The sequence below is a fragment of the Aotus nancymaae genome, unplaced genomic scaffold (genome assembly GCF_030222135.1).
Source record: "Aotus nancymaae isolate 86718 unplaced genomic scaffold, 86718_ANA_hifiasm-v0.15.2.pri h1tg000092l, whole genome shotgun sequence".
In the NCBI taxonomy this organism is placed as follows: domain Eukaryota; kingdom Metazoa; phylum Chordata; class Mammalia; order Primates; family Aotidae; genus Aotus; species Aotus nancymaae.
In genome coordinates, this window is record NW_026988507.1 from 8,004,751 (window position 1) to 9,041,145 (window position 1,036,395).

The 1,036,395-nt window shown below is 37.7% G+C and overlaps 2 protein-coding genes, 2 long non-coding RNA genes and 1 pseudogene across 9 annotated transcripts; 3 read left to right on the plus strand and 2 right to left on the minus strand.

The window, feature by feature from the left end:
* The first annotated feature begins 1,788 nt into the window (after nt 1–1,788).
* GXYLT1 (glucoside xylosyltransferase 1) lies at nt 1,789–57,865 on the plus strand. 4 transcript variants are annotated; one of them, XR_001109476.3, is made up of 9 exons: nt 1,789–2,012; nt 15,869–15,961; nt 26,963–27,134; nt 30,639–30,764; nt 34,409–34,660; nt 41,657–41,780; nt 42,082–42,254; nt 51,733–52,236; nt 53,193–57,865. XR_001109476.3 is itself a non-coding variant. In XM_012465632.3 (8 exons), exons 1-8 carry the CDS (start codon nt 1,801–1,803, stop codon nt 51,892–51,894), a joined length of 1,314 nt encoding a protein of 437 aa, XP_012321055.1. In that variant the 5' UTR covers nt 1,789–1,800; the 3' UTR covers nt 51,895–53,078. The 4 variants fall into 4 exon arrangements, 2 of the variants coding, with proteins under 2 accessions (XP_012321055.1, XP_012321056.1); XR_001109477.3 differs by lacking the exon at nt 53,193–57,865 and having other exon boundaries at nt 51,733–52,046; nt 52,132–53,078; XM_012465632.3 differs by lacking the exon at nt 53,193–57,865 and having other exon boundaries at nt 51,733–53,078.
* Nucleotides 57,866–96,735: 38,870 nt separating this feature from the next.
* LOC105726233 (eukaryotic initiation factor 4A-I-like) lies at nt 96,736–97,937 on the plus strand (annotated as a pseudogene).
* Nucleotides 97,938–328,333: 230,396 nt separating this feature from the next.
* Nucleotides 328,334–564,178, plus strand: LOC135271812 (uncharacterized). 2 transcript variants are annotated; one of them, XR_010339945.1, is made up of 4 exons: nt 328,334–328,378; nt 548,165–548,287; nt 562,723–562,899; nt 564,013–564,178. It is a non-coding gene; the product is annotated as an uncharacterized LOC135271812 (long non-coding RNA). The 2 variants fall into 2 exon arrangements; XR_010339946.1 differs by lacking the exon at nt 328,334–328,378 and adding an exon at nt 436,890–436,965.
* Nucleotides 364,073–365,442, minus strand: LOC135271813 (uncharacterized). Its single transcript, XR_010339947.1, has 3 exons — nt 365,366–365,442; nt 364,845–364,913; nt 364,073–364,347 (listed from the first exon to the last, which is right to left on the minus strand). It is a non-coding gene; the product is annotated as an uncharacterized LOC135271813 (long non-coding RNA).
* PDZRN4 (PDZ domain containing ring finger 4) lies at nt 546,553–946,811 on the minus strand. 2 transcript variants are annotated; one of them, XM_012465629.2, is made up of 10 exons: nt 946,019–946,811; nt 943,593–943,679; nt 941,012–941,119; nt 617,616–617,872; nt 614,450–614,552; nt 572,246–572,344; nt 569,559–569,621; nt 559,890–559,991; nt 555,574–555,690; nt 546,553–550,989 (listed from the first exon to the last, which is right to left on the minus strand). In XM_012465629.2, exons 1-10 carry the CDS (start codon nt 946,664–946,666, stop codon nt 549,463–549,465), a joined length of 3,111 nt encoding a protein of 1,036 aa, XP_012321052.2. In that variant the 5' UTR covers nt 946,667–946,811; the 3' UTR covers nt 546,553–549,462. The 2 variants fall into 2 exon arrangements, with proteins under 2 accessions (XP_012321052.2, XP_012321053.2); XM_012465630.2 differs by lacking the exons at nt 941,012–941,119; nt 943,593–943,679; nt 946,019–946,811 and adding an exon at nt 692,000–692,304.
* Between the last annotated feature and the right edge of the window lie 89,584 nt (nt 946,812–1,036,395).

Sequence of the window (1,036,395 nt, forward strand, 5' to 3'; positions counted from 1 at the left end):
CATTCTCTTAAAACATCTTGATAGCATGCTAGTTTTCCTTTTTTTATCAGGTAAAGCAAGCAAGAAAGGAAACTGAACCTTAAATTTGTTTAGTGATTTTTCTCATGCTCACAGAACCACTACTATTTTGGTGTAGGGATCCGAGGATCTAAATGGAGACTACTTCTATGTTGTGCAGCATTTCCCCATCTTGTATTTCACAGCCAAACTTTTCGATGCCCAAGATGCAATTTCTGAAGTTTAACTGCATTTTTCCCCATGAATGTGTGTTTGTGTGTGTGTGTATATTTTTAAGCGTCCCTTCCCTCACTTTTTGGCCTTGGAGCTGCTTTCTGCCTCCAATCTCTCCTCTCTGTTTCAGCCTCCACACTACAGCCAGAATCTGCGCTCTAAAATGCAAATATGATCATGTTACTTCCCTATTTAAAAACCCTTCAATGGTTCACTAGTGTCTGGCAGATCAAATTCAAATTCCTTGCTGTGCTAAACAAAGCACTTAAATATCTGGCCCCTTCCACTTCTACACTCTTATCACTCATCATATCCTCTCTTGCATTCACTTAGCTGGTGGTATCAAGCTTCTCACAGTTCCCTGCACAAGAGCCTGTTTATTGATCCTTCAGCCTGGAATTAGTTCCCTTACCTGACTCAAAATTCTAGCGCCACCTTTGCTATGAAGTCTCTCTTGACCACACTCGCAGGTAGCTGATTGTTTCCACATCCTTACAAGCCTGGGTCTTAACTCTGTATCATTGTGTTGCGCTTATTTACAAGTATCTGCAGTCCCACGTATGCTCTAGTTAGGTTTCTTTATACCCCTAGGCACTCACTGCTTGGCACAAGTGATGCTCTTTCAAATGGTCAATGAATGAACGTAGTGGAAACAGCTGAAGAAGAGGGAGAAGAACTGGGGACGAAAGGAGAAGCTATGTGGGGAGAATACTGTTTTGCACATGCAAATAATGAGTTGTGAGAGAGGTCAAAGGGAAGAGCCTTGTCTTACGGGAACTGGGAGGCAAGGTCCGCATACCAGACAAACGAAGCAATGAGATTATCTGGGTGAAAATAGCTGGTGCACACACCATCATAGAAACTTAGAGCCTGGGAGAGGATGAAGAGGAAAGAGGCCTAGTCAAGTGCCTTCTAAGTGTTAGGCGGTTTTCGTGCGTCAAACAGTTTAATCTTTACAACCACCCCATGATGAGGATACTAGCTCCATTTTAGGGATGAAGAAACATGCTCACGGAATTTAGGTTGCCCAGTGTCACAAACTACCATGTGGAAGAACCATAATTAGAATTTAGGTCAACTGCCTCAGAGCCCTGAGGTTTTCGCTGCACCTCTCTCGGCGGTCCAGAGCCACTGGGCATCGTGTTACCTGCAGGTCGGCCGGCGCTCCCTCTAGTCGCGACGCGCACCACGTTCCGCGCACCCACACCGCCCCCGGCGTGCCCGCCCTGCGTCTCTCCCACGGCCAGTGCGCCGGCGCGTCCGGCCCTCCCGCCCGCGGGAGGGGCGGGGCCGCGTCTCTGTCGCTGACCCAGGGGCGCAAGGCCCCGGAGGCGGCGTCCTGGCTTCCGGGCGAGTTGTCAGCGGGTCCTGCGCTGAGGCTACGCTCGCCTAGGTGGTGGGCGGGGAGGGAAGGAAGGGAGCTGGCGCGAGGCGGCGGCGGCGGCAGCGGCGGCGGGGGAGGAACTTGTTGCGCTCGCGGCTGCGCGGTGCCGCTCCCTCCGCTCCAGTTCGCCCTGGCGGGCGCGGTGACAACAACGACGACGGAGACGGCAGAACGCGGCCGGGGCGATGCGGCGCTACCTGCGCATCGTGGTGCTGTGTCTGGCCTGCGGCTTCTGCTCGCTCCTTTACGCTTTCAGCCAGCTCGCCGTGTCCCTTGAGGAAGGAGCGGATGGCGGTGGCGGGAAGCCGCAGGCCGCAGTGGCTTCCTGGCTAGCGGGCGGCGGACGCAGCACCCTCAGAGGCGCGGGCCCCGTGGCGCATCCCGGCGGGTCGGACAGGTACGGGCAGCTCCCGGTGTGGGGACGCGGAGAGCGCGGGGCGCAGGGCTCGGTCTGGCCCGGGCTGCTCGCTGGTGGGTGCCGCGCCTCCCGCGTCTTTCCCGCGGTCTTTGATCCCTCATTTCTCTCCTTCCCCTCCGGCCGGGGCTAAACCCGCGCTGCTCCGGCCTGAGAGCGTCCCACACTTTTTGTTTGTCTTTTGACTCAGTCATGCGATCTTTAAAGCAGTTAGAAATTAATTTTCAACTTTTTAAAAAAAGAGGGTTCTTTGAAAATAAGAGGTGTCCACAAAAGCCTTACTGCTTCCTGGGTAGTGAGAATTCTCTCTTGTTTCGCTGGAGTTCAAGTTGAGATATTTAAACATCAGGCTGGCGCCCTAGTTCAGTGTTTCGGGAGTGTGTGTGTTTCTCTCATGCTACTTTTTCTGTGTTAACGCTTACACTTTTTAGTATTAGCCACGTTTAGTTAAATTTGGAAATAGCATTTGTGCGGGTTGTGAAAAAAAATTTTTTTTTTGTAAACAATTTTTTCGGAAACTTAGAGCAAATTAAGAAAAATGAGCGATACTTGGCGTGCTCAAGTCTGCTGTGGAGTGAGATTAGATATCTTTCTTGACAAATCGGTATTTAAAAAGCGACATAATGACTTAGGTGGATTTGCACAAATCACTGCTAGAGTTGCAATTAACATGAGGTTTAAATAGAAAAAAAAGTTTCCGTCGCCGCATTTTTAATGCTTGAAATCTGAGCGTTTGCATGTCTTGCAACATGGACACTTCCACCTTGTTTATGGGCACCTCTCTGGTAATGACCTGAAGTGCTCGCTACCAAGCTTTGGCAAATGCTGGTTTGATATAGAAAAGTGTAGGGTTGGCCGGGCGCGGTGGCTCAAGCCTGTAATCCCAGCACTTTGGGAGGCCGAGGCGGGTGGATCACTAGGTCAAGAGATCGAGACCATCCTGGTCAACACGGTGAAACCCCGTCTCTACTAATACAAAAAATTAGCTGGGCACGGTGGCGCGTGCCTGTAATCCCAGCTACTCAGGAGGCTGAGGCAGGAGAATTGCCTGAACCCGGGAGGCGGAGGTTGCGGTGAGCCGAGATCGCGCCATTGCACTCCAGCCTGGGTAACGAGAGCGAAACTCCGTCTCAAAAAAAAAAAAAAAAAAAAAAAAAAAAAAAAAAAAAAAAAAGAAAAGTGTAGGGTTTGTAGGAAGAGGAAGCATAGGTCAGCTGTGGGCTGTTGTTTAACATCATTTTGAATTGATGGTCATTCCCAGAATGAAAAGGGAACGTTTGGGAAGAGGAGCAGCGTGGAAAGCGGACTTACCATGTTTTTACCCTGCCATTTGGTTACAGTCAGGGTAATTCCTACATCAGGACTCTCAGTTATCTGTCGTAGGAGAAAGCAATCACTGAAGACTTGAATGAGCTTCGTGAAAAATGACAGGTTGAAGCTAAACTGCTTATGGCCTAGTACGTTATTGTGAGGCATTTACAATTATGGAATAGGAATTATTTTTATATTAAGCGGAATTGTAAGGAAGCAACATTTTAATTAAATATTGAATGAAATTAGACTGATGTTAGCATTGCATTTTTAGTGCCTTGGTCTTAGTTTATTTTGTAACAAAATTTTACAAATTGTGTTTGCTTGGCCAGCTAATTTTAATAGAATTATTTGAAATTTTGAAAATAAGAGCCTCACTTTTAATAAACATCCAATAGAGTCATTGCTGAAAGGTTAAGTTTTGTGTGTCAGGATTGAGTCAACTGAAATGCTGTACTTTTTTAAGTCTTTGAGTGGCATTACTCTTTATTTTAAATGAGGTGTACATCTAAGTTAAAACTAAAGGTGTATCTGTCTTTGTAAAAATGTGATGAAGAACAACATGTCACCACATTTTCGCCATAAGAAACTATTTGGGCAGAGGAAAAACGTGGAAAAGTTGGATTGTCAAGTTTTAACCTATGGTTTGATTAAGGTCAGACAAGTTTCTAAGACCTCAGGACTCCATTTTACATATCATCATTTATAACATCTTTATCGAAATTTCATAGAGCTCAATCAACTTTTGGCAGGGCACGGCTGTAATCCCAGAATTTGGGGAGGCTGAGTGGGGATGATTGATTGCTTGAGGCCAGGAGTTTGACACCAGCCTGGTCAACAACCCATCTCTACAAAATATATATATATATTTTGTATATATATATTATATATATATATATATATAAAATTAGCTGAATGTGTTTCCCAGCACTTTGGGAGGCTGAGATGGGAGGATCACTTGAACCCAGGAGTTAAAGGCTACAGCGAGCTGTGATTGTGCTACTGTAATCCAGCCTGGGTGACAGAGCAAGATGTTGTCTCAAAAACAAAAACAAACAAAAAAAAACCAAAACTCTTTTGGCCACCATGAAATATGGTATAGAAATCCCTAACCTCTCCATGTATAAATCATTTTGTCAAGATTCCAAAGCTGATCATTATTGGAGGAGGATTAGAAACTATATCCTTTGATTGTTATATAAGAGCTCAAGAGGTAAAGAAAGATAAGGGTCTAGTTTAGATAGTGGACTCAGTGGGCAGTGGGGCTCTGGGGCAAGCCAGCAGCTTCCTCTTTTCAGTAGTACTTAGGTATACTGCATATCTTACCTGAAAGTTTATGACTACTATTTCTCTCTTTTATTTTAAATGTGGGATCTAGGTTTGTACCAAGTGCCATTGGTCAGATCTTATAAAAACTATTCATAGTATAGAATTTTATGGCAACAAAATACTTAGAAAAGTCTTTCCAAGTCCTTGAAGTAAGAACTTTAGAATGAAAGGGACAATTTTTCAGTGAAATGTGTTATCCATTTATGTATTCTGTTTGAAGCCATGATTTTAGTAATCAGAAAATACATAGGTTTTGGAGTCAGATAAACATGTGTTCTCAGTATTCTGGCTCTGGTTGCTGTGAAACCTTGGCTAAATTGTCTCACTTGCCTGTGTTTTAATTTCTCACCTGTAAAATGTAGGTAATACTTAACTTACATATTTTTTTCAGCTTTATTAGGGTATAATTGATAAATAGAAATTGTATTTAAGGCTTACAACTTGATAGTTTGACATACATATACATTGAGAAATGATCACCACAGTCAAGCTAGTTAACATCATTAATCACCTCACATAGGGTTTTTTCCTTCTTTTTGTGATGAGGACACTTAAGATTTACTGTCTTAGCACATTTTAGGTATACAATACAGGTTGTTAACTTCAGTCAGCAGGCTGTACATTAGATTACCTTACTTAATTTGTAATATTAGTTGTCTTGGATGAAGAATAAATTGTCTCAAGCAAAACATGTGTATAGGGTTATACAGTTGTTGGAAGGAACAGAATTGGAGGAAAAACTGCAGATATCAGGGCAGCTCAAAGAACCTTAAGGACTGGGAACTCTTTTCCACTAAAGACAAAACTTTGTTCCTGGTTTTTTTTCTGTTCCCGTGGGTTTAGTTCTGTAATCTCAAATACAAAATCCTAGGAAAAGGCTCTCGTTGGACTTGCTTGGATTGCATGCCCACTTGTGCACCAGTGTTACTTGGGATGGGGAGCTCTGATTGGTTGGCTCTGTGTCACTTGCACATCTCTGTGGTAGACAGAATAACATGGTTGGTGTTGGAGAGGAGGAGTGTCTCAAAGGAGGAGGAATGCTGGATAAGGAGTGGCTCTTCTACACAAGGAGAGACTCTTTTAAGCTCTTCAGTGTGGACAGACTATTAAGGTGTTTGACAGAAAGCAGTAGTTATTACTGGACATCAGTACTTCATACCACTGTGTTGCATTTTAGTTACTTTTTGCATTTTAGTTACTCAGGGTGATTAAATTATCATATTTCACTGATGAGTCCTGACATTGATTATCAAAATTTTACCTGTGGCTATACAGCGGTATTGGTAGTGGGGAGTCAAGAAATTACTAAACATTTCAGTGATACCATTTCTGGATCCATCATGCCCTTTGTGTGTCTCATTGTCACACAGGGAGGTAATTACCTCACTTTTCTATTTTAAATCTGGTTAGGCCATAGAGTTGTGATTTCCACTGGATCCTGGGAACACTAGTGTTATATACTGAGAACTTACAAGAATAGGAAGTAAGGATTTTGCGGTCACAGACTTCAGCTTTGTCACTTACTTTGTTGACCTTGAACTTGTTTTCATCATCAGAGAGAAGAGTATGGTATTTAATTGTTTATGAGAATTGAAATTAAATATTATTAAATAGCTGGTATAGAGTACCTAGTATGGTGCCTGACACAACAACATTTTAGCTAATATTTTGGTAATTTAAATTAAATTTTTTTCCCCCCTGAGTTTCTGACCTCTGGGAAAAATTCTAGTCCCTGGGCTCCAGTCAAGAACTGTTAAACCAAAATGCCTGCCATTGGGGTCCAGGAATTTATATTTTAGATATGTGCTCCAGCTTGTTATAAAACCAAAAATTGAGAGTAGTTTGGCCACTATTTTTGCACTACTGTTTTTAATGAAGTTTTCCCCCTTTTTTCTGCAGTTATGTTTGAAGAGAGTTGAGTCAGTGAACAGTAAAGAGAGTTGAATTGCTTACTAATCTCTGCTTTGTTATTGCAAAAAATCTTAAATAAAACCAATGCCCTGTACCTTGTATTTTAGGTCATTGAAGATCATAGTGGTATCTACGTTACATATTAGTGAAGTGTTATCTTTTTGTTTGAGCTGCTGTAACAAAATGCCATAGACTAGGGAGCTTAGAAATTACAGAAATTTATTTCTTACAGTTCTGGAGACTAGAAATCCAAGTCAAGGAACTAGTAGATTCGGTATCTGATGAGGACCTATTTCCTGGTTCATAGATGGTGCCTTCTCCCTGTGTTCTCACATGGTAGAAGAGGCAAGGCAGGCCCCTTTTATAAGGCCCTTCACTAATCCTTTTCATGTAGGCTCTGCTCTCATGACCTAATCACCTACCAAAAAGCCCTGCCTCCTAACATCATGTTGGTAATTAGATTTCAACATACAAATTTTGAGGGGACGCAAACATTCAGACCATAGCAAATGCTTAGTGCAAACCTGACACATAGTACTTAATACATACAAGTAATTAATTAAAATAATATTGCTCTGTGCTTTTGGGAAGGGAAACTTATTTGGCTGATGAAAAAATAGGTACTTTTGATTTAGAAATCTTATTTTTTATTTCTGAGGCAAGGTCTTACTCTGTCACCCAAGCTAGAGTACGGTGGCCTAGATCATGGCTCACAGCAGCCTGAACTTTTTAGGCTCAAGTGATCCTCCCACTTTAGCCTTCTGAGTAGCTGTGACTATAGGCATGTGAGCTATACCTAGCTAATTTTTTTTTTCTTTTTTTTTTAGAAAGAGTCTTGCTCTGTTGCCCGGGCTGGATTGTGGTGGCACGATTTTGGCTCAATGCAACCTCTGCCTCCTGGGTTTAAGGGATTCTCCCACCTCAGCCTCCTGAGTAGCTGGGATTACAGACGTGTGCTATCACGCCCAGCTATTTTTTTTTTTTTTTTTTAGCAGAGATGGGGTTTCACCATGTTGGCCACTGTGGTCTCGAACTCCTGGCCTCAAGTGATCCACCCACCTTGGCCTCCCAAAGTGCAGGTGTGACCCACCATACCCTGCCTAGAAATCTTATTTTAAAGTAGTAAGATAATTATCTATGTGCCATATCTATTGAAAGTACTCTGCCCTACGTATAAACTTAAATTCTGTTCATAATATGTGTGTACCATATGAGGTTTACAATTTTTGTTTTCAGATTGGCTACTTTTTACTTTATCGTTTTTACCTTTATCATGCATAGGAAAACTTTCTACCAGTTTATTTTTCCCTTCCTTTGTTACATTTAAATCAATCCAGCTTTGTCGGGGAACTGAGGGGTAGAGGAGGTAGATATATTGTGTGATGCTAACTTTTTCTTTGAAATGGTTGTTAGATAATTGTTTCAGTGTCATTTATATATATAAACAATCCTTTTCCTACTTACTGAGGGTTAATGAAATTAGAAATTTAAGAAAAAGAAGTGAAGGTCTTACTTAGGGCTAGAAATTAAGTCATCTGGAAATATATTTTTTTTTTTTTTGAGACGGGGTCTGTCTCTGTTGCCCAGGCTGGAGTGCAGTGGCATGATCTCAGCTCACTGCAGCCGCTGCCTCCTGGGTTCAAGCAATTCTCCTGCCTCAGCCTCCTGAGTAGCTGGGACTATAGGCATGTGCCACCACACTTGGCTAATTTTTTATTTTTACTAGAGACGGGGGTTTCATCATGTTGGTCAGGCTGGTCTTGAACTCTTGACCTCAGGTGATCCACCTGCCTTGGCCTCCCAAAGTGCTAGGATTACAGGTGTGAGCCACCACACCTGGGCTGGAAAGAAATTAGTTGAAAATTAAATAACAGTGATTTGGCAGTATCATGGGAATGGTCTCCTTTAATATGTCTGTAAGCATCTTTGCTTCTCTTGCACAGTCACAGGGTGGGTATACATGCTGTGAAGTTGCATTGTTGCCTTGCAGCAGCACTTCATTCATACTGTCACATTCTTATGCTGAATATACCTAAATTTGTCACTGACTCTTTAAGTTTTGCATGGTTTTCACTGAAGCCTCCTGACTATCATGGACATTTTGAAATGAAAATTACTTTTTCCAGTTTAATTTAAAAGTATAACCAGGCACAGTAATCCTAGCAAGGAGGCCAAGGTAGGCAGATTTCTCGAACCCAGAAGTTCTACACCCGCCTGGGCAATATGACAAAACACTCTCAACAACAAAAATACAAAAAATTAATTGGGCATGGTGTCGTGCACCTGTGATCCCAGCTACTCCAGAGATTGAAATGGGAGGATGGCTTGCGCCCAGGCGGTTGAGGCTGTAATGAACCATGTTTGCATCACTGCTTGCCAGCCTGGGTGACTTGTTTCTATGTATGTACATATAAAAAACCGTCTGTAATTTGGTTTAAATAAACTTCAGTTTCGACAACTGTTATTGTGGTGAGCATTGTTTTATCACATGTAAATACATGTAACCACCCCTACAATCAGGATACAGAATTGTTTCATCACCACAAAGATACCTTTTTCTACCCCTTGGTCAGTTGTAGACAAACTACTTAGAGCTAGATGCTTTATGTCTTAGGAAATTTGAGATGAGCCATAGTAACATTTTATTTCAGTTTGATCCACAGTGAAAAAGTTCCTTTTTCGGACTTCAGTGCTTTTGAATGTCAATATGGGTATAGTGAAGACATACCCACCTAGCTCATATTAACACTTTGCCCCATTAAAATTATTGAATAGAGTTACCTCTTTGAATGTTGAATGTTTAGTATTCTGCTTTCAACAGTTTTAAGCAACTAATAACCAGAACCTGGATAACTACCTTTACTTTTCCAATATTTTCAAACTTTACTTTTTCTTTTTGGCCCAAACGTACAAGTGCTGTCTTCAGATGAGTTGCTTTTGCTAATTTATCTTATTGCTTCTAATAAGTTACTGATACATCGTAAGTTCTCAGTGTGAGTTTCTACTCTTTATCTCCAAAACCAGGTTTTCAAAGTGGGAGAATGGATATTTAGGAGTTAAGAAACTATAAATAAATTACTTCACTCCTTATAGCAACACCTGTGTTTTATGATTTTTTTTTAATGGTATGCAGCATATGTATTCACTAGTGCATATGTTTTTATATTTCCTATAAAGAAAGAACATATTTCCTATACACTTTGTGTTTTTTGACATTGAATTATGATCTAGAAACTTAAAACTTGATTTTTCCCATCCAATTTTGACTTCCTTAAAGCTTTGTGAAGTTAATCATTCTCCGCCCCCCCCCACCAAAGAAACATTGTATCCATTAGCAGTAACTGCCCCACTTGCGCTCCTCAGTCCCCCAGTCCTAAGCAACTGTGAATCTACTTTCTGTCTCCAGAGGTTTGCCGGTTCAGGACGTTTTACATAAGGGAATCACACAGTATGTGTCCTTTTGAGGCTGACTTTTTTCTTGGCATGATGTTTCAAGGTTTATCCACTGTAGCATTGTATCACTGTATTTCATGCCTTTTATGGACAAATAATAGTCCATTGTATGGATATACCACATTTTGCTCGTTATTTGATGGACTTTGAGTTGTTTCATATTTTTTGGCTATTCTGAATAATGCTGCTATGAGCATTCATGCACAGTTTTTCTGTGAACATTTTTTCAGTCCTCCTGACTATATACTGAGGAATTTAATTGGTGAGTCATGGTTGCACATCTCTGAATATACTAAAAACCATACACTTTAAAAGGGAATTACGCTTGCATTATTCTGCTTTGCTTTGTAACAACCCCACACATCTCAGCAGTTTATAATAACAAGCATTTATTTCTTGCACACATTGCACGTTTGTGGCCATGACTTTGCTTGATACATCTTCTCATCCTGGGATCCAGGCTGAAGGAGCAGTCCATACATTGGATATCCCTAGTCTCATGGTAGTGGATGAGCAAGAAGGCAGATTGAACATCACAGTCCCATTTGAAGCTTCTGCTTCATTGCCACAGTGTCCCGTCTTTGCACATTACTTTGGCCACAGCAAGTCACCTGAATTAGATCAAAGTCAATAAATGATGCAGGGCTATATGCTTCCCCTGTCAGAGGCAGGCAAGGCACATGGTAATGAACAGGGTTGTGTAATCCTTTTACAGTTAAATGTGGGGAGTGAATAACTGGACAGTTACAGAATCTACTACACAAATAGAGATTGCCGGTTAAGGAGAAAGAAAGATTAATTGATGCAAGAAGGTCTTTAAGGACCCCTAAGAAAAAGATGGGCAACAAGGGGATGCATATGGAGTTGGTAGTAGGCATGAGACTAGCTAAGGGGAAGACTTAATTTATATTTCTACTAATCAGCATAGTCATATCATTAACTGTTCTTCAGTATTCATCTGAGAATGTGAATAAACAGCTCAGTTTCAACTGAAGATTGTACTGAAAAGGTACAGTGAAAGAAGGAGGTAGAAGCTGTAGGTATAGGAACATGAATGGATGAACCATATGATGTAGCCTGAGTCGGGGGGCGGAAATGAGTAGAGGAGGGAGCTTAGCAAGCATGTGATTGGAGGTCTGAGTGATTTCCACACATGTAATGGGATATAAAGAATTAATAAGCCTGGGCAACAAAGCAATACTTGGTCTCTACAAATTTTCAAAAATTAGCCAGATGTGGTGGCACATGCTTATAGTCCTAGATACTTGGGAACTGAGGCGGAAGGATGGCTTGAGCCCAGGAGATTGAGGCTGTAGTGAGCTGTGTTTGTGCCACTGAACTCCACCCTGGGTGACAGAACAAGACCCTGTCTCAGGAAAAAAGAACCATAATTATTAGAGACTAGTGTGAGATGAGGTATTGGAGATTAAGGATTGCAGTTTCAGGTGATGACAAGGTCCAGGATTTGCCATTTTTTTCTTTTTCTTTTCTTTCTCTCTCTGTTTTTTTTTTTCCTCAGACAGGGTCTCACTCTGTCGCTCAGACCTGATGTGCATTGGCGTGATCACAGTTCATTGCAGCCTGAAACTACTGGGCTCAAACTGTCCTCCCATCTCAGCCTCCCAAGTAGCTAGGACTACAGGTGCACACCACCATGCCTGGCTAATTTTTTTTGTATTCTGTATAGAAATGGGGTTTTGCCATGTTGCCCAGGTTGATCTTGAACTCCTCGGCCTCCTAAAGTGCTGGGATTACAGGTGTGAGCCACTGTGTCCAGCCAGGATTTGCCTTTTTTAACTGAAGGGAAGAGGAGGTTAAAGTTACTGGAACTGAAGAATTGTGTAACCTGGCTGTTAGGTAGGTCTTCCACATGGGAATATCTGAGATAACATTCTGTTATTCCCCAATAGACAGTGTGATCTATGTCCATTTTACTTACCATCACATTATTGTGTTGCCCATGTTTGACCTGTGTAGGTAGTTATTCAGTAGATACTTTATTGACTTACCAAATGAATGGTTAGAGGAAAGTAGGATTTGGTGATGAGACGAGGACTGTGAACGAGATGCTAATTTTCTGTGATTTGGGGAGGAACCAGCAGGTTGGTAGATCAGAATGGTGTGGCATTGTGGCCCTTTTACATGGCTAGCAGTTGATGCTGGCTTTTCACTAGGATCTCAGTGGAGGCTGTTGATCTGCATTCTCTCAAGTGACTTCTTCATGTACCTTGGGCTTCTTACAACCTGAAGATCAGGTGCAGAGAGAGTTCCAAGAAATAGGATGTAGAAGTCTTAAGGTAAGGGCCTGGAAATTGGCACAGTATTATATTCAGTATTCTATATGTCAAAGCAATCACAGAGCCCATTGTAGATTCTGGATAAGTGGAGTTAGATCCTACCTTTTATTTTTTTTTTGTGACAAAGTCTCACTCTGTCACCCAGGCTGGAGTGCAGTGGCACTGTCTTGGCTCACTGCACCCTCCGCCTCTTGGATTCAAGGGATTCTCCTGCCTCAGCCTCCTGAGTAGCTGGGACTACAGGCACATGCCACCACGCCCACCTAATTTTTTTGTATTTTTAGTAGAGACCAGGTTTCACTGTGTTAGCCAAGATGGTCTTGATCTCCTGACCTCATGATCCACCTGCCTTGGCCTCCCAAAGTGCTGAGGTTACAGGTGTGAGCCACCGCACCTGGCTGGCAGATACTACTTCTTAATACAAGTGTCAGAATGTGTGATCATCCTTAATCCACCATACTTGGCACCTAGTTTAATACTAGCGAAAGTGCAGGATTCTTGATGTGGCTCAAAGCTTCACAAAATTTAAACTCATTACTAAGTTCTAAATATTGGTCTTGTTGAATTTTAATTCTTGTGTCTGTGGCTTCTCCATCTTGCATCAACTTAAAAAAAAAAAAAACATTGCCCCAAATACAGTTTAAATGTAATACTGCAAGAGGGTCTCTTGAGTTAGAAGCTCCCTGATGCATATTTCCTGAGGACAGAGTTTGAGGTGTTTTCTCTAGCTCACATGGGCATTTACTTGAGACTAATGAAGATGAAGTAGTTTCAGCAACTTCTGCATGTTGGCAACATGCACGTTAACTTTTCTAGTCAAATATTTGTAGGAAGATATTTTTGAAATGTGGGTAGTAAAGATATGAAAATGTTAATAGTGGTGGGTGATTCGTTAGGCTTTAAAATTTTTCTAAATGGTACTTAATAGCATGTATTGATTGAAGTATTCATAGAAACACAAATTTTCAAAATTTAATCCTTTTTAAGTTGTAAATAGGATTATCATAAGAGAAGTTGTTATCATTACTTTGATAAAAAATTTTAAGTTAACTCTTGATATCCCTTGATATACAGTGTTTCTCATTCAGGTCTGATTTTAAGACTTATCTGGGGATATTGGTGAAAAGTTCAGCTTCTTAGGCCACTTCTCTGGGGAGTCTTGATTAACTGGGTATGGGATAAGATCCTATATCTGTATTTTTAACAAGTGACCTGAAGACCAGGCAAGTTTGGAAAACAGCACATAACTGATTTGTCTTATAATTTAAAGTGCAAGTTGAGTCTGCAAATGGTATTGTTAAATATATACAATTTTATTAATTTTATAGAAAAATTGAATTTGTCTTTGAGATATCTATTTCCATTTCTTCACTATTGTAGAGTTTGACAGGGAATATGTAATAACCTGATTAGTTATTTTTTTTCATAGTACAAAGGTACACATTAGGTGTTGATTGTAAATAAATTATAGATTTGTTGAAATAAAACTGTGATAATGTCTATCTGAAAGACAAAGATCGTATCTACTTTAAAACGTTTCTTGTGAGTCTAAATGGATGTGAAAGTACTTGAATCTGAAAAGAACTCTAAGTTGTTATTACCATCACTGAGTATGACTGTGTGATATGAAGTCAAAGACTTAAAAAAATTACATAGCCATGCCTGAAAGGGTATAAACACAGATTTTCTAATCAAGTCATAAGTTTTAGTGATATGTACACATTTTCTTCTCTTTCTGGTTTATGAGCCTTTTAAATGAAGGTATGTAGCCTTTTGTGCTATGCTAGAAAATGGTGTTTCTTTAGGGGAAAACAAAGTTACAGTGTAACATTTCTATTGATTAAAAAATTCCAACCTTCTTGTTCTTTATGCAGTAGTATACAGAATTACTTAGGCAGCATTTTAAAAACCACCAGTGCCAGACCCTCTTCCTAGAGATTCTGATGTAATAGGTCTTGTGTGGCGCCCTCTACCAGGGCTGAGAACCCCTGCCTTAGACTGTTGCCGTTTGTGAGAGATGTGATCAGATTTTTGCAGATCAGAAATTTCATAGCCCATTTGATACAAGCACAGTAACTCATAATTGAATTCATAGTGAGGGAACACAAAGCTGCATAGTAATGAGATAATGAAGTGGCCTGGTTTGGTGACTCACCCTGACTTCATACATACATTAGTACCCAGTGAGTTGTTAACTATTATTTTGAACAGAAATCATGATGAAAAACAATTTTTTTGTAATATAAGGTGTTTTCTTTTTTCCTTTTTGGCTCCAACATGCAATCTAAGAAGAAAGACCAGGCTTGATCCTCTCTTGTGGCTTGTATAGTATGGAATTGAGATAATGTAGATAATGATACTAGGCTGTGAATATCGGCATGATTTCCATTTTTTGGGGGGGAGAGTGGGGCTTACATTTGTTTCTTTTTGTTTTGTTTGAGACAGAGTCTCTCTTGCTCTGTCATCCTGGCTGGAGTGCAGTAGCATAATCACAGCTTATTGCAACATCAAACTCTTGGGCTCATGCGGTCCTCCCACCTCAGCCTTCTGAGTAGCTGGGACTTACAGGTACATGCCACCATGTCCAGCTAATTTTTTATGTTTAGAGACAGGGTCTTGTTATGTTGACCAGGCTAGTCTTGAACTCCTAGCCTCAAGCAATCCACCTACCTCAGCCTCCCCAAGTACTGAGGTTATAGATGTGATCCGCCGTGCCTGTCTACGAATATATGTAATATGTGCATATGTATGTATATATACACACACATAGCAGTAGGTTTGCTGGATCATATGGTAGTTCTATTTTTAGTTTTTTGAGGAATCTCTATGTTGTTTTTTATAGTGGCTATAGTAATTTATGTTCCTACCAGCAGTGTATTAGTGTTTCCTTTTCTCTTCATATCTTTGCCAGCATTTGTTGTTTTTTGTCTTTTTGACAATAACCATTTTGACTGGGTGAGATGGTATCTCATTGTGGTTTTAATGTACATTTCTCTGATGATTAGCGATGTTGACCATTTTCATATACCTCTTGGCCATTACGATTTCTTAATTTTTAGTTGAAAACACCATACAAGTAGTTTGGGTTGAGGATTAATTTAAAAGCATTCAAAATCTTCTTCTCCCTTTCCACCAGCATTTGTGGAATTTTTATTGTGTTTGAGGATAAGCAAATGTTTTGTTTGTCCCAAAGGGATTTTGTTCTAGGGGTATAGCCTATGAAGAAAATTTTAGAAGATGTATTTGCCTTGTTATCTGAGGAGAGGATTTTAATATATCAGGAGAATTCAGACTGGAAAACTGTTTCCCAATCTATAGTATAGTCTACCTCTGAGGTTTTAAAGTTCTATTTAAAATAATGGTGCCCTAAGTAAGGGAGAAATCAGTTTTCCAAAATCTTTATCGTAGCAATTTGGATTTGCAATTTTATTTGCTCTAAAATAGAACAGTTACCGTGTAACAGAGTAAATTCCTTGTTAGTTCCAAACCAAAATACTCACATTTCAAAATACTCTTATTTCTGTCTTACCCTGTTAGGTGTAAAGATTTCTCTCTGTGTTACTGGAATCCCTATTGGATGCTGCCCTCTGATGTTTGTGGAATGAACTGCTTTTGGGAAGCGGCTTTTAGGTAGGCCCTTAATATTTAATTGGTAGATCAGTGTAGGTAAGGCTAGATAGTTGATAATAAAACCTTTGATTGTGATAGGATGTAAAAATGTTTCTTATGATATTATACAAATAATTTATTTTCTGATTGGGTTTTTTATTTTTCCCATTTTGTAGTTGTTACCACTGTTTTTTAGTACATACTGTGTATAAATGCTTTAAATTTTCTTAGATGTTATTAAGATAAATCACAGTTCTTAAGATAATTTATGATCTAACTTTTGGTATCAGTTGATAAAGTGATAAACCTGGATAAAAATAGGCTTCTACTAATGTTTACAGATACGTGCACGTGCACACACACATTTATCTAAATTAAAGCTGATGTACTGTAGTGGATGAAGACAACTGGAGAAGGATTATATTAGTTATTAGTAGAGAGGTTGAATATTGGGGAATGGGAGGATAAAGATAAGTATTTGATGGAGGAACAAATGATAAGACATTGTTTATTGACCGTTTAAGTTACTGACTAGTTTGGCTTTATTTGCTTCTCTGGATAATGAAGGTATTGGGTTGCCTGACCTCTTAGGTGTCTTCCTGAACTAATCTTCAATGAAAGAAACAAGTATTGATAAGAACAGGATAAGGCAGTGGCTCTCAGACTATCTCCCTGAGATAGTGGCAGAGGAGAGTGGGGCAAAGGTTTGAAATGCTCTTCCCAAGAGTAAAATTTCTTTGAAGAGTATCTATTTTTACTGCATCTTTATGATTCATTTAAATATCCTAGACTGGGTATGGTGGCTCGCCCCTGTAATCTCAGCATTTTGGGAGGCTGAGGCAGGAGGATTGCTTGAGCCCAGGAGTTCAAGATCAGCCTAGGCAACAAAAGCAAGACCCTGTCTCTACAAAAAAAAAATTTTTTTTAATTAGCCAGACATGGTGGCATGCACTGGCTAAGGTGGGAGGGTTGCTTGAGCTTGGCAGGTCAAGGTTGCAGTGAGCTGTGATCGTGCTACTGCACTTCAGCCCAGAGCGAGACCCTGTCTCAAGAAAACAAATATTAATTCTACTCATTATATTTGCCACACACTGTGCTAGGTGCTAAGCACCAGACTCTTGGGTCAGGTTAATGTGGGTCAGGTTAATGTGCCTCCATCCTTCTGCATGGAAGCTTACATTCTAATAGGAGTTTCACACTAGTAAACCCAAAATTACAATAGAGTGTGATAAGTTGTTGCTATGATGAGTCATCTTAAGGCATCAGGGAAGACTTCTTGGAGGGAGTAACTAGATGATGAACTGGAAATTAGCTAGGTTCAAGGACAGGAGGTGAAGTGTTCTAGATAGGAAGAACTTCATTTTAAAAAATTCCTAATTAAATTTATTTTTAATTAACAATAATTGTATGTATGGGGCATAAAGTGATGTTTTGATGTCTGTATACATTGTGGAATGATTATATCAAGCACATTAACATATTTATCATCTTACATATTTATCTTTTTTTTGTAATGGGCATGTTTAAAATCTATTCTCTTAGTAATGTTGAAATAAACATAATTATCTGTAATCACCTTGCTGTACAGTAGATCTTGAGAACTTATTCCTCCTGTCTGACTGGAAGTTTGTATTCTTAGGTCAATATCTTTCCATCACATACTCACTCCCACCTCTTCACCTCCAGCACCTGCTAACTACCATTCTATTCTCTGTAAGAACTGCATTTTAAATATCTTTTAATTGTACATATTTGTAAATTCTTGCATTTTCAGTACAGTATGCATGCCATGAAGAACTGGCAGGGAATAGGTTCAAATCAGATAGTTTAGTTATATCCTGTTGCTGTGGAAGAGATTGGGTGATTGAAATTTTAATATGAGCCAAGTAATCATATTTCAACTTTTAAAAGTTAGCTTTTAAAGAGAATCTAACCTTTCAGTTTGGTTATAATTTTGGATAATTGGAGCTTTGTATATTTTCATTCTTATGAATATTTGCAAATGAATATAGTATTGACAGGAACCACTTTGCCTTGCCACATAATTCTACTAACTCGAAGCTGGGTGAACTTGAAAGCTTCAACATACTCTGATTTATACAACCCAGACCCTTTTGTAAATTACAGTGTGAGTGATGATAATCTTCCCTCCTTATTGACTGCAGGAGTATCCCAGGGAAGTTTACCTAGTTGGAATCCTGGACGCTCTGCTTACCTTTCCTTTTGTGTTGGCTCCTCCAACTCATTTTCCTAATCCTCCCAAGTATTCCCTGGAATAAATTATATGTGGATAGATACATGTTATAAGCCTTGTGTCCGCAACTCTCCTAAATTTGAGATTTCAGAAGTTATATGCTTTTCCTCTGTTATACTTTCTACCTGTAATATTGCATCCATTATATCATGCTATTACATTAGAAAAGCATACATTTTATATTGTATAATTATGTAAAAATCTCTCAACCTTACTTACTTAGAACTAAGGATCCCTTACATTTAATCACTCTATTTCAAATACACATACAAACCCAAATGCCATAAAACTGCCAAATCATTCTTGCCCTCCATTTCAGTATCTCAGTAATACTGGTAAAGCTGCTTTGGAATCCCCCTTTACTACCACTTTTGATGTCACGTTCTGCCTGGCACCAAGAGGCCCTTAGTTGGGTACCTTATTTTTCTTTCCAAACCTGTCCCAGCTTTCCCAACTTGAGTTACTTGTATAACTTTGATCAAATCTTATCTTGAGGGATCATTTCCTCCCGCATAATTTATTATACAGTGAACATAATATTAAAAAATGGCCTCAACTCCTATTACAAGTGTTTTCATCATTCATATACATCATATGCTTTTATGTAGTTGTGATTCTAGTGTAGACTAATCTTGAATTTTTTTTAATTAAAAATTTTTTTTATACAGGGTTTCTCTCTGTCTCCCAGGCTGGAGTGCAATGGCATGATCTTGGGCCACTGCAACCTCTGCCTCCTGGGCTCAAGCAATTCTCCTCCCTCAGTCTGCTGAGCTAGGATTACAGGCATCACCACTGCGCCTGGCTAAGTTTTTTTGTAGAGACGGGGTTTCATTGTGTTGCTGAGGCTGGTCTCAAACTCCTGAGCTCACGTGATCTGCATGCCTCGGCCTTCAAAAGTGCTGGGATTACAGATGTGAGCCATCCCTGACCAATTCATGAATTCTGAGTGTAAAATTTTAATACTTTTCAATGTAGTATGGTCTTCATATTTATCATGTCAATGATAACACACTATTCCCTTGATTTTTGGAAAGTACTTCATACTTAGAACTTTTTTCTCTTTTTGAGAACTTTAGAAGTAGTTTTTATCTGCAGTTACTGAATCTTGTGTTTGACTGATTGCTTCCCAGCTGTGTGTCAGAATACTCACATCTCGTCTCTTCTGTCTCCCCACCGTTTTTTTTTTAATTAGATGCAGAGTCTAGCTGTGTCACCAGATTGATTACAGTGGTCACCAGATTGATTACAGTGGTGCAATTATAGCTCACTGCAGCCTCAAACTCCTGGGCTCAAGGGATCCTCTTGCCTCAGCCTCCTGAATAGCTATGTATGCCACCACGCCCAGCTAATTAAGTTTTTTTGGGAAGACAAGGTCTCACTATGTTGACCAGGCTGGTCTTGAACTCCTGACCTCAAACAGCCCTCTTGCCTCAGCCTTTCAAAGTGCTGGGATTACAGACATGAGCCACTGTGCCTGGCTTTATGTCCTTAAAAAAAAAAGTCTAAAAAAATCCCTACAATTTGCTTTCACTCCTCTCTTTCCCTTCATCAGCAAGTTTTTTTTAAAGAGTACCTGCTTACCGGCCAGATGCAGTGGCTCACGCCTGAATCTCAGCACTTTGGAAGGCCAAGGCGTGCAGATCACCTGGGCTCAGGAGTTTGAGAACCGGCCTGGCCAACAGGACGAAACCCCATCTGTGCTAAAAACACAAAAATTAGCTGGACATGGTGGTGCCTACCTGTAGTCCCAGCTACTTGGGAGACTGATACAGGAAAATCGCTTGAACCCAGGAGGCAGAGGTTGCAGTGAGCCAGTATTTCACTATTTCACTGCTGCACTCCAGCCTGGGTGACAGAGTGAGACTCCATCTCAAAAAAAAAAAAAAAAAGGTACCTACTGGTTTTACTTCTGGGTTTTGTTTGGTTTGCTTGTTTTTCTGGGATGGTTTCACTTCATCGCCCAGGCTGGAGTGCAGTGGCACCTCCAGGGCTCACTGCTACCTGAACCTCCTGTGCTCAAGTGATCCTCCTGCCGGAGACCCCTAAGTAGCTGAGACTACCGGTGCAGGCCACCATACTCGACTACTTTTTTTTTTTTTAATATTAGTGGAGGGAGATGAGATCTCTCCATGTTGCCCAGGCTGGTCATGAACAACTGAGCTCAAGTGATCCTCCTGCCTTGCCCTTCCAAAGTGCTGGAATTACAGGCTTGAGCTACCATGCTCAGTCTTGGTTTTACTTCTTTAAATAAAAAGAACTTCACACTCAGCCATCTGCCACCTGACTGTTATTGTCATCACCCCACCTCTGAATTATTGTTCTGGGGCTTAGTCTTACTTTTCTTATCCATTTGGCACCGTTTACCACTTCCTTTTTCTTTCAACTGTGTCATCCTCTGGCTTTTGAGACCAGACCAGTTGCTCAGCTCTTTGATCTCTCTTCTCCTGGACTCCTCTAACACTGCTTTCTAAATATCTCTGTTTCTTAAGACTCTTTGATCATTTTTACCTTGCTGATTGAGATGTCTCAAAGACTCATGTTCAAACCTGAACTTATGGTCTAGCTCCTCAGACTCCTTCATCTGTGTTTTATATCATGTTTTACAACTGACTTTCTCCACATGTCAGTCCACATTGACTCTTGCTTTGTCTCTTCTCACACTGTTGCTCCTGGCTACTTCTTCCTTCCTTTTCCCTTAACTATTGTACTCATCACTTCCCAAATATTGTCTCCTTTGACTGCTCACTTCATCTCCCTTCTCTGTCTCCTCTTGGTTATTGTACTTACCACATCTGTTGTGATTGTGAATCTTCATCCACTTCTAGACTATTAACTTTTTCCAGGCTGATACCATGTGGTGTTATCATTTAAGTCTCATGCCTAGCAAGGTGTTTGGCAACCAGTAAGTAAAAAATGGTTAACAGAATCATTTCTTTGGGAAGCTTTCCCCAATACCTGGTTAGACTAGGTCACACTAGGTTAGATGTTTGTGTTGTGAGCCTCCTTAGCAATCTCAGTTTTTTTCTATTAAAACTATTACCATGCTTTCTTATTTTTTAAAAATCAGTCTTTTCACAACAGGCTGCAAACTGTGTGAGGGGAAGATTGTGGCTTTCTTGCCTACCCCAGTGCCTATATGAAAGTTGTTCAAATATTTGTTAAAAAAATGAATTATATCATTAAATTGTGTTCTAAAAATTATATAGATTTAAGCCTGCACCAGCATTGTGTGAGTGTACTTGGAGTCACCATAATCTTAGCATTATAATTTTACCACTTATTAAAATGATAGCTTTTTGTTGATTATTTGTTGAATGTATTTCCACATTTATTTAGCTTTTTTCTTTTGTTCTGTATATCATCTATATTGATATTTATCTATTGAGTTTTTAATGTTTATTTTATAAACTCTTAGAATAATATATTTGGTTTTGCCATTGATTGCAAATAATTTTCCAATTTGTTTATTTTACTTTTGTTATATAAACTAAATTTTAGAATTATCAAAATATCAAAAATATTTTGTTTTAATGTACTAATTTTTTTTATGACTTGAGCTTTTAAAAAAATCAGTTATTTAAAATATTTAATCTTCTGTATGGTGGAAGTTGATTTTAGATTTGTGAATTTTTAACTCAACTCTTTTTTCTTTCTTTCTTTTAGTCCATTATGTGTTGCTGTGAACAACTCTTTTTTAATAGGAAAAGAAGAAGGTGTTGTTTTTCTTTTTAAGCACAACAGGTTAAGCAAAAAAAGCTTTCTGTTTTGTTCAACTGCAAGTTTTTAAAGATAGCTTCATGGGAGTTATTTTTTTTTAGTTTGAGTAGTTATTTGAAATTTAATTCTGTTTAGTTTGACTTTATATACTGTAATGCTTATTCCTAGTCTAAATATTATTATGTATCTCTTTTTTTTTTTAACAGAGAATACTAATTTAATAATAGGCTATAAGAACACACTGGAGGTTATACTGTGAAATAAAACAAAATAGAAAAAAGCTATGTTCCTTCATAGCAGAAATTTACTTAAAATAAGAAATCGATTTCTAAGACTTAGAAATTTGTTGTTAACAATATTTGTACCTAAATTTGTTAGGTAACACATCCTTTAAGTACTTTTTTTTGTTATAAACCCCTGCTTCCCAATTTTTTACTTTGATAAATTTCAAATATACAAAGATTACAAGAATAGTACAGTGAACACATCATACATTTTTTTCACCTAGATATTTATCTATTATTAACATTTTGCCACTTTTCTTTTTCTGCCAAACTATTTGAGAGATAGCAGGCATCATGACACACTCCTAAAAACATAGATTCAGCATGTGTCACCTAAAAACAGGGACATTCTTTAATATAGCTATAATTTTCACTTTTAAGTTATTTAACACTGTTCATAGAATATATATTCCTATTCATATTTTCTTATTTTCCTGTTAATGTCCTTTTTATCTTTTCCTCCCCAATCAGGACCCACTCAAGGACCATACACTGCATTCAACTCAGGTTGAGTTAGTCTCCTTTATTCTAGAACTGTTCCCCAGCGTTTTTTTGGGGTGAGAAGGGGTGGTGTTGTTGGTATCTTTTGTGATATTTTTGTTTTTGTTTTGCAGAATGTACCTTAATTTTGATTTGCTGACTACTTATTATTAGATTTTGGCAGGATTGCTGCATGGAATATTGTGTTCTTCTTTGATAGGGCATACTATCAGGAGACATCTAATATCATAAGTTTAGTATTATTAAGTTTGATCACATGGTTAAGGTGATAGTCTCACATTTCTACACTGTAACAGTACCTTTATCCCCTTTATAATGTTTGGGGGAAATACTTTGTTAATACGTAGTTTTAGCATCCGTTGATTATTTTTGTCCAAATTATCTGTTACAGTGGTGATTGCAAAAATAGTGAGTTTTATAATTCTCTCATTTTTCTATGTTTATTAGTTGATATTCATCTTTAAAAAAAAGAAGAGTTCCCTCTCCTTACCCCTTTATTTAGTGTCATTTTTTTGACTGGTGGGTTCACTTTTTATTTATTTATTTACTTTGAAACAGAGCCTCGCTCTGTTGCCCAGACTGGAGTGCAGTGGCACAGTCCTAGCTCACTGCAACCTCCACTTCTTGGGTTCACGCAATTCTCCTGCCTCAGCCTCCCAAGTAGCTGGGATCACAGATGTATGCTACCACACCTGGTTAATTATTGTACTTTTAGTAGAGACGGGGTTTCACTGTGTTAACCAGCCTGATCTCAAACTCTTGACCTCCAATAACTCACCCTCGGCCTCCCAATGTGCTGGGATTATAGGTGTGAGCCACCATGCCTGGCCAGTGTTCACTTTGTAAATTTAATACGTCATCATTCATTACTGTCATATTTTTCATACTCAGGTTATGCCAAGTTTAACCATGGGAGCTTTCAGATATTATCTCTGAATCATCTGAAGAATTTCTTCTAATTGTATATCTGTAGAAAAATAGTTTTGACTTTAAAATCTCCTTTTCTATTACATTTCTTTAAATCCACACGGACTTTTCTCTTGTTCATACTGTGATCAAAAGAAAGATTTTTGTAGACTTGGCAAGATTCCGCCATTCAACTGAGGCCAACATTAGTTGAATGGCTGCTTTCCTATGACTACTTAGAAGGTTTTAGTTATCAGTGCCTATCATGTATTGGCTTACTTTAGATTTTTTCCACTTGCAATTGATTTTCCTGTCTTTCGGGTCTAGGGGTAGGGTGATGGTCAGAGGCATCTTTTAACTGTGTTTTTTTATGATCTGTTGAGGACTTGAGCCTGAACTGTATATAATTCTCTCACTAAAATGGATACCAAACAGAAAAACAAATGTGATGTGGTTGATAATACTTCTGTAGAAACTGTTGCAACAATCCTTGCTAAAATACCTCGGAGGAGTTCCTGGGACCGATTTTTAGAGGGATTTTTTTCCTTGAGAAACATTTAGGTATATTATCATTTAAGACATCGCCCAGCACCCAGGGTGGAGTGCAGTGTGACATGATCACAGCTCACTGCAACCTCAAACTCCTGGACTCAAGCAACCTTCCTGCCTTAGCCTTCTGAGTAGCTAGGAGTACAGGCGCATACACCACACCCAGCTAGTTTTTTTGTGTGTGTGATTACTGGGTCTCTATGTTACCCAGGCAGATCTCAAACTCCTGGCCTCAAGCTGTTCCTCTCACCTTGGCCTCCCAAAGTACTGGAATTACAGGTGGGAGCCACCACACCCAGCCCTGAGGCTAATTTTTCTTAAGGTTTAATATACTACTTGTCTGTATGTAGCTGATGTTGTACAGAACAGCATATGATTATTATGCCTTACTTTTAAAATCTTCTCTTGGCCTTTGACTTTGGGGCAAGATCTAGTTATGGGCCAATAAAGCAATCTGAGCCCATTATAGATTATTAAAACATGCTGCTATAAAGAAGGCCTTTATACCACATGAGAAGTAGGATCTGGAGGTAGTCACTGGAAAGATGAGGTAATTTAGAATTCTCTAAAAATTGTCGTGTCTTGATTGCCTAGTTTTTAACTTGTGTCATTGTGGCTTCCACTGTTTTTTTCGCCCATACTGGAGGACAGTGGCAAGATCTCTGCTCACTGCAATCTCCATCTCCCAGGCTCAAGCGATTCTCCGGCCTCAGCCTCTTGAGTAATTGGGCCGACAGGCTTGCACCACTACGCCTGGCTAATTTTTGCATTTGTAGTAGAGTCGGGGTTTCACCATATTGGTCAGACTAGTCTTGAACTCCTGACCTAGTGATCGGCCTGCCTCAGCCTCCCAAAGTGCTGGGATTACAGGCATGAGCCACCGTGCCCGGCTCAGCTTCCACTGTTTCTGAGATGAACTGGATTCATCTCCCCTTGTTATAAACATAGAAAACATAGATAGTCTCCCCTCCACTGAGACTTTAAGTCTCCCACTATCACTAGTTTCAGTGTTATGAACTGATGGGCTCAACACAAAAGAGAGCAAGGGATAGAGAGTGCAAACAAGGGAAGAGACATTGCTTCTTCCTAAATACTGTCAATGGAAAAGAATAGAGAGCTTTAAAAAGATCCAAGCTGGCCAGGTGCACTGGCTCCTGCTTGTAATCCCAGCACTTTGGGAAGCTGAGGTGGGAGGATCCCTTGAGGTCAGGAGTTGCCAGCCTAGGCAACATAGTGAGGCCCCATCTCTACCAAAAATAAAAAAAATTAGCTGGACATTGTGGTGCACATCTTTGGTCCCAGCTACTTGGGAGGCTGAGGTGGGAAGATGGCTTGAGCCTGGGAGGTTGAGGCTGCAATGAGCTGACTGAGCCACTGCGTTCCAGCGTGGGTGATAGAGTAAGACTCTGTCTCTAAAAAGAAAAAAAAAAGGTAAAAAGACCAAAGCTTATGCTAACACCAGATGTGTGAAAGAAGTGGCACAGCAGAAACAAGAGGTATTAAGGTGACTCAAGCCTATTGATAGACACTGTCGCGCTGTGTTAGAAGTAGATTCTAAAGACATACTAGTGTTCGATTAGCATGTTTTAGACCATCTTAGAAGTGTTTACATCTTGCTGAATATTTGGTAAATGGGACTGAATGTGTATTATTAATATGAAGGAAATTCGTTCTTGTAATCACCATGGTTTAAGATTGGGTATAATACTGAAATATTTATTAATAAAATTATGACTGGATTTGCTTCACAGTGAACTGTTGGTTGGTGAGAGGTGGTGTGGGGAGAGGTTTCAGATGAAGTAAGAATATGTTTAAGGGTTTTTTTTAAAAATAACAAAGTTTAAAAAAAAATCAAAAGACCTTCAAATAAGTCTTTCTCCATGGGTTCCTTGAGAGAATTAAGCCCTAATTTTCTAGGGCATCCAATGTGAGTAATGAATTAATTTATCTGCTGGCAGCTACAATGGTGCTAGTTATGTATTCCTGGGAGAATTGAGAAAGTAGTCATTTTTTGTGTGTTCTGTAGTTCTTAAGGAAGAAAATTGGTGAGAAGAGCTGGTTGTGAATGTAGAAATATATGATTGATTCAACATTCTAAAAATGTTTTGTAATTTGACGTTTGTTTGCCCTTATTTTTTAAATAAATAAATAATTTTTTTGAGACAAGGTCTTGCTCTGTCTAGAGTAAAGTGGCACAATTACAGTTCACTGCAGCTTCTATCTTCTGGGCTCAAAATATCCTCCCATGTCAGCCTCCTGAGTAGCTGGGACTGCAGGTCCATGCCACCCTCCTGGCTAATTTTTATATTTTTTGTAGGGATAGGATCTCAGTATATTGCCTAGCTAGCCTGGTCTTGAACTCCTGGGCTGAAGTGACCCTTATTCCTTGGCCTCCGAAAGTGCTGGGATTACAGACGTGAGCCACCACACTTGGCCTAGTTTGTTTTATAAATAAAAATTTTGAACTTCAGTTTTCCTCCCTCCCTCCCTCCTTCCCTTTCTTTCCCTTTCCTCTCCCTTCCCTTTTCCTTCCTTCTCCCTTCCTTCTCTTTCCGTTCTTTCTTTCCTCTCTGTCTTTCACAGGGTCTGACTCTGTTGCCCAGGCTGGAGTGTAATGATGCAGTCATAGCTCACTGCAGCCTTGAACTCTTGGTTTGAAGTGATCCTCCTGCCTTAGCTTCCTGAGTAGCTGGGACTGCAGGCATGAGTCACCACATCTGCCCTTGAACTTCACTTTTTGAACATGGTGAAAGTATCATGTTGTAAACATATACTAAAACTGTTGGAAAATGTGGTTTTCTTTCCTATTAGGTATAATCTGAAAATACAGCCTGTTGAGAAAATGCATCTAGCTGTAGTTGCCTGTGGTGAAAGACTGGAAGAAACTATGACCATGTTGAAGTCAGCTATCATTTTCAGCATCAAACCTCTTCAATTCCATATTTTTGCTGAAGATCAGCTACATCACAGCTTTAAAGGCAGAGTAAGTATTTGAGACGAAGTCAAGGTTGTAGAATTGAATATTTAATAATATACTCTAATAGAATGTTGTTGTATTAGTCTGTTATCACACTGCTACGAAGAACTACCTGAGACTTTGTAATTTATAAAGAAAAGAGGTTTAATTGACTCAGTTCAGCATCGCTGGAGACGCCTCAGGAAACTTACAATCATGGGGAAAGGCAAAGGGGGAAGTAAGGTGTGTCTTACATGGCAGCAGAAAAGAGAAAGAGAGAGAGAGAGAGAGAAAGAGAAAGGAAGTACCACACTTTTAAACCGTCATATCTTGTAGGAACTGATGGTTATCACGAGAACAGCATGGGGGAAACCGCCCTCATGATCAAGTCATCTCCCACCAGGTCCCTCCCTCCACATGTGGGAATTTCAGTTTGAGATGAGAATTGAGTGGCAATACAGAGCCCAATCGTATCAGTTGTTGTATTCCTTCATTGTACAAAAATATTCTGTAACATTGCCCTTCTAAAGTGGAGAGTGCTCCTTGAACCACTTCCATCTGAGTCCAGATCTAAGGTGAAAGAGGAAGGTTCATTTTTGAATAGCAGTGGGCTACTTAAAAGTAAGTTCTTTGTCAAGCATGGAGGTTTTGTTTTAGTGACTGTAGTTCCAGGATGTTTTGACTAAGAAGTCCTATGATTTATTTTTGTCCATATCCTTTCCTTTGGAGTGCCTTAATCAGAGCCTACATAAAGGTTTTAATCTGGTTTTGAGAGGAGGGAATTCTTGATTAATAAGATGGTGGGAAATAACTTCTGGATCTGATAAGAAAATTACTTGTTTTGGTTTTGTATTAGTTCAGATCAGTTTGGCAGCAGTGGCAGAAAACCCCAAGTAACAGTGGCTTAAACAAGATTGAAGTTTATTTCTCTCTCACATAAAAGTAGGTAGTTTGGATTATATGGCAATTCGTTATCTTCAGGTACTCAGGCTTCGTCTGACTGTGGCTGAGCCCTTTTCATGAGGCTTCTGCTTCATGGTCCACAGTAGCTACTCAGACTCCAGCCATGGCACCTATATTCTGTTCAACATGAGGAGAGGGAGTGAAGAAGGGCAATCTCCTCCTTCTCTTAAGGGTACTTTTTAGAAGTCATTGTGACATTTCTGCCAATATCCCATTGGTCTGAATTTAGTCATATAACCATACCTAGCTGTTAGTGAGAGTGGAATATACACTCTTTAATCAGGTTAGCCTTGTAACTTCCTCAACAACAAGAAAATTCATGTGAATTTTCTTTTTCTTATATGTTCTTCTGCCTGTATCTGTTCTCTTCTTATTGTATAATAATAATACTTATTATATAGTAATATATAGTAATAATACTTACTATATAGTAATAAGATGAGAACAGATACAGGCAGAAGAACATGTAAGAAAAAGAAAAGCCACCTGAAATCTCACTACCTTGCATTCTGAAATGGTGGTAAAGGTGATACTAATGATCATTCATTTATATTTTCTCTCTCCTCCCTCTCTATCATCTGTTTACATCTATCTCCATTAAATTAAGCTTTCAAACTCATTTGGATTTTTATGCTTGGTCTAACTATGTTAAAAATATATTTGATGTTTTTTCAGGTTAATTTAGTTCATTGTGCATATTGAGTGCAAAAATACTAATTAGGAGCTCAGATCTTTTAGTTTTCTGCCAAAAACAATTATACCTTTTAGTTTGGCGGAAAAGCTATAAAAGTTTTCTTACCTCTTAAGTGGTATATGGAAGTATACCTTTTTACTTACTGTTTAAAAATATTTCTAGTATCGGCTGGGCGCGGTGGCTCATGCCTGTAATCCCAGAACTTGGGAGAGTGAGGCAGGTGGATTACCTGAGTTCAGGAGTTTGAGACCAGCCTGGCCTGGCCAACATGGTGAAATCCCTTCTCAAAAAAAAAAAAAAAAAAAAAAAAAAAAAAAAAATATATATATATATATATATATATATATATTTCTAGTATCTATATTTTTGTCAGATAATTTTGTGATCTTGATCTCTTTATCTGGATTGTTTTCTAAAATATTGAGGAATTAATCTTGTCTTAGTGGTTAAGAGAGTAACAACCTTCTGCCAGTTATGGAAATCTTTGAAAATATAGTTAAAAAAGTAAAACATTTATTGCATTATCTTAGTTGCAGCCTCTGTGTTGTGTTTACACCTGACTGAATTATAGCTTGTGTAACATATGCTATATTTTTAAATTTAGTTTTTCTTTGCTATAATAATCACTGAGAATGTTGGGTTTTGCCTTTGATGAAAGAATATCAAATACTTTATGGAACATGCTTTTAGTACATAAAACAAGACTATTATATGTTAAATGAAAAATGACTAAAATTTTATTTTGAAGTTGGTATTGAAAGGCTCTATAAGTGGTTAATAAGTGGGGCAGGGAAATAACAGTGCTAGTATTTTAAAATAATTAGTCGATAGCTGGATGTGGTGGCATGCACCTATAGTCCCAGCTACTTGGGAGGCTGAGGTGGGAGGATCACCCGAGCCTGGGAGGTCAAGACTACAGTGAGCCATAATCATGTTACTGCACTTCAGCCTAGCCTGGGTAACAGAGTGAGATCCTGTCTCTAAATAAATAAATAAATAAAATAAAAAGTAAAATAAATAAAATAAAATAATTAACAGAGACACCAAAGCAGAGTGTTGGAAGTAAAGGTATTCCCTTAAACTATGTTGGAAGATGTTAATGTTTTAAAATTGACTTAAACACAATCATAATTCAAAAGCGATTGTATTCAGCCTGTATGAAAACTACTTTGTTTTCCCCCCATAGATTGTTTCTTAATGCTTTTTAGGAAATGTGAATCAGTAATTCTTTTGAAATAAGAATGAGAGATAATACTTAAACTGAATTTGAAATAGTTCAGTATCTTGAAATGCATTTAGGGTACTGAAGTGTAAACATGTTCATTGTAATTTTCAGATATAATTTGCTTTTTGCAGTATTTTTTTTAAAATTGGCATTGGCTATGTATCAGAATATTTTATTATCAGAAATATTCAGGCATACTAAAATTATGCATTGATGGACAAATATTTTTTAACCAGTTTCATATTTGGTCTCACTTTGAATGTAAGCATCTGTCATACCATATATATAGTGGTGATAAAATTAGTGCTTAATTTTTCTGATTTTAACTTGTTAATGGGTTAAGAGAATCTACACATTAGATAAAGTTGAGGAAGACACACTTGCAAGGGTCTTTCACTTTTCTGATGGGAGTCAGACCTTGATAACTTTCATTATGCCTCAGATCTTAATGGTGAAGTCTTTCTGGCATCTTACTTTGATTTTTAGAGTTTAAATGGAAACAAATACAGTGGTGGAAGAATCTTTGTCTTAACTTTACAGCATAAAATGTATACTATCTTAATTTTTAGCTCTTCTGTTTTATAGTCTGTTGTTTTATGATTTTAGAAAATTCAGAGTGAAGCTAATCTTTTTTTTTTAATTGTTTTAGCTTGACAGCTGGTCATTTCTACAAACATTTAATTATACATTATACCCTATAACCTTTCCAAGTGAGAATGCAGCAGAATGGAAAAAACTCTTTAAACCATGTGCTTCGCAGAGATTGTTCTTGCCGGTAAGCTTTTTCCCCCAGTGTCCTTTTTTTTTTTTTTAAATTGAAACTTACTGCCGATGAAGGTGGCCGAGAAAAACAAACAAAAAAAAGAAACTTACTTTTACACAGATGAGTCTCTGAAGGGTTACATGTAAATCCGATTTAAAAATTAATAAATAGAAATCAATATTTGTACTACTTTCCCTTTGAACATGAAAAAATATTCATATGGAACAAGTAAAATAAAAACGCTGTTAAGAATGAAAAATTTTTAGTAATTTCTGTTGAGATACCAGTTTAATGTATTCAGTTGCTGTGAACTCTTATCTGTAAAAAGGAATAGAGGTTGCCAGGTCTTAATGGAGCCAGGTCTGTTGCCAGCAGAAATGCAGTGGTGTTATCATGTTCAACTTGTAGACTGCATTTAGAGTTTGAGAAATGAGGGAGAGTGCATCATTAAATAGCAATTTGTGTCTTATACCAAGCCAATTTATCTTTTGTAACTGATACTTAAACAGAAACAAATTTAATACATGTGAACTCAAAGGGAAAATGGGAACTATTTATTCAGTGGGGTTGTTCTTTGGTAGTGTTCTGTGGTGACAAACCTTGATTTTTTTTTTCTTTTTTATATACAAATGTTCTGAAGCAAGGTTACCTCTTTCATTTTGATTTGATTTTACCCAGTTTTAAAATTCACAGTAGTTGTGTAGACCACTATGATATTTAGATACTTACGGTTTTGCAGCTTAAACACATAAAGAATATTTATGGTAGAAATACTGAATTTAAGAAGCACACAAGTTTCTGGAAAGTATATAAATTATAGGGAAGAGCCTTCAGTTACTTCTTATTGCTAAGTGGATTAAGGCAATTCCTAGTTTATTAAGAATATAGTTTATTGAATCCAGGATATCTATAAGATTAAGTTATAATTCTGATAAGCAAGTCTGCCTAACTAGTATCTTTGTGCTCTGCCTTAAAAAGTTGGACACTAGGATCTTTCTCTTCTCTTCCATTGTAAAAAGCACACAAATAAGGGATTAAGATTGGTTTAAAAAAAAATTAAGAAGTTTTAGATATTTCATGTAGGTTTTATAAGTTTTTGAAATAAGTTTTATATTGAATGATTGCAATGTCACAGTCAATTAATTACTATGTGAGTGCCTATTTTTTGTCAGTCAGCTATACTCAAGTGCTGGGTATATAGGAATCAATAGAACAAACATGTTTCCTGTTTTCATAGAGCTTCTTGTCTGATGGGGGAGACAGACATTAAATAATCACACCAATACATTGAAAAAACAGTAAGAGATGAAAGAAAGATGTGAGGTTATGGCCATTTCTCTGCCATTTTGTTATGGCACTTTATTAACACTTGACACCATAGCACTTTGTTAACACGTTATTAACAAGTTTAATTGTTGATGTTGTTATATGCCAGATCATTTAATGATGTAAAACTAGTTAAATACCTAAATGCAATTTTAAGTACAAGAAATACTTGAAACCTGTCAAATTGACCTCATACTTTGCTGTTACTTCTACATCTTTTTAACCAGATTTAAGTAAATTGGTGCTTTATTTTTTTGTGGTGATAAACTTTTTTGCTGAGTTTCTCTTACTTTGAAATAAATGCATGAAAAGAACTAATGTAAACTGTCCAGTGCCTTCTTCACCCAAAAGGAATCAGAACTATACATAGGTGATTATTATTTAACTATATGTCTGATTTCCAGTTGGCAGTGGCTCCCAGCATTGAACTTGGAGCTTTATGCAGCTTCTTCCTAGTCTGCTAAGAATATAGTAATCTATAAACAGATATGACACAGATGTAGAATGTTGCTATTAAAAACAATTCTCCACTACCCCTCAAAAAAGAGAGACAGACACACAGATTCTGCCTCCCCCTGCCCACACCTTTTTTTTTTTTTTTTTTTGAGATAGAATCTTGCTCTGTTGTCTAGCCTGGAGTGTACTGGCGCTATCTCAACTCACTGCAACTTCTGCCTCCTGAGCTAAAGAGATTCTTCTGTCTCAGTCTCCCAAATAGCTGGGATTACAGGAATGCGCCACCATGCCTAGCTAATTTTTGTGTTTTTAGTAGAGACGGGGTTTTGCCATATTGGCCAGGCTGGTCTTGAATTCCTGACCTCCGGTGATGCGCCCACCTCAGCCTACCAGTGCTGGGATTACAGGCATGAGCCACCTTGCCTGGTCACAGATTCCCTTTTAATTGAGGCCTTTGACCAAGTAAACCTTCTCTACTCAGGCCTTGCAGTCAGTCATTTTTTTCCCCAGCCTGATATTAAATCAGCTGATAGTGATCTAAGGGAAGAATGAGGTGATTTCAGCCTAGTAGCTGCCCATTAAGGTGATGGCTTTAGTTGCAGGAGGAAGTAAGAGCTTTGAAAAGTAGCAGAACTAGGATCAAGCTCCTATTACATTCTTAACTCAAAAGGTTTAGATTCACCTATTCATTGAATCTTACTAACAGACCAGGATAGGCAGTAAATTTAAATCTGTAGGAGTCAGAATCTAAAGTTAATGTGTAAGGCAGAAATAAAAAATTATCCTTGGTTGGGCACGGTGACTCGTGCCTGTAATCCTAGCACTTGGGGAGGCCAAGGCAGATGGATCACGTGATGTCAGATGTTCAAGACCAGCTTGGCCAACATGATGAAACCCTATCTCTATTAAAAATACAAAAAATCGGCCAGGTGTGGTGGTGCATGCCTGTAATCCCAGTTACTCAGGAGGCTGAGGCAGGAGACTAGCTTGAACCCAGGAAGTGGAGGTTGCTGTGAGCTGAGGTCGCGCCATTGCACTCCAGCCTGGGTAACAAGAGCGAAACTCCGTCTCAAAAAAAAAAAAAAGATCGCACTACTGCACTCCAGTGTGGGTGACAGAATGAGATTCTCTCTCTCTCTCTCTCTCTCTCTCTCTCTCTCTCTGTCTCTGTCTCATAGACACACACACACACACACACACACACACACACACACACACACACACAAAATTATCCTTAAAAATCCCAAGGGAAGGCGCATGTTCATTTAACATCTCTTAGAAAGTGCAACATAGCCAGTCTAAGTCAAGCCTTTACCCTTGGTAGGAGGTGCACATTCACTTTGATTCATTGGGAGACAGTAAGCATAGAAATAAAAGCATGGACTTTGAATTGAATCTGGATTGCCTGGGTTCCAGTTTGGCTCTACCTCTTACTAGTTGAAACTGAAATGATGTAAAGGTGTCAGTGTTATAAGGCAAGGGGAATAAGATCAGAAGATCTTTATTTGTATTGGTTTATTTCTGTATTTATCTCAGGAAATTGGGATTAAAGATATGTTTACCTAAGTTAATGTTATTGTCTGTTATGAAAACCGTTTCCTTCCTGATCTCTGAAGATATTGGTAGCATTCTCTCAATTTTTATAATTGAGTATTTTGTTTTGGTTTATTTTTATATCTTCTCTAAAAGTTAATATGAAGGTTAGCATAGTGTCTTTTATACACTATTGTTAAAAATGACAGATTTAGGAAAGATTACGTTAAAATAATATCAATTAGTTTATCTCTTAGGTGTATCGTATACCATTAGAGGTGATTTTATGTTTCTTTTTGAAATAGAATTATAGTTAATTATTCAAATATCTCTCCTTGTAGTTAATCCTGAAAGAAGTTGACTCACTGTTGTATGTCGACACTGATATCGTTTTTTTACGACCAGTTGATGATATTTGGTCTTTCCTAAAGAAATTTAATTCTACACAAATTGCTGCAATGGCACCAGAACATGAGGAACCTCGAATAGGATGGTATAATCGCTTTGCTAGGCATCCATACTATGGAAAAACTGGAGTAAATTCTGGAGTTATGTTGATGAACATGACTCGAATGAGAAGAAAATATTTCAAGGTAAGTCACTAATACAGGTAGTTGTTAGCATTTCTCTAAAAGCCTTCTAAATTGTTTGCTTTTCAATATAGTTTTACTAAAAACTAGATTGAACTATAAAGAATTTTTCTACTAATCTACAATAATCTAGAAGATTAGAAGAATCTAGATATCTAGATTTATCTGGAAGTGTGTTCATATTACTCTGTTTACAGAGCATTACAATAGGTCAAACCAGATGGTGTTACAATGAAGTAAAATAACAATGTACTAAGTAGTGAACATCATCTCTCTAGATTGCCGTTCCAGGAAGCAGATTGTTATTTCGTACTTATATAGCCATGGAATGCATCGAATCTAAATTATGATACACCTTAAGGACAACATGGAGTTGCAGTTAAAAGCATAGACTCTGCAGCCTGTTTGGTCTTACCTGTGAAATGGAAATGATAGCACTACCAATGTCATGGGACTTTTGCGAGGAGGAAATGAGTTAGAACAGTGGCTGACACATAGTAAATGTTGGCTATTATGGTGTTATTGGAAGTTAACTTAAAAAATTCCTGCATGTTTTCAGTCTTTCAGATTGTGAGGTCAGTAGAAAAGTCAGACTATTTAAATTCTGAGTGTGCATTTAGATTACATCAGTATGTACTACCGTTTACCAGTTTCATGTAGATTAATCGTATATCTAAATTGCAAGTCACTATAGTTTTCTGGCTCTGGAGTCAAACTGGCTTTCTTTGTAGCTTTGCCTCCTGTGCACTACTTTACTAGTCACTTAGTTAACTTTCAAGTTTAAGTTCTCTCAGCTGAATAAGAGAGATAATAAACAGACTTAACTAAGTTAATTTAAAAGAGATCTGTTGAAAATTCTTACTAGATCGTGGCATGTAGTAAGCAATAAAATGTTAGCTAAAAACAGTGACTTCTGAGCACTCACTCACTGTAGGCTTTCCCTCTAGGGGTATAGACTTACTGTTTATTCCTTTATGTCTCATTAGGTCTAAATTAAACATTAAGGGATATCATGTCTTTTATGATATGAGTATATGTGTACATTTGTAGATACATATTTTTGTCATGTATTTTTCATATGGTATCTAGTGGAATGGAATTTATTTCTTCTTTCTATATGTCTGATTTAAGTCTTTGCTTCATTTTGAGCTGTTTCCTCTAACCTTTGGTATAAGTAGCAATACTGCTGTAGCCATTACCATGTGCCAACACTTCAGTCTTAGAAGTCTGACAGCTATTACCTGTCACTCTTCTATTCTGTTGATCTGGTAAACCTAGTTTTCTTTTTAGCCTTCCCTATTCTGAACCTTTTTAAAATTCTGATTTAAATTTAGTTTGTCTTCCACAGCTGGTTGCATTAGTGAGCCCAGTGTTAGGAAATCTCTGCTCTTGTTTAACAGAGAACATCTCGCTTTGGTTGCTAAGTTTGTCATTATATCTTGAATTTTAAAATTTCATGTACTGTAAAGTTTTGCTATATGTGCTGTAAAGTTTTGCTATATAAAACTAGTATAGTAACATGATTGTTATTTTCTGATTGTTAGATGATGCACAGTGATATTATACCAGAAGATGGTGCTGTAAGATTATCTGCAAAGAAATAATGTAACTTCTCAATAACTGCATTTGAAATTAGTAGAAGTTTAATGTTGCAAAGAACTATACAGATAACACCAGTTGATTAAAACTTAAAAAAAAATACAGCTATATATTTCAAATCCATTATTTTAAAAATTATTTTATTCTTCTTTCACTTTTTTGTAGAGAATGATCTCTACAAAAAAAGAGTTGCCCAGGCTGGTCTTGAACTCCTGGCTTCAAGTGATCCTCCCACTTCAACCCCTCACAGTGTTGGGTTTATAGTTGTGAGTCACTGCACTTGGGCCAGATCTACTGTCTTTTACTTCCCTGTTATTTAACTGTCATTCATAAATACTTTCATAGTTTATCCCTTTCCCTTTTCCTTTTGTTTCTGTGACATGTTCCAAGTCATCTAGAGATGTAGTTATGGGGGTTGGAATAATTTCTAAACTTGCAAACTTTTTTTTTCTTCCACACATTAATGACTTTATGAAAAAAATATGAAACAATTGATTGTACATTAATTCAGCAGGTATAATTTACTTCATATCTACTATTTCTGTTTTACAAACAGGAACATACTCAGATTTGCTTTGCTTTCAAATATTGTTATTATACTTAGGATTGTCGAGATGGTCCCACAAAACTTATAGATTTTTAAATTCCTTTTCTCATATATTTTCATTTTTCTTGATTGTTCTCTTTATAGCAAACATAGTCTTGGTTTTTCCTACCAATTCTACAGTTAGCACAGGTCTTACATTTTAGAAATTTAGCAAGATGACTGAGTTACTTACAATTGCTTTCCAAACTGTTTTATACAGATGCACGACTGTTGCTTCATGGTTCTTAACCTATGCAACGCCACAATAAAAACTTAGGAAAAGATCATAGTTTAAGTTATTTATTTGCTTTGCTGTCACCTGGTTCTTACCACTCATGGCTGTTCAGCTCCAACCTGATGTATTATAGTTAGGTATATTAAAAAGTTAAAATAGGGCTGCGTGTGGTGGCTTGAGCCTGTAATTCTAGGACTTTGGGAGGCCGAGGCATGTGGATCATATGAGATCAGGAGTGCGAGACCAGCCTGGCCAACATGGTGAAACCCCATCTCTACTAAAAATAGAAAAAAGTAGCTGTGCATGGTGGTACACACCTGTATTCCCACCTACTTGGGAGGTTGAGGAAGAATTGCTTGAACCAGGGAGGTGGAGGTTGCAGTGAGCTGAGATCATGCCACTGCACTCCAGCTTGAGTGACAGAGTGACAGTGTGAGTGAGTCTTGTCTCAAGGAAAAAATAAATTAAGATATTGAACATTCTCTTAAAAAATCATATAATTTTTAATAATCTCATATTTGTTAAACAATGAGTAACATTGGTTAAGTCATTATTTTGTATTTTGCATTATCATATTTGCAGTGTTGAATCCCTATTAGGGTATTTATTTTCTTTCCTAAAAAAAGTATTACAGTATTTCTTAACTTTTTCCTATTTATTAGAGAAAAACCGAAGAGTATAAATTAGACATCGTGGGATCTTTTCCTTGTTTGTTTACTCTCTGCCCTTTTTGTCCTATATATTTGTAAAGTCTTTTTTTGTTTGCTTGCTGCACCTACTGAGGGCAGGATATGTCTTTGTAAAGCTTTATATTTATTTTAGCATGGTGCGTGACATAAAGTAGCAACTTGATAGATAATTATTAGCAAAGGACAGTCAGATGAAGGTTTTAAAAACTAGGCCATTAGTGAATTATTGAAAAATATTTTGTATGAAGTAGATACAGTGTTTTTACATATTTGTAAGATGTATGTGATAGAGGACTTTTCTTGTGTTAGTACATAACTTATGAGAACAGAATAATAATGAACATCTTGCCAAAGGGGTTGAACTTTTTAAAGTGAAGTAACTTTAGGAGTTGATGAGTTCCTAGTTTCTAGCATTGTTGGAGCATAATTTGAATAATCTTCAATTTTATATGTATGTATGGGACAGGCTGATAATGACAGTCCGTTCATTTTCAAAAGTATGCTTAATTTAAAAAATGAAACTAACTGATCTTAATTTTAACACACATGTATTTGGTCATAGATTTGCTAAAATTTGTAAAATTAGAACTATGGTTTTCTAAGTAAATGTTATGAAACTAAATTATGCTTATAAAGATTCAAAAAATTCATTGTATGTAGAGTAAAAAGGCAGGTCTCCCCTTGACATACATATCTCTGTACAGTTTCATGCGTCCACCCATAGTGACACTATAAACTTTGCTATGTATTCTTTGGACCTTTTAAAAGGTGTATTTTGAGGCTGGGTGCAGTGACTCGTGCCTGTAACGCCAGCACTTTTGGAGGCCAGCCTGGCTAATATGGTGAAACCCCATCTCTACTAAAAATACGAAAATTAGCTGGGTGTGGTGGCACATGCCTGTAATCCTAGCTATGCAGGAGCCTGAGGCATGAGAATCACTTGAACCCAGGAGGTGGAGGTTGCAGTGGGCCAAGATTGCGCCACTGAGCCTGGGCAGCAGAGCGAGACTCTGTCTCAAAAAAAAAAAGAAACAAAAGTATTTTGAAACAAACATACCTGTGCATTAGCACTTAGATATAGGATTCTTTCGTATATTTTCAGCTTTTTTCATTTAGTAAATATATAGTTGACTGACTTCTGTGTCATTACACATAATCACATTTTTTATGTGTGTATGATGTGGAGAATGTATGATTTTATTTTTTTTTGTGTGTAACTAGTATGGATATGTAGTTGTATAACTGAAAATGTATTTTAAAATTAGTATTTTCTTGCCTATAGTACCATCGTGGTTAAAAATCTTTTCTTATAATTTGTAGCCATTTCTGTTTCTCCTTTTGTGGATGGCTGCTTGCCCATATCCTTTGCTCACTTCTTGGTTTTCTCTTACTGACTTGAACTCCTTTTATATGTAATGCCTCTTTATTAAACTCATTTCTCATAGCTTTTCATTGATTGTCTTGGGTAGTCTAGGTTATATCATTAGCAAATAATACTAGTGTTATTGCTTCTTTTCCAAATAGTTTTCTAATAGGACTTTTTTCTTTAAGCTAAGGTTTTTTTCCCTTTTGATTTTTTTCCTAAGACTGCACTGGACTCTTAATTTTGACTTTTATTGATTTTCTTTGAATAGATATTTTTCTTGTGAGATAACATATTTAAATATATATATTTGATTTATATTGGTTTTTAAAATTTATATTTATATTTCTCTATATATTTGAATAGATAGACTCACATGAAGACTTTAACATGGTATTGTACAAGGGCTCCACCAGTTCTGTCTGTTGAATGTGTTGCTGGTTTTTGTCCTTGTGTAATTGATATTTTTCTTTTCAGAGCCTAATATTTCCTAAACATACTCAATGACTTACTTTAAAGAGTTATCTTTTCAAATTATTTCCTTAAGTAAAACTTGTTTTAGTCATTTTCCACATTAAAAAAAAATTCTGATTATAATTACTATGTATACTGTGATCCAAGAAATTTCACACAAGGTTAATGCAATTGTAGATCAATTTAAGTACATGGATTTTTTTTTTTTCATGAATTCTGACCTTCTTTTTATTTAAAGGACAGATTGTTTATATTGTCATTGAATTTACTATAAATTTGCTTATAACAGTGTTTCTCAAACTATGGCAAAGGATTAATTTTTTTAAAAAAATTCAGTATGTCGTGAGCCAATACTTCTGTAGAAGATAGATTACTGGAAAAATATATTAGGTAGACATAAAACTATCAACTTGCAGGCCGGGCGCGGTGGCTCAAGCCTGTAATCCCGGCACTTTGGGAGGCCGAGGCGGGTGGATCACGAGGTCAAGAGATCGAGACCATCCTGGTCAACATGGTGAAACCCCGTCTCTAGTAATACAAAAAATTAGCTGGGCATGGTGGCGCGTGCCTGTAATCCCAGCTACTCAGGAGGCTGAGGCAGAATTGCCTGAACCCAGGAGGCGGAGGTTGTGGTGAGCTGAGATCGCGCCATTGCACTCCAGCCTGGGTAACAAGAGCGAAACTCCGTCTTAAAAAAAAAAAAAAAAAAAAAAACTATCAACTTGCTGTAAAAGTTTCTAAATCTTACTCTTAATTTCTGTACTTAATTTCTTAATCTTATTGGGGACATATACAAAATGTACATATTAGCACACTATGTGAACTGCACTATTAAGAATGCTGGTTTATACTCTGGATAGTTTAAAAGAGTCACAGGAATCTAAAAGGTCTAGTATTCAATTCAGGATTTCACCATGTTGCCCAGGCTGGTCTCGAACTCCTGAACTCAGTTGATCTGCCTGCCTTGGCCTCCCAAAGTGTCAGGATTACAGATATGAGCCACTGCACCTGGAACCGTAACTATTAAGTAATATTTAAATAGTGGTTCTCAGCATGGAGGAATTACAAGCTCCTATATTAGATAAGTGAAAGAAATAGGTATAAAATTAGATAGGATGTAAAATTATCATTATTTGCATGACATATTTACATCCCTGGAAGACCTCAACCTATTAAAACTACTATAAACATTAAGGATATATGGTTAATTTGGCTGGGTTGAAAATTAAAATACAGTAATCACTACTTTTAAAAGGAAAGTCAAACCATTTACTGTGGCTAGCTCCAGGACTTCTTTCTCAAGTAGCCTAGTATTGTCTCCTCCTGAAAACAGTGTTGATATGTCAATCAGTTGATACCCAAGAATAGGAAAATACCTTTGCTAGGAGGGTTGTAATTCTGATATCACAGCTTACAGTCATTAAATGGGTTGGGTGAATCTGTCAGCTCTTCGATAGTATGAGAGGCATCAGGAGACTAGGATCTCTTTCGTGTAGTGCAGTCTTTAATACTGCCAAAGATGCCAGTCCTAACTTGCCTCCCTCTGGGCCGGCGAGAGTTTATGGGACTGCATACACCTGCTAGACTGGACCCAGTTATTTTCCCTAGGAAATCTTCTTTGACTTTGTATATCATTCATGGTGCCTTTTTACAGAATTCTTTGCTTGCGTTTTCTAATATACAAATAGCAACCTTTTAGAAGATAAAATGGAAAACCCTCCTCCCCTGTTAAAATAGTAACAAAAGAGATAGCATACATAGGAACAAACTTGAAAGAAATCGGCAACATACAAACACACACACACACATACACACACACACACACACACACACTCTCACTCACTCTCTCTCTCTCTCTCTCTCTTTTGTTATCTTCTCTTTTCCTGGACAACCCTTCTCACATTTAGGGTTAGAAATGTCACTTGATATGATGGGGAGTTTGCATTTCTCTTTGTGACTCTGTTATGGTTGTTGTGGGAAGAATGAAAACCGTCATCATGCTGCCATTTTAAGCCTGAAAGTCTGAAGATCTTTTGAATGTTTTAATCAACAGAATGATATGACAACTGTACGACTACAATGGGGAGATATACTTATGCCATTGCTTAAAAAATACAAACTAAACATCACATGGGGTGATCAAGATCTATTGAATATCATGTTTTCTCATAATCCAGGTAATTATTTAAATTCCTTTTGTTTGCATTAAAGAATTACAGATAATACTTAGTGAAAAAGGAGAATATACATTTATCTGTTTCTGTCTTATATTAATGATTATAGCTATTTATTTTTAAGACAGAGTAAACCTTTTCTTGAATATTGGTTTAATTGGAAGAGATCTGAATGCCAAACATGTTTTTTATTATTGTAATTCTTACCTATAAGAGCTGCATTTTTTAACTAAAAGTTTTGCAAAATGTTACGTCTGTCGAATTAGAGGTATTTGCTTCATTGTTTGGTCTTTTCTTTATGTAGAAAGCCTTTTTGTTTTTCCATGTCAATGGAATTACCGACCAGATCATTGTATATATGGAAGCAATTGCCAAGAAGCAGAAGAAGAAGGAATCTTTATTCTTCATGGGAACAGAGGTGTTTACCATGATGATAAGCAACCAGCATTTAGAGCTGTTTATGAAGCACTCAGAAATGTAAGATTTGCCTTTTTTTTTTTTTAACTGTTTGTTTGAAAATACTTTCAAGCTTATGGTTAGTTTACAAGAATACTTAGAATTTTCATACACCCTTCACTTAGCCTCATCCGTTATTAAAATTTTGCCTTATTTGTTTTGTCATTGGTTCTCTCTCTACATTGCTTTTTTTCTGAAAACAATGTAGTTGTTTTTTCAGAAAACTCAACTTACATTTGATTTTAAGTTGCATACATCGAGTTCTTTTACCCCTAAAAAAGTCATTTTTTTAAAAACTAAGAATAAAGACATTCTTTTACAAGATTTAGCATCTATCATTGGTTCTTGCTCAAAACAATCTTCACTATGTTATTTACAAATTGTTGATTGTTCAACACTAGCACTCCTTCCTTATACATCATTTGACATTTAGTGTGCTTCTATAAGGAAGAACCCTCCCTTTTGCACATATATTGATGTCTATATAATCACTATGAACCCTTTGATACTTATTTTCCCCTCAATGATTTATAATTCATTATTTCCTTCTAATGTCGATGCTAAAGTTGTTCCAGTTATGGCCATTGGGAGCCCCATTGGCTGCTACTTGTGCCCCTTTGACATGCCCTTATCATTTTTTTTAGTACCTCCTTTATTTTCTGTCCCAACAAAATATTCCAGGTTTGTCCTATACTGTCCCTGCCCTACGCTTGTCTGTCAAAGGAGCTCTGGTTCCCTTTAGTAGGCTCTGGGTGTTAGGCATGTTTATTGCTACCGGGGTCTCGTTGAGCCCTTTCAGTGGCAGAGCTAGGAAGTATAAGCATGCACACATGATGTTGTGTGTTCACACTTGTTACTCCAATTCCAGGCCATCCTTCCAAGGCTCTTCTTTGCTTTCTTCTCTATATTATATCTCCTTACTTCCACAGTTAGAATCCTGACTTCTGTCATCAATACATTTTCTCATTTGCTTAATCCTACAATCATTTAAAATAATTTCAGAAATGTTCCATTTTTACCATTGTCTCTACCCCCAAACCAACCTACTAAAAATGGCTTAGGATTTGTTTTCAGTCCTTCCTCCTCTCTCCTGCTCCCAGACAAGAGTGTGTACTCAATACTGTATCTAGAAGTTACTTGGATTAGTTCTCTTTTTCCTCTCTTTCATTGTGATTATTTTATTCATTTGAAATACATTTGGGTTCATTTTTTTTCCATATGCTTTCAGTTTTAGTTTTTTTCCCACTATCTTTGTTGATATAATTGCATTTTTTTGATACGTGGAATATTAATTAATATACTTCACAAAGTCACAGTTACATAAGGGTTTACTCAGCTGTAACCTGTTTTCTTAGTCCTTTCATCCTAACTGCCCCTTACCCCTATAAGGTACCAATTTCATTGTTTTCTGGTTTATCCTTCCTATGTTTGTATAAGATGAGCAGACCATGGATGTTTTGTGATTTCCATTTTCTTACACAAAAGGTAGCATAGTGTATATCTTCATTTATTCTTTGCTTTTTATACTTAAAACATTCTGGAGATATTTTCCTCTTAAAAAAACAACAACTATATGGTACCCTATTTTATGTATGTGTGTACCAGAGTTTATTCAGTCATTCTTGATGTTTAGACATTTTGTTGGTTTCCAATAGTTTGAATTATAAATACTGCAGCAATGTACACTAGCTGTGTCATTCATATATTTGTATTGTTGGAAGGTGAATCTTCAGAGTAAATTCCTAGAATTGGGATTATCGGATTGAAAGTATTACTGTGTTCCTCCATAGGGATTGTTTGTATTCCTGCCAGCGATTCATGAGACAGTCTGTTCCCTACATTCTCATCAACAGAGTATATTATCAAGCTTTTAAAATTTTGTCATTCTGATGGGTGAGAAGTGGAATCTTAGTGCAGTTTTTATTTGCATTTCTCTTATGAATGAAGTTTATTATTATGTATTTATGAACTATTTTTATATCTTTGGCGGGGGTGACTTGTCTTCTAAATCTTTCATCTATTCTTCTATAGGTTTTTAAAAAAATAACTAATGACTTTGGGAAGCCGAGGCTGGCAGATCATGAGGTCAAGAGATTGAGACCATCCTGGCCAACATGGTGAAACCCTGTCTCTACAAAAAGTACAAAAATCAGCTGGGTGTGGTGGCGCACACCTGTAGTCCCAACTACTCAGGAAGCTGAGGTGGTAGAATTGCTTGAACCCAGAAGGTGGAGGTTTCAGTGAGCCGAGATCGCTCCACTGCATTCTAGCCTGGCAACAGAGCGAGACTCCATCTCAAAAAAAACAAAACAACCCAAAAAGACTAATGAAACATAATTTATATACCATAAACTTCACCCATTTCAAATATATAATTCAGTGGCTTTTAGCATGTTTGCAGAATTGTACAACCATCATTACCATGAGGATGTTTGGTCTTTCTCACCCTCTCCTCCCTTTGTTAAAAGTTATTTGTACATTAGGAATCTTAGGACTTTTCCTTTGATACATATTGTGAATATTTTCTACCAATTTGACTTTATGGTATTTGATGCCATTCAGTTTGTATCATTTTTTCATGTAATAAGTTTATCAACCTTTATTTATTTTTTTGAGACAGCGTCTCACTCTTTTGCCAAGACTGGAGTGCAGTGGCATGATCTCAGCTCACTGCAACCTCTGCCTCCTGGGTTCAAACAGTTCTCCTGCCTCAGACTCCCAAGTAGCTGGGATTACAGGCATGTGCCACCATACCTGGCTAATTTTTTTTTGTATTTTTAGTAGAGTCAGGGTTTCACCATGTTGGTCAAGCTGGTGTGGAACTCCTGACCTCGTAATCTGCCCGCCTCAGACTCCCAAAGTGCTGGGATTACAGATGTGAGCCACTGTGCCTGGCTTTTTTTTTTTTTTTTTTAAATGACTGGATCTTGCTCTGTCACCCAGGTTGGAGTGCAATGGCACAATCATGGCTCATTGCAACCTCTACCCCCCTGGACTCAAGCAATCCTCCCACCTCAGCCTCCCAAGTAGCTGGTACTATAGGCATGCGCCACCGCACCCAGCTAACTTTTATATTTTTTATGGAGATGGAGAGTTTGCTCTGTTGCTCAGGCTGGTCTTGAATTTTGGGGCTCAAGCAATCTACCAGCATCAGCCTTCCCAAGTGCTGAGATTGTAGACATGAGCCATCAGGCCTGGCCTCACCATTTTTTTTTTTTTTTGAGGCAGAATCATACTCTGTCACCCAGGCTGGAGTGCAGTAGTGCTATCACAGCTCAGTGCAGCCTCGACCTTCTGGGTTCAATTGATCCTCCCACATAGCTGGGACTACAGGTGCATGCCACCATGCTTGGTTAATTTTGGTATTTCTTGTACAGATGAGGTTTTGCCATGTTGCTCAGTCTGGTCTTGAATTTCTGGGCTCAAGTGTCCTATCTTCGCCTTCCAAAGTGCTAGGACTACAGGGGTAACCCACCACACCTGGCTTAACACTCTTTTTTTTTTTTTTCTTTTTTTTAAGTCATAATCAGAAAGCCTTCTCTAATCTACACTTGGGTTACAGAACAGGTTATAAGAGAATTCACCCATATGCTGTTTCATTTATTACATTCAGGCCTTTGCTCTGTTTGGAATTTACTCTCTTGTATTGGGTGAGGAATAGATGTTATTTGACTCTTTTCCAAATGACTATACTTTTTTTGTGGTAAAACCACAAAATGGTAAACAGCATTTACTTAAAAATTTATATTTGGCTGGGTGCAGTGGCTCACATCTGTAATCCTAGCACTTTGGAAGGCCAAGGTGGGTAAGCCCAGGAATTCAAGACCAGCTCAGGCAACTCCTTGAGCCCAGCAGTTAGAGACCAGCCTAGGCAACATAGTGAGACCTTGTCTCTAAAAAATAAAAGAAAATAAAATACAAGGCTATCTTTAGCCAAAAGATTTTGTAATTTTGACTTTTCTGTTTAGTTCCATTGGTCTGTTCATTTGTACACTAATACCACACTATTTTAATTATAAAGGTTTTTTGCTATGTTTTAATATCTGATGGTTACTCCCTCTTTATATCCTGTTTTTTTCAGTGTTTTCATAGCTATTGTATATTTATTTTTCCATAAGTATCAACTTTTTTAACTCCATTAAAAAATTAAAAAACTTGTTGGTATTTTTAGGCCAGGCATGGTGGCTCATGCCTGTAATCCCAGCACCTTGGGAGTCTGAGGTGGGAGGATCACTTGAAGTCAGGAGTTCGAGACCAGCCTGGCCAATGTGGTGAAACCCTGTCTTTACTAAAAATGCAGAAATGAGCCGGGTGTCATGGCGTGTGCCTGTAATCCCAGCTCCTCAGGAGGCTGAGGCAGGAGACTCTCTTGAACCTGGCAGGTGGAGGTTGCAGTGAGCCAAGATTGTGCCATTGCAGTACAGCCTGGGCGACAAGAGCAAAACTCTGTCTCAAAAAAACAAAACAAAACAAAACAAAACTTGTTGGTATTTTTATTGGGAGTGTATTAGCTTCATATATTAACTTAGGGACTGCTAACGTTTTGATGGCGTTGAGACACACTAACCAAGATCAAGGGCTGTCTTTACATTTGTCTTTTAGGAATGTTTTATAGCAAGCCTGTCCAACTTGTGGCCAGTGGGCTGCATGTAGCCCAGGACAACTTTGAATGTGGCCCAACACAAGTTGGTAAAGTTTCTTAAAACATTATGACTTTTTTGTGATTTTTTTTTTCTTAGCTCATTATCTTTAGTGTATTTTTCTGTGGCCTAAGACAGTTCTTCCCATATGACCCAGGGAAGCCAAAAGATTGGATACCCTTGTTTTATATTTTTTTTCCCTATAGATTTTGAATATAACTTAAGTTTATGCTTAAGTATTGTCTTCTTGTTGCTTTTGTAAATGAAGTTTCATCTTTTAAGCATTCGCTTTATAATGTGTTTGGAAAAAATTTATACTGCTCCTCTCGCCCCCATCCCCCGATTGCCTGTTCTCCTCTCTTTTCTTCTTGTTCTTACTAGTCCCCTTTTATGTAATTAAGGTGGATTGATGGGGGAGATGATTAATACTTCATATACCTCTAGATGGATATATGAACCAGATCTCTGTGAATGTTAAGGACCAAGACTTGGGGCAAATCCTGGGGAGGTTTGGATTTATGCTGTTACTTAGCAAGCCGTATCACTATCCATGTTAGCGAATTCACTGCTACTAAGGAAGAAGTATTAATACATGTGACCACTTAACTCTCTTGTAGATACACTGTCCTGCTAGACTGTTTAATACGATATGGGTAGAAACAAAGCAAATAATAGGAGTGCTACTTTGGTTTAAATGTGGGAGTCAGGAGAAGAGCTGATGACCCCTCTTTATTAGGTTTTCATTATTTGATAGTGACTGAAATCCTCTGGTCTAGTATAGCCTCATTGATAGCAGTGAGAATAAAAACACTTCACTATAATCCATGGTGAAACAGTGTGTACTGGAACTGTGAAAGAGTGTCTCAGTTTTGCCTCGAAGGGCCAGGGAAGGCCTCCTTGAAGAGAAGGCTTTTGAAGTGGGCTTTGAAGAATGAATAAGAGTTTGCCAGGTGTATGGGGACAGTCTGGACTGAGAACTGCCTGAGAAAAAGGTTCAGAGGCTGTGAAAAGATTCATGGAGAGGTCAGGCATCCATCTTTTCAGTGTGACTGGAGTGACGGTTGAAAGTCAGCAGGGGCCAAGATGAAGTGGATGTGGAGATGGTGTACGGTGTTAAGGTGATGATCTGCCATGAAAAGGAATTGAAGTTTTTTCCCAGAAAACTGTTTCTTAAACTTGGTGGTAGATAAAATTCTAACAGCATTGTAGGCTACAGTTTCAGTGTATTATTAGCTAAGTTTCCTGTCCTATAAACTTGACAGATACAGCTTCTAAATAATCAGTTTATCATGGTATGACTATACTCACTGAAGAATTATAAAATTTAGTGTTGACGTTCATTTTAATGTAGCAGGCCTTGTATGCCTTCAGAAATTAATACTGTATTTTAATAATGCTTTATTATGGGCTGTCAGAAGGTGATAAAAATGAAGAAAAGTGCTTGTGGGGTTCTGAGACTTTGCAGGATAGAAAAGAAATGCATTCCTATAAAAATGCAATTCTTTTGTTTCCTTTGAGCCTTAAAAAAAAACTATTAGAGAATTAAATTTCCCTAGGTTTATTTGATCTTTTCTTTGGTTTATAAGTGTGTACCTTTAAAAATCTGAGTAAGAGTTTTAAGTTGATTAATTACACTTGATTTTTTAAAAAGAAATCTTATTTTTAAAAGGATTTCAGATGATTAATTATCTTTTGTGTTTGTTTTGGGTCTGTGTTAACTACAGCTTACATCTATTCATTTTTCAACTTAATGAAGTTAATCAGTCTTTTATGGTGCTCCTGCTTAGTGTTTTTATCTTTCCTTATCTATAATTCAGTGAGAAGTGTAATTTTTAAAAGAATTGTATTCAGACAAGGATATTTATGCAAGTTTCAGACAGAAGCTTAGTCATAGCAATGGAATGCAGTGAACAGTATGAATTATAAAGGATGTGAACCATCTTTAAAGTGTGAATTCATGGCTATGTCCTACCAGCAAATCTGTTTTTATAGTCCATGCATATTTATTAAATAATAGTTGTTGAGTGAATAAAAATATTCTTTAAAAATTGCAAATTCAAAATAGGAACAAAACATTTTATGACTCTATAAGGTATTTTTGGCATCATGCATTTTCTGAATTATTTCTTGATGTTTCTGTGTTAACTTTGATTTACTTTACACCTTGCTTATATTTGCATAAAGCAGTCTTCAATGTTTTCCTTCCATAGTACTGCCTTGCATATAGTTAACACTTAGGATTTGTTGAATTGAACTGTCATTCTGCTATATTTTCCAAGATACACTATTCTTTGAAATTGCCTCAAATTGCCTAATTATGGTCATCCCAGCCTCACTATTTCCTGTTGTTCAACTGACAGTATAAATCATGAGCTTCCTAAAAATTAGTATACTGGGTCCTGTGCTGGTGAAAAGAGTGAATAATTAACTGTATATTGAAAGTCTTCTCAGAGGAGCTGACATTTGAACTAAGCTTTAAGGATGATGAGAACCAGGCAGAGAAGAAAAGGTAAAGACAAGTCAGGCATAGTGCATAGTATATAGTATGAAAAGAGGTCTGGAGTCAGGTAAGGCACGTGTGGCCTCCGGGAAAGGGACACCTAGATGTAGGTTATATACTGCACAAATATGCAGGCACTGCAGACTATGTGAATGGCAGAATGCATTGTTTTTAGGCTATATTTAATATAGGTGGAAATTTTGGAAGTTTGTCTTCTCCCATAAATGTCAAATTGTGTTTGTCATATTATGGGCAGAAAGAGGTCTAGCTCATGAAACACTGTTTTTATTTCAGAAAATGGAAAAGAGCCTTTTTTTGTTTTTGTTTTTTCAGTGAAGAAGAAAAATTTTTTTAGCCACAAACACTGGGATTTAAATCACATGAAAATAAACTGAATCTCAAGCACTACACACTCCTGGAAATCAGTAGTCTTCCTCTATTCTTAAATGCCTTCATGTTTTTTTCTTACTGTCATATAGTAAAAATAATGATCACAGTAGTTTGGGCTTCCCATTATTTTCCACCTCTCAACCAGTGTTCAAGTGTTTTTTTGTACACATTGAAATGTTTCTTGACAGTATCACTTGGCCGGGCTCACGCCTGTAATCCAAGCACTTTGGAAGCCAAGGTGGGCGGATCGCCTGAGGTCAGGAGTTCAAGACAGTATCACTTGATGAAGTTTACCTTCTTCAACCTGGCTACACTTTTAACCGTGAACAGATTTGTCATTTAACCCCAAACAGATTTGTGTATCTATTTACAGTACAGCACTTTGCCCAGATTTCCACCATTCATTGAGTTTCATTCTTCAACAGGATTTTTGAACTGACTTGGCATGGTTTTGTTTGCTTAATGTTTGGATAAGTAGCTGTCTGGTGGTTAATTAAGTGCATGGACTTTTGGACCTAGGCTGCTGGGACAAAATCCTGGCTTAGCCACTTACTGGATTTATAACTGTGAGAAAATCCTCTCTCCCTGCCTTAGTTGTTTTATTGTCAGATGGGGATAATATTACCAATATTATAAACTTATTGTGAGGCTTAAATGTGTTAATATATATACAACTCTTAGAATGGTGCCTGGGTGTAGCAAGCACTCTGTGTGCTATTGTTACTTTCATTGCATTGTTCCTGGCTAAGTTTCCCCTCCTCTTTTTAAAAATTTTATCTTCCAAACAATTTTAGACATTTATCTTGCGTATGTGTGATCGATTTTTAAAAATAATTCCAAAGGTGATGGTTTTATGCAGTTAATGCTTACGTTTTTTCTTGCTCAAAAGATACCAAAGTTTAGGATCTCTTTGCATCTCTACAGTGACAAAACCCATGTTATAAACAAGCATCTAGGTTCATCCTCTTTTCCATAGATTAACTGCAGCTTCCTGCAGACTCACTAATTGTGCTGGGGGTGGTGCTTTCATTTCCTCTCCCTCAGTGTGCTTGTGAACCTCAGGGATAACCTCACAGGCTTCCAGTTCTGAATTTCTTTTGTGATTTTGCATTTTTCACTAACTTCAACTTCCATATAAATTGTTCTATTTTTAAGCCTCATCTGTCTTTCTAATTGAAAATACAACATCTAGTTGAAAATACTAAATCACAGAATACCTGGTTGAAAAAACAAAGATTACAGATTGTTTCCACTTTATTACCACAGCCCTTTCCAAAATATATTTCTTGATATTAATATATTTTATAGTAAAAGAAGGACTCTGGCCAAAAACATATTTTGGGGCGAACAGGTCAAACAACACTCAACAGATTTATTTTCTGTTTTACTTTTTAGACTTTTTTCCTGTGCCAGTCTGAATCCACATGAAAAGTCCCTAATATTTAACAGTTCTCAAATTTGTTTACCGTTGAGATCCTTCTCTGCAGTTAGGGTTCTGTGGGAAGTGCTGAACTACGTTATCATCTTTAATTCCTCCCACCGTATGCCTCTACCTCATTTCCTTCCAGTCCAGCCTCAGCACTGTTATTGCCAGAGTGGTTTTTGAAAGGTGGGATGCAGGTGTCATGTGTGGTAAAGCTCTTCTTTTAGCCATTTCAGCTTCTGTTAGTTTCACCCAGATACCTGTAGGGCTTTTGGTTGTCTTCTTAACCAGTATCTTGTAGTCTTCTCTGCCCTTGCATATAGTTCTCCAGGATTCCTCCAGAGTTACCACAACTGTCTTTCTTTAATGGGAGATAATAGTTATGTTTAATTTATTAAAAATATTTGTTAAACATCTAATTTCTGTGAGACATTAAATGGACATTGTTCATATTAAACTGAAGAAGTTTGGAAAATAATTGAATTTATATATGTACCTTTGCCTTTTAAATTTGTTTTTTATTTTTTTAAATTTTCTTTTCTCTAGTGTTCTTTTGAAGATGACAACATCCGTTCCTTGTTAAAACCTTTAGAACTGGAACTACAAAAAACAGTGCATACATACTGTGGAAAAATTTACAAAATATTTATCAAACAACTGGCAAAAAGCGTAAGAGATCGTTATGCCAGATCACCAAAGGAAAAGTGATTCTTAGTGACTGCTAAATCAAAGGGATGTAAACAAAAAAGAATCAGAGGATAAGTGTGAAGGAATCATCTTGGATGAAGTATTCAGGAAGGAATTATTCATCTCCAGAATAATTTTTTTTCCTAAAGAAGTTAAATAAGCAGTATTTTCAGGTAATGAAGAATAAGTTAATATCTTGGATTCCAACAAAGAAACATTTTTGATCTCTGATGTTTTGTAATGTTACTATCATTCCAGTATGGTTTTAACCTGCAGACTTCTGTTGACTCATACTCTCAAGTAAGAGTGGTAGGATTGTGTAGATGGAGAAAATGTACCTCAAACAGTGCAAACACTCAGACTGTGAGTAGAGCAATAATTTTATGTCAGCACTAACCTCACTTTAAATGTGTGAGAAAAAAGTTTGTTTACAGGAGCAGAAACAGTTCTGTTTCTAAAGAAATGTGATGTAACCGATGTAACCATTGACAATCTATGTGTGCCTTTATACATTTCATCTCTGTTTTAAAATATTTTTATGACAATCATGTTTAAAATTCTTTTTAGATTATAAGTAAGCTGCATGTTAAAAATTGAGCTGTGTTAGACAGAGGAAAAATAGTGAAAACTTTGGAGTTTTAATCTGTGTGTATGAGAAAGAGAGAGAGTGAGAGAGAGAGAGAAATGTAGTGTTTCGTTTTGTATGCATTAAACTGTCTTGCAAAACTCAAATTTAAGATTGTTAAGTAGATATTTGCAGAAATTTTTTTTTATCACTTTAAATGGAAAATGTCAGCTTTACTGGGCATTCTGGAAGCAAAATTATTATGCTCATCGTAAGATGAGAACCTTAAGAGTATACTCATGATGGTGGAAAATGTGATGGACCAAAATGCATAAGCTGTATATTTCCTGTGAGTAGTAATTTCAGTTACAATGAAGTTCAAAAATGTGGTCCATTTAGTTTTCTTCTACCTCATAATAGCTTTGCAAGATACTTTTGAAGAAGCAAATGTCTAGAGCCTTACTTTAAGTACGTTAAACAACTTTGGTGGATGATTTGGATTAAGATTTTTATATCCAGCTATAGAAAATGTGGTTTTAATTGAGTTCATATGCATATTTTCCTTTTTTGAATATCATTTAAGATAGTTAATTTTTTTAAATCCTGAAGATGAGAAAAATACTGCTTCTTTTGGCATTCTTGACCATGAGATTCTGAATACTTATCATATACTGTGCTGGGGTTTTATTTTTTATTTTACCAACTGCTTTATGGTTATCTCCTTTTTCTCTCTAATATTTTAATGCTCAAGTAGAAAATGGAAAATCATGAAGAAAAAATATCACCTGTGAAAATTGTGGCAGTTAGCTTTGTGAAGACACTGTGACCTCTGTGGAGACATGGAATATGCAAACAGATGGTTAGTACAGTTGTTCTATCTTCTGCAGTTCAGTCAGGGACAAATTGAGAGAGGAAAGTTTAAGCAAGATGCATTAAATGTTGATAACCTGCCTAGCATTCTTAGAACAGATGGATTTAGAGAACACAAGTTGTAGTTCCTTGGCAGAATCCCATGGTGGATATAAGAAACTGTGAACTGTGTTGAAATTGAGCTTACTGAATAGAAAATGAGAATACCAAAAACTTGAAGTTTGGAAGGGTATGTATTAGATCATTTCTAATGGTCCCCAAATAGGATCATTGCCTGTCTGACTATATAAGATTTGTGTTGGGAGCTTAAGAATAGATTCCTAAGCTTAGGCCTTTGGAGACTCTGGCATGCTGTGTCTAGGATGGAGTCTGCAAAAAAAATTTTTAGTGAAGAGATTTAAAAATTATACAAAACTAGTGCATTGGTATTCAACTTCCAGATCTGACACTTAACCCTAATAACCCCATGCTTGCTTCATCTGTCGCTTTTTTCTTTGCTTAAGTATCGTAAAGACAATCCCAGACATCGTGTTATTTCACTGCTATGAACACTTTGGGTAGGTACCATGATATCACACAGTCCTTTGGCTTCATCTCGTAGCCAGTCCTCAAGCAGATTTCCCTGATTATCTCAAATACGCCATCTTCTAGTTGGTTGGTTAGAATCAGGGCAGAGAATATAAGTCACATGATGATTTTGTTTTTAACAATTACCTCAGATGACTTAGATGTTAGCTACTTTGGGAACCACTGGAAAGTATTTTGCCAACTTGAAAGTTGAAGTTAGGATGCCACAATTCTTGGCACAGTTGGTGGATTATAAATGCAATTTTGAAATATAGTATTAGAGAAAGCATTTGGGGTTATTGACAAGATATGAATGTATATTAGTAAGTTCTTTAAGATTTAATTTCCTCAGTGAATGGGGAATCTCAGCCTCATGGGCTCTAATTGATTGGGACTGTGTAGAGCGTGGTCATAGTTTAATCCAACTGGACCATATGCTATGGTCTCACTTGTGTTGTGGCTTATTTACACTGAGACACACACTACATTGTGGATCAGTTGGAAGGTTCTTCAGCTGGTTTATTTAGACCTGACCTAATTGATCATTTTACCATAAATTGAACTATAGCAAAAGCTTTCTCTTAGGTACTGTTTCTACCTAAAATTAAAGATATCAAAAAATATCTATAATAATTTTTAAATGAATTTTCTGAATTTCTCTTTAGATAAGCTAACTCTTCTTTTGAATTCTAAAGAAATAAAGTTCTTGGAGTTGATGAGAGATTAAATTATAGATGGAAAACTTAGAGAATATATTCTATTTTCATACAAATGGTCTTTCATAAAACATAGTGTACCTATGCAGTTCATATAAATTACATGATTTATTATTTGAGTCTATGTATTAATTCTGACCTCAGAACTATCTCTGGGCTACAGTATTACCAAAGTGAGATGCCTTTAAAGTGCAGTCAAACTTCGTTTTTATGAAGTAGAAAAGAACTTGGGAAACCTTTAAGAATATATATTGTGATTTACACTTTGAGAAAATGTATACTTTTCTTATGAAGAGTAGTTCATAATAGATAAGGGTTATAAGGCCCTGAAATGATATTAGTGCTTCCTCATTGCTCTCTTATCTTGCCTCCAGTCAGACGTTATTGGTATAGTGAAAAGAAGACCAGATTGTGAACCAGATCTGGATTCTCTTCTTAGTTAGTAACTCGGGCATGTTATTTAAGCTTCTCTGTGCCTTAGGGTTTTTAAGTACAATCAGTGTATACCGTTCGAACCTCGAAAGGTAAGACTCAGAAGAGATAATGGATTTGGAAGCATTCTGCATGGCTTACATTATGCCACACCAATGTTACTGTTGAAGTTCTGTTTTGCTCTGTTGTTTTCTGTACAGAGCATTCAGTTTACTCAGGCTGAATATTTTCTGACATACATATCTCTAGTATGAATTTGTTTATTTTACATAAGGAAGAGTTTTTCGGGAAGAGAAAGTAGAGAAGAAAAGAATGATGTAACTAAATCAAAAAAGAAGGAAAAGAGAGGAAGTGAGAAAAGGGGAGAGGAAAGAGAGAAATAAGAATGGGAATGGCAAAGGGCAGAGTAAGAGAAAAGATGGAATGATTGTGTGGAAAATTGAGAAGTAGAGAAATGGTGCGGAAACATTTACTTTTTGAGTTGTAGCCCTCATGCTCCATCACTGTTGCTTGCCTAGGCCCTCTGGGGTCGGGAAAGGTGCTGACTTTCATGGAATGGGGCAGCAGGGCCTGCTGTATTTGGTTTGTTGGTACTAGAGTTGTTTCCCAGTCACCTATTCACTGATCATTTAGTGCCAATTCAACAGTTTTTTTTTTTTTTTTCTGGATCCCAGTTTGTGAGCTAGGTCCTGTGGAAACACAAGTGTCTTCCTTTTTAACTTTATCCTTTTAGCCATCCCAAGTGTTAGACTGCAAGACTAACCACATATTCCCTAGCCGAGGTTAGAAGTGGAGGGGACTGCTTCATTAGTGCTGAAGGGGGCCCAGGATGTATTGTAGCAGTTTTCCCAGATGATACTGATGAAACGCCAGGTTTGCGAATCATGGCCCAGCCTTGGATGGCAAATTAAACAACAAATGATACCTGTTTATTCCTCAGTCGGAATAATTTCAGTTGAACCATTCTGAGTAGATTTAAGAGAACAAAAGACAGCAGAAATACCTAAAAGATATTATTCATTGTCTTATTTTTTAGACGTTTGTATTTAAGTAATACCTTAGTAATAATCAGAACTTCTTTGAGATGTTTTTAGAAAGACCACTGATTTGTTTTTTAAAATAAATTTTCTGGTTCCTTAGAGTAGAGAAGAAAAGTAGGGGTGCAATATGTCAGGTGTGGGGCCAATTACCCATTTATTAAATGCAATTTCAGATGTCTTAAAATAATAATTGCCTTATTGCATTTTAATATTTAATAAAAGTAGATTAAATAATGATTTGTATTATAACAGTTATTCTTTTATACATTGCCAAAGCAACCCTGTTTTGCCTATTAAAGTCTGGCTAAACTGTTCTGATGTTGTTTCTTAATTCATTAAACATGAAACTGGGTTTTAAAAGATAAATTATATAAACTTAAGACAGAAGTCTAGAAATCATACAAGAAAATTCTTTTTTTAAAAAACTAAAATGATGTTATTCAAATATTTAGCAATTTAAGAATCATGAGAAAAACAATAGCATATTAGATGTAACAGTTTAAAATTGATTGCAAATCAATGTCAAACTTTTAAATAGAAAATATTTATTATTGCCTCATTTCTACCAATAATTTCAAATGTTTAATGGTACTATTTCATTAGACTTTACTGTAAACTCAGTTTTCCAACAAAAGCCTTTGAAAAGGTAAGAAAAAGTAGAAATGAAAATTTCTCTCACCATGAATACTGTGCATACCATTTGGAGGGTCCCTGGTCAAACCTTTAAATATCAAACTGAAGAACTGATGTGGAGCTTGATTATATTTAGTTGATATACAGGATCTAAATATTCATACGCATAGCACACTATAGCAACCTCTTGTAAAAAATTGTGAAGATAATGCAATAATGTATATACTATTAAAAAGTAAATTGTCTGGGTGTGGTGGCTCACGCATGTAATCCCAGCACTTTGGGAGGCCGAGGCAGGAGGATCGCTTTAGCCCAGAAGTTTGAGACCAGTCTAGGCGACAAAGTGACACCCTGTCTCTACAAAAAAATTAAAAAAATAGCCAGGTGTGGTGACGTGTGCCTGTGGTCCTAGCTACACAGGAAGTTGAGGCAGGAGGATTGCTTGAGCCCAAGAGTTTGAGGCTACAGTGAGCCAAGATTGCACCATTGCATTCCAGCCTGGGCGACAGAGTGAGACCCTGTCTCATAAAGGAATTTGACTTTGACTGTAAAAAATTGCCATCTTCAACCTTTGTATCAAATCTCTTTAGGGACTATTAGAATATTATTTTTGTCAGGCAAAAATAATCCAGGACTGAGCATTGCTGTACAATATGTTATCGGTTCAAAAATTAGCAGAGCGTGCATGCATCACATGCATGGTCATCAATATTTGAGAGCTGGACCAGTGGTTTTTGATGGATGCTATAACAGAAGATCTATGATGGATATGGTGGTTTGCACCTGTTCCTGAAGTCAGAAACTGGAAAAGTTTGCAGGTATTTCAATTTTCCCAATCCTTTTGCATAAATGTATTAATATTTTGAGTAATAATAGTTCTAAAACTGCAGGAAGGCATCATGGTATACTGTGATATATAGAGAATACTACTTATACACTGCTCTTTATCTTAAAAGGTTTTGGTGTAATGTGAATATTTTCCTTCAAGTATTTTGTGTATTTTGACAGTTACTACAGGAGAATATAAAATTATAGATTCTGATCTAAACTAAGAATAATGGAAAGTTGCTTTGTTCTGCCTTAGAGGAGTTTTCAGTTCATCCTCTTCCTGAGAAACTATGTGTTGCTGTTACTAAATAAACATCTACTCAATAAATTATTTCCTCAAATGATGTGTCTGGATTATTTTAGCAATCAACAACAGTTGTAGAATATTTGCGATTGAGGTGCTTGAGAACCAGGAGTCTAGGTGGAGGGCAGTTTCTGAATTGACTAATTCAGCAGCTGAAGTGTCATCAAGAACCTGGGTGCCCTCTGCATTTCCATTGTCATTCTTACCAAGTGAGTCTGATGTTCCCCCTTACACAGCTCCAAAATGACTGCAAAGGTTCTGGGTGGTGGATGACTTGGGGCTGAAATATATCTTTTTTTTTCTTTTTTATAACAGGAAGGGTTCACCTGGCTCTATTCACTTGCCCTCATGGCCATAGCAATGTGTATTATCTTTAAAGCAATCACTTTTCAAAGGGAATAAAGCTCCTACATTGGCTCAGACCATGAAGATTTGCCCTTGAAATTAAAAATGACCTCCCCTTGATGAATGGCTGCTCAGAAAAAGGAGAACAACTTCCAGGTTCTGAGTGAAGTTGGTGGGGCAGGTGTGTGTAGGGAGTTTGGAAGATAGCTGTTAGGTGGGCAACAGACCATATGTTGTTTTACTGACCCAAGTGTTTCCTATAATTTTCAGGCAGATCAAATTTCAGATCTAGAGAAGAGCACCCTTTTCTGTGGCAGGAACCTAGTTTTGCTTTTAAAAGTCTTGTGTAAGGCCAGGCAAGGTGGCTCAAACCTGTAATCCCAGGACTTTGAGAGGTTTGAGGTGGGAAGATCGTTTGAGCCTTGGAGATCGAAACCAGCCTGGGCATCATAGTGAGACCTCCCCTCTGTGCAAAAAATATAAAAATTAGCCTGGTGTGGTGGCACACGCCTGTGCTCCCAGCTCCTTGGGAGGCTGAGGGAGGAGAATCGCTTGAACCCAAGAGGTGGAGGTTGCAGAGAGCTGAGATCATGCCACTGCACTCCAACTTGGACTACAAAGCCAGACCCTGTCTCCAAAAAAAAAAGAAAAAAGCTAATTTAGATGAGAATCGCGGACTGAAGGAAATTTAAAAATAAGTTTCCGTAATGTTACAATAACAGTTTTCAGTTTTGTATGTTTTAATTTTTATACAATTTTTTTTTTTTTTTTTTTTTCTGAGATGGAGTTTCACTCTTGTTGCCCAGGCTGGAGTGCAATGACGTGATCTCGGCTCACTGTGACCTTCACCTCCTAGGTTCAAGCAATTCTCCAGCTTCAGCCTCCTGAGTAGCTGGGACTACAGGCGTACACCACTATGCCCAGCTAATTTTTGTATTTTTAGTAGAGATGGGGTTTTACTATGTTGACCAGGATGGTCTTGATCTCGACCTTGTGATCCACCTGCCTCAGCCTCCCAAAGTACTGGGATTATAGGTGTGAGCCACTGCGCCCAGCCTATACAATTTTTTGTCACAATTATAAAAAGGGTTTTAAAAGATTGTGGAGGTGTTGATGGCTTCTGGGGAGAGTTTAAAAGTTCCTTGAGATGAAAGATGTATTTATTGGCAATCTTTGTCATGTTTTTAATTAAATTTTTTTTGTAAATTAAAAATTGTCCTAATTGAAGCAAAAAATACGGAAGGGTTAAAAGTATATAATGTTTAATATGAAAGAGCTTCCTCTCCACCTACAACTAAAAACATTTGGTATCTTTCTTCCCAGTCTTGTGCTATGCATATGTGTACATACAGGAATGCACAGATGTGACTGTAAAATGGTTTCTGCTTTATGCACTGTTCTACAACTTGCCTTTTTTTTTTTTTTTTACATAATCTATGACATCTTAATACATTAGATCCACCTCATTCATCTTCATAGCTGTGATTATTATGTAGTAGTGTCCTTAAATAGAGATTAGTACACAGATTTCTGAAGTACAAAATTGTAAGTAAATGAGTTTTAACTTGATAGGGGAAGTAGAAATGAACTACTTTCTCGGTTTTTGCTTAAATGTGATTTAACTTAAGGAACGTTATTTTAGGAATAAAACTGTAGTGTAAGCATCAAAATAAATGTTTTTTTTTAAATTAAAATAAATTTTCTACAGTTTGATACATACTAATGTTAGGTTGGTGCAAAAGTTACTGTGTTTTTTTTTGCCATTTTAACATTTAATGGCAAAAACCGCAGTTACTTTTGCACCAACCTAGCAGGTAGCAATGCCTGATTTTGTGAAACTGGTGTGTCTGATAAATGTTATTTCAAGGTTCTTTTCCATATGTATAGTTTTAATATTTTGAACAATTAAGTTTAAAAATTATTCGTGGTCTGGATGTGGTGGCTCATGCCTATAATCCCAAGCACTTTAGGAGGGCGAGGCTGGAAGATTGCTTGAGGCTAGGAGTTTGAGACTAGCCTGGGCAGCAAGGGGAGACCCCCATCTCTATAAAAGATTGTTTTAAATGAGCTGGGTGTGGTGGTTTGCACCTGTAATCCCAGCTACTCCGGAGGCTGGGGTTGGAGGATTGCTTAAGCCAAGGAGTTTGAGGCTGCAACGAGCTGTGATCATGCCACTGCACTCCAGCCTGGGCAACAGAGTGAGATCCTGTGTCCTTATAGATAGATAGATAGATAGATAGATAGATAGATAGATAGAATTAACAAAAATTGACCACAAAATGTGCCTGTACTTTGCCCACTGTTCTTTAACATTTAAATTATATTAAGAGAACCACAACTGGTTAAAAGAAATTTTTAATATATATAAAAAAAGTGTATTCAAAATTAATTTCACTGACATGTTTTATTTAACCCAGTATATCCAAAATATTATCTGGACATGCTAATATAAAGTTAGGTATTTCATATTTTTCCCCATACCAGTCGCATATTTTTCACATACAGTACACTTCTCGATTTGAACTTGCCACAGTTCAAGTGTTCAGTGACCACTTGTAGCTCGTTGCTATCATACTGGACTGTGCCTCTCTAGAATGTAAACTCTGAAAGCAGACATCATTTCTGTTTTTAGTGTAGTGTCTATCGCCTAGTACCCTGATCACAGTACTGTACATAGTAGACACTAAAGTTTGAATTTTAATTGAGAAGTGTTAGGATTTTTTTGTGAGTTTGGAAGAATTTGAACTCTAGCCGTTTAAAAAAATAAAGGCATTAAGTAAAATGCTTCAAAAGATGCCCATCCTCATTGGTAGCAAAATAAACCAGAAGAGTTTAGTTTTTTAAAAATTGTAATGAATGGAGCTTTTACTTTTTAATGTGAGGAAATTAAATTTCCTCAATACTGAAAAGTTATGGCAAATCTATGCAGGAACTACAGATGGAAATGTAAGGCATTATGATTTACATACCCTCTTAGTTCACTTTTTGGAATCATTGATGATTCATGCACATACATTAATCTCAAATCTGTAATAAAAATGGGAACAACCTAAATGTCCAGAGGTAGGGAAATGGTCAGGTAAATGATAGTACATTATTCTAGGTCAGTGGTTCTCACTCGGAGGCAATTTTGGCCCCCAGAGGACATAAGACAATATGGAGACATGATTGTCACAAACACAACTATACAGGTAGGAGCAAGGAAGAGGATGAGTACTAATGGCATCTAGTTGGTAGAGGCCAGGAATGCTGCTAAACGTTTGGTAAGATGGACAGTCCCTTACAACTAAGAATTATCCAGAATGTCGGTGCCACTGTTGAGAAACTGGGATATGGGTAAATAATAATTACAAGTCGTGCTTTGATACAGATAAGCACAGGAGGCCATAGCCACACAGAGAAGTCAAGCTGCTCTTGAGGCATAATAAATGCTTCCCAGAGGAAATCATATCTGTACTGAAATCTAAAGTAAAAGCAAGGGACAGGCAAGAAAGGTGAGGAAAAATTCTATTTTTTAATATACTTTAAGTTCTGGGATACATGTACAGAACGTGCAGGTTTGTTACGTAGGTATACATGTGCCATGGTGGTTTGCTGCACGCATCAACTCGTCGTCTACATTAGGTATTTCTCCGAATGCTATCCCTTCCCTAGGCCCCCACCCCCTGACAGGCCCTGATGTGTGATGTTCCCCTCCCTGTGTCCATGTGTTCAACCGTTGTGGAAGGCAGTGTGGGGATTCCTCAAGGATCTTCAACCAGAGATACCATTTGACCCAGCATCCCATTACTGGATATATACCCAAAGGATTATAAATCATTCTACTGTAAAGACACATGCACATGTATGCTTACTGCAGCACTATTCACAATAGCAAAGACTTGGAACCAACCCAAAGGCCCATCATAGCAAAGACTTGGAACCAACCCAAAGGCCCATCAGTGATAGACTAGATAAAGAAAATGTGGCACATACACACCATGGAATACTATGCAGCCATAAAAAAGGATGAGTTCATGTCCTTTGCAGGGACATGGATGAATCTGGAAACCGTCATTCTCAGCAAACTGACACAAGAACAGAAAACCAAACACCCCATGTTCTCACTCATAGGTGGGTGTTGAACAATGAGAACACATGGGCACAGGGAGGGGAATATCACACACTGGGGTCTGCTGGGGGGTGGGGAGTAGGGGAGGGACAGCAGAGGGCAGGGAGGTTGGGGAGGGATAACATTGAGAGAAATGCCTGATGTAGGTGATGGGGGGATGGAGACAGCAAAACACCATGGCATGTGTGTACCTATGCAACAATCCTGTGAGATCTGCACATGTTCCCCAGAACTTAAAGTACAATTAAAAAAATGAGATATGTAGGGACAGGAAAAATAATATATTAATTTTCTTATATTAAAAAACCAGGTAGATATAAAATCTTTTAATGGTGTATTCTAAGAAATATACTTACTGCCTTTTTATGCACTTGGGTGCATGAAAACATGAATAAGTGATGGTCATATGGTCATGTTTATGGGTAGGAAAGATGTCAACAGCTCTTCACATTATAAGCAATATGGCTTTATGCCACAGATGAGGAAAAATGATTTTTTTTTTTGAGATGGTATCTCACTCTGTCACCCAGCCTGGAGTGCAGTGCAGTGGTGCGATCTTGACTCACTGCAACCCCTGCCTCCCTGGCTCAAGCGATCCTCCCACCTCAGCCTCCTAAGTAGCTGGGATCACATCTTTAAACTTATATAAATATGATAAATTTGATAATTTTCTTTTAAATGAGAAAAAAGCTTATTTTTTCACACAAATGTAGGTAGTCAAAGCGGGTTTGGAAGTTCTGTTATTATCAGGGACTCCTTCTAGCCTGCTCCTTCGTCATTCTTAACAAATGGCTTCCATCAGTGGTATAAGAATGCCATTCTAGTTCCATCTACCATCTCCTTTTTAGCTATGGAGGAAAAAATGGAAGGGAAAGGGCCTGCTCTTAGCTTTAATAAAACTTTTGGGGAGTGCCATCAATAATTTCATCAATTACTTCTACTTACATACTTTTGGTCCAGAGCTTAGTCACATGGACACAACTAGCTGCAATGGAGATTGGAAAATTTTTGCATATTCTGGATATTCATGGGTCCACATAGAATTTGTCATGTTTACTACAGAAAGCAAAGGAGAAGGAGAAGGAGAAGAAGAAGAGAAAGAAGGAGGAGGACAGAAAGAAGAAGGATACTGAAGGGCAACAATCAGTGTCACATCTTGCACATCTAAAAGATGTGTTTGTCCTAGAGTTCCCCTGTTGGATAATTTGGTTGGGTATAGATTTCAATTTGTACAGCAACAGTCCCTTTAAATTTGGAAGACATAGTTCTTTTCTCTTCTAAATGGTGATATTGTTATTGAGATGTCTGATGGAACTCCGATACTTGAACTCTTGTATATGGCCTGCCTTTCTGGAAACCATTAAGGTCTTTTCTTCCTGGAGGCCTTCATTCTGCTGGGTAATTCTCCCTGGAGTTCTAAAATTTCATGATAAACCTGGGTATGAGCCTTTTCTCTTTCATTGTGCTGGGTACTTAATAAACTCTTTTGATTTGGACATTTGACATTTGATCTTTTATTTCTGGGAAATTGTCTTGAATACTTTCCTTTCTTTTTACCTTTTTTTTTTTTTTTTTCTAGATGGAGTGACTCTCTTGTTGCCCAGGCTGGAGTGCAATGGTGTGATCTTGGCTCACTGCAACCTCTGCCTCCTGTGTTTAAACAGTTCTCCTGACAGCCTCCCAAGTAGCTGGGACTATAGGCATGTGCCACCATGCCCAGCTAATTTTTGTATTTTTAGTAGAGATGGAGTTTTGCCATGTTGGCCAAGGTGGTCTTGAACGCCTGACCTCAGGTGACCTGCCTGCCTTGGCCTCCCGAAGTGCTGAGATTACGGACATGAGTCACTGCACCTGGCCTCTGTTGAGTTTTTAATTCATTTTCATATTTTAAATTTCTAAGAATAGTTTTTTGTTGTTGTTGTTCTCTGAATGTCCTTTTTAATAGCATCTTGTTCTTGTTTCAAAAATGCACTTATCTTTCCACAGATACTAATGATTTTGTATTAGCTCAGTCACAGTTTCCTTTTATTCTTTGTTTCGACCTCTCATGTCGAAACCTCATGTTAGGTTGAATATTTCTGATGACTGATGATTATTGGCTATCTTCTCATATTTAATATTGAGCTACCTAAAAGCTGATGGGAAGTTTTATGCATAGGTGGGATTTATCACCAGATAGACTGTATAATATAGTAATCTATTTGTGCCGTTATATTGGGAGCCCCTGAATCTCTCAGTGTGTATAAATCTTTTTTGTGGGAACTGATCAGATTCCTAAGAAACTCTTGGTTATGTGGTTTGAAACTGACTGCCATATTGTGGAATCTAGGTAGGAGAAACCGACTATTGCCTTTCACTTAAACCACCCTGCACCTTTTTTTGGTAGAACACTCCTCATTCTCTGTGAAGCCCAGTGTACCAAAATTCAGAGTCTTTTTGGTTAGACTCTCTAAACAGTTAAACTCCAGGCTTCTGCCATAGTGGAGGAATGGTGTTGTATGGTGGCAAAGGGTGGAGGGCAGGTGTGGGAGTTGGGGGGTGAAGGGGGAGGAGGAGTTGAATGGTTGGCTGTGGTCTAGCAGCATCTTATATGAACTTTGAGCTAATTCTGATGCATTAAGCCTATCAGTTCCCTTTCCTTCAGTGGCACCTTGTGTTTCAATTCCTGATATTTCCCCGGGATTTAAAAAATTCAGATAGCTTATTTATGGGATTTCCCCATTGCTGCTTACATTTAGGCAGAGAATAGGATAATAACTTCTTCATTTGCTTTCCAGTTTTCAAATTTTTATTGCTGCTTTTATCTGTTTCCCAGTTTTCTTTGTTCATGTGGGTTTTTGCCTTTCCTCTTTTACTATCCATGTTTATCAGAGTTTTCCAAAGAAACAGAACCACTAGGTTTACATGAGGAAATTTATTATGGGAATTAGCTCACACAATAATGGAGGCTGAGAAGTGCCACCATCTGCCCTCTGCAAGCTGGAGAACCTGGAAAGCCAGTGTGCAATTCAGTCCAAGTCTGAAGACCTGAGAATTGGGAGCTCCACTGTTTAAAAGCAGGAGAAGATGGATATCCCAGCTCGAGAAAAGAAAGATAGGATTTGCCTTTCCTCTACATTTTTTTTTTAATTTGGGCCCTTAATGGATTGGATCATGGCCACCTACATTACTGAAGGAAATTTTCCTTACTCATTTTACTGATTCAAATGCTAACCTCTTTCAGAAACACCCTCACAGGCACACACATAAATAATGTTTTACCAGCTATCTAGGTATTCCTTAGTTCAGCCAAGTTGACGTGTAAAATTAGCCATCACATTTTCATTTAGTGGAGGTTAGTGAAGAAGCAAAGGTAAATATGTGAGTTCAACTTACTATGTTTAATTCAACAATTTGTTGCTGTTTTTAACATAAGGAGTTTTAATTCTATTTTCTCTCTGTGCTTTACTAATTTCTAGTGATGCTAATTAGCCCATTAGCTTAAAAATGTGCAAAAGACTCATTTAGCTAATCTCTGGCTGTTTTAAGCTCTATCTTCTTCCATAAAGTCCCTTACCCTACCCCACACATTATCAGGTTACTAAAGGAGCTAAGCTTTTTCTGATGGTTCATACTTACTGAGCATTAAATATGATGCTTTTTGCTTTATATTTATTAGCTCATCAAATATTTATGGTAGTACTAGGAGTTAGATAGTATTATCCTCACTTCATAGATGAGAAAACTGAGTGATAGAAACATTTTTTTTTTTTCATAAGACAAAGCGATAAGTGGCAAGACCAGACTTTAGTGGTCTAATTTTTTTTTTGAGACAGACTTCTCAGCTCACTGCAACCTCTGCCTCCCAGGTTCAAGCAATTCTCCCTGCCTCAGCCTCCCGAGTAGCTGGGACTATAGGTGCATGCAACCACACCTGGATAATTTTTGTATTTTTAGTAGAGACAGGGTTTTACCATGTTGGTCAGGCTGGTCTTGAACTCCTGACTTCAGATGATCTACCCATCTCGGCCTCCCAAAGTGTTGGGATTACAGGTGTGAGCCACTGTGCCCGACCTAGTGTTCTTATTCTTAACCTTAGAGTATCGAACATACATCCTTTTGTTTTTCTATTTTCCCCTGTTGCTATATTGTCTTTTTTGGGGGGAGATATAGTTAATTACTGAAAAAATTATTTAATTTTTATTTTTAAAGGGAATTTCTCTTGGCTTTTATATGTTAATATTTGCCCATTTGACATAGGTCTTTTTTTTTTTTTTTTTTTTTTTTGACAGGGTTTCACACTCTGTCACCCAGGCTGGAATACAGTGGCATGATCTCGGCTCAGCCTAGACCTAGCTCAAGTGATTCCCACCTCAGCCTCTTGAGTAGCTGGGACTACAGGTGTATGCCATCATGACCAGCTAATTAAATTTTTTTTTTTTTGTAGAGATGAGGTCACGCTATGTTGCCCAAGCTGGTGACGTGGGTAATTTATTAGAGTGCTGTAATGTGCTTCTCACTACCTTCATGCTTCAGGAGGCCAATTTAGAGCACACTTTTCCTTTTGATAGCTTACTTAGCACATTATCCACTGCTGTGTAATTATATGCTGCACACAACAGATTCATTTGCAAAAATGTTAATTTTTAAAGAATTGTCAAGTCTGCTGATCATTTGCCAACTTTTTTGTGCCAAAATAATATCTATGAAGTTAATTTATAAAATTATATTTATTAATTTTGAATACTTTATATCAATTATTGTAAACACTTGCCCACTTTACCTGCATATAAATCCGCGTGCCTTGTGAAAGCAAACAAAAAAAATTCTTGACAACCACTTCCTTGCCAAGACTGACCAAACACGTACAGAATTTGTATATATTCACAAATATCTTAATCTTTATTTGGAATGGTTTTAGAAAAACATTAAACGTAAAACATTTGTGTTACAAATTCTTTAGTTGACTCTTACCTGTCCTATGTGTCAGTCCCTGTCTTCGTAAAACTAAGATTTATATATCTGCCTTGCCAGGGTGGGAAAAGACTCAGTAAAGAAATGTGAAAGTGAATCAGAATCTGAAAAGTTACAATAATTCTGTCTCTTCCCTTTTCAACAAAAAATCCATAGTATTTCAGAGATTCCTCAGTCATCTCAGGGAATAAATTGAGTACTTCAGACTGCCTACATTGAAGAGAAGGTTCTCATATTAATGCCAGGCAGTCTGTGTCCCATTCATTCCTACCAGCGTTCTTGTTTAGCAATGGGTTGTTACTCAATTGTTGTCATGCAAGTAGATTTTTCTTTGTCTTTAATCATTTCATCTTATTTAACCCACAGTTATTCTTTTAAAAAATAGGAAATACAAACAAGTAAAAGGAAAAAAATTCACATAAACGCAGAGATAACCAGCATTTACATTTGGTAGGTATCTTTTCAGCCATTTTTCTACACACATACATATATTTTGAAGGGGACCAGAATATGCCACTTTGGCATGAGAATTATTTTGAACTGAAGGCAATTAAGAAATAGTTTAGCAGAAAGAAACTCCCTGCCCTCCTCCATCTAACTAAAAGCAGGACATAAATTTTCACTTATAAAGGTGTTTGCCTCTTTTGTACCAGGAAGAAGATAGCAACTCCTTTTTTTTTTTTTTTTTTTTTTTTTTTAAGAGATGGGGTCTTGCTCTGTCTTTTGAGTAGCTGGGACTGCAGGTGTGCACCACCACAACACCTAGCTAATGTTTTTTTGTAGTGACAGGGTCTTGCTATGTTGCCCAGGCAGGTCTTGAACTTTCCGTCTCAAATGATTCTTCTGCCTTGGCCTCCCAAAGTGCTGGTATTACAGGTAGGTGAGTCACAGCTTTCAGGAGAACAACTCTTAATCACCAGGACTCTTAATTACTTGAGAGGACTCTAGAACTCTTATCAGCCCAGAGATGCACCAAGACAAATCCGCAGGACAAATCTTACTAAACAACCTTTATTTCCCATTAATTTCCTCGTATATTTACCATCTCACAATTTACCACTCCTAGGAAGCTTCCTCCCTTCCTTTTCCTTTGACCTGTCATAGCTCCAGTATTTAACATTCTTTGTTGAAATGGTATATAAGTGCTCAGGCCTATTTGTTTCTTTAAATCTTCATTTCTTTTATACAAAGGCCTCCGTGTATATGTGAACATATTAATATCAATTAATATTTGTATGCCTTTTCTCCTATTAATCTGTCTTTTGTCAGTTTCATTGGCAGGGCCCTAGCTGTGGAACCTAGAATGGTAGAGGGAAATTGTTTTTTCTCTTCTACTATTGTATCAGTTGGTGTTCAGTCAGGGAAGCAGAGGCATCAAGAATGTCACATAATAAGGAAGTAATTATAGGAATTAGACCTTGCTCAGTTGTGATGGAAGCTGAGGAAGTGAAAGTCTGAAGGGAGAGTTGGAGTGTCAAGAAAGAGCCACTAACTAGTTCTTCCTAAGCACTGATGTGGGTGGAGAATTTGGAGCTTGCAGGGAAATATGAGCGAGAGCTTGCGGTGAGGTGTCTGGGTTGCTGGGTTTGGTGGTGTGAGCCTGTAGTCCCAGCTACTTGGGAGCTTAGGTGGGATAATAGCTTGAACCCAGGAGGTGGAGGATGCAGTGAGCCAAGATTGTGCCACTGCACTCCAGCCTGGGTTACCCTGTCTCAAAAATAAAATGCCAACTGAAAATCAGTCTAAAAAAAGAGAAATTTTAAAAAGAGAAAGAGCTACACTGGCCAATGTTATAAACGCTGAGGAGGAGATAATGTTTAGTAGGATTAGGATTAGGAATATGGAGGAGCCTGATGTTTAGGAAAAGGATGGAGATGAGTGTGGCAAAGCTAAAAGAGCTAGAGAGGGCAAGGTGATAGAGCAGGCAGCGTGACTTCCCAGAGGCTGAAAACTGATGGCAATGATGAGACAGCACTAAAAGGAACTTAAACAGGGTGTTCTTAAAAGGGTATGGTTTCCAGGAGCTGGGAGGATGGAAATGAGAGTTGTTTAATGGGTATAGAGTTTCAGTTTGGCAAAAGGAAAAGAGTTCTTGAGATTGATAGCATGACAGTGTAAATGTATTTAACACAATTGGACTGTGCACTTAAAAATGGTTAAGATGGCAAATTTTATGGTATGTGACCACAACTTTAAAAAATGGACATAGTGATGCGTAGAGTTTTAGCTTCTCATTTTGAAATCTAATTGGAGTAGAGGGTCCTTTCTGCATTACCACCCTATTAGATAATATGATGCTTTGTATTTTTATTTTTTGAATTTTATTTTCTTTACACTGTGTTGTCCAGGCTGGTCTCAAGCTCCTTGGCTCAAGTGATCCTTCTGCCTAGACTTCTCAAAGTGCTTGGATTACAGGACTGAGCCATCACTCCCAGGCCAATGATGCTTTTTAAATAAGATCCCATTAAATCAGCTTAGATGAACATTTCAGCAGAGGCGGGAAAAGACAAAGATTCCAAGGCCAAGCTTGTTCTCAAAAATTACTTTTAAAGGGAAAGTTTTATTTGTATTTTAACTTATATTAATTTACAATTGCATTTAAAAATTAAGTTGTTGCGTTCATTTGGTGAGCAAAAACATCTTTGAAGTATTCTCAATCTTCCTGAGCTATTACTGTGATGTAACCATATCATAATTTTGAAAGACAAACTTATTTTACAAAATGAAAAGAAAAACAAAATCTTTTATTCAGAACATTTTGATAGTCTTTTTACCTCCAAGTCTAAAACATCTGCAATTTATCCTCCTCTTTTCCCCTCCTACCTCCACCACCAATGCTTGCTGCCTGAATGCAGTTTTATACGTAGACACAATTGTAATTGCCTAGTTATGGAGCCATATGTATATTTTGGCAGATGGTCCTGTGTATGTTAGACCAGTAAAAAGCGGGACTAAATTAACAGCAGTATCAAGATAAAAAAAAAAAGTCTCAGCCAACATTCTGTTAAAAAAAAATATTGTGTGACACAAATAAAGACCTAAGACGGTTTGAATTTTGCATCTTTGGGTAGCATATATGGAAGCAATTATCTACTTATAAGTTATGTTATAGCACTGTATTATACTTCTTTTAAGTGCTTAATGAGTACTGAACAACAGAAAGCCCATCATGTAGTAAAAACTAAAAAAGCAGTGAGGATTTTAGAAAGTACTTCCTTCCATCATCACACAAACAGATGGAGCCAGGTAGCAGAAATAATGGGACTCTCTTAATGGTTGAGTCAGTATGATACCACAGAGACATATTTGTAACTTTGCATTGCTCCTTCTGTGTCCAGATTAAGAACCTAACAAGACACCAATTGCACATTCCAGGTTCAAGGGGGAAAACCCCAAAATGTAATAAAATGAGAGGTAAATCATATGTTTTGGAATTAGCAATAAAGGAGGCAGATGCTCTGACAATAGTGCTGGGATATCCAGGGAGGCATCAAGGATCTTGCACGATGATTCTTTCTTAGATTAGCACAACCTAATTAAGAGTAATTGAATTATAGGCACTGCTTGTGAGGCCTATAGCATTTGTCTTGGTGAAATTAACTCCAAAACACACCCACACTTGAATTAATTCACTGGTTGTTATTAAAAGAGGAATAAAATGGTTCAACAAGCTCATCAGAAGGGCTGGACAGCTGGGGCTGAAAACTGTAATGTCAATTCTGCACCATGGCCTCACTATATTGTGTAATATGTTATCCAGCAGGTGGGTTGACCCTTCTGCCTCAGTTTCTTAGTGGTGAAGCTGGAAAACACACACAGCTTAGATCTACATAGCCTTCTGGTCTCCCTGGTTCTGCTCATCCCAACAACCCAAACTAACTAAATACCAGTGACAAATGTATTGACCCCCAATTCTACTTTGATCATATAGAAGCAAAAAATGACACTTTTGCCCTGAAGCACTTTACATATGGCAGTCAGAGAAAACATGCAACTCTCAGACATAAATCAAAATTAACAAGGTCACCCTGGCTGGGTGTGGTCCCTACAATGGTAAAACTTTGAATATTTTCCATAAACCATTTTATATCTGATAATTGCCATGGTGGTGTCTGAAGATACATCATGACCTTTGTGAATATGAAAATCATGTAAGAAAGCTACTGTGGGAGGGATCCAAGATGGCCGAATAGGAACAGCTCTGGATCACAGTTCCCAGCCAAAATGAAGAGGGTGAGTAATCACCACATTTCCAAACAAATTTTTACTGCCCACAGACCAGGAGATTCCCGGGTGGAAAAGCACCACAAGTCTTCAGCATGGCTGTTAGCTGGCGCAGTGGGTGTCTGCACAAAAACTCACACAAATCCGGGCAGTGTTTCAACTGGCAACTGGAATGTCTGGGAGACAGAGTTGCCCATTCAACTGAAAAAAAGGGGGCTGAAACAGGGAGCCAGGTAATCTAGCTTGGCTGATCACACCCCCACAAATACCAGCAACCTGAAATGCTCTGGATTGAGAGTTTCACAGCAAGCACAGCTGGACCTGGGACAGTCCAGCTCTGTTGGGGGAAGGGCATCCGCCATTACTGAGGCAGTCTGCCATTACTGAGGCAGTCTGCCATTACAGAGACAGTCTGCCATTACAGAGACAGTCTGCCATTACCGAGGCAGTTCTAACTATACCCCTATAAACAAAACTGCAAGGAAGTTCACACAGCAGCGGGGCAGAGCCTGCGGCAGCTCAGCAATACCTCTGCTGGCAGACTGTGACTAGGCTACCTCCTTCCTGGGCATGGCATCTCTGAAAAAAGGCAGCAGAATGACAGGAACTTATAAATAAAGCCCTACTTTCCCAGAACAGAGGACCTGGGGAAAAAAGGCGGTTATGAGTTCTGCTGCAGCAGACTTAAACATACCTGCCCAGTAGCTCTGAACAGAATAACGGAGCTCATAGCTAAGCACTTGAGCTCCGATAAGGGACAGACTGTCTCCTCAAGCAGCTCCCAGAACCATGTATAACCAAAGAGACACCTCATAAAGGAGAGCTCAGGCTGACATCTGGCGAGTATACTTCTGGGACAAAGATAACAGAAGAAGAAACTGGCAGCAACCCTTACTGTTCTGCAGCCACTGCAGGTGATCCTCAGGCAAGCAGGGTCTGGAGTGGACCTCCAATAGTCCTACAGCAAGGGGGCCTGACTGTTAGAAGGAAAACTAAAAAACAGAAAGAAATAACTTCATCATAAAGAAAAAGGATGTTCACTCAGAGACCCCATCTGAAAGTCACCAACCAAAAGACCACAGGTAGATAAATCCACAAAGATGGGAAGAAACCAGTGCAAAAAGGATGAAAATACCCAAACCCAGAACGCCTCTCCTCCTCCAAGGGATCACAACTCCTCACCAGCAAGGGAACAAGGCTGGATGGAGAATGAGTCTGATGCACTGACAGAAACAGGCTTCAGAAGGTGGGTAATAAGAAACTTCCGAGAGCTAAAAGAACATGTTCTAACCCAATGCAAAGGAACTAAGAACCTTGAAAAAAGATTTGATGAAATGCTAACAAGAATGGACAACTTAGAGAGGAATATAAGTGAATTGATGGAGCTGAAAAACACAACATGAGAATTTCACGAAGCATGCACAAGTTTCAACAGCTGAATTGACCAAGCAGAAGAAAGGATATCAGAGGTCAAAGATCAACTCAGTGAAATAAAATGAGAAGGCAAGATTAACAAAAAAAGGGTAAAAAGAAATGAGCAAAGTCTCCAAGAAATATGGGACTATGTGAAAAGACCTAATCTACATATGATAGGTGTACCTGAATGTGATGGAGAGAATGAATCCCAGCTGGAAAATACTCTTCAGGATATTATACAGGAAAACTTCCCCAACCTAGCAAGGCAGGCCAATATTCAAGTCCAGGAAATACAGAGAACACTGCAAAGATATTCCTCAAGAAGAGCAACCCCAAGGCACATAATCATCAGATTCACCAGGATTGAAGTGAAGGAAAAAATGCTAAGGGCAGCCAGAGAGAAAGGTCGGGTTACCCACAAAGCGAAGCCCATCAGACTCACAGCATATCTCTCAGCAGAAACCCTAAAAGCCAGAATAGAGTGGGGGGCCAATATTCAACATCCTTAAAGAAAAGAAATTTCAACCTAGAATTTCATATCCAGCCAAAATAAGCTTCATAAGCAAAGAAGAAATAAAATCCTATAAGAACAAGCAATTGCTCAGGGATTTCATCACCACCAGGCCTGCTTTACAAGAGCTTCTGAAAGAAGCACTACACATAGAAAAGAACAACCAGTACCAGCCACTCCAAAGATATACCAAATGGTAAAGAGCATTAACACAATGAAGAAACTTCATCAACTAATGGGCAAAACAACCAGCTAGCATCAAAATGGCAGGATCAAATTCACACATAACTATATTAACCTTAAATGTAAATGGGCTAAATGCCTCAATCAAAAGACACAGACTGGCAAATTGGATAAAAACCAAAACCTATCGGTGTGCTGTATCCAGGAAACCCATCTCACATGCAAGGATACACATAGGCTCAAAGGGATGGATGAAGATTTACCAAGCGAATGGAGAGAAAACAACAACAACAACAACACAAAACAGAATAAAAACAGAAGCTGCAGTCCTAGTCCCTGATAAAATAGACTTTAAACCAAGAAAGCTCAAAAGAGACAAAGAAGGGCATTACATAATGGTAAAAGGATCAATGCAACAAGAAGAGCTAACGATCCTAAATATATATATGCACCCAATACAGGAGCACCCAGATACATAAAGCAAGTTCTTAATGACCTACAAAGAGACTTAGACTCCCAAACAATAATGGTGGGAGACTTTAACTCCCCACTTGTCAATATTAGACAGATTAACGAGACAGAAAATTAATAAGGATATCCAGGACATTAACTCAGCTCTGGACCAAGCAGACCTAATAGACATTTACAGAATTCTCCACCCCAAATCCACAGAATATACATTCTTCTCAGCACCACATCACACTTACTCTAAAATTGACCACACAGTTGGAAGTAAGTCACTCCTCAGCAAATGCAAAAGAACGGAAATCATAACAAACAGTCTCTCAGACCACAGTGCAATCAAATTAGAACTCAGAATTCAGAAACTAACTCAGAACTGCACAACTTCATGGAAACTGAACAACTGGCTCTTGAATGTTGGCTGGATAAACAATGAAATGAAGGCAGAAATAAAGATGTTCTTCAAAACCAACGAGAATGAAGGCACAACGTACCAGAATCTCTGGGACATATTCAAAGCAGTGTCTAGTGGGAAATTTATAGCAATAAATGCCCATGTGAGAAGCAAGGAAAAATCTAAAATCGACACCCTATCATCAAAATTGAAGGAGCTAGAGGAGCAAAATCAAAAAAACTCAGAAGTTAGCAGAAGACAAGAAATATCTAAGATCAGAGCAGAACTGAAGGAGATACAGACACAAAAAACCCTTCAAAAACATCAATAAATCCAAGAGCTTGTTTTTTGAAAAGATCAACAAAATAGACAGACCACTAGCCAGATTAATAAAAAAGAAAAGACAGAAGAATTAAATAGATGAAATAAAAATGATAAAGGGGATATCACCACAGATTCCACAGAAATACAAACCACCATCAGAGATTACTACAACAACTCTATGCACATAAACCAGTAAACCTGGAAGAAATGGATAAATTCCTGGACACTTGCACCCTCCCAAACCTAAACCAGGAAGAAGTTCAAACCCTGAATAGACCAATAAAAAGGGCTGAAGTTGAGGCAGCAATTAATAGACTTTCCAACCAAAAAAAGCCCAGGTCCAGATGGGTTTACAACTGAATTCTACCAGACATACAAAGTGGAGCTAGTACCACCCCTTCTGAAACTATTCCAAACAATCCAAAAAGAGGGAATCCTCCCCAAATCATTTTATGAGATCAACATCATCCTGCTACCAAAACCTGGCAGAGATTCAACAAGAAAAGAAAACTTCAGGCCAATATCCATGATGAACATAGATACAAAAATCTTCAATAAAATATTGGCAAACCGATTGCAACAGCACATCAAAAAACTTATCCATCACGATCAAGTAGGCTTCATCCCATGGATGCAAGGCTGGTTGAACATACACAAGTCTATAAACATAATTCACCACATAAACAGAACCAAAGACAAAAACCACATGAATATCAATAGATTCAGAGAAGGCCTTCCACAAAATTCAACAGCCTTTATGCTAAAAACTCTCAATAAACTAGGTATAGATGGAAAGTATCTCAAAATAATAAAAGCTATTTATGACAAACCCACAGCCAATATCATACTGAATGGGCAAAAACTGGAAGCATTCCTTTTGAAATCTGGCACTAGACAAGGATGCCCTCTCTCACCACTCCTATTCAATATAGTATTGGAAGTTTTAGCCAGAGCAATCAGGCAGAAAAAGAAATAAAGGGTATTCAAATAGGAAAGGAGAAAGTCAAATTATCTCTATTTGCAGATGACATGATTGTATATTTGTCTCATCCCAAAATCTCCTGAAACTGGTAAGCAACTTCAGCAAAGTCTCAGGATACAGAATCAATGTGCAAAAATCACAAGCATTGCTATACACCAATAACAGACTTAAAGAGAGCCAAATCAAGAACGAACTGCCATTCACAATTGCTACAAAGAGAATAAAATACCTAGGAATACAGCTAACAAAGAATGTAAAGGACCTCTTCAAGGAGAACTACAAGCCACTGCTCAACAAAATAAGAGAGGACACAAACAGATGGAGAAACATTCCATGCTCATGGTTAGGAAGAATCAATATTGTGATAATGGCCATACTGCCCAAAGTAATTTACAGATTCAATGCTATCCCCATCAAGCTACCAATGACCTTCATCACAGAACTGGAAAAAAACCACCTTAAACTTCATATGGAACCAAAAGAGAGCCTGCATAGCCAAGTCAATTCTAAGCAACAAGAACAAAGCTGGAGGCATCATGCTACCTGACTTCAAACTATACTACAAGGCTATGGTAATCAAAACAGCATGGTACTGGTACCAAAACAGTGATATAGACAAATGGAACATAACAGAGGCCTCGGAGGCAGCACCACACATCTACAACCATCTGATCTTTGACAAACTGGACAAAAACAAGCAATGGGGAAAGGATTCCCTGTTTAATATATGGTGTTGGGAAAACTGGATAGCCATGTGCAGAAAGCAGAAACTGGACCCCTTCCTGACACCTTACATGAAAATTAAGTCCAGATGGGTTAAAGACTTAAACCTAAGACCTAACACCATAAAATCCCTAGAAGAATACCTAGGCAAAACCATTCAGGACATAGGCATAGGCAAGGACTTCATGGCTAAAACACCAAAAGCAATGGCAACAAAAGCCAAAATAGATAAATGGGATTTATTTAAACTCCAGAGCTTCTGCACAGCAAAAGAAACAATCATTAGAGCGTTCTGGCAACCAACAGAATGGGAAAAAATTTTTGCAATCTACCCATCTGACAAAGGACTTATATCCAAAATCTACAAAAGAACTAAACCAAATTTACAAGAAAACCCATTCAAAAGTGGGCAAAGGATATGAACAAACACTTTGCAAAAGAAGATATATATGAGGCAAATGAACATGAAAAAATTCTCATCATTACTGGTCATTAGAGAAATGCAAATCAAAACTACATTGAAATACCATCTCATGCCAGTTAGAATTGTGATCATTAAAAAATCTGGAGACAGATGCTGGAGAGGATGTGGAGAAATAGGAACACTTTTACACTGTTGGTGGGAGTGTAAATTAGTTCAACCATTGTGGAAGACAGTGTGACGATTCCTTAAGGACCTAGAAATAGAAATCCCATTTGACTCAGTAATTCCATTAGTGGGTATATATCCAAAGGATTATACATCGTTCTATTATAAGGACACATGCACACAAATGTTCATTGCGGCACTGTTTACAATAGCAAATACTTGGAACCAACCCAAATGCCCATCAATGATAGACTGGACAGGGAAAATGTGGCACATATATACCTTGGAATACTGTGCAGCCATAAGAAATTATGAGTTTGTGTCCTTTGTAGTGACATGGATGAACCTAGAAACCATCATTCTCAGCAAACTGACACAAGAACACAAAATCAAACACCGCATGTTCTCACTCATAGGTGGGTGTTGAACAATGAGAACACATGGACACAGGGAGGGGAGCATCACACACTGGGGTCTGTTGGGAGGAATAGGGGAGGGACAATGGAAGGATAGGGAGTTGGAGAAGGATAACATGGGGAGAAATGCCAGATATAGGTGATGGGGATGGAGGCAGCAAACCACATTGCTATGTATGTACCTATGCAACAATCCTGCGTGTTCATCACATGTACCCCAGAACCTAAAATGCAATAAAATATATATATTAAAAAAAAAAAGAAAGCCATTGTTTTTCCTGCATGTGCAGATTAACGCTAACTTGGAAACCTGGATAATTTTGCAGCTTTTAAATGTAAATGTATTTGGCTAGCCAGTTCTGCTGCAGTGTCTCTCTCCTGGAAAATGAATGTTTTCTTTCCTTTTTTAAATGCTCCCTTCTCTGAGGGAGATGATGTCTTCCTTTGACATGATCTCAAAAGCCTTTGTACAAAACCCCTATTTTTTTTTTATTACTTATCCAACGAAATCATAATTCCTTTGGCTGACATGTCATAGCTTCTGAAATCTGACCTTTTCTTCCTTCAAACATATGTCCCTTTGTTCCTTCATGTGAATTTCACAGCAATCAGGTAGACCATGATGCCTGGATTTTCATTTCTATATCTTTTTTCCTGATACTCCTTCTACCTGCAAAATCCCCTGCACACCTCTTTATCAATGCAAATGATACCCATCTCTCTAGGTGCAGTGCAGGTCCTGTGTTGACTGTGAAACCTCACCAGTAGCTCACAGGGCTCTTTCTTCTCTCATCTCATAGCCTGGGGTGCCACACAATCAGCACTTAGTCATTTGTTGTTTTGTGAAGTAATTTGCATTAACATTTTATGCTCACATAGCCCATCTCTCTAGATAGATTATGAACTTCAGTCCATAAGTAAAGTTGGCTTTTCTAATTTTTGTAATGCTGGTCTGAAAAACATCTTAGGGCTTGAAAGCTGAGTACTGTATTGTTCTGCCTTTTACATATATGTAACTACATTAGTGATATGTGGAATAAATTGGGGTATAAACTGCTTTTAATAATTCTATGCTGTATTAGTACATTCTTGCATTGCTATAAAGAAATACCTTAGACTGGGTAATTGATAAGAAAAAAGGTGTAATTGGCTCACTATTCTGCAGGCTGTATAGGAAGCATAATGCTGGCATCTTCTTCTGGGGAGGCCTCAGGAAACTTACAGTCATGGTCAAAGGCAAAGAGGGAGCAGGTTCTGACATGGGAACAGGAGTGTGTGTGTGTGTGTGTGTGTGTGTGTGTGAGAAAGAGAGAGAGACAGAGAGAGAGAAAGAGAGAGAGAGTAGGGGGGAAGTGCCACACACTTTTAAATGACCAGATCTCACAAGAATTCACTCACTAACAGTAAGACAGCACCAAGCCATAAGGGATCTACTCTATAATGCAAACATCTCTCACCAGGCCCCACCTCCAGCACTGGCGATTACATTTCAACATGAGAGTTGGGTGGGGACAAATATTCAAATTAGATCACATGCTAACTCCTACTTTACAATCTCCTAACAATAACTTGGGCGGATTCCAAAATTTTCAGATCTCTTTTTGTTATTAAAACAATCTAGTCCAGGCCAGACACGGTGTCTCATGCCTGTAAATCCCAGCTACTCGGGAGCTGAGGTGGGAGGATCGCTTGAGCCCAGGAGGGATGAGGCTGCATGCAGTGAGCTATGATTGCATCACTTCCGTCCAGCCTGGTTGACAGAGACCAAAAAGTAGCTGAAAGCTACTTTTCTAAAAGGGACTCTTTGCAAACATTAATCCTGTTCAAATTGTAAAGTGAATAGCTGCTTCATTTCTAAATAAGGTAATTCTAATGAAAGTCTAAGATTTCAGGCATCCCATTGTGTTACATATTAAAAGCACAGAATTCTTTATTTCACTAAAGAAGAGACTATTCTAACAGTTTATTTTCAGTTCCTCAACCTTTCTAAAATTCATGATATATAAATTCTATTCTATAAAAGACCTTTTGGGATATTTGACTAAATTTCAGGCGTTTCTCAGACAATTCCATTATATTTTTATAGTTGATCATTGTTCCTATATTTTATTTCAGTTTAAATATAGTGGGGTAGAACACATTTTTTGTGTGTGTTCTACCCCATTGTCAATGTAATCTTTTCTGGATTTTCACTTTTAGTTACTGTGTGCTTCTTTTACAATTCTTATTATGTATTCCCTATCTGTATCCAATATTTCCAATAGCTGAAGTCTTTGAGGCCCCAGTTTCTCATTTTTGCTGATTTTTACTCATAGTGGCTTGTTTGCTGATGTGGTTTTAAATTTGGGGTTGTGAAATCATATTTGACATTTATCTGTTAATTTCTTGTTTCAGAGTTTTTAAAACCAGAGACAGCACTTTAATCTTAACTGCATGATGTTAAGCTTGTACTTATGAATATCAGGAGAGATTTTTATTTTTAAACACGTTAAATCTGGGTTGAGACAGACAAATCTTGTTTCTCCTTTCTGCTGCTGGGTAGAAAGCTTTTTTGCAGCCTTCTGTTAAACTGCATGCGAGCATATTATTTGTAATTTTTAATTTTAGAGACAGGGTCTCCCTCTGTCACCCAGGCTTGAGTGGCTCAATGCTGCCTCAACATATTGGTCTCAAGCAATCTTTTTGCCTCAGTCTCCTGAGTAGTTTGGACTACAGGCACATCTTTAATTTTTTTATAGAGTTGGGACCTGACTATGTTGCCCTGGCTGGTCTCAAATTCCTGGGTTCAAGCAGTCCTGCCTCAGCTTTCCAAAGTGCTGGTATTGCAGATGTGAGCCACTGCACTTAGATGTATGTGAACACTTTATGTGGGGCTTCAATTCCAAATCTCTACCTTATGCGAGTTCACTGCCTTGTTTCCTGTACCCACGCACCAATTAAAATCCAAGACTTTAGAGAATGGAAACTGACAATTGCTTTGAGGCCAACTACTCTTTCAGTGTCAGTTGATAACTACGGGTTACAGCTTGCTTGTTAGTCCGTGTCCTTGGGAGTTTCCTTTACTTTTTTTTTTTTTTTTTTAAATGAACTCAACTATGCATTAGAAAGGATTTATGTTATATTGTATTCAATTTATCTTGGTATCTTGTAGGAGAATTTTTGAAAATATCTAGTCTGCCATTCCTTTAAATTTCACATTCTACCTATTTTTATTCCAGAATTTTCGCCATGTCTTATTCTGAAGCAATAATACATAGTAAAACCTACTGTTTACTGAATGGCTTTTATGTGTCAAGTGCTTTAGCTCTGTGATCTCATTTTGTTGTCATCTTTCCTGTAACACTGATCACTCTGTGCAATTAAGACCCTATCTGTTACTCTCTTTTTCTACCCCTGTGTATTTCCTGTATAGCAGCCATCATGATAGATAATTATTTATTTTTCTGATTTCTTATCTTTGTGTTCCACTATAATGTAAGTCCCATGAGGATAGGGACCTAGTCTATCTCATTCTTGGTCCTTAATTGAATTTCTAATGTCTATGTGAGCAGCTTCTAGTGAGCTCTTGATAAGTATTTGCCATATAGATGAACATAATCTGTGATATAGGTAATATGCCTATTTTCACCTGAGAACCTGGGCCTAGAGAGGTGAAGTGACTTGTCCAATGTTACAGAAGTAGTCAGTGACAACTGAGAAAAGATCAGATACCAAAGTCCATCCCCCCTGCCACTTGAGAAGCTATTTCTTTCATTAGTTTCCAGAAAGACAAGGTGAATAGTTATATTATGAAAGTGGCTTGATTAAATGATAATGGAAATAAATTGCTCACATCATTAATTTCAAATTACATCTAATTCTAATACTGTTAGATGATTTATATTATATAGAACTAAGGAAATTTCATAGAGTCAGCACATCAGGGTAAACTGTCCAAGTCCTACTGATTATACTTTGTGCCAATTTTTGTCCTAGTTCTGAAAAGTAGATTTCTTATTTATTTTGGAAAGTATTTTTTTTAAGTGAACTTAGTTATGCATTAGAAAGTTCTCACCCCAGCCAAGAAAAATATTGAAAATTGTTTTTCTTTCTTTCTTCCCTCCTCAGTTCTGCTTATTCCCTAATATAAAAGAGAAGGTTGATAAAACTATTGTATTACTGAGCATATTATAAAAATTAGTTTATTATTTTATAAAGCACCACAAAAATTGGCAAGTTCAAAATGTCATAGCCTTAAAAGTCTGTAAAGATTAAAAATAGTAAAATTGGCTTGCTTTGACTAATCTTTTATAGTTTTCCATTTAAGATTGTATTTTTATTTAATTTAAAATTTTAAATTATTATTTTAAATTAATTAATTAATTTTTATAGAGACAAGGTAATGCTCTGTTGCCCAGGCTGGGATGCAGTGGCATGTAGCCTTGAACTACTGGACCAAGCAATCATTTTGCTCCAGCTTCCATAGTTAGGACTGCAGGAGTGAGCCACACTTCTTGGATAATTTCAAATTTTTTTTTGTAGGGACAGGATCTCACTGTGTTTCCCAGACTGTTCTTAAACTCCTGAACTCAAACAATCCTCCCTCCTTAGCCTCCCAAAGTGCTGGGATGACATGTGTGAGGCACCATGACTGGCTGAGACTATATTTTTAAACTGAAGAATATTTTCTGCAATAGAGGCTGAATGATCAAACTAGTGATCAAAGTTAGGTGAATATTGCAAAGAATATCCATAGCCTGGAGATAGTATGTATCAGAGATGACATTCTCACAGTAGAAGAGTAGATGTATGCTGAATAGAAAGGCTATTTTTGATCTTTTTGTAATAAATCAGTCTGTGAGAAATTGCAGGTCTCCACTGCTATAGTTCAGTCTTAGATAGACATTGAAATAAATGAATATATGTACTCTCTGAGTATAATGACTTTGACTTATAGTACCTTTCTCAGCTTGGTGCTATGAAGAAAAGTGACTCCCATTGTTTGAAAGAGTAGTTTTCTGTAAAGTCTGGAAAATATTCTTATACCTTTAATGGTAATTTAAAAAATGTTGTCTACAGGGTTTTATATTTTACAGTTGGAAGCAAAATCTGAGTCCATTTCACAGAAAGCATGGAGCCTTCCTCATTAGATTAGTTCCCATGGTGGTATGCACAATGAACAGCTTTTCAATCTTAAGAGTCAAAGTGTGGGTTTGAGTATGTTAGGTAAATCAATGCTATTTTAACTGCAAAAATGGAATACAAAATATTTTGAATTTTTTTTAATACATAAGGAGTTGTAAAGCTGAGGCCTATTATCTTCTTCTCTTGAGTGAATGTGTGCTTTCCTCTAACTTCCTCAGGCTAGGTCTGTTCTCTGAAGCCTCACAGAACAAATCTAATCCTTTTTTTTTCATGTCAGAAAGACCTTTAGAGTTGTAAAGCTAGTATTTAGGGGAAATAACATTTCAAAAATAGGATGATTTTGAGGGAAAGTAAAAATTTAGTATATCGTGTTAATTTCCAAGTACCTATGGATGTGGAGTATGATATCATAGATGGTGAGCTCCTAAAGACAGAGGATACCTCTCATCCATATTTTATCTTCCCACTGCCACTACACCTAGTCAATGCTAGATAAAGGTCTTTGGAGACACCCATTCAAATGATCACCGACAAGCCTGTTTGAATACGTTTCAACAGGTAACTCCCTACCACACCAGTCAGCTCATGCTGGCTTTGACAGCTGAGGCAGAATTTCTTTTTCTCTTGAGTGAATGTGTGTTTTCCTCTAACTTTCTCATGCTAGGTCTGTTCTCTGATACCTCACAGAACAAATTTGATCCATTTTTTTTTTTCACGTCAGAAAGATCTTTAGACATTTGAAGGCAAATACAATGACGCAAAATTTTAATGATGTTATGGTAGGCATCATGCTGTAAAGTCAGATTCTGACTTCTCTCTTTTAGGACACTTTGGGTCTTATAGCAACCCCACCCCTACTCTGAGATGGAGAGAGAGTATTCAGACAACACAGATTTTGTGTGAATTTTAGGAGATTTCTAGATTCCCTAAGACCTCTCCTCTGCTCCCAGGTTAGGACTTCTGCTCCAAAATCCATTTCACAACATGATACTCCTTCCAGGACTGGAGAAAGAATTTTCTCATGTGTGGACAAGGAATACTGTGAATTCTTGATCTTGATGTGAGTGGCTGGCTATCAACATTGGAAATAACATGAATGTTGACTATAGCAGACAGTGTAGTGAAACTGCCTTTGCAGAGATTATGACAGTGGGAGAAGTCTAGCATGACTGACTCCATCTTGCTTCTGCCCTCACAGGCTGGTTCTCCTTGCTCATTCCTGGGTCTAGGCCAAGCTAACCATGGGAGGAAATTAGTTTATAGTTTAACTTTGAAGCAGGGATTATAATATTCTTTCCCTAAAACAGACCCTCTCCTAGTATAGGGTCTGAAACTGTCTTTGTAAGACTAATGAAAGGCCACAAGATAACGGAAGGGGCCTGAATTCTGCTACAATGTAGGTGTAGTTTCTAAGAATCCCTTATTGCTCAGGGGTCATGCGGCCAGAGGTGACAAGATTTGTGGCTTCCTCCATTGCTTCTATAAATAACATCACTATCGTAGAACCCAAGATTGGTCTTTTGAGGTGTTTTTCAGACTTTTGCATTCTGGCAACTGACTGACTCCACTAGGACCCATGATGACTCATGACTCAGTTGTCCCAGTGCCCCCACCCAGAGGTTGACTCAGTGCATGAGGACTGTTTTCCACCTTCCTATGATTTCATTCCCAATCAATTGGCAGCACCTATCCCCAACACCCCTGCCTGCCAAATTATCCATAAAAACCCTAGCCTCTGAGTTCTCAGGAGGCTGATTTGAGTAATAACACCCATCCCTCTGCTTGATGGGCTCTGTGAATTTTAAACCCTTTCTTTGCTGCAAAACCCTGCTATTCTGAGTGCATTGGCTTTTCTGGGCAGCTGGCAAAATGACCCATTAGGAGATTACAGTAGTGTCTGTGGAATAGTGAAATATTCAAGGAGAGAAATTTTGTTAAGTGAGTAGACCCTGGAGGTTAGAGAGTGGTTGGAGCTGGAGGTTTGGGAATCATCAGCATAGACACAGAAATTGAATTTAATTAATACAATAAATATGTGTTGAGCACCTGCACGAGCTGGGTGTTCTGTTAGGCATAGGGATAAAATTATGAGCATTAGCCTGTGTTACTACCTTTAGAGTTTGTATCTACTTGTTGGATCCTCAGGGAGAACAGGTAGATAGAGTAAAGGAGATGCCTTGATAGTAATAATTAAAATGATATGTTTATTTATGTAAATATGACTTTCTCATTTTTTCTAGTGAAATTCTATCATTTTACTAAAATTCAAAAATAGTAAAATGTCACATCTAAATTTTAGGGGGCTGTTAAAAATGTCATTTAAATTTATACATGAACTGAAAAATGAAGCAAGTTCTGTCATAGCTTGACAGGTATAATCACTTATCCTGTAATGCAAACAGTAACCTAATAGCAAGATGCTAATATTGCTTTGGTGCAGGTGTTGCTAATTAGCCATTGGATTAGCCTGTATCATATTCTTATCTCTCACCTATGCATAATATTTGTGCAAAATGCAAATGTAAGCTGTAAGTTGAAATGTTTAGTGCCAACCTTAACCACGGTTTGACCTTGAAACAATGAGGATTTTGAATTGGGCAGTGATTATGACTTACTTATAGCTTCAGGCTCGGTTAGAGTTCTGGTTCTCCTCTCGATAGTCAAGGTTTACTGTCAAACAGGAAGTTAAACTCGTTTAGAGTCTGGCCAAGTGACTAGGTGAGAAGAAACCCACAAGTCATTTTTTATTTAATTTTAAAATTTTTATTTTTTTGTGGGTACACAGATGTGTATATTTATGAGGAACACGAGATATTTTGACCCAGGCATATAATGCATAATAATCACATCAGGATAAATGGGGTATCCATTACTTCAAGCATTTGTCCTTTGTGTTACAAACAATCCAAATATACTGTTTTAGTTAATTAAAAATGTACAATTGAATTGTTATTGACAATGGTCACCCTGTTGTGTTAGCAAATATTAAGTCTTATTCATTCTAACTATTTTTTGTACCCATCAGCCATCCCCAATTCCCCCTTTCCCTGCACTAGCCAACCTGTGGTAACCATCATTCTACTTTCTATCTCTATGATTTCAATTGCTTTGATTTTTCTCTCCCACAAACAAGTGAGAACATGTAAAGTTTGTATTTCTGTCCCTGGCTTATTTCAATTAACTTAATAACCTCCAGTTCCATTCATGTTGTTGCAAATGACAGGATCTCATTCTTATTTATGGCTGCAAAGTATATGCACCAAATTCTCCTTACTTATCCATCTGTTGGTAGACTCTTAGATTGCTTCCAAATCTTGGCTACTGTGAACAGTGCTGCAATATGCATGGGAGTGCAGATATCTTTTTGATATACTAATTCCTTTCCTTTGGTTAAATACCTTAAATACCTAGCAGTAAGATTGATGGATCATATGGTAGCTGTATTTTAGTGTTTTGAGAAATCTCCAAATTGTTTTTTATAGTAGTTGTACTAATTTACATTTCTATCAACAGTGTATGAGGGTTCCCTTTTCTCCACATCCTCACCTGCATTTGCTATTGCTTGTCTTTTGGATATAAGCCATTTTAATTGGAATGAGGTGATATCTTATTGTAGTTTTAATTTGCATTTCTCTGATGATCAATAATGTTGAACATATTTTCATATATTTGTTTGCCATTTGTATGTCTTCTTTTGAGAAATGGCTATACAGATCTTTTGCCCATTTTTATTTGGATTAATAGTTTTTTTTCCTATAGAGTTGTTTGAGCTTCTTATATATTCTGGTTATCACTCCCTTGTCAGATGGGAATATTTTCTCCCATTCTGTGGGGTGTCTGCTCACTTTGTTGATTGCATCCTTTGCTGAGAAGATTTTTTAACTTGATGTGGTCCCATTTGTCCATTTTTGCTTTGGTTGCCTATGCTTGTGGGGTATTATTCAAGAAATCTTTGCCCAGTGCAATGTCCTGGAGAGTATCCTCAATGTTTTCTTTTAGTACTTTTACAGTTTGAAGATTTAGATTTAAGTCTTTAATCCATTTTGATTTAATTTTTGTATATGGTGAGAGAGATAGGGGTCTAATTTTATTCTTCTGCATATGGATATCCAGTTTTCCCGGCACCATTTACTGAAGAGACTATCATTTCCCCAGTGTATGTTTTTGGCAACTTTGTTGAAAATGAATTCACCGTAGAAAAAATGATTTGTTTCTGGGTTCTCTTTTTCTGTTCTATTGGTTTCTATGTTTGTTTTTATGCCAGTACCATGCTGCTTTAGTTACTATGGCTCTGCAGTATAATTTGAAGTCAGGTAATGTGATTCCTCCAGTTTTGTTCTTTTTGCTCAGGATAGCTTTGGCTATTCTGGGTCCTTTGTGGTTCCATATAAATTTTAGGATTGTTTTTCAATTTCTATGAAGAATGTCATTGGTATTTTTATAGGGATTGCATTGAATCTGTAGATTACTTTGGATAGTATGAACATTTTAACAATATTGATTCTTCCAATCCATGAACATGGAATATCTTTCCATTTTTTGCGTGTCTTCTTCAGTTTCTTTCACCAGTGTTTTATAGTTTTTCTTATAGAGATCTTTCACTTTTTTGGTTAATTTCTAGATATTTAATTGGAAGTAATTTCTTATTTACTCTTCTTATTTCTAGTGATTTGATTGCTCTGGGAGAAAGAGCAGCAATTACTAGATAAGTAGGGATCATTTACTTTTTACTTGGCAAATATTTACTGACTACCTCCCATGTGACAGTACTTAGTATGTAGTAAGAATGATATAAATACTCTTTGAGTAAAAATTACCAGTGGAGTGTTAAAAAAAAGAATTCCACAAATAATTTGTAAAACTTTGACTTACCTATAGTGAGAAATTTTTTTCTGTTTGTGTGATTGAACTGTGGAAGAAGTAGTCATAATACTCATCAAAGAGCAAATACTAGTCTTGAATAATGAGATGAGTCTACTTCTGGACCAAGACAGCAGAAAGCCCAATGATCAGGGAAGGAAGCTACATCTCGATGATACAGTTGGAAGATGGTGGAACTGTGTCGAGCAGAGGTCCTTGCTGACTCCTGCAGGACATGTAGCATGAGTCAAAAAATTCTCTTGTATTAAGAGAATTTGAGAGCTTTTTTCCTATTTAATAGAAGGTTTTGGGTTGCTTTTTAGCATCACATTACCTCATCTATCCTAATGCAAGAACTATTTTACGTACTTTTGATTCTCAAAGATTTTTGTTGTTGCTGTTGCAGCATTGTTTATTGTAATCAGAATGTGGAGAATTAAATAATCATTGTCGTCAGGTGATTTAAATTATGGTATCCCTTATCATGGAATATCAGGAAGCTATTTGAAAGAATGTACGAATATAGAATTATCCCTAAGATATGTTGTTATAAGAAAAAAAAGGATACAGAACAGGGTTTACAGCTTTGATTACTATAAAAAAAGAAGAATTATCTATACATACACATATGCACACAGATACGCATGAATAAATATAGTATTTTTATTGTAAAATATACATAACATAAAACTTACCATTTTAACCATTAAATGTACATTTCAGTGGCATTAAGTACATTCACATTGTTGTGCAACCATTGGTACCATCCAAACCCAGAACTTTTTTCATCTTCTGAAGTGGAAACTCTGTACTCATTAAACAATAACTTCTTATTCCCACTTTTCCCAGTCCCTGGAAACCACCATTCTACTTTCTAGCTCTGTGAATTTGAGCACTCTAAGTAGCTCACTTAAGTGAAGTCATATAGTATTTGTTCTTTTGTGATGCCTTATTTCACTTAGCATAATGTCTTCAAGATTCATCTGTATTGTAGCATGTGTCAGAATGTTCTTCTTTTTTAAGGCTGAATAAAATTTCTATTATATGTATATATGACATTTTGTTTATAAATTAATTTGTTGATGGACATTGGGCTGTTTCCAACTTTTGTCTGCTATGAACACAGATGCACAAACATCTGTTAAAATCTCTGCTTTCAATTATTTTGGTTATATACCCAGAAGTGGAACTGCTAGATCATATGTTAATTGTATATTTAATTTTTTGAGGAATCTCCATAATGCTCTCCATAGCTGCTGCACAGTTTTATGTTACCACCAACAATGCACAAGTGTTCCAATTTTTCCACATCTTTACCAACACTTGTTACTTTCTGTTTTGTTAATTTTTTGTAAACATTTTTTTTAGAGGTCTGGTTTTGCTATGCTGCTCAGGCTGAACTGCGGCTTCTGAACTCAAGGAATCTTCCCACCTCAGCCCCCTGAATAGCTGGGACTATTAATAGCTGGGACTAGTACATCACCATAATAGGCACTTTCTGTTTTTTTGATGATGGCCATTCTAATGGATGTGAAGTGGTATCTCATCATGGTTTTGATGTGTATTGATTATAGTCTAGAGGATTAAAAATGTATCAATGATGATAGGAAGCCTTGCCTGAGTATTTTAGTCAGCTATGGGATGATATAGTAATTTTGTTTTTTTCTAAATTATTTTTTCAATAAAAATCCCAGAAAAGTATTTAGAATTCAAAATGTTGCTTTTCCTTCTTCACCTTCTGCAGATGCAGAATAATGGCCAATATTTCAATAATTTTCATTTGCAACTTTGTTCAGTGAAGTTTCTCAGGTTTTCCTTAACATTTGACTGCTATCATCATGCAGTAGTTAAGAGTGTAATTTCTAGAGCCAAGCTATTTGAGTTCACAGCCTGGCCCTGCCACTTACCAGCTGTTTGGCTTTGGACAAGTGACTTATTCTTTCTGTGCCTCAGTTTCCTCTTCTGTAAAATGGGGATAATACTGGTACCTACCTCAGAGGGGTGTTGTGATGATTACATAATTAATATATGTCAATCACTTGGAACAATTCCTGGGACATAGTAAACACTAAATGTACTAGTTGTTATTATAGTTAAATTAGAATACCATGAATCATTTGGTAACAGTACATCATTTATATGTACTTAGAAACTATGTTGTCTTACCTGGATCTCAAGCAAGGGAGTAAAATGGTTTTTCATTATGGCTCCTGGAGAAGAGCCTATGGCTTTGAATAGAAGGGTTTGTCTGGTCTATGTTAGTCAATAAAAAGTAGTTGAAAGTCACCTTCAGGACTTCTCTTAAAAGTAACTAATCTTTTGACACCCTGGGGCCTTGAATCAATGGTTGCAGATCAATATTTTCTATATTCAGTTATTGTTTCCTTTCACCTTATACACTATGGGCTGAAAATCAACACACTGTAGCCTGAGAAAAATCAATGGAGTACATTTGTGGTTTAGAGAACACTGGATAGGAGACATATGTCCTTTTGGAAAACCCATACAAAGGAAATTATGTAGACACTTTCTCAGAGGAATCCTAAAGTAATTACTGGATGAATTTGTGATCCGAGAGGTTTCTCCTCAATTACACCGAGAGCGCACATCAATCACTTACCTTGCAGTAAACAGGCTATCTCAAGCGTCCAAATAAAGACACCAAGGTTGTCCCTGTTAGAGTAATTGGCTCCAGTGGGCCAAAACTCAGAATTTACAAAGTGCTTCTTATTTCTGGCCCATTTGGCCTTGATTTTCAGGGATGGTTACTGCTTACTACTCTTAAAATAATCTTATTTCAGCCGTCTCAAGGAAACATGTCTGAATCATTTTGAGCTTTCTGTTTAGTGGAACCAGATGAATTATTATCAGAAGCGAATTCACATTGTGAGTTATGTTTCTTCACCAACATGCACTCCTTCTTGGGAATTAAGAAAGCACTGCCTTGGTTTTAAAGTCAAGACTTTAAGAGTGCTGGTTGGCCCTTATACTGGGGAGTTAGTTCTGCAATAGCCTTCAAGAAATAAACACACTTCTGTGGTTTGGATGGGGAGTGGAATTTAATACTGTGCTGTTTGAATTCCCAAGTGCTGGTTACCAGGTGAAGATTATATCAAGATAGATATGCTATAAGGTTTTCTCAAGTGAATGATCATTCCTTTGAAATAGGAGAAACCTGCAGAGGCAGAATTTGTATTTGCATTTTCTGAATGTACTAGAATATTGAAAAGGAGTTGCTTATATTGCCATTTACAAAGCAGATTCACACAGTTGTTAACTTAAACAATTAAGGTTCAGGTTAAGACTTATCCTTACTTCACTGTGTAGTTATCAGCTAGCATCTGAACTAGCTCAGGCCATGCCACATTCTAGCCATGACATTGGGCAACTCATTCATTCAGTCATTTATTCATTGTGGAGATATACTATATTTTGAGTAGCAACTAATGGCTGGAAAAAAGCAGTGAACAAAAAGAAAATCTTGTCCTTTATGTATCTTATAACCTCGTTGTAAAGAGTGGGATTGTCCAAATCTAATCCAAGGCAGTTGAACTGCCATAACAAAATACCACAGTCTGGGTGACTTAACAGAAATTTATTTTTTCACAGTTCTGGAGGCTTAGAAGTCCAAGATTAGGGTGCAGGCTGATTCCTTTCCTGGCGGTTTCTCTTCTTGGCTTGCAGGTGAATACCTTCTTAATGTGTGGGGATAGGGAGGGAAGTGGGGCGTGGAGAGAGTGAGGGAGAGAAAGTTCACTGATGCCTTTTCTTATAAGACTACTAATCTCTTCATGGGGGCTCTTCTTTCATGACCTCATCTGAACCTAATTATCTCCCAAAGGCCCCGTCTCCAAATACCATCACATGGGGGTTAAGATGTCCAGATACGAAGTTGGGGGCAGGTCTTAAGTCTGTCCATAGCAGGGATATAAAATACTAAATAAGCAAGTACACAGTGGGTCAGATGGTAATATATACTATGGAGAAAAATAAAGCAAGGCCTGGGGAGAGTTGATGGGGCTGCTGTGTTATGTAAGGTAGTCAGGAAATGCGTTTCTGATAATGTGACATTGTAAACTGTAACTTTACTCTGTGACTGACAGGGAGAATCATTGTAGACTTTTGAGCACAGGAGAGATGTGAGCTAGCTTATGTTTTAGGTGAATCCCTTTGCCTCTTGTATTGAAAATAGACTTGGAGGTGGGGTGGGTTAGAAGACCACTGCAGAAATGCAGGCAGGAGCTTGCACAGGGTTACAGAGGCAGAGGTAATGAGAAGTGGTCAGATTCTTAAATCTATTTTGAGCATAGAGTTGATAGGATTTGGCGATGGATTGGATGTGGGCTGAGATAAAGAGAAAAATCAAGGATGATTTTGTTGACATGAGAAACTGAAAAAGGAGAGTTGGTATCGCTTGAGATGAGGAAGACCAAGGGAGAAGTTTTTTTGGGGGGGATGGCAATTAGAGTTTGGTTTGGCTATTAGACATGACAGCAGAGAAGTCAAGAGGGCACTTGAATACAGGAGTCAAGAGTTTTGGGGCCAAATCTGAGCTGGGGATCTATGTGTGGAAGTCATCAGAACACAGACCTACTCAAAGTCATGAGACACAGTGAGGTCAGCAAGGAGGTCCCAGGACTGTCTCTGGGAGAAAAAGAGGAAGCATCAAAGCTGACTGAGAAAGAAAAACCAGGTAAAAGGTGATCTAAGAGAAAGTGCCATTTCAGAATCCAAGGGAAAAAAAAGTATTTTGAAAAGAAAGAAGTAGCCAACTTGTCAAATGCTAAAGGTTTTTGTTTGTTCATTTTTTAGATAGGGTTTCACTCTGTCACTCAGGCTGGAGTGCAGTGGCATGGTCACGGTTAGGCAGCCTTGACCACCTGGGCTCAAGTGATCCTCCTGCCTCAGCCTCCCAAGTAGCTGGGACCACAGTGTGCACCACCATGCCTGGCTCTTTTTTTTTGTAAAGATTGGTTTTCATCATATTGCCGAGGCTGGCCTTGAACTTCTGAGCTCAAGCAATCCTCCCTCCTTGGCCTCCCAAAGTGCTGGAATTACAGGCATGAGCCACTGCACCTGGCTTGCTAAAGGTTTTGGTGAAGAAATAATAGTGAAGTTCTGTGTACTAGACTGTCTATTGCCTGCCTGGCATCGTTTAAAGCTGGAACTACATTTCCCCAGAATCCCCTTCCCTGTACGGTTCTTAGTTGGGCAAGAGAGAAACTTGCATTGAGATTCGGTAGATGGCAGTGAAGCAGAGCCATTATTCACAGAAAGTCATGGCAGCCAGTTGCGGTGGCTTTGCGGGTTTCTCCAGAGCTCCCACATGGTAGCTGTGATGGTCAGGTACAACCTGGAAATTTCCTGGTTTCCCTGTGAGCTTTGGCTGCTTCTCCCACTTCACTGCTTTAGTTTAGGGCCTAGCAGGGGTGTCCGATCTTTTGGCTTTCCTGGGCCTCATTGGAAGAATTGTCTTGGGCCACACATTAGATAATAGTAACAGTAACAATAGCTGCTGAGCTAAAAAAAAGGCCCATGGATAAATTTCATTATTATTATTATTATTATTTTTTGAAATGGAGTTTCACTCTTGTTGCCCAGGCTGGGGTGCAATGGCGTCGTGATCTCGGCTCGCCGCAACCTCTGCCTTTTGGGTTCAAGCAATTCTCCTGCCTCAGCCTCTCAAGTAGCTAGGATTATAGGCATGTGCCACCACACCCAGCTAATTTTGTATTTTTAGTAGAGATGGGATTTCTCCATGTTGATCAGGCTGATCTCGAACTCCCGACCTCAGGTGATCCACCCACCTTTGCCTCCCAAAGTGCAGGGATTACAGGCATAAGCCACTGCACCCGGCCAAATTTCATAATGTTTTAAGAAAGTTAAGCATTGTTTTCCTTTTTTAGTTGCAGTCTTTAATTCCTGTGTTAAACACCTTATTTCTTAATACTTGTAGTAACTGTTTTCTGACCAATTCCAGACTGATAAATTCAGTTTGAATCTTTATGGGGTCACTTCAAAAATTCTAGACACTTCTAGGATTTAAAGTGCAGTAGAGCCCCTGAATACCTTTATAAATTCCTCTTTTATATTGCTCCAAGAAATGCTGAAATGAGTCAAGGACAAACATTAATTAAGTAAACCTGAAGGCTATATGACTCCTTTACCCCAGAAGATTTACTCATTTCTCCTGTCTCTAGCTCACTGGACAATCTGCCAGCAGCACAAAATATCCAAAATTTGATGGTGAGCTTTCCCTCCCTGTCAAGTAAAACTCTCTATTTTTCAGAGAAGTTTAAGTTTTTCCTCTCATTAATACTATCTTTTTCCCCACAAAAATTAAAGCACGCCTGGCTATCAAATTTTCCTTTTATTTTTTTTAACAGATAAAGTGCAAAAAGTAGATTGACATCATCATAAAATTAAAGTTCCACAATCTATCTCCTCCCATTTCATGTTATTTTATTCAGTCACAGTCTGAGCATCTTCCTCATAGACCAGGAAGAGGGTTGGCTGCTTCTTAGACATGATGGGTGCTCAGTCTTACCCTAGATCTCTATTCAGAATTTTAAAAAGGAATCTCCATGTGTTACAGCTTTCTAAAGCCTCATAGTCATGAACACATAAGAACTTTGCTTCAGTTCCCATCCACAGAATGTAAAAAACACAAAGAAATCTGCAGACCAAACAAGGTCAGGTAGCAGTTTGCAATGTGAACTCCTAATCTCTGGTTAGATTTTGAAATGATCTGAGAATCTAATCGTATTACATTTTAGACTCACATGAATCTTGTCAACCATACATAGGTCATGACAGAAACTTAGTCTTTTTTGGGGAAGAAGGTAAATAGAGGAAATGGTGGAAAGAAGACAAGAAAGGTTTTTTTTGGCTACAGTGTGGCCATGGAGCCAATTGAATCATGGCAGTTGGCCAGCATACACAGCCTGTGAACTTGAAATTCAACAGAAACGGAGATCAACACAAGTGGTAGCATCCTACATGTGTTATTCTACACTTTTTTTTTAAACTATAACAACTTGAAGATGATTCATATTGGTACATATAGAACTTCATCAGTCTTTTTGATGACTGTATAGTATTCTTTTTTTTTTTTTTTTTTTTTTTTTGAGACAGAGTTTCGCTCTTGTTACCCAGGCTGGAGTGCAATGGCGCGATCTCGGCTCACCGCAACTTCCGCCTCCTGGGTTCAGGCAATTCTCCTGCCTCAGCCTCCTGAGTAGCTGGGATTACAGACACGCACCACCGTGCCCAGCTAATTTTTTGTATTAGTAGAGACGGGGTTTCACCATGTTGACCAGGATGGTCTCGATCTCTTGACCTCGTGATCCACCCGCCTCGGCCTCCCAAAGTGCTGGGATTACAGGCTTGAGCCACCGCGCCCGGCCGACTGTATAGTATTCTATTGCTTGTTTGTGCTATAATTTTTTTAACCAGTTCCTTACTGAGTGACACATTGTTGTAAAATCATCTTTTTAAATTAAATAGAATAGTGCAATGAATGACCATCGTATCATTTGAGGTTGATTCTGAAAAATTCCTCATATGGAATTGCCCTGACAGTGGATAGGCAGGCTTGAAATTTTGAAAGATGTAACCCAAACTCCTCGCCCTAGATGAGTACTTGAGAGTACCTATTTTTCCATGCCCTTGCCAAATCAGCATCTTCACCCATTCAGTAGAACTAGCCTTTAAACCCTTATCAGTCATGCTCCAAAGTCTCTGCTCTCAGGAAACACCATGTTTCTCACCCCTGAAAAATACAAAAATCATTCTTAAAAATGTCTGAAATCTCCTTAACTAGAGACTCATGGTTTGTGACATTAAAATAAAGACACACTTGGAAACGTTAAGGCTCTCTTTTACTCATTCACACAGCCCCAAAAGTTAGCTCAACAGCCTGCTCTTTTAAAGGGAGGTGGCGGCCAGGTGCGGTGGCTCATGCCTGTAATCTCTTTCGGAGGCTGAGGCGATCAAATCACCAGGTCAAGAGATCAAGACCATCCTGGCCAACAAGGTGAACCCCCATCTCTACTGAAAATACAAAAATTAGTTGGGTGTAGTGGCACGTGCCTGTAGTTCCAGCTACTCTGGAGGCCGAGGCAGGAGAATCATTTGAAACCTGGAGGCGGAGGTTGCAGTGAGCTGAGATCACACCACTGTACTCCAGCCTGGGCAACAGAGTGAGACTCCATCTAAAATAAATACAAAAATAAATAAAGGGAAGTGGAGGTGGCAGGATTTCAAAGGTTGAGTACACACGGCCTAGGACTCGTTCTGCAGTGACCACAGGAGGGAGCAATTCTTCAGAACTGGGTGGAAGCCTGGATCCCACCTGATCAAAACCCTTCATTGTGTTGCTGGAGAAAGAAGCCTAGAGAGGCTAATGACCGACCCACAGAGCTGACCAGAAGAACAGGCAGGAGAAGACTGGACTTTCTGGAGTGTGAGGAAGCCCATCTGATTCTCAGGCAACTAACAAATCAGGAGCACTAGAGTAACTCTGGGGGACAAAAATAAAATATTTAACAAAAATATTTATTGTTCATTGTGGAAAAAATAAGGACTCTGTTGGATTTAGTTTATGGTATAATGTTGTTTGTACTTTTAATTTCATACTGGGGAGGGAGCACCATTCACTGTTTACAGCCTCTGTAGGGCCAAGTTCTGCCTGAAATCTAGGTGTCTTGAGCCAGTGCTTTGTTCATTCTTCCTCCACACGCTCTATTTGAGCACCACTAGACATTACAATACAGGAGAAGAAAGTGGTATTTCTGGTTATCCACTGTTTATTCTGATTTTAAGTAAAATAAATGGTGAAATACACACATTATGTATTATTTATTTATTTATTTATTTTTGAGGTGGAGTCATGCTCTGTTGCCCAGGCTGGAGTGCAGTGGCACAATCTCGGCTCACTGCAACTTCCACCTCCCAGGTTCAAGTGATTCTCCTGCCTCAGCCTCCCGAGTAGCTGGGATTACAGGCATGTGCCACCACGCTTGGCTAATTTTTGCATTTTAATTTTTTTTTTTTTAAATTTTAGTGGCGACAGGGTTTTGCCATGTTGGCCAGGCTGGTCTAGAACGCCTGACCTCAAGTGATCCACCTGCCTCAGCCCCTCAAAATTCTGGGATTACAGATGTGAGCCATTGTGCTGGGCCTTAATTTATTTTAAACACATTTTCAGAATTCCTAAAAAAATTCAGTGGGACTCAGAATTGCATACATTTTAAATATAAGAATTTGTAAACCGCTAGTTTCTAAGGATTATGTCCGCAAGTCAGGATTCCCGATCCGGAGACAACGGCCTTGATGAGATGGAGCCTGAAGGCGTCATCGAGAGTAACTGGAATAAGATTGTTGACAGCTTTGATGACATGAACTTCTCAGAGTCCCTTCTCTGGTTTTGAGAAGCCTTCTGCCATCCAGCAGCGAGCCATTCTACCTTGTATCAAGGGTTGTGATGTGATCGCTCAAGCCCAATCTGGGACTGGGAAAATGGCCACATTTGCCATATTGATTCTGCAGCAGATTGAATTAGATCTAGAGGCCACCCAGGCCTTGGTTCTAGCACCCACTCGAGAACTGGCTCAGCAGATACAGAAGGTGGTCGTGGCACTAGGAGACTACATGGGTGCCTCCTGTCACGCCTGTACTGGGGGCACCAACGTGTGTGCTGAGGTGCAGAAACTGCAGATGGAAGCTCCCCATATCACCATGGGAACCCCTGGCCATGTGTTTGATATGCTTAACTGGAGATACCTGTCTCCCAAATACATCAAGATGTTTGTACTGGACGAAGCTGACGAAATATTAAGCCATGGATTCAAGGACCAGATCTATGACGAATTCCAAAAGCTCAACAGCAACACTCAGGTAGTTTTGCTGTCAGCTACGATGCCTTCTCATGTGCTTGAGGTGACTAAGAAGTTCATGAGGGACCCCATTCGGATTCTTGTCAAGAAGGAAGAGTTGACCCTGTAGGGTATCCGCCAATTCAACATCAACATGGAATGAGAGGAGTGGAAGCTGGACACACTGTGTGACTTGTATGAAACCCTGACCATCACCCAGGCAGTCATCTTCATCAACACCCGAAGGAAGGTGGACTGGCTCACCGAGAAGATGCATGCTCGAGATTTCACTGTCTGCCATGCACGGAGATATGGACCAAAAGGAACGAGATGTGATCATGAGGGAGTTTCGTTCTGGCTCTAGCAGAGTTTTGATTACCACTGACCTGCTGGCCAGAGGCACTGATGTGCAGCAGGTTTCTGTAGTCATCAACTATGACCTTCCCACCAGTAGGGAAAACTATATCCACAGAATAGGTCGAGGTGGATGGTTTGGCCATAAGGGTGTGGCTATTAACATGGTGACAGAAGAAGACATGTGGACCCTTCAAGACATAGAGACTTTCTACAACACCTCCATTGAGGAAATGCCCCTCAATGTTGCTGACCTCATCTGAGGAGTTGTCCTTTCACCTAGCCCTACCCCCAGCCAGAGTTCAGTCTTGGGGGGGCTGAGGGACAGCAGGAGAGGGGAGGGAAGGGAGCCAAGGGATGGACATCTTGTCATTTTTTTTCTTTGAATGTCACTTTTTGAGGCAAAAGAAGGAACCGTGAACATTTTAGACACCCTTTTCTTTGGGGTGTAGGCTCTTGTCCCAGGCACTGGCTCTTCTCCAAAAAACGCTAATCCATTTACCTAACCTAGTTAACTCCAGATCCCAGAGGCTCTCCTCACCTCAGCCGAGATCCTTTGAAAGTGATTCAAGGGACTATGTCACTCAGCCTTATTTGCTGGACCAAATCTAGAGGGAGAAGCACGAAAACCCCTGAGTGAGGTTGCCCAGAGGATTGTCCCCAGGTGGAGGGAAGCAGGGGAGAGAAAATGGGAGCCATTTTTACATTGTTTTGCATAGTATTTATTGATTCAGGAAACAAACACAAAATTCTGAATGAAATGACTTGGAAACTGCCAAAAAAAAAAAAAAAAAAAAAAAGAATTTATAAACCTAGAAAGCCTCAAGTAATATAAAAATTTATGAAAATAAGTAAGCATACATTATAATAGTATAAGTTATTCATCAATAAAATCTATAAAATAATGTATTTTTAAATTTCTTCTTTTTCTTAGATATCGGGTCTTGCTATATTACACAGGATGGTCTCCAGCTCCTAGACTCAAGCAATCTCCTGCTTCAGCTTCCCAAGCAGCTGGGACTACAGGTACGTGTCACCACTCTTGGCTCAGACATTTTTCTTTTGACTCCATCTTCAAGTAGCCCATCTCTTTGAAGAGTACTTTTTGAAAATTGTTGTACTCTTTTGTTTTTAGAGTGGCACTCTTTTTTTTATTATGGTAAGCTGTTCTATTTTGTTTTGAAGAGAGTATTTCTAGTTTGTCTTTGTTTTTCTTAGTTTCATCATGCACAGACTGAGAGTCTCATGCTTTCAGTGGAAGCTTTCCAATTGCACATCTGGTTGCTCATTGCAACCTTTATGGGTGTAGTCCTGTCTAGATGCAAAAAGTTGAACACAGATTTGTTTTGTTGCATAAATTAAAAATTGAGTCATTGAGTTTTGAATACATAAAGGATTTAGATCTCACTTTTTTTGAAATATAAAAATATCAGCATCATTCAGAATGAAGTATGTATTTCAGTATCTAAGAATAGCATAGTTTACCAGAATACTGAAAATGGTATCATAAACACTAAGTACCATACTATCAGTTTTTGATTCTTTTTCCTCTTCTTTTTTGTCTTTCTGCTTCCTGATCTTTTAATTCAGATTTGTAAAATGTCATGGGTGTGGCTGAATTGTGAATTATGTAGACCCTCATGACTGCACCTGTGAATCTGACCACTTTTTAGGAGCACCTTTTATTTCTTTAAGGAAGTGCTTGCTTACATATAAGCAACTGACTTAAAAATTGGCTTTTTGCAATGCACCATGTCTACTAGTCAATGTTTGAAAATATTAATTTTATATATAGTTCTTACACTACAGTAAGAAAAGTTGGACGGGGACTTAACTGGTGAACAAGGATAAGAACCTAAGCCTTAACAACCAATCTGACAGCCCCTATTGAAAACTGATTTGAGCTGGTGAGTTCTGCCAAGTGATGGTGCTCTTTTATAAAACTCATGTCACAAACTAAAACTTTTGCCCAAATTAACCTCTCATAAATCGAGCCTCAGACGTGAAGAAACATCTATGTAGAGATTGCATTCATAAGGGATGTCATTCCCCACCATATCCATGTCAGTGAACCTATTCTTGCATTTTTTTAAGCATTAGGGTGAACTACATGAAATTGCTTTGTTTTTGGCAAAAAAGTAGTCAAGCAGCAGCAGTTTCTTATGGCATAACCTATAATTTGTTTCCTGAAGATGTTATTTCTAACATCTTTTTCTTACCAAGTATTTTTGGGAATATTTGTAATAAAAAATAAGCATAGTTTACCTGTTTCAGTCTGTCCTACTTGAAATTGTTTCAGTCTGTCCTACTTGAATTTATTAATTGGAGCTGAATTAATAAATATCCACTGGAATCAGGCGTTGGGAGGAAGTGGCCAAAGGAAGCAGCCTCTGGGTATCACTGTCCAGGTCCCCATCATAGTATCTTTCCAGAATCTTAGGGATGGCAGTACCATAAGTGAGGCGTCCGAGGTGTTTGTGGCTGTCCTTGACATACTGTTCACCATTTTTTGTCTGGTCATAACACACAAGCTCCAAACCATCTACATTAGAAAGCCAATATCTAGTCCTAAACAGCACGTTTTCATTCATAGTTGAAAGAATCTTGGTGGCCTGCTTTCGGCACTGAAAATAGACTGTATTAAAATAGAATTACATACCAAGTGCAATTAAGAACAAACCAGGCAACTTGGTGCAAAGTTTCAGCTTTTTCAGGAAAGCAAGACTTATTTTGAACTATTTTCTTTAAATTCTAATGTTACTATAAAAATATTTACTTTAGTAACTCAAAAGGTGCTGTTTCTTTTATAACATAGTTGAATACATTTTTCTTCTTCAATAGTTCTTTTTATATTTGTATAACTCTCCTCTTGTGTCTATGGCATTAATTTTATGATACTTAAAATGAATGTGAGGGAAAGCACTGTAATTAGGGTCAGATACTTTTATTATGAAATGCACGCTGTAGTTCTATAAAGTGCATACATTAAAACATTATAAACTAGGTTATACATTTCATTTTCGTCTGAAATCAGACATTTTATCTAGAATATCAGGCCAAAAGAAAATAAAAATAAATATAAAAACTTGCCCTATAACAAATAAATCGCATCATGTATTCCTTTATACTGGAGAGAATTGCTTTGCAAGGAGTCCGGGTCCCACTGGAAGGACCCCCTTCCATACACCGTTGCAATTCCATAGCAGCCTCGGCTCTCCCCTCGACGGACAGCAGATGGCGCTGCGCTTCCCTTTTTGCCGCCTCGGTGACGGGACAAGAATTCAACTTTGGCAGAGCTGCGTTGAAGATTGCAAGCGACCTATTTGGAACTGGGTGAGCAATGGAAACTACGCATTTAGAATCACAATTTACCTCGCTTCATACTGATTTGTGCTCTGGAGGACGTGTAGTTTCTGTTATCCGTGATCCAGAGGGCTGCGTGTGTTGGATTAACCGGGCTCATACCGCTTCCAAACAGCTTGTCAGGAGAAGGTTGCTCAGGGCAGGTTGAAAGACTGTTCTTAGCAGCACTCAACCAACATCAGCAAACAGACATTCCCTTCTTCCTCATTACCAATTTGTATTTATGAAAGATCCCTTGGTGCTCTTTAGTGGGCTGTGGTGACAAGATGTGATTTGTAACTTTGAGAAGTTTGTGGTCAACAAGGTGACCTGCAGATATTCAGTCAAAACTAAACAACCACAGCTATGCTTCTCTGTGTTTCTGCTTCATGCACTAATTGTGTTCAGGGCTCCCCAGCAATCCGTCCTCTCTTTAGTCTTTTGGTCTGTGTCTGCTTTCTTCTTCTAAATCTGTTCCTTTGGGTAAATTTGCCTGTGTTGACCTTGGCAAACGGATATATTTAACTTTGTTTTCTTAAATAACTTTATAGAAATGCTTTTTTAGTGGGAAAATAATGACATTGAGTGTAATAATCATGTAGTTTTCATCTAGTTGTGATCTTAGGGATTATTTAATGCAACCGATTAAATAATACTGTGAGAAAGTGACGCCTAACCATGTGCAATGCCATGCTCAGTTCACACACAGGCAGTGAGAACTCTGACCCAGGTTTCCTGAGCATCAGTCTAACGACCCATCTGACGTTATGCTTGATTGTATTTTTAAACAGGGTACAGATCATAAATGTCAAGGTTAATTTATCTCCCTGCCATGCAGCTCATGGATGGATTTTGGTCACACTCATTGCACAGCCATATGTACAAATCCCTCCCCACCATTCCCCCCAGTCAGTGGCTCGGTCCTCTTTGCTGCTGTTCCCTTTGTCACACCTATGCCAGGTACTAGCCCTGTTGTGCTGGAGCTTCCTCTCTAGACTATGAGGTTGTCGGGAACAGTTGTGCCGTCTCTCACTCATGTTTGTATTCTCTGTGTCCTGCGTAGTGTCTGACATCTTTATCTCAGAAATGTTGACTGAAGGAGTGAACTTTTGATGGAGACCACCTTGAACGTGGCAAACCAGGGTGCGGTGGGAAGCCCTCCTCAGGCTCTGAACATAGAGACACGCTGGAAATATAAGAGAAAGCCTTAAATGTAGAGCTAAGCTTGAAAGTGAGAAAAGACACTCTTATATGCTAAAAACAAAACAAAACGAAACCAAGCAACAGCCAAAATTCAGACTGCTACAGAGTAGAAGCAGAACAGGACTGGAATAGGTGGCAGGAATAGAGACATTTTCAGCAGGATGAATTGCAAATGAGTTTATATCCATAGACCCTTACATGACAGGCAGCCATTCTGTCTATGTACCTGAGCTTTGTTTCACATCTGGATGCAAGGCCCCAGCACTAGGGCACAAAAAGTTGCATAATGACTGCGTGCCCTGGAAACCCCTTCTTTTGTGGAGCTCAAAGGTACCACATAAGCTTCTTTGGGTTTGTATATTTTGAAGGGTAACTGATGCTAGAGACAATCCAGTAAGTCAGTGAAGGACAGGGGTCCCTGAAGTCACTTTAAACAACTGTGGTCTCTACAGGAAACAAAGGAAAAACCCTAAATTAGCCAACAGGCTGTTTAATAAACCAACCGTCTTATTCCAGACAGTGCTGCCCATTTACCTCGAACGTGTAGTTTATGGATGTTTTTCATCCTGTTCTTTCCTTATTTGTGTAATGGGAAAAATTTGCAATCACAAAATAAGTTCTGCAAGAGATTTCATATTTTGTTTAAAAACTTCAACAGAAACATGATTGTGATTGCCCTATATCCTAGACTTTGGAAGAAATTTATTTACAGTCATTATTGGGGCTCTTTCCAACTCCTTTGGGTTGTATAATATGGTTTGGATTTCTGTACCCACCCAAATCTCATGTTGAATTTGAGGAGGTTCCTGGTGGGAGGTGATTGGATCATGAGGCCTGATTACTCCCCTGCTGTTCTCATGGTAGTGAGTGAGTTCTCACAAGATCTGATGGAGTTTGAAAGTGTGTGGCATTTCTCCCCCTTTGCTCTCTCTCTCTCCTGCCACCATCTTTCACTTTCTGCTAGGATTGTAAGTTTCCTGAGGTCTCCCAGTGGTGTTTCCTGTTAAGCCTATGGAGCTGTAAGTCAATTAAACCTCTTTTCTTCATAAATTACCCAGTCTCAGGTTTCTTTTTTATTTTGAGACATGGTCTCACTCTGTCACCCAGGCTGGAGTGCAGTGGCATGATCTCGGCTCACTGCAACCTCTGCCTCCCAGGTTCAAGTTATTCTCGTGCCTTAGCCTCTGGAGTAGCTTAGGTTATGGGCATACACCACCACACCTGGCTAATTTTTGTATTTTTAGTAAAGAAGAGGTTTCACCATGTCCAGGCTGGTCTTGAATTCCTGACCTCAAGTAATCTGCCTGCCTCAGCCTCCCAAGGTGCTGGGATTACAGGTGTGAGCCACTGCACCTGGCCTCAGGTAGTTCTTTATAGCAGTGTAAAAACAGACTAATACATATAAGAAGCAAAGTGGCTTAGCAGCGCTTACTTTATGGGGAGGATCATCCAGCCTCAGTCCAGCATGGTCACAGCTGACACCTGCTTTTCCCAAGCCATGTGCCTTGGTGGCAGGCAGCTCTGTGACTTCTGGGCTAAGCTCAGGTACAAGAAACTTGCCCAGATCTGAGAGCCCCATGTTCAGAGGACTGACCTGAAGGAGCTTGACTACTTCCATTCCTTCCTTTCCTGTAGCACAAAATACAGAGAGGAAACACACAGTGTAATATTTCAAAAGATTATCCTGCCCCACCTATATGATGGGGACAATGAAATCTGTCCTACTCTACCTTTCTTAAGGATGTTGACAGAATTGGGTGAGCTGGGTCTGTGCAAGCCCTTTTTCAGTTACAAAATGCTGGTCGCTGGGGAAGCCGCAGCTTGTATGGGGGCAGAGCCCTGTGGAAGGTGCCATGTGGGGTCTGACAGTGCCCCACCCTAAGGATTTTTCTCTAGCATCTAATTCATGCTTGTTTCCTTGGGTTGAACACAAGATGACCTAGAGGCATTCATTTTTGTTTAAGGACTGTGTTGTCCAAAAATACATGCCTTTAAATCCTAGAATCACGTTCAGAGAGGTGAGAAGCTCTCATTATGAAAGCATCTGAGAACAGAGTCCAGTGGAGTGAATGATGTTGTCATGTTTCATATCAGTTGCTCATTCCATGTCATGTTTGCATTAAAAGGATGGGTCAGAGGCCAAGAGTGGTGGCTCTTGCCTGTGATGCCAGCACTTTGGGAGACCCAGACAACAGGATCAATTCAGCCCAGGAGTTTGAGATGACCCTGGACAACATAAGGAGACCCCATCTCTACAAAATAAATAAACAAATATAAATAAATAAATAAGCCGGGCATGGTGGCATGTGCCTGTAGTTCCAGCTACTTGGGAGGCTGAGGTGGGAGGATCACTTGAGCTTGGAAGGTTGAGGCTATATAATTGAACCGTTGCACTCTAGCCTGGTGATAGAGCAAGACCCTGTCTCAAAAAAAAGGCTGGGCATGGTAGCTCATGCCTGTAATCCCCGCACTTTAGGAAGCCCAGGCTGGTGGATCATGACGTTGGGAGATTGAGACCATCCTGGCCAACATGATGAAACCCTGTCTCTATTAAAAATACAAAAATTAGCCAGGTGTAGTGGTGGGCACCTGTAGTCCCAGCTACTCAGGAGGGTGAGGCAGGAGAATCACATGAACCCAGGAGGTGGAGCTTGCAGTGACCTGAGATCATGCCAACTGTACTCCAGCCTGGGTGACAGAGGTAGACTCTATCTCAAAAAAAAAAGAATGGGTCAGAGATGTTCCCTGTATTGTTTAAATGGTTCCTCACTCTCACTTTCCTTCTCTCTGTAATTTTCTCTCTTCTTTTTCTCTTTATTCCTGGAAAATATATAATTGAATTCAAGTTAATCTCAATATGATGTGACTCCCTATGTTAGAGGGAATCACCAGGTTCGAAATCAAAAGACTTGGCTTCAGGTTCCAGGCCTGCCACTCACATGCTGAGTGACCTTGAGCAATCTTCACCCTTTCTCAGTGGCCTGCTTCTCACCTGCAGACTTTGGGATGACAGTGCTGATCTCTCGGTGTTGATGAAAGGCAGCAGCGAGGTCATGTGTATGGAAGCACATGGTGAATGTAAACTGCTTGACAGGAGTTAGTTATTGTGGCTGATTGTGCTTTTTTGATGTTTTTGACCTGTATCTTTAATATCCTGTGACTGCTGGAAGATCAATAGCTGGTTAGACAGTCTTTTGTCCCTCACCCAAGAGTTTTGGGACTATAAAAAAAACAAATTAGCTCTTAAATCCATGGAAACTAAAAGTTTTTTTTTTTTTTTTTTTGAGACAAAGTCTTGCCCTGTCTTCCAGGCTGAAGTGCAGTGGTGTGATCTTGACTCACTGCAACCTCTGCCACCTGGGTTCAAGTGATTCTCCCAGCTCAGCAATCTGAGTAGCTGGGATTACAGGTGCATGCTTTCCTGCCTGGCTACTTTTGGATTTTTAGTAGAGATGGAGTTTCACCATGTTGGCCAGGCTTGTCTCAAACTCCTGGCATCATGTGATCCACCCACCTCGGCCTCCCAAATTGCTGGGATTACAGGCATGAGCCACTGCACCCAGTCAAAAGTTAATATTTTGAGTTTCTTGTCTGACTAGGGACACTGTGAGGATCATGGTTTAAGAGTCTGTTTAAAACTTTCCAGGGAGCACAAGTCTCCCCTAGGCTCCCTCCAACCTGAGGAAAAGGGCCTTTGATGAGGGGGCTGAGGGGGTTTCTAGGGACACACCTGGGCTGCGAGACTCAAGGAAAGGGATGTGGGAATGGTGGTGGGCTCCAGGTTACAGCCTCTGGGGCCTTTCTCTCCCTGATGGCTACTCGCCCCCGCAAGCCCGTGAGGCTGGTGTCATAGGAAGGCTTGAGCTCCTTCCGAGTTGGTCTAAGTTACTTGGAGGGACTCTTGCCCTCCGGTGTCTGGGGGCTGGATAACGACAGAATTTATTATCCAAACCTGGGCACGAGTAGGAAAGGGTCTGTTATGAATAATTACACAGGACTGCACCCCACCTACGAGTGTGGTTTAGGGAAGATCCTTCTCTTGGTGCTCTTTTCCTTGCCTTCCTTTTTCTTTTCTTCCTCTTTTTTTTTTTTTGAAATGGAGTCTCACTCTGTCACCCAGGCTGGAGTGCAGTGGCACAGTCGTGGCTCGCTGCAGCCTCGACTTCATGGGCTCAGGTGATTCTCCCCCCTCAGCCTCCTGAATAGCCAGGACTACAGGCATACATAACCACACCCAGCTAATTTTTTTTGTATTTTTGTAGATTTGGGGTTTTTGTCTTCTTGTTCAGGCTGGTCTCAAACTCCTGGGCTCAAGCAATCCTCCCACCTCAGCCTCCCAAAGTGCTGGGATTACACGTGTGAACCACTGTGCCTGGCCTTTCTTTTTATTCACATCTTTCCACAGAGTGGTGAATCCCCAAGAGCTAAGAGAATAGTGGACCCAGGGAAGAGGCCATGGAGTGGGAGGTCTCCCAGCCTGGGCTTTTGGTCCAGCAGGATTAGGCATTTCACCTAAGGCTTTCAGCAGATATTTAGAGTCAGCAGCAGTGAGTCCTTGACTGGCCTTGTCTTCCATCCTCCTCAGGTGTCCAGCTGGAGCCGAGGCTGGCTATGGTAGGATGGGTACCAGAGGTCCTCATTTCCATTTCATTTGTCACAAGTGGTACTAGGCGCCATGTCAAATAATAATTTATAAGAACTAACATTTATTAAACACTTACAATGAAATCTTGCTAAGAGGTTTATATGGATTATCTCACTTAATCCATGCAACTGTCTCTTTAGGGAAGTTATTACTGTGTCCATTTTGCAGATGAGAAAACTGAGATTGGGAGGATAAGTTGCCAAACCCTTACAGCCAGTAAGTGGCAGATCTGGATTTGAATTTGGGGTCTGCCTCTAGAACAAGCTTTTAACCATGATACAGCCATAGCCCCATCTGGAAGGAGCTTACTGCCCGGGAGAGACAGTGAAGGACGCTTTGCTGTAAAAATCTCTGTAATAATCCATGTCAGAATAGGGGCACTGAAGGGGAGCAACTCCTCTTGCTAGGAGGCTCTGAGCAAGCTGCAGGAGTGACATTTTTAGCTTCCTCATCTTGGCTATACTGTCTTGCTTCTACCTGGCTTCAGCTTGCTTTCTCTCAGTCTTTGCTGCTCACTCACCTCACAGTGTAATTAAGCTTCCCTGTGATTCCTTTCACCTCTTCCTAAAGGTGGATAGTTTTCTTCTGCTGCTGAACGTCTGGAAATGTGCCAAGGCAGAGGTAACTCAAAAAGCCAACTAAGGCTGGGTGCAGTGGCTCACGCCTGTAATCCTAGCACTTTTGGAAGACAAGGTGGGCAGATCTCTTGAGGCCAGGTTGGCCAACATGGTGAAACCCTGTCTCTACTAAAAATACAAAAGTTAGCTGGGCCTGGTGGCACACCTGTAGTCCCAGCTACTCAGGAGGCTGAGGCATGAGAATCTTTTGAACCCCAGGGGTGGAGGTTGCAGTGAGCCAAGATCTGCCACTGTATTCCAGCCTGGGTGACACAGTGAGACTCTGTCTCAAAAAAAAGCCAACTGAAGGGAGACATTTATGAAGACTTTCTGATATTCTGTGTGAAAATATTTTCACACATCCACTTGTGGTGCCTTCCCAACTAATTTCCAGTGGAACTCAGGGCTGGAAATATGCTTTAAATGCTTGACCATTCTAGACTTAAATAAGTAATGCATTGAAACAACAGCAAAAATAGGTAGTTGCAGTAGAAATTTTGGTGCAAAATTTGGCTTGTATCAAACATTTATATGGTTTTTGTTTGTTTGTTTGGAGTAAGAGATGAGTCAGATTGGTGGAAGACAACTGATACTCATCAAAGCGTGTCAGCTAGCCTATTTGTTAAAACTCAGATACCTGCCCTCGATCCAAGAATTCAATCCACTTATTCTCAAATAAGATTTTGGGGGTAGTGGAGTCCAGGAATTTGTATTTAAAAAGATTTCAGATAATTAAAAAAAAATGCCAACTAGGCTGGGCACGGTGGCTCATGCCTGTAATCCCAGCACTTTGAAAGGCTGAGGTGGACAGATCACCTGAGGGCAGGAGTTCGAGACTAGTGTGGCCAACATGGCAAAACCCTGTCTCTAAGGGCTGGTGTGCACCTGTAATCCAAATTACTTGGGAGGCTGAGACAGGAGAATCGCTTGAGCCCAAGAGGCAGAGGTTGCAGTGAGCTGAGATCACACCACTGCACTCTAACCTGGGTGACAGAGCAAGACTCCATCTCAAAAATAAATAAATAAATAATAAAAAAATAATATAAATAATAAAAAATATAAATAATAAAGGAAAAGATGCCAACCAAAGTTTGAGATCCATTGGTTTTAAATAATTAATTAATTAATCTTGCCATTCAATATTTAATAAACCCTGTGATCTGTCAGTTATTTTTTTTTTCTTTTCTGATTGCTCTTTGAATTCTATGCCAGTAATTTTATGGGTTATAATGACCTGGTGTCTTCATTTCAAGGACTCACATGTCAGCGAGAGACATATAGGGAGAGTCCACAGAGCAGGCAAGTTATATTACCCAACCACTCTAGGAATTCTGGAATCTCATGGCTGACCTTGGAAGTGTGAGACTCTGTAATTAGAATCTTTTAAATAAACTCCTTTGATGCCTGGGCAACATAGTGAGACCCCATCTCTACGAAAAATTAAAAAAATATTTTCTGGGCATGGGGGTGCATGCCTGTAATTGCAGCGACATGGGAGACTGAGGTGAGAAAGGATTGCTTGAGCCCTGGTATTCAAGGCTACAGTGAGCTGTGACCGTGCCACTGTACTCCAGCTTGGGTGACAGAGTGACACCTGTGTAGAAAAAAAAAAAAAAAAACCAAAAAACAGAAAAACCAGAGCTCCTTGGAAGAAATTTTGGAGAGGAGTTGTTCTGTCATTTTGTGAAACAGTGAGATGATACTCTCACAGCAGGGCCAAAAGTGAATCCTGAATGCTACAGGAAATGAGCAGGGTAGGCAGGGAGCAGCGTCAAGGAGTCTGGATTGTGCTACTAGGCCTCGTGTTAGTTGGGAGAGGTATCTGGTGCTGCCTGGCGAGTGTCTTCCAGCTTGGCTCCAGATGCCAGCAGAGCTTAAAAATACACAAAAGAGCCAAGCTTCCCTTTTGTGGGAATTCTAGCTGGATCAGAATCTTTTCCCACCATGGTAAGAGAGAAGCAGCTGCCTTAGCAGTGAGGGGAAGCCACGTAGGGCCTTTGATTTGCATGTGTCCACAGGCATCAGTTCAGTTCAATGAGCTGATCAAATTGATTTTCTCACTGCATTGACTGATTGTCAAACTGAATTGCTGTGGTGATTGGCTGGTTCAGCATCTTGCAGATATAGCCAGCAACTCCAATGACTTGATCACATTCTAAAAAATGAAGGCTGAGGCAGGAGAATTGCCTGAACCCAGGAGGTGGATGTTGCGGTGAGCCGAGATCGTGCCATTGCACTCCAGCCTGGGTAACAAGAGCGAAACTCCGTCTCAAAAAAAAAAAAAAAAAAAAACAACAACAAAAAATGAATTTCACAAAGGTGCTGTCTGTTTTTTTAACCAAGTTTTAACTCCTTTTGTGAAAGTTGGACATTTGCTTAAAAGGAGGTAAAAAACCTTCTTACTCAATGACATTGACAAACACTTGGAAACATTCAGGATTTTACATAAGAATTAATTTGGCTTAACTTTGGCTGTGCTTTGACTTTGAGACTAGTATGAGTAATAACCAAATAAGTTAAATATATTCTACTTTGCATTCAGCAGGTTTGCTGTGTTTTTTTTTTCTATCTATTATAACTATCTTCAAATTTGTGAGTCATCGTACTATCAATCAAAGGTTGGGACCAAATTGTGAAGGGCCTTTGGTGCTAATCAAGAGGATAGTTTTTCCACAAAACATCATTTTTTGCCTGAATTGCTAGACACTATTTGCAGTTTTAAAAATCTGTGTAGAAAACAAATATACTCTGCCTTCAAGTAGGATATGCATGATGAGAACCCTCAAATGATATTAGCAACACTCATATAGCATTAGTGAAATCCCTGTCATTAGGAAATGTTATTTTATATAAAAAAGTTGATAATAGGATACAAAGATGCTAATATGATTAGGTGATGAGCTGATAATAGGAATTTTTTTTCATATCAGTGATTTTCATTCATCAACAGCAAAGCTGATCTCCCTAATATGATATGATATTATAATAAAACCCAGGCAGAGAGTCAGCAGTGAAATTTATGGTGCAAAAGAAAAGTCAATAGCATTATAAATCTTATAAACTGATTATATTTCAGCTGTCAATGTTCTTGGCTGGGAAATCTCCTTTAATACCCGTGTCTTAGTCCTATTTACTTTAGTGATACTGAGCAAGGAAATGAAATAGATTTAAATCTTTATCTTAAGGATAACTTTAATGAGTGACAGTCAATTCCACATGGCCTGATGGCTACAGATCTGCCACCTTTGCTTGGCTAACCTCCCATCCAATTAAATGAATATTTAAATGTAAGTAGTAGACAGGGTGGACTCAGTGGAATTTAAATAGGAACCAACAGATATAAACCAAGTTTTCTGTGATACAATCACTTTAAGCAGTAAATGGCTATCTGAAGCTGTGGGAAAGCTATTTGAATATCATCAGAGGATTACTATCGCAGGCTTGTATCATGGATTAGAGAAGAGAAACCCTTTTTTTCAATGGAAATATAGTCTAGCCATTGAGGCTTTCTGGAAAAGCATCTCCCTCAGAGAGAGGGGGCAAAAAGCAGTGAGATTCAGTTGAGCCATTCAATCATCTAACTACAGTCTCTTGAGCTTAAGTAAAAATTCAGTATATAAGCAATACATGTCAGAGTGGTGACTAGAGGGCTTCCCTGACTATCAGTGCTTTGGAGAAATTCTCCAAGGGACCTGTAGTCCTAGCAAGCTGTTTCTTGTTTGGTGGTACTAACAGAATATAAAATGTACCACCAGGAATGTAAAATGATGGCTCTCTCTTCTAGCTTATAAATTAAAAAAGAGTTGGCATATGAAAGTTGCTCTTAAAAATATAACAAATACTGCAGTAAGATATGAAAGTCTTAGTGTGAGTCTAATTTCAGTGTCTAATGCCTTGTCTATAAATCTGTTGTTCAACATTATTAATATATAGCACCAAACATGAGAATGATAAATACAGGCAGCTCAGCAAATTTGTATGTATAGACAAAGGACTGAGAGAAATACCATTACTGAAAATGCTTTGTGCATTGGGGTCTTTATATACAACAAGACCTACTGCAGTGTGGAATGCAGAAGTAGGCAGATCCTTCCAGCAGCCTTTAAAAAAAGCTCAATGTTGGGGACACTAGGAAAGCTTTGTTAGAACCCTATTTTACCCATGACATGCCAGAGGTGTGTCCTCTAGAGGGAGGCCTGTTCATTTAACTTTTATAAATATTTTCACCCTTAAGGATTCCAGAACACTTTATAAAGTAGATTCCAGGCTGGACACGGCAGCTCACATCTGTAATCCCAGCACTTTGAGAGGCCAAGGTGGGTGGATCACCTGAGGTTAGGAGTTTGAGATGATGCTGAACCAACATGGAGAAACCCCATCTCTACTAAAAATACAAAAATTAGCCAGGCATGGTGGCATGTGCCTGTAGTCCCAGCTACTTGGGAGGCTCAGACAGGAGAATTGCTTAAACTGAGGAGGCAGAGGTTGCAGTGAGCTGGTATCGCGCCACTGTATTCCAGCCTGGGTGACAGAGCAAGAGTCCATTTCAAAAAAAAAAAAAAAAAAAAAAAAGATTCCATAGCTCCTCTCATGTGGAGAACTCTTGTTGGCTTCCAAATGTGGGGAGAAACCTCATGCATTTTGTATGGAGGGCCAGTTCATTCTTGATGATATAGTCATTTGAATAGCCCAGGGCCACAGAACTTCCTTCCTTCCTTCTGAGAAAATATTTGAATTTAGCAAAATTCTCACTTTAAAATCTTCATTGAGCTCTCAGGTTACCACTAACTTCACTGGGCTAAACTTGGACTAGGTTGGACTGAACTTGGATCAGAAGCTACACAGTACCATTTTCCTCTCCAGGTAAGAAAGAGTTGCTTGGAACGGACAGTAAGGGGAACAGCCCCAGGGAGCTGCAGAATTCTTTCTGTGACCTTCTGATGCTTCTGAGATTTGAACTCTGGCTTCCATCCAGTTGAATTTCCTACCTGTTCCCTCCACCCCATTTAATTAATCTGCTCTTGCTTATTACCGTAAGCACACAGGCTGATTCGTTTGGTTCCTGGTTATCTGCTCTGTGTTGCCCTGCTACCCTTGTCTTGAGACCTAATCTAACCACTGTGCACTCAGATACTACTTTTAACTTTTTATGCACTGCAGTCCTTGGATTCTGCTGCTTAGTCAGTTTTGTCCCAAGAAACGTGGCAAGTAGGCCAGAACTATGTCATCACCTGTGATTACTAAAGTATGTAGGGATTAGCTCCGGACTTCGTTGTCAGGCAATGGGATTTAAGAAAAGTTTTTTAAAAATACTTTATTATAATAGGGCTACGTTTTTAGTTTTTTCCTTTTCTTCTATCGACATTTTGCCCCTTAAATTATGTTTGTGATTATTAAATATTATGCATAAGCAAGTGCTAAAATAGATCTTTCCAGTGAGTTTCTAGCTATAGGCACTTTCCAGCCACAGCACATGCCGGGCATCGTAGCCATCCCATTCATTTATGTAAACATCAGATGAAGTGAGGGGAAGAATGGGGTCAGGAAGGCAGGTAGAGGAGGAAGGATGGTCGGCAGGAGCAGCCTCCTGGCATCACAGCAACTGTAAGAGCTAACTTACCTGGAGTGCGAAGCATCTGCCCTGCATTTTCTTATGCAATCTTTAGAACTGCCCTGTGAAGTCTGTTTCTACTGCTGATTTGGATGCGGAGAAACTGAGGCTTAGTGATGTTCTCCTGGTTACACAGCCGATAGGTATAGGGATTTAAATTCAGACCCATTTAACTGCAGAGCTTGGATGCTTAATCATCTTGTTAGATTGCTTTTATACTTTTTTTTTTTTTTTTTTTTTGAGACGGAGTTTCGCTCATTACCCAGGCTGGAGTGCAATGGCACAATCTCGGCTCACCGCAACCTCCGCCTCCTGGGTTCAGGCAATTCTCCTGCCTCAGCCTCCTGAAGAGCTGGGATCACAGGCACGCGCCACCATGCCCAGCTAATTTTTTGTGTTAGTAGAGATGGGGTTTCACCATGTTGACCAGGATGGTCTCGATCTCTTGACCTCGTGATCCACCCGCCTCGGCCTCCCAAAGTGCTGGGATTACAGGCTTGAGCCACCGCGCCCGGCCTGCTTTTATACTTTTATGAGTCGATTGAAAAAATATTTAATGATTGAAATTTACTAAAAATCCAATATGCCCTTCAATAAATTTGTATTTTATCAATTACACATTGAAAGACACATGGAACATAGCAGAACTCCCATTGAGATGTGAGATCTAATTGCCCTCCCCTTGAATCACAGGCTGGCCCTGTGAATGTTTTGAGCAATAGAATGACACTGTGTGGTTTCCAAGGCTAGGGCATAAAAAACCTTGCTGCCTCCATTTGGCTTTTAAAAATACTTCCTTTTTGGGTGCTATCTCTTAGCAACCTAGCCACTGTGAGAAGCCCCACGTACATAGAAATTCCACATATAGGTGTTGTGGTTGACAGCTTCAGCTGAGCTTCCCACTAAGAACCGACAATAGGCAGTTGTATGAGCATGCCATCTTGGATGTCCCAGCCCAGCCAAGTCCCCAATGACTGTTGCCATCCCAGCACTTCAGCCGGTACCATGTGGAGCAGTGGAAACATCAATCCACCCACAGAATTAGGAGAGAAGAATAGATTTTTTTTGATCAATTTTGGGGGGGTTTGCTACACAGTAATAGATACCTGAAACACACATCTGTGTGTGATAATATGCTGTATGTAGTCTGCACACAGCAAATGACTGTGCTCATACAGATTCAGGAATCTCTGGAAATAACTCTGCAGTCCCATGAGGTCTGAGGCCCACTGTTTGGGACCAGAGAAGAGGCTCATGGGAAGCTTCCCATAGTGATGCATGTTATGCAATTGGCAATATCCTAATTCATCCGAGTCCCAGACTGTATTCTCAATTGTCCCAGATGGTGTTCTCAGTTGTCTCAGAGGGGATGTAAACTTTCTGTGGAGTGCCATGGAAAGTTGAGTTAAAATGCACACGCACACGCACCCACAATTTAGATGATCTCAAATGAACAGTATGTATATGGGTGACATTTGAAAGAAGCAGCCATTTGGATGTCTCTCCTCCAAAGACAAAATACAGGCTAAATGATGCATCAGTAAGTGCTTTTACCAGGCATTCTTAATAGCCTTGGTTTATATGCCTATAATTCTAACGTGGAATTTCAGAATGCAATAAACAAAGAACAAAGTGCAACCATTTTACGATATTATTAAAATAGTGCATATAATTGTTGTCTAGTAATCAGAATATTTTAAAAGATACTTGATTATAATGGGTGCTACGTTTTAAATATTTCTCTTCTCTTAACATTGATTCATCTATATAGGAAGTTGTTTTTTTTTTTGTCACTGTTGTTTTGAGATGGAATTTTGCTCTTTTTGCCCAGGCTGTAGTGCAATGGCACTATCTCTGCTCACTGCAACCTCCGCCTCCCAGGTTCAGGTGATTATCTTGTCTCAGCCTCCCAAGTAGCTGGGATTACAGGTGCCTGCTACCGCCCAGCTAATTTTTGTATTTTTAGAAGAGACGGTGTTTTACCATGTTGGCCAGGCTGGTCTGAAACTCCTGACCTCAAGTGATCCACCCATCTTGGCCTCCCAAACTGCTGGGATTAAAGGCGTGAGCCACTGTGCCCAGCCTATATAAGAAGTTTAAAAATCATTCTTTTAAGAACATGGTCTCAGTTTTTAAGTTTTGATTATGTTCTTTTGGTTATGATAGTTTCTGTTTATTGTGCAGGAACTATCATGGTGAACCTTTCCATAGCCCTGCAAGGTAGTTGTGAGCATCCCCTTTATAGATAGAGAAACTGACACTGAGAGAGCTTAAATCTCTTGCTCAAGGTTACTTCGTTAATAACTGCAGAGCCAGGATTTGAACCACAGTCTAGCCGATTCCAGATTCATGGACTCATGCTGTCTTCTATGACTGCACCTCACATTGCCCTTCTAAAGAGCTTATGATTCAAAAGGCAATTTGTAATAAAGAGCCAGACTGGAATCGAGGTTTTAAAAGGACTGGCTGCCCTTTCAGGTATAAAACATTTTGTTAGAAGAAATAACAGCATAATTATAGCAAATGTCTCCACCTTCACCGTCAGCTACTGCACACAGGTCTAGGTTACAAGTTCAAAATTTCACTGATTATTGGCGCATAATTGGCTTCATGTAGATGATAGATGTATTACTGATTGATTATCATGACTTGGTCATATTTGAAATGTCAAAGTAGAAAATTGAATTGTCATATTATCGCATGTTCTCATTCAAGCACCAGATAAATATTACAAATGATGATTTTCCACTGAGTACTGTATAAAGAATTTATGGAATATTAATAATACTGTTATCCACAACCTTCATGCTTGGTGGATGACCCTAAACTGAAATCATGTTTGACTTTTGAGGAATAAACCTTGAGAATGAGCTGCTTCATACCACTTCTCTGCTGCCTACAGTTTTATAAAGTAAATATTCCTAAGGACAATACTTACCTCCCTTAGAGAGAATGGGACATTTATGACCTACCTAAAAACACTTTTTTTTTTTTGCCTCATCCTTTTACAATCCATGTTATGCCAGCCGTGGTGTCTTCTGAGGTGAAATCACATCTTCACAGAGAATCAAGTGGTTGCTTTTAGACAGTCTAGGCTCAGTCCCCTATCCTAAACTCGGTGAAGATACCGACAGCTTTCAAAAATGCTGCTGTAAACCATCTGCAGAAATCGAACGTTAGTTTTTCTTTTCCTGACTGGCCTAACCTCTCTGCTTTCGCCGGGGCACTGGGGACCTCTTTCCACAGACCTAGTTAACAAGAGTCTGGGAGGAAAACCCTGGAGATAAAAGGCTGGGACAAGAGATATCAGCTTGTGAGGTGCAGCCCTCTGCTCTGGGCCCTTGAAAGTATTAAAGTGTTCTTCAGATTCCTAAGTGCATCAAGCATTGCCTGTGGACTGGATAAACCACACTTATTAGAGACAGGGTGTCTCTCTCTGTCAACCTGACTGGAGTCTAATAGCTCAGTGTTGGCTCACTGCAGCCTCAAACTCCTGGGCTCAAGGAATCCTTTTGCCTCAGCCTCCCAAGTAGCTGGGGCTACCAGCATGTGACGCTGTGTCTAGCCTTAAAATTTTTTTTGGAGAGACAAGTTTCCCAGGCTGGTCTTGAACTCCAGGTCTCAAGGGATCCTCCCACCTCAGCCTCCCAACATGTTAGGATTACAAGTGTCAACCACTGCACCCAGCCTCACACAATCTAACTCCTTTTTAGATACTTGTAGAATGTAGATACTGCTATGTTAATTACTGCTTATTTTAAGATCACATTGAATTTATAATACCTATATATGTTTTAAATTGATAAGAATTTTAAAAGTGTAACAGGGAGTGCATGGAATATCTTTTCCTCAAATTATCTGGAGCCATAGACTGGGCCAGGAACTGTTTGTTCAAGTATGTTGCTCTGGAGAGAGCTAGAAGGACAGCCAGGAGAATATAGTTCCTGCCTGTCAGACCCTGCTGGTTGATGCGGCAGTTAAGGAAAACTTACGTTCTAGTGTTTTTATAATTCTTTTGGGCAGACTGACTGTAGAAGTTTCCTAAGCACTTCAGGGTCTGCTCTAGTACTCAGTGTAATCATTCTTTCATCCTTCCTGGGTATAGTTACCCTTAGGTCTCCATGGCTAGAACCTAAACATTTTTAAAATTTCCATTTCATTGTATGCCCTATGGACAGTAGGTGCTCAATAAATGCTGGTTAGTGCTGAAGAAGCTGCTTTGCCCTAAACACGCCTCTTAACCAAATCATCACTGTTAATCACGTTCATATTCAGGCTGGTATCTATGAAGTGAATGAAGCATCCCTGGGTTATAGAGAAAAGGAAATCAATGCTTTATAAATGCCATTGAAAATGTGTCTTTTCTGCTCCTCCTTGTTATTCAGAAAAGAAACAAAATGTGTTCTAATTTGAATTAGCCACCTGGCTTTTAGAAGTCGCTTCTTACAGAGCTTGATTTAAATGTCTGGTATCCATTTTTCTTTCTTATACTGCACATCATTATGTTTGGAGTGGAAATGTCATAAGGGCATGGATACTTTTTGACTCCTAAATGTGCAGTAAATGTGAACCCCAGGATAATTAAGTGTTTTACAAGCCACCGTGTTCTCTTTTTCTTTGTGTTCTGTACCTAGTATTTCTTTAGTTAGTCATACCAAAGCTCAGTTAGTTCCATAGTTAAGCCATATGATGAATAACCTAACTTTGGTTAGCTAACCTATGAGCCCGATGAGCATCTATAATCTTGCTTTTATGGAAAATGCCAAACAGCTGTTTTTGTGACTGGACCTACTTAGAGCTGGTACAATTCTTGCCAGACTCCAAATGCCCTCTGGGTCAATATGTAATTAGTATACAAATTTCATGCAATGTAATGTGGGTCAATTGCTCAAACATTAATGAACTTCAGCATCCCTTAGTGACCTTGTTAAAATGCAGACTTGAACCCCACTCTCCTACTGTGTACTCCACTAAATTAGGGGTGGGGCATGGGAATCTACATTTTTGCCAGCCACCCTAGGTGATTCTGATGCTTGTGTTCTGGTGTACAGGATTGCAGGCATGGCAAAGAAGATGAGAACTGGTGCTTTGAACATGATTTTGATTTAGACAGGGCGGGGGATGTCATTCAAATGTGCAGGTGGGGCTGGGCCCGATGGCTCACACCTGTAATTCTAGCACTTTGAGAGGCTGAAGTAGATAGATCACTTGAGGCCAGGAGTTCAAGACCAGCCTGGCTAACATGATGAAACCCCATCTCTAACAAAAATACAAAAAATTAGCTGGGCGTGGTGGCAAGTATCTGTGGTCCCAGCTACTTGGACAGAGTATTGAAGCACGAGAATTGCTTGAACCCAGAGGCAGAGGTTGTAGTGAGCTGAAATTGTGCCACTGGACTCTAGCCTGGGTGACAGAGTGAGACTCTGTCTCCAAAAAAAGAAAGAGTGGAGATGGAATAGCATGAGCGGAAGGAAGTACACAGGAGACTGAGTGTGAGGTAGTGAAGTGTGGAGTGAGGAGTGTACGCTCTGAGGTCTGACAGACCTGCTTCACTCATGAGTCTCCCTGCTTTGCCACTGGCAACATTTGAGACTTAGAGAGGTTATTTCACCTCGATCCTCAGTTTCCTCATCTCTAACATAGTCATAATAATGGCATCTATCTGTGAGGGTTGGTGTGAGAATTAAATGAAAATATGCACTTATTGTACTCAGTGTATGTCAAGGCCTTAGTAACATTAACTTTTATTGTGAATACATAAGAAAAATTGTATTTAATATTTCTTTTCCTCCCTGTAGTTGTAGAATTTATGTTTTGAAAGTTCGTTCACTTTTTCCTTCCTTCCTTCCTTCCTTCCTTCCTTCCTTCCTCCCTTCCTTCCTCCCTCCCTTCCTCCCTCCCTTCCTCCCTTCCTTCCTCCCTTCCTTCCTCCCTTCCTTCCTCCCTTCCTCCCTTCTCCCTTTCTCTTTCTTTTCTTTTCTTTTTTTCTTTTCTTTCTTTCTTTCCCAGTGATCACGGAGTCATATGGAGAAGTAGGAAGTACCCAGAGTTTGGTGAAAGGGAACAGAATTATTTGGGAAGGTTATAGAGTATGTATTTCCCCCCCAAAATAAGAAAATTTCTGAAAGTCCCAGTTTCACATCTTCTGAAAAGAGCCAGGGAAGAGCAGAGAAGGGCATGGGGCTACAGGCAGGATTCCAAGTTCTGGCTTAGCCACTTGCCTGCTATGCAATTTTGATTTACTTAGTCAAGTCCCCTCTCTGTGCCTCAGTTTCCTTCTTACTAAATCGAGAGGGTTCTAAGGGTTTGGCAGGACAGAGCATTGCATGTGCCTTTGAGGAGAATGTGGATGTGAGTGTGTGGGTGGAGTGGTAGCTCTGGAGCAGGATCGCCCGTGCTTGAATGTTACTAATTGTGCAATTGTGGCCAATTACTTCACCTTTTTCCACCTCAATTCTTCATCTATAAAGTGGGAATAATTCCGATCAGACCTACCTATGTCCTTTGACCATTTATCCATTGATGGACACTTAGGTTTATTCTGTATCTTAGTTATTGTGACTAGTGCTGCAGTGAGTACGTAACAGTTAATATACATGAAGTGTTTAAAACAGTGCCTCGGCACACAGAGTGCTCTGCAAATGTCAGCTTAATATTATTATATTGATGTATTGTCAATTTGGAAGTAAAATGTTCTTTTTAGGGAAAATCATTTTTTCCATGAGGATTTAGGGGTTAGTCTCAAATCTTCCACCAAGGACATCCCTTATCTTTCATTATTTTCCAGTCTTTCTTTGGTTTCTGAGTTTCTCCTCACTGTTGTCCCAGACTTCTAGTACATTTATGGAGTGCTTAATGCATGCCAGTGAATTGCTCCTGTAGCACTGTCATGGTGAAGCTTCACCACACCCCAAGTGTGCGCCTGACATTCCCGGTGAGGACAATTGCTGAGGGTCACATATCCGGAAAGTGGCAGTGACTGCTCCAAAGCAAATACTCTTCACCTGTATTTTATTCTTTATTTTCAGCTCACCCTTTTCTTTCTTTTTTTTTTTATTTCTGAGATTTTATGGAGTATGTGAGAAAAATTCTTACTTGCATATAATGCATAGTGATCAAATCAGAGTGTTCATCATGTTCCTCACCCTAATGCAATCTATTTTGTGAAGTATAGTCATCCCACTCTGCTGTCAAATACTGAATTGATTCCTGTTATCTTACTATATATTCATACCCTTTAACCCACTGCGCTTCCTCCTGCCCTCTCCTTTCCCCTGCCCCTCCACTGGCCCTCCCCAGTCTCTGCTGTCTGCATTGCCACTCTCTACCTACATGAGATCAACCTTTTGGCTTCCACATGTAAGTAAGAACATGTGAAATTTGTCTTTTGTGCCTGGCTTATTTCGCTTAAGATAATGACCTTCAGTTCCATCCATGTTGCTACAAATGACATATTTCATTCTTTTTTATGGCCAAATAGTATTCCATTGTGTACATATACCATATTTTCTTCCTCCATTCATCCATTGATGGACACTTGAGTTGATTCTCTATTATAGATATTGTGGATAGTGTTGTGATAAACATGTAAGTGCTCGTATCCCTTTGACATATTGATTTTTTTCCTTTGGGTAGATCCTCAGTAGTGGGATTGCAGGATCAAGTGCATACTATTGTTTATTCCACTTCCCCTCCCTACCTTGACACTTCCCTGCTTCAAACTCTATTGTTTCTTCGACTAATGCTAGTCCATCTTGGCTTTGACCCTTTTGGAGTAGCACTTACTTCCTCTCCTGCTCATTTTGGCCTTGGACCTCCTGTTATTCTCTAAATGTCTCATCCATGTGTACTAAGAGACTGTAAATGCCTTGCAGACAGGGCCATGACATCTCTCAATAGGATATGTCAGGGATAGAGCAGTATATTTTTGTTAAATTAAATGTATTATGCATGTGTATTGGTTTCTGGGGCTGCCATAACAAAATACCACAGACTGGGTGGCTTAAAAGACAGAAATTTATTTTCTCACAGTTCTGGTGGCCAGAAGTTCAAGACCAAGGTATTAGCAGGTCTGGTTTCTCCTGAGGCCTCTCTCCTTGGCTTGTAGATGGCCACCTTCTCACTGTGTCCTTACATGGTCTTGTGCACACACATTCCTGGTGTCTCTGTGTTTTCAAATTTCCTCTTCTCATAAGGTCACCAGTCAGATTGTATTAGGAACCATCCTAATGGCCTCACCTTAACTTAATCACAATGTGACTTAATCATTTTAACTGAATCAGAATGTGATTGTATTTAGAGATAGGGCCCTTAACTTAAAGACCTCTAAGGCCCCAAGACCTTTAAGTTAAGGGCCCTATCTCCAAATACAGTCACATTCTGAGGTACTGGGAGTTAGAGCTTCAACATCTGAATTAAGGAGACAAGGATGACACAGTTCAGCTCATACCAGAATGTCTTTAAAATAACTCATAGTTGTACTGAATATGAAGTGCTGATCCAAAATTTAGAATGTCCTATGAATATATGATCTCATATATGAAGGGATTTAATGAAAATTGATTTCAGAATTCACTAGGTTTGAGTACAACAATTTCCAGGTGTCCAACAGGTAAGGCGATGAGAGCTATGTGGTCTGCCTAATCACAAGTCATGGCCCATTTGAGATTTAAAAATAACATTTATTTTACCCAATTAGTTAGCACATATGTGGGAGAGGCCTAACCACCCACCTACTTCTAAGCCCGCCAGGTGTCACATCAGCAGGTGTGAGTCAAATTAGCAATTTGTGATGGAAGCTGAATGTAATCAGTTACACAATTTTCGGCTGTTCAAATTTAATCCATTAAATTACATCATGAAACAGACCCATCATGAAGCGTTGAAAATGAGCATGAATAAAGGCCTTTCCCTGGGAATTGCTATTGTAAGAGAGGTTTTGTGAGTCCTCCAGACCTGAGTGTGAGTCTTAGCTCTGTTACTTAGTAGTTTCTGACCTTGACCAAGGCTGAGTTTCCTCACCTGGGAAATGGGGATGCTAAGGATCACTACACACACACAGGTTTTGAGAATTAAATGAGATGATGAAAAGGAAAGAAAATCTTCTGGTATGTGAACAGCATGAGAGTAAGGACTTTCTTTTTTTCATTGCTTTATCTTCAGTTCAGAGCAATGACAGAAAATAGTAGGTGCTCACTAAATATTTACTGAATGAATTATTGAATAAAAAAAACAAAAGAACTCCCACAGAGCAATAGTGATAGCTGTCATGGACACAAGGCAGAGGTTCTCAAGTCTGGCTGTACCTTCAAAGTGGGGAGCTTTAAAAGAAAATACCAATGACATGGCCCCAAACTACAGATTCTCATTTATTGGTTTGCTTTCAGCTTTTGCACTGGGACTTTTTTTCCCCCCACAGCAGGTATCATCTTCTAATATACAATTTAATCAGTATATCTGTTATATAATCTTATTGTATATATGCTAATTGTAATTATGTGATAATAAATATCATAGTTTTTGTTTCTAGTTCATCTCTTCCCTCTAGTATGTAAGCTTCATGAGTACAGATTTTTAATGTTTTGTTTCCTGATGCATCCTAAGTGCCTAGAACATACTTAACACCTAGTAGATTCTCAATAAATATTTGATAAACAAATGAATGATCAAGGTATATGATCCAAATAATTTGGAAGTAGCTGAAGTTTACTTTCTTTAAGTGGCAAATTTTACTGATTAGAAAGAGAGAGAAGTTCAGTCGGTTGGTAGTAGGAGGTGAATTAGAGGGAGGGGCTATGACCACAGCTGATGGGTGCTGGAGAAGGAATCCCACGCCACCTGGGATAAGTTCTTGGCAGGGATTTGATAATAGAAAGTCCAGGTAAATCTAGGGGAAAGTTCCAAGGCAGGGGTGCTTGTGATTTTCTTCCTGGGTGAAGTCTGAGAGAACAGAAAGCCACTTAGATCCAGGGCCCCCTGCACCAATGGAGTTTCCAGTAGATTAAAAATGGTGGAGTGGTTTGCGTGAGCTGAGAATAGTTTACCTTCCATTATCGTTAAGCCCATGAAATAGTGTGGAAGAGGGAAGAAAGTTTCCCGTGCTCTTGGGAGGGGTTAAGAAGTGGCTGAGAGTGGCCAGAGACCCAGGAGACCTTGCCATCCAGACAAGAAGGCTCCAGGTGAGCAGCATGGTTCTGGCGCCCGGAGAGGAGGGCGGAGCCTGCACGGCTCAGCAGCAGCTAGTGTGGTTAGTGCCAGAACAGTGAGTATTTCCGGACATAGCCTGTGACTGGGGCAGATGGAGATGGAGAAAGGACGCTCTATTCCAACAGGGCAGCTGCTTGAGGCCCTGTGACTGAAATCATCTCTGGGGGCTGAAAACAAAAGTTAAACGCAGAAGGTGAGAACTTTGGATTAAGTTTTCCTGAAACTGACTAGACGTAAGTTTTCTGCTTCAGGAATGCACTTTGAGAGCTAAGGTGGCCAGGATTTTAGGGAAACAGTTTTTTTGAAGTTCCATTTTCGTACATCTGTGTTTGTGACTGCAAAATTTATACCTGTACAGTAGTGATCTTATTACTTTTTGTCATTATTATGCATTTGGCTCACATGTGTGTCCAGTCCAATGGCTGCTCATCAAGCATGGTCTCCATGGCCTCATTGTAGCCAGCAGGACACTCACGTGGCCTGCATGCATTGTTCCTGATCACGTGGCCCAGCTCTGAAGGCTCCTGCCAGGGTCAGCTCCAGGTGAGCTTCTTGGGTCTTGGGCAGATCTTACCCTTTTATTATTTATTTATTTATTTATTTTTGAGACAGAATTCCACTCTGTCACCCAGGGTGTATTGTAGTGGCACAATCTCAGCTCACTGCAGCCTCTGCCTCCCGGGTTCAAGTTATCCTCCCACCTCAGCCTCCTAAGTAGCAAGGACTACAGGCGTGCCCCACCATGCCAGGTAATTTTTTTGTACTTTTAGTAGAGACAGGGTTGTACCAGGTTGGCCAGGCTGGTCTCGAACTCCTAACTTCAAGTGATCTGCCTACCTCACCCTCCCAAAGCGCTGGGATTACAGGTGTAAACCACTGTGTCTGGCAGATGGCAGTGTGTGGAATGGTCTCTGTTGTATCAATCTCCCAGCCAATGTATTAAGTCTGTTTGATTTCTGTGGCCAACCATTCCTCAAACTCCAGGATGGCCTTGAAGGCCACAGACAGCTTCAGGGAACTGGACTGGAGCCCAAATATGATTTTAGAAGAATAGTGAGCTGGTCTCTCATGCAAACATACATCTTATGTGAAAATCTTTTAGTTATCTCAAGATTCAACTAGGTTGGTATTTAAGGCCTTATATACAGGAATCTCCAAACATTCCCTTGAAGACACACGAAACTCCTTTGTTTTCTGTGAGTAGCAGGCTCTTTTGGCTGTCTCGGCTGGCTTTTACATCTGTTTCTTTGATTGCCTGAACTCCCTCCTTCATCCTTTCCACTCCTGTTCATCCTTTGAGTCCTGAGTCAAATGCTGCCTCCTTTTTGAAACCTTTTCTATCTCCTCTCGGTTCAGTTCAGGGACTCTCACAGCATTTGATGCTGTCTCTAAAGCACTTTTCACATTGTTCTCTAATTGTTTATTTTTATACCTGTTCCTTCACTAGTCTGTCAGTTATTCAAGCCAATGAGTTGTGTGCTTAATTCATTTTGAGTTATTCCCAGTGTGCCCTGCATCTTTCTGCATGTGGTTTTTTTTTTTTTTTTTTTTTTTTTTTGTGTGTGTGTGTGTGTGTGTGTAGAGAATTCCCTGGAAATCACATAGCTCTGAGTCTTTCTATGGGATATAACATGATCAGTATCCTCTCAGGATAGTAATTTGATCACATCCTATTCCACAGAAAGGTCTTTGAGCACAACAGCATTCCCAGTGGAGTCCCATCAAAGGAGCCTTGGTTCCTAAGAACCTAGATGTGTTGTTCCTAAAGTGCGGTTCCCAGTCCCGCAGCCTCAGCATCACCTGGGAACGTGTTAGAAATGCAGATTCTCAGGCCCAGAGGGACCTACAGAATCGGAACTCTGGAGTGGGCCCCAGAAACTGTGCTTTCTCATGCCCTTCAGGGGATTTTGTGGGTGCCACTCCTGGCCTTGGACCCACTCCAGGCATCTCTGTGGTTACCGAGGCAGGGAATTGGGGGCTGGCAGGGAGTGGGGAAGGCTGAGGTGGGTGGAGGAGTGAAGCTCTCCCACAGCGCCTTTCACTCAGATTGGAGCTAGAGATTGGATGATTGTGTCTTTCCCCTGTGCCCGACTTGTTGCTGTCCTGACAGGTTTTTACATCTCAGCACTTCTCCTAAAATTTGAGCCCCCCTGAGGAGGAACGATAGAGCTATCCCATCTCTCCATGGGTAGGATTGTGCCGCTGCTTTGATGGATAAAGTTAGAGCGAGGTGCTGTGGGGAATGGCAGGCTTTGGGGTGTTCTGTGTTGCCAAGGCAGCACCTCGCTCAAGCCGAGGAAGGGCCTCTGAAGGGGAAAGCGAAGCAACTCCGCCACCCCAAGGATGCATGCCGCTGCGCTCTTGACAGGCAGAAGACAGGGAAGTGAATGTTTTAGTATTTTATAAATCATTTGGAGGAAATTATGTTTTATTTATGTTCATTTTTGAATGTATTTGAATTTTTATTACAGATATTTTTCAAAGATGCAAGCAATCCAGGCAATCCTGGGGGGACAGGCACCTCAAAAGGATGTGGCAGGGGCTGGCCTGATTGGCTGAGGGGCAGGCATTATTCATATTTTAAAGAGGAGTCTGAAGTTGGCTTTCAAAGGGACCTAATCTGAATGAAACTCAAAAGTTTTAAATTGTGACTGTGAAGTACTTGGATTTGAAAGGAAGATTTAGTATGAGGGAATCACAGTGCTGCTTGAGTGAAGTGGAGAGAAATCTGGACTGAGAAAGAAGGAGGAATTAGAGATAAATCTTAATGAAGTATGTTGACTCATTGTGTGGGCCAGATCCCTGACTACTTCTTCAAAATTCCCCTTCTCCGGTATAATTGAGCTTGCAATTATGTATCTGCAAAAACAATATTGTAAGATGGTCCCTGGAACTCAGCTCAGAGGCGCCAACTCTTTCACCTGCTTTCATTACCAGTGCACATCATGAGACCTAATTCCCCAGAGGGATTGGTTGTGTGGCTACAGGTACCAATCAATGAAATGGGCCGGGATGATTGTACTGTGTCTGTTACCAGGAGGTTCATTTCCAGGGGAGATAGGACTGGTGTCCCCCTCTTGCTTGAACAGCAAAGGACTTCGATGCTGTTGAAACCAAAGTGAAAATGGACACACAGACATTTTTCTTTTGATTTTGCTTCTACAAACAGGTATTTTCTCAGGTTTTGCAAGAATGTTGAATTTATGGACATACATGTTCATGGCAATATGAAATTAGTCATGGGGAAAAGTATGTTCTCAGTAAATAAGGAATGGCAAATGGAGATAAGGTGCATTTCTTCTCCAATGTACCGCTGAAACAGGACAGAGCAAAACATCTCAGGGTAGAAAGATGCGTGCCAGTGCTGGGTGCTGGTACATTTCATATATCAAATTTCACAGATCTCCTTATCATGTGATAATATGTGATAATGCTAAAACGGTTGGTCCAGAAAGTAAGTAATGCCTTTGGGATGGAAAGACAAGAGTCAAATAAAAACACTTTTGTTGGAGAAACTGTAAGTTAAAAGGTTTTAAAAGGCATTTTGAACAGCAATATTAGCTGCCATTTGTTGATGACTGAGGTGTAATATCATGCCCAGAACTTGGTGTTTACGCGCCGGTTAATTCAACCCATATTTATTGAGTTATTAAAGTGTGCCAGGCACTCGTGTGGGCCATGAAGGTTAACAAGCCAGATCTGTATATCCATTCACACAACTTGTCAAAGCGCGTGCCTGCTAGCTGTAGTTCACAGCTGAGGAATCGAAAGCTCACAGCCATCGAGTCAGAGGTTCTCAACTCTGCTCTAGTTGTAGAATCGTGGGGCGGGGGTGGGGGTGGGGTTCTGCTTTTGAAAAATGCTGATGTCCAGGCCGTACCTGAAACTGATTAAATCAGTATCGCTAAATATGGGGCTAGGAATCAGTACATTCTTTTGAAGTTCCCTCAGGGCTTCTGATGTGCAGCTGGGGTTTAGGAACACGCTGCAAGGTTGCACAGGTCTGCTTAGGGACGGAACCTAAGCCACAAAGTCAGGTGGATGCAGCACATTAAGAATGGTAAACTCAGCCTCTGTGCCGTATTGTGTCACATTTTTGAAAGCCAGTTGTTATCAGCAGGACTGTGCTCCCAGGGCCTCATCGTTTCTCAGCACAATCTCTGCTTTAGGCCCGTTTCTTGAAAAGTCTTGTCAAGGTTCCCAGTTTGAAGACAAATATGTGGTCCTCTGAAGGCTTTTCACTTAATAGACTACTACCCACCGTGTAGCATGTGTGCTTTGTAATTTCACTTAAGATGTTTGTTATATTTATTATAGTAACAGGAGTGGGAGAGATAGTGTGGAGATAGATAGAAGGTGCCGCTGAAGCCTCCTTTGGTCCTCTTGGAGGATAGCAGGTTATCGCTTTGTTTTCAAATAATGCAGTTGGTAATAAGTTTTTGGATGTATGTGAGCTGTAAATCGTTCTGAAAATTGAACTGAAGATACAATATCGTAAATCTTTTCCTTGGTGGTAGAATATTTATGGGGAGAGCAATATAATCAGTTATGTGGCTGTGCTATGTCTGACATCTGACTGAAGGGGACCCTGTACCAAGGATCTATCACCTGTTATAAAATTCCTGTGGGTGAGCATGTGTGTGTGTGTGTGTGTGTGTGTGTGTGTAGGTTGGAGGACTTTTTCTTTTAAATGGAGATATCAGATATTTCCTTATGAAAATTACTTGGGAATGCATCAGTGGAGCAGGTAGGGATGCTGGGGCAGCATGGTGCTGGCATGGTAAGGAGATGCAGGGCCCTTCAGCCTCCCAGGCAGCCTCCTTTTCTCCTGGATGCTGTGTAATTTGGTTCCCTAAATCAATGCTTGTTTGTTCTGGGAACTCACAATCCTAAGAAAATGCACATTTCATTAGACTTGTTTTGAAACTCATTATCATCACTGTAAATACCTCTGTGTGGAAAGCTGTGAAATAAAACCAAAAGAAGTGAAGTTATGGCAAGCTGTGAGAAGTGAAGACACAGGCAGTGGTAGACAACATTGTCATGATTTTTCTTTTGGATGATGACAATTATTTATAAGAAAAAAAATCTGTAATCACTACTTAATGGCTTTCAAACTTTTTTCCTTTGGTTTGTAGGGAAACACTTTTTTTTAGAAAAAACGAAACCTGACTTTCGGCCCCATTGTATAAAACAGATCAAAGGTTGAAGTTGGGAAAGTGACTCAAATCTTTGCCTACTTAGCTTCTCATATCATCTCTCTCCAACACCCTGGATGCACTCCTCTACCCTGGAGTGTGATGGTCATAGTTCTTTTTTTTTTTTTTTGAGATGGGAGTTTTTTTTCTTTCTCCCAGGCTGGAGTGCAGTGGTGCAATCTTGGCTCACTGCAATCTTGCAACCTCTGCCTCCTGGGTTCAAACGATTCTCCTGACTCAGCCTCCTGAGTAGCTGGGATTACAGGTACATGCCACCAAGTACAGCTAGTTTTTGTATTTTTAGTAGAGACAAGGTTTCACCATGTTGGACAGACTGGTCTCGAACTCCTGACCTCGTGATCCACCTACATTGGCCTCTCAAAGTGCTGGGATTACAGGCATGAACCACCACGCCCAGCCTGCTGGTCATAGTTCTATAATTGGTTGACCTAGTCCAGCTCTCCTCCTTCAGAGATGAGGAAACCACATCCAGAAAACATCAACTTTCAAAGAGAAGACAGGGACAAGGATTCTTAAATCCATTCTTGTGCTGCTCCTACTGACATAGAAGAATATGTGGTGCTTTTGGGTGAGATAAATGATTTGTTAATGTAGTGTGATTGGTTTTATTTATCTCACCTCCTTAAAGTCTTTTCTTAAACTTGACCTTTCTCCCTTCCCTTCCCTTCCTTTCTGAAAGGGTCTTCCTCTGTTTCTCAGGCTGGAGTGCAGTGGCACAATCATGACTCACCTCCACCCTCCAGGCTTCAGGTGATCCACCACAGCCTCTCAGTGCCTGGGACTACAGGTCTGTGTGCCACCACACTCGGCTAACTTTTTGTAGAGATGGGGATTTGTCCTGTTGTTCAGGGTAGTCTTGAACTCCTGGACTCAAGCAATCTACCCACCCAAAGTTCTGGGATTACAGGCCTGAGCCACTGTGCCTGGCCAAACTTCACTTTCTTATTAATAACAAACTTTACTCTGATTACCTCATTTAAAATTACAACCCTCCCCATGGTTCCATTTACTTCCCAAAATGTTCTATTTATTTTTTCAGAGCACTTATCCCCTCTTTACATATGATGCTATTTATATTATTTATTTCTGTTTGTTGTATGAACCTTCACCCTCCACCCCAACTACAATCTAAGCTTCATAAAAACAAAGAATTTTTTTAAAAATCTCTTTTGTCCACTGATGTATCCCTAGTATCTAGAACAGCGTCTGACACATAGATGTTCAATACATATTTGCTGAATACATAAATGTTATGAGCCGTGATTATAGACCAAGAGAGGGTCTTTATAAGTTATCCATGACCACCTCACTCATACTATGTATTAGGCTATACAGGGGAGCAGAAAAGGCTCTGCAAATCTAATTAACTCAACCATAGTCTCCCTTCAAGTGAAAAGTAATGGCCTTCTGAATCAACACTCCTCTAGGGAAGCCCTGTAAATTTTGCTTTCAGTAGCCTCTGCCTATTGGGAAGACGAAAACAGGCATAACAGGACTAGGCCGGGGTACTTAATTCAAGGAATGCATGAACTTGGAGGAGAAAAAAACCCCACATACTTATTTTCATTAACTTCTAGCTGAAATTTAGCATTTTTTTCAACTGTAAATATAGGCAACAAACCCCAAGAAACTTTGTCAGCCATAAAAACCATGGATTTTTTTTCCATATTACATTATTGGTTTTGCAGATACATAAAAATAATATTTTCACTTATTTCCACTTCAAAATTATGGTTGTTACTATACCTGTGTCTAGAGTTTATTATCTAATACAAAAATAAAGAATCACATATATTGCTTTTAATTGGGTTTGGCCAACAGAACAAGATCAGAGGACATGAGAGAGAGGTCAGGGTCTTGATTTCCCTGGCTCTCCTTTTGTGTGGCTGGAGGTCAGTAGAGACTGCTCTTGTTGCTGAAGACCATTGCTCCTGTCGTGGGCTCTCTCCACAGCTCTTTTGGGCCCCTGGGGGTCTGGGGCTGTGATATGATTTGGCTGTGTCCCCAGCCAAATCTCATCTTGAACTACAGTTCCCATAATTCCCACATGTCATGGGAGGGACCTGGTGGGAGGTAATTGAATCTGGGTGTTATTATCCCCATGCTGCTGTTCTCATGATAGTGAGTTCTCATGAGATCTGATGGTTTTATAAAGGACTTTTCCCTCTTTGCTAGCACTTCGCCTTCCTGCCATCATGTGAAGAACATGTTTGCTTCCCCTTCTACCATGATTGTAAGTTTCCTGAGGCTTCCCCAGCCATGCAGAACTGTGAGTCAATTAAATCCCTTTCCTTTATAAATTACTCAGTCTCTGGCATTCTTTATAGCAGCATAAGAATGGACTAAGACAGATGGTAATGATTCTCTGTTCTTGCTGACTCTGTGATGCTTCACTATTTTTGTTTCTCTTAACCTGCCTCCATAACTTTTAAAGTAGTTACTTCATGAAATACTCTTCAATCATCCCTTTTGAATGTGCTGTTTCCTGCCAAGACCCTGACTGATACACTCCCAAACTGATCCAATTCCTCTTTTCTTTAAATGCCCCCGCTTTCTTTTGGCACATCCTGTAGTCTTGCCTATCAGACAAAAGGCACCTCTTGAGCACTTACCTATCAATCAATCTCTATTCTGGATGCTAGGGGATATAGTGATGGACAAGACAGATGAAGTCTTTGTCACCTTGGGCTAGAATAATAAAATGAGCATTTAGTAAGTGCTTACCATGTGCAAGGTGCTTTAAGAAGTCTTTTACATGTAGGAAGTCATTTAATCCACACAAGAACCTGGCAGTGTATTTGTCAAATAAGGAAACAGAACCATGGAGAGAGTAAGTAATTTGCTGGAAGTCACACAGCCAAGAAGCAGCAGAGCTGTGATTCTAACCTAGGAGGCCTGACTTCAAATCTCATGCTCTTAACCACATCACTATGTTGTCTCTTACTACTTAGCATCCTTTTCAGTAGCTAGCACATTGCCAATGCTCAGCAAATACTTGTTCTGATTTGAGTAAACAGTCTCTTTAGGAAAGGAGGATAGCAATGGGATTATACTTTTGGAAGGTTCAGCAAAATTTTGATTTCAGCAACTTTCAAGAAGAGTTTGGTTTTCTTTTGTATTATTTTCAAGTGTTTATGTACAGTAGCAAGTGGTAAGAAAAAAATTCTCTTCCCCATTTAGCTGAGTAAATATCTAGTCGTGTGGCTGGATCTTCACCTCAACAGAATTGTGTGCTCTCACCCTGGGCAGGAGGCAGCCTCATGACACAGCAATGTCCAGTGGACAGTAGTTGTAGCAAATGTTTAGTTACAACAGAATAGCACTCAACTTATAATCATTAATAGGAACCCATGCAAGAGTTCACTGCAGCTGTGACTTCCTTTCCTGGTAAATTATTCTGTTTGAAATATAATGTACTCAAAAAGCAGCAAAAACTGTAGCTAGAAATCACTGTAATGGTGTTCATGAAAGCTATGGCTAATTTAGGGTCCAATTAAAACTAGAAATCCAATTATTGCTGAATAACATAATTGCAAGAGAGTAACTTGAATCGCACATATGTCAGTAATTAAGGAGGAAGCTTTAATAACAGAATCCATTTGAACTATTACAAGGAGGGGCCAAAGAGTCTGAGGATCAGCTCTAGGGTTGGTCAGTGCAAGGAATACCCCAGCAGCTGGGAGCTTACAGTTTGCTCTGAATTTTGTCAATATGGTTTGCTTTTACAGCCTAGCTCATGGGATCCTGGCAAGATAAATGCAGAATTTAAGAGCAGGATGAGATTGATCTCTGAATCCACATCCTATGAAGCATCAAATATACCATGAGCCCTGAAAAATTAAATATTAGAGGGTATTATTTGTTAAACACTTGAGATGCTATAGAAGGCCGTTGGCAAAAAAAGGTCAAATATTGTACCTTTACAGTTCAAACTCTAATTTTGACCTTGGGTTAACTTTAATGCATTGATTCTGTTACTTGCAGTGGAGTGGCCAGGCTGGTGAGAGTCTGGCTTTGGAGAGCCAGAGACGGGGCATATCCAGTGTGTCAGCTATTAAGAAACTTGCCTTGGATTTTGGCAAATGATGTAGTCCTCTTTATTTGCATGGCCTGCAGAGGGGGCTAGCAGCATCTCTTACAGAACCCCAGGCAGGTGATTCATTTACTGTAGAGGAGGCAATCAGGTAATGTGAAATCTTACTGAAATATAGTGGGACTGCATTTCTCAGAATGCATGCATCAGAGTCTCCTAGAGGGCTTGTTACATACAGATGCTGAGCCTGGCCACCTCGGAGTGTCTGAGTCAGTCTGGATTAGGATTTGGGTCTGAGATCTGCATTTCTAATAGGTTCGCAGGTGATACTGATGATGCTTGCTAGTTTTGGGACTACACTTTGAGAACCATTGTGGTGGAGTAGATGTCAGCTGGGTCCAGTGAGGAAAAGCTGGAGCTAGAAGTGTGAAAGTTTGTTGGAGAGTAAAACCTGTGTGAAGGGGAAGGTTGGAATCAGAAGCTGGGGCCAGCACAGTGGTTTATGGCTGTAATCCTAGCATTTTGAGAGTCTGAGGCAGGAGGCTCAGTTGAGCCTGGGAGTTCTAGACCAGCCTGGGCAACATGACAAAACTCTGTCTCTACTAAAAATGCAAAAATTAGCCAGGCTTGGTGGTGCACACCTGTAGTCCCAGCTACCTGGGAGGCTGAGGTGGGAGAATCACTTGAGCTCAGGAGGCAGAGATTGCAGCAAGCTGAGATTGCACTTCAGCCTGGGTGAATGAGTCAGACCCTGTCTCAAAAAAGAAAAAAATAAAAAAGCCAGATTGTGATTCAGACCTTACCAAGTTTCTGCCTGCCCACTGAAGCATTCTGAAGCCAAGATTGCCCAAGGGAGTCCCCTACTGGGTAGAAATGTCAGGCACTTGCAGCACGCAGTTATGCTAATGCATTGGCTGGGGCCACCCCAGAAGAGCCTAGTGTTGGTTGGAAAGCTGAGAAGAACCTGAAGGAGTGGGTAGCTGGAGGCTGCCAACTGACCACGTTCTTTGATTCTGGGCAGCAAGCCCTTTCTTGAAGACATATCTGGGCAGCTCACCTTTGTGTCTACCACAGTACAGGGAAGATAACAAAGGTATTTTTTGAGCAAAGAATGACGTTGGTCATGAGACTTGCATTACTGCTCATTCAGCAGCAGTGGCCAGTTGGGGAGGGAGGTGTTAGGAGCTGGCAGGACCAGGGTGAGAACTGAGCAAAGAGAAATGGCCTAGATCCCCTATCATGAGGGCGATAGGGGATTCAGGCTACACAGTAGAACCATGTGGGGATCTTTGAATCATATGGACACCCAGGCCCCTGAGATTCTGACCTAACTAAGGGGGCAGTGAGCTTGCATCACAGTAACATGCTTAGAGGTCAAAGCTACTGGGTTGGGTCCAGCTAGGTGATGAAGTCATGGAGGGCAGCTGATTTGGGAGGGGCCAAGTGGCTGGCAAAGGTTAGGAAAGGGGTCATAGGCTTTGCTAATCAGATTGGGGTTCAGAGCATGGAGTTCTGGTTTTATATCGTGCAAACCTGGGAAAGTCATGCATTGTCTCTGAGCCCCAGTATAGGAACATTCGTATGGCTGATAATAACCATTACTAATTAAGAGGCCCCTGATGCATGCCAGTTCTGCATATGACTATTTTCATAACAATTCTAATGAGAATATTATCTTTTCTTTCAGATGAGAAAGCACTGGCTCACAGAGGGTTATAGCTTGCCCCAGATCACACAGAGATGGGGAGAAAAGGGTGGATACAGGTATTCAACCCCCCGGCAATTAACTCCAATGTTGTGCTTTTTCTACTGTGCTGTACCCATGGGCTTATTTCTACCCCTTTGGCTGGAGGCAGGTAACAACCAGCCATTTGAACAGGTCCTTGGAAAGTCACCATTCACTGGGGCACGTGGGCAGGGGTTCCCAGGCATCTGTAAAATCACCCCAGAATATCTTCTTACTTTATAGCTTATCCATACATGTCTTTCTCCTCTAGCCAGTTCCTCAGCATCATTTCTGCTTCTCTCTCTCCCATCCCTCTGGTATGTTTGGTTTGAGTTCATAGGTGGGAGTGATAGGGTGGAGGGATAAGAAAGTAGAAACACAAGTTTCTTATCCCTGTGACTAGGGATAAGAAAGTAGAAACACAAGTTCCCGAATGGCTTTGGAGCTCACTGCTAGAGATTTTTATTCTTTGCAATGTTTCTTTTATTTATCACCCCCTTGAGCTTTCTGTCTCTATTCTGGTGTGGCTTGGCACCATCTTTAGCAAGGAGCTCCTTATCTGATTACTCCTCAGTCTCTCCAGCATCTCGTTTATCCTTCCCACAGCCACCAGAGTTGTCTTCCTACACACAAGTTCAACAGTGTCATTTGTTTGTTCAGAAAACTTTCATGGCTTTTACCATGAAAGTTCTGGAGTTAATTGCCTATGGAATAAAGGCAACATTGGAGTTAATTGCCTATGGAATAAAGAAAAAATTTAAAAAAAATTAGGATGTGAATAACATGTACTGTGGCTCATAGTAACTATGTTTACTAACTGACATAAACAGAATGCACAAAACACAGCATCCGTTTTGTTCTCTTCTGTTTGGCTCTGCAGTGTCTGAAGCTACGTATACCAGAGGCCCCCAGCCTGGGATGGAGGAGAGCTGTTCTAGTCCCAGCACAGCCAAGCCAAGGCTAACCACATGCATTTGTTTATGTTAGCGTCTCTAAGTCCCCCTGTGAGAGGCCAACCCTAGCTTGTGGAGTAATCTATGAAGCATTTTATTTTATTTTCATTTTTGGAAAGAAAAGTATTAATGAAATACTTGTTTGTGCATTATTGTTATTATTGTCATTATTATATCCACTCTTGACTAAAAGAGACTACAAGAAACTATTGCTCACCTGTGTCTTCCATGTGGGGGGAATGGGCCAGCCCTGCCTCTTTCCTATCTCTCTTTGACTTTGCTGTACACATTTACACTTAATTTTGGTTAAGACTGGGTTTGATCTAGAATTCACTTCTAACAAATGATGGAAGCCTTTTGGTAAAGACTCCATTCAGGAAATTTCAATAAGCTGATTGTTCCTCAAACATCCCAATAGATAAGGGGTATATTAACTAGAGATGTTCTTGCTCAAACCTTCTCTGGAGCAGGGATGCCCATGTGGATTTTAGTGGGTTTTCATGCTGGGTAAAAGGCCGACCAGTGAGCAGAGAGAAAACGGTTGTCACTAATTCCAAAGGTTAACTCTAGGCTGGTGTTGCCACAAAAATAAATCAACAATGCTAGCCATTTTTGTTTTGAGACAGGGTCTCACTCTGTTGCCTAGTGGGTAGTACAGTGGTGTGATCCTAGCTCACAGCGACCTTGAACTCCTGGGCTCAAGCAATCTTCCTGTCCCAGGTTCTTGAGTGGCTGGGATGACAGGCAACAGGTCACTTTGATTGTTTAATGTACAGAGAGAACCTGCCTGGAAAATCCCACTTTTCTGATGTGTTTCTTTTTAGTTCATAAGTGGGAGTGATGGGGTGGAGGGAGACCTGTGAGCAGGGATAAGAAAGTAGAAATACAAGTTCCTGAATAGCTTTGCCTTCAGAAACAATGTGGGCAAAAGGAACAGAATCTTCTGATATTTTATCATCTATTCCAGGTTTCCCCAGTCTTTTCGATACTAAGGACTTGTTTCTTAATTGACACTTCTGTCATGTACTCAGGCTTTAAAACATTTGGTCTACAAAATAACTTTATTAAGCGATAAATAATATTCATGTTATTAAATAAGGGCACGTGATTGTCAATCAGATGTCTGATGACGGTGATGGTACCGTTGCCGCCAAAAGCGGATAAACGTTTTGTTATTGTCGTTGGCTTGTGCAGATGCATCGTTTGATTTTTGTTGGACTTTCAGAACCATAAAAATACCTAAGGGCCTCCATTTCCACTTTCCAAAATTTCTCTTAGTCCAAGAAACTGGAATTTATTACTAGGCTATTTTATAATCTTTCTAGATGTGAAGTAACTAAAAGGGTTAAGTTTACAATCTTGGGTATTACAAAGTTATTTGATGGACTTCTGCTGAACGATGGCCAAAGACAACCCAAAGATAACTGAATTATGAGCACTTAACACTAATCTGTGCTGACCTGTCAGGAGAAATTTATAATTTCATTTCTAGAAATAGGATAAAGAAATGAAATAAAGTCTAATTCCAGTGCGTAAATTAGGGAAATCAACTTCTAGTTTGGTCCTGAATGAACTGCTTTCTGTTTGACATGCTCAAGAGCGAGGTCTTCCCTTTAATACACATTGTGAAGTAATTGCCCTGGTGGAAATCAGAAACATGCAATGTAATATATTAGTTTTACTCAATGATTTTTGAAAGGTGATACCTCAATTAACAAATCTTCGGGGAAAGAGGCAGTGTTGAAATAAATATGCTCCAATCTCCTTCATAAATCAAGCCAGGCAGAACTGCCTCTAGGCATTGGCAAGACAAAAAAAAAACTGAGCAGAGTGGCTCTTAGCCCTGCCCAGATGTAGGCAAACAGGGCTACCCCTTGGCAAATTTATAAAATGTTTCGAACTTCTGTTTCTCCACCTTTTACTTTCTGTTGCCCTTTGACAGGTTGCCCTCTTTATGACTTAAGGAACTCCATATCCCCTTTTTTTTTCCATCAGAAATTGGTTTTGTATCCATTGTATTTGTTGATTAATACAGAATGTTAATGTGAATGAATTTTAATTAATGTGATAAACCAAACCAGTCCTTTGAATTCAAGCCTTTTATAAATACAAGCTTTGTGAATCCTTGGGCTCTGAGCTGCTCACTGCAGTAGCCCAAGCATCTCGTTCTGTTCAAATCGCAGACTGCAGTTGAATGAATAATGAAAGACTTGGTTCCTTTGCACTTGAGGGAATCCAAGCTGAAGGAATGAGAGTGGGAAAGACTTGGGTGGGATGGGAAAGCAGGGGAGACTCAGTGAAGTGGGTGAATTGAAATCTTAGTAGGGCTACTCTGAGAATAACCTTGACTTAGTTCCTCCAGGGTATCTGATAGACATGTCAGAAATGGGTGGGTTTTTATTCCCTTCTTCCCACACCCAGGCTTTTTTGTGTCTCTGTAGAAAATAAGGAGGGACTGTGGCTCCTGGGGGCAGAGGTGCTTGTACCTCCTTTTATAGTTACTTTGCTCAGTTACCTAACTTGCTGGGTCCAGGGTGAAATGAAAAATGAAGGGGACCTTGTTCAAAAATTGTTAAGAATTTCATGCCCTCATACACTGCTGGTTGGAATGCAAAATGATGTGGCCACTTTGGAAAAGAATCTAGCAGTTCCTTAAAAAGTTAAATTGATACGATCCAGCAATTCTACTCCTATATATAGATCTGAGAGAATTGAAAACGTATGTTTACACAAAAACCTGTACATGGATGTTCATAACAGCATTATTTGTAACAGCCGAAAAGTACAAACAACCTCATGTCCATTAACTGAGGAATGAACAAACACAATGTGGTATATCTATTCAAGGGGATATTGTATACATTGTATCCATACAATGGAATATTATTCAGCAACAAAAAGTAATGAAGTGCAGATACATGCTACAAGGCATATGAAGCCTGAAAACATTATGCTAAGTGAGGGAAACCAGATACAAAAGGCCACATATTATGAGATTCCCCTTATATGAAATGCCCCAAATTGGCAATTTAGAGACCTAAAGTAGATTAGTGGTTTCCAGGGTCTGGGGGAATGAGGGAGTGGGGAGTGACTGCTAATGGGTGCAAGATTTCCATTTGGAGCAACGAAAAGATTCTGAAATAAGATAGTGGTGATAGTCGCCCAACTTTGTGAATGTACTAAAAAACGAAATGAATTGCACACTTTAAAGGGTGATTTTTATGGTTGTAAATTGTATCTCAATAAAAACATTACAAATTTCAAGACAGCAGTAGCAGAGCATTAAAGCGAGCCTTGAGCCCTTCTGAGTTCAGGTCTCTGTGCAATTGTTCCGGTGCACACTCACGCAGCCCACCCTGCCTTCAGTCTCTTAAGCCCTCTCACCCTTTGCCTCCTCCTTTCCTAACCCATGTTGCATATTTTCTTCCACATTTAATGCTGTATTAACTAACATATGGCATATAAAGCAGTTGAGGATACAGTGATTGAGTATCCCAGTCAGCCAGGGATTGAGGGATTGAGGGATTTTCTGGGAGGTGGGACTTTCAATGCTGAAACTAGGAAAAATCCCAGGCAAATTGGGAGGAGTTTGTCACCCTAGTGGTGCATAAACATTATTTTACGTAATTTCTCCAAATTGAAATCTTGAAACACATCTCCAGTCTCTGATTTCTACCAGCGATCATAAGAATATGACGTGCAGTGTTGGTCCCGGGCCCCATAGTCACTTTATTTGTTTGGTAGAAATGCAGAATCTCAGGCCCCTTCCAGGCCTATTGAATCAGAACCTGCATTGTAACTAGATCCCCAACTGACTCACGTGGACTTTGAAGCTCTGTGCCTTGAGGTAGAGGACACATGATGGCTGAGCAGAGTGATCTGGCCTCTGGTCCTGGATTTGCCACTAGTTGGCTGTGTAAACTCAGACAAGTTGCTTAACCTCTCTGGGCCTCAGTGTCTTCATTCATGGAACACAGAAACTGGATTCTTACAGCTAGTGATTAGTGAACACATAACTATTTGTTATATGCATCTGAATTGAACAACCCAGATCTACTCAACTCCCAAATTAGAAAACTCTCCTTTGATCATTTACTAGCTTTGTAACTTTGATCAGATGACTTTCAGTTTTCTCACAAGGAGTTATTGTGAAGAATAAGGAAGAAAAATAGCATTTACAAAGTGCCTGGCTCAGGGTAGACTCTCATTAAATGTTAGCTGTTATTTTTTATATTGCTAAAATCTAAGCTTCTGATAAGACTGTGCATTAGAATACATCCTCATGAAAATGCTTGGATCTGGATATCCTTTTTGTTACTGAAAGAATCCTTGTGTCTGGAGTTGAAGAGCATGTAGACTCCTAGTGTTAGGTGAAAGAATGTATTTAACTCCTGATTCCTTCTTATTTAGGTGACTTTACTTGGTGGTTTCCTGCAAGTCCAGTCTGCATCTACTTAGCATCTAAATCTTTTGTCTTAGGATAGAGCTATCAGTTACAAGGAAAAATATCAGGAAAAACATCTACAAACAGGATACATCAATATGGTTTTCATGGTTTAGCAAACTAAGCTTTGATCTTTGGAGAACAATGGTGACTGAAGTTCAGAGCTTGAGGTTTTCTGTGCAGGCTGGATTTGACCAGTTCACAGAGGTACGTGACAGTTCTGAATCTATAAGGTCTTTGTTGGGTGTTTTTTTGTTTTTCTTTGGTCTCTGCACTCCATCAGATTTGCATGTTGGAGATATAATTAACCATAGACTGATTGCAAAGAATCAGCCATAATTTAAAAATATGAATTAACATAAAATGGCAAGCATTAAAAGTTAATGCTAACTTGATGCTCATTTACTTTTGCATCCAAATGAGCCTTATTAAGTTACTTAGTCCATCTAAACATCAGGGTTCTTTTTCTCATATGCCAAGTCGTGATAACAATTTCTCATTCTAAATGCTGATAACAATTTTGAAAAGCGCAGGTCTGGTCTGCTGTTGATAATCAATTTTCAGCTTCTTCTGTGACCTGGTTTAAACTGACATCACTGTATCGTTTGGCATCTTAAGGTTCCAAGTGCCTTTTAAAGGGCTTTCTAATGGAAATTATATTTTGACTGTCAAGGCCCTGTGGTTTCCTTCACTGTCAGCATGATCAATAACTTTGGGCAGGTGGATGGAGTGCAGATGGGGATGGAATGTATGGAAATGTAGCAGGCCTGTGAGATGTGGGCTTAAATAAGCAAATCAAGCCAATTGGCTTAGAATTATGATGGTTGGCTTTCTAATGCATATTCAGGGAAGGCTGAAAAAATGTATGAAATTTAATTGTACCATAAAGCTGTCACCAGAAAATATATACTGAATATCTAGCAGGGTAACAAATCTTTTGGAGAGTTAATCTATGAAAGTTAAAAAAAATTTTAAAGAATGTTATAGTTGAATAAGTAATAGAAAGAAATAGGTGGTACTAGGGAATAGTTTTGCAACAAGAAACAAATTGCACAGACTCAAATTTAATGAATGAAGGACATTTGATAGCTTATTGTCATTAGCAATTTTCCTATTGAATATGTAGAAAAATTGGGGACAAAAAGTTTTAAAAATGAGACGATTTTTAACATTTTCTGTGCCAAAGATTTAAGACAATGTATCCACAATATTTAGATAATCATTAATACTGTAATACTAGATGTGTTAGTATCAATGAGTGGAGTTTTTCTACTTTATAGTGAAAACCCAGTGTTTCTGGAAGCCAGACTGAAAATTCCTGACACTTCATCTAGTAGAGAGATTGCTTCTGAAACTTCAGTGTGCATATGAATCACCTGGGGATCTTAAGGTATAGATTTTTTGGTATTTTTTTATAGTGGTAAAATTGATGTAACATAAAATGAATCATTAACTATTTTAAAGTGTACAACGCAGTGACATTTAATATATTTACAGTGTTGTGCAACCATCACCTTCATTAAGTTCCAAGACATTTTTATACTCAAGGAATCTCTATGCCTAGCAGGCAGTCACTTCTCATTCTCAGCTTCTGACCACTACCCATCTGCTTTCTGTCTCCATGGATTTGCCTAGTCTTGATGCTTCAGATAAATAAAGCCATATAGTAAGTGACTTTTCATGTTTTGGCTTCTTTCACTAAAATGCAGATTGTGATTCAGAAAGTTTGGGACCAGAGGTTGATTTTCTTGCATTTCCAGCTCCCTCCCAGGTGATGTTGATGCTGCTGGTGTATGGCTCTTGTGAGGTTGCATCTCTTAGGTGGAGGCACTGTAGCCCATTGAGGATCAGGGAAGACCGGAGCACTGATTCTCTGACTTCCTATTGAATCATTTGAACCATTGATAGGATCAAGAGGACTTGTTGGCTTACTGACGCTCAGAGATATTGAGGATCCCCAATAGATCCTTTCCATAGAATTGTGTAAAACTTCAGAACATGTACATTGTCATTTATTCTTGATTTCGTCAAATTATTTTGCCACCTGTATCAGAGTTGGCAAACTGTGGCCTGGGGATCAAATCTAGCACACTGCCTGTTTTTATCAAGCCTACCAGATAAGAATGGCTTTTATTTAAAAAAAAAAAATGGTTGAAGAATAATCAAAATAAGAATAATATTTTATGGCACATGAGCATTATATAAAATTTAAATTTCAGCATTCACAGATAAAGTTTTGTTGGAACACAGCCAAGCTCATTTGTTTACATATTGTCTATGACTGCTTTCATGATACAACAGCAGAGTTGACAGAGACCATACGGCCCACAAAGCCAAAAATATTTACTGTCTGTTCATTTTCAGGCAAAGTTTGCTAACCCCTTATGTATATGATGACTTCAGTCTGCAAGTACAGAATAAAGACAGTGAGATAATCTACAAAGTCGTTGTGAAGAGAAAAGGCATGCACTGTCAGGCATATAAACCAGAAGTTAAATATTACCAGAAAAAGAATCAGCTCAGAGATGAGTTTTACAAAGCAGAGCTTTTAAAGAAGTTCTAATATCCTAGTCAAAACAAAGAGCTAAAAATCAGACTTCTCCTCTTGACTAAGCATTAAAACCTTTCTTTCTTTCTTTCTTTTTTTTTTTTTTATGAGCCACTCTTGGCCATCTCTCGTGAGCCTCCTCACATTTCCATGGCTGTAAAGCTGTATGTGAAAATGTCAAGTGCTTTTTAAGAATGGATTTTACACTTGCCATTTTCAAGTGCAGTGGATTTACACTTCAAAAAGTCAGACACGACTTCATAATTGAATTGCACCTGATCTTTTAAAGTGTGAGGCCATGGAACTTGGCATCAAGGACAAGCTCAGAACTAGACTAAGTTTTTAGAGGTGGAGTCTATCCTGCATTCCAGTCTTTAAAATGAGTAACAGATGACTTATGCAGTTGAAATACTTTTGCATTGCAGCCTAAATTATTGATGGTGGTTCACACTGTTAATTTTCCTGGTTTATTTTTTGATATTAAAGAAATTATGGGCTAGGTGATCTGGGATTTATGATACACCCACATTTGACTGGGAGAGCCACTGGAGTAATTTCTAAGGAAATGATAGTTTAAGCTTTAGGGATTGTCTCAGGCTTTCATACCTAAAAGATGAATGGACTAGAGATACCATTATGAAAAGCCCAAGGTTGCTCCCAAGAAATGTTCAGTGGAAGTTACTGACTATCCTTAGGATGTCAAACATTCAGAAGACAGACATGCACACATATCCAAACTTTCACAAAGATGTAGTCTTTGTGTCTCTTGAAAAAAAAAAAAAGGAAATGTATCTAAATCTTGAGGTTCTAGAAAACATTATTTTTTAAAGAAACAAATGAGAAAATAAATGAAACATGTTTTTTCTGACTCATAAAAAAACAGTTGGCCCAATATTTTGGCAAATTTGCATTCTTTACATTAAGGAAATGTACTGACTTGAGTTTTAAGTCCTTATTTCCTTCTGATATCTTAGAGGAGAAGAAGATTGCATGTAAATTTTTCTAAGGCATAGTTACATGTCAAGTATGGAAATATTTGTAAATGTGCCCTAAAAATACACCTTTCTTTAGGACAGCTGTGCATATTTGTAAACTCTGCAAATTCTGTGTAATTATTCCTTCTGCAAAACCTGATGAATGATATTTGAAATCCAGAGGGAGCAGTAGAAGAAAGAATCCTACAGCATGAAGTCTCCTAGCAAATGGAGAGCAGAAGTTCCACCATGTTCTCTTCTCTCTGTGTCCTAATGCTCCCTACAGGGAGTTAGCTAAACTGGAAAATCTGAGTTCTCCATAGGACTACCCTCACATCTGATGCTAACTGCAAGTTTAGGAGGTTCCTTAAACCATCCTCTGGTTCCATAATTCACTAGAAAGCTCACAGCATTCACTGAAGCTGACAATACTCATGGTTATGGTTTATTACGGGAAAGGATACAGGTTAAAATCAGTTATAGGGCAGTGTTTGGGGGTTCCAATCATGAAGGTCTTGTCCTCAGCATGCATTGCCTTCCTAGTATCAATGTTTGACAATATACATGGAGTATTGTCCACCAGGAAGCTCACATGAGCTTTGGTGGCCACAGTTTTTATTGGGGCTTCAGTACGTAGCATGAGTGATTGATTGACTGCCCATGTGGTGGAAGTTGGTCACCAGGTGGACTGACACCATGTGACCTAAAGCTGCCCCCTTAAATCACATGGTTAGTCTTTTTGGCATGGCCAGCCTCCAACCTAAGACTGTTAGGTGTGGCCATTGGGTATGACACAAATGACCTCCCAGAAGCTGAGGGCATGGGCCAGACCTCTATTTGGGTAAAATGCCATTTTACACACTGCATACTTCCCTTTAAAAATAAAAACAAAAAAAATTTTTTTAGAGGGGGCAGTACCCTCAAAGTGTTGCCAACCTTTGGGAAAATTGTTTTCCTATACTTCCTTGAGCACTTTGTTTTACACTTGAAATTAGTAAGTGAACGGAGAAGAATGAGAATTCTTCGGCCCCTGAGACCCTCATCCATATACCAAAGAGAAGGAGTTTTGTTATTTATTTAGAGAAAAGTAAGACTATTCTAGACAGTTTCAAAGACAAACAAATTAAAATAAAAAATATAGAGATTATCCACTGTTTTGTATTCACCAGGATTACGTGTTCAGAAGTAAATACAAATTAAGCTTTTATCCTTTTCATTGCTGACAGCTTTTTCAGACTAATGTCATTGTTTCAAATGATAATATGTACTTGTTATGAAAACATCAAACAATAGAGGATACAGTAAAAAAGAATAAAGAAGTACTCATTAAATATTTTAGTATCTAGAGATAACCATGTTAATAATTCTTTTTCTTATCAATCTTAACAAACTTTATTCTTTTTATTTGCTTTCTTGTCTGTTTTCTTTACCATATCTTGAGCTTTCTGAGGACAGGGACCAAATCTCTTTTTTAACCCCTGAATCACTAACCAATTACAATATAGTGTCTGGCACAATCTCCAGAGATTTGCTTAATCAATGATCAGTGAACATCCATTTAGTCATATTTTTCATATATGTACACAGATACATAGATAGCTATAGAATGTAAGATCCACTGGGTCAGAGCTTTTTGCATGTTTTGTTTTACTTGTATAATTCATTTGTCCAGAACAGGAGTCAGAAAACTAAATGCCAGGAGCTGAATGCATCCAGCAGCCTAGCTTATGTAAGTAAAACTTTGTTGGAACATAGCTGCACCCATTTATTTACATATCACCTATGGCTGTTTTTATATGACAGTGGCATAGTTGAGCAGATGCATAGGCTGCCTGTGGCCTACAAAGCCTAAAATATTTACTATGTGGATGTCTATGAAAAACATATTTTTCTGGTTTTTTTTTTTTTTTTTTTTTTTTGAGGGAGGGTCTCACTCTGTTGCCCAGGCTGGTGGGCAGTGGCATGGCATGATCTTGGCTCACTGCAACCTCTACCTCCTGGGTTCAAGTGATTCTCCTGCCTTAGCCTCCCGAATAGTTGGAATTATAGGAGACTATCACAATACCCAGCTAATTTTCGTATTTTTAGTAGAGATGGGGTTTCACCATGTTGGCCAGACTGGTTTTGAATTCCTCACCTCAGGTGATACACCTGCCTCAGCCTTCCAAAGTGCTAGGATTACAGGCATGAGCCACCGCACCTGGCCAGAAAACATTTTCCGACCTCTGCTGTAGAATAATGTCTATCACTTAATATTTGATGAATCTTTGTTGAATGGATAAATTTTATATAAATTCTATAAAAAATGTTTCTTATTTAGCAATATTTTAAATATCCTAGTCACACAATTATTTTAAATAGTTGTTTTATTTTTTAATTTTTTTCTCCTCCTGTGTCTCCACCCATCACCCTAAATAGTTGTTTTAAATGTTATTTGCATACCATAATATATTCAGCTAGTTGACATTTATTAGATGTTTAAGATATTTTCTTTTCTTTTTTTTTATTCTTTGTAAACAGCAACACAGTGAACATGCATTTTTTCCTATGAGTACTACTATATTAGAGTAAATTTAAAGAAGTGCGATTTCTAGGTCAAAGCATATTCATATTTTTATGTTTTTGATGTATTTTGGCAGATTGTCTCCCAGAAAGGTAGCACTAATAATATTTCATTTCCTCATAACTGTACCCCAACATGTGACATTAAGAGCAGGATTTTTATTCAGCCAAGACATAAACAAGCAAAAAAGAAGTCAGATGGAAATCACATTACTTCAAAGCTTCTTTTAGTAATAGAACTGACTTGTCCTGCCACAATGATGAGAGATATAAATGGTTTTTATTTGCCAAATTAAAAGCATGGTGGTGCCCTTGATTACATTTACATTTACCATTAATTCCCTGAGCTCTCGAATACAGGAGGAAAAAATCATTATGATAATGAAGGCAGCTATTTTTAAACAAATGTATGCATGTACATTTTAGAAACAGAAACGTTATGTTCTTTAAAGTGTGAAAAATGCTTACATATAATTCATTGGTTCATGTGAATCAATATAATAAAATATAACTAAAAGTTTTTTAAAGGGCTTGTTTCACCTTTAGAAAGGAATAAGGTAGCAATCCAATTTCTGGGCTCCTTGATGGCAGGCTCGAAGTGTGTAATGACAGTGATGTATTTGGAAATTACTCTGATTCAAGAGTTCACAAAACTGAGCTGGGATGCCTGCTGCAGTCCTCCATTTCACCAGGAAGAGCTTGCTCGTTCATCTTGTTTGGAGGTGTGTAAAAGGCCTAGTCACAGCGGGGTGGGACGGGAGGAGGAGGGTGGGGGAACTGTTCTGGCCTCATCAGCTCTTTTGAAAAGCCAGCTGGAAACTGAAATTGAGCTCCATTAGCTTTGCACTGGGAGGGCACCAGGGTTAAGTTCCTAGACCTGAATGCTAAGCTTCTTATGTTTTAAATCTTCAGTCAAGAAGATTACTGACCTTCCCTTTGATGCAATGCAAAAGTTAGTGGATTGAGTAGTAAAATTTCAGAGCTCTTAGTCACAGATAAAACTAGGTATTCAGAAGGAAGAAAAGCCTGCCTGTGTGCTGAACTGTGGAAATGGATAACTTCATCGTGCAGCCAAGGTTGCTCTTTCCCTCCTGTTTAATGACTAAAGCGGCGGCTGCAAATAGCCAGATGGCATGTAATGGAATTTAGGTAGCTGTGAAGCAGGTAGGGTACCGAGAAGGAGTTAAAGGGAAGGGAAGCATAATGCCTCGCTGCATGGCCTCAGTGCGTGGTTCGAGGGCACCCAGCTATTCTGTCTGCCCTGCACCGATCGACACTGCATAAAATGAAACGGAGGATTGGAAATTAGCTGGTGAATAAGATGATGAAGAAACACAAACAGAGCTGAAATGCTTTGGGGGCTATTGCTGCAGCTCATAAGCCCCCTCAAGACGTCAGTGTCCAGCTTTTGTAAGGCAAAAGCTGGAGATGCCTTGTAAAAGTCAGCGTCTCCCTGGAAAAGTGCAACTAATACAGAGGAAAGTCTAGTTTCCTTTTCAGTGTTCTTTTCTTTTCTTTTTCTGAGAGGGAGTTTAGCTCTTATTGCCCAGGCTAGAGTGCAATGTCGCGATGTCGACTCACCACAACCTCCGCCTTTCAGGTTCGAATGATTCTCCTGCTTCAGCCTCCCAAGTAGCTGGGATTACAGGTGTGCGCCACCACGCTCAGCTAATTTTTTGTATTTTTAGTAGAGACGGGGTTTCACTATCTTGGTCAGGCTGGTCTTGAACTCCTGATCTTGTGATCCACCTGCCTTGATCTCCCAAAGTGCTGGGATTATAAACGTGAGCCACCGCGCCCGGCCTCAGCGTACCTTTCTTAACCTCTCTCTGTAGATACTTCAACCAACTCCTCTAGTGAGGACAGAGAAAAATAATGGTTTTAAAAAATAAAACTGACTATACCTCTGCTGATTCCCTTCTGAATCCAGGTGACAATTGTTACTACCACTGAAGAGTACGTTTTGCGGATCTGACAACATAGAATGTCTTTATTTCAGGTTTACTTATGGCTGTCTATACAGTAGAACCTAAAAAAGAATGTCAGCAATCACCTGGAAATTTTGTCAATGGAAGTAGTAAATATTCTGGAACACATCGGAACAGCATGCCACCATATACAAAACCCAAATTAACTGGATAATTACCATCTTTGTTTCTAACTTCCTTCCAGTTTCTTTTACAAATTACAATTGACAAGTACAACTTAACTGGAAAAGAAAATCCATATGACTGCTGATTAGATCACTCAGGAAGTGGGAATATTTATTTGTTAAATGACTTCCAGAGGTTATTTGCTGAGAGACAGTTGCTATACTGGAACTTCTAAGTCAAGGTTATTGACTGCAACTATTAGGCTCAGTCCATTAGAAACAAGTCAGCATTATAAACTAGTGGATGACTTAGTTATAGACTAGATGATGGATTCATGGAAGTCTCTCATTTTAATGAGATGCCAGTTGTGGGCAATTATTCAGTTACTTTTGTTAATTGCTCAAATAGTTTATCATAGCAGGTATACTTGAAACTGGCGGAGTTAAGTTAATTTTTCCATAGATGTTTTATTGTGATTGATTTTTGGGGGGTAACCACTGCCCTTTTTCAGTTTCTGGCTTTTCCAGGCTAAAAATTGTGATGACCCAATTTTTTGGTGTGGAATATTTTAACTTCAGTGTATGCATTTATGTAATAGAGAAGATTCAGTATTCATTTCAAAGGAAAATTTTGTTCCTGCCTCAAAATGCTCTTTTAGTGTACTGCCAAGTGGAGGTGAAATCACCTTTCCGTGCTTGTCAGGCTTTTCAATTTTCACTTAAGAATGTTAACTCGGGAGGCCAAGGTGGGTGGATCATGAGGTCAAGAAATCGAGACCATCCTGGCCAACATGGTGAAACCCTGTCTCTACTAAAAATACGAAAAATTAGCTGGGTGTGGTGGCACATGCCTGTAATCCCAGCTACTTGGGAGGCTGAGACAGGAGAATCGCTTGAACCCAGGAGGTGGAGGTTGCGGTGAGCCGAGAATGCGCCATTGCACTCCAGCCTGGGTAACGAAAGCAAAACTCCATCTAAAAAAAAAAAAAAAAAGAATGTTAACTCTATTCCTAGCTCAAGTGTCTGCCCAAGTATGAGGATTTTTAAAATTAAATTAACAGCATAAAATAACTGTAGTTTGGTTATTTATTTATTTATTTATTTTCGAGGCATGCAACATTAAACTCACTGCTGTATGCATTATCTCTCAAAAGCGAGGGAAGCTCTACAATATACATGGAGGGGGAATTTTGTGTGGAGGCCATGCAGTTTAAACACTCCTCTAGACAACCCAAAACAATGCCTGAATTAAGCCAGAGCAGCAGAAATCTGTGTACCTAGACTTATTCATATTGTCCCCTGCAGACTTGCTTTCTGCTGATTTGATGTTGGAGTTGTGCCATCACCAGGGTAACCAATTGTCCAAGACAGTTGCTCCAGATAGTCCTGGTTTTATAACCGAAAGTCCCACATTCCAGGAAAAATCCTCCTCCAGGACAAACCTGGAATGTTGATCACCCTACCAGTTAGGGATGTCCCAATAAAATTCACATGTGTACCTAATGTGAGGCCATGAAGATCTTTGTGTGAATTCTCTGGAGGTAATTCTCTCTGGTCTTAGTTTCTCTTGAGCAACTGTGTATTTAACCAAACAACTGAAAGTTACCGTGAATTATAGAATTGAAGAGTTTACTTTCTCCTTGCATTGAAAAACAAGAGCCAAATTTCAAGCCGAACTAATGGATTCATTTTTGTGTTAGCCACATATCTGGTTCAATTTTATGCCCTTTCCTTTTCTTATCTTTCTTTCTTATTTTTTGTTTCTTTTTCCCTTCTCTGCCACTTCAGCTGTGCTAACCAGTTATGTTTGACATAGCCGTTATAACTGCCTTTGGTGCTTCTTTTGTTAAGAAGGAGACATAAATAAAAATTTCTATGTTTCACCACAAAACTAATGTTGTAAGTCACGTTTTCCAAGAAGGAGACTGATAAGAAAACTTGCTCTCAGGATCCATTAGGTGGAGGGGAGGAGAGCAGAGGGAGGAAGCAGGACAGGTAGATGCGAAATTGGCTACATCACAGTCACAAGAAGGCTTCAGCCAGCCCTGTGGGAGCTGCAGCTGGAAGGTCCCCTCAGAGTTGTCCTGGGTTTGGGCAAAGAGGGTGGCCCTTGCACTCCCTCTCCACCCTGGAGGATGAGTTATGGATCATGGCCTGGCCTTGGGAAGGGGTGTGACCTTGGAATATGGGGTCTCTTCAAGCTGAAGAGCAAATCTCAGAGAGGTCAGGTGGCAGCAGCTATTCTGGCAGCTCCAAGAATAAGTCTTCCAGCATCACAGTGTCCTCCACAACCAGCATTTCTGTCTCTCCACAGTGATCCACCTGACTGAAGGGCTGTGTGCAGTGGTAGAAGGAGCAGGGAAGTATTCGTCATCCATCGGTAAAATAAGGATATTAATACCTTCACTGCAGAATTTTTGTGATGATCAGTTGGGTTCTATATATGAAGAACTTATCACAGAGTATGCCATGTCGTAGGTAAATAAATGGCAACTGCTATCATCTCTCTCTCTCTTTCCACATGGGCCTAGTGAATCAATTAATGCATGCTGAATGGATCATTTTACTGAATGATCTGACTTTGCATCAAGGTAGTGAAAAGTTTAAGAAAAACCAAAACAAAACCAATTTGAAGCATGCACATTTTAATACTAGTAGTTATAACAGACTTTCTTTAACATATTAATAGCAAAAATATATATGTAAGATATTCTAGGGAGATTATTTGAAGGTCCCTAATGTGAGATTTCTTGTGAGTCTCTTGAGTCTTTAGGATGAAGAATTAGGATAAGCCAGAAGAGCAAGTACAAAGGTGGCTGGACAGTTTGGATGCTTTGCTTTCTCAGTTGGGGTTTTTTCCATTTGGAGCATTTCTATAACCCACTTTTTTTTTTTTTTTTTTTTTTTTTGGTCAGGCACTGTGAAAGCAAGAGACCAAAAACAGAAGGCAGAAAATGAGAATAGTGATGGTTGAGGAAAAGGAAATAACTTAATTGAAGAAGGCAACACAGTCTTAAAGCTAAAAATATTAAAAATAAAATAAGGTAATGATCACTGTGATACTTTTTTTATTTTTATTTTTATTTTTTATTGCATTTTAGGTTTTGGGGTACATGTGAAGAACATGCAAGATTGTTGCATAGGTGCATATGTGGCAGTGTGACTTGCTGCCTTCCTCCCCTTCACCTATATCTGGAATTTCTCCCCATGCTATCTCTCCCCAACTCCCCACCCCCTGCTGTCCCTCCCCTATTTCCCCCCAACAGACCCCAGTGTGTAGTGCTCCCCTCCCTGTGTCCATGTGTTCTCATTGTTCAACACCCGCCTATGAGTGAGAACATGCGGTGTTTGATTTTCTGTTCTTGTGTCAGTTTGCTGAGAATGATGGTTTCCAGGTTCATCCATGTCCCTACAAAGGACACGAAATCATCGTTTTTGATGGCTGCATAATATTCCATGGTGTATATGTGCCACATTTTTCCTGTCCAGTCTATCATCGATGGGCATTTGGGTTGGTTCCAGGTCTTTGCTATTGTAAAGAGTGCTGCAATGAACATTCGTGTGCATGTGTCCTTATAGTAGAATGAATTATAATCCTTTGGATATATACCCAGTAATGGGATTGCTGGGTCAAATGGAATTTCTATTTCTAGGTCCTTGAGGAATCGCCACACTGTCTTCCACAATGGTTGAACTAATTTACACTCCCACCAACAGTGTAAGAGTGTTCCTATTTCTCCACATCCTCTCCAGCATCTGTCTCCAGATTTTTTAATGATCGCCATTCTAACTGGCGTGAGATGGTATTTCAATGTAGTTTTGATTTGCATTTCTCTAATGACCAGTGATGATGAGCATTTTTTCATATATTTGTTGGCCTCACGTATGTCTTCTTTTGTAAAGTATCTGTTTATATCCTTCGCCCACTTTTGAATGGGCTTGTTTGTTTTTTTCTTGTAAATTTGTTTTAGTTCTTTGTAAATTCTGGATATCAGCCCTTTGTAGATGGGTAAACTGCAAAAATTTTTTCCCATTCTGTTGGTTGCCGATTCACTCTAATGACTGTTTCTTTTTCTGTGCAGAAGCTGTGGAGTTTGATTAGGTCCCATTTGTCTATTTGGCTTTTGTTGCCAATGCTTTTGGTGTTTTGGTCATGAAGTCCTTGCCTATGCCTATGTCCTGAATGGTTTTGCCTAGCTTTTCTTCTAGGGTTTTTATGGTGTTAGGTCTTATGTTTAAGTCTTTAATCCATCTGGAGTCAATTTTAGTGTAAGGTGTCAGAAAGGGGTCCAGTTTCTGCTTTCTGCATATGGCTAGCCAGTTTTCCCAACATCATTTATTAAACAGGGAATCCTTTCCCCATTTCTTGTTTTTGTCAGGTTTGTCAAAGATCGGATGGTTGTAGATGTGTTGTGTTGCCTCCGAGGCCTCTGTTCTGTTCCATTGGTCTATATCTCTGTTTTGGTACCAGTACCATGCTGTTTTGATTACTGTAGACTTGTAGTATAGTTTGAAGTCTGGTAGTGTGATGCCTCCCGCTTTGTTCTTTTTGCTTAGAATTGACTTGACTATGCGGGCTCTCTTTTAGTTCCATATGAAGTTTAAGGTGGTTTTTTCCAGTTCTGTGAAGAAGGTCGTTGGTAGCTTGATGGGGATAGTGTTGAATCTGTAAATTACTTTGGGCAGTATGGCCATTTTCACAATATTGATTCTTCCTAACCATGAACATGGAATGTTTCTCCATCTGTTTGTGTCCTCTCTTATTTTGTTGAGCAGTGGTTTGTAGTTCTCCTTGAAGAGGTCCTTTACGTTCCTTGTTAGTTGTATTCCTAGGTATTTTATTCTCTTTGTAGCAATTGTGAATGACAGTTCGTTCTTGATTTGGCTCTCTTTAAGTCTGTTATTGGTGTATAGGAATGCTTGTGATTTTTGCACATTGATTTTGTATCCTGAGACTTTGCTGAAAGTTGCTTATCAGTTTCAGGAGATTTTGGGCTGAGACGATGGGGTCTTCTAGATACACAATCATGTCATCTGCAAATAGAGACAATTTGACTTCCTCCTTTCCTAATTGAATACTCTTTATTTCTTTTTCTTGCCTGATTGCTTTGGCTAGAACTTCCAGTACTATATTGAATAGGAGTGGTGAGAGAGGGCATCCTTGTCTAGTGCCAGATTTCAAAGGGAATGCTTCCCGTTTTTGCCCATTCAGTATGATATTGGCTGTTGGTTTGTCATAAATAGCTTTTATTATTTTGAAATACGTTCCATCAATACCTAGTTTATTGCGGATTTTTAGCATAAAGACTGTTGAATTTTGTCGAAGGCCTTTACTGCATCAATTGGGATAATGATGTGGTTCTTGTCTTTGGTTCTGTTTATGTGGTGAATTATGTTTATAGACTTGCGTATGTTGAACCAGCCTTGCATCCCCGGGATGAATCCTACTTGATCATGGTGGATAAGCTTTTTGATGTGCTGTTGCAATCGGCTTGCCAGTATTTTATTGAAGAATTTTGCATCTATGTTCATCATGGATATTGGCCTGTAGTTTTCTTTTCTTGTTGAGTCTCTGCCGGGTTTTGGTATTAGGATGATGTTGGTCTCATAAAATGATTTGGGAAAGATTCCCTCTTTTTGGATTATTTGGAATAGTTTCAGAAGGAATGGTACCAGCTCCTCTTTGTATGTCTGGTAGAATTCGGCTGTGAACCCATCTGGGCCTGGGCTTTTTTTGGGTGGTAGGCTCTTAATTGCTGCCTCGACTTCAGACCTTGTTATTGGTCTATTCAGGGTTTCGACTTCTTCCTGGTTTAGGCTTGGGAGGAGGCAAGTGTCCAGGAATTTATCCATTTCTTCCAGGTTTACTAGTTTACATGCATAGAGTTGTTTGTAATAATCTCTGATGATGGTTTGAATTTCTGTGGAATCTGTGGTGATATCCCCTTTATCGTTTTTTATTGCATCTATTTGGTTATTCTCTCTTTTCTTTTTTATTAATCTGGCTAGTGGTCTGTCTTTTTGTTGATCTTTTCAAAAAACGAGCTCCTGGATTTATTGATTTCTTGAAGGGTTTTTTGTGTCTTTACCTCCTTCAGTTCTGCTCTGATCTTAGTTATTTCTTGTCTTCTGCTAGGTTTTGAGTTTTTTTGATCTTGCTCCTCTAGCTCCTTCAATTTTGATGCTAGAGTGTCAGTTTTAGATCTCTCCTTGCTTCTCATGTGGGCACTTATTGTTATATATTTTCCTCTAGAGACTGCTTTAAATGTGTCCCAGAGATTCTGGTATGTTGTGCTTTGTTCTTGTTGGTTTCGAAGAACATCTTTATTTCTGCCTTCATTTCATTGTTTATCCAGTCAACATTCACGAGCCAGTTGTTCAGTTTCCATGAAGCTGTGCGGTTCTGGGTTGGTTTCTGAATTCTGAGTTCTAACTTGATTGCACTGTGGTCTGAGAGACTGTTTGTTATGGTTTCCATTCTTTTGCATTTGCTGAGGAGTGATTTACTTCCAATTATGTGGTCAATTTTAGAGTAGGTGTGATGTGGTGCTGAGAAGAATATATATTCTGTGGATTTGGGGTGGAGAGTTCTGTAAATGTCTGTTAGGTTTGCTTGTTCCAGGTCTGAGTTCAAGTCCTGGATATCCTTGTTAATTTTCTGTCTCGTTGATCTGTCTAATATTGACAATGGTGTGTTAAAGTCTCCCACTATTATTGTGTAGGAGTCTAATTCTCTTTGTAAGTCATTAAGAACTTGCCTTATGTATCTGGGTGCTCCTGTGTTGGGTGCATATATATTTAGGATCGTTAGCTCTTCTTGTTGCATTGATCCTTTTACCATTATGTAATGTCCTTCTTTGTCTCTTTTGATCTTTGTTGCTTTAAAGTCTATTTTATCAGAGATGAGAATTGCAACTCCTGCTTTTTTTTGCTCTCCATTTGCTTGGTAAATCTTCCTCCATCCCTTTATTTTGAGCCTTTGCGTATCCTTGCATGTGAGGTGGGTTTCCTGGATACAGCACACTGATGGGTTTTGGCTTTTTATCCAATTTGCCAGTCTGTGTCTTTTGATTGGGGCATTTAGTCCATTTACATTTAGGGTTAATATTGTTATGTGTGAATTTAATCCTGTCATTTTGATGCTAGCTGGCTGTTTTGCCCGTTGGTTGATGCAGATTCTTCATTGTGTTGACGCTCTTTACCATTTGGTATGTTTTTGGAGTGGCTGGTACTGGTTGTTCTTTTCTATGTGTAGTGCCTCTTTCAGGAGCTCTTGTAAAGCAGGCCTGGTGGTGATGAAATCTCTGAATGCTTGCTTGTTTGCGAAGAATTTTATTTTTCCTTCACTTATGAAGCTTAGTTTGGCTGGATATGAAATTCTGGGTTGAAAGTTCTTTTCTTTAAGGATGTTGAATATTGTCCCCTACTCTCTTCTGGCTTGTAGGGTTTCTGCTGAGAGATCTGCAGTGAGTCTGATGGGCTTCCCTTTGTGGGTAACCCGACCTTTCTCTCTGGCTGCCCTTAGCATTTTCTCCTTCATTTCCACCCTGGTGAATCTGACGATTATGTGCCTTGGGGTTGCTCTTCTTGAGGATTATGTTTGCGGTATTCTCTGTATTTCCTGGACTTGAATATTGGCCTGCCTTGCTAGGTTGGGGAAGTTTTCCTGGATAATATCCTGAAGAGTATTTTCCAGCTTGGATTCATTCTCTTCGTCACATTCAGGTACACCTATCAAATGTAGATTAGGTCTTTTCACATAGTCCCATATTTCTTGTTGACTTTGTTCATTCCTTTTTACCCTTTTTTCTCTAATCTTGCCTTCTCGTTTTATTTCATTGAGTTGATCTTCTACCTCTGATATTCTTTCTTCTACTTGGTCAATTCGGCTATTGAAACTTGTGCATGCTTCGCGAAGTTCTCGTGTTGTGTTTTTCAGGTCCATCAATTCACTTATATTCCTCTCTAAGTTGTCCATTCTCATTAGCATTTGGTCAAATCTTTTTTCAAGGTTCTTAATTTCTTTGCATTGGGTTAAAACATGTTCTTATACCTCACGGAAGTTTCTTATTACCCACCTTCTGAAGTCTGATTCTGTCATTTCATCACACTCATTCTCCATCCAGTCTTGTTCCCTTGCTGGTGAGGAGTTGTGATCCCTTGTAGGAGAAGTGTTCTGGTTTCGGGTGTTTTCATCCTTTTTGCACTGTTTTTTCCCCATCTTTGTGGATTTATCCACCTGTCGTCTTTTTAGTTGCTGACTTTATGATTGGGTCTCTGAGTGGACGTCCTGTTTGTTGATGATGAAGTTATTTCTGTTTCTTATTTTTCCTTCTAACAGTCTGGCCCCTCTGCTGTAGGATTGCTGAGGTCCACTCCAGGCCCTGCTTGTCTGGGGATCACCTGCAGCAGCTGCGGAACAGTAAGGGTTGCTACCAGTTTCTTCTTCTGCTTAGTCCCAGAAGGATACCCACCAAATGTCAGTCTGAGCTCTCCTTTATGAGGTGACTCTTTGGATATATGGGGGTTAGGGAGCTGCTTGAGGAGACAGTCTGTCCTTTATAGGAGCTCAAGTGCTGAGCTGTGAGCTCTGTTGTTCATTCAGAGCTGCTGGGCAGGTACGTTTAAGTCTGCTGCAGCAGAACTCATAAACCCCTTTTTTTTCCCAGATGTTCTGTCCCGGGGAGTTAGGGTTTTATTTATGAGTTTCCGCTGTGCTGCTGCCTTTTTTTTTTTTTTCAGGGCTGCCCTGCCCAGCAAGGAGGCAGCCTAGTCACTCTCAGCCTGCAGAGGCTTCGCTGAGCTGCTATGGGCTCCGCCCAGCTGCTATGTGAACTTCCCTGCAGTCCTGTTTATATGGGTGTAGTTAGAACTGCCTCGGCAATGGTGACCTGCCTCTGTAATGACGGACTCTCTCTGTAATGGCGGGTTGCCTCAGCAATGGCGGACTGCCTCCATAGTGGTGGAGTGCCTCGGTAATGTTGGACGCCCCTCCCCGACAGAGCTGGACCATCCCAGGTTCAGCTGTGCTTGCTGTGAAACTCTCAACCCAGAGTGTTTCCAGTTGCTGTTTTTTTTTTTTTTTTTTTGTGGGAGTGGGACCAGCCGAACCCGATCACCTGGCTCCCTGCCTCAGAGCCTTTTTTTTTTAAGTTGAACGGTTGACTCTCTCCCAGGTGTTCCAGTCGCCTGTTGAAAAGGTGCTGGGTTCTGTGTGATTTCCCGTGTGGCGACCCACTGTGCCGGCTGAAACAGCGGTGCTGAGATTCGTGGCGCTTTTTTGCCCGGGAATCTCCTGGCCTGGCTCCCTGTTTCAGTCCCCTTATTTTTTAAATCAGATGAATGGGTGACTGTGCCTTCCTGGAGCTCCTCTTGCCTGCTAAAACAGCATCCAGACCAGAGTATTTTGTATGGAGAACCGCTGCGCCAGGGTGCCGGCAAAACAGCCGCGCTGGTGACCCATGGGGCTCCTCCACCTGGGAACCTTCTGGTCTGTGGGCAATAAAAATCCGTCTGGGAATGCGGCATGCACTCACCCTCTGCACTTTCACTGGGAGCTGCAATCCTGAGCTGCTTCTAACCGGCCATCGACTATTTAACTCTGTGATACGTTTTTAAATAAAGTATTTTTAAAGAGCTGAGTGTAAAAAGATTAAAGGCAAATAAAGCCCATGAGGTTAAAAACCAATACAATAATGCTGAGTTACAAATAAATAAATACAATTTACAATGAGATAAACTAAAAATATAGCACAGAAGTATTTGAAATTCTTTTGAACAATTAAGATGAAACATTTTGTAAATGTATGACTAGAACAATTGTTTTATAAACCTGAGGTTAAAGACATATACTTGAAGACTCAACATAATCTATTTACATTTAAGACAAATAAGAAGACGTTTGAATATGTTCACTATATTAAGTAATTTCAAATTGGATGTCTGGTCCTTTAAAGAGCTATTTTGGTACCATTTACTTACAATGTGAATTTCCCAAGAAATGTGAATGAAGAATAGCTGAATATAGGTAGCGTAACATTATATTTGATTCCCTTAAAGGACATTTGAGAGCTGAGAAGGCAGTTAGAAAATATAACTCATCTCTACCACTGTTACCTATCTTTCTCTCTCTCCCTCACCGTCTTTCTCTTTCTCCCTCACTGTCTCTCTCCCTCGCTTTCTTTCTCTCTCTCTGTTACACACACACACACACACACACACACAGATTCCAAAAAGCAGAAGTTTGTAGTCCTAAAAAAGTGTTTAAATATCATTGTACAGATTATTTATTGATCCCTGGAATGCTTGTTAAAGGTACTTATTCTTGGAGTCTTCTCCAATCTACTGAATCAGAATTACTGGAGCTTAGGCCTGGGAATATGCATTCTAACAAATGTGACAGGTAATGCTGATGCCCACTAAAGTCTCAGAACCACTGTTTCAAGTGACAGGAATAATAACCTAGACTGGGGAAGTGAGAACTGGTGACATATAGAGCAGCTGAGAGGCAGCGAAAAGGTCTTTAACACATATATTTGAAAAATCAGCTGTCTCTAAGCTGAAATTGACATAGAAAAGAGAAAAACACATAAGAGATGCTTATCAAATTTGTAGACAACTCAATAGAAAGAAGAGTTAACATGATAGATGACAGCATTAAAGCTCAAAAGGGTCTTGACAGGCTGTGAAATAGGATTGAAATTAAGATGTTGAAATGTAACAGGGATAAATGTAAAATCCTATATTTGAGTTGACAAAGAGAAAAAAGAATTCACTGCACAAGGTCAAGATGGAAGCAAGCAACTTAGTAAGAATTCATAAATGAGGACCCAGGAGATGTTGTTGACGGTGTCCATGGTAGAAGCCACCAGAGTGAAAAGGCTGCCAACAAAGCTACATCTGTATGAGTCTGGATTGATAGCGAGAGGTGAAGTAGGGAGAAGTGAGCTTGAGTTTCTTCATGTCGGTCAGGGTTGTGATCCTTCCTGGATGAAACATTTCAAGGAGAATATTGAAGAACCAGGGCTCAGCCAGAGGAAGAGGCCGGGATGAGGATTGCAAAAATTATGCTAAATGAGGGACAACTGAGATTTAACATAGAAAAGGTAGGTTTTTCAGATATTTAAAGGTATCTGTCATTTACAGTAAGGAATAATCAAAGAACAGTTAACACTGTGAGATCTTGAGGAAGCTAAAGACTGGGAGGTGGAAGGATTGAGTAGAACCAAATGGAGAGTTTTGGAGAAAAAAGACTAAGAGAAAGTTTTGATTGAATTGATAAAATCAGTTCAACTGAATTGTGGCAGCAGAAAGTTAATTGATTGGAGATTAGAGAGGAGTGGGTGGTGAGTACCTGGAGACTATATTTGTAGATAACTCATTCTAGGATTTTGGCAGTGAAGATAGAGGAAATAATTGGGCGAATCTCTAGAAAAGACACCAAACTTAACTGTAATTTTGTTTTAAGATATGCAAGTCCTATGGGTACTTATAAGATATAAGATAGGGAAGTCCTATGGGTATTTATAAGATATAAGATATGGAAGTCCTATGGGTACTTATAAGATATAAGATAGGGAAGTTCTATGGGTATTTATAAGATATAAGATATGGAAGTCCTATGGGTACTTATAAGATATAAGATAGGGAAGTCCTATGGGTATTTATAAGATATAAGATATGGAAGTCCTATGGGTACTTATAAGATATAAGATAGGGAAGTTCTATGGGTATTTATAAGATATAAGATATGGAAGTCCTATGGGTACTTATAAGATATAAGATAGGGAAGTCCTATGGGTATTTATAAGATATAAGATAGGGAAGTCCTATGGGATGACTAGATCTAGGTTTGCAGATTTATGTCTTTGTCCCAGGGTGTTGTCAATACGGTGTCCCATTTCATGCTCAGAAGTATCCTGGTGTTGATAAATCTCATGGTCTCACAGTATTTGAAGGTTGAGGGAGGTGAGCTAGTGAAGAGAGCGTGTGTAATGAGGGAGCAAGTCCTGCCAGGTCGTGGTTGGGCAGCAACAGGCCTGGGTTGGCCAGGGAACCTGGCCAGGAATACGGTTGGATGGAAGAGGCTCTGGCAGGTGTTGTGAATCCAATGGCCGGGTGCCAAGTCTGGAACTCTGCAGGAACCAGCAGGGCTCAGCATTCTGTTTGGCAGTAATGAAGACTTTTGCATTTTAATAGAGAATTCCCAAGAAGAGAAGCCTTCAGGGATCCAATGGATATGGTCAAAGAGATACTCTGGCAGTGTCTGGCTGGGGCCTCTACCAGACCATTCAAAGGCCGGCTACAAAGTCCACTTATTTTCAAAGGCATACAGCCAGAAGCTCAATGAGTGTCTCTCTTCTGCAGGGTTTTATGTCTCCAGAGTGGAATGGGGACAATCTTGCTTCATTAGCAATAGGCAAAAAGTAGAAACTATTAAACCAGAGTGAGTTGTGTAAGTCTAAATCTCAGAACCATTATAAATATACCATCAGTGAGGGTGTTGGACCTGGATGCTTTTCTGTGAATGCATATTAATTGCAACCCATGGATTTGCATGTCCTGTGGAATTCCCAGTTATGAAAGGCAGATTTAATAACCTGGGTTTTTCAAATGCAGAGGAACCTGGGACTGTCAGCCATTCTTTTAACTGCTTATTCGCCACTTTGTGATTATATTTCTTTCTCTGACATGAAGAGGTGATAGGGACATTAAAGCCTCACCTGTGGTTAAGAGCACAGTTATTGCAGTTACAGAAATCTAGTTGGAAGCTCATTTCTATTTCTTACTATCTGTTGTTCGCCTTTGGGCAAATAACATATCTGAGCCTCAGTTCCCTCCTATGTGAAATGAGAATAATGATAGTATAGACTTCATAAATTTGTTGTAGGGATGAAGTGAAGTGATGGATGTAAAATGATTAGCATGTTTAACTTATTACATAGTTGGTGTGAACAAATAGTACCTGTTACTATTTGTATTGTTCTTATTATGCTGCCTTGTGGGTGAGATGTTTCAAGAAAGCTCCATGGAGAGTCAGGGAGTGCTTCAGCTTAGGTCTGTTTTTCAGACATTACTGAGCACTTCATAGGTTTGCGAAGGACTTTGCTCTTCAGGAAAGTTATTTCTCAATAAAGAGCTGTGTTCTGTGCTGGCCTAGTGGGTACTATCTGTGCACTTTGTGTGAACCATGCATCTCTTCATGATGTGACTGTGGTTTTATTGAATCATATTTGATAGCAACGACAACAACAACAACACACACCACCTTAAATTTGCATAGTGCGCAGCTTCAGGCCAGACCGCTGGTGACTTCCCTGAGTGTTAAAGCTCACATCAATAGTACTCTACAGTTAACCAGTGTCTTCAAACAATAGTGTGTGCGTGTGTGTGTGTGTGTGTGTGTGTGTGTGTGTGAAGGTCATTACCTCATTATAGTAGCCACATTGCTGGGGGCAGGGCAGATATTATTGCCCTCATTCTTTTGGTTGAATTCAACTAGGTTTGTTTGATTGCTTTTGAAAAAGAGTGTTGATTGAACAGCTTTTATGAGAATAGACAAGATTACACTATGCTTTGTAATCTTTGGTGATCTTTTTTTCCAGAGAGTTGTACATTCAAATTTGGTGGCAAATTGAATTCATACTGCATGCCAGGACTGCAGATCAGTTAAAAACGATTAAGCCCTACAATATTGGAATTAACGATATTTCACCATTTCTTCATACTCTTCTTAGGGTTAGAAGTGATGCACTGGCTATCAGTGAATACTGACAGCCTCTCTTCCTCCCTCCCTCCCTCCCTCCTTCCCTCTCTCTCTCCCTCCCTTCCTCCTCAAATGCTTATTTGGCTTCTATTGTGTGCAGCTAAAGGTTGCAATGTACAGATCGCTGTGCCTTTAAAATATACTTTAATTTAAAATATGTCTGCATATGGCCGTTTATCTTTCCACCTAGCCTGATTTTTTTTTTTCTCCATGGGCTTACTTTGTGGGTCTGAAGCTAATTTACGTAACTGATTAAAACAAGCCTAGTTTGCGACCCACTGTTAGAAGCTTTTCTCTCCCTCATCTACAACCACAGTCATTAAGACAGCTTACAGTAGCCTGGCTAATGATTTTCAGGTTTGAATCTCAGAGAACTGTAAGCATGAGGTTTTCAGAAATACTTAGAATCACTGAGGCTGAGTTCTCTCATCTGTGAAATGACCGTATTAATATTCTCCTGAAATCCAGGAATTGAAATGTGCCTTCTAATTCTTGGTTGATGGGTGTTTAAAGCCAAAACTTTAGCCTACATAATTTGCCTTAAAAGCAAAGTATCACTGATCTGATAATAAAGATTTTTAGGTCTGTCATCGACATTATTTAATACCAGCAGTGCTGGTGGTGACGTCAGTGGTGGTGGTGATGTCAGTACCAGTGATGGAAGAAGATAGGTGAAAAAAGATCCATCAGTGTAACAGCATAGTAATCGACATGTCACGAGCAGTCGTTTGGCATTATGGCTCGAGGTGATAATGAAATGTCATTTCAAATTATTCTATCATTTATTAAGAAGACATAAATGACATCCTGAAAATTCAGGTTAAGATCAACAAGTGTTCTTTGAGCCATTAGATACAGAGTCATTTTGACCTTAGTTTGGTCCAGAGGCTGTCTTTCCTGTTCCTATGCATTTTGCATGACAGTATGGCGCAGTAAACTGAGCATGGACTTTGGAATCAGTCACACTGGGGTTCAGATCTAAGGTGGTTTACTTACAAATTGTGTAATGTATTTATGAGTAGTCTGCTTTCTAAAATGTAAAAATAGAATAATGCCTCCTTTCTCAGTGTGGTTGTGAAGATTAAATGGGATAATGCTGAGAAGTTCTTTGCAGAAAAATTGGTTATATTTATGGAATGGTTGTTCCATGCTTTTTACACACACACACACACACACACACACACACTTTTTTTTTGAGACAGAGTCTTGCTTTCTTGCCCAGGCTGGAGTACAGTGGTGAGATCTTGGCTCACTGCAGCCTCAACTACCCAGGCTCAGGTGATCCTCCCACCTCAGTCTCCTGAGTAGCTGGGACTACAAAAAAAGATTATAGATATACAACTTCCAGGGAAAATAAAAGCTTACAACCTTCTATACTGACACTATGAAGCTGACCTAGGGATTCTGGATGTTATTAGTCACATGATCCTAATGACATTGCTCAGAATTGAAGGTTCTTGCTATATCCTTAAATATTCCCTTCTTTTTTAAAAAAGGTTTTTATTTTGATATAATTTGAGCTTATAGAGAATTTGCAAGAATAGTACAGGGAACTCCTATATACCCTTTATTCAGATTTGCCAAGTTTATACATACATATTTTTCTCCACTTGCTTTATAATTCTGTGTATATAATATATACATATATGTATGTAATTCACAGTGCAATGATTTAATCCACATCCAAAGGATGTGCTGTTGTGATACAGGCATGTAATGTATAATGACCAAATCAAGGTATATGGAGCATTTTACATAGATATAGGTGTGTATATAAAATATACACAGATTTTTTTTTCCTGAACCACTTCAGATTAAGTTAAAGACCTCAGATACATCATGTTCCTTTACCATTATATGTCTTTCTTCTGGAAACCTCTGACATAACCACAGTATAATGATCAAAATCGAGAGTTGTAATATTGACACAGTACAGTGATTTAATCCACAGTTCATATTCAAATATTGTCCATTTTCCAAGATCAGTCCAGGATGATGCGTTATTTTTAATTGTCATGTCTCTTTACTGTCATTCAATCTGGAATATTTCTACAGCCTTTGTTTTGTGTTTCTTGACTTTGAATTTTGCATAGTACAGGCCAGTTATTTTGTAGAATATTGCTCAATTGACTTGTGTAATATTTCCTTATGATTAGATTTGGGTTATACATGTTTGGCAAGAAAACCATAGAAGTGATATGTGAGCCAGGTGCAGTGTCTCAGGCCTGTAATCCCAGCACTTTAGGAGTCCAAGGAGGGTGGATCACCTGAGGTCAGGAGTTTGAGACCAGCCTGGCTAACATAGTGAAACCTAAAAATACAAAAAAATTAGCCAGGCATGTTGGTGTGTGCCTGTAATCCCAGCTACTCAGGAGGCTGAGGCAAGAGAATTGCTTGAACCTGGGTGGCAGAGGTTGCAGTGAGCCGAGAACACGACACTGCACTCCAGCCTAGGCAACAGTGAGGGACTCCGTCTCAAAAAAAAAAAAAAAGATACTTCGAGATTTTGTACATATCTTGCTCATCATCAAATTGTTTCACTTACCAATTTTAGCATTCATTAGTGATTTTCTAACACCCCTTCTTTGTTTTATATGCATTAGCATTCTACTGTCAGAATATATTTTCTCTTGTCTTCCAATTATCTATTTATTTTTATCAGTATGGACTCATGGATTCTTATTTTAGTCAATGAGTCATAATTCATTACTATCACTATTTATTTTGGTGATTAAAGTGTCTTGCATTTGGTCAGTAGAAATCTTAAGCTGCCTTTTGTGTCTTTTGGGCATGTCTCCATCTTTTTTTTGAATACTTCATACTTTCTCGCACAAGATGTTCCAGGCTCATCTTGTACTTCTGCCCTAACCCTGAAATCAGCGTTCTTCCCTAAAAAGAACTAAAGCTCTTTAGAAAAAAAGCCTTTAAAAAAAATATTTTTTAGTTGCATCTATTTGTATTTATGTATTTATGAGAGCCAGTATAAAAAAAACCTTTTTTTTCCAAAGAGTAGTTCTTTTTAGGGGAGAATGCTATATAAAAACCAAGCTCTGGCAGGCATTATACCAGAGTGCAATTTACTTCTGGTGTGAGTAGCTCTCAGTGTGCATAGCTAGGAAACACACACACACACACACACACACACACACACACACACACACACACACTCTCTTTTTATTTCTTCTCTACCTGTCATCTATTTATTAGAAATCCTAGGTTATTTCTCATACCTCCAATTCCAATTCAACACCACAGGCTTTTTTTGTAGCCTTCCCCTTTCCATATCTGTAACTTTCTTCTCCAACAGTGAAGAACCTGGCTGCCACTATCCAAAAGATTTACCAATTTATTCAGACTTAGAAGCTAGTTCTAGAATTCTTAATCCATACTATTGCCAAGCGAACCTATATACTAGAGTTCAATCTTTATTTTTAATTATTTTGAGGGTAAAAATTGTATATAGTCACAGGCATAAATCTGGAGTCCAATTTGCTGAGTTTTGATGAATGCATGCACCTGGACATCCTGCATTCCTATGAAGATATAGACATCTTAAAAATCATTCCAGAAAGTTCATTTGCACTCCTTTCTCGTCAATCCTTCCAGAATAAACTCGTTTACATATGTGTTTTACTATAGTTTGCTTTATAAGTGGAATCATAGAGTGTGTATTTATTTTTATATTTCATTTTCAATTCCTCTACAATTTAACTGTACTTTCAGGATTTTTATAGTGTAGCTCTGTATAATGATTTCTAAATATGAATGCTCATTTTCATATTTACATGAAACTCTGCTCTTATTTAGCAGGATTGCTAAAGCAATTGTAGTGAGAGAGATTGTCTCGCTATAAAAGAATGCTAGAAAAGAATGGAATCCGGCTGATCTGAAACTGAAAACTCTTGGAATTAGTTTTATGAGACCCAGTATAAAACTTGTTGCATAAATGAGCTTATCATGGTACCACTGAGCTATTTGTCATTCAGAGTCCTTAAAATCTACATCAATTCAACAGGCGTATGTTCAGTTATTCTGGCATTCATTCACTCATTTAGAAGTATTTATTCTAAATACTTCTGAGCACATCCCTCAGATACTGTTCCAATTGTTGGAGACCTAGCATTGAAAAACTAGGTAATGTTCCCATTCTACCAGGGCTCCATATATTCTATTTCCAGTGCTTTTCATTTGTTTTGTTTTTGATATAGATCGAGGTTTCAGTGTGATATTTTTATGGGCTGAATGTTTGTGTCCCACCAAATTCGTCTGTTGAAGCCTTAACCCCCAATGTGATACTATTTAGAGATGGGGTCTTTGGGAGGTAATTAGGTCATGAGGGTGGGGACCTGCTCTGATGAGATTGCCGACTTATAAGAGGAGACCCTAGAGAGTCTGCTTTCTTCTCTTCATTGTGTGAGGACACAGCAAGAAGGCAGTCATCTGCAAGCCAGGGAGATAGACCTCTCCAGATCCGTTTATGTGTTATGTGTGAAAAGGCATTATTAGGCAAATACATTTCAGAGATGTATTAAGAAAAGTTAAATATAATTTTTGCTAGAAAAAAATGTTTCAGTTGTTAATTTGATGAGCAGCACTGTGAGTAACCAAAATAGGATGTCGTTTGCAGCATTTCCAAAACTCATTTTACTGTGGCTACTACTCTATTGGAAGTAGTGTTCTTTGGAGCGCAGTTTGGCAAGTGGGGACAGTAGTTCTGGGTTCCCAGAGCGAGGAGACTCACTCCCATCAGCAGTTTTGAAAACTAGGCTTGTGGGTTGTCTAGTTGAATGAGAAGAAAGGGCTATTGCTCCCCAGTGACAGGCCGAAGACATTGTTACATGCATGGGTCTCTGGTTGACTGTATCCCGATCTATATTCCTATATGCCTTCCAGGTGATATCTTTCTTTCTTTTTTTTTTCCTCTTTAAGATTGCCCTTCAATCTACATCTTAGTCAATTTTTATCTTTATGGAAGACTAGATGATATGTGCCAATTAAATAATAAATATGAGTCTGCAATGTGCATGTCTCCTCTGGAAACTTTGGAGGGATATTCTCCAAGAAACACAAAAAAGGAGACTTGGCCTCTGTACTATAGATGCACAAACTCATTTATTACTAAATGAATAAAAGCAGTGATCAGGGTCTGGGTCCTTTCCTCTTTGGGGATCCCTATGCACAGCATGCTCTGCATATCTCATTATACCAGCCCTGGCTGGGAGCCATAGAAATAATATCGTAAGTGATCCTGTATTACCCACTAATGTAACCGTCAGCCTTACTCTATAAATCAGCTGGAAAATGAGCCTGCACTTAAGAAGCTTGTGCCTAGCATACAGGAGACCACTCAGAAGTATGTGAGCGGAGATGGGGAGGAGTAACTGGGGATTACACACCAGAGCTGCTCAGAAGTTTGCACAAGTTAATGGGTAGATTGCCAGTGAGTGTTTATTTTGTGCCCATTGCTTTCAGAGCATATTTAATATCTAATAGTGATATGGGTTCAAACCATGGTTCTTGATTCTGACTCCATCACATATGAGAATTTTAAAAAGAAAAAGTTATGCTACCTTTCTCAGATTTTGATTCAGTTGGTATGAATTGGGCACATGAATTTTCAACAAATACTTCCAGTATCTGATGCAGAGGTCAAGAACTAAGGCAACAGAGTAAATTTTGAACAAAAAGTGTTAAAAGTACACTTCAAAGTCAGCAGAGCTGAGCTGAGAAACAACAGATGTTAATGTAATCTGGGAAAACCTTGGCATTCTCTTTTTCCTCACAGATTCTCTCCTTCCTCTACAACATTTTTGGTGTCAAAAGAATCTGTCACTCTTCACTAGCATTGAGATCTTGTGCTAACATTCTAATTGTTTTTCTAAATATTTTCTAACTATTTTTCTAAATTTTTATTTCATGATCACTGTAACTTTTAAACACTGTTTTTATTGTATCTTTGAAGGAAAATAATTACACAGTATACAGTTCTGTAAGTATTCTGTGAAGCTCCATTTATAACTAAAAAGAATATATATGTGTGTGTGTGTGTGGTGTTGTGTATGCATGTCTGTGATTAAGAAGAATTATGCCTTTCATGGAATGTCTTCAACAATTACTCCGAAGTTTTATTCACCAGTGAGTTTTTACAATTTTGTTTTGTATCATGCCACATTCTCCAGTATAAAATCAATTTATAAAAAAATTATTTTACAATGAACACTCATATCCCCACTGCCTAGATTCTGCCTCTAACATTTTACTTTACTTGTCTTTAACACATATCTATTCAGTTTCTTGTCCTCATCTCATCCTTTAATCCATCTTAATTTTTGATGCATTCCAAAATAAACTGCAGACATCAGAACACTTCCTCCTAATCAGTATGCAGTATATGTTTTTGTTTTTGTTTGAATTTTATTTTTCTTTAAGTTCTAGGATACATGTGTAGAATGTGCAGGTTTCTTACATGGTAAACGTGTCATGATGGTTAGTCTGCAATATGTTTATTATAATTTATTTACAAAGAAATGCACAAATATTAAGTGTATATTTATTAAATTTTGACAAATTCAAACCTCTATGTGATGCAAATCCTTATGAATGTACAAAACATTGCCACCACTTCAGAATGTTCCTTCATGCCTTTTCCTGGGCAATCCTTACTTTTCGTTTATGCCAAGATTTTATTTAAATGGAATCATGTAGTGTGTACTATTCTCCTTTCACTCAGTAGAATGTTCTTTTTTGTATTTTTTACTGATATATCGTAGTTGTACATATTTTGGGAGTACATGTGATATTTGGATACATGTATATAATGCATAATGATCAAATCAGGTAACTGGGGCATCCATCACCTCAAACATTTATCTTTCCTTTGTGTTGGAATATTACAAATCTTCTAGCTATTTTGAAATATATGATAAATTATAGTTAACTACAATTTTCCTACTGTACCAATGAATACTAGAACTTATTCCACTTATTCCTTCCATCTAAATGTATTTTTGGAGCATAGTACTTTGAAACCCATCCATATTGTTGTTTGTATAAGTAATTGGTTTCTATTTATTGCTGAGTAGTGTTCCATTGTGCAATATATCATAATTTGTTTATCCATTTCCTATTGATGGATATCTGTGCTATTTCCAGTTTTGGGCTATTATAAAGCAAATTGCTTTGAGTATTCTTGTTCAGGTGTTTCTGTGAATGTATGCTTTGTTCCTCTTGGGTGGAAATCTCAGAGTAGAATTGCAAATTGACATTTGCAGGAAGAGGTAATCACTGAATTGGGGAATAGGGAAGATTGAATCTGGGAAATGCAGCTAAAATTCTAGAGGGTTTCCTATGTATCACTTGACATATGTTATCTGACTTTTACAGTTTTCAAAGTTGAATTTTTCCACTGAGTAGCTAAGGGTAGCTTTTGGAAGCCAGATGCGGTGGCTCATGCCTGTAATCCCAGTACTTTGGGAGGCTGAGGTGAGTGGATCAGTTGAGGTCAGGAGTTTGAGACCAGCCTGGTCAACATGGTGAACTCCTGTCTCTCTATTAAACATACAAAAATTAGCCAGGCTTGGTGGCACGTGCCTATTGTCCCAACTACTTGGGAGGCTGAGGCATGAGAATCCCTTGAGTTTGGGAGGTAGAGGTTATAGTGAGCCAAGATCATGCCACAACATTCCAGCTTGGGTGACAGAGCAAGACTCTGTCTCCAAAAACAAACAAACAAACAAAAATGAGTAAAAGAGTGGAGTTCAGACATTGGGGCCTTGTCTCATATGACTTTTTTGGTGGCATTTTATTCACTATTAAACATACTCAAATGCAGCTAATATGCAATCAATTTTTTGTTTTTTAATTTGTAGTTAAGTTGTCTGAATGCCTGACAGGATGGAATTCCCTGTAGGTATTAGAGGGGAAGCTTTGAGATCTTGTGTTTTATCTTAAAAATTCACATGGATCCTTACTTTTCATGTTATTTATTTGACAAAATGATAATAAAAATATTGCTTATGATCTGTGGAAAAATTTACTTGACAGAAAGTTGTACTATATTTTTATCATGAGATTTAAAAAATGAGTATAATTAAAAAATGTTATATACTCAAAATATGGAGAAAAACATGTACATAATATTTCAAGCTTTGTTTTGAATGGAATCATTCCTCCAGGTACTTAATATAAAAATCATGTTATAACTTTTAAAGCCATACATATGAGCTATAAATTGTAGACTTCAAAGTAGACTTGTGGATATTTTTACTCAGTATTATTTGGAAAACAATATATATCCAACTACATAAAACATTTCTTATGAATTTAATATAAGGGTAACTAAAACAGTACTTATGAGTTAAGTTATTTTCTCTTCTCCCGAAACTTGGGATAAAGTGGATACTCTAGGAAGAAGCACTGTGTTCATTTTATACTGTGGCCATGTTCCCTGGAGCTACATGTATACTTGTAGGAAAAGCACAGGATATAAAAAGGATTAATAATTGTGTTCATTCTACTGAATTTTTTATTCAATGAAATTTATCATACTTTTAGTAGCAAATTATTACACTAAGCACTAATGATGTAATCATGAATGTTTTAATATGTGTCTAGTTCATTCCCTATATGAAACCCGTTATGCATTGTCCCGTTTTATCCTTCTACAAAGCTTTTTATGCATTTTCTCACTTTTACTTGCCATTTTTCTTTTATTTTTTAAAAAATACTGTCAACTTTTATTTTAGATTCAAGGGGTACATGTACAGGTTTGTTTTATGGGTATATTGTGTGATGCTGAGGTTTGGGGTGCGAATGACCCTGTCATCTAGGTAGTGATCATAGCAGCCATGAGTTTTTCAGCCCTTCTTCCTTCCTGCCCCCTCTAGTAGTCACCAGTGTCTATTACTCCTGTGGTTAAGTCCATGAGAACCCAATGTTTCACTCCTACTTATAAGTGAGAACATGGAGTATTTGGTTTTCTGTTCCTGTGTAATTCACTTTGGATAATGTCCTTCAGCTGTATCCATGTTGCTACAAAGGATATGTTTACTCACATTTTATATATGAGGAAATTGCAGTTTAAGTAAGAAGAGTAACTTGTTTGTGTGGTCACACAATTTGCAAGCCAAGAAGGGATTTCAGCGCAGGCAGCCTGACTCTAAACCCACACTCTGAATTGTTAGTGGAGAGCCAGCCAGTTATCTCATGTCATTATACCAAACATTACGGTGATTTTGTTTAACTGGAAGGAGGGAAAGCAAGCAACATACATGTTGGATAGAGGAAACACTTGATTTTATAATTTCCATTGATCCTTTTATACAGCTTTTCCCCCACCTCCATTCCATTCCATAAGACCATTAGTAGGTCAGACTGGCCTGAGTCAGGCTGGTGGTCCTTTGGGTGGAAGGGTCACATGATCCCTTGATTAGCGAGTAATTGATTTTCACAGTGTCCTGTCTCACAGCTCACCACTGACAGGAGTGACCAAGAACAGCATGGGTTCTAGGACTCATGACTTGAGTAGGACAAGGAAGTCCTCCAAAAAAAATTGCTTTTTCTATTGCAAAGTCTTTCTTCCATTTAGATCTCACCAAAGATGCTCCTGTGAGAAACATTTTAAACTTAGTAGTCAGTATTTATTTGTTTAAATTATTTACAGCCATGTTTTAAAAGTCATTGCTAAGTAGAGATGGATATCTACTTTGGTTAACATCAAGATTTATTTTTCTAAGAAGCTTCAAATATATTGATTAGCATGAGGCTGTGATAGTTGATTCATCTTAATACTTTAAAAACTTCTGCTTAAAAACTGACATTTGTTCCCTATTGAATACTACATAAGATTGATGCATCTCCATTTGACTTTCTAGGAGTTTAGTGCTACTCTATCTATCCAGCCTTTGTTCCTCAATCACCCAAATAAACTTTGTATTTTGATTGGACCAATTTCCTCACTCTCCTACAAATATCCATTCTTTCCTGCCTCCTTGCTCATGTTGGTCCTGCCAACCCATTCTCTAAACTTATTCAGAATAAGCCATTCCAGCTGTCATTTCACTTCCTCTTTAAACCTTTCCTTGGTACTATAGTGGTTAAGAAAGTAAACCCTGGATTTAGATACACTTGTACTTGGCAACTTATTTTACCTTTCTTAGTCCATTTTTCGCCTGTGAAGTAAGGATCATAGTAGTTGACATGGTTTGGCTCTGTGTCTCCACCCAAAATCTCATCTCAAATTGTAATCCTCATGTCTTGAGGGAGGGACTTGATGTTGAAGGAAGGACCTGGTGGGAGGTCATTGGATCATGAGGGCAATATTTCCTCCATGCTGTTCTGGTGATAGTGAGTGAGTTCTCATGAGATCTGATGCTTTAAAAGTGTTTGGCAGTTCCCCCCGCCCTTCCTGCCACCATGTAATATGTCCCTTACTTCTCCTTCACCTTCCATCACCATTGTAAGTTTCCTGAGGTCTCCCAAGCCATGTGGAACTGTAAGTCAATTAAATCTGTTTTGTTTATACAATACCCAGTTTCAGGGAGTTCTTTATAGTGTGAAAATGGACTAATACATTAAGGTGGCTCCTAGATCCCTGTTCTGATGTGTCTTTCCCTCCCTTTGAACATGGACAGGACCTGCAACTTGCTCTTAAATAACAGAATATGGCAAGGGTAACAAAATATACATGATTAAATTTACATGATTGTGTTACTTATGATTGTAACTTCTGTTTTGATAGGAAACCCTCTTTCTTATGTTTTGAAGAAGCAAGCTGACAGGTTATAAGCTGCCTCATGGAGAGGGTCATGTGGCAGGAACTGAAAGTAGCCAAAAGTCAAAAAGAGACTGAGGCCCTCAGTCTGGCAGCCTGCAAGGAACTGAATGCTGCCAACAGTCATGTGCTTGGAAGCTGATTCTTCCCCAGGTGAGCCTCAGATGAGAGCCTGGTTCTGACCCACACCTTGATTGCAGCCTAGCAGAGGACCTAGTGCAGCCATCCACAGACTCCTGACCCAGAAAACCATGAAATAATAAAGTATGTTGTTTTAAGTTGCTGAATTTGTGGTAATATTATTATGGAGCAATGAATAACTAATATAGATACTATCTACCCTATATGATTGCTGTGAGAATTAATTGAAATAATGCATATAAAGGCTCAGTACTGTCCTTGGCACACAATAGATACTCAACAGTTAACAGCTTCATGCCCTGATTTCCACCCTCTGGCTTCCAGTTTTCACTGATCTAGCAATAGCTGAATCCCTGTAGCACTTAGCAGTGTTGAAAGAGACGTTTAAGTATATTTAGTCTCATCTTCCAGCTGGTATTTACAATTCTCTACAAATTTCCTTTCTGTCTAGTCTTTGCTTAAATAGCTCCAGTGACATGCAGCTAATTCTTAAGGCTTTCCTTTTACAAAAGTCATGGCTCCGGCATTCTTTGCTAATCAGGACATAGATTACCTGATGCCCAACAGATCAGCAGACTTGCATCCTGATCATTTGAAACTACAGCCCTTTCCAAACATATCTGCTGGAGCTTACAACAGACTATATTTAAATAACCAATGAGCATATAAAAAGGTGTTCATCAGCATTCCACCGACTTCCACCCACACTCTGAAGACCCAATGCCACATTAACCACTTGCCAAAGGAAAGGGGTCTTTTCCTCAAGAAAGACTGCTCTCTTCTTCAGATCTAGTGTCAATATCCTCTCCAATTTTCAGAGGATGCTAGATATGGGAAACTTCACTTCCCTGCAGCCACATAGAAATATTTCTCTTTGATATGGATAATTAAGGTTTTCTCAGTCTTATAAAAAATGTAAATAAAAACATCTTAAACATTAAAAAAGATGTTTAGTATCACTAGTCATTAGAAAGATGTAAATTAAAACCACAATACTTTACCAATATAACTACATTAATAAACCAAGAATACCAAATCTTGGCAAGTATGTGGGGAATGTGAAACTCTATCTCTGGCAGGTGAGTAGTTTGGCACAACTACTTGGAAAACTTGGCAGTATGTGCCAAAGCTAAACATTTACCTATTTAGCAATTCCACTCCTGGGTGTATGCCTAACAGAAATGTGTGCTCATGTCTGCCAAAATATATATACAAGAATGTTTATAGAAGCTTCATTTATAGTAGTTCAAACTGGAAAATAACCCCAAATGTCCATCAAAGGAGAATGGATAAATAAACCGTTGTGGATATCTGCACAATGGAATACTACACTGCAATAAAAAATACTAATTGCTACTATATGCAACATGGATGAATCACTCAGACATAATGTTGAGTGAAAGAAGCCAGACGTTAAAGAATAAAGTACTCAGTGACCTTATTTATATGAAGTTCAACAATAGGCACAACTAATCTGTTGTGGTAGATGTCAAAATGGTGGTTATTTTGGGGGCAGTATTGCTTGCAAGAACATTCAAGAGTGCTGGGAATTTCTAATTCTTGATCTATGTGGTTGGTTACATGGGTATACACTATATAAGTGAAAAAATGTGCTGAGCAATACTGATAAAATGTGTTCACTTTACATTGTGTTAGGCATACTTCAGTAAAAAGCATTTACAAAGCGTCTGTTGGTTGCTAAGCATCTGGATTTTTTCATTCACCAATTTAGGGAATAATAGGTTGTCATTAAAGGCAAGCTAGATAACTGCAAAATAAATGAATTTGTTTCAGTATTCAGATCTTGATAGCCTTGTTTTTTTTTTTTTTGAGACAGGATGTTGCTTTCTCCCCCAGGCAGGAGTGCAGTGGTGTGATCATGGCTTACTGCATCCTCGAAGTTCTGGGCTCAACTGATCCTCCCTCCTTACCCTTCTGAGTAGTTTGGACTACAGACATGCAGTAAGATGCCTGGGTATTTTATTTTTATTTATTTATTTATTTTTGTAGAGTCAAGGTCTCACTATGTTGCCCAGGCTGGCCTTGAGCTCCTGAGCTCAAGCAATCCTCCTGCCTTGGCTTCCCAAAGTGCTTTATAGCTTTTATATAATCTCTTGTAAGTCTGCAACTGGCTCATGCATATTGTATTTTCTACATTATTAACAAGCAAGGGATCACGTACAAAACATTTGTGTTGCCCAATGCAGTTAGCAAAGAGCAGGACACATATGTATTATCAACAAGGGTTTATTGAGAGAGATTCTAAGGAAAGGCAGACTGTGGCTTCACTTCTCAGTGTCTGTTGCTCAGCAGTCACCTCGTGGTAAAAAGCATCTTAAACATTAAAAAAGATTTTCGGTATCCCTAGTCATTAAAAAATGCAAATTAAAACCACAATACTTCACAGGTATAGCTACATTAAAAGACTAACAATACCAAATCTTGGCAAGTATGTGGGGATCCTTATCTCTCTCTGAAAGCATTTGTTGTCTTTTTTTGATATAATTTTTTTCCTCAAAGTTGATTTCATATGACGTGAATTTCTACTTACTTAATCCCTAAGCATCCCCTGCCTGCCCACCGTCCTGTTGATTTAAATGTAATCAGAGAAATTGCAGATAACAGGTAAACACTGATTCCTTGTCAGACAACTTGGAACATTTTATCTTGGAAAGCCTCTCAGGAACAAATGAAGGTAGAACAAAACCAAAGCAGAGCACAACCAGAAAAGGCTGCAGTTATTTCTCGGGTTAAGACCCACTATTAGTTTATTCCTACACTGTGAGCTCTTTGTTTGCTTGTTTTGGTTCTTGACACACAGTCTTTATGCTGGAGGCATAACTACCACCCACAGAACACCTGTGATGAGGTGGCAGTGACAGAAGCTTCTTGTCCCACTCTGCTCCCTTAGCAAACATACAAGCTGGTATTTGAAGGTCTGCTTTTACTGCAAATCTTTTCAAAACGGAAAAGGAAACAATACTATTTTTTTTTTTTAGTCATGCGCAAATTCATCAGGAACTCTTTTAGGATAACCTGAACCTCTGAGCATCTATTTCCTCTCGGTATTCAGGTGTCATAATAGCAGTATCTAATGGACAAAGAGACTTTCTTTTCAACTGAGCAGTAAGCAGGGACGAGTGCAGAAACCCTCTCGGGGTTCCTAAGGGATGGAATTCCTTTTCTTGCTGTTACTGTTGGCTGTCTAATTCCCTGATTTACTGCCAGTGTGGATACAAATGCCTCCGGTGCCTAGTGTCACTGTTCCATTAGCAGGTTTTGCACATTTTATTGCTAAGCAACAATTAGCAGTGTGAATCCTGCCTTCTGTGATTTCAATTTGGGCTTCACACATGGAATTTTGCTTTCATCTTTGCAACACAGCAACAGTGTTCACTGTTCAGTGAAAGCTGTCTTAGAAGAACCTGAGAGAAAAAATTGAGGAGTTAACAGTAGGTATTCAGCCATTCAGTGGTATGGTTTTGAAATGTTATTTATGAAAGAATCTTCTCTAATTAGATATCCAATAATTTGAAAGTAATGCTAAAGGTTGGAGATAAACTCAAAGCAATTCAATTTGGCCTTAAGGGGGAAATGATAACAGTAAAATAATTATAAAAATCCTGAAAGAGAACAAACTAAAGGTCCACAGGAAAAAGAAAAAATCCTTTAGCAAAAATAATGTCTCATGATAATAGTGAAAGGAAATGCTTTCTTTCCAACCTCATACCATGCAAAATTCTTTTCGCTGAGTTAATGGGATATTATGAAAATTTAATGGGAATAATAGATCTAGAAGAAGAAGTAAGTAAAAGAGTAGAGGAAACAGGAAAAAACTTCATTAAGTTAAATGTAACTTGGTTCTTTACCCATAAGGGAAGAAAAATGAGTATGCTTCAGTTTAAGTATTACTTTTATGGAAGAGCAGCTTATAATGAAACATTCTTGTTAGAGAAATAAAATTATTAACATTTAAGAATTCAGCAAACATAAAAGCATCCTTTTTTTTTTTTTTACATATATAAGCATATTGTTTTAAAAAAATTCTATTGTGTAACTATACTCACCCTCTTGCATTGAAGAAGAGAGGGAACTGTAGTTAAGCCATTGAAGGAAATAGGGTCTGGGAATTTTATTCTTTTCTTAATGAGAAGTCTGTTTCCTAGTATCTTCTTAGAAACTTGAAGAAAGACCCAGGGAGGATCATAGTAGAGAAAAGTCCTGACTGAAAAAGAAGAAAATGTCAGATGTTGGATTCTCTCTTGTACTCTCAGAAACACACAGTGTTTTAACTGGAACAAGGATTTACAGGGGATTAAATTTTGGAATTAAGAGGTATTGGTCATGGATAAGCCAAATTCTCTTAGAATGTAAGAAACTCTTTGACTAAAAACTTTTTCTTTAAAACTCTCGGGCCAGGCGCTGTGGCTCACACCTGTAATCCCAACAATCTGGGAGGCGGGCAGATCACAAGGTCGGGAGTTCGAGACCAGCCTGACCAACATGGTGAAACCCTGTCTCTACTAAAAATACAAAAATTATCCAGGTGTGGTGTCCCACGCCTGTAATCCCAGCACTTTGGGAGGCTGAAGCGGGCAGATCACGAGGTCAGGAGATTGAGACCATCCTGGTCAACATGGTGAAACCCTGTCTCTAGTAAAAATACAAAAATTAGCTGGATATGGTGCTACATGCCTGTAATTCCAGCTACTCGGGAGGCTAAGGCAGGAGAATCCCTTGAACCAGGGAGCTGGAAGTTGCAGTGAGCTGAGATGATGCCACTGCACTCCAGCCTGGCAATAGACTCCATCTCAAAAAAAAAGAAAAAGAAAAAAATGATTTAAAACTCTCTGACTTAAAAGATAGTTAATTCAAAGCATTTGGTTCTACTTTGAACAGCAATTTCTTTAATCTTTGAATTGGGGTTCACTGAAAAAGATCTGCCTCCCTTTAATTCCACTTCATTCAGTTTGACATTTATTGAATTTACTATGAAGTCTCTGTGCAGGTATTTAAAAGGCTTCTTGTCCTCAAAGAACATACAGTCGAATGGGCAAGACAGTTAAATAAATAGTGTCTCATGTTTAAGTACAAGGCTAGGGAATGATACTAGTGCTATGATGGTACAAGAGAAGTTACCTTAGCTAATTTTAAGGGTAGACGCTCAAGGAACGATTCCTACAGGTCATGGTGTGTGAACTGCTTGGTTTTTATAGGAAGCTGCAAGTAATAAATCTGCAGATGAATACACTTGGAAATGGTAACACGGATAACTCTGGAGGGGAGCTGGAGAGAGGAAAGAGGCTTGACAGTGACTACTATGGTTTATTCCATGTTTTTCTACATTTTGAGAGTATGTTACAGTGAGAATATATTTACACATGATCAAAGATTTTAAAAAGAAAGAGAATGTCTTTTCAAATATTTGAAGATGGATCTCTTGCTCCAGGCTAAACCCCAGCTCTGAGTGGAATGACATAATATATGAGAGATGTTCTGCACAGTGCTTGTCATAGGACTTAAATAAATATTTGCTTCAACCCTCATCTCTCTCTCTCTCCCTCTGTCCCCAGAAGAAGAGGTCCATCTTAGCTTTTCCCTTTGGGTTATGTTTTTGTTTTGTATAATCTCTTTTTAAAATGGAACCTATTTCTTTAGGGTATCAATGGAACAGTTTTAATCACTGAAAAAGTACCATTATATAATCAGCTAAATAGAGCTAAATGTAAGGCTTCTGGTGATGCACACTGTACTTATCTGGGTAAGCTAAAGTTGTAGAAACAAGAGAGAAACTGAAAATTAGTAAGTCAAAGAACATAGCAGCTTATTTCTCTTTCCTGTGGTAGTCAGAGGTGAACATTCTAAGCTGGTGGGGAGTGCTCCTCCACTTGGTCATTTAGGGATTCAGGTGCTTTCTGGTGTGCTTTTCTGCCATCCCCTAGCACTTTGGAATCATTTTAGTTGAAGCTGGTAGCAGCCATGGATGTATGTGTTCTAGCTAGAAAGGTAGGAAAAGACAGCAAGGAGAAGGCAGACCCACCATGGGCTCAGAAGTGGCACATGTCACTTTCAGTTTGGTTCCATTGGCAATAACTTAGTCACATGATTACACCTGCTACAGGGGAGACTGGGGAATGTGGTCTACTTAGGCAGCCATGTTACTTGCTGCAATTCAATTACAGTGGAGGAAGAAAAGAATATATTTTATTAGATGACTGGCAGTTTCTGCCACACACCTCTAAGTTGCATTAACTTTCCTTAAACAAACATTGTATTAGCTCACGTTGAGTTTATAAAAATTAAATAGTGGTAAAAAGATCTTAATTGGTCTTACATTTCTTTGGTATTATTTATTCTCTCAAAAGTTATTACGTACTTAGTTTTACATAAAAACATTATTATGGACATAAAATCAATTTATGTCATTTCAAATTAGCTTCTAATACTTATAAAAATATATATTTCTATATCGGAGTCATTCTTATGTATGTATTCTTCTTTCTCATTTAACATTATTTCATGTACATATATTCTTCTAATTTTACCACTCCATAGAGTTATTTTAGTATCATAAAATAGTATTCCATTGCCTTTATGGCTCCATATTTTCGGATGTTGATTTATTTCTTTTCGTATCTTCCCTTTTCATTCCTGAATTCAGGAAGGTAGCTTGCACTCCTTTGCTGCCCCAGAGAGCTGTATGTCAGGTGGAAAGCAGAAGCAATGTACAGTCTTCTGGATGTTGTTTCCAAAAGCCTAAGCTTACAGTGAAACTTGGAATGTTTACTGAAATTGTATAAGGATCCAGGGGATTTGCCAAAGAGAAAAAGAAAGTATTACTGCAAGTAGGATTTCCTAGGGCCAAAAAGGATGCCAGAAGATGGGAGAAAGGTGGAGAGAGAGGCCTATGGATTCCTGAGTAATGGGGATCCAGTCCTACTTGATGGCAACATAGGTGGGGAGGTGGAAAGCAGAGACGGCTCAGGCCTTGGCGAGGATCTGGATGGCCCAAGAGTGTCGTAGAGCAGCAGGAGCCCTGGGTCCTTACAGGCTGTGCAGACAAACATCGTGGGATAGAAGGATCCGTCCTATCCCCCGGTCCTTGCTACTGTATCAAACTCCTGAAACTTTCTAGGAAGGTGAAAAACTTTTGAGAATGATTGAGATTATACTTTTTGCCTTCTTGGCAGATTTAGATCTCAAAATCAGAAGTTAAACTGAGTTATAGAAAAAATAGACATTTCCCACACATCTAAATTTGGTAACTGACTTTTATATCTGCTGCTTAAGTGTGGATTGCTTAATCATCCTTTGGCTGTGTCCAGGCTTTTCTTATAAGCTAACAAGGAAATGGGGCTTCCATTCCAAATTTATATGATTGAGTTTTTGAATTTAAATCCAGCTGCTAAATTTAATTTTGTTGCTTTTGACTCATTATTTCCACCTATGGGAATGATTTTAAAAACTGATTTTGTCATCTGGAATAGTATCTATCTTTCTGTTTGTGTTATCTGAAGAAATGACCAAATGACAGTGCTTTCTGTTTTCATTGAAATGGTAACCAAAAATGTAGGAAAGGCCAGAAGGAGAGAGAGCATGTGGCTGCTACTGTGGGTTCCTTTTCAGTTTTAGTATTTATTAAGCATTCATTTCTGAGTTTTGTTACTCATTCTGTTTAAGTCTACATAACTGTATTCTTATTGAGCCTATAGTTTTTTATTCAGCACAGATATTGCATATGATGTTATTTACTGGTTTGGTGATAAACATCTGTTTATTCATCATCTGTTAATATTAAGCCACACATGAGCATCTGTGTGGTGGCAGCAGAGGTAAGGCAAGTGAAGAATGTACTAAGGTAGTGGCTATGTCCTGAGTGGAACATTTCTTATCCTCATGAGCTCCCTAAAGTTCATGGATTCGATCACATACTTCATGACACTGCCCAGTTGAAGCTTTGCTTTGTAAGAAACAGAAAACTGCTGAACATTGTTTTGCCTGGGCAGAGTGGTGGTAGGAGTGTGGGCAACTTTTATTTTTTATATTGCGTATTTCTGAATTTTATACTTGAATTAGATTTATCTATCCACTCACTTATTCATTTGAAAATATGCAGGTGTAATGGCTTGTGCCTGTAGTCCCAGCTACTCAGGAGGCTGAGGTGGGAGGATTACTTGAACCCTGGAGTTTGAGGCTGCAGTGAGCTATTATCATGCCATTGCACTCCAGCCTGGGTGATAGAGTGAGACCCCATCACTTTAAAAAAAAGAAACACAAAACCACCCAAAATATAATGAAACATTTTATATGCTAGGCACCTGAGATACAGTGGTGAGCAAAGTCAGATATGGTCCATTCCCCCGTGGAACTTAGCGTCTGGTGGCCAGACAATAGGGCCTGGAGGCTCATAAGTGTTCTGGGATCAGAATGTTTGGATTCAAATTCCAGTCTGCCATTCATTAGCTAGTAATCTTGGTCAAGTTCCTTAACTACTCTCTATTCCCCAGTTTCTTCGTTTATAAAATAAGCATAATAACTGCAACTCCTCATCTCCCTGCTTAAGTGGGTTGTTATGAGGATTAAGTGGAAAAATGTGTAAAATGTTTGATGTGGTAGTATGTGGAATACAGTTTTTATTGTGCATCAGTATTAGTGAGGGAGACAGACATTAATTACATATTCATACAAATACATGTAAAGCAGTAACTGTGACAGGTACTTCATGGAGTGGTTTACATACCAAAGAGGGGTCAAGAGACTACAGCTAGGATTCCATTCTGGTCAGGGAGGTGTTCCTGAAGAAGTGGTGAGTGAGCTATGAGTTAATTATCACAAAACCAATCAAGATGTAAATATCCTTTCTAGAAAAACCCTGGAAAAGATAGGTTGTGAGTAAGGCTGGATAATGGGTTGTTTGATTGATTGCCTCTTTGCTAGTATCTGCTGGTTGTCTGAGCTTTGTAGTCTTTGGTGGATAGTATGAGAGCTAGAAGAAGAAGAACAAAGCCCAGAGGAAAGGGTCAGAGGGGATAAAGTGAGAGGATCAGGACTCCAGTCTGTTGGTTGCGGTGAGGTGGAGTCCACTTCCATTTGGGCAGGTCAGACACTCCTCACGTGGTTTGATGTAGAAGCTGCAGCTTGATGCTCTCCAGGGACCTTGGTATCCTAATTCTAACATCAGGATATTAGACAAAAGCACAGGAGTTACAAATTATTTCTAGGCCAAATGTGTTACTGGGGAGGAAGCTACATTTGCAGTGTCCTCCAAGGGTAACAAAGTGTACTCTCAGATTACAAATTTATTGGATTGAACAGGATGTTTTCAAAAAAAGATTTTATAAAAGAAGTTTATTAAGTTTGGCCAAATTTAAGCAAGCATCTTTACTGTAGGCCTTTCAAAACCTTTACTATGCTAATGGGCATTAGGAATCTCCCAAAGGGAGTTTCTCATGGCTTAAGCCATCAGTCCCCTTGGTCATGGGCTGTCATGGAGTGTCTTGCGGGGCTAGTTATGAGAAATACATGCTGGAAAATATCCTCAGATGTTGTCAAGGCTGACTCTCAGTGGCCCATGGACAAAGAAGGCTATAGCAGGGAGAGCCTGGAAGGACCTCTGGAGCAGGGACCGACTAGACCGTCGTTAAGACTGGAAACGACCAGCAGAGGGCGGCTGCAGTGTGCAGTGAGGACAGGGAGGGATGCCATTTGGGAGGAAAAGTTGGCTCTAGGAAAAACAGAGAACGCAGGCCCTGACTCCCAGATGCTGTGAATTACAAGTAGACTGCGTTGGGCCCCAGGGAACGCAGTGCTGAGGCTACGAGGGCCTCTGCGTCTTGTTTCTAGTAGGTGTTGGTCATCACCACAAGCAACACAGAGCTCACATTTTGGGCAATGATGGGCAGAAAAAAGCTAAGCCTGCTCCTTTTCTATCACCTTTCCTAGCTTCGCAAAGCTATCAAATCAAGAGTTTTTCTGAGATATAGCACCCAAGGGTTTAAGATTCCTGTTAGTTTGAAAGCGATAGTGTTCTGGCCTCTGACTTACTGTTTATGAGTCCTTAGGTGTTACTGATACTGATTTCCTCATTGCTAGCTCCTGGGTCTGGACTCTTGGCCTCATTTCATACTGGTTTAAAGCTGCTTCACAACAGCTTCAAGTACTTTGAGCTCCGATTTTTGATTTTAATTTTCTACTTCTATTTTCTGATTATAAAAGTAACAAATGTTCATTGACTGAAAGTTCATAAAAATCTAACATCGAGGCAAAAAATGCCCATAATCTTACCAGTGAGAGACAAGCAGTGTTGGTAGATAGCCATCTGCTACTTCCTCTCTGATTTTATTTTTTCATAAATCAAGATTATTCGTGATTCAATTTTGTATCCTGCTTCCCCCCCACTTAATCTTATGCCATGCCATTTTTCCATGTTATTAAAAACTCTTTAGAAACATAATTTTTAGTGGCTGCCTCATATGTTAAAGATGGAAATATTGTAATTTACGTAGCTGTTCAATTTCCTCTTAACCATATTTGTTCTTTTCCTAATCTGAATGTCTTTCTTTTTGGTGAAGGCAGGGGCTGTTAAGGACTCTTTTTTTCTTATTCATATATTATTATTACACAGGTTTTCTCAAGAAATGAGCTCATTTCTTCCATTTTCACTGATTTATTGAGCATGGTTAACCTTCTTGTTGTCTTAGCATTTTCTCCAAAGCTTTAGCTCATGGTGCTATTTAACTTTCCTGTTGTAATCTTATCGATGCTACTCACTTGCTCTTCGTTCTGTCTTTGGTAAATGCCCTTTCAAAATATCAATCTGTTAGAAGTTTCTCTGTACAGAAGCTTTGGATCGTTTCAGTCGGTGCTGAGATACATAGTTCTTTTAATAGTCCTGCCTAACCAGCTGAAACTTTCAGCCATTTGCCATGTCACTACTCAGTGTTGGGAAGTTCAATTTTTGGTGAGGCCTCTCTTCCTGGCTTTTAAACAGCCCCTTCTCATTGTGTCTTCATGTGGCCTTTCCTCTATGCTTGAGCAGAGAGAGAGAGAGAGAGAGAGAGAGAGACAGAGGAGAGAGAGAGAGAGAGAGAGGAGGTGGAAGCCAGGAGAGGGGAGGAGACGGGAGGAGAGAAGGGAGAGGAGAGAGGAGAGATATGGTGTCTCTTCTTCTTATAGTCACCAGTCCTATTGGATTAGGGCCCCCACCATTATGACCTTTAAAGAGTTAATTATCTCATTTTTAAAATTTTAAAAATTATTTATTTATTTATTTTTGAGACTGAGTCTTGCCCTGTCACCCAGGCTGGAGTGCAGTGGCACAATCTTGGCTCACTGCAACCTCCTCCTCCCAGATTCAAGTGATTCTCTTGCCTCAGCCTCCTGAGTAGCAAGGATTATAGGCATGTATTGGCACACTCAGCTAATTTTTGGATTTTTAGTAGGGACCAGTTTCACCATGTTGGCTAGGTTGGTCTCGAGCTCCCGACCTCAAGTGATCTGCCCACTTTGGCCTCCCAAAGTGCTGGGATTATAGGCATGAGCCATTGTTCCAGGTCCAGTGACCTTTTTCATGACTCTATGAAAGAAAACAATAATCTCACTTCTTACTGCCCCCAAATGAAAGGATGTTGTTGTCATTGGAAGTCAGCACTTCCAATCCCCTCAAAAATAAAAGATCCAACCTTCACCATAACCCTGGCAAATCTAGAGAACTTGACCATGGACAGACCTCCTTTTCTTCACTCTATCTAACTGGGAATGAGGGTAGGGATTTTAGATGCTTGGACATATGAGATATTTAAAGGAAAAACTTCTCTAGCAGAGGGCTGAGAAACCAGTATGGGTTATTTTGAGTATTTAACCATCAGGCACTTATTGAGGGCCCTACTTGGTGACAGAGTGGCATGGTTCCAGGCACGCAGGATACAGAGGTGAGCAAACAAAATCTCTGGCCTCATTGGGCTAACACTCTAGTGAGAAAACAGGCAATAAAAAGATAAACAAATAAATACATAATATGTAAGTGGATAAGTGCTATAAAAATAAAGCAATATAAATAGAGATTGACTTTTTGATAAAATGTTTTTGATGTTTGACTTTTAGAAGTTTTTATCATTCACTCATTGACTATAAATAGAATCTATTATTAAATTTAGGATCTTCCTAGCTCTTTGGTCAAGAATTTACCCCAAACAAGGTCTGGCTTCAGTTTTCTGATAAGGACATGAGCTTTGTACTTTGTCTTCTAAAACGGCCTAGGGCCTAGGTATTTGCAAAGCATGAGCATCTTCAGGTACTTATACAAATTTCATTACTGTTGTTTCATTTTTTTGTTGAATTGGGCAACATTTCATTCCATAAAATAGAATAAGTGTTCCCTAAAAATTTAATTATTATTATTATTTTTCTCATATTAGGCAGCATTTCATTCTATAAAATAGTGTGTTTTTTAAAAAATTTAATGATGATGATGAAGATGATGATTTTCTACACAGAGTAAACCCTGAAGAAAGTTTGTGCCTTTTCTCCCTCACACACTGAACAAGTGTTTCACAAGGTTTGATGTGTGACACCCCTTTCTACTGAGATGTTCCCTTGCTAAAATGTGTCCTGTAATTAATAGACTGGGGACACACTGCATGCTTCTTTCTCCTCTTGGTCATCACAGTGCATATTAGCACAATAAAGCCCCTGAGAAGTCTTTTTGTGAAGTGTTTAATTTTCCTTAATGTTTTCTAAACTCATGATGATGGAGTCCTTTCCCCCATATTTAGAGTAGATACATACTCTCTTTCTCTCTTTTGTATAGATGGGTTCTTGTTGCCCAGGCTGGTCTCAAACTCATGGGCTCAAGCAATCCTCCTGCGTTAGCCTCAAGCAATCCTCCTGCGTTAGCCTCTTGAATAGCTGGGACTACAGGTGTTCACCACTGTGCCAGGCTTCCAGTAGATTCTTTAATTAAAGTTTAGAACTTCTGCACCAAAATGATACAAAACCTGATACCATTCAGATTAAATACAAGTGTAACATCACTTATAATGCTTTATTTCTAATGGTCAGCAGACAAGCGATGAACAGGTTTTTCTAAACCACTCTTCCAAGTTAACACACCAGTCCGCATTGTAAACACCACGTGTTTAACCTTACAAACCCACTTGTCTGTCAAAGTTAAATATAGTCAAGCCCTTACCTCATGGTTTTACTCACAGCCCAATCAGTGTTCTTTTCCACATAAGACTCCTCGTGTGGCTTCTTTATTGGACTTTATTTCATGCTTCCCTGGGCCCTAATGCTAGTATTTTTCACCTGTTCCTATCATTGGCTGGTGTCTCATCAGCTGGATCTAGGTGTCTTGTCTTGCTGAAACTGTGGTTGGAGTCACCCCAAAAGCAGAGGCAGGGAATTTCCACAAGGGATTGCCTCAAATTGTCCTCAGATACAGCTGGTTGGGATTCCAAAGAAGCACTAAACTTTAGGGAGATCAGTTTATCCAGGACACTTAGATAGAGGAGGTGCTTGCAAAGAAAGGACAGTGAGACAAGGGATGTTCTACGTCGGCGTGTTCACAATGAGGATCAGGCCATGAGTTTATACGAGGGTTTTAGGAATTTGGCTCAGAGTCCGGGCTAGTTTCCTTTATTGTTTTGGGCTACAACCTAAACACCTTTATCAGAGCCTGGGAATCCTCAAGGCTTCTGCCTGGGTTTGAGCCTGTAGGGGAAAACACAGCTGGCTGGGTTGCAGGATGGTGTAGGCCCACTGTATTTCTGGGTCAGAATGGAAAAAAAAGTGAGGGAAACTGAGGTAGTTTGCAGTACGATATTCCAACAGTATGATCCCTGCTTTTTTCCTCTTTGTTCCATTCCTGGGAAATATTAATATGGATAGGACCTAAGGAAACTTAGTAGCAAAACTGGGTCTATTTCATACCCGGGCCTGATTTCTAGCCATGTACTTCCCTTAAAGCACTGTGTGACTTCACATTGGAGTAATAAACACCTGTGGAACTTCAAAATTATTTGTCTGCCATTTTATAGAGTAAGGGAAAGGATTAAATGAGTCTCTTAGTCACCCCTTAGAAAGGTAGTTTTTAATTGGCATTTCCTCTCTAAGTCAGATTATAAGATATTTTATTGTTGAAGCTGAAAATCCTTTTAACTGTTGGAAACTTCTTTTAATTTAATTTTAATTTTTTTAATGCTAAAGAGAAAATCTTAGTGAAAACTTCTTTTTGAAGGGTGTTTTTTTTTTTTGAGACAGAGTCTCACTCCGCCACCAGGTGCCAGGCTGGAGTGCAGTGGCATGACCTCAGCTCACTGCAACCTCCGCCTCCCGGGTTCAAGCAAATTCTCCTGCCTCAGCCTCCCTAGTAGCTGGGACTACAGGCGCACGCCACCACACCCAGCTAATTTTTTTGTATTTTTAGTAGAGACAGGGTTTCACCATGTTGGCCAGGATGGTCTCGATCTCTTGACCTTGTGATCCGCCCGCCTTGGCCTCCCAAAGTGCTGGGATTACAGGCGTGAGCCACCACACCTGGCCGAAGAGTGTTTTAAAGAACTCTCTGAGACTGAATAATTTGTAAAAACAGAAAAACAAAAGGCTTCATTAACTCACAGCTCTACATGGCTGGGAAGACTTCAGGAAACTTACAATCACAGTAGAAGGTGAGTGGGAAGCAAGACCTGTCTCACAAGGTGACAGGAGAGAGAAAGAAAGAGAGAGAGCACGAGTGCAAGGGAAACTGCCACTTTTAAAACCATCAGATCTTGTGAGAACTCCCTCACTATCGTGATAACAGCATGGGGGAAACTGCTAGCAGGTCCCTCTCTTGACAGGTGGGTATTACAACTTGAGATGAGATTAGGGTGGGGACAGAGCCAAACCATATATAAGAGTTTCTTTACAAAGTATCCCTTTTCTTCCATTTTCAGTCATTGCTTTTTTCTTTTATTTTTTGAGACGAGTCTCACTCTGTCACCAGGCTGGAGTGCAGTGGCGCAATCTCGGCTCACTGCAGCCTCCACCTCCTGGGTTCAAGCGATTGTCCTGCCTCAGCCTCCCAAGTAGCTGAGAATACAGGTGCATGCATCACGCCTGGCTATTTTTTGTATTTTCAGTAAAGACAGGGTTTTACCATGTTGGCCAGGATGGTCTCAATCTCTTGACCTGATGATCCACCCACCTCGGCCTCCCAAAGTGCTTGGATTACAGGCATGAGCCACCGTGCCCGGTTATACCATGAGATTTTGAGTAAATAATTTGATATTATTTGTAAGAGAAGTTGTGATGGGATTTAGTGAAAAAGAGAGCCTTGGGCAAAACTGTAAAGGTGGTGAAGCGTTTGTCTCTTTCTTGTCTTCTCTTTCTTTTTTAAGCTTCTTGGGTCTTTTCCCCATGCACCCTGGCCTGCTGTGCCCCAGCCTCACCCCAGTGGCTAAGAAATCTCAATCAGTCCTGGTCTCTCCCTGTCTCGTCTTGCGCCCCACCAATCAGTGTTCTTTTTTCCCCAAACTCCACTGATTTGAAGTGTAAGGTTACTGGTTAATATAGGGCAAATAACTGGTGACTAATTACAGCTATGCACAGCCTCTTCCATTTTGTACCCAGTGCCTATACATTTATTTGATTTTAGGCTTACCTTCAAGTTTTATCCTTTTCTTTAAGCTTAGTCTTATTTTCAAATATCGCTCCTTTTCTATTTTCATTTTATTATTATCTAATTGCAACCATTGAAACTAAATATTAAATAATTCAGATTATAAGAAGACGATGCTTTTTGAGTTTTAACAAATGAATCTTTTTACATGGGTTAGAAACACATTTAGCTGTGGGAATAAAGATCTGGAAAATAACGGCTTAAATCAGGATGCATGTAATTTCTCTCCCATGTAAAAGAATTCTAGAAGTGGGTTGTTCAGGACTGGGGAAGCCATTCCACATTGTCAGACCTAGGCTCCTTCTCTCCTATTCAGCCATGTGTTACTTCCATTCTTTTAAAAGCGTGCTTGCTTCTAGAAGTATTAATTTCCACTTACACCTCAGCCAGAACCTAGTCACATGTCCTCAATAAATGAACAAGAGGCCATTTAACACTTCCGATAGTTGGCCGGTAATGTGCCTACCTAAAACACTGGGGTTCTTTTATCAAGGAAAAAGAGGTGACTGGATATTAAAAAGCAACAAGTTGTTTCTGCCATGTCTTCATTTCTGTAGTGATAAAAGTAATATACACTTGTCAGGTAAACATACAGAAAACATAGGAAAGCGAAAAAGAGGAAAGCAGCACGCCCAGAGACCAGCTCTCTCAACACGTTGGTCTAGTCTATCAGTTATTCCTTCTCTTTCTCTTCACTACACTTCTATAACTTAAATTTTTATAGACTTGTGAGAAAAGTTGGGTCAATATATAATTTTAGAAACCCACATAACCAAAGTGGACTAATACTATTATATGGCACTGCTTCTTTACAATTAAAAATTTTGTTATATTTGTTCTAATACATATTTTTCCATCTATTGATCTTTCTGCCCATCCACCAAACCACCTTATCTTTTGAAGCATTTTAAAGTTGCAGGCATTAGTAACTTAAGTCGTAAATACTTTAACATACATATTATAAACTAGAGTTCAACATCTATTCTTTTGTTCTTTCTTTGAGGTAAGATTAAATACAGTGAAATGCACATGTTCCAATGCAACGAGTTTACATAAAATTTTTAAACTCACTTTTTTCCAGTGAAGTTACTTTTATTGTGATTACTATGTGAAATTTTTTGCATGTTAATAATGTAGATCGAAAAATTATTTTTAATAATTTGCTTATAAATCTAACCAATTCCTTATTGTTGTAAGACATTTTAGTTGCCTCTAAATTATTATTATTATTATTTTTGAGACTGACTCTGTTGTTCAGGCTGGAGTGTAATGGCATGATCTTGGCTCACTGCAACCTCCACCTCCTGGGTTCAAGTGATTCTCCTGCCTCAGCCTCTTGAGTAGCTGGGATTATAGGCATGCGCTACCATGCCTGGTCAATATTTTTTGTATTTTCAGTAGAAACAAGGTTTCACCATGTTGGTCAGGCTGGTCTTGAACTCCTGACCTCGTGATCTGCCGCCTCAGTCTCCCAAAGTGCTGGGATTACAGGCATGAGCCACCACACCTGGCAATTTTTATTATTTTAAATAATACTGTGTTAAACATTATATGTACACACATATGCATGCGTGCATGCGCATGCACACACATGTAAAATTGTATTTGGCTGAATTCCTAAATGTAGAATTTCTAGTTCAAAAGTATATGAAGATGTTTAGGGCAATTGATCTACTTTGCCAAAGTGCATTTCTGAATCTTTGAACTATTTTGCTTCTCACTAGCAGGGTATGTTATTGACAACCTCTAATTCTTTTTACCTAAAGCTTTAAGAGTTTATCCAGAGTTTATCTTGTATTTTATACAAGAGACAATCTTATTATTTTTTACTGCCTTTCCTGTTAGTTTCTAAAAGTCTCACTTTACTTTATATGTTATTATTATTATTTTTAAAATGGATTCTTGTGCTGTTGACCGTGCTGGAGTGCTGTGGTGCGATCTCAGTTCACTGCAACCTCTGCCTCCCAGGTTCAAACGATTCTCCTGCCTCAGCTGCCCAAGTAGCTGGGACTACAGGCATGCACCACCAAGACTGGATAATTTCTGTAATTTTATTAGAGATGGGATTTCACTATGTTGGCCAGGCTGGTCTCGATCTCCTGACCTCAAGTGATCTGCCCACCTTAGCCTTCCAAAGTGCTGGGATTACTGCACAAGGTGTGAGCCACTGTATCTGGCCTGCTGGGTCATATGGAAATTCTATTTTTAATTTCGTTAAGGACATCCATACTGTTTTTCATAATGGCTGCATCGATCTACATTCTCACCAACAGTGTATAAGAGTTCACCCACTTTTTTTCATACCCTTTCTAATATTTGTTATCTCTTGACTTTTTGATAATACCCATCTGAAAAGGTGTGAGGTAGCTCATAGTGGTTTTCATTTACATTTCCTAGATGATTAATTATATAGAGCACTTTTCCATATACTTGTTGGCTACTTCATCGTCTTCTTTGGTGAAATATGTATTCAGGTCTGTTGCCCATTTTAAAACTTGTGCTATTTGTTTTCATGCTATTGGGTTGTATGCGTTCTTCATAAATTTTGGATATTAACTCCTTATCAGATGGTTTGCAAATATTTATCCCAATCTGTAGGTTGCCATTTCATCCCATTGATTGTATTCTTTGCTGTTCACCTAATTTGATGTAGTCTCATTTATTTATTTTTGCTTTTGTAACCTTTTTTGAACTTTTGGAGTGATATTAAAAAAACAATTATTGCTGAAGCCAGTGTCAAGGGGCTTTTCCCTTATGATCTCTTTTAGGAGCTTTATGGTTTCAGGTCTTTGCAAACAGGGGAGAGAGACTGAACTCAATTTTTCTGAAACAAAAGGTAGGAGAGTTTTTAAACATAGAGTGAGCTAGCAGAAAAGTATTGGTGGACATTGGGGCTGGGGGGAGTTGTCAACATGATTAGGCCATCTGTGTTTGCAGATTGATGCTTATCAAGTTAGGCTCCCACGCTCCCAGGAGACTGAGACATAGGAACTCTGTCCTTTGTTGCTGTTTACGTCTCAAAAGGATGACTCCCGGGTCCTTGAGAAAGGCATTCCTGGGTTGTGAAACTGGCCAGAGGCTGAAAGAAGATTTACATCTCTAAGGGGCAGAGAAAGAATTTATAATTACAAATTTTCTAAAGTAAATGCTCCAAAGAAAGAGAGGTCAGAGGCCTATAGTCAGGAGGAAATCTGTCTAAAGTTTAGTAGAGCTGAAGGGAATGTTAAAGACGTCTTGGTCAGTGCAAGTGTGTGTGTGTGTGTGTGTGTGTGTGTGTGTGTGTGTGTGTGTGTGTTTCTTTTCTACTGACAAGACTCAATAAAAACGAGGCCTTCCCTCTTCAGGGCTCATCTGTTGTATTTCTAGGATTCTGTTGGACGTTGGAGGGTGAGTGGATGGCCCCACAGAGCAGATGGGAGGCAGCAAGGTGAGGAGGCCAGAAGAAACATTCCTAGGTGGAAAGCCTCCAGGATTATGATGGGTCTCTATGTAAACTGCCCGTGCTTTGATTCTCTTTCTCCAAAAAAAAAAAAAAAAAATGCATTTTTTATTAGTTCTTAAACAGATAAATTACTAATTTGTAATTACAAAGAACAAAAACAAATAAACAGATAAAATAATTAAATAATAAATGAAAGAAGGGCAAAAAGCATCCCCTTCCTAAACCCCGGCATGTGAGTTTAAAAAATCAATTGCATACAGGTGTCACCTCCAATCTCTTCCTCCCTCATTATAAACAGCACTGGAAATGTCCAGGAGACCTGGCAAGATATCAAGTCTTGCCAGACAAGTAACAATAAACTGCTTCTGCCTGTGAGAACCTGCCATCCCAAAGCACAAAGGAACCAGGCAGGGACAGATGCATACAGATTCCGTGCAGTCGTGGGGGCGTTCAGGAGCATTTTCCTTCTCCGGATGCTTGAGGGACTGGGCCGGCTGGGCTCGGTGTGCGCAAAGGTGTGGTGCAGGGACGCCAGCTGGGCGTGCTGTCGGCAAGGAGCCCGTAATGGTTGTAGTTAAATTGGGGAAGTGAGGAAGGCTAATTAAAAAGCACTTAGGCTTGGAAAACAGGAAGCAGAACTCCGCAGCGGGGAGGCGACAGCGTGGCCGGCCCTGTGCCAGCAAGAGGCAGGCTGCTGGGTGGGTGGAAGCCTCGCGAGTCTGGGCACCGGGCCAGCGCCCCCAGCCAGCACCGCCGTGCGCAATCGCGACTGCAGGGCAGGGGCGGACACCCGGGGCTCTGCAGCCCGCCCAGCGCCGCGCTGCTGCTGGTTTCCTCTTCCTTGCAGATTCTGTTCAAACCTATTGCTGATCGTGTCAGTAAACAAAACTCCGCGCTTCTTTGCACAGAGGTTGGGCAGTCGTGTTTGAACGTTGAGCAGAGCCTTTCCATTCACCTTTAAAATAGAACCAAAGACTGGACGCCGTGGCTCACGCCTGTTATCTCAACACTTTGGGAGGCCAAGGTGGAGAATCGCTTGAGCCCAGGAGTTCGGCCTTGGCAACAAAGCCAGACTCGTTTTCTATTAAAAAAAAAAAATTTTTTTTTTTTTAAAATAGCCATGTGGTTTGGTGCACACCTGTGGTTCCAGCTGCTTGGGAGGCCGAGGTGGGAGGATAAGTTGAGCTCTGGAGTTGGAGGCTGCAGTGAGCCTAGATGACGCTACTGTTCTCCAGCCTGGGTGACAGAGCGAGACTCTGTGTTTAAGAAAATAAAATGTCAAAGGTTGTGATGAGGTAGGATTAGAGATGATGGTGGTGGTGTCAGCAGCTGTTGGATGATGGTGCTGGGAGCTATCACAAAAGTCTGACGCCTTTATTCTGAGAGTTTGGTTAGTATGCCAACTTTTATTTCTCAGGTTTGATTCGTAGCTGAGTGTGTAGGAAGTAATTTCCAGAGGCTGACATCCTCCTGTTTCATTAGCCATTTTTTTTTTTTTTTTTTTGAGACGGAATCTCGCTTTATCACCCGGGCTGCAGTGCAGTGGCATGATCTCGGCGCTCAGTGCAATCTCTGTCTCCCGGGTTCAAGTGATTCTCCTGCCTCAGCCTTCCAGTACCTGGGACTACAGCTGCGCACCACCATGCCGGGCTAGTTTTTGTGTTTTTAGTAGAGACAGGCTTTCGCCTTGTTGGCCAGGCTGGTCTCAAACTCCTGGTCTCAAGTGATCCGCCTGCCTCGACCTCCCAAAGTGTTTGGATTGCAGGTGTGAGCCACCGCACCCAGCCACCAGTAGCTGTTTTGAGGTTTAGGGTGCTGAATTATGAAGTACTAGACTAGCGGGATGCTTTTTCCTTGGGTACCTTAGAAAATGCTGTCATTGCTAGGTAGTTAGAGGATCTTCTTGACCAAGTTCTCTGTACAAGGCTCAGTCGAAATGATATTCTAGTTTTTATGAATGCACCAGTGAATTTTAATCTTGTCAAGCAAACAAAAAATGAATATGTATTTTTGGGATATCAACTACATTTCTTTACCAAAAGCTCCGAAGTTAAAGATAAGCAAGTGTTGATTTTCCACTGGGAAAACTGTTTGGATATTTACCATTTACATACACGTAGCAACTTGTTGGATAGGGAGATAGAAACTCTAATCTACTTTCAGAAATCCTATTATACGGTAAAAATTCTGTCAAGACCATGCAGAACATTAAACACACTAATCTAGAAAGTGAAAGTGTAACCGTAGATTATGAGGCAGACTTTTAATAAGCATATATTCAAGTAATCTACATGAGGGCAGGGCTTTTTGCCCATTGAGTTCCCTGCTTTCTCCCTAAGTGGTTCTGGAACAATGTCTGGTACACAGAAAAAACATTTTCTGAGTAAGTGAATGGAATCTGTGCTTATCTCTAAAGTAGTTACTTAAGATGCAAGAGTCTGTTTTCAATAATGCTGTTATTGTTCAAACTATTTTTCCGGAGGAAATTTTCTTTAGAAATTTCCTTTAATAGTGGTCCTATTCCTTTACAGCCATACTTTGATTTTTACATTAAATCAATACACTCCGAGTGAGTGAGTTTACGTATATTATTTATCAGGCGTAGAGCCAAATAACTTTCTCAGTTCATTCTCAGAGGTTGAATTTACCATCCTGAAAGTTATTAAAGAATGCCATAGGCACTAAAAGCAGATCTCCAAAGAGTCATGCCAAAATGTTTGCATTAATAAAAGCTTCATTGCAAAACAGGAAGTTAGACACTTCCTGAGATGAATACCTTGAAGGGAATAGAGCTCATCTGATTTTTTCTTGTATTTTGATAAGAAATCAATTCTATTACTCATATTTATATTATACTCCTGGAAAGAGCTTAAGTGCTTTTGATCGAGTAAAGAAAGAGGCTAAGGATTGTTTATTTTTTACCACCACTCTTCCAAAGATTTTAAGCTAGCTGAGAATAGAAGCTATTTCTTTCTATTGATTAGATTTCCATTCTCTTATCATTTTATCCATACCTATGCACTTCCAGAAATTTCAGAATCCTTATTTCCCCATGCTTTAGAAATATATTATGTATTTTAAATTTTTCGTTTATTTCACATTTAAAAATATTTTGTAGTCTATTTGGATTAAAGATAGCAGATTCAACATATAGCTGTAATCCAAATTCTGCTATAATAAACATGAATGGATTTTTTCCCAGACATTTCAGCTTTGAAATATGTATGACTTATGAAAATATGCTTAAAACATACATGTAAAAAGTTAATGAATTGTCATAAAATAAATGACATGTAACCATGATCTAAATCAAGAATATGAACATTATCAGTATCTTGGAAGTTCTCCTAGGTGCCCATTCCTAATGAAAACTCACTCCCTCTCCACTAAAGATAACCAATATCTTCTTATTTTTGGTGGTGATTACTTTGTTTTACTTTTCCATCTAAGTAGGCATCTATTAACACCATGGATTACTTTTGCTATTCTTGAACTTTATGGAATTATAAACAGGGTATATCAGAGATTCCTTTTGATCAACATCGTGCTTATATGATTTATCCATGTCATTTCTCTTCATTGCTTAGAATTTCATTGTATAAAAGTTGACTACAGTTGATCTGTTCTACTACTGATGAACATTTGGATTGTTTCCAGTTTTTGGTTATTGTGGTGTGTGGTGCTATGATAGAAACACTTTAGTACATTCCTCCTTGTGCACATGCGCCTGTATTCCTGTTAGCATGTAGCTAGGAGTGGAATTGCTGGCTCATAGGGTATGCAATTTAGGCTCCTGACAACACTAGAAGAGAATTTCTCTTACTCTATACCCTTGGCAACAGTGGGTATTTTCAACCTTTAAGATTTTTATATTCTTGCACGTCCTCCAAATTTGTTCTTCCTTTTCAAAGTTGTTTTGTCTCTTTAGGTCATTTTCGTTTCTATATGAAATTTAGGATATGCTTATCAATTTATACAAATATCCTGCTTTAATTTTGAATGGAATGCAATTAATATATAGGTCAATTTGGGGAGAATTAACATCTATTATTGCCATGTATTTTTCTTTTACATATGTTATAAACCCCGTTATACATAGTTATAACTTTTGTTTAATCAGTCGATTATTTAAAAATATTTTTTATTTGTATCAAGATATAATGTAAATACCATAGAATGCATCATTTTAAAGTGTATATATAAAGTGGTTTTTAGTATGTTCGTTAGGTTGTGCAATCATCACCACTGTCTAACTCTAGAACATTTTCATCACCCCAAAAAGGAAACCCATACCTATTAGGGTCGCTAATTATCTTTTAAAGATATATTAAAAAATTAAAAATGTTATATTTACTAATATAGGTATCTCTTTCAGTGCTGTTCTTTTGTGTAGATCCATATTTGCATGTGGTATTATTTACCTTCTGCCTGAAGCAGATCCGTGAACATTTCCTGTAATGTGTGTCTACTTGTGATAAAATCTACTCAGCTATTTTACTTTAATTTGTGAAAGCTGTTGTCACTCGATATAGAATTCCAGGTTAATAATTTTTTCTTTTAGTACTTTTAAAAATATTGATCCACTGTCTTCTTGCCTTGCTCACATTCTTTCCAAAGAGAAATCTGCCATCAGTGTTAGCTTTGTATGTAAAATATCTTTTAAAAAATCTGACCGCTTAAAAAATGTTCTCTTCATTACCGGTTTTAAGCAATTTGATTATAATATGCTTTGGCATAGTTTTCTTCATGTTAATTGCAATCATGTTTCTTTGGGTTCTTGGATTTGTGGGCTTATAATTTTCATCAAATTTAGAGAACATTCAACCATTATGTCTTCAAATATTTCTTCTCTACCATTCCTCTCTCATTTTTTTCTGGGGCTCCAATTACATGGTTTTTAGGTTGCCCTATAGCACATGAATCAATCCTCCCTCCCTCGCTCCCTCCCTCCCTCCCTTCCTTCCTTCCTTCCCTTTTTCTCTCTGAGTCTTTCATTTTGGAACATTTCTATTATGATGTTGTCAAGTTAACTTTTTTTTTTTACCTTATCTAATCTGCTATTGATTCCTTGCAGTATATTTTCTTCTGAGACATTGTAGTTTTTATCTCTAAAATTCAATTCATGTTTTAAAAATATGTTCAATGCCTGTATTTAAGTTTTTCAACATTTGGAAGAGTTATAATAACTGTTTTAATGTCCTAATTCTAATCTTTGTGTCACCTCTGAGTTGGTTTTGAAAGAACTTTCTCCTCATTTTGAGTTACATTTTCTTTTTTTTTTTTTTTTTTTTTCCATACTTGGTAATCTGATAGTCATGGTTATTGTAACTTTTACCTTGTTGGGTGCTGCATATTTTTATATTCTTATAAATATTATTGAGCTTTGTTCTGGGATGCAATTAAGTTACTGGAAACAGTTGATCCTTTCAAACTTTGAGCATTTTTCAGTCAGGGACAGATTGGCATTTAGCATAGCAAAAGTTATTTTCCATTATTGAGGGAAGAGCCCTGTGCTTTGTCTACTAAGAAGTTTTCAGTTTGGCTCATGGGCACAGGCACTATTCTGGCCTGTGTGTGAATACTGAATTCTGTTTCCTCTAAGCGTTTTGGATGGTTCTTTCCTTGGCCTTGGGTGGTGTCCTTTCATCTGTGTGCTGATCGCTACTTTGCTGAATACTATATAGAAAAGCCCCTCTGCAGGTCTCTGGGATTATCTCTGTTCAACTCTTTCTTTTCTGACCCTGCAAACCCCGTTTGTCCTGTTCTCCCTGGGCTCTAAGCTCCATTTCCACAACTAGAGCAGTCCTCTGGGCTCTGCCTGGCTTTTCCCTCCCTGTTCTGTGGTTTGCAGACTCTCTCAAGGCAGTAAGTTCAGGCAATGATAGGATGTACCATGTTTGATTTTTCTCTCTCAGGGACTACTCTCCTTTGTCTGATGTCAACTTTTTTGAAAACTCCTTTTTCATATACTTTGTCTTTTTATGGTTGTTATATTTACCCCCTTATTCTTTTAGATTTTCCATATAAATGTAGTCACATTGTTTGTAAAAAATAAAAGCTTATTTCTTTCTTTGCAGTAGATATGTCTTTTATCTCCTTTTCTGGCTCCACTGCAGTGGTTAGCACCTCCTGTATAATGTTTAATAAAAATATCTGTAATAGGTACGCTTGTCTCATTTGCATCTTAAAGGGATTGCTTTCAACATTTTACCATTTGATATGGTGCATATTGTTGTTGTTTTTGATAAGTAGGCTTAAGATTAGGAGAGTTCCCTTCTATTTTGAATTTGCTAAGATGTGTATGTGTTTGTGTGTGTGTGTTACATTGTAAATGGATGTTGACTATAATCAAATGCTTGTAATGCAGCTATTGAGATAATGAAATGATATTTCTCCTTTATTATGTTAATATGGTGAATTACATCGATTTTTTTTGGGGATAGTAAACCAACCTTATATTCCTGGGATAAATTCAACTGGGCTATGGAGTATATTTTTCTTTATAGAAAGTTGCTGATTTGCTGAGCTAATAGTTTGCTTAAGGTTTTAACATATGCGTTAAATTGGCCTGTCATTTTCTCTTCACATAATGTCCTTGTCAGTTTTTTTGTAGTAAGGAAAGGCTAGCCACATAAAATGTGTACATAATTTTTCTCTGTTTTTTTTTTCTTTTTAATTTTCTGAGGGAAAATTGGCATTTTTTTTTAAATTGTTTAAAATTGGCATTATTTATATCCTTAATATTTAGGAGGATTTGCAGTTTGGTAAGGCATTTTTGCTTTTTTGGGAGAGTAAGGGGAAGATTTAAAATATAGATTCCGTTTTTAATGTATAAGATTGCTTTGCTTTCTATCTCTTCTTGTTTCAGTTACAATAAATAAGTTGTTTTTCTAAGATTTGTGCATCTTATATAAATTTTCTAACTTATTGGCATAAAGTAGTGCATAATTTCCTTTTGTTATCTTGTTTATACACATGTAGCATTTGTAGTGATGACTCCCTTTCTATTCTGATATTGGTTATTTGTGCTTTTAAAAAAAATGATCAGTCTCCCTGGTTTTTGCTCAACCTTTTTTTTCTTCTTTAACATTATTCATATTTCTTTTTTTCTATTTTATTAAATTATACTTTAAGTTCTGGGATACATGTGCAGAACGTGCAGGTTTGTTACACAGTTATACACGTACCATGGTGGTTTGCTGCATCCATCACCCTGTCATCTACACTAGGTATTTCTCCTAATGCTATTTCTCCCCTATCCCCCCACCCCCTGCTATCCCTCCCCTAGTCCCCCACCCCTCAACAGACCCCAGTGTGTGATGCTCCCCTCCCTGTGTCCATGTGTTCTCATTTTGCAACACCCACTTATGAGTAAGAACATGCAGTGTTTGCTTTTCTGTTCTTGTGTCAGTTTGCTGAGAATGATGGTTTCCAGCTTTACATGAACTCACCCCTTTTTATGGCTGCATAGTATTCCATGGTGTATATGTGCCACATTTTCTTTATCCAGTCTATCATTGATGGGCATTTGGGTTGGTTCCAAGTGTTTGCTATTGTGAACAGTGCCACAGTAAACATGTGTGCATGTGTCTTTATAATAAATGATTTATAATCCTTTGAGTATATACCCAGTAATGGGATTGCTGGGTCAAATGGAATTTCTATTTCTAGATCCTTGAGGAATTGCCACACTGTCTTCCACAACGGTTGAACTAATTTACACTCCCACCAACAGTGTAAAAGCGTTCCTATTTCTTTACATCCTTTCCAGCATCTGTTGTCTCCTGATTTTTTAATAATTGCCATTCTAACTTGCATGAGATGGTATCTCAATGTGGTTTTGATTTGCTTTTCTCTAATGACCAGTGATGATGAGCTTTTTTTCCTATGTTTGTTGGCTACATAAATGTCTTCTTTTGAGAAATGTCTGTTTATATCCTTTGCCCACTTTTTGATGGGGTTGTTTTTTCTCGTAAATTTGTTTAAATTTTTGGTAGGTTCTGGATATTAGCCCTTTGTCAGATGGGTAGATTGCAAACCTAAGACCTAACGCCATAAAAACCCTAGAAGAAAACCTTGGCAACACCATTCAGGACATAGGCATGGGCCAGGACTTCATGACTAAAACACCAAAAGCAATGGGAACAAAAGCTAAATTAGACAAATGGGATCTAATTAAACTAAAGAGCTTCTACACAGCAAATGAAACTATTGTTAGAGTGAATCAGCTCAGTTTTATTAGTTCTGTTAGTACCAACATTTTGCTTTGTGGGTCTTCTCTATTTGATGTTTCTTTTCTATTTTGTTAATTTCTGCTCTTATATTTATTATTTCTTTTCTTCTATTATCTTGGCTTTATTTTGCTGCTTTTAGGCTTATCGAGATGGATGCTTACTTAATTTTTAATTTTTCTTCTTTTCTAAATATATGTTTAAGGTTATAAATTCCCCTCCAAACTCAGCTTCAGTTGCATCCCACAAATTTTGGCAAATGATGTTTTTTTTGTGTGTTTTTTTTGTTATTTAGCTAAAAATTTATTCTAATTTCATTGTGTTTTTTTCCTTTCACTTATGAGTTATTTAGAAGTTTATTACTTAATTTCCATATAATAGGAAATTTTCTGTATTTTTTTGGTTATTGATTTAAAGCTTAATTGCACTGTAATCAGAGAACAAACTCAGTCTGATATCAGTGCTTTGAAATTTTTTTAGACTTGCTTTACAGCTCAGCATATAGACAAGTTTTGTAGGTGATTTGTGTTTTTCAAAGGATTATGTGTTTCACAGTTTTGGGGTGCAGTTTTCAATAAATGTGCATTTGGCCAAATTACAGTCTTCAAATTTACTTAATCTTTCTTTATTTCATGTGGTATTTCAAAATCACTATTGTGAGTGTAGATTTGTATTTCTCCTTATAGTTTTGTCAAGTTTTGCTTTAAAAATTTTGAGGTAATGCTACATACATACAAATAGGGAACTGTTTTGTCTTTCTGATGGGTTGATTCTTTTAGAATAAAGTATACCTTTTTATTTCTGTAATTAGCTAACATCAGCTTTCTCTGGATTAGTTTTTGCATTGTATTTATTTCCCCTCCTTTACTTTCACTCTTTCTGTAGTCTTGTGGTTTAGATATATCTTATATATTGCTTGTCATTTGTTTTTTTAAAAAATTCAAATCTGAAAATATTCATCTTTAATTAGATAACTTATTCATGGATATTTATTATAATTATTTATGTACTTGGGTTAAAAAACACCTGAGTTTGAACATTTTAGTGTGTGCTTTCTATTTGGCCCACCTCCTTTTCGTTCCTTTTCCTCTTTTCTCTTCTTCCTTTAGGTCATATTGTCCCTCTAGTTTGGAAGCTACTTATTGTTTTACTAGTCTTTTAGTGCTTATCCTACGTATTACAGCATACAAGCTTAGATTATAACAGTCTAATGCTAATTGTTGCTCTTACTCTTCTCTGAGATAATACAAGTTTAGGTTACGTCGGCTATCAACTTACCTGCTATTGCTGTCATGAATTAATCCTGCATATATTTGAAACCGTGGAAGACATTATTATGTTTTACAATAGTTTTTATAGTCAGTGTTCTGACTGACTTAGATTTATAAATATGTTTACCATTTTTTTCCAGTTTGCTATTTGTCTTTTAACATTTTTAATAGCATTTTTAAATCTTAGAAATGTTTAATTTTGTTATTAGCTGAATCAGTCATTTTCTTTAGGCCCGTGAGTCTTGCTTGGGGGCTTCCCTCACTGAGATTACAGAAATACTGCCTGTATTTTTATTTTTAATATTTAGACTTTTAATTAATCCAGATTTGTTTTCCTATATGGTATGAAGGTAAGGATCTGACTTACCATTTTTCCAGGTAGTTAGCAAATTGGCTCACCCCCTAGTAATTGACTATCCTCTTTCTCTGACCTGGAATACAACTTTAGTATATAATTGTTTCCTCTTAAACATGGGCATTCTATTTTCTTGCCCCGATTGTTTTACTTACCATGACATGCAATAATTAATATGGAACTGCTGTGTGACGAAAACATTGTCTTGTGTTCTATAAGGATGGGTAACTGTAGTTTAATAAGAATCTGATGGTTCTGGTGTTTTAATCACCAAACATATATCCTGACAGAGATAAGCAGCAGAGCTCTCTGGACAAAACTGTGATGTAGGTGAAAGAGATTGTCCTTTCTCCTTTCTTCTGAACAGCTTTCTAGATCTCTGGGGTTCCAGGGTCTTCAAGTCATCCCAGGATATACAAGGCTTTTCCCCAGACCTGCTCTCTTAGGGCAATGTCTGTTTCTCTGAATCTATTTTTAAATCATTTCTATAAAATTCTACTCTTATAGGGTCTATGTTAGAAATCCTCTGACAAAATAATTTATACTAGGGCAGTGATGCCTGATTAAGGTTTAATGTAGTCATAGCAAATGTGTGGGATTATAACAATGGACCTCCTCCTGCACCTAAAGTAAGTGGTCAGGGTGTACTTTTCTGCTGATCTTGGACTTGACCTGAGAACTTGTTCTAAAATAACACTCCAGGAGTCCTTAAAACATCACCAGAATTGTCATGTGATTTGGAATTAGTGTTCCACCCCTAGAATAATGTTTAATTTTCCCTGGAGAATCAGGCATTGAAGAAATGGGCTGCAATGGCAGATCTGTTAGTTTCCCAAGGCTGACACAACAAAGTCCCGAAGTCTGCATGGTTTCAAACAACAGGAATATATTGACTCACAGTCTGGAAGCCAGAAGTCCAAGACCGAGGTGTCCTCAGGGCCATGCTGTCTTGGTGATAATCTTTCCTTGGCTATTCTAGCTTCTGGTATTTGCTGGCAATCCTTGGTTGACTGGTAGATGCATCACTGTAGTCATATGGCTATCTTCTCTGTGTGTGTCTTCAAACCCTCTTCCCTTTGTGTGTGTTTAAATTTCCCCTTTTTATAAGGAAATCAGTCAGCTAGGATTCAGGCCCACTTTAATGACCTCATTTTAATTTGATTACCTTTATAAAGACACTGTTTCCAAAATAGTCATATTTTGAGGGACTGGGAGTTAGTACTTCAACATGAATTTTTTTGGGGGGTGGCAGAGGGAGAGAGACACAGTTAAGCCCATCATAGTGACACTTGAAGTTGTAGTTGAAAACCTATTTATCTGTGTTTAAGAGCAGTACTGTCAGAGTCAATCAGTTCTGTACTAAAATACAATATCGCCTGATACTGGAAAAGCATTGAAGATAGTCATTATAATCTCTATGGTTAAAGAGATTCTGGGCTGAGAGTCACAACCCAGAATTAAACTCTTTGAAGCTTCCTGAAGACTTGACAGGATTGTTGATATTCGTTCTTATTTAGTTCTATTTTAAAGAGATATGGAGGCAATGTGTATGCCTCACTAAATTTTCCCCATGTCTTTTACTGCAGATATAGCAATGCAAAAGCTCTAGGTCTGAATGCGTTGTCATATTTCTAGAACATGTGTGGTTTTTTTTTTTTTTTTTTTTTGAGCAAGGTCTCACTCCATCACCAGGCACCAGGCTGGAGTGCAGTGGCGCGACCTCGGGTCACTGCAACCTCCGCCTCCCGGGTTCAAGCAATTCACCTGCCTCAGCCTCCCGAGTAGCTGGGACTACAGGTGCGCGCCACCACGCCCAGCTAATTTTTTTGTATTTTTAGTAGAGATGGGGTTTCACCATGTTGGCCAGGATGGTCTTGATCTCTTGACCTCGTGATCTTTGTTTGTTTTTAATGAACCTGGCAAGTATTTGAACTTATGAAGGAAGAATCTAGTTTTGTTGTATTGACTTTTTGGTATCACAAATTATAGGTCAACTGAAATTTATGAGTACGGGTTCAGCAAGCTTCAGGTGTGATTTGAGTTCATCTATGTGAAATGAATAAAGACAGGAAATAAATTATGAGGTAAGAAATAGTACTTACTAGGCATTGCAAGATTCTTTTGGTCAGCAGCTTAGTTGATTTGTGGTTAAAAAATAACATATTAGAGTGTGCTTTATGAAGGACTAGCTTCCTATTACTTAGATGAAGTAGGCATAATCTAATTTTATTATTAATGCAGAACAAATGTGCTAAGCCTTGAAAAGTATACTCACCCAGAAATGGATGAAAACTGTTCCTTGAGGTTGAGTTCATTTGATGTTATTTGGGAAAATGCTTTAAGTGATTAGTCAGACACCTGAGTGAGGCAACCCAGCTATTTACCATTTGTCTAGTAGTTAAAAATAAATTCAATATTGTTTCTTTGTTAAGGAAATCAGGACAGAAAGGCTGCCCTGTGTTAGCCACACTAATATAGTTATAAATGATAGTAACAGAACACACTTATTTAGCTCTCATTAGATGCTACGTGCTTTGTCAAGGGCTTTATATGGATTAGTTTGTTTAATTCTCAAAATTGACAACTGAGGTATATTGTTATTCCAGTTTACAGAGAAAATAAGAAATATCACAAAGGCCATCGTTGTTAAGTTGTGGACTCACGGACAGTCTCTAAACCACAACAGTAGAGCGATGTCTCTTATTCTGCAGGCGATTTGCTATGGGCAACTAACTAAAAATATAGTTTGGTTTGTAGCAGGCTTGGAGACTGTATGGCATGGGGAGTGTGTGCACCTTGGAGTTGCACACTTCTAAGTTTCAATTTCAGTGTCATCTCTAGAGCAAAATTCTCAATCCAGATGAACGTCAGAATTGTGAGGATTCAATCAGATAACTGTAAAGTGATTTTTAAAAGTTTGCAAAAAAATCTTTCCTATTCTTTCTCTCAAATTCTTCTCCTTTCTTTTGGCTGCATGAGTATGTGATCTGATTTCCATCGTTTTAAATTAAAACCCATTTCCAGTTGAAAGAAAAGTTGGCGAGCTAAATCTCTTTTCTGTCCCATCACTCTGTAGAAGACAGAACTGTCAAGATGGTTCAGCATTTTAAATAAAACCACCTTTTGTAGGAGAGAGATTAGCGTAAGACATGTTAAAAGAAAGATCATAAATATTCCAAAAGCAAATAGGTGCAGAGATTTTGTTCTGGGGAGCTACATTAGGTTTCTTAATTTTGTAGGGGAGGAGCCTTAATATTATTTCCTTCTCTTTTTTATCTTAATCTGCGCCTATTTCATAAGGGTCATTCACTGGTCTTTTTTAGCCAGTCCTGCGTTATTAGAGAGAAATCAAGTTTGGCTTTGTTTGCCAACCTCAGGACAGCCAGGAAGACAGGAAGAAGGAGCCCACAGGTTATTGCTTTAAGTTTACAAAACTTTGTAGTTCTGCTTAGACATTTAAATTAACAATAGGGAAGGTTTAAAAATAATTTTAGACTTTCTAGTCTTCAAAGTCTTCACTGAAGCCATGTATTCTGAAAAAAATATCACCTTGTAATTAAAAGTATCAAGCCTTGCTGCAACCTTTAAAAAACAAACTTTGCATGGATTAGTTTTTGTTTTAGTGACATAAAAATGAGTGGATTGCTTTATATATGGCTATCACGTAGTGTTCTGTAACGTTTTTCCCTTGTAGCGTTATTATGTATGCATGCTCACTAGTTCTGTTGTTTGACTCACAGATATCTATCTTTGGTTTCAAAATGTGAGTGTAAGCATTGCTAGGTGGTGCTAACCATCTATGATTATCTCTATTTCTTAATAAAGAAATAGTATTGAATGGTCAACAATTAACTGCTTAGCAACACAGGATTTTCAAGCAAGCTGCTGCTTTTTAGAATCAGGGAAAGGAAAACCTATCCATGCACTTGGTCTATCTTTGGGGCAGAATTTTGCTACCCGTAGCTCTTCTTAACAGCAATGGATGCCAGCAGGCTTATGACTTTATCTCTAGAGTTACTGCCCCAAGAAATAATATTTCAATTGCAGCTATCTCTGTGAGATATCTCTGTAATGACTCTCTTTTACTTTGTGCTTTGAAATGTATATTATTAATATACCAAACCTTCTTATGACCAATACTGTCAGTGACGTAGATAGCAGAGGTGTAGGTATATCAGTTAAGATTTTAAAAAGCTAAAATACTGAATGAAAACAGTGAAGTCTGCTGGAAACCATACCAATGTCTGGTGCTCAAGCGTTTTTCAATATCTATATATTGCCAGAAAATAAGAAATGGTTGAGATCATCTATAGCATCTTTTGGTTTGGTAGAGGAATTCTTCACCCAAAGACAGTAATATAAACGCCAAGCATTCTCTAAGTCTGTCTAAGAATCTATAAAGTCTCAACTTAGACATGTTGTACAGACAAGCACTATTGTCACCAACATACATTGCTTGAGAAGTGCTGTTTGAGAAAAAGTATGCTACAAACCGGCATATTAGAGTAAACGTGAAAATGATGCATGTAGCAGAGTTAAAGTTTTATTCTGCTCAACACTTGACATATAATTTTCAGTAATCTTTAGTGATTAACCTCTGATGTTTCTAAACAAGGTCTACTTATCTGAATCTGTTTTGGGGGTGCCTTGGAGTTGTAGGTTATTGTTTTAGACAGTTGGAATTATTGCTGTTCTTCTGAGTCCTGTCTGAAGAGGGGCTGGCTTTGTTAATTTTTAGTGCAGCAGCAGTAAGAACAATATTTAGCACTTATGAGGCTCCACTTCTCAGTTTCAAAGCACTTTACAAATATCAATTAATTGCTTTGAATGGGGAGCTCTGCAGCTGCTGAGAGAAAAAAGAGCACACGGTGATTGGCTCATTATCATTTACAGCTGTTGAAAAATGTTCTTCAAAGAAATAATTACAGATCTTCATATATATTTAAAGAAAAAAGGAGCAGGCAGGAGGCTACTGAGGGTCTTCTTTAACAAATGACTCTTGTCTTTCCATTCTGTTTCGAGAGCAGCAGCTTTATTGCAAATAATTATCCTCCCTTGGACAAAAATAATAAAAAGCACTGTAACAACCCCTTCTCCAAGAAAATGCAAGATAGTAAATCTTCTTTTGAAAACTCTCAATTTCACCAATTTTGATTTGTTTAGAATTTTTGTTGCTTAGTGGTTGGGCTGCTGCTGGACTTTGCCTAATGCGGCCTTATTTAACGTCTGATCCAATGTTGGCTTTGTCCAGCTTTAATTATGCATGAAAACAGAACAAGTAGACAATAATGGATAGTGCTTCTCGCTTTGTTTCCAATGGAGCTTTATCACCATAAGGGCACCAAAAGAAACTATCTGAACTGTCTCCCTGTCACCAGGAAGAGATACAGGCAGTCCTGGCCATAGAAACAGATTTCCTTTTCTTTTCTTTTCTTTTTCATTCTTTTTTCTTTTCTTTTTTTCTTCCCTTCTCTTCTTTTTCATAACGTGAATCTCCTGGTTGAGCAGATAAGCTGCTAATTCTATTAATTTTCTTATCAAAATCAGCAAGGGAAGCGAAGCTTCCAATTTAGTGATTTATTATCCTGAGCAAGCTGTGCGGAGTGTGCCTTTCATATTCTGTAATTGGCACTAGAGGGGAAGAGACTTTCAAGGGAGATGCACTCAGCTAACCGTTTCCATTTCAATTGACTATTGAGCAAACAAATGGAGTGTCCTTTCATTGGCTTAAATCATTTAAAATGATAAAGCTAGCAATTCTGCATTTGAATGTAAGCCAGTGGATATCTGTGTGTGAGACGCTGACCCCTAAGACATTAAAATATGAGCATAATAACATCTCTCTATAGGATTTGCCATCAATAGAACATCCAAGTGTAATACATTAATTGACATGCAAAAGGCCAAAATTGATCACACATGTAATCTGACCCGTATTATTATACCGCCCCCAAAGGCCTTTGAAATCAACATCTTTCCTTTGCATGCTGAGTACTGAATTTTTGGTATATGAAAGTTGGCTGCATAAGCAGTGGACTCTGGTGTTTTAACACTGAAGTAAAAACCAGTCTCAAAGGCAGGAACATTATCAATTTGAAAGGAAAGTGGTAAGGTGTTGGATGCCAGGAGTGAGTGGGACTGATTGAGATATAGAAGGGAGACTAGGTTTCAGGTGGGAAAAAAGTTAACTTCTTGTTTAGTGTCATTTGAAAAGCTAGGGAAGTCTCCTCTGCCCCAAATATTGTCCTCAGTAAAATAGGAACTTGAATTGTAGGTATCCATTTTTTTTTGTTTGTGACCACAATTTTTTTAAAAAGTAAATTTTCTGTAATAATTGCCACCAACTAGTTTAATGGTTGCAAATCATGCTACCTACGTTGCTCTGATTAAATCTAAGAGCAAGGCAGTAGTGCACCTGTTATACAGATAGTGCTTAGGGAAACTTGAGAGGTTGAGTATCATACATAATGCTTAGATGCTTGACAGGTTAAGTAACTTATCTGATTTTACTTGTTTAGAGTGTTCAAGCTGGGATTTGAATTCAGCACCATGAGATATGAAACTCTGCTGTTTTCTAATCACTGTATTATTCTTCCTCTAGACTTGTATTTCTAGGAGAAATAGTATCCTAAGCCCTTAAATCTTAAATCTAAATCATGCCTTGAATGGCACCATACCCAAACCCTTGAATTAGTTTTTGGTACTAAAAACTTCAAAGATAATTCATTTTAAAAATTGAATCATTTTTTTCTCATGATATATTTCATAAGAATGATGATATTTCGACAATTTGGAAATTCTCTCCTAATTCTTTGGGATTTTTTTCCCTTGCATTTCCCGGGAGGATCAAGGCAGGGGATGATTTTCCCTTGCAGAAGGCTGTCCACAGTGCTGATGGCTGGGAAGCGCACTACAGGAGTGTGCACAATGATTTAGACATTTGTTTGGGCTCTTAATCTTTTCTCATCTACACGTACCACCAAAATAAAAACCAGTGATGTATGTACCCTATAAATCTGCTTGTTCTCTCACTCCTCAGAAATATTTCAGAAAGAACTTGACACTTGTAATCAGAACTGGGCTTAGATGCTGCCTCCTGTTGAGTCAGCGATCCTGCCTCTCTTCCTTTCCTATTTTAAATAGCACAAAAATAGTACAGGCCAGAGGTTATGGGCTGGAGAAGCACTGTTGTTGGAAGAATGTAATATCTACTTATGTGCAATGAATTTCCGCTGACTTCAAGTGCATGGATTATTGAGTTAAGAGAAGAACAAGTGGAGAAGACAGTTAAAAGCGTTGTCCATTAGGCAGGTGGGGAGAAGCTGCTGGGCTTCACATGTGGCACAGCAAAAAGACAGATGTACTGTGGTGATGATGCAGTGCAAATGCTTTGGAGAATGTAGTTGCCAAAGACCTTTGGAGATTATTTGCAAACAGAAGAGGCTTGATAGTAATTAGTAAGATTTCAGTTAAAAAAAAAAGACTCTGTTGGAACTTATTAGGAGAAAAGAGGAAAAACAGATAATAATTATCATGGGATAATTCGCCGGGATTCTGAGAGATGTGCTGTATGTAACAATGCAGCCAATAGTTCAATGTGGGGAAAAGAAAGAAGGAAGAGTAAATCGAAGAAATGGGGAAAAAATAAAACTATGTGACAATTATTTTATTTATGAAACACTCTGTGTCATGCAACTGTGCTATGAGCTTTCCATATATTACCTCATAAGATTATTTCCATTTTTTTGCATAAAGAAATTGTCTAGCTCACATTCTATGCTCTATATTGTTTTAATAATAATTAAGGACATAATAAATGTGACAAATCCTAGAATTTTTGATTTTCTTTTTAGTGGAATATAAGCCATAAAAGCATCGATACTGTGAATTAACAAGAAAAGTATGTATGGGACAAAAATGTTCGAGAATACCTGATTCAGTGGTTTCAATAATGAACTAAGATGCTACAAACTCTGATTACTAATAATATAGTTTCAGTGAAGTCACAGAAATATTTACAATATTTCAAAAGTAAATTAAAACAGGCATTATAAAGATAAAGCCTAATTTTGAAGAAGGCATTTTCTGAGACAAGTTATTCGTATTTTAAAGTGACCATATATATGTTTTTTAAGGTTGTGTGATGCTTTATAAAGCTATCTAGGATAAAACTAGAACTTTGTTCTTCATCTGCTTCTAAGTTTTCACCTGTATCTTCTGTGTACAAAGGTGACTTTGACTTCAAAGGGCAATGGGAATTGAATCTGGTATGAAAATGGGATGAGAAAATATATAGTCTTTCAGGAAAAGGTCATTACATATTGTACAGAAGCTCAACTTTTATTTTGATTAAATACTTTTTTTCAGTGCGATTTACTAGCTAATTACTTTCTCAGCTTTGTGGCTTCGCAAGACTTACCTGATCTATAATGTCTACTGAAGGACTTAGCAGCCTCAAGGTTTGTGTGCTTTTATGTAAAATTATTAATATTAATAATAATTAACCATAAATGGTAACTAGGGTGGGCCAGATGGCCTTTTCTTCTTTCAAAAACATCTTTATGTTCTTAGTTATTCAGAAGGTAGAGGTGATAATGCAAAGACACAAGTGACATTTTAAATTATTGATTTTGGAACAAAGCTTAAATATAAGGGGACTGACTTTCACCTATATCAGACTGAAAGCACTAAATACCATCTGCTTATATCAAAGTAAAACTTTTTGTCTGTTTGTAGTCATGCTGAGTTTGGGGCTCCTGTTGGCCTCATTTTTAAGAACCTCACCCATTAATCATTAGTGTTAGTTCGTACCACTGGTAATTAGTCTTTTAAGTTGCAACCAGATGGAATGTATAAATTATTAGAAGTTTCCTGCCAGGCACAAGTGTAGATGATTCATGGGTCTATGGCATTTTTCCTGTGCTCTGTTCCTGATAGGAAAATATAACGAGTATGTAGTTGGAAAGGCTAACTACAATCACTTTGTCTTGATTTCAACAATTGCTGACTGTTACTTCTGGGTGTACCTGGAGATACAACAGGCTGAGTTCTTTTTAAAATTGTTTTAGACTTATTTTTACATTTTAAAATCATCCCCCACTTATTTTGGTTCCCTTTCTATTCTTCTTTCTTTAATATCAGTAGCATGTCACTCCAGAAGCAGTCTTGTTTGCAGGAAATATAGTATTGTCAGGAATCTCCTTGCTATGGCCAGTGGTAAGGGAGTTGGGGGTGGAGAGAGTGGGAGGGATGACCAGATTCGATTTTTCTCAATGGGAACTTAACCTCAAATATGTGTGTCCTTTAGTTGTAATCCTAACTGCAGGCATGTGTGATCTGGCATGGGAGGGGAAGCAAACACGTCTTTCTTCACATGGCAGCAACAAAGAGAAGTGCAGAGCTAAGGTGGGCGTGGTGGGAAACCCCTTACAAAACCATCAGACTTTGTGAGAACTCACTATCACAAGAACAGCATGGGGGTAACCACCCCCATGATTCAATTACTTCCCACTGGGTCCCTCCCATGACATGTGAGGATTATGGGAACTACAATTCAAGATGAGATTTGGGTGGGGACACACCTGAACCATATCATCCCTGGACCGATAACTCAAGTCTTTGTCCTGTGTCTAAGTGTAGCATCACAGTCGAGGCTAGATCCACTTAAATCTCATGGGATCAGTAGGCATAAAATAGAGTGGGGAAGGGGAACATTCATGTCAATATTGAAATTCAAAGGTGTTCTCAAAGCTGTATGGCATTCCTACTACAACCTTCTAATCCGAGTCACACTTCCACTCCTAATAACAAATATTTCAAACCGTCTTCACTGCTATCGCTCAACTCTTTCCACTGCACCCCAACTCTTTCTCTGACTCTCAAGATGAATAACTTTTCTTTCTGTCCTACAAAGAAAGTTGAAGTGAACTGATGGAAAGTCCCACCATCAATTTCCTGCTACCCAACAATTATGCAAATGCAAAGGCTTCTATTTGCATCTATCCTCTTCTATTACACAGAAACAGAGGCTTCTCTGTCTATTATGGCCAGTGCCATCGTCTGTGCCTTTTCCTGCCTTCTAACTCTAACCCTCTCTTTATTTATTTCATGTACATCCTACTGCATTCTCCTACCTGGAATTTACATTCTCTCCTACATTCTCATTCTCATTCTTCTTTATCTTTTAATAAAACTTTGAATTGGTCATATATTCCTTATCCAACTTCTATTTTAAAGCTTTCCATCTTTCAAAACCAAGCTTCTTATGAATGATGACAATCCTTGCTATCTTCATTTTCTCACTTCCCACTTACTTCTCAACCCACTCCAATCTAGCTTTGATCAAACAGCAAACCCTCTTATGTCCTTTCTGCTTTAAACTTTTCAATGTTAGTGCATTGCTCTTAGGATAAACATCCCAATTGTCAAAGTGACTCAGAAGGCTCTAGACGGTCTGGTTGTTCCTAGGGAGATTTCCAGCCACATCTTGCACTACAGTTTTCATTTCACACGACCATCTTCTTTTGGTTTCTCACATGTATTGCAGTCTGCCCTTTGTATCTGTGGGTTCCATACCACTGGATTCAACAATGGCAGACTGAAAATATTTGGGCAAAAAAAGCATCTGTACTGTAGACTTTTTTTGTAATTATTTCCTAAACAATGTGGTATTACAACTATTTACATTGTATTATGTATTACAAGTAATCTAAAGATGATTTAAAGTATATAGGAGGATGTGCATAGGTTATATGCAAATAATACACTATTTTACATTAGAGACTTGAGCATCATTTTTGATATCCTGAGGAGTCCTGGAGCCAATCCTTTACAATACTGAGGGATAATCATATGTCACATTCCTAGCATGAACTAGCTGGCATATTCAAGCTGTGTAACTGAGGAGAGTTTATGAGGGACCATTTACAAGGATATGGGAAGGGTTAAGGGAAGTCGATAGGGGATGATGAAGCATTTGAAAGCTTAGTTACCAAGAACATAGGTCCTTGTAGATACAAGAGGCAGGAATAATTACAGGTCTCTGAGATGCCACTAGCTGTAGCTACAGGATAAAGCTTTTTGAGTAACTTTACCCAACTGGAACTGTGCCTTAGAAAAAAGATCACAGCTATAGCCAACCCAAAGCCCATCAAGGGGAGAATCAGGAAAATAAATACCCTGAACAATTGACTAAAAGTAAGAAGAAGCCAGAAGGCCAAGTATATGGTTGATAGATAGAGGTTAACCTTTTGGGGTACAAGGCAAGGTAAAGAAGGGTAGAGAGTGGATTAGGAAAAGCAACAGATCATTTCCAGCTCCTTCTTACCACAGCAATTTTGTACATGCTGCTCCTTCATTTGGATGCTGTTTTTGAAGGCTGATCATCTTCAACTAGTTCATTCTTCTTCATCCTTCAGACCTCAGCTGCATGTGTCTTGTTTTGTACAGAAGCTATCTTTAATCAAATGATAGGCCAAGATCCTTCATTATGGAGGTGGGTTCTCTGTTTCTCAGCACTTACCTCAGTTTGTAATTATCCTGCTATTAGTGTGATAATTTAATCAATGTCTATGTCCTCCCTATGGCTCTATATTCCATGTGACTGGGGATTATGCCTGATTTAACTCATAGTGGAATCCCTAGGCCCTAGCACACAACACCTGGCATATAGTAGGAACTCACTAAATTCTTGTTGAATAAGTAAATATACTGAAAATGTATGCTATAGTCTGAATGTTTGTGTCCCCCACCAAATAATTCATCTGTTGAAGTCCTAACCCTTGAAGTGATAATATTAAGAGGTGGAGACGTGGGAAGTAGATAATGACAGTGGAATCCTCATAAATGGGATTAGCACCCTTATAACAGAGGCTCAAGGGAGCTTGTTTGCTTCTTCCACCAAGTGAAGGTGCAGTGTGAAGACACCGTCTATGAGGAAGGGGCTCTTACTAGTCACCAAATCTGGTGGTGTCTTGATCTTAGCCTTCCCAGTCTCCAAACCTGTGAGAAATAAATTCCTGTTGTTTATAAGCCACTCAGTCTAAGGTATTTTGTTATAGTAGCCTGAATGGACTAAGACACAATGCAGCACACTTAGTGGCTTGAGCTCTGGGATCACCTTCTGTCCAGAGGCTGACTGGGCAGCGCCCATCACCACAAGGGCCTAGATGGTCTGAGTGCAAGCTTCCTAGCTCTGTAGCTTTTTGTTCTTTATCTTTCCCTTGCTATCAAAGAGGCTGGCTGTTCTATGAAGGAATTCCAGGAGTTGCTCTTGTTGCCAGGGCTCTGGCCAGCCAGGGTCCAGTGCTGCAGCTCAAGAAAAGCCCCCAGGACCTTCTCATTACTCGTTTATGTTTCTGTAACATCACTCTGTTTCGATGAAGGTCAGGATTGCTGGAAGCTTCCTGTCAACCTTCTCTGCTTGGACCTAGGCAGAAGGCTGGCTGGGAGATCTTAGGGCTCTGTTATTGAAGTGAAGAGAAAAGTATGCATTCCCCAGAATATGCCAGGAGCAGCCATTGTGCACATTCATCTTCACAGCCAATTCAGCCTATTGGTCACTGTCCATGACATGATAAGAATATTCGTCTCCAGTGTTACTCCACAGCTGGTGAAGCACTATCAATAGGTTTTGTAGGGAGACTTTATTCCTGCAGCTGCAATATCCCCTTTACTCTAGTACCTCTTACCCAACTGGTGTCAGACTTCCACCAGCTCAGGCTCCAGCTTCACAGCCTTTGATAGAAATTCCTCAGCCTTAGAGACACAGTCAGGAGTTATGTTGAGTGTCTTCCCAGTTAGCATCCCCACTTCACCTTGCCCTGGATTAAACCACGACTTCCTCCATCTGCCACAGGGTCTTCAACATCTCCTGCAGGGTCTTCTGCATCTCCTCCTGTACATCCTGTTGCTTCCCCCCAGCATTCTCAAGACTACATGTCTTGAAATTGCAGTCTTGAAATGAATACAGCCGATCCACCAGTTCCTGTAGTTTCTGCAAGATCTGCCTGACTTCTTCCTTTTCATTAGCCATTGTTTCCCAGCTATTATGATTAATTAATTAATATGCAATCTGCTAAGTGCAGTGATTAGAAATGGATTTTTCTGTGAAGTTAATGAAGCTTAAGCTTCAGAACTCTCACTCCCTGGGCCTGTTCCAAGGCCCTGGCAAAGTGTTCACATGGTCATATGTTTTTGTAAAATATGCAAATGTTAGCTGTTTTAATCACACTCAGGTAAGAGCGCACTCTCTCTCTATTCTGACTTCCCATGAATCTCACTTCTGCTTGTGTTAAATAACATAAGACTAGCAGTGGGCATTTTGGGGATTTCAATAAGGGGAATCGAGCTGAGAATGTATTATGTTTATGTGTTTTTCAGTTGCTTTCATGTATATCGAAGCAATTGTTAATCATCTTGGTGTAGAAATGTCTTCTAGGAATTCTTGCATTGCTCATTGTGCCAACTCACCTAACATTGGGACATGACAGGGCCAATTTTAACCTGATGTGAATATATTCCACACTCCTGGCACAAAAAGAAAGTGCGTGGAGAGAAAACAAGATTGGAAATGTATGGAGCCAGAAGCTAGTCCTTGGAAAATTCTTCCCATCGTTCAATCTGTAAGCGAAGGCTTTGATTCTCATTTATCTTCAGTTTAAATGGAAGATGTTTAATATAAAATGACACCCATATGTTATTTTTTTGAGAAGAATCATGTGAAATAGAATGTATCAGAAATTCTGTGTTTGTTACAATACATAGATTTTGTCTGTGTATAATGTAGTATGTTTTATAAAGCCCAACTATCAGTAATAAAAAAAATTCTGATCAATTGTCGATGGGAAAGACCAAATTCTATTCCTCCTCTCTCTATGAAAAGTAATATTACAAAATTATTGTTAAAGAGACAATAAAGAGTATGCAACCAACAAATAGGAAAACAGGTAGGAAAGGTATTCTAGAGAAATCAGGCCATTAATTAATGAAATATGTGTTTTTTTTCTATATTTTGGATAGGTAGTATATTTTTCAGATTTAAAAAATCTGTATTAGAGTAATTTTTCCCTTTATAAATAATATTATCTTGGCATTCTAATTTTATATTTGTAATTTTGTATTCTTTTGCTTAAAAAGGGTCTTGAAAACTACTAGCTTGAGGCCCCACAAACCCGAGGCTGCACCCTGTGGTAGCAGAAGTAGGCACTAGTTCTTGAGGGAGTGTGTAGTTTTGGATGAGGATGTAAAGGATCAGTTGTGTTCTTACAGAGGGAGCACTTAAGCTGAGGTCTAGAGGCCAAATAGTTTTCTAGAGAAACTCTCCAAATTGCAGACAGGCTTGCCCAAATAATGGAATTTCTTTTTAGTTTTATACTCATAGTAAGCACGTTTGGTTTACAGCTTCCTCCAGGATGTTTGTTGCCATTGTTATGTGTGGATGTCATCACTTTATAACAGGTTAGGGAGAGAGGATGTTTGGTATGGGGTCTACAGGACCCTGTGGATTGATTCTGAGCTGCCTACAAAGAGAGTTAGCCAGGAACTGGTGAAACCCCAAGGGTGTTTGAGACTCTAGGCACAAACAGAACTGTTTCAGAGCTTAGGTGACCATTGTTCTGCATCTGCATGGATCCAGCTTTATTCTGTCATGTCCTTTGGCATGGACAATGGTGTAACCTTGATGGTGAGGGGGCAGCTAGGATGTTTCTCTGAGTGGCTGAGCAGGCTGCAGAGGTGGAAAAGTGGGAAACAGTGGCATGTGGTAGTCTGTTTTTGCATTGCTATAAAGAAATACCTGAGGCTGGGTAATTTATAAAGAAAAGAAGTTTAATTGACTAATGGTTCTGGAGGCTGTACAGGAAACATGGCGCCATCATCTGCTCAGCTTCTCATGAAGCCTCAGGGAGCTTTCACTCATGGTGGAAAGTGAAGCAGGAGCAGGCATCTCACATGGTGAGACAGGGAGCAAGATGTGGTTGGGGGGCAGTACCATACTCTTTAATGACCAGTGTGAACTCAGAGCAAGAAATCACTCATTACTGCAATTTCCAGGATTTTTAGGGTGGATGGCGAGGCCACCAACCGAGATAGAACTGAGATTCCCTCCCATGACCCAAATACCTCCTACCAGGCCCCACCTCCAACACTGGGGATGACAATTCAACGTGAGATTTGAAGGGGACCAAATCCAAACCATATCACAGAGCCAAAGTGAAAGGACAAAGCACATCTAGCCTTGTAGTGAAGTCAGCTGGCAGATTGGTTGCTGGTTCATTTATTTACTCAACAAATATTTACTGAGTACCTATTATGTGCCAGATCTTATTCTAGACTCTGGGACTACCATAGAATATAAAGTATATGAAATGCCTGGCTTCTGTGGAATACGTGGGAGACATCCCTTGGGAATGACAAGAAATAACAAACAGAACTTACTGGGGGAAGGAGGGGTGAAGAGGGGTTGAGGTTATGCCATCATAGGTATGGGCCACTAAGGCATTGGATTTTTAGTTTCCAAATGTTATAATTAAACTTAGTGCAAATTATGCATTGTATTCTATTATACAATGGTGTTTATTTTTATATAAAAATGAAGTTTGCCCATCCAAGTCTGAGAAAAACTGATGTTGTGTGTAACCAGGAAGATATGTTGTATATAACCATAAACCCCTGCTATGAGCTTTACAGTTAATTGAAGAGGAATTATTTGAAGATTTTCAAACAAAGAAATGATTGAATCAGATCTGTGTTTATGTAGCTCACTCTTACTTCTTTACTGGGCTTGAAGGAAGAAGCTAGGGAGACTAGTTAGGGACTAATGCAACATTCCAGACTAGAGAGGTTGAGGATTGGAGGCAGAACTGGGGAGACTGGAAGGGAGGAGAAAGGACAGAGTCAAATAAGACTTAGGAAGTAAAACCAGCAGAACTTGGAAACTGATTGCATGGGAGTGGAGGTAGGAGTTAGAGAAATTGAGGACTATTCCCAGGATTTTTAGGGTGAATGCTGAGGCCACCAACTGAGATAGAACATAAAGGTGGAGGAGCACGTTAGTGATCAAATAATGAATTCACCAGCCTGGGCCACACAGTGAGACCCTGTCTTTAAAACATAAAGAAAAACTAGCCAGGTGTGTTGGCGCATGCCTGTAATCCCAGCTACTGGGGAGGCTGAAGCAGGAGGATCACTTGAGCCCAGGAATTCAAGGCTGAAATGAGCTGTGATTGCACCACTGCACTCAAGCCTGGGTGACAGAATGAGACCCTGACTACAAAAAAAAAAAAAAAAAAAAGAATCCAGTGTTGGATATGCTAAGTTTGAGATGCCTGTGGATATCTGATGGGAATGACCATCAGAAAGTTTGATTTTCAAGTCTGCTGGGGGAAGTGCTGTGGGCTAGAAATAAATATTGGCAATTATTGGAATACAGGTGATGCTTTGAGCAGAGATAAGGGATGAGATTGCTGAAGAGGAGTAGGGAGATTGAGATTAGTCCCCCAAGGATGAGACACAAGGGTTACTATATATATAACCCGTATAGTGTGGTCAGAGGAATGGGGCCCTTCAAAGGTACTTAGGAGGGGCCCAGAGAAGTACAAGAAGCGTCTCTGTCATCCTCTTCTGGTGTGAGCATATGTGGAGTTGCTGAGCCTCCCTAATTCATTCAAGAAATATTTATTAAATATCCCTGGATATGTTGTAACATTTCCCACTAATTACTTGGTGACTGGTGTCAGATGTCCAGATGGTTGTATTGTTGAAAATACGTATGATTAACTCCTTGGTGGGAAGAAATGGCTCTAAATAAGGTCCCATGGCCCACAGAAGGAAGGCCCAAGACATTGAGCACGAAGTCAGCAGAGCCATTGTGGTGAGCGACCAGATGGGGACGCGGGATGAGGGGTGTGGGGCAAGCAGGCCGGCCTGAGGGAATGCCACATGTTGGACACTGGAGACATGCTGTGTTGCTTCTGTCACAGAGCCACCAGCAGTGTGCCTGGTGCTTCGCTGGCAATCACGCCTCCTGCATGAGAGCCTGAATCCCTGCTTAAGCCATGAGGCTGAGACTTGCTGGTTTCCTTTCCCAAAGCAGGCTTCACAATCTGTTCAAGGCTGTCTCGGTGCTTGGAAGGAGGCGGAGGAACTGGGATTCACCATCTGTGAGGGTATTGCAGGGAAAGAAGGAAGAATGTTCTGTTTTTGGAGAATGATAAGAAAGAGAAAATCTCATCATTTTACAAGTGGAGTTTAATTCATGTACTAGATAAGAGGACACCTCACCTCTGGCAAGCATCATTAATTTACTCCGTCAAATATGTTCATAGAAATCCTAAGGTTGATAAAATTCTCAAACAGAAAATGTTAAAAGATCTAAGAAAAATTATAGTGGCCTTAGCTATAGGGCCTAAATAATTAAGAATAGTCTCAAAGGCATATGGAACGTCAGAGAAAAGTTATGGATATTTTTGTCTGTTAAAGGAGAAAATCTCAAGACGAAGATGGCTTTTTAGATAGAAATGGCAAGTGAGCGCTTGTCGACTCAATTGTAAGCACCTGTCCAGTTTTGTTTCCTGCTGCTTTTAAAAACATTGTAGGGCAAGTGGCCAAGAATCTGCCGCTTTAAAATGCATTCACCTGATCCTCAAGCACTTGTGGTATCGGCATTGTTATCTGTATTCTCAGATGAGAAAACAGAAGCTCAGAGTAGTGTACTGTGCCCTTTTGTCGAAGCTGCTCGGCAGCAGAACTGAGACCCTCAAGCCGGATCACAGGGCTCATGCTCATCTCCACGCTCTTCTACAGCAGCTTCACTTCTTGATGCACCCCACTCGCCATGGTAGAATCCACTATATATATATATTTTTTGGATTTCGAGGCCATGCCTCCTGATCGGTTTTATACCTGAATCAAGAACTGGGTTATGGGTAGGCCGTGAGATGGGATGGTCAGAATGCCCTGGCGGTCTCACACGCTGCCTCTACGAGGGTAAAAGTGGGAGGGGGAGAGGTAACAGTTTATGGTTCATCTTACTTCTTTTTTTTTTTTTTGAGACGGAGTTTCGCTCTTGTTACCCAGGCTGGAGTGCAATGGCGCGATCTCGGCTCACCGCAACCTCCGCCTCCTGGGTTCAGGCAATTCTCCTGCCTCAGCCTCCTGAGTAGCTGGGATTACAGGCACGCGCCACCGTGCCCAGCTAATTTTTTGTAGTTTTAGTAGAGACGGGGTTTCACCATGTTAACCAGGATGGTCTCGATCTCTTGACCTCGTGATCCACCCGCCTCGGCCTCCCAAAGTGCTGGGATTACAGGCGTGAGCCACTGCCCCCGGCCTCATCTTACTTCTTGTATATCTCCACCTTAAAGGTCCAACATCAGAGGTGATGAGTAGGAGGTGAGGTGGAGGGGAGCAGGGTCCCCCTCTCAGCGGACCCAGACACTGACACCCCACCATTGGGTGACACAGGAGCAGGACCAGGAAGACAGACCCCGGAGCACGTTGTACTGTGCTCCTTATGAGAAAATAGGCCGAGGCCTCCATTCAGTCTTCGAGTTGAATCAGAGAAGGCAAAATTAGAATATGTAAGAAAGTATGTAACTTCATTTCAGCATTCAACATAAGTGGAGCTCATTCCCATTGGAAAATAAGGTTTTACTGACAGCTTATATTGTGTTGCTAATTAAATTACATCACCTGCTTTCCCAGTTAGTGACAGCATTAGGTGTCGGGATGATGGCATTGGGAGATTTCTCTGGGTAGACTGATCTTTCTTTGATTTTATGTTGTCTTATCTCTCTGCAGCACCCCCCCGCCACCTTTTTAAAAAAAATTTTCAATATTGTTAAAGAAAGACAAATTGTGAATGGAGTTTAGGCCTGCCCTCGGTTCCTCACACATGAACTAAGTATAAAGTCGGCTGACTGTGAAATATTCAGTTTGGAAAGTTATTATCCCATGAGCAACATCGTCAAGATATGTAGGCCTTGTTTTCAATGTTAGGCTTGTGGCACAGGCTTCCTATTGCTGCACAAAAGTTCCCTTACTAAAGATTGCTTGACCTGGTTGAGTCATGATGCACTTTGGGTGAATAATTTTCTTCATTTTACTCTTTTTACTGCCCTTGTTACCCTTTAGGGTCTTGAAAAAATACGGTCTGGTAGATTTTTTTCTTTTGTTTCTACTGTAACACTGAATATGTAATGTGGTTTTGCAAATCCTGTGGCAAGAGATTGGCTGGCTTCCATACTCATTTAAAAATCACTATTGGTGCCTATGCTGGAGGGGTTTTCAGTTCACCATCTCTAATCTGCCCTTCTGAAAGATTTAGTGACCAGATGTCCAGGATCAGTGAGAAAGATCTTGTCTGCCAGAGTCAATATTTTTTTCCTATCATCCTGCTGGCCTAGGGACTTGAAAATTCCCATCAAGCATAGCTAGCTGCAGATGTCTCTGGTAGAAGTATTGTTAACCAAATTTGAGGTTACTCGACTAGCCCAGCTCTAATATTGATAAAAGTCCTTTTATGTTTTCATCTTTATTTAATTTTTTTAAAAAAATCAGCTCTCTTTTTTTTTTACTACCATTTCTATTCTGCATTTCAAGTCTGGTCATGTATCCTCTTATCTTTGACTTTATTTCTTTCCATCTGCAGAGATATTTCTACTGTGATATCACTTTGCTATCACTTTCTCTACTGGCTTGATGTAACCTTGACAAGCAACTGGTCTTGTTACTTAGAGTGTGGTCCTCGGGCACCAGCATGAGCATCACCTGCAAGCCTGTTGGGAATGCATGATCTCAGCCCTCACTATGGACCTACTGATTGAGAATCTAAGTTTTCACAAGATCCCCAGGTAATATGGATAAATGTTAAAGTTTGCAAAGCTTTGCTCCAATGTATGGCCTTGCAAACTCAGTCTTTTCTAGAAACCTATGACATGGAAGGCATAGTTACAAAACATTTTTCACTCTCTCTATGTCCTGGGGTAACTATTGACACTTGCAACTGGGGAGTGGAATGCCAGAGGAGAGAGTGCTCAGCTGCATTGGAACCATGCTCCCAAGGCAGGTGGTCCTGCCATGGGTCCTGCCATGGAAATTCACCGGACAGGTGAATTTCCGGCTTTTCCTTATATGCCAATCTGATGCCCTCCTCTCTCATACTTGCACAGCAAGGAAATGAAGCCACTGCAGTATGAAGACGTATTTCAAATGACAAAAAGTGTCACTTTAGAGCAAGAGTCCACAGAATGGTGGGGAGACAGATGTCTCAATTTCAGCTGCATGTACTAAGTGACACATTTCATGAGGCAACCAGATGTCTCCATTTCATCCGTGTAACAGTTGTTCCCCATGAGATGGGTAAGTGGGTGAGTAGGCACCACAGCTCTGGGACTGGCGAGTGTCTCAATGTGACAGCCTCATCATGGAGGCACAAGATTCATCATTGTTTTTTTCAAGTTAACATGTTTCAACAATTATATAGCCACACTTTTTTTTTTTTTTAAAGCTACAGAAGTTCAACAGAAATTTATCATGGCAATGCACCTGTCACTTAATATGAAGTATATAGGCACATGAATCTTCTGGGGATCTTGGTGAAAATGTAGATTCTGATTCCATAGATCTAGGATGGGGCCGAAGGATCTGCATTTCTTTCTTTCTTTTTTTTTGGGGGGGGGATGAAATCTCACTCTGCCACCAGGCTGGAGTGCAGTGGTGCAATCTCGGCTCACTGCAACCTCCACCTCCAGAGTTTAAGCGGGTTCTTCTGCCTCAGCCTGCAGAGTAGCTGGGGTTACAAGCTTGTGCCACCATGCCCAGCTAATTTTTGTATTTTTAGTAGAGACGGGGTTTCGCCATGTTTTCCAGGCTAGTCTCCATCTCTTGACCTCGTGATCTGCTGGCCTCTGCCTCCCAAGGTGCTGGGATTACAGACCCTCGGGTCTGCATTTCTAACAGGTTCTCAGGCGACTCTGATGCTGAAACTTTGGTAAGCTCTTGCCTCTTCTCCAAACAGGAATTTCAAACTGAGGAACAATTAGCTTTTCAAACGCTATGGCACTTGGGCTACTTTTCCATTTGAGAATGAGATCAGGAAGTTTTTTTTTTTTTTTTCCAATATTTTATTTTTTATTAACAAATAATTTTACATATTCATGGGGTACATATTTTGATAGATTTAGGAGCGTCATTGCAGTGGTGCACTTTCTTTTTCAAAATCAAACTACATATCTCTTGCTAACCTATATTCATTCAGCACAGGAAAGACAAAAATACATCAGCCTTCAGTCTCTTTTGCCTCCAATCCATCCAGCAGACTGTCACCAACATAATCTTCCTGAAACACTGCTGTCACCATGTCACTTCCCTGCTCAGGAATTTACAGTCATTTCCTATTTCCGATTGGACCAAGTCTAAATTCATCTGCCAGGCTTTCAAGGACTCTCATAACTTGGCTCACTCTATTTATTCAATCTTATTTTCTTCCCCTCCTCGGCCAGTACTCCCTGTCACTCAGACCCGCCTCTGTGCTGCTTTCCTTCCACTGCCAGGCTGTGCTGTACTGCAGCTCACCTGAATCTGCTGTATCCATAGCAGGATTCAAGGTCTAACGTTCCCATGACATTGTCTCTAATTTTTTAGATTGCAATGATCACATCTTTCTTTGAATTTCTATGGCCAAACAATTCAGCACTTAATTTAGATTTATTTATTTATTTGAGATGGAATCTTGCTCTGTTGCCCAGGCTGCCAGGCTGGAATGCGGTGGTGTGATCTCAGCTCACTGCCACTTCCGCCTCCCGGGTTCAAGTGATTCTCTTGCTTCAGCCTCCCGAGTAGCTGGGATTACAGGTGTGTACTACCACACCCAGCTAATTTTTGTATTTTTAATGGGGACAGAGTTTCACCATGCTGGCCAGGCTGGTCTCGAATTCCTGACCTCAGGTGATCTGCCCGCTTCGGCCTCCCAAAGTGCTGGAATTACAGGTGTGAGCCATTGTGCCTGGTCCCACTTAATTTAGATTTAAAAGTGCTTTGTGTAGGAGGTTGAGTAGCATCCCCCTCAAGATTTATGTCTACCCAGAACTTTAGAATGTGATTTTATTTGTAAATAGAGTCTTGGCAGATGTAACTAATTAAGATGAGGTCACTTGGCATTAGGGTGAGCCCTAAATCCAATGACTGGTGTCCTGATAACAAGAGAAAATAAGAGGAGACATACAGGGAAGAAGGCTATGTGAAGACAGAGGTGGGAATTGGAGTGATGCTGCTACAAGCCCAGGAATGCCAGGAACCACCCTGGAGGAGGCAAGGAAGGATCTTCTCCTAGAGCCTTTGAGAGGAGTGCGAACCTGTTAAGACCTTTATTTTGAACTTCTAGCCTACAGAACTATGGAAGAAGAAATCTCTGTTATTTTAAGCTACCAAGTTTGTGGTAATTTATTAAGGCAGTCCTAAAACACACTTTGTATTAATTTTTATCTAATGTATGCATGGTAGCCTTAGCTCTTTAACTACGTGTGAAGTCTCTACAGAATAGGGCCCCCTGTGCTCTTCTAATATTCCCTGGAATGGTTTACATAGGACTAAAACAGTAATGTAAAAATATCTATTTTTTTTGTATTTTACTTTTGTTACTGAGATATGTCATGCATCCTATAAAGTGCAAAAATCATAAGTGTCTAGCTTATGACTTAAAAAAAACCCACCATAATGGAATCACTACCTAGATCAATGTAGAAGACATCCACAGCACCCCAGAATCCTCCCTTGTACCTTTTCCCAGTTAGAACCACTAGTTGAACTTCAATTGCCACATATTAGTTTTGCTTGTTTGTGAACTTTATATGAATAAATTCATACAGAGGCTTCTATCAACCCTGTGCTGTGAGGTTCATTCAGCTTTTTACATCTAACAGTTTATACTTCATTAAAAAAATTTTTTAACGGTGTTGTAAAATGGCAATTTATAATTGTGTGTATTTATGGAATACAGAGTGCTTATGACATATGAATACAAAGTGGAATAACCACATCAAGGTAATTTTAAGATTTATCACCTCAAATGCTTATTTTCTTTTGTGATGAGAACATTTGAAATTTGCCCTCAGTGATTTTGCAATGCACAATACTTTATTTTTAACTAGATTCACCATGCTGTGCCATAAGTCTTAAAAAAAAACCCAACCCCTAGTTTTCCTGTCTGAGACTTTGTACCCTTTGACCATCATTTCCCTATTCTCCCCACCCCCAGCCTCTGTAAGTGAGAACACGTGGTATTTGTCTTTCTGTACTTGGCTTATTTTACCTAGAATAATGTTCTTTAATTACATCCCTGTTGTTCGAAATGCCAGAATTTCCTCCTCCTCCTTCTTTTCTTCCTTTCTCTTCCTCCTCCTTCTTCTCCTCTTCCTCTTCTTCTTCTTCCTCTTCTTCCTCCTCCTCCCTCTCTTCCTCTTCTCCTTCTTCTCTTCCTCCTTCTCTTCTTTGTTCTTCTTTATTATTGAGAGACCAGTGCTCGCTCTGTCACCCAGGCTAGTCTAACTCCTGGCCTCAAGTAATCCTCCAGCTTCAGCCTCCCTAGTAGCTGGGATTATAGGCACAAGCCACCATGCCTGGTTCAGAATTTCCTTCTTTTTAATGTCTGAATAGTGTTGTATCTACACCACATTTTTCCTTATCACTTTATCTGCTGTTGGACACTTTGGCTGATTCCATAACTTGACTATTGTGCGTATTGCTGCAATGAACATGAGAGTGCACATCTCTTTGATAAGCTGATTTCCTTTCTTTTGGGTAAATATCCAGAAGTGGGATTGCTGGATCATATGATAGTTCTATTTTTATGTTTTTGAGGAACCTCCATCCTGTTTTCCATAATGGTTATACTAATTTACATTCCTACCAACAGTGTACAGGGGTTCCCTTTTTTCCACATCCTTGCCAACTTTTTACCTTTCATCTTTTTTATAGTAGCCATTCTGACAGGTGTGAGGTGATATCGCATTGTGGTTTTGATTTGCATTTTCGAATTAGTGGTGTTGAGCATTCTTAATTATACCTGCTAGATACTTGTATGTCTTCTTTGGAGAAATGTCTATTCAGATCTCTTATTCAGTTTTTAAAATGGATTAGTTGTGTTTTTGCTATTGAGTCTTCCTTATATATTTTGGATATTAACCCCTTAACAGATGGCTTGCAAATATCTCTCCCAATCTGTAGGTTGTCTTGTTAGAGTTAATTGTTTTCTTTGCATGGCAGAAGGTTTTTAGTTCAATGTAATCTTACTTGTCTATTTTTAGTTTTGTTGCCTGTGCTATTGCAGTCAAATCCCAAACAATGTCAAAGTGTAGTTTTCCCCTATGTTTTCTTCTAATAGTTTTAGTTTGAGGTCTTATGTTTAAATTTTTAATCCGCTTTGAGTTTATTTTTGTATATGGTGTGAGATAAAGGTCCAGTTTTATTCTTCTGCATATGGGTATATTCAGTTTTTCCAATACCATTTGTTGAAGAGACTATCCCTTTCCCATTGTGCATGACATTTTTGTTGAAATTCAATTGACCATATGTGCATGAGTTCATTTCTGGGCTCTCTATTCTCATCTATTGGTTGATGTACCTATTTTTATGCCAGTATCATGCTGTTTTAATTACTAGAGCTTTAAGGTATAATTTGAAATCAGGAGTATGATACCTCCAGCTATCTTCTTTTTGCCCATAATTGCCTTGGCTATTTGTAGTATTTTGTATTTAAAAGTGAATTTTAGGATTGTTTTAAATATTTTTATGAAAAATGCATTGCAATTTTGATAAAGGTTGTATTGAATCTGTAGATAATTTTAGGTAGGATGGGCATTGTAACAATATTAATTCTTTCAATTCATGAACACAGATATCTTTCCATTGATTTGTGTCTTCAATTATTTCATAAATGTTTTATAGTTTTCAGTGTACAGGTCATTTACCTCCTTGATTAAATTTATTCCTAAGTATTTTATTTTTTTGGTAGCTCTTGTAATGGGATTGTTTTCTAGATTTCTTTTTATACATTTTCATTAAGTGAATATACCTATGTTTATTCATTCTGTTGTTGAAGCTCATTTGGGTTTTTTCTAGGTTTTGGCTATTATGATAATGTTGCCATGATTGCCATGAACATTCCTATACTGTATTTTGGTGCATATTTAAACACCAAGGTATATATTGTTGGTCTATACCTAGAAGGGGATTGCTGAGTCATGGTTCAACACAGTTCATCCATGATGTTGTGTGGTTCAGTAGTTTGTTTTTTTTAAAAAAATTATTTCTTAATTTTTGTGGATACATAATAGGTGTATATGTTTATGGATTACATAAGATACTTTGGTACACAGGCATGTAATGCATAATAATCACATCAGGGTAAATAGGGTGTCTGTCACCTCAAGCATGTATCCTTTGTGTTACAAACAACCCAATTATATTCTTTTAGTTATTTAAAAACGTACAATTAAATTATTTTTAACTATAGTCACCCTGTTGTGCTAGCAAATACTGGGTCTTATTATTTCTTTCTAATTATTATTTTTTGTACCCATGAACCATCCCCCCGTTCCCCACCACCCTTCCTAGTCTCTGGTAACCATCCTTCTACTGTCTACCTTCATGAGTGCAATTATTTTAATTTTTAGCTTCCACAAATAAGTGAGAACATGCAAAGCTTGTCTTTCTGTGTCTGGCTTATTTCACTTAACATAACGTCCTCCAGTTCCATCCATGTTGTTGCAAATGACACAGTCTCATTCTTTTTAATGGCTGAATAGAACTCCATTGTGTACATGTAGATTTCTTTATCCGCTCATTTTCTGTATCCACTCATCTGTTGATGGACACTTAGGTTGCTTGACTACTGTGAATAGTGTTGTAATAAACATGGGAGTGCAGATATCTCTCTGATACACAGATTTCCTTTCTTTGGGGTATATACCTAAAAGTGGGATTGCTGGATCATATGTTAGCTCTATTTTTAGTTTTTTGAGGAAAGTCCAAACTGTTCTCCACAGTGTTGTACTAATTTATGTTCCCACCAGCAGTGTACAAGGATTTCCTTTTCTCCACATCCTCAGCAACATTTATTATTGCCTGATCTTTGGATAAAAGCTATTTAAACTGGGATAAGATGATATTTCATTATAGTTTTGATTTGTATTTCTCTGATGATCAATGATGTTGAGCACCTTTTCATATCCCTATTTGTCATTTGTATGTCTTCTTTTGAGAAACATCTATTCAGGTCTTTTGTTCATTTATTTATTAGATTATTAGATTTTTTTCCTATGAGTTATTTGAGCTCATTATATATTTGGTTATTAATCCCGTCAGATGAGTAGTTTGCAGATATTTTCTCCCATTCTGCGGGTTATCTCTTCACTTTGTTAATTGTTTAAACAAAGTGTAGAAATTTGCTGTGTAAAAGCTTTTTAACTTAATGTAATCCCATTTGTCCATTTTGGCTTTGGTTGCCTGTGCATATGAGGTATTACTCAAGAAATCTTTGCCCAATCCAATGTCCTGAAGAGTTTCCCCAGTGTTTTCTTGTAGTAGTTTCATAGGTTGAGATCTTAGATTTAGTTGTTTAATCCATTTTAACTTGATTTTTATATATGGTGAGAGGTAATAGTCTAGTTTGATTCTTTTGCATATGGATATTCAGTTTTCCCAGCACAATTTATTGAAGAAACTGTCTTTTCTCCAGTGTATGTTCTTGACACCTTGGTCAAAAATGAGTTTACTGTAAATGTATGAGTTTATCTCTAGGCTCTCTATTTTGTTTCATGGATTAATGTGTCTATTTTCATGCCATTACTATGCCATTTTGATTATTATAGCTCTATAGTAAGTTTTTTTTTATTGCTGGATATTATTCCATTGTTATGAATCTACTACAGTTTCTTTGTTCATCTGTTGATGGATATTTGGATCATTTCCAGTTTGGGATTATTGCAAATAGAGCTTTATGAAAATTCATCTTTTCATGAACATGTGCTTTCATTTCTTTTGGATATGGACAATATAAGAATGGAATTTCTGAATCATACAGTAAGCATAAATTTAACTTTATAAGAAACTATTGAAGTTTTCCAATGGTTGTACAGACTATGAGGACTTTAGTAGCTGTACATCCTTTCCAACACTTACTGTTGTCAGTTTTTATAGTTTTAAGCATTTGAGTAAGTGTGAAATGATATTTCACTGTAGTTTTATTTGCATTTCTCTAAATGACTATGTTGAGTACCTTTTCATTTGCTTATATATGTTCTTTTGTGAAATATCTGTTCACCTCCTTTGCCCATATTTTTTTTGGGTTGTTTGTCCTTTTATTGTTGATTTATAGGAGTTCTTTTACATATTCAAGATTCACTCTTGGTCATATATTTGCATTGCAAGCCTGTGGCTTGCTTTTTAGTTTTTTAGTAGTGTCTTTCAAAAAGCAAAAGTTTTAAATTTTGATAAAGTCAGATTTACCATTTTTAAATGACTTCTGTTTTTTTGCTTTCTGTCTTAGAAATCTTTATTTACCCCAAGGTTGTAAAGATTTTCTCTTATATTTTCTTCTAGAAGATTTATAGTATTATGTTTATATTTATGATCAATTTTGATTTTATCTATGTGTATGGCAGAAGGTAAGAATTGATGTTCATTTTTGTATCTATCTATCTATCTGTCTATTTATCCATCCATCCATCCAGTTGTTTCAGCAACATTGGTTGAAAAGACTATTCTTTTTAAAATAAGTTACCTTGGCAACTTCGTTAAAAATCGGCTAAGTACAGATATGTGTACAGATTTCTGGAGTCTCTCTTTTGTTCCACTGATCTATTTGTCTATCAAAGTACCATGTTCTCTTTATTACTCGAGTTTTATAGTAAGTCTTGAAATCAGGTAGTGTCAGTTCTTCTTTTCAAGATCATTTTGGGTATCCTAGCTCGTGCAATTCCATATAAATTTTAGAATAAGATTATTAATTTCTATAAAAATACCTGCTTGAATTTTGATTGGGATTGCACTGAAGGTATAGATTAATTTGCATAGAAATGACATCTTTACAGTGTGTCTTTCATCCCCTGGAATATGATATATCTCTATACTTGCTTAGATTTAAAAAAATCTTCAGTATTTTGTAGTTTTCAATAAACAATTATTGTACCTTTCTAAAATTAAACTTATTTCTTAAGTGTTTTTGTTTTTTGATGCTACTACAAACAGTATTTCCTAAATTTTATTTTTTAATTATTTGTTGCTCTTAAAGAAAAAATACAACTGATTTTTTCTATATTGATACTGTGTCTTGCAACCTTGTTAAATTCACCTGTTAGAGATACATAGATTCCTTAGGATTTTCTATACATGCAGTCAAGTTGTCTGACAATACACACAGCTTTCTTTCTTTCTTTGCAATCTTAATGCTTTTTATTTAATTTTCTTGTTTTATTTTTATTTATCTATTTTTTAAAATTTTCTTATTTTATTTCACAATCTAGGATCTCTTAATCTAGGATAGAAGTGATGAGAGCAGACATCTTTGATATGTTTTCTATTTTAAAGGGAAAACATTAATTGCTCACCATTAAATATGAATGGACATTGATTTTTGTCAATTTTTTTATATCTAGTGAAATGATCATTAAATTTTTAAATTATAGTAATATAGTAAATTGAATTCATTAATGAATTTAACCTTGCATTATTAGAATTAACTTCATTGGTCCTGCTGTATTCTATTTTAAATATAATGCTGGATTTGGCTTGCGACTATATTGTTGAGAAATTTTGAGGTGTATAAGTTTTCTTGTAATGCCTTCGTTACTTTTGACAGCGGAATTGTGCTGAACTAAAGTGGGAATGTTTATTCCTTTTTGATTTTCTCAAAGAGTTGGTTTAAGTTCAGTATTATGAAATGTTTAGCAGAGTTCACCAATGAGCCATATGGGCCTTGAGTTTTCTTTGTGAGAAGATTTTTAATGACAACTTCAACTTATTTAGTAAATATTAGGCTATTAATATTTTGTGTTTCTTCTTGTTTGATTTTAGGAAGTTTTATTTTTAAAGACTTTGTACATTTCACTTAATTTGTTCAATTTACTAACATACTATTACTTATAACATCCTTTTAGTGTCTAGCTGCTTTTATAATTGGTAATTTGCAGTTTTTTTTCTTTTTTATAAGTCTTGCTAGAGGTTTAGCATTTTCATTAAATCTACAATAGATAAAGTGGTAGGAAGTTTTAGGGTGATCTGAAAACTCTAAAAAAGAACCAAATTAAAATCCTAGGACTAACAAATATAATCACTGAAAAAAATCACTGCATGGGATTAATAGCAGGTTGAACACAACAGAAGATAGTAAGAATCTGAAGACAGGTCAATAGAAATCATTCCAACTAAAGCATACAGAGAAAAAACTTGAAAAAATAAAAAACCCAGAACTTTATTTTTAAAATATGGGCCACCCAATTTTCAAAAAAAAAAACTCAGCCGACCTTTCAAGAAAGTTCAACAAACCCAAAACAGGATTAAAAAAAAAAAAATCCTCACCTAGACACGTAATAGTCAAACTGCAGAAAAATAAAAAACAGAAAAATATCTGAAAAGCAGACAGAGAAAGACTTTTATGTACCAGAGAACATTGATGTGGACAAACTCTGCCTTTATGGAGCTTTAATTCTAACAGAGGACACAAACAATAAGCAGAAAACATAATATGTAAGTAAATTATCAAGTGCATTGAAAGGTGAAAAGTGCTATGGGAAAAGAGGGAAGAGGAGCAGGGTATGATGAATCGGAAATGCCAGAGGCCAGTGAGGTGCAATGTTGTATAGTGTGGTCAAGGTCGGCCTCATCAGCAAGCCAATTGAGCAGTCTCGACGCCTACGTGAGGAAGTTGGGGAAAAGTATTGTGTAGGGGAAATAGGTGATGCCCTGAGACAGGGCATCTGGAGTGAGGCAGAGTGCTATGGTCTGAATGTATGCATCCCTCGAAATTTGTATGTTGAAATTCAATCTCCAACGGACTAATATTGGTGGGGCATTTGGGAGGTGATTAGGGCAGGGAGGCTCTGCCCTCATGAGTGGGATTAGGGCCTTTATAAAAGAGGCCAGAGGGAGCTTGCAGCCCTTTTCGCCCTTCTATTGTGTCCTTCTACATAGAAGGCATCATCTATGAGGAATAGGCCCTCATCAGACACGAAATCTGCTGGCGCCTTGATCTTGGACTTCCCAGCCATTAGAACTGTGAGGCATACATTTCTACTGATAAATTACCAGGTCTAAGGTATTTTGTTATAGCAGCCTGAACAGACATAGAAAGAGAGAATAGTAAGAAATTATGTCATTGTTACTCCACATCTCTCTACTGTGTCTCCAGGCACTGTGCCTATGCTGTTCTCTGAAGTATTTTCTCAGTCCATAGAATGAATATTTCTCTCCTCTAATACATTGGAAATTGTGGGACAAGGACTGTATATTTTACTTCTTTTGCACCAATGGTGCTTAAATAAATATACACTAAATAAATGAATGAATAAATAAACAAATTTACAAATGTCTTGCTTTAATTCTCCCATTCACATTTATCATGTTGACAAAACAGTAGCAACTTGTTCTCTCTGCCAATTACTTGGTTGATCTAGACTGTAAGCTGTGACCTCAGAGACTAACACAGTCTTGTTCACTGACACTTTCTCAGAGTCAGTCATGGTGGCTAGCCAATGGAAGTGCCTATAAATGTATGTGGAATTAATGATTAAAGCCACAATTTCACAGCCAAAGAATCATGTATACATGTATCTATATAATATGTGTATATATAATTTTAAGAAGTCAAATTCAAAAGTTAACTTGACCTCATCTTGTATTAACTGAGATTACAACATTAGCAGGAATATGTCCCCATTCTGTTTAGGCCTCCAGACACTTTATGATTTCCAGGACTATACCATCCCCACCTTAACAACCCCCATCCCCCTGTGACAACATGTGATTGTCATCTATGAAGACCTATCTCCACCTTGTATGGCTAGCAACCAGGGCATTAAAACATAAATGGTGTAAATAATGTAGTCACGATTTCATCACAATACAACATTCCTTATAAGGACAGAGGTGTGTTTATTGCCACATGAGATAGACCTTTGCCCTGAGAAATAGTATTAATGCCCAGAGTCAATTGATTTTCTTACTTTCTACATTGCTTGTTGTAATTTCCAAGATGGCATATTTACGAACACTGAGTGTTACATTAGGAATTGTATTTTTTCACCTGCAGTACGTTGCTTGGGAACATTGCCATAAATTTCAAATTTGTGCATCTAAAACATATTACAAATAAGATGTATGCTATTCACATTCAACCTTAATATATATTGTACTGTCAGTGAATTAGCCAATAGCACACTGGAAAGTTTTTTGGGGATAATTCACTCATAAGATCAAGAGTAGAAAAGGAGGCAAATCCTAGTCCAATTTAGCAGCATAGCAATGATTTTGACAGAAACCTTGACAAGGCTCTGAGACTAAATAATTACCATTTCCATCACTGCTGAAGATAACCTGTTTGTTACAAAATATGTGGGTACTTAGACATCATGAATTACTTATTGTTGGAGAACTTCTTAGGGGGAGAGGATAATTTCTTATGCCAAAAGGTGGAGAAGGCAGAAAGAAGTGTTCAATTTTGAAGATGTTGCTAATAATATAGATGGTCCCCTACTCATGATGGTTGGACTCATGATTTTTTAACTTCTCAGAATGGGTGAAAGCAATATGCATTCAGTAGAAACTGTACTTCAAATTTTGAATTTTGATCTTTTCCTGGGCTAGAGATACACAGTCCAATACCCTTTTTTGATGCTGGGCTGCAGCAGCTCTGGTCAGCCACTGATCAGGAGGTAAACAACTGATACTATGCGGTGTCCTGCTGCGAGATCATTTTGCCCAACTGTAGGCTAATGTGTTCTCGGCACATTTAAGGTAGGTGAGACTAAACTATGATATTCAGCAGGTTAGGTATAATAAATGCATTTTTACTTTCGATATTTTCAATTTATGATGGGTTTGTTGGGACATAACTCACCATCAGAAGCCAAAGAGCATCTGTACACAGAAAACAAAGGGTTTCCGCTATAGACTGAGGGGAAGTAATGACCACAAAATAATTACATTTCTGTAACAAAGAAGAGTTAATGAAATGAAACCTTGTAAAACCAGTTAGAACATTGTCAGATAAGTGAGTCTTGAAAGCCAAAACAAAGGATAATGAGATAATGAAAATATAACTGTCTGTACCAAATGTATAGAAGTCTTGTGAGTCTTAAAAACTCATTAGAGGCTGAATTCATCTGGAAGACAAGGAAAAAGCTCAGAAGATCTTGCTATTTCTACACTGGCAGGCACAAATGCTCCCTTCGCTTCAGATTTTCAGGAGCCATGAAATTCCTGTATTCTCCCACTTCTATTTTAGTGATTTTTGACAGCATTGAAAAAGTTTCTAGTTGATATAATTTATATCATTTCAGCAGTTACTGTTGCTTGACATACATTTCCGTACTTCTAAAAGACATTCTTGTTTTCTTTCCTTCCTACCAGTCTCTTTCACTAGTTTTTCCTTTATAACTGCATACTTACAATGTGTGGGTGCTCCCCGAGGTTTGTCTTCTTCACTTTTTCTCTTGATCATACTCTTACCTTGGGCTGCCTCTTTTAGTTCCATGGCTTTGAATGGCAGTGTATCCTGGTGATTTTTAAAATCACAGTTATAGTTCTGATTTCTTTCGCTAATAAAACCGTATTTCCAGCTGCCTGCTAGATAGGGCACACAGGCGTCTGCCTACTTCTTATAACTTTGGTTTGTTGTATTCCTCCTGAAGCTGATTCTTCCTTTTGCATTTTCTATTTTGCTTTTGAGCATCACCATTCTTCTAAGCCTTTTACCTATCTTAAAATAATTTCCTAGATTTCTACTCTCTCATACCCCATTTGGTTGATCCTATTAACCACATCTGTTTGGTTAGGCCACATCATCCCTCTAATTCCTGCTGCTGCTTTTCTAATTCATATCTCATCATAGCCCAGTGAAACATTTAACAGGCATTCTTGCTGCCCTCTGTTCATTCACTGATTCATTAATTCAGTAAATCTTTATTGAATGTCAATGATGTACCAGGTATTATTCTAAGCACTTGATATGATATATTGCTGTGAGCAGAACAGACAAAAAAAATCATTAAAAAGAGCTTATGCTATAGTGGATGTGGGAAACAACAAAAAAGACAAGTAAATTCATAATATGTTAGAAAATGATGAGGAATGTGGAGAAAATAAAGCAAGGCAGGATGGAGAAGGAGTGTCTGGGGACAAAGGTTGTCATGCTGCTTATGCTCAGTGAAAACTATTGAATAGGTAGGTTTCGATCAGAGACTGGAAAGGAAGTGAGAGAATAAACTGTGCATGTATTTGGGGCAATAGCAGAGTTAGGGGCAGGCTTAGTGCACTCATGATTCAGCTCTAATTTCCAAAGCAAGCTGGCCAAGATGACTGGAGTGAAGCAAAGGAGGCCTAAGAGGAGAGGGCTTACCTGTTTATTCTGATTAAGATAGGACAGTATTCTACTTATCAAATAATCACATAATTCCACACCTTGCTATATGTATTATATAAACTCATTCAAACCTCATAACAAACTTAGGAGATAATTACTTGTTATCTCCATTCTACAGATGAGAAAACTGAAGCATCTGTAAAGGAGCGAGGGAGCTGAGATTTGAGCCAAAGCTGTCAGATCTGTGCTCTTAGCAACTACACTATGCTATTGCAGGGAGTTAAGCATAGATATAGGGTAATTCAACTTAACAAATCACTGGATTCTCTATGGAGGATATATTGCAAGGCAAAGGTAGGGGAAGTTAGAATACTATTCTAATAATTAAGGTGAATAATGATGGTGACTTGAACTAGGGTGATAGCAGTAGACATTGGGGAAAGGTTAATCTGGGATATACTTTTAAAAATACAGTTGATTGGGTTTCTTGACAGATTCTACGTATAGAGTATAAGAGAAAGAGTAAAATCCAAAATCCAAAATGATTCCAAGGTTTGTGGTTTGAGCAACTGAAAATGTAGAATTGACATTTACTGAGATGGGAAGGTGGGGGTGCAGAAGAGAAGCATATTTGGGCCAGGGTGTGGGCCATCAGTTGTAAATTTGGCTTTAGACTTGTTAAATTTGAGATGTCTAGAGAAGTTCAAATGCACATATTGACTAGGCAGTTGGATATATAATTCTGGGATTTGGGGAGAAGCCACGGTTGGAGATATAAATCTGGGAGTGTCAGTCATGGCCCTGGACGATACCACCCAGGGAGTGATTACAGATGAAGAAGTAGAAGGGGTTTAAGGATCAAGCCCTGAGGAAACTCCCAAATTTAAAGATCAGAGAGCTGAAGAAGAAGAGATAAAGGAGGAGTGGGAAAGAACTCAGAGAGTGTGGTATTCTGGGAGCAAAGCAAGTCAGTGTCTTAAAGAGGGAAGAATCAGTTATGTCAACTCCGCTAATAGACTGAATAAGATGAGAATGTTAGGGTTAGGAATGTGGAGGTCATTTGTGACCAAAAGCTATTTTGGTGGAGTGGTAGGCATGAAAATTGTATTGGAGTAGGTTCAAGAGAGAGCGAAAGTAGAGGAATCTGAGACAGCAAGTGTAGAGGACTATTTTGAGGAGTTTTGCTGTAGCAGAGAAATAGTGTAGTAGCTAGAAGGAATGTTAGGTAGAATTTCTCAGAATCACAGCTTGAGATAGATATTTGGGTGAATGAGATTTATAGAGGAATGCTGTGGGATGAGAGTAGAGGAAGCAGGAGAGGGGAAGGGATGTTGCTAATGAGGGATGTGTTCTCAGCTGGGGTCTGCTTTAGCTCCATCCCACAGGAGTTTGAATTGTACCATGAAGTTATTCCTACCTTGAAGCCAAGGGCTGGATCTCTGCACTCCCATGCCAGCCAGTTACGAGTTGTGAGCTGTCCCCAGTTGGGAATGTGTAAATGATTGACCCAGGCTGCTTCCATTTGGCCAAGGGCAATTCTCTGAAGACAGGAACATCTTGATGCTCACCAACCTGCTACAAAAAAGGTATAGGAGTGAAGCCAACAGTATTCACTATGGCAGTGAATGGAGTTTATTTTAAGTTGGGCAATATTACGGTGTATTTCTCTTGGATGGGAAAGGCCTAGTTGAGAAGGAACAATTAATACTTCATAAGAAAGAAAATAACCAATTTCACCGTTACAATTTATCCTTTAACTAGTAACCATAAATCCATATCAAGCAATACAAGATACTCTGAAACATCATAATTGTAATAAAACCTAAAATGTCAAAAATGCCAGACAGATTAAAAAAAACTTTAAAAATACATAGCTAAACATGGACATTTCAGAGGCCATACAGGCATGCCATTTACTAATTCTCTTTCCTTGAACAACTTAATTTACTTTTCTGTGCCTCAGGTTTTTCATCTAATATGGAATATTAGGAATGGTACTTATATGATAGGATGTTGGCAATATTTCTATGAAATAATATATGAAAAATACCCAAAAGCACTTGGCTGCTTTCCTCCTTCTCCTTTCCCTCCTTTTCCTTGTCTTAGTAGCTTAACTTCCATCCTGTGCCTCTTGCACTCTTTTCTTCATCATTATTGAAAGACTTGTCATCCTCTGTCCATACCGCACTATTTAAAGCTTCCCTGTTTTTTTGGATGTGCTTCCTTTGCTGAAATATACATGCCCCACCTTGCTCAGTTTTTCCTGTATCCTTTTGCTCCTCATTCAAAATACTACTCAGATATCACTTTTTAATCCTTCCTTATTTACTTTCAGAGTTACTTACTTTTTGCCTTGTACGTTCCTTCATTTCTTGTATTTAATATACTTTCTGTAATGCGTTCTACTCATTTAATAGTATTGAGTGTTCCAGGTTCTAACCTAGTTGCTGTATTCCATATGGATATATTGTAATGAATTGTAATTACTTGCTTAGATGTCCTGTCACATCATCTGTAATGTCAACTCCCAGACTTGCAGAGGCAATGCCTGTCACTGTGACCTCAGTGCCTACTCAGTGTATGAGTCTGTATGTGACCTATTTGGAACTGTTTGGCACCAGACACTTCGATGGGCACCTTTATCTGTGCTTCTAAGCCATAGCTAAGCCGATGCTTACTACATATCTTAAGGTGGTACTATTCTCATTGCAGGTTTTTCTTTGGAATAGAGTATTAGGAATAACTAATCTAAATTTGTATTAATTTCCAATTCAGAAAAGAATATATTTAGTGGTAGAGTGAGGGGACTTGATTAAGCATGACTGGGAAGTTTAAATTGGATAAAAATACAATACAATGAATAGCTACAGAGACTTATGTCAATATTTCTTATTACCAGTAATAATAAATAAAATCAGGTTGTTTTAAAATGCAATTTTTTTTTCCTCCTTTTCAATGATTTTGGCATGATTATTGAAGATGGCAGCTAAGAAAATTTGTTGATAGAGGGCCACTGGACTCATAAATACCTGGGTCCTACCTCTGTTTGCTTCTTGTCTCTGAATTGTTGTACAAAGATATAATGAAAGAAGAATAAAATAAGGTAGAACATTTTTCAACCTCTGGTGGCTTTGGCTCTAAACCTCAGGTAAAACTTGTGGTACAGCAGCTTGATAAGGCAAGGCTGGATCCCATGAGGAATGCCTTCTTCCTTCACGGAGTTGGCCTCAGAGGCCTGAAACCAACATGAGTTGAGACTGCATAGGAGAAGAAGATGTTTTCACTAAAATCTACAGCAGAGCTGAGATGGTTACCTGTCCCCAAGTCTTTCTGGGAATGAGGAGAGAGATGGCAGAAAAACAGAAAAAGCCCAGAGCCATTTTACCATGAGGAGTGAGAAAAGGAAGGGAGAGAGAGAAAAAGGGGAGAGGAGAGAGAAAAAGGGGAGAGGAGAGAGAGGTTTAGTGAGAGCAAGAGGAGTAGCAGCCAGCATTTGTTAAGAGCTTACCATGAGTTAAGCCTTGTTCTCGGTGCTTTATGTATTAATTATTTTAATACTTAAGTTTTTTCTTTTAAATTTTCTTTTATTAAGCTCTTACTTCTGTGAGGTAAGTACTATTATTTACCTTCTTCTGCATATGAGGAAACTGAGGTACAGATTAATTAAGTGACTTGTTCAAGATCACTCAACGAATCAATGTCAAAGAACTTAACCGATCATAAAAGAGCTTCCTCTTCTTGGGGTGGGGGATGGGAAAGGGTTGGACAGGAACCTTGACACTTGCTCTGAAATTGCTATCTGCTAGAGATGAATCAGAAAGGAGAATGATCTATACAATTGATGAAGCATCTTTATAGAATATAACTGGTAAGAAAATGAAGAGAAGAATACAGTTTGATTTAACACATATATTTCAAGCATTTCCTGTGTGCAAGGGACTGTAGTAGGTGCTGGAAGTATAAAGAAGAATAAAACATTGTCTCTGTCACAGGAAAGCTGGCAGGAGAGACCCATGTATGAAGAGCTCATTTCTGTCTAGTAGAAGTAGATGGCCTAATTGGAGCACAGGGTGGAGAAGCCTACCTGGGGATTCAGAAAAGGTTTCCAGCAAGTAATTTTGATGGAGCTGAGTTTTAAAGGAAGAGGAAAGTCACTCAGATAAAGAAAAAGGGCAGGACATTCCAGGAAGAGGAAAGAAAAGGAACAAAGCTGTGTTCCGGAATTGTGTCTGTTTGGAATGATCTACACTTGGTTTTACTAAAATCTCAAAGGCAAGGAAGCAGATGACGTAGGAGGAGGCTGGAGAAAGAAATGAGGCTCATATTTTAGAGATTCTGATAGGCCGTGCTAAAGAGTTAGAGGTTAGGCATATCCTATAGACATTAAAATGTATGCTAGAGGCATGATCAAAATAATATGGTAGACTGCAGTGGAAATCAATGCAATAGAGACCAGGAGAGATCCATGCATCATCTGTAGAAATTTAGGTTATAATAAAGGTGATATTTCAAATTCATGGAGGAAAGTATAACCTATGCAATTAATAGTGTTAGGAAAATTAGTTATGGATAGATTAAAAAAGGGAAAGTAAACTATTACTTTATATCAGCCATAAAAATAAACTTCAGGTGAGTTAAGCAGCTGACCATAAAAGAAATTTAAAAGTATTTGGAGATTATATTGGAACACATTTTTTATAGGTTTGGAAGTGAAAAAGGACTTCTTAAACAAGACATAAGTACCAGAAGCCATAAAAGAAATGATCAACAAAAAAACCTCATAAAAATTAAAATTCATCTCTGCACAATGAAAAGCATGATAAAATTAAAAGATGAGAAAACTGTAGCATATTTAATGGATGACTGATTATTGTGTAGGATGTATACAGAACTTGTATAAATCACTACAAAACAGAAATATGGATAGAGGTTATAGTAGGCAATTTACAGGAGAAATACCAGAGGCCAATAAAATGATGCTCACAAAAAGATGCTCTTCAACACTAAATTAGGTAAATATGAATAAAATATAAATGATAGAAAAATTTGGTGGGAATATTGAGAAACAGCCACTTTCACACATGGTTGGTGGTAGCGTAAATTAATGTGGTGTTTTTGGAAGGCAATTTGGTGTTAGTCTATCCAAATCAATAATAAACTCTTGTGGATAACTAACTACATCAACTGTCTGTGATTACTGTTTGGGAATCAAAGCACTTCTAGGTAAGTTGGCTTACCTACAGCCTCACATGAGTGGCATATGACTAAGCATGTCAGGATATTCCATCTCTCTGGCCCCAGTGGTTGATGGTGCAGGAGTGGACATAAGACCTAAGTTAATCAAATCAGAGAGAATCTCAGGACTTTTCCTTAGAATTCAGGGTCAAAGTACTCCTTTCTTCTTGGTGGATGTAGATGGGGAAACATGTTTCCTTGAAAGACGTTGGCAGCTAACTGGGATCAATGAAGTGAACTATCCTTGGGAGGAAGTGAATATTAGGGAAAGCAGAAGAAAAAGATGGGGAAGAAATGGAAGTCCATTGGGCCAGTCCTTTTCTAAAGCAATTCCTCCCCAGAGTTTGGTTCAAATGAGTCTAATATTTTCCCCTTTGCTTATACTGATCTGCCTTGAGTATTCTATCACTTGCAGCCCAGTTGACACATGCGTATGTGCTTTAACTGAATAATGTAATTTCTATGAATTTATTGTAAGGAAATACTTGGACATGTGCACGAGGATGTTTATTGCAGCATTATTTATAATATGAAAAATTGGAAACAACTTAAATATTAACTGGAGTCATTAAATTATCATAGATGCATATATGAAACATATAGCCATTAAACAGAATGAAGTAGACCTTCATTTACTTTTAATATACACATAAGTGTATACAGATACGTGTATATGCATATATAATAAACAAACAGGAGACTGAATGGCTGCTCACCAAATAGTGATATTGACTATCTCGAGGGAGAGGAATGAGAACTGGGGAGATGTGGAGGGGAGACTTTCATTGCTTACTCTGTTTATGTGATATTATATTTATAATTACTCAGTAATATTATATTATTAAAAAAGGGAACACTATGCTGCATTTAAAAGATGTTATGTCTTTATTCTGTTGCTAGTGATTCTAAAACTTTAGTCAGCATAACGAATGTCTGTGGCATTTTTAAGAATGAAGTTTTCTGGGCCCTCCCCTCTGAATCTGAAGTGGTAGAGCGTAACCTGAGTATTATGGCTTGACGTTTTGAAAGCCCACCTTAGAGGTTATGCTGCATAGAGTATGGATTTAAGCGGGACAGAACCAAGTTGAGAGATAAATTAGGAGGCTATTGTAATAGTTTAGGCGAAATATGGCAGCTTAGACAAAGCTTGTATTAATGGGATAGTGAGATAATCCAGCTAAAGAACTTAAACATTATCTGGCACATAGTAGGCAGCCTCCATCATCAGCAGCACCTCTACTACTTCTATTGCTACCACTATGAAGGATTCTAAAAACATTTGAAAATCAAAATCAGCAAGTAAGAACATAAGAGACTTCAATAAGATATTAAGTGGGCCTAATTAATATATACATATAATATCAACATCAACTTTCTTGTGTTTTATATCTGTATGTACATTTGCAGAAAATTCTATAACATGAAAATAGAGAACAAATTTTCTTTTCTTTTCTTTCTTTCTTTTTTTTGAGACAGTATCTCACTCTGCCACCCAGGCTTGGAGTGCAGTGCTGTGATCACTGATCACCATAACCTCAACCTCCCGGGGCTCAGGTGACTGCTACTTCAACCTCCCAAGTAACTGGGACTATGTGTGTGCACCACCCAGTCTGGCTAATTTTTATATTTTTTGTAGAGACAAGGTTTTGCTATGGTGCAAGTTTGAAACAGGGTGGTCTCGAACTCCTGGGCTCAAGTGATCTGCCCATTTTGGCTTCCCAAAGTGCTGGGATTACAGGCATAAACCACCATACCCAGCCCTATATTTTATTTTTAAATTTTTAATCATGATAAACGAACGAAGTAAAGATTATATAACAACATTCTTTAATCACAATATAGGAAAACTAACAATAATAAAAAACCCAAAACAACAAAAGTCTTTACCTTTAGAAATTAAGATATTCTTTTCTTAACAACTTGGTTCAACTAAAAAATATAAATAAAAAATGTAGAACATTGAAAAATAATTGTAACAAAAACTTTGTGTAATAGAAACTATAAGAAATAGCTAAGCAGTACTTAAAGGACATACAGCCTTAAATATACAACAGAACGAAACAAAACCAAATTAAACATTCAACTCAAGAAGTTTGAAAAAGACAAAATAAATGAAAAGAAAGCATACAAAAATTCATAAAGATGTCTGACTAAATTAGTGAGTTAGAAAACAGAAACAGCAACTGATAAAAATCAAAAGTTTGTCCTTTGATATAAATAATAATTGAGATAAACTGAAAGCTAATGGAACCAAGAAAAAAGTAAGAAAGTACACATATAAAAATTAGAAACAAGGGGCAAATCAGCACAAAAACAGTAAATGAAAAGGCAAGAGAATACTTTGCTTAAGTCTCTGCAAACAAATTGAAAAATTTAAGGAAGAAAGACAAATTTCTAGGAAGATATAATTTACTTATTATAACCCCAGAAAACGTTGAAACTATTAAATGACCAGTTTTTATGGAAAACAGAAAGTTATCAAAAAGCTCTCCCTTGGAAAAACATCCAGGGAAATCTACGTTGCCCTTAAAACGCAGGTAATTCCACTGCTATTTAAACTGTTCCAGCTCATAGAAAAGCAACTATCACAAGCATCACAAATTCTGGCAAATAACGCACAAAAACAAAACTTTGGATCGACCTCACTTACAGATGTTGAGGGAAAATCCTAAGTTAAATATCAGCCAGAAGAGTTCCACAGCACATTAAAATAATGAGATAACATGATCAAAGGGAGTTTATTCCAGGCAGGCAAAGAGTGGTTCGATAGGAGGAGAAAAGGCATATGACCATCTCCACCTAAGCTGAAAAGGCATTTGGAAAAAATCAACATTCATTCTTGGTAAAGACATCCAAAATGGAAAATAAAATAGAAAGTCCAGAAATAGATCTAAGTATACAGATGTCCATGGTGTATGCTAAAGGTGACATCTCCAGTCAGAGATGAAAAATAAATGGTGTTGAGGCCATCACTGGAGCAGTGGCACCTGAGTTTTTATTTATAACTATTATTTACATTTTATGTATATGTTTTATACATATGTATGACCCATTCAAAATAAAATAATATACAATGGTGACAATTCTACTTTAACAGGCTGAAGGGCTTTTTGGCCATTACAAAGCTTCCTTTATTTATGAGTAAATAGGCTTGTTATCCAATACACAAGCAACTCCTACAATCAGTAAGAAAAATACAGGAAATCCAATAGGAAAATAAGCAAGACACACAAAAAGGCAATTCATAGAAGGCTATTAAGTCTATAAAAAAACTTTGTCCTCACCATTAATCAGATAAATTAGAACCACACAGGAATACTGGCTTATCTGCCTGGCAAAAACTAGGAAGGTGAAAAACAGCAAGTGCTGATGAAGGATGTGAAGAAATGAGTTTCAAGAGGGCAGGGACATTGTCAGCATGTTAGTCCTTGAATCCCCAGGATAACTGAGTTTTGCACTTGTGGATGCCAGTGTGTCCACACCTCCCTGGGTCTGTCTTCTCGGGTGGTCGCCCTCTGAACTGATTCTGGGCTTGGGCATGACTTGTTTGGCTGCTGGGAAAACAACAAATATGATTCAATTAGAGATTTTTAATGTTTGTGCTTTAAGGCTTGTCCTCTCGTGCTGCTCTTTGGACCCTGAGACTGACACGTGAAGAAGCCCAGGCGAGCAGAGATGAGCTGTTTCAGCTGAGGCCCCAGTGATGTGAGGGAGCCAGCTCCCCACTGACCTGGAGGCTGATGCGTGGGAGAGAGCGCCCAGCTGACTAAGAAAAAAAGTGCTTAATCGTATTTTGCGGAATGAACAAATCTGTGATTTAAAGCTAATGGAACAGAAAAATTGCCCAGCTACAGCAATCTCAACTATTGAGGACAAAGGTTTGCAACCACTAAAAAAATTCAAAGACCATCCTATGGCTTTGGAAGAGCCACTGGCTTCCACAAATGCACATTTGTTCATTCAGCACACACAGTTGTCACTGGGGCAGTGGTACATGTACCACAACTCTGCGTGTTGAATGAACATTGTATCAACCTGTGACCATTGGGAGGGAGATTTAATAATCATTCAGATGCATAAATTCTGGTGTTTAAAGAAATGCAAATCTGTCTGGTTACTTAAGATTAGTAGGAAAATCCATAAACTGGGTTTGAAGTGTTATTAGTTCTGTGACCTTAGGTCGCTAGCCTCTGAGTGTCTCACTCAGAATGGAGATAATAATACCTGCCTTGGCCAGGCGTGGTGGCTCATGCCTGTAATACCAGCACTTTGGGAGACTGAGGCGGGTGGATCACCTGAGGTCAGGAGTTTGAGACCAGCCTGGCCAACATGGTGAAACTCTGTTTCTACTAAAAATACAAAGAATTAGCTGGGCGTGGTGGTGCGTGCCTGTAATCCCAGCTACTCAGGAGGCTGAGTCAAGAGAATTACTTGAACCTGGAGGCAGAGGTTGCAATGAGCCGAGATCGCGCCACTACACTTCAGCCTGGGCAATAAGAGTGAAACTACATCTTAAAAACAAAAAACAAAAAACGAAACAAAACCTGCCTTGACAACTCATAGCTTTGTTCTGAGAATTTTATAAGACAGTAGAGTGAGTGCGATTTGTAAAGTGAGAAGCTACACCCGATAATGGAGAGGCTGATGCACTGAAAGTTTTGCTTGATCCATTTTATGTACCTTTTACCCACTGGCACTTCATGCCTCATTCTACAACCCAGGGAATGTATGTTGGCTTTACCCTTTATTTAATTTTCCCTGAGGCCATGCCGAGCTCCTTGGGACCTAGTAGGCCTTTGAAAAAGCTTCTGTTTTTATTCATTGTAACTGTCAGAGGCAGCCATGTAGAAACTAACCCTGTTACAGAATGTCTTCTAATTTGGTAAGGAGCTTAAATGATGTGAAGGGGGGAGTAATGAATAGAGCAACTGGTGAGTAAAATTAAATTTCTTGCTCAGGCCCCTGGCTGGCTCTGGTGAACATTCACATAACTGAAGTGTTCGTGCTAAGAAGGTCTCTAGTGATTAAAGAAATATTGAAGAATATTTATTTCATAGAAGAGATGACATTCTAATAAATGGTCCCAGGCCTGCACTCCCTTTGGATAGAAATGCTCCGTTAGGCAGAGCCCTTGGAGAGATTCACTGTTTGGTGGTGATATATCAAAAGCTGGCTCTTTATTCATAACTGAAAACTCCATACTGAGGTTGTTCTATGTGCAAAATTAGTTGGTTTAACTGTTCAGTGTTTTTATCTGTGCTAGTGTTTTTATCACCAAAGCATAGGTCATGCTGTCTACCGTCTCACCCAGAGAAGGAGACCCTTTGGCAACATGACTGCTGGGTTTCATCTAGCCTCAGTTTAATAATCCCAGTAACGGGAGGCAGAGGCTGTGCTTCCAAAGGCACTCCTTTGGTAATTGTTTACACAAAGCACCCATGTTTGTTCTTGTTTTTTCTAATTCTATCCTCTGCGGCATAACAGAATATGTCTCCTTTCTCTTTGTGGCTCAAATGTAGGGTTTACGGAAGAGCAGATATCCTTCGTGTTTCTATTCCTCTCTCTGACCACTGCTTTTCTCTCTCTTTTCTGCTCCCCTGATGACAGTTGCAAATCCTAATGATCCAACCATAGTTTCACTTCCTCAAGTTTCGCACCCTTGCCAACTCTCTCCTCAGACTTCTCCCATGATTATTAACTAAGTTGGAAAAAGGTGGTGTCTTTAGCGCCACAGTTTAAATAATATTTCCACTTACCATTTCTACAAGTTTCTCCAGGGTCTTCAAACTTTGGCCAGTGTATTTAAGATGTATATTGAATAGATTCTGGTATTTTTCAAGAAGTGATAAATGATAATTATTTACATTGTTTAATTATTAAAACTGACAATACATTAGTAGGATTCTAAGTAGACCAGCTGAAGGAGATCATATTAGCCTTTAAAGTATCTTAGCCTTGGTGGGCAGAGTCTTTGCCTCCTCCATGCTTCCTTCACCACAGTGCCTGACACATAGTAGGTGCTCAATTAATGTTGAATGAATATGTGAAAAAATCAGGCAAAAATTTCTACGTATGTACTTGTATTTATGAGGACAAGAACAATTCTGTAAACATCTTGAATGCAGTAGGCATTTATTGGGATGATAAGAAGGCAGCAGGACCTGGTTAGCATCTGCAGGAAGGAACTCTTGATGAGATGAGTTTAGTTCCATCACATGTAGCCACTTAGGTACATTAGAGGTAGAGCCAAGAGGATTGTGATATGGTTTGAACCTGTGTCCACACCCAAATCTCATTTTGAATTATAATTCCCACACGTTGAGGGTGGAAGGTGATTGGATTATGGGGGCGGTTCCCTCCATGCTGCTCTCGTGATAGCGAAGGAGTTCTCACGAGGGCTGATGGTTTTAAAAGTGTTTGGCAGTTTCTCCTTCACTCACTTTCTTCTGCTGCCGTGTGAGGAAGGTGCCTGCTTCCCCTTCTGCCGTGATTGCTAAGTTTCCCAAGGCTTTCCCAGAGGCTTTCCCAGCGATGCAGAACTGTGAGTCAAACTGCTTTTTTTAAATAAATTACCTGTCTTAGGTCGTACTCTTTATAGCAGTGTGAAAACAGACTAATACAGAACCTGAACTGGATGCTTTTTCCTTGGGTGTGTCTGCCAATGAAGAGAAATTTTAAAAACTTGTTAGAAATGAAAATGTGTGTGTGTTTTTTAGAATCCCAACTATACAATATGCCACTGGGCAGAGACTGTGCTCTGCAATGGTTTCTCTGAAGAAGAGCTAGAGTCCATTTCTGTTCCTTATAACCCCCTTCTCCACTCCTTTTGAGATCTCTGATTCTCTGTGGCCAATGCCTCTGTCATCTTTGCCTTATTCTACTAACACGGCTGTGTTGAATAAAACTTTCCCTCCTTGAGTGCTAATCATTGGAGAAATCAGTGGGAGTGTGAATAATGGAAGGAAATAGAGCAGCCAGAGTGGTGGAGCGCTCCCTAAATCAACGGCTCCACATCTTCTGGATTTCTTGAACTAATAACAAATGCAAACGTATTTTGTACTTTGCCAAGTAATGATACTAAAACTTTTTTCAAATTACCATCTTCATTCATCATTAATTCATAAAGAATTGGAACATTTCTGGAGTTAAAAGTTAGTGCAAGACATAATTATTTTAACAAAGGCCAATTCTTTAAACAGAATAAAGTCAGCTTTATATCACTTTTTAAAAAAATTTCACCACAGCAACATTTTGGCATAAAACAGAAATGATAGGGTAATCACTTCCACACTGAGCTGGATGGCTGGGAGGCATAGTAGTGGCAGGAGGGCTGCCCAAGCCCTGGGTCCTGGGGCTCACAGGACATCACTTGACTGGATCTGGCTAGTCAGGTGGTGACCAGGCTAATAGGAATTTGTACATATTTGCAGATTTGATGAAATTTACAACATTTCTCTTGGATAATGACTTTCCAATCAGAGTTGTCATCACAATGACCCTACTAAGGGCAGGTAAAAATCAGATAAAAATTTTTCAGCCTGGAGAAATATTTATGACTTCATAGTTCAATTGGTGGGAGAATTCCGTGGTCATCTCTGTAAGGCTGTAGTTTTGTACCAAATTTAAATCGCCCCTTTCAAAATATTCCATTATTGGTATTTTATTTTTCTGCTTGTGAGGAAGATCATGTTTTAAGTATAAGATTTGTGGTTTTAAACAATAGAAACCAACTTGTGTTAACTTAGGTAGACAAGGACATTTAAATAACACTTTTTTTTTGAGACAAGGTCTCACTCTCTCAGGCTGGGGTGCAGTGGTATGATCTTGGCTCACTATAGCCTCAACCTCCCAGGCTTAACTGATATTCTTGCCTCAGGCTCTGGAGTAGCTGGAACTACAGGCTTGCTCCATGATGTCTGGCTAATTTTTGTATTTTGTAGAGATAGGGTTTCACCATGTTCCCAGGCTGGCATTCCCTGGGCTCAAGTGATCTGCCCAACTTGGGCTCCCAAAGTACTGGGATTACAAGCATGAGCCACTGTGCCCAGCCAAAATAATTATTTTTAACTGACAAGAATTGTGTTATGATGCACAACATGATGTATTGACATATGTATACATTGTGGAATGTCTAAATCATGCTATGTAACATATACATTTCCTCACATACCATTTTTTTGTGTGTGCAGTGAGAACAGTTAAAATCTACTCTCTTAGAAGTTTCAAATATATAGTACATTGCTATTAACCATAGTGACCAAGTTGTACAATAATCTCTTGAACTTATTTCTCTCACTTAACTGAAATTTTGTATCCTTTGACCAACATCTCTAGTACCCCACTCCTCAGGAGCTTCATAATCACCATTCTACTCTCTCCTTCTAGGAGTTTGACTATTTTCAGAGTCCACATACAAGTGAGAGCCTTGTCTTTCTGTGCACGGCTTATTCCACTTAGCATAATATCCTCCTGGTTCATCCATGTTGTTCCTTCTTTTTAAGGGCTGCATAGTATTCCACTGTGTATATATACCACATTTTCTTTATCCTTTCATCCATCAATGGACAGTTTGAGTCCATGTTCTGGCTATTGTGAATAATGCTGCGATGAATGTGGGGGCACAGATGTTTCTTCAACATATTGGTTTCATTTCTTGTGACTATATACTTAGTAGTAGGATTGCTGGATAATATGGTAGATTTTCACCTTCTTGTAGCAATGCCACACTGTTTTCCTCAAGCGGCTATACTTAGTGACTGTATTAATTTACACTCTTACCAACAGTGTGTAAGGGTTCTCTTTTCTCCACATCCTTGCCAACACTTATCTTTCATCTTTTTGATAACAGCCATTCTACCAGGTGTGAGGTGATATCTCACAGTGGTTTTAATTTACATAATTAGAGATGATCATTTTTTTCATAAACTTCTTGGCCATCTGTATATCTTCTTTTGAGAAATAGCTATTCACGTTTTTTGCCTATTGTTTTATTCATTTCTTTAAGCAACACATATTTGTTGAGAGCAGACCAAGTGCAGCTATCTTTCCACGTGCTAGAGATTTAGGACTGAATGAGACAAATTTCCTCCTCTCATGGTACCTGCCTTTGAGTGTGTGCAGAAAGATACTAACCTAAATATACATAAAGTGTGTAATATAGTAAATGGTGACAAGTGCTATGGAGAAAAAGAGAGCAGAGGGGAGGGCTGCGGTGGGCATGGACATAGGGCCTCCTGATGTGGACACATGTGTGGACAGGGTGAGAAGCCTGCCCTCTTGGCCTCTTGGCCTCTCAGGCTGGTGCACCAGATGCTATGCGTGTTACAGCCCATCCACTTGCTTGGCAGGAGTGGAATCCAGGGTGATTCTCCTGTGAATGGTGTTTCTTTACCCATTTTTAAAATTATGCTTTAAGTTTTGGGATACATGTGTAGAACATGCAGGTTTGTTACATAGGTATACATGTGCCAAGGTGGTTTGCTGCACCCATCAACTCGTCATCTACATTAGTTATTTCTCCTAATGCTATCCCTCTCCTTTGCCCTCACCCCGCAAACAGGCACCAGTGTGTGATGTTTCTTTCCCTGTGCCCAGGGGTTCTCATTGTTCAACTCTCACTTATGAGTGAGAACATGCAGTGCTTGTTTTCTGTTCCTGTGTTAGTTTGCTGAAAATGATGGTTTCCAGCTTCATTCGTGTCCCTGCAAAGGACATGAACTCATTCTTTTTTATGGCAGTATAGTATTCCATGGTGGGTATGTGCCACATTTTCTTTATCCAGTATATCATTGATGGGCATTTGACTTGGTTCCAAGTATTTGCTATTGTGAATAGTTCTGCAATAAACATACATGTGCATATGTCTTTATTGTAGAATGATTTATAATCCTTTGGGTATATACCCAATAATAGGATTGCTGGGTCAAATGGTATTTGTGGTTCTAAATCCTTGAGGAATCACCACACTGTCTTGCACTATAGTTGAACTAATTTAAACTCCCACCAACAATGTAAAAACATTCCTATTTCTCCACATCTTCTCCAGCATCTTTCATTCATCAATTTCTTTCAACAATTCATTGTTGTTTCCTGACTTTTTAATGATTGCCATTCTAACTGGCATGAGATGGTATCTCATTGTGGTTTTGATTTGCATTCTCTAATGACCAGTGATGATGAGCTTTTTTTCATGTTTTTTGGCTGCATAAATGTCTTCTTTTGAGAACTGTCTGTTCATATCCTTTGCCACTTTTTGATGGGGTTGTTTTTTCTTGTAAATTTGCTTAAGTTCCTTGTAGATTCTGGATATTAGCCCTTTGTCAGATAGATAGATTGCAAAAATTTTCTCCCATTCTGTAGCTTGCCTGTTCACTCTGATGATAGATTCTTTTGCTGTGCAGCTCTTTAGTTTAATTAGATCCCATTTGTCAAATTTGGCTTTTGTTGCCATTGCTTTTTGTGTTTTAGTCATGAAGTCTCTGCCCATGGCTGTGTCCTGAATGGTATTGCCTAGTTTTTCTTCCAGGTTTTTTATGGTTTTAGGCCTTATGTTTAAATCTTTAATCCATCTTGAGTTAATTTTTGTGTAACATGTAAGGAAAGGGTCCAGTTTTAGTTTTCTGCATATGGCTAACCAGTTTTCCCAACACCAATTATTAAATAGGGAATCCTTTTCTCCTTGCTTGTTTTTGTCAGGTTTGTCAAACATTAGATGGTTGTAGATGTATTACTTCTGAAGATTTTGTTCTGTTCCATTGATCTATATATCTGTTTTGGTACCAGTATCATACTGTTTTGGTTACTGTAGTCTTGTAGTATAGTTTGAAGTCAGGGATCGTGATGCCTCCAGCTTTGTTCTTTTTGTTTATGATTGGCTTGACTATAAGGGCTCATTTTGGTTCCATATGAAATTTAGTTTTTTTCTAATTCTGTGAAGAAAGCCAGTAGTAGCTTGATGGGAATAACATTGATTCTATAAATTACTTTGGGCTGTATGGCCACTTTCATGATATTGATTCTTCCTAACCATGAGCATGGAATGTTTTTCCATTTATTTGTATCCTCTCTTGTATCCTTGAGCAGTGGTTTGTAGTTCTCCTTGAAGAGGTCCTTTACATCCCTTGTAAGTTGTGTACCTAGGTATTTCATTCTCCTTGTAGCAATTGTGAATGGGAGTTCACTCATGATTTGGCTCTCCATTTGCCTATTACTGGTGTATAGGAATACTTGTGACTTTTGCACACTGATTTTGTATCCTGAGAATTTGCTGAAGTTGCTTATCAGCTTAAGGAGTTTTGGGGCTGAGAGGATGAGGTTTTCTAAATATACAATCATGCCATCTGCGAGCAGAGACAATTTTACTTCCTTTCTTCCTATTTAAATGCCCTTTATTTCTTTCTCTTGCCTGATTGCCCTGGCCAGAACTTCCAATACTGTGCTGAATAGGAGTGGTGAGAGAACATTCTTGTCTTGTGCCAGTTTTCAAAGGGAATACTTCCAGCTTTTGCCCATTCAGTATGATATTGGCTGTGGGTTTGTCATAAGTATCTCTTATTTTGAGATATGTTTCATCAATGCCTAGTTTATTGAGTGTTTTTACTATGAAGGGGTGTTGAATTTCATCAAAGGCCTTTTCTACATATATTGAGATAATCATGTGGGTTTTGTCATTGGTTATGTTTATGGAATGGATTATGTTTACTGATTTGTGTATGTTGCAGCCTTGCATTCCAGGGATGAAGCCATCAGCCCTGGCTTATCATGGTGGATAAGCTTTTTGATGTGCTGCTGGATTTGGTTTGCCAGTATTTTATTGAGTATTTTCACAGGGATATTGGCCTGAAATTTTCTTTTTTTCTTGTGTCTTTGCCAGGTTTTGGTAACAGGATGATGCTGGCCTCATAAAATGAGTTATGGAGGAGTCCCTATTCTTCTATTGCTTGGAATAATTCAGAAGGTACAGCTCCTCTTTGTACCTCTTGTAGAATTTGGTTGTGAATCTGTCTGGACATGGGCTTTTTTTTTGGTTTGTAGGCTATTAAATACTGCCTCTATTTCATAACTTGTTATTGGCCTATTCAGGGATACTTCTTCTTACTTTAGTCTTGGAAGGGTGTATGTGTCTAGGAATTTATCCATTTCTTCTAGATTGTCTAGTTTATGTACATAGAGTTGTCTACAGTATTCTCTGATAGTAGTTTGTATTTCTGTGGGCTCAGTGGTTATATTCCTTTTATCATTTTCTATCGTGTCTATTTGATTCTTCTCTCTTTTGTTCTTTATTATTCTGACTAGCAATCTGTCTTTTCTGTTGATCTTTTTAAAAAACCAGCTCCTGGATTCATTGATTTTTTTTTTTTTTTTTGAGGGGTTTTTCGTGTCTCTATCTCCTTCAGTTTTGCTCTAATCTTAGTTATTTCTTGTCTTCTGCTAGCTTTTGAATTTGTTTGCTCTTGCTTCTCTTTTAATTGTGATGCTAGGGTGTCAATTTTAGCACTTTTCCGCCTTTTCCTGTGGTCATTTAGTGCTATAAATTTTGCTCTAAACACTGTTTTAGCTGAATCTCAGAGATTCTGGTATATTGTGTCTTTGTTCTCATTGGTTTCAAAGAACTTATTTATATCTGTCTTAATTTCATTATTTACCCAGTAGACATTCAGGAGCAGGTTGTTCAATTTCCATGTAGTTTTGCTGTTTTGAGCGAGTTTCTTAATTCTGAGTTCTCATTTGATTGCACTGTGGTCTGAGAGACTGTTCGTTATGATTTCTGCTCTTTTGCATTTGCAGAGGAGTTTTTTACTTCCAATTATGTGATTGATTTTAGAATAAGTGTTAAACGGTGCTGAGAAGAATGTATATTCTATTGATTTGGGGTGGAGACTTCTGTAGATGTATATAAGATCTGCTTGTTCTAATGCTGAGTTCATGTCCTGAATATCCTTGTTAATATTCTATCTTATTGATCTGTCTAATATTGACAGTGGAGTGTTAAAGTCTCCCACTATTATTGTGTGTGAGTCTAAGTCTCTTTGTAGATCTCTAAGAACTTGCTTTATGAATCTGGGTTCTCCTGTATTGGGTGCATATATATTTAGGATAGTTAGCTCTTCTTGTTGCATTGATCCCTTTACCATTATGTAATACCCTTCTTTGTCTTTTTGATCTTTGTTGGTTTAAAGTCTGTTTTATCAGAGACTAGTATTGCAAGCCCTGCTTCCTTTTTGCTTTCCATTTGCTTGGTAAATATTCTTCTTTCCTTTTGTTTGGAGCCTATGTGTATCTTTGCACATGAGATGGGTCTCCTGGATACAGCACACTGATAGGTCCTGACTCTATCCAGTTTGCCAGACTGTGTCTTTTAATTGGGGCATTTAGCCCATTTACATTTAAGGTGAATGTTATGTATGAATTTGATCCTGTCATTATGATGTTAGCTGGTTACTTTGCCTATCAGTTGATGCAGTTTCTTCATAGTGTCGATGGTCTTTACAATTTGGTATGTTTTGCAGTGGCTGGTAATGGTTGTTCCTTTCCATATGTAATGTTTCCTTCAGGAGCTCTTATAAGGCAGGCCTGGTAGTGACAAAGTCCCTCAGCATTTGCTTGTCTTTAAAGGATTTTATTTCTCTGTCACTTATGAAGCTTTGTTGGCTCAATATCAAATTCTGGGTTGATACTTCTCAAAGAAAATTCTTTTCTTTAAGAATGTTGAATAATGTCCCCCACTCTCTTCTGGTTTGTAGGGTTTCTGCCGAGAGATCTGCTCTTAGGCTGATGGGTTTCCCGTTGTGGGTAACCCGACCTTTCTCTCTGGTTGCCCTTAGCATTTTTCTTCATTTCAACCTTGGTGAATCTGACGATTATGTGTCTTGGGGTTGCTCTTATTGAGGAGTATCTTTCTGGTGTTCTCTGTATTTCCTGAATTTGAAGCCTGGCCTGTCTTGCTAGGTTGGAGAAGGTCTCCTGGACAATATACTGAAGTTTGTTTTCCAAGTTGGTTCCATTCTCCCTGTCACTTTCAGGTACACCGATCAAATGTAGGTTTGGTCTTTTCACATAGTTCCATACTTCTTAGAGGCTTTGTTTATTCCTTTTCATTCTTTATTCTCTCATCTTGCCCTCACACTTTATTTCATTAAGTTTATCTTCAATCTCTGATATCCTTTTTTCTGCTTGGCGCTATTGATACTTGTGTATACTTCTCAAAGTTCTCATGCTGTGTTTTTCAGCTCCGTCAGGTCATTTATGTTCTTCTCTAAAAGTTTATTCTAGTTAGCAGTTCCTCTAAACTGTTTTTCAGTGTTCTTAGCTTCCTTGTGTTGGGTTAGAACATGCTTCTTTAGCTTGGAAGAGTTTGTTACTATCCACCTTCCGAAGCCTACTTCCATCAATTTGTCAAACTCATTCTCCATCTAAGTTATGTTCCCTTGCTGGCGAGGAGTTGTGATCCTTTGGAGGAGAAGAGGCATTCTGGTTTTTGGAATTTTAAGCTTCTTTGCATTGGATTTTCCTCATTTTCTTAGATTTATCTACCTTGGTCTTTGATGTTGGTCATCTTCAGATCGGTTTTTGCCTAGGGGTCCTTTTTGTTGATGTTGATGCTATTCCTTTCTATTCGTTAGTTTTCCTTCTAATAGGCCCCTCTGCTGCAGGTCTGTTAGACTTTGCTGGAGATTCACTCCAGACCGTTTGCCTGTGTATCACCAGTGGAGGCTGCAGAGCAGCAAGTATTGCTCCCTGTTCCTTCCTCTGGAAGCTTCGTCCCAGAGGGTCACCTCCAGATACCAGCCAGAACTCTTCTGTATGAGATGTCTGTTGACTCCTGCTGGGAGGTATCTCCCAGTCAGGAGGCATGGGGGTCACAGACCCACTTGAGGAGGCAGTCTGTCCCTTAGCAGAGCTCAAGCACTGTGCTGGGAGATTTACTGCTGTCTTGAAGCTTGCAGGCAGAAACATTTAAGTTTGCTAAAGCTGCCCACAGCTGCCCCTTCCCCCAGATGCTGTGGCCCAGGGAGATGGGAGTTTTATCTAAAAGCTCTGACTGGGGCTGCTGCCTTTCTTTTATAGATGCCCTGCACAGAGAGGAGGAATCTAGAGAGTCAGTCTGGTTATATTGGCTTTGCTGAGCTGAGGTAGGCTCCGCCCAACAGAACTTCCCTGTGGCTTTGTTTACACTGTGAGGGGAAAACCACCTACTCAAGCCTCAGTAATGGCAGACGCCCCTCCTCCCACTAAGCTTGAGGGTCCCAGGTCAACTTCAGACTGTTGTGCTGGCAGCAAGAATTTCAAGACAGTGGATCTTAGCTTGCTGGGCTCCATGGTGGTGGGATCCGCTGAGCAAGACCACTTGGCTCCCTGGATTCAGCTCCCTTTCCAGGGGAGTGAACGTTTCTGCTTTACTGATGTCTCAGGCACCACTAGGGTATGAAAATAAATAAATAAATAAACTCCTGCAGCTAGCTCCTTTCTGTCCAAATGGCTGCCCAGTTTTGTGCTTGAAACCCAGGCCCCTGGTGATGTAGACACCCGAGGGAATCTCCTGGTCTGTGGGTTGCAGAGACCCTGGGTAAAGTGTAGTGTTGGGGCTGGATAGCATCATTCCTCATGGTGTGGTCCCTCGTGACTTCTCTTGGCTAGGGTAGGGAGTTCCACACCCCCTTGCACTTCCCTGGTGAGGCAACACCCCACCCGGCTTTGGCTTGCCCTGTGTGGGCTGCACTCACTGTCTAGCCCATCTCAGTGAGATGAACTGGGTACCTCAGTTGGAAATGCAGAAATCACCCACCTTCTGTGTTGGTCTCTCTGGGAGCTACAGACTGGAGCTCTTCCTATTCAGCCATCTTGCCAGCCTCCTCCTTTTGCCCATTTTATTTTATTTTTATTTTTAATTAACTTTTTTTTGAGACAGGATCTCACTCTGTCTACCCAGGCTGGAGTGCAGTGGTATGATCATGGCTCACTGTGGCCATGACCACCTGGTTACAGATGATCCTCCTGAGTAGCTGAGACTACCGCAAGCTCCACCATGCCTAGAATATTTTGTGTTTTTTTTTTTTTAACATCAAGTATTATATATATATTTTTTATTGCACTTTAGGTTCTGGGGTACATGTGCAAAACATGCAGGATTGTTGCATAGGTACCTACATGGCCATGTGGTTTGCTGCCTCCATTCCCCCCCTGCCCCGTCACCTATATCTGGCATTTCTCCCCATGTTATCCCTCCCTAACCTTCCTACCCACCGCTGTCCCTCCCCTATTCTCCCACAACAGACCCCAGTGTGTGATGCTCCCCTCCCTGTGTCCATATGTTCTCATTCTTCAACACCCACCTATGAGTGAGAACATGCGGTGTTTGATTTTCTGTTCTTGTGTCAGTTTGCTGAGAATGATGGTTTCCAGATTCATCCATTTCCCTACAAAGGACACGAACTCATCGTTTTTTATGGCTGCATAGTATTCCATGGTGTATATGTGCCATATTTTCCTTGTTCAGTCTATCATCGATGGGCATTTGGGTTGGTTCCAGGTCTTTGCTATTGTAAACAGTGCCGTAGTGAACATACATATGCATGTGTCTTTATAATAGAACGATTTATAGTCCTTTGGATATATATCCAGTAATGGGATTGCTGGGTCAAATGGAATTTCTATTTCTAGGTCCTTGAGGAATTGCCACACTATCTTCCACAATGGTTGAACTAATTTATACTCCCACCAACAGTGTAAAAGTGTTCTTATTTCTCCACATCTTCTCCAGCATCTGTTGTCTCCTGATTTTTTAATGATCGCCATTCTAACTGGCGTGAGATGGTATCTCAATGTAGTTTTGATTTGCATTTCTTTAATGACCAGTGATGATGAGCATTTTTTTCATGTTTGTTGGCCTCATATATGTCTTCTTTTGAAAAGTGTTTGTTCATATCCTTTATCCACTTTTGAATGGGTTTTCTTCTTGTAAATCTGTTTTAGTTCTTTGTAGATTCTGGATATTAGCCCTTTGTCAGATGGGTAGATGGCAAAAATTTTCTCCCATTCTTTTGGTTGCTGATTCACTCTAATGACTGCTTCTTTTGCTGTGCAGAAGCTCTGGAGTTTAATTAGATCCCATTTGTCTATTTTGGCTTTTGTTGCCAATGCTTTTGGTGTTTTAGTCATGAAGTCCTTGCCTATGCCTATGTCCTGAATGGTTTTGTGTAGGTTTTCTTCTCAGGTTTTTATGGTGTTAGGTCTTATGTTTAAATCTTTAATCCATCTGGAGTCAATTTTAGTGTAAGGTGTCAGGAAGGGGTCCAGTTTTGCTTTCTGCACATGGCTAGCCAGTTTTCCCAACACCATTTATTAAACAGGGAATCCTGTCCCCATTGCTTGTTTTTGTCAGGTTTGTCAAAGATCAGATGGTTGTAGATGTGTGGCATTGCCTCCGAGGCCTCTGTTCTGTTCCATTGGTCTGTATCTCTGTTTTGGTACCAGTGCCATGCTGTTTTGATTACTGTAGCCTTGTAGTATAGTTTGAAGTCAGGTAGTGTGATGCCTCCGGCTTTGTTCTTTTTGCTTAGAATTGACTTGGCTATGCGGGCTGTCTTTTGATTCCATATGAAGTTTAAGGTGATTTTTTCCAGTTCTGTGAAGAGGGTCATCAGTAGCTTGATGGGGATAGCATTGAATCTATAAATTACTTTGGGCAGTATGGCCATTTTCACAATATTGATTCTTCCTAACCATGAGAATGGAATGTTTTTCCATCTGTTTGTGTCCTCTCTTATTTCCTTGAGCAGTGGTTTGTAGTTGTCCCATTTTTTATATTTTTTGTAGAGATGGGGTTTCACCATATTGCCTAGGCTGGTCTTGAATTCCTGGCTCAAGTGACCTGCCCACCTTGTCCTTCCAAAGGGCTGGGATTATAGATGTTAGCCACTGCACCCAGCCTCTTTGTCCATTTTTAAATTGGTTGTTTTTGTGCTCTTGAGGTTTTTCGAGTTCCATATATGTTTTGTATATTAGCTCCTTGTTAGATATAGAATTTGCAGATATTTTCTGTGGTTGATAAGGTTTTGTTGAAGGACGTTGGCTAGGGCTCAAAAAGGACAGGAAGTCCAAAGAGCCAGGCTGGGGAAAAGGCAGGAATGCAGGGGGCCTGGGCATGCAGGACCATAGCCAAAATCACACCCTAGAACCAGTTGCTGAGGATTCTGTTGCCAACAGCACCACAGCCAGGCTCCCAGCATACTGTATTTGGCAGCTGCCTCTCCCAGAATGAATCTTTCCTGTCTTGCTTCTTTGTTTTTATCAGATTAAGAGTTAAAGATAAGGGCAGTTAAACTGGCTAAAGTCACACACAGTTTGGTGTTAGAGTTCAGGGGTAGAGAACTCACTAAATTTTAAAAATAGAGAAGGCAAGTATTTGGGCTTGAGGCTCATAGAAATTTCTTGAATGCCAGAAATGGGAACAGGCAGCCCAAAAGGTAAATATCTACACATGACCACAGAATAAGACTATGTTTGCACAGTATGCCCAGATACTTAGGGTGCAAGTCCTCATGCTGCTTATTTGCAAGAAATCAAGCCATTTGCTGTGATCTTTAATCCACTGCTCCCTGGAAATCCCCAGGGCACCTGTCCCCACTTCTTTTTTTTTTTTTTTTTAATTGCATTTTAGGTTTTGGGGTACATGTGAAAAACATGCAAAGTTGTTGCATAGGTGCATTCATGGCAGTGTGATTTGCTGCCTCCCTCCCCCTCACCCATATCTGGCATTTCTCCCCATGCTATCCCTCCCCAACTCCCCCCCCCCGCTGTCCCCCCCACTCCCCCGCAACAGACCCCCGTGTATAGTGCTCCCCTCCCTGTGTCCATGTGTTCTCCTTGTTCATCACCCTCCTATGAGTGAGAACATGTGGTGTTTGGTTTTGTGTTCTTGTGTCAGTTTGCTGAGAATCCCACTTCTTAGATCTTTCTTCTTGTTACTTACCCCTCTGCCTACGGTCTGGCTCTGGGATCTTCCTTCCTTCTTCCAAAGGGACTTTTCCTTCTGGGGCTTTTCCTTCTTAGCTCTCACAAGGAGGTTGCAAAATTGAAAAGATTTTGCTGATATTTGATACTAATCAAAGTGATTATAATTGAGAAAATCTAAATGCATCTCAAACATGGTAGCTGTTTGAATGAAGCCTCATCCATAGGCTATTACCTATGACTCTGTCCTTAAGCCTGAACTGCTGATCATTGCCACTGTGTCTTTTTTTTTTTTTTTTGTGATGGAGTTTCACTCTTGTTACCCAGGCTGGAGTACAATGGCGCGATCTCGGCTCACCGCAACCTCCACCTCCTGGGTTCAGGCAATTCTCCTGCCTCAGCCTCCTGAGTAGCTGGGATTACAGGCACGCGCCACCATGCCCAGCTAATTTTTTTTGTACTTTTAGTAGAGACGGGGTTTCACCATGTTGCCCAGGATGGTCTTGATCTCTTGACCTCGTGATCCACCTGCCTCGGCCTCCCAAAGCGCTGGGATTACAGGCGTGAGCCACCGCGCCCGGCCCGCCACTGTGTCTTCACCTACTTTGCTTTGAGCTTGTTTCTCCTTCTTTCCTAAAAGGAAATAATCTGTGAGATGAAACTTGGCCAACAGAGAATAACAATCTAGTGCATATATAGAAATTGATGATTTGTAGATTCTCTTCTGTGTTTCTTACAACACAACTTATATAGTGCTTAGGTAGTCCTATAAATAAGACTGTTCTCCAGTTTTAAGGATGAGAAAACCGATGCACAAAGGGATTAGTAGATTGTAACAAAATCACACAGCTGGTAAATGGAAGAATCCAGGATTTGAACTTGGGCAGTATATCCCCACCATCTGAAGGTATAACCACTAAACTATGCTCGTTCTTCTAAAGATACTCATCACAACAGCCAGCAGCTCTGTAACAATCTCTGTTCTAGAATAAGATCCCTGCTTTATCCAAGATTTTTCACATAACCAAAAGTTTTTTGATTATGTGAAATGATTTTTTTTTTTTTCCAAATCATAGGAGCAGTTTGTCTCCAAAGTATAATTTAAGTCTTCTTCACCAAAGAAGCAGAAAACCACTTGCAGACTTAAAAATAACAGCTTCCTTGGCCGGGCACAGTGGCTCACACCTGTAATCCCAGCACTTTGGGAGGCTGAGATGGGCAGATTGCCTGAGGCCAGGAGTTTGAGACCAGCCTGGCCAACATGGTAAAACCGCATCTCTACTAAAAATACAAAAATTAGCTGGGCTTGGTGGCAGATGCATGTAATCCCAGCTACTTGGGAGGCTGAGGCAGGACAATCACTTGAATCCAGGAGGCAGAGGTTGCAGTGAACTGAGACCTAACTACTGCACTCCAGCCTGGGTGACAGAGGGAGACTTATCTTAAGATAAGGTAAGATATAGCTTCCCCTACCTTCAAACCAACAATGCTTCACCCTAACCCCGCCAATCAGAGTCAAATCACCCGTAAATATAAAGTGGACTTTTCTTAAAATGTTAAGTGCAAAAACCTAGAAGATGAACAGCAGTTCTCAGGAAGTAATAAGTCAAGAAATAAATAAGACATGGCTTATTTCATAAATTTTTGAAATTTTTTTGAAGGACAAAAGTTTATGTCCCTGATATTTTTGTTTTGCAGGTAGTACTGATTGCTGGAAGTTTTACACTAAAGCCCATTCATGAGCTTGCATGAAAATAGTGCCTGCTTTACTGATTCAATGCACTCACATACAAATACATGCATGCCATTTATCAATCTGAAATAACTGTGCTGCCTTTTGAGTGTGGCATGTAGCTCCATCATCAAAGTACTGCTAGCAAAACAGTCTTTGAGCTGTATGAAAAAATTAGGGAACCTGGATGGGAAAATTTCTCTTTTAATCCTTTTATCTTTATTCTTTGGTTAACAAACACTGAGTTTCACATGAGGCTGTTTAAGATTCACCATTCTGTTTAAATTTTGAGAACAGGCACTTAACGTTCGTTTTTAAAAGCTCTTCTTTCTTAGATGGGCTCCTTGGATTGACTCTTGCTTTTAGTGGTCCTGGCCTCTTTGAAATCATTTGATCATTTTAGTGTTCAAGTGGGCCTGCAAATGAAAGGATTTCAGAGGGGACGGTGGCTTCTCATTAATCCCACACAGCATCCATCCCATCTCAACCGTCAGAGACAATCACAGAGGGAGCCTGGCGTTAAGAAGGGAAATGAACACACCACTCACACTTGATAAAAATCTGTATGAACTGTATAAAAAAAACGTGCTAGGCACCATGGTGACAACACTGACAGTATAGTGGCAAAAAAACAGACGATGAGAAGTGAAGGAGACTGTCACCCTTTAGTAATTGGGAGCAGAGCCCTTAACCTTTGTGGTCATGTACATATTTGTCCCAAGATATTAAAGTTGAAAGTTACTATTATGACATTTTCATAGCTCTTGGGATTGGCTTTATGAAGAGGCACTGAGTCTAATTCTGTGTTTGAAGTTGGGCTCAGTATACCATTAGTGTTCAACAAATGTTCGCAATTACTGTAGTATTTGGAGGACTGTGAAGCTGGTGGAGGCTGGCAGGATACCCAGCTAGTCCTCTGGTGCTGTGTTGCTAGGTTCTGTCTGGACAGAACAGGAATAGAACTGGCAGCTTTGAAATAGCTCTGTTCGTGAGCCCTGAGGATCTGTTCAGTACTGGTCCAATAGATTGTCAGGGCTCCTGGATATCCTGCTTATCGTATCACTTTGTTAGAGCCAAGTCCTCTCCTTCCTTCTCAGCACCTCTTAGATCTTTTTTTTGTTGTTGTTATTTATTCATCCTGTTTGTATTCATTTCAACAAATATTTAGTGGGTGTATTTTCTAAACCAGGCTACCCTTCCTGGGAGTTGACCATTCAGTGATAAAGAAACAGACATACTTCCTATATTCATGGAGCTCACGTTTTCTCCTGTAGATGAGTCAGAACCAGAGAGGACTATTCAGCTACCCATGCCTTGGAATCAAGTCATGTTGAATAGTATTCGAGCCTGGATAACTGTCTCATATTTGGATATGTTAATAGAGGTCATTTAGAACATAACAGGATTACCTATAGATCTTTAAATTCTTAGATAGCTAGTAGACAATGTAAATGGAGAACCCAAGATGTCAGATTTAAGGAGGTAAAAAAGCTCCCTTTTGGCTTGTCTTCACCTCACTTTCAAGTTTATCAAAGATGAGGCAGAGGATAATTATAAGATTATTTCCCAGGCTGATACATCTATATACCAATAATGCTGTCTCTAGCAGCTTTCAAGCCTTTGAGATGGGGTGGGGGGTGTAGCAGAAACTCCAGAAAATTTAAAAGTTAAGACTTCCTTACTCACCAGAATCTTGCCAGTTTGAGAAAAATAGTATAAAGAATTATTGACAACCCCCAGGCACAATACTACATATATTTCATTTTCTTTAACTTTTATTTTAAGGTTAGGGGTACATGTGTAGGAGGTGTGTTACATAGGTAAAGGTGTGTCATGGTGGTTTGCTGCACAGATCATCCCATCACCTAGGTATTAAGCCCAGCATCCATTAGCTATTCTTTCTGATGCTCTCCTGTCCCACCCCCAACAGGCCTCAGCGTGTGTTGCTCGCCTTGCATTGTGTCCATGTGTTCTCATGATTCAGCTCCCACTTACAAGTAAGAACATGCGATGTTTGGTTTTCTGTTCCTGTGTTAGTTTGCTGGGATAATAGTTTGAACTCTGTCCATGTCCCTGCAAAGGACATAATCTTGTTATTTTTTATGACTATATAGTATTCCATGAAGTATATGTACCACTTTTTAAAATCTAGGCTATTATTGATGGGCATTTGGGTTGAGTCCATGTCTTTGCTATTGTGAATCAGCTGCAATGAACATACACCTGCATGTTTCTTTACAAGAGGATGATTTATATTCCTTTGTGTGTGTGTGTATACCTGGTGATGGGATTTCTGGGTCAAATGGTATTTCTGGCTCTAGGTCTTTGAGGAATTGCTACACTATCTTCCACAACAGTTGAACTAATTCACACTCTCATCAACAGTGTAAAAGCATTCCTTTTTCTCTGCAACCTTGTCAGCATCTGTTGTTCTTTGAGTTTTTCATAATTGCCATTCTTACTGGTGTGAGATAGTATTCATTGTGGTCTTGATTTGCATTTCTCAATGATCAGTGATGTTGAGCATTTTTTCATCTGTTTCCTGGACAGATGTATGTCTTCTTTTGAGAAGTGTCTGTTCATGTCCTTTGTCGACTTTTTAATGGAGTTGTTTGTTTTTTCTTATAAATTTAAGTTCCTTACAGATGCTGGATGTTAGACCTTTGTCGGATGGATAGATTGCAAAAATTTCTCACATTCTGTAGGTTGTCTGTTCATCCTGATAATAATTTCTCTTGCTGTGCAGAAGCTCTTTAGTTTAATTAGATCTCATAGGTCAATTTTTGCTTTTGTTGCCATTGCTTTTGGTGTTTTTATCATGAAATCTTTGCCTGTGCCCACGTCCTGGATAGTATTGCCAAAATTTTCTTCTAGGGCTTTTATAGTTTTGGGTTTTACATTTAAGTCTTTAATTCATCTTGAGTTAATTTTTGTGTATGGTGTAAGGAAGGGGTCCAGTTTCAATTTTCTGCATATGGCTAGCCAGCTCTCCCAGCACCATTTATTTAATAGAGAGTCCTTTCTTCATTGTTTGTTTCTGTCAGGTTTGTTGAAGATCAGGTGGTTTTAAGTATGTGGTCTTATTTCTGAGTTCTCTGTTCTGTTCCATTCATCTATATCTCTGTTTTGGTACCAGTACCATGTTGTTTTGGCTACTGTATCCTTATAGTATAGTTTGAAGTCAGATAGCATAGTGCCTCCAGCTTTGTTCTTTTTGCTTAGGATTGTCTTAGCTATTCAGGCTCTGTTTTGGGTTCCATATGAATTTTAAAATAGTTTTTTCTAATTCTATGAAGAATGTCAATGGTAGTTTAATGGGAATAGCATTGAATCTATAAATTACTTTGGGCAGTCTGGCCATTTTCATGATTGATTCTTCCTATCTGTGAGCATGGAATGTTTCTCTATTTGTTTGTGTCCCCTCCGATTTCTTTGAGCAGTGGTTTGTAGTTCTCCTTGAAGAGGTCCTTCATTTCCCATGGTAGCTGTATTCCTAAGTATTTTATTCTTTTTGTAGCAATGGCACAACACTATGTTAAGAAACAATACCTGCTGTGGCCTATCTGATGGACAAAGCCCAAGTGGGCTGAAAGAACCACTTTGCCGGTTCCCAATGAAATGTCAGCATTTTACCGTTCCAATGTGTGAAAGAACCACCCCAAATATCTTCTAGCAGATAGAGGAGCAGAGAGGAACATTAGGGGAAAGTTTTCCGCAGGCCTTGGGAAGTATTCCATTACCTGTCTCAGACATTCCCAGGGGGAAGCTCTTCTCTTAGATAACCCTCTGTTCAATCTCTTCATCCACTAGAGTAAGTCCTAACGTCATGTCTTGGAATGAGATCAATCCAGAGATGGGTTCTCCTTCTTTGGGGAGGAGGTGGGTAAGAATAAGAAGGCAAGAGCCTCGAGCTTTCCCTAGAGGCCAAATGAATGAAGTCATCTAAACTAACAAGGTGTAAGGATAATTACTGAATTTTAATACCATTTCTGTAAAGTCCTCACATAGTTTAGTCCAGTGATTTCAAAACCGTAGAATGCAACCTATTTGTGGGGTCATAAAATCAATTTAGTGGGTCACTGCCTGCAATAAAAAATAAAGTGGAAAATATAAAATACTGGGTCAAGATAAAAAAAAAAAATCTTTCCTCACTGGTTGTGAAAAATATTTGAAAAGCACAGCTGTGATCTATGTGGGTAACTGATAAGAGTGATAGACATCATGCAAGAGAGTGGGTGAAATAAGGCTGGTTGGTGCTTCCTTCTTTTGTCTGTCTTCTAAGTATAAATGGTATTTGGCCATCTGTAGAGCTATTTAATTTGTTATTGATGAAGGGGAAATGGAACCTTTCTCATGCTGTTTGACTGGAACCAATATTTCCAGCTTGGCCATTATCTAGAATCATTTCCACTTGACTTGCTTCCATTATGTTGATAACCTTGAAGAAAACTTCCACCAGCTATAGTCAAAAACTTCCACCAACTATTGAATCTCCCAAAAAACTACTGTCATGACACATTGACAGCAGCATGGATTTTGTCATGGATGAAAAACAAAACCCAAAATGAACCCCACGCCTTGCACTATCTTGGTACTAGCTGATTTAGGTTTTAGGTTCATAAAAACTGCATCATAAAATACGTGGTCCCTGCCTTTGACACTTACTCTTTAAAAGTGTCAAATTAGAGTTTAGAAACATTGAAAGAATTATATGAATCACAGTTTATTAAAACTGTTATTATTATTAAAAGTTTTGCCTAAAACTGCCTCCTTAGATATTTTAAGTTCACTCTAAAGGTTTCTTTGTACATTATGAACTATAACAAGTGGGAGTATAAACAGACAATAGCCTACACTTGTGCCAGTCACTAAGTTTTGGCCAATCAGATGTAGCCCACTGTTTGGAGTGTATTCAAATAAGGCAAACGACAGCTGTAACCAATCCAGCTGTTTCTGTACCTCACTTGTGTTTTCTGTGCATCGCTTTCCTTTTTCTATACATAAATTTTTTTTTTTTTGAGATGGAGTTTTGCTCTGTCCCAGGCTAGAGTGCAGTGACATGCTCTTGGCTCACCGCAACCTCTTCCTCCCAGGTTCAAGTGATTTTCCTGCCTCAGCCTTCTGAATAGCTGGGATTATAGGTGTGTACAACCACACCGGGCTAATTTTTGTATTTTTAGTAAAGATGCGGTTTCTCCATATTGGCCAGGCTGGTCTCAAACTTCTGACCTCGTGATCTGCTGGCCTTCCTCCCAAAGTGCTGGGATTATAGGCGTGAGCCACCACATCCAGCCTCTGTTCATAAATCTTCTTCCACTACGTGGCTGCGCTGGAGTCTCCAGGCCTATCTGGCTCAGAAGGCTGCCCAATTGGCCAATTGCTCATTGCTCGATTAAACCCCTTTAAATTTAATTTGGCTGAAGTTTTTCTTTTATTAAAACAATTGCTGGCATAATTTATTTCTAGTTCTGCTTTTATCATTCTTACTGTCTTGTGCAGATAAGGAAACTGGGATCCCAGTGGAATGAGTGAAGCAGGGGAGGGAGATGCAGTGATTAGCCTCGGCCCCTGAGGAAGGACTGGGGCCCTGTTGGAGCACTGTCTTTGGCTGATGAAAGTGAGGAAGGTGACAGAAAGCCTCACTCTGTGGCTAGAGACAGAGGCAGTGGGGCTAGTGCAATGGGCTGCCTGGCAGAAAACTCAGAAGGACCACAGGGACTGAAAATAGATACTACCAGTGTTCTTACGTTTCTGACATTTCATTGTTTGCTAGTAAAAATACTTTCCTAAATAGGTAGAATACTTCCTCAAAGCACTTTTACATTGTTCCTCTGCAGTGGTTGATATCAGTTTTAGTTGCCGATCAGACTTACAAGACACAATAAGCTTTAATCTAATACTACATTTTTTTGTAGTATAGAGGGGTGGAAGGAAGGAGATACAGCTGCAGAGCATCTTCAGTTCTTTGGGAGGCCCAGCAGCTATCAGGCACGCACCGTCTCTTTAGTCCCTTTGCCTGCATGGCATGTGAGTATGTTGCAGATAACTCCCCACCTTTATTTTATACACTGTGTACACATAAGCCCAAGGCCTGCGTGCCAGCTCACAGATCCATTCCCCTGGATCAGGGCTCGCATAGCAAACACAACAATCATAGGATAAATTCTATACTGATCCTAACTCTGCAGCTTCCAAAAAAACAATACTCTGAGAAGAGAGACTGGAGGTCATTTTCCCAGGCAGTCTTGGCCAGCCCCCTGATGTTACCTCTCTTTCCTCACTTGCTGGAAACCAGGGGCTGCAATGTAAAAGAGCTGGGTCATTTTGTGAAAAATATCATTGGTTGCCTGGAAATCCCTGCTTTTCTGGATTGTCAGGTTAGTTGACCTAGGGCCTCATAACTTATTTTTAGAATCTGCAGAATGTCAGGAGATATTTGATGTTTGTTCCAGTCCACAACTTGCTGTAGCTTGGCATTCAGGATTGCCTGCAGGGCAAGAGTAATACCTGTGAGGAATGAGTAAAGGCTGGAGTCGGGGAGTGCCTGGGCCAAGGCAGGCATCTTCCCAGTCCCCTCATCAGCAGTGAAATGGACCATCCCTGCAGACATGGGACCTGTTAAGGGCATAGCAGCCCTGGACTGGCTATGACAGAATCAGAGATTGAGCAGCACCAAATGGTATTCTACTGTGTTTGGTAGAGTATCTTTCACAGGGGCTTTGTAGTGACTCCCCCACTGGAGGAAAGCAGTGTAGATAACGGTGATGATGAGTTTATTCTTGGAGCTGCCAAAAAAAAAAATCTGGACTATGTAGAAGAAAGCAAATGACCAGGGAAAAAGGAATTCTTGGAATAAGGAGGAAGGAAGAATCAGGTAGAACTAATTAGGTGGCTGCAAAGACATGGGATAAAGTGGGAAGAAATTGATAGGGACTCCTATGAAAGACTTACTGACAAGTTACCAGAGATTGGGAGAAATCTAATCTAGCACCAGCAGTGGCCACCACTAAGAAAATCTGTTAGATCTGTTGCTTTATCTAAGTCTATGTAAGCTCAGTGGGCCAGGCTGGTGGCTCAGGCCTGTAATCCCAGCACTTTGGGAGGCTAAGGTGGGTGGATAACAGGGTCAGGAGGTAGAGACACCATCCTGGCTAACATGGTGTAACCCTGTCTCTACTAAAAACACAGTAAATTAACTGGGCATGGTGGCATGTGCCTGTAATCCCAGCTACTTGGGAGGATGAGGCCAGTGAATACGTTGAACCCGGGAGGAAGAGGTTGCAGTGAGCTGAGATAGCGCCACTGCACTCCAGCCTGGGTGCCTGGGTGACAAAGCAAGGCTCCATCTCAAAAAAAAAAAAAAAGGAAGAAAGAAATGTAAGCTCATTGATGCCAAAAGGGAATGAGGATGTAAAGTACCGGCCCAGGTATTAAATGTACTCCTCCATTAAAGCAGTTAAACCCAAAGCAGGTTGACTTGAAGGCCAAGATCTCCCTACCTAACCTCCAGCAGGGGATCTGAAGCCATATGCTCTGGGTAGAATTGAATAGCCAGGGACTGGAGAATGAAGCTTTTTAAGTTTCCTGGAGTTTGACGCACTGCTTTGTAATGCATGCTGGAGAGAGGTGATATTAAGGGACCAAGAGTAAAGCTTGAGGGGCATTCCAATGTCATCGTAGAAGGTGCCAAAGTCACAGTAAGAGTTCATAAAAGAAAAGAAAAATGGGCAAAACTTGCTGTAGTGGTGTCGACTTTACCTGGGTGTAAGTGGAATGGTTGTGCTGGGTGAGTGAAGTCATGTAGCAAAATACAGGGCACAGCATGCACCAACTCTCTGTGTCGTAAGTAAACAGTGTCTATTATGTGATATCGAGATAGCAGGCATGTTCCTTTGTCTTTCCCAAATATCTCTCCCATTATTCTACTGAGTCCAGAAATTTCATTTCCAGATACTCATTCCTTTGGTGTCTAGAACAGAGTCTCACTCTTAAAAAGGGTTCAGTAAATACTTCTGTAAAAGAATGGAATATTAAAAGCTTACCAAATAATGCTGGAAGCTACTATCAATCATTTACAGTTTAAGGTAAATGTCTGTATTAGAGATAATTTATGCCTATAAGCAGTAAAATACCCAGCTAGTAATATAAGTAATATTAATAACTAATATTTATTGATCACTTAACTACAGTTTAAGAAATATATTGTGTTTACATGTATTAACTTGTTTGTCACAACAACCTTGTAAGTATTATTATTAACATTTTTAAATATGAAGAAATGGGTACCAAGAGGTTGAATAATTTGCTTAAGCTCACACAGCAGATAAATGGCAGAGCCAGGATTCAAGTAGCTTATATAGTAGAGACTGTTATTTCACATGAGAAATATAGAAAGTGGTGAATCTATGGTTGGCTCATTCAGGAGCTTTACCTTGCCAGGCACTGGGTTGGTGTCTCTAATATTCTCTTGATTCTTTTCTGGCTCACCAAATAGGTGCTGTTAATTCCAAGCATCACATCCCTACACAATTATGTCCCAAGGAGGTGTTGGCGGGGGTGGGGGGTTGTTGGGAAGAAGGTATCAGTAAAGAAAGAAAAGATTTGGGTGGGTAGATAGTTCATGTAAGAAATGCTCCCAGCTTTATGCCTGCTAAAAGTAGGGCTGGCTATGACTATAGTTAGCAGCCTAACTGTGCATGGATATTAAACCTCAATATGCAATACAAAGGTAGAAGAGAGTTCAGGCAGGAATGCAGAGGCTCTTGACATATCACTTTACAGAGTACTCTCACAGCAGCTATTTCCTATAGTTATTTATGTGTCTGGTTTCTCTTGCCAGGCTGTGCACTTCTTATGGATGGAGACTGAGACTGTCACCTTTTATAGCCCCGACACATGGTGGGCTCTGTTCTGTTCCTTTGAAAGGGTTCATTTCGAGGCAATGGTTTTTGTCTGCTCAATCACCAAGTTCTAGATTTTGCCTTATTCTGATATCCGTACTGAATGCATTGGTGACTCCTTTCTATTGTGGATAATAAAAGCCACAGTCCAACTGCTTTGTCTTTAAAAGAAAAGGAATTAATTCTCTTTAGCGTTAGGTTGAATGGGTAACATATTAATCTTAGCACATTCTGAATAGTCTCAACACAGTGTTGCATTAAAAAAGTATTAGGCTAATATCCAAAAAAATCCCTAGAAAAGCCATTTAGCTTTCACTGATGTGTTTCAACAAGGCTTCTAATGGAAATGCCTTTATATATAGAAAAATTGTCTAAAATCCGTTTTCTCCTTTCTCTTCCAGCACCTTGCATGTCACAGTGTGGCAGCTACCCCTAATATCTTCCCTTCTCTCTCTCAAAATTCTTTAAAGACTCAACTCATGCTAGCTTCTATCCGTCTCTTTCCCTCAGGCTCTATTCTACTCCTACTCCCAGACCTGTTCTTTCATTCTTTGCCTCTTTTCATATGAATATAATCTCTGGGGCTTTTTCAGTTTTCCTGATGAGCACAGTCCAGGAAGCAAGTGACTCTTGTTCTGTTGAATCTGGGGAAAAATTACTCGTGCATCAATATTTTTGATCTCTATCACAATGGAAAGTGAAATAAGACTACAGAAACATGACTTGACAAGCAAGGAAAGGGCCCAAATCAACTGCTTTGCTGTGCAGGCTTTTCAACAATTTCTTTTCTTGGTCAAATTCCATAACATCTTTTAGTTTCAATGTTCTCATCTGTTAAATGAGTTCATAATTGGAGGTTATTGTGAGGGTTAAAGAATTGTTATATGTAAAGAACAGCCCCAGGTAAACACTTAAAATTTATCACAAAAGTAGCCAGAAAAGGAACTAGAGATGAGCTCTTGGTTAGAAAACATTTGTAGCTTAGGCCTCTGACTGGGCAACTTCAAGGAGGGTTCTGCATGAATTCAAGGTTTTTAGTTCCTGCTGTGTTTACTTGCAGCTTCCAGATAGGGTGCTTTCTATACTCAGTGATATGCTGGAATGGGCTTGCACTGACTTGCGAGCCCAACCATGCACATCTCTCCCCAACTCCGCAGTCAGTGACCTCATACCTGTGGCTTGAAATTGGCCATGGTGGAAGTGTTTACACTAAGGAAATGGGCATGCTACAAAACAGTACTCCACTCAGCCCCCCAGTTTAATATTTCTAGCACACCACTGTCTATACCTCCTATTTAGGTTGGACTGGACTAGGTGTTGTCATACTTTTTCTGGAAAGGGCTAGATAATAAATATTTTAGGCTTTAGGGACCATACTGTCTGTTGCAATACTCTACTCTGATGTTGCAGTATGAAACTAATCATAGACAATAGGTAAATGGGCATGGCTTTATTCTAATACATTTAATGTATAAAAAGTAAATGGAATGATTTGGCCGATGGGACACAGTTTGCCAATCTGTGATCTGGGTAGTTGCTGCAATTCCTTCTTCAATTGGTAATAGAGAGTAAACAAGAGCATCAGCTATGCAATACAGGAGGCAGAGGTAACAAAACCAGAAGTATGAGAAGTAGAAATTTTCTTTCTTTCTTTTTTTTTTATTTAAAAAAAAATTCTGCTTTAAGGCATTTATTAAAAGCCCATAGCTAACATTATACTTGATGGTGAGACTAGATGCTTTCTCCCTTAGATTAGACACAACACATTGCCCTATCACAGATCTCTCTTTAATTCAGAGTGAAATATCCAAATAACAGCCAGAAATAGTGACGAAGAGTAAAGAGCAAAATATAGAAATAACCCACATGAGAATATACTCCATGATTAACTTTATATGCTGCTAAATTGACACCAACTATTTATTAGCAAAGAAAATGTACTTTTTTTATACCAAGAAAGAGAAGTTTTTCCTCAAAGAATAAAAGATGGAATATATAAAATTGGTGAAGATATCTAGAACCCACCACATAATATGTGATGGTGAAGTGGCATCATTGCATGTTGTAAATACCTGAAGTCCCATGCCAAGAAAATTAAGGACACGGACACACACACCAGGACTGAGATTAGGAGCAGTTTAATCAGCAAAAGAAAAAGAAATGAAAATAGCTCTCTCTCTTGTGAGAGAGGGAGGTGCCTGAAAGGGAAATCTGGCCTGCAGCATAGTGCACTGGATTTTATAGACAGATTTGAAGAACTGGAGTCTGATTTATGTAGGGACCACAGATTGGTTGGACCGGGTATGATGTTTACATAGCATGCAGGGAAGGCTGGCCACCCAACCCTGATCTCATTATGCAAACATGCTTTCCTCTTGGCTGGCACCATGTTGTCTGCTCCTTACTGTACACATGGCTGGCAAAGAGTTGGAAACATAGAGCCACCATTTTGAACATGTCTAGTCCCAGGTAGCCTTTTCTTATTGGCACAATGGCTGGCATTCACCTCTGCAAGCTTCTAGCTTGCTTGTCTATGTCTGCAGCTTGATTTTACAGGCCACTCTTTGTTAGAAAAGGAAATGATTTGAAGTCTGCTTTTCATTTAAAGGAAAACCTTACCGGGGACTCCTGTACCCTCACTATCTGCCTAAACAATTTCTTCTTAACTCCTATATCAATGGTTAATATTGACTGTCAACTAGATTGGATTGAAGGATGCCAAGTATTGTTCCTGGTGTGTCTATGAAGGTGTTGCCAAAGGAGATTAACGTTTGAGTCAGTGGATTGGGAAAAGCAGACCCATCCTCAATCTTGGTGGGTACGATCTAATCAGCTGCCAGTGTGGTCAGAATAAAAGCAGGCAGAACTTTGACAGACTAGACTGGCTGAGTCTTCTGGCCGCTGTTTTTCTCCTGTGCTAGATGCTTTCTGCCCTCAAACATCAGACTCCAAGTTCTTCAGCTTTGGGAATTTTGGACCTTCTACCACAGACTGAAAGCTACACTGTTGACTTCCCTGCTTTTGAGGTTTTGGGACTCCAACTGACTTCCTTGTTCCTCAGCTTGCAGACAATACTCCTTAATAAACTCCCCTTTATATATACATCTATCCTATTCTGTCCCTCTTGAGAGCCCTAATAGATAAGATGAGTAAAAAAATCTCCCAACAGTAAACAAAGACTCAATTATCAGTGACCTATTAATCACAGAAAAATTAAATAACTACATAAAGATTTACCTATATATTAGAAATACATTTAAATTTTATCCAAAAGATCAAAATATTTAATTTTTTTATTTTTAAATTTTTTTATATTTTCAATTCTGGGATACATGTGCAGAATATGCAGATTTGTTACATAGGTATTCTTGTGCAATGGTGGTTTGCTGCACCCATCAACCTGTCATCTCTCCTAATGCTATCCCTCTCCTTGCCCCCACCCTCGGACAGGCCCCAGTGTGTGATGTTCCCCTCCCTGTGCCCATATATTCTCATTGTTCAACTCTGACTTATGAGTGAGAGCATTCCTGTGTTAGTTTGCTGAGAGTAATGGTTTCCAGCTTCATCCATGTCCCTGCAAAGGACATAAACTCATTCTTTTTTATGGCTGCATAGTATTCCATGGTGTATATGTGCCACATTTTCTTTATCCAGTCTAACATTGATAGGCATTTGGGTTGGTTCAAGTCTTTGCTACTGTGAATAGTGCTGCAGTAAACATACATGTGCATGTATCTTTATGGTAGAATGATTTACAATCCTTAGGGTATATACCCAGTAATGGAATGGCTGGGTCAAATGGTATTTGTCATTCTAGATCCTTGAGGGATTGCCACACTGTCTTCCACAAGAGTTGAACTAATTTATGCTCCCACCAACAGTGTAAAAGTGTTCCTATTTCTCCACATGCTCTCCAGCATGTGTTTGTTTCCTGACTTTTTAATGATCGCCATTCTAACTGGCGTGAGATGGTATCTCAATGTGGTTTTGATTTGCATTTCTCTAATGACCAGTGATGATGAGCTTTTTTCATATGTTTGTTGTCCACATAAATGTCTTCTTTTGAGAAGTGTCTGTTTATATCCTTTGCCCACTTTTTGATGGGGTTATTTTTTTCTTGTAAATTTATTTAAGTTCCTTGTAGATTCTGGATATTAGCCCCTTGTCAGATGGAGAGATTGCAAAAATTTTCTCCCATTCTGTAGGTTGCCTGTTCACTCTGATGATAGTTTCTTTTGCTATACAGAATCTCTTTAATTAGATTTTATTTGTCAGATTTGGCTTTTGTTGCCATTGCTTTTTGTGTTTTAGTCATGAAGTCTTTGCCCATGCCTATGTCCTGAATGGTATGGCCTAGGTTTTCTTCTAGGGTTTTTATGGTGTTAGGTATTATATTTAAACCTTTAATCCATCTTAAGTTAATTTTTATATAAGGTGTAAGGAAGGGGTCCAGTTTCAGCTTTCTGTACATGGTTAACCAGTTTTCCCAACGCTATTTATTAAATAGAAAATCCTTTCCCCATTGCTTGTTCAAAATAAAATGGATAGGAAAAATTTTATCTTGTTTTAAAAAACCAAAAAACAAACAAACAAACAAACAAAACACACACAAAAAAAAACCCCAAAAAACCCCACCCAAACCATTATCTTTTAAACTCAGGGACTATTGCTTAAAAATACCTACAGAATTCTACTACTTAACCATAAAAAGGAACAAAATAATGACATTTCCAGCAACTTGGATGGAGTTGGAGACCATTATACTAAGTAAAGTAACACAGGAATAGAAAACTAATTATTGTATGTTCCCACTTATAGAGGAGCTAAGCTATGAGGATACAACGGCATAAGAATAATACAAGGGACTTTGGGGACCGTGGGGGGAAGGTTGGGAGGAGGAATAAAAGACTACATATTGGGTACAGTGTACATTGCTTGGGTGACAGGTGCACCAAAATCTCAGAAATCACTACTAAAAAACTTATCCATGTAAACAAAACCACCTGTTCCCCCAAGACTATTGAAATAAAATTAAAATTAAAATGAAATTTCATAGAATTCTTCAAAGGCTCTTTATTATGGTACACAGTATGGGAGCTTCTCAAAAAATTAAAAATAGAACAGAGAGGTTGGTTAACAGGTACAAAATTACACTGGCTAGAAATGAGCTTGGGTGTTCTTCAGCACTGAAGGGTGAATATGGTTAACTATAATTTATTGTATATTTTCAAAAGGCTAAAAAAGAGGATTTTGAATCTTCCTAGCACAAATAAATTATAAATATATGAGGTGATGGGTATGCTAATTACCCTGATTTGATCATTATACATTGTATACACATATCAAAATATTACTTTGTAGCCCATAAATATGTAGAATCATTATGTGCTAACTAAAAATAGAAGGGGAAACAATTAAAAACAACCCCTACAGAATCCTCATCTAGGAATTTTCTTAACTAATGCCACTTATTCCGCTTACCTGTCTCATTTCTTTACCAATGCATGCCCCGCATGCTGCATAGGGGGAGCCAGTAGCCTTCACTCTCACAGATGGTTTCTTACAAGAGTCAATTTTGTTTAACTTGTTCATGTCCATTGTGCTTATTATTAGAAATATGCTATTTAAATATTACAAAAATGTCACGATATCAAAATGTCATAAAAATATTATGAAAGTAAAGCAAACAGTGTTTTTATTATTAAATAACTTAATGCAGATGAAAACTTAAAGATGAGTCATTACAAAAATTATCTATTGGATAAGATGTAGGCAAAACCCTATGAAAGGTTGCATTGTATTCAGGGCCTTTGCAAGTGTCTTGATATTTTTGCTACATTTTCAGTGAAGCTGAACTATCAGTGTTCAACATACATTCTGGGTGTGGTTTTTTAGGAGTGGTGCAGAGCTATAATTAGAATTACCATGTAATGTCAGTGTCATTTTATCAGATAAGATAGCTTCTATCGTATTCAACTGAGCACAGGCTGCTTAAGGGACGAGGTAATATAAAAAGTACCTCTTTTCTTATCTCACACAATGAGTCTTCCTTCTCTTTCTGGTGGAAAGAATCAAAGTAGTTTTTTAGGGGGGCCACTGGATGGCCATTTCATAGTATAGTGAACAATGAATTTATGCCATACAGCAGAGAGACGTTAACTTTCTTCAACCACCATGAATTCCAACTAAATGTTAGTTGAATGAATTAAGGCTGTACAAGTAGGGAAATTTGTTCACAGTAAGGCCCAAGGGAGGAGAGTTGCAGAACGGGATGGAGGGCAATACAGGTTGTGGTATGATTTATTTTTTTACCATAAAAGTGGCAGAAAAACACTTCCTAGTCAAGTGGACACTATACAGTGTTACCATTGGTAACGATCATCGCTAAATCCTGGGCCATTCTATGTGTTGACTGATTATAGAATTGCAGAATTGGCCTATTTGACACCATATAGTTGCCAAATAAAATATTCTCATTGGAGAACATTCAGAAAAATATAGAGATAATATAAAAATGACTTCTGACCTCACTACCTGGAATGACAACTATTAAAATGTTATTAGTCTTCACAGTCGTTTTTACTTTTTCTTTTTCTTTTCTTTTCTTTTTTTTTTAAGCCATATTCAACTCATTTACTGGTCATTCTATAATGATTTCCGAACTGATGGGAGTAAAGTTTTATTCATTGTAGCTATTCCTAATACAAGGAAATACCCTTATACCTACCTTCTGTTTGCCATCCCTGAAACCCAGTCACTTTCTCTTCATGGTCCCTACACTCCTGCACACAGCCCAGTTGTCTGTTCCTTGCCTTACTTTCCTAGTCTACATTTCCAGATGTCTTTTTTTTTTCTTTCAGCTTATTTTGCATCACTAGATTGATTTACTCTCCTGTCATACAAGTTATATTCCATCCATCCTATAATCCTTGTTAGGATCTGTAGAGCTGATATCATGACCACTGTTTCCTCATATTCTTCTCTGTCCAAAACAGCTGACTGCAGATGGTTAGGGTTCTCATTGCACTCGTTAGCCAGGAAGCTAGGAAATCGGGGAAGGTAGATGCTAACATTGAGGGAGGGGCCATTCTGTGGTCACCATTAGAAAGAGTATGATGTTGAAGACATTGCAGGACAGGCACAACTCGAACTTCATCTCATACCGTTTTGAGTGTTGAATGAAGTTCATTTTTCTACCTTATGGCATTCATGTTTTATGTTGTCCTCCATAAGGGGATATTTAAGGGGAATGCTAATAGGAATGGGAGATCATGGTTGTATTAATTATTTGGTTGCAAGTTACAGAAAATGATGCTGATTACTTTAAGCAAAAATGAAATTCCTTAGAAAGAGATATCACAAGATTGACAGGACAAATGAGAAACCAGGCCTGGGAGTTGCAAGGTAAAAGGAGCTGTATTAGGTCTCCTTAGTAGAAGCTGTTTGGCAATTTCCTCACCTGGAGTCTGGGATAATTGAATTCCAGTGGTTCCTTTGGTGTTTGAGGGCCTTTCATAATTCAGAGTCCTGGGAGAGAGAGGTTGACTGAGTTGAGCTTTGCTCATGGCCACCCCCTGACTATCCTGGGAGGAAAGACTGAGATGCAAGAGCATCAAGGGACTCTGTGTTTCAGTAAGGAGAAGCCAACCTGCTGTCAGAAGGAAGACATGAAGCCTGGGCATCCAAAGCATGCAACAGTAAATTTTTAATTGAACAATGGATAAGATAAAGAACATTAGCTTGAATTTGGCTCCATTCCTGAGGCAGCCTCTTGGGGTGGAAACAGCTGCCAACATAATATCATAAAAGCAGCTAAAAGCAAAGGTGCTGGAATTAGAAAAATCTGGTGAAAACCTGGCTCGATGACCTGTAAGTTGTGTGGCCGGAAGCAAGTTATTTAACCCTTCTGAGCCTCAGCTTCTTAGTTTTCAAGAATGGAGATTAATGCCTATTTCATAGATTTGTGGTCAAGATTCAATGAAATAATTATAACATGTATAAAGTACTTAGCCATGAGTCTGATGCATCCTTCGTGGGTGCCAGCCATTATTATTAAAACATTTTTAGAGTGTCAGCTCTGAAATCTGTCATCTCTTATTGTTTGTTTCCTCACCTATAAAATGAACAAATGAACAGCAAGCTTTCTGAGCTGTTGCCCAGTTGACACTGTACACATGGACACACTTCTAGAAAAGCTTCATTAACAACCCCTTTATGAATAACTGCACAATTTATATAATACATAGCTTCCATGTCATATTAGGAAACACTTATTAGCACACAGCAGTCCCTGAATGAATGCCTTAAGACCTTTCCTAGAAGCTTGCAGTCTGTTGCTACAGAATAGTTTTTGAAGGTTGGGAAACTAAATGACACATATCCCATGGTGGAAATGAAGATAGGGCTTAGGGGCACACCACGTAATTGTAATCAGCTTCCTGCCTAAAGATGTTAGGACCATTATGGCTTAGTTTAGTATTATGCATGTTAAGACATACCAATGTTTAAATCATCTCTCTCAATATACAGCAATAACACATAATGAAACCTTGTTAGAACATTGCAATGCCTTTCCTAACTGGATTCCCTGCTTCTGAACTCCATTTTAGGCAATTTTAGGCACAGACAGCGGATTTTCTTCATAGATCTTTTTCACATTCAATGGCTCTCAATTTTTATGGAATAAGTTATATAAAATTACAGAAATAAAATAGTACAGATACAGTGAACTATAAGTAATTTAGAATTTATTTCTTTTGCAATTATATAAATATGTTTTTTATTTTTTTATTATACTCTAAGTTCTGGGGTACATGTGCAGAACATGCAGGTTTGTTACATAGTTATACACATGCCATGGTGGTTTGCTGCATCCATCACCCCATCATCTACATTAGGTATTTCTCCTAATGCTATCCCTCCCCAATCCCCCCCACCCCCTGCTGTTCCTCCCCAGCCCTCTCTCCACAACAGGCCCCAATGTGTGATGTTCCCATCCCTGCGTCCATGTGTTCTCATTGTTCAACACCCACTTATGAGTGAGAACATATGTATAAATAAGTTTTTAATAGAACAAATTCATTCCTTCAATCAGCACTTGCTAAGCTCCTACCCTGTTTCAGGACACTAGGTTCTTGGGATATAAGGATATCTAGAGTACAGTCCCTTTTTTCAACAGTGTATAGGTTAGTGGAAGAATATATCTGAAAAAAACAATATGGCATTGTGTAAGCATTTTAATTTATGCACCATTTCTTATGGGAGCAGAGAAGATAAAACATTTATTTTTGTTTGAAGAGGACAGAAGAGGCTTCCAGTCTAGGCAAAGAAGAAGGACGTGGGGAAAGATGGGGAGAAGGGGATATATAAAGGAAAATGCAAGGAAGGGGAGGATGAGTATTGGGGGGAAGGATGAGGATGAGGAAGAAGATGATTTTCTGGAAAATAGAAAGCATAGTCATAGAACTCAAAGGCATAGAAATGAGCTAAAGCAACCAGGCGCAGTGGTTTACACCCATAATCTCACCACTTTGGGAGCCCGAGGTGGGCAGATTACTTGAGGTCAGGAGTTTGACCAGCCTGGACAACATGAGAAACCCTGTCTCTACTAAAAATATTTTAAACAATTGCCAGTTGTGCTGTCATGTGCCTATAATCCCAGCTATGCTGGTGGGTGCCTGTAATCCCAGCTACTCAGAAGGCTGAGGTGGTAGAAGGGCTTGAACCCAGGAGGCAGAGGTAGCAGTGAGCTGAGATCACATCACTGCACTCCAGCCTGGGCAACAGAGTAAGACTGTCTAAAGGAAAAAAAAAAAAGAAGAAGAAGAAGAACAAAAGCATGCAGCATGGTGTCTTCAGGGATCTGTGGAGTATGCAGTGGCTGACCTGTTGGAGTGTGGGAGGGAGAGTGGAAGAGGGGCAGGAAATGAGATTGGGCGTAGATCAGATCCTGAGGGGGTTTTATATGCCAAGCTAAGGCTTGGGTTTTAGAGATGATAAGGTGTTTAAGGAGTAGTTGGACATGATTTCTTTACAGAAAAACCATTCTGGGGGCACTGGGAAGAATAGCTTGGAAGTACACGTGTCCATACATAATAAAAACATAGAAATAACAATATGAAAGATACATATAATAGTCCTGATGATGGTTACTTTTAAGAGTGAGGGTGTGTCCTGGGGTCAGTTAGTATAGTTCACTGTATCTGTACTATTTTATTTCTTTAAAAAATACCCAATGATTTGAAACAACTACGGTAAAATAAAATATATTAAAATTAAACATTGGGTACATAGTTGCCATTGTGTTTATACTTTTTATGTTTGTAGCTTTTCACTCCCTAAAAAGAAGTTAAACTTTACAAATGTTCTGTGAAGTAGATTCCCCGTAGTTGTCCCCATTTTATAGATGGGGCAAGAGTAGTTAACTATGTTTGTCTCAGTCCCACAGCTAGGAAGTGGCAGAGTTGAGATTTGAACCTGTTGAGATTTGGCTCTGGAGCCTACAGTGTTAGCCAATGCTGTAAATATATCTTTTCTTATGATTAAAAGCAATACAAGCTGCATTGTGAAAGAAATGAATTAGAAACTTACAGAAGCGTATAAAATGATAAACCAAATTCTCCTTACTCATTCTCCCGCATCCATGACATTACTCATAATGTTGACTTCTCATAAGGGAGACTTCTTGCAACCATTTTTGATTTTAGTTTATTTTGTAATTACTAAATTTTGAAAATGATCAAACGTCACTAAAAGAAAGATGATGTGAAAATTATCACATCCCGACTTTCTTATCTTTCCTTCCCTTTACAGCTCTTCATAATCTATGACCTTATCTTTCTCTCTCTCTCTCTTTTTTTTTTTTTTTTTTTTTGAGATGGAGCCTTGCTCTGTCACCCAGGCTGGAGTGCAGTGGTACAGTTTCAACTCACTGAAACCTCCACCTCCTAGGTTCAAGCAATTCTCCTGCCTCAGCCTCCCGAGTAGTTAGGACCACAGGTGTGTGCCACCATGCTTGGCTGATTTTTGTATTCTTATTAGAGATGGGGTTTCACCATGTTGGCCAGGCTGGTCTTGAACTCCTGACCTCAGGTAATCCACCTGCCTCGGTCTCCCAAAGTGCTGGGATTATAGGCATGAGCCACTGCACCCAGCTGACCTTCTTTCAAATATATTGATACATTAATTATTTTATATTATCAAGGGTTGTAACACATTGTTTTGTAATTATATATTTTTAATGCTTTAACAAGTTACTCTTAAGCTAGGAAATGAATTAAGAACATTACATTTGTATGATACGTACATATTATTCAGCATAGAACAAAAAATAATTTGATTCATGGAGCAGGAAACATATGCTATTTTACTAAACCTGTGTAGCTAGCTAGCAGAAAAATCTTGAAACAATTAAGGGCAATAAATTCTCTTATATTCCATCAACAGCTCTGGCAACATTTTATTAAACTGGATCCTTGGAGGGTGAGGCTCTTGTTTACAATTGTTAGTACTCAGCTTAGGTTATCTGCTGCTCAGAATGAGAGGAAAAATTTCTCTCTTCAGGCATATATGATAGGATTTTAATAAAATCATCAGCAAGCACAAGTCACCAATATGGTTAAGGTGATGTTTAGTGATTTATTTCTTTTATTTCTCCCCTGCCAAGTGAGGGAGAGCCTAGAAAAAAATCGGGATCATTGTCTTAATTATAAAACTATATAGTCAATGTAATCAATGATCACATCCGACCATATCACAACAGAAATTATTTTGAATGCTAAATCATGAATTTTTATTAAGCTATGCCCATTAAGTTTATATGCTTACACAGCACCATAAATTCATCTCATTATAGTGGTGCACATGAAATCTATCCTCTCTTTGTCTCTTATCAATGAAGCCAATTATATTTATGAGTTTGCCTTGTAGTTTTACATGCAATCTTATCCTTTCTTGAATTCTTACCTTCAGATATTATTTCCCACTTTTACCCTTGTTCCTGCAGTACAATGTGTTAAACTCTTCCTTTCATGTGAGTCCTGCTCGAATTCCTCTCTCCCCAGAAGGCTTTGTCAAAATATGTTCAGCCTTTTGTGCCTGTGTCCTTCGCTGACCTCATAATCCAAGGTTTTTATCCAACTGACCTTCTGTGTTTGTCATTGAGAACCAGGCCTATAACACATCCCACCATTCTAGTGAATACATCTGTCCCTTGTGAGTTTAGAGAGCCTTAATTCATTCATTATATCGTGGGTTCATCCAAGGAATCATTTATTAAGAAAATGCTCTGTGCTACATTAGGGTCTGGGGATAAAAAAAAAAAGTCTAAGACATAGTTTCTACCTATAGTGGACTGATTGAATACCCAAAAGACAGGTTTCCCTGCAACCTTGGAATGTGGCTTTATTTGGAATAAAGATCTTTCCAGATTTAATTAAGGCAAGACTCTCAAGAGGAGATAATCCTGGATTAAGGAAGGCTCTAAATCCAATGACAAGTGTCCTTATAAGAGACAGAAAAGGAGAAGACAAGGGGTCACAAAAGAGGACACCATGTGAAGACAAAAGCAGAGACTGGAGGGATGCTGCCACAAGCCAAGGAATGCCAGGAGCAGCAAAGCTGAAAGAGGCCAGGAGGGACCATTTTCCACTAGAGCCTTTAGAGGGAACGTGGACTGATGATGCTTTGATTTCATACTTCTGGCCTCCAGAACTGTGAGAGAATAAATTTCTATGGATTTAAGCTGTCAAGTTAGTGGTCATTTGTTATGGCAAACCTGGTAACTTAATACCACACCTATGCCTTATGTAGTCTGTGAGAGAATACAGATTTACCCATAACTAACAAATATAGTAAAGAAGTAAGAGCTATATTCATTCATTCAACAAGTGTTCATTGACCAACTACTATGTGCCAAGCACTGGGGACACCTCAGTGAACAATACACACTATTATCTCTACTCTCAGGGAGCTTACATTCTAGTGTGGAGGAGACAGATACAAAACCAAACCAACCGACCAAACAAGCAAACTGTATGGCAAATTCTATGAGGAAAGTTCTATTAAGAAAAATAAAGCAGAAAGAGAGAGAAAAAGAGAAGTTTTGGGAGAGGAGGGTTGTCATTTTAAAAGAGGTGGCCAGAAAACTTTTCACTCGAAATGTAACATTTGCACAAAGACCTAAAGGGCAGATAGGAGAAAGCCATTTGAATATATTTTGGGGAGGAGGGAGAATAGTGAGAACAGGAAGTACAGTGGCCCTGAGGCAGCAGCTGCAATGGGACATATATGGTTAGCACGGAGTAAGCAAGGGACAACGTAGCAGGTGGAAGGATCAGACATGGGTGATGATGATCATGGAAGGCCTTAAAGCCGCAGCGGGACTTTGGATTTTACTCTTGAATTTGATGAGAAGTCATGACAAAGTTTTGAACTGAGAAGTTACATGATATGACTTAAATATTTATTTTATAAATTTTTCCTTGAATACCACATACACGATATATACGTCATAGAAAAATATACACATATAAATATATCAATATAAGTATAGCATATGTATATATTATATGTTCATAAGTATATAGCATACTCTTTTCAGCCTCCCTCCCTCCCTCTTTTTCTCTCTCCCTGTGTTATTAATTAAAATAACAATTTCACAGTTAATCATAGTCTGTTTCATAACTCCTGCCCTGTTGTTTTATATCACATGAGTTTAATTTACATTATTCAATAGAAAATATGTAGCACCTACTATTTGCCAGAAAATATTTTGGAGGTTTACAAGCGATTAAGATACAGTGCTCAAGGTTATTTAACTTTTACTTGTTTTGATTTCCTATCCTTTAAAAAAGGTTCAAGGGCAGTGTGCAGATTAAATATCCCTCATCTGAAAGCTTGGGACCAGAAGTGTTTTAGATTTCAGATTTCTCCAGATTTTGGAATATTTGCACATACATAATGAGATATCTTGGGGATGGGACCCAGGTCTAAACATTTATGTTTTATATCGAGACCTTATGCTCATAGCTCGATGATAATTTTTATATTTTAAATAATTTGTGTATGAAACAAAGTTTTGATGGTGTTTTGACTGTGACCTGTGATACGAGGTCAGGTGTAGAATTTTCCACTTGTGGCATCTTACAAGAGTTGAAAAAGTTCTGGGTTTTGGAGAATTTCTCGTTAGAATACTCAACCTGTACCTTATTCCACTGTCTCCCTCAGCACAATGCCTTTCCCATACGAGGTATTCAGTAAATGCTTTTTGACCGATGACCCATGTAACTGTGAGATGAGTTGTTTACATTTTTATCCTGAGTGCCAGTGTTATTTATAAGCTTCTCAAATAAATAGGTCACTAGAGATTAAAAATGTTTAATTTTGAGGATATTTGTATGTTTATGTTAATGGGATAATAAAACATTCAAGGCCTGTCATATTTGTTTCCTTTTACTGCTGTGACAAATTACCATAATGTTTTTTTGTAATAAATTTTATTAATTGTGAAAGTGGCAATTTTCTTACTCATTTGAATACATTTTCTTTTTACTTTTATTTTATGTATTTCTTTATTTTTAATTTAATTTGTAAGTTCTGGGATACATGTTTAGGACATGCAAGTTTGTTATATAGGTAAACATGTGCCATGGTGGTTTGCTGTACCTATAAACCCATCACCTAGATATTAAGCCCAGCATTCATTAGCTGTGCTTCCTGATGCTGTCCCTCCCTCTGTACTCCCTGACAGGCCCCAGTACACGTTGTTCCCCTTTCTGTGTCCATGTGTTATCATTACTCAGCTCCCACTTATAAATGAGAACATGTAGCGTTTGGTTTTCTGTTCCTGTGTTAGATTGCTAAGGATAATGGCTTCCAGCTCCATCTATGTCCCTGCAAAAGACACGATCTGGTTCCTTTTTATGGCTGCATAGTACTCCATGGTATATATGTATCACATTTTCTTTATCCGGTCCGTCATCGATGAGCATTCGGGTTGATTCTGTGTCTTTGCTATTGTGAATCATGCTGCAGTGAACATATACATTCATGTATCTTTATAATAGAATGATTCATATTCCTTTAGACATATATCCAGTAATGGGATTCCTGGGTCAGATGATATTTCTGTTTCTGGTTCTAGGTCTTTGAGGAGTCGCCACATTGTCTTCCACAATAAATTATCGCACATTTAGTGGTTTAAAACAATACACATTTATTTCTTAATAGTTCTGGAGGTCGGAGGTTTCAAGTCAGTTTCACTGGGCTAAAGCCAAGGTTTTGGCAGGGCTGGTTCCTTCTGGAAGGTCTGAGGGGAGAATCCATTCCCTTGCCCTTTTCAGTTTCTGGTGGCCCCCTATATTCTTCGTCTCATGGCCCCTTCCTCCATCTTCAAACTGCAGCCCTCTGCTGCTGTCATCACGTCACCGTCTCCACCTTGGCATCTCTCTCTGCCTTCTGCCTATAAAGATCCTGTGATTACATCATTAGGCCCACCTGGATGATAGAGGACAATTGTTCCCTGTCAAGATTCTTAAACACACCTGCAAAATCGTTTTGCCGTATGAGAGAACGTTAGGATGTGAACATCTTGTTGGGAGGGGTGGGATTTTTCAGCCTACCATGTTTGGCTAATGTAAATTCAAACAAAAAGGCAAAATTGAAGGAAAAGTAACCTGACATAAGGTTCACTCTTCCATGCAGTACTCTGAAGGACAAATGAATCTGCAGATAAGCAAATGTGGGAAAACCATGAGGGTTGCAGAGGGCTCATCTGCTAAGTAGTCAGTGGCGTTTGGTGATTTATGATGATTAATTACAATCAGCAAAGGCTGTCCCAGATGTAAAGCCCTCATAAAGCCAGAGATGGCATCAGTGGTTTATTAGTTTTCATGATGGAGGTACCTTAAACGGATGTGGCCTAATTGTCCATTTTTCATCTATTTCTGTTTAACAACTGGGGGCTTGCATGCGTGTTTGTCAAACCTCTCTATATACACGAGAGTTCTTTTCTTGAAAAGTTTTATGTACTAATTTTTCAAAAATTAAATTCTTATTTGAATGAACCCTCTTAACTCTTAAGAATTGTAAAGCAAATCTTTCTAATAAGTGAATTATGAAGATTACTTAAGGAGGGCTCATATGTACGTTCTGAATAAAAGGTATTTTAGGAAAAATCTGTTTCTTTTTGATTAAAAATTCAGATTAAGAGCTAGCATTTTCTAAACAGTGCATTCTACAGCAGGTTTGTGGATACAGTGTCATATGTGGTAGAACTTGTCCGATATTAGGCAGACACCATGCAGGAGAATCCATTACTATGTCATTTGTGGTAATGAAACACAATCTTCTCCCATTCAGAGTACACATACTTCAGAGGTAACACATTCAGGCATTATTGTATTAAAGAGAAGGTGGCTTCCTTCTTGACCAGAGGTGCTGGGCATTGAGAAATTCTTGAGATCAAAGGAGGAAAAAATGCCACAGAAGATGGGTGTGAGTTGATGAGGATGCAGGAGGACCGAGCACTGACTTCGTCTGCTGTCCAGGGCTGGTGCAGATAGCAGCTGACACCCTAGCTGGGGAAGGAAGAAGGAATCAAGGAACTTGACTAAATCCCCTAATATCTTGCTGGTATGCATAGCCTTAAATTTAGGATGTCAGTGGAATAATCCCTCAGAGTCACTCACTTATTTATTCCCAGCTGGCAAATATGACTGAAAAAAAATCTCTCTCCACACAGCTCAAGCTCATTTCTTGCTGAGCCTCCTAAGGATGAATAATTTCTTTGAATGAATAGTTCTTTCTTCCTTTCTTCCCTTCGTTGCTCTGTCAGAAAGCTTATTAACGTATGTATATTCCTGGCTTTTCCACTATATGAATGATTCAGAAACAAATTAAAATGTCAAGTTCTCCATGGCTTCCTGGTAATATTAAAATCTATCAGTTTCTATTAAATTTCCATCACATAGTATTATTCAGAGACAAAAGATCAATTAATCCGTTCTTCTGCTCCCGAGAAACACTGATCACAGGAGACCCAGTGATATGATCTTTTATTTAATCAGCAGAGTCAATGGAGCCCTGGAACATGGGGGCGGGGGAAATGAGACGCAGACATAAAGACTTGAGCCATGCCCTCTTTATCAACTCCACATATTATATGAGAAAGGGCAGTTCAGAAGGTTTGACAGATACTCACTCAAGTATGCCATTTCATAAGGAAGAAGAAGTTACTTCCAGATTTGAGTGAACAGCTTTGGAAGAAATATATGACTTTATTTTATGCGACATAGGCTACCTTTGTAGAAGGAGTAACCACCCCTTTTATAGCAGGAATAATATAAAAGAAAAAGACTTTTTCATCATTACTTTCAACTACTCCCTTGGCACTTTTACAAGGAGAGCTGGGCAGTTACTGTTTCCGTCTCAAGATAAACGTAAGGAGAAGTATCAATAAAAAAGTAATTATCATAATAATCATTATAGTAACCCAAACCAAAATAATAACAATGAAAGTAATAATCATAAAAAACATTATTACATCTTTCTTCTTTAGGTCTTTCACCCACTGAATCTTTTTAATGGGTAGGAGCTGTGGGTTTTCATCCATTCTGCCTTAAGCAGTAATTGCATTTGATTCGGCCTGCACAATTTTACCCATAATATTAGAAACAGATGAGAGTCGGGCAGTGTGCTTATTATTGGTTATTATTAAAGATGGGGATCAGTGCCTTATCATGGGGAGCCATCAGACTGTCACAAACAACTTCCTTTCACTCACTCTCAGACTGCTGTGATATTCAATTCAACTCTGATTTAAACCTAAAGTCTGGCTATTTTTAACTGAGAAAAACACTTATTGGTCTCTCCTTTTTAGGCTCTGATTTTGGCTTCTTTTGTGGCTTATTCTGTTAGCTTCACCCCCTGCATTCAGTAAGTACCCTAATCAGAATAGAACCTATGCCACATCCAGAAGGAAATGTATCTTTGTAATAGATATATCAACAATTTCCCCTTCTCTGGATGGGCCCTGGTTTGCAAGGGTGCCTGTCCCTGGAACCTAGGCCCTGTGGCCCTTGCTGATCGGTTTTGGGTGTAGGCATCTGAAAGAAGTGCTGCCAATCCTGTACTTCTGTGGATTTTCATATGGTCGCCAAGGGGAGCCCCTCTCTGGCAGTGAGAGCCACAGGAGCTCAGGTGGCCATGCTCTCTTCAACGGGGAGGAAGCTAGTCTCCAGGAGAGATGGAAGCAGATCTGCAAAACACAGACAGCAAGAGCCCAGGCAGCTTTCAAGTTGTCTCTGAGGCTCAGCTTTACTCCACCCTTCCTGAGTCCTACAAGATTTTCTCTTATACCTTGGACAAATTCCCTTTTTTTCCAAGTTGGTTCGATTTGGACATTTTTTCTTTGTAAGTTGATGAGTCTTAATGATTTGAGTCTTGTTCAGGTATGGGTTCACACGATCATAGGATCAAAAGGTCTGGTGGTGTGGTGGGTAGGAACTAGCACTTGTGAATGTTTTACTGCTTTGGTAGGTCAGAGGAAAGTCAAAGTTATATGTATAATTAAACATGATTTGTACTTGCACACATTCTAATATGCTTTCTTGAGGATGAGAGAGGGAGTGGAGTTACGGTGAGTGCCTGGGAGTTGTGTGGATTCTGTGAAAATGCGTCATGCATCTGGAAGATGTGGTCTTGTTGATGTCCGTTGCCATAGTTTGCTGAGTGCTGGAGCCTATTCTGGGCTTCAGAATTTTCATCCGATTTGTCCATTGGATCCTCTTGGTTAGGACGTCCATCTTTAGAGATATAGAAAATGTTCTTTAAGCTCTCAGTTTTATAAAGCTAATAGTATATAATGAAATGTTTTGGGAGGAGTTCCTCTTTGAGCACGAGTCTTTATTCTTGGGAATCAGGCTTATCTTGGTTTGTGTAATGGGCTGGAGTGGTATGCTTGCCAGGAGTGTTTGCAGTGGAAACTGAGATCATTGTAAGGAAAGGAACAGTCAGGATGAGCCCAATAACAAGGTGTCAGTGGTCTGAGGGAGGGGCTAAGGGCCACACAGTGTGGTAGTCTGGTCCCCACGGCCTCTTGTACTACAGAGTGGTTCTATACATACAAAGGAAGAAACTGTCATAAAACCAAAAGTTCCCCAACTAACCTAGGATTTTAGAGCCTCCTTTCCCGCACAAGAAATTCTGTAAGGCATTGTTTTTCAGGTCAGGTTTCCTTTGGTTCCCTTTTTTTAAATTTATTTTTTTAATATATATATTTTATTGCACTTCAGGTTCTGGGGTACATGTGCAGATCATGCAGGCTTGTTGCCTAGGTACTTACATGGCAATGTGGTTTGCTGCTTCCATCCCCCTGTCACCTATATCTGGCATTTCTCCTCATATTATCCCTCCCCAACCTCCCTGCCCTCTGCTATCCCTCCCCTATTCCCCCTCAATAGACCTCAATGTGTGATGCTCTCCTCCCTGTGTCCATGTGTTCTCATTGTTCCCTTTTAAAATTCAGAAGAGGAAGAGAGGCATTCTCCTTTCTTTTGTATGGAAGACAACCTGACTATGGTATTTTGAGGACTCTGGAAGACAGGGATGCTCCTGTGTTTCTTAGTCCTGTGTTTCAGGGGATGATGAGGTTCAGCACATTGCAGCAAATCCCGCATATCTTCTGGGAACTACAGAAAATAGCTGAGAAAAACCTTGAGGAGGGTTGGAGGTTTTGTACGGTGGGTGGCTCAACATCAGATGGGGGAAAATAGCTACTGCTTTATTGAGTGCTTGTCATTCACCCAAGTGACCTATGTGTTTCATAACTTCCCATCTACCACAATGCAAATTAAAATGCTAGGGGTTGATATTTCTCTCCTGTCTTCTGGCTAGCCCGTGTTCTCAAATAAGGGTAGGCTAAAGTTCTTTTCCTCTTCAGGGAAAGAGGGAAAGTGGAGGAGAGGCTAATGCTAGGTTAGAAAATGGAAGACAACCTTGGCTCAGGAAGTAGGAAGGCAGAGACCCAAGTACTCTTCCAGCCTAATTTTTCCACAAATGACAAAATGGGTACCAGTTAACTCTTTGTCTTGGAAATCTTTGTTATACATAGAACTCAGAATTATCTCTGCTTACAAACCAGAGAAGACATTTGCCATCAAGTGCTATGTAGCCAGGATAGAGGTGAATTTGAGTTTCATGGCTAGACTCCTAGTACTAGCAGCTAGCTAGTTGCACAGGCTAGCCCTATCATTTGAGTACCCTTTCAACATGACATATCTACATGCCCAGTTGAACTTTGGGGACCCTATTTATTGCATTATGGTGGAGTTTTAATCTTCTCTACAGTTCTGTGAACTAGTTACTACTTTTATTCCCATTTTACCAGCATGAAATTCTAAGATTAAGTGATTTGCTCAAAATCTCACAGCTAGCAAGTATACACTTAGGCAATCTAAGACCATAATGTGTCCTTTTAAAGCAATTCTTTATTAATGAGTAATACACATATAGAAAAATATACATGTCCTGAGTGTACAAGTTGATAAACTTTCATAAACAGAATACCATGTGTAGTCAGCTCCCAGATGAAGAAACAAATCACTACCAGCATTCTGGAAGCCCTCTCATGTCCCTTTCTAGTCACCATCCCTGACAATGGCAACTGTTCTCTTGACTTGTAATTGCATTAAGTAGTTTGACAGTTTTTGTTCTTCATATAAATGGAATTTTGCAATATTCTCTTCTATGTCTGGCTTCTTTTACTTAACACTGAAAATCACTCATGCTCTTGCATGTTACAATGATATCCATGCTGTTTTAGTTGGTGCATGCCTGTTGCTGTAGTGTTTAGTTGTGTGAATATACTCTGTTCATTATGCCATTGGTGGGCATTTGGGTAGTTTCAGGTTTGGACATTGATGAGAGTACTGCTATGAATATCCTAACGTATACCTTTTGATAGATACATTTATACATTTCTGTGGGCATTTACCTAGCAGTGGAGTTGCTGTGTTATACATAGCCCGTGTATGTTTCTGTTCATCTTCAGTAGGTACTGGCAACCAGTTTTCCAAAGTGGTTGAACCAATTTACTCTCCTACCAGCAATGTGTGAAAACAATGGTTGCTTCATATTCTAGTCAGCACTTGGTATTTTCTGCCTCTGTCATTATAGACATTTCATTTGGTGGATGTGGAACAGTAGACATCATGTTGTAGTTGATTTTAATTTTCTTTTCCCTGTGCATTTTCATATGTTTGTTGGTAATTCTATATTCTCTTTTATGAAGATTCTGATCTAGTCTTCTGTTCTTTTTCCTATTGTGTTATCTCTTCTTGTTACCACTGTGCAAGCGTTATCTATAAATTGGACATGTGAATTCTTTGTTGGATATGTATTGTGAATATGTTCTCCCCTTCTTTGGATTGTCTTTCACTTTCTTATGGGGACCTATGAAGACGCTATGAAGAATGGACATGTCCTGAACTTTAACACAGATTAGTTTATTTATTTATTTTTTAATGGCTAGCACTTTTTGCTATCGCTTTCAGAAGTCTTTGCCTACCCCATGGTCATGAAGGTGTTTTCTTCTGTTTACTGTTTACTTTTTACATTTTGATTTGTAATATATCCGGACTTGATTTGGATGCATGGTGTGAAATTGAGAATAAAGGTACATTTTTTTCCATACAAATATTCAATTGGTCCAGCACCATTTTTTGAAAGGTCCGTATTTTCCCCATAGCACTGTAGTGTCACTTTTCTCATAAATCAGATAACCTTACAAGTGTGTTTGTTTAGGACTCTGTTCTGTTTTGTTGGTCAGATAGCCTGCTTGTCCACAGACTGTCCTGTTCACCACTGTGCTGTTACATGAACCAACTTATACTTGCCAGGTTTGTGTGACCTGGAGAAACATGGATTACAAGCAATATTTTAAATATTGTCTTATAAATTCATTTGCCTATAATAAAGTAAAAACAATATATAAGGTGATATATTATTATTAAATTCATTTTCATCTTTTCCCACTAAATAAATCATATTTTATTTCATTTGTTTAAGAGAAGTATCTGCATTCTAATTCTTCCTGAGTTTTCTCTTATTTTCAAGGGGTTTCCAATCATCTGCCAGATAACTTCTTTCTTTTCATTTTGCTCCAAATTTAACTCACTTCTGGGTTGCAATGGACACAAAATTCTCAGAAACTCCATATTTGTTTGTTGAAATGTACATTTTAACTATAGAAAGTTTATTAACTTTATTTCTGAATTTCCCAATTTGCTATTGCACAGATCTCTGCAACACTGAAATGCTGAACACTGCATTAGTGAGCTTCTTGAAAAATGCCTGATGCAGGTTACTCGGGCCTGAAAAGAATTTCTCACCTTGTTTTCTGTGATTTATCAGTAGGAGGGGTTATAAAGATAATTTTTGCTTTTGATGGGAAGTAGAAAACTTCTAGTTTGATGATTAACTGAAAACATCACCCATTTTGCAAAGTCATTGACTCATTATTGCATTGTTAAAACTTCTCTTTTCTCCCACTCCCATCTATAGCAGCCTGCAATCTTCCTGATAACTATTTACTGTTACTCTTAGAAGTACATACCATATAATATGAAAAAGAATACAAGCAGCTGCCCATTTTACATGTATAGTTTAAGGATAAGTAAAATTAAGAGATGGCAAGATGTGAACAAACCTTAAATGAGCTTCTTCACTCCTACCTTCTTTCTGAAGACATTCTTTGCAAAAGAACATAATGAAACTTTATACTGTCTCCTTTCAGATTACAAATGTCAATGAGATAAAGGTGACTAACACTAGAATTTAACTTGGATCAAAATTTTTTAAAAAATTAATGCTTCCGTAAGGCTTCGTTATAACTTAAAGTGGCCATCAGGTACTATTCTGCTTTCAGCAAGACATTGTGACGGGTTCTGTTTTTGAGGGGGCCTTGAATATTGATATAATAATTTGTATAATTATGTAAAATATGATTTCTTTTATGGGCAGCTAAGTCTGTGAAAGTTTTGGCCAATGACATATAAGTGGAAGTATAATGTGAAATTTCTCCGATATCTCTTTTCAAAGGGAAGGCCTTTATCCTGTGGCTAGGATCTTGGATGTGATGCCAGCTGTCTTGTTACTATGAAGATTAAGGATGGGTTTTGGGGAGTTGGAATGGAGAGTTAGAAAAAGCCTGGAGCCTAACCATGTCATTTCAGGACTGCTACTTCTAGAAACCCATCTCTATTTTGTTCAGGCCACTTCTTTGGGTTTTCAGTTATATGCAGCTGATCCTTACCTTAATAGAAATACTATTTTAATATAGATTTAGATTGGACTATTTCTGACAATATTTTTTTCTTTAGGAGGTATGGGTCCCTTGTATGTGTGTGTGTTCTTGCACATGCTTTGTTCAGTGCTTACCTACCACAAGGCTTTAAGAAGAATGATGATAAATATAAACATCTCTGGCAGAGAGATCTTGAATGGTGCTAGACTTGGGGTAACAAAACCTACTTGGACTATTCAGCTGAAGCCTTTCATGATGTTATTCTCAATTAATCAACTTAGGCTTAGGAAAAGGTAGGGTTGAAGGCTATTTTTGCTTTAGAATCCCCCCTGGGAAGAGAGCACACATACTAAAACATGGCTATCTCCCTTGAGTAGAAGATTGAATTTTCTAAGTGCAGCAATGGATGGAGATGTGCACTGGAAAAAAATGAAGAGTGGATATGTTTCAGAGAGGAGGAGAGGATGTTGGTTCTTGAGATAGGGTTGTGAGTGTGTCTACTATGGCAGCTGAGGAAAGTTCTGGCTTTATGCCTTTTTAAATTTGCACTTTCTTAGGATTGCAGCAGAAAACCTCATGTTGTTGTGGCTAAAGGGAATTAAGAGATTAGTCCATAAGGGAAAGGATGAGCTTTCCCATATCAGCCCTCAAGTGAGGCCAGCACTATCAAGGATAAGGGTAGTTTAAAGATTCGACGTCTGACCATCATGACGCTAGCAGATGCCCAAGGAGGGGCTGAAGGGGATGGGAAGAAACGCCGCTTAGCCAGTGACTTGGGTGGATAGGAGAAAAGTCTCATTTGCTCCCAGATTCCTTTTTCTCAATTTATAAAAGAAAGTCAAACCTCTTAAATATTCAGATGTTACCATCATGTATTGCTTGGTGCATTGCCCTTGGATTTATAAACTTTTAGGTCAGAGAAAGGAATAATTTGAAATCCTGGTGTAGGTGTTGGGAGAGTGGATATTCCAATGGCTGATAACAGAGTATTTTATAAGTTGGCAACTAATTCTTTGCTTCAAAAGCATTGAATGAAAGCTTATTTGAAATGTCCACCAATAATTGTTGAAGCGAGTTTGGATGATATATTACTGTGTTATTTTGGCCAATATCTAGCAAAAAGTTTAAAATATTGAGTGAAATTGTTATAAGAGAACTCCTTTCATTCTCTTCTACTTATTTTTATGAATATCTTAGCCTGAGTTCTCAAAAATACAAAGCCAAAACCAAACTCGGCTTCTAATATTTTATTTGTGTGGGTGAATGGGTGAATTTCAGGTCATTGAGAGTGAGGAACAAAGTAAAGTGAGGTGGTGAAGGATGGAAGCACATACAAGATGATGCATTATTACACTGGCCACAGTCTAAACCTGGCTGGTTATTCTGTTTCATGGGATATTTCTAGAGAGATTGTTTGGGATCACTGTGTCTCATAACAGTTTGTTTGGAAGAGGAAGGGTGAGGAATTTATGAGCTCCTGACCATATCCTGCCTCTCTAGTGAAAGTGAACAGTAATTGTTCACTGCTAATTGACATGGTAAGTGTGCTGGCTGTGACACTCCACTGAGAGTTTATTAGGCTCCATATTGCCTGTTATCTTTCCAATGAAAGTGAAAGGCAGGGTATGGTTAGGAGTCCGTATTCTAAGAGCATTAACTGCTTACACTTGTGAATTACGTACACAGACCCTTTGGGCAGTTGTTAGAAAAGTCAGAGCCTTCGTGGATTACAGTGACGGGGAGGTACTGGAACTGGACTGCAGCTGCTGGAATGGGAATGGCTTGGTAAGGTAAGGCTTGGCTTATGCATGGGAGAGACTGAGGCACCAGGGATATTAACTGATACAGTAAGTGTGCTGGCTGGGACTCGCCGTTAAGTTTATTAGGCTCCATACTGTCTCTTGTAAAAGGTAATGGGAAGGTTCTATGGGTAATTACTGTGAGTGAAATTTCTCAGCAATTCTGTTTATTATCTCTCTGTCTGTCCATCCATCCATCATCTATCCATCCATCCATCTATTGAAAAAATAGAATATTCATCCAGAGGTTTCATAAACTCATTGGAAAAAGAAAGAATATAGGCTAATCCATCCCATTTAGAGAACCTTTCCATTAAAACTTTACTTTTTTGGTTTAATATTTATAGAATTTATGAGGCATTTATGTTGTTTTGATTAACTGTATACTACTGTTGAATGACAACTCAATCTAGAAAAATTTTAACATCTAGATCCTTATGAGCTAAAATTTACATTTTAATTTATATTGTACAGTTATGAGATAATCAAGAAAAGATTATAAACAATAAATGTTTTTATGTTAGGTTAAAATTCTTGTCGGAGTAGTGGAATGTATATAACTGTTAAAGAAGAGTTTAAAAAAAACAGTGTAGAGGTTCCTCAAAAACTTAAACATACATAACACCCAGCAATTTCACTTCAGGACATGCAGCCAAAAGAATTGAAAACAAGGACTTGAACAGGTTTTTTATTATTTTTTTCCTTTTAAGACAGAGTCTCACTCTGTCACCCAGGCTGCAGTGCAGTGATGCGATCTCAGCTCACTGCAACCTCCACTTCCCAGGTTCAAGTGATTCTCCTGCCTCAGCTTCCCATGTAGCTGAGATTACAGGCACCTGCCACCACATCTGACTAATTTTGTATTTTTAGTAGAGACTGGGTTTCACCATGTTGGCTAGGCTGGTCTCAAACTCCTGACCTCAGGTGAGCCACCTGCCTTGGCCTCCCAAAGTGCTGGGACTACAGGTATGACCCACTGTGCCCAACCTTGAACAGGTATTTGCACACCAGTGTTTGTAGCATTATTCATAGTAGCCAAAAGGTGAAAACCACCTAATTGTCTATTCATAAATGAATGAATAAATAAAATGTGGTATATATACACAATGTCATTGTATGAATTTTAAGGCCAAATACATACAATGTGATTCAGCCTTAAAAAGGAAGGAAAATCTGACACATGCTACAACATAGATGAACCTAGAAGACATTATCCTAAGTGAAGTAAACAAACCACAGAAAAACAAATATTGTATGATTCCACTTATATAAGATGTCTAGAACTGTCAAATTCATAAAAACAGAAAGTGGAATGGTGATTACCAAGGACTGGAAGGAGGTGGAATGGGGAGTCATTGTTTAATGGGCACAAAGTTTCAGATTGAGATGAGGAAAAAATTTTGGAGATGGATGATAATGATGATTGCACAACAATGTGAATGTACTTGAGGCAATTTAACTTTAAATTTAAAAATGGTAAAAATAACAAATTTCATGTTATGTATTTTACCACCATAAAAATAATTCATTCATGTAATAAAAATTGGATATCAGTGGGTATTAAATAATTGTAATTCCTATTTTACTAAATCTAAGGTGCTACTATTACTTTTGTTTCACCAAGAAAATTCTGTAACTGATACTGACATGACTTTTTAAAAATTACTGACTTCCTGTAATCCCAGCTACTCAGGAGGCTGAGGCAGGAGAATTGCCTGAACCCAGGAGGCGGAGGTTGCGGTGAGCCGAGATCGCACCATTGCACTCCAGCCTGGGTAACAAGAGCGAAACTCCGTTTCAAAAAAAAAAATTACTGACTTAGAAATTTTATTCTATACATATTGAAAAAAATCTTTTAGATTTATTTGGACCTTTGCCATCAATTATGCTTGTGCGTATGTGAAAATATGAACAAACCAAATTGGTTAAGATATTACAAAATCTTGTTAACATACAATGTCTCAGTCTTTGAATGTACTTTTTTTTTTTTTTTTAATTGCATTTTAGGGTTTTGGTATCAGGATGATGTTGGTCTCATAAAATGATTTGGGAAGGATTCCCTCTTTTTGGATTATTTGGAATAGTTTCAGTAGGAATGGTATCAGTTCCTCTTTGTATGTCTGGTAGAATTCTGCTGTGAACCCATCTGGACCTGGGCTTTTTTTGGGTGGTAGGCTCTTAATTGCTGCCTCGACTTCAGACCTTGTTATTGGTCTATTCAGGGTTTCGACTTCTTCCTGGTTTAGGCTTGGGAGGAGGCAGCTGTCCAGGAATTTATCCATTTCCTCCAGGTTTTCTAATTTATGTGCATAGAGTTGTTTGTAATAATCTCTGATGATGGTTTGAATTTCTGTGGCATCTGTGGTGATATCCCCTTTGTCATTTTTTATTGCATCTATTTGATTATTCTCTCTTTTCTTTTTTATTAGTCTGGCTAGTGGTCTATTTTGTTGATCTTTTCAAAAAACCAGCTCCTGGATTTATTGATTTTTTGAAGGGTTTTTCGTGTCTCTATCTCCTTCAATTCTGCTTTGATTTTAGTTATTTCTTGTCTTCTGCTAGGTTTTGAGTTTTTTTGATCTTGCTCCTCTAGCTCTTTCAATTTTGACGATAGGGTGTCAATTTTAGATCTCTCCTTTCTTCTCATGTGGGCACTTATTGCTATATATTTTCCTCTAGAGACTGCTTTAAATGTGTCCCAGAGATTCTGGTATGTGGTGTCTTCATTCTCGTTGGTTTCGAAGAACGTCTTTATTTCTGCCTTCATTTCATTGTTTATCCAGTCAACATTCAGGAGAAAGTTGTTCATTTTCCATGAGGCTGTGCGGTTCTGGGTTGGTTTCTGAATTCTGAGTTCTAACTTGATTGCACTGTGGTCTGAGAGACTGTTTGTTATGGTTTCCGTTCTTTTGCATTTGCTGAGGAGTGATTTACTTCCAATTATGTGGTCAATTTTAGAGTAGGTGTGATGTGCTGCTGAGAAGAATGTATATTCTGTGGATTTGGGGTGGAGAGTTCTGTAAATGTCTATTAGGTTTGATTGTTCCAGGTCTGAGTTCAAGTCCTGGATATCCTTGTTAATTTTCTGTCTCGTTGATCTGTCTAATATTGACAATGGTGTGTTAAAGTCTCCCACTATTATTGTGTGGGAGTCTAAGTCTCTTTGTAAGTCTTTAAGAACTTGCCTTATGTATCTGGGTGCTCCTGTATTAGGTGCATATATATTTAGGATCGTTAGCTCTTCTTGTTGCATTGATCCTTTTACCATTATGTAATGTCCTTCTTTGTCTCTTTTGATCTTTGTTGCTTTAAAGTCTATTTTATCAGAGATGAGAATTGCAACTCCTGCTTTTTTTTGCTCTCCATTTGCTTGGTAAATCTTCCTCCATCCCTTTATTTTGAGCCTTTGTGTATCCTTGCATGCGAGATGGGTTTCCTGGATACAGCACACTGATGGGTTTTGGCTTTTTATCCAATTTGCCAGTCTGTGTCTTTTGATTGGGGCATTTAGTCCGTTTACATTTAGGGTTAATATTGTTATGTTAATTCGATCCTGTCATTTTGGTGCTAGGTGGCTGTTTTGCCCTTTGGTTGATGCAGATTCTTCATTGTGTTGATGCTCTTTACCTTTTCGTGTGTTTTTGGAGTGGCTGGTACTGGTTGTTCTTTTCTATGTGTAGTGCCTCCTTCAGGAGCTCTTGTAGAGCTGGTCTGGTGGTGATGAACTCTCTGAGTTCTTGCTTGTTCACAAAGGATTTTATTTTTCCTTCACTTATGAAGTTTAGTTTGGCTGGATACGAAATTCTGGGTTGAAAGTTCTTTTCCTTAAGGATGTTGAATATCGGCCCCCACTCTCTTCTGGCCTGTAGGGTTTCTGCTGAGAGATCTGCAGTGAGTCTGATGGGCTTCCCTTTGTGGGTAACCCGACCTTTCTCTCTGGCTGCCCTTAGTATTTTCTCCTTCATTTCAACCCTGGGGAATCTGATGATTATGTGTCTTGGGGTTGCTCTTCTAGAGGAGTATCTTTGTGGTGTTCTCTGTATTTCCTGGACTTGAATCTTGGCCTGCCTTGTTAGGTTGGGGAAGTTTTCCTGGATAATATCCTGAAGAGTATTTTCCAGCTTGGATGCATTCTCTTCGTCACATTCAGGTACACCTATCAAACGTAGATTAGGTCTTTTCACATAGTCCCATATTTCTTGTTGACTTTGTTCATTCCTTTTTACCCTGTTTTCTCTAATCTTGCCTTCTCGTTTTATTTCATTGTGTTGATCTTCAACCTCTGATATCCTTTCTTCTGCTTGGTCAATTCGGCTGTTGAAACTTGTGCATGCTTCACGAAGTTCTCGTGTTGTGTTTTTCAGCTCCATCAATTCGCTCATATTCCTCTCTAAGTTGTCCATTCTTGTTAGCATTTCGTCAAGTCTTTTTTCAAGGTTCTTAGTTTCTTTGCATTGGGTTAGAACATGTTCTTTTAGCTCACGGAAGTTTCTTATTATCCACTTTCTGAAAGCTGATTCTGTCATTTCATCACACTCATTCTCCATCCAGTCTTGTTCCCTTGCTGGTGAGGAGTTGTGATCCCTTGTAGGAGGAGAGGTGTTCTGGTTTTGGGTGTTTTCATCCTTTTTGCGCTGGTTTCTTCCCATCTTTGTGGATTTATCCACCTGTTGACTTTGTAGTTGTTGTCTTTCTGATTTTGGTAATTTTAAGTCTGCTGTGGCAGAACTCATAAACCCCCTGCTCTTCCCCCCAGGTGTTCTGTCCCAGGGAGTTACGGTTTTATGATGTTCCCCTGTGCGGTTGCTGTTTTCCCTGCCCACAAGGTGGCAGCCTAGTCACACTCAGGTTGCAGAGGCTTCGCTAAGCTGCTGTGGGCTCCACCCAGCTTCCGTGTGAACTTCTGGGTGTAGTTAGAACTGCTTCCGCTATGTTGGCCCGCCCCTGTAGTGACGGAGTCTCTGTAGTAGCGGGTTGCCTTGGTAGATTGCCCTGGGAACAGCAGGGTGCCTATGGAGAACGCCCCTCCTCCACAGAGCTGGACCGTCCCGGTTTCAGTTGTGTTTCAGGTCTTCTTGCTGGGTAAGAGGGGACACCGTCTCATCTGATCTGCCTCCGGAGCCGCTGCGTTGGCTAAAGCCGCGTCTCTGAGATTCGTGGCGCTGGCCTGGCTCCCCGTTTCAGCTCCCCTTGCTGGCTTATAGGGGACTCAGACTCTCTCACTCTGTACAGTGAGCCGTTGCCTCAGGGTGCCAGCCCAGCGGCTGCGCCGTTCAAGCCAGCGGCACCAGTGGTGCTGGCGACCCATGTGGCTTCTCTGCGTGTGAATCTCCTGGTCTGTGGGCAGTAAAAATCAGTCTGGAAATACGGCGTCCACTCACCCTCTGTGCTTTCTCTCGGAGCTGCATTCCCGAGTTCCTCCTAAGCGGCCATCTTGGATCAATCCTGAATGTACTTTTTGGCTCAGTTGTTGGTGTTTGGGCTCTTCCCACATTATTTTCCTCTGAGCCATCAAAGTTTGGTGGTACAACCCTCTTTACTCCCTCCCCTCCCTTCCTTTTTTCCTTCCTTCCTGTATTTTCCTCCAAGCCATTGAGAGTTTGGTGCTACAGTCTCCCCTCCCCTCCCTATATTTTCCTCTGAGTCATCAAGAGTTTGGTGCTTCAGTCTTCCTTCCTCCTCCCCTCCTCTCCCATCCCCTCCCTTCCTCCCCTCCTCCTTTCCTCAAGAGTTTGGTGCTACAGTCTCCTCTCCCCTCCCCTCCCCTCCCCTCCTCTCCCCTCCCTGTATTTTCCTCTGAGTCATCAAGAGTTTGGTGCTTCAGTCTTCCTTCCTCCTCCCCTCCCCTCCCTTCCTCCCCTCCTCCCCCGTCCCCTCCCTTCCTCCCCTCCTCCTTTCCTCAAGAGTTTGGTGCTACAGTCTCCTCTTCCCTCCCCTCCCCTCCCCTCCTCTCCCCTCCCCTCCCCTCCCTGTATTTTCCTCTGAGTCATCAAGAGTTTGGTGCTACAGCCTTCCTTCCTCCTCCCTTCCTCTCCCGTCCCCTCCCTTCCTCCCCTCCTCCTTTCCTCAAGAGTTTGGTGCTACAGTCTCCTCTCCCCTCCCCTCCCCTCCCTTCCCCTCCCTGTATTTTCCTCTGAGTCATCAAGAGTTTGGTGCTACAGCCTTCCTTCCTCCTCCCTTCCTCTCCCGTCCCCTCCCTTCCTCCCCTCCTCCTTTCCTCAAGAGTTTGGTGCTACAGTCTCCTCTCCCCTCCCCTCCCCTCCCTTCCCCTCCCTGTATTTTCCTCTGAGTCATCAAGAGTTTGGTGCTACAGTCTTCCTTCCTCCTCCCCTCCTCTCCCGTCCCCTCCCTTCCTCCCCTCCTCCTTTCCTCAAGAGTTTGGTGCTACAGTCTCCTCTCCCCTCCCCTCCCATCCCTTCCCCTCCCTGTATTTTCCTCTGAGTCATCAAGAGTTTGGTGCTACAGCCTTCCTTCCTCCTCCCTTCCTCTCCCGTCCCCTCCCTTCCTCCCCTCCTCCTTTCCTCAAGAGTTTGGTGCTACAGTCTCCTCTCCCCTCCCCTCCCATCCCTTCCCCTCCCTGTATTTTCCTCTGAGTCATCAAGAGTTTGGTGCTACAGCCTTCCTTCCTCCTCCCTTCCTCTCCCGTCCCCTCCCTTCCTCCCCTCCTCCTTTCCTCAAGAGTTTGGTGCTACAGTCTCCTCTCCCCTCCCCTCCCCTCCCCTCCCCTCCTCTCCCCTCCCTGTATTTTCCTCTGAGTCATCAAGAGTTTGGTGCTTCAGTCTTCCTTCCTCCTCCCCTCCCCTCCCTTCCTCCCCTCCTCCCCCGTCCCCTCCCTTCCTCCCCTCCTCCTTTCCTCAAGAGTTTGGTGCTACAGTCTCCTCTTCCCTCCCCTCCCCTCCCCTCCTCTCCCCTCCCCTCCCCTCCCTGTATTTTCCTCTGAGTCATCAAGAGTTTGGTGCTACAGCCTTCCTTCCTCCTCCCTTCCTCTCCCGTCCCCTCCCTTCCTCCCCTCCTCCTTTCCTCAAGAGTTTGGTGCTACAGTCTCCTCTCCCCTCCCCTCCCCTCCCTTCCCCTCCCTGTATTTTCCTCTGAGTCATCAAGAGTTTGGTGCTACAGTCTTCCTTCCTCCTCCCCTCCTCTCCCGTCCCCTCCCTTCCTCCCCTCCTCCTTTCCTCAAGAGTTTGGTGCCACAGTCTCCCCTCCCCTCTCTCCCTCTCTCCCTCCCTTCCTTCCTTCCTTCCTTCTTGCTTTGTTGACCAGGTTTGAGTGCAGGGGCACAATCATCATTCATTGCAACCTCAAACTCCTGTCTCAGGGTATCCTCCTGCCTCAGCCTCCCAAATATTTGGGACTACAGATGTGTGACACTGCACCCTGGCTAATTTAAAAACATTTTTTTTTTTTTTTTGTAGAGATGGGAGTCTCACTTTGTTACCCAGGCTGGTCTCAAACTCCTAGGCTCAAGTGAGTCTCTCACCTTGACTTCTCAAAGTGCTGGGATTACAGGTGTAAATGCCTACAGCATTTCTTAAAATTTTCTCTAGAATATTCTTCTACATCACTGATACCCACAAGCATGCCTGACACTTGGCTAGAGCAATAATGATAGTCATCCCAATTTCAGAGATCTTAAAATTTGAAATAAGAAAGCACAATACTTGGAATCCATTGAATATATTTAAATGAATGAGGTAATAGTTTTATTTCATTGTAATTCCTATTTTATTAAATCTAAGCTATCACTATTACTTTTGTTTCACTAAGAGAAAATTCTGTAACTGAAACTGACATGACTTTTTTGGTATGTATTTCTAATATTTCGAACATGCTAAAAATTAGATCCTTTGCAACCATGAAAGTTACAATGAAAATGTTAATTTCTACCAAATACATTGGTGAAGGAGTACATCATTTTTTTCAGAATTCCTTTAAGAGATAAGAATACTCTCATGAAGAAGATGAACCATGAAGTGATGAAAGACTGAAAATTGAGTTACATAGTATTTTATTTAAATACTTTTTAAATATTTTGATTATTTTTTGGCTAGAGATTATAGCTTATAAATTATCAGTTTGTAGGGTACATGAAATTAATCTAGACAAATTCAGATAAAGGAAATGTGTATGTTCAGCCAAATATTTCCCTTCCTTTCTGTGTTCTCTCAAACATAGTATTTTCTATGGGCTTTTTTCAACTTTCATTTGTGTTTCCATAGCTGTTCAGATACCAGCTTTTACCTTGCCAATTTACATGGATCACTCCGTCACCTAGTCTGGAGTGCAGTGGCTCAATCTCTGGTCACTGCAGACCTGACCTTCCTAGCTCAAGCAGTCCTCCTGCCTCAGCCTCCCAAGTACCTGGGATTACAGGTGTGTGCTACCATGCCCTGCTTAATTTTGTAATTTTTTTGTAGAGACGGAGTTTCGCCAAGTGTCCCAGGCTGGTCTTGAACTCCTGGACTCAAGTGATTCTCCTGTCTTGGGCCTCCCAAAGTGCTGGGATCACAGGCATGAGTCACCATACCCAGCCCCTTGCCAATTTTGAATATATTCAACAATTCTTCTATGCTGATGGTTCTAATTTTTCTTAAGATTCAATCACCCAATTCAAGAAAGCAATTGGGCAACTACTTTAAAACTCATTTGCAAAGTTACAAATGCAGCATCCTAGCTATAAATAATGAATACTTCACACTACCAACTCAGATTGGAAAGATTGCCAAGTGTACATTTGAAGATATTTTCTAGTAATTTTAATAGACTGAGATTTTAATATCCTTGAGTTATAATCACCAGGGACTAATACAGATGAGAAGATGTACAGAGATCTTCATTAAAGGGAATTTAAGTAAGTTAAACATTCTAGTTTAATATCGGGTGACTTTTAAGTGAAACTAAATGTCTGAAAGCTTTGATTTTTAATATAATAGAGTCTTTTAACTTCTAAGCAATCTTGTATTGAACTATGGCTTTGACTCTTCAAAATTTGTGCCACTCAGAAAACAGGGTTTCATTATTCTTGCTTTTTAATAGATGGTAATGTTACAATTGATTTTTAAAGATAATGTACTCAGGTATCCAGGTAATAAAATTATTTTTATTGCTGAATTCAAATGGAGAAACAATTTTAATTTAAAGATCTATTCAATTTCTCTCCTTAGAAGTAAAAGAAACAGAAAAGAATTTCTTTTCTTTTAATAATGAAATCCTGTTTAGAAATCAGATTCTGAATACTTGAACATCTTCATAAAGAGAAGGAAAATGTGTTCTAATTTTTATGTGTGAGCACAATGGTACATAAGATGTTTGTGTAAGTCACATGGGCTGTTGTAATTTGAGAGGATAGAAACTTCTCCACCATTGGAATTGGAACTGATGAAACGTGGAAGTTTACAGTGGCAAGTGACAAGCGATTTTGTCCCTCTTTCTCTTTCCACCCAATCTGGCCATCTAGACTTCCTGGAACTTGATGCTTCAGAGAGGAAACTTCCACTGAGTTTAAGGGGCTCACTCTTCTAGGACCTGGGTGGTCTTGGCTTTTCCTTCTTGCGCACAAGCTTTTTGTGTTCCTGACTGTCCATGTAAAGTTGGTGACAGAATGTCCTTTTGGTCTTTGCCTTGGATCAAAACATTTGATAAGTTTCTTTGGGAAATTTATAAACCTCTGATATTTACTACCAGTAACCACACTCCTAAATATTACTCAGGTAGTACTAAGAGGTGCCCCAAAGAATCCCAAGTTCTATCCTAAGCAAAATATATAGCAGCAACCCAGTTTCCCTTCACTGATCAAGATTAATTACCCCAGCCAGTACAGTAGCACCCCTTTTTGCCTGTTGGTTTAGTGGTATGAAGAAGCCAGAATGGCTAAGTGGTAATACTGACACCCAGTTCTACAGAACCATTGTTACATTCCTTGCTGGAAGCATTCCTTTTGCCAGGATGAAGCCTTCTAAACCCACACTTTAAAGTTGTGGGGATGGGAATAAAACATTTTGCTCATGAATCTGCAATTTGGGGAGGCCTCGATGGAGAAAGCTCATCTCTCAGTCGGCATCAACAGATGTCTGGCAGTTGAGGCTGGCAGATGACTAGGGAGACTAGAACAGCTGAGGCTGTAGTGGGACATGGCTTTTTCATGTGGCTGCTTGGCTTCCTCACATCGTGGCGGCTGGGTTCCCAGGGGCAGCATCGCACTAGGGGAGAGCACCAGGTGGAAGTTGTATTCTTTCTATGATTTAGCTTGGAACGTACACTGCATGCATCTTCCATACCTTCTTGGTCTGAGTAGTCTCAAGCTCCTACCCAGATTCAAGAGGAGGGAACACAGACTCTCACAGGGAACAGGGTCAGTTGCATTGTATCACCTATGAAGAGATTTGAGATTCTCAGATCTCAAAATGTATTGATATATTCCCAAATTGCCAAATTGCTTTTAGAGCAAAGGCGAAGTGGGATGGTTTCTTTCCCTTCAGCAGGGCACAACAGTTCCTCACTCCTGGTATTATAGGCTTTTATATTTTTATAATTTGATAGTGAAATAATATTTGTTTTAATTTATGTCTTTGTTTAATAAATGGGGTAAATATTGCTGCACACGTCTGTTGTTTTCTAAATTGTCTGTTGTTCACTTATCTAAAGGAGTCAGTATAATTGCTTTCTGTGAGTTCCTAAAAATTAAGGCTATTAGTCTTTTTTTCAAAATTTTTTGGCGAATATTTTTCCTGTTTTTTAAAAAATTCAACTGGTGAAATTTGGTGATGTATAAAAGTTTCCTGTTTTTATGCAGTCTTATCTGTTAGTCTTATGTTTATCCTTTTATCTAAGAAACTTGTCAAATGTATCTACTAATTGATTTGTTCATTTTCTCTAGTGTTGAATTTACTTTTCACTTTTGTTATATTGTGACTTTAAGTTGGTAGTCTTTATCTTGGATTGCTGTCTTCTGCTTCACAAATGTCGCAGAGCCAGCATCTTCTTGACTGTTGTAGACAACATTAATCATATATTTAATAAAATATTCTTACACCTGTAAACTATTTCTGAGCAAAGAAGAGTTTGTGATTTTCTTCGGTAGTTCTCTCCACAACTCATGTTTTTTTTTTTTCCTTTCCAAGATCTTTTCACATATCCCATGACTTTCTTCATTCAGCTCATCCTTTTAGAGGGGGCCTATGTTTACCAAATGTTGCTTTATAATTTGTAAAATTATCTAAATGTCAAGCTGTGAGGTTAATCAAATATCTCAGAGAAGTTCCTCCACAACATCCCTCTAGATTCAGAGTGAAGTACAAATCAGAGTAAGTTATGATAACCAGAATGGTAAAAGATACCAGCAAAAGCCGTGCTGCAGCTCCTGTAGCCTGGGGCAATGAGAGGGAGCCAGGGCCAACCAAGGTGTTCACCACTGGGCTTCCATTGTGGATTAAATACTAAGTAACCTTTTATTCTGCCCCTCCCCTAAATTGGGTTGTTTCCATGTTGGATGTGGTCTTTTATACCTAGAGGAAGCTGTAGAGGTTCAACAAATCACTACATTACTGAAGTCACTCAGTATTTGTGGCATGCCAAAAAAAAAAAAAAAAAAAATTAGCTAATTGACCCAGATGACATTGGACAAATGATGAGTCCAAGTGGGCTTGAACTTTAAAAGATGAAGTGAATGGTAATGCTGGGCTCTAAATGATAGAAGGCATTTGCAAACCACTACACAGTCTTTAGGGGTATTGCATAAAAAGAGAATAGCAAAACTTTCTACATTTTGGTGGTACCAGGAGAACTATCCTCAAATGTTAAAGACATTATAGGCAAATTTATAGGAATAGATGGAGAGAGATAAATATTTATGTTTTAAAAAATGAGCCAGTAATAATCTTGGCTAATCCTGTTCACACTTATCATTCAAAGGTTAACATAAAAGTGTGAAAATTTTTATAAAGCTTAAAAATTGTAATGTATAGTTTATTTGACCAATAATCCCCTCAGAATTGGTTATTACCATTATTAATGACTTGCTAGTTAGGGTGTTAATGGCCCATAGCAAAAAACTGCTGGTAATGACTGATTTCAAAGGGGTTATTGCTTACTTAATGGTATTGCACCTATCCTTAGTCATTTTGGTAAGTATAATTTTTACTGCCTATTTCAAGACCCTGAAGTTCAGTTTATTACAGTTGAAAGAATGTCACCAAGGCAGATAAAATAGATAATAATCTTTTGAGTGTGGTTAGCTTTGCAGTGTGCGGGGATTTCACGAAATTATGTCAGTATTTCTTTGTCCCTTATTAATAAGATGTCAGCTGTGACTTATGGGTAGGTTACAAAAATATGACTTAACAATTGATGTATTTATTTTTGGATGAGGAAAAGTCTAAAATATTTTTGAATCAATGGACAAATTTTTGCATATCTCCAATTTGGATTGGGTCATAAATGGAAAATACAAATAAGATGAGGTATTTTCTCTTGGAAATATTCTTAGTCAATGCAGAGAACGCTAAGTAAGATGCCATGTGAGCTGGATTTTGGTTTTAACACAGCCTCAGAGTGGTTATTCAGTTTGCTGATTTTCACTTGTACCACTTGTAAAATGAGGTAATTGGACTATGTCAAATCCTAGTTCTTCACAGCTATTAAATTCTACAATCATAAATTACAGTTTAAAAACAGTGAACAGGTAGGAACATTTGCATTAGAGCTACAGAAAATTCTTTTTCAATATAAACATTATAGAATAACCAATTATTTTTATACTAAACATGGACTTTTTGAGTATTGTTTGAAGTAAATGGGCCACTATCTAGAATTTGAAAAATAAAAATATTTTTGTTGTGATAGTATTAAGTTTTGTGGACTTTGACACAGCTCAGTCTCTAACAAGCTTAGTGATTTGGGGCAACCCTGACACCTAGGGTGGGCCAACTTCATGAACTGTCTTAGATCAGACAAAGGGATAGAACTTTACATTAATAAAAATACCTGACAATAACAGGAAAAATTCATTGAAATTCATATTCCCACAAAATGGTTTCAGTTTCTAAAATTATTAAGTTCTAAACTATATGTCTGATTTTGCTTAATTTGGAAACACACCTTATAAGACTGGACTTTGAAAGACTTTTAACTCATCCTTAAAGTCAGTGGTTCTCAAGGTATGCTCTGGGAATCCTGGGTTCTTTCAGGATGTTCACGAAGCCAAACTTATTTATTATAATAATACAAAGAAGTTATTTGACTTTTCCACCCTTACTCTTTCATGAGAGTACAGTAGAGTTTTCCAAAGGTTTCATGGCGCATGATAATATTGTGTAATGAAATGTGTCAGTATTTGAAAGATCTGCACAATTCAACAAACCAGTATTTTTGAAATAATCAATGCATGATGTTACAAAATTATGCATAGATAAATGATTCTTTCAAAGTGCAATGTAAACTAGTGGATTTTAATGTAACAGAGTATAAAAAGTTTATTGATATAGTTTCAGAATTCACTTTGCACCTAACTACTAAGGAAGCACCACTTGTTGAGTTTTGGCATAATATCAAAGCAGGTTATCACAATTACCTGAAAAGACTATGGAAACAATCCACTCTTCAACTATATATCTGTGAGAATTTGGATTTTCTTTATATACTTCAATTAAAATAATAGTATAGCAGATTGAAGGCAGAAGCACATATAAAAATCTATGCTCTGCTATGCAGGATATTAATATAATTTACAAATATAATGCTACTCATCTAAAACTTTTTTTGTTTGGGAAAACTGATTTTTTAAAAATAAAATATTTTTCTGTTAACATATAATAGATTTACATTGCTATTTCAAAATGGATTAAAAATATTTTAAAAATTTCTATTTTAATTTTTAATATGGCAAATATTGATAATATAATTCACATGAACAAAAACTATTTGGGATCCTCCCTAATTTTTACCTATGTAACACGATCCTAAGACCCAAAATTTTGAGAATAGCTGCTCTAACTCAATAATATTTCTGAAGAACTATTTTCTATTATTGTGAACTTTAAAAAAATGTACTATAGATTCTGAAGGCAATTTCCAAGGGCAATTTCTGATAATGTTCTGAGATACCGCACATCAGTGAAATGAATGCTTTGTTTCCCAAGGTAAGTATTTACATGAGTCAACCTTATTTGGATACAGAATTCTGATAGGTTTATTAAAAATTCCGATAGCCTTTTAGCGTTTAGACTCACATCTTGTGCATTGTCACTGGAAAATATGTAGCAGAAAAGCAAACTGTCTTATCTGAAAATGAATGAAACAGCTAATCAATGTGGTGTGACCTTGTTACTTTCAGAAGCCTCCATGGTAAGTCCTGAGACCTGGTCTTGTGCTTCCAGAGCCTTGGGTCATTTTGAGTCCTTAGCCTTGAATCTGTATTGTTTAGGGCAGAAGAGATTCCCCTCTTTCCATGTAGAAGGGAAGCGATTTTGAAAATGTCTATGGCTTCCATATATGCCCATGGCAACCTTTTCAGTATATTTGAGACTTCTCTTTCAGGGCAGAGCAGATACAGGAAGACACAAGCAGGGACAAGCCATTGGCACTCACTTATTTCCTCTTCCCTTTAAAATGCTGAATTATCAGTAAACTTGAGTATCTGAGACTGCTCCAAATTGAGTTCTTACAGATATGTGGCAAACTCTGCAAAGAGCCTTACTACCTTGGTGTTAAAATCAGTTTCTGAAAAGAGAAGAAAGGATGGAGCTGTAAGTTCCATATTTGTTTTCAACAGTGTGTAATGGCAAATAATTAAAGAGTCCATCATTGCACAAAACATCTGTAATGGGGATCCTATAGAGAGGTTTATCCTCTTCTTACTCTGTGTTTTGGCATTTACACAGGGTGAGAAGGTGATTAAACAATGCTAGAAGTGTATGCTAAATATTAATTACATAATGTGTGTTAGCTTCCCATAGAGTGTTTATATTTTCACTGGAGTAATCAATCTGGAAAATATTAAAAAAATTTTTTTATTATACTCTACGTTCTGGGGTACATGTGCAGATCGTGCAGGATTGTTACATGGGTATACACATGCCATGGTGGTTTGCTGCACCCATCCCCCCATAACCTACGTTAGATATTTCTCCTAATGTTATCCCTCCCCAATCTCTCCACCTCCTGCTATCCCTCCCCTAGTCCCCCGACCCCCAACAGACCCCAATGTGTGATGTTCCCCTCCCTGTGTCCATGTGTTCTCATTGTTCAACACCCACTTATGAGTGAGAACATGTGGTGTTTGGTTTTCTGTTCTTGTGTTAGTTTGCTGAGAATAATGGTTTCCAGATTCATCCATGTCCCTACAAAGGACATGACTTCATTCTTTTTTATGGCTGCATAGTATTCCATGGTGTATATGTGCCACATTTCCTTTATCCAGTCTATCATTGATGGGCATTTGGGTTGGTTCCAAGTGTTTGCTATTGTAAAACAGTGCCACAGTGAACATATGTGTGCGTGTGTCTTTATAATAGAACCATTTATAATCCTTTGGGTATATACTCAGTAATGGGATTGCTGAGTCAAGTGGTATTTCTATTTCTAGATTCTTGAGGAATCACCACACTATCTTCCACAGTGGTTGCACTAATTTACACTCCCACCAACAGTGTAAAAGCATCCACAACCTCTCCAACATCTGTTGTATCCAGATTTTTTAATGATTGTCATTCTAACTGGCGTGAGATGATACCTCAATGTGGTTTTGATTTGCATTTCTCTTATGAACAGTGATGATCATTTTTTCATGTTTTTTGGCCCACTTAAATGTCTTCTTTTGAAAAATGTCTGTTCATATCCTTTGCCTACTTTTTGATTGTGTTTTTTTTTCTTGTAAATTTGTTTTAGTTCTTTGTAGATTCTGGATATTAGCCCTTTGTCAGATGGGTAGATGGCAAAAATGTTTTCCCATTCTGTTGGTTGCTGGTTCACTCTAATGATTGTTTCTTTTGCTGTGCAGAAGCTCTTAAGTTTAATTAGATCCCATTTGTCAATTTTGGCTTTTGTTGCCATTGCTTTTGGTGTTTTAGTCATGAAGTCCTTGCCTTTACCTATGTCCTGAATGGTTTTGCCTAGGTTTTCTGCTAGGGTTTTTATGGTGTTAGGTCTTATGTTTAAATCTTTAATCCATCTGGAATTAATTTTTGTATAAGGTGTAAGGAAGGGGTCCAGTTTTAGCTTTATGCACATGGCTAGCCAGTTTTCCCAACACCATTTATTAAATAGGGAATCCTTTCCCCATTGCTTGTTTTTGTCAGGTTTGTCAAAGATCAGATGGTTGTAGATGTGTGCCATTACTTCTGAGGCCTCTGTTCTGTTTCATTGGTCTATATCTCTGTTTTGGTACCAGTATCATACTGTTTTGATCACTGTAGCCTTGTAGTATAGTTTGAAGTCAGGTAGCGTGATGCCTCCAGCTTTGTTTTTTTGCTTAGGATTGTCTTGGCGATGTGGGCTCTTTTTTGGTTCTGTATGAAGTTTAAGACTTTTTTTTTTTCAGTTCTGTGAAGAAGGTCAATGGTAGCTTGATGGGGATAGCATTGAATCTATAAATTACTTTGGGCAGTATGGCCATTTTCACAATATTGATTCTTCCTAACCATGAGCATGGAATATTTTTCCATCTCTTTGTGCCCTCTCTTATTTCCTTGAGCACTAGTTTGTAGTGCTCCTTGAAGAGGTCCTTCACGTCCTTTGTTGGTTGTATTCTTAGGTATTTTATTCTCTTTGTAGCAATTGTAAATGGGAGTTTGCTCATGATTTGGCTCTCTGTTTGTCTGTTGTTGGTGTATAAGAATGCTTGTGATTTTTGCACATTGATTTTGTATCCTGAGACTTTGCTAAAGTTGCTTATCATCTTAAGGAGATTTTGGGGTGACATGATAGGGTCTTCTAAATATACTGTCACGTCATCTGCAAATAGAGACAATTGGACTTCCTCTTTTCCTAATTGAATACCCTTTATTTCTTATTCTTGCCTGATTGCTCTGCCTAGAACTTCCAACACTATGTTGAGATAGGAATGGTGAGAGAGGGCACCCTTGTCTAGTGCCAGTTTTCAAAGGGAACGCTTCCAGTTTTTGCCCATTCAGTATGATATTGGCTGTGGGTTTGTCATAAATAACTTTTATTATTTTGAGATATTCCATCAATACCTAGTTTATTGAGAGTTTTTAGCATAAAGGGCTGTTGAATTTTGTCAAAGGCCTTCCCTGCATCTATTGAGGTAATCGTGAGTTTTGTCTTTGGTTCTGTTTATGTGATGGATTACATTTATAGATTTGTGTATGTTGAACCAGGCTTACATCCCCAGGATCAAGCCTACTTGATTGTGATGGATAAGCTTTTGATGTGCTGTTGCATTCAGTTTGCCAGTATTTTAGTGAAGATTTTTGCATCAATGTTCATCATGGATATTGGCCTGAAATTTTTTTTTTAGTTGTGTCTCTGCCAGGTTTTGGTATCAGGATGATGTTGGTCTCATAATATGAGTTAGGGAGGGTTTCCTCTTTTTTATTGTTTGGAATCATTTCAGAAGGAATGGTACGAGCTCCTCTTTGTACGTCTGGTAGAATTCAGCTGTGAACCCATCTGGACCTGGGCTTTTTTTGGTTGGTAGGCTATTAATTGCTGCCTCAACTTCAGACCTTGTTATTGGTTTATTCAGGGATTTAACTCTTCCTGGTTAGACTTGGAAGGGTGTAAGTGTCCAGGAATTTATCCATTTCTTCTAGATTTACTGATTTATATGTATAGAGTTGTTTGTAGTAATCTCTGATGGTAGTTTTTATTTCTGTGGAATCTGTGGTGATATCCTCTTTATCATTTTTTATTGCATCTATTTGATTCTTTTCTCTTTTTTATTAGTCTGGCTAGTGGTCTATTTTGTTCATCTTTTCAAAAATCAGCTCCTGGATTTATTAATATTTTTAAGGTTTGTATGTGTCTCTATTCCTTCAGTTCTGCTCTTATCTTAGTTATTTATTGTCTTCTGCTAGGTTTTGAGTTTGTTTGATCTTGTTCTTCTAGTTCTTTTAATTGTGATGATAGGGTGTCGATTTTAGATCTTTCCTCACTTCTCATGCAGGCATTTAGTGCTATAAATTTCCCTCTATATACTGCTTTATATGTGTCCCAGAGATTCCGGTACATTGTGTCTTTGTTCTCATTGATTTCAAAGAACACTTTATTTCATTATTTATCCAGCAGTCATTCAGGAGTAGGTTGTTCAGTTTCCATGTAGTTGTGCAGTTTTGAGTAAGATTCTTAATCTTCAATTCTAATTAGATTGCACTGTGGTCTGAGACACTAGTTGTTATGATTTCCATTCTTTGGCATTTGCAACTTAGAGAAGAACATAAATGACTTGATGGAGCTGAAAAACACAGCATGAGAACTTCACGAAGCATACACAAATTTCAGTAGCCAAATCAATCAAGCAGAAGAAAGGATATCAGAGATAGAAGATCAACTCAATGAAGTGAAACAAGAAGGCAAGATGAGAGAAAAAATAAAGAAAAGAACAAAGACTCCAAGAAGTATGGGATTATGTGAAAAGACGTAATTTACGTTTGATCGGTGTACCTGAATGTGATGGGGAGAATGAATTCAAGCTGGAAAACACTCTTCAGGATATAATCCAGGGAAACTTCCCCAATATAGCAACACAGGCCAACAGTCAAATCTAGGAAATACAGAGAACACCGCTAAGATATTCCTCAAGAAGAGCAACTCCAGGGCACACAATCATCAGATTCACCAGGGTTGAGATGAAGGAAAAAATGCTAAGGGCAGCCAGAGAGAAAGGTCAGATTACCCACAAAGGGAAGCCCGTCACACTCACAGTGGTTCTCTCGGCAGAAACTCTACAAGCCAGAAGAGCATGGGGGCCAATATTCAACATCCTTAAAGAAAACAACTTTCAACCCAGAATTTCATATCCAGCCAAACTAAGCTTCATAAGTGAAGAAGAAATAAAATCATTTACAGACAAACAATTGCTGAGAGATTTCATCACCACCAGGCCTGCCTTACAAGAGCTCCTGAAGGGAGCACTAAACATGGAAAGGAACAACCAGTACCAGCCACTGCAAAAATGTACCAAATGGTAAAGAGCATCAACAAAATGAAAAAACTGCATCAACTAACAGGAAAAACCACCAAATAGTATCAAACTGGCGGGATCAAATTCACATATAAAAATATTAACCTTAAATGTAAGTGGGCTAAATGCCCCAATCAAAAGACACAGTGTGGCAAATTGGATAAAAAGTCAAGGCCCATTGGTGTGCTGTATTCAAGAGACCCATCTCACATGCAAAGAAACACGTAGACTCAAAATAAAGGGATGGAGAAGATTTACCGAGCAAATGGAGAGCAAAAAAAAAAAAAAAAAAAAGCAGGAGTTGTAATCCTAGTGTCTGATAAATGGATTTTAGATCAACAAAGATCGAAAGAGACAAAGAGGGGCATTACATAATGGTAAAGGGATCAGTGCAACCAGAAGAGCTAACTGTCCTAAATATATGTGCACCCAATACAGGAACACTCAGATACATAAAGGAAGTTCTTAACGATCTACAGAGATTTAGACTCCCACACAATAACAGTGGGAGACTTTAACACTCCACTGTCAATATTAGACAGATCAATGAGACAGAAAATTAACAAGGATATCCAGTATTTGAACTCAGATCTGGACCAAGTGGACCTAATAGACATCTACAGAACTCTCCACCCCAAATCCACAGAATATACGTTCTTCTCAGCACCACATTGCCCCTACTTTAAAATTGACCACATAATTGGAAGTAAATTACTCCTCAGCAAATGGAAAAGATATTTGAATAAAGGAATGGATAATTGTGAAGTTATCTAGGCAAAGATTTGGTACTCCCTTTCCAAGGCTACTCACATCACATGACATATGGGAAAGCCTAGTAATAAACCACTATCAAAAATGAATAAATACTAACGAAATCTGCCCATAAAATCAGCAGCCCTCCCTCATAGCTAATTCAAAGTTATCCTCTGACTTTGTAGGTATTTTCATTGATGCCCTAGTCTAGTGCTCAATTCTGGCTATTCACGAGAACTACTAGGGGAACATTTAAATTTTTTATGAGAAAATAATATATATTTATGGTAAAAAATGTTCAAATGGTTCAAATAGCATGACATAAAATATAAAATTCTGTCATTATTTTTATATTCCTCGAAGTTATGTACCTTATGCCTGCCTTTTTCCCTTCCCTCCCCTCCCCTCCCCTCCTCTTCCCTCCCCCTTCCCTACTCCTTCTCTCGGGCTCCCCTCTTCCTTTCCTCCCCCTCCCCTCTTCCTCCCCTTCCCCCTCCCCCTCCCCTCCCTTCCCTTCTCCTCCCCTTCCTTCTCTCCCTCTGAGATCTATTAAGTACCTACTATATATTACATGCTGTTCAAATTGGGGTATACAGTGAACAAGACAGATGAGATTCTTGTCTAACAGGGCTTACTATAACTTTTGAAATAAGCAAATAAAAGGATAATAGATAGAAAGTATGAAGAGGTAGAGAATACAAAGAAAGTAATGGACTGGAGGTGACTGTGGAATGGAGGGAGATAATTAAGCCAGAAACCAGAAAAGTTTCCCTTGTAGTTTTTCTTAATGGTTGCTGCCATGATTATGAGTAATAAGCCTGTAAGTCTGTTTCTTGATTTATCAGCTTTAGTTACTATTGACTCCTCATCATGAAAATTAAGGTATTTAGCTTTTATATAATGGTTCCTCCTCTATCCCACCTTTCCTCAATTTTGTTAGTTACAATTTAGTCCTTTAATTGTTTACCATTGCATCTTGAATCTTTATTCTTATTTGGTAAATTTGGACAGTATCGTCTGACTCTGGGGAGAATTATGTAAATTCATATTCCTGGACTATAGATGTACAAGCTTCTCTGGGGGTGGAACTTGGCATCTGTATTTGAAAACAAAAGGTTTCAGAAGATTCTAGTGGTCACCTGATTGACTGCCATTGCTCTAGCCTGTATCTACTCTTCCTCCAGAAATCGAGTGATCCATCCACGCTCTAACCCACCATTTCTTCAGATTTCTGCACATCACACAGTTCATAGGTATGCAACTGACATCAATATTAAAAATACATTTTTGCTTTAAGTGAAGATATATACTGTCATGGTAAAGCAACTCGGAGCCAAGTGACTCATGTGGTCTTCTGCAGGATGAGGCACTTTTGTGGCAAGGAGAATACATAAAACAATATTTTAGACAGTTGGGTCAGCAAAGAGCTCACTTAAGGAGCAATGTCAGGATTTTTTGTTCAAGTGCAGAAGGACTAATTGTGAGTAGAAAATAAATTTGTTAGATAGATGTGGGGCAGCTTGTCCAATCACTGGAAAGCTGGACAATGAGGTCTGAGGCTGGACAGGGATCAGTAATATTGTCTGGAATCATGCAGCAGACAGGCCCTGTCAGGACAGAGCCCAGAGATGATTGCAGCTTGTCCCGTGGACCCAGCTGACAGCTAGCACTTCCCAGTGCTGCCATTTTCTAACCCGGAAACCCTCTCTTACTGCCTGCAATGTTGCTACTTCCAGAGAGTCCTTCCAGTTCTGTCTTGTTTGTATCTCACTATAGAGTTAGTCCAGGCAGGTGTGTCTAGTTAGCAGAACTTAGGTTTCTTCTTGTTTCCAGCTGGAAGGAAGGCAGGGAAGGCAGGAAGCTATCACTATCAACTTCTCTAGTGGTGTCTATAAGATGGAAAATCCTCCAAAAATAAGTTTCAACTGCAGGGTGGTCAGGTGTTTACTATGATAAACATTTTGAGAAAACATACCCAGCATGCTTTGAGAACATGCCCAGTGTGGTTGAGAACCATCCTTTAGCCTGTGTATATAGCCTAATCTTCTCTTTAATTTCAGAATCTAACTAGAAGCACCTGAAAATAGGGACCATGCCTGCTCTTTCTTGACCCGCTGCATTATTCACATGGCATTTGTCAAAACAACTACCTTGTAGCTGGGTATTTAGAATGTGTGTGCTTGTGTTGTGTGTGTATGTGGTGGGGATGAAGAAAGGTTAGGGCTACACACGTATTTTCTCTAAGAAATAAAGCGAAGATCTGGTAGGAAAAGTTCATGTCTTATTTAGAAGATGTATTAGTCTGCTGGGCCTCCCATAGCACAGTGACTATAGACTGGGCGCCTTAAACAACAGATATGTATTTTCTCCCAGGTCTAGAGGATAGAGGTCCAACACTATGGTACTGGCAGATTTTGGATTGAGGATGGCTACTGTCTTAGTCCATTCTCAAATTGCTATAGAAAAATGCTGGAGACTGGGTGATGTATGAAGAAAAGAGGTTTCATTGGCTTACAGTTATGGAGGCTGTACAGGAAGCATAGCAGCTCTGCTCCTGGGGAGGCCTCAGGAAATTTCCAATCATGGTGGAAGGAAGCTGAAGGGTGAGCGGGCTCACCTTACAGGGCAGGAGCAGGAACAAGAGGGTGGGGGAAGTGCTACACACTTTTAAATGACCAAGATCTCTTGAGAACCCACTCACTATCATGAGAGCAGCACAAAGGGGAAACGTGCCTCACCAGGTCTCACCTCCAACATTGGGGATTACAATTTGACCTGAGATTTGGGCAGGGACACAGATCCAAAACATATCAGCTGTCTTCTCACTGTGTTCTCATGCAGTCTTTGCTCTGTGCACACACATCCCTGGTGTCTCTCAAAGTGTCCTAATGTTCTTTGCTTATAAGGATGCCAGTCAGATTGGATTAAGGCTCAGCCACGTGACCTCATTCAATGTCAGTTACTCTTTAAAGGCCCTATCTCCCAATACTGTCACATTCTGAGATACTGGGGGTTAGGGCTTCAATATGAATTTTGGGGAGACACAATTCAGCCCATCACAGAAGAGCAGTACTGGAAAGAATCATCAAGATGATCTTGCCTGAAAGTTTCATTTTGGCAAGCCAGCATTTCTTCAGTCTTCTATCTACAACAGCAGCCTGGTTTCTCTCTGCACAACTAACTCTGCCCCATCCTCTTCAGGGCAGCTGTTGTCCCCCTGGGCTTTACATGTGTGCATCACATTCTCCTAGCTACGGGTAGTGAGTAGCACATCATGCAGTCAGAGCAATGAGATGCAGACATATTTGGATATTAGGAAAGAGGCAGGTGCTCTTTCTACTGGGATGGCAAGTGGTGAGGACTGTGTGAGCCAGACCAAGGATAACCATGTGGTATGTGAGAATGGAGCTAAAAGTGCAAGGTAAAGCCAAGAAGTGAAGAATCCTGGTGTCATGGTTAAAGTTCTTGGATAAAACTGAACCCAATGTCATAATGATGCCTGGGCTTCTCAATGAGCCTCCTTTTCCTATCTTAGTCTGTTTAAATTAGTTTTTTTAAAAATATGTATATACGCAAGACTTCTAAAGCATGCGAATCCTATTAATACACAAACACTTTCATTTTTTAGAGAAGAATAAAGAGAGCTGTGAAGAGATTTGAATATCCAAGGACTCACAGTGGAGAAACATAGACTTGAAATCATTTGCTCATTCCACACGTTCGAATACCCCATAGCACAGTTTCTTGCTCATTAATACTCAATTGACATTTCTTCAATGGATGAAAGGATGCATTTGAATCTTAATTAAATATTTTATTTTAGCTCTTTTTTAAAAAAGCAGATACTGTTGCACAATTGATATTTTTATACAGCAGGTCCTCAAATAACAATTTCATTCAATGTTAATTTGTTATAACATAAATGAGAAGATAACATAAAAGAGAATTGATTCTCAGCAGGCGCCACTGTCTGTGTGGAGTCTGCATGCCCTCCTAAATCCATGTGGGTTTTTTCTGACTACTCCAGTTTCCTCCCACAACCCAAAGGTATGCACATTAGGTTCACCGATGTGGCTACATTTTCTCAACCTGAATGTGTGTGTGCGTGTGTGTGTGTGTGTGTGTGTACATATGTGTACCGTGCATTGGAATGGTGTCCTGTCCAGGGCTAGTTCCTGCCTTAGGCCCTGTCTGCTCCCCTTGGCCATAAACTGGAATGATTGGGTAAATAATGATCTTAATTGTTTTTATTTTTCTTTCTTAAATGTATGTATAGCTCATATTTACTTCAGTGTTTAATATTAAAAGTGTTTTGGTCTTTAATTAAAAATTTGGTGATTTTTTTTGACCAGAAATATGTTATAGAAACTTAACTCATTTATTTCAATTAACCTAGAGTAAAATTTGTTTTATTATACATTGTTTTGCTGAAAGTTGCAGTTTCCAAGAATCTACTGATGACGTTAAGTGAGGACTTAACCATATTTCCAACACTGCAAAAATGATCTCAACATACCTCTTCTGAAGGTTAGGCTAAGTTAATTTTAATGCCTTCAAGTAGGCACATCCTGTTACCCTGTGTACTCAATGCAAATTAATGATGCTCAGCCTGTGCTTTCTTTTAGTATTTCCAGGCTTCTGAAGCATATGCATCCTATCTCCCAGCTCACCTTGCACTTACACAAATGATTAACTACATAGAGAGGACTCATTTCTCCTAAGTGGGGCTGCAGTATTATTTTTTAGAAGGAAAATATGTGAGTGAACCAACACTTTATCTAACTATATCTAAATTTCAAATATCTGCTATACATATATTCATTAATGAAAAAAAATGGAGAAGATGCTGGCTTCAAAAAACATTTTAAAAAAACCCCTCAACCATTATGAAAGAGAGAGAATTGGGATGTGGTGTTATATTTATGTAAAACTTTTTTCCCCCAAAAAGGAAGACAGAGAGAGATTAAAGGATATTCACAAATCACCAATGTGTCTGCTGTTTTAATTTAGCCTTCTGAATAAGTTTAAAAATTTACCATCTTGCACAGGGTTTTATCAGTCCACCTTCCCTCCAAGGAGATAAAATAAATGAAATCAGCATTTCTTCCAACTCCCTTGGCATAAATTATTACTTACTCTAAGCAAGATGACTGATGATTTTTAAAGCTCTTTAATTATATGCTAAATGGATTAGAGGCTGAAGGGAAGTCCTTTTAGAGCAGTGAACCAGGATTATTTCACAAATACCTGTATGTTAAGGTGGGTGCTGTACCTCCAAAACTTTTAATGTGTGAAAGGTTTATGCCCTGTATCAGTAGGGGCCACCAATACATTAATAAATAATTGAAACTTGGCAAGAATTTTGTCATAGTAATTTTTTCTTCACTATTTATCTGAGGTGACTTTAGAAGTAAAGAAAGGACCAAAAGAGAATATTCAATATTAAGTACTTTGAGCACAGAATTTCTTCTTGCCTCCTATATAGAAAATAAACTAATAGACTTAGAATGTGGAATTTTAAAAACAGCAAGCATTTTCTCCAAGCAGAAACACTTACAAGGGCTTTTATTAGAACATAAAGAATTGAGGGAGTTATTTAGGCTATTAAGACCTCTAACTTTCAAAAAAAATTTCCAAGTGGCTGGGGCACACTAAAATCCTCTGATCCCCCGTCTTGGAAAACAAAGAGTTGGCGGTCTTAGACCCCGGGGAGGAGACTTATGAACACCTCTATGCATACAAACTAGAAAATCCAGAGGAAATGGATAAATTTCTGGAAACAGACCACCTCTCAAGACTGAAACAGGAAGAAATCAAAACCTTGAATAGACCAATATTGAGTTCAAAAATTGAATCAGTAATAAAAAACCTACCAACCAAAAAAAGCCCCAGACCACTTGAATTCATAGCCAAATTCTACCAGATGTTTAAAGAAGAGGTGGTACCAATTTTACTGAAAGTATTCCAAAAAATAGAGGAGGAGGGACTCCTCTTTAACTCATTCTCTGAAGCCAGCATCACCATGATACCAAACCCTGGCAAAGACACAATGAAAAAAGAAAATATAGGACAATATCCCTGATGGACATAGACACAGAAGTCCTCAACAAAATACCAGTCAGCTAAATCTCTAGTAGTATGTCAAAAAGTTAATTTACTATGATCAAGTAGGCTTTATTCTTGTGATGCAAGGTTGGTTCAACATAAGCAAATCAACAAATGTGATTCACCACATAAACAATTAAAAATAAAAACCATATGATCGTCTGAATAGACGTGGAAAAAGCATTTAATAAAATCCAACATCTCTTTACGATAAAACTCTCAACAAAGTAGACATTAAAGGAACATACCTCAAAATAATAAGAGCTATTTATGACAAACTGATAGCCAACATCATACTGAATGTACAAAACCTGGAAGCATTGCCCTTGAAAGTTGGGTTAAGACAAGGATGCCCATTATCACCATTCCTATTCAACATAGTACTGAAAATCCTAGCCAGAGCAATCAGTCAAGAGAAAGAAAGAGCATCCAAATAGGAAAAGGAGAAGTCAGACTATTTCTCTTCACTGATGATATGATTCTATACCTAGAAAACCTAGAAGTCTCCTCCGAAAGGCTCCTGGAGCTGATAAATGTCTGCAGTCAAGTTTCAGGATACAAAATCAATGTACAAAAAGCAGTAGCATTTTATTTGCATTTTTATTTTACTTTAAGTTCTGGGATACAGGTGCAGAATGTACAGGTTTGCTACACAGGTATACGTGTGCCATGGTGGTTTGCTGTACCTATCAACCTGTCATCTAGGTTTTAAGTCCCACATGCATTAGGTATTTGTCCTAGTGCTTTCCCTCTGCTTGCCCCTCAACTCCAAGGCCCCAGTATGTGATGTTACCTTCCATGTGTCCATGTGTTCTCATTGTTAACTCCCACTTATGAGTGAGAACATGTAGTGTTTGGTTTTCTGTTCCCTTGTTAGTTTGCTAAGAATGATGGTTTCCAACTTCATCCACATCCCTGCAAATGACATAAACTCATTCTTTCTTTTTTATGGCTGCATAGTATTCCATGGTCTATATATGCCACATTTTCTTTATCGAGTCTATCATTGATGGGCCTTTGGGTTGGTTCCAAGTCTTTGCTATCGTGAAGAGTGCTGCAATAAACATACACGTGCATGTGTCTTTATATTAGAATGACCTATATTCCTTTGGGTATATACCCAATAATGGGATTGCTTGGTCAAATGGTATTTCTGGTTCTAGATCCTTGAGGAATAGCCACACTGTCTTCCACAATGGTTGAATGGTAAATCTCTTAATTTACACTCCACCAACAGTGTAAAAGCATTTCTATTGCTCCACATTTTTGGCAGCATCTTTTACTTCTTCACTTTTTAATGATCACCATTATAACTGGTGTGAGATGGCATCTCATTGTGCTTTTGATTGGCATTTCTCTAATGACCAGTGATGATGAGCTTTTTAAAATATGTTCGTTGGCTGCATAAATGTCCTCTTTTGAGAAACGTCTGTTCATGTATTTTGCCTACTTTTTGATGGGGTTGTTTGATTTTTCTCTCGTAATTTTGTTTAAGTTCCTTGTAGATTCTGGATATTAGACCTTTCTTCAGATGGATAGATTGCAAAGATTTTCTCCCATTCCGTAGGTTGCCTGTTTACTCTGATAGTTTCTTTTGCTGTGCAGAAGCTCATTAGTTTAGATCCCATTTGTCAATTTTGGCTTTTGTTGCAATTGCTTTTGGTATTTTAGTTATGAAGTCTTTGCCAATACTTATGTCTTAAATGGCATTGGCAAGGTTTTCTTCTAGGGTTTCTGTGGTTTTAGGTTTTACGTTTAAGTATTTAATTCATCTTGAGTTAATTTTTGTGTAAGGTGTAAGGAAGGCTAGCCAGTTTTCCTAGCACCATTTATTAAATAGACCATTATATCAAAAAAAGCTACATGCACTTAGATGTTTGTTGCCTCTCTATTCATAATAGCAAAGACATGATTTTAACCTAACTGCCTATCAGTCATGGATTGATAAAGAAAGTGTGGTACAAACACAACATGGAATACCATGGGGCCATAAAGAAGAATGAAATCACATCGTTTGCAATAACATGGTGGAGCTGGAGGACGTTATCCTAAGTGAATTAACACAAGAACAAAACACTAAATACTGTCTGTTCTTACTGATAAGTAGGAGCTAAATATCGGGTACACATGAACATAAAGATGTCAGTGATAGACATGGGGACTACTAGAGGAGGTAGGAGGGCACGGTTTGAAAGACTGTTGAGTACTGTGCTCACTACCTGGGTGATGGGATCAGTCGTATCCTAAATCATCTCAATATCAGACAATATACCCATGAAACAAACCTATACATATACCCCTTAAATTTAAAATACAAGTTCAAATCATTAAAAATAAAGACCTCCCAAAAGAAATATCCTGAAAATTAATTAGAAGCTGGTTTTTAAAGTTGTATTTTTTCTAAATTACCTGCATGAAAAAATTACTTGATAATAACTGTTTTGGAGCACATCCCATTTTCTCAAAACTCACGCTCTATATTTATAGAAGGGACTTTAATCCTCATGAGGCCAGGACAGTGAGACTGTGTAGAAGGGAGAAGTGGAAACCACACGGTGGCACTGAGTACATTTAATTTGTTTTTATTAATAAAACAAAATATTTCCTATAAGCAAATAAATGCTGTAATAGAATTCTAAGGTAGTATCCCCAAGATCCCTATCCCCAGTTATCCAGTCAAACACTAACCTATGTACTGCAGGAAAGGGACTCTGCAGATGGAATTAGGGTGACTTATCAGCTGACCTTAAAATAGGGAGATTACCTGGAGTATCCAGTGGGTCCAGTGTTTATCACACGAGCGTTGAGAAGTAGGAGAGGGAGAAAAGTAGAAGCGTCAAGTCAGAGAGATGTGGTGGAAGAGGAAGTAGCAGAGGAGTGATGTGGAAAAGGAAAAGGGGGTATCAGGTAGATTAGAAGTATGAGAAGGACTCAACCTTTGAAGATAGAGAACCAGTGCCATGAGTCAAGAAATGTGGGCAATCTCTAGTAGCTGAGAAAGAATTGTCCCCATCTCCACCATCAACCAGTAAGTAAAATGGGAACTTAGTCCTATAGCAGCATGGGACTGAGTTTTACCAACATTCTGAATGATCCTGGAAACTGATCCATTTCCAGAGCCTCCAGAAGGAAATTAGTACCTGCTGATTTTGATTTAGACCGTGTGATACTTTGAGCAGAAACCAACTTAGCCAACCTGGACTTCTGACCTACAGATACTTGAGATAATACAGTTGTATTGTCTTGTCTTAAGTCATTAAGTTTCTAGTAATTTGTTATAGCAGCAATAGAAATGAACACAAATGCAAAGGAATTTACTACAACAAAATTAACCTTCAACTTCTAGCATATTGGAGATGCACAAAGGAAGTCCTTTAAATACTGAGACAACAAATGGAGCACATGTAACAAGCTCAGTGCTGAAACTGCACTTTCTTACTTCACGTCGTCAGGAAGGAAAAGTTTTATCTGTTTAGCCAGAAAAACATGCATATAAGAAAAGATTCTTTTCCAAACGTCCTCCTTCTTAAATGAACATTGTGATTGTTATGCCATTAGAAAAAAAAGGGGAAAACTTGTCTCCTTTTTCCATTTCTTTCTAGTCTACACTCCACTCCACTCAGATTTGTTTATCAGAAATAACTACCTACCATGATTTTCCTTCTTGACAAACATCAATAAAATAAAACGCCAGGAGAGACTATTGATCGAGAGGTTTTTTGTTGTTGTTGTCTGTTTTGTTTTTTGAGTCTTAGCTTTAAATTCTGATTCAGCTGTGTATTGGTTAAATGAGTTTGGAAAATTTAACTTTTCTGTATCTTGACTCTTCTCATGATGAAGATAAGATGAAGATAAAGATTCTTACCTATATTGTGTTGTTGAAATAACTAAATGAAATAATGTTTGTTTTCAAACACTGCCTAGCATACTGTAGGCATTCATGAAATAATAGTTATTCTTTTTACCATAAGCAGGTTTATTTTTTCTTGACTACCAAATCTTACTCTAATTATGGTACAGTTTAAGTAGCACAATTCTATTTTTTGACTGCTTGTAATTGAGGAGTTTCTTTTAATATTTATAAATATTGTAAATGTTATAGGAATTTATAAATCACTTTGTTTTCCTAACATTATTCTAAATTGTTTTTGAGCAGGAACCATAAAGCACACAGTAGGCTCTTAGGAAGCAAATGTAGGTAGTTTAAACATCTTAGTAATGTAGTGTTTACTTTGCTTGATTATGTATGTCAGTGCGCACACATGCTTTATTTTTCCCGCACCAGGAATGCCAAAAATTGTGAAGAAAAAATCCATCCTCACTGGACATACAGCCAAGTACCCAAGCTACAGTGCCAGCCATCTTACAAGAGAGACTAATCTTGAAAGAACGCCTGCATAATTTTGCAGGCCCCTGAGATTTGGCTTGTTCAGATAAGTTTCAGATAAGCATCTGCACTTTTGGTGGCCATTCCAAATCCAATCCACACAGCCAGCCTAGAGAGCACCATCCATCACCATGGCTGGAACCAGTGAGAATCCATCCTGATGGGGATTTATTGCAGGAAGTAACCCTTCTTTTCTCTAAAATGATTTGTTTCAAATCTGGGCATCTTAACTCCTACTGAAAACTCCAGTGGCGAGCTGCACAGCTTTCTGACTTTTCCCAGTGCATTTTAATTAGCTACCTCTCAATCACTGACTCACACATTTTGGTGCATTGTGGAGAAGATAAAAAGGAAAATCTGATTCACCCTTAGGGAGGATTTTATAAGGAAACTGGAAATTTCTTTAGAATTATTGATCAGTACCTATCCTGAGCATAATTATACTCACTTTTTTCTTCCTATGTCTTCCATTCATTGAGCATTTCTTTCTTCATTTATTTTCCTATCCTTTGTTAACATTTTATTATTTGAAACTTTTTAGAGGTATGCTGTCTTTCCTGACTCATAAAGAGACTTTGAAAGTATATTCTATGTCATCTCGGTATTTATATATTCAGTTCACCTTGATCATTTTTCACTGTGGATGGGCTTCCTGTACGAGTTCTTTTCTCAGGGTAAATTGTTCATTCCTTTAGGTCTTGTAGTGGGTGCATAGGGAACTTGTGAGATCTACGGCTCAAGACTCCGGAGAGAACCTCTTTGCTGAGGGATACTTGGAATCTGGGAATTGTTTTTGAAGCTGCTGGGTACTTGCTTTTTGTTGTTGTTTAAATGTGGGTTTATTACTTTCCTATTACTGCTGTAAGAAATTACCACAAATTTGGTGGCCTAAAACACCACACATGTATTCTCTTACAGTTCTAGAGGCTAGAAGACAAAAATCAGTTTCACTGAACTGAAATCAAGGTGTCAGCAAGGCCACGCTACCTCCAGAGGCTCTAGGGGAGAATCTATTTCTTGCTTCTTCCAGCCTCTGGTGGCTAGCATTCCTTCACCTGCGGTCACATCACTATGATCTCTGCCTCCTGGTCACATGCTCTTCCCATCTTCTGTCTGTAGTCTAATCTCATTCTACTTCCCTCTTGTAAGAATACATGTGATTGCATTTAGGGCCTACTTGGCTAATCCAGGATAACCTCATCTCTGGATCCTTAATTTAGTCATATCCATTATATCCATAAAGGTCTTTTTCATCTCAGGTAACATTCACAGCTCCCAGGGATTAGAACCTAGTTGCCTTTGAGAGGTGGGAGACCATTATTTAGCCTGACACATAGGGATGGAAATTTGTAACATGTCACTTTTCAGTTATCTAAGGGCAAGACAATAGCGCTCATCTTTTGTATCCATTCATATTCTAACATTACTAACTCATACATTGAAAAAGGTTCAATAGAAAAGCTCATCAATTAAATGAACACACACATAGAAAAAACTAATACAGGTTTTTCTGTACTTACCATGCATGTGTCAGCCCTATGACAAATGCTTTTCTCTGAACATTGCTTGTAGGCTCTGTTTCTCTCATGCTTCCATCATTCTTCCCTTTCATCTACCTCTGTTCAATCAGACTTCATCAATTTTCTCCTCCCTCCCTCCCTCCCTTCTATATTTCCACCTAGCAGGTGAAATAAATGAATTAAAGTAAAGTATACCTGGTTGGTACTGGTCATTTTTACAGCAAATTAAAATTATTAGTAGGAAAATGTAAATGTTGAGGTTAAACAACCAAATTAAATATGAAAAATGTGGTCAGCTATTCAGAAATGCCCACCCTTTGGAAGGCTTCACTGGGTATAGAAACCCCCTGAAGATGATTGCTGAAAATTTTTGGTTTCATCAGAGTGTTGAGCTTTTCGTTTGCCCTTGTGAATTCTCCATTGATGGTGATGAATAGAACCATTTCTGGAACTCAAATTAAAAGTAAACAGAGTAGGGCCTCTCATGTGCAACCAATAAGTTGTGGCCAATTATGATATTAAGGACATTAGTGTCCTTCAAAGTTACCAGGAGCAGTCAGATGGTGAGAGGTCAGGAGGCAGCAATACAATCAGGCTATTAGTGTTAAATATTAGTGATTTAAATGCTAGCTCTCAATTATCCATGCTAATGGGGGAGACAGGATGCATGGAAGAATGAAAACTGGAATGATAATAGTAATAATAAAAAATGCTTCCCAGCTATTGCTTTGAATATCATCTACTGTTTGATCAGGGCAAACAGAGAAGAATAGATGGAATTGTCTACTCTTTCCTTTGTGAATTCTGGGCATGATTTTAGCAAGCACAGTACTGGGTTCTACAGGGATATGTGGGAAATGGGGGAAGTTGTTCTGTGACCTTCTCTGTCTGATCCAGTTTCACATTTGACTCTCAGGGCTGCTTTTACTTATTTTTTAAATTTAATTAAATTAATTTAATTTTTGAGATGGAGTCTTGTTCTGTTACCCAGGCTGGAGTGCAGTGGGATAATCTCAGCTCACTGCAACCTCTGTCTCCCAGGTGCAAGTAATTTTCCTGCTTAGCCTTCTGAATAACTGGGATTACAGGCAACTGCCACCATGCCTGGCTAATTTTTGTATTTTTTCTTAGTAGAGACAGGGGTTCACTATGTTGGCCAGGCTGGTCTTGAACTCCTGACCTCAAGTGATCCGCCCACCTCGGCCTCCCAAAATGCTGAGATTACAGGCGTGAGCCACCGCGCCTGGCTGCTTTTACTTATTAACGGTAGTGACATGTTAGTTATGATACCATCTTAAAATATAAGGCAGTCACTTCTTTAAGCTTAAACTCCCTGTTCCTTACAGTCCAGGTTCTCCTGGTTATGCTGGTACCACTGACTTCTGAGTGTGCTTTCCCATCCTGAGCCACTGTCAACACGAGCAGCTCCGGTGTATACTCCAAACAAGAGTCCACTAGGTGAGAGGAGGCAGATTCTTTGATCTCCAGAGGACATCTGAAAGGTCAGTCAATACCACCCTAAACATAAATCCTCTAATATGCCATCTGTTTTCATTGTAAAGCTTGGAATCTATGACTAGATGCCACAATTTTGCTTCTGAACTGTGAGTTTGCTTTTAATGTTTTTAAGCAGCTTATGGGGGCCCATGGTCAAGTTGGAGTTTCCCAGATCTCATTTAGTTTTTATGTTTCTGTGAACATTCTGAAGGAATTTACTATCCAAATTCTACTCTCTTATCAAGATTCAACTCAAATATTTCTTGAAGCCTTATCTAGTCTCTTAAAATGGAAATGAGCTTGCTTTGGTCTATAATTAATAAACTTTTTTGGAACATCTTATTTTGTAATAAGCTATTGTTTTATTGTTATTTTAAGCATTTTTTTTTTTTTAATTTGGAGGCAGAGCTTTGCTCTGTCACCCAGACTGGAGTGCAGTGGCACAATCTCGACTCACTGCAACCCCCACCTTCTGGGTTCAAGTGATTCTTGTGCCTCAGCCTCCCAAGTAGCTGGAGTTACAGAAATGTACCACCACGCCCAGTGAATTTTTGCATTTTTAGTAGAGATGGGGTTTCACCATGTTGGCCAGGCTGATCTTTAACTCTTGGCCTCAAGTGATCCACCTGCCTTGACCTGCCAAAGCGCTGGGATTACAGGCGTGAGCCACTGCACCTGGCCTATTTTCAGCATTTTATATTTGTACAGCAGGCTGCATCAGGAAAAGTTCAATGTCCTGAACAAACACTCAAATCATCTGCATGTCTTAGGCACTCCTGGTCAAATCGTTCCTGGAGTATTGGGTTTAGTTTGGGTCCTCTTTCTGAGGGACATTGACAAACCAGAGTAGGGAAATGATAATGACCAGAAGGGCAAAGAGTCTGGAAACCATGCTATCCAAAGAACGATGGGAAAATCTGAGGCTGTTCAGCCCACAGCAGCAGTGCCCAAAGTGTGTTCCCATAAAACTGCACTTCCCCAACAATTTCTATGTTAACTTTTTATGTTATTGCTCATTTAATTATTCATTTTCCATACTAGACTTTCTGCTCTGGGAAGTCAGCAATCATTTTTATCTACTGTAGTGATCCCAGCACATATCACAAAGCCTGGTGCAATGGAGGTGCCTAATGAGTAGTTGTTGAATGAATGAATGCAGTGATAAATTTTCTATTGCACTGTAATTCTGTGTGATGTGAAGGTGAAATTGAGAGAAATAAGATTTTTGTGGTCAAATGGGTTTGGAAAGTGCTTGCTGCAGTGCAGACAGATGGGTTTTCTTGTTGCTAGAATGCTCACAGTTTCAAGAGAACAAGAAGTGTATTTTTAAGACAGGATTAGAATATACTCTATTTTTCTAAGTGTGTTTCACCATGGAATACTTTTTTTTTTTTTCATCACAAAGCATCCTATGGCAATGCTGTCCATAAAAAAGGACAGAAGATATGATAGGGGACTTTAAATACTTGAAGGGTTATTGTCTGTAAAGAAAGACGGAAAAAGGACCAGTGAGTAGAAATTGTAATGGTGCATTTTTTTTTAAATTTTGCACAAAGATCTGGCTAAAAATAAAAGTAATATAAAAATGGAATAGACAGGCTCCTATGGCTATGAATTCTGTCTCCCTGTTGAAGCAGCTTTAAACAGAAGCTGAACATTCCTGAGGAGAGTTGCAGGGGCTGAATTATCCACAGACTGTGAGATTGTATTAGGTGACCTCCAAAGTCCCTTCCAAAGCCAAAGGTGTAGTATTCTATATTTTCTCTTTCTCTTGTTTGCAAGTTTCTTGCCAAGAAGACATTGTTATGTCCTCAATGTCCATATCCCCTCCTCCAGTGCTTTGTTTCATAGTAGACGTTTAATAAGCATTTGCATATTACTTGATTGGTCTTTACGTTATTACTGAAGTTAAAAGAATTGTAATGGAGACATATTGGCTATAACAAAGAAAACTTCTGTATAAAAGTAGTTTTCTTATAATTAGAAAAGAGACAACCTTAATAGGAAGCCTGTCTTCTGGAAATTTGTAGAAACATAGGATTTAAGGGTACAGTATAATTGCTGATGCTATCTTTCTATATTTCTTTCTTCACAACCTCCAATCCAGAATCCTCACTCCCATTTTACTGGTGAACCTTGACTTACAACAAATGAGTTGTAATCATGTGGATGGCTTTGTTGTGAAATTTGAAAGCATATTGAATGATTCAGACATTATAAGCTAATTATCTGCAACTATTAGACTGAATATAGAGGGATAGTCTTTTATAGGGATTCTGCTGTTTATGTGTTTCTGTTGTTTGGCTTGCCATCTGGCCAAACAGTAACATGTTGGGAAGTTAGAAAGTATGCAGAGGTTGAGTCCTTTGGTACCAAACCCAGGCTAGTGCTGTGTGCTTCAGGCTTTCTTCAAGGATTGTTCGTAATTCAGGTTTCAGCTCTGCTTGCTGTTGTTGTCTATGTATTTTGCAATTTGTTTTTATTAAGCTATCCAGAGTTGGCTTTTCTTACATGCTACCAAATGAAAAGTAACAAATACAATGTGTTTAGATGGAAAACGTGGAAATTGAGGGTATGAGAAATAAGAGCCTAGAGCTGTGCTTTCCAATAGAAATACAATGCAAACCGCAGAGGTAACTTTAAAATTTCTAGTAGCCACTTTCAAAAAGTTAAGAGAAAGGTGAAATTAACTTCAGTAATACCTTTAATTCCACATGCTATATTCAAAACGGTATCATTTCAACATAAAATTATTATAAAAAATTGAGGTGTTTATTTACTTTCTTTTTTATTCGTGGCATATCTTGATTTGTATGCTTTTCATCAGAGATAATTGCTATCTATATGGATTTCATACAACTTACAGTTAAAAATGTAGATTCACTTACTTAAGTTGTTCCAAACACACTAAAACGTTTTTCAATAACCAAAATAATTATTGGCAAATAATTTACATTCAGTCTCTTGCTCACACCAGCTACGTTTCAAAGGCTGCCCGATTGGACACTGCAGGTCTAATCCTCACTTCTAATTGATCATCAAATGGAAGACTCAGACCTTTCTACAGACCCAGGTTTCCTTTACTTCCCCGCCACCCCCATCCCCTCCTCTAAACCTTCACCCTCCACTGTGCTTTACTGAATAGATCGGGATCCAGGCTGGAAAGTGTGGTTATCCACATAATTTATGTGGCATGAGGAATTGCAAACAGTCAGGATTTAATATAGAGAATACATTACACAGCTGTTAGTGGGCTGAAAGAGCAAAAAGGAAAAACTAAGATAATAAAAAATAGATACCACCCTTGGAACTGAAGAAAACTAAAGGAATCACCCCAACCTAGGAGCTGGGAATGCAAGCCCCATCCAGTTGGTGTTCAGGTTTCTGACGAGCCACCAGACTCAAGCTGCCGAGGCTGGTCTGAGAGTGGCTCAGAAGCTGGCTGTAGTCACATGCTGGTGCTAGACCCACAACCCCTGCTTGAGTGACACTGAGAGGAACGTGTTGGAATAATAGGAAAGAAGTCCTTTTTACCTCCTCCCGCCTTCTGGTTTCATTTTTGCTCCTTATATCATCCAGGCTTACTAGGAAGCCAGTATGCAGAGCTCCGGCCTGGGCTTCATAGAGCAAAGGATAGAAGTGTGGACTTAGAGCTGAGAAAAAACAGGTGAATAGCTGGCACCGACATTCCTGGAAACACTCACCCCTTCACTGCAGGAGCAGCCCTTAACTTGCACGGCTTCCTCAGTTACAGCAGAGGGCCCTGGCTGTGGTCTTCCCACTGCTTTGATGGTACCCAGTTAGAGCCCTTTGGGAAGAAGGCCTCCCTGGGTGTATAGGAGTTTTGAGAGTAGATCTTATTGTCTAAGTCAAGACTAACATAAGTCTAGAGTTCAGCTCAAACAAATTGTTTCAGACTGGACCGGTACTGATAAGTGTTTGGGGCTCAGTAATGGAATATTTTTGTTATGCTGATTGACCTATGACTAATTCTATTTTAGGGGCAGTTTTATTTTTGCAAATGGTTAGTACCTGGAGCCTAACTGTGCTTCATAGCCTATCTGGATTTTGCTGTACCATTCTACAAATGGGCACAAAGGGGATTTTCAATCTTTATCACATTCCTTCTATGGGAGGAGGGAATCACTTTTCTTTCTCTTCAGAAATGGCTTTTAAAACACTCTTGTCTTTACCACTGAAGCTTATGACGGCACAGAGCATTCCAAAGAGATTTGCAGTGTATCTCTCACTCTTGAAGGTAAGACTCTAGAGTAGCTGTGCTTCTTTTCTGAGAGGGATATAGATGGAAAGGGAGATGCTCTGATGAGGCTACAGCAACTAGGCTCAGTCCTAGGGCTGAGTAAATTACGATGAAGCGCTAGTTCCAGGCCTCGACTCCAATACTCCATTTCCCCATTCACATGCAAAGGCAAGTGGGATTATTTTTGTAAGAAAGATGTATTTGTAGACTTAATGCTGCATATGTTTGAACTCTTTCCAAAATGATATATTCATCAATGCTTAAAACATTTTGAAAGCTCTGTGTAACGGGAGGCCACATTAGCCATTTCCTGGCAATGCAATGTGTTTGTGTTTGGGTTACAGTTCAGTTCTTGGCTTCCTCATCACACAGCAGTTGGAACGAGTCTTTGAATTAGTATGAAATGACATGGTTTATTTTGTTTAGTCGATTTGGTCTTTACAAAGCTGGTGCTCATTGCTCCTGAGCCTGTTGTGAGCATTTGACTCTGATAGGCTGGAGGGGAAGAAAGGAGAAATCCTGACGATAGTTTTGACTCTGGGTTTCTCATTAAAAAGGAAAACAGCCCATTCCCCTGCCACCCTCTGTTCTTGCCACAAAACAAAAATCAAGCCATGGCAAGAATCTACACAGAAGAATAAAACTCATTAAAGAGAATCCTTTGTGTTTGATTACAGTATGCCCTCTCTCCTGCCCCAGCCCATAAAGGTAGATAAACAAAATTAAGTTCTACATTTTCTGGCTTTGCCTACAATTTTACCAAAAAAAAAAAAAGAAACAACAAAAAAAAGCCACCATAGGTAAATTAAAATTTCCCTCTTTGGGATGTGGAAATAATCAAGACATAAATTACAGAGAAGTTAACGAGCGCAGATCCTGTAGTATTTGACACCCAAGATTTTGCTCTTTTATTTGGAATCCTTCTAACACTTAGAATTCCTTCCTTCAAGCAAGTTCCTGGCAGATGTTTTATTGTTTCTGTTGTTTTTCTTCTGAGACTGTACATTAGGTTAAAATACCACAAATAGCTGCTATTATAGTGAGAGTCACAGAAACTATAATTCTTCGTGACAGGCAGAGGAAATGTGACATGTTTAGGAAACCCTGTCACTGATGTTAACACTCAGATCTTCAGGCAAATGTTTAATGACAGACTCAGCATGCTGCACAAAGTTTGTTATCTACCCAAGCAAAAGGTTACTTGCAGAGAACTATAAATACTATTTGGAAAACGTCTCTAGACTGATGGGTTCTTTTTCCCTCTCTTTACCTCTTAATCTGTAATTGTAGGATAAATATCACATCTGAGACAAATCAGACAGATTTTCTTTCTTGGTGTTCCTGTTTGTATATCCAATTATCTTACTTTCAGGCAGCATCCAGGGCATTGGGCTAAGCAATCTTTCTGGGTTTTAATCTGTTGTTAGTATAGACATTTGAGTCCTTCAAAATCTTGTAGGGTGTGGTCATTGGGAGTAATATGTAAATGTTGGCAGGATGACTCAGTTATCTGCTAGTGATCTCACAGCAAAGTCACTAATATTATATATCCAACAAATAAAACATTTCCCTAAAACAAATATTTCATGAAATAATTACATACAACTTTAGTGTTGTCTAACTTGGAATTTCTGAAACTCAGCACTGTAGACACTTTGGGCTGGATAATACCTTGCAGGGAGTTGACGTGTGCAAGGTAGGAGGCTTAGCAGCATCACTGGATCCACCCTGGAGATACTTGTGTACACCATCTCCTACAGTAGTGACAATCAAATATGTCTTCAGATACTGCCAGATGTCCCCGGAAAGGCAAAATCATTCCTTGTTGAAAACATGATGAAACTCTATGTCCCTTTCTACTTCTCTTTCCAGTCTCTAAACTAATGATTTCAAATGGATACATAGAATTTATCATGCCATCTTGTCGGCCAAGTATACAGTTCTCAATACTGTCTAAAAAGGTCTTGTATACATATGTACGTTTTTCTGCTAGAGACATTCACAGGGTATTATGTGTGGTGATAAAAGAAAAACTTCAGCCAAATTAAATTTAAAGAGTTTAATTGAGCAATGAATGATTGGTGGATCGGACAGCCCCCAGAATCACAGCAGATTCACAGAGATACCCGTGCAGCCATGTGTTGGAAGAAGATTTACGGACAAAAAAAGGGAAATGATGTACAGAGATCGGAAGTGAGGCACAGAATAGCTAGATTGGTTACAGGTTGGCGTTTCCTTTATTTGAACACAGTTTGAACACTTAGCAGTGGATGAATGGTTGAAGCATGGCTGCTGGGATTGGCCAAGACTCAGCTATTGTTATAGGTGAATACTCTTAAGTTAGGTTTCTCAATCTTGCTTACCTGTTAAGCTAGGTTGCAGTTTGTCCACAAGGACTCAAATATAGAAATAAATGTGGCATTCTCGGGCCATATTTAGTTCTCTTTAACAGTGGTACTTACTACATTCCACCAATTACTATAGGTACAAGTGTATGTTCATAGTAACCCTTCTTATGTACACAGCTGGTATTCAATATGATAAAATAGAAAAAGAATAGATATTTCTAGATCACTCCTCACTTAGAATTCTCATTATTTTGTCTGCTTTTTTTCTTCATTTTTTTTAAATAATGAAAGAAAAAAAATCACTAGGAAAGTATAAAGATAGAAAATTAAGATGACCCAAATTTCATCCCCCAGAAATAACAATTCTTAACCACGTGGTTCATTTTTTCCCAGTATTTTTCTGTGCATTTTTATTTAGTGTTAAAAAAATTTAATATCATGTTCTAAGCATTTTCTCTATGAAAGATTTTTAGAAGCATCATCGTAATGGCTCCTCTTGCAGAAAATAAGACCTTAAGAATGTAAGATGCTGTATAGAGGAAATACATTGCAGGAGGAAGAGAGTAAAGAGGAAGATTGCCTTGTGCCAAGCAGGGGAGTTGGGATCTGGTGAGAAGGATCTTTTACACTCACATGAGGGAGGAGAAAGGAAGGTGAATCTCATACTCATAAATTAGTTAACTTCAAAAAGCCTAAATATAAAGGGTGCTGGTCACACACACTTGAAAGGTGTCCCAGAGATTTGTCTGTAAAAGATTAAAGACCTGGCTTTTGTTTTCTTTCTGAAAATACAAGTAGCCCTCATTTATTATGGAGGAGCTGATTTCTTCCTCATTCTATATTATTCTATTTTGTAAGTAACTAATTTTATTATTTCTAATTTTAAGTAGTACATTCCTTAATTCAACTGATATTATGAAGTCCCTGCCAAAAGCAAGGCTCTGTGCTAGGTACTGAGGGCTGAACAGCGACCACAGAGAACAAGGTCTCTGGTCTCAAGGAGCTTATGGGTCACTGGGGGACTCAGACAATCACCAAGTAAACAATGAGTAAATGACATTTGCTCACCTGGGGAAAGGTGTCTACTGGGTGGATTTTATTGTCGATATGATAGTGTTTTTGTAACATCTCAGTCTAGTTCTTCCTTGTCTAGATCCATTTTTGAATGGTTTTTCTAGTTTTCATAGTTGCAGTGTTTTTAGGTGGAAATAAAAAGCAGATGTTAATGTTACTTTTTTTTTGGTCCATTTAGAAAATTTACTGCAGAGGAGGTCAGTTTCTGAATTCTCTTCTTTTGCACTTATCTTTTGCATTGTAAATTTTTTTCACAGGCCTCATGACTCTTCTCCTAACTAGAAAGTCCTCTTAGATTGTCCTCTAATTGACTTTTAAAAATCATCTTTTATTCTAGTCTGTTTTATTTGGTTCATATATGTAATTTATATATTTTATTCATTTATCCTTTTTATTTATATGCAACTAAACTTCTGAATTTTAAAGATGTGGCTTCATAAGCTTTTACAAACATAAGCAATGGTGTTAATCACCACCACACTTGTGATATAGAACATCCTCATCATTCCGTGAAGTTCTCTTCATCCTTCTGCAGTAAGTTCCCTCTCTCTCTCCTGACAACTTATGATCTGCTTTCTGTTACTATGGTTTTGCTTTTCCTAGAAATTCATATGAATAGAATAATAGTTTATAGCTGTTTGCATCTATTTTCTTTCACGCAGCATAATTCATTTGAGATTTATTCATGCGGTTGTATGAATAGTTTATTACTTTTCATTGCTAAGTAGTATTCCATTGTATGAGTATACCACAATTTGTTTATTCATTCACCCGTTGGTAGACATTTAGATTGCTTCCAGTTATTGAGTACTATGAGTAAAGCTGCTATGAGCATTTGAATATGAGTATTTGTGTGGACATTTAATTTCATTTCTCTTCGGTTGTGGCAGCAGAATGTTGGATCTCCCAAAGATGCCCATTTCCTAATCTGGGAAACCGTGAATATGTTACATAGCATGGCAAAATGGAATTAAGACTGGAGATGTAATCAAGGTTGCTAATGAGCTGACCCTAAAGTGAGGAGTCTGTCCTATATTTTAGCTGGGTCAACCTAATCACATAATTTGTTAAAAGTGGAGGGCTATTATCCTTAGCAAAGTAACACAGAAACAGAAAACTAAATACTGCATGTTTTCACTTATAAGTGGGAGCTAAATGATGAGAACTCCACATGGACACAAAGAAGGGAACAACACACACTGGGGCCTATCAGAGGGTGGTGGGTGGAAGGAGGGAGAGGATCAGGAAAAATAATGAGTGGACACTAGGCTTAATATCTGGGTGATGAAATAATCAGTACAACAAACCCCTATGATGCATGTTTACCTATGTTACATACCTGCACATTCTGTACATGTATCCCTGAACTTAAAAGTTTAATTTTTTTTTTAAAGTAGAGGGCTTTCCCTGGCTACTGTAGAGAGACAGAGAGACAGAGAGACAGCTCCTTGAGAAGGACTTGACCTACCATTGCCAGTTTTGAAATGAAGATAGAAGGGAAAAGGGATACAGGCATGCTCTGGAAGCCAAAAAAGTTAAGAAAATGAGTTTTCTCCTAGAAACCCCAGAAAGAATGCGGCCCACTAACACCTTGATTTTAGCCCAGTAAGGGCTGTGCTTGAACTTGTGATTTACAGAACTGTATGATAATACATTTGGGTTGTTTTAAGCTACTGAATTTATGGGAGTTTTTGACAGTGATCATGGAGACAAATACATGGATCAATACCTGGGAGTGGGATTGCTGGGTCACGTGAAAAGTATGTCCTGCCAAACCATTTTCCAAAGTGGCTGTACTTTTACTGACTTTTTTAGAAAGTAGGATTAGGCTGGGTTCTAAACATAGGTGTGTTTCTCTGCCATTTTTTTTTTTTTTTAAATTAAAAGCCTTCCAGATCCAGAATCCAGAGAAAGGAGAAAAAGCAGGAGATGCCCATCCCCCAGGTCTAGCAGTTTGGGGGTTTTGGGAGACTGCAGAATAAGAGTCGTAGCTGGGAGGCTTTCACAAGGCCATTCACACAGGTAGTATTTCCAGAGAAATATTCGCTCATGCCTATTTCTCTGATTGGTGGACTTACATTGCCATAGAGGCCAGAGAAAGCCAAAGGGCTAGGCTTCTCCATTACCCTCTTCTTTCCCTTTGAGCTCACCCTCGCTCCAACACTTGCTGTGACAAGTATTGGCATTGGCAATATACGACAGTGCCTACTTCTACTAATGGAGGTCACTTTCTTTTGCCAATTTATACCACAGGAACTGCATCTAACTGAAATTCATCCATATTTCTGGTTTATATGTGAGGCTACTCCTGATTTGCAACAAGGGTGAAAATTTTTCTCTCTAAGCATTTTCTGGCCATTTCAGCATGAATTTTGAAGAGTCCTAGTATTAAAGAAAAAAATATTTATGCCTTTTGTTAAAGGGAGTAGGGAAGACTTTATTCAAAGGAGACTACTATAATGGGGGTTTTGCAGTAGGGAAGACAGGTAAGGCCCACTCCAAATGCAACAAGGACGAGTGAGAAATTATAGTCAAGGAACAGGGTGGGAGTCAGTGGATGGAAAATTACTAAGAGGAAACTTCAGGGGTGAGGGAAGGTTCTAGCTAACCTGACTTGACAGGATTCTTGATGAAGGCAGGCCAGAGTGGTCAGCTATCAAGGATGCGGCATGAGAAATTTTATCACATATCAAGAGTGGAGAATTTTTGCTAAACTGACCTGGCCTGATTGTTGCTAAAACTGGAGTAAGGGAGCCAAGTATAGAGCCGAGGTTGGAGCCTGGTTGAAAAGAAGGCTTAGAGCTGGACACTTGTGGCTCATGCCTATAATTTCAGCACTTTGAGAGGCCAAGGCAGGTCTGGATCACTTGAGGTTAGGAGTTTGAGACCAATCCCTGGCCAACATGGTAAAACCACATTTCTACTAAAAATAATAAAAAAAAAATTAGCCAGGTGTGGTGATACCTGTAATCCCAGGTACTTGGGAGGTTGAGGCATGAGAATTGCTTGAACCTGGCAGGCAGAGGTTGAAGTGAGCTGAGATTGAGCCACTGCACTTCAGCCTGGGTAACAGAGTGAGACTCTGTCTGAAAAAAAAAATAGACTTTGTCACTACTGGGTGACTGTGCCCAAGCTGCTACCTTGGTCTTTGATATACAGAGTTACACATATTTAAGAGATTTTTGGAAAAGACAATTTTCCTTGCTATTTTTAAAACCCTGAAAGATATGAATTTTATGTAGTCAATATAAGGGGAAGTATGATCAGAAAAATATATATTAGCCAAGCTAATATAAAAAGAGTACCTATTGTTTGTAATCCAAGCAATCCTCATGAATTGTATAAGAAAATCATGACAAGTAGAAAAGCAACTTTGCTACAGAATTGCTGTTAATTAGTTTGAATTTGAAAGATGAAGCCATTGATTTAAGAATTTTACTCTTCTGATTCTTCAGTTTTTCAGAAAAGCAGTTTTCAATTTTTATGAAAAGCTCCATTTCCAGACCATGGGCCAATGGTGGAGTGGATGTGAAAAGGGGCTGGGAAGATCCTGTGCATGTTGTGTTGTGTCACCAAGAAGGTGTCTGGGTCGGGGAGTGCTCAAAGTGAGGCTAGTATTGTCCCTGTGGGCATCCCACCTGCTCTGCGATCTTGCTTGTTGTGTGTGCTTGATACAGACAGCTTCTGAAGTGCTTTGTTGGCCATTATCATGGTTGTGTTTATTTTCTGAATCATACATGGCAATGACACCCAGATGGACTCTGTTCCTCGGTTCCATTTCTGGAGCACAATGTATTTGCTAACATCTATTGTGGGCATGTTATCTTCCACAAGCAGCACGTGTTACGTTGCCTAACAGGATGGCATCCTTGGCTTCTCGGCCCTCCACGAAGCATGGCGGAATTCCAATGACACATCTGCAGGCAGACATAAATGCTTTAAAGTACCTATTTTCACACTCAATAAATCATCTCAAGATGGAGTCACATCACATAAACCTTTCAGTGGTACCGATGCTTTAGGACAACCAAAATCTTCAGCACAGCCGTCAAAGCTCTCTGATAGGATAGAGTGGTGACACTAATGCCATTTTTCTTCAAAAGAAGGTTTTATATACACTTTATCCTTGTGCACACAAACCCCAACACTCTCTCCATTGGCTCTTGCCACCCAAACAGTGATTTCTACACCAGGGTTAACACGGAGGTTGTGATGGCCTTCAGGATGGCTCTCCAACAAGCTGCAGGGAAGTCATGGTGGCTTATGTTAGTGGAAAATTTTTTGAGGTAGTCAGACCTGTTTTCCAAATCTTTACCTCTTCAAAGTTTAAAAAAAAGCATCAGCTGTGAATCCCCCACATTTTCCCAGCCCTTGCTGGAGACTTGTAGGTATCAATGCTACATTTCAGCTATACCATACAGAAATGAAAATGCAGGCTGGGACTCTGCCCTCCCTAACCTGGTGCTTTGTAAATACTGAAGTTCAATCACATTCCTTTCTGCAGAACATAGTCAATTAGGCTCCTGCTAGTGATTGCATATTCTGACTGTACACAACAGACTATCCTTTTTCTCTAAGGTTTCAGAGAAAAATTAAATGGTTTCCAAAGTTTCTAAAATTTAAACTCAACTAATGCGCTTACAAGCCATAATTGAGTTGGTGGGTCCTAAGCCAGATAAGGACCACTAATTGTTCAGTGCTTTTATGTTAATTAAATTATTTTCCCATTAGGAAAACTTGCTATTTACAAAGCACTATTAATGTACCGTGGCCTTTGTCCCCATCCCTGCTTTTAGATCTCTATAACTTGAACCTTTTAATAAACCAGCTCTAAGCCCTGAAATATACTATTGTTTGTTATTGTTATTTTAAAATACTAAGGTTTCCTGAAATAAACTGGCAAGTAATTCTATTTGATTGTATCTTTTATTTTTGAGTTGAACATGTTACTTGGAAATAAAAAACAAAGCAGATTAAAAAGAAAACAGTTGGAAATCTATCTCTTTATCACTAGTTTCTTGGGGAGATTTATCTAACATTATTTTTCCTTTTTAGTATGCTTGTTGTAATCCATTTATTTTCTTTTCACTGCTTGTCAAGACTTCATTCTGAAACAACACTCTTTCCATGATTATATTGCTGAATCCTCTGAGATCTCTGACTAAATTGTGTGGAACATGTGCTGTTTTAAGATTTCATTGAAATGTATAAAGAATAAGGGATTTTGTTTTCCTAAATTCCCTTTGGTATATAAAATATTTGGCGAGTTGCTGATATCTTTATTTAAACTTTTTAAAAATAGACTATTACATAATTTTTATTTTTATGCTTGACATCTAGAGCTACAATTTCTAATTGGGGTTTTATATACAGGAGAACGTACCATAACGTTGTGACTTTCTGTTCTGTTTGGTTATTTACAATATTCCTTGGTGAGTATTCAATTTTAGATCCAGCAGGCAATAACTGGTGATTGTCCTAAATACCTGCTTTGACGATTTGGAATAACATTAGAATCATGACTAGTATATTCTATCATCCTACCTTGCCCCCAGCACACATACATTTGCCCTAGAATAGAAGAGCAAACCAGCTGGGAAAGGAGAGCTAGGGCAGAAATCTGAGTAACTAGAGCCAAATGTTCTTAACCTGCACATGGCTATGGTAGGAGAAAAAGCTGCCTACTTAATCCATTCTGGGCTCACAACCCCTCTAATTCTTAGAAGAATGGGACTTGCCTTGATAATACGCTTGAAAGTGATGTTATCAGAAAACCGTTTATTTTGGAAAAAAGATGATGGTGTGAGATGAACATTAATGCTATTATGTTTGCCTTAGTACTAGCCTGAGAAACCTGTACAATGTGGCGTATAAACCATCTCTCTTGACTGTGAGGAAGACCTTGTGAGGACAAGCCAGGCAAAGAGGCACCAGCTAGGGACTGGAGTAGCTGTTCGAGGGGGAATCAGGAAATGCACCGCAACGGCCAATGGCTGTGAAAATATAAAACAGGTTTTATTGAGGAAAATTTATAAACAGAGAAGTAGCAGGGAACCTCAGTATGCCATGGCTGGTGCTGCTGGCCAGGGGTGGACTGCATGTATCATGGCTGATGTATCATGGAGAGGAACCCTGGACCTGTGATATTACACATAATTGGTACTGCAGGAGCAGGTTACATCTATGCCATTATGTAATCCCAGCTGCTCCCTGATCAGAGAAATGGCTTTGTTTCAAAGAGGAACCTTCTGGAATCCAGTGGCTTCTATCAGCTGTTCTCTGTTAAGCCAGCTCTCTCCTAAACTACCAAACCAAAGGAGTAAATGAACCTCTAGGGTTATCAGATTCTCTCTCCTCTGAGTGATGTGCAATGAAATATCAGGTCATTATTTCTTAGGACAAGAAAGTGGAGACAGAATCAGTATAAAAACAGAATACTACAGACACAATGAACCTAGGTACATTGATGAAACCACAAAGAATCAACAATGACTTCCAAAACCAGAGTGAGAGTACATGTGTTGGTGTCATATGATTGTGTATATGTGTGTGTGCACCCAGCACTATACCCCTAGACACATTACATGGAACCTCTAAACAATTAATTTTGGTGTAAAATTAATTGCAAGCGAAAACCGCAATTAATTTTGTACCAACTTAATATATGACATTTCTTTTATAACCAACTTTCAAAAATTAGGTTCATAGCTCAAAAAATTGTGTTAAAAATAAGAAAATAAACAGGCTGGGGAGAGGAGTGCTATTTTGAATAAAATTATAAATGGAAATAATGGAAGGTATGACCACATCCAGTTACCTCTTGCCTCCAGAGAAATTCAGAATCCTACTAGAAAGTTTACAGTGCTCAATTTAGATTCTACCCTAGGCACAAATGTAGAGTAAAACCAGTTCAGAGAAGCGTGCTTTGATTACTCTACAAGACAGGAAGACTCGTCTATTGACTTCCTTATTTCTCAAAAAAGTGGAGTTTTGCACGATACTCTGCAGAATGTGAGAGGAGACAAATGCCTGGTTTCATTTCTGACATGCCAGAAATGCTCTAAGAGCAACAGAGTTAGTGCTGCCACTGAGTGAAGGAGTGGATGTAGCCCCTGTCCTGAGAGAAATGTTGGAAATGGAGCAGATGCTGCCGTTTCTCAGCTGCAGATTTCTGCAGGGCAGTTGGAGGCTGTGGTGGAAACTCCAACCGCTCCTTAGCCTCCCCGTCACAGTCATAACTCTTACTGGTCACATTTAAAAAAAAAATTCCAATAACATACTTCCTAGAAGAAGAGATAAAATGTCCAAAGGTAAAAAGAAAGTAAAATAAAATATCAAAAAGTGAGGGGGGATTGAGGAAAAGAATTAAAAGAGGCAAGAGGGAGGGCCAAATCCTTTAGGTCTACCCAGGACGTCTTTCCTGGTTTGTGATTCTTTCTCTGTTGAACCACGAAGAGAAGAATGTATTAGGACTCTGAATTCTGGGCTATATTGTCTGTCAAAGGATTTGCCAGTTAAAGAACCAATTAATTTTTAGCTCCCACAGCTCATGAGGATATAAAAATAGGATCTTATATAGCTTTTGAAATGTTGGGACACATACTTCGTTCTTAAAAGAGGAGAATTGGAACCTGCTTTTCTCTTTTCAGAAAGAAAAAAAAAGCAACATTTTGTGGCTTCGTGTTTTTTTTTCAGACTCTGTTCCGAGATGTGTGGCTTTAGTGTGTATGCATAGGTGCACACACACTCACACCACATGCATATTTGCACACATCAATGCAGAAGTGGTTTGCTATAGAGTTAATGTAGATATTTTCTCCTTCCAAGCAAGTAGTTATGTCCTTTCTTCCATGGTCAGATGGATGATTTGAACAGCTTGGAAGGGCAAGGGCAAGAAAAGCTTTGATTTATCTGCTGCTGAACTGATTTAGACAAATGCAGGAAGATGATACATCACCGAATTAGGGCAAGCAGGACAATAATGAGAACCTAAAGTGAGTGACAAGTGCACACTAAAATCTGTATTACCAGTAAATAAGCAGGCATGCATGTATACACTGTACCTTATTTTATGTTATAGAGTGGTACTCATCATGTTTCAAAATAGTTTAATGAATGCTTTGGATCTGTAATTAGTAGGGCTCTTGTGTTCTCACGAGATACTGGCATTGTGGTGAACTATCTAATAAATATGTTATGGAAATTCAGATCCCATACCGGGAACTATTGTCAAAGGAAAGAGTCAGAGAAACGGAGCAAGTATTCAACCCAGCAGTAGCAAATTTCAAAACTATGCTATCCTTGCAGTACAGAGAAAAAATGTCCCATATGCCTTCAACATGAAATCAAAGGACATAGAAGCAACAGGGTAACAAAAGTTGCTCTCTCCTTAAATTTTGTCATATTGATTGTGTCTGCCAATCAGGTATTCTATTCTATTTGTTTTCCAAGAATTACTGCAGGTGATCTTGGTTGGAGGTGAGTTCCCAGAGTAAGTTAAACTGAAGAAAGGAAGCAGTGTTCCAAAGAACCCTAGAGGCAACTGTGAAGTGGTGGAAGGTTATTACAGGTTCACATGAGGCCTGAGGAGTTGGCTGGAGGCTGAGAGGTTTAGGGTCTCATTATTGTCAGCCCTGGCCAATCCTACCTGGGCTGTTACTTTCTTGATGGCTCAGGGAATGTTTCCTTTTTGTTTACATTTGACAGCAAGATGCTTTTAGATTTCTTCCCTTGCCCATTAAGTCAAGGTGTAGTTTTTGCTTTAGAAACCTCAGAATCGAGTTTTTCCAACACTTACTTTTTCTGATGCATTGGATTAAACGTCAATAATAAAAATAAAAAAGATTCTGTCATTCAAGTGACCCCATGTTATTTGTATTCACAGCCGTGTTTTGTGTTTTGTCACCTGTTTCTTTTTTTTTTTTTTGAGACGGAGTTTCGCTCTTGTTACCCAGGCTGGAGTGCAATGGCGCGATCTCAGCTCACCGCAACCTCCACCTCCTGGGTTCAGGCAATTCTCCTGCCTCAGCCTCCTGAGTAGCTGGGATTACAGGTCCGTGCCACCATGCCCAGCTAATTTTTTGTATTTTTAGTAGAGACGGGGTTTCACCATGTTGACCAGGATGGTCTCGATCTCTTGACCTCGTGATCCACCCGCCTCGGCCTCCCAAAGTGCTGGGATTACAGGCGTGAGCCACCGCGCTCGGCCCTGTCACCTGTTTCTTGTTGTGCTGAGTGTTACCTTCAGATTGACCTAGCTGTTTGTGTACATCCAGGTATTGCTAGCTACGTAGCTGAAATGAATTTTAAAAGAAGAAAAAGGCATTGGAAGGTACAAACTAAAAAGAACTCTATGCAAATGACCTTATACAATTATACCTAAAGTCAACATACTAGAAGGTTAGTAAATGTTGTTATTCCTCAAGACATTTTGAGCAATTACCTAATACTGGGTGAACAGTATTTCAGTGCCTCATGTGGTGTACTTGATAGTCTTTATTCTTACAAAAGATTCATTGTTCAATGTGTTTTTGTGTCAGCTTTGATATTTATCAAACATACTGGCCTCTGGTCACTCTGGATCCTGCTGTGCCTAGCTAGACTGATTACTTTTGCCCTAGTTCCTGAGGATGGTTGGATAAATCTTCGTAGTAGAGGACTGGGTAGTACAGTCAATGACATCTTTAGTGGAGTGATCTGAACCTTGACGTTCAAACCTTGGGTAAGATGTTAGCTTCTTTGACTCCGGGTCTCAAAAGTAAAAATAAAATAAAATAAAATAAAAATGTTAGCTTCATCAACACTCAGGGCTCACTTAAAGCACTGTTGTGAAATAGGTAATTCTTGCATTCCTTTTTTCCTCTTTTGATGCCAGATGACTCTATGGCACCCTTTGGGTCCTTTCTAGGGTATTCTCTCTGGACTGGCTTCCCCCTTTTACTGTTTTACTTGTCTCCAAATGAAAACTCAAATTCCTTTTGTCCTTGTGACTCATTAGCTGATCTGATTGATCAGTATATGAGAGGTTCCTTTTTATTTTTTTTTCTTTTTTGAGATGCAGTTTTGGTCTTGTTGCCCAGGCTGGAGTGCAATGGTGTGATCTTGGCTCACTGCAACCTCTGTCTCTCAGGTTCAAGGGATTCTCTTGCCTCAGCCTCCCGAGTAGCTGGGTTTACAGGTGCCTGCCACCACACCCAGCTAAGTTTTGTATTTTTAGTAGAGATAGGGTTTCACTGTATTGGCCAGGCTAGTCTTGAACGCCTGACCTTAGGTGATCCACCCGACTCGGCCTCCCAAAGTGCTGGGATTACAAGCGTGAGCCACTGTGCTCTGCCTGTGTGTGAAGTTTTTAACCCTTTGACAAAGGATTACATATCAGTTTTAACCTGCTCTTCCAGATCATTGCATAGTTTAGCCAATGTCTTTCATCCTTAAATCCAAAGCAGCAAATAACAGCAGAGCTACTAAATAACCACGTGTAGCAGACCCAGAGCTACTTGGACCCCTGCTGGAAAGATTCCAAAACTTTATCCTGAAAATTCAGAATTTATAAAAAACAAAAATTTAAAAATACAATGATATCTCTTTCACTTTTCAGTTTAAATGGTCAAAATATATGCTCTGGTGACGAGAACATGCTTTTCATGTATAATGTTTCCTTATCTACAATTTTTTTTGTAATAAATACTAGCAGTAATGAATCTAAATGGTAAACAATTTTAACAGTACAGGAGAGTCTCAAATAAAAAAGGAATCTCCTTGTCTCTCCACTCCCTGTCCCTAGACTTACTTCCCAGAGGCAGCTGTGTTGGGCAGTATTTGTTTTTAGTGCTTCTGGACGTTCCCCTGTAAGTTGAAATAATAATATTTTTATACCTCCACTTCTTGATTTATCAATGATCAACATTATATTTTGACTTTCCTATGAAAATGGGGAATTTAGTGCTCTTACATTACCTTTCATCTACTGTTTTCCATCTATTTCCTGATTTTTATTATTGTACATTATTTATAACATTTACATTCTGCTCTGCAGTTCTGTACTTATAAATAAATCTTTTATATTCTGTCTAATTCTATGGTTCTCAAACAAAGAAAATAATTAACATGATTACTGTCATAATTACATAACTGTTATTTACTACAGAACTAAGTAGAACAATTTGATGCAGGTGGATGGTAAAATAATGCAGCAAATTAAAGTTTTGCTGTTGGAGGTGAAATTTTCAAAGTTTGACAATCAAATAAATTTGTTTTGCTTTCCGTTTCACTTTCTTCACTATTTCTATGTCAGGATGGCTCTGGTTCCTCATATTCTATGTCATTTATTTGTGAGATGCTGTTTATTTTTTAAACTTTTGCTAGCATACATTTCTATTTTTTTTCAAATATGGAACATGAATGTTTGGGATATTCTGCATCAAAGCTTTGGGATATTCTGCATCAAAAAACATTTTAAAACAATCCTCACACTTTGTTCATAATTTGGCTGTTATATGAAAGATTCAAGAGGACTTTCATCTCTGGACTTTGCTCCTTATTTTGTAGTTCTGACTCTGACTTCTTCCTTTGCAGTTAGCCTGTTTTCTTTTTCTTTTTGGAAGTTTCTTAGATCTATAGTTTATTCTGCCTTGAAATTTTAATAGGAGATGGCCAGTTGCGTGAACCTTAAGACCTTGGCATTTTTAACTGAGGCACATTCCTTTTATTATTTCTTTTATGTGTTCATAGTTTTCCCAATACCATTATCTGTTTTGTGTTTATAGAGCTTATCAAATGAATAGTAAGCATTTAAAATGTATCACCCTTGAATTTTTTCTCTTACATTTTCAACTATTTTGTCTTTTTGTTCTCCATTCTAGAGGATTTCTTCAACTCTGTTTCATTTATCTCCAACCCTATTTGTGACTATCTTCATATTATCATTTAGCACATTCGTTATTTTAAGTTGACCATCACATCTTTAATTTTTAAAATTCTCGAATTACTCCTTTTTTTGTGACAGCTTATCCTCATGTTAAGGATGAAATTTCTTCTTGAATATTTTTTGGGATACCAATTAAATCTTGTAAAAGTCTGTTTTCTCCATAGGAGAAATGACTCTACTAGGAGTCGTTGTCTTGTTTCTGTTGTACATCCGGGTCTTTGTCCTCTCTTTTTTTTTGATTTCCCTTGGTGTTAGACGCTCTTTTGTTTGTTTATTTTCACAAGTGGAGAACTGTATGATTAGTACAGGTAGATGTGGGCGGCTGCTCACCCAGAAGGCCTTGCTGTTGAAGAGGCCTAGCTGTGGAGTCTGTGTGGTTGGGGGCACACGTCAGTACAGTAGACTTGGTTGTGGGGCCTCTGAAGATGGCACCTTGACTCTGGGAATGGAGTGCTTTAGTTGGCTTCACTCCCAAGCTGCCTTTCCTTTCCCATTTTGTTTCATTAGGTTTTATTATGATCTCTCCTGGAGCTCCAGAGTTACCTCAGACTTAGCATCTTTCTCAGGACCCAGCTCCCTTGCCAAGCACCCTGACTTCCTCTTCAGGCAGATGACATACTTTTTTTGTTAGAGTTCAATTCTTGGGCTTCACGAGTTCATTTCTGAGGGCAAAATCCCTCATTTTGTCATTAATCAGTTAATTCTTTTATACATTTTTTTCCTTTGCCATTTCAAGGGGACATGGAGGAAGAGAGTCAAAAGATGAGTGAACAAGTCCACCATTTCCTGACCTGAGGCCTCTCCTCTCCTTACTGTGATACTGGTTTCAATTAAACCAAGACTAACCAAAAAAAAAAAAAAAAAGGGCAATTATTTCATCTGAAATGCATTGCCTGCTAAAATTAACACAATGCAAGCTATTAATTAGCTTTTACGCTTTATGAAAACTCATTTTAGCTCAAGAGAACATAGACATCTGAATGTCAGACTCAAGCTGTTTGGTGGCCGGGTCCATATTTAGGACACAGAACTGTTCCAAAGTCTTCATATTTAGGGACAGAGAAAGGAGGCTATCAGGGAAAATCGGTCACAGCCTCTCACCTTTCACTGAAGCACGCGTGTCTCTCTTATTTACCCTTTAATGTGACCTTCCAGCTCTTCTTTCATCGAGTCTTAAATTTCACCCCCTAATGTCACAGAATGTCGAGGTGTAGACAGGACAACTGTAAGTCAGTGTTCTTACATTTTTACGCTGTTGCTATGAGACCAACCACTGACCTGTAGAGTTCAGAGAAATACGTTTCATATTGTTGAAGAAGCTTTGAATGTACCTTCGAATCTAAAATAAAAGTTAAAAAAAAATACTCTAAGAGATTTTTCACTGAGAGATCATGTACTTTTCAAGGATATAGATCACGGGTGTCCAACCCTTTGGCTTCTCTGGGTCCACTGAAAGAAGAATTGTCTTGGGCCACACATAAAATACACTAATGATGGTTGATGAGCTTAAAAAATAGGTCCATCATAATTTTTGTGTATTCCATCACCACAGATTAGCAAAAAGTCCCTCTCATTCAAAGGGTTGGACATCACTGAAGACGAAAAGTCAGAAAATATGTACCTGAAAGGCACATGGAAGAGACCTATTACCTGTACAGTATTTTATGTATTGTGATGTGGAGACCCCAGGTGTCCATTTATATCCCTTATTCACTCATTCAGCAAGCATTTTGAGTGCCTGTTCTGTGCCAGGCGCTGTGTCAGGGTACAGTGTGAGGATACAGTGATGGTGAGGAAGACAACGTGTTTGCTTTTATAGAACTTACATCATAGTAGAGAAGCAGATATAAGCAAACTCGTAATATAAGATGGTTCTAAGTGGTCAGTTGGTATAAAGCAGAGTGAACTAGTAGAGAAAATGGTGTACTGGTGGTAGGGAGGGTGGCTAGGAGTAGTAGTCTTTCTGAGGAAGGATATTTGAGCAAATACCTTAAATCTACAGTTTCCAAACTGTCTTCCGAAGAACTCACAGGGTTGCTACCAGATACTTCAAAGTTTTGAGAGAAATGCAGTACTAGTCAACATCTGTTAGATACTGCACAAACTAATAGCTTTGGGTGATTCTCACAGTTTCACATGAGATTATGCTACTTTCCTTTCAATGATGATTTATCTTTGCAAAGCTGAATTTTTGTTGTTGCTGTGGTAATGAATGAGTACACAGTGAAGGCCAAGAGGAAGAGAAGAAGGTGGCAGTGTCCAACATGATTCCAAAGTTTGAGGAGTTGTGCACTGCCCTACAGGTGCATACATCCCACTAGTACATGTAGAGACAGAAAAAATGTGGAGACTAGAATGTGTAGAGACAAATATATTTACTTCCTAATTTCCAGAACCCGTGAATGTTACTTCATACAGTGAAGAAGTGACTATTACCTTATATGTAAAAAAAAATGTAATTAAGTTAAGGCTCCTGAGAGAATGCATTTATCCTGGCTTATCTGAATGGATCCTAAATGGAATCACATGTATCCTTATAAAAGAGAGACAGAGAGAGATTAGACCCAGACACACTCAGCAGACAAAGTGGTATGAAGGCAGAGATTGGAGTAATCTGGCTGCAAGCTAAGGAATGACAATAATTGTTGCAACCATCAGAAGCTACAAGACGTATGAAATAGGTTTACTCTCTAGAGCATCTGTAGTGAGTGGGCCCCTGATGACACCTCGATTTCAGACTTCTGGTCTCTAGGACTATGAGAGAATACATTTCTGTTTTTTAAAGCCGCAAAGTTTATGGCAATTTGTTACCATAGGAATATGCTAGGAAGTAGTCCTGGGAAACTAATGCAGTGATTATGTTATTTATAAAGGAAATTAAAATATTTATTTATTTTTGAGACAGAGTCTTGCTCTGTCCCCCAGGGTGGAGTGCATGGTCATGATCTCGGCTCACTAAGACTTCTGCCTCCTGGGTTCAAGCGATTCTCCTGCCTCAGCCTCCTGAGTAGCTGGGTTTAATGGCACACGCCACCATGCCTGGCTAATTTTTTGTATATCTGTAGAGACAGGGTCTCGCCATGTTGGCCAGGCTGTTCTTGAACTCCTGACTTCAGGTGATCTGCCTGCCTCGGTCTCCCAAAGTGCTGGGATCACAGGTGTGAGCCACCATGCCCTGCCTAGAATATTATTTTAAATTTCAATTTATGCATATCATTTTTTAAAATGGCCATAAATGCTCATTATGTTGTATGAACTGAGCTCCTTAATACATGGAACTGTTCAGTGTTTCTTTTGCCCAATAAGAGGCATGAAAATACTTCTGAATGTTCACTGAATGAACAAAAGAAGTTTTGGAAATTCTTCCTTACTGTGAGAGAGTGAGCAGTGAGTTGTTTTGAGGGCAGTGTGTTCCAGGAAGAGGCAAAATCAAGGGTAGAGGCCCCGAGGCAGGAAGAAACATGGGGAATCCCAGAGCAGCAAAAGGCCAGTGTGGCGAGGTATACTGAGTAGAAGCTAAAGTCAGGGAGAGAAGCAGATTCATATACTGTAGGCCAGAGTAAGGAACTTAATTGTGTTGTCAGTTTGATGAGAAGCCTTGGACGGTGTTGAGGTGAGGAGTAACGTGACAGGATTCGCACTTTCAAATGATCATCTGGCTGTAGAGTGGAGAACCGTCTATGGGAAGCTGATTTACAAATAGTAGAATATTTTGGCACCAGGCTTGCTCAGAGGCCTGGGTAAATCTTCATCCCATCTTTGCCACCCTCTTCTCTCTGTTTCTCTGTTTACCATCAGTACATAAGACTCTGTCGCTGTAGTAGAAATGATGAAATGTGCACACAGGGCAGAGAAATTTAGTATGTTTGCCACTTGTATCTTTTTCTGGAGGTGAAGCCCTCTTTCAGAAGCATATTAGTTGACTATAGAGAAGAAAGAGCAGAAGCATTTTTATCACATTGCATAGGAATGGAAGGGGCAAGGCAGTAGAAGGTGCTCTGTGGGGCAGAGCAGGCTATCAGGATGACTTCAACGGCATAAGTCAGCCTTCCTCATGACCGGAGCAGGACCCCCTTGGCCAAGGTGTTCAGTGTGGTGAGGTTTGGAGCCCAGCCATCGTTTATTTCCTGTGCTTGGCAGTTGCAGGGAACTCCTTTGAGCAAAAAATCTTACAGGCATAAGGTAATAGGATAAGTAAAAGCAACAGAGACGTTACTAGGGCCACAGCTAGGGCAGAGGCACACCCTCACGGAGATGAAAACTGCAGATGGGGCTCTTCCAACGGCATCCTTGGTGCAGAAGTGCTGGTGTGCGACCTTGGGGAACCAAGGATGGATCCCATTTCTTCTTTTCCAACAGCCTTTTTTTAAAACGCAGTTGCATGATTCAAACCCATAATAAGGGTAATAAAAAAGGAATTTCCTTTGTAGAGGTTGACTCATCCCCAGTTCTAGTCCCACTGAACTCTTTGCTGGTCAGACCTACATGTTTAGTTCTGGACATCACATGAAACCTTGATGAAATTTTAAAAAATGGTAAACCAAAGTTATCTTGATTTTTGATACTCCCAGGTTCCTTCTTGAACCATAGCTTTTCTGCTCTGAATCACCGACGATCATTCCTTCAGCTGAAGGGAAAATAACAGCCTACAACAGTGAGAAAAATATTTTTCAATTTTGAGACTCAAATTTGGTTTTTTGAAATTATAAAGAGATAATCATCTTGAAAACCAAGCTGTGTTGAGACACAAAGGGATTTCCCATTTTCTAAAGTTTCCCCTTACATATCAAGGGTCAGGCATGGCAGCCTGCACACTGAGCTATAGGAAAAGCCAGACCTTTGGTGGAGGATGAGACAGAGCAACAGTCCCTGCCATGCTCTCATTGATACAGTGCAGAGCAGAGGAGCAGCATTGCTGGGGACGTAGCTAGATTGATGAGTCTAAAATAGTGCCCTTCATTGCTTCCTTCATGCCACAGGCTGAACCATGTAAACGGAGAGCCCTGCCTCTTTCCCTGGGGGAGTGGAGAAGGGCTGGGAAGCCCATGCATTAGTCAGGGTTGGAGGTCAGGTGGAGGAGAGAATACTGCCAGGACTTTGCCACTGGATTCTGTAGGAAAAAAACATGTTTTTTTCCCCTTCAGTAGCAGGTGATTATGCAATCTCTAGAGATGCCAGGGAAGATGGGGCACCCCAGTACCAGCCCAGAGGACCTATGACCAGATGGACAGGAACATCTCAAGAGAGGACAGGGATGACCCAGGGTACTGAATGAGATCAGAGGCCCTTTTGCATCCCTGCTGCCATTAGAATATATAAGCTGTCTCTGAATTCACAAACCATTTTGGGAAGTGTAGGGGAAGAGGGTTGAAAGGGGAGAAACGCCCTTATGAAGAGTTTAAATTTTGAACTGATTGAATAGTGACCTGAAGGAAACTATAGGCCTTTCTGTTTTAACTCCATGCAAAAAACTTTGCAATCTGTAAAACTGCTCAGGAAGAGCAGCAAGCTTTGTAGCAAAGTAAGTTTAGGGGCAAACTACTCAAAAATCGGTATGACTGGGTAACAAGGGCACTAACCCAGTAATCCTGTGGATCTCAGGGCTAAGAAAGACTGCCCGGGCAGGCAGGCAGATCAGTGGCTTCAGGCTGCTTCAGAGCATAACACGTCTGAGAAACAGGAGCGCAAACACGTGGGGTTGCTGTGCTGAGACAAAGCAGGTGGAAGGGGAGTTCTGAGCTTGGGGAAGATGTTGATTTGTTTATTTATTTAGAGACAGAGTCTCTCTCTGTTGCACAGGTTGGAGTGCAGTGGTGCAATCTTGGCTCACTGCAGCCTCTGCCTCTAGGTTCAAACGATTCTCGTGCCTCGGCCTCCTGAGTAGCTGGGCTACAGGTGCATACCACCGTGCCTGGCTAATGTTTTATATTTTTAGGAGAGATGGGATTTCATCATGTTGACCAAGCTGGTCTTGACTTCCTGACCTCAACTGATCTCCTCTCTTCAGCCTCCCAAAGTGCTGGGATTATAGGCGTGAGCCACCACGCCCTGTCAGGAAGATGCTTATTTTAAAAACCCCACAATTCTTTAATAGGTACCTGTTTTTGATTTTCTTAAAATGCAGATTAAAAGGCTCCTGCCTGTACAAGTGTCAAACTGAGGCATTCGCCTTTCCTGCTGATGGTTATAATGCTGTTCCTGCTAATTCCTCTTCCTTCGTCTAGTGGAAAGCGACATATAAACCAAAGCAGCTTCTGCACTACACTGACATCATCTTTCTATCCATCACTTGTGTATGAGTGATTGGTGATACAGAAACAGGTGTTGCAGCAGAACAGTCTGTATTTTAAATCAGAAGTTTAATTTATCTGGAAAGCTTAATTTTGCTCACATGATCATGATAATAATGATTTTTAAAAAAGCATATCTGGGTCAGAGTCTGTGAATTTTGATCCAGCCACACACATATTCAAAAGGACAGGGGCTAAGCAGAGGGCAGTGTGAGAAAGCAGCTGGCAGGAAGAAGGGCCTGGAGTGCCTTAGCTGAGGAACAGGTGTCTGATGTGTTTGGCTTCAGGAGAAATGAATAAGCAGAGATGTGGCAGGTGTCTCCAAATATTTTAAGGGTTACTGTTTTGAAGGATGAGTTTTCTTATATGATACTGCCATAGAGCAGTGACTTTGTTTTAAGTTGAGAAAGCCTTTTCTTCCTCAAAGCACGATCACTGATGGAACCACATAGAGCCCCTCCCCCAAGTCTCCACTTTGTCTCTGAGGTGCCTCTGATTGAATCCCAGGAATCCATAAAACATAGTTCAATAAGTCACTGCTGTAGAGTGACAAGTGAGTCACTTGCTATAGAGGACAGAGCAAGGACCAGGAGATAAAAATTTACTCAAGATGGATTGTAACACTGTCGAGAGAATACACTTATAAGTAAGTCTCTCTACTCCTGTCCTGTCCTGTCCTGTCCTGTCCTGTCCTATTCTATTCCATTCCATTCCATTCCATTCTATTCCTTCTTTCCTGGCATTTAAATCTACCTTTCTAAAAGGAAAAGCTTGATTGCCTACCCAGTATGAGACGCTGTGAGATATATTTTTCTCAACTCTGTGTTTCACTAACTCTTGCTCCAGCTTCTTGAAAATTCTTTCTCTGTTTTATCTTGGGCGTTCCCATGGAGTGTCTCACATATTGCCAGGTGGCTTGGGGGTTTTATTCATCGTCCTCTTTTCTGTCACTGTCTTCCTCCCTCAGGTTTGCCATGCCTGCTAAGTCTTGTGCCTGACACTTTTTTTTTTTGGATGCTACTTCTGGGTCCAACTGGCACCTCTTTCTGTCCAGTGGGCACTCTTACCTCTTCTGCAAGAACCACGGTGAAATACTGCTGCTTCTGCAGAGAATCATTTCTCTTCACAGGTGAGCACTTTTAGAACTTCTAGAATCAGCATCCTTTTGTTGGGCACCACCATCTCCTGCCAGATTCTTCCAGGTGCCAAAGCCGTTCTGTCGTGAATAAATGAAGACTGTTTGTTTTGTGTTACACCTGAGCCCCGATGTTATAAAGAATGTTTAGTCATACAGACACGTTAGCTTTTACAGTAGCCACTCTTTCTTCAGAGAATGGAGATATGAAACCAGAGTTGCAGACATACCCAAGAGACCCACTTCAGAATGCGATCAGGACCATCCCTCCTTTCTGATGACCAAGGCTTGTGTACTAGATCAAAGCTGTCATTCTTGGCTCTAAGAAGCCTTCTAATTTTTTTTTGTATGTGCAAATACACATCAGAAAGACTGACTCCATTGTTTGTCAGATATGCCCAGGTATTTGAATAGCTCATGTGAAGGTTCTAACAATAACTATAAAAGGCATATAGTTGCATTGTAGAAAATTTGGAAAATTCAAAAATGCACTCATCATCCCATTACATGATAATATAGTGTATGGAGAGAGGGAAACTAAATTTGAGATCATGCGAGAGGAATAGATTTTTTTTTGCACACATGTAATTTTGCATTTTACTTTGATGATTCTCTTTATAACATTGACAGGATAGTTGTGTAGTTCTGCGTGTGTTCTGGATTTGAGGTGATAGAATGATGGCTACACATTTTGACACTATGACAGTGCTCAGATATTGGTGCCAGAGTGTAGTTTGTGTGGGGATATGCAGAGAGCGTAAACGTGGCAATCAGTGGGACATAAAGTTCCATTTAAAAATTGTAACTACACATGGATTACGTTGTTTACATAAGTTGAAGAATCTTATAACTTCAAAACCTGCATCTGATATGAATTTAAAATTATCCAATGTACTTAGGCTGTATTTTATTTACAAAAATATTTTTACTAAATAATGATTAGATGAGTTCACACTCTTCCTGGCACTGAAAATACAGATCAGGTCATTAAGAGCGTCTCCTCCCTCCTCCAACCTCACTGTGGCCCTAGCAAGCAGGGGCAGCTCTTTCACTCACACTTCTGACACCTACTCACATTATTCACTGTATTCATCCCATGACAAGAAAAGATTCTGCTGCGTATAATCTGGTGCTCACTAAGGACAGTGGGCCCTGGTAACTGCATGGGCAAATTCGATGGGAGTGATGAGATCGGTTCAAAAGAATTGAGAGGACAAAATTGCTGTTCTTTAAGAAGGTGGAGAGACTGAGAGGAAAAGAACCCAGAAAAGACAGGGGAGAGAAAGATCTAGAAGGAAATTGGAGTGCAGAGCCAAATTTGCAAGAAACCAAATTTGACTCTGAGGAGCCAAATTTGACTGGGGAACAGTTGTTATTGGGGCTTTTGGATTGAGGCTGAGAAGCTGATGCTCTCCACTCTCCATTCTTTTCCACAAGTCAGAGGAGCAATGTGTGCCCAACACTGATCACTGAATGGAACAAGAGAGAAGACAGGAGAGGAAAAGGTGCTGTGGCTTACAAGAGCCACTAGGCTCTCGTTCGGCTGTCCTCCCGCTTCCACTTTCTCACCTGCCTTCCTCTCCTCATCATATGTTCTGCAATCTGAGCTCCATCCCAATGGGAGGACTAAACCTGCCACTTTGTCTCAAACGTGTTTTTCTTTACCCATGCTGTTCTTTCTGCCTGGAGCATCTCTTCCCTTCATGTGTTGTGTGTGCAGATGCCACTGCTTCTGGAATTGTTTCTGAGCCTCCCTCGACCCTGACTGAGGTCAGTGCTCCTCTCCCACCATGACACTCTCTGGCTACTGCTGGTTGGATGGCCTGCTTCCTCCCCTAGGCCCTAAGGAAATTATTTACTGGCTGGGACAAACCATACCTGTTCACCTTTATGTCTCAAAGCCTAGTAGAGTGCCCAATAAGAATTCGAGAAATATATGATGGGTGGAAGAATGAATGGATGAATAAATGGAGTGACAATGCATAAATAGTGGTGTTAATCACTATTTGAAGGTGTTTCCCTCCAAACCTGCTCTTCTCTGTATCAAACAAGGTCTAGTTAGGGGAAAGAACCCACCATATGCAAAAAACCTGACAAACTAGGTATTTAAGCAAAGGGGACTCAATAGAGGTAATTAATTGCACACCATTGGATGAAATTCTGAGATGACTGATATGAATAACTGCAGGAATCAGTTACTAACCTAGGACTAGGAAAGAGGAAGGAAGAGGTGGGTTATCAGGACCTGGGGACCCCTCAGTGTTGGTGATCAGAATCCCAAGAAGGGGCAAGGTCAGGTGAGTGCTGGATCTCCAGAGGAGTGTGGCCCAATGGGTGCTTATGCCTCTGAGGAGAGGGCATGATCTGGTGAATGCAGACCATGGAGGGGCCTGGCTCAGTGGGTAAGGAAGGATGGCATGGCTAGCACTGAACTACCAAGAGTGCATGCAGGTGCCTCTGAAGGGGCATGGAAAAGCTGGCACTGGGAGTATTGAAGAAGCCAGAGGCTGAGCCAGGCATCTGTGGCTGTTGGAGCATTGCCAGAAGGGACTAAAAACAGAAGGAACTTCCCTTCTCTCCTCTTCCCACCTTTTAATCCCTCTGGTGCCTCTCATTAGCAGAACCTAATAGAGGGCCAGCTGGCAAGCTAGTCTAGGCCCAACATTGCAGAGTATAGCAGGACTTGGAGCTCAGGGAAAATAGGCACATAACTAGTCTTGTCTATCCTCTTGGTTAGTCAGCATCAATCCCCATCCTACTAACCAATTATAAGAGCTTTGTGCTCTGCCTAATAAGATGCAATTATACTTCGTACAAATGAAGATTGTAATACCTTTTACCCCAAAAAGATTTCGTGTAATAATCACATGCATATCTGCATATCTATCTAAATATTCTGTAAACTAAAGATGAAGTTATAAACTTAACTACTAGCAGTCGTACTTAAATATAATAGAGGAAAGAAAGGGGGAAGAAACATGAATTGACAGATAGATATATATATATATATCTCAATAGATACAAACACAGATTAAGCAAAGGTAGACATTCATTACAGTCATATTTCTGTTATTCATGAGGTCATCACTGATATCAAATCCTCTTCCACTGTCTATTTGATATTACATTCATTGTAAGCTAGCAATTCAGCTGGTAGAGTCTCTCTCTCTCTTTCTCTCTCTCTTATTTTTTTTAAGATACAGGCTTCTTGCTCTGTTATCCAGGTGTACACACCAAGTTCAGCTGATAGAGTTTTTAAAAAATTTTATTTTTTAGAGATAGAGTCTCCCTGTGTTGCCCAGGCTGATCTCAAACTCCAGGGCTCAAGCTCTCCTCCTACCTCGGCTTTCTAAAGTGTTGGGATTACAGGTGTGAGCCACTGCACCCAACCAAGACTTCTTACTTGAAGCCTTCATTCTTGAAAGGATCTGAATTCCCAGAGGTCTTGCATTTATCTAGTTGACAGGGTTTTCCAAAATTTTGCACATAGGAATACTAAGAGACACCCATAGAAGACCACAGGCTCTGTAACTAGTCTTCTCTGTCTTCTTCAGTAGCAGAACCCAATTTTCCCAGCCAGTATATAAAATTCCCTTTTAGCCTTTTGGTTTAGTAGCATTAGAAGCTTCAAATGGTCATCTAAGCCTAAGTGGAATACTTTCTCTTTGTGAACTAAGATTCCTAAATTAACAGAACCCAAAGGTGTAGAGACAGGTAACAAACTATCTCAGTGGATTGCTAGGTGTAGCTGTAGGAGAATCCATCCCCAAGTTCTACCCCTTGATTCTGGCTGTGGGATAAATTGCACCATGCATTGATCACTGGTTCAAAGCACGTATTTCACTCTATTGGATAGAACCCCAACCTTTCAGGGTTTTATCTCCCAACTGGCCCTTAATTGGCCATTCTATTATTTCATCAGAGCGACTTCTTCTGGGAGATGTGGTACGTGGTAAGACCACGTACATGGGCCCATTGCTATGCTTCTTTTGCCATAGAATAAATTCCTTGTTTAGAAGCAAATATTGTCTGGGATGCCTTGATGATGAACAAGATGTAACGTAAGTCCAAGGTTAATGAGATGGGCAGAAACATAATAGGAAAGAGAAATCTGTACTCTAATATATATACTTTCTAATGAGCACACATGGCTGCCCCTTATGATGAAGAGTTTCAATATGAGTAATCAGCTACCAGGTGGTTCTCTGGTTTCTTGGAAAAATGATAGTATATTAATAGCTCCCTTTTGATCTCTGCTCTTGGGAGGTTAGACACTCAGGAGTAGCAATTGCCAGTTCAGTCATGGAAAGTATGATTCCCTGTAGCTAAGTTCCTCTACACTCTCTGTGTCTGGCATTCTGGACCACGAGATGACTGGGGAAGGTAACTTCCTCTCACAGAATATGTCACCTGGGATATCTGAATATTGAGAGTCTCTTCTGTAGTGGATATCCCCTGATGACCCCATGACACCCTCATTTCATGAAATCATAAAGCAGAGATTGGAGCACCAGCATATGATAAAAACTCAGCGGTGGCTGCCTCTCTAGGCTGGGGTGATAGTGGGAAATGTTGCTGTTGTGATGAGGATGAAGGAATCCTGCCGTGGCAGAGCACAAGCACTAGCATTTAATTGCCAGAAATAAAGTATCATCAAAGTAGAAGTAGTTAATAGCAACAGGGATATATACATTGATAGGATACTTAGATCTACAAGGTCTTTGGTGGTGGCTAATCAATCACCTGCCCATAGAAATGAAAGAAATGGGCAGACTACCAAAGTATTACTTGATCTTTATAACTGGAAAAATTCCTAGTCTAGTGGATAGAAATCTGACTTGAGTTTTCACAATAGGGAGTCATAGCCTCTCACCTGGTTCTGTGCTCTAAGCCCATCCAAAGATACTGAACTTTTTTTCCATCTGTTCTTTGTTGTACCCTCAGTCAATAGTAGGGCCTCATAAGTGTGTTTTGAATGAATGGATACATGAATGAATGAATGACTATAAAAGGACAGATGTAAGAAAAAAATGAGAATGAAAAAGAGGATTTTTTTGATTCCATTCGAAGAATGGATTGAATCCTCAACCTGAAGCTTTGTGTGCTGAGGAAGATGGTGACAGCATTAACAGAAATAGGAAATTCAGCAAAAGGAACTTATTGGAGATGACAGAGAGTAAAAATATGAGAAATTCAGCTTTTAAAGGTGAATCTGAGAATCAGTGTAGTCTTTAGTAAAGACTTCCAGAGGTCAGACACAGTGTCAGCTTTTAACTTATCATCTGGTCAAAGCCACCCATTTGGGTGGGGCTCATGGCCCCATCATGACATGTGCTAGAGACTCTTCATATGATAGGCTCACCCCACCCCAGATTTCTACCCCACTCCACACTCATTACCTTCTGAACCTGCGCAGGTGGCTGAGTGGAGCAGTCAGACAGAAATGTTCACACAGAGAACTCTTTATTACCTCTGACAGATGCATTTTAGCCCCATCGCTTCCAAACGCAGCTCCTGGAAGGCTGCCCAGCATTGTTGCCAGCTATCATTGCCATGGAAACCACAGACCAGCCCATGAGAGTTAGAGGCACGAAAGCAAAAGCAGCGTAAGAACAGATTTTTTGAGGCTCTGGTCCCTCTGATTTCATACCTGGCGGGACCGTATGTGGCTTCCCCTGGGGGGCACAGGAGTAAAGCAAATCGGGAGAATTGGGGTTATTACTGGTTTTCAGGAACAGACTAAACAAGGAAAATACCTTTCAGAGAAGCATAGCCACAAGTTACTCTTCAAAGCATAAGAATGTTTTTCTTATTTTCCTCTAAATATAGAGCTATCACAGCTGATACTTCTTTTGAAAAAGAATGAAGCAATACATATCCCTTGGGTTTTTGACCTTGTAAAGATAACTTTACTAGAATTGGCTTTTCTATTCCAGCCATTAACTCAACCACACCAAAATTACCTTGGCTCCCTTAGACTGAGGGTGGATGGTGGCACTGATAATGGGTATTATCTAGCACAAGGATTTTTTGTTTCTGAGCTTGAAGCCAAAGGAGGTATTAGTATTGCTCTGTCCTCTTGAGCTGGGCAGCATAACCATATGTTAGCATTCATGGAGCTGTACACTGAGGATGTGCATATGACTGTATGTAAATTGTAGCTTGATGAAATATTGTCAGCATAAAAAATGGAAAACAAAGTATTGTTAATCATTCAGAGCAAAAATTTTACTTGCTGATTTTTTAAAAGATGAGTTTATATGGCTTCCTAGAACCATGTAACTTTAATTTTGAAATGTCAGTTGCAGTATTAGAAAGATTTTCTCAAAATTACTAAGGATTTTCATTGTGCTAAGGGCTGCCCAAATATTTATTAAGCAGTTACTCTGGGCTGGGGTTTAAATGTCTATGCTTTAGATCTATCCATTCCTCCTGCCTTTTGTGTGCCCAGTCAGGTATGCCTCTCCCACCCCAGCCAAGTGTGTCTGGATGTGGACTATATACACAGCTGCTCATCGAGCCCCTGTTCCTCCCCTGACAAATAGAGGGAAACTCTCATGATTCAACAGTAAATTTCCAGATGAAATTCTGAGGCTGGTTAGTCTCGTCAGTCAATCTCTTGCTCATTCATCAGTTTCCCTCCTTCCCTGGCATCTATCCCTGTGATTAGCATGACAACTTAAGGTGGAAACTCCTGTTGATTTCTTCCCTTTCCCTGGTCCCATTCTAGATCTCATTTTGCTCCTATCTGCACCTCTGCTATCTGATCAAGAGATAGCACCCAGTATGCAGTAAGGAGTCATTAATTTTTGTGTATTATCTTCACTTGCTTCAGTTGTTCTTCCTCTTCCCTCTCCTCCTCCACACATATTCTACATCCTTGTCTTAACCGCAAGTTTGCTGTATATGTTTCTCAAAATCATAAAATTGAAGATTAGTTTCATTCTTTCAAAAAATGTTGAGAAACTGTAATATGTTAGCTACTATGCTAAAGATACAACTCTAATAGCTCCTGTTCCCAGGAAACTTATGTTCTAATGAGTGAAATCCAGATAAAAAAGCAAATGCAATAACTTACAGTCATAATAAAAGTATGTAAGGAAACAAACAAGAGCTAAGACAAATAAATTTTAGGGTGACCGAAGAAGTCCTTTTAGATATAAAATTTCAGCTGAGACATAAGGCACGAGAAAGAGTTTGTCCATTTAAAGCGGGAGGAAAAAGCATTCTAAAAAGAATTAACATACATAAGAGTCCTGAGATGAGAAGTAGTATGAATCTCTTCTAGAAATGGCATGACCACTGTTGTGACTGGAGCTTGGCAAATGTGGAGAAAGTGGTTTTGAGATGTAAGTCAGAAGAGGAAAGACAGAATTGTGCATTTGGAGTAGGAATCCATAGAAGATTTCGAGGGAGAGACTTGTATGATCCAATTTCTATTATAGTAAGTTTATCCTGGCAGGCACGTGGAGAATGAGACAGGTAAGACAGGAAGCAAAGGACACAAGTGAGGAAAATGCTGTTATCGCCTCGGACGGAGGTGACAGACTGCAGGAAGGGATTTACAGTAGAGCTGAGCGGACAGCACAGACTTTAGATACATTCACATTATAAATTGAGGAGACGGGATAGTAGGAGTGAAGCAAATGAAAAACACAACGTTCTCTATGTCTCTGAATTGAATTGAGTGGGAAATAGTACCAGTTACTGAGGAGAGGAAGACACAGGAAAGGGAAGGGCAGTTTGGAGGACTGTTTTAGAAGTCCATGAGACATCCGAGGCATGTCTCACGGACTTCTAAAGGTATCAGCTAAGCAGTAAAAAGGAAATTCCAGAACTTGAAGAAATGATCTAAGCTGGAGATATGAATGTGGAACTCATCAGCACACAGATGGTTTATACGTTGATGGGAAATGATCAAGTCATGTCACATTTCAGCCTAGAGAGATGTTTCCATTGGTTTCACAACATGAAGATCTTTGATGACATTGACAAAGGGGGTTTCACTGAGACTGGCATAGAGGTTGGTACGTGATGGTTTAGAGAGTACGTGGGAGATGAAGTAGAAGAGCCACAGTAGACAGTCCCCACCCCCCCAAATTTGGCTATGAAGTGGAGAAAATGGGCCACTGGATGGCAATGGATATGGGAGTGTGTGTGTGTGTGTGTGTGTGTGTGTGTGTGTGTGTATGTGTTATATGTCCTTTTAAAAAATGAGTGATATATACACCAATACATATTGGGGAAAGTTAATGACTGGGGATAATGGAAGGAGCCAAGTTTCTGAGAAGAAAAAAAGGGATGTATGCAATTGCCCTTTAACAGAAGGGGAGATACTTCCCCCGTTGTAATAGGAGAAAGAGGATGAGTACATGTGTTGTTAAGTTGGTAGTTTGGGGATTGGCAGATGTCAGTGTTCAGCTGTGATGTCTTCTTTTTCCTTAGAGTATAAGCAAGGTCATGAGTTGTAAATGACTGTCAAGTTGGGCTATGATAAATTTGAAGAGAGTGAGTGAGATATAAAATATTTGTGTGGTGGAGGGCAATGTGAGTCTACTGAAGAAATGTGATCGGTTTTTGTTTGCTTGGTTTTTTGTTTGTTTTTGGCAGTATTGACCAGTTAACTACCTGTATGGTTTTCTCCATCAACATTTGGTTTCTTGGGTATAGGCCCAGAAAGGTGGAATGCAGGATTTATTCAGAAGTAGGATGTGGCAGGTGACTGCAAAGTCATCAGAGGACATGATGAGATGTTTGGAAGAATCCGAGAGGTAGAGGCTCCTGGAGTCTTGGTTTCAAGCCTGAAGTTGGCAGCAGAGTCCCAGTATTGGCACCAGAGATTCTCTATGGTCAGGAGAAAGGACTTGCATTTTCCTGGCTTCTATTATGTTTTCAGACCTGTTTTTTTTTTTTTTTTTTTTTGCAGCTTTCATGGCAGTTCTGAAACTGTTTAAATTAGAATTCCTTTACTCATACAAAACTTCATCTGTATGCTTCTTAAGCCTTCCCGTCCATTCTCTGAGGACTGCAGCGCTTTTCCTGCAGTCTGCCGCTTCTCTCCAGCCCATGTCATTACCCTGGTTGACTTCAGTGTCCTTTTTGATGACCTGTTTAACAACCGAATCTCTCAGTTCCTAAAAATTATTCCATCTAAGAAGTTCTTTCTTTTTTTACATTAATGGATTAATTTCATCACAAGTAGCTATACCCGTAGCCTTGTCACATATAAGATGACTCAATATTTGAAATCCTTTTTCTACTTTCTTTTTCTTTTTGCAACCCATTCTTTAGCCTCATTGGACATCTGTTCTTGTGAGCCCTTGCTATTCCTTTAGATTCTTCCTTTCTTCCCATCTGGATTTGTGAAAAGTCACCCACCCGACACGCTCACCAATGTTCTCAGTTCCAGTAACCTGGTGATTTCCAGTGGCTTCTGCTTTTCTCATCCTGCACTTAGGAAAAACCTCCCATCTGTTAGCTGGTGTGTTACCCTTTCTTGTTCAGGGCTACAGAATATGTTAGAGAAAAATCATGTAACAGTGGTAATTGTTTGAATCCCAGCTGTGGTTTCCACACTCTGCTGATTCCGTCATGCTGCCCTCCTCTCCCTTCTCCTTGTCCCTCCCTTATTCCTACCATCACAATAGTCTCTTCACTATTCTCCTTTAGAGGCTCTACTTCTGATGTTATGTTATTTTCTTTTTCTAGGGATTCTTTTCCAAAATGCAGATTAGATCACTCATTTCCCTGCTTAAAAATCGCTGAGAGCAGACCAAAATTTAGAACATTAGGTAGAAGCCCTTTAGGGTTTCATTCAGGAATTGGGGGCCTTCATGATTTGCATCTCACCTATATGTCTAGTCTGATCTCTCCACATTTCCAACCCCCCTTCTTCATTCCCCACTCCCACACACTACATCAGACCATTCTGGTTTCCTCTACCACACTGTGTATTCACCCTCACACTGTTCCTCCTGCCTGGAGTGAAAGCTTCTTTCTTCTCCTCATCTGTGGAGCTCTTGTTTTCAGCTCTCAATCAAATGCTGTCTCATCTGGGGAGTCATCTGCACTTCCCAGTGTGAGACAAAGTAGCATAGGTAAGAAGGCATATTTGCCCATTTCTGCCTGCAGGCGTGATTTCACAAAGGCTGTGACTCTGTGACCACATGCAGTTCTCTGGAGAGATGCTTCACAGACCAAACAGGATACAGCACGTGGTGCCCCGTGTCTCTTGCCTGAGTTACTATATTTTTTATAAGATAAATGACCCTACTTCTTGCCTTTTCCTACACATAAGATAATGTTTGACAAGGTTAGTGATTATGCCTCTATAATCTATAACCAGATACACTCTTACACCCAAATCTTGATGTGATCCCTCTTTACTATAACTTCTGAACAAGTTTGATGTGATTTTACACATACTAAACCTTCATTATCTGTAGAGCCCACTGCTAAAATACTGGGCTGGCTCAGTCTGATAGAACCTCCGACAGAACCTCTCTAAAGGGCTGCTTCGGGGCTATAGGCCTCAGTCTATAGTCCTTAGTAAGACTTTTAAATAAAACTAACTTTAAATCTTTGAAAGCTTGATATTTTTAGACATGCATGGTGGCCCATATCTGTAATTGCAGCACTTTGGGAGAATCCGGCAGTTTGAGACCAGCCTGGACAACATTGTGAGACCCCATCTCTACACACACACACACACACAAAGGAAAAATACGTTGATGTTTTTCCCTTTAGTTGACACCAAGTAAAAGAGTCACTCCTTCCTTTGTGTGCCCACACATTTCACTTGCCACTAGGATTGTGCTTATTGCATTTGTTAGGTTTGTTTATGTATGTACCTGTTTTGTCTGCTTTGCTGCTCAACTCTGAGCTTAAAAACTTCTTATTTGTCATCTCTCTATTCCTCAGAGTCTATCAGTGTGGTTGGTATATGGTAGCTACTTGATACACACTTTTTAACTAAGTGATGAATGTATGTATAATACTTTGGGGGCTAATACAGAAGGTAGCAGACCTTAAGGACATAGTTCCTCATTTCAAAACACTAACATAGCAGAGAGTCTAGACTTAACCCTAAAACACATAAGACTGTAAGACAGACCAGGATGCAGTCAAAGTAATGGTGAAGACAGTGGGTCCAGGACGAACTCAGAGGGAGGGAAATTGTCTTTGTCTGCTTGGGCTGCCGTAACAAAACACCATAGATTGAGGCAGCTTAAACAACAGACATCTATTTCTCATAGTTCTGTAGTCTGGAAGTCTGGGATCAGGGTGCCAGCATGGTTAATTTCTGATGAGGGCTCTCTTCCTGGCTTAAAGACTGCTGCCTTCTCTCTGTGTCCTTAATGGCAGAGAGGGGGCAAGCTCTCTGGTTTCTCTTCTTAGAAGGGCAATAATTCCATCAGGAGGGTGCCACCCTCGTGACTTCATCTAAACCCAATTATCTCTCGAAAGCCTCATCTCCATATTCCATGGCATTGGTGGTTAGAGCTTTAACAAATAAACTTGGGCGGTAGGAACAGGAGACACAATTCAGACCATAAAAGAAGGTGAGTTTTGGGCACCACTGATTTAGATTTGGAAACAAAGACTTGCTCATTTTATGCCCTTCATTCCTGGGCTGATCCCTTGAGAGAGATCTTCTCCCATGCTATCTCGTTTCCTGGGATTATGTGAAAGAAGATGATAGCTTCTGTGGACATTCCCAGAGGAATAATTTCATAAAGTAGAGCTAGTATCTCACTTTGCAAAAAATGCTCATTCTCTTCTTACTTTTAGGTTGGGATGTAAGCTGTGGAACCCAAATATGTAGAAGAAATAAACATAAAACTGTATCTTAGTGCATCCTGGATTTTGGATTTTCTTCTTTTTGTAGTTTAGCAGTTTTCCCCTCTCTGCGTGGGGAGAGAGAAAGTAGGGTTGCTGCCGGCAGCTGAGCAAAATGTAGAGAAATGTCACCATACACACAGCTGTCTCTATTGCTTACTCTGAAATACAGAACTGGGGCTGGTCTTACAGGAAAAAAAGAGTTTGGATTCTGTGGCTCAAAGGCTACTGAGTAAACTCCTCCTTTTTCTTGTCCATCTATATCTACTGTTCACTTAAGTTTTTTCAAACACTCACTTGTGCTATTCTCATGTTAAATTTTTCCTTTGTGATAATAATGCTTATCCTTTTACTTTTTTTCTGCTTATAAAAGTAACAAAGATACTTTATAGAAAATTTGGAAAATATAGAAAAGCATAAAGAGGCTGGGTGCGGTGGCTCATGCCTATAATCCCAGCACTTTGGGAGGTCAAGGTGGGTGGATCCCAAGGTCAGGAGATCGAGACCATCCAGGCCAACATGGTAAAACTCTGTCTCTACTAAAAATACAAACATTAGCTGAGCATTGTGGCAGAGGCCTATAGTTCCAGCAACTCGGGAGGCTGAGGCAGGAGAATTGCTTGAACCTGGGAGGCAGAGGTTGCAGTGAGCTGAGATTGGCCACTGCACTCCAGCCTGGTGACAGAGCGAGACTTCGTCTCAAAAAAAAAAGCGTAAAGGAAAATAAAAATCACTTATCGTTTCATCATCCAGAAATAACGTGTATTCCTTGTGGTCTTAATATCTGCGTGTACATATGTGCGATTTTCTTCTGAAAATAAAAGGGTGTGGGCTCAAACTATATACACTTCTGTGTATTCTGCTTTTAGGCTCTTTCAATGGTTTCCCAAATGCCTTTAGAGAAAGGACTACTCTGACCCAGCACTCAAAACCCTCATAACCATCTCCAACCTGCTTTATTGGCCTTATCCAAACTCTTTCACAGATGGATGGGTTGACTTATTTGAACCTCCCTGCCTCTGCTCTATTACTGCTCATCTAGAATTTCCTTCTTATTTTCTCCATATCCCAGAGTCCTGCCATACTTCTAAGCCTAGACAAACCCCACCTTCTGTGTGAAGTTTCCGTGGAAACAAAGCTGTAAGTGATCTTTTTTCCAAATTCTTCCAAACTGCTCCCTCTGCCTGGTGCTTTCCCCCAGATGGCTGTCTTCACATTTTTCAGGTGTTTGATTTTCCAAAAGAACTTCCTGAGACTTTGCAACTGTATTTTTATCCAAATATCACTATCCCTCTGTCCTGCTTATTTTTCTTCAAAGCAGTTATCTTTATCTGATGGTTAATGTGTTTTTATTTTTTATTTTTTGATTGATTGATGATCTTTTTCTTGCCACAAAACTGTAAGCTCCTTGAAATCAGAGTTTTTTCCTGTTTGCTGCTATATTCCTAGACATTAGAACAGTATCTGCCACATAGCAGGTGCTCCATAAGTGTTTAAGAGCAAGAAGAGTGGGGTGAGATGGTATCTCATTGTGGTTTTGATTTGCATTTCTCTAATAACCAGTGATGTTGGGCTTTCTCTGATATGTTTGTTCGCTGCATGTCTGTTTTCTTTTGAGACATGTCTGTTCATGTCCTTTGCGTACTTTTTAATAGGATTGTTTCTTTTTTTCTTGTAAATTTAAGTTCTTTGGTAGATGCTGGACGACCTACGTCAGATGGATATATTTCAAATTTTTCTTCCATTCTGTAGGTTTTCTGTTCACTCTGATGATACTTTCTTTTGCTATGCAGAAGTTCTTTAGTTTAATTAGATCCCATTTGTCAATTTTTGTTTTTATTGCCATTGTTTTTGGCATCCTCATCATGAAATCTTTGCCCATGCCTATGTCCTGAATGGTATTGCCTAGATTTTCTTCTGTGGTTTTTATAGTTTTTCGTTTTACATTTAAGTCTTTATTCCATCTGGAGTTGATTTTTGTACATAGTGTAAGGAAGGGATCCACTTTCAGTTTTCTGCATATGGCTAGCCAGTTCTCCCAGTACCATTTATTAAATAGGAAATTATTTCCTCATTGATTGTTTCTGTCAGATTTGCCCAAGATCAGATAATTGTAGGTGTGTGGTCTTGTTTCTGAGTTCTTTATTCTGTTCCATTGGTTTATATGTCTGTTCTTGTACCAGTACCATGCTGTTTTGGTTACTGTATCCCTGTAGTATAGCTTGAAGTCAGGTAGCGTGATGCCTCCAGCTTTGTTCTTTTTGCTTCATATTGTCTTGGCTATTTGGGCTCTTTTTTGGTTCCACATGAATTTTAAAATAGCTTTTTCCAATTTTGTGAAGAATGTCAATGGCAGTTTAATGAGAGTAGCATTGAATATATAAATTGCTTTGAGGAGTATGGCCATTTTCATGATGCTGATTCTTCCTATCCGTGAGCATACTGGCGAGGTTGTAGAGGAAAACAAACTCTTTTACACTGTTGGTGGGAGTCTAAATTAGCTCAACTGTTGTGGCAGACAGTGTGGTCCTTGAAGACCTAGAGGCAGAAATAGCATTTGACCCAGAAATCCTATTACTGGGTATATACCAAAAGGAAAAGAAATCATTCTATTTTAGGGGTACACACACACACACACACACACACACACACACACACACACGCGTATATATATATAATGTAATACCATATATATGTATGTATATATATATATATATATATATACATCATGGAATACCATGCAGCCATAAAATGTAATGAGATCATATCCTTTGCAGGGACATGGATGGAGCTGGAAGCCATTATCCTCAGCAAACTAATGCAAGAACAGAAAACCACATACTGCATGTTCTGACTTATAAGTGGGAGCTGTATGATGAGAACACATGTGCAGTTGAAGGGAACAACACACACTGGGGCCTATCAGAGGGTTGGGGGTTGGAAAAGGAAGAGCATCAAGAATGATAGCCCATGAGTGCTGGGCTTAATAGGTAGGTGATGGGATGATCTGTGCAGCAAACCACCATGGCACATGTTAAACTATGTAACAAACCTGCACATCCTGCACACGTCCCCCTGAACTTAAAATATAAGTTGGAAAAAAAAGAGAAAGAAGAAAGAAATTAGTACTTGTCATTTAGAACTTAGTATAAATCACATTGTATTTTTCATGACTGTGCACGTTACCTCCCATCAGGAACATGTATACATATTATCTGTTATCAAGAATATAAACCGCTAAGATATGGCCAATTTCTATGTATCTGTTTTCTTTTCAGTTCTTTGTATAGTATCTTGCATGTAGAAAGAATTACAGAATGTACGCTCCATGAGGAGCTTTGATTTTGTCAGGAATTTTTGTTTTAATAAGAATCTTTGTTTTTATCATTTGCTTATATGTGCCAAAGAGAAATCAGGAGAGAGAAACTAGAAGTGGAAAAGACTGGTTCTCTACAGGGGTGGGATAGAAAGAGGTGTAAAGGAGGGGAAGAGTAGTTGGGTTGATGAGGGAATGAAACCTCTGTGAGTATATATTTTTGAATAGCTTTGACTTAGAGTCATAGTAATATGTCATACACCTAAAAAGTAAACAACAATGAAAACCAACCAGGATGTGAGGGGACCTAAACTGGAATGCAAACACTGATAAGGCTATTGAAAATGAACAACATAACTACAATGAGGTGAGTTCAAAAGAGAAAAAGGTGAACCCTAGTAACTGTGGAAGATGTAACGTTGATTGGACACTCAGACTAAAGCAAAAAGGACTATAGGTGACTGCTGTAATCTTGTTAGTAAGAGTAGTTATGTTCCCTTTCAAAACGCAATGAACCAGCAATCCTGAAACTTTTTTATACCTATATTAGAACTGACTATATAAGTAAATAGACTATAGATAATGAGAATTAGGCTTTTCTCTGTTAGAAAATAAGAAGTTATCAATAAGAAAAAGGGAAGGCTAAAATAAATTCTGTAGTGTTTGATTAAAATTAGTTATCAGTACAAACTACTGAAATTTACTATACACACACAGATGAAAACAGAAATATAAATACACATGGATGGGTGGGTGATACGGTTTGGCTCTGTGTCACCACCCAAACCTCATCTCCGATTATAATCCCCATGTGTTGAGGGAGGGACCTGGTGGGAGAAGATTGAACCATGGGGGGGACAGTTTCCCCATGTTGTTCACACGATAGTGAGGGAGTTCGCATAAGATCTGATGGTTTCAGAAGTGGCAGTTTCTCCTGCATGCTCTTTTCTGACACCATATAAGACATTCCTTGCTTCTGTTTTCCCTTCCACCATGATTGTAAGTTTCCTGAGACCTCTCCAGCTATGCAGAACTGTGAGTCAATTAAACCTCTTTCATTTATGAATTACCCAGTCTCAGGGAACATCTTTATAGCAGTGTGAGAATGGACTAATACAGAAAATTGGTACCTGCAGAGTGGGGTATTGCTATAAAGGTACTACCTGAAATGTGGAAGCGACTTTGGAACTGGGTAACTGGCAGAGGTTGGAACAGTGTAGAGGACTTGGAGACAGAAAGATGTGGGCAAGTTTGGAAATTTCTAGAGGCTTGTTAAATGATTTTGACCAAAATGTTGATAGTGATATGGACAATGAAGTCCAGGCTGAAGCATTCTCAGATGGAGAATGAGAAACTTATTGGGAACAGGGGTAAAGGTCACTGATGCTGTGCTTTAGCAAAGAGAATAGTGGCATTTTGCCTCTATTCTAGAGATCTGTGGAACTTTGAATTTGAGAGAGTTAATTTAGGGTATCTGGCAGAAGAAATTTCTAAGCAGCAAAGCATTCAAGATATGACCTGACTTATTCTGAAAGCATTCAGTTAAGTAGGTTCACAAAGAGATGGTTTGAAATTGGAACTTATGTTTGAAAGGGAAGCAGAGCATAAAGGTTCAGAAACTTTGCAACCTGACCATGTGATAGAAAAAGAACAAAACAAAACAGAACACTTTCTCAGTGAGAAATTCAACCTGGCTGCAGAAATTTGCAAAATAATGAGGAGCTGAATGGTAATAGTCAAGACAATGGGAAAAATGTCTCCAGGGCATATCAGAGACCTTCATGGAAGCATCTCTCATCACAGGCCCAGAAGCTTAGGAGGGAAAAAAGGCTTTGTGGGCTGCGCCCAGGGTCCTGCTGCTCTGTGCAGAGTGAGGACTTGGTGCCCTTTATCCCAGCCACTCCAGCTCCAGCTGTGGCCAAAAAGGTCTATGTATAGCTCAAACTGTTGCTTCAGAGGGTACAAGCCACAAGCCTTGGCAGCTTCCATGTGATGTTGGGCTTGGAGCATAGAGAAGAGAGAGTTGAGCTTTGGGAGCCTCAGCCTAGATTTCAGAGGATGTATGGAAATGCTCAGATATCAAGGTAGAAGTCTGCTGCAGGGGTGGAGATCTCATGAAGAATCTCTGTTAGGGCAGTGGAGAGGGGAAATGTGGGGTTGGAGTCACTACACAGAGTGGGGCTCTGCCTAGTAAAGCTGTGAGGAAAAGGCTACTGTCCTCCAGACCCCAGAATAGTAGATCCACTGACAGCTTGCTCTGTGCACCTGGAAAAGCCACAGCCACTCAATGCCAGATCATAAAAGCAGTTGCATGGGCTATACCCTACAGAGCCACAAGGGTGGAGCTGCCCAAGGCCATGGGAGCCCACCCCTTGCATCAGCATGCCTTGGATGTGAGACATAGAATCAAAGAAGATTTTGGAACTTTACGATTTAATGACTGCCTGGCTGGGTTTTGAGCTTGCATAGGGCCTGTGGCCTCTTTGTTTTGGTCAATTTTTGAACATTTATCCAATGTCTGTACCCTACTTTATCTTGGAAGTAACTAACTTGTTTTTGATTTTACGGGTTTGTAGGCAGAAGGAACTTTGTTTCAGATGAGACTTTGGAGTTGGACTCTTGAGTTAATGTTGGAATGAATTAAGAATTGGTGGACTGTTGGGAAGGCATGATTGGTTTTGAAATGTAAAAAGAAAATGATATTTGGGAGAAGCCAGGGCAAAATAATATGATTTGGCTCTGTTTCATCACCCAAATCTCATCTCCAATTATAATCCCCATGTGTTGAGAGAAGGACCTGGCGGGAGGAGATTAAACCATGTGGGCAGTTACCCCATGCTGTTCTCATGATAATAAGGGAGTTCTCACAAGATTCGATGGTTTTAAAAGTGGCAGTTTCCCCTGTGCACTCTCTCTCTTTCCTACTGCCATGTAAGATGTGCCTTGCTTCCCCTTTACCTTCCACTGTGATTATAAGTTTCCTGAGGCCTCTCCAGCCATGCATAACTGTGAGTCAATTAAACCTCTTTTGTTTGTGAATCACCTCATCTCAGATAGTATCTTTATAGCAGTATGAGAACAGACTAATAGTGGGCTAGAATATATACATACATATCCTAGCTCTACCTACTGAGGCAACCAAGAAACTCTAATGTTCAGCTGTCAGATATTGGTTTCTAAACACAAATTTTTAATAAAAGGAGCCATAGTAATAGGATTCTGGGAAGACAGTGATGTAGGAAGCACCAGGAATCTGTCTCCCCACCTAGATAGCAGTTTCACTGGCAGAATCTGTCTAATACAACTATTTTGGAACTCTGAAGCCTATTGAAGGCTTGCAACTTCCTGGAGAAGGCTTGAATAGTAGGCAAATCATAGTTAATTTCAGCCTTTAGCACAGTGGCAGCTACCCAGACCCACCTGTTCCTAAAGCACTTTGCTCACTGTTTGCAGAAGTCAGGGTGGGCAAAAAAGACCCTGTCCTCTCAGAAGGAGAAGAGAGAGAATAGGGCAAAGAGAATATTTGAAGAAATAATGACTGAAAACTTCTCAAGTTTGATGAAAAACACAAATATAAACATCCAAGAATTTCAATAAATACCAAGAAAGTTAACTTAAAGAGACCTACACTGAGACACATTATAATGAAACTGTCAAAAGAAAAAAACAAAAAGAAAGTCTTATATGTAGAAAACTCCAAAGAGTTCACAAAAAACTATTAGAGATAATAAATAAATTTGGAAAAGTAGCAGGATGTAAAGTCAACATACAAAAAAATCAGTTGCACTTCTTTTTTTTTTTTATTGCATTTTAGGTTTTGGGATACATGTGAAGAACATGCAAGATTGTTGCATAGGTGCATACGTGGCAGTGTGATTTGCTGCCTTCTACCCCTTCACCTATATGTGGCATTTCTCCCTATGCTATCTCTCCCCAACTCCCCACACCCTGCTGTCCTTCCCCTATTTCCCCCCAACAGACCCCAGTGTGTAGTGCTCCCCTCCCTGTGTCCATGTGTTCTCATTGTTCAACACCCGCCTATGAGTGAGAACATGCGGTGTTTGATTTTGTGTTCTTGTGTCAGTTTGCTGAGAATGATGGTTTCCAGCTTCATCCGTGTCCCTACAAAGGACGCGAACTCATCGTTTTTGATGGCTGCATAATATTCCATGGTGTATATGTGCCACATTTCCCTGTCCAGTCTATCATCGATGGGCATTTGGGTTGGTTCCAGGTCTTTGCTATTGTAAAGAGTGCTGCAATGAACATTCGTGTGCATGTGTCCTTATAGTAGAACGATTTATAATCCTTTGGATATATATCCAGTAATGGGATTGCTGGGTCAAATGGAATTTCTATTTCTAGGTCCTTGAGGAATCGCCACACTGTCTTCCACAATGGTTGAACTAATTTACACTCCCACCAACAATGTAAAAGTGTTCCTATTTCTCCACATCCTCTCCAGCATCTGTTGTCTCCAGATTTTGTAGTGATTGCCATTCTAACTGGCGTAAGATGTTATCTCAATGTAGTTTTGATTTGCATTTCTCTAATGACCAGCGATAATGAGCATTTTTTCATATGTTTGTTGGCCTCATGTATGTCTTCCTTTCTAAAGTATCTGTTCATATCCTTCGCCCACTTTTGAATGGGCTTGTTTGTTTTTTTCTTGTAAATCTGTTTTAGTTCTTTGTAAATTCTGGATATCAGCCCTTTGTCTGATGGGTAAGCTGCAAAAATTTTTTCCCATTCTGTTGGTTGCCAATTTACTCTAATGACTGTTTCTTTTGCCGTGCAGAAGCTGTGGAGTTTGATTAGGTCCCATTTGTCTATTTTGGCTTTTGTTGCCAATGCTTTTGGTGTTTTGGTCATGAAGTCCTTGCCTACGCCTATGTCCTGAATGGTTTTGTCTAGATTTTCTTCTATGGTTTTTATGGTGTTAGGTCTTATGTTTAAGTCTTTAATCCATCTGGAGTTAATTTTAGTGTAAGGTGTCAGGAAGGAGTCCAGTTTCTGCTTTCTGCATATGGCTAGCCAGTTTTCCCAACACCATTTATTAAATAGGGAATCCTTTCCCCATTGCTTGTTTTTGTCAGGTTTGTCAAAGATCGGATGGCTGTAGATATGTTGTGTTGCCTCTGAGGCCTCTGTTCTGTTCCATTGGTCTATATCTCTGTTTTGGTACCAGTACCATGCTGTTTTGATTACTGTAGCCTTGTAGTATAGTTTGAAGTCAGGTAGTGTGATGCCTCCCGCTTTGTTCTTTTTGCTTAGAATTGACTTGGCTATGCGAGCTCTCTTTTGGTTCCATATGAAGTTTAAGGTGGTTTTTTCCATTTCTGTGAAAAAGGTCATTGGTAGCTTGATGGGGATAGCATTGAATCCGTAAATTACTTTGGGCAGTATGGCCATTTTCACGATATTGATTCTTCCTAACCATGAGCATGGAATGTTTCTCCATCTGTTTGTGTCCTCTCTTATTTTGTTGAGCAGTGGTTTGTAGTTCTCCTTGAAGAGGTCCTTTACACTCCTTGTTACTTGTATTCCTAGGTATTTTATTCTCTTTGTAGCAATTGTGAATGGCAGTTCATTTGTGATTTGGCTCTCTTTAAGTCTGTTATTGGTGTATAGGAATGCTTGTGATTTTTGCACATTGATTTTGTATCCTGAGATTTTGCTGAAGTTGCTTATCAGTTTCAGGAGCTTTTGGGCTGAGACGATGGGGTCTTCTAGATAGCAAGGCCGGCGGACCACGTCCCACCCCTTCATGAGGACGGGCCGGGGGAGGCGCTGGGGGCCTCCCACTTATTCTACACCTCTCATGTCACTTCTGCCAGACTAGAGTCAAGCTCAACAGGGTCTTCTTTCCCCGCTGATTCCGCCAAGCCCGTTCCCTTGGCTGTGGTTTTGCTGGATAGTAGGTAAGGACAGTGGGAATCTCGTTCATCCATGCATGCGCGTCACTAATTAGATGATGAGGCATTTGGCTACCTTAAGAGAGTCATAGTTACTCACGCCATTTACCCGTGCTTCACTGAATTTCTTCACTTTGACATTCAGAGCACTGGGCACAGTTGCACTTCTTTAGAGTAACAGTGAACAATCTGAAATGAAAAGTATGAAAACAGCTCAACTTACAGGAGCATTGAAAAACAAGATACTTAGTAATTAACTTAAGGATGGAAAGGCTTATATAATGAAAACTATAAAACATTGCTGAACAAATTTAAAGAAGACGTAAATGGAAAAACACTCTCACATTCATAGATTGGAAGATTTAATTATGTTAACATTTCAATACTATTCAAAGCAATCTATCTACAGATTTAATGCAATTTCTATCAAAATACAAAGGACTTTTTTTTAGTGTAGAAATAGAAAAACCATCATAAAGTTTATATGGAATCCCAAGGGACCTAGAATAGCAAAAGTGATCTTGGAAAAGAAGAACAAAGCTGACGCAATCATACTTTCTGATTTTAAAACTTACTGTAAAGCTACAATGATCAAAACAGAGTATTACTGACATAAAGACAAGCATATAGACCATGAAACAGAATAGAAAGCCCAGAATAAACCCTTGCATATATAATCATACGATTTTTGACAAGGATGCCTGCATCATTCAATGGGGAAAGGACAGTCTTTTCAACAAATGGTTCTGGGAAAACTGGATATTCACATGCAATAGAATGAACTTGGCCCCTAACACCATATAAAAAGAGCAATTAAGAATGGATCACATACCTAAATATAAGACCGAAAATTGTAAAACTCTTAGAAAAGAGTATAGGGCAAAACTTCATAACTTTGGATTTGGCCATAATTTTTTGACTATGACACTGAAGGCATAGGTAACAACAACAGCAACAACAAAATAGACAAACTGAATTTCATGAAAATCAAAAAAAAATTGTGTGCATTGAAAGACACTACCAACAGACTGGAAAGGCAACCCACAGATTAGGAGAAAATATTTTCAGATTATATTTCTGATAAGGGATTGATATGGTTTGGCTGTTTCCCCACCCACATATTATCTTGAATTGTAACTTTCACAATTCCCATGTGTCATGGGGAGGGTCCCAGTGGGAGATGATTGAATTATGGGGGTGGGTCTTTTCTGTGCTGTTCTTATGATAGTGTATGGGTCTCAAGAGATCCAGTGGTTTTAAAAACCAGTTGCCCTGAACAAGCTCCCTTTTTGCCTGCTGCCATCCATGTAAGATGTGACTTGCTCCTCCTTGTTTTCTGCCACGATTGCGAGGCCTCCTCAGCCATATGGAGCCCCAAGTCCACTAAACCTCTTTCTTTTGTAAATTGCCCAGTCTTGGGTATGTCTTTATTAGTAGCATGAAAACAGACTAATACAGGGATTAATCATCAGAATATAGAGAGAACTCCTAAAACTCAGAAACAATAGCAAAAGCAACCTGATCCAAAAATGAGCAAAGTACTTAGACATTTTTCTGAAGAAGGTAAAAAAAATGGCCAATAAACCTATGAAAAGATGCTCAACTTTTTGAGTAACTCAAAAAATATTCAAGATACTAATCATTAAGGAAATGCAAATCAAAACTACAATGAGATACCATCTCACACTCATTAGGATGACTACTATCAATAAAACAGAAAACATAAGTGTTGGTGAGGATGTGGAGAAATTGGAATCCTTCTGTACTGTTGGTGTGAATATAAAATGGTATAACCACTGTTTAAAACAGCATGGGGGGTTCCTCAAAAATGTAAAAATAGAATTATTGTATGATCCAGCAATTCCACTACTGGGTATATACCAAAGGAATTGAGATCAATATGACAAAGAGCTATCTGCGCTCCCATGTTTATTGCAGTACTAGTCACAGTAGCCAAGACACAAAAATAACCTAAGTGTCCATCAATGGATGAATGGATTTTAAAAATGTGGCATTATTACACAATGGAACCCTAGCCTTAAGAAAATAGGAAGTTCTGTCATTTGTGACAACATGAATGAACCTAGAGGAACGTTATGTTGAGTGAAATAAGATAGGCACAGAGACCAAGTATTGTATGATTTTACTTATATATGGAATCTGAAAATAGTCAAACTCATAGAAGTAGAGAATCGAATGATAGGTACCAGAGGCTGGGAGAGTGGGGGTGGGAGATAGAAAAAGGAGAGGACATTGGTCAATGACTACAAAGTTATAGTTAGGAGGAATAAGATCTGATGCTCTCCTGCACAGGGAGGTGACTTTATTGCATAATAATGTATATTTGAAAATGGCTAAAAGAGAGGATTGTGTTTTCACAAAGAAATAATAAATACTTGAGGTGATGATTACTCAGAATTGATCATTGTATACATATATTAAAATGTATGTATGAATATATATCACATTCATGTATACATGTATCAAAACATCACATTTTACCCAAGGAATATATACAATTATTATTTCTCAATTGAAAATAAAACTTAAAAAAATGGGGTCCTTAAAGAAGTGGTTCATTCCAGGGTTGGTGCAAGGAAAATATAAAATGAGCCTGGAACATCTTGTGGTGCCAGAAAATAAGGAATTGCTCACACCCAAAAAGAGGAGTATGGGATGGTGGATGCTTGTTGAAAACACAGGAACCAACTTAAAGGAACCTGTAATGGCCAAAGCTGAAATAATTTTAGCAACAAAATAAATAATAACACTATTAAGCCTGAATCCATAGAATTAAGTAAATAAATTTTAAAAACTAGCCATGAGTTCATGAGTCATTATTTCTAATGAACTGAATAAAAGAATCAAAAGAGCACATCCCTTTCCTCCCCCACTTTGACTTACCATCTTCTGCCTTAATATTTTCTTCATCTGTGTATCACCATGGAGCCTGGCCTCACATTATTCACATAGTAGGTACTCAATAATTATTTATCACTGAACAGGAAGAAGAGTTGCAAACTTGGACTTATAGAGGAAATAATGAGGAAGCTTATCTGCTTAACAGTCTCACTTTGGGCATTGTCACATGTCCTTTTAATTTTCTGGCTGGAGGCTTTTCCTTTTTCAACCAGGAAGAGTGGCATCTTTATACAAATTCTGGAGGTCAAGAGTCTTTTCGATGGATTTTTACCTGGGCTAAGACTAGTAAGGGTAAGACATGGACTATCAATAAATTGTTAGTGGATAATCAATATTAGGGACTGCTTCATTTTAAGGGGTTGAAGTTTTCTGTGAAGCTACTGTGAGAAACCAGCTTGCTAAATGCTATACTGTCTTACTTAAAAATCTCACCAATGATTTAAAAATGAAGTGTGATGAATTGGTTTACAGTCCTTTACCCTTCTGTGGAGTATCTCAATGCAGTATCTTCCTCTCTTCACCAGGCCTGTTAACTTAATAGGGCTGTGGGTGATCAGAGCCACTTTATCTCTGCAAACCACACAGGCCGTGATATACAAACTCTTAAAATAGTGCCTTCCAAAGTCGCTGATCTCCTAAGGCTGTTTTTTCATCTTTCCCTCATCAGATAGGGGTGAATACTCCAGGAATACTGGGGAGACTTCTATGAACACTGTTCAAATACCCACCCTCAGTTGGATTCCTTTCTGAAAGGCACATGTGAAGCCAACATCTGGAGATCTATGATATGTGAAATCCAACATTTTGAAAGGAGACAAGCAGAAGATCCTTCAGGGCTTCCTTGCTGGTGAAGGCTATTAGCTATTGATTGGACATAATACTTAAGTTTTCTAGTTTCAGGTAGTATGAGTTTTATAAATGTGACTTTGAAAAAATTTTTACACAACTGCTAGTGAAAATACATTTTCCTTTATAAAAGAGCCCAAAGCTTTGAAACAGTGATAAATCATTTGAGAACCTTAGCAGGTTTGAAAAGCAACATTTATTGGCTAACATTGCTGTTTGTTTTCCCACCCAGATTTCCTCTCAAAGAAAATTTATGACTATGTCTCTCTGACTGAAGTATCTCCCATAACAGGATTGAAAATGTAGTCAATTCATTGTTTTTGCCTTCATAATAACTAAATTGAATTGACCAGATAGTTGATCTCATTGATTGGGAAGAAATCTTTTAAGTTGGCTGGGAAGAAAAATATCAAAAACAATTAGGCTGGAAACCCTCAGAGTCAGTGATTGCATAAAAACATGACTTGTGTTCTTACAGACCAACTTCTGTCTTTATTGATGTATCTAATTTGGAAAGTTTTTTTCTTTTTCCCTGAGAAGGGTAATTGCTTTAATGACAACAAAATTTATTATTTTTCTGTAAGTTTTTTTTTTATTCTTTTGCATTCAGATTCTGGATAACAAAAAATACTAAGTTTTTAACTTTCCTTTCCAAATTAAAAAAATATATATTCACTTTTGATTGGGAAAAAGTACAAAAGCAATTCCTAATTACTCCTGATTCTAGCCGAAGCATAGAGTAAATCAATTTGGGGTATTTAAAATTACTGAGTTGCACTCTGCTGAAGCCTTCAGATATTTTTCTAACCATTTCTCTTTAGTACATGCAGAGATTGAATCTCTGCTCCTGCCACTAGGATTTTTTCTGGAGATTCAGGAATCAAAGGATAGATCTCTTAGACATTCCTTTTCCAGGGAAATGAGGGAAAAAATTTTGATTACTGAGTAAACGAAGAGCCCTTTACACAAGATGGCGCCAAAAGGGAAGAAGGAAGCTCCGGCCCCTCCTGAAGCTGAAGCCAAAGCAAAGGCTTCAAAGGCCAAGAAGGCAGTGCTGAAAGGTGTCCACAGCCACAAAAAAAAGATGATCCGCATGTCACCCACCTCCCGGTGGCCCAAGACACTGCGGCTCTAGAGGCAGCCCATATAGTCTCGGAAGAGCGCCCCCAGGAGAAACAAGCTTGACCACTGTGCCATCATCAAGTTTCCGCTGATCACTGAGTCTGCCATGAGGAAGACAGAAGACAACACACTTGTGTTCATTGTGGATGCTAAAGCCAATAAGCACCAGGTCAAACAGGCTGTGAGGAAGCTCTAGGACACTGATGTGGCCAAGGTCAACGCCCTGATGGAGAGAAGAAGGCATATATATGTTTGACTAACAAAGAAAAGATTTTAATATAGTTCTTAAGCTAGGTTTAATAGAGTCTGACTTCTGTTTTGTTGTTCAGCTGCTGCCTGCTTTTGAGGCCCATTCGTCTCTCTCCTCTTCTTGCCCCACATTTGGGCATACCAGTAAGAAAGTTCATGTGCTCCTTCCCTTCGCACCAGTTGGAAGTTAAACTATTCAAGCCCTCCCTTGTGAGAGGCAACCTTCATGCTGGCCCCATTCTCCAACAATAATAAAAACCAAACTATTCATCCTTCCCTCCAGCTAAGTCATTTCAGAGCAGCTTGCCTGCTTGCCCTGCTCTCTCCAGAAAACCACATTTTGAGAATAATTAACCTTTTCATATCCTCTTGGAGTGTGTGTTGTATCACCAGTCTCAACATCTGAACCAATTTTGGATGGAGGATTGATCCAGTTGTCTAAGTGCAACCACAAAATGATTGGTGCTATGAGTAGGTAGTCTAGGCCACACCATCTGGGCCACTACTACCTGGGGGTCTTCTCTTGCTTTTGGCTTGCTAACTGGCTCTGCCTGGAGAGCTTGTATTTTTAGCTGTTGCTTGCTGGCTGGCATGAGCTTTGAGCCATGTATCATTATGGTTCGTGTGCCAACTCCTACCAAGCCTCTGTCATGGATTTCACTGACCTAAGTTGGAAGTTTTGTTAATTGTTATTTAGGGACAGGAGTCTGAGGTGAGTGCCTTCCTTAAAGTGGATCTGGGCCATGCCTTGTGGCTTGGACCTCTGCATGAGCCTTGGATTGAATTGTGTGCCTGGATTTCAGCATAAGCAGTGACCAATACTAGAGTTGGGAGTGACTCTTTGCCTGTGATCATTGGTTATATGTCTCAAGCAGGCATTGGCCCTTGTTTCACAGACTGCTTAGGAGAATGACTACATCTTCTGTCATCTATGGGCTCAACAGATGATCACTAATGTGAGGAAGAGTTGTCACTAGGTGGAGTGCTGGGGTTCACACTCCAAAAAGCTGGTGGTTTACAAGGACTCTATAAAATGCGGATTCCACTGTTGCTACCTGTGGTCTCTGTCATTAAAAAATATAATAATCCTCGCCGGGCGCGGTGGCTCACGCCTGTAATCCCAGCACTTTGGGAGGCCGAGGCGGGTGGATCACGAGGTCAAGAGATCGAGACCATCCTGGTCAACATGGTGAAACCCTGTCTCTACTAAAAATACAAAAAATTAGCTGGGCACGGTGGCGCGTGCCTGTAATCCCAGCTACTCAGGAGACTGAGGCAGAATTGCCTGAACCCAGGAGGCGGAGGTTGCGGTGAGCCGAGATCACGCCATTGCACTCCAGCCTGGGTAACAAGAGCGAAACTCTGTCTCAAAAAAAAAATATATATATATATAATAATCCTCAGGGTTTTAAAGGAATGGACCCTTGGCGCAGAGTCTTATGAAAAGTAGCTCCAAATACTTCACTCTGAGCGTTTGTGAGTCCTGAAGACACCATTGCCCTATTGAACAACTATGACGTTGTAAGATGAACTGACAAAGACTGGGTTTAATCAAGTACTGCAACTTGTCAATGTGACAAGGAGTTAATTCAAATCCAACTTAAGGTCAGGGTCCATAAACTCAGGAAAGCAATAATTGCCATGAGTGAGATCCGCAACTCCAATGACACTGATTTGGGACTCTCTGGAGGAAGACATTTGTAAATGTGAGTAGAGTAGGAAGGACACTCTTTCTGTTGCAAAGTATATCCAGTAACCATTAGAAAAAAATAGAACAAAAACTTTGATAGAAAAGAAGGAAACAAAAACTACAATAGGGGAGCCGTGGTGGCTCCGGCCAGTTGTCCTGGTGCTTGAGGAGGCAAGGCTACGCGTTCAAGGCCAACCTGGGCAATATGAGAACCTCTCATTCATTTAAAAAAAAAAATTAAAAAAATTAAAAAAATTAAAAAAAAAACTACAATAGATAAAAAGGATGCCAATTGGTTTTTGTATCTCTACAATTTTTTTTTTTTTGAGATGGAATTTCGCTCTTGTTGCCCAGGCTGGAGTGCAGAAGTACCATCTCTGCTCACTGCAACCTCCGCCTCCCATGTTCAAGCAATTCTCCTGCCTCAACTGCCTGAGTAGCCACCACATCCAGCTAATTTTTGTACTTTTATTAGAGACAGGGTTTCTCCATGTTGGCCAGGATGGTCTCAATCTCCTGACCTCAGGTGATCTGCCTGCCTCAGCCTCTTAAAGTGCTGGGATAACAGGCGTAAGCCACTGCACCCAGCCTACAGTATGGTTGTAAATTAACCTTAGCACTTGCTGGCATGTGCCAGTTGTCAAACTTTCATTGCCTTGATTGATATCAGGATTCAAATTACAGTTATACCTGGGAATTGCATTAAACAAGGCTCCCCATATGCTTGCAGGGGCAGTACAGACTTTAAAGAGAAAGCATAAAGAGAAGGCAAATGGGTATGCCTCACCTTAACCACTGGAACTATTATCTTCCTTCATTTGCTTATTGTCTTAAGATATCCCATAATGGGCATTTGGGTATGGATGATGTGATGCATTGAGTAATAAACTGAAATGAAAATAGTTCTTTGGCACTGACAGATTGACAAAATGGAACTCTACAGATCTTCCCCGTTGTCTCCTCACTCAGTTAAAATAGTTAATATGACCCATCATGCGTTCAAACAAGAACTACAGGAATTAAGACCCATCATACAAGACCTACTGAAGGAAGGAGCCATTGTTCCTACCTTCTTTTTTAATAGCCCAACTTTGCCAGTGCCTAAACCTAATGAAAATGAATGTTACACAATAGAGGGTAACATTGGATAAAATGAATGTTATCCATAGCGTTAACTACAGCCTTAATGCTATGATATCATGATTAAGACTTCCAGACCTAATAATATTATTAAAATTACTGACTATATCCAATCAGCAACTGAAAAATGTTTTGCTATTGTAGATTTGGCTAATGTTATCCCATTTAGTGCCTATTTGAACAAGCTTTCTGCCACAGATTGTCATTTTTGAAGGGATACAATACTCCCTTACCTGGCTACTGATAAGGCATCTCAACAGACCTGCATTGTGCACAGTCATCATTGGCAAGAGTTCAACCATATCCAGCTTTCTCCAGGCATGCAGCTATGACTTCATACTGATGACATTCTCCTCCAAGGATAATCATTTAGCACACTCATGCAGGATCTACAAATATTTGCAAAGGATCTCATAAAAAGGGATTGGCCATTAATTCACATAAAGCACAAAATTTGGACAGCTCAGTAAAATTCCAACTAATTATTGGTCACCCCTGACATGTTCTCTGCTCCATCCCTAACACTGTTAAGAGGCAACTCTTGCTGGGTACAGACAGTAGCGTGTGCTTGTTGTCTCAGCTACTTGGGAGGCTGAAGCAGGAGGGTCACTTGAGGCCAGGAATTGGAGGCTGCAGTGCTCTATGACGGCACCTGTGAATAGTCACCACACTCCAGCCTGGGCACATAGTGAGATCCCATCTTTAAAAATAATATTAAATTAATTAAAATCAAAGAAGAAATTCTTGTCCCTCCCAGCATTTTCAAAGTGAAGACAGGTCCAACATTTTTTAGGTTTTGGGGGGGTTTAGAGGCAGTATATTTCTCATTTACAAGTTCTGCTTAAGCCCTCTTATGCTGTTACTCACAAATCAGCCCATTTTGACAGGGATCCCCTACAACAGAGGCTCTAAAATCTATCCAAATTGCAGTACATATACTAGTGCCCCCCGCCATCCCCTAGAGATTCCTTCCCTGTAGAGATTTTAGTAAACTTCTTTCAAGGCTCCTGGAGTCTCTGAACAACCGTGACGGCCATAAGTTGTTCATGGGCACAAGAAACTGCCTTTTCAGCCTATATAACACATTGCTGGAATGACAGCTCTTGGCCACATACTAGACCCTACTGGAAATGGAGGCTCCCATGGTTCCTGTGACTCTGCAGCTGTCTGCTCATTATGTCTTGGGTCATGGAGACCTGCATGGCCACAAAGCCCTCCTTACTGAAATAAAAATGATATTTACAGAATAAATTTTGGGCCTTGTGGTATATTCAACTTACAGCAGTAAATGGCTTCCCCCATCTTCAGTTTCTTGATAGGTGCAATGGCACAAAAGGAGGTCACTCCTCTCCTGGATCCATTGATTACCTGCGAAGCCCTTGGCACCAATAGAATAATCAGGGAGTTTGTGCCACTGGATGGTAGTACCAGTGACAGTAGTAGCAATGCCATCATTTACAGTGGAGCCTGTTGGCCACCTGTTGCTGTCCATTCCCTAACTTGGACCTCCCTGTTCAAGGACAAGACCCTGTTCAAGGAGAAGACCCAAAAGTTGCCTGACTTTAGGCAATTACCCTAGTACTAGAGCCGTGGCACCCAACCCCCTGGTCACAGACTAGTAACTGTTAGGAATCAGGTCACACAGCAGGAGGTGACCAGTGGGCCAGTGAGTGAAGCTGACCTCCACCTCCTGTTGGAGCAGCGGTGGCATTAGATTCTCATAGGAGCATGAACTGTCCTGTGAACTGCATGTGTGAGGGATCTAGGTTTCTTCTCCTACGAGAATCTAAAGCCTGATGATCTGTCACTGTCTCCCATCACCTGCAGAAGGGGCCACCTAGCTGCAGGAAAACAAGCTCAGGGCCTCCCACTGGTGCTACATTATGGTGAGTTGTGTAATGATTTCATCATCTATTACAGTGTAATAACAATAGAAATAAAGTGCACAATAAATGTAATGTGCTTGAATCATCCTGAAACCATCCCTTCTCCCCATCTGTGGAAAAATTGTCTTCCATGAAATGGTTGGAGACTGCTGCACTAGAGCATACCCTGGCCGAAATTGTACAATTTCAGGACTTTGAACTATTGAGAATGATCTGGTTGTCTGATCTGACCAGTATCAACAACAACAATTCCATATCCAAGGGCCTCCCCTTTTGAGGTAAAAAAAATAAATAGCCTCTAAAAGTTTCTTGTCTCACAGATACTACAAATATAAATTAAAGTTACACATGTCTTTGCATATACCTAAAGCCAAAATACGAAGCATCAACAAAACACTTTTTAGCCCTTTTAAATTTCAAGACATGATTGATGGTTATGAAGTATACTAGGCTAAATTGTGGCCTTCTAAAAATGTACACATTCTAATTCCCAAAACCTGTGAATATGTTACCTGATAGAAGGGACTTTGTTGATGTTATTTATTTTCAAATGTTGAAATGGGAAGATTTAACCTTTATTACTCAATGGAAACAATATAATCAAAAGAGTCCTTTATAAGATGGAGGTGGGAAGGTCAGAGTTAGGGAAAGAGATGTGGAGATGGAAATGGAGGTCAGAGAGTCGGAGAGAGATTTGCTGGGGCTGCACTGCTCACTTTGAAGGTGGAGGGAGGGACCATGGCCAGGGAACAGTGGCAGCCTCTAGAAGCTGGAAGAGGCAAGGAAACTGACTCTTCCCTAGGGCCTCCAAAAGGAACCATCCCTGCTAGCATCTTGAGTTTAGCCCAGTGAGACTGATTTTGGACTTCTGACCTCCAGAACTATAAGGTAATACATTTGTGGAATTTTTTTAAGCCATTAAATTTGTGGCAATTGGTTATAGCAGCAGTGGGAAACTCACCCAAAGGCAGCCACTTCACTTCTAAAAATACACAGTGCTGGACTTTTCCTGACCTCCTGCCACAGGCTTTAGAAAACAGCACAATGGCTTTCTTAAGCCAGTTCCAATTTAATTAAATGAGATGTGACACATTTCCATCATCCATCAAACCTCAGGGTGAATTTTAATGAAGAATCTGACTCCATTTTTGATACCTTACTGCTGATATCTTTTAAGCCTCACCATTCCTTCTTCCTCTCTTGCTCTAAATCTGGCAGCTGACAAGAAAGCCCCCATTTTCCTTCTCTTGGGTCAGCCAGAAGTTTATACCACCTAAGCCCTGGACTTCAGGTAGAAACCTTCGCCTGGCACCATTCCATAACCACAATAAAACCCCAAACCACTCACCCTTTCCTTTGTTAAAATCATTTTGGACCAGCAGTTGCCCTGCTCTCTCCAGAAAGCCTTTTAATGTGAATAATCAACCTTCCACACCCTATTGGTGAGATGTGGTGTCGTCTTTCTCAGCATCCTAGCCAATTTTGGGAGAGAGGTTGATCTTGCTCTTGGGGTGACCACAAAACACTAGGGTATCTTAGTATGCCAGGTAGAATACAGCACATCCTAAGGAACATTTTGCCCCCAAGTTCTAGGGAAAACTGATTTTTATATTAAAATAGGAAATTTGAGAGCAAAACAGGAGACTTCAAAGCAGTTCATGCTCTCAGGCCCCTTTTGGAATGGGTTCACCTCTGTCATTAGGGCTACTTCTAGGTGCTATCTTAAGATAACTTCGTTTCAAACCCAGGATCAGATAGTCAAGTAAAATCAAGTTGGACTATCCCAGAACTAATGAAAAATTGGTCATGAAAATTGACCAGGCTTCTTTGGGTAGAAGAGCCATCTTAGATGAAATCCAAGTTAAGAACTCGTAAACATTTATTTAAATATCAGTTACACTTGCAAGGGACTTAAAATATTTTAGAGATTACCATTCTAAAAATAGTCAAATGCCCTTCCCACTTTTCCTGCTTTTTTTTTTTCAGTTACTATTTCCTTAAGGATTCATAATAATTTGTAGATCCTTGGATGTTCATTCCAGGAAATCTGCATGTGTTTGCGTGACTCCTCTGTGTGTGTGTGTGTGTGTGTGTGTGTGTGTGTGTGTGTGTATGCAGGGCAGAGAGGTTGTTGGGGAGGAAGACGGGGCACACACAGAGAGAGGTGAAGAGAGAGAGATTGATTTAAAGCAGTTGAATAGGGAAGAAAATATTTTCCGTGCCCAATTCAAAAAATGTTCCATAATACTGTATTGTAGGATGTATTATGAATGTATTTTCTAGCCTGCTTTTGTCCAAACTATAACCAAACATTTTTAGAATGCATATACTTTATATTTCAAAATATCACATTTTATGTTATTTGCCTTTCTGGAAGCTTAATTGTAACCAGAATTCATGTAGAAAAGTAGACCTTAGAAGACCACTCAGGAAGGAAGACAATGCTGAAGGAAGCCCAGCTTCAGCAAGCACAGAGAGAGCTTCTCCAACCCCACAGAGCTTGCCATGAAGGCAGCGCCATGATGGACATTCTATACCAGTGCGGTGGTCGAAGGGGAATCCCTACAACCAGCACAATATGTATTTTCCACTCACATCCTTATCATGGTATTAAACTCTCTTTCTGCCATTCCATTTTAGGCCTGATTGAAAATGTAAGAAAGGGGAAAGGGAAGTTGGTGAGATGGTGTAAAATTCCTTCAAATGACTCATCTCTTTCTTTAGTAAATATAACAAATTTCTCCCTTATGACTTACATCAAATCCACTTGCTACCTGTTTTTTCTAGTCACCCGGTCTTCAGGTTAAGTAGATGCCTTCTCTGTCTGTGCTCTTGATGATGCTGATCTGTACTCTTCACCTGGTATGATTCATGCATTCCTGTGTGACTTTCAAGTCTTTGTGTTCTTTACCTTACTGGATTTTAAACTTTATATCCCTGCTCTGAGTAAAGGCAGGGATAAATTTGGAAAGCAAAAACTACATTTTGAGTTTTTTTAAATTCTCCACATGGCCAATTAGAGTGATTTCAAACAGTAATAGCTCCATAAATTTATGTCAGATGATTAAATGCTGGTTAGCTGTTTGCTTACTGCATACTTTTAAAAGGACACTTGGGTTTCAGAAACTCCTTGGTGACTATCAGTGTTTCTCTACTGAAGACTATTAGTATTTAAAGGACATGCACCTGTACAGTTAATTTCATTCAAAATTCAAAATGCATTTATTGAATGATTATTATGTACCAGATACTATACCAGATTTGGGGAATGCAAAGATTACTAGGAAATAGTCATGCTATCAAGACCTCCCAAAGTCATAGGGAGACAGTCACACAAATAGATGACATTATACAATGGCATAAGTTTTAGAAAACAGTTATATTTGGGAGGGTCTACAAATAAAAGAAAAACTTTGAGACAAAATTCTGTCTTTTTGTTTTTATCACAAAAACAATTGGCACAGTAGGAAGACTCAATCAAACTAACTGCCTGGCAGATAATAGATTGCCCTATCTATTGTTTAAGGTTTTCACTTTGCATCCCATTGTTTTAGTGTTTTATAGATTCAATCTCAACTGCTGAGTAAGATCAGGTTTCAAAAACACAAATATTTTTTATTTTTAAAGCTTGACTTTTTCAATAGGGTCGTATCCTGCTTTATTTCTTTCTTTTTTTTTTTTTTTTTGCTTTGAGTGATTTCAGCTAATTGCTTATGGAATACTAAGAGAAAATAAAAACCGAAAAACAGAGCCAAATATCAAGTAAGTTGTATCCTATTTTTTTTCATTTTCAGTGATATAGAGGTAAACAATTTCTCAGAAAATCTGTGCTAATAGAAAAGCACATTTAGAATTTTTTTTTCACCTTGACTTACTATGTTGAGTTACTTGACTTACTATGCTTAGCTTGACTGCTTTTGGAATTCCCCTGACTCCGGTAATTGAGTGAAGCATCTAGCTCTCAAAAGATCAGTTTCAGAAGGAGGGTATTAACATGAAGTATCACCAATTGCTACGTCTATTGATTGATTGTATTGGCTTGTACATGGACTAATACCATTTGCATTGAGGCTGAGAAAAGTATATTTAACTAGAATAAAGGGCACACGGTTACATTTTTGTTTTTTTTTAAAAGAACGCTAAACAAATGGCTGCAAGCATTCTTTTGATGGTCGGTGTTGTCTTTTCCCTCCTCACGTTTTGTTGTTGTTGTTGTTGTTGTCGTTGTGAAGCCTGATATTCTTATAATGCAAGGGTGCTTATGTGGGAGAAGTGGCAGTTTGTTTGGAGGGTGAAACATATGTTTTCAAAAACGAAGCCTATGCATTTTTTCTTAAAAAATGCTTTTTACAGCAGCAGCATAATCAGCAGATGGAGCAGCTGATACGGCCATCTTGCTGGTTGTTAAAGAGTTTATTCTACATTAAATTGACTCCCGAGGGCTGCATTTTTCAGTGCTGCTACGACCACCAACCTTTCTTATTGAGAAGGTCAATAGGCCTGATATGAAGTCTTGTAAATCATCAACTCAGTCTTTCTGTAATATCTAATGTGTCCCAGTTCACATGCCTTAAAAATTATAAACCACAGCACATACTGTATATCAACCAAATAAATCAGCTGCTATAAATATAGGTTTTCTTTTGGTTCTGGACAGATTCATCGCATAGCATTTCACAGGTTTTAAATGCTTTTAGCTGGATAGACAGGATCGCGTTTAGCATTCAAGTATCAGAAAGCTGAATGCAATTGGTTCTAAATACTTTATATGCACAGTTGACCCCAAAGCATTAAAATAACTCACTAAAATTTGACAGAATAGAGATACAAAATAATAAATGTGTTCTTAACTACCATGTTACTAGTTAATAAAAAAACACTGAAATTTTATTTTAATAGTAGGGGAGTGGATGATAAGAACTAGTAGAAAAGGTGAGTGATATTGTGGTCCTGCTTTAGGCGCTGTAGTGAATCAGATTCTTTGCATGTAGTATGAAGGAGAACCACAGTCCACCAGCCTTTTATTTTGGTGGGCTTGGGGAATTTCTGGCCTACTCTCTCTCCATTTGCTGGGGAAACTGGTTTTGCATGTACATTTCTTAGTAGTAGATCAGAATAAACTGGATACTTATAAAACTATGGACCAATAAAAGGATTATTGGCATGAACTTACTCCTACTGTTTTATAATCTCCTTGTTCTTCTATTGAATGGTGAAAAAAGCTGCCTCAGATCTGTGGCATTGCTGATTGCTGTCCACATGCTTTCCCAGTCAGTGGTCTTGAGTGACCTTTTATTTGTTTGTTTCCAGAGTGAATTTGTTATGAATTCATTTCTTAAAGCTAGAAACATAGTAAGCGCTGCTTTTTGGCCCTGCAGGATGCAAATAAAAATAGAAGGAATAATACATGTCAAAATTGCCTAGGGTACACATAGATTTGGAAGCAGAAGGTAGCAATTCTGGTTGTAATTCTCTTACTGCCTGAATGTGTCAATATGGGAAGGTGTTCAATTTCTCAAAAACAGTTTATTCTGATTATCTGCAGATTCTATAGTTGGAATTCACCTAATTTTGAAAAATTTATCTGTAACACCCAAATCAATAGTTGAGGGGCTTTCACAATTATTTCTGAACATGTACAGAGCAATAAAAATTGTGAGCCACCTAAAACATGCCTTCCTAGCTGAGATTGAACAAGATGGCATTCTGCCTTTTTGTTTCAGCTCTCATATTATAAACAAGTAATCTTTATAGTACTACTTTTTTTTTTTTTTTGCAGTTTTGTACTTTTTTGGTGACTTTGCTGTTTAACAGCCCCCACTATAGTGCTGAAGTGCTATTTAGTGTTCCTAAGGCTGTGATACCTTCTGGAGAAAATATATGATAGATAAGTTTCATCTAGGCATGAATTATAGTGCTGTTGCCATGAGTTTAATGTTAATTGAACAATGATATATATTAAGTAATATATTTTAAAACAGAAACACACATAAAACGAGCTTATGTATTGACTGCTTGATGCAGATGTGACCAGAGGCTCACAGGAACCTAATCCTGTATTTCTCCTAGGAGCAATGGTTCAGTATTTGCTAACTCCATGTTCATGGAGGCTTCAGAGAACATAACTACTGCAAATGATGAAATTTGAAGGTATAATTATTTTGTAAAGAAAAATCGACATCTCACAACCTTGAAATGTCAAATAAAACAAAAGACACTATATGTATTCAAATACAAAAGATTTTCATAAGGAAAGTAAAATCTTATGCAATGTTTAGAAAGGCTCTGAGGACAAAGATCAAGGAAGCCTCTAGCATGGTTAACAGTCTGAAGCATTGAAGAGGGCAGTTCTTAAAAGGTTTTCTAGAAGCTGCTTAAAGAAGTTCACATCTGCTTGCAGCTGTCTCTGGAGAACAGTGGCTTCTTTCTACCTTTGAAGTCCCATGTAAGTTTCTATCATTATCAGATGCTAACCTGTAACCATAGGGAAGGGATTTGGTAAACGTAGTTCTTGTTTTCTCTCCTGAGATCTTAGAAGAAAATGGTAGTGATTCTGGGTTGACAAAAGATAGTCTAGAACAAGCAGTAGTAATAATAATAATAATAATGATAGTCTTGCAATAGTATTTAATAACATAATCAAGATAAAGCGTAATGTCAAACTTGGCCTTCTATTATAGCTACTGTCACAGACTCAACCACTATTTACACAATTTCTGTGTTCATATACACAGAACCTTCAGAACCGTAGTCATACTCTGGCTTCAGAGCACAGGCCAGGATTCACCAGAGCTCAGCTACTTTTCCTACATCTACTCTCTTCCATGAGGGTCTGGTGGTATCTCTTTTTGGATCCTCAAAATACAAAAATATCTGATTGCACCTCCTTCCTCAGACAGTGGAGTTACTTGACTACTTGTTCACCTTCCTAATGACAGATACTCTCAACTCTGTCCAGGGTCAGGCACCCATTCTTGGAAGACAGTAGATGTTAATGCCTCAAGAACTATTTGCTTTCCTGAAGTTGACCAAGGTATAACATTTGGAAATGCCTCAATAAATTCTTTATCACGGATACTTCTTTGCATTTCAACATGGCAGAAATTTCAGGGTCAGTGGTGGAGACATTTGAGGGAATGGTCATTGTGGCTGTAGAGACAGCCATAGCCTGAGAATTATCAGATCTATATTTTAATTCCAGCTTTGACAGCTAACCAAGTAAAAACTATTATATATTTTAAAAATAGAATTTGAAGTCCTGATATATGTCCTCTTGGGCATTTTGAATATTTATTCTGAAATGTCATTTAAACCCATGGTTTGATTATAATTTATAATGGTATAATTCCCTTAAAAATAAAAAGAAGCCGTTGATATAAAGACCTGGATAACCCCCTCAAAGGAAATGTTCAGGGGTGAGATTTTTGACAGCTTTTAGGTTTCAGTGGGAAGGTGATAGATTTGGCAAAAATGAAATTTTGTTTGAATTTTTCTTTTTAAAAAAATTTCTTGCCTTTTTTTTTTTAGATTGGTGAATGATTTAGGAGGTAAGTTAAGTCCAATATTTTCGTTGTGTTATTAAGTCAAAATGTCTTCAAGTGAGATCTGCTCTCATGGAGGAGTACTGAGTTTATAACCAAGTTTCATTTTTACATCTTTCAGCACGAGGAAGCCACTGATTCTAGTAGTTTCCATCATACAACCATAACTGGCTTCCTCTCATGGCTGATTACATTTTTATAGTTACCATCTATATATATTTATGTAAATCCCTGCTCCTGGAATGTTTCAGCTTAGCTGATAAAAATCAGTCAGTTTGATTTTCATCCTTTTAAAACAGAATGATAAAGGCAGCCTAGGAAGTGTTGATTATTCAAGTAAAACAGTAGCTCTAAATTCTTTGACTTTCCAGGCTTGTCCTTTAATAGAAAATAATGCTGTAAATAGAAGTGAGCCCGTTAGCTAGAAACAATTCAAGGATTGAATTCAATAAAAACTCCCCTGGGTTTCTGCATGAAAGCTATTGAATTTGGCTGCAAATGAGCACAAAGCACCTTCAAAAATTTTTTTCTTATCCTTTCCCATTGTAGAGTCCTTGATTTGGTTTATTAGACAATAATGTATCTCCATTGACCTATCTAACTGGTGTATTTAAATACCTATTTCATTTAAAGATAGGTATTAAAATACCTATTTCATTAAAAAATATGTTCAAAAAGGAGCATAACAGCTTGTTCAACCATCCTTCTTAACAGCTCCTTTGGAGTCTCTCTGTTCTCTCAGCTAAATCTAAACTTGCAGAATTTCATTATGAGAGAGTATTGAGTCAATTCAATTTCCCTTGGAATCTGTGTGGTCTGTCATGTTAGAGTTTCACCCTAGGGAACTACAAAGTGCGTTCATTTTAATTTCGTTGTATCCACATGAGACTATCCCAATTGAGGAAATCCAGGGAGTAGGACCCGATCCTGTGTTTTACTTTTTAAAACTGAAGTATAACATATACATAGTAATAGCAAAAAGTTCTCTGATCTTAAGTATATATCTCTATGAATTTTTACATATGTATACAACTATCCCAATCACCCCATGTAGATAGAGAACATTTCCAGCATCCCAGAAGTTTCCCTGTGCTTTTTTTTCAAGTTAATACTCCCAGCCCCAGAAATAACCACTATACTGACTTCTGTTGTAATTGATTAGTTTTGCCTTTTCTTCAACTTCATATAAATGAATCCGATGCCATATGCTCTTTTGTGTTTTCTTTCACTTGATATGTCTGTGCCATCCATCCATATTGTTGCATGTAACAGCTTATTTCTTTTTATTCCTGAGTAGCATTCCAGTATATGAAAATGCCAGAGCTCGTTTATCCATTCTCTTGTTGTTGGACATTTGAGTTGTTTTCAGTTTGAGGTTACTATAAAGTTGCTATGAATATTATTAAATGTGTCTTTTGATGGATATACGCACTCATTTCTCTTGAGTAAATACTTTGGTGTGGGACTGCTGGATCATAGAGCAGGGCATATTTTAGCTTTCATGAATACTGCCAGTTTTCCAAAGTGATTGCTCTAGTATACATTCTCACCAGTACTGTAAGAGAGTTCAATTCATTCCACATCCTCATCAACACTTGGTACTGTTATCCTTTTTAAAATGTAGCCATTTGATGAGGAATTGGTGGTATATTCCTGAATTCTATTTAGGGAACATTTCCTGACAAGAATTGTTTAGCCCCTTTTCATATGTTTGTTGGCCATTTTAGATTTTTTGGAAATTATCTGTATAGTACATGTTTTGAATTTTTTTTTATTACAAAGGCCTTCTTTTCTGTCATTACACTTTTAAGTTCTGAGATACATGTACAGAATGTGCAAGTGTGTTACATAGGTATACACCTGCCATGGTGGTTTGCTGTACCCATCAACTTGTCATCTACATTAGGTATTTCTCCTAATGCTATTCCTTCTCTAGCCCCTACCCCCTGACAGGCCTCAGTGTGTGATATTCCCCTCCCTGTGTCCATGTGTTCTCATTGTTTAACTCCCACTTATGAGTGAGAACATGCGGTGTTTGGTTTTCTGTTCTTGTGTCAGTTTGCTAAGAATGATGGTTTCCAGCTTCATCTATGTCCCTGCAAAGGACATGAACTCATCCTTTTTATGGCTGCACAGTATTCTGCAGTATGTATGTGCCACATTTTCTTTATTCAGTCTATCATTGATGGGCATTTGGGTTGGTTCCAACTCTTTGCTATTGTGAATAGTGCTGCAATAAACATATGTGTGCATGTGTCTTTGTAGTAGAATGATTTATAATCCTTTGGGTACATACCTAGTAATGGGATTGCTGGGTCAAATGGTATTTCTGGTTCTAGATCCTTGAGGAATCACTACACTATCTTCCACAATGGTTGAACTAATGTACACTCCCACCAACAGTGTAAAAGCGTTCCTATTTCTCCATATCCTCTCCAGAGTCTTTTTCCTGACTTTTTAATGATCGCCATTCTAACTGGCATGAGATGGTATCTCAATGTGGTTTTGATTTGCATTTCTCTATTGACCAGTGATGATGAGCTTTTTTCATATGTTACAAACATGAAAAATTTTATTGTTTAATCTCCTTTGTATTAATGTGTGAAGTTCTTTGTATATTCTAGACACAAGTCCTTTGTTAGCTATATGTATTGCCAATATTTTTTTCTTAGTCTATACGGCCTGTCTTTCTAGTCTTTTAATAATATCTGTCAATAATAGAAGTTATTTAATGAGGTAAAATTTATTGATGTTTTCTTTTTGTGGTAGTGCTTTTTGTGTCCTATTTAAGAAATAATTGCTCAATTTAAGATGAGACCTGTGTTTTGAAAGTGGCTCTGTGAATATTTTGCAAATTGCATTCAGGGAACCAGCAGTCTGATTAATTCTGAAAACCCTATTTAAGGACTCAAATTTTTCATTTAGTTATGGGGAAGGACGGTTTTTTTGTTTGTTTGTTTTTTGTTTGTGGGGGTTAGGGACAATGGCAACATGCTGTGTGATTGTTCTTGTTTTTTCTTTTTTTTCCACAAGGGATTTAGTGATTGTCTATATTGCTAACTCACTTGAGTATATTAAAATTAGATATGTTTTTAATATAAACTGATATAGTCATACCTATTAAGTGATTTCTCGTCTCTCACCCCACTCCCACCCTCCCACCCTTCCGAGTCCCCAATGTTTAGGGCCTGATGCTTCCTCGTGCCTCTCCCTTAAGGCTGTCTTTTCCATTTCCTGTTCGCCTGGCTCCCCATTCTTCAAGGCTCAGCTTAAATATTAATTCGAAAGTTACCTTAAGAGTGTTACATACCACTCATTCTTACCAAGGAGTAATTTGAATACGAGAGTTAAAAGTTTGATTTAAATACATATTTGTGGTTTTGTTTAGATCTACCCCTCTCCCACCATGTGGTTGAAGTGAAACTTGCTGTGTTTTATTTGCCACTGTAATAATATCACCTAACATTGTGTTTGGTGCCTCTGTAGGTGCTTGATAAACATTTGTTGAGTTAAATGAATGATTAATGATCAGCCCTATAACAGAATTGGGCTGTACTGAATCTTTGCAAATGAATTGATCATGTATCATTAAAATATAAAAATCACTTAACTTTGGGCTAAGAAATACAATAATAGTAGTAAAAGTAAATGAAGCAGAAAAGAAATACATTTGCCCAAAATATGTCACCCAAAGTAACAAATCTTCATTCTTTTCTATTTTATTCCAGACTTCATCTTTATTTGTACACAATTTCTCAAAAGTTGCTATTCTAAATAGATGAAATTTTGCTTTATCTTTGCATTGAAAATGTTGCACAAATATTCCTTTTACTGCTAAATACTCTGAATAGTTACAGTTTCTAATAGCCACATACAATTTTGTAGGGTTGATATATCACGACTGCTCTTTGCCCTGTTGTCTGGCATTTAGGTTGTTTTCTATATTTTACTATTATGAGTCTAACCTAAATGAATGGTTTCATGACATTCCAGTGCAAGAAAGGTTATATTTCTTTATTTTTCTAAATCAAATTAAATCTGGCAAGGGCTCCCACCTGTGAAGGTTAATGAGAAATCCAATCTCAACCCTTTTTCAAACAGCTTCTGTTTCTTTTGCTGATTTTACCAGAAACCTGGGGCCTATATGACTCAAGATAATGGAAAACCAGCTCTTTAATTTCATCCCACTTTTGTTCCCTTTGTTTTTCTTTACAATACAGTGTGGAGGGCTGGTCCTTGCTGTCTTCTAGTTACAGTAGCTCTGAATGGCAACAGGAAAACCCATTCATGAATGCCCTGCCCATTGGTGGAAGCTCTGGCCTGTTATCACTACCTTCCATTTCCCACCAGGTTTTTGTCACTGCTGGAGGACTATACTCAACCATGCACACAGTTTTCACATTATACTTAATCAGTTTTCCCACACAAAAAACCTCAAACCCAAACCTTCCCTGGAAGTCTCCTAGGATGATCTCCATTGCCTGGTGATTCTGGCTTCCATTCCCATCCGCTGTCAGACAGTTTTAATTTGTTTCTTGTATAAACCAAGACCTTTCAAACCAAAGCTTCAGTGAGGGATGACTTTGGGGAGGCTTCTGAAATAAAAAAACCAAAAAGAGCTTTTTAAGCCTGTGGAGCTCCACCCCCAAGAAGAGATTCAAATTTATAAAATACAGGCATGCATGTCCTTTGTGTGAAAGAAGAAAAGAAAGAAAATGTTATTATTTTAAGTTCTCAGAGAATAAAGCTCACATTCATACCTCAGTATATTGTCCTGCCATGTAAAAATCCTACAATAAATCTTATGAAGCATATCATTTTTCTCAAGAAATACTATTATTAGGTAAAATATGTAACTATTTTCTTAGTCTGAAACCTAAATATTGTAACAAAAGAAACCAAAAAGACATAAACTATGAAAAAGTTGGCTTCTACTTCTGTTAATGGTGTATGAAATAATTTAGAAAATTCTTCCACTGAAGACAAAGAGAAAATATGGCTTTACATGGTTAAAGAAAATTGGAGAAAAACTCCTCATCTTCAGCTCCCACTGTCAGCGATATTGCAGTGATGCTTTCTGCTTATGACTTGTTGAGGGGAGCAGGCTCCAGCTTTCCCTGGGCTCAAAAACTCCAAAGGGCAATCACAATGTTATCAGTGAAGCTATCAGAGAGCCATGAAGAGAATACAGTTAAGTCAGGCTAGAATGGAGGAAGGATCCAGACCTGAGGAAGTGAGTTCTCTGTTTGAGGCTGCCTTCCTTGAAAGGAGGTGAGTTGTTGTTTCTAGAAAAAAGGAAATCAGATCTGAGAGCTTGGCTGCTGCTCTGGGTAGCCTTCAAAGAAAATAAGAATTTGAATTCAGGCCTGGAAAAAAGACAAAAGGGCCCTAGTGAAAATCCTGACTCATACCCCATAGGGTTGCAGTCTAAGAGTGAAAAGTAGATCAGAATTAAACCTGAGAAAGCCTGGATTCCCTGCAAATCCTGTCTAGTTCTAAACTAAAAAGAGGTAGGCTCAGATTGCCAGGACCCCCAAACAACTGACAGAAGCAACGTAAGTTCTCTCTAAAGAACAATCACCAAATATTTGGACTAAATGAATTTTATAAATAATTTTGCAAATACAATGTCTGATGTACAACAGAAAAAAAAATCAGGCATGCGGGATGACAATAAAACACGAAAGAACTAAGTAGAAACAACAAATAACAAAAATAGATAAATATCGGCTTTAGCTATTGGAGGGCTAAGTTTATTAAACACATATTTAAAAAATATATGCCTGTAATAGATGACAAAATACAGAATCAATTTTTTTTTCAGAGAATTGGAAACCATGGGAAAGAATTAAATGCCAATTCTAATACTACAAAGTGTAATAACCAAAATGAAGAGCATAAAAATGGAGAAATAACAGACTAGAAGTAACTGAGGAGAGATTTAATGGACAGAAATATAGGTGAGAAGAATATCAAGAAAAAAGCAAAGAGAAATACAAGGGATAAAAATACAGAAGAAAGGATTAGGAGACACAGAAGAGGGTAAAAAGGTGTCATATTCATATGATTGGAGACTCAGTGGGAAAAGAGAGAAGTGATGAGACAGAGCAACATTTAAAGAGCTAAAGGATGAGAATTTTTCCCAAACTGACAAATACAAACATCTTAAAAGCAGATAAGAAAAACAAAGCAACATATTGCCTTCAGTGAAGCAGCATTTAGGTTGATAGTTGTCATCTCAGTAGGACCGATGAAAAGCATACAATAATAAAATATTTACAAAGTGCTGAAAGGATGCTATATGCAAAGCAGACAGCAACAATGAAAACAATAAAAACTCCAAAAACAACTCCAAAAAAAGACAAAATACATTTTTAGATAAATAAAAACAAGATAATTATTTGACAGCAGATACACACTGAAGAAAGTAAGAAAAAGTGTTCTTAAGGCAGACAAATAATTGTAGGTAGAGGATTATAATGTTGGAAGGAACAAAAAGCAATGGAAATACTGCACATAGTAGTCCCCCCTTATCCATGGGAGATATATTCCAAGACCCCCATGTAGGTGCCTGAAACCACAGACAGTACCGAATTATATAGAGATCATGTTTTTTCCTGTACATACATACCTATGATAAAGTTTAATTTTTAAATTAGGCACCGTAAGAGATAAAAAACAATAAGTAATAATAAAATAGAACTATTTTATAACAATATGCCAGCATCACTTTTCAAGTAACCATTATTAATTAAAATAAGGGTTACTCGAACACAAGAACTGCAATGCTGGGACAGTACATCTGATAACCAAGTTGGTTACTGAGTGACGGGGAGTGTATACAGAGCGGATCTACTGGACAAAGGGATGATTTATGTCTTGGATAGGAGAAAGTGGGGGAGGTGGGGAGAAGGTGGGTGTGAGATTTCAACATGCGATTCAGAATGGCACACACAATTTAAAACTTACTCATTGCTTAGTTATGGAATTTTTTACTTAATATTTTCAGACCATGGTTGACCATGGGTAACTGAAAAACCGAAACCCCAGAATGAGAAATTGTAGATAAGGGGAGGGACTACTGTGTGAGTAGTGCCTCTCATTAAATAATGGACCAGTCATATGGAAAATTAGCAAGGATAGTACATAACTGAATAAGATAATTAGAAAACTTGACATACATGGAACACTATTCACAAAATTTGGAGATTTCATATTCTTTTTAAAGTAAGTTCACAGGATATTTATGATATATCACTATAAATTGAGCTATAAAGTACATTTCAATATATTTAAATGCTTATATCATAGAGTACATTCTTTGGCCAGAGTGATACTAAACAAGAAGCAAATAAGAAAAGAAAAATTTACGATTCTCATTATTTTTTGTAAATTAAGAAGTACAATTATAAGTAATGCATGAGTTAAAACAGAAATAAATGGAAATGTGCAAATATTTTGAACTAAATGAAGAAGAAAATGCTGCATATTTAAACATAGAGGGAAATGAAGTATAGCCCTAAATGTATATGTTACAAAAGAAAATAGACTAAACATTGATAAGCTAAGAATACATAACAAGAAATTGGGGAAAACACATCAAATTATGTCCAAAGAAAATAGAAGAAAATTTAAAAAATAGAAATTAGCTTGAATAGACAAGGCATACAACAGCAAGGACCAATTAAGCTTTATGACAGCTCTTTTAAGAAACTAATAAAATTTATAACTGCTACTATAGTACTCAAGTAAGAATAAAGGTGGAACAAATAATAATAGGAATAAAAAATAAGATATTAATACAGATACTATAGAAATTGACAATATTCTAGTAGGATACCATGAACAACTTTATGCCAATAAATTTGAAAATTAGATGAAATGGACAAATTCCTAAAAAAATTTAGCTTACCAAAATTGGTACAAGAATAAATAGAGAATTAGAAGAGATTTCTAATAACTAAAGATACTGATTCTGTGATTATAAACCAGAAAGAGAACTCCAGCCCAGATAGTTTTAATGGCTAATTCTAATAAATATTAAAGAAGAAATAACATCAATTTTGCACAGACTCTTGCAGAGAACAGAAGAAACAATCCCAATAATTTCATGAAACTAGTATATGCTTGGTATCAAAGCCTAACAACGACATTAAAAAAATTACGGGCCAATTTTTAAAATAAGCATTGATGTTAAATTTCTAAGCAACATATAGTAGACTGAAACTAGGTTTATATGAAAAGTATGTAATGACCAATTGGATTTATTATAGGAATATAAGTTCAGTTTAGGATTTACAAAAATCAGTGTAATTTACCACATTAGAAAAAAAGAGGAAAATAATCTGGCAACATGTAATATATAATAACAATAAAAACCCTTAAACTGGGAATGGAAGAAAATATGCTAATAAGGATATCTTCAAAAGTCTACAAAAGTATAATTAATGAAGAATATTTAAAAATTTTCCTTTGAGCTCAAGAACAAGATAAGGGTTTTCACTGTCATCGCTTCTGTTGAATATTTTTCTAAATGTTCTAGCCAGTGCAATAAGGTTAAAAAAAGGCATAAAGATTGGAAAGAGGAAGTAAAACTATCATCATTTGAAGATAATTATATAACTAAAAAATCTAAAAGAAAATATGGATAAATTATTATAATTAAAATAAGTTATTTTATAAGTGGTTAATCTCTATATAGTAGAAAATATGAACTATATATGAAATTACAGAAATATACAGAAAGAATAATTTGAAAGGTAACATTTATAATAAAAAACATTGAATATGAATAAATCATATAAAGTATTGTAAGATCTCTATGATTCTATGAAACATTAAGAGAAATAAAGGATCTAAAAAGTAGAGCATTTATTATTCATAAAATTCAGTATATTAAAGGTATTGGTTCTTTTCTTTTTTTTTTTTTTTTTTGAGACAGAGTTTCAGTCTTGTTACCCAGGCTGGAGTGCAATGGCGCGATCTCGGCTCACCGCAACCTCCGCCTCCTGGGTTCAAGCAATTCACCTGCCTCAGCCTCCCGAGTAGCTGGGACTACAGGCGTGCGCCACCGTGCCCAGCTAATATTTGTATTTTTAGTAGAGACAGGGTTTCACCATGTTGGCCAGGATGGTCTCGATCTCCTGACCTCGTGATCCACCCGCCTTGGCCTCCCAAAGTGCTGGGATTACAGGCGTGAGCAACCGTGCCCGGCCGATATTGGTTATTTTCAAACTAATTCACAGAATTGGTGAACTCCCAATCAAAATCAAGTTTTGTTTTTGTTTTTTCCTGTTTGGAACAAGCTGATCCTAAAATGAAATGTAAATGTAAAGGGAAGACTAAAGTAGGGGTGAAACCATCCTAGAGTTTCTGGCTAGGTCTGAATAAACTGATGAAGACAGATTAAGAGGAGAAAACATACACATTTATTTAATCAAAGTTCTACACAGCACAGAAGTCTTCAGAAATGAAGACCCAAAGATGCAGGGAAAACTGTCCCTTTTTATGCCTAGGTTTGATGAGAATGCACAGCTGGTTAGAAATGTGATTGGACAAAAGGGTATGGTTTAATGGCAATAGTTGGGGGGCAATGGCATGCAGCAAGGTCTGTTCAGGTTCTGTTTATGGTTGGCTTTGGGGAAGAAGAGTTGTAGTTTATGGCCTGCCTTAGGGAACATGGGAGCACCAGAGAAAGAAGGGTGGGAGAAGGTCAGAAGAAGGCTACTGTGGCCCTTTTGATTTCCTTCATTTTGAAGTACTCAGTATGCCAAAGCACTATACTTTGGAGGTATCATGTTCTGAGCCTTGGTACTACGCAATAGTAATGAAGAAACACAATATGGGAGAACTTGATCGTGCTGATATCAGATGTACTGCAAAGCTACAGTGATTATGACAATGTAGTATTTAATTAAGAATAACAAGTACATAGAATAGAACTGAAAACCCAGAAACAGACATAGGCACTCGATTTATGACTAAGGTAGAATTACAGACCTGAGGGAATGAAGGGCCTCATCAACAAATGGCATTGTGACAGTTGGTTACTCATCTAGGAAAAATATAAAGGTCCCTTTTTAAACTATATACAACAATCGTTTTCACATAGATTATAAAACCAAATATAAAGGACAAAAGAATAAAACTTCTAGAAAATAATTTGGGTGCATATTATTATGACCTTCTACCCAGGCTGAGGGGCAGTGGTGTGACCTTGGCTCACTGCAGATTCCGCCTCTCGGATTCAAGCAATAGTTTCACTTCCATCTCCCGAGCAGCTAGGACCACAAGTGTGCACCACCATGCTCGGCTAGTTTTTAATTTTTTTTTTTTTTTTTTTTTGTAGAGACAAGGTCTCACTATATTGCCCAGGCTGGTCTCAAACTCCTGGGCTCATGTGATCATCCTGCCTTGGCCTCCCAAAGTGCTGGGATTTCAGGCATGAGCCACTGTGCCTGGCCAGAAATGCTTCTTAAACATGGCATTGCTTATGTATTAATCATAAAAACAAAAATTTTAAAATTCAAAATTCAAATTTGAATTTTTTTGTATTAAAAAACACAAGACAGTCAAAATATAAAAGAGTGGGAGAAGATATTTGACGCACACAAAACTGACAAGGGGCTCATGTCCAGAATATCTGACATCAATGAAGACAGCTGCCCAATAGAAAAATGGGCAAGAACAGGCATATCACAAAAGGAGATGTCCAAATGCCATTGTGATACATCTGAAAAGTTGTTCAACCTCATTAGTCACCACAGAAAAGCAAATTAAGCCACAAAGTGATAGCAATTCAGACCCAACAGAAAGGTCAAAATGGAAAAGACTGACAATACTGAGGGTTAGTGAATCTATGGAATGAGGGGAACACATACATTTTTGGGGGAGTATTAATTCATCCAATCATTTTGACAAACAGTCTGACATTTTCTGCTAAAGTCAAGAACAGGTAAAGTATGAGTTCTATGGTGAGTCGAGTCAGCATTGTTGGAGCCAGCTCCGAGCAGCTCGTGAAAGCAATTGTTAAAAGGGCTTCTGTGAGCTGCTGCTTCATTACGTTATTGGTAGCTGGAAATTGGCCATGTTTGGAGTATTAACATGACAGATGTTAGCAGAGGCTAATCAAGGCTTTCTTTTTCAGAGAGCTGGTTTCAAATACATCACTGGTTATAGCCCAACAATTTCAATCCTGGTTAGCATATTCAACAAAAATGTGTTCTCTTGTACACCAAAAGACATGTAAAATAATGTTCATAGTACCCCAAACTGTAAACAACCAAAAGTCTATCAGTAGAATGCACAAATGAATTGTGGTCTTGTCACACAAGAGGCCATTATTTACCAATAAAAATGAGTGAACTACAACTTTATGCAATGACATGGATGAAAATCACACACAAATTGCTGAATGAAAGAAGCTGAACATAAAATGCTGTCTTTTCATGCCCTTAGCAGTGTCTTTTGAATAGCTGAAATTATAAATTCAATTAATTCTTTGTACAATATAAAAAAAATTAACTCAAAGTGGATAACACACCTAAGCGTAGAGACAAAAACTATAAAACATCCAGAAGATAATGTAAGAGGAAATCACTGTGACTAGGTTAGACAAAAATTTCACAGATCTGACATCAAAAGCATGATTCATAAAGAAAAAAAAATCAAGTGTGCACTTCTGTTATCATTGGAGGGTCTTGACTACAAGTCATCCAGTTTCTCAGCATTTTGAACAAATGACAAAGTGCACAAAGCAACAAAAGAATGAAATAATGAAAGCACAGATTTATTGAAATGAAAGTACACTCCACAGAATGGATTGAAGCAAGTGGCTCAAGAGTACTAGTTACAGAATTTTCCAGAGTTTGAATACTCTCTAGAGGTTTCCCATTGGTTACTTGGTTTACACCCTATTTAAATGAAGTAGTGGTCCACAACCAGTCTGATTGGTCATGGAAGGCAACCAATCAGAGGCTGAAGTAAAGTTACAAAGTTACGCCCTATGCAAATATCTGCTTGGTTGTGGGAGTGGACCAATCAGAAGTACTTTCCATTTCTCTTCTACAATGCAGAAAGTTGCGAGGGTAGGGGTTGCAAAGGGAGTAGCCTCTGTTCTTTTGTTACTTAGGTGTGAAAAGTTGGGGTTTTCCTTTTGATTTAGTTCTAGAAGTCAGTGGGAATCTGCCTTAGGTTCCCTGCCTCCAGATCCTATTCTTCTACCTCAGTTCTATTTAAAGTATGTTTTTGTATTCTTACCAAGAGTCAGCTGTACTTTTCCCTCGCTTTTTCATGTTGCTTGACATTGATTTATAATTTGAGATTATTGTTAAATTTTATATTATTTAAAATAGTGAAATATGAGTGTGGAAAAAGAGGCATTTCTATAGAAACTAAGTTGAAGGCATCAGAAAGATAGAATAAAGATTGATTACTGAGAGAATCATGCTGTTGAATTGAAGATGGGTAGATAATTGCAACAGATTGAAAGATATAAGCATTGAGAAATACTCTCAGATTTAAAAAAAAAACCCTTGATAAACAATAATGCACTGGAAATCATTGCAGATGCATTACGGGTGTGGTTTATGCAAGAAAGTGAATATGGAACACCTATCAATGAACTAATTAAAAATAAAAGGGTTGATTCTTTATCAAAGATTGCTAAATAATTTTGCATTTACATGGATTATGTTAAAGTTTTTAAGGTACTTAGGAGCAATCTGAACTTTAACTTTTTGACTAGCTCACTAACTGCTATCCCAATAGCCTCAGCTGGGAGGGCATCTACTATGTACTAAATTAAGGCTATCTACCTTTTTATTCTACCCTATATACTCTTTATATTAGTAAGATATATTTTAGCAGTATTTTCATTTTCGTTATTTTAATTTATACTATATAGATATTTAATGTCTATGGAGCTGAATCTTTCAGTCTTTTCCTTTATGATTTATTTTTATTACCTCAGTTTACTAAGTTATTAATATGTAATATTGATAAATACCCAAGATTGTTCTCAACAGCTTTTATATATTTCAGTTTAAGAAATTTTATTTTTTAATAGATACCTAGTTTATTTGGTGACCTAGTTTTAAAAATTTGCTTATCAGTCTATTTTGATATCATTTGTTGATTGTTTTGCTAACCCATTTTTGTGTATACTTGACTGCAAATTTTTTTTTTTTTTTTGAGATGGAGTTTCACTCTTGTTACCCAGGCTGGAGTGCAATGGTGCGATCTCAGCTCACCACAACCTCTGCCTCCTGGGTTCAAGCAATTCTCCTGCCTCAGCCTCCCAAGTAACTGGGACTACAGGCATGTGCCACCATGCCCAGCTAATTTTTGTATTTTTAATAGAGACGGGGTTTCACCATGTTGACTAGGATGGTCTCGATCTCTTGACCTCGTAATCCACCCGCCTCCACCTCCCAAAGTGTTGGGATTATAGGTGTGAGCCACAGTGCCCGGCCTTGACTGCATATTTTAAAATGTTTTAAATCTATAAAAATTTTTTAAAAATGTTCCATTAAGAATCTGGGTAGGCTGAGTATGGTGGTTCATGCCTTTTGGGAGCACTTTGATTGACTGAGGCCAGGAGTTCAAGACCAGCCTGGACAACATATCATGATCTTGTCTCTACAAAAAATAAAAATAAATTTTAAAATTAGCCAGGCACCTGTAGTCCTAGCTACTTGTGAGGCTGAGACAGGAGAATCATTTGAGCCAAGGAGTTTGAGGCTGCAGTGAACTATGATTATGGTACTGCACTCCAGCCTAGGTGACAGCATAAGACCATGTCTCTTTAAAACAAACAGAATCTAGATTAATTATCTTTTTCCTTATTTTTTAAAAAAGAGAAAAAAAAGACAAGTTGCACCAATTACAAACTATTCTTGTATGTAGTGAGTCTCAACTAGGAGTGGTTTGTCCTCTAGAGGATATTTGGCAATGTCTGGAGATAATTTTGGTTGTTACAACTTAGAGAGTACCTTTGAATAGAGGTCAAAGATGCTTCTAAACATCCTACAATACACAGAACAGCCCCTGACAACAAATAATTATCTGGCCAAAATTGTCAATAGTGCTAGGGAAAAAAATACCCACAAAAAACCCTTGTAAAGAACTAAACTAATAAAATACCTTGAGAAAGCTAGAGATACAAAAAACAAAATAAAACAAAAACTCAGAACTTAATGTTTAAAGCCAGAAGGCACACATGAGTTTCCTCTGGGAAAGAAGAGAAATACTATATACAGCATTGTTATGAGATAATTATATACATTTAGAAAATGAATGTAGTTACGTGCACTAAACCGCCCTCTACAATCTTTCACTTAAAAGGTCTGTGGGGTTTTAAGAGGATCTTGCTGGGAGCAAATTGACATATTGATTGAGTAAAATAGTCTTTGGGGAAATTTCTCAGATGTTTGACATAAATGGTGGTTCCCAGGGCGTGGGAAATATCTTGCAAGGTTTTCTTCAAGTGGAAGTCAGGCCTCAATATGTCAGTAATCCACTCACAGCTACATAATCCATGCTTTTCCTTCTCTGCCACACAGAAAAGTAATTCTTAACACTTGCTTTGCGTAATAAGCAGTAGAGTTATCAGATTTCACAAATAAAAATCCAGGATGCCAGGTTAAATTTGATATGTATACTAAAAATGTATTTGTTGTTTATCTGAGATTCAAAATTAACTGGCCATCCTATATTTTATCTAGCAACCTTAATATGCATTTTAATTACCTTTAATTAGTTTTTAACACCCAGAGAATACTTTTACATATTAACATTTTCCAGCATCTTTGAAGTGTCTTTATTTGAAGGAAAGTCTTAATTCATCTTCTACTCCTTAATCTGTCCTCTTCCTCCCTAACAAATTCCATGTAATTATCACAAAATAAAAACCCCAGACCCACTATTTTTCTCTATTTAAATATTGGTGTTTTTGGCAAAGACTCTAATTTGAAATATACCCCAAATTTGAATTTTTAGATAAAAATAATATTTCCCTATGAAAAGGATGAGCTCAGCTGTGGTGTTAGAACAGTGAGGTGTGTTACAGACAAAAAAATAAAAGCAACAACAACAAAAACTACTATCCATGAAAGCTCATAGAGAAAAGGAAAGGAGGGGGAACCAAACCTTTCTCTGCAGGCCTGCCAATTGGCAGGGAACAGTGTTGCTCAAAATTCTCTTTGTACCACTTTTTTTTCTCAGAATCACGTAAGATATTTACATAGGAATTTCTGAGCCTGAATCAGAATCGACATTTTTTAGCAGGCACTCCAGGTGAATCTTAATGCACAGTGAAGTTTAAATACTACTAGGCTAGGATTTTTCTGCTACGCTTTTATGCACATACTGACAGTTTTGAGAGGTATTAAAAATGAGTGGTTTCTTTAGCTTTAGACTTCATTTGGAAATATGGTTGTTGCTTCTTTTATTTTTTTGAGACACAGTCTTGCTCTGTTGCCCAGGCTGGAGTGGAGCGGTGTGATCTCAGCTCACTGCAACTCCACCTCCTGAATTCAAGCAATTCTCCTGCCTCAACCTCCCAAGTAGCTGAGACTACAGGCACCCACCACCACGCCCGGCTAATTTTTGTATTTTTAGTAGAGATGGGCTTTCGCCATATTGGTCAGGTTGGTCTCACACTGCTGACCTCAGGTGATCCACCCACCTCAGGCTCCCAAAGTGCCAGAATTACAGGCAGGAGCCACTGCGCCTGGCCTGGTTAGTTGCTTCTTAAACCATGTCTATGAATTCCCATTTCTTCTCTACAACCCATACACATTAACTTTCCTACAGCGTTTAATTTTGTTTCTTCATTCATTCATTCACCACACTGACTTCTGTGACTCTTTTAAATGGAAATGTTATAAATAGAAACCTTATCATTACCTTTGTGAAGGACAGTGTCTTCATATTTTACATTTCCATCATTCTCCACATTGTTGGCAGTCAAAAGTATACTGCATTGTTTTACTTATTTGTTGTACTGTCACTCATGACAAACATTTAATTTGTTACTAAATGACATTTATAGTTTTGAACCTTCTTGTTTCCGTGTCCCCCACATGCGCTGGGGTCCCAGCATGCATTGACAATATGTGTGTATGCTTATCAAAGTGCCCTTGGGAAATGAAGTAACATGAGAAACTCATTTGTTATTTTCCAGCAAACTTCATAACGTTCTCCCTGATTCTATCCTTTGGATAGATTTCTGGTTTATCTTATATGTGAGAAATGACCTTATAACCTGTGTGTGACAGTTGTTTGGATTTTATTAAGTGCCTTGCTAGCTGGCGATATAGGGGCATTACTCATAGATATTTGTTTGCTACCTCAGTAAGCCAAGAAAATTTATTTTTATATATTTAACTATGGTGTCTCTCTTTTCCTGCATGTCATTTAAAAGTAGTTCATGAAATAAAGAGAATGCTGCCAATTCTGCCTTTAGATATGGGGAAAAGAGATGGATTGTCATCATGGGTCCCAGAGGTGAAAACTTTGTAATGTACACATCTTCTAGGACAAAGTCAGCTTGATGAAAATTATGTGTAAATTCAAACAGTAAAGAGTTTCTGGTCTCTTTCTATATGCAGAGGAGCAATCAGTTTTCTACCCTTATTTCCCACACCCCCAGAATGCTTTCATGGAGCCATCCAAAGTTTACTGCTACAGAGAAGGAAGCCACTCCCATATAGTGGGGCGGGCTTTTGTTGCTGCATTTTAAACGATGACATTTGAGTAGTTATTTCAAAGTTGTGGCGTGAAAATATTCCAAGATCAAAACAATTCATTAGCTCTTCAAAGGCAAACTCTTAATCATCTACTGTCTTTTCATGTATTGCACTGAGACCCAAAGTAAGTGTTTTATTGGTGGATCTCACACTGTGGAATATAGGAAAATTTTAATAAAACTGTATTATTGAATATCACCCTGCACACTGACATCAGTACAAATATGATCATTATCCTTTCTTACAAAGGATTTGCATGTTAAACCCCACTTCTTTGGCAGTTAGATGTGATATTTTGTTTAAGCACATGAGTAGGTGTCGAGTGAATTATTTTTTGTATCAGGATGGGGCTAGGCTAGCTCTAGCACTGGGTATTAGATCATCCTTCTCCTGCCCAGACCCTCTTCAATATTCAATTGGATCCAAAGATGCATGGGGTAACTTACCTTTGTCCTTCCACTGGTTTGTTCATATTCACAGAGATGTGTGGAAACAAGGGCTAGCAGAAAACGGTCCCTGACTGTGGGGGTAGGGAATGCCGAAGAGGCACGTTACTTAGAAATCAATGGCAAGATTCTTGCTCCGGACAGCTTTGTAAACTTGGACAAATACCTCAGTTTTGCTGAGCCTCAGTTTCGTAATATTAAAATGGTGGCAGTAATACCAAAGATGTGTTGTGAAAATTGAATTAAAGGCAAATTGTTTGTGATAACGAAACATTGGAACAATGCAGATGGACATCAACGGGGTTGCTGTTGGGCAGACTAAGCCCTGTCCCTCAGTGGAGCAGTATGTCGCCGTAGCTAAGGTGCAGCTTTAAAGTGAATGTAAACAGAAACAGATGAACCCAGCTCTATGCCAAATCGGAAACATAACCATGCAGAGAGAAAATAATAATTTTAAATGACTTTAGAACTCTGCATACATTTACTGGTATATAAAAAACAAAAATAAAGAAGCAAAACAGTAAAAATATTAAACTTCAGTCAGTTTTACTACGAATATTGACAGTTATTTGGAAACTGTTTATTACTGTTGTAGTATAGGGCAAGAGTAATATAATGTTAGGAAGCAAAATTTGAAGTATAAGAGAAAAGACATATAAGTATAAAAATCAAGAAAATGAAATAAAAACCTTGAGATGTTAGATTTTAATGGAAAATATTGATATAAACCCATGATACGAAAAATACATATTTTTTAGCTTTGTCCATTGATGGAAACCTAGAATCACTGATACCCCAGGAGCAATGAAACTCTTAGTGCACACATTTCAGTTTGTAAATATCTTTGATACTAAAAATTTCTTGGAGAAAGAGTTATTTCCAAGTTTAGGATTCTTTTTTTTGTACGAGAAAGTGAGAAAGTAATCAACAATAGCAAATTAAAAGGACATGAGAACCAATTTGAAAGGACTCCAGATGACCGAATTTGATAAGTTTGATCATAATAAATAATGCAATGAAGTGAAAGTCATTAAATATATAAAAATTCACAAGTGTATATTGATGCTAACAGCAACAACAAAAGAGAAGCAAATGAATAAAGCTTCACTTGACACCATTGGAAAGTACTGTTAAATCAACTCCTTTAGAAGTTGGTAATTAAAAGGAAGAATTAAGCATTTATCCTATTTTTTTTTGAAGGACCATAGTTTAGAGTCAGAAAATAGATCTATTGATGAGGAAACTTTACAGAAGAATGCTGCCTGAAATGCAGAAGGAATTATATAACTTTAAAAATCATTGTTAACCCTCTAATGATTCAAGCAATCATTATCAATGGATGCTAATCCATTAGGCAAATAATTTTATGTAATGCCAGTCAACTTGTAGACAGCTTGCTAATCACAAGGGCCTCCTAATATGATGTAATATGCAGTATACAGCATCCCTTAGAAAATATTCTTTCCAAATGTGTTCAACTTGAATTCACTCCCTATTCACAAAAAAAATACTGGAGCTAGAGGAAGCAGTATAATGATACCAGGAAAAATCTGCAAAAGTCTGGACTACATTCATCAGATAACTAGTTTGATCTAAACTTCCTGATGATTAAACAGTTGGGGAAGCAGAGTCTCATGAATGCGGTACCACTGTGAAAGTGATTCATTTTGATTCCTAGGCTTATATATACTACTGTCTTGTTTCCTGGAACATGCTAGCTTATGAGATACATGGGTTGCCATAGACAAACAATGGAAGTACTCACAAATGGAACTCACAGTAAGCACATTAAGCATTTAATTTTAAAATAATGAAAACCAGAATATATTGAATTTGCCAGCTATACCTTGTTTTTAAAAAAGTGCTATTTTGGCAAACATATTCACAATTTAGATACGGTTATCAAAGGATAATTATTTTGTCAAAACATCCTAAACATTCACAAATATCTGTTGAATATGTATTGGTAAGATATTAAAAACTGTATAACATTTAGTAAGCGTTTTGTTTTTATTATTGTGCAATTGTTGAGTCTTGTCATCATTACAATAGCAGGGCTTTAATGAAATTAGGCTTTGTCTTCATATTCTTTCTTAAAATTTTATTTTCTTTTTAATAGTATTATGTAACATAGTAAAACAATATATATAAAATGTTAATGTTTGTATTTTTATCATAACATTTATACATGTGCATTATTATCCCCAGTGGACTTTAGGTCATATGGCTTCATGGTTTTTCACATGAAAATATTTCCACTAGCCCTTTTAAAATTTAGAATTCTATCTTCTGAGTTGTCCAAGTATCAGCAATGATATTTTGCATGTCTGTGTATGACACATTTTATTAAAATAAGTTTGTTCTTGAATGAAACAAAATTTCTGTACCCCAAGAATTGCAATTACAAATAAATTTCTAAGGATGGATGTCTAAACAATGAGTGATAATTTTAAATGAAGCCTAACTAATAAGAACTATTATGATTTCAAATGAGTTGACTATGAAAAAAGACAGGACAATAAATGAGATCCATATTAATGAATGTACAGTGATAAGGCTACTATTGCCAACACAAAGTCAACTTCATGCACATCAAGCATGTAGCTAATTTATATTTCATGCCCTTTATTAACATCTAATGAGAATTATTCACATTTTTCACTGTCTCACATCAAATTCTTCTAATGTCTTCTCTGTTTTGCATGTGAGTTGCACCATTTCATAAAAGTTTCAGCAGTCTTTGACTCACTAAATAAAATTGTCACTCAAACCTCATTTCCTGTTTGAGCGCAGGGAAGCTGAATGGACAGAGTTAATTTTGCATATTGTCTCCACCTGATGAAGTCTCCAAGAGATCTTTGTCCTGTCACCTTTAATGGAGTCTGTCTAATGGACTCATTAGTAAATTTCTTATCATTTTTAGGAGAAAGATGCAATCTCACAAAGCTGTCCTTCATGCTTTTGGAAATTATTATAATTTATTCTTTAAACACATTCAAAAATTAGAATGAGGAGACTCTACTTTATTTGGGTACCATAATATTGTAACAATGACATGCTGATTACAATAAGGGGTCCAAGAATACTGTTTCATGCTGATTATTCATATTATATTCAAAACTAGTAGTTACAGTGAGCAACACGCTTCAACTCAATATTGTAATATTACACCATACTCACAAAATTTGCAGCTGGGAAAATGGAGATTTTCTTGGCTTCATTTATCTATAAGTGCAGAAAAACCAATAATAAATGATTTCTTGATCCCATGCAAATCTCCCTAAGTTCATGCTATGGAGATTTAGATTTTAATACTAGTTTGCATTGCAGTCCTGTAATGAGTACTCATTTGTTACCTTGCACTACATCCTTCTCTGTCTCTTTCCCTCTGCTTTATGTGTTACTTTGGTTAATGAAATTCACATAGATGAATGGTAGATGGGGAATAAGATGGATATTAGACAAGAATTTAATTCTGAAAAAAATCTGAACAGCTTACTATTTTTGTTGTGTTTTTGTGTGTTCTTATACCCTTAAGTAGTTTGTAATACCTTGCCACTCATAGGCCAATCATTTGAGAATTCTTGCTAACATTTTATCTGGCTTTTTTTTTTTTTGAACTCCAACTTCTTAATGACTGTTGCTTTCCTATTTGATAAGAAAAAATGTCCAATGTCAATAGTCTTGATAATTTTAGCATATTGTTCTTTTGCTTGAAAACATTCTTTGACTTTTCATTGTTAATCGTCTGATTCTAGTAGGTAATGAGGAAAGCTGGGGAGTGGAGACATAGAAGGTAACTGCTTTGCAACCTAAGGTAGGGTGTGTGGGGGTGGTGGTGTGTGTGGTGGGAGTGGTGAGAGGAGGGCATAAAGCTCTTTCCAGAGATCATGGTAAACAGAACCAGAAGGCATATACTTGAAGTCAAGGAGATCAGTGTGGGGTCTGAGTCATGAGACCAGGCAAGCTGTTGGTAAGCTTACTGTCTCTCAGGCTGCCTGAGAGAGCTAGCTAGTAAATGCCCGGACTTTCCAGGGTCCTGGAACAATTATCTTCAGTAGGCAATGAGTTTGTAGTTTGGAGAAATTCCAGAGGCAAAAATTTTTGTTTATCTATTTGTTTAATAATTGGTTCACACCATTGCTTGAACAAACTCTCTAAAGGGGATTTCCAAGAACTGTCATCTGTCATCTTTGGTTTAGGTCCTTTAACAACTTGTCCTTATAACTCTCCTCATGTTACAGAATTTTTGAACTTCTTGCTGTGCACAAAAGACATTTAGTTTCTTCCCATTCGTGAGTCTTTGAATCAGTGCTTTCTCTGCCTAGTTCTCCCCTTTTATTTGTCTGGCAAACTCTTACTCTTCCTTCATGATGCAATTCATATGGCACCTCCTCTGTGAGACTTTCCCTAATAAAATCCTCCACCACTCAATGTCCAGAGTTTACTCATTCTGGTATGTTCAGAACTCTATTAAAGTATTTAACTTTCTTTCTTCAAATGTGTTAATTATTATCATTTAGAGATGTCATCAGGGTTAACCAAGGCTCAGTATCTCTTAACAATCAACATGGTTAACAGTCCTATTATAATACCAGCATCCTCAGTTTTTCTACTAATATGAAGGCCAGGGCAGGGGCAGGAAACAAAACATGAAGAAATGTTGCTAACTTTAGCCCTGTTCATTGGTATTGTTATTTTACGATCTCTTTTGTTGCACTATACATATGTGCTGCATTTCCTAAATGGAACAGACTCTGCCATAAATTTTAGAACAATTTTCGAGCAGCTGAAATGTTTCTTGCTCTGAGTGTTTATGCAGTGCGCAGTGTAGGGAGTGTGAATGCAAAGAAGGAAAGGCGCACACCACCATCTGGTAGTTGGAGAAATCTGTGATGAGGGTAGTGAGCAGAGGCAGAATCTAAAAATGAGAAGGAATGGAAAGTGTAAGGTTTAAATGAAGCAAGCAAGGTTCGAATGAGGCAACTGAGGCCAGTTATTGAAATGAAGAAATTTAATTGGCTCTTGGGCAAGGTTCTGCGGTCCGACAGGAGGGGCTGGAGAAGTTGTGCAGACTCCTCTCAGACGTGGGGTTTTATAGGGAGTGGAGGCGTTTTGATTGGTTGTGGGGAAACGGGATGTGGATGGGGCCAGCTGCTATTGGCAGGTAGGCAGGATTTCCGGTGAGTGGGCTGCCCAGGGGGAGTGGGGCCTGGATGGGACAAAATGCTATTGGGCAGGTCCTGGCGGGGCTTCTTTTAAATTTTGGCGGGGTTTTTCAATGGTAGGCTAGGTGCTGAGTGCAGAGGCTAGTGTTGAGTGCAGATTTGCGTGCTGAGTGCAAAAGTGGGCGTGGAGTGGTGACGTGGTTTCTAGGCGGGGAGGGGGTTGGGCGTGTCCGAGCTCCTGGCGAGGCTGGAGGGGGGGGTGGGCGTGTCCGAGCTCCTGGCTAGGCAACCAGACTTATATTCTGACCCTTTTGATGATATAGGATGCCACTTCTTTCTGGCTACTTCCTGCTGAATGGGGCGGAGTGAGGGGGACGGGTCAGTTGGTTGGTGCCTCGGTTGGGAGTTGGACACAGGGGTGAAGCAGCATCTGATTTATGGCCACCCTGGAAATTTCCCTTATGCGGGCTTGTAAAAACCTGAGGAAAAAAGGGGCTAGCATTAGCAGAAGACAAATTATGATAATGGGAGTGATGATGGGGGTTAACCAGGTAAACATGGGAGATTGCCATCAGCTGACAGGCGAGACTGATGTATTTTGCTTTTTATGGAGGTCTTCTTGGAGGCGGTGGAGAGTGTTGACATTCTCTTCTACCAGGCCTGATTTATTGATATAGTAACAGCACTGTTCCTGAAGAAACAGACAGGTACCTCCTTTTTCTGCCGTTAGTAGGTCAAAAGCCCATCGGTTTTGGAGAGTTACCTGGGCCAGTGACATGATTTGTTGCTGCAGGGAGGCCAGGGAGGCAGCTGACACTTCAATGGCCACACGGAGCTTGTCTTCCAGTTGAGCAGCTGAAGTGACACTGTAGCCCATCACTCCGCCTCCTATTCCAGCAGCTGCTAAAGAGGATGCTAAGGAGAGGGACTAATGACCATTGGGAGGAAGACTGCTTATCTGTTTCAGTGATTAGGGGAAGGTGGAAGGAGGGATAGGAGTTTGGCCTGTCCGTATACTTCTAACTGCAGGACTAAAGTGACAGGCACGCAAGGGAAGGGGAAGGAGGCATTAATAACTTTAGTTAAGGCTCCATTACACCAAAAGTATTCTCCTGGAGGCGCATAAAGGGTGATTTTACGTTTGCAGTTGTATTGCAGCTGGAGCTGTTGGCTGTTCCATAGCAGAGTAAGAGCTTTTGGGAGTGCACCTTGAACAGCAGGATACCTGTTAGGGTGGTGTCAGGCCCTGTAGATGATGGTGACAGGTTGAACCCAGTCTGGAGAGGAACTGTGGCTAAGTGGGGTTTGTTAAGGGAGGCACATAAAAAGCAATTAGTGAAGTTTATGGCTTCGACTAGCATTAACCAAGAGAAAGGTTGGGGGTTGTTGCACCTTCATTATTACCCTTATTATTATCACTGTCATTACTACAACCTTTATCATTACCACCTTCAGCATTATCACCTTCACCATCACTGCCATTACCATAACCTTCATTATAAACTTCATTATCACCCTCACCATTGTCACCATTATCATTACTTTCGCCATCATCAGTTTCATTACCTTTATTGCCACCTTCATCATCACCTTCATCATTATCTTCATCATCATCATCTTAATTACTTTCATTACCACCACCATTATCAACAGTCACCTTCATCTCGAGGGATAGGGGGTTGAGGTGAGGGGTTGAGACCGGGCGTAGGGTCGGTTAGGAGGGGCAGTGGGAGGTGAGTGGGTTATGGGTTTGAGTATGGGGGGCCAGGAAGTTGGAGAGTGGCCCCCACAGTCTGGAGAATATCTCGTCCTAACAGGGGAACTGGGCGTGAGGGTATGATTAGAAAAGAGTGAGAAAAGGGGTGTCCTTTGAGGACACAGGCTAAGGGATGGGTTTGATTAGTACAGGACAGCCTTCCATCAATTCCCATGACTGAGACCTGGGAAGGTATGCTAGGTCCTGAGTAGGAAGGCAATACAGAATAGGTAACCCCCATGTCCATTAAGAAGGAAATGAACTTACCCGCTACTTGCAGCACTACCCTGGGCTTGGCAAGGGTGATGGGGGTCCTCGAGTCCAGGCTGTGTCAGTCATCCAGAAGGCTGAGAAGTTCAGGTGAAGGGATTGCTTCCTGCGGACCAGCCTGCCCCTCACATAGAGTTGTGGGGGGTGAGCCCATAGTCTGGGATGGACAGTCAACCTTCCAGTGTCCAGCCTGTTTGCAGCTTGGACAGGGTCCGGGAGGTGGACAAGGACAGGAGCACTGCAGTGCCCAATGTCCCTCTTGACCACATTTGAAACAAGGCCCGGGTGGGGCCCTTGAAGAATTTTGGGAGGGTTTCTATGGACCCCCTCCACTGGATGTTCGGTGGGCTGCCGGCCTCAGGGCTGCTACAAGAGCTCGGGTTTGGAGGCTTACCGTCTGCTGTAGATGGGCTTGTCGGGTGGCCTCAGCCTTTTCCTCTCGGCCATTAAAAACCTTAAATGCCATGTTTACCAGGTCCTGTATGGGAGTTTGGGGACCCTTCTCAGCCTTTTTAAGTTTCCTCCTTATATCAGCCACCGACTGGGAGAGGAAGTGGGTGGCTAGGACTGTAGCCTCCGCTAAGGAGGCTGGATCCAGCTGGGTATGCAGGATCATAGAATTAGTTAAACAGTCAAGGAAGGTGGCTGGGTTTTCATCAGGTCCCTGAGTTATTTCCCTCAACTTGTCATAATTAACTACCTTTTGGGCTGCGCTTTGCATGCCCGCTAGGAGGCACTGTAGCATTTGGTCTCGGTGGTGGCGGCCATCTTGACCAGTCCAATAGTTCCAATTAGGGTCGGCCTCGGGGACCGCTGCTGCCCCCACCGGCATCTGGTTGTTAGTTAGGTGTACCTGATCAGCATATGTTCGGGCCGCTGTAAGAATCCGATCCCGCTCGTCTGGGGTGAGGGTGGAGGATAGGATTACATACGTGTCATGCCAGGTTAGGTCATATGCCTGGGTAAGATAGCGGAATTCTTTGGTGTAGGTAGTTGGGTTAGTGGAGAAAGACCCTAGGCGCTTTTCGATAGCCAATAGGTCAGAGAGAGAAAACAGAACGTGCACTCGTACAACTCCCTCGGCCCCGGCTACCTCTCGCAAAGGGCAGAGGAGTGGGGGGTCGTGAGAGCGGGTATGAGCACTGATGGGGAAAGTCATATTAGGGCTTTGGGGAAGAGAAGGAGAAGAGGGAAGAGGGAGTTAAGACCCCACATAAAGAGGAGGGTTGGTAAAGCGGGTGGGGCAGGACAGGTCTTCCGGGTTTTTGGAGAGTGCAGAGTTGGGCAGGGCTGAGGGCAAAGGTGGGGTTTTGGCTAACAGGAGTTTAACAAAACTGGCGAATCTACAATAAAGACAGAACCACATATAGGATTGATGGACGAGGGATGGGTGCCCCCCAGATGGGAGACCAGTCTGATGCCCTCCCAGCCACATCCCTGAAGGGATGTTTCAGGGTGTCTTGGCTAAGGTGTACCCATATAACCCCTGGGCCTGGTCACCTCAGAACTTTCAGTCCTGAGGTGAATCACCATTATGCCTTATGCTGTCCCCGTGGAACCGCGGGTTGAGGCCCACACAAGCCATGTAGCCGTTAGGCCGTGGGACTACACATAAACTCACTCACTCACTCGTGCCGGGGGTAGGAAGAGAAACTTATGGTACAGTTACTCCATAAAGCAGGAAACGGCTGTTACCGAGAGAGAGAGAGAGAGAGAGAGAGATAAAGAGTTAGAAGTGGGAAATGGCCACCATCTTGAGAGAGAGAAAGAGAGAGAGAGAGTTAAGAGTGGGAAACAGCTGCCATCTTGAGAGAGAAAGAGAGAGCAAGAGTTAAGAGCAGGAAATGGCCACCATCTTGAGAGAGAAAGAGAGAGAGAGAGAGTTAGGAGATAGGAGCAGAAACAGGAGCTGAGAATACAGCTGAATTTGAATTTGCTGCTTGCTTATCCACTTACTTGTGCCAAGGTTAGGAAGAGAAACTGATGTTTTAATGGCACCAGCCGGGGGTCTGGTCCTGCTCCTGAGCAGGGCCCGGGTTGGCAAATGGGATATCTGACTACCCAAGCCTCGGCCGCTGCTGCGGAGATGATCAGAAGGGCGACTCAGCATCGTGCCACCGAGCACCGGAGGCTGACAGGGGAAGCTCCTGGAACTTTCAGCCTGAAGCCAGAGGGTTCAGGAAGGTGGGGACATCTCCCACAGATTCCTGACCCTGAGAAACCCCTTATGGGGAGAAGACAAGAGTGTAGGGACGTCTCCTCTACACTCAGGTCCTCGAGACGAGGCTGGGGCCATGGGCCCTCGGCAGGAAGCCGGGTTCCGGACCCACGGCGAGAGACGAGAAGGAGTCCCTGATGTGGCTGCAATTGTGAGCAGGGAGTCCACGAGGCAAACAGCAGGAGAGGTTATAGGCAACAGAAGTCTTACCTTGCAGTGGAGCGGGTCCCCAGTCCAGCTTTGAGTAGAGGAGTCAGTTTTCCCCAGGAGGGGTCTTACAACTCCTCCTGGGTTTCGGCACCACTTGTAAGGTTTAAATGAAGCAAGTGAGGTTCAAATGAGGCAACTGAAGCCAGTTATTGAAATGAAGAAATTTAACTGGCTCCTGGGCGAGATTCTGCAGCCCGACAGGAGGGGTCGGAGAAGTCGCACGGACTCCTCTCAGATGTGGGTTTCTATAGGGAGTGGAGGTGTTTTTATTGGTTGTGGGGAAACCGGATGTGGACGGGGCCAGCTGCTATTGGCAGGTAGGCGGGATTTCTGATGAGCAGGCTGCCCAGGGGGAGTGGGGCCTGGGCAGGACAAAATGCTATTGGGCAGGTCCTGGTGGGGCTTCTTTTAAATTTTGGCGGGGTTTTTCAACAGTTGGCTAGGTGCTGAGTGCAGAGGCTAGTGTTGAGTGCAGATTTGCGTGCTGAGTGCAAAAGTGGGCGTGGAGTGGTGATGTCGTTTCTAGGTGGAGAGGGGGGTGAGTGTGTCTGAGCTCCCAGCGAGGCTGGGGGGTGCGTGTCCGAGTTCCTGGCGAGGCGACCGGCCTTACAGAAAGTGTGTACATTAGGACTGTTGAGAAGTAAAACTGGACAAATTAATTATTGCAATGCTTTTAATGCTGATAGTAAAAGTAAACGCCTTGATTTGGTGAAAATGAGGAGGTGTTGTCTGGTAGAGAGATCTATGCCCATCTAGAGATCTATGCATAGCAGGGCCTTTTTAGCTGTTTAGGTGGTAATAAAATGGAATTGAACCCCTAATTTATGCCTAAGAAAATTTCTCTGCCTTTCCCCCAAATTCCTGAGAAATATTGAGGCAAGGAAATGTTTATTCTCACGATCAGTTTGGCTTTCATTATCTGTCTCCACTGAATCCTTGTTTTCTTTTCTTTTTCTTTTTATTATTATACTTATAAGTTCTGGGGTGCATGTGCAGAACATACAAGTTCGTTACATAGGTGCATACGTGCCATGGTGGTTTGCTGTATCCATAATCCTGTCATCTACATTAGGCATTTATCCTAATGCTATCCCTCCCCATTCCCCCCACTATTCCTCCCCTAGCTCCCCACCCCACAACAGGCCCCAGTGTGTGATTCTCCCCCCCGTGTCCATGTGTTCTCATTGTTCAGCACCCACTTATGAGTGAGAATATGTGGTATTTGGTTTTCTGTTCTTGAGTCAATTTGCTGAGAATGATGATTTCCAGCTTTATCCATGTCCCTGCAACGAACATGAATTCATCCTTTTTTTATGGCTGCATAGTATTGCATGGTGTATATGTGCCACATTTTCTTTATCCAGTCTGTCATTGATGGGCATTTGGGTTGGTTCATCTTTGCTATTGTGAACATACGTGTGCATGTGTCTTTATAATATAATAATTTATAATCCTTTGGGTATTCACCCAGGAATGGGATTGCTGGGTCAAATGTTATTTCTATCTTCACACATCTATAACCAGCTGATCTTTGACAAACCTCACATAAACGAGCAATAGAGAAAGAATTCCCTATTTAATAAATGGTGTTGGGAAAACTGGCTAGCCCTATGCAGAAAGCTGAAACTGGATCCCTTCCTTACACCTTATACAAAAATTGACTTCAGATGGATTAAAGATTTAAATATGAGACCTAATACCATAAGAACCCTAGAAGAAAACCTAGGCAATACCATTCAGGACATAGGCATGGGCAAAGACTTCATGACTAAAGCACCAAAAGCAATGGCAACAAAAACCAAAATAGACAAATGGGATCGAATTAATCATTAGAGTGAACTGGCAACAAAAAGAATGGGAAAAATTTTTTACAATCTACCCATCTGATAAAGGGCTAATATCCAGAATCTACAAGGAACTTGAAAAAGTTTACAAGAATGAAACAACCCAATCAAAAAGTGGGTAAAGGATATGAACAGACAGTTCTCAAAAGAAGACATTTATGCAACCAACAAACATATGAAAAGAAGTTCATCATCACTGATCATTAGAGAAATGCAAATCAAAACCACATTGAGATAAGATCTCATGTCAGAATGGCGATCGTTAAAAAATCAGGAGACAACAGATGCTGGAGAGGATGTGGAGAAATAGGAACACTTTTACACTGTTGGTGGGAGTGTAAATTAGTTCAACCATTGTGGAAGACAGTGTGGCTATTCTTCATGAATCCTTGTTTTCTTGTATGCCTTCTGGATGTTTCTTAATTCTGCTTTGGCAGTAGGTCAAATATAGGACTTAGTCTTCATTTATTTGTTCTGCAAAAAAAAACAACACTTGCAGGAGACATGTAAGCATCAGACTTCACTGAAGTTTTGGAGAGGTGGCAGATTTACTTCTTAGTAGTACAAAGAACTTTAAATGTTAATCACCCTGATCCTAAATGTCATTCAAACTCTCTACCACATTTTTAATTGTTAATCTCTTCTTTCTCCCCTTTTCTATTTTTGCTTCATTCAAAATCCACTCTCAAATTCCCTGATTATTCATCACGAAAATAAATTTAGCTGTGTCCATTATTGCTTTGTCTACTGTTAACTCATGCTTTGTGAGTCTCAATTTCTATCCTTAAATGTAACAAAGATAGTTCCTCCCTAATATTAATTCTAATACTACCACTATAAAAATATTAATTTTGGCTGGGCGTGGTACCTCATTTCTGTAATCCCAATGCTTTGGGAGACTGAAGTGGGAAGATTGCTTGAAGCTGGGAGTTTGTGAGAACAATGTAGGCAACAAAGCAAAACCCCATCTCTACAAAAAAATTAAAAATAAAAATAGCCGGGTATAGTGATATGCACTTGTATTCTCAGCTACTAGGGAAGCTGAGGCAGGAGGATCACTTGAGTCTAGAAGTTCAAGGTTGCAGTGAGCTATAATCATGTCACTGTATTCCAGCTTGGGGGACAGATCAAGATGCTATCTCTTAAAAATAAGAAAGAAATCTAGGGAATGCCATTCTGGACACTGGTTATTTAAACTAAAGAGTTCCTGCACAGCAAAAGAAACTACCAGCAGAGTAAACAGACGACCTACAGAATGAGAGAAAATTTTTGCCAGCTATATATCTGATAAAGGTCTAATATCCAGCACCTATAAGGAACTTAAATTTACAAAACGAAACAAAACATTAAAAACTGGGCAAAGGACACAGACACTTCACAAAAGAAGACATACATGTGGCCAAAAATCATATGAAAAAAAGGTTCAAGTCACTGATCACTAGAGAAATGCAAATCCAAACCATGATGAGATACCATCTCACATCAGTCAGAATGGCTATTATTTTTTTTGAGACGGAGTTTTGCTCTTGTTACCCAGGCTAGAGTGCAATGGTGCGATCTCGGCTCACCGCAACCTCTGCCTGCCTCAGCCTCCTGAGTAGCTGGGATTACAGGCATGCGCCACCATGCCCAGCTAATTTTTTGCATTAGTAGAGACGGGGTTTCACCATGTTGACCAGGATGGTCTTGATCTCTTGACCTCGTGATCCACCCGCCTCGGCCTCCCAAAATGCTGGGATTACAGGCTTGAGCCACTGCGCCCGGCAGAATGGCTATTATTAAAAAGTCAAAAGCTAACAGATAGGCCAGGCGCAGTGGCTTACGCCTATAATCCCAATACTTTGGGAGGCTGAGGCAGGTGGATCACTGTAGGCTAGGAGTTCAAGACCAGCCTGGCCAACTTGGCACAACCCCGTCTCTTCTAAAAAATACAAAAATTAGCGAGGTGCGGTGACACACGCCTGTAATCCCAGGTACTCGAGAGGCTAAGGCAGGAGAATTGCTTGAACTCAGGAGGTGGAGGTTGCAGTGAGCTGAGATTGGACCACTGCACTCCAGCCTGGGTGACAGCAAGGCTCTGCCTCAAAACAAAACTAACAGTTGCTGGTGAGGCTGTGGAGAAAGAGGAATGCTTATGCTCTGTTGGTGGGAATGCAAATTCATTCGGCCCCTGCAGAAAGCAATTTGGAAATTTCTCAAAGAACTTAAAACAGAACTGCCATTACACCCAGTAATCCCATTAATGACTATATACCCAAAGGAAAATAAATTGTTCTACCAAAAAGATCGATGCACTGTCATGTTCATCATAGCACTATTCACGATAGCAAAGACATGGAGTCAACCCAGGTGCCCACTGGTGCTGGATTGGATAAAGAAAATGTACATATACACCATGGAATACTACGCAGCCACAGAAGAAAGAAATAATGTCCTTTGCAGCAACATGGATGCAGCTGGAGGCCATTATTATAAGTGAATTAATGCAGAAAAATAAAATCAGATACTGCATGTTCTCACTTATAATTGGGAGCTAAACATTGGGTACTCATGGACATAAAGATGGGAATAACAGACACTGGGGGACCACTAGAGTGGGGAGGGATGGAGGTGAGAAGGGCTGAAAAACTGCTCATTGTATGCTATACTCACTACCTGGGTGATAGGATGGATCATTCTTACTTCAAACATCAACGTTATGCAATATAACCATGTAACAAACCTGCATATGAATCTCCTTAATTTAAAATAAAAGTTGAAATTACATTAAAATACTATTCTTTGCCCCAATAGAATTGGAAGGAAAATAGATAACTCAGTTTCATTCTTGTCTCTTATGAACTTTATTCAATAAATAGTTTAGTCTTTGCTGAGTCAGCAACTATGCTAGATAGAAAGATGGAAAATAGGAAAAATGAAATGCATTTCCTGACATCATGGAACATTCTTCAAGGTAGAATTTACAATGACTGGCATGCAATAAAAAGTTGTCAGGGTTGCAAAGAAGCAGAAATATATAACCCATAATTAGGAGAAAAATTAGTCAACCAAAATGTTTGAGAAATGAAAGATATGAATGAATCTGTAGCTGAGATTATTAAAAAGAATTCTTTGTTCCATACATTCAAGAAAATAGCAGAAAGATTTAACATATGTTGAGACATGAGACATAAAAAACAGACTCAAAATTTTATGGATGAAAGCTGTGTCTGAGATGAAATATACATGGATGGAATAAGTGGCAGATTAAACATTTAAGAAGGAAATACTAGTGAATTTGAGGAAATGGCAACATAAACTATCCAGAATAAAACAAAGAAAGAAAAAGGACTAAAAAAATTTAGTCCTTTTAGACCATCAGTCTCCATCGAGAGAACCTTAAGCAGCCATATATGCATGTGTTTTGAGTACATGAAGGAGATGCAAGAGAGAGATGTGGCCAAAAAATTTTGAAGAATAATGGGCAAAAGTGTTCAAATTTGATAAAAAGGTAAATTAAGGTCACCAAACCTGAAGCACAAGAATCATGAAGAAAACTACACTGATACTTCATAATCAAATAATTTAAAACTATAATGAGGGAATCTTAGAAGCAGCCAGAGGAAAAAAGGTGCTTTACGTAGAAAGAAACGATGGCAGCAGGGTTTACCTGTGAAAGAACACAAGCTAGAACACTGTAGTGCATCATTAAAAGAAAGAAAAGAGAAACTTGTCAAACTAGAAGTTTTTATTTAGTAAAAATGTTTATCAAAAATGAAGGTGACAACTCTTAAAAATAAGTACAAGAGAAATATAACATACATCTGAACAGAGACCTGTACAGAAATGTTCATAGGAACATTCTTCACAAATAACTGAAGAAAGACTGTAAACAACCCAAATGTTTATTAACTAGTAAATGAGAAAATTAGACGTGGTATATGTATATGATGAAATAATATTCTGCAGCTGGGTACGGTGGCTCATGCCTGTAATCCCAGCACTTTGGGAGGCAGAGGCAGGTAGATCACCTGAGGTCAGGATTTTGAGACCAACCTGGCCAACATGGCAAAACTCCATCTCTACTAAAAATACAAAAAATTAGCTGGGCATGATGGTGGGTGCCTGTAATCCCAGCTACTTGGAAGGCTGAGGCAGGAGAATTGCTGAACCTGGAAGGTGGAGGTTGCAGTGAGCCGAGATTGCACCATAGCACTCCAGCCTGGGCAACAGAGTGAGATTCTGTCTAAAAAAAAAAATAAAAAGAAAGAAAGAATATTCTGCAGTTAAAGGCATGAACTACATTTACACACTTCAATATTGAGTAATCTCAAAAACATTATGCTCTGTGAAAGAAGGCAGATACAAAAGATTATATATTGTGAAATTTCATTTTTATAAGCTGTAGAGAAGGGCAAATTCTACTTATATGGGGTATCTAAAATCGTCAATTTCATAGAAACAGAGAGTAGAATGGTACTTGCCAAGAGATGATGGAAGGGGAAAGAGGCAGTTGCTGTTCAGTGGGTATACAGTTACGCAAAATAAGTTCTAGAGATTAATTGTGCAGTGCGTCTGTGGTTAACAATGTGTATGTATTGTACACTTACAAAATTGTCCTGCCTATTTCTTTAATGTAATTAGAGAGGACGGGATCTGTTTGCCCCCACCATACCATTCTCTGAATTCTGTTTTTCTTCCAAGAACTTTAAAATGCTTGATTTTAAAAGCTGTGAAACACTACAAAAGTGCATGCATGCATTTTTGTTCTATGTTGCAAAACACTGGTTTAATGACTGGTTACTTTGATGCTTTAGAGTGACTATCAAAATGACTTAAAACATTTCTCCTGAGGGAATACCAGGAATGGACTGGTTGAGACATGTGGTAGGTTATACGTCTAACTTTATAGGAAACTATGAAGCAGTTTTTCAAAGTGGTTGTACTGTTTTACATTCCCACCAGCAGTATACGAAAGTTCCAGTTATTAGACCAAATGGCATGAAAACTTTGAACAGCCAGATGGTTTAAATACAGATGTACACCTACACACACATTTACAACTGGTGGAAAAACTTAAAAATCCAATGCTATCCCAGCACTTTCGGAGGCCGAGACAGGTGAAGCTCGAGGTCAGGAGATTGAGACCATCCTGGCTTACACAGTGAAACCCCATCTCTACTAAAAATACAAAAAATTAGCTGGGCCTGTTGGCGTGCACCTGTAGTCCCAGCTACTTGGGAGGCTGAGGCCCAGGAGATTCACTTGAACCTGGGAGGCGGAGGTTGCAGTGAGCTGAGATCGCGCCACTGCACTCCAGCCTGGGCGACAGAGCGAGACTGTGTCTTCAAAAACAAAGAAACAAATTCAATGCTGTATATGATATTGTATATTAAGCAATCAGTCACTTTAGAAAGTGCTAGTTTGGTTGACTGGAGTAAGGAATTCAGTGATCAGTCACATTAATAAAGTAAATGGAAGGTGATGGGAATTAAAATGAAGACAGCTGGACTAGGAAAGACCAGGAGGAAAAAAACAGGAAACTCCAGAAATAACCTGAAGAATGGAACTGATTTGATGTGGGACACAAGGAGGGGAAAGAATGAAAAATAATTCTGAAATCTGGGGCTATGGCACCTAAAAGGGATATTTATAATGTAAAGAAATGTCAGGAGGAGATGGTTTGAAGGCAAGATGGGAGAAACAGACACATATTGTTTATAGTATTTTATGAAACGGATACATATTGTTCATAGTGTTTTAATAAAGATTTCTAGCTGGCAGGCCTGAAACATAGAAGAGAATGTAGGGTGGGAGAACAGATTTGGGGAGTCATGTCCACAGCACTGTGGTGGAAGAGGTGGGAAGTTGTTGAGATCGCACAGGGAAAAATGCAGAGAACTAAGCTCTATGACAGAGCATTAAGTAATACTTACATTTATGAAACTAGAGGAAAAGCAACCAGCAACCCCAGCAAGAGACAACAAAGAGAAAAAAGAAAGAAAATTCAGATGGTGGGCTTCTAGGGGATCTAAGGAAGGAGAAAAACCAAGTCAACTCTATGCTTTAGAAGCCTGTATTTAATATGCTTTGCAAAAGGATTTGATGGAAAATAATACAATTCATGATATTCAGTAGCATTTTTTTTAAAGTTTAAAAGAAACAGTGGTTGTCTCTAAATGAGGCAGGAAAATGGCCACTGAGCTTAGGTAATGAGTTTCTCAGCATTTTGATCTGGAATTATTTACAACTTAGCAATCAAAGAAGTGTTTCAAATAAACAATGACTCATGTCTGAGACCTTGTAGCCAACCTCACACAGACTGAAGGGCTAAATCTTTTATCAGAGTGAAAAAATATAGTGCCATATTACCAAGAGATAATTATTTGGTTCATAACATTTTGATTAGTAATTATAAATAGAGATCAAAATTAAAACCATAGTCTCTAAGGTAGAGGATCATCTAATGATAAAAATATTTGCTGATTCAGCTTTATCACCAACGGTGCACACTGGAGAATTGCCAGCAGCTTGCATTTTGCCTCAAGCTGTGTAGTTACCCCAGAGCAGATATTAATTTAAGATGTTACTGCTTATGTCATCAGATGTTCTTATTTACAGACTGTGACCCTGTTAATTTGTTGTCTAAGATTATAATCATAATTTTTAGCGGTTCATTTTGTTAACACATAGCTTTCTTGTTTTCCTTATTTGTTAGTACCTTTATGGGAGGGCTTGACACCTGGGCTTTGAGAAAATCTCTCCTAAAAACAGCTAAAGATGAACTGTGATAAATACATGAAATGTATTGTAAAATGTTCCTCTATCAGAAGACTTTTGAATTAAATTTATTAATATCTTACCCACTCATTCACCCCAAAACACTACTAAGCATCATACCTCTTATTATGCTAGGAAGGCTGGATGTATATGATCCTTTGAAGTATTCATATTTTAGCAGTTTATAAAGTTATGTAACAACTTGTTTTTCAAAAGTTCTACTTTAAGTCAGTTGCTCAGAACTGAGAATGTGTTATAGTTTGTCATATAAACAGAACATACTAATCTGGCAAGTCAACTCCAGTCCTGTACAGCCCCTGACACATGCTGTTACTGAACCTAATCCTCATATAGAACAGTATTTATTCGAGAAAAATGCATTCGGAGATGCCACCAGAATGCCAAGAAGATCACACCTCAGCAGTGATAGCCTGTCTTTCTGCCACTGGCCCTACCTTTTTAGAGAGTAAGAGCTAGAACCACAGCTTTGAAGTGCTGATGGGAGTCCTGCTTGGGGAGAACCTGGCTGAGTTGGGGCTGGACTGATGGGAGCCTTTGACAGGAGAATCACACTGGGGAGGGGTGTCTATTCCCCGGATGTCAGTTTTCTTTTGAAAGACTCAGGGGACAGTCTGTTTGTGTCTCCTGCCTCAGAAAAGGGTCAAATGGCGACATGCTGATAGAGCATATTCCAATGAATATAGTATTTGATCTGTCCAGGAAATGTCAAGATTGACCCTGCTAAATTTAGACAGAGGCTGTTTAGTCTTCTCAGATTCCATGAGCTCAAACTACTTATTAAAAACCTCTCAGTTGGAAATAAGACCATAGATCTGTTGGCCTTCTGCTGAACCATTAAGCCGTAGATACCACTTTTACTGAGTAGGATATAACTTCAGTTGTTGAAGAGGAGATTATTTGCAGTGGTACATGTCACCATAGTAACTGGATTTTCAAGCAGAGCTGTTGAAATGGAGCTCAAAAGTCACGCAGAAGCAGGTCTACCTTGCACTGTCTTCAAAAGGACCATGGAGGGGAGAGGGAGAATGATTCATGGATCGGATGCCATTTGATCTATGATTGCTCAAGGGCATGGGTGAAGAGGTAGGAAATATGTGTGCTCATATCACTATGTTGCAACATTAAGACAGAACTACCTACTTCACAATCAACCTGCTATAAGCAAACAAACCAATGAACAATCTCTTCTCTCATAATTTTGTGGCTTAAATAAATGCAACATTTATGAATACACAGAAGTGATATTAGATTTGATTCTTTTAAGAATCTTAATTGGCATTCTAGAAGCTATTCACATTAAAGTGAAGTTATTCATTGTAAAATAGCCAATATTTATTGTGTTTTTTTGTTATTTGTAATTGTTGGGAAAGAGTGTACTTGACACTGTAGTAAATGCAATGGAAATTTCATGAGAAAATCAACATCAAATTTTAGAACTTAAAGGAAATGTAGATTATATAAAGGGATTTCAAAAAGTTAATGGAAAATGAAATTAAAAGAAAAATTTTTGGTTATATACAGCTCTGCAAAGGACCTAACATGGTAGGTCAGTAAGGACTACTTCAGTCCTTTGCAGATGCAATATAACTTTTTATTAAAGGACCATTATAACCATTTAGCATCTGCCATCCTCCATATATTATTGCTCCAACTCTAGCCCTACCTGTGCACTCTTTGAATGAATCCCCCACCCCATACCATATGAACTAGCTGCTTTCAGCCTGTTCCATTATTACAAGTTAATTAAAACCTTTCAACCTTACCAAAAGCTTAAGAATATAATATTATAACTTTCTCCAAAATTTCCCTTGATATTTTGCCAACCACCCTAAGTAAATCTCAACACCATACCCCATATTTAATCTTATTTATACTAGCCACATCAAGCCTAGTTGTCGACTCTTTCTTATCATCAGGATGAGCATTCAATTTAAAATATGCCCTAACTGGCATGAGACCAGCAGTATTTATTCATTATAATGAATGCCCTAACCACTAGTATCTGCCTAGGAACATTACATTATATTCCTATACCAGAACTCTACACCACAAATTTTGTCACCAAAACCTTCCTTTTAATGACCTGCTTTTTATGAATTCCAGCATCATGCCCTCAATTTCATTACGATAAGCTTATACATCTTCTATGAAAAAACTTCTTACCACTCACACTAGCACTCTGCAAATGTCATATCTCTATGCCCATCCTAATATCTAGTATTCCACCTCAAACATAAGAAATATGTCTGATAAAAGAGTTATTCCGATAGAGTAAATAATAGAGGTTTAAATACTCTTATTTCTAGAATTATAGGAGCTGAATCTATCCCTCAGAATCAGAAATTCTCCATGCTACCTAATACACCATATCCTATAGTTAGGTCAGCTATATAAGCTATAGGGTCCATACCCCAAAAATATTGGTTTATGCCCTTCCTGTACTAATGAACCCTCTAACCCAACTTATCATCTTTTTCATTATCTTTACAGGAATTCTCATCACAATGATAGGCTCACATTGACTTCTCAACTGAATGGGCCTAGAAATAAATAGACTAGCCATTATTCCAATTCTAATTAAAAAAGCAAGCCCCTGCTTTACAGAAGCAGCTACCAATTATTTTCTTACACAAGCAAACTCTGGACAATGAATAATCATACACTCAATTTATCAAGTAGCATCTTTAATAGTAATAGCCTTAACAATAAAATTAGGCATATCTCCCTTCCACTCTTTAGTCCCAGAAGTAACCCAAGGAATTTCACTAACATCTGGCATAATCCTTCTTACAGGACAAAAACTAGCCCCTATTTCCATTATATTTCAAATTTTCTCCTCAACGAACCTAAACATTTTAGTAGCAATTGCAATATCATCTATTCTATAAGAGGGCTGAGGAGGACTCAACCAAACACAACTGCAAAAAGTCTTAGCCTACTCATCAATTGCTCACATGGGCCGAATGATTGCAATCTTAACATATAGCTTAAACATTACTATCCTAAACCTAATTATCTATCTTATCTTGACAGTGGCTACATTTATAACATTTAAAGCAAGCATAAGCACTACAACTCTATTACTATCACACGCCTTATTTATCAACATAAGCTCCACCAAGGTCAGGATACTTTTATAAGCAATGCTATCAGCCATTTAGTCCATCCCTAGATAGCTGAGGGTCCTGTGAATTTAACCATGTCACTGCAGTCCTTTTTTATATTATTAACTAAGGAAAAAAGGGTGCCATTTATAGCTATTTAATTTAAATAATAGGAAGCAAGAAGAAGTTAGAAGAAGCCAAACCAGAACTGTAAGGTTGATGCCTAATGATTCTCCATCAAAACTGTTAGACTGACAAGATTAATTTTCTCCTTGCAAATGGATGTGGATGATCTGTCACCACAGGCTTCATCCCTTCTTAAAACATCTCGTCTTAAAACAAGCTATCCATTTGTAAATGGATTTTTGGGGGGCATTGTCTCCATAAACTTTTCATAAAGCGTCAATGACTTCACCATTTTTCCATCCAAATTTCACCTTAATTATATCTGTTCTTGCTTTAATGTCAGCAAAATGCACATGGCTCTGATAGGGGCGCTTTTCAAACTTATGTCTTACCCTTCGTAGTGACTCAGGTTGGATTCTGTTCAGCCATGTTATAACAAATTACTAGGAATTTATTTTGGTGTAAAAAATTTTTAAACCCTTAGATAGTTTTTTTCATTATATGCATTTTTCATGATTTTTTGAAGACTCTCATCAAGTCCTCAAATCTTAAATATGAGAGAGACTCTAAGGGTTTTCTCTTGTAATATTTCCAGTTTTTAAAGGACAAAGCAAAGTTTCATGTTGATTAAGTAATGTGGTGAAGGTAACACAGCTAGTTAAATGTGGAACTAAGTCTAAAACCAAATATTCTAACTTCTGAGTCGAGAGATTAGGAGAAACATGACAAATATCAAATCTAGAGAGTTTCTATTCCTCACAATGTAAAGCAGAAAACAAAATGAATGCACATGAAAGAACTAGAACATAATTATAGAGGGTGAGAGTTTGGAATTAAGGATGAGGGTGTTCCCACTAAATTTCCTTTAAAATTTCTTATTAAATTTTAAGTGTATGTCTTCTAAAAATGTGGGCTACAGTTTGTGAGACCAGCTTCTGGGGTACATGTGCAGAATGTGAAGGTTTGTTACATAGATATATGTGTGCCATGGTGGTTTGCTGCACCCATCAACCCGTCATCTACATTAAGTATTTATCCTAATGCTATTCCTCCCCAAGCCCCCCAACCCCCCGACAGGCCCAGTGTATGATGTTCCACTCCCTGTGTCCATGTATTCTCATTGTTCAGCTCCCACTTATGAGTGAGAACATGTGATGTTTGGTTTTCTGTTCTCTTGTTAGTTTGCTGAGAATGATGATTTCCAGCTTCATCCATGTTCCTGCAAAAAACATGAACTTATCCTTTTTTATGGCTGCATAGTATTCCATAGTGTATATGTGCCACATTTTCTTTTTCCAGTCTATTATTGATGGATATTTGGGTTGGTTCCAAGTCTTTGCTATTGTGAACAGTGATGTAATAAACATACATGTGTATGTGTCTTTATAGTAGAATGATTTATTATCCTTTGAGTATATACTCAGTAATGGGATTGCTGGGTCAAATGGTATTTCTAGTTCTAGATCCCTGAGGAATTGTCATACTGTCTTCCACAATGGTTGAATTAATTTACACTCCCACCAACAGTGTAAAAGCATTCCTATTTCTCCACATCTTCTCCAGCATCGGTTGTTTCCTGAGTTTTTAAAATTTTTAAATGATCGCCATTCTAACTCGTGTGAGATGGTATCTCAATGTGGTTTTGATTTGCATTCTCTAGTGACCAGTGATGATGAGCTTTTTTTTCATGTTTGTTGGCTGCATAAATGTCTTCTTTTGAGAAGTGTCTGTTCATATCCTTCTCCCACTTTTTGATGGGGTTGTTTTATTCTTGTAAATTTATTTAAATTATTTGTAGATTCTGGATATTAGCCCTTTGTCAGATGGATAGATTGCAAAATTTTTCTCCCATGCTGTAGGTTGCCTGTTCACTCTGATGATAGTATCTTTTGCTGTGCAAAAGCTCTTTAGTTTAATTAGATCTCATTTGTCTATTTTGGCTTTTGTTGCCATTGCTTTTCATGTTTTAGTCATGAAGTCTTTGCCCATGCCTATGTCCTGAATGGTATTGCTTAGGTTTTCTTCTAGGGTTTTTATGGTTTTAGGTCTTATGTTTAAGTCTTTAATCCATCTAGAGTTAATTTTTATATGAAGTGTAAGAAAGGGATCCAGTTTCAGCTTTCTGCATATGGCTAGCCAGTTTTCTGAGCACCATTTATTAAGTAGGGAATTCTTTCTCTATTGCTTGTTTTTGTCAGGTTTGTCAAAGATCAGATGCTTTTAGATGTCTGGTGTTATTTTTGAGGGCTCTGTTATGTTTCATTGGTCTATATATCTGTTTAGGTACCAGTAACATGCTGTTTTGGTTACTGTAGCTTTGTAGTGTAGTTTGAAGTCAGGTAGCACAATACCTTCAGCTTTGTTCTTTTTGCTTAGGATTACTGGCTATGCAGGCTCTTTTTTGTTTCCATATGAAATTTAAAGTAGTTTTTTCCAATTCTGTGAAGAAAGTCAGTGTGGTAGCTTGATGGGGATAGCATTGAATCTATAAATTACTTTTGAGTAGTATGGCCATTTTCATGGTATTGATTCTTCCTATCCATGAGCATGAAATGTTTTTCCATTTGTTTGTGTCCTCTCTTATTTCCTTGAGTAGTGGTTTGTTGTTCTCCTTGAAGAGGTCCTTTGTGTCCCTTTTAAGTATTTTATTCTCTTCATAGCAGTTTTATTCTCTTCATAGCAATTGTGAATGGGAATTCATTAATGGTTTGGCTCTCTGCTTGTCTGTTATTGGTGTGTAGGAATGCCTGTGATTTTTGCTCATTAATTTTGTATTTTGAGACTGTTGAATTTGCTTATCAGCTTAAGGAGATTTTGGGCTGAGATGATGGGATTTTCTAAATACACAATCATGTTGTCTGGAAACAGAGACAATTTGACTTCCTCTTTTCCTATTTGAACACCATTTCTTTCTCTTATCTGATTGCCTTGGCCAGAACTTCCAATACTATGTTTAATAGGAATGATAAAAAAAAAAGGCATCCTTGTCTTGTGCTGGTTTTCAAAGGGAGTACTTCCAGTTTTTGCCCATTTATTATGATATTGACTGTGGGTTTGTCATAAATAACTTGTTATTTTGAGATATGTTCCATTAATACCTAGTTTATTGAGAGTTTTTACCATGAAAGGCTGCTGAAATTTGTCAAAGGCCTTCTCTGCATCTATTGAGATAATCATATGGTTTTGTCATTGGTTCTCTTTATGCCATGGATTACATTTATTGATTTGTGTAAGTTGAACAGCCTTGCATCTCAGAGATGAAGGTAACTTGATTGTGGTGTATAAGCTTTTTGATGTGCTGCTGGATTCATTTTGCCAATATTGTATTGAGGATTTTCACATTGAAGTTTGTCGGGGATATTAGCCGAAATTTTCTTTTTGTGTGTGTGTGTCTCTGCCAGGTTTTGGTATCAGAATGTTCCTAGCCTCATAAAATGAGTGAGGGAGGAGTCCCTCTTTCTATTGTTTGGAATAGTTTCAGAAGAAATGGTACCAGCTTCTCTTTGTACCTCCACTAGAATTCATCTGTAAATCCTCTGGTCCTGGACTTTTTTTGGTTGGTAGGTTATTGATTACTGCCTCAATTTCAGACCTTGTTACTGGTCTATTTAGGGATTTGACTTCTTCCTGGTTCAGTCTTGGTGGGGTGTATATGTCCAGGAATTCATCCATTTCTTCTAGATTTTCTAGTTTATTTGTGTAGAGGTGTTTATAGTATTCTCTGATGGTAGTTTGTAATTCTGTGGGATCAGTGGTGATATCCCCTTTATCCTTTTTTATTGCATCTATATGATTCTTCTCTCTTTTCTTCCTTATTAGTCTGGCTAGTGGTCTATCTATTTTGTTGATCTTTTCAAAAAACCAGTTCCTGGATTCATTGTTTTTTTGTGTCTCTATCTCCTTCAGTTCTGCTCTGATTTTAGTTATTTCTTATCTTTGGCTAGCTTTTGAATTTGTTTGCTCTTGTTTCTCTAGTTCTTTTCATCGTGATGTTAGGGTGTCAATTTTAGATCTTTCCTGCTTTCTCTTGTCAGAATTTAGTGCTATAAATTTCCCTCTACATACTGCTTTAAATGTGTCCCAGAGATTCTGGCACATTGTGTCTTAATTCTTACTGGTTTCAAAGAACATCTTTATTTCTGTCTTAATTTTGTTATTTACCCAGTAGTCATTCAGGAGCAGGTTGTTTAGTTTCCATGTGGTTGTGTGGTTTTGAGAGTTTCCTAATCCTGCGTTCTAATTTACTTTCACCGTGGTCTGAGAGACTGTTATGATTTCTGTTCTTTTGCATTTGCTGAGGAGTGTTTTACTTCCAATTATGTGGTCGATTTTAAAATAAATGGACTGTTGTGCTGAGAAGAATGTATATTCTGTTGATTTGGGGTGGAGAGTCCTGTACCTGTTAGGTCCACTTGGTCCAGAGGTGAGTTCAAGTCTTAGATATCCTTGTTAATTTTCTGTCTCATTGATCTGTCTAATATTGACAGTGGGGTGTTAAAGTCTCCCACTGTTATTGTGTGGGAGACTGTCTCTTTGTAGGTTTCTGAGAACTTGCTTCATGTATCTGGGTGCTCCTGTATTGGGTGCATATATATTTAGGATAGTTAGCTTTTCTTGTTGCATTGATCCCTTTACCATTATTTACTGCCCTTCTTTGTCCTTGATCTTTGTTGGCTTAAAGTCTGTTTTATCAGAGACTAGGATTGCAACCCTTGCCTCTTTTTGCTATCCATTTGCTTGGTAACTATTCCTCCCTCCCTTTGTTTTGAGCCTGTGTGTGTGTTTGCACCCTGATGGGTCTTGAGTCTTTATCCAATTTGCCCATCTGTGTCTTTTAATTGGGGCATTTATATTGTTATGTGTGAATTTGATCCTGTCATTATGATGCTAGCAGTTTGTTTTGCACATTAGTTGATGCAGTTTCTTCAAAGTGTTGATGGCCTTTACAATTTGGTATGTTTTGCAGTGGCTGTTACTTGTTGTTCCTTTCCATGTTTAGTGCTTCCTTCAGGAGCTCTTGTAAGGCAGTCCTGGTGGTGACAAAATCTCTCAGCGTTTGCTTGTCTGTAAAGGATTTTATTTCTCCTTTTCTTATGAAGCTAAGTTTGGCTGGATGTGAAATTCTGGGTTGAAAATTCTTTTCTTTAAGAATGTTGAATATTGGTCCTCACTCTCTTCTGGCTTGTAGGGTTTCTGCTGAGAGATCTGCTGTTAGTCTGATGGGCTTCCCTTTGTGGGTAACCTGACCTTTCTCTCTGACTGCTCTTAACATTTTTTCCTTCATTTCAGCCTTGGTGAATCTGGTGATTATGTGTCTTAGAGTTGCTCTTCTCGAGGAGTACTTTGTGGTGTTCTCTGTATTTCCCGAATTTGGCTGCCTTGCTAAGTTGGGGAAGTTCTCCTGGATAATATCCTGAAGAGTGTTTTCCAACTTGGTTCTGTTCTCCCCATCACTTTCAGGTACATTGGTCTTTTCACATAGTTTCATATTTCTTTGAGGCTTTGTTTCTTTTCACTCTTTTTTCTCTAATTTTGTCTTCTCACTTTATTTCATTGAGTTGATCTTCAATCTCTGATATCCTTTCTTCTGCTTGATGGATTCGTCCTGGTGGCATAGGCACCAAAGGGAATTTACTGGTCAGTTGATTGTGAAGACCGTGGGAGAAGCTGGGACCACAGGTGCATGCCACCATGCCTGGCCAATTTTTGTATTTTTAGTAGAGATGAGGTTTCACAATGTTGGCCAGGCTGTTCTCAAACTTTGACCTCAGGTGATTCTCCCACCTTGGCCTTCCAAAGTGCTGGGATTACAGGTGTGAGTCACTGTGCCCAGCCAGCCAGCACTTATTTTGATTGTCTTCACAATCAGACCAGGACTGCACCGTTCTGGGCCAGAATGCACCGTTCTTCCTGGTACAGTCTCTTACGGCTTCCCTTTGTTAGGGAAGGGAGATCCCCTGATCTCTTGTACTTCTTTGGTGAGCTGATGCCCCACCCTGCTTCAGCTTGCCTTCCGTGGGCTACACCCACTGTTCAACCAGTCCCAATGAGATGAACTCAGTACCATAGTTGGAAATGCAGAAATCACCCACCTTCTGCATCAATCTCGCTGGGAGCTGCAGACCAGAGCTGTTCCTATTCAGCCATCTTGCCAACAGACCTCAAGACCTGCTTTGTTTTTAAAGTTAAACAATGCAGAAAAGTATAGAGATGGTTATAAAAGACATTTGTGTACCAATTAACAACTGAAAATTAAGTTTTTCCATTTTGCTTTAAGTCTCTTTCTACCTCTTTCTCTAAACCAGAGGAATATCACATTACAGATAAAGTTGTTGCTCTTCTTCCTCATTTATAGCTTCATTTTCCTCCCAGACCCTATCCCAACCAATCACTGTCACAAATGCATTTTTCACCAAATATTTAATAGGTCCCTACTATGTATCAGGCAGAGTTCTAGGTGCCCCAAATACATCAATAAAAATGGTTCTTAACCAAGAATATTTTACATTTTAGAGCAGGAATTTGGTAAGCATTTTTAATATTCATGCCTATATGTAGATATACACATGAATAACATGTCTTTTCTGTGTGTTTTTTCCCATTTTTTTCATTATAGTAAAATACACATAAAATGCACCGTCTTAACTGTTCAGATCAGTGGCATTAAATACATTCATCATGTTGTGCAGTCATCACCACAGTCCATCTCCAAAACGTTTTTTATCTTATAAAACTGAAACTCTGTATGCATTAAATAATAACTCCCCATTTTCCCCTTGATGCATCCCTTAGCAACTACCACTCTTTTTGTTTGTATAATTTTGACTACACTAAATACTTCATGTACATGGAATCATACTGTATTTATCTTTTGGTGATTGGCTGATTTCACTTAGCATAATGTCCTCAACGTTCATTCATGTTGTAGCATATGTCAGCATGTCCTCCCTTTTTAAGACTGAATAATATTTTATTGCATGCATGTGCCATATTTTGCTTATCCACTTATATGTTGATGGAAGGTGGATTGCTTCCACATTTTAGCTATTGTGAATAATACTGCTGTGAACATGGGTGTACAGATATCTCTTAGAGACTCATCTTTCAATTATTTTGGATATAGACCCAGAAGTGAAATTGTTGAATAATATGATAACTTTATAATTTTTGAGGGATATCCATTCTGTTTTTCATAGTTGCTGTACCATTTTACATTCTACCCATCATGTACAAGAGCTCCAACTTATCCACATCTCTCCACATCCTTGCCCTCACCATCATTTTTTTTTTTTTTTTGGAGATGGAGTCTCATTCTGTTGCACAGGCTGGAGGGCAGTGGCATGATCTCAGCTCACTGCAACCTCCACCTCCTGAGTTCAAGCAATTCTCCTGCCTCAGCCTCATGAGAAGCTGGGACCACAGGTGCATGCCACCATGCCTGGCTAATTTTTGTATTTTTAGTAGAGATGAGGTTTCACCATATTGGCCAGGCTGTTCTCAAACTTTGACCTCAGGTGATTCGCCCACCTTGGCCTCCAAAAGTGCTGGGATTACAGGTGTGAGTCACTGTGCCCAGCCAACCAACACTTATTTTCTATTTATTTTGATAGAAGTTATACTAATGGGTGTAAGGTAATATCTCATTGTACTTTTGGTTTGCATTTCCCTAATTATTAGTGATGTTAAGCACATTTTTATGTGCTTATTGGCTATTTGTATATCTTCTTTAGAGAAATGTTTATTTAAGTCCTTTGCCCATTTTCAATTGGATTATTTTTATGTTGTTGAGCTTTAGGATATAGTCCAGATATTAATCCTTTATCACAGTGGTCACCAACCTTTTTGGCATGAAGGACAAGTTTTGTGGAGGACAGTTTTTTCACAGATGGGGAGGGGGAATGGTTTCAAAATAATTCAGGTGCATTACATTTATTGTGTACTTTATTTCTATTATTATTACATTGTAATATATAATGAAATAATTATACAACTCACCATAATATAGAATCACTGGGAGCCCTGAGCTTGTTTTTCTGCAACTAGATGGTCCCATGTGTGGGTGATGGGAGACAGTGACAGATCATCAGGCATTAGATTCTCATAAGGAGTGCACAACCTAGATCCCTTGCATGCACAGTTCACAATAAGGTTCATGCTCCTATGAGAATCTAATGCTGCCGCTGATCTGACAGGAGGTGGAGCTCAGCTTCACTCACTGGCCCATACTGACATACTGCTTTGAGGCCCAGTTCCTAATAGGCTACCAGTACTGGGGATTGGGGTTCCTCGTCTTACACATAATGTGCAAATATTTTCTCCCATTCTATGGGTTGCCCATTGATAGTGTCTTTGGATGCACAGATTATTAAGATATTCATTAAGTCCAATTTGTCCATTTTTTGTTATTGCCTGTGCCTTTGTTGTCCCATATCCAAAAATTCGTTGCCAAATGTAATGTCATGAGACATTTTCCCTTCGATGAGTTTTATGGTTCTAGGTCTTTGATCCCTTTTGAGTTAATTTTCATATATGGTTTTAGGTAAGGGTCCAACTTTATCCTTCCATATGTGGGTGTCCAGTTTACCCAGCACCATTTGTTGAAGAGACTGCCCCTTTCCCCCACTGAATGGTTTTGGTACCTTTATAAAAAATCATTTGACTATACATGTGGGGGTTTACTTCTGGATCTCTCTTCTGTTTCTTTGGTCTATACATCTATCTTTATGCTAATACCACACTGTCTTGGATACTATAGCTTTTAAAATGCATGTAATGTTCATCATACTCTGTATGTTAATCTGCAATTTCAGCTTGCTTTTTCCATGCAACATTGTGTTTTTGAGATCTAATGTAGATAAATTAAGTTCATTTTTAGCTTCTTTATGATATTGATATTGTATTTACTCATTCCTCTATTGAAAGTCATTGAGAACGAATCAGATTTTCACTACTGGTATAACGTTGCAGTGCCATACTTATAAGGGTCTAAGGTGCACATATTTAAGTCTCTTCTCTCTGAGATATTTACCTAGGAATGGGTTTGCTGAGTCTTAGGGTAAATAAATTTTCAATTTTCCTAGATGCTGCTGAGTTACTTACTAAAGCTACCATACCATTTGTTATTCTCATCAGTAGTGATTTTACCTAGAAAGTATTTACAGTTCATGGTCATGTAATCTCTTCGATGACATATATAAGCATTGCATGTTTTCTCTTTTGCAGGGAAGAGTGTATTTTTGTTAAGAGCACTTTGAGATTAACATCTATTAAATAGGAAAAGCAGGGTTCAGTCCTTCTGCATATATGTTAGTCTGAAATAAAATGAAACAAATCCTTTAAAGAAGTAAGAGCATAGGTGATCCAAAACCACTAGAAATAATACACTAGTGGGAGTGTATGTTTATTATGTGAGAACCTGAAAATTATAAGAATATTGTCTAAAAATTGGATTCAATTGAGTATTTTTCAGCTGTGTTATGAAACTGATTTCTATTTTTAAAAATCCATTAATTTGGAAAGATTTCTTCTAAATCCTGGCAAAGAGCTTATGCTAAAAAGAGTTAGATGATTGACTTAAACATTTTTTTAACAAGAGTTTACTTTCTCTAATCAGGTAAGCACAATGTCAAATATAAATGGAAATTACTGACAATTAAGAGGAGATTATCTATGCAATTGCCGGTTATTCAGCTAAGAGTTTACTTCATAATGAAATTAGCTGGATTGAAATGTTTAAAAGTCAAAATATGAAAAATTACATAAATTATAGTCCTTTGAATTTCAGAGTATTTTAAAAAATCCAGTAAGTCCTTGAATCATCTAGTGATTTTTGAAATTCATGGCAGAGACCAAAGTTTGACAGATAATATTTTGAGTCTGAATGTCTTTCCTTTTTGGTCTCAAAATCCATGGCCTCAGAGGATTTATGGCCAAGAGATGTTTCCAAAAACATCTATGTGAGAAAAGTGCATGATGTTTTCAGAACCTCAAGAAGACAAAGATTCCGTAGAAGGGGGACTATGGAACAAGTCCTGAGCAAGAGAGAGCTTAGATGCTAGTGAATATGTAAGAAGGGCTTCATATTTTTCTTAGCTATGAGAAAATTAACTATTCATTTGGATCTGTGCCACCAGAATTTCCTAAGTGTGCTCTCATGAGAACATTATGACTACTGGAGAACAGTACACAGTACCCTGAGGACTAATCCTTCTCAGCCTTCACTCTCAGCCTCTTCACCTGACTGCAGCCTGCTGTGAGCACATTCCTGAACAGGACTTAGTGAAGTAGGATCAATGCTCAATTACTCAGACCTCTTACGGAGTCATATGAAGAGCCCTAACCTAAGTCATAGGGCTTACACTCCATATGAATGGTCAGAGAAGGATAGAGATAGCTCATTGTGTTTCCCCTGGGCCCAGAAGGGGTTTTGGAGAGCATCTGAATATTTTCTGTGTTCCAAAGAGGGACACACAGCAGTAGCCAAGAAGACTGTTGCAGATCAGAAGTAGCATTGCATTTGTTAGAATAAGACAGCAGCAAATCTGCCTGAAACCTGTGAATGGAGGCTGGATGAAGAATGAGATATATTCCAGATTCCAGTAACTGGAGACTAACCAGACACAAGGACAGTTGGAGTAGCTGACATGAGTATGTAAGTGCCATTGTTTAGATCTTCCCCAAACTTGTACACAACCGAAGGGACTGGAAGGGAAGTATAAATTGACTCAGAAGAAGTGTCAGTTGACTGAGAAAACCCTGAATAATAATAATAATTATTATTATTATTGTTATTATTTTGCTCTGAATTTACAAAGGGTAAGCTGCTGCCATCAGGTAGAATGGAGATTGTATTAGTCTGTTCTCTTACTGCTATAAAGAACTACCAGAGACAGGATAATTCATGAAGAAAAGAGGTTTAGTTGACTCACAGTTCCACATAGCTGGGAGGTCTTAGGAAACTTACAATTATGATAGAAGGCAAAGGGGAAGCAGGCACAGTCTTCACATGTCAGAGCAGGAGAGAGAGTGAGTGAGAGGAGAAGTGCCACACTTTTAAACTATCAGATCTAATGAGAACTCACTCACTATCACAATAATAGTGTGGGGGAAGTCCACCCCCATCATCCATTCACCTCCCACCATGTCCCTCCTTCAACATGTAGGAATTACAATTAACCATGAGATTTGGGTGGGGACACAGAGCCAAACCATATGAGAGGCTCAAGATAAAAAGTCAGCACAATTATAGACAACGAATCGACATTATTTGTACATTTGATTTCATAGTTGAAAAATCTGTATTCATTTTATAATTTTATCTCCAGGACATCAGTACTTTTGATAACCTATATTTTTTGACAGGACTAAGAAAGAAAAAGTGGAAAGCACTGATTAGCTTTCTGATGTAACTAAACTGACTTAAAATTTAAAATTTCCAGTTCCTATAAGTTAAAGAGGAATTGTAAGCCGATATAACTTATTATGTTTCTGATTTAAATATTGAAGATTTTTTTAAAATTTCAAATCAATTTTAGTGAAACATATTTTAGAAATGTAAAATTTTCATTGATTTTTGAGAGTGTAGAAAACCTGATCTTAAATACAAAACATGCCTTAGTTTAAAAAAAAAATCTCAAAATATATAACAATTTTATAATAAATTTAAAATAGCTGTAAGGACCATTTTATGCTCATTTATTATTCATTTGCACAATTATGAAACAAAAAGAGAAGTATATTTTCTATTAGTTGCATTGTTTTATCAATGGAAGTGTAACGAATTGCCTTACTTATTTCTCCTTCTGAAATTTCTTTCTGAAATTATGTTTCTGACTTTACATTGCCGATAACATATCCATTTGGGAGCTTGGCTTATTATTATCATAATTTGAAAAAGTCACTGGGGAGTGTCAAAACTTGAAATTCAAAACAATATTTATAGAAACTATCAGGAGAAATACTAGTCTGTTGTTTTATCCAGTTGTTTCTGTGGTTCAGTTTCTGAGGCAGATACTGTTAGTTGTTTATAAAGTTTTCATTGTCTCTTTCTTTCTTCCTAAGGATCGATTTCTCTTAAATCGACCTAATACATCACTAAGAAATGATATTAATTTTTTTTTCCTTAAAGACTTGAGGATTCCATAATAGAATTATGTAACAGAAAAATGAGTTGTTTTGAGAGAAATTGGTGCTCCTAGAGCCTATCAACCCTGGCTCTTCTACTATTAAGATTTTCAAAAAACATTTATCTTAAGAGGTTTTACTATAATATACCTAGGTATAGTTTTTTGGGGGGCATTTATTCTGTTTGTTGTTCCCTGAGCTTCCTGGATCTGTGCCCGACATTAATCTGGGGGTAAGTCAGTCATTATTGCTTGAAATTTTTCTCTGTTCCTTCTTACCCTTCCAGTATATCCGATACACACACGCGCATGCACACACACACATACATACACACACACACACACACATATACATCTGCAGTGGTCCCACAATTCTCAGATATTCTGTTTTGTGTTTTAACTTTTGCTTTTCAGTTTTGGAAATTTCTGTTGTCATATCCTCAAGCTCAGAGATGCTTTCCTCAGCTATGTCTGATTTACTCATGAGCCCATCAAAGGCGTTCATAATTTCTGTTATAGTGTTTTTGATCTTTAGCATTTTTTGATTCGTAGACTTTTCACCTTTCTGCTTATGTTTACCTATCTGTTCTTGCATGTTTTCTATTTTTTCCTAAGAGCCCTTAGCATATTAGTCATAGTTTTAAAAATTTCTGATCCGATAACTTCTACATTCTTGGTATATCTGACCCTGGTGCTCATACGTGTTCAATTTCTTCAAACTAGGGTTTTTTTGCCTTGTAGTTTCTTGTTGAAAGGAGCACATGATGTACTAAGTAAAAAGAACTGCAGCAAATAGGCCTTTAGTGGTGCAGTGGTAAGGTGTGGGGAGAAGGGAAACATTATACAGTCCTCTGATTAGGTTGCAGTCTTTTTTTAAAAAATTAAATAGCCTTTTGGGTACAAGTGGTTTTTGGTTACATGGATAAATTATATAGTCATGAAGTCTGAGATTTTAGTGTATCCATCACCTGAATAGTGTATGTTGTACCTGATAAATAGTTTTTTAAAATCTCATATCCCTCCCTTCTTCTCCCCTCTGAGTCTCCAAAGTCCAAGGTCTCAGCCTCTTGGTGATCCTGTGCCCTGCACTATGAACCTCACCATGGGCTGATAGAGTTCCTGTAGGGTAAACGAAAAAAAAGACCTAGCCTGCCCCATCCGCCCCCCGCAACGCCCAGCCCACCAACCAGTACTGTCCCTCTCCCAACCCTTGTTCATAATTTCCAGGCTTGGTTACACAGAGCCTCCAGCAATTTGTGAATTTCATCTTAGGTTTACCTATCCCAGCAATGGTGCCCACAGCTGATTTCCACTCACGAGTTTCTGCTCTGGTAAGTTGTGATTTTCTGTATCTGCTTTTCTTTCCAATACTGGGGACAGAGGTTTTCCGTGTGACTTCATATCTCTTACAGATCTTAGAAGAGTTGATTTTTCAGTTTGTTCAGCTTGTTACTTGTGAAAACAGAGTTGCAACTTCTGAGCTCCTTCCACTGGGGATGGGAAACTGAAAGCCTCTGGCCCTTCTCATCTTCGCGGTCCCTAATGATCAGCTCCTTCTTAGTTCTAGGACTGTGCCCTGGTTATAGCAGCCTACTTAACTCCCCTGGACTTGGTCTCTGTGAACAAGTCCTCCTCTTTGGACACCAGGGTCACATTTTTCCTGGTCCCAGAACTTTTCCTATTATACAGTGAACAACCATTTTCTTCAGGGGAAATATTTCCCCACTTTCATAGGGTATAGCCTGGCCCTCCTGTCTCAGACAAAGCATAGCTATAGTATTTAGAAATGAAATAATAAAATATCATCCCTTGAAATGGAAACCAATAAGGTCCTGCCTAAATAGATGGGATGATATCTTTCTGATATTTTTAATTAGCAAAAGTTTTCCTTAAACAAAAAAGCCCATATTTAGGGTATAATCAATTAAAAGTAAGTTTTGAAATAATATAGTAAGCCCTGTTCCTGAAAATGTAGGTAGCTAATCAGTAACATTGAGAAAAGAAATCTGGAAAATAAAATCTGGTCTAGCTTTAAAAATGTCTAAAAGACCTGCTGCTATAATTTTAATGATTATTTTTAAAGAAACCCTAAGCTTAAAACGTTCCTAGACAAATTAACAGTCCATTATATTGTATTTATGCAAATATCATTTTGGCATCCTACACACTTTTTTCAGAGCTTTTAACTAAGCAGTCTTCTCATATGCAATTTGACCTGTGACTTGATCTTTGAGCATTTTGTGCAATGACGGGCATCAGTTATTCTTCTACATAGTTCTTCCATTAAAAGTAGTAAATGGGACTTCAGGTTCATAAATCAGATTCTTGAAAGTTCAGTTACCGAGAATTCATTTTCCAGACTCTGAACATCTCTTGGCCAAGTTACTCACCCTCTTTGAGCTTCAGCAGTCCATATGTGAAATGTCAATTTAAAATATCATTTGTTTTATTTATATATTGCCTCATTCAGGAAAGTATTGGGAAAAACTTCTAGAAGAGGGAATATAAACAATAATAAAAATACAGATGCTTAAAGAAAATATATATTAGGGAATATAAGAGTGTACATAGAAAATCAATAGCTGGGAAATTAATATAATAGATGGTCAGTCTTAAGTATAAAAGGGTAAAACTATCTGTTTGAAAGGGTCAGTGGCAACTTTTGTGGGTTAATGATAGAATGGAATAATGGAATCTTTGTCAAATCTCTGGCACATCACAGGGTTCATCAAGTGTAAGTTCTCTTCCTCTTGGAAAATTGAGGAGTGTGTTTGTCACAGAACTCTGGGCCTGTGGTAATGTTAAGACATGGGGCTTGCTGAGGGGAGCCTCTGTTACCACTGTGAGGATGAAAGGGGGGATGAATTTATAATAGCACAGTATATAATGTTCATGTCAAAATTTGTTTAATACATTAGTATGAGAAAGTAAGGCATACAGAACTGAGCAGAACAGGTAGGCATCAGCCTCGATACCCTAAGAGAGTAGAATAGGCTCAGTGGGAAGAAGCTATAGAAGATCAATTTCAGCTCAACATAAAGAAGGCTTCTCTAATGTATGAAATTCACCAAAATGTGGCATATGTTGCTTCAGGACACAGTGAATATCCCTGGAGGTGTCTTACACATAAGCCAGGCACCCAGTTGACTTTGATGCAATTGAAAGGATTCAAGGTGTGACTGGTTGGATGAATTATATGAAATATCTATCTGTCATGATTCTCAATTTTTCTGAAGAGGCTCATTGAATAAAGTGAATTTTAAACAAGTTTTAATGTCAGGAATGAACACAGATCAATAGGGAACAGGAATAGGCATTTTTGTTTAACTTTGAGTTTGTCCTAATATTTATTCTAGTCTGTCATTCTTATCCTGTAGGAAACCCCTTATACATCCCATTAATTTAACTTGCAATTTTCCCGTTATCTTTGATTCCTTGCAATTACCATTCTCTCCACAAATGAATCTGGCTGACAAATGTAGATACTTTTTAAAGTGTCGGTGATATCATGAAATATATATTTGGTCCATGTCCCAATTTTCTGCTGGCATGCGACTCCTAAAATAGTTGGAATCACTGGAGGATGCTAATAAGATGACTGGTGGCTGGGGGCCCCTAGATTGCTTGAGGGTGGAGGCTGGTAGCAGGAAAGACCAAGGCATTATTAGAGGATGATGACTTTCAGCCCCACCCCCACAACTTCTAGAGAGGAAGAGAGGTTGAAGGTTAAGTTCATCACCAATGGCCAATAATTTAATCAATCATGCCAAAAGGACTGGGTTTGAAAAGCTTCCAGATAGCTGAACGTGGTGGTTCCTCAAGGGTGGCACACTGGGAGAGGGCAGGGAAGCTCTGCAGCCCTTCCCACATGCCTAGCCAGAAATGTATTTTCTATATGGCTGCTTAGCTTGATTCTTTTTTAAAAAAAAATTATGTATGTATGTATGTATATATTTTTGAGACAGCGTCTCATTCTGTTGCCCAGGCTGGGGTGCAGTGGCGCAATCTCAGCTCACTGCCACATCCGCTGCAAGCGTTCAAGTGATCCTCCTGCCTCAGCCTCCAGAGTAGCTAGGATTACAGGTGCCCACTGCCTTGTCCAGCTATTTTTTTTTTGTATTTTTAGTAGAGACTGGGTTTCGCCATGCTAACCAGTCTGGTCTCGAACTTCTGACCTCAGCTGATCCTTCCGCCTCAGCCTCCCAAAGTGCTGGGATTACAGTTGTGAGCCACAGCAACTTGCCTGTAATATTCTTTATAATAAATGGCTTGATGTGAGTAAAGTGTTTCTCTGAGTTATGAGAAACACTCTTGCAAATACATTGAACCCAAGGAAGGCACTGGGAGAACCCCTATTTTCAGCTGGTTGGTCAACCTGGGGCTTGCCATAGGCATCTGATGTGGGGGACAATCTTGTGGGACTGAGCCCACAACTTATGGGACCTTATGCTGTCTCCAGGTAGACGGTGTCAGAATGAATTAAATTAGAGGATGCCCAGCTAGTATCCACTGCAGAATTTCTTGGTTAGTGTATGGGGAAAACCCTCCATACATCAAGGGACACAGAAACATTCAGTGTTGAATAGAGAGTCGAAATTAGGAAAAAGAACACTTTGGATTTTTGTTTTTCCTCTTCTCAGATTGTCAGAGTCAATTTGCAGACTGTTCTTCTGGCTTCTAAGACTTTCTTTTACTCATTTTTTTTTTCCTGATACATGCAAAATACTGCTACCCCAGTCAAATCTTTACTGTTTTCTGAAGCAGAATTTTTACTTTTACCTTTTTTCTTAGTTGCTTTCAAGAGCTTCTTTTCCAACTTAAGATAGTTTGCCAACACCTTTTTCCTAGTCTCTGTTCTATTTTCTGTTTTGCTTTCTAAGCTACTTGTGTCATCACATTCCTCCTTTCTTCACATCTCCCTTATATTCTCTGGACTCTTTCAATTTTGACATAAGTAGATTTAATACCTACAAAGCTACTTACTGTCATTTCTTTTAAGTTTCTGCTGAAAGCTTATTCCTATGACTCTCTTATTTTCTTTAAGTTACCGATGGGAGAAAAGCTACTTAAAATAGATGCTAGAAGCAAAAAGAATCATGAATAAGCTCTCACCCAAATGATGCAATGACCAGTCTGCCAAAGCGTGCTGATAGAATACAATGTTCGCACTCAAGAAAGATGATTGCCTGTACCACTATTCTTTCTTCACTTTGCATGCTTTAAAATGGAGTTCATATTTTTTTTAACTATACTGTTATAGCAGAAAAATAATTATTTTTAATTTTAATTTAATTTTCTTTTTTTAATGACCCCCCGCTGCTTCCTCTGGCTAATTTTATTTAAATAGTTTTTGGGGAACAGGTGGTTTTTTATTACATGGATAAGCTCTTCAGTGGTGAATTCTGAGATTTTGGTGTACCTGTCACCCGGACAGCATACACTGTAGCCAATATGTAGTTTTTTACTCCTCACCCTCTTTTCGCCCTTCCCCCTGAAGCTCCAGAGTCAGTTATATCATTCTTATGCCTTTGCATCCTCATAGCTCAGCACCCACTTATAAGTGAGAATATACAATATTTGCTTTTTTATTCCTGAGTTACTTCACTTAGAATAATGGTCTCTAACTCCATCCAGGTTGCTATAAATGCCATTATTTTGTTCCTTTTTATGGCTGAGTAGTATGCCATGGTATATATACACCAGATTTTCTTTATCTATTTGTTGGTTGATGGGCATTTAGGCTGGCTCCATATTTTTGCAATTGCGAATTGTGCTGCTATGAACATGCATGTACAAGTGTGTTTTTCATGTAATGACTGACTTTCCGTTGGGTAGACCCCCAGTAGTAGGATTGCTGGATTGAATGGGAGTTCTACTTTTAGTTCTTTAAGGACTTTCCATAGTGATTGCACTAGTTTACATTCTGATCAGTAGTGTAAAAATGCTCTTCCCCACATCCATGCCAATATCTGTTGGTTTTTTTATTTTTTAAATTAGGGCCATTGTTGCAGGAGTAAGGTGGTATCTCATTGTGGTTTTAATTTACATTTCCCTGATAACTACTGATTTTGAGTATTTTTTCATATGTTCGTTGGCCATTTGTATATCTTCTTTTAAGAATTGCCTATTCATTCATGTCCTTTGCCCATTGTTTGATGGGATTATTTGTTTGTCTCTTGGTAATTTGCCTGAATTTCTTGTAGATTCTGGATATTAGTCCTTTGTCAGATGCATAGTTTGTGAATACTTTTTCCCACTCTGTGGGCTTTTTACTCTGCTGATTATTTCTTTTGCTATGCAAAAGCTTTTTAGTTTAATTAGGTCCCATCTATTTATTTTTGGTTTTGTTACATTTGCTTTTTGGCTTTTGGTCATGAATTCTTTGCCTAAGCCAATGTCTAGAAGAGTTTTTTCAATATTGTCTTCTAAAAGTTTTATGGTTTCAGGTCTTGATTGATATTTTAGTGCATGGAAATTATGGAGCACATGATTTGAATTTTTAACATTATTAACCTGTAGAATATTTTACTTTGTACAAGCTTTCACATTTGATTTTTTAAAAAAATTTCATAATCTCACTGTAACTTTACTACAAATCATTTGGGCAAAGCAGGTATGTATTCTTATTCCCATTGACCAGATTAGATCACTGATGTTTAAAAAGAGTAAGGAATTTTTATGAAGATTCCAAGACTACATGATGCATCCAGAACTCAAATTCAAGTCTTCTGTTTTCTAGCCAAGTGCTCTTTAAAATTTAAGGAGACCATTTTATCTTTTCAAATCCGATTTTAAAATGCTTTTACAATTCAGATCTCTCCTCGACATCCTTTAGTAAAAATCCAACATTAATTGCCATTTGTGTACATCTTAAGAGAAAAAAATCTGAAGAGCCTTAAATTTGGAGACATTTATTTTGTCTACAAGCACATTTTTAAGTCACCTGTTTTCAGTTGTGTGACTGGGACTGTATAACTGCCTGCAACATTCAATTGATAAACTCCTAGGAGGGGTGACTGATTCTCAGTATTTCACACACACATTTGCCGAATACATCAAAGAAAGAATACATTTTAGCTGACTAGAGTGTTTAGAAGTGGAAAAAGAGTGGCTCCAATCATAATTCCTTCTTCTATTTTAATTTGCACGTGCCAAGGAAGGCTGTCTATTAATCACCTACCTCAGACAAACAACCTTACCACTTAGAGGATTTTTAACTTTTCAGAGCCTGATGACTAATAAATCACTGTAAGGTTATTCCAGTATGGAAAATACACATTCTTTATAACTCTGCAGTAACTCTAGCTTAGTGCCAAGGTTTCTCCCTAATGAAATAACTTGCTTTTATAGGAATAAGAGCAGGAAGTAAGCTATGAGTACACATAAGAGGTAAAAGTTTGCATATTTTTATGCTTATTGAAATAATAATTGCAAACAGATATTCACTTCTTTCTGTGAGGCAAAGATGTAGTTTTTTTTTAAAGAAAACTATAAATATGTGGCCCCCATAGAAAAAATACGATGTTCCCCAAATACTGTAAATAAAGGATTTTTTGAAAAATAGCAGGATAAATGTGTTAAAAGAAAAAAAGTTTTTACTCCAGGCTACCATAATGAAGAAGAAGTGTTCCAAGTGTGAACTAATGAAGTACAAGGTAATGAATATTTAATTTGTATAATTTACCAAAGTGCTTTTAGAAATCAGAGCTACATTCTTCATAAATATAATGTTCATTAGGCCTTAACTGTATCTTACATGCAATTACTGTATCACCCATACAACTTCAGCATGGTATGGTGTTGAATAAAACCTGTCTGAGACTATCTTGAGGGCAAAGAGAGAAAAGGAGAAGTAAAACTGCTATGCCTATGAAATTTGAATAGCCTATCTTTGGCAAGGAAAATATAGAGGGCTTTACATGTCTGGCGCGGGGGTGGTGTTGGGCAGCCAGCACCTGCCTGGGAACAGAATGGCTTCACCTGGGCTCCCTTCTCACTTAGCAACAGCATTTTGAGGTATTAAACAAAACATGAAATCAGTTTGATGGCTCAGTAGGACATTTCATCACATTCTTAAAGGTAAGAGGAGTGCTTAAAACCTGACTGATAGAATATCAGATTAAGCAGAGCAGTTTTCAGTAGAAACAAACTTGCGATGTGATATGAATTTTAATATGACCACTCATGGAGATCACGAAGACTTCAGAACCCAAAACCTTCACTCCTTGTCTGCATTATTAAAATGGAAAGTGATTTTTTTTCCTCTCTTGAAGCACATCTCTTTTCCTTCTCTATTCTTGTATAAATCTGGCAGCCAGATTAACCCTGCCTTAGGGGGTTAGGTTAAACTTTAAAATGTTATTTGAGGAAAATTTTTGAAATATCTAATGAGAACCAAAGTTGGCAGTAAAATAAATGATATTCTAATATATTAAAAATCAGAAAACCACTCTTAATAGGATAAATTTGACAGAAGAGATTTCTTAGCTTTGAAAACTCTTTCTCTTTGCTTTGTAATGTTTCTCTATAATTATTCTGGGGCTATAAAATTTACCATTGCAGGAATACATTATATACTGTTCCACAGCCAATCCCACCTGTTACTACTGATTGCAGCACAGGCCCTCTAAGGAGAGTCACAGAGCACTTACTTCCTTTGTTTTTTTTTTTCTGCTTTGTTCAAATTTAATTTCTTTTTTTTTTTTTAATTTTACCTTAGGTTCTGGGGTACATGTGCAGGTTATGCAGAGTTGTTACATAGGTGCATACATAACTGGGTGGTTTGCTGCCTCTATTCCCCCTTTGACTATATCTGGCATTTCTCCCCATTTTATCTCTCTCCACCCTCCCCACCCACTGCTGTCCCTCCCCTAGTCCCCCAACTACCCCCAGTGTGTGATGCTCCTCTTCCTGAGTCCATGTGTTCTCACTGTTCAACACCCACTTATGAGTGAGAACATGCGGTGTTTGGTTTTCTATTCTTGTGTCAGTTTGCTGAGAATGATGGTTTCCAGGTTCATCCATGTCCCTACAAAGGACATGAACTCATTGTTTTTATGGCTGCATAGTGTTCCATGGTGTATATGTGCCACATTTTTTTTTGTCTAGCCTATCATCAGTGGGCATTTGGGTTGGTTCCAGGTCTTTGCTGTTGTACACAGGGCTGCAGTGAACATATGTGCGCATATGTCTTTATAGTAGAAGGATTTATTGTTCTTTGGGTATATACCCAGTAATGGGATTGCTGGGTCAAATGGAATTCCTATTTCTTGGTCCTTGAGAAATCACCACACTGTCTTCCACAATGGTTGAACTAATTTACACTCCCACCAACTGTGTAAGAGTGTTCTTATTTCTCCACATCTTCTCCAGCATCTGTTGTCTCCAGATTTTTTAATGATCGCCATTCTAACTGGTGTGAGATGGTATCTCAATGTGATTTTGATTTGCATTTCTCTAATGACCAGTGATGATGAGCATTTTTTCATATGTTTGTTGGCCTCATGTATGTCTTCTTTTGAAAAGTGTCTGTTAATATCCTTTGCCCACTTTTGAATGAGATTGTTTATTTTTTTCTTGTATATCTGTTTTAGTCCTTTGTAGATTCTGGATATTAGCCCTTTGTCAGATGGGTAGACTGCAAAAATTTTTTCCCATTCTGTCATTTGCCAGTTTGCTCTAATGATGGTTTCTTTTGCTGTACAGAAGCTCTTAATTTTAATTAGATTCCATTTGTCTATCTTGGCTTTTGTTGCTATTGCTTTTGGTGTTTTAGTCATGAAGTCCTTGCCTATGTCTATATCCTGGATGGTTTTGCCTATGTTTTCTTCTAGTATTTTTATGGTGTTAGGTTTTATGTTTAAATGTTTAATCCATTTGGAGTTAATTTTAGTGTAAGGTGACAGGAAGGGGTCCAGTTTCAGCTTTCTGCATATGGCTAGCCAGTTTTCCCAGCACCATTTATTAAACAGGGAATCCTTTCCCCATGCTTGTTTTTGTGAGGTTTGTCAAAGATCAGATTGTTGTAGATGTGTGGTGTTGCTTCTGAGGCCTCTGTTCTGTTCCATTGGTCTATATCTCTGTTTTGGTACCAGTACCATGCTATTTTGATTACTGTAGCCTTGTAGTATGGTTTGAAGTCCAGCTGTGTGATGCCTTCAGCTTTGTTCTTTTTGCTTAGGATTGTCTTGGCTATGCAGGCTCTCTTGTGATTCCTTATGACGTTTAAAGTGTTTTTTTCAAATGTAGCAGAGATATCCTTTGCTTTGGAAAAAAGGCCTCATCTTGTAATTCATAATCAAAAGAATAATAGCACCAACTGAGAGGTGGAAAGAGTTTAGGAGTAAAATGAAACAACTGAGGACTGAATTAATACAGAAATCATTAGTGTATGTGCCTGCCAAGGATTTCCAGCAAAGCATTTCAAGAAAAATGATTTTGACAAATTATACATTTTATGAGCAAAATATGCAACCTGCTGCATTTGGCATTTTGTCTTTCCATTCTTGAAAGAAAGGTAAATTTCCTTTGCTATGAGTCAGTATAGTTGGATTCTAGTCTCTCCAGCAGCATTGTGAATTAGCTGAGATGATCACCTGGAAGCCCTTTGTGGCAGCTGGCAGGTCTGGCCTTCAGGGAGCCCCTGCCAGTTAAACTTAGATCCTGTCCCAATGAAGGGAGACTCTGTCAGGGGAAAATTTGGGAACTTCCAATTACCATTTAAGAACTCTGTTGGTAAGGATCTCTCATTAGCCTGTCACTTGACGAAGTAGGAAAGCTCAAGTTCATTTTAGTACAGGAATAAGCTCATGATTAAGATGGCCAAAGTGAATACATTATGGGATTAAATCCTGGAGGAAGAATTCGATAGGATATTAGATCTGACATAATAAGATTATGAAATTTTAGTGCTAGAAAGAGAGAAAAAAATCATTCACCTATCTTGACCTGAGTAAATAAATTGGATTAATTTATAAATTATTCAGATAATTTTACAGATCCACAAAATTTTATAGAATTGAAGGAAATCTTAAAGTTTAATTTAAAGGTACTATATTTAAAACATTTTCAGGAAATCTAGTTGAGTACATTCAGTAGCTGAATGACAATATAGGGCAAGATGCAGAAGTGAGATCCGTGTGTTGTCGTATTGTGTAAATGAATAATATATCTGAGAGAGAGAAGAGACCACCCTGAGGTAAGAGGAAAGCAAGAGGGAAGGAGGGATGTTTGCAGATACATTGTGGTCGAATGGAGACAATTCATAACATATGGTCTTTATATCCTCAAGTATATAGGAGGCGAGACTATCATTGGCTGAAAGTGAAGAAGATACACATGGATTTGAGGGCTTTATAAGAGTTGGAAACATAGGAAACATTTATAACACAAATTGCATAAAGTAAGAATCAACTGGAGATAAATGATTGCCCAGGAGTCTTGATGGGCAACTGATGTTAGATAACATGGATTGACTGTCATTCCAGCTGCCATCACTGTGTGACTTTTTCTAATAATATTCAGCAGTCAAATAGTAAGAGAGGAGTAATATGATGATTGACATTACTAAAGGCTGAAATGGCCATGATGGATAGTTTCAGGCTCTGAGTGACCTTTAAAACACCAAATAGCAAGAATTGGCACATATTTAGAATGCACAGGGATAAAAGATACCTTGAGGCAAAATTAAGCTATTTTATAAGTAGTTCTGATGTTCCTATATCTAATTTCCTTGACTGGACTTGCCAATTTTATGGTTTTATACGCTAGAATCAATGTTAACTTATGTTATCTGAGACAACCAGTTAGTGGGTTAATTCAAAAAAATCTGTTAAAGTGTAGAATCGTAAATAAGTTCAAGTATGCAAATATCAACTTTTTTTTTTTTTACCTCAAAACATATTCACTTATTCTCCACTATTTTAAATGCAGAACACAGACTGTTTTTAGGTAGGTAAAAATATAGCCATATTCAAAATATCCTTTATCCTCTCTTTCATATAAATTGCACATATAATAATACATCATCTATAATTTTCATGCACTGAATCTGAGTTAGGAATTATTAAAAAATTTTAAAAGCAATGTTTCAATAATACTGTGAAGGGTAATTTTATGTGGCAATTTGACTGGGCAATAGGGTATCCAGACATTTAGTTAAATATTATTCTGGGTTTGTCTGGGTGGATGTTTCCAGATAAGATTCACATTTGAATTGTAGACTGAGTAAAGCAGATTGTACCCCTCCCCCAGCACTCCCCACAAATCCGGTAATGTAAGTGGGCCTCAATCAGTCTTCCAGATAGAGATCTGAATAGAACAAAAAGGCTGAGTAAGAGGGAACTCAGTCTGCCTGACTGTGCTGGGGCATTGGTCTTTTCTGGCCTTTTGACTCAGGCTGAAATACTGGCTTACCTTATATCTTTAGCCTACTGGATTTCAGACTGAAACTCCACCCTTGGATCTTGTATTCATCCATTTTTGCATTGCTATACAGAAATACCTGAGACTGAGTAATTTATAAGAAAAGAGGTTTAATTGGTTTACAGTTTTGCAGGCTGTGCAGAAAGCATAGCGGCATCTGCTTCTGGGGAGGCCTCAGGAGGCTTACAATCCCAGCAGAAGGCAAAGTGGGCACAGTCACATGGTAAAAGCAAGAGAGAGAGAGAGACAGAGAGAGAGAGAGAGAGAGAGAGAGGAGCTGTTACACGTACACACTTCTAAATGACCAGATTTTATGTGAACTCAGAGCATGAGCTCACTTATCACCAAGGGTATCACCCAAGCCATCCATGAGGGATCCACTCCCATGATCCAAACACCTCCCACCAGGCCCCACCTCCAACACTGGGGATTACATTTCAACATGAGATTTGGGCAGGGACAAACATCCAAACTACATCAGCTCTCCTGGGTCTCTAGCTTGCTGAGTAAGGATTTTGGGCCTTATTCTTTATAACAACATGAGCCAGTTCTTTATAATATATTGTGTTGGTTCTATTTCTCTGGAGAACCCTAATACAAATATCTAATTTATCAGCAATTATACTTTACCAACCTGTCTTTCCAAAGCATTTAACTACTCATAAAAACAATTTTCTTTCCACATTCACATTTTACTAGTATACATACTCTTTACTTAAATGATTAAACTTTAATACAACGGAACTGTCATGATTGGCTTAAGAATAAATTGATGTATGGAAACAGAAGTGTGTGGAAGATCCAGTAGAAGGAGACATTTCTGGCTATAAACTGGGGAAGAGGATCTGGCAATCCCTCATTGTGAACAAGCACATTCCCCTCATGTGTAAGTCTCTTGTGTCCTGCTCTGTGGTGCATCTGTACACATCTGTACTCTATAATAGCTGTACATCTCACCAGATCTGACTCAGAGGTGCTGGAGACAATCAGCTGGAGAAGATCCCATCAAGAGATGGTACTCAATCCTATACATTTAAGATGAGGTATTGTAATGCAACCTGTATGCTCCTCAAAATACTAAATGAACAACCTATGCCGTGGTGTATTAGATCCTCCACTTCATCCTTGGAAATTCTTTTATTTGTGAAATGAAGACTGAAGAGCCAAGGCTTTTTGTTTTCAATAAAGTCACTATCTAGCCAGATGTGGTGGTGCACACCTGTAATCCCAGCTACTCAGGAGGCTGAAGCAGGAGAATCACTTGAACCTGGGAAGGGGAGGTTGCAGTGAACCAAGACCACACCATTGCATTCCAGCCTGGGCAACAAGAGCAAAACTCTGTCTCAAAATAATAAAGTCATTATTTGGTATTGTAATCTACTGCTACAGATCCATATTTGTCCACACCTGCTTAATGATGTCCCAGTCTGTTCCTCCTGGTTTTATTGATTCCTTATTCAAGCCAATGAATGGAATCCCAAATAGGCTCTCTGTTCCCCTCCCCATCAAAGTCTTCAGAACATACATACTTCAAACTGCAGCTTTTAAATCTCTCCTACTGTATGCTTTCTCTCCTGGTGAAAGCTTTGGATCTTGTACAGAATGCATTATTGCCATTCATTCTGCCACCACGAAACGACTTGGCCAACAAGTTATCTCAGCCTGACTCATTTTATGCTGCAGTTCTGGTGAAAGAAGGGAGAGCAGTTTGAGGTGACATTGAAATTAAACTAGAAATAAATGACCATCAAATTCAAACCGGGCATTGGGAAAGTATAATGAGGAAAGGGAAGAGTCAAATATTTGGTAATGAAAGGAAGAAATAGAAAAGAGGCTATGATCAGTATTTCCCTTTTTGAAATAGCAAAAAAATTAAATCAAGTGATGATGAGGCCTGTGGAAGGGACGACAGAAACAATATTTAAAAACACAGTTGAAACTTATTTGAAAATCAGGAAGTCAAGGATTTGTGAGATCAGCATGTTTAATATTTCCACATGATGAACATATAACTGATTACATTTTCAGTTACTTTTTATGCTAGTGATTTTCATACCAGAAAATTTTATTATTAGAGTATGTCTAAGAAAGCTAAGGTTCTAAATTTCTGCATAATTACCTCAGATCTCATCTTGACTTCATAATAAACTTATGTATAAGCCGAAAAAGCAGAATTGTTAATTCATTGTGAATTGTTCATCTAGGAAAAATTTAAAACATAGTGCCCTGAATTCAGTTAAAATACCCAAGCATAGACTATTTAAAATGTTGCTAAGAGAGGACTTTTAAGAGGGAAGGTCTTCCAGAGAATAACCTTCAAAACTCTAATTGTTCCCTCATATATCTTGTTTCTGGCTAATGAACTATTGTAATCTATGATCTAAATGTACAAAACTTAGGGCTTAACTTATTGAGATCTCAAGTTCAAAATATTTACTGCCCATTTGTAGAAAATCTATCGGTAATTAGTTAATTATAATTTGTAAATTGTTTTAGATAAGAATGATTCCATTATTTTATTTTATTATTTTATATTTTTTTGTTTTACTTTAAGTTCTGGGATACATGTGCAGAACATGCAGGTTTGTTACATAGCTATATGTGTGCCATGTTGGTTTGCTATACCTATTGATCTGTCCTTTACATTCCCTCCCCTTGCCCCCTACCGTCCAACAGGCCCTAGTATATGTTAATCCCCTCCTTCTGTCTCTGTGTTCTCATTGTTCAACTCCCACTTATGAAATGACAGTGTTCAGCATTTGGTTTTCCGTTCATGCATTAGTTTGCTGAGGATAATGGCTTCCAGCTTCATTGATGCCTCTGCAAAGGACATGATCTCATTCTTTTTTATGGCTGCATAGTATTCCATGGTATATATGTACCACATTTTCTTTATCCATGATACCATGGATATGTACCACATTTTCTTTATGTATCTGCCATATAGTCTATCATTGATGGGCATTCAGGTTGATTCCATGTCTTGCCATTGTAAATAGTGCTGTAATAAGCATACGTGTGCATGTGTCTTTATAGTAGAATCGTTTATATTCCTTTGGGTATATATCCAGTAATGGGATTGCTGGGTCAAATGATATTTCTAGTTCTAGGTCCTGGAGGAATTATTATCTTCCACAATGGTTGAACAAATTTACATTCCCAATAGTGTAAAAGCGTTCCAATTTCTCCACAGCTTTGCCAGCATCTGTTGTTTCTTGAATTTTTAGTAATCACCAATCTGAGTGGCATGAGATGGTATCTCATTGTATTTTTGATTTGCATTTCTCTAATGATCAGTGATGTTGAGCTTTTTTTCTCATGTTTGTTGGTCATGTAAATGTCTTCTCTTGAGAAGTGTCTATTCATATCCTTTGCCCACTTTTTAATGGGGTTGTTTTTATTTGTTGTTGTAAATTTGTTTAAGTTTCTTATAAATTCTGGATAGTAGGCCTTTGTTATATGGGTAGACTGAAAAATTTTCTCTCATTCTGTAGGTTGCCTGTTCACTCTGATGATAGTTTCTTTTGCTGCATAGAAGCTCTTTAGTATATTAGTATTTGTTGCCTCTAAATGTACCTTTGAGATTGTAACTCACTGAGGTCTTTGTTTTTGTTACTAACGACAGCATAGGTGCTATCCTATCTACCTGATTGATATAGTTACTTAATAGCATTGTTAGGGTAATTTCTTCCTTTCCTAGCTTCTTCTGTACAAAAAAGAACAATGATATCTCCCTCATTAGCGTTTTTGTGATGATTGAAAAGTTAATATTTGAAAATACCTGATACAGAGTAACACATTGTAGGCACTGACTGATGTTTGTTGTGGTCCTAGGGACAAGGAAGGTGATGATGTCTTATTATTGAAATTTTATACTGTGAAATGTTGCGGCATGGGGAGACATGCAGTGAGAAGTATGAATCTGCAGGAAAAACCCAGGAGAGCTTTCTGTTTAGAGAAATAGTTGTCTAGAAAAGCTTCCAGATACTATAATAAACATTTTATCAATATTAAATGTTGACAGAGTCAAAAGACCTGTGTTGGAGCTCAGAAGTGTTAATTTCAGTTCACATAACTCTGGATGAGTGGCTTGACCTTGAGCTTCCATTGTCCTTTCTGTTAAATGAATATAATATCTGCCCTACTCAACTCAAGGGATCATTATCAAATTAAATGAAACTTTATCTGAAAGCACTGTATAAACTGTCAAAAGCTTATGAATACTTTATAACCTATTATGTACTTATTTTCCCTATTTATGTTCCAAGTTTCTTTTAAAAATAACTTGAAGACTGTTGGTCTTCTGCTGATGCATCAGTTCATATGAAGAAAAATGCAATTTGATTTGTGTTAGGTGAAACTATTACTCCAATTCTCCTTCACCAGCACAACCTAAAGGAATGCATTCTACCAGATTATCCCCAAAGAGCTGGAGAATGGATGTCTCCACAGTGAGAAGATGAGACCATTTTCCTTTGTGCACCTCATAGGATTCAGTTCAGAGTGGATCTTCCAGTTCTTGTAACAAAACTGCAGATTTAGAAGTAGGCTAGTAATCTCTTCCAATGCTTCCAGAGATCTTCTGAGAAGTGTAAGTTAGGTGGAATGAGTACATTTTAGGAATGGTATTTCAACCTCAGGGTAAATACTTAGGGAATTATGTACTGCCTCTCTCTACCACATGGAGGAGATTGGTTCCACTTTAACGAGCAGGGAAGATAAATTTTCCAACTCATGTAAACTCAGGAAGATTCCTTTAAAGGTTGATTAGGACATACTGCAAAAGTCATGGAGAAAAATAAACACTATTCTGTGTCACATTATGGATTAAAAAATTTTTAACATCAGATGCCATTTAACTTTTAAAGAGTATGCACTTTTATTATCAGACTTTTTGCTATTTTATATATTTTAAGAATATTCTTTTTCTTCTGTACATTTTAAGGAGATATTCTATGTATTTTAAAAGTCATTTGCCATTTATTCCTTTTAGGATGATTTTTATAAAAATATTTTAAGAAATTATCTTTATATAAAATAAGTCTGGAGTCAGATTGACTTGAATTTAAATCATGCCCCTGCCACTTACTAGCTGTGCGACTTTGCACAAGTTATTTCACTTCTCTGAACTTTAGTCTCTTCATCTGCAAATAAAATAAAAAAAATAGAAGCGCTCATACAGTTGCAGGAGGATAAATCAGACAATTCAGGTAAAGTATTTAGCACATTCTTGACCTCATAGTTAGTGTTCAATACAAATTCTATGTTATACCTTAACAAGTTTTTGCTTATGCCAACTTAAGTATTTCTTTTAGATGTCAATTGTTTGTTTGCTTTTCTCATTCTTTCTTCAAAGTAGCCACCATTTTCTTTTTTTCTACTTACTATTACTGGTATTCACAACCACTAAGTGACCTAAAATATGTTCTTTAAATAGGCAGAATTCTGAACTATGTCTTTTCTGTCTTTAATTTTGTGATGAAATATTTTAACTGAACGCACACTATTCTCCCACTCCAATGGAATCTATAGAGAACACATTAGCAAAATGTTCTTTTGCTCTTGTATCTTCCTGTTCCCTGTTTATGCATTCATTGTATAGGTTGGTCCATCTTTATTATAAATTAAACCCTTAAAGTACCATTCACATTGGAATTAAAGCAAAATGTCAAAGGCATTTACATTTCAAAACTAGATATTACACATGTAAGATTAATTTTGGAACATTAAAAATAAAGGAAAATCACATTAGTGTTAAAATCCTAGACTCAGCAAGAAAAGTAGCTGGCAAAATAAGCTATTTGTGTGGTTATAAGCATTAGTCAGGGCATGAGGCAAAAAGTTCTACCTATGGAGAGACTGTTGGGGGTTCCCTGTTGAGTGAATGGGGTGTGAGAAAATAAATTAGGTTGAAGCAAATAACAAAAATGAAGCATTCCTCCACACTTCATTTTCAGACCGATTATAAATTGTCTTTAATCATAATCTCCAGTATTAGAAATTTCATCAGTTTATTTTTATCATGTGCTAGCATGGTCTTGCTCCTTCCTGGGAATAAATGAGCTGTTTTAGCCCAAGCTTTTTCATTTTGCAAAATTACCATTCCTTTTGCATCTCTCCTGCTGCTCCATATCACTACAGAATATTTGTTAAGCACAGGAAAAATGCATGTTTTCCTCTGCTTGTCAGGTATAATATGGAAGAAGGACTAATGAAAAACATTTTTCATGCTTATTCAACAGAGACCGTTAAAATGAAATGAATGAAATGCTTTTCGCCCAAACTGAAACCTGCCCAAATAGGAAGTTTCTGTAGAGACTCTTTTTTTCCAGCTAAATAAGCTGACCTCCCATTTGTTTAGATAACAATTTCTCAAATTTCCCCAGGAGCAAGTTATTTGGGTAGTAAGCTCAACATGTTGATGAGGTCTTTGCAGCAGCATTAACCATCTGGACTGTGAAAGAATTGGTCCAATTTGAGGTAAGGAGCAAAGGCTCTATGATGCAATCTGTCACCCCTTGTCACTCGCAATGCAAACTGTCTCTGGATTGGCTCCTGGATAAAGCAGAAAGGCAGATGGGGCTCAGAGTGGTAAGACGGGGCCTGAGATCGCTTGCTGCTTCTCTCAGTGGTGTTCAGTTCATTCTTACTTTATCAGAGAACAGTTCTCTGTGATCAGACTCTTCCCTCCAATCCACATTCTGAACTCCCTGTCTCAGGGTGCTGATCCAGGCTGGAGGCTGCAGACAGGCTTAACATGAAGGGAGAGGTGGAGATGTGAGAAATTTGCTCAGAGGCTGCTGAGCATTTGAGAAAAATTGGAACATGTCCTTCAGGGTCAAGTAGGAATAAGATAAACAGTCCTGGCAGAGGGGGTGGGCACTAAGAGGAAACTAGGTATAGATAATGGGTTTGGAACCAAAGACAGAGTAGATTTAGACTGGAGTGTGGGAAGCAGACTCTACAGTGATTCTCCAGTCTCAGGGGCATCTATGGGAAAGGAGACGATCAACATAATCAAGAATTTTAGTGGCAAGATCATGATCAATGTAAATGAGACTTCTTAAAACCCAACTTTTTGCTCATTTCACACCTGCCCCTGTACCTACCCAGTCGACTATGGCTGGAGAAAAACATCCAACAGTCCTGATTGACCTAACTTCAAGTTCATGATCACTAACAAGTATCCCCCAGAGCAGTCTGGAAATCGTGTTTCATCCCCTAGTTCATTCACTCTCTTACAACATGCTAGATGACAAATATCTCCCCGGTTCCCATCATCACGCTTTCCCACCTACTCACATTTGTGCCCAGATATTTTTACTTCTCTCCATTTCAGTGGATGAAACTATGATGCTCTTCTCAGAGAGAAACCCCCTCACCAAAGCATCAGAACCCATTTCTTCTCCTCTATTCAAGATATCACTCCAGGAATATCCCTTGCCTTGCCTGTGTGTTCCTCTATTCTCTATTTGTTGGATTGGTCTCATCAGCATACATACTAAATTTCTCCCACATCCTACGCCAATTACCACCCATTTTTCTGGTCCTGGAGAACTTCAATTGGCTTTCCTCTCCACCATTCCAGAAACTAGCTTCCGCTGAGGTTAGCAAGGACCTCCATGTTGCTGAATTCAATGCCCAGTGATCAGTCCTCTTCTAACTTGGTTCATTAGAGGATTTGACCATGTTAATTACTCTCTCCTTTATACATTATTTACACTTTATTTCTGCAACACTGCACATTGCTTTTTTCCCCTCCTGATTCATAGTTGCTCTATCTCAAGATCCTTTGCTTGTCCTATTCATTTCACTAATTATAAACATTTAAGTGCCCCAGAGTCAGTTCTCAGTCCTTGAACTTTTTCTTTTTTTAAAACAATCTACACATGCTTTTTAGGTATCTCTCTGCGTCACATGGCTGTAAATACTGTCACCATGTGGATGATACCTAAATTTATCTCTCTCTTGAACTCCAGACTTACATACCCAACCATCTACTCAACATCTCAAGTTGGGTGTTCCATGGAAATTTTCGATTCAGCATTTCAAAACTCTTGATAGTCCCATTAAATGCACTACTTCTAAAGTCTTCTCTACTCAGTAAATGGGAAACTCCATCATTCCAGCTTACCTCTTCTCTCTAAAACCCCCCATTCAAAATTGATCCTATTGCTCCTACCTTCAAAATATCTTCAGAATATGACTTCTGCTACCAATATGGTTCAAGTAGTTGTTCTCTTTTCTGGCTAACTACAATTTTCTCTTACCTGACCTCACTGTTTCTACCTTTGCCCCAGATAGTAAACATTACTGGTGCTCATTGAAATTTAGTTTTCCATTTCTCCTGGGAGAACTGTATTTTCTGGGGCTTCTGAATAGTTGTTGGCAACGGACTGTGAGTAGAAGCAAAAGTCCCCTGTGGACCTTCCAGTTCACTTTTCTCTTGTCAGTGAAGATGCCAACTGGGTGTTGAAATAGTAGAGCCACAGTAAGAGGCCACCCGGGCCACTGAGTTACCATGCAGGGAACTCTGCAGGGCTGCTCACCATGCAGGGATGTTCTGTCTAGAGCGTCACTGTCTTCACATGTACTTAGAAAGAAAGTAAATCAAATCATGGCTTCCTGTCTTCCTTAGAGTAAAAATCAAGGTCCTTAGAGTAGCATTCAGGCCCCATCCAATTTTTACCATGACCTCCCTGCCCTTATCTCCTAAGTATTTTATTTTCTTAGGACTGATTATAAATGGTATTACATGTTTACGTTTCTGCATGTCTGTTGTTAGTATATAGAAATATGATGATTTTTTTTGTGTGACTCTTAAAGTTTCCCCTCAAGTACTAACCAGGCCAGACCCTGCTTAACTTCTGAGATGAGACAAGATCATGCATGCTTAGGGTGATATGGCCATCACCCCTGCCCTTATCTCCTTTAACTCTCCCCTTAGTTTACTCTGGTCCTGGCATAGCTGCCTCTGGATTAATCTTAGGACACCATGCACATTTCTGCCTCAGGGCCTTTGTACTTGTTTGCTTTGCTTGTGGTGTTTTCAAGATATCTGTATGACTTGTTTCCTCATCTTCCTTAGGTCTTTTCAGAAAGGATACCATCCTGGAATAGCAAACAATCTATTTAAAATATGCCTACCCTTGGAATTATCCAACCTTTTTCTGTGCTTTAGTTTTCTCTTTAATATATACTACCATCTGTCATATTATACATTTTACTTTTTAATTTATAGTCTGTCTTCCCCAGTTAGAACTTCATCACTGCAAGGCTATTTATCTCTCTCTTTTTTTCCTACACTATCTATCATTAGTGACTAAGACAGTGCCTGATACATAGTAGGCAAACAATAAATATTTATGACATAAATGAACGAATGAAATTATTTTTCTCCCATTGCAAACTCTGAAGATGGCAAATGCTTATTTATATGCTAAGACTGAAATGTGTACAACATAACCTCAGAAATTCACAGCCTGGACTGCCTATAATGTAAAGTTAATTCACAAAGAGTTACCAATGGGAATCAGATCACACACATAGCAAACCAAAGAATTCAAAATATAAATGCTTAACTACTTACAATTAAAATGAACAGCAGTAGGTAAGAACTTAATTTTTTTCTATAATTGAATCTATTCATTTTAATAACATACCTACAATGAAATCTGGAAAGGATATTACACAGCCCATTAGTATGTAATAATCGATGCATAAAATGTATTGAACGATAAATAGAGTAGGGAACATTATGGAGATTATATCTGTGGTGTGTGTATGTAAGGGGGTAGTCAATAAGTGATTATGAATGTCCACTGAATGCGACCCTCTCCCAGTTATTTGCTATTTACATAGAGTTATTTTCATATTCACAGTTTAATTAGAAAAGTTCATGACTTTAATGTGAAAAATCACTACAGTTCTTAGAAATACAACATAATGCCTAAAGTATAAGGTTTTATTAAAGACTTTTCAGATATATATATCTGAAACATATATATACACACTATACACACACACACACACACACAGTGTTTAATGAAGTCAGAGCAATGTGCTAAAGGATGGCAGTGGCACATGAACAGGTTGCTTAGAAGTAAACATTGGGAAAGGCTTGCTCGAACATTTTTCTTGGGTTCCAAGCTGAGTGGAAACTGTGCACTTGGGTTGAACAAAAAATCAGACTAGATAGCACAAGTGTCTTCTGCATAGGACATGAGACTAGATTTTTGCAGCCCATGAGCCCGGAATCTACTTCCAACCAGCACTATCCTTATATTCAGAGACCAATTTTCAGAGACCAGATGGATTTTTCAGTTGTTAAGGATTTTGAAAGAAAAGTATGCCCTTGGGACTTTTTAAGTATGAGCTATTTGCTAGCCAAAAAAAGGCAATATGTATTTTTTAGAGAATTAAGGTACAAGGCAATGTGGGAGCAGTAGAACACCTGGGTTCTAGAATTTACTCTGCAATAAACAAAAATGACACCAGTTTCTGAGCTCCCTCCCTCCCTCCCTCCCTCCCTGCCTCCCTCCCTTCCTTCCTTCCTTCCTTTTTCTTGCTTTCTTCTCTTTCTTTCAACCAAACATGATGCAACAGCTATTCCAACTAATGCTGGGGATTTTGTGAGCTCAAAACAATAATGAATATCAAGTGTTGTAAACCAATCTCTAGAAAAATTCAGAAGGATAATATCTGTTATTTGTAGTTGAAGATTGCATTGATCCAGCTACCTCCCAGAATGGACTTTTCCATTAAATCTAGACAGAGCCTGGTTGTCTTTACTCTACACACAATAATTTATGTGATAATTTGGGAGAATGCTAGGGATTGTTTAGGATGTGATTATAATATTCAACAACATCCTTTGAATTTAGGACAGATAGGATTTCCAAGAACAAATGAAATCTTAAGGTGTGTATATTTATATTAATAAATTGATCATTTTATCTTTTGCTTCATTTTATTTCATTTCTAATTATGGTTAATTGCTGACCAATCAATTTGATCGATGCTTGGTTGTTCTGACATTGTCATTCAGGTATGTTTAAGTACCCAAAATTGTTTTATGTACAAACACAATCAATTAAAATCATTTTTACATTTAAAGAAAATTTAAAGTAAGACTATAATTGGAAAACACCTACCCAATGAGAAAACTACAACCTCCAATATGTTACACTAAAATATTCAAGAGAAGAGTTGCTGAAATTTGGAACTGACATTTCACTGATTTTAGTGTACACGTTAGATAATTAGCGGTAAGTTTCTCTATAGGGAATTTGTGTCTAGTCATGGCTATGTATATATATATCTGAAGACTTTAGCTAAATACATATATATATATTTGCTCTCTCTATATATATACACGTATATATATATATACGTGTATATATATGTATGTATATATATATTGCTGAAGTCTTTAGAAGAGGGGCAAATAAAAATTATATTTCTAACAGCAAGAAAAATGATTTAAATTATCTTTCCCCATTTTTCCCCTATTTTCTTTAGCCTGGTATAACTTTTATCTCCTTCCTTCGTTTTCTGCCTTTCTAGATCTAATATTTTTTTGTGCAGAAAGCTCTTTTCCTTTTCTAATGTATACATGTCTGACTTTTCTTAGTTTCTTTCTATTCTCCTTAGATCATTAGGACGAGCAGAGCGGAGTCAAACTTACACAGAATCTTCAAGGATAACAAAAGTTATTCCATTCCTTAGACAATGGCTCTTCTACAATTGGAAGTCTATGAATAGATAACAGATTTTTTAAAAAGAGATGCTGAAAGCCTGAGAATTTTGCACTGGATCTTCATACCTGTCCTCTTTACCTGCAGGTGCTTTTTTTGCCTGCAAACTGACCTTGCACATAATCTTAGCCTGAAACTGTTGTTCATTCATCTGGATAAAAAAATCCATACTGTACAAATGATGGCTGCCAACCCACAGGGCAACCCCCTTTCTTTCAAGAATCATCTCTTAGCAACAATAGACATTGGAGACTACTAGATGGGGGAGGGAGGGAAGTAAGGGTTGAAAAGCTGACTATTGGGTACTGTGCTCACTAGGATCAGTTATACCCCAAAACCCAGCATCATGCAACTTACTCATATAATAAACATAAACATGTACCCCCTGAATCTTTTCTGAACAAATAAATTCAGTGATTTTGAGAAAGTTAACAACAAAAACAACAACAACAGCAACAAGAATCATCCTTGACCAACTATTTTTGAAGCTAGATGAATTCTAGTTGATCTTTCCTCCTAACCTTACACAAAATTATACCTTGCTTCCTCATATTGGAACATTCTTTCAGAGACTTCTTATGACTGACATTTTTGAGCATAGGTCTATGCTAATGATGCTTTGGTTGATTTTATTTCCTGTGCTTATCTAAACACAGTGGAAGCCACAGAAGTAATTCTATGATGAATGCTGTAGGCTGAATAATGGCCAACAAGGATAAGGAAGTTCTAATCCTGGGAACCTGTGAATGGCAAAAATGATTTTGCATATGTGGAAAGATAAAGGATTTTGAGATGAGACGGTTATGTTGGGTTATCAGGATGGGTCCAAATGTAATAACTGGAGTACTTACAAGAAAGAGGCAGAGAGAGAATTTACACTGAAGAGGAGAAGTCAATGTGACCATGGAGACAATGGCAGTATCTTTCAAAACATCCTTTCCTAGCCATGACCACTGCCAACTCTTAAGTTCAACAACTTCTCATTGGTGCTCTTAAGTCACTATGATGATTCTTCCCTTGAGACCCTACGATCAGGCCCTTCTCTGTTCAGTCTCTTGTGCCAACGGCTGCTAGATCACTCTTCAGAAAGTGTTGCCTGCATCATACAAGTCCCTGTTGAAATCTACAGTGGCTTCCCACTGCCAGAGACTGGAATGATGCAATCACAAAAGAAATATTGGCAGCCACCAAAAACTGGAAAAGGCAAGGAACAGATTCTCCCCTACAGTCTACAAAAGGAGTACAACCCTCCTGACACCCACCTTGATTTTGGCCTAGTAAAACAGATTTTGAAATTCTAACCTCCAGAACTGTAAGAATTAATGTACAGTATGTGAAGACACCAAGTTTGTGGTTATCTGTTGCAGCAGCCATATGAAACTAATTTGTAGAAAGCTCTGTTAAATGGCAAACCAAGATTGTATATTCATGAAATTTAGAAGATTGTATATTTATGAAACTGACCACATAGAAGATTGTATATTTATGAAACTGACTACATAGCTAGGGATATTCTTTATCACTTCCACACATTTCTGTTTTCTCTCACATTGACTCGGGGACACTTATTTATTTGTTTCTAAGAGATGAAGGCAATAAATTTGCTTTTCATATTTTGCAGAACAGGGTCTAAAAAATATTCTTACACATAAAAGACTCATTGCAAAAGGAGAAAGTGATATATTATACTGCTAATCACCAGCATCCATCCCCTTGAAGCCGGGCAGAGCCATGTGACTTGCTTTTCTTAGTGGAACGTAACAGGAAGTCTCGTGTCCCTTCTATGCAGAAGCTGTAGACACAGTGTGTGTTTCCCCTTCTCTCTTGCTTCTGCAGTAGCTATCAGCAGTGACTCTGAGTGAGGCTGTTAAGGAGGAGCAGAGGCCAGCTGAACACCATGGACAGGTGGTGTAAGTGGACAACAGAAATAACAACAAACACTTTGGTGTTTTATGCATAGGAGATCTAGGGACTGTTATTATCACACAATTTCTACCATCTCAACTGATTTGCAGAAGTAGCCCTTCCTGTCCCCAAATCACTTCCCTAGTTGTTGATTCTAGAATCTTCTCAATTTTTTTTTTTTTAACTGAAAGGCATCCTGTCAAGTTTTCCTTCATAATATCTCTCAAAACATCCTTTCATGCTGATATGATTTGGCTGTGTCCCCACCCAAATCTCATCTTGAATTGTAATTTCCACATGTTGAGGGAGGGATTTGGTAGAAGGTGATTGGATGATGGGGGCAGTTTCCCCATGCTGTTCTCATCATAGTGAGAGTTCTCATGAGATCTGGTTGTTTGATAAGTGTCTGGCACTTCCCCCTTTTGAAATCTCTCTCTCTCTCTCCTGCTGCCACTGTAAGATATGTCTTGCTTCTCCTTCACCTTCTGCCATGATCGTAAGTTTCCTGAGGCCTTTTCAGTCATGTGGAACTATTAGTCAATTAAACCTCTTTTGTTTATAAATTACCCAGTCTCAGGTAAAATCTTTATAGCAGTGTGAAAATGAACTAACACACTTGGTCACGACCACTGCCAGTGCTTATGTTTAGCAACTTCTCATTAGTGCTCTTTAGCCACTAAGATTATTCTTCTCTTGCAAGCCTATCTATGTTCAAACCTTCTCTGTTCAGTCTCTTCTGCCAACAGCTGCCAGATCACTCTTCAGAAACGTTGCCTGCATCACCTAAGTCCCTGTCAAGATCCACAATGGCTCCCCACTGCCAGCAGAGTAAATACTCCATTCTCATCCTTCCATCAAGTAGTCGTAGCTTTTGGTTTATATATATATATATATTTGTGTGTGTGTGTGTTTTAGGTTTTGGGGTATGTGTGAAGAACATGCAAGTTTGTTGCATAGGTACATACATGGCAATATGGTTTGCTGCCTTCCTCCCCATCACCTATATCTGGCATTTCTCCCCATATTATCCCTCCCCAACTCCCTACCCCTGCTGTCCCTACCCTAGTTCACCCCGACAGACCCCAATGTGTGATGCTCCCCTCCCTGTGTCCATGTGTTCTCATTGTTCAACACCCACCTATGAGTAAGAACATGAGGTGTTTGATTTTCTGTTCTTGTGTCAGTTTGCTGAGAATGATGGTTTCCAGCTTCATCCATGTCCCTACAAAGGACATGAACTCAATCGTTTTTTATGGCTGCATAGTATTCCATGGTGTATATGTGCCACATTTTCCCTGTCCAGTCTATCATCGATGGGCATTTGGGTTGGTTCCAAGTCTTTTCTATTGTAAACAGTGCTGCAATGAACATTTGTGTGCATGTATCCTTATAATAGAAGGATTTATAATCCTTTGGATATATACCCAGTAATGGGATTGCTGGGCCAAATGGAATTTCTATTTCTAGGTCCTTGAGGAATTGCCACACTGTCTTCCACAATGGTTGAACTAGTTTACACTCCCACTTGGCAACAGTGTAAAAGTGTTCCTATTTCTCCACATCCTCTCCAGCATCTGTTGTCTCCAGATTTTTTAATGATCGCCATTCTAACTGGCATGAGATGGTATCTCAATGTAGTTTTCATTTGCGTTTCTCTAATGACCAGTTATGACGAGCATTTTTTCATATGTTTGTTGGCCTCATATATGTCTTCTTTTGTAAAACGTCTGTTCAATTTTATCATCATCTGCACCATATCATTTCTTCTCTACATCAGCCAGGCAAGTCTTCTCTCCATCAATGAACTGTGTCACATACAGTTAGTTTTAATTATTTCTTTTGAATAATATTTGTTATCCTGTTGTGTTTAATTCTAATGATTGAACATCACCTAGCACTGTAATATTTTAAATTTCATTTGAAATATTAGGTAAAGATTTTCTAGTTAAACAGTTGATTTTTTTTTTTTCCGGGGTGAAAAAAAAAGAGAGCTGGACTGCAGATCTTTTTGGACTTGGAGCCATTTATCAGCCTTATATGCGATGGCCCTTTCATCTCGTGTAATCACAGTGCATATAGATATGATTGATCAGAGCTGTCACAAATTATCACTATGCTTAATTTATTCCAAATCTGGTTCTCTATTTATGCATCTAAACGACAAATACTGAACATGGAAGAAAAAATCTGTGTTCATTAAATGGAAATATGATTTGTTATATACCTTGTGAAGTTTAGTGGCCTTCAGCTAAAGAGTCTATTTTTGATTGAACAAAGGGCTTAATTATTATAACGAACACGCTTTTAGCATGATCTTTTCTTTGAAATATGGCAGTTAAAAATTTGAGTCCAAGCAATTGCTTATTTGTTAAAAAACAGGCTACCTTTGAGGCTTGCATTAAAGATGATAAAAATTAGCCATCTAAAACCATTTCAATTTTATGAAAAATAAAACTGAGTGCAATGTTTCAGCCTGAAAGCTCAGATGATCTTTAGAGGAAATTAGTGATGTTGCTAATAGTGGTTTCAGTTTATAATAGACTAGAAGGAGGCAATCAAAGAGGCAAAAACAAGATAAATAATCCTTAAAATAGGAACAATTAAATAAAGATCAGTTGTGACAAAATTATAAAATAACATTCCCAACTTGGAAAGGCAATGTCTTTCTCTCTGTTAATTAGAGACAATCTATATTTTATGATATGTAACCATTTACCAGGCAAGGGTGTGTTTTCTGTTGACATAAAATGAATGCATTTCCAGACTTCTATTCAACAGGGAAGGTGGCTAAGGTGATAATTTCTCATTTCTCTAGGTATAACTTTGATAATCTCCAGGCTCTCCATCATTTTCTTTTCGAAATTAAACTACATATATAAACCATGTGCATCAAAGCTCAGGCTAGTGCAATATATTTTTTTCATTTGGTACAGATATTAAAATACCTGTTTACACATATAGCTGAGTGTAAATATGAAATGAAAAAATGTCACATAGAGTTCTCTCTGTGCAGTTATATTCCTCTTCATAATACTCATGCCTGTATTTTAAACCTTATGAAATGAATATTATATTTTGTGAATTTAACAGATGTTGGATGTGTTGCTGTTACCTCATTTACATATACAGATTAGAATGTTTTACTTTGTTATGCACTAGCTTGATCCCTTAATTTTGATCATCTCAAACTGTTTTTATTAGGTTTACAAGAAAAAAATAGTTATTTCATAAAGAAATTCATTGACATAATATGCATCTATTCATACATAGAGTAAAATATATATATTACTTTATTTTCTGTCCCATTATAAAGAGTCAGAATGATAATATTAGAGCTTTCTTGATTCATATTGTTTTAAAATTCATGCAAATGTGCATAAATACTGGTTTTGCACTTTTGTTTAGCATTTTCATGCATATTTATTCCCACATAAGTAAATATTTCTCACTTTCAAATTCCTTTTTCTCTTTCTGAGAAATTAACAGGCCAGGAAATCAAACTGTAAGCAAAATAAATTCCTAGATTCTGCTGCATTTACTTTATTGGGGAAAAAGTGCTGCTTTTAAGTATTACCCTTTTCTTCCCGGGATATAATAGCCGTGAGGAAAACAATGCGGGCTTCCCTTGCAATGCTGGACTCCAGAGGGTCTTCAGTGCATTCTTTGGTGCTGGCTCCCCTGGAGCCCTCTCCCAACCCAGCCCCAGTGGTCTCCCTCCCCGGCTATTTCTCTTACCTGGGGTCTTGATGATATATATTTTTGCCTCTTCCATTCCTGTTCCTCAGTCAGAGCCCCCAAGTGTTTCTGTTCTTTAGAGATCCCCAAATCTTGCCGGTAGAGAAAATTTTCTAAGGCCAAAGTCCTCTTAACAGTCATTGTAACTGAAAGTAAAAGGAAGCGGGACTAGAATGAGAGCACACACGAGCCATGAACACTAACTTTTAGTGCTGTCACTTCATTCACTGGAAAAACATGGCCCAGTGCAGTTTGGGTAAGGGCAGAAGGTTGTCTGCCACAAAAAATGACTTGTAACCACATACACGTAACTCTCAAGAAAATCAGTACTTTGTCCTCATCAGGACAATGGAAAGACACCATAATGTAGGGGCCTGAGTGAAGCTTTTAAGGAGCAACTGATCTCAGTTCCACATTTTGGATGCTATGCAGCTTTGGCAAGTTCGCTAATGTCTTTGAACCGCCTGGCATTTATACTAAAAGATAGCTTTTAGGATCATATTTGTTATTTGTAAAGTGTTTACTAGGGTATGTAGCACATTACAGGTGTCAATAAATTATATATGTACATTTGCATACATACACACAAATATTTGTATATGATTTTATAAATCTAAAGAGTGTTATTCCCCAAACTATATTCTATCAAAAGCCATTTCAACAACTTATGAGAAAAATTACTTTCACTACTGGGAAAATAGTATACTTCATTGGGGGATAAAACAGGTTGAAAGAGACTACTGACTAAATCAAAACTTATAATTAATGAATGGCAGAACTGAAATTTGTAGTCTAGAGCAGGGGTTGCAAATTACTTTCTGCCAGCAAAATCCAGCCAGCTGTGTTTTACAAATAAAGTTTTATTAGAACATGTGCCCATTCATTATTATTGTCTATGGCTGCCTCCATGATACAATGGCAGACTCCAGTAGTTGCTACAGAGACAAAATGAACTAAAAGCTTAAAATATTTGCTATCTGACTTTTAAAGAAAAAGCTTGCTGATCCTTTGTCTAGAATAGACTAGAAGAGACCTGAGTTATAGTAGGCAGACATTGGAATAAGCCCTACCACCACCAATTTTCAGTGAGATTTCAAGTAATTCAACTGCTCTGGACTTTAGCTTCTCATGTATACAAACCCAATCCCGTATTTCAACTTGATTAACCACTGTGGTGCATATTTAGCTGCATATTTAAATGCTCAGTAAGCATCTGAGTATTATATTCTTGGAGCAAAACTTTGTGATGAACTGGAATGGTTATAATAATTTGTTTTCAGTTTCTGCATTACCATTCACTTCTACACATATTTTATTGCTGGCTCATATCTTGAAAGTTCTCTTGGGCACCATTATTATGTTGGTGATGCTTCCAAATATTGCTATTCTTCATCCTAAGACTCTATTAAGATTGAACTGCCAGCCGCCTTTGTCTGTTTGTAGTTTTCTCTGGAGACTTCATATCAACAATGGCACGGGGTGATCAGAACGACGCATTATCACAAAGTCAAATCAATCTAAGGCAAATGAAGAGTGAAAGAGATTGATAGACTAATGACTTATACCACATGATAACCCGGTGATTTGCAGTTTCCATTTAAACGGGAAGAGTCCTCAAGATTGGAAGACTCCACACACCCTTGTGATAATTTTGCTGTGGAAAAGATTTATTGTTCTGCCTTTGGCCTCTTTTCTGGACAAATGGGATTGTATGTTACATACCTGATTTAAGACTATTTAAAATTCTCTGAATTTAGGGCTACCTCCCCTTCCTTCACAATTCATTATAAATAAATTGGCACAAAATCAAGGGCAGGTGCAAATTGATTTATGTCATTTGTTTCCTTGAAATAAAAAAACCTGCCCCTCTTTCATGGAACTTTAGATAAGACACTTGTTTCTGATGACTTTTGCCTGGCTGCCAAATTGCAAAAGAAAAATTGAGTTCCAGCATCATCATTTACCAACAGTGTGACCTCAGCCAAATTACTGTGTTCCTCTCAATTTCCTTATATGTAAGATGGAGATTAAAAAAAATACATGAGTAACTTTCTTATATGCTTATTCTGAGAATTAAATGCAAAAATGCATGTAAAGTGCTTAGCATAATGTCTAGCAAAGAATAAGCTCCCAATATATCTCAGGCTACAACATGCTTTCTCAGTTCTTTAGGATTTGACATTGCTGCAGTGACCAGAGTAATTTCTTCTTTTCATGTAAAATTTACCTGGGAGAAAGGACTGCACAATGTGGCTTTGGCTGATGTAGAAAGATTGAAGGGATAGGACATTATTTCTTTTTTAAATTAACAAAATCCTGATTGAAATTACCTCTGTCATCTTTGCCATTACAATGATAGATATTTGCCTTATGCATAAATACCTGAAAAAGTCAAGTGTAAAGTATCAGAAAACTTATTGTTGTACATAATTTATCAAGAATTTTCAAAATCCTTTTAAAAATCCAGAGTTTCTTAATCTGGGGTTCCATAGACTAGCTTTCTGGGGATCCATAAAACCCCCAAAATTTTATGTAGCATTCTCTGTTTACATTTATTTTCTATGGCAAAGTTTCATAGCTTTAATGAGATTCTTGCTGTGGTCTTTGATCTGTAGATCAAAGGCAAAATTCTTAGCAGGATCCAGAGGCCCAAGAAACTTTGGAATTTTGTGAGTAGATAACTGTAGCTAAGAACTTTTCACTTTACAATAGTTTATTTCTTTTTTTTCAGGTAAAACTAATGAAAAAGCACTTTGCAATGTGTAAAAGGTAATGAAACTGCTTAATAAGATAAATAATTACATGTTTGTGGCACTGATGAGCCAGCTAAGTATGTTCAGGTGACACTTCTGTGGAGGGAAAACTAATTCATTATAATTTAATAGCACTTCACAATAGATGTGTAACAAACCAGGTAATAAGACATAATCAGCAGAAGTCTTTTAGAAGCTAATGTTGAATTCTAAAGAAAAAAATTACTTGTACTCTTTTTTTAAAATTTTTTTGAGTTGGAGTCTTGCTCTGTTGCCCAGGCTGGAAGGCTGGAGTGCAGTGGCATGATCTCAGCTCACTGGAACCTCTGCCTCCCAGGTTCAAGCAATTCTCCTGCCTTAGCCTCTGGAGCAGCTGGGATCACAGGCATGCCTACTACACCCAGCTAATTTTTGCATTTTTAGTAGAGACGGAGTTTCACCATATTGGCCAGGATGGTCTGGATCTCTTGACCTTGTGATCCACCCGCCTTGGACCCAAAAGTACTGGGATTACAGGCATGAGCCACTGCACCTGGCCTACTTGTATTATTTTATGAGTGTGTATTCTATTCAATTAACCATTGCCTTTCACTGAGAGGCACCTGGAATCCTAAGTCCTTAACATTTTGTTCATGTGCCTATTACTTTTAGCTGGGCTTACCACATGCATATCATCTAGCATGAAGGAGTTTCTTCTTTTCTGTCCTTAAGGAAGCTCCAAGCTTATCATGGGTGATAGAGGGAGGGTGGGGGGCAAAGCACAGCTGGAAGTTTTCATCCAAACAATTGATCTCCAGCTCCACCTCCACCCACCCCCTGCTCTGTAGCCCTGGAAAGATGTTTGGAGAGCAGCCACCATCCTTTCCTTGAGCACCTGCTGTCTTGACTGTCTTCCCCAGACCAACCCCTCTATAATGGAAATGTACAAAGTTATTTTCTTAAGCTGCAGTGACTCTCAAAAAAGCAATATAGTGAGAAAGAGAGCAGAGGCTGTCACTGAATCTAATCTACTCATACTCTTTACCAACAGAAGGGAAGTGTTTGTTTATGGCTTCAGTTTTCCAAAAAGAGAACATTCCAGTGTCTCCTCTGTGCAGCCCTCTTTCATGTCTCTAGTTGAAAGATCCCATCCCCCCTTTTACAAGACTCCTTGATGCCCTACAGAGAGAAATTCCTCCCTTTTGTTCCCTTGTGTCCTGAAAAGTTGAGTGTCAGATGTGAAGGCTTCAATCCTGTATGTGACAGTGAACCTGGGTGCTTCAATTCCAGTTCAGTCTTTCCAGCAGAAAGTCATGCAGTTGATTGCCTCATTAGTTTTCATATTTTCTCATCATGGGAAGAAAGAGCAGAATTCTTCCCTTTGACCTTGCCCCTTGCAAAATAATGATATCACTATTTTTTGTGTGAATAGTCGGGGCGGATATTTTTTCCCAGTTTCCTCTGTCACAAAAAGATCTATTCTCTAAGACCTGGAAACATTTGAAAAACAATAAATATCACTTTCATAATTTATGTGAGAACAAATGGAAGAATTATAAATACTGGTTATTTTCTTAACTAGTCCCAGAAGTCCAGAGACAGACTTATTCTAAAACTACATGATGATATTTCTACTAAACCTGTATTTGGAGGCATAACAGAAATTATTTATTTCACTAAGAATTATTTTTTAAAAATTCAGAACTCTTGGAAGAAAATGCTTTACAGTCTTAAATTTTAATGTTTAGGATTTTAATAAAGAAAAAGTAATGTAGGAGGCAGAAGAGTAGTTTTGGAATCAAACAGAGTTGCGATTAGGTTTTGGCTGAATAAAGGAGAGGCTGAGACCTTGGTAAGGTTATTTAGCCTCTCCAGTGGCTTGGTGACCCACAGCTACCAACCTGATGATACCTAGTCAGAGAATATTGAATGAAGTAACTGCTGAAAGTCTCGATCACATAATGTTTGTGCAATAAATGTCATTTGTTTCAATATATTTTTTTATTTTTATGGGAAGTATAGGATCCAGCCCTCCATTGTTGCTGATGTGGTCGTGAGATTAAGTTAAGGTCAGTGATATATGATAGAAGTGATGTGTGCCACTCTTGGGTCTTGCCATTAAAAGGATTGTGAGGGCACTCACCTGGTCCTTTCTCCACACCCTGCTGGCTGGGAGATAATGAGACCTAGAATAGCCAACTGGGGCACACAAGAGGCGGGCAGGTGAGGAAGGCCTTGCCTGCCATGGACTGTTGTGCGACAGAGAAATGAAAGGCCATCGGTTTAACGTGATGTCTTTCCTTTCCTTTATCACCCTTTTCCTTCTTCTCCGTTTCCTTTCCCTTTCCTCTCTCTCTTCCTTTCATCCCTCTTTTCCATCCTTCCTTCCGTCTTCCTTTCTTTCCTTTCTGTCTTTCTCTTTTGTTCTTGTTCTTTCTTTCTTCCATTCTTTCATTCTTTATTCTGTTCTTTCTTTCTCTCTTTCATTTCTGTAGCTTAAGCTGTACACTAGTAAAAGTCTAAACACCAGATGCAAAGAAAATTATGGTCAGGGAAGGCTTAGTTTTACTTTCTTAATGAACTTCCTTACTATGGAGCCATTAAAGTACTTCTTAAGAGTATGCAATGATAGCAATAATATGAAGTCATGGTGATGATGATGATATGTCAAATTTATAAAGCAAAATAAAAAATCATAAACGTTACAATTATTGTTTAGAGTACCTTTTAAGTACCTATATTTGTCAAGGTTCTCAAAGAAACAAAATATATAAATGTTTATGGCTTATAGTCTCTCTCTCCATATATATATCAAGGTGATTTAAACTTAAAAAGACATACATGTGTGTACATATATACATGTGTATTATATATACATATATATTGTATATACATATATGAACATATGTAACATATACATATATACACACATATATGTATTATATATAAGATTTATTATATGATTTGGTTCATGTGATCATAGAGGCTGAGAAGTCCCATAATCTGCCATCTGCAAGCTGGAGACCCAGGAAAACTGGTGGTTCTGTTTGAAGACCTAAGAGCTGGAGGGCTGATGGTACAAATTCCAGTTCAAGTCTGAAGGTCAGAGAACCAGGAGTGTACAGGACAGGAGCAGATTGCTTTCTCAGCTCAGGCAGTCAGACGAAGGACAAATCCAACCTTCATCCACACTTACTTCTGTTCTATTCAGGCCCTCAAAGGCTTAGAGGATGTCCACCCACACTGGGGAGGTGTGTCTTCTTTATTCAGGCCACAAGTTCTGTTTCTAGTCCCTTCCAGAAACCGCCCTCAGAGATGCAGTCAGAAATAATGTTGAATCAGATAACTCAGCATCCCATGGCCCAGTCAAGTTGACACATAAAATTAACCATCACAGTGTCCAAATAAGAAAAAGCAACATTAGAAAGAAATACAGTAAATATAACTGTCTTTGTATTCAAATAATGACATTATGCTACTTTTTTTGCTCTGTTTTCTGATTCTTAAATAAATGTATGTTATTTTTGTAACAGGAAATATTTTAAAGATTCTTCTGAGGAGATAGTCAATAGTCTGATAAGAATTTCTTTACAGAGATGTACATTATAACATTGTCTTTAAAAAAGATAAATTGGCATTTAACATTAGGAGAGTAGCTACATAAATTGTATGAAGTAGCGTATTAGTTTGCTAGGCTGCTGTAACAAATACCATAGACCAGGTGGGTTAGGAACAGAAATTTATTTCTCCCAGTTCTGGAAGCTAGAAGTGTAAGATCAGGATGCAGGCAGGGATGATTTCTTCTGATGCCTGTCCTCTTGGCTTGCAGGTGGCCACCTTGCTGTCTCTTCACATGGCCTTTCCTCTATGCGTGCTCACCCCTGGTGTCTCTCATTGTGTGTCTAAATTTCCTTTTATAAGGATACCAACCAAACTGGACTAGGGCTCACCCTGATGGCCTCGTTGTAGCTTAATCACCTCTTTGTATGCCTTATCTCCAAACCCAGTCATATTCTGAAGTATTGGGAGGTTAGGGCATCAACATACACATTTTGGGAGGACACAATTCAACCCCAAACACACAGTACTAAAGATCATGTTGGGGAAAATCCAGCATAGGGAAAGGGTGATGGTATTACATGAAGTGGGAAAAAATTAAGTTAAAAAATCCTTTGTATAGTACAATATTAAATTTATAGGAAATAATGTATATTGACGCATGCTTCTGTTCAGGATAGCATCTGTGACTTCGTCTCACTCAGTATCCGGACATTGAGTATTTACACTAATTATAAGACCTGTGGAGCTGAAGTCAATTGGCAACAGATAGTGACACAGGCATTGTCACTTCAAGGGGAGCAAACTGCTAACTTAAAAAATGAAAAAGGTGTTATAAAATCAGCATAAATATTATATGCATCATAAGTATACTGAAAGGGAATTCATCAACTTACTAGTGTTAGCTATCTTTGATTGTGGGTCTAATGTGTGATTTTTATTTTTATTTTTTTCTATATTTTCCAGACTTTACAATGAGTTAACTTTATTATTATAATCAGAAAAATAACAAATGTTATTTAAAAATAAATCATAATACTGAATGGTTTAGAAATGGCACATGCAAGGCATGCCTGTGGCTACCTGACAATACTTTTAAAAGATAAGCAATTTAAAAATTCAGTTTAAGAATGTGTGGAGCATCTTCATGGCTAGGCAATAGGCCATATTTCTAGACATTGAAGATAAAGGTATTTTTCAAGAGAGCATTCCTATTCTTCCATATCTCACCTTTCAGTTGAAAAGATTGATGCATAAATTTAAAATTTCTTTTGTGTGCTTGTAGACACAGGGACAAAGTGACAGGAACAATTAATCCTGCCTTGGAGGTTCATGAAAAACCACAGAGAAATAGCAGCACTTGAATTTTCCTTGGAAGATAAGTGGGGGTTTGCTGGGTTGAATGAGTGGCAGTGGAAGTGGCATTCCAAGCAGAGGCATCCCCACCAGCAAAGACACAGCTTTGAACCAGCTTTACAATTTGGTACCTGGAGTCGGGGGTTGTGGTTGGTAGGAGAGAAATGAGAAAGACACGTTGGAGATTCAATACTAACTGCTGAATTCTATTCTAAGGCATTGTACATTATCCTATTAGCATTACATTGTAAGTAGGCTGGTTTGTAGAATATTGTTGACATAATGAAGGCCAAGCCTGAGATAGTGGCAGTAGAATAGAAAGGAGGGAACAGAAGTCAAGTGGTTTCTGAGATAAAACGAGAAGTTAATCCATAAAGTGAGGGAGTAGCAGCATGAACAAGTCAAGGATTCCTCTTATGTTCTTGTCGAGGAAACTGTCAATAGTCATACCATAATCCAAAATGAAAGAGCAGGAAAGAAGCAGAGGTCTGGGTACTATATGAATCTATCTGCTTATGGCTCTAAAAGCCCTAACCATGGCCCATGGTACACATTCAATATATATTTGCTGACCTTGACCCTGAATGTTAGTCTAGGCCTGTGCTGTGAGTGCCGCATGGATTCAGACACACCATACAGTGAAACTCACAGCTTGCCTTTCTACTTCCTCGCTGGGCATTTTTCAGATATCTTCACCAATCACTTGCACCAGCCAGCTTTGTACCATGGTGCTCTGTAACTGTGTTAAAAAGAAAGAAAATAAGCCCAGTAAATCTTTTGCCTTAATTTGCCATAATCCAATCCAATGAAAACAAACAAAAAACAAACTGGCCCTGAATGCTGAATCTGATATTCAGGACAGCAAATGCTTCACGAGAATTGCAGATAAAAAACTCAATATTGAATTTCTTGAGGCCGGACTTAATTAAGCACATTTTTGCTGCCCGTGACTGAGAAGGGAACAATTAGAAAATAGGCAGTCATGACAGGATCTTTTCCCTACTGCCTTCCATAAGCACAAATGCACACAAACAACAGAAAAAGCCTGCACAAAATACTTCATAATTTCATTCATCATTCAGTTACCACTCTGCAATGTGCAAAGCTCTTTTGCAAGACAAGGTCTCATTTAATCCTCACAAAGATCTGAGAGCTAAGAGTTGTTAACAGTCATTTTCTAGACAGTAGACTAATGCTCAAAGGTCAAGCTTGTCCAAGATCTCACATACACACTTGGCTTACAGTGTCCCTAGTAAGCAGAGACAATGTGCTCCTATGAGGGTAGGGATAATGCATTTTATTTTCTCATGCCTGAGCACCTAGTATAATATCTGGTACACAACAGGCAGGAGGAATGAATGGGTGAAAAATGAGTTAATTAATGAAAAAAAGAACTGCTCCCAAATGCACTTTTACCACATGATGCTACTTAAAAGAGAATGCAGTATGTTTAGTCAGAATGTTACTTTGGAAATCTTATGATGCTCAAGAAAAAAAAAAAGGACACTTTTCATCTGTGGATGCCTTCACATTATCCTACCAAGGTCACATTTTCCCTTTCCATATCACTCAGTGCTTTTGGGTTTTATATTAGCTTTGTGCTGAAAATTGAAATTGGAATATTAGAACTCAGTTGGGGAGCTCACTAATTTAATTAAATATTAAAAGCCAGCTGGTTTTATGTTATGTGGGCAAATTAGAGAATTAATGATTTGGTACACTTTCTTGTTCCTGTCAAGCTACAAGAACATGAAGAATAGCTCATTCATACCCAGTTACAAAAGGTGAGATTGAAAAATTAGGTCTGCTTTATTAAAGTGTTTCCATCTAGAGCCTTTTGAGAATAGGGTAACTTACTTATTTATAAAATGCCTCAGAAGGCACTAGCTCCTGGGCCAATGGGAAAGGACCTGAGAGATCTTTGTATTTGACATCTTAAGTCTCACCTGGGAAAACAAATCCACTTTAGAATCCCGAAGTGTCATCTTTTTTTGCAAGCAGGTTGGGAGTCAGTTGGGAGCCTGCTGCTGTCAATTGACTGTAAGCTCATCAGCTCCTTTAAGACTTAAAGAAAATCTTAGAAACACAGAGTGTGAAATGAGGTAATCAGAGTGACATGTAGATAGTAGAAATGACTTTTAGTCCTCACTAGTCATGCACTGTATTCAAGAGTTCCCAGATTTCTTGGTCCTATGAGTACACACACAATATCTATACAAGGCAATACAATAAAAGAACAAGAGCTCTCTATTTACCCCAAGGCTGAATGCTCAACTTTCTGATGAGTGTTCTCAGTTTCTTAGAAGATTTATGATTGCCTTTCTTATTCCAGATCTTTTCTATTTTCCTCTCACATTTTATTCCATTCCTCCTGTCTCCTTTTACACTAGAAAATTGAGGCTAAGTTGTATGTTGAATGGGAAGATGCTATGGAACTCTGAACAAGTCACCTAACCTCTCTGTTTCTTAGGTTCCGTCTATGACATAAAATAGTTGGACATAATAATAAATAAATTTTTATTAGTACTTTGTGCCTTCACAGAATTGTCACAAATAGCTACCATTTTCTGACAATTCTGCAATCCATACTAGGCTCAGTTGAGAAGTGCTTCAGCTCGTCCTTCAGTGTTAATTCCTGTGGCTGCATTCGGTTGTGAGCCATCTGGGGTGGGGCTTAGCTAGGACAGTAGAACAGCTGGGACTCTCTCTTCCTGTAATTTCAGGGCCCCTGCTCCACATGGCCCCTCCACGTGGTCCAGGCAAATGATCTCTTAAGTAGAGTGGCTGGACATCTTGTGAAGTGGCTCAAGACTCCTAAGACTACAAAAGCAGAGGCTGCCTGTGCCAGGCCCTCTTAAGGCTTAGGCCCAGAATTTGAGCCACATGTCTGCTGTGTTCTCTTGGTTAAAGCAAGCCTCAGTTTCTCCCAGATTCAAGGAGTGGAAGCTATTCAAAGCTGTGAACTTGGAAAGTGTGGTTCATTATGGGCCACAATGTAACTGACTACCTCGGTAAACTTAGAAAACATCTGCTTGTTGAGTACCTAAATCTTCTACATTCGGTGCTCTCTACTTCTAAAATTGTATTTTAAATAGTTCTATTTTTAAAAATGATGGTCACTGACAAGGTTATATTGCTTTGCCCAGAGGTTGTGTCATAGTATTTTAATTCATGAAAATGCCTTTTCAGTACTTTGCCTTTATCCTTACAGGGCATTCTCTCTGTGGGTAAGTCTGTCTCCAACTTTCCCTTTTATTAAGGACATCAATCATATTGAATTAGGGCCCACCCTAATGGCCTCACTTTAACTTTGTCACTCCTGTGAGGGCCCTATCTCTAAATACAGTCAAAATCTGAGGCACTAGGTTAGGACTTCCATATATGAATTTGGGAGGGGACACAGGTCAACCCAAAACACTTGTGTAAGCTGATGTGGGATGGATTTTCTTGAATTTACAGCCCAAAGCATTCTAACTAATAAAGGAGTACAGCAAGGCTGAAATAAAAAGTTAAAAAACAAAACAAGGGCAAGCGTGAAAGCATATGTTTATCTCCTGGGGCTGACACACTCCTCCTAAAATGAGAATTTTTAAGTTGAACTTGAGACAAGTGAAATATACATACAGTCAGAACAGATTGGTTCTTAAAAATAACAACAACAACAACAACACATGGCAGCTTCTGAATCACTGGCATAATCATTTGGGCCCAATTTCTTTGGATGTGCAAAAGAGGAAAGCATCTATGACACAAGTTGGGTTTCCAGCTCTTTTATGTAATTACATACCCCAGAGTGCAAAGATCAGTGCCCACAATCGATTCTCAATGTATATTTGTTAATGATTGATTTCTTGCTTTAAAATTTTTGTTTCTTGAAGTGAGGTTGAAACTGTTTTCTCTATCTATGATTAAAAAGCCATACTCACTTTTGTGTTACTGGATATCAAGAAAGTAAAGCAGATATTCTTACCCAAGATGAATCATGGGTCACAGGGAACATTTTGCTTTTGAAGATTACTACCAGCATATGGCTGTATTTTGGGGATGTAAAAAAGTATGAGCGAAATAAGAGCCAACTTGATATTTGAAAGACAAAGGAACCTAAAGGAAACATTAAAACAATGGGAATTATTTTCATAATCTTATGGTGCTATAGGGTCTAATTCTGTAACAAAAAGTTGCAGTGAGAATAATTAGATGAAATCTTTCTTGAAATGCAAAGGAATTCAATTGGGCAGGTCTAAGTCTTCTGGACAGGCATATTCTCAGTACTCAGAATGAAGAAAAGCCTTGTAGCTGGAAGTTACTCAAAGCACATACATCACAAGAAAGATAGGGTCCCCGACCACCCCTGTCAGAGCACAACAAAAGTAAGCAGGGCACAAATGAATGAAACTAATTTGTACCCATTTTACCTTTAGGCTTTGGGGTACATCTTAGAGGTTTTAGATGAAATCAGTGCAGAAGGGCTTTGAAAGGTTGAAAGGATGTCAGCTACCCTGAAAATAAAGAAAACTGACTTTAGGAAGCACTTGGAATAAAAGATCAAACGGAAATTTCCACAGGTCTTCAGAAAGAAATAAATGATAAATTATTGGTGACTCTTTGTGGGAGCTGTTTGCCATTCTCAGTGGCAAGTGTCTTAGGCAGTTTGGGTTACTGTAACAGAATAATGTAGTTTGGGTGGCTTAAGTAACAAACACTTGTTTCTCACAGTCTGGAGGCCCGAAGTCCAGAATCAAGGTGTTGGCAGATCTGCTTCTGGCGAGGGCCCACCCGCTGGTTTGCAGATGGCTTTTCTCATTGTGTTCTCATGTGGTAGAGAGCAGAGAGAAGGAACACATTCTTGCCCTGTATCTTCTTATAAGGGCACTAATACACTTCATGAGGGCCCCCCCTCATGACCTAATCACTTCCCAAAGCCTCCGCCTCCTAATACCAGCTTATTCAAGGTTAGGATTTCAACACATGGATTTGGGGGGAATATAAACATTCAGCCCATAACACACTGTTTGGCCACCACATGTCCTAAACATCCCCTTCATGTCATGAGCCTTGCATGGCTTCTTTTCAAGGGACTGCCAAGAAGCAGCATCCTCTAACTGCAAGCTTTGGAGAAACTGTCTCTGCACATAAGCATCACATGACAGAGCTTTGCAACTGAGGTTTTTAAGACAGAACAGAATTATTAACTGAAGAAATTAAATGTGCTGTATGAGAAAGTGTAATCGTGCCTGGAGGATGCAGGCTTTAGCTGTAGCGCTTGCTGGAATAAAGCCACTGATGAATATGTTTGAGTGGTGCACCTGTTGGGCACTGTTTCGCTCCAGTTTCCCCTTTCTTGCCAAAGAAAAACACCTGAATGCTGCTGACTCTCATTTGGGAAATAAAGGGAAAGTGTCCACATAGTTAATCAGTTTGTATTTTGTACATGTATCAATTGCTGGGCTTCTGAGTGTGTCTGCTTTATCAGAAAGCACAGGCGTAGTCTACCTAGGCATAGTGAATTGGGCCAGACCAGTGTATTTGTAATTAGTCAGGGCATCCATAATACACTCGTAAAATAACTATTTCTCTCATTCTTCTCTGTTTCCCTCCCCTCCCTATTTCCCATTGTTTTGCCTTCCTCCCCCACCTTCTCTCCTTTTCTTCAAAAGACAGAAATGTTGCTGAATACTAATGAGGCAATTCTTGGCCCTACCCGTTCGTTTATTTTCAGGCAATTAATTCAACTTTCTAATATCTAGCCAGAATGTTATGCAGGTAATTTGTGGGTCTGCTTAATATCTCAGGACCCTGTGGTTATCAGCCAGTGAAGCTCATTGTGAAGATGAGATCACCCAGCTGGTAGGCAAGTTAGATTTCCACTGGTAATACCAGCCCTTCATTAAAGCCACTGAGTCCTTGAGCTTGGCACGCTTCCCTTGTTGCATACTTCGCTTTCTGATTACAAATGGTTTGCAGCTTCCACGTTTGCCTCAAGCGCTCATTTTCTTTCCTGAAGGACACTGGGCCTGATGGCATCATTAGCAGTTTTTCAATATAAAATTTCACAGGGCTGTGATAGCCCTTCCTGACTCTCAGATGTTGTGTATTTGTGACTGTGGCAAACCAGCGTATTCACTCATCCATCCTGAAAGCTTATAGCATGCAGCATAATAGATGCCTGGGAAGACTGGGGGAAGGGGTAAAAGCAAAAAAAGAGGAAAGATAATTTTTGCTCTCAGGGAATTTGCTGTGAGCTCCTTGAAGTAGTGATCCATCTTGCTAATTGCTGGGCATATAATAGGTGCTCATTAAATCTGTGTTTCTTTCACTTGTGAATGAATGAATAGGACTGTGGGGTGGGGGAAGATACAGAATATTTATCTGAAGCATCTTGGAGAATAATTGTGGAGCAATGTATGATTTGTGGCAAGAAAACAGCTGCTGAGGATAATTAAATGGTGGGGTGAGGTAGTCAAAAAAGGCTTCTTGAAGAATTTGGCAAAGATTTGCTGGGAAGAAGATAATCTTTAAGGAGAATACATGATTTGAGAAGAAGGGATGTTGTTGAGGATCAAATGAAGTAAATTTGAAGGACTTTAAAGAATTTAGAGGTTAAGAGTGCAGGATCTGGAGTCAGAGAGACTGAAATTGCATTCCAGTTTAGCCTTTTACTTGATGTTTTATCTTATGAAACTTCATTACTTCTTTGGGTCTCAGTTTTCTCATTTGTAAAGTGGGGATAAGTCCACCTCATAGGATTGCTGTCAGGATTAGATAAAAATAATAAGAGATAACTTAGCACTCTGCCTAGCATATAACAAACATCAATAAACAGGCATTTTAAAATTAGAATTAGTAGTTTATCTGGAATGAAGAAATATTTTTAAGGCATGAATACAGAAAAGATTATATAGAATGGTCTTTTAATTTGGTAACATTGAAGATATATGTTAGAAAATGGAAAACCACTGAATGTTTCCCATCAGAGAAAAGAAAACAATTTAAAGACAATTTACAAAAAGAAAACAAAATATTCCTTTAGGCAAGCAAACTAGCTAGTGGGATGCAGTTATAGATTGGTGGAAAGGGAGGAGAATGGTTCAACTAATGAGAAAAAGAAGGGGAACATGAAAGATATTACGTAGTAAGAACTAGCAGAATGTGATGACCCAGCGGAAATAACGTGGTGCTGAGGAGAATGTAAGAAAAAAAAAGTCAAAGGTAGGGAGATAATGATAATCAAAGATTGGAGGCAACGTGGTACCACTGACAGCGATGGACTGATTAGTGAGGAATTGTTATTTAGGGGCAAAATAGTGTAAATGGAAGTATAAGGTGAAAGTGAAATCCAGCCAATCTAAATCTCTACGGATTTGTTTTGTTTTTCATTTGCACACAGTAAAGTTTGTTCTTCTTGGTGTACTGTTCTATGAGTTTTGATGTTGTGTAGTCATGTAGCCATTATCACAATCCCACCGCCCCAGATTTTCTCATGGTGTCCCTCTACAGTCAACATCTGTCCCTACTCCTCACCTCTGGCAAAAACTGAGTGGTTGCCAGTCTGTATTGTTTTGCCTTTTCTTTTTTTTTAAAGATTAAAAATTAAATAAGTTTATTAAACAAATTGCCTATATAGAAGAAAATGGGCTTGAGTTGTCTTATATGCCAGCTTTATATCTATAGGTAGCGATACATTCACCTAAGAATAATAAATTTTCTTTTTTAAGCAGTACATTCCCCAAACCCACTGTGTCAATAATTTCAGGTTCCATTATCAGTAATTTATTCTTTTTTTTTTTAATTGCATTTTAGGTTTTGGGGTACATGTGAAAAACATGCAAGATTGTTGCATAGGTGCACACGTGGCAGTGTGATTTGCTGCCTTCCTCCCCTTCACCTGTATGTGGCATTTCTCCCCACGCTCTTTCTCCCCAACCCCCCACCCCCCGCTGTCCCCCCCACTCCCCCCAACAGACCCCAGTGTCTTTTCAGAATGGAAACCTGCAATAGGCTGCCTTGTGAGTCTGTCTTCTCGCACTGTGCATATGGCATTGGAGATTTCTCCACATCATTGTGTGTAATGTTATTTCATTCCTTATTATTGCTGAGTGTTTTCTTTACCCATTCACCAGTTGAAAGATTTCTGAGTTGTTTTCAGTTTTAAATGATTGTAAATAAAGCTGTTATAAACATTTGCATACAGGTTTTTGTGTGAACATAGTTGTTTTTTCTCTGGTATAAATACCTGGGAGCGGAATTTCTGGGCCGTATGGCAGTGAATGTTTAATTTTACAAGATACCATCAAATTGCGTAGTGACCATACCATCTTACATTTCCACCAGCAGTGTATGAGAGTTCCAATTGCTTTACATTCTTGTCAGCATTTGGAATTGTCTGTTCTGCTTCCGTTAACCATTCAAATAGTTGTGTAGTAGCATCTATTTTATGGTGACTTTCATTTGCTTTTTTCTAATGCCTAATTATGTTGATCATCTTTTCATGTGCTAAACCGTCATTCCTTTTTCTTCTTTGGTGACATATCTGCTCAAAAATGTCCATCTTTAAAAATTGGATTATTTACTTTCTCATCTTTGAGTTTTAAGAGTTCTTTATATATTTGGCTAATAAATCTTTTATTTATTAGATGCAATTTATTAGATGCAATTCAGATGTGTGAATTGCAAAATTTTCTCAGTCCGAAGCTTGTCTTTTTATTCCCACAATAGTGTCTTTCTCAGAGCCTGCTACATCTCCCTAAATTCATGTTGAAACCTAGTCACCAATGTCATGATGTTAGGAGGTGGCTCCTTTGGGAGGTGATCGAGCCACTAATTCCTCATGAATGGGATTAGTAATCTTGTGAAAGAGACCCCAGAGAGCTTCCTTGACCCTTTTGCTATGTAAACACAGCCACCAGAACTGTGAGAAATAAATTTCTATTGTTTAAAATCTGCCAAGTTTATATTATTTTGTTATAGCTGTCCAAGTGAACTAAGACAAGCCAAGTTTTAAGTTTGCTGATGACTAATTTATGAATTTTTGTGTTTTATGGATCATGATTTTAAGTCATACTTAAAACTCTTAGCTCAACTCATGATAATAAAGATTTTTACCTAAATTTTCTTTTTTGAAGGTCTGAAGTTTTGCATTTTACATTTAGGTCTGAAGTTTTGCATTTTACATTTAGGTCTGTGATCTATTTGAAATTACTTATTGTGTGAGACGTGAAGTGTAGGTTGAGATTTCTTTTTTGCATATGTTCTGGCATCACTTGTTTAAAAGACTATTCTTTTATCCATTGAGTTGCCTTTGCATATTTGTCAAAAATCAATGACCATATCTGTGTGGACATATTTCTAGACTCTATTCTTTCTGTTGATCTATGTATGTCTATATCTTTTCATCAACACCATGCTATTGTGATTACTATAGCTTTATAATTAGTCTTGAAATTAGGTATTGTGAGTCCTCCCACTTTCAAAGTTGTTTTGCCCATTTTGGGTTCTTTGCATTTTAAGAAAAATTTTAGAAATAACTTATCAATATAACTACAACAAAATCTGCTGGGGGTTTGAATGGGATTGCATTGAATTTATAGGACAGTTAGGAGAAAATTGACATTTTAAGATTATTGACCTTTCCAATTCATAAACAAACACAGTACATATTTCCATTTATTTCATCAATGTTTTGTAGTTTTCAACAGATTTGTTAGATTTATGCCTATGAATTTCATTTTTTGTTGCTAAGGGTACTGTCTCATAAATTTGATTTTCAGTTGTTTATTGCTATACAGTATACAGAAATACACTTGATTTTTTTTTTATATTGAGCTGTGTTCTATAACCTTGCTAAAGTCACTTACTAATTCTAGGAGACTTTTATAGATTATTCATGCCATCTGCAATTGAGAGAATTTTATTTTTTTTCTTTTCAATATATATTTTAATTTTTTTCTTGTCTTAATGTGCTGGCTAGAACTTCCAGTATGGTATTGAATAGAATTTATAAGAATAAACATCCTTGCTTTGTCCCAATCTTAGAGAGAAGGCGTTTCAGTTTTCACCATTTAGTATAATGTCAGATATAGATTTCATGCAGATACTGTTTATCAGGATAAGGAAGCTTATTGCTATTTTGAGTTTGCTAAGAGTTCTTTTCTTTCTTTAAAAAATCCTTAATGAATGCTGCATTTTTTTATAAAATGTTTTTATTGCATATATTGAGATAATCATGTAACTTTTCTTCTTTAATGTTAATATTCTGAATTACATTGACCATTGAATGTTGAACAAGCCTTGTGTTCTAAAATAAACCCACATTGTTATAAAATATTATATTTTTATCTGTTGGTGAATTCAGTTTTTAAACATTCTTTAAAAAGATTTTTACACCTATTTTTCTGAGGGATATTAGTCTGTAGTTTTCTTTTCTTGTATTGTCTTAGTCTGGTTTTATTACAAAGGTAATCCTGGCCTCACAAGATGAGTGAGAAGTATTTTCTTCTTTATTTTCTGGGAAAGATTGTGTCAAGTTTGTATTAATTTCTCTTTACATGTTTGATAGAGTTTTCTAATGAAACAATCTGGGCCTGGAGTTTTCTTTGTTGGAGGGTTTTTAACTACAAATCAATTTATGAATTGATTTGGGAGTATTCAACTTGTCTAATTCTTCTTGAGTGAGTTTTAACAGTTTGTGTCTTTCAAAGAGTTTGTCCATTTTATTTAGGTTATTGAATTTATGGGCATAAAATGATTCATATTTTTAAATTATCCTTTTAATAGTGTAGTATTTATATCTGTAAATATATATCCTATTTAATTCCTGATACTGGTAACTTATGTATTTTCTCTTCTTGTCTTTGCCACTCCAGATAGAGATTTATAAATTTTATTAACCTTTACAAAGAACTACCTTTTGACTTTAGTTTTTATTATTTTTAGCTTCTCCCTTGATTATTTTTTTTCTTCTGCTGGCTTTGGGTTTATTTGCTCCTTTTTTCTTAGTTTCTTGATGTGTAAGTTCAGTTTATTGATTTGGGATGTTTGTCTTTATACCTTTCTCTCTTGTTTTTCTTTTTAATATAAGTCTTTCTTTCTTGTATTTTTTTAGACAGAGTCTTGCTCTGTCACCCAGGCCGGAGTGCTGTGGTGCAGTCTTGGCTCACTGCAACCTCTGCCCCCTGGGTTCAAGCAATTCTCCTGCCTCCGCCTCCCTAGTAGCTGGGATTACAGGCATGTGCTATTGTAACCGGGTCACTGGACGAAGGAGCTCAGCTCCCTCCTGGATGGGATGTACCCAGGTTCTTGGCCTCTCTTTGCCCCAGTAATGGGGAAAGGGGCCCTGGAGGTGTGGTGAGCTTACGGCTCGAATGAATATTGTGGACTCAAAGAGTTTTGCACAGTAATTTAATAGGCAGAGCGCGAGAGCGCTCCCACACTGCCATGGGAGGGGATCCAAGGGAGGAATCTGCACAGGTAAGTGGCAGGGGGCATTTAACCCTGGAGTTATTCCTGTCCCATTCATGTTCTTGTCCAATGAGAGGAGTTCTTTCAAACTTCCTCTGGAGTGGTTGATCTTTGACTCTGATACTAAATTGGCTGCTGGGTCTGCTACTAGAACTCCCTCCTCCCAGAGCTTTTCCTGGGCTTTTTAAACAAAGGAGCTCACCTGGAATTTATACCTAGTCCGCATGCCAGGAATGTCAAAGAACTCTAGGTTCCCTGATGGAGGCATGGCTCTGGGAAGTTCCTGCCTTTGAAATCACGCCCCTTGTGGACTTGGTTTTCCTTAACAGGGTCCCTCACTATCACGCCTGGCTAATGTTTGTATTTTCAGTAGAGACAGAGTTTCACCATGTTGGCCAGGCTGGTCTGGGAGTCCCGACCTCAGGTGATCTACCTGCTATGGCCTCCCAAACTACTGGGATTACAGGCCTGAGCCACTGGTCCCAGTCCTTTTTAATGTAAGTCTTTCATGCTCTATGAGAATACTTTGAGTTGTCAGTACTACCTAGTTAAACCCAAACATATAGATAAGGATTTCATTTCATTGAAGGGAGTGAAATCATTTCACTTACATTTCAATTACACACAAATCAGCAGAGAATCTGTGAATTCTACTAGATTTATTCCGGTGCTTCTTGAACATAAAAATAAAATTATCGTTATGAAAAGAGACAAGTGAAATGAATCCCAGTCACCTAGGTTTTATTCATCAGGCTCAAAAGGAGGCTCCTAAGGACATTTTCAGGATCAATTGAATCCTGAGGTCGAAAAACAAAACTGCAACGTATGAAACTTATAAAAAAAAAAGACACACTTCATCTAGACTGTAGAATCAACAAGAATTTAATAATGTTAATCAAATAATTATAGTTCAATTGCACATAAATTTGAATTGTTTTCTCATTAAAGAGTGCTAGTCTGTAAATTATTGCAGGGAAAGCCATTTTCAAGTTAATGTTTCAACCATTAGAAAATACAAAGGGCATTTTCATTAATTAGACACAACTCTTTTTCCTTCTAGTTTATCATTACCTTTGCTAGGTGGAATCAGTTTAGTGCTCAAGTTTATTGACATGTGTGATTCGATGACACTGTTTGTTTAGAGATCATCATATACCTGGTGGAATAAACTCATTAAGTATAAATGAATAGTTATGTAGTCATCATCTAAAATGAGTCAGTTCTGTTCTCCAGAGTCATTATAATGAATGTGAACACAGCTGGAATAAAAGTCCCTGTGAAGGTTACAGGTTTTATTCTGAAATATTTAAGGCTACAGCTTCATTCCTAGTTTTGAAGGCCTTTTGTTCAGGAAAAAGGACTTGACCTCCCCTTGCGGAACGTTGTTACATGCATTTATTGCCATCTTATCAAAGCTAGGTACTTCTGTTGTGGCTTCTTAGAAAGTATGGTAATATGGAAAAACCAGAACTGCCCTGCTTCTTTTTATTGGAAGGTTTTTTGTTTTCAAGAAAGGGTTGAATTTAAGGGTTATATTTTAAAAGAATGGCCTTTGTGGGTTCTGGTGGCTGCTAAATAATTGCAATTATTGTGATATGAGATTCTCCTGTATTTGATTATCTCCCTGGTTCTCTGTTGTTCACTAGAGAACAGGGAAGGGTGTGCAGCAGGAAAAAGTGAATCTCCCATTTTTGTTTTCTAATATTTGTAGCCCTAATTATAGATCTTGGTGCTATCATTATTTTTAGTGTCTAAAGGCAGAAGTAGATATTACCTGAATGTGTGACCAAGGGTGAAGGATTCATTAGAACGGTGTTCCAAAACTCTGCTTTAGAATTATGAAGATAACAATAGTATTCCAGAACCTTGCTTTTAATCAACAGTCACCAATATGTATTTACAGCATTCATGCTATATGCCAATTAATGTTTAAGATCAGGTGGCAAAATTCATAACAGAAGGAATGATGTTTTATCAGTGCACAGTTCTCTTCCATTTTTCTAGGAGTTGATAACACATGAGCTCATTTCACATGTTGCACCATGAGGAAAATATCAGGAAAGAGTGAAAGTGCTGGTTTCTTATTACTTTTTATGTTTTATGAAACTCTATCATGCAGGTTAAACCTCTGTATATGAGGATGATGAAATGATGTGGCCTGAAGGAATTTCAAGAATGCAAGATCACTTCTTTTCACCTTCCCTCTTTCCTATGGTTTAAGCTATCTGAGAAATTTGCCAGGACACTTTTTTACAATAAAATAATAAGCAGGCATATTGCATATGATGAGAATATGGTCAAGTTGTGAGGCTCTTTTAAATGACAGATTTCTTCATATTATGAAAAAAACATTGTATTAAGTAAATGAATGGCTTATGCTTGAGTATTGGTTAATAAATATTAAATATTATTTATTCAAATGGTAATACTTTATTAGGTGTAGAAATTAAACATTGAACCAGCAAGAAATTACATCTAAATAATTATGTCTATTAATGTAAAAAGATCAAAAGAAAAGACAGAGAGAGGAAGAGTATATTCTCAATCAATTTTTTCTTTTATAAAAAATTACTGCATAGTATTAAAAGTGTTCGGTCTCACTACTGCCTTTATGTTTTGTATCCTTCTCCCTCTTTTCTTTCTGTCCCTCTTTCTTGTTTTCCAATTCTTTCCACTCCCCACTGCCAGTGCCTCCTTCCTGTTGCCAAATACAACTGCAGATCAAGGCATCTGTCCTCTCCCTAAGCCTCTCTCTCTACAATGCTCTTGCCTTCCCTGCAGGGGTGAAAACCTCACCAATTTTCACTCTAAATATTCATGTGCTTGATAAGACATAGCCTTAGTGAGTTAAGTCCTGAGTCTGTTGCCTAAAAAAAATCAAAGCAAAGAATAAGAGAGGCTTTGCACACTAACAGCCAAGTGGTAATGCACATAGGAGAGAACCATTAATTGGATCTCATTTGTTTGTTCAAAATAAATGTGCACTTTGTTGTCACTGTGTGCTTAGCAGGTGTCAGGTGCTGAGAATTTAAAGAGGAATAAAGTTCTAAGGGAGATTATGATTTGTTTTGCATTTCATTTTTCCTTGAGAACTTAGGAGAAACTTAATAACAGACAAATCAAAAGTGGTATGAATGAATAACCGGAAGTTAGGTAAGTGTAGTTTTCAAAATGAAATGTCCATTAAGTCTCTACACAATGTTCATTCTGTTTGAGGGCCGGGGTGTGGAGTAGAAATAAAGCCTTATGCTCCAGAGTTTCACTGCTGGGTGCAAGTTTAAGCTTTATCCTTTATCATGTGCAAGAGAATAAGATTCGTGAGGGTAGGGGTTTTTGTCTGCTTGGTCCATTGATACAACCCAAGTGCCTGAAATAGTAGATGTTAAAAAATATGGATGAACTTTTCTTTCTTTCTCTCTTTTCTTTCCTTTTTCCTTCCTTCCTTCCTCTTTCCTTGCCCTTTCCTTTCTTTTCGTTTTCCCTTTCCCTTCCCCTTTCCCTTTGCTTTCCTTTTTTTTTGAGATGGAATTTTGCTCTTGTTGCCCAGGCTGGAGTACAATGGCACAATCTCAGCTCATTGCAACCTCCGCCTCCCAGGTGCAAATGATTCTCCTACCTCAGCCTCCCGAGTAGCTGGAATTACAAGTACCCACCACTATGCCTGTCTAATTTTTGTATTTTTAGTACAGACGGGGTTTCACTGTGTTGGCCAGGCTGGTCTCGAACTCCTGACCTCAGGTGATCTGCCTACCTTGGCCTCCCAAAGTGCTGGGATTACAGGCACGAGCCACCATGTCTGGCCTGGATGAACATTTAATGAATGAGCTGTCAACTCGGTTTGAAACTTAATGTCTTTTCCTTCGCGTCCTAATCCATAAAATAAGGCTAACACTAGTAATTACTTAGTGGAATTTGAGCATTAAATGAGAATGTAAAGCTTAGAATGGTGTCTGGCAAAGAGCAAGAGCCCAAAAATTAATAATTGTCAGCTGTGTAGCTATCCAGCAACCATCTTTTAGGCAGGCACTTCCTGCCAAGCACAGTGGTGGACACTGACTATGAGAATGAAGCAAAGAAACATTTACAATCTTTGCCATCTAGGGGGAGCACGGGGTGCAGACATTAAGCTAACACATATGCATAAGGATAATGATGAATTGTGATGAGGGCCAGGAAGGGAAAGAACATGAGAGGTAATAATGAGGAGAACCTGACTTGGATTTTGAGTGAAGGAAGGCATTGTTGACAAGTAATACTTAAACTGGTACCTGAAGGTTGGAAAGAAATTAATCCACAGTAGGTGAGGCATGGGAGGTTCCATAGAGAAAAGGAACAGGGGTGCATGTGTGGAAGCCCCAAAGCAGCAAAGAGATTGGTGTGTTCAAAGAGAAGGAGAAAGAAGCCAGTGTAGCAGAAGCATAATGAGGGTAGGAAAGAGACAGATGGAGACACAGGACAGATCATGTGAAGTCTGCAGACCAAGCAACAGCATGTGTTATTATCTTCAGTGCAATGAGAAGCCACTGAAAAACTGTTTGTGGGCAGTGACTTAACCTGTGTTATGTGCAAAAAAAAGAAAAAATGCATTAAAGGAAGGAGTTAAGAACTATTGTAGTGGTTAAGGCAAGGATTAGTAGTTTGACTCCTGTAATGGCACTGATGATGGAAAAGTAGATGGAGTTGAGTAATCTTTCGGTGGTTAAATTGCGAAAAATGCTTGTATAAGCATTCCATAATATCAGCTGCATGTAGTGGCTCAAGCCTGTAATCCCAGCACTTTGGGAGGCCAAGGGAAGAGGATCATTTGAGGGTAAGAGTTCAAGACCAGCCTGGACAACATAGTGGGACCTGGTCTCTAGGAAAAAAAATAGCAGAGTGTGGTTACATGCACTTGTAATCCCAGCTACTCAGGAGGCTGAGGCCAAAGGGTCACTTGAGCCCAAGAGTTTGAGGCTTCAGCGAGCCATGATCATGCCACTGCACTCCAGCCTGGGCAGCAGAGTGAAAGCCAGTCTAAAAAGTATATAATATATATACATATATATTATATATGTATAACAATAAATGTATTATATATATACATATATATGTATAACAATAAATGTATTATATATACATAAATATTGTATATGTATAACAATATATATATAATCTATATTATATAGTATAACATATATATTTTATAAAGGAGATAAATAATTTAATTTAGTTCTCTACACAAATAACCTCATATTTTATTAATCTCACTTTACAGATGAATCTGAATCACAAAGCCATGATTCAAACACAGATATGTTAGGCTTTAAGGCACAGGCACAACATCCAGCCAGCATGCTGTATTGCTCACCTTTTCTTGATTGTTGGTAGAGAGGGGGAAAACAGTAGTTTATGACCAAGAATTTCAAATGAGATGAAGTGAGCAGGTAATAGAGGTGCAAAATGTTCTCCAGAGGACTGACATTCAACACCAGGGCCAACCGATAGAGCACCTGCAGCTTTGTCCCTGTGTAAGAGGAGGCTGTGAATAATGAATGCTTAGCCAGTTTAGACAATTCTTATATTCTTAGCACCTAGCTCATAGCAGTTTCTTAATGAATTAATGAGTGAATGATGAAATTAATAAACAAAGCAAATGAGTAAGGCAATACACAGTATTATGTATTTGATTAAAGGAAGATCATCAGCTGATGGGGTCATGGAAAACCAATGAAACCAGTAGGCACCCCCAGCTTGTGAGTGTCTGCTGCAAACAGCTCACACTGCCTCTCTCTAGAGAAGCACTTTGGGCCAAATAGGAACTGGCAGGCCTCAGAGATTACCATCCCCTATTTTTTGTCCAACAACAGATCCATCAGGTATACAAAACACCTGCGCTTTTACTTAAGGTGGAAGCAATTCTGGTGGAATCTTTCCAGTTGCTCCTGAGGGATCACACTCTTGCTAGCCTCCAGTTGACCCATATTCTTGCTTGGCTTTTTCTTTATGCTCCATGCAGCTTTTCACATTCCTTCTTCTGAGAGGAATCTCTCTCAGTAAGTCACTTGAACAAAAATCCCCATCTCAGGCCCTGGTTCCAGGGAACCCAAAGTAATATACCCATTAGGCTTAAGAATGATTTTCTACATAAATAAATTTCTCTGTATTTATTTATGTGTAAACTATATATATGCTATGTTAGTCTGTTTTCATGCTGCTAATAAAGACATACCTGAGACTGGGAAGAAAAAGAGGTTTAATGGGCTTACAGTTTCACATGGCTGGGAGGTCTCATAATCATCGTGTAGGGCAAGGAGGAGCAAGTCACGTCTTACATGGTTGGTGGCAGGCAAAGAGAGCTTGTGTAGGGAAACTCCCAATTGTAAAACCATCAGATATTGTAAACTTACTCACTATCATGTGAACAGCATGATAAAGACCCACTCCTATGATTCAATCCAGCCTCCCCCCACTCACCCACCCCACACCAGGTTCCTCCCATGACATGTGGGAATTGTGGGAGTTACAATTCAAGATGAGACTTGGGTGGGGACACAGCCAAAACATATCATTTCTACTCCTGGCCCCTCCAAAATCTCACATCTTTTTTACATTTCAAAACCAATTATATCTTCCTAATAGTCCCCCAAATATATATATATTTTTTTGAGACGGAGTTTTGCTCTTGTTACCCAGGCTGGAGTGCAATGGCACAATCCCGGCTCACCGCAACCTCTGCCTCCTGGATTCAGGCAATTCTCCTGCCTCAGCCTCCTGAGTAGCTGGGATTACAGGCACACACCACCATGCCCAGCTAATTTTTTTTTTGTATTTTTAGTAGAGACGGGGTTTCACCATGTTGACCAGGATGGTCTCGATCTCTTGACCTCGTGATCCACCCGCCTCAGCCTCCCAAAGTGCTGGGATTACAGGTGTGAGCCACCGCACCCAGCCCTAGTCCCCCAAATTTTTAACTCATTTCAGCATTAACTCAAAAGTCTACAGTCCAAAGTCTCATCTGAGACAAGGCAAGTATATTCTGGTTATGAGCCTGTAAAATCAAAAGCAAGTTAGTTACTTCTTAGACACAATGAGGGTACATGCATTGGGTAAATACAGCCATTTCAAATGGGAGTAATTGGCCAAAACAAAGGGGCTACAGGCCCCATGCAAGTCTAAAATCCAGCAGAGCAGTCAAATCTTAAAGCTCCAAAATGATCTCCATGTCTTACATCCAGGTCACGCTGATGCAAGACGTGGGCTCCCATGGCCTTGGCCAGCTCTGCCCTGGTGGCTTTGAAAGGTATAGTCCCTATCCTGGCTGCTTTCACAGGCTGGCGTTTAGTGTCTGCAGCTTTTCCAGGTGCATGGTGCAAGCTGTCAGTGCATCTACAGTTCTGGGTTCTGGAGGATGATGGCCCTTTTCTTGCAGCTCCACTAGGTGGTGCCTCAATAGGGACTCTGTGTGGGGGCTCCAGCCCCACATTTCCCTTATGCACTGCCCCAGCAGAGGTTCTCCATGAGGGCACTGCCTCTTCAGGAATCTTCTGCCTGGGCATCCAGGTGTTTCCATACATCGTGTAAAATATAGGTGGAGGTTCCCAAACTTCAATTCTTCTGTGCACCTGCAGGCTCAACACCACGTGAAAGCCGCAAAGACTTGGGGCTTCCACCCTCTGAAGCAACAGGCTGAGCTGTATGTTGGCCCCTTTTAGTCATGGTTGGAGCAGCTGGGATGCAACTGCTAGGCTGCACACAGCAGAGGGACTGTGGGCCAGGCCCACAAAACCATTTTTTCTTTCTAAACCTCAGGGCCTGTGATGGCAGGGGCTGCCACAAAGGTCTCTGACATGTCCTGGAGACATTTTCCTCATTGTTTTGGTGATTAACATTTGGCTCCTTGTTATTTATGCAAATTCTGCAGCTAGCTGGAATTTCTCCTCAGAAAATACGATTTTCTTTTCTATTGCATTGTCAGGCTGCAAATTTTCCAGTTTTATGCTGTTTCCCTTATAAAACTGAATGCCTCTAACAGCACCCATGTCACGTCCTGAATGCTTTGCTGCGTAGAAATTTGTTCTGCCAGAAATCATATCTCTAAAGTTTAAAGTTCCACAAATCTCTAGGGCAGGGGCAAAATGCCACCAGTTTCTTTGCTAAAACATGGCAAGAGTCACCTTTGCTTCAGTTCCCAACAAGTTCCTCATCTCCATCTGAGACCACCTCAGTCTGGACCTTATTGTTCATATTGCTATCAGGCTTTTGATCAAAGCCATTCAACAAATCTCTAGAAAGTTCCAAACTTTCCCACATTTTCCTGTCTTCTTCTGAGCCCTCTAAACTGTTCCAACCTCTGCCTATTACCCAGTTCCAAAGTTGCTTCCACATTTTTGGGTATCTTCTAAGCAATACCCTCCTCTACTGGTACCAGTTTACTGTATTAGTTCATTTTCACACTGCTTATAAAGACATACCCAAGACTGGACAATTTACAAAAGAAAGAGCTTTAATAGACTTACAGTTCCACATGGCTGGGGAGGCCACATGATCATGGTGGAAGGCAAGGAGAAACAAATTACATCTTAAATGGATAGCAGCAGACAAAGAGAGAGAGCTTGTGCAGGGAAACGCCCATTTTTAAAACCATCAGATCTCATGAGACTTATTCACTATCATAAGAACAGCATGGGAAAGACCTGCCCCCATGATTCAATTACTTTCCACCAGGTTCCTCCCAAAAGACAGGGGAATTTTTGAGGCCTCCCCAACTACATGGAACTGTGAGTCCATTAAACATCTCTCTTTTGTAAAAAACAAAAACAAAGACAAAAAAACAGGGGAATTGTGGGAGTTACATTCAAGATGAGATTTGGATGGGGACACAGTCAAACCATATCACATGCATTCCTGTGCTAGTTATTTATCATGGATAGACATATGGATGTCTTCCAATACCTGATATTTTCCTATCCTAAGCTAGTGTAGCTGGCACCATGGCCACCTAGGAAATACTACACTCCTCTGCCTCCTTTGTACTTGTGCATGGTTGTACAGCCAGATTCTGGCCAATGGGATATAAGTGGAAGTGTATGGGGAATTGTGTACCTTCCTTCCTTCCTTAGGAAAGAACTGGCATTTATCTTTCACTTCTCATTTTTTTAGATTTCACTTTGAACCACACTATAGAGATGACAGAGCAGAGAGATGGAAAAACTTGATTCACTGACATCTTTGCAAAGTAGAATCCCCCTACCAGGCCTGAACTGCATATCTCCAGAGTTTTGTAGGAAAGAGAAAGACTCTGATGTTGCTAAGGCCACTGCTGTTTTTGTTTTATTAGCAGCCACACTTAATCATAATTATTCTAGTTGTACTACCCATCCACCAGATTTTAACATCTGTGAAATCTGATGCCTTTAAACAATTAGTAGCATTAAAATTATAGTATTCTTATCTTTCTTAGTGGAACATACAGTTATGTTACCTATTTCAATTGATTACAAATTACATTTGATAAAATAAGGTGAAATATTGTAAGTTAAACACCAAACATTATAAAATATACACAAAAACAAATATGAAGACATGCTGATGTAAAGAAAGTAAATATTTAAATCCATTAAGTTAAAATTTATTAATGGTATAAAATTTATTAGCCCTTGCACTATATTTGGTGAGAACAACATGGTTGGATGGATTTTATTATTTTTAAAATTTTTGGTTTATTTGAGTTACGACGATTTCTAAATTCAGCTTATTTAAGTACTTGGTGTTATTATATGTCACATTTGAGAAAGATACCTCACAGAGATATTTACATCTAAACTGACAAAGTTCAAGATGGGTTACACTTACTAAATTACAATACTCATTATTCAGTTCCAACCAACAGTGAAGCCAAGTTTTTTGCTTAAAACCAGCTCATCCATTTTCATCTTCCCTTATGTCAGTCAGTTGTTTTTGCAAACTAAACAGAAGGTGTTGCATTTTTACATTTGTTTAAACTCGATCTAATTCTATGTAGAAGATTTTTTTTTAGGTTAGACATTTTTCTCCAATAGTTTTAAATATGCAGATATGCAAGCTATTTTTTATAGAATATATACTTATATTAGTATTGTCAACAAAAACACAATCCATGGAAATATTTCCAGACATCCATTTTTGACATGCTGACTTCATAACATAAGCCTCTTTTGAAAAGCATTTACATTTTTCACTTGTTGGCTGCCTTCTTGTCAGATTTGAAGAGATTGTCATTGTTTTTCCCTTGTAATGTGGCTAACACCTTTTATCAGATGTAGCAGAAGAATTATCTCTCTCATTTTCTTGTTCATGTGTGCTTGCATTTTTAACCCTATATCCAATGTGTATGTGTGCACGTGTGTACACGCATATATGTACATGTGCATGAACTTGCTCAGGAACTATTTAAGATCACTTGTTCATTTTGCGAAGGCTATTTTAATGAAAACAACATGATTAAGACAAGGGTTTTCTTAAATAAGTCTACCTATAGTTTGTTACCCAGTAGTGTGTACAGGTGTGGGGAGGAGTTGGAGAGAGGGAGTGATGCTTCTGTGGGCTGCTGGAATTGTGTTTCCCATGCTGCCTATCTGAATTGTAACCTAATGAGTGAGGCAGGAATGGGTGTAGCCAAACATGAAATAGAAAAACTATTAGTAAAGTCAAGTCTCTTTCTTGTTTTTAGATAGAAATTACATACTAGTGAGTTCTAAAATTTTTTCCTCACAGCCCGGTGGATTGCTTTCCTGCTGTCCCCCTTGGAGTCTAAAGATTCCTACTTTGGAAACCCTGGTTTTTAAGATGAATTCCTCAGACATGTATTCACAGCCTTCCCCAAAGTGCTTCCCACTCACGTCTCCACATTAATTCTTCTTTTCTCCTTCACAAACCTCCAGAGTGCTCTAACTCACCTTCTTATTTTTCTAAGACATAAGGCATAATAGCACAGTGCTTCTCCAACTTTCAGGTACATACAATTCATCTGAGGATCTGGTTAAAATGCAGGTTCAGAATCAGTATATATCGGTAGGGCCAGAGATTCTGCATCTCTAGTAGGCTCCCACATGATATTGATGCTTCTAGTCCAAGGATGACTTTGAATAAAAAGGAAATGAAGAAGAAAATCCTGTCAGAAATATATTTTACTAACTCCTTGTTACTGGGAAAGTCACACCTTGAGCATCAGAGTTTTGACATCTATTCTACAGTGTCCATTCATTCATTCAAGAAATATTTCTTGAGTACCTACTGTGTACCAGGCATCATGTCAGTTGCTGAAAAATATGGGGTTTCAGATATCAAAGAATTGAGTCTAGTGGACTGTTGGATGAATTAAAAGACTTATCCTTAAATGGAAGCACATATCAATGTATTTATGTGCATGTATGCATTTAAATAGTAGGGATATACACATATATGTGTGCATTTAAGTAACATGCACAAACACATATGTTGCCACCTGAAGCGTTTGATTCATATTTGCTCTCCAGCCTGCAATAGCCTTCCCTCATCTGTTTACTTGTCCAATCCTACCCTGGTTTTTTGCATGTAGCTTTTTCCTATCTCTCTGAACTGAGCAAACGCTTTCTTAATTTGTACCCACTGTTTTGTACATCATTATTCTGGCATATAGAAATGCTAAAAATGCTATTATTTCTGATTTTAGTAATAATGTTTTATTTTTAATCTTTTAGAAAAGAGATTATTGCTTGTACTTTTGAAATGCAGTTCATCACATTAAGAAGAAGCTCATTCAATTTTTATTTACAATAACCATATTACTTTTAGTTCTTAATTATTAAATAAGGAGATATCTAACATTAACTCTTAGATATTTTCTGGTTGCTTTTTTTCTCATTCATAAGCTTTCAGTTAAATGGTATTTTGCTCACAAGTTATAGTATTTATATGATAATATTAGAAGAACTGAAAACTATAAAAATGACAAATATTCAAGAAACTATAATAAAAGAGGCTTTAAAGAAGACATTGTTTTGACAGTTATTTATTCCATTCATTGTTCTATCATTTTTCCTTCAAGATAAAGACCACATTTTATACTCTGAATAATTCAGATTACTAATCTCACTCTGCCATGCAACAATCACTAAATAGATGTTGAAAAAATAAATATTAGTTAGGTACATTGGCTCATGCCTATAATCCCAGCACTTTGGAAGGCTGAGCTAGACAGATCACTTGAGCCCATGAGTTTAAGACCAGCTCTGGGCAACATGGTGAAACCTTGTCTCTACAAAAAATATAAAATTCAGCCCAGTCTGGTGGTGGATGCCTGTAGTCCCAGTTACTCTGGAGGCTGAGATAGGAGGATTGCTTAATCCTAAAGATTAAGCCTGCAGTGAGCTAAGATTGTGCCACTGCACTTTAGCCTGTGTGACAGAGTGAGACTCATTCTAAAAGAAAAAAAAAGGATAAATAACTAAATAAGTAAATGTCCACAAACTTGCATTAGACTAACATAATGATTAAAAGTCATGTGTTCTCTTTTCCTTTATTTCTTTGCCACATAAGAATATTGTACTATCACTATAATAGCACATCCAAGAAGTTATACATATTCTTAATCTGTGCATCTGCAAGGTGTCCTTCACCAGTCTTCTCTGGATACTGTGGGAATGGAAGCCATGAGGAGGTTCTTCCCTCATGACATACAATTTTGGCATTAAAGATCACTTGAAAATTCCACAGATGCTGGTCTATATCTTTTTTTTTTTTTTTTTTTTTTGGTTCAGAAACACAACAGATATCTTGTTTATTTCTGGTTAGATTAGTGAGTGTATGATTCTCTTAAAAATGTTGATACTTTAAAAATTGGTGATACTTGCACTTTTTGAAACGTAAGTTACCTAGTAGGGTCTACAGTGAAATATATTTTGCAGTGCATCCTGACTTCTGTCAACCAAAATTCATAGCCCAAGAGAGTCCTTGCTGTCAGTTCTTATGTATTCTTCTATATCAATTTGCTACTGATACTTAGCAAACCAGTCCAAACCCAGTGACTTAAAACAGAAAATATTTATTTTGTTATGAGCCAGCTGAGCAGTATTCTAGTCTCAGCTGGCCTCTCTCATGTGTCTGGTTTTTGAGATGGGCTAGGCTAGGCTTATCTATGGTGTCCTTGACTGGGACAGATAAGATGACTAGGATTTCCAGTGTGGACTCACCTCCTTCAGCAGGCAAAGTCAGGCTTGTTCTCCTGGTAGCAAAGGCAAAAATCCAAGAGAAGGGGAGCAGAAGCACACAGGAAAACTCATGAGGCCTCGGTTTTGCACTGGCAAACTGCTACTTATGCTGCATTCCAATAGCTAAGGCCAGCTCAGATTCAAGGGGTAAGAAAATAGATTCTACCTTTCAACAGGAGAAGCTGCGAAATCACCTTGCAAAGGGGACAGATACAGGCAGGGCTAAAGGATACTTTACTCTCTCTCTCTCTCTCTCTCTCTACATATATATATATGTATGTGTGTGTGTGTGTGTGTGTGTGTGTGTGTGTGTGTGTGTGTGTGTATCAATCGTTTTTCCCTCCTAGGCCTCCAGGCCTGTGATGGGAGGGACTGCTACAAAGGTCTCATTTGTCTTGTAGGCATTTTCCCCATTGTCTTGGCTATTAACATTTGGCTCTTTACTTATGCAAATTTCTGCAGCTTGCTTGAATTCCTTCCCAGAAAATTGGTTTTTCTTTTCTACAACATGGCTGGGCTACAAATTTTCCAAACTTTTATGCTCAGCTTTCCTTTTAAATTTAAGTTCCAATTTCAGACCATATCTTTGAGAAATGCATATGAGCATATGTTGTTAGACGCATCCAGGTCGCCTCTTATATGCTTTGTTTCTTAGAAATTTCTTCCACTAGATGCCCTAAATCATCTCTCTCAAGTTCCAAGTTCCACAGATCTCTAGGGCAGGGGTGCAATGCCAGTAGTTTCTTTTCTAAAACATAACAAGGATAACCTTTACTTTAGTTCCCCGTAAGTTACTCATTTTCCTTTGAGACTATCTCAGTCTGGACTTTTCTGTATATATCACTATCAACATTTTGATCAAAACTGTTCAACAAGTCTCTAGGAAGTTTTAAACCTTCCTTCATCTTCTTGTCTGCTTCTGCGCCCTCAAAACTGTTCCAATCTCTGCTCATTGCCCCATTCCAAAGCTGCTCCCAATATTTTCAGGTATCTTTATAGCATTGCCCCACTTTCCTAGTGCCAATTCTCTATTATCCATTATCTCACTGCTATAAAGATCTACCCGAAACTGGGTAATTTGTGAAGAAAAGAGGTTTACTTAACTCACAGTTCCACGGGCTGTACAGGAAGCATAATTGTGGAGTCCTCAGGAAACTTACAATCATGGTTGAGGGTGAAGGGGAAGCAAGCACCTTCTTCACATGGCAGAGAAGGAGGAAAAGAGAAAGTGAAGGAGGCAGTGCTACATATTTTTAAACAACCAGAGCTTAAGAGAACTCACTCGCTATCATGAGAAAATCCACCCCCATGATCTAAGCAACCTCTTACCAGGCCCCTTCTCCAACATTGGGAATTAGAATTTGACATGAGATTTGGGTGGGAACATAGAGCCAAACCATATCTGTCTACCTCTGTCTATCTATCTATCTATCTATCTATCTATCTACCTACCTACCTACCTACCTGCCTGTCTGCCTGTCTGCCTGTCTATCTATCCATTCATTTGTATATGAAGTTTTTCCTTTCCTTTGTCTTTTTTTGCTTTAAATGTTAATTAACTAACATGTATTACCACTGGTGCAAGGCAGTGTTTTAGATACTTTTCTTGTACTAGTTCATTTAATACTCTCCCGAACACCAGATGGATAAATTCTTATTCCCCTTTCACAAATGAGGATACAGAGACATTAAATAACTTGTCGTGGTCACAGTCAGTGGAAATTGGAACCAGAATTGGTTCAATCACACTCACTTCAGAACCTAGATTCTTACTACTATGGCAAACTGCCTTCTGTGGACTTGTTAATCTACACATTATTCTATACCTCACTTAATCGTATAGAAAAATTTTTTGAGATTGTTGTGTGTAAGTACATATAGGGTTTTTAATTATTTTCAATGAATATAAATACTTGGTTGAATTAATGTGTGTATATATGTATTATTTAACTAGTCCCTTATTGATGGACCTTCAGGTTATCTCAAAATTTTGTCTCAAAATAATTTGTTAAAATATATTCAATTTTTTTTTGCATAAGTGAAAAAAATAAAGATTTTTATTGCATTCATGATAACTTACAAACAATATCACATTCAATATTCCATTATGTTGACTTATTAAACAGGACCAGAGAGTCAGTTTTACTGCCGAAGACACACTACTACAAACATTTAAATCCTGTATAATAGCATTGAAATTTAAAAGCAGAAACTGCTACAACAAAAATAATTAACAGGAATATAATGACATTAGAAGATCTTACACAACCTTCTCAGTTACTTTCAGATAAAACATTCAAGGAATAACTAGGACATGGATAATCTGAATGATAATTGATATGGTTTGGATATTAGTGTCCTTCAAATCTCATGTTGAAATGACCTCCAGTATTGGAGGTGGGGCCTGGTGAGAGGTATTGGATTATAGGGGCGGATCCCTCATGAATGGCTTAGTGCCATCATCTTGGTGATGAATGAGTTCTCACTCAGTGATTTTATGTGAGATCCAGTTGTTTTAAGGAGTGTGGCACCTCCCCACTCTCTCTCTAACTCCCACTCTTGCCCTGTGACATGCTGGCCCCTCATTGCCTTCTACTATGATTGTAAGCTTCCTGAGGTCCTCTCTAGAAGCTGAGCAGATATTTGTACAGGCTGAAGACTGTGAGCCAATTAAACCTCTTCTCTTTATAAATTACCCACTCTCAGGTATTCCTTTATAGCCATGGAAATGGACTGACAAAATAACAACCTTGTTTTAATAGATAATCATTAAACTTTATACTACAGAAACAGCAAACGCACTTTATGCAAGTATCTCCTTGACCAGATACTCAACAATATTCTGAAGTGCATTCTATTAAAATTGAAAATTGATACTGAAAGTATAAGGAGAGAAAACCTGAATCATTTGGAAAATATTATTCTAAAAAATTCTTAAATATAGGAAAAACTCAATATTTCTTAAATATAGAATATTTGGGAAAATAACTATGGGATCTAGAGAAGCTGTACTTGAAGGAAAATGCACAATATTTTAGAAAGGACAAATTATACATTATTATTCAACTCAAGAAATTATGAAAGAAAAATATACCTATGCAAAGCAGTTAGAAGAATTAATTAGCATAAAAGCAAAAATAAATGAATTAATAAATAAAAAACACTAGCATCGAGAAACAAATGTAAGTATTGGCTGTTTGAATAAAATGGTTCTTTAAGAAACCATAAAGAAGAGAAATAGAAAAATAAGCAGGGAGATAAAGGGAGTCTGATCAAGTGAAAAGAGAGAAAATAAAAATGGAAAAAATAGGCATTATAAATTAGAAAAAACTGCAGATATCAGGATTCAATAAATTTATACATATTTTTCATTGCATTTGTGATAATATTTCAAAACTTTGATGAATTGGATGAATATCTAGAAAAATAAAAATAACAAAAATTAATGATACCATGACAGAAATTATCAGTGGTCCAGAAGATTCTCTTTTAAATCGTGCCTTAGTGTCCATATAGTTTCAACGTGAAGGCTTTTAAATCTTTATGGAACAAATTGTTCTTACACCATTGTATGTATGACTGTAAAAATTTAACCTTTTCACAATTCCATGAAACCGACATTAAGGTACATTGTATAGCATATAATAGACACATTTAATGTGCTATTATTTCAATATTTCTTTAAAATCTTCTGTTAAATTAATAATGCACTTTATAATACGTAAAGTCATAGATGTTGAATATGTTATTCAATAGAGACTAATGTCAGAAACTAATTCTGTTCCCTTCCCCCACGACATGCACACTGAATGTCTGCAGCCTATAAACTGCAGTCTAACAAAAGAAAGTTAATAATAGGTGTTTTATAAATGCATAAATTTCTCCCAATAGACCGGAAATCTCCTTAGGTCATGGATTATGCCTTTTGCTTCCATTTTGCCCACCATTGTGTAAAAAAATAAAATTTGGACAAATAGAAGATAATAATACATGCTTTTTAACATTTTTAGACTGAGTATGAAGTGCAATTTCATTACATGGATATATTGGTGATGGTGACGTCTACGTGTTTAGTCTTACCACTAGCTGAATAGTGTACATTGCACCCAATAGGTAATTTTTCATCCCTCACCCCCATCATCCTCCCCGCTTCTGGACTCTCCAATGGCTGTGATTCCACTGTCTATATCGATGTGTAAGCATTATTTAGCTACTACTTAAAGTGAGAATATGTGTTATTTGACCTTGTTTCTGACTTATTTCGCTTTGATACGCATGCTTTTGAGAGAATGAACGACAGTGGCAGTATAGCATAGTGAGTAAGAGCACAGGGGTTTTAATCCCCAAAGCTGAGTTTTGAATTCTAGCCCTGACACTATCTGTGGGACCCTGGACAAATTACATAGTTTATTCTAAGCTTTAGTTATTCATCTTTAAATGTGTGTGATAATAACCTAGAGGGAAGGTATTAAACATAAGGATTGAAATATATGATTATACATAGAAGGTATTTGGTACAGTGGTGAGCTATGGTAAGAAATCCTTAAATGAGGATGGCGATGAACTGCCTTTACCATTTCAAATGTGCATCCCCCTAGATGGGAATCTCCATGTGGGAGGAAGAGTCTATTTGTCTGGGTTGTTTTATCAGTTGTACTTGCAGTAGTGGTTAGACTACAGCAGGCATTAAATAAATATCTGTTGAATGAATGAATCAATAAATTCCAGTGTTCACCAAGCATAATTTGCTTAGTGTGCCTTAAAATAACTCATGGTACAACATTTTCATTATCGCAACACTGAGCAACATTTTATTTCTTCTATTGTTAATAAAAGATTGGTTTTAAGGATTTGATGATTTCATATTTATCTTTTATTGTGCCATACCTTTAGTTCTCCTGGCAGTTTTTCTTATTTTGTGTCATAAAGCAATTGTGTGTTGGAGAAATTTCTCTATCAGTATTTTGTGGTAATAAAAGAAGCTGAATGAAATACACTGGAGACTGACAGAAAAAAAATACAGCCTAGCATCTGAGTTGTATGATTAATTTTTTTAAACACAAATTTATTCATTTAGTGTGTGCCTACATTCCATCTTCCATCACTCCATTCTAATAATGAGTTTCAAAGATGAAAATAATTATTTCACCAAAAAGATAATTTAGTGCAGGGCCTATATGAGTTTTATAAAGGCGTGAGCCGTCATTCGCTTGAAATTGTCATCAAATTCCTTCCACTTAATGGTCATTTAAGAAACTACCCCCTCCCCTCCATTCATTCAGGATGAATGTGAGTGTGCACATCCAGGGAGAGCAACAATCAATTTAGCAGTTAATGCTCATTGTTTCCATTTCAGAGTGTTTACATTTTCCTTCCACTTCTCCTAATGCGACATTGTGAGATTTACTAAAGAAGTCACCACTCTCTCAGCATTGTGGCATATGTGAGCATTTCTTTGCTTATTCTTTGTGGAGGCATTTAGTTAGAATTTAACAGAAAAACAACAACTCGAAATATCTTTCCCTGCCCCAGTGAACACAAAAAATTAATCATCTCAGAGAGTCTGTATTAAACCTGAGACAGTGCACAATGCAAATATGGCACAGTCTATCCTTACATTTATTTGCAAATGTGTATAGATATGCTTCATATAAATTAATCCTCCATTTCATTATAAGGAAGGAATTACGTCTGTGGTCAAAGGGTGATGGTGGTGGGGAGCGTTAATCTGATTTAGCGCAGCATGTGAAAAATTAATTGAAAGTCAGAACTCCATAGTGTTTATTATAAAGTAATTTCACACCAGCTCAGGATTAGCATGGTAACGGGTGACAATAGGTCGTCACTATGTTAATTGAAAGACAGCATGCTTTGTAAAGAAAGAGACAGAAAAAGAAGGAGGGAGGGAGAAAGAGAGTGAGAAATTGATTTAGAGACACAGTATGTAATATAGGAATTGGTGCTGGTTTGCGACAAAGAATGTAGAAAGGACAGGACCCATTGAAAAAGATAGCCTCTTGCAGAATCAAGTGGCTCTCCTTGGGTAGTCTAAGCAAATGGCGTTTCTGGTGACATGAAGCTCTGAAATACTCTGAGACTCCCATATTTAGAAATGTTTCTTAGTTTCTGCACCTTTCAGAGCTGGCTGTCTTATAACTGAAGATGCTGACGTGTTCTATGTTGGTTATGCTGGGGTCAGCAGAGGAGAGGAAAGGCCCAGACTCTTGGCCAATTGCTTTAAGTTCTCCTTATCTTTTGTTCTCTGAGGATACGGCTTGGCTCTCAGAGAATCTGAACTCTCACCTAGCAGGATTAGTGCAAGATTAGTGCAGTCAGCATTAGTGGTAAAGTGAGGGCGTCTTTTATTCACCAATCTCAGGGTCAATAAAGCCAATGCCAGTGGACACGTAACAGAAACTAACGTGTCATTTTGGCATCATGCTGAATGCATGGCCACATTAGGCTTGGCATTTCCACTGAGTGCAGAGTCTACTGAGCACCTCCCTCTGCAGCAACTGGTGCCTACCACACTCTGGCATCCCTCCTGTGGGCTGTCAGATGGAGTGTACAATACAGGGTCGCAGCCTACATTTCAGCAACTGAAACAGAAGAGAGCGTTTCCTATTGTATTTGCATAATGGAGGGAGGTTAAAGAAGTTCCATGACTAGCAGATCATACCACTGGCACAGGTCACACAAGATTAATTGCAAGTGAGAACTCTGTTACTAACTACAGTCATCGTTGGGGTCTGGGCTAGTGGCTCATTAAGGATTAAAATATGCATTTTCATAAGAGCAATTAAGCAACTGAAAAAGTAGGATGGTGTAATACGTATGTAACCAAACTGGGAACTGACTCAAGGAAACCAAATTTACAGAAACGGATGGCAGAGAAATTGTAGCTGGGAAGTGTGGGTGAGTAGTGTGCTTGGAAGTCATGCGTATGGGTAAGAAGGGGTGGTGGTTGGAGCAAGAGAAAATCAGTCTCTTTTATTTATAAAGAGAAGAAATTGTCTTTTAAGATTCTGAAATTCTCTGTGGTATGAGCTGATGAGTGTGACCTTTCGGCCTACCCTTTCTTGTGGAAAGTTTGTAACCCAGGCTGACACAAGCTGTTGTAATATGTTAATTTTGACCTAGCTCTGCCACAAATACTAACCTTGATCTCTAAGACATTTTCACTAAGAAATATAGTCTTTTCAGATATAGCTTTCAGAACTAAGTATCTCAATGACCTTTCTAATGAAGGTCAAAATTTAAAAAAGAAAAACCCAAAAAGAGAACCAGGAAAGAAAAAGTGGTGAGGGGAAATGGGAATGTCACAGAGGCTGTTAACTGTGAGGTTAGCATTCCAGGCATAGTCCTTTCTCCTTCATCCTTTCAGGAAGCTTTGTTTTTTAGAAGATTGTGGGAAGAGGTCAGCTGGAAGTTATCTGGAAAAAATTGAGTGGAGATGCATTCAGAGAGAATGGGATGAGTTTGGAATCTCCCCTCAAGAAGCCAGGTGTAATTGTCAAAGACAGAAGAAAATGGGGAAAGCAGACCCACCCAGCAGGGCATGTTCTATGACACTGGGTCAACATTCACTTATTTGAGGGCTGACCACCACAGGTCACAAGCTCCAATGGCTACAAAAGTCAACCACATACTAGAAATGAGTGAAACAGAGATGCGGGTGCTTCTGAGTGTTGTAGTGAACTGGGAAAACAAGTAGTTGCTACTCATCCCAGGTTGATTATTGCTGCATAGAGATATGGGCCAACTGTGTCTGTATCTTTTAACTTTTAAAGAGGGGACAGAAAAAAATATTTTAATATGAAATCTCCTGGCCAGGCAGTGGCTCACACCTGTAATTCCAGCACTTTGGCAGGCCGAGGCAGGTGGATTGCTTGAGGCCAGGAGTTCGAGACCAGCCTAGCCAACATGATAAAACCCCAATCTCTACTAAAAATAGCAGAAAAAAAAGAAAAGAAAAGAAAGAAAATTAGCTGGGCATGGTCACACATACTCATAATCCCAGCTACTTGCAAGGCTGAGGCACGAGAATTGTTTGAACCCAGGACGTGGAGGTTGTAGTGAACCGCGATTGTGCCACTCCAGCCAGGGTGACAGACACCCTGTCTCAAAGAAAAACAAAAAACTCCCAGTTTCTAAGTGTGGAAAACTAATGTAAATGTTTGAATTACTTTGTGGACCTAACAAATCTGACTATGAGCATGACACAGTCATACATATGTTCATTGGTTCTCACTGTGCTTTATGGCATCGAGGGCTGGCCTCCAGTTCTCTGAAATCTACCTGCTGCAGAGAGGCAATTCTTCTTCTGTGTATTCACAGATTTAGTGTTTGCTCTTAGTATATTTTGTGATTTAAAAGTTAAATAAGATTTTCCCTTTCTTATTAGTGACTCACTTCTCTGGTAAAGAAAAAAAAGTCAAAACATATGCAATATGGGTTCTATGACCTACGTGATTGAAAAGTGTTGAATGAGAAAGCATTTCTTGAAATGTCAATGTAATACATTTTTCTTTTTGGTTAAAGAAAGAAAGGCCGTTTTTTGTTCTAGAAAAGGAATTCTTAACAATAGATTCACTCATGAGCTTCAGTTGGGCTCCAAGCATGCTGAACCTGTACATAAAAATTTGCATGTAAATGGGTTCTCTACAATTCCATTTTGGAGGGAGTATGTAGCTTTCATTGGCTCCAAAAGTGAATCCATATCTCTGCCCAAATATTAGTATCCACTGTTCTACATCTTATTGATAGTCTTTACTTTTTTTTTCAGAAAAAAATGTGTATTTTATTTGTTTTAACTGTATTGCTTGAGGGCTTTAGTTAGAAAAAAAAAATAACAAGGAGCTCATTCATCACACCAATGGCATAAAATCTAGAATCATACATTTGATCAATGTGCCAGGTTATCAAAACTATCATTAGTCACCTATTTCTGAACAGATCAAATTAGTTTTCTAGAAATTTAAATAGATATGCATGAAATTTGATAGACTGATACTTTCCTAGACTTCACATTTTTTAGGTCATGAACTAGGTAGATGCTTGTCATTCCTTTTAACTGCCCAGCATCTGAACTACCTTATCAGATTTTTAGAATCCATGTAATCAATTCAAAAAGTTAATAAATATTTCTGGTGAGAATGTATAGAATGGGAGGGAAATAGGAATCAGAAACCCATCTTTGAATCAGCTCAATGCATGATTGAATTGTGATATTCCCCCAAACTAACTTTCTTCAAGAAGCAAGAGTAAATGCTCTCTGGAGAATTATAACATCATCCAGAGCATCAGGTTCTTTCAATATTTTCTTATACAAAAGTCTAGTACCCAGAGTAAAAAATAAGAAGGTAGGGAAGATAAAAATTGACCTAGAACCAAGAGGAATAAAATGGAAACAAGTCCACAGTTAGTACAACTATTGAAGTACATTCATGCACCGCATAACAATGTTTCAGTCAACAGTGGACAGCATATATGATGTTGGTCCCATAGGATTAAAATGGAGCTGAAAAATTTCTCTTACCTAATGATGTTGTAGCCATCATAGTGTTCTGGCATCATAGTGCAATTTTTAAAATAAATTCAGTGTATCCTAAATGAACAGTGTTTATAAAAGCTACAGTAGTATACAGTCATGTTCTATACCTTCACATTTACTAGCCACTGACTCCTTGACTCACCTACAGTAATTTTCAGTCCTGCAAGCTCCATTCATGGTAAATGTCCTATACAGGCATACTATATTTTACATATTTTATACTGCATTTTTACTGTACCTTTTCTATGTTTATATGCAAAAATACTTACCATTGTGCTATAATTGCCTACAATAACCAGTGCAGTCACATTCTATATAGGTTTGTAGCTTAGGTGAAATAAGCTATGCTATGTAGCCTGGGTGTGTAGTAGGCTATACCTTCTAGGTTTGTGTAAGTATACTCCATGAGGTTTATGTGACAAAATCACCCAATGCCACATTTCTCAAAACATATCCCTGTGTAGTTAGACTTAAAGTGAGTGTGATTAATATATGTTGCTGTAATTACATGATAAGATATTCAGAAGAGAGTATAAATACACTCCCTAGACTCAAATGGAAATTCTAGAACTGACAAATACCTGAAATTAAGAGATTTGTGGGTGTATTTAACTATAAGTTAGATTTAGTTAGAGAAGGAATTGTTGAACTGAAATATGGATCAAAAGAAAATATCCTGTCGAAAGCACAGAAAGACAATAGATTAGAAGTGTCAGGAAGAGCTTTAGAGGCATATGGAATGCCAAGAGGTCTAACATATATGTAACTGGAATTACAGAAGAAAGAGAGGGAGAGAAGAGACAAAGAAGCAGAGAGAGAGAGAGAGAGAGAGAGAGAGAGAGAGAGACAGAGAGAGAGAGAGAAGAAATATTTAATATTTACAGGAATAATGTCAGAAAAATTTCCAAATGAATGAAAAACATAAAGCAACAGGTTCAAGAGGCGATGTGATCTTGACACAGAATAAGTACAGAGAAACCACATAGAGATACATGATAATAATACTGCTAAACACAAAAGATTAAGAGAAAAATATTAACAATGTTTAAGGAAGTCAGAAAATGTTATAATACCTTTAAAGGAGCAAAAATAAGGCTGAGAGATGACTCAATCAACAGAAATGAGGCAAGACAGACCATAATGAATATTATCTTCAAAGTGCCAAAGATTTTCAATGAACAAGGGGAAATATTACAAACTGATCACATGCTGGGCCACAAAGCAAGTTTCAAAAACTTCTAGATGATTAGAATAATGAAGAGTATGTTTTTTGGAAATGGTGGAATTAGATTAAAAATCAACAACAAGAAGAAAGATAGAAAAACACTTTATATTTGAAAATTGGGTAACACACTTCTAACAAATTGATAAAGAAGACATTACAGTAGAAATTAGAAAATACTTTGACTAAATAATGATGAAAATAGGTGTTTTAAGAATTGTGAAATGCACTTACCTAAAGTTATGTTTAGAAGAAAGTTTATTACGCCTGTAATCCCAGCACTTTGGGAGGCCGAGGTGGGTGGATCACCTAAGGTCAGAAGTTCGAGACCAGCCTGACCAACATGACAAAACCCTGTCTTTACTAAAAAATACAAAAATCAGCTAGGTGTGGTGGTGGGAGCCTGTAATCCCAGCTACTCAGGGGGCTTAGGCAGGAGAATCACCTGAACCCACGAGGCAGAGGTTGAGGTGAGCTGAGATCACACCACTGCACTCCAGCCTGGGCAACAAAGTGAGACTCTTTATCAAAAAAAAAAAAAAAGGAAGAAGAAGAAGAAAGTTTATTGTTTTAAATACATATATTATAAAAGAAGATAGGTTAAAAATAAGTGACCTAAGACATGCATTTTCAACTGATGTAATTTCATCCAGGGGACAAAAATTAGTGAAAAAAGTCTCATTCTTTTCATACATGAAGCACAGGCAGATGTACAGTACATAAACATATATAGCCTAGCATTTAAATTTGAAAAGGAAGCCAATTAAAAAAAAGCATGTCTAAAGAGTTTCTTAGGGGGCCAATAATAAAAAGAACTTGAGAAACACTTTTTAAAACATGCATGTTAAGAAATTTCAAAAAGAAAAGCAAACACAAACACAAGTAGGGCAGAAATAATCATAGAAATTAGCAAAAATTAATAAAATAGAAAACCAATGAACCAGTGGGAAAATAGAGGATTTGAAACGCATTGCAAACCAACTAGATTTAAACGGTCATCTATAGGACACTCCACCCAACAACTGAATACACATTCTTCTCAGGTGCACACAGACTATTCTTCAGGATAGACCACATGCTAGGCTGTAAAGCAAATGTCAATACATTTAAAAGAGTTTAAAACATACAATATATGTTCCCCAGTCATAATGGAGTGTAATTAGAAATCAGTAACAGAAAGAAATTTGGGAAATTCACAAATATGTGGAAATTGAACAGTACACTGGGAGCAAAGTTGGAAGACTCATATTTACTGATTTCCAAACTGAAACAAAGTTATAATAATCAAGACAGTGGATATTGATGTAAGGATAAACATACAGACCAATGGAGTAAAATGGAGAGTTCAGAAATAAAATGTTGTAACCACTTTAGAAAATGGTGTGCACTTCCTCAAAGGTTACACATAAAGTTGCCATATGGCCCTTCAATTCCATTCCTAGGTATACACTCAAGAGAATTGCAAACAGTTCACACCAGCCTGCTAGTATTGTTCACACTGACATTATTCAAAATAGCCCCAAATTGGAAACAACTCAAATGCCCATCAACTGATCAATGAATAAATAAAATTATAATGGAATATCATAAATATCATGTCCATAACAGGGAACTAAGTACTGATATATACTATAACATGAATAGATCTTAAAGAAAATTATTCTAAGTTATTCACATTAAATCTAATATTTAAAAGACCAAATATTATATGATTTTGTTTTTATGACATGTCTAGAATAGGCAAATTTATACAGAGAGATTAGTTGTCTCCTAGGGCTGGGAGCATTAGGGGAAAATGGAGAATTATTTTCTTTATCTGCAGAGGTAAAAATGTTCAAAAATTAATTGTGATGGTTGCACAACTCTGTGACTACACTACAAATCATTAAGTTTGTATACTTCAAATGGATCAACTGTTTGATGTGTCAATTATAGCTTCATAAAGCTGTTTCTATTTTTTAAGGTAATAGAGTTTCTATGTAGTTCTTTTGAGGCACTTGCTCTTCATATCTGGTTGCCACATTGCAAGGAAGTCCAAACTAGCTACTTTAAGAGGCCATATGTAGGTGTTACAACTGACAGCTGTACTAGGGGTCCCAGTGACAGCATTCATGCATCAATTTCTATACCACTGAGTGCAACAGCCTTCAAATTACTTCATCTTTTGAGTCTTCCCAGTGGAACTCCATACATTGTGCAGCAGAGATGCCATCCCCATTGCGCCCTCTCTGAATTCCTGACCCAGATAATTTGTGATCATAATAAAATGGTGGTTATATAACAAAAGAAGAAGAAGGAAAAGGAAATCAATGTCTATTAGAGGTTATTACTAATGTCAAACTTAGTCTATGGTGTAAATGTTTGCCACCTTCAAAACTCATGTTGAAGTTTAATTGTCATTGTAACAGTTTTAAGAGATGGGGCCTTTAAAAGATGATTAGGCATTAGACTACAACTGGTGAGAGCTGCTCTGTGGGCTGAGTCTGGCACAGCCTTGGGTGGGGAAAGGTATTTGAGACCTTTGGGGCCCAACCTCTGCTTCAGTGTGTCCAGAAGGTAGGACATGGAGTCACGGAAAATAATTCTGGTGCCTTAAGATTTAATGTTGTGCACCCTGTGGGTTTGGAACTTACTTGGGATCAGTTATTCTCCCCAAAGCTTTTTTTTTTTTTTTTGCTTAGATATCTATATTGGAATGGGAATGTCTATCCTAGGCTTGTTCCACTATTGTGCTTTAGAAGTAGGTAACTTATTTTCCAGCCTCACAGCTGCAGGGGAATTTGCCTGAGGATGAATTGTACCCTGAGTCTTATGCATATCTGATTTATATGAGACTCTGGACTTTGAACTTATGAGTTGGTGCTGCAACAACTTAAGATTTTTGGACCTTGGGTTGGAATAAATGTATTTTGTATGTGAGAAGGACGTGAGTTTTTGAGGTCAGGGGTAGAATGCCATGGTTTGAATGTTTGCTTCCTACAAAACTCATGTTGAAATTTAATTGCCATTGTAAAAGTATTAAAAGATGGAAGCTTTAAAAGATGATTAGGCCATTGCTTCACACAGGGGCTTTCGGGCATAGACATTTTCTCCTCTTCTCTGCCATGTGATGACACAGCAAGAAGGACCATGTCAGATGCCTGCACCTTGATACTGGATTTCCCAGCCTCCAGAACTGTGAACCAATAAATTTCTGCTTATTAGAAATTACCCAGTCTGAGGTAATCTGTTACAGCAGCACAAAATAGATACTTGGTTTCTTGTAAAGAATAATAAATTGATAAATCCATGTCAAGACTGATAAAAAACAAAATTAAGGAAAGCCCAGTTGTCAATATCAGAAAAATGAAAGGGGATGTTGCTACAGATCTTATGGACATTAAAAAGATAATAAGATGTTATGAAGTTATTTTAAGCAATGCACTTGAAAATTTAAATGAAGTAGACAAATTCCTAGAAAAACAGTTAACACCTACTCGAGGAATAATATTAAATTTATTAAAGTAATTCATAAATAAAAGTCTTCCTACAGTGAAAACTCCAAGGCCAAATGTATTCATGGTTGAATTCTGTGAGACATTTGAGAAATAAATAATGTTAGTTTTAGACAAAAATTTTCCGGAGAATAGAAAAAGTGGTGACATTTCTCAACTCATTTTATGAAAGTAGTTAACCTTCATACCAAATCCTATCAAGAACATTACAAGAAGTGACAATTACAAAACAGTCTTTTAAAATAAATATAGATGTAACATTTCCAGTAAGATATTACAAAACCAAAACCAGAAATACATAAATATGATAATACCCAAGACCAAGCTGGTATTATTTCAGGACTGCAAGTTTCATTTGACATTTGAAAGTCACTTAATGTAATATGCTAACAGAAAAAATGAGAAAGATGATCTGATCATTTCCATATATGCAGAAAAAAACATTTGATGAAATAGAATGTCGATTTATAATTTCAAACTCTTAGTAAAATACAAAAAAAAAAATGAAGTCTCCTAATCTGACAAAGTTTACCTATAAAAACAAACCTATAGCAAACATATTGGTTAGTGAGAAATTAAATGCTTTCCCTTTAGGCTGGGAGCAAAATGATATGACTACTATTATTTCTGTTCAACATTGTACCAGTAGTTTTATCTGGTGCAAAAAGCAGGAAAATAATACAAGAAATAGGAAATAGAAAGTAAGAAATTAAGCTACCATTATTTGTAAACATCATGATTTGTACATAAAATCCAAAAGAATCTATGATTAAACTATAATACTTAATAAATACATTTATCAAGGTCACTGGATATAAGGTCAATATACAAAAATAAATTAATTTTGCCATTACCACCAAAATGCCATTCAAAAGATAAATTTAAAGAATGAGATCTTATAAAAAGACACTAAAAATATGAAATATTTTGGAATACATCCAATAAAATCCTTTGAAAATACCTACATATATCATAAACTTCCCAATTCATGTTTATGAATTGGAGAGTTTGATATTATAAGATACCTTATTATCTTAAAGGATTATATGATGATATATATTATATAGATATTAATACATTAAATTATATCATATTAAATCCTGCTTGATTTTTTTCTTTTGGTGGAATTTGACAAGCTGATTATAACATCTGCATGAAAATGGAAATGGGCAAATTAAGCTATAGGTACCCTGAAGAATGAAGGCAATGTTACACTTCTAGATCTACTAAATATCAGGACTCACAAAGCTACATTATCAAGATAGTATGATCTTGGCACAAGAATGAACAAGTAGACAAATTAAACAAGAGTCCAGAAAGTGACCCATATATAAAAGTGTGGGATTTCAAAGTGAGAAAATATATTCTTTTAAATAAAAAATTATCAGTCAGTTTGATATTATTATAGAAAAATATTAAACTTGGTCCCTAGGTCACACTAAACAGAACAATTAATACCAGGTAGATTGTAGATCTAAATGTGAAAGGTAAAAATATAAAGTTCTGAAATAATAGACTAATATCTTCATGACCATAGGATATGAAAAGTTTTCTTAAACAGTACTGATAAACACAAACCATAAAGAAAAAGATTGACAGATTACATATAAATAGAAGCTATTTTACTTACAGAGCCTATATAAGTAGAGCCTATTCATCAGAAGACACTATTGAAAGAGAACAAAGGTAGGCCATAAGTAGAAGATATGTGCGATCACATATATCCACAAAAGGTTCCTATCATTGCATATAAAAGCTTCTACAAATTAATAAAATAATTACAGGCAACTCAACAGAAATACAGGCAAAACTAATGAACAGACTCCTCATCAAAGAAGATCTAACTGGCCATAAACACATAAAAAGTACTTAATTTTATTATTCATTAAGAAAATAAAAACTTAAATCCATCATGATGCATTTCTGTACACCTACCAGAATGGCTAAAATCACAAAAATTAGCATTACCAAATGGGATTGAAGTGTTGTCAGGATATTGACAAGGAGAATATAATGAAACACTTGTCACTATTGGTGGGAGTATAAATGTGTTCCACAACTTTGAAAAAGTATTTGGCAGTATCTAGTAAAGTTGAACATATGCACAGTGTATAAACCAATAATTCTCTTCCAGTTTTTGCAACAGAAATGTATGTATTTCTGCACCAAAAGATGTGTACAAGTATGTTCTTAACAGTATTATTCTTTTATATATATACATATATACACACACATATATACACACATATATACATATATATATTATTACACTTTCGGTTCTGGGGTACATGTGAAGAACATGTAGGATTTTTGCATAGGTACATACATGGCAATGTGGTTTGCTGCCTCTATCCCCATCATCTATATTTGGCATTACTCCCCATGTTATCCCTCCCCAACTCCCTACCCACCACTGTCCCTCCTCTAGTCACCCACAACAGACCTCAGTGTGTGATGCTCCCCTCCCTGTGTCCATGTGTTCTCATTGTTTGACACCCACCTATGAGTGAGAACATGCAGTGTTTGATTTTCTGTTCTTGTATCAGTTTGCTGAGAATGATGGTTTCCAGGTTCATCCATGTCCCTACAAAGAACACAAACTCATCGTTTGTTATGGCTGCATAGTATTCCATGGTGTATATGTGCCACATTTTCCCTGTCCAGTCTATCATCGATGGGCATTTGGGTTGGTTCAAGTCTTTGCTATTGTGAACAGTGCTGCAGTGAACTTACATGTGCATATGTCTTTAAAATAGAATGATTTATAATCCTTTGGATATATATCCAGTAATGGGATTACTGGGTCAAATGGAATTTCTATTTCTAGGTCCTTGAGGAATCACCACACTGTCTTCCACAATGGTTGAACTAATTTACACTCCCACCAACAGTGTAAAAGTGTTCCTATTTCTCCACATCCTCTCCAGCATCTGTTGTCTCCAGATTTTTTAGTGATCGCCATTCTAACTGGCATGAGGTGGTATCTCAATGTAGTTTTCATTTGCATTTCTCTAATGACCAGTGATGGTGAGCATTTTTTCATATGTTTGTTGACCTCATATATGTCGTCTTTTGAAAAGTGTCTGTTCATATCCTTCGCCCACTTTTGAATGGGTTCGTTTGTTTATTTCTTGTAAATCTGTTTTAGTTCCTTGTAGATTCTGGATATAAGTCATTTGTCAGATAGGTAGATTACAAAAATTTTTTCCTATTCTGTTGGTTGGTGGTTCAGTCTAAAGATTGTTTCTTTTGCTGTGCAGAAGCTCTGGAATTTAATTAGATCCCATTTGTCTATTTTGGCTTTTGTTGCCAATGCTTTTGGTGTATTAGTCATGAAGTCCTTGCCTATGCCTATGTCCTGAATGGTTTTGCCTAGGTTTTCTTCTAGAGTTTTTATGGTATTAGGTCTTATATTTAAGTATTTAATCCATCTGGACTTAATTTTAGTGTAAGGTGTCAGAAAGGGGTCCAGTTTCTTCTTTCTGCATATGGCTAGCCAGTTTTCCCAACACCACTTATTAAACAGTGAATTTCCCCATTGCTTGTTTTTATCAGGTTTGTCAAAGATCGGATGGTTGTAGATATGTTGTGTCGCCTCCGATGCCTCTGTTCTGTTCCATTGGTCTATATCTCTGTTTTGGTACCAGTACCATGCTGTTTTGATTACTGTAGCCTTGTAGTATAGTTTGATGTCTGGTAGTGTGATGCCTCCCGCTTTGTTTTTTTTGCTTAGAATTGACTTGGCTATGTGGGCTCTCTTCTGGTTCCATATGAAGTTTAAGGTGTTTTTTTCCAGTTCTGTGAAGAAGGTCATTGGTAGCTTGATGGGGATAGCATTGAATCTGTAAATTACTTTGGGCAGTATGGCCATTTTCATGGTATTGATTCTTCCTAACCATGAACATGGAATGTTTCTCCATCTGTTTGTGTCCTCTCTTATTTCATTGAGCAGTGGTTTGTAGTTCTCCTTGAAGAGGTCCTTTACATCCTTTGTTAATTGTATTCCTAGGTAATTTATTCTCTTTGTAGCAGTTGTGAATGGCAGTTCATTCTTGATTTGGCTCTCTTTAAGTCTGTTATTGGTGTATAGGAATGCTTGTGATTTTTGCACATTGATTTTGTATCCCGAGACTTTGCTGAAGTTGTTTTTCTGTTTCAGGAGATTTTGGGCTGAGACAATGGGGTCTTCTAAATATATAATCATGTCGTCTGCAAATAGAGACAATTTGACTTCCTGCTCTCCTAAAAGAATACCCTTTATTTCTTTTTCTTGACTGATTACTCTGGCTAGAACTTCCAGTACTATATTGAATAGGAGTGGTGAGAGAGGGCATCATTGTCTAGTGCCAGATTTCAAAGGGAATGCTTCCAGTTTTTGCCCATTCAGTATGATATTGGCTGTGGGTTTGTCATAAATAGCTTTTAGTATTTTGAGATATGTTCCATTGATACTTAGTTTATTGAGAGTTTTTAGCATAAAGGCCTGTTGAATTTTGTGGAAGGCCTTCTATGCATCTATTGAGAAAATGATGTGGTTTTTGTCTTTGGTTCTGTTTATGTGGTGAATTACATTTATAGACTTGCTTATGTTTAACTAGCCTTGCATCCCCGGATGAAGCATACTTGATTGTGATGGTTAAGCTTTTTGATGTGCTGTTGCAATCAGTTTGCCAGTATTTTATTGAAGATTTTTGCATCTATGTTCATCATGGATATTGGCCTGAAGTGTTCTTTTCTTGTTTAGTCTCTGCCAGGTTTTGGTATCAGGATGATGTTGGTCTCATAAAATGATTTTGGAAGGATTCCCTCTTTTTGGATTCTTTGGAATAGTTTCACAAGGAGTGGTACCAGCTCCTCTTTGTATGTCTGGTAGAATTTGGCTGTGAACCCATCTGGACCTGGACTTTTTTTTTGGTGGGTAGGCTATTAATTGCTGCCTCAGCTTCAGCCCTTGTTATTGGTCTATTCAGGGTTTCGACTTCTTCCTGGTTTAGGATTGGGAGGGTGCAAGTGTCCAGGAATTTATCCATTTCTTCCAGGTTTACTGATTTATGTGCATAGAGTTGGTTGTAGTAATCTCTGATGGTGGTTTGTCTTTCTGTGGAATCAGTGGTGATATCCCCTTTATCATTTTTTATTGCATCTATTTGATTATTCTCTCTTCTCTTTTCTATTAATCTGGCTAGTGCTCTGTCTATTTTGTTGATCTTTTTTAAAAAACCAGCTCCTGGATTTATTGATTTTATGAAGGGTTTTTTGTGTCTCTATCTCCTTCAGTTCTGCTCTGATCTTAGTTATTTCTTGTCTTCTGCTAGCTTTTGAGTTTTTTTGATCTTGCTCCTCTAGCTCTTTCAATTTTGATGATAGGGTGTTGATTTAGATCTTTCCTTGCTTCTCATGTGGGCACTTATTGCTATAAATTTTCCTCTAGAGACTGCTTTAAATGTGTTCCAGAGATTCAGGTACGTTGTGTCTTTGTTCTCATTGGTTTCTAAGAACATCTTCATTTCTGCCTTCATTTCATTGTTTATCCTGTCAACATTCAATAGCCAGTTGTTCAGTTTCCATGAAGTTGTGCAGTTCTGAGTTAGCTTCTGAATTCTGAGTTCTAATTTGATTGCCCTGTGGTCTAAGAGACAGTTATGATTTCCGTTCTTTTGCATTTACTGAGGAGTGATTTAGTTCCAATTATGTGGTGAATTTTAGAGTAAGTGTGATGTGGTACTGAGAAGAATGTGTATTCTGTGGATTTGGGGGGAGAGTTCTGTGAATGTCTATTAGGTTTGCTTGGTCCAGGTCTGAGTTCAATTCCTGGATATCCTTGTTAATTTTCTGTCTCATTGATCTGTCTCATATTGACAGTGAAGTGTTAAAGTCTCCCACTATTATTGTGTGGGAGTCTAAGTCTCTTTGTAGGTCATTAAGAACTTGCTTTATGTATCTGGGTGCTCCTGTATTGGGTGTGTATATATTTAGGATCGTTAGTTCTTCTTGTTGCATTTATCCTTTTACCATTATGTAATGCCCTTCTTTGTCTCTTTTGATCTTTGTTGGTTTAAAGTCTATTTTATCAGAGACTAGAATTGCAACCCTGCTTTTTTTTTTTTTTTGGTCTCTATTTGCTTGGTAAATCTTCCTGCATCCCTTTATTTTGAGCCTATATGTATCCTTGCATGTGAGATGGGTTTCCTGAATCTAGCACACTGATGGGTTTTGACTTTTTATCCAATTTTCCAGTCTGTGTCTTTTGATTGGGGCATTTAGCCCATTTACATTTAAGGTTAATATTGTTATGTGTGAATTTGATACTGCCATTTTGATGCTAGCTGGTTGTTTTGCCCATTAGTTGATGCAGTTTCTTCATTGTGTCGATGCTCTTTATCGTTTGGCACATTTTTGGAGTGGCCGGTACTAGTTGTTCCTTTCTATGTTTGGTGCTTCTTTCAGGACCTCTTATAAAGCAGACTTGGTGATGATGAAATCTCTGAGCAATTGCTTGTTCATAAAGAATTTTGCTTCTCCTTCACTTATGAAGCTTAGTTTGGCTGGATATGAAATTTTAGGTTGAAAGTTCTTTTCTTTAAGGATGTTGAATATTGGTCCCCACTCTCTTCTGGCTTGTAGGGTTTCTGCTGAGAGATCTGCTGTGAGTCTCCTGGGCTTGGCTTCCCTTTGTGGGTAACCCAATCTTTCTCTCTGGCTGCCCTTAGCATTTTTTCCTTCATTTCAACCCTGGTGAATCTGAAGATTATGTGCCTTGGGGTTGCTCTTCTTGAGGAATATCTTTGTAGTGTTCTCTGTATTTCCTGGACTTGAATGTTGGCCTGCCTTGCTAGGTTAGGGAAGTTCTCCTGGATAATAACCTGAAGAGTGGCTTCCAGCTTGGATTCATTCTCTCTCTGAATGTGAATATTAGTCACATTCAGATACACCTATCAAAAGTAGAGTAGGTGTTTTCACATAATCCCATATTTCTTGTAGGCTTTGTTCATTTCTTTTTACTCTTTTTTCTCTATTCTTGCCTTCTCATTTTATTTCATTGAGTTGATCTTCAGTCTCTGATATCCTTTCTTCAGCTTGGTCAATTTGGCTATTGAAACTTGTGTATGATTTGCGAAGTTCTAGTGTTGTGTTTTTCAGCTCCATCAATTCATTTATATTCCTCTCTAAGCTGTTTATTCTCGTTAGCATTTCGTCAAACCTTTTTTTCAGTGTTCTTATTTTTTTTGCGTTGTGTTAGAATATGTTCTTTTAGCTCAGAGAAGTTTGTTATTACCCACCTTCTGAAGCCTGTTGCTGTCAGTTCATCAGACTCATTCTCCATCCAGCCTTGTTCCCTTGCTGGTAGGGAGTTGTGATCCCTTGGAGGAGGAGAGGCATTCTGGTTTTGGGTGTTTTCATCCTTTTTGTGCTGGTTTCTTCCCATCTTTGTGGATTATCTACCTGTGGTCTTTGTAGTTTGTGGCTTTCAGATGGGGTCTCTGGATGTCCTTTTGTTGATGGTGAAGTTATTTCTTTCTGTTTATTAGTTTTCCTTCTAACAGTCAGGCCTCTCTGCTGTAGGACTGCTGGAGGTCCACTCCAGACCCTGCTTGCCTGGGGATCACCCGCAGTGGCTGCAGAACAGTAAGGGTTGCTGACAGTTTCTTCTTCTGTTGTCTTTGTCCCAGAAGGATACTCGCCCAATGTTAGCCTGAGCTCTCCTTTTTGAGGTGTCTCTGGATATAGAGGGGTTGGGGAGCTGCTTGAGGAGACAGTCTGTCCCTTATAGGAGCTCAAGTGCTGATCTGTGAGCTCCATTGTTCCATTCAGAGCTGCTGGGGACGTATGTTTAAGTCTGCTGCAGGGGAACTCATAACTGCCTTTTTTCCCAGGTGTTCTGTCCTGGGAAGGTGGGGCATTATTTATAAGTTCCTGTCATCTGCTGCCTTTTTTCAGAGTTGCCCTACCCAGCAAGGAGGCAGCCTAGTCACAGTCTGCCAGCAGAGGTGTTGCTGAGCTGCTGTGGGCTCTGCCCAGCTGCTGTGTGAACTTCCTTGCAGTTTTGTTTATAGGGGTATAGTTATAACTGCCTCGGTAATGACAGTCTGCCTCAGTAATGGCGGACTGTCTCTGTAATGGCGGGCTGCTTCGGTAATGGCGGGCTGCCTTGGTAATGGCAGACTGCCTCGATAGCGGTGGACTGCCTTGGTAATGGCAGACGCCCTCCCCTCTACAGAGCTGGACCATCCTGGGTCCAGCTCTTCTTGCTGTGAAATTCTCAATCCAGAGAGTTTCAGATTGCTGGTCTTTGTGGGGGTGGGACCCGCTGAGCCAGATCACCTAGCTCCCTGTTTCGGCCCTCTTTTTTTTTTCAGTTGAATGGGTGACTTTGTCTCCCAGGCATTCCAGTTACCAGTTGAAACGGTGCCTGGATTTGTGTGAATTTTTGTGCAGAGACCTGCTGTGTGGGCTGAAATAGCCATGCTGGAAACTCGTGGTGCTTTTTTGCATGGGAATCCCCTGTAAGCAGTAAAAATTCATTTGGAAATGTGGTGATCACTCACCCTCTGCGTTTTGGCTGGTAACTGCAATCCAGAGCTGTTCCTATTCAGCCATCTTGGATCGTCCTCCCCAGCAGTATTATTCTTAATAAATAAAAACTCACAAAAATCCAAATGTTAATCAATGGCAGATTGGATAAATACTCATAGTCGTATAATGAATATCTTCTGACTATTAAAAATCTTTTGAATTTCAGGGTTCCCTACTCCTACTTCAAAGTTGTCTGTGTATTCTTTGTGTACGAATGGAGTGCCTTTGGGGGAGCTAAAGCTTTCAAAGTGTTCTCAGAGGCATTCATAGCCCCAGTTGGGCTAAATTCTTTCCCATGGATTGATCCAGTTAATACTGACCAGTGTTTTCCAAAGAAGACTGATGAGTTTTTTAAAGATGTTCCAGGGTCAAATATGTTTAGGAAACACTGTTAAACCTAATTCCTCTGTCCATTATTAGTATACTTAAGATTTTATAGGGAAACCGCTATGAAGACTCCAGTACATACAGGTTAAGTACTCCTTATCCAAAATGCTTGGGACCAAAAATGCTTCAGATTTTGGATTTTTTTTCAGATTTTGGATATTGTATTATACTTACCAGTTGAGCATTTCAAATGTGAATATCCAAAAGTCTCCAATGATTATTTCCTTTGAGCATCATATCAGCACTCACAAAGTTTCAGATTTTGGAGGATTTTGATTTTTGGATTTTTGGATTTGGAAAGGTCAGCCTGTATTATTTTGGTTATCTTAGTGTCTACAAACTAATTTAACAAAGAAATTAAAATTTCCTTTCTTCAACTGTTTTTTAAAAACGTATTCAATATCCTAAAAGACTGAGATTTTTGGAAAATATTTTGAAAAGCATTGATATATAATAAATCTGGATGTGGGGCTATGAAAGACTGTGAAATATACATAAAAGAATTACATGATTATTCAGTTCATTAATGAAACTGTTGAGAACAAAAAATTCAAGTATTAGTTGAAATCACCAGTTCTTGTTTATGCACAATTGACTTAATACTCTTCTACATTTTTAAGACATCCATTCTTGCCTTAATATTTCTATGAGTTCCCCAAGGTTTATGTTCTCATGCACATTTCTGGGTCTGGGCTGCTTCTTCTACTGAACTCTTGATATTATTCATGTTTCACCTCTTGAGACTATTCTTCTCTTCTATTCAAAACTAGATGTGGCCCCTTGTTTTATTTTTCCTATTAAAGTGTATGGTAGAACATACTGACGGTTGGATTGACTGAGGGGTTTTAGGCACAGAAATGCAAAAAGTCTGAAAAACCATTTATTAGAGAACTTTGGTCTCAAAAGTAATCCAACCTGTTTGTCACTAAGAATCTTCTTATTGGCCCCCTTCTGCCAGAGGACCCTATTTCCTACCATGTAATTCTAACCATTGTCTCCCTTCCTACCCCCTTTTATTCAGAACCACTTTCTGTTCCACAATTTCTGTTTTTATACTATGAAGAGTAGTTTAGTCGTCACTTGTCTCTTTCCATGTATGACTTAGGATCTCACTTTCTACTCTAAAGAGTTTACTGAGTCTTGGTATAAATCAATTCCTGTTTACTGTTTTTATTTTTCTTTGTCATTAGTCAACAAGTATTTACTGAGTATCTCCCAAGTGCCAGGCATATTGGTATAGATTTGATGTTTTATCTGAGTCATAGCTCTGTGCCATTCCAGCTGGCTCTCTTCTCTGTTTCCTACCTCTGTAGGGCATATTTTACACGCACATGCAAAGGTACGCATTGAAAAATGCTTTCCATGGAATACAACATTGTATTTTGGGATATAATTGGAAAGCATGTTACAAGGTAGACAGAATTATACAGTCATGGCATTTCTTGTGTAGGTATTAAATCTTTAAGATGTAATAGCTCAAGTATGTTTGACCCTAGCCACTTCATTTCTGCTATTGTTTGGCTCATGAACATACTAATTTTTTTCTAGGCCATAAGATTGATAAAAGTGTTCTGTATTTATTACTTTATCCAATCTTCACTATCATGCATGCATATAGAAAGATAAGTGGTAAAAAAAAAAAAAAACTGCTTTCCATTTTTCATCTTTCTCATCCCTAAAATATGTAATCACAAAGTTATCTTTCACTCTAAAATTCTGTGACTACTTTCATTTCATGAATTATAAATTGTATGCTTGAGAATGTATGTAATATTCATTCATTCATTTGGTCTTTAACTTATCAAACACATGCCGAGTAATATACTTAGTCCAATCAGGAGCTATGCTAGGTAATAAGCCATAAAATTACAGATGGTTGGAATTTGAGTACAGAGTTTGTGGCCTCTTTTCTTTCACAATGGTGTCTTTACTAGATTTTGATTGTATTTTGTCACTGAAACAAAAGACAAAGCTCAAATACCAATGTATCCAGAAATTTGATTAATAACAACAGTTTTAACTCTGAAAAAATTTCATTTAAGAGTTCGATGCCTCTATAACTAGAATACTTCTTTTCACCTGATTATCTGTTATTTTCTTTATTTCAAAAATCCCTGAAAGACCTAACAGAAGTAAAGACCATTGAGCTAGGTTGAGCTTTACTTCATGGGAAGGAAGCATCTATGAGTCAAATTCTTTTCCAGGATAATGAAATTTCATGTGACGCATTTGGTGTTCTGGGATTCAAAAAGGTTATCAGCCAAGCATTTATAATAAAAGTCCTCCCTGCTTTTCCCTAACATGCACTGGGAAGATGGGAGTGCTATCAGTTTGACATTTCTGTCAGAACTGGTATTTGAACCACCGGATGATTCTGACAAATGCCACTGCTGTCATTGGCTCAGTTTTAATTACACCTGACTGAAGCTTTCAATGGCAGCAAGCAGAAAACTTAATTAGTTGGAGTCCAGAGCATGTGCTGGCTGCAGGATTCCCAAATAGTGTATGGGCTTTCAGCAGAGAAGAGACTATGTTTAAATCTACCAGCTTTGCCTGGGAGTCTGATTGGACAATTTTCAAAGCCTCCAAAGATTATTAATTTAAATTGCTTTTGAGGGCACTTTATATTTATATATTCTTAAGTAACTCGCTAGTATGTGACAGTAGGTGAAATAAACAAATAAAAAAAGAAAACAAATACGTATCTCTATTTCCGCAAGGATTGGCAGAAGGTATATACATACAAATGCGTTTATAAATTCAGAAAAACAACAAAGCGGAATGGTCGTAATGTTTCTATCACATCTTACATACTCAATGTTTGCTTTCAAGGTGTGGATGTGATTATACTTTTTACTTTACATTTTTGTAGAAACATGCATCAGCAGGCTAAGATATCAAAATGCTAATGTGCTACAATTAAAAATTAACATAACTTTCACTTACTGGTTGGAGAAGTTTCCTTGCATTCAAAGAAGTAATTTCTTAGAATCACTCTTCTTTCTTACAGTATTACCAAGATCCCATTTGCAGTTACTACGACTCACTGTGTAACTCAGGCCCAATTTACTGTACTTTTCAAATTACATGTGGGTTTGAGACTCATTTGTCTTCACTCGCACAGGCTAAACAGTGCAGTAAGGGTTGTGCTGAATATTGGGTTTTGTCAAACATAAAGGATGATATTCTGCTTCATTTTATAAATAAAATATGACATGCTTGACAAGACTGACTGAACTTTTGTCCTGATGACTCAGCCAAGACTCAGGACTCTCTGCTCTTGTCAGCTGTCTGGTTTGATTCTGCTGCCACTATCATTGCTGCCTGTAAATCCAGTGACACCTCTGGAACAGAACATTATTGGATACTGATTGACTACTTGGGTAAAATAACAGCCCAAGGGGGCTTCTGCTTCTAAAGGAAGGCATGGCAGTGTCAGGTTTTAAAATTTTCTCAGGAGGGTTCTTATGGGGATAGCTGTAAATTTCTCACTTTCAGGAATACTAAAATGCTACTACTTGGCCCAAGTTAACCTTATTGTACCCTGGAGTTACTGGCCTTAGAACAATATCTAGGTGTAACCTTGCTGGGTTTTCTTAGCAGCTTTGGAGAAGAATAAATCTTAGATTGAGTTGTTAGGCCCAAAAATATTAGTTGCCAAGGATAAAATTGCTACTATGGGTCAATATTTAGCAAAATTGTAGTTGATTTTAAGTGTCACAGCAGTCTTTTTGAAGGCTGATGTGATTAAGAAGGATTTAGCTTTCATTGCTGAATGTCTTCAAGGAATAGGAGGCTAGATCACTTCCTGGACTCTCATCAAGCAAAGTACAGAATAAAGTTGATGATGCTCTGTTTCTATCCCTTTGGAAATGGAATGGAATTAAAATTGGTACTTAAGATTAAATGAGGTGAGGTTCCACATATCAAGTAAATATAAAGTATTTAAAAGAAAATGCTACAGATGACAGAAAAGTACAAAAATTGTTCCTGACATGAATATTTCACTAACTCTCAGATGGTATAAGTCACCTACTAATGTGCATTACATGCCACTTAATAGTGGCTGTGTCTGAAGAAATATGGAAATTGGAATATTTTAATAACGTCCTATATGAAAGATGATGAGACTGCCTAAATGATTAAAAGGAAGATATGTTATAATGAACTAAAGCCACTCAAGTGTAAGGTAATTTTAATTCAAATCTCCATCTGCTTATGTATAATTAAGACTCATTTAACAAGTTAATGCCTAACAGAGAGAACTGATAAGTTTGGTATTAAAGATCTTAAGAGAAGTAAATTAAACTGCCAGGGTTGAACTGGTCTTTGGTTTTAATTTCTTACACCTGAAGCTTGATATAAATTTCAGGGTACACTCCTTTATCTTCACCATTCATTTAAGCATGAAACCAAGGCAGAAAAGGAGGGAAAACTGAGTATCCGTTTTACATTTTAATTTTGGAGATCCCATCCTGTCTGAGGTGTGACAGCATCTTGACTGATATGAATATTTATACCCTTCATATTTCTTGCTGTATAGCATCTATATGCCATTAAGATGGTGATTTCAAAGGCACAAAAATATTTATGCACAGTTGAGATTGGCAGCAGGGTTAAGTAACCTCAGAAAATAAGCAGAAAGTCTTTAAAGTGCCAAAAAGGACTGTTTTGATCTCTAGTGAATTTCATGAGCTGGTTGACTGCTCAAATTCCAACTTCATTTTTTTCCAGTTTCTGCCAAAGAAGGTCCAGCCATCATAAATATGGTGTCAACCTTTTTGTCTTTTAGCATAAAAATTTAATTCCCAGCATATGACTCCTCATTTAGGAAGATGAATGGGTCTTTCTTTACATGCTTTTTAACATTTTCAGGACTAAATTCAAACAGGAGATTTGAGAATTCATGCAGTCTTCCCAGCAAGATTCTCACTGGGAGGAGTTTTCAGTCATGACTGGGTAAGGCCAATACTGTGGGACCACAGAGTTGAACCCAGTGTTCCTGCTCCTTGTCAGCCATCACATACGGCTTGTGTCAGGTCATGTAGAAGTGACAATTTCTTAAGACGTAATGTTCAAAGATCACAGATTAAATAATTAAAACTTTTTGTGTCTTCTTAAGAAATTCCTAGCTCTAATCACCTTTTAGTATGCATTGTCTGATTCATTTCTTATTAAAAGCTAGAAGGTGTCCTATTGCTTGGCTGCTTTGTTTTACTAATCCCTGAAGGTGAAGTAACTTGTGAAAGTTCACAGAGTTAGTAAATAACTGGGTCTAGTTTTTTTATTACCAGTTCAGCATTCGTTCCTTATCACACTGCCTCATAGATTTACCATATATACTATATACATACACATATACTATTTATACAAGTATATGTGTATATATGTATGCATATATATGTATGCATACTCACACTATTGAAATATCCAAATATTAACAGTTTCTTATTTTGTTTTCCTAGTCTACTTTGAAATATACCTTGGAAAGAAAGTAAATATTTGCTAGAACTTTCAGACTATGTAGGAAAGCAAAATCCACATACAGAGAAATTCTGGTTACTCTGGGAAGTGTATACTGTTTTGTTTTTTTCCCTAGAAAGTGTATAGAAAGCAGAGTCCTCAGCAAGTTCCATCCACAAAATTATTGCAAAATTTGGCAGCCACTTAGCATGTTCATGTTCAACAGTTTCATTCGCTTCCAAATTGCTCCCTCAATAATAGGGCTCCCTTGATGTTTATGCTGCAATTAAGGATATTCTTCAGGGACAGCAATGTTTTAGGCTTTAAAAAGGCAAATATTGCCAGGCATGGTGACTCGTGCCTATAATCCCAGTGCTTTCGGAGGCTGAGGCTGGTGGATCACCTGCGGTCAGGAGTTTGAGACCAGCCTGGCCAACATGGTGAAACCCCATCTCTACTAAAAATACAAAATTAGCCTGGTGTGGCGACACATGCCTGTAGTACCAGCTATTTGGGAGCTTGAGGCAGGAGAGTCACTTGAACCCGGGAGGAAGAGGTTGCAGTGAGCTAAGATTGCACCACTGCACTGCAGCCTGGGTGACAGAACAAGACTGTCTCAACACACACAGATACACACACACACACACAGGCAAATATTTATTATTTTCATAGAAATGGCCATTCTCGTGTGATGCTGTTGGGAATGTAATTGTTAGTAACTTTCTGGAGGGTATTTTAGCAATACAATTCAAACGGCTTATAAATGATCATATTATTTGATCCAGCTGGCTTACTCCTGGTTACTTATCCAAAGGGAGTACTTAGATTAATATACATAGATATATAACAAGTGTCTTTATTTCATCATTATTTATTACATCAACAGCAAACAAGAGAAGAGGAAAAAAAGAAAGTTGTTAATAAGGCATGGATCCATATAGTGGATATTCTAAACACTGAAAATGTTGCTGCATATACACATTTATTTATTGTTATAGAAAGGTATTTAAGATGTATTGTTAAATCAAACTATTGGGATATCATTTGTGTCATACGATTTGATTTTGTAGTAAAAATCATAAAAGTACGTAGAAAAAGTTTTAATAGGACATTGTTTTAGATGGATTCTTCTGGTTGTAGTGAATGGAGACCTCCCCAAGTTACTATAAGAATGGTGGCCCATCCTGCCCATGCACATGAAGATAAGGGATTTAACACTCATCTAGTCCACATGTGAAATCAGAAGAAATTTCATTATGAATCATAACCAAAAAAGCATGAACTCAATCAAGTATTATGGTGAGAGAAAGTAGAGAGTCATTCATGAGCTATTGACTAGCTTTGCTCTTTTGAGAATACGTGAATCCCAACTCTAGTTCTTTATTATTGTGAAGATTCTTTTGTTTTCTCTGAGTGTGTTTGGCTTAAGCCTCAGCTAATAACTAACAAATGACCTCCCCAAAGCTTCAGTTCAAATTCCTATCAGAATGAAGATGCAAAGATATACAGAGTGATATAATGGTCTTTGGGGACTTGCATAGTGGGGAATGGGAGGAGGTGAGGGATGAAAGACCGTTTTGGGTACATTGTATACTGCTTGGCTGACAAGTATGCTGAAATCTCAAAATTCACCGCTATAGAATTCATCCAGTAACCAAAGACCACTTGTACCCCAAAAGCTACAAAAAATTGCTAGCAGATGTTTTTTAAATGTTTTAACATTTTAAATGTAAAATTGACAAAAATTGTATATATTTATTATATATAATAGGTTATTTTGAAGCATATATACACTGTGGAATTGCTAAATCAAGCTGATTAACATATGCATTACTGCACATACTTATCTTTTGTGTGCGGTATGAACACTTAAAATCTACTTTTAGCAATTTTCCCAAATACAGCACGTTATTCTTACCTATAGTTACCATGTTGTACAATATCTAGTAAATTCAACTGCTTCTGCATATCATTATTTGTTTGGGTAATGCTTTTATTCAAAGTCATTTGTTAAGAAGATGGCTGGCCTGAAGTTCAGATAACTTTGGGTTAGATGCCCACCCTTTGGTCCAATCGACTATGGTTAATAATAAGCATATGGTGACCTATGAAAAAAACTTCTGTGCTTAGAAATAAGCATGCTTTAGACATTTTGAAGCTTAGCTTGTCCAGCATAGTCAGATTGCCAGTGTTTATTTCTGATGCTCATAGATGGATCTCTAAAAACATTACTTTTTTCCTAAAATATTTTCCCTTATAAACTTTACAGTGCTATCAAAAATGGTTATTACACCCATATATTTGTTGTAATCATCATTACTTCCTTACTGGACAAGTGTAGCAAGTTAGAAACTATTTGATTCCCTGAAATATTTATTTAACAGATATTTAACCTCAAGCAACCACTGATGATACACCACATGCCCACATTACTAAGGTCTCATTTTCCATCTTCAAGGAGGTCATGATGTATTCACACATCAACAGAGAGTAATTTCATTTTAGAATCTTATTTGGGAGTCTGTTTACTGGGATCATTTCTAGTACCAAGAAAAGTATTGGTTACAGTCTTAGCAGAAGAACAAAAACTGCTTTAAATAAAATAGCAAGTGTAATGCAGGAAATCCAACAAGAATAATGAAGAATCTGAGAATGAGATAATGCAGGAATTAGAAATAGTGGGGAGCCATTCCCATCCTTAGGCAGTGTTACAGGCATTCGGGGGCCAGGGTCACCTGGTGGAATCTGGGAGCATGGTCTACCTGTCTGGTGGGAGCTGTAGCCTGAGGGAGATGCAGCATCTGCAGGAATGCTGCCCAGACGAGGAGGGAAGGAGCAGGAGGCAGATTGACAGTGGATCTAGTGAAGGTCAAGCTCAGTGCCCCTTATTCACTAAAGCCCTGGGAGGGGCCATTCAATGTGTTCACGTGCTCATTTGATTTTATAAAATGTGTTCAATTTGTTTTGGTTCTTTGTAGTTCCTGGATGGTAGCCCTTTGTCAGATGGGTAGATTGCAAAATTTTTTCATTCTGTTGGTTGCTGGTTCACTCTAATGATTGTTTCTTTTGCTGTGCAGAAGCTCTTAAGTTTGATTAGATCCCATTTGTCTATTTTGGCTTTTGTTGCCATTGCTTTGGTGTTTTGGTCATGAAGTCCTTGCCCATGCCTATGTCCTGAATGGTATTGCCTAGGTTTTCTTCTGGGTTTTTTTGGTGTTGGGTCTCATGTTTAAATCTTTAATCCATCTAGAGTTAATTTTTGTGTAAGGTATAAGGAAGGGATCCAGTTTCAGCTTTCTTCATATGGCTAGCCAGTTTTCCCAACATCAATTTATTTTCAAATATTTGCCCTGCATTCTCCTAATAAACCCCATTTATTTATGATGTATTATTCTTTCTATATACTGTTAAATTTCCTGGAAGGCATTATGTTAAATGAGATAAGCCAGACACAGAAAAATCTCCCTTATATGTAGAATCTAAAAAAGCTGAACTCAGAGTTACCAGAATAGTGATTATTAGGAACTGGGCAGGGAGTTGGGAGATGTTGGTCAAAGGGTCCAAAATTTCAGTTAGACAGGAGGAATAAGTTCCAGAGATCTAGTATACAACATGGTGCATATACTTAATAACAATGTATGATATTCTTGAAAATTGATAAGAGCAGATTGTAAGTGTTCTCACCACAAATAAATATGTAAAATAGTGGGAAAAAAAAATGTGTTCAATTAAGACACAATTACAATTGCAACTGTAATCAGTTAAGATTGCTGCCTGTTTCTACTTGACTTCCTTTTACATTTTTCCCCATGCCAGCTGTTGATGGGGTGGCCGTGAACATGTTGAGGCACAAATTAAACAGAAGATGAGTTGAGAATAGATTTATTTTTGGTTTATTGGGAAATATTTATGTGTTTTAAATTACTTATGTATAGGATTAGGTTATTTCTAGCTATCCTGGCATATAAACAGTGCTTAGGAATCACCCTCTTCTCTATCTCACCTGGAGACATACAGAAGGGAAGAGTCACAGCTGGCAGTGATAGTTGTAAGTGATGGAGGAGAATGAGGTTTAAAATGTACAGAGTTAGAAACTAGTCTGGGGTAGGTTTTTTTTCAGTTTTTCAGCTCGCGTAAAAAAGAAACTCGAAAGAGGCTCTCCCAAATTTACACAATCCTACAAATTTACATGACATTATGAATAATGAGTTGAGAAGGTGAAATATTTTAAACTGTCAGTAACCAAATACATTTTTATGAATAATGATAAAGGAAAGACTAAATTATACTTTCACATTCTTTTTATACAAGTGATCACAAAATAATTGTCATATAAAGAGATGATCAGAGTAGACAGTCAAAAACCCAGGAGAAATAGATATTAAAAATGTATGTTTGGTAGATAATTAATAAAAATATTAAATTAAAAGTTTTCTCAGTTGATATTTGTAAGATATTCAAAATGTACAGATAGGTATTTGCATCTTCTTTTCATATGCTAAATATTTACTTTTTTGCCTAATTTTGAATTCATAATTTTAAATTAATTTTTCTGTTAGGACTCCCAAGTTGTTTAAGCCACAGATCTCACGAAACCTAGATGCAAGTACAAATGTCATGGCTTTCCCTTCGTCCTGTTCCCCATTCTCTTTTCATTGACTTCTATTGACTGAGTTTAGCTGTTATGAGACATTGGGACACAAATCAGAGGATAAGCCTCGCAGAGGAAGAAAGATGCAGCAGAGGGCAAACAAGTCAGAAATGGCCCAGGAAGGAGGTGGGAGAAGCAGGTCCCTCCAGTCTTGGCTGGTTCGAGTTGAAATCATGCCAACCTCTGTGCAAGGTCATATTTATGATAGTAACCATCAAAATCACAAATGTGCATGTGCTTGGACCCTGTAGTTCTACCTCTTGCAACTTATCTGTGATATACTCGTAGGTGAAAGACATACCTATAAGGTTATTCATTGAAGCCTTGAGTCTGGAGGCCACTATCTTAAGTGAAACAACTCAGACACAGAAAGACAAATACCACATGTCCTCACTTATAAGTGGGAGCTAAACAATGTGTACCCATGGACATGGAGTGTAGAATGACAGACAATGGGGACTCAGAAGGGTGCGGGTGGGGAGAAATGAGAAATTACTTAATGGGTGCAATGTCCATTATTTGGATGATGGATACTGGATGTTGTAAAAGCAATAGCTAAATGGTAGAGACAATCAAAATATCCCTAAATTGGTGAAAGAATAATACCTTTATGGTACATCAATACAATGGAATACTATTTACTTTAAAAAGAAAGAAAAATGAAAGAGGAGGATTCTTTATGAACAAATGTGGGATGATATTGAGTAAAAAAGGGTTATTTGGTTATGCTACCATTGATATAAGTAAAGTTCATAATCATTCAGCTGAGATTCTAAAATTCATAAATCTCTGAAAGTTTTTTTTTTCATAAATAATTGGGTTACAAAACATGGCCTGAAGTTACATGGGACTATTTATAGTTTAAATAGTCACACGTTTTACAGAAGAAATATTTACGTATTTGATTATTCAGTGCATTTCCAGATGCTACTGAGAATGTTTCTAAAACTCATCCTCTAGACTTGACAATCAGAAGAAGCTTCAGAAAAGCTGGGAGGACATTTGATGGGGATTCTCTTGCCTTCTGCTCTTAACAAAGCAGAAAGTTGACTTTGGAAACCAGGTGTCTCATGTGAGCAGGATGGGGCCCAGGACGATGAAGGGCCATGACAATTTGATGCACCCCTTACCTCATTGACATTTGACAGCTTCTGTTCACTGCTTTGCTCCTGGTGGCCTGGCCTTTATGGCCATGGAGGAGCCTCGTTGAAAGAGAACACCAGTGGATGGCACTATTGGTGCTCTCTCTAGGTGTTCCTCCAAGCTCTGTCTCCTATTCTCATCTCTGTATCTTTTAATACAAACAGCAAGGGCAGGTGAACTATTAGCAAGGGGCATTGAATTAAGGGACATCTGTCTAATTAGCTAGCTCATTAGACATCTCTACCTGCATTGTCCTATTGGCACCTTTAAAACAACATGCCTAAGGCTGAAGAGTTCACCTTCCCTTGCCAAGCCCATTTTGCTGGGTGGTTACATCATTCACTCAGATCCCCAACGAAAAGCCTTGACATCATCCTCAACACCTTCCTCCCTCTGCTATCATCTCCCATTCTGTATCCAGTCAGTCCCCAGGATCTGACTATTCTACTTCCTTAATAAAGTTGCCAGATAAAATACATACTGCCAGATGAAATGCAAATTCCAAATAAATAATAATTAACTTTAATATAACTATGTCCCCAATATACATTTACATTAGAAACATGTTCATTTGTTCTGAAATTCAAATTTAACTGGTCATCTTGTAATTTGATGTGCTCAGTCTTCAACGTTGGTCCTTAATACCTGTCAAAGCTGCTCCCCTCTCTGCACCTATCAACCCCTTTTTCAAGTTCTTCATTCTTCTCTTCTGGATCGCCAAAAGTACTTCCTAACTGGTTGTTGTCTTTCTAAATGTTTTCCCATTCATTCTTCTCTTCTGGATCACCAAAAGTACTTCCTAACTGGTTGTTGTCTTTCTAAATGTTTTCCCATCCAAAACAAGGTCTAAATTGCTCATAGGCTAATCTGTGTCCAACATAAATTAGATCACATTTCACTCCCCTGCTTTCTTGCGTATGACACCCTTCATGACCTGGCTTCTGCCTACCTCTCCCAGCCTTCTCCGAACTTAAATTTCAGCCATACTTTGTGTAGCAAATTGTAGAACTGGTTGTACAGATTGTAGAATTGATAGGAATTTGTCAGTTCAGTGAGTCATTACTGAAGGCTGTGAGGCCAGGGAAGGCTTCCCAGAGATGATGAGAGCCCATGCCAAGCCTTTACTGCTTTCAACCCTCCTGAGCTCCTCACGGGCTCTGTTATGCTGCACTTTGTACACTCTGCTTTATTCAGTTAGATTTCTTTTCATGTGCCCATCATTCATCTCCCCAAGACAACAAGTTTATTAATGACCCATGTAAAGCATCTAACACATTAAACATCACAGACTTTCACATTTCCTTAACTGTTTTGTTCTGTTTCTATTTCTTTGTGTATTTCGCACAGCACATTTCAATACTTATTGATTTTCCGATTAGTGTTCCGTTTCAAGAAAGAAGTTAGACTAAGTTAAACAGGCACAAATAGCTGCTCTGCTCATTGACCCTACCATAATGAGAATACCAGGCTAGGGATGGTTTCTTGGCATATTTGAGTAGACTTTGCTTCCCAGAGCACCTCACAAATATTCCATGATATGTTGAGAAGTTGCATCACATTCAGTCTGTTCTCATCACCATCAGAAAGGTGAAGTTGAGTAAATGTCTCAGGTTATTAATCTTCTTGTTTAGATATGCTTGGGGATTGAATATCCCGAATTGACTATTACCTTTCCCCCTATTAAAATACCAGTCTTTGAGGATCCCAGAGAGCCCTGCAAATGTACATTCAAGAGGTTCTTTACAATGTCACATTTCTGCTCATGGGCATGGCAGGCAGCACAATCACATGGGGCCATTATAAACTGAAGCAGAATGTAATTATGTACTGGTTAGCTCTAGAAAACTTATCATAGGCTCAGTGACTCATCAATAACAAAATCTAGCATCATCATTTCCCACCATAGGCAACATACAATTCAAAAAATAGGATGACTGATAAAGTAGGATCAAATCAAGATGGTCAGCACGTTTGATGACACAGGGAAAATGGAATTAGTGCCTGAACTTTTGTGTGCCTGGACTTCTGTTTGAAGCAGAGTTCATGAAAAGCAGACAAGCTGCTGATGGTCATTCTTAATTCAGGTGGAGGCAGTGAGTGGTGGAAAAAAGAGAAATTTTGAGGCACACCATTGTGAACCTGAATCTAGAATCCACCGCTTAGTATTTGTGGAATTCATTGCAGATTACTAAAAACATTAGATATACTTTGCTCATCTGTACATAAAAACAATAACTAACATATATTGAGTGCCCACCCTGTACCAATACTTATCAGCTTCTTTACATATATTAACCCATTTAATTCTCAGCCTATGAAAAAGGCTATAATTATCTCCACTGTATTGAGCAGCAGTTAAGTCACATGCCTAAGAATGCAAGCTTAGTGACAGAGCTGGAAAGGGATGATTAAGTAGTGGATATTAATAAGTTAAAAGCATGTAGTAGGATATTGAATAACATGCAGGACCCTAGTTTATAGACATCCCCTGAACCCAGGAGCAATGCTTGTTGGAAGACAACACTGGTGGCTGGGGTATGTGAAAAATGCATGATGCCCCAAATCCTGAACAGCTGCTGTTTGGTAAAATGAAAGAAATGCCAGAAGGACAAATATAACAGTGGTGACTACTGTGCAGAACGCTATACTCATGCTAGACACTACAGAAAAAAATATATTAGACACTACTGGGTGGAAAGCCAAGTGAGTGATAAGAAAATACCATGTGTAAGTATTCAGAAATTAATGGCTGTCAGCAAGACTTGGGGAAAATCTCCTGGAGAGATGAGAAGGCATGACATGAACATTGAGGGAGGAATGGATACAGAGACAGGACAAGGATTTCTCTAGCGTACAAAACTCCAGGAGCAAAGTGTGGCCCCAGATATGAGAGTGGCATGTTCACAAAGCTGCAGGGAGTCCACAGGAGAGGCACAGTGGGACCTAGAAGTCGCACAAAAATGTCCCCCAAATAATCAGCATTATGGTACCTATTTACTCAGTTCTATAAGAAGATTTTATAAAACTCACAGTGTAGACTGGTCCTCTTCTGGCTACAAAGAGCAGCACAACTTGAGTGGAAACAGCAAAACAAACAGAATACCAAAGACAAAAAGCAACAACAAAAACCCCTCGAAGCAACACTCTGGTTTCTCTTTGGCGTTTACTAAAAAACCCTGAAACCATCCTCAATTGGTGACCTATCTTGGTCAGTTACTCTTGCTAGTAGCTTCCTGTAGTTACTGTTAACCTAAATTTTGAAACCATGCTATGCATAGTTACAGGAATGATTTGTTTTATTTAAATTTTATGTCGTTTAGAAGATATTGAAGGAATTTGGACTACTTCCAAAGACATACATTTCAGAAAATAATAAAAGTATACTCAAGAGAGATGAAAACTTCAGATAAGTGGGAAATAATTTTCTGGGAAAATGTTTTTACTTTTTTTTCAGGAAAAGTGAATTAGTTGATGAGCCTGTTGCAGTGTTCAACTCAGAAAATTAATAGTGATTATTTGATATATTAACAATATATTAATAATTATTAATAGAAATAAGAATGTAGTGGAAATTAATTAATGGTAGAAAATTAATAGAATAGAAAATTTAATTAACTTTTAATGAGAATTTAAAGAATACTGGCTCGGCATTGTGGCTCATGCCTGTAATATCAGCACTTTGGGAGGTCCAAGTGGGAGGACTGCTTGAGGCCAATGAAATTAGTTCCAGACCAGCCTGGGCAATACAGTGAGAGCCTTTTATCTACAAAAAACAAAAAAAGGTATGGTGGCACATGCCTGTATTTTCAACGACTCAGGGCGTTGAGGCAGGAGGATTATGTAAGCCTAAGAGTCTGAGGTTGCAGTGAGCTATGATTGCACCACTGCACTCCAGCCTGGGCAACAGGGCAAGACCCTGCCTCTCAAAAATGAATTAAAAAAAATTAGTTTGAAGGAGCATCAAATTACTCATCTACTCAAGGCAGGTTTCTCAAGGTCTGAGTTGGAAGTCCTCTTGAAGAGAAGAGTGAGATCAGATGGAAAATAGGTTGAGTTTAAGTGATGGAAATCCTAAAATGACCATCTCAGGTCCTCAGGTTTTGTCTGATTTTTAGGAACAGCCCTCTGAAGGTACCGGAGCACAGTGAGGAAAGTGATGTTTAGGAGGGCAAGTGTTGTGGCTGTGTGTAGGCAGACCGGAAAGGGGCACAGGGACACCAGTTAAGACCTGTTGAAGTATAGACATGAGACAGTGACAGTCTAGTCTGTGGGTGATTGAAGCCTATTAGAAACGATCTGACACACTCTGGAGAGAAACTAACAATGCTTTGCTTTGTGACTGACTAGCTAAATGAGAAATCCAAGAAGGCTCAGGTGATAAGCATGAGAGACTAGGGAACAGAGGTGCCACAACTAACTGAGGGATTTGAAGCTGAGAGCAGACGCTCATTGGAGCGATAGAGAGACTGAGTTTAGCTGGCAGATTGAGACACAGCACCAGGACATGGACTAATTCCATATGTAGCTAGAAAGTCTATGTGAGATGAGGCTTTCCCTCAACCACAATATGTGTTCATAAAGAGACACTCTGCACAAAATATGATGCCAACAACAGCCTTCTTCATGGCACACAATGAAGAAATACCCACTGAACATACGTTGCTTTCTGCCCCCTTAGGTCCTTCACATATGGATCTGTGGACCTAGAAAAAACGGAGGCATTTCTTAAACAACAAAGAATTTATTTGAGCCACTGCAGCCCAGGAAACGCTTCCAAGTTACCTTGTGAAGCGCCCTGAAGAACAAAAGAGAGGCTGGAGCTTTTAAAGAAAAAAGGATGAATAAGGACAGAGGGAGATTACAAAGGTTGTTTTTCAACTGCTACAATTGGTGTGATTGTATCTAAAGGGACTGGTTTTAACAGTTAAAAAGGCCACCTGTGGTAAGGGACCTTCCAGAGCTCAGCAGGAAGCAGACGCTTTGGTTGTTCAGTAGGAAATTGTGACCTCCATCCAAGGCCTGCCTTAGGTTCAAGCTAAAATGGCCTCCTGGCTCCACTTTAGATTCTTTGATTAACCCGTTGTCATTTTCCTTCATCAGATCCTAACACTGATTTCTGTCACACCTTGAATATAAAAAGCAATAATGAATATGAAGTTTCATGTAAACCCAAGTAAGATATTTCTCCTCTTTACAGTCACATATTTCTTCTGAATTGACATAAAATTAAAATAACCCACATATAACTAGTTATTTTTCTTTGAGCAACAGATTTATTATTCATTTACTAAAAAACATGTTTAGCACAAAGATATGTTATATAGAAAGATAAAGCATAACACTTTTTATATTTTCACTGCTTTTTGAGAAAGACACTTTTTCCACTTGTAGAACTATATAAATACAGGCATGAAAAACACCAACATCAATTTTTTTAAAAATTGGCAAGCACATTTGGGCTTAATAAAAATAAAATTAAACTGGCAATTTTGGAAACATTGCGCAGTGTGAGATGTGTACATGTTTCTTCTGGAAAAATCTTCATGCTGGTTCCAAATGAATGTTATCAATTGGAGTAATTCAAAGGCAATGAATATTTAAACCTAGTTGTATCAAGAGGAGAAACAATAACTTTCCAGGTCTGTAAAGAACTGAGCACTTAAGATAGACAGACATTCTTATCTGATTCAAAAATTAACACTAGGTGCTCAAAAGTCAAGTCTGCAGGTGCACTGGGAGCAGTCTTATTCATTGGGTTAACAATAGCTCGTATTAGAAGTGATGACATTTTCAGTTGTCTTAGGTTGCTATTACTATCATCACTATCTTAAAGTTTTTGAGTCCAGCTTTTTACTATATGTAAATAAGACTAGTTTTTTTTTTTTTCCATCTCTGTGATAGCCCTTCAAAAGATACAAACTTCAAAGGGTAGAAGAGCAAGGAAAACGTAACAAAAGGACCAATATGTGGAGGAGAGAGAGAAATGCATAAAACAACTTAGCTCAACTAGCATTCATTATTATTCAAATAACATTCTACCAGTTTACAAAGACAGAGGGGGCCATGAGGGCTTTCCTGTATGAACTTCAAATCTAGGCAGGGAGACAGTAAGTTCTATGTATGTGACTCAGTAACAAAAGAATCCAATTTCCAAGGTGAAGCAATAGGCACGACAGTATATGCCCAATAGCTGAGAAAGTCTGATGTCATCAAAGAGGCTCCAAAAAGGAAAGTATATATGATCCCATGCCAAGGGGCGTGTAGGATTTGTCACAGAAACCCCAGACAGGACAATAGCATAGAGTAACCTGAGTGGAAATGATTAGGCTGCCAAGAAGCCAGGAATAACTTAGAGAAGCTCTAAAGAGGAAGAGCAATACGCAAGGCCCACAAGTTAATGGAGGGCCTTGAATAGAGAGCAGAGGCCTAGGGGTCTGATTCTAGAGCTGCTAGGAAGCCGTGTAGGTTTTTGAACTGGAAAGTAGCTTCACAAATAAGATGTTGTGTATCCATTATGTTAAAACAATCTGCTGGGTTGAATGAAAATTTGATCAAGCTCTTGTTTGCATGTACATAGTTTGATCTGGTCTTTCACTCTAGAGGTATGATGATTGACATGCAATATGGTTCATATGTTTACATGGTGCAAAGTTAGATTCAAAAAATTTATCTAGTCATCTAATAGTCTTACCTTTTAATAAACTAACATATGAAGCATTTATACTTCACTCTGCTGAGATTTTTGCAAATATGGTTCCCTAAAATTATTTATAAATTATTAAAATTTATCAACTACATAAATGCACATAGCACTGTGGACTGAATTGTGTTCCTCCAAAATTCATTGAAACCTAACCCCCAGCGTATCTGCTCTTGACTTTTTCAGCCTTCAGAACTGTGAGAAGTTGAGGCCCAGCATGCTGGTTCACACCTGTAATCCCAACACTTTGGAAGGTCGCAGTGGGATGATCGCTTGAACCCAAGAGTTCGACACTAGCCTGGCAACAAGGTGAGACCCCATCTCAAAAAAAAGAAAAAATTCTATGAGAAATGAATTCCTGTTGTTTAAGCTATCCGGTCTATGGCATTATGTTATGGCAGCCAGAGCGGACTAACATACATTGCAGCATTATAAACTATCTCAGACACTTCACTGATCCTTTCTCTCCATGGCATTCTCTAAATTTTCTTAGCTTGACCTTAAAAGTAGGTGGCAGGCAAGGGGAACATGAACTAATGGCTGTTGAATGTTTAGTCAGCATCTGTTAGATGCTGTGTACGTATTATTGAATTTAATCCTGGTAGGCATATGTGACACAGTGATCTATAGGAAATGTTTCAATACAACTTTATTGGAAACAAGTGATAGAAAATGTGCACATTTTATAATCCACAATTAAAAGTCTTCTAAATAGTATACACATATAACTAATTTATAACTGTTAACCACAGTGGACAGTGAAAATAAAACACTCCTTGATAACTTTTCTGAAGGATAAGCAATAATTTATTTCTCTTTAATTGTCACAATTACCACAGTTATCTAGCTACATGACCAATGTCACTACATATCACAGGAAGATTGTCCACCTACACTTTACTGAGACAAAGACAATGGCCATTTATGAGTTAAATGTACAATGGGATGTTAACACCATTTATGAGTTAAATGTACAATGGGATGTTAAAAAGCAGTGGCTTTTATGTGCCAGACAAGATATGGCACATGATTTATTATGAACAGGTTTGATTTATACCATATTATGCCAAGAAACAAGCATAGAAATGTTTTGGCATTGAGTTGTTATAAAGTAGAAAATAAGTAAACTAGAGAAATAAATCCAGATTTTCACTTACATTAGATACATTAAAGTAGGAAATTAGTTGGCTCCTCAGTATTTTTGTGCAAGATTTTTTGTTTTCTCTCCTTTTGTTTTTGATTTTTTTTTTATAAACGAGTAATATGAATATATCACAAGTAAAAAGAAAGATCTCAGCCAAAAAGAAGGTACCAGTATATGAAAAACAAATGAAAAATTACCAGGTATTTTTTGCTTACAAAAAATTTAAACTATAAAGAGTCACAAAATATATATAAAAACGCCACATTGAACGAGGCAATCATACTCTACCGAAACTGGTAGCATCCTCTTAAAATCAGTCGCATGCATTCCGTTCATTCGGTCATACCGTGGTCACCGACAAGAAGGCATTGTGGACTCTCGTGCCATCCGGAGACTTGGCCCCATGGGTCATCAGTTCTTGGATTGTCATCCAGTTGTCCAAAATTTTCTTGTTTCTCTTTTTCATCATCTTTTTGTGACTCAGTTCAATGATACTGATCTCCTTCTTGCCCTCGCTGCCACTCTGAGGGCTCTCCTTGAGACACTCTAACCGGCTCCGCATCATGAACTCTCGGCGACGGCGCTGCTCCTTGGCCCTAACCAGGTGCTGCTTTCTCTCCTCTTTGCTCCAGTAGCGCCCCATTTTCATCTCGCTCATGGTGTCATCATCTGTGGTCATGCCACTCCGCTCCTCCTTGATCTTTAAGGCACGTTCCTTCAGGATGCGGTCTCGCACGGGTCTCTTGGTGATGTACCGTGTCCCATCGCTCCTGATTTTCACCTTCCATTCCATCTTGGGCTCTGCACACTTCTGAGACTCCTTGCACATGCTTACCAAGCTGAGCTGACTCTGAGCGTACTCGACTGCAGATTTCTGTTGGATTAACTGCATGTAGCTTTGATAATGCCGGGCATGTGCTGGGATGTGCGCATATCTATATGAGGAGCTGTGGTAAGGAGAGAGGTAAGGGATGTGTTCGCTGACTGCCTTCTCTTGGTCGGGAAGCTTGCTGCCTTCCAAAGCCTTCTCCCTGCTTTCAGCACTACAACCTTGCTCTGTGGTTTTCGCTTTGGTGCAGGTCGACTCTTTACTGCTCTGTCCAGAAGAGGACTGGCTGGCTGCCATTGTGCTTCTCACGTTTTTCTTATTGGTGAGGTTGATCATCCTTGGAAGGGAACTGTCAGGGGAACGGTCTACAGCGAGTGGAGTACTTCTGCAGCTCTCAGCTGTGTTGTAAGCACTAGAACTGTCCTTGTCAGACTTTTCTGGATGTTCCATGATGTCATCCAGCTTTCCCCTTTGCATGTCTATGCTGGTGTTATAATTCCGGAATCCTCCATCATGCAGTGTCCAGATGTCTCCATACTGGTCTGTCACTTTCTGGAGCCTGTGAGCCTGCATGATATTCTGACACTCGAGCTCAATGTTCCTCAGCTCTTCGTTAAGCAGCTGTAGCTCATGCTCCACGCCCTCTTGCTCCCCTTGATTGCATTCAATTGTGCTGCTTGAGTAGTACAGGTCATACTCTCCATGATTTCGAATCTTGCATTTGAGCTCCAAGAGCTGCCTGAATCTTTCACAGTCCTCTTCTTGATTGCCAATGCTGTCTGAGTCAATGTATTCACCAGACACGAGGCTCTCATTGTACTGAAGTTCAACGCTTCCTAGAGTGTCTTGACTCTGCCCCAGCTCTCTCTTGCTCTTCAGAGATGTGCTGTTGGGGTCCTCAGCTGCATTCTCCTGCTCTGAGCTCTCGTCATTTCGCAAGCTTTCATCTGTGCGTCCCACTCCGCTGTCCTTCTCGTGGTTGTTGGATGAGGACGTCGCAGTGTCTGTTGTGCCTTCTTCTTCCTCTTGCTTTTTTGGCTAAAAAAATAACATTGAAAGAACAAGGAAAATTATTTTGAAAAACACTGATGATTAAAAATCTTGCTTGAAAACCAATGCTTCTTGGCCAAAGTTGCATCTCCTAGAAAGTTGCTCTAATTTTAGTGTCCATCACAATTTTAGAAATAAAGAAAAATTAGCTAATGGCAGCTTTTAATACAATGAAATAAAGAAAACAAAAGCTGCTTGAATATGGCTACGATATTCACTTGGATATAAATAAGGCAGGATGCATTCAAATAAGCGATTCTTTAGGTTTTCTCTTACTTGGGAAACTCCAGGGTGAAGGTGGATAAACAAAGTGACTGTATGAATTTCTGAGGTGATGATATGCAAAAGAATAAGACAGAATGTCTAAATGGTCTTCAGCAATATGGAAACCTGAAGTTCAGAAGCCACAACTACCTTAAGTTTTTCACTTCAAGTACAGAGGAAACTTCACAGACTTACTGATGCTGACAATGGGTAAGCCAAACATCGCAGAGTTTGAGGACTAAGTTAACATTATGCACTGGAGCCTAGGACATTCCTATATATAGGTGAGGATGCTCAATCTCACATGGATTCAGATGATTAGTGACAGATTCAGGTTATCAATGACAAGGCAAAGCTTCATCTTCCAGTGCCAGAATTTCTTATATGTCAGGATGCCATGCTCCTGAATACATGTGCTCTGACCTCAGTACACTCTAAATCATGTTTCTTAAAGGCAACAACGTCTCATTTGGGTTGTATAAGATTTTTCTACTCTTAACCAGGGATTTTTTTTTTTTAAAGATAAGTAAAAATTCAATCCCATGAAAATTTGAACAGCACTGATTGCCAGACATGGGCATAATATCAAAAAATTTTTGACACATATATCATATATGTATATATGTATGCATGTATGTTTATGTTGTGTGTGTGTGTATGTGTGTGTGTGTGAGAGAGAGAGAGAGAGAGACAGAGACAGAGAGAAGAGAGACATACACCCTGGTAATTTTTGGTTTTCGTGTAAAACAATTAACTGTAACTATCCTAATAAGATGGTATGTGTAGTTCTTTCCCTGTGAATATGGTAAAGTTACTTTCACCTCTATCAGTCATCACATGATAATCTATAAGGCAGTTTCTAGATTATGTCTGCCTTATGCCTAAGTTTATTATATATATATGCTTGTGTGTGTGTATAGCCATCCCTCTAGCAGATGTAATTACATAATTAAATATAATCAAGCCAACAGCTATTGCTAAAGAAGGATGGAACAAATGATAAAAGATTCTAAAAGAAGTCTAAAAAGGTCTAGAAAATTGTTATTTTGTTCCACATAAGTAATGGCAGGAAAAAAAGTAACATAAATTGAAGAGGAGAGAACATAACCATGTATCTATCAGGTTATTTCATGACTCTCAATCTTTCACTGGAATATGTTCATTCATTTGTTGAAAACATACTGAGATTGATCTTAAATATCTTATTGATAAAAAAAATTATAAGGAAGTAACTGTAACTAACAATGGAAAGCTTGTTACATCCCTAGGCTGTGACTTATACGGTGACAATAGTATTTAATATGGCAATGTCTGCATACTACACCATATAACTCTCAAAGGATGTTATCTTAATTGATAACAACATAATTGATGTTATGTTATTGATACTGGGCATTTGATTTTATATATCATGTTATTTATATTTTTCTAATATCTTGTCATGAGCTGAAAAATACAAGAAGACTAGTTTTTTTTTTTTTAAAATTTTACATGCAGCTCAAATAATACAGACAAATTATGCTATGGGAGATGTTGCACAATGTAACAGCAGTTATAAGACGAAGGATACTAGGTAAAATGAAACTTTCCATAAAGTAGATGCACATATAGGTATGTATTTTTTCAATTGAATTTCCCTTTTCCTTTGTTACTGGCCTATGAACCACTGTGAAAATAAAGAGTTTTTCATTCTCATACCTGGAATTCCTAGTTTCTAAGGTAATGCTGCTCTATCATTTATCATTTCCCTATGGAATTATTACAGCGACAGGCAATGTTTCTACCTAGACATTTCTAATGTAGTATTATTGTTTATAAGGGCAAAGGACTTTTAAAGGTTTCTGTACTTCTCATCATATTTTAGTCTCATGGTGAAGAAAAATTTCCACACAATGAGAATCTAACCTCGGGGACATCTAGTGTTACCTCACAAGACCTAACATTTGTATTACCTCTGATGAGTAGGCAGCATTTGACACCATATCACTTCACCTGGACAGGATTTCTCCCTGCTTTCTTTATTCCAACATCCTCCTGTCAGTTCAGTATCAGGTCACATTTTGTATGTAAGAAAAAAAAAGCTTGGAGCAAGGGCTTTCTTGCTTGTAACCAGCAGCTGCCACCAAAAATATCTTTTTTTGTGGCCAGTGTTGAAGTTATACATACAAATTTTAATCTGTCCTATCTATGTTGAAAGGCAATCACCACAGTAGCAATAGTGCTTGTGAGTATGAACTTCTGTTTGTGGAGTGGCCAAAGAGCATCCATGATGGGCACATGAGTGTATCACATATGACTATGTTGATGGTATAGTGTGCAATCTAATTATTTATTTAGTATGTGGACTTGTACACACACATACACATTTTTGTTATGGGATGTTAGCAAGCTGAGTATTTCATTATTCATCTTTGTAAAGTGATAGAATGTTTGTGCTGTATGTTTCTAAACCTGTCAAGATTTTCAAATAAATTGTCATCTTCTAGGATGTGTTAAGAATTAATGTTGAGGCCAGGCACAGTGGCTCGTGCCTGTAATCATAGCACTTTGGAAGGCTGAGGCTGGTGGACCACTTGAGGTCGGGAGTTCGAGACCAGCCTGGTCAACATGGTGAAACCCTGTCCCTACTAAAAATATAAAAATTAGCTGAGTGTGGTGGCATACATCTGTAGTCCCAGCTATTCAGGATTCTGAGGGAGGAGAATCACTTGAGCCCGGGAGGGAGAGGTTGCAGTGAGCTGAGATCACACCACTGCACTCCAGCCTGGGTGACAGAGCAAGACTCTATCTTTAAAAAAAAAAAAGAATTAATATTGAGAATAGGAAGATAATTAAATCAGTAAAGTGAAAACAAAATTATATTTTTGTTTTCAAAAATATAATTTTTGAAATGACAGATAAATGACATGAATGTAACATAACAAATCTAGAATATATTGAATTTTTTTTTTATAAAATGGGAAAATGACAATAAAAATAATGGAAAGAATCTTAAGACTCACTTCGCCACAGATCACACTGTGATCTTTTACTAGTTACGAATCCATTATGGGCAGCAATGTTTCTACTCATTTTTCTTTGTATTTCAGTTTCAAGTGGGGTGCTTGAAACATATTAGGAGTTCTAAATTTTTAGTTGAATGCAAATGTGACCTTAAGGAAAAATGATGTCAATAATCTCAAATTATGCTATGAGAAATGTTGCACAAATTATGCTATGGGAAATGTGTCAACAGCAGCCATAAGACGAAGGATAATCTCTATGATTATTCAGAATATCCAGGTGTAATGCCATCCAGTACGCAAGTAAAACTGATGGCTCACATCATGTCATCTTTATCCTACGGTGATAGCCTAAGTATTCAAATAGATACATTAATATTTTATTATTATCTTTTCACTGGGAAATTCAGGGTTTATTTGTTTGCATTTTAATGGCAATCGAGTGGGTGAGAGCTTAAGGGGGAGATTAGATCAGTCATAGGAAATAAAGATTAGATCAGCCATAGGAAATAAAGAAGCAAGTGTCTTCTTTGAATATGTAAAGTATAGTGGGTATGAACATGTGATCAACATGATTGTTAAATGGGTGACCTGGCAGAATGCTGGGGTCATAGGGAAGAATTATACCTGCTAAAATCAGAAAAAATGCACAGATCATAGCATGGCTGAAGCTGCTAAAGAGATCATGCATGCCATTTTTTTAAATTAGCACAGCCGGGTGACTATAGTCAGTAATAACTTAATTGTACATTTTAAAATAACTAAATTGTATTATCAGATTGTATGTAATACAAAGGATAAATTGTTGAGGGATTGATACCCCATTCTTTATGATGTGATTATTTCATTTTCCATGCCTGTATTAAAGCATCTTGTGTACCTCATAAATATATACACTTATCAGGTACCCACAAATATTAAACATTAATATTTTAAAGTAAAAAAATTACTTGTTGGGGAGGTTACCTCAGTTTGTTTTCAGCTGGCATATTGAGAAGTTACACACATTTTTTACCATTAACTTTCTGCAATTAGTTTGAAGTAGTACCTGGGTCAACATTTGAATACTACTGTACTGTATTAACTGTGGTCCCTGAGCTTCCCAAACTGGAAATATGCTTAATGGAAAAAACATGTTACTGATTCCCTCTGCTTCATTTGAGATGATTGTTTTCTCTACAAAATTACCATGACAGGGATGTTTGATTAAACCCTTTGATTTTGTTTTCATCCCCATTTATGGTTACACATTAAAAAAAAGAACAAGCAACATCTCAAATGATGTAGTTCAAATTGTTGGCCCTACCTGCTCCACCTCATTGGCAGTGGGTTGCATTGCTTCATTATGCTCTTCTTCCAACATCTCCAAGTTTAACTCCTCTAAGAATTCATTCCTTTCATCTTCCAGCCAGCCTTCATCCAGCTGCAAAAGAATACATTAGTACATTATATTATGTTAGTGAGAACTCATGCTAAAATAGGGTAAACTTAAATGGCTGATGCCCGACGAGTTCCTTTTATCATAATGATTCTCTTCAGAATACCAGCCTCCCATAGTTCACCCCTCAGAAAGAAGAAAAGGTGATTAAAAAAAATTGGACTCATGCCTTTTATCCTTTCCTGAAACAGGGCTACAGATTTTCTCTCATAACCAAGTAAATCTCACAGCACAGAACATTACCTTCTTTCAAAATGTATGAAAAGCATCCTGCATAATCCACAGCTGTCATGTTCATTACCTCCAACAGTCCTGTGTTAAAAGGCCTGCCATGCTACGAACAGGACTATGAGACAATTGGGCTTTTTTTCTTTAACAACAACCCCCAAGGAGACTGCACACAAAGTGCCCCCATACACTCATGCTATCCTCATCCTGCTTTTTCGTTTTGGGTGGGCTCCCATGTTAGCAAGATGGCTGCTTGCCACAAAAGCGTCTACAGATAACATTTATTTTATCTGTAAAGAAAGAAAAATTCTAAAAGTTATTCTCAAAAAAAAAAAAAAAGAAAAAGAAAGAAAAGGAAAGAAAAGCACGTAAGTCCGTGTCTATTTCAATTCATTTTCAGGCCCAATTTTATAGGAAGAACACCACAGTGGATGTGACAGTTAAGGGTGGTGGAGTGGTGTGGGCCATGCAGGGTTTTGTTTACGGTTGCTGAAAACAAGTATTCTTGTAGAACTCTTAACGCAAATTAAACTGAGCAAATCTCTTCGGCTTTTCAATACAAAGTGAAGTGGAAAACTGGTGGTTCCCTGGCTAATATGATCAGTGTTGACAGTTAGTACAGATAATTTGCCTCAAAGTGGATTTTTGGAGCTGGATTACATAAATTAGCTCTCTATGCTGATGAAATTAACAGGATTATTGTCAAAACTCTGCATCACCCTGTGCTACGAAGAAACGTCAGCATTCTATGAGCAAACATGGACAATAGTTTGAGATACTTTGACTACCAATGAACTGGCAAAATAAGTTTTTAAACATAACTGAACTTCTACAGCTTAAAAATAAACCAGAAAGGACATTAAACTGCACCAAAAGAGGCATTAGCGTATATGTATCATCTTTATTTATATGCAGACAAATCATAGATTTCATGATATCTATTAAAGGCCATGTAGAACTTAAATGACCTCAAATTTAACTGGGGCCCAAAGTACAGGCACATTTGTTCACCCTCATTTATCTTAATGTGGCCTGAATAAGTTGATCAAATTCCTATGACTTTAATATGCAGATGAGCTATTATAATTATGCCAACTAAAAATGTAAATTCAGTCCAATTTGTAATTGTTCAAGTTTTACATTCTTTAATCTTTTTGAAGTATCACAAAGCTGCAAATGCCAGACCTCATACAAAATTACTTAAAGTGAGGAATGCTTACTTGTCACCAACACATCAGGAGTTTTACTTTAATCAGGTAAAAATAAAGTACCTTCTAACACTGACACAGTGAATGAGTATTTTGAGGATTAAATGAAGTGGTGGGGAAAATAAAGAGAAAATGGTCAAAATTAGTGATTCCCTGTAACTCTTTTCATACTGAGTAACCCCATAGATTCCTGAGTTGCCAGCTGTAGTCATTATATATCTATTTTGATAAGGCTTTCTTTTAGGCTGGAGGTGCACACAGCACAATTAGCAAAGGCAGATTCTTCTTGCTCACTTCCTTCCTCTCTCCTGTTTTCCCCATTCTACCTAGACATGCATTCACTACAGTCTGAGTCTAATGCAGTGGCAGAGATGGACATCTCCCTTGAGCTGAGCTGCAGGAAAAGAGGGATTTTCATTACTAAAGAGTGGGAATCTGTCTGCACCAAAGGGGGCCACATGTGGCATCTCAGAGAAAGGAACAACCTATACTGTCTCAAAGGTAGTGGCTACAAGCTCTTATGAGAATCCTCTCTGCCCCAGTGTCCTGAGGGAAATAGGACAGAAAAGCAATATCTCTAATAGTCTCAGGAAGAAAATGGGCAGAAAATGAAAGAGAGTTGACAGGAAATGAGGAAAATGAGTTATTTAAAAATATTGCACAGATGCACAATACTGCCCCCAGCAACTCTGTACATCATTTCCAAGAATCTGGAGAGCATTTGAAATATTAAAAAAAAAGCTAGAAAAAGCACACAAAAAGCTTCCACATTCTCCCTGAATAAAATACACATGCAAAATAAATAAATAAATAATGAGATAACTTGAGTTCAATGGAAAAATATGGGTAATATAAAGTCAAGATTTTTTTAGTGTGTGTTTTTTTGTCACTTCATAGCATGTGCTGATTAAATTACATTTTTAAAGAATAGAATTAAAATGTATTTCTTTTCCTGATTTCTCTGGAAATCTGTTTTTTTTTTTTTTTTTTTTTTTTTTTCTGTAGGTAATTAGCCTCCTCTGGTGGCATGAGGCGTCTTCAGGATCAAGGGGCTAAGGCAGATCCTAATTTTGACAGGCAGGATGGCATCCTATGGAGTCAGACAACCATCTTTTATCAAGCGTGGAAAGGGAAGTCTCATTTGAAAATTCATCCTTTGGCACTGACTCTTCTGGGGGAAAAGGTTAGGAATGTAGTCAGATAATCAAATTTTCCACTGGTTTTACCCAGCGTATGTATTCCATCAAAGATTAACAGAATCTGGTCTTATGTCATTAATTTCTATTATTTCAACAGCCCATTATGGCCACTATGTGGCATAGTGTAAGGAAATGCTTTAGTTCTAAGTTAATGAGGTTCTCTAGCAGTTACATGGAATGGGCAGGGAAACCACATTATAACATAAAAGTATCTTCTCTACTACAGAGATGGTAACTGAGTTCTCTTCAATTTATCATAAATTTCACTAATATGCATTTAGCCCCTTTATTACGTTCTTTTTTAAAGAAAATGGGAGCAGTGAGATAACTAGTTTGAGCAATTTCCAGATAATAGGTATAATGTCATATGTATTCAAATATTCACTCCCACATAGGCAGTGTGGGCTTGTTTCCCCACTCCTAAGACCTCAGATGTGTAACTTTACTCTGCCCCAGGCTATGGCAGACTTTATGGGAACCATTTAGAATGGGCAAGGGCATAAAAGAAATATATGCGGAAAGGGTGATCTTTTATAACCACTATATTCAAGTCAGGATTCGGTCTGACACTGAAATATACTTAGTCAATGTAATTTATAGATAGTATGTAGTTACTGAGTCTGAAAAATATCAGATCAATAACCGAGGAGACAAATGGTGATATAACTAACTTTACTCAAACGACTGACAGATGGATAGACTGGTGACAACAGTCTATTTGTCCTTTCTGCCGTGTGTTGGGATATAAAGAGGATATAAAAGGAAGCCCCAGTAGTACTTTTCTTCCACTGTTATCTTTCCTTTACTTTCATGACATCTTCCTCTGTAAAGATTTAAAAAATTCATTTAGAAGCTCTCAGTTTGTTTTTGACTGGACAATAGTTTTGGTCACACTAAACTTGGAAAAAAATTCATTTAATATACATGGAACCAGACAGTGCTATACAAGACATTTTAATTGGTAAAGTTATTCTAAAAAGATTTAAGTTGATGACTATGCTATACAAGACATTTTAATTGATAAAGTTATTCTAAAAAGATTTAAGTTGATGGGCTAGTGTTTCTCTCGTGGATATCCTTCCAAGATACCTTCATATGCCAGTTAAGTATTTTCAGATGGAAACCCAAAGCAAGGATCCACACAGAATTAAAAGGTTCCACACAGCCATTTATTTATTTGTGTAATTATTTAAATAACTGGCAAATTGAAGGAGAGACTTGTGATTCAAATTTATTTGTTTTTCCCCCCTTAAAAGGAATATTTAGCTGCCATCCTATGGAGCAATATAAGGAAGTCTTTAATTATAATTCTTCTGATAAGTTAGGAAAGATCAATCTTTATTGTGTTTTGCACGTTAATTAGTTTCATATGTATTTTTAAAATTCACTCCCACATAGGCAATGTGGTGGGTTATGTGGGGCAAGATAACCATGATAGTGATTTGATAGAGAATAGAAGATAATGAATATAAATTCATTCACAAATTTATACTCAGCGAATTCAATGAATATACAGTTCAGTCTCAAGACTTTTGATCTCCGTTCTGACCTGAATCTCTGGCCTTGCAACAAGCAGCACGATTCTCTTACACTCATCGTTAGACAGCAAGGCCACTGCTTCTTCTCTATTCTGGACATCTTCCCCATTTATCTAGAAAACAAATGAGAGTGGCATATTAGTTTCCATTTCCACAATGCTGCACACAATAAATGGCAAATACCAGCTCATTTATGGTAAATGTATGGACAATGAAGCTCACACAATGGGCTCATCTTCAGCCCCTCAGCACAAAGTGCCTTCACTCAATTACGCGCTTACTGTAAGAGCCATATCGATCCCTGAAGGATGGCGGACATCAGAGGAAGCAGTTATGTTCATAAATGTCCAACCTGTGCCCTGGCAACATACATCTAGCAACACAATTAACCAGCCCCTGACAGGTGACGTTCATCTTTCTTTGCTCAGAGTAATGGAAGTGTCACTCTGAGATAATAGTGCTGGGGAAGAAGGACTGGCAATACCACAACTGAAATCCGTCATCCTGCATGCTCGCCGCGAGCCAATTAGAGAGCTGCAGTATTATCTCTACCAGGCAAAGCTCGCAGGCCACTGCTGATGATTACATTTTCATTTAATCATTTCATATTTGTGTGGGGGTCTGACTCAGTTGCTCAAACATCATTGTCAGGATAAATCTCAGTGTTTACCTGATCAAAATAAAGTAACATTCTCATCAATACTCCACTTTCCTTCTAATATTTATCCATTTCCTAAAACAACAAACTAATGAAATATCTTCAGACTCATTTCTTAAATACTTAATTTTTTTAAAAAATTATCATTAGAGTAGCCCTGAATTTTTAAAATAATGATGAGTGAAAGAAACCACGCTTGAGTAAACTTTGGATTATATGTAAAAGATTCCAGTGGCATTAGAAATATCTTTTTACCTTTTCTAAGTTCTAAAGAGTAAATAAGATTTGTAAAGTTTTTTTAAACTACATTTTTATGTGCAAATACATTTAGCTCTTAATCAACAACTTTTTCCTTTGGATAATTAATTATTTTCTTTTATTGATTACTCAAATCCATAGAGACAGTAAGATTTTTGATCCATATATGTAATCAAATAATGTGGAAAGAAATTCTAACTAAAGAGGTCAAGTAATTCTGTCTAAAATGGTATTACTTGAATAAGTTAAACAGATGGAAAATGAGGTTGCACTGACCATTCTTTTTTCAATAATTAATCTAATGTCTTTCACTAAGGACTTCTGCTTTAAAGCATAGAGAGACTATTGAGGTTTTCTCTTCGTAGGTCTCTGGGTTTCTGGCTGATGCATGAGGGTAGATGTAATTATCTGAAAACAAGCCCAGAAATCTCAACTTTGGACCACAATAAATAACACTTATTCCTACACTCTTATATGTATTTAGTGCAAGGAAAGCAGACAATAATAGTAAAAAAAATCATATGGGCAAAAGTTGTGTTTCCTTACTCCAATCACTGTCATTTCTGATTTGTATACATAGAAAGGAAATTCAGTGGTTATAAGTTTCACGTGCATTCCCCATTTGTTTTTGCAATTCACAAATAGAATTCATCAAATTAGGAAATAGAAACTATGATTCTACAATGGGAAATAATGACTGGGAAGGATGTGTTGTGGTTTGTCGTAAATACATCTGAAGAAGCATGTGTGTACTGACTCCAAGGCCTTTTTTCTCAAATGAAGATGAATTGGCAGTGGTGGATACCTCCCCTGCCCTCTATTAAGTGCAGTTTTAAAATAATGACTTTACAGTATTTACTCTATTTGCACTTTGAGGGCTTATGTCTGTTTCATAGCAGTTCTTAGTAACATATTTGCAATGCATCTATTTGTCTGTCAAACGTGGACCTGTTTATTCATCTCCTCTCCATTAGAGGCACATCTGATCCTAAGAGAATGGAATTGGGTGATCTCACACAGCTTATCTTCATCTTTTCTATTTGAAATATACTTCTCACTTCTTTTTTTCCTGGTTTCCACTCGACTACATATATACTTCCTCATTCTTCATCTAAATTTCACTTATCATTACTCTAAATACTCATTCATGTTAGTCTAATGCTGCTATTATGTTTGCTATCTTAAAATGCATATAATAGTAGTGCCTTTCTCAGAGGGTCTTTATGAGGATTACATGAGTCGATATATGTAAAAATCTTAAATAGTGCCTGGTACATAGAAAGTCTTCAATGTTGGCACATATTACTGTTGATGCTGTTGTTACTGTTGTCATTACTATCATCATTTGTATTTTAATGCTTAGTAAAGAAAAGACTGTTCATGCTAGATAAAGCAAATAGAGTGAAATTTATGGAAAGTAATTAAATGCATAGTGGTAAACATGGTTTTATTTTACAAGATATCTACCACCTATGTATTTCTAACTCTTAGAGGACCATCAGGAAACAATGTGGTTGTTTGCCTTTTAGTTTCATTATAGTTGGTATTCATCTCTCTCCCCTGAGAACTCGTTATGACCAGAGCTATGGTCTCTGGTCCTGGCAATAATTAGTTCTTATTTGGGGTAACAGATCATTTCTTGCCAAAACACTTCAGGATAATACTTGGGATAAAATACCACAGAAATGTGGCATTAAAATGTAATTTATTGTATCTTTTCAAAAATAAGTGCCACACTTTAGCCAACTGGTTGGTAGATGCTATTGTACTCAGGACATAAGTTTTATACCCAAACTGTTACTGGGGCAAGAAATGTAGCCATGGGTTTCAGCAAAGATACCTCTCAAGGAATGAAAAGATTTGAGAAACAGAATCAGATAGAGCTTTCAACCTTCAGTTGCTCTTGCTCCTGAAATAATGGCTTATAGTTACAGGATTGTTTGTGGGAATGCAGCCTGCTGTGCTGGGAGAATACCAGGCAGACATGAAAGTGGAGGACCCAGTAATAAGGGAAGGAGACAGATGAGTAGTCACGTTACATGGCTTAATGGAACGCTTCCACTTTAAGAAAACAGAGGGAAAGAGAACCAAGAGAAAGACAGCAGGTAAGTTTTGTTAACATAACGGTCTCACTTTCTGTACATGGCCATATGTAAATGTTAGTTTCAAAATGGATATTGCCTTGGCTAAGAAGTGATCTGTGGTACTTACATGGATAGATCAGTCAAAATCTCACTTTAGGCCCAATCTCCTATATGTGTGTGTAAGTGTGTTTTGTGTGTGTGTGTGTAAAGCCGTAAAAGCTTAGAAATGAGATGTGATATAGCTTTTCTCTTTAACATACTAATATCTACTTTTTTTTCTATTGTACCAGACATAGGTGGGCAACTCAAATTCTTGACATCCAACCATCAATGGAATTTCTTAGGAAAACCCAAGAATCTTAGGCAATAAGAAAAGATTTATTTCAAATGTGTTTATATTTTAGTATGGTGACAAAGGAGGTGATCAAAGTATAGAGACATAGATGTGGAAAGAACAGAAATAGAGGGAAAATATCCAAAGGGAATAAAATAAAAGAATAAGAGAACCAGGGTATTAGTTTATTCTCATGCTGCTATGAAGAAATACCTGAGACTGGGTAATTTATAAAGAAAAGAGGATTAATTAGCTTACAGTTCTGCATGTCTGGGGAAGCCTCAGGAAGCTTACAATCATGGAGGAAGGCACCTCTTCACAGGGTGGCAGGAGAGAGAGAATGAATGCTGAACAAAGGAGGAAGAGCCCCTTATAAAACCATCAGATCTTGTGAGAACTCACTCACTAACAGCATGGGAGTAACCACCCCCCGGTTCAATTACCCACCACTGGGTCCCCCACCACGACACATAGGGATTATGGGAACTACAATTCAGGATGAGATTTGGGTGGGTATATAGCCAAATCATATCAACCAGTTTATGTGTAGAACAGAGAAAAGAAGAGAAAGCTCATTAGAAGTCCTGTTGTTTCACTCTTTGAGTTCTTGCAAAGTGTTGTCAGGAAGTCATCCTTAGGAATGGGATTCAGTTTTTGGCCAACATGAGATTAGGCTGCTTGCATGGAATATTACAGGTTTACCATCCCAAGGAGAAAAGGGGAATACAGCACTCTCTTCTTGGAAACTCCTTGGAAAGCTGGTCACATATGTGATCTTTCACTCTTGTTACCTGACTCAGAAATGCCATAGTCAGCACTGCAATTTTGTGAGAGATGAATTCCTGGAGATATATTTGATATAAGTTCCTGGCAATGACACAGCAGCTAGAACTGTGAAGGAATGAAAAGGAAGAACTTTCCTTGCAGAGAAAAAGCACAGGAGCACCACGACGATTCTCAGAAGGTTGGTTCATGGTTTCTCTTCTACACAATCCCTACTCTCTAACAATCCCCTTTGCATGAGAGCACATGTGTGTTTGTATGTGTCTGCGTGTGTACATGTGTGTGTAAGTGAGATGTGATTGGGTGCAGAGAGCACATGTGTGTTTGTATGTGTCTGCGTGTGTACATGTGTGTGTAAGTGAGATGTGACTGGGCGCAGCACATGTGTGTGTGTCTGCGTGTGTACATGTGTGAGATGTGATTGGGCGCAGAGAGCACATGTGTGTTTGTATGTGTCTGTGTGCACATGTGTGTGTGAGATGTGATTGGGCACAGCACATGTGTGTATGTGTCTGCGTGCATACATGTGTGTGTGAGATGTGATTGGGCGCAGCACGTGTGTGTATGTGTCTGCGTGTGTACATGTGTGTGTAAGTGAGATGTGATTGGGCGCAGCACATGTGTTTGTATGTGTCTGCGTGTGTACATGTGTGCGTGAGATGTGATTGGGCGCAGCACGTGTGTATGTCTGCGTGTGTACATGTGTGTGTGAGATGTGATTGGGCACAGCACATGTGTGTTTGTATGTGTCTGCGTGTGTACATGTGTGCGTGAGATGTGATTGGGTGCAGCACGTGTGTATGTGTCTGCATGTGTACGTGTGTGTGAGATGTGATTGGGCGCAGCACGTGTGTGTATGTGTCTGCGTGTGTAAATGTGTGTGTGAGATGTGATTGGGCGCAGCACGTGTGTATGTGTCTGTGTGTGTACATGTCTGTAAGTGAGACGTGATTGGGTGCAGCGTGTGTATGTGTCTGCGTGTGTACATGTGTGTTTAAGTGAGACGTGATTGGGTGCAGAGAGCACGTGTATGTGTCTGCATGTGTACATGTGTGTGTGAGATGTGATTGGGCACAGCACATGTGTGTGTCTGGGTGTACATGTGTGTGTAAGTGAGATGTGATTGGGCGCAGAGAGCACATGTGTGTATGTGTCTGTGCGTACATGTGTGTGTGAGATGTGATTGGGTGCAGCACATGTATGTGTCTGCGTGTGTACATGTGTGTGTGAGATGTGATTGGTGCAGCACATGTGTGTGTGCGTGTGTACGTGTGTGTGAGATGTGATTGGGTGCAGCACGTTTGTATGTGTCTGTGTGTGTACATCTGTGTGTGAGATGTGATTGGGCACAGCACGTGTGTGTATGTCTGCGTGTGTACATGTGTGCGTGAGACGTGATTGGGCGCAGCACGTGTGTGTGTATGTGTCTGCGTGTGTACATGTGTGTGTGAGATGATTGGGTGCAGCACGTGTGTATGTGTATGTGTCTGCATGTGTACATGTGTGTAAGTGAGACGTGATTGGGCGCAGCACATGTGTATGTGTCTGCGTGTGTACGTGTGTGTGAGATGTGATTGGGCGCAGCACGTGTGTTTGTATGTGTCTGTGTGTGTACATGTGTGTGAGATGTGATTGGGCGCAGCACGTGTGTATGTGTCTGCGTGTGTACATGTGTGTGTAAGTGAGATGTGATTGGGCGCAGCACGTGTGTGTGTATGTGTCTGCGTGTGTATATGTGTGTGAGATGTGATTGGTCACAGAGAGCACATGTGTTTGTGTCTGCGTGTGTACATGTGTGTGTAAGTGAGATGTGATTGGGCGCAGCACGTGTGTATGTCTGCGTGTGTACATGTGTGTGTGAGATGTGATTGGGCACAGCATGTGTGTGTCTGCATGTGTACATGTGTGTGTGAGATGATTGGGTGCAGCACGTGTGTATGTGTCTGTGTGTGTACATGTGTGTGTGAGATGTGATTGGGTGCAGCACGTGTGTGTATGTGTCTGTGTGTGTACATGTGTGTGTAAGTAAGGTGATTGGTCAGAGAGCACATGTGTGTTTGTATGTGTCTGCGTGTGTACGTGTGTGTGAGATGTGATTGGGCGCAGAGAGCACATGTGTGTTTGTATGTGTCTGCGTGTGTATATGTGAGATGTGATTGGGTGCAGCACATGTGTGTATGTGTCTGCGTGTGTACGTGTGTGTGAGACGTGATTGGGCACAGTCAGAGAGCATGTGTGTGTCTGCGTGTGTACTTGTGTGTGTAAGTGAGATGTGATTGGGCGCAGCACGTGTGTGTGTATGTCTGCATGTGTAAATGTGTGTGAGAGATGTGATTGGGCGCAGCACATGTGTTTGTATGTGTCTGTGTGTGTACGTGTGTAAGTGAGATGTGATTGGGCGCAGAGAGCACGTGTGTTTGTATGTGTCTGCGTGTGTACATGTGTGTGTGAGATGTGATTGGATGCAGCACGTGTGTGTATGTGTCTGCATGTGTACATGTGTGTGAGATGTGATTGGGCGCAGCACGTGTGTGTGTGTCTGCGTGTGTACATGTGTGTGAGATGTGATTGGGTGCAGCACATGTGTGTATGTGTCTGCGTGTGTATATGTGTGTGAGATGTGATTGGGCGCAGAAAGCACATGTGTGTTTGTATGTGTGTGCGTACATGTGTGAGATGTGATTGGGCGCAGCACATGTGTGTATGTGTCTGCATGTGTACATGTGTGTGTGAGATGTGATTGGGCGCAGCACATGTGTGTGTGTATGCGTGTGTACATGTGTGTGTAAGTGAGATGTGATTGGGCGCAGTCACCTACAGGTCCATGGTGTGCTACATTAAGAAAAGTTTGGCTACACAATAAGGGCAGGGACGTTGCCATACTTTACTTAAGTAAGTTAAATGAACAGAAAATTAAAATCACAATTGCCCTGAAGAGATTCATTAAAATAAAAGCCATCTAAGAAACTTTAAGGATAAGAAGTAAATCCTCTGTTTTTCCTACTCTCATCTCTCTGGGAAAGGAGTCATTAATTGCTCATTACAGGGCATCCCATAATCTCTTCATCAACCATAAGGGAGCCATTTGTCTCTGAGTACAATTTTGTCAGAGTTTTACTTAGTATAATTTCATAATCACCCTTAAGACTCTTTGTTTCCTATGTGTGCAGACAGAATTGAGTTCTAGATTTTTTACTGCGACATGTGTTGTGACATATTTGTCACAGAATATAAAGTAATCAGGCAGAAAACAGCACTTTATCATCCTGCTATTGTTTCCTTAGTGAACCTAGACCATTAAGGAATCCTTTATTATATAGCAGGTATTTTCTCTAAAAACTTACCTGCCCACAATATCACTAAGGATTTGGAAGTGCCGTAACATATGGAAACACATGCACTTTATTTCTATCCAACTATACCCACAGAACAAATGAATGAAACTTTAATAACTGTATTTGTGTATCTAGCCTACGGAAGAGTGGTTAGCTGGGAACTAGGAAGGGAGCCAGGTACAGTAGGTGGTATGGGATGTGGAGTAGATGGCAAGAGGAAGAACTGCCAGCTGGCAACAGCAAAGGAGGAGTAAGAAAAATGACACAATATAGACCAAATGCATCTGCAAATGTATCCAAATAAGGTCATTTCATGTTGGGGCACACATTTTCCAGATTTTCCAGTCACTGAGCATTTGACTCTATTACAGCATTGTGCAATGAATGCTGGGTATAATGTGACTCTGAGCATCAGAAGATTACATTATTTTCAGTATATTTAATTGGAGATGTTAACAAAGTGAACAATACATTTAAAATTATTTCAAAATTTAAAAAATAGTGAAACATTTTTGAAGCTTTCGTTATCTGGATGATACATGAAAAGGGTCCCTCTAATTTCTTAATGAAGCTATGTAAGTAAAGCCTTTCAACAGTTGTTATTGATCTATCCTATCATTCTTTCCACTGAATACCCTGGTTTCATTCATTGATTTATTCATGTGCATGTGTGAAAGATGAAAAAAATGTGGTGATCAACAACACTATGTCTTGGCTTCCTGGTCCACTTTTCCTTCCCCTGTGTATGACAGACATAGTTCATTTTGTTTGCTATAGAACATTATTTAGGGAGCTCACTGAAGGAGAAATTATATACTTGAGGTTTTCTGAAAACTAGTGAGACCCCAAACGATAATTAATTCACACTTTGTATTCTTTCCTAATTGGAGTCTTAACAGAAGGTCCATGGTAAAAAAAGGAGCTCTGCACTTTCTAGCTAGAGGAAGAACAGGTGGTTAGGAGGTGGTGTGATTCCATGAGTGTTGTCCTGAACAAGGGAGACAACTGCAGAAGGCTGGGCAGGACGTGTGCCCAGGCAGCGCAGGCACGGTGTTACCATGACAGTGTCATGCTATACTGTGATCATCTGTGTATGCTGCTGTCTTCCTAAACAGAGACAGCAGGCTCCAAATGCTGGGACAACATCTTGTCTATTTTTGAAGACCTAGTTTTCAGATTCCAAAAGTGGGAATCCAAAGAAATGCTCTCCAGGGGTCTGTATCCAACAAGGAGAAATAGGAGCTCTGGAACTGTGGCAGTGATGTTTTAACAACTTATCACTCCCTGGATTTATCATTCAAGTCCTCCTCTCTGTTTCACAGTTGTGATCAGCAGTGAAACTCCACCCAAAGGACCTCTGTTTTTATCTTGGGGTTGAACTGTTGGTCACAAGAGCAGGGGAGCTTGAGTGTCTTCTCCCTGTAGCCATTCTTTCTTTCTTTTTTTTTTTTTGTAAGATAGTGTCTCACTTTGTCATCTAGGCTGGAGTGCAGTGGCACCATCTTGGCTCACTGCAACCTCTGTCTCTCCAGCTCAAGTGATTCTCCTGCCTCAGTCTCCTGACTAGATGGGATTACAGGTGCCTGACACCATGCCTGGCTAATTTTTGTATTTTTAGTAGAGACAGAGTTTTGCCACATTGGCCAGGCTGATCTCGAAATCCTGACTTCGTGATCCGCCCTCCTCAGCCTCCCAAAGTGCTGGGATTACAGGCATGAGCTACCGTTTAGACTTTTATATAGCAAAGGAACATTTAGATCCATGTTCACCTAATTTATTCTGGAAAAGGCAGCAATAATTGCTGCTGCTAGTAGTCATAGTCATTAATATTTGTTAAGTACTTATGCATTGTGTTAAGCATATTGCACGCATAATCTCATTTCACCTTCACAACAACAATAATAGGTTATTATTACCATTTTTTAAAAATGAGGAAATGAAGCTTAGGATGAGAGGAGGTCAGGTGAGGTGCCAAGCAAATGGTGAAGCTGGAAGAGAAGTCATATTTGACTCCAGAGATTCTATCTGAACCATTAATTATTAGATAATCACTCTTAATAAATCATACCATCCTTAATAAGTTTTAAATGATAGCTTTTTTTGGATTTTGTAGTTGTTAATATCCAAAAGCAAAGACAGATTATTTTCTCAACAGTTTACAAGAAACAAAATAAAATAATAACTGTTGGACAGACTGGGAAACTAAAGGAAATATCCACACCACCTACTTGCAAAATACGATCCCCTTCTCGAATCCGGCCATCTTTGGCAGCAATGCTATTTGGATCTACCTGTAATAAAGAGGACATACATCTTCAGCCAGATATGAAACATTCCCTTAAGAACTTAAAAATATGGTTTTAAAATATATATTTTCAAAAAGCTGTTTTCAAATTCTCTGTTGATTTACGACAGTGTATGTCATATTTCTCTCCATCAAAACTCACTGATTCTAAAAATATAAATGAGCCATTTTAGAATGAACAAGAACAAAATTGTGAGGACTAGAGCAGAACTTAATCTGAATATCATTTTTTCCACCCTTCCTCTTCCTGTCCTCTATTTCTTCCTTCCTTTTCTCCCTCATTCTTTTTTTCACATTCATTCACTCATTTCTGTATCCCAACTGTCACACAGGATCTTCAGTTGACATGAGATGTTAATACTAGGACTCTCTGGATCCAGGAAATTTACTTTCTATGAGATGATTTTAAATCCTGCCTTACTTGTCTTATCAAAGCTGACAGCTATACTATAAGTCCATACTTATTAAAGAGAATTATGTCTCATGAGCACATTAATTTATAAAGAAATTTACAACCTGTATTTCTCAAGAAACACATACACACACAAATCCGATCCATGCATTTAATTACTCAATACCACTTTACATGTGGGGTAAAGTATATTAACTATAAACTATCTTAGAATGTATAGATATTTAAGACTCTATGAGGAGCTTATCGGCATTTTAAGGCCAAACTTGAGTGATGACCTACAGTTCACTGGGGGCAATTTCATCTATCAGATTTCATGTGATGGCTTCAAATTTTATTTAGACTTGGTGCAGAAAAGCTTTTTTTTTTTTTAAGCAAAGTATTTCAAGTGTAGCATGAGGTTGATCCATCCTATCCACATGCGAGATATGACTGACTTTCTTATTAGGGGTGCCACCTAATAATTGAGTCTTAAATCATCCATCAAGAATAATAGACACTATAATTACACGTAAGAGGTAAAAGGAAAACATTCCTTCCAAGTACGTATGTTCGGATCCCGTGCCGTCTTTCCCTTCCCTGAAAAGTGCAGTTCCAATTCTGACATATTTAAATAGTAAACAGAGACTTACCAGAAGGAAGTGAGGGATGAATCATGAACTGTATCCCATTTAAAAGCCATTCACAATCTAAAACCCTGTCTTTAGAACTGTAATCAAACTAATATTAAACTTCTCCCTCCCTACCTCTGTACATATTACAAAAGATAATTCTGCAGATGATTCCTTATACTTCCTCACCCTAATCAGAGGAATTATCCTCATTGCATATTTAAAAGAAGTACATAAGTGGAATATTGTCTGGAGTTCTTCCAGCGCAGAAGCCAGTCAGTAAATTTTTTGGTAAAGGGATAAAGAGTAGTATTTTACACTTGCAGAGTTGTGTTGTTTTCTAAATGCATTAATTACATTATCTCTTCCACATTCTAAGCAACTCTATAAAAATAATAAGTATTGATGTACTCAAGTTTCTAGCTGAGAAAGCTGAAGCTCAGTATACTAGGTAATGTTTTCATGATTATGGCCAAGAAAACTTGGAACAGCATAGAACAGCAATTAGTATCTAGTTTGTCTAACTCCAGCATTCATATGTAAATATATATATGTACATATGTTTTGCACATATAAGTAATTTTTTTATCATATGCATATTTAATTTTAATTTTTTTATATTTAGAGACAGGGTCTCATTCAGTCACTCAGGCTGCAGTGCAGTGGCACAATAATAGCTCACTGTAACCTCAAACTACTGTGCTCAAACAATCCTACTGCCAAAGCCTCCTGAGTAGTTAGGACAACAGGCATATGCCACCATGACTGACTAATTTTTTTTTTTTTAATGGAGACAGGGTCGCACTGTGTTGCCTGGGTTGGCCTCAAACTCCTGGCCTTAAGCAATCCACCTGTGTCGGCCTCCCAAAGTGCAGGGTTTATAGGCATAAGCCACTGTGCATAGCCTTAATTTTTTAAAACATACCTTCCTACTTCACATAAAATAATGCCTTTGTGAGTTTTTAAAAATCACCTATTGCAATAAAATTTGCTTCACAGTCTTCAAAAGGAATTAACACTAACAGTATCTCACATTTTAGAATCTCACTTGTGTATTGCTTCTTGGCCTCTGGCTAAGGTCAAGGGTAGAATCTCACTCATGGGGTTGAATAAAACAAACTAATAGATGCACTCATTGGGTATTCAAATTTCTCAATGACATCAGCAGAGGAAAAGATGTGATTATTGTGAATAGTAATTCAAAACAATTAGCCAGTGCTACTGTCAATAGAACTCATAAAAGACACAGAAGAATGGAAGGACAGATGTCTGAGGATCAAAAACTTTGCTGGACTTGCTGCATTCTTATGGGAATTTATTCAGATTTGGACAATGTGACCACTTTTGCACTTTTCCTTGCTGGGATTCTGGGGTGAAAGTATTCACATTAAACAAGCTGATAATAATTACATTACTTGGGCAGCATAATTTACTTTGCTAATTGAAAGTGACAAGTTTTGGAACACGGCCAATTCTTCACATTTAAGCCTCTGAAGGAAGGGTTTTCTCCTTGTGAGCCGTTTCACCCCATTTCTCCTAGTCTCCCTCCTCAAATTTCTCCTCCGCTACCCCCATGGCATTTCTTACCTCGCTGACATAAATGCCGGTGTCTTCTTCATCATCCGTTCGGTAACAGACTGTCAGGCCCAGCTTCTCTTGACTGCTAACACGACACAACTCGACCTCCTGAGAGAACAACACACACAGATGACATTTATGTCAGAAAGAAAACATCCAGCAGAATGGAGAACTCATCGATATTCTTTTGGTCACTCTGGCAAGTATTAACAATTATTGCCGAACATTGGAAATTAACTTTTGTTACCAGTATTATTCAAATGTTCTTTCAGCATGGATTTCTATATAGTTAAGCCAATGTTTTATATTTTTATTGTAAAGTTGGAGATACACAATTGTTTCAATCAAGTTGTCAATGTAAAACTCCTTAAAAATTATACAATAATGTATAAATCAAATACATGTATACATTAATACGCTGGAATCAATAAAATATTTGAGAATGTCAAAGTTGGTGGAAAAATGTTGATAAAAACATGAAGAGTTACTATTACATGCTTTTATTTGTATTATTAGAAAACAAAATAAGTTCAAATTAAAAAAAGGCTATTCTGAGCTGTTTCCATCAATTCTGCTCTTGAGTTCTACACAGTATGATAATAAGCAAGGGTTTTTTGTAGGTCAGGCCAAGGTTTCCTATTATTTTATAGACACTCTCACTCTTGGAAAGAAATGGGTTCATCCAGGCTGAAGGGAGAGACATCAAAAGCCATTTGGGGCAGAGGCAATGATTCAAAGTGAAGCAGTAAATGAACAAGAAAATGCATTTACTGAAACACAGGGCTAAGGGCCTGAAATGTCAGTCCTCAGGTAATGTATATTGAATCTACTTCCTGATTTATGTTCAGTAAAATAATGATAAATTTCAGTGTATTTCATTTTTATATAATGAAACAGACTTGTACTACTTTCAGAAGCAGATGACTTCAGGATAAATTACATATTTCCAAGGATTAAAACACAAATTAGCACACTAATTACAGAGAATTTATTCCTATTGGATGGAGAATATAAGACCCATTAGTAAATAATCAGATGAAGAACAATGTCTATTTAAATTAGAAGTGAAGTCTGGATCAATTTCTAGCACTCAGGCTCTGTGGGAGTGCTGAATTTGTCTGTCTTGCTTAATGCTGTTTCTCTAGTGCCTAGAATGGGATAGTTTCAGTGTGGGCACTCAGTAACAGCTAGCTGGAGGGTGACTAATCTGATTTCAGAAATCTTTCCTAGTGCACACAGATTTTTGTAAAACCATAAGTAGGCAGTCTTTCCTCTTTGGAAATAGATGAGTTTGTGTGTGTGTGTGTGTGTGTGTGTGTGTAAAGATTATGAAAGTTGAGAAGAATAGAGTGCTAAGGTCTAAATGTTTGTGTTCTCTACAATTATAGAGACCCTTAGGGGTCTCTACATATAAATTCAAATTAAAAAAAGACTACATATAATTGTAGAGACCCCTAATGTTAGGGTTTCAACATATTTTACCTGCCAAGGAGATAACAGACTGTCAGGCCCAGCTTCTCTTTACCTACCTGCCTTTGGTAGATGATTAGGTCATAAGGGCTGCTGACCCCTCATAAATGGGATTAGTGCCCTTATAAAGAGGCCCCAGAGAGCTATCTTGCCTCTTCCACCATGTAAGGACACAGTGAGAAGCTGCCCTCTATGAGGAACAGGCCCTTACCAGACACTAAAACTGCTGGTGCCTTGATCTTCGACTTCCCAACCTCTAGAACTGTAATAAATGTGTTTCTGTCATTTAGAAGCCACCATGTTCATGGCATTTTGTTATAGCAGCCCAAATGGACTAAGACATAAATATTCATTTAACTATCTAATCTGAAATAGTTACCAGAACAAAATGAAGAAAAACTTATCTTCAAACAAGAGAATACTTCCCAGAACACTCTGTTACATTTGAGTAAATATCCTCCCTTTCAATTCTGTATTATTTCAATGACGTCCTTGTCAGTGGTAATAACCTGTTTAAAAATGATATGCTATACACCGTGGGTAAATCCTTAGCAAGGGGATTTGCTCTCATAAACTCCAGTGACCAATAATTTCACAGATAACAGCAAATAAAACTGAATTTAAATCCTGTATTCTGAGGTAAGTGCTGCAAATTAGTGAAATGCATGGAACTATAAAGAATGTTGACTTTCTGACTGGTGGAAAAAGATTTTCTATATTATAATGCTTAGAAAGGGTATAGTGTTGGCGGAACAGTAAAGAGAAAAGGTGAAACATCCTTTTACCTAGACACAGACTAGGAGACAGTGAAATGATTTGGCACCAGAGGCAAAAATGTACACACCAAGCAAAGGTCTTTTCAAAACTGGCAATAATTAATGCCTCCAGAGGGAAAGAATACTTGACTAAAACTGCAACATTAGGAAGAAATTATAGCAACAAAAACAGCTTCAATTACTGCAACAAGGTATACAGTCGAGGAGTATCTCTTAGTGATTCCTCAGAGACCAATAAGGAAACCTACACACTCTATAACGAGCTGAGATTGGGACCTTTAAATCAACACAAATGAGGAGCTGTAACCAAAGCTGAAATCCACTGACTTTCAATGCCCTAACAAAGCATGGAAGCAACTCTCAGTATTGTGAAAAGACATTTTCAGGGGGAACATTCTTTTTTGAATGTTTTCTCCACATTTGCAATGGTGTACCTTGACTTTTGTGTTTGCTTAGAAGATGCATATCCAACTATTTTGCAATAAAATTGAATGAATGTATTAAAACAAAAAGGGCAGAATCCACCTATAATCCTTCAACACTACAAATCAAAGCACTTACCCAAGAATCTCAGAGGAAAGGAGACTAAGGTCCTCAGGTCAAAGTAACTTTTCAACATTTTCATTGTCTTGGACCAAATCCAAACTGTGAAACAGGTCTCAAAATTATGTCCATGGTCTGTTTCCAACATTCACTCAACACCCTCCTATTTCCTTTCAGCTGCCTGGAGTCCCTGAGGTATGAGTATTATAGGTTTGCCATTTTGCCTGTCCCCTAACAAAACTTGGCATTCGGTCTGGTTTTTCCGTTCTCTCACAGATAGCTCTTGAGACATTAAAATAATTAATACATAAACATCTCTCAAAGGAATCATCATGAACAATTACTTAAAATGTGACCCAAACAGGCTTTGGTGCATACTAATAAACGCTTAAAATACAAAGCCTTAAAGCAAGGGACTAAAGCCTTGGCAGAAAGCCTTCAGGCACCATAAGAGACCCAAGTGAGATTTTTCTGGATCCCACAAACCCCCTCACTCCAGTCCTGAGTGTGAAGTTGCATTTCTTTGTTGAGAATGTCTCCGATACTACATAGTTTATACTAAAACACAGAAACATACATTTTAGAATCAAAGTTCCCTTAATTCTATGACAAAATAACTTATAAGCAGCTACCCGTAGATAATTTTGTTTGTAGGAGGCAAAGGTAGCTTTATAAAGCCTCCGATTATCTAAAAGGAATTCTGCAGCACAGGTTTAATTAAGCATTCCCTTCACAGGACATACAAGCCTCTGACTTCTGAAGGAACAACCTCCAGGTGATAGAGAATGTTTTCCCTAACAACTTTCATACCTTTCCCTCTGTCATTTGGAAGCTATTTGATGAAACACATAAAAGTGAAATGCTATCTCTGTACATTTTCTCCATGGAGACAATTCATGAGCGTATACAAATCAAAGCCAAGCTTGCATGGATGGCAGCACTAACCATCCATAAGTCATTTGCGACTAGAGTGAAAGAATCACTTCACACACCTGGTGAAACTACATTCATTTTGACTTAAATGTACTTCAAGACGTGATGTTCTGGGAAAGTGTCTAAAGTCTCCTTAAAAAAAATCAAACTTCAACAATGAAAAAAAAAAAAAGGAGTTGGGGAGAGATAGCATGGGGAGAAATGCCAGATATAGGTGATGGGGAGGAAGGCAGCAAATCACACTGCCACATATGCACCTATGCAACAATCTTGCATGTTCTTCACATGTACCCCAAAACCTAAAATACAATAAAAAAAAGAAAAAGAAAAAAAATCAAACTTCAGTATCTAATATTTTAAGAAATTGATTATATATAGATTGAAGGAGTAGAAGATAGAGTTTTTTATTAAAGCTTCTGTGAAACATCCTTCTAATCATAGAATGACACAAATAGGATTTTTACATTAATTGGTTGTACTCCAGTGCTGTGAAATTTTAATATTTTTTTTGTGGTTGAGTCTAGGAAGAAATGAGAAACCTAAAAAGAATAAAAAACTGCTTTCTAGATAGAATTCTCTCTTGGGGAAAGAAACAAGGGTTGACACTGCTTAAGCAGCAACGGCTTTTTAAGTAACACTGTTCCCAAACTTTAAAGAACACTTAGGCCCATGCATGCCATAAAGATTTTCCTCTGCATAAGAAAATTCAAATGCAGCCAGCACTATTCAAGTCTGAAGAACTAGGGCCAGACAAGCTAGTCATTTATATCAGTTGACAATAAGGGAACGTAAGGTCTATTGTGTCCGTATCTTTATTTTCCTGGTTTTCATTTATTAGACAATACATGCACTTTACTCAATCTCAGTGTTAATCATATATCATTTTATATTTTTAAATGTTGATTAGTAACTAGTAAAATACCACGTTGTTCCAATAAAACATTTATTTCGAAAAAATGAATCAAATGAGAAATATGAAAACTTTAATCCCCATACCTAAAGAAAAGTTAGATAGTCTATTATAAAAATATTGCTTGAGTATCATTATCTCCTGCATAATGAAATCTGGGGATGTTACTTAGTAAAAAATGAATAACAAAACTCCTGGAATATCCAAATCCCTCTGACAAAACATTTCAGGTTTGCACTCTCCAACTCCAAATTATTCATAACAAGTTGATGCAACTAATAATTAAATCGCATTTCTGTAGAGAGATAAGGGTAAAAGCTAAAGCTTATGGTCATGTCTTTTCTCTAACATCCTTAACCCTGCCTCTTTATTTAACTACTTCTTTTTCAATGGTCTTCTGAAATTCGGGCAGCTTTTAACCTCCAATTTCCCATTCTTAGAATCAAAGACATTCTGGATTCTTTGGGAAAGAAAGTGGTCACATTTCTCTAGACCCAGGTTGGCTGCTTCTCAGGTGGGCTGTGAATCACCTGAAGAAGTCATAAATGACCTATTTGGAGTAGAGTTTATGCCTTAACAAAGAAAGAAATATTACTTTTGCCTCTACTGTTAATTGGGGAGGAAATGAATTCATGTTGCTGGTAAACAATAGTCGATATCAGGAAATCTGGGCCAGGAATAGAAAAGAGAAACATAAAATTGAAGTGAGAAGTCATCCATACATTTTTTTTTCTATTTTCTATTTTATTTTTTTTCATTTATTTATTTTTGAGACAGAGTCTCACTCTGTCACCCAGGCTGGAGTGCAGTGGTATGATCTTGGCTCACTGCAACCTCCAGTCCCGAGTTCAAGTGAGTTTCCCGTCTCAGCCTCCCGAGTAGCTGGGATTACAGGTGCCTACCACTATGCCTGGCTAATTTTTGTATTTTTAGTAGAGATGCAGTTTCACCATGTTGGCCAGGCTGGTCTCAAACTCCTGACCTCAAGTGTTCTACCTGTCTCAGCCTCCCAAAGTGCTGGGGATTAGAAACATGAGCCACCATGGCTGGCCACGATCCATAAATATTGTATCATTACTTCTGCTGTGACAACTAGGGAACCAGGCAGCTTGCATGGAAACCTTTCCTAGAATGGGCTTCCACCCAATAGAACTCTGCCTAAAACAAAGAACAAAGGCTTAGGAAGAAACCAGGAAGACACTTCTGTTTACATCAGGAAGGTTTTTTTTTTTCTTCCTTTCTCTATTTTGCTTGTTGTGTCTTTTGAGGAAATTGCAATTACTTTATTATTTTTTAGCATCATGTGGTTTACCTTTGGAATAATCCAGAATTGAGGGTTTTTCATTGTTGACTGTTGAGGTTTTAGCAGATATTAAAATGATCATTTATTAGCTTCCTAAAGGTATTGCTAACTATCCTCGGCCATTTGTGATTTGATTTCCTGACTCATATGTCAGTTCTTGGGAGATGTCCATCAGAATATTTTAATACGGCGTAAGCAATGTGTAGAAAAGACCATTCATAAAATGTCATTTTCATAGTTGCCTTATTTATTTTAAAAGTAGCAATGTTAAGCACTTCACTTCCTGGTCAGCTCAAATGTTCTTGCATTCCCACTCTAGCACTTTTGTTCTCTCATTGGACCTTGAACCTGTTGACCCATCCCCTTCTCACTGTCAATAATTCCTTCAGGCCCACTCCTCTCTCCCGATGCAGCTTGAAATTCACAGTTAGACATAATATATTTTATAAAATTCTCAACTACCCTGTTCTCTTTGTCCACTGTATAATGAAAATAAAAGGCCAATATTGGTTAAGACCAAGTATTCACCTCCCTGCTTCCCCAGCTGAGCGGCGGCCTGGTCCCAGAGGGAATGCACACCATGATGACCAAAGCTACTGCTTTCCCTGTAAGTTCATTACCACAGGTTGCAAATGGGCCATCCATGCTGCGGGCAATCACACTCTACTTTCCTTGCCAAGTTGCTGTTTCACATGCTAAAGGAACTAGTGCTCCTCTTTTTCAAATTTCCAACAAAAACTGCCTGCTCTTAGCTGATGACCTTATCTCATAGTTCACTGGATCTCAGTGGATTATGATGACCTCAACTTTGTATTCTCCCAGTTTGGTGTCTCGTGTCTCTTCTGTCTGCAGCTCTGCTACCATGCCCTTCTCTCTCTCATGCTTGGCCAGTCATCTTGTTCCAGAGTTCATCGTGGAAAAAGAAACCACGGAGTGGAAACCTCTGTGTCTTCCCTCCACTTAATTTATCAGTCCACACGCATTTGTATGTAGAAAGACTCTCTGGGCTGCCTTTCTATACAATGAAAGAAAAATCTCCAATCCTACCAAAGGTGAGTGTCTCCACTCATGCTCTGTAAACCATTCCCTTAAGATTTTTCAAGAATTTCTCTCATGGAATTATTCCTTCTTATCCTGTATTACTCATTTCAGTATCCTCAATAGAGCACTCTCATTGTCTCTCACACACACACACACACACACATTAATATCATCCACATGGGCTGGGGCAGAGGGAAACCTTGTGGCCATGATAGTCAGCTCTAGGTTGGGGGCTACTGGAATAATCCAGCAAACTTTGAAGAGATTATAAAATTAGTCTTGGTGTTTACCAAGGAGACCACATTTCCAAACAGAGAAACATTGATCACGCAAAGGCACAGAGGTAGGAAACAGCATTTCATGTTAGAGGAGCTTTAAGTAGTTAGCGTGTGCAAAGCTAAGAGTTAAGATTGGGCTGGGTGAGGGGTCATGGTGAACACTAAAACTGCAGAGGTAGGCAAGGGCCAGATCATGGAAGGATGACCACACCCTATTAAGTAACTTGGACTCTTTGCAAAGAGTAAAGGGGGCTATTTTAAAAGAAATAGAACTGTCAGATTTGTAGTTTAGAAAGATGACTTTGGCACTAGCATAGTGGGTGAGTTGGAGGGATTAAGTGAATGTCACCAGTTCATGCAAGAGAAGCAAAGGGCTTGAATGCAAGCAGTGTCTTTATCCTATTGGTTCTTAAACACAGTTACCACTATTTCCATTCCATAGATGAAGAAAGGAAGCCACAGAGAGAACTTGGGCCTAAAGTCACACAGTAAATCAGAAGCGGAGCTGGGATTTACATTCTAGCTACAGGACCAGGTCTGCATTCTCAACAGCGCCTTCCTCTGATTTCATAGTATATTGTTCTTTCTCACTCATTTTTTAGCTCTCAGCTTACTTGCTAGATGGTACCCTTGTCCATCAATCTTTCTGAAGTAGGGGTCCTAAAGTCCTATGTCAAAATTTCACCGATGCTTAGTAGCTTCTTGGCAATTGTGAGCATTTATTTTTCTTTCTTTTCTTTTAATCAGAAAATGTGTATTTCATTAAGATGCTTAGTTTTAAAATTACCTATTTACTGTTCTCTAAGAAGGTCCTTATCTGTTATGTTTATTATTATATCCCACAGCCTTAGAAATGAAACATAGAAATTTCTTTGAGGATGGCACCTTGTCTTCTTTTTCTTTGCATTTCTAGTACCAGCAGAAGACTGAGAGCCTATGAGAAGTCCCACATGCATTTGTTTAATGAGTTAACTGCTCTAGTGAAGTTGGTTGTATGGTATAATTGCTATTGCTGTATCTGTACAGCAGCATAATTATATTAGATTAAGTAGAATATGTTCAGAAAGCTATACAAACAATAGATGTGACCTACTCTCTTATCTCTGCCAACAAGAAAAGTAATCAAAGAATGAACTAAAAAAAAGAATTTTTGCAAAATTAAAGCAAAATTATCTTTGAAGTTACTAAGAATTCCTCTAGCATGTTCAGTTTTTACTTACGTGCTTTACTGACTGGACATTTTCTTAGCACCTGCTATGTGCTATGGATCACACTGGGAAACTTCTTATGTACCAGACATTTCTCTAGATGACTTCTGAATAATGTCTCATTTAATTTAAGAATCTGATAGAGTACACAGTGCACAGAAGTTATTTCTGTCCATCTAGCATTTATTCGCTGTCTTTTTGGAAACATGTCCCTAAATTTATTTTGCAGAATTACACCTTTTTCTTTCTAGTTCATGTGTTTGTTCAGGCTGATTCCAGCTCCAGGGGTAGGCTTGTGATCCAGGGATTAGCTAATGGGTGTGTTTTACTTCCCTGGGTATAGTGATCATTTCAAAAATGGGTATTTGATTTAGTTCAAGCCCATCAAAATGAGGTTCATGATTGAAACTATTAGGAAAAGAACACTTGTCTTTTCCATTGTATTTGAAACACAGGAATGTAGATCAGAAGTAGCTCAAAGCTTTATCATGCCACAATATATAGACCCTGAGGATGGATTCAGAAAAGGGGATAAAAACCAAAGACGGAGAAAGATTGAAATTTAGTGCCATGATATGAGCCCCTGAATCAAGTTATATCTAAAACAATAAACTTTTGGTATTTTCAGCAAGAAGAGCCAATAAAACTCCTTTTTTTCCTTAAGCATTTGTTTTAGGTCTTCTGTTTCTTGGACTATAATCTCAATTGCTTTTGGTAGATATTATCTACAAATTTATAAATGAGGAAATTCAGAGCCAACATTAAGTAATTTATTTAAGGTCACTCAGAAACTACTCATCAGAATCAGAAATTGAACACAGATCTCTCTCTCTCTCTCTCTCTCTCTCTCTCTCTCACACACACACACACACACACACACACACACACACTTTTTAACTCTGAAGATTGTTTTTCCAAGAGATACATTCTTATAGTCCAATGGTCATTTAAGAGCTCATTGTCTAGATGGAGGCTTAAGCACATAAAGAATTCACTATAGTGCAATGAGATATGTGGCAAAAGATAGATGGGATGATTCAAGGGGCAAGATGAGCCACAAGAGGGGAGGCTCCAAAGAGGAGCTACTGTTTACATGGAGAGTGAGAAATTCAGTGTTGGCTACCACGAAGGGGGCTTAGGAATGAAGTAAGAGAGGACACTAGAGAGGCGGATTAGGACTGATTTCTAAAAGGTCTCATAACCAAGTCAAGTCTTGGGCAGAAAAGGGAGAGGGAGGCCAATGTGAATAATCTGTGCTTTTCATCTTATAGAAAACATAAGCAATTATAAAATTAGGAGTCTTAAGAGAAAGAAAGACCTTGATTTTCTGGTATTTAACCCAAGCAGAACCATAAATTTCTTCTATTTTATCTTTAATTTTGATTAGGTTTTTTGAGAAAACAATTTATTTCCTACAATTATTTGGGAGGTGATTTTAGACATAATCTAACTTGCCTTCTATCTTTTATAAATTGAAGTGACTTACCTACATTCACCTGATAATTTAGTGGCAGAGCTAAGAGTAGAAACCAGGCTTCCTGACTTTCATTCAATTGCTCTTTTTTACTGTTACCATGCTGATACTATTCTTCAATCAAGTCATTCTGACCTGGGACTGAGGGGTGGGGGTTCATGGAAAGGTGTGTGTTGGGGATGGCAGAATCACTGAATGGGAGACAGATGCTGAATGAAGCGGGTTATCCAGATGAAACGTGTGGAGGCAGGAACAAGTGGAGAACGGCGTTTGCTGTGATGTCAACTGAATGAGGGTGGAGACCACAGAATTCTTAGGAAAGCAAGGCTTGAGTTGAAAAGATCTTTTCTATTCTTTCAACCCTTAGTGTCTACAGCAAATTTAAAAAGAAGAAAGAGCAGACCTCACTTTTATAGAAAAGTACTGTCCATTCTCGGAGAGGCTCAAACCCCTATTGTAATGTCCATGGTGCTGCTTTCACCAGACCCTGCAGTCTTTACTGCATCTCCACTCTCAGCACCTGTAAGCTGTCCTTCCTTTGAATTACTGAAAATAGCTTTGCAAAAGAAAGTGTTAATGATCTTCTTTTGATATGAGGTATGTGCACTCTGCAAAGTAAACAATCGAAAAGGACAGGGTGACCCTTTATGCTGTGGTTGTCTCTGATTGGATGATTGCACTTCTTGGTTACATCTGCTATCATGTTCTTGAGTTTGCTATGTTTTCAGCAAAGGAAATCAGTTAAAGAGATACCATCTACTGTTTGGGATTCTGTTTCATAGTTTAAAAAGTCACTTTGAAGAGGTATTCACTTCAGAAAGGAAAACACCTTTTGGCTAAATATAAGGGCAGATATAGACAATTGATAGCTACTTTGGATGGCAGAAAGAGAATTGTCAGGGATAAAAGCAGAGTCTAAACATTCACAGAATGATCCACAAGAGTGCCTTCAGGGGAATTTTTAAAAATAGGACTAGAAGAAGTAATGAATATTAACTCTGGGTGACATGCTATAGTGTTAAGGGTTATGATTGCTTTATCTAATGAGAATCAATGTCATTGGCAGCCTACATTTTGGAATATTGGAGGTCCTGTAAAATATTTGGCACAAGAGTTGAGGCACTGCCTAGCCCTTGAAAGGTAGGATAGATGGGTAAGGACAGAGGGACAAGGGAGGAATAATGAAGAGTTATAGGGCTGCAGTTCCAGAAAAAGGCAAGAAGGGGAGTCTATTTAGGTTTGCTAAGGCTGAAAGATGGTTTCAAGGCACACAGAGTTAATAGAGAGGCTAGAGTTACTGTAAACCTGAGTTAGAAGTTAATGAAAGAAAAGAATCTGGGGCATGTTAACAAAAACTAATTTTTGAACTTGCATAGAGATGTTAAATTTATCAGATAATATTCCATTTATCATGCTTTATGATGGACCTATATGCTGATAAGCAATGACAATTATTTGCAAAAAAATAGCGCAAACCTACTGTTTTGTTCATAGGTGGATCAGATTCTCTGTGTTACATAGAAATGACAAAGATTTTACATTGAAAACATTACATGGAATAAACCTGTTCCTGAAGGTAGATCAAAGAAGGAAGTCTTTTTATGTTATTATATTTTTATACTCAATGCTCAGACATTGGTTGAGAATATGACAAAATAATGAATTAAATCTCTTCCATGCCCTAATATGACTCCCCTAAAATATAATATTTTCTTCTAGGATCTGATGGTCAGTAAGAAATTTGATCTACAAGATTAATTATTAAAAAAGATGCTTGGAGCTTTTCATCTCCAGATTAGTACCACAGTGTATAATAACAAAAAATGTCATTGTAAATACATAATGATTAATCATAGGTGATGGACTGATCCTGAATTGATGCATGATTTCCAATTTGGTAGGTTCTACATTTTGTCACTGGCCATAATACCAAAGCATTTAAAAAACTCATCTAACAGCAGAAATTCTAGAGTTTTCCTTTTCTATTCTTTTTAGAGCCAGCTCTAGTTACTTTTTAGGGCCAGTCTATTATGATACATGAAATGCATTACATCTTTATTGTACTGGCAATAAAATTCTAGTAACATGCATTAAAACCAATTAGTGCACCTGACTATCTCCTGATCTGATGAATGAGAAAAGGAGGGCCTACATTTATCTATTTCAGATATTATACATAGAATTCCAGACTGGGAGATGCCTGTGTCTATGTTGACATAACAGAGATTTATCAATCCTCCTCAGAACTTCTCTTTATTTGAAAAGCATTCAGGAACTTTTCCAGCATGTGTTATTAAGGAAACACAAAAGGAAGATTAACAAAGAAGAAGAAGAATAGAAAATAAATAAACCTGTTGATAAGATGAACTTCATTTCTATCAGCTGGTTACTGAAGCAGGAAATAGAGGCTTTTCGAATGAGGCACTGGGCTATTCCTGCAAGATTTTCTAAGCTATTTTATAGTGGGGGGAGGGAGCTTTTCCTGTGGTCATCATAACAGGAAAAAGTACAAGACTTAAAGCTGTCAAGATCCTATGAATGTAATAATAATTTTTCCCAAATTGCTCTTCTCTGTTCCTTTTCTTGTTTGGTAATATTTTAATATAATTAAATGCGTTCAAATATTTCTGACCTAACCAAAGAAATTGAACTGTAAAATAGATTTACTAAAACATATAACAAAAGATGATAAAAATATTCATGTTAAACTTTAGTGTTTTATTCACATTTTAAGCCTTTTTCCCTCCAAAAATATATTCAGGATATTTGAGTTTTTTAAATCAAGCAGGAAGATATGCATTTTAAATATATATACTCTTAGAAGGGAAAAAGTCATTTCGAGGAGATATGTCCATTCTTGAGGAGGAGAATTAGAGGAGCTCCCACAAAATATATATATTACATTTATACATAATATATATACACATATATCACTTATTGGCATAATTTCATGGCACATATCTTTTAAGTTTGATTATAACTAGCTGCCTGTACCCCCTGGATTTATAACTAACAGTGGACTGTAATGTTTAACACTGACACTATGTTATCATCTATTTCACAAAATGCAAAATAAATGATGGTATAGACTTTTGGGAGCTGTTAAATTTTCATAAGAATGTCTATAGTGTCACACATATATATCAATGTTTTATTCTAGATGGTATAATTCTTCCAGTGACTGGTGTATAGTTGTATAATTGTATGTTTGTATAATAATGATGACAATTCATGTCCTTTTAAATAAATTTGAGTAGTATTTTATAACATTTGGATATATGTTTATAACATTTGAATATAACATTTGGATATATAACTAATCAGATTAATTTCAATTTTCAATTTATTTAACATATTTATTTATTAAAAATGTTTAATGTTTACTTGCCCAATAATTGTATAAATTGCTTTTTCCTTGGGCCTTTAAAGAGTAGGCATGTTTCTCTATTTGTTGTTAATGAATTAATCTGATCATTAGGCCATTTGAAATTAATTTCAATCACTGCATTATCCATTCCTCATTCTGGTTTAGTAGCTACATGCAAAAACATGGATCATCAAAATTAACCCGAGTATATCAGCATCTGGTCACTACTGTATGATTTATAGTAGCAAAGTATCATGAATATCCTCCATGTCCACAATACGAGAGTTCTTAAATAAATAAGGAAATATCTAATCAATGAATTTTATGACTCTGAGGAACTGTTATAAAAAGGGAAATGATCACAAATTTGTATAACATAACCCCATTCTTCAAAGTCTTATATTCAAAGAAAAATTTCTAGATGGAAATAGCTGTTAGCTCTAGTTGCTGTTATTACGAAGATGATTACTTTCTTTTTAATAGATCTTTGTATTTCCAAATACCTTTGCTGTGACCATGTAGTTACTTAAGATAAAAAAACATGATTTTTTTGTTTTTTGGAGACGGAGTTCCGCTCTTGTTACCCAGGCTGGAGTGCAACGGGGTGATCTCGGCTCACCGCAACCTCCGCCTTCTGGATTCAAGCAATTCTTCTGCCTCAGCCTCCTGAGTAGCTGGGACTACAGGTGCATGCCACCATGCTCAGCTAATTTTTGTATTTTTAGCAGAGACAGGGTTTCACCATGTTGACCAGGAGGTCTCGATCTCTTGACCTCGTGATCCACCCGCCTTGGCCTCCCAAAGTGCTGGGATTATAGGCGTGAGCCACCACGTCCAGCCAAAAAAAAACATGATTTTAAAATAAAATATTCATTCTTAATAAAATAAATAATGGATATACCATAAAAGTCTGCTCATCTCTTTTCTTTCTCTCCTACCTGAGCAGGTTGGTTTTAGTGACTCTTCACAAATCTGATCTTCTTCCCAAGCTGGTTAACGACCTTATCATTTTGCCAGTTATCCAGGTTTAGGTCTTCTCTTCAGGGTTATCTTTCCCCCCTTCCTTTCTACTCCCTCTGTTGCTGTTACAGTTCGGGACAACATAATCTCTTTCCTAACTGTGCTACCCCCTTGAATTCATCTGGTACATTACTGCCCGATGAATCCCCTTAATATAAGTCATTAAACACATTATTACATGCTTACAGATTGACACTACAGGCCCTCTGTAATCTGATCTCAAACAACATTTCCTCCAACTCTCTTACTATTCCACTCACGCATCTGACGACCTGGCCAAACTGAAGTAGGAACCATTCCCCAACTCTGTCGTATAGATTCCTCTAAAAAGAATGCATGCCTCACAAAAAAATGTATGCAAAAAAAAAAAAAAAAAAGTATGCCACTTCGTTTACTATCCTAATTAAAATTCTACCTATGATTCAAGATTTAATGAACTATGAACTTCCAAAGAGTAGAGAAAATGTATTCAGCTTTGTATCTCAGTGTTGATTATAGAACTTTCCAAGTAAGAAGTGCCCATTGTCCATTTACCACATAAATGCACACATTTCAAACCACATGTTTACCACAGTCTCTTTTTATCACCCATAAATGCTCTTCTCTTCCACCCTCTGACTATACTGAGGTCTCTGCATCTCTATCTCACACATCTCATACTTGAGCTTATAGTGTTTTAATGGAAGTCAGGGACAATAACAGCTTAAGGCCCTGTATGTTCAGCCCAGTATTCAGTTACATCAGGACATGTCTAGAAGACTAGTATAAGGGCCTGCTAGGACCCATATGAAACAGGGCTTAATAGTCTTCTTGTGGAAAATAATATCGATACTCAGGAAACAAAGATTCAAGGAGTATGACTCAAGAAAACAGAAGTTCCATATTTGCCAGTATTAGTGCTAGGTACTCTGAAACACATGTCTGCTGAGAACAACTAATGATGCTTATAAACTTATTTTTGTTAAACATACTAACAAGAGGACAAAATAACAGTAAATACTAAGAGGACAAAACGAATGAAGGCAAGAATTTGAAGAAGAAGAAAAATCAAGAAGGATTGTGTGCGTGTGTTTACTTTTCAATAGATGTTATTTTTGGGGGGCAGATTTAAGTTCACAGAAAAATTTAGCAGAAAGTACAGAGAATTTCTATCCTTCCTTCAAACATGCATAGGCTCTTCTATTATCAACATCCCCCATCAGAGTAGTGTATTTGTTACAGTTGGTGAAACTGCATTAACACATCATTTCTCTCAAAGTCCATAGTTGACATTAGGGTTACTCTTGGTGTACATTCTGTGGGTTTGGACAAATGTATAATGGCACGTATCCACCTTATAGTATCATACAGAGTAGTTTTACTGCCCTAAAAATCCTCTGTGCCCCAAGTTTTCATCCCTTCTGCCACAATAACCTCTGAAAACCACTGATCTTTTTGTTTTCTTCATAGTTTTGCTTTTTCATGTAGCGGGAATCGTACAGTACATAGTCTTTTTAGACTGGCTTCTTTCACTTAGTAATGTGTATTTATGCTTGTTCCATGTTTTTTCATGGCTTGACAGCTTATTTCTTTCAGCGCTGAATGATATTTCATTGTCTAGACGTACCCTAGTGCATTTATCTATTCACCTACTGAAGGACTTCTTGGTTGCTTTCCAGTTTGGGCAATTAAGGAAGTAGATTTTAACCTTGAACGTATTTACGTATTTACTGATTTAAGTGAACCTAAGCCTCAATGTTGACAGTTTCATAAGGCATGAAGGACAGGAGACAAAGCCCAAGGTGTAGAGTCTAATAGAAGACCACAAGAATGAAGCTGGGAACCCGACGGCTATACTCTTGGTGAACAAGAACCACACCATGCCCCTCCCAAGGGGTTGTAAAGAAAATTGCTGCCTTAGTCCATTTACACAGCTCGGACAGAATACCAAGGCTGGGTAATTTATAATACAATTTAAAAGAAATTTATTTGCCTCGTGGTTCTGAAAGCTGAGAAGTCTAAGATGGAGGGACCAGCATCTGGTGAAGAACTTTCTTGCTACATCATCCCATGGTAGAAGGGCAAAGAGAGGGCAAAAGAGAGACAGAGAAAAAGGGGCCAAACTCACGATCTTATAATGAACCCACTGCTGCAATAACAAACCTGCTCTGGTGGTAACAGCATTAATGGATTTGTGAGAACATAGACCTCATGGCCCAATAGCCTCTCATTAGGTCCACCTCCTAACACTGCTCTATTGGGGGATTAAGTTTCCAACACATAATTTTTGGGGGACACATTCAAACAGTAACACTTGCCTATTATACATTTTGGCCTGAGCGAAAAGGCAAAAAGACTCACTTGAGAATGTACCAGTAACAAATTGGCTCTCATGCAAACCTCATAGAAGTTTGCAGTTCAAATTCACAGTGACTGTGAACTGTATCTAAAATAGTTGAAGCTGATAATTAAGCTTAATTAATATCACCTTCTAGGAGGGTGATATCCTCAGAAGTCTGGCAGAAACAAATACACTTTCTATCTGCAGAAACCCAGGTCTCAAAGGGTAATAGAAATTAAGTTAGAATAAGCTTAGAGTCAAATTTCACAAAACACACAAAGAAACAATGCATCATGAGTGAGATTCAGCAAGAGAAAAAAAAAATAGCATAATTGCAAAGCCATTAGAAATATATAGAGATTTAATAGAAATATGAGAAAGAATTGCAAATATAAGTAAAGTATAGTATAAAAATAACTAACATGAAGATAGAAGAACTTATAAACATAAAAAGTAGAGTAATTGAAATGAAAATTTAACAGATGCATTTAACCACAGATTGGACATACCTGAGGAGGGAAATTACTCAACTGGAAATTAGTGAACTAGAAGACAGATTAGACAGAATTATCTGGAATGCACACAAAGAGACAAAGAAATAAAAACTAGGAGGTAGGAGTTATAAAATACAGAGATAAAGACAGAATATTATGGAACTGACGAAAGTACTAATCCACAGATGCAGGAATAACCCTCTTTACTACATATTGTATATATATATTATACATCAGTAAATACATAGTGGAAAGATATCTTTATTGTGCTCAGACAAAACATCTGCAAACCTAGAGTTCTATACCCAGGGAAAATATCTTTTTGGAACAAGGATAAAATAAAGATATTTTTCAGACAAACAAAAAAACTCAAGTATTTTGCCAATGGCAGACTGTTACTAAAGGAAACTTTAAAAGATGCACATGGACGGACTGGAAGCCATTAGCCTCAGCAAACTAGTGCAGGAACAGAAAACCAGATGCCGCGTGGTCTCATTTGTAAGTGGGAGCTGAACAATGAAAACACATGGTCATAGGGAGAGGAACAACACACACTGGAGCCTGTGGGGAGTGAGAGAATGGGAGAGGGGAGCATCAGGAAAAATTGCTAATGCATGCTGAGCTTAATAACTAGGTATTGGGTTGATACGTACAGCAAACCACCATGATATACGTTCACCTAGGTAACAAACCTGCACACGTATCCTGGAACTTAAAGTAAAAAAAAATGTTTAAAAGAGATGTGCAAATTTAGAAGGTAAACTCAGATGGAAGGTCTGTGATTTAAAAAGGAATTAAAAGCAAAGAAAATCTAACCAAATCTGGAATATATATAGCGACTCATAATGAGTATAATGACTTAAGTTAAAATAAAACCAGAAGAAATTTAAATGCTTATAAAGGTAACAGACGAATCAGCCGGAGAGTCAATAAAATTTCAGTGTTTCTGAGTCCTTTTATTGTTTAAAGAAAGTAAAATAATTAATTGTGAAATTGTTAAACTAGAATTTCTAAGATAAGCACTAAAAGAATAGCAATAGTATATATTACTTCTAATTCAGTATAGAGAAAAAAATGGGATGAGAAAATTAGTCAATCAATTCACATAAAAGGTTTTAAAAAAGGGAAGAAGAAACAGAAAAGGCAAAACAAAAAAGGCATAGTATGATGTAATGTAATTAAATACAAATCTATAAATAATTATAAGTAAATAATTATAAGTGTAAATAAAGCAAAAGATAGAAAATGATAAAAATGGAAATGTGAACAAGAACCACCACCACTTGTAAAGCAGTAATAATCCAGCTACACTAAAAATGTATAGGAAACACTTGTAATTAGAAGCTTTAAGAAGTTATGAGGAAAACATCTAAAACATAACAGTTCAGAAAAGTTGAAAGTAAAAGATTGGCAAAAGATATGCCACAAAATACTTAGAGAAAGCTGGTATAGCTATATTTTCAAATAAAAATTATTTTTGGACAAACAACATCACAATAAATAATGAGGGTTACTAAATTTTTTTAAAAGCTAAACTGACTAAGAAGAAATAAACATTTCTGAACTTTGATACACCTCAACTCATCATCCCAAATTGTAGAAATGAGAGAATTAGAGGTAATGTTTGACAAATCTATTAACGTAATGGTAATTGATAGATCAATAAGGTAATATATTTTTAAGCATGTAGATTATTTGAACAATATGGTTAAAAAGCTGATCAAGTGTATAGCTATAGACTATTATCCCTAATAAATGCAAAAAATATACATTTTTCAAGCATGAGTTAATCTTTTATGAAAAATGTTCTCCTCAACATAATAATAGCAAACACATTACATTTATTTTGTGCCAGGCAGTGTTGCAAGCAATTTAGAATACATTTAGTCCTCACAACAATTCTAAGGGTTTGGTATATAAATGTTCCCTTTTTATAGATGAGAAAGCCAAGGCACAAAAAGGTCAAGCGATTTTTCCAAGGTCATACAATCAGAAAATGGAACAGCTGGGATTTCCAAAGTCTGTTCTCTTACCTACTACATAATATTGCAGAAAAATGCGCACTACTTGGGAATTAAGCTAATAAAAATATATGCAATCTTATGGAGAAAATTATAAAATCTGTTGACAAATATTAAAGAGGACCTAGAGAAAAGAAAAGCTCATGTTCATGATATGAAAGAATCAATGGCAAAAGAGTCAGTTCTTCCTGAATGGATGTATAGATTTAAAATCTCTAACATTGTTATAGACATGCAAAGTTATTTCAAAAATTTAATATGAACTACCAAAGGACAAAGAATAGTAAAGATATTTGTAGGAAGAATAAAGTAAGAGGATTAGCCAGCTACCAAGACTTCTTATAAAGATATAAAACAATTCAAGACAGTGTAGTATGACACAGAGTTCGACAAAATGACTAATGAAACAGAATGGAGAGACCAGAAACAGACTCACACATATACAGAAACTTGATTTATGATGGAGTTTTAATTACATATCAGATAAAAAGTGGACTTTCAATTAGTAGTACTGAGAGAATATGTTGTACATAACAGAAAAATAAATTTGGGTCCCAAACTCTAACCACAATAAAAAATAACCTGTATGGGTTAAAAATTTAAGTAAAAGATAAAATTGTTTTTAAAAAATTAGAATACAAATAGAAACTACTTTTTCTTTGGGCAAGAAGGATTTTTTTAGACTAGACAGAAGAATCATGAACCCTAAAAATATATATATTTTACTGCATTACAATTAGGAACTTGTGTTTATCATAAATACTATAAAAAAAGCATAAAGCAACTCACACAGTGGGAAATAGTGTTTGTATTTGCAGCACATGAAGGATTGATTTAAAAATATATAAAGAGCTAAAAAGTAAATAAACAAAAGACAATCTACATAGAAATGAGCATTATAAGAAAGAAGAAAACAGAATAGGCTAATACACATCGAATTGATATGGAAGTGCTGGATAGAAAAGAGCATGGTCTCTTTAAATGATATGAAAGGGGAAGGGGAATGCTGGGAAGGGAAGGGCATGGTCCCTAGCTAGGGCTCCACCCCCACGAACCTAGGTGAGGATAGGCATTTTTCTTTTTGCCTCCAAATTTGCATTTCCCAAGACCACCCTGGCCACCATGGCCCCATCCTGGGCCTATAAAAACTTGAGACCCTAGCAGGCAGACACTCAAGCAGCTGGACCTCAAGAACAGCAGATTGGCAGAAGATACAAGCATCTGCATGTTGAGAGAAACATATTGGTGGAGGAACACACAAGCAGCTGCATGTAGAGAGGCCATCGGGAGCACACAGACAGGACATCGGGAGCAGGGACAGGCGCCGGCACACTGGCAGGCCATCCACCGACAGAATGATATGGAGTTTGGCTGGGGCGGTGGGAGGAGAGCCCAGGCCATTGAGTGGCAGACTCCACGGGAAAATCATCTCCCTTCTGGGTCCCCGACCTCCTGAGAGCTACTTCCACTCAATAAAACCTTACACTCATTCTCCAAACCCGGATGTGATCAGATTCTTCCTGTACACCAAGGCAAGAACCCAGGATACAGAAAGCCCTCTGTCCCTGCAACAAAGTAGAGGATCCAACTGAGCTGGTTAACAGAAGCCGCCAAAACTAAAGGAGCACACAGCAGCACTTGCCAGCTGTGGCTTCAAGAGCTGTAAACGGCCACCCCTAGACACTGCCCTGGGGTCAGAGCCCCACAGCCTGCCGGTCTGTATGCTCCCCTAGAGGCCGGAGCAGTGGGACACTGAAGAAGCAAGCCACGCCTCCCTCGTACTCCCTGCGAGAGGGACAAGGGAACTTTCCCCATTTCAAGAGGATGCTCAACTTCATTAGGTATCAGGGGAAGGAAGATTTTAAACTGCAATATAATACTATTTCAAACCAACTGGAGACAAGGAAAAGTCAGGAAAATCATAAGTCTGATCATGCCCACCCAGTGTGTGTGAGAACGTGGTGCTCTGGGACCACCTCCACATAATTAGTATGAGTTAGAATTGGCTCAAGCACTAACTTCTTAGTAAATATATCATAACGATGTGCATATCCTATGCCCAGGAGTGCCCCCAGAGAACTCTCTTAATATGCACCAGTCTATGCATAAAAAAATGTTCACAGCACGTCATAATATTACAAAACTAAAACACCCAAATGCCCACCAAGTGAATACATAAACTAAACCATTTTTAAAAAATGTTAATCCTATGTAGCAGTGAACATGAGTGATTTACAGCTACACATTACAACTTGGATGAACTAGGTTCAGACTTTTCAGAAAAAAACCACAGGTTTCAGAGGAACCATACTGTATTCAGTATGGTTGCATGTGTATAAACATGCAAAGTTAAATAACACATTGTTTAGAGCTACAAACTCATGTGGCATAATTATAAAGCAAGATAATAATAAACATAAAATTCAAAATAGTGGTTCAGGCATGCACAGAACTGCAATGCCATAATCATGTTCTTTTTCTAAAAGTGGGTGTTGGGTAGATGTCATTCACTGAATCTTTGTTTGAAGGCAAGTTCATATTGTAGCATAGTATTTATCACTCAAGTATCGTAGATCTGCCATTGAAGTCTTATGCCATTGTTCTAAAAGTATAATAGCGAAACAGTGAAAATGAAAGACCCATTTCAGCTCTTGATGACCCCAAAAGCATAAAGACAGGCACAGGTAGATTTTTCTCCTTGAGGTAACTGTTGGAACACGGCATGCATTATGCTGTGATCTGGGCAACCTGTCTGGACCAGTCAGAAGTGGAGAGAGGAAAAGACAGTGGTCATTAGAACATTAGGTCCAGAAAAGGATATGATCAGCACAGTTGAAGCCAGAGAGAAGATGTCAGAGTTCATGGAATAGCAACAAAAGAATTAGAGATCACATATAACACATACCCCAAGGACACTCAGAATCTTCTGGAAGGATTTTGAGGAATGACTTGAGGAACTCCCACAAAAACATGGAGAAAAGAGTAGAGTTGAAAATAGTTTTACAACTGCCTAAGGTTGGCATTTTATTTTTATTGTATTTTACTTTAAATTCTGGGGTACATATGCAGAACATGTAGGTTTGTTACACAGGTATACACGTGCCATAGTGGATTGTTGCACCCATCAACCCATCATCTACATTAGCTATTTCTCCTAAAGCTATCCTTCCCCTAGTTCCCCACCCTTCCAACAGACCCTGGTGTGTGATGTTTCCCTCCCTGTGTTCATGTGCTCTCATTGTTCACCTCCCACTTATGAGTGAGAACATGTGGTGTTTGGTTTTCTGTTCTTGTGTTAGTTTGCTGAGAATAATGGTTTCCAGCTTTAGCCATGTCCCTGAAAAGGACATGAACTCATCCTTTTTTATGGTTGCATAGTATTCCATGGATATGTGTGCCACATTTTCTAAGAAAACTGGGCAACTGTTATTTGTGTACTTAAAATGAATAACAGATATTAAATTACTGTGGCCAGAGAGTGCATATGTGTTTCACCCTAGTAGTACCTTACCAAATGAAAAAGAATAAGCCTTTTTACATAAATGCATAAATCCAACAGAATGTCTGTAAAACAACTTTAAGTGTATCTGATGCTAGATATTAGGGATATCATCTTTTTTACAAAAGGAAGGTGCACGTTATGGTAGCACTAAAGTGCTCTTGAATTTGTCTGCTAATACTATTAGGTGTAACCAAATTTAACTCAATATCTAAGCTAGGACAAGTATGAGTGTGGAAAGAGGCCTGTGCAAACACGTTTCCTTCAGCTTGTAAAGGGAATGAGAAATGAGTGTAATAGAGAGAGACAGTAATTTAGGTATACTCGGAAATCAGAAATTAACACACACACACAGGCACGCATGCGTGTGCAAATGTATGTACACTCCTCTTGAATATACACCAGCCCTAGAAAGCTCAGTCCTTTCCAGCTTGGCAATGCCATTGGTATCCAGCACCCCAGGAAGTCACTCTCTCTGAATGCTCCTGGCTAAAATGCAGAGATTCTGCAAATTACTTCTGTAATGGGCAATGGAGAGGAAAAACTGGATGAAATTCAACATAGGAAAAGCCAATTTGAGTACTATAAAATGTTTTCTAATGATGGAGTCTATTAGGTCTTGAAATAATCTCAGCAGGAGAATGTGAAGGCTGTATCAAAAAGAGGACTTAAAAAACAGCAATAAAACTTTTGATTTAAAATGTCAATAGGGCAAATGTCTGCAGCAGACAAAACGCAGGACCTTGAGAACATTACCAGGTTATAACACTTTTTGAAAACATATGTGTTAAAGAAAAAAAACCTTACAATTCACTGCTATGTGCTAAAAAGTAAAGGAAATTGTAGATTCAAAGAACTGTTATTTTCTTTCTATAAAAATCAGTTTAATCTTCAAAAATATGTTTTCCTCATGTAAACAATGCGAGGCAGGATGGTCTGGAACTAAAAAGCAGTGGCTGTGAGTCTGCCATAATTACAATTTGTCTAGCATCTCATATTTAAGTTCAAGAATTTTTGAGTTTCCACCATGAATGGAAGTTTTGCTAATGACCACACAGTGGGTAAACCTAAGTCCTGCTGTTGCTCTATTAAGATTTTGGCTCTTTCCTTTCTAGGTTTTGCAAGCAATGTGTTCGTGTACATAAATGACCACAATCTCATTTGTAAAGAAAAGAAAGAAGTTTATTGTATAGAGCACACCGTGGACTTCACATCTGCCCTGGGTGGTCCTCTGAGACTTTCATTTCTTTCTTTCACAAAAGCAGAAGATAAAGTTTAAGTGCCTTCTTGTGTATTTAATTTAAAAATATCAGCCACTCTATTGTTCAGAACTAAGTCCTTTTAATAAAAAAATGGTTCCTTATTCCTCAGACACCGTCCATGCATGAGGTGATGAACATTTTAAGATTTTAGAAGCAGGTGCTACCATAATCCTGTGGGCTTTTCTCTTTCACAGAATTTACTACCTTTTTGCTAAATGCCTACAGAAGATTGGTGAAGTTCATGCTTTCTCTTTTAAAGCTATTGAAACTCTTCAGTTGTGAAAATAGCCTAATGAAAGTAGCCTCCTTATCCTCCTGCACTTGCAGACTGGTCTGGAATGAGCGTCTCACATAGGTAGGCATAGCCTCAGTGTGTTTGGGGCCTATTTGGATGGAAATAGAAAAGTCTCAGAGTGAGACAGAACCAGTCTAGAGGTAAACAGGCTGCAAATGCTGGCAGCTGTGCCATTACAAATAAGCCTGCATTCCCCACTGTCATCTCACTTATCAATTTTGACAGGTGACTGTCGTGACTCCTTGGAACATTTATCAAGGACAAATTGTGCTGAATGTCAAGTTTGCCAGAATGACTGGTCAGTGGTTGGCTGTAAGGACAATTGGGCTCATAACTGCTTGTCATGCATGGGAAAGATAACAGTGGACCTAAATAATTTGTGATTATTTTTAAAAGGCCCCTATTTACTTATTTGACTCTATTCTCTTCTAGTCTCAACACCCTAGTTATAGTTCTTTTCATATCCCACCTGGACTATAAAAATTGGCCCCTCATTTATTGCTTTTCTTTTGGGTTTTGCTTCTCCAAACTTGTCCTCCAAATTCCTACAAAATTGGGTCTATCTGGGCTCCATCACACCTCTTCTCATATGGAATTGTCTTCCCATCATCCGTAGCATAAGGTCCAAGTTTCTCATTATGAAAGGCTTTGCTTTATATGGCCCTGCACATTGTCCAGCCATGTCTTTCTTCACCTCTTGTAATATAATTCTCCTGTTCGACTGACCTATTTGCCGTCCCTGGAACCTCCTCTCCTTGTCAGCACCTTCACACCGTGCCACTTGCTCCTGCCTTAAATCTCTGCCTGTTCAAAATTCTGCTCAGATATCATTTCCTCACTGACCATTTCCCGAAGGGTCAGCCACTGGCTTCTCGGTACCACGTCTGTATTTTATTATTGTGAATGTCTTACAGTAGTGTAATTATATATGTCTTCCTGTTTCCACATCTACACCAAACGGAAGAAAGTGCCCTATTTATTTTGGCTCATCAATGTTCAGCATAGAATCTGAAATAACTGTATTGCTCAAAAATATTTATTTCTGAACTTAATTGGGTCACTATGGCTTCCAGATAGCTGAAAGGAAAGCATCAGTATATTACAGTAGAAGTGAAAGTCATTTCAAAATCTTTGAGTCTAAAAGCAAAATTTAGTAAATTCTAAAAATATTTTAAACACTGTGTATTTAGTTATATATTATAGGAATACCATGATCTGTGTTTGTATGAATAAGAATTCAGACTATGAAATAGTACAATTTTATACCTTCGACTACTTATGTGCATAAAGTTGTAAAACCAAGGACTGAGACAAATGTCTGATAGAAAGTTGTGTGTGAAACTTAAAAAGCAGTGAAACCGAAATATTTTATAAATATTGGCAAAAAATTTCTTCAGTTTGTAGTAACTTACGTTTACCAAGAACAGCTAATTTATTTTGTCAGGACTTTCCTTAAGCTCCACATGGCAACAATTACCATTATGTTTTAAAATAAATGAAGTGACTCTTCATAGATTGGAAATTATGAGAAATCCCTGGACAATGAAAAGCAGAAGGGATTATGTTAAAGCCTGAAGCTCAGGCAAAATCGAATGAAAACCAAGTTTATTCTTCGCACTAGTGAACCACAGCATCTCTGAGCTTGGAGCTTCCAAACAAATGGGGTGAAGGGGTGCCATGCACACTGGGGGCTCCTCCAGCCTCATCCTCTCTGCCAGCTCAGAACACTAAGAGCCACAGGTCAGCTCACTTAAGCCTCCCCATAGCCCTAAGACATATGGTTTTAGTAGCCCCCCCATATAGATACAGGAAACTAAGCTTTATTCCAGGTAGTTGTTCTAGAATTGGAAGGAAGGACAGGTGGTATTACGGAGGCAAAGGAGAAAGAGCCTCTCAGGAAGTTGCAGATGGCCAGCTGCACCAGGTGCTGTTGAGATGATAAGGTAGTGGAAGGTAGGATTGGATTTGGTCATCCTCAAATCAGATTTCAGTGGATTGAGAAATGAATGAGATATTTTTTAAATGGCAGAGAATCAAATACTATTTTACGGTGTTTGGGCAAAGGAAGAATAGAGAATATGGAAGTCAAATATTCAAATGGGCTTACTTTGAAGTTTTTTTTAAAAAAAATAAAAGAGGGTTTAATATATTTGAGCCTACTATGCTTCTCAGAGCACTCTTCCTTGTGTGTGGCTCAGAATCTTGTTTCAAGTGCTTGTACTCAGACACTATCATCCACAAGGTATGGAGTTTCTTTTCCATTTTTTCCTTTCTTCATAAATATTCTCCATTGTAGGTGATGAAATTGAGACTTACAATGGTTGAATGATGGAATAGAGATATATGTAGGTATATCTATACCTATATCTTACATATCTGTGTTCCATAATTTATATAGTTTTATATGTGTATATATGGCATATATTTATAGTGTGAGTTTACATATACATACATATATATTTACATATATTTCATATATATGCCAGTTGTGATACTGTATGTTGTCATCCCTTATCTCACACAATCCTATGAAACATGTATTATCTTTTCACAGGTTAAAAACCTGAGTGTCAGAGACATCTCACAAATACTAAGCAGCGAAGCTTGATTTGAGTTCACTTCAGGCTGATTCCAAAAATAGTGAAATATAATTTCTTCTCAAATCATTGATGCAATTAGACCTCTAGTTTGTTGGTAATACAATTTTGAAAGACTGTCTTTGGCCTTTTTCTTGTTTTCTCACGCTCTCCCCCAGGACTCTCATCCAGGCCTGATACCTCCGAGTGCTGTATTGCAATAGTGGCCCACTCAGCATCTTTATATGGATGTCCAAGAGGCCTCTCAAACTCAACGTACCCTAAAACACTCTTGATCTTTGCCTCCAAATTCCCCACACCACACTTTCCCTGCCTCCGTTTTCCTCCTTTTAGGAAATAGCTATCTAATAGCTCAATTTCGAAAATGAAGAAGCTGCTTTCAACTCCTTTGTTTTCCTTATTCCCATAACTAGTCAATCAGCAATAATATCTGCCATGTTTCAAAAATATTCCCTGGCTTCTCTTCCCTTCTACCAACTGACTAAATCACCATCTGGTCTCACCCGAATGAGCATAATCACGTCTTGCCGCCTTTCTCTGTATCTTCACCAAACTTGACAGTGTATTTCCAAAAGTTAGCCAAAGTTATATATTTAAAATAGAAATTAAAATAAAATAAAATTTAAAAATACAAATCATGCTGTTTCCCTCTTAAGTCCCTCTAATATCTTTCTATTTCACTTATAATAAAATCCACAAGCCTTATAATTTGCAAGGTCCTGAATTATTTGTCCTATAATTCTCCTCTGTCTTCTATAAACACCACTCTAACAACTCTGACCTTTTTCTTTGCTTAGTACATCGAGCTCCTTCTTTCCTAAGGGACTTTGAACTCTATATACACTTACCCTTCGTGCAGATGAGCATCTGCTCTGGAGCCAGGCTACCACAATCTAATGCCAGCTCCTCCACTAACCCGCTATCAACAGTTCTTGACCTTTTTCTGCCTCAGTTCTTTCATATGTAAAGTGGGAAATACCTATTTCATACTGTTGTAGTAAAGTTTAAATGAGTTAATATGCCATTGGCATTTTGATAGGAATTGCATCAAATCTGCAGATCACTTGGGTAGTACAGACATTCTAACGATATTAATTTTTCTAGTCTAGGAACATGAGATGTCTTTCCATTTATCTGTATCTGCTTTAATTTAACATTGTTTTCTACTTTTCAGGGTACAAGTCTTTCACCTCCTTAGCTATACTTATTCCTAAGTATTTTATCTTTAATGCTGTTGTAAATAAAATTGTTTTCTTAATTTCCTTTTCAGATATTTCCTTGTTAGTGTATAGAAATGCAACTAATTTTTGTATGTTGATTTTGTATCCTGTAACTTTACCAAATGTGTTTATGGCATAGATTGTGGTGATTTCAGAAGTGTATACTTATCTCCAAGCTCATTAAGTTGCATACATTAAATATGTAGAGATTTTGTATGCCAATCTTACCTCTATAAAGTGGCTTAAAAGTGAGTATGAGTCAATATACACTAGTACTTTGCAGCAAGGGGTAGTTGTGGTTGTTACTGATGATGATGATTCCTTCTGATCTTTGTGTGGGTGGGTTCTTTCTTTTCTTTTAGTTTTCAGCTTTCAGATAGGCCATCTTTGGCTATTCTGTCTGTACTTGTCCCACACTGGAATTTCACACTATTTTCTTCCTAACACTATCTTCATCAGAGATTTTCTTACTTCCCTTAGTTTTTATTGTCTTCTTCTGTTTTTGAATACAAACTTCAGGACAGCAGTGGCATTGTGTTGTTGGCCCCTGTGTTTCTAGTACCTGAGACAGTCTCTGATATGAACTAGGTACTTAATAAATATTTGCTGAGCAATGTGTGAAGCCACAGGCTCCAACTAACACTTTCAGGCTGACATTCTTAGCACTGCAGCTCCACTGAGTTCACTACCTTCGGCTGTAGCTCCATGTATCCATCTACTTTCTAGACATTTTTATATGCACGTGCCATGCCTCAAATTATCCACAAGCAAACCCATAGCGATGTTTCTTCTTCATCAATTTATTACTCAGTCAACAGCATCTACGTGAGAGGGACCTTTCAGCTAAGTGGGAAACCTGGCAGCCATTTTCTCTCAGGGCCATGAAATGATGGCATATACCTGAATAGATACATATCTACCATGTATGTGCCAGTCAGGACTGCATGTTCTCATATGGTATTGCATTTAATACTAACAAAGACATATTATTAATACTATCTTCTTTTCACAGATGAGGAACCTGAGACTCAAAGAGGTCACATAGTACTAAGCATTGGAGTCCGATTTGAGTGCACTTTAGGCTGATTCCATATATACCTAAACATGATTTCTCCTCCAATAAGAATGGAACAATGAAATGTTTAGTGTCTTGGGGATAAAAAGTTTTGAAGGAATGACCTGTAAATTAATGGGCAGGTTATTTATAGGGAACAGTAAATGAGGACTTAATGAGGGGAATTTATTTTATATAGTTGGAATATAAGCAAAATAATTTCAGGATTAGAAAGTCTTCTAGAATCTTTTTCACATGATTGATCTGATACTAATCAGATATTGATCATTTTGAATTATAATATTATGAATGTCTGTACTTTATTACCATACAGCTATGCACATGTTTAAGACCATTAAGGAAAGTGACAGAAAATGACCCTAAAGCCAATTTCCCTACACCTGAGAAAAATCCCTGAGAGAACATATGGCTTTCTTTGCTTTTGGCAGATATAAAGAATAGAACTTGCATATAAAATGGCCAGTCCTGTTTTGAAGTGGTGATAATGTTAATTCATTTCCTTCTGTGAGAATCAGATAGTGAAACTAATTGAATATTCACATGTGCTGCCTCCTATATGAATTACTCTATGTCTCTGAATTAGTTTACCCATCCTATACTAGGATACATTGTATGAGACTGAGTTCCTAAAAAACATTTTAAGGTGAATAAATCTAAAAGCACATCATCTGGGAGATTTAGACTTTCAAGTTAACCCAGAAAAAAGTAAGCGATGGAAAGTCTGCTGGTCATGCAAATTATCTGAGGGAGAGAAAGAGAAGTTTGGAGTCCCTTTTATTTTCATTTTGGAGAGAGAGATTTGTTAATTTCTTTGTCTATCAGACAGGAAGAGATTAAATCATTATTAACTAAAAACACATAGTGGTGTCTCCACACAGGGAATCAGTTTTCTTTTGAATTTCCCAACTGCATTGCTCACATACTCTTAAAGCACATTTGTAACTGTCTTTGCTTGGCAGATAGCCATGTCCAAGTCAAAGGAAGGAAAAATTCTTTAAGGATTATGAACTTCCTGGCTGCAAAAAAGGCTCAACAGCTGTCAGTGGATCCTCTAGTTACTCATAAACATTCCCTTGGAAAAACAGTATCCTTCCAATGGCTATTTAGGAGTCTTAGACCTCTCTCATAAGATAAACCACAGGTAATCACATAATATGTAGGATGTATTAGTTTTAATTCGTTTATGAAAACAAAGTGAAATACTATATCCTCTTGACAATTACACAATCTAGGAAAGAACACATATTCAATTACACACCAAAGGGAAAACTGAATAATGACATACCAATAACAAGCATATAGTACTTTTAAAATCATAAAAAAATCATTTTTTAAGAGAAAGAAGAAATTCTTGCCCAGCATTTGCCATTAACTAGCTGTGACAGGTGAATCTTTCACCTTCACAGGCTTCAGCTTCCTCTGTCAAGTAAATCAGATGTGCGTCTATAACCTTCTTATGGCTCCTATGCACCATGTCAAAGTTCTCTTCATTTCAATTCTCTTTTGTCCAAATATGACGTAATTGTTTTTAATCCATATGTGCTTTTCTATTATTTCAAGTTCCTATCTATAAGATCTCTTATTGTGCCTTGATTACTAACAATTCTTTTATATTTAAAGGAAGACTCTATCCATCTTATAAAATGTACAACTTTTTTTTCCCTCTAACAAGCTTTCTACAGCAAATTCCTGTATGGTAACTTCTTACGGAATCCTTCACTTCCTACTGAGAAGAATGTGGGACTTTAAAAATGTGGTATTCTCAAGAGAGCAAAAAGAGCAAATGGTTTCAATGTGTTTTACAGAATGAAGAAAAGTCTCAGATTTAGCTTCTAACATTTTGTCACTATTGAAACGTTTTGCTAACAAATAGAAATATGAAAAGAGAAGATTGGTAAGAGGGCAAGAACAATGAAATGAAAGCGCGGGCAAAAGAGTATTTGAGAAACTGGTCAAATCTGACTTTGGCTGGTGAATAACTTCTGCTGCAGAGCTGCAACTCACAATTAGATCTGGGTTCCAAAACTGTGGCTTCTGTAATAGCTGGCATCAACACCAAATACAAACATATGCTGCCTTAAATGTTTTATTTTAAGTAATGAAATCTGGATATTTAAAATCCGATAATGTCTGGAAGTGTCATATCTCAGTTCAAGCCAGGTGATTATCAGCTTTGTGCCTTCATCTTCACATTCCCCTAATCTGTTTCATTTATGATGACTACAGGTGTAGATTATTTGTTGTTGTATTTAAAAATATTACCATCCAGTGCTTCATCTGTAAACATCATTATTACTGCTGACATCTTTCTATGGGCTTGAAATGAGCCAAAAGATTTATTTGCTCCATCAGCACATTTTAAACATGCTCCAGCCAATAACGAGGCAGAGTCAGAGGCTGTGTATGTGTGTGTCTGTATTTAGGCATGTTTACTGGAAGAGTAAATAATAATTTCAAATTTAAATTACAAAAAAAATATGGTATTTTCTCTCATATTTAATTTGAAGAACAAAACAACTTTTTGAAAATGTGAGACGTATATCCAAAGAGCCTCAGTTCTAACCCCTCTTTGAGACTTATGCTTCGGCTTTGCTAGCCTTCAAGTGTCTTTAAGATTTAACCATTGCTTCGCTCATTTAATGTGCTGAGTACGTGGAAGAGAGGGATGCGTAAAACAAAGTTAACGATACTGAAGAAGGTTAGAGGCTTTTCGGGGAACCCAAAGTAAGAAAAAACAATAACCTATAAGAAGCAAGTGGAAGAGAGGGCAGAGGCCAGAATATAGGCAGTTTTAAGAAGAATCCAGTACTTCTTTCAGTAAAAAACTATAACCATATCTTTTGTCTGTCAAATATTTAATAATTCAAAAAAGATTTTTGTCTTTGTGTTCTTATTTCTACCTCGGACATGAAACCAGTGGTATAGGAACAGTGTGGAGGAAGATAAAGGGGGTATTCCAGGCAGAGGAAAGCAAGAACGAAAACTAAACACCAAGAAACTGTGATGCTTGGGGAGCTGCAGGCAGTTTATGTGGCAGAAGCACAGCATTCTCACAGCTCGCTTGGATTAGCGGGTGGTGAGCACAGGGAGGCAGATGGGAAGAGCCTCATATGCTATGGAGTTTACATTTCATTATACAGTCCTGAGTTTTCCAAACTGGAATGTCAGGGGAGCCATAAAACCACAGCTTAAACACTACGCATCTTCCTGGAGTATCAATTTGTGAAAGTGGAGGTGGGGAAACCACAATGTATCTACTAAGAGGTAAAATGCAAATTTCCAAAGAATGAAACAAAACTGGTATGAAATTGTTCTTTAGCCCCTACACCCAGATTTGGTGGGCTAAGACCCCTCACGTTCCTCATTATTCCTCTATGGAAAAGCTCTGAGGAGCATTGGTAGAAACAACGAAGAATTACTGAAGAATTTTCAGCAAAGGGGTGACATGATCATTAATAGTAAGAAAGAGATGGTGGTGGCAGAGACTAAGAGCAGGAAGACGTGAGGAGGCGACTGCTTTAGAGGGATGGGGTAGGGCCTGGCTGTGAAGGTGCACCAGGCTCAACTGAGAGCATTTCGTGGATGTTGGAGGTGAGGAGCAGGAAGGAATCAGGGCTGCTCTCAGCTTTCTGGTCTGTGCCACTTTACCTAGAGAGCAAGTTTGTTTTAAGAATTAGAGGTGATCTCTAAAGCACACAGCTGAGAGCCTGGCAACACGGTAAATGCTCAGAACACCGTAACTCTTAGAATTGTGCAGCTAAGGGCACTGTTAAGACAGAGGATAGAAGAACAAGCAGATTTGGGGCAGAAGCACGCTGAATTTAGGAGGCATTTCCTGATTTCATTTAAAATGCCCTTCATCTTTGAAAATTCAAATCTCTTAAAACTTATCTTTTTGTTCAACCTTATGCTCGTGGACCTATATTTGAATATATGGTTGACATGGAAGTAGGTATACATTAAATACTAATTATAATGTTAAGCCCATTTACTATGATGATGAAACTATATTATTTCCATAAACTGAGTATTTATTCCAAAGCTTTTATTTATATAGAGTTGAGGGTCTTGCTTTGTCACCCCGGCTGGAGTGCAGTGGTGTGAGCATAGCTCAGTAGCCTTTAACTCCTGGGATCAATAATCCTCCCACCTCAGTCTCTTGACTAGCTGGGACCTCAGATGCCATCATGCCCAGTTAATTATTTAATTTTTTTATAGATACAGGGTCTCACTACATAGCCCAGACTGCTCTCAAACTCCTGGCCTCCAGTCAAGCTCCTTTTAAAATGTGTTTTAAATAAAGTTTATATAATAATAAAGGAAACAAGCGCACTTAATACTAATGATGCTACTCTCATATATTGCCTGTAAGAACATAAATTAAAACATCTTTTCTTGGACAGCAATTTTTCAATGAATATTTATCTGAAGTGTTATAAACTATTCTTGTGCATTGATACAGTAATTTTACTTTGGGAAAATTTTCTTAGGGAGATAACTCTGAAATGCAGACAAAGAGTTATGCATAAAGCAGTTAACTTTAGCTCTAATGATTTAAATAAAAGTTGGAAAAATTTTAAATTTCCCCAAAATGGCAAAATTACACTCATACAGTGTAGATAGAAGACAAAAACACACACAAAATATTAACTGTCATTATCTTAGGTGGTACAATTGCCACCATATTTAAAAATTGTATTTTGGACCTCAAATGCATAGATCAGATTTATTATACATCTGTACTAGTTCTCTTTTATTTATATTCAATTACATTGAACTGGATTATGTAATAGACAGTGAATGTTGGTAAATGCAGCATGTAACCAGAAACCAGAGTACTACCAATAGCTTATGACCTTGAAGGAGAAGGAGAACTGTAATCCTAATATAAAACACATCACCTTTAGGGATTCCATTCATTCATTTCAGAGACAATATGATATAGTGAAGAAAAGTTTCAAAAGAGGATTATTTTTTGTATTTTTAAATTTAAAAATATGTATTATATGTAAATGAAGTAATTTATTTTCTAGATTTTTACAGACTGCATCTTCCATTTCAAATTGGTAAATGCATATGAGCTAACTTGCTCTGAACGCTAAAGCCAAAGTCAGAGATAATATGGAGAGGGGTGCTACTTGATACCAACTGAGACATGGTACTAGACACAGACCAGTGTGAGGCCACGTGAGTGTGTGGGCTTTCTCTGTAAGAACTGAAATAAAATGTGGGTTGGTATGTTTAAACTGTTAAAATACTTGTAAAAATGTTTAAGGATTTGACCATGAATTTGTCTCACTTTGCTTATGTGAGTTACATTCTAGAAATAGATGCAGACCAGTCACTCCACAGTCAACACTTGTTGTTCCCATGGAGCACACAGGTGGAACATGATTCATTCAAGAGAGATCTAGACTTCTGGTCTGATTTCCTTCCACTATATTATATTGCCTCTGAAAACAACATTAAAATCTTTAACACAAATTTTGCTTTATATTAGAAATGACAGCTCTTCTATTTCTGCCACTATGAAAATAGTCTTTGGAAGCAGAATAGAAGTCACTGGAAAATATGAATTGATATGCAAATATGCACCTTAAACACAACCTATCACAAACACCTTTAAGTAATGCAAGGAAATCTTCTGAATATGTATCATAAGTATCTTCAATCAAAAATTGAATGTCAGCATTTTGATAAAAGTCATACATGTAGTATAAGGAATCTTCATTTATATTTACATGCCTGGTAAAATAAATGTGCCTATGGTACCTGGTTTAATAACCAACTTGGAAGATTCAATTCGCTTTTCATTATTTTCTCAGGAAATAAGGTTTAGTGTTGTCACAATCAGTGAGGCACAATACAGATTTGCTTCGTATTTGTTTTATGAAATTACAGAAACAAATTAATAGCAATACTAATCTTATTTAATTCAGTAAGAAATCTGAGAGAATTATAATAACTTTGATAACTGTTGCCAACTTTGTGGCATTTTTTTTCTAGTCACTCTTCAAGCAAGACTGACAGGAAAATAAAAATCTCACAATTTAGGGAAATCATGCAATTTAATAAACTTCAGTATTCAATTTAAGAAATTCTGCTTGGAATGTTAGGATCATACAACATGTGATTTTATGAAGTATTAGTCTCAATTAAAGTTCAACAAGTATAAACATAGAACAACCACATAACGTATTTTCTTACTAGGATACTTGCAAAAGTTAAAAAAAAAAAAAAGCTGCTATTCATAATGAGCCATACACCAAGACTGTTTAGGGAAAACCAGGGTGTATAGTTATTCTAACAGGCCTGAACCCCAATCATTCTCTAACTACAGAAATTAGCATGTCTATTTACCAGGGTTCACCAGCTTATGAATTTGTGGTAAAATACACATATGTTCTTTGGTAAAACAGAAACAATAAAAAACTCAATTTCTTTACTTTACAATCTGGCTCAGGTATACACTCAAATCCATTTCCTCAAATTAATAGATAAAGTGACATCCTATGAAAAAATACTTTCTTACTTTACTTCAAATTGTTATTCTCCATCAGCCTTCTTTTCCTCTCCCCTAATTTAACACTTCGTACTTATTTTGGAGACTTATAAAATAAGAATAGTAGCAGCAATGATCCACAATTTATTCACTCATCACACGAATACTACTGAGGGATTCACTCATCACACGAATATTACTGTGTGCCAGGTCCTATGCTGGGCCCTCCTGGTGAAGAAGATAATTACAAGCGGTCACTTCTGTTATAAAGACAACCCATTTAGAAGAAAAGACAAGTACATAAATGATTATAGTTTTGGGCATAATCTAAAGAACAGAAAATGTTTACAGAATGTGGTGTGGGAGTTCAGTGGTGGGAAAGACTGTGGTACATGGTGGGAGGCCATCATGGAATGCTTCTACGCGTTGATGCCTGACTCTGTCTTTGACGTGATGCTTGACTCTGTCTTTGAACGGTAGCAAAGATTGTCACAAAAGCATCTCAGAGGCACAGCAGTGCATGAGCAAAGGCACAATGAAAGGAAAGCACACGGCTTCCTCTGAGAATTGGTGTGCTGCAGAGTTTGATCCCAAGATGCTGAAAAGGTGGGGTGGTGTCAGAGTTCCAAGACCCTCCATGCCAGGCAAAGGATTTTAGTTAATTCAAGGAACAGAGTCATACAAGATGAGAAAAAAAGGAGCAAACCAATGAGAGGCACATTTGAAAAGGTTTGATCTGGCAGTGGTGGATAGGATGGCCTGCAGAGCTCAGGATTAGGGACGGGCCACAGGAGAGCAAAAACTAGCGTAAAGGTAGAACAATGTTGGAAACAAAGGGAAGACAGTGGTGATAAGGAGAAACACGTCACGGAGAATCTGTGACACTAACTCTGATATATGATGACTCATTGGTTTGGCCTCCATGATTAAGATTCTCATCTGACATATTTGAGAAAATGGTGGTGTCATTAATAGGCACCTCAGTGAACCATCTCCAGACTGACAGAATACCTTCTTATCTTTAATGCTCAGGTCATAAAAATATTTCACACTCCATCCAGATCAGTTTTCAATTGAGTAAATTTCCCGAAGGAACGGCACTTATGAAGGTGATTTTTTTTTAATGGACGATTTTACTGCCCCAGTAGTAAGTGGTATAAAATTATTTTAGCCATTTCATTAATAATTCTAAAATGTGACTAACAAGCGGAAGAAAAGGGACTAGTGGAAGACATTCAGTGAATTAAACAATCTAAATATTCTACCCTTTTACATGCTATACACGATTTTCTCATTGATCTACTGCAACATACAGATACTATATGGTCTCTTTATCAATTATGTTTCATACCCAACATGTCTCTTCCATCATTGGCTTTCAAACTCTTTGATAGGTTTGCCTCTCTCAAGATCAGAGATGGAGAGAGCCACGATTGGCTAGTCGGGGAGGCACTTAGTTCCCCGTTCCTCGTAGTGTTTCTCACATATGCTGATTGAGTCCTTGGTCCAGAAGTAATAAGGGGGCTACAAGCACGGATTAGAGAACATGCCAAATTTATACCAAGTATGAGATTCTATGACTTTATAAGGTGGCCAGTAAAGATACATTTCCACGGAGACCATTAACTTTCTACTACATGGCTTATTTCTCCCTATTTTTCGCCATCTTTGCCCTTTCCTTAGAAGGTTTTGAGACAAAAATGGCATTAGGATTGAAACTCCTGCTCCAAGAACAAATATCTGCTGGAAAGGGAGAGGGCATTTATTATAACTGGACAGTGGTCCCAAGTTCTTTTCCACTTCCCTTTGTATGGAAAAGAGGAAAGGGACTAGGTGGCTCAGAAGTTGGTCCATGCAGACAGCAATGGGAACCCTCATTTATTCCTTGAGGAAATCTGCATTGAGCACCCACTGTGAAACGGGCCCTGTGATGCAATGATAAGCATGGCAGATGAAGCCGCTGCCCTCGGAGCCTTAAGATCCATATAGCTCTAAACAGGCATACTAGGGACTTTTTTTTTTTTTTGTCTAAATTTTGCCTTCACAAATCATGAAGTTGCTCAAAAAATATGATGAAATCTAGTTAAAAATTATCTTCTTGTTACTTTTCTTGAATGAAAATCCCCGATTCATGATTCCCTTTTCTTTATGTAAAAGAGAGATTACACACTTAAAGTCTCACAAATATTCAGCAACTATTTGCAGGGATCCAGCTCCAGGAAATACATTTTGCAAAACGACACTTCTCACCACAGCACACGGGTTTGCTTATGCTTTGCATAAGGATTGCCAAGAGGAAGCTAATTAATATGCTAAATGCTCACTCCTATTTATAGACACTGGCCCAAGTTTGGTTTTCAGTTAACATGTACATAGAACTCTGACATATTTATCCTCTCTTTTCCACTTTTAGTACCTCTTCAAGCAAACTTCTAAAATTTTTTTGCTTATATTTTTGTGATATTGGACACATAAAGGGTACTTATTTCAGCCGTGTTGTATATTTCTTTGCCTGATCTTTGAGGGAGAAGTAAAAATGATTTCAAGCAGTATTTCTAAGTGATAAAAATCTGCAGGCACAGAATTGTTGCTTATGTTGACTAACGTGATGTTTTATACTATCTCAATTTTGCATGTACTGGTTTCTAACCCCTCTATCAGCATTAGCATTGACTTTTGAGAGTTAATGGCAAATGCACTCAGGCAGTTGCAAACATGTCTTTATTAGGAACCGGGCAAAAAGATCTCTATGTTTCTCAAAACCTTTCCCTTTAAATTATTTCTAGTAGAGGCTGGATTTGAGATCTGCCTCTGACTTGCTAAGGGCTATTTATGATTTATTTCAACCTTTGGCTGGCTCCAGGGGGGGAAAAATGAACAAAGTTGAAACTAAAAAGAAGAGAAGCTTAATCCTTAGTGAAATTCCAGTGGCATGGAACACCCTAACTCTTATGATGGGTGTATTGTTTAAATTTTTATACGTTTATTTTTTTTTCTCAAAAATAAAATTAAATTCATTAATCATTTTTAATTAGAGAATAAGTGCCATCATTTTTTAAAGAGAACAAATTTCAAGCTGTGAGTCTTTTAATACAGACTGGTCCTCCGAGACTTTTCTGAAGCACTATGGGGAAATTTTAAGCCCAGTCAAATATTTTTCTTAGGAAAAGTGGTGATAGGTCATGGTGAGATATGGGTGTCATTAAATTTCCATAGAGGTTCCTAACACACTGGAGTCACTATAACACGGGCACACTGACTACAATATCTCTAAAGGAGCATTTGCTTGTCCACCAGGGCTCTGAAGGGAGCTGTTACAGTCTCTCAATGAAATAATCTGCATGTTAAAAAGTGCCTAAATATGTATTTACAAGATAGTCAGCTCTGTTTTGGTCTATTGGGTTAATCCATGCACTAAAAGTCTGTATATATGTACTCACAAGATATACAGATCTGCTTTGGTTCACTGAGTCTATAGTAAGTAGGTCTTTAAAAAGGCACCTAAATAGTCACATAGTTTGTATTTTAGCAAGTTCAGAAATTCTATATATTATATAGTCTATATACTATACTATATACTATGTACTATATTTCTTTTAAAGTGTGGATATATTATTTTTGTTCCAGTGGATGCCAGAAGGTGTGCTTCACTCTGACCTGTAACATTTTGCTCTTAAAATGTCAGAAGAAAATTGCCACAGCATGAACTATATTAAAGCTCTGTGGCAGAGTCCTCCAGGTTGGGGTGGATGCTTCCTAGTCTATGTCACACTCCATCCACCATCACCGTCCAGATCCAATTCTCCACGCCCTCTCAGCTGACTTTGCTTCCTTCCTGTCAGTCTCAGCCCAGCAGCTGGAGTGATCCTGTTATGTTCCTGTGTTCCAGCAACTTCCCATCTCATAGTCAAAGCAACTTCCTATATCATAGTCAAAACCAAAGCTCCACAAGATATGCCCTCACCTCTCTCTGACTTCACCCCTTCCACTCTCTCACTGGCCTCTTTGCTACTCCTCGTCCACCCCAGCATGCTCCTGGTTCAGGCCCTGGGCACCTGCCCCGCCTTCTTTCTGAAAATCTCCTTTCACACGGCTAGGTCGCTTATATTCTTTAGTTCTCTTGTGACAGAAGACTCCATGATGACCCTGTATAAGACAGTAACATCCTGTCCAACACTACTCTTACTGTTCTCCATTAGTACTTCTCACCATGGAATAGAAGATGTCTTTACTTGTTTGTTTATTGTTGACCTTCTTCTCCTAGAACCTCCTTCCACTGGGGCAAGAGCTTCCTAATCCCATGCTTAGATAACTGCCTGGTACATTTTAAGTACTCATTAAGTATTTATGATACAAATGAATGAAAGCAGATGAAAAAGCAGTCTTCTTTCTACTTCCTGAATAGCCTGGTCGTGCTCATGTTTAGGTTGAAGAGGAATGAGTATGTCTCTTTCTGAGCTGTTGCCTTCTTCTTGGCCATTAGACCTAGTTCCCTGTAATATTCTCTCAGCGACACAAACTGGTACTTTCTTAAGGTGCTTAGCCATGCCATTTCTAGAGCTATAGGGTTATGATGAAGCTCTTAGAGGAGGTAGGGTCATCTCAGCTGGGCACGGAAACATCAAATCAGTCTGCTTCTAGGTGCAGCAGTAAAAGTGCAAAACAAAGACAGAATTAGCATTTCTAAATCTCTTCACTGAATGAGCCTAATGATGTCCACCATAGGCTCCAATGATGGCAGTGGACTGACCAGATTTTGCATCCCTTGCAGCCACAAGGGACAGGACGTGCCACTCTATGTGTGTGTCACGTAAGGGTAACAGACTGAGGAGTACTGGGCAGAACCATTATTCTCTCCTGAATCCGGTAATTTTTTCTGGAGGTATTCTCCTGTGCCTTCACTACCACCTTTAACCATGTATGTTGTTCTCAAATGCATCCTTTCTAATGACTGAAAACTGTCATAGCAACTCCTTCCTTATTTGAATTTCACAGGAATATTCTTTATTTCAGTCACTCAGAAAGGGGCCTATGGCAACAGAATAACAGCTGACAGCAAATTAATGACTATGATGTTGTGATTAGTTGAGATTACAGGCTACAGAGAGCTTGTCTGAGAATTCGCTGACATCATCCTGATACTGGCTTCTGCTGGGGATTAATATTGGTCAGAAAAGAGGATGTGGTTCAGCTACAGTAAGCTCCATAGAAATGTAAGGAAATCTGTCTGTATTATAATATTTCAATGACAGGCTAATTAATTAAAAGGACTTTTACTGTTAACTCGCTTAGCCTAAACAAGTCTTTCTCCTATGCCCTCCCCAGCACAGACTTATTTTAATAAAGCTTTAGGGCATTATCCAAATAAAAAGTTGAAGTGATCTAGATAATTCCAGTCCCCAAACCCAAAGTATTCATTAACTAAAAGGAAAACGTAAGACTCTTGAATTATCTGGATAAGTCACTCATTTTATAATTTATTTTATGTGAACAGTCAAAGCAATGGATACTGCAATGTATGCCAAGGGTTGAGTAGATTTAGAAAATAAAACTTTTCAATCAACTTAAGATAAAAATTTAACATGAACAACACAAGAATGACAAAACCACCTACTCAGTTACCAGGTATCATTTCACAACCTTCTAAATTTTGGCTGCAAAGAAATAATGATTTCTATAATCCCCAGCAATGACTTTTGTGGGGAGAAGATTTCAAACAAATGTCTATTTGCTTTAGGTGAGTTTCCTTATTTGATTTCAGATCCTCCTAAGGGAAGAGATTTCAGGATTTCCTGCTTGTAAAGTGGAAGAAACACTTCGCTGAACTTGTATAACATCACGTGAAGCATTAAAAGGGCAGGTAATCATGAGTTCTCTGCCTGTTGACCAAAGCTTCTTTACTTCCTTAATCTATTTCATTTTTAAATGTCAGAGTAGGCTGAAACCTTTCAAAGATGTACAGGCTGCAGAAGCAGAGGAAATATTAGGATAAATTCTTTAACTTTTGTGAGAGCTTTTAATAATTAACAGATGGAATTTTTGAATTGTTATGTATCACAGTACAGAAATCCTAATGTTAGACAATGTTTAGAATAAATATGGTTTAACAACAAGGGCACAAGGCCATCTCTATTTCTAGGAAGTCCATGAAATGGATATTTAGAGTACATGCCATAGGCACAAAGAGAATATTTCATTTCCAAAGAATATAATAAAATCTAGTTTATCAATGAAAATTAGAATATTATATAACAAATGAAAATAGCGAGTAAAATCTTGGTTTTAAATATAATTTATTTTTCAAACTCTACTTGGAAGTCCACATATATTACAGAACAAATTTTTTAAAAGTACCTATTGTAATATTATTAAAAAGCAACAAAAATGTGAGCAAATTATATTTAAGCTTATACTATAAAAATATTTTCCAATATACTTAAAACGCTAGAGCCACATAGGTAAAACAAATAGTATTTGAAAGATCTTATTCTAGATATATAATAGATAAGATATTGCTCACTGTAATAAATTAATTTCTTTGTTATGCAAAACCCCTCAACCAGAACTTCATAAAGAAATGTGAAGTGGTGTGAAAATGATCTTACCTCATATTCAAAGTCCTCTGTTCTGTCTGCATCAGCAGGTAAGCTGGAAATATACTCATTGTCCTCATAAAATTCATGCCCCATTGGATGCAGAGAATGGCAGCTAAGGGGAATGTAGCAATACGATAGGAATAGATTAAAAGGGTTGTTTTCAAGATTAAAACTGATTTTAGAATTTCACTTTAGTTTGCTCTACTTTGGAATAAGACCTGTAGTGATCTAGTCTTTAAATAAACTACAGCTCAGAAAAAGCAATCGCTTTTCGTTCTCCCTCTACCTGAAGTCCATCAATTTGCACTTTCTGAGAGAATGCTAGGAATAAGGGCCCGTGGTCCGAGCTGTATTCTGTGGAGAGACTGATGCGAAATCTCTGACAGTCCATGGTGCTTTATTGATACTTTCTGGCCTGCTTCCATCCCACCAAATGTGACAAGCTCCACACGTGTGTGTGTGGCATTTGAGACTGCAGTCTACTAAAGAGGGGAATTTGTCATAAAGCACTACTGATTTCATAATCCACAGCTGGGAACTATTTTTTGAAAACCATTTTCAAAAGCACATATTTTTACATATTTTCAGATTCTAAAATGTGCTCACATTGTTCCCTCCTCTCTTTCTTAAGATACCACCTTTCTCATTCTCCCTCATAACACACATTTTCCCCTCTGTGATCAAGGACATATACACAAATGTTAAAGAGCATTCATGGTGACCAACCACTGGAAACTCCTATAAGATGCAAGATTTCATAATCCCTTTTGAAAATTCTCCGTGACAGAGAGGGCAGATTAAATTAAGGAAATGAGAGGATATAAGGCATAGCACATGGGCACATGGCTTTTATGTATTTTAACTTTTAGGAAATATTTTAAATAGTTTGTAAATGCGTCATTCAATTTATTATGTTCTGATATAAAGACTACATATAAGCACAGTTTAACAGCAAAGGGCATAAGGCCTTTTCTATATCTAAAAGACACTTAAAAAGCCTAAATACAATTAACAAGTTGTAGTAGATAAGACCTCTAAGCCCTGCCAGTGTGGACCTTATTGAAAACTTGGAGATAGCAGTATTAATTAGTTCCCTGCTCCCTTGCTGAAAGCAAGAGACCCGTCCTCATGCCCTCATACTATAGTCAGCGTAAATATTCTACCAGCCTTTCCTCACTGCCATCTATGGCTGTCAGTTCCATGCACCGCTCACTAGTGTAGGCCAGAATGGTAAAAGTAATGCAGGCAGCACCATGCCTGGTGTCTGCCAGATAAATCTCCTTGCTTATATCTGAACTGGCTCCGTACAGCTCATTTGGGCTGTTGAAACATTGAAGCCTGCTGCTTTGGACATCTGACGTGTTTACCTTGCCTTTCAGATAGTAAGAAGGAAGGAACACTTTATTCACTCAACATTTATTCAGTGCCTACCAGATGCCAGGCCAAGTGCTAGAAAGACATTGGTGCACAAAATCCAATTCTGCCCTATTAACTGGGGAAAGCAGCAAAGTGGGAATTTTAATACAGTGCAATAATTAAGGGAAAATATAGGAGCCTTGGGAGCATATGGTAGGGGTGGACCCACTGCAGCCCTAGGAGGTTTTCTATAAAAGATTGTCTCTAAGCTAAGGTCTGCAGGACCTAGGAAGAAGAGCATGATGCACTGGCTAAGGGAGTAGGTATTGGGGTCAGACCTCTTAGGCCTAGAAGCCTGGCCCTGTCACTTTTTTGCTCTGTGATCTTGTCCATGTTATTTAATATCTGTTCCTTCATCTTAGACATAGGATGTTGATAATATAATGCACTCCTTCATAAAACGAAATGACTCCAATAAATGCAAAACTTTTGGAATAACACTGAAAGCATGTTAAGTTAGCTAATACAAGCTAGCTATTATTATGCATTCAAGGAGGTATTTATTGGATGGCTACTATGTTTTAGGCTGTATTAATAAATATATTTGTTTGCCTGCTTTTTGTTCAACTCCCCCTCTAAATATGAACTCTAGAAGGTAGTGACTTTATTTTTGTTCATAGTTTTATGCCCGGCATCTAGTTCCAATGCCTGACACATTCAATTTGTCTGACACAAAGTGCTATTTAAAAGGTAATGATGAATGAATAAAGCAATACCCAAGACAAACAGATCCCCTGCCCTTCTGAATCTGAAGTCTCAAGGAGTGGTTTTCAAAAGCTTTCTGCACATTAGAATATATTAGGGGGAGTTTTGAAAAATTCTGATGCCTAAGACTTACTCTAAGAATTCTCGAGTGATTCAGGTATAGCTTCTAAAGTTCCCAGGTGATTCAATTGTACATCTGTGACCCACTGAAACCGGCTTATGGGAGCCAGCTATCAAAGGGCAGGAAAGTGGCACGAATCAGATCTATGTTCTTCACAAAGTAAAGAACAGATCGGAGTAGGTGATGAAAATGCAGCCTAAAGAGACCATTGCTCTTGCAAACTCTGAATATTTACTAGAAAGCTCACAGAACACAATGAACTGGGCAAACACACTTCTAAAACTGTGCAAGTAGGATAATTGAATAAAATCTCTCTGGCTTCCTTTAAATTACGCAAAAATCAAGAGGAAGTATTCCTTGAATAGCTCTTTATTTGATAGCACTATACTTACTCTCTGACAGCCAAGATCCTTTGTTTATATCTCAATATATTGGGTAATTGCTTTCTTTGGAGAATTGCATTTTAATTAAATCAATTTCCTAGCTTCTCTTTAAAGAAGAGAAATACCAGGAAGAGAGAGAGGTGGCCCACAGAGGAGAATGTGGTGCCAACATGCCACTTCCACATGAGTCTTAATAAGGTTTTTGGCAGCTTTGGTGAGAAAAGCGATTTCCCTGACCGGTGTTCGTAAGTAGCATGAGGCTTTTGACAGCTAGTAATACGAAGATGAACTAATCAGAGCCAGAAATGTTCATGGCACCTCGCAAGTATGATTACCCAGGTGAAGCAGCCATGTGGGTCAGGGAGAGTAGCTGGCAGGGACCGCTGAGAACTAACTGCATATATAGAAACAGTGGAGACATTTTCCAAACAGAGCTGGGAAACCTGTCTCTGTAACTGTCAACCTGCTAGGGAAACTGCTTCTTTCCAACAACTACTTTACATGACAAATGGAAACCAACAGGGCTTTGGAAGAAATGACAGAAAAATACCTGTCTGAGAGCAGGAATGGACAGATGTCTGGCACTGGAGGGGTAGATGGCCGAAGCTTGGCCAGGGCCATGATGTGTTCGAAGGTGATGTCCGTCTGAGTGCTGGCATTCATGAGCTGCACTTCTGGGGCCGTCCCATAGGCCGGTCTACTCAGAGGTGTTCGCCTTAACACCTGCACCACAATGGGCTCCTTGGCATTTCGAAAAGCTTCCACTGCCTCTTCATGAGTGGCCTTTGAAAGATCCTTCCCATTGACCTACAAACATATAAGGACATTGTTCATCTCAGAGGAAAGATCAGAGAGGCTGTTGTGATAGATTAATAAAAGGTAGGGAGAAAGCTTTCAACCAGCTCTGATATGAATTTGGTAATGGAATATTTAATCAGACATTGATATTTACTGAGGTCTTTACCAACATGACAAAGTACCTGAGATTATAACAACAATTACTTCTGCAGTTGTTTATAAAGTATCTGGAGCTGGTTAACTAGTAAAACAGCAGAACCATTAGTAAAGATTTAAAAATTTAAGTAACACCTCTGCTTCAGTAAAGGGTCACTGAAATCTTCAGATAGATAGAAATGTTAAGTATATACTACTTTTTCATGATCTGTCAATCTCTCGGTGAGATTTTCAATATTTAATCAAGGTCTTATTTGCCTGAAATCCAATTTTTTAAGATTTTGTCAAATTTCCTCCATATTCATAATGTTTTAATCCAAGACCATGTTATTGCCCACATGCATTTTATCCTAAATCCTCACTGTTCAAAGTGTGGTCTATGAACCAGCAACATCAGCATCACATGAGAGATGATTAGAAATGCAGAATCCCTGACCCTACCCTGGACCTACTGAATCAGAATTGGAATACTCACAAGATTCAGCTTTATATTTATATTCTTTGAAAGAAGCACCGCTCTAGAATTCCTCTGAATGGGTATACTATGTCCCTCTGGATACTCATGTGTTTTAATTTATGCCAATTCATGACTCTCCAAAGGAGCCCTGGACATTACAGAGAAAGAGGTGAAGTCTGCCTTTGTCCTCAGTCATTGCTTCTCAACAGGGAAGAAACCACTGGAATTTGGAAGAGAAAAATTATTCTTTCTGTGGTACTCTCCTATGCCTGCTTACTAAGGGCCAGGAGTGTTTCTCAACCTTCGTGCCTCCCAAAACACCTACACACTTTCCCTAACACCCTTGTGGGAGGCAGTATAGACCATTCTCAAATAGTTCTCAATTTATTCCCTAAACTAAGTCCTAACAACACAGCCTTTTAGTGGAAGTTGTGTTTTAATAAAAGACTCTAAAATCTTGAAAGAGCTTTATGACTCTCCTCCCAAATGAATCAATAATGCTGGCTTTTGCAAATCTGAAGACCTATCTTGTGGCACAACTGTGCCCAATATCCCTGAAATTATACCATTTCTAGACAGCTAACTAAGCCACCCGCCTGTTGGCGAGGCACTGATAACTGTTACGCACCAGCAAACCCTTAGAGATCCCTGGGTGTCTAAAAAAGAAGTCACTGAGTTGCAGTTGTAGAGAAACTGCTGATGTTCAAATGAGCACATTCTCTCTCCCTGAGTAGACAAGGAATATGTGTGTGCTCAGAGCATGTGTGGGGTGTTTTGGGGTAAATGACACAATGCCAGGTTGAAATCATCACGTCATGTAGAGACAGGCTTAATGACCTGGAGGAGCTAATTTACTCAATGGACCCTGAAAGAGTTAATGTGCCTTCAAAAAATGAGCAATTTAGCTTCTTCACCAGCAAAATATGTCCCAGTTCAGTTCTTGCTCTTGAATCACTAGTAAGAAACCCCAGGTAGAGATTTGACTAGGTATTTACCAGTGTGAACACGTTCACTGATCTTTGCATTCACTCTCTGATTCTTCTCTCCATGAACTAAACTGGAAAATTTATCACTGAGTTTTCACTGATACATCTTGGAATATCTGACTTGGGGCACATAAGAGTATGTGGACATGAGACATCTATGGGCATCATCACACTCATTCCTTTAGCTCCTGCTGTATGACAGGTGCTTGGGCTGGGGCCACTACTGTTTCCCCTGAGGACATGTAGACAGCAGATGACAGAAGAAATCCCAGAATGAAAAAGCACAACATAAAATCTAGCCCCTTTCGTTGAATAGTATCATCTCCTATGTTTCATATTGTGGCCAGTATTTGTCAATTCCAGATTGTGGAAGATTATCAGGTGGTAGGTAAGACCGCTCTGTGAGAATCTATGCTGTAGATAAAAATTGCTCTTTTGTCCCCAGCCTTCCTGCTTCATGATGTCCCCTCAGTTTAGTGAAGATCTGTTCCTACAGGGTCCCATACCCTTCCTTCTAATCTCAGTCACACAGTCTGTTATCAATTATCTATCTATCTATCTATTTTTGAGATGGAGTCTCACTCTGTTGCCCAGGCTGAAGTGCAGCGGCGTGGTCTTAGCTCACCACAACATCTGCCTCCAGGGTTCAAATGATTCTCCTGCCTCAGCCTCCTGAGTAGCTGGGACTACAAGCGCACCATCATGCCCGGGTAATTTTTGTATTTTTAGTAGGCACAGGGTTTTACTATGTTGGCCAGGCTGGTCTCTCAAACTCCTGACCTCATGATCCACTTGCCTCAGCGTCCCAAAGTGCTGAGATTACAGGTGTGAGCTACTGCGCCCAGCCTTATCAACTGTTTAATATATCTACTGGTACAGTGTCAACATGTTATGTTTTCCTATAAGCCTTGCATCAAGAGGAACCCCTAATAGTGGTGGAATGAAATAAGACTACTTTTTTGAGGTAACGTTATACAGTATCTGAAGTTAAAGGGAAAAATTAGTGATCAGGGTTTCTTCGAGTCACACATTAAATTCTAACAATCCACAAAGTGTGTGAATAGGTAGTAGACAGATAAATGCCATTCATCTATTTTTTCCCCAAGACAAGGTACTCAGCCTTACATGTTAATCTAGTCGTGATGTTCAGAATGTTTATTTGCTCTAGTGATCTTGGAAGCAAGAACAATTTTTAAAAAGTGAGTTTCCTATTGATCATGATTATGTATTTGTGTTACTATAAGCTAAGTGGATTGTTTTTGTAAAATCCAGAATAGTATGAATTTTTTTGCAGAAATATAAACATTATTGAAAAGTAGTTTAGGCTGTGAAATAATTATTGTAATGTTTAGTATATGCAAACAATATTAGCATTCATATGGCAAGATCAATGGCTATTGATTATATGATGCATACATTCATTTATTTATCATCATGAAACTTATATGCAAATTTCAGTCTTTGCTCTAAGAACAATCAAATATGATCTTAAAGAAAAGGACAGTCCCTGTAATCTCAAGATCTGACTTTCCTATTGGGGAATGCTCTTTTCTTCCAGTTATCATGCAGCTGACCTCTATTTTCATAAGCTATTTAATATCTCTGAAAGTAAAGAAGTCTATGACCTTTAAAGGCTCTACCACTACACATGATCCCTTAGAAAATGTAAGCATTGATGCTACTAAACACTTTTTTTTTCACTTCACTTGAAATTCATCAACATACTGTTAGCCTATCAAAAGGTCACCGTTTTATAAATTACGCCTTTCATAAGAAAAAAAAAGAACAGCTTAATTGCGATTTTCTAGCTATTGCTTTCCTCAATTATCATTGGTTGCAGCTAAAGAGAATTATACTGGAAGAATATCTACAGTTAATCCTCTATAAAAAGTTTGTTAACAAGTAACAGCAAAACTTCCTTTTTTCAAGTGATTAGTTTTTAAACCAATAACAGATATTTGGTGTTTGAAACTGCCATATCCTTATTATTCTATTTCTTTAGCACTATATTCTCTCCCTCAATCCCACCTTCCTTTTTTCCTCTTCCCTCTTAATCCTTTGTCTCAATCTTAAACTTAGTTTTGTACAGATGACATATAGTTCTTAATTGTTTTGTGAGATGAGACTAAAGATGAAGAAACTCTCCATTAAAGGAGTCCCATTTAAAATAGGTAGTTAAGAGTAGATATCCAATATTTTTGAGTGTCCAGTAAAAGGTGGGAAAGTCTTTTGCTAGAGGAATACAGATAAGTTGATTTTCAGGAGAGAAAAAAAAAAAACGCATGAATATGGTTAGGAGCAAAACTGAGGAAAGGGAATGCAAGGTAATTTGATCACTGAAAAAGGAATACCCATGTGTTATGGGATTTGAGTTTGCATGCAGAAGGATTTTAAGAAAGATCACAATTTGATTTAAGATACCATAGGAAAAGAGCCTTTTTCCAAAAGGGTTGTTAAATGGGATGATGGAGAGGATAGGGTGTCATAATAAACATAAGTAGTATATGTGATAATTTCCTCTACTGCCAAAACTTGTGGCATTTTGATAGCTGTGGCCCAAACTGATTTGGTTCCATTGTAACCGGGCAACTAGAGTACAACTGAAAAGATTTGAGTGATTGATATTTGATAAGAGGCTAGTAGTCCCAGAGTGGGAAGACTGGACTCTGACATGATGATTAAGCCGCCTGACTTGAGATAAATGAAAAAAGCAGACACGTTATGCAACAAGAGGCCATCAGAATTGGCAACAGCAAAAAAAAAAAAAAAAAAAGAGGAAGGACGATGCCAGTGAGAGAAATTCTAGGATAAATAGTGACATGTAATTGTCCAGAGACAAACTAAATGTCACATTAGAAAAAAGTGGAGAGAAAAAGTGGAGAGAGTAGTATTAATCATATCAAACTAGAAGTAGTTATAAGAAATATATTCAAATGAACTAAAAGTAAACATATGACAGGAGACTACAAGAAAAATTGATCCTAGGAAACCATTTTCTGAGAAGTTCTTCCCCTCAGCCCTGCACTTATCAATTCAGTTCAACACAGACAAATATTCTTAAAGATTAGATATCCAAGTGATAGCTTGTAATAAACACATATATGTTTGTAGAGATATAAAAATAATTATCTTGTTTCTAAAAATTTATTATTTCCCATTATATTGATAGCATAATCTTAAGTGGATAAAGAAAAAGCAATCACTTTTCAGTGATCAATGCAAAAGATGTGCGAATACATTTGTTGTGGCAGATGGGCTAATTAATCCATAAGCAACTTGTGAATGTTAAGAAGATAGCTTTTCATATGTAAACCATATCATAGTAATGTTTGATGAAGCTTCTGCTTAATGAGAAATCTACCCTTTTGGATATACTGAAAAATCTGGGCCACTCTTCAACAACTTCCCCGAGTGACTAGTGGCCTCAGCTTGGATTTGAGCTGTTCCTCTTTGATTATTCCTCCAAATCCAGCCACATGCAAATTTTTCTTGGCTATCAGAAAACAAACAGCCTTTTTTGCTTTTCTTTTGAAGTGCTAACAAGTGCATGAATAACTCAGTCACTCTAGCGAGAAGCCATTTCTAGAGTCAGCTGTTTGGGAATGATGAGGGTTTCCAAACCGCCATGCCTCTTATGAGAAATGAGGGCTTCTAAGCATCTATGGCTTTCAAGGGAGAATAAATATAAGAATGCTCAGCTGGCGCAGTGGCTCATGCCTGTAATCCCAGCACTTTGGGAGACTGAGGCAGGTGGATCACAAGGTCAGGAGATATAGACCATCCTGGCTAACATGGTGAAACACCATCTATACTAAAAAGACAAAAAAAATTGCTGGGTGTGGTGGCATGTACCTGTAATCCCAGCTACTCAGGATGCTGAGGCGTGAGAATTGCTTGAACCAAAAGGTGGAGGTTGCAGTGAGTGGAGATCATGCCACTGCACTCCAGCCTAGGTGACAGAGTGAGACTCTGCCCCTAATCCCTCCAAAAAAAAAGTGCTCCATAAAAGAAGCATAGAATTCTAAGGATTATGGACAATTGATATAACCCAATTTCAAATTGAGAATAAGTATACAATACTTGCATATTATAATTCTGATACTGTACCTGGTTAGTCTACAAAATCTCTCACCCTCACAAATAACTGTGGAATTAATTTTAACTGAAGTCCCTAAGTGACACTGATTAAATTCTCTGTTTGATAATTAGGGAGGTGTTGCCAAAGCACAACCTAGTGAAATTTTACAGAAGGAAGAAATGATATTTAAATTGCTGCTAAAACATTTGGTAGAGGAGCAATTTAAGATAATCTGAACCTTATATACATCAAAACACTTGTCAGATACAACCTTCAAATTAATTTTACGAAATTTCAGCACACTGTTTTTTTCCTAAACTTTGGTATGAGTGACTCTATTTGGACATTGTTATATAAATTGAGTTTATATAAAAAGTAGTCACATAATAGGAATCTGCAAAATTGTATAAAGGAAACCTGACTAAAATTAACTTTGACCTTTAAAGAAACGTTATTAATGAACGAAACAATCACTGGTGTGTAGGTTTGTGTTGATCATATAATTTCAAAACCTAAGTACGTAGGAAATGTTAGATCGCATCAACCCCAAAGTCCATTTATTCCAGTGTTCCGCTTTTGACAGTGCTATCACTGGATTTTTGGAAGCGAATATAGTGATTATACCATGTGACACAATGAGAAGACTTATCTTAAAGTGATCCTGGTGCTTCTTATGTTTGTCTGTCTGGACAATGAGAGACTGGCAGCTTCATTTCCCTGGATATGGGGTGTTGCAGCTTCCCTTGAGTTCCAAAATCCCCAGGGACTTTGCCAGGCAGCTGCTTTCTCAGACAAACGAAGATAAGTGATTACTAACCCAGACAGCCTGAATCTCCAGCAGTCTGTTCCTTTACTGACAATGTTCCCTATAAGAGAGACCAACAATAGGGTGGGATCCCTCTGTTAAAATCCGGACCCACCGCATGCCCAACAGTTTCTGGTCCCTTGCTTGACTGTGTATTGCTGATTCCTGACTTGTGTGTTTCCTTAATAAAGGCTGTTGTCTAACCTATAACTTGGCACATTTTGGGATTTGTCTCTAACAATCAGGTTTGACATAGCACACATTTACAACCTAAGATAATTGAATGCATTGAAAATGTTTACATATGTAACAGTATTGAACTGAGGACTCCCAGCACCCCAATGAGCTATTTTAAAAGCCTATTATTACATTTAGTTAATGGATTATGACCCTGAGGTCACAACAACAGTCCAATATGTTGCTTCTGATCCCTTCCACGGAGCACTTTGAAGGTAAGGCATTCTTAAATGCAAGCAGGATTCATTTTTAATTTTTCATATGAAGATGTTATGAATCCATTATTTGTCAACTTATTTGAACTGTTCCTGAACCAATGAATAATTTTGGTTATAGGTAATCTTGAGGATGTGTCTGTCATAATTGCTTTTTCATTATCTTTTCCTTCTCTTTTTTTTCGAATCCCTCCTTCTGTATTTTCTCTTCCTTTTGCTGTTCCCACTGTCACACTTCCCTTCTAAGCTTTCCAATCAAAGCATTTGACACCTTTGAAGAGTAACTATTTATATGAGTTATTCCTGTAATTAAGAAACATGTTATGATATGTTCTGATTCTAACCAAGGAAAACAAACTAAAATGCACACAACATAGTTTTATTAACCTCTTTATAAATAAGTTTATTTTCCCTCACCTTAATGAAAGAAATGGAAATTACTGCTTTCTGGCACATGAGCTGGTTGTCCTTGATTTATCTTTCGGATCCATAATCTGCTCTTTTCACCCAGCTCTGTGTCTTGGCATACCTGCCTCATCTAGGATCTCTGCTGGTTTTGTTTGGTTAAGCCAATGATTAGAAAGTATTAAAGGTCTTTATCCAGTCCCTAAGACTCTAGCTTTTGCTTGACTCTGTTCAGAATCCTGACTCACCTTCCTTCTCCAGGTCTGTAGGTAGTAAGAACCTCTCTCTCTCTTGCTAGTCCCTAGGTTCTTTATCTTAACTTTGCTCATGCCTCTGTAAAATGTTCCATCATTAAACTTTCTTCACTTCAACTCTTTGAGTATGCTGTCTGTTTTCTTCTGGGACCCTGACTAATATAGGTAAGCATGAAACTCTACTGACTTCAAGAAAAATGTGATAAGAGCTAAAATTTGCTATCTTTGCAAATTAACTTTGCTATCAAAAGTAGTTGCATCTAAAATGCAATTATGAGTTTGTCAGATTTAGCAAATTCACACATTTCTAAGGGAAAATTAAAATATAATTTATTGGTCCTTTTTCCGATCCAAGATGGCCGCTTAGGAGGAAGTCGGGATTGCAGCTCCAAGAGAAGGCGCAGAGGGTGAGTGGACGCCGCATTTCCAGATGGAATTTTACTGCCCACAGAACAGGAGATTCACAGGAGGAGAAGCCCCACGGGTCGCCAGCACCGCTGGTTTGAGTGGCGTGGCCGCTCAGCCTACACCCTGGGGCAGAGGGCAGTGGCTTCTTATGCAGAGCGAGAGAGACAGAGTTCCCTCTGAGACAGCAAGGGGAGCTGAAGCAGGGAGCCAAGCCAGGAGACCCCCAGGCAAGGGAGCGCCACGAATCTCAGAGCCGCTGCTTCGGCTGATGCAGCGGCACACAGGGCAGCGGATTTTAACTGCCCACAGACTAGGGGATTCACAGGCGGAGAAGCTCCACGGGTTCCCAGCGCCGCTGGTTGGACCAGAGCAGCCGCTCGGCCTGCACCGGGGGCGGGGAGCAGCGGCTCCTTGAGCAAAGTGAACGAGACTGTGTCCCCTCTGGGCCAGCAAGGGGAGCTGTGGCAAGGAGGCAAGCCAAGAGATTACCGGGCAAACAGGGCCCCTCTGGAAACACGGCTGAACCCGGGATGGTCCAGCTCTGTGGGGGAGGGGCGTCCTCCATCGGGAAACACCCTGCAGTTCCCGGAGCAATTTTCTGTAACCAAGACAACCCATCACTACAGAGACTCTGTCACTACAGGGGTGGGCCAGCATAGCGGAAGCAGTTCTAACTACACCCACAGGACTGCAGGGAAGCTCACACGGAAGCTGGGTGGAGCCCAAAACAGCTCAGCGAAGCCTCTGCAGGCTGAGTGTGACTAGACTGCCACCTTGTGGGCAGGGAAAACGGTAGCAACACAGCTGAAAAGCATAAAGCGCTAACCCCCTGGGCCAGAACACTTGGGGGGAAGAAAAGGGGGTTTAAGAGTTCAGCTGCTGCAGACTTAAAATTACCAAAATCATAAAGACAGCAACTACAAAGTCAATAGGCGGATAAATCCACAAGGATGGGAAGAAACCAGCACAAAAAGGATGAAAACACCCAAAACCAGAACACCTCTCCCCCTACAAGGCAGCATAACTCCTCACCAGCACGGGAACAAGACTGGACGGAGAATGAGTGTGATGAAATGACAGAATCAGCTTTCAGAAAATGGATAATAAGAAACTTCTGTGAGCTAAAAGAACATGTTCTAACCCAATGCAAAGAAACTAAGAACCTTGAAAAAAGACTTGATGAAATGCTAACGAGAATGGACAACTCAGAGAAGAATATGAGCGAATTGATGGAGCTGAAAAACACAACAGGAGAACTTCGTGAAGCACGCACAAGTTTCAACAGCAGAATTGACCAAGCAGAAGAAAGGATATCAGAAGTCGAAGATCAACTCAATGAAATAAAACGAGAAGGGAAGATTAGAGAAAACAAGGTAAAAAGGAATGAACAGAGTCAACAAGAAATATGGGACTACGTGAAAAGACCTAATCTATGTTTGATAGGTGTACCTGAATGTGATGAAGAGAATGCATCCAAGCTGGAAAATACTCTTCAGGATATTATCCAGGAAAACTTCCCCAACCTAGCAAGGCAGGCCAATATTCAAGTCCAGGAAATACAGAGAACACCACAAAGATATTCCTCTAGAAGAGCAACCCCAAGGCACATAATCATCAGATTCACCAGGGTTGAAATGAAGGAGAAAATACTAAGGGCAGCCAGAGAGAAAGGTCAGGTTACCCACAAAGGGAAACCCATCAGACTCACAGCAGATCTCTCAGCAGAAACCCTACAGGCCAAGAGAGTGGGGGCCGATATTCAACATCCTTAAAGAAAAGAACTTTCAACCCAGAATTTCATATCCAGCCAAACTAAGCTTCATAAGTGAAGGAAAAATAAAATCCTTTGTGAACAAGCAAGTACTCACAGATTTCATCACCACCAGACCAGCTTTACAAGAGCTCCTGAACGAGACACTACACATAGAAAAAAACAACCAGCACCAGCCACTCCAAAAACGCATGAAATGGTAAAGAGCAGCAACACAATGAAGAATCTGCATCAACCAATGGGCAAAACAGCCAGCTAGCATCAAAATGACAGGAGCAAACTCACACATAACAATATTAACCCTAAATGTAAATGGACTAAATGCCCCAATCAAAAGACATAGACTGGTAAATTGTATAAAAAGCCAAAACCCATCAGTGTGCTGTATCCAGGAAACCCACCTCACATGCAAGGATACACAAAGGCTCAAAATAAAGGGATGGAGGAAGATTTACCAAGCAAATGGAGAGCAAAAAAAAGCAGGAGTTGCAATTCTCATCTCTGATAAAATAGACATTAAAGCAACAAAAATCAAAGGGGCAAAGAAGGACATTACATAATGGTAAAAGGATCAATGCAAACAAGAAGAGCTAACGATCCTAAATATATATGTACCTAATACAGGAGCACCCAGATACATAAGGCAAGTTCTTAAAGACTTGAAAAGAGACTTAGACTCCCACACATTAATAGTGGGAGACTTCAACACACCATTGTCAATATTAGACAGATCAACGAGACAGAAAATTAATAAGGATATCCAGGACTTGAACTCAGACCTGGAACAAGTAAACCTAATAGACATTTACAGAACTCTCCAGCCCAAATCCACAGAACATACATTCTTCTCAGCACCACATCACACCTACTCTAAAATTGACCACATAATTGGAAGTAAATCACTCCTCAGCAAATGCAAAAGAACGGAAACCATAACAAACAGTCTCTCAGACCACAGTGCAATCAAGTTAGAACTCAGAATTCAGAAGCCAACCCAGAACCGCACAGCCTCATGGAAATTGAACAACTTTCTCCTGAATGTTGACTGGATAAACACTGAAATGAAGGCAGAAATAAAGATGTTCTTCAAAACCAACGAGAACGAAGACACCACATACCAGAATCTCTGGGACACATTTAAAGCAGTCTCTAGAGGAAAATATATAGCAATAGGTGCCCACATGAGAAGAAAGGAGAGAACTAAAATTGACACCCTATCATCAAAATTGAAAGAGCTAGAGGAGCAAGATCAAAAAAACTCAAAACCTAGCAGAAGACAAGAAATAACTAAGATCAAAGCAGAAATGAAGGAGACAGAGACACGAAAAACCCTACAAAAAATCAATAAATCCAGGAGGTGGTTTTTTGAAAAGATCAACAAAATAGACAGACCACTAGCCAAACTAATAAAAAAGAAAAGAGAGAATAACCAAATAGATGCAATAAAAAATGATAAAGGGGATATCACCACAGATGCCACAGAAATTCAAACCATCATCAGAGATTATTACAAACAACTCTATGCACATAAATTAGAAAACCTGGAAGAAATGGATTAATTCCTGGACAGTAGCCTCCTCCCATGCCTAAACCAGGAAGAAGTCGAAACCCTGAATAGATCAATAACAAGGTCTGAAGTCGAGGCAGCAATTAAGAGCCTACCACCCAAAAAAAGCCCAGGACCAGATGGTTTCACAGTCGAATTCTACCAGACATACAAAGAGGAACTGGTACCATTCCTACTGAAACTATTCCAAATAATCCAAAAAGAGGGAATCCTTCCCAAATCATTTTATGAGACCAACATCATCCTAATACCAAAACCCGGCAGAGACTCAACAAGAAAAGAAAACTACAGGCCAATATCCATGATGAACATAGATGCAAAAATCTTCAATAAAATACTGGCAAGCCGATTACAACAACACATCAAAAAGCTTATCCACCATGATCAAGTAGGATTCATCCTGGGGATGCAAGGCTGGTTCAATATACGCAAGTCTATAAATGTAATTCACCACATAAACAGAACCAAAAACAAAAACCACATGATTATCTCAATTGATGCAGAGAAGGCCTTCGACAAAATTCAACAGCCCTTTATGCTAAAAACTCTCAATAAACTAGGTATCGACGGAACGTATCTCAAAATAATAAAAGCTATTTATGACAAACCGACAGCCAATATCATACTGAATGGGCAAAAACTGGAAGCATTCCCTTTGAAATCTGGCACTAGACAAGGATGCCCTCTCTCACCACTCCTATTCAATATAGTACTGGAAGTTCTAGCCAGAGCAATCAGGCAAGAAAAAGAAATAAAGGGTATTCGATTAGGAAAGGAGGAAGTCAAATTGTCTCTATTTGTAGACGACATGATTGTATATCTAGAAGACCCTATCACCTCAGCCCAAAATCTCCTGAAACTGATAAGAAACTTCAGCAAAGTCTCAGGATACAAAATCAATGTGCGAAAATCACAAGCATTCCTATACACCAATAACAGACTTAAAGAGAGCCAAATCAAGAACGAACTGCCATTCACAATTGCTACAAAGAGAATAAAATACCTAGGAATACAACTAACAAGGAACGTAAAGGACCTCTTCAAGGAGAACTACAAATCACTGCTCAACAAAATAAGAGAGGATACAAACAGATGGAGAAACATTCCATGTTCATGGTTAGGAAGAATTAATATCGTGAAAATGGCCATACTGCCCAAAGTAATTTACAGATTCAACGCTATCCCCATCAAGCTACCAATGACCTTCCTCACAGAACTGGAAAAAACCACCTTAAACTTCATATGGAACCAAAAGAGAGCCCACATAGCCAAGTCAATTCTAAGCAAAAAGAACAAAGCGGGAGGCATCACACTACCGGACATCAAACTCTACTACAAGGCTACAGTAATCAAAACAGCATGGTACTGGTACCAAAACAGAGATATTGACCAATGGAACAGAACAGAGGCATCGGAGGTGACACAACATATCTACAACCACCTGATCTTTGACAAACCTGAAAAAAACAAGCAATGGGGAAAGGATTCCCTGTTCAATAAGTGGTGCTGGGAAAACTGGCTAGCTATATGCAGAAAGCAGAAACCCCTTCCTGACACCTTACACTAAAATTGACTCCAGATGGATTAAAGACTTAAACATAAGATGTAACACCATAAAAACACTAGAAGGAAACCTAGGCAAAACCATTCAGGACATAGGCGTAGGCAAGGACTTTATGACCAAAACACCAAAAGCATTGGCAACAAAAGCCAAAATAGACAAATGGGACCTAATCAAACTCCACAGCTTTTGCAGGGCAAAAGAAACAGTCAATAGAGTGAATCGGCAACCAACAGAATGGGAAAAAATTTTTGCAGCCTACCCGTCTGACAAAGGGCTGATATCCAGAATTTACAATGAACTAAAAAAGATTTACAAGAAAAAAACAAACAAGCCCATTCAAAAATGGGCAAAGGATATGAACAGATACTTTACAAAAGAAGACATACATGAGGCCAACAAACATATGAAAAAATGCTCATCATCACTGGTCATTAGAGAAATGCAAATCAAAACTACATTAAGATACCATCTCACGCCAGTTAGAATGGCGATCATTAAAAAATCTGGAGAAAACAGATGCTGGAGAGGATGTGGAGAAATAGGAACACTTTTACACTGTTGGTGGGAGTGTAAATTAGTTCAACCACTGTGGAAAACAGTGTGGCGATTCCTCAAGGACCTAGAAATAGAAATTCCATTTGACCCAGCAATCCCATTACTGGGCATATATCCAAAGGATTATAAATCGTTCTACTATAAGGACACATGCACACGAATGTTCATTGCAGCACAGTTTACAATAGCAAAGACCTGGAACCAGCCCAAATGCCCATCGATGATAGACTGGACAGGAAAAATGTGGCACATATACACCATGGAATATTATGCAGCCATTAAAAACGAGGAGTTCACATCCTTCGTAGGGACATAGATGAACCTGGAAAACATCATTCTCAGCAAACTGACACAAGAACACAAAATCAAACACCACATGTTCTCACTCATAGGCGGGTGTTGAACAAGGAGAACACGTGGACACAGGGAGGGGAGCACTATACATGGGGGTCTGTTGGTGGGGGGGGATAGCGGGGGGGTGGGGCGTTGGAGAGGGATAGCATGGGGAGAAATGCCAGATATAGGTGAAGGGGAGGGAGGCAGCAAATCATACTGCCACGTATGCACCTATGCAACAACCTTGCATGTTTTTCACATGTACCCCAAAACCTAAAATGCAATAAAAAATAAAATTAAATTAAAAAAAAATAAAAAATAAAATAAAATAAAATATAATTTATTGAGACCATATAACATATTTAAAGTATTTATATAGTTGTTTAATATGTACAGTTATTCTGTAGAGTATCTCTGCTATGATTTGAATATGTCCCTCAAAGTTCACATGTTAGAAACTTAATCCTCAATGCAACAGCGTTGAGACATCAAAACCTTAAGAGGTGACTAGTCTATAAGAGCTCTACACTCATGGATGGATTAATGCTGTTACCACATGAGTGGGTTCCTGATAAAATAATGCGTTTGCTCTCCTTCCCAACCCTTTTGCTCTCTGGCATTCTCTCTTGCCATGTAATGCCTTCCACCATGTTATGACACAGCAAGAAGGCCTTTGTCAGATGATGGCACCTTGATATTGAACTTACCAGACTCAAGAACTGTGAGAAATACATTTATTTAAATCATAAATTGCCCAGTCTATGGTATTCTGTTATAGCAGCAGAAAACAAACTATGACAATCCCTCCATTTGGGTTTGTCTAATGTTTCTCTTGATTAGACTCAAGTTATATATTTATGTATTTTGGGCAGGAATGTCCAGAAGTGGTGGTGTGTCCTTTTCAGTCTATCTTATTGGGAGGCATGTAATGTTTATTTGTCTATTACTGTTGACGTTAACATTTATGACTTGATGAGAGAGAGAGAGAGATGCAGAATCTAAAGCAAATGTAAAGTGTTAATTGATGTTAAACTTTGGGGAGCATAAGTGAATGATATTTGAGAATTTTTATACTATTCTTGGAACTTAAAAATTATTATTATTTTATTCTCATTAAGTTTTTGATGCCTGAAACAAAAAAGTTTCAAAATATTGTTATATTTATTATTAGTTAAAAATAGATTCATGCTGTAATTGTTGAGAGTTCACAAATAATTACAAGGAAATGATGGATGAAGAGCTTCCTATAGGGTTTGTTTCTGTTGCATATCTCTAGAAAAACAAATTCCTACTCTACTCTGTCTTTTTTCCTCTGTATGCACATGCACACACACACATACACACATATCCCTACAAGCAAAAAACGCAGATTTGTATCACCAACTTTATCACTGTCATAACAATTCATCTACGAATATCACCTGATATCCTGCTCTCCAAGCTGAGCTATTTAAAAAGATAGATGGCTGCCTTCTGGCTAATTGTGGGAGTTCTTTCATTACTACAAAAAGACTTTTTATATCTCAAGTGACTCTATACGCAGTAAAAAAAATGACTAAATCTTTGGAGAAGAGCCCACTGATGAAATGGTTGGATAACAACTACTTACTGACCTTTTACTTCCTAACATAATACTAAACTGATGGAGGTGATTACTAATAAATCTATTCACTGAGTTCTGACATATCAGATCCAAGTATTTAAAACTTAACAAGGAATTTAGATGGAGACAAAATTTTCTCCAACACTCTAAGGATATAAAGGCATAGATACAGTAAACACTTGAACTCAAATTATTTCATTGAAGAAAAAAAGTCATTGTCAATAAACAACTCAGGTTTCCTAATAAAAAAGTCCTGCAAATATCATCAACAACGGAGGATTTGGACAGAGCTATTCATCTTTCATATCCATTGAACAAGAGGAAATGTGCTCTGAGCCCTTGGACAAGATCTTTTTGTCCCATCTTTGTGATGAGACTATAAAAGGATGTAGAAACTGACCTTGCAACTTAGCCACACTAGCACATGCTAGGAAATAACTATTTGTTGAATAAAAGAAGTAGATTGTACCACCTAAAGGAATAGGAGACAGTAAATGATTTATAACAGGACATCTGTCATAACAAGAAAGACGATGGTAAACTGTCTTCACCAGAGGTTCATTGTACCCTATCTATGACAGCAACATAATGCTTCACTATTTAAATGGTTCTGTACAAAATACATTGAATGACAAGAGACTGACAATTGTTTTCAGTGCTATAGTTTCAGGGCCTAAAAATGTGCTTGGCACATACTTGAGAATAATTAAGTGTTAAATACATTTTCCCATATTTCTCTATCAAGAACCATGTTTAAACAAATGGCACTAAAATCACTTGTGTTTAAGTGCATTGCATTCACTTCCAAGTTGTCCACCTTATTCCTTTGACTTAAATATATTGTACAAATGATTTCTGAGTAGCAAGCAAAGATCAGGGCTGCTCTGCTCTTAAACCTCCTGACCCCCTGTCATTCATTGTTACAGAAGAAAAAAGCATTGATGTGGGAATCACTCAGATTTAGGCCTAAATACAGTTTTCAGGACTAGCTGTGTGACTTTGAGTAAGTTATTGAAGCTCTCCAAGCCTCAGCTTCTTCATGTGGAGAAGCAGATAATAATATCCACTCAGAGTTGCAGATAGGATCCAATAAAAACACAGCTAGGGCAGTCAGCACAGTGGTGATTCATAACACTTCCTTCCCTCCCTCCTTCCTTCCTTCCTAACTCTTGAGTGACAGAGACGAGGCTACTCTCTGGGGATACACATTACATTCCTGGCAGTGACAATGACAGTAATACTAGTTCACACTGAGTGAGCACTCACAGAGTGCCAGGAGCTGAGCCAAGCCCTTGGCCTATATTATCTCAGTCACATCCAAGAACAGTCATGGGAGGTAAGTATTTTATCCCCATTTGAAAGTTGTGGAAGCTGAGTGTAAATGAGTGTAACAGGCTGAGCAAGGAAAGGCACCTGCTCTCACAATCTGGGAAAAACAACGTATACATCTATAATTGTAACCAAACTCATAAAGAGCTGAAAGGAAGGTATTCACAGCTCTGCAAGAGCACAGGGGGCTAACTATGCCTGGGCTATTGGGATGTGACTCCAGGACTTTGATGTTTGAGATGGGTCTGATGAGATGAAGAACTTTATAAACTGCAAAGATGGGAGAAAGGAGAGGAACTCCAGGGTTGAAGGATAAAAGAGTAAGTCCTCTGGTGACCATGAGATATCTGGGGTGACTGAGTCTTGGGGAAGAGGTTGTAGAGAAAGACAGGTGTAACACAGATCCTAATGTCCTCCATGGGCCATGGTAAAGGATTTTTTAAAAATACCTTCATCTGAAAAGTAGTGTGGCGTCCTTTAGGTTTAGGGGCATAAAACTTGGAAGGCTGTGATGAGACGTAACTGAATAAAAGTATGGAAACCATTTAGACAATTAGTGCAAAAAATGATGGGTATTTGGGTCAAGACAGGGACAGTGTGAACTGTCCGATTGGAGGAGGATAGAGAGGGCTGTAAAATGGTATCCTGATGCTCTCATTCACATGGATTCCAGTGGGCCCCATGAATTCAGATGGCAGATTTTCCATAACAGCCATGCCTTGGTCTTATTCCTATCAATTAAATCCATACTGTGCAGAAATACAAGCTGTAGAGGTTGCATTTTAAGTATATAAAGATAAAAAGGCATGCCAAGTAAATGTTGCCCATCCCTTGAAGACGTATTTTCGGAGGTTATTTTAGAAATCAAAATTCACTTCTTCCAATCTTCTGAAACTCAACTTTTCTAGTTATTACCCACCTAGCCAATTGGGTGACTGTTCCACCATAAACACACTCAATCTCTCTCTTTGTTTCTCTTTCTTACACACACACACACACACACACACACACGTACTTTCTATGGTCCTCCACCTGTGTAGGATATAAACTTAGAGAGGTGCATTACCAGAGAGAACATATGGGCATTGTACAACGTGGACATTCACATAAGAAAGTAGAACTTGCATGACATAGAACTGTCCCTTTCAAGAGCAGCATTTTTAACTTAGTGCCTATGCAATGAATGGTATTTCACACCAGTCTGAAAGGACAGTACAAAACTTGAACAAACAGCCATCATCCTAGGAGAAGCAGGAGGCTTAAATCACTTTTCAACAATCAATTCTGCCATTTGAATGCAGCCTGACACTTGAGTTCAGTCGATAACACAGTAGAAAGTCGATCACAGTAGAAAGGCCACGCCCTAAGGGAAATTCACAAGCTTCTACATCCGCAAGAAAAACCACCTGAACTTGTGCTCAAAACCTTCCTAACACCGCGATCCCAACTTCCTCAAATTCATGGATTTAGAAAATAAATATTTTGTTCTATATTAATAAAATGTAGATTGATGCCTAAGCCAAAAAAAAAAGTAAATCCATTTAAAATAGCAACTGATGCTATTTTGTATCGAATAGTTGAAATTTGCCCAGTAATTTCACTGACATGGTCGTCTCTAAGTGTACATAGAAATAGATAATAATAACAATAGTAAGGAAAACTTGTTGAGTGCTTACTATTTGTGTCACACATGCTGCTTGGTACTATGGGCCACCACAGGTGCAGAAATTACTATTATATTCATCCTATAGATTAAAAAACTAAATAGGTTAAACAACTTGCTGAAGATGACACTATGAAAAAATACTCGGGATTTTTCTACACATTCATATTATTAATTTTTTTAAACATCAATAAAAGTTTCAGCATAGAAGTTCTAAAACTTAAGAGGATGGGTGGGAAGTTTATTCTCCTATTTCCTTTTAGTATATACAGTAGTTCATAAGATTATAATTAAGTGGTGAATCAACTGCTTGATCCCCATTCATAAGTGTGTAGATAATTGTTTTAACTTACATTCCCAGGAGAAGGAAACTCCAGTTGCAAAGCAAAAAAAAAAAAAAAATGTTTCTGTGAAATGAACAGGTTAGACAATGTGCTCTCCAAGGATTACCTCTGTTCCAAAAATGTATAAAAATATATGCATATGTATGAGTAAGCACTATTCCTGATGCAGCTTAAAACTCTGGTAAAGAGAATCCCCTCCATTATTTTTTTAAAGTATAAGCAAATCAGGAAAAGCTCAGAAAGGAGGTGACTCTGCCTGTCAATTTTCCAGCATAGTCCACCTTTGAGGCAAAGCTGTTGCTGCCTTACAACAATTCAGGAGCCCACTGAGATAAAATAGGACAAAGTTCCAAGTGAAAAAGACCACCTGGGTTCTCACGTGCTTTTACCTTTGTGGACACAATCACTATGAGTGATTTAAACAGGATTTCCTTAAGACAGCAGCTGGACTGTACGGAGAGTTGCAACCAGTTCAAGGTTTTGGGTCTATCTGAGAGCATGTATGTATGAGGCAATAATATTTGGGGTGGCACTTTCTGAAAACCGTGTTTTACATGGCACTATGTTTGCCTCAGCAAGCAAACAAGACAGGGCAACAAAGTGGATGCATCTCCACCGAATAGAGTCATCACATCCTTAAATTCAAATTGCCACAACATTTTTCTATACTAATATTGTTGATTTTATTTAGCTTCATTTGGAACAGTGGGGGAGAAGGGCACATTTTTGTACATTTACTTCCTTCAAACAATTAACATCTCTGTATGCTTTTGAAATAATTTTCAGCAGATAAAACAATCCTGCCAAGGCCCAGTAAAAGCTCTCCATTGTTCCATATCTGCACAAATTACTTTGCATCTCCGATGATTTTATGTACATTTAATCACTAAAGATTAATTACATGGCATACGGAAACCAGTGAAACACAGCAGAGATAACTTCAGTTTAAGTGCACATGCAGCTAACTTGTGGCTTTTTAGAACAATTTTAATTAAAAGTACTAGAAGAATCATCGGGCTGAAAATATTAGGAGCTCTGGGATGGATGAGCTTAGCATAGCTAATTAATTGTATATTTAATCAAAGCAGCCTTTGGCTGTAATTAATAATCTATTTTCCTCTGGTAATAAATATTTAGTTCTGTAAAACAGAATGTATAATTTCCAGAATGTCATATGCACAGAAGAGTGGGACAGAAAACGAGCCTTTCCACACCAGCTTTGAAGCCAAGGTTGATTTTGTTGATTTAGAGAGAATGCTGTCTATATCTTTTTCATTCATTTTAAATGTCATCTCACAGTGGCAGCTTACAAACAGCTATCCCAGAGTGACTTGGACATTTCAAAAGTGTAAAGAATAATCCAAAAGAAGTGACTAGCAGAATGCGTAATGAAGTCTGATTTTTTTCTTGCACAACCAAGATTTCATACTTTAGAGAACTTTGGGTAACTCCATCTTAATATAAATGCTAGGAGGGTTAGACTTAGCATTAAACTATTCCTTCTTTTCATTTCCTTTTAAATGGCAGAATGAGACTCAGAAATTTTCAACTCTTACAACCTGGTAAAATGCGCAAATCACAAAGCAAAGTTAAAACACCCTCTTTCTTGCAGCAACATGACGACTTTTACTTTGAATAGTAAACACTCATCCCCTCCTGATCTTCTCTGCTCTTCAAGTATGCTATCCATGATAAGAATAGCATAATTTTGCTCTTCTGACCCTTTTCTTAATTTCTATGAAAGTAACTCTCTAATGGGAGGAGACACATGCTTTTCATATTATCTAATATTTCTTCTCCTTGTCTTCTTAAAAGCAAGACTTAAATTCAAGAGTTTTACATATAAAATAAATAATAAATTAATCTTAGATGATAGGTTTTCCTTACTTTTTATAGATGTTTTAATGTGCGAAACTTAAAAATTAACTATCACATTACCGGGGCTGTTTTATTTTTTGAGACTGTAATAGTAACAGGTATGATTTAGAAGTTGTAGATATTGAAGAACATGCATTTCGTATGCATCTGATGCAAGTGCTGGATACGCTAATCAATTCATAGCATAAGTTCCTTTTTTCTGGGGGTTATGTGGTCTTCATATGAATATGTATGAAAGAAACAAGTATGAATTAGGTTATTAAAATTATATCAAGTGAAAATATTTTTATTCAGTCTATATTGGGTGTTAATAAAGGTCTAGGAACCAGATACAGAATAGAATAAAACACAAGCAAAAATTTGCAGGTTTCACAAAGGCCACCAGTAATAACATATGATCAGAAGCATCTCTTTTTAAATACATGCTAATGGCTTCAATGCTTAATCAGTTTATAATATAATGTGTAATTTCCAATGACAACAAAAGTATTAAAGACAATGATCCTGAAAACTGTAGAAGACAGTCTTTTCTTTTCTGGAATTATGCCTTAGTTGGCCACTCTTGACACAGGCTCTCCCAGTGATGGCACAGGCAAAAACATTCACCTGGACAAGGAAAGCCAAGACTCATGGTTTTGTTTTTGTTTGTTTGTTTGTTTGTTTTGAGACAGAGTCTTACTCTGTTACCCAGGCTGGAGTGCAGTGGCGCAATCTCGGCTCACTGCAACCTCTGCCTCCTTGGTTCATGTGATTCTCCTGCCTCAGCCTCCCAAGTAGCTGGGACTACAGGCATGTGTCACCACGCCCAGCTAATTTTTTGTATTTTTAGTAGACGCAGGGTTTCACCGTGTTAGCCAGGATGGTCTCGATTTCCTGACCTCATGATCTGCCCACCTTGGCATCCCAAAGTGCTGGGATTACAAGCGTGAGCCACTGTGCCCGGCCAGGATTCACGGTTACCTTATTTGTCCCAATTTTCACAGAATTTTTCACTTAGTGATTGGACACAACTGACATTTTAGACAACTTTCTCTGTGGATTCATATATTGGGATAAAAAGGGTATGTAGGACGTGCATGCAATTTAACAGCTACCCCACTGGACACTCAGAAGAGTAATGTGGCAGATGCGCTAATACACCGTAGGGAACCCTCACGGAGCCTGGCAGTTCCCACACTCACCTTGAAATGTTCTGTGCTACTTAGAGCACGGAAGCCTACTCTGCTCTGTCTTGTTGGAACCCACGAAAGATTATTCTAACGGCTCAGATGTGAATCTGAGGTATGTATTGCTGGGGCTGAGAAGGTGGACTTCGAAGGGTGAGATTGCACCAATAGTTAGAAGAAGGAAATTTCTTGAAATGTGGGAGGAATTACATAGCAGAAGTTCGAAGTAGAGGACCTTGTTCCAGCCTAGGTGACAAAGTGAGAGCCCCTCTCTAAAATCAATAAATCAATAAATTAAGAAATAATAAAACAAAGGATCTTGGAGAGCAACCAGCCTGAAGACAAGAGAGTCTTGGGACTCTGAGGAACTCATGAAGAGCTACTCCTGTGATAACATATAATAAATACAATAATACACATAACATATTATAATATATAATATAAACATATATAAAGAATTAATATGTGAGATAGAGTATAAAGTCAACAAATACATGCAAATTATTTCTAATACTTTGTTATGGACATGACAGTCCAAAGAATTTTCTTTCAATGTTTGTCTGCAAATAATGATGGCACATTTAGACATGCTGAGAAATCATGCTTGCAAGATTTTTGGATGGTATAAATTTGAAGGAGCAGAATACTATACACAAAAAACCTTGAATTCATGGCCAGAAGACTAGTTATTCTAGTTTCACCCTTTGCTACCAATTTAGACCTGGAAAAGTCTCTTAAGCTCTGGAAACTTCAATCCATAATAAATTTCAAACACATATGAAGTCATTACAGATGAGGGGAGTTAGTCTTGATATCTGCGATCTATTTACCAATTTATACATTAATTAACACACCAATATTTATCTCACTGCTCACAGGGGTTTTAAGTATTATCCACATCTTAAATAAGAGGCGAATATTGGTTTGTTTTTTTTTAACCAAGGTCACACAATAAGCGGTAAAGCTGAGATTAAAAGCCTTGACTGGCTCTCAGTCTTGTTATGTCAGCTGAAGGCTTCTCTCCTTTCTTCTCAACCTAATACCCAGATTAGTTAATTAATCAGTGTACAGGATATAGGAAATGGTTGTTAATTTAAACTCAAATATGTTCTCAGCAAAACTACTTATCAAAGAAGTCAATGATAACAAGAAGCCAGAATCTATTATTGATTCTCAAGTTCTAATGACTATATTTGATTTAAGTATTAATAGAAACCCAGAACTATTGGCTGAAATTGGTCCTTGTGAAAGGCTCAATTTGCAGATTATGAGTAATTGGTGTCAACTTTAAAGTTTTGCTGATATCTTAGACTTATTAAATGATAGCTTTGCAAGGTAAGAATTCTCTGTTGAAAAAGAAAAACCTGGGAATCTCAGTAAAATATTTAGCCTTTATGAAATCTAAATCTTTCAAAATAAATTAATTAATTTAGTTTAGAGAAGGGCGAGTTGACTGCCTCTCACTGCTTATACTAAACACTGCATGTAAATCGCTGAGACTCCAAACATGGAGGTAAGTTCATCTACTGCTCTGTTACCCTCATGATTACTCTAACAGGGTGTGCAGAGAGAAGCAGCTGTGGGAATTATTTCCTAAGTGACTGAACTGCCTGTTGAAAATTGCAAGAACCTTTAATCTGGGATTTCTCAACTGTGGTACTGTTGGCATTTTGGTCTGGATAGTTCTTTGTTGTAGGAGGCTGTCTTCTGCATTAAGAATGTTTAGCAGCATCCCTGGCCTGTACCCACTGGATGTCAGAAGCACACCTCTGCCCCCAAAATGTCTCCAGAGAGTGCCAAATGTCTCCAAAAATGTCTCCAGAGACTGCCAAATATCCCCTAGACTGGCAGAGGTGTCCAATCTTTTGGCTTCCTTGGGCTACATTGGGAGAAGAAGAATTGTCTTGGGCCACACATAAAATATAGTAACAATAGCTGATGAGCTAAAAAACAAATCTCAGAAAATAACCTCATAATTTAAGAAAGTTTATGAATTTGTTTTTAAAAAGCTTATATATTTGTGTTGGGCGACATTCAAAGCTGTCCTGGGCCATATGCAGCCCATAGGCCATGGGTTGGACAAGCTTGCCCTAGAGGGGAGATCACATTCATTTGAGAACATCTACTTTAGGCTTCCTTTGAGTCACAGTTTACTCCATTAAGACTGAAGAATGCTGGGTCTAATAGGGACCTGGATTTCCTAAAAGAGAGATAAAACACTTTAACATGGAAGTTGAAGGATAAAGCTTTACCTTGTATCATGAATTACTGTTTTCATTTTATATTTTAAAGAGAAAAATGGACTTGGATTATATCTGAATAAAATAGCAAGGAATAGTACTTAACAATGCTTCTTATTTTTTTTCCTGCCAGCCAGGAAAAGTTAACTGTGATGGTTGTGGTTCTTCCACTGTGGCATTGTCCTGGTGTACACACTCAGAAGCTGTCACTTACCTATCAATGACTGCATGTCAGGTTTCTTGAGCTGTCATTAATGTGGTAAAATTATTCTTTGATGGCGGCGGCCATATGACAAGGACTGAGAAGACAAGGATCCCTGGATTCCAGATGACTGTCACTTAGTTATTGCAACAAATAGTGTGTTTCAATAAATTTTCCTTATAGATCTTATTTTCTATCTCTTATTTAGTATTGTAATTTCCTCTAAACTTACGTTTTCCAAATCCTTCTCAAGTAGTGATAACCTCAAATATAACATATGGCTATAATGTACACCCTAGTAAATAATAACATAAACACTGTTAATATGCATTGAAAAACTGTTTGAGATTCCATATGCTCTTCTAGAACTGCTCTGCTTCCGGTTGATTATCTGTACACTTGACTGACTTGGGTCAGGATTTAGGATGCTGGATAACGGAATGTGGGGGAGATGGTAGAGTATAGTTTTGCAGAGCTAAAAGGCAGTGAAACGTTGCTGGATTAAAACAATACCTTGTAACATTTGTTCTGAAAATAGTACGTGACTGTTTGGTGCTCCTGACATGACTACATACTGTTATTTTGGATGCCGATGGAAAGAAACACAGCGGACTCGTTGCTTATTCATTCATTCATATATAATGCATTTCTTTCTAGATTTAAAAAGGCTACATACATATGTATCTCCAAAAAGGCTATAAAAGTCAATTACTATGTTTACCCAATGAAGAACTACTTTCTTAACTTTAGAACTCCAATTTGGGAAAATTCTCACTTTAAGAAGTAGTAGACATTTTCCATCTTTCCTCATTAAGGTTGGCTGAGCGTGATATGGAAAGAGGTGATCAAGTGTGACAGAATCTGTGCTTTGTCTATACCAGTTGCTTTCACTATAATTTTAATTGCTAGATATCAGGGCTTTAGATACTCCAACTAGATGTCAAGAGACAAGCCTTATGAATTAAAGAATATTGTTGGTATATAAGCAAACATGTAAATAGACACTTTGCATAATTAGCTAATTTTTGGAAACCAGCCTATTTTTAGAGTTATCAATATTGATCACATATAATACACATAGTTGAGGTTATCTGTTTATAGTATTTCAAGTTCTAGTCTATTTAGAGCTGGTTACAGTAGAATCAAAGGCAAATGATGCTATTAAAACTCAAAGCTAACAGTTATAATTTAAATATAATTAGATGTTGAGACCTTTCTAGTGTGTAATGTTATGCTCCTATCAAAGCGCTGGAAATACTAATTAAAATGGAAAATTAGAAAATATTTTTCCTGAGTCTGGGATTAGTTTCTTCCTACTTTTTTTCCCCTTTCAATTTCATTCATGAATTAAAAAAAAAAATTACTAGGCATCAGCCATGCGCCAGATCCTGTTCTAGGCACTAAGATAATAATGTCAGTGAACAAGTCAGACAAAATCTCTGACCTCAGAGTATTTACATTTTAGTAAGGCAGACGATCAATGTAAAAATACTTCAATTAATGTTAGGCATATGGAAAGCTGATTATGTGTCAACTGCTATGAAAAAAATATAAAACAACGAGAAGAATTGGGGCTGGAGGAGGGGAATCGTAATATTTCTTCTGTGGTCAGTGTAGGTCTCACAGAGACAGTGCTAGACATTGGAGCAAAGATTTAATTAAGAGGTTAAGGAATGCTCCTGCCTCTAGCTGGAGCCTAAGGAGAGAAACAGCCATTGCATCCCCAACTCAATTCAAAAAGTATTTCAAACATTGGATTTAACAAAATAGGACTCCCATATTTATTTTTTCAGTTTTAGAAGGTATCTTGGAAGTCATTCTATTTAAACTGCCCTCAATATTTGAATGTCTTTTACACTATCTCTGTCAAGTGGTCATCAAGCCTCTACATAAAAGCTTCCAGCAACAAAGGGTTGAAATAATGACTTTTAAAAATATGTTGCACTGTGATGTAACATAGGTCCATGATATTCCATTGTTCTGCCTTACATAAAACTGGAAACTATTGATTGTGATTTTTCACATAATAATATTGAAAAGCTACTGCCGCCTCTCCATTTTTCTTCTTTTCTAAATAGTATGTTGTCTTAGTCTATTTCAGTAAGTGTTACATTTTTTAAACTAACTTAACAGTATATCTTTAGGTGTATTTCTGGTTTAATTGTTTTTTGAGACTAAGTTGTAGCAAAGATACATATAGGAAATGGTAAACTGTCTCGTCTTTCTTTCGACTTCAAAACAAACACAAATAGTAAATTAGGAACCAAGAAATGATTTATGAATTTTGATGATGTCAGAGAACAAGAACGATTCATATTTTATTTATTTAAAATAGTTTGCTATAATAATCACAGTTTTTAAAATCCAAAATGCTGATTCCATTCTATTCCAGGTAATCAGCTATTTTTGTTTTCTTTTTCCACATAATCTCATATAGAAATAAAACAGAGCAAAAGTCTGAAGAGAGAGAAAGATAGAGAGAGAGAGAAAAAGAGAGAGAGAGAGAGAGAGACCAGGAGCCAATTCTAGATTTCAGTGGTTAACAGTGGTCTCAGATATGTGACAGTAAGAATAGCAACACCTCTGGTGATTCCTGGCATGCTGGGAATTTCCTGACTTGTCATTTCCGTACCGGAATTGAACACAGGAATAGCCAGTCTCTAAATTCTAGCCATCTCAGGATAAGTATAGGGGTATATACTGTCTGACTTGCCTCACCAAATACAGAATAATGCATTTTTCCTGCCCAGGGATAGCCTTCCTCTTGTTCCCTGACCTCCTCTGCTATGCTGCCTGAAATTCCTCCCTTTCTTTCTACTGCTCTCCCTCATTTAGAAAATAAACAAGCATATCTTTTCTGGAAATAGCATCACATAGTATCAGCATTTACTGCAACTTACTATGGATGAGTTTGTCAGATCAACTAATGTCAAAACTCAGGTATTCAGAAACCTGGGTCCAGAGCAAGTACTTTTTCCCTGAGGAGGGTGGGGTTGGAAAAAAGGGGCAGATAGTGAGGCATGGAGTGAATGATTAAGGAGTCAGACTTGGGAAGCATGGTAGGGACCAGCCTTGGATAGCCAGAGCGGGGTTACAACCTAAAAGACACAAGTCACTTTGTGGTCAGGCAACCCTGACCTACTATCTGATATTCTTCGGTGTCCAATATACTGTAATGAGGTAAAATGCCAACGTGCCCATGAAGACTATTAGGACAGGAAACTTCATCTGATGGTTAAGGAGACAGAATCATAAGGGTTACATAAATAGCCCAAAGATACACAGTTAAGTTTATAGCAAATCTGGACAATAGAGATCTGTCTGGTCTTTGGAATCCTTGGTTTGGTCAGGGTTTTATGAGATGAAATGGAAATATGAAAAACGATGTTTCTAATAAGTAACATTAACTAACATTAACATAGCACTTGCTATTCACAAGTGCTAAATATCCTGTAAGCATTCAGCATTTAATCAGTGAAAAACTCACTGTGATGGGATGCTCCTTCTATTATGTTTTTGGGGCAGGCGAGAACAGATGCAGTGATTTTAAGTGAGTTATCTAACATCACGTAGTTCATGGACAGTCAGGATTTGAACCAAAACTCTTAATTACTGTACTAACATGTCAAAAGGCACTAACGGGTTAACAATAACAAGTTGGTTGGTTGCAGTAAGAAGAAGCCAACACATAAATGATCGGTTCAATCCTGCAATTTTGAGAAGGTAGGTTTCAAGTTCAAAAATTCACATAGATTCACTTTGATCTCTTATGATTATTTGAGTATTAACAAATATCTTTTCTCAATTTCACTTTGTCTCAGCTTTGAGGAATACTACTCCCTTAATTTTGCCATAGGACACTAATAAATTCTCTGTGTAATAGAGATAATGATTCTCTTTCTTTTAAAAACAAGTTGATAAACTGGATTAGGGTACCTAACAAACAGGAGGAGTAGAAGCTTACATACAAACTTGGGATATTTTCATCTATTAGCTTCTTGAAAAATGTATGATTTTTTTTTCAGAGTGGAATCCAGGTTAAATTTAACAAAGATAAAAAATAAGCACCACAAATTTAGATGAAAGAACGTAAGTTCACATATCAGATGAAGAGGGCTCTTTTCTCATAAACGCAATGTGTGTACCACTGGACTATGAATTAAGCCAAAGAGAATTTCCACTTGATTGGTTGTTTATTTCTTTCCCTTTCAAGGCCACATTGGAGCGAAGGTTAGATGCTTTAATAAGCTGCCTGAAACCTTTAAAAAGACCAAAAAAAAAAAAAAACCAAAGACTAGCAAAAGATGCCATAATTTATGGATCCCAGCAAGAACCATTAATTGTCACTGTGTTGCTACCATTTGAACTCATACAGTCAATTTAGTCTGAGTTCTTGTGAGATCTGGGAAGATCATTAGAAGAAGCTGGAGGCTAAGCATAGATAATAGAAGTATTTTAGTATTTTTGATGCTTTTACAAAGGAATAGTGTGTCTTACATCAATTCTACACATTGCTCTGACGCTCCCTACATGGGGTGGGGAAGGGTTGGGAATCTCAGTCCCCCTCTCTTTTCTACTTCATGACTGCTTTCTCTCCCACCCTGAAAAAAGAGAGATTTAGGATCCTGTTCAAGTCCTAAGGCACGATAAGAATCCTAAGAAATTTCAAAAGAGACATATATTATTTTTCACTCTTCTTGATATTCTTCTCTTTTAGTAAGCTTATTGTGCAGGTTTTTGTGTACGTTCATAGAGAGAATGAAAATAAATTGCTACTTTTTGATAACCTTAAAAAAGGAAATTGAAAGATAAAGAAGAAATCATCAACTTTGGTTATGGAGAACACCTACTATCTATTCTTTGATGAAGAGGGAAAAATATAAAAGGGTAAAAATATTTAAAGCCTGAGCTGGAATACAGGCTGTGCTTTAGATCCCATGTAAATTATATCTCCTGAGAAATTCCACTTAATGACTGCTTCTCAAATGTCATATATATATAATATATATACTTTTTTTTTTTTCTTTTTGAGACGGAGTTTTGCTCTTGCCTCCCAGGCTAGAGTACAAGGGGGCGATCTCAGCTCACTGCAACCTCTGCTTCCCAGGTTCAGGCAATTCTGCCTCAGCCTCCCAAGTAGCTGGGACTACAGGCACCTGCCACCATGCCTGGCCAATTTTTGTATTTTTAGCATAGACCGGGTTTCACCATTTTGATCAGGCTGGTCTCAAACTCCTGACCTCAGGTGATCTACCCACGTTGGCCTCCCAAATTGCTGGGATTACAGGTGTGAGGCACTGTGCCTGGCCTAAAATATATGTAATTTTTAATATCAATATGAATTTTCTCAAAAAGTTAAATATTTTTGTTTGTATAAATACAAACAATTGCATAATTTTTAATAAAGTTCTTGAAACTCTGAGGGTTGATCCTGGGCTAACCTCTGATCAATGCCCTGCTTCCCGCATTCCCTCCTAAGCAGCCTCACTCATCAGAAGGCCAATGCACTTGTACCATCCTTCCTACCCTTCTCAGTATACACTAGGTACTTCTCCCATCCCATTCTAGTTAGTTTTCTTCTTCTACGTATATCATTAAAATGTTCTGCTCTAAGACTCAGCTGAGGTACAGTAGAAAATATGCTGATCTTAGCCTTATAAAATGGACTTCAATCTCAGCTCTCTTATTTACTTAACTTTGATAATGCTCTAACCTCTCTGAGCCTCAGTTTCTTCATCTGTAAAATGGGAGAATATTAATCTTACAGGATTGGTATGAGAAATAAATATCTCAGCATATATGACAGAACCTGATATGAATTGTGCTACTCTAAGTATTTAATGATTGTTAATTGAATGTGAATTTTACCTGGTGACAAATGCTATTTGGTTCCCCACCCAACAGTTATTTCCCTCTTCCTTTTTTTCTTGTTGTGAAACCCAAGTTCTCATCCTCAATTAAATATTTCAGATTTTTCTTTTCTAACTTCTTTGATAGCTACAAGCGTACACAGTCCTATAGTGGTCCAAAGTATTTCTTTGGAGGTGACTAAGAGCTGCTGAGGTATATCTGCGATTTTCCATCCTGATATTGGAGAGACGTGACAAGGAAAACACCTTCTCTTTCTTTCCACCTTAGGTTTGGCTATGTGAAGATGTGATGCTTACAGTTGTGGCAGCCCCTTTGTGATGATGAGGAAAAGTATAAAAGAAAGACAGAGAAGCTAACCTAATGCTCAGACAACAGTGATTCACTGATCCAAGCTGGAACAGTTATTTCTGGAATGTTTTGATATGATCAAAATGAATTTGAAGTCCTCTATTTAATCCATTTTTGGTGGGGTGTGTTAATTGTTGCCAAAAAGCATTAAAAAATGCCAAAACTAAAGAAGGTCTCTATAAAGTATTGTTATATTTAAATCATTTTTCTTAATCTGGTAAATTGATCATTTATTTCCCACAAACATCTAGTAAATGCTTACTCTACACAGAGACATGTAATATATACTACATTGGCAAATAAATATAAGATTTAATTTCTATCTGGAGAGGCTCTCGATTTAGTTGTAGAGACTGGGCATGTACATAAAAAAATATAAACAACAATGTAAAATAGTGTATACTAAGTGAGAAATTACTGGTGCAAACAATCCGTGTGGGTTGAAAGAACTCTCAAGATTATTGATGATCAGGGAAAACTTTACAGACTTGGATTTGAGCTTGTTTTGAAGGAAAGCTTAAAGAATAGCCTTTCAAATGGAAAATAAACATAAAGCCTGAGAAAGATAGCTGGATCAATGATATACAAGAAGGAAGACTTTTGGTATGATAAGACTAATTTACCAGATTCAAATTTTCGTGTGGAAGAACAGGGAGAGGGAGTAAGGGACAGATTGTGTGGGTTTAAATGCCGAGTTAGTAAGATGGACTTGATTGTATAGGCAGGAGGGTTTTGAGCAAAGAAGTATATGTAGCTTCATTCTTGAGAAAGAGTAATTTGGTAATATTCTATAGGCTAGATTGGAAGGAAGAAACACTGGGGGTTGGAGAGCAAATGAGGTGAGTCATTTGCTAAATGTGGGTGGTCAGACTGGGAAGAGAAGAAAAGAGATCACTGTTATGAAGGGTGATAGGTTCCTACCACTGATAGGTTGGTACAAATGGACAGATCATGACTTAGCTCACAGGTAGCAACTGCTTTGGAAGAAATATAAGACATTATGGGAAACAGTGGGACAGATATTTTAGGGTTCATGCATTTGGAGAAATCCTTACACCACAGTTTCTTCATGTGAAGCTTATTTCCTTTATACAAAGGGGGAAAATGAAGATGTCTAAAATATGACCTATTAGAAAAAAAACCTGGTAATTTAAGGCTTTTTTTTTTTTTTGCTTTTATATTTATCTGACATGTAGTGTTTTAGTTTATCAAACAAAATAATTTTTATTTAGTCATGTTTTGAAATTATCTTCTCTACAACTTGTTGAAATTTTATTTCTTCTTCATTCTACAGAGTATCAGCATATCCACCTAGACTCACATTTGAGTTGAATAGAATATCTCTTTCTATTCCTACTCCCCTATCTTGCTTTATGTTGACAATCTGAAAAAAAAGTCTTCCAGGAGGAGAAGGTAAGAAATCATAAAATATTTCTATAAACATCTGTTTGGTAACTCAGTCTGATACTGGGAAAAAATTAATAGCAATGTTCATTTACTTGTTTTCATTTTATTCCTTAAAGTTTCCTTCATGTAGAAGTAGGTACATTGTAGAAACTGTCCCATCAGGCATTTGGGATATGAAATAAAACCCACTACTATTAACTTTATAATCTCATAGCATGTTATGTTTTGATGTCCAGTCTAGATTCAGTCTCTAAAATATCAAAACCTCAGAAAGATCTCTTACTCCATTGAACATCTACATTCTTAGTATAATAAATAGACATAGAACAAAGAAGTGGGAAATTTTTTTTTCAAATATCAACTTGACTATGTATAATATTCCAGTCACTTGGTGAATGAACAATGAACTAATGTTACATTTGCATGCATTGTAAATAGGATCAAAACTAGAATGAGGTGACAAGCTAGCTTCACTTTGAAAGGACTCCAGGCCACTGAGACAATAAACAGGCCAGCTGCTCTCTCAACAGGTGGTGGGTAAGAAGAGATGGCTATCGTGCATGAGAGAAGAAATTGCTAATATTCCCCAAATCATGCCCATGAACTTTGAATTATAATAGCTAATTTACAGAGGAAGAATTCTACACTAATGTTTCGTGAGCATTATGCAGACTTAAAATATGCAAAGTATTACATCTCTTTATAAGAGATGAACCATCTTGTTTCATGAAAATTATATTATTCATTTGATTTACTTTTATAAAGTTATGGACCAATGATGTTCACTCAGATTTAATACAATAGCTATTCAGAATAGATGAAACAGTCAGGTGGAACCGAGTGGTTTTAAGGATAAAAAGTATTTTAATATGTGCATACATTAATTAAATCCACATTTCTTACATTTTTCTGGGCTCCTGTATTCTTTAGTGCAAATTTATTATTGCTATCTTGAACAAAAAGATAAGTCCACATGTTTTTATAAAGAGAGCTATACAAACGGATATTCTGGAATTTCTTTAGTGAAGCCTTTCTTGCATCTAACAATCTTTCCAGAGAAGAAGTACTTTTCTCTGTGTACAGCAGGAACATATGGGTAGGGAGGCTTTGGACTAATGATGACAGCAATGATCATGATTCCCATGCAACTTAGAGACCTGCTATTTCAATTTAAACTATTTCTTCTTGCTCACTCTTCAGTGAAAATAGTGAGCAGCTGGTTAACCTCTTTCATAAAATAATCCCATACACATGAGGAGTTATTCACTCATTCTCTCAGGCATAGAAGAATTTTGAAGTAATAATGGAGCCAAGTAAAAATGAATGGATACATAGTATCATAATACTATCATAACTATATTCACTGATCTATTGGACTGTAAAAAAAAGAAAAAATACTGTGTCATCTACTTTAGTTTCCTGACAAATCAATACTATTCCAATTTGAAGAGGAAGTAAGCTTTTCTTTCTGTCTATCAATCAAAAACAGATACCCACATCCATGTCAGGATATGATTACATTCTTTTTATCTGCCCCTCGCTGTATCTCATTAATATGTCATTGGTAAAAGTCATTATTCTGAATCCTGGAATCTTCCTGTCAATTGTGATATTGAGTATTTGGGTGAATTTCATTAACAAAAATAAAACTTACTTTTTTCAACAGCTAATTGAATTTATTTTGGGGAGGGAGGTAAAGATTGCTTTGGTCTTTATTTTCTGAACTCTTGAAAAACTAAAAACACTATTATTTTCCCTTAGAATTCTGATTTGGAGCATCGCTACAGATGCTGAAGCTTTGTCATTTTATGTATGTTTCTGAGGCAATATGGTTTTGACAGAGTTTATCAAGCATTAGCATAGCTTCATTAATTTTTCCAAGGAGAACTCCCTGGATATCAGGAACAGGAACAGTAAGGAATAACGTGTGTGTGTGTGTGTGTGTGTGAGTGAAGGGCCCCAAACTCATTATGATTATAAAACATCTTAGGATTTTCTTTCTAAATATCATTATTAGGTCATGTCATCATCACAGTTGTATTTGTTCCTCCATATAAAAGGACTTTTATAAAACTGTAGAGAATGTTAGGAAAAGTTTGTGTCTTGTCAGATTTTAGTTTATGTCTTGGCTTCACATAAATTGACAACAGGTGAAAATGTTTTAGAACATATTTACATATTACAATAGGAATAGCCACTGGCCTTTTATTTTTTACAATAAATGAAAACCAGCTTCTCAAATACCAGCATAACTTAAAGTAATGTATATGTAAGTATATTTAAATTAACAGGCTGGGCACAGTGGCTCACTCCTGTAAATCCAACACTTTGGGAAGCTGAGGCAGGTGAATCACTTGAGGTCAGGAGCTTGAGACCAGCCTGGCCAATGTGCTGAAACCTCGTCTCTAGTAAAAGTACAAAAATTAACTGGATAGGAGGCTGAGGCACAAGAATTGCTTGAACCTGGGAGGTGGAGGTTACAGTGAGCCAAGATTGTGCCACTGCACTACAGCCTGGATGACAGAGTGAGACTTCATCTCCAAAAAAAAAAAAATTTTAGTGTAATAACATTTAAAGTACCTATGGGATAAAATATATTCTTCGGGGACAAAAAGTAATAGTGGTCCAAAAAAAAAAAGACCAACGCAGCCACACCTATCCTGTTATTTATTTATATCATGTAGATTAATTTGCTCACTGATAAGCAAGAGAATAATATGATGAAATAAATTTAATGCCGTACTTACAGTGGATGGCCAACAGGTCAACAATGCCAAAGGTTTAAGGAAAAATTGTCTCTTACCTGAAAAATGCAAGAGAAATCCAAAGATAAGCATTTTATGATCAAAGTACTTACCACATACATGGTAAAGGCCCTTGCGGGCTTTTCACAATGTCATGTTTATTCTATGATATTTTTATTTGGCTGTTTTGTGCAGAGTTGGTATGTTTGCCAAATAACCATCACTTATATTTATATTCATATTGTACATCTTGCCATTTTTGAATCCATACTAAAAAAGCTTACGTTTTTGTGTTTCTGTAGTAAAAAGAATCTTTTGCTGATGGCTATTACCTTCTAAACAATGGAAATAAATACATAGAATTTAAATATGTAAACTATGCCACAATTGTCCCTGACCCAAACATCTTCCATACTTTTCACCATCCTTTTCAGCTATCATTAACAGACATGTGCCAACCTCTTTTCTAGATGATTTCACCTTCAATACTGCTGAGAATCTGCCCACTAATGACCATAATGAAACATGCTTTGTGTGAGAGCCTGTTCATTTATTTTCATTCCCGTGAGTGCCTTCAGAGACCAGAGTTGCAATCACGGCTACTTACTATTTAATTCCCAGCCAAATTTATGGCCAAATTGAAAAATGGAGGCAGGCAGCCTGATGTAGGATGCTTTTGTCTGAAGTGTCCTTATGGAATCATTATACTTGCATTAATCTTTAATCTGCAATTAAACAATCAGTTCTATGTAAAAGATAGCTGCAAACAGATCCCCTGCATGTGTCCTAGACAATATATCTTAATGGGAGGTGTAGAGGAAGGGTGAGAGTAAGGTGTAATTAGGACTAAATTCGTCATGGATTCTGCTTCAGTAGGAGGTTATTTATGGAGCTGAAAGTTCCTCATGCAAAATGACTGTTGTATATTCAGATCTTCACTAAATAGCCTCCTTGTCTTACAGTGTGGGGGACTGCAGAATAACAAAACACAAATGCAAGTGTGAGGATGAGGGGAGGAAGCTTGGCTTGACTGATAAATGTCTTGGCAGAAATTGTAACCTGCCTTGCATCTGCAGCTTCCCAATTAAGAGGCCTGCTTTCCAGCTTCCACAGATGCTTAATTGGAGATCGAGGCCGCCAGGCAGGCGTGGGCACCAGCATCATTATCAGGTAGTTTGAGGATGTTAGGTGCTCAGGCTTGTCAATTTCCTTTCACTATCAGAGCTTTCAACAATGTGTCACCTTCCTGAAAGAGTGAAACACCCAGATAAGAGGAGCTTTTCCTAAATACAACAAACAAAGCTCTTAGAGTAGACCAAAGGTTTCAGGTGTTCCTAGGGTAGGTAGGAGCGTTGGGAAGGGGAGGCTTTACAGGCCTTTCTCCCTGGGAAGAGGGCTAAATGGGTGAAGCAGTATCACACAAAAAGGTCCTCTGTTTCAGCTTTGAGTGGTCACCTAATTCAGCTTTTCAAAGGATGACATTTAAACACCAGTTTATTTTAGGTCTCATTTAACAATTTACAATAAAAATGAGATATAGACCTCCTAATTTTAACCTCTAATTGTGATTCTACCCCTAGCTTGTTATGCTGCTTCTTCAGCAATACACACATAGCATGGAAACAGTAGTGTCAGTCAATTTTGCAACAACAACTATTATTACACATGTAAAGTTAACTAATAAAGAGAAACAAATCAGGCAGGTAAATTTCATTTCAATACCTTGTTTCTTTCTTTATATACAAAGTTTTCAAAATCATAATCGTATACTTATAGGGATACTAAAACACTAACTTCAAGGGACTTTGAAATCTCAAAAGGCTGTCAGTCAACAAATGGCATTTGGATAGGCTCCCTGTGTGTGTGAGCACAAGTGTGGTATGAATGGAGGTTTGCTGGGTGCTAAGGAGGATTTTTGGATGTCGGAGACACAATATCCTCAAGGAGCTGAAATTCTTTATGAGTGAAACTATAGCTTAAAATACCAAGTAGCAAGTGCCAAATAAATTGTACAGACAATATTTACTCCTGGAGGTCAAAAGAAGAAAACAAAAAGGAGAGGAGCAAAGGAGATAAGTAGAAAGGGCTCTGTAAGTATTGTGTTCAGAATACCACCCAGGCATTGAACATTTCTAATGCATCTCAAATACTACATGCATACAAGAGGAATTATGATTTTCATGATATTATGTATAAAAGAAATAAATAAAATTTGAACTGCTAATATTATGCCTTGATTTGCTCTTTCAGAGTGGTTTAGATTCAGGAGAAACAGGGCCAAAATACTTTGCTATTTATAATCAAGAAATAAAAGTCACTTTCAGTCCATGAATGTTTTTATGAGCATTTCCTACCATACCATTTAAAGCTACAAAGAATTTGCTTCTCCACATTACTTAAAGCCTAGCAATCAAGTACTCTAGATAAACATAATTAAAGACACAAAAGCAATAGTCATATATTGATTCTAACTACTAAACTATTAAGAGAATTCTAAGGTAATATTTTGTTAAACATCTAGTGATTTATTTTACTCTATAATTTCACAGGCTGCAAATTTCAGATTCTATGAGGAAAACATAGAGCTGAGACCATAATCTCCAGAAGAAAGAGAAATATGATACCTGGTTCTCATTTTTCTACAATTTTCCCTAGACTCAAAAGCATAGCTATTATTATTATCTAGATAATTCTTATTCATTCAATCATATTTATTGAGCATCTATTATGTTATGGGTGCTGTGTTAGGCAATGAGGATTCAAAGAGATAAGAGAGCCTAGAAATTACTTGTAGGTAGGAGAAACATAAACACATTATTAAGATATACTATAACCACACTATTGAATACAATATAAGTACATCCAATGTACAATGAGAAATTCAGGTATCTATGTCCAGTAATTCAATAGATAGTTCTACTTGCATTTTCCAGTCTTGGCACAAAATCTGCCTCAAAATATTCCTTGCAATTTTTTTTTATGTCAGATAGTTTTATTTTAATTCTAGCTAGTCAGAATCAATTGTGCATCCACAGAATCAAATTCTATTCATTCACACCTATGTTTCATATTTAATTGGTTCTCACATCTGCTTTATTTTTCCTTTGTAGGATTTCCCACAGTTTTTTTCTGTGTCCTCACCAATTCTGCCCTAATCCAGGCCTTAGTCATCTCAGATTAAAGTGATAGCCATAATCCTCCACCTGACTTCCCATTGAAGTATTTAATAATACTTGCAAGCCACTTTGCCTAGGTAATTATCTTGCTCAAAACCTTTAGTGTTCCTGAGACCCCCAGTTTCACAGCCATTAGAAGAGTGCATAAGAACACAGACCCTAGAGCAAAGCCTCTTGTGTTTGAATATCACCTCCATCATTTACAAATGGTAAGGCTTTGAGTACGTTAGGAAACCCCTGGGTACCTAATTTAGCTCCAACAGAAAGAGTAACAATAGCACACTCATTAGGTTGTTGTGTAGTTTAAATGCATTTATTTTTGTTAAGTGCTTAGATCTGAGGCTGTTATATATTAGATGCTTTATAAGAGATTAAAAATAATTTTTAATCTATAGCCTTTGATAAGACACTTAACCTCTCTGGATCTCAGTTTCTCATCTGTGCAACTGATAATTAATTTCTTCAGTTGGGTAAAATTGGGAAGTCATATGTCAGTGTCTAACATGTAGTAGATACTCAGTATGTGGTGGCTATTATTGGTTGTGATGCAAAGCCCTCAGCCTAACATTGAGGACTGGACAGAAATGAATTAATCTTTCTCATTTATCCCCCACTGCATTTAATCTTAACTTTGGTTGGAGAATTTCTTACCCCCTTCTCAGACTGTGAGTACCTTAGTGCTGTTTTAGTTCCACTGTTTCTACAGCCTGAGTAGCTTAACTTTTATTTTGCCATTTATCCAAATTCTACCAGGTATTCAAATCTCCATTGAAGGCTTACCCATTTTCAATGAAGGTTTTTCCTTAAAACTCTGATTCTCAAAGACTTTCCCTGGAATTACAATACTAAGTATTTTGGTTGCTTTGAAAGACTTTATTACACAATATTTATCACTTGGTCACTTAGAAGGTTGGGTTACACTGGATATCAGGAGAGGCGCTGGGGACAGCTCCTCTGAATATAAGACATAGAGACAAAGATCAGATGTTGGAGATAGCAAGCAGTGGGTGGGGATAGAGACTGGTGCTTAGTAAGCAGGTCACTAGGGCCACAGCTGGAGAGTTAAATACATAACAAGAGATAATCAGCAGGAGTGCAAGCTTGAATCAGCATAAAACACTCAGTGTGTGCAATTTCTATGAGGCCCACGGCCAGAAGTTAGTGAAATCTGGCAGGAATACTCAAAAGTGTTCTTGGAAGGTACAGTGAGGATGCCACAGTCCTTCCTGAAATCCTGAGAGTTTATTCCTGCCCTTGAACTTCTATTGGTTGAAGAGGAAAGGCTCTTGAAGCCCCAGCATCTGAGCACAATCTCACTCTAAGATTTCCTGGGCCGGGCGCGGTGGCTCACGCCTATAATCCCAGCACTTTGGGAGGCCGAGGCGGGTGGATCACGAGGTCAAGAGATCGAGACCATCCTGGTCAACATGGTGAAACCCGGTCTCTACTAAACATACGAAAATTAGCTGGGCATGGTGGCGCATGCCTGTGGTCTCAGCTACTCGGGAGGCTAAGGCAGGAGAATTGCTTGAACCCAGGAGGCAGAGGTTGCGGTGAGCCGAGATCGCGGCATTGCACTCCAGCCTGGGTGACAAGAGCGAAACTCCGTCTCAAAAAAAAAAAAAAAAAAAAAGATTTCCTGAGTGGTATCCCCCAATATACAGGTATGTATGATTTGTTCCTATAATCATATTATAAAGTCTCTTATGACTACGACCATGCATTACTCTTTTTGAATCCTTGCATCTTCCCCTTCATAATTTCTGACATACTCTTAATAAGAAATAATTGTGGTATTATGTCAGTAATAGGCTGAATCATATGGAATTGCCAATTTGTGACCACTTTTTGACCTCCAAAAATGGTGATTTCATAGGGTCAAGTTAAACATATTTTATCTATTATATGAGGTTTTACTTAAAAAAAAAAAAACCCTGTAGTATCTTACCCAACTTAAGAGGCTAAAATAGCTCCCAACTTCTTTTGTCTTTTCTGTCCTGAAATAAAGTGTATTTGTACTCTATCCACTTATTGGCTGCTCAATAATAGCATGCTTACTTAGCTACATTGCAAAGACTATTATGTAAAAACTTAATACTTTAACATTTTGGTTGTCATAGTACAAAAGCAGCTTTAGTCTAGCGTGGTCCAGAGCAAGGGATGTGATGTTCAGTTTCTTAGGTTCATATACGATTCCACTAGTTAGCAGTGCAATGCTGATGGGGAAGTTATTTGACTATTCTATGCCTCAGTTTTCTAACTGTTAAAATGGAAATAGTATTACTAACATCTCATATGTTTATCAGGAAGACCACATGAGTTAATATGCATAATAAACCTTTTAGAGTGACACCTGGTATTTTACGATATTAACATACAATCTGGTAAAAAGAGATGTCTTGAGCCTAGGATCCTTCTTTTTAAAAACATTGACCTTTTCTACAGTATATACATAGATCAAACAGCACACTGTACTCTATTAATATACACAATTATTGTCAATTAAAATTAAATTAATACAAAATTCTTTGAGCACTAAAAATATTAAAAATACTTTCAGAGAAAATTAATTACTTTTTAATGTATCTGAAGAGGTAAAATGTATCCTAAAAAAAATATATATCTATAAAACTGTATCTAGTTGTTTTTTCACAGTTGATTAACAAATAGTGCTGTGTGATATGAAATATTCCAAATAAAATTGGTCTTTTTAATAAATAATGCCAAATAATATTGTTATTAAATTCATATGCTTTTTATTACTTGAACTGGCTTATTTATATCATTTGGTACCTAACAATTACTTTGAAGTTAATTAGAAATATAATTAACTATGCTAACAGAAAATTTAGGATATGAAAATACATCTTTAAAAAAGGAAATTGACTTCTATAAAGAATTTTTATAAAAGTAGCACATTTTATTTTAAATGGAACATTATTCTTAGCATATTTTTTCAATGATTTATGTTTATTATCATCACCCTAATAATTATGATGATTATTATTACATAGTTCATCATAAGAGCTAAAGTAATTTCAACATGCATTCATTTATTCATACAACTATCTCTGAGTTTCTGTATAAAAATCATCACAATCATCAATAACATCATCAAATGGTCTATTCAAATTTATCAATATTTATTAAAGATCTACAGTCTACAAGGCAATATTTTAAAGGCAAACCAATAGACAGAATCATCCTGTCTGTCAAAGTAAAAAATAAATCCTTTTTAAAGCTAAATTCAGCTACCCTAATATATTTTCAATGTGGCAACAGAAACAATTTACTCTGGAATAGACTGCATTTCACATTTCTCCTTGACTTCACCTGTTATATGTGACAATAAATAGCAAACAAAATAAACCAATAAACATAAAGGCCTTCAGCAAGAGTGAATGAGAAGAAGAAGAACATGATATTGGTTAACAGAAATTACTCTTTCTCCAGTTGCATACTTTCATAATATTTAAGTTGCTTAAGGGAGGCTACCATAGGGGTGCACTTTGTCATGAGAAAGTTTCTCACTGTAGCTCTGCACCCACAAGTTTCTCAAAGCGGTCATTTCAAACTACCACTGTATTGAAAGTGCATGATTAACTCAGTCAGGAGTGTTGCTAAGTATAGGATGTGCATATTGGTGAAGTTAGATGACTTTGTCTATGTTCATGTGTGTTACTGCATATTTGTATATTTTCCCTCATTTCCCAGAACTTCTAGGTTGTTTATTACCTATGCCTGCTAACGCTAGTTCTCCATCAGAAGTTCATGTTGTGCTGGTGTGGGGCTGTGGCTGAGGGTGAGCCAGGGACTGTACCTCTTGACTCCCCCACTGTATGGGTTTTGGCCATGAGGCTCATTCTTGCCAATAGAATAAGAGCAGAAGCAATCTCTATCATTTCTGGTCAGGACTTTTTAAGACGTGGGTGGGAATTTCTTTTCTCCTGTTTTTCCCCTTCTGCTGCCTGTAAGCAGAGGATTCTGAAGCCACAGGGGACGACAGGAGCAGGTGAAGGAACCTGGGTCTCTGAATCATATGGAGGAAGGGATCCCACCAAAAAAAAAAAAGAAACCCAAACAAAACAAAAGAGTATCCAATCCCGGGGAAATTTTTTTTTCTCTCTCTCTTGCAGGGGAATTTTGCCAAAATAAGCCGAGCTTCCTTGTCACCACCATCACAAACTTGTTAAGCATGAGGGCGATTTGTTTAATTGTGTCACTGGATGAAAGGTTACAGGTAGAGATCTCAATTGCAGCCACAAATCTAAAAGGATTTGTAAATTTTCTGACAAACCCATCTCAATAAAGCACAGTAGAGACTCAGAAATAAGATTTTAAAGGCCTTCAAGTAGTCAAAATAAATGAATCTCACACATTCCTAGATATTCCTAAATGAATATCACACATGCCAAATGACAGGACTTTTCACAGGGAGACTCTATAAGACCTCACTTTGAGCCCTTTATACTTTACAGACCAGCTTAAGAAGCATTTCATTGGGGTTTCCAGTCTGTGGCATACAGAATAGCAGACACACTAGTAGTAGCAAGAAACAGAACTACACTGATTAATACGTAGAAAAAAGAAAAAAGCCTCAAAAAATTAGAAGAAAACTTTGCAAAAACTGTGATGGAATCTACTTAGTAGAAGGAACACAACAGTACAAGTCACTGTGTTTAACTTAACTCCGTGTTCATTTTCATTTACGGCAAAGTCTGAATTTAGAAAATAATTGTATATGTACAAGGTAAGATTCACATAGGTTAAGCTACTGGCAACAAGGAAAGTTAAAACTCTTTGATTCCACACATTTGGTTAACATCAAATTATCCAATTATTTCACTAATCATAGTATTCCTTTTATAACTTCTCAACCATTTTTAGTATACTTTTTTTCATACATAAATCTTTAGCCAGTTATTCAAGCAAAATAATGTCACTTACTTACTTACTTAGAGAAAAAGTCAGTGTTGTACACACTACCCCCAGTTCTGAATAGGAAATATTTCTTTGCCTAGTATCTCACTGTTAATTCAGGAAATCTAGTACCACAATGTGATCTCCTGAGAAAAGGAAGGCTAAAAGGTGCAAGTTCAGATGATTTGAGTAACAAATAAAAATTAAAGACAAAAAACAAAAGAGCAAAAAATACTCACTAGAATCAACTGATTACTTTTAGTCACTCTAGACGAGGGAAGAGATTACAAGGGACATTTAGTTTCTATGTTATTAATGTATGCAAAGGTTACACTAACAAGTGTAAGTGACGTTTGCATAGAGAAAGACTCATAAAGCTAAAGAAATTAATCAGTTTCTACAACTCCAAAGAAAGAAGCAGGCAGGGAATTTACTTGGGAAAGTGTGGCTATTATCTAAGAATACATATTTTCAGTGGATGAATGCAATTGAACAAATAAAGCAAGTTTTTAGCAAAGGAAATTGACATTTTAGTCTTTCTGGTGGTTTCCCTTTTGGTTAAACTACCATCGGGAATATCTGTCTTCGATATTATGTTATCTCATTGTCCACTCAGTTTTGGGCTTTGGTATACAGAGGGCAACCATACTCTGTAGTCTTTTAAAGGGAAAACATTCCCTCATATATATGGGTGAGAAAGAGTTTTCCTAAGGCCATATAAGTTTATGGGAGATTTTTCTAAATATTTGCAATGACCCAGTAGCTCAATCTAAGGAATAGAGCATTAAATTGAAAGGTCGTTCTAAATATTCACTGACTCATGTTTAGTTTCCATATTCTGAGGGTCGGATGCATATTCTCTCAAATCAACCCTTTCTTCCCTGTGCTCAGCCAGTACTTTGCCCATACTCCTATTATTACAACATTCCTCACATTGGGATGTAAATATTTGCATGTTGTTTCAAATGTAAGACCAAGGGGTTTCTTTTTGTCATCTTTATTTTCTATCAACAAAATGCAATGCCTGGGACTAAGTAGGTGTTTAATACTTGTTTGTTGACTGAATGTAAGACCATCAAAAGTTACAGCAGGAATACCCTATTTAAGTAATTTACAGGGGGAAGAGTCTTTGAGTCAGAATAGCAACTAGTTTACCAACAAAAATGGGAACACACCATGAATTATGAATGATTCATGGAATAAGTGATTTCTTACTTTATATTAGCTTTTACTTGGCCAGAAAGTATGGAGTCCCCTGGGGCTTTCCTCATTATGAGTTAGGAGTCACCAGTATCACCAGGCAGTAGATCAAAATTAGGGGAGAAGCTATAGCCTGTGGCTGGCTCTGGGTCACAGTTTTATATTTCTGGTTTGTGGTAAGGTAAGAGTGGGTATGTTCAACCTGCAAATCACTGCTGTGTTCTGGGCAAATAGTTAAGCCCCATCACAGTGACAAATACATCCAATTGCTTCCTCTGAAGGAGTACAGGAGCGAGACAGTCCCTCACATTCAACCTGACATAATCAAAACCTCCTTTGGTTTTGCTCTATTGAGTAGGATAGGAATCAAGTGAGGTGAAATAGCATTTCTGTAGCACTGAGACAAACAGTTCAATTGTGAATCATTCCTTAACACCTACAAAAGACACATGGGATATTAATTTCAGTGATGATGAATTGTGGAAAGAAGGTAGTATTATTACACATATTTTCAGTCAAAACCAAAATTCTCATTAGTTTTTGAGACCAATACCATTAAACAATAATTTTCTGGGTCAATGTTTTCTATGCTATTACCATGAGTTGAAACTCTCCACCCACTAAACTCTCACTGTGTCTACTGTTGCCCTTATATGTCATTGAAAGATATGAACAATATTTGTGGTTAGGTATGCCACACTCCCATCAGGAGCAAAGCTATTTTGCGCTGTAATGCAAATGACTGCATTCATCAAAGGAGCTTTGTTAGTTATTCATTGTGTCCCTTATCATTCCTTTCCCAAGCCCCAGCCATTCTGCAGCAAGCACAGAGGTGCATCAGCAGCAGTGGCAGCCACTGTCAAAGGTATCCTTATCAGGAGAAGCAGCGTGCACTGGGAATGACCTGCCAAGTCACTGCAGGCTCTTGTCTTCCTACTCTTTTGTGCATAGTGGGATTCTTTGTCCTTATTCTATGATCTGCTTTTCTCAGCATGGTTCATGGTGCGAGACCCATAAACACATCTGGAAAAAAGCACACACACACTGGAAATATAAAGGATTTGTGAAAACACCAGGCCGTTTTTTTCTTCTTTTTGTGCAAAATGAATTACTTTGTCCAGCCCTTCTACATGGAAAGCTTAAGTGTCCCCCCACCTTTTTAATGCAAACGTGATTATTTAAAGATGTCATAAAACTCAGAGAAGCCCAGTAGGAGTGGAGAGAAGGAAAGCCCAAAAGGGATATTGACAGGTCGAGAAAGGGTCATCTAAGGAGTCTGACAGAGGCAGGCACAGGGGGCTCTTTTTCATTACAACAAACACAGCTTAACTGAGTTCAACATACCATTCTCCCTCCTCTGGGGAAAGGTTTTCTTTTTGGATGGGCACTAGAGATTAATCCTCCTGTAATTTCTCCTGCTTTTCTAACTGTCAGGGGATTTGTGTTGGAGATAATGGCGGTATTAATGCCTAACCTAGGTGTAGAAATTGCCTTAATATAACAGGGATCATGAGGAACACACCAATAATTGCCCCTGAGTGATAGCCCTTAAAGTAAGTGGCAATATAGGAGGGCCCACATCCAGCCGTCTTTAATGAAGTTTGGGGCTTTTCTGATGAGATTCTCTACACAACAGGCAGAGAATCAAGGCAGCCTCATGAGTTTTAACCTCTAGCCTGGATTTAATATGGCCTTATTAAAGATCCTGACTAGGTTCATTCTGGCATGAAATGTAATAAAAATAAGGCACAAAATGTGCTGTAATTAAAGCAGTTTGGATAGTATTATCAGATACTTAATAATTAAGGATTTTATCAGACAGTGGAGCCAGACAATGAAGCAAACAATACGCTAATAATGAACTGATAATGGCATTGAAACCAAGGCTATTAAAAAACCACTGAAACATTAATGCAGACATCTTGTGAAAGTACTGTGGCATTATAACTTAAGTTATATAAGTATCATTGGGTGAAATTGTATAAATAAATAGTTGGCAGGAAACTAAAACAGTCTTAAGTAAAAATTTCTCACATCCTACTCCTCTTCATCTCCACCGCCACGGGGAACTGAAGGAAGGGAGAGAGACTGGTTAGTTCCCAACTGTCCAGATATAACATAAGACTATGGCAGTGGGGATAAAGAAAGGGGAAGAACAAAGCTATGTTAAGCAACTGCTAGAACACCAAAGAGTCTATAAATGATGTCAGTATATTAACCTAGTTGTTAGCAAAGAAGGGCATTTACTATTGTTTCAATACATAAACTTTTCATTTATAATGTTTTAATATAATATTTTGCTTAGCTTCTCTTTAGGCAACCAATTTTTCAGAAACATGCATATTTTCTTAAGTTTCTTGATTTAGAAAAAAAGTTAAAAAAATAACTTCAGTGGTTTGATGTGTGAAGCAATTGCAAGTGAAATCTCTGTGGTCGTTCATTGATGTGTTTAGATATCAAAATGTAAACATATTTGTCTCTTCCACATTGGCCCAATATAAAGTCCCACCTCTCTGTGCAACACAAAGTGGAAGGGCATTTGTAGGTCATTCTCATGCCCTTAGAGAAAGGAGTAGAGTTAGGGGTATGACAGGTGGTTATTCATATTCACCATCTTAGAGGATAAAAGGTACAAAAGGTGGCCAGGTGCAGTGGTTTATGCCTATAATCCCAGAACTTTGGAAGGCCTAGGTGGGCGGATCACCAGAGGTCAGGAGTTTGAGACCAGTCTGGCCAATATGGCAAAACCCCATCTCTACTAAAAATATAAAAAGTAGCTGGGCGTGGTGGCGGGCACCTGCAGTCCCAGCTGCTCAGGAGGCTGAGGCAAGAGAATCACTTGAACCCAGGAGGCAGAGGTTGCAGTGAGCTGAGTTCGTGCCACTGCACTCCAGCCTGGGTGACAAGAGCAAGACTCCATCACAAAAAACAACCAAAAAGTACAACAGACACCATAATATTAATTCACTCTTTTAGCAATGACTTTTAACCCAAATGGTTCTAAACAGGCACTAGTTATCACATAATGTCTTCACTGTTACATGATGTCTTTGCTTTTTCTAAGAGTGATGACTAAATTAACCAGATGAATGAATTAAAGAGAAAAAGATGTAAGTTAGTATTTGACTGTTTTTATTTACAAATTCTCATATGTAAACCTTATTGTAAAATATGTCTTCAATTTAGTTAACTAAAATTATATGCTAAAAAAGAATAAGAAAAAATACATCAACTACAATTTCAGAATGCATATTAATTGTGCTTATAACTTTTTAAATATTCTGATCCCATGTCTAGACCGGCCCTTCTCTAGACACTGTTGAATGAATGAATGACTCCATTGAATGTCATCAGATTGGAAATGATGAGCAGGACAGATGGCTATTCTGTTCACTTGACCTTAAGCTCTTTCGTTTTACAGAATTGATTAATAAGTAAGAGGTATATTCTATTTTTTTTTTCTGGAAGCTAGTATACTGGAAGCCTAAAACTGGGCTAATTCTCTTGGCATTCAGCTGGATTTCTGAAGGGAGCCAGTTGTATCATCTGTTGAACGTGTTTTGCCCCTGTGTTCATTCAGGACTAGGCTGGCATATGATTGCTTGACTATTCTGGTTGAACATGGCTGGTGTTATGGAGTGTGAAGAACAAAGCAGCCACTTCTGGAAGGAACTGGATTCTTTTCTCATGGCGTGCTTGGAAATGCAAATCCAACCTTCACAATAGACTCAGGTGGAAGCCATGAAGGTTCTGGTCATCCTGTGTGCCCCAAAGCTGTTGTACCTCCTCTGGGGGTAATCTGGCTCCCAGAATCACCCATATGTTTGGCCAGATTGGAGCCTTCTGTGAGATGGAAATGGCTAATCCATATCTCACGGAGACTAGATCTTTAACTACTGAAGGGAACATGTACTGTCCTCCATTTTATCAGAGGCTGTATCTAAGTTCCAGTTGTTTTCTGATGATAAATTCAACAAGAATAGAAAACAAAAATTTACTTACACATGAAGTGGGTATGAGTAACCTACAATTTCTGTTTAGACTTAAATGTATCACAGTGCATCCTTCTATGTGAATTATCAAGAGAGTTTCATGCTAAATGTAGACGTGGTAATCACCGAGTAATATTCTATTTTATGGTGCTTTGCTGTGCACTATGCCTTGTGAGGGTGCTGTAAGTTCTCATTTGTTTATTTAAAGATTATATTGTTTTATATCCCCAATCAATAAGACATTCTACTAGATACTATAGAGGGAAAAAAGAGTCTTAGGCTTCCTTCTCTTGTTCCAAGAAGATTATAACCTAAGGATGAAACCCTCAGAATCTGAATAACTCTAAATAATACAGGGTATGAAGAACTAATTCCAAGACATGTAAATTAGGAGTACTACAGGTTTAAAGGAAGTATAGTTGAGGCAGTCAGGAAAAGCTTTGGGGCTGAGTAGGCATCCCTGAAATGGAGAAAATGTTTCTAGCAGAAACCACGGAATGGGCCAACTTCAAAAGAAATGTACAAATCAGCCATTTGTCAATTTTGGCATTTGTATATTTCAGAGCACAGGAAAATATGGCTTGAGAGACAGGTAGGTTTGATCAAAGCACTTAAGTCTTAAAATACATGCTAATCACAACTGATTGATGATTTTATAGACAATTGGAAGCTACTGAAGATTTCTGAGAAAGAAAATGCTACAGTTTGATATTCTTTAAGAATACATTTCTGGCAGTAGGTTGGCAAGGTTGTGCCTATGACAGACAGACGTGATCTCAAGGGTCAGGTATTCCATCCCTCCATCCGATCCTTGAGGAAGCCGAGATGCACCCAGAGTTTGACAGTGGACAGACCCCAATTCCTTTTACACATCCCAAATCCTTTTACATCTGGCCAATTGTTCTTGCTAATATCACTGCTGAATGATTATAATTCTGTGTTTTTTATAAGATCATCTTCTAAAAAAATTCACAGATTTACTGATATATAATTGTGATCATCGATTTTTTAAATAATATATTCTCTCTATAGCAAAGGAGTCTCCCCCTTATCTAAAATTCACATTTTTTAAACTTGATTTTCCAAAATCTGACATTAACCGATATTCTCTGCCTTTTTCTCAGAGTTTGGCTAGGAAAGATTTTGGAATCCAGGCAGGAGACACTTCCTAGGTCTTCCTAAGGATATCTCTGCATATCCTTAATATAGTCTAGGAACTCTTCTGAAGGAAAGACTAAATGGTGAGCAATTTTTTACCTGGATAGCTTCATTTGTTTTACTCAGGTAGAGAGATTAGCAGCATCTTGTGACTAATGATCAATGACTTTTAAGCCATGTCAATACCTTTTTAGAGTTAAAGCATAATGAAAACTTAATGAAGGCTTCCTGGTACATTAACTTTCTATGAGAAATATACATAAGAAATGCATGCTCAGCACTTGAGTGACTCCATCTGAATTTTATAGGTATTCCTGACTTAACAATTTCGTTCCACAAACACTGCATATCTATTTTGTAAAAGCACTGTATTAAGCAACTCTGTGAAATACAAAAATCATATATGAAGTGGACATTTTCCTCAAGGACCTTTTAAAATGTAAGTTGATTTTCTTGTGTTTAATAATGAAAAGATCAAAATCAAGTTTAGAAGGCAAGCTGAACTACTGGTTGGCAGAAGAGATAAATATCACACAGTAATATCAGACCGAATGTAATCAGAGCTCTTATCAAAGTCTAACCCTTGGGAGCAAAATGTGAGGTTAATTACACATATGAACATAAGTCACATGTTCCTGAACATCTACTATGTGCAAACATTCTTCTAGGGGTATTGGGGGTTGGGTGAGAGAGTGAAGCATATAATATAAGAGGTGGTTCTTGTTCTAGAGGAGAAAGCCAGGCATGCACTCAATTAAAATACAAAGCATCTGCTGAAAGTTCAATAAGAGAGCTTCAGACAGCATTATGGATTTTTGGAGATGAATCCATTTATTCTATTTAGGGATCTGAGAGGACATCATAAAGTAGATGGCATTTCAATTGGGTCTAAAGGTGAGATGGGATTTCTAAACATAAAGAAATAAGGGAAGGATTATATCAATCTTGATCCCAAAATTCTAACATTCGTATTTGGGTAAATCTGCTTAATGCATATGAATATCAAAGAAACACTGCAGGAGTAAGCCATCCCTAGGGAATAACACATGGAGTTGTGGTTGTTGGGCGCCTTCTTGCTTACTCTATGAAAGCAATACTGGAGGCTGTTATCCTTAGCAAACTAACACGGGAACAGAAAACCAAATATCACATGTAATGATGAAAACAAATGGACACAGAGAGGAGAACGACACATCCTGGAGAATGCGAGGATGGAGAGGATGAGGATAAATAACCAATGAGTACTAAGCTTAATACCTGAGTGATGAAATAATCTGCACAACAAACCCCCATGATGCATGTTTACCTACGTAACAAACCTGCACCTGTACATCTGAAATTTAAAATTAAAGCTTAAAACAAGAAAAAAAGGAAAGTAATACTCATGCAGCACAATGGCTGTTTTATGCTGTTGCTTTTGTGCTTGTCATTTGTCTGGTTAGTGGAATCACGTGGACTCCCTGCAGTACCCACCAAATGACTCAATTCTCTCTAAAGGCCAAAGCCCAGGGAAACTGACCTACTTTTTACACAGGGAAACTCTAGGGAACATCACCCAGTGTAGAAGAAAAGCTAAACCTGTGTGTGAGGACAGCAACAGCAGTAGAAAAGACCCCATGTATATACAGGGATCAGATGAAACAATTTGAAACTCCAATGAACTTTTGCTATCCACTTCACTGTCCCTTAAACTAGCAACATGAAAATGTCCTAATCATGACAGACACATCCCCCATTAACTTATTCATCTAGAGTTATATGTGCATTTTACAGCAAGACATAACTCTACCCTTTTCTTTCCCACTCAAGAAAGTATAGCAAAATTGAACAACAACGGGGATTATTGGACCTATTTCCTCCTCCTCCTATATTTACTTCTACATATATACTGTTTGTGAACACTGAGTACTTTTATACAATTATCAGTAACATATTGTTTGCAAAATACTTCACAACTTTTGAGACATATTTATTTCCAAAATATATTGACACAATTGGAAGGAGACTAAGCCAGTTATTTGTCCATCCTCCTGCCTTCAAGAAGGCTCTAAGAAGATTGGTACAGGCATCTGCTCTTAAGATTTTCTCAAAATAAAATCCAGCTGAATTCACCTAGAAACAATTCATTTGTTTCCAGAATCACTTTATTCAAGTTGAACACTAAAACAAAGTTTTGTTAAGGAAATGCTTCTCTATTAAACCTCATTTCCAGCATGTTAAAAATTATGCACTAGATGGCAATCATTAAAAAATCTGGAGACAATAGATGTTGGAGAGGATGTGGAGAAATAGTAACATTTTTACACTGTTGGTGGGAGTGTAAATTAGTTCAACCATTGTGGAAGACAGTGTGGCGATTCCTCAAGGACCTAAATAAAGAAATTCCATTTGACTCAGCAATCCCATTACTGGGTATATACCCAAAGGATTATAAATTGTTCTATCATAAAGACACATGCACACGATTGTTCATTGTGGCACTGTTTAGCAAAGACTTGGAATCAACCCAAACGCCCATCGATGATAGACTGGACATGGAAAATGTGGCACATATACACCATGGAATACTATGCAGCCATAAAAAACGATGAGTTCTCGTCCTTTGTAGGGACATGGATGAACCTGGAGACCATCATTCTCAGCAAACTGACACAAAAACAGAAAATCAAACACCGCATGCTCTCACTCATAGGTGGGTGTTGAACAATGAGAACACATGGACACAAGGAGGGGAGCATCACACACTGGGTCTGTTGTGGGGGCTACAGGAGGGACAGCAGGGAATGGGGAGGTTGGGGAGGGATAACATGTGGAGAAAGGCCAGATATAGGTGACAGGGGGATGGAGGCAGTAAACCACATTGCCATGTATGTACCTATGCAACAATCCTGTGTGATCTGCACATGTACCCTAGAACCTAAAGTATAATAAAAAAATCCTAAAAAAAAAAAATAATGGACTAGAAAGTTTGAACCTAGTTAAATATGTTTATTTTCATTCACTGAAAAATTAGAAGTTTTAATCATTATGCATCTAATGTGCAATATTATAAAAAGTAGCAATTGTATAATTTTGCCTATTCCTAAAACCTACCTAACTAGGATATTTATTCAATACAGGAATAATCTCTTGTTAAAGGTGCAACTAATATATAAATAAAAAGGTAACAGTAAAACATGTGCTAGGCAGGCTATGTTTATGATCCCTGACAGAAAATGTATAAATAGGGAAAATTTACCACTCATTCAGGAGAGCTTAATGAAGCAGAACTAAGATCCCACACACACTATCCGTCAGGTTGGGAACATTGGCAATTTCTCAATTTCATGCAGAATAGTATTGTGCAAGTCACATCTCCTGAAACAAAGGTCATTTTTTCTCCCTCAGTCAAAAGTAAAGCTGTAATTGTTCTAGAAGTTTTCATTTTTCTTAAACTAATGTTAATTTAATGGGTATTTTTTTTCCCCTCTACCCCTGAATGTACATGATGCAGGGCTATGCTGTCTTCAAAAATCAATCTGTTCCATGCATTGTGACATGTGAACTACAGTTAATTGATGTTTATTGCAAGGCAAAATGATTTATAGTGTCTAATAAGCATTCACAATTTAGAGCCTGTTGTTCATAACAGCTTCCTGAAATAACAGAATCTTGGGGTATGTAAGTCTGTTTATAAAGCCTACTAAAAACATTGCATTTATTTAGCTATGGAATCTAATTCAGCTATAGACAGGACAAAGAATCAAGCACCAGCAAATGCTGCTACGGCTAGGTCTGGTAATGTCTAATTGAAAGGTTGCAGTGGGTAAGAAGGCTTAAATACGGCCCAGATTTTAGACAGAGGCAGGCTTCCAGTTTCTGAATGTTCATTTCTATTTCTGCAAGCTGCATTACTGTGTTGGCCAAAAGAGGCATATGGAGTTTCAACCACTCTTTAAGCTGCATTTTTAACTTGCCCATGAAAACACATTTTAAAATTTGTTACATCAGCTTGCATCATATGCCAGGTCTCAAAACTCTTCTAGCACTTCCTTAAGTTGTTTTGAAATGTTGATGTAAAAGGTCGGGTGAACAAACCTATGGGATATACTAAAGAAAAAAAAGTAATAAATACAGATAAATCACCTTCCCATCAACCTGGAATGTGCTGACATGATTTGGACAGCTATTTAGCACACCTAAACCACAGGATAAAGCCGCCAGTATTTGTCTGAATTTTTGACACCCATTCTTCTACTATTCTACAAATCCTTTGAACTCTGATCCCAAACCCAATTCCTCATCTACTCCCAAAGACCTGCTCTTCTTCTGTGTTTCCTGTCTCAGCGCCAATGTCCTGTCCCCAGTTGCTCCCATCTGAAACATCAGAAACTTCTATGACTTCTTTCTCTCCCTAACCCTCTCATGGAACTCATGGAAATCAGTCACCAAACTGTACTGCTGTGGCCTGGCTTCCCTTCATAGCCATGTCTTCCGAGCCAGCTCCCTGCCCCTATTCTCACTACTCTTGCCCAGAGATCGGGGTTTTCTACTGACCTCTAGTCTCTCTTACCTACCACCCTTATCAGTCCCACCTGTAGGAGCCTCCAGGGCCACTGTGGAGCATACAGCGCTCAGTCCATCTCCTCAACTCCCAGGATTTAGCCAGGCAAGGCTCCTTACTCCATCTGTTGAAAAAATGGCTATACTCCTAAAAACCAGTGTGAAAATCTTCTGTTAACCTTGCTAACAGTAACCTTCTCTTATTATAGCCACGCGTAGCTCTGATATTGTCACTCCTTTCTCAGAAAGGATTTGAAGGTTTCTAATTACATATAAAAGTCACTTTTGGCTGGGCATGGTGGCTCACATCTGTAATCCCAGCACTTTCGCAGGCCAAGGAGGGCAGATCACCTGAGGTCAGGAGTTCAAGACCAGCCTGGTCAACATGGTGAAACCTTGTCTCTACTAAAAATACAAAATTAGCTGGGCATGGTGGCTCTTGCCTATAATCCCAGCTACTTGGGAGGCTGAGACAGAAGAATCACTTGAACCCAGAGGCAGAGGTTGCAGTGAGCTGAGATCGTGCCATTGCAGTCTAACTTGGGCAACAAGGGTGAAACTTTGTCTCAAAAAAAAAAAAAAAAAAAAGAAAGAAAGAAAAAGAAAAGAAAAAGAAAAAAAGGTCACTCTCCTCAGACTTGCACCTTCTAGATTTCCCAGATACGGACTCTCTGCTTTTACCATCTTTACAGCCAGAATGCCGCACTGTTATTTGTCAAGGAATAGTTTGAATTGCACGTTCTTCATGAAGTATTCTGGTGGCCCCCTTAGTCCAATTCCTCATCCCTTTTTCCCTCTCTTCTCATCAGTTTCATTTTGTCTCACTGTGTAATGATTTACCCAAAAGATATAAAGCCCATAGAGGGTCAAGTTCCTGTCTTACATACCTCCGGAACCCCACCTTGCTACTGCGATGCCTTGCACCTAGAATACACTCAGTAAATAAGTGTTGAATTTAATTGGATGGTCACTATCAACCCCTGGGTTAATTTACTACTCCTATCGCCAAAAAGTTACTAATGCTTTCAATTACTTATAATAGCTACATTTTAAACTTACAAATTAAATTACTTTAATTAAAAACAAAGGCCATGTTTCTGACATTGGTAAAAGGAAAGTAAGCATTGATGGAGAAGATCTTGGTTCCCTAGAAATTGTAGGTATAACCACATGACTCAAATGGGCAAAATAATCTCTCATTTTATTCTACTATAGCTAAAAAAAAAAAAAGGAAGAGAAAGAGATTACTCATTGCTTCATGGCTTTAAAGTCTGTTGTGAAGCTTGAAACAATTTAAATGCTTATTTTAATATTTGTTAGAAAATCGGAAAAAAAATTGTCTTTAAAATTCAAGCAACTTTTCCTCCGTGAAAAATTTAGTTCGGATTGTTCATTGCATTCCTATCCCACTTTACAAAGCACCTGATAGCAAAAGGCATTTCAGAAAAATGTAGCTAATACTTTTAAGAACCATCTCCTATTTTAACCTTGGGTTCCACTGTCGTGCTCTATTGCAGAATCTCCTCATTTCTGCATTAACTTACTAGTTCTTTCCTTCAGATTTACCTGCATCCGTATGTGACCATGCCATTTAGCCTGCTCATGTGATTCAGTGACCACTCATTATGTGGTTAAGCCAGTTCAAACACCAGTCATGATATTTATAAGACCCTCTGCAACATGTCTTCATTCATTCATTTGCTCATTCACTAAATCAACATTTATACCCCTAATACTTGTTTTATGTCAAGCACTATTCTAGGCACTGGGGATATCATTTTTATTGAAACACTAATTGTATTAATATAGAAAGGACCAGCCAGGTACTTCCTGGCTGTGTCTTCTTGGGTTATTCTCTTGCCTAATTTAGCTGGTTCTCTCCTTTACAAAATGGGAAGACATCTTGCCTGCCCTATTTAGGTCACTGGATTTCTGGAAAGCTTAAACATGAGGTAGGGCAGTGAAAAACATTTGCAATCTCTAAAAGAATAAACAACCATTATTTCTTTATAAATTTTTGAGTCATCCTGTGGAGAAATACAGTCAACTAACCTAAGCAGGAGAGAAATTGGTTCCAACTGAGGTGGCTGTGGGAAGCTATCAGAATGCAGTGTTCTCTGACTGAGGTATAACTAGGATAACTTGAGTTTGTCCTGCAGCCACTGGGGAATCTGTCAAAGAAGCTAGAAGAACAAGGTACTGGCAGCAGGGTGGACAATGGCTTGAAGCTTAGACACTAGAAGCAAAGAGATAGATTAGGAGTTCAGAGAATAATGTGGGCTTAATAAATCCAGAAGGTCGGTGGTAAAGGAAAGGAGAGGTAAGGCTGAAAGAAATATTGAAGAGGAAGAACATTAGAATTTGGCAACTTGGACATTCGGTGGTTGAGGAGACAGAGTGAGGGACACACATGAGTAGACAATGGTCCCCTAATTAACATCTACAGTGAGTGATTGGTCTGTAATATCCCTACTGAGAAAGAACAAATTTCCATTCAAACAAGATGGGTTTAATTTTGAATGGTGAGACTGAAGTACACACATCTTAGGGTGAATACTGAATATTTATGAAATACTGACATAATAGGAAATATTATTGGAGCCAAAATGCAGTAAGGGGTTTGAAGAAACAGCATTTCATAAGGACTTCTCAGATTAATGTACATGATTAACGGCACAGAATCCTAAGATCTGGGAAGAGTTTGAAAGAAGGTTCAGTACAAGATGCTACTCCAATTAAATTCTTATTAATATTGTTATTTTATTATTTATTTTTGCTGCTATAGTTGAAAGAAACTGATTTTCTCAGAACGCCCCAGTTGATGATAATTTTTTGAGTTCTGGAAGGGCAACTCTTTGTATCTGAATTAAATTAATTCATTCTTTATTCCCACTGCTAATACAATGACCTAGATTTCGAGCTGTCAAAATTTGTAAATATAAAATGATAAGGCCATCTTTTTCATGAGATCTTAGTGCCAAGATTATTTACTAAATGCTGCTATCTAAGGGAGTTATTTTAATATTCTAGTTTCTAAGCCTCTTCTTTGTAGGCTATTCCATGGGGTTCATATTTTATACTTGCTTTTGTAATTTGTATTTCATTTCACTTCTCAAAAAAAGCACTACATATTTAAACAAAATTCATCCCCCTAAAAAATCCAGAGAGATTTTTTAAACGCTAGGATAGAATATAAATTGAACTGCAGACTTCAAGGTTTTAAGACATCATTTCTATAGAACTTCACATAATTCCTTAACAATTTCTAGACCCTACACTGTCCAGTACAATAGCCTAGCCACATGTGGTGACTGAGATTTAAATTAGCTAAAATGGACAAATGCAGAAGTTCAGTTCCTCAGTTACTCCAGCCATATTTCAACTGCTCAACAGTCATCTGTGGCTAGTGGCTATTGTTCGTGATGGAACAGATATAGAATATGTCCATTATCACAGATATTTCTATTGGAGAGTGCTGGTTCAGACCATTTCTTACATAAGGAAAGGCGTCTGACTGTTGTCTCCTTAGTTCCATTTACATCACAGTTGGTCAAGTATTTGTATAGCACATGATCACTGATATTGCTGAAAATGTGGACCAGCTAGGCCACAGCCAACTTGACAGCTGTTCATAGATAAACTCCTATGGTCAAAGTCCTAGAATAGCTCCTGCCATCCTTGTGACCAGAGTCACACCAGGAAGAATGTTTCTGACTTTCCTGTCTCCCTCAAGGGACCATGCTATCTATACCACTCAAATTACCCCATGGATCCCTATGCATTCAATCTCCCCTAAGGGAATTCAGACCAAAGTAACTAGTCTCATATTATTTATTTATTATTTGGCCACATTTATTTCATTTTGAATTTTGTAAGAAAAGAAAAAATACATCTTTTAAAAATGTGAGTCTATCACGTCTCCTAAGAAACGAGTTCCCTCTGTTTCCTCTAACTCAAACGCAGGAACCTCAGGAGAGAGGAGGTGTTGAGACCAAAGCCTGATAGCTGCCAGTAGGCAGGTTTTATTTTTCCCTCAACACATTCAGTAATGTAATTAGACAAATGTTTTGTGAGTATTGCAGAGATATATTGCTGTTCTATAATTTGTTGAACACAAATATAACATTCAATAGATCCAAGCAAAACCTAGGAAGATTTAGCCTTCCAAAATCACTTTGGTTTTGGCTTCAGCTTAAAATAATGGTCAATTTAATTATTCGCTATCAAAGAGCATAAAATGAACCATTATGATAGCTCATCAGAAGGGTAAAAGCCTGACACTAAGGTATCTGATTTAATTGGTTGTGGTACTGAGAATTCACCAAAACAACTTTAAACAATGTTACAGCTATTAAATTCATCTTATAAAGATCAAATATTTCAGAAAGAGATTAAATTTTACAGTGGGCTGAATAATGCACCCTTGTGAACAGGAAACTCTGTTTAGTAAACCTGCTAATTAAAGCACTTAATAAATGAAGGGAAACCCCCTACTCTAAATCTCTTGTTGGTACTGGAGAATTCTCATTTACTCTTTCAGAGAAATAATCAATTGAAGGGCACAGTTTTCTTTTCTTTGTTCTTTCCCATCAATTTTAATGGGTACAGAACATCAGTCACATCAAATGTAATGGACAAGAAGATGGATGAGTACATTTGAAGCCACTAGTCACTGGACAGAAAACATCCTGATGAGGTGACCGTGGCAGAACAGAGTTCAACAGTATGGTCTGGGCAATATTTAGTAGGTGAAACTATGTTGCTGCATGATTTGGTATTAGCACTCAGCAAAATCAGTCTCCAGACACAATTTATCACATGTCCACAGGTCAGACTTTCAAAGTCACATTTTCAAAATATGTTCCAATGACACTCTTAATTCCAGAAAATGATTTAAACAAGTAACAAAGTGGATAAAGAGGAGAAGCACAAAGTAACCTTAAGGAGCCTGACCTTGTCTCATAAGTGATTAAAATTACTTAGGAAGGAAAATTTTATTATGGCTTAGAAATCATGTCGACATGTTACAAGATGAATTGGTGTACACAGTGGATGCTGAAGACTGAGATCCCATCTTCAAGATCGAGGCACTCGTTCCCCCAGGGGTGGGGCATACTGACTGCTGCAGCTTCTTACTCTGGAAACTGAATTCAGTCAAAGGTATTGTTTTATTCAAAGCTATGCTCACTCCTCCAGGGATAACGGCATGGCTTTTTTTGCCTGTCTCTGGGAAACTCTGATGGGCCATTCCAGCTTCAGAGCTCTCTCTGCCTTCAGATCAGCAGAGGTCTCTGTTAAGATTGCCTCATAGTCCTACATTTTCCTCTGCCCAGTCCTGCTACCTTCATTCCCTCCCAGGTGTTGTTCCTGAGACAACTCTCCAGGCTTCTCACATGCAAATCTCTGTCTCAGAGCCTGTTTCTGGGGCCACTTAACCTAAGACAGTATAAATAATTAAAATATCTTTTTCTTTGCAGTAAATTGAGATAAATGAAATGCTAGACTAAATGAAATATTAACATCTATAGACATTCAAGTCGACAATTAGTAAGTTATACACTATTACTTAGGACTTACACAGACAAGATGTTTTCTATTTAGCGTCTTTAAAAATTTTAAATATATTGTATTTAATAGTTTAAGTAAAGAGTTTGATTCTGTGGGTCTCTATATACCTAAGTAACACAGTAACTAATTAAAATATAGCAACATATTCAGGATTTGGGGTACCATTTGCTAGGCATTATGACTTCTTATTTGGAGAACTGAAGATAATATTAGGCATCATACGACCACCGCTTGGTTCCCACCTCTGACTACTATAATATTATTAATAATATGTAAATAGATAGTTCCCTAAAGCCAGGTTAGCCACTTTTTTTTTTTTTTTGGTCTCTTATTCACCTTCTAAAAGCAATGACTTATTACAGGATATTAAAAAAATAAAACCAACCCTACATGAAACATATCAACAGAAGATGCTACATCTCAAATTAATAAGTGCTTTTCCCTCTTTCAGAATTTTCTGTGATCTATGAAACACAGATAATACTGGCCAGAAAGCTGCAAATACTTCAAAGTTGCCAAAGCAAACTTCAAAGTGAAGGGTTGGGTTTAAAATGATTTTCTGGTTTTGTAGTGGAAGATGAGAACCAGGTATCTTTGGTGTGAGGAAGAAGAGGAAAGCACCCGGAGCAGTCATTAGCTCATTGATAATATTGTTAGTGGTTGTGCTCCAGGATGCCAGAGGGGACCTGGTGATCATGTTCATCAGCTCAGACAAGGTGTCCATTACTCAGCCAGAAAACAGCAGTCTATCAGAGAAGATCATTTCATCAATGAGACCATCTTAGTTACATACACCATTTACTCTAAATGCTTTTGTCACTCTTTGTTTGTTTGGTTGGTTTTATTCTTGTCATTGATCAGTTATGAAACCATAATGTCATCTTCCTGAAATTTAAGACCTACTTACTTTGCTTTTAAGAGACTGGAATGACACTATAAAAGATCTGTAAGGCAACTTCTTTGTAAAATTATATTTAACTTACTTTCACCAACTTTTTTGTAATAGTATCCAAATGGAGCCCATAAACCTGAACAAAAATGTACCATCACAGACTCTACCTGTTAAAAACCTACTATGTATGTCCCATCATACAAATAAATTGGCAATATTTATACCTTTGCTGAGGTTACTAGTATTTATTGGTGACATCTTATTCAGAAGGTAGAAATGGAAAAGATTAAGCTATTTAGTCTATGCCAATTCAGAAGGAGATATTTTCTAAGTTTTTTTAGTCTAAATTGCACATCCAAGGAAATATTATTATATTAAATGGAAGACTGTTATGGTCTAACTTTCTCTTTAATACAGTTAATAGAATTGAGAGAAAGTTAGACCATAACAGTCTTCCATTCAATATAATATTTCCTTGGATGTGAAATTTTTACATTATATATTTATATTGGAGCACCACCATGTTCAGCTAATTTCTTTTATTTTTTATTTTCAGTAGGGATGCTTTTGCTATGTGGGCCAGGCTAGTCTCAAACTCCTGGCCTCAAGTTATCCTCCTGCCTCAGCCTCCCAAAAGTGCTGGGATTACAGGTATGAGCCACTGCACTTGGTCTCAATGCATTCTTCAAGTTTGAGTAAATTTATCTTCAGGGAGAGACATCACTTTCATATATAGCTCTTAAAATGGTCAACATAAGCAAGATAGTAAAGATATCTTTCCTCCCTCCCTCCTTCTTCAGATTCCCCCGTATCTGAATAAGATTCTAGTCTCACATAGGAAATACGTTTAGCATTTTAATCATAGTTTAAAGTTAATTTTTGTGGAATAGAAAATTAATCTTGGTTGCAATGAACTTTTTTTAAAGCAGTAACTTAACTTCCACTATCTCTGAGTTTTCTATCTAAAGTTATCTGTGGGCCACTGAGTTAGTTTCTTGAAAAGCCTAAATGATATTGGGTATATGAGGGGAGAATATCTTTACTCTCATATATTTTTCATGTCTCAAACAATATCCTAGATGTAAAAGTAACAACAAATAATAAAAGTAAAATAAATATGGTTTTGAGTTATTAGACAATATATGTTTAGTATATTATCAAATTTGGTTAGGTTTTATTTAAAGCTTAAAGTTTTAAGAATGAGGCCAGGTATGTTGGCTCACAGTTGTAATCCCAGCACTTTGGGAGGCCGAGGTGGGCAGATCACGAGGTCAGGAGTTCGAGACCAGCCTGGCAAACACAGTGAAATGCTGTCTCTACTAAAAATATAAAAATTACTTGGGTGTGGTGGTGGGCTCTTGTAATCCTAGCTACTTGGGAGGTTAAGGCAAGAGAATCACATGAATCCAGGAGGCGGAGGTTGTGGTGAGCTGTGATCCCACCACTGCATTCCAGCCTGGGTGACAGAGCTAGACTCCAACTAAAAAAAAAAAAGAAGATTCTCATGGTTTTCTTAGGCTACTCTTTGTTTTTGTATGATTTTAATTTGGATATTTGCATTTGAAGAAATTCTCATTTTAGTAATAATTATGAAACCCAAAGGCATCATCATCAGATAAAATTTAGGCAATTTCCAGTATATATTATAATTATCATCTTAAGATCTTTTTATACTAAAGAGGAGTGTATATAAAATAAATAATTTGACAATTTAGCCATACTTCACTATTTCAATGATAGACAAAAATCATGTAAAATAAAAGCATATATATTAAGCTATTTTTTACACAAAATAGTGAATTCAATTTTACAGCATAGAAGGCAGCAAAAGGAGATACATAACAATTACCGTCAATAATTGATTCATTTAATTGTACACAGATATGTCCTATTTTAGATGCCTTATTTTAATTTTCATCTATGCTACAGACAATTATCATTACTATGACATCTCATGACACTTTGTTTCTCCCTCTCTCTCTCACACACACAGAACTAACATTGCTCTTTGCACCATTGTTATTTGCATGCACATCCATTACTAAAGTCTGCTGGATAGTAACCCCCTTGAGGGCAGGGATCCCATCTTATTATCCTGTATATCACCTTCATCATCTGACTCTGGAGACAGGATTCATTTAGTATTTGGTCATGTCCCTTTCCTTACTTGAGAAACATCTGTAGAGGTACTGAGTTAGAGTCTAAAGATGCAGAGATTGAAGATAGGGTCTTTGAAACCTAGAGATTTGGAGATCAGTGGATTTGCAAGTAAACTGAGAAAACAATAGCATTTGGTACATATTATCACAGAGATATGCACTGGGTACCTTGGAAAGACAAAATGAAGGACCTACACAATTCCAGGACTCCAGGAAGATTTCCTGGACAAGACAACGTCTGAACCACATGAGGAGTACTACAACTTATGCAGATGAAAAAAAATGGGAGGATTCTGGAAGGAAAGAACAGCTTAGTGTGTTAGTTGGTTTGACAGTTGAATAATAAAAATTCTATCATTTTCTGTCATGACTGGAGATCTTAAGATAATGTCCTAATATGCTGGATCTGCATAAACCAAGGTAATGAAATGCTTGGTCTAGGATAAGAGGGCCAGGAAGAGGAGCTCAGTTGGGGTGAAGGAAGAGCCTTGGGGTGAAGGAAGGTTTTGTTTTTGGAGAAAAAGCAATGACTGTTTCCTCAGTTCTAAGGGGCAAGTTCTGTCCAATATCTTATTGTTTCTGAAATTGGGATATAGCTTGCAATCAATATGCATGTTAAAATGTGTTTGTCAATCCCACTCCTCCAACTGTTCCTAAATTTGATGATGAACCTTATAATTAAAATGCATCTTAAAATAGGTAATATCTTCAATATCAAGAAAACAGCATATGCAGTTTCTTTAATGATTTTATTTTCAAACAGAACTCAGTGAATACTGGGGACAATAACAAAATGTTTCCTTGGTGAATGCAGTTTTCACTATGTCTCCACTCCCATTCTTTGACTCAATTTGTATTAAATACCTGCTCTGGGCCAGACACTGCATGGGAGGGTAGGATGGCATAGGTGCAGCAGGACTAAATACACACACAGAAGCATCTGACTATAAGTTGTGAAGCATGATGGAAGAGAATCATTGAGAAGAGTGAACTCTCTCTGTCCTGGACTCAATGAAGACTTCACAGATGGCAAACCTTGGATTGAGTCATAAGATATTAGGGCTTTTACCATTACAGGGGTTGGGGAGGGGAGGTAGGAAAGGCACTCTAGGCATGATTTTGTGATGAAAGACAGATGGGAAAAATCACAGTGTCTTAAACAGAAAGTTATAGTTTTCTTTGGTTAAAATTTGAGCTGATAGAAGAGACTGAGGAAAGACAACAGATTGTGAGGACCTTTTCATGGCAGACATGGATTTATGGAAAAGTTGGGGAAAGGCTTTCAAGCCCTCAAAAGTGGGGAGTGACAAGTCACTTTCCCATACTGATGACCTCTCATAGGTGAGGTAATTTCACTGAAGGTACTAAAATGATGAAGAAAGAAATAGTAGTGAGGACTTCTCTTCCTATGCCAAAAAGGACATCTTCTTTAGACCCTTTCAAGGAAAAACAATTTAAAAAGCATCTTTTGTTGATTCACTTACTTCTTTCTTCCCTTTCTCTCCTCCATTCCTTCTTCTATTTTTTTTCTTTATGAGATACTTATTGAGTGCCTACTATGTGTCAGATATTCAATATTTATGGATAAGTTCAGTGGCTAAATATGAAATGTGACATTTGGTATTTACAATAAAATGAACATGAACTCTAACATTAGGCAGATCCTGGTTTGAACTCCAGGTGTCCTGCAGGCTAACAATATGAATTTGTTACTTAATCACTTTGTGCCTCAGTTTTCTGAACTGTAAAATGGGGACAGTATTACCTATATCACAGGAGCCATTATTAGACTGAAATGATATCCTAACTATAAAAATGACCACTTTTGGCATGCCTGTAATGTGTTATACCCTTTAAACATATTATCTCATTGAATCCTCAACAGAACACTTCCAGGTCGAGACTCATCAATTAAACAGAGTGTCATTGAAGTTAAGTAACTCACAGTCAGAGAGAAGATTGCTTGATTCAAGTCTCTATTGTTTCCTCTATGCACAGTGCTTCTCCCCACGCTGAGCTTGGTATTTAGTATGCAGTCACCAAAGACAGTAACACTCCCACGTGCCATCTTAGTAAAACGTTTTTATTACTTTCCATGTTGTCTTAACACTGAGGCTCACAAGTGCATAGGCAAAGTCAACTTCAAAGATTATAAACATGACTCAATCAGGAAATAAAGAGCATACTTGAGCAAATGGCAAAATCTACCTATTGTATGTCAAGTTAGCATGGCTATGCTCTTTTAATTAAAGTACTAAGCAAATAATATTTGTACATGTTCTATGATTAAAATTGACTAAAGACTCTATGTGATTGCATCCTCAGGGTGACTTGTGTCTTGTGGGGACGACAGCACTAACTTCATTCACTTTTGTGTGGAGATCAAGATCAAGAACCTCAATTACTATAGTCATCCCATATCCTGCTTTAGTCTGGCTGTCCCCATTTCCCCAAAATATGTCCTGTAAGTCATCTTTCTGTGACTTGGCTCTTACAATACATCCTGGACATCAAACACACTACCTTTGACTAAATGGTAGGCAATGATTATGCTGAAGCAAAAAACATAACCCTTGGCTCCTAACCTAGGCCATTCAGAATAATATCCACGGTCTGGCTGTTCCATAAAGCTTTGAGATGCCCCTTGCTCATAGAAAACTGTCTTTTCTCTGCCATGTCCACTGTCCTAGGGTCATATCTTTCCACATTTTCTTCTAATTTCTTCATGATACATTCCTGGAAGATTAACTTTTTTTTTCTTTATGTTTCTTTTGTCACTTGTGTTACTATCTAGCAGAGTCCTGAGCACAAAAGCAAGTGCAGAGTAATTATTTTTGGTATTCAGTGAGAAATGCCCTTTCCCAAACTTTGCTTTACCTAAAAAAAATAACATCCGAATTCTACCATGATTCAATTATAGAAAAACATGAACTGTCACTGATTGCAATAATGGTCTTTCATCTGCAGATTTATTATTTTTTAAACCATACTAAGTAGTTTAGAAATTCTCTTTGTTCATACACTCTTGAGAGAGTCTTTTTTGCTGTTGTTAATAAAGATATCTGAAACAGACCCTAAAAAGGCTTGGGAGTGAGAGGCTAGTTCAGAAAAAAAAAATCTAATTTCCACTGAGACGAGAACAAATTTCCTAAATAAATAAATAAATAAAGCCCTACAATGTTTCTATAAAGCTACATAAAGCAGAAGGGAGAGGAAAAAACAAAGCTTCACAGGACCTAAACAACCATAAAGCAAGATTTACAGCTTGTTGCACAGTGGCACAAATTAGCAATTAGGTGTTGTATGTGGAATTATAGGAGAATCTGGGGCTGCCACCTTTTAAGCTTTTTGTTGAGGGAAACAATAAACTCTTCATAATAACCCTTTTAAGGTTGGTATTCCATATTGAAAGTGATAGAATTAAGAAAGAAGAAATGAATACGCTGGAAAGGAGATGAGATAGGACAGGTTATATTGATGATTTTGGAAACGTTGTATTTAGATATAAAAAAACACAGCTGCATTTGAATGATCTATAATTCTAAACCTGAAGACATGATTGTTACCCAGTGCTACTCTAAATCCACATGAGTCACAAGAAGAAGATATTTCTTAAGAATAACACCTAAAATTCTCAAGGTGCATGCCCTAGGATGGATAATGAGAGAAAACAGTATCTGCAAAAGACTGAATGATTGAGGCAGGTCCTGTTTGGGACAATGTGCTCACTTTTTCCCCATGAATTCTAAACATGTCAAGAGTATAGAATCTTCATAAAACCACTAGCTGGGGACCTCTTTTGACTGACTACCTAGTGATTTAATTCTTGTGTCTTTCTTAATCATTTAATCAGATTGATTGCATACCTATTAAATGACTTGTGAAAATTCAATATATGAAAATCTACTTATATAAAATGAATGTACTGGACAGTGATTGACTATAGTGGAAGGATTTTGCACTATCAATTAATCTTTGTTCTTAATTACTTAATAACACTTGCAAAGAAACCTCTGTTTGCCAAAGATATGCAGTTCATTTGTTACTAACATGATTGGAAATGAATAACAAATGTGCAGGTTAAATAATTATGTAAATAAGATCATGTGTTTTGGAAATATTTGTGACAAAAATTGAAATTACATAATTTTCTAATGAGATTATCCTACTTCACCAGCAAATTCAGGTGAGTTGTGTCAAATATCTAAGCATATTTTGTAGCTAAGTTTTTAGTAACATTACTCCCTTATGTATAATCTGGAAACAGTGAAAATGTTTTCCTACAGTATTTCACCTAAATAGAAAGACATGCGGCTGGGCGTAGTGGCTCCTGCCTGTAATCCAAGCACTTTGGAGGCCAAGGCCGGCGGATCACCTGAGGGCAGGAGTTCAAGACCTGCCTGACCAACATGGTGAAACCCCGTCTTAAAAAAATAAATAAATAAAAAGAAAGACATGCAATTAGAGATAGCCGACTTTCTCTTAGGTCTAGATCAATTAAATAAAACAGTGAAAATATAAAGAAATTATATATTTTTTATAAAATACATGATATTTTGATCTTTCTATGAAGAAAGGGCACTTCACGTATTAAACCTACCTAAATTAATTATAATCATTAAAATATTTATTTTTATAAAACGTCTTTTGCATATCAAAACCACTCTGACATTTAAGATTTTATTCAAAGGTCCGGAATAAGGAACATTCTAGCTAAATGTCCATGTTTTATTTTTTAATTACTATATTATCATCATCATCTGAACATCATAGCTCAAGAGGTAAAATCAACTTATCTTACTTTTTAAACAAAAGGTAATGATAACTTTCATTTTTCATATTCACAATTTTAAGTAACTTTGCATTCAACAAAACAGGCCAAGAAAAGCTTTACTCCAATGGTAGCAGTAACTTCACTTTTGATAATCTGTCATAACTCAAATTCCTGAAAATGCCGTCAATCTCTTCTTTGAATCCACCACTTTTTGGATTATTTTTCCACATTTTTGCACTGAAATGGTCTGTGATCATCACCAGGCCAGGCTCTCTAGTAAGCCAGTGTCAAGATGATAGTGATTATAGTGTACTGTACAAATGTTTACTAAGGAGTGTTCTCTTTGTGGAAGGGACAGGAAAGAACCAGGACTGGGCAGGAGGACTAACTGTGAGGCCCAATACCAGCTACAGAGAACTCCGGAGCTCAAATTGCCTTTCAGAGTGTCTCAAGTCAGGCTTGGGGGCAGAAGATGGCCAGACCTATATATACTTGCATCAATACATCATCGGATATGGGCCTCCCAGGAAGGGGCATGATGTTGGATGAGGGACTCTCTGTAGCTAAGACAGTTAAAGTAGAGCTGACAGTTAAAGGCTTTTGCTGACAGCATGCCCAGCAGCTGGAGCAAGTCTGGTCTAAAGAGAGATCTGAGCAGCACATAGCACATTTTCAAATCCAAAGACACTGTGGTTCCTATTATACACCCTAATGCAATTGACTACACTGGCCGCTCTGTTTTTACATTTCTCTCGTCTTGACTTCTCCCACAACTTTCTGCTCATTTTCCTTCTCACTCTGTAACAATATCAGTCTTCTCTTTTTCTTTCTTCTTATTGGCCTGTTTCTCAATGCTTATGCCTCTCCTCACTTTTTAGTTCTTCTGACCTATCCCATTTGCCTATGTGATCTCATCCAACAGACACCTATATGCCAGGTTTTAGTTTTGAATATTCACTATTCCACTGTCCCTGGACATTGCTTAGATAACCTGGAAATGAAATCAACAATCTCCTCTTCCTTTTCATAACACACTTAGCTTCTTTTATTTCTTCTCTCTGTAAACTTCATGACATCATGACATCAACCCAGTCTCAAAAGCCAGATATCTATTGAAATTACCTCCTAGTAGGCCTCGCTTTTGTTCTCCTTTTGCATTCTTTAGTTATTTGCATAACTTCTCCTTTTGCATTCTAAGTTATTTGCATAACTTGGCCTTTTCAGCAGGCTCCTGGTTTCCCTTGTTGTAGTCTTGCTGTAATGCACCATTCCCAAATCAAGTCCAACTGGCCCCAAACACACACCATAGCCAAATCCAAAATTGAACTCTTATCACAGTTCTCTTTCTCTTAAAAAAAAAAATGAACAAAAAATTGGAACACCGGAAATTCTTTAGGGTCTGGTCTTGAGCACTCTCAGGCCACATCCATGGACTCTGCCTCCTACTTGAGCACTTAGCAACACTGATTGCTTATAGTTTCCGGTCCCCAATGCATTGACATCTACTGCCTGTTTGCCACCTCCATGGGCTTTTTAAAAACCCTCCCATCGTTTTAGTTTATTCTCCCTTCTTCTCCCCCACTCCCCAAGCACCCACCATGCTGAGCAGCACCTTTGCATTTCTATAGCTGTCTGTCAATATCTCTGTTGATTTAATATTTACCACGTTAAATTGAACATTCTCTGCTTATGCCCCTCTTATGCTGCCAGACCGTGCATTTCTCAAAAGCAAGGACCATCACACGGCAAAGTTCAGGACTTGGCACATATTAAGCAGTCAGAGCTTACCCAAAGCTTTTGAACTGAACCACATGTCTAGAGTTTAAGGTATGTGCTGGGTGGTTGGCAAAAGCAAGCCATGATTATGGTGCATCTTCACTTGTTATTCTGATTTTAAGGAACAGACACTTCATTCTAGCAAATAAAATGGAGGTTTATCATAGGAACGTACTGGAACTGGGAAAATAAAGCCATTCGGAGGATCTGCTACTTATTGCTTAGGCTTTCTCATGACCCACCTGCTTCATTTCTTAGACATCTCTGATTCTCTTGGTAGGTTAGATCCTCATAGATATGGTGGAACACAAACCCCCAAGCTCCCGCACCAATGTTCCTTTGTATCCTTACCCCATTACTAGTGTCCTACTTCCCAATATAAATTTCTGAGACCGAAAAAACCTAATTGAACCTTCAACTTTATGCACAAGGTGCTTCTCCCTGGTTTAATCAGCTGTTAGGTGTAGAATAGAGAGGAAGACAGAGTGATATGATCCTTCGCCGGAAGCTGTGGATAGGGTACTTTAACTCTTTTTTTTGAGATGGAGTCTTGCTCTGTCACCCAGGTTGGAGTGAGTGCAGGGGTGCAATCTCAGCTCACTGCAATATCTCTGCCTCCCAGGTTCAAGTGATTCTCCCGCCTCAGACTCCTGAGTAACTGGGACTGTAGGCACCTGCCACCACGTCCGGCTAATTTTTGTATTTTTGGTACAGATGGGGGTGTCACCATATTGGCTAGGCTGGTCTTGAACTCCTGACCTTGTGATCTGCCCACCTTGGCCTCCCAAAGTGCTGGGATTATGGAAGTGAACCACCATACCTGGCAAGTAGTTTAATTCTAAAGAGGCTACAGATGAGCAGGGCATCCTGGCGACTCCTGAGTGTCTCCCATGAGAGTGAAGGCAAAAGGACAAACAAGCACCTGGCCTGCCCTCCAGATGCTTATAATTCACTCATACACAATTGACTATAGTACCAGACAGACAAACATAAAAAAGGAGTCCCAAGATGGGAGAGATTAATTTTTTAAATTTTCTGTAATTGCAGAAATCTCTCTGCACAAGGAGACATTTGAATAACTAGTGATAGAAGAAAATAGTGGTAGAGATGAATATAAGATGTATTCCACAATGGCTGAAGAAATGGAACTAAGTTACAAGGGTCCAAACTGGGAGATTGACCTTAAGAGAAAAGCAAAAAATAGAATCTGGAGCAATTACAAATTGCATTAGGGGAAGAATAGTAAAAGAGAAAATTGGAAAGAAACCTAGGAGCAGCTCAAGAGGGCCTTGAATACTGGAATAAGAAGTGTTTACTTCATTTTATAGTAATTGGAAGCCATTAAACATTTTCTAGAAAATTATTCCAGCAGCAGCCATCAGGGTGGACCAGCACAATGACAAATTCTAGGAGACAAAATTCTTACCATGGTATCAGAGAGAGTTAATAAAAGGAGTTGCAATTGTGGGAAGGCATGAATTGATGCTGGGAATGTGCACAAATAAGCCAGGGAAGCCACTGTGTGGGTGGAGAAGGCAGAAGTGGCCCTTTTCATTCAGTGGTTTTGAGTTTTGTTGAAAGCAAAAGGGAGGGTGAGACCTTCACTGGCGCTAAGGAACGTAGGAAAAGGATGAAGTTTGGGGGAAAAGGTTATGAGATTACGAGTTGGGGTTACATGGTTTCAGACAAAATAAATTTCTGAAAGATCTAGGACAGGACCCAGAGAAGGGAGATTCTATGAGATCCAGGAAACATTGTAGAATAGAGGAGACTTCAGCATATTTGAAAGCTATGGGAAGGGATCCTGTAACTCTTTCTTGGTATATTGTGAGGATTAAATAAGATGATGCTTAGGGAAAAGTGCTTAGCACAGTGTCTAGAATATTCTAAGTGCTCACTGTTAGCTGCAACCAATATTGCTACTTTCAACACAGGTTCTGTTTCAGTTTATGTTACTAATTCATAGATGTGGGTGGTAGGGAGACCTCTTAGCTATGCCAAACCATTTAAATTAATAAATGGACTCTCTGCTGTGCTGCAGTATCCACTTAGAAGAGAACAGCAGTCACAGCAGTGACATTGCCTGAGAACTAGTGCTATTCTACTTCTGGTTTTTCCTGAGATTGAAGGCAAATTAATTGCTTTACCCTGATGTGGGAAGAGAATAAGAATAGAATCTTGCATATCACAATATAAGATTTAAATGAAATCCTATAAACAGCTTTTTGTTAACAGTATGGTCTTCTAAATATTTGCTCCCAATTTTAACACATTATTGAACACCACTGAATATCGAATATCCCATTGATAATCACTATCATATAATCAATCAAAACGTTACATTTGATTTATGCATGAAAAATCAAGCTTAAATGTCATTAAAGTATTATTATACAATCTAACTCAGAAATGAATCTGTTATTAGGTCAGAAATACCTAACAAGCTATTGGAGCTCTCTTGGTCCAGGTAGCTATTTAATCAAATTAATAAGAATCAGGCAGTTCAGTCTGTGTCAACAGAAGGACATTGTTCCCATTACCCACTTATTAATTCATAAGAGGTTAATAAATAACTTACTTTGAATAAAGTAAGTCACTACAGATGAAAACTGTGTCCGTGCACATATAAAAGTTAATAGGTGTGTAAAGACACGTGAAAACTGCTTGGTGTGAAGGTTACTGGGTCTCCCCAAACCCTAGATTCTTGCATCTGTGTGCATACTGGAGCCTGATTGGCCCAACCCCAGTTAAAAATAACTTTCTTGAGGTGACATTCCATCTGTTGTGCCAATTGTAAGTCTTAGCTCCTCCAGAGGAGCAAAGAAATGAACAAAATCTAAACTTGACCTCGTTTCACACCTAAGCACACCATTCTGATTGTTTTACTAGGCTCCTCAGCAAGCACATTTGGTTTTGTTTACTGCAGTTATAAACCTGAAACTGCATTCCATGTGGCCTATAGTATCAGGTCACTAAATCTAGAAAGAAAATGTGGAAAAGTTCAGTATCATAATGATTCTATTATAAAGACATAAACATCATAAACATTTTTGCTGTTGGTCATATATTTAGTAATAGCTGCTAATCTTAAACTTTCACATCGCCTGGTCCACTTTATTTTGCCTTAGCTCATAAAGAATAATAACAAAAGAAACAAAAAGGCAAATGATCTGAGAATTACAATTCTATAAATAAATATGATTTGGGCAATCAGGTGTTAGTGTATGTGCCAGCAAGTTTATTTTAATACACAGCTAGAAATACTCAGGCTTCCAATCTCAAGTCACTTTTGTAAATAGTATCCTCTCTTATGAGAGAAGCTATGTGCCCTCCTGAACACCTGGTTAAGAACATGTTCACTTTCATGTGTGCTCTGAGCTGCCTTTCCTCCAAAGAAAAATAGAAACTAGTTTGCAGCACCACACGGGGCTCCAGCGTATTATATGAGCCGATCACTGGTTTCCTTTGATATCTTATCTATTCCATTAACTCAATAAAATAGAAGGCAAAGCTGGGGACAAACTGTAGGAGGGCTCCCCTTGGAAAACACATGCAAGACCTCTAAGCTGGGGTTTTAGCTTATCTAATAAAAGCCAGTTAAATGGAAGCTAATACTTCATTTTCCACCCCCTTTATTAAAGATCGTAAGTACTGCAACTCAGGAGAAAATAAAATAAACATATGGAGGAGTACAGGTGGAGGCAATAAAGGGCATGGCTTATCCATTTTCTCAAGATTTAGGAAGCACTTGAAGGCAAAACTCACAGACAAGCATTTTAAAAATCCATAACAAAGGCTCCTGCTTCTTAGCAAATACAGTGGTCCTTTCTGGCTGCAGTAATCCTGCTGGATTTTTAAGTAGAATATAAACAGCTTAACCTAGGCATAATCAGGTAGGATGCCACTTACCACTCTCTCCATATTATACTTTTGTATAAATTTAGTAATTTGGAGGAAAAAAAAAAAAGATTGATGAATCCACTCCTCTGCTTCTCTACCACTCAAAGAAAAACAATACAGGAACTCAAACTCTAACAACCAAACTAAAGGAAAGTGTTCCACCTAGAGACTGTTTTCATGGGTCAAAGTGAACGAGAGCTCATCTAGGAAATGAATATTATTTTAGCCTATCCTTGCAAGTTTGTACTAAGAAATAAAGCTAAAGGTATTGCCCCTGGTGTAATTAACAATGTTAATCTTCTTTTTCCTCTCTGTGGTGATAAAGCAGTCATTTTTATATTTAATTAATGCAGAGGATCATTTTGGAAACTGGCTAATGAGCCTCTGATCACATTACCATGAAAATGTGCATTAACATTGCAACTGAGGAGGCTGTTTCATGTGTAGCAAATCCACTTTGTAATTAGCCCACTGTGAAATGAATCACGTCAGGGGGAGATCTGAGGGAGCCAGTAGTCAGTGGGCACTTGGCTACTGCTGTGCCATGGGCCACTGGCATCCCAAGCATGATCTTTCATCAGCAATCTTGTCTAAGAACAAATGTAGTACTGTGTCATCTTTGGGACAAACTGGACGAAGGGAGAAATAAACTTTATTTTGCTAGATAAGACATTTGAACTCGAGCACACACTCCCAGGGGAAACTGCCCCCAATAAAATGATAAGTTAAGAAAATTCTGTTAAAACTATGAAGGCTCAGGATCTAGTTTTCTTATTTTTATTCTGAAAAGCCCTCAGATATACATAAAAGAGACATCTAAATTTATACCTTTTTTCCTAGGTCACCTACAGTTACTGCAATAAGCTCTCAAAATTAATTTCTTGTGCTAAACAAACAAAAAACATTATAAAAAGGATCTAAGAACAAGTGGTGAGAAAATTTCTTTATCTCCTTTTTCAGCCAGGACATAGCATATATATTTTTTTCCTCATGTAACACAAAATTATTAGGTCTCCTTAAACCAAAGCACAAATTCTCAATTCATCCAATAATTTCCTCTGGCTAACAAGATTTGGCAGGAAACCTCTCCTGTCTATTGAAAATAACTGAGATCATACACCCATTAAACCCCAATATTTATGCAGACAATGATAAAATCGATTTTCAAATGTCAACAGTATTCCAAAATGAAAGAGGTATCTCAAAATATCACAGACATGGATCTCAGTGCTACTCCTGTTATGTGACTGACATCTTGGCAGTAGATACACAAAATGTTAAAAAGAATCCCACAGGAAGTCATCTGAAGGGGGAGTGGCAAAAAAGCTGAAAACTGCCACCCAAAACCAAAATAAAAAGCCCCAAACCAGCAAGTCTGCCCTCAATTCTGAAGTGTACCATAAGAAAAAATAAAGCTAGCCAGAATTCATTTACCGTCTTTCAAACACAAAGCCTGGCTCTTAGTTGCTGGTATCAGACCCTGCACTCACCTGGGAAACTTCATACAGCAGTTTGTAGTGTTCCTCTCTTTTCTGAAAAGTGCACAAATTGCAGCCCATTCTAAGAAGCAGAGAGAGAGAGCAAATCTTCTAAATTCCCCAGAACTGAAAGGCAAGTGAACTGAAAGGGAATCACCCTCCAGACTTGACTACTGTTTTTCATCAGTCACTTCAGTCCAGAAACACAGACAAACCGCTGTTAGCTGGAAGCATAAGCCAGAGTGGTGTGTAGCAGCATGCTCTTCTTCGCTTTCCCTAAGTATCTTGCACTCACGGATACACACACAGAGTTTCCAGTCAGTTCATGGCAACACTCCCCCGTCTCTGCATCAGTGCACATGACTACACAGATTCCAGCTCATGAATATTAATAGTGCCTCATTGATTATTTATGACAGAACATGTTAGCAGGGAGGGGTGTCATAGCTGCTGCTGACAGATGAATATTCACTAATTAAGAAGCAAATGTAGTGTGGTTAAACAAAATTCACTTGTGTCAATAGCATCTCTGTTTATTAAGGGTAGAGGGGTTGCACACAGGGCATTAAAAAAATACACTTAATTTCTCCATTGATATAAGCTTTTAATATGGGAGTAAGAAATTCAGAAACAGAAATATATTTAGTTTGCTCTGCAACAACAAGAAGAAATATTTTTAGCATTATTAAACCTAAGGGAAAATGAGCAGGGACAATTATTTACGTTTATAAAATAGAAGCAAAGGAAAATATGGGGGGTGATATGGAAAAGGAAGAGAAGGCAGGGGCATCATTCAGTTTTAATTCTGATACCACAAAAATAACTGAATAGTTCATATGTAAAGACCATTACTTACTAAGGAGGAAATAAAGGATATTATCTTAATTCTAAAGAACATTTAGCAAGTATTAGCAGATGATACATGTACAGATAATTAATATTTTAATTAGATAACCAGGGCCCATCTATTGACTATATATTTGTAGCATATAATGCATGTAGAGCTATATTCACAAAGTAGATCAATACAACGCCTTTTCTAAGAAAAATTTCATATGCCTATAGTATTTATGCTAATTTTATTAAAGTCATATATAACATTTTAGAAAGCTGATACTGGCAATATTTAAACTTGAATGTAATGCACAATGACTCCATATATAATTCTATATTTAGAGTTCATAATGATCAAAGGTGAACAGAGACTTAAAAACTAATCTTAGATGTTTAGATAACAGAAGTAATGCATTTAATTTTACACTTTTGCAAATGTATGTGTTGTATTGCAAGCTGGCAGTATTTTTCCCTTAAAGATATACTACAAACAGCTAAAGCAAATAATAAAAGAAAATTCCTTTTGTTCCCACACTGACTTATCTACAACCTCTGCTAATTAAGAAGTATGTCCTTGTTCCAGCACATCTTTAAACTGGACAGGATAGCAGGTGGGTTCCAAAGCAAAAATAATTACTTGGAAAGTGATGACTTTGGTTAGGAATTACATTGGATATTGAGATTTTTAATTGCTCATCACTGACGTATAGCTACTTTTTGGGGTCCAGTTTCCTAAAAGTGCCTTGTCAAATGTTTAGAATCGATAACAGGAAATGATTCTAATGAGCACTAATTGTTAACAAATTGGCTTTGCAACTAGCAACACCTCAACACCAGCAAGTAGCAAGGAGATGAACAATCATCTGCTGCTTATCAGTTGTTTCCCATGGGATGTAATAATCCGATTTTCTGGGCCTAATTTCACCTAACAGCTTGGATGAAAGCCAAGCTGAGAGACCTACATGAAAGTGGCATCATAATTGGGAACAGTCTGTGTGAGAAAAGTTCACCAGGACTTCCTGCAAATTAGAAACCACTTGTAGGAGATATTAATTTTAGAACTTGATTCCTTTATGGAAAGAATGTTTTCAAAAGGTATTTGAGTGGCCTTTATAAAAATTAATGGTGGGCCAGGCATGGTGGCTAACGCCTGTAATCTCAGTACTTTGGGAAGCTGAGACTGGTGGATCACAACATCAAGAGTTCGAGACCAGCCTAGCCAATATGGTGAAAATCTGTCTCTACTAAAAAGTACAAAAACTAGCTGGGTGTGGTGGCACGTGACTGTAGTCCCAGCTACTCAGCAGGCTGAGGCAGGAGAATTGCTTGAACCTGGGAGGCAGAGGTTGCAGTGAGCTGAGATTGTGCCACTGCACTCCAGCCTGGGTGACAGAGCGAGGCTCCATCTCCAAAAAACCAAAAACAAACAAACAAACAAAATTAATGGTAGCCACAAACATAAGCAATCTCCTTCTCCTCAGGTGCAGCTGTAAAATATAAATGTCTGACACTTTCAAAAGTTTTAATTTCTCTAAGCCTCTGTATCACTTCCCATGAAGTGTTCTCATGCTAGAGTTCACATCTTTAAAGCAAACATTGACTATTTCTTTGAAGGATTCTACATTGCTGAGTTGTGAAAGAATTACTGATTCTCAGATGTTCATATTCTATATTTTTTAAAAAGTCAGATCAAGGAGTTAGAGTGTAGTAAGGCAAGGATGGCTCATCCATCTATCAGTGAAAATGTCTGCTTTCTCCACTGACAAAACTCTTTTGTGTGATAGGTTTTGAAAGCTAAGTAAGAAACTTAATTATCAAAGCTGTTTCTTATTGGAACTTTCTTCTCTTTCAATGCAGTTTGGATTTAAAGAACAATTAAAAGATCATAGCTTTAAAAATATTTTCGTGGCCAGGCATGGTAGCTCACGTCTGTAATCCCAGCACTTTGGGAGGTTGAGATGGGTGGATCACAAGGTCAGAAGTTCAAGACCAGCCTGCCCAACATGGTCTAACCCCATCTCTACTAAAAATACAAGCACTAGACAGGTGTGGTGGTAGGTGCCTGTAATCCCAGCTACTCAAGAGGCTGAGGCAGGAGAATGCTTAAAACTGGAAGACGGAAGTTGCAGTGAACCGAGATCGCATCACTGCATTCTAGCCTGGGCAAAAGAGCAAAACTCCATTTCAATTAAAAAAAAAAAAATTCTTACTTATCAAAAGTAAAGAATCAATGGTCTAGGGAAGTAAGCAATTTCAAATAGAAGCTCATCCTTCAGCAGCTCCTCCTTGCTGTTTCCTTTATTCATTCCTAGTCCCTCGTTTCTTGTGTTTCTATCTCAGAAAGCAAGAGCAGCTTTTCCACTCATGTATCAAATGCTGCCCTTGGCCCATTTACCCTGGAGAGATACCACCTTCTGCTACTAATGAACTCATCCCATAGAACTGAAGAGTGACTTGGGAAAGGGAGATAAATTATTCCAGAGTTCTATAAATTTCATTAGAATATGAGGGTTGTTTTCCAGTAACTAAGTGGCTAAATCTTGCATTGGAGCATAAAGTTTGAAGTAGATAGGGACGAAACCATTTATTTGAACACTGCCTTGAAAATGCAAATAGAGCAGATATTATCTGTCTTGGGCAATAATAATATGGGATAAAAAAAATAAATAGGGAATGAAGGACTATCTTTTCAAGTATCCTTAGAAAATAAACTCATCAAAATGTAAAAACATACGTCATGTGTGTATTTCAAGATATAGTTACTTATTTTAAATGCCTTTAACTTGTGTGAGTTTACTGCACACAAATGCATTGGCATTCAAAATAGGACACATTTGTCAAGATCTAGACTGATGTGTAAGAGGCTAAACTGGCAAGTGAAAGGAAGGAATCCAACATATTTCTTGCTTTTTCTGTATAAACTGTATTACTGAGTAGCTAAGAGTAGACGAGAGGGAGTTTCTCTTCACAGAATTATTCTGGATAATAGCTGAAGAATAAATGATAGACTGTCATGCAGCAGCCCTTCATTCATTCATGGATCTAAGTACTGTGAATGAATGGCGTCTAGCATGACACACTCACACACACACATGACACATGTACGTTATGTGCCATCTGAGAGAGGAAACTCACATGGCCCTTAAATTAGCCTTTATAAGTGTGAGCAAATGTCAGAGAATGCAGAGGACAGAGGAGCAGAGTAAGCTACACCATGGGGATGCAATCGGCTAAATTCAGACTGTGAGCAACGCTACATAGACAGGTACATATTCCAGTTTCAGAGAGATAAAGAGAAAGGGAGAGAAAAGGTGAAGAGGAAGTCTATAGATTTCAAGAGACTTTAATAATGATAAAAAGTCAGCACTCTAAATTTTTACATATACACGTCATTTGGTTGATAAAATTCTAAATAAAAGTAGGAAAACGATTACTGAAGAAGTCAGGATGGTGTTACTCTTTAGGAAGGGACACCAGAAAGTTTCAGCATTGCCAACAGAGTTCTAACTCCTGATGGGGTCAGCCATTTTCCTAGGTGGTCACATTAGGATTCATTAAACTGACATTTGTTATTGGTGTTTTCTATATTTTTGCTATATTTAACAGTAAAACTTTTAAAAGACTAATTTATCAAAAGAGGCTGTGCCTGTGTCTCATCCCTGGCGGCCAACGTAGTACATAATTGTGCCCCTTACCAACAGAGGAATAGGAAATCTGAAGGGGACTGTTCTGAATCACCAGTCCCACTGAGCCTGTGACAGCTGTCACACATGTCAGACGATGGCGTACTTTTGCCTTTCGCAATGACTCCAGTGTTCTTTTCCTCTGCCAGTGTGGAAGTTCCGAACGTAACTCTGCTCGATTACCCTCTCTTTATCCTTGCCACTGTTACATGCAGAACTTTCAACTCTGCCCGCCACCTATTTTGACATGTGGCTTAAAAATTTCTAGTCCCAATCCAGCATTCGTTTCAGGAGATACTTACGTGCTTTTGAATATTAGTGGACACATAGCTGCCTAACATTTCCTTTTTTTTTTTTTTGAGACGGAGTTTCGCTCTTGTTACCCAGGCTGGAGTGCAATGGCGCGATCTCGGCTCACCGCAACCTCCGCCTCCTGGGTTCAGGCAATTCTCCTGCCTCAGCCTCCTGAGTAGCTGGGATTACAGGCATGCGCCACCATGCCCAGCTAATTTTTTGTATTAGTAGAGACGGGGTTTCACCATGTTGACCAGGATGGTCTCGATCTCTTGACCTCGTGATCCACCCGCCTCGGCCTCCCAACGTTGCTGGGATTACAGGCGTGAGCCACCGCGCTCGGCCTGCCTAACATTTTCTACAGTTAAATACCTTATATATAGTCATAAAGACAAAGAACCTGAGGCCCAGAGAGACCATGACTTGTGGAAGGTCAACCTGAGTAAAGAAATCTGAACTCAGTTTTCCAGTGACAAATCCTGTGGTGGAATTCAATGTCTAACATCCCCAGCCGTCTCTCTTGCAGAGGAAGCTAGAGCTATACCAACATGCCTTTACTCAATGATTGAGGAAATAGCGGATAGCACTTGAAAGTGCTGAAATTAAAGAAAACGAAAGAGGATAAATTTTCAAAGACAGATGTAGCTTAAAATAAGGGAAGTCGCTTGTGATTAAAAATGTAAACTTTATGTACTAAAATGCCAAAATTTTTTGAATGTCACAGCTCAATATCTTTAATCAGCTAATGTCCCACAATAATCAGTAATTAGGAGCTGTACCTGAACACGCACTAGGGCGACCAACTTATCTTCATGTGCCTGGGACTTTGTTGGGTTTGGCACTGAAAGTTTTAAATCCTGAAATTCCTTAGTCCTGCACAAACTGGTCATTTTAATGCATGATTCTTTTTTTCAGGCTCCAGCCAAGCTGAACTGCTGTGTACACGTCTACATCTCCCTACCTGTGCTCCAGCCAAGCTGAACTGCCGTGTTCACGTCTACATCTCCCTACCTGTGCTCCAGATGTTACCTCATTCTGCTTATTCTTTGGAAACCCCACGAATTAAGCTATCCACATCATTGTCCAGTTTAAATGCTGCTTCTTTCTTGGGTCTCATCAACTGTAACTTCTTCAACTTCTGAATTCTCTGTGCATTTTATCCCTACCTATTTGAAGGCACAAATTACTTTTCCTTCACATCATTTTTAGATGCATGCTTTACCTCTCTTATTGGACTATAGGACATATAAGAGCAACATTAACATATGACTGATCTTTGAGCCCCCGAAACTCCTAGCATTGTGCCTTTCACATTCTGTGCCTTCCATTAACATATATTGAATAAGTGAGTTTAATTGGGAGATGACAGCATACCTGAGTTGGGAAAAGTGACATAAATTTATGTTTGTAACGCACATTAGCAATGACTAAGTGCTATATGACATTTTCCCCCATAGGATTGCCGCAAGAGTATTAAAGAATATTCTTAATATTCAAGAATATTAAGTTAAAATACTGAAAGGCCATGAGCATAAACCATTTTAATTTGATTCAATTCCATAAACATAAATTTGAAAGTTTACGAAAGAGAAACATCTGTGACAGGTCTATAAACGAGTACTGTATGATTCAAATGTGCTTTGCCAGTTGTGTTGCACAGAAGTACTCACTGTGTAAATGTGATGTGCGCACACATACACACACACACACCCCTCTTTCTTTTCTATGTAAAGAATGTAATACATTCAGAGTAATAATTCTGATGTTCTATTTATTTCTTTCAATGCACAATGTGTAAATAAGGCAGACCTAAGTGTACCAGAAACCAATAATGACATCTGAAGAAGATTTCACGCAATCATAAAACAGGGTGTCCAGTGACATTTCTGTGAGGTCTATTCACGACTACTAAACAAGCCCAGTATAAAGTTGGCTTTCTTGCTTTGATCATATAGAGACCAAGGTACCACATTTGGATAATGTCACACCGTTCGGCAACATCACAGTTAGTATGTAGGATTTCCACTGAAGGCTACTATCATTATTTTTAGTTCTGCAGAAGCGGTCTAGCAAAACTCAGTACATACTTTCATTCAACCAGTATTCATTGAATAGTGTTATGAGTACAGCCTAGTGATAATACCTAGACATTTTAAAAAACAAGGGCTAACACTTATTTATTACATTTTGTATGCCATTGTTCCAGCACTATATGGCATTAATTTTATTTAATCCCCACATTAACATTCTGAGGTGTGCACTATTAATATCTGCTCTTCACATGGGCAGTAAATAGGTCACATGAGTAGTAAATGAGGGAGCCAGGATTCAAACCCCAACAATCTGCATCTAATACTTAACCAGAACTTTCCGTTGCCTGTCACTCAGAGACAGCCATCATTACAACAAATTCCTAGAGGGCCAGAAGAAGGAATTCTGCTGATGCTCATAGCACACTGAGATGTGAGGATTCCCCTGAAGACCAGAATCATAGTCTAAAATTAGCCTTCCAGGTTCCATGTTGTGTCCTCAAGCCTGGCTGCATAAAATAGATTGAATAAAACCTAAGCAATTTCATAACCTTACTCCACTCCAGTGGTGATGGGGTATTGCTACAATGAATATGTACTGATAACTGTAGAATATTTTTCCTTCTTGGTATTTATTATGGTAGGGAATATATGGGTTGCTATTAGGGCAGTCATTTTATGTCTCTGTTTTAAGAAATAATCAACAGCTATTTAACAAAGGTAAATTTGGAGGTTTAAGAAAAGTGAAGGTAAAGGTTTACTAATGACTCTCAAATATAAATCTCTGACTTAATTCCCTCTTAATTTCAGGCCCATCAATTCGCCGATTACTGATATTTCCATTGGGACTATTCAAACGATATTAAATTCTACTTACCAAAACTTAACTCACGGTTCTCTTCCCCGATAACCGCTCTACATGATCACATCACAGAATGGCCTGACTATTCCCCGGTGCTCAAGTTTGAGGTTTGAGCATTTGCCTTTGCTCTTCCCCCTTCCTACACCTAGTGACAAGCCCCTGTCAATCTGGACTCCTCAGTCTTTCCTTCCTTCCTCTCATGCTCTTCTATGCAACTCTCCTAGGTTCAGGATGTCATCTGCTCTCAGTCGCTTACGAGCATTTGATTTCTTGCTCTTCTCTGCCTACAGACACACATTTATAAGCCCATCTTGCCCCTGCTTCCCTGGTCACAGCCCCTCTCACTCTCGCTCCTGCTATCATACACACACACATATACACATGCACACACATGTGCATGTACACAAAACAGAACACAAAACAGAAATTTCTGCTTCAAGAGCAGAGGTTACAACTCTGCTAATATGACTCTGTCTTTTTGGTACATTTCTATCTTTTTTGAGAATGTGGACAATTCTGTCTGGTACTATGTGTTCGTTCCTCTCTTATCCTTGGGTTCTGATCATCTATTCAGTCATTAAAATGGTAGTCAAGAAATATAAAGGTCCCAGATCTCATAGAGCAAACTTTATTGTGAGAATAAACCATAAGTAAACAAACACAATGAGTATATAAAACATCCAGACAGTAATAGGGTCCATACAAGGAATTAACACAGGGTGGTTTAATAGGGAGTAACTAGATCATCTTTCTTAAATATTCTAGAGCCTAGAATGTGCTTTCCCGACTGCTTTATTCCCTGCCTGCTTATATGCATGCGTATATATATAAAACCAAGTACATATAAATCAAAAAAAGTAAGGCAGGTAAGGGGATAAAAAGTAAAGAGATCAGTTTTTGTTGTTGTGGTGGTGGTGGTGGTGGTTGTTGTTTGAGACAGAGTCTTGCTCTGTTGCCCAGGCTGGAGTGCAGTGGTGCGATCTCGGCTCACTGCAACCTTCGCCTCCCGGGTTGAAGCTATTCTCCTGCCTCAGCCTCCCGAGTAGCTGGGATTATAGGCGCCTGCCATCATGCCCAGCTAATTTTTCTATTTTTAGTAGAGACAGGGTTGCACCATTTTGGCTGGGCATGTCTCAAACTCTTGACCTCAAGTGATCTGCCCACTGGCCTTCCAAAGTGCTGGGATTACAGGTGTGAGTCACCATGTACAGTAAGATGAGTTATTTTAATAAGGTGGTCAGAACCTGAAGTTTTTTCTACCTTCAGGGTCCTAGAAAATCCCTTATCTGTTGTGGTTCTTTCATCTTCAGACCTACCTCATTCCATTACCACTTTTTTCCATCATGAAAATGGCCCTCATATGGTGATCTAAAATATTAGCACTACAAAATTGACATGCTAATATGCATTAATTTCTGTGAAACTGATAATACAAAATGTTTAATTGCATACAAATTCTGGCCCAGGACACCATTATTATCAGAATGAGCATGTATTCAGATGCTTTTTAGACATTGATGTCATCTAGAAGTATATTTGAACCTTTTTCTAAAAAAGTTGTTCTATGGATTTGAACAAGTTATACATTGAGTCATGTTGAAATGCCTCAGTTTCCTCACTGTGGAACAGGGCTATTCATAGTACCTACCACAAAGAGGTTTTATGAACATGAAAAAGAGGTTTTATGAACATGAACTTTACTTAGTGCCTGCAGCATGTACGTGTTCAATGAATACTAGCTAATATGTAATAGCATGTAATATAACCTTGTTGAAGTATCTAAATTCTAGTATTGTGAAGAGATTGCAAAAAGCAGGCAGTCATATTCTTCCTTTGTCTAGGTTTTGGCAGTGTCTAGATGGTTACTTTGAAATATTAATTTTTCTCCAGGAGCAGTTGAATTCCTTTAAGATAAAAACAGTTGGTGTCATAGTAACTGGCAGCCAGGGAGGACAGAAAACAGATATATGGTTATGGGAGGTGGAAACTGAGCCACAACATGGACCATCCAAGTTCTGTAAATGTTTGCTGAGAAATTCCTATTCACCATAGCTTGTGCTGGCTTCTAGATCCATGGCACTTAATTATGGGTGTGTGTAGGAATCAGCTGGGAAGCTTTTTCAAGTTGCAAGTACACAAGCTCGATTCCCAGGGCATCTGAGTTATTCATAGTAAATCTGAGGTGGGGCCTGGGAATATGCATTTTATACATCCCACAGAAAACTCATTTGTGTGCATCCATTTCTCTCTCCTAAGTCTACATGCAAGGTGTTAAACTAGACAATTTCTTGAATGCCTCACATCATTATAATTTCTGGTATGATTACTTTCATGATTATGAAGATTATGGGATCTGTTACTAATTTGAAAAGGATCTTTAGCTCTATATGATCACACCATACATACACTTAGTCTGATTATATAAAGCCGTACTCATGTTGGATTTGCTCTCCCTTCGTTCCAAACAAATATTGCGTATGTGTATGGTTAAACACATGATCTGATGAAAATTTGGATGGTGTATAGAGGAACTTAACAATTTTTATACTGACATTACTGAATATTCATTCAATTATGCCAGACAATGTTGCTATATGTCTTTATACAAAATTGGTCTTTAGAAGCTATCATGACCTGTTACTCTGACTAGGGTAACAGAGGTGAAACTCCAACTCTACTAAAGCATTAACATAACATTTATGAACAGCTATTTTACCTAAAGTGTTTTCCATCTCACAAAAATCCTATGAGATATGTGTGGTCATTTTCACATTTAAAAATTCTGGCTCGAAATATTGTGCAATTTGGTCAAAGTCACACAGTTAACTGAATAGAGAAGCTGGAATTTAAATCCAAATAGGTTTGATTCTAAGTCTTGCCTTCTTCAAGAAGATATACTACTTCCCATGAGGACCCACTTCATGTAGCACAGTGTCTTTGGTCCTGCATGCCATGATGAAGAGTCTGTGGTAGAGGTGGCCTTGAATCAGTCAATGTCTCCTTGTGCAGTTTAGCAGACATGTCTTACCTATGGGATGTCAAGGTGACTAAATGCTTACTAGACCTGTGGGACAGGCTGGGATTTAGCTTCTAGGATCAGCTATGGGTTGGTCATGAAGACCTCCCCATCCACTGGTGGGTCAGTGATTGGCCCAGCTGTTGGTGACAGGCAAAGAGAATTAAATGCTCTTTAGTGGGTAACAGGATCTTTCTTGGATATATCTGATACTTTTCCACTGGATTTAGTCATTAGATTTTGGGGTCCACCTCAGCTTAACTAAGAAGAAGTTAACAAAAACAACTAACAAAACAATTTTAAGAATTCTAACATGAAACTACAATTTCCTGTTGCTCTGACACTTTATGCATTTTCATCTCAACTGCCCTAAGTGCTTTATCATCACTACTTTCTGCTTTTCATGAAACCATAAGCAAACTAACCTCTGGACAGGTTGAACTTGGTGTCTAGAGATACTGGAAATCAAAAGAGAAATCATATATGTTAGAAGAGTGGATGGATTTTGCTTGGTAAGTTGTGCATTATGGGAAATCATCTCATTAATACTGAGTCCACTATATTTTGATAAGCTTTAGTAGGTTAAAGAAGACCCATTAAAAATCTGCAATTGCTGTTGACTGAATTAGATCAACTACGCAGTATTTGCTTAACTCCTGATGAAATGCTTTCCAGTTGTTTGCTTAAGTTGAATGAACATGAATCCTCCGACTCAAGTGTGAATGTGGACATAATTTTTTTTCTGGCTTTATTTTACAACACGGGAGACAGTAGTCTTTAGACTTGAAGTCTTACTTTCATAGATGCTTGGAGAAAAACACAATAATGTTTAAAGACCTCTCCTTCATGCATTGGTGTGGAAATTCTGTACAGGAACCCCATCTGACATATAACAGATAATTACTTGTAAGAAAAAAGTGTCCAGTTGTTCCTGGGCCATTGGATTGTTTCCTGGGCCTGTATCTTAGAATTTTCTCTGTTCCAGTGTGTAGGAAGGGCTGAGCTTTCCTCCTACTCCTCGGCTATACTTCCACCTTCCATACCAGATAATGCCCAGCTTCTAGGCTACCTTCTTACCAGCTTGTTTCCTCACTCGTGTTAGAAAGTTAACTTTATTTTTAGGCCTTTCATTTTTAATTTTGTTTGAATGTGTGTGTTTGTGTACCAACCTAATGTTTTAAGTTTTAAAAACAAAGCAGTACAATCATTTGCACTGTCTGGTGTATTTAAAATTGATCCTTTTATTTTTCTCTTTTAATCTATTAAAAAGCCTGTTACTGAAAGTTTTTTTTTTCAGTCATATGTTGTGAAATGTAGTTTTGATCCATGCCATCTTCCTAATTGTGGCAGGGTCTGTGTGATATATCAACTGACCTATTTTCTTTTTCCATCCCCAGAAGACAATGCTTGCCAATGTCTTTGTATCTAAGTGGGGTGATATGACAAGCTGTGGTCAACTAGATACGGGCAAAAGTGAAGAGCATCGTCAGGCCTAGCCTCTTAAATCTGCTGCTCTCAGCCTCTCTCTCCACTCACCCCAGGCCTCTAAGCAAAAGTCACCAGTGAAGTCACATAATGGAAACAGCCTAGATCCCTGACTAACTATCTAGGGTAAAGTCACTCAGAGGAGCTTCCTGACCTGCATGTAACTCTTTACGAAGGAAAAATTCACCTTTTCTTCATTACGCTGTTAAGGATTTGAGGATTGTTTGCTTCCCCAGTATAGCTTAGCATGACTAAGACTCAAAGTAAATAATTCTGAGTTCATGTATTAAGCAAATATATTTAAATTATAGTTAGTATAAAAAACTCAACTTACTGAACTAAGTAACAGGTCAAGATAGCTTCAACTACCTTGAAGGAGAACAAATCCAACATAAGGACAGATTTATATAATCAGACTAATTATATGCATGGTGTGATTATATAGCGCTAAAGAGCCCTTGAAGCAAAATCCCTGCTTACTTCAGAAATATTAACTCTTGGCCGGGTGCAGTGGCTCACGCCTATAATCCCAGCACTTCGGGAGGCCGAGGCAGGTGGATCATGAGGTCAAAAGATTAAGACCATCCTGGCCAACATGGTGAAACCCCTTCTCTACTAAAAATACCAAAAATAGCTGGGCACGGTGGCATGTGCCTGTAGTCCCAGCTACTCAGGAGGCTGAGGCAGGAGAATCATTTGAATCTGGGAGATGGAGGTTGCAGTGAGCTGAGATCATGCCACTGCACTCCAACAAAGTGAGACTTCATCTCAAAAAAAAAAATAAATAAATAAAAAAGAAACATTAACTCTAAGAGGAGGTTTGCATTTTAACTGGGTTATGATGGCAACTGCGTGGCAAACAAATATTACATAAGTAGGTTAAGCTAATTCCTTATCAAGCGATAAATATTTTTTCACAAAGCAGAGTAGGGCTTGCAGGAAACCAGACACAAGATGGACAGCACTTATTAATTTTTAGAGAACAGGCATTTCCAGAATATGAGGAACTTCCCAACACAGCAAGAGTAATGGAGCCATATGAGCTTCGGAATAATACAGTTATGGGCTTAAATTCCAGCTCTACAATATAAACTACAAGACTATGTTTAACTCTGAGTGTGTTTCTGCATTTGTAAGATGGAGTAAATAGCTTCTGCCTCATGGTGCTGCTGATAGGACTGATTAACTGAAATAACTGTTCCTCACCTATTAACTATTTTTCCTACCCCAGCTCCCCATAGTCTTATCACTTTCTGAATGATTTGGAAGGGTTATAATGACTAACTTGTTCAAAAATCACAATGGCAAAGGATGGTAAATTCACATAAACTTTTTAACCACTGGGGAATACGAGTCCAATGGCAAAATAAACAGAAAACTTCTGTTTTGGGGAAAGAGTCAGGAATATGGAACTAACACCAGACGTTGGGGCAAGATTTTCATGGCAGTATGCCTGTTATAGGACAATGTGATGCATAAAAGGTTAAAGGTATGAGATTTCAGAGATGAGGCAAAATTTTGGGAAAACTGTCCTGGTAGAATGAAGGTTAAAGATTTATCTAACTGAAATTACTCCTGAGGAGTACAAAAAAATCAACAATCAAGAAACAGAACCCAGAGTTGAATCTATGTTTATGTTGTCAATTTTTAACCAACAAAAAGGAGTTGTTGAACAGAGCTTATCAGAAGGTAAGACCCATGTAAAATCAGAATCAGCATATGTAAAAGGAAGGAAGATACTGGAGAACAGAAGTTTGGCTGATCATCTTGCAGGTGTCTTGGATAAATGTCATATTGACAAAAGAAATTTCCATTGTGTGCACATATGTGTGTGCACACACACACATACACATAATGTATATATAGATTTATAAAATTGGGACATTAGTAATGGCTTTTGATATGGTCTGGCTCTGTATCTCTACCCAAATCTTATCTCGAACTGCAATCTCCATGTGTCGAGGGAGGGACCTGGTGGAAGGTGATTGGATCATGGGGGCTGTTTCCCCAGTGCGGTTCTGACAGTAAGTGCATTCTTAGGGGATCTGATCACTCTCTCTCTCTCTCTCTCTTTCTCTCTCTCTCTCTCTCTCTCTCTCTCTCTCTCTCCTGTTACCATGTGAAGAATGTTCTTGCTTCCCCTTCACCTTCCAACATGACTGTAAGTCTCCTGAGGCCTCCCCAGCCATGTGGAACTGTGAGTCAATTAAACCATTTTTCTTCATAAATTACCCAGTCTCAGGTAGTATCTTTGTAGAATGCGAAAATGGACTAATTCAGTTTCTAATAGAGTTTTACTATAATAATGAAAACCAACACAAATTCACTGAAGGACCAGATAATCTGATCAGTACCTGTGACACACAGCTCATTTGACTGAGGATATATTTCATAATTTCTGCCATATAATGAACAGATATACACTACTCTCTTCTAATACTAGTTAGCAATATGAAGACAAGTTATGTGTGCATTGACTTCTTTTTCTGCTTTAATGATAAATTCATTTAACGATTTCCATACATATAGCATATGGTATGGTGTACAAATCAGTGAGAATAAAATTACAAATAAAAGCAAAATTGATAATGCTGTCAGGCCCAAGAAATAAGATAATGAGGCAAGAGACTCTAATTAAAAACAATCAGTTAAGTTCATCTATTTATTCAACAAGTATTTATTGATACATGTGAGTACTCTGCTCATCTTAAATAATTAAATAAATAAATCATTAAAACAGAATTCTCAGTAGAGATCTAGCATACGAATCACTGTGTAGTATTAGTTGGTTGAGAGACCTGTTTTATATATTGTTTACTTATAAATATATGATACATGTACGTGTATTTCATTGTTGGTAATGCTTTATACTTTTTCAGAAAAATATCACAAGGCGGGATATATTTAGCTGGCAGAAATGGAGAGGCTGAGTAAGAAAAGTTGTTAGTGGAAGAAACAGTGGAGAAACAAGTTGCAGACTTAAGAAACAACAGGAGCATTAAGGAGGTGACATTTAATTTAGTCTGAGGACAAAATGTGGAATCCCTCAGGAGAGATGAACTTGACTATGAGGTGAACAGTTTTGAGGGTCTGTATTCGTTCTTTCTGCAGTGGGTAATGAAGAGTTATTAAAGCCTTTCATGTAAGAGAGTGCCAGCATTTATTTTATCATCTCAAGTGTCCTGAACAAAAAGAAACAAATAGACTGGACATGGTGGTTCTCGCCTGTAATTCCAGCACTTTGGGAGGCCAAGGCAGGTGGATCATCTGAGGTCACGAGTTTGAGACCAGCCTGACCAATATGGTGAAATCCTGTCTTTACTCAAACTACAAAAATTAGCTGGGTGTGGTGGTGAATAATCCCAGCTACTCAGGAGGCTGAGGCAGAAGAATCGCTTGAATCCAGGAGGCAGAGGTTGCAGTGAGCTGAGATCCAGCCTGGGTGACAGAGCAAGATTCTGTCTCAAAAGAAATATAAAAAGAAACAAATAGTAGTCTAATAACTTTAGGAATGATAAAAAGTACTAATGTTTTATAGTGGCGTGTGAACAGCTTTGAACAGGGTATCGAAAAGAGGTGTATGCAATAAATGAGAAAAATGCTACAGAGGTAGGAACAAGAGGTTTTGCCAGATGATTGGGAAGTGATAGGAAGAAATCAATGGTGAGTGCATTTGCAAGACTGGGTGTCTGGGTTAAAGGCTGCATCATTAATAAAAAGGAAGTCAGAAGGAAGACCTACTGTGAATAGTGAATATAAACAGATCAGAGTTGAGTATGATGAGATTGAGGTGCTTTTCAGAACAAAGATGTTCTTCGTGGAGTTGAAATTTTGAATAGAGATGTGAAAGATAATGATATGGATATGGAAGATCACTAATATGTATTTAAAACTGAGGCAGTGAGTTGATATTCAAAGAAAAAGATACAAGAAAGAAAAACGGTCAAGAACTGAGCTTCTGGATATCCCTGGATTAAAACAAAATCAAAAGAGGAAGGATCAAGAGAATAAAGACAATAGGCAAGGGAGTTACAAATCTGCAGAAATGTAATTTCAAAACAGGGACTTGTCAGTAGGGTCAAGAGAGACTGAGACGTCTACGCAGGGGAGCTATGTGGGGAGAGGTGGGTTTATTGATCGGAACACATCAGTCATTTTTTGAGAGAGCTACTTAAGAGTAAGGCAGAGGGGGCTGCACAGAGTTAAATGAGAAATGGGTCAAATAATGAAGTGGAGGAAGCAGACGAAGACTAGCCTTTAAAGAAGTTTGTAATGGCAAGAAGAGAGAGGTAAAGTGATAATTCTAGGAGACTGTAGGATCAAAGGAAGGGTCAGTTTGTTTTCTAAAAGGAATGAGTTCAAGAAAGAAGAGGCTGAAGGTGCTGAAAGGAGACAGAGTACAAACCTAGAAAAGGTGAGAGGGAACAGGTGGAAAGGCAGAGGAAAGGCAACATGTAGGCACTGATTGAAGGAAGATTTTCTTCTTAGGCAGAAGACAATTATAGTAAAGATGGACAACTTAGCAGTGTGGGAAGGACAGAGATTTGAATAAGCTCACTTCATATGTCCTTGAACTCAGTAATGCAGGAAGTGAGATTATAGTTTTCCTAAGCTTAAATTAAAACAGAAAAAAAAAAGTTAAAAAAATGAGGTACTCAATAAATAGTAAAAGTTTCAGGTACTCTGATGCTAAAGAAAATCAAGTGTCCTTCAAGGACATGGAAACTGCCTCTGAGAAGTGACAACTTGCTTTACTTTTGTTGTGATAAAATTTACATCAAGCATATGCAAAATAATTGTAGTTCCAAGCAATGACCTCATAACCCAATGGATGTGAGGGAAGCACCAAATAGTACCAATAAGGAGTCTTGACCCATCTGACAGCTGGCTAGTTTGATTTAAAATTACAATTTGAACCGATATAGACTCTTATTTCTTGACAGTCATTAACCGAGAGCCATAAAAATGTCATTAATTCTGCAGTAGTCAGCAAAATGCTCTTGTAATGATCTAACACTAATGTACCCCACTCCTGCAAAACCCCCATGGCAGCAAAGGTTTACTCTGTAATACTAGTTGGGTTTTCAGAAGCTTACAGTCCCTGCCAATGCACCTGCTTTCCAGAAGATCATTAGGTAAAAGTCCCAAGGCAGCACAACCAACCTGGCTTCAGTTACCTTACCGTCTGGTAAAGAAGAATATGAATGTTATTTGATGAGTCTCTCTCCCAAGATTGGCTAGTGTATAGTTACTGGACCAGCTGTCTGAGGGGTACTTGGGTCTGTTCTAAGCTGACCCAGCTCATTGTCTGTATGGATCCCAAGTCTCAACATAGCATGCTAACACACCAACTGCAGCCTGCACCAGCTGTTACACTATTGTACAGGTCCTTAACAGGATTACAGCACACGAAAACACAAGCTTGGCAGCAAGTACTTTGTTGTCCAACCAGCTTTATGGTGACTCTCACAGAAGCCATCCTACTTTTTAAACAGGCATAAAACCAAAATGCCAGTTATGAAACAGGTATTCAAGACAAGAAGCCCAGGAGAAAAAGAAAGCTCCTAATACAGGGTTATTGCTAAAGTCCATTTAACAAAGGATTTATCTTTTATTCTCATTTCCTATGGAAAATAATGCAAATTAGCATAGGAAAATCCTACTTTATCTCTGAATGGAGTTACATAGCCTTAATCTGAAATCTGCTTTTCTTCTTCTGGCTACAAGAAGCCAAGCAGGGCATCCCATTAAATTGCAAGGGGAGATTTGTCACATTTGACTGGTTCTCAGGCTGTGAGTTGTCAGCTAGATGCTGATCTGAGACAGCAGTTACCCTCAAACCCCCAAGTGACACCTACACCCTACACTGGTCACCCAGTGATTCTTCTCCAGCCAAACCCTTTTTCCTTTGGCTGCTGCTGAATATGCTCAGGGAAATGGCAGTAGATCAACACTTCCTTCAAACATCAGAGGTGTCCTCCAAGGAGGACTGCAGGAAAATTGCTTTGTTTTACATAACAGCCAACTCTGAAATTTCAGGGTAGAAAAGTAGCCACAGGCAAAATGTAGTGACTTTCATAGATTCTCCTGTTTAACCATTTAAAATAGGACAAAGTCATGACTATTTAGAGAGATGAAGCTTGCTTTTAGATTTGCATAAAACATGATCACACTTTTTTTTTAAGTTCAGAATTTTATTTTTAAACTAGGAATAAAATTCTTTTAGGGCCATTTTATAAGTTGGTATCTATAGGTAATATCTCCTCTTACTTCCTTGTTTTGATGTGAACTGGAATGCCTTTGTGAGTGTTTGAAAATGTATATTAATACATTTCTTCCAGTTATGCTTTCCAGATAATGCACCAGCAGAAATAACAATGATTTATTAAGGATGACACTCTACTTTCAATTAATGTTCCACAGAATGAAAACAATGTTTCCAAGTTTTTCGATATAGTTTTTAAAGCATGTAGTATGTTACTATTTTTAAAAAGTGAATACATGCAACATCAGTATACTTTTGTTGTTTGTCAATGTCAGTTATAAATTCAAATAAATGATAATCTGCTGCAGAAAGATGCTCATAGAAGCAGGAAAATATAATCCTATTAGGACTGCATAAATTCTACTTTGCATTTAATGTTCAGTATTTTTATAAAAATATACAAACCTGTAATTACACAAGTGATATGTTGCATATATAAGACAAAGACTTATTTTTTGCAAGGATAAACAATTAGAAAATTAATGAATTGGGGTTTGTGTTATATGACTATCAAGGTAGTTAACATGTTAGACTGTCATATTATGTATACATACATGTACACATATATTTATATATATATAAAAGTACGGTGATATCTTGAGACCCACACAATGTGTCCCTGCCTTACAGTTCAATTCTCTCTATTTAACCAACATACACTGTATAGTCTTGACATTCTACAACATTCTCATGCTCTTCTGATCATGTTATTTCCTCGACCTTGAATACCATCACCTATATGAGAATGCAAACTTTACCAGTTCTGTGAGCTTTTCTCGTCGTTCTGAGGCAGAACCAAGTGTCTCCTCTCTAATACCTTCTCACTACTTTGTAATTATTGCTATTACAGGAGCTCTGACATTGTATCCTTAGTGGCCTGCTGTATTGTGACATCTTGGAGTACAAGCGTCATCTTTGTGTTCCCAGCATCTTGAATACTGCCTGGTACACAACAGAAATTCAATAAGTACTGATGGATGACTGAATGAGAAATGTGAAACTAAAATAGTGGCCAAATTAAGGAAGAACATCATATGTAAGTCTCTTAAACTATTAGCATTGTCAATGGTTTTGACAATTGTCCTCCTTGAAAGTAGATAATGCTATTCAGTTTGTGGCAATTAACAAATTTTCTCTGGCCAAAGATGGCATTGCCTGTAAAACATCTGGCAATTTAATAGCAGCTTTGGGAAAGAGAGGAAAGGAAATACTATGACATTAAAGACATGTATGAATTACAAGCGTTTTTAAAAAACATTTCCAAAAATGTTAAAATGTCTGTAAAGATGTGTTTCTTTAGATTTGAGGAAATATGACAATTTCCTTTCCAAGTAAGAATACTGGGAAATCATATTTGACCAGGCTATGGAATTCATCTGAGCATTCCGAATCTAAAAGCCATAAACAGAGTTTACCTCTTTACTTGTATTACAAACATCAAATAAGGCTATTATTATACAGAAAGTCAAATTCCAGTTTCTTTAAGAACCTATTCTTTAGATGGTTTGATCACTAAATTTAAACATAAAAGGATATGATGGCTTCAAGTAAGGAGTATTAAGGTAGTGTTCTGGGGAAAGTTTACACATAATTTGGACTCAGCTGCAGTACCCTGCTGCAGTATGTAAGAATAGACGTAATCCTACACATACTTCAGAACCAACTTGAACAAAACTAGAACATCTACCCAGGGAAGAAAATCAATTCATTTCTTGTAGCCATCTCTTGTGGCTAAATCTGTTCAAATTTCTATTTGTATATGAAAATAAATGTTGAGGAAAGTAAAAGACCAATTTTCTTTCTTTTCAGATGGAATCTCACTCTGTCGCAATCTTGGCTCATTGCAACCTCCGCCTCCCAGGTTTGAGCAATTCTCCTGCCTCAGTCTCCTGAGTAGCTGGGATTACAGGTGATTGCCACCACACCTGGCTAATTTTTTTTTGTATTTTTAGTAGAAACTGGGTTTCGCCATGTTGGCCAAGCTGATCTCGAACTCCTGACCTCAGGTGATCCACTGCCTCGGCCTCCCAAAGGGCTGGGATTACAGGTGTGAACCACTGTGCCAGGCCAAGACCAAATGTTTTTAATCAGAAAGGAAGTCCTCTTTTGCCATTTTTTTTTGTCTTCAGAAAGAGGAAAAAGATTTTCTTATTTACAACAGAAGAAAAATGTTACCTCTAAAATAAAAATTTACTTACCAGACTTTAAACTACAGTAGATACATGTCTAAAGAGAAAGTAGAAACAAATATGAACATAAATTTTGTATATTTGTTCACATTTTAATTCAAATCCTCTTTTTCAATTTACACTATGTTTAAATCCTCAAATTTTAATGTTATGGTTTGGGGAAAGTATTTGTCAATCTCAGAGAAAATATTTAGGTCTCTATCAATCACACAGTTGTAAAGTCATGGAAGAAAACTGAACTATGGTTTTGCTTCTAGGTCCTGTGTGTCCTAGCTAGACTTAGTCTGTTTCAATCTATTTAAAATTTAAAATGAATTTAAAGTATACACATATACTTGCAAGCATGAAAATAAGACAAAACTTAGAATAATTCTATTTCAAGAATCAAGATCTTGATTATCTAACTAAATAAGCAAATAGTGAAATATGACATATTCAGCACATTCCTCCCATGATAAATTACCCTTTGCAAAACTGAGACATACTGTAACTCAATGTTAAGGTTGCTATGGCAAAGCGTGCCTTCTGGACACAACTTCTTATTTCCAAATAATTATGTTTTATCTACCATAAGGTAACCAATTTCTTCCTTTAAATACAGAAGGAAAACATTTCTATACTTAACTACAATACTTCCCCGAAGTCTGAATTTCACCAAAATGTTGGATGCTTTACAACAAAGGCTGTTAGCTTTTAGAAATTTGAAAGTGTCAATATTTTCCTATACATAGGCCAAGATCTTTATTCCTTCAATTTTTATTTATATATGGACAGTATATACTGCTATACTTTAGGAATAAAAAGCAAATTCTGAACCAGTAACTGAATATTACAAAGATATTAATATATTCGTAATATATAATATTTCATATATATATAATAAAGTCCCATTGACTTTTCTTCCTGAATATATCTCAATTCCACCCATATGTCTACATTTTTTACTGTATCCAACTAGGCTACAATTAGCATCATCTCTTTTCTAAACAGTACAAAACTGGTCTCATTGCATATACTGTCCTTCTCCAACACTTTCCACAAGTTCTCTATAGTTCATGTCGATGGAGGTATATTTTAACATATAAAGAGGATCATACCACATCCCTGCTTTAAATCTGCATTGAATTCCTAGTGTCTTAAGGTCAAAAACCTAAATCTATAACACTGTTTGCAAGGCCCAGCATGAGCTGAACCACCTCTTCCAGCCTGAGCTCATACTGCTCATTTTCAGTCACCAGCTTTCATTCAGTTCTTCAAATGTGCTCTTCCCTGGACCCTGCTATCCCAGGGCCTTTGGCTCTGGTCGTCCCCATGAATAAAGGACTCTTCTCTTTGCTTGTAAATGCCTACTCATTTTACAATGACACTTCTATGATACCTTTCCTCAGGCTCAAAATGAGATTATTTGTTTGCTACACATCTTTGTAGCATTTTATATTTTTCCATCATGATATAGTTTTAATTATTTCTGTAAAAATTGATTTATGCTTATCTACTTCAGTAAATAGCTCTTTTTAATTTTTAGGTTTTAGATATTAGGATTTTTTTTTAACTTGAAGATGGTTGTACATTATTTATTGGAAGATATCCATCTATGTTTTCCTTTTTATTTTATTTTCAAATGAAACTAAAGGAAGAAAGTTTTTTTTTAAATGAACAAAATCTCTGAGAAATATGAGATTATGTAAAGTAACCAAACTTACAAATTATTGGCATTCTTGAGAAATAAAGAGAAAAAGTAAACACCTTGGAAGACATATTTGAGGAAATAATTCAAGAGAATTTCCCTAGTCTTGAGAGAAAAGTAGACATCCAGATGCAAGAAATGCACAGAACACCTGCCAAGTACTATACAAAATGAGCATCACCAAGGTATATAGTCACCAGACTGTCTAAGGTTAATGCTAAAGAAAAAAATCTTAAAGGCAGCTAGAGAAAAAAGTCAGGTCATGTACAAAGGGAGTCCTATCAGGTTGACAATAGACTTCTCAGCAGAAACCCTTATAAGCCAGAAGAGACTAGGGGCCTATTTTCAGCATTCTTAAAGAAAAGAAATTCCACCAAGAATTTCATACCCTGCCAACTTAAGTGCATAAGTGAAGGATAAATAATTTTTTTTTCCAGACAAGCAATCATTAAGGGAAATTATTATCACTAGACTAGCCTTACAAGAGATTCTTAAGGGAGTTCTAAACATGGAGATGAAAGAATGATACCTGACACCACAAAACTACATCTAAATACGTAGCCACTTCTTTGCTGATTTTTCATCGTCACCCTTTTCTCCTTCCTGCTGTCTTTCCAACAGAAAAAAAAAAGACATGACTGGAAGTGCAACAGTCATTTGGACAATGAAGTGACCTTGGGAAAGAAAGCCAGGTATGTCTGTGCACATCGTTCAAGGGGGTCTATGATGGCTACATTACATATAACATTGTACTTACATATATCCAAATAGGTGGAAAAAATCTATGGGAATTTTCAGAGTTTCAATGAGAGGACCCTCACTTTAAGAATATTAACTGAAGTTTATGTAATGCAAGCTGTTTATTTTGCAAGTAAGCAAAGTGCCCTAGACAGATAGCTTGTCTTAACTAAGATCACATATAAATGTAAAGCAGACATGAAAGAAGACCTGACTTGACTAGACTAGACTTGGCCCTGTTCTCTAACCTTCCTTCTCAACTTCTTCATCTCACTCTGTTAACAAGCAGAGCTCTTCTTAGCTATAACTACCTGGAAGAAAAGTTGCTGATCACATTGAGAACTGAAATTAATAGGAGAAGTAAGTGAAGAGTAAAGGACACGCTGCTCTATTTTGTTTACTGTAGGGCCTTGTAAAGAATTAACTAGGTTTAAATGAAATGCCTTTTGATGTCTTTTACTTGAAATAGCATTCTTGCTTCAATTAAGCAGTCCCCAGGAAAGCAATAACCCAGTAGGATAAAATAAGCGAGAATTTGCGTATCTTCCAAGTTCTACGGCATGCTAAAAAGTCAAACCCAAGATGCAATATCTGGGCTTTTGTTAATGAGTGCCCAATTAACAAGGAACTCTGAATCAATTGATTTTTTTGTCTGTCAGCTGGTGAGAGAAGTCAGTCTGATCCATGACAGTTCTCAGTCACAGGTGCAAGTTGTTCTAATCTAAACAATGACTAAAGTAGAGAAACCTAAGTGGAGATGGTAGATCTCTAAGGTGGCACATGGGACTGCCATCTTTCTACTTCCTTTTCGGTTTTCCTTTCTTAAATGGAAAGGTGAAGGAATGGGGGCTAGAAATGAAGACTATTACTGCAAATAGGAGAGTTGTACTTATATCTGGGGGTAATACTGGTTTTGTTTGTTCTAACTTTCTAGGCATTAGGTTGTAAGAACTTACGCTAGGCTAGGCGTGGCGGCTCATGTCTATAATCCTAGCACTTTAGGGGGCTGAGGCAGAAAGACTCTTGAGCCAAGGAATTTGAGACCAGTGTAAGCAACATAATGGGACACAGTCTCTACAGAAATTTCAAAAAAAAAATTTTTAAGCCCAGCGTGGTGGAATGTGTCTTTGGTCCTGGCTATTTGGGAGCCTGAAGTGGGAGGATTGGTTGAACCTTGGAGGTTGAGGCTGCAGTCAGCCTTGATCACACCACTGTAATCCATCCAGTCTGAGTGACAGAGTAAAACCCTGTCTCAAAATAGAAAAATTCCCCAAAAACCTTGGCTTCACTTGCTACAAATTCCCAAGCAGAACTGAGTAACCCTTTCTAAGGTATCTCACAGTAGCCAACAGTGAGAAAAGGCATTTTGTCATGTTACGTAATTTCATCCTGACAACAGCCTTTTCATTTTTAAAGATGAGGAAATTAAGTTTGAGACCGGTTTAACAGTTACAGCCATTAAGCCAGAGTGGGATTCCAAATTAAATCATTCTTTTCATCTCACTGCAGCATTCTTCCTCCTGGATAAGGTACCCAACAGAATATACTTTTGATTCTAAATGCTAAAGAAAAGACTGCATCATGCAAACTGTGAATATGACATAATATTTTAGCATTTCACCTCAGCCTGGCCCAATATCAGAAAGCTCAATAGTAAAACGGTGGCATAGTAGTAGATATATTAATTATAGCATTGCCTATGATAAGGAATTCTAAGCAGCAGCTTATATCTAAAGGCAGACTTATCATGCACACATTTCAGAATATTCATCTTTATCACTGTAATTATTTTACATGTATGTATGTATGTATGTATGTATCTGTGAGTATGTGTATGTCCCAGCATATGAGAATATGAAAGCTTTTTAGGAAGTATTTATTGCTTATGATTTCTAAGCAAATACACTAAAGGAGGCAAGACAGGGTCATGCCAAACAGAACATGAAAAATCATGTTAGAAATTATCCTGGGAGAAATCATATATGCTATTGTTCACATTTTTAAAGTATTTCATTTTCTTAAAAAGATAAAATGTTGAAATAGAGGTGTATATGTTGGTATGGGTTGAATTGTGTGCCTCCAAACGTATGTTGAAGTCTTAACCTCCAGGACCTCAGAATGTGATCTTCTTTGAAAATGGGGTTATTACAGATATAATTAGTCAAGATAAGGTCATACTGGCCGCTGATCCAATAGGACTGATGTCTGTATAAAAAGATAGCCCTGTGAAGACACAAACTCAGAGAGAATGCTATATAAAGATGGAAACAAAATCTGAAGTCATGCTGCTCCAAGCTAAGGAACACCTGGGGCTACCAGAAGCTTGAAGAAGCAGGGAAAGTTCTTCCTTAGAGGCTTCAGAGAGAACATGACATCTGACACATTGACTTCAGTTGGCTGGCCTTCAAAATGATGAGATAAATTTCTGTTGTTTTAAGCCACTCAAAGTCAGCCCTATGAAATTAATGCACATGCTAATACAAGTTTTCTCTGAGTTTCATTGAGAATGTTGAAAAATATATATTTAAATATCTAGGTCTTATTGAGAACACAAAGAAGCTTTTCCCACATTGGTATTTCTGAATCTGCATTTGTAAAGTGTTAAATAACTTATGCCAAAAAGAAAAAAAAAGGCCAGAAATTACCTCATATCAATAAGTTCTACAGTAAAGGAATAAATGCATCTAAGAATGACAGATGAAATGTTTCTCCTCAAGGCTCCCGTAATACCTTATGAATCCCTCTGTCTGCTTATCTTTTTCCCCAATGGACTGGGAAGAACTTGCGGATAGATATCTTTTTTTTTTTTTTTGGTAATTTTGTACCTAGTTGAGGGCCTGGGAATCTGGTCAAGACTCAATAACTATATGTCCCAAATGAATAAATGAAGGAATAATAAAATAGCCTAGATTTTAACCCTTGAAAAATCTAGAAATGAGTATTTAAAATAAGAGATATTTTTGTTTTCTAAAGTATGACAAATTCCCTTTACTTACAGGTTATATTAACAGATGACTTTAAAGAAACATTTTATCATCTTCAACTCTTATCATAGTTCTTATCTCTATTGTTACATTTAGAAAGATAATCAATCTCCTCTTTTAAAATGCATTCCATAACTATAATAGTTTTGCCTATGATACCACTTGGATTTTACTTACATATGTGAGTAGGTCGGAAAATGCATAAATATTTTTAAAGGAAAAGAACAGAAGTTTTCATTTTTAATTCAAGCAAGCATTAATAATAAAAATGAACATCTTCTAAAAAGGAGAAAGAGGGAGGGAGGGAGAGAGAGAGAGAGAGAATGTTTAGGAAGGATAAAGAAAGAAGGAAAATAGAAAAAAACAAATAGTTTCTTCATTTATTCAACTAGATATTTGAAAATTTTATAAGAGCATCATATTGTTTTTTGGAAAAATATATAAAATTCTGTTTTCAAAAGTGTTTAGTAGACCTCAGGTTGTAAGAGAAGCCATATAATCTTTCCATCTTACATGCTCATACTCAGCATAGCTCTTTAGGGAACTATTCCTACTTTGAATAAAACACCATTTTCACTTTAGAAGACTTCATCTCTTATGTTGTAAAGGATGATGTTTTAATCAGCTCCCCCACACTTCCACTTTGAGAAAACTTGGACTCCTGTAACTTGCAGAAAGGGAGCTCCACTATGTGTACTTTACCCAGAGCGACTTAAAGTAAAAACCTGTTGTGCTAAAAGGAAAGCATTACAAACATCTTTATATTTCTGTTTCAAACACTTCTAAATTGAAAACAATAATCTTTTCATAATGCATGAATCACTATCTTCTAAATGTTTCCATGAAGGTGAAATATTCTTTTCTTTATAGAACACAAAATGCTTAATTTTCTCTCCTACTTACTTTCTTGGTCTCAGTTCACCATGCTTTCTTATTTGGAATATCCATTTACTTAAATTATTCCTGACATTTTTTTCTAGTTGCTAAAGACTGTCAAAGTAATTATTAAGTGTATATTTCTCTACTCAACTAACTCACCCTATTATCAAACATCACACTCTAAAAACTAATTGTATGTTAAGTCAACGGGCTGCATGTTTAGGAATTTTAATTACTTTTCTATGATCACTTTATATTCTGTACATAACATCCAGGTAACACAGCTTCTACAATGATAAGCAGTTTAATTAGAAAGCTTAGATAAGAAAAATGCCTTTAACGTTACCAAATTTGTTCATGCCATTTGCATAACTTGCACTCGTCTTTTCTTGCAGAATTTTAAAATGTGAAATGTTAATATTAGGTGAACCTTACTTCCTAACAGTCTAGCAAATGCTTGATTAATATGCCATTTGTTTTTTTCTCTTTTGTACATGTAAACACTGCAGTTGTAATTAGATTGCAAAACTGAACCTGCCTTTAATCTTTGTGCCAGTCCAAACAAACAAGTTTTTTCTCACACTCCTAACCTGGCACGAGAATCACAACAAATAGACGCAAATGTAAGCTGTGAGCTGCCAATAGCACGCCTGCCCTTTCCACAAACTGTCTCAGAGGATCGCCATTGATTTCCTAGTTATTATGAACATGAAATTATTGAATGACAGATGATAGAGTGTTAGGTCCTACAAGTATTTTCCCAAATGGGTTATCCAGCCAGGGTTGCCATGGTAACTATGCTGTTTGACAGACCTTCCCACAAAGAAGCCTTTGCTCAGAATTCAGCATCAAATAGCTCTCTGCTTACTACAGGCTCATGTTAAATCACCGAACTTAGAAGCCTTCTTATAAAGAAAAGAAGGGTTTTCTTTCTGGGTAAGTCCACTCTGTTATCCAAAGTATTACCCTAAAATAACGATGAGATAGTATAGGTCAGTATTATCCCCAAGTGGATGAGGACTTTGCCAAGGGCTGAAACTTGTACTATTAATAAAGACAGTGTTAATTCACAGAAAATAAATTAATAGTTCTGAGAGCACAAGGTCCATGGGGACTACAGCTTCTTCATCACAACACACAGCTCATTAGCAGGAACAATGCTCATCAATCAGGCATTCCTTGAACACCTAAGGTTGTAGCATTTCTTGTCAAACTATGAACATGGGTTGGAATTGCATTTTTCTCTTTTCTTTTGTTGGTGCCACACACACTCATGGGAAATAAAGCAACATTTTCAAATAAGAATTATCTTTTCTTTCTTTCTTCTTTTTTTTTTTTTTGAGATGGAGTTTTGCTCTTGTTGCCTGGGCTGGAGTGCAATGGTGCGATCTCGGCTCGCTGCAACCTATGCCTCCCAGGCTCAAGAGATTCTCCTGCCTCAGCCTCCTGAGTAGATGGGACTACAGGTGAGCACCACCAAGCCAGGCTAATTTTTGTATTTTTAGTAGAGTCAGTGTTTCATCATGTTGGCTAGGTTCATCTCGAACTCCTGACCTCAGGTGATCTGACCACCTCAGCCTCACAAAGTGCTAGGATTACAGGCATGAGCCACTGCGCAGGGCCAGAATTGTCTTCTTAAGCAATGCATTTTTAAGGGTAATTTTTCTAGTTGATAGGTCTCTTCCTCACTTATGGGTTCACACTCCAAAGATTGAAAATTAGAAGTTGTAAGTTGGACTGATCAAGATGAATTGACCTGAATAACTGTAAAACTAATTTCACATCAGAACAACAAATTGAGGACATCACAGTAGCTTCGTAATGATGTAAGGAGTCATCCTCCTGCCAACAGTGGGCTTTGATTTTTTTCTTTTATACATTTGGCTTTTTTGTTTAGTTTTCAACCAAATTGTTTTGTTTTTCAGCTAAATGTGGTATTTCCTCATTTCCTTTTCTTTTCGCTCAATATAAAGTTGCTCTTAACAAACATTCTGGAAATTAAAGAGCTTTAATATTGTTACTTGTTAGACTTATCTAGTACTTGCCTTTTAGCATTTTGGCAGAATCATCACTCAAAAAAAAGCAGAAGTGCCTGTAATCCCAGCACTTTGGGAGGCCAAGGCATGTGGATCATGAGGTCAGGAGATTGAGACCATCCTGGCCAACATGATGAAACCCAATCTCTACTAAAATACAAAAAATTAGCTGGGGTGGTGGCACGCACCTGTAGTGCCAGCTACTTGAGAGGCTGAGGCAGGGGAATTGCTTGAACCCAAGATGTGGAGGTTGCAGTGAGCCGAGATTGTGCCACTAAACTCTAGCCTGGTGACAGAGCAAGACTCCATCTCAAAAAAAAGCAGAAGTTAGGTTAAATTTTTGAAATATTTAATGCTTTTTTTATTTTGGTTTATTTAGTTTTAAATATTTGTTTATTTATTTTGGATACAGAGGGTACATGTGCTGGTCTGTTACATGAGTATATTCCACCCAGGTAGTGAGCACAGTACCCAACAGGTAGTTTTCCAACCCATGTTCCCCGCCCCCACCTTGCTCCAGTAGTTTGCAGTGTCTATTGTTCCAACATTTATGTCCACGTGTGTTCAGTGTTTAGTTCTCACTTATGAGGGAGAACATGTGGTATTTGGTTTTCTGTTTCTGCATTAATTAGCTAAGGATTATGGCCTCCAGCTCCATCCATGTTGCTGTGAAGGACATAATTTCATTCTTGTTTACAGCTGTGTAGTATTCCATGGTGTATATGTATCATATTTTCTTTATCCAATTCACTACTGATAGGCACTTAAGTTGATTACATATCTTTGCTATTGTGAATTGCATGGCAATAAACATATGAGCACATGTGCTTTTTGGTATAATGGGATTTACTTTCCTTTGGATATATACCCAGCAATGAGATTACTGGGTCAAATGGTAGCTCTGTTTTAAGTTCTTTGAAAAATCTCTTAATTGCTTTCCACAGTGGCTGAACTAATTTACATTCATACTAGTAGTGTGTAAGCATTCCCTTTTCTCTGCAGCCTTGCCAGCATCTGTTGCTTTTTGACTTTTTAATAATAACCATTCTGACTGGTGTGAGATGGCATCTCACTGTAGGCTTGATTTGCATTTCTCTGATGATTTATGATGATGAGCATTTTTTCATATGTTTTGAGAAGTATCTGTTCATGTCCTTTGCCCATTTTTTAATAGGGTTGTTTTTTGCTTGTTGAATTAAGTTCCTTATCAATTCTGCATATTAGACTTTTGTTGGATGCTTAGTTTGTGAACATTTTCTTTCATTCTGTAGGTCGTCTGTTTACTGATAGTTTATCTTATTGGGCAGAAGCTCTTTAGTTACTAGGTCACACTTTGTCAATTCTTACTTTTTTTGCAATTGCTTTTGGGGAGGTAGCCAAAAATTCTTTGTCAAGGCCAATGTTGAAAAGGGTATTTCTTAGGTTTTCTTCCAGGATTTTTATAATTTTAACTCTTACATTTAAATATTTAATTACTTTTTGTATATGGTAAAAGTAAAGGTACAGTTTCATTCTACTTCAGATGACTGGCCAGTTATCCCAGCATCATTTGTTGAATAGGGAGTCCTTGCCCCATTGCTTGTTTTTCTTGGCCTTGTTGACAATTAGATGTAAGCATGCAGCTTCATTTCTGAGTTTTCTATTCTATTCCATTAATCTGTATGTCTGTTTTTGTAACAGTATTATGCTTTTTTTTTAATGTAGTTTGAAGTTGGGTAGTGTGATGCCTCTAGCTCAGAATTGTTATTCACGCTCTTTTTTGCTTCCATAAGAATTTTAGAATGGTTTTTTATAATTCTGTAAAGAATGACATTGACAGGTTAATAGAAATAGCATTGAATCTATAAATTGCCCTAGGCAGTATGGCCATTTTAATGATATTGATTCTTCTAATCCATGAGCATGGGATGTTTTTCCATTTATTTGTGTTTCGGCAGTGTCTTGTAGTTTTCCTTGTCGAGATCTTTCACCTCCTTGGTTAGTTGCATTTCTAGGCATTTTGTTTCCTTTGTGGCTATTGTAAAGGAGATTGTGTTCTTGAATTGACCCTCAGCCTGGATGTTATTGGTGTATTAAAATGCTCCTGATTTTTAGACATTGATTTTGTATCCTGAAACCTGGCTAAAGTCATTTATCAGTTCCGGTAGCCATTTGGCAGAGTCTTTAGGTTTTCCAGGTATAGAATCTTACTGTCAGCAAGGAGAGATAGTCTGAGCTCTTCTTTTCCTATTTGGATGCCTTTTATTTCTTCTTTTGTCTGATTGCTCTACTAGGCCTTCCTCCATTCAATGCTTTATAGAAGAAATTCCTAAGAAATTGAGACTGAAAATCACATTCTTTATACATAGTGGCAACTCATCTGTAAGTTCCTATCCAGACTCTACAGACACTGTTTCAGCCTAGAGATGCCCAAAACTAGGTTTGTAACATTTCGTTATCATAAAGAGAGAATCTGAAATAAAATTAATTTTAATTCATCTGTAACAATATATGCCATTCAACATGTTTTATTATGTAGAGGAGGAGGAGATATTATATAAACTCATGCAAACAGTGATAATATGTCATAATTCTAGACATAATTTGGTTTAGACCAAATTTAACTATTAGAAACACTCTAAGTTGGAGCAAAGAATTAAAATAAAATGGAGGTTTAGGTAAACCACAACTTAAGCAAATGTTTTGCTATCCAAACTTCAATTAACCTATAATGCAGACAAACTAATTTTATCTTTGTATATATTGATAACAGTAAATCTACATCTCTGTAGATTTCTACCCAGAGCTCCAGACTTATACTACGGTCAACAGTCTACTGGTGGTTTCCATTGGGATTTCTATTCAAACGACCAAAAGACACTGCGTATTTAACATGTTCAATCTTGAACTCATTGAATTCATTGAATGACTTCTCCTGCACTTGCTACTTCCCCAAACCAACTGTCATTTTCTACATTAAAAAATATCTTAGCACCATTTACACAACTCACAACTGCCCATGCTAGAAACTGAGGTGTCATCTGTAACACCTCTTCTCTTCCCCTCCCATCCCTTCATTGAATCAATCACTAAGGGCTATTGATTCTAGCTCATTAAAATCTCTTATATTGCCCAACTCTATTAATTTCTTTGTATGTTTTTCCGGTCTGAGGCCATCATGCTCTTTCCTCGATAATAACAACCGATTCTATCTCCTTACATTCAGTCTAATTGTCTTACCCAGCTTCTACAAGGCAGCCAAAGTAATTTTTATAAAATATAAATCTGGCCAGGTCATTTCCTAGCTTTATCCCTTTTAATACCTTTCCATTGCCTTCAAGATATAATTTAATCATCTTACATAGAATACATGACCCTTCATGATTCAATGGTCACTATTTACCTTCCTAATCTTATTCTTGGACAGTTCAGATTTTAAAAAAAAATTGGCCAGATTGAGTTATTTATTTTTTAGGCCCCTAGTCAGTACATAAGTTCTTTTGCCTCCAGGTCTTTTCACTCACTGCTTTCTTTGTGGTGTAGGATATTTTAAGACACCAGTGTAGAGCTGCAGCACATCCCAATTCCCTTTTATCTCTTTGTCTCCTTCACCTTTGAATTAACTTAAAAATCTCTCCTCTATATTCTAAGAAGGAATGATATAATAGTCTAGGAAGTTGAAAAAATTCTTGGTATTTGAGTTTCAAAAGCTTAATCTTGGAGGCATGGTAGAGAATAAACAAGGGAAAACATCAGCAAATGGAGTATGTATTCTGAGAAAATTATTTGAAGAGGGGAAGAAAAGTAAATGAAAGAGAGCTAAACCAAAATGGCCTATTACATTGCATGAGGATCTTCTCAACAGTGACTTGCCTGAACTATCAACTGAAAACCAGGCCAGAATGAGAATATCTTAGCCAATGGCAGGTAGTTAGAAGATATGGAAGATCTGGTGCCCATTTCTGATGGTTTACACTAAAAGTTCAGTCATTAACTGATACTGTTTCCAGAGTGCAGTGAAAAAGGATTTAGAAGTGGAAATTAAGTTGTTATAAATTTCAAAAAAGCCACCTAATTCATGAGTTTGTGTATTGATATTCCTACCTGCTAAGTATTTATATGGTCTTCCACTTAATAGCCTCTTTCAACCTTTTTAAGTAAATCCCAAAGTTGACAGACAGTGTGCCTGAGTGACTTGGAGAGCTCCTCTGTTTCTTTTTCTTATTCCTTTAACATCTTTTTTATTTTGGAAAATTTCAAGCACATATAAAAGTAAAGAAAATAGTTCAACGAGGCCCATATACCTGATACTCACCTATAGCAATCATAAACTCATGGCTTTGGGAAATTTTAAAAAATATAGTAAATTAAGAAAAAAGTCAGTAATACCTGTGGCCCACAGAACGAGAGTTTCCAGGGGTGGGATTCAGGAATCTGACCTGTTTTAAAGTTCCTCAAGTGATTTGAGTGGGCAGCCAGGGTGGGCAATGAGTGTGCTAACCAATTTATGTAATTCTTTCAGATGATAACTCTCTGAGAACTTTAATCTCTCAGCTTCAAGGGCTTTGGAATTTCTTTCATGCTCTCCAATAGATGCCATGCTACTCACATTTCTATACCTGTGATTACAGTTGGTCTTCCGAATCTGTGGGTTCTGCACCCGTGGATTCAACCAACCACAGATCAAAAATATTTGAAAAAATAATAATACCACAATTAAAAATAATGTAAATAAAAAATGATAGAGCATAACAACTATTTACATATTGTTTACATTGTATTAGGTATTATAAGTATTCTAGAGATGGTTTAAATTATGTAAGATGATGTGCATAGGTTTTATGCAAATAATATTGCATTTTATATAAAGGACTTCAATATCTGCACATTTTGGTATCCCCGAGGGCTCCTGGAGCCAACACCCAAATGAATACCAAGGGACTTCCCTCCTTATCACATATGGCTTACTGCAAATTATCTTTCTACCTACCCATTTATTGGGTCTATATTTTGTTTGGTATTGCACTTTTTGTGATTTGCAGAATTGCATTTTATATGTCTGGCACCGAAAAGTAATTAACAAACATTTTGAATGAATAAATTACATGCCAGTATTGAATAAAATTTACCTAACATTTCAGAAGACTCTAGTAAAGATCCTCTCTCACTTATTATCAGACGAACAATTTCATAACTGTTCTAATAGAAATGTAAAGCCAAAATTTTCAGTGAGGACTTAAATATATTTAGTTTGTCCTATCATCCCATCCCCCACTAGAACCAACCCTGTATTTCTAGTAATTTGCTTATCATATAAAGAGAATATTCTGTAACTGTTAGGATCTGAAATATCATAAAACATAGACTGTATCTTTTTTAAATGATTTTTAACCTTGGAGTGAGGGGCATATGTGATTCACCTGGAATGCTTTTTCAAAAGAGCCAAAATATTTCCTTTCCTATCTCTCATGTTCCTAATGGAAATAGTTCATATCCAACATGTACTTGGGGAAGCAAAAGATGTTTCAAATTTTATTTTTCTAATTCTACTGTTACAAATGGTCTTTCCAGCTCACAACTATTTTTTACAAATGAATTTATGGTACAACAAGAGGGTAGACATGAAAATCAGGGCAACAAAAACCAGCCAAACAAAAAAGAGCAGATATTTTCTCAAATTTTCACCCTGAGTTTTCCTAGCTGCTGCTGCTCAGTATTAAGTGTGTGAGGAGATCACAAGTTCTCATCAAATGGCTAGATGGTTACATGTTGCCTATCGCTATCAAACTGGGTTTAAGTCAAATGAATGAGCAGGAGGAAGATACTCCATCAATTCTGAATTTTTTAAAAGTTATTATGGCTTCTCTTTTTTTTTATTTTTTTTATTTTTTATTTTTTTTATTTTTATTTTTATTGCATTTTAGGTTTTGGGGTACATGTGAAAAACATGCAAGGTTGTTGCATAGGTACATATGTGGCAGTGTGATTTGCTGCCTTCCTCCCCTTCACCTATATCTGGCATTTCTCCCCATGCTATCCCTAGACTTCTAGAAACAGGAACAATTAGAAATCTGACTTGAATTATAAGGCGATGAGTCGCCCAACAGTGAGATCTAAGTTATCATGAAATACATAAATTCCCTAAATTTGATACCATGATATTAGCTTCTTTTTGCAATTTAGATCACATGTCACACAAAACACTGTGCCAGGTGCTGTGTGGACAAAGAGATAAGATGCTGACTCTGCCCTCAAAGGGCTTAGTTTTTGTTTGTTTCTTATACAAAATAGAAAATAATTTTTGTTTTACCTCTAATCATTCATAAGTAAAAATCACTGGTGATGCTGACTTTCGAGAGAGTATTGGTGCCTAATAAATATAATTGTTTTTCTGCCCCAAGGGTGGGAGGAGTGGGAGGAAGTTACAAGGGTGGTGAGGGAGGGTCACATCTACAGGGTGCTTTTGTGTGGACCTCAAGGGATAGACAAAATATATAACATAAAGAGAGAGAAATGAGGGCAGGGTCTTGTAGGTGAGGGGCACAGAACGTGCAAGGCTCTGAGGAATTTAAGGGTTCATACAACAAAGAGGGGGAATCATTTTTGGTTGTTTTTGCATAGTCTGGGGAGAACTCTGATTAAAGATGGAGACTGGGAACAGATTACAGTCTTTTAGTGACATTCTGTGGACTTTGGACTTCATCTTGCAGATAATGTCATTGTGTTTATGTTGGAGAGGAGAGATTCTGCCAACATCAGAGAGGCTAGACTGAATGACCAACAGATAACTATTATAACAAGGTAAAGTATGGAAAGCATGCACAAAAGTGAAGACTAGAATGGCAAAGAAGAGATGGATTCAAGAAGCCCTACGAAGGTAGCAGCCTGGCTCAGTGAAGAAGGTTGAGGCAAGGGAGGAAGAAACTGAAGAGTCTGAGGTTGCTGACTAGATAATTAATGGATAGTAAATGCAATTTATAACATATAAATTTATAGAAGAGAGCATTTTATAAATTATACATTCATAATAAATTATTAAATTTACTAGACAGCACAATGTAAGCGCAACTTTAAAAGAAAACTGAAACATGCTTATTAGAGATGTTGGAGAAACTGATGTTACTTTTACGAGCTACTGGAGACAAACTTTCAGTTTTAAGTCGCTTTCCTTAGTTCTCAGTAGACATTAATTGTTTCCTGAATGAGGAAATGATAACATTTATCTGTTTGGCTATGGGCATGCAAAATGTTAAGTTGGTGACAATTTGTATCTTCATGGGTATTTTTAACTTACTTAGCAAGCAGATCAAGGGAATAAATTATTAGGCAAAACTTGTAACATTTACACAGAAAACCTCAATTGCCTGTAAGTGGATATGTGCTATACAGCTGGTATATTATGATTAACCCCCTCTTTGAAAGGTAAACATTTAAGTAATGACAATTTAAGTTTTAAAATACTTCGATATGAAATGAATGAGAATGCCAGCTACATCATAAAATCCAGAATTGTAACAATACAATCCAAAAGCCAAATAACAGTCAGGATTCAGGCCTACCTCAAAAATGAGAAGGATATAAATACAGGGAAAGCAAAGGAGTCCTATTTTTGGCCAAGTTGGCTGTATTTCCTTAGAACAAATTTAACTTCTTGAATATTTTTATAAAAAGGTGTTTTACATTAGTTGTAAAGCAACATCTGTTCCTAAAGGCATTTTTAGAGAATAAGTCTTAATGAAATTATTTTTCATTTAGGGCTAGTTTAGATTCTACTGCAAGAAAGAACTGAATGATGCACTGGGGCAGTTTTATGGAGTTGTCTTCCCCGACTACATCCCCTACTCACTCCATATTTCTCCCTGTAGCTGAAAGCTATAAACATTTTAGGGCTTTGTGATGGTCCCAGAACAAAACAGAACATATGTAGTATATTTTCATACAGGAAGAAAAAAAACCCCAAACCGATGAGGTCCTCATTTCTAAAGTATGCCTTCTGCCCAAAATGCACCCTTGACAGAGCCTCAAAAGTGTTGCAAATCACTTAACACAAATTATTCAGATTTTGATGAATCCGAAGCCTCATCAAAAGAATATTAGTGGACTATTTCACACGGAGGCCAATTACATGTTTTCTGTATCATTCCCTGACTACTCACTAAAATTTTGCTGATATTAGCCTATCCAAAATGCCTTTCCAGGATTTAAGTACCAATAGTGTCTATTACAAAATTCACCCATGGTTTCTGTCAGATTTAAGTTAAATGCACAACAGGGAGAAAAAAGCTGCTAGAAAACTGCAGATTCAGTAGATAAAGAAACAAAGAGATATATTTGTGTATCACTCTCATACTCTTGCAACCAGTACCTGAGTTATCTGATGACTGCTTCATAACTGAAGGCTGCTCCAATATCCCTTTTGAAAAGTTGCACGATAGCCCAAGTTTAAAAGAGAACAATATTATACATATGAAGCTGGTACACAGGGCCATGACATTCTCTCTCTCTTCCCCATCCTCTCCTTTTTATTGTGCCCTTTGCAGAATGTATGAAGCCTTCTTTATCAGGCTAGAGAGAAGCAGCTTCTATAAAAACAGAAGTGATTTGATTCTACTCTAAAAATGAAAGGCCCATTGAACAATTGGGAAAGGAATATAAGGTGAATTACTGATTTTTTTTCTCTTCTGTTAATGTCAATATTATATATCACTATAGGTTGAAATACTTTTTTTTTTTTTTTATTTGAGATGGAGTTTCACTCTTGTTGCCCAGGCTAGAGTGCATGATCTCAGCTCACTGCAACCTCCACCCTCTGGGTTCAAGCAATTCTCCTGCCTCAGCCTCCCAAGTAGCTGGGATTAAAGGCACCTGCTACCATGCTCAGCTAATTTTGTAATTTTAGTAGAGATGAAGTTTCACCATGTTGGCCAGTCTGGTCTCGAACTCCAGACATCAGGTGATCCACCTGCCTCGGTCTCCCTAAGTGCTGGGATTACATCCATGAGCCAATGCGCCAGGCCAAAATATATTAAAAAAACCCTTTTACTTTGTAAAATTTTAAGTGTGTAGCATTTAAAAAGAAAAGGAAAAAAAATCTTTAGCAAGCTGGCAAAATAGGCAGAAAAAATAAGAAATCGAATATAGGGACACAATTACAATTCACTATTTGAATTTTAATACACTTTTGCTTGCATATGTGTTTATGTATGCGTATAATACCTGCTGACTGACTTTTTTTTCCTCTTTTTTATCTATCTTGGTCACTGTTACTTTTGGCAATCAAAATGCATTATTTGTACACTTAAAAATAATTGTCCAAGCACAGTGACTCGCACCTGTAATCACAGCACTTTGGGAGGCCGAGATGGGCGGATCATGAGGTCAAGAGATTGAGACCATCCTGGCCAACATGGTGAAACCCCGTCTCTACTAAAAATACCAAATTAGCCATGTGTGGTGGCTCATGCCTGTAATCCCACCTACTCGGGAGGCTGAGACAGGAGAATCACTTGAACCCAGAGGCAGAGGTTGTGGTAAGCCAAGATCATGCCATTGCACTCCAGCCTGGGCAAGAAGAGCAAAATTCTGTCTTAAAAAAAAATTAATTAATTTTAATTAATCAAATTAGTGTCTTTGAATTACATACTGTTTTTTACTACATATAATAAATACTTTCTTTTTAGACCTTTCTAGTTTTCTTTTTTTCCTAAGATTCAATAACTCAAATCCTTAAAAAATAATCAAATAAGCAGAAAGATTAGAAGACATTTTTGTAACTGCTTGCTTTACAGCTGAGAATGTTTTACAAATGAATTTGTACAGATGAGATGAAAATCGTTTATTTGAATTTAATCTAATAAAATCTTAGAATTAGAGCATTAAGAGTTTCAAGTTCATTTACTATTCATGCAGCCAAAAATACTGAGCACCTAGTGTGCATCACACACTGTTGTAATTTCTGGAATGAAAACGTTTATATTATAATTTACATACAGCAGGTATAAAAGAAATGAGAAGAAAAAGCTATGTCTTTGAATTTCTACCCCCTGGGTTACTGAATAGGCTTCAATTGTGAAATAAATTAAAGAAGTGTAACATTTGATTTTTAACAAAAGCACAAAAAATTTACTAAATGGAAGTTACACACAAGTTATAGCTTGCAGCATTGTAAATCGATATAATTCTTGATTCAAATTATTACAGCTAAATATATCACTGTGAATCTTTTGGTTATGATCTGATCTGTTCATTCTGTCAGGGAGTGTTCTAATATAGTCCTAGAAAAGGGAGAACACATCAAGGTTTTTCCTTCCTACTTCTGTGCCTTTACTTTCTTTCCGAACTTGAACTATTTTTTTTTTTTTGTCTAGTCACTGACTTCATCTACACTTTGTTCCACTTTCCCATCTCTTAATGACATGTTTAACAAATCCCATTGTTTCCCAGTCACCTTCAGTTATCAAAAATAATATTTAACTTAATTTAAAACTCTAGTATCATGACTGCTTTCAATCCACTCTTTCTCAATGCCAGCCAGACTTGTGACTTGGGAGAAATGAAATAAGAGGACATGGAGTCTGCAAATGGGGGTGAATTTTAAAATGTAGTGTCATATCCAGAGTAAGTTAGTAATAGTACTAGCAGACAAAATTCCAGAACATATCATATGGCTCAGGTACTTTGCTGGAAGCATTTTATACCCCAATTCTTCACATATCTCAGAGACCCAGACAGGTTAATAACCTGCCCAAGGTTACCCAGGTAGTAGGCAGCTAAGTCCACATTTGAACGTGAGTTCTTGTGACTCTACTGCCTACTTTTTTTTTTAACCATATTAATTCTCTTCTTTATAAGTGGCAATCTTGTGTATCTTTTACCATAAGACACAGTCTCAAGGGATAGAATAACTTACAGTTGTGTAATAGAGAAATAAAAAGAATATAATGACTTAAAATTAAATTATCACTTTCTAATGATATTATTAGTTCTTTAAGGGCATAGAGACCAATACATAACAGCAAAACTTCAAAATATCCATTGGCTAGAGTTGTTTTTGATTGTTGAGTAAGAGTAACCCAGAAAACAAAATGTGGGATCTTAAAATTTCTCTGGATTTTTCTCAAAATTTAATGTATTAAAAAAGACTGAATTCTAAAAGCAATTAAATACAGCATTTTTTGCCCAGTTTGCCTTGTCAGTCCTATTAGACGAAACTCTAATTAAGACTGGAAAAGTGGCTATTTTATCTGCCAAATGAAAATAATTTTGTGCAAGTTTATAAGGGTTGGCTTATTACTGATTGGCCATTTTTAGTCCAGCTTGTTGTAATAGTAGAAATTGCTTTCAAAATACATACTAGTTTTGCCAGTCATTTTCAAGCACAGGGCAAAGCAGGACTCCTTTGTTTTGTCTATTTTGGGATTGAAAATAAGATAGAAGTCTACTAGAGTACAAAGCTAAACATGTCCTTAGAAATCACAAGTGCATGTAGCATGAAGGGAGAGAGGTCAATGAAGTATAACTCCAGCATTTTATTAGTGTTTGATTTTAACATAACATCATTCATTTAACAAATCAAGTATCAGTTTGGATTTTAAAGAATTTACAAATAATCTTTAAAATAAGCATTTATTGCTTGCCAGTAGAATATAGCCACTAAGCTCTACGTGCCATTTAAAAAATGTGTTTTATGGGCAAGAGAATAAAAACCAAGTATTGTAAAAGCTGTATTTGGGAAGTTTTTTTTCATTACACTAAAATGATTTTTAGTTAATGTTTCATCATAAAGTAACAGCTGGTAAGATTGACTTTAAAATTCACTCTTGAATCCCTGACATTCTCACTGTGCACACACTTAATCTTTTATCATTTTCTCCAAATGTTTCAAAAATACAAAGAAATCATTTTGCTTCAAACATACTTTTCAATATGATTCTTAAGCAATATGAATAAATCAAAAAGTCTTTAAATTAGATCCTCTAGTTAAAGAATATGATATAAATAGACAATGAAAACGAACACACAATGAAAAACATGGATGTAATGAACTATGTAGTTTAATTACAAATGTGATTGGAATGGATCTTAGAAGTGGATCTTCCCTCAGTACAGTTTTCTCATGACAATGCAGCCCCAGCCAACTCCTTGATCAAAACCTCACAAGAGACTGAGCGTGAAACAGCCAGCTATGCTGCTCCTGAATTCTTGATTCACACAGATTGTGAGCTAATAATGTTTGTTTTCAGCTGCTAAAATTTTGGGTAATTTGCTACGTAATAATAGAAAGACTCATACAGATTTTGGTAACTGGAAATTGTATACTGCCATAACAACAACAAAAGCAAACACTAAACTCCAAGAGTAGCTTTTGAACCAGGCAGTGGGCTTTTGGGAGAGTGTCGATAACAGCCCAGCATGCCTTGAAGAAGAAACTGTCTTATAGTCTTTGATAGGGCTGTAGAGAAGGATTTTCAGGAAAGTGAGATAAATATCATGGCCACTAGAGGAAAAAGAATCCTTACTACGAAGTGGCAGAAAACTTTCACTGCCCCTTTACCTGCAGTAACATTGAAATTAATAAATTGGCTAGTAAACTATGGTGACCTAACTAGGTCATTTCCAAGCAAATTATCCAAGTTGCTTTCTGGGTTCTTTTTGCTGCTTATAGTGAAGGGCAGCAGAATAAAGATGAACTTGAGGAATGACTGATAAACAAAGGAAGGTGAAAATGGATGGTTTTAAAAATTCTTACTCTTTTATGTGGTACATGGTGCTAAAATTAAAAAAATGGCTTCTGAGAAAAGATTAAACATAGGGTACTACTAAGAAAACTTGGTTCAAAGATAAAGTAAAGGGCGTTCCTGCAAAATCTTTTATTAAGATCTCAGAAAAATCTAAGGTAATGTCCTAGTATACTATTCAGCTAAACAAAAGACCTCTAATGAAATCAGTGAGTGTCCAGTCCTCCAAATAAACAATAAGACTTCCAGAAAAAATTAAAGTGTTGTTCCTCAGCTGAAGCCTAAGGTAAAGATAGGTTTACCTTGAAGATGGTTTTGAGTGTGACTTTTGTATAATGGCGTGGACACCAACAAGTCACAAAAGACCCTAATTTTAAAAGAATTATAAATGTAAGCACATTATTAACTTATATTGAAAAAAGCAGATATAACACAAAATGAAACATGACTTTTGGACTTCCAAAATTCAACTCACTGGAAGCAGGCAAAGAAAACGACCCAGCTGTAAACATGTGCAAACCTTCATGAAAAACGGGATGATTTCAAGCCCAGAAGATGGAGCCAAGATCCATGAAGAATCACTCCCAGACTCTGAGACCCAATCAAATAATTTCAGAATTGCTATGGACCAGTGACTCCTTTATGTCTCCCATTTCTCCCATCTTTAAACAGAAATGTCTTTACTAGTTATAATATACCTGTTATACTGTTGTACTTCGAGAGTATGGGGAGCAGATACTTTGCTTTTTAGTTTCACAGGTTTACATATTAAGAGGGGCTATACTCAAGAGGCTATATTTAAGGAACTACAGCAGAAGAGACTCATCCACACCTAGACTTGATATAGATGATGAAATTCTGGATTTAGAGTTGATGCTATAATGAAATGAGATTTTGGGAGCCTTGACAGGGTGGGTGTATTTAGCACAGTGGGAGCAATGTAGATAACTTGTGGTCAGAAAATGAACTGCAGTGGTTTAAAAAATTATTTCATACTTCTTCCTTCAAGCGGTAGAACTTAATTTACCTTCCCTTGCTTGTAGTATGGACATTCACTTCTAATGAATAAAAGATAGCAGAAGTAATGGTATGCCACTCTCAAATTAGGTTTTAAAAGGACTATGGCTTCTGGTTTGGCTGTCTCTCTCTCTCTCTCTCTCTCTCTCTCTCACACAGACACACACACACACACACACACACACAAACACACACACATCTTACTCTCTCTGATTTACTCTAGAAGAAGGCAGCTTCGATGTTATGAGGACACTCAGACAACCTGTGGTGGTCCCCATATGGTGAGGAACTGAAGTCTCTGATCCACAGTCAGTGAGGAACTGACTCCAACAACCATATTGAGTGACTGTGGAAGCAAAATTTCCCCAGTAGATTCTGGTGAGATTGAAGCCTTGGCCAATAGCTTGGTCAATCTCATGAGTGACCCTGAGCCAGCTAAGAGTTGCTGGATTCCAGACCCACAGAACAGTGAGATAACAATGTTTGTGTTTTAAGCTGCTACCTTTTGGAGCAATTTGTCATGCAATAATATACTATATACTCATATACTATAATTAGAAGGTATATTTTGTAGATTCTGGTATCATACAAAATCTTACAGATTTCACCTGTCTCTCTTAGAAAGCTGTCACTCTTGGAACAGCATCTTTGGGAATGTCCTGCAATAGACTGAATATATATATCTGCTCAAGATTCATATGCTGAAATCCTGACCCCCAGTGGGATAGAATAGGAAGTCAGGGCTTTGGGAGATAATTAGGTCATGATAGAGATGAATGGAACCCCTGATGAATGGGATTAGGACCCTTATAAATGGAACTCCAGAAAGGCCTCTCATCTTATTTCCACTATATGAGGATGCAATGAGAAGACAGCCATCTGCAACTCAGAACAAGGTCCTCACATAATCTGATCATGTTCACACTCTGATCTCAGACTTCCAGCCTCCAAACAAGAGAAATACATTTCTATATATAAGCTATCCAATCTGAGGTATTTTGCTATATAGCAGCTCAAACTGACTAAGACATGTTCTGATCTGCCATGCTAGATATTCTTCTACCCTATAACTGTCATTGCCGAGATGCTACCTGTACCTGGCTACCTAATAACCAGGTGTTCTGGTTATCAGTTTCAGTTGACCCCAGCTGTGCAACCATCCTGACAAGGTCCCAGGCATGTGCCGCCTGCTAAGGCACCAAGCATGGGAGTGAAGTGGTCTTGGGTCCTCCAGATTAACCCGCCTTCCAGCCAAATATCATTAAGTAACCTCAATCAGCCCTATATAGAGAAAATAATCACTCTGCAAGCCTTGTGTAAATTCTTAGCCCACAAAACCATGAGACATAATAAAATAGTTGTTGTTTTAAACTGTTGTTGAGAACCTGTTATAAAACAATAGATAACCAGAACAGTTACCATTTTAATTCTAGGAAAAGCATCCTTTACACAGCAATACATAATAATAAAAGCTACATTTTCTATTTTAGAAGCGTTTCTAGTTCTTTCCTGAGTTCATAAGACCATAGGAAGCCATATAAAGTTATACATATATATATGTATATATGTTTATATAATGAGTGAGGTATCAGTATCCTACCATTTAGTTTTTCAAATATGTATTTACTACAACTAATTGGGTTGCACAGCAGCTATGCATAGCCGTGACAACAATGCAAGCCTTTTAAATAAATCTAATATGTTCGTGCATTTACCCAGCAAATATTTATTAGCCACAGACTAATTATAGTGTTGAAAAGGAAAATTATTATTATATAACAAATTCTTGTGCTAGGTGTATATACAACTACTGTATGATTTAAAAAGAGGAAAAAGTACTACCTCCGAATACTCACTGCATGGTAAATCCTATAAATTGAAATCAGCACTCAATGAAGAAACCAAAGAAAGGAATTGAAGACTTTGGTGGAATAGAAAACGCTTTCATTCCATAGGCACTGGTGATAGTGAGAACACAATTACAGTGTTATCGTACTTAACGCATAATGTCTGGGGCACAGCAGGTACCCAACAAATCTTTCTGAATTAATGACATGTTTGAATAAATAAATATAGCATATGGTAGCAGAATGCAGTGGCTAAGAGCATTGCTTGGATTCTTGTCTCAAGGCTAACTGTAAACAGAATATTTTCCTCCACTATCTGGGCTACTTCACCTTGCGATTTGATGTTCAAAACACAGCTAATAAAAAAATGTTCCTTGGCAGCCACTTTCTACTGTACATGTAGTTTCAGTAGGAATCTTGATGAAAGAAATGGCTGGTGAAGAAGAGTCTTGCAAAGTTCCTGCATACTCTACCTATACATTAGTGCCAACTATTTCCAATAGGATTCAATACGTGATAGCTCACTTTCTTAATAACTTCTAGCATAATTAGAGCGTAAGTAAGGGGAGGACATTCTGAAAGAAATAATGGTGTGAACACAAATCCACTGGAAGGGATACACATATCATACTCAGGTAATATAGAGCATTCTAGTGAAATGTATTACAATCAGCAGTTGTGAACCATTGGCAAGCTGAAACATCAAGTTAGTGAAATAGAGACAGCCTTTTAAAGTGAAACATTGAAACAGAATATTATACACACACACACACACACACACACACATATATGTATTACAGAATAGAGAGTGTTGAAGTAAAGCACATAACAAAGGAGTAGTTCTTTTAAAAATAATATTTATCTCTGATGTGTGTGTGTGTGTGTGTGTGTGTGTGTGTGTGTGTGTTTATACTGAGTCCCAGTGAATAAGCTCTTCTTTCTCTGGGGGTCATGATCAAAGAAATCTAAGAATCATTACCCTAGAGGAACATCAGTGGAAGCCACTGGGGAATCTTGAATAGCAGGAACCAAAGCCTTTATTTTATTCTTCTATCACAGCAAAGCCTTCAGGACAAATTCATACTTTAATTCACCTCCAAATGTTGAATTCACAAGAATTCTGATATCAGTACATTTTATGTGACCTAATTTTGTTAAGAACTACAAAAGACAAATCTCTCCGTTTTAGTGAATATAACATCTACAGCATAAAGCTATCCTGTAACCTCCTGTCTTTTTCAATTTTACATATTATCCTTAAAGCCCTGTGCTACTAAGAAGGATTTAATAGGCTTTGAAACAAACACCACTCCAGGGCTTCCTCATCTTCATCACTTGTTGATTTTTGACTGTGACACTTATTCAATTAGAACTGACTCACCAATCATGCACTTCTTTGCTAAAGTCAGCCTTCTCACACCAGAGAGAAAGCTATTTGGTTAGTAAAGATTTTTCAATGAACCTAGGGCCAAAAAGGAGAAAAGAAATTTACAGTGTTAAAAGACATAACCTCATGACTGGGGGAGGAGTACATCTCAAAGACTCCATTTTCCCTCATATTATGACATCCAAGAAATTGGTGTGTTGGAAGAGGGTCCAAAAATAATCATTTGGCAAATAAATTGCTTTAAAATGTTCCCAATTGTGGCATTATTTAATCTCTTCTTTGACACGAGCCTCAGTAAAGTGGCTAAAGCTCTTCCCAGTTATCATGTCAATTCTCCCTTGGCTACAGATTCCAGGTGACCAGAAAGTCTACCTTGTCATGTGTTGGTTATACGGTGAGCTTGGAGAGAGCAGGACTTGTTAAGATTGTCAAGTACCACTCATAAATGTATGCCTATGGAGTTGTTCCTCCCTGGAAGGGAAGCAAATAACTCATGCTTTTTGAAAATTGCTTATGACAGCTTTTCAGTCTGCTTTAGGCTGGCTCTCTGGGGTGATTTGTATTTTCATATACTACTCATACATTAAAAATTTTACACCTGTCAGGTATTGACAGAGTGCCTCCATCCCTAACCTTCTTCAGGGGGGCACTCACTGCTTCCAGACATTATCCAAATAAGTTTCTATGAAGAGTGAGGGTGACATAACAGGTGAAGCATGAGAAATATAAAGTATGCAGGTAAGGAATTTTAACAAGAAACAAAGTCTTCAGGCTTTCTGAGGGGATGTAAGTTGTAATACTCCTGGAACATTTGAAATTGCACATCCAGCCATAGGCTAATAGTGGGGAGAGACCATTATTTTAGCTGTAGTATAGAATTTGCAAAGTTTGTTTTATTGTTCATGATAGAATCACATTTTATTCCTGTATCTGGAACTTATGGTTAGCATTATAAAAAAATAAGACTATTCATAGTATCTTCCTTCTTTGTTTTAAATAAATGACAATAAATACTATTGCCAAGTTGTTTGCATTAGTTATTTGGTTTTGCTTGCTTTTGAAATTGCTTGCACCACAGGAGCTTATAAAATCTTACCTCCTGCAGACCACTGCTATATTATTCTTATCAAACAACATACTGGAATTTAAGAGTATGTCAAATATTGATGGGATATGTTATTTAGCCCAATTAGAAGAACATGTATGAACTAAGCCCCATAAATCATCAATTTAGAAATATCACAAAAGCTTTTGCTTTTTTTTGCTTAGAAGTTCTCAAACTCCACATCACCAGCTGAAAATAGTAATTTACTTAGAGGGTATGGGGCACAATTCTTTCAGAAAATACTCTCTAGGTTCTTCTCGTTCCTGAGAAGGTCATATGGGTTGCTTGGGGGTGAGGAGCAAAACAAAATAAAGCAACAATGACAAATGAGCAGCCCAATCAACTTGGGAAATAAAATGGTATAGGAAAAACACTACTGCAAATATCTCAGACTGCACTTAATGAAGCAATAATTAATATTCATTTGAACATAAAAGTTGTTTTTTATACTCATTGTGGTTATAAATAACACCCCAGCAACTCTTCTGGGCAGTAATACTTAATTACTCCTGCTATTAGAGTCTAATAAATGGCTAGATTATCAGTGTTAAGAGTATACAATTTGTCAATTGTAAATTGATGTTATTGAAATTATCACCATCCTCAACTATAAAAAGGGTTTTAATCTCAGGCACCTATCCAAGATTTACCATCCTTTCTTTGCAACTGATATACCAACTGTTGAATTATAGGCTTTTAGCCATTAATTTATCTTATTTTAAGAATAATCTGTCATTTTCGACATTACCTAACATAAAAGGCTACTGAAATCCCAAAGTGCTTAAGACTGGATTATTTGTACTCTGAGTATAATGGTGAATGTCATGATTATACTCAATGCTTTTGCAGAAAGTGGTAAAATCAAGCAGAACCTGCAAGTGGAAATGTCTGATCACACTCTGGGTGACTCCAACTTCCATTTGACCTCTGTGTGCCAAGCATGAAGGGCAATAGCAAAGGAGAGCTGAAAGATTGAGAATTGACAGGTCATAGTCCATAAACAGGGAATAATGTATGGAAACCTGGGGCCACATGATGCTATAGAGATAGTCAAGTATCTCAGTAGACATTCAAATTAGTTTATTTCAAATATTATGTCTACACTGCAAAGGGAGTGACAGATTGCAAAGTAGATTGCTTTAGACAATCTCTAAATTTCATGAAAATTAAGAAAGACCAGTATGAGGCTTATAGATAAAACCCCCATTTCCCTGGGACGGAGTACCTGGGGGAAGGGGTGCCTGTGGGCACAGCTTCAGCAAACTTAAATGCTCCTGCTTGCTGGCTCTGAAGAGAGCAGTGGCTCTCCCAGCACAGTGCTCGAGCTCTGCTAAGGGACACACTGCCTCCTCAAGTGAGTCCCTGACCCCCATGCCTCCTGATGGTGAGATACCTCCCAGCAGGTATCAACAGATACCTCATAAAGGAGAGCTCCAGCTGGCATCTGGTGGGTGCCCCTCTGAGATTAAGATTCCAGAGGAAGGAACAGGCAGTAATCTTTGCTATTCTGCAGCTTCTGCTAGTGATACCCAGGCAAACAAGGTCTGGAGTGGACCACGAGCAAACTCCAGCAGACATGCAGCAGAGGGGCCTGACTGTTAGAAGGAAAACTAACAAACAGAAAGGAGGAGCATCAACATCAACACAAAGATGTCCACACAGAAACTCCATCTGAAGGCCACAAACACCAAAGATCAAAGGTAGACAAGTTCATGAAGATGGGGAGAAACCAGCGCAAAAAGGCTGAAAATTCCAAAAACCAGAATGCCTCCTCTCCTCCACAGGATCACAACTCATCATCAGCAAGGGAACAAAACTGGACAGAGAATGACTTTGACGAATTGACAGAAGTAGGCTTCAGAAGGTGGGTAATAACAAACTTTTCTGAGCTAAAGGAGCATATTGTAACCAAATGCAAGGAAGCGAAGAATCTTGAAAAAAGATTAGATGAAATGCTAACTAGAATAACTAGTTTAGAGAAGAATATAAATGACCTGATGGAGATGAAAAACACAGAATGACTTCATGAACATACATAAGTATCAATAATAGCTGAATCAATCAAGCAGAAGAAAGGATATCAGAGATTGAATATGAGCATAATGAAATAAATCATGAAGATAAGATTAGAGAAAATAGAATAAAAAGGAATGAACAAAGCCTCCAAGAAATATGGGACTATGTGAAAAGAACAAACCTAGGTTGGATTGGTGTACCTGAAAGTGACAGGGAGAATGGAACCAAGTTTGGAAACACTATTCAGGATATTATCCAAGAGAACTTCCCTAATCTGGCAAGGCAGGCCAACATTCAAATTCAGGAAATAGAGAGGACACCATAAAGATACTCTTTGAGAAGAGCAACCCCAAGACACATAATTGTCATATTCACCAAGCTTGAAACGAAGGAAAAAATGTTAAGGGCAGCAGAGAGTAAAGTCTGGTTACCCACAAAGGGAAGCCCATCAGACTAACAGCAGATATCTCTGCAGAAACCCTATAAGCCAGAAGAGAGTGGGGGTCAATATTCAACATTTTTAAAGAAAATAATTATCAACCTAGAATTTCATATTCAGCTAAACTAAGCTTCATAAGTGAAGGCAAAATAAAATCCTTTACAGACAAGCAAATGCTGAGAGATTTTGTCATCACCAAGACTGCCTTACAAGAGCTCCTGAAAGAAGCACTAAACATGGAAAGAAACAACTGGTACCAGCAAATGCAAAAACATACCACATTGTAAAGACCATTGACATGAAGAAACTGTATCAACTAATGGGAAAAATATCCAGCTAGCATGACAGAATCAAATTTATAGTTAACAATATTGACCTTAAATATAAATGGGCTAAATTCCTCAATTAAAAGACACAGACTGGCAAATTGGATAAAGAGTCAAGATCCATCGGTGTGCTGGATTCAGGAGACCCATCTCACATGCAGACACACATAAGCTCAAAATAAAGGGCTGGAGAAATATTTACCAAGCAAATGGGAAGTAAAAAGAAAAGCAGAGATTTCAATCCTAGTCTCTGATAAAACACACTTTAAACCAATAGAGATCAAAAGAGACAAAGAAGGGCATTATATAATAGTAAAGAGATCAATGCAACAAGAAGAGCTAACTATCCTAAATATATATGCACCCAATACAGGAGCACCCAGATACATAAGACAAGTTCTTAGAGACCTACAAGGAGACTCAGACTCCCACACAATCATAGTGGGAGACTTTAACACCCCATTGTCAATATTAGACAGATCAATGAGGCAGAAAATTAACAAGGATATTCAGTACTTGAACTCAGCTCTGGACCAAGTGGACCTAATAGACATCTACAGAACTCTCCACCCCAAATCAACAGAATATACATTTTTCTCAGTACCACATCACACTTATTCTGAAATTGACCACATAATTGGTAGGAAAACACTCCTCAGCCAATGCAAAAGAACAGAAATTATAACAGTCTCTCAGACAACAGTGTAATCAAATTAGAACTCAGGATTAAGAAATTCACTCAAAACCACAAAACTACATAGAAGCTGGACAAGCTGCTCCTGAATGACTACTGGGTAAATAATGAAATTAAAGCAGAAATAAATAAGTTATTTGAAACCAATGAGAACAAAGATACAATGTATCAGAATCTCTGAGACACAGCTAAAGCAGTGTTTAGAGGAAAATTTATAGCAATAAGAGAATACAAGAGAAAGCATGAAATATCTAAAACTGACACCCTAACAACACAATTAAAAGAACTATAGAAGCAAGAGCAAACAAATTCAAAACCTAGTAGAGGACAAGAAATAACTAAGATCAGAGCAGAACTGAAGGAGATAGAGACATGAAAAGCCCTTCAAAAAATCAATGAAACCAGGACCTGGTTTTTTGGAAAGATCAACAAAATAAACAGACTACTAGCCAGAATAATAAAGAAGAAAATAGAGAAAAATCAAATAGATGCAATAAAAAATAATAAAGGGGATATAACCACTGATCCCACAGAAACACAAATTACCATTGGAGAATACTATAAACACCTCTATGCAAATAAACTAGAAAATCTAGAAGATATGGATAAATTCCTGGACACATACACCCTCCCAAGTCTAAATCAGGAAGAAGTCAAATCTCTGAATAGATCAATAACAAGTTTTGAAATTAAGGCACTAATTAATAGCCTACCAATCAAAAAAGTCAAAGACTGGAGGGATTCACAGCCAAATTCTACCAGAGGTATAAAGAGAAGCTGGTACCATTCCTTCTGAAACTATTCCAAACAATAGAAAAAGAGGGATGCCTTCCTCACTTATTTTATGAGGCCAGCATCATCCTGATACCAAAACCTAGCAGAAACACAACAACAACAACAAAACTTTCAGGCCAATATCCCTAATCAACATCGATGCAAAAATCCTCAATAAAATACTGGCAAACCGAATCCAGCAGCACATCAAAAAGCTTATCCACCATGATCAAGTCAGCTTTAGGATGCAAGGCTGGTTCAACATATGCAAATCAATAAACATCACATAAAAAGAACCAATGACAAAATGACATGATTATTTCAATAGATGCAGAAAATAACTTCAATAAAATTCAACACCCCTTCATGCTAAAAAGAACTCAAATTGTCTCAGTTTGCAGATGACATGATTGTATACTTAGAAGACCCCATCATCTTAGCCCCAAATCTCCTTCCACTGATAAGCAACTTCAGCAAAGTCTTAGGATGTAAAATCAATGGGCAGAACTACAAGCATTCCTATGCACCAATAACAGACAAACAGAGAGCCAAATCATGAGTGAACTCCCATTCACAATTGTTACAAAGAGAATTAAATACCTAGGAATACAACTTACAAGGGATGTGGAGGACCTCTTCAAGGAGAACTACAAACCACTGCTCAAGGAAATAAGAAAGGACACAAACAAATGGAAAAAAATATTCCATGCTCATGGTTAGGAAGAATCAATATCGTGAAAGTGGCCATAGTGCCCAAAGTAATTTATAGATTCAGAGCTATCCCCTTCAAGCTATCACAGTGACTTTCTTCACAGAATTGGAAAAAAAACTACTTTAAATTTTATATGAAACCAAAAAAGAGCCTGCATAGCCAAGGCAATCCTAAGCAAAAAGAACAAAGCTGGAGGCATCATGCTACCTGACTTCAAACTATACTACAAGGCTACAGTGACCAAAGCAGCATGGTACGGGCACCAAAACAGAGATATAGACCAATGGAAAAGAACAGAGGCCTCAGAAATAACATCACACATATACAACCATCTGCTATTTGGCAAACCTGACAAAAAACAAGCAATGGGGAAAGGATTGCCTGTTTAATAAATGGTATTGGGAACACTGGCTAGCCATATGCAGAAAGCTGAAACTGGACCCCTTCCTTACATCTTATACGAAAATTTACTCAAGATGCATTAAAGACTTAAACATAAGACCTAAAACCATAATACCCTAGAAGAAAACCTAGGTAATACCATTCAGGACACAGGCAGAGGCAAAGACTTCATGAATAAAATATCAAAAGCAATGGCAACAAAAGCCGAAATTGACAAGTGGGATCTAATTAAAGTGAAGAGATTCTGCACAGCAAAAGAAACTCATCAGAGTGAACAGACCACCTACAGAATGGGAGAAAAATTTTGCAATCTACCCATCTGACAAAGGGCTAATATCCAGAATCTACAAAGAACTTAAACAAGTGTAAAAGAAAAAGCCAATTCCATCAAAAAGTGGGCAAAGGATATGAACAGACAGTTCTCAAAAGAAGACATTTATGCAGCCAACAAACATATGAAACAAAGCTCATTATCACTGGTCATTAGAGAAATGCAAATCAAAACCACAATGAGATACCATCTCACACCAGTTAGAATGGCAGTCACTGAAAAGTAAGGAAACAACAGATGCGGGAGAGGATGTGGAGAAATAGGAATGTTTTTACACTGTTTCTGGGAGTGTAAATTAGTTCAACCTTGTGGAAGACAGTGTGGCAATTCTTCAAGGACCTAGAACTAGAAATACTATTTGATCCAGCAATCCTATTCCTGGGTATATACCCAAAGGATTATAAATCATTCTGCTGCAAAGATACACACACAAACATGTTTATTGCAACACTGTTCATGATAGCAAAGACTTGGTACCAACCGAAACGCCCATCAATGATAGACTGGATAAAGAAAATGTGGCACATATATACCATAGAATACTATGCAGCCATTAAAAAAAGAATGAGTTCATGTCCTTTGCAGGGACATGGATGAAGCTGGAAACCACCATTCTCAGCAAACTAACATGAGAATGGAAAACCAAACACCACATGTTCTCATTCATATGTGTCAGTTGAACAATAAGAACACATGGACACAGGGAGGGGAACATCACACACTGGGGAATGTCTGGGGTGGGGGTTGGGGGTGATAGCATTAGGAGAAATAACTTATGTAGATGATGGGTTGATGGGTGCAGCAAACCACCATGTCACATGTATACTTATGTAACAAACCTGAATGTTCTGCACATGTACCCCAGAACTTAAATTATAATAAAAAATAAATTTAAAAATAAAGAAAAGAAAATTAAGAAAGACTAATTAAAGCAAAGATAAACACGGTACAGTAAATTTCTGGTCCAGGAACAAGTACATATGGATTTAAATCTCCCTTAGCCATTAACTAGCTACTTTCTAAATTCCCTTTCATTTATAAATGCTGGAATGGCATGTTGTACTTGCTTACATTTGCAGACCACCTTTTGTTCCAAATTAGGGCTTCATTTAAAAGCCTAGAGAATGCCTTTAAAAGATTTTGGTAATGCAATAGGATGTGTTTTTAGTATTTTAAACATTAAGTTAAATTTACTGGTTGTAATTAGATGTTGCTCCACTTGGGAATGTATTAATATTCTCATTTATAGTATTTTTTATAGCTTTTCATGGGCCTTTAGAGTATACTGCATTTTAGATCTAAGCATTTTGAAAGGAGTCAAAATGCTTAGTTTGAACTAACATTTAGTTTCTCCTACTTTTTCTTATAATTTTAGGTATCTCCAGAGACATTTAACAATCCAACCATAACCATCTATGCCTATGATATGTGAAATTATCTCAGCCAACACAGCCAACTTTATGACAAGTTTCATCAGTGTCACTGACAAGCTAATCAGTTAGTCATTGATCTTTGCTGATTACCATGCAGAGAGAAAAGCACCATGAGTATATGTGAAGAAGACATAGTACACTGTCCTTACCCTTAAAAACTTATAATAGCTTTAGAAATAATAGAAATACTCAAAAAGATACCTAATATTTGAAAGTAACTGGCAAAGATACCATAAACTCAGTAAATGGAAGCTCCATCCTTTTAATTGCTTTAATCAAAACCTTTATAGATGCCCTTGACTTTTTCATCTCTCATACACAAAATCCAATGCTTCTGAATCTGTCTTCCAAATGATGCAGTTTGTGAACATTTCTTAGCATCTCTACTCACTGCCACTTGACAATTTCTCACCTAGATTACTGCAATAGTTTCTGAAATGTTTGCCTGCTTCCACTTTTGCTTTCTTACAGTCTATTCTCAAAACAGCAATCAAAGAAGAGAAATGTAAAACAGATATCACAACAGGTTTGCTCAAAATCCCCCAGTAGCTTTCATTTCAATTACAGTAAAAGCCAAAGTCTTGACAGTGGCCTACAAAATGCTTCAAAATTTGGCTCCTGCAACTTCTCCAAATTTCCTTTTCTTTTTTTTTCTTTAACTTTTATTTTAAGCTCAGAGGTATATGTGTAGTTTGTTACAAAGGTAAACTTGTGTCATGGGGAGTAGTTGTACAGATTATTTCAATACTCAAGTATTAAGCCTAGTACCCATTAGTCATTTTTTCTGATCCTCTCCCTCCAACCACCCTCCATGCTCTGATAGGCCCCAGTGTGTGTTGTTCCCCTCTATTGGTCCATGTGTTCTCAGCATCATATGTGGTATTTGTTTTTCTGTTCTTGTGTTAGTTTGCTAAGGATAATGGCCTCTCGCTCCACCCACATCCCTGTAAAGGACATGATCTCATTTTTTTATGGCTGCGTAGTATTCCATGGTGTATATATGCCACATTTTCTTTATCCAGTCTATCATTGATGGGCATTTAGGTTTGTTCCATGTCTTTGCTATTGTGAAAAATATTGCAAGGAACATACACATGAAGGTGTCTTTATAATAAAGTGATTTATATTCCTTTGGAGATATATCCAGTAATGGGATTGCTGGGTCAAATGGTATTTCTGTCTTTAGTTCTTGAGGAATCATCACACTATCTTCCACAATGATTTAACTAATTTACACTCCCAACAACAGTGTATAAGTGTTCCTTTTTCTCTACAACCTCACCAGCATCTATTATTTTTTGACTTTTTAATAATAGTCATTCAGACTGGTGTGAAATGGTATCTTATTGTGGTTTTGATTTGTATTTCTCTATCTAATGATCAGTGATGTTGAGCTTCTTTTCATATGATTGTTGTCCACTGTATGTCTTCCTTTGAAAAGTGTCTGTTCATGGCCTATGCCCATTTTTTTTTTTTTTTTTGAAATGGCGTCGCTGTCACCCAGGCTGGAGTACAGTGGCACACTCTTGGCTCACTGCAACCTCTGTCTCCTGTGTTCAAGCAAATCTGCTGCTTCAGCCTCCCGAGTAGCTGGGACTACAGGCACACACCACCGTGCCCCACAATATTTTTTGTATTTTAGTAGAGACGGGGTTTCATCATGTTGCCTATTAGCCTATTTGAAGGCCAGTGTTCTAGAGCAGAGTGAACAAGGAAAACTCAGTAGAAAGTAAGGTTGAAGAAAAGAGAAGATTCAAATAAACATCTTCAGAAACAACAAAGGGGATATTACCATTGGCCCCACAGAAATACAAACAACCATCAGAGAATATTATGAACACCTCTCTGCACATAAACTAGTAAATATAGAAGAAATGAGTAAATTCCTGGGCACATACACACTCCCAAGACTGAACCAGGAAAAAATTGAATCCCTGAGCAGAGCAATGATGAGCTCTGAAATTGAGTTAGTAATAAATAGCCCACCAACCAAAAAAAGCCCAGGATGAGATGGATTCATAGCTGAATTCTACAAAGAAGAGTTGGTACCATCCCTGCTGAAACTATTCCCAAAAACTGAGGAGAAGGGATTCCTCCCTAACCCATTTTATGAGGCTAGCATCATCCTGATACCAAAACCTGGCAGAGATGCAACAAAAAAAGAAAACTTCAGGCCAATAACCTTGATGAACATACATAGAAAAATCCTCAACAAAATACTGGCAAACCAAATCAAGCAGCACACCAAAAAGCTCATTTACCACAATCAGGTAGGCTCTGTCCCTGGGATTTAAGGTTGGTTCAACATACACAAATCAATAAATGTGATTCCTTACATAAACAGAACTAAAGACAAAAACCACATGATTACCTCAATAGATGCAGAAAAGGCTTTGATAAAATTCAATATCCATTCATGTTAGAAATTCTCAATAAACTAGGTATTCAAAAAATATACCTCAAAATAATAACAGCCATCTATGACAAACCCAAACCAACATCATACTGAATGGGCAAAAGCAGGAAGCATTCACTTTGAAAACCGACAGAAGACAAAGATGTTCTCTCTCACTACTGTTATTCAACATAGTACTGGAAGTCCTGGCTAGGGCAATCAGGCAAGAGAAAGAAATAAATTGCATTCAAATAGGAAGAGAGGAAGTCAAACTTTGGCACAAATTGAATAAAATAACTAGGAATACAGATAACTAGGGAGGTGAAAGATCTCTACAAGGAGAAATACAAACCGTTGCTCAAAGGAATCAGAGATGACACAAACAAATTAAAATACATTTCATGCTCATGGATAGGAAGAATCAATATTTCTATAATGGTCATACTTCCCAAAGTAATTTATAAATTCAATGGTATACCTATTAAACTACCATTTGCATTTTTATAGAACTAGGAAAATATTTTAAAATTCATATGCAATCAAAAAAGAGCCTGAATAGTCAAGGTGATCCTAAGCAAAAAGAACAAAGCTGGAGGCATCATGGTACCCAACTTGAAACTACACCACAGAGCTACAGTAAGCAAAACAGCATGGTATTTGAACAAAAAGTGACATGTGGACCAATGGAACAAAATACAGAACCCAGAAGGAAGTGCTTTGGCTGTTCCTTCTGTCTGGAATATCTTTCCCCTGTGACATTTGCATAACCATGTCTATTGCCTCCTTCATTCCTTGGCTCAAGTGATCCCTTGTTTATCTGATCTTCCTTTTTAATTGTGCAACTCCTCCCCAGAATTTCCTATCACCTCAAGCTTGCTTTGTTTTAAAGTACTTATCATATTCTACTATAGAGTATTATTTCCTTATACATTTTATTCACGATCTATCTCTTCCCACTAGAAATACTTTCCATTTTTTAAATACTGTAGGATCAGTGTTATAAATCATACTTGGCATCAAGTTGGTGCTAAGTGGTTACTGAATGAATGAGTAAATTGATGAACGTAGGATGCATCATGGTGCTTTCTAACGCAATCAGGTGTATCTTATTTGTAAGTGGTACTAACAGGAAAGCCTTCACTTACTGAATTCCTCCTGCCAAGTACCAGGCAGGATTCTAAGTGTTTAGCATACACTGCTTTTAATCTTAAACTCCCTGGAGTTGAGCATTGCTATTACTTTTAGTATTATTATTTCCCTTTTCCTGGATGAAATTGAGTCTCACCCAGGGCACACAGTGGAGTTAATAGGAGATGCATAATTCCAATCTACATATGATGACTTTGGCAGAGCCTGTCCTTTTTGCCTTACATTATACAACTTTTTGAGAGCTAAGCAAAGGGCCTCACAAGCCACGAAATAAGAGAGAGTTAACAGTTATAGTATACTCACAGTAGTTAGAATGCGCTGACTTAGGAAGTAACCCATTTTAAGAGCGGATAACATCTGGGTCCCTCCAAGATCAATTCTACACTATTGGAAAAGTAACTGATTGTAACAACTTAACCCAGCACTGTTGATTTCTCTTTGAAGACAGTAGTAATTTCATCTATACTGAGTTGAAAAACAGGAAACCCCTAAAAGAAAGTGTCTGTCTGTGTTAAACCTAGTGTTGTTAAAGAGAAGAAGAACACTGAGTTAGGAGGATATTACTAGAATCGTTTGTACTGTGAGTGGCACAGAAATGTCCACCATGTTTTCAGTAGCCTGGAAGAAATAGCCTGTAAAAAAGTCTCCAGAGTGAATGGCAAAGGACTTGTAAACTGATTACCTTTTGCAAAATTATTATTCAAAAGACTTTTCATTGTTATTTAATAAATGAATTAGCAGCCCAGGTGATGGGAGTAACCTGTCTCAATAAAAAATCATTAAAAAATAGTCTCTATAGGATCGTTTGAACCTGGAGGTGGAGGTTGCATGAGCAGAGATTGTGCCACTCCACCCCAGCCTATGTGACAGAGCGAGACAACGTCTCAAGAAAAAAAAGTCTCCATAGTGAAACTGATATTACCAAGTTAAAATTTTAATTCCTCCTTTATCTTGAAGAACTGATTATTACAGGAGCCTCCAAGGAGGTACTTTGAAGACAAGAAATTGACTATTCCATTCAAAAAGGTTTTCCTATATATCTCCCATACTTTTTGATAAATAAAATAACATTTTAGTGTCAGCATTAGTCTTCTAAAACTTGTACTAGTGTGAATCATCTACAAATATCTCATTATGTTTTCACAAGATTAAAACTTATTGGGAAACATTTATCTATAATATGGCATAAAAAGTATTATCATACAAACATACAAACTAATAGCAAATACTAATAACAGAGTTACGAATCCATGTTAAAGGAGAAAGCCATACAAAGAAGGGGTTGTTTGAACTGATTCTGCAGAAGAAGTTTACTCAGATCCTTCAGGGCTCTGAAGCTCTTTGAAACATTTATCTTTGCTAATCATGAAAACTCAATATGACTTGGTGCTTATGAATGTATTCTGAAACATACATTTTTGTTTAAGTTGGTGCTTTTACCATAAATATATGAAAGTATGTATTTCTACTGAGTACTTTAAAATGTTCAGCACATTACATTGCTTTTCATATTTCCTTTTAGACTTTCTGCTTTCTTTCTCGCAGAGTGCCTCCACAGAACAGATTTGCTGGAGTCATTTCCCTGGCAGAAGGGAGGCAAATTGCTGGAGCATCTACATGGCAAAAACTGATGAAATAGTGTGCTCCACATTTCCAAATTAGGTGCCAAAGTTCTCATGTGGTGCTCTAAAGAGCAAAAAGGCACAGAAGGTCCTATTTCATTGGCCTCATACATCTGAGGACCTAGAGGCATAATCAGGTGTTGAACAGTCATATCTGAGGCTCAATGCATTACACTCAATGCATTACAAAATCATAATATAATTAGAATGGAACTCAACTTATGTTGTACTTAAATAAATACATTGTGTTAATTTACTACCTTTCTAGGGAAAAACCCAAAAGTGAAGACATATGAAAAGGTTATGAGATGAGTCATTTTATTTTTGTCTGCAAGATGACAACTGGCAAAAAAAAGACCAGCCATGTTCTGTATCAGTATAATGCATTTGTTAGCAAATAACCTAAGAAATGTTATGTATTCTTTAGCATTAGCCTTTTCTTAACATGTTCTTGTGCTATACAGCTATAAATGGAACTATAAATGAAAAGAATGGTTGTAGAAACACATTACATGCATGAAAAAAGATCAGTGCATTTACACCTAAGTCCCTCCATGTCTTTATCCAGCCTTCCACAAAGCTGCTGAATAGCGTAATGGAAAAGGTACACCTTGGAAAAGCAGAGAGATTGCTGATTAGTACATATGTAAACTTTGCCAAGTAATTTATTCCCTAAGTGTCCCAGGGCCCTCTTCTGTATAAGGGTTAAGTCTACTTTGCAAGGTCATTCCCTAAGAGTCAAGATTGTGGCAAGAATATCCACTTACCTTTAATAAATATTGATACATCAATTAATGAGGGATGAATGAAAGAACTTATACCCCAGAAAAAGCTTGATGAGCTTCAATTTCCTAAATGAGCAATTACTTAGCTTGGTTGTTCTTTTGCCTGAGCAACAGCCAGTGGACATGCACAGGCAAGGAAACTAGTCAGTGACCACACCCAAACACAGGGCAGAGCCTGTGGTCTCACCTAATTGTAGAGCACAGTCTGAGGCTCTGACCAATCAGAGATCCCGGACTGCAGCCCATTCCTGAAAATGTAGCATGAAGCCAGCAGCACTACTTGGGTGGGGGGCACGTCCTGGGACCCCAGCTAACTAGGGGTGATAGGGAACCCATTCTGAAGCTCAGTCCAATTGCTGAGTTGAACTAGCAGCACCACATGGGCAGGGAGCACAAAGTGTGACCCCACCTGACCAAAGGTGATTGTGGAGCCAAGCCTGAATGCAGAGTTCATCCAGCAGCCCTGCCTGACTATGGAGTCTAGCCAGTGTCAAACCTAAACTGAGAGCATGAACAGTGGCCCTACCAAACTAGAGACCTTGACAGCAAACCCTACCTGCCCATAAATGCTACCAGCTGGCCTATCTAGAATCCCAGGTTGAACTGACTACTGAAGGGCTTTTCCTGTTAAAGTAAATGTCTAAGGGCTGGAAGAGGTGGCCATTTTCTCAAATGTACACATACCAATGCAAGGATCAAGGAAACATTACACCACTAAGGAAACTAATAAAGCACCAATAATTTACCCTAAAGAAATGGAGATGTATAAACTAACAAAAAAATCAAGAAAAACCCTTTAAATTAAGTTTAGTGAATGACAAGAAAACATGGAAATAAGCAATATTACAAAACCAATAAATGAACAAAACTATTAGTTCGATGAAGAAAGATAAATGTTTTAAAACTATAGGGAGAAAAAAATTAAGAGCTGGAGAATACAGATTAAACTAAAATTTTCAGTAGAGACCCATGACAGCACACTCAAGTGGAATGAGTAGTCAGTGAACTTGAGGACAGGTCATTTGAAATTATTCAGGAAGAAGAGCAAAAACAAAGACTAAAAAAAGAAGTGACTGAAGAAAATCTATAAGACTTATGGCACACCATCTCTCTATATATATAGTTTTTATATTTTATGTGTGTGTGTATACACACACACACATACACACTATGGAAATCAGAGGGGAGAGAGAGAAAGAGAGAGAGAGAAAGTTGCAGAAAGTCTATTTAAAGAAATAACAGTTGAAAATTCTCCAAATTTAGGGTGAGAAATGGACATCCAGATTCATGAGGCCCAAATTGTCCTACATATATTTAATCCAAAAAGGTTCACACTGAAACACATTATAATAAGATTTCCAAAAGTGAAAGATAAAGAGAGAATTTTGAAAGCACAAGAGAAAAGTGACATCACATATAAAGGAGGCTCAATTAGGCTATAGAGTATTTCTCAGCAGAAACCTGAGGAGGCAGACAACCTCAGGGTGATATGTTTAAAATATTGAAAGAAAAAAATCTTCCAGTCAAGCATACTATACACAGCAAAGCTGTTCTATAGAAATAAAGAGAGAGTTAAAGACTTTCCTAAATGAACAAAAGCTGAGGAAGTTCATTACTACTGAAATTGCCTTACAAGAAATGTCACATGGAGTACTTCAAGACAAAATGAAAACATTAATTAACAATGTAAAAACATATGTATGCATAACACTCACCAGATAAGGTAAATATATAATTAAATTCAGAATTCCTTAATACTATAGTAGTGGTACATAAATCACTTTTAACTTTGGTATAAAAGTTAAAAAATAAATGTATTAAAAATAACTATAATTATAATTTGTTATTGAACACACAAAATAAAACAAATGTAAACTGTAACAGCAACAACTTAAAATGAAAAGGGGAAATAAGTAAAACTATGGAGTTTTCTACATGATCAAAGTTAAGTTTTTATAGCTTAAGTGGGATGTTATAACTATAAAATATTTTATTTAAGCCATATGTTAACCATAAAGAAAATCTCTAGTAAATACAGAAAGGATTAAGACAAAGGAAACAAAGTATACTGCCAGAAAAAGTCATCAAGTCACAATAGATGACAACAAAAGAGGAAGAAAGGAACAAGGAAACTAATCACAGTCAGAAAACAATCAACAAAATGTCAATAGTAAGGCCTTATCTATTACTTTCAATGTAAACGAATTAAATTCTCAAATCAAAAGACGGAGTGGATAAATGGATTAAAAGACAAAATGCAGCAACTTGATGCCCACAAGAGACTCACTTTAGATTTAAGGACACAAATAGGCTAAAAGTTATAGAATAAAAAAAGATATTTCATGCAAATGAAAATCAAAAGAGAGTGTGGGTGGCTGAACTTATATCAGACAAGACAGACTGCAAGTGAAAAACTGTCATAAGAGACAAAGTTAATATATAATATTAAAGAAGTCAGTTCATCAAGAAGATATAACAATTGAAATATGTATGCATCCAACATTGAAACATGTAAATACATAAAGCAAATACTAACAGAACTGAAAAGAGACATAAACAGCAATATTATAATAGTGGAAAACTTTAATAATGGGAAACAAGGAATAGATCATCAGAAGAAAATCAGTAAGGAAACAGTGGATTTTAACAACACTATTGACCAAATGGACCTAACAGATATATGCAAAACATTTTATCCAACATAAGCAGAATACACATTCTTCTCAAATACACGTGAAATATTCCATAGGAAAAATTATATGTTAGACCTCAAAACAACTTTTAATAATTGCAAGAAGATTAAAAGAAAATCAAGTGCTTTCTGGATGAAAATGGTATGAAATAGGAAATCAATAATAAAGGAAAATTGAAAAATTTTCAACTACAAGGACATTAAACAACACACTCCTAAACAAGAGATAGTTAAAGAAAAAATCAAAAGAGAAATAAAAAATTGTGATATGAACAAAAATGGACAACAATGACATTTATGGGATGTAGCAAAAGTGTTCTAAAAGTTTAAAGCTATAAATGCCCACATTAAAAATGGAAGGATGTAAAATAAACAATCTAATGTCATACCTTATAAAACTAGAAAAAGAGCAATCAAAGCCCAAACTTAGCAGAAGAAAAAATAATAAATTGTTACTTATTAAATAAATGAAATAGAAAATAGAAAAACAATTGAAAAGGACAACAAAACAAAGGGTTGGTTTTCAGAAAAGCTAAACAAAATTGATGAAGCTTTAACTAGACCAACCAAACAAAAAAGAGGTAAGACTTAAATAAATACAATTTTAAATGAAAGAGGGGATATTATAACTGATATTATAGAAACACAAAGAATCATCAAATCTACCATGAACAATTATACATCAACAAATTAGATAACCTAAAAAATGAATAAATTCCTAGAAACATATAACCCATGAAAACTGAATCAAAAAAGAACGGAAACATGATGAATAAAGAGATTTAATTGGTAATAGAAAGCCTCCCAACAAAGGAAAGCCCAAAACGAGATGGCATCTTTGAAAAGCAGATGGACTGCAGATTACTACACATGTGAACTTTCCCAAATAATTTATTCCTGAGAGTCCCAGTATCGTCATTGTTCATTGGTGAATTCTACCAAATGTTCAAAGAACAATTAATGCTAATTCTTCTTAAGTTTCTCCAAAAAATTGAAGAGGGAGGCTGGGCACAGTGGCTCACGCCTGTAACTCCAGCGCTGTGGGAAGCTGAGGTGGGCAGATCACCTGAGGTCAGCAGTTCAAGATCAGCTTGGCCAACATGGTGAAACTCCATCTCTATTAAAAATACAAAAATTAGCCAGGCATGTTGGCATGCATGTAATCTCAGCTACTCAGGAGGCTGAGGCAGGAAAATTGCTTGAACCCGGAAGGCAGAGGTTGCAGTGAGTTGAGGTCTTGCCATTGCACTCCAGCCTGGGTAACAAGAGTGAAACTCCATCTCAAAAAAAAAAAAAAATCGAAGAGGGAAGAAGCACTTCCAAATTCATTTTATGAGCCTATTATTAACCTGATATGAAAATTGGACAATGTAAGAAAATAAAATTACCAGTCAATATCTCTGGTGAACAAAGATGCAAAAATTCTCAAAATATAGCAAATTGAGTTCAATAGCACACTAAAAGCCTCATACACCATGATCAGCTGTGATTTATTCCTGGAATGCAAGGATAGTTCAGCATAAACAAGTCAATAAATACAACCTACCACATTAACAGAAAGAAGAATGAAAACTTATAATGATAATTTCAATAGATGCCCAAAAAGCATTTAACAAAATTCCACATTCTTTCTTGGTGATAACCCCCACAAATTGGGTATAGAATGAATGTACATCAAGATAATAATGGTTATAGATGAGAAGCCTGTAACTAATATCAAATTCAGCAACAAAAACCTGAAATCTTTTCTTTTAAGATCAGGAAAATGACAAGCATTCCCACTCTCGCCACTTCTACTCAATGTAGTACTGGAAATTTTAGCAATAGCAGTCAAACAAGAAGAAGAAATACGTGGCATCCAAACTGAAAAGGAAGAAGTTATATCATCTCTATTTGCATATAATATAATCTTATATGTAGAAAACCCTAAAGATTCCAACAACAACAACAAAAAAAACTAAAAGAACTAACAAATGAATTCACTAAAGTTGCAACATAGAAGATTAGCCATGTTCTGTACACTAAAAATGAACTTTCTGAAAAAGAAATCAGGAAAACACCATTTACAATAGACTCAAATCAATAAAATACTTAGGAATAAATTTAATCAAATAGTTGAACAATCTGTACACTAAAAACTATGACTTTTAAGAAAGACATAGAAGACAACACAATTCAATGGAAAAATATCTTATATTCATGGATTGAAAGAATAGGGTAAAAATAGCCATATACTATCCAAAGCTATCTATAGATTCATTGCAATCTTTATTAAAATTCTAATGACATTTTTCACAGAAATAGAAAAACATTCTATCATATGGAACCCCAGAAGACCTCAAACAGTAAAAGCAATCTTGAGAAAGAATGACAAAGTCGGAGACATAACACTTCCTGATTTCAAACTGTATTACAAATCTGTAGTAATCAAAACAATATGATACTGGCATAAAAATAGATGCACAGACCAATGAAACAGAAAGAAGAGCTTAGAAATAAACCCAGGCATATATAGTCAACTGGTATGTGATAAGAGTGCCAAGAATACACAATGGGGAAATGATAGTCTTTTCAATAAATGGTGTTGGGAATACTGAATATCCACATGCAGAATGAAATTGGACCTCTATCTTACACAACTCACAAAATTTAACTCAAAATACATTTAAAACTTAAATATAAAATATAAAACCACAAAACTTCCTTATGAAAACATGGGGAAAACTCCTTGACACTGGTCTTGGCAATGAGTTTTCGGAGATGCCACTAAAAGCGCAAACTGCAAAAGCAAAAATAAATAAGCGGACTATATCAAACTAAAATGATTTTGTACAACGAAGTAAAAAATCAACAAAATAACAAGGCAACCAATGAAATGGTAGAAAACATTTTCAAACCATATACTTGACAAATGTTTAAAATAAAAATATATTAGAAACCTGTACAACTCAATAGCAAAAAGCAAATAATTCAATTAAAGAAAAGGGCAAAGGACCTAAACAAATATTTTTCCAAAGAAGACATGTGGATGGCCAATGAGTATATGAAAAGGTGTTCAATTCAATGACCATCAAGGAAATACAAATAAAAACCACAATGAACTATCATCCCACACCTTTTAGGATGGCTATTATCTTAAAAAAAAAACAAAAAAAAAAAACCCAATAAAACAAGGGATAATAAGCGTTCAAAAACATGTAGAGAAAAGGGAACCCTTGTGCATTGCTGATGGGAATAAAAATTGGTCCAACCATTGTGCGAAACAGTATGGAAGCTTTTCAGAAAAATAAAAGCAGAATAACCATATGATCCCTCAATCTTGCTTTTGGGTATAAATCTGAAGGAAACAGCAGTATGTTGAAGAGATACTGGCACTCCCATATTCTATATGGCATTATTCCCAATAGCCAAAACAAGCTAAATAAATTGAGATAGACACACACATACATATGCACGAATTGTATTCAGTCATATAAAAGGAAAAAAAAAAGAAGGAAATCCTGCCATTTGTGATGAAGTGGATGAACCTTGAGGGCATTATGCTAAGTTAAATAAGTCATACAGAGAAAGACAAATAATGCATATCTTACTTTTATGTGGAATTGAAAAATATCACACTTAGAAATCAAGAGTAGAATGGATGTTTCCAGGGGATGGGGCTTGGAGGAAATGATGAGATGTTCAAAGGATACAAAATTATAAGCAGAAGCTCTGGGGATCTAAGGCACAGAATGCTGACTAAAGTTAACAATACTGTATTTTACACTTGAAATTTGCCAATGGAGTAGATCTTAAATGATCTAACCTCACAAACACATACACACACACATACACACACACACGTACACACACACGTACACACACACAAATGGTAATTAGGTTAGGCGAGAGATCTTTTAACTAACTTGACTGTGGTAATCCTTTCATAATATGTAGGTGTATCAAACCATTATGTTGTATACTTTATACAATTTTGTTAATTATATCTCAATAGAGCTCAAAAATAAAACAGAATGTTTAAAAAGAATATTTATTAACTTCTCAGGGTTTTAATTTCCTCATTTGTAAAGAAGGGATAATAATTTCTTGCTTACAGGATTGCTATATTCAATGAGTTAGTACATGCAACTCATTGAGAATAGTGCTTTGGACATAGAGTGCTCTCAATAAATTCTATTGTTATTCAAGATCCCCTTCTCTTGAAATTTCATTCCATCATCTAGTTATAGCTCAAATGCCATTCTACTTACAAAATTGTATATGATGATCCTTTTCAAAAGTTGAATGTATGTATTGGCTTTTGTTGAATTGCACACTACCCTGAAACTTGATAGGTTAAAACAATTTGCATTATCTTGTATAGTTTCTAAGAGTCAGGGGTCTGGGAACAACTTAGCTGGGTGGTTCTGAATTGAGGGTTTTCACAGAGGTTGTAATCAAGTTGTTTTCAGCCTCAGTCCATGAGGCTGTAGTCATCTCAAAGTTTGACTGAGACTGAAGAATCTACTGGTTATAGCCTCAGCTCCTATCAGCTGATGGCTGGAGACCTTCTTTCTGCCCCCATGGGCCTTTCTATGAAACTGTTCAACAGGGTCACTAGCTTCTGCCAGAGCAAGTGACCTGAAAGAGAGAGTGCTCAAAGTGAAAACCAATGTCTTTTTATAACCTTATCTCAGAAGAGGCATAACATTATTTCTGCCCTGTTTTATTTGTTCGAAAAAAGTCAGTAGGTCTAGCCCATTCTTAGGGAAAAAGGTACTAAATTTCAACTTTACCTCTTGAAGGGAGTAGCGTAAAAGAATTTGTGTATATATTTTAAGAACCACTACAATGTCCCTCCTCACAACTGCTACTTTCAGGCCATATCTTTCCTCTGAGCTCTAGAGATGATAGCCAGCTTCCCTACAGAAACTTCAGAGACAGCCTTCATTTATCCTCTCCATTAACTCCTAATTTCAACCAATCTTCAAGTTTTTTCAAGCTTAATTCCTGAACATCTCTTGAACATTTTCATTTTTCTATCGTCCTACTGCTATCCTTTTAGTCTAGGATAAACTCTTCTCTGAAACTCTTGCTGCTCTATTGCAAAAGCATGTGAGGTCACTGCCCCTGTTTCTGAGACAGAGTAGGGACAAGACTCAGCCCCATTAACATTTTTCTCCATATCCAGCAATTATCAGATCATGCACTGTCACCATCCCTGCTGATCACATTGCCCACATGCAAACAAGACCAGAAAAATGACTTATCTTTACCCCATGTCTCATTATAATACTAAAATCCCCTCCCAGGAAGTGGCTTATCTGCCATTTTTGATGTCATGTATATACTAACATGATTTCTCACTGTGCCTGCACACTCTGAGCTCCACCCCACACAAGTAATGACTGTTTATATACTTTATGCATTTTCACATCGCCCTTGCTAAACACTGCAAGACCTGTCCTCCAGGAGGTAGCCAGAGAACTCTCATTCCAGCTCTGTCTCCCTCGTGTTCAAGCGTAAGTCCCTAATAAAGTTTGGGGAACTCGCTTGACTCCATGTCATTTTCTATTTCATGAGAGCCAAAGAACCTGTGGTGGGCAAAGGTTTTTTAAATTCATCCTGAATAGACTTCTTTCTTATTAAAATATCTTGTCATAACCTTTCTTTAATCCCTATTATGTTTCTCCAGTGCCTTTAGGAAAAAGTCTAAACTGTCTTAAATGGCTTATAAGATCTTTCATGATTTAGCCCCTTCTCTAGACTTAACTGTGATGACACCTCCTCAACCCCCTACTTCTCAGTCAACATTTTAGCTACCTATGTGAATAGTTATTCAAATGCCTTTATTACCACTAAAAATGCTATTCCCTCTACATGAACCAAGTTTATATCTCTGGTATACCTGACTCGTCATCTATCTGGCTCATCCCTATCATCTGTCAGTTTTCCGTTATATGTAACTTCTTCTGAGAAGTTTTACTCAAATTCCTTTCATAACAACTGCCCCACACCCTGGCACTGAACTATATTCTTATTTCCATAGCAACATTTATCACCCAGTCATGTGACTGCCTGTTTAATTATCTACATTTCCCCTCACTAGATTGTTTGCTTTTCCAGACTATCATTTTCACTGTTACATTACCAAAGTCTAGCACAACATCCAGCACATAGTAGAAATACATTGAATAGTTGCTAAATGAATGCATAATGATCACATTTTATATATCAGTTTTTATAATTACAAGGCTGGGCCCACACTGTAATTTTCTGTGTACTTTACCATCTGTACTCGATGTGAAGCACTTTAAGGATCTTATTTTTCTTTTTCTTTTTCTTTTAATCCCATTTAAGACATAGCTGTACATCTTTCCTTTAGGGGAAAAATTATTATGCAAATTTTTTTAAAAGGCTACACCAATAAAAACCCGCACTAAGTCCCACGCTGTAGTTAGCAAGTGGAAATACAAAGGTGAAAACATTTCTCAGGAGTATGACATCTAGCAGGAATACAGACTTGCAGGGAGTAAAGGGAAGAAACTAGGGACAGTGTACTGAAGCCAGATTTGGATGACCTGTCCCCTCACCAGATGTAAATTAGCTAGGTGAATTTGGGTGAAGCACTGACAACACATCTCACATTCATCATGCATACAAAAAAGGAGGTCTCTTAGAAAGGCAGATTACGGTGATGAGACCTCACTTCTCACAACACACACATTACAATGCTGGATAGTGTATAAGCAAACAATTTTTTAAAGGACATAGCAAGCTCAGAAAACAAACCAAATCAACCAACCAAACAAATAAACATTAGGCAAAAATAAAAAAAGTCAAAACCAGAAAATCTAAACTCTCTAGTGGTTGCCATGATACTAAGGCGGTTACATAACTCTTATTTGTTGTTGTTTAGTTTTTCTTTCTTTTTTTTTTTTTTTTGTTTGACGACAGCATCTAGCAGCTAGTATTTTAATCACTTGGTCTCAAGTGAGACAAGGAGCTAGATTTAAATCTCACATGAACCAGAAATTGGTAGGGCTGTCTTCTTTCTGAAAAAAGTCCAAAGAAAAACACTCAATGACTCAGAATAGGAGAAATAATCATGCAATTTTCCTGGGGTTCTGAGAGAAAAACAATGAAACAATGAATTAAAATTTCTTCTGATAAATCAAAATGTCAAGCCAGTGTCATATACGGTTTGTAATCTGAAGTCAACCTTATATTAATGGAGAATCTCAAACAAAAAATTTAACATAAAAAGTAGATTATGTTGGAAATAATTGTAAAGATTGGTCCAATTATTTCCAACATAATCTACTTTTATGACTATGTTTCTACTGAAAGATTGGTCCAGGAACATAAATATGCAAATAAAAAAAGCAGTCTAGAGTAATAATTCATATATATCAAATATATATTATATGTCATATATAATAATACTCTAGAATTATATATAAAAATCATTAGCTGGGCATGGTGGCTCATGCCTATAATCCCAGAAATTTGGGATGCTGAAGTGGGCAGGTCAGCTGAGGTCAGGAGTTTGAGACCAGCCTGGTCAACATGGTGAGACCTCATCTCTACTAAAAATACAAAAATTAGCCTAGCGTGGTGGCACATGCCAGTAATGCCAGATACTTGGGAGGCTGAGCAGGAGAATTGCTTGAAACCAGAAGGCAGAGGTTGCAATGAGCCGAGATCACGCCATTGTACTCCAGCCTGGGTGACAGAGCAAAACTCCATACCACCCCCCTAAAAGTCATCAAATAAGAGCTCATTAAAAAACTGTAAATACACATGGAGAGATAAATTATCTTATGGAGAGCCAGTTGATTCAGAAAACCATCTAAAATAAAATTTCAGAAAGTGCATATAATAGAGGAATCTAGGAATATAGATTATGATTAAAACAATCAGAGATGTAAATGAACACAAATTATAAGAAAAAAACATACTAACATAAAAAATAAAAAATATTCAAACTAGAATAATAAAAATAAACAGTCAATGAAATTTTTTCAAGTACATTAGAAATAGCTAAAGTGAGGAATGCATACACTAGAAGATAGATATGAGGAAATTAGAGAGAAGGTAATACAGAGTAATTCAAAGCAGGAAATTATGAAGAACAAGATATTCAAGATTTAAAAATACCTAGTATAAATCTAAAAGAAATTCCAGAAGAAGAAAATAGGGAAAATGCAGAACAATGATAACAGCTATGAGTTTACCAGATTTGTACAAACATAAGAGTCCTCATTGCAGAAAAATATCAAGCCCAGAGCATACAAGCAAAAAGAAATCACATTCTAAACATAGTGTTGTATAACTGTAAAACATCAAAGACAAAGTGAAAAACCCTAAAGCAACAGAGAAAAAGGGCAGAGTTAGTTATTTGACTGATAAAAGACTCTTCATTAGTGAAGAGAAGTAAGAGATAATGGATAAATATTTTTAAAGGATTAAGGAAAAATACGGTCAACTAAAAAATTTTTGTTGGCTAAATTACTATATAAGAGAGTGTTCAAATAAAGAAATTTACAGGAAAAAAAAAAAAAGATGCAAGAAGTTGCCCCACGTAGACGTGGTGAAAAGAAGTAACAATGTTTATTCACGAAGAAGAAATTTGATCCTGAAAGGAAGAAATAGAATTGAGATGTAGGAAGCAACAATGAGTGCAAATTGGTAAACATGGTGAAAATTTTAAATAGCATTGACAGTAAGAACATCAATTATAATTAGCTTAGCGGCATTTCAAACAAGGAGGAAATTAATAGATAAAAACTGTGTGTAATTTAAAATGGTGGATAAGAATTAAAATATCCTGAGGTCCTTTGAGAGAAATACAGAAATACATATTCCAGATTTTAGATCAAGTATGCATACAAAAATTTTAAGAGTAATTACTAAGTAATGCAAATGAGATGCTTAATATCTAAAGTGTGGGAGTAGATCTGGATAAGAACATTTTGATCAACCTGGTATAGAGGAATTGATGGGGAAAATAGACTTTAAAGGGTTATTATCAACAAAGAACAATTTTACTTATAAATGTAATGAACAGCACAAGAGGAAAAGGTAACCATATTGATCATATATCCACTTAACCATATATTCTTACAAGGCATCAAGAAAAAAATTAAGAGAACTACAAGGAAGAATTGGCAAATCCAAAATCATACTGTAAGACTTTATCATACCGTTCTAAGAAACTGACAACAGACAAAAAAAAAGTAGTGCAGATAAAATGAGATACTGTTTATAGTACCTAGAAACATTATCGTCCCTTCCCAACAAAGTTAATTTGATAAGCTGTAATAAAGATAGGATCATTAGATTATGCAATAATGTTTTTATAGGACCACCTAATAGTTGAGTTTAACACATAAAAATAAATATCTTTATGAAAAAACTTTTGTAACAAGAAATGAGTACAATCTGGGCAGTATTTTTTAACAAGAAAAGTTGACATTTAAAAGTGATTTTATTTAAAGTGAAAATGGAAACTTACGTTCAAGATTGGTTCGATCTTGGGTAACTCTCTTACTTATGTAAATATAAAACAGTATGCTTCCATTGTCCTAGGAGGCACTCAGAAAAAACATGCAGCCAGACCTATACATTTTTGCCCAGAGAAGCCACTGACCACCATCCCCTTGGCTCCCCAGACTGCTCTTCACTTGGGAGGAGATGAGCAAATGTATACAGGAGCACCTTAATGGAAGACATACAGATCTAAACATTCTTTTAAAAAACTAATAATATCAAAATGTTTTGAATACCATGAGATAACACCAACTGAAATCTGCAGGCAAGAAATATGCCAAAAGCCCCCACCCCAGAAAACTTAGGGGTGATGTTACATGTAAATTTTTGGTACCACAAAAGAAGTAGCACTTGAATATAAATTTTCTCTCAGCAAGGCAACTTTACTTTCTGCAGAAAGGGTACACTCACCAGCAGTTTGCCATGAGAGCACACTGAACAAAGAAGGCAGGATCATTTATATCTGAACACATCTGCTTTATTGCTGTGTCCTGATTCCACTGGCTGGAACTAGACCTCACAGTCTAGGCTGCAGCCAGTTGGCTAACAATTTAAAACTTTCCTAAACAGATGAAGGCAGAGGAGAATAAAGGGAAAAGAGGAAGTAACTTGTGGAATGCTGAGAAGGCAAAAACATTTCCAAATAAGGAAAAGGAGGAAACCATAATCTAAGAGTTGCCTGGGCTTGTCCAGATATGTCAGGGCAAATAGCTGGGCTAGAATGTAAGAGTCAAGAGCACAGAAGACCCTTATTTCTTTATTATAACTGACAGCTACTTAGGAATATTGGCAAAGGTTTGGGGGTAAATGAATTTTTAAAAGAAGCTACTGTCTACTGTCTATTCTTAATAAGATAAGAGGAAAGTTTTAAGAGCAACTCTCAGTTATTTCATTTTTCACAGGTGAGAAAATGGGGAATGTTGGGAAAAGCAGAAAAGGAGAAAGGACTTACAGAGTGCCTATATAAATTAGTTATGAGTAACACATGAACAAGGAACAACAAACTGTGGAAGTCCACAAGAGGCCTGTGAGGAGGAAGGCCTCTCCATGCCTCATGTTCCCGTGCAGGGTGACCTCGACTCTGTTACTGTAAACATTGTGCTCAAGGTCGTAAAACCCCTTCATAATATTATGATGTAGCCAGACTTGTAGGCTCCTTGTAAGGCCTGTGTTCCACCAGCTGTACATAGATAATAAGCTAAAGATAACCACATATTCTTGTTTTGTGAAACTCCCAAATCACCACTGTTATCAATCCTTAGAATGACACACCAGTTCTGGCTCACTGATTCAGTTCTGGCTCAGTGATTCACTCCACCATCAAGTCCCTCTCCCCACCATCACTCCACCCCACACTATAGATCACAGTTATTGTAACCAGTAAATAGTGTGGATGATCAGAGCTCAGGGCCTTCACTGTCTCCTCCAAAGTAATAAAGTGATGGCCCCCTGGTCCCACTTTCTCTTAATCTATCTTTTTCTCATTCCTTTGTCCCACTGAACTCAGGGTACCCACAGGTGATGTAGGGCTGGTTCCCTACAGGGAAGACTAGACTGGGGCGTCTGTGCTCAATCTCAGGGTGTTCTTGATTGAGATTTATTTGAAAAATAACAGCTGACAGCCTCTGTTTTAAGTGTGTGTGTATGTGTGGGTATATAATTCCTTTAAATCTCACCAAATACTCATCCTTCCACAGCTCAACGAGGAACAGCTCTATGACTCTCATGCATGAGTTTGAAGCACCTTTCTATTTAGTCTCTGGCACTATTAGGTGTGCTTAGGGGGAAATGGTAGAAAGTGAAGCATAAAGTCAGGGGTAGAAAATACTGGAAATGCTCAATAGAGTGGGGACTGTCTTCTTTAGAGAAGCCATCCTGTCCTGCACAGAGATCTGGACCAGCAAGGACATAATCACAGACATGGACAGAGTGGCAACAAACTATGCAGGTCGTATTTCCAACAGTGGCACCTTGTGGCAGACAGAAGTAAAGGCAAGCAAATGGTGAGGAATGATCTAATTCTTCACCTTTCTCTTTACTTTGATTTTAAAAGTAGGACTGGGCTTTCTGACCAAGAGGAGACAAAGAGAGGAAAATCAAGTGCCCTGCTTATTAGACAGGGAGGTAACTCAAGTGGTTTTGGTAAGTATTGGAAAAAGAGGACACCATATTTTCTACTCTGTACTATGGTGCATATAGGTTTCATCTGTTGTCTCAGCAGTCACAAAACCAGTTTGCTAAACTCAGTGCCAATGATTTCAAGACATTTCTCTCAAGGAATCCTTCTGCCTTTTGGACATGACTGTAGATTTTTTTTCCTTTTGTTTTCAATAACTAAATATGAGATTTTATATTATAATTAATTTAATTCATAGATTCCTCAAATCCTCTTGAAAATAGGCAGAATAGTAAGTGAAAAATAGTAAACTATTTGAATTTTTTCATAGCTATAATCCAAAATGGAACACACAAATTACTCCCAAGCTATTTCATATCAATAAGAAAAAGCTCTCATTTATCTTGTGAAAGTGTTCATGTAGGACAAATAGAAAGAATGTGCGCCATTGAGACACTGTGGGCTCCTACACAGATTTGCTAGGAAATATAACATGAAATACAACATTTCTTTCTTTTCTTTCTTTATTTTTTGTGAGACAGAGTCTTGCTTTGTCACCCAGGCTGGAATGCAATGGCACGATCTTGCCTCACTGCAACTTCCACTTCCCTGGTTCAGGTAATTCTCCTGCCTCAGCCTCCCAAGTAGTTGCGAGTACAGGCAGCACCACCACACCAGGCTAATTTTGGTATTTTTAGTAGAGATGGGGTTTCCCCATATTAGTCAGGCTGGTCTCAAACTTCTGACCTCAGTTCCAAAGTGCTGGGATTACAGGCTTGAGCCACCATGCCTGACAGGAAACAACATTTCTATCAATCAACTCAAGTTTCAGATCTTAAGCAATGATAGACTCGATTCCTATTTGAGGTCATATAGGTACAGGTACTTGGGAATGTAAGAACAAAGGTGTTGCACATCAGCGGGTTTGTGTGTCTATATTTTTGCCTTTTGTAATCTCATGGAGCTGAACTTGCATGCCCCCAAACCTAAGGAGGAATGGGCTCAACAGCTCCCCAGATCTAAATCACCTTTACCAGTCTCACAGGACTATTCATGCTCAATAACACCACCTCACCCCACTCTTCAATCCTCCAACTGCATTGTGACCCACTCAGGCACATTTCAGATAATTCAGACTTCTGCTAGAGCAATTTGCAAAGACATTTTCAATTAAAAAGCAATTTGCAATTTCCTAATCTTACAAAAAGATATATTCTATTATAACTATAATGTGATTATAATTTATAGTAAATATTAAGGTAATTTTCATATGGTAGTAAATGCTGAGAGGATCTATTGCCTTATGCAGAATTTTAGAATTTACTTTTCTCTGTCTAACCTTTCTTCTCTGACAAACCCATTAATACCCATTTTATTGTTAAAGTCTTACTAAAGAAACAGGTTACCTCCAAAAGGAAACATTGTGGTATATTTCATTAAACACAGTAAAACTTTAAATTTCACATAAAAATAGGTTATCCAATTACATGGTAAATGTGTCATTTGTTCATTGTCCAGTACACAATATATTTACAGGAAAATTACCAGGAACTTCTCAGCTGTATCAGATCTCAACCTTATATTTAGATGCAGTCATATATTACTGCTGATAATGTGATGTCAGTGAATAGATTGGAATTTTTCACTGTCCTTTATCAAGATAAATTGTTCTGTCAATAGCAAATGGCTGGCAAGTATTAACACTCTGCACACTATATGACTTTTCATTCCCTGCAAAAATTGTATTTAATGCTTTTGCACAAAATCTATGGCCATGACTATCCTTATTACCTATTTAACTACCTTTTAAAAGGAGGATTTATTTCTGCAAATTAGGACTAGGGTAACAAGATGGTATCATGCATCATAAACTTTAAGTCAATACAAGGCAGGACACTTGCAGTTTGAATGGGAAAATATCATCTCTTGGTCATCCAATAGTATTAGCAATCTGTGGTGGGAGCAGCTGCTCAGAGCAGAACTTTATCTTGGCCTCCTTCCATCTCTACTGCCACGATGTCCCACAGTAGCAATTTGCTCATCGGCCTATTACTTTCAATAGGTATTTCAGTAATTGGCTATTTCACACTTGTAAGGCTTGAACTGGCAGAGAGCAAAGGCCAGGCAACCAGTCTGTCAGGGTCTAGCAAGCTGGTCGTTCATCAATTATAATCAGCTTTTACAAGAGTGAGTGAATCCTCTGAAACCTTGTTTGCTCTGATCAGCTTTGCTACCAGTATAATTTGACCCCAAACTGAGCTGAGTCCTTATCTGAAGAATGTAAAAGTTGTTCTACAGTGACAAGCATGTTTGTTTATTCAGACCCCCGGAGAGACTGATTCAGGCTCAAAGAGGGGAAAAGGAATATGTTGATAATCTTAAGAATTCTGGGGTTTCTTCTGCTTTTGTAGCTACTTGCTATCCACCACACAACACCCTTTCTTCTGCCAAAAAATAGGCATGCAAAGGGCATCAAAATAATTTATTTTTATAATGATTAATTATACAAGAGCGTGTCATCAAATTAAGAATTAAATTCCTGTAATGTAAGGTTTACTCTGGCCAGAGAAGTTGGACATCTTTTGCAATCATATGGGTTATTTTATCTATTTAAATAGAACATGCAATTAAAAAAAAACACATTATAATAGCTGAACCAATGTATGTGCTCATGTTAACAATCAATTACTTGATTTAATATGATCAACGCTAAGCTGGAAAAAACAGTTTGCTAGAAACTTTAGGTCCATAACAGTAAATCAGTATGGGCTTTGCTCACATATAAGAACAGCATTTTTTCTTTTCATAGCCATCCCCAATATCTTCTATTATTTCCCATTTTACTGAACTCTAAGAGAACAGAAAAACCTGACACATTTACATTTTCAAGAAAAAAATATATCTGAAACTTAGATAAGATGTAAGACTTTGTAAAAATTCAGATGAGGTACAACTGCCCTAGCACATTTAGGACCTAGGCGTGTGGGTCACTGCCAATTCATGTAACTCACCCTAGGGGGCTAGAAAAACTACATTTGTATAATTTGGAAACAGAGAAAATGCATCTTAACATCCAAGATTTATCTTTTCTCCCCACTGGCATCTCTCTCTTCAAAAAGAATAAGACAACGCCTACTTGAAATACATGTGTACAAAATTACTAATGGAAATAACTAAACTTTATTACAACGTCTGCTACTTGCCATCCACCAGAATCTACGATTCCCCTACTACAAATCCTATACTCTCTCTTCCCAAAGGCCAATTCAGTCTGTTGACCAGCTGATGACAAGGTGATCTGTCATCTAACAACTGCCTTGAGCACAAATAAAACACACAACCAAAAATGGAATCTGGTTAGTAGAGATTTTCATAAAATTTCAACTTAAAAAAATGTAAAGAATAGATGATTTAGAAAGCTGTTAAGAGATGCCCAAAAATCAATTCTAAATTTTGAAAAGATGTGAATAAAGCTCTTAATAAATCTACCTTCAAAGAGTTATGCACTCTTACTAGTTGAATAAATGCAGTGACACTGACGCATATCTAATTGTAATACATCACAAGATAATCTGTCAAGCCGAAGTGCTCAGGCCCTGTCACCCCACTTCATCCATTATTTATCTACAACCTTCATTGCCAGCAAAATCCCTATGAGGTATGTAGCATGGCATTGAAGACTGAGGTTTTGCCACTCAGCAAAAACTTTCAGAAAGCATACTGGATAATAATTATTAAACACTGTGTAAATGATTTCTGATTTCTGTGGGAAGGGTACATTTTAAAAGCACCAGGATTATCCCAGGAAAAAAAAAATCATGACACATTTCATTTAGCTGAGCAATACATTGGATGTTCCATACTAACAAAGCTCACTTGGGTGAAACTATAAGGCCCCCAAATGCCTTTTCTTTATCAGAGGGCAATCAATTATCTTCTTCCTTATATCATGATATTAACTGGAAAGATGATAAAGTGAAACACTGAACTTATAACTACATCTACTTCTGTAATAGGCAAGCAAATGAAGGGCCCTGTGCCATTATCTTTATTCCCTCTTCTTTCTTAAGAAATTTCAAAGATGAGGAGTTGTACACGTTTAACCACTTTCTCAATGTGGAAAGTCTGTGTCTGGCAGTTGCTGGAAGGTAGTCATCATTTTCTGCCCACTCTTTCTGCCAGCACACATGGCCCTGCCCCATATGCCTTTGCTGGGGACATAGGCCTGCTAAATAAATGCATCCTGAGCAAATGCAATCCAAACAAATGAAACCTGAACAAATGCATCCTTAACAGATCCATCCTGAGCAAATGCAACCTGAACAAATGTATCCTGAACAGATGCATCTGGAAGAGATGCATCCAAATAGTTACATGCTAAATAAATGCATCCTTAACAAATGCACCTAAACACATGCAACTTGAATAAATGCATCCTGAACAAACGCAGCCTGAACAATCAAGATTTTACAATCAAGATTCCACAGTGTTTTTTGTTTTTGTTTGTTTGCTTGCTTATTTTTTCTTAAGGAGTATCACCATCATATTTCACAGTAAGCATATTTTTTTCAAGTATGCTCTTAAATAATGAAGACAAAAATGCACATTTGAAACAATTTTAACAATTCAGCCAGCTCCTCCGATTCAGTCTTGAGGGGGTAATAAGAACAAAAAGCTGCTTCAGGCATTTAGTAGTAGAAAATTAAAGTTCCTCTAAATTAGGTGGCTATATTCCTCTCCCAGTCCAATTACTAGCTTTATTATTTGTCAATAAAATACCAAATAAAAGACTAGTCTCCAGATAAGGCAGCTGTTGCCATCTGGACCCTGTGATCCTTCATGTTCTCAAACTGTGGTGTGGAAGTTGCTGATTATGGCTTCCTATCACTAACAGGTGCCCTAAGGCCCAAATCTTATGTACTTTTCTCTGGAAAGAAAAATCACAATAAAAGAACAGAACGTATACATCATAGACAAGGTAGAATTAGGCAAGTTGCTCTTTTATGGCCTTGTAACATTTGAACTTGAGTTTTGGAACACCCTTTGTGATTAATAAAAGTCACAATTAACGTAGGAATATGATAGCTAGAAGTCATTCTGCTTTAAGGCAGTAACTAAACTGCTTGCCACAGCCTCACACAATTCCTCCTAAATAGACCACGTCTTGTTCTATAGCAGCTGCTTCCCATCACCTGCCTGGTCAGAAGGGCAGCGGATTACATGCTTTTGCTATGGAGACCTATGTATCTCCTTGACAATGTGCAGGAAAGCCCACCATGTGGAAAAGACAAGTTCGCGTCTTTTCCTTGAAGATAGATATATGCTAAACTTGTAGGATCATTGGGCTACCCTGTGAAAGAAGAGATTTTCTTTCAAGACTTTACTTCCCCTAAAGAAAAAACATATAGTCTCCATCTTATGTAGCTTTTAAAAGAGCTGCAATTAGGACATAAATTCAAGCTTATTTCATTCAATATAAGGTTCTTATATTGAAGAGTTTTAAAAAATTATTATTTTTAATCAGAAGCCAGCTTCAGTCTTTGAAATCCAGATTCTCTTCTCTAATGCGGATCAAAATAAATTCTCCCACATTGAGAAGTAAAAAAAAATTCCAGGCAAAATAAAGTAATTATAAGTTTATTTTCACTTCGCAAGCAAGGGTGGGTGGAGGAGTGTGGGCTCTACTTGATGATTGTGGCAGTACTAACAATTAATTTAGGATGATGGTGCAACATGAAAATAAAACTTCTTCTGATTGAATTTCAAGGACTCTTCTGTTTAACTAGCTTCAAGAGTCCTTTTTTGATCATAATAAAATTATTTGCCATATGGTTCAGATGCTTGTGATCCCCTCTCAATGAGAGGATTATGCATGAGATAAAATGCCTACTGTAGCTGCAGCCAAGCACACAGCTGGCTCTGATAATGCCAACAAATGGCTTCATCCATCTCAATGTCACGTAGGAGCTGGTGCGACGCGAGTCAGCCCCGAGTACAATTAAAATCTACATCATCTGTGAGAAAGGTGATGGAGGTTCTGACATCAGAGCTGTGCCAGATTCATCCTCTTTCCACAGTAACAGAGGAAACGTGTTGCCCCTTTCACCCCGTCACACTAATGATGTGCTGTGCAGATCCCTTCCCGTGCACATTAAAGGTACTAAATCAAGGGGCCTTCTATTTAAAAGCTTCACCTTTATCTGACATTCTGTAGCAAGATGTACTGTTTCTAAACTTCAGTTGTGTATTCCTTGCTTCTTTTTTTTTGTGATGTGATAATGTCATTTATGTCTACCAGTGAAATATAAATAGAAAAGTTTATGATCCGTATGGCCTCAAATTGTGGCAATATGCAGAAATTTCCTTGTTTTAGTTCCACAATGTTCAACCACACTAATAAAATCAGGTTTGAGCATCCATTTGTTCCAGAAAGCCAAATTTTATTGCTAAAACATTCATAACTCATAACAAAAAAGCTCAATACCAATTCAGAGACAAGCATCTTTTCTGCATGTTTTATGTAAAAATTAAAAGTGGAGTTTAGGCAGGAATTTTGTTCTTTTTGCCATGTTGTATCAGGAGGAAACCTTCCAGATATATTTCATTAGCATTTCCAATGACTTTCCATTAAAATTAAATGGACTAGAAAGAAGTTACTGAAGATAATTCTGTAATTATTTATTTATGTACATTTGTTTTATACTTTTGTCTTCCTGAGCGATTATCCTTAAAAGACAAAACTGTAATCTGTAAACTAGCACACTAATCTTTCACGTAACTGTAAGACAAAAGTACTTACACCAAATAAGGAAACCTATGCTCTAAAGTCAAAGGAAAGTCTGTGTAAGATGTATAAATATGTGTGTGTAAGCATGTATTTGTATATATTGCATATGCATGTATGTACATGTATATGTTCCAAAGAACACACACACACACACACACACACACACACACACACTTTACTTATTCTTTGGAATGACAAATAGGTTTTTGGGGGGTTTGTTTGCTCTAATTTTCTAACTGCAATAAGGTAGAAGACCTCACGTAACAGAAGGCAGATAATCGTCAATGGACATATGGACATTAGCTATTTCAGATGGCGGCTTTTCCATGCTCTTCCTATGTTGGTTATGGTCTACAATATAAAAAAGGGTAATTTTTAATCAACCTTCTTTCAGATAGTCTACTAATGTAAAAATTATGCCTTTATTCTATTCAGTTTATGAAAAATGTATAAAATACAAGTAAATTATTTTTTTTTCCACCAAATAAGCCATATAATTCACTATACAGTGTTCTATTTCTATAGAATTGGTTGTGGTCACTCTAAACCTGCAGGTTTCAACCTTGGCTGCCTGTTAGTATTGCTTGTGGTACTTTTAAAAGTAAAGATGCCAGTGACTTGCCTCAAATACGCTGGAACTGAATGCCAATGCCTAGCAGTGGGTTCTAGACTTTTGTGAAAGATTCTCCAGGCAATAGCTAAATCACCATGAGAGATGGAAACTTGTATCCTAAACATTGCCTAAGAAGTATTTTATATTTTGATTTACAGCACTATTAGAATAATTTTATTGGTTACAGATGTTTCTTGTGTTAAGCAAAAGAAATCAGTAACATTTCTGACACAAAGTCATCCAATCCGTAAATATTTCTTAGAAGATTACAGTATGTTCAGCTCTATAAACATAATAGCCCTATGAACACCAGCATAACATAGCTACGCTAATAGCTAGGTATTATCAAGGAATACAAAAGGAATAGAAGTAATGTTTTCTATGTTCATGGAGCTAATCATCTTAGGAAAAAGACATACAACAATGTTAACCAAATATTATAATTGTCTCATTGGATGATGCTTACAATAATTGTCAAAGAGGCAGCTGAACTAGAAAGGATGAGTATGCAGGCATATATTGATTATACCCCATGGAAAACTTCGCCAAGTATTCCTATGAATAGCAAAATCCACTGCTGCTTCTTAGAAATGATTTTTAAATTGTCACACAAAACTTCTAGGAGAAACCTAACAGACTAACTGCTACAATACAATAGGTAAGGTACCTTGCTTCGTACATGTATCATCCCTTCTCATGCTGCTATTAAAGACATACCCAAGACTGGGTAATTTATAAAGGAAAGAGGTTTAATTGACTCACAGTTCCACAATGCTGGGGAGGCCTCACAATCACGGTGGAAGGTAAAGGAGGAGCAAAGCCACATCTTACATGGGGACAGGCAGAAAGAGAGCATGTGCAGGGGAACTCTCATTTATAAAACCATCAGATCTCATGAGACTTATTTACTATCACAACAATAGCATGGGAAAGACCTGCCCCTATGATACCTCCTACCAGGCCTCTCCCATGACAGGTGGGAATTATGGGAGTTACTATTCAAGATAAGATTTGGGTGAGGACACAATGAAACGATATCAGTGCAACAAGTCCTAGCTTGTCCAATAAGGGTTCTGTTTCTTTACTCCAAATGAAGATTGCCTACAGAAGCTTTCCTTTCATAATGGAGAACTAAAAGTATTTAAGAGGTGGGCAAATCAGTGGATATATTAATGTAGTAATTTGAACACAGAAGTGTCCTGTTTCTGGTCCAAAGTAGCTATTGAAGAGATTTCTAGTCTTTTCCATTTCAATTCGAAATTCTTCTCAACCATAATAAAATTAATCAGTCTTTTCTTTCTAAGAATTAAAAAAAAAGTTAGAAGTTTGGTGATTGAAAATGCCTTTGAAGAAAGTAGCAGGAATAAGAATTCTGAATAAGAAATGTAAAGCCCAGAGAGAAGGAAGGATTTGAGGTAAGTCACCCAGTTAACAATATAACATAAATAACAATTACAGGGATAGAAATGGTCTGAAGTGGTATCATTAAATTATTCTCTAAACTGTGTTAGACAAATCAACCCCAGACCTTTAATTATAATATTAAGTAATTTAAATAAGTTTAAGAAGTAAAGGCCAATTGTTTCAGAAATGTTGGTAATGGAACCCAGTAGAAAAATAAAATCTCTGCCAAGTAGCTTTTGCTAAAAGAAAACATTATAACCTAACTTGACATGTGCTCACTATGTAAATGAGCATGCAAATCACTTAAGCAACTGGAAGATGAAAGTGTATATACAAAATAAAATCATCCATGGCTCTGTGCTTTAGAGTCAAAGAAAAACCTTTATAAGATGCATTGATAGTTGTTAAATATATTCAGTTACACATATGGGTAATTCACAGCTGTGGCAGGACAGTCTTCTTGTCATTCAAATTCAAGGTAAGTAGCTTTGAAATCAGGTTCAAGGTAAGTAGCTTTGAAATCAGACAGACTCAAATTTTTCTTGGACTCTGTGACTTACTAGCTGGTGACATTGGGCAAATCAACTTTTTTTCAGTTTCAGTTTCATCTATACAATGAAGAAAAGTGAGTAGATGTGAAAGTAAGAGTATGTATGGAAATGCCCCGGGACATTTTTCTTGGCACTTTGAAAATTTCAGCAAAAGGCAGAATAATAATAATATGCTATTAATAAAATGAATAAATGGGAAATTTATTGGTTAAATACAGGAAAATAAAGTTTGATAAAAATATTCTCTTACTATGCTGAGCAAACATATATATGAGAGTTGTGGTAATCCTAAATGCAGTTCGTCATTTCAGCGTACGTAACTAGCTGGGGTGGCTGCTGTTACACAAAGGGCCACAATTTTGAGGCTGTACTTTTTGTCTACCTCCCATAATTTTCCTATATTGAGAGGAATATCAACTCCTACTAAGGGAGCAAGCTTCTCTAAGCATTAACTGCAAATTCACCTGGTACGAAATGGAATTTTTTCAGACCTGCTAGTTGTCCCCATGTTTCACATCCTACCTTCCTCACTATGATTGCCCCCAAAGCAAGAAGGAGAGTAACAATATCACCCATTGTCTTGGCTGTTGTGGAAGATATTAACATTCCCTCTTGGGTTTCATGTGACCTGTTTCTCATTTATCAGGGACTGGGTAGAGTGCTCCTCCCTTAGATGGAGGCTAGGGGGCACCCAGGTTGTTAGAAAACTGAGGGATATCCAGGAACAATTCAGAGACTGATCTTGTATCTAATAGCTGGGTAGAGGAACATTTTAGTGGCTGCATAGCTGTTGCTACCACTCAGCCAGCCAGCCAAGGCTAACATGATCATCAGAAATGAGCCAAAAAGTATTGACTCACAGAATTTAAAATGTTGTGAGCATTATTGCAGGTCTCAGCAGCCTCATTAAATACTAGGTACAGTATATGCTTAAGCTAAAGCCTATGAATGTGGGAATTACTCACTGATGTAAGATCAACTTATAAAGAGAAAACTACTCATACGCTGTCAACATCATGAGGTCAGGGACCCTGTTCATTTCGCTCATCTTTGTATTCCTAGCTCCTAGATAAGTCTGAGACCTAGTAGACACTAAGTTATTTAATTAATGAATAAATGAAAATAATACCATACTGGTGAAGAGAATGGGCCGTAGAATACTTCAAGCACTATCTATTTAATTCTCTATGGCTTCAGTTTTCTCTACTGTAGATGTATATAGTAATATAAATTGGCTTGTTGGGTTGTTGGAATGAATAAATTCTTTATTCATAGTAAGTAGCATAGGGCACATAATAAGTGTTCTAAACATGTTGATATTCTAGAGCATGGTCTTCATGTAGGGGGTGAGTGTTTTTGTGTGTGGGTATGAGAGGAAGAGAGAGAGAAAGAGGCAGAGAGAGGAGAAGTTAATGTAAATATTTCTAGATTTTGGAGCCAAAATTAATAAAACTACCTTTTTAGAGTTCTGTTTTTCTTTTGCATAAAAAATTAAAAACTTTTAAACAGGCATTTCAAAGTAATCCTCTGCTGAAAACAACTTGAGAATTTATTAGATTTAACCCTCAGGTAAACAGTGGACTTGCAGATTGGTAAACCTAAGTACTAGAAATGAATCTTAAAATCACTCAACAATGAGGTCTCCCAACAGTAGAATAATGAGATACTAATTTGGAACATTTTTCTGAACAGAATGCCACTTGTTACTGATTCTTCCCTTTAGTTGTTCAAAGATAAAATTGACTTAGTAATGGTGTCAGATCCAACTTCATTAGAGTTGGATCTGACACTATATGAAACTGACCAGATGAAATCCGTTCTAAAAGGTCATAGTAAAATTAGGAAAGGCAGATGGAGAATGTGCTGGTAACAGCTGGTAGTCCCCAAAAGTGTGCACACTGGTATAATTACGGTATCAGACATTGCTCTTTCATCTCTCTTCTCTATGTGCTTCTTTAACTCCAAGAGATACAATTATCTTGGTGCTTGGAATTCAATAACATACAATACAGATTGATGGTTGGGAAGACATCATTAGGTTCTTAGCCAATATAGAATTCTTCTTGTCAACGTAGACTATCAATGAATAAGCATGAATATATTCCTGCTTAAGGCCTTCAGTATAGATTCCAAAACCTATCACCTTCCAACATTGTTATTGTTATTTTTTATCACTTCCTCCCACCAATGTTAAAAAATAGAAAACAAATTATATCTGAAGAGAGGAGACGATCATTTAACTTCCCCTTGTTTTAATCAGTTTTCTGATGTTAAATCTAATTGCCATTAATTCAAACTTTTAAACATAATTTTAAAAATATTCCTATGATTCTTCAATTGGGTGCAGCTTAATTTAGCCAGCCTATAGTGTTTCAAAGACTCTTGCTTCCTAAATCGAAAGTGTGCTCAGTTTATGTTTATTTTGACATCTTGGTCCTACGTAGATCATTGAATTCATTGCTGTATCAGAGAGATACTGGCCAGAGCAACTTCAAGTAAAGTAATTTTTTTAGTCACTTCAGTTCTCAGAACTAAATAAAAACAAAAGAGGATCTTTGAATGTTCACTTATATTTTTTCCTCTCATATTTATACTTTTGAAAGTCTATAGAGACAAGAACCCACTTGTAAAAAAACAGTGGGGGTGATGATTGTCATTGTACTGAATAATGGCATGCGCATAATGCAGACATCCATTTGTCAAGCACCAAAAAAACCACTCTCTTCTGGTTAGTTTTTTTTTCTTCCCTCTTGGAGAACTATGCATGAAGCAAAAGTTAAATTCTCTGAACAAGCTCCAGAAAACTTGGAGACACTAATACTTTTTGATCACCTTCTTCTATTTCCATTTTTCATGTTGTGGGATCCAGCTGTCTGCTTACAAGACTACAAAGATTTTGTTTAATACAGTATCAATGTTCTTGGTTTATCATTGACAGATTTGAAAAGGTTGTTAAAAACTGAATGCATATATGCAAATGTTTTGTTATTAAATGGAAACATTCCAAGAACTCAAATGATCCATGTGAAATTTTAATTATAACTTAACAGCTGCTTGAGCTAATTGAAGGATATCAGAAAGGTGATTTCCTTCTCATTGTAATTAAAGAGTTAAGCCTAATTTGCTGTTGTCAGAACAAGACTAAATACCAATCTGGTCGGCCTAATTACATTAAAAGGTAAACAGATAACTGCTAGAAAAGGGTAGGGCCCATCCTAGACAAAGACAACAGGTTCTCAATGTGTCATCACCACCCCACTCCTATTGGAAGATGAAGGATGACCTTTAAGAAAAGTAGCAACTGTTCTCAACTTCTGCTATGAAGGCTGCAATTTCATCTTGCAGCATCATCTGTTCACTCCCTCTGGTAGCCAATTTTATTTTCCTGAACCAGAGCTCCAGTTTCTCAGTCCTTTCCCCAAGGGCCCTCAGCGATCTCTTCACAAAAGACATAAGAAAACAGAGGCCAACAAAGGGCAAGAACATCTTCAAAGCAAACAATTAGTGGCAAAACAAGACTCTCGATTAAACAGTGTGGTGCTCTCCCCACTATTCTCTGTGCTTTGCATCTACTAACCTGGAATTTACCTTGCTTCAATTCCACAGCATTACAGCAACATGGAAATACACGTTGAAGTCTTCAGTTATCTTTGCAATGGTATGTATGATATAACTTGCCCTTTGTTCCAGAAGATTCAGAAAGTTACATTTTTTGAATCGTTCTATAGGAATGTGATGGAGGAGTGTCCTGTATGAGTAATACCAACCTTTAATATCCTAATTGAATGGGGTTAAAATTCTTATTCAGCAGTGCAAGGCTCTTAGATGTAAAAAAAGAAATCATTTTATCTAAGCCTGGTATTTTCTGCTGCTTATGATAGCCTTCCTCACTTCTGGGTAGACCTCCAGAGATTAAAACAGGGATGTGAAATTCAGCTACCAAGAGTTCTGGCAATTCTGATACTTCTTGGATAATTCTTGTTCTCCTTCACTTACGAATTCAATTTCTTTCTATCAGCCCATAATATAAATGTAACCAGTATTTGTTTCTGTCTTTTTATTTGCTTTCCAAAAAAAAGAAACTCCTAGGAAAATTCATATGGATTTCAGTAGGAAACTGAAGAGGGAGAGGCTTATTTAATAATCTTTTGGTTGTTCTCAATGGACACTTGCTTCCTTCCCTCTGATGAAAATACATATTGTAAGTGAGGCAAGGCTGAAAACAGAGAATAATTGTTAAACCACAGTTTCCATGTGTGGTCTATATGTTAGCCCTCAGGCATGTCAGGGAAGATTATAAAGAGGACCAACACTCTCCAATTCTTCATCAGTGCAATAAACTATTTGCTTAGAAAAGTATCTGACACATACCTTATTACTATTAAAGTTTTGATTCTCACTTCTCTAATTTGTGCTCAATCTCATATTGCTATTGCCTAATTATATATTTGTTGCATCTACTCAAACTCAACCTGTCTAAACTTTTCCCACGCAAGCCAGCTGCCTTGTTAATATTACCCACTTCTCCTATATGATCATTTTATTTATAGTCTCTCAAATTATTTATCCTCCATAATACGGACGTTAATCTTCATAAAATATCCCTTAGGTAATGCCATCCTACTGCTCAAAATGCTTTCATATTGGGATAATTCCTATAAATTAAAGTTCAAACCCCTTAGGCTGACATGAAAAGCCCTCATAATCTCATCCTAAACTCTTGCACTTGTTATAATTCTTAAATGAAGACAACAGAAAATTCTAACTGGCTAAAGCAGAAATGGCATTTGTTGGAAGAAATACTGGGTCTCTTACAGAATTGTTAGGGAGGCAAGAGAACTGGTTCAGAAAATGGACGTGAAATAAGAGAGGCCAGGCAGCCTCTGAGCCATTCTAGTGAGGACACTTCTGCCTCCACCACTGCCAGAGCTTGCCACACCTTCTCACCAATACTGCTATAGGTCAACACCAAATGCATTACCATCACTACCACACAGACTGGATGTAGGTGTCTCACTCTCCAAACTCATGTCTCATTACAACTGGGTTCTGATTCCAAGTTCTCAGACAAGTCATCCACTTTAGCTGAGCTTACGTCTCTGCCCTATCTTTTGTTGTAAGAGCACTGGGTAAGCATGCATCTGGACTTGACAAGTTCAATAGCATTAAGTAAGGTCTGGCTTCTACCAGTGCTTTTCTAGGAGGAAATTCTGCAAGCACTGGAAAGGAATTTGGATGCCAAGAAAAACAGAAAATAAATCAAAATAAAAAGAGAGAGAGAAAGTGAGTGGGTGAGCAAGTGAGAGAGTGGAATTCTAGGATTAACTAATGAAACCATCACCCCATTAAGTTATGCTACATTCAGTCATTACAAAAAACAATCCTATTCTTTCTCATCTTCATAAATCATTAAAATAATTACGAATATGAATATTAAAATATCTAGTGTATCACCAACAAATAGTAGTGACTAAGTAACAAATATTTCTTCCATTCTAGCTGAAATGCCTTTCTCTCTTCATCTTTCCACATCTACCCAACCTTAGGATTTGCTTGCATCCTATCTTGTCCAAGAAGTTATCTTAGAACACGCCAACTCAGTGTTATTCATCTCTTCTAAATTTCTATTGCATTTAATCCATATTATTCATTAAGGTGTTTGTCATTTATATTGTCACATCGTTAGCTATCTTTTCATGTATGTAGTTTTGTATCCTCCGATTGCAACCCTCATACAATAGACTATATGTTATAATTCTTTGTATCAACTCTCACACCTATCATCATATCTTTGGGAGAGCAAGCACATAAGAAATGCTTACTGATTTTCAGCCCCTGAAGTGGGTTTTAAATTAAATTCTGAATCACCCACCTCCACATACTTTCTCATTCATATAAAAAGAGAAATGCAGAAAAAAATTGGATTACTAAGTGAGCTGATTTCCTATTAGTCAAGGCCTTATCATAATAAGCTTCTAGAATAATTCTACTCTAATTTTTTGTTTCACTTTAAAGCATGTAACAGAAGTTCCGGAAGACATAAAGTGAGAGAATTGACAACAATAAGTTTACCAGGGGCAGCAATGCCATGAGAAATGAAAAGAATTCAAGGTCTCCTATCCTGAATAGAACAGGAACTGCCAGTCACCCAAATAAATCACCCACTACTCCCTTGCCACTGGCTCATACTGTTAGTATCTGACATGCTTAAGTCTATTCCATCTAGATCAAGAAAAGCACTTTCTTGACAGTCTGTCCTTTGCAGGATGACACCCTCCTTTTCTCTCTTTCCTTTCACAGCCATGCTTCTTAAAAGCGTAACCCATGCTCACTGTCTTTGTTTCTCCAAGCTGGCACCATCACTCCATTTAATCTGTTAACAGTGAGTTCTCCAGATAACTTTCATTGGCCAAATTTAGTACACCTTTGTCAGAATGTATCTTACATCTTACATGACCACAAGTTGTAATCCAATACACCCTACTTTTTTCAAATAGTAACCTCCTTAGCTTTCATACTATTTATTTCCCAGCTCTACTTTCTCATCTTTATTCCTTTGAAAATTTTATTTATTTATTTACTCATTCACTCATTTATTTTGAGACAAGGGTCTCACTATATTGCCCAGACTGGTCTCACACTCCTGGATTCAAGTAATCCTCCCACCATAGCCTCTTGAGTAGCTGGGATTACAGACACATGCCACCATGCCCAGTTTATTCTCTTGAGATGTTTAAAAAGACTTCCTCTATTTCAATCCACTTGTTTAATATTGAGAGTCCTCCAAATTATTGTCCTTAGCCTTATTCTCTTTGATATGGTTTGGCTCTGTGTCCCCACCCAAATCTCATGTTGAATTGTAATTTCTGGAGTTGAAGGAGGGGCCTGGTGGGAGGTGATTGAATCATGAGGGTGAACTTCCCCCTTGCTGTTCTTGTGACAGAGTTCTCATGAGATTTGGTTGTTTGAAAGTGTGTAGCATCTCCCTCTTCTCTCTCCCTCTTCTTCTGGCCATGTGAAGATGTGCTTGCTTCCCCTTCACCTTCCACCATGACTGTAAGTTTCCTGAGGCCTCCCCAGAGGCAGAAGCTTGTACAGCCTATAGAACCATGAGCCAATTAAACCTCTTTTCTTTATAAATTACCCAGCCTCAGTTATATCTTTATAGCAGTTCAAGAACAAACTAATACACTCCTCTTACCTTGTCATCTATTTCTATGTCTGAATCCTCACTGACTGCCAGTCTCTTTACAGATGAAGCTATTTTACGTACAACACCACACTATTACCTGTTAAAGAATGCTCCTCCTTGGTTTTGCTTTGTTTAGTTTTAATAAAATGGATAACAATATTCCTCTGTAATTTCTGACATCATGTCATGTCTTAGAGTGATTATCGCCTAGAAGATAATGACTCTAATCTATGCTAGATTTCTCTCTGTAGCACTCAAGTCATACATTCAGTTGATTTTTGGTTAAAAATTTAAGATGGTTCTAACAACCAGAATCTTGTGCATAACCCAAAACTCCAGAAGAAATACATTCATTCCACTTCCTTTTTATTAGACTTTTTTCAGATATTGAAGCCTATCTAGAATCAAAGATTCAATACTCTCGAATCAAATTACAGTGATGCATTGGTCTCTCTCAGGTGTGTTGTAGATAAAGGTAGGAAGGTGTTGACTTCTGTTCTACCCTGATAGGGAGGCTGCTTCTGGTTCAGCAAACTCAAGTCCAATTTTGGATTGATGTCATCTTCGGTTTCTACATTCATAAAGTAGATATAAGAACATGTCCAACATGCCTGGGAGATATATTCAAAACATGTATGTAACTTTCTAAGCTACCATTACTATATTTTGAAAGTTATATCTATTGTTTCCTGCATGCTTTGTAAGAAATTATGCTTTATATTTCATTTTTGTAGAAATTTATTGAGCTGAAAATGAGTCACTCATATTCAACTTAAACTACAATACAACCCCCTTGAGACTGCGTTTGTATTTGTTCCTGTTATTTTTGTTATTGTTTGCATTTTTTTACAGCATGTATCAAATTTGAGAGATTTCATAAATAAGGAAGGTATTTCGAATCCTTGAGGATATTTTTTTTTGTTTGATCTCTTGAGTGCTTTAAGAACTTTTAACATCTAGTTTCCTATAGACATTCATCAAGATTAATTACAAAGAGTTGTTACTCCCAGTGCCATCTTGTCTAGGCATCAAAGTCACAGGCATTCATTACAGATTGACTCAAAACACTAAACTCTGGAATTGTTTCACTTGCCCAAACTACAAGGAACTAATATTAATTATATCAGTAAGCCATCGGGGAACACTTGGTAATCTAATAGCACATTAGAGCTATTCGATAGCAGGGGATATGTCTTACTTGTTTTTAAAATCCCAGCATTGAACACAGTACCTGTCACACAAGAGAAATTAAAGAAATATTTGCCAAATGAAGGAATGATCCATTCACCAAACTGATGGAAAAGTCACCTACGTAAAATATAAATTATATCTGTTCAAACCTTATCAACAACTTTCCACTGCAGATAGGATAAAGTCTAAACTATTTATTTTTTTTATTGTGTTGCCCCTGTACTCTTTACTTCAACCATATGGTGTTATTTGCAATTCCTCACATCTATTATGCTGTTTATTTCCTTTCTTTCTTGGCATGGAGTAGTCCTTGCAAACAGGTATGCATTTTTCAATAATTAGCTCAAGAACACTACCTACATGAGGCCCTTTTTGACTCCTCCAGGAAGAAACGACCACTGCATCTTTGTTATTGCTTCCCCATACCATTTATATGCCTCTGTTATGAACTGCCTCATTGTAATTATGTATTTAATACGTAAATACAGTAAGTCTCTTCCCAAGCAAAAAATTTCCTTATTCATTATTATATTACAAGATTCTCTTGTGGTGCTATGTACGTACTAGGAAGTCAATAGATACCGAATATAGGATTCATTAATTTTTATGAAGAAGGACACATGGATTATTTGAGGAGGTAGAAATGCAAGGGCAAATCAATAAAGAGTCTCTTCAGTTACATAAAGCCTGATAAATTGATATTTATTTATCTCAGTCACCTATTTTATAATAGAGACATAAAAAGATAGCACAAAATATACAGATAAAAATAAACATGGATGGTAAAATGGGTGTCTATTATAATCTCAAATTTGGCTATAAACTTTAGATAATGCAAAGAATATCCTAAATTCAGTCTTCTCGTTTGTTCAACTCACATGGTTTAATCTAGCACATATAAAGCATTTCACTTGACTAAATTGTAGTGGAAATTCTCTTTCTTATAGTCTCAAAGACTACTCTTAAATAATATAGTGAAAAGAAGTTAATCTACAACAGTGGTTCTCAAACTTTTACTCACAGAATATACCCTACACAGTTAAAAGAGTACTGAAGATTCCAAAGAGCTTTTTGTTAATATAGGTGATAGCTCTTGATAGTAATTATGTAAATATTAAAATGTAAAAAATTTATCAATTCATTTAAATTACCCTAATAAGCTTTGTACAGGCTAACACAAATAATATTTTCACAAAAAATAAATATATGTTACCAAACAAAAAATCATGACAAGAATAGAATATTTATATTAAAAAAATTTATATGAAAAACATTTTGATTCATTTAGGTACCTATGTGGAACAGAAAGGGACATTTTAATAGCTTTTTCATGTACCCCAAAACCTAAAATGCAATTAAAAAATAATAATAAAAATAAAATAATAGCTTTTTCAGATAACTGTGGATATTCTTCTTTGATACTACACCAAAACTTGACAAAAAGTTTCTGAAAAGTGAGCTATGATGTGGAATCTGAACCTAGTAGCTTGTCTGTTAATATCTATAGCTTGTATGTCAATCTTTCACGTAAAAATAGTGTTTCATTTAAAAAACTGAGTAATTCAGCTTGCAACTCAATCACACAAGTGCTTTTCCTTGAGACCACCATTATCACTTAAGTATACACCAGAGTGCTTTATGTATGTTTCCCATTTAATCAAACTATTAAAAAGACATGTAATCAAGGGTTGAGATCTAATAAAATTAATAATTTTACTACCTCATCAAGGACATTCTTAAATGAAACTGGCATTTATTCATTCATTCATTTATTTTTTAACTTTTACTTCAAATCTATAGCAGTAATAACATATGACTACTAGCACAGTTTGGTGTCACTGCCTTAATTCAAGCTAAGGCATAGCAGTTTTATCTATCATTGCTTCTGCATAATCAGCAAAATCAAGCAATAAACAAGGCAAATCATGTCTGAATATTATTATGAAAATTGTCTTGATTTAACAGCCCCCTTGTAAGATTCCAGGGACCCCCAGAGTTTTGCTAGCCACACTTTTAGAACCGCTGCTCTGTAACTCTCTATAGCACAGAATAGTTAAGGTCAGCAATGCTGCACACTCCAGAAACCTACATATAAGTAGGACCAATCAATGATTTACTTGATCTTTACTAGATCAAAGGAAATCTACCAAAACCTTGCCTTTATTTTAAATTTAAGATAAAAATAATAATATGACTTCCTAAAACCAGGAATAATCTTTCTCCTTTGAATTTCCAATACACATGGTCATTATCTTTCATGTGGTGCTTTTCGTATTTTATCTTACATCTTAGTTCTTTGTGTCATGTCTCTTCCTCTTTATTAGGTAAAGCTCCTCAGGGGCAAATTTAGCATCAGGTTTTAGGAAAGGATTGTAACTATATAGTAGTTACTTACAAATATTTGTGCTGTTCATTTGATTAATATATCTGACCAAATCAAAAGAATTAGGTCTATGCCATGAGATGTCCTTTATAGATTTTAAATGTAGTTTCACAATATACATATATAAAAGCAAAAACTACAAAATTCTCAAAAGAAAACCCGAGAGTAAGTCTTTAGGACTTTGAGGTAACTAAATGCTTTCTTACATATGATAACTAGAGCATAAGTAACAAAAGAAAATATAAATTAGACAGTTGAAATTATAAAATTTGTGCAGCTAAAAATATCATCAGAAACTGAAAAAGCAACCCATAGAATAAGAAAAAATATTTGCAAAAGCATGTAGCTGAAAAGAAACTTCTACCCAAATTATCTAAAGAACTCTTACATGTCAAAACAAAAAGAAAAATAACCCAATTTAAAAATAGGCTAAGGATTTGAGTAGACATTTCTCCAAAGAAGATATGCAAATAGCAAATAAGCACAGAAAAAGATAATTAGTGTCATTAGTCATTAGCAAAATGCAAATCAAATCCATGAGGTACCACTTCATACCCATAAGAATAGCTATAATAGAAAAGACAACAGCAAGTGCTGAAGAAAATATGGTGAAACTAGAATGCTGGTACACTGCTGGTGGGAATGTAAAATGATGGAGCTGTGAAAAGCAATTTGGCAGTTCCTCATAGGGTTACATATAAAGTTTAACCTTATGACCTAGAAATTCCACTCCTCTGTATATACCCAAGGAAAATAAAAGCAAATATCCACACAAAGATTCGTACGTGAATGTTCACAGCAGCATTATTCGTAATAGCCACTTGTGTAAATAACTGGAAATGTCCATCAACTGATAAACTAAATGTGATTTATCCATGCAATGTAATATTATTTAGAAATAAAAACCAAAGAAGTACCAAATATATGCAGGAAAATCAATGTATCTTGAAAACATTATGCTAAGTGAAAGAAAACAGACACAAACAACCATACACTGTATGATTATATTTATATAAAATGCCCAGAATAGGCAAATCTATAGAGACAAAATGTGTATTAGTGAAAGGTTAGAGGAATGGAGAATGGCAACTAATAGTATGGGGTTTCTTTTGAAGGACAAAAATGTTCTAAAACCAGACTGCTGTAATAAACTAAACATATCCAAAACCATTAAACTGTATACTTAAAAAATTATTCACTACCACCCACCATCAAGTTTTTGGTTAGTTTACATCAATGCCAAATAAATATAGCAATATTGATATATCAGTATTTACTATATTAAAAATTAAAGTTTAGAGCATTAAAAATAACATTTAAAGGAACCCTCAAGGATGGCCAATATTATAGAATTTGAAAACAAAATCAATTTTAATTCACTTTCATTTATAAACCACATATAGTTCATACTGCACCTTTTCAGGGATGAGTACAGGTCTGCTTATAAGCTAGAAAACATTGGGCAAGATGCTTAATCTTGTGGTTCACTTGCATCATCTGTACAATTGGAAATTGTAATAACCATTTCAAGATTAAATGAGAAAATATGTAACATTTAACACAGACTGCATATCCTCCAGTAAACACTAAAAGTGCTAATTTTAATAAGAATAACTAACGTATTATTAGCAGTAATAGGCATGTAATATAGTCTCTGAACTCTAAATACTTGCTATTCACTGTCACACCCTTTCAAAATAAATATACATGACACACAGTCCAATTGGAAACCAGTGATCACGTTCAGAAGTTTACCTTTCAATTTTAGTATCTGTACTGTAATTTTAAAACTTCGATGAAAAATTCCAACACAAAAATTTGGGGCAAGAGGAAGAAATGTGTATGCATCCCCATGCATTACTTCACAGATAAAAACACTGTCTAGATCACATTTTTTTGCAACTCATCTCTCTCTATCCTAAAAGAAGTAAATTTAAAGCAATTGAGAAGATAAATGACTCCTCACCAAAAGTGGGAGGGAAAATTAATTTGGGACTGTGACAACAAAACATTCATTTGTTATTACTGCACTGAGGGATCCCAGAAAATGACTAGAGCCCTTTGCATATTGTTTCACTATAAGAATCAATGCCTGTTTTCTGTCGTTTGTCAGTTTCCTCCTCCTGGTGCCTCAGTTCATTCTCACTGAAAGTTATTAGCAATATTAACCATCTATGAGAGTCGAGTCAGTAAAGAAGCAAGAAGAGGGAGGAGGAAGACACACCGATAGGAGGGGGAGGGTGGGTCATGAATTTGTAAGAACTAATTTGTCTAATATTCAGTAACAAAAGGAACGCGTCTGTGCCGTGCATTAATGCAGCATCAATCACTGACTAACTGCTCGCCACACATAATGAGAATGTTCTCTGGCCAGCCCCATGGTCTGTAAAGACAGCTGGGGAGATAATAACCCAAATGGAATTTTTATTTTAATGCAACTCCCATCCTTTAAATAAAAAAATAAAACAGATTAAAGTTGGTAAAAATGTAACAGCCTTTCATAAAAGCTTAGTGTGATAACATATTTATTCCAGCAGTGATGCTTAAAGAGCCTGAACCGTCTCCACTTGATTGTTAGGATTCTCCAGTTTAATGGTCCTTTTCTTTTAATTCATGAGTTGCTTTAGACTCTTCAGTGGTTGTGTCTATGGCATTGCTCATCTGACTACATTTCAGTACAGCTTTTTCTTTAGAGATGTTTGAAAAGCTGCACTTTATAATAACTAACTTTAAGTCAAAATCATATCCCAGCTGATAATTATGTAAAATTAAAAAATATGTATGTTTACATCCACATTGCATATATAATAAATAAAAAATTAATTGATATAAAAGTGCACAGAAACAGGCATTATATTTAACACAGATCAGCTTCACTGCAACAGAAATGTAGGTCCTATGTTAGGGAAAACATTTCACCCAGTTTTGTATTTATTTCTGTACTTCAAAAAATAAAGGCTAGGCAAAAAAGCAGATTATTTTTTTCATTTGTTGGATGGTAGTAGTTTTTCTCTCCTAAAGATAGTTTAAAAATACATTTGAAAACAAACATGAACATGAAAATAGGTTTTGACATTTAACGATTTTCTAAAAAATAATCAGTAACTAGGAAATCTACCTGAGCTTGTCTATATGTGGGTCATGAGGCACAATGAAATCAGTTCACTAGGGCATTCGGTATGTTGTCACTATTAGAAATAATGAACTGTCCAGGCAAGAGTTATTTCCAAAGATACTTTTAAAATGGTAAAGGGGCTGAGAGGAAATATGAAAAATAGTAAGCCTAACAATGACAAACAGGAGAAAAAAAATTTAATGAGGTCAAGTTGAACATATAATTTAAGATAAAAAGCCTCATCGAACTCTGCCTGCTGTTCTACTGCAACAGAATGATATCATCAGCTTCTTTGATCACCAGTACAGATTCTAACTCAGGGAAGCTGCTTTAACATGAAGGAAGAAATATAAAATGTCTGTGTTAACAATGAGTAGAAACCTGAAGTACACAATTTTATAATATTCATTGTGTTTTTTTAGACCCGAAATAATTATATCCTATGATAAAATTATTTTGAGATTAGTATACCCTAAGGCTGCCAGAAATCTAGGATATCTTTACATAAATTGGTATGCTTTTTTTTTACCTTTCTTGTTTTTATTGACACATTTTAATTATACATATTTATGGGGTACAATTTGATGTTTTCATATATAAATGTTGTATAATGATCAAATCAGGGTACTTAGCACACTCATCACTTCATGCATTTATCATTTATTTGTAGTGAGACCATTCAATAGCCTCTCTCCTAGCTGTTTTGTAATATACAATACTTACTGATAACCATAGTTGCCCTACTGTGCAATGGAATACCAGAACTTATTCCCCCTATCTAATCTCAACGTTGTACCTGGAATACAACTCTATCTTCTTCCCCATCTCCTCTCTAGTCTCTGGTAACCATTGCTTTATTTTCTGTTTCCATGATATTAAAATTTTAAAATTTTAATTGTTTTGGTCATACAGGTGATCCTTCGTATTCTGTAATGTCAGTTTTCATCTCTGATTTTATTTATTTGAGTCTTACTTTTTTTCTTAGTCTAGTTGAAGGTTTGTTGATTTTATTTTTTCAAAAAATAAAAACAATTATCTGGTTGGTTGGTCTTTTGAATTGTTTTTAAAAATCTCTTTCTGAGATTTACTTTTTCCTTCCTTCTACCAATTTTGGGTTTAATTTGTTCTTGTTTTCCTAGTTCCTTGAGGTACGGTTTAGGTTATTAGAAATTTTTTCTTGTAGGTTATTAGAAATTTTTCTTCTTTTTTGCTGTAGGCATTTACTACTATAAATGTCCCTCATAGGATTGTTTTTTTCTGTGTCCTATAGGTATTGGTATGATATGCTTCCATTCTCATTTGTTTCAAGGAATTTTTACATTTTCCTTTTAATTTCTTCATTGACCCATTGGTTATTTAGAAGTATGTTTAATTTCCATGTTTTTAAGGTTTCTGAAGTTTTTATTGTTGGTTTCTAGTTTTATACCATTGTGAACTGAAAAGATACTTAATGTAAACTCCATTTCCTTGGATTTGTTAAGACCTGTTTTGCAGCCTAATGTATGATCTATTTTGGAGAATATTCCGTGTGAAATTGCAAATAATGTATGTTTTGCAGCTGTTGAGTTTAATGTTCTTTAAATGTCCTTTTGGTCCATTTGGTGTAGTCCAAACCTGCTGTTTATTTGCTAATTGTCTATCTGAATGATCTACCCATCACTGGAAGTTGTGTGCTGAAGTTCCCTGTAGTTGTTGTACTACATTTCATCTCTCCCTTTAGATCTAATAATATTTGCTTCATATATTTGGGTGTTCCAGTGTTGGGTTCATATATATTTACAACTGTTATATCCTATTGTTGAATTCATTCCTTTGTCATTATGTAGTATCCTTCCTAGTACAGTTTTACAGTTTTTGACTTAAATTCTGTTTTGTCTGCTATAAATATGGCTACTCCCACTTGCTTTTGGTTTCTGTTTACGTGGAAGATCTTTATCCATCCCTTTCAGGCAATGTTTGTCTTTAATGGAGAGGCGAGTTCCTTGTTGGCAACATATAGTTGGGTCCTTTTTATTATTATTCATTTAAAGACTTTATAACTTTTAATTAGAGCATTTAATTCATTTACACTCAAGGTTATTATTGACAGGTAAGGAGTTATTTCTGCCATTTTATTAAGTGTTTTCTGGTTGTTTTTAGATTATCTGTTCCTTTCTTCCTCTCTTTTTGTTTTCTCTGTAGTTTTGTGGTTTTCTGTGGTTCTGTTTCCTTTTCTCTTTCTCATTTGTGTATCTGCTATAATTTCTTTCATTGTGTTTACCATGGAGCTAACATGAAGAGTCTTGTATTTATAATAGGCTATTTTAAGCTGATAACAACTAATTTGGTCACATAAAAATATTTACATCCTTATCTTTTGTGTGTTTCTTAGCCACTAATCGTAGCTATTGATGTTTTTGACCTTTTTGACTTTAAACTTTCATAATAAAGTATTGAAATATTTATATGACAGCATTACAGCACTGAGGTATTCTGAGTGTGATTATGGATTTACGTATACTGGTAAGTTTTATAGTTTCATGTGTTATTAATGATAGTAATTATTGCCTTTTGATTCCAGTTACAGTGCTTTCTTAAGCAGCTCTTGCAAAGTTGGTCTAATAGTGAATGAATTCCCTCAGTTTTTGTCTGTCTGGGAAGAGGGAAGGTCTTTATTTCTTCTTCTTTTTTTTTTTTTTTTGAGACAGAGTTTCACTCTTGTCACCCAGGCTGGTGAGCAATGGCGCGATCTCAGCTCACTACAACCTTGGCCTCCCGGGTTCAAGGAATTCTCCTGCCTCAGCCTCCCAAGTAGCTGGGATTACAGGAATGCACCAACACACCAAGCTAATTTTTGTATTTTTATCGTAGAGATTGGGTTTTATCATGTTAGCCAGGCTGGTGTCAAACTCCTGACAGGTGATCTGCCCATCCCAGCCTCCCAAAGTGCTGGGATTACAGGCCTGAGCCACCATGCCAGGCCCTATTTCTCCTTCATTTCTAAGAAATAGGTTTGCTGTATGCAGTATTATTGACTGATAGATTTTATTTTCTTTCAGCAAATAAATCTGCTACGAAATCTGCTGACAGTCTAATATGAATTTCTTTATATTTGACTTGATGTTTTACTCCTGAAGTTTTCAGAATTATCTCTATGTATTTTACTTTTGACAATTTGATTATAATGTGCATCAGAGAGGATTTTGGGGGGCTAAATATTATTGGAGATCTTTAAGTTTTCCATATCTGGATGTTCCTAAACTTGAGAAGTTTTCAGCTGTTAATTCATTAAATAGATGTTCTGTGTCTTTCTCATTTCTTCTCTGTCTGACAGCAATTTTTTTTTAAATTGTGTCCGACTAGTCTTGTAAATTTTCTTCATTCTTATTTTTATTTATTTTTCTTCTTTTTTTTCCCTCTGAGTGAGTTATCTCAAAAGACCTTTCTTCAGGTTTGGAAATTTTTTCTTCTACTTGTCCTAGACTGTTGTTGAAGCTTTCTATTGTAATTTTCTGTCATTCATTGAATTCTTCAGTGCCAAGAGTTCTGTTTTGTTTCCTTAATAATATTTATCTCTTTCACTAAATTTTTCATTCAGATCATTAATTATTTTCCAGATTTTACTGAATTTGTTTGTATATTCTTTTGTATCTCACTGAGTTTCCTTATGATCATTATTTTAAATTATTTTTCATGCATGTTGTAAATTTCCTTTTCTGTGAAGAGTATAACTAGAAATATATTGTGTTCCTCTGAGAAAGTCATGTTTTCTTGCTTTCTTATATTTCTTGTGTCCCTACATTGATATCTGCACAGCTAGTGAAAGTTGTTTTTTTCCATTTTTTGTGAAGTAGTTTTTGTAGCAAGAAGGTTTTTCCCATAGATGGGTCCTAGGGTATTAATTGGGAATGGTTCATTGGCTTTGATTCTGGGTAGACTCAGCAGTGTGGTCTCCATACAGATTCTTCAGCTGTAATTGTCATCTGTGACATCTGTGACTGTCTCAGTTGCCTAGGCTGTGGGAGTTTGTGATGGTGTTGGCATTTTTTGGCTGGGCATGAGGGCACTGAGTTTATTGTTGGGCCAGACATGTTTGGGTGCAGGGGGACAATAGACTTTATGGCAGGCTCTCCAGGAGGGTGGGGCTGCTACCTGGCTGGATGTTGATCCAAGCATGGGTGCAGTATGCCAGGTGGCTGTGTGGCACCCTCTTTGGTGGGATCAGGCCACTTCTGGGCCAGCTGTTGTGCTGGAGGTGGGTCCATGAAAGCCAGGAAGCTTCATGGGGCTTTCCTGCTGGGCAGCTCTGCCTGGGGGATAGGGTGCCCCACTGGTTCAGACGTCAGAGTCTGGTCATTCTTTCGGGCCTAGGCTCAGACCTTTCCTCAACCAGGGCATTGGTGCTACAGACATCCATGTGAACATAGTGAAATTATAGTGGGATCTCCAGTTTCAAGATGGCACCATGCTATAGCAGCTTAGATCATGAAGGTAGGGGATGCCAAGAGGGTTCTTAGTCTGGGGAAATGCAGTCATGTGCAATCTCAGCAACTGCCCACATTGTATTTGGAGACTTTGAGGACCAAGGCATCCTCCTGCAGCAGTGATTGCTAGTGTTTGTGGGGGTAATGGAGACCAGAAGTCCAGCTTACCTTTTCTCTGAAAGAAAAAGTCTACCCTGTCTATTTTAGCTTCTTAGTAATATATGAAAATATTGATCTTTTTTTGTTTGTTTGTTTGTTTTTTTTTTGAGATGGAGTTTCGCTCTTGTTACCCAGGCTGGAGTGCAATGGCGCGATCTCGGCTCACCGCAACCTCCACCTCCTGGGTTCAGGCAATTCTCCTGCCTCAGCCTCCTGAGTAGCTGGGATTACAGGCGCGCACCACCATGCCCAGCTAATTTTTGTATTTTAGTAGAGACGGGGTTTCACCACGTTGACCAGGATGGTCTCGATCTCTTGACCTCGTGATCCACCCGCCTCGGCCTCCCAAAGTGCTGGGATTACAGGCTTGAGCCACCGCGCCTGGCCTTTGATCTTATTTTTAAATTTACATATGGTCCACCTTGTCTCCACTAAAGATCATATTGTCCACCCTGTCTCCAAACTAACCCTTGGCTAGCAGGCAGGAGGAACGACAGTGGAGTGGAGGCAGGATATCTCACTTCCCTCTCTGTGGTGCCATCTTGGGTTCCTGTGCTCCCCTTGTGCTCTCCAGCATACTTCTGCAGTCACTCCAGTTAAAATACAGTTGCTCATTGTTGTTTTGGTTCCTTTTTGTGGGAGGAATGAGTGCAAGACAACTCTAGCAGGCCACCTTGCTAATGTCCAATACAAATATTTTAACTATTTGTTTCTTAAATCTCAATAATACCTTTATTAATTTAAAAAAAAACTATGACATTTGCTCTGATCTCATTGAGATTAAGAGGAGTAACTTTGATAAAGGCTCCAAAAATTGCATCTATATTTTTATCACAAGTTTCTAGTTTTATTTTTGTTTTTTTTGTTTGTTTGTTTGTTCCTCTGATCTCATTGAGATTAAGAGGAGTAAATTTGATAATGGGTCCAATAACTTCATCCATATTTTCATCACAAGTTTCTAGTTTTATTTTTGTTTGTTTTTGAGACAAGGTTTTTTCTGTTTTCCAGGCTGGAGTGCAGTGGTGTGATCATAGCTCAGGGCAGCCTCAAACTCCTGGGCTCAAGTAATCGTATTGCCTCACCCTGCCCAGTAACTGGGGTTAAGGCATGCACCATTATACCTGGCTAACTTTTAATTTTTTAAATAGAGTTGAGCTTTTGCTATGTTTCTCAGGCCTAGTTTTTGTTTAAAGTAGTTTTAGTTTTAGCATTTTTAAAAATCATTATATTCTTTGCAACAAAAACTAAAATTCCACACATACACCAAGATTGTCAGTTGACTTATTCCGTTAAAAAATCACTAATATTTGGCTGGGCACGGTGGCTCACACCTATAATCCCAGCACTTTGGGAGGCCGAGGTGGGTGGATCACAAGGTCAAGAGATCGAGACCATCCTGGTCAACAAGGTGAAACCCCGTCTCTACTAAAAATACAAAAATTAGCTGGGCATGGTGGCGCGTGCCTGTAGTCCCAGCTACTCGGGAGGCTGAGGCAGAAGAATTGCTTGAACCCAGGAGGCGGAGGTTGCAGTGAGCTGAGATCGCACCATTGCACTCCAGCCTGGGTAACGAGCGAAACTCCATCTCAAAAAAAAACACAAAACACTAATATTTGTCTATTGCGTATCCCCACAAGAAACCACGGTTAAGTTTAATTTTTTGTAGTCCACACTCAAAACACAGTATGTTTTCTCACTTTAAAATACACAATTACACTGTAATATTGAATATGCTTTTCCAACTCTATATGTCCTCATCCTCTTTTCAGAATCACTGCTTTAAAGAGGGACCTAGCTGGGTCAGAATTCTCCAGAATACTTCTGGGAATTAGATCAGAAGCCTTTGATCTCAGCCTCCAAATATGGTGGGCTGTCTCTTAGTGGTCCCTGTCTCTTAGTATTCATGCCTTGTTTAATCCCCTTCCACACAATACCAGAGATATTTGCGTTAACAACAGAAAATGGAAGAAGAGATGATACGTGAGTTCTGAGATAAGCCTATGAAAGCACTGCCTCTTTTGTTTCAGTTGTTCCTTTGTTCTTTATCCCTTGGATCATTTACTCTGAGAGAAGCCAGCTTCTATGTCATGAGCAGCCCTGAAGAAGACCATGTGGCAAGGAACGAAGGATTTCTCTCAATCAACAGCCAGCAAGAAACTAAAGCCTCTGCCAAGATCCATATGAATGAAAAAGAGAATAGATTCTCTAGCCCCAGTGAGGTCTTCAGATGACTGCTGTTTTGCCCCACATTATGACAACAACCTCATGATAGACAGTAAACCAGAGTTACCCAGCTAAACTGCTCCTGGATTCCTGACTCTAAGAAATTACATAAGATAATGAGTGTTCGTTGCTTTAAATTGCTAAGATTTGAGATAGTCTGTTATGGAGCAATTGATAACTAACTCAATTTCTACTACTTTTCTATAATGAGAAAGAATAAATATAATGGTGAAAAGAGTGCTGTATTTCCATTACCCATAGACATGTTCTTTCTCTTAGGAACTAGAATTGGTCCAACCTAGTTATTACAGCAATTATGTAACTAAAGATATGGCCTATTTCCCCCTTTCCCCAGTGCATATATGCCTATGTAGTCTATATAATCAAAACCAAGCAAAAACAAAACAAATATGATACACCTACTGTGACCGATAGCATTATGACTGCATATATATTATAAAGAATCCTTTATTACTATTCAAAATAGAAAAATAAGGCCATAGCATTTTACCTTAATATTGACATTCTGTTAAAAATTCATAACACTATTCCTCATATATTGCTTACAAATTTCACCAATTTGAAGATGTATAAGAATTCTAATAGCTGGCACTGGATAAATACTATAGAATGAATTAATTAATTCATTGTACTTTCAGGTTACATTTTACTATTGAACATTAAAAGATTAGAATAGATATCAATCAATCCTTTTGAAATAACAAAAGTATATACTAATAGTCACATAGTTAGACAAGATATATTTAAACATAATATTAAAAATGTTCCCTCCATTGCTTTCCTAATTATAAATAGTCATTTAGACCATATTAGCAAGCAACTATAAAGAGAGCACCTATGGGTCGGGCACAGTGTCATGCACATGTAGTCCCAGCTGCTTGGGAGGTTGAAGCAGGAGGATTGCTGTTTGAGTCAATCCTAGACAACATAGTAAGACCCCATCTCTCAAAACAAAAACAAAAAAGATAGAACATAGGAAGAGAATGGATCTCGTGGCCTCTGTGAGGTCATCTATGTTGATAGACCAGCATCCCTCATTTCATAGTATTGCTTTGGTCCATTCAAGAAGAGGACTGGTGTCAAAGATGGTTAATCTCTGTAAGATTCTGAGGAATGATTTCATCCTCATCTATGCAGGTGATCAAGGAAGCTGAACCCTGGGATCAAAGTCATCTGATAAGTTTTCATGAGAATGGAGGAACGGCTAAGACAAAGAATAGCAGGAATTATAAAAACTGAGATCACGTGATAATTACTGTATAACAAACTGGAAGGCTATGAAATTCCACTGGGCTTCTCTGAAGAACCAACATACATATAAAATCAAAATCTAAGTGCAAGCTCCATTGCTCCTCCAGTCTGATCTCTCAGAATTCTGAATGCTACTTCCCATCCCTAAATGCACAGTTCACTGTTGAGAAGAAGGCTCAGGGCAAGGTTGAGGTCCCAGCCTCTGCATCTGGTTGTCCAGTCACCTTCCCCTTTTTTGGTGGTACTGTCCTACTTTTAGGGCCACAGCTCTGAGCTAGAAAGTGTTTACTGTGGGTTCTGGTTAAGAAACTGGAAAGATTTGACAGGTATATGAAAACAGAGCAGTGGCCTCATTTCTCTAGTGGAGAAAACTTTAAAATTCTCAAATCTTTCCAGTCACATTGAAATCACCTTTCTAAAATTATAACTGAGGAAATTATGATAGTGAAAGAAATCAGACCTAACTGACTCCATCTTGCTTCTAACCTTTAAGCTGTCCTTGTTCATTCCTGGGCATAGGCTGAACTAACTTGGGAAGGGATTCACTTCATGATTTGACTCTGAAACAAAATTGGTAACAGCCCTTTTCCAAAAAGACCCCTTTCTTGCCTGGGGACCAGTCTGCCTTTGCAGGCTAACAAATTAGCTACAAAATTAGAAATTACAGTTTAGGGGTCATGCAATCTCAGGGTCCAAGAGTCTGAACCTTCCCAAATTGCTCCTAGAATAACATCTCTATTGTAAAACCTAAGATCAGTGCTTGAGACATGTTGCAGACCCTGTACTGCATAAATCAGCTGACACCATCCATACTGGCAATGTGGCTCAACCAGGTCTGCCATCCCACCCAGAAACAGAAGACAGCAAGAAAAACCCACTTCAACCTCCTATGATTCCATCTTTAACATGACCAATCAGCACTCCCCACTTTCCAATCCTCTACCCACCAAATTGTCTTTAAAAACTTTGATCCCTGAATGCTCAGGAAGACAGATTTGAGAAATAATAAAACTCCAGTCTCCCACACAGCTGGACTCTGCATGACTTACTCTTTTTCCATTGCAAATCCCTTGTCTTGATAAATGGGCTCTGTGTAGGCAGCGGGCAAGGTGAACCTACTGGGTGACTATGACGTTTCGTGTACAGAGAGAATTGACGTTCTGAACACATTAGTCACCTGACTACCATGTTCAAATTCTCCTTTAGGTTGACACTTCCTTATAAAGAGAACTATATTCCAGAAGAATGTCAGTCTGGTGTTTACATGGAGTTGGCTACTGATTGGACCAGAGATGAGTATCTGACTCAGCAGTAATCAACTTCAGCAATTAGCTCAGCAAGAGAACTTGTCAGTGACGTACAAGGGTCACTACAAAAGCAGTACATTATTCTCCTTTACAAAAGCATCTGCTTAGCATCCTCTCTTTATTCTTTTTCTTTGTATCTCATATGCCAGGATGAATCAGCCCTTCATTGATACATACATTACTATAGAGGACATATTGTAAGATTTGGCATATTATTGACCAGATTTGTTGAACAGTAAGGATAATGGATTGTGTTGCCTCCGCATGCAATAAAAACTTTTGAATGAGAAATGTTAAATGAGGAGGAGTGCCTCCTTAATTTGCATATAGACACATAAACCTAGAAAGTGCTATTATTATTTCTAAAAGAATACTTTTTCATATGCCTTATCCTAAAAGGAGTTCTTATGTGAACCAGAATGCTATTTCTTAAAGAAACTCTTTTATTTTAGGGCACTGCCCTTTTATAGTTAAAATTACTTGGATAAATTATATTACAAGAACACAAAATATGACACAAAATTAAATACTGAGATAAAACTACCGTGTTGGTTTTGTTAGGAAATCAAGAGTTACATTTCATAGTTTGCTGGTACAGTAAAATTCACAAGTATACATCTTACATATTAACTCTATGTGGTTTTTTTTTCCTGAATATTGTGACTATTTTCTCACTACTGAGCAAAGGTCCATAAAGTAATATTAGCCTCTTCATTCTCAGTGCTGTAACCCACTGAAAAACTAATTTCCTGGGCAAACATTATAAATATGTTTTATTGTATACTATGGAGGAGTGTTTGTATATCTTAAAATCTTCAATACCTTCCTTCAACAACAAAACAAATCAGGTCTGACATCATTAATTAGCTTTTCAGAAACTCAATAATTAACCTAGCTAAGAGTTATTGCTCCCTCTATCTGATTATTTCAATACATAAGAAAACGTACAACATTGTCATGTGCAATAACATAGAATGGTAGCAAATAGGCAAACAGTGATATTCTTATGGTTCTGTTTCAAACACCTTTTTTGTCAATATCCTAAGCTGCTTTAGACATGCAAATGAACCCTCCCTTGTCACCATTCAGAGTATTGCCTACACAGCAGACTGTCACTCAAAACACCTTTGTATTTAATACCTTTATATTTTCATTTTTACCTAACCAATTTTTTCAAAGATGCTCTATCAAGATCATTAATGCCCATTTTACTTTAAAATGTTAGGATAATAATTCTAAAGCACATCAAAACCATACTGCTGCTTTTGAAAGAAAAGACTGTCACAGACAGAGTTGAAAGATTCACACATATTTTAGTCTGACTTTTAAATATACAGCAGTTTAAAAAAAAAAAACTTATTACAATGGTGGTTTCTATTAGGGATGCTGACAAATTTAGCCAATCTAGAACACAAGGTTACAGTTTCAGTGACAAGTGAATTAAAGGGAAATCAGATATGCTATAATCAATGATTTATCTCTTCTCCTCTATTTTAACCAAGGAATTAAATCCAGCCCAGTTAGTCTAGTTATCTATGATGTGCAAGGCAGACATGATCCATTGTGTTCCCACTGTGAGTGACAGAATGAATGACAGCCTTTGCCAGTCAAAGCTGTGATAAGGACTAGGTTCTGAGAGAAGCTCCTGCTCCAGAGCCATCTGCATTGTCCCAGCCATCACTTCTGGCAGGAAGGCTGATTTGGAGATAAGGAGGTGATGGTCCTGAGCTTATTTCAGAGAAGGATCTCAGCAAACTAATCAGTGCCATCTGCATTTAGAACAACAGTCATCAATTTGGCTTCTTTCTTCTTCTTTTTTTTTTAAAAAAAACTTTCATTAATGTCCCCCACTGAATACTTCTAAAGACTCATTATATTAAGTATGCTACCAAAGATGGACTCTTGGTATTCAGGAGCAAACAAAACCAAACTAAACAAAACACCAGAAAGATCTGAGAATAATGAAAGGCAGCAGCAAGCAGGCCTGTGAAAAATTCTGTTCTGAGGGACTAAGACTGGTACAAGGCTAGTGAAGACCTTGTTATAGGAACTCAGAGATTCAAATGCTAATGAAGAGGCAAAGGTTTACTGGAGGCTTGCAGAGACAAGTGTGGCCTTTGCCCAAGAGGTGTGCATAAATAAAAACAATAACAAAAGTACCGCCAATAGAGAGGTAGTCAGCTGGTAATAAGGAGCCCTGTCAGCAACTTGAAAGCCCAGTGGAATTAGAAAGAGAGAAAATTTTCACTTTGGCCCAGGATTGTATAATGTTTAATTGTTCAAATTATCAGTATGTTTGGGCACAAAAATATAACTAAGTATGAAAAGTATCTTAGTTGAGCCAACAAAGATTCTTCAGGAACTGTGATACTCAGATAAAAGCAAAGTCAAATATGATAAACCCCAAAAATCATGATGTGCTTGCCTTAGCATAGCTCTTCACAAAAATGCACTGTTTAATAGTATTTGGAAAGAGTTAATGCTCATTAGTGTATGAGAACTGAAAAGATTTTCTGGTGGAATGCTTAGGGCATAACAAGATAATCTAGAATGCATTTTTCTTTTGTCAAATTGCATACCATTCTTGGGATTTGCTATGGAGAATGCAGTGAAGGCAGAATGAAGAAGGGTCCAAGACCTGGATCAGCTGAAGACTGGACAGGAGGCAGAACTCAAGACTGGAACTCAGAATCTAACATGCAGGCAATAAGTAATGACCCTGGTCTGAAGCACGTGGCAGAACCTGCTCTCAGACCACTGAGGAGCCAAGCTCTCCCCAGTCACGGAGCAAGCAGTCTGTTTCATCATTTTGCATTTCACCATGCAAAGCAGATAGGACTGTACCCAGGTTCAAGGTAGGGGTGGCAGTAGTGAGGAGTGGTGAGAAGGTGCTGTGCTGGAGCACACAGCCACGGAGAAAGAAGGTTTACAGGGAGAGCTGAGCTGCCTCTCCATGTCTGCTGCATAAATCCCAGAGACCCATGCTGACTTGTCTCAGAACCTTAGCTCATTGCTACGAAAATAGTCCCAGAGCAACCTGAAACTCAGTGAACACATTCTCCTACAGAGTTATTGATTCTCTCAATTTCCAATTAAGGTCTAAGGTACTGCACAGTGGTGTGCAGGTGCAGGCTTTGAAGTCAGGTTGCAAGGTCTTAAATCCTAGTTCCATCACTCACTAGCATGTGTGACTTTGGCAGATACTTAAATTTTGTTGCCTTAGTTTACTAAAATGTGAACAGCATCAATAGTTCCTACTTCTCAGAAGGTTACTGTAATGACTGAATGAGTGGATCCATGCAAGCCATTTTAAATAGTTACTTAGCTTACAACAAACTTGCAATAGCGATTTTGTTGTTATTGTCATTGTGGTTCCACATAACAGATCAAGGAGGGTGAGAAACTGTTTTTGTTATGCCTTCTCTCTCTACCTATTACCACTTCCAGACCATTTTTTAAAATCTTCATCTTATAAAACATGCTATTCTGCTCTCCAAACTACCTCTTTGGAGTAGTTTGTACTCAGTTCTTGGTCATTCCTCTTGATTCACAAAAGAGTTTCTGCTTTGGACCCACTCTTCCTAACCATACAAACTTCAGCCACCAGGCTGGTCCATGCAATTCATGGGACCCCTAGGTTCTTAATCTTCTTATTTCAGAGGATCTTTCCCTTCCCAATACTTCCCATATCCTTTCTCCTGGTCACCTGATCACTCTTCATCATCATCATAATTGACACCATCTCCAAATCTGGAAAGTAAACATTCTGCCTTAGGACCACCATTTCCTCTCCTCTCTTCCTGATTCAATTCAGTTCTCTCCTGACAATAATATGGTCCTAAAGACAATTAAACCATTAAGTTTTTACCTTCCTTCACCTTCCTCCTATCTTTACTTCTCCAACTTACAGGCGAAAGTTCATTATTAGAATCACATCAGGTACACAGTTTCTCTCCTCGGCCTTTGTACTCTCCTTGCAGAACACACATTCCAGGTGAACATAACCATCTGTCTCTTAATGCTCCTTCCCAGATCTTTGAGTGTGGTGGGAGAAAATTGTACAACCTGGCATACTGTTTTCACTTCATGACCTTACATGTCAAATGGGCTCTCAATACTAACCAGAAACTCTGTTTCTCAATTAAGCTCACTTCTCGATAACTGAGATGACTATTTCAAGTATTATCCTCTCTCATTTCCTGCCCTAGAAGACTATTTAAAATGTTATTTTTTCTCATTTGCTATTCTAGCTCTTTGACTCATTCTTAGCTAATGTTCCTGATGTGGTTTAGCTGTGTCCTCGCCCAAATCTTACCTTGAATTGTAGTTCCCATAATCCTCATGTGTTATGGGAGGGACTGGTTGGGAGGTAACTGAATCATAGGTTTTATAAGGGGCTTTTTTTGCTTTGCTTAGTTCTCATTCTCTCTCCTGCAGCCCTGTGAAGAGGTATGTGCCTTTCACCATGATTGTACATTTCCTGAGGCCTCCCCAGCAATGTGGAACTGTGAGTCAATTAAATTTCTTTTCTTTATAAATTACTTAGTCTCAGATATTTCATCACAGCAGTGTGAAAATGAACTAATACAGTTTCATTCTTATATTTTACTGTGAAAATAGAAATTGCTGAATGCCAAATTCCTTATAACCAGATCTAAAACTTACTTATATACCCACAGAGCTTCTCTTTTTCCCTCCTTTCCTATCTAAGAAATGTAAATGCCAGTCTCTTGACAGGTGCTTAGATTCCATTTCAGTATCTGTCAAGCTCTTTTTTCCCATTTCTATGTTAAATCCAATAGTTTTAGCCCTCCATATCCATTAACATTTTGAGAGATGTAATTGTTTCTAGGTTTATGTGGTCATTGACATATTCATATATAGGCTTTCTCATCTGTAAATGGTCAGATAAACCTACTGAAATATAGAAAATAATTGAGAATTTATTTAACATCTTTAAAGCCATAAGACAGGTCTTAATAAAGTAGAATAAATGAAATATTGTCCAAAATATACCCACTACTTCTCAGCTTTTCACAATCATAAAATGCAAGTTCTCAGGGATTAAATATCCCCTGAATTTATTATGATTGCTTCATTGAATAGATTATACTTCTAAAATCAATTGGAATAATTTGTACTTTGTGATGCTAATTAGTCTTCCCCAAAGTCTATTCAGACTTTAGATATTTTGAGTTTGAATCCACTTCAGTAATTCTCTCAGCTTTTTGCTCTCAATTGTGATGGAATAAAATAACTATATTACGACTGTACAATATGTTATCATTTAAAGCTGGATATTGAAAACATTTTAATGAGCTAACTGCAGTATCAAAATATTTCTGGGGCGATTTCTTGAAAGATTATTGCACTGAATGCATACAAAGTCATGCATATTGTTTCAACAACATTTCTTTCCAGAAAGGCAAATAAAGACTAATTATTCTTACTTCGAGAAAGTTAAAAAAAAAAATCTGAATTACTTTGGCTGCTGGATGGTATTACTTTGAATGTTTTCTTTCACTCACATATTGACCTAATACTTTTTGGCTTTTCTTATTGTAATACCAGTAACTAAAATTTATAGAAGCTTATTCCAGCATATTTGTATTGTGCTAAGAACTTAGACACATTAGATGTTTTAATTTCCTCATGAGCTTTATGGAATAGGTACTACTAGGGAAGATCATTGGAAATTGTCTGTTTTTGATCATATTAGACCTATAGAACTGCAGTTTATATGATTTAAATGGATTTTAATATCCCCATTTTACAGATGAAGATACTGAGATACAGAGAGGTGAAGTTGATTGCTCAAGGCTTGTGTCATAGATAACTCTTTATACGACAAGATAACTCTTTCTACATCAAGATAACTCTTTCTTCTAATGGAGAAGTTTGATCAGTGACAACTCATGAGTTCTGCAACATAGGTTATCAGTGGTTTAACTTAGATTTTATCAAAAATACTTTGTACTTTGTCATCCAGAGTATCACTCACTATGCTAATTTTGGAAGTACGAAAGTAAAATAAAATTGTTTAAACAATACATGATAATCCTAAATTATTCATTGTTATGGAAAATCACATAACAAAGAATTTTTAAATGATCTAGCTTATCTCTTGAGGAAATGTGAAAAAGCACAGTATCTCCGTATGCTATAATTCTCAGACTAATCAAAATCCAGCCTTCAGGCTAGGAACGTCCAGTGGCTATCATGAGAGAACCAGGTATAAAAGATTATAGGGGAGGATTGAGGATTCATTTTTAGGTGTCAGGTCTGATCAACTTGAGTTAAAACAGTCCTTGGCTTGAATGATGCTTTAATCTACAGAAATATTTTCTTTGCATGTTGATTTTATATATTTTCTCATAAACTAAATGGAGATGAATTTGTATAAACAATGTCAGATGAATCGACATTCACTAAAAACCTAGAAAAGGAATTTAATCAGCAATTAAGAATCTCATTTTGCCTGTTCTTAGTAGTCATTATTTTAGCATTACTTTACGATTATATTAAAGAAAAAATGTGTATTAACATTACATTACTACACATACACTCACACCAAAAATGACAACTGATAAATTTATTGTCATAAACAATATGCTGAACTGACTTGAAAACATAATTAGGGGATTGATTAAAAGTGACTAAGATGGCTGAATTAACTAAGCAGAAGAAAATTTCACCAGCTACCATGGGATTTATAAATACATGCTTTGACAAATATTTACTCTTTGTAAACTTAATGAACTTTCCTTTTCAAAAACATAACATGGAGAAAACATAGTACACTAACATATGGAAAGTATCAGCATAGAATGTGTAAGTATTAAAGTTGGCTTCAGCCATGGAAGAACATATTGAAAATACATTCCTATATTAAATACAGTCTCACCAACTTTTGGAGAATGAGTATGTGCAATACAGGCAACTGGGAATGCTTCAAAGGAGGTTTTCATCTCTGAGGCTTCCCAAACAAATGAACATCAAGCCATAATACCAAATAACTAGCAGCAGATGCTGTCAAGATGCAGTATGATTCAAACCTTACTCCTAGATTCACTTGCAGAGGAAGAACTTTAAAATTGAAACAGAGGTGAGGAGGAAGTCCAAAGCCTGAAGAGAAAACAATCACCTTAAGCTCAAGTTTGCTTCCATTCTGTTTTATAGTGCCCAAATTTGTTCAAGTTACAGAAGGCATTAGTGAACTCCGTGAAAACTGCTTCCTGGAGTACTGTTGATAATACTGTACTCTAAATCTTCACCTTCTGGCTAATAAACAAAGTAACAAATCAGAAAAGCCTTCCTTCCAGTTACAAAATAAATTCCACTCAACTATGCTTAAATGTCTGTCTCCTGTCTTCCTGAGTCTCATAAGACTGGCAAGATTCGTCTGGTTTGAGTCACAGATACGTGTTATCCATCTCTGGAAAGAAGACTGCCTTATGGAAATATTAAGTGTATCAGTGAAAGCAGCACCATCCTCCATGCCAATGGGCGCTTAGAAAGAACATAGACACCTCTTTTTAGGGGAAATTCAGACAGATACAAACAAATTTTTAACAACTAACATTTTAAATATAGTTGAGTTGTTTTATAAATAAACTTGCCAAATCTGCAGTTGAATATGTATATATAAGTATATATTTTCATGATATTCAAACAGAATATATATGTACAGAGTGTCACCCTGCTGCCCAGGCTTGAGTGCAGTGGCATTATCATAGTTCTCTGTAACGTTGAACTCCTGGGTCTACCTTAAGCCGTCTTGCTTCCTAAGCCTCTCATGTACTTGGGACTACAAGCATGTGCCACCAAACTGGGCTATTTTATTTATTTTTTATTATTTGTGGAGATGGGTTCTGGCTATATTGCCCAGGCTGTTGTTCTGTATTTTTCAGTATTATATACACAATATATTTTTTGGACACATTTTATCTAGTACATAGCCATCAAATGTCAAAGAACCCCCAAACAATCTTACTCCACTTTTTGTATAATGTCAATGACTCTGATCAAAAATTAAAAACAATTATATTTACAATTAAAAACAACTATATTTACAATTAAAATTTAGATTTTGTTTTCAGCTTTATCTTACACTGTTCTTTTATAATGCCTAGTTAATCATTGGGTAAACCATCTTGTCTTTTGAGCCCCATTAAACACAGTTTGAATTCATAAGCATATATATATTTTCATATTTGACTTCATTAGTGTAGATTTGCTAATATCAGCCATGTCCCAGCATAAACAAAAAAATTAAAATATTTTAATTGCTTCAGTAAGACTAAAACAAATATATCTGAATGCAAAAGTATGTATAGAGGGGTGGATGTGTAAAGTATCTCACATATATAGGTATATCTGTGTATTTATACACACACACACACACATATATACCAACATACAGAAAGAGCGGTTTAACATTATTTTATATTCCAGTTAAATACCATGTGAGTTCATGTTTAAAGATGAACCACTGGAGAGGTTGTAGTAACTGGTGATTATAAGTTTCTAACAACAGAAAGTTAAAAGTGATAGTAGCTATTTCAGCCCTAAGCCCCTGCCTTTCTGCATTGGTTCAAGTGTGAACCAATGTGTGCTGAGAGCTCACATGCTTTTTGCTGTTTATCCTCTACTTCACAAGTTACACAGTTTTATTCAAATTGAACAGGCCTTACTGTTTGATTGATGTTCACAGCTATAACCACTTCCCCAAAATTAAAGCAGCAGAAATCAAGGTGCATACTCTAGCAGTGATAACAGTTGCTTTGTAAATTCCAAACAATGTGCTATAGCTTAGGTGTCTTAGGTACAGAGGGAAAAGATTTTGCAAACAAGTAACATCAAAAGTACAGAGAGAGACTTGTTCTTTAGCACTGTGGATTAATTGCAAAAGGAAAGTCCCCTAAGGAGAAAACCCACAGGAGAATGTGATCAAGCTTTCTGCCAACAGCTAACAGCTGAAAGAAAGAAAGGGCTAAGGGCTATTAGGGAGAGAAAAACGAAAAAACAGAAAAAAACAGCCCAAACAATGTAAGCTAGAGGCGGCACTTACTACCCTAAGTTAGCAATACAGAATATATACTCAAATTAGAAAGAAATAAAGCCTTCTTAACGGAAGAAAACAAGGGAAAACAGAAAGAGGAATCGCATCTTCAAGAGAACTAGAGATTGTCAATGATTATATTCCCTAAGAGAGAAACTGATTCAAAAAACTGGGGAGAGAAATAATTCAGTTCAGACATTCAGGAGCAAATATGTCATTCCATATTGTTTGTTTCCTTTCATTTTAATCAAACTTATTTGTTCATGAACTTTATGAACACCAAAATAATCTGTTCTATATGACATTCACTTTAGCTAATGATATTTTACTTTTTCTTTAGGTGTTTCAATTACACTCTGCTTTTGGGAATTTTTTGCTTCATTTTCCAACTATAAGCAGAAATAAATTTTACCTTATCGTGTGCATCTGGTTAGGGCTCTTCTGGTTTCGTGGAGGAAAATATACTGGGTCGAAGACAACTGCCTGCACCAGCATTATGCCTGAAGCTAGCAACTGCTGTCTGTTGCTTAGAGCCTCCTGATCCTTTAGCCCGTGCTGAGCCCGGGGTATCCTGGGCCCACGTGAGCCAAATTTTCTGCTGGCTTTTAAATCCTTTGCTGCTCAATCTTCAACCTTGCTCTGTGACTGCTGACACCTGATATCCACATAGAACAATTTTTGTGATTTTTAAAATGCCAAAATATGGTTTTAATGAATGAATTTCGAAGTCCATTTGTAATCCCAGCACCGTGGAAGGCCAAAGCAGGCAGATGGCTTCAGCCCAGAAATCTGAGACAGCCGTGACAACATGGTGAAATCCTATCTCCACAAAAAACTACAAAAATTAGCTAAGTGTGGTAGCACATGCTTATAGTCTCAGCTACTCAGGAGGCCGAGGTAGGAGGATTACTTGAACCTGGGGGGTTGAGGTTGCTGTGAGCCATGATATCTTGCCACCGTACTCCCAAGGCAACAAAATGAGACTTTGTCTCAAAAAAAAGAAAAAAAAAGAGAGAGAAAAGCAGCACTGAAAGCACTGCTGTGGAAGAGCTCTTATCCAAGAAACCAAAGAGTCAAAAACATCCTCAATGGAATTATTCTGGAAGACCTTTTCAATTTATTTGGTAATATATTTATCATATTCAATGTTTCCAAGATATGCACTTTAAAACTGTTTATTTATTACCATGGTGTATGTTCCATATTGGGAATAATAGCTTGTTTGCTAAAATAAATGTCTTTTTTAATCACTCTGACTTTTAAATTTCACCATATCTAGATTCGAAAATCACATTAACTGAGACAGAACAACAATTAAACAAACTCTCTAGTAAATTATCTTTGACAAAAATTCTAAATTCTGGGTCTTGAGTGTTGCTCTTAACTAACCCTTAGATGACCTTCTCTAGAAGGGCCTCTCTGGCTTCCCATAGCTGTCAACCCCCTTGCTGTTGACTTGGGTTTGTTGAGATGAGTTTCCAAGACTTGGTCTCCTCCTCCCTCGTATAGCCCATCTTATCTTATTTCCTCAGAGACTGCTGGTTATACGTTTTTAAAACTGATTATTATACTGTTTCTGTTAGGACAACAAGCAAGAAGATACTGTAATCACTAATGCATACAAATGAATCTTGGTTCATTCCATTTTCAGAAAAATCCTCAAATTATGCCATAATAAACACATTGGTACAAAGAACTCTAACAGAAATGTTAATTTCTAGCATAAGTTTTGCTAATTTTTTAAAGATTCAAATGCCACTTAACTATTACATAATGATATGGCCTAAAAATAAAACTGGGGTTTTATTTTTAGGCCATAACCCCAGACACTGGAATATTTATTATCAAGGATACTATATTATAGAGAAAATGATAATAATCAAGGTATAATACTATTTGACAAACATTAATTATGTACATTTAAATATCTCCATAGTTTGTCCACACTTTAAGAGAGATATTTGCTCTACTATATTAATTTATACAATAGATAGACTGGAGGTATCTAGACCTGTGTTAGCAATAAAATGTGAACACAGATGAGAGCCACATATGTAATTTCAAATGTTCCATGTCCTAGTGTCCACATTTTTAAAAAGTAGCAGGGAACAGGTGAAGTTAATTCTAATATATTTTATTTAACTCCAAATTTTCTCACATCAACATATACTCAATATAAAAATTGATAAGGTATTTTTATATTTTTATACCAAGTCTTTGAAATCCAGCACTTTTCAATTCAGACTTGTCATGTTTTAATTGTTCAAAAGCCATCTGTGACTATTGACTTCTATGTTGGAAAGCACACAGGTCTAGAAGGTTCGGCAAATACCACAATTACGTTTGCACCAGCCTAATACCTATCTGGGTTTATAGAAATACTTACCATAATGTTCTTTTAAATCACTTATTCTTGATGACACATGTATGACAAACTGGTTGCTAGATTGTAGAGTTTGGTGTCCAAAGGAAAAAATATTGCTCTTTTTCCAAAGACACAAGAGAAATTATTTAATGGATAAACTTTTTCAATTAAAATGTGCTTTTTATATAAATTGTATAATTTCTGCTTTTTCATAATGTTTCTCAAAAAGTACTAGAATATGCAGTTGTTTCAATAGCTCAACAAACTGATCTACTGATTAAAACAGTAACCTCCTTCCTGAATTTAAATTACGGCTAATCTTCAAATACTTGTTTTACCTATAAATCTGCACAGATTTTTTTTTGTAAAGTAAGATACAAATGGGATGTTTAAGGAGATATTTAATAACTTGCTGGTGCTATCTGTAAAATCTCATGCAGAGGAATGAAAGAAGGAAAAATCAGATCATTTTTATTTAGATACAAGTTTTATTTAACCAATCATTTCATATCACAATGAATCACAACATCATATTGGACAAATTCACTGTAACAAACAACATCCCATTTCATAAATTACTGCAAGTGGGGTTTTGGAAGTTCAATTATAAGAATGTGAATGTCTATAATAGCGAAGTTAGTACCTAGAATTCAAAAGAAATAAACCTAAACAGTTGTTTATTTTTAAGGGCCACACAGCTAAACTTTTGGATTACATCTTTATAACGTGTTTTCTGTTTGAATTTAATAATAATATATTGACTCAGGTTAACCTGTCCTTTTAAAAAATAAATCACACCTCTATGAGAAATTTTATAACCAGACGTATTAATAAAGTAACACTAATGTGTATTACTATATAGATGTGCAGAAAATCTTTTGACATTTTATAATTCATTATTAGAAAAGAAAAAATTAAATGTTCAAACTATAGCATTTGTGACTGTATTAGTGACATATTTTTGGATAATATAATTAATTTTATGACTGATTTAAAGCATACATTTCAAATTATATAAAAAAATGTATCATACTCTTCTTATTGTACAACTTGGTTATGATTTTTTTTTGCTTTTATTTGTAGAACAATACAATAAGAAGATCAATCTCTTCATCTGGCAAAAAAAATTACTTTTTCATCTTCTGTTTATCTTGGAAGCACTCAATTTCAATAACTTCATTGCTTTTGGGTTTTATTCTATTGTTCTTCTATCATTTTTTTAGATATCTATCATATTCAACTAAAGGTCATATGTAAATTTAAGAATGAGGTCAATATTTTCATATATTACTAAGAAGCTAAAATATTTGTATTTCTAAAACTGACTTTGATCTTTCATCCCAATACCAATGAAGAATTACTTTATTTAGATGTTTCCTTTAAGGCATATATTCTCCATAGAAGACTGTTCCAATAAAGTCCTCCTTTCAATTTGAAGCTGCAACTGAGATGCTAACTTTAAGGGTAATGCAGAGAGCTTTATCCTGCTGGGTGTAAAGGAAATGCAATATTTTGATAAGATTCAGAAAGTCCTAAAGAAAAGTAATGCAACCACTAATCTAGCTACCTTCACCAGCGGTCAGCCGGAGTGGTATGGGGAAATACATTTCTTCACTGCATTGGCCCTATTTGCCCTCTGCCATGTTTATCATTATCCTAGCAATCCAGTAGATAGCGTCTCCAAGATTTTAAAACAATCTGATTTTTTTTCAAGATTTAGGAGAAATAAAATAAAATGAAAGAAAGAAAAGAAAAAGGAAAGAAATAGAGAAAAAGATCATAATTCAGATTCCTTTAAATGAAGATGTTTCCAATAACTTTAAGAAAATCAAAGTTTCCAAAGTCAGTTTTATACAACATTTCACCATACACTCATTGTATAACATGAGATCCAGCTATATATTTTGGAGTCATTTCCTAGTATGAGATCCAAAATTATCCAGTAGGAATCCTCAAAGTCTACCTACAGAAATTTTGAAGAGCCGGGCACAGTGGCTTACACCTGTAATCCAAGCACTTTGGGAGGCTGATTACCTGAGGTCAGGAGTTTGAGACTAGCCTGGCCAACATGGTGAAACCCTGCTTTTAGTAAAAAAAAAAAAAAAAAAAAAAAAAGTAGCTGGGTGTGGTGGCTTGTGCCTGTAGTCCCAGCTACTCAGGAGGCTGAGGTTGGAGCCACTTGAACCCAGGAGGCAGAGGATGCAGTGAGCTGAAATCATGCCACTGCACTCAAGCCTGGGTGAAGAGCAAGACTCCATTAAATAAAAAAAATTTTTTTGAGGAAATCTTAACATTGGTGGACCAGTCTTGAAGTGTGTTAAGAACTAGTTTTAAATATATAATTTCTAATATGCTTTCCGGTTGGAGAAGTAGTTTGATTGATTTATAAACATATCCACCTGAATAAAAATAAAACAATAAGTTTTCCAACCAGCAATCCCAACATAATTATTCAAATTAGAAAGTTATAATAATTCCAAAATATCCTTGGTGATGAGAGCATCCCTGTTCAAGGAAATGAAACGCTCATTTGTCACATTTACACAGGTGATCGTCTTATGTCTTTGTTTCCTAAGGCAATATGAGACAGCCTATTTATTTAAAAAGCAGCAATTAAGACAGATAAGATTCCATCAAAAAAACCACAACCAAAACAATCAAACAAAGCAAAGGAGTGGAGGCTACAAGTGAGCCGAATAAACAGGTTATGCAAAAAATGAACAGTTAATTTGACTTGAATTTCTAGGAACTAAGGCAAAGGAAATAATATTGGGTTAGGTGGTTTTTATATAAGAGAGTACACAAAATCTGTCTATAGAAACACACTGTTTTCTAGGAATTATGTCACAAAGGAGATTTCTCTGTAGGGCTGTGTGTAAAGATCAATGAAATGTGGGCAATAGTATAAATTATAGTATTAAAAACAGACCCAGAGATAATGTTCAAATGATCCTAAGGTTAGAAGCAGGAAACATACCATTAAATCCTAACTCAGTGAAGGCATTTCTGTGCTATCGAGGCAGTGTGGTCCAGGCATATGACTTTCCCATGACCAACCTAATTTAGTTAAGAGAGCAGATGGAAAACTCAAACACTAAATGGCAATTTACTGTTTCTCTGCATAATCCAGCTTTTGTGACATAACAGGAGACACCTTATTTTTAAAAAGTGCATATGAGAAGTTTTTGATTAGTTCTTTATTAGGTTTCCCAGTATGTGAGAAAAATTTTAAGTTTATGCTGAAAAATGAAGATTTTGCTTTATACTAAAATGTTTCAGGAGTATGATTATCCAAACTTGTAAAAGTTGTAATATATAATTTTATTTTATTATAGAAGTGATATATATTTACTGTGGAAATGCTAGAAGATGTAAGCAAACAAAGAGAACAAAATAAAAATTACATAAAATTGTTACCACCTAGACATAACTGGTTTCAGTTTTGTGATTTATTCTTGAAATTTTTATAGTTATAAGATTATTTGTTCTAATTAACTTTACTCAAGTCATCTGCTGAATTTTAATTCACAGATTGTCATTCAAAAGGAGAGATGAGATTTCTTCTTTGTATTGTCATGTCCTGCTTAACTCAATGTTTACATGTTAAGACTTTTAAAACCCTACTGAGTCAACTATTTCTCCGTTGACATCTGCTTGTCTCTGATTGCAAGACAGCCTGAGGTCAACTGGAAATAAGCATGTTTCTCTTCTGACCAGGTGTCCAGGGTCTCCCCATTCAGTGATAGGTCACTGCCAGAAAGGAGTAACTGATAAGAAGACACCTCAAGGCAATGTGAATAGGGTTTTGTCCTCTGTTCTAACTACATCCCAGATAACAAAGCTCTCCTTGAATTTTTAAGATATAAAACTGATGGCCATAACTGAGTTCTCAGCAGTAAGAAATCCAAACATTTATTGATAAGTACAATGAAAACAAGTGGAATCTATTTAGTCAGCACTCATCAGGAGAAAGGAAATGATAATTTACAGTATCAACATGATATCTACTATCGCTCCCGAGGCACATCTAAGGAAACTGGTAGCACCCACACAGGTCTGGGAGTCCAACAGCATTCCCAGAAATCCCTCCAAGCCAAGGCAATGTGAATTGGGATGGCAAGACCACCAGTGAGTACCTGGAACACAGCCAAGGCCCTAGTGTTGAAACAATGTTCTCGCTACCTCAGCCCCCATATGGGACTGTGCTGAAGATGGATAACAGCAGGCACCGGACAGCAACTGAAAGACAGGAGAGAGCAGGGAGGCTGCAAGGCCCAGTAGAGGCGAGATAAATGCCTAAAGACATGCAGAAGCACAGCCGCCGCTGCTGGGAAGCCACAGGAGTGTGCCGACGGGAGACAAGCAGCAGAGATGGAGTGGCTCTTGTTGCAGAAAAGGGCAGGGCAACCATAAGTTTAAAAAGCAGGTGGCAGGCAATATACTTATGCAAATGAACCACAGGGTTGCAGGTGAGATAAATAGTTTTTGTTTTTTGGTTTTTGTTTTTTACCTCTAGGAACATTTAATAATGAGTTTCAACCTCAGTTGCGTTATCTGAAAGAACCACGGTGTCCTATCTGGGAAAAGAAAACAAAATTTAAACCCTGGCTGATTTTGGAATTGGTGGGCAGGTTATTCATGAGATGGCCTGTGTGTTCGTGAGCTATTGTCTTTCAGTGAAAGGAGGAGGAAAGAGATTTCTGCCAGGGTGTTGTGGAGAGACAGCCGATGTGGCACTGAGGTGGAGTGGTGGCTGGTTTTAACGGTCTCTGGAGCAAACAGTTTGTGCAGAATGATGAGGAAGGGACTGTATTCATGTGAGTCTGAGACTGTGGCACACACACTGAGAACCCAGGCCCCTGGTGACCTAGCTCATGACAGAGTAAGAGCAGGTCATAGGCTTCTCTCCCAATCTCTGCCAAGAAGTCCACCCAGGGCATCCATTATTACAGACAGTACTGGATGCTGAAGTCACTTTTCAGGGTGCATCAAAGGCAGCTAGAGCAGCAGAACATGAACAAACCTTCCAAAAACCCTCTGAGAACTCTCAGAGAGGCCTAGAAGACTTCAAAGGGAAACTAAGGCCTCTGTTGTTGCAATAAGTGTGAGAATTTAGACATGAATGTGAGCACAGTCTCATTTGTACTAGTGAGGTCTGAAGCATTCAAGTCACATGTGAAAATTTGTATGTTTGTTTTGGGTTACAGATGTTCTGAGAAATTAATTATGTAACATACGTGATAGGGTTTAAGGTAGGTTGTGGCATGAAGAAGCTACTTGTTTCTTCTAGAAACTTGCTCCAAGGAAATTTACATGTATCTTTCCTTTTAATCCCTGTAAGAGGCCACTTTCCAAATTATTAAATGATAACTATTAACATCTCTGAAATAAGATTCAGACAGGTAATAATCTATCCATCATCACACAGTTGTAAGTGAAAGAGTCAGAACAGGAAGAGACTTCCTTCCTACTCCTGTTTTCCTGTCTCCACCCATCCCCCACCCACATTACATTTAGATTTCGCAAACAGAAGCGGGAAGGGAAGGGAGGTGATGGAGAAAATCATTAGAATCTAGTGTACTTAGTTTTAAAAAGCACAACCAATACATCTGCTGTTTTCATTATACGACTGCAGAAAGCAAAGCGTGATACAAACGCTGGTGCACGTGGTGGATGATGTTACGTATCTAGGGAGTCCCTACATCTCACCGTGCTGACTTACCACAAGGACCTGGCTTATAAAGAAGCTCAGTGAGACACCACAATGTATTAATAACTTATTATTTGTCTCTGGGTGTTGGGATTGTGGTTAATTCTTATTTTCTTCTTTGTTTTCCAAATTTTCTACAATAAACATGCATCCTTTCTAATCATAAAAGTCATTTCTAAGGGTTCATTTCTAAGGGTTCAATTGATTTTTATGTTTAATGCATTATTATAGTGTGGAAATGATTTTGACTGAGTTGTCACAGTGAGAAGGTAGCAAATAGAATCATATATAGGTACTTAAATAAAATGCCTCCAGGAAAACAATGGAGGAAAATATGATAAATCCTAGGTCATTTTGATTATTTTCTGAAAACTGATCCCAAGACTCAAATCTAGATAATAATAAACTACCTAAACAACAAGGTTTTCCAGCAGCTCTGTTCTCTTTTAGGGTTCTTTTTTAAATGTGATATTCAATAAATATAAATAAGCAATGTCATGAAAAATACATTAATGAGTAAACTATCTATTGTTTAAGGGATACAGCAATAAGAATGAAGGGTTACACATGCCTCCATGGGGAACATCAAAATCACCTGCCTGTGGTTTTCTCAACTTACAAAACGTGCCTGCACATCTCAGACCACCTGCTGCTGTCATTTCTCAGATTTGGATACATCAGTGGTTAAAAATAGGAAGTGATTGGAAATCACTCTGGTAGTGAGTTACTACCCAGATGTTAATGTGTTCAATTCTCCCAGTGCAGGTGGAGAACAGTGGAGAAAGTGGAGCCCAGAATCCGTGAATAACTGTCCAAAAATGTCATCTCGAAAATACTAGAAAAAAATTCTACTAGTGTACTAGGGGCAATGTTTATTATAATTTATAATTATTCATTATAGTAATTATAATATTATTGAGCAAAATTGTAGTTAAAATGATCCCCACAGGGTTCTTTGTTTTGCTTTTGCTTCACAAAGGAAAAAAATCTCATGATGGTTAATTTTATGGGTCAACTTGGCTAGTCGCAGTTCCCATATATTTGGTTATACCAGTCTAGATATCTCTGAAGGTATTTTTTAGGTGAGCTGAACACTTAAATCAGTAGACTCTGTGTTAAGCAGATTATTCTCCACCGTGTGGGTGGACCTCATCCAATCAGTTGAAGACCTTAAGAGAAAAAAGACTGACCTTCCTTTAGGAAGACAGAACTCTGCCTTCAGACTGACTTCCAAATTGAGCAATATCAACCCTTCCTTGCATCACCAGCATGCTGGTCTGCTCTGCAGATACTGGATTTGCCAGCCCCACAACCATGTGAGTCAGTTCCCTAAAATAAATTTTAATCTCTTTCTCTATTTCTAGGTAGATGTCTGTCTGTCTGTCTATCTGTGTGCATAGTATACAAATATATATTTCTTTGTATATGTATTCTCTCTATTGTAGAAAACTGGGAAAAAAGAAGAAAATAATATATATATATTCTCTATATACTATACAAATACACTACATATATATTTGTGTGTGTGTGTATCTATATATGTATACTTCATATAAGTTATGGTTCTCTGAAGAACTCTATGTATCACCCCCTTACTCCCAGAAAGAGCAAGTGACATTGGGCACTTGATGATTAAAAGATTTTCCACCATTATAACGCAAGCTGCTGTACATGCCTTAGCCTAACTTATGTGATGGATAGGAAAACAGACAGACTCACAGAAACCTTGAGAGGAGTCAATGAGGAGGAGGCCAGGTTTTCTGGCAAGTATTAGGCAAACCTCAATGCACGACTGAAAGTATCAGAATTTAAAATGATATTACCAAATTTGGATTCATGAATGCCATACAAAATAAGATTTCAGTTTCTTTTATAGGAGGTAATTGGATTAAATTGCTTAAAAGTACTAACAAGCCAGAGTATTCGTGATCTTAGAAGCCATACATATATAGGTACTTGTGATACAACCACTTTTATTGATGCCATGTATTGGAATCCTCTCGAAATTGGTATTTGTATTACTTTCATAGGTTATAATAAATACTTAGGTATGGCTATACTTGTAGGAAATTAATTGTTCTGGGCTACAGTTTTTATTTTATACACACGCACGCACGCATATATATTTATCCTTTTCCTCTAGCAATCATAATGATCTCAGAGCTGCTCATTAGAAATCCTTCCTAGATTATTTCCTCATGGTGAATACTAATCATACAATGAAAGCACCATTCCAACTATTAAGAAAGAAAAAGCAGATCCTCTTCCTCATTGCTTCCCTTTCTTGATTTTAATATATGTTTTCCTCTTACCCAGGATTACTTATTTATACTGGCATATCTTCTAGACTAGAGAGGTCAATAAATGGAAAACAGAAACATTGTAATAATAGATTATGATCACTAGGTATGAATATCAAGAGGAAGAGAGAGCATTCAGGTTGGAATCAACAGCTTTTCTATTAAAAAAACAAAATGGGTTGCAGTTCTACCTGTTTTAGGGCTCCAAGAAAGAAAATACATTATTTTAAGACTGATTTCTGAAGGATTTGCCTCTCTCCCTGGACACTTCACCCTACCTCACTTCATAAGTCACATGCTGTCTAGACCAGATTCAAGGTTCACTCTGAAAAGATTACATTCACAGGGTCACTGGGAGTGAAGGTGGGGGCAGGAGCTTTCAGACTGGAGAATGGAGCTTTGATTTATATTGGGTTGCAAATTTAGGTTCTGACCAGGACTTTCTACCTTTCGAATTTAAAGGCTAGAACAATGGCAAAAGAAAAACAACTTGCAATGCAATTTAAATGAATACAATAAATTAGGATAAGGGCAGGGCAATTTACCTACATAGTACTTATATTGTAGTTCCAGAATAATCACTGTATTTTACAAGTACTGCATAATACTGTTTGAAATCCTGTCACTGGATCATTCCTTATTTTCCCAGTATTACAAGCTTATTTATATCAAAACTACAGTTATAATTTATTAAAGAAAATCACAAGAATTATAGTTTTATACTAACCAAGATTAAAAATCAAACTATAATAACTAATAATATTGGACTCCTTATGCTCATGTTAACTGTTTACATTTTACTCAACAAAAGGGATTATAGTGTTTATTTGCCCTCATACCTTTCATATACATCTTTATTTAATTCAAAGGTCAAATGCCAGTGGTATGGATCAAAGCTTTATAATATGATAAACAAGAGTTGGAAAAAAATCAAATGTCAGCTGGCTTTTTCACTATGGTGATCATGACAGTAGGAAGAATAAACTAAACTGAATTTTATATATTGGTTGGCAGAGGAGGTTTTCATTGTTATGAAGTAGGCATGCATAAGAACAAGGACAAGTAGAGTTCATAAAATGTCACTTCACAATGAAATATCTTCTCACTCATTTCCTGTAGGTTTGGCTTCATAAGCTTTCAGACTGAAAATATGGACAATATAATAGAGTGAAATTCAGAAAGAGTAAGAAATGCAGACAGATGAATTTCCCTGAACATTTAGGAATATGGTTTTGGCTTAATGTACACCACTGTATACCATACAAACAGATGACCTAGAATTACAATTTCTCCTAGGTGACCTCTGCCTGCATGAGTTACCATTTGTGATGACTTAAAGCTAGTTTTTACATGGATATCTGAATTCTGAAATTTCAAGAATCACTTTCTTTATTCTGTTTCAAAAAGACTTTCCCTGGACATGTACCATAGGAAAACTTGAAAACACTTGCAAAAGAAAAAATCATAGTGAGTAGTCTAGATATCTTCATACTGGGAACATCTGAATGGGAAAGACAAAAGCAAAAACAATCCTACTGAAAGAGAAAAAAACAACAAAACAAGACAAACCAAACAAGACGACCTTCACATTTCAGCCACACAAGCATTCTACTCTTACCCAAATGTTCCACATTCTTTCTGACATCTACATTTTTATTCATGCATGAAATTGCCCTCTTCTTTCTTTCTCTTGGGAGATTTCTACTCAATACTCAAGACTCAGTTTAAAGGTAGCCTCTTTGATGAAGGCTGCAGACTCCTCCACGGACACTTTTTGGACTATGCTACCACAGCATATTCTACATCCTTACATTTATTGTAATTTTTAAAGTCTTTGTTCTGTGCCCACCTCTATGATAGGGACTATGAACTGGTCTTGATAACATGAGCACTATGGAGAGTGCCTAATACTTAGCTGATCCTCAATGAATGAGAAAAGAAGAAAGGGAAAAATAAAGGGTTGGAGAATCAGAACCTTAACTTGCTGTGATGATAAACCAAATTCAACTTCTATAGGGATCACCTATGAAAAGAATTTGATAGCATCTGGGCTGCTAGAATAGAAGAGTACTGAGAAAATACAATTACTTACTACAGGTTATACTTACCTAAAAGCTGTTCATACTTGTTTAAAGATAATAGGCCAGGTGCAGTGGCTTATGCCTGCTATCCCAGCACCTTGGGAGGCGGAGGCAGGTAGATCACCTGAGGTCGGGAGCTTAAGACCAGACTGACCAATATGGAGAAACCCTGTCTCTACTAAAAAAACAAAATTAGCAGGGCATGGTGGTGCATGTCTGTAATCCCAGCTACTTGGGAGGCTGAGGCAGGAGAATCGCTTGAACACGGGAGGCAGAGGTTGAGGTGAGCCGAGATCATGCCACTGCACTCCAGGATGGGCAATAAGAACAAAACATCTCAAAAAATAAATAAATAAAATAATAATAATAATACCTGAATTTATTTCTGGAGTTTGGCTAATTAAAAAGCCATCAAATTATCAAGAATAGGTGGTAATTTCCAAGGCAAGATGCAATAGGTGGTCTCAAAGGATTTATTTTCGAATACATAAGAATGAATAAACATTTATCTTCTGATGTAAAGACAAAAGGCATTGGAAGCTCATTACTCTCTGTTTATACACACAGACACACACAAAACATAGCCTTCAACAATTTTCTATTCAAAATTGACCAAAATTTGGAGAATACAGAAAGTAGAATGAAATTAAAGGTGTTCAAAATCATTCATTGTGTCAAAAATCACTTTTGTTGGGTACAAAAATCACTTTGTATCCAGCACTTCCACTCCTCCTGCCTCTGAGTTGTACCTGGTCTAATGGAGGGACAGGCTTATGACAAGTTCACACAGCAATGTGGTAGATAGGTGCTATGGCTGATGTCTATAGATGGGGCTCAATGAGAAGGAAGAATTCCTTCTATTGGAGAGTCAAGAGAGGCATCTCAACAGAGGTGCTATTAGTGAAGATTGAAAAGTGAAGTTCTCAGGGAAGCTGGGAAAAGTGAAAGGGATAGGGCCTTCTTAGCACCACGGGAAATGAGCAGAGTTACAGCAGAATGACTCACATAGGTCTTTCTAATAGTGCCAGTCCACTGGAGATAAGCTGGGTTTGCCAGCAAGAGCAACTCTAGAGTTTGAACGTTGCTGAAAGCAGTAAGGCATACTTTAATTTGACCAAGTCAATAAGAAAAGCCTATTTGCATTTTACAATGATCATTTTGGCAAAAAATGTGTTTGGGAGGGTGAAAAACTGGAGTTGGGAAGGAAATTTTGAATCTTTTGTAACAAATGAAGGATGGGGATACAGTGAACTGATGTGGTAGCACAGTGGGAATGAGGAGAAAAGAGATTTTAAAAAGGGTTAGGAGTATTGAATATACGATAGGTAATTTAAGAGGTATTTAAAATTGGGGTTCTTAATAGGATAATTTTTGTATTTCTGGTTTGGAAGAGAGTGTGAATAATTCTCCGGTTCACATAGATGGATAATACAGGGAGAATGAAAAATGTGGAAATAAGGCAATAAGTTTCCTGAGTTTATGTTGTTTATGAGACAAAATGGAGATACCTGGTGGACAGTCAGAATTTCTGGGCATAACACTAAGAAGGGCGGTGTGATTTGGCAACAATGGACACTGGAGTCTCTAACCTCTAGGGGATGCAGGAGTGAATGAAATTGCCCAGGTACAGAATATAGAGAAATAAGAAAAGGTGATATGGTTTGGTGCTGTGTCCACACTCAAATCTCACCTTGAATTGTAATAATCCCTATGTGCATGAGAGGGACCTGCTGGGAGGTAACTGAATCTCAGGGGCAGGTCTTTCCCATGTTCTCGTGATAGTGAACAAGTCTCACCAGATCTGATGGTTTTATAAAGGGGAGTTCCTCTACACATGTTCTCTCTTGCCTGATGCCATGTAAGACGTCCCTTTGCTCTTCCTTCATCTTCTGCCATGATTGTGAAGCCTCCCCAGTCATATGGAACTGTGAGTCCTTTAAATCTCTTTGCTTTATAAATTACTCAGTCTCATATATGTCTTTATTAGTGGTGTAAGAACAGACTAATACAGAAGGCCACATGCCCAGCCTCAAGGGCAGAATATGTACAGATAGGCAAAGTCAAGTGAGCAAATGAAGATACTACAAGACCCGGATTTATTACAAGAACAAACCCAACACTTGTCACATTCTCAGTTCAGTGGAATGATTTTGGAAGTCTCTTTTTGCTATAGAGAAACTTGTAATATGTGTTGTTGTTGTTTTTCCCCTTTCTCATAGAAGCAGTTTGGCAAAGAGGGAAGGCTTTTCATAGATATAAAAATACTCAGAAAGAAATAGAAACCCTAAATGAAATATAATGATCATAAAGATGCTGTGGACAAAATGGAATGCACTATGCAAATGTATTTTAAGTAATACTATTTAAGTTTTAGTATTTGGGCATGGTAGAAAAAGAACCCTAACACTGACTGAGAAAAACATGATTTCAGCAGCAGGAGCAATCCAACCTTTCCTTTCACTCAGCTGCCTGGTAGCTATAAAAAGTACTATGCCAAATCACTGGCAGTGAAGAATGTCTTTTTTAAAAAGAAAAGAGTTTTTTTCAAGTCAGATATTTTTATATGCACTATGTTTAAAAGAAATTGCAATAACTTTTTTATAAAGCTAAGCATTCTTTTGTAATACATGTAATGATTTTCTAACATGTTTTCTTTTATGAGTCACAGGATACCTATCAAGTCTTTGTCAAATGTACACATTTTTACACCTGATATAAATGTATTTTTGTTTCTACAGAGCCTCAGTAACTCATGCAGCTAGTAAAACAGTAAGTGATTCATACATATTCTTAAATATGAATATTGGAGAGAATCAACTGAAGTTTGACATTGTATGAAGACATTTTGTGTTCTGTAAGAGTTGGCAGAAATTTGGGAAGTCAAGTCCTTGAAGTACTAATGACAAAATTTTTCATTCTAATTTCATCATAATGATACCTAATATTTCAGTCTTAACATTCTTGAATGCAGTAGCTCTCCAGTGTACATGGCGAAATCACTTTGTGGACCTTTACAATTACAGATATTCAGGCCCACCTGAACTTACTGATGTCAAATGGGTATTTGTATATCCTGAAAACTCTAGCATATGACATTGCACTGCCTCATTCTGAACTCCTGTATTGTGTATTGCTGATTAACTTTCATAGGCAAAGGCATAATTTCTCCCACATAAGACTTTAACAGGGATATTGTTTTTTTTCCTAAAAAAAATTCTCATTGCTTATAGCACAGACATCAGACCCAACATATAAGTTTATTGACTGGTGTGTTTTTTAAACAGTTTATTGAAACCAAATGAATCTATATAATGATGTGGTACCAGAGTGTTAGTTTTGGAGAAAAATTATATAGCATCCTAAATTGTTGACAAGGATAATCAAATTGTTTAATGCTTTCATCTATTTTTGATGATTTGGTGCAATAAGAGTTTGCCAATATGAAAAAGATTTTTTAATAGTTGTTATGTGTGCTGAAGTAAATGCATTATTAGCAGGAGGCCTAATTTACATTCCAGATCAGAGAAAGCTGGCAGTAGAACTTTTATATGCTCATGAGATTTAACTCTTAGATCTGTATATTTCCCTTAATCCTATATGAACTTCACGAACATACAAAAAACTCTTTCATGTTTGTTAGAACCACTTGCCCTAAATGTAAATGGATTCCAAGGTAAACTTACTAAGGAAAGTGACAGAATATTTATAAGACTTTTGTCTCATGAATAAAATATTACAACATGGTAGCATTTTAGAAATAGGATAACATGGGGGAAAAAAGTAGCCTTTGCTTTTTTATAAAGCTTTCCTTTTATCTTAAGAAATATTTTGTCCTTCATCCTCAAGAGCAATAATTGACACTGATTACTTAGTAACAGTATAAAGCCTGGCATGGTCAAGCTGTGATAATGGAACCATCAATGCAATTATAATGTACTTAGGTCCTGAGGCTAGCACTTGCAAATGTAACTGTGATCCAGGCTAAATCCTCTTTGCAAGTGCGGAAGGGTTAAGAGCAACTCAATAGAGCTCTTTAATACAGAAAGTCACAAGGTGAAAAAAAAAGGAGGATGATGTTAAGAGTGAGATCTGATATTTAGAAAATTCTACAGATTGCTGCTGGGCGCAGTGGCTCATGTCTCTAATCCCAGCGCTTTGGGAGGCCAAGACAGGTAGATCACTTGAAGTCAGGAATTTGAGACTAGTCTGACAAACATGGTGAAACCAGACTCTACTAAAAATACAAAAATTAGCTGAGTGTGGTGGTGGGTGCCTGTAATCCCAGCTACTTGGGAGGCTGAGGCAAGAGAATCGCTTGAACCTGGGAGAAAGGAGGTTACAGTGAACTGAGATCACATCACTGCACTCCAGCCTGGGTGACAGAGCAAAACTTCGTCTCAAAAAAAAAAAAAAAAAGAAAGAAAAAGAAAAGAAAAAAGAAAAGAAAATTCTACAGATTGTTAACATGTAAAACCTGTCACTTTATTATTTTTAATCCTCAAATGGACATTGATCATGTGAAAATTTTAGTAACACTTTAAATATATGCACACACACATACACAAACATACAAACACAAATGAAAGTTACTCACAAGGCTGGATTCAGTGGCTCACACCTGTAATCCCAACACTTTGGGAGGCCACAGCAGGCAGATCACAGTAGTTCAAGACCAGCCTGGCTAACAAGAAGAAACCCTGTTTCTACTAAAAATACAAAAATTAGACAGGAGTGGTGGCATGTGCCTGTAGTCCCAGCTACTCGGGAGACTAAGGCACAAGAATCGCTTGAAGCTAGGAGGCAGAAATGGCAGTGAGCCGAGATCACACCACTGCACTCCTGCCTGGGCGACAGAGTAAGACTCTCTCAAAAAAAAAAAAAAAAAGAGGAAAGGAAAGGACACAGTCTCTCCAGTTTCTCAAATAGTGCCAAGAGATAGCTTGCTTTCTCTTTCTATCTTCAGCCATGCTGGATATTGTGAATATTGTCTATATTTTTGTCAATATGATAAATAATTTTCATTTGATAATTAGTATGAAGTTTTTAAAAATATTTTTTACCATTATTTAGTATTACCTGATGCTACTAGCTTTGCCTCATTTTCTATTGGATCGTTTAACTTTTTCTTATTTATTTGCATATTAGAGCCATTAACTTAATCTGTTATACCTCATGCAGATAGTTTCCAACAGTCATATTTTTAAAGTTAATATTGCTCATAGTTACTGGTTTGACATTGCATTTCAAAAAAGCATGTGTTGAAAACTTAATCCCCAACTCAACAATGGGAGGTGGGGCCTAATGAGAGATGATTAGGCCATTAGGTTGGAGTGAACAGATTAATGCCGCTATCACAGACTTTATAGGGTTTCTTATAAAAGGATAAGTTCAGCCCCCTTCTCTTTCTCTCTCTCTTTTTCTTTCCCTATCTTTGTACTTCTGCCATGGAATGACACAGCAAGAAATTCTCACAAGATGCTGGCCCCTCAACTTTAGACTACCCAGCCTCCAGAACTGTGAGTCAATAATTTTCTGATCATTACAAATAAATTTCTGATCATTACAAATTAGCCAGTCTGTGGTATTCTGTATATAGCAATACAAAACTGACTGAGATGGTTACTTTTATTTTTAAATATTTCAAGTTTCAAATTAGGTTTCTGGTGGTGCTAAAGAATGCCTTCCCTACTCAAAGCATGTGAAACATAGATCCTATATATTCTTCTAGTACTTTTATAGTATTGTTTTTGAGGGGAGTATTGTAGGTCTTTAATCTAGGTCTCTCATTTTGGGTATTTAAGCCTCTGAAAGTGATTTTATGTATAGTTTCAAATAGGAATATAAACTTCTTTCCCCAAATGGAAATGTGAACACAAAATATATTGAGGTATTTTATGATAAACATATTTATGAATGTGATAAATCATATTTTTCATAATGGATTCTTAGGAAGAAAATAATAAATAGTATTCTTTATTGCCAGAATACTGTGTAAAGTCTATAAACAAACAATATGAATCTAACTTCACTGGGTAAACTCTCTTTTTCAAAAACAATTTCCAGAATATTTGTCACTTAAGTATTTAAATATACATGTTCTTTTTGAACACAAACACATACTCAAAAGCTTTTAAAATCATATATATACAATCATGTCATCTGCAAACAGAGATAACTTAACTTCCACTTTTCCTAATTGAATATGCTTTATTTCTTTTTCTTGCCCGATTGTCCTGGCCAGAACTTTCAATACTAGGTTGAATAGAAGTGGCAAGAGAGAGCATCCTTGTCTTGTCCCAGTTTTCAAAGAGAATGGTTCCAGTTTTTGCACATTCAGTATAATATTGTGGGTTTGTTATAAACAACTCATTACTTTAAGATACATTCCATCAATACCTATATTATTGAGAGCTTTTAGCATGAAGGGCTGCTGAATTTTGTTGAAGGCCTTTTCTGCATCTATTGAGATAATCATATGGTTTTTGTCATTGGTTCTGTTTATGTGATGGATTCTGTTTATTGATTTGCATATGTTGAACCAGCCTTGCATCCCAAGGATGAAGCTGACTCGGATTGTGGGATAAGCTTTTCGATGGCTGCTGTATTCGGTTTGCCAGTATTTTATTGAGGATTTTCAAATTGATGTTCATCAGGGATATTGGCCTGAAATTTTCCATATTTGTTGTTTCATTGTCTCAGCCCAAAATCTCCTTAAGCTGATAAGCAACTTCAGCAGTCTTAGAATACAAAATCAATTTGCAAAAATTACAAACATTTTTATATACCAGTAACAGACAGCCAAATCATGAATGAGCTCCCATTCACAATTGCTGCAAGTAGAATAAAATATGTAGGAATACAACCTATAGGGATGTGAAGGACCTCTTCAATGAGAAATACAAACCACTACTCATGAAAATAAGAGAGGAAACAAACAAATGGAAAAAACATTCCATGCTCATGGATAGGAAGAATCAATATGGTAAAAATGGCCATACTTGCTTTTTCTTCCATATATAAAGTTGTTGGGTTTCTTTTTTTATATATATATAATGTGGGCAAAATAACAGCAATAATCTCACAGAAATGATGTATAGATTAAATTAAATAATATCTATAAAGCATACCAATTATACCTGTGCTTGACACAGCATAAGATATCAGTACATGTAAAGTATTACAATTTCAAATTGACCAAATATGTCTTCATATGTCATCAAGAGTGGGTTTCACATGAAATCAAGAGTGAAAAGACTGTTCTGGAAGAAATATGATAAGAAAAACAGCTTGATTTTGTGAAGCTGCTGTGGTATAATACAAATAAATGTTTACCAAGAAAGAAAGTCTGCCTCTCCAAAGTTCCTTCCTCATGTAAGGATCTCTCATATCTTGCTTTACTTATGGCCTCTTAACTATGCCCATAAATAATAGCACTATGGACTGAACATTTGTATCCCTCTCAAATGCCTTCGTTGAAACCCTAATCTCCAATGTGATGGTATTCAGAGGTGAGGCCTATGGAAGATAATTAGGTTTCAATGAGGCCATGAAGGTAGGGTCCTTGTGATGGGATTAGTCCCCTTTAAGAAGAAATAAGAGAGAAACAGAGAAAAATCTTTTGCCCTGAGCACTCATCAAAGAAAGGTCGTGGAAAGAGGTAACGTATAGATATATAACGAGAAGGCAGCCATCTGCACGCCAGGAAGAGAGCCCTCACCAGAACTCAACCATGCTGTCACCCTAATCTCAGACTTCCCGGCATGCAGAGCTGTGAGAAATAAGTATCTTTTGTTTAGGCCACCTAGTCTATGGTATTTGCTATGGCAGCCCAAGCAGAATAAGATAGGAATTGGTACAGAGAAATAGGATGCTGCTGTAACAAACACTGAAAGTATCTCGAAGCACTTTTGGAACTGGGTAATGAATATAGGCTCATTTCAAGATGCATGATAGAAAATGTCAGTGTTGCCGTAAAGAGACTATTAAAGGTGATTCTGATGAGGACTCAGAAAGGAAAGAGAGAGCTGGAGAGAAAGCGTTCATCTATTAGAGAATATGAAAATTATCATATATAGAATGTTGGTAGAAAAGTAAATGGCAAAAGCCATTCTGAGGAGGCCTCAGATAGAAATGAGGAGCATCTTAGTGGACAATCAGAAGGTGATCCTCGTTATATGAAGGCAAAGAACATGGCTGAATTGTTGTTGTGTTCTAGTGTTTTGTGGAAGGCAGAACTTGGGAGTTAAAGTGTTGAAGAAGTGGTTTGGTTTCTCCTGACCGCTTCTAGTAAAATCCAAGAAGAGGGCAATGAATCGAAAAAGAAATTGTTAAGCAAAAAGGAATCAGAACTTAAATATTTGGAGAATTTTCACCCTATTTATATTGCAAAAAATGAGGAAGCATGCTCAGAATACAACAGTAAGAGTGTGATTGACTGATGGTTGGATACAAAAACTAGTATAGTTGTGAACTATGGACCAATCAGCCACCCCAGTCGAAATACTGCCAGTTAGAACTGAAGGAGATGGAAGGAGATGGAATGGAAGGAAGGCTGTCAGACTTCTTTGACTGTACAGGACACGACAATGAAAATATTCAGCTTCAGACTTGTACTATTTTTCAAGAAAAGAAAAGAATGGCCTCAAAGGCAATTCAGAGACCATTAGGGCCACCACCACAGCTTCAATAGACTCAACAGTCTCTTGACAAAGTCATGAAGGCAGGGCTGCCTGGAGCCAAGAGGGTGCAATCCCTGCCCAGCCGAGCCATGGTATAACCAGCGCCACCACAGAGAGCCACCATTTGAGGGATGGCTCCCTGAGATTTGGAGACAATGTTGCCGCCCTAGTGGGCCTGGAGGGCTGAGTATTAAACCAACAATGATTGTTCTCAATCCTTAGGATCTCATGGAATTTGCCTTGTTAAGTTTCAGACTTACTTGGGACCCATGCTTCCTTTTGATTTTTCCCTTTTGAAATGAGAATGCTTATACTATGCCTGTCCCGCTTTTGTGTTTTTAGAACACATGATTTGCTGGTTTCACAGGTTTATAGCTGGAGAGGAATTCTGCCTCCAGATGATTTGTCTTGAGCCTCAACCACAACTAACTTAGATAATATTTAGATGAGACTCTGGACTTGAGACTTAAAAAATGATGCTGGAATAATTTAAGATCTTTTTCTTGACATAGGATGGAACAAACGTATTTTACATATGAGAAGAACACAAATTTTGTGGGGCCAGGGGAAGAATGCTATTTGTTCAATGCTTGTATCCTCCCAAACAAATGTATATGTTGAAGACCTAAATCTTCAATGTGATATTATTTAGAGGTAGGGCCTTTGGCAGCTAATTATGTTTAGATGAGGTCCTGGAGATGGAGTGACCATGGTGGGGTTAGTGGCCTTATAAGAAGGGGAAGAGATGTCTCTCCCTCACTATCTTTGCCATATGAGGACCCACCTACAAAGCAGCCCTCACAAGATACCCAATCTGCTGGCAGCTTGATCTTGGACTTCCCTACCTCCAGCATTGTGAGAAATACACGTCAATTGTTTAATCTACCCAGTCTGTGGTATTTTATTATAGCTACTCAAGTTGACTGAGATAAATAACTGACCCTTGATAGTACTTATTGCATATTTGGCACTGTTCTGTGTTTTAATCCACTTATTTTCCCAAGTCTTCCTAAGTTTTCTCACTGTCTCTGGTTTACTAATGGCATCCATCCAGATTTCCAAAGATGCCGTAGATTTGTTGTATGTGTAATTTCAACAGTATTTTAGCAGGAGGGAAAAGAGTGAAACTTGTTGGCTTTCCTCAGACACTTTGAATAGGAAGCAAAACACTCGAGTGATTTTTCTAACAAGAAACTGATTATGTCACCCCTCTACTGCATCCATGACAAAGTCTATTCTCTCAACTTATGGCATGAGTCCAATACCTCCCCAGCCTCTCCTCTCCTAACTTCTTTGCAGACTCCAAACCTGGCCAGCCTGCTTCACCACATTTGCCTTTCAATCTGCTGTTCTTGCCTATCTGCAGTGCTGTAGTCATATTCCCATACTGCCAGACCCAACCATGCAGTACGTTTATGAAGTATGTTATGCAGTATGCAGTTGTGCAGTATGTTTATGAAGGAAGTTTGTGACGTCTCCTCAAACTGCTACCAGCCAAAGTGGAAGGCAATGTCTTGTGCATTCTGTACCTGGTGCATCCGTCTATTGCTGCATTCACTACTCTTTATTGAAATGATTTGTTTGCTTGCATCTCTTATCCATTAGGCATTGAGTTTACTTAGAAAGAGAACCATATCCTATTCATTTTTCTATCTCCAGCATTTGGCAGAATGTCTCTAAAGCATGCATTCTCATTGGGGTAGATATCACCTTCAGGGTAGCAAAACTCGTTTCTTAAAAAGGGGTTGAAGAAATTTTAGCTCTTACAATGGTTTGTGGCCCTCCAAAAGGCTGAAGTACAAAACAAATATATGATATATCTGAGGTATTAAAATTCCTGGGAAGAGAGCACGGGGCGGGGCGGAAATTTCGAAAAAGCTCCGTAGGTGAAGATAATTTAAAAAACAGTTTGAGAAACATTGATTTGAGATAAGCACAAAACAAGGTTTATTTTTAGTTTTTAGATTTAGATAAGCACTAAATCGAGGAAGAAATGGATTAATTCAAACTGTGGTCTGATATCTATTATTCTGGTGACTGCATAATCACTTAACTCCTTTTGATCTAGTATCATACAAAGCTGGTGAATGATTAAAGCATGTGACATATAGGAAAGCACTTTGTAAACTTGGAAGTGTGTAAAAGCATACTCTTCCAGGCTTTGAGACTATATACCACCAGAATGCATTTCCTCACCTTCTCAACCCAGCAAACTCCTATTTATCCCCCAAGACAGAATTTGTCGGGTTTTGTGAAAGATTTTCTGAACTCCTCAGGGAAAACTGCTCTAGTCTGATAATATCTTTATATGTCTGTATTCCTTACCTACAGCATGAGATTTTTTAGCCCAGAATGTGTGTCTTGTTCATAGTAGGTACTAAAATAAGAGTCAGATGGATTATAAAAGCTGAGGTCACACATGCATGTCTGCGATAAACAACCTCCCCGGTTCTCCAGTCACACAGAGTGACAATAAAGAACCTGCCACCTAATGTATCCAGAACTCTGAACTTACTCAGATCTTAGCCAGCCTGAAAAGCAAAAGTACATAATTGAAGGCAACCAGCCTTTGGTGGACATGTGGAGCCCTAGGTGCATGCCATAAGTCAGCAAGAATCTTTTCAATCACAGGCTCGAATACTGTCAGGAATAGCATTATTTCAAGTAAGCAAGATGATGAAAAATCACACATAGCTCCTCCAACATTTAGATAAAAAATAATACATATTGAGTGCTTAGCTAAATTAAGTCTTGTGGAAACCTAACTGAATGTGAGATTTCCAGAGGAACCAGCTGAGTTCTTCACTATTTTTATTTCTAATGTAATAGATGTATGTACCTTTGGCCTATGTAGAGATAAAAAAGTTTTAGAATATGGTTCATAGACAGAGAAAACTTCTGCAAAGCCCATAAGCATGAGATCGTACCTAACTGTGATCAAACCATAGGCCAGCAGGAAATCACCCTTAGGCACTTCGCACAAAGGACTCAGGAGGGTTTTCTCTAAAAATCTCCTTTGTAATTATGCCACATCATATTTTGCCGAGGGCACGGTCTGATTGGTGGTTTTACTGATTTGCTGGCCAACACTGACAGTATTATAAAAATAGAAGGATTGCAGTAATCATTGTAACTACTGTGAAGTCTCCCTGAAGACCGTCTCTATCCTGCCATGCCATCGTGTGCTTCCAGTAGGTAATTCTTCAGATCATGTGTGCCACAGCTCACCGACTCGCCTCTATCGGTACCAGGCCAGTGTTACAGAATAAATACTTGTCGCTTTTAGATTTTCAATGTAACGGTGTGCGAGTAGATTATGTTTGTGTATATGTGTGTGTGTGTGTGTGTGTGCCTGAGACCACAAAGTTAAAATTATGAAGTTTGATTTCAAATCTAGAATTTTGAGACTCAAACAAAATGTGGGCTGTTTCCACCCACATTTTGGTGCCAGGGCTCCTGATATCTAAATTCTGCCAGCCACTGTCTAAGCTTGTTTTCTCTTGCTTGTGTATTATACAATATATATGCATATTATATATGTATAATGTATACATATATATCATATATATATTTCTCTTGCTTGTATATTATATAATATGTATATTATATGATATATATGTATACATATATAATATTATATATATGAAATCAGGCCAGGACTAAAATAGCATTGTCCTGGACAGAAAAATTTATAATGTGATTTACCCTTTAGGATACCCTGAGATTCTAAGTGAATCTAAGGTTCACTTAGATTAGGTACATCTCATGTCATCCATTATGGATGGGGAAGGAGTGCAAAATGAACAACTGATAAATTAAGAGATATAAAAAATTACATACAGAAACATTTTTACAAGGTCGTGACATCTCACTGAATAAATGAAGAATTTTTAACAATATAAAGAAAGTTTTCCCAAAACTCACTGTGCAAAAGTCAGCATGAATTAAGTGATTTAACTTCCTTTCCAGATTCTGAATCTCAGTTTATAAAAACCCACTCCCTAGAGAACAATTTGAGTATCTATGAGAGGTATGTAGAGAGCACATGGCTCTCAATAGCATCCTTACATTTTTAATCCTGTACATCATCACATCTTAAAAAAAATTCTGCACACAAAACATCCTGGAAATATCACTTGATATTGTACTTTGAAAACTGGGGTATACACCCCTTCCCTTGGATATACTTTGGTGAACAAAAGGCATAAGAAGCCACAAAATCAATATTATCTTTTGGATTGGACAACCTTACTTTAACAAGTGGTGAGTGTGGATATATTATTTTAATATTAAAATATATAATATTGTAGAAATACAAACATACATGAATTTTTAAGATTAAACAAACTTCAAAGAAATGTCATATTTGAGGTCAGTCTAAATATTCTGAGTGGTTCTTTTTATGTACATACATACAAATATATACACACATATAAACATCTATATACACACATGCATGTATGCGTATGCACATATATAATCAGACACATATATACACAAGCATACACACACATATTTTATATGAAACATTCTATAAATGTTATAACTGAAAAGAGAGGAGAAAAGCTTATTTAACAGATAACTGCTTTATGGATATGGGAGGAACATTTAAAATGCATTATCTCAAATAACGACATCAACAAATTTGAAAATTAGTACTAGGTCACTTTTAGAGATGAGCCATGTGAGATTCAAGAAGGTGAAATAACTTGCCTGAGACCGCATAGCTAAAATTATGAAGTTTGATTTCAAATCTAGAATTGTGAGACTCAAAAAAATCCTGGGTCATTTCCACCCACATTTTGGTGCCAGGGCGCCTGATACCTAAATTCTGCCAGCCACTGTCTAACCTTGTTTTCTCTTGCTTTGCTGCAATGAAAAAGAAAAAAAAATAGTTGTTTGGAAAGCATCACTTATAAAATAGCTATTAGATTTAGCATTATCTTTTATTTGGGTTATAATATGTAGTGTGATTGACTGCAATAAGCCCTTGAATTTAGTGAGATAATAAAAACTTCTGAATTATGTACAGGAAAAGATAGAACCCCAATAATGTGACTTCATTTTTCTATAAGGATTATATCCTTTTATCTTATCCTTTTATCTTATATAAAGATCATAAAATCTGTTCATAGTCATATTTCATTTGCTATATACCTAAAATAGAAACAACAATCTTCATCATGGCAATAATACAGTTATTCCACTGTTCTGTAGAATAACAAAGGGAATTCTTCAAATACTGAAGATTTGAGAAAAGCTAAATATATTAAATGTAAAACACTAGAGATCCTCATAGTGTGTATCTAGAAGAAAAGCATATGTTCAAATGAGTGTGATGTCTGTCTGTGTTTCCTTTCTCATCATTTCTGTCTCTTCCCCCATCCCCTTTTTAAAGCAAATAGCCAAATATTCACAATAACCTCAAGGGTGTATGAGTTTGGGGGATATTTCCCAGCAATCATCTATAAGCTAATAATTGTCAAAGGATAGAGATGATATAAAAAATAAGGTCAACATTTAGAATTGGAAACAAAAATAATCTATAATGATAAGAAATTCTCCTTATAGATAATCCAGTACTTTAAAAATAACAACAACCCCTTTCACCTTGGCTGCCTTCCTGCAGATAAACAGAAGCCATAACACAGAACTCCTGTTTTGATAACCTTGATCTCTTGAGTCCACTGCCATTTCAAGTTCTGGGTCCAGAAAGACATATTTCTTTTCCCTGAAGCTTTCCATAAAACACAAGGAAGTCTTAGAAGATATAATAGCTCTGAAAAATCACAAAGTTATACTGTAAAACTACATGAAGTTTTCCTAACAATCTCTGGGTACAGCTGACCAGCATGTGAAAGGCCCTAGGGATATTTGACAAATATCTTATGGATATAATAGGAAGAACTCTTGAGGTTTTTATTTCCTTAATATACACATATCCTGAGGCCAAATGAATATCTTTATTAGAGGCCATTTCTCAAAGAAGAGATAATGATCACAAGGGAAAAAATAAAACCTACATATTATGAAATATTTCTAATGTGTGTTTGATTTTAATTGGGTGCATTTCTGGGTGTGCCAGACAGTTTATTGAACCATTTCACATTAAAAAGTTATATATCTATATCTATAGCTACACATCTATCTCCAAATATAATTAAGAATTATTTAAATTCTTGTTATTGAATATCTACATTTGAAGTATTATTGTACTGGATTCAGGAAAACTATTAAATGTAGTATTAAATTTATCAGGCAATTGGGACTTTGACATATCACTTATTGACATAGTACATTTGTTTTCTAAAACAAAGGTACTTAATTATAAGTACACTTATTTCAGAATATTTTTGGAAGACAAAAGTAAATGTATATTAAAAGAGTAGCTAAAAGAGCTACACAAAAGCATTAACACTGCTATCATTGTTACACGGTATTTTCCTTTTTAGAATGTACTTATCAGTAATATATACCTAAAGATGACATAACAGTATACATTATATAAAATATGACACAAATAAATAAACTTATACATTAATAAATATAAACTTTATCTTGAAATATTGCTGGTAGAGGTTATTCAGAGATCAAAATAGATAAACAATTGAATAAAGATATATGCACTAAGTCTATTTTTAATAGGGTATGGTGACATGCATCTATTTTTGAAAGAAACTTTGTTCATGAAAGCATCATAAAATAGTATTATCTATCAACTATTATTGCAGTACAAAGATAAAAAATATAACTTGTGTAATATCTTAATATATAAATATACTTAAATGGCTTTTAGTGACTGAAATTGCTGAATCTGTTCTTGTGAAACACAAATGCACAGTGAAATATGCTTTGAAAACGAACTCAATTTTATAATGTAAAAATATAGTAGGATTACTTACAATTGTTTCCGATAAGATTAAATTAAAATAATTTTATTACCTCAACAACTACTCTGAAAGTTTTACTCTAGAAGTACCAGCAGATAAAAGGGAATAGCAATTTTGTGTCTGTATAATGTCTCTATAAAAAAAGATTTAAAGTCTACTTTATCAGAGGTGAGAATTGCATCTCCTGCTTTTTGTTTATTAGTTTATTTTTACTCTCTGTTCAATTGGTAAATCTTCCTCCTTCTCTCTGAGTCTTTGTGTATTGTTTCATGTAAGATGGGCCCGGATGCAGCATACCGATGGGTTTTGGCTTTTTATCCAATTAAAATATATATAAGTTTAATACCAGCATTTGATGCTAGCTGGCTGTTTTGCCCATTAGTTGATGTGAATTTTTTATTGTATTAAAGTTCTTTGCTTTTTGATATATTTTTGGAAAGGCTGATATTGGTTGTTCCTTTATATGTATAGTGCTTCTTTCAGAAGCTCTTGTAAAGCAGGCCTGGTGGTGGTGAACTCTCTAAGTACTTGTTTGTTCGCAAAAGATTAAATTTTCCTTCGCACATAAAGCTTAGTTTGGCTGGACTAATTATATTTAGGGCTTAAAGCAGCTTGAGAAAATGACTAGCTCTCTTTATCTGTTTTTAATAACTGTTTGCCCTAGAATGTTGTAAAGTGAAGAATTCCTCCAAGAACCTAGGCTCACTCCCTGCTTATTGCTCTAAATGAAGAATGCATGGAGCAACTCTGGCATTGGCCTCTGAGAGAGCACTATTTGGATGACATCAGAAAAAAAGTGCCGTCGAATAATAGGAATTAGAAAACAAGGCCAAAGGGGGATGCATGATCACACAACAGATTGTTGAGGCTCTAACAGCAATGAGAGAGTGGATTCTGAGAAAACTGATCACCACTAAACCACTTCAAAGTACAGAAGAGGTATATATTCCTTTCTCAAAAAAAATGAATATTCTCCCCAAATCTTATTAATCAATAAATAATAGAAATTCAAATGTTAATTATAATCTGGAACATTTATATTTCTTTCTAGGAGATATCGTAATGGTCTATTTCGCCTGTTTGGCTCTTTTAATGGTGCTGGAAATGTTAATGGTATCAGAACTAATTTAAAATAAGCTTCAGCAAATAGGCCTTAGTTTATACATTAAACTTTGTTCTAACTTATACTCCAGCTCCATTAGACATCTTTTATCATTCAATCCAAATCAGGTAATTTATAAAGAAATTTACCACAGAAAGCATGTCATTTAAAAAAATTTATAAAACAAATAAAATGAAACCTAAAAATCTGTACAATAGTATCACAGGGGATAAAGTCTATGCAGATAACTAAAAACAAAAAGTAAATTTGAGTGGCAATGCTATGTTGGTATTGTTAAGTCTTCACATTTATTAATGTAGGATTATTCAACCAGAATACCACATTCTTAGCCTGGAAAATAGGAAAAGAATGTATAATATGCAAATAGTAAAATGTGTGAATATATAAAAATAATTTTCAAGCACTACAAATTATCAGTGTGAGCAATTTTGAAGTTCAATTCTTAAAATATATTTGACCTATATATTAACATATATGTTGACATATCTATTAAGAGCTGCTAATAGTGTTTTCCCTGGGGCAACATTATTGGGAATTTTAATTTCTAACATTGTTTCTATAATATAAAAATAATCATTAAAGATTAAAACATAGGTTTGGACTAGAAAATATAAATTGGTTTCTGTACTCTATAGGGCAGACTAGAAATGGAGTCTGAAAGGGATAATGGAAAAACAGCTACAAATTTGTTTTGGGAGATTTCAAAGCTGTCACTATATTAATACAGCACTAAGTCTAAAACAGGGGATTCTCTGGGCTGCTTAGAAATTGTTTCAATTGATCTTCCTCTCCATTCTGGATTCCTGTGTCTCTTAGAGGATGACTATAATCAAATATCACATTTTCTTTTTAACCTAATAGTCAGTGTAGTTTCTTTTTTTTTTTTTTCTTTGTATTCTTTTACCCCCACTAAATGACTGAGAGCTTTGGAATCACATGGGCAAGGGCTTAGGGCACAAGCTATGGGGAGTGGTTTTCCACTGGGGTTTTGCTGGAGAATGAAGGGGAAGGAAAGATTCTCCCCTTTCCACTGAAAAGGAATATTTTATATGTCCCATCAATGGCACTAGGTAAACAGTCTACATTTTAATCAACCATTTTTTCAATGTCCTAACCTTTTAGGCCAGCGAGCAGTAGTTTACTCTCTGCCCTCATTTTTAATGGTGTCACAACTAGTTCAAAATAAGATTCAGAGAACATGTCTTAGTTTATACATTAGCTTGTAAAAAGTCACAGTGCCAGTGAAAGCACTCCTGTGGACACATAGTGAAGCTGGGGTCAAGGACAGGACCAGGGTCAGAACTAGGGCCATTGACATACGGTATCCCCTGGGTTAAAGATTTTATTTTTTCTGTCAGATTTTTTAAAAAATTTATTTTAGTCCAATGTTATTATCTCTGTCCTATTTAAAATTTAAATATCCTAGTATTATAATTAAATGGGTTTTTTTTCCCTTACATTTCATCAACTGCTCAAAAGTATGCTATATTCTGGTTTGTTATACAAGGGAACTTCAAAAAGTTTGTGGAAAATTGAATTAAAAGATGAAAATAAAGACAGAAACTTTACTTCTCAATGTAAACTCCATCAAGTTTGAGACACATTTATAAGTGATGATACCAGCCATTTAGTTCATCCCTGAGAAACTGAGGGACCTGGGAATTCAACCACATCAATGTAGTATTTTTCACACCATAAACTGAAGAAAATTGGGTGCCCTTTATAGATTTTGTTTTTGTTTTGTTTGAGACAGGGTCTGGCTCTGTTGCGCAGGCTGGAGTATAGTGGCATGATCATGGGCTCATTGCAGTATCAACCTCCTGGGCTCAGGTGATCCTCTCACCTCAGCCTCCTGGGTAGCTAGGAATACAGGCACACACTACCACGATTAGATAATTTTTGTATTTTTGTTGAGATGAAGTTTTGCCATGTTTCTCAGGCTGCTTTTGAACTCTTGAGCTCACGTGATCCTCCTGTCTCAGCCTCCCAAATTGCTGGAATTACAGGTATAAGCTACTATGCCCAGCCTTACAGATTTTTTAAGACTAGAAAATAAAAAGAAGTCAGAGGAGCCAAATCAGGACTGTAAGGTGGAAGCCTAATGGTGTCCTATCAAAACTCTTGAAAAATTGCCCTTTGTTGATAAAAGCAATGAGTGGGAACATCGTCATGGTGGAGGAGGATTCTCTACAAAAGTTTTCTTGGGAATATTTCTGTTAAACCTTTGTCTAACTTTCTCAAAGTACCTTTATAATAAGCAGATGTCATTGTTCTTTGACCCTTCATAAAGTCAACAAGCCAAATGCCTTGAGCATCCCCCCAAAAAATGTTGCCAAGAGCTTTGTTCTTGTCCTGTCTACTTTTGCTTTGTCTGGACCACAGCCACCTCTCGGCAGCCATTGCTTTGATTGTGCTTTGTCTTCAGGATTGCATTGTAAAGCCATGTTTGATCTCCTGTTACAATTCTTTGAGGAAATCTTTTAGGATCTTGATTCCACTTGTTTTAAAATTACCATTGAAAACTCTGCACTTGTCTGCAGCTGATCTGGGTGCAACAATTTTGGCACTCAACAGGTGGTAAGTTCACTCAACTTTAAATTTTTGGTCAGAATTGTGTACGCTGGCACAGTTGAGATGTCTATGGTATGGGCTATTACTTCTGCTTTTAACCAGAGATCCTCTTCAATTATGGCATAAGCAAGATTATGGCACAAATATTAATTTTTGAGGGAATGGATGGCCTGCAGCTGCAGGCTTCATCTTCAACATTGTCTCATCTTACAAAAGTTATCCATTTGTAAATTGCTGATTTGTTTGGGGCATTGTCCTCATAAACATTTTGCAAAGCATCAATAATTTCACCATTCTTCCACCCAAGCTTCACCATAAATTTGATGTTTATTCTTCCTTCAATTTCAGCAGAATTCATGCTGCTGTGATGTGGTCTCTTTTGAAACTGATGTCTTATCCTTCATAGTGCCTCAAACCAGATCCTGTTCAGACATGTTATAACCCAAATGCCCATCAATGATAGACTGGACAAAGAAAATGCAGCACATATACAACATGGAATACTATTCAGCCATAAAAAATGATGAGTTCATGTCCTTTACAGGGACATTGATGAAGCTGGAAACCATCATTCTCAGCAAACTGACACAAGAACAGAAAACCAAACACTGCATGTTCTCACTTATAAGTGAGTGTTGAACAATGAGAACACATGGACACAGGGAGGGGAACATCATACACTGGGGCCTGTTGAGGGCTGGGGGTCTAGGGGAGGGATAGCAGAGGGTGGGGGGATTGGGAAGGGATAACATTAGGAGAAATACCTAATGTAGATGATGGAGGGATGGATGCAGCAAACCACCATGGCATGTGTATACCTATGTAAAAATCCTGCACGATCTGCACATGTACCCCAGAACTTAAAGTGTAATAAAAAATAAATAAATAAAATAAAAAATGAACACATTCATATGAGCTTATTTTGTGGCCCAAAATTTTGAAATCAATGCATAATTTTTTCATAATACAGATTTTCCAAGAACTTTTTGAAGACCTCTCTCATATTTAGGCCTTTATTTTCTTATGGAGTTTTTGGCTGTATAATTTTGGTAAAGGGGTGGTGTAGGGAGACTGTATTTCTGTATAATATTTTTCTGGCTTTCCTAATTACCTTTCTTTTGTCTTGCAGAGAAAAAAAAATGCCTTCACAATGAACAATTTCTAGCTTCTTAGTAATTTTATCTTTGAGTTAAATCAATATGTATTCTTTCTTTCTCTGTTTTATATCTTTTATGAACTTGGGGACTAGTTTTGATTTGATGACAATATGGGAACTCTTTGTAATTGACCTCAATGAATTGGTTCCAGTGTTTCTTACACCTCAAATCATTTTCTTAATTTTCATGATGGTTTGCCTAGAGTACACCTTAAGGTGACTTCTTTACAAAGGGTGAGCAGAAGATAAACTTTTGAAGTTCTTGAATTTCTGAAATTGTCTTTATTTAGACCTCATCATTTAAAGACAGCTTGACTGGGTACAGAATTCCAGTTTGAAACACTACCTCTCAAAATTTGAAAGGATTGGTCCATTGTCTCTGCAGTAGTACTGATGAGAAATTAGATCTACTAAAATTTTTTACTTGTATATGACCACCTTTTCCTTTCTAGAAGACTTCAGGCTTTTTGAAGAAGATTCATGTCTCTATTCAGCTCTATGAAATTTTCTTTGTTCATTTACTTGATAATTTCCTCAATAATTTCTTCCATTTTCTAATTTCTCTCCTTTTAGAATTTATGTTAAGGATATTTGGCCTTCTATGAGTTGACCTTCTATGTTTTTCTGTCTTTTTGATCTAAGAGATCTCTTAAACCTTATCTTCCAGGTTTACAATAGGACTTTAGAAAATTGTTTTCGTTATCCTGTTTATAATATGCAAAGCTCTGCCTTAATTTATAAGTATTCTCCTTGATGAAATGTGATTTGTTGAGTTTAGGTTTAAAAAGAGATCATATTTAAGGTAATAGAATTGTATTAATTTCTATTTTAGTAAAGAAACCTAGTTTCAAATTGCTATAATTTTATATTAAGTAAAATAATTTTAAATGTTAAATATTTAAAATGAATGAATTCCCTGCTCTCATTGAATGGTCTTCATAAAGTCTTAACAGTTTTCACACTGTTCTTCTTTCTTATATTTTTATCCATTGAAATGAACCTTGCCATTTATAGTTCATATAAAATTATTAGTAGAAATTAATCCCTGTTTAAGAAACAGACAAGTCAGCATGCCAAATTCAGGTTTGTTTTACAGTGCTTAGTTTCATACACATAATAACTTTGTGAAGTATATTTTACAGATGAGAAACAGCCTTTGAGATGGCAAGTGACTTGCCCTGCAAGTGTGTTAAAGGCAGGACTTGTACCCAGGTCTGCCTGACTTTTAAAGCTCATGCCTCTCCCATAACACTACATTGCAAAGAGAAGTGGAAGTTTCAATAGCATGAAAGAATAAGGTGAATATTTTGCCTATGAAACACGTACACTTGTGATACAAACAACTGTAAAGGAAAAAAGAAACAACAAAAAAAAAACCATAACAACGTAACTATAAAACTCTGAGAATATTTATGCAAACATCTTCAAATTAATCCAAGCAACCCTATTGTTTACTGAATGGCATGTCTTTGTAGAATACTTATGAAAAGGGAAGACAGATTCTTGCTTATTTGTAATGGTCATATTTTCCAGTCTGATATTTAGCATTAGAAACTTGTTTTATTGGCTTTTACAGTACTGTATCATTCTCCACGACATCTAGAATGAATAATTAAACAGGTAACTGTGAAACACTACAGAAATTAATTTTAAGAGGACAAATGGGATCAGGGAACACAGCATACACTGCATTTTACTGAAAACACCTTCAGCCATTACACTAAATAATCCATGTCACATCCTCTGGTAATTTCCAGGGTGATTTCCTTTTGCCAGGATGAGTTATTTCTGCCTCTACTTGGAGTACAACATACTGGGGATATGCATTAATGGTGAGTTTGCTTTTTTAAAACAGGAGGAGAACAGTTAAAGATTCTAAAGAAATCCACCAAATTGCTGGCACTTTGCTCTGACATTCATTCTTAATAGTGGCAGAGAGAGTAGAGGGAAGTCATCGGCTTTATGGCTATTTAGGTGATAGTTGACAGCAGGAGCACAGGTAGTAGGGGAGAAACACAGAAGGCTGGAGTGAGGAAGGAGCTGGCTCAGTCACTTGAGTGGAGAAGGCTAAGCTTTATAGAGGCTATGGCAGATGTGCATCCATATTTTTTCCCCATCAGCACCAGGAAAATTACATTGCCTAGGGCAATGAATTATGCATTGAGGTGGGGCTCCATGACTAACTTCTGGCTGGTGGAATATGGATATAAGACACAAATACTTTTTTAAGTCTGGCCATAAAGTAACCTGAGCGACCTATTCTCCAGCATCCCTCCTGTCTCACATTCACTTCCGCCCTACCCAGAGTGAGCAGCCAGAAGCAAGATGCATGTGCCTTCAAGATGGTAGTGGATCCACAGCATGCAAGGACCCCGGAGTTCTGAGCCATATCTCAGAAAACAGCCTCCCAAGAGAGCTGCCTGACCAGAAACATTCACATTGGTTTTTTTCGTAATAGGGAGAGATAAACATTTACTGAGTTAACACTCTGAGATTTGGAGTTGTATATTAAAATCCTTAGCCAATTTTGTCAAATATAGAGTCTAAAACATTACTCATAATGGTTTGATGCACAACTCTCTGGGACATATTTTCCAAGTTTGCTGAATCTTATTAAAGTGAAAGTTCTTCTCCAAATTCCTTGAAGAATAAAGACAGCAGATTAGCCAGTATGCTTCAGCATACTTAGAATGTCATTTTAAGAACTAAAAAGAAGTCTCACACTTCCAGGCATGGCCAAAGTGATATCATATATACTTAAAAAGTGAATATCTGGACATGGTGGCTCACTCCTGTAATCTCAGCACTTTGGGAGGTCAAGGCAGGTGGATCACCTGAGGTCAGGAGTTCGAGACCAGCCTGGCCAACATGGCAAAACCCTGTCCCTACTAAAAATACAAAAAATTAGCCAGGTGTGGTGGTGGGCACCTGTAATGCCAGCTACTTGGGAGGCTGAGGCAAGAGAATTGCTTGAACCCAGGAGGCAGAAGTTGTAGCGAGCTGAGATTGTACCATTGCACTACTCCAGACTGGGCAATACAGTGAGACTCTGTCTCCAAAAAAAAAAACAGAGTTACTATCTGGGCTATCTGGGGTTCCAGACACTAATTCTACCCAAAGGAGTGGCAAAAGGAAGCACAAGCCCAGTCAAAAGGGGGTCCTGAGATGGAAGAATTAAATCAAGAAAAGACCTCAAATGGTAGCTTCAGATGTACAATGAAAAGTTCTAAGTGAACGTTTCTTATGGGGTCCTTTCCTTTATCACTTCCTTCTCTTACCCCTGTACTTTTGCCATTTTTTCCTCTTTGTCTGCCCTTCCTGCACACATTTGCTCTCCAGCAACATGAAGCCAGTTCTTCCTACACATAATGATCCCTAGAAGGCCACGATCTGGAACAGTATTCTCCCTTCATAAAGATTTTTGAGTCTCATAATGGGAATGAACAACTTTCTCTAGCTGTTTGCTTCAACCTGTTGTTCTTCCCATTTTCCTCAGTCCTTCTGTTCACTGTAATTTATAACTTCATCGTAGTGAATATGGATTACATCTTTCTTGCCTAAGAACTATTATGCCTGACCCACTTTTTTCTCTAATGCCTGCTACTCATGCTTTGATTGTTGCGTGTGTGCCTGCTGATTAATTGATTCACCTCTGCTGAAGACTGCCAAGTACAACCTGGGTGGATGCAGATCCTTTGGCCTGTTTTCTCAATGCCAGCATATTCCCGGTTATCCTGGTCCTGGCTTCCTCCTGGTTTGTTACTCAGGGTTCCTGTGCTGAGACTCTTAGTAAGGTTGCATCTCATGTACCAGGTTTGAAGTAATGGGGTGTCCCTCCTTGGAAATGAAAACAATAGGGGTTCTCTGTGGAGAAGAATAACTGAAGGATTTGCCCACCCTGCCATAGATCTTCCTCATGGTGTTCACAAAGATGTCTTATTTCCTTCATAATCTTATTCTCTTCACAACCCCTGTTCAAAAAACTTGAGCATATGAGAAGTACAAACCAAGACTCATGTAGTTCTGGCATCACTCAATAACTATAAACATTACATGTCTATAGTATACTGAGCACCTACTGTGTTTAAGGACTATTCTTGGCCTTGGGAGGCTTAGGATGAATAATGATTTTGTGACTATAAATAAAGAAAAATAATATTTATTGAATACTTTCGAATGTTCCAGAAACTCTGTAAGTTGTTATTTCCAATTAGTGGATAATAAAACAGATTCAGAGAGTTTAAGTATATGTACGAGTTTATATAGCCACTAAATGAGAAATTAGGGGTAAAACCGAATTCTGGCTACATCCAAGAAATGCTACAATTCTCACAAAAGGCCTTCACCTAAGCAAATATAAGGCAAGGTTATTACTTTCTTGGCTCTTCTACTTAAATCTTATGTTTCAGAAACACTTTTTATTAGAACTAATAATAGTGTTTCTGATCACCAATATCTCAGAAATTATTCAACACTTTTAATGTCCATAATGTTCCTAGTAGCCAAGTAAAATAAAATTTTTATATCTTTATATTACACCTGTACAAAAAGTACATATAATCTAGTGGATAACACAATTCAGATATCCTGAAAGTGTTTTATAAGTTCCACCTTAGAATTTACATTACCCAAGATTAATTGCAGCTTTTTTTTTTTAAAAAAAAAGCAACTTTGGAAGCAAGCAAAATAGATCCCACTTCTTCAAAAAAGGGGCTTTTATTCTCTCATTTAAATTTATTTTTGTTCAATTTAGAAAGAGATAAATATAGGATTCAAAAAATGTTTAAGGAAATGAAGCAAATTACTTAGACATAGGAAATTACAAATTTTTATAAATGAAGATGAAAAATCTGAAACTTTTCATCTTGGTATTCATGGCAGACTCAGGAAAGGTAATAAATACCTCATTAGACCATGAAAAATGTCAGGTTATTCTTTCTCCAAAAGATTATTGAATACCTATTTTTCTGAGACGAGTAAATATATGAAATTATACCTCATAGGTTTAGTCATGGTCTATTTCAGAATTACTATTCTATGAAAACTCATTAAGTAATATCAATACTTTTGTATTTTTCTAGATATTTTTATCAAGTTAAACTGCTTATATATATACATATATATGTGTATATATATTTTCTAGATTTTTTCCAAGTTAAAGTGCTTGTTTATATGTGTGTGTGTGCGCGCGTGCACACATATGTGTGTGTGTATATATATATATATTTATGAGAATGTGTATGTGCTAGAATACCTATGTACGAAGAATGTGTATTTTTTCCCAAAGGGTAATTTTTCTTTTTATTTATTTTCTTTTTTTTGTTTTTTGAGACAGAGTTTCGCTCTTGTTACCCAGACTGGAGTGCAATGGCGCGATCTCGGCGCACCACGACCTCTGCCTCCCGGGTTCAAGCAATTCTCCTGCCTCAGCCTCCCAAGTAGCTGGGACTACAGGCGTGCGCCACCATGCCCAGCGATTTTTTTTTTGTATTTTTAGTAGAGATGGGGTTTCACCATGTTGACCAGGATGGTCTCGATCTCTTGACCTCGTGATCCACCCGCCTCGGCCTCCCAAAGTGCTGGGATTATAGGCGTGAGCCACAGCACCCAGCCTGAAAAATTTTTTTATTAAAAAATCATCTCCCATAACTAGAAGCAATGCATGTTAGCCAACCACAGTACTTTAAATCATCTTTCATCTGAGCTTATGGTAGGGATGCTAAGAGGATTCTGTTCCAAAGCATAATGGATCTCAAATATCCAATAAACCTCCAGCTACACATGAACCTAAAGGAAAGGTCCACCACCAGCACTTCCTCTGCAGACAGCGGCTTCTCACAAATAAGTAGATAGTCTTAAGCTTAATATTTGATGTCATGCCCTACTTGCTGTCAAAGTTTCCAAGCCTTTCATAACAATTACTGGAGATCCACCATGCAGTCAGAATTCCACTTTCTTCTTTAGGGTACACTCACAAAGCAAAAGGAAGAGGTAAGTTAATGGCAAAGAACTTTGTGCCACAGTTTTTTTACTATCCCCAATCTGGAGACAAACAGAAGGCATCTGTCTTCAATATTGCTGTCACTGTAGTGCTTCACGCTTTCATAATCTCTATATTGGACTGCAGCAATCTCTTCTGTAGGAGCCAGCTCAGAGGACTCGCTGGTGCAGAACAGAGGCCACACAAGCCATCTGAAATGCGTGAAAGCCATGCCGTGCCTTGCAAGCTGCACTGGTTACATATTTGCTTCAAAATGAAGTCAAGTTGATGTGGTCCAAAAGGCCCTCTATTACACAAATTCTAGTTTCCTTAGAAATTGACCATCTTTATGCAGCTCAGCTGGGATACTGCTGCTAATAGTTCCTGCATTTATTTATCAGTGACATGAAGGAGCAGTGGGCCTGAACTGTTATTTCCCACCTGTTTCAATCCATATATTTTTCTGGACCAGTTCAGAGTCTTTTATATGAAAATCGCGTCTCCGCCCATATTGGTTAATATAATAGTGGATTAAAATGCACTATTATTATAGTTTTATGACTCTAATTAGTTTAAATGTTTAAAATGAGCTTAAGTTATAAGTCATACTATTACACTGCAGTAAAAGGTACCGTGTGGATGCGTTACATCACTGTTTTCTTAACTATTTATGAATCAGCATGAACTTAATATATGGATACTTAGTTCAAGACAGCAGAGGGTTGGTAAGCAATCTCATGCATCAAAAAGAAAGGGCTAAATTTTTGTTCAGAATTCATTTACACAGTTGTAACATAAAAAAATAATGCCAAAATGAAATATTTGTCTCACCTCCCTCAGAGCAGCTGTTGTTTTCCATCTAGTGTCTCTTATAATTTTTTTTAGATCTTTGTTACCATAGGAGAAAATTGTAACGTGTTAAAATTTCAGGTGTATATTCTCAGCCAAAAGAATGATTTTAAATGGGGCCTTCTCAACATATGTGTCAATCTTCATGCCTGCTGTTATCCTAGAAGTTAATACATACAGAAGGCTTGAATATTTTAACAAAGTTTATATAAACATAATTCTTTAAATCTTTTACAATCAATTGACATTTGCTACTAATGAGGCTGCATTGCTACCATTTGAAATAAATGAAGTAATGGTGAACCGATGGCCATTGGAGTGCCAAGAATAGCAGTTCCTAGAAAGGTATCCATATTTTGAAGAGGATAAAATAACAATAGTGAGGATTTATTGATTCCTCATCCATGCAAAGATAACTAAAAGTCAGAGTGAAGCCATTTAGAGCAGTTGCACAACTTTTATTTTTTAAAGAAACAATCCACCATATTGCAAATAGAGACACAAAGAAGAACTGCAGTTCCAATTAGGACGAAATCAGCCACTCCAGGCAATAAAACAACAGGAGGCATCACAACACTGATACCTGAGAAATACTGCCACTTGTTATCTAACCATATCGCTCACTCAAAACATTGCCCAGGAGAATTGGAGTCAGTCTAAACACTTCAGAAACCATCCAGAGCCGTATGGCACACTATTCTTTCAGACCTCAGGAGTAAAAGTTAGCCAGGGCCTACTGACATACTAAAATGATTTATTATCACAGGGCTGAACTAATGCATTCTGCTTTACAACTCTCCCGGCAGTCCAGGGGAGAGGCTGCGTTTATTACCTACAGTACATAATGCCCGCTGAAGAGCTCTGTATTATTCATAAGACTGCCTTTTTTGTGCCATCATAATGCTGATAAATTATGAAAAAATGCATATTTTATTTCAATTTATAACATATTGTTGTATACACATCAATACATCACGTTGCAGCAGGCGGAGCAAGTATTATTGCTGACAGCTGTTGACATGCTTCAATAAAGCCCAAACAAAGGGGCTTTACCGATAATTCTAAGTCACAACTAGCATTCCAAACAAAAGGCCACTTTTTTCTCTCATAATATTTAGAGTCGATTTGAAGAAATGTCAGTGCTACATAAGGGAGAAACTTTGGTGAAAGTCTTGAGAGATATGTGTAATATTCTATCCAAATTCACTGAAGGGGGCTGGGCAGGGGGGTCTTTTACACTAAACAGTAAGCCTTCTGTAGAAACTGTAGATCCCCAGTTAAAGAACAGAACATTTAACTTACGAAAGGAGAATTCTTCTCAGTTTTCTATTATTTGATTAGGTTGCTTTCTCTTTCTTTTCTTGCCTCCGATGGTGAAGTGGCTAACTCTAAAAACACACTGTGCAGAAGGTCCTTCAAGAAGGCCTGAGATTTTCTATTAACGCAGACTTCCTCTGCAGTTTTCAGGTCTGCAAGTTATTTTCACATTAAAGTAATCAAACGCATAGCCAAATGGCATTCAGATCTTTTCAAATAAATTTCGTAATTTCCTATTTTAATTCCATGTACAAAAGAATAGTTTAAATGTAATAAATGAAAGCTAATTTGGGTAGAATTGATACTTTTCATAAGGGCAAGTTTCTTTTAGACACCAAGAATTCAACTGATACAATTTTGAGCTAAAATAGGATCTTAGAGCTCATCCATTTAGCTACTTCATTTTACAAATTAGAAATCTGAGCTCATTAAAAGTCTTCTCTATGTTATGCCTGTAGCAGAACCATGACCATGGCTGCAGCAGAACCATGATTAGGACTCGGGTTTGTCTCCTTCTAAGTTAGTCTTTCTGTTGATTCCAAGTGCCCCTTCTGGAGTTTAAAATGCAGTTTTACACAGAATATTTTTAAATGAGTTAAATAATGCTTGGCTACAATGTTCTATTTCTGCATGTCACAATATCAAAAGATGTTGCTGTCTGGGGTCCTCTGCAGACACTAGTTAGAATGAGAAAGCTACAGAAGCTACCTCTGATGTGTTTTTATGTCTAAGGAAGAAAACTGTACTGATTTAAAAAATGAAAACAAATGGCATCACTTCCAAATCTAGGTAACATAAAGACCACAAAGAGAAGGTGTGAAAAATAATTAACACAGAAAAACATCCCATATATCCTAAAATGTAAACAGTCATAATTTTGCATGTATGAGGTGTGTCATAATACATCATGAGTCATTTGCCACCATGAAATCCTAAGCAGCTACTATGAAATGAGTGCCTCTCTGCCCTATGGGTCTTCTGCAAACAACAGCAATGTCCAAAGCAAAGACTTCTAGTGAACACTCAAACATTCACTCTTCTCGATGTTGACACATCCATTTACCCATCCAGACAGCCACTTGTGCCTCCAAGAACAGTGAGTGGACCAGAAATGTTATTTAAACAGAGCCTGCCTTCTTTTTAATGAAATGGGATTGCAGAACAGCCATTGTACACAAACTTCCTCAGAGACCTTAGAATGTGTGCCCAGTTTATCATGCAAACCAGGTCAGGGATTAGCTGGGGAATAGCTTTTAAAAAATAGAATCTCTAAGAAGGCTGGGAGAGTAGGGTAGTTCTCCCTTGGCTGCTAAAGTCTGTAGTGGGCTCCCAACCAAAAAAAAAAAAAAAAAGAAGAAGAAGGAAAATGATCTGTAGAAAAAAAATAGGACTTTCTGAACCATCAGCCTTCTGCTTTAGTGTCTATCTTAGAACTTAAAAATCATATTTTATGTTGCTGTTTCCTTTTTTTTTTTTTCAAATATATGTCCTTTTAACATACACAGCATACTTAAATACAAAATAGTAACACAGAATTTTAGGCAGAATAGTCTCCTTAGCATGACAATTCTTGATCTACCCTTACCGAGAGGCAGCCTTTCCTCCTGTCACATTCCCAGTTCACCAAGGAATCAGGAGTTCAAATTTCTTTTGACCACTTTTGGTATTTGATTTGATATTATATTACTCTTTTTATATTATACTTTAAGTTCTGGAATACATGAACTGGAATACACGTTCTGCAGAATGTGCAGGTTTGTTATATAGGTATACATGTGCCATGGTGGTTTGCTGCACCCATTAACGCATCATCTACATTAGGTATTTCTCCTAATGCTGTCCCTCCCCTAATCCCCACCCGCTTATGGGCCCTGGTGTGTGATACTCCCTCCCTATGCTCATATGTTCTCATTGTTCAACTCCCACTTATGACAGAACATTCGGTGTTTGGTTTTCTGTTCTTGTGTTAGTTTGCTGAGAATGGTGGTTTCCAGCTTCATCCATATCCCTGCAAAGAACATAAACTCATTCTTTTTTATGGCTGCATAGTATTCCATGGTGTATATGTGCCACATTTTTTTAATCCAGTTTAATATTAATGGACATTTTGGTTGGTTCCAAGTCTTTGCTATTGTAAATAGTTCTGCAATAAACATATGTGTGCATGTGTCTTTATAGTAGATTGATTGATAATCCTTTGGGTATAAAACAAGTAATGGGATTGCTGGATCAAATGGTACTTCTGGTTCTAGATCCTTGAGGAATCGCCACACTGTCTTACACAATGGTTAAACTAATTTAGACTCCCATCAACAGCATAGAAGTGTTCCTATTTCTCCACATCCTTTCAGCATCCATTGTTTCCTGACTTTTTATGACTGCCATTATAACTGGCATAAGATGGTATCACATTGTGGTTTTGATTTGCGTTTCTCTAATGATCAGTGATGATGAACATTTTTTCACGTTTGTTGGCCCCATAAATGTCTTCTTTTGAAAAGTGTCTATTCATATCCTTCTCCCACTTTTTGATGGGGTTATTTGTTTTATTCTTGTAAATTTGTTTAAGTTCCGTGTAGATTCTGGTTATTAGCCCTTTGTCAGATGGATAGATTGCAAAAATGTTCTCCCATTCTGTAGGTTTCCTGTCATTCTGATGATAGTTTCTTTTGCTGTGCAGAAGCTCTTTAGTTTAATATGATTCCATTTCTCAATTTTGGCTTTTGTTGCCATTGATTTTGGTGTTTTAGTCATGAAATCTTTGCCCATGCCTATGTCCTGAATGGTATTGCTTAGGTTTTCTTCTAGGGTTTTTATGGTTTTAGATCTTATGTTTAATTCTTTAATCCATTTTGAGTTAATTTTTGTTTAAGGCATAAGGAAAGGGTCCAGTTTCAGTTTTCTGCCTGTGGCTAGCCAGTTTTCCCAACACCATTTACTAAATAGGGAATCCCTTCCCCATTGCTTGTTTTTGTCAGGTTTGTCAAAGATTGGATGGTTGTAGATGTATAGGGTTGTTTTTGAAGACTCTGTTCTGTTTCATTGGTCTATATATCTGTTTTGGTACAAGTAGCCTGCTGTTTTGGTTACCGTACACTTGTAGTATAGTTTGAAATCAGGTAGCATGATGCCTCCAGCTTTGTTCTTTTTGCTTAGGATTGTCTTGGCCATAGAGGCTCTTTTTTGGTTCCATATTAAATTTAAAACAATTTTTTCTAATTCTATGAAGAAAGTGAATGGTAGCTTGATGGGAATAGCATTGAATCTGTAAATACTTCGGGCAGTATGGCTATTTTCACAATATCGATACTTCATATCCATGTACATGGAATGTTTTTCTATTTTTTTTTTTTGTCCTTGTTGATTTCCTTGAGCAGTGGTTTGTAGTTCTCCTTGAAGAGGTCCTTCACATCCCTTGTAAGTTGTATTCCTAGGTATTTTCTTCTCTTTGTAGCAGTTGTGAATGAGAGTTTGCTCATGATTTGGCTCTCTATTGTTGGTGTATAGGAATGCTTGTGATTTTTTGCAAATTGATTTTGTATCCCGAGACTTTGCTGAAGTTGCTTATCAGCTTAAGGAGTTTTGGGGCTGAGACAGTGGGGTTTTCTAAATATACAATTATGTCATCTACAAACAGAGACAATTAGACTTCTTCTCTTCCTGTTTTAAACTTTTTATTTCTTTCTCTTGCCTGATTGGCCTGGCCAGAACTTCCAATACTATGTTGAATAAGAGTGGTGAGAAAAGGCATCCTTGTCTTGTGCCAGTTGTCAAAGGGAATGCTTCCAGCTTTTGCTCATTCAGTATATTTGCTGTGGGTTTGTCAGAAATAGCTCTTCTTATTTTGAGTTATGTTCCATCAATACCTAGTTTATTGAGTCTTTTTAGCATGAAGAGGTGTTGAATTTTATGGAAGGCCTTTTCTGCATCTATTGAGATAATCATGTGTTTTTGTCATTGGTTCTGTTTATGCAATGGATTACATTTATTGATTTGCATATATTGAATGAGCCTTGCATCCCAGGGATAAAGCTGACTTGATCATGGTGGATAAGATTTTAATGTGCTGCTGGATTCAGTTTGCCACTGTTTTATAGAGGATTTTCAGTTTTTTCATAGTGTCGATGGTCATTACATTTTGGGTTTTCTTTGCAGTGGCTAGTGCCAGTTTTCCTTTCCATATTTAGTGCTTCCTCCAGTAGCTCTTATAAGGCAGGCCTTGTGGTGACAAAATCCCCTCAGCATTTGCTTTTCTGTAAGGATTTTATTTCTCCTTCACTTATGAAGATTAGTTTGGCTGGATATGAAATTCTGGGTTGAAAATCCTTTTCTTTAAGAATGTTGAATATTGGTCCCTACTCTCTTCTGGCTTATAGAGTTTCTGCAGAGAAATCTGCTGTTAATTGATGGGCTTCCCTTTGTGGGTAACCCGACCTTTCTCTCTGGCTGCCCTTAACGTTTTTTCCTTTATTTCAACCTTGGTGAATCTGGCAATTATGTGTCTTGGGGTTGCTCTTCTCGAAGAGTAACTTTGTGGTGTTCTCTGTATTTCCAGAATATGAATGTTGGCCTGTCTTGCTAAGTTGGGGATGTTCTCCTGGATAATAGCCTGATGTGTGTTTTCCAACCTGGTTCTTTTCTCAGCATCACTTTCAGGTACACCAATCAAACAAAGATTTGGTCTTTTCACATAGTTTCACTTTCTTGGAGGCTTTGTTCGTTCCCTTTCATGCTTTTTTCTCTAATATTGAATTCATGCTTTATTTCATTAAGTTGATCTTCAATCTCTGATATCTTTTCTTCTGGTTGATTGATTCGACTACTGATACTTGTGTATGCTTCACGAAGTTCTCGTGATATGTTTTTCAGCTCCATTAGATCATTAATGTTATTCCCTAAACTAGTTATTCTAGTTAGCAATTCCTCTAACCTTTTTTCAAGGATCTGAGCCTCCTTGCATTGAGTTAGAACATGCTTATTAGCTCAGAAGAGTTTGTTATTATCCACCTTCTGAAGCCGACTTCTGTCAATTCGTGAAACTCATTCTCTGTCCAGTTTTGTTCCCCTGCTCGTGAGGAGTTGTGATCCTTTGGAGAAGAGGCATTTGGTTTTTTAAATTTTCAGCTTTTTTGAACTGGTTTTTCCTCGTCTTTGTGGATTTATTTACCTTTGGTCTTTGCTGTTGGTGACCTTCATATGGAGTTTTTGCTTAGTCATCCTTTTTGTTGATGTTGATGCTATTCCTTTCTGTTTGTTAGTTTTCCTTCTAACATTCAAGCCCCTCTTCTGCAGGTCTGCTAGAGTTTGCTAGGGGTCCACTGCAGACCCTGTTTGCCTGGGTATCACCAGCGGAGGCTGCAAAACAGCAAAGATTGCTGACTATTCCTTCCTCTGGAAGCTTTGTCCCAGAGGGGCACCTGCCAGATGCCAGCTGGAGCTCTTCTGTATGAGGTGTCTGTCAATCCCTGCTGGGAGGTGTCTCCCAGTCAGGAGGCACGGCAATCAGGGGCCCACTTGAGGAGGCAATCTGTCCCTTAGCAGAGCTCAAGAGCTGTGCTGGGAGATCCACTACTCTCTCAGAACTGGCAGGCAGGAACATTTAAGTCTGATGAAGCTGCCAACAGCCACCCCTTCCCAGTGGCGATCTGTCCCAGGGAGATGGGAGTTTTATCTGTAAGCTCCTGACTGGGGCTGCTGCCTTTCTTGCAGAAAGGCTCTGTTCAGACAGGAGGAATCTAGAGAGGCAGTCTGGCTACAGTGGCTTTGCTGAGCTGTGGTGGGCTCTGCCCAGTTGGAACTTCCCCCCGGGGCTTTGTTTACACTGTGAGAGAAAAATCACCTACTCAAACCTCAGTAATGGCAGATACCCCTCCCCGCACCAAGCTCAAGTGTCCCAGGTCAACTTCAGCCTGCTGTGCTGGCAGTGAGAATTTCAAGGTATGCATCTGAGCTTGTTGGGCTCCATGGAAGTGGGATCTGCTGAGCGAGATCACTTGACTCCCTGGCTTCAGCCCCCTTTCCAGGGAAGTGAATGGTTCTCTCTGGCATTCCAGGTGCCACTGGGGTACGAAAAAAAAACTCCTGCAGTTAGCTCGGCATCTGCCCAAATGGCCACCCAGTTTTGTGCTTGAATCCCAGGTCTTGTGGTTATGCACCTGAGGGAGTCTCCTGGTCTGCGGGTTGTGACGACAATGAGAAAAGTGTAGTATCTGGGCCAAAGTGCACCATTCCTCACAGCACAGTCCTTCATGGCCTCCCTTGGCTAGAGAAGGGAGTTCCTTTATCCCTTGCACTTCCCGGGTGAGGCGACACCCCATCCTGCTTCTGCTCACCCTCCACGGGTTGCACCCACTGTCTAACCAGTCCCAATGAGATGAACGTGGTACCTCAGTTGGAAACGTAGAAATCACCCACCTTTTGTATTGGTCTTGCTGGGAGCTGCAGACCAGAGCTGTCCCTATTTGGCCATCTTGCCCAGGAAACCGCTATATTACTGTTTTCTACCTTACAGTTCTACAGATTCATGGAAAAAAGAAGTCTGCAAATTTTAAAAATCTTCTGATATGTCTTGCAGGTAGACTTTTATTAATAATTATTGTCTCTTTATCCACAATACTAATAAAATTATCTCCAACTCTACTTCTTTGTTTTGACAAATCTCTTTTTCCTTCCATAAAAAACATTTGTACTCCTTGAAATAGTTATATGTTTGATTTCTACATTTTCAGATTTAAAGAAATTCACATTTCACAGAGACTGGACCTAGGTCAATTAACATTCTCATCTGAGGACACAGAGACTTATTTAGGTTAATAAACATATAAAGTTTTCCTAGAAAAACAAAATAGAAACTAATTATTCAATAATAGTTGCTCCTACCTATTGCTGGAAACTACTACTCATCTTCAAATACCATGACCTCCTCATTTTTTATAAAACGAAGTCTTGCCGCTTCTCGTTTAATAAATTGCGCCAACATGTTTTAGTTTTTTAGGTTTTAAAACTGCCTGCCTACTTCATGTAAACAAAATCAAAGCTAAAATGACTAGACATAACATTTTGACATTTTATTTTCTCTTTTTAATTGCATAAGAAAGTTATTCTTGAATCATTTTGAGTTTAATGGAATCTTATAAATCTCTCTAGTTCAGCAATCTTATTTCATAAATGACTTACATCGAGAATGACTGATTTGTTTACAGTGCAAAAGAGCAGTGGTTCTCAAACTTTACCAGTCAAAACATTTGAAAAACAGTGCATACTCGAACCCTGAATGTAACTGATTTCCCACTACTCTCTGAGAGTCACTTAACAAGAATTCTAGCACATTGTTATTTTTATGTCACCCTGCCTTTATTTTTAACGTCCCAAAAATCCTTCTGGAGTTACAAATATGGCAAAATATTTAACTGGGACCTTTTCTTTCTGTTTTGGCTGAAGGCTGAAAGGCTGAGATAAGGACCATTATCCCTACATCCTCTTAGTAGGGGCCTCATCACCATGCAGGGCTTGCTAAAATGGCATCCAGAAACAAATACTGAGACTTTCCATTCAATCTGCACTTAGAAGATATTTAGAAATGAGAAAGATCAAGGAATGGGGGTTTTTGGAATAGAATTTCCTTAGAAACAGTTGTAGTGATCTAATATTTTCCACTGTTCCTTTATCTCTAGTTTGAGTAAGAGGACTTTCAAGGGAACTACTGGGGAAAGTTTAACTTTGGATGAAGTAGATAATTTTGATTATTAAGAGTTTTTTTGTAATTAAAAGTTACTGAAGCTATGGAAATACTTTGACTTTTCATCAGAAGCACAGAAATATTTGGTTCCTCTAGGAGGGTTTTAGGAACAGTGGAAGGAAAAATAGTGCTTTATATTGCACCCTATTGAGTTCTGCTCTTCCAGTGTAATCGTTACACAAAGTAATCTTTGTAAAGTCAATAAACCTGTTCATTTAACAGACTGCTAAGATTAACTAATGCGTGTACATTAACCCATCTCAAAGATTAACCTTCTACATACATAAAAGAAATTAAAAAGTCTCCTTGAATTTGGTGAAAAACATTATCCTGGATAGGAAGACAACTTTTTATGGCATCTTGTGTCTCTTTTTTCCTTCCGTGTCTTTTGAATATAACCTAAGACTTAGCTTGGAGGATATATCCAATCATAGTTTTATAAAAAGCCTCCTCTCGTTCAGTCCTATTATCTTATGGGTACAGCCAGGGAACAGGAGGACAAGAATCATCTTAGTGTCCATGCAAACATATTGAGTGCCAAAGGTCTGTGTTGACTTATAGGTACAGCTTTTACATCTAAGAGTGCCATTAGCATAATTGGCTTTTGGATCAGATGGAGGCCATTAGCCTTAAATTCTTTGCTGAGGACTAAAATGTCTAACTAATATCCCTTTTATTCTACATTATCTTTCACTTGCTCACATAAATTATCTTCCTCTCCCCTAGACATAAGAAAAGAAAATCATCTTTAGCCATATGGAAACTCTGTGTGTGAATTCTATCTATGGCCGCTAATCTACCAAAGAGAAATTGATTTATTCTAACAAACATTGCTTTTCCTACACACCAAAGAGCAGCAGAGTCTCTTCAATAGTTGCAGCAAAAGATGTTCGTCAACCTTATTTCAGTTGGAGGTTAGACTTTCGTTCCAGCAGCAACTCTAGATTAGTGTCAGCACAGCTGGGGATCACTGATTAGTCCAGCTAGTCTGGTCTACAGAGTCAATCATCCAATCATCTCACCCACCACAGTGAGCATAAGGTGAAGAAGAGATTGGGATAAGAAGGGCGGCCATCTGTTTATAGATATCATACCTGCACTGGTGCATAAGCTGAGTTCACAACGCTCAGAATGAAAGCTGCCTCTTTCCTCAGTGGGAAATTCACCTCTGCAGTGCCTGTGAGCTAACATATCCACCCAGTACTCATGCCCATTTTATTTTCAGCAATAGCCCTGTAGTTAGGGGCAGCAAGACTTTATATCTTTGGCACCATGAATTAACTAAAACTACGTGAAAAATAAAAAGGCTTCATTTGATGGGAAGCGGGGTTTTAGTACCCAAGTTCAGATGCTTGCGTACTCTGCCATCTGCTGGTTCCTGTATAGAATGTTTAAAATTCCTGCGCACTCTCACCACTGTTTTTTGTTTGTTTGTTTTTTTGTTTTGTTGTTTTGGCATTTTCATTGTTAGCTGAATTTATGAAATTGATTTTTTAAAGTTGCTATTTAAAAGAACATACTCAATTTTTTGCTAGAAATGAATCTCTTTTAAAGAGTTGTTATATTTTAGAATAGATTTAGAGAAAAGTTGTAAATATAGTACAGAGAGTTTTCATATATCCAGATTTCCCCCCTTGTTACCATCTTACATTAGTGTGGTATATTTGTCACACTAGCTAACCAATATGCATAAATTATTATTAAAGTAGAACTGGGTCTCTAAGAATGGTACAAACTGCTGACTCTGGTTTATCCAGACAAATACAGGGTACTGACCATAGATGGATAGTGAGAGTAGCTAACATTCCTGCCTGGCACTGTTCTTAGTGCTTTAGGTGCATTAGCTGATGTGATTCTTGCAACCTACAGAATAGGTATGACTGCCTTACTTTCCCAATTTATTAGGAAAATAAATTTCATAGTGATTGCTGGCCCTAACATTAACAGCTGTGTGACTCTGGGCAAGTTTTCTTCCAAGAACTTCTCATAAATTTGTTGCAAGGCTTTAATCATGAATATATACATGGGAAACACTTAGCAGAGACTATGGCATATATTAAGCATAAAATAATCCTCAGGTCTATCTAAGTCTATCTGAGGCCAGGGGCTACTCCTTAAACTGCTATAATATACTAAAAACAGTTCTTAAAACACCAGAGAACAGCCTATTTGTATAAATCATTTTCTTGGATGGTTTCTGCTCTCTTGCATTAGGCCCCTGTTTCTTTTTGGTTCCCATTATCTCCTCACCACCTTCCCTGTGAAATTTTAAACCACAGACATGCTGTATATCTGTTTACATACTGTGATTATTTGGATGATCACAAACCATTGTAATAAGTAAGCTTTTTTGCCCTCCAAGAACCAATATTTGCCCCTTGGGATTGCTATCATCCCCCGGAGAATGTCCTAGGCTTCCCAAACCATTCACCCTTCCTCATTAACAACTGTGAAACTGCTGCTATGCAACCACATCTACCAAGATAGAAGTATATACATCTGGAGTTTCCTCTGCCTGTAACCATTCACCTGACTCTGAAACTCACAAATACTCTCATAGTCTTCTCTATTCTCACATCCATCAAAATCACCTTCATTTTTCATATCCAGCTTGTACATTTTCTCTAAATTATTTCCTTAGATTCAATGAGCCTCCATTTTTACTTAAAAAATGAAATGCTTTACAATCATCACTGAAATCTTTATAGTTAGATATTAAAAATTATTCCCTACTCTTGTGGTCATATTTGGGTTTGAATCCTATCTCCTTTACTTGCTATATATCTACATCCTTACATGTAATAATATATATATAGCCTTATATGTAATATAGCCTTATATGTAATAATACCTCAGAAATGATATTTTTTTAAAAAATTCCACAATATACTCTTATAAAATTTTAATGGAGATAAATAAAATCACACCAACTGCCTAGCACAGACCCCTGCATGCAGCGGATAAAGATGTGGAGGAGAGGGGATCTGTTTCATGCCTGCCTCCCTTGTCACTCCACTGAGCTCACTTCTTCTAAGTTTGTTATACAGGCCACTGCAAAAATCCTGCCAACAACTTGGCCTTGAAATCATTTAATTGGAAAGAACTGGAAGATTGAACTTTTGGCAAAGAAAACTATAAAGCGTTGGGACTTACTTCTGGTGGGTTATTTCAAGTAAACTGGTAAATAAATATACAACAAGTGGTTGTAAGCATTATGAAGACAAATGAGTCAGAGAGTTATGATGGGGAAGAATGCTAATTTTATAAGGTGATAAGACAGAGACTATCGGAAATACAGACTTTCTGTCAGAGACTTGAATTCAATGAGGAAATGAGCCACACGGTTCCCTGGGATAACTGTCATTAGGCATATCCACTCTCCTTTCCAAAGTTGCTTCTGGCGTCATTTTGATCATATGCCAATCAAGCTTCTCAGCTTATTCATGAGTTAAAATGTTCAGCATCTTAGTCTAAAGTACTGATCCATGTAGCATCTGAACTACACAGATGCATCAGCTCCCCAGTCTGCTACTGACCCACCAGTGAGTTCTTCAGCCTGAATCTACAGAATTATATTGTCAGCCAAAATTGTTCTGTTTATAATAATTCAATAGGAAACTTTGCAAATATTTGGCTAATTTCAGAGCATTTTTGTCTACCACATTTCCCTGATGGCTAGTCCAGTGATTCAGTAAACAGGAAAGGAACCGATCTTTAACTATCTTCAGATATTTGAAGGGCGTATACTGTGTGACCACAGCAGGCAGAGCTTGAGCCAGGGAATGCTGGCTATGATAGATCTGGCAAAATATAAGAAAACTTTTCCTAATGGTGTCATCTGCAGAAGCAAGCTATCTTGAGAGATCTGCTCTATATAATGGATTCAGGTATTTCAATGGTGTCTAGGGATCCAAGAGGTAGAGGTAATGTCGATGTCACACAGACTTTAGTTGGTATTTAAAGAATGAACTCTAATGTCCCTGAGCATCTATGGTACTATATTTGCTTCCAAAGTATTTTCTAATTCAGAACTTTCACTAATTCAGGCAATTTTCTTTCTAACTTGAACTAGCAAGTGTTCACTAAACATAGAAACAAGCTCAGCATTTTAAGGGTTTTCCATTTATAATTACCAGATCTATATATTTCTTCAAATTGTACCTTTATGCCATGTCAATTTAAATTTTGAAAGATTCATTATTTTAAATAATGCTTGGTATGAAAGCAGTTATAGTCAATAATTTTAACTACATGATACACAGAGCAGTTATTAATAAAACATATTACTATTCTATTTTAAAAAATCCCTGACATTTTCAAAAGGAAAATATCAGCTTTATACACACTCATTAGGATGACCTACTTTTTGACATATGGCTACAATTTATTCTACCACTTACTGGTGAGGTAGTTATCCCAGTAGAAAATGAAAAAATATATAATGTCCTTACTTAAAAGGTTATATGAACTTAACTTAAATGTCATGCCCCACATAGAAGAAGGCAAGACCCCTTTTATGACAAAGCAAAGACAAAATGAACCCCATATTTCTGTGGTTGCTGACCAAGCTTGCCTTCAAGGACTTTAGCTCTTGATGCATTAAGAAAAATGATAAATGATAATGGGATGACATTAAGGCATAATTGCTGAACTAGTTCTTTGGCATCTGCTGCTGTGAAGGTAAATTTAATGATAAATAGCATACATTTGGTGATTTTCTACTATAATAAGACATGTTTGCAAATCAACCGTAGTTTTGCAGGTAAACCTGAAAATATATTTTATCAATTAAAAATAAGATTTTATATTCAGTCATTTTTTAGGTATTTTAAAAATTCCTAAAATTGCTAATTTCTAACTGAATTAATTCATTAATTCTTTAGTGAAACACCTCATTTATTGGTTTCTACATCATTTCTAGAGTAGTGTCAGAACTTCCAAGCATACAAGTCCCTTACTAGCTGCAGCCTTTATCACTTCCCCCACCTCTATAAGATGCTCTATGTATAAGTTACAGTTAAGGCCACTTGAAGTTTCTATCATACTATACTGTTTTATTCTCTGTTCTGAATTCACTGTTTCTTCTTTTCAGAATAGCTTTTTCTTTTTAAAATGTCTGGGGATTTCTATTTTCAGATTTAGTTATAATGACTTTCATGACACCCTCCATAACCAGATTTGATCATTCTAGCTCTTGTTAGTACACTGTCTATGCAATCTTCCATTACTCTACTTACCAAACTGGGTTATAACTCGCTTTCCTTCTATGTATATTTTCTTATTTAGGAACACTTTGGAAGAAGAAACTGAGTCTCTTTGATATTTCTATCCATAGTGCCTAACATATTACTTTTATTAAAATATATATTTTTGAATGAATAACATTAATTCAAATGGACAGTCAACACTTTGTTCATTTTCCATACCCATGATTGCTTAAATTTAATGTAAACAGACTACTAAATGAAGCCCAGACAAGTTTAAGCAAAATACCAAGGAAATGGGCCTTTCTGGAGCTGCCGAGACTATAGTTCTCATTGGTTGCAGAATTCAATTTCCTCCTAAATATTTTATTGGGACTTTAACTTTAATGTGACTTCTGGAAATTCAGAGTAACAACCAACAGCATCTATTTTACTGTTCTCCCACATGGACAGCAACTTAACCAACTTGTCCCATGGTCATTGAAGAGATCTTTAATTGACAATTTGACACCACAAAGGAGGAAGAAAACAAAGCACTCCCTAAGTAAATATGTTATTAAAAAATAAAGATAGAAACTTTTTTCAAGCATGGCAAATATTTTTATAACTTTCAAACTGCTGATGAAGTTTTAAATTTTTTTCTGGCAGTCTTGATATATATGCTTTTAAAGTGTATCCATTCATTACCAAAAGAGTCAGTTATACTTACTACACACACTAGTGCTTTTGCCTATACTATAGCAAAAATTAATATATATTTTTTGATAGTATATAACTATACTATCAAAGTATTTACTTATACTATAGCAAAAATCAATATACTTTTTGCTATAGTATAGGTAAATACTTTGATAGTATAGGTATATATTTATTGAGGCAATTAGATCCATGACCCTTAAAAACAATCTTAAGTAGCTGCAAAAATTTTATACTCATTTAATACAATAAATGGGCCATTACAGTAATGATGCTTCAAAATTAATAAGTCAAACAGGTCACTTTAGGATCAATACATATGGTCTGTGAATTATATTTCATACATATTCCATTTAGGCATATTTTATTTGAAGATCCTGCTATGTATGTCTCAATTGAGTCACAAATTTTGATAGCCAAAGGAAACAAAATATTTTTACCAGTTGACTTTAGCCTTATTCACCACATATCATTGGCACTTTTGCTTTAAGACCAAAAGAGGTTATTTATTTGTGAGTTTTATGTTCTTAATGTAAATATTAGTGGAGGAAATAGAAGCAAGTAATTCCTTGAATGGACATAGACAGAATTTTTGATTTTTATTGTTTATGTGAATTAAATAAACAAGTTAAATATTTATTAGCCACTCTTTCATTCCAAAATAAAGTACTGTATTTGGTAAAGGAGTTGCTTTTTGAGATATTCTATACAATAGAGCCTTATATAAACATGGAAATGATATTTCAAAATCATTTGGTGCTTGTGCAGTACTGAAATATAAAGATCTTTTATGAGATCAAAATAATGAAAACAGGCCTGGCAGCATGTGTTTTATTTCCATATTTCAGATATTCCCTAATGATAACCACAAGGTCCTCTGAGGGGAGCATATTTGTTTTCAATGCAATTGTAATAGAATGAAGGGAAGCTTTCGCTTACTAACATGCTGCATTTCTAATACTTCTTTCCATCCACTTGCAAATGTGAATTGTCACCCCTGATTTATGTTCATTAATCAAAATGGCAAATGCATGTGGAGTGCAGAATCAGGGTCCAGGCTGTTGTCTGAAAAATGTGATCAATCATCACTGATTGGCATTTTGAGTTAAACTATACAAGAATGTGGAAAAACAGATGCTTGCTGGGAATGAGGGAAAGGAAGTTAGGGCCAAGAGGCTAGCAGCTTAATTGGCAAGATTCAAGGTGTTTAAAACAGACTAGACTAAAAATTCTGAGTTTTAAAATAAGAGAAAATAATTATGCAAAACCTAGGGAAGAATGACTTTTCAAACTACCTTCATGTGAAAGATGCCTTTAAAACAATGCTACAGATGCTTAAAAATGCTACCTGCAGTTGTGATTTAATAAGGCCATGAAAATAGGACTTGACCCACATTTTTGTACCTAAGGGAAAGCAGCTAAGTATAATGAGAATCAGCTATTCGTAAAACAATAAACTTGGAAGATATTTAATGTATACTGTCTCTACTTTGTGCTTTGCATTGGAGGAGTGAATTTATTAAATTATTTTTTTAAAAATCTCTAGATGCAGCCATTCAAGAAAAATAATAGCTATATTTTTTAAGCTGAGAAGATGAGAATATATTATATTCTTTGACGATTAGATAATATAAAACACAAAATGAAAAATAATATAAAAGTGAATTATATGTCAAGTCAAATTATTTCAATCATATATGTGATGCTACAAATACTTTATATTTCAGATTTATGAAATAATAATTTCCAAAGTGTTGAAAATGAAGGTTTGACATTTTAATAATCAATTTTATTATATTGTCTTATTTTTAAGCAAATTTTTCACTAAATCAGTATAGGAAAGAGCCCTTCTCTTTCAAAATGTTACTTCCCCACTAAATATACTGGGTTTTTAACACTCTCATGGTGGTATATGTGAAATAAATATTTTGAGATTTCTCTAAAACTAAAAAGTTAATAAAAGAATAAATAAATTTTGCATGTTGTCTGCATCATTTATTCCAATTGGCTGCATCTCTATTCTATTAGGATATAAAAATATCAAAAAATAGTTATGACAAAAGTAAGTACGTTTATCATATGATTCATGAATTAGTTTAAAATGGTGAATTCTGATTGCAGTGAAGATAAGATGGAAGTAAATAAAAAGATTCCAATTTTGTATCTTCACTGAAAGCAAGTAGAAATTTTGAGAAAGCGAAACATTCTATAAACATGACTTTTAAAATAAGTAAGCCTTTTGTTACGCAAGTCATCTACGTGTTTTATGACTTAGTTATTTTTACTATTAAATGATGGAATTTGATTTTCTCTAACAACTTTTTTCAGCTACAAAATTTATTAGACTTAATTTCTATAAGTTGCTTAAATTATGGCCAGGTTACATGCATTAACAATCTAATTCTAAATACACACATACACACACACATACACACATAGTTACGATCCAAATATTATCCCAGATAATTGCAGAGTTAATTGAGTAAAAGTTATTGTTACATCTATTAGCTCATTTAATTGATAACAATTGGTGATGGGAGAGTAATTATCACTGCTTTAGAAATGAGTAACTGACTCACCCATAGCTTTTAAATGGGCAAACGTGAAACTAAAGTCAAAGCCATGTCTGTATGACTCCTAACCCTCAGTCTGCTTTACAACAATGACCTATTAGAATTGACTCAATAAACCAAAGAGAGACAGACAAAACAAAAGAGAGAGGTAGGGGGAGAGACATTTCATTTGACATGGCATTTAACTGACTTTCTGGAAATGTTTTAGCAATATTGTGTGTATCAGAATGCTTATATAGTTTAAAACCTAGTGTTGACTTTATTTCTTCCTCAAGGCACAGGTCTGTGCACAGCATGTCTTTATTATTACGTCCTTAATCTTTCCATCTTGTGCTTTATTTAAAGTTTGGCTTTTCATCTTTCTTTGGAATACCTCAAGAAACAACACAGTCTGATGCAATAGAAAACTTCAAAATATGGCATATAGAGTCTTGAACTCTGGGCACACAGTGTTAGAAACATGGAGAAACTGACACCAGACCTGGCCATGTCTTTATGCCCTGTAATATTAAGGCTCTCAAATTGCTGAAATAATTTGAAAATTGTTTTTTACACAAAGTCTGTTTTGAACAATTTATTTAGTTGAGATCAGAGGTGTTTCTTCTCTCTTTTTCGCTCTCTCTTTTTTTTTTTGGTAATTGGGAATGCATCAGAAGCCATGAATTGCAGCCTGTGGTAACAAGGTTCTGTTGGAATCAATTACATTGGGCTGCAAGAAGCTATCTGCTTCCTGTAAGATACATAACATCCGGCTCAAATAGTATCAACAATAATAAGCTGCTCTTAAGTTTCTACGTAGCTTTCTCTGGGGAGAATTTGTTATTGTCAGTCAGCTGTCAAATGCTTATAGTATGATTAATGAATCATATTTAGATGATTGACAGTAAAAGTCTACTTTATAGAATGTGTCAATCATTTTTATAGTTGCTTTCCATTTTCATGGACACTAGCAATACTGTTCTTAGCTTCAGAACCATTATAACTTCAATTCTGTTTGCTGTAGGCCACTAGCTACACAGAGATCTGGAGAAGATTTTATTCCATTTTCTTTTACATTGCTCTAGGCTAAACCCAAATATCCTTGTTTGCACTCCAAGCTCAAGGCAGGAGCTAGGTGAAGCAGACAATACATTTCAAGTGAAAAATGTATGATTGAGGGTTACTCTACAGAATTGTATTATCCAGTTGATAATTTATAAAGCAAGACACAAAGTGAAATGCCTTAGTTTCAATCATGCAATTTTCCAGGTTTTTATCCTCCAGTAATTTTTTCTTTGTATCCCTCTAATGTCCTTTCTCCAATTTAAATGGAACTTTTAGAAACACACTAACCTCTTCAAATGAAAGGTACTCCGTTAGAATAATATTAACATTGCTAAAAAATTGAGATTTCATTAGTCTGACTTTAAAATTCTTTATGTTGGAAAAGAATGATGTATTTAATTGGAAATCATAATATTATTGTCTAATGTGTTGGTTCTCTTTAAGTTTCTAAAATTCTATTTACAACAAAGTTTAACAGACAACTATCTTTGAGGAAAAAAAGTCAAGTTTTTCATACCGGAAAATAACTAAAAATCAAGTAGTGAGACCAAATAAAATGTCTAGCACTGGTAATTCTAATATTTTAACCTTTATCCTTTGGAGCCTATCTGGTTTGGTCAAGAAAACACATGTGAACAGGAGGCAGACAATGCCATCTCTGTTCTCTTGCTTCTTTTGTTATTTTCAGTGAGCCCAGAGACATGTAAAAACGCCAAGTGCATCTGAGGGAAGGTATTCTCTTTCTGGGTCCACAAGGGGGCGTAGTTTTAAGGGCAAGAATTTCCCAGCGCCATGCCCCGCTCCCATCTCTCTCCGTCCAGGAGATTTAACAGTTTATGTTTGAACTTTGCAGGCACGGGAAGAAACTAAGAGTCAATCACTCCAGCGGAAGTTCTAAGGAACTCCTTTCATTGGCCTGGGGTCTTAGAGAAGGTGGGGGTTCCTCCCAGGTTAAAAGTCCCCTTCCACACCCCTTCTGACTCCATGTTTGGGTCCCCTTCCACAAACACTCCCTTTGTGGAAGCTTTCTCTCTCCTGGATTTTCCCTCTGGAGTCCCCTTCCACACTCTCTCGCGGAAGGCTGTCTTCCCCTCCTAAACTCCATCTCTCTCTCTATTCCCTAACACTCTCATGGAAGCTGCTTTCCTCTCCTGGATTCCATCTTTCTAGACTCTCTTACTCAATGTGAGAGCTGTTTCGTTCTCTCTCCTTCTCCTGTTTCTCTCTCTCTTTAAATAAATCGCTTTCTGCAAACACTTTTGAGTCCGGCATTTACTGTGCACTGTGCTGTGGTCCCCTCTCTCATTCTTGAGGGGGCAGGAGACCAAGAACCTGGAGAAACATCCTCTCAGAGGAGCTGAGGGCACCCTGAACCCCAATATTACATTTTGGCAAGCCAGCCAGGAGAGGGGTACACCAGAAAAGGGGTACACCTAGGTAAGGGGTATAGCCGGAGAAGACATCAAAATCGTAAAACCAGCCCCGTTCTGTCCTGTCTCTTTAAGAACACCTGAAGAGGCCACAGCCAGGCAGGGCCGCGGGCAACCGGAGCAGCGGCTCCTGGGAGGCACGACCCAGCCCCTCTTAAGCGTCGCGGCCCAGCCAGAATTAAAAGTGCAATATTTTTTACCTTCAAGCATCCTCTCTGCTTTCCGTCTCCTTCTCTATCAGTCCCAGGCAGCAGGGTAAAAAGGCTCCCAGGGCATTTGCCTACTGGCCACGGGTCCCTGTGTGGGCAGTAGCTCAGGCAGTGGTTCTGGCGGGGGTCAACATGGCCACGGAAAGCCGTGGGGGTGGCGGAACTCAAGGCAGCCCAGCAGCAGCTGCGAACACGGCTTTTAAACTAATGCGGCAAGCGGCTTTTTCCCTCTGCCTGTGCGGCTCTGAGGGAAAGGAAGCCGCCAAAGCAGCTGCTGGCTATCAGCCCCGCCCGGCTTTTAGGCAGGCCACATCGCCTCAGGGTGCAGCGTTCTCACCCATAATGCGGCTTAAGAAAGCTTTCTGCCTTCATTTAATGCAAGTGGCCTGTTTGCATGGTTGGTTAAGGTGAAGGGCCTGCGACTGAAAGGTTGTTCGTTTAAATCCTTGGTGGAGCCAGCCTTAACTTAGAGAAATCTCTTGTGGGACTTCAGAAGCTGAAGGCTATGGGATTTTGTGTTTGGTGTATAATTTGTCTTGTTTGGATTGGCTCTCTCTGGCAGAAGTTTTCCACCTAGAAGATCACAGTTAAACCAGTTCCAGGCCCAAATAGTCAATGGCAGGTCTCAAAACTTTAAGAGAATTTTCACAAGGGAAGATGGGTTAGGGGAGAGGAGGCCCAGGTCCTGAGGGTATTGTTCCAGCCTCAGCCACACCTGGCCTGCTTTCTTTGAACTGTGTGCTCTAATGGCCCCTCCCTAGAAGTTTACCCTTCTGGGGCAGTTTTATAAATTGGCCTGTGTAAATTGGACATTTGCTGGGAAATATTGGTACCCATCTCCTGAGACTCACTGGCCTCGTCAGGGCTCGTTGGTATGTGACTACCTAACGCAACAGCTCCTCTCCTTCCATGCCTCTATGGTAGTCCCTGGAGGTCCTGCAGGCAGTGAGAGTGGTCCTATGATGCTGGTAGGTCGTGATTCAAATCCAGTACATAGAAGGCCCTCTGATAAGATGGATCACACATCTTGGGCACATGAAATTTCGGGGTACTGACTGAAAGACGTTTCATTTTAGTACCCATTTTATCTGAGGGACACCTCAGGTCGAAGTGGCTGTAATTTCTTTAACTAGGGATACGGACATCCCTTGTGTTCTATTTCAGATGGGTGCTTCTATTCCCAAGCTCAAGTCCCCATTAAGGTGTATACTGGATAATTGGGACCAATTTGACACACAGTCTTTAAAGAAGACGTGGCTCATTTTTCTCTGCCAAATTGCATGACCAAATTACCCTCTACCAAATGGAAAACCACCAAAGGGAAGGGAAGAAAACCCAACAGTTTTCCTTGAGCAATTGTGGGAGGCTTTAAGAAAGCACACCCCCGCATCACCAGACTCCACTGAGAATCAGTTAATACTAAAGGACAAATCTATTATTCAATCAGCAGCAGATATCAGGTGGAAGCTTCAAAAGCTGGCTTTGGGACCTGAACAGAGTCAGAATCATTACTGAATCAGGCAACCTCGGTGTTTTATAATAGAGACCAGAAGGAACAGGCTGAAATGAACAGGAGAGATCAGAGAAAGGCTGCTGCCTTAATCATGGCTTTTGGGCAAGCAGACCCCAGGGGCTCAAATGAGGGAAAGGCTTGGGTTAGCTGCCAGTCTGGCAGAACTTGTTACCAGTGCAGTCTGAAGGGACATTTTGTAAGAAATTGTCTCCAGAGAAATGGACCACCATCTCGTCCATGCCCACTGTGCCAAGGGAATCACTAGAAACCATACTGTCCTGGGGGTGAAGGTCCCCAGGGCCTGAGGTGTCTGACCAGATGACCCAATGACAGGACTCAGGGTGCCTGAAACAAGTGCCAGCATGAGCTGTCACCCTCACAGAGCCCTGGGTAATGATGGCCGTAGAGGTCCAGGAAGTTAATCTTCTTCTGGACACTGCATGGCCTTCTCAGTATTTCTCTCCTGCCCTGGAGACTTGGTGCTTGTTAATTCTCTCCCCTCAGACTCTCCCTCTCTAGGTCTATCCTGGGAAGGACTATTTTTGGTTATTCTGTCTACCCCAATGGCAGTTAAGGTAGTGGAAATTAACACATGGATTCATCACACTCGGCTGAAGCCTTGGATACCTCCTGAAGAAAGTCATAGACCCTCCATTCCACAGACTGAAGTTCCAGGAGACAATCCTTTATCCACCTGTGAGCCATTAGAAGATCTACATCTGCTTTTCCAACAAGATCCTCAGGGAAGTAACGACACATAAGTCTAATTTATATCCTGGCATTAACAGGACTGTAACCCTCAACTTTGCTATCTCTCAAACTCTGAGCATCCTTTTCATAGTGGTAAGGGAACCTGTCTCTTTCTAGGCAAAATGCTGCTATCTTGTAAACCATTTAAGTGTTGTTTTGAACATAGAACTCAGGAATCAATCAAACACAGGGCTAAAGACCTTCAAGAACCTGGCTCTATTCTCTCCTAGGCTGGTTTATAAACATTCTATATTTGTTGGTCTCTGAGCCGCTCATCTTTAACCACCTTGTCACATCCGTTTCTTATAGAACCATAAGGTCTCAAATAATCCTGCTGTTGGAACCCCAGATGTCCTTGGCTCGTGGGCTCTATCATGGACCTCAGGATCAACCTGCATCCCTGAAAGGATCCCCTCTGGAGGAACCCTCAACTGCAGGGCCCCTTCTACACCCCATTTCAGCAGGAGGCAGTTAAGGAGACTTGATGTCCGTAATTCCAACAGAAGTTGGGATTTCATGTTCGGGGAGGGTGGGGGGGAGGGGACAGGGAATGAGGGAAGGTATTCTCTTTCTGGGTCCACAAGGGGCGTAGTTTTAAGGGCAAGAATTTCCCAGCGCCATGCCCCCCTCCCATCTCTCTCCATCCAGGAGATTTAATGGTTTATGTTTGAACTTTGCAGGCACGGGAAGAAACTAAGAGTCAATCACTCCAGTGGAAGTTCTAAGGAACTCCTTTCATTGGCCTGGGGTCTTAGAGAAGGTGGGGGTTCCTCCCAGGTTAAAAGTCCCTTTCCACACCCCTTCTGACTCCATGTTTGGGTCCCCTTCCACAAACACTCCCTTTGTGGAAGCTTTCTCTCTCCTGGATTTTCCCTCTGGAGTCCCCTTCCACACTATCTCATGGAAGCCTGTCTTCCCCTCCTAAACTCCATCTCTCTCTCTATTCCCTAACACTCTCATGGAAGCTGCTTTCCTCTCCTGGATTCCATGTCTCTGGATTCTCTCACTCAGTGTGAGAGTTAGCTGTTTTGTTCTCTCTCCTTCTCCTGTTTCTCTCTCTCTTTAAATAAATCACTTTCTGCAAACACTTTTGAGTCCGGCATTTACTGTGCACTGTGCTGTGGTCCCCTCTCTCATTCTTGAGAGGGCAGGAGACCAAGAACCTGGAGAAACATCCTCTCAGAGGAGCTGAGGACACCCTGAACCTCTGTACCCCAATATTACACAACTATCTTCCTGGCCATATGAGGCAACACAATATGAAGGACTGGAAATTTTTGTGCGAGATCCAGCCTCTTCTGGCAGCTGTTTGATTGCTGGCAATTTGCTAAACTTCTCTCAACTCTCCTCATTTGTAGAGTTGACAACACTACTTGGGCCCAGGGGTGTTTGGGAATTTAAATGATATATGCAAATTTCCTGGTACATGACTTGTACAAAAAGGAGCTAAATTTAATAACAATTCCTCTTTTTTATCTGTCACAGAACCTAGCATAGCAGGAACCTATACATAGTATGCATGATGTTGTTTGATAAATATTTTTTAAATTTAATTTAATAATGTCAAGAGTAGTTCAGAGTAGAGGTCTCTGGCTTCCCCTGGGCCACCACCGACGAAATGGCAGCCTTAGTAACAGGCTCCTTTGTTAGGATTCTTTTTCTTTGGTGAAAGTGATTAACAGAGCAACTTTCTTACTTATAACTTCCTCTTTCTTTCTTTCTTTTTTTTTTTTTTTTGAGACTGAGTTTTGCTCTGTCGCCCAAGCTGGAGTGCAGTGGTGAGATCTCGGCTCACCACAACCTCCACCTCCTAGGTTTAAGCAATTCTCCTGCCTCAGCCTCTCAAATAGTTGAAATTACAGGCATCCACCACCATGCTCAACTAATTTTTTTTTGATTTTTAGTAGAGACAGGTTTCACCATGTTGGCCAGGGTGATCTCAAACTCCTGACCTCATGTGATCCACCTGCCTTGGCCTCCCAAAGTGCTGGCATTACAGGCAAGAGTCACTGCACCTGGCCCCTTCTTCTTCATTTTATCGAAACTCCAATTTTTATCAGCATCATGGAGAAAGGACATTTCTAACCTTTGATTCACTGGGACACCCTCGTTCTCCCTTCTGTTTTTTCTATTCCATATTCTTATCTTTGTCTTTTTCTTCTTCTTCTTTCAGATATAGGAATGACATTCAGGTTCAAGTAATATGCCAGCTCCAATTGATTGGTAATAGCTGTCTAGAGATGGACTCTGATCAATTTCAGTAGAAATGATCAATTAACAATGTCTGCCATAGGCACAGGAGGGGTAATACATGATGTATGCCAAGTATTTACTATCTTATCCAAATCCCACTACAGCTATATTTTTGTTTCATTATATACTGAAACTCTTAAGTAGTTTTCACATTATCCATGTAAGATGATAGCCAAAGTCTGGATAGGTTTGTCTTGGAGACTCCGTAGACCAACACTACAGTTATTTTTAACTAGCTGTTTGTAGAGCTCATGAACTGAAGAGTTTTATGAGCAAACAGTGCTTTGATGCACTGAGATGGTGGCTGGAAGTCTAACTGCATAGGTGGACAGACGGATGGACAACCTGATAGTATTCTGGAAATATGTACTACAAAATCTGTGAAAAAATTGGAAAGAGAATTTAGCTATATGGTATTGTCTTAAGAACTATAACAACCAGCTGCTACTCCCACTTTTATTCTTGCCAGAATTGGTCTTTGTACCATTATTCTTTAATAATTTCATAATTTCTCAAAATATCTTTTCCTAAGGTGGGTGCCTGACCTGGGTCAAAGAGTAGTCCAGGATCTAGCTTCCTGCTTCGTATTTGCTTCCTACTGCTCAGAGGATCACTGACTGTAATTAAAAATGTAAATTGCAATTCAGCTTTCAATATCCAACTAGGTGCATAGGTAAAATGGGATTCTCATTTCCAGTTGGTATCAACACCAAAAGGAAAAAAATGAAATTAACTTATTGATTTTAATATCTCATTTTAAGTCATGAACAAAGTAACACTGGGTCAAAGCAAATCATTTTATTATGAACCAAGAGAAAAAGCCTTTGATTTGAATAACTTATTTACAGCTATGCATTTTATATAGATATTAGAGCCATCATAATTTATTTTTATTGTTTAATTTCTTCCTTTCAATATAAACTATTTCCCCTGTGTTTATTTTTATGATATCCTGGTATTTATGTTACATCATTCTGGTTTTCAATTGGTAATAGTACCCTTCACAATACATTGGTTTAAGTTAAACACATGATACAATGAATTAACTACAGTACTAGTGATAAATGGAGCTGACTAAGAAAAAAGTATGAAAGGCCTTTGACTAGTCCAAGTCACAAAGACAGTTAGGCTAATTGATTTGATTAATTACAATCACCCCTTGACACAAGTCCAGACCCTCTCCAGCCTCTTTCTTGAGAAGCCTGCCTTGGTCAGTCAGATACATATCCTTGGGCCAGTCAGCAGCTGCCCTATGCTAAGAAACAACTGAGGACTGACTCTTAGGTTTCGAAGAAAGCAGCACTTCTAATATAGTTCTTTAATGCCTAGCGCTTTCCTTAAATACTCAGTTTTTTGATGCAATATATTTTAATCTAACCTGCAGGATTTAAGACAGGATTTGAGATTGGTCCTTGCTATATTTCTGGTGTCACATAGAACAGTTTCTTAAAGTAAAATCATATCCATGACATATTAATTCTTAATTATATTTGAATTAAATAAAACTTGACAGCTATGTTAATTATGTAAACTGACCGGTGACATGAGTTCAGGTGTATTTTCAAATTTAGAGATATAATTGGGTTGATGACTGACCCAGTAGAAGTCTTGCATTAATAAACCATACATGTAAAATATATGTTCTTTAATATAAATGATCAACTTTGAAAGGAAGTCCAGGATTTCTTCACTTATATGTGCAGATCTCTAAATTTTTAAATTCTAAACAACTTTGTTATTCATTTTTAAGGAATCATTTTATAATTTATTGTGAATGAAAATGTTTTTATAAAAAACTATTTTATTTTCAGGGGGTATATGTGCAGGTTTGTCACATGGATAGATTGCACAGTGCTGAGGTTTGGGCTTCTATTGAACCCACCACCCAAACAGTGAACATAGTACCCAATGGATAGTTTTTCATTCCTTTCTCTATTCCTTCTTTCCCTCCTCGCTTTTGGAGTCCCCAGGGTCCATTGTTTCCATCTTTATATTCATGAGTACCCACTTGTAAGTGAGAACATGTGCTATTTGATTTTCTGTGTCAGTATTAATTTACTTAAGATAATGACTTCAGCTGCCTCCAGGTTGCTTCAAACGACATGATTTCATTCATAAAAAGGTTTTCTACAGTACAATTGTAGGTAGGACATTTACTGTGCCATCTATTTGTATTTAACAAGTTAAACACTTGCAAGGTTTAAAATAAAATTTAGAATAATTTGTTTTACAATTCTAAATATAAATAAAAGACTGCAATTCAGCTGAGGGTGTCTCAGAAAAAGAAAACACTAAGAAAAAACATATTCCTATGTAACAAACCTGCATGATCTGCACATGTACCCCAGAACTTAAAGTATAATAATGAAAAAAAGCATAGAACTAAACAATTCCTTTTGTTAAGAAGCCTGTTTTCAAACCTCTCACACAGAGAGGCAGAGTAATTCTCCGTTCTTTCACTAGTACATTTTCTCAGCTTCACAGCAATATTACATTGCCCTCTAATGGATTTTTTGAACCACTACAAACCACTATGTAGATGAAAATAAGAAAAAGAACATATTTCAATAGTGATAACAAATTTTTAAGAGCTGTAACTAAGTTCGATTCTAACTACTATTGCTATGATACTTTATTCATAATGATTTTAAAAACAATTAATGGCATCATTTTGTAAATTGTATACACTCGGATTGAAGTTTACTTTCATAAGGCCAAAGTCACTTGATCTTCTTTGCAATTAGAGAACATTAGCTCTGCCAATAAAATTTTTTCATTATTTTGTAATCATATTAAAAAACAATGTATTCATTGTACCTATAGCCTTGAGTAATTATATGGCAGCTAAATGATAGAATTTCGATAGGTTTTTTTCTCTTTCCTTTATTTGGGATATTTATAAGTCTGCACATATTGTTAGCTATACTTTTTCATTTTCAAATATTGCTGAAATTGAAAGGATTAAAATGTTAAGTCAAAGGTGGGTTTTTTATGGAGTCAGTTTTTGGCCACAGTTTGATTTATAGTCAGGGGAAGTCTTTGATCACAGATGTAAAAGCATGTTGATGGATAAATGTGAACCTATTATCAATATAAGAGTAAAGGAGGAGTCTCTTTCTTGTATTTTAAGATGTGGGATTGTATATGATAAATATTTTTATTGCATAGTTTATACTAGTAACTTGCTTTTAAACTTAATATAAGCACAGAAATTCATGTGATTGCTAATTCTTATTCTCTACCAGCATTTTGCTTTTACCTTATTGATAGAGTTTATTTTCATTTTCTTTTGAGACTGAATTTTGCTCTGTTTCCCAGGCTGGAGTGCAGTGGCGCAATCTCGGCTCACTGCAACCTCTGCCTCCTGGGTTCAAGTGATTCTCCTGTTCTCCTGTCTAGCTTCCTGAGTCGCTGGGATTACAGGCATGTGCCAGCATGCTCAGCTAATTTTTGTGTTTTTAGTAAAGACAAGGTTTCAACATGTTGGCCAGGCTGTTCTCGAGCTCCTGACCTCAAGTGATCCACATGCCTTGGCCATCCAAAGTGCCGTGATTACAGGCATGAGCCACCACGCCCAGCTAATTTTTGTATTTTTAGTAGAGACAGGGTTTCATCATGTTGGCTAGGCTGGTCTCAAACTCCTGACCTCAAGTGATCAACTCCGCCTTGGCCACCCAAAGAGCTGGGATTACAGGCATGAGCTGCCATGCCCAGCTCTTTTCATTTTCTTTAAGTGAATACAAGATATATTTTGATAGAAAGGTTTTATCAGTACATTCCCCCCACCACCACCAAAGAAACAATACCAGCATGACTAATTCATCTTATGTGTCTCACTGACATATATATGTGTGTGTACACACACACAAACACACACACACATTCGTTTTGCTTTGAGACCTCACTAAAGGAATCAGTAATAATTCTGAGGAATCATAGAAATTAATAAATTATCTCCGTTCACGATTTCCTTGACCCAATATACAAACACAAGCATGGTCCCTTTTATCATTGGTAGCACTGAGGTAATCTTCTATTCCATGTGTATTTTATCAAATAGTATATACCATGTGGCTTAGATTAGTGAGATATATTAGATACATAAATATATGAAGTACTTTTTATCCCCACTTCAAAACCAGGCTAAAAATGGTAATTTAATTGATGGGCCTGTTAATCTTTAAGATTTGTCTTCAATTTAATTCTAGAAACTCCGATATCTTAGCTGGCTTTAGTGATCTACATTTACTTCTAATAATTTTACATAGAATCCAACTAAAATGATATTAACTTTTAAAATTATCTAGCATATCTAAACTAACGGTATTCAGCCGATGACCAGCTTCCCCTTGGGTTTTCTCTGTCAGTGACCAGTTTCATAGTTTACTTAATGGTGGTAATTAACCAATAGCAATTCCACCCTTTCAAAATCCAATCTTCCTTCAAATACCATCTCAAATTCTATGTCTTCAATGGAAGTTGTATATTTGTATCTTTTAGTCTGTACAACTAAAATCATACTGATGCTATTGCATAATAAATTATTATAAGAATTGTACAGTACATCATATTGAATTTTTTTCCAGCTCCCCACTTATTTGAAAGTTTCTAAAAATCACAAACCCTGACTTACTCATTTTTGTATACTCAGGCCACTGGCATTCCATTTTATGAAGACACTCAACAGAAACTTCTTAAGCAAAACCAAATGTATGATAACACATCAGATAAGGGCCTGCAAGTTAAAGTTGTGTACACATAGGTGACTTCTTATCTTAATGCATGGCCATAAATAGACTGTGGTCATGGTCCTTCAGCAGGCAAAACTATAATGAATGTTACAGCACTGTATCATCAATCAGCACCACTGGAAAATGGAAAAAGAGTTCCAGAAGTCCTGATTTTGGAGAAGACACTGATTTAGGTAGCTGGAGCAGCCATCTGGAAGGCTTGGAAGTAGTACAAGTGGAATTCACAGTGGGAAGCCACGGAGGGATGAAGACTGGAGGAGAAATTGCAATCACTGGACAAACGTTCAGATTTTAATCGGGAGCCAGTAAGCCCATGTTCGGGACTGCAGGCTGCCTGTTCTGTACGCCTCCCATTCTTGTCCACCACCACAGATACTATTCTCCCCATCCCATGTTCCCTGCCACGGATCTGCCAGTATAAGAGTGTGTTCCTCTTTCTTACATTACACTTTATAGAGAATTGTTGAGTTTGATAGAACTGAATAGATTTCAAAACAATAAAAGGGGAAATAGAAATACTTTGCCTTTGTAGAAAAATGAAATCTAATTTCCTTAATTCCGAAATCTTAATTAAGCCTTTAACTTCTGATGAAGCAGAACTCATTTATGTAAGTTACTATCTTTCTAACAAATAATTCACATGGAATAGGCTTGCACATTTTCCCATAGGTGTATTTTAAAGAAATCTGTAACTGCCCCCTACTAAATACTACAATTTACATTCTTCACAAATATTCTGAATATATATTTTTTAAATGCAGTGAAAGGTACTTTTAAAAATAAAAATTGGCATAAATTAGTATGAGAAACTCTAGGGAATTCCAGAACCCCTAGACAATTTTCATATCCCTATTAAACTAATAGGACAGAGAAACCTATGTCTTTTAAAACTGGGATGTGCCATGGAATTTATGAAGCAACATAACAAATATAGTGCATCTTTCTGCATCTTCAACTTAATTCAATTAATAGAAACATGTTCTTTTTCTAATTAAAGAGGAGAGATAAATCATGGAGTTTGATTTCTATAGAAACACAAGATTTAAAACTACCTTGGCTACAGGGGGTGATATTGTAGAAAATCAGCAGAACCATGGAGTTAGAAGCTCATTATTTTCTGTCAGAGATATTTCAAGTGTGAAAAATGTTAATGTTTCTCTGTGGGTGAAACAAGGGAAGTGCAGACTATAGAAAATCCAAATTATGACTTCAATTGTACACAAGTTCAAGTAAGATTCTTATTACTGACTTAAAAAAATACAATAGCATCACCTTGTCTAGACTCATAGTGGGCACAACAGACCATCGATTAAGTATTTTGATGGAACTAATATAATATTAACTTTTCCTTCTTATTTTCTGAAAATGTAGTAAATAATATTTTAATATCAAGAAATGAGTCTTTACTAATACTTAAGACAACCTTAGCTTCATAATGCTATTACATAAAAAAGAAAATATAATTTTATGTTAACTCATGTACAGTTGGAGTCATAACTTAGATATGCTACATTCTGAATTTCCTTAAGCCTTAGTTTATCTTAGTTTCAAAATAAAATAAACCTTGACAGTTCCACTCAATTGCACTGCTTGTTCAATCAGAGACCACCCACAATATGGCACTTCTCATAGTCTTTGTTTAGTGGACACGTCCAACTCCACACATCTCTGCTATTATGTCAGGGAAGTTATGCCAAAATGCTGCTAGAAAATAGGATGAATGAAGTATTGTTGTTCCTATCCTAATATATAAGTGAAAAAAATATGAAAAGGAAATCTTTCTAAAAATACGATCCAAAGAACTGGCCAAAAGAAAGAACAGTCTGAAACATCTTACTTTTGAAATGTGAATTTAATTGCTTTCAGTATTTTTGATAGAAAATGCATTAGATTATTTGTATTAACCTAATACAAAATAATTCCAATGATTGCTTCCACATACTCCAACAGAAATCGAAAATAAAGCAGAAAGAAGATGGCCTAGTATGATTCTAAGCTGTTCCAAGGTCAGTAGTCTCTCTTATCAGATATATAGATGAAAAAGACATCTATAACTGACACTTCGGTATCTATGGATTTGCTTGCAAAATAAGCAAAATTTATAATCCTAGGAAGTGAAATAGTTACCATGAAGATATCTAAAAGAGAGGGCTAAAACTAAGCTGATTAGCTTGAAAAAGTAGCCCTCTACACTAAACTCATTTGTGAGCTAATTACATGATGCAAAATAATCAGTCTGGTCACTATGCTCATTTTCTAAGATTCTATTTTTATTTTAAATGCTTAACATAGTTTTCAGACTTGCTTCTCTTGTGTCTTGAAGTCTTTGTCCACAGATGTGGTTAGAGTCTGCAACAAAGGGCACCTGAAAGCCCACGCAGGAACTTACTGATTTAATTCTACCATGAAGAGCAGATCCAATCCTCAGTCTAATTTCATCCAACACAAATAAACACTTTCAAGGGCCAGTGTTTCTTAACATGCTAGTTTTGTTAAAATGCAGTATTACAATATTCAGTGACTATTTTTAAAGGGCTATAACTCGGTAACGTTGTGTGAGCCAATATGTAAGCATGTTTTTTACTCTGCATCTTTTCTTAATATGAACAGTTTCTTTCTGTGTATTAGTATTTTCATGTCTATTTTTGGCTATAAGTGTCTCTCTGACTCTTCTTTATTTTCTCCTGTCTTTCTCTTTCCACCCTGTCTTTTCTCCTCAATAGGCTTAATATAAAAATATTTAATGTTATTGTTTTCTTATTATAAAATTATGCATCATAGGACAGTTTAAAATGCTCATAATATAAAGATGAAAATAAAAATCAGCCAACAATAGCCATTATTATCCATTATACTTTTGGCAAGTTTGCTTCCTGTTTCTTTTATGTGTGTATTTAAATTCAGGTTAATTTCTAAATGTATGTGATTGTTTTCAATTTAATAGGGGAGAAAAAAGATCTAATTTTAATAGAGGAGAGAAAAGATTTCTTATACAAACATATGACTTCTATCACCAATGACTCTTATTCTAAATTATGTGTAAAATAGGGCATTTTATTTCTAGTATTTGTCTTTCTCTCACTCTTTCTACTTCTCTCTCTTTCTCTCCGTTCCTCTCTCCTTCTATTTACCAAAATAAACACATTGAGACTATAGGTATTATTAGTTCAAAAGGCTAAAAATTAAACAAGATATAAATATTTTATTTTGGATATTAGAAAAAGGGATAGAAAGATAGCATTTATAATTTACAACACAATACAAAACCATTTGGGTTTAGAGCATACCAACTGTCCAGTATAAACCCTGCCAGCTTCACATTAATAGGACAAATAGTGATGGAGTAACTGTCAGTTAGAAGTTATTACATAGGGAGTAGCTCATTGTGTCTAAATCCAGGCCCTATCACTTGCTGTGGGACCATGCCCAATTCTAGTACTGTTTCTTCTTTTATAAAAATAATAATAATATTACTTACTCTAAAGTTTGTTGAATAGGTTAAATAACATAATACATCTAAAGCATTAGCACAGGTACATAAGTGCTAAATCAATATTATCTTCTAATAGTACTGTTAAATCTACAAACAGGCAATTCTTTTTTTTTCTTTTTTTTAATTGCATTTTAGGTTTTGGGGTACATGTGAAGTACATGCAAGATTGTTGCATAGGTGCATATGTGGCAGTGTGATTTGCTGCCTTCCTCCCCTTCACCTATATCTGGCATTTCTCCCCATGCTATCTCTCCCTAACTCCCCACCCTCCGCTGTCCCTCCCCTATTTCCCCCCAATAGACCCCAGTGTGTAGTGCTCCCCTCCCTGTGTCCACGTGTTCTCATTGTTCAACACTCACCTATAAGTGAGAACATGCGGTGTTTGATTTTGTGATCTTGTGTCAGTTTGCTGAGAATGATGGTTTCCGGGTTCATCCATGTCCCTACAAAGGATGCGAACTCATCATTTTTGATGGCTGCATAATATTCCATGGTGTATATGTGCCACATTTTCCCTGTCCAGTCTATCATCGATGGGCATTTGGATTGGTTCCAGGTCTTTGCTATTGTAAACTGTGCTGCAATGAACATTCGTGTGCATGTGTCCTTATAGTAGAACGATTTATAATCCTTTGGATATATACCCAGTAATGAGATTGCTGGGTCAAATGGAATTTCTATTTCTAGATCCTTGAGGAATCACCACACTGTCTTCCACAATGCTTGAACTAATTTACACTCCCACCAACAGTGTAAAAGTGTTCCTATTTCTCCATATCCTCTCCAGCATCACAAACAGGCAATTCTTAAGATACCAGCAGTTTTCTCTTCTAGCTAGGTCCCACTCATAGGAAGACAAATAAAATGAGCAAATAGGTGAAAGGGGCAAATAAATTACAGTTGATTTCCATTTGAGAATATTTTCCCCAACTAGAGCAATATTGAAATTCGTTCAAAATAAACACAACTGAAAGACACAATCTCATGGCAAATCACTTACTGAATTTCATGATACCACTCTTCCCTGTTTTACTCCTTCCTCTCTAGCCATTTCTTCTTTGTGTCTAAAGGCTTTCTCCATTTCTACTGACCATTAGATACTGAATTTCTTGGAGACTTTCTTCTTCTTCCCCTAAGGTCTATTCCAGGGGCATCTCATTCACACCCAAAGTTTCAGTTACCTCTCCTATGCAGTTGATTCACCATTGCTATGTTCTAAATTTGTGTTGAATCCTAATTACTAAGGTGATGGTATTATAAAGTGGAGCGTAGGAGAGATGATTAGGTCATGAGGTCAAGCACCCTCGTGAACAGGATTAGTGCCCTTATGAATGGGGCCCCTGAGCTGCCTTGCCCCTTTCACCATGTGAGGACACAATGAGAACTCAGCAGTCTGCAACCTGGAAGAGTACCATCACATGAATCTGACAATGCTGGTACCATCATCTTGGACTTCCCAGCTTTCAGAACTGTGAGAAATAAATTAAGGTTGTTTACAAGACACTCACTTTATATAGCATTTTGTCACAGCGACTGAATTGACTAAGACACACATTCATTTTGCTGGATCATGACCGTCTCCAGAATTTCATATCCAAGTCTCTACCTGACTATCTTCTTGTGCATCTCAAGGCCTTTCTAACTCAAAAGGTGCATCTCAATATTTCTACCAAATCTGTCATCTTCCTATCTCAGGGAATGGTATGTCCATTCTTCCAAATCTAATTAGTCAACTGGCAAGCCATCTCTAATCCTTCACTTTCCCCTCTCCTGGTATACATATCACCATATTTCATTGCTTTTGCCTTCTAAATTTTTCTTGAACCTACTCACTTTTCTCCACATTCTTCAACCCAGGTTTGACTACATTAATTTATCACCTGGACTGTGTGTGCCTCCTGAATGACCTACTTATACTCACTTCCTCTCAGTACCCCAATCAACCTATTCTCCAAACTACAGCCCAGGTGATGCTTTTCAAATGTAGATATAAATATGCTCCTGAAAACTCCTGAATAAATTCTCTTTCTCCCTAAGATAAACATAACTATTTAGCGTGGCCAATAAAGCCCTATAAAATTCAGCTTGCTTTTTTGCCTTACCTCAAGAGGATAGAAAAGAGATGGTAAATGTTGGCTTGTGTGTAGGAGGATCAACATGTTGCCCCAGGTTTTTAGAACACATTTTAGCTATTCCATACTTATTTATAGAATATTCAATTGAATGAAGACATAATCTCAGAGCATTAAAAGTATTTAAGTATTTCCCTTTTGCCACACTTCTTACATTTTTTTTAATGAACAAACAATCTTAAATATTTTCCTTTACATTATACGACATCATCAAAATTTGACTCTGAGATAGGAGGACCTTAGAAAGTATTCGAGAAATTTTTATTCATTTAAAAATATCCTGTTGGGAAAATTGTTTTCAATTTCATTTTACAGACACTTTTATTTAGAATACCACTAAAATCACTTTTACATAACTAGGAAATAAATAATTTTACTTTGAAATTTTTCCTTACACATTTGGGTATCAATGCATTTTAAAAAATGTTTTTGTTTCTTAATATTCTTTGAGTGACTGTCATTTCCATAGAGAATGTGAATCCTTAGGAGCCGATACGGTTTGAACGTGTATCCCCTCCAAATCTTATGCTGAAATTTGATCCCCAATGCTGGAGGTGGAGCTTGGTGGGAGGTCTTTGGGTCATGGGAGTGAATCCCTCACCAATGGTTTGATACCCATCCCATAGCAATAAGTGAGTTCTTGCTCTGTTAATTCACAGGAGAGCTTCTTTTTTTTTCTTTTTTGTTTTAAAGGAGCCTGGCTCTTCCTCTTGCTCTCTCTCTTTGCTCCCTCTTTCACCATGGGATATGCTCCACCTTTTGCCATGAGTAAAAGCTCCCTGAGACCTCACCAGAAGCAGATACTGGTGCCTTGCTTCCTCTACAGCTCCCAGAACCGTGAGCCAATTAAACCTCATTTTCTTTCTAAATTAACCAGCCTCAGGTATTTCTTTATAGCAACACAAAAACAGACTAATGCAAAAGCTTTCATACATGCACTTCAGGAAGTTAAACTGTAATAAAAAGAAGTTCCCTCAATCTCCTCCTCAAGGCATATTGACAGACAGGACACAAGGCAAAATGTAATCTAATCATTTTACTTCCCTACTTAAAACTCTCCAATTATTCCTGCTACCCTGAAAAAAACCAAACTTACTATCAAGTTTATGGAGTAACCAGCAGGCCATGGACAGCCCCATTTTAGATCTGTTGTCTTGGCATAATTATCAAAGGTTATGTTAATCTTTATGTATCCTGGTTTGTGTGGCAAATACACATGACTTACCTAAAGGACCTGAATGATCTGGCCCCGCTGCTGATCGCTTTAGCCTTCTCCCTCACCACTTCCCCACCATGCCCTCTATACTCTGGCCCCTCTACATCTGTCTCACTGAACTCTGTCTGCTAGATTTCTCCATAAATCACTTCTGGGCCAATTAGTCCCCTTCCCACACCCAAGGAGCCAACTCTTTCTTTTTCTTTCTCTTTCTTTCTTTTTTTTCTTTTGGAGATAATGTGTCTCTGTTGCCTGTGCTGGAGGGCAGTGGTGTGACTACAGCTCACTTCAGCCTCAACGACCTGGGCTCAAGCAATCCTCCCACTTCAGCCTCCCAGGTAGCTGAGACCACAGACAAGCACCAGTGTGCCTGGTTAATTTTTAATTTTTTATTTTTTGTAGAGACTGAGTCTTCCTATGTGGGCTAGGCTAGTCTAGAACTCCTGGCCTTAAGTGATCCTCCTGCTTCCCAGAATGTTGGAATTACAGGCATGAGCCACTGTGCCCGTCCAGAGCAACCTCTTATTAATCTATCAGTTCTCACTTAGATCTCACCACTTTCAAGGTCATGTCTGCCTAGGCAATGTGGTCTTACAGCACTGTGACTCACAGTATTTTAACTTCTTTGTTTTACTGCCTGCATCTTCAGACTTGGGACTGCAGAAGATCTGTCTTGTCTCCCATACTCAGCACAATTTCTGGTACATAGGAAGTGGTCAAATATTTATTACATAAATGAGCGTGAGTATACTGGTCTACTCTCTAATTTGCAACAGGCTTTTACATATATCTTAGTCAAACAATACTAAATATCAACATTCCCATAATTATATAAGAAGCTATTATTTGGAAAGATTTCATCTGGGTATAACCATTAAGCATTTATAGTTTTGAGTCAGTCTCATTCAAATCAAGCCCTGCCACCTATTAGCCACATGACTTTGGGTATCTTACTTAGTCTTCCTAAGCTTTGTTTTTTAAGCCTACCTAATGGGTATTTGGGGAAGAGTAAATAATATTATTCATATAAAGTGTTTTGTGTAATATCTTCACTGTGCTAAAAAACTTTTGCTGCTTCTGATCTCTCTGGCAATACAGAAGAAAATGCTGATTGATACTTTTTTCCTTTTTCTTTTGAAATATTTTTAGTTTATTTATATATATATTTATATATTTTTAGTGAGTTTAAAAAATACATATGTGTGAGGTAAAATATACATATATAATTTGCCACCTTTACTATTTTTAAGTTTACACTTCAAAGATAATAAACACACACACACACACACACACACATGCATATATATATATGTGGCAGCCAGGAATCTACTCTCTTCATGAGACCCACTTTTATTAGCTCCTACACATGAGTGAGAACACGCGATATTTGTCTTTCTGTGCTCGACTTAGTTCACTGACCAAATTGACTCCAGTTCATCTATGTTGCTGCAAATGACACAATTTCATTCTTTTTATGGCTGAATAATATCTTATTGTGTATATGTGTCACATTTTCTTTATCCATTTGTCTTTTGATGGACACACAGTTCCATCTTTTAGCTATTGTGAATAGTGCTGTGATAAACATGGGAGTGAAGGTATATTTTTGATATATTGAAATTCTTCCTTTTGGCTATATGCCCGTAGTAAAATTACTAGATCATATGGTAGTTTTAGTTTTAGTTTTTTAAGGAACCTCCATTCTGTTCTTCATATTGGTTTTACTAATTTACATTCCCAGTAACAGTAATGGGTGTTCCCCTTTCTTCACATTCTCACTAGGTTCTGTTATTATTTGACTTTTTGATACAAGCCATTTTAACTGGAGTGAGATGATATTGTATTTGGTTTTGAGTCTTTCCAATAGATGGCACTGATAAAGCTGGATAAGTGTATGCAGAAGAATTACACTAGACCCCCATCTCTTACCATACACAAAAATCAAATCAAAATGGATTAAAGATTAATTCTAGGCCTGAAACTACTAGGAGAAAACATTGGGAGAAACATTCCAGGATATTGGGCTAGGCAAAGATATTTTTTGTGCAAGACTTCAACAGCACAGGCAACCAAAGTAAAAATAGACAATAGGGATGATCTCAAGTAAAAACCTTCTGCACATCAAGGGAAACAATAACAAAGTAAAATGACGACCAACAGAATGGGATTTCTACAGTTTTGTCTCAATTTCATACTACACTAATGCCATGCAATTTCAAGTCTTGTTCTTTCCCACACGTTCATCTCACCACATATTCATTTGTTCTTACGTACTCAATATTCATGTTTTTCTTTCAAAGTTGACATTGTCGAGATATAATTTACATACAATAAAATATACCCAATTTAAGTATATATTTTGAAAATGTACACCTAACTAACCACCACTACAAGATCAAAAACATTTTCAGCACCTCAAAATGTTTCCTAATGTTCATTTGTAGTAAATTCTTCCTACCGACTCCCCGGATTCAGGCAATCATTGATCTGTTTTCTGTTAAGATTGTTTTGACTTTTTTTTTTCTTTTACTTGAGACAGTCTTGCTCTGTTGCCCAGGCTCGAGTGCAGTGGCACGATCTCAGCTCACTGCAACCTCTGCCTCCCAGGTTCAAGCAATTCTCCTGCCTCAGCCTCCCTAGTACCTGGGATTATAGGGTGTGCCACCACGTCCGGCTAATTTTTGTATTTTTACTAGAGATGGGGTTTCACCATGTTGGCCAGGCTGGTCTCAAACTCCTGTGATCCGCCCACTTCGACCTCCCAAAGGGCTGGGATTACAGGCATGAGCCACTGTGCCCTGTCTGTTTTGCCTTTTTAAGTGTTTCTTGTGAATAAAACTTTTGTGTCTGCCTGCTATCACTCAGGATAACATTTACAATTCGCCTCTGTCAGTGGTTCATTCTATTTTGTTGTTGAGTAGTACTTCATTGTATGAAGATTTACCTGTTTGTGGGCATTGGGTTCTTCATGATACTTGCTATTATGAAAAGAGCACCCTTCTATATTTGTGTTTTTATTTCTCTTTATTAAATACCTAGGAGTAGAATTATTGATCATACTGTAAAGTATTTCTAAGACATTGCTAAAGGTTTCCATTGTAGTGCAATGCTTATTTTATTTCATTTTATTATTATTATTATTATTTTTTTGAGATAGGGTCTTGCTTTGTTACCCAATCTGGAGTGCAGTGGCTCGATAATGGTTTGCTGTGTCCTCTATCTCCTGGGCTCAACCAATTCTCTCACCTCAGCATCCTGAATAGCTAGGACTACAGGCACATACCACCATGCCCATCTAACTTTTGTATTTTTTGTAGAGACTGGGTTTCACTGTGTTGCTCAGGCTAGTCTTAGAGCCTTGGGCTCAAGAAATCTGCCCACCTCAGCCTCCTAAAGTGCTGGGATTGCAAGTGTGAGCCACCATGCCCGGCCTTATTTTAAATATGACATTTTTATAATTTGCTTTGTTTTGTAAATTTTATAATTGTGTTTAATGACTTGGTGACTATATTGTAATTTGACCACACAAGACTAGTATGAATGACTCAGGTAAGAGGGAGATTAAATGTTGTATGATTTATCATACAGCATATACAGAAGGTCTTCAATCAGTTCATGGAAAATGTGTATTATTAAAAATTATGCACGGATTTCAAATTTATTTGCATCAAAATAAACTCAAACTAACTTTTTATAACATGTCTGAACAGAATCTAGTTTGAAGAACTAAGAAGGATGAGGCAGTTTGAAAAGAGACCCTATCAGAGCAACCTTAACTCTGCTAAAATTGAAGTAAGAACAAACAGTGAATTTATAATGAAGCTTGGTTGGAAGAATGGTGAAATCATTGGTGCTTTACAGAAAGTTTAAAGGGACAATGCCCCAAAGAAATAAGCAGTTTACAAATGGATAACTCATTTTAAGAAGAGACGAGAATATGTTGACGGTAAAGCCCATGGCAGCAGATAACCCATATCAGTTTTTGAGGAAAATAACTCATCTTTTTCATGCTCCAATTGAAGAGGAGTGCTGATTGAAAGCAGAAACAATAGGTAACACCACAGACATCAACTGGTTCAGCTTACATCATCTGACTGAAATATTAAAGTTGAGCAAACTTTCCACTTGATGGGTACCAAAACTGTTGTGCCCAGATCAGCTACAGAAAAGAACAGAGCTTTTAATGGAAATTTTAAACAAATGGCATTGAGATCTTGTTTCAAAGGATTCTAGCAGGAGGTAAAACGTGTCTTTAACAGTACAATCCAGGAAACAAAGTACAATCAAAGCAATGACTACCAAGAGGTGGCTGTGGTCCAGTCAAAGTAAAAGTGGACCAGTCAAGAGCAAAAGTCATGGCAACGGCTTTTTGTGATACTCAAAGCACTTTGTCTGTTGAATTTCTGGAGGGTTGACAAATAATAACATCTGCTTATTATGAGATATTTTGAGAAAGCCACCACTTTAGCAGAAAAACACCCAGGAAAGCTTCACTAGAGAGTCTTTCTCCACCCTGACAATGCTCTTGCTCATTCCTCTCATCACATAAGTGCAACTTTGTGAAAGTTTCAATAGGAAATCATTAGGCATCTACCTTCCAGTCCTAATTTGGCTCCTTCAAACTTCTTTTAATTTCCCAATCTTACAAAAATCTGTCAAGCACACCCATTTTCTTCAATTAATAATGTAAAAAAGATTGCACTGACATGGTTAAATTCCCAGGACTTTCAGTTATTTAGGGATGAACTAAAAGTCTGGCATCATTGCTTACAAAAGTATCTTGAATTTGATGGAGTTTACTCTGAGAAATATAGTTTATATTTTTCATTTTTGTCTTTTAATTCCATTTTTCTGGAAACTATTTAAAGTTCCCTCACATGAAAAGAAAGCAAGATGGTGGTGGAATAATCAAGGCATTTCTTGTTAGTATGTTGCAAGAGCAGCATTTCAAACAGACACTCTTACCTTTCTTGAAAATGTTTTTGGAGGGGAGCAAATCAACAAGGCTGTACTCATAACAACTGTTTTTCTTATACCATATAATTGTTCCTGAAAATTCATTGTTCATTTTTGATAAATCATGGAATGGACCAGAAGTACAGACTATTTACAAAATAATAATACTTGGAGAGTCCGGAGTGGTCAGAAGACTCTTTTGTAATGCATTTACAATAAAATGTCTGAACACCTAAGTCAGGAGCAAACAAGTAAAGTATGCAAGTTACCCTACCCATTTTCCCCATAGTTGTCTATACCATCTAGACAAATTCTACAAAGGATCAGTCTAAAAATTGAGATTTCTGTTTCATGACTGTGCTTTCTGGGGAAAACTGTAGGTAAATTAGACTGATTTTCCAGAGAACTTGATGGGGAAATTGAAACACACACACACACACACACACACACACACACACACACACACACTCCTTTACCATAAATGAAGGAAACGCTTTAGTTGCCAAATCCAGACTCTATACCTATCGGATGAACTCTGCTTCTTCTTTACCTTCCTACTAGCTTCTACATTGGCCAATTTGGTACAGGGTAAGTCAACAGAACATGTGGAAGTCTTCAAATCAAAGGAAGTCTGCATAATACTTCAGGCCCCAGCAAGTCATCAGCAAAGCACTCTTAGATGATGGTAAATCCATTGTTATGCTTTTTAAATGATTAAGGTTGAAAACAACCTGCATTAGCAAGGGAATGGTATATTCAGGGCACCACAGATTTGTTCCTGTCACCCTGCTACTAACTTCTCTCCAGCCTCAAAGCCATTCATTCAGCTCCCTTGGTCCCCAAATCCTCACAATTTAGCAACAAAGCTAAATCACAGATTTCACAGCAGTGCATTGCCATATCGTCTGGCATTCAAATGGTGTGCAAGTTCCCATACACTAATTTATTTTCTCCAAAGCAACTTCTTTTGACACGTTATATACAATCTGTACAAGTCACCTTCAATACAGGAATTTTTCCTAATTAGTGACAAGATACCTCTTCATGCAAAATAGTTCATACTAACAATGTACTTTTTGTGGTATTGGGTTGGTGCAAAAGTAACTGCTTTTTGCCACTAAAAGTAATCGCAATTACTTTTCACTGACCCAGTGTATCCCATTTTAAGTCACCGTTTTTTCATATATACCTGTATTTTCAGACATTGAGTCTTACAAAATAATTATCTTTTTGTAAATGATTCTCTGTCTCTGTGTGTGTATATGTGTGTGTATACACACGTGCACACATGTACAGGTATGTATAACATGGTCATTTTTGTTTAGTAATAACCAAGAAGCTTTTACTTCAAAGTAATTTAACACAAATACTGGGATATCAGAAATGTCTGCTAAATCTATCTAAGTACTATGCATATATAGTTCATATCATAATCATGACATCTAAATGCTTTCTTGTTACTACCAAACAAATATTACTGTGTAATCAGGTTGTAATTACTAATGGTATTATATAAATTACTCTGGGGATAATTGCATTATGCCAAGCAAATAATCTGCGTTTTAATTTATTTTTTAATAAATTCACAAAGCAATTATGTATAATAAGGTATCTTTTAATATGTATTTAAAAATGTATTCCACTTCTAACAATGCTGGTAGACTGCTTTCCAGATGTTTGCATTTTTGGTTAATTGCTATATGTGAAATATGTTAGCACTCACAGTATATGTCAGAAACTGCATACTGCAATCACTAACATAAATGACTCGAGTTCTTTTTCTGACAGTCTACCGTAATGATTAATTACTGCCATTCAAAACTCACATTTTTCACTGGCTTTCCTGAGTAGGAGGGTAAAATCTTGGCTATTACTGTCCATACACACTAACTTACTGGATTTAGTCATTGAATGCTAAGTAAACATTTTCCTTTCAAGCAATTAAAATGTTACTTTTCTTGTCATTTGCAGTAAGTCTCTGTTTTCAGCATATCACATGTAATTCATAAAATGCATGGTGCATGTGCATGATGATGAAATGTTTCTTAGTCAAAAAATTTAGAATTCCATTATAGAAGCCTTGATAACCCACAAGATTGAGGTTTCTAAGCTTCATCTAACACTTTCGGTTTTGCTCTGTATGACTCTCTAAGTATTCACCAACATGCCAGCTGAGCCATATCCATAATTTTAACACACTATTATTTGCTGAAGCAAAACAAATAGACAAATAATAATTGTTCAAATATAGTTGCTACCCTCTGGGCAACATCAGTTTAAATATCAGAACAAAGTGGTGAAGTGAACCTGCAACAAGCAGCATCATTTCAATTTGTCGCAGCCTGCTTCATGCAGGTCATTTCCCGTTTCACCATGACTGCCTAAAACAACGTCCATTACATTTTACATCTGTGAACCTTTAGCACATGGATTAATGCCACTGCTTTCTGTAGCTGAAATACCTGATAATTGTATGCATGTCCTAAGTACATTAACTTAAACCAGGATCTTCTAAAGTCTTAGTTAGAGCATAGATCTTTTAAAGTCCATTTCCAAATACCTGTGTTCTAAACTGGCTACCTTAAGCACAAATGCTATTTTCCTTTTTTAAAGTCTTTAAAAATATTTTGGAAATATAGGCATTTATTAAAAGGATGGGAGTCCTTCACACCTGCAGATCGAAGACAAAAAGCCAAACACATAGAGTTGTTTGAGGACTAAATGAAATAACATGAGGACAGTTCACTGTAAACTGTAAAGTGCTAAACAAATATGTTGTTGTTTTCGCTGCTGCTGTTAGTGTTATTATAAATGCTTTCGAACCTTTTAATGCCATCGAGGTGAGACCATCTCTGATACTGGATTTTGCCTCTGCACATCTCATACGTTCCCAGAAATGACACAGTTGTCTGTATCTCTAAAGAACCTGACCAGGACCCTGACATTGTGGGAATTTCCATGTTTTCCTTCCATATAAATGCTTAAAACCTGGTTCAAATTATTCAATTAAATTATTAAATTATGTTTTTAGTACAAGAAAAACAATTGTTACATCAATGTACATTCTATCTTCTATCCAAGCCTACTATGCCAAGAAACATATAACAATCAATATGTTAGAGATTTATCACATTTTCCAAGCTGGTCACAAGTAAAGCCAAGCCCAGGAATTAGAGGCAAAAGGGCAATGAACCGTACCACAGAGGGAAAACATTCGCTCATCGAACAAAACATTTAAAAGGAGCCAGGTGTGGTGGCTCACGCCTGTAATCCCAGTACTTTGGGAGACTGAGGTGGATGGATCATGAAGTCAAGAGATTGAAACATTCCTGGACAATATGGTGAAACCCTGTCTCTACTAAAAATACAAAAATTAGCTGCCATGGTGGCGGGCACCTGTAATCCCAGCTACTCGGGAGGCTGAGGCAGGAGAATTGCTTGAACCTGGGAGACAGAGGTTGCAGTGAGCTGATATTGCACCACTGGACTCCAGCCTGGGTGACAGAGCAAGACTCTGTCTCAAAAAATAAAAATAAAAAAGAACCCCCCCCCAAATTAAATCAACAATCAATCAATTTCTATTGGGCAATTTCAATGGTCAGCGGTATACCAGCATGTGTAAATATCAGCTTGTTAGAGATTCTGAGGCCATACTGTCAAAGATTGGGATTCAGTGAGTTTTATTGGGGCCTAAAAATCTGCATATCTAGCAACCTCTCAGATAATGCTAGTTCTGCCAGTCCACATACCTTAATTAGAAGAGAACGTAGTAAGCAATATAATAAGCCTCTTACTTCCAGAGTTCTTTTCTCAACCAGCTGTGATACATCAGTTTTCCAGGCTCTCCAAATATTGTTACTCATACTGTACCTTGGACCATGATTATTTTGGTATTAATTCCTTTACTAAATTTTAAACTATTTCACCCTGGGATTCTATCAGCATTATATTCCTCATAGTGCCTAGCACAGAACACTGGATATACTGAATCTCAATATATTTGTGGAATGTGAAAAAGAAAAGGAAGGGATGGATGAATGACATAGCAATTCCTGAAGGCCTGAAAACAAAGTGAGGCAAAATATCCTAGCTGATGACAATACAGGGTGATCACTTCACCTTTTAGAGTAAATAGAAAAAAAAAAACTATATAGAGTATCTATATGGAGCAATGCTTCTAGCTTCCAAAGCAATGCAGAGGTCATTTTCTTCACTGTATTTCATATTCAGTGGCATAACAGGACTGATTAACAGTCCCAAGGCATAAAGAATAATAGAGTTGAACTCAAATTTGCTGCTTTACAACTCCCAGTGAAGGGGAAGGTTCGGAGGATAAAGAACATAACAGAAACAGGTGCTGTAGGAAAATTGGTTGTGATGTCAAGCCCCTGCATTTGATCTCATCAAAATGCCTTGAACTTGTTACCTCATCTATAGCTCCAGCAAACCACCACAAGTTAACTGAAAAAATCAGATATAGTAATAGTGTCACTAAATGTCACAGGACAGCAAGCTCCAAACATTTTGGATGAAAACTTCCTCTGTACATGAAAGAACCCAATAACAAGAAGAATATTTTTATACAGGATTTCCTCAAGAGGATTATATTTAGATTAATATCCATCCATATCTATCCACACAGCATAATCTGTTGCCAAAAATTTAACTACCTTGTAACGACAGCTTTTCGATCTAGAGTGAAATATACTGTTGATAACTGTACCATTAACTGTACAGTTGAAATACACTGTAAATTAACTGTACAATTGTTTTTAAAACCTTGATGAGTATATTGGACTAACCAAATCATATTCATTACTGATAAAACAAAAATTATTTTAAAAATTCTATGCAGACAGAATTCATATTAAATATTGAAATGATATAAACAAATCAAAGCAAATTATCAAAAAGACATTTTATTTCTCCGAGAAATCTCCCTGCAGTTGGAACATGTCTCCTGTCTACCCAAAGCTCCTCAATCTGCATGCTATTAATTACCAACCTAAATTTTGAATACTTAAAATCTCAGCTGGCTTTTGTCTTTCTAAAGAATAATTCCATATTCCTCCACATTGCAAACAAGATCCTTCACTATTTCCCCAGACTACCCCTCTCACTCACCTTCTACCACCCAACTCATTGAGCCACATCTAATGTAAAGCCTAGGCATTGTTCTGTGTCTTTGCCATGCAGATGTAACATAAGGGTGGGGCTCCCCTCCTTTTGCTCTCCATTTTTAATGAGTTATTGCTTTGATTTCCATGAGGACTCAGTCTCAGTCTAAATACTGTTTCCTCTGTAAAGACTCCCCGTCAGCACAGGAACAGTTACTGTTTCATCAATTATATTGCCATATATATTTTTCAGTTTTTATTATGGAAAATGTTGAACATTTTAAAACAGAAAGAAGGAATCCCTATATTCCCATCACCCAGATTCAACATTTATGAAGACATTGTTTATGTATCTAAATCATTCCCTCAACTGCATATCATTTTGAAGCCAATCCTAGATACCCTATTATATTATCCATATGTATTCAGTGTATACCAAACTTTTTATAAGACTCTACTAACGGGGTTGTCATACCATATTCTAATTAATTTTGTGCATGTCTATCTTTCCTGCTTGAAGGCAGAGCTCTTATTTTATTTACATTTGAATCTGCAAGGATTGAAATAGTACCAGGTATACAGTCAATATATGTTGATAATTCACTTGTTCATTTATTCATTCAACCAATTTTTATTAAATGCTTAACAAAAGGATACACTGTTTTGGGTCCTAGAGCTGTCATGGACAAAGCAGACAAAGTCCCTATGATCAGAAATCTTCTGCTTGAATGTGAGAAAGAGCAACAAACCCATAACTATATAATATATAAGAGGGTGAAATGTTATGAAATACAATAACACACTGCCAAGAGGCTAGCTAGACAGTGCTCACAGTGGTAGCTGGGAATGATATTTTATCTGGGATAATTGAGGAAGACCTCCCTGATAAGGTGACATTGGACCAGAGACTGACATTGAACCAGAGACTAATGTGAAGTGAATGTCAAGACAGTGGCATGCTTGGGTGAAGGCCTTCTAGGGGCAAGCCTGGCATGTGCAACAGTCTGAGATGGGAGTCTGCTGGAACTGCTGAAGATACAGGAAGGGTTCTGGTCTGGCAAGGGCGGAGTAAGCAAAGGGGAAAGGTGTAGGAGATGGGGTCAGAGATGTAGCAGTGGAGCAGATCATGGAGAGCAATGGCCAAGGAAAGAACTTTGCATTTTACTGAGGAAGAGGGGAACTCATTGCAGAACTTTGAGCAGAGAAGTATCATGATTTGACTTACAGCCACAGGAACACTCTGGCTGTGGTATGGAGAAACATCTTAGTGGCACAAAAGAGGAAGGGAGAGAAACCAGTTAGAAGGCTATTGAAATATTCTAGGAGAGGGCTACAATGGCTTAGTGTAGATGGTGAGATGGAATCTCATGTAAAGTGTGGGAACAGGAGACAAGGGTGACTCTGAGGGTTTGATCTAAGCAGCTGGAAGAACAGAATGGCCATTTACCAAGTTGGGGAAGTACTTGGGGGCAGGAATTGGAAATCAAAAGTTTGTTTTGAGATGTGGGGAATTTGAAATGTCTATTAGATATCCAGTTGAAAATGTTGGGAAAGAAGATGGAGTTTGGGCTAAAGGTCAGACCTACACATAAAATGTTAGGAGGCATAAAGGCTCCTCAAGCCTTGGATCCAACTAAGATCACCTAAGAGTAGATAGGAAAATAAAAGCGATCAGAGTACTCAGCCTGGGGGCACATTGACAGATTGGAAATATGAGAGGGAAATGAATAACGTTTGAGTGAATATCTTAGCTAAGCTTATGAAATAGGAGCATTAGTTATAGGGATATCATGTCTTCATATAGAGTCCTATATTACATTTAATGTGTTATAAATAGAAATTATATTCTATTGTTGTGAATTAGCTATTGGGCAGTGCCATCTCAAACAGAAACTAAAAGGTCCTGAATCTGTAACATGTCGTAAGAAAAATCATGTCTTCAAATTAAGTACAAAAGATAATTTTTTTTAACTGTAGTTGTGAACACAAAGTGACTTCAACAGACCTACTTGACTTTAAATACGGACTGAAAATATTTTTAACATATTCAAATGCTGTCACAAAACTTGCATGAATAATAACTCCTGGTTTTCAGCTAGTTGCTTTGTCATTACCTTGATGCAACTCATGAGATCTGGTCATAAACCTAAAGTATTTTAAAATCAATATTTCTTCCTTGTTTAACTGACTGCACTTATTAATTTTTAAAATTGTAATTATTCATCATAGTACCAGAACAACTAACCAAACTACCCAAACTACTATAAATTAAAACAAATCCAAGGGGTAATGTATGTGTAAAGGGTTAGAGTTGAAAATATTACTTAAAGAAATCTGAGCTTGACTATGTCTCCCTATATCTCGCCATGGTTTCCACTCCATGTGCAATGTGCTGGCAGTAACAAGACCATTCTTCAAACAATATGAAGAGATCGAAGGAAAACTTTCACCTTATAGGGAAAACTCTGCTTTCCTCTACACTCAAAAAGTTTTTGAACCAAAAATATAGGAGGCAGAAGTAACAAAGATAATAACAGCAAGGGAAAATACTGAAAAGAATCTTACTTAGAATCAGATATGACAAAAGCATTAGGACCAACACACACTGCAATCAGGAGAAAAAGAAGAGCCAAAAGTCTATTGAGAAAAAGATGTTCCTGCCAATTCTATTTACCACTGGACAGTGGCTATGCTGAGTGCTATGCTCAGAAGGGCACTGCAATTTTTTGCCAAATGCATTTACTCCACAGCTGTGGAGACCTACAGCAAGTGACAGCTGCTCTCCATCTTCAAGGACATGTTAAAGGAAAGTCATGTTTCCCGGCAGAAATTTTATCCTACTGACATTTTGGATGAAGCAAGAAAAAAATCGAAGTAAGCCTGGGCAACATGGTGAAAGCCTGTCTTTACAAAGAATACAAAAATCAGCTGGGCGTGGTGGCATCTGTCTACAGTCCCAGCTACTGGGGAGTAGCAAGGCTGAGGTGGGAGGATCCTTTGAGTCCTTTGGGCTGTAGTGAGCCGTGATTGTGCCAACGCACTCCAGCCTGGGCAGTAGAGTGCCCTGTCTCAAAAAACTAAAAGTTGAAGTAAAAGAAGTACAAAGGACATTATAGATTCAGGAAAGACATTTAAAAGATAATTAGACTTTTAAGGATTCCTGGAACTCCATTTGCAAATAAGATCATATGGATATAAATTTTTTAAGCACAAATCTTCAGTATTCCCTGAACCCTACTGAAAAGAAGATGTCATACTGATACTTTGTAGCCCATTTTCCAAAACAGTTGATTGATACGCTAAAAATAAACTTCTCAAGGAGGGAAAGAGAATTTCAAATGTGATTTGAAAGAGAGAGTTCTGCAATTATTAACCTGATGATTTGAACGTTTATAAAATGTATCTCAATAACTCAGGTTGATATGTATAGCCATAAATGTTATTTATTAGATGTGATGTTAAGAATACTTCACCAGTTGCACAACTATCCACATAATCTCCGACGGAGGCACTGGACAGAAGAGCTCTAAAACTACTCAGGATCAACACAAAGGACTCTCGCTATTCCCAATTGTAATACAAAGTTATTAAGAACTATTAAGATTAGGAAGCATTTTATTCTTATTCTTATGGACAAACACCACACACACACACACACACACACACACACACACACATACACACACACAGTTGATTTGGATTTTGGATTTCCATGGACATGTTTTGCATGAACTGGCAAGTCCATCCTTTTTGACTCTATTACGATATTGACCAGCACCCTCAAACAGAGTGTCCATCTAACATCAAAATTCCCATTTTTCAAAAAACGGTAGAAGAGTTGGCTTTGGGAAACTGGATAATTGTTTTAGATCATAAGTTTATCAATCACTCTGTCAAAGCAGTCATTCACAATCTATGTACCTTCATTTCTGTTTACAACAGAAGCTGGCAGAACAAATCAGTTCTCTTACCCTGCAGCTGGGAGAACTTTCTAGTTCACAAAAGCTCGGTTTTCCCAACCCCAGAACTTCAGACTCACCCCAGTTCACCCAACATAGAAATAGTCATATATGTTTATGAATGTTTACTTGATTCTAAGATGTCATCAAGCATAACTGACTCTCCTGATTTATATTAGTTTTTCTGGGACAATACCACTACATCCTCTATTCACTTTCTCTCTATCTGAATGTGTGTGTAGACTTGAGTATTTTCCTTCATGTCACATTGTTGTGGGCTAAAGCGATGTAAATACATATTTATCTTACCATGATATATACATGTAGATTTATATATGTATATGTGTGTATGTATAATTTTTATATGGCCTTTAAAATGTTAGTGGTGATAATCTACAGTTGGACAACACATGTGCAAGTTTTTATTTTCTTATATTGATAAAATATGCATGCTTTTTACACTGTCACACGAAAGTTAAAGTGAGGGAGTGCGTAATGTAGTTTCATCCTATGTTTCAGTTTTACTTTTAAAATCTCTACTAAAATTTACTTATTCATTGCACTGATAAATAGGATACAAATTATTTCATTTTCTTTCTTCCTATCTGTGGTGTTTTTCAGTAGATTGTGGGACTGGATGTACTTCAGGCTCTATGACTATATCTTCTTAGAGATTTCAATTTCCAAGATGGTAGTGACCAAATCTTAGCCCCTAGGTCAAGTGGCCCTCACTTAATACTTGATAAATGAGTAAATGAATAGTAGGCATGGGAATTTGCTGGGTATAAGTCAGTGAATGATCATAACAGCACTGTCCGTGGTCCCAAACAACCTGGATCTGTTGGACAGGACAGACACTGCCAGTTGTCAAAGCTGGCAACCACATGGCCAGGGTGAAGTTCTCAGCCGATCGAGCCACACCATACAGTTCAGTCTAGAAATATTTATTGAATGAATTAATAAATGAGACAAAATGAACAAAAGACCCCACACCTTTCTAGAAAGAGGACTGAGGATTTTTAAAAAATAAGTTTGGGCTAAATATAAGAAAACCATAGAGCTTAACAGGTACACACTGGCAAGTCCCTACATAGCATATTTTGCCAGGTCAGGATGGTTATGAGAGATAATGAGTGGTTACTTTCCACTAGGAGCATAACGTGTGAGCGTGTGCATGTGTGTAAATGTGTGTGCGTGTGTGTTTTCTGCAATTATTCTATGATTATTACTTCTTTTTTCTAAAAGGTCTTTTGGCAAACAGTTTGAAATGTAGATACATGTATGTATATTGTAAAGTGAAAATTTCATATTTGAAAAGTGTATCAATTGGGGTTTGTGCAAAGAAGCAGAAACAATGGGAATAATAAAGGATTTGGAGTTTATTATTAGGAATTAGGCCATAGACAATTGTGGGTGCTGGTTGAACAACTTATGTACAACCTTTGTGTTTGATGCTGAACTAGTAACACGGTAGGCAAGTGAGAATTAAAGATGGACTTGATGTGAGAAAAAGGAAGATCAACCTGGAACCTGCAAGGATAAGTGGGGACCCGTAAGACCTGCATTGCTTAAAAAAATAAAAAATTAAAGACCTTCATTGCTCTTTCACTGCTTCCAAGCTGCCAATTCTGATGATAGAAGTGATCTGTGGGAGATGGTGACACCTTCGTCATAGAGTTAAACACACACCTGGCTCGAGAGTTGGAGAAGCTGAAAGACCTTGCAGGAGTTAGAGGAACTCTGGGCCCACTTGCTTGCTGCCTCCCACCACCAAGGTGAGCAGGCAGATCTCTGACAATGTGTGTGAGCTGCAGCTGCAACTGATCCTACCAAATTGCCAAGAGTGAAACATAGCTGTGGCTTCACTTCTGTCTTCTAAATCTGGCAGAAATTTCTCTTGTTGCTCATCTTAGGTCATATCTATACTGGAAAGAAGTTCTGAGAGACTTAATTCCAGCTTAACTCAACTAAACAGTGTGGAGTTGTGAAATCTTAAGAGTGACTGAGACTATAAACAATCTAGGATGGTTCAAGGAAAGGGCTCAGTGATCATAATAAAAGAGTGAATACTAATAATCATCTTTAATGTTATCTTAAGAAACACAAGGTCAAACCACCAATGGTTTATAAAGGAAAATAGAAAAACATTTCTGTAAATCCTATTATAGGCCGTGCAATCTACTAAGTGTTTTAGTATTTACTGTATTATTTAATCCTCACAACAATATTGCAAGGTAGTTGCTATTATCCCCATTTTATAGATAAAAGAACTGAGATTCAGAGGAGATAAGTTGGGCCAGCATGTGGTAGAAGAAAGGGTCAGGTTTAGCCAGTCTGGTAACAAAAGCCCATGCTCTTTCGGTGAAGAACTGATTTTTAAGACAGTTTGACTTTAATGTCTTTTTGGATTCATTTGCTTAACCCCTTTTAACACATACAAAAATCTATATACACAACAAAATGAACAACCAAGCACAGTATATCATATCTCCAGATCTTAATCCCTGGTATCCTCTATCTGTACAGGTTGAGTATCGATTACCCAAAAATCCGAAATCTGAAACCTTCTGAGCACCAACAAAATGCTCAAAGGAAATGTTTATTGGAGAATTTGCGATTTTTGATTTTATGATTAGGGATACTGTACCTGTAAATGTATATTCCAAAATCCAAAAAGAAAAAAATACAAAATCTGAAACACTTCTGGTCCTGAGCATTTTGGATAAGGGATGCCCCACTTGGAATAATAAGGAAAGGGCTAAAAGAGCGGGGGGTCGGGGGTCGGGGAAGGAGCAGAATAGATACTAAAGTTTCACCGCTCTAAAACTTCATAATCCATAATCAACACAGAATTAGTAGATTAAGAGACAAGTAGTTTATATATGCCATGGTCTGAATGTTGTGGCCCCCCAAAATTCGTATGTTGAATTCCCAATATCCAAGATTATAGTATTAGGAGGTGGGCCTTTGGGAGGTGATCAGGTCATAAGGACCCATTTCAAGGTTTTCATTTTTAACATTTGACTTTTTAAATGTGTGTTTTTATATTCTTCAAAATCAAACATTACAAAACTCTGTTCACCCCCGTAGCATCTCCATTACATCTGCTGCCCAGTGAATCGGTAGAAAATATAAGCTGTTTAAGAGAGGACAATTTGACTTTCTAAACATTTATAAAATAAAATTCAAGTTCTTGAAAATGACTTATTTGATGTGTCTTTTGTCACCTTTCTTACCCCCAATAGCATCTGGCACCTTTTACCTAGTAGTACTCAGCTAATATTTGGTGAATGAATTTAACACAGTAAAGCATGTAATTTCCCTAGTCATTACACTATTTCAAAATTGGGAAAACAGAACAGGTGGTAGATTTATCCCCTATAGTATTTTTTTCCTTCAACTTTAAGTTCAGGGGTACATGTGCATGTTTGTTACATGGATAAATGTGTGCCATGGTGGTTTGCTGCACAGATCAACCCATCTCCTAGGTATTAAGGCAAGCATTCATTAGCTATTCTTCCTGATGTTCTCCCTCCCCACAACATTCTTTCACCTCAATATGTATTGTTCACCCTCCATGTGTCCATGTGTTCTCATCATTCAGCTCCCACTTCTAAATGAGATCATGTAGTGTTTGGTTTTCTATTCCCTTGTTAGTTTGCTGAGTATAATGACTTCCAACTCCATCCATGACCCTGCAAAGGATAGGATCTTTTTCTTTTTTATGGCTGTATACTATTCCATGGTGTATATTTACCATACTTTCTTTATCCAGTCTATCATTGATGGGTATTTAGGTTGATTCTATATCTTTGCTATAGTGAATAGTGTTGCAATTAATATATACATGTATGTGTCTTTACAATTGAATGATTTCTATTCCTTTGGGTATATTATCCAGTAATGGGATTGCTGGGTCAAATGATGTTTCTGCCTCTAGGTCTTTGAGAAATCGCCACACTGTCTTCCCCAGTGTTTGAACTAATTTACATTCCCACCAACTGTGTAAAAGCATTCCTTTTTCTCCACAACCTCACCAACATCTGTTGTTTTTTTATTTTATTTTTTGATTTTTTAAATAATGGCCATTCTCACTGGCATGAGATGGTATCTCATTGTGGTTTTGATTTGAGTTTCTCTAATGATCAGTGATGTTGAGCTTTTCTTCATGTGCTTTTTGACTGCATGTATGTCTTCTTTTAGGAAGTCTGTCCATGTTCTTTGCCCACTTTTTAATCAGGTTGTTTTCTTTCTTGTAAATTTGTTTAAGTTCCTTGTAGTTTCTGGATATCAGACCTTTGTCAGATGGATAGGTTGCAGAATTTTTCTCCCATTCTGTAGATTGTCTGTTCATTCTAATGATAACTTCTTTGGCTGTGCAGAAGCTCTTTAGTTTAATTAAATCCCATTTGTCAATTTCAACCTGATAAGCAACTTCTGCAAAGTCTCAGGATACAAAATCAATATGCAAAAATTACTAGTATTCCTATACATCAACAACAGGCAAGCAGAAAGAGCCAAATCATAAATGAACTCCCATTCACAATTGTTAAAAAGAGAATAAAATACCTAGGAATACAGCTAACAAGGGAAGTGAAGGACCTTTTCAAGAACTACAAACCACTGCTTAAGGAAATATGAGAGTACATAAGCAGATGTAAAAACATTCCATGCTCATGGATAGAAAGAATCAATATCATGAAAATGGCCATACTGCCCAAAGTAATCTATAGGGTCAATGCTATTCCTGATAAACTACCATTGACATTCTTCACAGAGTTAGAAAAAAACTATTTTAAAATTCATATGGAACTAAAAAAGAGCCTGAATAGCCAAGACAATCTCAAGCAAAAAGAACAAAGCTGGAAGCATCATGCCACCTGACTTCAAACTATACTACAAGGCTATAGTAATCAAAACAGCATGGTACTGGTACAAAAACAGAAACACAGATCAATGGAACAGAATATAGATCTCATAAATAAGATCACACACCTACAAATATCTGATTTTTGACAAAGCTGACAAAAACAAGCAATGGAGAAAGGACTCCCTATTTAATAAATGGTGCTGGGAGAGCTGGCTAGCCATATGCAGAAAATTGAAACTGGACCCCTTCCTTACATCTTATACAAAAATTAACTCAAGATGGATTAACGACTGAAATATAAAACCCAAAACTATAAAAATCCTAGAAGAAAATCTAGGGAATACCATTCAGGACATAGGTATAGGCAAATATTTCATGACAAAAATATTGAAGGATTAAATTAGATTATTTTACCATACATTACAAAGCAATACATACTGGGAATACAGTAGCAATAAAATTATGAAAACTTGTAATTAAGACATTTATTTGAACATCTATAGCAATAAACATGACCAAATGAGAAGATGATCCATAAAGATATTTCATACAAATGTGTCCATATTTAGTGACCTTAATTTTACCAGATACTTTATACTTCCATTTTATAAGAACAAATTAGGAAATACATTTCTTTTTAAAATATTATGAAATAATTATATTATTTCATAATGTATTTCTGGACTGTATACTCTATTCATTTGAAAAGTCTGGATTTCCATTTTTCCCAATAAATGCCTATGAGGAGGCACCAGTAACAAGAAGGTATAATGATTAGAAGCTAATATCACCTAATTATGTTTTTATTTTCATATTTTATTTTTCCTGTGATGCATATTAGTTTTGTGAATTCCAAACCTTCTTGCCTATCTTTTTGCAATCTATGTTATTTATTTTAAATGTTTCCTGTGTATACATTTAAAATGTTATCAGTCTTCCATTTTTAGAGCATAATATTATGAAAAAGACATTTTCTATCTTCTCTGAAACCCCCTCTTCAATAAACTCCATATATAAAACAAAATAGACCCAGAAGCTTAAAATAGAAATTGTTCTTGGACTATGTAGGAAAATCCAAATATCTACTGTCTTATTACACCTTCCTTTTCTGTTGATTGTGCTGAAATTCAGGAAGAATGGTGAGCTAATAAAGTGGGAAGAAAAAATGAAAATCTAGGTCTAATTGTTTCACTTCCATATTGGTAAAAAGAAAAAAACAATTCCCCGACTGTCATATGCTATGACGTCCAATTCTATCACCTCTTCAGAGTCCCACTCCCTCATACCCATTCAAGTCCTCATTAACTGTTGCTCATACGATTGAAATGGCCTCCTAACTGATCTTTTTTCTCTCTGTCTCTTTTCCTTCATCTCTAATTTGTTTTGCAATGCACCAACCTTTTCTTCTTCTCATTCTATAAAGTCCTAAAACAGGCGCCAACATGACACCCAAGGTTCTCTGTAATTCTGCCCGAAATGAGCCTCCTTCCTCACCCTCACTTTGTTTCCTCTGTGCTCCAGCCATGCCAGAAGATTTCCCAATGCTCAGTCCAAGCACTGTGATGCATCTTGCCCCCAGTTCTGCAAATGGCTCACTCTCTCACACACGTCGGAAATGCCACAAGGTGCTTTCCTTGATCTTTGATTCCCTGCAAAGAATCAATCTTCCCTGCCTTTGTGCTATGAAGGCACAAAGAAGATAATTTTCTTCAATCCCTCATGACATTTGTACATTTACTTTTATCTGTGTTATATTAAAGGTATTCTTTCTTATCCACTAGATTGCAAACAACTTTGGTTAGGAACTGTATTCAATCACTCTTCAATGTCTTTTAATCTAGGTGCTCAGTGAACGTGGGTTATCAGACTGTAAAAAACGTTTCAAATTAATTTAGAGTTTATTTTTTCTGGAATTAATTTGATTCCTGAAATGACTAAGTTACTAACTTATATAGCTAAATATAATTCTTTAGCATTAATTTAACTTTGAAAGTTCAACAATGGAAAAAAAATGAGTGTCAGACATTTGGAAATGAAATTCTGTAATGCTAATGCCTGGTAATGTTCAAGTTGGTTAAACAAACATTTTTAATGTGTCCATGATACACAAACCTTTAAGTATGTGCGTATCTATGCATTTCATCTGAGGTTGTAAACTGATTGCCTGTATGCCAAATGACCCCAGAGGCCCACGTGTATGTGATTTGGTTCTTCACAGAGGATTTTTAAAATTTTTGAAACAGCATTTAAAAATTGAGATGTTTTACATCTAAATTTGGATTTCTATTTTTCTCGAAAATACGTAAGGTCTAGAATTTCCGGGCCTACATGCTTTTAAATTAACGTATGTATCTAGTTCCCCAAGATCCTCACCATGCAGAGGCACACTATGTGCATAGAAACTCACTCCCTGATCCTTCATGGGTGAAATCTGCCTGGCCCTTCTAGGCTTTTTGAATGTGTGGCTCTAGTTAATGTAATTGTCTTTCTTCTTTGTTAGCTTAACATTTTCTATGAAAATCTGCTATAATATCGAAAAGCTAGACTTTACACTCACATTGTTTTTAATTTTGTTTAATTTTTTGGCCTTTTCTTATTTTCCTAGGAGGTATATATTGTTGCAAACAGAATAAAATGGCACAATAATGCATCCGGTGAGAAGGTCATAGGGCTTGAGTCATCCCGTTTGCTGTCAAGTTGAAGAGTTCCTATTTGATTGAATTACATAAAAGTTTATATCTGAACAACATAAAATTACAGTGCTCATCTCAAAACCAGTATTCTTTAATTCTTCCTTTATAACTGATAAGACAGACCAGGCGTATTTAGGAATACCAATGCTCTGGAAGGTGTTTCTAATAGGTTTATAAAGGACTGTGTGTTTAGGTAACCTTCTAACCCCTTCCGGTATAGGTTAGTGGGGTCATTTACACAGACTGTTGGCTGGCTTCAAAAGCTTGGGGCTCGGGAGTGCTAAGAATGCATCCTTCCTCAGCCTCTCAGTCAGTCCGCTTCAATTAGTCTCATATTTATTCACTCGCACTCATTGACATTTCATCTTTGAAGGCTGAGACAGGCTGTCTCCATCTGTCACAGGGTTAAATAACCATCTCCAATTTCAGGAGATTCAATGAGCTAGAAAATACAGCTCTGATCCAATCAACTTTTAAAGGACACATTTATATAACCACTGAAGAGCAACCGGGAAAAGAAAATGTCCTTTAGGTTTTTATGCATGTGATTATTCCACCTCATACATGACGCATATGTACATTTAGATGAACCATATAAAGCTTCCTATGTGCACAAATGTGACAACAAACTCATTCCAGGAATCAAGAGACCATTATTAAACAATCTTTCTAGTTAGATATCTATATTGGTGATAACATGAAAATCTTATATCTTACACAAGAATTCTTCCATATTGTGATTATGGAATTCCCTTTTTATAAATGGAATGCACTCATACCCTCTTCCTAGGACCTAGGTTTCTCTGTTCTGAAGCTCTGAAAAGTACATTTGAACTTTTCTAAGATAACTTTTCTGACCAATGGTTTGGAGTTCTCTTTTAATCTTGGCTGCTCATATTCCTAATTTACGTGAGAATTTCAACTGTACGAATTCAGAGAAGGTATTCTCTATATACATGTTTTGAAGGTAAAGAAAATTACAGATTTCAATACTTGCCAAGATAATTTTGAAAAGTACAGTGACAGTATTAGTAGCAGCTCTATAAATTGGGGGTGTTAAAAGGAAAACTATCAACATATATTAACAAGCAGATGCTTTCCAAAAGTTGGCTTTTTTGAAGCTTCTATTAATTAAGGAGCAATAAATTCACTAAAATGAATATTCCTCAAAGGGCCAAAATTGTTTTCTGACAGGGGCCAAATCAGAGAGAGGTTCTCTGCTACATCTGGAAATAGGTTTCTTTGTTATCCGTCTCCTTATATGCTAAAAATGTAAGGATAAGAGAACCTTCATCTGGAAGCTAAATAATAAATTTCACAATGAGCTGCCAGATTCTAGGCCTTGAGGATGCAGCTGATAAACACTCCTTTACAGATCCAGGAACTGCACATGAAAAAATGGCAAATGAATTTTTTTCTCATTGTACATTCAGCATATGGTGAACGAAGGAAAACATAATAATGCCATTCCTTGTTTATCGTCCTCTGCTGAAGGGCAGTGAGGCTACATGAGCATCACCTTATACCTTCTTTATTATAGAAATAAATATTCAGCAACAGTATATGAAGACAGCACTTCATTAAAACCTAAGATTTTAAATTTCGACTCTTACTTTTTAGCACGCAGTTCCCTAATAGATTTGTAATCTCAGTGGGTTTTCTGCTTCTGATGGCATTCTACAACATGCCTGTGCAATTTTCTAAAAATGACCTTTCAGAACCAGTCAAAATGTTTTTTTAATATACCTTCTCTTTGTTTAGAAACAAAGAACTAATGTAAGTAAATCTTCAAATAATTGATGTATTAAAACAATTATAATTTCACTGATTTTTTAATTTAATACACTTCAAATTTAGTTATAAACAGTGCCATAGTAGTTTGAAAATGCTACTGTATAATTATCCTGTCTTTTTCAGAATTAACTTCGACAATAGGAATTTTCAGTCTGCTTTTATGGAACCATAAATTTTTGGTATTAGAACTGACCGTAACTCAAGATGTAGTTTAGTAACTATAAGTGACAAATAAGGAAATCACAGATCACAAGGTGTGATAATTATTCACTGTTATATAGCAAAGTTAGGGCTGAGCCCTATATAATAATAGCTTCAAGTTTTTCTGTCATTATTTAGTAAAAAAATAAAATGAAACTAATATAATTTTGTAAACAGCAAAAATGACTAAGTAAATTCTTGTAAAGTCTAAGAAAAGATGCTATGCCATTCAGTACATAATCAGGAGAAACCATCACTCTGGAATAATCACATCTCCAGGGAAACCTATTTGCATGCCACCATCACTCTAACAACATAGAAGTCAAATTAAATAGATCAGCAAGTTAACTATATTCTCTGGCAGTGTTTTTGCTGTTATGAATGTCATAACAGACCAAATCTGATCCTTTCTGCAATGAATGGTTTTCCTGGAAAATTAAGCAATGTAAATATCAACAAATTAGTTTTTAATGCTGATGACACGAATTTTTAACATACATATATTTTTCTCTAATAAAAATCCTAAATAAAGTGATTGAGAAATTTATAAAACCCAGAATAGTAACAGAGCAATCTTAGTGCTCAAGGACTAATCAAGTCCAAATCGGCTCCTAACTCCCTGTATCTGCTCAGCCCTAATGAGTGTTTTTCATTTAACACATCGTTTTATTAACAGAGGCAAAGAGCTCATGAATGGATTTCTATCTGATATATCCTTGATATTTATTTTTGAAAACACACATGCATATGTGAACACACACACCTACACACTCCATTAAACCACAGGGGCAGTGATGGGAATTACTTTAAATTAATCCTACCCTGGCAGAATTAGGTAGCTCAGAGATAAAACAGAGAGTATATTGCTATTTTTGAATATGGCTGAAACACAGGTTTTCCTATTTCCCGGGTAAAAAAGAGATTAGCTGTGCGTTAATATAAAAGAACTACCATGCATGTGACTATTACAAATAAAAGTAAGTATAAGAGTTGGAAATGAAAGACAAAAATTTATTTTTTCCTGAAAATTTCTAAAATAATCAAAACACTAAGAATAACAAATGACTTCAAAAAAGATGAAGATTTTCAAGTGAACTGATATAGATGAAATACACTTTATTTGGAATCTATCATTTCGAAGGATAGAAGACTAGGGCGTTATTGATTCCACACTAGTATTACAACATGCCATCCTTATTTCTAACAGACTGCATTTATAGCTTATCAGTAATGATAACTCATTTGGGATACATGCCAATGGAGGGAAGCAGAAGTAAAGATATCCAACAAAGCAATAATCTAGAAATCACAGATATGACCTTTGATTGAGTGGTATGATTTTTATTTTGTATTTTAGCAGAAGATGCAGTTCCTAATTATTCTTTCTTCAAAGTAATGAATATTCCTTGTAGTTCTCCCGCCTGGACACATTCCAGGAGTAAGTAGAGGGATTGGGAAGGCAGTCAGGGCTAGATATCTGCAATTGAGGCAGTCATAGATGCATAAGTGTCCTCTAACATAAAGTTTCGTAAACCTCCCTACTTTCACATGGAATGCACTATCCTTTACCCAGAACTTAAAGAGCATATGTAATCTGCTTGATCAGCTTAAAGCTGGGGAGGGGCTGTCTCACTTTAAATTATGCTGACATAGTGCCTGCCCCAGTAGCAATGTCCACTATATTCAGAAATATCATTGGTTTGCGATTTCTGGCCTTTGCAAATGAGTACTGCTGAATGATAGGGAAATCTCCAACACAGCAATACGAATCAGGTCACTAACACAGCTCTGACAAAAGCCACTTGTGGAAACTTGAAAAAAAAACAACACTAAGTCCACCAACTCATGTGTAAAAAAAAAAAAAAAAAAAAAAAAATGTATAGTTGGATCATCCCTGAGCTTCCAGCCTGGCAAAAGAGGCTCTCTTTCTGATAAGAAATGTAGAGAATTTCATTGACCTCACCTTGGACTCTGAAGGAAGAGAAAGGCTGCCAGTAAAATGGGCAATCTCTCAGTCCTCAAGCCCTGAGCATTCATTCACAAGACTTCTGAAGGCTAGCACAAGAAAGGTTACAAATGAAGAAATCCAAGGGCGCCACATCCAATGGTGCCTGAGGTCGTGGAGTTCTTTTAAAGAATAATGTGAAACTCAAGGAAAGCAGATACCAGAACTGCATCTATTCCTATGCTTTGATATATCAGATAGGGAGTAAGACAAAGTAAAGGTCATGGTCTGAGGGAGTGGGGCCTGGGTCAAGCAGTCTTCACATAGTGTGCAAATGTAACAGGCTACTCACGCATACTTGAAATGCAGGGAATCTGCTGTTTAATGAGAAGGCAGATACAACAGAAATCACAAAGCACTGGGAATTTTGGTTGTGATCTTGAACTGCCATTTTTTGTTATAAGACTTTTGAAGAATCCTGTCTGGCACTCTGTTTGTTTCATTTGACTAGGGAACTTTAAAAAATTCTTTCATGAAGCAATTCTGATATTTGCCATAGTGAGCATCTTCAGATTCACATTTTGAATGGTCCATTACTGAGTTAAACAGGCATATTATTTCATCTAATGTTGACACTGATAATCTGAGACAGATCATCAGTTTATCAGTGTAACTGTTTATCAGGTTATCAGTGTAAACATTGGATGAAATAATGTTTCATTGGATGAATTAGTGAGAGAATGGGAGAAATTATAAAGCACTGCACTGTGCACAATTTGAGGTCTTAGGTTTACTTCAGGGAGAACATTTATATTTTTGGAAAAAAGGATATCATATCTTTAGAATTCTTTAAGAATTGAAGCGTTAAATCCCATCCAGGCTGATACTCCAGCATAAACACTTTTGTCCGATTTTTAAATTCTATGAGATTATCTTCATGGAAAGAATTCATTTGTTTCACATATAAAAACACAAAGAGATTGAGAAAATCACCTCATTTTATTTTATATACTATTGAATTTCACAGAAAAAGCTAATGAAGTACTAAGGAACATTGTTTCCTTGAGCTGCTCAAAGGAAGCTGTCAATTTGAACTTTGTTTTCTAAGAAAACTCATGCTTATAATTGTCAATGATATTACAATTGTCTGATTCATAAAACTCAGAGCATCACAGCCTCCTGAGCATGGCATACCCTGAACAAAGGTAGCCTTTTTATTTAGGAAGACGATAACATTCCTCTGGGGTCCCTGACCCAATTAATACTTTAACCCACCAGTCATTTTCTTTTTTTGGCAAAAGGTCTTTCAAAATCCAAGAGTCGGTCTTTTTTTGACCTATTATATCCAAGTTAAACAGACGATTCATATAATACCAATGATGTTGTGAACTTTCTTGAATACTCACAAATTCTCAGAGCAGCACAAAAAATTATTCTGTAGTCAATAAGTCTGACTTTTGCCCCAATACTTAATTAAAATTAACCTCCAGCCTAAAGAAACCCTCATGAATTTCCCTTCTGTGCTTTAAGATAATTTTGATGACATAAACGGTGATATACTGATGAATGGCTACCACTGTTCAAGTGATTGGAGAAACAGTTGAAAACATCTTCACTGGGCTCTGGTAGATTCGGAGGAAGATTGTTGATAACTTTCTATAATAAGTAGATGTGGTGGTCAATCTTTCTGGCTCCATATTACTTCAATTCAGATAACTGTCTTTTCCTGTACCATTTTATTGTCTTTTCTTGTAACACTTTATTTCTACTGTGAATGGCATCAAAGACCTTTTCTTTTATAGCGTAATCAGTCAACTAAATAGTACTGGTAAACATCTCTGAAACGTGATTATATTTTTAGAGTATGGTAATAATACAGCTTCAACCCTTGTGAGGTGTGTTGTGTGTGTAGATTTTTGCTTGTTTTCTTAAGACATGACTTTTGCTTTTTCTTTCTGTTTCTACTTTTGGCTATTTTGTTTCATTATCACGCTTCACAAAGGAGAGAAGTAGGCTGTGGTTCATTAAACACCAAACAACATATATCTCATATGCATATGGTCACACTAGCGATCCTGGTAGCATCAATGTCTTAGTTTTTGTTGTTTTTAAGACAGGGTCTGGCTCTGTTACCCAGGCTGGAGTGCAGTGGCATAATCTCAGCTCACTGAAGCTTCTGCCTCCTGGGCTCAAACCATCCTCCCTCCTCAGCCTCCCAAGTAGCTGGGACTACAGGGATGTGCCAGGATGCCTAGATAATTTTTGTATTTTTGGTAAAGGTGGGGTTTCACCATGTTGCCCAGGCTGGTTTTGAACTCCTGGGCTCAAGTGATCCTCCCACCTCAGGATGACATCCCTCCCAAAGTGCTGGGAGATGTGAGCCACCACACCCAGCCCAATGTCTCAGTTTGCAGCTGGATAGGTCATTTGCAAATTCTATACTGGCCCTGACAAAATATACAGAAGCAATGGGGGTTTTCAAAATCACTGGGGATGTTAGTTCTTTCATCTAAGATAAACAGAACAAACTGCAGACTTAATCAGAACGACTTCTGCATACCACTTGACTGAACAAAGTTCTCATTCCCTAAATGTCACATATCTACCTTTTTAATTCACCACTATGTTTATTTTACTTACTATCTGTGAAAAGCAATCTGACATTAGCATAACTCCTAGCTATCATTCTAAATAAGTACATTTGCCTATAGTTTTAAATAGTTCTACCAACTTGGATAGGGGAAAGTTATCCATTTCGGATGCATATGCCTATTTGCAATTTGGGATATTTTGCAACTACATGATGCAAACAGGCAAGAAACCTGTGTATTAGTAAAAACAGCAAGTACAATATGGCCAAGAGAAAGTTGGTGTGACTGACACAAGAAGAATCAGAAAGAATGCTATAAATAGGCCTAGAGGGTCTTCAGTCGCAGCTCAGTGTTATGGTATCTGGCCACTGATTATTTGGTATTTTGTTTAGACCTTAACAGTTTTTCTAGCCTTAACATTATTAAAATACCAGCATGCATAGCAGGTGCAATACCTTGAACCATAGGTTACAAACTGGAATCAAGTGGCCGGTATTTGAGCCAGACACATTTTTTTATGGCCTTCACTGTTTTATACATCAGAGCTACATTTAAAATCAGGAGGTTCTTTGCTTGACTCCACGAATGAACATTTTAAATCAGAGTTTCCTTACCTTTATCGTTTTAAAGATTATGGGACCTTTTGGGAATATAACGAAAGCTTTTTTCCTCCGTAATTCCTTATTCCTTAAACAAAATTTATGGAACAGCTTCTAGACACCAGCCTTGGTCTGGGCTCTGGAGTTCTTTGCAGTGGACCAAAACTCAAAAATCTATGACCTCAAAGAGGTTTTGATCTAGTGAGAAGTAGACAGGAAAAAGAAAAACTAGGTACGTGAGGCAGTGCATTAGACGATGCTAGCACTAAGGAGAGAAACAGAATAGGTAAGGATGGCAGGAAACGCTAGAGATGGAGAGATGCAATTAAAGAGGGTCATTAACCAAATGCTGACCATGGACCTCATACTGGAGCAAAGCCACGAAGCTGATGAGCAAAGGGGCCAGGAAAAGATCCTTATTTTGTAACATATATAGGACAATATATGATACACATCATTCTCCAGGCAGTTTCAAGGGCTTTGTGTTAAAATAAAAATATAACATCAAATGATCAGCACAAACCTTTCAAGACATCATTTAACCATATCATAGGATAAACAGATTCAGCATAGGTAAACTAGGGACCAGAGAGAATGCCTGGAGAGGTAAAAGTAGCAGGGAAAAAAACGCAAATGGAGGCAGGAGTGTGCCATTGACAAGGGACACCTACTCCAGAGGTGTGTCTGGCTCCAGAATAACTCAGAAGGGTAGGAGAAGGCATGATGAAAATGAAATTCCGAGATGTCAACTCCTAGACCCATTTATAGCTGCTATAATTAACATGCAAAACAAGCCGAGACAACGGATGTGGCACAATTGATGAGAGAAATGGCCAGGGCTTGTATTGTTTACTGACTTGGAGTTAAAGGATACAATTTCTAGATCCCCCACTCCCATATTCAGTTGTCTCTTAATATCTTACCACTTGGAATCATCCATTTTGATCCAGAAATAAAAGAGAAACTAAAATAGGTGTGTTTTGTAAAAATTTGTGGAGAATATTGGTGTTCCTTTAGCTAAATTACAAAATTATTACAAAAGCATTTAAACATAAAGCACTAAATTGTAAGATAATTTTCTACAATTATAGGTGTTTGGTTTAAAGGTAATACAGGTGACTGATGACATCAGAAAAAAAAACACAATATAATATAAAGTGAATTATACTTCCCAATATGAATGCTGAAATACATTACATCATTGATCCAGAGCTTTATTTTTAGCTTTCTTCCTTTCAATTTATTACATCAGATGCAACCACCCAGAGTTTAAAGCATTAAGACATGATTCTTCCTGTTTATAGACTGAAATTACAGCTATCTTTATTTAGCTTTGAAACTAAATGTGGTAAATGAATCTGCAAATTCTGGCAGTAAAAAAAAATCTAAAAATGATAACACAAGTCCAATGATTAATTCATAATGTACTATTTCTTGGTAAAAATATGAATAAATTAAATCTATATTATTTTTCCTTAGAATAGCATGACTTTTTATACTCTGGAGATGGGAGAAATGTATATAGTTATAATGATCATTTGAATAAGTAAACTTCTTCCTATTTTTCTTTAACTATTCTATTTTTATTTTTCAGGTCAGGTATTATGATTTATGTTTAAGAAAACGTGATCTCTATTACTACAGTAGGATGTGGCAGTGTTAGTGTATGATTATGTAGTGATTAAAACCATGAGAACTAGAGTTAATCGGCCTGCGTCCAAATTCTGATGAAGCTACTGATCTTAAAGTGTTCATTTCCTCATCTGTGCAACCGGAATATTAGCAATAGCCACTCCTGTGGCAGCTGTTGTTGTTATATAATAAAACGTATGTTGAACTAAGAGTCACGAATTTTGACTTCTTGTCCCATCTCTAGTATTAAAGTAGACACATTACTCCAGAAATAAACTCAGATTCTCTTACCTATACTATAAAATTGGAATTATCTCCATGATCATAAAAGATTCCCAATTCTCTATTTCTCAGAAGGGAAATGCTCTTGATCTTCACTTTACTTTGTTCTTTAACCCCACTAAAAGCACTATCGCTGATCTCTTCCTCATGAAAACCATTTGAACCTGTAAGTTTATCAAGTGTCATACGAAGGAAAAGTTCCAGTCTTGAACATACCCCACCTGCTAATTTAGGCAGTAATATTTAATACAATAAACATAGAAGACTGCAAGAAAAAGTAATGTCAGGAATATGTATCATAGGTGACGCAGCACCTGTCAAACTTTAGCTGGCCATTGCTTAAGAGATTCATGGCACAATACGGGGCAAGTAACTTAATCTCTCTGAGCATCATTTACCCGTTTGTAACATGGGGTTCATAAAAGCCCCAACTCATGTGCTTCCTTGAGGACTGAATGCCACAGACTGGCACATAGTGAGATTTCATTAAATGCTAGTTCCTGGAGAGCCCAGCTCCAGGAAAAATTCCTGTGTATGACCTCTCAGATGAAACCATAGGCAATGGCAAAGCTTCGCCTGGTAGGCCTCAAGGGGAAGCTGTTCTGGCCACAGCAAACTTGGTGCAACTTTCTGCAGAGAGTTGCATTCTAGAACCTAGTCCCTTCCTGCCATGTCCAGGATCCTTCTGGTCAGAGGCCTCCTTAGTGGAAGGCCTTCCCTGAAATGCTTTTCTCCACTGAGATTCTGTACCTTTCCACCCCTAGCCCTTCCCTCTCACCCTGCCCTGGACCCACAGGGTCATAAAGGAGCTGGAGCCTTATTTGGGTTTCTCGGCAGTGAGACAACTCACCCTGCCTGTGCTCTACCCACCTGGCCATCGCCCAGTGCCATTCCACAGAGAAAACGGGGCTGAGGAGCTGGCGGCTCCTTTTACCGCTTACTGGCTCTGTGGCAGTAAGTGAATACAGGTGTGAGTACTACTCCAGCTCACTGTCCTAACCGACCACCTCAAGACCTAATGGCTCAGCAACTCCCAGCATCAATGTTATTATCTTATTTTTACCATTTTAAAAACAAACAAAAACTCTGATTTGGAATTTTGTATGTGGAATGCAAAAGATTATACTTTTTAAATAAAACAGCACAATCAGTGTATTTTGTATCTACAGGGTTTGAGAGCAATAGGTATATGTTATTCATTTGTTGAGTTTTTTTCTTTGTTTCCTTTGTGTGATTGTCTGAACTAAATACATATAGACAGGCTGGGCAGAGGGAGAGAGAAAGGGAGGAGTAGAGAAGAGAAGGGAGAGAGAGAGAGAGAGGGAGGAATGGAATTTAGAAAATTTTAAAAAGAACCTGACAGGACTAATCTTTTCTTTAATATATACATACACAAACCATCATAAAAGTAATTTACTTATTACATTCCAAATTTTGATGATACTGCTCTAGATACAAATAAACCCATCACTTGTGGTTACTATGGGTTCCTTCATGGTGTTGCTTCGTACAAGTCTAAGAAGAGCCAAATAAATATCGTAATATCTACCTGTTGTGCAAGTCTTATCAATTTTTTTAATACTAGTCTGGTGTAAAAGTAATTGTGAGCTTTAACATTTTTTTAAAAAAGCAAAAGCCACAATTACTTTTGCATCATGCTAATAATAAAGTAAAAATGGAAGCTTAAATCTGTAATTTGGTTACGAAACATGAGCTACTAAAAATGAGTAGTTCTAGCCAAGATAAGAATTGTCGAGAGACACTGCGGTTACACAGTAGATACTGTCGGTTCCGTCTAAGAGGTTGTACTATAGAAACACAGCTTATAGTAGTTCTACAAAGCTATAAATCATCCATTACAAGTTGTAATTATGGCTCCTGTCTGTAATCCCAGAACTTTGGGAGGCCAAGGCAGATGGATCACTTGAGGTCAGGAGTTTAAGACCAGACTGGCCAACATGGCGAAGCCCCATCTATACAAAAAATACAAAAATTAGCCAGGCATGGCGATGTGCCCCTGTAATCCCAGCTACTAGGGAGGCTGAGGCAGGAGAACTGCTTGAACCTGGAAGGTGGAGGTTACAGTGAGCCGAGATTGTGCCACTGTAATCAGCCTGGGTGCATAGTAAGACTCCATCTCAATAAAAATAATAATAATAATCCATTACATTTTAGATAAACTCTATCAGTAAAACCTGATGAAATTTAATATAAACAAATACAAAAACTCATTTCTGTTTGACATAGTACACCAGCAATCTGTTCCCTCTCAATCTGTCCATCACAGCTGCCCAAGGGCAGACAGCATTCTAAATAGGTGAGGTGGACAGGAAAAAAAAAGCCAAAAAGGATATTCCAAAATGTGCACAGACATTTTTTAAAAAGTTAAATAAGTATCCATTAGCAGGAAATGAGCTGGTCAAATGTCCATGTCTAGCAAAAAAATACCATCTGGCCTATGACCAACGATGCCAAGACAGTTTATGAGAGATTGCATGATAAACTATGAGCTCCATATGGAAAAGGCAGCACAGAGGGCTTCTGGTCACATGTAGAGATGTCACCGTCATCTCCACGTGAAGGAATAATTTGCAAGCCAATGCTGCTTCTGTTTCTTTTACCACATTGTATCTTAAAAGACAGATTTTGTTCTTTGTTGTCCATAGCCTTGGCTTCAATCCCCTAGGAGGTTCTCCCTGTCTAGTATGTTTTTCTTGGCCAAGGTGCAAATATGTCTTGATGAGTATTCCCTGTAGGGGACTGGATCTTTAAAAGGCTGTCAGGTGTGCCAGGAAAGTTAGGGGCCCAGTTTTCTCTCCTTTCTTGTCCCTTGCCTCTTTCTCATCACTTAAATTTCTTGAGGACAACTAAAGGCTATGAGACTTGAAAAGGAAGGCTACACACACCCTTAATCTGATTTTTTCTACTAAGTCACCGTAATTTGACCACTGATTGAGATCTAGAAGCAGTTGCCTTTTCTAAGCCTATAAAGCCTTAAATTACTACACTTTTAAAAATTCCTTATCAGTTCTGCTCATAAACCAACCAGTTCTTTCCTGAATTCAACTCCGTTTTGTGATATTTTGCCAAATACAGGTAATACTACTACTAATAAAACCACATTAATAAAGTTCTGTTTTTCAACCTTTTTACTTAGAGCTATTGACACACTGTCTGGCTTCCACATAAACACTCTACCAAATGTGTTGCCTCTAAGAATATGAATTACCATTGCTTCAGCCTTGGTTATCAGCTTCCTCCTCCTCATCCCCACTTGAATAAGATGATATAATATATTTGGGTTACAATAGCACACCCACTTCACAGTACTAATTTCTGTATTAGGACAAGTAAGTGCTGTAACAACCCTCAGATCTCAGTGTCTTAGCATTAACTTAACAGGCCTTAAAGCTTTGTTTCTTGATCCCATGAAGTCTGAAGTGGGTGCTCCCAGTCCAAGAGCCCTCTTGGGGAGCCCCTCTCCAAGGACTCTGGAATCTGGCCTCCCTCCCAGTAGGTGGCTCTCGATTTTGTTATCCTTTGCTTCCTGACACGTGAGCAGGAAAGAGAAAGACCAACTGCATGGATACTTCATGGCCTAGAAACAGTCTTACTTCCATTTCCATTCCTTTGCTTAGAACTCAGTCATATGGTCCCACCTGTATGCCAGGAGAGCTGGGAAATGGGGTCCGGTGTGCCCGCAGAAAAATGAAACAATGTAGAAATGCACAATGCTGCTTTAGCCATAAATGGGTTATGGGCAGAGTATGTAGGAAGATGGAGACTAAAATAAATGCTTTTCTCTATAGTATTTCCTTTCCTTCCAGCTTATGGTTGTGCTAACCACAGGTACTCCGATTTTACTAGTGTCAAGGTTAAAACATCATGATTATGAATCTACCTTCTTGACTTACACCCAACATTTTTCTGAACTGCCTAGCTTACTCCCTAACCTCTACTTCGTTCCACTTACTTAGCCTTTTAGGGCTATGGAACCGACTACAAGTGTACTGTGTTTTTTCTTACCATAGTCTAGTTGCATACACTATCCAAGTCAGCTTCTGGCATCTGCTTCTTTCAGAGCCACTTCTTTATTCTTTCAAACACTTACTTTAAAAACATGTTACTGAGTGCTACTGGATGTCAGGTCCTTCCTTGTAGTGAGGATTCTCTGCTGTGCTAAGTTATATCCCCACCCCCCAAAATTTGTAAGTTGAAGCCCTTAATGCTCGGTACCTTCAAATGTGACTGCATTGGGAAACAGGCTCTTTAAGGAGGTAATTAAGATTCAGTGAGGCCATCAGAGTGAGCTCTGATCCAATATGACTGGTGTTCTTCTAAGAAGAGATGAGGACACAGACACAAGAGGAAAGGCCACCTGAAGACACAGCAAGAAGGTGGCCATCTACACGCCAAGGAAATGGACCTCCAGGAAACTAACTCTGCCAACCCTTGATCTTGGACTTCTAGCCTCAAACTGAGAGGAATTAAATTTCTTTTAAGTTATCCAGTCTATGGAACTTTGTTATGGCAGCCCTAGCAAACTAATATAGATTTTACAGAGGGAGGGGGGGAAATCACTAACATAAAAACCTTCACACACTCCTGGAGTTTGGCTTCTAGGTTTTCCTTATGGCTGGGCACAGACCTTCCTGACTAGTCTTGTCTCCTTTGTATTTGCTGCCTTTAAAGAAAGCACCCACACGGATTTGCACTCCCCATGATCAAAGTCAGACATCTATAGGTCAAACTGACACAGAAGAGTCTCTAAAACTTTCCCAATTAATGTTGCTGGTTATATCAGTAGCAGAAGCTACAGCAGCTTAAAAGTGTTGCTGAATATATGGAATTCCTAATAAAATTTGTGGAATGTATAACACAGCTTTGAGATATTCATTTAAAGAAAAAGATTCTGCTTTCTGCAAAAGCAGCAAATACAGCTAATTTCTGATGATCATATCAAAGTTGCTTCTTCATACACTTCGTGAATTAATACTGTGTGTTATCTAATAGTAACTTTGTGTCTCCTCAACGCAAGCTCATGTTTCTTGGGAGGCAGCTTTAAAACCTCACGAAATGTATTTCTTTCAAGCATTGGTGCTATTTAAAATTCAGATTATTAAGAACATTACCAAGGCTGTATGTAACTGATTAACAAAGAAATGAAGCTTATTCCCACTGTTAAAAGTGCCTGGTTTCAACTTCTAGAGCATTATCACTATTCTTTCTCCTTCATCTCCACTTTAATAGTAAAATATTTACAAAAAGATAATATGGCTTCTTCCTCTTCTTCCTACCATCTCCAGCTAGAACTAGGGTATCTTCTTTAAGCTTTCATCACAGCATTTAGGACCCACTGCTGTAATTCACTAATCACCTTGATCCCTGACAGGCAGGATCTGTATATTTGTACACAAGGTACTCTCTGTAAATGTATGTTAAATCAGACAGCATTTATTTTTACTCATAAGTCTCTACATTATTATTCCTGTATTTAGGAATAATACTCCTAGTAAAATAATATTCCTAGATTTAGGAATATTCTAGGAACAATAATATTCCTAGTAAAATAATATTCCTACATCTAGGAATATTCTAGGAAAAATAATATTCCTAGTTATTGGAATAATAATGTAGAGACCTGTGTGAAAATAAATAACTGCTTAAAAATTTAGAAGTATTTCTACAGTTAATCTAAAGTTTCTTCACTTTTAGCCAAATGTTGGAACTTGCAATAAAGGAACAGAAATTAACTGAAAATGTTCAAGCAGCAATGGATAGGAAATATTTGAACATACTTTAATCTTTGTAATACATATTTGCTGAAAGTGAGTTGTAGTTAATGATTTTTAAAAGTTTGTTTCATGTTATTTTATTGAAGCAGGTAAGACTGAATTATTTGAGAGTCCTTCTTGAGGAGTCACTTACTATGCCCAACAAATTGTTTTTAGAAAGAATACTCTTTACAGGGGGTCTGCTGGTATATGATAAAAATTCTATATAATGAGCATTTTCCTAGACACTAAAAATTTTTTGAAACAAAAGCACCAGAATGTGAGATGCAAATCAAAAGTGATTATGCTATAGGACGTTAATAGCACAGAATGAACATTTTCACCTTTAAAATTTTCAAAATCAGTGCTCAGGCCTGCTTTGAAACAGAATCCCGTTTGTCAGCTCTTGATGTATTTCTTTGTTTAACACTTTTAGAACCTCTCTCATGTGCCCTATCTTCTTTATCCTGCCTTCCCCTGACCAAGGACAAGGTATCAATTGAAGTGAAAATCAAATAAAGCAATGAACTAGGAGAGGAGTACAGATTCATATAACAGGCAAAAGGAAAAGAGGCTTTTACATGAACTATGCCGCAAATCATACAAAAGGGAGATCACTGCTTTTTAAAAATTGACTTAATTCTTTTAATAGGTTCATTATGTGGAGGGAGCAGCCTGAATGGTGGAAAGACTTGGAGGGCTGCTTTTGAAAATTTGCCTCCCTCAAAAGCTTCAGGAGCAAATGAATTCATTTCTACAGTGCTTTGGCCCTCAGCTGTATGACTTGCACATTCCAAGTCCTTTTCGATTTTGTGGGGGAAGGCAGTGCTCTGTGAGAAGTTTATATGAATAATGTGGTATCTCTTTTCAGTATTTCTTCAGTGAAGTTATGGGTAGGATTTAGAAAGGTCTTGGAAGCACGAAGAGGGATGCTGCAAACTGGGAAACAGGGTCAAAATGGAGCACTGTCTAGCTTATTGGCAGCCCGCGGTAAGCAGGCCAAGGATGAAAGATGTCTGTGTTTTCTTTAAAGGAAGGAAACAAGCAAAAAACAAGGAGGAGGTAGAGAAGAGAAAGTGATCTGTTTTACCCAGAGAAAAGTCTTCCTTCAGGCTAGACTGACAGTTAACAATCAGACCTACCTACACCTTCGTTGACTGTTTCAGATATAAATGTTTTCCTTTTAATGGGAATGTCCTGGGGAAAATTTGGCATTTTTATCTGATTGGATCTCTGAACCTGCTTTTTTTCCCTCATATTAATAAGTGACGGCACTCATTTGGTGCTTTTATTTTGTTTTGAGATAGTTCTGCAGTAAGGGATAAAAGCCTTAGAGCAGGACCTGGTATGTAATTTGCAGAGCCCAGCACAACATGAAAATCATTGCTCAAAAACGCTTAGGAATTTCAAGATGATGACAGTAGGGCATTAAAATAAGGGCAGGACCCCTCTAACCCCGAACCCTGTGTAGCTGCTCAGGTACTCACCCATGACGCCAGCCCTGCCTTAGACATTTCAAACAGAGACAAAATGGTTCATTGAGTTGCTCTGATTTGGAACACTGGCCTCTACTTTAGGAGCTGCTTGAACCTGAAGATGGAAAGTCCAGTCCAGACACTGCTGTAGCTTTAAGCACCCTATGCCTCATCTGCTGCTTAAACTAGCTTCCAACTTATCAGTTTTGACCAGGTAAACAAGAAAGGGATTTGAAAGGGTCATTCATAACAAGGGAAGAAACTGAAATCCACCAATTTGTTTGGAGAAGGATATGATGTTGGGGAGCTGATTTCTTCATGGGACAAATACATATTTCTACATGAGGAAAACTCTTCTATACAAGACATTTATTATGAACATCAGTAAGGCAGGTGCTCCCTTTTTAAGAAGAATAACATGACATTAATTTAACTCAGCAGGTTGATTTGGTGATTTTTTTAAATGTAATGCTTGATGATTCCATATCTAAAAAAAAGAACAGATATCTGGTCTGTGATCTGAGATAAATGAATTAATTAGATGAAATGACCTGAGCAGATAAAATAAACAAGCCCAGAATAATTTATTCAATTACTGCCTATTACAGAATAATCCAATGGAAAAGAGGATATAAATTTAGTGTTTGGAATATGCAGGCTTTCAGATCTGGTGAACTCTCTCTAAATATATTTTTAATAAAAATAGTTAATTTAAAAGATACTCAAAGTTTTTCCTAGTTTTAAGTCGCTAAATCTTACAGCTAAAATTGTTTTAGGAATGATTTCTGTCTTGTATTCAGGTCAAACTCTTGGTAACATAAGCTTCTAAAATCCTACCCATCTTTCAAGGTCTATATAGAATCCTTGATTCCCTAAAATTTAATTTTCTTCTTCTTCCCTTAAACAACTCCCACCTGGAGTACATTCTGTCTTTTTCATGGCACTGATTACATAAGAATTTGCATTATGTTGCTTGCATTTCTTATTTCCTCTTTTTAAAACATATCTCTAACATTATGAAGAACATTTTAATTACTCATTATTTCTCTATAATGCCCAGAACAATACTTTGGATGTACTAGTTGTACTAATTGTACTCAATTTGGATTTGGCCTATGCAAATGGATGTTATCTATTAGTATCAGAGCTGACATTTTATTTAACATAATTAAATTTGCTAACTAGTATAGCTGAGACCAGAGTTCTGAAAAAGAAAAGAAATTGATAGAATGAGTTTGACAGAACTACAGGGGTAATAGGTATTTTTAGGTCCTTAACTAGTAATAGCACATTACATTTGTAGAATACCTTATGACTTACAAAATGCTTTCATGTAAATTACCTAACAAAATCCTTACACTGTCCTGATATTTAGGAGAGCAAATTAAATTCAACGATAGATTAAAGAAAAAAAACTATGGAGGCTTAGAGTGTTTATGAGGCTTGTTCAAAGACAAGTGGTAGACTCAAAGCACTGTATTTAGATCGCTATGGGAGAAAGTGGGGAAAAGTGGTATTAGGACGAGAGGCGAAATGATAAACCCAGAGAATCTTTGCCTAAGGAGAAAAATTTGCAAGTTATACTTCAAGTGGATATAACAATTACCTGTGGAAAAAAATCCTAAAATACCTATGGAATCATCATGGCAGATAATCTGTTAAGATTCTGAAGACAGTTAATTATCAGCCAGAATGCAAATAAAACTAAAGGTACTTACTTCAGTTAGTAAGTAGCTTTACTATTCAACTAGTGAAATTGTATACTTTTTGTTTATTACAAACTTTCTACACACCACTCGTGATAATTTAAAAAGTGATACTCAAATGTCATTCAAGAACACCATCAAGCACACAATGTATAGATCTGAGTAATCAGACCTTAGAGATCATTTCAGTAGGTCTGGGATTTAACTCTGGAATGTGCATTTTTAACAAATATCTCAAGAATCTGACATATATGATTTCTATACTATAGTTTTAGAACCTCTTCCCTAGAAGTCTTTAGTTAATACATTCTGAAATTGAGACAGCCCAGTAAATGATTTCCATTTTTCTAAGTCATTCATTGACACCAGGATATCCTCAAAACTTAAAGAAATGCATCCCTAATGGTGGAAATTCAAGCCATGGAATTAGCGAGATGTGGAACATTTTGGTCGGGAAAGCAAGTTCGCTATTCTCCGTATCACAGAAGTGGCCTACCATTCAACTGTGTTTGAAGGCTATAGCTTTTTATAGTTAATGAGAAACATCCATAAAGTGAGAATATTAGACTTTACCAGCTATAAAATGCTTCCTTGAACATTGAATGCTTTTCAGATATTTTTTTCTCTCAAATGGATATATTATATAGCATCACCCAAGTATGATGCAGTTTGTGAAGTCACAGACTTCTGAAGTCTTTTATTATTACCTGTTACAACTATTTTGAGTACCTTAGATCTGTGTCATAGGATCTTAGGTAAACCGCTTAATTTTCTCTAAGCCCTGATCGCCACAGTAAGACAATGTGGGAAAAAGTCATCTATAATGGCTTTCAACTCTAACATTTCATAAATGTAGTTGCAGTTTTACTATGGGCAGAAAATCATATGCTAAATAGGCTGAAGAAATTAAGCCTACACACATTTTTCTTTGTGAAATATAACCTTTCTTTCATCTTTTCTCTATTTATTCTAGCCAGAATTCTAGTCGAGTTCAGTAATAGATGATCATTTGTTATTTATGTTTCAGGAATTTCTCAACAGTCACAAATAGATAACTTTTTTTTTTAAGGGACAGGGTCTCCCTCTATTGCCTAGGCTAGAGTGCAGTAGCATGATCACATCTCACTGCAGCCTCAAACTCCTGAGCTCAAGCAATCCTCCTGCCTCAGCATCCAGAGCAGCTGGAACTACAGGCATGTACCATCATGCCTGGCTAATGCTTTTTTTTTAGATACGAGGTCCCACTATGTTGCTTAGGCTGGTCTTGAACTCTTGGCCTCAAGCAGTCTTCCACTTCAGCCTTCCAAAGTGCTGAGATTACAGGCATGAGCCAATGTGCCCAGAAGATAGTATAATCAATAGGTTACATGAGATATTTAGGTCAAGAATTATCCCACTACGTCTCTGATCAAGCTGCAGTACAAACCATAGTCACCCAGTTTTAATAATTCAAGAAAATTTTTACAAGGGTGGCTATGTGCCATGCATTGCTTTACATTTTTGAAATATTAATTGGTTTAATCTTGATAACAACTCTGAGGTGGGCACTGTTATTATCCTTATTTTAGAGATTAGGACATAGAGGACCAGAGAGGGTCAGTGAGTCTTCCGTACTAGAAGCGGCTGGTTGCAGAGCTGAAATTCCAACCCAGGCCACTGAACTCAAGAGCCTGGGCTCAAACCAATGCTCTGTGCTGTTTTCCTAGATCAACTATTGGCAAGGATGCTTTCCAAAGGCTTGCTACAGGTTAATAAAAAGACAAAATGCTGAAAAAACTGAGTCCCTCATATGTCATCAGGAAGTCACTTAGAGCAAGCTTGTCCAACCTGCCTTATTTTGCTGTTGTTCTGTTTTGTTTTATTTTAGGTTATTAGCAGCCTGAAGCCATGGTTTTTAGTTTCTGTCTCTAGTGATAAGCAGAAAAGAGGGATGAGGAAAGGGCTTTACTGGCCCAACCAGAAACAGAAATTAAGAACCCATGGCTGTATAAGTGAACAGTGAGTGTGGTCATTGCATGCGCTCATGGCTGGTTATCAAAATGAAGAGAAGCATTATTATTGCTAGATCAAAAGGAGGATGCCTGTTGCTTATGGCTTCCCTGAGTCTATTTTTGAAATATATGTTGAAGCCATGGGTTGTGTCTCCACTGCCAAATCCCTCATCGAAACCACTGCCATCTGGCATCTGAACCACTGCACTGGCTGACTAGCCAGCCTCCCACTTCCATCTGGATTCCTCAAAGCCACTTGCAACATTACAGCAGAACGATTTCTTATAATAATAATTTGATCATGTCATTTCCCCACTTAATACTTTAATGGGTTCCTATTTTTCTTGGAATAAAAAAAACCTTGATTTATAAACGGAGGAAGATGTAATTTAACATCAAATTGGGGCACATCTGAGAATAAGTAGGAGTGTTAGTAATCATTTTGCTAGATCAACAAGGCTGCCAAGGGCAACCCAGATGTACAGTCAACCTGTTTGAGACATGATCCATGAATTAGCCCCTCCCAAGCCCTCCAATCCTACGGAAAGCCATTCTTCCATCAGCTCTCTTTCAGTTCTTATAATACACTAAGCTTTTTCCTATCCTGTCGCTTTCACACACACTCATCTGTCTGTTTTAAAAGCTTTGTTCTCAAATCCTTGCCTAGCTAACACTTCTTCATGTTTCTAGTTATGCTATAAATGTCACTCTTCAAAGAAAAATATCCTTGATCTGTCAGATAAAAACCACCCACTCCATACCCATCATCAAACAACAGCTAGAACTTCCCTCATACGTTTACTATAATTACTAATTTATTATTTCACTTCTCTCTCCATTACTTTACATAATTCCAGGTTCTTAGGTGTATTGTAACTAGTATTAGCACAGTAGCTGGCTCATAGCAAAAGCTAAACAAATATTTATTAAGTGATACAATTAATATTTTAAAAAAGACAATTAGAGAATATGTACTCTGTCACAGAAATTATCAATTTAATTCCAGACAATTATTACTATATGAAACACATGAAAAATAAGATGAGGCTGTCAACTTTTCCATATTTAGAGGACACGGATATTCCACTTGGAATGATGTATGTACATAAAAATAGTAGGGAAAAAATCCACCTCTGAACAAGAAGTTTCTTGCAATAACTTCTAGTTCAAAAGCCAAATAAAACAGAACAGGCAGAAGCACTAAGAAATAAATGAAAGTAAAATATCATTGCATTGATATTTTAATATGTCTATATATAATAGCAACACTTTGGTCTGAGAAAAACAAATGTTTAAATATCCCTATGAAAGTTTATGTCCCTCTAATGACAGTATAATCTAATTAGGGGCAACAGGGATTTTAGAACATGTACTCTTATAAGGCAAGATTGATGTAACATGAGATTGAGCCCTCGCACCGTGGGGCTGACTGGCACAAGGCCCAGTTAAAGGTTGATTCTGTCCTAGGGTACAGTGACAGGAAGAATACAAAACAAATATGCAAAGGGAGTTTCTCCATAAAACTAGACTAAGGCACATATACCTATTTTAGAAATCATATACAAAGAAACCTGGTATCATATAAAGAGACCAATAAACAGACATTGACAGATAAATATTGACAAGGGAATGCACAATTAATGGCATCGCCATGGGTTTCTGGTCTCGTGAAAAACTATAATCCTCAAACTGTGTTTTCATATCTGTTTTAGCTAATATCAGTGGCTTTTAGTCTGCCTAAACTGATCTTCAGACGGCTCATCAAATTAAATTGGATTTATATACATAAAGGCTTCTGTGCCTCCTGCCTAAACAGTCCAATTATCAAATCTGCAGAGTGTATCTATAGGTGGCCTTCTTTCTGATTTTCCTTGTATTTTGTTAGGTTTGCAGTTTCAAGATACTAGTTTCTAATTAAGACCATATCTCTCTGTTTAAGTGACTAACATTAATCACACTAATGATAATACATGAGCACCTCAGAGAAAAGCTTCTTCAGCAATGTAGGAATTACTATAAAAAAACAGATCTATCCACAAGGCTTTCTGTAAGTGCCACAAAGGAAAATAAATAAAAATAATGGGCAAGTATAAAAGACATAAGAACCTCCCTTATATTCTCCAACAGATTTTCTCCTGAAATAAACCAAAGCAATATAACCTGAAGCTATCATCTAAGAACGATCCCAGGACTGGGTTGGCTTTTGAAAATTAAAATACCAATCTAGAATCTAGAAATTTTTCAAGATCTTCTGAATATTTTTCCTCTCAAGGACAAAAGGGATATTGACAATTCTTTCAATAAGGTAATCATATATAAAGTACCCTGGAGTGGCAATTCTGGCAGCTGGAACTATTGGCAATGGCATAACCTATTTCTATCTTCGGGTATTTGCTGAGGGCATGAAATACTGGCTTGTGATTTTTAAATTTAAGATTTATTTGTATTCTCTGGCATTGTGTAGACATAACTTACCTATAAAACTGACCACGTTTTAGAGATTACATTTGAATAACAGCTTGACTTAGAGAGAAGAGCTATAAATAATTAACAGAAATAGATTTCAATGATTTAGAATAAAAATGAATTAATTGTTTGTGGGCTTTAGTGTCTTTTGGTAAAATATCCTAAACTAATTTCAAATCTTAGATATGGTTGTAGTAATTCTAGCGTTTTAAATCTCTAGCAAAATCCTTACCTACCAGTCCATGACAAAAAATATGGAAAACCAGATGTTACATTTTGAACTCTAGGTAAGTTCACATTTATACATGGCTTTCAAAATTTCCAAGATTTCTCCTCCAAAAGAAATAGTGGTTTTTAATAATGTCTTTTCACCGTGGTTTCATTTTTCAATAACTGCACACAAATAAAATAAACTATTTCTTATATTTTGACATTTTAAAAATGTTGCTAAAAATGAAGAGTAGATATAAAGTATAATATTTTCTTCAATTTTTAAGTACGCTGTAAAATTTTAAGTATGTTTTAACACTTGCCCTCCAAAAGATATCAATAATAATTTAACGTAATTCACTTATATTATTTCTTGAACACTTTGAATAGAAAACTTGCCAGTAACATTGTGCTTATGGATAAAGAAATGATGACTAATTTTCAGATGTCTTCATCTGTGCCCAAATGACCTCTTAGAAAGCTAAACAAAATAGGCTGAGCATAGTGGCTCATGCCTGTAATTCCAGCACTTTGGGAGGCCGAGGCAGATGGATCACTTGAGGTCAGCAGTTCAAAACCAGCCTGGCTAACTGATGAAACCCCATTTCTACTAAAAATACAAAAAATTAGCCAGGCATGGTGTCACACACCTGTAATCCAGCTACTCGGAAGGCTGAGGAAGGAGAATCACTTGAACCTGGGAGGTGGAGGTAGCAGTGAGCCGAGATCACGCCACTGCACTCCAGCTTGGGCAACAAGAGTGAAACACCATCTCAACAAAAAAAAGCTAAGCAAAAGTAACTGTTGTTTTTTTTTTTTTAGCTTATTTCCACTCAAAATAAACCACTAAACCACTGCTTCTCATGATTCATTAACTTTGCCACTTCAGTAGTATCCAAGCAGCTGTTTCCAAAATAAGAATAAAAAATTATCTTACGAAGTGTTGACACATTACTTTCAAACAGGGTAAAGAAAGAGGAAACACACATGCATGCATACACACAAATCACACAGTTAGAAAGTTTAAGCACCTTCTTAACTTCATGTAACTTAATCTTAACAATCTCAGATTCCTACAGCATGAGCAAGGTGAAAATTCTTTATCTTTTACGTGCAAAACTTCTAGAAACTATTTTTCCCCAACAATATTTTTTTAAAAGGATATAAAAGAAAAAACACAAAGAACAACAGTGTTCATAGAAATTAACAATCTTCATTTTCTTTCCTTAATAATGCCTTCTCCCCAGAGAAAACAACAGTCTTCTTACTACTGAGTTATTTTTAAGAAGGAGAAAGTAACTACATAACATGCTTCCTACAGATTAGAGGTTCAAGCTTTTTTAAACAAAAAAAAAAAATCGTATGTTCTTCCTTGATTTTGATATTTAAAAAACCACTTCCATGTAAGAAATTAATCTGAATATGGTAAAAATGAGAAGCAAATGCATTAGGTTGTGATCATTCTAAAAGGTCAAGTTTCTTCAGCTGCTACTGGTTAAATAATTGACACAGATTAAAAGCTAAATCCCTATACTGATGCAAGTATTACTGACAACCCCTTAGAAGCAGAGAAATGGAGACAATATACATGAAGATGAAGGTTACTTTAGCGAAAAGTTTCATATAGAAAAACACCTGAGATATTAAACTTTGGGAATCACTCTCAAAGCAGCCAACTCTCTTCAAGTTATTCCCAGAATTGGATTTATATATTTTCCTTGAACCAAATAGTCAAGTCTTATCGTAAAGCTTACACTTCTATTTTGTCAGGTCAGACATTTCCAATAGATTATGAATCCTGGGATTAAACAGTAGAGCCCTGGGAATAGAAGCAATAGTGCCCAATAGGAGCAATGTTTACAAAGCTTAGAACACACAAAAGACAGGACATTCAGAGCTAAGGATGACTATCTGTAACTCTGCTCCACAAAGTGTTTCGGGATCTTTTAATAATGAAAGCTATTATAAACTCCAAGTGCCACAAGAAAACACATAATTATCACTGTATTTAATTGATTTTTTTTTTTTTGAAACACAGTCTTGCACTGTTGCCCAGACTGAAGTGCGGTGGCGCAATCTCAGTCTCTGCAACCTCTGCCTCCTGGGTTCAAGCAATTCTCCTGCTTCAGCCTCTGAGTAGGTGGGGTTACAGGGGCATGCCATCATGCCAAGCTAATTTGTTTTTTTTTTTTTTTTTTTTTTTGCAGTTTTAGAAGGGATGGGGTTTCAACGTGTTGGCCAGGATGGTCTCAATCTCCTGACCTTGTGATCCACCCGCCTCGGTCTCCCAAAGTGCTGGGATTATAGGTGTGAGCTACCGCACCCAGCCACTTTTTTTTTTTTTTTTTTTTTCGTAAACTGTAAACATGGCTAATACTATAATTCACTTGAATTTCACTGCCTGGCTTAAAGAAGAGTTGGAGCCATCAACTCCATAGGTTTCCAGTACATGTTACAGCACGTTTACTATTCCTTCATACTAACCAGCCGTATTTCCTCTTTAGACATAATGAAGTTTATTCCAATGAAACTGACCATATCAAAGTTTAAGTTACTGTTATTCACTGGAATCCTTTAATTGCACCAATGTGTTTATTACATATAGCTGTTTGCATAGTGTTTGGCACACAATAAGGAGTTTATAAATGTTCGCTATTTTATAACCATCATCATCCTTACCATTCTGATTGAATATAACAGTCATTTGGTATATAATTTATATGTGTTGAGATATATTTTATGAGTTAGATATATACTTATGAATTACAGTAAGATAATTTATTTGGCAGTTCATGATCCCACATGATACAATATTTAATTACATAAAATATACCTACAATAATATTAAGTACTTAATGTGTAAAATATAACATTTTTATATGAAAATTATTCTTCAATTGTTTATTAGATAATTTTGAGCCAACCAATTTTTTTCAGCTCTAAAATTCTATCTTACCAGCTGTATGTCTGGGAATCTAAATTTATCTTAGGGTTAACTAAGTATGCCTCAGTGACTTAATTCTGAATCAGTAGAATGTGACATTACTGGATTTTAATGTGGATCCAAAGAAAAATTATACCTGTCTAAGAAGAGATATGCATTATAAAGTTCTGTGCTATAAAAAGAAATGTCCTCTAAGTGAAAGTTCGGGTAAGAAGAAAAACAAAGAATTTTTCTTCTTTGATCATTCTTATCTGTTGAAAAGAATTATGTCTCTTAAAAAATAACACCCACACATTCGAAAAAAGTGAAAGGATTTGTAAGACAGTGTATCTAGGCCAAAAGTATTAGTTTAGGGATCATATTAATCTTTGTGACACTATAACAAAGAATTGTGAAGCGAGATAGACAGTGTAAAACTGGTCCTTCTAAAGAAGTAACATTAAAAATTGAGCATGCCGAGATGATCAAACATGATAATGTCAAAAGAAACATAGAATTACTTCTCTTCTCTGAGAGAAAACCAGGTAAGACACGAAGCACTTAATTGCTTTGTGATAGATACAAATTTAAAAGAAACTTAGGAAAGTTTTACTTATGCATTTAGTACATATTATTGCACACCTCATATATGTCAGGCACAGAGTTTTAACAGCAGGGCTATATTTGCTTTATCTTGGTAGGATTATATTACTAATGATTTATTCAGTAGCTGAGTGCCTACTGAGTGCTGCTGGGTGTTAAAGTCACAGCAAAAGGCAGGATTTCTGAGCTCACCATGGTACTTCATAAAGCAGGAGACTGAAATGACCAATACACATACAAAGATTTATTTAGCTTCATTAGACATCAAGGAAATGCCAGAATCACCCGCATATGCCATTTCACCAGATGGATGAAATTAAAAAAACACAATACCAAGTTTTTGCATGTATGTGGAGTAACTGAAACTCTAAGATACTGCTGATGAGAATCTAAATTGCTACAACCATTAAAAAAAATCTATTTGGCAGTAATGACTAAAGCTGAATATTTATATTTCCTCTGACCTTGCAAATATACCCATAAATGTGTTTGTTTGTGAGTGTGTGTCAGAAATGCATGCCTATGGCCAACAAATAAGAATGTTCAGAGCACTGCTGTTGTAATAGTCTAGAACTGACAAGTCCATTGAAGGTAAAATTGATAATTAAATTGTGGTACAGTCATATAGTGAAATGCTACACAGCTATAAGAATGAACAATTATATGCAGCAATATGAGTGGACATCACAAACATTGTGTTAAATAAAAGAAGTTGAACTTTAAAGAATAGCTATTCTGTGATTCTATTTATATGAAGTCAAAAATAGGCAAAACTTAGAAGAAGGTAATGAAGTAACAGGGGAAGAAGGGAAGTTTTGAGGATGCTTGCTATGCTCTGTTCCTTGATCTGGGTGCTGGCCTCATGCATGACTTCACTTTCTGATCTTTTGTTGCACTAGATTTGTGACTCTTCTGTAAACATTTACTTAAAGGGAAAAAGGTAATTTTTAATTATGATATTACCAGGAGAAGGAGGTATGTGAAACAGCATCGCGTGGGAGTTGAGTTTAAACAGGGAAGTCAGAGAAGGCCTATCTGCAATGGTGACATTTGAGCTGAGTTGAATGAGCAGAAGTTAGTGAGGTTAAAGGAGGGGAAAGAGACTTCCAGTGAGAAGTCCTTGAGACGGGAAAGTACTGGGTGTATTCTGGAACTGAAAGAGAGAGCCAGTGTAACTTGAACAATGTGAGCTAAGGGGAGGGTGGGCAAAGAAGCCGGATTTATAGAGGAGGGCCAGAGGAGGCAGGACCTCACTGAATGGCTTAAGAACCTTGCATTTTATCCCAGGCACAGGGAAGGTTTTCAGGAATTGTAGACAGAAGGATCATAAGATGTAATTTGCATTCCTAAATGATCTCTCTGGCTGCTGTGAGAAGCAGTGCTACTCAGAATAGACTAAGGTCCAAAGACCAGTGCCAGGTCATGAACAGTTTGTTACTAGTCTATGATAAGGTAAGTACAGAAAGAGAGAGCAAGAATTTAGAATCATTTATATTAACTTGGTAGGACAAATGTATATCTGATGAATCTAACAATAATGATTATAATTATAAATAATAACATATAAAATATAAATATAAATAATATATATAAATAATAAAATGTTGGCCTGGCCTGGTGGTATTTTGTCTCATTTTATTTCATTTTATTCTAGTTCATCTTCTTCATTTTTATCTTATAGTCTATGATTCATAAAAATAAAATAAAATAATTAAATGCATTTTAACACAAATAGTTCAAGTAGCACTGGCATGGAGACAGATTTGACAGAGTACAGATGATGGTTAAGAAACCATATGAAGTAAAATGCAATATTCCAGGACAGGGAAGATGACACATTTGATTGAGAGAAAATTTTGTCTGAAAAAAGCTTCAAGGTCAATAGTACTTCTAAATACTTCAAATCAAGTTTAAAAGGTGAACAGGCTCTAATATGGTTTAGCTGTGTCCCCACCCAAAATTTAATCCTGAATTGTAATCCCCATAATCCCCACATATAAAGGAAAAGACCAGGTGGAGGTAACTGAATCACAGGGGTGGTTCCCCCATGCTGTTGTCACGATTATGAGTGAGTTCTCACGAGATCTGATGGTTTTATAAGTGTTCGGTAGTTTCTCCTGCATTTATTTTCCCTCCTGCTGCCTTGTGAACAAGATACCTTGCTTCCCGTTTACCTTTGGCAATTATTGTTTCTTGAGGCCTCCCAGCCACATAGAACTGTGAGTCAATTAAACTTCTTTCCTTTCTAAATTACCCAATTTAGGGCAGTGCTTTATAGCAGTATGAGAATGGACTACTACAGGCTCCAAATTGCCCTTGTACTTCCAACACGCACCATATTTCTGCAGGATCTTTTCTAACTGCCCGCAGGAGAAAACAATGCTTGAACATCCTAGTTCTCCTTAAGGAACTCTCCTGCCCCCAGGGTAACCCATCAAGCCTTTTGTCTCTCTCCCTCTTTCTCTCAAGACTTTTTAGAGGATTTCTTTGAACCACTATAATCAAATGACTTCCTAATAGACAAAAGGGACAGATTTCCATCATCAATTTATACTAAACAGCATGACACAGTCTGCAATGAAGGGAATAAAAGAAAGGATGAATAACCTCTGTGGTTTTAGACTACATTCTTGATGTAGATGATGATAAGCATACTGTTGGAAAGTGAAGACATGGGGAGATGTTCAAGGTAGGTATAGTGAATGACATAACTAGGCTATCACTACCTTCTGGTACTTTTCTGTTGCATTTATTTGCTACTAACCCTTACTACCTCATATATGGACAACTTTGATACCCACCCATTAGTGTCCCATCTCAAGTTCTTTTACTTTTCAAGTTATTTATATACCCCAATTAAATCTATTTTGGGATTTAATCTTCTCATCATTGCTTTGCTCGTCTCATTCCCCTGCTCCAAGCTTATCACTGACTCCCTGTTGCCTATACCATAAAAAGCAAACTCCTTAGCCAGGCATGCAAGGTCTTCCCCTAATTTCTTCAAAGTCTGGCTTCAACTAACTTTTCATAGATTACCTACCATGAATCACCTATATAAGTCTTTATAATAGGTAGTATTAGGTGATGGTTGAGAGCACAGATACAGGAGCTCTTACTCTGTGGCCTTGGCAAATTACTTGATCTCTCTGTGTCTCAGTCTTCTCATCTGTAAAATGGGAAACTACCAATACCTACGGTACCAATTCTATAGAGTTTTGTGGGGATAAAATGAATTAATAACTGTAAAAAAACTAAAGAATGCTTGACATATAATAACCAATAAGTATTAGCTGTGATATTTTTCACGTTAATCAACCAAATGGCTGCCAAGAAAGACACACAAGTCCTACCTTGTCATTTGACTCATGGCATTCTTTCTGAATATGGAAAGCTCTTGCTCTACCCTCTCTCACCTCCCAATCCCTCTCTGACTTTTCCTGTAAGAGTTCTTTCAAGTACCATTCCCTCTTAAAGATTAAAGCTCTTAGGCCCCCATAACATTAAGGAATCCTTCTTGGTAGTGATTCTATGCCAATCACTCATCCTGTGCTCATTTTTTTGTTTTTGTTTTTTGTTTTGTTGTTTAATTAAAGTACAGCTATCTTCCCATCTTGCTTATAAGTTCTTTCCAATCAGTAACAGGTTATATATATTTTTACCTTCAGCAACAAAAGTGTATTATCATTTAAACGTGTTTATATACTTCATGAATCATGTTTGTAGCATATTTCACTGTGAAAACTGATGATCTTTTTTTATAACTGTTTGTTAACTAATTATGTTTTTTCTGAAATAGAATTTCATAGAGTAAATCTGTTGTTTCCCTTAGCTTCAATGTGATAGACTATGCAAATAAAACATCAAATCATCTAATTTTACATAAAGTAACAACATTTTCATTTAACATTATATATTTTGTCCAGTATTCTATACTAAATTGCATCGTACTCCAAATTATGGAAAATAAGTATTTCCTTATTTAAGTAGCATACTCAATTGCTCATCTAATCTTATAAGTTGAAGATTTATTGCTATATCTTTTACAGCAATACAAAATTGTTTAAAATATTTGAAACCACGTAATAAATAATGTCTATTCTTTGGGGTGTTTTTGATATGAAGATAACAATTGAATCACCCCTAAGTTGCTGATTATAAAAGAAGTGATACATTCTTCTTAAGAACACTGTTATCTGCCTAAGAAAGGAGAGCAAAGCAGATTAAAGGTACTGTTTATAAAGCCATGGAACTGTGATGTGGCCGTAATAATTCATAGGGTTAAGACGATCAGGCACCAAATCCACCCAACCCATGTCAGTCTCCTTTTCTCCTTTGTGACACTTTCTCAAGACATTGGGAAGAACAATGATTTTTAGAACAGACTGGGAAAGTTTCTACTCCTGTCTCTTTGTAGAAACACTAAAATCTACTAGGAATACAACAGCATGTACTTAGAAAAACACAACCTCTCTAAACTTGCCTTAAAAAGTTCCCAGCATCAAGCTCAGTGAGTTGTGTCTTAAGCTTCTTCAGAATGCCTCACAGCTGGGGCTACTGGTAATTACTCCAAGCAGCTCCACCAAAGAGGACTTCAAAGAGGTTCTTAGGCCATCCCCAGTGCTCTAGGAAGCCTCAGCTCTTTTGGTTTTTTCACCAGACCATTTACAAAGCTTGGAAACACTGAAAATATCTTTCATCTTTTTAATTCCTCTGCAGTCAATCATGTTTTTGTTCAATTTCTTATTTGGTCCAGTGCCCTTCTCTGCACATCTGTTTTGCAGGCAAGCATGTAAATTCAGGCAGCTTTACCACGGCTGTTCAAGTTCAATAACTAACATTCTGCATGAAGGTGAAGGTGAGCACACATGTCTTCAGATCCCATCCAAGCATTTACATGAACAGAATTTGAAACATTGCCTTGTAGATTTAGGTTCTTTCTTGATTTACAGACTATAAGAAACAGTCTAGAAAGATACAATTGCATTGATCCATTGTGGCTAGATTTTAAAGATCTCACAACTTAAGAAACAATAACTCTTTCAACTTCTGATTGATCTTGTAATAAATATATGGTGAGAAGGAATCGGATGCGACAGGAGAGCCTTTGGGGACTGCCCACGAGGCAAGATTGCAGGGATGTTGAAAAACCCTTGGATCCATACCATAGTGCCTAAAACCTTGATCTTGAGATTTATCCACTCATTTAGTCCATCATTCAAAGAAAATTCACAGAATGTCTAAAGTTTCCCAGGCACAATGCTGAGAGCAAAAGAAGTGCTGAAGTTAGTAAGTTCAATAAAATACTAAAACCACTTCTAAGAAACCCATACATTTGTTGGGGGGAAAGAAGATCTAAAAGTAAATATATACCATAATATATGAAAATGCTATGAAAGTGAGAGGTGTAAAGATCTTTAGACAACAAAGAAGATAATATTGCTTAGTGGATTGCAAAGGGCTTCCAGGAATAGAGGATTTTTGAGGATACAAAGGAGTTTCTCAGCTACAGAAGGCCATGGGACAGAATACCAGGTAGAAAGAAAACAACAAATAAAAGCAGAGAGGCCTGTTGATAGGAAAATGGATGAGTTTCATGAGACAATAATGGAGGGTTTTAAAAAAAATTGCACAAACGTTTTTAAACGTCATGTTTGCTTCACAAGAAAAACCTGGATTTAACTTATTGAAAATATAATGCCAATCAACGCTCCTAAGCAAAGGAGCGAAACAATGACAAGTTTTGCTGAGGATAGGAAACGTGGAGTTACAGATAGCAGAGGCTGGAAGAAAGAAAAGTTTACTTAAGAAGCTACTGTGCAGGCCCAGGTGAAAATGATATAAGCTTAGGTGTCATTAAGGCATTATCTATAGTTAAAGTTTGGATACTATGATGGAACAAACGTATATGGTTCAAATAGTGCAAGTGAATGTAAGAATCTTCTTTCCTGACAACAAATGTTGCAGAGGAATAAGAAAGAGAGAAAGAAGGTGCAAGGTGCCCAAGATGATAGAAAGATAGAAAAGAAGGGCAAAAACCAGAACATGATAGCCCAATTTGGAATTTTACCTGCAAGCAACTTTGGATCACAATTTAAAATGAATCAAAATAATGTTACAGGTTTTCTGATGAGATTTTCATAGCACAGAATGATGAGGAGAATGGGAACCACAGTTAGACCTTCAGACAGGGACACCAAATCCAGTTGTGCTGTGTATAAGCTGCACAGTAATATGAAGTGGATTATTTCCCTTCTCAGGAGCCTAGCACTCAAAAGTCAAACATTTCAAATTCAAAAATTGATCCATTAAATTTGTTCAACAAACAAATCATTGAACACAAAACAGAAGTTATTCTCTTTACTCTAAAAATCTGTTTTAAAATATGCATCTGCATATTTTAAATTGATATATTTCTTCTCAGTTTCCCATTAGCTAAAAACTGCTTAAAGTTGATTGATATCATAATGACAGAGAAACTAAAATAATTGACAAGCATAAAATATTTCTAACTTTAATGGGTACATTTGGGTCTTTCACAACACACATCTATGCTCAAGAAAAAACACGCTACTTTTTAACTAGATATTAAAGTCACACAAATGCCTATTCACTCAAAAAGCTGATAACACCACTGAACAACTAAGCAAGAGAGAATTTTTTCTAATAATCTTCCTTCTAAAATATTTCATGCATTTAACACACAGCATTCTACAAATATGTACATCCTCTAAGGCATTTCTTACCTGCAAATGTGGTCACACTGATCAATCCTGGAACTATAGCCTATATACATAAAATAAACGTACCCTGGTATAAAAGACACACTGAAAACTCTGTATCGTTGAGACAAATTTCAAGCTCTTGTCGTTAACTGCTAACATATGCAAAGCAAAGTGAATAATAATACCATAGCTAGTTAAATTTCATTTGAATTTCTATGATTGATCTCTTTGCTTTTTTATCTTAATAGTGTTTAAATAAGGTTAATTTGACATATATTAGTAATAGTACTATATAAGTGTCAAGATGCACTTGATTTTTCAATCATAGTTTTATAAAATTACCTCTTTAACAAAACCAATAGGTTTTTAACCAAAGTGTTGTATCACAATATAAAAATAAAAATAATTCTTTTTCTCTTTTAATGTAACATTAATGAAACTTACATAACATTGTCACCTACCTAGAATAAGTTATTTTTAAAATTGCCAATATGTATTTCTGTTGTGTCTGTGTGTTTGTGTAACAATATATGTATTCAGTACCATCAGTTCTTCTAAAAATATTAAATGTAGGACTTTATTTTCCACTGGTAACTGGATAACTTAATTTGTTTTTGAGGTAATGCAGAAAGCAATAGGTACAATCTTCTGTTTAAATTATGTGGCACTTTAAATCATACTGTACACATTCTGACTTTAGAAGCTACAGCATGTGAATGTTTCCACTAGGCAAATTGTCAAGACAAATTGGATAGCAACAGTGAAAGTAGGTCTGAACTTTCTTGGCAACAAAACTGGAAGAATAAAATATTGATACAAGAGACCTCTTTAGATATAAACCACGGTTTTTGTTTTTTAGCAAAAGATAACTCTTATGTTTTTTCTATGTAATCTAATCAGCTAATTTATAAATGTTATGCTCTTTTTCCCCAAAACAGCAAACTACTGGCTCTTCTATATTCTTCACTCTTATTCTATGTCAATTCATTAAAAATTCAACTTTGTTCAGTGCACAGAGGATGAATGAAAATCTAAAACTTTGTTCAAAATTTAATACAGAAAATCTGGCTTCATGCTGATAGTTTATACAGATATTCAGAAAGATGGCACTAGTGATTATATAGCCTAGAATAAACAGAATTTTTAAAGAGAATATTGGAGTCAAGTAAACCTTCCAAATTCCTATTTATACCTTTACTAATACATTGTAAATAAACCCACTGATAAAAGTAACTTAATCATTTTTGGTAACAGCAAGTAATACTATCTTAATCAGTTAATAAAATGTCAAAAGGACAGAGATGGCAGAAGGCAGGGACATAAAATTTCATTATCATAACCCAACTTTACTAGCATATAGGTGCTCACTTTATCACCCCAGAATACAACAATACAGTTATAACATACACTAGGGCAAATGAAGAGTTCTCACCAGGTTTTCACAACAAAGAGAAAAAAAGGTATTTCCCTTTTTCTTTCATATAAAAAGATCATGACATAAAGAAGGTAACCATATTATACTGAGAAATATTAAAGGTATTGTATAGTTTATTCTAAACTCTACATATAACATATTAATCACAAGTTTAAAATATAGTAATAGTTCCTCATCAGAAGTGTTCAACAGAGATTTATCATCCTTTTTTGAAATGTTATGATAATTAATCCTTTAATAATCAAACAAGTGTCATCATAGTTCATGTGAAACACAAATTATTAAAACAGAGGTATTCAGTTAACACATTTGGAAACTTCAGGTGTTTTATTCTTTTATCACAATATCTAATAAATTATATAGAATCATAATAGAGTTTTATATCCTTTGGGAGGCAGCATCTTGCTCTGTTACCTAGGCTAGAGAGCAGTGGCCCACACACAACTCACCACAGCCTTAACCTCCTGGGCTTGACATCAAGTAATATGCCCACCTCAGCCTCCTTAGTAGCTGGGACCATTTTTAGTTTTGTTTTTTGCATAGATGAGGTCTCACTCTGTTGCCCAGGCAGGTCTCGAACTCCTGGGCTCCAGTGATCCTCCTGCCTCAACCACCAAAAGTGCTGGGATTATAGGCATGAGCCACATGTCCCAGTGAGTTTTACATTTTTTGTAAGAAAGTAAAAACGATAATGCCTTTACTGCCACATATATATGTATGTGGCAGTAAAAGCACTGTGTGTGTGTGTGTGTGTGTGTGTGTGTACACAAATAAGCACCACACCAAGGTAAAGCGATAAGTTTGGAAACTTAAAATATCCAAATCTTTGTTTCATGGATCATACACATGTTTTATCATTGTCTTACCTCAATGATTTTGTCATGAATCTCCAGGCCATCTGCTCTGTCTGCAGGTCCATTTTCTAAAATTTTTGAAACATAAATCCCTTCAGTTGATGTTCCTTCCTGATTATTCTACATAAAAAAAATCATTAGCAGAAGAAAGACGTAAGCAAAATTTAAATATTATTAAGGACAATTTACCAAATGTAACATTTCCAATCCTCCTTAAACCTGTAACTCTCTTAGCTGGGGATTTGGCACAGAATTTTACCTTACTTAACACCAACTAGTCATTTATCAAGATGGCAGTCTTAATAAATGAGTCCAGAGTCTCTGACAAGATTATCTATTTACTTCACATTTCTGAGTTCACATAAAAAGCTATGGGAAAGGGCATGTACAAGGTAAAATAAACTGGTTTTAAGTATTACTGATAAAACATCTCACTTCTAAAGAGATGTAGCAAGTAAAAGGGTGATAAGGTTAAAGAAGAAAAAACATGTATCTGGTTCCCACTGCATAACTGGTTTGAGATTTGGTCAGAGTTTTGAAAATATAATTTAGCTTTCTGATATGACAGATTTAGAAACATAGCTCTAGCTGTGCCTATTAACAGGAGAGACTGGTACCCTTACTTAAGTGTAAAATCCCAAAAGATCGCATCTAAACTGCAAGGGAACTTATGCAAACAAAGCCAATCTTTACACATTTCCAGGTGAGACATGCCTCACGGTTAGTTAAACCTCAAATGTAGCCAATATGGTAGAAATAGGACATTTTAGCCAGTCACAAGAAGCCAAAACTTATTTAGGGAAAATATCCAACATCCTATAATAATACATCATATAATTTTAAGTATCATTTGGCTTCATGGCAGGTTAAATAAAATTATTTCTCTCTAGCTGTCCTTGTCATGAATTTTAAGAGGCTTTTAAAAAAGGTCCAATGTCATCTAAATGTCAAATACTGAAATAGAGTTTATAAAAATATTCCTTAGGGAAAACGATAACAAAAATGATGTGATGAAAAGACTTTTATCTTAATAAATGAGGACTGTTTTAAAAAGGGAAGCACAACAGTCATTAGTTGCTAGGTTTTCAAAATACTAAACACAAGGAAGAAAGATGTCACTGCCATCCTTACCTAAACAGAGCATATGGCCAACAACATTAAGACAGTTTCCTTGGACAACATCTGCAATGCAGGATGCAAAAATTTCATGGCAGTTTATTGAGAAAATTAAAGAGCATAGTGTTTTAAAACTTAACCACCTTTTTCCAGTTATGGTGAAAATTAAGTTGACACAGGAGTTCAAGGATATAAAAGAACTTTGCAACTACAGTATATAAGTTTACAATATGCACTTGGAAAACAATTGGCATCAACATAGAGAATATTATTCATTCAATCAAACAAAGAACCTGTTTGGGGAGCCAAAAATATTTCTAATCAACTGTTTTTCCTTAATCTGGTGGTTCCTATTGAAATCAATCATCCCTTATTTCAACTGTTTATTCATTCATTCAATATATATTATTTTCTTCCTAGTCTGTATCAGCATCTTCAAACTGAGTAATCTGACTTAATAAATAAAAGGTTTAACCAGGCAATACAATTGCCTATTATTATCAAACAGAAATTGCCTACACATCTATTGTAAAATAGGTTTATTCAAGAAATTTGCCAAAAGGACTACATAACTTAGATAAAATGTGAACTGTACTCTTCTCCTTTTAAAGTAGCAAAGAGAACCAAGTTTGTTAGCTGTTGTTTTTTGTTTTTCTCAAAATAAAGGCTGGTCATGGTGGCTCACACCTGTAATCCAGGCACTTTGGGAGGTGAGGCAGGAAGATCATTTGAGGTCAGGAGTTTGAGATCAGCCTGGCCAACATTTTGTATTTTCTCTACTAAAAATACAAAAATTAGCTGGGCGTGGTGACATGTTCCTGTAATTTCAGCTACTCAGGAGGCTGAGGTAGGAGAATCACTTGAACCAGGAGGCAGAGGTTGCAGTAAGTTGAGATCACACCACTGCACTCCAGCCTGAGCCACAGAGTGAGACTCTGTCTCGAAAAGAAAATAATAATAATAAAAAATTTTTTTAAGTAAAATCTGTGCCATGAGTGGTGGTTCATGCCTGTAATCCTAGCACTTTGGGAGGCCAAGGTGGGTTGACCACTTAAAGTCAGGGGTTCAAAACCAGCCTGGCCAACATGGTGAAACCCTGTCTCTACTAAAAATGCAAAAAAATTAGCTGGGCATGATAACGGCATCTGTAATCTCAGCTACTTGAGAATCGCTTGAACCCAGGAGGCGGAGGTTGCAGTGAGCTGAGATTGTGCCACTGCACTCCAGCATTGGCAACAGACCTTGACTTTGTCTCAAACAAACTAACAAACAAAATAAATAAATAAAATCTGGGTATGTACTGGAATATATGCATTATGAAATCTGATATTTGATCACAATAATAATTTTAAAGATTAAACCACTTGTTTTTCTTACTCAAAATCCACAAACAAAAACTAAGTTCTCTATTATTTTATAAGCAATGAATAATGCTTATTTTATAAGTAATGAGTAATACATTAACAAGGTGTTTTACCTGATTTGGTCGACCTCCTATAATATTGAATCCCAAAGTATCATTTTCTCTTTCTAACACAATAGTGAACGGCTTATGTTCTCCATCCTACGAGAAAATGTAGAAAATCACTAGGTAAAAATATAAAAGAAAGAAAAATAAATGCTACAATAAGTTTTTATGTACCATGAGTTAACTGACATGTGAAAAGAGGAAAACCTTAAAATTAAGGACGGTTGAATGTAGCAGAAGGTTGAGATCTTCCTATACTTACTTTGCAAGTATGTATTTGAAAAAGAACAACTGTGAATGCGAGGGGAAAAAACCCTATTTTCAAAAATTACTAAACGGCTTTGCATTTTGAGACACGCAGCCCTTTTATCCTAATGCAGCATCTAATTCTGATTTCACTGTAATTGAAAACATATTTCTGGTTAAACCTTGGAGTTATCTTTATTTTTCCCTCTATTACGGAAAAGTAAAATATAAATTATCAATAGCGTAAAATTTTTATTTCGTAAAGTCTTACGGAATTTAAAAACACTTAACTATTTGCAAATAATATTCATGTTGCTGTTGTAATGCAGGATCTATTAGGCTACTGTAGTCCTAATTTTAAATAATATTCCTACTTGGTTTTGCATAATTCCTGCAGAATAAAAAAAAGAGAATTTGTGCTATGTAAAGTAGTATTTTTTTTTTTTTTTGGTCTGGCCAAATAATCGTAAAACAAATAGGAATTATATCTGCAATGTTTATTAATAAAGACTAACTTAAACATAGGATGAATTAGTGCCGGACTAGGTGGGTTTTAGTCATGGTTATAGATGTTACTAACTTTTACTTAGAAATTATTTCTGAATGGTAACATTCCATAAGCATTATCATCACTACTATCAGCATCACGATATTTTCCCAGGAGCTTTTCCCAGGCAGTGCACACAGCAGCCCCTACCGGTAGTAGAAAAACATTCCTGGGGAACACAGAGGTTTTGGCTAATCTGCAAATCATGGACAGTTTTCTCACTTCTCAGGATGGTAGCTTGACTTGCTGCATGGGCTTTTCTATCATATTATTCTAGCCGTTGCTCCTTTCCTTCAATCATTAGTTTCCTGCGACCTTGAAACCTGGACTGGCAATGCAAAGCTTCTATCTGTGCTTTTCCCTGGGTCCTCCCATTTTGTAAGTTTACCTGTATATATGCATATATGTATATGCACGTATGCACTAGAGAAAGAACCCTTGAAACGAGTCTTTTAGTACACAGTGTCCGTCCATTCATCAAGGTAGAAACACTTTAGTCCCTCTCACTTCAATTTTCTCTTTTAGGTTTAAGTCGGCGCTTCTAAACTCGGTGCCTGAGTTGGAGGCAGTGTGGAGCAGCCAGTCCCAAATGGGAATCTTTCTGGGTTGCTCCTCCCCGGGAGTGCCGAAGAGTGAAAACAGCTCCTTGAATGGAGCGCAAATTCTGCTAAATCCCTGCTCACCATGGCAGCGACCAACAATGTCAAACACTGTGCAGAAGTCCTCCAGGAGAGAAGTAACAGCTTTATAAACAAGCTTCTTCACACGGGGTGCTGCAGAGAGGCTTGTTTATTCGGTCTGAAAGCGGGCGCTCCAGGAGTGCAGTTCGGGGCCAGCAGCTTCGACAAAGAAGGGAAACAGCCGCTGCCTGGGGGCTCTCAGGGCCGGTCTGACCGCAGATGAAGTCTCTCGAACTGGACTTTCCAGGTCGCACACACGACCCCCCACCCCATCCCCGCACCTTTCTCTCTCCACACCAATAATGAGATCCTGAGGCAAGGAAGGCTTATTTAGGGAAAGTCAGGATGATGAAAAGAACTCTGCAGGTCTAAGAAACCCCATCTCTCAGTCTCTCAACTCCTGAGGCTGTCCTGGTCCCACCATGCCACACAGTCCCCAACTTAACAGAAGGCAGTGGATGCAGGCAGTTGCAGGACAAGTGTCACCAGCGGTGACACCGCTCCCGTGTGTGCCGCTGCCAGGGGCCGCGGGGATGCTGGCAGTCACGGAAGAAGAAAGTCTGGGCAGGGGGATGTCTCTGCTTTCTTTCTCGTATTTGCTTCAGGCACAGGACAAAGGTTCAAAAAATAGGCAGAGACAGTGGGCAGGAAGGTAAAAGACGAAGAACAAGAGTCTGGATGGGAAATAAGTTTTCCCAATTCCACTTTCCCAGGGCAAAGTTAGAATCCAATCTGTTTAACTCTTTCCAATCGTAATATAAGCAAAAAGGGGACAATCCTTAACTTCAATGCCAATCCATTCGCAAGATAATGACAGGAAAGTATGATTAGGGCGTGGATGCTTCCTGCTGTATAGTAAGAAAGGATGCCCCGTTCCAAAGGAATCCTGAAGTGTCAGAAGGAACTGTTTCTCTTCCCACCCAAATCGACCATGCCCGCGGCGCCCACCCGCCTTTGCTTACCCTGCGGTGGCCGCCACCCAGGTCCCCGACGAAGTTGCGGATGTGAGCCATGTATTGGGTGAACTTCTCCTGGTACCTGCGCGCAGTGAGCTGCACCTCGCCGTGTAGCGCCCACAGCTGCGCCAGCAGCGCCTTCTCGCGCCGCCTCCAGGCGAGGACCCGAGGCCTGGGTCCCCGCCCGCGGCCACAGAGGCCGCCCGGCGGCCCCCCGCGCGCGCCCCCGCCCCAGCCGGCCCCTGGTGCCGGCCCGCAGCCCTCCCGCGCCGGCACCTCCCCACTGTCCGGCCCCGAAGCGCAGCCCCCGCGGCTGCGGAGACGGCGGGCAGGTCGGAAGTCGCAGTGTTCGACGTGCGCCTCCAGCTCTTGCAGCCGGACAGAGTGGCCGCAGCCTTGGGAGCGGTAGTCACACTGGACGCGCAGCTTCTGGATGAGGCTGCGCAGCGGCAGCACCCGGTACAGCTCGCGGGGCGCCAGCGGCTGGCACTGCAGCGGGCACCGGCGCCGCCGCACCGCCCAGGGCAGCAGGCAGCTGGCGCAGAAGACGTGCCCGCACGGCGTGCACAGCGGCTCTTCCAGCACCTGACCACACAGCTTGCACTCGAAAGCCGGGTCCACGGCTTCTGAGAAGTGCTCCACGGCAAAGCCCATGTTAGGGATGGGGGAGAAAGGGGAGCGAAAGCAGAGTCCTTCTTCTCCGACCCCCACTGCCTTCCCCTGGCCACCCCGGGGCAGCGGTCTCGGGGCGGCGGTAGTGGCTAGTCGGAGGGAGGTGGCGGGTGGTGGGAGCTGTGATCTCAGTTTGTTTGGCTTAAAGTTTTCAGGCTCCGGCTAGGTCCCCTGACTTCGCCCGTACTGACGCTAATAGAAGTCACCTCCAGAGACCCCAGCCTCTTCCGCTGCTGCCCTGTGATTTATGTTTTTTCAAATTTTGGCCGCCAGCTTCCAATGGTCCTTGGAGACACCGTGTTCTCCTTTGCCTGAACAGTGAACTTCAAGCATCAAGACGCCTCGCCCCGGGCAGAGCTGGTGATGGGTACAGCGCGAAATGTTGAGAAACAACTTTTTAAATCCACCACAATGTAAGCTTCGGGAGAGCAGAATCTTTGTCCGTCATGGCGCGGCGTCGAGTCTATCTCCAACATGTTTGAAATAGAAGCACGTTTGTTCTTTCTTATCAAACAACTACAAGGAAGCTATGACCTTAGAAAATCACTATTAGGAAAATAACACTAGGAAATCCGCAGAGCCAGGCTTCTCAAACCATGATTCAGAAATCAGGTGAGTTAGAAAAGCGCGGATCTTTGACCTAGCAGCAAAGATGGGGGGAAAGCCAGGTGCCCTCCTCTGGACTCTGCCTTCTCAGGGAGCCGCTGAACAGCCATGCAAGGCCTCCTACTGAGGAAGCTGGGATTCTGAGTTTGACTCCAGGTTCACTTGCCACAGCATCCATCTTCTACTTCCACGGGCATGTTACTACTGGGACCGGGAATGTGATCATTTGGGAACCTGGAAGGGAAAATTAAAGGGAAAGATAATGAAAGAAAGCAGTGAAATAACATAAAGTATTAGTGGCTGTTTCTGTCTACTTATCCTGAATGAACCCTTTGGATCCAAATTGCCTCCTCTCCCAGTTTGACTCTTCGTATTATGCAGCATGACAAGCTGTCCTGAAAACACGCAGTAGGGCGTCATTCCAAGCCCTTATTCCACGTCCTTTACCATCTTCTGAACTTTAGGAATGCAAAGGGACCTGTCATCTCGGTGCATATCACTTACTGCCATTATCCTGAAGCTGCTACCAGATGCTTGGGTGGGTTTTATAAATTAATCATTGATGATTCCTTGCTGCCAATTGAGCCTTGTTCCTGGAAAGCTTGTACTTCTCTATGACACCAAATGGCATCAGTTGGAATTGATGATAAAAGCTCCAGACTTTGTCTTTTAACTCCTTGGAGCTAACTGAAGAATTAGCAAAGACTAGTAATAGCGGATAATAACCTTCTGAGTCTTCTTTCTGTTTGAAAGATGAGATTTTGTTCGTTGTTCAATAACCAGTGAGGATTGGTGTGCTAGATGTTTGATATGCCTTTAAACCCTTTGTCAAAATAAGATGCTGTCTTTCTCATTTAATACTTATAGATTTATGTGTGATAAAGTAACATTTGCCACTATGTTCCAAATTTCCCCCTCTCTTTTGACCTTTCTACAAATAAATAAGCAAACAATAAATTTCTGAATAAATAATAAATCATTTAACATTAACAATGTGAACATATTTTTATGAATTACATAAACTGGAGATGCCTCTTCTAGAATTTATCAAACACTTCTGGGCAGGAGAGATCTATTCCATTTTTTTAGCTATAGAAAAAGTTATAACTTACAGCTATAAACAGTTATAGTTATAACTGTGCATATATGGTTATAGCTACAGCTTGATATTTGTTGGGTCTATAATAAACACAATGACACAGAGCATTTTCAAAAAGAGAGAGAAGAGATGGAATCCAAAAATATTCTATTGAGACAAGAGACTGTTAGGACCATGAGACTTCACTTACTTGAAAAAAAAATGGTAGCATGATATCCTTGGGCTGCCCATGTAATTCCTATAACAAAAGTAAGGAACATGAGTCAATTATGGTATGAGTAATTCCAGGATGCATAACATTTTTATTATTAAAGAAAAGCAGATGTCAAAACTTTGTCCACAGAGAATAACAAGTTCAAAAATGAGGACATGTAAAGTGAAGCTGAGTGATGAAATAGGCCAAACAGAACTTAGGAAAATCTTTTACATAATAAAATAAAAGCCAGAGCACTTCCAAAAGAGCTAAGTATAAGGAAGAAATGACAAGAATTGAGCGCTAAGGGAATGGACACACCTAAGTGAACCTCATAAACTTTTGCCTTCTGAAAACATTGTTGCATAAGTCTGTGACATCAGTTGAGCCAGACAGTCTCGTTTCACTTCCCAGACTATAAAATATTGTTCTATATATTAGGAAAACTGTAATATCACAGAAAAGCTTGAGTGCGTTAGAAACATGGAGCATAATTAAATGAAAGTAATTAGCTTGGGTAAACAAAGAAAGTACTTGAAATCAGTTTAAAATATACACAAATATTTCAGCAAAACAGACACAGTAATATTTAAATGACTTTTGGTAAATTAGACAAATTAATATCTTGCATCTTTAGCTTGGGCATACCCTTATGTTTTCACCGATCATGATTTTTTTATCTTTTAAACATCTCTGGATAGTGAAAATTGCAGGCTGAATACTAACACTAGGGACTAAAAAGAGCTGAAAAGAAAGCCACCGTCTTCTTGTTGGGCAAAGCCAACTTGTAGCTGTGTTGCTCACAGCCAAAACCAAGCCTATTACATTTCTCATAAGCTTTCATTCACCCTGGACCTGAGGATGTACTTTGCCAACTGAGCTACAAGTTCACTTAGCTTATTTCCAAGCCAAGAACCATGGCTTGATTCAAATTATCTTTAAAAAGGCAGCACTTTGGGAGGCTGAGGCGGGCAGATCACTTGAAGTCAGGAGTTCAAAACCACCTTGGCCAACATGGTAAAACCGTATCTCTACTAAAAATACATATATAAATTAGCTAGGCATGGTGGCAGGTGCCTGTAATCCCAGCTACTCAGGAGGCTGAGGCGGGAGAATCACTTGAACCTGGGAGGCGGAGGTTGCATAGAGCCGAGATCATGTCATTGTACTCCCGCCTGGGCAGCAGGAGGGAAACTTTGTCTCAAGAAAAATAAATAAATATCTTTAAGCAATCAGTAGTTGGTTAGGTATTTTCAGCTTAGTAACTAGTTTTTCTTTAATCTGTTATTTTGGGCCAATTCCTAGCTCCGTAATGAAACCGGGATGTGCCTTGGGTGTTTCCAGTGAGAAGAGGCAGGGTTCCAACCCAGCTCTGAGTCATGACTACTTCCAAGGATGAATCTAGGAGTTATTGGTTGTGGAGTCAAATGCTAAAAGACCTAAAATAAAGTGCTTTATTCTAAGACTCAAAAATGATGATTGGAGAGGTAAAATGGGAGAGAGAAATTTTTTCATCTCATGCACAGATAATGCTTTGTTAAAACCAACTCATTTGAGACTCTTTTTTTATATTTCATGCATTTAATTGAGGGCCAGAAAGTTGGAAAAGTTGGGGAAATTTTTCGAAGAATAAGACCTTAAACCATTTATTTTATATATGTTAATATAGAATAAGTTAATACTTTTACTGTAACAATAGTTTTTCAATTCTCTATAATATGAACTTTCTCATAAAGAAAATTTCATTATCTATGTATTTCTTTTCTTGATTCCCTGGTCATTTATCATAAATTAGTACTATTTCTATAGTTATCCCAAGTGTTCTAAACGTAAGCTGTAAATATATAAAATTACTCTAGTATCTGAGGCAAATGTACTTAGTCACTTCAGGTCAAAATAGCTCCTGTGGAATAAGCTTATTTGTGTTGAAGTTAACAGACATACTTGTTCTTATCTTGATAATTCTTGCATCATAATCTAGGATCAGATTTGCACCTACTAGCATAAATGACTATATTCATAATGTATGAGATAACAACAAGGTCACTTTGACAGTACTGAAAAATTCCAAACTTGGTAAGAACAATAAAAGATACTTTGAAGTTGAGTTAGTTGAAAGTTCATTAAAAATGAGGCAGATATATATTTTTTAAATCAGAGTAGGCTGATAACATATCATGTTAGAGAAGTGATCCATTTTGGATAATGTTTTACTTGGAATAGTACAGAATCAGTTAAATCCAGAGAACACAGAGTAGTATCAATTCTTATAATTCCTATCTGTTGACGTGTAATCCATTAGGAGTTGTTTGCTATAATCTTGCTTTCCTGTCATCTTTGGCAAAATGTAGTTAGAAGGGGTATCATGACAGTACAGAATGCCATCTTTATGAGGAATAAAGTGATATGAATGACAATATTATGTACACCAAAATCAAGTAAATGATTTACAGTAATTGTGCAGTCTCTGCAGGAATGAATTATCAGGCACAGCAGAATGAGGAATTTGAAGAAAATCAAATTAAAATCAGGTATTAAATTAAAATTGTAGCAACTTTCAATTAGATTACAGACTGCTTGTTCTAAAGTCGCCCAGACATTAGGAAGGGTACTATTATTCTATTTGAGAGGGGACTATGGTGAGAGATGGTTTATAGAGAAAAACAGATTAAATTCTGCATTTGGTTAACCTTAGTTTTGTGTTTTATCTTGTGGGTCACAGTCACTGACAAAAAGGGATGGTATAATAAACCACAAGAACTAATAGGTAATAACTCTCACTATGTGACAGCCACAGCTCTACATTCTTTACATATATAATCTCATTCAAATCTCCCAATGACCATTTTGGGTAGGTACTATTATTATTCCCGTGACTTCACCGAGCTCACACAAATCCTAAGTGGCAGATCTTAGGCTTAAACCAAGATCAGCCTCACTAAAGGACTTGTACTCTTAAACACTACATTGTTTTGGCTTGTTTTTCTTACACTTGCCATGGGTTTATTTTAGAAAAAAATGCACTATCAAACATGTATAAATGGACACTGTAATAATTGCATTCATTCGACTCCATTGTTTAAAAGGTCTCTCTTTGTTTTGCTTCCTCTGCTGAGGGAAGTTCCAAGGTCACGTTTATTAGAGGTCTTTGAGTAATTTATGCAAATGAGAATCTTGATTTTATTAACTGTTCTATGTAATACCAATATGGCTATTTTAGACCATTTTGTTCCACATAACTGGTCTTAAATAGCTGAAAGTTTTCTATGTAATAAACCAATTGTGTATGATCCTTAAATTTTGTCTTAATAAATCCCTGTATATTTTGGTCAAACTCTTATTTTGTGCTTAGTTCAATAAAAATTTTCAGTAACATGTCTGTTCATGTCCTTTGCCCACTTTTAAATGGGCTTGTTTGTTTTTTTCTTGTAAATCTGTTTTAGTTCTTTGTAGATTCTGGATATCAGCCCTTTGTCAGATGGGTAGATTGCAAAAAATTTTTCCCATTCTGTTGGTTGCTGATGCACTCTAATGACTGTTTCTTTTGCTGTGCAGAAGCTGTGGAGTTTGATTAGGTCCCATTTGTCTATTTTGGCCTTTGTTGCCAATGCTTTTGGTGTTTTGGTCATGAAGTCCTTGCCTAGGCCTATGTCCTGAATGGTTTTGCCTAGATTTTCTTCTAGGGTTTTTATGGTATTAGGTCTTATGTTTAAGTCTTTAATCCATATGGAGTTAATTTTATTGTAAGGTGTCAGGAAGGGGTCCAGTTTCTGCTTTCTGCACATGGCTAGCCAGTTTTCCCAACACCATTTATTAAACAGGGAATCCTTTCCCCATTGCTTGTTTTTGTGAGGTTTTTGTGGTGATTCCTCAAGGACCTAGAAATAGAAATTCCATTTCACCCAGCAATCCCATTACTGGGTATATATCCAAAGGATTATAAATCGTTCTACTATAAGGACACATGCACACGAATGTTCATTGCAGCACAGTTTACAATAGCAAAGACCTAGAACCAACCCAAACGCCCATTGATGATAGACTGGACAGGGAAAATGTGGCACATATACACCATGGAATACTACGCAGCCATCAAAAATGATGAGTTCGTGTCCTTTGTAGGGACATGAATGAACCTGGAAACCATCATTCTCAGCAAACTGACACAAGAAGAGAAAATCAAATACCGCATGTTCTCACTCATAGGTGGGTGTTGAACAATGAGAACACATGGACACAGGGAGGGGAGTATCTCACACTGGGGTCTGTCGGGGGGAAATAGGGGAGAGACGGGGTGGGTGGGGAGTTGGGGAGAGATGGCATGGAGAGAAATGCCAGATATAGGTGATGGAGAGAAAGGCAGCAAATCACACTGCCATGTGTGCACATATGCAACAGTCTTGCCTGTTCTTCACATGTACCCCAAAACCTAAAATGCAATTTAAAAAAATAAAATTTAAAAAAAAGACCAAAAAAAAAATTTCTGTAACATATTTTTCTGGATGCTTCTGCAAAATTTTAGTGATTTTCACAGAATTTTGAGATGTGAGCTCATTAAGTCAGCTTGTTGCTTAGTGACATGAAACAAATTATTAGTGAAATAAACAAATTATTATATTATTGTCTTTTTTATAATTAAAAAAGTATTTACTTTTATTGAAAATAATTAAAAATTTTTTATTTTTTATTACAGCGATGTGGAAACCATAACCTGAAACCAATGTAAGTAGGGTTTGAAAAAAAACCAGGAAAAATGTTACTGATCTCATTTACTATTAGTATTTCTTTGGGCTTCTGAAGCCACTTGTTTGCTCATTTATCCCAAACTCAAAGGAAATCTATACATAATTAATATTATATATTAATAATTTATCACATGAAAATATAATTTTTTAAAATAACAGATATTGGAAATTCCACATGAAAACTCTATGGCTTAGAATGATGTCTGAGAAACAAAGAGATGCTTTTTGTCACGATTCGTCCTGCCATGCCATAGATTTGACATAAATCATTTAATTTCAGTATAATCTCATCTATAAAATGAAATCATTGACATCTGTATCATCCTCCCTCCCAGAAATCTCGAAAGAATAAAATAAAATGTTTATACTATGTTTTGAATGCTTCAATTACCACTTACAATTATAGTAAAAAGTGATTATGTATTTCAGTAGAACTTAGAGTATCCTATTATTTATTAGTGTAAAGCAAATACCTATCCCCCATTACAAAGAACCATATGCCTTCCCCCTCTCAACCCAAAAGCAAGGTAGTACTTAGAGTACTGAGTGCACCAGCGTTTCTAAAAATATAGTTAAACCTGTGTAAACGGGAAGGCTTAGAGAATTTCTAGAAAAGTTTCTTGTTGTTTGCTGTTTGCAATTACTAATTGTTAAAATATGTTTCTCAGCTTTAGTTTAATGTAATTTCTCTGCATAGTTTTATACTAAAGAGAAAGTACTTCATTCAAATTTATGCTGTTTGCCATAATTAAGAAAGTGTCTAATATAGATTTTCATGTTATCAATAACTGTCAGGTAATTAAAAATCACAGTTACCAGGAGTTGTAAATCCAATTACTCTGTTCCCTTGTTCTTACCTTCAATTCGGTTTGAAGCTTAATGACTTTTTTAAAGTCAATCCAAACTCATGAGAGATGGAAGAAGAATCAAACTAGAAAATGATCCATTAGTCATCACACAATAAAAATTCATAAAGGTTTCTTTTTAACATTTGATAAGTAGTATTGACTGCAAAGTTTTACATTTATAAGATAGTTAAAAGTATTGAGTTATTCAAATGATAAAACTTTAGTTTTTTCAGTAGGCTGGCTGTGGTGGCTCACATCTGTAATCTCAGCACTTTGGGAGGCCAAGGTGGGCAGATTGCTTGAGTCGAGGAGTTTGAGACCTACGTGGGGAACATGTTAAAACCCCATCTGTACAAATACATAAATAATAACCTGGCATGGACGTGCATGCCCATGGTCCCAGCAACTTGGGAGGATGAGGTGGGAAGATCACCTAAGCCCAGGAGGCAGAGGTTGCAGTGAGCCATAATCATGTCACTGCACTCCAGCCTGGCAATAGAGGGAGACTCTGTCTCAAAAAAAAAAAAAAAGTTTTTTTCAGAAATAACTTGCATTAAGAATGTTGTCATTGCAATAAATAAAATTTATATGTAAATCTACTAAAATAAGAACTGATACAAAATGTACCCCATATCTGTGAAGAAATTCTCAGCAACCCAAGGTGGATTTGGTAGCCATTTTTATTCTCCAACTTGTTCAGTTTTCTCTTCTTCCTTTTTGTTTTTTGCAATAAAATTGCTTTATTATGTTTTCTCTGATTATAAAATTGACATGTTTTATCGAAAATAATTCACCAGAGACAACAACCATTAATATTTGTTATATAATTTTCCACAAACATTATTCAATATATACAGCCTTAATGTAGAATTTTTCAACAAATGGAGACCAATCCACCCAGTTTTGTAGCTTGTCTTTCTTCACTTCACCGTATAAAGTCAACACTTTTCCAAGTTATTAAATCAACAATATATATTTAAATTATTTACTAGTCATTCATTGTATAGATGCATCATCTTTATAAAACTGCATCCATTATTAATGGATTTAGTTTGCTTTTGGTGTTTGCATATTATAAACAATATTGCAATTAGAATTATTTTATATTTTTATATTTTTGTTTTCATGTCAGACATAGAGCTGGAATAAATTTCAATAAGTGGCACTTAGAACAACGATGTTTTTATTACTTTTTTAACAATTTGGTATGTATCACTAGAATGAGAATCAGTATGAAGCCAGGTTGCCTGGGTTCAAATCACAGCTTTGCCACTATCTAGCTATGTGGTCTTGGCTTATTTAGTTATCCTTTAACCTTTTCCTAACTTAATTTTTTATCATCTACAAAATGAGAATAAAAATTACATCTACCTCATCAGGTTGTTGTGGTTGTTGTGAGACTGCGTGAGTTAATAAATGTAACATAGAACCTTCAGAATACTTACTGAAACACAGTAAGTATTACATAACTATTTGCTCTCATTGCTTTATTCCAGAAACATTATCAAATTACACATAGCAATGTATAGATATACATCCCACAACATTAAATGACCTCTCCCTGTCCTCAAAAAGCAAAAAGAAATCTCATTACTGTCATTTTAATTTGTGCTTATCAGTAGAATTATTAGTTTTTTGTTCATTGATCGTAGTTATTTCTTCGTGGAATTTACTGTTTAAATCCTCCTTTATCTATTTTTTTTTCTTTCTCTCTCTCTCTCTCTTCCTTCCTTCCTTTTTTCTTTTTCTTTTTTTTTTTAATCTTTTTGAGATGTAGTCTCATTCTGTTGCCTAGGGTGGAGTTCAGCGGCACAATCTTGGATCATTGCCACCTCTGCCTCCTGGGTTCAAGCAATTCTAGTGCCTCAGCCTCCCAAGTAGCTGGGACTAAAGGTGGGCGCCACTATGCTCAGCTAATTTTTGTACTTTTAGTAGAGATGGAGTTTCACCATGTTGGCCAGGCCAGTCTTAAACTCCTGACCTCAAGTGATCCACCTGCTTCTGTCTCCCAAAATGCTGGGACTGTAGGCCTATTTTGTATCACAATTGTCTTTCTGTAATTGATATAAGGGTTTTATATATGTATATGTTTAACACATATATAATAAACATATATATCAAGAATACTAATCTTATCAGCTTGGATAACTGATAAATTTTCTTTATGATCATCTATCTTTGTTGAAGAAAGAAGCACATGTGCTATTCTTTGTAAAGGGATCTTAAAACAATTATCAACCATCACTGTCTTGTTCTGAAAATAAAAGAATGAGTCTTTGTTTTGTATGTGTTTTACCAGATCTATTAAATAGATATGCATTCCTTGTTACAAGCCTAGAGAGAAAAGTGTGCCATTCAATGGAACTTTTTGAACAAGAGCTAGTGCAACCACTTCCATCTGTATTGAAGTCCCCAAAACAGTATTTCGTATATGTTGCAAATCTTGTTCACCAGTTTCATGATAGTATTTATCTTTATTTGATATTTGCATTGCTAAAATTATATGCCTTTATGGAGAGCCAATATCTATGCATGTGTATATGCACAATATAATCACCAGGGAATGTTTGTTTAATGTTCAATAAATATAATAGCTTAAATTATGTGCAATTTTGGTTCACAGTTAAAGTTATGCTTGAAGTATTCATTTGTAAAGTCATCCCATAACCGCACACCACATTTCTGATTGGAATAAAAAGGCTGATCAATTCCACTCAAGTACTCTTCGCCCACTTCCTAGCTCCATGTTCCTTTCTCCTATCAGGTTCATAATCATCCACTACATTTTAAGCCCTTTGCATTAGTTGTCATCCCTAACTCTTTCTGGCTGTGTGTCTTTCTTTTCTTTTTAAAAATATTTTGACATACTTATCTTTTTAATCTGATGTTTGGCTTCTTTTACAATACCCTCCTATGTAATCCCTCTTCTGTTTCCAACAATCTTTCTCATATATTCAAACTTTCCCAGAAAACTTTTAGTCTTTAGCATTTTGACATTGAGCAGGATTTTCTCTGTCACCTGAATTCCCCCTGAAGTGGAAGTAGTTCATTCTCTTAATCTCTAAAATCTCGGAGCTGGGAAAAAGAACAACATTTATTCATGATCTGTTTCTTTGAACATAACTTTTCACTTATGGCCCTCAAAATTGAAATCATATTGGCCTTACTAATAGTTTGGAGTCTAGAGGTAGAGCAGGCTTCATGTTTGCAGGTGGAAGGATGCCTTCAATGACCCAGGTCCTTAACATCTATGGCCCTGGCTGTCTTATAAGGCTGGTTTTCCTCATAGCTAAAGGATGGGTGCCAATCATTATCAGGGTTCTGTGTTTCCTCATACATGTCAAACAGTCAGGGAGGTAGTTCTTCCTAGAAAAGCAAAGAAAGAACTTTTCTAGAAAAATCCCAGCAAAAATCTTCTTGACTGTTACTGTCCATAGTTGCTTATTAAAGTTTTCCCAGAATCTACTCACCACTAAGGGACATAGAATTATGCTGATTGGCTCAGATTGACCAGGACCACATGTGAAGTTGGGGATGAGTTCAGCTTCCCTTGGGTGAACAGGGCTTTGAGGAAAAGGAGCGAATATCTGAACAAAAGTAAAGTCCTCTTTGGAAAAATAATAGGAAATCATTAACTGACTGAAATATCCCACAAACTGTCCTAAGCTTTAAATATGTTTTAGTCATTTATGAGTCAAAACAACACAAGAAAGGAGATATTATATTATTAATGTCACTATCTTTGTCTTATAGACGAGGAAGTTAAGATTTAGAGTTTGAGTGACATGCTAAGGTTTTAGAGTTCTTAGTGGCAGAACTGGAATTTATACTTGGACACCTGGCTTATAAGACTTTGCTGCTAACTACTAAGGCATGCTGTCTTTCTTATAGCCATACACCATCTTGTTTTGAAGTTAATAGTGAAAGACCCAGGCTTTATAGTTAATGCAGTCCTTGAATTGAATTGAATCCTAGTTTCTGTATGTACAGGCTGTACAATTCTTGTGGGAAATTACTTAACCTTTCTGAATACTAATTTCTTTACCTGTAGATTGAGTAAAATAATGACTAATACACATATATTATGTTAAGAATAATAAAATAGTGCTTATTCTTTTGACACATAGGAGCTGTTTAATAAATGACAGCTCTTGTTATTTTCTCTAGGGCAAACATAATTCATGGTACAGCATTTGTAAATGTAAAATGTACAAAATAATAAAGTGTCTGATTATTCTATTAATCATGCTACACAATATATAAACCATTATTCCAATGATACAGAGAGAATTTTACTTAAAATATTATCCTAAAATCTGACCCACATCAATACATATGAATAAAACTACATACTGTATGCACTATTTCTCTAAAAATTCTGTTCCCATTTGTATGTTTATGGCTGTTCTCTGATCATTTTTATGGTTTGGCTTTAAGGCTTAGATTTGGCATCTAAGTGTCCATAGGTCTTTTTCTACTGACAAATTGAAGATATACACTTACCAAAATTAACGGTTCTTTAGATCTTTCAAAATGTCTGAATGTATTATGGAAATATTTCAGAGGAAGATATTGGTTCAAGATTTATATTAAAATATGAGTTTCTTTGCTTCTTTTGGTAAACACTAATGTACTTAGCATTCAGATAAGTAATCCCCTAGAATAGTTTTAATAGTGTAGTCTTTCTGTCCATTGACTCATAAAATCTCCAAATTTAACTGTTCTGTGTATATTACAGTTGGCAGTGTACAGCTTGAGTTTAGAACCTAATCTAATAACCGTGTCTGAAGTAAATTTTTAACAGAATATCTTTTGAAGTGAGGTTTTACCAGCCTCTTTTTCTCAGGTAGAAGATAACTTTGTTGGGTGCATTGATCTGTGACACACTCTGTCGCCATTAAGTAATACTTCAGTTTCTACAATTGATTATAATAAAATCAAAATATCAGTATCATTATTATCTACCTGTAAATATGTTCTGTTGCCTTACTTACTAAGCCTTTTCTCTCTTCCCATGACCTGTGGGCTTTGCATCTATTTTCACATTTTTCATATGTTATATCTGGTCATACTCATACTCTTTATTTTTGACATTGCTTCTTACATTTTAGTATGATAATTTACTTTTTAAGAGACATGTATTTATTTTCCTCATTTCTAAAAGTTTATTTTAAAATTATGTTTATAATCGTCCTCACAGACATTCTTATATAATTTCAGCAATTTTGAAATTTACATGTCATCTTGCCCTCCCTACACACCTCTTGTACTGAATAAATCACAAGTACTTCCTGTTAATATCTAAAATGAAACATACTAATTTTTAAGGATATAAACCTGAACTTCACTGGTTCATAGTGAAGGCTTAACTGCTATGATCTATAGAATTCTTTGTTTGCAGACTTTTCTTGAATCACATTTGGACTGGTTTAGCTTCTGAAGAATCCAAAATAACTTTTAATAATATAGATTCACACTCCTGAAGTAACCCATAGCTTGAAGAGGTTCCCATGTACCTTGTACCCATGTACCTTGAAGATAAGTTTGAAGAAACTCCCATGTTCTTCTTCCAGCTCTGAACTTAACGTTAAAAAAGCATGTGTCGTTAAAATAATATAGTCTACTGAGAAAGTCATAACATAGCACATATTTGGTTCTCTAGAGAAGGGTTGGCAAACTATGACCTAAGGGCTGAATCTGACTTGCCATCTATTTTGTCAATAAAGTTTTATTGGAATAAAGTTACATCAATTTGTTGATGCATTGTCTATGGTTTATTCCCACTACAATGACAACAGGGACTGTCTGGACCTCAAGGCCAAAAACGCTTACTATCTGGAGGCCCTTTACAGAAAATACTCTTTAGTATCAGGAGGACCACATATCTCATCGACCCTAACAGAAGACAATTTCTATGTTCAAATGTTTATATAACCCACTGGTACATTACTGTTTTATCAACCACATAGCTTAGAAAAATAAACAGTACAAATTTTAAAATAGTAAAAATGTTTTAAAGAAGGAGGTGACAGTGCTTTTTTTAAATTTTTTTGGTGCCATGACTCAGTGCTTCTTAAAATAAAGAAAATCAAACCAATGTCCCTGATACAGCAGATAATAGAATTTCAAATGTCTACCTGACATAGAATACCAGAATGAAGAAAATTGGAGAGATATAGTGTTTGAGTCTAATTATTAAAATCTGAGACTGAAAAACATAGCCTTATCAATAGAAGTTTTTATTTTTTTGCTAAATAATTTTTTTAATGTTTATTGAATGAAATTGAATACAAATGATTTTAAGTGTGTAAAGTATAAAATCAGGGCAATCAGACAAGAGTAAGAAATAAAGGGTATTCAAATCGTCTTTGTTTGCAGATGTCGTTATCCTGTATCTAGAAAACTCCATCATCTCAGCCCAAAAGCTTCTCAAGCTGATAAGCAACTTCAGCAAAGTCTTAGGATACAAAATTAATGTGCAAGAGTCAAAAGCATTCCTATACACCAACAACAGGCAAGCAGAGAGCCAAATTATGAATAAACTTCCATTCACAATTGCTACAAAGAGAATAAAACACCTAGGAATACAACTAACAAGGGAAGTGAAGGACCTCTTCAAGGAGAACTACAAACCACTACTCAAGGAAATCAGAGAACACAAAGAAATGGAAAAACATTCCACACTTATAGATAGCAAGCATCAATATCATATAAGTGGCCATATAGCCCAAAGTAATTTATAGATTCAATGCTATCTCCATCAAGCTACCATTGACTTTCTTCACAGAATTAGAAAAAAGCTACTTTAAATTTCATATGGAACCCAAAAAGAGATTGTATAGCCAAGACAATCCTAAGCAAAAAGAACAAAGCTGGAGGCATCACACTACTTGACTTCAAACTATACTACAAGGCTACAATAACTAAAACAGCATAGTACTGGTACAAAAGCAGACACATAGACAAATGGAAAAGAGTAGAGCACTCAGAAATAGGACTGCACATCTACAAGCATCTGATCTTCAACAGACCTGACAAAAACAAGCAATGGAGAAAGGATTCCCTAGTTAATAAACAGTGCTGAGAAAACTGGCTAGCCATTTGTAGAATGTTGAAACTGGACCCTTCGCCATACCTTAGACAAAAATTAACTCAAGATGAATTAACAACTTAAATGTAAAACCCAAAACTTTAAAAACCCTAGAAGAAAATCTAGGCAATACCATTCAGGACATAGGCATGGGCAAAGATTTCATGATAAAGTCACCAAAAACAATTGCAACAAAAGCAACAATTGACAAATGGGGTCTAATTAAACTAAAGAGCTTCTGCACAACAAAATAACTATCATCAGAGCAAATAGGCATCCTACAACATGGGAGAAAATTTTTGCAACCTATCCATCTGATGAATGTAATAAACCTGTATTACCTTACTGTTATGTGCAAAATTTATGTATTTACTTTCAAGTCTTTTAAAATATATAAACTTGTCTTCATTCAATTCAAACATTTTTCTACCTATGAAAACTGGATATCTTTGGGTGGAATGAGGGGATATGTAATAATTTTTCCCATTAGAATGCACGAAATTTTGTTTTGTTTTGTTTAACAATTTTCACCTAGCAGAAGAGTTTTCTTGAAAAAATTAAAATTATTAAGCCAGAGATAGGTGTGCTTGTCTAAAAGACCCATTTGGAAAGAAATGCAGAAAAATGCCCACATCATTCTTAAATATTACAGGTTAGATGTATTTTATTACTGTCACTCTCACATAACTGTTTAGAACAACTATAATTTGGAATTTGAACACAGATGTATTTTAGAAAAATTTACTTTTAAGAAAATTACATTAAAATGCAACTGCATTTATAGTCCATAAATTCATATATGCCTGAATATGCCTTACCATGTATTGAATATATGTCTGATTATGAATAAAAATACACATAGGTCTGCAGGCATGGCAGGAGGTGGATGCTAATAAAGGAGAGTCTCAGAATAGGTGGTCAATGGTTATTAATTGACTAACATACACTAAGAAGTATAGGTTCATTTAAAAAAAGATGTATAGGCTCATAGAAATTAATAATTCTTAACTTTATAAAATATGCGAATTTATACATAAAAAACCTTAAATGAATTATAGCAGCATCTTAGATTTGTAAATCTGACTTGAAGCAATTAATCATTTATTTCCTTATCAATTGGGTCATAAATTCTAAAGCAAGAACTTTTAAAAATAGTGACTCCTTCATTGAGAACTACTGGAGTTTATAAGTGACCCAAACAGCTTTCGTTTCTTTCAAAAAAGCTTATTGCTCTTCCTGTCTACTTTTTTATATATATTCACTTTTTGAGGCATGGGATGTATTATTTACACTCTTTAGAACACAAATCGTTAGTCTTGGTGAAAACAAAAGTGGGTTGAATAAGTGGAAGTCTATAACATTTTTATTTTCATGGAGAAGGTTAACTGCGTTAATGCCATGAATGTACATGATTCTGATAGTCTAATTCAAAACTGGGCAACTCTTATCATTGATTACATGTTAATTATGTTACTTAGAACACTGAAAAATAGTTTTTCCCTCCCAAATTTTTTGGTTACTTCATTACAATGTAATATTAGTCACTCAACATTACAGAGTATGGCTTTGTACTAGTTCATAGTCATAAAAGTTATTATTTAATGTGTGCCTTAGAATGTCAATATAATTTTATTTCTAGAACTGTGTAGCAGAAAGATTGTAATGTCTGTGTTAGTGGTGGACTAACAGTTGAAAACTGGACTTGAGAATAGCAAAGACTAAAGAATTAAAATCAGATCGGTACCTAACAAGCTATATGTTATTTTGGTCTAAGTTATTTAGGGCCCATTTTTTTAAATTATGAAGAGCATCTACCAGACATTAAATACTTTTTCACTTTCATTAAAATGTGAAGTAAAAGCACCAAAGTCTGAGTTTGCTTCCATAAAATGCATTTCATAAAAGGGAAACAAAAACAGGCAAAGTTAGCAACTCTTTGGCTTGGCAATGTAAAAGTTCCTGGAACCTTGGTATGGCAACATGCATATTAGACTCTGATTCAAAAATTTAGGTAAGAAATGAAGCATCAAATAGCTAGGTTAAAAATGGGCAATAAAGTAAATAAATACTTAATGTTGGATCAGAAATCCTACCAAGATACTCGTGCCCATGTGTGCATACACATAAAACCACATAGAGATTTTAAGAGATTTTTAAAAAGCATTAAAGAATATTTTAAATGTATTATTTTTACTACAGATTACTTGTGGCAATGAGTAACTATCATTTTCTTCTCTCCTTCTCCCAGCTACTATGGAAAAACAAATTACTTGTTATATAAAATACAGGTTATCAGCAATATTGCTAATTGATGGTGTAGCTGCCAAATTCCAAGTCACATTCTGACAAAGAATATGACCTAATGTTACTCAATAACATTTCATCAATCACAAGCCAGAAAATAACCAACAGTCAGTATTTTCTTTGGATCAGTAACACAACTTAATAGTGGCAGTTAACATAATTAAAGGCCAGTCACTCGATTAGAAAGTCTTAGTTTGTAATTTTTTATTTTTTATTTTTTTTTTTTTACTAAAAAAGGATATATATTAAATGATGTTTGAGTTAAATCCAAAATATGGGGAAAATCCCACCAATGTGATTACAAAGCTTTCAGTGAGTATTTAATGAGTACCTACCCTTGCCCAGTGAAGGACACTCTTAGGGATATAATGGTAGAGAACATAATCTCTACTTACCATAAATTTACAATACGATTGGGTAAAAAAAACAAGCAGATTTAAAGCAAAAACCAAAGCTCAATGGCTAAAACTGAACAGTATAGGAGATCTGAGACTAAATGGAACTATGTGAATTGTCCTGGTCAGAAGATAACATTGCATGAAAGGTTACCTTAAAGGGAATGTGGGAATGGAAAGCATTTCAGTGGTTTCCCTTGTCCCTACAAATTAGCTTCCATACACAGCTGAACTAGCACATAAAAAGGCAACTGTATAGCATATCAATTGTTTAGGGCACAAAAGCTTAATGCAATGAAAAATGATATAGGTCATTTTGAATTTTGTAGTTTTAGCATTCAAATTGCAATTTAAATTATGAATACATACAAACTTGAGCAACTAGACTTAGGGTCAAAAGCAAAGGACAAAGATGGAGTAATAATGAGTGATTCCAGAAAAGTATTCATTTCCTTCACTGAGTAGCTAATGAATAGTTAACAGTATCAAGGGAGCTTGAGTGAGATAAGAATTAATATAAGATTAATAATCACCAGGTCATTGGTGCCATTTGAGAAATCGGAACAAAGACAAGAATGAGTAGATTTGTTTAAAGAAATTGGCAGCAATTTTTGGAAGGATAAATCATTTTTTAAAAAACGTGAGAGTCTGCATGTTATCTAGAACATTCTGGAAGTGCTCACCAATCTTACTCTTTCAAAAGCAAAAAAAAAAAAAAAAAAAAATCATTGCTTTGGTGCTAGTTTGACATATCATAATAGAGAAAAACATCTTCAAAAAAAAGAATTATTTTTCTCTTATTAAAAAATAAAGCTGAGGTCAGGCGCGGTGGCTCAAGCCTGTAATCCTAGCACTTTGGGAGGCCGAGGCGGGTGGATCACGAGGTCAAGAAATCGAGACCATCCTGGTCAACATGGTGAAACCCTGTCTCTACTAAAAATACAAAAAATTAGCTGGGCATAGTGGCGCGTGCCTGTAATCCCAGCTACTCAGGAGGCTGAGGCAGGAGAATTGCCTGAACCCAGGAGGCGGAGGTTGAGGTGAGCCGAGATCGCGCCATAGCACTCCAGCCTGGGTAACGAGCGAAACTCCGTCTCCAAAATAAATAAATAAATAAATAAATAAAAATAAAGCTGAATGCCAACCATGAACACAGAAGACTGGATGTTTGGTATTCCATAGGTGAATAATGCACATTTTCATGGAATTCTTCCACACCATGATGTAGCATGATAGGTGACTAATTCAATTTGTCAGAACACAGCAGCTCGTCAATGTTGAAAGAGCTTAGGGCATCATAAGTTTGTTTTGCTCTAATATTTATGTAAGTAGGCAAACATTACTCATTCTCCCTGTTAACCTGTGTTTGGCTTGTTCCTTCATATTCATCAGAAATCAAATTTGCTAACTTGGAAAGTTGGAAAAGAAATTTTTAAAAAGTCAAGATAGTTAAAGGAAAAGTATGCCTTAATTTCAGTGAAATATATGACACCATATAGTGGCTAAATCAAATACCAAAATTGGAGTCAATTTATTTAATAATAAAGTAATGAGGTGATAAAAAATAGCATAATAAAGTATATGATTAAATATTAATATTGATATTTTATTTAAATATAAAATATTTCAATAAAGTAAGAGTTTCAGAAAGAAAAAAATGAAGAGGACGGACTTCTCTAAGAAATAATACAAGAAAATTCTCAGAATTATCATGTATTATAGTCATGTGAGTCTCTAAATGAAAAGAGATCATTGAATTTATAACCAATGAATGGAAAATGACACCAGTCATATCATCCATTAGGAATTTTGGAAACTATGGGGAAAACAATAACCCTAAAATCTTCTGGGGAGTGGGGAATAAAAGCTGGTTACATAGATAGGATTGGGAATCAGCATGGCCTTGGATTCCTCATCAATACCAGAACCTTAAAGACCATAGAGTAATGCTTTCAAAATCCTGTTGGAAAATTATTTCTGATCTAGAAATCTAGAGCTAGACATTATTAAACACATATGAAGGTAGAATAAAGACATTTCAGGCACTCAAGGTTCTCAAAGGATTTGTCTTCCATATACATATTCTTTGGAAACTACTATGAGGATGTGTCCACCGAAATGAGGGAGTGGAATAAAGAGAACAACTTGGACATTTAATGTGAGGGCAAAGAAAACTGGAATCATCATAAAAGAGCCCAGGGAGATCTCAGGTCAGTAGCTGAGTCGTAGGCTTAAAAAACAGCAGTATATTTGGAAGTTCAACAGGAGTATCTTTATTGAAAACAACAACAAACTGGAATGGAAAGATTATTTAATGTGTGGCCATGTAGAATGTAGTGTTCAGAGGGGTTCAGAGTATTGTCTGAGCATTTGAAAGAATTGGTAATTAGGGAATAATTGATAACTAATAAAAACATTGTTAATTCCAGAAGAAAAGATGTTACACAAGAAAGAAAATATGTATCTCTTGATTCTTCAATGATTTACATTAACAAATGATAATAAGGTAATTTCTGAATATTAACATAAGCAAAAAGTTTAGAAAAATGAAAGAACAAAAAATTAAGGGAAATGTGAAAATACTAAATTCATATATTACATATCAGAAGGTCAGTAGATAATATGTTAAAGAATATTAGATAAATATCATATTTAAACTTTAGAGGAAATGTAAGAAAAAGTAGCTAGAGATTAAAAAGATTGCTTCTAGGGTATAAGGTTGGATGATGGAGTGACAGGGGTTCCTGTTATTAACTATAAGCTTAACAGCAGTATTTTATTTTTAAATTAAGAACATATGTTATTTTGATACAAATAAAACTAACAAAAATTGATATAGAAATCACTACACAGTTATAAACAGGAGACTGTTGTGATGTGGCTTATATTTTAAATATCAATAATATATTAAGTGAAAAAGAAGTTATAAATGCTTATATATATATAGCAAGATCTCTGGAAGGATGTATAAAATCTGTACTTAACAACAATTAACTGACTGGTAGAATGTTGAGTCATTTAAAAAATAATGAGTGTAGGTTGGGTGTAGTGGCTCATGCCTGTAATCCCAGCACTTTGGAAGGCCAAGGTGGGTGGATCACCTAAGGTCAGGAGTTTGAGTCTAGCCTGGCCAACATGGTAAAACTCTGTCTCTACGAAAAATACAAAAATTAGCCAGTCATGGTGCTGGTCACCTGTAATCCCAGCTATTCAGGAGGCTGGGGCATGAGAATTGCTTGAACCCAGAAGGTGGAGGTTGCAGTGAGCCAAGATTGTATCACTGCACTCCAGCCTGGGAAACAGAGGGAGACTTTGTCTAAAAATAAATTAATAAAATAAAAATAATGAACGTATTTTATTATTTTTCTATAACTAACTTGTATTGTCTAATGCCTGGAAAAAAAAATCAGATGAAGCTAATCAGATGAAGCTTAAGCTTGAGGGTCTCTTACTAGCCCAAGGCAATTCATTTCATTTTCTGTTCTCTTTTGCTCTCCTCTTAACTATTGTGTAAGCTTAGGTCCCACAAAACGTAGATCTGTCTTAGACTTAGGTTCAAATTTTACCCCTAATACTTACTACAGTGTGATCTTAGGGAACTTATTTTATAATTTAGGCATCTACTCTATAATATCCTTATTTGGAAAATGAAGATACTACCATTTCAATATCAGAGTTATTGTAAGGTGATATGGTTGGCTGTAACCCCACCCAAATGTCATCTTTACCTGTAGTTTCCATAATCCCCATGTGTCATGGTAGGGAGCTGGTGGGAAGTGATCAGATCATAGGGGCGGTTCCCCTATGCTGTTCTCATGACAGTGAGTTCTAATGAGATCTGATAGTTTTGTAAATGCCTGGCATTTTCCCTGCTTGCATTCACTCTCTCCTGTCACTCTTTGAAGAGATGCCTTGTGCCATGATTATAAGTTTCCTGAGGGCTCCCCGAGCATGTGGAACTGTGAGTCAATTAAACCTCATTCCTTTATAAATTACCCAGTCTTGGGTATATCTTGATAGCTATGTGAGAATGAACAAATGCAGTAAATTGGTACCGAGTTAGTGGGGTGCTCCTATAAAGATACCTGAAAATGTGGAAGTGACTTTGGAACTGGGTAACAGGCAAAGGTTGGAACAGTTTGGAGGGCTCTGAAGGAGACAATAAAATGTGGAAAAGTTTGAACCTTCCTAGTGACTTGTTGAGTGGTTTTGACAAAAATGCTGACATTATAAGGACAATGAAGTCCAGGCTGTGTTGATCTCAGATGGAGACAAGAAACTTCTTGGGAACTAGAGCAAAGGTCACTTTTGCTATGCTTTAGCAAAGAGACTGGTGGCATTTTGCCCCTGCCCTAGAGATAAGTGAAACTTTGAACTTGAGAGAGATGATTTATGGTAGCTGGTGGAAGAAATTTCTAAGCAACAAAGTGTGCAAGAGCATAAAAGTTTGGAAAATTTGCAGGCTGAGGTTGCAATAGAAAAGAAAACCCCATTTTCTGGGGTGCAATTCAAGCCTGCTGCAGAAATTTGCAGAAGTAACTAGGAGTCAAACAGCATTGGGGAAACCACCCCCATTATTCAATCATGTCCCACCAGGTTCCTCCTGTGAGACATGGGGATTATGGGAACTATAATTCAAGATGAGATTTGGGTAGGGAAACAGCCAACCATATCGTTCTGTCCCTGGCTCCTCCCAAATCTCATGTGCTCACATTTCAAAACACAATAATATCTTTCCAACAGCCTTCCAAGTCTTAACTCATTCCAGCATTAACCCAAAAGTCCAAGTCCTAACTCTCATCTGATAAAAGGCAAGTTCCTTGTGCCTGTGAGCCTGTAAAAAAAAAGATTCCTGAACTAGACTTAAATTGCAGCTGAATATACTATAAATGTTTTGTCCTGGAATGTTCAGAACTCTTTAGTTTAGCTACTCTGGCAGGCTTCTGTGGATGGCCTAATTTATGCTTTGTTTGTAATTACATATATTTGCTTGTTTATTTTAACAGAATACATGTCATTGGCCTTCTATACCTGTGAAACAGAAAGATACAGTCATCTGTGAATACCTTGTATACTATATTGGTTTTTCTAGGGCTGTTGTAATGAAGTATCACAAACTGGGTGGCTTAAAACAACAGAAGTGTATTCCCTCACAGTTATACGGGCAAGCAGTTCAATGGAAAGTTGTCAGCAGGGCCACGCTCCCTCTGAAGGTTCTTGGGGAGAATCCTTCCTTGCTTCTTCCTAGCTTCTGGTGGGTGCAAAAATCCTTGGAGTTTCTCCTTTTGTAGCTGCGTCACTCCATTCTCTGCTCCCATCATTATCAGGTGACCCTTTCCATGTGTGTGTGTGTGTGTGCGCGCGCGCGCGCGCGCACGTGTCTGCATGTGTATGTGTGTGTATATGTATGTATGCCTATCTGTCTGTATGATTCCAAATTCCTTTCTTCTTTTAAAGTACATCAGTCATTGGACCTAAGGCTCAGACTAATCCAGTATGATCTCATTTTAACTTGATTCATTGTAAAGACTATATTTCCAAAGAAGGTCACATTCACAGGTACATATCTTTGGGGAGGACATGATTCAAGCTCACAACACATACCAATTATGTTAGCCATCCTGAGATACACTCAGCTTCAAACTTTATTTTAATTGGCATGTCTTTCTAATTTCTAGGAAAAAAAGAAAGGTTTTTCTAGGAAAAAAAGAAGGGTTTTATGAAGACAACAGAAATTCAATGAGTCCAACATCACTTTAATTTGAAGGTGGTTTTTAAATCAATTTTTCTTTTTAAAATAATATTGAATTAAGTTTTTATGATATAGATACCTTTTTGATTTTGCATACTTTTCTATGTAAGTAGAACAATTTATGAACAAATATCAAGGTATCAATAATGGCTTTTTGCTTTACAAAAATGTAATGTGAAGAAATGTTTTAGCAAGTGTTAAAGAGCACTAAATTACCAACTTACTTTTTCAGTCATGATAAAAAATAAACTGGTTGCTAAGGCCTGAATCTAAATCTAAATTAAAATTTACTTTGGAAACTGCCAATAAAACTTCGATATCTCAAACTCCATTTCATGAGTCATACCCAGTATTCCCTTGAGTCTAGCAGGATGAAAAAGTTCACTATAGCCAAGCAGTTTAGGTCAAAACGATGGGCACACCACAAAATAAACTTAATGGGGCCTAATAAAAATTGCTTTGTGCAATAGATCCTAAATTGGGAGTGTAAGTAATGCCTATTTGAATATTACATCGAAGACAGTGACTTCCCTAATTTGAAAAAAATTAATCTAAGTAACTGTCTTCTGCTTTATATCTGTGTTTTACTCTTTACTCAAATGAAATATATAGGTACATATATCTGTGCATATATGCATATATATGTACATATATTCTTTGTTTTTTTGAATTCAATATCAAATCACAAGTTATGTGTATGCTTCAAAAAGTAATATATTAGTATTTTTATTACTTATCTATCAAAATATTAAATATCTTCTATCAAACTAAGACTTTTTATATTTTTAGTTGCTCTTTCCACAGCTTTCAAACTGGATATTTTTGTGTTTCATAATTTGCTCTCAACCTAATTTCACCTTGAATACCAAGCATAGGATAGATTTTTCAGAAGAATGTCTTAAGTTTCTTAATGGCCGGCACTGAGACCTATTTGACTACTTGTGTCTTCAGTGCCTAGCATAACCTGGCACATAGTAGGTAGTTGATAAATGGTTTTAATTCAAGGAATGACACTGGCATGGTGATGATGGAATGTTTGCCTGTAGCTGCAAAACACCCTCTTAATTCCATAAGTTTAGAAGCGGGAAGTGGAAAACATAACTTCTTAGGCATCTATGGACTTGCTCTGAAATGCCCTTGGCATGACTTTTAAACCCAGAGGTATCTCAGATGGTATTGGATTATTTTAAATAAAAATGTTTCTGTTTCAATCAGAATCCAGGCAGGAAAAAAATGTGGTAACTGGGGCCAGTTGAAAGACAGAATTATTTAAAAAGTTGTGGGGAGAGTAAAGAGAATGGGACAAGGGATTTCATGTGTAGGTGAGGGGAGGAGTATTATCACCTGTGGGCCTCAAGGAGTGGGGGAAGGAGCAATTACAAAAACCTGAGAGATCTTCCCACAGAGTAGCACAGCCATTGCAACCTACCTTTAGGAGGAAGAGTCAAAGAATAAACACCTGTTCTCCAGCTCCCTTTACTTCTGGATCTCATATTGGTGCTTTTATTGACTGGACCCAGCTGGAAGCCAGAGGGGAATGCAGTCAGCAAAGGGTCACAAAACAGGGTGAAAAGGAGAAGAAAGTGAGTCTGGAAGGACAGATGGTGCATATCTAGCAGGCTTTTCTTTTTCATTTTACTGTTTGACATATATTCTAAGCTGAAGGATAAAGAAAACCTTCTTAGATGCCTTCTAAAGGATGTTTATTTAGTAAACATAGAAGATGTTTAATACAGTTCTAGAGACAACTAAGAGATTTTGTAGTCCAGAACACCTGAAACTGGTATTCTCAATGATCCATCCATTCACTTTGTGTACATAGAGCATGTTTTGTGACAGGTACTGAGCTGGTGGTGAAAAGATACGACAGACAGGTCCTGCCCCCATAAAATTCACAATTTGAAAGGATGTGGACAATAACTAGACAAATAAGCAGGATGATTGTCGGTTGTAAGCATTGTAAAGCTAATAAACGTGGAAAGAAGATAGAAAATAACTGGGTTGGCCACTTTAGGAAACAATGGGGAAGTCTCACTGAAAAAGAAACCAGAAGCCAAAGCAGGAGCCAACCAACTGTTTTTCCAACACTGGATTGTGAATTATAAACATGATTTAGAGGATTCCAAATGGCATTTTCTCTTTATATAAATGGAATACCACTGGATGAAGTGCTTCACACATACTAAATGAGACAGCGGTATGTAAGGCTCTGCTTTCTTTGTATTTATTTATTTGTTTTTTGAGATGGAGTCTCACTCTGTCGCCCAGGCTAGAGTGCAAGTAGCACGATCTCAGCTCACTGCAACCTCCGCCTCCAGGGTTCAACAATTCCGCCTCAGCCTCCTGAGTAGCTGGGACTACAGGTGACCACCACCGTGACCACCTGACCTCATGACCCGCCCGCCTCGGTCTCCCAAACTGCTGTGATTACAGGCGTGAGCCATCGTGCCCGGTTCCGAGACTCTGCTTTCTTATCTGTGGACATGCTACGTATGTGGGCTGCATTTTTAATGTAAATTTACTCTGTAGGTGGATTATAATCTAACACTGCAGCGTCTAATCTGCCCTGTCTACAAACCTCAGCCTCCAGATCTGTTTCATTTTGCCCTGTGGAACAAATACCCTACCCCTTCCAGGAACTTATTTTCTGAACATACCTTTGCTTTTCTTGTCTTTAATGAAATGTGGCCATCGCATCCTGCTGACACTGCATTCCTGGCATGACTCTGGAGTAAAGACCTTTATGTTTTGTTTTTGTTTTCCTTGAACACACCTCAGGGCTCAGAGAAGAGGAAAGTGTCTTCCGCGCTTCCCACTGCTGCTTCCACGCATTCTCCATCCTTCTCATTCCAATACGGCAGGCTTTTTGAGTTTGCACCAGCAAGCTTCATCAACTGCCATCCTCATTCTGGGTTTCACCTGCCAGCCCCCAGGCCACACCCCTTTCACTCATGGTGACTTCCGTGGTTGCCTGTCTTCTTCACCATACTCACTCCGGACAGTTCCTGTCTGCTTGGATGATCTACCGAATACCTTGCTTTCTTAATTCTTTGACCAATTGCATTTTTTAAAGAAATTTTACCCCATCTCATTTGAAAACACCGTGGTCTTACCACGGTATAAGCAGCTCAAATGCCACCAGAAATTTTATTTCAATCTTTAGACTTTTACTGCCCCCTCCTACATTTAGCTTACTTAGTCTCGTTCTACTCTAGCAATTCTTTGCCTTCATTGAAACCTTTACTTCTTTACCCCTGTTTTCTATAGCAACTACATTCCTGTATTTCTCATTGCTGTGGTTATACAGCTTAGATTTCATGGTCAATAATTAAAAATACTTTCTTGCAAAAACCCTTAACTCGCATGCATCTCTCCTTCCTTCAGTATCTGCCTGGAAATCTCTGAGAGTGGTAAACCTCAGCCATGCTGATAGACGCAGGAGGCAGATAAGGAGAGGATCCCCCGAGAGTCTCCAACCTGCCCCACAGGTGTTTAACATCAGACGCTTTTGTGCAGATGAGGAAACCTGCCCAGGGCCTTGACTGCGCATGCCCACTGCTGACCCGGGACGCGCCTGTGCACTGCGTGAATGAGGTGGAGCCATTGGGGATTTGCGCCTTATCCGGTGGGGAGGAGCCTGGCCTCAGCTCGTGTGTGTGGTGGCCTGGTATTCAGTCTGTGAGGTAGGAGCCTGTTGGCTGGACTCTTTCTTTTTTCACTGAGAGCTTCTTAATAAATTCTGCCCTCCTTACCTTTCAATGTGTCTGCATCCCTAATCTTTCTCGGTCGTGTGACAAGAACTCATAGCTGAAGTAAGGAGCAAAAAAATGCTGCATCAATTCCCCTATTCAATACTTGAGCATATAAATGTTACTGGAAAAAATACACAACTGTACCAAGTAGTCTCACCTCGTATTCATGACCACAAATCTCAAGTGAGGACTCAACTTTGGTCAGGAATGCTGCTCTATCACTCTGGAATATTCGTTCTCCTATTATCTAAAACAGTTCAAATTACCTCCCTTTTCTCAAACGCCAGCATTCCGCCTTCCTTCCTTCCTCTTAGCTAATAATTTCAAGGGGAAAATAGGAGCGATTAGGCAGAAGCCTCCACACCTGTGTACTCCCAAATCCACTATTCTCGTGGCACCTGTATCAGCACCCTGTGTCTGTTCTGTTACAACAGATGTGGTGCTCCAGCATTTGTTGTAACACATGAAAGGATACTCCCTCACTCAGTCCGTGGTCCCATCCCCTAATCCCCTAACAACTCCCAAGAGCCTCCTGCCTGTGTTTCTTTTTTTTTTTTTTTTTTTTATTATTATTTTTACAATTTAATTGGCAAATCTGTCTTTGGATTGATGAGTTAATCCACTTACATTTATTTTACTATCACCTTGGTGTTAATTCTATCACCATTTTTCTTTTTTTTTTTTTTTTTTTTTAATTGCATTTTAGGTTTTGGGGTACATGTGAAAAACATGCAAGGTTGTTGCTTAGGTGCATACGTGGCAGTGTGATTTGCTGCCTTCCTCCCCTTCACCCATATCTGGCATTTCTCCCCATGCTATCCCTCCCCAATTCCCCACCCCCCCGCTGTCCCCCCCACTCCCCCACAACAGACCCCCATGTATAGTGCTCCCCTCCCTGTGTCCATGTGTTCTCCTTGTTCAACACCCGCCTATGAGTGAGAACATGTGGTGTTTGATTTTGTGTTCTTGTGTCAGTTTGCTGAGAATGATGTTTTCCAGGTTCATCCATGTCCCTACAAAGGACGCGAACTCCTCGTTTTTAATGGCTGCATAATATTCCATGGTGTATATGTGCCACATTTTTCCTGTCCAGTCTATCATCGATGGGCATTTGGGTTGGTTCCAGGTCTTTGCTATTGTAAACTGTGCTGCAATGAACATTCGTGTGCATGTGTCCTTATAGTAGAACGATTTATAATCCTTTGGATATATGCCCAGTAATGGGATTGCTGGGTGAAATGGAATTTCTATTTCTAGGTCCTTGAGGAATCGCCACACTGTTTTCCACAATGGTTGAACTAATTTACACTCCCACCAACAGTGTAAAAGTGTTCCTATTTCTCCACATCCTCTCCAGCATCTGTTGTCTCCAGATTTTTTAATGATTGCCATTCTAACTGGTGTGAGATGGTATCTCAATGTAGTTTTGATTTGCATTTCTCTAATGGCCAGTGATGATGAGCATTTTTTCATATGCTTGTTGGCCTCATGTATGTCTTCTTTTGTAAAGTATCCGTTCATGTCCTTCGCCCACTTTTGAATGGGCTTGTTTGTTTTTTTCTTGTAAATCTTTTTTAGCTCGTTGTAAATTCTGGATATCAGCCCTTTGTCAGATGGGTAGGCTGCAAAAATTTTTTCCCATTCTGTTGGTTGCCGATTCACTCTATTGACTGTTTCTTTTGCCGTGCAGAAGCTGTGGAGTTTGATTAGGTCCCATTTGTCTATTTTGGCTTTTGTTGCCAATGCTTTTGGTGTTTTGGTCATGAAGTCCTTGCCTACGCCTATGTCCTGAATGGTTTTGCCTAGGTTTCCTTCTAGTGTTTTTATGGTGTTAGGTCTTATGTTTAAGTCTTTAATCCATCTGGAGTCAATTTTAGTGTAAGGTGTCAGGAAGGGGTCCATTTTCTGCTTTCTGCATATGGCTAGCCAGTTTTCCCAACACCACTTATTGAACAGGGAATCCTTTCCCCATTGCTTGTTTTTATCAGGTTTGTCAAAGATCAGGTGGTTGTAGATATGTTGTGTTGTCTCCGATGCCTCTGTTCTGTTCCATTGGTCTATATCTCTGTTTTGGTACCAGTACCATGCTGTTTTGATTACTGTAGCCTTGTAGTAGAGTTTGATGTCTGGTAGTGTGATGCCTCCTGCTTTGTTCTTTTTGCTTAGAATTGACTTGGCTATGCGGGCTCTCTTTTGGTTCCATATGAAGTTTAAGGTGGTTTTTTCCAGTTCTGTGAAGAAGGTCATTGGTAGCTTGATGGGGATAGCATTGAATCTGTATATTACTTTGGGCAGTATGGCCATTTTCACGATATTAATTCTTCCTAACCATGAACATGGAATGTTTCTCCATCTGTTTGTGTCCTCTCTTATTTCGTTGAGCAGTGATTTGTAGTTCTCCTTGAAGAGGTCCTTTACATTCCTTGTTAGTTGTATTCCTAGGTATTTTATTCTCTTTGTAGCGATTGTGAATGGCAGTTCGTTCTTGATTTGGCTCTCTTTAAGTCTGTTATTGGTGTATAGGAACGCTTGTGATTTTTGCACATTGATTTTGTATCCTGAGACTTTGCTGAAGTTGCTTATCAGTTTCAGGAGCTTTTGGGCTGAGGTGATAGGGTCTTCTAGATATACAATCATGTCGTCTGCAAATAGAGACAATTTGACTTCCTCCTTTCCTAATTGAATACCCTTTATTTCTTTTTCTTGCCTGATTGCTCTGGCTAGAACTTCCAGTACTATATTGAATAGGAGTGGTGAGAGAGGGCATCCTTGTCTAGTGCCAGATTTCAAAGGGAATGCTTCCAGTTTTTGCCCGTTCAGTATGATATTGGCTGTCGGTTTGTCGTAAATAGCTTTTATTATTTTGAGATACGTTCCATCGATACCTAGTTTATTGAGGGTTTTTAGCATAAAGGGCTGTTGAATTTTGTCGAAGGCCTTCTCTGCATCAATTGAGATAATCATGTGGTTTTTGTCTTTGGTTCTGTTTATGTGGTGAATTACATTTATAGACTTGCGTATATTGAACCAGCCTTGCATCCCCGGGATGAATCCTACTTGATCATGGTGGATAAGCTTTTTGATGTGCTGTTGTAATCGGCTTGCCATTATTTTATTGAAGATTTTTGCATCTATGTTCATCATGGATATTGGCCTGTAGTTTTCTTTTCTTGTTGAGTCTCTGCCAGGTTTTGGTATTAGGATGATGTTGGTCTCATAAAATGATTTGGGAAGGATTCCCTCTTTTTGGATTATTTGGAATAGTTTCAGTATGAATGGTATCAGTTCCTCTTTGTATGTCTGGTAGAATTCGGCTGTGAACCCATCTGGGCCTGGGCTTTTTTTGGGTGGTAGGCTCTTAATTGCTGCCTCGACTTCAGACCTTGTTATTGGTCTATTCAGGGTTTCGACTTCTTCCTGGTTTAGGCTTGGCAGGAGGCAGCTGTCCAGGAATTTATCCATTTCCTCCAGGTTTTCTAATTTATGTGCATAGAGTTGTTTGTAATAATCTCTGATGATGGTTTGAATTTCTGTGGAATCTGTGGTGATATCGCCTTTGTCATTTTTTATTGCATCTATTTGGTTATTCTCTCTTTTCTTTTTTATTAGTCTGGCTAGTGGTCTGTCTATTTTGTTGATCTTCTCAAAAAACCAGCTCCTGGATTTATTGATTTTTTGAAGGGTTTTTCGTGTCTCTATCTCCTTCAATTCTGCTTTGATCTTAGTTATTTCTTGTCTTCTGCTAGGTTTTGAGTTTTTTTGATCTTGCTCCTCTAGCTCTTTCAATTTTGACGATAGGGTGTCAATTTTAGATCTCTCCTTTCTTCTCATGTGGGCACTTATTGCTATATATTTTCCTCTAGAGACTGCTTTAAATGTGTCCCAGAGATTCTGGTATGTGGTGTCTTCATTCTCGTTGGTTTCGAAGAACGTCTTTATTTCTGCCTTCATTTCATTGTTTATCCAGTCAACATTCAGGAGAAAGTTGTTCATTTTCCATGAGGCTGTGCGGTTCTGGGTTGGTTTCTGAATTCTGAGTTCTAACTTGATTGCACTGTGGTCTGAGAGACTGTTTGTTATGGTTTCCGTTCTTTTGCATTTGCTGAGGAGTGATTTACTTCCAATTATGTGGTCAATTTTAGAGTAGGTGTGATGTGGTGCTGAGAAGAATGTATATTCTGTGGATTTGGGGTGGAGAGTTCTGTAAATGTCTATTAGGTTTGCTTGTTCCAGGTCTGAGTTCAAGTCCTGGATATCCTTGTTAATTTTCTGTCTCGTTGATCTGTCTAATATTGACAGTGGTGTGTTGAAGTCTCCCACTATTATTGTGTGGGAGTCTAAGTCTCTTTGTAAGTCTTTAAGAACTTGCCTTATGTATCTGGGTGCTCCTGTATTAGGTGCATATATATTTAGGATCGTTAGCTCTTCTTGCTGCATTGATCCTTTTACCATTATGTAATGTCCTTCTTTGTCTCTTTTGATCTTTGTTGCTTTAAAGTCTATTTTATCAGAGATGAGCATTGCCACTCCTGCTTTTTTTTGCTCTCCATTTGCTTGGTAAATCTTCCTCCATCCCTTTATTTTGAGCCTTTGTGTATCCTTGCATGTGAGATGGGTTTCCTGGATACAGCACACTGATGGGTTTTGGCTTTTTATCCAATTCGCCAGTCTGTGTCTTTTGATTGGGGCATTTAGTCCGTTTACATTTAGGGTTAATATTGTTATGTGTGAATTCAATCCTGTCATTTTGGTGCTAGGTGGCTGTTTTGCCCTTTGGTTGCTGCAGATTCTTCATTGTGTTGATGCTCTTTACCTTTTCGTGTGTTTTTGGAGTGGCTGGTACTGGTTGTTCTTTTCTATGTGTAGTGCCTCCTTCAGGAGCTCTTGTAGAGCTGGTCTGGTGGTGATGAACTCTCTGAGTTCTTGCTTGTTCACAAAGGATTTTATTTTTCCTTCACTTATGAAGCTTAGTTTGGCTGGATACGAAATTCTGGGTTGAAAGTTCTTTTCCTTAAGGATGTTGAATATCGGCCCCCACTCTCTTCTGGCCTGTAGGGTTTCTGCTGAGAGATCTGCAGTGAGTCTGATGGGCTTCCCTTTGTGGGTAACCCGACCTTTCTCTCTGGCTGCCCTTAGTATTTTCTCCTTCATTTCAACCCTGGTGAATCTGATGATTATGTGTCTTGGGGTTGCTCTTCTAGAGGAGTATCTTTGTGGTGTTCTCTGTATTTCCTGGACTTGAATCTCGGCCTGCCTTGTTAGGTTGGGGAAGTTTTCCTGGATAATATCCTGAAGAGTATTTTCCAGCTTGGATGCATTCTCTTCGTCACATTCAGGTACACCTATCAAACGTAGATTAGGTCTTTTCACATAGTCCCATATTTCTTGTTGACTTTGTTCATTCCTTTTTACCCTGTTTTCTCTAATCTTGCCTTCTCGTTTTATTTCATTGAGTTGATCTTCGACCTCTGATATCCTTTCTTCTGCTTGGTCAATTCGACTGTTGAAACTTGTGCATGCTTCACGAAGTTCTCGTGTTGTGTTTTTCAGCTCCATCAATTCGCTCATATTCCTCTCTAAGTTGTCCATTCTTGTTAGCATTTCGTCAAGTCTTTTTTCAAGGTTCTTAGTTTCTTTGCATTGGGTTAGAACATGTTCTTTTAGCTCACGGAAGTTTCTTATTATCCACTTTCTGAAAGCTGATTCTGTCATTTCATCACACTCATTCTCCGTCCAGTCTTGTTCCCTTGCTGGTGGGGAGTTGTGATCCCTTGTAGGAGGAGAAGTGTTCTGGTTTTGGGTGTTTTCATCCTTTTTGCGCTGGTTTCTTCCCATCTTTGTGGATTTTTCCACCTGCTGACTTTGTAGTTGTTGTCTTTCTGATTTTGGTAATTTTAAGTCTGCTGTGGCAGAACTCTTAAACCCCCTGCTCTTCCCCCGAGGTGTTCTGTCCCAGGGAGTTACTGTTTTCTGATGTTCCCCTGTGCGGTTGCTGTTTTCCCTGCCCACAAGGTGGCAGCCTAGTCACACTCAGGTTGCAGAGGCTTCGCTAAGCTGCTGTGGGCTCCACCCAGCTTCCGTGTGAACTTCTGGGTGTAGTTAGAACTGCTTCCGCTATGTTGGCCCGCCCCTGTAGTGACGGAGTCTCTGTAGTGGCGGATTGCCTTGGTACAGAACAGCAGGGTGCCTATGGAGAACGCCCCTCCTCCACAGAGCTGGACCGTCCCGGTTTCAGTTGTGTTTCAGGTCTTCTTGCTGGGTAAGAGGGGACACCGTCTCATCCGATCTGCCTCCGGAGCCGCTGCGTTGGCTAAAGCCGCGGCTCTGAGATTCGTGGCGCTGGCCTGGCTCCCCGTTTCAGCTCCCCTTGCTGGCTTATAGGGGACTCAGACTCTCTCACTTTATACAGTGAGCCGTTGCCTCAGGGTGCCGGCCCAGCGGCTGCGCCGTTCAAGCCAGCGGCGCCAGCGGCGCTGGCGACCCGTGTGGCTTCTCTGCGTGTGAATCTCCTGTTCTGTGGGCAGTAAAAATCAGTCTGGAAATACGGCGTCCACTCACCCTCTGTGCTTTCTCTCGGAGCTGCATTCCCGAGTTCCTCCTAAGCGGCCATCTTGGATCTATCCCTGCCTGTGTTTCTTTCCTCCCCTGCATCCCCAGTGTCACCATCTCCACTACTCTGCTGGTTCGTTCTCATCAGCCCACACACGTATTGTAGGAATTTGCTCCATTAGCTCTTCCTGCATATTTCTGGTATTCTTAAAAATACAGTCTTGAAAGCTGTACCAGTGTAATCTCTTTACTAAATAATTTCTCATTCTTATTTTCAGCTTACTCCATTACAAATCTAACTCCATCACTGTTCAAAAATTGATACTATCAGAGTATTAAAGTCTTCCTCATTTCCAAATCCAATAATTGTACTTGGGGCCTCATCTTACTCAACTTCTCCAACTATTCACCATAATCATATCTTCCCTAATTCTTGAACCTTTCTTCTCTTGGCTTCTGAAATATCACACTTTAGTGTTTTTCTTCTATCACACTGATATCTTTTTCAGTTTCCTGTGCTGACTTTTCCTCCCTGCCTTAATCTCTAGATGGCCAGATCTTTTTCTTCTGTCTGTATTTTTTTGGCTAAGTAATGTCCTCTAGCTCAGGGCTTTAAATAGTATCTACATGATGATTTACAACAAGTTTATAGCTTCACCCAGGACTGCTCTCCTGGAGTGCAGACTTGAATATCTAATTGCTCACTTGACATATCCACCTGGATGTCTAGTAGTCATCTCAAGCTTAGAATGCTCCAAAGGAAACTCTTTTAATTGAATGATCGATTGACTGATTGAAACAGAGCCTCACTCCATCACCCAGGCTGGAGTGCAGTGACATGATCTCTGCTCACTGCAACCTCTGCCTCTCAGATTCAGGTGATTATCCTGGCTCAGCCTCCTGGGTAGCTGGAACTGCAGGCGTGTGCTACCACGCCTGACTAATTTTTGTACTTTTAGTAGAGACTGGGTCTTGCATGTTGGCCAGGCTGGTCTTGAATACCTGACCTTAGATGATCTGCTGGCCTCGGCCCCCACAAAATGTTGGGATTACAGGGGTTAGCCACCACACCTGGCCCAAAGGAAACTCTTAATTCACCCCACTCAATCAAAACTTGTTTTTCTCACAGTCCTACCCATCTTAGAAAATTTCATCTTTATCCACTGAATTGTTTAATCCAAATACTTATGAATCATTCTTGCTTTCTCTTTTTCTTCATCTTATTGATTAGCAAGGCATTTCTCTATCTCCAAATGTCCCATTCGTTATATCTATGGTGATACCAGCCTGGTTACCATATTCTCTAACCTGAGCTCTTTCAGGTTTTCTGTGACCTGATTTCCCTGCTTCCCTCTTGCAAGTTAAAGTTATTTTTAAATATTTGTATCTGAACATATCACTCATCTACTTAGTCTACTTTAATGGTTTATGATTAAGTGTAAAATAAAATCCAAAATCCTCATGCTGAAATAGAGGTCCTACCTCATCTGGCCCCTGCTACCCTCTCTGCCTCACCTCTTATTATTCTTGCCTTCACTCACCAAGTTCTAATCACTCTGACCTTCTTTCTATGCTGTTAACATGCTATATTTACTCTTTCCTGTACTCTCAGCTTAGAAAATTCCTCCTCTGAATCATCACTAGTGATTTTTTTTCTTTTTTTGTCATTAAGATCTTAGCTTAGATGCAACCTCCTTATAGAGGCCTTCTTTGAACCATCAATTTAAATCAATTCCCCAAACACTCTTTATTACATTCCCTTGATTTGCTGCATCATAGCCCTAATCACTATCTGCTGTCTTCTTGTTTGTTTGTTTATTGTCTATTATTTGCATTAGGCTGTTGGTTTCATGGGACCAGGACTTGCATTTTTGTTTTCTGAACTTCTCTCAATGCCCGCCCTATCGTGATTTCATAATACATTTGAACATATGAATGAATGCTTCAGAACTCTGTTTTAGTATGATTTATTGTTTTCATTGCTTCATGGCTTTTTTTTTTTTTTTTTTGGCCTCCCTGTTCCACATAGTGGTTGCAATAGAAATTCACAGGCTATCAATCCAACAGCTTGAGATCTCTCTTTCTTCCTCTCTCTTTCTCTTTTAAGTGAAATTATAGGCCCTGTGTGGTGGCTCATACCTGTAATCCCAACACTTTGAGAGGCCAAGGCAGGCAGATCACTTGAGCCTCAGGAGTTCAAGACCAGCCTGGACAATATGGCAAAACCCCATTTAACAAAAAAATTAAAAAAAATTAGTTAGGTGGGATGATGTTTGCCTGTAGCCCCAGTTGCTGGGAAGGTTGAGGTGGGAGGATCAGCGGAGCCCAGGGAAGTCAAGGTTGAAGTGCAGTAAGCCATGATTATGCCACGGCACTCCAGCCTGGGTGGCAGAGTGAGACCCTGTCTCAAAATAATAATAATAAAGTCACGTTTTAAATTCTGATGGAAGGGATGCTACTGTTAAAGGGTTAATTATAAGAAGAGCAGACATTCCAAAATGTCTTTGTGACCCAAGCTAAGTTCCTTTATGCCTCATGTCTGTGTTTGTTGCATCTTATATCTAGCATGCCTCTGTTTGACACCACAGCCCCCTCTCTAACTATGTGTGAAATCTAACATTCTCATTGGGTCTTATTTGTGTTAGTTGCTTTTATGTCTGGGCTCCCTTTGCAAGCGTATATATCCGTATCATAAGACTAACTATTGGCTTTGCTATAAAGTTTTGTTACTATGCCTGTCTCCCCAACTAAACATATTGCTTTTTAAGACTGTGAATCATATCATAAGTTTTGCATATCCATGGCTGAGCACAGTGGAAGGCCCTAATTAGTACGATTTCTTCACATGTAGCAGAGCAAGTAGGCAGGCGGAAAATTAAAGTTTATATGAATTTGGTAGCAGCAAATGCAACAGTGGGGCCAAGGAGGAGAAATAAGAGAGGGCTAGAAAAAGGACATTTTAAATTTATGTATGAAAAGATTTGGGGTTCAAGGCATTGGAGTAGAGATTTTATAGGTAAAGAAAGAATAGGCTGGGTTTAGTAACAGAAGGAAGGGCCACATTGGGAGGATAAAAATCTTTTGCTGCCTAGTAATTCTCTTTCAATATTTCCTTTAAAAATCTTAGGGAAAAGAGCATCAGAAGTGTGGTAGAGATATCAAATGTCCATGAAATCCATAATATATTATGTTGGCGCAAAAGCAATTGTGGTTTTTTCCATTACTTTTAATTGCAAAGTAATAGAGAATTATGAGTCATTGTTTGGCTTTTTCTTTACAAGTGCAAATAATTCTAAATGATCACGTTGTACAACATTAAGCATTGCAACAGAGCTCTCATATTTGCAGAAGGTGAGTTACTCTTACTGATGTGGGACAAACTCAGCCATCTGAACTTTTATGACAAAAGACACATTAAAATAAGAAATAAATGTTAATTGAAGAAAATAAGTGAAAATAAAAATTAAATAAAAAGGACAAAGAATACAACTCTCAAGAATGTCAGGCCCACATGTCATTGGGTTTGTGTTCAACATAATCCTATCTGGATTTGAATCTAGCTATGACACTTCCTACATGTGAACTTGGATAATTTACTTAACCTCTCTAAGCCTCTCATCTGTAAAATTAGGTTTTCAAGAGGATTACTTAAGAAAAACCCATTTAAAGCCTCTATTAGTCACATCTTTTGAGTAGCAAGAAACTCAACACAATTGACCTGGTTAAGAAAGAAAAAAATGCAAAACATACTGACTCATGTAACTGAGAATTCCAAGCAGAGCTGGACTCAGGGACTTAAATGGTATCACCTAGGTTTGTCTGTGAGCTTAATTCTGAGGCAACTGCTTTCTATATAGACAGAAAGAAGGATGCTGGCAGCTTCCAACCTGAATTCTTTTTTTTTTTTTTTTGAGATGACGTCTCACTCTGTTGCCCAGGCTGGAGTACAGTGGCGAAATCTCAGCTCACTGCAACCTGTGTCTCCTGGGTTCAAGTAATTCTCCTGCCTCAGCTTCCTGAGTAGCTGGGATTACAGGCGCATGCCACCACACCCAGCTAATTTTTGTATTTTTGGTAGAGACAGGGTTTCACCATGTTGGTCAGGCTGGCCTCGAACTTCTGACCTCGTGATCTGCCCGCCTCAGCCTCCCAAAGTGCTGTGATTAACAGGTGTAAGCCATCGTGCCCAGCCAGAATTCTTTTATCTCATAGTCCAAAGAGAGTTGAGACCTCTCTCCCACTCTTGAGAAAGACTCTGATGCTCTCAGGCTAGGACACATATCTGCTCCTGTATCAATCACGGTATCCTGAGGCGTGTAGAGCTGCAGGTTAAGTGTGCTCTTATACATACCTTTGGGGATGGATATGGCATCTGAATTTACAGTTCCAAGAGGAGCACTCGGAGACAGAAAAGATGGTTCCCTGAGGGAAGGGATAAGGATAGTTATAAGCATAGTTTCTACCACTCTATAAATTGCCATGTGTATAAAACAAAGGGCTTGTAAGGGTAAATGTATATCAAGCAGGCAGAAAATGTGACCTTATTCTCTCTTTTCCATCTCTCTTCTTTCCCTTCCCTTCTCTTTTCTTCTTTACAAGGTTTTCTCTTGAATTATTTGAGTCACTCTGAATTTTACATAGAAATCATCTTAATTCTGCATCTCTCTCTGGCAAAACTTATGTAAGTGAATCTTAGTAGAAACTTTTAGGTAATTTACTTATGAAATTAGACACCAATAAAATTCTATAGTGCATTATCATCTTTATATTGGCACAAAAAATGAGCTGTAGAAGCAAAACAAGTCTAATATAATTCTCTCACAATAGTCATGGTGTTATTTATAATCTCTGCTTTAACACCGCAGCTAGGTGGCAACCATTGAATCAACTTGTTTCCTTCAAAATATTTAAAGAGTACTGGGTTCCAAAGACACAGATAAACAGATTAGAGGTAGAGACTTTTACTCTTCTTATTACTGGTCTCACAGCATGATGTCTAAGTTGAGGTAGGTGCCTTGAACAGGTTGACCCTCACTGATGGAGCAGTGATTGCAAAACTTTTCAAACTGAGCAGTAAGTTTTCAATTGCACACTCACATAAAACCTGTAATTTCACATCATAGTAATATGGAACTATGTGGCAATATTTAAAACTTTTTGCTTGCAATGTATTTTTCAAGACAGATTCTTAACATGTTTCATAAGCATCAGCTCATAAACCTTCATAATCACCCTTAGAGGTAAGTTTTTTATTCCTTTTTTTTCATTTCCAACAAGGTCTGTATTTTCCCCAGACTTGAAGTACATCATTTCCATTGTTTGTAGATGCTTTCTGAATGTAGTATCCCTAAAACAAGGCTTTTAATAAAATAAGGTGTTAGATATGTGATTATCTCCTTGTTAGATATGTTCTAGGTATTTTACAGTATCAGCAACGGGTTTCTTCAGCAATTTAGAAACAATAGTGGTAGCTAATGAGCAGAAGGAATTCTAATCCTACATGTATGTGTGTGGTTGGATGGGATTGTGGTTGGTGAGGTACAAATGTGTTTGTACAGAACTAGGCAGCATGTTGATTTCTTCCCCTGCACTTTCTCCTCGATAAAGCGGGTATTGGCAGTCACGGGGGGCTGTGGTGGGCATGGGGTTCAATATTGAAGCTATGCAGTAAGACATGACATATCAGATATTTTATTTTTACTTGAAAATTCTTCCTTTGTATCCTGATTCAGCTAGGAACTAAGAAAGAATAGGATCAGTTCACATTCTTAGACAATTTTCACAAAACCTGAGTTTTTTTAAGTAATAGCTCCCAGAGACAGTTATGAGATGCAACATTTTAATGCAGGGACACACTATCAATCTGAAAATGTAGCACAAAGATAAAGAATTATATTTTGGCATTTTAAAAGCACATGCTATAAACAACGATAAAGAAACAATTTAGATTGATTAGAAATGCACCTGACTGGGAGATATGAAATGGGTAAACCTGGCTATCACTTACTTAACCCTGAGCTAGTCCAGGCATATCTCCTATACTGTTCTTTATCTACAAAATGAGTGGCTGGCTGCCATGATCTAAAGATCCATTCTGGTTACAACACAGATTGGAAAGTACCACTGGGCAAATCACTTAATTCAGCTCTGCTTCCTCATTTGTAAAATAGCAGCAATACCTGACTTGAGTTTCTCACAGAATTATTGCGCAATTAAATGAGATTATGTATATGAAAGCCCTTTACAAAATAACAATTTATTCAAAGGCTAACTTATCCTTACTACTAAAGTTAAATGAAACATGTAATTAATCGAGGGAGTTGGATAATGGTCTTATGACTTGTAAGTAATTTATCATTGGGAGTCTTCATTTGGAAATTCATAGGAAGTATCAGAAACAATTTGTCATTATTGCTGTACCCATTCACGCTTTAATTTACCTGCAGTATTTTCAGATTTTCTGTACACTTTACTGCTCGTTCTCTCACTTTTCCTCCAGTTGCCCTCAAGTATTAATCCATTTGTTTTTTAAAGTCCATGCATAATAATACATAAGCCTTATTTGCACGCAAGATGTTCTTAACAGAGGATATCTGTCATTTTTTTCTTCTTTCATGGGCTTTTCTCTTAATTTCTTCATTTACTTTAATTGAATTCCTTATATCTCTTTCTTGTATTCATTTAATAAATCAGAAGACATTTACTGAGCACCTACTGAAAGGCTAGGGACAGTGCTGAATGCCGGCATACAGAGTCCTTAGACAACTGACCCTTTCATTGCAGAGATAAGTAAACAAAGTTTGACTTGCCGCAAAACATGGTCAGTCTTCCATAGAGGTAGACTTTAAGTAATATAAGCACACTGAAGAGTCAATCAGACAAGGAGGTGAAGAGAAGGGCCAGAAGAAACATATCTAAGCTTAAGTTTGAAAGATAACTAGTATTTGAGTAAACCAATGTGGAGATAAACTATTCCAAGGACCAGTAGGTGAAAGCAAAGAAGACTGTAATTCCTTTGAAGGAACTACAGATGGATTGGTATAGATGGGGAAAAATAGGTTCTGTGTGAAGGAATTAGTAGGATATAAGCTTCTGCGGAAAGCAGAGATCAGGCTCCTAACACTTACACACTAAGCTAAGAAGTTTGAACTTTATTGTGAAGGTTGTGATAAATCATTATAGGACCTATACATATCAAATTAATATTTCAGGAAGTTCCCCCTAAAAGCTGGGGTGCATATTGGTATGCTTGAATAAACTGGAGGCAACTCTACCAGCTGTGTTAAAGTTGCATTTTCTTCAGTGGCAATTCAACATCCAAAACTAAAGAAGATCATCAGTGCTAGAAATTAGAGGGGAAGCTGTCATTTCACATGGAAAAGGACATCTTTAAGGGTAGTGAAATCTCAGCTTCCAAGTATGAATTTTGTGGTCTTCTTGGCAACCATATCTTTGCAAATATATTTTATTTTATTCTATTTTTATAGAAACATGATCTCACTCTGTTGCTCAAGCTGGAGTACAGTGATGAAATCATAGCTCACTGTAACCTTGAACTCCTGGCCTCAAGTGATCCTTCCATCTCAGACTCCTGAGTAGCTGGAACTACAGGCAGGTGCCACCATGCCTGGCTAAGTAAATAAAATGCTTTCTTTTGTAGAGATAGGGTCTCATTGTGTTGCCCAGGCTGACTTTAATTCCTGGACTCAAACAATTCTCCCACTTCAGCCTTCCAAATTGTTGGGATTACAGTTATGAGCCACTGCATCCAGCTGCAAATCTATTTTAAAAGAGTTAAACATTTTAGATAGGTTTGCTATGCTATAATTTATGCCAACCATGTTGCCAAATGCAAATTTAGGCAGGAACAGAACTTGATGGCCCAGAGAACAGCACTAGAGGGACTGGGGGGGTTTGATCTGACCCTTCTTACTTTGGCAAGTGGCTGGAAGAGTAATTAGGAAGCTGTTGCCATTTTCTAGGAGATAACAAATGACAGACTGGTCCAAGAAAATGGCAGAGGATGAAACTGATAAAAGAGCTAACAGGGAGACAGATGACATGGCATCAGGGCATCAGATAAACCTGAGCTGAAATCTCCAGTCTGCTAATAGTCATTGCGTTGGCTATTTGATCTCTTTGTGTCTTGTTTTCCTTACATGTAAAATAGTGCAGTTCTCATGGATGGTTTGAGGATTAAATGCGGCAATGTATGTTAAATGCATAGCACATCATGCTCCGCTGTCTGGTTTAGAGTTACTGGGTTGATGGTGATAGAGAACAAATACTGTTATGTTTATCTTTTCATGTCTGCTGCTTTCCCTCATTTGCCCCATGGTTTAAGTTATTCTTATTTCTTCTTTTTTTCTTTTTCTTCTTCTTCTTATTCCCACCTTATTCTTCTTTTGTAAATCTGACCATCTCTTGTCACTTTTATGAAGAACCACTCTGAGAAAATGAAGAAATGACACTTTCTTGAAGATGTCATTATTTAGAAGAGGATTCTTCTCACCTTACTAGCTCTTCACTACAGGACAAGCTTTGTCCCAATTCACCCTGAAGACTTGTGAGGTTTGAAGGCATCGTCTCCATCATTCTTGGGCAGGAGCATTCCCTCTCTGCTCCACACAGGATTGGATCTTTCTATTCTGTGTTCCATAGCACCCTGTGCTCATTCCAACTTTAGGTCAAATGACACATATCATAATAATCAGTTCACTGTGTGTCTCCCTCCTTTGTTAATTCCCCAGGGGTGGAGTAGTGAATGTCACTGACTTTGTACTAAGAGATTGATGACAAATTTATTATTTCTGATGTTTGCCCAACTGCTCACTCTTCCAAGGACAAATAGATCTAAACTAGGTCTTGAGACTGAAGACCTAGTTTCCCTTTTAAATAAATAAATAAATAAATCTCCCCTTGTTTGAGAAAAAAGGTATGTGTTGATGTTGGCTTGGGGTGATGTCCTCAAGAAGCAAACATTTTATTATAGTCCAATATACTAATGGGAAATGTCTATTACAGGAGATATTAAATCCAGCATCTTAAATCACATGTAACACATATAATACAGAGGGGAAAAAAAGAAACATTTTTATTTTCTATGAAGCATATGTAAAATGTATATTTAGATATGTGACTCATAAAATATGCAGCTCTTTTGAAGAGTATATTATAAAATGAGAGTATCATAATATGTGTAATATATACATATATATGCATATACATGTATAGATATAACTATACTAGATTTTCACACCAACAATTCTTGTGGAACACGGCAACCAGATGACATCATCATGAGTTACCCTTGATTCTTTGTGTGGAGGAATCTACTCTTCAGTCATGAAGTCTTTACAAACCAATGCTATCATCTACAGAGTCTTGAGGATAATTTATGTATTTGTTTCTTTAGAAATTATGTAATATGTAGAAAAGTAAAGTGAGCTTTACATATTGTTCACTCTTTTGAAATAGTTGCTTTAAGCTGAGTTTACTTCTAATGTCATTAGCAAATATTTTCTGCAGACTTTTCTCATATTTACATGGTTTTCTCAGACAATTGGAAGAAATGCCTGGTTGTTTTGTTGTTTTCTAGTTCTAGACTAACCACTGATATCATGGATTCTCTACCTAACATAGAATGTATTACCAACTGCACCATAAGAAAATAAACTAATAGAAACAGAAAACGTAATAATGAAAGAAATCCAAGATCAAGTGTGCATTAGGCCATTCCTGCCCTGTGATTTTCTGTACTAGTCTGTTCTTGCACTGCTATAAAGAAATATCTGAGGCTGGGTAATTTACAAGAAAATAGGCTTTACTGGCTCATAGTTCTGCAGGCTGTACAGGAAGCATAGTGGCATCTGCTTCTGGGAAGTCCTTAGAATTAGGCACTTCACATGGTGAAAGCAGGAGCAAGAGGGAAAGAGAGTGTGTGCCACACACTTTTAAAGGGACAGATCTTAAATCTCTCATTGTATCAAGAGGATGGGCTTAAAGCATTCATGAGAAATCCACCCCCATGATCCAGTCACTTCTCACCAGGTCTTACCACCAATATTGAGGACTGTAATTCTACCTAACATTTGGGTAGGGACAAATACATAAATTACATCATTCTGCCTTTTGATACATACATTTTTTAAAAAAATTTTGTTCAAATAGAATGCTTTTCGTGTAAGTTACTCAAGCCATGCTAAAAATCTTAGTTATATGCCCTGACTCTCATGACGCAGGACTACAGAACTTGAAGTGCAGAGTTTAGTCTGCTAGGGTTGTCATAGCAAAATTCTACAGCTCGTGTGACTTAAACTATAGAGATTTATTTTCTCACTGTTCTGAAGGCTGGAAGTCCAAGATGAAGGTGTGTTCAGGGTTGATTTTTGGTGAGGTCTCTCTTCTTGGCTTGCAGACGGCTGCCTTCTGGTTGGATCCTGGCATGGCTTGTTCTCTTAGTGTATGCTGAGAGCAAGAAGAATCTCACACTTCTTTATCTTCTTATGAAGACACCAGTCCTATTGAAATATGGCTCCTACCTTATTACCTAATTAAACTTAATTACCTCCTTTAAAGTCCAATCTCTACTTACAGTCACATTGGGGGTTAGGGCTTCGACCTAATAATTCTCAGGGGATAAAATTCCATTCATAACATAAAGGATAAAGTTAATAGGTTTAATAAGTTGAAATATTTTTTATAATAATTTCTTTATTCATTATAAAATTCATATGGCTGTGCTCTGCTATGCCACATTCAAAAGGGAAGGCAATTCCAAAAGTAAAACTTTATATTAGAAAATCTTGTATATAAATTTAGGTCCAAATGTTGACTGAGAAGCTCTTGGCCGACTGTTGAGAAGATTTAAATCCATAAACAAGGGAGAAAAGCTGTTACACTTTCCTTTGCCACAGCTTTCCTTTACTTTATGATTCTCTCTCATCTCTGGAATTTTTCCCCCATAACTAAGAGAGATATTTTCTAGATCATACCAGTCACAAGAGAAGATTTATCAATTGTGATCAGAAATAAGCATGACAGATACCACTTTATACACTAAAACTTTAAAGCCATCTGAGAGTGGAAGGCAAAGAGACATCCACTTCAAGCCTCTGCACAAATTATAAGCTCCAGTTCAGCTTTTCTATGATATTTATAAAATTCACAAAGCACTTTCACATATATTATCCTTTGAAGCTCAAATTATGCCATGAAATAGGGGGAGAAAAATATTCTTATTTTTACAAAGAATAAAAAGCTATCCTAATTACCAGAGGCAAAATCGAAACCTGTTTTTTTCTAACTATAACTCCAATACGTTTTAGAACTCATTTCCATACGTTCTACTGGTGCCTTTTCACTCAGAAGCTTGTTGCTTCTTCAGTTTCTTCAAACTTTCTATCCCACCCCAAAAGAATAAATATGATCAAAGGAAAAACAAATACATGAATATTTTATTACAAGTACTTTGAAAATAATTATTTCTTTTCTAGAAGAAAAGGGAATTTTTAAAATTGAGATCCAGAATCAGCCAGTTTTCAAAGAGGCTTCATATTCTCAGGCATTTTTTATCTATAGTAATCTTTATAAAATGTTAAGCTTATAAAAATCTCCTGCATAAAATGCTTCCATGTTTACCCTATATCTGCATCTAGAAGAAAATTTATTTCCATTAGGATGCTAAACAAGATACAGACCTTGTCTACCTCTCAAGCTAAACAAGATACAGACCTTGTCTACCTCTCAAGCTAAACAAGATACGGACCTTGTCTACCTCTCAAGCTTTGCTAATTTAGGCTCCAATCTTGATGTTCTTCAAAATAAGCTTGCTTTTTCCTATTTCAGTACCTACTCATCCCCCTCATAAATCAGCTCCAGCGTCACCCTAATTTGCAAAGTTTATCCTTTGGTTTCACGAGAAAAATTGAATCGTGTTTATCTTCCTACTCTCTAAACAATAATTGTTATTTTTTTATTTTTAATTTTTCTCTCTCTCATCTTGAGGAAAGGCTGAGGAAGCCAGACACTCTGTTCTATGTCTCTTTAGATTCCAACACCTTACCCTAGGTATGTAATAAATGTTTATTTAAAAAATGAATTAATAAACTAAAATGAAGATACATCCTGGATATATAGAGGGAACATCTTGTCAAGAGGTAAATAAAAATGGACTTTAGAATCTGATCTATGTTTGAGTCCCACGTTTGACACACATTACCTGATACTTACCATGGAAAATTTACCTAATCTCTCTGGTTCAACATCTATATAAGAAAGATACACGAAGGGGTCTGGGATGGCTAGCATAGGGCCTGGTATATGAACTACTCGACATAGGCATCATTTTAATTGTAATAATAAATTTTAGTGAGGGAATGGCTAACAGAGTATAGTTGGTGCATAGCCACTCTAAGCAAGAGGGATAGGTCAAAGCTATTGCTAAAGGACATAGAGAAAGAAGTTTCACAGAGTGCCATATCATAATTCTTCGAGAAACTGCTCTCCCTGCAGACAACCCTGCCTGTGTGATGGATGAGGTGACATAAGACAAGCTGAGGTGAAGCCAAACAGCAAATGGGGCTAACTTTTTAAAAAGGAAGAAAAGTGCTATTAACAAGCAATAGTCAAAATCAAAGCATGATCTTTATGAGATCTCAATGTGGCTACCAGTCATCTAACATGTTTTCAGCTACAAAGTCCCACAAAGCTACTGATCACGGCGACTTTAATTCTTTGCAATACAAAGTACAAAGAAATTAAGCTGAATTCTCCTCTTCATCAATCATTCTCTATCCTCTGTCAAGATAAATTAGTTACGAAGCCCCCATCTGTGTGGCTGTATAGAGAATTATAACCTTTATGAAAGCACCAGATATTCTTAAAGAGAAAATTAAATATCTCTGAAATGATATGCAGACACTCTGTTGTGATCTTATCTCTATTTTATAAAATTAAAATCACTGCTGTCAATGCTGATTATCAGTATCTTTTGTTTAACAGTCTCAGCTTTGTAAATACAATAAAACTTTAATACAACTTGTAATAATTCATCACGCAATTGTAGCTGGACTCGTGTTTAATAAACTTTCACATTTTACTCTTTAAGGAGTATTTGCTAGCAAATTAGTACTGAAAACCAAATTTTAGGTTGGAAATTGAACATATTTAGGAGATGATATTCATTAAACACAATTTAAAGCATGCACACATATATGGTCTACAGTCAGGGCCAATCAATCCTATCACTATCTACTCATAATCTGACTTTGACAACTCCCTGCTTTACTTGGAAATACTATTAATTAGCTCAACAGATCAGGTTAATGTTTCAGCTTGGGAACACACACACATACACACACACACAACTGTACACACAAACCACATGAAATAATTTTGTACATTTTATGATTTTTCAGAAAAACATTACACAATTAAAATATGCAACAGAGATTTATCTTAGACCACAAACACAGTGTGCAAAAAAATTCATTTTCTTGTCCTGCTGAAATAAACTCCCATCCTAGTGAACCTGTGAAAAATGGATTTTTAGTCATGATTATATGCAATGTCTAGATGTACGTGCTCTGCTCATCAGAGAAAGCCCATCAGAGATAGGGCCCTGAACTGCAATCTTGAATGTATTCAAATACTCATTTTCCAAGTGGGCAGGCAGTCCCTGACCTGTGGTAGCGCTGTCATTCAGTGCCCGGGATTGGGTATGGACAGGCTGGTCTGGACAGGGGGCCTTAGCACCTGATTCAGCTTCCCAAAGGCCAGTGGGCCCTGGACTTCACATTACTCACAACACTTTCTTATCAGTGCCCTAAACCCAGAATAACTCTTGTCTTTAGGCTGCATCTACTTTCAGTGCTGCTGTATTCTCTCTGGTTTTTACACACCCTGGCCATAGGATTAATGCTTGAAACCTGGAATGGGCAGAGGGAAGCCAGGTGGGCTGGAGGGGAAGAGGTGAACACATGGCAAGAGATGAACATATAGCAAGATCGCTGTATCAGCCATTACTGTAGTCTCATTTTAAAAAGAAGTCAGAAGGCAGAGATGAGTTTTAAGATAAAGCTTTAATAATTGGAATACTGTAGAAGTCACTGAGTGTTTCTTAAAAAGAAAAATGATAGTAATAAATCAACCTTAGAGTAAGAAGGCAGAACTAAAGGAAAATTAACTGATTTGAAGCTTATCTGAAGTGTGATTGTTAATTTTGTGTATCAGTTAGACTGGGCCACAGATGCCCAGATATTTGGTCAAACATTATTCCTAGGAGTGTCTATGAGGGTGTTTCTAGAAGAGATTAACATTTGAACTGTTCAACTGTATAAAGCAGATGAGATTCCCCACTGTGAGTGAACATGATCCAATCTGTTGAGGGCCTGCATAGAACAAAAAGGCAGAGAACATTGAATTCCCTCTCTGGTTGATGGTTGACCTGGGACATGGAGCTTCTCCTGCCTGTGGTGCTCCTGGTTTTCAGGGCTTCAGACTTGGACCAGAATCTATGCCATTGACCTCTCACTCTCAGGCCTTCAGACTACACAAATGGCTTTCCTGGGTTTCCAGCTTGCAGACAGCAATATCAGATCATGGGACTTCTCAGCCTCCATATGTGAGCCAATACTTTGTGGTATAGAAAGATATTCTATTGGTTCTGTTTGTCTGGAGAACACTGATGAAAACATGTAAGCTTATAAAAGTGTCCCTTTAAAAACTGTTTCTTTTAAACTCTCCTTTAAATAGACTTTACTCCATAGCATAAGAAATCTGTCTTCATTCACAGTATTTCTTTTGAAATGATTGTCTCACTCTGGAGTCTTCTCTGAATTTTAGAGGGCTCTTGTGAAGAGGTAAAAAAGGAATTGAGTAACCTGTATTCAACAACATCTATTATTCCCATCAGAGCAACCCCACTCAGATATTTTCTATAGAGTACGTCCTAGTAAACTGCTTTCTAAAGAAAAGATTCTCTAGAAAAAAGCATGAAAAACTACTATAGGGTATCAGAGAAATGACTATTATGATAGAATAAAAGGTAGGTGCTAAAACACATTTGAAGTCGATAAAGCTAATGAAATTATCACATGAGAGGGCAAAGGCAACACTAGTAAACTTAACAATCGAAATACCATATTAACTATCAAAGCATCTGTATTTGTGGTGCTCTCAACCTAATATTTTGTCAGTAAGCATTTTAAAGTAAGCAGTTGAAAATTATCTCTATAGGTAGAAAATTGAATACTCAGATTTTAGAGGAAAATAGAATATGGGTTATAATTCCTTTTATATATCCAAATATATTTTTCTACATATTTTCCTTAAAAGAGAAGTGTATTTTTTTTACCATATATAATGTTCACATTAAGTAAAACCTCATTATCTATTAACAATTATTTTTAATAACAGAATTATTCAAACGATAAGAAAAAAGAACAAGGAAAGAAGAATAAATCCAGTTTAGGAAAAAGAAAGACACCTATAGCACCAGAAGCATCTCTGTTTGAAGGCCTATTTTATCACCTAATATATTGTTTATCGTCTGTGAACTTAGCATCTTCATCTATGAACTGAAGTGAATGAAGTTAATGATAACTTTTAACATGGAGTGGCAGGTACTTTTCTAAGCATGAAGTATTCATTAATTTTAGTCTCAAACAACCCTATGAGGTGGTTGCTATTATTATCATCATTCACATGGGGAAACTGGAGCCCAGGAAAAGTAAATACCTTGTCCAAGATCATTGTATTAGTCTGTTCTCCCACTGATAACAAAGATATACCCAAGACTAGGTAATTTATAAGAAAAGAGGCTTAATCGACTCACAGTTCCATATGGCTGGGGAGGCCTCACAATCATAGTGGAAGGTGAATGAAGAGCAAAGTCACATCTTACATGGTGGCAGGCAAGAAAACGTGCAGGAGAACTCCACTTTATAAAACCATCAGATCTCATGAGACTTACTCATAAACAAGAGAACAGCATGGGAAAAAAACTCCATGATTCAGTTACCTCCCTCAGGGTCCCTCCCATGACACATAGTAATTATGGGAACTACAATTGAAGATGTGATTTGGGTGGCGACAGCCAAACCATATCAGTCATGTAGTTACCAAATGGTAAAGTTGAGATTAAACCTAAGCAATCTGACTCCAAGGCTACACCTTTGCCACTACTTTTTATTTCCTCTCTATGGAGTTGAGCCCATACATTAAGACTACAGAGGCTTTGTTCTTTAGCCCTTGGTTGTTCACTTATCATTCATTCTACAGTTATTTGTATCTACTATATGTCAGCTACTCTTGTAAGCACTGAAGATACTAGTATATCTAGTAATGAGGGCAGGAGAAATGATGATGCTAAAAATGCTTATGTTATAACAGGGATGAAACAAAATAATCCAACAAAATTTGTATAATATGACAGGCAATAATAAGTGCTAAGAATAAAAATAGAAAGAAAGGGATTGTGATAATAGGGGCAGTTCCTATTTAGTTTAGTATAGAAGGCTTTCCTGACATGGTGATGCTTGAATAGAGATTAGAATAAAATGAGTGAACCTTTTGGAGTGATTATAATAATTACATGAGACAAGTACATATAACTAGTACATATAACTACCTAAGAGAGTAGCTGTGTCATAATAGGGGCAGTCAATAGTCCTTTCTTCATGAGAGAGGAAAACTGGGCCCTGGTAGAAGACAAAGCATTGATGGAATACCTTTTCATTCAAGCTTATCTTTTTAAGTAAAACAACAAAAAATAAATATGATCAAAAGTCTCCAAATCTTGAGCACTCAAATTTACAGGAGCAAAAGCATTGCAAACTGAGATAAGAATTAGAAGCTGTGTGTCCATCTGTTTGTTTGTGTATGTGAAGAGAGACAAAGAGTTCAATGACAGAGTAAAAGGAGAGAGACAATTTGATAGAAACATTCAAAGATTTAAGCAAAAAGTGCTGACGTACTTGCAAGCATTTCTGATCATGAAGTGTCTGATGTATTAATAAATAAGGTTTTAGAATTCAGAACTTTTGTACAATCAGGAAAAGGAACATTTCAGTGCTTCTGGATTTCAACCAGCTCAATTAATACCATATATACCTTATGGCTCACCAACATTCATGAATCACATGTAGAATTTTCATTGTGTTTTAAATGGTACTGTGACTATCATAATTCCATGCAAAGAAATTTAAGTTTGCTTTGGGAAAATTATGTGGACGTTAAGATTGTATATGACTAACTTGAAAAAAAAAAACATTGGGCTGTAATGGCTCTAAACTTCTTTTTATAATATATAACTGTGAATATCCACATCAAAGCATATGACTTACCTGAATCCATGTGGTGCTTTAAGGGATTACTTTGTTTCATGGCTTTAGTGTTAAAGTGAAATTCATATAAAAGTTTACCTGAAATGTAATACAGAATCCAGGTGCAGGGATTGTAAAATAGTAATCACTTTGGGCTTTGTGACTTGGACACGTGGATCAGACCAGGTTAGTGTTACCTTGCATTGCATTGCTGTTGTATAAACTTTGAAGCCACTTACTGATATCTGTGCCCATCTATTTAATTTAGTTTAAATACATAGTTGATAGACATAAAACAGGAACATTTGAGTAATGGAAGGTGGGGGATATAAATGTACTTTTGTTTTCCTAATAGTAACAAAAGTTCTTTGCAGGAGGAAATAATTGGAGGAACTCTAATCCAGTAGACTGCTCTCTGCTCCATCTAGTGCATGACTTAATTAAGTTTTTGGTTATCTGGGTGAAGGTCCTTGCCAGAGAATGGGATGCTGCAGGAGACCACGCCCTCTGAGCACCTTCTCTGTGTACTCTTCTACCTTGCCCTTTCCTTCACCCAAAACTATCAGCCTTGCTTTTCCAAACTTTTACATATCATGTGCTCTAATTCAAGCTGTTGCACTCCTCTTAATTGTCGTTCAGATTCTTTTTTCTTTTTCTCAGTTTCGTTTTCTTAAATTATACTCTAAGTTCTGTGATACATGTGTGGAACATGCAGGTTTTTTACATAGGTATACACATGCCATGGTGGTTTGCTGCGCCTATCAATGCGTCATCTACATTAGGTATTTCTCCTGATGCTATCTGTCCCCTAGCTTCTGCCCCCCAACAGGTCCCAGTGTGTGATGTTTCCCTCACTGTCTCAATGTGTTCTCATTGTTCAACTCCCACTTATGAGTGAGAACATGTACTGTTTTCTGTTCCTGTGTTAGTTTGCTGAGAATGATGGGTTCCAGCTTCATCCATGTCCCTGCAAAAGACATGAACTCATCCTTTTTATGGCTGCATAGTATTCCACGGTGTCTATGTGCCACATTTTCTTTATCCAGTCTATCATTGATGGGCATTTGGGTTGGTTCCAAGTCTTTGCTATTGTGAACAGTGCTTCAATAAACAAACATGTGCATGTGTCTTTATAGTAGGATAATTTATAATCCCATGGGTATATACCCAGTAATGGGATTGCTGGGTTAAATGGTATTTCTGGTTCTAGATACTTAAGAAATAGCCACATTGTCTTCCACAATGTTTGAACTAGTTTACCAACAGCATAAAACCAATCCTCTTTCTCCACATGCTCTCCAGCAACTGTTGTTTCCCGAATTTTAATGATCACCATTCTAACTGGCATGATATGGTATTTCATCATGGTTTTGATTTGTATTTCTCTAATGACCAGTGATGATGAGCTTTTTTTCGTATGTTTGTTGGCTGCATAAATGTCTCCTTTTGAGAAGTGTCCGTTGATGTCCTTTGTCCACTTTTTGATGGGGTTTTTTTTTTTCCTGTAAATTTGTTTAAGTTCTTTGTGTATTCTGGATATCTTTGTCAGATGGACAGATTGCAAAAATTTTCTCCCATTCTGTAGGCTGACTGTTCACTCTGATGATAGTTTCTTTTTCTGTGTAGAAGCTCTTTAGTTTAATTAGATCCCATTTGTCAATTTTGGCTTTTGTTGCCATTGCTTTTGGTGTCTTAGTTATGAAGTCTTTGCCCATGCCTATGTCCTGAATGGTATGGCCTAAGTTTTCTTATAGGGTTTTTATGGTTTTAGGTCTTACATTTAAGTCTTTAATCCATTTTGAGTTAATTTTTGTATAAGGTGTAAGGAAGGGGTCCAGTTTCAGTTTTCTGCATATGGCTAGCCGGTTTTCTTAACACCATTTATTAAATAGGGAATCCCTTCACCATTGCTTGTTTTTGTCAGGTTTGTCAAAGATCATATGGTTGTAGATGTATGGTGTTATTTCTGAGGCCTCTATTCTGTTCCATTGGTCAATATCTCTGTTTTGGTACCAGTACCATGCTGCTTTGGTTATTGTAGCCTTGTAGTATCATTTGAAGTCAGGTAGCATGATGTGTCCAGCTTTGTTCTTTTGTCTTGGCTATGTGGGCTTTTTTTGGTTCCATATGAAATTTAAAGTATTTGTTTCCTAATTCTGTGAAGAAAGTCAGGTAGCTTGGTGAGGATAGCATTGAATCTATAAATTACTTTGGGCAGTATGGCCATTTTCATGATACTGAGTCTTCCTAACCATGAGCATGGAATGTTTTTCCATCTATTTGTGTCCTCTTTTATTTCCTTGAGCAGTGGTTTGTAGTTCTCCTTGAAGAGGTCCTTCACATCCCTTGTAAGTTGTCTTCCTTGGTATTCAGATTATTTTTTCTAACAAGGGAATTCTCCAAGTTTGAAAGTATCAGGCATGCAATATTTCAGTCACATAATAAATCTTTTTAGTATGACCTCATGCCATGGCCCTTCAAAATAGATCAAATTAAAGCTGTAAAATCCAAATACTGTCAGAAGGAACAGTGTAATAACTCCTTTGAGTGGCTGAAGCCTCTATTATTCATCTCCTCTCTAAATGTTTCCATAAATTCTAGACCTAAATTTGTTTTGAAGGAGGTAGTAACTATGATGATAACAAATAGTATTCTGCAAAGTCAGAGAACTGACTCATTTTTAATAATAGTATTATTTTACCTAATAAGTTATTAGCAAAATCAAATATTAATAATAAACATAGCTCTGAAATTGTGCTCTTTGGATGAGGTAATTTCTCTGAGATATGTTCAGCCATATGAATTTCCAAAAATCTAAATTGCAAGAAACATTAATGCAACATGTCTTTTTCACTAACAGAAAAAGCAAAGTAGTTGTTCTGGTTTATTTTTAAATACATATTCAATATAAATTTTATATAAGCATTTGCCTCTAAAGGAGTTTTATATTTTAGTAACTATGTGATATTAAAACGTATGGTGACTTATTACTTCATGCAAGATAAGGGTAATAGTATTGTAACTATGGAAACAACTTTTGATCAAAAATATTGTCAAGACACGGACTTTTCCATAAGTGTAGCCTTCTATTTTCACACCCTTTCTAGGTGTGGTATGACTTTTCTTTATTCCTTATAAAACCTAGATACTGAATATAAATAATGCTTGCAATGCACATACCGTATGATTCACACTGAAACAGGTAGTTTTAATTTCAGAAAGCCACATTTCTGTTTTTATAGCAACCCCATGTGTCATTTATTCATTTAAATTTTATCTCAACTCTCAGAAGAAACTTACTGCATATCCCATCAACAAACTTCAAAGACAGTTTTTTATACTAAATAAGTATTCTTTCTTTACAGTGATGGCATAAGCTTACAAATTTGATTTCATGAAAACTTTCTTTACCTCCATTGATATTCACTGTACCTTTTGAGATACAGCCCTAAGGCCAATAGGCTTTTGGCAGAGGAGATAGTGAGCAAGTCTGTGAATGTGAATGGTAAATAGAAGTGGCTTTGTTGTATTTTTGAGACTTCTGAACCACTCTTCTGATTCACTCCCAATCAGTTAATACACTAATCAGTTGTATTTTAAGACATCTAATATGTATGGGAGAAGCAAAATTCCCTGTGCCCAATTGCAATCTAATTGGGTCATCTCGAAATATAAAATGTAAACAAGAGTTAAATGGTGTCATAAATCAAGAAATGCTAAATGATTTCAGAGGAGTAAATGAGCTATCACACTTGTGGAGACTTTAAGATCACCTGCTTTTAATGAGTGAGCAAAGATGAAGAGACTACAGGGGAAGAAATAAATTTCAGGTGGATAAAGAGACTGAGCCTTGGAAGCATGAGCCTGGTTAAGAATATTCTCCAGAAGTGGAAGGGATTGTTCCCACTATAGTTTAATAAGAAATAATTTTAGATTGTTTGAGCAAGGGGAGAGAATAAAGGACTTTAAAATCATGGTAGCGAAGGAATCTAGAATAATAGCCTCTTAAATTGAACTTTTGTAAAATCTTCAACTGGTAAATGAAAACTGTGAGAAATCTTGACATATTGGATTAGAATTAAGAGAAACTGAGGTCGTTTGACCTCACAATCAAGTAGGGGATTGTACTTTCTAATGTCCAGACAATAATTATAGCAAGAAAGTAGTTGTCTGTGAAGAAATGAACTTGAAAATTCATCAAAATCGAAGGAAGAGATAAATACTCTCAACCAATAATAACAGACTAGTGGAAGCCTTATAAAGATTTGTAAAGTTTATTGGACCAGCCTAACAGTTGACTACCTACCTATTCCATAGCTGTGCCTGCCTTCTTACTGCCACACTTTAGATGACATCATTATTTTGTCTGGAATGCTCTTCCTCTCCCTTTCTAACTATAACAATAATAGCACCTGATATTTACAGAATGCTTTATACTTATGAATTTGCAAAATGGTTAACTTTGTTTTGCAGGTGGAACGAGAAAAAAAGTGATTTGCCCAATCATGTAATCTAGAATAAGACTAACTCTAGTTCTTGAGGTCTTTAACACCTCTATTTTTTAAAAAGCCTTTGATGTACCAAACCAAAATAAAGTTTAAAATATGGAGTTCAACTATAATGTAATTCCTGAGAATTGCTCTCGGGTGATGACAGTAGTTATTCCTATGTTGATATGCCATCCTGTCAGATTAGAGGTGAAGCTTGATCCAATCCTCATCAAGATTAAATTAAATTAAATCAATTAATTTTTCCCAGTCTTTCTGAGAATTGATGTATGATCTTTACTCTTTACAACCTTCCCACTGCGTGTTGGTGGAAAATTCACCTATTTTCTCTTTGGCCTTATGCTTAGAGAGAGGCACAGTTGAAGGGCCTTTCAAGGGGCTTAACAATTGGCATAAATATAGTTGTTTGCACACAGATTCTATTTTCCAGCAGAGTGCCCAGCTTCATTTACATTTTTGTTTAGTATTTCTTCAGCTTTCCCCATGCTATTCTGCTGGCTGTTTTGTGAATCTGATCACATTTGGTTTACTATTCTATAAAAGGGAAAATGTCATTATAAGATAGGGAATATATCTATATCTGGAATGGGATACAATTTGTAATTCTGAGTCTTTTGTGTTGTCCCATTCATTTGTTTGCCCGAGCATTCTCTGCATGCTGTAGGGCTACCCTACGGAAATAAAGTTACAATTATAATAAAAAAAGAGAAAAACAGAGGGAAAATGGGATCTATGAGAAAACAAAACAGTATGCCAATTATTTACCAGGTTTAAATTCAAGCATATTTTCAGTATTTTTTTTTTTCAGTAGCAGAGTTTGATCTATGTAGTCATCCAGCTAACGTGCTTGATAAAGTCATGGATAATGTGTTTGTTTGTGTGTGTGTGTTTAAGAGACAGAGAGAATTGGAAAAATATGAAACAGTCCCACTAACACTAAGGTGCCTCCTCTACCAGCATGAATCGCCAGCCAGGAGGCACCTTTCTCTGGTGGTTCACTTCAATTCGATTTTATAAAAAATTTATTTCTTGGTTTACAGCACCGTGAGAGACACTGTTATGGATGCTAAGATGAATAGAAGTTTAATTAGGGCAAAGGGAGGAAGAGGATGACAGCCACAGGGAGCTATCTCTACAAATAAATGGGCCTTCATTAAAGCAAGGCACATTGGGAAATGGAGATCCTGTGCATCTGCAGTATAGTGGGGAATGGAGAGATGGCCACGGAAGATGAAACAGAGGAGGCCATAAGGATATGGGAATGTACTGCGTGTTATTCAAAATAAATCAGAATTCATTCTGGTCTCTCTGTAAGGATGACTACTATTAACATTTTTATTTAGACAGAGAACCTGGTTTTTAGTTTCTGGCCTCTATTCTATCTCCTATTCTCCACCAACTCTGAAATGATGAACAGGAGTAGTAAAGGCATTCTCCCTAATTCTGCCTTTGTCAGTCCTCTCCCTAAGTTTGTAGGGTGAGGAACAAGTGCCTAATAGCTTCAATTTGTATACAGACATAGGTTGTAGGGCAGGGAACTAGGGCCTAATAGCTTCAATTCATATAGAGACATAGTTGGCTTTATAGCTCAACAGAATTTCAAATTTCTGGATTCTCAGTCAAATTTAGTCTGCAGGCCAGAGTCAGCATGCTTCCTAACAAAGATCTATTACCTTTTGTCTCTACTCGTAGACTAGTTCACTCTAACCTGAATTTTTGCTGGAATGCTGTGACACAGTGGTTTGCTGGAAGTTTCAAGAAGCAACCGGAACACAAACACATTCTGATTCCCCCCAACACGCACTTATTTACTCGAGGCTATAGCACTGGCTGTTACTTCATTTATCTTCCAAAGTATAGTAAACCATATGTTTTCTAAAAATAACTTCAACTTTTATCTTCCATTCAGGGGGCAGGTTTGTTATGTGGGTATATTGTGTGATGCTGAGGTTTGGGGTATAACTGATCCCATCACCCAGGTATTGAGTATGGTACCCAACAGTTAGTTTTTCAACCCTTTCCCTGCATCCCCTTCTATTAGTCCCCAGTGTCTATCATTGACATCTTTGAGTCCTTGAGTGCCCAGTGCTTAGCTGCTGCTTATAAGCGAGGACTTGTGGTATTTGGTTTTATGTTTCTGCGTTAATTTAGTAGGGAATATTTTGATTAAATGCTTTCAATTTCTTAACAAAAGTCACCAGCCTTCCAAACTCCAATATTTCTATTCCCTCTACCTCTACTGAGTCAATGCCACATTTTAGATTTTGTTAGTTTTTGTATTCTACTTCTATCAAATTTTGGTAGTTGATACAAATAATTAAGAACCAATGCCAATTTTGTTATTTTTCAAATAAAATTTTAAAATAATGAAGCAATAATGAAAATAAAATAATAATGAAAAAAGTAAAAATTCAATGATAAGTAATAATAAATGTGAAATAAAACAGGTACTCATACATGCATATTGGCAAAACCATGTTTTCATTTAATTAAGCAACATAGATCAAGACTAATAATGTATTTTGATATGTAATAACATTGATGTTATTTAAAGAAATAGTAAACTTAATATAAAAACAATGAGTATGATTTGCTTCCTGTCTTCAACAAAAATAGGAAGCTACTTTTCTTAGTCTGTTTGAGCGGCTATAACAGAATACAATAGACTGAGTGGCTTATAAACAAGAGAAATGTATTTCTCACAGTTCTGAAAGCCGAGATGTCTGAGATCAAGGCGCTGGCAGACCTGGTGTCTGGTGAGGGCCTACTTCCTGGTTTATAGATGGCTGTCATTTGGCTGCATCCTCACATGGCAGAAGGAACCAGGGAGCTCTCAGGGTCTTTTTATAAAGGCACAAATCTCACCTAGGATGGCTGCTTCATGAGCCTAATCACCTTCATGCGCTAGTCACCTCTCAAAGGTTGCACCTGCAAACCCCATCACATTAGAGATGAGATATCAATGTATCAGTTTGGGGAGGAACACAAACTTTTCCATGGTCTACTTGAATATTGAAATAAAGAAAAGTAGGTAAGACAGTTACAAAACCTCTACTCAATAGAATATTATGTAACTATGAAAATAATTATGGAGACTATGTTGTCACATGTTAAAGGGCTCATTATATAAAAGCCAGGATATAAAATTACATGTGTGTAATGATTGCAAGCAAGTGAAGTCATGTATAAAAATTACTGGATGTGATTATAGCTAATTGATTATAGCTGTTCTATTGGGTGGTGAGATCATGCCATTTTCCTACAATTTCCAAGGTTTTTGTCCAGGAAAAATACCTAAAGAATTATAGTGTGTGAACTGACATGACTTACCTATACAAAATAATAAACTGAACCTATATTATGAAAACAGTTTAAAAGAGGCATATTACTGTAATCTGGTGGTTTAGAGTGAAAATAAAACATATTCTGTAAAGGCTGGGCTTTATTCCACTTGCAGAACAGCTGTCTTTATTCATTTATCCTTTAATTATTTTCTATAACTTACTTACTTAAAGTGTTATACAAACTGCTGGTAGTTAATTTCTTAAATTCCATAGAGGTTTATCTAATTAATTCTTAGCCAGTCTCCTCTGGTTGTGTTTGAGGTTCAGTTTAAAATTATTTTTGAAATAGACACACTAACATTCCACAATATATCTATAACTCTTTTTAAAGTGATTTTCCATTTTCTTTTTTTGTTTGTTTTGTATGTGTGAGTGTGGGTCTTTTGTGTGTGTGAGTGTGGGTCTTTTGTTTGTTTTGTTTGTGTGAGTGTGGGTCTTTTGTTTGTTTTGTTTGTGTGAGTGTGGGTCTTTTGTATGTGTGAGTGTGGGTCTTTTGTGTGTGTGAGTGTGGGTCTTTTGTTTGTTTTGTCTGTGTGAGTGTGGGTCTTTTGTATGTGTGAGTGTGGGTCTTTTGTTGTGGTTGTTGTTGTTTTACCCTGGGCTGCTTCCATTTCCCTAATTCTGCCAAACTATTTCTGAAGTGTTTTAAATGATATTTTTTTAACTTGGCACAAAATAAATTTGATATAGCTAATGGGGAGAATGTCAATATAAATTTGATAGGTAGAAGATCAAAAGCACAGTTGTTGTTTTTTTTTTTAAAGGACAGGCATGTTTGATATACACATAGTAAATTCCCCCGGTTTGGGATCCTGTGATCTAAGTTTAGTTGGATTTGTGGTCTTTTATTTTTCCTTCGTGGAACTCTAATATTCACTACATAAGTCTGTTCTCTATGTTAATACTTTTGTAAGAACACTAGTGATCATTTTTTATGGGGAAGCTCATGTGCTACATACTGTTTCTCTTCCAATTGTTTATCTGAAGATTAATTTATTTTCATTTGACCAAACTATATTACCTCTCTTAAACAACGATCACTTTTATAAATTTTGCAGGATAGATTTTAGATTATTTTCTAGTAGTTCTGGTAGCTTTCCCAAGAATAATTCTAATACTTGAGTTCACTCACCATTATCCTTCCCTTATATTATATAGTACTATTTTCATTTGTCTTTTTTCTTGTGCAATATTGGGGAGCCTCTCAAGAATGTCTTCCAACCATTAGATATCCTTTGTTACTTAGTATTTTAGTTTGTTTTGATCTTTCATTTTTCTCTACCCCGTCTATGTCTATCACACTTATATTCTTTTATTTGTAACCTTTGCATCTATACCTGCTTTTATAGTTGTCTCTATTCCTGGGCTAGAATCTTTATCTATTGAATTAAGGGGGTCAATTTCCTAAAATGTTCATCTGGCTTAGTAAGTATTGGTATTCCTCCTATCTTTAGTATACTGATTTTTTTACTTGCTCTACGTTAATTTTGCATGATTATTTGTGTGTGTGCACTCTGTGTGTGTGTGTGTGTGTATGTGTGTATTTTAACTCATTCTTGTCTTCATGGAAGTCATTACAGAACGTGATATTGGTAAATAATTGAAACTGGTGACTTGCTGTATTTGCTTGGTTGATGTGAACTCCAAAACAAATGTCTAGCAGACTTTTGTCTAATTCAGATTTGAGGAATAAATGCAAGAACATCTTACAATTCCTAAGACTACTTCCTGTGAACCAAGAAAAAAAAAAAATATATATATATATATAATATATTATATATATAGAGAGAGAGAGAGAGAGAGAAAGAGAGAGAGAGAGAGGTTCTTACTATGTTGCCCAGGCTGGTCTCGATTTTCTGTCCTCAAGCAATCCTCTGGCCTCTGCCTACTGAGTAGCTGAGATTATAGGTATGAGCCACCATGCCTAGCAATAAAAGACTTATTTTTAAAAACTATGCCCCTCTCCAATTTAAAACACTTTCACCTTTTTCTCGTGTGTTCTCCATTTACATAATTTTATTGTGCGGATTCTACTTTCAAGGTCTCAATGTGACATTCCCAGTATCCTTTCTTCCTTCTTTTCTCCCTCAGTAACATGTTTCCTCAGTAACATCACTGCATGCCTAACTCAGCACTCCTACCCTCCCCACCAAGTACGTCTGGAATTTAAGTCCTTGAGTACATACAGCAGGAAAGAGAAATTTTAACCGGTAGGAGAAATACAGCACTGATGAATTAACACCCAAGAAACCCAAGGTGGGTGGCCACTTCTCTAGTTTTTCACTCCATTATTTATTTTTTTATTCAACAAGTATTTATTAAGCTCCACTATATGCCAGAACTGAGCTAGGTGCTGGAAAACTGTGGTAATAAAAAGCAAACAAAAACTATGATCTCTATATTCATAGACTTTACACTACATTAGGAGAGATAAACATGAATAATCATAATGTCTCTCCTTTATTTTTAACAAAAAATTATGGTAAATATGACAAAGGGAAGGCATAGACAAAGGGAAAGTAGTCGGGGATTAAGAATGATTCTCTGGGTAGATGACATTTAAGCTGAGGACTAAAGAAAGAGAAGGGGTTAACCATGTGCTGAGCATAAATGTGGTTGTCAGGTGAGAGCAGGACTGGAGAGCAGGCAGTGGGAACACAGCCTGCCAAATGCCTGGGGGTAGCAAAGAACTTGGCACCAATCTCATGTGTCTGAAACAGAAACCATTTAGTTTAGGAAAAATGAAGCATACTTTTCCCTACAAGTGAACCTGATGCACACAGGCCATCATCCATTTTATTATCGTTTTATTTTGCCAATTCTATTTCATCAAGGAGATGGTAGGTTCTTTATAGTGTCATCATGAGTTTTCAATCTTAAAAAGCATATTAATAAGTATTTTTGGCAGAATCTGAAGGAAGATTTGCTATTCAGCTGACATTTTAAGTAGAATCGGCCAGGCACAGTGGCTCATGCCTGTAATCCCAGAACTTTGGGAGGCAGAGGTGGGTGGATCACCTGAGGTCAGGAGTTCGAGACTAGCCTGGCCAACATGGCGAAACCATGTAGCTGGAATTACAGGAGCCCGCCACCATGCCCGGCTAATAGAAAAATTAGTTTTTCTATTTACATAATAGAAAAATTATGTATAATTTTTCTAATTATAAATTAATTTTTCTGTTAGCCGGGCATAGTAGCAGGCTTCTGTAATTCCAGCTACTCGAAAGGCTGAGGCAGGAGAATCATTTGAACCCAGGAGGCAGAGGTTGCATTGCACCACTACACTCCAGCCTGGGCAACAGCCTGAGGAGAGTAAGACTCCTCCTCAAAATAAATAAATAAAATAAAATAAATAAAGAAGAAGAATACATCAAGTGTTCAAGCTTTCCCAAAGCAGAAGCAGAAGCAGAGTGACTAAAAAGACCACAGGGATGACTATTGCAGTTGAAGGTTGGCTTGTACCCTTCCATAAGTTTGGCTAGCAATGAGTCAACAATCCTAGACAGATCCTGACAATTTACTTCTTGTGCAAAAGCAAAGCAACATCAGCTTGATGATGTCAGCTCCCCACATCCCTGGTTCCACATTATGACACTAACCCAAAAGAGTCAGATGATGAGTGATGCCAGTGAATTGTCACACGGCCACTGAGGAGCAGCCTGTATATCACAGCCAAGCAGGTTTATAAACTTACTCAAGAAGTCTGCGGCTGTACTCCAAGAGGTGAGGTGAGGTAGAAAAGTCCTTTCCTCAAATGAAACCAGAATCATCTTGTGAGAGTCTTCCACAAGATTGGAATAAGAAACTGCCTTACAGCAATTCCTTCAACTGTGTACCTCCCCTTACACCAAAAAGAGAGTCACTGGACTCACCATCAAGCCTTGAGTCAGACTATGGTCAAGCATGGCCCTGCGTGGACTTGTGCAAGATTTCCAGGGCACCACGACAGAGCCATTTCCCTACAGAACCCTGGATTGTTTTCAATACTGCTCTAAAATATGTGCTCCCATTGTCCTTTATGATCATCAAAATAAGTTCATAGAAATGACTTATAGAAAAATAATGCAAACCATTGTTAGTAAAACAAAATGACAACTCTCTTCCCCCTTTCCATTTTTATACATATATTTTCTATCACTCTGTCTCTGATATATAGTCCTTAAATCACAGGATTTTACCTTTTGTGTTTGTTATTCAAGATGACTAAATCGTATCTCCATTCCCTTTATAGGAGATGGAAATAACTTCTAGACAATTTTAAGACTATAGGCTAACATAGAGATACAACTATCTCAGGCTCAGAGAAGAGAGTCCTTAGCCCTATTGAAGAAATTCAGGAAAGACTTTTGGGAAAATATGACACCAGGGCTAATATCTAAAGGAAGAGAATAAGTTCAACTTGTAGCTCTATTCTTGGCGTATCATAAGTATTGAAAAATGTCAGATGAAGGATGATACAGAGACAGTGTTGTGGTTGGAAATAAAGTCCAGAACAAGCCAATGTAGGATCTTGTATAACTGTCTATGTATTTCACATTTTACCTAGGAGGTGATTTTAGAAGTTAAAAATTATATTTATTTAATTTATAATTTATGATTATATTTATATTTATGCATTAGATAACTCTGGCAACAGGGAGCATAGATTTATACCCCTACTATTCCCCAGCCCAAGAAACTGGCTCAAATGGAAACAGAACAAAACAGAAAACACAAAAATAAGTTAGCAGGGTTTCAAAATGGAAACTGAAAATCTGACTTTAAAATTTATATGGAAATTCAGAGGACCAAGAATAGCTAAGAGGATATTGGATTGCACATTCTTATGTGTATGAAATCTTGCTTTATGGATATCAAGGCTTGCTATACAGTAGATAATTAAGAGATGGTGTGGCTGCGTCAATTATAGACAAATAAGCCAATGCAATTAAATAGATGCCCAGAAAAAGACTCACATAGACATAGATACTTGATTTATGCAAACAGCACTTTAGAAAAATAGATAGTCTAGTCAATAGAGAGTACTGGGTTGTTTGAATAACTATGGGAAAAAATGTCTTACCAAAAATTGTTTCTAAGTAGGCATTAGACATAAATACAGAAGGCAAAATAATAAAGCATCTAAATAAAGATAATGAAGGAGAATATCTTCATGACTATTGATAGGAAATAACTTTTAAAATAAAACATAAGCACATTAATCATAAATTTGTTAAACTACTTTGAAATTAAGTACTTTTAATCAAAATACACCATTTGAGAGACTGAAAAACAGGCTATGAAGTGAGGTAACTATTTTCTTCATCTATAGCTGAATTCATGAATAATATAAAGGACTCCTACCATTGCAGACTGAACTGTGTTCTTTGAAGATTCATATGTTGAAGCCCTAACTTCCAATGTTTCTGTGTTTGGAGATACAGCCTTTAAAGTCACAGGAGTGGGGCCCTAATATGATAGGACTGATGTTCTTGCAAAGAGGGCAAGACAACAGAGTTTACCACTCTCATACAGAGAAGAGGCTATTGAGGACACAGTGAGACAGCAGCTGTCTGGAAACCAGGAAGGAACCTCACTAAAATCCAGCTCCGAAGGCACCTGGATCATGGACTCAATTCCAGCTCTGTGAGAAAATAAATTTCTGCTGCTTAAGCCACCCAGTCTGCCAGTGATGGCAGTCCAAGCTGACTAAGACACCTACCAATCGATAAGAAAAAGACAACCCAGCAAGGAGAAAAAGGCAAGAGACTTGAACAAGCACATCATAAAAATATCTCAAGGACCAATAAATATGACACAGTATATATAGAATCAGTGATCTGCACAGGAAAACAGAAGCTACTCTATGTATTCCAGATAGGAAGTGCTTTATTAGAGGGAATCGGAAGCTTACACAAACATTTCAAGAGCTGGGGGAGTAGAGCTCAGAGAAGCTCCCACCGTCTTAGTCTACATCAGTAAAGCAAATAGTTCTCAAGAGTCTGTATTCTCTGTCTAATAGTTCTCAACAGGCTTCTATGACTCTAATGTCTGCCTATGAGTTTTGCTACAAATTCTTCTGAAGAATGTGACTTTCCCTTCCCTTCTAGGAATTACTTCTAAATGTTAGACTTCTATGTAAAATAAGAGAGGTGGTTGTTAGGATTGAAGTCTGACTTCTCTCTGTCATGCAGAAAATATCTTGGTAGGGATGCCAAGTTAATACACACAATTCAGAACAGTGTTTAACTTCATTTTTAGTCAGGAAAATAGGAAGCAACCCTATGTACAGGTTCACTACACACCTATCAGATGGCTAAAATTAAAAATACTGTAATACTAAATGTTGGTGAATAGAGTGATAGTAGTCCTCATAAAAGTGTAGAGGTATAAATTAGTCTAATTAGCATAACCACATTGGAAGGCAATTTGGCATTTTCTATTAAGTTGACCATATGCATATAGTGTGACTCATTTCCCTTTTTATATATCCAACAAAAAATATGTGAAAACATGTACCAAGGACCATGCTGAATAATGTCCATGGCTCAAATATTTACAGTAGGCATACCCTGGAATTAATACAGTTGCCCATAAATAAGGCCTAAATTATGGTAGACTCAAACTATGGTACAGTAAGAGCAAATAAAATAAGTAAGTTATACCTGTATGCAGGAAGATAGACTTTTAGAAATAGAATGTAGCCTGAAAGAAACCAGAAAACTATACATATCTTATTATTTCACTCTGTAACACTTAAGGCAGGCGAGAATGAACTATTGTGTTAGGAGCTAGGATACTGATTACCTTTAAAGGAGAGAAATCAATGAGGAGGAGGAGAATTTCCAGTTACTGAAAATTATCCATGTCCTAGAAATATTCATATTGTAATAATATATTGAGTTGTACAATTATATTTTATCAATCATTTTCTTTCCCTTCTACATCATAGTAACAAAGGTAAAAATATACTAAATAAACAGCAAACATGCAAATGAGTAAACAAACAAAAACTTCAAAATTAGAAAAACAGTGTCACCAAGAGAGACCCAACAATGAAAAAGTATAATTTAGTACTTTGTTTTAAAAAGTAAAAGAAAGGAAATAAACAAAATGTTCTTTCCCATCTTAGTACAGTTCCCAAACCTATCTCTGCTCTTACCTCCCAAATGTGCCAAATGTGATACCCAAAAGCTAAAAAAATTTAGGAAATATTTACTTATACTCTACAAGTTAACATGAAGTGGATGCAAGGGACAGTGGGAGCTTGGAGGAAAGCTCTGAAAGACAAGGGCAGAGCTGTGAAAGACAGAGCAGTTACCATTGCTGTGTTCTAGCTGGGCAAAAAAAATATCACCAGCCCTCAATATTCTATAGGACTCCATTCTGAATTTGCAGAAAGGAAGACAGCATAGCAAGGAAAAATTCTAATTAACAATCTAACAGAAAGGTGGAAGTCCTTTAACAGAAAACAAGACAAATAGGCTTGTGGACAGTAATTGGTGTTTTTGAAGTAGAAACCCGTAAAACAAAATGTTTTGAAAATATAATAGAAAATAGTTTATTTGATATAAGAGCTAATTCTGTATTTTAAAAGTTTATGTTAAAGATGGAAATATAAAGATGTGTTCTGGCTGTAATTAAACTTTTGGCATGAACGTGGAAAAAGAAAATTACCAACAGAGATCAGGCTGGACTTGGACATTCTTACAACAATAATCAGTATCAAAAGATAACAGAGCCTGTTCACCAAATCTTAAAGGAATGGATTATGGCCAATTATTTTTTTTAATTCACTGAACAAGCATTTTGTAAACATTAAAAAAAAAAATTAGGAATGATTGTCCCCATGATTACTTCTTGGAAAAAAACCAACCCAAATGACTGAATGATTAAATCCAGCAAATCAGAAGAAGAGAGAAAACTAGTAGCAAAAAACAGTGAAACACTTAAAAGCAGGAAATACGAGAAGCAAGGTCTATAGCATTTTGGTTGGGAAAAAGTAAATAATTGTTTGCCCCGTTAGGAGACAAGTTTCTCAGGTTTGCAGCGGTTAAGGAATACAGATCTTACAAACCTTTCTTGGGAGAAGAAAAAAAACTTACACTGAAATCTGAGGTTGGTAGAAATCTAAAATGTCCCTCTTAAAGTTCCCAGCCCCTGGAATACACACATCTTTTCCCAATTATTCAATTCAACAGCAGTCTAGGTACGCAGACTTTACAGTCATAATTTAGGTGCCAGGTGAGTTGGTCTTACATTACGAAGATTTCCCAAGTGGGTGCGACATAATCACATAAACCTTAAAAAAGAGTGTTTTCTGCCACTAGTTCCAGAAAACAAAAGTCAGAGATTTATAGCAGGAGAAGAATGTGGTTCAACATTTCTGACTTGAAGACAGCAAGGCAGGCAAGTAGCTTCTAGTTGCTGTGAGCGGCATCAGCTGACATTCAGTAAATAGCAAGGATGAGAATTCTGCCAAAAATTAGAATTGCTTGGCAGTTTACTTTTCCCCAAAGCCTCCAGAGGAGAACTCAGCCTGACTGACACCTTGATTTCAGCCTGTGAGTCCCTAGGCAGAGGACACAGGTAGGCTGTGCCAGTCTTCAGACCTATAGAACTGTGAGTTACTAGGTGAGTGTTGTGTTACATTGTTAAGTTTGTGGTGATTTGTTACATAGCAGTAGAAAAATTTAAAATCTCCAGACAACAGACAACTCAGAAATATATAAACAGAGGTAATAGGGTGAGGGGCTGAATTTATATAAAAAGAGAAGATATGAATAATCAATAACAAAAAGCATTAAAAAAAATCCTGCAGCAATTATTCACTCAATTTTTTTCTTTAAACAAATATCAAGTTCTATGTGACACTGTTGTGCCAGGCACTGAATGTAAAATAGTGGATAAAAAGGGAAATTGTTCTGCTCTTGTGGAAACATTCTAATAAGGGGATGGCAAACAGTAAACAAAGTAAGAAGTAAAATGCACAATATGTCAGATGGTGATAAGGTCTATGGAGGAAAAACAAGCTAGAGGGAGAAATGGATAGAGTTTGAAGGGAGGACTGTGATTTAAGTCACGTGGTCAGAACAGTATGGCAATTTCTCAGAAAACTACAAATAGAACTACCATACAGTCTCGCAATTCTACTGCTGGGAATTTATCCAAAGGAAAGGAAGTCGGTATATCAAAGAGAAACATAGACTACTGTGTTCATTGCAGCATTATTCATAAAAGCAAGATACGGAATCAACCTAGTGGTGTCCATCAACAGATGAATTGAAAAAAATATGGAATGTATATATATACAATGGAATAATATTTGGCCATAAAAAGAATTAAATCCTACTATTTGCAGCAACATGAATGGAACTGGAGCCCATTATGTTAAATGAAATATGTACAGAAAGACAAATATTGCATGTTACATTCATTCGTGGGAGTTAAAAAGGTTGATCTCATGAAGTAAGAGAGTAGGATGGCGGTTACCAGAGAGTAGGATGATGGTTACCTGTAGGACGGTAGCTTGGAAGGGTGTTTGGGTGTTGAGGAGATGGTGATGAAGAGAGCTTGGTAAATGGGTACAAACATAGATAGAAGGAATAAGTTCTAATGTTCAATAGCAGAGGAGGGTCACTATAGTTAACAACAATGCATTGTCTATTTCAAAATAACAAGAAGAGAGGACTTGAAATGTTCCCAACATATAAAATGATAAATCCTTGAGGTGGACATCCCAAACACCCTCATTTAATGGTTACACAGCCTATGCATGTAACAAAATATTACATCAAATGTACCCCATAAATACATACACATCTTTTTGTCAACAAAATATTTAATAAATCAATAGAGTGGTCAGGAAAGGCCACCCTGAGAAGTTGGCTTCTGAGTAAATCTCGCATGGTGACAGAGCTCAAAGCAAAGTGGTTCTAAGAAGAAGCATCACGTATGAGAAGCGTGAGGCAGGAACATACCTGCTGTATTTGGGAAGGCTGGTGTGGCTGGAGTGAAGTAGTAGGAGATGGGGTGAAATGAGCAACAGGTCAAGATTGCATCGAGCTTTGTAGGCCCATGTTAGGACTTAGAAGTGTTTTGCTCAAAGGGTTAAAATCACAGTATTGTCTTTGTAAGAGCATCATTCTGTCTGCTGTGTTGAGATGTGATTGAAGGGCCAGGGCCAGAGCAGAGAAGGAAGGCCAGGTAGGAGGCTGTGCAAGGATCTAGGGGAGAGGGATGGTGACCTGGACCAGGTGATGGCAGTGAAGGTGTTGGAAGGTGGGCGGATTCTGGAGATATTTAGGAGGTAGACCTAGCAGAATTTGCATATGATCTGGAATTGGGGTGAAGGATATGGAGAGGACTCAGGAATGATGAATGACTTCAAGTTTTATGGACTGAGCAAGTGGAAGCCTGGAGATGCTTATGACCGAAATGGCCAATACATTGAGAAGAGCACGTTTTAATCTACTGGAGACCTGAGAACTGGTCATATTGTGCTTGAATTCTCATTAAGAATCCAAATATTACAGAATAGAGTGTAAGTGATACAAACCTTCAGAATGTAATTTAAAGCAGAACAAAGTAAAGAAAAAATAATAAAAACCAAAAATAGGATCACTAATTTTAGGTTCTGTGAAAGCAGAAGGGTGGTAAGAGGAAGTGTTTTAACATTCATTTCCTCATCTTTATATGAGGCACTCAACTACTTAGCCTGCAACTGAGATATTTAGCTAAAAAAAAATGACAACAACTTAAAGCTTTTGTTATTGTTTAAAATTGAGTTCATATTTTAGGTCATGGTATTTTTTTTTGATTAAGAAGCAATCACCAAAAATTTAACAACAATTTATTTCATTTTAACGCAGCATTGTTCACTTTTAAATTTTCAATTAAATTAAAATGGCATGTCATAATTTTGAAAATGAAAATAGCATATACAATTCCATTTTCATAATATTAGTTTGGTCTCAATCTAGATATCTATACCTCTGTGTTTCTTTATGAATAGAGATGCCTGGAATTAAGGTAACAAATTTAACAATAATTATTTCTAGTTTACAGAATTTTTTTAACTTTATTTTTTATGTTGAATGGCTTGGATTTTTTTAAACATGTTAATTTTTATAATCAGTAAATATACATTTGTTACAATATGTATGGGTCATAAAGTACAGGTAATAAAAGTATTTTGTAGTTCTTCTATATTAATAAAAATTGCAAAATAACAATTGAATGACTGAGACTATCTCTGGGAAACCGATTTCCAAGCCAGACTCATAACTACACATATCTATATTCACTAGGTCAGTGGTGGTAACCTTATAAGTAAACACCATTCTCTGACATCATTAATATATAATTCTGTTTGGGAAAGTGAAAAATGAATATAATCAGTTTTGTGGACCAGTAGTTTAGCACATTAATTGATGAGACTGGATTATTCATTACCAGAGTTCTTGACAACATTTTGGAATGACTTAATCCAGTGTCCATATTCATTGAGACCCAGAAGGGCTGAGTTGCTTTGATAGAGTTTCACTGTTTCCTCTTTGTTATGATTAACAAACGATTAGTGATCCTATGGCTGTTTTAATGGGTAATCTACATCCTAGAGCTTTGACATCCAAGCTGCCACTAGTCACTTGAGGCCATTTTAACTTAAATTAATAATAATTAAATTAAACTTAAAATTTAGTTTCTCCTCACACTGGTATGTTTCCAGTTCTCACTGGCTAGTGGCTGCCACTTTCGATGGTGTAGATATAGAAGATTTCCATCATCTCATAATGTTTGAGAGGACAGTGCTGGTTTAAAACCAATTTGTTCCATGGTGAAAGTTTTTTGAAATGTTTCTCTAAAATGTGTTATCTCTCCTATAAGTTACTTACCTAGGTCATTTTTGAAAACCGTCATTTCATAAAAAGCAAGATGTATTATATATCATCTTATGATTTGATAAGCTTAAGAATTTGGAATAGAATTACAAAAATAACTTGTGAATAGGAATTAAAGCTGACTTCAAATGATGATGTCCTTATAGACAAAGCTCTGTTCTCAGGACTAACAAGAATCTTTTTTTTTTTTTTTCCTACTCAGGAGGCTGAGGCAAGAGAATCGCTTATATCCAGAAGGTGGAGAATGCAGTGAGACAGGATTACAGTGGTACGATCTTGTCTCACTGCAACCTCCAGCCTGGGCAACAGAGTGAGACTCTGCCTCAAAAAAAAAAAAAAAAAAAAAAGAATCTTGAATAATCTTCAAATCTTGTTCTGTGAACTCACAAGAATTGTCCATAGAGTTTATTTGTATATCTAAGCCAATGACAGGGAATCACATAAGTTATAGTTCAGATTAAATGCAAAATATTTTTCATTATTTTAGGCTTTTTTATTTTTTTAGGTGAAGTTTCACTCTTTTCGCCCAGGCTGGATTGCAGTGGCGTGATCTTGGCTCACTGCAACCTCTGCCTTCCGGTTTCAAGCCATTCTCCTTCCTCAGCCTCCCAAGTAGGTGAGATTAATGAAGCATTTTACAAAAGTTTATAAAATATCTACTGGATGTATTGAAAATTCATTCTCAAATGTTTGACTTAATTTTTTTATATCTGGAAATTTAAATGATGCCTGCATCAACTACATTTAAGATACTATGGGAGATGACTTTTTCACAGGACTATCTTTCCCCACTAGAAACCCAGGATCTGATGTAATAGTGGCAGTCAACCAACCAACCTCAAGGCTTAGCATAAACTGTCTCTTGCTTACTAAGCAAAATGGCAAGGCCCTAGATATTAGAGTTTATTTAATTTAATTTCCTCTGCCTACAAATAATCAACACCTCTCACCATAACTGGGGAAAAGCATTTATATTAATGAGTAATTCTGTTGACACACATTTAATACTACTGCTTTGTATTAATTGCTTTTCAAAAGTAATAGTACTTACGGTTTCCAGAACCACACACAAACCATAATCACCAGCATTTAAAGCGGATTATTGTGTGAACTTGGAATTGCTTTCTGTGAACATTCCATAAACTTGTGGGGAGATTGATGTTGCAATCGATTATGCTTTACACATTTTGTTTCAGAATGATCCTCTCTCCTTGGCATTAGTTCAGGTATTTGGTTTAATAACATTTTTCAAATTTTTAAATACTTATTTGCAAACATATGATCATCCTGAAGCATGAAGGATAAAGACATGATTTAATGTTTTATGTTGTATGAATATGTAGTGTTCTGAATTATATTTTGGGAGTTAAGAATTCTCTTATCTCTCTTAATGATTGTTTACAGATTAAAATAAACAAACCAATTATAAAGTACCAAAAGTAAAATCAGATTTTATAAAAAGAACCTCTCAGTTAAAATATTTGGTTGAATAATTATCAACCAAATTACAAAGTTGTATTTTTCTTAATTACAAAGTTGTATATACACATTTTCCATCTCTGTTAGCATTTTTGAATATTTAATAAAAAGTACTTGGGATAAATACTGGCTTTACATAATTATGGCTTTATTATCGGAGTAGAAGTTTAGCCCAGACAGAAAAACTCTAGATGTCTTAAGGGATAAAATTCCATAAGCTCGTGATCTCCTCTATTGAAAGATACCATGGAAATAAAGTAATAGAGTCAGTATTGGACATGGGTGTTTGGTGATACACATGGACTTTAACTTCATTGTAGGGGCTTGAGAGGATTCCATCCCTTCCTGAAATTTTGGGATCCCCAAGAATCAAGAGTGACCCTGTGCAGGCTGTCTTCTGTGTATTATTTACAACACAGCATAAGGGAGGAAGGAGGTGAAGACTCAGTAACCTACAAAGGGCTTGCTTCTCTGTTGACACCTAGGGTGAAATCTCCAGCTCACTATTTTGAATAATCCAATTAGTTATCTCCTCAACATACTGGAGGAGCTGTCTCCATTCTCTAGTTTCACTAAACCCAGTTATACTGGATGCTGTTAAAGAGAACATTATCTGCTGAGCTTAAATTCCTTTCTTTCATGGTTTGGGAAATCTGTATGCTCAACAATACCAAAATAACAATGATCTGCATAAAAAAAGCACCATGTAAACAAAGTTAAAATGATAGACTAGAAAATATATGTAACAACATATAACAGGCAATAATTAGAGTATGCTATCATGCTGATGAAGATTCTGGGAAATTTATATCTCATGACTTGATTAATTTAAATTGCTTCAGGTTTTGTTTTTGTTTTTGTTTTTTTTTTACAATAGATCTTGGGAGTAGTGTACATGTCAAAATTCATAATGCACTTTTTTAAATCCAATTTTATTGCTTGCTCAATATTCATGTTCCTATTTTATAAGATGCTGATATTTCTTTGGAAATCTCTTCCATCTTTATTGAATTAAATTGTATTGGAACTGCCAGTCAAGGTACCTCACCCTTTTCATATATATATATATGAAATATAAATATATAAATATTTAATATTTATATAAATATATAAATATAATATATATTCTTTAAAAATATAAAGAATATACATAATACAAGTACATACAAGATTCTGTGTAATAAAAATTGGAAGTAATCTAAATATCTTTTAGTAAAAGAGAAATAACGTATGGTATGTTAAACTAAATTATAACCAGCTTCAGTGTGAAAGTTGCATAGTGACTCAAGACACTGCTTTAGTGACCTTCCTTAGTTATGAAGTATAAGATAACCCTGCGGTCATTGCCCTGGAGAAGCAGTATCAACAAGCGCCTGTGGGGCCAGGCAGCTGGCCAGTGGGGTAGGAACAGGAAGGCACAGTAACCTCTGCTATCTGCAGATTGAAGGCCTCCTTTATAGAGGGAGACTGTACTCAATTCCAGCTGTTCCCTGGTAGACACATATCCCATTGTTGCTAGATATGTGTGCTCTTTCAAGAAAAGCCAGGAATCCAATATTTCACATGAAACTCATTGACAAGTAGTTAAAAAGACAGTGTAAGCCATAAATAAATAAATAAATAAAGCAAGCATAAATGCAGGCCACCATTCAGCTTAGGTAAAGTAAATAAATACAGAGTAAGATGAAGTCAGAGGACTGTCTTGCCTCAGCTTTCATGTTTAGGGAACGTGACAGTCCAAGGAAAAATGACTATATTTACCAGCTTCCCTAAGAACTAGATGGAACTTTGTCACCTGGTAGATTTCAGGAAGCTTCATTAAACACAGTTAGAACATGCCCTTTGCCTTTTTTTGTCTCCCATCTTCCTCTGTTCCACTGGAACCCTCTTAAATCTTGAAGTCTGTTAAATACAGATTGGTGAACTGGAAGGAGCCTAAATTCTCAAAGACTTTGTGAAACAAAACTGCCAAATCGGTTATCCTCTTTCTTTTTCCACACTTTTGAGGGAAAGGAAATATATTTCTGTATTATTAAAACCAGTATTATCTGCAGATGAAGCTAATCTTAATTTAGAAAATTAAATTAAAAAACTGAGAAACTTGCTAGGCTTTGTAAAGCAGCTCATTAAACTGCCTCCTATAGCACCATGCATCTTATATAATGTGACTGCTGAGGTTTAAGTTACCAAGCAGACAAATATCAGAATGAAGAAAAGTGTTGTCCATTTTTTGGATTGTTCAGGAAGCATGTATGAGAAAGAGACATACCTTATTCTAAGTAGTATTTGAAAACAAGTGAACAAAAGAGTATATGTCTGTGTTAATAGGTCCTTTATGTCTGTGGCTAGAAATTTAAAAGAGCTGAAGATACATAATCCTGTTACTCATCTTTGTGAGTTGCAAAACATTCTTCAATTCTTTGACTCATGTGAAGGCAAAACAGGGAGATGAAAACAGCCATGGTAGGGGCTAATAACAGAAAATGGGAAGAAGTACAAAACCCTATACTGTATACAGAAAATGCACATTAAATATAAAGACAAAAACAGTAAATAAAAGAATGGAAAGGGAACATTAATCATAAGAAAACTGGAGTGGACATATTAGCATGAGACAGAGTAAACTTTAAGACTAGAAATATTACTAGAGATATTGAGAGATGTTTTATTAAAAGGATCAAGTCATCAAGAATATATGACAATACTGATTGTGTTTGTACCCAATTACAGAGCTTCAAAATACAAAAAAAAAAACACCACAATAGAACTGAAAGGAGAAATAGGCAGATTCAAACTTATAATTGGATATACAACTCTCCTCTCTCAGTTATAGAATACAGAAAATTGGTAAGGATGTAGATCAGAACAGTACTAACAACCAACATGACCTATGGCATTTATAGAACACTATTCACCAAAACAACAGAATGCACATTTATTTCAAGTGCCCATTGAATAATCACCAAGATGGACCTAAGCTAGACCATCAAGTAAGTCCCAATATATTTAAGGGGATCGAAATCATAGGGACCACAATTATATTAAATTAAAATCAATTAAAATAGATTTTAATCTCATAGGAACAGAAACCAAACACTGCATATTCTTACTTCTAAGTGGGAGCTGAATGATGGGAGCTTAAAGAATCTGAAAATTGATCAAAGAACTTCTAAATAACTAATGGTTCAAAAATTGCAATACAATTTGGAAGCAGTTAACCTAAATAATAATGAAAACAGAACATGGTACAATGAAATTGGAACATTGGTTAGAGATAATTTATCATTTTGCTTTATTGTATTCTTTATTTTATTTTTTATGTACTTATTTTTTAATCAACTTTTTTTTTAAGTTCCAGGGTACATGTGCAGGATGTGCAGGTTTGTTACATAGGTAAACATGTGCCCTGGCGGTTTGCTGCACAGGTCAACCCATCACCCAGGTATTAAGCCCAGCACCCATGAGCTGTTCTTGATGCTCTCCCTCCCTCTGGCCCCTGACAGGCCCCAGTGTGTATTCTTCCTCACCTTGTGTCTATGTGTTGTCATCATTCAGCTCCCACTTTTAAGTAAAAACATGTGGTATTTGGTTTTCTGTTCCTGCATTAGTTTGCTGAGAATAACGGCTTCCAGCTCCATCCATGTCCCTGCAAAGGACATGATCTTGTTCCTTTTTATGGCTGCATAGCGTTTCATAGTGTATATGTGCTACGTTTTTTAAATCTAGTCTACTGTTGATGGGCATTTGGGTTGATTCCAGGTTTTTTCTATTGTGAATAGTGCTGCAGTGAACATACACATGCATGTATATTTATAATAGAATGATGTATATTCCTTTGGGCATATACCTGATAATGGGATTGCTGGATCAAATGATGTTTCTGCTTCTAGATCTTTGAGGAATTTCCACACTGTCTTCCACAATGGTTGAACTAATTTACATTCCCACCAACAGTGTAGAAGTTTTCCTTTTTCTCTGCGACCTTGCCAGCATCTGTTGTTTCTTGATTTTTTAATAATTACCATTCTGACTGGCATGAGATGGTATCCCAACGTGGTTTTGATTTGCTTTTCTTTAAATCCTTACATGGAAAAGAAGAAGGGTCTTAAATCAGCTTCAAACATTCTTAAAAATTATTTTGTCCCATGCAAAAAGGAGACAATCCTACACAAATTCTTTCAGAAAATAGAAAAAGGAAGATTTTCTAACTCATTTTATGAGGCCAGGGATACCGTGACACTGGTATGCCAGACAAAAATATTAAAAGAAGAAAAAACTACAAATAAATGTCTTTCATGAACATAAAAAAATGACACAAAAATCCCCAACAAAATATTAGCTCATCAAACAAGCAATGTATAAAAACGGATTATCCAAGAATACAATATTGATTTAACATTTGAAAATATATCAATGCAATTCATCGTATTAACTCATCAAGAAACAAAATATAATCATTTGCTTGTCAGTACCTAGCATTTTATTGTGAGCAAGAGACCTCATTTCTTCTCCTGTTTCTCTCTCTCTCTCATCATGATAGACTCATATATTATTATTTTTTCTATGATTTATAATTCACTGCTGTTCTTATTTGTCTTGTACAAACTGTCCCAGATTTGACTTGTGGCAGTCCTTCAAGCTGGTTATTTCCTTGTGAAATGTTTCACATCATGTTTTGGTTAGCTTCTTACTTTCTGGCATAGCTAATGTTCCAGGTTCATCCTGTACCTGCCCTGCTCTAACCTTGGAATTAGTCATTACTCAGAAGAGTCCTGGTTCCTTTTTAGGTTGAGTGCTATTAGAGACTAAGATCTGGTAGCTAGACATATTCATTGCAGTCATTGCTGTTGGGGTAGCTTTGCCCTTTCAGTGGACTACATTGGAAAATATATGCATGTTTATACACATACATACATATCCACATAGATCATATACATGTTCACACAGGCAAGTGTAAGTATATGGGGGTAGACAACCATATACACATATACATATACATACGTATGTATTTTTATATACATATACATGTACATGCAAATATACATCGCACACGCATACTTTAGAAATCATGAATGTATACTATTTTCAATTCTAATCCATTCCCATAGGGCTCTTTCTTGCCTGCCCTGTTATATATTATATGTCCCTTCTAGGTGGTGCATTTTATAGTTTGCTTTGATTTTTAGTTTCTGGTTGTATTGCACTGAGATCAGTGTTTATGGAGTATTTTCACTGTATGAAACTTACTGTTTTTTTGTGTAAGTCTTAATATAGAGTCAGTTTTTTGTGACTATTTCAGGCATACTTGATAAAAATGATTTTTTTAAATTTTTGGGTATAGTGCTTGGTATATACCCCAAAAGATCTCTATTATTATGTTGTTTAGATCTTTCATGTCCTTATTCTTTTGTCTATTATGCTGTATCATCTTCAGTTGTATATACGCATATTTTGTAATATTTATTGTTTGTTTTTTTCTTTGGTATGTCTTTGTTCCTTTTTTATAAAAATTTTTTGGTATTTAAAAAGCTTTATATTTTATTATAGTGGCCAATTTTGTATTAATACATTTTATAATGCCCTTAATATTATTTCTTCTGTATTTAACCTTTTTACTATCTCTCATGTTTGCTTCAAATGGTGTCTTTTGACGCCTCTTACCTATACAAAAGTTAATAATATTATTATACTTTTACATTCACCTTTTTCACCTTTTTAAAGTTGCATTCTTCTCAATGAAAAAACAGAAAGTATGTTTTTCATTGATGGGCATTTGGGTTGGTTCCAAGTCTTTGCTATTGTGAATAGTGCTGCAATAAACATATGTGTGCATGTGTCTTTATAGTAGAATGATTTATAATCCTTTGGGTATATACCCAGTAATGGGATTGCTGGGTCAAATGGTATTTCTGGTTCTAGATCCTTGAGGAATCACCACATTCTCTTCCACATGGTTGAACTAATTTACACTCCCACCAACAGTGTGAAAGTGTTGCTATTTCCCCACATCCTCTCCAGCATCTGTTGTTTCCTTACGTTTTAATGATCACCATTCTAACTGGTATAAAATAGTATCTCAGTGTGGTTTTGATTTGCATTTCTTTCTTTTTTTTTAATTGCATTTTAGGTTTTGGGGTACATGTGAAGAACACACAAGATTGTTGCATAGGTGCATACGTGGCAGTGTGATTTGCTGCCTTCCTCCCCTTCATCTATATGTGGCATTTCTCCCCATGTTATCTCTCCCCAACTCCCCACCCCCTGCTGTCCCTCCCCTATTTCCTCCCAACAGACCCCAGTGTGTAGTGCTCCCCTCCCTGTGTCCATGTGTTCTCATTGTTCAACACCCGCCTATGAGTGAGAACATGCGGTGTTTGATTTTGTGTTCTTGTGTCAGTTTGCTGAGAATGATGGTTTCCAGGTTCATCCATGTCCCTACAAAGGACGGGAACTCATCATTTTAGATGGCTGCATAATATTCCATGGTGTATATATGCCACATTTTCCCTGTCCAGTCTATCATCGATGGGCATTTGGGTTGGTTCCAGGTCTTTGCTATTGTAAACTGTGCTGCAATGAACATTCGTGTGCATGTGTCCTTATAGTAGAATGATTTATAATCCTTTGGATATATACCCAGTCATGGGATTGCTGGGTCAAATGGAATTTCTATTTCTAGGTCCTTGAGGAATCGCCACACTGTCTTCCACAATGCTTGAACTAATTTACACTCCCACCAACAGTGTAAAAGTGTTCCTATTTCTCCACATCCTCTCCAGCATCTGTTGTCTCCAGATTTTTTAATGATCGCCATTCTAATTGGCATGAGATGGTATCTCAATGTAGTTTTGATTTGCATTTCTCTAATGACCAGTGATGATGAGCATTTTTTCATATGTTTGTTGGCCTCACGTATGTCTTCTTTTGTAAAGTATCTGTTCATATCCTTCGCCCACTTTTGAATGGGCTTGTTTGTTTTTTTCTTGTAAATCTGTTTTAGTTCTTTGTAAACTCTGGATATCAGCCCTTTGTCAGATGGGTAAGCTGCAAAAATTTTTTCCCATTCTGTTGGTTGTCGATTCACTCTAATGACTGTTTCTTTTGCCGTGCAGAAGCTGTGGAGTTTGATTAGGTCCCATTTGTCTATTTTGGCTTTTGTTGCCAATGCTTTTGGCGTTTTGGTCATGAAGTCCTTGCCTACGCCTATGTCCTGAATGGTTTTGCTTAGATTTTCTTCTATGGTTTTTATGGTGTTAGGTCTTATGTTTAAGTCTTTAATCCATCTGGAGTTAATTTTAGTGTAAGGTGTCAGGAAGGGATCCAGTTTCTGCTTTCTGCATATGGCTAGCCAGTTTTCCCAACACTACTTATTAAACAGGGAATCCTTTCCCCATTGCTTGTTTTTGTATTTCTTTAATGCCCAGAGATGATGAGCTTTTTTTCATATGTTTGTTGGCTGCATAAATGTCTTCTTTTGAGAAGTGTCTGCTCATATCCTTTGCCCACTTTTCGATGAGGTTGTTTGTTTTTTTTCTTGTAAATTTGTTTAAGTTCCTTGTAGATTCTGGATATTAGCCCTTTGTCAGATGAGTAGACTGCAAAAATTTTCTCTTTCTGTAGGTTGCCTGTTCACTCTGATGAAAGTTTCTTTTTCTGCGCAGAAGCTTTTTAGTTTAATTAGACCCCATTTGTCAATTTTGGATAAAGAAAATATGGCACATATATACCATGGAATACTATGCAGTTATAAAAAGGGATGAGTTAATGTCCTTTGCAGAGACATAGATGAAGCTGGAAACCATCATTCTCAGCAATCTAACACAGGAACAGAAAACCAAATACCACATGTTCTCACTCACTCATAAGTGGGAGTTGAACAATGAGAACACATGGACACAGGGAGGGGAACATCACACACCAGGACCTGTTGGGGGATGGGGGACTAGGGGAGGGATATTATTAGGAGAAATACCTAATGTAGATGACAGGTTGATGGAGGCAGCAAACCGCTTTGACACATGTATACCTATGTAACAAACCTGCACGTTCTGCATGTGTGTCCCAGAATTTAAAGTGTAATACAAAAAAGAAAAAAAAAAAGAAAGTATAGTGTTTTGAAATTTTTCTTTTGTGACCTCACTATGGTTTAAGTTTTAGCTTTTCAATTATGTGCAATATTCACCATTGGTTTCTTCGCTGGAATTTTCCAGTCAGCTTTAGTTTGTATAAAGCTTATCCTGCAGTAGATTCCTCTGAAAGGGCACAGGTATAGAGCATCTGATGAGTTCTTACATGTTCAAAATGTGTTTCTTCAGTTTTGATGTATGAAGACCCGTGGTTTGCATTTTCTTTCCTTAGGTTTCTTGAAAGACAGCTCTACTGTTGTCTTACTTCATATGTTATTGGTAGCCTGACACTAGTTGAATATTTTCGTCTTTGTGATTTTTGATGAGACAACAATAAATGTCCTATTAGATAAGTTTTACGTTGCTTGCATTGAAACATATCTTAACTCTTATGCCACCCCTGCACCAATCTCTAGAGCCAGCAGGATAGAACTGGTTTAAGTCAATCAGGGCCAACTTTTAGTAATGAGGATGGGTTTAAAGTAACCTAATCACCTGGTTTAGAGGAGGAAAACTGAGGTGTTATGCCCTTGAACGTGGGGAAAGGGATCCTGGGCAGTAAATAACAGCTGGTGAAAAACCTGCTTTAGAAATGGAGACTATCAATGGAAGTCTGGAAAAAAATTGTTCAGAAAGACAGAAAAAGAAAATGATCAGGTAAAATAAAGCACATAGAGAGTGAGTTGCATACTTTGTGGATAGAAAGTGATTGAAGAGGAAAAAGACAAAGAAGACTTACAGCCAAGGAATTTAGTTTTTTCCTTGGGAATTTGTGAAGAGTTTGTATAATGTGCTTCCCTGTGTTGAGTGTGTTAGGAAGGCATCCAAGGTTGGATGAGGGAAATGAAGAAATGATAGTCCCGGTTGCTTGACGATGGAAGGAAAGCTCAATTGAAACAAATTTGAGAACATGTTTGTGTCTGTTTCAGACTGCATACTGGAGAGTATTGTCCCTGGAAAACATATGAGTTGTTCATCTCAATGGAAACATTTCTACTACGAGTCTAGGAGGGGATTAAAATCAGCTCATGTAATACTATCTTTGAAGAAGACTGAAGCCCCAATACAGGAACAAGCTCCCGAGAAATTCTGCGTAGCAATACAGAAAAGAGATGAACTATCAGTGATGAAGGTGAGATGAATGGATTTTTGGATTGATAGTATCTAGTACATTCTCAGATTTACAATCTACGTATTTAATGTAAATTTATGTAACAAATAGAATTATTTAGTTATAAACATTAAATAAAGGCTAAAGTTTGTACTGTATTTTACCTATGTCCAGGAGAACTAGGTAAAAATGGGAATAGAAGAGTTAGGATATTTATCACTCAGTACTCTTTAATGATGAATATTTGGGGAAATGTATGTGGCAAATATACTGATTCAAGTGTGAAATAAATAATGTTAGGTTATTTTGTAAAACCACACCTCTGGGAAATACTGCTTTTAAACCATTTGAAAAGTTTGCCAGGTATTTTATAGTATGATGTTTTACATGTTTGTGATTCAGAGTAGTAACATAAACTTACTAACTGTGAAACAATCACATTGCTATGGGAATTTTTTATTGAGATTATTGCTCTAGGAAAAGAAGCATAAGTTGGAAAAATAGATGGTTTTTGCAGTAGACTTCATAGTGGCTCTCTAAAATATCAGGTCCCAATCTCTGGAAACTGGAAATTTTAATTTATGTGGTAAAGACTTTATATGTGTGACTAAGGATATTGAGGTGGGAATATTATCCTAAATTATCAGGGTTGGTCCCAAATGCAACATATGTCTTCATAAGAGGGAGACAGAGAAGGATTTGACACATGGGAAAGGAAAAGGCAAAGAGGAGAAGGGTAGAGGATAGACTGATATGACCACAAGCCAAACAAGCCAAAAGAATTCTAGCAGTCACCAAAAGCTAGAAGCCAGGGATGGATTTTCCCCTAGACCCTTTAAAGGGAGTATGATCCTAATAATATATTGATTCTGGTTCAGTGACCCTGATTTGGAACCTCTGGCTCCAGAACTGTGACAGAATAAATATCTGTTATTTTAAGCCCCCACGCTTGTGGTATTTTGTTACAGTGGTCATAAGAAACAAATACAGTTGTCAAAGAGAATGGCATAATTTTTCAAATCAATCATGAATTTTGCTCTGAATATTGTACTCTGAAAATTATTTTATGAGTCGTCTTATTGTACATGGTCTACAGTTATTTAATTCTTAAATGGCAATGTTTATGAGAGCAGATAAACAGAAATTTACTATGAAATTTCAAATAAGTCTATATTTAGCCTCACATCTATTAGAAATCTTTTGAATCATTTTCCCAGAGATCATAACCAAAAATCCAAACCAAACAAAATGATATCTGGTAGACCCTTTAAATAATTAATGAGAAAATATATTTTAATGGCTTTAAAAAGGTCTTCATGGCTGCATGGTAACACTCAAGTGTGTTGCCGGGTGCTCTTCAGCTCATGAGAAGCAGTTGCTTTCCATTACTTACCTCCCACCTTCTCCTGATTTTTATGAGTCTACTTCTTCAAAGCCAGCATAGCCTGAATGCTCATCTTTTAAATTTCTTTCCTGAATAGCAATTGCCAGATTTTCTGTGGTGTGGTTTTTTTAAAGTAACTGCATATTTAAAATAACACTTGAAATTTTATAAATCCCATAGAAACTTTTAACAATCATAGCTTTCTGAGAAGTATCAGAAGGCACAGGTAAATGAAGGTATTCTAAGGAATGATGAATAAGATGACATTTTTCCTTAGCAGATTCTAGAGAATGAGCAGAAAAGGGGCAGCTTACTCAGGAACCCAACCCCAAACAGCAGCCCGTGACAGAAGGTGGAGGGTGATGGGGCAATATGGAAATCAGAAGGCTTCCTGTGGTTATTCTGGGGACAGATGTCTGAGGCAGCTCTTTGATCTGGGCTTGCCCACCCACATGGCATTTTATGCCTCTCTAGTAAAGCCACCCAAACTGAGCTTTTCTGAGTGCCAGAGAACAGAGTGCTTGCTTTGAAGATTCATCACTAAGGAAAATAGTGTTATGTTAATCAGAATTTAAAAAATAGGTAAAGAGAGTTAAAAAGCAAAACAAAAAATGTTATGGAAAGAAAATACTTCCAGAGCACTGTGGCTCATGCCTATAGTCCTAGCTACTGTAGAGGCTGAAGTGGAAGGATGGCTTGAGCCCAGGAGTTCTAGGCTGCAGAGAGCTATGATTGTGCTACTGCACTCTAGCTGAGCTGACAGTGTGAGACCCTGTTTCTAAAAGAAAAAAAAATTATGAACTTGAATAGGTAACATTCTTTATTTGATCATTAATGAATCATGATTTTGTATAGCTTCAGAGTGACCTGGAGGCAGTATTTCTCTGACTAAAGAGTGCATGATTATGCAAAATAAACACAAAAATAAATTCACTGTAAAGTTCTAGGAGTCAGTAGTAAGAAAGGCTGGGATTTCCTTTTTTTTTTTTTTTTCAGATTGAGATAATGAAAATAGTCTTATAAAAATATGGTGTATTTTTCTTCCTGCATTCAAAACACAGAAAGAGATTGCTTGTCTGTTAGGACTTAGCTCACAAGTGCTTAGAACCAAACATATATGTGGGATGAGATGGAAATACTCTTTATATGATGGATGTGAGCTCCGAGTGAATAATTAAAGGGAGACATACTTTGTCTTTTTTTTAATATTAATATTATAGAACTTTGGGATACATGTTGGAGAAAATTTCTTTTTCTGCTCGATTTGATGATACAGAGAGGTTGAGCCAGGATTTATGCATACTCCTTCCTATTAGAGTGAACAAACCTGAAATTCATAAGGATCATGTATCTAGGTCAGTATCTCTAGATCTGGAATTCCACTCTATCATTTAAGTCTTCTAGTAAATTTTTTTTTTCAAAAAGCTACTGTGTTTTCTAAGACTTTTCAAGTGTTGAAGTCCTCCCCAAACTGGATTGCTTAGATTATGCCATTTCATGCCAGATGAGCCATTTCAGAAACAAGCAATCTGCCAATCCATAATAAGATTACTTTTTTTAAGAACAGGAGTTACAATTTGAGCAAGAGAAAGTCATGAATATAGTATCTCAAGTGCCAAAAATGTCAGTCAGTCAATCTTATCTGAGAGCTTGTTTGCCTCAGCAAGATAAACAATCCCTTTGGGGCCTGATGTCATTTTCTAAATCTGCCTCTTTACTTTCCTGAATAACTTTAATTCTACGCAAGTATATTCGAATTGGATAGTGTAACTGTATCTATATTTACTAATGCTAAGAATAATTCTTACTAGATATTTACATTATGCTTTACATTCTTCCTCAGTCCCTTTTTAATCACTTTCTTTGTCCTAGATGATGATCACTGTGGATTCTGTAATTTTAGCACCTTCTGAAAGCTTTAGACCACTACAAATGCTTTAACTATTGACAATTTCCTAATCCCTGAATCAAGCCAAAAAAGATTGTATTTCTTTTTCTTCGAGGCCCTTCTCTTCTCAAATATTTTGAGTTAGGGTGTGAAAAGGTTGTCTGTGCTATTCTTACAAACAATATTTGCATTTTAACTCTTGCCTATTAATACTTAATTTAAGGTTCTTCAAGCTGGTTCTGGTCTAAGAACCTGCTTCCCACAAATTCTGAGAATTCTTAGGAGAATTTAAAACTTCTGATCATTTGATGATTATCTTTGGATGATACCTTTAAAAATAATGTAAGTGTATTCTGGATCTTCTGGATGACCATGGGGTAACTAAATGTTTCCTATAATTGTAGTCTTAGAGTGTTTGTTTACAATTTCATTGGTGCCAAATGCCAATTTCATTGGTACAATCTTTGGTTAATAAGAACAGAACAGATGTGAACTTAATGGTGAATAACGATTTTGCACTAAGTGATGCCCAAATGTCAGCATTGCTCGCCAAAAGCTAGGACAGAAAAAATGGGAGAAGAATTCAGATATCTAGGCCCATGAGCAGCAAATTAATTTCAGCAAAACAACATCAATAGTCATGTTAAATCAATTACTAATTTTAATATGACTAGTCTTGTATCTTTGTTTCATTTTTAAATTTGCTTTGGTATGAGTTACAAGAACAAGAAGTTTATAACTGATTTTACATTGTACATATTTAAATAACATTTTAATAATAATTTTAGTCAACTGGATAGCTTGTGATTGCTGAGTTGATTTGTTTAATTTTAGCTATGATTTCTTCAAATTTAAGGGACACTTGTTTAGAGGCAAAACAAAGATAATTATATAGAAATCTACAATTCATCAGACAGATTGTCCCTCTTGGTAATTTGCAAATCACTCAAAACCAGTAGTTGTCGCCCCAATAATTGATTTTGGAAATGGAAAATAGGTAAGTAGTTAGTCAATGTTTCTGGGCACAACAGATTAAGTAAGGAGGGACATGTTAACCTATCCACTTTTAAAATATCTATATGACCATATTCTCTAAAGAAAACTGAAATTCCGTCATTTATAACAATGAAATATTAGAGAGAGAAACTTTTAAACAATCTAACATATTTCTGCTTATCTAAGCAAGTGCTTTGTAGATTCATGATAATGTTTCAGATTTTTACTTTACAAACTAACATGTATTATGGTGTCCTCTGAAGCATAGTCTGAATTAGTTGTAAAAGGCAAACTTTATTATTTCCCCATTTGTTTGCCCTCCAAGGTGCCTATTTCATGCTAGATAAAGCACAGTTTTTTTTAGTGGGGTCTATAAAGCTCTCACCATCCACTTCTGTCCATCACTCTGGCCTCAGTTCTCATACTCCAGCCCTACTGTCCTTCTTACAACCTTTGAGCCTCACTGGGCTTCTCTCATTATGGTCCCTTCACAGTGCCTTTCTTATTGCTGGGCACCTTCTTCTCCTCGTTGATCTCTGTGTAATGCCCAGGCTTTTTTCTTTTCAGGTAGTCCCATATCCATTGTTCACTCTGAGAAACTTTACCTGATTGCTAGACTACTGCTGCCAAGCCCACTTCATGGTCAAAGCATCTTAAATCTTCCCTATCATAGGACTTAACACACTTGATTATAATTTGTTCTTTAGTCATCTGCGTTTCTTACTGATCAAGGAAAATAAGTTTTATAAGTCCCTTGTGGGAGATATGTGCATGAAATAGTCACACTCCCTATTCTAACACTTTTACCTTAGGGCATAATTAGAAATTCAGTTAAGTACAAATAGGTTTAGTGAATTTTTAGTTTCTTATTGAAACATAGCATGCATATATATAAAAGTGTGCAAGTCATAAACATAAAACTTAATGAATTTTCACATCATGCAGTTACTACCCAGATTAGGAAATACCATCTCCCTAGAAGTCCCTTCATGTTCCCTGACAGTCACTACCCTCACCTGTCTTCCCAAGTATAACCGATATGCTGACATCTAATAAAATAGACCAATTTTTCCTATCCTTGTACATTTTTATTGATATATAATAGTTGTACATATTTCGAAAGTACATGTAATATTTTGAGACATGCACAAATGTGTAATGGTCAAACCATGGCAATTTCTGTATGAACACAGACTAATGCACATATCTTATAAGATACATTCCTGTTGAATGTAGCAATAGGCTGTTCATATTCATTATTGTATAATATTTTATTTTATGAAAGTTACCTGTGATGGTTAATTTTATGTGCCAGTTTGACTGGGCTAAAAGATACCCAGATAGTGGGCAAAACATTATTTCTGGGTGTGCCAGTGAGGATATTTCCTGAGGAAATTAGCATTTAAATCAGTAGACTAAGTAAAGAAGATGGTTCTCACCAACGTGGCTGGGCATCATTTAATCTGTTGAAGGCCTGAGTAGGACAAAGAAGTAGAGGAAGGATGAATTTACTCTCTCTGTTGGAGCTGGGACATCCATCACTTCCTGCCCTGACGTCAGCATTTCTGGTTCTTAGGCCTTGAACTGGAACTGGAACTGTACCACCACCTTTTCTGGTCCTTCAGCTTGCAGATAGGAAATGGGCAGACTTCATAATCAGGTGAGCCAGGCTCTCGTAATAAATCAATCTCTCTTTCTTCCTTCCTTCCTTCCTTCCTTCCTTTCTTCTTTTTTCTTTTTTCTTTCTTTATCTATCATCTATCCTATTGATTCTATATCTCAGAGAACCTAATACAATACCATAGTGTATTTATCTGAACTATTATTGATGGGCATTTAGGTTGACTTTAAATTTGAGCTATTATGAACAATGTTAGCATGAACATTCTGATACTTGGTGCACATACACATTCATTTTTCAATCATATATATCCATAAGTAAAATCACTTGCTCATAAGATATGTGCATTAATGTTCATACTGCTAGGAAGAAATACCTGAGACTGCATAATTTATAAAGAAAAAGAGGTTTAATGGACTCACAGTTCCACATGGTTGGGAAGGCGTCACTATCATGGTGGAAGGCAAAGGAGGAGGAAAGGCACATTTTACAGGGCAATAGGCAAGAGAGCATGTGTGGGAGAACTGCCCTTCATAAATCCATCAGATCTTGTGAGACTTATTCACTATCACAAGAACAGCCCTATGATTCAATTACCTCCCACTGGTTCTCTCCCATGACATGTGGGAATTATGGAAGCTACAATTCAAGATAAGATTTGGGTACTGACACAGCCCAATCATATTAGTCTGCCCCTGGGACCTCCCAAATCTGATGTCCTCACATTTCAATACAAATTATTCCTTTCCAACAGTTCCTCAAAGTCTTAACTCATTTCAGCATTAACTCAAATGTTCACTGCCTAAAGTCTCATCTGAGACAAGGAAAGTCCCTTCCACCTATGAGCTTGTAAAATTAAAAGCAAGTTAGTTATTTCCTAGATACAATGGGTGTTCAGGCATTGGGTAAATACACCAATTCCAAATGAGGGAAATTGGCCAAAAAAGGGAGCTACAGGCCCCACGCAAGTCCAAAATCCAGCAGGGCAGTCAAGATAATCTCCTTTGACTCCATGTCTCACATCCAGATCAGGCTGACGTAAGAGATGGGTACCCATGGTCATTGGGAGCTCTGCCTCTGTGGCTTTGCAGGGTATAGACCCCCTTCTGGCTGCTTTCACAGGCTGACATTGAGTGTCTGTGGCTTTTCCAGACTCATGGTGCAAACTGCTAGTGGATCTCCCATTCTGAGGTCTGAAGGATGGTGGTCCTCCTCTCACAGCTCCACTAGGCAGTGCCCCAGTAGTGATTCTGTGTGGGAGCTCCCACCCCACATTTCCCTTTTGCACTGCCCTAGCAGAGGTTCTCCATGAAGGCTCTGCCCCTGTAGCACACTTCTACTTGGACATTTGGGTGTTTCCATACAACCCCTGAAATTCAGGCAGAGGTTCCCAAACCTCAATTCTTGACTTCTGTGTACCCGCAGGCCCAACACCATGTGAAAGCCACCAAAACCTGGGTCTTGCACCCTCTGAATCAGTGGCCTGAGCTGTATATTGGCCCTTTTTATACATGCTGGGATGCAGGGCACCAAGTCCTGAGGCTACACAGAGCAGCAAAACCCTGGGCCCAGCCCAGGAAACCATTTTTTTTCTAGGCCTGCCAGCTTGTGATGGGAGGGCCTGCCATGAAGCCCTCTGACATGCACTGGAGACATTTTTCTCCATTGTCTTGCGATTAACATTTGGCTCCTTGTTACTTATGCAATTTTCTACAGTCAACTTGAATTTTTCCTCAGAAGATGTGTTTTTCTTTTCTATTGCATTGTCAGCCTGCATATTTTCTGAACTTTTATGTTCTGCTTCCTTTTTAAATATAAGTTCTTATTCCAAACCATATCTTTGTAAACACATAAAACTGAATGCTTTTAACAGCATCCAAGTCACCTGTTGAATGCTTTACTGCTTAGAAATTTCTTCCACCAGATACCCAAATCATCTCTCTCAAGTTCAAAGTTCCACAGATCTCTAGTGCAGCAGCAAATGCCACCAGTATTTTTACTAAAATATAGTAACAGTTGCCTTTATTCCAGATTCCAACAAATTCCACATCGCCATCTGAGACCACTTCAGCCTGGACTTCATTGTCCATATCACTATCAGCATTTTGGTCAAAGCTATTCATCATGTCTCTAGGAAGTTCCAAACTTTCCCATACTTTCCTGACTCTTTCTGAGCCCTCCAAACTGTTCCAACCTCTGCCTGTTACCCAGTTTCAAAGTCATCTCTACATTTTTGGGTATCATTACAGTACTCTATTCTACTGGTACCAATTTACTGCATTAGTCCATTTTTACACTGCTATGAAGAAATACCTGAGACTGGGTAATTTATATTTAAAAAAAAAAGGTTTAATTGACTCACAGTTCCACATGGCCAGGGAGGCTTCACAGTCATGTCAGAAGGTGAAGGAGGAGCAAAGGCATGTCTTACCTGGTGGCAGGCAAGAGACCACATGCAGGGGAATTGCCCTTTATAAAACCATCAGATCTCCTTAGACCCATTCACTATCAAGAGACTAGCACGGGAAACACCTGCACCTGTGATTCATTTACCTCCCATTATGCCCCTCCCATGACATGTGGGCTTTATGAGAACTACAATTCAAGATGTGATTTGGGTGGGGGCATAGTCAAAACGTATCAGTATGTGTATGTTTAAGATTTCTATAGAATATTGAAATGTTTTGTTATGAATAGAAAATTCACAAAAGAAAAATT

What these genes read in the sequence shown, in the direction of transcription:
- GXYLT1 (XM_012465632.3), top strand. Translation starts at nt 1,801, where the DNA reads ATGCGGCGCTACCTGCGCATCGTGGTGCTGTGTCTGGCCTGCGGCTTC. An exon ending in TTTTGGGAAGCGGCTTTTAG is followed by an intron (nt 15,962 to 26,962) that starts GTAGGCCCTTAA and finishes CTTTCCTATTAG; the next exon opens with GTATAATCTGAAAATACAGC. An exon ending in CGCAGAGATTGTTCTTGCCG is followed by an intron (nt 30,765 to 34,408) that starts GTAAGCTTTTTC and finishes CTCTCCTTGTAG; the next exon opens with TTAATCCTGAAAGAAGTTGA.
- PDZRN4 (XM_012465629.2), bottom strand. Translation starts at nt 946,666, where the DNA reads ATGGGCTTTGCCGTGGAGCACTTCTCAGAAGCCGTGGACCCGGCTTTC. An exon ending in TTGCAAGGCCAGAGATTCAG is followed by an intron (nt 555,691 to 559,889) that starts GTCAGAACGGAG and finishes ATTCTTTTGCAG; the next exon opens with CTGGATGAAGGCTGGCTGGA. An exon ending in CTGCCAATGAGGTGGAGCAG is followed by an intron (nt 550,990 to 555,573) that starts GTAGGGCCAACA and finishes TTATTTTTTTAG; the next exon opens with CCAAAAAAGCAAGAGGAAGA.